The sequence below is a fragment of the Penicillium hordei genome, assembly GCF_028827395.1.
Source record: "Penicillium hordei strain IBT 12815 chromosome Unknown utg000002l_segment0_segment0, whole genome shotgun sequence".
Taxonomy (NCBI): Eukaryota; Fungi; Ascomycota; class Eurotiomycetes; order Eurotiales; family Aspergillaceae; genus Penicillium; species Penicillium hordei.
In genome coordinates this window covers 3,549,106-4,616,724 of record NW_026623143.1, presented here as the reverse complement: position 1 = coordinate 4,616,724, position 1,067,619 = coordinate 3,549,106, and the positions used below count along the sequence as shown (strand labels likewise).

Sequence of the window (1,067,619 nt, the reverse complement as noted above, 5' to 3'; positions counted from 1 at the left end):
GCGATGTCGGTGTAGACGTCGGGCGTCGCGCTGGACTCAAGAAGCTCCTCGCTGGCATGGTCGATGGAGGCGAAAGCGCGGTAGCACGCGTCAGCGATGGCCTCGCGATCGCTGAGAGGGGGGCCAGCCAGTTTGGCAGGGAGGGGAGTTCCGTTTCCCATGTTGTTTGTAGAGATGATTATCTATGACGATTGTCTGTAGGAGTGATTGGCGTCGAGATTGAAGGGAAGTTGGTGGGCTGATGTCGATGCCACAAGACACATCCACCCTTTAATATATAGACAGAGTATACAACAGCATAATCAAGATCTTATTTCCGTGGCTCAGCCCGACGTGAGATGTCGCTTGAAGTTTGTCGCGTGTCGGACAAAGAATGTAGCGTTGATGGCCTGTAACTATTTTGAGCCCCGACACAGCCCCCAAGCACGTCCTTAGGGTTAGGAATTAGAGATTATGGATTGCCCGCACAATTATTACTGTAAGAGTGTAGCTGATGATTGTGATAAGCTTCGGTGAATCAATTGATTCATACGGGCTGGTAAAGGCGTATATATATATGTATATAGACATCTCCATCTTAACAGGATACTTTTACTTTCGAAATACTTTGCCATACTTTCGCTGCTCACTGCTACCTATCTACCCTCTTTGTAAAATAAATAATATTCAAGTCCTGACGACCATCCACTTTACTTCTATATCGAAATGGACACCGACAGCGAGTGGGCTAGTGAGCCGATTGCCATCATCGGCATGAGCTGCAAGTTTTCCGGCGGTGCTAGCAATCCAGACATGCTCTGGGACCTTATGGCATCAGGAAAGACCGGCTGGAGTGAGATTCCAGAGGATCGGTATAGCCTCAAAGGAGTCTATCATGCAAACCATGAAAGAACCAGCACGGTAATGCTCCTCTCTGCATGACCAACCTAAAGGCTTTTACTGACAAGTCCAGACACACGTCAGAGGGGGCCACTTTCTGGACGAGGATGTAGCAACCTTTGACGCAGCCTTCTTCAACTACTCGGCAGAGATGGCCCAGGTGGTCGACCCTCAATTCCGGCTGCAGCTCGAATCCGCTTATGAAGCGCTTGAAAACGGTGTGCTCTCCGTGCTTTCGAGTCATATTGACATCAACTAACTAATTGGCAGCCGGCCTGCCCCTGTCCCAGGTAATGGGGTCCCAGACATCCGTCTTCGCTGGCGTCTTCGCCCACGACTACCAGGAGGGAATCATCCGAGACGAAGATAGACTGCCACGGTTCAACGTAGTCGGCACATGGAGCCCCATGTCATCCAACCGCATCTCGCATTTTTTTGACTTCCGAGGCGCCAGCATGACTTTAGAAACCGGCTGTTCGACGACATTAGTGGCTCTCCACCAAGCGGTCCAGACCTTGCGCAACCGTGAGGCCAACATGTCCATGGTGACTGGCGCCAACGTGATGTTAAATCCGGACACATTCAAGGCCATCGGGTCGCTGGGGATGCTGTCGCCTGACGGGAGGTCATACTCGTTTGATGCCCGTGCCAATGGGTATGGCCGCGGAGAGGGCGTGGCTACCATCATCATCAAGCGACTGTCGGATGCGCTGGCTGCCAATGACCCCATTCGTGCAGTGATCCGTGAGACAGCATTGAACCAGGATGGCAAGACGGACACCATTACAACGCCATCCGGTGCAGCGCAGGTAGATCTCATGCGGGAATGCTACAGCCGTGCTGGCCTTGACCCTCGCGGCACCCAATATTTCGAGGCTCATGGCACAGGGACGCCCACTGGTGACCCAATTGAAGCGCAAGCCATGGCCACTATCTTCAGCGAAGGTCAAGGCCGGGACGACAAGGACCACTATCTGCGTATTGGCTCCGTAAAGACCAACGTGGGCCATACTGAGGCCGTTTCGGGTCTTGCTGCCATGATCAAAGGTGTCTTGTGCCTGGAGAAGGGGTTGATTCCGCCTACTGTCAATTATGAAACGCCCAACCCCAAGCTCAAGCTGGACGAGTGGCGACTCAAGGTGGTGAGGACGATAGAGCAGTGGCCTGACAGTCTGATCGATGGGCCTCGTCGCATGTCAATCAACAATTTTGGCTACGGCGGTGCCAATGCTCATGTCATTTTGGAGAACGCCGACCCCTGGACCTTGACTTCAGGTCTGGATTTTGAACTCGTCAATGGCCACGGCTCTAAAGACAATGGGGATGCCTCGGACAATGCCTCGGACGCCAAAGTGCTCATCCTCAGTGCGCGCGACGAACGAGGCTGCCAGCAAATGGTTTCCGACCTCAAGAACTATCTGGAAAAGCACAAGTCGCTTGACTACAAAGCCTCTGAGCAGCTACTGCAGGATCTAAGCTACACCTTGTGCGAGCGTCGGACCCTCTTCCAGTGGGTTGCAGCGCACCAGGTCCGTCTTGATAACGGGACCTTCGACTCTGCGATCCAAGCCCTTGAATCGCCTCGTTTCAAGCCAACCCGTCGAGCTTCTGAGAGCCCACGAATCGGCATGGTCTTCACCGGCCAGGGCGCGCAGTGGTATGCCATGGGCCGTGAGCTACTGACCTTGTACCCTGTCTTCCGCCGGTCCATTGAGGAGGCTGAGACGTACCTGAACGCCCTCGGGGCTGACTGGTCACTGCTCGAGGAGCTACAGCGTGACAAGAAGACATCAAAGGTTCACGACACAAAGATTAGCATTCCCATCTGTGTAGCGCTGCAGATTGCTCTAGTCCGTCTGCTTGAATCTTGGGGCATCACGGCATCAGGAGTTGCCAGCCACTCATCAGGTGAGATTTCAGCGGCTTTTACTGTGGGTGCCCTCACACATCGTCAGGCCATAGCTACAGCCTACTTCCGCGCCATCCTTGTAGCGGACGAGACACAGCGCGCACCGGGATCTGCCAAAGGTGCTATGGCGGCAGTCGGGTTGGGAGTTGACGCGGTGCAGCCCTACCTCGACAGGCTGACCAAGGGCAAAGCTGTGGTTGCATGCGTCAACAGCCCTCAGAGTGTCACCATCTCTGGTGATGAAGACGCAGTTGATGAGATTACCGACTTGTGCAAGCAGGACGACGTGTTTGCCCGTCGCCTCAAGGTCCAACAGGCATACCACTCACACCATATGGATCCCTTTGCTGATGCCTACCGGGAGCGCCTTCGAATCGAGATGTCCCGGAGTGTAGTCAAAGGCGACACACAGGAGCTCAAGGCGGTTTTTTCATCCGCAGTAACTGGCGGGCGCATCGCCGACATCAAGGAGATTGCCAGCCCCGATCACTGGGTCGGTAGTTTGGTGCAGCCGGTAGAGTTCGTTGACGCCTTGACTGAGATGGTTCTCGGGGATCCTGATGACCCGATGGGCAGAAGCGTTGATGTCCTTCTCGAGGTTGGCCCTCATACAGCCCTGGGAGGCCCGATCCGCGAGATCTTGTCACTACCCGAGTTTGAAGGCATTGAGCTTCCATACTGGGGCTGTCTCGTACGTGACGAGCATGCAGGCGATAGCATGCGCTCCGCCGCGATAAATCTGTTCCGTGAAGGACAATCCCTTGCCATGGACCAGATTAACTTCCCCGTGCCTGCATATGACGACGAGGGCCCCCAGGTCTTGACCGACCTTCCATCGTATCCCTGGAACCACACGATGCGCCATTGGCAAGAGTCCAGAGTCAACCGTGCCATTCGCGAGCGCAGCCAGCCTCCTCACGAACTACTCGGCATGCCCGTCGCTGGCAATGACCCCAGCGCGTCCGTATGGCGCAGAGTATTGCGCGTCACCGAAACCCCGTGGCTGCGCGATCATATGGTCCAAGGCAGTATTGTGTACCCAGGCGCCGGCTATATTTGCCTTGCAATCGAGGCCGCTAGGCAATTGACTGATCAGGACAAGAAAATCTCAGCACTCCGCCTGCGTGACATCAACTTCTTGTTTGCGCTTGTTATTCCAGACAACGCGGATGGCGTGGAGATCCGGACCACGCTCCAGTCTGTCCCTGAGCGTGAGATCGGGGCTCAAGGCTGGTGGCGCTTTGAGGTCTCGTCAGTCACATTGGAGAACCGGTGGACATTGCACGCTACGGGCATGGTTGGTATAGAGGAGTCAGCTGTCCTGGAGACTGAACATCGTCGTCCATTGTCGACTTACACCCGCCAGCCAAACCCCCAGGACTTGTTTGCCAACCTCAGGGCACGCAGCGTCTATCACGGTCCTCTCTTCCAAAACACCAACCAGATCATCCAGGATGGCCGAGAACCGCGATCCATATGCGACATCACGATCCGCCACGAAGCTTCGTCTGATACAGACCCGGAGGTGGCAGCACAGAACAGCCTGATGCACCCAATCACCCTCGATGCTATTGTTGTGGCTTTTTATTCCGCCCTCCCCAGCGTTGGAGCGCTACAGGAAGATCCCAAACTTCCGCGGTCTGTCGGATCGATGTGGATATCCAGCAATATCAGCCACCAGATCGGCCACACGCTGCAGTGCGACACATCCCTACTTCATGACGACCCCCAACGCGGGAGGGCCGATATTACAGTTTTCGACGGCAAGACGGAAAACGCAGTGCTCAAGATGCAGGGCGTCGAGCTGGCGTCGTTGGGAAGGGGTAGCTCAGCTAGCACCTCGATGGAGGAGGTGTGCAGCAAACTCGTCTGGGGACCTGACCTTTCGCTTCGAAACCCGCTGGTTTTCGAACATATTAAGAAGAATCTGTCATCTACAAACTCTGATCAGGAGGCAGATGTGGTCAGGGGCCTACAGCGTTTGTGCATTGCATATGCCTCTGATGCCCTACGAGAGCTGACTCCGGGGGATGTGGCCGGACTGCAGGTTCAGCCACATTTGGCCAAATACTACGCATTGCTACGAGGATTGGTAAATAAAGCTACCGAGGAGCCTGGCAGGTCTCAGCAGTCCATGGGGAGCATTGATGAGAAGGTGATCTGCCGTCTTGGGCCCCTCCTCCCATCTATCCTTCGTGGTGAGCGCAGCGTGGAAGAAGTCAGTAGCCTAATGGATGAATACAATGCAAACTCAATGCGTCAGTCATCATCCCTCAGGCAGCTCTCTGCTCTGCTACAAACGGTTGCACACAAGGGCCCAGGTGCTCGCGTCCTCCAAATTGGGAGCGGTACTGGTGCCCTCGCCACACGTCGCATACTGGAGACCCTTGACACAAACTTGTTGGCCAGCTGGCACCTCACTGAGCCATCATCAGAATCATTGGAGGATGCGCGTGTTCAGCTTGCCGATTGGGCCGATTTGCTCCAGTTTGACCAACTCGATATTGAGCAGAGTCCATCCAAGCAGAAGTTTACACCAGAGAGCTACGACATTGTTGTATCTTTGCACGCTCTACACGCTATCAAGAGCCCGGTCAGTGCGCTGGGGAATGTACGCACTCTGCTGAAGCCAGGAGGCACGCTGCTCTTTGCGGAGACGACTAAGAATCAAGTTGATGCGGATTTCGTCTTGGCTCTACTTCCAGGCTGGTTGCAGGACATGAATCCAGTCTCGTCCTGGGACACCGTGCTTCAAGATGCGGGCTTCAGTGGTGTCGACCTTGAGATTCATGACTTGGAGAGCGATATCCATACCAACAGCGTCATCATGTCCACTGTGCCTGCCGAGGACCAGAAAGCCGACCTGAGCAAGGTTAAAGACAGCTTTGCAGTCGTTTCCAGCGTCAAGACACCTCCGTCACCCGCCATTGTTGATCAGTTGTGCCAGCGCATTCAGGCCTTGACCGGTACCGCCACGGCGCACCTCGTGTTGGAAAGGAACAGCGGCGACACATACAAGGACAAGATCTGTGTGTTTATTGGCGAGCTTGACTGGCCTATTCTGGCAGACCTCGATGCAGTGCGGATGGATGGCCTCCGCGCAATGGTCACGCAGTGCAGTGGCCTACTCTGGGTCACGACTGGTGGGACTGTTGAGAGTGAGGCCCCCGAACGGGCTGTGCACCAGGGCTTCTTGCGTGTGCTGCGCAACGAATACATCAGCCGTCACTTCATCTCCGTGGACCTTGACCCTGTTCATGCAGATGAAGATGCAGCTGGTTGGCCCTCGGGTGCAGACCTCGCCGTGTCGGCCATCGTACAGGTCCTCGAAGAGGGATTTGGGCATGGCAGCACTCAAACCGGTCCAGCCGAGTTCGAGTACGCCGAGCGAAATGGTGTCTTGCATATTCCCCGCTACTACAAGGACGAGCAATACAACAACATGGTCACTTCCCCGCTTGTGCCGAGCTGGAGTGACCAGGGCGAGAGCAGCATTCCCTTAGAGCGCCTCTTCCAGGACCGACAACTCCGGTTACAAGTCGGCATCCCAGGACACCTGGACACGCTCGCTTTTGTTGACAATGAAGAAAACCGTGGGGACTTATCGCCAGAACTTGTGGAGATCACCCCTCGAGCTCATGGGGCTTGCTCCCGCGATGTCATGGCCGCTATGGGCCAGCTCAAGGATCAATCCATGGGCTTCGAATGTGCCGGTATCATTGCGCGACTTGGTTCTGAGGCTCTGACCAAAGGCTACAGGGTCGGTGACCATGTCTTGGCTCTTTCGACCGGCGCATCTTTTGCCAGCAATGTCCGCGTCCCATGGCATTGGGTCATCCAGATGCCAAAGGACATGGACTTTGTTAGCGCTGCATCGCTTCCCCTGGCTTTTACTGTTGCTTACTTTGGTCTCATCAGGAGCGCAAGCCTGACAGCTGGGCAGTCAGTCCTCATCCATGCTGCAGCTGGGGCCATCGGACAGGCCGCAATCATGATGGCCAAGCACCTGGGTGTCTCAGAGATCTACGCTACAGTCGGCTCCCCTGGGAAGCGAGATCTTCTCGAGCGCGAATACGGCATCCCTTCTGAGCGTATCTTCACCAGCCGCGACGCATCCTTTGCCCAGGCTGTTCTGGTTGCTACCAAGGGACGCGGTGTGGACCTCGTGCTCAGCTCACTTTCTGGTCCGCTACTCCAGGATAGTCTCAGCACAGTTGCACCTCTCGGTTATTTGATGCATATCGGTAAGGCAGATATCGAGAGCAACAGCCTGATGGCACTCGAGTCTTTCTCTCGCGGCATTTCTTTCATATCAATGGACATCCCAACCCTCTTGCAGCGCCGAGGACCCGATGTGCACCGTGCGCTTGGTGAAATCGTCAGCCTGGTCGAACAGCAGCTGGTGAAGCCGGTCCACCCTGTTACCGTTTACCCCATGCAGGATATCCAGGCGGCTTTCCGCTTCATTCAGACAGGCGACCAGATGGGTAAAGTTGTCCTTTCAGCTGGATCGGACCAACAGGTTCACGTGGTCCCCCGACCAAAGGGCTTAACAGCTCGAACTCAACTACGACCCGACGCATCTTACCTTATCGTGGGAGGTGTTGGGGGTATCGGGCGTTCAGTCGCGCACTGGCTGGTGGCTCACGGTGCACAGCACCTGATCCTGCTTTCTCGTAGTGCTGGCAATCTCGATCTCGACCGGAATAGGAACAGTGACGGGGCACTCTTCATCAACGAACTGCGTCATATGGGCTGTCGAGTCAAGCCCGTCAGCTGCGACGTCTCGCTCTCTAGCTCACTGACCGTGGCTCTCAGGGCCTGTGAAGACGACGGCTTCCCTCCTGTGCGCGGCGTCATCCAGGGCGCCATGTTACTGCGCGACGCCATCTTCGAGCAGATGACACTCGACGACTGGCGCAGTGGCCTGAGTCCTAAGCTGTACGGCACCTGGAACCTGCACACGGAGTTTTCGCGACCGGACTCTTTGGACTTCTTCGTCATGCTGTCATCTGTCTCGGGCGTCGCAGGCATTGCATCGCAAAGCAACTACGCCGCCGGTGGCTCCTACGAAGACGCCATGGCTCGCTGGCGCCAATATCAGGACCTACCCGGCGTGGCCATTGACCTAGGCCCCATTTCTGACATTGGCTACGTTTCGACAGACGCCAAAGTCGCCGAGCGCCTGCGCAAGGATGGTGAATTCGCCATGCTTAACGAGGACATTGTTCTCCGCGCTCTCAACGCTGCGGTTCTACATCCACTGGGCCGGTCTCAAATCATCATAGGTCTTACCTCCTCTCCGGGTCCTCACTGGGACCCCAACGGTCGCTCCCAGCTCGGCCGTGATGCGCGCTATGCAACGCTGCGACCGAACACTAAGGCCTCGGCGCAACAGGACGGCGAAAACACCAGTGCCTCGCTTGCAACGCAGCTCGCAGAGGCCAACGACCCGCAGGAAGGAGCAGGGCTCATCGGAGCGGCTATTGCGGAGAAGCTTGCGGACATCTTCATGACTCCCATAGCTGAGATCGATCTCAGCAAGCCGCCGGCCCACTTTGGGGTCGACTCGCTGATTGCGGTGGAGCTGAGGAACATGCTTGCATTGCAGGCGGCGGCGGATATTTCCATCTTCAATATCCTACAGACGGCCAGTCTGGATGCGTTGGCTGGGTTGGTGGCGGAGAAGAGCAGACATTTCCAGGCTTAGTCGAGGTACTCAGCCTCTGAATCAGATTGCGATTGACGATTGACGATTGTGATTTGTTGTTATTCTTGTATATATATATCTATATATAGACCGTTAGACCTCTTGCACCAATAGAAGCCTCCTTTTCCAACAGCTACACTTCCACCAGGCGTTCGTTCCTCTTATACTCCGGACTGATTTAATTGTCCGACCCTGACTAGGCAGATGTCCTAGCCCCATTCCTGACCTGGGGGTCCGAAGAGCCCCTCGTATAACCTAACCTAGCGCTGCCCGAGTACTGGAGTACGAGGCTATTTTGGGCTCTCTGTCTTAAGACGGAAAATGTGGCTCCTAGCCCTGGCCCCCGGCTTTCGGCCGTGAATCTGAGGACCCGATGACCTGAAGATACTCGACATATTTAGATCAGAGATTAATGCAGGCCTGCTGATGTCCTGCCACGCAGGCAATGTGGCACAGCTTTCAGCCACCACAACCAACAAAGGCCTATGAATCACCCCTACTTGATGGACAATGGACTTCAAACGGCTCTGATTGCGCTTCTATATATACAAATTTTAAACAGGGATCAAGTAGCTGCTATCACCAAAACTTCAAAACACCATCCAAGCTAAGTCGCGATCATGCCTTCGTGAATATCTATATATATATATATATACGTCGAGAAATTAAGTAAACCCACACCACGTGTCGCCCTGGGGCTTTAAGAGCTGAAGAAAGCTCTGTGCAAGCTTGTTGAGGCCCGTCGAGGCTTGCAACATTGTTAAGATGCTGGGCATAAGCTTGATATAGGCACCGTTTAGCTCGGGGTGAGATTGTGAGAATCGGGCGCCCAAGAGGAGCAGGATAGGGGTCAAAGGGTGCATCTGCTATTCTTAGCAATCAACTTACACTTTTATCACACTTGATTAGCGTACCTGGAAGTGTTGGCCAAGTACGGCCACCAGCAGAGAGATATCGGTCACGGCATCTAGGGCCTGTTGTTGGTGTTCTGCATGGAGGGCTTGAACAAGCTGCGTTCCTTCCACGCCGGTCCCTAATGGCTTGGATTCAATCAGGTCGTAGAGCATAAGCACATCGATCTGTGCCGCTAGGGCAACAAAGGCGATGATGGGGTCCGGGTACTCCAGTGATGCGGAGATTCGCAGCATCCTAATCCGTTGTGCCAGCAATGCATTAAGAGTTCGATGTCGACTGCAGAACTCTTCGCATGGTTTGGTCGGGGCGTTCTGCTTATGCTGAAGGACCCGTCCGCACATGGTGGCCCCGATGACACACTCTGCAAAGGGCGACAAGTTATTGTGTGGCCACTCGACGCTGACATCCGGGACCACATCCGCGAGGAAACTCATGTCCGTCGGGCGATTGCTTGCAAAGTTTGCCTCAGGAGCCGGTAGGCGTGCTCGTATCTAGACTGAGTAAATATCTGTTCTTTTTCATCTTCACAAAGGACTCAAGACTGACCAGCCGCTCGTCAAAGAACATGTGTTGCCCATCCACCAGACTCGTGAAGCGGTCAATTAGATATGCAAACCAAAAGGTCCGTCTCTTCGTTTCGATATCAACCCAGTCCTCCTGGCCCGGGGTGAGTTGCCTTTGATACTGGTCTACCTGCATGGTGTGAGGTATTCGAGGCATGTCGAGCTCGTATAGTCTCATCATCTGAATTAAGCGAAGAGCTCTGCCAGCGGACATCATGCCTCGGTGGAAGTCCTGGCAGGTTAACTCGTAGATCGAAAGCAAGGCCCACGCCTGGGCTTGTTCCAGAGAGATTTGGTGGCAGGGTTCCTCTCCTTCAAGTTCGTGCAGAAGCTGCCTCGTTTTCGCGTATAACTTGCAACCTTGGACATGGAACTGGCTGGAGAGTGACGAGGCCAACGTCCACATAGCGTACTGCAGGCATATCCTCTGTTTGCTCTTGTTTGGTTGTTTAGACCATGATCGGTAGCGGTGGGTATGGATGATTGGCGCAAACGCATATGCCCGGTCGAAATACAACTGGTCTCTACGCCATATTAGCAGCTGTTGTCAAGCGAGGGTAAGACGTACAGGTCATTGTGCATCATGGGAGATATCAAGAGACCGGATTCCATTGGAATTTGGACCAACTCTCTCAACTCTGGTACACTGTCCGCTGGGGGCAATTGAAGGAGCGAGCTCGTGTATGAATCGTCGAAACATCCCCAGGGTTTCACCGTGGGGAATGGGAATTCTACCGGTGCTGCCGGCCACTCCAGGATATCTGTTGTTTCGGGCGTTGTGTTATGGTTTTCATTATTGTCTGTACTGCTGTCGTTGTCCATGGCCTGGCAAATTGGTGCTGGAGATGTCCCTTGTTTTTCTAGCTGGCTCTCGAGCTCCTCTATCCTTTTCTGCAGCGTCTTGAGATATCCTTTCTTGGGCCCTCGAGGCGGGCAGCTGTCTCGCACTATGCATTCCACACCGGATATATCACACGCTGTGCATTGAGGTCGCGCCCTATCACAGCGGATTCTTCGTCGTCGACATCCTTCACACTACGTTCTCAGTGTCAGTACCAAACTCGCTGAATGCTGCATGGGCGATGAGGCCTACTGCGATTCCCGGCTGTTGTCGCTGTTGGCCCGGCATGGCTGCTTGAATCGGTCTGTGGAGCATACAATCGGTCTTCCTCTTCTAGAGCTGGGGAGAATCTGGATTGATATATTGGACTAGGGTTAGATCTAAGGTATTGAGATATGGGTCATGCTGCAATAAGTGGATATAAGTATAGCCCGAATGGAGCCTTATCCTCTAAAGAACAAGGTGGGACCAATCGCTGGCTGTGTCTCGCATCAGCCCATCACCATGTGCTACGATTGATGCTGTTGGTGATTGAGACATCTAGTGGCCCCGCCACGGGCCTAACCCCTCCTAGACGAAGAGTCGGAGGATACCACTGGGGACTGATCTGACCAGGCGATGCTGGCTTCTCGTTGGCCAACATGTACGTAACCAACGGTGCACTTGTTTTCAGAGGGCCAAACCGTAACTTGGAAGTTGGCGGAGGTAGCCGAAGCTTCGAGTCGATTTGGCCCCGGGTGGCGTCAACCATATCAATCAATGCTCGCAATACTATACACAGCCTTTGTTGGAGTTGGCAACACGAGGAATAGACCAATGGCAAAAATGCCTCAGTTACAACTCGGGCCAGCGTAAAGGGGCCAAAGGAAGGTAAGCATACGAGACAAAAATTAAGCAAAGGGGCCAAGGGAAGGTAAGCATACGAGACTAGATTAAGCAAAGGGGCCAAGGGAAGGCAAGCATGCGAGACGAGATTAGGGGCCAAATTAGAGTAAGCCCTAAGAGGTGAGAGAGTGAGACCTGGGGCAGAATTGAGTTCAGTAGCATCATGCCCACGCTAATATAATTAATCAATCCCAACCCCACTTAATCATGATCGCCATCCTCAGCAGGTTCCTGCAAGTCAGAAGTGTCGAATACCAAGTCCGAATACATGGTAGAAACTAGGTATTATACCTAGAATATCATGTGACATTGGGTACCAGGCATACCATACAAAAGTGTAGTTAACTACAGTTAGTCATCTAAGTCCGCACAGATTGTTGAAATAACTAACTAACTAGCGGGCTTTGTCATTTTAGTTAGAGTTGTCAACATCGGTCATTCATACCATACATTGTTCGTATACCAGCTTTCTGTCAAGAAGCTCAACGGCGTTGCTGCCCTTTTCGAACCCGACATCGACCGAAATCTCTGAATCAGTTGGTATATACGAAGGATCTGGGACTTTGAGCTAAAGTACCATCCGGAAGAGCCTAGGCTCGTTCCGGAACGGCCGGATGATATGCCCGTTGCCAGTAGCGGCAGTGGAAATAATTCATCTCCCGCTGCCGGCCGCGGCTGGAAGTTGATCAAGCTCGTGACCCACATTCAACGCCTATACGTGGTGGTTCTTGTATCATGCCTCGTCATGTTAGTTGCAATGCCGCCCTGTTGTTCGACTCGTTGACCTTGGATGATTGGCGCCTACTGGTCCTACTGGTCCATCCTTGTTGTTACACCGACCACTTTTTCCCGATCATAGGGCTGGAGTACCTGCAGCTCACAGTGCGTCAAGGGTGAGCTTGAAGGAATGCCATTAGGGTTCCCATGGAATAGAACTCTAGGGTTATTTGTATATGCACCGCCCCCCGGTCACGATAGGTCATAGGTCGTTGAATGTTGGACATGACTGGACACGCAATGAATGGTTAGCCTCACGCTACTATAAGGAGGATGAACCTCTAGGTTTCTAGTCGCAATACTAGATGATACCGTCCTGAGAGCCCAGGTACTACACCACAGCAGGACGTTACACGGGCGATAACGGAATCTCTTTTCCGGAATGACCACTCGAGGACAATGCGACGAAGAGCCAGAGAGCTTTTATTTGCGGCTTGAATACAGGGAAAAGGATTCTTACTCAACTCTTTTTTTTACAGTCTAGGAAAGAGAAAGCATAAACCGTCATCCGATGTAATACCACTCAGACATCGACAGGGACATTGAACGTACTCCCCAAGCGCAGAAGCGAAAGCCGGTATATTCTAAGGTTCAATGTCTGCTTCCCACTCGCCGTCGTCGCTCTCGGTGCCTTCGATGTCGAGGGGATCGCTTGCTCCTGAATCCTCGCGCTGACGGTCCACAGTGCTGGGGATAGTGTGCGACTCACGGCTAAGCGTGTTGGGAACTGTCTGCGAAGTGTATTGCCTTAATAAGCTCCCGGCGAAGCACGTCCAACCACGAGACAGAGCGTGTCGACTCTCCTGGGCTTAAAGTGCTGATAGTAGTCATGAGTATTGGATCGTGACCGACAGAACAAGAGACGGAAGATTGTACTGGCGTATCGTTTGTCGGAGGCGTTCAAGCTTTCACCCAGAAGCCTATGCCCGAGCTTTACGGCAAGCGAAGGGCTATACTTCCGAAAGAACAGACTCTAAATGGATAAAAATACGATTTCTGGGTCTAATCGGATGCCAGACGTCTTGGTGCTTTTGCTCTAATTACCAGGCAGCCAGCGCTTCCTGACTCTCCGGCAGGACTTTTTACAGCCATTCCTGCTTCACATCAGGCCGGGCCAAACGGCAGGCCCGCTAAGCGCTAGCCACCACTTGATGGAGCCGATGAGACGACTAGTTTCAGTAGCCCATGATCGAACAAGGTCGAAGCGGTTCCAGACCCCATGCCAAGCGATGGTTTAGTTTAGCAATTGCCAGACTAGGACATGGCCCCCTTAGACCCTCAACAGGAACCGAGGTTTTTGTTATGGTCTACAACAGTAGTGGTAAAAATAGGCTGTATTTTTTTCCCACAGTAGTCGGTCTCTAGGTCCGTGCATGTGATTTGCAGCAGACAAGGCAGAAGCGTGGAGAATGAACGAGCCGCCCTGACGTAACAGATAATGTGCCCTAAAAGCTTGGAAATCCAGTTGGGACGGCAGCGGGCCGCGGAGGTTTCAAGCCTCGAATGCTCGGCGACCCGCACCCCCACATATTTTCCGCCAACGTATCCAGTCATTCCCGGATTGATTCAAACGAGATAACCAGAGCCATACTGAATACATGACCGTGCACCAGTGGCGATTTCCGACCTATCCTCTGGATTCTGCATTGCTCGAATGCCAAATATCAAAAGAAAACATCTGAGGATTCAATTTCTCAAGCCTGTTAATTGCCAGTTCTTAAACAAAAGAGTACATTCCAACTAGAATACTAAGTACAGAGGGGAAAGGAAAAGAGAAAAAGGAATATCCGAAACAGGATCCTTTGTGGGATCTGTCAGACTGGGATATGGCCCCATAGGCCCTCAACAGGAACCGAGGTTTATGTTATGGTCTAGTGGTAAAATAGGCTCTGTATTTTCCCACAAGGATCCTGTCACAACTAATCGAACAAACAATGCAAACGTTAGGAAGGCGGAAACCGCTGGCAGAGTCCACTTTCGACTCTCCAGATAGTCACAAAGCCCCTCATCTTGGTTCGCCCACATGGAATCCGGTCCGGCTGTCGATCCCGGTAGGGTGACGGACGGTACGCCCGTATTGGCCGCATCGGCCATACAGCTGATGAGTTGCTGGTGGCAAGAGTTTCACAGCGTTGGCGGCCACAGTTCGAAAGGTGGAAGGGAAAATGTTTAGTGCTCCACTGACCTGGTGGGGGAACCGCTTCAAGAAATGATGGCTTAGCGGGGAATTGGTGAGCAACTACGGCGGTGGTTAAGTGACAGCAGATCGTAAAGCCCAATCGGCCCCAAAATTGCCCCTGAGATACCCACATCACCCGATTATGATGGCTCGCTGCATCCAAAGCGTCCATCCCGTTTTCGTCTTTTAGTTGCGTCAGAACACGGTTGTTCTTCAGGGGCCGCTCCACAACTCTGGCCTGGCCCGCACGGGCTGCCCACCAAAACGCATTGCACCCCATTTTGTCGACGTCATTAGGGTCAACCCGCCCTTCCTGTAAGAGGCGCTCAACCACGCTTAGGTATCCTTCGTACGCGGCCAGTGATAGAGCGGACTCACCTAGATAGGTCCGGGCATTGACATCCAGCCGCATGCCACAACGCAGTAACTGCATTGCTACGTCGGGGTGATCTCCCTCAATCGCTGCCTGGAGCGGAGACGGTGGATGTGAATTCGACATCATTGACACCCATGGAGGTTGAACCTGCCGCGGCTAAGCGTCAGTCCATCCATATTGAGCAGCTGCAGGTCGGTTCAATCCGAAGTGTCGCCGTCTTACCCCGCTCCGATCAAGTTCGGGACCGCCAATGCAGACAACACCGGCACGCCAGTGATCCTCCGCTCACTCGGGCAGGATGATGACGGCGGCAACATAGAGTGCCTGATCTGTCATGACAACTCAGCAGACTGCATTGCCAATTCGCAGTGTGAGCAGTGCAGACGGAGCGTGCACTTAGGCTATATGGGAGATTAGCTCGACCGACGGTCGACACGGATCAACTTTAACTATCCACAATAGTAAGAGTCCCAGGCTGTTAGTATCATCCTCTTGTGTAGCCACCATTGCCCTTATTGGCGCATTTACAGCCGCGGCGTCACAAGATTCGATGCTTCCTACTCCACCGCCGAGACGATGGGCGAGACGATGGGCGAGGCGGAGGACGGAGTCGAAAGTGCTGGCAGTGGCCGCAGAGATCACCTCGGAAGGGGTTTTGGTGCAAGACTTCCGCCGGTCCCGTAGGCAAACGAGATGACCTGACTACTATGCACCTTAATGTTTGCATTTCTGGGGTGTACGATAGTCCGACCCATTTAGATGGCTAGGCCACATGCCATAGTATCAAGTCTGCCGGCAGTCCATTCTATTTGTTCTCCCGTCTAGATAACATGGTCTAATTGTTGGACGCAAACTGGCCGTGAGAGCACCAGACCTAAGATATCGATCTATGATATTGCCCGAGACCCCGTCGATTCAAGGCACTCTCCCTATACCAATCCACTTACCTAGTATCCCCGGGGGTTCCCGGCTGTCCCGGTTTTGGCTCCACAATCAAGGCATGCGCGTGGACCGCGTCAAGCAGCTCGCCTTGACTGTCTGCGAGATACACCTTTCGGCCATCGACCTTTTTCGGCCAGACCCGTAGGTGGATGGACGCGTCGGGCGGCACGGCGTGGAGGAAAGTAGCGTTCAGGTAAGCGGTGACCACCGACAGGCAACAGTCAGCCAGGGTCCGGTCCAGCAAGAAAATGAGATTTCTGCTAAAAAGCTTCCTCTCGTAGTAGCACATCTGCTGCTGCGGCGAGAGCGCGAAGGAAGCCGAAGCCTCCTTCCCAGATGGATGAGCTCGGAATGCCGGCCGGTATCCTTCCAGTAGCCTCTGGAGCAGTGGATTCGCGGCGCTGGCCATGCAAGGCGCTGGAGGTATTTATGGTTGAGCTGGCCTTTCCTCCATTGTAAAGGACTATCTTGCAGTGCTTGTAGATCTGGTCCCTGAATCTTCCAGACTTCTCAAGGCAGATTCTGTTACTGAGATGTTTATACCCAGCTTGTGCCTGGTTTAGCGGCAGTCCAAGGGCTCTATGAACTCCGGCCAGCGTAGAATATTGTATCTAGACCTGTTTCTAACGGGGTAGTCAATTATAGATTGGCTAGAATTGTGTTCCTTGATGGGCGGGTGAAATAGGGCAACCAAAAGGCATGCCGGGGTAGGGCGGAGCAAGTAATAATATCTGGTGGCTGAATAGAGAACTACATGTTGCAGGTTTCTTTGCGACTCAGCAGTCTCCATTTGGGAATGCTACAGTGACGAGGCTTGTCAATGCTTGGAAGAAAGATTTCTGGGCTTCTTATAAATGATTGAAAGAAGTAAATCCAGGAATACATACCGTGTATGGTTCAAAAATCATTCTATTACGAAGGCTAGCAGATCGTTTACAGATTATCACTATACAACGAGGCAGTGCTTAGCAGGCTTCATTAGCCCGTGAGATATATTCAAGGAATAGTTATTTATTTCAGCCGTGCTTACTTACTTGCAGGCAAACTCCACTTGGGGGCTGTATCGATCCTCCCTCCGCCCCCTGGCCTGACACCGGAGTTTCTTGCGGAGGAAAGTAAGTCAGAGCCCCAGGATGTATTTGTATAAAAGGCGCTCGCAGCACTTGCAGTGCCAGCCTTGATCAGTTTCATTCATCGTTCCAACATGTTGACTACCTTTTTCTTCGTCGCCGGGGCCTTGGCTGCCTGTGTCCACGGTCAACAATTCGACCCGTCGGCATATGCTGCAGAGGACGTTGTCGAGCGGGACTTTGCCATCATCGGCGGAGGAGCAGCAGGTACCTATGCAGCAATCAGTCTCGCCGATCAGAACAAGACCTTCACCGTGGTTGAAGTGACGGACCGACTTGGTGGAAACACCCGGACTTTCCGCGACGAGGCCACGGGGGCTAGCATCGACATTGGCGTGCAGCTCCACGAAAATACACCCGTCGTCCGTGACTTTTTCAAGCGATTAAACTCGCCTCTGACGCCTTTTAAGCCCACGGATTTCGGAAACCCCAAGTACTACGACTTTACCAAAAAAGTGGCCCTTACCAACCACACCCGGCCGACTATCGAGAGCGACTATGTGGCCGTGCTCAACAAGTATCCTTTCCTCGACGATCTCAATAACCTGCCGGATAATGTGCCTGAAGAGCTGCTTCTGACCTGGCCGGAGTTTGCCGAGAAGCAGAAACTCTCCTCTGGATCGGCTGAGGCAGGTCTGCTATGGCCAGCGACCCCTGGCAATCCCCTGGACACCACCGCGCTGGCCATCTTTAACGACGGCAATCACATTGAGTTGGCGGAGAACACCGGGGGAGCGGTTCGCAGTGCCACTCATTACAACTCCCAGATTTACGACAACGCCCTGGCCGAGTTGAAAGAGCATGTCTTGCTGAAATCCTCCATCATTGCAGCTCAGCGTGGATCCTCCCGCAAGGACGGCGTACGACTCGTGGTCAAAACTCCCTCTGGCAGGAAGCTCATCAAAGCTAAGCAGCTCATCATTGCCATGCCGCCGGTCCTGGACAACGCCAAGTACTTTGCTCTCGACCAGCAGGAACATTCCATCCTGAGCAAGCTCTCTGGCAAGCACTACTACGCAGGCGTTATGAACAATACCGGGCTTGAGGCGGGAGTTGCTTACACCAACGTCGGCCAAAACACACCGTACCACGTCGCCAGTCTTCCTGGGGTGGTAGAGATTGCTGGTTCAGCTTCTCCTGGGTACTTTTTCTATTGGTACAACTCGGTCAACCCTCAGACACAGGAGGAAATCGAGGAAGCTACTCGAAGCACCATCAAGTGGCTGCAGAGTGAGAGCGGTACCGAGGCTGTGGAGCCAACGTTTCAAGACTTTGTGGATTACTCGCCGTTCCATTTGAGTCCCCCAACTAGCGACATTGCGAACGGCTGGTATGGCAAGATGAAGGGCCTCCAGGGCCACAGGAACACTTGGTATATCAGCTCGCTGTTTGTTGTTGGCTCGACTCAGATCTGGAACAACACTCGCAACATACTTCCGGAAATTATTGACGCTGCTCGGTCTTGATGTACCTACACTGTTTAAATTGTTTAGATCGTACATGGGTTTTCAGCACTTGCTTTGAGATATATTCTAATTCAGGGGTATATATACCACTAACTATTGTAATTAATTTCACTAGTTAACAGCTTCTGTTTCTATGAGCTTAGTCATCCTGCTGAGTCAGCGTATCTTTTGTCTTTCTTTTGTCTCCGGCTTCTGAACTTTGAGTTCTGTAGGATTGACGGATACTCGTATGTACTAGTATTAAGGTGTCCCACGGAGATACACTGTTGTGTTCTAGCTGGATCTTGCTGTTAAAACGTCATCAGATCTTGGGAGTCGTTCCTAACGTGTTACGACGCCGGTATGCCGAGTGTACCCCGTTTACCATACAGAGAAAGGAGAGTTGATGAATAACCCTGTCCTTAGTGGTAAAATACCACCCCCTCTAGTTTGACAAGTTCTTTCAGTCCATCAAGTGTTTCATCTTCAAAATGCCATCATGACATAAAACTCTCAATATGTCCACAAACAAGCGTAAACGTGCTCGAAAAGCTTGCAATCCGTGCCACCAGCGCAAGCGAAAATGCGATGGGGAGTATCCGTGTGGAACGTGCTCCACCTACCAGTATCAATGCAGGTACGACGACGACATCACCGGGACTGCGGATCCCCCAGTCGCCAAGCGCGCTGTTCTCGAGGGACGTAACATGCAGATCCAACCCCCCGTGGTAAATGAAGGCAGCCCGTCCACTGGCAAGAGCCCCGGCATCTTCGAGGAGCACAAGTCCAGGTACACCGGCGCATCGGCAGCCATGGCCTTCCCGCATATATTAGGCCTGGCTCTCGGGTCTGCCAACCCTCCCAAGATCAATTCAACTGCGTACAACTTTGGCATCCGCCCGGAAGAGGCTTCCAACACGTATGGTTTGCTGGACAGCCTGATCTCCGAGGACAACCTCGCCTTTTACTCGGACGTGTACTTCTCTGCAATGGGCTCCATTGGAGATGTCATTGACCCCAGGATCTATGCTCAGCGGTGTCGCGAGTATTATCATGGGCCCGGCAGTCCGCCGGTCGCCTTTGGTGCTATAGCCGCTAGTGTTGCTGCAGTCGGATCCTTCCTCTCTTCAGTTAGGTACTCCCGCGAGTCGGACCTACTACAGTACGCGAAATCTATTCTCGATGATCCGGCCTCGATACGGATGCTGAGCGTCGATCATATCATCGCGTGGGGCATGCGGTTATTCTATCTCCGAGCCACATCCCGGCCTAGTAGTGCCTGGGTCGCCTCCTGTACGCTTATGCACCTCTGCGAAGTCGTCGGGCTGCATAAGGAAGAAAACATCCAACGTATAGCGTCTGTCGCTAATGCCGCTGCTCTTGGCCATGATGCGGACCGGCTGAGGCGTATCTTCTGGATCCTATGGGCCGGACACCAGATGCTGTCCTACGAGTGCGATCGGTCGGCAGTGACATTTGCAGCCGTGACTACGCAGGCGATTATTGCAACCCCAGGATCTGTTGCCGACCAGTTTGTGCGAATCATCCAGATTATCCCGTCGCCGAACTCTCCGTTCCAACTTGACTCTCAGCCTTCATCTCCAAGGGAGGAGCTATCCGAGCGTCTTACGGCATTGAGCAAACTAGATTTCACGCATTCGTTCTTAGTCGCCACCAAGGCGGACCTCGCATTCTGTTTCTATCGACGTATCTACCAGTTCAAGGCAGGCATCACGGATGAAACCATCCAGGTTGTCATCGATAGCGGTAGGGATGGACTAGAGGCAGCTGAGCAGCTCGCCAGCCAAGGCCGTCTACTATGGAATGTTATCGGCAGTGTCTTCCAGTATACTTGTATCTTGTTGGCCATCGACACCCCAGCCTCGTCCGCCCACATTCCTGCTGCTTTTAAGAGGCTGGAGAATCTTGTCAGGGCAACGGATACAGCACTCACCCGACAGGCACTCTCTATAGCACGGCATCTTCTCAGTCTTAATATAGCGAAGAAACGAAAGGAAATTTCGCAGCTGGAGGCTGTCGAGGCAGGATACGAAGCCTTTCAAACCCCACCGGAACCCGAGCCCAACACCACTGTGCCAGATCTTGTTGGCTGGGGGGTGGACTGGGACCAGTTTCTCGTGGAGCCATATCTGTCGATGTTTCCCGACATTGAGATGATGTAAATTAACAGCAGAAGCAACACTTCAAGGAATCCAACGAAACATTATTGCATCACCGAGATCTAAACCAGCGTTTCCTGCGAATTGGTCTTTTCTTGCACCCTTTCTATCTTGATATGAAACCGTTCCGCAAAACAGAAAAGCAGGGCAACAACTACACCTAACCCGGCGAGCCCAACTCCCATGTAAAACGCCCCTCGGTAGCCCTGCAAGACATTCTTCCCTTGACCATTGACCTGGCTCTCGACAGTACCGGCAAAACCAAGCCCAATGGAGATGGAATAGTTGACAAATGTAGTCACCAGCGACGCAGCCAGACCCTGATGCTCGCGCGGCATAGCTCGACTCAGGATAATCGTGGCAGCGGGAAACGACGAATCCATGCCCCATGGAAGGACAATGATCCCCACGAACGTCTGCGCCCAGTAGATCTGGTCCACAGGCAGCGTCGCGAAGATGACACCCCCGATGAGGAAGAAGGTCATGGAGACCAGCATAACTGTCGACGCGCGGAAATTGTTTAGAAGTAGGCCCGTGGCGCCCGCAGCAAATAGCCCGCTTATGGCGATAGGCGTCATTTGTGCAGATGTGAGAAGGGGCGTTTGCTCCCTGAGGACCTCGAGGAGGTTCAGCGTGTAGAAGACGAAAATGCCAAAGCTGGACCAGCCGGCGCCGATGCAGGCCAGAGTGAAGACGGAATCGATGCGCAGGACGCCGAAGGGAATCAGCGGGTGGCTTGCTCTCTTCTCGATCAGGACGAAGACGATAAAGACGAGGATGCCGATGATCATGATGAAGTAGGTATATGGTGTCGTCCAGGCGACCACGGGGCCTTGGTTCCAGGCAAAGTTGAAAAGGACGAGGGCGGCTACACCGGTGACGGAGCCCCCGACATCGACGCGCTTCCAGACACTGGAGCTTTCAGACTCTGGGGTTCTCGGGGCTGGGGTTGCGGGAATCGCGAAGAAGCCCAAGACAGCCAGCAAGAGGCACGCAAAGCACAGGACCCAATACGACCAAGGCCACCAGAGTCTCTGAGAAATCAGACTGGAGAAGACAGCACCAAGCAAAAAGCCGCCAGGAGCAGTGGCCCCGAACAGGCAGAAAATCATGTTTTGACGAAGGCCCGGTTCGTAGCAGCGACTGACAATAGCGATGGCGTTGGGGAGTAGGAAAGCCGGGCCGATTCCCTGCATGGCACGGCAAAAGATGAAGAAGCCGGGGCCGCTATACACAGCAACACCGGCGAGACAAGACCATAAGGCAAACCAGACATAGCCGCCTACGAAGAACGGCTTGTGCCCAAAGACATCACCGAAGCGGCCTGCGATGAGGATGAAGGTGCCGACGGTGAGAGAGTATCCAGAGGAGAACCAGCTCAGCTTGCCAGGCTGGTCGTCGATGTCAAAGGAGCGTCCGATGATGTGTTGAGGGACGATGCTGAGGGCAAGGCCGGCTTGAGTGAGAAGCTGCGAGGAACAGATGATGGCGACAAAGAGGACCTCGCTGGGGAGGGACTTGGGACGTGCGACTTTGGAATCATCTTCGCTGTACTGACGGTCTTCACAGTCTTCACGGACTTCACTCGGGGCTTCAGGTTCGCTGGGTAGCGCTTGTGAGGGTTGTTCAGAGGACATTTTCACTGTGAAATGATGATTGTTGACAATCACGGGCCTGGGGAGCGAATCTTAGTAGACTCGTTGTAGAAAAGGTAGGGATGGGGTTTGCGAATGGAGTATATCTGATCATGAGGCTATGCTCGAGTCAAATCTGTCTACTCCGAGTCACGATTAGACCACACTCGGCCGTCTGACACTAGGGGAAATGGGTGGGAAGATGCTCCGATGGTTTCTTTGATTCAACAACTTAACTCCGCTCGGGGTGAACATCGTGCGGCTATTGCGGAGTTACGAAGTTGAGCGCCGCTATTGCGGAGTTTCAGGCCGCAGTGCGGCTGCTGCGGCGGAGATCATAAGCCAGAATTAATATAAATTAATCATGATTCAGCTGCAATTGAGTCTTGGTTCATTCAATCCAATCCAGATCAATTCACACACATCACTCAAGCAAAATGTCATACGCTAAGGATCAGCCCGCCGGCTTCACCAACGCCATTGAGAGAGTCGCCATTGTCGGTGTATGTAAACGCCTCCCCCAAGTAAAATACAGGATGAGACTAACAAACTTACTAGGCCGGAGGTACTGTTGGCTCTGTTCTCGCTGCTGCCCTCCTTAAAACTGGAAAACACACTGTCACTGCCCTCTCGCGCAAAGACAGCTCCAACAAACTCCCCGAGGGTGTCGTTGTCGCCCCCGTCGACTACAGCGATGAGGCATCCATTGTCGATGCCCTCAAGGGCCAACAGTTCTTTATTATTACTGTCGCCCCCACTGCGCCCCGCGACACACACAGCAAGCTCGTCCAGGCGGCTGCCAAGGCAGGAGTCCCCTACATCATGCCCAACGGATACGCCGGCGACATTGAGCATGTCAAGTTCGGCCAGGATGTCATGCTCGGACCCGTTGCCCAGGCTAACCGAGACGAGATCGAGAAGCTGGGCATGAAGTGGATCACCGTATGCTGTGGATTCTGGTACGACTACAGCTTAGCGGGCGGGTCGGCGCGCTTCGGGTTCGACTTTGACAAGAAAGAACTGACGATCTACGGCGATGGCAACACCAAGACTTCAGTCTCGACTCTGGCCCAGGTCGGTCGCGCTGTTGCGAATGTGCTCAGCCTAAAGGTGCTTCCGGATGACGAAAACGACAAGAGTCTGACTCTCTCGAGCTGGCTCAACAAGCCCGTCTACCTCAAGAGCTTTGTCGTCAGCCAGAACGAGATGTTTGAGAGCGTCAAGCGCGTGACTGGCACGACAGACGCCGACTGGACGATTACCCAGGAGGATGCCCACAAGCGATACGCAGATGGTCTGGGGCTGGTCAAGACCGGCAACATGGCTGGGTTTGCTAAGCTGCTCTACGCGCGAGCGTTCTTCCCGGAGGATGCCGGCAACCACTCTGACAAGGCACAGAACGAGCTGTTGGGCTTGCCGGAGGAGAAGTTGGATGAGGCTACCCAGGTCGGAATTGACATGGTCAAGGCGCTGCAGAGCCGTGCGGAGCGCATGGCTTCATAGAGATATACATTTTTAGAATTTTGAAATCGTTTCAGTATTTGAATCCAGTCCTTTTCACAGATCCTCATTTTCTAGTTGTAAACGGCGGACCCTGGATTTCACATGTTTTAATATCCATATATAATCTCGCTTACTACTGATACAAGGAGGTAATGGCACTGGATATTTCGTTCTTGCGATATCAAAAGACCAAGCGTAGAAGGCGAATGCTACAAGGTGACTACGGCAACCATCGCCTCTTTCCCAATTTGTAAGTCGTCCCGCACTCCAGTTACAGAATCAATTACTAACATTTGATCTAACTGTCATTACCGAAATTACTGCTTCATACCTGAGCCATTAGGACCCTGGAGTATTTTCAGTTCCTGAAGAACTCCTACAAGACCCCAACAGGTCTAGAACGAGCGTCCCCTGGTAAAGGTTGCTGCAGAGACCCGATTTCCAAGTCAAAATAGAGGTGGAAAATGTGAGACATCATTGGCCTGTGTGGTTCGAGTCGCCTGGTCATCCCTCCGTTTCCTGTTGACTGACTTTGGACATATCAAGCGTCACATGGTAAAACTAAACATGTGTATTCTGAGAAGTAAAATAGAAATGTAAAAACTTTATTACGCAGGCACTTTGTTACAGACTGGATTGATTCGTCCGTACTTCCTGGGTCTCCTTCAAACGGAACGCAACTAGGATTCATGGAGGCAAGGGAGCAGGGAGCTGGAAGCCGGTCACGGGCTACACGTACTTTTTTCAGGATTCCTGGAGAGAAGCCGTATGACATTTTAGCTTTTTAATGTCGGTGTGAGTGCTTAGAGGCATGTTTATGAGTGGTACACGTCCTTAATGATGTCTACCGCATCTATGTGCCCTCAGACACTTTTTTCTCTTTCTTTTTTGAATCCATAGCCAGCTAGGCCTGCAGATCAGAAGGCAAAAGAAAGGTGCGGTCAAGGGGAATTCTTTTTTTTTCTCTCTCTCATAAATTGGCCTTGAACACCTTGATCGATACACAGGCTCAAGAGCATAGGCTAGGTGTCGACCTTTGATCCCCTTCCCTGATCCCATATTTCACTCGACGCACCCCGAGATAGTGAACATGGGCAGCCTGTACCCGTCGCCTCGACACCAGCAAGTCTGCTGGTCAGCAGTTCTTGGAAAAAGCCGCTTAGTTCCGGCTTTAGATGCTAAAGACGTGGACAAAATTCGAGATGAAATGACGTGGCGAAAAGTTGATCACTCCACAGCGCAACCGGGGGTGGACCCCAACCAGCAAGATATCTCAGTATATCCGATGTTGAGCGATAGAGGCTTTTTTCTACGGCTGCAGGAGTTCCATGAGGTCTTAACCAAATCCATTGTGAATATCGTGGAACGATGGTGGGAGGACAGCGCCTCCGATTTCCCCTCTAGAATGCCCCTCGAGCCCCGTGCGGAAGAGATTCTGAAGGTGCGTTACCCTTGCTTACTTCAAATAAGAGGCAGAGACATTCAATTACTTTGACCGGGAGGGTGCTAAATCTGAAAAGTGGATTGATGAGCAAAGCAAGAACAATTCAATGCCTGCTTTCGCAGACTGTCTGGGTAACTGGAGACCGGACTTCCTGTTGACACATAATGAGGATTCAACCTCGGGGCCAGGGTTCCAGGTCTGTGAGATAAACAGTCGGACACCTTACAACGCCATAATTCATACTGCATACAAGCATGGCATTATGAAGGAACTGTTAGGGTCAGACTCCATCATTGAGCCAGCGGGTGATTTCAAAACTTTGGTGGACGGCTTGTTCGACCACTTCAATCTTGACTTGCCGATACATCTTGTTAGGGGAAGAGACTACCTCGAAAGACAAGAGTTCGCCCTGTTAGCTGAACAGAAGACTCAATCACGGCCTAAGTTGGTGAACGTCTCGGACCTACAATTGACGCCTGACTCCTCTTCTTCTACCGGTTTCGCTCTTTATTGCAAGCCACACGGACATGAAGAGGGAAAGGAGCCAGAGCGGGTCTATCAGGTAGCTTTGGCGCTATTTCCTGAGGAGTACAGCCTTCTTCCGCTAAACATGCTTCGTCATCTGGCGAAGATTTCGCTCAATGATCTCCGTACTAGCCTATTTGTGAATGACCAGAGATTTCTTGGCATCATTCTGCAGGAGCTAAATCATCTTGTTGAGAAACATGCGGTCCTCACCCCCGATGAAGCTCGAATTATCCGGGAAGGAATTGTGCATACGATCTTGCCGGGATCTCCAGAACTGAAGCAAATTTTGCACAGCAACAGCAACCAGGGAGACGCCTTGAAGAATAGTTTTATGCTCAAGGCAGCTCGTGCTAGCCGCGGTGATGGTCATCTATTTGGAGATGAGCTTTCCGCAGAAGAATGGGAAGCAGTCTTGGTTAGGATGCAAGATCCAACCATTCGGGCAGACAGAACATCATATGTCCTTCAACCATATGTGCAGCAGCCAAAGTTCGATATTGTTGCAGGAAAAGATAGAACAATGGCCAATAGTCAAGTGGTTGGCACATATTATTCTGTGAACGGCCGCTTTGTTGGGTTGGGACCTTGGCGCACGGGAAATGGAAAGATCTGCAATGTTTTCAGCGGTGGATGTGTCCTCGTGCCCTCGGCTATAACTGCAGAAATCTAGATGGCGATAGTCCTGTGGATCGATCTATCGGTTGTCTGTTGAAAATGAAAGAAATGAAAGAGAGAGAAAACCCTATTAATGCCAACGAACAGACTAAACCAATTTCAAAAATAAGTTTCCAAGGGATGTACATGAGATCTATACCACCTCAATACACATGTAATGCTGCTGCTAGCTACGTACCTGGGAGACCATGGTTTGAAACAGACCTATCCACTATTAATCATTTCTCGCACCGTGTGGTGAGTTCGAATAGAGCATTTGTTTGTAGCAAACTTTACTCCACGGGTAAAAAACAAAAAAACAAAAACAAAAACAAAACAAAGCACGTATCTGACTTACGGAGCACATCGTAAGGAGTATGTGTAGCCCATATGCAGCTTGCGATAGCAAGCTGACCGCATGTTTAACCCCTCCTTACTGAATGTGGCATAAGCGGGCATATTCCAAGCTTCAATCTCCAATCTCTCATTGCTAGATCTGAAAGTCTTGAGCATCAATTCCCTCGACACTCACATCTGCCCAATATCCTAAGTCTTTATTATCTTCACCATGAATCAGTCTAGTAAGTCATGCCAGCCGCTACAAGTATGCCTAAGTGCCTCTAAGAAAGAGGGAAGGCTGGTATCGGCGATCGATGCATCGCATGAAGATCGAAAACGGGCAGAGGATGCCTTCTACCGTGTCATTTTCCAGTATACCGGAGGGCCTGCAAATCTACCATATGAACTGCGCTACATGGCTCCAAACCCTATATTGGTCTCTGATCAATTCTTAATCGATCTAAGGCTGTTCCATAATGCTCTTTCAATTGCCTTGAATAATATTGTGCAGCGGTGGTTCACGGACAAAGAGGCTGCCTTTCCTACCCGCATGCCACTTGAGCAGCATGAGGAAGAGTTGTTACAGGTATTCTACCACCTATATACTATAGAACGATACTCATTGTTTAAGATAATTTGCTGACAGCAAACTTCTTGAACAGTGGCTATCTAATCATTGTGAAACGCATCCAGAGCATGCATATGAAGGACACCAGGGTACTTGGAGACCAGACTTACTCATCCCTGCTGATGAAAAGGATGGATTCGCAATGTGCGAAATCAACGCTAGGTTTTTCTCTCTTGGCGTTGACCTGGCATCTTGGATCCATAAGGGTTTAGCCAGTGAAGAGGCAAAGCCATCCTTCGTTGATATACCCGTGAATAATGACCACATGATCGAAGCTTATTTCACGTTGTTCAATCCCAAACTCCCCATCCATTTGCTTCAATCCGAGCACTTTCTTTCGGCTCGCGGTCGATCGAGCATAATGGAGGCGTTCCTCAATTGGGTCGAGCAAAGAACCGGAATAAGGCCCCGCTCGGTGAGACCTGAGGATCTGCGTCTAGTGCCTGATGCTACTTCGGAGACTGGTTATGCCCTTTACTGTACCCGGTCCACCAGTGCAGCGGCCTCTCCAGGTGATCAGGAAGACCAAAGTCTAGAATTGATTCACCAAGCGGGTCTTCAGATGGCAGTGGATGAGTATTCGGCCCTAGATCCCGAAGCCCGTCGCTATTTAGCACTTCACGGGGCCAATGATACCCGCAGCCGACTTATCGTTCACGACAAGCGTATTTTGGGAATTATCCACCAGGAGCTGGATGACCTAGTTACAAAACATCGTGTCTTGACAGAGGCGCAAGCCATCCTGCTTCGCACTCGAATCGTGCCTACCATCATTCCGGGATCGCAGGAAGCAAAGCAGCTTCTTGACTTGTACCGACAGGGGGATTTGGCTAAGGATGACTTCATCATCAAGCCGGTACGCGGGGGCCGTGGACAAGGAATCAAGTTTGGCGATGAGCTGGAGATTTCTGAGTGGGAGGAAGTTCTTGACGGTTTGCAGAAGCCGGAATTGACTTCAGACGGAACGACATACGTTGTCCAACGAATTGTCAAGCAAGCTGAAGGAGACATGTTCTTGGACGAGGAGATTGGCGTGAAAAGGTGCCAACGAGTAGGGACCTACTACTCTATGAACGGCGAGTTCTACGGTTTAGGAGCATGGAGGGCCATCGTGGCAACCGACAGAGTTTGCAACATGTCGCTTGGAGGAGCCTGGAAGATGGGCAGTGTACTCATGTCGTACGAATGAGTTCATTGACATAATAGGTAACCGAACTGCGCGGAGGTCTGCAGATGGGCATAACAGCCAGGGTCAGAAAATTGCCAGCCGTTGTGAAGTGCGTCTAGTTACTCGCGGTTTTAACCAAATCAAAGATATTAGTTTCTATAAAGTATATACCGTTGTAGCACAGCACAGCCTATATCGGTTTAAAGTATTCTATAGAATTGCCGCGGTATGAGCCCTAGTTTCTTTATTATCTCGATATTAAAACTAGTTATATTTCTTCATACAGATATTAAAGAAGCGCCTTATATTAAAATACCCGAGAACTAGGTTGCAAGTAGAGCGTGGGAAGACCCATATCTTTACGCGAATCTAATTTTTAGAATTACACCATAACGCCGAGGGCTACGGTCCTTTTAGTTGTAAGCGGTATAGCACAACATTTTGACATTTCTATATACTCCGTAGCATGCGACAGAATACAACAGGGTGAGCGCGGAGTATACTCTGCAGAATACTTATGAATTGCCCTTTTGGGTTAGCCTTTACCCCTGGGCTGTCAACCTTGTGTCTTCCCGCGGTCGATGCTCGGCCCTGTTACCTCTCAGCCGCACACTACTTTTCAACTTCGATGGAAATGGAAATTATTTGGCATTACATAGTATTTGTTCTTTTAAAGAGAGCTGGCTCTGCCTATTCAGAGTCCATTCGATAATTATCCGAATTGCTGTCTTTTCCCCCTAATTTGACCATTGTTGATCTTTGCCTTCTGCAGTGCTGCACGGGTGGCCGTGCCCAAGGGGCCCCACTGCCCCGGCAGCTTTGTTCCGGTCTACCTTCCGCCCTCACGAAAGTGTTTCTCATGGCATTCGCGTTATTGATCCACGAACAAAGGCAGTCATATTGAAAGAATGCACACACTACTTTCGGCAGTCTGGACTAGAAGGTTGTCTGTTGTGGTCTGCCTAGGAAACCAGCTTTGCCAAGGTTAACTCCGCGATAATCAATGCCAAGGCGGCCCCAATATAGCCTTAAGTGTAGGGTCTGTTCGAGCGCAGGGCCCCTCTATTAAAACTTCCCCTGGGTTAGATCAGCTCCTCTCTCCCGTCTGTTTCCCTCGCTTCGGTTAGCACTTAATTTCAACATCTTCTAAACTAGGTCATTGTTTCCTTCTGTCCTATGTTCCTGGCCTTTGATTAATATACATCACGCGCGACTTCTACTCTTCTTAATCATCGTTTTGTTCGGAATTTTATTTCTTTCTTCCCTATCATGACCGACTATGATCCCCCGTACGGATTCGCCATACGCAGAGATGGCATCTGCCTTAGAGGAGAATGCCAGACCGATGCAGGGAAGGATCCTGTAACATCTCAACATTTCTACCGATGCTGCCCCACCAACGACACTTGCAGCGACCAAAACACAGGGATATGTTGTCCAGATAAAAAAGACTGCAGATCGGATATCAGTAAACCAGCACACTGCGCCAACGCAACCTGGGATCTTTACCAAAACTATGATGGCGGATATTTCTGTTGTGACCAGGACCAATACGGGTTTAATAGGACTGAGGGAGGTGTTGGGTGTGGGACAGAACAGGATCTTGATATTGAGAGTAGGACGTCATTAAGCCCAGTTTCACTTGGTAAGACTCAAGTCCTGCTTACTTGGCATGCGCTCAATTCTGACATAACCAGGCACGACCCCAACACCGAGCAGCTCGCCGACATCAAGCAGCCCCCAAACATCAAGCAGCTCCCCGACATCAAGCAGTTCCCCAACATCTAGCAGCCCCCCAACATCGAGTAGCTCTTCCAGTTCCAATACTGGCGCTATCGCAGGTGGTGTTGTTGGCGGTGTTGCCGGGTTAGCAATCATTCTCGCCTTGCTTTGGTATTTCATGCGTCGTCGCCGACAGAAGCAATCACCCCAAACGCAGATGCCCATCACCGAAGCATCAATGTTGCAGCACGAGTCTCTTCAGCCCCCGGGCATACCGAGCGAGTTAGACGGCCGAGGTTCTGTCTCAGAGCTACCTAGCCACAAAGATACTGTCCACGAGTTGCCGGAATCTGGAGAGGGTCGATGAAAGGGTATTACATTTATCTTAATATTCTTTGGCAGGGCGCTACATGATGAATTTGTCGATGATATACCCTAGGCACTCCAGCGTTTAGCCAGCTTCACTCATCTAATCGCTTTATCTTGGCTTTCATGTTATTTAATGGAGTGTATTCGAGCAGAGACATGCCTGCTGGCATCATATTTCTAGTCAATGGAGTATCCTAATCGCTATTAAAAGAAACCCACCGAGCCTGCTGTATCTTGTTTGTCTTATCACACATTTACACATCCGAGATACGTACTCCATTTTGTCCTAATAGTCTCCATGGTTGAAGCATCCAACCTTTGCCACAATTGTGCTATTAAAGGTATTCTAATTCTATCTCAAATCCAGCAATATCATGGGAAGTAGATTTTCTTAGCGCTTCATGCACACTTCCCGCTCCCGAGCTCAGTCAAGCCACATTGTTTGAACATTAATAAACACACTTTGAGCGAGCGTTCACTATGTATGTAAGTGACCACTCTGCGCTGTGAAATATACACCGAGTACTCAGTGAGGGAGACCTTGAGCACGTAAAGCGGCAGCGCCCCAATCGGGAAAATAATGACTGCCTAGAATCCGATAGCCGGATGTGGCTCGTTGTGTACCCGTAATTATGCCCTGCCTGTGACACTGGAGGACCACGGTGACCAACTATAATTGCTTCGAGCTTATTAATTAAGTCCCCATGGGTATATTAGCACATGCAGGGAAAGAGGACACACTTACAGCATCGGCGGCATTGCCTCTACTCACAGCATATCTGTTCCATATCGGCTACAGAGCGCACATTCACTTGCAACTGCACCTAGTTTTCCATCCTATATCTTTCCACATCCTCGTTCGTTCTGAGGTGCGGGTTGTGGAGGAGTCGTGTAGGCGTTTAGCAAATGCATCAGGAGAATGGATGTTATCCAAAACGTGGCACGGAAGGGACTGCGTCGTGAAACGATTTTCCTTTGGTCTATCTTGATAGATTCGGTGAATTGATAGAAAGCCTCGATAGAAAGTAACGACAGGAAGGCAAGGATGAGAGTACATAGCAGAGAGTACAGGGGCTGTGTCTCATTCTTATACTGGCGTGAGGGAAATAATAAGGTGGAGGATGATAGATGACCGGAGCTTAGGAAGTTGGTTTTTGAGCATATCAATTATTTCCCTTGAGGTGCTAGGTATAGGGAAGTTCTTTACAAAGAAACGAGACATGGGGTCCATGCTTGTTGTAGGATGTAACCCGTGGACGTACTTTTACTTTGATTAGGCCGAAGGGCTTTCATCTCTATTACCGACGCTAATGTCTAATCGGCGTAGTATACAACAAACAAAAGCTGTAGCCGGTTATTCTAGAGGTCTTTGCTCTCTAACTACTTCCAATGTCTATCAATTATCATATTCTGATAGGCTTCTACCCTCACAAACATTGACAGCCTACATAGTAGTATATGTCTATAATGCCTCAAATATACCTTTCGAGGACTCCCTAAGCATATGTCCCGGCTTCGAACCGAAACCGAAATATATAACCTACCAAGGTTCTTAAGACTATTAAGGGGATAGTAAACCCCAAAATATGAAGTTAGTTAAGATTCCTAACTAACAAATCTCAATGTTGATAATAGGGAGAATTTTACATTTGAACGTTTGAAAGCCACAGCAATTCTAAGTTACTCAAATAAAACCTTAATCTTGATATTAACCACTACCCGTTAAACGGGGCGCAAATGTTATTGAAGAGCGTCGTGCACGGCCTCGGGATTTTGCTTCACGACTCGGAATTTTGCGAAGATAGATATGTTGGAAGCTCTTGGAAGTTCTAGTCGTTCTGGCCAAGGTCCGACCTCGGGAATGAGTTGATCTACCGTCCGGTCCGTGCACTATCTCGACATAAACTGTAATCTGTACTGATAAGAGACTTTGTGTAAGTGGGTTGAGTTTATTTTAATTTCAATTTCAAATTTTTTTAGCGTTTGCCTCCCAAAGTAAAAAGAGAAATCTTTGCGCTCAGATAGGCTCTAAAAACTCTGTTTCCTGAGCCGTAACGCCTCCGTTATAAAAGCATAACTATGTACGGAGTAGTGGTAACCTTTTTACGCCTCTCAAATAATATTTTTAGAATCTTAGCCATCAGCCCATTCACCAAGTTAACAGCGATTCCTTATTGTAGATCTCATACGAATCAAACCCTCGGACTAAATCAACCTTGTTGGCGGGCTATACTTGGCCAAGACTCCTTATCATGGCTAGAGGAGCCTCCAAGGTTGGTGATATCTATTACTAAACACTTGTGGGGAAAATTTACTGACCTTGAGAAGCCTAGCCCGAACACACTAACCTCACTTCCCGTCTTTGACTTTTGGATGTGTTAGCCAGTTTCGAGGTTAGATTGTGCTGTAAATTAAATAATATGTGTTTTATCCTCCAACATTCTATGCAGGTACACACATGGAAAATGAGTGAAACATAGCAGGGATACCACTGATAAAGGATTGAGCATGTGGGCCGGTATATATGTTGTAGATCTCGCTATCATTTACTCCGTAGTCGAGATTTTCTTATCCCGTAGGTAAGCGTGCCAAGAGTGCCAAGAGTGCCAAGCACACCAACACCACCACCCAGAGTGGCTGGACTTGGCACATTTACCGGACCAGATACTGCGAGGCTATGCTAACCTTTCCAAAGCCTGTATAGGACTTTCTAAGCGGGCCAAGGAACAACTTTAAAAGATACGAATACATTCAATGGGGGAAACAGTTTCTTGCTGTCATGTATTCAATTCTGTGGGGGAAATATTGCGGGGGAATGAGTTGGAGAAAATGGTAAGACCAATAAGATCAGTTATTGCCCCGAAGGCCCCGGGATATATTCGCAAATTGACTTTTTATCCGCTTCCCAGAGGAAAAAGTTACATAAAGGAAATACTGGATCATGAACCTGACATAACCCCACATGGCCCTCTCCAGGATTTGGTGTCCACCGGAAGGGGCGAAACAGGAGATACATAGATAACCGTAAAATGTGACCCCGGAATTCGCTTAAAAACTGTGTGCTGGGCTGGTACATTTAATCCTCGCGGCCCCCGCTGTCTTGGTCTGATTCTATTCATCTTTGAATTCTCGATTCGGCTTATAGCAAGATGGGGCACCCAGACGAGATTAACGCCCTCGAGGCGCAACCCGACTACATTGACACCTCGGGAGATTTTAAAGAAAGTGTAGAGGATGAGCCGGTTCAGCTTCACAGAGAGCTCAAGGCTCGTCACATTTCTATGATTGCCATCGGTGGTGCAATCGGCACTGGATTGGTTGTTGGTACTGGCAGCGCTTTGACGTGAGTTTTTCTGATGCAATCGTTTATGAAGCACCACTGACTGTAATTTGGAACCTTCAGAGCCGGAGTATGTGATATTCATCCAATTTATCTTTTCAATTAACTAATCATTTTCAATCAGCCTGGATCTTTGCTTATTGCATACTGCTTTATGGGTTTCGTCGTTTGGACGGTCATGTGTGGACTGGGTGAAATGGCTGCTTGGCTACCATTGTCTTCCGGTTTCACTGGTTACGCTGGCCGTTTCTGTGACCCTGCTCTCGGATTCACCCTCGGATGGTGGTGAGTACAATTCATTCTCCAGCTAATATAAATCGGCGAATCTAATCATCTCCTAGCTACTACCTCAAATATATTATCCTACCACCTACCCAACTCACTGCCGCCGCTTTAGTCATTACCTATTGGCCGAAAACATCGGCAGAGAATGTCAATCCTGGTGTTTGGATTGCCATCTTTATGGTGGCAATTATCGTCATCAATTACTTCGGCGTCAAGATTTTCGGTGAACTCGAGTTTTGGCTCTCATCCTTCAAGGTGATTGTCATTCTGGGACTCATTCTGTGCTCTTTCATCTTTGCACTTGGTGGTGGTCCCGACCACGACAGGAGAGGTTTCCGTTACTGGAGTGAACCTGGCGCCTTCGCTACTAAATACACCGGTGGTTCCCTTGGAAAATTCCTTGCTTTCTGGTCGACCATGGTGCAGGCCACCTTTGCATTCCTCGGTATGGGCATTCTGTGATTGAAATTACCCCATCTCACCTTCTAATTTTCTTTTTTTACCAGGTACCGAACTTATTGGTGTGACCGTCGGAGAGGCTCAGAACCCCCGGAAGACCATCCCCAAAGCCATCAAGCTCACCTTCTGGCGAATTATTGTGTTCTACATTCTCAGCGTGCTCTTCCTCGGTATGCTGGTTCCATACAACTCTCCAGATCTGGTCTTCGCAACCAAGGCCAAGAGCTCTGCTGCTGCCTCTCCTTTCGTGGTGGCAATGAAGCAAGTCGCCGCTCTTCCTCACATCATCAACGGCTGTATCCTGGTGTTTGTGTTTTCCGCCGCCAACTCCGATCTGTACATTGCGACTCGAACTCTGTACGGTCTTGCCCGCGAGAAGAAGGCCCCTAAAATCTTTGCTCGCACAAACCGAGCTGGTGTCCCAATCTATGCTCTGGCACTATCATCCTCTTTCTGCTTGCTCGCCTTTATGAGTGTCTCTAGTGGCTCCAAGGATGTTTTCGGATACTTCACCGACATGGTGTCAATCTTCGGGTGTAAGTTCCCTTCCCTCGATTCTCCCAGAAATAACTCGAAATTTGTCCAGTATGCTGACCTGCTATCACAGTGCTGACATGGATCTCCCTCTTGATTACTCACATCTTCTTCATCCGCGCCCGACGTGCACAGGGTGTCGACGAGGCAACACTGGCCTACAAGGCTCCCCTGGGAATCATCGGTTCCTGCGTTGCGCTGTTTTTCTGTGTCTTGGTGGTCTTCACTCGTAGCTTCGGTGTGTTTATCCACAACCCGGAAAAATACGGCAACTTTGACTACAAGACCTTCATCACTTCATACATTGGAATCCCCCTCTATGTCATGGCCTTTGCTGGGTGGAAGCTTTGGAAGAGGACTGAGATTGTCAAGCCCCACAATGCCGATATCTGGACTGGCAAGGCCGAAATTGACCGCGAAGAGGCCGAATACGTGGCTATGATGGCCATCGAGGAACAGAACTTGTCTGGCTGGAAGAAGGTTTACAGAAAAAGTCTCGCGTGGCTTTTCTAGTCACTTATATTTTGTTTAGATAGATATTTCTTTAACGACATGTTTCACTAGAAGATCATCCATAGATGTTTTCTCGACATTGAATGAAACAGTTACGATTATATTAATCGCTTAATGATTGTCTGTATTTATATTTATATTTTCGTACCACATGGACGAAATATTTTCTCCTTGCCGTTCAAGAGACTCCATACCATGTACATTCAAATTATATCGAAGTCGAATATGGATCAAGGCCGAAAAATCCATTGGAATACTACGGCTAGTTTGAGGATTTGACTTCTGGGAGGCTAAGGGGGCAATTTATATCGGGAAGCTTGAAATTACATACGTAGTTAGTGTAACTACCGGGCCACGCGACAATGAAGTCGTAAGAAGTTATTGACAAGCTTCTGGTTCATCTGGATATCTAATTATTTAGCAGTATCGTCTAGTCGCCTCTATAGATCACACCTATCTATGTAACTAGTCTATGGAAATATGCGAAAGTTCGTGATTATGTAGATTTACCGTCAGAGCCAGGTTTAATGTAACACTGACTACCATAAATTCTCGAAACTCTTCATTATCCTTGATAAAGCCACCTATAAGTCCGCTTGTAGAAGTGAACGCCCGGTCGTTCGCCGCCGGGTAATACCCAGGGGCGTGCCCAGTTTTACTCTGCGGTCAAAAAGAAGCACAATATCGGAAGGTTTCTCTATTTAAGCGTCATCTGAAGTCTCGATCTGAAGGCCGAAACATCATTGTTATAGATGTCGGCGCAAGGACATCGGCATACCGGAGGATTTATTGATCCTCCATGTTTTGTAATTTATGTTATGCAGTCAAGGCTCCATAACAACCGATACAGAAATACTGAGATTTGAACCCCATTGATTGGACCCCGTATGCTTACGATACGGCGACAAGAGATTGACGCCTAAGGTGTCAACGGTTTAGTAGTACCGCTCCCTCAGCACTCCTCGTTCTTCCACCCTTATGCTCTCTCTAGTAACCCCTGTTCCAGTATTTTCTTATTGAAAGACATAGACTCATCATATTGAGCCCGTTGCTTTTGCCAATCATTGAAAGCTGAAGACTATCAGTCGAATTACTAATACAAGAATTTGTGTGGTGGCTCGGCAACAAGATAATCCGTGCCAGTGATCGCACCTCCGGAGTTACCTCGACGCACCGGCTCAATCTAAAGGCTTGTTACGGACTCTTGACGGATTTCAGGGATTTCAGGCAGTAAGTCAAATGACTCGAGGACACAGACCCAATTCTGCCCCTCACAACTTCCGGGACTTTGTGTGTCAATGGGCTGATATTAACTCATAGGTCAGAGTCTTCTCACCATGGCCCGCGGTATCGTGAATGCCGCCAAGTCGGCATCCAATGTCATCTCTATCAGCCAGGTAGGCCATATTGATAGGAAGAAGGAGATCAGACTCCACGGCCGTGTGTTAAGTGCTAATCCTCTTCTCGGTCTAGAAATACACAGTCCAGTCCACCGGAATCTGGGAGCGCATTCGTCGCCTTCTCGCTGTTGACCCTGAACGTTCCACGGGTATTCCTCTGAACTCTCAATTCCGTACCCCCACCCCGGGATCTGTACCCCCTCTTGCCTACGATGACCCAGTCACCTTCCCCGCGGGCGATATCGCCGACAACCCATACTGGAAGCGGGACGTCCGGAGGAGCTACCCCCAGCTGAGCACCGTGCGCCAGGCCGACGCCGTTAGTCTGCTCACAGTCGGAAGCAAGGCAGCCCCCAAGGACGATGTTCTCAAAATTGGACAGGCTGGAGAGCAGCAGTTGATTGCTGTCAAGGAGCAGGGCGAAGAACGCGGCCTCGCGGCTCTCTTTGAGCAAGATAAGAAGAGCGTTCAGGGTGTTTTGGGTGCCAATGGCTTGCCTCCCAACCCTGCCAACATCAACGCTGCCCCGAAGCCTTCACAATCCAAGTACGAGCTTGGTACAGAGAACGGCTACCCCGAGAAGTATGTATCTTCAATTCTCCATTCTATCGATCCGGGCTAACCATTTTACGCAGATATACCTGCCGCACCTTTGTTTGATTAGACCAGCACATTCTGCAAGGAAATACATTTTCATTTTAGTTTTCATAACTTTCGAGTCGCAATTGCAAGTTCAGCAAGTAGCAGCTATAAACACATACCCGAGGTGCTCACATTTTGTTTTATTGACAATAGGCACTAGTGGAATACCATTCATACACATAAAGCAGCTGTGCAGCACCATTAGGTGGTAAAAGAGAGTATATCGTACATCCTTGGACTTTGATTGGACCCAGCTTTTTGTCCCCGCTTGAAAGATCCCCAGAAAACACAATCAAGTTCTGGGTTAGATGTAGAACTGAAAGGGGAATATGAAAATTGAAATTGTGTAAAACGGCCCTGTGGATCTAATGTGGTCTTTTGCTATATATTGTACTATATGTGTCATGTATTGCGGGCTTGCCAACTTGCCAACTTGCCAATCACCCTTGATCTACATACATGTCCGGATCTGGCATGGATAGTGCCGATGGCACCTCAGAGGGGAACGAATCATACAGGAGCCCGGTATTGATGAACCTTTCTAGATGACTTAGGCTAGTTTCCAACGAAGAAGTTCTTCATGAAAATTAATTGATGTGCGATCTCATCTAGATGGCGAAATAATGATCTATAATGGTGCACCTGCATACTTCTCGAGGACCCCCAAGGGTTCGCCTACAGCGTAATTGATTAATTTACACATAACGTAGCTCATTTGAACTTATTTTGTACGATAAGTCTCCAACATTCCCCATCTTGATCTCGTCTAAAAACCTTGAATGTGCAAAGTAGCTAACCCCATAATGCGAGTTGACGTCATGGCCCTCCGCATCCTACGCGCTGAATCATGACGACGTCACCTCACAAACCCTGGTTGCAGAAACGCCCTGTACTTAAAGTACTTTGGCTCTTCGACTTTACTTCCTCTCTACAACTACTCCTAATAACTTCAAAATGACTACTCTGCATTGTGAGTTGATATCCTAATTATCCTCATTATCCTCTACTTGGAAACTCACAACCTCTACCATATAGATCTCCCCCCCGTGAAACCTTCCGCCATTGCGCTGGGTACAATCTTCACCCACACTGCCTCCCTGGGAATCCTAGCCCCCGTCTTCGGTGACACCTACCACCGCGCTCAAGCCGCCAACTCCAAGGAGGAATTCATCAAGTCCAAGGAGGCTGCCGGCGCAGCCGCAGCCTGGGGAAGCTCCCTTGTTGGAAGTGCCGTGCAGACCTACGGTGTCGCTGCACTGATCAATGCCACCGGTACACTGAGCTATAAGGGTGCTGCATACCTAGGTACACTTATTTTCTTCGCAAGCTCAGCTCCAGGCGTACGTTCCCAATTAATCCTCCTTTACAACCCCCCCAGACAATTCCTCTGACGAATATATATAGGTTGTGAGCCAGGTCTTCTCCGAGAAGCGACCCCTCGATACTATCGCTGTCGGTGCGGTTTCGAGAGTGTTCGAGACTGTTGGACTCAGTTTGTTCCTCACCTGGTGGGGAACACGTACTCACCCATTCGACTAAAGGATTGAAAATTGTGAGATGATTGGTCAAGCAAGAACTTCTGGCTGGTTGTGATCAGATGTACCTCAAGCTTGCGCTTAACTTAACACTTAGTTAATGGATGTAAATGTACACGACAATGACATCAATGTATTCCAATTTTCTTTCCTACTGCTCGTGGCATGTAGTTTTTATTGTGTTGGGGCCTATAGTCGGCTGTTGAACACTCAAAGCATGGATGTAACACTCTTGATAGTCCTGTTTGACAGTCCTGTGCTCTGGTAGGTAGACGTTAGATCCATATTTCAAGGTCATCGAGTAATTAGGTAAAAAGTGAACCCACATAGATCGCCAAGTCTCATTCGATAAAAAGTCCCCACGCAAGCTTTATGGTACCTTTTTTGTATGTTGTATATAGCCATATTTAGATCTAGTAAATCATTATTAGTATTTACTTTTAAAACAACCCTCGATGACCTATTACGTCAATAAGAACACGAGTATCAACATAGATCTACGTTCGCACGGGCCCAAGCTTGTCTTGGCTGGATTTAGTGTATATACAATGCACATGGTAGACCTCGAATATTGACTTGCACAAACTAAGAAAAACCACACAATTTCAATCTTTTGATTTTGCTCTTACATTCGATCCATATTAATAGCCAAATCGCCACCCAACCAATCATGTGATCCTTCTAGGTCTAATTTGCGATAAGCTACTTAGGAGATCCCCCACTAAAAACTTTCTCCGCTTAACAATCAACAATCAACAATTTCACAAATATTCCGAAGAATGATAGAGATACCAATGCCGACTCTCCCGGGCCCAGAATCGAGCCCACCCTCAAGTCCAGATGGACTTAGAGTCAACGATTCCCTGGCCCCTCCACGCGAACTCAAAGCCGCAGTGACCACAGACGTCTCATTCGACGGCCTCCTCAAAGAACCATTGCTACTAAAAGAAGATCTTAAAGATGGATGCGGTGGCCAATTATGGCCAGCCGGGATGGCCTTGGCCAAATACCTCCTCAGTCGTCACGCCACCGATCTATCCGACAAAACAATGTGGGTGACTGCCCGAACCGGGGCACATTTCCATTTCTTCTCGTTTCGTCCTAATCCAATCTTTCAATAGCGTGGAACTTGGCGCTGGAGGTGGCCTTGTTGGACTCGCCGTGGCACGCGGGTGTCATATCGAACAGCCGATTTATATCACAGACCAAGAGCCTATGTTTTCCCTAATGAAGTCCAACATCCAACTAAACAATCTCGGCGCGAATGCGACTGCTGCGATACTTAACTGGGGAGAACCGATCCCAAACCAGATTCCTTCGAAACCAGATGTCATCATTGCGGCAGACTGCGTCTATTTCGAGCCGGCATTCCCTCTCTTGATCACCACGCTCCAGGACCTCCTAGGACCCAACTCGGTCTGTTACTTTTGTTACAAGCGTCGCAGACGTGCTGATATGCGGTTCATGAAGATGGCGAAAAGGGCATTCGAAATGGAGCAAGTCCGGGACGATCCTGGGGCTGAAGCGTATAACAGAGAGAACATATTTCTCTACACGATACGTGCCAAACGTCTTGACCAGAAAAGTGACACAAGATGATATGTGCAATGCTAGAAAATAGATTTTATGTAGAAGAAATATGACTCCTGGATAGTACATACTGGCCCTTTAATTCACCCCTTACAACTTCAGATTGTCTCCTCTGTTTTTGGCGCCCTCGTGGACAGAGCCGCCGTCAATATTCGTCATACGACCCTCCTTGTCAATGACCTTGACTCCTCCCTTCTTCAGGTCTGAAATCATCTGTTGCTTCTCGGCTGCCTTGCCAGTCTTTTCCTGAGTAGGTTTGGCAGCATCGGCCTTCTTTTGGGTTTGCTTATTCTGGCGTCTATTCTTGGCCTTCTGCTCACGGGTCATCTCCTCCTTGGAGATTGACGCGCCGGTCTTGAGGACCACCTCTCCCTTAACTCGGCCTTCGTCACCGGGTGTGTAGATCTCCTGTGGTGCAAGTCCAACAGGGCCACCGGCAGCACCACCAGCCGTTGGGCGTGCCTCTTCCATCATGATTGTTGGCGCATCGGTAACGACGTTGATGCTTGCTTGGGCGACCTTGGGCTTGTAGTGCCAGTTGCATAGCGTATCCAATTGAGAGCTGATCTCGTTCCAAAGGCTGGTGATCTCGGCATGTTCCCGCATCAACTTGCGGTCCTTAGTATCCACGAAGTTGGGATCATTAGCGCGAAGATGTTCGGTTTCATACATCTCGGCCAGACCCTGTTGCGGCTTGGTATCATCCAGCTCGAAGCGGGGTTTTCTTCCGGCTTGCTGACCCTCGGCGCCTGGCCGACGGCGGATGACTTCATCGAACTCCATGGCGAGGATTCGGCGCTTGACTAGTTCTTCGATGTCCTCGGTGGTCTCGTTGGTGTTGACGGGAACAGGCTTTCCAATTCGTTCAAAGTCGAGGTCTTCTTCGATGAGAGAATTGACGGGTCTCTCGGCAGCTCTGGCCTCACCAGTATACATCCATTCTTTCTTGGCCACATTGGCCGCCTCCAGACGACGAATTTCATCTGCGATCCGTGCCCTCTGCTTCTCATGTGTTGAGCGTGGAGCGGTAGGGTCTGCAGATCCGTCAGGATTCTCCTCATCTTCTTCGGCGGAGTCCGCATCAGCATCGTCAAACAAATCCCGTCGAACGTCGTCCATAGCGCGTTTGACATCACTCTCATCGACTGCCGGTTCATCGGGTTGGGTTTTCGGGAGGGCGCGGTGTTTCTTGTTGGAAGCTTTGCGGGGTGGAGGCGCGAAGAAATCGGCGTATTTGATATCACTGGTGTTTACCCAGGCAGTGGCTTCATCGTCTTCCATGTCTGCGGCATCTTCATCATCGGAATCGGAGTCGCCGTGAAGATCGGCATTACCGAAAGTCGGCCCCTCCTCCTCACTATCATCCATGCTCTCGTCTTCCTTTTCTGTTGGGCGTGAATTATTGGATTTATCACGAATGGTCGCAGCGTTCCCAGCCATCAACGGGTTCGAATGCCAGTCGAGATCCTCCTCGTCGCTGTCCTCATTCTGCTCGGGTCCTCCTGTGGCATCCTGTCTCTCGAAAGCCTCAGACTGTTTGTTGAAGTCGTCGATGGAGAAGAACCCGTCGTTCAGTCCAAATTTATCCTCGACAAATACTTCGGGTTCTCCTTCGGCGGAGCCAACTGAGGAATTATCATCGTCCATGTCTTCAATGTCTTCCATCTCATCGTCAGATCCCATATCGATCTTTTGGTCAGATTCTTCGTCGAGATCGTCTTCGGCGCCTGAACCCTCGGAGAGATCTTCAAGCATGCTCTCGTGGCTGTCGCTGTCGCTTTGCGCACCCTCGGGGTCAGAGATATCCTCGAGCTGCTCGGAGTCGGCCGACTCCATGTAGCCGCCATGTTGGGCAATCAATGTGATATCGCGCTCAATCTCGTCGCCAGTCGACTCGAGAATCCGTGTTGCTTGCTCCCATATTTGATTCGAGGTGAAACCGTCCACATAGAGGTTCTTCAATTGGAGCTGGGTGACTGAATCCGATTCGAGGTCTGACCGTTTGCGCTTTTTGTTGAGTTGCTTACGAGCGGTCTGGGAGTCCACGACAGAACCGGCGAGGGAGTCCAGAATGTGCTTTGCAGAATCCACGACGGTCGTATGTAAATCGTTCGTGGGACGGAGGAACCCCCATGGTGAGGACAGAGCGGACGAGAGAGCCATCTGTTCGGAGGGTTTGGCGGTATCAACCGATACGGACTTAGATTTGGACTGCCCTTTCGCCATTGTGAAAAGAGCCAGGCAATTTGTTGGAATACCAAGAGTCTCAAGAAGCGGAAAGCGCAATAGAAAAAATTATCGCCGGGCGGACGGTCGACGGCCAATCAAATTGCTGGTTGATAAGATAAGGATCGCCAGTATATAATATCCTCCAACTAGAACACCTACTAGTACTCTGTACACTGATTTACTATGGCTTCCTTATGATGGAATCACTTCATATTTTGTAGCAATAACAAAAACAGCAATCTTTAAGCTAAGGCCATTGGAAACCACTCAAATATACCGGCCTAAGAAGTATTTATATGTGTGTGTTTAGTGCTTGGTCAATGTTTCCCTATTCTCTTTCTTTGTTCTCCTCTAACAAGCAAAAAGAAGAAATACATCATATTATTCCCACAGAAATTTAATATGATAAAAGCAGTTTGGATTGTTGTACTTTCGAGCTCACTAGGTGAAGAACGCCACAACCTAATGACGCCAAACCCCTGTCATACACAGATTGATAACCCCGACGGCAAGCGTGGCACAAAAGCAGTTCAGGTATAGATATCAAAACGGAAGAAAGAGGTGTCATCCAAGCATCAAACATCTCGTTTAATTGGATGTACAGGTCGTTCCTAGAATGGGCAACTTATGGGTACAACAATGAAGGGTCGAATCGTCCAACCTGTTCGATTAAACCACCGCCACAGAAAAGGTCTAGAACAACTGGGTGGCTCATAGCTTGTATGTTGTATATTGCCTCAATATAGGCGAAGGGTGGAAGAGGTGGAATGTAAGCAGACCATCATAGTGACATTGATGGCTTTGCTTTGGTTTTTGGTGGCCATATGTCATATGTCTTATTTAAATGGTGGTTTCCTGCATGGATATCTGTACCATATCTACAAATTTACAAAAGTCGTCTGTATCCATCACACTTAATCGTATTCACGCACTAGCCGGCCAATATGCCCGTTACCCAGTCCATCGAGCGAGAGGCCAGTGGGTCTAAATCCCAATTTGCGCCAGGTGAGTAAGTGTTGTTTGTCTAAGAATTGATTTCTAACACGACACTTCATTATCATATAGGCCACAAGATTCCTATTCAACACTTGACAAAGCCGGGTTTGCAGTCTGACATGGGAGAGCCCAAGCCTGTGTCTACTCATATTCCTACTGAGGATTACGGTTATCAGATCTACAAAGCTGCTGGCAAGCTCGAAGGAAAGAGAGCAATCATCACCGGTGGTGATTCAGGAATTGGCCGGGCAGTTGCAATCCTGTTTGCAATGGAGGGTGCCTCAAGTGTCATCGTTTACTTGCCAGAAGAAGAGTCGGATGCCCAAGAGACAAAAAAGAGAGTCGAACAATATGGACAGCAGTGCCATACTCTCGCTCTTGATATTCGCAAGAAGGAGAATTGTCAAAAGGTCATCAATGTAACCTTGGAAAAGCTGGGTCGCATTGACATTCTCGTGAACAACGCGGCGTTCCAAGACATGCTGAGCGATATTAGCGAGCTCGAGGAGTGAGTTGCCCTAAATTATCATTGCTCTTCGGCCAATACATCTTCTAACCCGAGAAAAGATCCCAGTGGGAGAAGACATTTGACACCAACATTCATTCCTTCTTTTATCTTTCCAAATATGCTCTTCCTCATATGCAGAAGGGATCTACTATCATCAATTGCGCTTCCGTCAATCCGTATATTGGCCGAGGTGATCTCCTGGATTACACCTCAACTAAAGGAGCAATTGTCGCATTTACTCGCGGCTTGTCAAACCAGCAGTTGAAGAAGGGCATTCGGGTCAATTGTGTTTGTCCGGGTCCAAGTAGGTCCTCCATATCCCTATTCCAAGTCAAATGCTAATAAGACAAGTCTGGACGCCCCTGATTCCCGCAACAATGCAAACCGAGGCTATGGAACAGTTCCATACAGTGCCAATAGGTCGACCCGGTCAACCTAGCGAAGTCGCAACATGTTTCGTTTTCCTCGCAAGCCAGGACAGCAGCTATATTTCCGGACAGTGTTTGCATCCCAACGGAGGTATGATGGTCAATGGATAGGGGGAATCTGGGGAATCCACAAGGAATCAAGTATGCTGTACCAGTGTTTTAAACTGTATAGATTGGAATCCACGGCATTCAAAACAATCTGATAGTCCCTGGCTCCTCATACCCCTAATAATCTACGCCGAGCACGTACACCAAAACAAATAAACCACCATAGATGGTGCCATGCATGCAATATCTGGTATCTTAGTGTCGCTTGTTGTGATGGCGACTGTACACCATCACTCGAATTGGATCACTCTGCTTCATCACCTTCCTCCTTGGTGTCTTCCACACTAGGCGCATTGGCAACAATCTTCTGGACGGCGTCCACAGTCGCGTCTGGGCCACCAGCCTCGCGAAGCAAGACTTTACCCTTCTTATCCACGGCAAATACACCTCGCGTTGTACCCTTGGGAGATTTCTTGAACCCAATAGCTGCAATAAGAGTGGCCTTGGGGTCACACATGAGAGGGTAAGGTAGGTTTTGTCTGGTCTTGAACGTGGTGTTGGCCTTGGGGGAATCTCCTGAGAGACCGTAGATAGAAAGACCAGTAGAAGTCAAGTGGGTGTGGTTGTCACGGAACAAGCAAGCTTGCTTGGTACCTGGACGAAGCGGCGTAAGCAGTCTGCTGGGAGTGGGATGATTGCAAGATTACGCCAAGAACACAAGCCCGGTCCTCTCAAGAGAAGCACTGAGCATGACATGGGGACTTACAGCCAGGTGTTGAGGCTTTGGGGTAGGTAAAGAAAACCACTCCCGACTTGCTCTCATCCAGGAGCTTCTTCAAAGTTGTTTTTTCACCCTCATTGGTCTCAAACTCGCCACCAAAAGCTTCTATGTCGATTGTATCATCCACCTCAGGGACCTTTGGCGCGGGGCTTTTTTCAATATCATTATTGATAGCATCTGCGTCTTGTTTGGGCTTGGGAGCTGGTTTGGTCTTCTTCTCTGTGACGGGGAGTGGGGCTGGCGCCTTGCGTTTCCTGAGTTCGACCATGATGTGGGGAAAAGGAGAAAATATAAAAGACCCGGAGAGGTATATGTATTGAGTAGATTTTAATTGGACGTTCTGGAACATATCAGCTGCATATGTGCCCGGTGCAGCTGCGCCGTTGATTATATAAGCACCTTGGTAAGAACCGGGAAAACCCGGTGGAACTGTGGCGTTCTGCTGTTGTGGCGCTCCGAACCCGCCCTGGCCCTGACCCGAAGGGAAAAAAAAATAAAAAGGATTTTCCCCTCAGACGTTAGATTGTTAAAATCCACTCTTCTCCATTTTCTTCTACCTGACTTGCTCATATTTGCCTCCCGATTTCTTCTAGACTTAAGACTTAAATCACCTTCTGCAACTTATTCACATCCCATTTCTCACTTTCGACTTGAATCAGTCTTACCTCTCTACGTCAGCTTCACCAACACTACCAATTCTATCCCATCCTATCCGCCACAGCGCTTGTCTTCACGCAAATATTCTTTCCCAAAATCACGCGACCCAACGGCATCGTTGAGGTGAACTGCGACCCGCCACTATGAAGGTCTTTTCTTCCGCATGCACGTTCGACTACTCGTGGGACGAAGTATCAACGGCGAACTGGCGCAAGTACTGTCCTTGGAATGATAAGTCTACACACGTCGTGGGTGTAGACACGCTCTCTCGGACCATCGACCCGAGCACTGGCATTGTGAGTCATTCAACCTCGAACCAGAATTCTCAAAATATCCTGAAACCTTTGTACTGACGTTTGCCTCTTAGTTGCGAACCGAGCGCCTTATCACGTGCGATCAGTCTGTACCAAAATGGGTGCTCTCGATTCTCGGTGGAACCAATACATCTCACGTCTACGAAGTCTCTTATGTCGATCCGGTCGCAAAGAAGGTGACTATGTGCTCCACCAATCTGACATGGTCGAACGTCCTCAGCGTCCGTGAAACTGTTATCTACCGCCAATCCTCCCTTAGCCCAGCCACCACAACCGAATTTAGCCAAGAAGCAAAAATCACTGCTCTATGTGGTGGATGGCAAAAGATTAAGAACAAGGTCGAAGAGGCAAGCGTGGATCGGTTCCGTGAAAATGCCAAGATTGGCCGCGAAGGATTCGAAACCGTCCTAGAGATGAGCCGCCGCGTCTTCGGCGAACAACGCGAGCTTGAAAAGCAAAGTCTCCAGTCATGAGCGTCCCAAACTCTCGACATAATAATTTCCGCGATCTCTTCCCGACATCATATTCCATGTTTTCCCCATTCAGCATTCAACATCAAGCGACTGCATATCCCGGCGTCTGTTTTACATATTCGAGCATGTGGCGCCAAGCGGAGTTCTTTGTCTTAACCTGTCTTTTTTTCGATTCTCGACTCTTTCAATCTTCTCATGAATACCACCTCTCGCCTCACGAAGCCGCACGCCCAAGAAAAGTTCTGGATTGAGTTATTTTGAGCCAGTTGCCTTGAATATTCTGCTTTTTGTACTGAGTAGCCCCGATCAAGAAGGCGGCACAGATGTATTATTAGAAGCTTTCAAATTTAGATCTGAAATTCCATTATCGTACAACATTCAGCTCGATAAACTCATATCTCATAAAAACCCAACCATATGTCCTGTCAAAACTGACGCATGAATACCATACCCAAATATATAGCAGCTAAACCTTGCTGCTATCCCAATAAACCGCCAAGCACCACTCGACTGACCCCGGCAACTTCACTCTTAACACTATTTCGGCTCGCGTCTTCGAACTCACGCACTGCGCCGGCCACCATGATCTTTCGTAACCTGGCATCTGCTTTGGAAAATGTCTCGCCCAGCGCCACTGTGCAGACAGCTGGAGATGATACTAGAGCGGCGAGCCTGCTATAAGTGTCAATCAAGACATCACACAGCGTTGCAAATGTCTCAAAGAAGTCTGGCTCGAATGGCAACGATGGCGTGAGAAGATAAGTGTATTCTTCGCCAGGATGAAGATCCGAAGACTCTGTGAGCGGGAAGGAGGTGACCGAGGCAGAGGAAGCCGACCCGAGATTACCTGCCATGTTCTTCAAGTCTGATGGGTCACTGGATTGCATTGGAAGTCCGATCTCGTTTGCAGAGCTGGTGCGTCGGGTCTTGGTACCTGCATGCGTCGCCCGCTTAAACATTTGTGGTATGCGGGCCCTTGCAAGGCTTGACGAGGAGCTCCCATCTGGGGGATGCACTGACTGGAATGTTTCGAATTCCAGAAGTAAAGCATTCAGGGCACGCACATACTCAAATGGCGTGGAATTAACGTCAAGTATTGTTGGCAATGACAAGCCTAGAAGCAAATAATTGATTGCGCGGCGAGAAAGTTTCCGGGCTTCAAAGTATGGCAGCCGAGCGATGTCAGTCCGGGAGAAGTGCACAGTATTAAACCAATAAACTCGTCCTTCATGACTATACGTAGCATGGTATGAATTAGTAGTGCTCAGGTCTGGTTGGACTGTGCGATCCACTTACGCCTTCCTTAAATAGTCCAGAGTCGATATCCGTTTCGCGGCCATTTCATGGATGTGCTGATAGATTGCGCCGGCACTTTGCGGGCCTAGAAGACCCCCTCCACTAACAACTGGAGGTGGGATCGCATATGCCCCTTCATATCCACCACCGGACTTGGCTGTGTCCCGCCGCGTGATGCCTGGGGCGAATGTAGAGGGAATCATTGGCGTTGGTGGGCAATATCGGAGCAAAGGACGAGGGTGGGCAGGGGTCGCAGGACAAGGTGGAGGTATCAGAAAAGGCGAGAGAGCAAGAAGCCCGATGTACCAGACCGATAGGCGAATAGGTAAGACCCCAATGTATTCACGGGGTGTATTCAAAGGTTATTGGGACTCAGGAGATCTGAAGAAACATTTGAAGTTCCCCGCAAGCCAGACTGTGATGCCGGAGATTACTGTAACCGTACCCCCTTTGTAATTTACTGTCGATCACATCCCCTCCCCCTCCTATACGGTTCAGCTCTATACTTTGGAACAATTCTGAATTTGTTACCGAGTACTATTGTGAAAATGGACTCAACACCACTCGAGGAACAGGTTCCTCTGCCTGGCCAGTGGCCTGTTGATCCCCAGGAGGATGTACCAATCTCAGAGGACAGACTTTGGGTAGATGGATGCTTCGACTTCAGCCACCACGGTAGGTTTGCAATTAACACCCAGTCAATTACTCTGAGCTAATTAATGGGTCGCTCTACAGGTCATGCCGGTGCTATGCTCCAAGCGCGCCAGCTAGGAAAGGCCCTTTACGTGGGAATACACTCCGATCAAGCTATCCTCGAGAACAAGGGTCCGACAGTGATGTCACTGGAAGAACGGTTGGTTTGACTATAAACCGGTGTAGCCGCTAGGATCTGACACTAATTTCGGTTTCATCTAGTGTCGCAGCTGTTGACGCGTGTCGTTGGGCAACTCAAAGTGTTCCACATGCCCCCTACGTGACCTACCTACCCTGGGTCTCCCACTACGGATGCAAATATGTCGTCCATGGAGACGACATTACTTCCGACAGTGATGGAAACGATTGTTACCGCTTTGTCAAAGCCGCTGGACGCTTCCGTGTCGTCAAACGTACCCCGGGCATCTCGACAACCGATCTTGTTGGCCGCATGCTGCTGTGCACCAGGAACCACTTCGTCAAATCTGTGAAGGGTACACTCGCTGGACTGGAAGGGTATGGAAGCCCCGAGGAGCGCAAGGCTTCTGCTGCAGATCTTTTGCAGAGAATCAAGGACTATGCGACGGATGAGAGCGGTCTTCAGCCTGGCCCTCAGGTGTGGACATGGACTGGCTCAGGCACCGCGAAGATGGACCACGTTGCCGAGGAGGCTGGCCTGTTTGAGACGTTGGTCGATGGAAAGGGACCTAAACCTGGACAGAGGGTTGTTTATGTTGACGGAGGGTTCGACCTCTTTTCTTCTGGTCACATTGCGTTCCTGCGCAAAGTCACAGAGCTCGAGGAGTCCGAGGGCCGGCAACGTGGCTGGTATGAGCAAGACCAGGTTGCAAAGAGGTTGAAGGACCATGGCGAGGACTATGCGCCAACCTACATTGTCGCAGGTATCCATGATGACGATGTGATCAACCATTGGAAAGGCTTGAACTACCCAATCATGAACATTTTCGAACGTGGTCTCTGTGTTCTTCAATGCCGCGTAAGTTTTTCTTGGTGTGCTTTCATCTGTTCCATTTGCTGACCTTCGCCATAGTACATCAATGCTGTCATATTCTCTGCGCCATTTACCCCCAGCGAACCATACCTCAAGGCAATCCCATGGGGCACTCCCGATGCTGTCTACCACGGGCCCACGACCTTCATCCCGCTAACATACGATCCATACACTGCTCCCAAGAAGATGGGAATCTTCCGCGAAGCCGAGCAGCATGCCTTCCAACACGTGAACGCTGGCGAAATTGTTGGTCGGATCTTGAAGAGCCGTGAAGCTTATGAAGCCAGGCAACGCGCAAAGCTAGACAAGGCCATTGCTGAGGATCTGGTGAAGTCACAAGAGGCAGCTGAAGCAGCTAAATGAGCTGAATAGACCGGTTGTCGTTCTTTTGGGGGAAATACTAATCAAGTAATGAAGATCAACTGCACGTATGATATTAGGCCTCATCAACTGTGGTTCCTTCTTATACAAGCGTCTGCCTCGTTCGTTTGCATGGCGGCTTGTGACATTTTGGTCTACTGGAGCAGATTAGATTGGAGATTACCTTCCATTTGTCAAATCAACAAAACAACTATCTGACCAGCAGGATATTGGGACCAGAATACATTAGAGACAAATAATTTTACAGAGACAGCCATCTATCAAATTGATAGGCTGACATCTTCCACTCGTGCTCGGCTTCTATTTATTCATCCGCGGCAACCAGGACACCCTTGGTCTCCAGAAGTTTGGCAAGTTCACCATTTTGATGCATGGACATCAGGATATCACAACCACCAATGAACTCCTTTTCGAGGTATAGTTGGGGAATAGTGGGCCACTCAGAGTATTCCTTGACTCCTGTAAACGCAGCATGATTAGCAATCCAAATCCGGCAGAAGTTCACTCGAGATAATCCCAACTTACCTGAGCGCAGCTCCGCATCCTCCAGTACGTTGAAAGCGACGAACTTCTTGGGATCAACACCCTGCAGGCCTAGGATCTGAATAGTGGCACGGGAGAAACCGCATTGGGGAGTCTCGGGTGTACCCTTCATGAACAGAACGACGGGGGCGGAAGAAACCGCCTTATCGATCGCCGTCCGGGTCTCGTTGGACAGAAGGCGTGCATGGAGGACAGAGGGGATAGAAGGGCCCGAGGGGAACTGGATGGCCGAGCGGACGGGGCGCAAAAAGGTTGGCCGTGAGACCGGGCGGAAAGCCTGTGGAATTCATGTGAGTTGGAGGATCTTGCGGAATAGGGAAATTTTTATACGTACCGATGCAACTGCTCTGGAAAACATTTTGAAAATGATGGGTAGTTTACAAAAGAAGAGGTTGACTTCGGGGAAAGGTCTGGAGGTTTAGTATTATTTAATCAACGGTTGGTCGGCGGGTCTGGTTGATCCCCACACATCTAAAGGTCTCTAGGGCTCTGTGAGCCAGTCTTCTTCACTTGACTTGTCTATCTTGTTATCTGTCTTTTTTGTCACAATAAAGATATTGCAATGGATTCTCAAATAACGCCTGCGCCTTTTATTGCCCAGCAGTATACAAATGACAAGAAGATCCATGTGTTACTAGCAGCCGCTACCATCAAGCTGCCCGACATTGCAGAGGCGCTATGTCGTAATAAGAACATCTCAGTCCGCATCCTAGTTACCGAGCCAGCGGAAAAGTTCCTCGTTGGGCAGAGCTCGGAGCAACTGGTCCTCGACAGTCTGCTACAAATAGATGGTATCGACGCTATCTACCGGGACAAAGATGAATGGTCTCCGTCGTGGACACGCGGAGGACCAGTCTTGCATATTGAGCTGCGCAAATGTCAGTGACTATGTAGATATATGGTACATGATACAAAGAAGCAACTGACATCATCATAGGGGCGCATATTCTACTGGTTGCCCCGTTGTCTGCAAATACCATGGCGAAAATGGTTAATGGGATCGCCGACAACCTGCTTCTCTCCGTCATCAGGGCCTGGGATACAACTGGGGTAGTGGATATGGGATTCAAGACTCAGAAATCTATGATTTTTGCAGCGTTGGACATGGACACATGTGCGTACCGACATCCAGTGACCAAGAAGCAGCTTAAAGTTCTTCGTGACCAGTGGGGATGGAGTGAATCAAATCCAGAAGGCTGGGTGACTGTTCTGCCTCCCATAGAGAAGAGCCTGGCCAGTGGAGATGTCGACACCGGAAGCATGATGGACTGGAGAGATATCGTCACTGCCATCCAAAACTACGTGGCGGGGTCGTTGCAGATGCCTTGAAAGAAAAAAAAAGAAAAAAGAAAAAAAAAAAGAAAGGAACCAAGCCTTGGACGGCTATATATATTGTTACATGGTTATTGTACATGGTTATTGTGTTGACTCGGCCACCACGCGCTCCGGCTCCGTCGTATTGTACAGACCAAGGTACTGCGTCGCATACTCGGCGAGCAAGCCCAAGGAAATCCCTCCTCCGGTCAGCAGACATCCGTTCTTGAACCACCACCAGCAGTTCGGAACACTCTTCAACTGAACCTTCCAAATCATGAGACCAAGCGACAAAACGGCACTGCCGCAGCTTCCAACGAAGAAAACAGGTCCGCAACCAGCAGCGACTCCTGCAGCCGCGAGGAGCGAGACCTGAGTCACCGCTAGACCACTCAGGATAGCCTTGGTGTTGTGCTCATGGCGGAGGGCAATTGACTTGATTCCGGCCTTGACATCGTCTTTAATGTCCATGTGTGCATAAATCATATCGTACAGAACTGTCCAAGCAATACAACTGGAATAAAGGGCACCTGCGGCCATCATGGCATCATGATTGGAAAGTAAGTCCACCCCCAGCGCTGGGAATCCCATTATCGCTCCCCATGAAAAAGCAAGACCCAAGACAGCTTGCGGGTAATTGGTCACGCGCTTAGCAAGGGGATAGGCTACCACAATAGGCATACTAGGAATCCCATACCAAAGGCACTGACTAGGGAACGAAAGAAGTACGCCCAACCCAGCCACCAACTGTGAACCCGTAAAGAGAACTGCCTTTTTGGGCGAGAGTGCACCTCTGGCAATGGGTCGGAATTTGGTGCGTTCCACATGAGGGTCCAGGTTTCGGTCCCACAGATCGTTGATCGCGCAGCCTGCACCGCGCATGATCAGCGCGCCGGAAAAGAACAGTGCTGCTGTGCCCAAGACAGGGAGAGGTGCCACACCAGCCATTGGCGCAGCGAGAAGGGTAGAAAAGAGAGTTGGGAAGAATAGGTAGTATGTGCCCGTTGGCTTGTCCAGCCGCACCAATTCCGCATAGGGTATCCATGAACTCGGTAGAGATGCAATCAAGCCTGTCTTCGGTGGGGTGTAGTGGGTGGCTGGGTTCTTTTCCGCACTGTCCGTCTCGATTGGTTGTGTTGCGGGCGATTGCAACTGTGAGTTGTGTCGGACTTGGACTTGTGTTCGCAAGGCATTGGATGAGGCACCAGCGAAGGTTCGGCCGCTTTTCAATTGCGTTGAGGAATAGGCATTGTGAGCGAGTGTGGAAAGGCGCCCATTGTATAGACCAGTGAGGTTGACCTTTTGCCTGTATGGGGATAGTTGAGCGCGGAAGAGACGGGAGCTGGTGGAAAGCATGGCGAGAACTGGGGACTAGAAACTGAACATGAGGTGTCAATTAAGGCAACCAGTAATATTCATATTCCTCTCAGAAGCCTTGAAGGTCTGGCTATCTGAAGATCTAGGTGTCGGAAATTACATCGTCATGCAGGAAAAAGCGGCTTCGTTCCTCCCCCTAAGCCTATTTGGGCCATCAGATCTACTTTATATGGAGCCGCGCTGTCACGCTATGCTGAGACTAGCAAGTATACATTGAGCTGAATACTATTAAAGTGCCTTCAAACCGAAGAAAGAAGTTAGGCTATATTACCTCCAAGTTCCCTTATGCCCTTATCCCCTTATGTAGGTAAAATAATGAAATAACTGAGACAGTTCCAAGGTTCACGTGTATGTTTCTGCCTGAGGCCATAAAACGCGGCATCCCGCGTTCCAGAAGTTGATGATCGCCAGAATTGAAGGGAATGAGCTGCGACACCTCACGTCACTCTATCTGATCTTACACCTCTCGACTCCCAAGCTTAAATTTACTTCTTCAACCCTTCTGTTCTATCTACTGTGTACCCACCTCCCTCGCTCCTTCCCACTTCACTCAGTCATCTCGTTCCAACCATCATCACGTCCGCACTACTGAAACAGTGAAAGACCACCCAATCCACCCAGCTAGTTCACAATTCTACGTCTTACACAATCTCAACCTTGGTCCTGACCACCAACTTTCTCTCAAATCATGAACTTCGCTCCTGCGAGAATTGCGCCGATTACGAACATCAACTAAAGGTCGGGACATCTTGGGGCTCTGCGCTCACGATGCCGGCACATCGAACACGCCTGGCTTTCGAGCCACTCTCGCCTGTCCTCGATATTCATCGGGTTGTTGAATCAACTCCTAATTTTGAGTTTGCGATGGAAATCACCTGTGACTCAATTGAGGAATTCCCTCTGGAGGACTTCGAAAGGCTTGTCCTGTTCCAGGTTGTCCTAAGCGGAAGACCCTTGGTCATCAGAGGATTTCATCAGCGTCTTGACAAGAGTATTTTCTCGGAAAAATGGCTCCGAGAAAAATACGCGAAGAAAGGTGAGTTCGCGCTCTTGGTCATCCTTCGTTGGCTGATACTAACTGCAACGGCCCTTAACAGTCGAAGAAGTTCGAGATCTAGTCAAGAAGAGGACCCAGAACTTCAGCATGGGCCATTACCTTGAAAGCCTACCACTTCTCACTCGGCAGGTGACAGTCCACAACTATACAAACAAAGACCTGCAACGGCTCTACCTCAAGGACATCGACTGCCCTCCCGAGTGGCGTGCCTATCTTGAGAACTTGTTACCACCTTCATTGTTCTACCTAAACGAAGCACCCAAAGCCTTTGAGGGCCCTGCGTCGGGAAAAACGAATCTGTCCGAAATCCCCAAGTCCACCCAAGGCGACCTCATTGCCCCAGCGGGCGATTTGATGAGTAGCCTGCCCCCAAACATGCGTGCGGAGAACCTTATGTGCTACATCGGTCATGAGGGTACATACACGCCAGCACACCAAGAGATGTGTGCCAGTCTTGGTCACAACATAATGGTCGACGCATCTGATGGGTCTTCAGAAAACGGCAAGCCAACAGAACCGGGTTCTTCTATCTGGCTCATGACAGAGACCAATGACCGACGTATCGTTTCCGAATACTGGATGTCTGTTCTCGGGCATGACATTGACATTGAAGATTTCTTTGCTCCCTTGCATGCATGGGAGATTGCACCATTTAAGACCTGGGTGGTGGAGCAAAAGCCCGGTGACCTTATTCTTGTACCCCCTCTTGCTGCTCACCAGGTTTGGAACCGCGGCACTCGAACGATGAAAGTTGCCTGGAATCGCACTACTGTGGACACGCTCGAGCTGGCCCTGCGTGAAGCTTTGCCGCATGCGCGAATGGTCTGCCGTGATGAACAGTACAAGAACAAAGCAATTGTGTACTGTACTCTTGATCGGTATTACAAATTGTTACGGGAAGCAAAAAGGGTTGACCACCCGGCGGTGGTTCAACTGTGGGAGGACTTCAAACGGCTGTTTGATATGTACAAGAACATTTTGTTGTCCGAATCCTTCTCACAAAAGAAGCCAGAGAAGAACGTCGAGTATCATGAGTTCCAGAGCAATGTCACCTGCTCATTTTGCCGGTGCAACATCTTCAACAGGTTTCTTACCTGTCCTGGTTGCGTAAATTATATTAACGGCGAGGAGGACCCTTATGATGTATGCATGGATTGCTACGTCATGGGTAGAAGCTGTGCATGTGTTTCCAACCTCAAGTGGATGGAACAGTTTCAGTGGAAGCACTTAACCGAGCGCTACGAGACATGGCGACGGCTGATAATTTCCTCTGACGAGAACAACAAGGCTTTGAAGATTCAGTTTCCCACTTTCATTGTCGCTCGGGGTCAGGCAGGGAAAAAGTCTGTGGCGGAGATTTGCCAAGAGCAACTGATGCGCCGCCCCTGGAATGATCCCAAGAAGCCCAAGCCCGTGGTAGACAACACGATCGAAGATGCTGATAGCGAATCCGAAGACAACGCTCGGTCCAAAAAGCGCCGCAAATTGCGGCAGTCTCTCATGGCAAAATCAGATGACGTCCACCGCTGTCACGTTTGCCTTCATTTCGAGGTCAACTGGAAGCTCGCGCCTTGCTCAAATTGTGACCAGCGTTACTGTTACGGCAGTTTGTTCCGTGCTTTTGAAATTTCCCCTCAGGAGGCTATGGAAAAGCATCACTGGCTGTGTCCAAAATGCCGCAAGGAATGCAGCTGCGGTGCTTGCCAGCGTGACCCATCCATGAAACCCTATGAACCTAACTGTACCATTCTGGGTCATGACACCAGTAAGGTCGCCGATCCCCGCAGCATCGAGTCCTTGGTGGATTTCCGGAAATCGAATCTGTGGTGGTTGAAGAAATTTGGCGATGATGTTCATGGACGCATTCAAAAACGCCAGAAGGAAGCTGAGGAAGCTGAAATAGGACGGCAAAAGACCCTAGAAGATCAGGGCTTCAGCTTCGAGTCAAGTCCGTTCGACCAGCCGGCACAAAATGACAACGGGAACGATGATATTCCACTGGGCTTTGATGGGAAGGATGGGGCAATTCCTGTTGATCCATCATTGATGGTCCAGGCAGGCACTTGAATCAGCTCATGATTTTTGCTGAGTTCGAGCACACGACAGAGATCACTTTTATTTCACGAATTACGATGAGCGCTGAATATTTTGCGAAAGGGTGTGGTGAAGGAAATCGGATGTATGATTTGTGATTCCCCGAAGGGTTTATCTCTTCTGCGACACCATGGTTTGACAAAATCTGGCTGTACTTTAATAATGAACATATGTATTCAAGTTGAAATCAAGTTGAATTCGTGAATTACTAACTACTGGCTAGGCACCTTTGTACTCGTACTGTAGATCCTTGAGGGATGCAAGGTCAACAGAGAGCATGACCTTTTGGGCAAGTAGAATCACTGCGAGCATGACTATACATAGTCAGACTCGATATCCCCCAACATCGAAAAGAAGAGACTCACCTCCAGGAATCAAGTATAGCACCGGTTGGATCCCATAAGATGAACCTGTAGAAAAATAGACCACAGCCAGCAACAAGCAAATCGCACTGTTGCCAGGCACTAGAGCCGCACGAAGCCGAGCAATACGTTCGGTGTGGAACGTCACAGGCTTCTTGCCTTTGCGATCAGGCTGCAGAGGAGAGCATTTCATGATATAGGCCGTTGTCAACAACGAAACAAGGCCGAGAAACGAGAACAATCGTTCAGCCTGACTGGAAGCTGATAGCACCGAAGACACAAATACTGTAGCAGCCAGCAGTGGAAGTGCAGTAAAAATCATCTGCGAACATATTTAGCATGGATCCTCCATTATAAAAGAAGAAGAAAAAGATATATACACTGTACTGAGCATTACGAGCATCATTCTGCCTCTGCAACTGCTCGATAACCCGTTCTTGTTGCTCTTCATCCAACTCCTCTCGCTCACCCTCCGATTCCTCAGGGTATCGAAACGCCTTGCGTAATCTGACCGCAGCCATTTCTCGAAATCTCAAAGCCAAAACAAAAGCGTTGTACTCTCAGCCGTTGGCGGTGCAGTGACGTCGAAAGGTTCAAAGTTGTTTGTCTTGTTTGACACTCTTTTCTTCCGCAACCTCCCCCCCCAAATCGAACCACCAGCCCGACAAAACACCAAATAAACACCCGCAAACACAACAATGGTTTTCTCCCGAGTATTCACGCGGCGCGCCGCGCTCGCCCGGCCATTCGCCCGACCCAACATCGCCAGCCGACGCACAATGATAGCTGCCCCAGGCCCGAACGCAGGACCGCTACTGGAACGACGTGCGGACCGCGAGCTACCGAACCCGAACCCAACCCGCAAATGGCTTCTCACACTGCCGATATTCATTATCGCGACGGGAGCGGGCATGCTTGGAATCTTCAATTACCAGAAGTCGTCGTCGAGTATCGTAAACAGCACGCTATATGCGCTGCGGACGTCGCCGCGGGCTCGTGAGATCCTAGGTGATGAGATCTACTTCGCGCAGCAGATTCCCTGGATCAGTGGAGAGATGAATCAATTGCATGGTCGCATTAATATCTCGTTCTGGGTTAAGGGGACGAAGTCTCAGGGCAAGATGAAGTTCCACAGCATTCGGCCGGATCGTATGAGCTATGTGAGTTTTGGGCTTATTTGGTTTACGACGTTGTTCTGTGTTCTGTACTAGTTGCTGACTTCTTTCCTTTCTTTTCTAGTTCCGCACTGAGGAATGGAGTCTCGAGACCGAGGATGGAACGGTGGTTCAATTGCTCGACAAGGATACCGATCCCTTCCGGAAGAACTGAATCTTGAAGGAGCTCTCGTGTACAGATACAGCAGTGCATTGGCTCAGGCGTTTAGGGACATTCTTTATGGGACCATTTGTTGCGTTATCAACTTTGCGAAGCCATTGTTTTTTTTTCTTTCTCAATGGCTTAAGAGAAAAAAGGAAGAAGGATATCATTTTTTGTATCATATACAAACGCCGCTCAAGTCAAACAATATCGCGCGTATGGTGTAATAGTACATGGTCAGAACTAAGAAAAGAAATCTCCAATCAAGCAGTAGCGGCTTCCGTGGCAGGTTCTGCCGACTCTGCCTGTGGCACTTCCGGCCATGGCTTCTTGATCGCATCCTGAATTCTCACAACACAGCCCTTGGGACCGCTGACGGCACCTGAAGAAAAAGAAATATATTAGCAAGAGGACTTAGAAGAGGCTTGGAGCAACTCGAGATCAAATCACATACCGCTGACAACCACAATACCATTCTCAGAATCCACCTTGAGAATCTTCAAGTTCTGAACAGTATTCTGGTTATTGCCCATGTTTCCGGCCATCTTCTTTCCGGGGTAGACACGAGAACCACCACCCTGACCAGGACCAGAAGAACCCATCGAACGATGCGTCAAACTAACACCGTGACTGCGATCCTGACCGTGGAAACCGTGTCTCTTCATGACACCAGCAAAGCCCTTACCCTTAGTATTGGAGCGAGCATCAACAAACTGGCCCTCCTGGAACCAACCCGCCTCAATACTCTGACCAACAGGGATAAGGCCCGCCTCGTCCTTAACACGGAACTCAAAGATATGGCGCTTAGGCGACAGCCCATTAACCGAGAAATGTCCAAGCAACGACTTGGTCACATTATTCGGGTGTTTCCAGCCAGCACCAACCTGCACAGCATAGTAACCGTGTCTCTCACGGGTCTTGTGGGAGATCACCTCGACACGATCCAGCTGGAGGACAGTGCAGGGGATGCGCTTTCCAGACTCCGGATCGTAGATAGCAGTCATGCCCTTCTTGATGCCGATAGCGCCAGTGCGGAGCGGGAGGGAATTGGCTTTGCGGCGGAGAGCCGCTGTGGAAGTCGACTCGAGGACTGGCAGCCCGGGGCCGACATTGAAACGACTCGGTTTGGGCGGGTTGAGGGATCGGATTCCGAATGAGCGCACGGGGATCCGGGGTGTGATCAATGGGGCACCCCATACGGGCGAGAGCTGAAGTAGCCCTCCTAAACGCGGCGACATGGTGGGTTTTGATATTGGGAGGGGGATTGGGGTGCTCGTCGTGTCTGAGAACTCGGGAAGTTTTTGGTGTTGGGCTTAGTCAGCGTATATGCAAGACCCCCGAAGTATACAAATTCAGAGCTGCGTCCATGTTCCCACGGGTTTAGGGGATAGCTAAGGCTAGGATGTTGTACGAATAATAGCAAAGAAGCAATAGAAATCATTCGAATATTTCATCTACGATACATCATCCCCTTCCGTACCGACACCACCAGAACCCGCATTAATCCCTAACTCCGACATACACACGCCAACCCGATCGGACCGGAAGCCGAAAACGCCGAGAGAAACGAGGGAAAAAAAACCACGATTTCTATGTCCTCTCCAGACTCAACACCAATTCGTTCAAGTCACACACAACCCCCTCAATCAAGAACAGGGGAACACAAGCCAACCTACCATGTCCCTCCGCCCAACCCTCCTCACAAAATGGATCTCGCGCCCTAGCGCGGTCCTCAAAACCCCAAGCTTATCCTCATACCTCCACCCCTCGACCCGTCCATCCCTCGCACGCCACACAATCTTCGCCCAGGGAACACAAGCCACACGTCGGAACCTCACGACAGCGCGCTTCTCAACGCGCACCCGCCCGGCACCGAGCTCGTTCCAGTTCAAGCAGCGCCGGTTTAATTCCGGGTCGGCTGGTGATGGTGCCAAGGGGTCTGGAGCTGGAGCTGGAGCTTCGGAGAAGGCGTCGCTATCGCAGCGGTTGAAGAAACTGTCGCGGGAGTATGGATGGGCTGCGCTGGGAGTGTATCTTGGACTCTCGGCGCTGGATTTCCCATTCTGCTTTGCAGCCGTGCGCTTGCTTGGTGTTGAGCGCATTGGATACTACGAGCATGTTGTTATTGGGTTTGTTAAGGATAAGCTCAAGACTGTGTGGCCGCAGAATAAGAGTCCTGAAGCGGAGGATGGGCAGGGGCAACTTGCTCAGGCTGAGGAGCGGAATCAGGAAGAAGCTAGTAAGTTTTCTTTTTCTGTTTTGTTAGTTTCTGAGGGTTGGGGTTCTAATTGGTGTGTGTTTCTTGCAGGTATCTGGACGCAGTTGGTTTTCGCTTATGCCATCCATAAGAGCTTTATATTTATTCGAGTGCCGTTGACGGCGGCAGTGACGCCAAAGGTTGTGAAGATCCTGCGTGGATGGGGGTGGGATATTGGGAAGAGGAAGCCGAAAAGTACGTGAAGGTGATGTTGATTATGTAGCATAGCGGGAGATACAGGACTTGGGATTCGGACCATTGTACATTAATAGCCATTCAGCTCTCTAATACGGCAATCTTTTTTTTTTTTTTTTTCTTTCTTTTTGGTTTGCCTTCTCCTCTCAACTCTCCAGACGATCTACATGTAATCAACAACCCCAGCTCTATCTCCGGCGCCCAAGATGAGATAGGAAATGACAAAGATGGAAAGCAACAAAGAGAAAGTCGCATGCTGGGGACTATCTCCGCTGTTTGAAATAACTAGCCAGAAGCAAAATAGAGAACATGAAAATAAAGCAAGTATGGCATGGCAAAGGCTACCAAACCTCGTAATATTCGTTGTTGGAATTAAATTGCGACGTATGTAAAGGGTGTATCTCTCCAAGGAAAGCAAGGGTGAATCGGATCACATATCGATCATGTCGTTAAATCTCAGAATGCCGTTGGCTCTCATCACGCCATTAACACCGTCGGGCATGCGGTATGCCCAGTCGGCCACGCCCATGGTATCGGTGGCGGGTAGCTCCTCGAATCTATCTGACTGGCTGACATCGTCAGAAGTGTCAGCCACAAGCACAAGGCCGAGCTCCTTGATGGTTTCGACGAGCGCGGGAACAACATTCTGCACAGTGGTCAGTAGGCGAGCTAGAGAGAAAGAAGAGAGACCACGCAGAAATAGGATCAAACATACCAAAAGGCTAGATCTGCAGATCAGGCCCATGAAGTTGTTGCTCTGGGCAATACGAGCAGACTCCTTGATTGACATCGAAGCCCGGCCACTGCTATTAACATGGGGCATCGAGTCAACGTTCCCAGCCAGGTCACGAATTTGACCAAGATCATTGCAAAGGAGAACAGGATCTAGTAATGGAGTTAGTATCACACACCAGTTGGACTCTATTCCAAGGTGACTCACAGTTGGGTTGCTTCCAGTTGAGTGCACTGCAGATGTTCGGGTTATAAGAGGTGAAGACGACGGAACGCATGAACTCTGGGTTCTTATCACGGGCCATACGGGCGTGGTCGAATACATCGGTCAAGATAACGTCGGCAAAGCTGTTGACATCCGCCAAAGAAGTCATGTCGAGCTTCTTCTCCTCGGCGGGCGATGGGTAGAGGAGGGAGATGTTGACATTCAAGTCAATAGGGAGTTGGTGTAAGACATCGTGTAACGACAAGAATGACGCCGCCAGGAGTCGATGAGTCTGCGGCATGTCGTTTGCCGCTTCTGTTTCCAAGAACTGGAGAATCTGGGGGTGGTTGGCACCGCGCTCTGCGCCAATGGCCTGGAACTGGGCATATGTCAAATGAGACACAGGGATGTCGACTCCGTGGTGGTTGATCATAAATTGCGGGTAAAGGACGGCAACGCGGTCCCGGGTCAGTTGTACAAAGAGCTGAACATAATCTCCCGACAAACTAGAACCAGTCACAAGTCCGTTGTGCTCTGAGTCAAGGGCACTAGTGGCCTTCCAATATGTAGCAAAGTGTGTGATCTCTAGAGGATCGCCGTGGTATGGCTTGATCACTTGAAATTTGAAGCGCAGCTGGCCGATTGTACGGAGGCGGGGGTCGAATAGAGGCAGACAGCCTGAGCCAGTGCTGGAGGACTCGGCGCGGAAGATGTCTGGAAGGGCCACACTCTTTGCAATCACCTTTGAACCAAAGGTAGGGAAGATCTCAAAGTCCACAGCAAAAGTGTCCAAGTTATCCACGTGGAACGATATTGTGCGTGTCTCCTCCTGGATGGGTAGCATCATAGTACGAGGAATGAGATCTGACAGCTTGGAGGAGATGGTCATACGAGCAGCAGGGTGTCGGCCCGCCTGATCAAAGGCGATAGACCCAACATTTCCTTGATCAAAGAGAAGCTGAATGAATACTTTCTTGTCGAGGAAGTTGTGGCCATAACGGCGGAGAGGGATAATGGGGGGAGGCAATTCAAGATCCGGGATACCATCGGCCATTTCCAATTCAGAAACGCTTGCAACCACGGACATTGGGTCGCCCATCGGGCCGGGTTCTTGCATCCGCACGCCATTGAGAATGTCAAGTGGCCCCAGTGCAGGCTGACTCCCGGAGGGTTGGGCCCAGAGGAGGAGCATGCACTCCAGATGCCCTTCCCAGGCAGCATAGTACATAGACGAGAGGCCCTTTTCGTCTGGAACCTGGGCATCGACCCCGCACTCGAGCAGGGTGCGTAGGCACGGGACGCAGCCTTCGCTGGCTGCGTGGAAGAGCGGAGTCCACTGGTAAAGCTTATCCTTCTGGTCAAGATCAGCACCGTGCTCCTTTAGGAGTAATAGTAGCTCTGGCGATTGTGAGGCGCGTGCAACCATATGCTGGGGGTAGAGACCCTCTGCATCCGGCAGCAACTTCGCATTTCGCTCAAGAAGCATCTTCGCGATGGGGAGAGAGCCATGCTGACAGGCGAGATTCAAAGGAATATGATCCGGGCCTCTCAAGGGACGAATGTCCATTCCCTTCAAAGCGGGCGACTCGGGCTCTGGGTCGACGCGGGCATTGCTACGTAGAACCTGCTCAGCGCATGCCAGCTGGTCCTTTACAATGCTGTGGATTAGAGGGGTAAAGTTGTCATGGTCCATGACATCGACGGTGTGGGGGCCGGCTGCAAGCAGATGTCGCACCATATCCACACGGCCGTGCATGCACGCATAGTGGAGAGGGATTCGACCATAGACATCGGCGCGGGCGAAATCCACGGATGCCTGGAGACCTGCATGGAAGACAAACAATCGGCCCGAGATGGCCGATTCATGAAGGCAGTTTCGTTCGTTGATGTCGTCCTCGGCATGTATGTCAACAAGTTGACTCTCCAATAGCAAAGCGAGCACTTCATCCGAGAACCCATTAATGGCAGTCAGGAATGTACGGGTGGCTCGTTCACGGGCGTCCGGAAGCTGCTTCAACCTGACCAGCCATTCACGTAGGGTTTGCAGATTGCCGGTGGAGGCTGACTGCAAGATCTGGTTGTCCATTTCATCCTCTTCCGAGCCCAAGGGTGCGGTGCGGTCCAATGGACGTGAGGCGTCATATTGAATGTTCTCGCCCTCGGCCCAGGCCTCCAATTCCAGGCGTGCGGTAGTAGCTCTATCTGCAAGGTCTCGAAGAACCTCACGGTTGAAGCATGGTTGCACTTCGACAGCCCGGTGCAGATACAGCTCTTTCATGCGAGACTTGGAGGTTTTGTCCCACTTCTTGAGGATTTTGGACATGGCAGTCTCGTTGATCTCAACGAATTGCTGCAGTTTGTTCAGGTCGCCATCGAATTGTTGGAAGCCTTCAAACATAGCAGCAAAATTCGACGGTGCTTTAGAATTTGACGTGGCTCGGGACTGAGTCACCCGCTTCTTGTCGACCAACGTCCTTAGACGCAGAGAAAACTAAAGCGATATGATGAGTCTCCAAATAAGGTTACGACTGTGCACTGGATAAATGGCCATACCTCTGATTCTTTCTGAAGGTAGAAAGTGTTCACCTTCTCGATCTCCCGTTCCTATACGTCATGGTAAGTACATCCCATCTTCCTATATGCAGGAAATTATTCCGACAACTTACCAAGCGGAAGAAGAACACCTCCTTGTTGGCACGCAGGGCACCTTGGGGGTCCGCATTAGCTCTGGCAATCTCCTCGGCTGTTCTCTGTGCTGGGATAGTCGGGGTGGCGCTGAGTTGCTTGATCAGCTGTGAATGAATTAGCTGTGCTCATATTCCCTCGTCGGCAGGCGGTACGTTAAACCAACCTTCTTCAGCGCCTTGTAGTTAACAAAGCTGGCGGCATATTCAGGAAGATCTAGCTGCCTGCGCTGGATCTGTTTGCCGAACTTCCTATCGAGTCAGAGCATATCAGTAGCAGCTCTAGTAATGAATCAGGCGATAGCAGGAGCTGCAGGGCATACGTACATGTTTTCACACCCTCGGAGAGAGCTTTAGCTCTCCCGAGCTCTGGAGACCGAGATCGCAACAGTAGCGCAAGCTCAGCGAAACAGAGCTGAGAGTTAGGAGAATGAGAGCTTTTGGAGCTGACTGGGCGAGGTAGGAATGGTATCAATAGAAAAGAAGAAGAGGGAAAAAAAAGAGAGAGGGGTGGGATGACAAGGACACGTTTGGGACGAAACCAAAGTTGGTACTAGGCTTCCGGGGGTAAGAGGGGCGCTTAATGCGCTATCCCAGTGGGGAAGAATAATAGTGGAACAGGGAAAGGACGGAGTGACACAAGTAGATAAAATGTGTGACGTTGGGTTGAGATGGTTTCCCGTATATCAGATCAAGGGATTAGATGCTAAGAGTAGCACAGAAATTCCGGGTCGAAGCGGTGATAGAGATAGAGAGATAGAGATAGCGGGGCAATAATTCGAGAGACACAATGTGGGCATGTACAGGGACCAGGTACAATTCGAATGTTAAGGGCCTTACAGGGTATAGTTCGAAGAGAAGGGAAAAGCTGCGAGGTGCAATTAAGCCGGGGAGTGGGGAGCTGTGTGAATCATTCATCGCCAATCACCGTGAACAGCGGACGCACGTTGTTGACTTACTGGTAACCACTACAACGGAAATGTACCGAGTACTTTTGATTCTATGCATAATTTATGTTTTAATATGTTTAGCCGTAGTATAGGTACATATTTAGTAACTTTTAGTATAGTTATTTTAGTCAAAAGTAACTTACTACATAGTGTTCTTGTTCCCATCCTTTCTTAAGAGGCTAGTACCTACATCATCTACGATTCTGCCGACCTTCTCCGCGAAACTATATCTCCCATCACATACAGACTACGTAGGCCAAAACCATTCAATGTAAACCTTTCATTTCATTATACCAGATACAAAGACCTCAAGGGAACTAGGAGTTAATCCAAGGCACCCCGAGGTATCATTGCAACTCTCGAGTATGTCCAGGTGCATGGAAAACTCCACACTCAGCAGGAAATGTACAAGATGCAGCTCCTTACGATCACATGTACAAAGACATGTGTAACAAAAAAAAAAGAACAATCAACACAAACATAAACGAGGTGTGTAAACACAAAAGGCGAAAACAAGCTATGCAGCTGAGACCAGATGCGCGGGATATATCAAACAGATGACCAAACCAAATCAAAGCCCGACAGGCCGATTAAGAGGGTGGAGAGAGAGACAGGAAAGGAAAATAAAAGTGTAGAGGACAAATAGAGACATGAAGTGAAAGTCCATCGCGCCGGGAATTGGAACATGAGAGACCCGAAAAAAAAAAACGAATGAAGTCGGCGGTGGTTGAGATAGAAAGAGTGTGGTATTGTGCAAGAAAAAAACAAACAAAACAAAACGGGAATGCCGAGCTTTTGGAGTTCAAAGATTATTGGAGGAAATCCGAATCAGTCGAGCCATCAAAAGTTCTGCGCAATACCAGCATTACCCTGTCGTGGATAAACACCGGGGTTCTCGATGCGGGTATTACGGCGCGCCTGAACATCGCGGATCACAGGCTGGTAGTCGTCGCCACCGTATGCGCCGTGCGTGTTCATGTCGCCATAGTACGGGTTCTCACCGTAGTAGCCAGCTGAGGGGTGGACAGCGGACATGTGGCTTTCCTCCGATGCGTCGGAACGGTTGGCTGCGGAGTAAGCAGAGGATGCATTGGAGGGACCGCGGTGGATGTCACCGTTGCGGTTGTTCGCAGCGACTGGGGCGGCACCCAGCACACCGATGGGTTCAACAATCTCGCCGGAGTCGGGACGAGTACCTTCGGAGTATTGAACGGTGCCATCGCTGGGTGTTGCACCGTGGTGATAACCGGGGCTGCTTCCTTCCGACACGGCCAGGCCACCCATTCCACTGGAGAGGTTGGTGGACGCCTTGCGCCCGGCAGAGGTGGTTCCCCAGCCGCGGTAGCCGGAGGATTGGTCGTCCTTGGGGAGAACAGCGCCTCCAATACCGGGAAGGGTTGGGTCGTTGTTTGGGTTGAATCCGTACTCCTCTACTTCCTTGCGGCGCTCCTCCTCGGCCGCCTTGTTTGCCTTGCGCTTACGCCAGAAGAAGAGCAGCGCCAAGATAATCAATGCCACCGAGACAACTGGGACAACGACTGCAACGGCGATTGTTCCACTAGGGGAAAGACCACCTGAACTTGCTGCTGAGGTGGAGGTTGCGAGCGCGGCCGAATTGGTGGCGCTGGAAGAGGTGGCAGACGTGGCAGCAGTGTTAGTCGGTGTTTGGGTGGACGTGATAACAACTACAGTGGTTCCCTGTGTCGATGTAAACGTTGTCTCCTGGGCACTTGAAGTGGTGGATGGGGCGGATGTAGTGGAAGAAGTAGTAGAAGAAGTGGACGAAGTGGTAGTGGACGAAGTAGTCGTAGGCTCTGGGGTCGACGTGGTAGGCGCGGGTGTGGACGTGCTACTAGTACTGCTCGTAGTGGTACTGGTGGTAGTCGGCTCAGTTGAAGTGGTGGTGGTGGGAGCAGCCGAAGACGAAGAGGTCGTTGAGGTTGAAGAAGTGGTAGGTTGGGGGGCAGGTGTTTCGCTGGTGGTCTCGGCAGCAGAGGCCGAAGTCTGTGCAGCGGTTTCTGGGGCGCTAGCAGCGATAGATGCAGCCGTAGCAGCAGCGCCTTGAGATGGTGAAACCATTGTCAAGAACAATTTTGGCCAATGTTGGTTGTTGGTCAAGAGTAAGTGATCTCCGGTGAGATTGGCGGTTGGGATCGAAGGGATCCTAAGTCGGGAGAAGGTTCGGCGAGTTTTGAGAAATTAGGGACACTTCCGGGTGCGGAAATAATTTCGGGCTGAATGAGACTGGAGGTCACAATTTCGAATCCGAGTTAATAGGCTGATTTAACGAGAGACTGCGATTTGAACGCGTAAGGAGAGATGTTGAGGTTGATGGTCGGGGAGTCTCAGGGGAAAACCGGTGATATCTCAGGAACCGATCGGAATAGAAAGAATAAAAGGAGATAAAAGGAAAATTGAGAAGGATGGAAAAGAGAGAAGAATACTCACAATCTCTCGAGGCCGAATCTAGCAGCCATGCAGAGGAGAGAAGTGTGTGGGAGAGTGAGACTGAGGTGGGAAGTGGAGATTTCTTACGATTGCGGCGTAACCACATTCCTAGTTGTATTAATAGATACTTTGATTTTACATATGTTTTGCTTATAATTGACTTGTACCGTAGTACCCTCCAGGGCTGTACTCTGTACTCTGTCAGCGAATTTATGCTACGATTTAATCTGCTACGCTTTAAGTTGCAGTTGCATCCCCCCGCTTGCAACAAACATGATGCTGTTTCTGGTAATCCCTTGATCCGGCTATGGGACACCCCCTGACCATAAGGCTAAAGGACTTGAATACTCTCTGTTACTCTCTCTATAATATTCTATGATACTCTCTAATACTCTAAAAATTCTGAAAACAATGTGTTTCTCCGAAAATAACCCATCTTGAATCCCAATCTTTAACGTTATGGTGTATTATTTGGTACCGAAAAAAGGGCAAAAAAAAAGGAAACCAGAGAACCGAGAACCGAGCTGAGAGTACCAGTGGGTGTTAGGCCAGAAGTAAGGAAGCCCCGAGGCTACCCAGGTGAATTCCAAGGTTATATATTCCAGATGTCTCTTATATGGAGTACTATTCCATAGTGCTTCGTATAAAAAAAATCGATGATGCAGCGTGTACTCAGTTGCCACAATGTGATTCCGATCTGATTCTGATTATCCACTTCAACGGTTTGGTAGTCAACAATACTATACTCCATACGGAATACGAATACCAATTCTACTATAATTAAAAAAAAAAAGAAAATACGATCGGCACGGGTAATCTTGTTTTCTGCGTCTAGCCCATTAGCCCGTTAGCTCGTTAGCTCGTTAGCCCATTAGCATATTGAATATTAAAATTATTCTGATCTCTCTCATCCTTGCCCCTGACTTGTTTGGTTAGCGGCTCGGTTTCTCGCCCCCAACTCCCAGCTTCCAGCCATACGGAGTACAACATATGTAGCTGAACGCCTAATTGTGGCGGAGTGCTGAGTTCAAATATACGAAATTTGTTCGTATACTCTGGATCTTAGATCTTATGTTCTAGAACTACGGAGCACGGAGTATGGAGTACAGAGACCTAATATATACAGCCCAAAGACCGGGCAGAAGAAATGAAATTTCAAAGTGGTCACGGGAAAGAATCCAACCATCATCTATTTACGCCTTGGATAGCATATTTGCAAACAAAAAAAAAGGGAGAACAGAGTAATGAATATAAAAAGGGGCGATGACCATCACCCCCAAAAAAAGCTCAAGCACCGGGGGACCCAGATGAGAAACAAAAAATCAAAATCAAAATCATCACGTGCTCTTATACAAGGTACCAAAACAACAAGTCATGACATTGGAAAGCGACAAGTTCACTTCCTTATGCGTTGTTCATATCCCACTTCGGACGCAGAGTAGTCATCATGTCGTCCTTAGTACCGACGGCCTCGGCCGGCAGACGACTGACACGGTAGTTGCCCATGCGGATATTATTCTGGTGGGTAGTAGAGAGGGCAGTCCGAGCACTACGGATACTTCCCGCATCGCTGCCGGAACCACCCTCATTCTTGAACCGGGGCGGGGGCACAAAGTCCAGGTTCGTGAACGTGCCGGACTTGCGCAGGGCGTGAGGACTGGGCATCACAGCGAGCTCGTCAAAGGCAGAGACCAGTGGCGTGTGAGCACGCACGCCAGGGATGTACGGGCGCATGCCACCGGTGGGTGTCTCGGGGCGGCCCGCGCGGCGGTCCTTGAATCCATTTGCCGGGGCAAAGTCCATGGCGCTCATGAGGGAATCATCCGTTAACATGTGAGGAGTAGGAAGGATTTGCAGCGGCGCCGGGGGTGGCATCGGTTTCTTGGGGCCGCGTGGACCGGGCATACGGCCAGAGGCAGATGAGAAGGCGCGTGGGCCGGGCATGCCATTGTAGCCAGCAGAGTTGGTGGCCATGTGGCGGGCAGCTCCCTGGAAGCGTGGAGGTGCGCGAGGCGGCGGGGTCATCGCGCGACGAGTGATCGGCTCGGCGAACGGAGCAGCGCCATAACTGGAATCATAATACTCGCCGGTGGTTGGGTCGTAGATGAAACCGGCGGAATTACCACCACCCTCATAGAACTCGGGCCCGAAGTCCTCATAGTACGTGGGCTCCTGCGCCCCCTTGCTCTCATCGAAGTACTCCTTGTAGAAGGAGCGAATCCGATTCGCACGCTGTTCTGGGTTGTCGGCGGGGTCTTCTGGGGGTAAGGGGCGCAACCCGAGAGTCATCCGGCGGGTATCGCGGCGATTATCATACACCGCATCCAGATTCTGAGGTTCCTCTGGAAGTTCTGGATGCTTGTTATCGTGGCTTGGGGTATCATGTTGCTGTACATCTCCTGTGCCATGGATGTTGACCGCAGGGAGAGTGGATTGCGACTTGCGATCATCACCATAGTCACTACTGGTAACAACGCTGGCCGGCAGGGAAATACGAGGAAGCTGTGATGCAGGAGCCTGATCATGGTTCAAGTCTCGTGGTTGCGAAGGCTCGGGCAGCGCGAAGTTGAGGTGCTCTTCATGCTGGTTGTTATATGAGTTACCATATGTATCATCCAGTCCAAAGTTCAGACCTGAAGAGGAATCCACATGGGGGAGGGGCTCTGGCGTGTGAACCCGGTTGGCATTGGGACTTCCAATAGCCATTCCGGGTTGCTGTGCGGCAGGTGGAGGCGTCACTCCGGGAACTTGCCCGAGGTAATCATTGTGCTGTTTTTGAGGACTGCGTCCATGAGATTCGATAGGGGAGGAGTACAGCGGCGGGGATGAACGAGACATCCTCTGTGCATTCTGAAGAAGGCCTGATTTGCCGTCATCGATATCTCCAAAATTGGAATTTCTGGGGTACGACCGAATGGAGGCAGTGGCCGGGCGGTACTTGTCATCATCTATTGACATGGACCGCAGAGTCTCCGGGGAACGTTCCAGGTTCGGAGGCATCAGATATGGACCGACATCAAGAGACAATCCTTTGGTATGGGCTGGTTGTGACATCGGGGGCATTCCATTCGGGTCTTTCCTCCTTGTGGCAGGCCCCACTGTATCCATTCCAAAATCGAGAGATTTATGTTTATCCATTGCATCTTCCCGTAGAAGTTTCTTGACATGTCTCCGGTGAAGCACAACCAGGACGATAATAGCACACAAAATGGGAAATCCTGCACCGAGAACGACAGGCAAGACGGTCGTTGTCAGATTGCTGGTGGGCTTTGGTCCCGCGGTCGCCGTAGATGATTCGGATTCGGATCTTGCCACGAGAGATGGAAGTTGTGTGGCTACAGAGGTACTAGGGACCAAAAACGGCAATCGATGTGGAGGGATGACATCCCGACGAATGTGGTGAGCATGAGGCATAGTCGATGTAGTCTGGTCTATAGGGATAGACCCGACTTGTCTAGAACGTGAAGAGCGATCAACACGTTTAAAATGGCGATAGCCGCTCGAGATTGATGCTCGTCATTTAAATTCGGGTCACACAGTTCAAAAATCACAAATATCCGAGAACAAAAAGAGTGTAATATGCAGTGTAAATGCAGTGTAAATGAGTGTATAGGACTAGGTCCTCAAAAAGAGCGGCGGCCAGCAGCCAAAAGAGAATGAATGTTAGAGAGAGAGAGACGGAGGGAGGAAAAGAGGAGAAGGAGGGAAGAGCGAGTTCTAGAATGGCGGACTAGCGTCAATATTATACAGAGACTTTTGTATCGTACAGGTACTCCGTACTCTCTCCCTCTCTCTCTATCTCCGCATCTCGCCCCTGAGTCTTAATTTAGAACACCCTGAATTTCGATGGAGTATTGTTATTGTTATTGTCTCGGTTTTCACTGTTTGTTTATCCTGATCTACTAATATTTCACCTCTTTTAATCTATTTGTTGACACTCGAATGCAAGAAGAACTGCACCAAGCAAGGTGACGGTAAGACACCTCCAAGGCCTCATGGGGCCACACTCTCCAGTAGCGTCAGGAACCCGTGTTATCAGCCAATCACCGAACGGCTGCCCCTGAGATTGGAAGAGTGCCCCAGTGGGCACCAGAGGTGGCTGTATCTTGTTTATTACACCGTTCAACTTCTGTATTCTGTATACCCATGTAAGGGCACAAGGGGCTTTTTTTTCGTTTTTCTTTTCTTTTCTCATCTCTTCCTTATGTTATATATACTAGGCTATGCCAAGCCCTGACTCTTCACATTGGCTAATGCTTAATCTTTGGACAAAAGGGAAGCATAAACCTGTCTATTATATAGATTACATAGAAAAGAGACTAATTGATTCAATACAAGGCCAATTTAAGGCTATGATTTCGGATTGCTTTAACATGAGACGCCGGTGTGGCCCCCCTCATTTCCAACCTAAGTACCCCGGATAATATTCGGATTAACTATACTACGTCGTACTGTATACTACCCTTAGAAGGTGCATATTACACTGCCAGCTTCTATATAACTATTCAATGTTGTTATTGTGAGGAAATTTTCTTCTATTTCTCTGCACTGACTTACTGGTTTATTTTATTTGCTTTTTGTTCTTATCTACTCTTGGAGCTGGATTGTTTGGTCAATCTATCTCGAGGGAAACCTTTAGATAGGAATAATCTATAATGGCATTGATAACCGACAACCCAAATTATTTCGAGCTAAGCGTAGGTTATTATTCAAATACTCGGGGAAGTTATGAGATGTGTAATAAAATGTCTTGTCTTGTTAACGTGCTACCTACAGAGGGCGTGTACAACCTCAAGACACCTCTATTGAATATTGAACTCATCAGATAGATATTTTACCAACGAAGACTAAGCAAGTTTTGAGTTAGTCCAATACTTTGATTGAAAGGAATAGCAGCGGCGTTTCCAGAGTCGACTGTCAAAATGATGTTAGTATTTGTTTATGTTGTACCGTAACTGGGGATATATATCGGGCCAACATTTAAGCACAACCTCAGTTTTGTACACCAAATCCCCCTTTTGAATCCAATTAATATTATCATACATGACAGATCTAGTGCCCCATTTATTGAATTTCGAATATATATATAGAGGTTTAAGAACGATTGTGGAGAGTTCAACTGTTGTAGGAAACAAATGTTGACTTTTCTGAAAACAAGTATAGACACCGGAACTACAGAGGAGAGTGATTGGGCCCGCCAGAAGATCAATAGTCCCCCGGAAGATGCCCGGGACGAGACGTAATTCCTCGATTTCCCCTCAATAGTACCTTGCGACCATGGGCTGGTGTGAGTGTTCCGATTTCACAACATGAATATCCAATAACTGTCGTTCAATTTCAGAGAAAAGCAGATTTTGAACTTGTATAGCTGAACGTAGGCCGGGACGCTGCCGGCTTCTTGATCAGTGCTACTGGAATTGTATACGAAACGCCTTCTCTTGGATAATATTGTTTATACAGTTTACAAACATTATATTGTTTTTCCATTAATATGGATGATCCGAAGATTAGAAATTGGGTTCATTTCTGTATTACACTTAGACACAGGATGGGAAATTCATAGAATTGCCCGCCAGGGCTTGTCCCCGGGTTAATCATCACATCTGGGTTCATTGCTTTTCATCTGGCCTGGTATTGGGGTCTGGTATTGGGGTCTTCGTTTGAAAACATCATCAGAGTACAGACCATCCCCTGTAGAAGGGATCCTCTGTGATTAGTACAGCGCAATTAGAAAATATGAGCTGCGCAAATATGAAACATGGACGAAAGGAATGGGAAGATGACACAAGAGAAAATGGAAGGTCATGGGCCCCATGGGCACTCGTATGTGTGGGATGCACACATGAAAAGGAGGGAAACGGAAAAACGGAATTGTTGGCAATGTACATTGGGGGTAGAGTTGTACACGAGAATAAAAAAAAAAAAAAAAAAAAAAGGTTATGGCGTTTTGGGTCAGATCGCACTGTGAAAGAAACAGACGGAATTCTCCGAGATCGTGCAGGGAGTAAACATTAGGTAAGGGTGAAGAAGATGGTCATGCAAATGATCTTCAGGTGGTTTTCGGTTCATCTCATGGGTTGTGGTTGGCGGATGGAAGATAATGAGAGGGAGTGAGTATTGAGACGTGTTGATGAAAAGAAAAGAAAGGAAAAAAAAGTGATTAGGACATGTCAGCCAGCGCTGCCTCAAAACTGGCAATATCATCGTGAGATGGTTTGTCGAAAATGCGTCGGAATGGCGGATCTTGGGGGAAGTCCTGCGGGCTGGTTGCTACCCCGTCTGCTTTGCGAATAACTTCTTTCAACGCGCGCGTCACCACACCTGCACGAACCACCAAATTTTTCAGCGAGGACGTATCAAACGGAAGTTTCTTTGCACGTGAAGATAAATCTAACTCGAGAGCTGAAGCGGGCTTTTGTTGATCACGACCGGCCTGGAGGATATCAAGTACGGATTTGGACTTGGGAGAGTCCTTTGCAAGCTGAGCGAGGGGCAACGTGGGTGAAGAACTTTCATGAGGCACGTCCCATGAGACTTCACTGTTGCGCTTTGACGACGCATTCAGGCCGTCATCGTCGGATTCATCAAAACTGAAGGTGAGAGATTGTGGAGATCCTGGCGGCGAGCGACGCTCCTCTTCATCGTCAATGGTAGCAAGGTTCACAATCTGCTCTGCTTCTGCCCACAGTTCACTGGACGGTCCGTTGACAACACCTAGAACATTTGCTTGATGCCGAAGACGTTTCAATTCCTCCACCAATAGTGTTAATTCTTGAACCTGACCAAATTGACCACGAAGACTTGCTTGACGCTCCAGAATAGCCTTGGGAACTGTCATGCTCTGGCGATTGGTATCAGGCTCAATAAGCGGTTTGTTTTCGGCGATAGGTGTGTCCTCCGATTCATCAAAGTCAAAGTCGCTATCCCAATCTTCGCTGACACCCTTACTGCCCAAGCCCCAAGTACCGAACTTGCCGGACGTTTGACGCGATTCATTGATGGGAAGTTCACTAGCGACTGGGACACTTTGACTTCTAAGGTGAACGGTGGATGGTGCTTTCCGGCAAACAGCACGACTGTTTCTATCAATAACGCCCTCTTGTTTCCCGTGCATGGTCCTAGGACGCGTCTCCGAGTCCGAAGTTTCACGGTGAGGGTGTGTCTGTTCAGACCAGTCAAAAATGTTTGTCTTTTTGCCGACATCTGAATCCAACTCGCCCACAAACGATCCTGACATATCCTTGGCTGCATCAAAACGAGACTCGGGCTGCTCAGAAAATTTGGCCAATGAATGGGTCAGAGGGGATGAAAAGAAATCACGATCCTCGCCAGGAAGCGATCCAATCATGCTGAGAGCATCGTCTTCAGGCACAAATGGATTTTCAACCGTGGATGTTTGAACCAACGGAGGAGAAGACAGAAGCGGATCGGTGAATAATTGGGGATCCTTGTCCAAAGACCGAGCGGCAAAAGAACCCCGCGGGAGGAGAGACTCCAAGGTCGTGGCTTCTTCATTTACCAAGCTCGTACCTGCTTTGTCAAACATCGTTTCAATCCGCAGCCCCTTCAGTCCACTACGATTCGTCTCACGTGTGCGGATAGAGTCCCAATAGTCTGACATCCCGTCCGTCTCATATTCATCGCAAGATGTAAACACCCGCGTGTCATCGGAACCAATGATGGTGGAAGAGGGATCGGAGCCTGAAATCGAAAATCCTTTGGGACGGCGACGAAGAGAACCATAAGCTTGACCACCAGGACGAGATGCCTGCTGCCACGCCGACAGGGCGACCGCATCCGAGGCCATTTGACGTGAACTAGCCCGAGGTCCCAAGCCAACGTTGTAGTCCTGCGATACCGATCGAGGACCAACTTGAGACCGTCTTTCCAAAGCCGAATCCGCCCAACCCGGTTGCGAAATGGGATACGGAGGGCGAAACACGCTTGGATCCGTAATATTGCGCCGCGGCTCCGGCTGCGGGGGACACGGAATAGCGACCTTCTCTTCACTAGTGAGTTCGGAAGCAGGGACCGAGAAGGTTCTCCCCTTCACTCGCTTCAGAGAGCCGCCGCGAACGAGTCCCATAATTGGTGTCCCATGCGCGGTGACTGTGTTTGCCATGATGATTTTCGGCTCAACATCGTTGACCGAGGATGACTGCCTATGGCCGGATTTCTCTGCTTGCTGTTCCGGAGCGACTGGCTGCTTGGGAGCAGGCTCAGAGGGGGGCCTTTGGAATGGATTGCTAAATTCAATTGGGGTATGAGGTACTGATATGTCTTCTCGGGGGGCAGCAGGTGGAGGTGAGATCTCATTAGCCATAACCAACGCAGGAAGAGCGCCCTGGTCAGACACAATCTGGCGTGCACTCTGAACCTTTGGGGTAGTGGCGGTGGAGAACCTGCGTGAAAGTCTCTCTGCTAATTTGCCAGCCTTGGGAACGAAGAATTTCGTCCAATCCTTCTGCTTATTGAGCTCGAATTCCTCGATCTTTGGACCTTCGACAGGAGTTTTCGGAAAATATGTATCGAAATCAGGTGTCAAGGGAGTCCGGAGGATCATTGACTCCGACCTCTGGTGACTAGTGGCAGGCCTGCGCATCGTAGTCGGTGACGGTCCGGTGATGGGGTTCATGACCAGAGGATACGGACGCATGTGCTGGGAGGTCGGGCGCTTCACCAATTTGTTCGGCGGTCTCCGCCCACCGGGCGATTGATTTAAGAATGGACTTTCTGACCCATGGAAAGAGGGTGTCGCTGGACTACTCACAGTTGGGCTTTCGGCTTGGAACGAGGCCATCGACAGCCGCCGCAGCCAACCGGTGGATGGCCGCCGGATATGTGTTTCGACCGACGAACCTGTTGACTCATGTTCTGGAATTCGCAAAGGTGGATTTGTAAGGGTCTGACCCCGACGGCGACGCCTCGCACCGCTGAACGACAAGGGCGCTTTCCGCAGATCGGATCCTTGACTTTCCTGGGAGCTTTCCTCCTCCTTTGCGGCAAGCCACTCGGCGGCCGGACTTCGAGATGCGATAGCGGTCTTGGGCCGGGCAACATCTGCAGTCTGTCCATTGGTGTTAGAAACCGGCTCGGGGATATCTTGAGCGAGAGTCTTCCGGCGAAAGAGGCCTGGCTTCTGAGTTCGTTCTGCGCGACCGAGCGCGAGGCCGACAGGAGCTATTCCGACAGTGCTCAATGCACAGAGCTAGAAGCCTCAGTCAGTGGGAATTCCGAAGCGACCAGACCGCCGTTATGCAAGCGATTCCAGATCTCGTTCTTCAATTTGATATTGGGGAGGGCTTACAGTTGATATGTGATCCATCCTCAGAGGACGCCGCGAAGGATGTCAAACACCCCGACGATCAGCTCCAGGTTGACAAGCTCCGTGAATGACATTCCAGATGGATGCAAAATAAGAAAAGAGTATTGAGAAACGTGATGAGGGGGTAGATGGAAGTTCGAATGGCGAATTGCGAATTGCGCGGTCGGGTGTGAGGGAGAAGTGCGCTGCCCTCAACTAGGCCGCGATTGACGTTCTAGACAAAGCCAAAAAAAAAGGAATGAAAAAAAAGGAATGAATGGGCAACGCCGAGCAAAAGCCAGACCGAGAAAATAATAAGCCTCTACCCCCTGGGAGGCCGAGTAAAGAAGGAGAGCGCCAGATGAAGTGGATGTGACCCGGGGAAATCAACAACAACACACGGGGATTATCAGCTCCCGCCCTGCGCACGCTAGGAGCAACTTCAATAACTCCCCTCCTTCAACCCTTTTTTTATATTTGATTTATTTGATATTATGCCAATTATCAAGTACATCAATGTACTAGGAAGTTGGCATTCATTTGAAGAGTTTCAAAATTGATGAGGAAAAAGATAGGAAGATTATAGTCAAATCAAAACCAAACCTACATGTATTCATAGTTTCGCACGTCCGAGAGAAATGCCCCGATTAGCACTACGACAGGGCAGCACGAAACGGTACTAGCCTTTGTGCACGATCCTGCGGGTGTTTTTGCAAATGCAGAATGCAGATTAGGCGCGAAGTTGGCAGACCCGAATATCCCTTGCGGCTCACATTTGCATTGGCGTCATTGTCGAGATGATTTTTCAAACCGGAGAAGTCCGTTTCTGAGTGGCCGGGCCCAAAGAGCAGGGAAATGGAGAAGCCAAAAGGACCCAAAAAAAGCCATGCGATCCAGAATTCCCCACACATCTGGGTTTGGCTGGCTGAGATCGCGTCGTCGGCCCCCTAGCCTGACTAGGATCGTTAGTCTCAAGATCGCGAAAGGACCCCCCTTCCAGGCCGATCGGTGTCCACTGGTTGCCTATGAACTGCCTGTAACTTCTATTCCTCCGATGGTGAACCATGGTGCAACGATATTAATTGCGGTTGGTCTTAGAACCTATATCCACTGTGAAATTAGTTAAGCTATCAACTCTTGAACGTATATAGAGTAAACAGTCTACCAAATTGTTTTTCTTTTCTTTCTTTTCTTTCCTTCTCTCTCTTTTAGATCCACTCTCAACTAACTTCGCTGACTTCGCTTCTAGAATAGAATATCATCCGATAAAGAGTGGAGTGGTAAAAAAGAAAAAGAGCGTTGCGAGGCTCAATGTAAGGGCCGAAGTACTCGGTACGATTAAATGTTATATTGCAGAGCGTGATTCAACATTCACTCGTACGGAGTAGGGAGTGTGATCTTAGCTTTCGGGGGTTGACCTGTTCGATTTTACGCAAATTAACCCGATATAGTACCCGGTGCTATTGTTTCCCTAACGTCGTCACAAGTACTCCACCCCTTTCCGCTCTTTGTCCACTTTTGCAAATGAAAAAGGGAACCCTCGTGGGTCGTGGACCGCAATCCCTAACTCGGTCATGCATTTTGCTTTTGCTGGCAGTTAACCGTCAATAGTGTATGAAAGAGTGGGGGAAAGAGGCACCTCGTGTTTCAAGCTCTTTAATTCTTTTTTGGATTTTTTTATTGATTTTTTAATTCATTTTTTTACCTAAAAAGCCAATTTAGGCCGATCCCTACATAAGACCCAAAGTCATAGCGATCGGCATATCCAATCGTTCAGTTGGGAAGGTCGATATATGGAACTTTCTATGGAAGAGGACGGAGTATGGAGTACAGAGAGATTCCTTGATCGTAAGTCTACGTGTCCCGCGTCAACTGTTCATACATAGGCAACTATGAACCAATACTTTAATTCGTGCATGTTTCTCACCTGCCATCACCCGTTATATCGGTGTTGGCTGCAGTAACCTGCAGCAAACGGAACCAGATATTCCCTGCACGGTTTGATAACCTTGAAATCTTCTGATAATTTATTGGCTCCGAAAAAAGAATCACTTTGGCCCTGGACCTCTCGGCTTTTTGAGTATTGGCAAATTCTGCAAGCCCGTGCTTTGCAATTTCCGACTTTTGGGGATGATTGTGGAAATTACATTTTGAACAGCTTTCAGCTTCCAACCTTGTATGACTTCGTTGGGCAGCTCATAACTTCATAATTAACTAGTACCTTTGGGCTCACTTTTCAGATCCCATTTTACTGACTGCTGGCCAGATGCAACGTCTCCGAACATGAAACTGCCTATGAAACACCCTGCAGCCTGCAAAAGCCATCTAATTTAGGCAATTTCGTCAGAGTCCAGTTGTCGATGCAGACTTCGGTATACTGGTCAGGCCACATCTTTCACTTCACCGTCTATGTCTATCACTGTTAGCTGCACAGAGTAGCCGAAACATCTTTGGACGAGAGGGTCAGATCTAGGTCTTGCTTATGCTCCTCCTCGCAGTACCTCGTATTGGCTTACCAATGACCGGGGAGACGGCCGGAGCTGAGGTTGATTATTATGCTATGTTTACTCTGTACTTTGTCTGGCACTAATGGTCTTGCTAAAGATTGGGGTTGTGTGACATTCGGGTGATCTGGTGCTTGTTTCCTGCAGGCAAGTATAACCATCATAAACGCCAACATGTGATTCAAAACTTGACTATCTGCGCTCAACTAGTCGCCTGGGAAACTGCTGAAGCGAGGCTAATTCACCTCAGCAACCACTCTTCCGCAATGGCTCCAATTCAACTTTCCAGTATTCGAATCATAGATCCCAAGGGGTTCCAAGGTTTATCCAAGCATTTATGACTAATCTTGACACGGGAGTAGATGCCCTCGTCTTCAACAACTTCAGACAGAGATTGGCGATACACAGTCGACTTGCTTGAGTATCAATTTCCGAGGAATATTAAACTTGCAGTTGTCACCAGCTTCATTTTCATGTCAATTGCTGTACAGCAAAGGTGTGACTATATAGTTCCATGTTGAAGTTGTAAAAATCGCTTATATTTTGGTCTAATAGTCGCGAATATATGGGAAAGAACAACCACCTAGCGACCTCTCGGAGGGGCTTTTTTCTCGGAGTTCTTTAGAGCGTAGGAACAAACGGTACTCTAGCTGACATCTAATCTCCGTCGCAATATCCCAAAAAAACAGAATTCATACCTTGGAAGCTTTGCCTTAGAAATGATATAAACATTCGAGTCATGTGACCTTATCGATAACACACATCCAAAAATCCGCCACTATTCACGATGCGGACATCAATTCCAGAACTCCACAAACTTTTGACGTCGAAGTTTCCTGAATCTCGGCGTGACGCAGGTCCTCTCGAGCTTGGCAAGATGGAGTCTGAACTCCAATCCCAGATCCCTGGCCTTGACCAGATCATCACCGAATACTCAGTGGTATGTCTCTCCGCACATATGCGCGGTGGAGGAGTGGATTGTGAGTGCGTTGAAGCTGACTATTTGACAGGGCTACCTGACCCATGCCGCAAACCTCTACGTCGACGATGCCAGTGGCGAGTCCCCCTTGTCAGAGGCTGCTGAATCCGTGACCGAGCTCCTAGTCTCCGCTTCTGGAGATTTCTCCCCGCAAAACTACGAAGCGATCGGCAACTTGGTCACGAGGTTCATCACCACGCTGAGCTCTTCCGATGGCGATCCGGAGCGGAGGCAAATGCCCTTCAAGGCTAAGAAGCTTGAACAGACCATCAATGTCGGCGCACAGCGGAACATGTCCTCTACACTGGGTCTCACTGGAAACACTGTCGACTTGGAATCTGCCAATGCCAGAAAGATGGAGTCCAAGGTGGACAAGAAGAAGCTTGAGAAGGCCGAGCGCAAGATTCGCGCCAAGCAGGACAAGAAGTCCATGAAGAACGTTACCTACGAGGCGTCCCGTCTGCTCAACCAGCCGGATGAGGCCATGTCCTACGAGGAGTTCTTCATGGCTGTCAACCCTCTTCAAATGGGCTCGGACTCCCAGGCCAAGAGTAAGGACATCAAGTTGGATAACATCGATATTTCGATTAGTGGCCTGCGCATTCTTACAGATGCTGCCTTCACCCTCGCTTATGGTCGTCGTTACGGTCTTGTTGGTCAGAACGGTATCGGTAAATCTACACTTTTGCGTGCTTTAAGTCGCAGAGAAATTCCGATTCCGACTCACGTTTCTATTCTTCACGTTGAGCAAGAGGTATGTTCAAACCTCAGATCGGTTGCTTTTTCTCTTACTGACTCTTTACCGTAGATCACTGGTGACGATACACCAGCTTTGCAAGCAGTGTTGGATGCTGATGTGTGGCGGAAACATCTTCTTGCCGAGCAAGCGGTTAGTCAAATCGCAAGATACCACTGTAGAATATTCACTAACGACCATAGAAAATCTCGAAACAACTGGCAGCCATTGAAGAAGAGAGATCTTCATTGGCGGATACCTCGAAGGATGCTGCTAGACTTGACGAAGAGCGAGAGGGACTGGACATCACGTTGAGTGATATTTATGGAAAGCTTTCAGAAATGGAGTCTGATAAGGCCGAATCTCGTGCGGCCAGTATTTTGGCCGGTCTTGGTTTCTCCCAAGAGCGCCAGCAGTACGCCACCAAGACCTTCTCCGGAGGTTGGAGAATGCGTTTGTCTCTCGCACGAGCTCTATTCTGCGAGCCCGATCTACTTTTGCTTGACGGTATGTACCACTGGCCTCTTGATTCCACAAGCAGCCTACTGACATTTTACAGAACCGTCTAACATGTTGGACGTTCCGTCAATTACTTTCCTTTCCAATTATCTCCAGGGATACCCCAGTACAGTCCTTGTTGTTTCTCACGATCGTGCATTCTTGAACGAAGTCGCCACGGATATTATCCACCAACACTCCGAGAGGTTGGACTACTACAGAGGCGCTAACTTTGGTAAGTTGCACGGGCTCACAAGACTATGAATAGTTCTAACAAACTGCAGAATCCTTCTATGCCACTAAGGAAGAGCGCCGCAAGACTGCTAAGCGCGAATACGAGAAGCAAATGGGCGAAAGAGCACACTTGCAAGGTTTGTCACCCCCTGCATCTCGTCATAGCGGCCGTGTTAACGATCGTCATCAGCATTCATTGATAAGTTCCGATACAACGCCGCCAAATCCTCTGAGGCACAATCGAGAATCAAGAAGCTTGAGCGTATGCCGGTTCTCGAAGCTCCAGAGGCCGAGTACACCGTGCACTTTGCATTCCCCGGAGTCGAGAAGCTTTCACCACCCATCGTCCAGATGTCCGATGTTTGCTTCGGCTACACTAAGGACAAGCCTCTTCTCAGGGATGTCGACCTGGATGTGCAACTTGATTCGCGTATTGGAATTGTCGGACCTAACGGTGCGGGTAAGACCACAGTTCTGAAACTACTCACCAACCAGCTTGAGCCAACAAGCGGTCTCATCTCCACAAACTCGAGACTGCGCATTGGATTCTTTGCCCAACATCACGTAGATGCTTTGGACATGACTACCAGTGCAGTCGGCTTTATGACCAAGACATACCCCGGTAAAACTGACGAGGAGTACCGACGACACCTTGGAGCGTAAGTTTATTTGAACCACTTGTATCTACTGCATTGACTAACCTTCATCTAGCTTCGGTATCACTGGTACAACCGGTCTCCAGCGCATGGAACTGCTGTCTGGAGGTCAGAAATCTCGTGTTGCATTTGCTTGCTTGTCCTTGACCAATCCTCACATTCTTGTTCTTGACGAACCTTCCAATCACTTGGATATCGAAGGTATGGATGCACTGTCGGATGCACTTCGCCTGTTTGAGGGAGGTGTGGTGATGGTCTCCCACGATGTGACCATGTTGCAGAATGTCTGCACCAGTCTTTGGGTTTGCGATGGCGGTACTGTTCACAAGTTCGACGGTACCGTTAACGCCTACAAGAAGAAGATCACCGCGCAGGCTGATGCTGCCGGTGTTGTGGCTAAACACTAGGGTTGGAGGGCTATATATGTACAGATTAATGCCGTAAAAACTATGAATATCCTGCATGAATCTACATTATGACCACTATTGTTCCTTGAGTATTCCGCGGCCCAGTCTTTGCTCTATCTAATAGATTAGGGCGTCACTCCACTTGAGTGCGTTTCTAGCAAAGCCATAATTCTCCAGTTCCTTTTCTTCCTTCATTCTCTTTGCCCTTCGTTCTTGTTTACAACATACTGAACCACGTCGGCATGCGGAATCTGAGTTCCGCTCCGGGCTTTGAGCGGGTCTCCTTATCGGCTTATCGCAATTAACCCCGGACGTCAGCTAGGCACTTTACCATCTTAGATACCCCAAAGGACAATTTCAGATGATACCCCGGGGCTACAGCTGGAAGAGCCCGAAGACATGACGGGCGCAGATGAACAAGACCAATCAGGTCCCCACGCGCCTTTGCTCGCCTCATCCCACGCCTCTTTAGACCATGGTGACAATGACCACGATGAGAGCTTGGCCTCTGAGCTGGAATACTCAGGAGGCTGGTTTATATGGGCGTTGACCTTCTCCGCTGGGATAAGCGGTCTACTATTTGGATATGAGTATGTCAGCTCCTACTAAACACGCCATGTTGCTCCATTGATCCTCCCGTTCACTAACAATCCTCGGGACTTCCAGCACAGGTGTTATCTCGTCTACTTTGGTGACCATCGGGTCAGATCTTTCAGGCCGGCCATTGACAACTCTCGATAAAAGCCTTATCACATCCTGCACCAGCCTGTTTGCATTGATCGCGAGCCCGTTCACCGGAGTGCTGGCGGACAAGTTCGGTCGTCGGAAAGTCATACTTGGTGCCGATCTGTTGTTTGCAGTTGGAGCGTTGGTACAGGCCTTTACAAGCCAGGTTTGGGGTATGATTCTTGGCCGCAGCATTGTTGGTCTTGCCGTTGGTAGTGCTAGTGCGGTGACCCCATTGTAGGTTGGCCGTGACATTTTGTCGAGTCAGGCGGGGACTGAGAACCCTTAGCCATGGCAGAAACTTGACCGTGGGAGAGATGATGATTGCTAACATGCTGGGAAATATTTCTAGGTATATCTCCGAGTTGGCTCCTTCGCACGCAAGAGGAAGACTTGTCACGATCCTCAGCCTGTTCATTACCGGTGGCCAGGTGGTGGCATATATAGTCGGGTGGTTGTTTTCCAGTACAACGGGAGGCTGGCGGTGGATAGTGGGAATCGGGGCATTCCCGGCCTTCTTCCAACTTGCTATTCTCGCCCTGCTACCTGAGACGCCTCGATGGCTAGTCCAGGCTGGATTCGATGCTCGGGCGAAGACAGTCCTGACCAAGATCTACCAGGATTGCTCTGGCTGTGACCAGGTGGTGGATCGTGTCTTGCGCAATATCAGCGCAGAAATCGTTCAGGAGGCCTCGGAGCTGGGACAAATCAAGTCCCGTGGCACAAAGCCCCAGTGGTTACATGATACCCTCCAGCGGGGTCAGCAGTTGTTGCAGGGTGGAAACAGAAGAGCGTTGATCATAGCGATGATGCTCCAGGCAGTCCAGCAGCTTTGTGGATTTAACAGCCTGATGTATTTTTCGGCAACCATTTTCTCCTCACTTTCGTTCTCCTCGCCGACACTAACGTCACTCTCGGTAGCTATGACGAACTTCGTCTTCACGCTGTTTGCATTTGTGCTGATTGACAAGATCGGTCGCCGGCGTATTCTTCTTTATTCAATTCCTATCATGGTGGTTGCTCTGGTCGTCTGTGCTTTCTCGTTTTCATCGATGGACGACAAATGGAATTCACAGCCTCCAACTGGCCGTCAAGAAAACGACGATAGCCCTAGTTCTCTTCTACCTCTTGCCATTTTGCTCTGTCTCACTGTCTATACTGCAGCATATGCCCTCGGACTTGGCAATGTCCCCTGGCAGCAGTCTGAACTCTTCCCTCTGAACGTACGTTCTCTGGGGTCAGGACTGGCCACCGCAACTAATTGGGGATCGAACTTTATCATCGGTCTCACTTTCTTGCCTATGATGGAATGGATCTCACCCTCATGGACGTTTGCTCTCTATGCACTCGTTTGTGTGGTTGGGTGGGCTGCTGTATGGGCAATATACCCTGAGATGAGTGGACTCGGGCTCGAGGAAGTTAAGGGACTATTGGCAGATGGTTGGGGAGTGAGAGAAAGTCTACAGCGGCGTCGTTTATCGCGACATCTTTAACATGTGGGCAAATCTATCAATCTCAGGGCACGTGCTCCATTTGGTCTCGTGAAAAGTGCAATGTGAACAGAGCAGTTCCTTGTTACCTTTTTTCACGCTTTGTTCTATTGCCACATGTGAGGTGGGTGTCGTTGGTCACGCCGAGCAGTTTCTCCCGATTTGGTCAACTATACTTGAACATCAGCCCTATCTAGGTGTGAAGTGAATCGATAATGGCAACACACATTGGATGTTAAATCACCTCGAAGACATGTGAATGAACTTGCGTTTTATACATCCTAATCCCGCGCGTTGGCTGCTTATGCTCTATACATACTCATCCCGCGCGTTGGCTGTTTGTGTTCTATATATTCTGTCCTCGCATCTTCTCTCATATTCTCTTTCGCATACTCCATCACACATCTTCTATCTCACATCTTCTATCTGGCATCTTCTATCTGACATCTTCTATCTGGCACTTTCTATCACGCATTTTCTATCACGCATATTCTATCACGCATATTCTATCTCGCATCCTCCGTTTCGCATTTTCCATCTCGCATCGAACTATACACATACAGTGGGTTTCACAATTTATCTCACTCTTTAGCATTGCAACTTGCATACCGAATACTATAACACAAGTATAGGCATGTCGCACAGAAACCCTGAGCAGTTCGCTTCAACTGCCACGAAAAGTGCTCGGAGCCGACTGCTTGAGCTTCCGAACGAGGCAAGTATATGACTGTCTTCTATAACGTAGATTGCCGCTATTGATATTTAAGATGAACAGATTCTCCAGGATATTACATCCTACCTCCCCAAAGATTGTGATGTTCTCCATCTCTCCCAATCCTGCAAAGATATATGGAACAAGGTCTTCGGATCGGAGTCCGCCATCTGGAGAGACCGCTTTGGTAAACACTACGACATTGTCCCGGGAAAAACTTCTGGGGATTTGAAGATCGAATACCAGATCCGCGCGCTTGTGCTGAGGTCCTCGATCCAATTCAAAGAGAAGGAAGATGAACAGCAATACGTCTGGATGGAGGTCATTCAAAGTATGCTCAAAGAGGCTCTGACACTTTCCATCGCTCCTGGAGACACCCCAAAGACCTTGCAACGTATACATGAGACCCTCCAAAGGGTAAATTTCCTATGCGAGTTTCAGAACCACCAAACTCCCTCGCCACTCTTTTGTGCTCTCCAGCTGGTACGCGCGTTCTCGTCGAATAAAGGACGGGACATTCACTGATATTTGCCACACACAGTGCCTAAGCTCATTTGCTCTCAACCCAGACCTCACCCTACCGTGTCGTCGAACCGACTACAACCTGAAAGAGGTCTATTCATATGGAGACGAGGTGGGCGAGCCATTCATCGACCACGAGAACCTTGACCTCGCCAGACTGCTGGACATTCGCCATTTCTGGCAGCGTCACGTCTTACACCCTGTCGAGTTGTCCTTCCAAGAGGACTTCTCTGAGCTCCCTGAATATGTGAAGCCCAAAGTGCGAAAGGAGATTCCAACCGAGGCATCCAAATTAAGCCCATCGTGGCTAGGATACTACTGTGAGTATACCAACAGAATCCAAATCACGCATTACCCTAATCTGACATAAATTTCCGATTAGCGTGCATTCATCCTGTGTCAGACCTGCTGAAGAAGCCCGACCGCCAGACATGCGCTGATCTCGAGATACACGGCGAGGTGATCGACCCAATGGTGAGTGGAAGATGAGTTGCTTGGAAGGCCATGACCCATTAGGCTAACAAATGTCAAGGCCCTTGACCTCAAACCCTCCGAACATTTCTGGCCCAAGCAATGCAGCAAGATCATGCCCCTCGCTGGCGGTCCCGATACCAAGCGAACATATTTTGAGGGCAAGCAGAGAGCCTATAGTAGCCCCGATGAGGCAGGAAGCCATGTGTTTGGGTTTACCGAAGAGATTGCTGGCCCACATGGTGGCTTTGAGGGATGGATGCGGATCTGTTTTATCCTCGCCGAAGGGGATGCGGATGATGAGGACGATGAGGACGACGAGGAAAAGACTCCCTCTCTCCTGATGGAGGGCGAGGGGTGGATCCATGGCTATGAAGGTGCCATCATTCCTGGTGGACGCGTGATGCTGGGACGGTGGTTGGATATGAAGGCAACATATGCCAGAGGCCCATTCATCTTCTGGGACGTGTGAAAGCCACAACCGACGTGTTCTATACCCTTCTCGTTTGCCTTTCTTTGATCTTTTTTGTTTCTTTCTTTCATTTCATTTTTATGGGAGCTGAGCGGCGGATGATATCGGGGATGAAACAAAGCAGGCTCGCCCAAAGTACTGGAAATTAACCAAGGATTCTCGCAGAGGAATGAATCAATATTTATGGTAACAAGCAACATAGCTTTTAGACAGAAGAAAATTATGCGTTGAGGAAGGGAATAGATGACAGATAGAAATTAAAACAGCCACTACTCCTCGATATCCTTGACCTTCTCCCACTCCCCCTTGAGGTTCTCCTTCCACAAACTGACCTTGTTATCACCACCACTGACGGCAAGGATGTTGCCGCTGAGACTCCAGCTAACGCGCCACAGAACGGTATCGAACTCCAATGTTTGGCTGGACCACTGGCCCGGGTTGGAAGCATCAGAGGTCCAAATACGAACGGTTTTGTCTTGCGCGGCGGAGGCGATGTAGGACTTGGAGAGAATGCTCGGGGACCATGCCACATCACGGACCCAGTCTGAGTGTCCCTCGAGGGTTTGGGTGAGGTTGTACGATTTGGACTCCGCGCTAAAGAGAATTGAGTCAGTTCACGTCATAGCTGTATGCCTGGCAAGGTCCATCAATCAACATACTTATACTCCCAGATCTTGACTAGGTTGTCGCTACCACCGGTGACAAACCGGCGTTGTTGGCCGGGTCCGGGGTTAGAGCTAATGAGGCTACCAGCAAAGGCTGCAGGGGCCCAGCTGATCGAGTTGACGCCCATTCCGTGGGCATGGAAGCTCTGGTGGGTCCAGTTGTTGTCACGGAACTCGAGCGCGCTGACATGGCCGTCGGAAGAAGCACAGGCAAGAACACATCCGCTCTCATGAGGAGCCCAGGAGACCATGTTCACGGAAGCCGTGTGAAGGGAGAAATCGAAGACCTTGGTCCATGTGCTACCACCGGAGGGCGAGGTCGCATTCTGGGGCTGCTCCCGCCAGATCAGAACCTTGCCATCGTAGGAAGATGAGGCCAGAATTGTGCCGAATTTCGGGTGGGCCTAGGTTGGGATAATCGCATGATTAGTCGGATTGCGCGCTGCAATGGCTGATGTTTTAGGCTATCACTCACCCATGCGACACACCACACAGCGCCCTCGTGGCTATCAAATATCCATGTCAGTGACCAGCTACTCAGCTGCACACATCAAAAAGACCAGCTTACCCCTTCAGCGTCTCGACTAGTCGGTGTGAATCTCCCTCAATCTCAAAGATCTTTATCGTTTTGTCGGACGAACATGTGGCCAACCGGCGGCCGTAATAGTCCAATCCAGCATCATGCTATATTCCACATAAAGCAGTTAGCTTGAGTACATCGTGTGGCCATATAGACCACCAATTGCAGTTCGTATAGCAGCACATACAATCATCTCTTCGTGTCCGGAATTCGAGATCACCTGAGGGGTCGCCTGGAGGTTTGAAGCTGTTAGTGATGGGATTGTGAAACAAGCTCAAAGCCGTATATTTGAATAGAAATTACCATGTTGGATTAAATAGAGCAAACAATAAACTTGACAGCTGTGGAAGCGCGGGGAGTCGGAGCAGCTCTCTCCCTTTCAGCCAAACAACCTGGCCCTTCCCGTATCTTATCGTGCGCCTAGCTAGGTCACGTTACCTGGATCTATGCACGTGATGGGCCTCGGTCGTCGGTAACCCCACGGTGAACGTGGCGCGGGAGTTTCTTCTGAAGTTCAACACTTTTCATTGCTATTATTGCTGTAATTTGTGCTGGGCAACTGATTTCAGAGAGATTTGAAGACAGAAACCACACTATTACACTTCTCGCTCCGTTTTGGTCGATCTAAGCAAGTCATAATGGGTGATGCCTTATGCGGGCCGTCAAACGCCCTTCAGAACTTCCAGAAGCATACATCTGTTGATCGGACCCTTCAGCAAGACCGGTTGACTTCACGTCAATCGCCTGTTCAGGTTTGTAGTGCATTTGAGATCAGATAGTTTTATTTCATACTAAAAGCATACTGCAGGGCTTCCGATCCCAGAACCCCCAAGAAGGAATACTCGACCAGGAGTTTGCCGCATTCGAAGGCAACCTCGCCGGCCCTGCATTGCCCAACTTGCAACATCTCGCCCATTTTGGAGCACCATCACATCATGCGGCGGTACACCACCCAGCCGCACACGGTGCAGGTAACGCTAGTTGGGCGGCGGACTTCCAGAACTTGCAGATATCGGGGCCCTCACATCCAGTAGCGCAACTACAAAGACCAAATATGGCACCAGCGATGACAAATGGCGGGTGGCATACTGAATTCATGACTCAACAACGAGGGCCTATGTCCCAGATCCAGCAAACGCCGCAAATGCATGGTGCCTATCAACCGTCTTTTGCACCAGGCTACCAGATGTATGGCTCGTCCATGAATCAGATGCAGCCCCCGCAGGTTATGCAGACCGAGCAACAACAGCACACGCAGCAGTTTGACGAATCCGCCTTTGAGGCTGCCTTTGATCAGGCACGGGCGGACATGGAGTTGCAAGCAGTCGATGTTGCTCAGCAAGATACACAGAAGCACTTGCAGGAGACCAACGAAGTCGAAGTTACCGAACCAGTCGCTCAAGAGCAGATTCGACTCGGATCGGATCTTATCCCTCAAAGTGACAAGCAGGATCCAGAAACACAGAGTCGAGATGCAGATGAACTTGCGCGGACAGCGGGGCAGCTGCTCGACAGCGTGCGAAACGAACAAAGCCAAAAATTCCAACAAAGTAATTTTCTGGCGTTGATGCGCCGGATTCGAGATCGCGAGGTGGAAGTTGCAGGAGATGATTTCCGCGAAGTCAGTACCAACCCGTAACGGTTTGGATGTCGGACGCGACAGAAACACCGGTATAACTCGGGAAATCTACAAGGGCTGTTGTCCTCGCTAATAACCATTTGCAGACGGCGCAATCTCTTCACCCAGGTGGGCGATACTACCCGGGCCAACCCTACACAAACCCCCCTGGTTCCGATATGCCGTCTAGCAGTAAGGAGCCAAACAACCCTGTCGGTAGGGTCTGATACCCTGCGTCTATGAAAAACTAGCCAATAACCTGACCAGACGTGCCCACTTCCCAGATGGTGTAGGCATCAGCAAAGATTCCCGACTGACCGAAGAAGGAGCATCCGATGATCTGGGATCTAGTCCGTTTGGTTATGGTGACACAAACGAACTCTACGAAGGATTGCTCCCTAGTCAGGGGCTTGTGGACCGGCGCAGCGTTCCGACTTGCTTTTTGAGAAGAGAATTGGAGGCGCATTTTCTACACTAGCGAAACCATGGTACTGAATGTAGAGGTACATTCTTGACTACGGGGGTACCTACTATGATATAGGTACCCGGTACATAGCTTTTAATCTATTGATACCCCCCATGAACAATAGCAATCACGTGATCCCTATTGAGAACAATAGACCGTCCATTGACGATTCCCAATTAGGCAAGTCAATGGCCCCGGATAGCCTCTGATTGGCTGTCTATTGATTGTCTATTGATTGTCCTCATTCCTATTGTTTGCGCCCATTCAAACGAAATGAACAAACACTGGACCTTAAATACCTGGGAAACCCGCTGCCCTTCTCTTCACTCTGTTCATATCAGCACCAACGCTCAAAAACTAACCTAACTTTCACAATGTTGCCCCCGTCAGACTCTTTGCGGCACCACCTAAATAAGCTCGCCGAAGTCCGGGCTAATCGCAATACTTCTATATCTACATCCACACCTACCTCTACTTCCACCCCAGGCACTGCCCCACCTCCATACACTTTATCTGTCACCAGACCTAGTGGCACAACCGTCATGAGCGTCGACCAGAACGACATGGATGACCCGTGGGCCTCCCCAATCAATATTTACATCGACAACTCAATCACCGTTACTGGTGATGAAAACACCATCCTGGTGTCGTCTGGGGCTGACTCTCCGACTGATCCAACTCACCAGGGTGCCCAGGGATCTCCTCGCCTGAGCTCCATAGCCGCTGTCATCATCGCTGCGCTGAACCGCGCAAATGCCCTTCACGATGATATGGGCTACCCTCGACCCATCAACATTCGCGCTCTCGCGGGAATTCGGGTAAATGGCCAAAATAACAACATTTGCGTAGGAGGCGAGGTTCAGAAGTCTCAGAATGAGACTGCCAACGGCAGGGCTGAAGAAAGGAATAGACGCAAGCGTCGTGCTAGCTCGGTTCGTACTCTACTTCGTCAAAAAATCTTCAAGAAGCTTAATTACTGACTGGCTTGGTTAATACAGGAGCCTGTGGGAGCTCCGTCAGCTCAACGCCCTCGTTCCTCTTGAAGAGAGGCCATGAGTTGTTTCGTGAGGGGTTGGATGTCTCTCTCTTCTTGGTTTAAATCGTCTCAGAATGTGATCACTTTTTGCTTCCAATTCTCTTGGTTTTTGGTTACTTTTTACTTTCGGTTTGCTTAGAGGAGTTTTCCAATCTTTGGCTTGCTTATGGGTTGATACCTGGTCTTTTTTTTTTATGAATTCTATGTACATCAGATGATTCTTTTCTTTTGTTATGGTTGATGATTCTTTTTTCTTTATGATAATGAAAGCGATGAATGTAGCTTCGAACCAGATAGATTCGGTACTTGGAACTAGTGCTATAGAATGGTTGTGTTTGTGTACTGAATGGACTAAACCTTGCCTTTCATAGACCATCGTTGTGGAGTGAGGGATGAATCTCACCGAGATAGGCCATACCACAATCACAAACGTGGATTTTCTGAGTATATGTTGCCTTGATTAGCCCAATCAATATCAAGTCGATTAGATATTTAGTAGACTAGCGGTGAGGAAACCCGCAGTGTATCACTGGAGATCTCCCTAGCAGAATCTCCCGATTATAAAAGTAAGTCTGGGCTGAATACGGAAGATGGTCAACATATCCATATGGACGCATGTAATAAGGTAGATAACATTGACATATTGACATGATGACAGTACTACTATGTAACGACCAAAGTGGAACTGATCATCCCCTTTGCTATGGGGAAATTCTGTACTCGCCTTTCCAAAATTACAAGTGATTCTGAGTCCGATGGTATGACTTTGCCCAAGGAGCTTTCATATGGCGTTGCACCGGTAATAAAGGCAACAGGCACTGAGACTTTCACTAGCAACAACAGTCTCCAGTTCATCTGATCGCGACATACTACGAGCAGTAAGGTGAATGACCTCAGAAAGGGCTTGGATTGTGTCCCTCAGCTCTAGGTGGCTTTGATCACTTCCCCAGTCCACCGTCCTGACCCTTCTCTGATTTTACGCTTTATTTATTTGTCAACCCATATTTACCTGCTTGATGTGTATCTGTGTTCAACTATATGATTTTGCATGGCTGGAACTCACAGAAAATTGCCAGAAGCAGCAGTAGGAGTCTTCTGGAGATATTGTTTCGGATATCATTAAAATACATGAAAAGAACCGAGAAGGAGTATGGAGATCCAGTATAGAATTGGTTCTTATCAGTGCCATCAGTTCAATACACAATTTGCTCACTCGTCTTTGGAATGATCTTTCCCCATTAAAAAACGTTACCCTTTGTCTGCGTCATATTCTTGACGTTCAGGTTTTTCATCATGCCAACCCAGATGAAGCCCAAAACCATGAATGCGGTACCCGCTGCAAGCATCCTTGGTTGGGCATAGCCGTAGGCTTCCACAATGGCGTCTCGCTCGGGGCTTCCAACTGGATAACTGAGCTGCTGGGGAAGACTCGAGTAAATGAGAGACAAATTAGGCATGGCTGACTCTGGTAAGGTCTCCGCAAGCTTTTTCAAGAACGTATTTGTCCAAATAGCTCCACATATAGCACTGCCAATAGATCCACCGATACTTCCCATCACGAAAAGCAAGGCAAGTACTGCAGCAACGTGTTGGTGATCGACCGAAGCAAGGACAGCAAGCTGCACACACAGGATGAAAACGCTGCCGGCGGCGGAGAAAAAGACCTCACACATGACAATATATCCAATGTATCCACCAGGTTGACGGAAGTGAATCATCAGGCCGAGTCCAAAGATGTAGAGAGGTACACAGACCCAGAGAATCCACTTGAAGCGACCTGTCACTCTAATGAGCCAGCCAGCGAAGAACAGGAAGACAAATGCCACGACACTGAAAGTGTTTCCAACGTATCCAGCTGTGGCTACATCCAAATTGTACACCACTTGCAAAAATGACGGGAGATAGACGGCGTAACAATAGTAAGATATCTGGTATGTCATGTCTAGGAGACATGCTCCTAGAACGGTCCTATCGGTGAGGAACTTATAGTTCAAGAATGGCACCGGGGCGAGGTAAGTCTCATAGAAACCAAATGAGATAAGCAAGACCAGCCCAACCACAATCATCGCAATGATATAGCCGGTTTGCCAACCGTGGGGTGCCATACTAGCCAGAGTGAATGGCAGGAGGAATACCACCATGCCGCCAGCGAATAGAAAAACGCCCATCACTATTTGTTGAGATAAGAATTAGCATCCCGCAATGACTTCCCGCAAAACGCCGATATGGTAACTCACAATCAAACTCTTTAATAAACCACCAAATTGTTTCGAAATTAAATCTCAAGGCCTTTCTTTCTCTGACGAGAATGCCTTCCCTCTCAGCCCTGCGTAAATTATAGGCCAGCATGAAATATATCGGCAAAGCGAAAGCGGGCAAGATAATTGCCCAGACTCCGTAGCCCCATCGCCAATTGACATTGGCGAGAAATCCTTCAGCGGCCTTAGAACCAGCGAACGCTGAGATTATTGCCGGAGATGAGGTAAAAGCAAAAGCCAACCCTCGGTTTCTCAAGTTTGTCACATCAGTTGCGAGAACATTCCAACTGTATGCGAGACCTCCGAATCCGACCGAGTAGAATACCTGCAGTAAATGGTGTCAGATACTAGCAGGAATGAAGGCGTGGGTATTAAGTCCCTTCTTACCTGTCCAGCGCAGTAAGTAGGTAGGTTACGGGATGCAGCCAACATCACTATTCCCAGGATACAGAACCCAGTCATTAGAAGAATACCTTCCGCACGGCCCCAGAGGTCCAACGCCTTCGCCATAGGAATATACACTGCGCCTGTCATAGAAGATGCCACGATACCGATGACTGTCAAAAGCGAATGACCCGCGAAAGAGCTTGTCGCATAAGCGCTTAGGCTGTAGACCACCGAAGTCTTGAGATTATTCACCAGCGTGAGTAGCCAAATACTGTTGGAAAAGGGCGACGTGAGCTGCTAAGACCAAATAATGTAACGCGGACAGGGACACATACAATATCAGAACCATGAGCATCGAGCCTTTCCCCCAGGCCAGAGTGACAGCCTCAATCTTCTGAACACCAGCTTGGGCATCTTCGGCAGGCCTGGCTTCCTCCTTGCCAATCATATCATCGATGGGAGCATGTCCAGCTTCTTTGTCATCGGCTCTCGCCTGCAGGGCAATTGGATCATCAGGTGAGGTAGCCTCAGTCTCTGCAGACTTATTCCCAACTATCCGATGGAATCTGCTCATGATCGCCATCTTTTCTCCGCGGCAGAGAAATTTGGGTGCGGGACGATCGACTCAAAATGAGAGAAGAGCTAGACATTAAATACTACATCCTAAGCCAGACGCTCTAACGTCTTTACGTTAGAACGCTATGAATACAGGAGAAAAACGAGAGAAAATCGGACCATCAATTGCCGGCGACAGAATACCGAAAAGGGTTATCCCACATAACGAAAACTTACCAAACAATACATAATTACTTAGGTATGCCTAGCGTCTAACGTTAGAACAAAGCATGGATATTATCCAAGGCTATACTCACCAAGAACATCTATACTTTGAATCATTTCTTAGGGCTATGTATTTTTTTTCCCCTACTCAGTCGGTCCTGGCAGAGTAAACAGCATATTGGGGGCTTCGGCGCCATTATTCCAATTTATTTTGTGGTTTCACAAATATGGCCAAAGCGCTGGTCGTGTGTTTGCCAAGTGACTTTGAGACAAAAGAATCAAGTTATCTTGGCCCTAAGCCTAAATCCCGAATCGTCTGAGCTGGGCATCTAATAATAATATTTCTAAGGAAGATTTTCAGACCTTGGCGAGTTCAAGGCATGATAAATTCCGCCATTTTTTATGGAACCAAACAGATAAGGCTCAGTCGGAGGGAAAAACTTATACATGCAAAGTCCTATTTCGGAATTTGGAATGCTAAATCTTGGCCCAGGCCCTCATTGGGAGTTCATAGATATTTTCAATGTGACTGAGAATAGCCAGACTGAAGATTTGCTGCATAGTAATATGCTCAAGTGCACCCTTTCAAGTTGAGGATAGCGTTTAATGCGTGAAGTATTGAAATCTATTCAAGCCCCATGTGGGATTAAGTTTTCCTAACTTAATGAAATGGTTGCTTCCGGGCTACTGTCCGATGTATGTCCCGTACCGTATTGGTACGGGGATCAGATTAGATTAGTTAAGGTTAGCGGTGTGGTAATCTCCGAGGGCTAGCCTCTTTTGGTATTTTTAAGTTGGGGCTGCCGAGGGGATACCCATGTGCGTGCTAATCCTTGAAAGTGCTCATTATGTGTAAGTCAAAGACCAGTTTAATGTAATAATCAACCGCTTATTTATTTGCAAAAGTAGAAATACAAAGAACATGAACAAAAAGCTAGGTTTTTCATCCGCAGGCTTACTGGGGCGATATCCAGACCCCGAGCCCAGCTCAAGCCCAGCCCGATCGCTTCCGTATTCCGGTGGACAGACCCTCAACTCTGAATGGCCCCCAAATCCCTAGATGGAAAGCCTTTTATGAATTTACCCGAAGCGGCAAATGGTGATAATTCGGAGAACATATCTCCGCCAATACGTTAGAACATTATTTTATCAATCACCGTTCCATCTATGCGTAGAATTCGTCTGCAATTCATGAAACTTCTCTATGACTCATGCAAAGGCCAATCTTCAAAGAACATTGTCAAGCTCCGATTTGTTGAGCACGGCATCACACTTGTGTGTTCCTCCCCGTCGAACTCATTCGCCAGGACAGTATGCAACTGTTTGCAACCTCGTAGCATCCCACAGAGGTCGAGAGCATTGTCAGCCATTCTAAAATCCGAGGCCATTCCCTTTCTTGATTCATATTTTTCCAGAGGTTCATTATCCCACTGATGAGGATTTTGTTCGACTGAGCCCCAGAAGACCATAAGCGAAGGCAAATTCTCGACCAAAGGCTCCGTTTTTAGAAAGGCCTTTGCCTCCTGCAAAATGACTTTGTTATTCCACCAGATGGAGGGACTGCTGGCCATATAGCAATCAAATGAACTAGGGCGAGTAAATAATGCGTGTAGCGCAAGTAACCCCCCATAAGAATGACCGTAGAGTGCTTCTCTGGAGACAGCGACCTGCGGAAATCGGGCCTTTACCGCGGGCCGCACTGAACTTTGAATAAAGTCAAGAAATATATCAGCGCCTCCATGCCCGGTAACTGGTGTTCCCGCTGGTGGAGATAAATCAAGGGTGCGTCGTCGCATATCATAAAGCTCTCTGTTCAATGGGTATCCGATAGCGACAATGATGCCCCCACCGGCGAAATGCGACGCAGGCGCGCGACGCCAGGCAGCCTCAGTTGCAGTCAAGAATAGAGCATTTCCATCGACAATATATCTAATATTATTTCGTAAACACGCGCTTTTCTTTTCTTTTGCAAGGCTGCAGATCGTCAGCGGGCACTTACATGATGGGAAATGAACCGCGAGCAGAAGTGCTGTCACTCTCCCAATGCAGCGGCCAAGACACTTGAATCAGGTATCTTTCACCCTGATCGCTATTCAGGAAGAACTGCTCGGAATTGGGGAGTGGGACTGATGTCGGCTTGGGTTCGTTCATCTTGATGCTCCTGCGAAACAACCCTGGGTACCCCCCGAAGATTCAAATATCGGGCCAAAAGAAGCTTGCTTATGACATGAAAATTAGCCCAGAAACCTCTAGCCAGAATTGTTTTCGGACCCGGTTTCGGAGATTGGAGCTGTGGGGTTGAATATGTGGGTATTCATATACACAGAGGTGTATGTTGTACGGTACGGTATTGTGGCTATCTCACAGACAACTTTGGGATGATTGGTGATCTTGTTGATTGAAACATAATTTTTTAGTTGACACGCCTCTTTTTCGCCCATCTAACATATTTATTGATATGAGAATTTGTTACTGTATACTAGGCCTAAACGAGACTCAACAACCGGCTAACCCTACGATAGAAATTATATAATATGAATACCTAGGTAACTAACTAACTAAAGAGATGAGCTGTGTAAATGATAGACAGGGCAAGAGTCAGGTCTTCTTTGTTCCCCTCCATGGCTCTCCCTTCTACGCTTTCTTATCCTGAGACATGTACCATATTCCCCCACAATCTATTTTCAGCTCTCGTTTTGGCCATATACAGGGTCTAAGGTAGATGGGACGAGTCGATGTCTTCTGTGGCTTTATATCAACCGAAGTGAAGGCTCTGAACCTTTGGGCTTGAATCCACAAATTTCTCTTTGAGAAAATCAGCCGCTTTGAAGCCTGTTTGCATCTAGTATAAAAAGGAAGAAATGCCCAGACGGAGCGTAACAAAGCACCAAAAATTCCATGGACCATCAAAGAAAAAAGCTAAAAGTATATTGGAGGAACCGTTGAGGTCAGATTCATTGAGAGTACGCCCTCCAAGAGCACATTGAATGAGGTGTTTCAAAAACTATGTTGAATGAACAAGGTGAAAAAGAGAGTCGAAAGTCGAACTTAACCCAGGAGCATATTCTGCCATTTTTGCTGTATCTCATCTACGACCTTCCAGTTTTCTTTGACATCGCATAGTTGTGCTCCACCCAGTGCGATGGATTCGGCGTGTAAAGAAAATGCTTGGAATACAAATACCTTCGTAATTCTGTCCTTATATCCATTATTTATACATGCAAACTCATTGACTTCTTAGTCACGTAGAGAAAGCACCACCTTGGGCGTAACTATCTTTTCTGTTGCAAGATGCCTCCAAGGATTATCCTTCCTCGGGCTGCAAAGCCTGACGGTAAAAGCGCTAATGGAAAACGGAAGAAAGATGTCTCAAAGGGAGATGCAGAGGTATCAACTCCAAAGAAGAAGACAAAAATGGAAATCCCACAAATCTTGGACGAGGAACTTCTCGCAGCCGACCTCAACGTTGATTACTCGAAAAGAAGAAAGAAGCTTAGGCCACAAATGCCTAAAAAGCAGCAATGGCAAAAAGTCGAAGGTGTTATCACAGAGCGAGAAAATGCACCTAAAGGCTGGAACCCAGAGGAGCCTGATCTGAAGTCTGAGTAAGTCCCACCTGCTCTGGCTATCTAGCACTGGATTCACTATTCAATTTTATACCTGGTGATTTACCTTTGTTATGCAGTGACTTCGAATCTCAGATCGAAAGGTGTCTTGAACGAATCTCAGAGAACATCATGCCTCATGTCTATCAACATAAAATGAACGAATTTATGGCAAAGCAGACGGAACGCAAGTGAGTCATCCTATAACTCCAAATCCTTTGGTAGAGATTAATCTCCTTCCTTCTACTCAGTACTCTGATGGCTACAGAGCCGGGTTTAAGTTGGCCCGTGGTACAACGCCTAGACGATCTCAAATATACTTTGGCCTGGCTCGTGGAGGGAAACGACGTACACAAAATGGTCGATACAGTAAAGGCCATCATAGTGCAATATCGATTAGGTGAATTGGATTGGACGCCGGACTTTGTCACCTACTGGCATGCTGGAGTTCAGCTCTGTCTGCCGAGACCATTCCATTGGGACGAATACCGCTACACTCATGACAAATGCCAGGGACATGAAGGGTTTTGGGTCGAAGGTGTATGTCTTGTCTAAAACCCTTTGATTGCATTATACTGAAACCAAGTGTTCAGATTCTCGGGCCTGCGCCTGGCATGAGCAAGACTTGGATGGCATGCCAACCGGATCCGCGTGTGAATGCCACAATGGTAGCTATTCCCCTCTAAATCGCCATATTGGCCACTTTTTCTGCGTGCGATTTCTCATTATATTCATTAGGTAAGACTTAGTCTTCGAATCCCCCGGGATCCGGCGGTTGCAGTAAAAAAAGGGGACAATGGAAAAGATGGACAAAACGGGAAAGATGAAAAAGATAAGAAAGATGATAAACCATCACCCTGGCTACCGAGCTTTGAATTCCCGTTTATGGATGACACAGGCTCTACACATCTGAGCTTATATGAAGACGACATCAACATTCTTCGGAATCTGGGTGGCGATGGACAGACATACCCCTTGCCCCGATGCTTGGGTGTTGGAGTTCTTTATGTCGCAGACGGGAGGCGGGTCACCTCACTATTTAGAGAATTGGAAGTCAACATGTGGAGCACAGATGAATCGGCTTGGATGTCCCCCGACTGGCATGCGATTCCAGCTTCTATCCAGCCTGGTCAATCAACGAGAGCTGGAGCTGACCGTTTGAGTGGGTCATGGCTGCGACACAGATTTTACACTGGAACTTGTCCTGATCAGTCGATGCGTCTTTGGGTTTTTAACTATAACCCTGGGATACCGCAGGGTCAGAGGACTCTTCCTACCGCGACATCGGCACAATTGACCGCGCCCTTCCGATCTGGAAGGCTTCATCCCGTCGCAGACTTTCCTCATCTTGACCCAAATCTGGCAACAGGGCAAAGTTTGCTTTAATTTATCAAACAATGTGTGGTTAAGCCTTTTTGTGTGCATTATATATTTGTCTGCTGCTATACTTTTGGTTGCTTTTTTTGGTATTCGTCCTTGTTTCTTTGCTTTGAACTCCCCTTATATTTCGCTATTTGAATTGGTAAACCTAATTTTGACTGTTAGGTTCAACGTATACTACATTAGTGTATCACTTCGGTGTTGCGTAACCTAGGGTTTTAATCTAATATCATGGAAATAATATGGTAAATTACTCGAATGCAATGAACTCAGCCATATACCCCGCCGAAAAGGTTGAGAAAAAAGTAACCGCCGACTGTAAGTATGGATTTGTGTACCTACCAGTAGGACAAATAGATGATTTTTGTTCATTTAGAGACAGATGCAGTCTTAGCCCCTGTTTTGATAGGATATAACGCAATAACGCAATAACTAATATAATCTCATGAGTCAACGGGTCTGCGGGGTTAACATATATTTGCCTCGGTTATTTTCCGCATCGTCAAACTAGCATTGCAGTACTTATTTATCCAAGCCAAAAGTGCACAAAATGTCATCATTTGTGAATACCGTTGATCCGAAGCGGATTGTTTCTGCTCTAAACACCGAAACAAGCGACAACGGTGAAGTAAACAGGTTACATCACATTCCAAGGCCTACAAACAAAGAAGAAGAGCGACAATGGCTTCTCGAGCAGATGGCGGGTGCTTTTCGCATATTCGCCAAATTAGGATTCTCAGATGGTAGCAGTGGCCATATTAGTCTCCGAGGTATGCTTGCTTTGTTGGATTTATTGTATACTGACAATGGCGGTTGTTGTTCGTTTGGCTGTTCTGACAGCCCAAAGATCCTGTCGAGCCCCGCACGTTTTGGATCAATCCATACGGAGTACACTTCGCCCTTCTAAATGTCTCTGATATGGTGCGGGTAGACGAACAAGGAAACAGGGTCGCTGGCGCAAATAAGCCTGTTAATACAGCTGGGTTTATTATTCATTCAGCAATCCACCAGAGACGACCGGATATTCATGCGGCATGTCATATGCACAGTCCTTTCGGAAGAGCCTGGAGCACCTTTGGCAGGGGAATTGAGATGTTGAATCAAGGTAAAACCAGCACATGATCAACATCCACAGTCCTGCTAACAGCACTCCAACATTCAAGATTCTTGCATGTTTTACGATGATCTTTCAGTATATCCAGCTTTTGGAGGTGTTGTTTTTGCACAGGAAGAGGGTCAACGTATTGCTGATTACCTTGGTCCCAAAAACAAGAATTTGATAATGCAGAATCATGGATTGCTTACTGCTGGAGGAACAGTTGCAGAAGCTGCAGCATTTTTCATTGCCTTGGAGAGAGCATGTCAGACCCAAATCCTGGTGGAATCGTCGACCGCACCGGGGTCGATAGGTGCAAGCAAAGGAGTCTTGAAGAAGACATTAGTGGACGATGAAGTTGCACTCTACACCAAGAAAGGAACAGGTACTCCTGAGATCATGTATATGCAATTCGAACCCGAGTATCGACTGATTTTGAAGGAGACAGGTGGAGACTTTTTAAATTGAAGGGCGGTTCTATAGAAAGTATGCTATTCCATTGTGTGATTGTGACTTTTTTCTGGCTAGGTTCGTTTTTGTTATTAATGGGTTGAAGACGATATGATCCCCTAGAACTGCGGGTCTACAATTTATATGCCTACCTTGGCTATGCACCCTCAATATTAACCTTCTATACTCGTTGGGATATAGTCACGTGGAAGGGTAATGTCGGGTTGTGGATCGGGTGTGGGGTAGTATCAGGCCCACCTAAACACTAATTCCACAAGTGTCAGTATTGTACGCCGACTGCTGCTGTGCCTGCAGCGAGTGCACAATCAGCCTCAAGAGAATTATGGGAACTCCATGGCGACATCAACGATAGGATATTATAAAGCATAGTATGTTAGAGTTTGATTTTAATCTGTTCCGGTATATACACATGGTCTATGTGCACTGAAAAATCTTTTGTTAAGATGTGTGACTGGCTGAGACAAACTTTGTGTAAGAGGATTTTCTGTATATAACCCTTGAAATGGCATATCCCTCAATGGTGCTAGCAAGAATTAGCATAGTCTGGATTGTGGCCTTAGGTGTCGACATGCAATGCCAAGACATGACTATCTAAGCTCCGAACTCAATGACACTTACACTATGTTATATACATTGCTTCCTCCACACTTACAGCATAACTACGTAACTACATCATAGGGCTGACCAACAGTTTATGAACAATCATGAATATTGACCATGGTTATAATCTACACAGCATAGTAGTGGGCCATGATTCATGCTTATCCATGCACACATAGCACTAGCACCGCGAAAACCTGATGGTCCGCTTGTTATTAAACCACACGTCATTGATCGGCTATGATGATTATCCTGGTTATTAAGAAAAAATATATCCGGTGTCTTCCCTGACTTGCAATCATTTTCTTTCATTGACTTTATGATATCTGAACATCTATAACTCCAGTGTATGCAACCTTACCATCTTTCTCTGATTCCCGGAGTTACCACACCGTGAGATTGTTTTCCGTACGTATTGTGCAACATCCCAGATTCAGCAGGGGTACACAACATGGCTTCAAAGTCGGGTGAAAAGAGCATCTCCGCCTATGGAGAGGCTCGTTCAACAGTGGAAGGGAAGCCTCTCGATGCTGAGACAATCCGTAAGATGAACGCCTGGTTTCGTGCCAGCATGTATCTATGTTTGGGCATGCTCTATCTTCGTGACAACCCACTCCTCACAGAACCTCTTAAGCTGGAGCATCTCAAAGCCCGGCTCTTGGGTCATTGGGGTTCCGATGCCGGGCAATCTTTCACTTGGATGCACATGAATCGTCTCATCAAGAAGTACGACCTCGATGTTCTTTTCGTTTCCGGTCCCGGGCATGGTGCCCCCGGAATCATATCACAATCTTACCTTGAGGGTGTATACTCGGAAGTCTACCCGGATAAAGGCGAGGATGCGGAGGGCATGAAGAAGTTCTTCAAACAATTCTCTTTCCCTGGTGGTATTGGAAGCCATGCGACTCCCGAGACACCTGGCAGTATCCACGAGGGAGGTGAGCTAGGATATGCACTCTCGCATGCCTTTGGCTCGGTCTTTGACAACCCCGATCTCATTACTTTGACCATGGTTGGAGATGGCGAATCCGAGACTGGCCCACTTGCAACCAGCTGGCATAGCACGAAGTTCCTGAACCCAATTAACGACGGAGCAGTCCTTCCTGTTCTCCATCTCAACGGATACAAAATCAACAACCCGACGGTGCTTGCGCGAATTAGTCACGACGAACTTTTATCTTTGCTCGCTGGCTATGGATGGAAACCATACTTTGTGGAGGGAAGTGATTTCGACAGTATGCATCAGGCCATGGCGGCTACACTCGAGCAATGTGTCACTGAGATCAAAGAGCACCAGAAGAAAGCCCGAGAGACGAAGACCCCGTTCCGACCCCGATGGCCAATGATCGTTCTTCGCACACCTAAGGGATGGTCGGCTCCGCGAGAGGTTGATGGCCACCTCCTCGAGGGATTTTGGCGCGCGCACCAGATTCCCATCACTGATGTCCGCACCAACCCCCCTCATCTTAAGGTGTTGGAGACATGGATGAGGTCCTACAAACCGGAAGAGCTCTTCGATGAGAATGGCACCTTGATTCAGGAACTGAAGGAACTCGCACCCAGGGGTAACTCGCGGATAAGTGCCAACCCCGTTGGCAATGGAGGTATTATACGCCGGCCGCTTCATATTCCTGACTTCCGGGACTACGGGTTCAAGGATATTATTCCAGGGTTGACAATTAAGGGAGGCATGACCAATATGGCAAAATTCCTCCGTGATATAGTGGCCCAGAACATGAAGACTTTCCGGCTCTTTGGGCCCGATGAGACTGAGTCTAATAAGCTTTCTGAGGTGTATAAAGCGGGCAAGAAAGTCTGGATGGGAGATTATTTCGAAGAGGATAAAGATGGAGGAAATCTGTCCCCCGATGGCCGCGTGATGGAGATCCTCAGTGAACATACCTGCGAAGGCTGGCTGGAAGGCTACATTCTTTCTGGGCGACATGGACTGCTCAACAGCTATGAGCCTTTCATCCACGTCATTGATTCTATGGTGAACCAGCATTGCAAGTGGATCGAGAAGTGCCTCGAAGTGGAGTGGAGAGCCCGAATCTCGTCGCTAAACATCCTCATCACCGCTACTGTATGGAGACAAGACCACAATGGCTTCACCCACCAGGACCCTGGATTCCTCGATGTGGTGGCTAACAAGAGCCCTGAGGTGGTTCGCATCTATCTCCCGCCCGACGGCAACACTCTCCTATCCGTGATGGACCACTGTCTCCGCAGTGTCAACTACGTGAATGTGATCGTTGCCGATAAGCAAGAGCACATTCAGTTCCTGGACATGGATGCAGCTGTCGCACACTGCACTAAGGGTCTCGGAATCTGGGACTGGGCGAGCAACGACCAAGGCGCAGAGCCGGATATCGTGATCGCATCCTGTGGCGATGTTTCCACACACGAAGCCCTAGCCGCGACCGCACTACTACGCGAACATCTCCCACAGCTCAAAATTCGTTTTGTTAATGTGGTGGATCTATTCCGATTGATTTCCTCCATCCACCATCCGCACGGAATGTCCGATAAGAGATGGAAGTCCATTTTCACCACCGACAAGCCCATCATATTCAACTTCCACTCCTACCCTTGGCTCATCCACCGACTTACGTACAAGCGACCTGGTCAACATAACCTACATGTGAGAGGGTATAGAGAAAAGGGCAACATTGACACGCCATTTGAGCTGGCTATGCGCAATGAGACTGATCGATACAGTCTCGCTATGGCTGCCATTGATTTGGTTCAGTCTCTCGGGAACACGGCAGCCGGCGTGAGAGAGAAGCTGTACAATGAGCAGCTGGCGGGCAAGTCTGAGGCTTTCGATAACGGGGTTGATCCTGAATATATTCGGAACTGGAAATGGCCTTACTCGAAAAAGTAGGGTACTTTTTTTGGGTATTGGGGATATTCATGTTAATACCGACAAAAGCTGCCATAGTACTCCGTAATACATTCCAAATTGTACTCGAATCAGAAGAATAATAATATACAACATTCCAATTACCCTAGCCTCGTAACTACACTAATCCTCATTGGGGGTTAAAAACAACCTCGCCCGTACAACCAGTCATATTCTGACCCCGGGGATCACCGAATGAGTCATTGTTAATTAGAGCTCATACAATAGCTGCGAATATCACTTGATGGTTTTCTTTCTAAATTCACATTCCAGCACACTATAACTCACTACAAATCCACAACTCAACTACTCTGCCATAAAAATGTCCGAATCCATCAGTAACCATCAAGTCAAGGATGACATAAAGAAAGCCTATGATGAGATTGCCGAAGTCTACCTAAACTGGACACAGCCTTCTCATAAAATACGCCTTTCCTATCTCGATCGCATGCTTCGATCCTTTGACCCGGCGAAGGGAAATTCCCAAATTAGCGTCCTTGAGTTAGGATGCGGCGCCGGGGTACCGTGTACTGAACTTCTGGCGTCGCGTGAATACATCAGCGTCACTGCAAATGACATATCCGAAACCCAGATTGCCATGGCGAAAAGGCGGCTTCCTGAGTCTGTCAAACTGATACAAGGAGACATGATGGAATTGGAATTCAGTCAGGAGCATTTCGATGCAGTGATGGCCATGTATTCAATTTTTCATCTGCCACGCAACGAGCAAACCACGATTCTCCGTCGCATTTTTGATTGGTTGAAACCTGGAGGAAGGCTTCTCGCGAACTTTCCCGAGACTGGATTTGCGAGCTCATCTGATCAATCTTGGCTGGGCGGCACAAAAGGAGCAATGCATTGGAGTGGTTGGGGTAGAGATGAAATGAGACGACTTCTCACAGAGATTGGCTTTGAGATGGAGATTGACGAGGTCGTCGTGGATTGCGAAGAAAAGAATGGAGTTTCGCATAGCGTTCCATTCCACTGGATTTTAGTAAAAAAATGAGCAATATGAAGATATAGTAGAGTCCTCATAAACCGATGCTCTGCTCTTAATCTTTCCGTGAAGCTGTAGTTTACAGGCCTCTCCGTAACTTCCAAGTAGTATTCAAAGAACAAGAAACGTGTTAAATCTACCAAATCCTACTACAAAAACATTCCTTACATAAGTGAACCGCACTCAAGGCACAAAACCCTGTCTCTGGCTTTGATTTTGGCAAGACAGGCTTGACCTATTGGCGCGCGATGGTGATTTTTGAGCATGTCCGCACGAACGAAAGATACCAGACAACCCTCACAGACCCAATCTTTCTCGCCTGAATGAATCTTCTTATGTCGATTGCAATCATTCTTTCTGGAAAAGCGCTTCTGGCAGATATCACACGAAAACGGACGATCCGCCGTGTGTCAAGAGGCGAGATTTGAGATTAAAGAGCCTTTTGAAGACCTTTGCACAATGTGGGCACTCGAAGTCTTGCTTCTCTCGAGTCTTCGTACGTTTCGTGGGTCGGACCTCTGGCTCAGAGTCTGAGCTTGATGGCTCTTGTGTATGAACTGTAATATCAGGTGTTGCTTGCACAGCTTGTGCATTCTGCACTTCAGGTGCCCGCTGAGGAGTAGCTTGCATCATGGGTGTCCTTTGCCGAAGGCTCAGCTCGATGTCTCTGTCGGATGGAAAGTCTTGGCTCTGCGACGCATCCGGGTGGGCATCCCTCATGTGCCTTTTCAGGCTGATCTCTGATACAAAACCAAATGTAAAACCAGTACACTTTTCGTCACTGCACCTCCATGCTCGATTATGTCTGCTGATGTGTTCATCTCGCTTCTCAGATGAGGGAAAACCAGAGAAGAAGAATTGGCAGCTGAAATGTGGGCATCGGAACAGGATTGTCCCCATATTTCTGTACCATGTCCTTTTTAGACGACGGGTCTGTTGACACTATTCTTTCTATCACTTCACGGACATCACCCACAAGGTTGAATAGGTTCAGTGCAAATCCTTCTTGCTTGAGCTGACCAAATGAGTGGAGTTGCTTCTTGGTTGAGACAACAATTTGCTCCAGCTGCTCATAGAAGGTGGCATCTTGGAAGACTTGGAGCCTTTTTTTATTCCGGGCCGATACCTCTAGATATTTCTGTGGCGGAGACCAATGCAGATCAACGAAGACACCTAATGACTCAGCAAGGAGAGCCATAATACCTGGGTAATCTTCTTCACACAGAGCTTTGTAGTGCTTGAGTGCATCTAGTTCCTCGGGCGTACTTTGACGAGGTCCGGTTGCTTCTGCCTTTGTTCTTTCGATTCGGCGATTTGCTTCCGCAATTGCTCCTTCAAGATGTCGAACCCAGTGGATAATGGAATATTCCATAAATCCATAATCTCCGCGGCGAATATTATGCTCAAGCGGCGTGTTCACGAAGAGTGGAAAGTTCAGATAGTTAATACATCGAGTTGCCATTCTGATACCTTGTTGCAATGGATCGACAAACCCTTCGTTGACCAAGAATCTAAAATTAAGAATACTGTCAGTGAAGCTTTTTAAATGTTCAGACAAGGCCATACAATCTTGCCGTTAAATGGATCAGCTCAACACTTCCGTCGTCCCGTACTTCAACGAATGACCCGCAGATGTCCCTTGGGTCTTTTACCAGAAACCCTTGCCTGTGGAAATCAATCGATTGTTGATCAATTTCCATAGACTTTAAGACTTGAATTTCGCGCCACTTGAGGGGCTTTCTTGCCAACACCAGCCATTCGAGTAGCGCTAAAGCATCTTTCATTGATGCCCCAGAGGTATTTTCTTTTATTCTGGAGAGTATCCGTCGATACCTATCACGTAAGACAGAGAACGAGGGAGCATACGAGTCGCACTTACGCATCATTTACCCCAGAGGGGAAAATATTTGGATCCAGCTCTTGTTCCTGCCCTACGATTGTAGTCTGTGCGGATAGATTCAACCAAATCAGTTTTGCAAGTAGAAACATGCCTGGTAAGCCATTAGCGAGCCAGATTCACAAGTGAAATTTGCCCACATACCGCCAGCTTGCTGAGCTACCATCGCAGCGATACTATCAGTCATGTCTTCTGAGATATACAAAGAAGCTCTCAGTTGATCTGCCTCACGCCGGCAAAAGCCTTGAAGGTCATTTTTAATATCATCTGGTCCTATAGTAAGACTTGCAATCTCATCGAAGTTTTTGCACGCCAGACTGTCGTTTTGGCTTGTGAAAAGACAGCGTAGCCTCCAGGGCTCGGTAATGGGCAGGCTTTCGACCAATGTTCTGAACCATTGAGCGATGCTTTTCCGTTGGTCTCTTTCACACTCATCGACCCCGTCAATAATAATATATGCAATCTTGCAGTTCTTGAATGCAAATTCCAAAAGCTTGGTGACTTTCTCCGAGGAAGTAAGCACCGCTTCTTTGCTATCACAGCATTCCTGGTAGAAATAAAGAAGGAGATTTTGGTCCCGCTCCAAAATTTGGGCGAGCAGACTTCGCGCCAATGCTAAAAAGCTGTTACGCTCGGGATCGCCGTGTTTGCAATAAAAGAAAAGAACCGTTGGTTTGGGGGTGAGCTTTCGGGCTTCCTCTATTGTGAGAGATGCGAGGACAGTTTTTCCTATCTGATATTCAGCATTCGGACTAGCCAATTCCATATAGAGGCCCCATACCGGCGCCTGGAATCCCATTCAACCAAAGCAAAGGAGGTATTTTGGGGTAGTTCGGATCGAACCAATCTTTGAAAGCTTGGTTGTCCAAAAGCCAGCTTCCAGTACCAGGATTATTTGCTCGCGTCTGGGTCAAATTATACTGATTTCCATCAACATCAGGTGCTCTGAGCCAGTTGAAAACTGTGCGTGATCGGCGCAAGGATTCATATTGCACTTCGGCATTGTGCCAGTCGTCCACTAGACGATGCGATTCCTGGGAATCTGCAATCTGGACCAGGCCTGCTTGGCTTTCGATTAAAGCACGATACCGTGCCATACCTGAAATAATATTGGAGAAACGTGATTGTTGGGTTTTCCACGTCGCATGCCACAGCTGCTTCCAGACTATAACAACCTCAGTAATGTGTTGCGCGTACATGGGAATATGGGTTTGACTGACGACGCTGCTGGAAATATTGGATGGCAATGCGATGGAACTTGAGGATGTCCTCGTACATGAGTGAGAGTACCTTAATCATGTGAGGGTTGGTGCGAAACAGCTCTTGGTATTGTAAGAGCAAGGGTAAGTTTTCTCCTATATATTCGTACGTGTCCAGCACTTCGGAGAAGGCGTTTTCGAAAGTATCTGCGATCTGAATCCCGTTAGTGCATTCGTAATGTAAGCATCTTAGGCATGGAATAGGCAATTCTTACTAGGAGCAGAAACTTGACTAGTCCCTACGAAGGTCAGCCTGAAGATATGAGCTTGAATGTTTACCAGGTCTCTCTTACCAAAAGAAATGGCACGATCTCACTGCTATTGCGAAATACCTCCACCACCTTGCCGAACTGATTCATAGCTTCTAGGAATGGCTTCAGTTGATTCAAATTCTGCATACGGCGCTGAGACCGATGCTTGACCTGCAACTGGGTGAGACATTGCTCTACATCAGCGTGGAGAATTTGAAGTTATCCCGGTCCTTTTTATTAAGGTCTTTTTTGAAGGCTTCAAGTGATCGCTCAAACAGTGGTGTATATGTGCTGGCAATTGTTGTTTAAAAGAGAAGAAAAAGAGGGAGGTTGGAAGGATGTGAGGATGCAAGAAGGCTGAGGTCCTCCATTACGCTAATCTTGCGTGCGGCTCTGCAGTCCCTCTTCCCTCTTCCACACTCTTGGGGCCATTTGATCTTCACCATTCAGCACCTTTCTATTTTCTATTTTTGTTTTTCGAGGACTTCTGGGATATTTGAGGCGATGATGCCTATTTCACAGAACTTAATGGGACAAAATTTGCCATTTCAAACCGAGCCTTCTTCGAGAACTATCATCTCGGAAACCGGTATTTTCGATGAAGAAATATGCCTGGGAGCAGTAAATTGATTACCATCTGAGCACGCTACACATAGCTAACGCTAGATAGATCATTGGTGTCACGGCACGGCTGGATCGCGATAATGCATTGATTCAACATTTGGCCGACCACAGCACACCTTCCCTATGTTTTTCGGTTCTTAAGGAGGGGAATTTCTTTCTTCTTGTACATGAGGAAGATAAATTCGCCCGCCTCAACAAGCAGTTATGTACCGGTCTCTCGAAAGCGACAAGTAACCAACAAATTCGATTACAGGCATATATTACTAGAGAAGATGCAATGTTAGCAGTGCAGAAAAGATACGGCGAAAGGCTGCTACCAATTGAAATCAACATTTATGCCCCGTTACATTTCTCCGACGATGTGGGAGCTAAATTGAGCAAATCTCATATTTTCCTGCAGCCGCTTCGCTATGGGCTTGGGGAGAGGAGATACATGAATCCGCATGTTCTACGATTTGAGGGACGACCGAATGACGAGTTATTCCACTATTCCACTATACCTGGCTCGGAAGAGATAGATCCAAATTACTCATCAAGCGATGAAAGCCTCTCTGATGACGTTGATGAAATTGACATGGATGACATGTTTGGTGTTCAATTAGAAGCATGGTAGAAGGATCGCTTTCTTTGTCAAGACGTCTGCAAGAATTACAAAGATATCAAGATCACAAGGAAACAAATATTCTCCTAATGACTCTTGGGACGGGTGCTGTTGGGTCGGTTATTACTTCTCGATTATCGGAACAAGCCGCTAATGATTGAGATAGTTTGAATCTTACAACCTCGTCGCGTATCTGCCTTCTTGAGCCACAGTAGAATCCATCAATTGAAGCTCAATCGATCGGTCGGGCCCTTCGACCCGGTCAAATCTCCAACGTGGCGATTGTTCGGTACATCATGGAAGGCACCGTCGAGGAGGTAGGTTAGCAACAGTGCATCGTTCGGATACTATCTAACAATACGTAGAGTGATGTCTTATCACGACAACGGAGAAAGCTGCAACTGACAACGGGCGGATTCCAAAAATCGGATCATACTGCATCTAACAGAATCCAGTCATTACTAGTAAGAACTACATTCTTTATTGATCGAGAGTCTATGGACTAATGATCTGCAGGACCTTTTCCAGCTTGAATCCTCGAGTTATAACTAGCATCATCACGTCCTTCAAAAATTAGAAGAAATTGGACGTGTCTAGTTCGTTTTGTGATCTCGCGGATTCCTCTGCTTACTTACAGATTGCAGTCACTCTAAATTTCATGCATATCTGAAATGGGTCACTCAACCGAATAACAAGCTTTTCCGATTCGAAAATTATCCCATAGAAAATTGTCGCTACTGACGACAATATAGAATTGTAGACCATATAGAATAACATCATCGGATTCTAGCCCTCATCTTGTTCATCAACTTTTTTTTCTCGCTTTTTTTCGGCCATGCTGAGATCATCATTCCTATAAGAACGATAGTACAGGTTATATCTCGACAGACTGTCTATGGACTCCCTATATTCAGATTCCAATTGGAGCCTGCGTTAACGCTGGTCATCTCCGTGCTCCAACCTTGGAAGATATCGCATTAAAGAATGCGTTAGGCCTAGGGCTCCACCTAAAATTTAACCCCGAAAGTATCTAGTGATTTATAGAAATAATAATATAAACTTCACCCAGATCACGGCTCAGCTGTCTACCCCCACCAGGAAAATTCAAACTCGAATTGCGGACTGAACCGTCTTCGCTTGCGCTGGTTGGTCATGTCCACGAGGCTTAGATTATTCCAACTCTCTATTGGCTCTAAGATTTCACCCAGGTCAAGGAAAACTCTGCACTGGGTACTTTGTTTGAGAGACGGAAAGGCGTATAGGCCAATGAAAGACACAACTCGGGTATAATTTCTGTTTGAGTTCACACACCATAAGACGGGACAATCCTCGGCTGTTCTAAACTAAGATTATGGCTCAGCTGGGTGAAAACTTAAGAATGTTTCAAACTTGAATTCGGGAGAGATATGCTTTCCCTGACGCTGGTTGGTCATCTCTGCGTTAACGTTGCTCTTCCAATTCTGCATTGGGCTTAGTGTTCCACCCAGGTAAAGTGAAGCCTAAGTGAAGAGAAACGTTTAGATACCAATGAAAGAGACGGAATACATTTACACTCAAAAGGGGTCTTGATTACCATTGCTCCTGGATGCAACGAGGCTGGCCTACCTGCGCAATATAGGTGTAACCTTAGAAGCATAAAGCATGGCTGAGGTGTCACCCAACCCAGATGCAAAAACTACTTATTTATATCTGAATAAACATACAGGCAAATACTCCTTAAAATCTTAGGTCACCATACAATATGTGTGAAGCACCTTGTAATATTGTACACCGTAGAGAGATGTATTGTAGCTTGTTTAGAACGTGCACCGCCAATCGCTGACCGCTCAACTCTTAGGATCTTAGGATATCCAACCGAAATAAAACTCCGAGGTTATCTAACATCTCCTAGATCCAAAAATAAAAGTATTTACAGACAGGAAGCATGGAGTTTCCTAAAGCTCACATCTACCATCCCCAACCCCCCCACACCCACACCCACACGGTTATCCTACTACATGGTCGCGGCAGCAATGGCCCCGAGTTCGCCGAAGAGCTTTTCTCATCTTCAACCTCCAAGGGCAAAAATCTGCCTTCCTGTCTACCCTCCTATCGCTGGGTCTTTCCAACTTCACGCAATCGATGGAGCACTACATTCGAAGAGGAAATGTGCGCCTGGTTTGACGCCTACTCCTTAGGCAATATCGACGAACGACAAGAATTACAGAAAGAGGGTATAAAACAGTCAGTCTTATTTATTCTCGATATGCTCGAGGAGGAAGCTCGACTACTAGATGGAGGGTTCTCTCACATCTACCTTGGAGGTATGAGTCAGGGGATGGCAACCGCCTTGTGGGCGTTCATCGCTGCAACTGCAACAGACCGAATCCAAGGATCGCTAGGTGGACTATTTGGCTTTTGTGGTTGGTTGCCATTCGCGCAGCAGCTAGACCAGTTGCTTTCCGAATCATCTCTTAGTCCTGGCAGCTCTCAGGCACAGAGTTTAATATCCGGGTTCTTCTTTGATGAAATTGCCGGTGACACATCGCGTTCGGATCAGCCTGTCGACAGTTCTATTTTATCTACACCTGTGTTTCTAAGCCATGGATCAGATGATCCATGGGTATCTGTGGAGCTTGGACGGCAGGCATGTCAAGTTCTACGGAGGATTGTGGTACGCGTTGACTGGCAGGAGTTTACTGGGGCAGAGGGTGATGGCCACTGGGTTAAGGAGCCTGAGGGCTTTGAGCGTATCCTGCAGTTCCTTGAGGGTTGAGTTGTCTAAATAGTCTATCAGCGGACCGCGTTGCGGGAGTCTTCGATGGCCATATGTAGGGAAGCCGCCTACAGCCAAAAGAAGGTTCGGTGGTTTTTAGTCATGAAAGTGAAAAGACTTGTCGAGTATAAGGGCCTAAAGTAGACAGGAATGTTACATTTCATTCCAGAATATTCAATAAAATAAGTGAGGGAGATGATCAATCAATCAATTAATCAATCAATCAAAGTTCAATTAACCTGTTGTAGTCTAACTAGTTGCGTATGACTATGCAGGCGCTTCATCCAACTGAAGCAAGAACTCGAAGCCAAATGCCGAGTTGGAACCACATGTGCATCCTATAGAGTATATAGATGCTGATCGTAGAGAGTGCGGAATCAGCCCATTCCTATGACCCGTAACCCTATAGATCCAAACCTATCTAAACCTACACATAAGATATCAATATATAATGATAGTTGTGGAGTGCACCCTTTACCTTCTAACCCCTACTTCACACACACTCTCTCTCTCCGTACCCTCCCCTCCCTTAGTCTTAATTGATAGTAACGTTGTCCTAGCTAGCTATTAATTGGTATATCTCCGGTTATAACGTATTAAAACTACTAGAGGAGACCTCGTCGATCTACCCGGATCTATAAGCTAAGTGTCGAATACCAAGTCCGAATACATGGTAGAAACCAGGTAATATACCGGAAACATCATGTGACATTGGGTACCATACAAAAATGTATATTACAGTTAGTCATCGATGTCCACAGAGATTGTTGAAATAGAGTTAGAGTTGTCAACATTGGTCATCTATACCATACATTGTTCGTACACCAGCTTTCTGTCAGTAGTCACTACGTAGAGTAGTACGATGCCCATTTGCTGTGCCCTTAACAAAGTTTTTGGCAATCTTGCACCACATTTGTTCGCTGGGATGTAGTTCATCGTACCACATGAAGACGTCTGGATTGCTATTGTCCACTGGGTTGCTTCTAGACCTCCAGCATCTGGCATTTCGTATTGTGGAGCAATATACATAGCTCCAAGTGTGTTGAGAAGGAAGTAACGTGCGCCATGATTGAAAAGACGATCAATCTGCTCAAAAATACAATCTATATAACTTGGGATGGTGGTGCCAGGGGTCTGGGAGTCGGTCAGAAAGCCGCCAGCTCCAATATCATTGCCACCGATCATGATAGCGAAGACGGTAGATTCTGAAGCGATGTCCATGAACTTGGTTCCATCAGGAAGCGTGTATTGGCTATCTGTAATGAACGCCGGAACCTCGTATGTGGCGACGTCCGGAAACAAATCTCCAGTTGCCTCGTTTATACGCGGCGTAAGACTATTAGCACACACTGCTCCAGCAACAGCGTAGTTATACACTGTCGTTCCTGTATATTGCCCGACATAGGACGGCCATGGACGCCCCCCATCCGGAGCAATCGAGTCCTATAAGAACTGTCAGACATTGAAAATCCTTCCGTTCATTGACGTGAAAGTTCAAACCTCGCTGTTGGTCCAACCGACCGGAGGAAGAGTTCCGTTGTGGGCTGAGATATAGTTTAGTCATCCAGCATCAGACCAGCTATCACCAAACACAACCAAGTCGGCGAAGCTTTGAACCTTCCATGCATATGAAAAAGTGATAAGAAAAAGGCATTGGATGGCATAGGATGGTATCATACTGTTGTATTCTGGGTAGGATGAAAGGAGAAAACTTTGACCTAGTTTCCAAACTTGAATGTGACCGGACACTGAATTTATATCACCGAAATATGGTTCACTGAATTAAGAGACGAGGGTTGTGGGGGAAGCAACTCCACCTCATGTGGTGTTAACATCCCAGTTCCGCGGAGATAAATTTTTTGATGTGTCAGAATTTACGGTATACCAGTGTACGTTCTAGGCATTTCTAAAGCCTAGGTAGATTCTCTATTGGTCACAAGGTTTAGGTGCTAAGAAATATTTCCCTGCAATTTGGAGTCTTTCTTTCCGCAATACCCGCACAATCACTGTTCGGGAGTTAATCAACAGTCCGAAGTAGAGAGGCGCTTCCGTGATAAGGCAACTCTTCAGTGCCGCGTCATTTTAAACAAAAGTTACGGCGGTTGTTGCGGGAACTGCACTTTCTCTCAAGGGGGACCGCCGGTCGTTCATCTCGCTGTATTTCCTGTGTCGCAAATCTCATATGGACTATTCTTCTTTACACACGATATCAACACGTAACCCATTCCAGCGAAGCGCAAACACTCTAGGGTTGCTTGTGAGCCTTGCCGGGATCGTAAAAGGAAATGCAATGGGCAAAGCCCATGCAATACCTGTAGCGACTGGGGCTACGAGTGCCACTACAGATGCCAGCCAACTTCACCATCCCAGCCGCCTTCTCTTGCGCTGATCGCAGCACCGTTTGATGCTGCACCAGCAAAGTCAGACACTACGCTGAAGAAGAACGAACGACAGTATGGCGAGAAAGTCTTACGATGCCTAGAGGCAAACCCTGGGGCGTCATTTGTAAGAAACATTAGTATCAAGATCGACGCGACAGATGCACCTAAGATGAACCTTTTTGGATGAAATGTTGGATGTCGACAATTATCACCTAATCCAATCGCTCTTCCCCCCCCCCCCCCCTGTCCATCTTCGAAATTACCTCTCCGGACGAGACTCAAATCTTGCCAAGGTCTACTTTGACAAGGTCGATCCATGTTATGGACTGGTCAATCGTCAAGTATTTCTTTTCCCAACGTCTCAATGAGCGGTCGCAGTCAAAATTGAGCAACGACCGATACGACAGTGTTTTTATCGGGGTCGCTGCGCTCGGCTCGTTATTTTCACGGAAGGACGTGACGATTACTGAGCTGCATCTTGTGCAATCTGCTCGATCCAAACTAGAGGCGGACATACAGGCAAGACCGTCATTCGACATTGTGACAGGTTGGATCCTCCGAGTGATATACAGGCGGATGACGGCTCTTCCATACCCAACCTGGCTGGCGAGCTGCACTCTAGTGCATCTTATCGAGGCCTCTGGGGTTTGCCATGAGCTTTCAGCCTCCTCCTTTGCACAAAACAGCTTGAATGACCACGATCTCAAGACTGATCTCGTGGGAATTGCCTAGTACTTGAATTATGGATCTCATTTGACTTAGGCCTTTCTAAGGTGTCATGTCTAAATGACAACTCATTGCCACCTATAAAAATGACATTCTCAGTTTGTTGCCAGCATCTGTCAGTCTAGATCCGGAACAGGCAACTGAGGACAAAAGCCTTGAATCGTCATTCCTGCAACTGTTAGACAAACATCACACGGATCCCCCATTCATTCTTGCACAATGCAACTTGGGACTTTGTATGCTTCGGCGCCTCAACTCGATAACCCATAATTTCGGCCCTACGATAATTGATCGTATACTTGTTCTACTTCCGCGAGGCCTCCGTTCAGCGAGAATCCTGGTCAAAGCATGTTGCCTGTGGCATCATATTGCGAATATGCCGTTCCACACTGTCATTTGTTTGCTCGTGCTAGACATGCGCGCATCCTTCGAACGGCTAGCCGAGGCTATGCACACGTCGCGCCTCGTAGCTTCAGTATACGCTATGGATACAATGAAAAACGCGTGTCGCACGGCGGAGCTCCTGATTCTCCTCTATCAGCGTCGCCGACGCGATGACATCAAAATTCTAGACGATCTGATTAGCATGCATGAAGAGAGAACAGAAGCAACGGTTCAGCAGCCGGTATGGCCAGATCCTGACCAACTTTCATGGGTTGAGAACTTGGTCGTTGGAATTCCGAGCTTAGAGGGAATCGGATTCGAGCAGCTCTTTTCTTAGGAACACAGTTTATCAACATAAGGATCGGAATTCATACCCCCAATCCCGTCAATGTGATTCTGCCAATAAAAGTTGCACAAATAAAGCTTTAGAAGCTCATTGTCTCAACAAAAAGCCAAACTTGAACTTGACCCGTACCACGGCACATCTACCAATCTATTCCTAATTTCGAAATATTTGTGTTGAGACTCATGCAATAACTACCAAAACACTTGGGCCCTGATTGACAAGGTATCAATTGGATACATCAGGCATGAATCCCGATCAGCATCTACCCTACTCAGTACGCCTAGTACGTTTAGAGAACTCTCTCCTTGAATAGCAGATCTCTCCTACTCTCTCTGGAATGGACCATTTTACATGAGCTTTCTTATGCTTCTTTCTCTATTACATCGTAAACTTCAACAATATATTCTAGTTTTATTCACCCTAGACTTCCATTTATCATACTTTATGTAACTATGCTTTACCACCTCCAAGTTCAACCACAGAGCCAAACTTTCATACAGATCTTATATAAAAGTGCTATAAATAATTTGGCCCATGTAGCGCTGATATGTACTTTAGGAGGGGTTTCAAACAACTTGCTGGCCTAAGACATAATGACCGAAAGGGGAATGTTTCGATTGACTTTTACAATTATGAGGTGGTTCTTTATACTACAATCTTGGAGGGATATAGAGGGTCGAAAATCGACCTCTTCATCGGCGAAAGTGGTGACGTAGGGACATGGAGCTAATGCCAGTGTCTAACTTCGTATGTCAAATTTTCTTTATATTTGACATTTCTTCCTAACTTCCAGAGTGGCAGAGGGGATGACTGAATACGGAGATATGTGTAAGTCAAGTGCTATTGGAGCGGTGGGCTACCTAGGCTACAAACAAAGAGAGAAAATCTCAACTGTCCCTTCAGCGTCCTTTAGCAAGACAGAGATAGTATTCCTACTTTTATCGACTTTTACGTCTTCTCTGCCCGATGAGAGTCTAATTTCTGTCTACCTGGGCCGCCACAAAGAAAGGAAGCGAAATAATATCAAATTCAGTCATGATTCATAACATTTAGTACGTGTAACGAAAACTTAACTTGTTCACAAGTGGGAAGGCATCACGACTTGTTTACCAGAGTCAATATTGTCCTTGCGCCACAGGCTCGTAACGGTCTTCTGCTGGGTATAGAAGGCCAATCCAGGCTTTCCATAGAATGTGTTTGCGCCTCCACCAGCAATACTCTTCTTATTCCCTGTGAAAGAGAACATGGGAAGCGGGACTGGGATGGGAACATTGATACCCACCTGGCCCGACTCAACATTCTTTTGGAACCAAGAGGCCGCCGAGCCTGACCGCGTGAAGATAGCAGCTCCATTCCCGTACTCATTGTCATTCAGGAGCCTAACAGCTTCATCGAGCGTTTCGACGGACAGGCAAACTAGTACCGGTCCAAAAATCTCTTCTTTGTAGCACGTCATCTTCGTGTTGACATTCGTAATCACTGTGGGCGCAACCTATTGACAGGAGAACATCGAGAATTGTTAGGGCAATCCATTTAAAGGGCTGGAGAGGTTTTCTTACAAAATTTCCATCTGGATATTTCTCGGGAACGTGTGCCCTTCCATCTAAAGAGATCGTTGCACCTTGCTTCGATGCGCTTGCGATCAGAGACTCGATTCTTGCCTTGCTCTCGGGGCTGATGACCGGGCCCACATCCGAGTTCTCTTCGAAACCGGCGGATACAACCAAACTACGAGCCTTCTCGATAAGCTCTGGTATCCAAGATGCAGTCTCTCCGACTGTGACAAGCACACTGAGAGCCATACACCGCTGACCAGCTGCTCCAAACGCTGCACCAGCAATCGCGTTTAAAGACAAATCCTTATCAGCATCTGGGAGAAGGACAGCATGGTTCTTAGCGCCCAGGTTCGCTTGAACACGCTTACCGTTTGCTGAACCCCGAGAGTAAATGTATTCTCCGGCGCGGTTACTACCGACGAAGCTGATTGCCCGGATTGCTGGCTCATCCAAAATGAAGTTGACCGTTGCAGCGGCGCCATGAACGACATTTAGCACCCCCTTAGGGAATCCCGCCTCTCTAGCAAGCTCTGCTAAGATCATGGCAGCGCCAGGGTCGCGTTCAGAAGGCTTTAAGATGAGGCAATTGCCTGTCACGGTTGCGATAGGGATACACCACAGGGGGATCATGGCGGGGAAGTTGAATGGACAGATGGCTGCTACAAGTCCCAGCGGTTCCCGGTAACTTCGCGTTTCCATATCTCTGGCAACTTCGAGAACATCACCCGTGAGCTGGGTGGTAATTCCACACGCCGTCTCAGCCACTTGCAAACCACGGAGAACGTCGCCTCTAGCGTCTTTGAAAGTTTTGCCTTGCTCTAAGGTAATGGATGCAGCAAGGCGATCCCAATTGGCACGAATCAGGCTTACAAAATTGAAAAGGATCTGCTGTCTTGCCATGATGCTTGTTGCCCGCCATACTGGGAAGGCACTCTGGGCTGAAGCAACTGCAGCGCGTAGTTCCTCATCTGTGCTCTGCGGCACCCGTGTGACAAGATTGTTTGTGGCAGGATCAAGCACTGAAAACCATTCGACGGCTTTGGAAGCGACGAGTTCGTTGTCAATAAAATTGGCTGTGTCACAAGGGTTGGTAATCGCCTCGTGTGTCATCTGCACAGTGGGTCGGCGAGAGGAGGTTGGTGTGGTAGAACTCATGATGTTTGTGAATGGAAAGTTAACTTGAAAGGAGTGACATCGAACTTTTAAATCGTGCCTCGTTACATCAAAATTCCTGTCGGTTCCGATCATTCTAGCCGACATCAGCTCGAATCGGGTGTTGCGGAACCCCACGATAGGTGGGTAAGGGAAGAGCAGATAGCTGGGGAAGTATGGGGAAAGTTGGAGAAGTGGGTTTATTAGAAATCATCTTTAGACTTCCTCAAGCTTGTATCTCTACTCCCAATGTAATCTTTTTGTTGAATGATACCCGCTTCATTCCCGTTCCGCACCGCGCCATGCTATCTCTCTCCAAAATCACCGGCGTTCACCACTAAGATGACCAGTAAAGGCAAGTTATCTTCCCGAACCCCTCATTTACCTAGGGGGACGTGCTCAGGAGTATTTGGATAGCTGATAAGCTTCAAAGAACACCGGCTATTGCGGCTAGTCAACAAGCCAATGACGTTCGGTCTTCTGAGTAGTATCGCGCAGGGAATAGAGTGCGTAGCAACAACAGAAGATAGGGTATCATGGACATCCAACCTCGATCCTGAATTTACCCTATCATCGTGTGAAGAGACTATATAATCGTGTGGTGTAATCAATTTGCAATCACTTGACAATAACCTCTTCGCTGCGTACCAATATCTCCACCATGTTCAATTCAAGTGACCTTCAAGGTGTTTATCCATGGACCGCATCTCCTCTCATTGTATCCGCCCCCATGGCCAAGGTTGCCATGCCCAAGCTCGCAGTCGCAGTCTCCAAGGCAGGAGGCCTAGGGTTCATTGCAGCCGGATACTTCAGTGACCACCTAGAGGATTTGCTAGAGGAAGCAAAGGACCAACTGTTCGGCGAAGAAGATAATCAGACTGAGAGCAGTTCACCCCAGCCGGTGTTTTTGCCAGTTGGTGTGGGCTTTATCACCTGGAGTGCGTCTTTGGTGGATGCATTACCTGCTTTTAAGAAATACTGCCCTTGTGCGATTTGGCTGTTTGCTCCGCCACATGGATTCCAAGATCTTGTCCCGTGGGCAACCCAAATAAGACAGGCCACGTCCCACAAGACACAAATCTGGGTCCAGGTTAGCACCGTGGCAGATGCTGTCGAAGTGGCCAAAGTTGTGCAGCCAGATGTCATCGTGGCTCAGGGCACAGACGCGGGAGGACACTCACTCGCCCGTGGGGCCAGCATTGTGTCGCTGGTACCCGAAATTCGCGACAAACTCCATGAGATTTGGACGCCTACACAAGGTCGAATTAGTGTGTTGGCTGCTGGCGGGATTAGTGACGGACGAGGTGTTGCTGCTGCAATCAATCTCGGTGCGCAAGGATGTGTCCTTGGAACTCGGTTTCTCGCCAGTCCCGAATCAATGATCGCGAATGGCTACCAGAAAGAAATCCTGCGTGCTGCTGATGGTGGCGTTAGCACAACTCGGACAAAGATTTATGACAGTGTACGAGATATCCATGGATGGCCAGAGCGGTACGACGGCCGGGGCGTGATCAACCAGACATTTGTGGATTCCTGTAGCGGGCTGTGCGAGGGTAAGAATCGGGAACTCTATCGTGAGTCCTTGAACCAAGGGGATGAAGGCTACGGGCCTGAAGGGAGACTTTGCACATACGCCGGGACCGCGGTTGGGCTTGTTAAGAATGTTATGCCGGCGGGCCGCATCGTTACCACCATGCGCGAGGAAGCCAACAGACTCCTATACGGTATTCGCCAAGCAACCAAATTGTGAGATAGTGAATTCAAAGAAATGGCATTCTCTTATACTATTCGAATCTTGGCAATACCGTTTTACAAGCGTTTCAAGACAATGATGCACATTGAAGTGGAGCTAATTGCTCTTGCTCACTAAAGTTCGAATCATCCGTCTTTGTATCTTAGGTAGGCCTAACACTTAAAGTCTAAGAAAAGCATGTGCAATATCTCAAAGCGTCGTGGTGTTCGGAGATTGGCTACGCGGCGTGAAATAGTGTGATTAATGTCAAAGGATCCGGCCTGGAACCTTTCTTCTTCAGATTCCACGAAAAATACACGGTAAGAGTCTGGGTCATCAATCACGAATTGTAATGGAATATCCAGTGTACCTTCCAAATCATTTTGACTTAAGATGCCGAGAATTTTCGGTATCAAAATCGGTCGTAAAATGGATAATTCGTAGATTGTAATGATAACAGAATAGCCAAAAGATCGAAGCTCTTTGATGATCTCCATGATATCAACATACTTCTGGCTGGTCTCTGTGAGGCTCTGTCCAGACTATGGTGAAATTGTGTGCCTGCCTCGAAGTATTCGCAAGGTAGCCAAATGAAATTTCACAGCGTGGTATAAGAGTCTGAGCATTGTGTATAGCTGGCTGTCGCCTACCCACGCACCGGGTGAATCCAATCCAACGAAATTGATCTCAAAAGTAACGTTGGTTTCCCATCTATTGAGACTGCTTTCAACATCATCGAGGGTTACACATTCAAAGGGCTGGCCAGTTTGAAGCCATGGTTGATTACTGGCTGGGGTGTGAATCGATATGGGAGCAAGACCACCCATAATTACCGCCAGTTTAGCTCTTTCAATTGACATTACGGCAATCTTGCATTGTCTACTTATGTCGCTCACGTCGTCGGAAGAAACAACACAAACTACGCTAAGGCGGAAACCTTTGGTAGAATCGAGTTTCCTTTCCCTAGATCGTCATAGTTAGATCGTATATTAAACTAGCTTATAAAGGGCTTCTGTCTCATAATATAAGGTACTATCTTACTCGCTAACGAAAATAAGAAATTACGCGCCGCGAACGAGAAGTAGAAGTAAAGGCGTACTAGATCCCAGAGGTAGATACCCGCTAAAGAAGGCCTCTTAGTTTAAGAAGCTTCTTAATTAATTACTAAGCCAGTAGAAGTAGACAAAGTACTTCCTCCTAGTGCTAGTATATATAAAGAACGGGCTTTGGAACCACGTACACGGGCTATATACTAAGGTATAGTGGGTATATATCAACTAAGCATAGATTTAATAGATGCCTAACTAGATAGATTTATTTTAGTATATTCAATTTAATAGAGTTGTGGTTGATATATATATAATTCGCTTGTGAAACACGTTAGCGATCTTAGATAAGATCGGAAGGCGATACGGGGTTAGTCGAGGCTGACCTATAGCTAGATAAGAGTACGTCGGCGGCAGCGCGTTTTTAACAGCGTCGATATATAATCGGATCCGGTTCGATAGATTAGTATTAATATTAGTATTAGACGAAGCAATTCTTACCGTATAGATATCTTATTTGATTTAGCTAGTTTCCTAGCGTAGCTATTCAAATTGCTACTTCTATTCCTAGCCGATAAGGTTCTTAATTAGATCGGTACTAAGCTCCTAAATCGATTTTAGATACTCTAATACCGGCCTTAGGACTTTAATAGAGTTGTTACTACTAACATGATTTAGTAACTAGCGTGCGTCTTAATTGGCATCTAATATACCCTCTTACTATGAGTTGTAGAATTTTCGCGCCCCCTAAAAGGGGCGGCCACTAACTTCCTAGCGCCAACATACTTACTACCAATATAAAATTGGTATCAAAAGATAGGGCCGGAAGGTACAATTAACTTACAATTAAAATAAGAGTTGTAGGCCTCGGCATTGTGGTGCAATTTCAAAAATTAGATTCACACAAAGATATGTGTTTTTTCAGTGGAGATATATCTACAAGATCAGTTGCTTTTTGTGCCATCAAATCACGGGAGAATGGACAAAATAGGAAAGTAGGGAACCTTTTCATTATAGGAAGGTGCGAGTGTAATCTCCTTCAAGGTCTACTCTACTTCCTAGTAACCCTTTCCCTTCCAATCGTCCGGACAAAGAAAGAACATGCGTTGAAGGCAAGAAAGACGTTGACTAAGAAAAAGATGATGATTCGGGAAAATAATAACGCCCTGAATTTTGCGATGGAAATTGAAAGTAGACATGCCTACAACAGAAGATGCGCTGTGGCGCCGAGATAGGTAAGAAAGAAAAAGTGCAACAATAGCGGATTAAATGGTTGAGAAGGGCATGGAGAAATAGGTGGCGTGAAGTAGGTCATTGAAGCTTAAGATAGTACATTAAGGTTGATATAAGGAAAGATGCCGTTGATAATTTAGCCATAACGGCCGACGGGAACATCGTGACGGTGAAGATCCTTGGACCATTCCGGTGCAACCTTATCACGCTCGTAGAGCAGGCCACAGTTATGGCAGAGTGTCTGGAAAAGATGGTTAGAAACTGCTTGCAGTACATTCTAGAGTGAGTAGCACTTACCCGTGGGCCATCTGGACCATCACGCACAGCCCAAACTGCTGTGCCCCACACCGCACAGTTCTTGCATCTCCAGCTTTGACGTTCCCTGTGGATGGAAAGCATTAGTGAATATTCCAACGAAACGTATGTAGTAACCACATACCATTCGGAAAGCGTGCCACCACCGCCACCGTACCCAGCCCCTGATCCGGTATCAGGAGTTCCTCGGCCACCAGGAGTGCCACTTCTGCCCGTAGGGCTCAAGCTGCGGAACCGGCGCTTGCGCTTATTCCTTTCTCCACGTCCGAGTGGAGTCTCACTGTCTACCTCGAAGTAATTGCCACTGTTCTGCCTTGAGATCTCAGGTGTAATGCCCGTGGTTGAAGAGAACCTGGCTGTTTCTCGGCGCAGACGTCTGATCTGACGCTCACGGTCACCTTCTCTCCGCTCAATTTCTTCCTTGGACAGTGTCTCGACTTGAGGTTGCCACCCGTCACAAATTGTTTCAGGGTCATAGCGCCAGCCAGCCTCCACGCCGTTGGCTGCCAAATTGTCGATTTCGTTACCGTAGCCGTTGATAAGGGCACCGCTTTCGCAGACTTCCTTTTTGAACTTCAGGACTGCTTCGTAGATGGCATGCGAAATCGCACTGACCCATTCACCACCAAGGCTGAGATCTGCGCAAGTGATGCGCGCGAACTCTTCAGCCATGCCAGGTGGGTGTAGTAGAGACCACTCGAATTTGTCTGTGTACAACTTGTTTTGCAGGTTGATGTTGAGAGTGATCAAGCACCGATATGCGTCATCTGGGTTCAGAAGGCTGTCATTTACCAGCGCTTCCTTGGTTACGGTGACAGTGGTCGTCACATTAGGCCGGCTATCAGGTGTCCCAACGTTGGCAACAGCTGGTGTCGATGGCGTGTCTCTCGACGGTTCAGTCTGTGGCAGAACACTGGGCACGGTGCCTGCATCTGTGCTCTGGAAGAGGGGGTGGAGAGCAACACCAGCGTATTCCTCAAGCTGCTGTCGGATCTGATTGCTGATGGTCATGGTCGTGGCTTGAGGATTTGGGAGATCAAGATCGCGAACGAAACCAATAGCAAATTCTTCAGGCGTTGAGAGTGATTCGTGGAGGTTCCATAAGAAGGTATCCTTAATACGGAAGGGGGGTAATGGTTCGGGTCTGCGATACGCAGGAAGAGTCTGGTTGATGCTAGGGTCCATGGCAGAGCGTGGGAAAGGGAATGGTTCGAGGGGTTGATGAGCGGGGACTTCGACGTCAATTCGGATGGGAACGAGTGTCAAGGGGAGTTGCGCTTGAATCTGCAGTTGATCGGCACACCTAGAATCACCACGCTGTATGTTAGCCAGATTAAGGATAGATGGGAAAGGCAGAGGCCACTGTCGTTAATGGCCACATCAGTCCTGACGATGGGGAACATACGCTGGTCGCAGCATTCTCTTGATCATCCACTCGCGAAAGAGGCCTTGCACCTCCACCGGCGCATGCACTTCTTTGCCCAGCTTCTCTGAGTAGGGTACCGACTTGTCGGTGGCGGATTCTTCGCGCCGAAGACTCCTCAGTCCCGTCGGCCGCCGGGGCCCATCGTTCTCATCAAAATCCTCGTCATCAAATCCATCTTCTGCATAGTTGATGGCGGTAGTTCCACGCTTCGTGGTGCGCGGAGTCGGGCCGGTCTGAGACGGAGGATTGACAGGTGTGAGCAACGCGTTTCCATACTGGCGCATGCGCGGAGGGTAGGAACTGATATATCCTCGAAGAGGGGACATGTTGGCGATTCAATTGCACAATAACATGCCCCTTCGAGGGTATGGGTGGGAGGATAGAGAGCTTGCGATTGTTTTGATCGGCTCGATGTTCGAAGGGCTGATCACTGCTGAGGCACAATTGAGAATGGTCCAAGCGCGAAAGAGTGAGCAACGAGCACTTGTATGATGCCACAGCATAAAGTAAATGTGTGACAAAAATCAAGACCGCGTCAAAGGCATCCAGATAGGATCCAGCTGGAGAGATTGGCTTTGAGATCGATATTCTGCGCGACTTTGCCCAATTCGACGCTAGTCCCATTCCAGGGATGGCATCATGTGATCAATGCCTCAGGCCATCAAATCAAACAGATTATTGTAGTACTGAGGATCTATACTGGAACCATAGGTTTACTAGCACATACGAATTGCCATGAAACTACCCCCAATCGCGAAGTTGGATAGCACCTTCGTGAACAACGCACCGATGCCCTGGATCTTATCCATCGCGTCTTCTTACCCTCACGTTGAAACTTTCACTCTTGTTCTATTTTCTGTTTTCCTCTCTCTGTGCCTCTCTCTGCCTCTCTCCCCCAAGTCTGCGACACATCATGTTGTCATCTTAAAGATGGAAGTCTCTGGCGTTTTTGAAGATTTTCGTGGGACTGTCGTCACATTTCCCGCTAATAACAACACCCTTTTCACGCAAAACTGGGTGATTGATAAACAGCTTTCCAAGCACATCCATCGCCTCACTGACCACGAGATAGGGGAAGGACTAGGTCCCTCCTTCACTGCCGGAAAATTCGGTTGTCACATTGAAAATGGCGCTGGGGCAGGTATGTATACACCTAAGAATACATCGAAAAGAATATCTAAAAAGACATCTAAAAAGACACCTAAAAAGACACCTAAAATAATATAGCAAGGCCGCATAAGCGGCCGACTATTCTCGTAGGCATATAAATAGAAATCATTACTAGGCACTGGCCGTCGCCCATTGTTCTTGGATCACGACTACGTTGTGGACTTGGCTCATTGTCACAAATCCAAAACAAGGAAACGGAATGTAAGGCAAGGTTACAATTGCCAACTAGGTCTGCACCATATATTCAATCCTCACAGCCAAACTAACTGATGTCCAAGAAATCTTTTACTAATCACTAATCAGACTAGAAAATGAATGCACCGAAAAGAATGAGAACACCCAAACTGCTGAGTACGCCAGCGCTGCTGTCGGTAAGATAAAAACTTGGATATTTGTTGCAGACATATTTAAATGCAACTTAAGAAAAAAAAAAAATAACAGTCGAAACTTCGAGGCACAAGGCCGGGGGAATGATAATCGCATATGCACGGGAAAGAAAAAGGGAAAAAAAATCAGCGGAGCCCAATAACACTCTGCGATGGGATTAGCTATCAAGAGTTTCGAGTTCACTGAGGGTGGGAGTCTTACCATCTCCAAAGTCCACACACGCCGGATCCAGACCTTTACTGGCCCCTCAACGCCCTCGACGTCGTTCAGCTCGATGCCCTCCCACCAGCAGCGGCGGGCAGGCTTACGCCAAAACAGGAGAAGCTTTTGGGCCATGCCCACAGAATTGTTGTTTGACAGGTCTCCGCGGATATCAGTGCGAAGTTTGGCCAGTGCAAGACTGCAGATTACCGCCTTGTTAGGCTCCGGGGCGCGGTGACCCCACTGGTCAGCACGATCAAATCCTCTGCATTGTATATTAGCATGGGACCATGATTGAGATCTCGAGTTCTACTCACCCGGCCGTCAGCATTTCAATAAGATGTTGCTCGGTTGACCCAATCTCCTCGCTCTTGCGCAGTCCAGAAAAGATGCCGTCCTGTCGCAACAGCGACCTACCGGCTGCCCGTTTGACATCGAGCATTTCATCGTGTCCAATGTCGGCGCGAGGGGGGATCACATAGAAGTCAAGATCCTCCCGGAGGACAATGATGCCAGCACGGTCCTGCAACATGTCACGAGCTGAGCCCTGCATTGGGTCCGACAATTCCATGTCTGGTGAGTTTGAGCCCGAAGGCAGAGAGGAGGGAATGGTTTGGGCAACAGTTCGGAAGAAATCCAGCATGTACTGAAGTGAGACCGGGTCATACTGGATGATAACTGTCAGAGAGACTTTAATACTCAAGGTAGGGATTTGCGTACGTCAACTGGGAATACATCCCCGTCATGGAACCCATTTGAGGAATGTCCATCTGGGAGGAGGCCATTGGGGAAAAGGGAGAGCAGAACGAATTCAGGTAAAGTCAACAGCTCATCTCGCGAAAGGGTAAACCGCGTACCACTATAAACTCGTTAGTTCATGCATGATTGAGATGTGAATCAATGTGTGATCCTACCGAAGGTCAAGACCGACGTGTTCATCTCCGCCGATATCTATTATCACAAGTTAACGCAAAGCACATCAAGCGGCCTTTGTTACAAAACATACCACCAAGAGTATTAATTGGCGGACCCCCGGTCTGCTGGACCTGGGTTATGATGCTGGAGGCACCTCCTGCAGCAGCCATCACGTAGGTGAATGACTCAAGTGGACTATAGCCTTCTGTGTATGGCGGTGGTGGTTCACCGTCGTCGGAAGAGCCCTCGTTTTTTGGTTCAGTGAAAGACGCTTTTGTGTCAGCAACAACTGCCGAAGATGGGGCCGGCTCGAGCGACTCCTCGACAGGTGCTGGAGGCGCTAAGGCTGGAGGACAAGCGGGTCCAGGTTCAGTAACTTTATATGGGCGATTGGTGTCTGGTAGTGACGAAAAGATAAGAGATGAAAATGGCGGAGGGTATGCGGGTGAGGAACTTGACGCCGATGCTGGGGAGTGCGGTGGAGGTGCAGTGTAATAATCGTCGTCCTCCTCTAGGGAGTCCGTGGGATGGGGCGGGCACGCCGTGGTTGAAGGGTCCGACGGCGGCGTTTCTCACGACACCGTGGTTTTCTATTATTGCCTGAATCAAGTCAGACAGGCTGATCCGCGCAACGAAAATGTTCAAACCCCAACCTAGTCTAGCAATGCGACTGATCTGGGTCGAGTCTCGTCCAAGCCGGCCGTGTTCGAGGGTGACGGCTTTCCAATTCAATGACTTTCAGCACCGGGATGAAAGAATGTTTCCAAAATGAGTAGAACAGATATATGCTCTCATCTGCTAAATTCGCAGTGATTGAGCGTTGGAGAAAGAGAGGCAGCGCTTAGAGGTTGGGGAAGACGGGTAGATCAACTTGTCCAGGTGGACGGCGGTAAGTCCGAGCGCCTCACTAGCCATTGAAACCTTGGCACGTGCCGTGTCCTCCTGTCTTTTGTTTTAGTTTGGAGTTAGCTTGCATTTAGTTGGATTTCCTGTCTCTCGAGTCGAATTATTATTGTGGGATGATATTAGACGTGCTTAGCGAAGCGATATAATACCCTCAGGGAGTATGCCTATAGGCTTCGACCTATTTCCAGTCGGTCCCCCGCAAAACCGCCTGGATCTCTCGTCTCATACGATTGTCAGCCTACTTTGATTTTGATTTCGGTCTTCAAAAGAATCTTAGAGCTGATTTTTAGATACATAATATGAACTACTTCCTTTACTAATTTTCGTGGGATACTCGTTATCAAAGTCGAATATTATTTTCAAAGTCCAGTTTTGATGTGGATTTAGGACCTTTTTGAATATACATCCACAGAGTCTTAACCCATGATATCTTGTATTTTTGCTATGAATATTACAAGGAAGTCATGAAGAATCAAAAGTGACTATCCTAGTTCAATTGTTGGCACAGAGTAGTGGAATAGGGGTAGTAACAATGGCAACAAAGGTCGTCGTTCGCACGCGTCTGGAAAGACACCAGAAAGGAGGATGTTTATGAGTGCGAAAAACTACTTCCATGGTGAAGACATGAGTACTATATATGTATTTCATTTACACACTTCAATATTTTTATAAATACATAAACATATTAGACGTTGCGCTCTGCAAAGCTCTGAATCAGACCCTCAAGAGTCGGTTCATACTCCTTCAAGCTGACCTGGTCACCCTCGAGAATAGTGTTGGCCTGTACAAAGACCTTACGCGGGACCTTGTTCTTCAAAACAACGTCACGAATGGTGGTTCCCCACCAGCTGTCAACAGAGGTAATATCATCATACAAGCCCTTACCAGCCTCAATATCTGCGGTACTCTTGTAGATATGCAGCTTCTGGAGGTACTTCTCCACGGCAGGGCGTCCGTGAGTCAGAATCTTGGACCGGTCAAGATGGATCTCTAGATCAGAGAGATCGTCTTTGTTGTAAGACAACTTGACAAAGTCATCGCCGGCATCGAGGAAGGTGCGCAGAATACTGTACCGAGCCTGCATGTGTGCCTGGCCCCATTTCTGGGTCTTCGGATCCCAGAACTCGAGGGCAACCAGACCAGCGCGAGCCATGGAAAGGTAGGCTGCGAACAGGACGTCGCCGGCCTTACCGGCCAAGTCTTCCTTGCCATCGCCGAATCCGAAGATCTTCAGGATTTCAAAGTCGCAGGCAAGCACCATGGCCACACACTCAGCACGGCACTCCTCATACGATGAAGCAATGGAACCAAAGACCGAGCTCCACGTCTGTCCAGGCTTGTACCAGGTCGACACGGCCCTGTTGGTGACGGGGCTGATGGGTGGGTTCTTAATGTCAAAGTTATACTCCCCTGGTGCTGTTTCCTGCAGCAGCTTGCCAGTTCCATGACCCAACAATTCATGGATGCCGACCTGGACCTCAAAGGCAGGGTCCCGGAATGCGCGGTAAACCTCCTGGTCACTCTCGGCAATGAAAGGAATAGCCTCGTTAGGAGCCTTGGCGCTAAGAACATTGCCCAGAGACACGTTCTTGAAGCCGAGGTTCTGGCGAATGTCATCATAGTTGGGCAGGTTGATGCCAGCTGGGAGACCGGAGCCGGCGAAGGTCAAGACCTCCAACGATGTGAAATCGGGGCTGAGGAACTTGTCTTTCTCAAAGTCTGTGCCCCAGGGCAGCTTAGGAATCATGCTCTCGGCACTATCAACCAGTGTACCAAAGGCTCGGGTGCGCTCGAGATTGACCTGTAAATGTTAGCGACGGCAGTCTATATGATTTCAGCACGTTCCATACATACCAAAGCAACGAAGCCTTCCCATTCTCCGCGCACACCATGGGGGTCTCTGTATGTTTCAACAAAGCCCAGGTTCGTCTCGAGAACGGGCTTCTGATCCTTAACCCAGATACGCTGGCTCTCCTTGAAAGCCTCGATGGACCCAGATCCGAATGAGAGAGCATATGAATCCAACATTTTCTTCTGGTTATCATTTGCCGCAGCAAGTCCAGCCTGCTTGGTGCTGTGCGCGATCTTTGCCATCTCCTCTTGGTAGTCACCGAAGACAAGACGCAGCGTCTTTCCCTTCAGATCTCCGTCCAGTACAAATGTGTCCACATCACCGAGATCCCGGTCTCTCGTAGGAGGCGACGAAACACCAGATGCAACCAAAAGCTCGAAATCACCCGAAGATGTCTTCCGGATTCTAGTATTCTCCAACGCAAGTCCCTTCTTCTCCATCAAGTCACCAATTGCTGTGATCTCCTCCTGTGAGATCGTCGGCGAATCGGGGTAGTAGGTGGTAATGTGGCCGCCCTTGGGATACCCGAGGTGCATCATCGACTGTTCACTGGTCTCATAGATCCCTCCTCCAGTGGCGTTAGCCTTCTGGAAGGCCGCCTTCGTCTCCGGAGTAGCCGAAGCCAGAGCCTCGAATGCGGATGGGGACAGCCGAGGGATGAACTTTGAGTCACCAAAGCCCTTGTAGTTTCCGCAGTTGCCCAAGAATTGACCCGCATATTCAAGGAAGAAACGGAGGTCTTCAGAGCTGACTTGTGTTTTCTCCGCGAGGCTGTTCCAGTCGCCATTGGAGGCGTGGTAGAGTGACAGGATGAGGTCGTATATAGGTTCGGACTCGGGGGAAACCTGACGCAGAGTGACTCGAGTGCCCTCAAATGCAGCTCTGTACACATGCGAGAGAGGTTAGCTGCCAATAGCTCTTAGAAGATGTGGTACTGCGGGCGGACCCCAGGAACACAGGAACACCATACCTGCTCATGAAGTGGGCATATTTTCTCAAGTTCTGGTCTTTGAGGGTATCAAAGTGTGGCTTGACTTCCAGCCTGACCACAGTAGGAGGCGAATCAGCCAGGTAGTGCTGTTTGATGCTTTCGTCCATGGCGCGAGTTCTATGGGAATGCGAGGAGAAGGTTTTTGCCAGTCTGAGAGTCGACCGGCTATATATCCGATGGAGGGGTAACAAAGGTAACACGGAGCTCCGGGAGAACAAATGCGGCGCAATGCCACGCATAGAGTACATATGGAGGGGTTTGACGACGTAGTATGACATACTCATGAGGAGGCACCAATCAGGTACGTGGCTCCATAGCTACGGTCGGATCCCCGATGGAGTCCGATCGGCATTGCTTGACACAGATTTCGATTTGCTAAGTGAATGTTTTACATTTGTCACTTTGCTTAATTACAACTGTTGCAGTTACTATTTACTATGTCAAGGATGTACAATAATAGCAATAACAGCACTGACAACAATAAAAGGGGGTATCAGCCAAAAAAATAACAAGAAATGTCTCTTATATCAGACTCTCATACTTGTCCAATCCTTGCTTTTGAGTTCCCTGCTGTGTCGCGGCTGTGCCTTGGAAAGATGATGGTCTGTTGGCTGTGTTCATCGGAGGGGGCCTCATAGCGCTGTTGGACAACATGTTTCCTGCAGGAGGTGGGGGGATTGAGAATGAGGAGTAGTTGGGTGCCGGTTGAGCAGTTGACCCGGACATATGATTCGAGGGTGTCATGGTCGACATGGACCCCAAAGTCTGACCCGGTGGGCCTGTGTGGGATCGAACATTGGCATTTGCCGGGGTTCCCCAGGCAGAGGATGAGGGCTGCATAGTAGGGAAGGCTTGAGCAATCGGTGAAGCTTGCCGAGCAGGAGCAGGAGCAGGAGCAAGAGACGGGAAAGAGCCCAATTTCTGATCTGGAGTAATGGAACGGAAGCCAAGATTAGACTGCTGGCTCAAGGCATTCGCTTGTTGTGTCATGCCTGCATTATTTGAAGACCAGGAGAATGAAGGCGACATGCTAGGGACCGCTGGCTTGGCTGGCTCCATACTACCCCACATATCAATGCTCTGGCCATTTGTAGGAGATGCCTTCTTTCCAAGAACAAGGCGCTCAAAGCTGCCAGCACCGGCGTCCGCATCGGGCGAACTGAGGCCTGTGGCGGACTGCGAAAATTCGTCAGCACCATTCTGGAAGCCCGTTGATCCAGCGGCAGAGGATAGCTCTTGCAGCTTTTTGGTTTGTTCCTGTTCAATCCTCGTTGAGAGAGTTTTTATCAGAGCCATAAAGGCATTGAATTGTTTAAGGCTCAAAAGTGGCCCAAGACTGAAACTCCAGAGAACCGGCAGAACTTCCAAAGCCAAGAATTCGGTGTCTGCGACGGTCCCAACCTGACGAAACACCTTCAACGACGCCATCATCACCGACGGTTCTTTCGTTTTGATCGCCTTGAGAGATGGGACAAGCTTTTCTTGAATGGTGTACTTGTCCAAAATCGAGGACTTGGCTGGTTTCGACTTGGTCGCCTGGATTCCGGACAGATCATCGTCAAGCCCGTCTGAAACATCCGCAGAGGCCCCGCAAAGCACACTAAAAGCTTCCAGGCTGCGGACCTTGATAGCAAGGCTGCTAGTGCGACTGAATGTGGCAGCAATGGGAGGGAATACCTCGTTCTTGACCGTGCTAAAGTCGAGAACTGGGAGCATCACAGGAAGGCATTTAAGGGAAGCATCCACCAAAGAGTGTGTGGGAGAATCCAGCCCGAGCCGAATCAGGGGTAGAATATCTAGAAATAAACGTTAGATATAGGCCGAAAGGTTTCCATTGACAAACCGCACCATCTTTGAACTCCATTCCCGAACAACTATCAGCAATCAGATTCATGTTATCAAGCACAACCATGAGGCCGGCATCTTTCTTCGAGTCTCGTTCAGCAGCCCCCTTGCCCGAGCCAATTCCAAATACTTCTTTCAGACGAGGGATGATTCTCTCTGGGAACACGCGGCGTCCGTTGGGAATCCGCTGTAGGATGCCGAAGACATTTTGCAATATCAACGGAAGCAGTTCCCGATCCTTCAATTCGTCCATCAACGCTCCCAATAGCTTTCTCTCTAGAACAGAAACGGGGAACTCAGGTAGTACCCGTTGTAAACCACGCAAGAATTGAGACTTCTCATTGGGATTTTTTGCTGGCAAAGATTCCAGGAACCGGATAGTGGAAACTAGCACGTTATCAAAGTACTGTGATTGTTGGAACTCTCGAGCATTCATGCGTTGGGCAGGCCGTCTGGTAATGAGCCTCGGTAGGACATGAGAAACTAGATCTTTGGGAATCGGCTTCGAACAGAGGAAATTATTGCTCTGCGATGGAGTGGAAGACGGAGAGCTCAGCAATTTCTTATATGTGGACAAGTTTGCGTGCGTTTGTAAAGGCGAGGCATGCGGAGAATTGTACAGAGCAATGATGACAAGACCCAAGGAGAAGAGATCGGCGGCTGACGATACGTTGGAGTCCATGGCAAAGTCAGGCGACGTGTAGTCAAGGGTCAATTGTACTGAAGCGGGAAGCCTCGGTTCCTGATAGAGAACCTCAGACACAGCCAATGGCGGCAGCGATGAACGTGTTTCAGAAGAGTCCGGAGGCCCCGCGAATCCCAGACCAGAGATCTTCCAATCTGATTTGGCATTGATATAGATGGCCTCCGGGTTCAGATTTCCATGGACTAAGCCCGCAGACTCGTGGAGGAATTCAAGACCCTTGGCAACTTGCAAGAGTCCCTTTTGAATTTCCAGCTCATCAATATCCACATCTCTTCTTCTCCGAGTCCCATCAGCCTCCTCAACCACGTACCGGCTGCTTCGCGAACCAGCGCGTGTGGTATTCTCTTGGTCGTCTTTTTCTAGCAGCAGCCCGGAAAGTGAGGCGGTGAGATGTTCCGTGGCAAACATGAGACCACCGTTACGCGTCTCCTCCACAGGCTCGAGCACCTGAAGAATCGATGGGTGCCGTAGGCGCGCTAGATTGCTTGCTTCGCGCTTAAGTCGCTCGATCACATCGTCCTGTAGCTTCTTCGAGGAGGACCCAGAACCCCTCCCAAATCCACTAGAGCGTGTCTCTAGTGACTTGCGATCAAAGATAAACACGGATGCGGCCGTTCCCGTAGACTTCTTCTTTGCATCGTGGATTTTCCAGGGGCCGGAGTAGACGGTGGGGTTAGGGGAGATTTGGTAATTGGCGGAAATATTGGAACTGAACGACTTAAGCGCAGATGAGAACATTGTGATGAGGCCGCAGGCGAGAATTGGTCTGAACGATAGTCGATGGAATGAAGGGAGTTGTTCGTTTCACAGTGTCGTCACGGTATAGCCAGCACAAGACATGTTTATTTTCAATACAGCGGAATTTAGAAGGGGTTTCAAAGGGAGGCGAGCCGAAGTTGGAATTCGATGGCTAATGGGGGGTCAAAAACATTAGCTCAAAGGCTCAGAGGAATTGTCCACAGGTTGCATACTTGGTCAACCCACCCAATACGACCTCAAGTCCTCGATAACAACTCCTATCAGACTCATCACGTGATACTGTCAATAGATGCTCTGTTGCCTTAGGCATTAAATATTTTATTGCTGACGCAGCAGGTTGCGCCTGAACTCTCACAACTGACTCAATCCAGCTCAACCGACACAAACCGCAGAGAGCCGAATAAAGCCGAGGTCGGCGGACAACTCTAATTTACAGCTGCTGATTGGCCAATATCGCATCGACATTCTGTATCTGTAGGGCGGTGGCAGAACTTCACATCTTAGGCCTCCGAGTCATCGGAGTTGTTCTCGAGCTCCGCAGAGATACAGAGTTCTGGTGTGGAGTCATCCTTCTACTTGTGATATAAACCCCCATTGACTTGCTCGATTTCAGTATGTTTATAATTCTTCCAGTGACTCAATTGGCACACTCTCCACTCTCTATACCCCTGACTGGCCCTTGAATCGTTCCTAACATCACCAGAGTCATGAAGTCGCTTCACCAATTGGCTCGCCGACAGGCACTGACCGGGCTTGCAATGCCCCGCGTCCTCTCGTCACAGAACATTGCCGCCAGCCGGACATGGCAGAGAGCTTTCAGCGCCTCCACGGCGGCCGCCTCCCAGCTCCCAGGTCTTGATGCTTCGAAATTGACTATCACTAAGACCACTACGCCCAAGGAGCTAACGGACTCCAAGGATCTTGTCTTTGGCAAGTACTTCACAGGTAAGTGAATCTCTGCGCTTTATTGCCGTCCAGTCACTGACCAGAAGCAACTGTAGATCACATGCTCTCCGTGGAGTGGACAGCTACCGACGGATGGCACGCACCTCGCATTGTCCCCTACCAGAACCTCAGCTTGGATCCTGCAACTTGTGTGTTCCACTATGCATTTGAATGCTTCGAGGGCATGAAGGCGTATAAGGACAGTACCGGCGGCATCCGTCTGTTCCGCCCCAACAAGAACATGGAACGCCTAAACAAGTCTTCTGCGCGCATTGCTCTTCCTACCGTGGACGGTGACGCACTGACAAAGATCATTGGAGAACTTGTGAAGCTCGATAGTCGGTTCATCCCGGAGTGAGCATATCTTGTGTACACCAGATGAACATCATTACTAACCTCCATAGTGCTCGTGGCTACTCCTTGTACCTTCGCCCTACCATGATCGGTACCCAAAAGACCCTGGGCGTTGGCCCACCGGGATCCGCTCTCCTGTATGTCATTGCCAGCCCCGTGGGTCCTTACTACCCAACTGGCTTCAAGGCCATCTCCCTGGAGGCCACTGATTACGCCGTCCGCGCCTGGCCCGGCGGTGTTGGTGACAAGAAGCTTGGAGCCAACTATGCTCCCTGCATTCTGCCTCAACTCGAGGCCGCATCCCGTGGTTTCCAGCAGAACCTGTGGCTCTTCGGCGAGGAGGAATATGTTACCGAGGTCGGCACAATGAACCTCTTCATTGCTTTGAAGAACAAGGAGACCGGACAGAAGGAGCTTATCACTGCTCCTCTTGACGGTACAATTTTGGAGGGTGTCACTCGTGACTCTGTTCTGACTCTCGCCCGTGAGAGACTCGGTCCCAAGGGCTGGAACATTTCCGAGCGCAAGATTCGCATGTCTGAGGTTGCCCAGGCATCTGAGGAGGGCCGCATGATCGAGGTTTTCGGCGCTGGCACTGCTGCCATCGTCAGCCCTGTTCGTAACATCAGTTACCGAGGCAAGATGGTTGATTGTGGTTTGAAGGAGGATGAGGAGGCTGGTGAGATTGCTCTCCAGATGAAGAACTGGATCGAGGGTATCCAATACGGTGACGAGAAGAACCCTTGGAGGTAAATTGTCCCTAATGTTGAACCGGATGACGATATACTAACAATCTATTAGTGTCACTATCTAAGACAGATATGTCAGATAAAAGGGCTTCTGCACCCAGGCTTTGTGGTATGGCGACAGGCTTTCAAAAGTCCGCAGGGTATATTTTCTTGATTAATTTTGCATTTGTTTGAATATTTGAGGTACCGAGGCTACCGAGCAGCAGCGGGCGTCTTTTACATATCCATCGGGAGCTTGGTTCTTCACATAGAGAGCTTTTCTGATGTTTACTATTTTCGGTTTTTCGTTGAGTCCACGATCTTGTAGAGATATTGAAAGGGAATCACCTTCCAGTGTATACTCCGAGTATGGTCACATGCTGTAGGAGTGTCAAATCGCAGTTGCTAAAGGGAGACATATACCTAGGTGAGGTTTTATCTAGTCAGTTTAGCTCCCTTGGCCCTCCCCAAGTCGTAGTATACCAACACACGATGGACTTTGTAATTGGGCCGGGGTCCATTCGCATACTAGCTCAATGGAATGCCCTCTGGACATTGATTGAGGAGAAATTTTGGAGTAACCAAGACCTGATAGGCCATTCAGAGGCTAGTAGAGACGAAACGGCTTTCGAGGTGGTGGTTTTCTTGCTGATTCTTGATTTCACCGCTTTATGACAGCCTCCTATACTCCCGTTATCCAGGTAAGACTTTGCTCTATTCGACGCAGTATTTGATGGGTTTTTATGTTATCATTTGATGTGTGAAACAGCCCATTGCGAGGGGAAAACAAAGAACTCACATGACAGCATGGGCTCTATCGTTGGAAGTGTACTAGGATTTGCATGATTTTGATTGAGACTGAACTATATATCTTCATTACAGCTAGTGGAATGTGGTTATATATTGGCGTGGGACTTGTTTATATAACGCAATGATCAATAGCCTATTTACCCAGAGAGAGGAAGAAGAAGAAGAAGAAGAAGAAGAAGAAAAAGCGACAGAGACTTTGTTGGTAGGCTTGTAAAAGTAGAATCTTCAGATTATAGTAGAAGAAAAGGCGCTGTAAATGGCATAAATAACATAAATTACAGTTACTACTTAGTAAACCTTGGTCTTTAGTAGTTTATTTATATCTCTTCCTTAAGAAAAGACTATTTAGGGGGTGCGGTTAGCAAATCATATAGATTTGGTTTCATATATCACCGTGACTACCGGAATCGGTAGATAAACTAACGGTGGTCAAATACAAAACAGTAAGCACTGGACTTTTTTTTACGGTATTTTCTTTTGCTCCGAGACCCGAAACACTTTCTAAGCCATCATTTACAGAAAAGTCACCTAAGATTATTTCATTAAAGCCAATAGCTCGAATAGGACCCGAAATCTTCCTCTTCCAGCGATAATGTAAACCCTGTCCAAGGCCGACCACCAGATTCAGCATTAAGCACAGATAGTGCTAAGACATCTGCCATTCTATACAATTTGATACATCCAAGCACATAGAGTTTCAGACAGGTTAGTCATACCTCCCAGCTTTGATTCTGTACCGACACAGTGCTGACGAGTGTCAGCCACCCGTACCTATGACCCCGCCCGTTTCTTGGACATTTCACGTTGACTTCCCCTCATATGCTAGCCGAGGACAAGCCCTAGAGATAGGACCATACAAGTCAATCTAGTCACAAGGGCTTCGAGACCCAATCAATATCTCCAATCGATAGTTCGGGTGAATGGGTCATATCGCAACAATACGGCCTAGACCAACGGTACATATCTAGATGTAACTTGACCGAAAACTAGGTAAAGTAGGCGACATGCAGCACGTGGGCCACGTGGAATGAGGCTAAACCCAGACGCGACAAGTGAAGTGAGAGCGAAAGTAGAAAAAGAACGCACGGGTCGGCTTTTTCCGTACTAGAGAAGGTTTCAGGCTCAGTCTGTACGCCCTTCAGCTACGTATTGGGCAAAAATTAGAATCACAGCGGGACACAACATGCGGTTCAGAATGTCCTGCATGGATAACAATGGGGGTTGTTTGATCTCATAGGCTGAATGCGGTGCTCAGCATATTCGGGTGGGTTGCAATGAGGACTCTTATGAATTCTATTGCTGCATTGCGGGAGATAAGCGGACTCGGGGGGATATGTGTGGCTTGGAGGGGAACTGGTGGTCAGCTTCTTCTTATCTTGGGATACCCCCGACGAGAGTCTATAATTATTCTCCTCCGGACTTATTGTTGACCTGTACAGGACAAATATAAACGCAAACTTGGGAGTCATTAAGTGCCGATGTTTTCTGTATGACTCGAGACAACCTTGGAAGAGTAGCAATGAGCTAGACAATTTTAACCATGTTTGATTTGCAGTTGCCATGGACTCGCATTCGGGGTGATGTTGTTTGATAGTGTCCAGCTTCAGCACTGGACGCCTTGTCCGACGTCCCCGACCTAGGCTAATCCATTTGAAGGAAAGTCGGCTGAGGTTGACGCGCCCAGTAGGTGCGCTTGAATGGTCTTTTGCGCTCGGTCCATTTCGTGTTTCGTGTAACAATCCAATCCGAGAACGCCAACGTGCCAGCACGACGCAAGAGGCTCAGAGATTGCCGTCACTGATCTTCCCTGAGTCACATCAAACTTCGCCCCAAAATTTTTTTTAAAATGGGAAATTTTAAAAAGCAAAGTAAATCACAATGGGGAAAGAGACGAGGCATTCTGCAGACAGGCGTGTGTCATGGGGGGTGCATCTCGGACACAGTAAGGTCGGGGGCTGCATGATAGTCGTCCACCGCCAGGAACATTCTTCTAGATGGTGACTAGAAGGCTCAAAATGCAACCCATCCAAGCATCCGGGGACAACCATGGTATGTGAATGGCTACAATCCCTGCAGGAGGAAGAGTTTCCACTAGGATGGCTGTGCAATGCTTAGAATTCCAGCTGGAGGCATGGACAGCATTAGCGGTGAAGACAAGTATGTACGGGGTACCTGAGCTGTCGTGCTCATTGAGCGTGTCACTGAGGTCATGGGATGCCTCTACGACATTACTCGATCAGGAATAAGAAGGTGTCCTGTTCAGCCCTATATAGGGAGACAATGACGAGAACTTTCGGGCCACGCACTAGCGGAGTTGGTTCCTAATACGCACTGCATTCCTGCTATTAACTCCGACCCGGATTGGTGGAGAGACCCTGCAAGGCTACCTATTCATAGCCTAAGTTGTCTTACCTGAAAAAGAGCCTCTTTTTTCTTTTGTGGATTTCGTGGATTTCCCTCTCCCCCGCCCTCTAAACCCCCTTGTCCGGACTACGAATGATGTCCACTGTATTTTTTTTTTTTGGTTCGGAGTCAAGCATCCGGGTCTGAGCATATCTCCGAGGACTAGAAAATAGACTGGATAGTTGGCAAATAATGTACCTTAATTCCTAATTCCTAATCCCTAATTCCTAATTCCTAACTACGGACGGAGTACGGAGTCGGAGTACGGAGAATACGGATTTATTGCGCATCATATGCCTAGATTGGTATTCGCGATGCCGCCAATCAGGCAACCAGTGGAAGCGCGTTAATGAAGTCATCACAGAGAATAATAATGGTTACAATAATTATAAAAAAAGAAAAAGAAAAAGAAAAACTGCCAAGAAAAGTGAAGTTACATTAATTATAGAAATGTCATTGAAGGAAAGTGTGTCTATTCCAGTACAGGTGAATCAATGTATACGAGCAACCCAATTGCGGTTTAAAGAGAATTTTGTAGGCGATACAGGCCCGATTTTCCAGGATGCCTAGACTCCCCAGAAAAGTGAACATTTTTTTTAGTTTCCTTGTCTATAGTCCTGAATATCACGCCAAAAAACTCTCCATTACCCCAATACTGGAATAATCCTTATGATCCGCCAAAGAGTCAGATCTTTATCCCCTTAGTCCGTTGCCAAGATGAAGATTTAAAAAAAAAACAAAAACAAAAAAAAAACGTGGTAATGACCGTGCATATTGTAGCAGCCCACGTGAGAATAGAGAAAGAAAGTAAAACGCAAGGTGTAACCCCAAAATCCACGCAGCCCGTTTCATCCCTGGACATATCGTGTCTCGGGCCAGTCAGGTCGAATGAGGATCACCCTCCAAGCGAACGTCTGGTTAGCGTGCCCCGGCCCAACTCCAATAATTCATCCTACCGTCTTGGATCTGGATCATACGCCGTACAACTTTTGTGCTACATGTTAGATCTGAGATTCACCCCCTGGTCCAGAACTGACCGGTCTGTCGGTGTTTTAGTAGTTTTAGTAGTTTCAGTAGTTTCAGTAGTTTCAGTAGTTTCAGTAGTTTGATAGTTTGGTAGTTTGGTAGTTTGGTAGTTTGGTAGTTTGGCAGTTTGGTAGTTTGGCAGTTTGGTAGTTTAGTAGTTTAGTAGTTTTAATAGATTTGGTTTAGCCTTGAATAGGTGGGTGTTTTAATTGTTTCAAGATATTAAGGTGTTTTAAGTGTGTTAGTAGATTGATAGGCTATTAGAGTAATTAGAGGGTTTCATAAATCCCAAAGAGTGTTAATTTGCCGTATTACCAGAGGCTGAACATGGATCCCCGAGCAAATTAATTAAAACCCCAAAAACCCAAAAGAAAAAAACAATAATAAAATAAAATAACCGGGACTTTGTGCACATGGCAGGTCGAGTCTAATGGTATTCGAGCACGGACTGAGCTGGTTATCGCGACGGGGCTTAGCTGCAAGGCCCGAAAAACCAATTCCAGCTGATCAATGGGGAGCCTTAAGAGATCCCTCTTAATTCTTATATATAAATATACTGGCATCCACTTGGTCTCGGATCTTTAGCCTCATAGCCCCGTTATCACAACCCTCCACTTTCACCTTCTACGCTTCTACATCTACTATACTATACTATTCTCTATTCTCTACGCTCTATTCTGTACTTTATCTTTTGTCTCCGCTCTTAGCTTTTACCTCTTTTACCATGAATCGCTCTCCATCGTATGATGGCCGTTCAGGCTCTCGTGGTAGTCACAGCAACAGCAGCGCATTCAGTCCCAACGCCAACCCAAACGAGGACTGGACCAAGATCTCTGATCTCGCGGAGCGTCGCCGCATTCAAAACCGTATCGCCCAGCGCAACTATCGTAAGTAAAAGACAAATCCCAGAGTCTCATACATTTTCTGACTCGGCGCAACCCAACAGGCAAGAAACTGAAGCGCCGCTTGGAAGATCTCGAGAGACGGGCTGCAACTTCTGCTTCACCCGAACAATCACACGCCGAGCCAGTGTCTCCGAAGCCATCCCCAAAGACTCGAACAAAGCAGCGATCCTCCAAACCCACCGATGTCAAGCCTCACTCGCAGTCAGACCGATCTGCTCCGTACGACTACTATTCCCCCGAGGACCGTCAAACAATGTTCGCCCAGCAATGTACTCGCCAGCTCTCTGCATCACCCCCACCAGTCTTCTCCTACCCATCCATGTCATCCTATGACACCTACCGGCAGTCCGCCTACTCCCAGTCCCCCATCTACCACGCCGCACCGAGCACCTACAGCGAAATCGCCTACCAGACCGAGTATGGCGAGCCCGTCCCCTCGCTGGTCCCTGTGCTTCCATCGATGCAGGCCCGCAAACTGGCCTATGATGAAGACCTGATCAGTCCATTCAGTATGAGCTATGCAACTATGGCCGGGATCGATCTGTGCCAACAGCAAGCCCAGGCGCAGTCCCATTCTCAACACCAGCCTTCTGCGCTTCCGGTACATTTTCCTCGCTGAACATACTCATTCGACCAGTCAGCTAATATCTGTCTGTGTTTTCTTTTCCAGATGCCAGCACTTGCATACTACGAGGATCGACCATCGACGTCACCAGAGGCATCTATTTTCACATTCCCGCTCACACCGGAATCAGCCCCATGCTCACCTCAAATGCATTATGAGTACGATCTACGGCCATAAGGCGATCGGGGGATCGGGGACGCAACAGACCGAGCGGGTGTTTCCGCCCCAAGGTCTGACCCCGAACGTCGGACTCGAATCCATCCGCCACGTTTTTTTTTTTTTTCCTGTTGCCTTCTCCCGAGCTCTCCACTCTCGATTTATTTATCTATTTTGGTTTTTTGGTTTATTCTTTCTTTTGGTATTTGTGTTAGCCCTTTTTTTTATTTTTTTTTCTACGTGTGATGAGATAGTTGCATGATAACTGGTGTTGATTTTTCTTTTTTTATTGGCGGTGTTAAAAGGGAACAGGGATGAGCTAGGGAGCCACGTTGAATTGTTTTCTTTTCTTTTCTGGGTTTGTCTTTTGTCTTTTGTGCTTTTTTTTTTTTTGGGTCTGTTTTCTCTCTGTTTTGATTAAATGCAGATTTACAGAGTACAGATGGCGAATTTGATTATCTCTCAATATAGAATCTTATATTATAACAAGGGAGCATTCTTATAGTGATTGGTTCAAACCCTCAACTTGACTTGCATAACTCCACGGCCCCCAAACCTCCGTGCGGGATTTTCATTTTCAGCTTAGCCAAAAACATTTTACAGCTCAACGCTTTCCGGTTCTAGAGGTCTCAACGGTGATTGTCGTACTTCGTACTTCGTATCCTCTATTCTTTGATGTTCCCCAGTTTGATAGCCCTAACTAGTGAAACTGAAACACAGTTTAAAGATGACAATCCACAGACCAGTTTCTTAAAGCGGACAAGTTCTAGTTCATACATGACTCAAACAAGTCTCGAACTCACCGAAGTCCAATAACCATCAACTAAGGACCAGTCTACTGGGAAACCCCCGATCCCTGCAGAACGAGACGATACCCACCCCCCACGCAACACTCTCGTTCCCGACATATTGGCAACTAAAACAGCCACCCCAAATTTGCTTTGAAAGGATTTGGAAATTGCTCCCTTCCAGATGGACCCGAAATTCCAACGAATCCATCGGATGATGCAATCTGCAAGCTGTAATCTGCAATATCCGCCCCATCAAATCCCCACTATCCCGGTTACATAGGATATACGCAGAGGTACGGAGTTGGCCCGAGGATTGTGCTGCGCCTCAACTCTTCGCTTCCCCCCTCCTTTCACGCATTTGTACTTTGGCTAGGGACAGCACATTAACCAAGGTCCCCTCAAGACTAAAGCCGAAAACTGGAGCCAAGCAAAACATGCCTTCTCTGGCGTTTCCCAACACTCGCATCCGTTTCGGATTGGCGATGTTTCGCCCGGCTATAAGGGACAGTTTACATCCGGGTTCGAAAGGTCTCGGAGCCATCGCCCACCTATGACTCCTTCCAGTGATTACTATTCAGGTCCGGTATCACGGCCATATGCAATAACACAAAGAAACCTCGGATCATACTATGACGCGTCCAAAAATAAAGATAAAAATGAAAATAAATAAAAATAAAAATGAAAATAAAAATCAATGGCCTCCTCAAGATATCGGCCGTTAACGGTATACTAGTCTACTGTTTTTTTTTTTACTAGTCATTTGAGGGGTTGGGGCTGAAATGACAGAAAATCAGCTTTAATTTAGGTCATTTTTATTCCCGTTCAACCCACATGGAATTTAGGGGCCAGAGGCTAAAGGGTCAAATGAATGCATGTCGAAGCCAGCCAATAATCTTCTTTTTCCTATCCTAGCTTAGCTTGGGGGCGGCATCTTCTTATCAGGGTTGGCGGCTCTGGTCTGCAGCGTTCCCGCCTATCCCCCATCCCTGACTGTGGATCAAAATATACAAAAGAGGATCGTTGGCATTGGCCAAAAAGGAAGGTGCTTTATAATAAATGAACATTACATTCCAAATCCCCCTCTTTGCACGTTGCATGTTGCATGTTGCAGTGATTCACCCGCATTGTCCTCAACCTTATCTACAGAAGCCAAAAAGGTCAACCCGGTCAATATTGCCGAGGAAGTTTGGCATGGAAAAGCCCGAATAAGCAAATGAAGAGAGAAAAAAAGGCGTCTTTCAGCCTGGGCTTTCATGCTGAATGAATTTAGGAATGCTCGAGAACATTTACCCCGGTACTCCGTGCTCCGTGTTCCGTGCTCCGTGCTCCGTACTCCGGAGGGCGGGGGATATATCTAAAGCATACAAATACACTACAAGGAAACCCCAGTCCGACAGTAACTCCACATACATAAAACAAACGAAAACGAAAAAAAAGGAAAAGAAAACAGGAATATGCAACTGAAAAAGTAGAACGGAACAAAGTTCCCAGAGTTATCCACAGATGTGACGAGCCAAGCTGAATGTGAATCCCGTTGAAAAATGATGATAATTTATGATAATTTAGACTCGATAATCAACAAGTCAGCCTATCGCCTGCCAGACCCATCGGACGCCTTAAGGGATATGCGTCAAACTCCACATTCCTGCAGTGGGGCTGGCCGCAGCACGGGAGACCGTAGTATTGGGAATAGGTCTTTCAGTTTTCAAGTCTGGAGTTCTTGGATCGGTTTAACCTTGACGAATGGGGAAAGCAACGCGACAAGTGCATATACGTACATGGTTAGTTTAGTGTCTTATTACAGAGCCATTTTGTAGATACTATTTTCGGACGGACATGCATGGGAAATACTCGGTCGAGCTCGGTCGAAGTCTGGTTGGATTTCGGCTTTTGGACTTCTTTTGGGGGCTGGTCCAGATCGTTCAATTCATTCCGGGGTACCACGCAGTGTGTTTGACAGTGCGTGGCACTAATTGGGTATGCATACGGTATTGTTGTGCTATATGAGCCTCCAATGGATATTTGAGGCAACGGAGTATTCATTGGAGGATTGACGATTTAGGCTCGGGTTCTTCCCGGGCAAAGGGAGAACGTGCGTTAATAATGTTTACCTGACATGTTTGGACTAAAATAATATTCTTATTTCCAGTTCCAAGCCTTGATAAGCTCTTCGTATTGCAAGCAAAGGCTTGTCTTGCTCTTAGTTTATTTTAGTTTCTAAATTCTGGCTTGAATGTCCCACCGGAGGCCCGGAAGTCGTTTTATATTGTGGATTGAAAGCGGCAGGTAGTCTGCTCTCAATTTGCCCACGCGGCTTTAAAAGCTCATTGGATGTGCTTTTAGAAGTAAAAAAAAAAAAAAAAAAAAAAAAAAAAAGGAACTCGGTTAATATAGCTCGATTGGAGAAGGGAAGAGAAACCTGCTTTAGTCGTGTTGTCAGGAGTTCACCTTCGTAGACCACAGACCACAGATGATGGAATGTCGGATCGAAGTCCCCCGAAGGAGAATCCATATTTTCTTTCCTTTCTTGAGTCATCCTTTGACTTTCATAATAATATCGCTCCCCGACAATTGGTTACCCTTCCTCTTGGTTTCACGGATTTCTGATAATGTGACACCCCAGAATGTTGATCTTAGGACAGTGCCGTCCGGAGGCGGAAATCTGTCCGGAATCGGGACTCTTCCGAGCTACAGGAATATCAAAGCAAATAAAGTCTTTGTAACCAGGAGTGATAGGTGAGTAGGGTTATTGTTCTTCATCTATTAAGGTTTGAGGGAGGCAAAATAAACAGCAAAAGAAACAGCACCCACCTATCGTCTACACCAGGACCATAGTAGGCAAACATCCTTCCAATTCCCCCGTGTAATGTCTAGCATACTAGGAGAATCGTCACACTTTCAGGCTGATTGTCAAGGCCTATTACCCAGTGCCAAGATGTAAGATTATGCAGGGACATTAAAGTTAAAGATCTCACTATTCTTCTATGGATCTGTACATTGTCTCGTATTCTTATAGATATAGGCTTGAAGGAGGAAGGATGATTACAAGGGTTGGCTGGAAAGCGATAAACCACTGTTTGAGAAACTAATATAGCAACGTGATCAACGATATATGACCGGAGGTTGGCATGCTCCGGGGCAAGGAACTAAGCGCCGGAGGCTCATGAAGAAAAAGAAAAAAAAGAAAAACCTAGCAACCCCCAGCAACTGAAACCACTAAGTGTTTGAACAAAATAGGGAAAACGAAGAAGAGAGGAGCGTGGCAATATACAATCCCCCTTATTCAACTACGGAGTAGATCAACCCATAACCAAAACCAAAACCAACGCAAACCATGCACCCATCAGCCAAGACCCACTATAACAGCTCATCAACAGCACCACCCAATCCTTGGGAATCACACGCGTCGCCATCAACCGCCCTTGCCTATGCCATATGCCCCATACATATGCCCCATACATATGCCCCGTACATATGCCCCGTACATATGCCATGTGACAGTTCCAGCGTTACACCAGTATCTCGGCATTTTCATAGGAGGAACCAAGTCGAATGTATTGTCTACGCGCCCAACCCCAATAATTTGACCAGGGTGGGCTTGCATATACATATACGCTAACCGTTATACGCGGACACGCTAAATCCCCAAGGATTTCCAGGTGGACCGCTCACCCGCCGTTCCGCCAGTCCGCCGGCCCAGTGCACTAGACTTAATGTGGATTTCTTTGTATACCGAATTTGGATTGCAAATCATGCCCCCTGTACTTTTTTGATGATAAATTATGAGTGATTATGAGTAATTAACCCACAAATCAGATTGATAAGTGGGAAAGCACGGAGTAAGGCCCGGCCGGATACGAGATTGTTGTCATCGGTGGCACGGACATGGTACATCCTTGACATCCTTGACATCGGCCTCGCCGATGTGTCAAGGGCTTGCATAGGAACCGATGAGTACGCTAACGCATGAATGGACTCGTGGACTTGCTGCATAGGATTTGTAATGTTTGAGTTTGTAATTTCCAATCATATAGGGTTGCGTCGGGGACGCCGGTGTATACGAGCTCGTTGGGCAACGTTCACCTGCAGTTGGAGCCTCAAAGATGGTGGGGGTTCAGCCTTTTCTTGCAGATCAGTAGTGAATTGTGGTACTCCGTACCTGAGGCTCTGTTGTTCTTATGGTGATTTGTCTTTGGATGTGTGGAGGTGGCTAGGTGGGCCCTTGAATGTTGGCTCATCTGGGACCTATGGAAAGTGTGAAGCGGGAACAAAGATAGTATAGCAAGCAATATGTACTACTATCACGTTCCATTTAAAAAAAAAAAAAAAAAAGTAATGTGCTGAGTCTACGGACAAAAAAAATAGGAAGAATAAAACAATGAATGGGGACAAATCGATACTGGTAATCGAAACAAGAGGATCATGGAAGAAGGCCAGGGAAGATGCACGCAGACAGAATAAAAACCCAATAGATTAGAAGAAGAAAAAAAAAACCGAATCCCATTCAAAGCAGCAAGTAAACCAAGCTCAAACATCTGTCATCATTGTCATCAATTCCTGGATCAATCATTCCACAGTCAAGGGCATGGCACAGATCCTCCTCTGATACGGTAGACTCAATCTTGGAAACAACCACGAATGCAAGTTTTTTTTTTATCCTTTCATCTACCGTGCACATCCATCGGATCTGTGGAGACTAAGGCGCCAAGGTTTGGTCGCCGGCGCCGCATCGGGGCTTTCTTGCGGTTCGCAATGGCAGCGTCTTGCAATTGTTCGGGGTTCATCTCAGTATCGCCGTCCTTATCGTCGCGTGCCTCCTGTGGAGACACCCCGTGCTCGTGATTCCACGCCTCGTCGAGCTCGACAACGTTTTTGGGTTTCATGCGCAGCCATTTCATGCGCGGGCCGACACGCGAGACCTCGGAGACCTTGAAGCCATAGATTCTGGGGTCATAGATCTTGCCCTTGCCGAGTCCCGGGCAGAGGTTGGGTGTCCGGACACCGTTGATTTCTAGCGGCTGGTTTTCGGGGGTGGGCGACTGTGCCTGACGACCTGCCGAGGTGCGTGTTAGGGAGCCAGTGCGAGACTGCGTTGATGCGCCCCGTGGCGACATCATCGACAATGCCGCATCCAGACGGGGCCCGATATCCAGGTCTGGGAATGTCATGAAGAACAGACATCCGAACGTTGTACCGAAGAATGCGCCATCGACGGAGTGGAAACGGCTGTTGGGGGGTGTATAAATATCCATGCAACCAGGGCAGAAAAGCTTAACCGTTTCGTGGCCAGGGGTATCGGACCGGCCTACGGGCAGAACTTTACATCCGTTGCAGTTCACTCGCGGACAGGTGCCGAAATGCTGCATCTCGTACTTTTCGAGCATTTGTTGGATGCCGGGTCGCGAGGTGATATACCGTTGGTGGATCAACCCATACAGGAGCTCAGCGGAGCTCTCGATCACGCTCAAATCGCTTGCGACCCGGGCGTGTCGCCGATCGCCTGCTCTTCTGTATGCAGGTTGATCACCGAGCGCATCGTCTTCATCTTCCTCCTCCTCCTCTTCCTCCTCCTCTTCCTCGTCATCCTCCGGCTCCACATCCAGGATCATCTCTAGTGCCTCCTTGTACATCGGCACCTGCGACTGAAGGCCAGTCAAATTGAAGTCATCCTCGATGAAGTCCTCCGATACCTCTGCGAAAAACTCATGGCCCATCAACGAACAAAACGAGGAAATCCAGGACTCTGGCGCTCCTTCCGAGGATGACATGTCGAACGAGGCGGACACAGATGACGATAGGGTCGATTCAGACAGTTGACTCAAATCCAGCCTGTCGAGGCCGTCGGCCAACGCCGAACCTGTCTCTCTCGACACGTTGCCGAGCTGGGGGGTGAGGTCTTCGGGGATGTTGGCGAAGACGAAGTGATTTCGTCACGCGGAGGAGCTGGATCGTGGCGGGGAAGGGTATAGGAGTTGGGAGAGCGAGAATGAAAGACTTCGGGTATAATCGTAGGATATCTTGCAGTTGATGGAGGGGTCGAAAAGCTAGACGTTCATGGCAATGTGCGTGCGTGCGGGAGGGGGGAGATTGTGCGATCAACGGGAAGAGGTTGGATCTAAAGCTGAACCCCACCAATATCTTATCAGTTTCTTATGGTCTTCATATTGTAATTTATCAGATCACTTACCAGATCTCAAAGACAGTCGGAGATTAATATTGGTGACTCGAGCCTGGAGGTTGGGTGTGTTAGTCGAATCGGGTTAGGCCCGTTCGGTTGGCGGGGGCGGTGGGCAGTTAGAGAGAGAGGCGCCTTCAAGGGCTGTTCACGTTTTGTGACAGCTCTTGTGTGTCTGTTGTTTTCCACGATGGGAAAAGTGAAGTCAATGTTGGCAGATTTCGATTTGCCCGGGAGGCAGGAGTCACGTGCGATCTGACGTGGGGGATATAGCCCTGGAGACATATTCATATTAAGACTCAGCCAACTAACTTTACATTGGTTTTGTTACTACGTAGCTAAACTATCAAGGGGTATTGACTGAAATATCAAAACAAGTCCCGAATGACTCGAGCAAACTCTCCCTCATCACCCAGAACCCCCGATAAACCTTCACCGGTGTTCGGAATTTCCCCATCCGGCCCAACGAAGCCGCCAATACCATCACTAGAAGTGTTAGGCATGAAATTACCAAAAGCGCCAACAGCCTCAAACAGATTTGTCAACTCTTGACTCATTTGGACTCCATTGAGAGGACTATTTCCAAGTTCGTTCCCACCGTTCATGGACCCGTACATAGACAGGTCCTGGATTGGATGCCCCGCGAGTCCAGCCATGGCTACCGCAGCGCTTGAATGAGCATCACTTGAATCCGGTCCAAAAGGACGGGCGAGAACGCCAAGTTTCTCCCCGATCTTGCGTAAACCTTTGATTGTCTTCCATAACCGCTTGGAGACGTAGGACTTGGTACTGAACCCGTTGACCAGGTCGAGCGCCATGTAGAATTCATCACGGACCTGTCGGTTGAATTCGACTGGGGCATGGGACACTGCTAGGAACAGCACCGCCAATGCAGCAACCAGGAAATAGTTGAACGTTATTTGCTGTGTCCGGTAGATATCGGACATCTGGTTCAGGCGAGTGAGGACACGGACCGAGTCTTTGGCTACCTCCACAACAGTCTGGGCATGGCCTCGATCTTCGGCAATACTGGCAGCAGAATGGAGCACGGGGCGATAGATCAGGATGCGCAGCTGGTTCATCCGTAGGTACAAGAGAACCCTAAGTCGCCTCATGCCTCTGCTCACGTTTTCGCCGTTTTTGGGGGAATCGACGGGATAGAACTTGAGCTCGTCTGGAACTTGCTTGTACCACTGGAGGATTTGATAATCCAGATATCCGATCTCATCACGACGGATATCAGTGGTGCCTTCGGATCCCAAACCAGAGTACCAGATCTTAGAGCTGATCCGGTTATATAGAACCATGCAGCGCAAGTAAGGCAGCGATGCATCCTGTAATTTTCACACGTTAGTTAATTAAGGTAACCGTGTGGCAAGAGGTATCGAGGCTTACAGGTTCTGGTAAGTTCGGATCAATATCCTCGTCTTGAATCACGAAAGGTAATCCCGTCCCTAAACTCCATCGTCTGTCCAAGCTGTAGACTGACCAGAATAGCTGAGTGATCTCGTTCCACTGCTGCTCAACTGGGAATGATTTCACCATAGCATCCCGACGATGCAATCCCATCTCTAAGCACATCCGTGCCGCCAATCCAATAAGTCGATAAGCCATGGCATCATCGTCTGTATGGTAATGGTATGTAGCCTGGAGTGGGAAACAGAGTTAGACTTGTTGACTGCGGCTTTTGAAGAGACATCGGCTTACCACAATAGCAAAGAGCTGAATAGTTTTGATGGTATGAGACTCCCACAACTTCGATTCTACAAATGGCTTAACATCCAAGTAGAGCCGGTGCCCAAGTTCACTTTGACCGCCCCCCTCCACGACCAGCGTGGTGGCGAGAATCAACTTCAAAATTATTGAGCTTTCGTCGTGAAGACCATCAGAGCCCGGAAACCCCCGTTGTGCAAAGCCTGTCCTGGTAGCAGCCTCTATGAACGTGTAGAGCAGATTAGCCTGGCTGATAACCTTGGCGATATCCACCACAGGATACATAATCCCAATCTCTTCCTCGTAAACCTTACAAAGACGCATTGCCTCTTCGCGCGAGATTGTCCATATTGGATCCTTGGTAGGGTGTGTGGTTTGAAGAATCTGTCCCAGGTGGGGAGGAGGTGAGCCTGTTGGAGAAACATGTGCGGTGGTCAAGTCGTCTGGGATTGCGTCTTCCGCTGGTGTGATACCCATATTTTGCAAGCTAGATTTGGCCACGTCAAAGTTGAAGGCCGAGCTTGTTGGACCATGAAAGCGTGGGTGGCGGGCTCGTGGCTTCGCTAGCCCGGCTTGAATTGGAGTGTAGACCGATTGAGACCCGTCGCGAGAGAGGTGTTCAAACCCTGGTGAATCAAAGGTTGGTCTTTGGGTACGAAGGTCATTGAGATTGGTGAACAAGCTGTTGACTTGGTCTTGTAAAGTAGTGATCTGTTCTGTCATTGACCGGAACTCACTAGACTGGTTATTAGTACTAAACGCTGGACGGATTTTTATTCTATGACTTACTCCGAGTCTTTGAAGTTGTTATTACAACAATTAGGTGCATAGCGACCTGGCGAGTAGGTTAGCGCCCGATGCCGAGGATCGAACAGCTCGGACACGCTGCGAGCCGTCAAGAGAGTAAAGAGACACTTACATTCTAGATTCAGGTGACCACACCGTTGACAAGGCATCTGGCCATTGCACTTGATCTTGCGCCGCTTGCATTCATTGCTGAAAATTCCATGGTTAGTTCAGCTCTGCCAACAAAGGTACCAAAAGGAGAAGGCAGAATCATATGACTTTGGATGCAACATAGCCTACCCGACCAGTCGTAAGGCTGGAGGCTGAAGCGAGGTAACGGAAAGGGTAAAAGTGCCGGGTCAGGTCATATCATACCATGCAATGGAAATGTAGCGATTCCGCTTTGTGCGCGCCTGCGTTCCGTTGCCTTGTTCCGCCTTTCTCTTGTTGGAATCAGACGCACCGATGGACTGATCGCGAGGATCCGTTTGCGGCGGTGATATTTCCACTTGAGGTGACTCTGAAGCCATGGCCTGCAGAATATTGAAGCGACTCAATGAGCAGCCGGAGAGAGATACCAGTGTTTGAAGTGCGGAGAAATTCCTCTCTCGCGGGGTTTCCCCAGATTTAGCTTACTCATCGGATTACCCGGCCGGTCATTGGCCTCGGGGCATATTTATGCTTGGAAAATATAACAATATACTGGTGTCCAAGAGTCATAAATTTGTTAATTGCATATAATCAATTCCAAAAATATGCAAGGCTCAAATAAACCCAAATGAAAAGATATCAACGCCGCAATTGCCAAACCGCTGAGACCAGCCACTCTTTCCCAGCCAGCAATGACTGCACCAACTGAGCCTTCTGCTGAGGATTTTGGCGCAGGAATCCAAAGCCTGCGATGAAGCCAAGGATAACAGAACCCTGGAGAGCTTTCCGAAGATCTCGCAATACCCGTCCCTTTCTCGTGAGTTTCGCAGTCCAATGCCGCCACACGGGGAACGTGCAACGCAGCCAATAGTGAATCTGAGTGAATCTGTATACTATGTCAGTAACAACCAGAAACTAGCAAGCAAGAGACATACGGATATGTGGTTGAATTCCAACCATCGGCAGTGATATACCAGCTAGAGCAAGCCCCACGACGGAACACACTCTTCTGAAGCGCATCCTGCACCTGCCGAGTCCATTCACGCTCAGCACCCTCCGTGACTTCATACGAGCTGACGTGACCACTCAAGATCGGCTTGATGAATTTCAACGAGTAGTTTACCGCATTCTCCGTTGCGAAAATAACACTGGTATGCCCTGTTGCCGTATTCGGGCCGAAAAGAATAAAGAAGTTCGGGAAAGAATCCATTGCGATGCCCTGGTATGCCTGGGCACCTCCACGTTCCGCCCAGACCTCTTCAAGATCCTTGCCCTCCCTGCCAATCACCTTCAGTGGGTGCAGCCATTGGTTGGTTTCGAACCCGTTAGCCATGATGATCACATCGGCGGGAATCTCCCTAACCTCAACCGCATCTTCAGACTTGTGGGGTGGATAGTGGCGACCCAGACCAAGAGTCACGCTCTTCGCATTGACCTTCGTCAGAGGCTGGGTAGTCAGCTCCACATTTGGGGCGTTGAGACTGCGATACCAAGTGCCGTCGATGATCCGTCTCTTGCAGCCTAGGCTGTAGTTCGGTGTCAAGATCTCGTGGTATTCCTCCGGCGTAAGTTGGCGCATGTGGTCCAAGAACTTCTTTTCTAGCTGCGGTCGCACTCGTCGACCCCATGCAGTGTCCGCAAACATATCGTAAAAGCCTTTCTCCAGCTTGAAGAAAACAACCCTTCGCACGAACGACGCCAGTCCAGGGACGTAGGTCATCAATCTAGGTGACCATTTCTCGTAAAAGGGGAGATGTTCAGGAGGGATTATATCAGGCTGGACCCACGGAGGAGTTCGCATGAGTTGGGTAATGGATCGAACGTTGGCCTCTGGCTTGGCCAGCTCGGGCACTACCTGCGCGGCGCTGCAGCCGGAACCAACCATGATGACATTCTTGCCCTTCAAATCAATCTGGTCGTTCCAGCGAGCTGTATGCATGATCTCACCTTCGAACTCTTCAATGCCTGGGATGTCCTTCGGCCATGTCTTTGGTTCTACCAGCCCGCCAACACCACTGACGACCACCTTGGCTCGCACAATTTCTGTCTTGACATAGATATTGTGATGGCCATCCTGGGCTGCGATTCGATCTCGTTCGTGCTGAGCTAAATCGCCGGTTCCAGGGACAAGGTGGGAGAGTGTAACCTCCCATTCTTCGTCATCTTCGATCCATCTAAGTTCCTTGACATCGGTATTCAACTGAATCTTGTCCACAATTTGATATCTCTCGCAGACATCAGCCATATACTGTGCAATTTCTGGACCAGATGGATTCAGTGTGGACCAGTCCTTTTTCTGAGCGAACGAGAAGGAGTAGAGTGCCGCTGGTCTTTCCCTCCCGGGTTAGCTATTCAGTAAACAAGCACTAGACTTGGATTCCCTACATGTCACAAGCAACTCCCGGATACCTATTGATCCACCAGGTACCCCCAATTCCGGACTGACGGTCGAATATTCGGAATTGGTCTGTTCCCAGGACGTCTTTGAGACGGCAGCCCATGGCCACCCCCGACTCTCCAGCACCTACTATGAGGACCGGGTAGTAAGTGTGCGCATCTTTGCTGTAGACGTGGCGCTTATGAATTCGGGCAATGGAAGAAGACATGTTGCAGGTGAACACTAATCACAGGCAATGGAGTGACTGTGGAACCTGGGAGGACAAGAGTGAAATAGTTATGTAGGCATCTAACGTGGCACGAAGTGCGAGGGTACTTTGGCTAGAAAATAGCGGGTCACATGGACGACCCTTTTTCTCGCGTTTTCGATGTGTAAGGGTAGAAAGCTGAACAACTGCGGGGGTCCATATTGACCTCGGCCTTCATCGGCTTCATGCATCTTTATTGTGATCGACTCCCTACCTCGCTTGTGATTGGATCATTTTCACTTTGAAGGAGAAATGATGCCCAGGGGAAATCGCTTGTCCTACCGGAACTCTTAGTGGGACAGACTGAGGCACCCGCCAGTCGATGTGCAAGTTTAAGGTCTATAAGTCTATAACTAAGCTCTTTCCTTTTAGCTAATGATTACAAGAATAATCAACCACTTATGCGGCCTTGTATGTTTTTGGATGTTCTTTTTAGATATTCTTTTAGGCTGATACGAAAACTTCATGGAATCTTTTCTATGTAACTATAGTTAGTTAACTAGTTTACCTTTGATGGCACCACTAGGGAGACCCGAATTTCATAAGGTTTATCGCGGAGATCCACTATCTCGGGTCTCCCGAGGTCCGATCTTTAATATCTCTCCAGCTTCCAGCTTCCACCTCTCACGTCGATCTGGATGAAGCTCAAGCCATGGTCGATCCGAGTCTGGACGCGACTCTCTCGTCCATCCCTCTATCATAACCCTCGATTAAGCGTCCGAACCTTTTCCGCTTCTTCACGCTCTCAATACCGACCACTGGACATCCTCGAAAATGCCACCCTGGACACCTTCCGGCAGCGATGCTTCCTCCCCGAACGACCGGCAATCCTCCCGCACTCTACCTTCAAAGACCTTCCCGCCCGGAAACAATGGTTCAAACGCGGGAGCCCCGAGTCAACACCGAACCCCATCACAAGCCTGAACGTGGAATATCTCCATAAACACGGCGCCGATACCTTCGTCCCACTCGAACTCACAGAATCCACATCGACCGACGCTGAATTTAAATCTGAATCCGATGGCGGCACAACAGAAACGCATAGCTTCCGCCAATTCCACGCGCCGCTTACGCTGTTCCTCGACTGGATGCGCACGGCGGAGACCACTCCCCAATCAACGCGGCTCTACCTGGCACAATGCCAGCTCCTGGACCTCCCTCCCGTGCTTCGAGAAGATTTCCCGACACCGGAGCTCGTGGCGCGTGCGGGCAAAGGCGATGTATACGATACGAATATCTGGGTTGGACACCCGCCTACTTACACGCCACTTCACCGCGATCCGAACCCGAACTTGTTTGTCCAGCTGGCTGGGGAGAAGGTTGTGCGACTGCTTGCGCCGGCAGACGGACAGGCTGTGTTTGGGGCCGTGAGGAGGCAGCTGGGGAAGAGTGGGAGTCGAGAGGCAGCGGCTTTCCGGGGCGAGGAGATGATGCAGGGGAGAGAGAGGGCGTTGTTAGATGAGATAGTTTGGCGGACTCCGGTATCTGCTGGTTCGGACGCTGGGGTTGGCTTTGAAGCGTGTCTTGGTCCCGGTGATGGCTTGTTCATTCCTAAGGGATGGTGGCATAGTATTAAGGGTGTTGGTGGGGGTGTTACCGCTTCGGTGAGTATGTTTCTTTTGGGAGGGTTTGTGTCTGTCGCTGATATCCTTGCAGGTCAACTGGTGGTTTCGATAGTCTGACATCTACGCGCCTATATCAATGCGGTACGTCCGCACACAAACTCCGATGCTCGGTCGGCCCTAGCTTGGATGCAATTTGCATATTCTCGGCGACTAGTTGAGCGAAGGCAGAGAATTGGGAGGCACAGGCTTGGAAAGGCTGTAAAAAACACTCCCAGGAAAGTGGGAAACCATACACTTGTTCTCAGACTAGTCGGGCAAGAATAGTCGGTGACGTCTTTTTAGATGTCCTATCAGATATTCTTTTTAGATTTTTTCCCCCTTAGACATTTCCCCCATTATTGGTGTTGTAGCTTATGAAGACGACTTTTCTACGTATAACCAGAGATAATCAGGGAAGTGTGGAATCTAGAAAACGGTCCAATCTCCGCAATCCTTATTTTCCTCCCTCCACCAAGACCACCTAACCTCCCACAAACCCCGAACCATGCAAGTATCGCGCACAGTCTACCGCGCCGCTCTCCTCCACCTATCCGTCAATCCTTTCGTGCGCGCCTCAATCCCAGCTGGTACTACCTTAACATCCCTCAACGCGGCAACCCAAGCACCAAACACCCGGCTCTACAGCATCCTCTTCCCGCAGTGCACAACCACCTTCAAAGCATCCGACTGCACGCGCCAAATACGCACAATGTGTGACTCAAGCTCGAACTCCGACTCCGCAGCCGCTGCATCCTCAAACCCCGCCACCCAAAACGCAGACACCCCAAACAAAGAGACTCAAGAACAAGAACCCAAGAAGAACCTCTACCTCCCCGCCAGCGACCCCTCAAACCCCATCACGAACCAACAAGGGGATGGGGGCATTAAACTCGACATGAGCGGAGGCGGGACGGAGGTCAAATTGGATCACCTGGGTCCGATGGTTGTTAACGTCGATGGGACATTGTCACAGATTGGGAACTGGCAGCAGATGACGGAGATTGAAAAGAATAATACTCTGCGCGTCCTTGGGAAGCGAAACCAAAAGCGATTGGAGGCTTTGAGGGCTAAGGAGAAGGCGGAGGGAGAGTCGGAATAAAAAGATATATCGTGGGGAGCTTGACTTGGCTTTGTGTGTTGACGGGGAGTGAGACTTCTTACGGTTCGCTGTATTTTGATATTGAATATATGTATAATAAAAGGCGTTGTTACATGTCATTGATGTCAAATACGACTAATAATCGCGGCTATTCTTTCAAAAAAGCATTTTCCAATAACTAGTTATATTGGGTATCATAATGATTCTAACGTCATAAACACATGCAGTCTACAGTCCAAAGTAGAGATAAAGCACGAAAAAAACACGTCGGATATCCACAGGCCTGAGGTCACTTGGGCGTATTCTAACCATAGGTAAATCGCAATTATCCAAAGTAGCGATGAAAACCTATCCAAGTCTTATTCAAAGATAATTTGGCACCACTTGTGTACGACAGTCCTATGGGAACTGTTAGAACCGAATCGGGAGGAAAGTAGATGAGAAATTACACTCACTTCGGCGGTATGACCACAAAGTCTCTGGTATACTCCTCGATCTCAGGAACACCAGTGACCAAATCGACCTCCTCAGGCTTAAGTAACTTAGTCCCGTGGAAAAGTTTCCACCCGAAGTAAATAACCGGGAAGACGCCGATCATAGTGTAGGAGAAGAGGAAGGTCGGGATGGACCAGTTGCCGGGAAGGAAGACGGTGTAGCCACCGACGAAAGCCATGGTTGTAGTGCAGATAAAAGCGAAGTAGGCGATGTATGGCTGGAACCAGCTGCGGTATGGCAAGGTTTCCCGGGCAATGCCTTGGGCCGCGAGAGCTTTCTTGAAGCGGATGAAGGTGAAAGTGACGACGGAGAAGTTGATGAGCTGGGAGGCGGTGACCTGGATTTGGGATTAGTTGGCTATAGGGAACAGGAAATTGGGACTGGGGTGAGGGCTCATACTAGATTAACAAACCAGTTTAGCACGACTGATGCACCGTTGGATACCTGCAGGAAACTCAATAGGCCGATGATGAGCACGATGCCGACACAGTAGATGGGAACACCGTTGTTGGTGCACTTGGTAAACAACTTCGGGGCTTTGCCTTCAAGCGCTAGACCGTATAGACTGCGACTGGCACAGTACATGTAACTATTGCCCGCACTGAACGAAGCAGTGAGAATGACAGCATTGACGATGTCTGGCAGAATGGGGATCTTTAGGCGATCCATGGAGATAACATAGGGTGAGGCAGCAGCACCGGGCTTGCCATTGTCGAAGGCATCGGCCATGGTCTTATCATTGTACGGGACCAGAATGCCGACACAGAGAACACCCAGAACGAAGAATGCCGTGAGACGGTAGAAGACACCGTTGAAGGCCTTAGGTAGCACCTTGCGCGGGTTAATGGTCTCACCAGCAGCCATAGAGACATAGTCTGGACCGGCGATGGTGAAACTGGCTGTGATGACAGCCGCAAGTACACCGAGGAACTTGCCGGTATCGCCTGTCTTGTAGTACTCGTTGAAGGCACCTGGTTCGTTCCAGTAGCGGAAGCCAAAACGATCGCCGAGCGGGTTGCCGCCTAGCATGACGATGAATGTATAGAGGATCAGGCCTATGCTCAACAAGACCTTGCCCAGTGAGAGCCAGAACTCTGCTTCGCCGTACCATTTCACAGCAAAGAGATTCAGTATTCTGTTTCCCGTTTATTAGTCAGGATCTTGGGTGCAGATCACAGAAGACGACAAACCCATAGAGTACAATGATAACCACGTTCATGGCTGCGACAGGAATCACATCGGTCCAGTATTTAATGATCAAGCTGACGGCGACAATCTCGAAAGGCACTAGGGCCGCCTCGAAAATAAAGAAGTTGTACCCAGCGGCAACACCCAAAGCTTCATCAACGTAGCGGCCGGCGAATCGGATGAATGGCGAAGAGATAGGCAGGTATGTAACCATTTCAGCCAAGCCTAGAAAATAAAATGTAAGTTGGGTAGTCATACTACGCATCCAGATAGGAAAACAAGACGAGAGGAATGTTGCAGCAATTAGGCGATCGGTCAATGTTAGGACAAGCTGAATCGTTGGTGCATTTGGGATCATATGGGATACGGTTTCGAACATGGAGGAATGCTGCTGGTGGGAAAGATGCAAAGGGCTTGGGAAGCATAGGGGTGTTCGTACAGACGGTGATGATCAAAATCACACAACTCCTAGAGAACAGTATAAGAGTGCGAATCTTCAATGAGATGTAGGCAGGAAACAAGCAAGGGCGATAATAGACTGGGTTGGGTTCTTGGGTGTCCGACTGGCTTTTGGTAGATGCATGGGCAGACGTAGGGCTAATGGTGCTTTGGTCGACATTCATACATCTGTTTGGCATAGAAGTGCCTGGTCTAACAACGTCCTACATCCTTGGGGATCTGAAATTGTGGAGACAGACTTCGAATCCTGGTTCTTGATGTTTTGTTTGGTCGCATGGATCCTTGTTCTTTGCCTTGCTCCTTTTCCTTGACCCATTACCCACTGGCGGATTTCTTTTCCGTTTCTGACATATCCACCTACTTACCGCGCACGTTGATGCTGTACAAAGTAGCAAAGTCGGGACAACCCAGGTCGAGAACCCAATCGAGCCAACAAAACAATATAACAAGGAAAACACTAACCAAAGACTGAATCCAATAAACAAACTGGCGGGGCCACTGGTCCGTAATCCAGATCCGATCTGCACGTACAAGGCTGTGCCAATTGTTCCTCCAATTCCAATCAATTGTACATGACGGGGCTTGAGCTTGCGACGGGTATGGTCGTATGTAGATTCCATTGATCCGCTATCGAGTGATGGCGCGCGATTGGCGCCGGATGTGTCCTTCTCGGTGACTTCCATCTCTTTATTCATCGCAGGTTTCGATTCGAGATCAGAGAGGCGGGTGGGCTCTGCGCTCTGTATGGCGGCGGTCATTGGGGTATGAGAGCCATACCCCGAGTTAGGAGAATGTGACATCTTGGACTTTGTATTTCCAGGAAAGAGCGAAGCAACAGCATAAATAAATACGCAAAGGGGTCCAGACCGAGAATTTTTAAGAAAAAGAAATGCAAGGAGAAAGTCGACAAGGAGATTTTTTTTTTTTCCTAGCTGGGTAGTATTTTCCTGTTTCGCCTTAGTGTGCCAAAATCTTGGGTCTGGACGGCAATAGGCGTAGGCCAAACTAAGTCAAAGAGTAACGCCCCGGTGTCTGATGCTCATCGCTTTTATCCCCACATGGCCCCTCCTAGGGAGAAGGGGGGAGGGGGGAAGATTGGGGCTGATCACTCTTTGTGCCCATTGGATTGAATACTTTGATCTGCATAAGAGGCTCCAAATCAAGAGGCCATTGATTGCAGTGATCACACGATCTAACTGACAATGTTAGAAAGTACAGGCAAAGTATTTTCTGGGTGTTCAGGGAGATAATAATAATCCCCGCGGGTATCCCGTGTGGAGAGAGATAATTGCCGAGGTCCAAGGAGAATGGAGGTTTTCACCTGCAAAACTTCACAATATTGTAGCAAACCAAGCCCCAATTTCGAATATACTAAGTACAGCTGAAATTATATTAAATATGAATCCCTGCAATCAAAACTGTGGTTTAAACACCGCATTTCACTATGCTCATGTTCTTCTTTCCTTGTAGGCACTAGTGCTAGTGTCCCTAGTGCCCTCGAAGTTATTGCCACCCGAGGTTTCAGTCGAGGGTCTCTGTTGTGAGGCTTTTCCGATCCAACTTGGTGGAAAAAAGCTATCGTTGTCTTCAAAATAAAGGTGGTGGATCACATCAGAGTTTGTGGGGGTCCGGCGTTGATTGGGGTCTGGATGCACAGGATGTTCGGTAGCAGAAGTTGGATGTGGATGCGTGTCGGAGAACGACATTTCAAAGAACAGTATTTTATTGTGCAACTGCGTGAGAGTTGTGTTGAAAAAGGTAACCTAACAGTCGCCTGGACCTTTTGAAACTCTTGCAAGGTCAGGTGCACCTGTCGAGGTATATCTTGACGTCATGAGAGTTATTCCCCCATATCAGCCCTCATGTTCTACAAGGCTAACTAGATTGGGGCAAAAAGAGAGGAACTATATATCTACATATATAGGTACCAGTCTTCCCAAATAAGTAATTGTTCACAGTCTTATCACCAACGTATATTCTCTGATTGGGTCAAACCTGTCTATATTGTTCGTACATGGGCAGGGGCCCATCATCATATATATAGAAATCTTAAAATAAGCAAAGATAAGAATATAATCCACCTATAGTGCGTAGAAGAGCAAGTCAAATATAGATCTATACATCGGTAGACTCTACAACATAGTAAGAATAAAAATGGAATAGTCTTAAGTAGAGTGATCAATCAGACAGCCGACAGTAAGCAGCCTTGAAGCGGCTACCGACCTCGGGAAACCCCGCCAAACCCCAAGATGTTTTTTTTCCCCCTCAACTTCACCTCCAACAATCACAATGGTCGAACAAGACGAGTCTAAGCGTTTCACACCCAAGGTGCCAGTCGAGCTCGATCCGCCCAAGGACGACCCCATTTCCGTCGAGGAATTGGCCAAATGCGACGGTATGAGAGTTTACCTGTGCACCCCTCACCGATTCCTTCCCCAATTCCCCATTTCCAATGCGCCCAGTTCAAAGATCATCGCTAATGTTTATTACACAACAGGTTCCGATCCTAGCCGTCCGACTCTGGTCGCCATCAAGGGTGTCGTCTTTGATGTGAGCCGGAATTCGGCTTATGGTGCCTCGGGTTCATATCGAGGTGAGTACAGCACTGTATCAAAATTACAATGAACAATCACACTGACTGTTCTTTCCTCCTAGTCTTCGCCGGCAAGGATGCCTCCCGCGCTCTTGCCTCATCCTCTCTGAAGCCCGAAGACTGTGTACCTGAGTGGTATGACCTCCCGGACAAGGAAAAGACTGTCTTGGATGAGTGGTATACTTTCTTCAGCAAGCGGTATAACATTGTCGGCAAGGTCGAAGGCGCCAAGAACACCTAAGGGCTACATCGCCATGGAGACGCAGCCTTCTCATGGATCGAATGTGCGACATTACCTATATACCCATTATGAGAAATGGATCAACAATCCAGTATTCAAATCTCAAATCATGCTTTTCATTTTCGAAATGGTGGTATCGCGTAGGTACAAAGAACAGTTCTTCCCTCTTGACTGCTGGGATAAATAATGCCTATACATTAAACAAAGTAATATGTAACATTCACGCCTTTAATTCCCCTTGCGGGACTTCCGCTTCATGCGCTTCTGTCCGATAATGCGGTTGCGCTTAGCTGCCTTGTCCTCGTCTTCATTCACCTTCGCATCTTTGGGGCTCTTTCCATTTCCAGTCTTGCCACGCTTCGCGTCCCGGCCATCCCGACTATCTCGTCCATCCTTTCCTTTACCACCACGAGTATCAGAGCGCTTCCTCTTTTGACCCCTCTCTCCGTCACCCTCAGCATCATCTGAGCGCTTGGGCCTGGGCTCGCGGGATTTAGCCTGCAGCTCATTACGGCGCTTAACGACCTGGGCGTTCTCAATGGCAAACTCAACAACGAGGCTCTTCTTCTTGTCCCGGTCATCGGGATCTTGAGCAGAAGGAGGGACTGCCATGGAGTGGCAGTTCAGCCAGCGCAAACTCATCAGCGCGTGACGGTGAGTGAAGAACTCGATGAATCCGTATCCACGACTGCGACCACCTCCAGTCTTCTCGGAAACCTTGGTACCCTCGCGAGTCTCGAAGACGACCTTGGCCTGGCGCACAATACCCATCTTCTTCTGCTTGCGCAGCTGCTCTAGCTCCTTCATAGTATCGCGGGATCGCTGCTGCTCCTCTTTTGAGAGCGGGTGGCGTGCGCCCGCCTTGACATCCTTGGCGAAGTTGACCACAGACTCTCGAGCAAGCTGCTTCAAGTCCTTGGAGTTGATGTGGCGGGGGAGGTTACGAATGGCGAGACGGGTGAGACTGAGGTGGAGAGCTGGGTTCTTCTTGATGAAGGTCTCACGCTGCTTGTAGCTTTCCTCGCGCATCTTGACTTCGGAGGGAGAGAGCTTCTTGTAAAGTGGGGAGTTGGAGGGGATCGTACCCTCGTTGAGGAGGTATAGGCGGCGCTTGTCTGTGTCGCGGACCATACGGCGTGATACTCCCTCCTCTTCCAGCTTGGCGGCTTGGCCCTTGCTCACGGCCCGTGCGACTTGTAGGACGCGGCCTTCCAGGGTGTAGCGGCCGCTGGGGTCGGAGTTTTCATCCTGAAGGACGGAGTGCTTCATAGCAGTGTTTGACTTAGGCTTGTCCTTGTTAGGGGCCATGGCTTCCGCACCTCGGGGGGCTTCGCGAATGCATGTGTTGGCGTCTTCGGGCTTCCAGAAGCAGGCGAATCCAGTGCCTCGAGGGCGCTCGGTCTCGTAGTCAAGGACCACACGTGCGTACCGTAGCGGTCCAAAGTGAGTTTTGAAGTGGTCGTAGAGGGCCTGGTCTGTGGCGGTGAAAGGGAGGTTGCGAATGAAGATTGTGGTGGCATTTCGGTCATCCTCCTCCTCTGCCTCATCATCGTCCAAGTCGTCTAGTTCATCGAGATCGTCCTCCTCATCGTCGTCTTCGTCGGAAGAGGTTTCGTCATCTGAGGGCTCCTCCAGAGCACCCTCGGCATCTTCCATCTCAACATCATCAGACCCCTTCTCTTCTTTCTGCTCCTCCTCCTCCTCCTCCTCCTCGTCGACGTTTTCCTTCTTGGTAGTTTCCCAGACGTCCTTCTCAACAGCCCAATCGACAGCGAGTTGACGTCCATCGATCTCCTTTCCGTTGATCATCTGCATTGCCTTCTCGGCGTTCTTCCTGCCACGCATGGTAATGAAACCAAAACCAGAAAGCTTGCCATTCCTCTTGGGGAGGGTAACAAACTTGACCTTTCCAAAGCTGCGGAACAGAACATTCAGATCCTCGGGCTCCTTAATACTCCATGGCAGATTGCGAACAATCAGCTTAGGTGGTAGGCCCTGCCCTCTCTCCTCTTCCTTCTGCTTCTTGGACTCGCGGGACGCAGCAGTGGGGACACTGCGTCCAATCTTCTCATCGATCTCACGCTTACGAGACTCGGCATAGTCGACGCGAATGATTTTCCCGTCAAACTTGGACCCGTTGAATTCCTTCAGAGCGCTCTCTGCATCCTCGACATCGGCGAATGTAACAAAACCGAATCCTTTGGACACCTTTGTCTCTTTGTCGCTGACAACAACGGCGTGCTTGATAATGTAGGATTGCGAGAAATGTTCTGCTAGGCTCTCTGTCGTGGCTGAGGTAGGTAGTGAGCGGACGAAAAGAGTTCTCTTGTTCTGTGCGGTCGAGGCCTCGGCGGCGGGTGTAGTGGCCTCGGCTTTGATTTCTGTGCTCTCGGCGTCCGAGAGACGTCGTTTCTTGTGTAATTCATCCATGATGGCTTTGTTGCGACAGCGGTTTTTTTTTTCTGCGGTCGAGGAAGAACAAAAAAATTAGCGGCAGAAAATTGAGGCAGACCGACCCAGGCGGTGTGGGTCCCATCCAGATAAGCCATAGTTAGCTTTATCGACTTATCAACTCTCTCCATTGATCGCTCTGCTATTAACAACCTGGGAACAACACATTGGGGGATGAGATGGATTCCCCACGCCCTTCAGACTCCCCAGCTGCAGGTGCACCTTCAAGGCCGAAAGTCCAACAACCTAAACCCCAAGCCCTCGCCAACCGCCCTGGTCCTTCCGCGATTCTGGTGTCTACGCGACAAAAGGGCAACCCAATCCTGACCCACATAAAGCTCATACCCTGGGAGTATGCTGACATCCCCGCGGACTATGTGGTTGGCACCACAACGTGCGCAATGTTCCTCTCCTTGAAATACCATCGCCTACACCCCGAATACATCTACTCCCGAGTGAAACAACTAGCGGGCAAATACAACCTCCGCCTCGTACTAGTGATGGTTGATATACAGAACCACGAAGACAGTCTCAAAGAGCTGTCCAAAACATCAATCATTAACAATTTAACCTTGATATTATGTTGGTCTGCACCAGAGGCTGCGCATTATCTCGAGCTCTTTAAGTCCTCAGAGAACGCACAGCCCACTGCCATTCGAGCCCAACAGGCCCAATCCTATAAAGAGTCGCTGGTGGAGTTTGTCACGGTTCCCAGAAGTATCAACAAGTCTGACGCCGCAAGTTTAATCTCCACCTTCGGCAGCTTGCAAAATGCTATCAATGCACAGCCAGAACAGATCAGCGCCGTGCCGGGCTGGGGAGAGAAAAAGGTCCAGCAATGGTGTCATGCAGTCCGAGAAGATTTCAGAGTCGAGAGCACGAAGAGGGCTTCTGCTCCTGCCGCACAACGCCAGGCTCAACTGCCAACCGTGAATGTGCATGACAGATCTGATCAGAATATGAATGAAGAGGATGAAGAGGAGGCGATTCTCCGTGAAGTTCTAGCGGAAAGCAGGAAAACAGCAGTTGCGCAAACTGTACGGCCTACTGAGCCTCAGGCTGGAGGTCAACCAAGTGAAGAGATGAGTGAAGGTATCGCAGCGGCACTTGCCAGGCTCAGAGACAATGCTGGTTGAGAAACGACGTGACATCCAGTTTTGCCTTCCAAATTCTAGAGATGGGCCTCATTCTCACCTACATGACTGCTGACTACGGCACCTTTTGCAAATGACCATTATCCCAGGACCGGGAGGACGCAAGGACACAATGACATTCGTGCGCATAGCAGTCATAGCTTGAACGAGCTGGGCGATCTCGTGGTCGTGATAAGTTGCCTATGTGCGGGACCTAGATCTAGCCCACGCGAACTGCCCAATCCTACTCATATCCACAGCTAGGTGTATATATTACGTTTCCCGTAAGCTCCTGGGAGCCTGCATTTCTGGTGTGGCTGGGCATAATTCTCTTCAATTCCCAAGAGTTCACCATTGTTGCTCCGTCTGTGACATATAACATATAACTCCGGCATATCTGGGTTTCATGTACATCCTTTCTTTGGGGTTAGCCTAAGATATTTCTCGTCGGGTTCCTCATTGTTTGTGGCTGCCTTCGCTGGTGAGGACTGGTTACCTGTCTTAGACTAGGGTTTCTTTTCGTTCCATTGTGTTTTCCCTATATCCTTAGCCCAATTTGAATTCAAATTCATCTGTTGCTACGGCGGCATTCGAAACACCCTCATTCATACGCCATATTTCCCTCCGTTATAAACTTTCGCCCTGTCTTTTCTAAGGGTTTGGTTATGTTCATCTATGGTATTTTTCTTGACACTTTTCGCTTGTATGGCCACTCGAAGTCTAGGTGATATCTAAATAGCAAAAGAATTGGCTAGTTGGATCCTAGCCTACTGCTGGGCGCGCCCTCTAGGGCAAAACGAAAGCTGACTAACCAGATGCTTATTCATCAGACACGGCGGTCGACGAGGTCGGAGGAGTCCTGGGCTTCATCTCACCACTCGATGATTATGCGTTCACCCCGCTGAGGTGTCTGGGCGCAAGCCAAATCTACAATGCTATCAACATGGCTCGGTCGGACTATTCAAAAAGTCGCTCAAAGGTCATTCTAAGGTCAAAATTAGGATGCAGAACTTGCAAGTAGGTGCTAGCTTCCCTTTTCCATAGACACAGTTTGATATTGAACGTGTCATAGAATTCGACGAGTCAAGTGCGGAGAAGAAAAGCCTAGCTGTGTTCGATGTAGCAGTACAGGTCGCACATGTGACTATGCAGACACACAGTCCTCTTCCCTAATCTCGGTCATCACCAGTCCCTTATCATTATCACCAGACACCAACACGGTATGGCGAGAGCGTCGTGCATTTGCCTACTATTTCGAATGTGCTGCCTCCTCCATTGGTGGTGGATTGGATGTTGATTTCTGGCGCACTGTTGTCCCGCAGGTTTGCCGCTATGAACCTGCTGTATGGGATGCCATCATCACCATTAGTGCCCTATTTGAGCGTCCGCAACAATCTCTGAATCTCATGCTACAACGCCATGATAATCCAGCCTCTCTCACTAAAAACCAACAAGATGCCTTGGGCTGGTACTCGCGCTCGGTATCTGCTGTTCGCCAGCGCATCGAGCAGGGGAGCATAGACGTCTTTGTCGGACTGATTAGTTGTGTGCTTTTCATCTGCATTGAGGCCATCCAGGGAAATGCAGACGGGGCAATGCAGCTTTATCGTCAAGGTGTCCAGCTCATTAACGCTTTGCGTTCCCAAATAGCACCTGCGGCTACGAATAATAAAGCTTCATTACTGGAGGATACTATTATCCCGATCTTCATTCGTTTGGGAACATTCGCTCTTGCCTCCGGTGGGGTTCCCGTGACCGTTTTACTACAAGACACTGAATATGCTTCGGGGGAGCAGTTTGACTCACTCAAGTCTGCTCGAGAGGCGATCGTGCTCTTAGCAATAGATATCCCCTACTTTGAACGCACTTGCTACAAGCACCTACTCCAGGTGCATGTCTCGCATATGCCGGAGGAATTTAATACTAGACTATTCAGTCTAGCGGCCAAGCTGAGGAATTGGCGTACTGCCTTTGATAGGTTGATGACAGTTCTTCGCGCTAAAGACATTTTATCGCTGCAACAGATTGGTACCAGTGCCCTTCTGTTGAGTTATCATGAAATGTTGTATGTCATGCTCGAGACCTGCACATCACTGTCATTTATGCAATTCGACGCTTATCTACCAAACTTCCAAAACATAGTTGAACAATCTGCTATTGCACCTAAAGCCTCGGTGCGATCAGATGGCACTCAACCACCATTTACATTTGACCTTAATATTGGTCTTCCGCTTTGGTTCACCAGTCTTCGATGTCGCGAACCGCATACCCGACGTGCGGCCCTGGCTCTACTTCGTCAAGCGCCCTCGGTACAAGGGTTTTACCAGTGCTCAATATGGGCAGGCGTGGGCCAAATAATCATGGATCTAGAAGAATCACATGCAATGGCAATGAATGCGGCCCATCTTACAGCCAATTTCGATGCATTGGATTCGACAAACGGACCAATTTCCAGCTCCGAAATTGCCGCAAGTTCATGTTCTGCTCATGCGGACATGAGACCGAAAATACCAACAGCATTGCTTATCCCAGAGGAGGCGCGCATTGGACCCATTGCTGCTTTTCGGCCAATGGATGGTTTCCCCCATGGAACCACTGAGGCAGATATCGTGAAGTGGAACCGGGGCCCTGATCAAGTCTTTCTGAGGTTTTCCCGGAGCGAGCGCAGTCTAACTGGCGATCCTTGTCAGATGATGTTCCAATACATTCCTCTTGACTTTTGATCATAGTACCCATTCGTTCAGTGGGAACTGGGTGTGTTATTGATCGATTTGACCCAGAGAGCCCGCGCGTGCAGAGCAACTGGGCTTTAAGATTCTCCAATCTTTCGTACATAATATTATATCTGTTTGTTCCAACTAATTTTCCTAGAGAGGCGGTTGTAAAAAGTGGTACAATTGCCAATTTAAGTATTTTCCTGCAACCTATTTGACATCGGAACTTTCACTATGGTGGTTATAATAATCAAGACTTGACCTTGATAGTGGTTGTGTGTTATGTAGAGCCCAACGGATTCCTTGGAGGCGCGACCTTTATTGACATATGCACATAGCTTTGATCATCTGCATGTTGGCCTATTTTATCATGCCAGTTCCTAGAAAGTACATATACTAGGAACCCATCGTTCCTTCCTTTAGCCATCATATCAGAGTCACATTGTGCGGTAACCACTATCAACGTCACTTGCTTTTGCAAGCAAGCTACCCTACGGTGTACTGAAATAGCTCCAGTTGTTGATTTGTGAGAAGGTTCCAACCATATGGCAAGTCGGGCTAGCAGTCAAATGCTACGGCTCCCTAGTGTGCTGCAAACCTCCACCCTAGGAGAGAGAATTGAAGGGAATATAGGACACCCATCACATACATACGAACAGCTTGGGACTCCCACGTGAGCTTCCACCATATAACCGCATCACCATGTCATCTAGCACATGTGGTTTCTAACGCTATTCAGAACTAACGCTATGCAGATGTCTAGCACTTCGGAACAACATATTCTTACCTCACGTCCTTGTATCGGTGGAAATGTTTGAGTTTAGAACTCAAACTCGTATATGTAACCAATTTGGGATTAATGCGAGTGTATATCTGAGGATTATCAGAGGGAGGAATACGCAGAATCACTCGCACGCCACGCATCACTAACCTCTCACGAGGCTCAATCTTGAGCCTGTGTGGAGGTCTATAGCCCGCTATGAGGACGATATACTCGACATAAGCAGATACCGGTCCTCCAATACGAGCAAACAACACGGCAACAGTACTATCAGGACTACGAGGACGTATAACACAGTCAGTCTGATGGACTAATGCATTTCAACGAGATGGGGAGAGTCTTTCGACCTCCATTTTGCCTTTCCTTTCGATTATTCCCATTCTGCGTGTGCGCTGAAGGCTGGGTGGGCTTCATGGTTTTGGAGGGGTATTCGTTGGTTCATAGCCACTGCATGCTTGATCGGCAAGGATGAATTCGGTCATATGTAGCATACGCTGAAGCCTAATTCTTCGGGCTTTTAGAAAATATCAGATCCCTCGCCTTCAGGGGTGTTTGCTCCTATATTCTACTCTCCTTTTTCTCGACTGAGAGAAGGCCATAATTATTTACCTTTTTCCCTTGCCCTCATTTGTGTTAAAATGAACCGAGTCAACACTTTGTTAGAATTGTGCCTCTGGGAAAGGCTGACTCCACACTTGTTCAGGCGAGCGAACACCCACTCCCATGTCGATCCTTTGAGGAATCCGATGCGTCTGCCTCCAGGCACGACTATGAGCCGCTCTACAAGCCCACAAGATAGCCACACACGCTATAGGTGAAAATACTCCGGCCCGGGCGATACTCGCGGAAGAACATAATTTAGATGTGGATTTTTTGAACAAAGCAAAGCTGTCGGGGAAGAGCTGTAGGCTCGGGGACTCAGGTTGAGAGCTGAAAATCGTCACATATAGACCATGAAGGCGCATAAACAAGTCCAAAACTATATTGACTAGCTTGGGTGATGATCCTCATTCATCTTCGTGTTTGACCTATTGAAAATTGTACTTCGTGAACATCGACAACACGATCGATAGTCTGGCTGATGGGTTAGCTGAAACTCGCCGAAGAAATGACAAAAGGATCGGCTCGTAAGCGAGCAAAAAGAAAAAGAAATATGCCACCCCACCCTCAATTACACGCTATTCAGCAAATGCCTTCATATGCGGGTCTTATCTCACTTGATCTATGTACAACATACGCCTGGCCAACTTCGGGCAGGCGAAGCCAAGGTATCTCTTGCGGTTGTGGGTGAAACCCTAGCTTAAAACGTAAAATTTTCTCTAATTTGCTCCAATTTAGGTTGTCCGGCCTTTCCTATTTATCATGCAACTTTCTCTGATAGGATGGGAATGATTTACCAGTGGATTCTCTGTGGATAATGCGCAATTTCCGATCGACAAGGAAAAGTGGCGTGGGCCGGCCCACGAACGCACGAGCACATAGGATCTTATCTTTTTTTTTTTTTTCTTTCTGTTAACCGCCAGTAGAGAGGGCACTAGGAATCAAATCTCCACATGTCCAGGAACAGCCCGTGCAGTATGTGACCAGTTAGTTTCCAGTTAGTCACAAGGAAAATACGAAATCCGACTTCGGTGTTTGTTTACTATAAGGGTAATAATGCCCTGTGTGTCCACATGTGGTCTGACCTGATTTAGCCCGACCTCTGGACAAATTTTGACTTCTACAGTCAACCATCATGGGTGTTCGCCCTTTGATTCGAAGAGCGCGAATTGTGTTCCGCCGCATGTCGACTGAAGGCAATGACGATGACCCCCTCGCACAGAACACAGCCCATGATGCTGGAAAGGATGGCGCTCGGAGTCCTGCCAGCTCCGTGGCGCTTGAGGAGATACCTGATGGGAATGCCCAGCATGGTGTTCAAGATGTCGAGGCCGTGACGATGACGTGGACGAGGGGTGCGCTGATCGCATTCTTCATCAAGTATGTTCTCAATCACTGTATTTTGTGTCGCGCATTTAATACCGTTATCAATGTTCCGACAGACACTGATGTCACGACTCCAATAGCATTTGGTTCCTTTATTTTGCGAATGCGTTTCAATCTACGGTTATCGTTACCCTGAACCCCTATGTGACAAGTTCATTCAAAGCACACTCGCTGTCTGCGGTTCCCACAGCTCTGGGTGATGTCTTTGCAGCTGCCACCTATTTACCTGTCGCAAAAATGATGGATGTATGGGGTCGTGCAGAAGGGTTTCTCTTGATGGTCATATGTTTAACCATCGGCTTGGTTCTCATGGCGAGCTGTAATAGCTTTGAGATCTACTGTGCCGCCAACGTGAGTTCCAACAATGGCGTGCTGTTGAGTATACAATGCTAACTGGCATGCAAGGTCTTCTACTATACCGGTTTCTACGGTATGGAGTACGCAGTCGATGTGATGACAGCCGACGTTTCAACCCTGAGAAACCGTGCGTTCGCCTATGCCTTCACCTCCTCCCCATACATTATCACAGCATTTGCGGGACCAAAGGTTGCAAACGAATTCTACCACCATGTTTCCTGGAAATGGGGCCTTGGCTGCTGGGCAATCGTCGTTCCTATAGTGGCGGCCCCGCTATACATTATGCTGAAGTACAACCTGTATAAGGCGGAGAAAGAAGGCTACCGGATTAAGAGACCGAGTGGTCGCACGGCGGTCGAAAGCATCCGTCATTGGACTATTGAGTTTGATGGTAAGCACTCTGCTTTTTGATTCCTATCCCCAACGAAAGAAGGCGGGATCTAATTTAAAGTACCAGTCTTTGGTGTCTTCCTGTTCACTGTTGGTCTTGTGTTGTTTGAGCTTCCTTTTGACCTCGCCCATTACGCGACCGATAATTGGGCTTCTGGCTATATTATTGCTATGCTTGTGGTCGGGTTTTGTATGCTTTTCTTGTTCGCGATTTGGGAAAGGTGGCTGGCTCCAGTACCTCTGTTCGAGTGGCGACTTCTTACGAACCGCACTATTGTTGGTGCAGTCCTCTTGGACGCAACCTACCAGCTCTCGAACTATTGCTGGAGTTACTACTTCACATCTTGGCTGCAGGTTAACAACGACCTATCCATTACCACTTCCAACTATATCGTCAATATCTTCGATATGGTCTCTGGTGTGCTATTACTAGCCACGGGTTGGCTAATTCGGAGAGTTGGTCGTTACAAGTGGACTCTATATATTGCCATCCCGCTCTATATCCTCGCACAGGGCTTGATGATATACTTCCGCCAACCTAATATACATGTTGGCTACCAAGTTATGTGCCAAGTCTTCCTCGCTATCGGTGGCGCAACCTTCATTCTTGTGGAGCAGCTTGCTATCCTAGCGGCTGTCGACCACCAACACGTCGCTACAGCGCTGGCCGTGTTGAATGTGGTTGGCACTATTGGCGATAGTGCGGGTCTTACCATCAGTACCGTCATCTGGCAAAACACATACCTGAAAGCTCTTCTCCGATACCTTCCGGGCTCAGCCTTGCCGAATTTAAACAACATCTACGAGGATCTCGTCACGCAACTCAGTTATCCTATCGGAAGCCCCACCAGGCTGGCTATCCAGAAGGCCTACGCCTACTCCGAACTTCGCCTACTTTCTGTCGGGTGTGGTATTATAGTTCTGGCGATTCCATGGACAATTTTGATGAAGGATATCAATTTGAAGAGGAAGTCGCAGGTGAGGGGTACAGTCTTTTAGGAAGACAACCAGTATAAAGATAATATAAAATTTTACGTCTCTGGGAATGAGATTCTTCAACCTCTGCTACAGTTACCTGTGACCATGAACAATTAAACCGCCTCAGCCTTGAGAGTTCTAAATGTGGGATAATGGATCTGACCGCGTGGCACAGACGAAAATAAATGATGCGGCGGGGCCCTCTTTCCGCCAATAAACTTATAGTTTCCCAAGGCTCCCACTAAGTTTCGGATCAGATAACTCAAACCTCTCCGATCCTGGCCAAAAGCGGTTAAAGGTGGGTCCGTGGCAGGAGCGGCTAAGCAAAATGCCGATGGTCGGTTAGGGAACTCAATCCGAGGTCGGACGATGGGTCGGGGTTGTTCTTAGGACCAGAAATCAACCTGGGCTACTAGTGGGGTGCCTCATTGGCACACTGGTCCTGCGGAAATACCCCACTACGCAAATGACATTATCAATCTCTCGGCCATTCCCTTGACCGCAGTTCAGACACAATGCCATGTGACCACAGCGATCCAAGCAGATGTGCGATTCGAATGACAACTGGTTTAAATCTTCCATGGCTTTCTCCTCGCGATGGACCAGGCAGATACAAAAGAGCGGAGGGACTCTGGATCCCACGACGTCACACTTCCGGAAAAACTCGTCTGTCAGTACGACGGAAGGGTGGAGGTTGTTAAGGCCGGAACTCTCCATGCGCTGGTGGAAAATTTGACGCGCCACGACAAGCTCGACGGCTCCTTCAACCGAATATTCCTCACCACTTATAGACATTTTACCTCTGGGGCAGAGCTCCTTGAGCTCCTCATCGATCGATTTGACTGCCCACCTCCCATATTAAATGCCACCCAGACTACAGAATGGTCGACCCAGATAAAGCCACTGATTCGATTACGCGTGATAAATATTCTGAAGCAATGGCTCGAACATTTCTGGTCTGAGCCAAAAGGCATTGATACAGATCGCAGTTTGCGAATACTACAGTCATTTGCAAAACGCGCCACGGATGCCACCGAGACAAGCGCGACACAACAACTGCTCACGATCATTCAGCGCCGACTTGCCGGGTTCGATTGCAATAGAAGATCACTATCGTCCATCTCAACCCAGCCAAAGCCAATTCTACCACGGAAATTAGACAAACTCCAGTTTCTCAAAATCGATGCCACGGAGATTGCCCGGCAACTGACTATCATGGAAGCACATATGTTTGGCAAGGTACAACGTGACGAATTGTTAAACAAAAACTGGCAAAAGAAAGAGGGCTCCAGTGCACCCGAGCTCGCTCCAAACATCAGGGCCTTGATTCGGTATTTCAATCAGCTCTCTAATTGGGTTGGCACCCTAATACTCGCAGAATCGGATTTGAAAAAGCGGACTCAGGTGGTAGGGCATTTAGTCAATGTGGCCAACGTACGTTGTAACCTCTATAGCTTCACCCTTGTAGGTCTTCCTGTATGCTAATTTTCAGCTATTACAGACATGTCATCAACTCCAAAATTACTCCGCGGTAGTCTCTATCCTGGCAGGCTTGGAAAGCGCACCCGTCTACCGGCTTGCTCGCACTTGGGCAATGGTTACCGAACGTAGTTGCAACACACTAAGGCCCTTACAAGCCATGACATCCAATGCACACAATTACCAGGCCTATCGGGACAAATTGCGGGTTGCAATGGCACCATGCGTTCCATTTCTTGGTCAGTTATATCGTTAACTATTGAAATTGCCGATGATTAACCATACAACAGGGTTGTTTTTGAAGGATTTGACCTTCATTGAAGATGGGAACCCAGATACGACACCAGAAGGGCTCATCAATTTCCACAAATATACTATGTTAGCATCAACCATCCATGAGATTCAGCGTTTAAAAGAAGCCCCTTATGCTTTACAACCAGTGCCCGAGTTGCAAGAATATCTTGCGACTCAGTTGCAATCGGCTGTTGATATACATGACATGTGGGATAGAAGTTGTGAGCTGGACCCTCGCGGCCGGGATCTTGGAAATAGACCCCGGGATTTATATACCCCCACAGGAGGCATGTTCGCGTCTATGGTAGTCGCCTGCATGGTCCTGGATGATTGATTGATTAATGATTTTCAAACTATAAAATTCTTTGTTTTACCATGTGGCATTGAATAAGCTGAAGCTAGTTTGTGCAGATCTTCAGTTTGAACATTTAGCGCTCAACGGAAGTACTGTAGACTGTAGGACCGTCTGTCTGTCAGACGAGCGTGCAGCGGGCGGGCTCCTGAACTGAACACTTGTAATCTAACATGGACATTTCGGGGTCTATGTTTCCTTAGAAGCGCGCGCGTGATTCCCGGGATTCTTTGGGCTTTAACCATGCTTCCCATTCGATATTCATGTATCTGTTTCACCAAAGAAATGTCCAAAAACCTCACTACGGTTGACCAAATGGCCCAGCTTCGAGCTGATGTATCAATACGGAACGAATAGACACCATACTTTCTGGATTGCAAGAGAGTCTAGATATATGTATAGCGGAATATGGTCCCCTCTTCATTACGCTACAGGGAAGGATTCATTGGATTTTGTCAAGCTATTAGTGCAACATGGCGCTTCGCCCTGGATTGGAGATCCTCTTGGCCAAACGGCTGCTAATTGGACCAGAAGACATTGGCACCTGGCTGTGTTTGCCTTCCTTCACCCCTTGTTCACTGATCTAGCGACAATCCCCACTTCACAGATGCACCTAGGCGCCATTTCAGAACCACTCCGCTGGAAGACGTCATTGTGAAAAGTGGTTTGAGACTTGTTTAATTATATTTAGATGACCCAATTGCGATTCATCACCACGTCTACAATGGGCTCAGAAAGGATGTTTACCCTCTCATGCTAATCGGCATTAATCCGAAGTACGACTAGAAGAAGACACGGTGTGGTCTTTAGATTCAGCGCGATGATACGGGGAAATCCAAAGCTGCGGCCAGACCATTCATCATAGAATCAATTCGATTGATCAGAAATGAGTCCTGCTGTAAGATGCACTTGCGGTGGATATGAGCTCCTTTGGCTGTAATTCCTTCCGTCTTAGGTTGTGGCTCGAGCAGTTGGTGTATGGAATGGTGTTAGCTGTCTATCCTATTCTCCAGAATTAGGTTGCAGCAGACCCTCACCGAGCTGATTTATATTCATTTCGGGATACACAAGCACAAAAGAAACTCCGGTGCTCGGACCTTATTAGGACGACGGAGCATGAGAAGCATGGGATGGCTCCGACATTTTAGAGGGATCCGTGCATTACCTATCAAGCATTCACACTATTATCGGCGCGTTTGCGTGTTCTCAAATACGAGGAGTGAGATACAATATGCATAGACACGTGTCTGGAGCTGAAATAAAAACTCATATCTAATAAGCCGTCGGATATGGTACAAAACGTATGTTGATTGAGCTCCGACGGGATATAATTTTGTCTATAAAACATCAGTCTTTATCATGTCAAACCCCATAGGTAGATAGCCAGCCCTAACCCAGGAGCCAAGCATCACAATGCGTTGCCACCAAGTGTTTCGGATTATCTTCTTTGCATCAGTATCACTTAGCAATCCAGTGCCTTTGTATACTTCGAAAGAAGCTCATAATGTCCCAGATATCTTCGACAAGTTATTCAACACATCCACAAGTTGCACTCCCTTCAGCGGGGGCATATACCAAGAGCTATATCAGCTCGAATCCAAGATATCAGACATGACAACAGGCAAGATCAAACCAGTCTCAACAATTGAAGAAGGCCTCTCAGTCCTTTCCTCAATTCCACATACCAATGACCGAACAAGCCTCCAAAATGCCATCGACATAGTATCCCTAGGCCTAGTCCCAACAAATATCATCGACATCCTCAACGGCATAACAAACTACAAAATAAACTCCATAGCCAACAACAACACAAAAGACCCAAGTCCACGAATCCATCCAACAAGGTCCTTCTCGGATGCACCCTACGACATCCCCGAAGAAACCCTCCGCAGCGCAATCCACATCCCCCCAATCTTCTCCTACGGCAAAAACAACAAAACCCCCGTCCTCCTAGTCCCAGGAACCGCCGACCCAGCCGGCAGCACCTACTACTTCAACTACGCGAAGCTCTTCACGGCAAACCCACACACAGACCCAGTATGGGTTAATATCCCGGGAAACTCACTAGGTGACATCCAAAGCAACGCAGAGCACGTCGCATACGCAATAAACTACATTTCTGGACTCTCGCAGCGTCCTATCGGAGTGCTAAGCTGGTCACAAGGTAGCTTAGATGTACGATGGGCGCTGAAATACTGGCCGTCGACACGAGCCGCGGTAAGCGATTTCATGGCTGTGAGTGGTGATTTCCACGGGACGCTTGTTGCCACGCTCTGCGCGCTTGCCAAACCGTTTTGTTCGCCGGCTGTGCAGCAGCAGGGGTATGACACCGGGTTTATTCGGGCTCTGCGTGGTGAGGGCGGGGATTCAGCGTTCGTGCCGACGACGAGCGTGTACTCTGGGAATGATATTATTGTCCAGCCTCAGGGTGGAGGATGGGCTTCTGCGGCGCTGGAGGATGTGCGTGGGGTTGGGGTGTCGAATGTGCAGGTGCAGATTGCTTGTGCGGGGCGTGCTGCTGGGGGGGATTATTCGCATTCGGCTATGTTGGTTCATCCGTTGGCGTATGCTTTGTTTGTTGATGCTTTGGTTCATGATGGGCCTGGGCGATTGGAGAGGATTGATCTTGGTGCTGTTTGTGGGGAGTCGATTGCGCCTGGTTTAGACGTGAATGATTTTTTAGGGATGGAGGCTGTGTCGAATGTGGTTGGGGTGCTTGATGTCTTGTTGTATGGATATAATAATGGGAGTGAGGAGCCGCCACTTCGGGGCTATGTTCATCACTAGGAGAGGTTGGGCTGTAATGGGTTTCGGGTTATGAAGGTCGGGGACTACGGAGTTGAGGTTAAAGGCAACGCTATATTCCGTATTCAACCCAAAGGAAATCTATAAGTTCATACCGGACAAGCCTCTATGGTACATGTACAAGGCCAAATGCTTCCATTCGGTATTATTGGGTTGATCTCTAGAACAAAACTGCAAGTCCGTAGAGATCATCACGGCAACAAAAAAGCATATCAGGAAACCACCCCGACGCCAGCCGGCAAGTGGCGACATAACAATGAGTATGAATATGAAGAAAACAAAAATAAAATGGATATAAGACCCGGCAAGCAGACTGAAAAACGATGTGCCGCAAACGACATTGGAAATAGCAGTTCATCGTAATTCGGGCACTCCATTGTATGGCCAGTGGCTATTCGACAATCTCACCCGGAAAATGAGTTTCACGGCACAGTATGTGGACAGAGGCATGGCATGCAAGGGAGCAACTCGAAATGGGAGTCATCAAATTTTGTCAAAAGAAAATGTTAAATGGAAAGCGGGAATCTACGTAGGCTTTTCGCATCCAATGCGGCCCAAGAGAGCTTTTCGATCACTCGGATCGAAAGGAACACGGCCACGTCCCCGCGCGCGCACCGATGCAGTGCCGTTGGACCGCCGACGATCCAAGCCCGGGGCGTTTGCGGTTTCGAGTGCGTCGATAGGGGTACCTTCCTTAGCAGCCAGATGTGCTGGTACGTGGGATGGGGTCTGGTTTTCCACTTCCGCCTCGTCTTCATCTTCCTCATCACTGCGGGTGTCTTCGGCGTTACGGCCACAAACCACACCGTAGGCAACACGGACAATCATGCTGAACCACACAATGGACAGTCCCTCGAGGATCAACAGGAAGGATAAGAAGATCCATTTCAGAGTGGGGTTGAAACAAATGGGGTTGTCCAAACTGAAGTATGGTCCAAGCATGTATGCGAAGGCATTCGGGGCCTCCGCTGAGATGAACTCGCCTGTGGAACCGGCGTAGCAGCCATAGGTGAGTTCGTGGGGGAGATCATAATAAACGGACCAGCACACCATGGGGTAGATGATGTGTCGGGTAATGAACCATATACCCACGAAGAGGCCAAAGCCAACATTGCAGGCTGTTTCGAACTTGGAGTACTTGAGAATCTTCGCAGTCTGTGGAGATGTTAGTAGCTGTTTAGGAGCACTTGGAAGAATAGTAGTTGACGAACCGGTAACACGAAGTCCACAATGTCCATGAGACATAGCGCTACATTGGACACATTGTACATGGCGTAGATGTAGGCAGAGCCCAGGAGAACACTGGTAATAATGTGGTGGGAAAGCATCTGGAAATAATCCTTCCGTCTCTCTTCCACGTTGACCACGAAGATCTGCTGCACGAGGAATGCCAGCTCAACGAGAAGATACCACTTCATCAAACCGGACAGAGGACGGGCGGGCCACTGCGACCACATAGCGGCGAAATCGCCCCAATAGTATGACGTCTTCCACAGGTACTGTAGCGTAGAATCAACAGTTAGTTATATAGTCCCAGGTAAATATCTGTGGGCCAAACACACCAATCCGATTCCCCAGATGAACGAATAGTACGTAGCTTGCCAACCCTGCTCAGCGATGCGAATTGACTCCTTGCGCTTTAAACCGCAAGCGCGCGCCAGTGGTTGCAGGACCCATTCAATGACGATAGCGCGGATACCGGTGAGTGCGATGGCAGTACTGATGACGAAGTAGACATCGTCCCAGCCCTGCACGTATGAGTTCGAGGATTCGTTATAATAGGACAATTGGAAGAATGGCTGCGTATATGGGCGGAGGGAGGGGTAGAGGTTATGAAGAGCCAGTAACATAGCCAGGATGGTCATGGAGATTCCTAGAGAAGCAGATTGGTGTTAGCTTTACTGGTATTATCAGGATGTGGGGGATTTCGCATATCCCGAGGATTGAATGAGGAGCGCAGCGACTCTGTCAGGTACCGGCCGTGTCTTTATCTCCATATTAATCTAAGGATTGAGGTGTTTCTTCATACCGATCTGGTTGGCAACCACCCATTCACGGAACGTGGTCTCCTTGGCTGGGCGCAATCCACTCGGTGAAACGTAGGCATTGCGCGCCTTCAGCCCTGGTAAAGGTTGCGATGGCACAACTGTGTCTGCCATGGTGGAGAGAGCACCAATATTGTGGAAGGGATTTGAAATTCCACGGAGGGCCGTGGGAGAGGATCGAGGGCCGGGAGGGTCGAGAACCGGGAAACGAGCCAAAGTGATCAATGCCGAGATGGATGTGGGACCTGCCTCATCTGAGCCTTATTTACTTTCTAAACTTGACTCGTTCAACCAGGAACGTGAAAAGCAACAGTGTCAAAGTGCAAGAGAATAATTTGAAAGAAAAAAAGGAGGGAATAGAGGGGGAACGTGGTTCAACCTTCGTTTCATCTCTTCACGACGATCATCGCTCCACTCACCGCCTCGTTAAATGTTGAATCTCGAGATTGATGATTGGATGTATGAGGTGCATGCACTCAATCAAGATCTATATTGACTTGATGGATATATAAGATTTTCTGGGTTGAATTCTGTATTGGGGTAGATGTCAACAGTCTACCATTTCCGGTCTATTTACACTTCTTTTGACCAGTCAATGGTCTTGGCACGTTGAAGAAAAAATGGGATAATAATAGATCCATATACGTATGTACGATGTATATTAAAATGATACATGTCACTCTAAACCCTCCGTAACATTCCGCACAAAATCATTAGCATTAACCCCCAATTGAGCCAAATCAATTCCACCTTGCCCAGCCATTACCCGTGACATAGCTCTAGCAACTTCTTCCTCCTCCCAAATATTGTTGAGGATCTGCTCCCCACCTTCTCCAGGCCCCTGGGTGGGGTTCTCGGCACTCACCATAGTTCGCCAGTACAAATCATCTCGATGCTTCAGAGTCGAATCTCGAACCACCGCATTGCGAGTAACGCTCGCAGCATGGAGTTTCGTATTTGCGCCCACAAGCGTCTGCACGGCCATCGATACCGCCTCATCAACCTGCTGGACTGTGGAGGGCGGTTTGAAAAAGAACCGGTTAGTCGCGGAGAGCCAGAGTACAACTGAGCAGATCACATCGCAGATCACGAATGCCAGCGGTCGCAGGAGCGTGATGTGGTGGTAGATGCCGGAGGGCGGTGTCTGGCCCGCGCGCACAGAACGTGGCGCACCCTGGATCGCGTCGTAGGTAGCCATGATGTAGATGTCGATTGCTGCGAGGACAAGCCCGGCTAGGGTGAATTTTATGCGCCAGCGAGAGGCCTCGCGCCCTGCGATGGGCGCGGATGTGGCCACGCCGAGGAGCAGCAGGTGCCCGAGGTGCGGTAGCAACACATGAAATGGGAGGTAGTACATGAGGTATGTGTAGAGGTCGTCAAAAGAGCAGTATTGGCATGATACTAGGGCATCGGGACCATAGGTCAGGTACACCTTTCGGGCACCGAGAGAGGTGAACTTGGACTGAAGGAGGTTGTCGGCTTCGGTGAGGAAGTTATCTGGCCGAAGCCGGGCGAGACGGTTGAAGATGACATCGGTAGGGGTATTTAGACGAGAGCGAGTCTGGGAGAAGATGTTGGGTTCGGGTGCGTGAGGGTTGAAAGGTAGGCTTAGGAGTAGAAAGAAGACGATGCCACCGAATAAGATGTTCAGCGCGCGACCGGGCGCGGCAGGGAGAGGACGCGGCGGTGGCCGACTCGCGATGGATACACGAAGACTCCGATAGGCAGTAATTAGGCGTGGGAGTATGACTGGGCCGAAAAATATGAGGAGTGATTTGACGCTATTCATGGTCAGGATAGATTGCGGATGTAGAGAGAGCTTCAAGACTTACGTTCCCCAGGAGATTGCGAGTGTAGCCATATTTGCCAGAATATGGGCCTTACTTCATCGGAATCACGAATAGGTTGAATCGAGTTTCGACGAAAGAAAGGTGTAAGAGTGTTCGAATGTCATATGTCGTTTCATTGAAGTCGGGGCCAAACGTGGGTCCGTCCTTTTTGGAAACTGCCCTTCAACCACTTACTATTCTAATGTACTGTAACTACTTCCCCTTCTATTATTAATAACACACACTACAAATGGTCATATGAAGACGATGTCTCAATTATATTCGTTAAACACTAAAAATCAAAAAGCAAAAGAGGGGAATAAAACAGCGCCGAGTGCGCCCATCGCAATAACGCAAGATTTCTGATTCAACCAACGCAAGTCTTTCTTTCCTTCATAATAACACCATTTTTGACCCAGTTGACCAGTCAACCAGCTCAAACCATGTGGCCCGAGTACATAGCGGGGTGGTGTGCGAGGTCGGGAGGACGAATCTCCGCAGAGTCACGAGAATACTTGGAGGAAGCGGCGTCATTCTCCTGAACGAGGGTCGGGTTCATGGGCTTGGAGATCTTGAGCGGGAACCGGCCGGTGAGACGCTTGGTGGCACGCTTGACAGGGTTCTGACGAGTGTAGGTGGGCAGAGTTTCCTCACGCTTCACGCTCAAATGGAGGGTGCGGTGACTGCTGGTCCGGCTCATTGCCTTTTGTGGTGCGACAGCGCCATCTACCCGCACCTGGCGGGCACTGACGCCAGTCTCGGGGTCGCTGAAGATGTAACTCTGTCGGGAGAAATGGTTTAGCATTAGGCTAAGAAAATACATACATTGGACGAATTGGGGGGATTTGATATCGGTACTTACTGCCAAAACGTTCACCACACTAACTATCATTGCTAGGATGCCGGCGGAGACGATGATTTGCCAGAAATTCATTCCAATAGCTTCCTGGGTCATGGCCTTGGTGTTCAGGTTGCCCAGTGTTGCTACACCTAGGATCATCATGATCCCACCGAGAGAGTAGAAGCTAGATTCTTGCCCGAACATCGGCCAGTGATCATCGAAATAACATTGCAGAATGGGGAGCTCCGAGATGATCATGAAGACTGCCAACGTTAGCAATTATATCACAAACATGGAAGGAAAGCCTATACTTACGGCTAACCAGAGCCACCACGGCATGGGTCACCGCCTCGAAGAAAAAGAAGCTGTTGAGCATATCGATTTTGGCCAGCAAAACTGCACAAGCAGCTATAAGGTCCATAAAAGTGATAATGTTGAGAACGCGAATAACGTTCAAGATCACGTACCCTGGACCGGCCAGGGATTCACGCAAGCGAGTCATCATGATTGAGGCACAGGCCTGTTTTTGCACTTGTCAAGAATGGTAGATACTCGTTGTCGAGGATGTATAGAAGATTGTCTGTTAGTAGATTTGGGGGAGGGTTGAGATTAAAAGAGGGAAGAAAGCGACTGTCCAGCAGAAAGCTTGATATTCCAATGAAAGAATGGAACAATGCGATAGAATGAGATCAACTCGAGGGCAAGAAAAGAATAAAGAAAGACAAAGTCAAAAGAAAAGGATAAATGGTAGCGACAATGAAGAAAGGCATCTATGGAAGAATGGCTATTGAGGTGCCGCAGCCTAGATGTATGCTCCCAACAAAGGCGATAGTACTTTTTTCTATGAATAGACTTGAAACGTATGGAAGAACCACACAAATGGTATGTATCTAATTTGAGTCCTAGATAAAAACATCGGCAGGGTTCTTCACCCCATCTCTGCAGTGGCAGAGATATCCTGCAATACTGCGGGTGGTGTTTCATTGTTGCAATCTAGGCAATAAATAGGGACCTTTAAGCGCAGAGATCGGGGTTGTAACCGGAACAAGCCTAATTACCTACATTCTGGCATTGAGATCTCAACTAGGACCCGATGTAATCAAATGACTGGTCATTAGTGGAGGATACTCGACCATGCTGAAACTAGTGAGCGGCTACAAGTCGCCCTTCTTTCCCCTGTGTGCCCCGTGTTTCATTTCTGCTTACCTCAAACTTGCCTTATTGCCTGATGAATATAGTTCAAAGGATTCTAGATAATACGTGTATCAAGGTGAATCTGGCAAGATATATGAAGGGCAAAATTATTTTAGGGCAAAATATATTGTAGGTAGGGCTTGGAGCGAAGCGCCAGGGTGAAGTAGAAAGCCAAAGTTGAAACAAGGTAAGAATATAGCCCAATCACAGCCAGCACATAGTTGCCGATCAAATGAGTCAGGATAAAATAACAAAATTAATACTCCAATAATTCAATCAAAGAATCAAGAATATCGACAAGTGTATAGTGAAGTACTTCGTAGATGAGTGGAACCCCTGTGATTCGCCGGAATGCGGCCGACCCCTCCAAACTTTTTCTCTCACTCTCTAAATATTTCGCGCCCCCAACTACATTTGATACTCTTGCGATAATACCATAAAAAAAACATGACACGGGGTAATCAACGTGATAACGATCGGGCCAAGGCCCTGAAGAAGGCGGGCAACGCGGTTCGTCTTATCCCTCCCCCTTCTCCTCTTTATTCATACTGACCGTTTCTACAGAAGAACAAGAACACCCAGACCGGTAGCGAATTCGCCAAGAGCAAGGATGATGCTGCTGCCATCATGCGCGAGAAGCAGAGGAAGGGTGTGTATCCTCAATGCGCTAGATGTCTAACCCACGTTATGAGACTGGCTTACTGATCGTTTCTCCTCTACAGCGGACGAAAAGAAAGCCGCCGAGGCAGCAGCAGGAGGAGGCAAAAAAAAATAATACGCCTCAATCCTTCGACCCAACCCGTCAGTCAGTCTCATCTCCCTACACCTTTTTCGCGACCACCCGAAACAGACAACCCACCGAGTAGCATCGCAAGGTGTACTACGAGTGAAGGACGGTGCTGGGTTCATGGATAAGATCGGAACCATCCGCCTATGCTCACATTTCAAAAACCGGGGGCTAGGTGTCTAGCGAGGCGTTTGTTTGAATCTCATTGACGTTCATCACATATTTAGCCCAAGCATGTATACCAAAGCGCTAACCAAACGAGGCAACGACACATGAGAAATATCATGGAGGTGCAATTTTGGTGGTAATCGTAAACACGTAAACAGGAGTATATACATTCATATCTCATCCGGTTATGTATTCTTCCCTTGGTCGTCTACGACCCAATATACTCTCGCCTGGGCCAGCCAGGTCTGCCATGACGTCTTCTGTCGACTGTCTTGGGCCATCTGGGAACCACAGGATCTAGGTTTTTGATCGCAGTGCAACAGCATGGTATCCTCAACCACGTTTTCAAGCCCAAATTGCCTCGACGCTTGGTCGACGAACGTCCAAAGGCTCTCGCCTTCCCATCCAACGTCAAGTGCAAATTTAATCACTCTCTCAAGAGCATTCACTTGACCCTGTTGCTCTGGAACATTGCCCAGCACATACAGGCAGAAGCTCCAACCCGATATATCGCGTGGATTAGCCAAGCACCAAGCAACCACCCGTTCGACAACCGACTGCGCTGAATGGGGTTCCCACGTTGATTGCCCAGTCGTCTTCTCCACTGTAGCAGCGAGAAGCACATCCAACTGTCGCATATAGCTGAAAGCATAATAGTTCTTGGGATGCAGCTCTCCAGCGCGAAGAACAACATCCAATTCTGTCTGTTGCAGTTTGAGCAGATCCTCAGAGCTCCAATGCCGTCTTTGAAGCAGATGGACAACCACCCACAGCCGGTGGTGCCATAGCGTCGGCGACTTGGTATGACGATGGAGTGGTGAGCACTGGTAGCTCGACATGAGGGTAAGTTCGGCTTCTAACAACTCTGTCGCGGCAGAGGTCTGGTTTGAAATACTAGGGTAATGCGCCATAGCTGCCTGCAGTCGGCGCTTGCGCCAGTTGCAGGCTGTGAGATGCTCGCAGTCGAAGAGGAGCATAACTTCTGTAATAGCTGAGTCTGCATCTCTAGACTGAGCGTCTATCGGAAAGGTGGTTTGGAGATCATCTTCGGACACACGCATTAATCGGTCGAAGAAGAGCTGGCGTGCGACCGTGAAGGCCTGCACTAGTGCTTTCTTGGTTATCCCCAGTGAGCATCCATCCTGGAGGAATGTAGCGCCTAGGCTTGGTGGGATGATCTCGATCTCGAGGACTTGCTTGTCTCTAGATGAGAAGATGCGGACAAGTTCCTGGAACGCATCTTTCGGGTTGGACATTTGAGGGTTTGGTTGTGTGCTGGAAATTGAGAGGATCGATTGTCAAAACCTCATCATATGTATTTCTTTCTTTGAAATAATCATGTGTTTTATTTGTCTTGCCACAGGCAAAGCGGCAGAGAAGATGGTGTAGACCATAATACAGTGAAGGCGGAAAGGCCAAGTCCGCTGTTATTTCCACATTTCCACAACTAGGGACGTCATTCACTCTTTCAACAAGCAACCAACATCTATCTCGCCAGGATATCCAGTCTCACCCAGCCGAGTTACCAGAGACTCGCTTGGTCAGCTGACTGTGCCGCCGTCGCATTTTTCCAGGCCCCCCGAGCCTGTGCTGTCGCATTTAACGCCTCATCTCGGTCTTGCCAGCCCCCACCACGATGTTATCCCTCATTCTCACGGTCTTCTTTGTGCACGTCGCAATTTACCTAGTGAATACGATCGGTGCGAGTACCATTGATGGTCTTGTATGTGTCCAACAATCCTATTTGTAGCCTTTGAGAAGCTTCTCGGCTCCACCGCGCACCTATATTGTGATTCCACACGCTAACACCTACTCTCTTTGGCATACAGCTATGGCTCCTTTACCTAAAACTGCCGACGCCGACCTCGCGGACAGCACGCAAGCAGCAGCAGCTGAAGCGCCAAGTCCTCGAGCAGAAGCATGAAATGAACAGCACAAGCTCCCAGGATGAGTTTGCGAAGTGGGCGAAGGCGAGGAGACGACACGACAAGACCATGGAGGAATACGAGGCGCTGAGTACGTGTCACTGCCACAAGGCTACATGAGGCGTTGTTTATGTCTGTTGCTCGGACTGCTAACACCATGGTTTCTCTGCAGACAAGACGCTCACCGCACAGAAATCCTCCTTTGACTGGACCGTGAAGATCGCCCGGTGGCTCAGCACAAACGGATTGAAAATGTTCCTGCAGTTCTGGTACTCAAAGACGCCTGTCTTCCCGCTCCCCGAGGCCTGGTTCCCGTACTACGTCCAATGGATTGTGTCCTTCCCGCGCGCCCCATTGGGATCCGTCAGCATCCATGTTTGGAGCAATGTCTGTGCGACTACCATTGCGCTCGCCGCCGAGGTTGTGGGAGCATTGCTGGTGCAGATGGTTGGCCAGAAGAAGGTACAGAAGGAGGCTGTGCCTGTCGGTGCTGAGGGAAAGGCACAGTGAACGCGACAACATGAGCTTAGCTATATTGCATCGGGAGCGGTTGTATTATACGAAGTGAAATGCTACGATTTACTTATGAATATTGCATTTTAATCAGTCATTTCAATTGAATTGGTATTTGAACTGCTCAGACTAACAAACAGGATATGTAATGTTCATCAGATAATTTTAAATCGTTTATCGTCAACAATCCTTTGGGATCTCTGTGCTTGACTCTATGATTGGTATATCATCACGCGAACATGAAAAAAATAATAGCCTATGGCAAGATAGAAGAGTCCGGCCCCTGTGACAGGGCTTCTGTGACGAGACAACATCTCATCACCGCTTTGCCATAAGCTACAGACTCTTGAAAAGAAAAGACCAAGGAACTCCTCGCCTCAAGAATGAGCCCCATTGAGTTACCTCCATCGACTTCCGAGGAAGCAGACAGGAGGCAATCGCATGACTATCCGAACATGACGAAAGGCAACCCAATACAAGGAAAGGTGTTTTACCACCAATCCTTCCCCCCTCCGAGACCCAGCACACACCCCATTGTTTCCAGAAACATCGTAAAATGTAACCGTCGGGTGGCACGAGATACCGTGAGGGAATAGGGCGTAAGCCGCTATCGAATTGCTTCTATGGCGGCGCGTTTCCGCAGTGCCTGGCTTGGTACTTTGGTTTTACCCAAAGCGCAGGGTGTCCGGGGACTTTCTCCCAAAGCAAAATTGGAAAAGGGAGCGAGGCTTCCTTTTGTGTGTGAGCTTTGAATGCGATTCTTCGAGCGAGGAGTTGGGAGAAGAAAAGGAAACGGAATCTTCGGGGTGTGGCTTTTATTTTTCTCGCACTAGTCAGGTGATGGGGCTAGGCTTGCTTGGGACTAGCGTGGATGGCATCGGATCGGGTTAGGGCTTGCGATATGCTGGAGGACATCTAGAAGTAAAACGTCAGACAAAAACGTCAGGGAAAATGGAGGGGTTTTTTTCCGCTGTAGAGATACAAGCGGACATACAGAGACCGATATATTATCCCAAGGGGGGGGCAAAAAGGCCCGATTAACCTGAGGGATCCCTATCAACCACTGCCATACTTTCACCGTTCACCTTTTTTGCTCGCGATCTTGTTCATCCTGGTTTAGGTTTCAGGTAGTACTAAAGGAAATTTACTGATGAAGGAAAAAAAAAACACAATGCATTTGACAAAAAGGCTTGATGAATGAAATTACAAACAATTTTTACATGATCCCGTTTACGCCTTAGACTTGGTCTTGGTGGTCTTCTTAGTGACCTTTCCCTTCGCCTTGGCGGCAGGAGACTTGGCAGCCGGTGACTCTGTAGCAGCGGCCTTAGGTGTCTCTGTCTTCTTGCCCTTCTTGGCCTTCTTGGGGGTATCATCGGTAGGAGCAGGAGCCTCAATAGCAGCAGGGGCCTCAACAGGGGCAGTGGCCTCGATGGCCTTGGTAGGCTCCTCGGTGGTCTCAGTGGCCTCGGCGGCCTTGACGGCCTTGGGGGCCTCCTGGATGGGGACATCATCGACGCTCTTCAGCTGGGGAAGATCAAGCTCGTAGCCCAGAGCCTTGAGCTTGTTGACCTTAGCCTGACGCTTCTTCTGCTCGGACTCGATGCTCTTCGACCACTGTTCACGTGTCTTGCCCTTCGCGAGACGCTTCTTCTCGATGCGGTTCCATGGTGTAACCTTAAAGCGGCGGTTGGCGCCCTTCCAGACCTCGGGGTGCAGCTGCTCTTTAGGGACGTACTTGCACTTGACGATGTGGCCGTACATGAGGTAGTTGTCCATAGTGTCAGCGACGATCTTAGCAACGGTGGTCGAGGAGAATTCAATGAAGGCGTAGTGCTTGGAGCGGCCGGTGAGACGGTTGCGTGAGAGACGGAGTTTGGTGATTTCGCCAAATTGGGAGAAGTAGGCCTTCATCTGGTGCTCGTAGAAACCGTGGGGGATACGTCTGAGGATGGGATGTTAGATGGTTCAGACTGGCCAGAAATTACGGTCGAAACTCACCCAATGTAGACAGTGCCGGGCTCCTCGGGAGGGCCGTTCTTGCGCAGCTGCTTGGCGAGCTTGCGCTCGGCCTTCTTGGTGTCTGGGGCCTTGGGGATGGGTTCACCCTCTTTGTAACCCTCGCCATCAGACTCGTCCTCGTCACCGCTGCTCTCGAAGCCCTTGATGAGAGCCTCAGTCTGGTCGTCATCGCCCTCGTTCTCAGCCTCGCTTTCATCAGCGGGGGAGACATCCTCCTCGGCCTCTTCCTCTTCGGACTCGACGACGGGCTCGGGCTTCTTGGTCTTGGGGGCGGCCTTCTTCGCGGCAGCCTTCTTGGGAGCGGGGGCGGCCTCAGCATCCTCCTTCTTGGACTTCTTAGCGGCGGGCTTCTTCTCGGCCTTCTTGTCAGCCTTCACAGGCGTGACGGGCTCTTCAGCTTCCTCGTCGGTAAGGAAGTCGGCAGCACGCTTGCGAGGCTTGACCTGGCGTGTGGGCTCGCCATTGGTCTTGGCCGGCGCAGCAGCCTTCTCTGTCTTGGACTTGGTACCCTTCTCATTCTTCTTCAAGATAGACTTAGGAGCAGCCTCCTTGGTTGCTTCAGCGGGCTTGGCCTCGACCTTCTTGGTTTTTTTGGCGGGCGAGTCGGCGGCGACAGGCGCAGCTGTAGTAGTGTTAGTGAGATGAAAAGAGATTCCACCGGTCATAAACATGTCACATACCCTTGCGCTTTGAGACTCTCTTATCGGGGGCCATTTTGACGTTTTGTTGTGTCGAATTGGAGACTGTATGCTGCTCGATCATCTGCGGGAAACTTTTTTTTCATCTCTGATTTGCTTGGAAGGCGGTGAGCCGCCTCGACCATTACCACTGTCACCGCCAAGATGTTTACTTGTTACAACCCAAAATACTCCAACCCCAAATGGGCCAAGAAAATGGGGAAGAATAAAAAAGGGCCCTTGACACACGCGGAGGTCTGGGATGATTCTGCCCTGGTTCAGTCCTGGGACGATGCTGTCGAGGAATACCAGGTCAGTCGCCAAATATACGATTCACGTGACCGATATCTAACCTGACGGCAGCATTATTGGAGCATTCACGCCAAGGGTGAAAATGTTGAAGATGTCTTGAAAGAAGCAGAAGACACTGGTATTTCTCCAGCTATATCTCACGACGATACTGAAGGTGCCAAAGCTACCGAGGATGATGTCACCAAACCTGCAGATGAGGACGTCCCAATGACCATTGACGACCACATTTCCGAGTCTGCTCCTGAGGTATATTGCCGTTTTATCGATGCGTTCCTCATCAAAGGATTTTCTGACGATATATAGCCTTCTCAACCCGTGGCTGATGCCAGGTCGGCGGCTTCCACTACTACTATGCCTATGCCGCACCCCATCATGGCAAATAGTATGCTCCACCTTCGGGACACATTGATTCAGATTACTAACATATACTTCTAGTCCAAGATGAGTCCTTAAAGAACCTCATGATGTCGTGGTACTATGCAGGCTACTACACGGGACTTCATGAAGGCCAACAACAGGCAACCCGCTACCCGAGCTCATGATGCGACTACGACTTAGAGGGAAAGAGGATGTGTTTTGTTCGAACAAGCACATTAGCTGATACAGTTTTACGAAGGACAGATTAGGAACAAGACCCTGCAGACAACCAATGGAACTAATCATAACAAATTAATCGTGAAACTTGACAAGGATCTCATTGACCATTTTCCCCTTGCAAACAAAAGTAATAACGAATATAAATATCAACGAACCACCGTCCGCCGAAAGAGAACAGCGTTCATCACATACTTTGCAACACCCTCGTATCCAGTCTCATATACCGGGCTCGATCAATTAGATACCGACTCCGGAGCCACCGAGAATACCACCGATGAAGGGAATACTGCCCAAGGCGTTAGGCTCAGATGTGGGCTTGTGGGTGGGAGTAGCAGTTGGGGTCACAAAATTGCCGGAGGAAAGCTTCTTGGTAGGGGTGGGAGTGGGAGTAGGCTGGCCAGCAGGCGCGCTCTGCTCAGCCAGCTTCGCATAGGTCTTGGCCTCCTCATTTTGAGCCTCCTCTTTTTGGGCCGCCTTCTTGTCCTCTTTTTCCTTTTGGCTATCCTTGTCAAGACCATCCATCAATTTGGTGGCATGCTAGATTCATTGGTTAATATGGTACAGGTCATGGGGAATTTGGAGCAGTTGACTAACCATCAAATTGCCAACAGTACTATCGAGGGCAAACGGTTTAGTGGCGGCTTGCTCATCACGCTTGGTGGGCATGGAAAGGGTGACGACCGCAAGGACGAGGAAAATAGAGAGTAATGAGAGACTGAATCGGGCCATTGTGAATGGTGGTGTATGTTAACAAGGTTATAGATCAAGGAAGATATGTCCAAATAATTGTCTCCAAACGAGTGTAAATGGTAATAGTCTGGGAAAATGAGGTGAGTATTTCAGGTGGGCAGGTCGCTGGGAGAAATAGAGCCCCTGGCTCTGCGGGAGTTACATCGGATTTATATGCAGCCCCTTCGATCATATCATGGAGAGAATGAAAGGCCAGGGGGGCTTGGGTGGAGAGCCTTGTTGCAACTAGCTAACGCGCGTCTTTGCGTGGTATTTGGACTCCCTTCGGGGATAAAACAACATAGTATTACCGTGTTATTTTATGAGCCCTTTAACTATGTCCAAAGACTGTTTCGGGGGAGAAACGATTCGATTCATTCGTCCATAGATTGGTATGGGTGTTAACGCCTCCTACCTCGAAGTATATCCGTGCAGCTAATGATTGGCGTAGGATCAATCAAGGGATATTCAACGATCGTGAATCCGTAAATAACAGCAAGGGAAGGTGACCAATGGAACACGCCTCATGATAACTCGTCCCGCATTCCGTGTTGAAACGCTGAAGTGGTAAGGATCGCATACTTAGGCCTAACCCTCCATCATCCCAGCCATACACGAGCGCTTAGCAGTTTTCATGCTGGCTTTAACCAACCAAGTCCTGAGGACCTGTGCAGGTTTCACGGTCTTTACTTTCAGAATTACCCGTCATCCGACTACTCAAAATGCAGGAACAAGATCCCCGCAGGGATAGAGAAGTAGGTCTTTGACGAAAGGTTGCTGCAAGTCCCTAGCAAGGACCTAATGTGCGATGCAGATCTACAGCATGCCACAACGACGGACCATTCTTCGTCTTTTTCTCCGATATCACGAGGCAGCGCTTCTGTCGCAAGCCACTGGTGGAACTATCATTCACAATTTATGGATGTTTACAAAGAATGTATCTCCCAACTTTGACACGCACAGCCCCATGGAGGGAGCGGACGTAACACGAGGGAGTCTCCAGAAGGACGTATCCAACTGTGAGGGCTTAGTTTTGGCATCTTTTTGACCTCAAACATCAAGATATGACAGACAAGACTTCGAAGATGCCAAGGTTGTTTACATCTATCTAGCTGTGTGGAGTTAGCGAATAAAAAAAAGCGCGAATATGATCATCCCTGTCTGGAGGAAATGACCATGTAAGTTGAGGGACGAGTGCCTCGCAGGGGTTGAAACCCAAGCATTAAGAGTTCAGTACCAGCCAAAGCTGGTCCCTGCGAGTAAACACGGGTTCCAAAAGCATCAAGCTCTCCAAGACTAAATCGCAAGGTTCATATCAATACATGATTTTGGGGATGTTGGCTCAAAAGCGAACCCGTTCCCCTCTGGCTGAATGTCAGGGGGCGGGATTAGAACGAGCATTCTTCGGTCTGGGTCCCTAAGCTAAAATATGTAGATAGAGTGAGGTTATTCCATCGACAAGAGTGTGTTGGGGACCGTGTATATGTTTTGAAGTGAAGAAAGAAAGGAAAAGAGAAAGCCGCTTGCAAAATTTTATTCGACGGGGTCAGTAGCGCGGATTATGTCATGGATCACATGACTAATATGGTCTTTGTGGGCCAGCCTCCTTTTGATGCCAACACCATCTCTATGGTTTCGATTTCAATTTGACAACCTCGTATGATCACCCAAGTCATTCTTGCTATACATTTGATAAATCTCGCACAATTTGAAAATTAAGATATATATTTGGAAATTTAGGGTGCGGTGTGGGCAATATATATAATCATGGTTCCAATGATTGGAAATCAATAATTAAGAATTAAAGTGGTTCGCAGTATTTTCTCGTTGTCATTTATAACTTCTTCATGTTTTTTTTACCAGTGAAAGTCACGAAACGAGCAATTCAACGCGCACAACTCATTCCGGATCCTCAACTGGACGAGAAAGCCGGCCCCGCGGTACCCACGCTGTAGCCGGAGTGAAGAACCAAGAGATGAGCGCGAAGATAGTGACAATACCTAGGATAATTGGCGCATCTAAGCATATATTAGCACAAAGTCTCTTCCAATGACCGCTAATAGCAGACGACACCTACAATTTAGAGTGGAGGCTTCAACGGGAAACGAATATGGCGAGAAGAGCACCGCGACAACCCAGCCATTCCACAAAACCGAGATGAACTGGAATGGTTTGCTTAGCCGCCCGAGAGACCATTTTGCCTCAAGCTTCTCCCCGGAGGTCAAAGTCAACCTTCCAAGGCTAATGAGTCCGTAGGCAGCAGCTGAAGGAACACCAGCAGCTGAGACCAGAGATGTAAATGCCACTGCGGACGGCAGAATAGTGCAGGTAATAACCGCGGCCACGCCCCATACAACAAGGACTGCGTTCCTAGGCTGACCCTCCGCAGAGACCCGCGATACCCATCCAGATAGTGGAAGTACTCCATCACGGGCGACGGCGAAAACTAGACGGGAGGCTGCCGTAATGGCGATGGCGGTATTCTATCATATAGGTTAGCATGTCCTCTTCCAGATCAACCATTTGATCTTTTACAATTAGTTGTAGGGAGTTTAAGAGCAACAGAAAACATACCAGCCATAGAGCTACAACCGAGAGCACATTCATCACAATGTGTCCACCCTCACCAAGAAGTGCAGCATACAAGGGCACGAAAGGTTGGGGTGCGTCATATGAGAAGAGAACATCGATTGGCGGCTGGCAAATTGTTAGTTTCTGGAATCTAGAAGAGAAGCTCCTGGACGAACATACTGAAGTGAAAAGGAATAAGATCACGGCAGAGAAGCCAAGAACTCCACTGACAACTGTACTCCAGAAGATACCCTTGGCGGCATTGACGGCGGCATTCTTAGTCTCTTCGGCGACATGACCCGAAGCATCAAAACCGATCAAAATACCGGCTGTCGCCAGATATGAAAGACACCAGTTCCAACCAGCCGGAGCTCCTGTACCGTTATATGTAGTCATAAATGCTTCATTGGCTGTCCGCAGGCCAAAGGTGTTGTGCGCACCGATTGGAAGCCAAATGACGTTCAATATGAAGTCCAGAAAGACAGCACCGGTCGAGAACCAAAAGACATATTTGAATACCCGCGCTGTAAATTGAAATCAGCATTATTGTCAAAAAGTCCAACTGTGGGCGAATATTAAGAGATGATAATATCTGCGCAGGCCATCTTACCAGATGCGAGGTTCATTAGTGCTGCTAAAGCCAGGAGGACTTCAGTGCACATCCATTGAACAGCACGGAACTTGATATTTGAGACATCAGTGGGAAAGTCGACATTGAAAACAGCCAGTTCCTAAGCTGAGTCAGTTTAGAGCCAAAACCGACAGATATAATAACATAATACGCACCGAAAGCATGTAGTTTACAGCTGACTGAGTATTGCCTATTATTGTAAATCAGTTAATCCAAATGTGGACGAAAAAAAAATAACGCCTGGGGGACTTACTGGCGCAGAATGTTGTCCAGGCTGTTGTGCTCCACCAGGCTACAATGAAGCCAAAGAGTCGCCCAAACCTTTTACCACCTGCCTCCGCAGCCCATAGATAAATCGAACCAGCAGATGGAGAAGCTGAGCACGCTTCTGCAATCACAGCTGCTGTGATGAATGTAAACACACAGGTTACAATGTAACTCGTCCTGATATACACGTTAATAAGGCTACCTTTGTTGCCCTTAAATCGGTTTCTGGATCATACCAATAAGCCAATGGTCCTCCAGCTGCGATACCTGTTGTAAATGTCACTCGGACACCACCGACGAAATACAGGGCAGCTGATCGAAAGAGTTAATGACCAAGAGCCTGGCCCCCACATCGTGAGAAGAAAGAGAACAATAAATACCGAACGAAGTTGAGAAATTCTCAAAGAGTGAGTAACTGCGATGAAGAACCTATGTCAATACGTTTGAAGTCAGTGTACAATTCTTGAATAGAAGATATATATCATTCCACTCACTTGTTTATATCCTAGACGCTCCTATGAAAGCCGCAGATGTCAATTCGTGCCATATCTTTATTGCACTTGGACGATATCATACCAATGTATTTTCATCACTGGCATTTACCTCCTGCGCAAGGGAGTCTTCAGGATTCTTAAGATCTGCCATGGCTCCGATGTACGTGAAAGTGAAGTACGTGCCGTTCCAGACCGGATCCTACGAGGGGACCAAGTAGAATAAATAGGGGCAAATTTTATTAGGGCTAAACCTTCAACAGCATTATTTACTACTCTTGTCATATATAGTATCGGTGATAAAATTTATTGGGATGAAGGCTTGAATGTGGACCTCGGCTTCTTCACGGAATGATTGCGTATGGCGCAAGATTATGCCACAAACGGTCCCGGTGGTGTTATCACGGCGCAAAAGCTAACCCGCGTGTACTAGATATGGCGTTTTTATTAAGAAACTCGAGTAATATACAGAAGGGAAGGTATAAGCGATGGGGTGTTTAGTTAAATTGGTTCTTATAAAGCATTCAGTAATTTCGCTGGTTACCAACGAAACAAAACGCTGACATTGTAGAAGTCATGTCATCGTTGATTTGGGGCCTCCTTATAGCTCTTGGGGTTGTTATTTGGGTATGCCAAGGAACTTGTTGACCTAAGAGAACTAACTGATCGTTCGGAAAGATTGTTCATACGTACTATTTTTCTCCTCTATCACACATCCCGAACGCCAATATACTTGTACCAATATCACGTTTACTATGGGAATTTCCCACAGAGTATCGAGGACGCCTAACTTTGGAACTACCCAAATTACACAAACGACTTGGTGAGTTCTAGCTCTGAGAACTGATTTTTGCTATTTTTCAAATGTGGAACAAAGCCCTAACAGCGGTTGGCTCAAATTAATACTTCAATTCTGCAACATATTCTCACAAATTTCAAGGTCCTTTGGTTCGAATCGGTCCTAATGAAGTATCCTTCTACTCCCTCGATATTTACAAGCGCGTACATGCAGCGGGCAGTAAATTTGTGAAGGACCCTCGAGTCTACAGCCAGTTCGTTCAAGATGGACACCCGGCCCTTTTTTCAATTACGTGAGTGTCAGATAAAGAGAAGACAAGGGATTTCCTAACTTGTATTTGTAGAGACCCCAAAGAACATGCACAGCGGCGCCGGCACATGGGTGTTCTCTTCAATCGAAGTAAAGTGCCCATCCTCACGCAGATGATGGTAGAAGAAATATCGAGTTTCAATACCCTGCTTGATAATCTAAGCCAGGGATCACTTGACTTGATTCCCACATGTCGAGCCCTTGAAGCGGATATCGTCTGTAAGTGAATATCCGGTAAATGACCACAACGTGATGTTTGACGTGATGAGTTTAGCAAGATTCGCGTTTGGAAGTTCTATTGGAGCGATTGAATCTTTGATGGAAGGAGAAGAACTACAAATCGTCAAAGAAAACGATTTGAAGTCCTCAAAAATGTCACTGGTATATACCATGACTGCATTACCCGAGGACAACGCTGATATGAGGCTTTTTTTTAGCACACAAACTTCCCCTCTATAATGAGAACATATGATATGATTGGTGAAGTCACTTCTCGAGTTACCGGTTGGGGTGGCTCATCGAAGTCAAGCAAGGAGTTTGAAGGGGTATGTATCACCCAAAGCTCGAAAATACCACCCACGATGAGAACCTTAACAAGTATTTTAGTGGGCAAGCGAGCAGCTGAAACTTGCTGCAGATTCTGAAAAAGCACCCGAGGTCTCATTTCTGAAGGTTATGGCCGGGGAGAGGATCTCCCCGGAGTCTGCCTTGTCAGAAAGCAAGGAGATGTTAGGTCCTGGCACTGACACAACCTCTGCCACACTCGCTCACATATTATGGGCACTGTCCCTTAACCAGTCCTTGCAAGATGATCTTGTTTCGGACTTAAAGACTGCTAATTGGACTACGGATATGACGGAGCTCGAGTCAATACCAAGATTGGCAGCTTGCGTGAAGGAGGGAATTAGATGGACTGGAGCAGCATCAGCTATGCTACCTAGGATTGTACCGACGGGAGGATCGTTGCTCGCTGGAAAGCACATTCCGGGTGGTGTAGGTTCTTTTACACAAACTGCACCGTTATCTGGCTAACACTTCGCAGACTATGATTTCCAGCTCGCCTATCTGGTATCTACATGACGAGACTGCTTTCCCTGGGCCTCATTATTATCGGCCTAATCGATGGCTCGAGAGAGAAGACGAAGACTCTGTTACTTTGCGCAGCGATTATTATATCCCGTTTTCCAAGGGCTCCAGCACCTGCATTGGCAATCAGTATGTATCACCTGCATTCATATACAGCTGTTATTCTTGATTTACTGACCTGCGACGACGACGACGACTAGCTTCGCATATTTGGAACTTTACCTATCAGTCTCTCAGATCTTGAAAAAGTATCGTATCCAGCAGCTAGAAAAGTCCACGATCAACGTTGATGTTGAGGCAACCCTTCCCCCACGACTGGAATGGGTTGCTGCGGTCCCTACTGGGAAATTGCAGGTTGTTGTATCAAAAAGACTCTTGTAAGGATATTCTACTACAAAGTTGAATGAAAACAAGATCATGGCATGGAGTACGGTGGCTCTGAAACAACGGATTCCGGGATGAGTCCGCCACAGGATTCTGTGGTTAGAAATTTCTACCAGTCTAGGGTAAACTGATCTAATCATACATGATAACTTAGATTAGCTTGACCCTCGCTAAATTCCAGCTCATTCTTTCCCAGATGACGCGTACTCCATGGAATTCAGGCCCCTGGGTGTGGCTCTCCTCTCATTTAGCTCAGCCACCATTAGCAACGTATTTTCGGTTGACGACCAGGGATTATTCGCATCGCAACCCATCTTGGCATTGCCATTCGCTGCACATTCGCAGAAGTTCCCAAGCAGGAAGTGGATGTGACGAGCAGTCGGTTGTGGTTGTTTTGAAATCGTCACCGTTGCTGATGAGATGACCCGCAGATGTGCTGCAGTTCGTAAAGTCGAGACGGGCAATGGCATTGCTCGCAAATTTTGTAAGCCACCTTGGTCGGACAGGCGTTGACATCAGCATAAGCTGATCCTCGGGCGTCTGTAACTGCTCCTGGTGCTAATATAAAGGTATAGTGAGCTCGGTTTCTGATTCTTCAAGCGGTTTGAAAGGAAATTTCTTTTTTCCCCCACAGAGTAATGACTCCAGGACTGAGACTGGTCACGTTCCAGGGCCATTGGTTGGGTCGCGGGAATCAAGAAATTTGCCAGCTCTCCACCGTGCTTGCCGATTATTTGTCAAAAGGATGGACAAAAAGCTCCAAATGTCGGGGTGATTCGAAAATACAGTCTGTGGCTGAGCGACCAAGGATATACGAGAAGGCGAAGAGAATAGTAGAAAAGTCGTGCAAAGTTGGCACGAGAACGACAGGAATAATAAGAGAAGTTGTAATAGGAAAACTGAGAAGGTAAGAAGAAATGTAAAAGAGTAACGATGGAGGTTGTCAGAGATAGCAAGGGAAATGGAAAGAGAATTAAATGAACACTAAGAGTGATTGATCATATAGTGAGGTGGAATGGGTATAATTTCGATAGAGGCCTCTCAAACTTTTCATATCGACGGAGTCAACCCCTCTTGAGGCCAAGTCATATCTAACCACCTGGGTCTTCACCCATTTGGTTTTGGATTTGATGTAATATATGTGCGGTAAATAGATAGATCCATCTGTCGATCTGACCCATTTTGGAAACAATTTGGAACACTCGGAATCGACTTTATAAATTAGAGTTGTTGCCACTATGGACGTAGAAACATCAAATGCCATTAAGGTTGAATAGAAACGAAGACCATACACAACAACAAGAGGTAAGGGTATAGCCAGAGTCAAAACCCATATTCATCTGTTGTCCAAGGCCGCACAGTGGTGCCTTAGGCACTAACATCCTTTTCGGTAGATAGTCGGTAGATCGCTCTCCTTAGCAACCAACTCTCTCCCTCCTCCCCTGCTGGCCCCTACCATTCGTCGCCGCCACAACATCATCCACACCCAAACGTCGCGGTAGTTCCACAAATCCCGCAGATCCCGCAGATCTTGCGAATAGGGGGTGATATTCACACCTAAGGCATCAACAGTCCCGCATATTCCGAAAGATCTGAAATATCAGTTTGCAGGCAAAAGGGGAGAAGACACATATAATTGCAGGAATAAATATACAAAATGGGGCGAAAAGTACAAAGATCATTTATCCAACTAATCTTCTTTCTCTGCATTCTCTTTTGCATCTTATACCTAAACCGCCCGCAATCAACCAAAGACAAACTCTTCGCCTGGACCAAAATTCGCTACAAAACAACATCATCCATCATCCCGGAAGCCCGCGGAGTCTGCCCCGGTCTAGCAGAAACAACCAAACCAGCCCTGATAGTCTCACATGTCTCCACGGATGGCGACCCATCCTGGCTAGAAGCCCTCCGCACCCAGTACCATGTATGCATGTACGAAGTGGACGCGCCAGCAGACAAAACCTCCAAATTACTCCAGGTCCCCGCAAACCGCGGACATGAAGCAATGGCCTACCTAACCTTCCTAATCGACAACTATGCGGACATACCATCCGCCGGCGCCGTTTTCGTGCATGGCAGCCGCTGGGCTTGGCACAATGACCGCCCAGACTACGACAACGCCGCGCTCCTACGCAGCCTGAATGTCCGCGCCGCACTAAAGCCCGCCGGGTATAGCAATCTGCGCTGCGACTGGAGTGTCGGAACGTGTCCTTCTTCCGTGCCGGCGCAGGGCAGTCTCGAGATGAGACTGTCGAGCGCCGTGTCGCCGTGGAGTCCGCGCTCGGCATCGGATATAGCGCTGCCGAAGGCGCTTGGCCATATCTTTGGCGGGGATGCTGATGCACGTGTCGAAGAGATTCGCAATGCTTTCCATCTTCGTCTTGGTCGGAATGATGCCGTGCGCGCGCAGTGCTGTGCGCAGTTTGTTGTTTCCCGCGAGCGGATCTGGCAACATGATCGAGATGAGTATATTGCGCTTCGGCAGTGGTTACTCGATGGGAGTGATGATGGGGTTGCACGGAATGTCCAGCGGGGGTCTAGGGCTGCGCCTAGTGATGACCGTGTGGCTGGTCGGATTGTTTCGTATCTTTGGCATATTCTTTTTGCGAACTATGGGGATGATGGGGGCATTCATCTTGACCAGTTGAATCGCGATGCTTGTCCTAATGCTTCTGAGTGCTATTGTCGGTTGTATGGCAAGTGTGATTTGAAGTGTCGGGGCCCGGGGACCTGTAAAGGGCAGTATTCTGTGCCGAAAGATTACAAGCTCCCTGAGGATTGGGAGAAGACGCACTCATGATTCACGAATTATTTTGTGGTTTTTGAAACTTGTTTATATAATATAGATTGGGATAGACTGGGATGCATCGTGTCATTTAAAGTGTAGTTGATAGAGTTATGTACAAATTGTTTAACCGAGATAATGTTTTACCTGTTCCTCTAGAATCTGGCAAGGACTCGCTCTTGGGTGTCTGACAGGGCATACTGAGAGCTGTGTGTCTTGCTCACGACGGACTTGGCCTGCTCGTCAGTGAAGCCCTTGGCCTCTACAGCTGGGTTGTAGCCCAGACCGTTGATCTTGCCAACAACGTCTGAGGGGACAGCGACAGCGGCCTTGCCATCAGTACGCTTGTAGACGGTCACAACAACGGCACCACCCAGACCAAGGTTGTGCTGCAGTGCCATGGAAGTACCGTCAACCAGGCGGTTATTAGCCCAACCACGCAAGTGCCACACCAACTCAGCACATTGTGCAATACCCGTAGCACCAAGCGGGTGACCCTTGGAGATGAGACCGCCAGATGGGTTGATAACCATTTTCCCGCCGTACGTGATATCGCCACGGCGGACCATCTCATGGGCTTGACCGGGCTCACACAGTTCCAGTGCATCAATGGTAATCATCTCATTGGCCGAGAAGCAATCGTGCAGCTCGCAGACCTTGATATCCTTGACATTCACACCAGCCTCGGCCGCCGCAGTGCGGCACGCCTTGCGCGACATGCCGAATCCCATTAGGTCAATGGAACTTTTGTTGTAGACTGTGTCGGTATCGGTGGCAAGGCACTGACCGGCGATGAGAATGGCGTGTTCCTTCAGATGTGGTCGCGCATCGAGGAAGTCCTGCGAGACAATAACAGCGGCGGCACCGCCATCCGAGGTTGGGCAGCACTGCAGCTTGGTCAGAGGCTCGTGGATCATGGGTGCCTTCATGATCTGGTCGAGGGTGTATTCGGTTTGGAATTGCGAGTAGGGGTTGCGCTTGGAGTGCTCGTGGTTGATGCGGGCGATCTCGGCGAAGTCCTCGTTCTTAGCACCGTACCTGTTTTTCGCATGTTAGCATGGTATCTCTACTTTGAGTTGATATCGTCTCGAGAGGCTGCGTACTTCTCCTTGTATTCCACACCCGCGTTTCCAAACATCTGTGCGGCACCGGGCGCGTTCGTCACACCCCGCGTCTCGGCCATCATCGTTCCAAACAGTCCTGTTGGGTTCTCGCGATCGTTGTACATGGTTTGCAAGCTACCAGGGTTCATCTTCTCGAAGCCAACGACCAACACACAGTCTGCAGCACCGTGGGAAACCATGGTGCGGGCCATGGCGAGGCCAGTCGAACCAGTCGAACAATTGTTGTTGACGTTGTATATAGGGATGCTGGTCTGACCGAACTGGTAGAAGACGCGCTGGCCACATGTGCTGTCACCATACACGTAGCATGCTACACCTTGGTCAACTTCATCGTAGTTGATCTTCGCGTCGAGCATGGCTTTGATGCCGGCCTCATAGCCTAGCTCATGGTAGTCGACCTTGCCGCGTGGCTTGATAAACTTGGTCATGCCAACGCCTAGGACGTAGGCGGGGGTTCCTTGCTTTTTTCCCATATTGTATGAGTTGATTTATGGTTAGAGATGAAGATAAGTGAATTTGGTATATGTCCGACTTAAGAAGCGCCTTATAAATACGAATTAGCGGGCCCGGATGTGGGGAGCTCAGCATGGAATTGCGGGGAGAGACCGAGGTCCCGAGGAACAATGTGGCACTGCACAAGTTTGTTCACATAATCTCAACATTAACATCGAAAATAATTTGCTCGAGCGTTCTGAAAAGAGAAGAAAACCATGTGTTTGATTGAGCTTGGGTCTCACATGAAAAAAACATAAATATATATATAAAGGCCGGGACGTACAGGACAACACAAGGTGACTACTCCGTGCAATCAACATCAACAATTCATAATCCAGTCTAGTCTAGCACAGTTGGAATCAGACATCGTTAATTTTGCCTCCAATTGTAGAAGTTTATATTGCTGGATTATCTATGGAGATGGGAACTGGATTGTTGCTTAATGATGATTTACAGCATCTCTCAATCACGCACACCAAATTGGGTTGATTTGAGTCTGGAATCTCAGTTTACAATCATTCTACGGGTTGGATGGATGCGATAATTGGTGGGTGGTAAGGAGCCCAATCCATGCATGCGCTACCTGGTGACGGAGTACTGTCCTCCACATATATTGTAGAGCTCTCCATGATCCGTGGTCTAACCTTCTGTGATCAACTTCCCAAAGTCTGTTTTGCATACTGCACACCATAAAGTATTTCCTGTCTCTGCATGAAATGTATAGAGAAGACAACAACAACATGATCAGACCGCGACCGGCAGATGTGCGGCGGTGCCGAGATTGACATAGTGGGATAACTTTTGCCAAATAGAATGAGATCAGGGTCTCTAGATCAAAACCACGTTTCCACTGGGTATTTTCAATCATGTACTCCTTACATTTGCAACTGATCTGGGGGTAAGCACTAAGAAGATGTTCACTGTTCTCCGCTATTCACGGGTGTTCACGAAGACGTCACTCTGTTTGGCCCTAAACCGCTTTGAGCGCCTAGTTTAAGCTCGGTCCACATGCCATTTTACTGCACTTCCCTCTTCCTTTCTTCACATAGCATTAGCTCACCTTCGGTCTGGTGAGATACTGTGGAAATATAGTAAGTTATACTTGTCAAACTGAGAAACTCGCATTCTGTTTGGTCCTGTTATTGAAAATCGAGAACTGCGGGGAAAGCAAATTGATACTAATGGTCGTCTTCGTCTTCCCACAGCTCCCGATCACAGTCCGTAACCCATTGCTACAGACGATACATCTTGGGCAAGAAGATCCAGACTGTCTGGAACAAGGGACTCTCCCAGAGCATCACTTGAACCGCTCAGTCCTGCACCACACCTCCTAGATCCTATTCGCAAAGCGGGGTTGCATCATTCCTGTGGCTGTAATTGTTTCGGCCACCGATCTCGCACCTATACTTATAATTTTGCAAAGACGGCTCCAAACGTGCCAATCTACACTGCGAGAGTCTCCCGGGGTACTTTCCAACAGACTGAAGATAGATCTGGGTTGGTCGGGCCGATTTAATGGACAATTGTGGGACGCTGAACGGTCTACTCTAGTTCTGAGAGACCGCTTTGCGTTCCATCGGGTTCCCCAGCCTGCAAGTGTAAGAGTCTGTGCAGAATCCCACCTTCTGTCACGACCGGAGAGATATTACTATAGCTATTCCTCGCCGCCGCCAATGGAGCACGTTCAGGGATGACTAGTGACAACAGTTCTGAACATGCACCATCACCCTCGTCAACTCACCGCACAAGAACCGCCGTCATGTCAGACCGCAAAGCTTGGAACATGGATGAGGCCACACGCAACAGACTCCTCAAAAAGTACAAAACCCAGGTGGCTTCGGGGGCGTCAACCATTTGCGCGACGCTGGCGGTGGTGAGTGCCTGATTCCTCGGAACATTGCTTGATATCCTCACCCTTCGTTTCTGTCACTATGATATCAGATACAGACAATGCTAATTTGCCGGAATTTGTTGCGCAGACTCCTTTAGAGAACATTAAGACTCGGATGCAGACGTGAGTATTCTATGTGGCCTTGGAGATGGGAACTAGCATGCTAATTGATCTAAAAGACACAATTTCAAGAACATATGGCAGTGTGTTCGCTATCTCTGGCGCACCGAAGGGCCTCGAGGATATGTAGCTGGTAAGTCGCTATCCATGAGTCGGCAGCGGAAGGGTCGACTAACCACCACCTAGGCGCGCTTCCACCCTTGGCGAGTGTCACAGTAGTCCGTGTCGTCAACTTTACTGTGTATAATGCCTTCAAGGACATAATTGCCGATAACGTCGAGCGCGTAACTGGTTCCAACCCTTTGGACCATTATAAAAAGCCTGGAAGCACCCCCACCCTGACGGGTATTCTTACTTTCACCACTGCAGGCCTCGTTGCTGGCTTGGTGGCATCACCTATTGCTTGTATGCTTATATTGATCACATGAACGAGTGGGAAGGGATAGGCTGACATCCAAACACAGGCCCGTTTGAGTTGGCGAAGAATGTCGTCCAGACCTCTGTTCTAGTGTCGAACCGCGCGATGGCTGCCCCGGATGCGGCCCGAGACCAATCCTTGCGCCACAAGCCCCGCTTGGGGACCATCCAAGCCATCAAGAAGATCTACATACGCCATGGATTCTGGGGTCTTTACACCGGTTTCCGCTTGCATGCGTTGCGTGACACTGTGGGCTCAGGCCTGTACTTCAGTGTTTACGAGACTGTCAAGCAAGTAGCAGCCAAGGAGATGGGTCAGGACACCAATCCCTTCGGGGCACCTATGATTGCCGGTGCTATTTGTAGCACTGTACCTTGGTTTTGCGTATGTGATCAGACCGATCCGCCGTTTTGTGACGAACATATACTAACGTGACTCATAGACTTATCCCCTCGATACGCGCAAAACTCGTGCGCAGAGTGTTCTGCTAGGAAAATCCAGCGAAATTGGTGAAGCCTCAAAAGCTGTCGCCAAATCCAGCATGTACAAGGGCCTATCCATCATTCTTATACGGACCGGCGTCAACAACATGATCCTGCTCAGCATTTTCGAGTACATTAGAATGCGCATCGATAACCTGCCGAAGGAAACTATCTATTGATAGAGACACGGTGATCGCGTTAGGATGAAATAACGATCCATAGGTTGAACATTTTCTTTGCCATTGTGCCTTGAACATCGAGGTCTTTTCTCGTATTTATTACTCATATACATACATGGATGAGCTTGAGGCTCATTTTTAGCAAATAGCAGAATGGATCATTAAACTTCGAAGCGATATGTAAGAAAGGAAAAATATTAAACAAATGGGCGCAATCTTCGCAGCGCTAGGGTAACTTCATAATCGGCAGCATCTTCTCGGCCATATAGTCTGAATGCCACTTGCAACTTCTTTGCCCAGGTTTTCTGTTCCATAGCTAGCCTAACGATGCTCTGATTGCTTTCTGACTTGAACAATTGCACCGTTTTGTCTAAGCTCGGTCTTAACATTGCGTCCATAAAAGCATCTAGCAATCCCTCTTCTTCGAGAAAGAAAATTGACAGGAGGGCATAAATAAATCTAGATGAAAGAGTTATGCTGAAAGTCTCTGCGACAAACCTCTGTGTACTGTCGACAATAATAGAATGCAAACTCTGTTTCTGCCCATCCAAGTCCACGCCACGCGCAAGGTATTGGAGCCCTCGAATCAACCGCCGTCGCATGTCACTAAGCTTTTGAAAGGGTGTGCCAGGGAGACAGGCCCTGCAATCACAGGTAAAACGTAGAGTTTGATGACGCTCATATCTAGTCCTGCATTCGAAATCTGTATTATAACAGAGATTGATTTCCTCACCAACGTCCATGTCCCTAGTCGCAAAGCTTGAAATAATCTCTCCACTAACATTTGGAACCTTCGAGTTGGGTATGCAAGAATGGTTGAAGCGCGAATGAAGGGGAAAGAGACCATGAGCTCCAGGCTCGTCATGGTCTGGATTCGCGATGTTGAACGAGTTTTCAGCGAAAGCTTCATCCATACTTGCAAAACAGCTTGCTCCATTGTTGCGAAGGAGTAAAAACTGTGCTCTTTGGCTAGGCGACAATTTCTGAAAGGCCACAGTCACATGGTAGTCCGTGATTTTGGTATGCGACTTCCGGATAATGAAGGTTGGCTTTTCGCTCAGAATCAGGGCTCCCCGGTCAATGTGTTTTGTGGCGAAAGCACCCCATCCTTTGCCTGGCGAGGGTCTCAGCTCGAATGGTACTTCGAAGGGCACTTCGAGGCGGTGGTATGCTAGCAGATATTAAGTCAGATGCATTGTCAAGCTACTGAGTAAGGCAACGTACGATGGGCTGCGGCTATGGCAGTGTATGTGTGTGGTCGACGTTGTGAGTTGTCATAGTAGAACCGGACTTAAACCAAATTGGAGGGCAGAACAAAATAGAGATTAGTACAAAAGAATATGTTAAATAGATGGGAGGCGACACGATAGCTCTATTGAATCGGCGGGGAAAGCGGCAATCTAGTAGGTCAGGGGAGGCCTGGCAGGGCGCATTTGCAGGGATCAGACATTGATATCGATAATAATAATGCCCAACAAAGCACAAGGACGAGCCCAAATGATATGGCGTATCAATTAGTCTTGTTGTGGACCAGCTGAATCGTTTGCACCTAGACGGGGGGGGGGGGCACCCCTTTTTGTCTAACATGTTGGCGTCATGATCTGGCCGGCTCAAAACGCAATGTTTTGAATTTACTACCTTAGTGGTATATGAGGGAATATCCTAAGAGTTTGAGAAGGCTGTAGCCACATAAGATGCTCTCGGCGTAGGCGGAAATAGTACAAAGAGAAGTGACCGTACCATCAGCCCTAGCTAGGTAGACCATCCTCTACATCCATGTAAGATCTTATTATCGTTATCTCGTTTGCACTTAACATTTTAACTGCCTAATATTACAGATATGATGGATAGATTCCTCATGTTTCGCAATGCTGCTCACCCCGTTTCCCGGCACTTTGTCACGCAAGCTTCTCGGACTCGCCATGTCCAAATACTCTTTGGCGGCTTTGAAAGGCTAATGTCAACGAATTCTTTTTGAGTAGATATATAACGTAAGAACTGGTCACAGAGTCAGGCATTCTCATCAATCCGAAGCAATTCAATGTTAAGAGATCAGAAATGAGGCCAGGCTTTTTTGGGCACCTTTCGGCTAATGGCCTGTGTCCTCAAGATCTAAATTTGCCAAGTAGAGCACATATATGCCAACATTATTAAGACCTAGAATTTCAGAGATTTAAGTATCTACACATCAAATTATCCAATTTATAGGTCTTAGCTAGACCTAAGCCAAGTAATAATGCCAGTCAGTTTTTATCCGCCATCAGGTCTCGCAGGAAGTCCTTAGTTTATATCTTTCTAAGTGTGTTGACCAAATTTTCTACGTTCAAAAAGGCAACCCATAATGCTGCTATATAACCCGAGGTTGCCAGGCCTCTTCTCTCCCAATCTGACAGTGAAAATACAATGGCAGAACCTTCAGCTGCTGAAGACTTTGTCTCTACTCATACCTCAATTCTCTAGATAGTTTATTTCTTTACCGACCCACCAACAAAGCCCGTTACTCCACTTGGTCTTCGAGCTCCCGAATTGATTCTTAATAGAGCCGTCAACAATACCGTTGATCTCTGGAGCTTCGGTTGCCTTATCTTTGAGTTACTACCGGACAGCCACTCTTCTGTATACCATATTCCGAGATGGAAGATGATCATCTTCTCTCCTTCACCGCCCAGCTCGGTGCCCTCGCCGACGAGTTATTCAAGGGAAAGAGAATTCGACCCTATGGACGGCCGAGAATATGATATATGGATTATCGTAGCGGAAGTACATATATGTTCTTACGACTCCTACAGGAGTGACGTTTGGCTCGTCTTCTTGATCTAAGAATTCAGGGAGGTTTAAATCAGTACCAGATAATATCTGATCCCAGATTCCATACTCCCAGACACGCTATTAATTGCTCCCAGAAGTAGTAATCAACGCTCCCAGGGTATCACCTCTTATTCCCCGGAGCTATACAGTCCACCCCGGGAGCTATAGGTGCTCTAGGACCATAACCGTTCCTCCTGTAAGCGGACAAGACCGTGCCTAGGAACTATACTACGGATTCTATGGTCGAATATAATCCTAGAAATGTGAGGGTCTTACTCGCGAGATAAGAAAAGCGGGATCTGGTCTAGCTAATTAATATTTGGTATACAAATGGCTTCAAAACGCGAGCAAAGTGCAAAGACACTGTTTGAAGAGACAACGTTGATGAACAATAACATACAACCAACGGTTATTTGGGAGTTGACCAAAAGTACAATCAATCGAATAAACGAGAATAGACACATAGTCTGTGAGACATCGTCGACGAGTAGTACAAGGCCCCATAGTAGTGAAAGTTGAGGGGTCAACGGCAAGCAAACTTGTAGTTTGTTGATTAAACAATTGGTTGTCTTAGAAATGCGAGGGTTTAGAAAAAATATAATTATAATTAATTTATTGTGTTTTTAAAGAAGTAGGGTGTTTATTAAATATTATTAGGTAGACAGCAGTCTCTACTCCAAATCACACGCATTCTATCTCGATTTATTTGGTCCAAATTGCGGATGTTGAAAAGGGCCCCTCCGAGAGTCTGAAAGCTGCGGTTTGGACACTAAAAATGTGTACCGCTAAGCGGCCATTTGATCCAGGAAATCTGGTCTGGGCCAGTGGCCCTCTTGGCGGCATCCTGAGGGACTTTGACGATACTATTGTAGTGGTCCGAATCCCAGTGGGTGACGATAATTGCATCGAACTTTCCGCTGGCTGGAGGGAAATTCATAGATTGCATTGATTCACTTGATAGCCGGAATCAGCCGATGATCATTAATATTTGGCCTCCTTCCATCCAGCTCAGTATAGTCTTCCCCGCCGTCAATCAACACAGCACCGCACACAGTCTTCTTTAGGTTTATAGTCATCGTCTATGAGCAGATGGCTGGCTGCATCTCCGACCTTTTGGCTGATATATGTAGCAAATCAGCGAGTGACATGGGTTAAGATTTTTGTTTTGTTTTTATTTTATTTTATGCCCTCACAATTTTGTTCTGGTCTTGCACCGAAATAGCTTGGGGTGTGGTAGATTCATTATATCCGTATGCAAAATACAATTCCACCGGAACTGGGGCCAAAATGTTGAAAGGGGCCATCCAAGTTCGGGAAAACAGAAAACATGAAAATATGAAAATATGAAAATCAAACAGAGAAAGAACAGATAACCGTATCTTAAGAGGTGTGTAGAATGGAACATAGAGACCGGGAATTTGCCGCGCATTCTATACTACCTTAGGCACGGTATGCAGATGCATCCTTGCTCCTTGCCTGACATATGACAGACGTACACTACCAAGGAAGCATTTTCTCAATCATACCAATACCTAGACAGATTGAGAATGTAACAGTACATCGTGCTAACACTGGTAAACCTGAGGTTGTAAGTTTCATAGGGCCGGCTAATCGGGTTGATACTTCGGTTCCGGGGCCGTGATGGGTTGGTTCATGTGTAAGAATACCCCAAGGGCAGCCAACGGTCCAGCGGCGAACTGTGGCCACATCCAGCTCCATGGCCTCTTTTCCATCTCCGCTTGCATTATTGCTCCCCACTTTCGGAAATTTGGGCTTGAGGTAGGGTTGCAGCCAGCTCCATTCCGCCGCTGCCAGAGTGGGGGTTTGATCTTGCCCGCAGGCTTATCGTTCACCGGGTCGTAATCGGCCTGTAATGGTTTGTCGGGGTCAAAGACGCCACTTCATCTTCAACCACCAATAGGGCAAAACGGAAGAAGGCTGTCATCTTGAGGAGGGACGGCTCCCACGCCCAGGGGGCGAGAACCAGGGACTCCATTGAAATAATGCTGAAGTAGGGGTTTACGGGGGGTAAATGGATCGACCAGCAAACCACACACTATTAGCTTGCGGCTACGGTCCCGGGTATATCCCTTCTGCGCATTCGCACTGTACTATTCCGTGAGGTTCAGCTGGAACGGACTGAGACTCAAAGAATCTAGCCTGGTCGATAGTTTGGACTTTGATTGTATCGCTGGGAGATGGCGTGTATGCACTATCGAGTGTGACGGCATTCGCCGGCCGGAGCAGCCTTTTAGCACAGATATATACCACCAATCCTTCATGCGGACGCAGGGCATCCCCTAGCTTGACGAAGAAGTCGTATTGGGAGACCTTCGGATCTGGATCTGGAAGGAGACTTCGGTGGCTTCAGCTCTTGCTGCGTCCGTACCGTGAATTGCTTTTTTTTATCTCACAAGGCGTTTTCTTCCGGGTGCGAAGCGTCTGCTATTATGCCTTCTGTAGGGGCCATCTCTACCCTTAATCTTTTATAGTGCTGTTTCCATTTACTCGTCTTTCATCGTTCGCCATGGCACAGTTTGATAATGCCTAGTGCAGAGTATCTGATATACTCAAGAGCGACCTTAAAGTGAACCTTTGATACCACCGAGCTACTTTTAATGACTGTTGACATACGTAACCTACTTCAACATCACATATAACGAGAGTAGAAGCAACCTTGGCTTGTCTTTCTTAACTGGGTAGGCGCAGTCACATAATATCATTTAGCTACATGACACCTTTGAAAAACTAATTAAGCGACACTGCTCCGGCTGCACCGGGATCCTTGATTCGATGTCAAGACGCTCGATAACTTCACTTTAAGCTTCAAGAAATCGAAGCCCATGGTAAGGATTGACATTATGACAGTCGGGCTCACGGTTAATATGAGGCTGTCCACAAATACCACCATAACTCCGAAATGGGGTCGATTGGCTCTTTGCACTCACTATACTGCAAGATGTATAAAATTTCAATCCACCCCATGACGTGCTCGAGTAGATCTAGACTATAAGAGATCTAGAATCTACATAGGTGTATAGCTGGCTATGTAGTGAAGATTTTGAAATTCGACCCTGCGTTGCATGTGCGCTTCTTAGTGATCTAGTCCTACCATAAGGGACTCATGAGATAGCTAGACAACACCACCAAGTAGGTAGGCTCTGTAGAATAGGATGACATCCAGTGCTCCTGTACATTCGTCACCACATCATCACCATTTACACGGGTGAAGACTTTCTAACGAGAACTGCGATGACGTACAGAAACTTGATGCAATGAATAAATATCATCGTCTATCCTCCATCTAGTCGTATATACTTTCACCGAAGACTTCATCTTTACGTCTTACATTTGTTTCAATTGACGAAGGTCTAATCACTTGTGTTATTTTGAACAGAATCTGTAGCAAAAATGGGCCAAAAAAAGGAAGTTGGCACTTACTATGGCTGTTGGGTGGGTGAGATGACTTTCATTTAACCCTGCAATTCGACCAGTGTTATGCTAGTAGATGCCGCATGTCGGCATCAAGCCCCGGTCTTTATCTTGCGATTTCCAAAGCTACATGGCCCACGATTTGGCTATAAAGATTATGGCTAACTGGTTATATAGTCCAAGTGGGTATATCCAGTTGAAAAAATCCCCGCCGAGGACTTGACTCGGATCTACCTTGCCTTTCTGGACGTCGATGTGGATGGAACAGTGTTAGTAATAATGCTCCATGATTTTCATAACTCGGGCTAATGACATGGACAAACCAAAGCAAAGAGCGCAAAGGCTATGAATATATCTTCGATGTTGCAAAAGACCTAATCGATAAGGTTAAGCCGAAGAACCCAGACCTTAAACTGATTTTCTCGATTGGAGGTGGAGACTCTTCTGCGACCTTTCCATCGGTCGCAGCTGATCCAGATAAGCGTGCAAAATTTGCGGAGACCTCCCAAAAGCTGGTCGAGAATTACAAATTCAACGGTAGGACACTAAACGCATGATAAAATTCTCCCAGAGGTTGACATTCTGGCAGGAATCGATATTGATTGGGAGTATCCAGCAAGTTAGAAGAGGCTGTCCACATCGCTATAGGAGTGAAAACTAATGGAAAGACTAGGCAAGACCGATGGTTCCAACTTTGTTCTCCTTCTTGAAGCATGTCGAAAGGTACCCTAGACTAACTCATATCCATTATGACACCAGATCATTAATGAACTATAGGCGTTGGGCAATGACAAGGGCTTAAGTTTTTCTAGCCCAACCGGTGAGTCTCTGTTAATTTATTATATGCCTCTTTCTTTGCAAGCATGCTGACAGGTTTGTTCGCGGAGGTTCTCAAAACTACGACAATCTCGATTTCCCAGGCATGAACAAATATTTGGACTTCTACAATTTCATGGGATATGACTTGGCAGGCAAATGGAACGACAAAAGCACACATTCGTCGAATCTACACCTACATGATTGTACTTACTTGAGTATTGATAATGCTCTAAAGGATTATCTAGACAGCTCGGTGCCTGCTGACAAAATCATCCTCGGAATGCCCCTGTACGGGGTCGTGTTTGAAGGCACCGACGGTCTTTGTAAACCGTACGAGTCAGTACGCAGTGACAACCCGTTCTATGCCGACTTATTGAAGGGTCCCCAGCCAGAGCTCGACCAGGAAGCAGGGGCCTCGTATACCTTCGACAAGAGGACATTCACCTCATGGGACACTCCAGATGAGATCAAACTGAAAGCGAAGTATGTTAATTCTCGTGATCTGGCTGGTGGCTATTTTTGGCAATGCGGTGGTGATACGATTGGCGAGAACAACGCAGTTACTGCATTTAACCAGGCGTTACGCAAATAAACGTCTCGGTCATGGGCAAGGAGTGACTGGCAAATAGTGTGAGCATTTATTGAGAGGCAACAAGTCTATTGATATTGACAAAGTTGCATCAATTCTGCCTTGGTGGGGGTTTTTTTATCCTTCTAGGTTTTCCCTTCACTGATATGCAAATGCAGAGGCTTATCCAAATGAGAAAGCAGAATAGGTATAGGTTTTGAGATCACGTGACCACTTTACTCCCAGCTCTTAGTCTCAGTATTATTGTAGTTGGATAGTAGCCGTTCACAGAATAAATGGCCATGTAGGGCCTATGTCATCTGGGTACGACCTAGTTGAATCATCCCTCACTATTTTGTAATCCCTTTTATTTCAGAATAGTCAGCTCTCCGACAATTCTTCGATTTTAATAAGGTGAACTGTACATTATGTAGGAAGGCTCAACTGATGCCTCAGGCCATAGAACGTCATTCCGTTGCCCGGTGGGGTTGAGCTTCCCGTCAAAACAAACGGAATCTTCCAAACCCCGCCTCGAGCGACAATGGCGTCGTGAGTACCCCCAGCAGTATGCGAGAAATTGCGAGAAGAGAGTAATCCCACTGACTTGTTCTTCTGTTTCATTGCTTTAGTAATATCCTTCAACTCCCGTTCCGGCGCTCCCATACCGTCTCGCTCTCCGAAGCAATCACCCAGTACATTTCTTCCAAATATGACCAGCGCCCGGATATGTTTGCTGAAGATCTGATGATCATTGATCGTCTAAGATCTGAAGCTGTAAATGTCCAGGAACCGCATTTTAGTGGTGTCAGCCGCTTGGTCACGTATGCGGCTCAGCTGAAATGGCTGAGTGGAAAGTTCCCAATTGATGTGCGCCGTTATTTCTAGGTCCTGTTTACTTTATTTGGCATCGTAAGCTGATGGTCGGCGTGCTATATAGGTCGGAGTGGAATTTTCGTGGTATCCGGCTTTTGGCTTTAATGCTTCGCGGCCAGGTGAGTTGATTTCATGAGGTCATATCCTCCGCATGGGTCTGATTTGGTGAACATGAAACTAATAAGAATAAACATGGCTTTTAGTCTCACAAAATAACCTGCGCTTCGAACTAGCGAACGTCCTATTCAATCTTGCCGCATTATACTCCCAGCTTGCATATGCCACAAACCGGACTACCGCAGATGGACTCAAGCAGGCGTGTAACTACCTCTGCTCGGCTGCTGGAGTCTTGAGCCATCTTCGAACCGATATCATCCCAGAACTTCGAACGTCGCCGCCCGAGGACATGGACGATATGACACTGCAGAGTTTGGAACTTCTTTTGCTCGGACAGGGCCAGGAGTGCTTCTGGCAGAAAGCTGTCAAGGATAGACTGAAAGATGTATCTATTGCTAAATTGGCAGCAAAGGTTTCCGACTTCTATGGCGACGCAGGTGACTTGGCTGTCAAGTCTAATGCAATTAGCACGGACTGGATCCACCACATGACTGCAAAGCATCACCACTTTGCAGCTGCAGCTCAGTTCCGACAGGCGCTTGACTGCCTGGAGAAACGAAAGTATGGAGAAGAGGTTGCTCGGCTGCGCGATTGCTTGATCTGTGTTGGCGAAGGGTTGAAAGAGCAGCGGTGGATCAATCGGACTGTGCTGGGTGACTTGACTGGATTGAGGAGCCGTGTCGCGGAAGACCTCAAGCGTGCCGAGAAGGATAATGATGTGATTTACATCAACCCTGTGCCGCCCAAGTCTGAGCTCAAGACTATCGAGCGTGCCAGCATGGTTCTTGCCAAAGCACCTTCACAGGTTACGGACGCGATCTCTATGCTTGGTGATAATGGACCGCTGGGCCAGCCGCTATTCTCGAAGTTGGTCCCATACGCAGTTCACATTGCTGCCAGTATTTACACCGATCGTCGAGACCGACTTGTCAATGATACTCTTATTGGAGAGTTGGAGTCAATGACCGACAAGTTGCGAGAGTATGTATTCAAAAACACCAAAATTGCTAAGGGAACATTTGCTAACATTAGGCTTAAGCTTGCTTTCATCGCTTAATTTGCCAGGGTCTTTACAAGCGCTCGAAAAACCATTAGGTCTCCCGCCAACGCTTGTGTCACATGCAGAGGAAATGCGCCAACAAGATGGCCTGAATCGCCTGCACCGGTCTATCGAGGATACCGCCAGAGTCAAAGGCAATGATCTGGCTGTGTATAACGAAGGCGTTGAGCTTCTCTCGGCTGAGAAGGCCGAGGATCTTGCAGCTCGCCGTAAATACGGTACCGACCGCTGGACCCGCGGGACCTCAGAATCCGCTGCGCCTAAGCTCTACAAAAGTTTGACTGAAATCGACGGCTATTTCACCTCAGCCCAGGGCAGCGATGACCTTGTCCAGCGCAAGCTGGAAGATTCACGGTCTGTCTTTATTGTTCTCACTGGCACGAATCGGGACTTGGAATCCTTTGTGCCTAGTAGCCGGAGGGTTGTCATTCCGCCAGAGGTGGAGCGCGAGGCTAACCGGTTGCGCGGTTGTTTGAGTGAGGTCACCCGAATGGAGAATCGGCGGAGGCGGCGAATTCAAGCATTGAAGGACAAAGCTCGCACGGATGATATTCGTAGGTGTTCTGTTTTTCCTTGGTCTTGAAATCTACTAATGTATTGCATTTAGATCCGGCACTTTTGACACAGACAGCTAGACTGGAGCGGGAGTTCCCCATGCAGCCTATCCAGGCAAGCCAGTTCGAGGATTTGTTCGAAGACCAGCTGAAGCTATATGATTCGGATCGTGAGATGCTCGCCCAGGAGCGGAGAGAGCAAGATCATCTTTCGGACCAGGTCCGAGAAGCTAACCAGGCATTTACTGGGTCTCATAAGGGTGACGCGTCGACAAAGGAACGAGAAGCGGCACTGCAGGACCTGGAGAATGGATACTTGAAGTATAAGGAGATCATTTCCAACCTCGACGTCGGGCGAAAGTTTTACAATGATCTTGCAAAAATTGTAGCTCGATTCCGCGACGACGCAAAGGCTTTTGTCCACCAGCGTCGGATGGAAGCAAGCCAACTGGAAATGTACGTGTTATCACCCATCACTGAACTACCAGATTATCGCTAACATTAATTTTCCCGGATCTAGAGATGTCTCCAATGCCACAGCGATGGCCTCACTTCACATTTCTAAGCCACACCTGCTCCAACAACCCCAGGAATCTGGCCGAATCCATCACCCTCCTTCTGCCTACTCAGCTGCCCAGCCCGCCCAGGCACCACCACAGCCATCTCCACCCGTTCATAACGTACGGCCAGCTGAGACATCACCCCCTCTCACGGCACCCCAACCAGTGCGCGCACCTGTGGCCCCGCCCCCAGTTTCTACGCCGAGCATGCCAGGGGGCATGCCGGGTATGTGGACACCTGAAATGGGGATTCGATTCGGATCCGCCGCTGCCCCCCCAAATGGTACTCCCAGCACAGGAGCTGGACCAGCCCCGAGCCAGCCTACCCGTGCCCCTCAGCCGGGGAGCTGGGATCCCAGCAAAGGATTACGCTTCTCTTGATTAGGTTGTGTTAAAAAAAACGTTTAAATCTCCTTTTGTAGATTCCACTTTCGCACATAGCTCTGGAGTTTTGTTAGATGCTTATCTTGTTTTGGTCATGATTTACGGCGCGAGCAATAAGGTGTGAGCATAGCATTGACTGCGTATGAAATTTCTGTGAATTGTAGACGACCCATTGTAATGGATTATGTATATGATTAGTATTGATCGAATTTCGGCTCTATTATACATTAACATTGTTATATCCAGATAATTCATCGTAGTATGGTACATATAATCGTAGGAACTAAAACATGGCAACTCCGCAACATGGATAGTCGAACGGAGAACAACAACACATAAAATTGAATCGTCATGATACATGACATAACATGACCATGACGGAAGAAGTGGACTCAGCAAAAATTGCTGTCCAAAATAAAAGAGCAGCCTAAGTCGCCCCACTGGTGTACCCACAGGAACAAGGAGCCACATAGGCATTTAGCGAGCCCCATTAGCCTTCATAGAGCTATCCATAGCATCACTGGCATGCCGGGATTTGCCAATGGACAATGCACTGCCGTTCAACGAAGCATGGCCATTAATCCCAACAGCCTTGTGTTCGTCTTGCTCAATTTCAGACTCTTCCGACTCGGAGCGATCGTCCTTTTTCTCCCCGGTTGCGAGGAACTTGAAAGCGCTGCGCAGCAGACAATACAACCAGAATAGATTGAGAGCCTGGAGTAAAGCCAACAGTCCGAATGTGATGATGTTTGAGATCCAGCACTTGTACTGTTGAGTCTCCCAGTTGAGCTCGTAGGGCCCGACGGTTCGGAACTCCGTTAGAAGGGAGTAAAGGATTCGAAGATTTAGAACATGACGGAAATAGACCCACGTGCCCACCGAGGTTGCGTAGAAGGGGATCATTATGTCCGGGGCTATGTAATGGAGAGATTTTGAAATCTGGGGGAATTGTCAATAGGGGCCATGGATACTGTGGCTTGTGCCGAAACCAGGAGAATTGGTTTAGGCAGACGTGCGACTTACGGCAAGGAAGAAATCACTAATATCATGCGTGATATAAACAGCAATGCCCATATAGGTAAAGTGAAAGCGATAGCTGAGCGCAATAAGTATCAATGTCACAATATGATGCGCAACAAGCTCCATGAAGTCCTTCCGCCGCTTCTCCATTCCCAGCAGCATGACGATAGCCTGCTGTGCCCAATAAGCCGCCTCGAACAAGTAATAAAACTTGAACTCAGCTGCATGGGTCCTATGCGGGAAGAGTTCGTACATGCCACGCGTGTTGAAGTACCAAACCGGCGTCTGGCGCATGACATACAACCCCGCGGGACCGAGGAATCCAAAGTAAATCGCCGTGTACATCTGCTCCATGAAGCGGGTCTGCTTTTCCCGCGACTTGATGCGCGAAACTGCTAGCGGGCGGAGAATTTCGTGCATGATGAATTCGCGCGTGAAGGATAGCACAATCACGTAGAATGACACGAATGCTATGTCCCACAGACCCTTGCCATACTGCGTGGGGACATTTGGGTCGCCATTCAGGGATTCCTCTTTGTAGGAGAGGAATATGAAATGAGAGACTGGGTTTGACTTGGTTGGGTTGAGCGCGTATAGTGAGAGGAAGGCTAGCACGAGACCTAGCGGAATCGTCCACGTGTGTTTACGCGCGAAATCCCTGCACCGAGCTAGACGAGAGCCCCGTTTTTTGGGCTTCGGGATTGAAATTGGTGGGCTTGTATGACCATTTCCAATTGGCTTGGTTTGCGAGCCATTGACATTCCTGTGCCTAAAGGTGTCTTTCATTGGCATTTGGTTGGTCCCGTTCAGGGGTAATGAACGGGGGGTCATGTTTGGTAATTTGGAGGTGAGATTCAGCTGAAAAGTAGAAAGTGTTAAGATATGTCGACGACCAACATAATATAATCTCCGAAAAGAGGCTAGTCAAGCTAATAATTAAACCTGAAGCCCTCTTTCCTATTAAAGCGCTGAATTTTCCTCATTCGGCTAGCCGTTCGTATTCGGGTGCGTCGGGGCCGACCCCAACGCCCAAGAATATTTCTGTTTTTTTTATGGAACTTGATATGAAGTAAACCAAATGAAGTAAACCAAAAAGCATTCAACTTAAGTCTCTATTTTTGGTTATATTTATGAAACATTACGGAGTTGACTTTTCACGACTGCCTAACTGTCCATTTTATCTGTGGGGCTGTCGCACATCCCAGACTTTCCCCAGATTGCTCTTTTTCAGATCGTCGGTACTTTTAAAATGAACTAAGTCTATTATAGCGAAATGCTAGGCTGATCGTACTCTAGAAATATAGTCACTGATTACACTATTGTCGATGAATGCTCCAAGTCGTGGTCTTCCACGTCGAGCGGGAGGAGCATGGCTTCCTCCGATCGGACTAGGAGCTTGGCCTGGGTATCACAGCTTAGATTCCTTCCATCCCCTTCGTTCAGCCATTGAATGAAACCCTTCTTCAACTACCTGGGGCCATAGGAAACCATTATCACCTATTGCCTGGCTCGACCAGGGATATATGTCACTGAAAGTTAGGTTGCCACGGAGCTTAGAGGAAGCCCCCAATTGTGGTTCAATCTTTCTAAGATTACCAATATTTCCTACACTGACGCGGTATTCTAATGTATGTATTGTTACCACAGTAATGACGCTAGGTGCTGCATCACTCTATGAGTCCATGACTAGGCGTGGAAAAAAGGAAGATGAGGTCGATTACTCTAGATCAATGATGTTGTTCACCATCTTGGACATAGTGTGGTCCTAAACTTATGCCTGAACTGTGGACGATCTATCATGAGGTGGAGTACATTTGATCGATGTACACTGCCCCATCGCTTGGTCCAAGGGACAGCACCGATGGACTCGAAAAAAACATACTACGTCAATTGAAGTGAGGTCTGTGTCATGAGTAGTTATATGACGGTCAATTGGTATCTTATACATACTATCCTAAATGTGGCTACTGCATAGCAGATCCTACTGCCTTCGCCGAAGAAATGCCGTGCCAAACCTAAGTTATATAGGCAAGCCTAACATCGCCTCTGGTTGACAAGTGTACCCCTTTTATACTTTTTATACTAGTCTTTCGGTTTTCATTCACTTCCAATTGGAAAGCACAATCAATCAGTCATGGATGCGAACCAAAACGAACTGAACCAATGCCAGTTATCACTTTCACTGGGTCGTATCGAGGTAGCCGCCCGTCGATCGACAAGTAGAAGCCCCTATTTCTGGGGTGAGGAAGTGGCTCAGGAGCCCAGCTTCCCAGTCCACAGGGGATACGCAGAGGCACGCAGCATCATGGAAGACGGCAGATTGGAGCTACTCGAGGATCTTTCAAACACTGCCATACGTTATATCACACGACTATTTGAGTGCCTCAACTCACCTAAGGAAGGATTGCAGAAAGGTCTTGTGGAGATGCATCTCTCTGAGGATCTGCAGAAATGGCGAAGGGAGCAGCATGATTCTGGGCACATCTTGCCCAGCAAAGGTCATGGCCTCGCACCCGCCTCGGAGAAGGCGGTCCAGCTTTTTGGTGCGGAGAAATGGCCGAAAGCACTGACCACTGCCAACGCGTTGTTCGGGTCCGGAATGACGAACATGTTGATCGGGGCATATGATGCTGAAACTCTCTACTCCAATTGTTGTGCCGATATGGCTTTCTACTATGAGCACGGTTATCACAAAGTTTTTCCAGAGTTCGAAAACGTGATAAAGTTGGCGATTAGTGATCGCCATGCATTGCATACTGCAGGCGGTGCCGAAAGGAGGGCCGCTGTCGAGATTGGTATCAAGTACATAAAGAAGAAAGTTGTTCTAGAGGAGGCACACAAATCGGAATTGGCTAATAGGATGGCCACGCTGGACAGACGAGAGGCTCAAATCATATGCACCCTCGAGAGCAGCTTGGTGGGTATGGCCAAAGAGGCCATGGTGCGTGGTTTTGATTGCGCTGCAGTGATGAGCGACCTGGTCTTTAGCAACCCCGGGACGGACGTTATCGACGTGGGCTCTGATTTATTCAACTCGGAGTTGCTGAACTCCTTCCTAAACACGGCCGACATGACTTCGACAGGCATAGTCACGGAGGAAGCGCTACGGAGGGTGTATGACGCATACGCCCATACGGGCGCCAGGATGCTATGTGAACGCTGGATGGAACCGATGGCGCGCATGTGCTCGGCACTGTTCACATGGCATATCGTGAACGACAGACACCGATTCCTGCGACGTGCTCTGCTTGGCTACTCCAAGGTGCGGAAGACGGTAGCGGAACCGCAGGAGGCGGATTTTGATGAAGCCTTCGACCTTGAGCTGCGCACTACTGGCTTCAGCAGACCGTTGCAAGGGGCTTGTAACGGTCGCGACCCCTGTGATCAAGTAGAGGGGCACCTACGCACATACGATGAAAGTCATGGCTTACTGGCTGAGCTCTGGCTGTGTCTCAGTACTAAACCAATGCAATATGTAACTAAGGGTGCTGTGGATCCGGAAATAGAGGATGACATGTCTGAGAGACTCCAGCTAGCTATGGCGCGGGCGTACTCGCTCGGGTTTGTGGATGAGATGGCATGGTTAATTGCCCATGCTGGGCATCATGCCTGGCAGGTGAATCGACTGTATGAAGCTGCTATGTATGGCAGTCTCCTAGATAATGGTGGCCTGCGGGGTAAGCTTGATAGGTAAGATGACCGTCAACTGTGGGGTTGTGATGGAGTTCAAATCTGCAAGGAAGATTTCCCCGAAGCCTTTCGGGCCACGGTTGGTATTCCTCGGTATATGTACACACATACCATAATATTAGAGCCCACTTTTTTAGGAGACTACTATGGGGCTTCGTGCTCAAAATTTCCCAAGAAGAGAGGGATCGCTAAGAGTCTACCATGTGTGTTAGCTTTGTACTCCGTACGCACAGCTGATATACCATAACTGATACGTGACTTTGGGACGGGACTTTGGAAAGCCGCTGTATTAATACGCTGTTTGGTAATATTGGTAATATTGGCCTGGCAAGATGATTGGTTCTTCGAGGATATCTCCCTATCTGCGATAAAGCATCGCGATAAGTTAATTCACCTATTGGCCCTGCGTTGCTGGGTAATCTCCTCTACTGTCGTAGCGGTTCATTCTGCCGCTTGTATGATGGTTGTTCTTCCACGTTTTCTCTTCAGAAATGTCTGACATTTTGCGACCACCGAGCTAGTAAACAATAAGGGGAACTACGCTTGCGAGGAGACACAATGCTCGCAGAACCAAGAAAACGCCACAATGGCCAACCGCAAGCCTGCGAGCCATGTCGCAAGGCCAAGATTCGCTGCGACCATGAAAGTCCAAAGTGTTCGCGTTGTGTTCTGCGCAACTTGAACTGCATTTATCACCCTGCTCCTATGACCAAACGCCGCCCAACGGCCTCCCACACACCCGTACACTTTGACTCCACGCTGCCAGCAGACTTACTTACTCAAAATGTCTCCAACACCTTCCACATTCCTAGTGAATCTTCGGTCGGGGTAGCAATCTCGCTCCCTCCTGCGGATCCGAGCCCCGCTGCGAGTTCGGGGGTAACAGCCCGATCGAGCGCGTCAAAACGGAACATGTTATTTCAAGAGCAGCTGGGCCAACACGAAACAACTCGCTTCTCTGCGGTCTTTGTTGAAAACCAAGATAGCTTTGGCGCAGTTATGGTTGATGCCACAAACTCCGAATACCACGAGTTAGGCCGAGAGCCTGATGTAATGGCCAGGTCTCGCGTGGATTTGGCTGTGAGAACACTGCTCAACTTCCCCTCTATTCGTACATGTGATATGCTTTTGACAGGAATTCACTATATCTATGATGTATGGCTGTCACCAACCATGATCCAGCAATGCTTGAAACAAGTATGGACGGAATATGCCAGTGAGCTAAGTGAGCCCCGGACGCGGGAATCATTATTGAGAGTGGCAAATGATCTATTTCTCAACCAAAAAAGGCCTCACTCAACACCTGAATGTGATTACGCAAGCAATTCTGACCATGCTTCCTGGATAAACTGGTTTGGTGGACCTCATCTACGATGGGAAATGATCGGGATCCTCTTCAGCTGGGCTGGAATTGCATTCAGATGCAAACAAGAGTGGGACCCAGTCTTTGATCTACCCGAGCAGCATGGACGGAATCGCAACACTGCGGCAGAGAAGATGAGAGAGTGTGCTGCTGCCTGTGTAAGGCTTTGCGAAGGGAACTTTGAAATCAATGATACCATGGTTATTTGCATGAAGAATAGCACCAGACTACAAAGCATCATTATTAGTGATGAGAGTGAGTTACAAAACATTAGGACAAACCCTGGCATTATAGACTAGAGCTCATTTCATCATAGGTGACCGCGTACGAGTGGATTATGGGACTGTCCGCAGTGCTTTTATAAGTGCCGGATTGCATCGCCTCACTCCTTCGAAGGAAATCACGCCTTTTTCTCAACACCGAGCATCACTTGCTTCATCGATGTATTACCATGACAAATGTCACAGTTTGTTCAATGCGCGACCACCTATGCTCAGCAGCCATTACTGTCAATGTCCTCTCCCACTCGATTTATGCGAGGAAGATGTATATGGGGGCCGAGAGCGACTCACTGTGGCCATTGCAAAGCTTGACTCTAATGGCTGGAACACCAATGGTCACATATACACAACCACCTGGCTTCGAGCACTGACGATGCTTAGTCCTATACGGGAAGGAATCTTGGAACTAACTCTTAGTGTCAATTCGAACTTTACCAAACCACAGGTAGAGTGCGTTATGTAGAAGTAATATTGCATACATATCACTAACTTCAACCATTTTGCAGAGACCTCCAAGCCCAGCTGGGGAAGATAGTTGCTTCATATCCCTCGCACATTCAATACCAGGGGAACTCTGAATGGCACCCTCAGTCAAGCTCACGATTCCATGAACGGAGCGCTCAGGAATCCTATATTATCACCCGCATACAACTTGATGTATTGCAATGCCAGTTCCTTCTCCAGCGTCTACTTGTATCGCGGCAATTCAGTGGTGGTCAAGACTTGTTCGATATCGCTCAAGAGACAATGTCAGTTATCCTGTCTCTCTGGCTTAACCGCGATCAGCTACATGAGTTTCACCATGCCTTTGACTGGATTGTAAGTCAATGGCGAGCCTAGGCGGTTATTTGGATTGAGAACACAATAATAACTGATATTCATCCAGGCGGTATCATACGGAATGCCCTGTGCGGGAATTTTATGTGTCGAGCTTCTCCGGGCAAGTAATCTAGTACCACCTGCCACGCAAAGCGAGCTTCCATCGGCGATCCGCGGTCACGATTGTGTTAGATTCTCGCGGTCGGAAGTCGTCCAAAACCTGGTTATGTTCAGGGCCTTGCTTGACTGGATACGGCCTACGGATAACAATGTACAACTTAGCAAGAAGTTCAAGACGGTTTTACAGAGAATCATTGATGCTGTATTTGATTCTTTGGGGTCGCCGTGTGGCCAAACACAAGAGACGCCGAGCGAACAGCAGGCCCAGAGACACTATGGCCCGCAAGACCAGCAGTCCCCAGGACAGAATCTACCTGTTCTGACGGGCAGAGAGTGTGACATTGATCCTGAGATGAACGCATTCAATGATATGGATTGGCTGAACACCGTTGATTGGACTCAGAATGGTTGGCTTGAACAAAGTAATCCACCTTTTCCGTACTAAGAAATTTTAACGGAATGACATTTCCAACCTCTCGGTCTTGCATACACGAAAAGGCCATTTTACCATGCCTTGCTAATTGGCTCAACTGATAAGATAGCCCGGAGTCGGTTCGGAGTGCTTTTTGGTCTGTCGGAGTGAGCTACCCCGGTCGCAACAGGGGTTGCGGGGTTGATAAGGGCCCGTGACTCCGTTACACGGCGTGGACCAGTCGTGAATACCGATAAATCGGAGTTTGTTCTCATCCTCATCGAATGATGATCAAGGACTGAAACCACAGCCATTACTTAAACGCTGAAGTTGTCAAATAGTCTAACTCATCAATCTGGTGAAGTTCTCCGAGACCAAACAGCAACAGTCAACCCCACACCGGTGACTATGTCTCCAAACAACACATCCAGTATACCCCGACAGCCTGTCGAAAATGCAACTGTGCCGTTTTGGCACCGAGACATTCATGAACTGCACGATCATCGAACTACAGAGGAGCTTCCAGTATCGAGTGACGTCGTCATCATAGGCGCCGGCTATGCAGGAATTAGCACAGCGTACCACTTGACCAAAGGAGAGGCCAGTGATAAAAGACTCTCTATCACAATACTGGAAGCACGGGGTGTCTGTTCGGGCGCGACAGGGCGCAATGGTGGCCACCTAAGACCTGACATGTACACGCCCATGACCAGGCTCATCGACCGAGCAGGAGTTGAACGCGCCTTGGAAGTGACTGAATTTGAAATCGCACATGTCCATGCCATAAAGACCTTGGTCGAAAAGGAGAAAATCGACTGTGACTTCAGCCTCACAAGGTCTATCGATGTATGGACCAACGGGGAAACAGCCCAGAAGGCTACGGATATGTACGACACCCTGGTATCCCGTAATCTTGAATACATGAAGGATGTCTTCTTTGTGCTTGGCAAGAATGCGGAGGGTATTTCGGGTGTCAAAGGCGCCAAAGCATGCGCTTCTTTCACAGCAGCAACTCTGTGGCCTTACAAATTGATTCTCCATCTGACTGCCTCAATTCTCGAGACTGGGCTCGTCAATCTCCAGACTCATACCCCGGTGACGTCCGTCAGTCGGCAACCTTCGGGCAGCTTTATCGTTACGACTCCACGAGGCACGACAGTCGCCCGGAAAGTCGTGTATGCGAATAATGCCTATATCTCAGGTCTTCTGCCACAGTACCGCGAAGCCATCGTTCCCTGCAAAGGACTCTGCACTCATATTTCAGTTCCTGAGGGCACGACAGCGCCTCTGCTGAACAACTCCTACATAGTCCGTGAAGAGGACAACGTTGTTTCATACCTCATCCCCCGTGCCGACGGTAGCATTGTTGTCGGTGGAGCCAACTTGCGATACCACCCTGTACTGAGTTCATGGTATGACAATGTGGACGATTCAATTCTCATCGAGGAAGTCAAAAACCATTACGAAGGTTATATGCAACGGCATTTCAATGGCTGGGAAGACAGCGGGGCCCAAGTGGATAAAGTTTGGACCGGAGTCATGGGGTACAGCTGGGATTCCCAGCCTCACATCGGCGCCGTGCCTGGAGAGGATGGCCAGTTTGTACTTGCGGGCTTCAATGGTCATGGAATGCCTCAAGCGTTTTTGTCTGCGCTTGGGGTTGCTAAGATGGTTCAGAATGGGATCGGGTTTGAAGATACTGGTGTTCCGAGATTGTTCGAAACAACAAAGGAGAGGTTAGAAACGGCAAGGAACGGTCCCTTTGGGGGTGATATACTCGGCGTCAAAAGATGAGCAAGAGTCAATGGCAGAATTACGGAGCTGGGCTGTCTGGAGTGCTATCTAGTAGTTTTGTATCCTTAACAAAGGCTCCCTTCTCCGGGGTGTATCGCGGTGTAGTGATAACCTGTAAAAGGTCCTATTAGTGACCTCGATTAATTTTACTCTATTGCACCGAGTCCGTAATATGAGCACTAAAAAAGCGTCTCCGCTCGTCCCTTAACTAGCTATAAGTATCATAGTCAAGTCAAGTAGGGAAACTATCCAGTTAGGCTCTCATCTCCATGTTCCCCGTCTACGGGTTGACTCTGCATGCCTTATTGGATGATACGTATTTTCATTGGGCTATGTCGGGTTTCCAATCAAATCACTTAATTGACATCGGTGCCTAAACTAATTCCCTCATACTTCATGAAATTCCGTTTCTCCTCCTCTAGCCTTGCTAGGATGGCCGGGTAGGCATCTGTGCCGAGCAAGATTCTTAAAGGTGGGTCTTCCATCATAGCTAAATCGTAAAAGGCTTTTGCGGCCTTCCGAGGGTCACCAGGCTGAGTCCCATGGCGAGCCATCATCATGCCTTTAGCATCGAGGTGATCATATTCTGGATGGCGTTCAGTGAATGCCATTGACCGACCAGCCCAATCAGTTCTAATATGCAATGTTAAATTAGAGAAGCGAATTTCACTAGAGATTCCCTCAACTCACCTAAAACCACCTGGTTCTACACAGGTAAACTTGATACCCCATTCGGGTTTCACTTCCTTCGAAATAGACTCCGTAAACCCTTCAACCGCCCATTTGCTCGCGGCATACAGGCTGAAGCATGCGGCTCCGCGTTGTCCACCTACGCTGGTAACCTGCTGGATGATACCACCGCTAGGCTTTTGCGTTCTCATGATAGACATTGATTCCCGTGTGACATTAACGAGACCAAAGAAATTGACCTCCATTTGCATCCGGATCTGTTCTTCGCTGTATTCTTCGAAACATCCCGTGAGACCGTATCCCGCATTGTTCACGACAACATCAATTCTCCCGAAGCGCTTGATGGCCTCGGCAAAAGCTGCTTTGATGGATTCGGTATCAGTCACATCGAGCCGCAATGTCATATAGTTGGTATCGGTCGTATTATCGAATTCCAAAATCGCTGGAGTACGTGCTGTCGCAATAGCAATGTCTCCACGATTCAAAATTTCTTGGATCAGATCATGGCCGAAGCCGCTTGAAGTTCCCGTGACTAGGAATACTTTGGGCATGATATTAAGTTGCTTCGGACAACGTTTGCTGGAGCTCGGTGATAGGGTCTGTTGATTGGACGACTGAAGTGTATGAGATAATGCCCTGGGCTTGTAGTACTTGTGCTAACAGGCGAAGAGAATGTAAAATACTATATAGAAACGCCCCCAAACACGTCCGATATCTGTGTCGAGTACATTTTCTGAGTACTCGGTGCTAGTACCTTAGTTCTTGGTACTCCGAGTTGTTTGTTCCCAAGTCCGTACAGCTTATCTATCGGAGTTGCTATCTCACGGAGTGGATTGCGCGGCCTTGCATTTTTGCGGAGTCGATATGCACCCCATTTATCAACCCCGTGCTGCTATCTCACATTCCCCAGTTATTAGTGTTAAAGATACATATGTCTGCCGATTGGGTGCTTGCAATCTTGTATCTTCATCCATCTGCCAATCAAGGTCCCATGTCTTCCGGCTCTAACTGTTTTCGAATTATACTAAAGGCCACGCCTGATGTTAATTCAAAATCATTTTACCCGCATAGCTCGACTGTACAGATAAACAATTGGTGGCTTGGCATGGTGACTTCAGAGCGATATGGCTACTAAAAAGTCTAGCTATAAGTTCAAGCGAAATTGTCTCCAGACATACGTCGCAGTCTGCGCTATCTAGAACGGACCGCCCAATATTCCCAATAACCCCTTTTTTACAACGAGATAACATCCAACTCAATCGAGATGTCCACGATCAAGACCTTCCTTGGCAACGAGGACTCCCCCGACACATCCCATGAATTCAGTAAAGATGTCAAGACCACAGTACAAGACCCAGAATCCCCTATTCAACGAGAAGATGAATATGTTGGACACTTCGAAGAAATTTCGACTGTCAGGCAAGGCCTTCATCAGAGACACATTCAAATGATCGCTTTGGCCGGCACCATCGGAACAGGCCTCTTCCTCAGTTCTGGTCGAGCAATTTCGCGTTCTGGTCCCCTGGGTGCCCTTCTAGGATACTTGGTTATGGGCTGTGTTGCTGGCACCGTAACTCTTGCGGTGGGCGAGATGGGCACACTTGTTCCTTTGAACGGTGGAATAGTCCGCTACGCCGAATATTTTGTTGATCCGGCACTAGCGTTTGCCAACGGTTACAACGTGGTATATTCTTATCTTGTATCTATCCCCGCAGAGATTGTGGCCGCTGCTGTGTTAGTGCAGTTTTGGTCTGACCTCAATAGCGCCATTTGGATCACTATCTTTGGGTTGCTTATGTTGTGTACCGCTTTGCTCTTTGTGAGAGTATATGGGGAGCTCGAGTTTGCTTTCTCCATGATGAAGATATTGCTGATCATTGGAGTGAATATAATGGTAAGTTCAGCTTGATTCCTACGAGATCGATGGGCTTTCAATGTACTAACACTCATAAATCAGGCTCTTGTGATCACCTGTGGTGGCGGTCCTGATCATAAAACTATCGGGTTTGAATACTGGCGCAATCCTGGGCCTTTAGTTCAGTACCTTGGGATCGGTGGCGCTCTTGGTCGCTTTCTCGGTGTTTGGACATCTCTAAATAATGCCCTTTACGCCTATTCTGGGATTGAAACAATTACTGTTGCTGCTGCAGAGACAAAATCGCCGAGGCAGGCTATTCCAAAGGCCGCCAAGCGCATTTTCATCCGTATATTGGTTTTCTATGGTATGTTAATTGCAAAAGAGAATACAGGGCCACTTTCTCAAATCTAACGTCCTCTTTTCAGTCATCTCCATCTTCATGGTCGGCCTTGTCGTCCCCTCCAATGAGCCTAGACTCAGTAATTCTAGCGGGACAGCTTCTGAGTCTCCCTTTGTGATTGCAGCTACTCTAGCTGGAATTAAGGTAGTGCCATCAATTATCAATGCTGTTATAATCACGTCGGCATGGTCATCAGGCAACTCGAACATGCTTGGAGGGACCAGAGTGTTGGTCGGGCTGGCGATGAATGGTCAAGCCCCAAAATTCTTCACTCGACTTAACAGATTTTCGGTCCCATTCATAGCTATTTCGCTCTACGGTCTATTCATGTGTCTGGGATATATGTCGCTCTCCTCGACTGCCAACACCGTGTTTAGTTGGCTACAAGACCTTGTCTCTATCGCAACTCTGACCAACTGGATCACTATCCTGATCACGTATCTTCGTTTCTACTACGGTTGCAAGAAACAAGGAATCTCTCGGAAGTCTTTACCGTGGGCGACGCCGCTGCAGCCATATATCAGCTGGGCCTCGCTTTTCATGCTCGTCATCCTCCTGATCACGGGTGGGTACTCAACTTTCATTAAAGGACATTGGGAGGACGAAACATTCGTTTCCTCTTATATTAATATTCCTCTTTTCCTCATCTTCTATTTTGGGTACAAGTTTATTCGCAGGACAAAGATCGTCCCCTTGGAAGATATCCCCATTCAACCCTTTATCGATATTGCCAATCGGAATCCAGAGCCTGAGGCAAAGCCAAAGAAAGGTCTTCGCAGGCTGAACATTTTATGGAACTGAGGGCAGTATCTACGAGATCTGTTGACTCGCTAGTGGAGTTGCCAGATCGGTCTTCAGCCCCACGTTTACCTGAATTGGAGGGGTTCATTATAATAAATGGATATATCTTAAGTAATTCTATGTGTTGGGTTACTAGATATTGATCTATAGAGTGCATGTAATGAGAAGTTATTTGTATACTAATCAATATATTATGGAATTAAAGTGTGAATCGTCTAAGTTTCTGAGGATGAAAGATTGAATGTGAACAATTTCTAACCCCTATGTTGCTGTACGTCCCAATTCATTCTGGGCCAATTTCCTAGGAGGTTGCATTTTGGTGTATACAGCAAGAAACGGCGATCTCCATGGATGCATGCTGCTCGAAGTATTAGAGTGGTATTCTCAGCACTACGTGTTTATTCTACCACCTAAACTACCAACCTTCTATACAGTTCAGAGAACGTAGTAGATATGTCAAGCCTTCGGTATCAAACGGCCGAGACTCCATTGAATTATGGTGGGGATATTCCAAACATAGTGAATTCGTTTCTACGGGTTCGACCGGCTTTTACTTGAAGAATCGATCCAATCAAATTTATTAGCCAAGATGCTTTTGATTCCCTTCATACTCGGCTTTCGGCACGGAGTCCATACTAGAATAGCATGTGTGAAATCAACAATGTAATCCCCAAGGTGAGCTCCGAGACGGAGTGGGTCTAGTCCGAAGATAGCTGATTACCGGATCTGGCTAGTCCCGGAGTGCCCACACCGCCACTCTTCACGCATCCTAGAGCTCACATGTACGGAGTGAACCTCATTCCTATCTTGATTCGAGGGCGGGATGGATCAAGGGCGGGATGGAGATTATCGGATAGCTCCGTGCCGCAATCAGACAACGATTCCAATGGACTTGGCTTGGTGAACCGCTTTGAATAAATGACCGTGATACGGCCCAGATCACAATGCATCCCAAGAATCCTTTCAGTCTACCAGTTCGATTTCATTCAATCATTAGTCAAAATCTTATATCCACAACATGATTTGCCCCAAGAAGCACGCCGTTTTTGATGTGGTCGGTACATGCGTGTCATTCGACTTCTTTCTCGACACCATCGAGGATGTTCTCGGCCCGCGACTCCGAGCACATGAAGTATCGGCCAAAATATTCGGTTTCGCCTGGATGCAAGCTGCGGAGCTCGAGTCTCTGATGCTCCACATGTCCAAGCGGAGCGTGCCATACAAGGAAGTCTTCAAGGCGCTCTTCTACCGCGTCATATATATGTCCGGGATCGAAAACCCGAGGTCATTCGCCACCGACGAGGAAAGAGACATATGTCACGATGCGTATTCGAAGCTGGAACTCCGCCCGGACTGCCGCGCCATGATGGAAAAATTGAGGAATAATGGTTTCACCATCTGGTGCTTGACCACGGGCGACACAGAACGAGTCGGCGGCTACTTCAAGCGCGCCGGTTTTGAAATGCCCGCCGAGAACCTTGTCAGTTGCCATCAGTTTATGAAGTATGAATCCGCATTGGAGTCACCGCTTGCTATGGTCAAGCCGTCGATGGGTTCCTACCAGCCCATGCTGGAGAAGTTCGCTACCGAAGATCAAAAGTGGTTCGTGGCGGCGCATATGTGGGATGTGAGCGCGGCTGTTAAAGCTGGGTAGGTTTTGCTGTTTCTCAAACAGAATGAGGAAGATCCCCTGGCTAACTTATCTCTAAACAATCAGCTTCCGTGGTGCTTACTGTTCGGTCTATGAGAAGGAGTCGTGCATTGAGATCTTTGATACTAAGATGGATGTCATGGCCGACAGTTTGCTCGAAATGGCTGACAAGATGATTGACATGGCATAAAGTTCTATCTGTACTCTTGAGATTCAAGAAACAGTTTCGATTTTAATTGCTCCATATATCAATAGCTCAACATAAATAATTACATCTAATGATTTCAAGCGAGGGGCGGTTCTTTCTGTAACTTTTCATGATATCATATTTCCTAGTGCGATACCAAGTTTAAACAATAGCAATTGACTTATAGCGGAATTTTCTACAAACTACTACCTATAACTAACATGAGAACTACAAGTTGTATACGTGTATTTACAAGACTGGTTATATATAATTCGTGGGTCTTTGAATTATATAAAGTACAAAAAGCCATGATGAACACGTTATATGACAAATAGGAAATTATGAAACAAAGGAGCAAAGGAGTGTGTATTTGTTGAGCCGCGGTCAATTATCTTCTATATACTTCTTTCTTTCTCCTTGATTATCTATAGACCGAATCAGACTGCTGAACTACGTCTTCCCTCTTCTCTGTTGATAATAACACGCGATCAAAAACATTTCCTAGTCGGATAACGGCATCATCGGCAATTTGACAGTGGACGACTATTCTCCCGCCGAACAATTTAACTCCTTCCTCTCTACCCACGCAAATAATTCTGTCAACCGTGATGCCGCTGTGAGACAAATCCAGACAAACCATGTTTGTATCGACTGGCCGACTGACCGCGCCACCACGATCAACCCACATCTTCTCAATAGACTTGGCCTTCTTGTGCGTTTCTCGCAATCGACCACCTTCGCCATTAGGTCCATTTCCGAAATTCTCCTCGACCGCCACACGAGCCGCTGATGAGATGATCCCAGCCTGTCGAATGCCTCCACCAATACTCTTCCTCACCCATCGGCAATGTTGCAGAGTGCTCTTCGGACCAACGATAATGCTGCCGACAGGGGCAGCCAGTCCTTTGGAAAAGCACATCTGGGCTGTATCAAAGCAATCCAAATAGTCAACTAATGAGCCTGCTCCAGCAGCGACAGCCTCCCAGATTCTTGCGCCGTCAAGGTGGAGCTTGATATTGTTGGCGCGAGCGAATGCAGAGATCCGACGGACTTCCTCTAAGGGAGTAATGACACCGGCAAGAGTATTTTCCAGCGAGATCACGCGGGTAGGCGCAATGTGGATGTTGTCACGAGTATCCGTGTCCCGCTGAATATCCTCGAGGGTTAGATACTGGCCGTTCGTCGGGATGCACGGCTGCATATGGGCCTGAGACAGAGATGAGCAGCCGCCGGCCTCTGATTTTAAAATGTGAGATTGGTAATGACAGAGAATTGCGTGAGGGGGTTGTGTTAACAGCGATCGGAGGGCAATCTGGTTTCCCATTGTGCCCGACATGACCAGGAGACTGTCTTCCTTGCCTGTGAGGTTGGCCATGAATTTCTCGAAGTCATTTGTCGTCGAGTCCTCTTGGTATACGTCATCCATCAAGGTCGTTTGAGCAATCGCCTTCAACATAGATAAGGTCGGTGTCGTGATAGTGTCTGTGCGGAAGTCATACGCCGCAGGTCCAGCACCACACCAGGAGCTAGACACTTCGATCTGCTCAGCTGGTTGGCTAGCCTCATGTTGAACAGAGCAATCTTGAATGCCACTCATAGTGAATCAGGAAACAAATGGATTAAAGTCGTTTGGAAATGGTTGGTTCAGTCAAGAAGATGGGTAAGAGGACATTATGAGAATATGGAGTTTAATTATAAGATCGAAGTGATGCTCAAGATTCTGGTGCTGAATAGTAACCGCTGAATAGTAATACCCGGAGCGATTCCTTATCAGATCAACATTTTTGAGTACATACATACGTAGGTAGCATGCCTTCTCCGTTATCCTTCCAACTCCGGTCTTCTGAGAGCTCCGGAGCCCACTCCGTGGTCCGGACCTCGGACTTGCCGGTGTGGATTTGGTCCACAAATATTTCTCAAACCTGAGTCCGGTGCCGGACTAGGGCCATTCTTAAGTCAGGATCCATTCTGTCAACCGATGTTGGACAGCGAGTCGCTGACTGAGTTGCTCTCCTGCTTTGCTGAGGATGCCGAGCAAGTCAGAGCGCTCAAGTCATGGAGTTACTCAGGGGATCCTCATCCGGCTAAGGGATGAGGCGATTCCAATGATTATGTAAGACTCGGGGGTGCTCGGTAACTATGACTCAGTGAGCAAAAAGCGGCAAGGGATGAGCATTGAAACGGAAAGCTAAGCCTTAATAAGCTCTTAGGCGATCGTTTTGTGAGGTACTAGCTGGTTCGACGAGACATCGTTCACGTATATACGTACTTGGAAGACGTTGTAATGAAATAAAGCAGTCCAGATCGTAGACCCGTCTTAGTTTCAACTGGAACACGGAGAAGCCAAGAGTTACAAGGCATTATTCCTTATGCTATCTGAAGCCAAAGAGCGTACAAAAGAGTGTACTCCGTACACTATTGAACACAAACAACCCGGTTTATTTTCGGTAGAAATAGGGTATCGGAGAAAATATGTAAAAGGTATTCGGTGTAAGTCAGAGTGGATCAGGAAAAAATAAGCTCATCGAGTGACAACGTGGGCTTTTACCTAATGCTTCCGTAGTGGTTGGAGTCTATTGGAGTAATTGACCGTCTTTTCTTCCTGGGATCCTTTTTATTATATGAATTCCTCCATTCCACGAGGCTTTGTCTTACCTAAATGATTTCGAATCCTGTGTCGGAGTTAGTATGGCGAAATTATCTTATTTAGCAGTACACCCAAGGTTGAAATCTTCACTTCGCCATTTCCACCCTCCATAATCCCAAATATCCCATCAATTAAACACATATTTTCTTTTTTTTTAAACAAAAAAATGGTTCATCATATCCACATCGCCGTCCTAGACGTCGATATTCCAGCCCGTAAGCTATACGAGGCTAGAGGACTCTGCAGTGCCCACTTCCGAACCATCCTCCGCGAGACCGCATCACGCCTGAACGAGACTTTGTTCTCTGAGAAAGAGCAACTCGAAGTCAAGATCACGCCATATGATATCCGAGGAGGCCATTATCCCGACCTATACAAGCTCCGCGGCCATGCAGGCGAGGACCAAATACCCGTGCAATCCCCAGTGGATGCAGTCTTGATCACCGGGGGTTCGCCCGGCGTATACGAAATGGACCATTCACCATGGATGCAAGAACTCGAGAAATTCGTCAAAACTGTCTACAACCAATACCCAGAAGTCCGTATTCTCGGCACCTGTTTCGGCCACCAACTTATTTCCCACGCTCTCGTCCGCAACGTGGAAGACCCGGTCCGCGATGTCTGGGTTGAGAAATGCCCTCTCGGTCGTGAAGTCGGAATTTATACTGTTCAATTGGAAAATGCGTTTGTCAAGTCGTTCCCAGCTGCGCTCGGTGATCTTCCCGAGGGACGCTTGCGCATTCAGATGTTCCATGGCGATCGTGTGATGGCGGTTGAGAAGGGAGCTGCTGTTACGCTTACTGACTCGCATCCCGTTTCGCTGCCCGCGCCCTGGATTAACATTGGAAGTACACCAATTTGCCCTATCCAGGGACTTTACCACCCCGGCAGAGTACTGTCTGTGCAGGGTCATTATGAAATGGATGTCTTTGGCATGACTAAGATGTGCTTGGAATCTGCACCTGTGATGGGATGGAAGGAATCGAAGTTGGCGTTGTTCTTGGAGCAAGTTGGTGATGATCGCGAGGAATGTCAGGATGATTCCAAGGCCTTTGCCTCTGCTGTGGTGTCTTTCTTGGCTGGCTTTGAACAATGACATGTGGAGGATAAGGTATCAAAAATAAAGAGATTTTGTGCTTCCACCACTTGCGTTGTGAAGATGGATAGAATGAAATTGCAAAGGAATAAAATACACATTATGCAAAAAGATCATTTATGCGAACCGGGCATCCCCTTCAATATGCAAGCAATTCATTATATACAGCGTTAAAACGCTTCTCAAACCGCAGAAACAGGTGTGGAGGGGGCATTTTTAGGCTTCGGATGGCTACTTTTTCAAGAATGTCAAAGCCGCGAGGCACAATGCATCCACCCCGGTTCTCATCGTTGGCTGGATCACCGGTGCAAACAGAGCCGAGTGATTCCCGGGAATCTCGTCCATGGGAGTTTCGTTTCTCTGGCCCTTATCCCAGAGCTCTGGGTCAATTCCCCCAATGAACCAAAAGGAGCAAGGAAGCCCCTGAGAAGTACCCAGGGTAGAGAAATCCTCACTAACATTGGTTCTTGGGGTATCATCATCAAAGTCCTCGAAATGGTCTCTGAAAGATGTAGCCAGTTGGGAGGCGACTTCCTTATCGTTGTCGGTGGGCGGAAACCGTCTTGTTGGCGTGAACACCGGCGGTTTCGGCGATCCACTAGCAAGGCACTCAGCCTCAACGATGCGCCGGATAGCAGAAATAATTTTCTCGCGAGTCTCCAACTTGACAGTTCTAAAGTCAACTCCAATTTCCGCCCGGTCTGCAATGATATTTTCTGTCTGTCCTGCCTGCAGGCTCCCGACCGTCACGACAGCGAGATCAGTCGGGTCCACCTCTCTACTCACAATGCTTTGAAGTCTAACGACGACATGTGCAGCAAGGAGCACGGGGTCTACCGTCTGTTGCGGCTGTGACCCATGACCACCGCGGCCGTAGAGAGTAATCTTCATGCTATCGGCAGCAGCCATGATCGTGCCTGGTCGGGAACCAACACTTCCCGCTCGCATTCGCATGACGTGCTGACCAAAGACGTAATCAGGCATGGGAATCTTCGAATACAGTCCATCGTCAACCATGGCCTGAGCGCCTCCGCCCCTCTCTTCGTTCGGCTGGAAGAGTACGATTAAAGTTCCGCTCCACGCATTCTGTGTACAGGCCAGAAGTTCGGCTGATGCGAGAAGGCAAGTTATGTGCATGTCATGGCCACATGCATGCATCACTGGCTTTTCATTGCCGTCCGCATCAGACATAGTCACTGAACTCGCGTAGGGGAGGCCGGTGAGTTCCTTGACTGGAAGCGCGTCCATGTCGGCCCGAAGAAGAACTGTCTTTCCAGGGCCATTTTTGAGAATGCCTACAAGCCCATAGCCTCCGATATTTGTGTGGACATCATAGGCTCCGAGTTGTGACAAATGTGAGGCGATCGTTTCAGAGGTGGCCTTCTCTTGTAGCGAGAGCTCGGGATGTGTATGGAAATGCTTGTAGAGAGTTTCATAAGGGGTCAAATCCACAGCGGCGCTAGCTAATATGTCTGATAAGCTTTGTTGAGCCATTTCATATATAGGGGATGATATGTTAGGGAACTGCTGACAACATAGGTGATGAGGGGAACTGATGAGGGGGAGTTGGAGAGCTGAGGCCGAGGCTGGAGGGGAGATTGGTCAGCTAATCGTTAGGCCTCGGGCCCTACAGTAAAACCACGTTGTAACCATAAGGGTTATACCCATCAGAATCCGGTAAGTGAATTGATCCTTCATATAGAAACCGTTAAAAATCCTTTACTACGGATATCGGTAATTTATCATCTCTACCACGCAAAAAATCGTTCTATCTAGTGCTTTATAAGCTATTTTCAACTAATAAAAATGCCCCGCCGATCTATTTAGGCTGCGCCAAAACCTGTGCCAACCTGAACACAGTCCGTTCACGTGGGTTCTTCTCTTTACATTACAAAATAGTAATACAGTAAACCCCCGTTATAACGATATATTATAGGCACGGCAAAATTATTATTATAACCAAGTAATCGTTAAATTAAGGTGCCATACATCAAATATATATTTCTGGTTTACATATCCTCGGTTTTTCTGTGCGACACGATGCACAGGGTTGTGTCGCCTAACACGATCCATCCAAATCAAGTTGATATTCGTATCTCGTCAAGTCTCGAGGATTTCCTATTTAGGATTTACGAATAACCTCAACTATCAGATCGATAGTAACGTTATTAGCATCTGCCAAGGTGAAAAATAGGATCTTAGTAGTAAGTATCTCCTACGTAGGGGGCTTTCTGCTAGGCGACGCCACTTTGGGACGACACTACTATTAGATGGTGTTTGCTTGTTTGCTATCTATATAGCAACCTGCTGTGTAGAGTTTTCTTCCTATAACAACTCTACCTTTGGATCATCTATATCTCATGCTCAAGCTTAGTTTTATCAATACAAGGGATTTGTCATCTCTTTTTATCGATGTTCCCGAGGTATAATTTTCCGTTGGTCTTGCTTTTGTATCAGTGCTCAAATGGGTATGCCGAGCTGTGTGAACATGTCTAACATGTCTAACTATCATCTGGTCTGCGAAAAGCATAAATCGAGAAATCCCCAAGGTCTGAAGTATTTTAGAAACATGTTATTTCCTCGAGCCGACGAATGGAAAGTAGAGTATTACAGAAAAGTGAAGGCCTAAAAGGAATAGGTGCTGCTAGACCTCTGCATAGCCTATCAATGGGCCCAGACCCCCGGCCCAACCCACAGCCCATTAATGGGGGCCCATAAAAGCCCATCAAAAGCCCATTTCTGTGCACAAATACAGTCTTAGCATACATAAAGTAGATGATTAATGACTATATTTTACGCAGGTACCAACCTATGTCTTCAGTATTATTATATTATCATAGTAAGAAGTAAGAATTAAGTGGATTTTATACTGATTTTAGCATCATGATACTAGGTTTCATACAAAATTTCATACAAAATAACCCTAAAAAGATCCAATTTGACTATGAATTCGCACCTAGAAGGAATTACTAAGTATTAGTATGAAGAGATATATATTATCTATAGAGGATTGATACTACTCTCTGTAGTTAATTATAGTAATACTTATGGTACCTCTACTTACTATATAAACCCCTAATAAAAATAAGTACCTCTTATAAAAAAGTAAAGCTTTATAAAAATCAATTTTGATTCTTATTTATATCTTCTAACCTACCTTTCTCTCTCTTGATATCTACTTCTTCTCTCCTTTATACTTCGTCTATCCTTCGCCTTTGCCGCCTTTACTGCCGTTGCCGCTACCGCTACCGCTTTACCAATACCCCTAAAGAACAGGAAAAAAATGCATTAATTATATAGCTGCAATAAATTGGCATATTTGTATTGTTTGGTTAATAATAAGGGCCCATTATAGGCCCCAATGGGCCCTATGGGCTCGGTGGATGGGCCCATAGCCGGCCGATAGGCTCGAAGGGTGGGCCCAAAGCCCAACCCATTAGTGGGCTGGGTTGGGTTGGGCTATGGGCTTTATGGGCTATGCAGAGGTCTAGGTGCTGCACCTATATAGGATAGGTATAAACGTATCCTATAAGAGTATGCTCACAAGTCAATGCTAGATGGCTTGGTAGAGATATTCCATGACTTAGTGAAGGATGACTATTTAATTCGGTTACTAATAGGGAACGGATATTTCGTATTTCGTCCAGGATCTTCATATTTACATTAGAGAGAATAGTATTCATATATAATCCTCTGTTATTTGCTTCATGATCTGTGTAGAGTACTTTAGCCTAGGGGCTCTGGTTACGATACTTCAGTCCCTTTCCGATAGCCAAATTCAATGTAAGGCTCCCTCGCCTAATATAGAACAATAGAGGAACCCTGAAGTGGGCTAGGCCTTGGCTTACGTCAAAGGGGCAAACATTGTAGTCAGTTATTTTTTCTTTTTCCTTTTCTGTTTTAAAAAAGGGGTCTTCCCGCGTGGACAGTGGGGATCACCTATACTAAGAGGTTGAAGTTGTCCAATTATTTTCTTGTACTTGCCTGATTCAGCGTAGCGTTGCATGTGTTTCGACTATTACTTAGCCAACTATATCTTCGAGTTCCTGTATACTATCCTGGAGGATGCTCCAAGTGGATTCTTAATTTGTATGCTGCGAGATCTCCACAACGAGAAATTCGCGCATAAAGAGTGATAACTATCGAGCAGAGAATGTTTGAGATTGATATCTCATACTCCGTGTTGCCAATCCCACCAAAGTGTATCTTTACATCCGCCTCTATGCATTTACTCGATTCTTAGAGGTCGTCATGCAACGAAGAAATTTTATAAAACTTTTATTCCAGCACAGAATTGATATGATCCAAACCGTCATTTCTAGAAGATGACATGTGGTTAATGTAGTGTACCCTGGAGCACCCTCCCTAGGGCAGCAAATGAGAATCGCTGTTTCTCGCCAACTGAAACACCATGGACCCTTCCTGTACCCCACACCAGCTTGACCGTTGCAGATCTATTTCAAGCTATAACATGATGTTACATAAAGTTTAATTGTAGGAGCGCGAAAGGGATTGGTCTCATTCATACCATCGGCTCACCAATTTGCATTCAGGCTGTACTTAAATGATTTAAATAGGGTCGGCTCCTGCTTGGATAGTTTAGCTTTCGATCTTCTATTCATTCTTTTATTCTTTTATTCTTGATTCAGTCAGTCATTCAATCATTTAACCTTTCTCGCTTCTTACTCCGAAAACCATGTTCTTCAAAGCGAAATCTGACTTATTGTCAACTTTTGTTCTTTCCCTCGCATCGGTGCCAACTGTGGTTGCCAACTGCGCACTTCCGTCTACTTACCATTGGACATCCACTGAAGCCCTCTCAAGGCCTAAAGCTGGATGGACGGCTGTCAAGGATTTCACCAATGTGGTCGTTAACGGCCATCATCTCGTCTATGCATCGTCTGCCGATCCAGCTGGGAAGTACGGCGGGATGTACTTTGCTCCCTTTGCTGATTGGCAGGGTATGGCATCTGCTAGTCAAAACGCATTGGACTTTTCTGCTGTGGCTCCTACTTTGTTCTTCTTCCAGCCGAAGAACATCTGGGTCCTCGCCTATCAATGGGGTGTGAGCCCTTTTACCTACCGGACATCGAACGATCCTGCCAGTGGAAAATGGTCAGAAGGACAACCCCTCTTTACCGGCAAGATCACCGAGTCCACCCATGGTCCTATTGATCAGACCCTGATTGGCGATGCTACCCATATGTACCTTTTCTTTGCTGGTGACAATGGCCGGATTTATCGATCGAGCATGCCTCTTGAAAACTTCCCCGGAAGCTTCGGAACCAGTTCGGAGGTGGTGCTGGCTGACACCAAGGAAAAACTCTTTGAGGCAGTTCAAGTGTACCATGTCAAAGGACAGAACCAGTACCTGATGATCGTCGAGGCAATTGGAGCCCACGGGCGCTACTTCCGTTCATTCACTGCTAGTGACCTCAGCGGAAAGTGGGCCCCACAGGCAGTGAGCGAGGACAAGCCTTTCGCCGGAAAGGCTAACAGTGGCGCAACCTGGACTAACGATATCAGCCATGGTGATTTGGTCCGTGAAAACCCAGACCAGAGCATGACTATAGACCCTTGCAATCTGCAGTTCCTCTACCAAGGACGTTCCCCAATCTCAAGTGGCAACTACGATACCGAGCCGTACAGGCCGGGTGTCCTCACTTTGAAGAAGTAAAATCCCTTCTCTTACTGCAAATGAGGCAGTGAAGATGGATCTGTGTGAGCTATGAGATGGCGACTACATACAATCGTGCTAACGGTAGGAAAGGAGAGAGATTTATATGGAGGCTCTGTTTTTTGGTCTTTGTCTACACTGGCATCTTGGAACCATGTCAGAACCAGAAGAGAGTTTTCCAAGCAGAACATACATACTAGGAGCCGGCTAGCCATCCGTTCCATCATCTACGGCTTTTCTGTAACTAAGACTGAGACAACACAAGGAGCATACGTAACGGCTCAACTATTGTTATTACATCCAATAAAGTAATAGTAAGCTTACGGCGCCTAGTGCAGGATCTCGGATGTTCTAACCAAACTCAGCTGGGCACTCCTAAACCGGCTAGTGTTTCCGTATACCGGAGTCTAACCAGATTAAGGGCACTCATGTGGGTGCTCCCAATCCAGTTGGTGCTGTAGTCCTCTGTCATATTGCTCAATGATGAGCTACAGACTAACCAAGATCCCAGACTCAGGGCAATAGTTAGCTTTTTATTTTTTATCCACCGCCGATTGGGGAGCTGGTAGGGCAACAGTAACAAAAAAGAAAGAGCTCTCAATTCCTCAATATTCATCTTGTCTACACCTAGCGGGGTTTTTCATGTTTAGATCTAAACCCGGAGGTCCGTGCAATCCGGACGGGAACTCAGGCGGTTGCACCTGTCTGATTACATAAGACAGCATTTAACCACTCGGCTAAAAGATCAGATCAACAATCGGAACCTCCGATTGTAACTGCAGCGGTATATATACTAGTCCCTAGACTCTGCTCGCGACCACATCCGCCCCGGCTCTCAATCAGGTGTTCAGATGCTCAGGTGTTCAGATGCTCAGACGTTCAGGTGTTCAGGTGTTCAGGTGTTCAGAACTAGGTTAACAGGTAATGAATGTTTGAGGTTCCCGGGCCCGTAGTTCCGCCAACTCGTATCCTACACTTCCGAATTTTCCCCTTTCCAACCAACTGGGTCTCATTTAGGCAGAATAACCCACAATACCGAGGTTTGTCTTCTTTTCACTATTCATTTACTAACCTGACCCGTTTCGTATGATATTGTTGCGAGTTGCGAGATGGCATAAATATTTCAGTCTCACAACCCAGGATAGTATAAATCTTTTTGCTGCTCCATCAAAGCAGAAAATCCCGATTCCTCGCTGACTTCCCTATCGAAGAACCGGCTTTAATGCCCGGACTTGATACCCCTTTCAGCAAGGATAAGTACCTTGAGCCACCATTTGTTTTTGACTCCACAATTCCTTCCACTGCATTTCCAAAGTAAATTCGGCGTGGAGTATTTACCATGGTGCCGAGAGAGTTCGTCCCAGCTAGGTTTCAGACGAACGGGTTGGTCTCTTGGGATCACACCAGTCCAGATATCCAAATCGTATCGTGATAAAAGCTACCAAATACTGTCTGCATATACACAAGATGGTATTGTTTATTCTCGGGTGTTTCGGGGATCGACCGATGAATCTGTTTGAGGATTTCATCATACAGCTTCTCTATCATTGTGGGGAATGGCCAGAGCCGAAGTCTGTGTTGGTCAGATATGTCCAGAGGCCGGTATGGAGCTGGTGTATCTACCTAAGTACTCTCTAGACCTGAATCCCATGGATGAACTTTTCGCAGAACTAAAGCCCTTTACTCGCCGGCATTGGCAATCCTACGAATAGCACCCGGATCAAGGGTTTGACAAATTCCTTGAATAGTGTGTTGATAGAGTCAGCGGGAAGAGGGAGAGTGTAGAGGAACACAGATCAGCTCGTAATCCGTTTATTTATTAGAGTTTCGTCTGAAGTATAACCTGAAGGAAGCGGTTGGCCCTTGCACTATGCTTTTCTCTCTACAAATATTAATAGATTATCTTTTGCAACAGCCAATGGAAAATTTTATATTGATTAGCACAATACTAGGCCTTTCTCATATTGTGTCTTGTTTTTGCCCCTACTAAATGTTAGACTGGACTAGAGTTTGAATCAACGTTCCCTTGTAACGTAATAAAATCCTCCACTTTTGAGCGGCCCAGACACGGAACCCCGATAAATGACCGACCTAATCCTTCTACTTTTTTTGTTCCCCAATGCAGAGTAAAACATAGCCCCAATGTACCGACGGTCATCTCAAAATACATCATTGGGTTGACAGTAAGTTTCGACTTAATACTTCAATCTTTTTCGTTAGTCCTCAGCTCGGGATCATACTTATCTCCATTCCTCTTTCCATTGCCTTCATTATTGTTGATGCCCGCAGTATTTTCCACGCTTTTGCTTTTTTCTTACCGAAGGGGATTGAGCGGTTTCCGAAGGCTAGTCATCCTACATAGTTATATGCCGTGCTCGAGGGGGTGGCCCAGTTCTCGGTGCAATGCACCGGCAGGACAGGATCCTAGTTTGGTTGGTCCAGAGTTAAATTCTGCGGCTCGACGAGCCTAATATACGACTTGGCGGCGGCTTGGCGATTTCATTGTTAAAAATATGGGCTCGATCGTTAGTAAGCAATGTCCCGGTGAAACTTACTCTTCATTTTTACTATTGTGTTCTGGTTGGCAGGAGAACGTATAGGTGGCATTTGTGCAATGAACGGAACGCGTAATATTGTACATTTATATCCCTGCGCCTTTTACCTTGAACTCATTTAACGAGTGCCTCGGGCAATGCTCCGTGTCTGATATTGATTTCTTCCCGTACGAATATTCCCAGATTACCCACATCCCTCACAATAGTTGGCTAACTTGTTATGAAAGGATTCAGGGTCTCGCGTGGGGTGCAGATCGCATGCAGGGGTCCCGGGATTATTTCAGGGTAAATGCACCCCGAAGATGTGTTTCATAATTTGTGACTTCCTCGGTCATGTAGGGCTATGTAGTTAGATAGACTTTAGTTATATTACACCTTGGCTAGTTCGGTAGTGATCAGCCACATGTTTGTTTCAACAACATATGATCTGGATTCCCGGTGAGTTCGAATGCCTCCATTTTGCAGGCATCTGCACGTAGGTAGGCCTTTCTTTCTATGACATCGAATACTTAAGCACCGCACGCCGCCGCTTTCTGTAGGATTTCTCGGTCAGCGTTTTGTCTCTTCTTTGATCGTACATTCTGATCACTACCTTCTCTTTCTTGAGTTCCTTCCTTTTATCTTTTTCTTTGTTTCATTTTTGGTATCTTCATTGGAAGTATACAGTATCTAGAACTGTTCCTCTTTGAGAGACTGCATCCTATCGTTCTTCTGCTTTCCAAAGAATGCACGTCTTTTCTACCCTTATCCCGGCCGTGGGTCTGTTCGCCCACCTCGCCACAGCTGCGTACAAGTTGCAAGACGACTATGGTACCGGTGACAAATTTTTTGATAATTTCGACTTCTCCACAGTACGTCCACTACATATGGCTTCAATTAATATATATGCTAACTCCGGGCATAGGACCCGGACCCAACGAAAGGCTATGTGAACTATGTAGACCGGTCAACCGCTAGCCGAAGTGGCTTAATCAAGGCTTCTGGGGACTCCGTGTACATTGGTGTCGACTCTACCAACATTGCTAGCAGCCCTGGTCGCCAGAGTGTGCGCCTGTCCAGTACCAAACGTTACACCCATGCACTGGTGATTCTGGATCTGGAGCACATGCCGGGAAGCGTCTGTGGCACCTGGCCCGCATTGTAAGTCAATCCTAATCAATTGACCCAAAAGAAGGAAGGCCGTATACTAACCTACCACAGCTGGATGCTCGGTGACAACTGGCCCAGCAACGGCGAGATCGACATCATCGAAGGCGTCAATGAGCAATCCACCAACCAGGCGGCACTGCACACTAGCCCCGGATGCTCAATCAAACATTCTGGCTTTAGTGGCTCTGTTGACACAAGCAACTGCTACGTGAAAGCATCCGGCCAGTCAGACAACGCGGGCTGTGCTATCACCAGCAACAACACCCAGTCCTATGGCAATGGATTCAATAAAGCCGGCGGTGGCGTGTACGCCACCGAGTGGACTAGTAACGCTATCAAAGTCTGGTTCTTCCCAAGTGCGAGCGTCCCCTCGGACATTAGCAAGGGCAGCCCCAACCCTTCGGGCTGGGGTAACCCTATGGCGGCCTTCGCTGGAAGCTGCGATATTGACTCGCACTTTAAAGAACTCCAGATTGTACGTTCGCTCCATCCACCTATACGTATATTTCATTTCCATTCTAATGAACTTCTAGATGTTTGACATTACCTTCTGCGGCAGCTGGGCCGGCAAGGTCTGGTCATCAGACAGCTGCGCCTCCAAGAGTAGCTCATGCAAATCCTACGTCCAAAACAATCCCTCCGCTTTCACCGAAACCTACTGGAGCGTGAACTCGCTGAAGGTCTATCAGGACGGTAGCAGCCCAAGCAACGCTACTTCCTCCGCCAGTGCGAGCTCGTACGCTTCTACCCCTCTTGTTTCTTCCACCCCTCGCCCTACATGGAAGCACCGTCGTAACGGCCACAATCACGGACATTAAATGACATGTTGAATACCTGTGCTGCCATGAATACATTGGCTTGACTGTTGGGAAGCCAATTTATTAGGCAGAGATCTGAGATTTCTTCTTCTTCTTCTTCTTCTTCTTCTTCTTCTTCTTCTTCTTCTTCTTCTTCTCTTTCTTCTTTTCCTCTTCCTTTTCTCCTGTAGGTTAGGACTAGGATAATGACGGCCAGATGCCTTATTTACCTGGGAGCTCCGTGCTTAGATAGCACCGCCCTCTCTTGATTCGCTTCTCTTTCCCACAGTCGATAGACAATACAATTCCTCGTCCTATCGTGTTCTCCGCTAGACCGTTGTCCCTACGCACCTCTGTGGGCCCCTCTCAGCCTCCCCGTTAAAAACAAAACTTGCTTCCCCTTGCAGAATTTGTAGACTTCGTCAAGAACCCATTTACCCATCCTTAAAACGTATATTTCTTTGAATAGGGGGAAATTGTTTTTGAAAGATTTTATTGGGCGGCATATACCCACACGCTATGTTCATAAAAGCATGTTATAGTGATAGATACGAGTGGAAGTTTATATCTTAGCGTGATATTCGGAATTAGACTGCGACAATGCCCATTAAAGTGGAGACATTCTTAGTGTCGCCAAGACATTGGTGGGACCTCTTGGCAAAGTGGACACTGCCCAGAGCTAATTGCGTATATAACATTGCCTAGTAGGGTAATTCTTACATTAATTTTGCATAATGACGGGCGATGAACCTCTAATTTCAAAGTTCCCACGAGCAATGTCGCAGTCTATTCGGAATAAATGCTACGAAAGTGGATCCTACTAGTGGCATTGTTCTATGGTTCAGAGATAAGATGTTTCACTTTCGACATGCTTTGCGCTAGGCGATATTAGGAAACATCCTCACGAAAGTGGATCCGAGTGCTAGCCTAGGTGTGAGATCACAAGCCGGCTACTACTCCGAGCTTTTACCCATTAAGCCAAAAAGGCATGACCAAACTGAGTTATGGAACTCAGTTCATGTGCAGTGGTATATATATATAGGTGTCCACATATTGTGGGATCACAACGGTATGGTCTAAATTTAACCTTATCTAGTAGCAGTGATAATATTTGACATGTCGATATTACCTGATATATCTCTTGATGCTTGATTCGACATTGCTTGGGATAACGAGGCTTTCCAGGATGACAACTCTGGTGACAGCGAGTTGTTGTAGCTGGCGCTTAATCTCTCCTTTATCTATCACTCTAGGCCAGTGCATAGGGTAGCCGTAACATTTTGGAACTCTGAGGATAGGAGGCCAGTCTGGTTGGCCAATATCAAGAAGGATAGCACTCTAGGACATACGAAGCCCTTCAATGACAGTGTAGGCCCCCAGTGAGCACGCCTGGACATTGGCCATTAGTGTCTTATTAGCGTATATCCAGTCGGCGTCCGTCGCGGTACATGTTGAATTCTTTAGAACCCTCGGCGAGACAATTGGCCTGGCGGTCAATATCAGCTGTGTCTTTGTTTCGTCATTGAACAGCTCCACGTTCTGGGATGTTCTGGGCATCAGCGGTAGCCACAATGGCCGCGATGGCAAATGCTGACCACGTTGCTAACCGCATTAACTAACACTCCTCCGTCGGTCAATTGGAAGCTCTGTAATGGATATACGCCCAATATCACACGGGGGGAACAGAGGGAAGTAGAACTCTAATCAGTTCCTAGGAGCCTGTACTTTGGCTATACTTAAGTCTATCTGGTTTCCCCCAGACAAGGGAGGAGGGGTAAACTCGACGGCAGCTTCACGTTAGAACTCGGTCTTAACGGCCATTTCGCCCAGATTCGGACGGCCAGTCACTGAAGATCGTTTTAATTCAATTTCTTTTCCTTTTTTCTGCTTTGGGGCTCAAATCAGAATTAGGTGCGAAGGGCTAGACCTCTGCATAGCCCATCAATAGGCCCAGACCCCCGGCCCAAAGCCCAACCCACAGCCCATTAATGGGGGCCTATTAAGGCCCATCAAAAGCCCATTTCTGTACACAAATATAGTCTTGGCATATATAAAGTAGATGATTAATGACTATATTTTACGTAGGTACCAACCTATATCTTTAGTATTACTATTATTATAGTAAGAAGTAGGAATTAAGTAGATTTTATCCTGATTTTAGTATTATAATGCTAGATTTTATATAAAATAACCCTAAAAAGATCCAGTTTGACTATGAATTCGTGCTAGAAGGAATTACTAAGTATTAGTATAAAGAGATATATATTATCTATATAGGATTAATACTACTTTCTATAGTCAATTATAGTAATGCTTATGGTACCTCTACTTACTATATAAACCCCTAGTAAAAATAAGTACCTCTTATAAAAAAGTAAAGCTTTATAAAAATCAATTTTAATTCTTATTTTTCGGCCTCCTAGTATCTATTACCTGATATCTTATAAATAAAATTAAATCAACCAGTCCTATTAGTTAATTTATAAGTGATTTATATATAGCTTTATATACAGCTTAAACGGTAATTTCAATACCCCCAAAGAATAGGAAAAAAATGCACTAATTATATAGCTGCCATAGATTGGCATATTTATATTATTTGGTTAATAATAGGGGCCCATTATAGGCCCCAATAGGTCCTATGGGCTCGAAGGTGGGCCCAAAGCCCAACCCATTAGTGGGTTGGGTTGGGTTGGGCTATGGGCTTTATGGGCTATGCAGAGGTCTACGAAGGGCAGAGCGACCAAAGGCCAAATGCCTGATTTTGTAGGGATGATGCCTTGATATGCCTGAATTATAGCTCGCTTTCGACACCTCTCTATACTGTATACTGTAAATTGAAGCTATTCCTAGTTATGCATACCATATATAAGAATAGTTGGCTGGTTATACGGCCTTGTCATGTCTTTTTAGGTGATGTGTTCAAATATATTTTTGGCTAGTCTTTTTGGATGTTCTTTTTAGGTATCTTTTTAGATGTATATAAAGGCCGTAAAATGAAAATAGCATACTTTGTATAAGAGATTTTGAAATCTCTATATTCCTTCCCACTCCACAAATCAACAGTTTCTTCGAATCCCTAACATCGAAAACCATCCCGAACCGTGTAAAATGCATCCTTATATTAATCTCGAGAGATTTGATTGGTCGCAATATCTTAAAGCTTAGAAATAGACGTATCCAGTGATTTATATGGAAGGAATAGCTTCATTCTCATAAACTACTTAGGCCCACAGGTGGATACTTTGCTTATTAAGCCATCTGGTATAATTCATGTAACTATTTTGATTTCTGCCAGTCTATGTAAAATAAGGCATAATTAAGGCATAGTTATGCAGGGGCCAAGCCTACAAAATCAGGCATTTGATCTTTGGCCGCTCTGCCCCTTCGCATATAGGCTCACATATGACACCTTGGAACCCCACACGGAACGGCCCCCACACGGGCCGTTTTCCAACTCTGCAGCAACTCAAAAAATGGGGAATCGATTCTTAAATAAAAGGGCTGAGTGGTCTCCTATCTCAGCAAATAGGAAGGTCAGACTTTGCAAAATCCAACCCAGGGTCCTCGAACTTCCTTGATCCGGACTAGGGCAGCGGCCCTACAGGCGACGTTAGCCTAGTATTGACCTAAACAGACAGACTATGGCAGCCAATACAAATAGTGCTATGAGTATTGGCACTTGACAGGTGCCGAAGACAGGATAGGAATCTTCCAAGGACCCTGACCAGAGTAAGGAATTTGGAGCCGATATCAATTCCAAATTTTCAACATAAAACGATTGAACAATAATACCTGTTATGTCTGGCCCACTCGCTAATGCCCGGCCATGCCCCCCCGAAACTCCGCGCATTAGTATACATTAGCGTGGCCGGGGATATTGCTGCCCACCCGTATGCTTTTGTCTCCGACGAAAGCATCGTCGCCGTGCCCCCCACTCCCATAAGTTAGTATACATTAGCGTGGCCAGGGATATTGTCAACCAACCCCTCTGCACAATGGCATAACCCCACTCACCGTATGCTGCAGACCCAGCGGAGAGGGAGAGACGTCGTAATAAAATTGGCCTGCTTGATCTGCTCGCCGTCGTCCCTACAGACAATCGCTGTCGTAGTCGCAGTCGCAGTCACAGTCGCACTCCTCCGTCTGCTCTTTACAGCTGCAGCAAAATGTCCAGCTTTGTGAGCTATCTACTCGGCGCTCTCAGCGCGATCCTAATGGCCCGCTTGGTCCTCTCACTCCTCAAATGCCCCTCGCTGCCCCTACCACCAGGACCCAAGCCCTTGCCTATAATCGGAAATATTCACCAGCTCCCCAAGAGCCTCCAGTGGCTGGAGCTCTACCACTGGAGCAAGAAGTATGGCCCGGTAATGCATTTCAGTATGGGCGGCCAGCCGCTCATCGTCCTCTCCACCCACCAGGCCGCACATGATCTCCTCAACCGCCGCAGCTCGCGATACTCGGATCGCCCACGCATGGTCATGGCCGGCGAGCTGGTGACTAGGGGCATGCACATGCTCCTCCGACCATACAATAACCAGTACAAACTACACCAGAAGATGGGGGCCCCACTTCTAAACCTGCGCGCTGCGAGCAACTACCGCCCGCTACAGGACCTTGAGTCGCAGCAACTGCTGTGGGATGTGCTAGGCGAGTGGGACAAGCTTGGCGAGAAGGGCGTAGACTTCCACCACCACTTCGAGCGTGCAATGGCGAGCACTATCTACTGTCTGAACTACGGCTACCGACTGCAAACTGGATACGAGAAGGAGCTGATGGACGGGAAGCGCGTGCAGGCGGAGTTTGCGCGCATCGGGCAAGTGGGCGCGTACATTGTCGACTCGTTCCCTTCGCTGAATTACCTGCCCAAGTTTCTGGCGCCGTGGAAGAAGGAGGGCGAGGAGCTGTTTGAGCTAGAGCGCCAACTGCATATTGGGAACTTGAAAAAGGGGCTGAGTACCCAAAAGTGGAACTTTGCGAAGCATATGAAGGACTCGTCGGAAGCTGCGGGGATGCCGGACGTTGAGCTCGCATTTGATCTGGGAATTCTTGCTGATGCTGGCTTGGATACTTCCACTGTTGCGCTGGACTGGTTCATCGTTGCCTGGATTACGTCGGGCTCCCGTGGCTGGGCGAAGAAAGCGCAGCTGCTGCTAGATGAGGTCGTCGGTAAAGACCGCCTACCTAACTTTGAAGACCGTCCCAGGCTAGCGTATATCGACGCTATTGGTGAGTTTCACTTGTCTGATTCGAATAATGGGCAAGGTCTGACATTACATGACATGGTATAGTGAGCGAGACCCTCCGCTGGCGCCCCGTCGTCGTCCAGGGTGTGCCACACTGCACCAAGATCGAGGACGAGTACATGGGCTACCGCATCCCCGCTAACTCAACTGTCCTCCCCAATGCATTTGCCATCACCCGCGATGAGGCCGTCTTTGGCGAGGATGCCGACAACTTCATCCCGGAGCGGTGGGTTGCCGAGGAATTTGACAATGAGCAAATAGATATCTGCGGCTGCAACACATCCGCCCTTAAAGACCTACCGCAAACAGGCTTTGGATTCGGGCGCAGAATCTGTACGGGCCGTCTCATCGCACGCAACCAGCTGTTCATCCAGATGGCCCGCATGCTGTGGTCGTTTGATGTCGAGGCTGGCGTTGTGGACGCGGCCACAGGCGTGAGACACAAGGTCCACGATATGGACTGCACGGAGGGTTTTGTCACCCTACCCAAGCCGTTTAGGTCTGTAATGCGCCCGAGGGGGCAGTGGGTGCGTGATGTGATCCTGAAGGCGGGCACCACGCATAACCTAGATCACTCGGCCATTTTGGAGGCATCAAAGATTGAAAAGTCCCGAAAATGAACAAATATCTTGTCGCTGTGGTATTCATTGTGTTGTTTAATGTTGAGTGGGTAAGAAGAGGAAGCTACACAGGTATGCACAGAGCAGAAGGATGGAAAGAAAAATAGGCAAGTGCTAACATTTCTAAACGGCATTTGTTTGGAATTGGAGGGAACTACCAAAGTTGATGCCCTAGGTGCCAGGAATCTGACGTGTGGACTATACGGTACATAGGGAGTTTTGCTAAGTTACTAAGTAGGCTCCTGCTTTGTGCCCCCTATCTTTGCTCTCCCAGGATATAAATGGTGATTCTAAGGACACTTAAGAATATTATACTACAACATCTCCTGGCTTGATTGAAATACGCAAAGACTAGGAGAAAGCTTAGAACCCTACTTCGTTTTTCATTGATGATACCTATTAAAATGGAGTAATAAATCCACAATCATCAAAAATGACCCAAACATGTCACATACATCAGATGACGAACGTTAAACGCAGCAAAAAACAGTATTCTAAAGGAGTGGAGCAAAAATAGCCCAGACTAGACCAATTAAGCCAATATGAGGGATATTTAAGGATCCTGCCGCATTGAAGGCTGGAGAAGTTGTAGAGGTGGTTGCCGATTCAGTCTGAGTTCCGCCACCCGAGCCCGATGGACTACCAGAACCATTGTCAGATGTGGTTTCGCCGCCAACCCCTGTGCCCTGAGTGCTCGACATGGTCTTGATTGAACCGGGTAATGAGGTTGTGATAAGCGAGCCAGATACTGATGTTGTCGCAATTGATCCAGGTACTGAGCTTGTCACGAGGGACCCTGACGTTGAGATCGTGACGACATATCCAGAGAAAGAGGTTGTGACAAGTGAAGCAGACACTGAGGTTGTCACAACTGATCCGGAAGCTGAGGTTGTGATGACAGTGACTGGTTGAGTTGTCTCGACTGCGCTGGATGTTTCCTCGGTCCCAGTGGTAGCAGTGCTTTCCTCACTGGACTGAGTGCTTGTCGTTTCAGTGCCGGTAGCTTCAGCACTGCTTACTTCGGTGCCGGTAGCCTCGGTGGTGGTAGTTTCGGTGGTGGTAGCTTCAGTGCTGGTAGCCTGAGTACTAGTAATTGTGGCTGCTGTCGAAGCCTTTGTGCTGGTAGTAGTGGTGGTCTCGGTGCTCGTCGCCGTGGTCTCCATCTTAGTGCTGGTGGCACTTTGTGTTGTTGTGGACGTGACCATGTCGGAGCAGAAATTCAGCCACTGTGCAAATGTCGGCAACATTCTTGATGAATATTGATCAGAGCCAGAATCAGCGTTGTTGGTAATACATTCTTCGCAAACACCCAAGTTTTCCATGAATGCTGAATCGCTCTTGCAAAGCTCGTCGGTCTTTCCAAGCACTTGCGGCTCATGTGCAGCATCGTTGCAATCGTTATAACAAATAGTAGGAATGTTTGTTATATCGATTCTTTTAACCTTTTGAGCGACAGCGAAATCCCACAAGGACATGTCGCGCTTACTGTTGGCTGCAACTTGGTCTTCCGGAAACTCGAAGATAGAATAATTGAGACCAAAGTCTTCGGGGTTGAGGTTGTAATAATTATTCGAGACATTGTACTGCCAGGTTGGATGGACGTCCAAAGGTGGAGCCACAATGCAGTCTGAAGGGGCGCAGATGTATCCGGGGTCGGGAAGACCTGCTTCAATGTTGCATTCCGAGCGGTTACCTGTATGACGTGGCTTGCAGAGATATCCAGGTGCGCAGCCCCAGGTATAGTCATCTGGCAACGGAGCGGTAGGTGTGTAGGATGGGTTGCTGATAAGAGTGGAGCATACAGAGGCGGATACTGCCGTAGTACTGCCAGAGTTCTGGGTCGACGTGGTTTCAGGCCCACTAACTGTGGCAGTAGTAAATGGAATTGTTTGGGTCGTTTGTGAATCTGATAGTGTTAGTTCTTATAATAATACCCAACACTCTATTCTTCACAACGTACCTGGGATAGTGACAGTTGTGGTACGGGTTGAGCCGGGTAAAGTGCTAGTACCATCCGATACAGTGACAGTAGTGGCAGGATCGGTAATTGTTGTCGTGATAGTTGTCCCTGGAAGTGTTGTTCCCGGTGGAGTGATGGTGGTATCGGGGATAGTGACAGTTGAGCTACCGGTGGTAGTCACTGATGTTGTCGACACTGGAAGAGTGGTAACACTTACAGAGCTGGAAGTGGTTCTGGTTGTCACTGTAGTGGTTGTCGTCTCTGGAGGAGTTGTAGTCGAATCACCAATAGTCGTCGATGTTGTTGGGGTGGTTATCCCAGGTACACTAGAGGTGGTCGTGACAGGTTCGCTCGAGGTGGTTGTCACAGTTCCTGAAGTAGTTGTGATAGGCACACTCGAGGTAGTGGTGATAGGTTCACTCGAGGTGGTTGTCACAGGTTCGCTCGAGGTAGTGGTGACAGGCACACTCGAGGTAGTGGTGACAGGTACACTCGAGGTAGTTGTGACAGGTTCACTCGAGGTGGTTGTCACAGGTTCGCTCGAGGTAGTGGTGACAGGCACACTCGAGGTAGTGGTGACAGGTACACTCGAGGTAGTTGTGACAGGTTCACTCGAGGTGGTTGTCACAGGTTCGCTCGAGGTAGTGGTGACAGGCACACTCGAGGTAGTGGTGATAGGTTCACTCGAGGTAGTTGTCACAGACTCACTCGAGGTAGTGGTGATAGGTTCACTCGAGGTAGTTGTCACAGATTCACTCGAGGTAGTTGTGACAGGTTCACTCGAGGTGGTTGTCACAGATTCGCTCGAGGTAGTAGTGATAGGCACGCTCGAGGTGGTGGTGACAGGCACACTCGAGGTGGTTGTGATAGGCGCACTCGAGGTAGTTGTGATAGGTACAGTTGAGCTGGTTGTGATAGGCACGCTCGAGGTAGTCGGCGTGCTAGTCAAGTCATCTGTGCATGTACATGATGTGATGGTAAAAATCTCGGTTGTGTAATCCGTGAGCGTTTGTATAGCTTCATTTGCGGGCAGTGCGATGGCGGCGTTTGCAGCAACATTGACCGGTCCAACGCCAACATCGGCGGAAGCACTTACGGCAAGGGCATTTCGACATCCACTAATAGTCTTCGTAGTAGCCTCGGTGATGGTAATTGTAGTGGCGCCTGGAGAGCTATTTCCAGTCTGCGTAGAAGTTTCGGTGATAGTTTCAGCAGCGCAAGAATCACCATCACCGAGCCAAAGTGTAACCCCGACTCCTACTGTGACAGCCAATCCATCCTCTTGTCCTGCCGACAGCGCGGGGGATATGTTGATTAAACTGCTATGGCTTGATGTCACCAAGCCGAAAACTGTCGCCAACAGCGATACCCAAGCGACCGCGTCCTTCATCTTTGCCTGTCTGTAAAAGAAATCCTTCCGAGGATGGCTAGCAAGGTAAACAAGCTAGACATGCCAAACAAAGAAAATGAGTCGAGGGAATTGGAAGACGTCCAATACATACGCACGGTCCCCTTCGCTCAAAGAACGCCCAGTAGTTCGAGGCTCAAAATTCCCGTCCGAGGGGAATCAGCCCAAGAAACGTAGCATAGCCCCATCTTGAACCCCGATACGAGAAAATACATAATATTCTGAACTATTGCAGTTATGCATTGACCACAATTGGGGGCTAGATCAAGCACACAATGGGGCTCCGTCAGTTGATTCGGCTGTATTTCCCGTAGCTGCATGATTCTAGCCATGCAGCAATACAATCAGGGTAATGATCGGAACGTTCGGACCACAAGCTGAGTGGGGTTCTTACACCGTCATCTATTCATTCTTATTTCTCCTTGGCTACTTCGTATTCAGGGCGGGGGGAACTGACAACAAAAAAGATCAACAAAGCCGCATCTCAAGTTCCAAGAGACCCCCGCCCCCTCGCTTTTTGCATGTGGATGTCAGCAGTCAATCTGAATTCCAGAATTCTTATGGGACTTGTCATTTTCATATTATGACAACTCAGTGATGAGCTCAACCGCTGTTTCTTCGATTAAAAAATGCGGTTTCTTTTGGGGACGGTGCTGACGCTGCTAGTCGTGATAGACTATGTAGTGGCTGTATGTAGCATATCGCCGACTCAAATTAATGTTTCTATGTGCAGTTGGTCAAACCTGCGTGGTAAGCACTCCTTGTCTATTTCTTTTCAGGTTCTTTTTCTTTTTCTTTTTTTCTCTTTTTTTAACTGACACTAATAGCAAATATCCTGCGCGATACAATCTTCCTCGATGGCGGGGAGCTATCGTATCAGATGTATGAGGTTCCTCATGGTCAATACCCATTTTCACTAACAATTGCAGGGGATATGATGACGGTTGCGTCCAGTACCAAGCAGATGACAGTATGCGCGACCAATAGATGTTGTTATATGCACGTAGCTAACTAGCAGAAGATTTGAAAGCCACCATCTATTATCTGAACCTCACCACTTCTTTCAACACAAAATCAGATTTCATGGATATACTCAGCAACGCGTCCATCGCCGGTGGTGTTGCTAGCATAGCTCCGAATTACGTTGACGGCACGATGTTTGCCAACGACAACGAGTTATACCTCTATGGGTTGGCATCCCTCGTCTCTCCCTCTAATAAATCACTGATTCTGAGGTCCTTTATCGCAGAGGCATGCTTCATAATACCGATAGTTCCGATCCTCCGCCTGCTAATCAAGTCTTGTCGTACGCGGCGTACCAGTATGGGCCATATAGAAGCTTATGGGAGCCCACCTGGAACCAAGAATACCTCTCCACTAATGTTACACGATATATCACCAATGGCGCTGCTGCATCAGCCCCAAGAGAGAACCTAGGTTTTTACTTCAGTGGGATGCGTGCGGCAGATTGGGGCGACTTCAATTTAAACCTGCTTCAATCCAACGAAACGGCCGACACGCTAATCACCTTGGACATGTCACAGATGAGTGACGGAAAGTGGACAAACAGCACACTACCAAGCTATGTTCCTGCTCGTTCCAACGCGGAACTGGTATGGGTCCCTGTATCTGAGTCCGGGATTTTAGTCGCCATTGGGGGAGTGGTTGAACCCATTCGGTTTTTCAAAAATGATAAATCAAACTCATCACGGACAGATGAGAGCAAAAGAATTAGCCCGACGTTCATGGAGACAGTCTCCATCTTCGATGTCGGGAGTGGAACCTGGTATCTCCAAAACACGACGGGCGATATACCGCCACAGTTGACGGAGTTCTGCTCTGTCCTTGCTAGTGCGGCTGATGGGTCATCTCATAATATCTACATCTATGGAGGATATGATGGTCTCAACTATAGTGCCAATCCATCCGATGACGTTTATATATTGTCCCTGCCTTCCTTCAAGTGGGTTAAGGCATACAATGGTACAAACACACACAGCCGCAGCGGTCACCAATGCATCAAAGTATATCCTGACCAAATGCTGGCAGTTGGAGGGCAGCATGTTGACTCAACTCATTGTCTGGAGGGTGGTGTTATTGTCAACTTCAATCTCAACACGCTGAGCTTTGTGGATAAATACGATCCCGCAAATTGGAGCGAGTATAAAGTACCGGATGCCGTGACAAAACTAATAGGTGGCAAGTGAGTGTAGACCTAGCAATACAGAGAATAAATCGTCATAGCTAACAGCCTATTAGCTCTGATGGAGGTGCAACCACCACCGCCCCAACATCATGGACCAACAGCTCTCTAGCAGGAATTTTCGACACGAAGTATAGCAAGACTATCGAGACATACTGGCCGTACAATAGTACCAGCAGCAATTCCAGTACCAGTTCTTCCACACAAGATCACAACGGGGGCGGCGGCTTCCCCGGCTGGGCTGGTGGAGTAATCGGCGCGGTGTTGGGTCTGTTCGTCATTGCAATCCTTGTCGGACTCTGGTTTTATCGCCGACGGCAGCGTCAACGCAAATCTGCAGAAGCGGAATCTGGAGCCACAGGGGCCGAACCCAAAAGCCGTCCTCCGGAATGGATGTATGGGAGCGGCCCAGCCTCGCCTGAACCCGGGCCAGTATCTTCATCGACGGGTATGGAGACGGCGGAAACGGTGCGAACAACGCATACCTCGGCAACGCAGCCTTCTACAGCACAGCAATCGATAACCCAGCCATCAGACACACAGGCTTCAACAGTGCCAGACTCCTTCATCTCTCCCGCAACCCCTGGAACGGTGGAATCAGGAGGAGGTGCGCTATATGAGATGCATGGTATGTCTATGACTTCCGTTCTTCAACCTCTGATGGGAAATAGATATTACAGAGTACTAACCCTGCCTTCCACACAGATTCGTCACCTGTTGAGCTTCCCACGCCATTCAATGCCGCGTACTTCGCTCACGACGGGTCTCCCAAGCCCGAACCTGATCCGAGACGAGGGTCCCAGTCTCCTGTCTCACCGCAGACTCCTAGTGAGACTGAGTCGGAGTATTCATATCCAACGGGTCATAACCGGCGCCCATCTTCACTGTCATTAACATCGCCAATGTCGATTGATAACGTGGTGAGCGGTCGGTCGTCACATTTTTATGAATCTTTTGACAGTTTGCATACCCCGCGAGCAGGTCATCGATCTGAGGTTTCTCAATTGACTGATCATGTGGAAGACAAGGGGCGGAAAGGAGGCAGTGAGACGATTCGGGAGGATGAATAGGGTATAATTCTTTAATGAGGTAAATACTGTTCTAGTGTGTAGAATAGAGAGATTAATCAGTGTGTTCGTGATGAACCACATAGTTCATATCAGCCAAAGTGATTTGCAGTACTAAAGTACAAAAAGCCTGGAATACAAGCTCAAGTCATGCCAATATACTCCGTCGGCCCGAGCTTTTGCCATATTGACCCGATGTATCTGGACCCCGGCCACACGCGGTAGTTGCTGCCAAAGTAGCTAAGGATGTAGGTATCTCAAAGTGCTTGTTGATAGCCGAACTACGTGGAGAACCCGGTTCCCACGGTGAGTTAAGTATATTGACTGTTGCTCGCTCGGCAATGAATTGAGGTTCACGATCTAGAGGGATATGTGAGCCTACAACCACCAAACACCTCCATGCACTAGCAATACCTTCTTTCGTCAAAGATTGAGGTATCAAAACTGGCTGAACCTCCCCGTCGCTATAAAGTCTGTCTCCCTTGTCTCGCATATCCCATCTTCGCTTTGATCGCGGGGGTATAGATTCTTTCACGGGCTTCTCGGCGCCCGAGTATTTCCCCCGGGACGCGATACCAGCCCCCCAGCGCAATCGGATCTCGTATCCCTCGCAAGTGAGGCCCCGGGAACTGCATTTCTGGCAGGTTGGACGCATTTCATCGCACTGGATCCTCTTTTTCTTACAGGTCCAGCATCCCTTGAAAGAGCGATGGCGGTGGGATATGTCCTTTTGTTTCTCGGTGGGAGGCATGGTACTGAAAGGAATGTAGTGAAAGAAGAGAAGAACAATGATACGAATCCTCAGGAAACACAACAATTCACTCATATATACTTGTGCGAGTGTGGAGCTATGAACATTCTCGCACTGTGATTGGCCGAATAAAGATCTCAGTGAGCGAAATAACGCACTCTAACCTCCTATGGGAAATACTTCCCGGTTTATTAACAAGGGGATATTCTATTACCCCATAATTGCCTCACACTTGCAAAAGTTATCTTATGATCAGTGGGGGGAAGTCCAGTTTAAAAGTTCATGAGACTTTAATCCAAGCGTACCGTTTTGGGAAGGTCCACGCAGCAAAAACAAGCTTGTCTTCTCAAGCTCCCCACTGATATATTTGAGATCTGTCCTAGAGGAAAAGATCGCTCGTGGAAAAGTCAATTATCAACTCTGAGGGACAATATTGATCCTTTGCGACCGTTATGTGCTTTGTCGAATATCATGGTGACATACATGGTAGAAATAAAGGGTACTGAAACCCGGAAAATCTACAGGCCACCATAGTGCTCTATACAAAAGCACGTATTATTGTTAGTCGGCAAATATATCTGTATGACTATGATGATGATGATGGTGATGATGATCTCATTAACCCGATGTAGCTCGTTATTACATACATGCTGCTATGCGGGGATAGCGTTCCAGTATCTGTATGACTATAGATTGGAAAAAGAGGGGGTTGTTGTCAATTTAGTGAGAGAAATGTATTTATATCTGTCATCTGTATCATACCTTGCTGCACATCCTGAGTTCTGTCACTTTTATCGAACTGAAACGGACATAGATAGTTTGGTAGCTCCCTCCTGGTTTCTTGGTCTTTGCACACGGTGCGAAGGGGCAGAGCGGCCAAAGGTCAAATACCTGATTTTATAGGGATGATGCCTTGATATGCCTAAATTATATACCGTTTTCGACACCGCTCTATACCGTATACTATAAATTGAAGGTATTCCTAGTTATACATACCATATATAAGAATAGTTGGCTAGTTATACGGCCTTATCTTTTAAATTATCTTTTTAGCTATTCTTTTAGCTATCTTTTAAGCTATTCTTTTTAGCTATCTTTTTAGGTATATATAAAGGCGGTAAAAAAAAAAGCGCACTTTATATAAGAGACTTTGAATCTCTATATTCCTCAAAAATAAAGCTATTCCTACTCCACAAAAAATCAGCTTCTTCGAATCCCTAACATCGAGAACCGTCCCAAACGGTATAAACTACCTCTTTATATTAATCTGAAGAGATTTAGCCAGTCGTAATAGCTTTAACGCCTAGAAATAGGCGTATACGCTGATTTATATAGTAGGAATAGCTTCATTCATATAAACTACCTACAGTCCTATAGATACTTTGCTTATAAAGCTACCTATTATAATTCAATCGATGTAAAATAAGGCATAATCCAGGCATATTCAGGCATTTAACCTTTGGCCGCTCTGCCTCTTCGCGCACGGGCCAGATACCAGTTAAGGTCTCTTATACGCCGCCTTGGTGGCCGCTTATTGAAAACTTCGAGTTTTAGCTAAATTAATAAGCTATCACCTAATTGTCTAAATTGGATCGAGTTCCAGGACCAATGATCACACAATGGTCGCCATCACATGATAATATTTGTGCCCAATGATCCTAAGGATAGACAGGCCTTTATAATCCGTGGATACATAGCCTGATAGCCTAATAACCAATCAACAGCAGCTTTTAATTTGTTTGTGCCCAACTGAATAACTAGTAGACGTTATTACGTAGTTGATATCATGGTCTATAAATATCTGTCTAGTCCGTGCTGTTGTTGTATTCATTTCTAGCGAATCGCTCAACCACAGACTTTTTTGTTACTATACTACAATTTCTTATTCACTTTTTCCCCATCAACCAGCCATTGCAACATTACGAGTCTAAGAAATAGGCCATGTCGCCGACGTATATGTATATATGCTGTCAGTGTGGTGATGGGCCTAAGATATATAATCATCAGCCACAGTGTATAAATTGCAATCACGTGGCTTGTGGAGTACGTGCCGTAAAAGCGGTGATATGTTGGTTGAACTTAGAAAACTGACCTAGCCTCTTTATGATTATAGGGAGTAAGTGAACCCAGCTAGAAAATGGGTTTGTGTCAAAGCTAAACCATAGTTAACTTGGAAACTTTGTGCGGTAATAGATGTAAGTGGATACTGCGAGACAAGACTTGATTTCCCCGGTATTGGTTGAATTGATGGTTAATACTCCTATTAGCGGACCGCAACATTACCCAAGGGGCGCAGCTCGGCCTCCATTCGATAAAGAGAGTTTGGAGTTGTGCAGACTTGATTGGCTCCATAGGAAGGCCACTCTTGGTGAGGAGCACGAGGATGCCCTTTCTGCGGCATTCGTTATTGCCGAGGTCTTATCAAAAGGAAAGCGCTATAAACAAGCACTAGGATGGTACCGTTTTGTGTTTCTGACAGAAAGTGTGAATCTTGGAATGGACCATCCCAAGACTTTGGAAGTGAGGAATCATATTGCGGATGTATTGGAAGCTCTAGGTCGGGATGCTGATGCTACTCGTTGGAGCGTCCCTGACGCGAAGGGTTGCACGTATGTCAAATGACGGGCTCTATACGTGCTTAGCTAACACAGATACCTCATGTCTTTCTTCTCGGGATTTCCTGGCTGTGTTATCATTCGGTTTAATATAACATTCAGTTTTATTCCTTAGTCCATTCCACGAGAGAATGTGGTATAGTTCTTAGACGAATATGATCAGAAAAGCATCGTGGAAATGAAACATAGACGAGGTAGATCATTATAATTATAACGATTAACGCTGTTTGGATTCGCTATTCAAGTGAAGTTCTGGCTCTAAATTATCTAATGTTTCCTGCCAGCAACATCTGATAAGTCCTCCCTACATTTACTCACCAGATTAACACTATGGTCTGGTCTGCACATATCTAATGGTGGTTTCAATTAGACGTTGACAAAGTAAGTGTACAGCTTTGCCTCCGACTCACCCAGGGGCATTGGAGATGAATTTTTCAAGGTCCTGCCCTAAGTTACCTTTGTCCTGAAGTCCTTCTGTAGGGGGATTCGAGATGAAGTTTTCTAGATCCCATCCCAGGTAATCTTGGTCAGGGGACGCTCCCATAGGGGGATTGGAGATGAATTCCTCTAAATCCTGACCCAAGTAATCTTTGTGACTAGGTTTTCCTGTAGGGTAGTTGGAGAGAAATTCTTCTAGATCCTCAGGCTCTGGTGGGGCCTCATAACGGCGAGGAACAACATGCCAATCGATATGCTCACAATCAGGGACGATTTGTTCTGAAGGAAGATCATTCTCGGGGTCAAATGCGCCTTCTCTGTGTAATGAGAAGTCCTCTATACTATCCATATCCTGATATAGAGATCTCTCGCTCGAGCTGATCAACGACGACTGATCGTCGGTGCTGCCGGATGTACTTTGGTGATCGGCCGAAACATCCATCTCTACATCCATGGATATCAAACGCAGCGTGAGAAGCATTATTCCCTGAAGATGCGCAGCCACATGGCTTGCAATCAATTCCAAGCTGGCGGGGTTGCTCGAGGATGGGCCATAAGTGATCTTTGGTTCACGATGCTTGTTTTTCGTTTTCAGATTGCTTTCATGGTTGTGATCCAAGTGTGTGCGGCCAGTCTCTGTCTTGATGCGCTTGTTTTTATTTTCCCGACTTGCTTCATTACGCGGCTGCTCGGAAGATGGGTATCCATTGTCATTGCCCCTCTCCTTAGATAGAGAATCTAGTTGGCCCCTCACTGGTAGACAACAGAGAGGGCATATATCTTGCGCACGAGAGGACCGAAACCGACTCTGTCGCACGATTGCCTGTACCTGAGTCACTGTGAAAGTTCCTGCATGGAGATTTTCAAGGTGCCCAGTAAGGTCGTTCGGCCTGGAAAAAGTAGAGTCTTCATCGCTACACAGTGGGCAGGCCCATGATGGCGGCACATTAACTTCACGATGCCACAATTTACCATGAGCGGTAACCATGTGCTCCAGCCACTGCGTCGAGGTCGCAAATCTCCTCAACGATTTAGAGCAATTTTCCGAGATACAAACGTAGGGCTCATGATCTTCATTCACATGCCGCCTAGGACTTGAGTGTCAGAAAATTCACTCATTTCTCAAGAGAGCGGAATGGGCTCGAGGATTTCTTACCGCCACTTGGCCCCCTCAAATGAGTCAGTTGGGAGGGGGCTAAAGCACCACTCGCAGGTCGAGCTTCCTTTGGCGGGTTGGGGGTAGTCCACTTGATTAACCAATATAGACATTGTCTTGTCATTTACTGTGGGGCTCAAAGTTTTCTGGAACCTTTTTCTGACTTCCTGACTGTTCACGGTCGTTGGCTCAGATATGAGTAACGTATGGGCTGAACGACGTTGAAGCATCCTTGTAGTAAAGTTTTCGCCTCCCTGGCGTACTTTTATCTGGTTATCCATGGGGCTTTCCACGTCACCATCTCCGTCAGGCTCCTCTGCGATAGTAGATAGTGGTATTGCTGTTCGGGGACGTGACCGGGGGACCTGAAGCTGCTCCTGGCGATCTTTGCGATGAAGGAACCGAGTGTAGGTTTCTGTCATGGATTGGGTGAGCTGTTCAAGGAGCTCTACGCTTGCGTCGGGATAAAGCGTCTTCATGGACAGGTACGCTACTCCCTCAAAAGATGCCAAATCAAATTTCTCCGCGAACTTTCTAGCCTTTATTGCCTGGTTTGTCACTGACGATTGTCGGATGGAGATTCCCAGATGATTGAGGCGTTCAATGGCCCCCGAAATTGCCTCCAGGTTGTAAATGCTAATGCAAAGGGGTTGCAGTGATGGCTGGCACGCATCGGACAACCCAATGTCAATGCGATCAGAGGAGTCATCTCGATCAAAAACTACGTATACAGTTAGTACTTATTGTTTTGCTGCGGACGCAGGAGGAAACACAGTGTATCAGGCTTCTCAGCACGATGTCAAGCAGAAGGAGCACTTGATCTTGAATCTCGACGTGGCGTCGAAGCCTACGATCCAAGCACATATTCGATTCAGCAAAGACACCCAAAAAGGCTGTCCAGGCGGCGAATCGCTGGCTCAGCTCTGAGAGAATCTTGGCGCCATTGGGCTGGTCTTCATCTTTTAGCCTGGTAATCTGTTGTACGAACAGCCTTTCACATTCAACAGCGAGATCATATATCGGTTCCTCATCCTCGATAGCTTCCATGGTGACTGATTCTGCGATAACAAAGGCTCGAGACGACCCCGCAAGCGCCCTGACAATATAACCTTGGAAGGCGTCGGCGACACGTAAAATATCTGTGTCACTCAGGATTGTTCGGACAGAGGATTCAGAAAGGGCTAACAGAGAAGCATATACTGACGCATTTCACGATGTGAAGGTTGAACCAACCGGGCACATTCTGGGACCCCCCCCCCCCCGGGTCCCTCCCGATCGGGAAGCCCCGCTTAGGAAGCCCCGCTTTTCCTGATCAGCTAAACTTCCTGAGGAACGTTTCATGGGGATCATGAACGCTAATAGCACCTCTCAGGAGCAGCAATATCCACAAGATAACTATGCTTCTCACAGGATCGCTTGGTTGGATCGGTATTCAAGCTGTCAAGTCACGGTTGATTGGCAGACTTGCGAGGTTTACGAGGAACACACAGCCCGACAGCCGCCCGCAAAAATTGCAGAACGATGCTGCCTTTTTTGAAGCCGATCTGCGCTACATCCTCACGGCAACACCTGTGGGTGCTGATTTCTCCGAGCATGACTATGCCGACATGGATCAAATGGCACAAGATCTTTTGGCTTCGCTAAATGACATGGTCAATGGAGATCTCATCGGTCCTCTGGGAGCAACATGGATCGGCCCTCACGACATTTCCCTACTTAGAGTCAAGTACCCACGATTGACTTCCCTGATTGCTTTTTTAGATATGTCCATGGACGAGTTCAACCTGACGACCGGCTCAGGCTCAGTTCTATTCATACTGCCTCAAGGGCAAGCCGGAAGTCTTGCGATGGAACGGATAACCAATTTGAAAGCATTTTTACAACGTTTCGCGGCCAACACTCAGAAATCGCAAGGCCTTCAGATCATTTCCCCGCCACAAACAGAATTGTCGGAGAAAGTGTACACACAGGGCCAACCTGGCGTGCATGTGAAGCGAGCGAGCATTGTGGTCAACGCAATATTCAAGGAGTTTCGACAACTCAGTTGTGGAGAAGCACACGAAATCAAGCTGAGGGTATCAGATGAGTGGCAAACCGGTCCTTTTGACACCATTTTGGATATATTCGTTTCCTGTTGCCCAGACGGAAGTATTTGGCAACAAGCCAAATGTGGTACATTTCAGTACGTTTGTACTAATACCATAAACCTAATAGGTTTTATTTTGACCGATTGATAGTACAACGATGGACGAGAGTGAGAATAACAGTTTATGCGGAGCGATTCAACGAGCAAGGGAACGGAGTAGAACACTCTATCTGTTCGTTAACCAGCGAGGGTTATTTGATATATCGGATAAAATGCCACCAATACTGTCAAGCTTGGATAAATTTGCCGCAGAGTCCCTCGGTGAACTACTCGATCAAAAGGCTTTCATTCGGATAACTCCTCAAGACTACCTAAAAGGTGCAGCGATCGAGAAAGTTAGTTCTCGAGAGAAGGCGACTCTAGCTCTTTCGCTTGCGAGATGTCTGATGGACTTCTTCGACGAGGATCTCGAACTGGCTTCATACAGTTGGAAACCAGAGACCATATACTTCCTACGCTCCGCCGGAACTCATGCCAGTAGCCGTGTGCTCTACATTTCGCTCAGGCCGAATTTTTCGAGCTCTAGATACCCCGACTTACTCAGGACAGTACGACCCGGCAACCCGATCCTGCTTTCATTTGCCAGGCTCCTGCTGGAGATTGACAACGGCGAGAAGATCCCAATGACTATATATCCTGAAAGCGTAGCCAACGTGTCGACATGGGGGCAGATGTGCGACTTCGTTCACGTGGCAGGAAGACAAGGAAATAGCAACTACCTGCAGGCTGTGGAAGGGTGTCTGTATCTACATATGGCCCTGCCAAAAATACAAGGCCAACCAACTGGCCCAGCTGCCAGTGAAGTTTTGAGGAAGGCTATCTACGAGAAAATAGTCCGCAATCTTGAGCTTATGGTGAATCCACAGAGCTTGAAGCGGAAAAGATCGGTTTCATTCTCCGAGCCTCCGCAGGAGAAGAAACTTTCGATCTCATCGCCAGCAGACATAGAGTCCCCGGGGATGTTACCCTGCCATGCTACCAAGACGAGGATTGCCCGCCCTGCTAGTCGCGATAAATTCGAGATTGCAATAGTATGTGCATTACCGCGCGAGTACGATGCCATGTATTTTCTCATCGATGAAGTCTGGGACGAGGACTCCGACTACTATGGGGGGGTCGATGGGGATACGAACATATATACGGCTGGCCGGATTGGGAAGTTCAACATGGTTCTGGTACTTCTTCCGAATATGGGCAAGGTTAGCGCTGCTGGATCATCCGCCAGCCTTCGATTGAGCTATCCAGGACTTAGGCTTGTCGTTCTGACTGGCATTTGCGGTGGTGTACCCTGTCCAGGAGGGGATGAAGAGCTTCACCTAGGCGATATAGTCATTAGCAGGCATATTGTCCAGTACGATCTTGGTAGGCAATATCCTGACAAGTTCCACATGCGAGATACTGCGGAGGATGGCCCTAGCAGAGCCCCTAAAAACATACGCAACTTGCTTGCTATAATTGAGACGACTGTTGGGCGTGAGAGACTCGAGCAAAATACTGCACTTTACCTCCAAGAAATCCAAAAGATGGCCGCTCTAAAGCGGCGCGGTACCAAATACCGGTATCCAGGATCCTCACAAGACAATCTCTTCCAGTCGAGCTACCAGCACAAGCATCACCTTTCCCTGCAATGTGTCTGCGCAAAAGATCACAAAAATTCAGCGACTGTTTGCGAGGAGTCCCGCCAGCTCTCATGTGATGACCTCGGATGCGATAAGAAGCACCTAGTTCAACGGGAGCGACTCAAGTCAAAGCAACAACTAGAGCAGGAGGGGCGTGACACGGATGCCCAAGCCCCGTCAATATTCGTTGGGCGTGTCGCATCAGGCGATTCTGTGATGAAGTCTGGCGAGGACCGTGACAAGATTGCCAAGCGTCACAGTGTGATTGCATTCGAGATGGAAGGCGCTGGGGTGTGGGACGAAGTACCCTGCATTGTAGTCAAAGCCGTCTGTGACTACGCAGACAGCCACAAGAACAAGATATGGCAAGACTTTGCAGCCGCAACGGCAGCATCTGCCACAAAAGCGCTACTGAAACAGTATGGGCGGGTTGGGCACGAATAAGACCGGGTGTGGCTTGGTTTTTCATCCTTTTCGAAATTCGAAAAACACCTCATTCCCACTTTCTGGATTGTACGACCAGTTGTGTGGTACCGGGACTTTGTGGACAACATCCTGGTCATGTATCGGCGATACCGACTCCCTCAACTTAGAGATGAGATGACTATGACTCATCTCCCTGAGCGCTATCCCAGGGGGTCGTCCGGCCGGACTTAACAGCAGCGTATGTTTGAGATAAGTGACCCCATTGTAGCTGTAGGGGTCAGTCAAGTCGATGCTTCCCTGGTAGACAGGAATGCAATAGTGGGGGATACTCCATTTGGATGTGAGAATCAAATTCAATAATTTCTTATGTCTAGGCAACGTTGATATATACAGTGAAGATCTCCCCAAAGTTGGAGCGAATATCTCTGGTATCTGAACGGTGCCTAGTGTTAGTAAATAGCTATAACGTATTCCACAAGCGAACCGGCCACCCCAAAACACCATGGTAAATGCGATATATTCTACATTTATATTTCAACAACCAACTTTTCATTTTATCTTCTTATTTATCGATAGTTATTGATAAGATATATTAGCACTATATATCAATCTTAAAGGAGTTATGAGACTATATTATTATTATTTCAAAAATTACCGAAAATTACGTTACTAGAAAGTAGAAATATATATATCGCAATGACAAAGTCATATATATTTCCTAAACTCCCTAGAGAGGCTAGAAACTACCTCAAAGGTATTAGGCTATATTTAAGGAAATCTCTATATAGGCCACTATTGTTAAGATATCAAGTTGCAATATATCGCATTTACTACGGTGTTTTGGGGTGGCCGGCTCGCTTGTGTGGCCGGTTCGCTTGTGAAATACGTTAGAAATACCAATTTAGTCACGATGCTGACGGGATGGGCCTCGGGGGCTCTGAGTAGTAGGCTATCGTGGAGCTCGCTCTTCTCTCTTTTCACATTTGGTATGCAGCAAGGGTCGGTCACATCGAGACAAACCTTCGTTTATTTACTTGCCAGCACCGAATCTTTAAACCGGAAATGCCTAATACCCCCGTATCATGACGTGAAATTTGAGATAATCCTTTGGATTTCAATTTTGCTATGTACAATGTAATATGTCCTTCTCGAATATTCAAAAGCCCTCCAAGTCTTGTTCTTAAAGCTTAGACTTCATGTTCACATGAATAGCCTTAATATTTGAGTAAGCAGCAAGGCCAGCCTCTCCAAGCTCGCGACCAATACCAGATTGCTTCACGCCACCAAATGGAATACGCCAATCGCTATCATTGCTAGAGTTGATCCAGACCATACCAGCCTCAATCTTTTTAGCCACTCGGTGGGCGCGAGTCAAGTTCGTCGTGAACAGGGCGCTTCCAAGACCATAAGTAGAGTCATTGGCCATCTCAATAGCATCCTTCTCCTCACTGAATCGGGCAATGACCACGAAAGGACCAAAGACCTCCTCTTGGTAGATACGCATCTTGGGCGTAACATCGGTGAAAATAGTAGGCTCAACGAAGAAGCCCTTGCCATCACCAACACCAGTGAAAGGCTTGCCACCAGCAACAAGAGTGGCCTTCTCAGACTTACCGACATCAATGTAAGACATAATGCGGTCATACTGAGCCTGCGTCACCTGTGGACCCTGGAAGGTCGACTCCTCGAACGGATCACCGACCTTAGAGACATTCTTCACCTGAGCCTTGAATGCCTCCAAGAAACGGTCGTAGATCTCGTCCTGTACCAGAATGCGGGATGTGGCCGTACATATTTGGCCCTGATTGTACATGATACCGATATGCGCCCATTCAACGGCCTGCTCGAGATCCGCATCGTTGAACACAATGAGCGGGCTCTTGCCACCCGTCTCTAGGGTGATATTCTTCAAGTTCACGCTGGCCATCTTCATAATCTGCTTGGCTGTGGCCGTGCTGCCTGTGAAGGCGATCTTGTCCACGTCCATATGTGAGGCGAGTGCAGCTCCGGCGATGGCACCGTGTCCGTTCACGATATTCACCACGCCGGGAGGGAAGCCTGCTTCTACGATCAGGTTGGCAAGGAAGAGGATCGAGAGAGGGGTTTGCTCCGCTGGCTTGAGAACGACTGTGTTTCCGCAGGCGAGGGCGGGACCGAGCTTCCAGGCGGCCATAGCGAGGGGGAAATTCCATCTTTAGTGTCATAGTTAGCAATCGATTTCGGCGACGCTTGATCGCAGGTCTTTGTGACTTACGGGATAATTTGGCCACAGACACCAACGGGCTCCCGCACAGTGTAGGCAAACTTATCCGGGGTGGTATCGATAACCTGGCCAAACACCTTATCGGCGTATCCGCCGTAGTAACGGATTGTCTCGGCGGTCTCGGTCAGGTCGTCATTGAAGGAAACGGAATACGGCTTTCCATTGTCGATTGTCTCGATAGTGGCGAGCGTGGCGCGGTTATCCTCGATGAGCTGGGCCAGGCAGTTCATCAGTTTGCCGCGGTCAATGCCGGGCAGGTCGCGCCAACATGGGTTATTCAAAGCAGCACGAGCTGCCTTGACGGCCTTGTCGACATCGTCGGCGGAAGCTGCGTGGATTGATGTGATTTCCTTTGCGGTTCTATTTTTAACACAAGTCAGTTATGGCCTTAACACACGGAAGCTTAGTCTTCAATTTCTCACGTACGTGGGATTGATGCTGGCAATCTTCTCGCCAGTCGAACACTTGACCCATTGGTTATTGATGAACAAGCCGGTGGGCTGGGTCCAAGTGTGGCCGTTAGGGGCAGTGAGTTGAACGGATAAATTGGCCATGATTGTATGTGATTTGTGTTATGAGTCTCTTCTAGGTAAGAGAAGATAGTGAAGCTAGATGAGATGAATTTGTAACGAGTTCTTAAACTTGAGCTCAGCTATGGAAATTGCGATGAGTGCCTCGGCTGGACATGCCATTCCAGGCAGCTTATCGGAGACATCATGGTCCAGGGACCGACCCCACACGACAGAGATAAACCTCCGGATTTTTGAAGCTCAAAACGGGAAGAAGATGGAGGGGACTGTGGTGGATTGACTGGAGACAGGCCGAAATCGCCGTTGATAAGCCGAGCCGCTAAACCAAAACAGGCAAGTCCACCCACAGGCTGTTACATCCTTAGGTTAATGATAATCTGAGATGAATTGCTCTTCTCTTTTACTTGTGTAATTTGAATGTCTTTCGTTTTTCCTATATATAAAGGTGATGAATTCGTGATAAACATGCCTTAATGGACTACGTAGGGGCTCCAGGGCTGTAGAGGCTTACATCACATCCATGTGCAAATAAGCTTGATTTAACGTCTTGGCATCCCCAACCCTGCACAGCCGCATTCTCCCCTAATTCGTCTATCAGATCAGATATTGTCAAATTAGGGCAGGTCTTGCCTAGCGTCAATGCACGGTCTTTCCTACAAGACTTGCCTTATTAGGCTGACCACTAGCAGATGACTGTGGCCAACACATCTTTCCGAACCGTTGCAATGCAATTGGCTGGAGAATTTCGATGGCAAACGCTTTACGCAAAAGATATTATGACATAGAATCAAATTCTCAGACAAATGCTGTGCAAAGACACATCTTCTCCAGACTTTATCCAAAATTGAGCAACGGCGAGAGAACCCACTTTCGGGGACGTTCGCTCACTTTGTCCGAGTTGCTTATATTGTAGTTCCAAATCCTGATTACCCGAATGGGAAGGTACATGCGGGGGGAGATCCTATGAGATGTTCAAGGTCCATTAGCTATATAAGGTCTATCGTAGCTTTGGGATGGAATTTTTTGGTTTTCTACAACCTCACAACTCTCTCTCTCTTTCCCCTTGATAACCCTTACACACCTTCATCATGGCGTCTGCCCCTGATACCGAGTCAATTCCTGGCTACACAATCTTCCGTGAGGGAGATTATGAAAGTGTTGCTGCCGCAGCAATGCTGCCGCAAGGCACCCCGCATCCGTTAGGTATGACATGTCTTTAAATAAACTCTGAGGGTACTACTAACTCCAAACCATAGATCAACTTTCTATCAAGGAAATTCCCGACGCGGCAAAGATCATCCGGGATTATGCCAACCCCAAGTCCATCAAGTTCAACTGCCTCACACTCCGTGAACCCCGCAAAGCGGAATACCGGGCATTCCGTGCTGGCACCGTCCCAGCTCCTGCCCGTCGTGCTTTCGCCATTGTCATTGTCCGTGAAACCAACAAAGTCGCAGAGGTGGTGGCAAATCTCGCCACCGGCAAGGTTGAGGAATGGAAGGACGTTCACGATGTGATGCCTACCCTCACTCTAGAGGATCTTGATGTGATGGAGCGTGTTGCCCGCAAAGACCCCCGCGTCATCCGTGCCTGCAAAGATATTGGACTCACCGACATGAGCAAGGTCTTCTTCGATGCATGGGCTATCGGCATCGATGAACGCTGGGGATACGACCACCGCCTCCAGCAGGGTCTGGCTTACTACCGCAACTCTGAGTTCGATAACCAATACGCCCACCCTCTGGATTTCAGTGTTGTCGCCGACACCGATACGGAAGAGGTTCTCAGCGTCGACATTCGTTACGTTAACGGCGAGCGGACTGCTGCCCCTCTCAAGGAACACAACTACCTCCCCGAATTCATTGGCGAGAAGTACAAACACGATCGCCTCAAGCCCATCGACATTACCCAGCCTGAGGGTGTCTCTTTCAAGGTCCGCGGCAATGAGCTGACGTGGGCCAACTACAAGATGCACATTGGCTTCAACTACCGTGAAGGTATTGTCATTTCCGATGTGCGTACCCACGACATGTACGAAGATCGCGAGCGCACCCTCTTCAACCGTATCTCCGTTGTTGAGATGGTTGTTCCTTACGGCTGCCCCGAGAAGCCCCATCACAAGAAGCATGCTTTCGATGTCGGCGAATACGGCACTGGTCTGATGACCAACTCCCTAAAGCTAGGTTGCGATTGCAAGGGTGCCATTCACTACATGGATGGTGTTATGTCTACTTCCAAGGGTGAGGCAGCCGTCATCAAGAATGCCATCTGCATTCACGAGGAAGACAACGGTCTCCTCTACAAGCACACCGACTACCGTGACGGCACAGTGATCTCCGCCCGCGACCGCAAGCTCATCATCTCTCAAATTATCACCGCTGCCAACTACGAATACGGCTTCTACCACACCTTCACTCTCGACGGAACCTACAAGCTGGAGATGAAGCTGACAGGTATGCTGAACACTTACTGCATGCACCCAACCGAAACCGCTGCTCCCTTCGGTACTGAAGTCGCCCCTTCTATCAATGCCCACAACCACCAGCACCTGTTCTCTCTCCGCATTGACCCTGAAATCGACGGCCAAAACAACTCCATTGTCCAAAATGATGCCGTCTCCGCCGAAGCCGCCGTCGGCTCCCCAGAGAATCCCTACGGCAACGGATTTTACAGCAAGAAGACTCCCCTCCGCACATCCCTCGAGGGTGCCGCAGACTACTGCTACGAGACCAACCGGTCATGGGACATCATCAACCCGAACCGTATGAACTCCGTCGCCAAAAAGCCCGTCGCTTACAAGATCCTCAACAACAACTGCCCCCCTATGCTCGCCAAGCCCGGCAGCACCGTCTGGAAGCGTGCCGCTTTTGCCCGCAAGCCCCTCTGGGTTACTCCTTACAAGGACTACGAGCTCTTCCCGGCTGGTGACTACGTCTGTCAATCTGATGGCTCTGAGGGACACCCTTATAACCCGACGATTGCCGACTGGGCGCAGCGCGATGAGAACATCGAGAACACCGATATCGTCTGCTACCTGCAGTTCGGTCTAACGCATTTCCCACGTACTGAGGATTTCCCTATCATGCCCGCTGAGCCGGTTAGCATTATGCTGCGTGCCTCAAATTTCTTTGAGAAGAATCCTGGTCTCTGGGTGCCTCCTTCGGCTATTTGTGTTGACAGCCAATCGAAGAATGCGTTCCCTTCTTCCTGCTGTGCCCCAAGTAAATCCCGGATGTGAGCGGTGAGGAAACGACGGCATTGATTTATGGCATGGCGTTTGAAAATGGGGGTTCCTTTTGAGTTTATTTTGCACATAGTGAATAGTATATATATAGTCTCACCTTCTTTGTTTATATCAGATTGATTTTGATCAACTTCTTTTTTTGACTCTGAGCCCTAGTGTATTCTGTTGAAAATCCCCATAATTTTAATTAATTAACATGTTTCAGCGCGAATGCTAACTCGGCATCATCATCATCATGAGGTTAGCGCCGTTGATTCAGTTTGCCGGCTGCATCATGTTGTATCGCGGGAAAACATTTCAATTCAGGCGGCTTTCAGGCAATGGAATCTGGTAGACTCTACGTGTTATCATGTTACTTCCTGATTCCTTTTCTGATTCTATTTTCTACAGGTGTGAAAGAGAATTCATAAATGTGGCGTTCTATTCTAAGTATGAAGAGATCATCGTGTACAATTTGATTTCGAACATTATTCATATAGATCCAATCAATTTATACAATTAATTTTATTCTGATCTGCTACATGCAGTATAGTTCTCACCGTATTATTCAATACATCCGAAACAATTCTGTAGGATTCTTCGAAGTGTTCTTCCAGGTTCTCTCTTTGATGCGAGAACCCGTTCGCAACCTAAGGATCCTCTTTGCCGATTCTACCTTCAAGCAACCCACAGTTGTACAGGCGTTCGGCTCGTCCGAAGGAGCTCAATTTATGATCAATACTTTACATCCTCCACCCCGATATAAGTATAGAGCTAGATCGAAACAGATCCTCATTCTTACCCTATTTATGGCGCACTCGCACTTCCACTTACATGTGGTCTTTTTATTCTATAATTATTATTCACATTTAACCTGACACATACGACCATAGGGTGTGGAAAACAGGGCTTCCCGTCCGCTCAGCCGTACTTAAGCCACATACTAAACCCGGTCAATAGCCAAAGAGCCCTGGATCTTAAATGAGCGTCATTTTCCGTGTTAGGGTGAGTGCGGGTGATATGGGTGAGAATTCTGGAGACTGGGGTGAGAGAGGTGAGAACGGGGTGAGAGCGGGTGAGAACAGGGTGAGAGGGGTGAGAATACCCACTGCGATGCGTTGCATTCTCCCAATCTACTGCAATGGTAGAAAATAAAAGACTGAGGGCGCAAGTCCAGTCTGCCATTCCTAATTTTTTTTACATCCCCCTCCCGGGGGGTCTCGGCCTGAGATGAACAAGCTGTCATTTTCTTGCAAGTCCGCCAAGTTAGGACTGATGCCCGATAATTTTATTGTTCCCTTGAATTTGCAGTCTCTATTATCTGCCAACTGATTTAAGATGAATGGCGTCAAGGTGGCGCGTAACACATCCGAGATCAGGAAACATCTGAAAGCGAACCATGTCCAGAAGCCCTTCACTAGAGAAGCATTGAAAGCAAGCCTCTGGCTGTTTTGATGTTCCGATAGGGCTTGCCGCGAGCAGAGAAATGTGCGTTGCATGAATCAATATCTTCTTGGGTCTGCTATAAATTCTGCAGCTGAGCTATCGGTCTAGCCGGCGAAGCATATTCAGGAGCTTTGTGTTCAGGCCGAGCCGTCAACGAACCTCTTTCAAAGATATTAGAGTACTGAAAAATAGCGCAGTACCCGTATCACGCCGATGCAGGAAGAAATGAATTTCGTACGAGTCGAATCTAGAGAGAGTTTATTATTTGGTAGACGAAAGCGGAGTACGACCAAAAGCTAAATTCAAGTCGTGACTTTTACTCTCTCAGAACCTAAATTGAGTTCTTGATTATAATGTGGTTATTTGGAAGTGATATTGATGTGCTTGTGCTTTAATGTGGGAGTTTCCGTCATGACAAAAATCCATCTTAAATTGAATATAGACTGGAGATATTATGCCTTCCATTTTTAACTTTCTTTACTTGACAGGTGCGCACATTAGTTAATATATTCCACATACAAAATGTACATGATCTTATATAGACTGATACTATCTCAGTTTCTGAATTCATAATGTTCTCAATTTACAAAAACACTATCTAAGCTTTAGAGAGCATACACAAAAGAATCATCATTTTTTTCCATGAAAATTATCTTTGATCAAAATCAAGCGGTATCAGCGATATTATAAACAAGTTTCTCCCCACTAACCTTGCCCTCCTCCATAAGCTTCAAGCCCTCCAAAACACCATATAGCCCTCCTTTCCCAACCCTGACAGGGTGAGTCTTAATTTTCCCCTGGGCAAGAAGAGGCTCCATCAAGTTAATGAAAGCAGCGATATGAGCTGCATCCTCTGGAATAGGAGGAAACTCGCGCCCAAATTTCCTAAACGCCTCGCCCACAGCAGTGTAGCCCAGAGTCCCCGAATCAACAACATTCTCGCGCTTCGTCTTCGACCCTGTGATAGAGGTATATCTCCCTCCCTCCGTCGACATAGCATTGTCACAGAAATCCGCCCCATCCTCAGTCCCAATACAATCCAGGGCAAACTTCAGCTGGTCACCCGTCGCTTTACGGATCTGAGCCGCGGCCTCCGAATGTTTATAGTCGTACACGCTGTCCGCGCCCAGCCCACGCACAAGGTCAAAGTTATGCGGCGAGCACGTAGTGATAACGACGTAGCCAGATAACTTCGCAAACTGGATAGCCAAAGTTCCTGTCGCGCTCGACCCGCCATAGATAAGCAGTGGGATACCGTTAGGAACAGGCTCGACTTGCGGCGGAGAGAGCTTCAGCGCCTGGTACAGCGCCTGGCCGACAGTGACTATGCCGACGCCTAAGGTGGCAGCCTCTTCGAAGGAGAGGTTTGGCGGGATCTTCCATTGACCGTGCGCCTTTGCGACGATGTACTCTGCGAAGCAGCCATCTTCGTGGTTTGAGTCGTTAGAGCCGTGTGTGATGCCGCAGACGCGATCGCCTTTCTTAAACCCCTTTGTTACTGCTGAACCGATTTCTTCGACGATGCCCGCATAGTCACATCCTACTAGGGCCCCGGGCCCAGAGAGGAATTTGACGTGTTTCCAGTCAGTGGGATTAAGGCCGACGCTTACGACTTTGACAAGGATGTAGTCATCGCGGAGTTCGGGGAGGCGGCGGTTTGTCACGACTTTGGCCTCTTGAGGCCCTGTGATTTCAATTGCTTTTTGAGTCGACATGGCTGTTCTGTTTGATGTTCAAGTCAGGATAATGGTATGATTTGTACAGCTGAGGTTGCATATGTACTGGTTGGCTCAGACGCGTTCCATTTATCAGCCCACATGGTCGGCTGTGCACAGTAATCAAAAAATGCGCCGCATTACCAAGCATCATGACGGGATTAGAAACCACATATTTCCTCATCCAACAGCACTCGTAGAAGTCCACCTCCCGTGTGTACCAAAGCTGTCTTGTCTTGTGGGCGGTATTCGGGGCATCCACGTTCCGTCGGCTAAATAAAACATTGGATCACCGCCCCACATGGTAGGTCAGAAGGTTGAATCAGGCCGTGGCGTCCTGATTTTACGGGGTCGCCCACCGGAGTGATGTGGGCGGCCCTCAGAACATGATTTACAACGTAGCAAAGATAAAAGATAAATAGTACGACTACGAAATGACAAGAAATTGTTCCATCGATAGTTAGTTCTTTTTGTGAGAGGACTTTGTTTCTGTTATGTTGCCAGTTTCGGAACAACTATATAACCAGTGGCACCTCCAAACCGGAGTCACTTCCATCAATGCAACGACGTGTTAAACACAAATTCCGAATAAAGCAAAGTGGTCTCCAGTTGATTAAATCTCCCGACCCTCCTCACGTGTTGATAGATGTTTCCCAAGGAATTGCACAATCACATAGGTAACGACAAAACGAGTCAGAGATAATTTTTTGTTTTAAAGAAAATGGATTATCTATAGTTGTATGGAGCAGTTGGATACCAACAAAGAGGCAACTTCAGGTATTACCCAGAACAGAAACAGATCCCAAGCTTTCCTGTAGGTATCCAAGTACCGATAGAAATTGAGGGAATGGGGGAAGAGAGACGAGAGAGAAAGGGCAGGCGAGAGAGATGTAGTGACGACAAGAGAAAAGCACTAAGAGAAGCGTTTTGGTTAAAATAATGTCAAACTTCCAAATCCAGCACGCATACCACGACCAGTGCAAAGCTGGAACGCCAATATCAGGTCAACATCCAGAGTAGGAACAACATCAAACGGTGAGGTTAGAGCTTTGACTCCAGCTTTCATGCCACCTTCGTCGCCAAGAAGAAAAAGAGATACGAGGTATCATACAGACAAAGAGACATGGAAAATACGAGGAAACAAGGAGAGAATGGGGGCATTGGACAGAAAATATTGAGCTCTACTTACTCGCAGCAACAATAAGGGCACGCCCGGCACCAGCCTTCCCGCTCCCACCACCCAAAGTTAAAATATAGCGTAGCCAACCGAGCTTCAGCTTTTGACCGCTGCGGTCAAAGTCTGGGACTAGATTGTTGGAAGCCTTGACTTTGCTTAGTTTACCAGCATATGGCGGGTAGCGAATAGCAAGTATAGACTCGAGCCAGATAGGACTGCTTGTTATAGGCCGTCGGTGCACCCAGACATCGAAACTAGCACGGCCACGGTAAGCGCCGTGGCCGCTTTCGCCGACACCACCAAAGGGTAGAGTAGGTATATGTAAGGCAGCGTCATTGCAAGAGACGCCCCCGGATCGAGTAGAGGAAATAACTAGGTAGAATAGTCATTAGTCATGCATATTATATATTTCAGGGAACATAGAAAATACCTTTAGCAACATCGGCCCTAGAGCCAAAGGGGTAGAGACCAAGTGGTGTACTCTGCACCGTATTGGCGAGGCTAATAGCCTCGTCTAGGTTCTCGACAGATAGGATCGGAATGAAAGGCCCAAAGCTCTCCTCTGCGCAAAGGGAATCTTCGACAGAATACACCTGGACAACTGTAGGCTCAATAAAGAGCTCTTCCTCGTCTAACGTACCCCCAAGGAGAATCTTGCCTTTGCTATTGTCAAGCATAGACTTGAGACGCTGGAAATGGCCTTTGTTGATAATGCGCGAGTAGTCCGGAGAACTTTTAGCGCCATTAGGATAGAAGGCCTTATAAGCCTTCTTAAACTCCTCAACCACTCGAGGCACAAGTGTTTTATCGACAAGGAGATAATTCTGAGAGGTGCAAAGTTGGCCGGCGTTCACGGTTTTTCCCCAGAGCATACGACGCGCAACTAGACGGGGATCAGCTGTCTTACTGACTATAGCTGGATTAATACCGCCTAGCTCCAGGACCACAGGGGTTAAATGAGGTGCTGCTGCTTTAGCGATAATGCGGCCAACGTTAGCACCACCTGTAAAGAAAATTTTGTCCCAGCGCTCAGCCAAGAGAGCCTGGGTCTCAGGTATACTGCCCTGAACAACGGAATAGCAAGAAGGGTCCAGGGACGTCTCGCAAACTTTCTGTATGATGACAGCGCTGGCAGGAGCGTTTTCAGATGGCTTGATGACCACAGTATTCCCAGCCGCAATTGCACCAATGACAGGGCCCAAGGTCAGCTGAAAGGGGAAATTGAAGGTCCTAGATACAATCAATCAGAGGACTTTGGCTCTTTTCCATCCCCAAATTCACTTGCTCGGAAAAATACAACGTACCCGATCACCAATACGCAGCCGAGAGGATCCTTCCGAATCTTGGGCCTCATCAACTTGAACTGAAGATCGATATCAGGGGCTTTCTCATCTCTGGCCCACTTAGGTAGATTGCGAGTGGTAAAGACGATGTCGTTCAGCAGCCAGTCGATTTCGGCGAATTCAGTCTCGAAGCGCGGCTTGTTCAAGTCCTGAGCGCAAGCCCGGATTATTTCATCTTCATGATCTTTTATGCTGCCGAAATTGTCAATGATTCTCTTTCTCTCTTCACGAAGAGTGTTCCGTTAGGTTTACCACGTACGCCCAGTAAAGCTTGTGGAGCTGGATCAGACGAAACTCAATGTCGCGGGTCTTGTGCTCCAGGAATGATTTGCGGGTGGTAGAGATACGTGAGGGGATTGCTTCGAGTGAAGTGAATTGAAGATCTGGAATTTGGTCGTCCATCATAGCGGAAAAAGGTAAAACGGATAGGTGTGTAAATAGACATGCCCTTGTAAGGTCGTGAGGAAAAGCCTCCTTAAGATATTTTTCAAAGTGCGCCACAACGGGAATAGGATTTTAACGGCTCACACTGGAAGCCTAGACGCTAAGATCCATCGTACGAATGTGCGTGGAGATTTTCGGTTTGGTTACGCCTGGTCAGGATATCCTCGTAAAATCGCGACTATTGCATAACGAGGAAATTGTATTTTCGGCTCAATAGTTGTCCCGAAAAGGACAAGATGTTATTATGTAGCTTTTACCGAGGTAGACTCCAATAGGTGTCGATCTTGGAATAAAGTTACACGGGGCGAGGACCGGAGTGGGACAAACCGGATCGTTTATTCAACCGGCCCAACTGCTCAGCCATTCAGCTTCCTTTTTTTTGCGGCAGTCAGGATTTTAATTTCAGTACTCTAATTTGATGGCAGAACCCTCTGACGTTCTCTATGCCCCCCTCTTTTCAGATCTTCCTCCTCTCGCTCACTCTTCTTTTCGTTCCTTTGCCAGGTGTGTGAACGAAAGGCTCATACATATGATGCTGTAAGAGAATTATTTTACCCCTAAAGATATTCCAAAAATGAACAAGCGCATTTTGCATGTTATCACCAATATGGCACATTATGATGATTTATCCCACCCGACTAGCTTGTGGCTATCTGAACTCACCCACGCTTGGCACGTCTTCGAAGAGCATGGTTTTAAACAGAGTATCGTTAGTCCAACGGGGGGTCTATCTCCCTTAGAGCCGCGGTCACTAAAGTTCCTCAATTATGAAAAGACAGCCAAGGCCTGGCGGGCCGATCCAGCTCGCATGTCACTTCTGGAAAACACTGCCCGACCTGACCAGATTACCTCCGCTGACTTTGATGCAATCTATTTCATTGGTGGGCATGGTGTGATGTACGATTTTCCAGACAGCGAAGGTCTGCAGCAGATTACCCAGGAGATTTTTGAACGGGGTGGCGTCGTATCCTCTGTTTGCCACGGTTACTGTGCCCTACTGCACACTAAACTCTCGGATGGGTCGTACCTGGTCGCTGACCGTAAGATAACCGGGTTCACCTGGCGGGAGGAGGTGCTTGCTTGCGTGAACAAGCTTGTGCCCTACAACGCTGAAGAAGAGGTAAAGAAGCGTGGCGCACACTATCAATCGGCTAAGTTGCCTTTCGTTTCTTACACGGAAGTGGATGGAAATCTGGTGACTGGACAGAATCCGGGTTCTGCGAAAGAGACTGCGAGCAAGGTCGTCACCGTTCTCAGCCAGCTACAGCGTGAATCACTGCCCTGTTGAATTTCCGTTGTCGTTTTTCTGGCGGGCGGACAGCATAGATACTCGCCAAACCTACCGACCTTGATTTCATAGGAAATGAGAAAAAGAGAATGATGTTCATCTAGCGTATGTCTATTGTGGGATTAAATCTAAGATACGAATCCTGAAGGAGCGTCGGCGATACGTAGTGCCGGATGTCTTGAACTTTAGTCCTAATAGCTTTAGAAAACTTCAAAAATAAAGGGAAATGAGCAACTTTGTGTAAAAATCAACATAGCATTTCAGAAGGGTCGCGATTCTCTCTGATCAGACACATTTTCAACAGCCTCATCCTCAACAGAGAATGAGCCAGTACTTTCCGTATCATCGTTACCAGACTAGAAGAATCATTGAATGGTAGTGCCATAGTCCCTAAATCTTAACACTATCAAATGCTTTAATGGGGACTGGCATATTCAAGACCATCTGGGCATCCTTGAGTAAATCCATCCGCAAGATGGTCCAGGCGCCCAATTCATTAAGAAGTTCGCTAAGTGGACCTTTGCCTCGATATATGATGACATCACGAGGGAAGAGACGCTGTGCCCCCAGAAGTGGGTTCGTCTGGACTGTCACTTGGTACCATTTCTCGTCGATCTTGTTGATCGCGTTGTTATTGACTATCCGGGATTGCGATGGAATTGTCTTTAGCTCCGGACAGGGCACATCCAGCGCCAAATCAAGCTTCCCATCAGTTGTAATGGTACTAGCTTTGATATTTGCTTCGTCCATATCCAAGCTAATATTGGCGAGCCATTTAGGGAGTTGGTATCCGTATACACCACGTACTCGAGCAATTTCAGTATCAACAGGTAGAGCCAAAACGTATCCATAGAAGGTTTGATTCCATAGCGAGCTTAGCAATTGGGTTGTACTGTAACTGTTTTTACCTGGCTGGCGGACGATAATAGCGATAGAGACCTCTTTATAAGGATCGTTGTCGCAGACGAGGTAGGAATAAAACGTCATTGCCACCAATCCATATCCAGGGAATGCTGTGATGGGCTCTAAAGGTGCTGGGAGCTTCGACTTCAAGTTGTCAAGAGGCGCGAGAAAGAGAAGCTGGACACTGTTCGTGCGGTAATAGAAATTCGGAGCGTATACCTGGCCGACCCTCGAGTCAACCAGTTTCTTTGGAATTTGCCGAAAAAAATCGATGTCTGGTCCAACTGCCGGATCGCTGGCTATCTCATCCAGGTTCGGGTTCATACGATAACGATCGTAATAACCGCCTTTAGGTACATCGACCTTCTGACCTCCAAACTCGACTTGGACGGTGGGATGATCAGAGCTTCTGGTCAGTTGTCAATATGGTTAGTACAATATCAAACGGAAGCTAGGCCTGATCATCACATACGAATCAGACATCTTTGACGATGTTGCAGAAACCATGATGCTGACAATATCCTTTCATCAAAATCAAGACGTGATTGGCTCTTTGGTCAAATATGCGCAGTGAGTGATGACAACCACAAGAAGGACTGAAGTCGTTTTGTAGATAAACTTGCGATGGAAGATGGAACTGTTAAGGAGGCGGCAAGTTTTAAGTTACGAATTGCAACGGAGGTAGATGACGAAACTGAGCGTCCCATACTCCTACCGAGGCAAAATTTCCTAGTATAAAAAGCTAAGTAATGCCAGGTTCCATGGGTACTTTTGAGGCTGAGTCGTGATGAATCATCTTTAATTCAGAGCGGATAGTTAGTTGGTCCGCCGCGCGTCACTAGCATGCCTCCACGGTAGCTCAGGAGGACTAGATCTCTCCTAGATCACAGAGAAAACATTCTATGGACATAGAAGTGGTCTCCTTTCATATGCATCGAATAGCTTGCATATCAGACAAAAATGCCGCGGTCTATCGTCACTTCTGGTGGAGCTATACCCGTGTTTGAAGGACTGCCGAGGGAACGCAGCATGATATGCGAGGTTCAGGCCTCTATGAAAGAAGGGACCCAACTCAAGTGGCACTTTAAATTTAAAGATCTCTCATAGACCATGTGTTGGCAATGCCCTTAACAGCAGCATAGCAGCTGGAGCAAGAATGAAAACTCACTCTGCAACCCCAGCAGTGCATTCGGCTAGCATCTGGGAGATTTTTTTTTTTTGAGCGCCCTTCTCTTCCTTTCCCACGTGATCAAGGCAAGTCAATCCATGATGCTTTTATTCCATAGTCTGGCATTTGTATTATTTTTGTAGAGATATGTTCTGAATCTGTACAGTTATCTTCCGTTCTGCCACCACCGACGCCCAATATACGTACAAACAAGTCCGGCAACGAGCGAAGAGATTTGGCAGAGCCTTAAAATCCCAATGGGGCTGGTGTAAAGGTGACGTTCTCATAGTGATGACCCCAAACGACATCGATACTCCATCCGTTATCTAGGAATGCCAGTTTCTAGGTGGCATCGTGGCCTTGGTCAGTCCCGAGTTGTCGGCCCAGGAGCTTCCCCACCAATTAAAAGGAAGCCATGCAAGAGGGCTTGTGGTTCATCCACGGTGTGCGGTTATTGCTATGGAGGCTGCTCGCCTTGAAAATCTATCCTCTGATTGAATTCTTATTTTGAGGCCCGACAAACTCGTCCCGACATACAGTGGCCTCTCTTCCGTTGAGGATTTCTTGAATGCAACTGAAGATGATATAGACCAGGACACTCATTGGTTGGAAATCGAAGCAGACAAAGATACTGCATTCCTGGTATACTCATCAGGGACCACGGGCAGAGCTAAATGTGCGATGATCTCTCATCGTAACGTCGTGGCCGCTGCCAAGCTTCAAACCGCCATTGATAGTGCCCACATAGACTGGCGCCCGGATCGCACCTTAGCGGTACTTCCTACATATCACATCTTCGGTAAGTAAGTTAAACTCATAAGAATATTGACATATTGTTTCTAGACCAAGCAAGCTAAAAGAATAGGACTTATTTGCCTCGTTTATCTCCCTGTCTATATTGGAACAACAACAGTGTACATGGACAAGTTCGATATTGCCACTTTCTGCAGTTTGATTCAGGAGTATCGTGTCTCCCAAGTCTATGCCGCTCCACCCATCGTGCTTCACCTGGTGAAGAGTAGTCTAGTGAATACCTATGACTTGCGTACACTCCGCATGATTACTTCTGGTGGCGCATCTCTTGCTTCCAGCAACGTCAAATCCCAGTTCGCCAGGCGTACGGATTATCTGAAACAACATCTGTATCTCACATCCAGGTGTGTCATACTGTATATCCCATTAGCGAGTCAGACAACAAAACTCACTGAAACGGAATTCTCAGCGCTGGGACAAGTGGAGGGTTAGTTTAGGCTCGAATGGACCTCCTATTCCCGGAATTGAAACCAAATTTGTCGGTAATGATGGCCGCCAAGTTACAGTGGGTAAGGAAGGAGAGCTTTATGTGCGTGGCGCAACAGTTTTCAATGGTTACCTCGACGAGCCTGATCTCACTGCGGCCTGTCTGACAGCAGATGGATGGCTCAAAACCGGTTGGTGCTTCTTCGTTTTCTTCATTTTCTGCAAGACTTACGCATTATTTCTCACAATCAATTATAGGGGACATAGGATGCGAAGTTGAGCAGGGCAATCTGTTCATAACTGACCGTTCAAAAGATTTGATCAAATTCAAAGGTTACCAGGTAGCACCGGCCGAGCTCGAGGATATCATTATTGAAAACGAGGCTGTGGGGGATGCAACTGTCATTGGCATCATGAACGAGAGTCTTGCAAGCGAGGTGCCGTTGGCTTATGTCGTAGTCAAATCTGGTTACCCGCAGAATCAAACTACGGCGCAAGCGATCCTCAAGCATGTCAATGACCGAACAGTATCATACAAACATCTCCGTGGTGGCATTATCTTTACTGAGATAATCCCTAGAAGTAACTCGGGGAAAGTTTTAAAGCGATTGCTTCCTGATCGGGTATCGGTTAATCTCGTACGTCGAATCGGGGCCAAGGAATACACAAAGTACATGCTGGTGCCTAAGTTATAGTGAAGGAAAACTACTCGCAATCTATGTTGAACAATTAAAATGAGTCGAATCCTAAGTCAGCGACTAGGTGTTGCATTTACTGTAGCCTGCAAGATTCTGTATGATCTGCGGCACGTCCCGCAGATCTCCCAAATTAGTGGGCCGCGCCCTCACTGGAAATTACTGAACCAATGGCTTTCTAAAATATGAATAGTGGTTCTGATGAGTTATATTCTACTGGTAGCATCATCAGCAGCATCAGCATCTTGTGCATGTTAAGCCCCTGAGTCCAATTTACATCTCCTTGGCTTCGATCGAGGGTTCGTCTGGAACTATCAAAGTCGGAGGCCAAAAATGAATAATGAAAATCATATATATGCAGGGATATTACCGGATTTTGAAAATACGTTGGATAGATTTCATGCTATCAAATTCCTGTCAACGTCTGATTCGGCGCCCAATGTTGTATTGACTGGAACCATCTAGCCAGCTATGTGATGTACACTGGTGTAATTGCTTCCTGTGCCAGTCATCCCACATCACCTTGCAATTGACGACGATATTCGAGGCCTTAATAGCTTAATGTATTACTCAAAATAATCGCAGAGTGGGGGGCGCGGTAGCTACAGTAGACACTCCTGGCAAGACTTGAGGAGTCGAGGCTCGATTTTATTATGGCGTAAATATCCTTGTCTAACACCAGATGTAGCACAGCAAGAACATAAGTTGGTTGTTTTTAACGGCAGGATCAAAAGAACAGCATAATTAATAGTGTTGCTGCGACGAAAGTCACCCAAGTAATCTCAAACAAAGGGGGGTTAGACTTGGCATTACAATTGCCGGTCAAAATACTTATGCGATTGGCCCTGACCTCTTCCAGTTCTAGAGAATGGCTCATGCATACACCTCTGCCTTCATATTCCGTGGTATTTTACGACTGTGACGATGTACAAATGACAGAAACTGCGAAATTGAAGGCATTGCCATTCTCAAATAATTGAAATGAGCGGCATCTTTTTTACAAAGTTGATTAGTAGAGCATTTTAGGAAACTGCCAATGTGGTTTGTTTATGAATTTGGTGCGTACTGAATTCCGTTACTAGTAGATTTTGTGGTAGTTGATTTAAGTTACAACGATCAGTATCCCAGATACCAAGAGCAAAAGACGCGATTCATGACTTGATAAAATCCAGAAGATCTTTGTTAACTTCATCAACATTGATGTTGTGAATAGCGTGAGATCCTCCCTTGTAAATTTTCAGGCTGCCTTGAGGGAGAAGTTTTGCCGACTTCAGTCCAGATGCTTTGATAGGAACAACTTGGTCATCATCCCCATGCAGAACTAGCACTGGGATATCAATCTTCTTCAGATCTTCCGTGAAGTCAGTTTCCGAGAAATCCTTGATCGAGTCGTACGCTGACTTGAAGCTGGTATTCATCCCCTGCTGCCACCAGCTACGAATTTGGCCTTCGCTCTTATGTGCACCAGGTCGGTTAAAGCCAAAGAACGGTCCGCTAGGGACATCCAAGAAGAACTGCGCACGGTCTTTGCGCATCGCCTCTCGAAACGAATCGAAAACGGATTTGTCAATCCCGTCGGCGTTGACACTAGTCTTTACCATCAGAGGGGGCACAGCACCGACTAAAACGGCTTTCTTGAAACGACCTGTGCCATGTTTTCCGAGATAATGGGTCACTTCCCCTCCACCGTGAGAGTGGCCAACCATCACAGCATCTTTGACCTTCAGATAAGCAAATAGTTCCTCGAGGTCATCGACAAAGGTGTCCATGTTGTTCCCATCCCAGGTCTGAGTAGAACGCCCGTGGCCACGGCGATCGTGCGCAACAACACGGAAGCCTTGTTCTGCGAGATACAGCATCTGATTTTCCCAATTGTCACTGCTCAAGGGCCAACCATGGGAGAAAGTAACAATGGCTCCTCCGGGATTGCCCCAGTCCTTATAAAAGAGTTCAGCTCCATCTCGAAGCTTCAAATATGGCATGATTGTTCACAAGGGGTGCTCAAACTTCCTGAAAAAAAGAAGGCTGTCATTCAGAAACTTACTTTTCAGTGAGTAATATGAGTGACTTTATATGCGGAGTTGGTCTGTTCGCAGTGTATATGTATCGGGGCTTGCGGAAGTTATGACGTTATTAAATGCGTCACTAGTACTATGGCCCGGGGGGGGCGCGAAATCCATCCAGACTCTAAAGGTTGCTAACCCAATCGCTAGGGAGGCCATATCTCTGATGGCTCTCGAGTTAATAAACTGCGGTTCACCCAATACCCAGTCTCTAATATTATGAAACCCGTACATGCATACCTCTCAGAGCATCAAAATATTGTGCTAATAGATACCTCGGCCAATACTCAAGTGGGTCTTGCTAAGCTTCTCGCCGCTTCGATTACTTTTCTACTTCCGCTCCCGTCGGGCAAATTGAAAGCTCCGAGGCAAATCCCAGACGTCACTTATTAAACTGCTTCAACCTCGATCGTAACAAATTAACTAGCGAACTGGTTATTAATTCTTGGTTAATGGCAACGATGCTTTCGATTAATATTCCAAAACATACCACGCCCGATCAGTATGAGTTGGGCGAAGTCCCATCTCTAGTCGTGGAGCGACCCACAGACATCCTGATCAAGGTCCAGGCCGCGAGTATCAATCCGATTGACGTTAAAAAGGCATCGGGAGCAACCAAGGCTGTTCTAAAAGATAGGTTAGAGCTTTGCGTTCCTCTATTTCTGACCCGTGATTCTGATTTCGTCGTGCTTAGCTTCCCGTATAAAATCGGATATGACTGTGCGGGTACAGTTATTGAGACTGGTTCACAGGTTACTCGCTTCAAGGTTGGTGACGAGGTCTTTGTTCGATTACCAGAATGTCATCGAGGTTCAATGAGTGAGCTGGCGCGTTCGACTGAAGAATTTGTCGCTCTGAAACCGAAGGGTCTTTCGATGGAAGAAGCGGCCTCGATTCCATTGGCGTCTATGACGGCGTTGCAGGCGCTGAGAGGTTATGAAGGGGATCTTGAAGGGAAGACCGTTTTCATACCTGCTGGTCGTAAGTTCATTTTCTGTTGACATTGATGTATACGATTTTAGTTGATGCTTGGATGCTGACTCTTTGATAGTTGGGGGCACTGGTCTTTTCGCATGTCAGTTAGCGAAGAACATCTTCAAAGCCGGGAAGGTGATTACTACAGTTTCAACAGCAAAAGTACCCAAGGTCAAAGAACTTCTAGGCGAAGGCGTCGTGGACGAGAGTAAGTGCATACCCCCTTTTTTCCCGGTAAACAATCTCGAAATTAAAGCTTACATCTGTCGCAGTCATTGATTACAGGAAATCTGATCCGAAGAATGTAATTCCGCCGCGCTCTGTAGATTTCATCTTCGATACCACAGGCAATGCGATGGATTATCTATCTCTGGTCCGAGAAAAAGGGGCCATCATCACGGTCTCGATACTCACATCGGGAGATGTTCTCCAGAATTCTAGCGTCATGCGCCGATCCCCGGATAAACAGGACAAGGCCACTGTGCCATTCCCTATCCGTATAGCTTTGAATATCATGGATCGAATCCGGGTAGCGCGGGCATCGCGTTATGGCGTTAAGTATGCTTCTATCTTTTTGGAACCGAATGCCACCGATCTAGATTCTATTAGGGGGTGGGTGGAGGCTGGAAAATTGAAGACGATCGTGGGGACAAGGGCGAGTTTTAAGGGGATTCAGGCGGTTAGGGATGCTTGTCAGGTTGTTTACGATGGGAAAGGTGGTGTTGGGAAATCTGTGATTGTATTTGAATGATGCGTTTGAAATAGCTTTGGAAGGGCAGTGTCGAACTACTTATTAGTACTAATACTTAAACAACTACCAACAAATACGAAAGTTTCATAATAATATATCAACTCCTTTAGGATCAAGCAAACTAGACATCGGTAGACCACATTCTGGGTTGGAGAAGCCGACCCAAAAGCCAACGTACAGCCCCATGAGTCCAAACCAGAAACCCACCACAAACCCCTCAAACCCAAAATTATATGAAACTTCGGTCCTGACATTTATGAAATAGATTAGCAAGCAGTTCTAGAAGTCTGTTTGGCTGATTTATATTTAAATGAGAACCGTTGTAATATTCCATGTTCTAACATTAGGTTCCGAAGTGTCTATAACGGAATTGAGATGAGTTGCCGGATCAGCCAAATACTGGACGGTGGTATCAAGTGGAAGAAGATTTGGTCTCTATAGCATAAATATGACCATCGGAGATCGAATTATATATGTCTTTTCTTTTACTGTAGATTAATGTTTATGGAAGGAGGTTGATGAGCCCGGGACGGGAGATTTGTGAATAGAGACAGCAACAAGATAAAAGAACAAAAAGCCAAAACAAAAAGCCAAAACAAAAATCTGGGTTTATGATATAATTATACAGCGGTCGCTAAGTTTTGCTTGCGAGAAAAATTAACCTTGAGCAGCTTTCCAAGACGAGTAATGGTCGGCCAATGTTTCCTCCAAAGGTCGATAAATGACATTCAACTGATCCAAGCTAGCATGATTGTCGATATCAAAAGGAATACCGAGATTCAGCCTCAGCCATTTCTGGCTTAAGCCGAGCACAGGCCCTGACATACGGACAAGTGCGTTTGGAATTTTGTTTCGAGGAATCCGAGAAGACTGAGTGATAGATCGAAGCATACGCGAAAGTTCCACGAATCCATATGTTCTGCTATGCGCCAGAATGTAGCGCCCATGAGCGTCCGGATTTCGAGCAGCTCGAATATGGGCGGTTGCGACGTCTCGTACGTCGACGATTGCAAACCACATGTCGGGCACTCCTAGAAAAAGCTGACCGCGTAGAAGTTGGTCAAACAAAGATAGACTGCCAGATTCTGATGTTGGTGATAAGGATGGTCCTAGTACGAGGCCTGGGTTGATAGTCACGAGGTTCCAGCGTTTCGGGGATGGCTGTTCCTGATACATTTTCCAAGCTTCTTTCTCAGCAACAACTTTGGAATATGGATATGCATTATATTCAACCGAACTGGTTGTATTAAAGTATTCGGTGGAAAGTCTTTTATCTTTCATATTCAATACGTCTGCATTGTCACCGAAGATAGCCGCCACGGATGAAGTGAGGACGGCAAGTTTGACCGTCTCGCATTTTTTGACTGCATCGAGGACGTGCTGTGTCCCCTTGAGAGCGGGCTCAACGACTTCTTTCTGTCCGTCGCGAATCTTGTTCTCGATGAAGAAAGGCGAGGCAATGTGATAAACAACCGAACAGTCTTTCATTGAAGCTTCGAATGAACCAGCCTTCAGCAAATCCGCTTCGAATAATGTTAACTTTCCGGGCCATTTCTCTTGCATATCAAGTAGGTGTTTGATTTTCTTTCTGTTTTTCGTGCTGCGAACAGTCGCGTGGACTTCGTTTCCCGTTTCGAGTAACAGTTGAACAACATGGCTTGCGATGAAGCCGCTCGCGCCTGTGATGAGGGAGATGTCCTGTGTCATGTTTGGATTTGTGAGTGCCAATGGTTGCAGATTTGCACTGATATAATGAATGCTGCATATAATGTAAACCCATATTAATATATATAAATAAGTCGGTTATTCGGTTTATTTTAAATGATTCATCGCACTGATTCAAGGTCCTGATTCGTGGCAGTGGAGTAACAAGGGTGAATATGAATGGTCGGGTTGCAGATTGCGCCGATTCCGGTTGGTGGGGATGGGATCGGATTGCAAACTGTATTTAAACTAAGTACTTTGGTCTTTGTATCATCCTTGGTTGTTGAAGTGTGTTGAGCAGGTGAAATCCTGAGCCGAGCTTAAGATCATCCAGAGATGGATTACTGGTGGTACCATTACAAGGCCATGGGGGCAGATTTAGTATATACAAAGTTATATAATGAAAAGCATACACAGCGTAACTCATTGCTGCGAATCACATTTGACAACAAGAGAAGCAGGGTGCACAGCGCTATTAGTGGCTAGTGTGACATTAATATCGTGATTCGACATTTTTTGTGGGGGGGTCAAAATATCTTGAAGAACGGTATTCGGTGCAATCGCAAACCCGTTGTAGCCGGGAGGGTCATGTCAGTTCTACCTGGGACGTTCTTACCATTTCTGTCTTAGCGCCAAAATCTTAAATCTTCTTCCGAATCTGCATTGAAGCAGTGGCGATTCGACTTCATGGGAAATGAACCGGACCGATTATCTATCCGTGCATTGGCTTGATGATATTCTGTGTTTTTCCTTGCAAAATAGCTGCATAACATGAATTTAAGATGTGAAACTTTCATGCCGAGGTTAAATTTTGACCTTAATTACAACCGTCGGTTTCAACTTCATTTATATCCAAATCCCCAAGATCTTTCATACTTGCTCGAGTATTGAGTAAATGCAAAAAAACTTAAAGTATCTCGAGCAGGTAGTCAAACGGCACTACCCTAGTGCCCATTGAAACAACAATGCCAGACTCTACTCTCCTCAAGGTTGCCGGATACGGCTCTCTCCTCGTTGCTATAAAGCACGCAGTTAGTGGGCCCATAATCGCCAAAAACCCCGAATTTAAAGAAAAAGATTAACTAATGCCAATTTGAATCAGACCGCAGGAAAAGAATTCCAATGTCTTCGTCAATTCCGAGAATTGCCAAATATCGCATACACACGTAGCACGGTCGGATGGTATCAAGGAAGTGCCTATTTAGTCTTGACAGGTATTTTATCAATCTTTCCCCGAGTTCTCTGATAAAAATGACCTTTTGTGCTGCGGTGGTAACGATTTGTTTAGCTTTGCTGAATCTCAGCTGGGCGAAGAATCCCGAGTCTTTGAGAGAACCGCTTCAACGTACCATGGCTGCTTTGCTGGTTCTTATTGCTTGGGCTAGTTCTGCTTGGTATCTTAAGAGGGGGGTTAAATCGAGTGGGGTCCTAACGGCTGTAGCGGGTATACTCCAGGCATGGGCGGCTGTTCATTGAGTATCTTTGGAAACTTTGTGTATACTAGTGGATGAGATACTTTTCAGGAAGGGGGTGAGATATATCTACTCTCTAAAGTACCACTTGGAGTATTCTGATTGATTCTCGAATATAATATTTTTATTCCATCGTAGATAACCCATCGCGCGGTCCGGGATGCAGATATAGTAAGTATCCTGGACTAAAACTGACTGTATACCTAGACTAGTGTAGTAGTTTTCTTTTTTTTTTTTTTTGAATTTTTCTTTTGATTAGCCAACGAGGACTTGGCTCTCTAGATAAGTGCCACTTAAAGTTCATAGAATATTTTGGGTTCATAATTTTTATTGATCATGCTGGCGTAATTCTCTGGGGTGAAAATGATCTAAAATGTGATATTGCCGACGATTTGACCGGAGCCTGCATGTTCTGCGAGGTCCAGAGAGTAATCAAATGAATTGCCTCCGACGACTGGCTCCGCAACAAAACTAGATTCACGGCATTTTCGAGCGGATAGATTGTTGCCCCGATTGTGTGATTAAGGCTTGTTCCCTCGAAGTTAGAGTGGGCCTTGCACCCCTGCATCTCGATGCCTTTGTCTGGTCTATGGAGATATTTGCATGATTGTCTAGATCTCAGTATGACTTGAGGGGGATTCGCGCCGAGGCATTTGGGGAGCCTCGGCAGCTCGGGAACTGGTTCCAAATCGTTTCTTTATCTCTATTAGTAAGTACCAGGATTGCTTCCATAAATTAATCCAGACCCATGCATCAAAGAATCAAGTCTTCACAGTCGGGGCCTACGTTTTTCATGATGGGACCTGATATGAAAAATTCACTGGAGCTGCCATGTGGTTTAGTTCTGCCCAACCGTCTTGTAAAGGTAGGAACACATTGGAAACGCAGGAGCAATATCGCTCCAATTTTGCAATACTAGCTGATTGGTTCGTTCTAGGCCTCTATGGCCGAAGGCCTGGCAGAAAATAAGCATTTGCCCGGTAAGCGGATTTCTCGCGTCTACGGAGAATGGGCAAAGGGTGGATGGGGAGCCCTTCTCACAGGTAAGCCGATACTCCATATTCCTAAGAGCACTGGATATCGAATAAATTCATTGTGGCTGACGCGCGAAAAGGAAATGTGCAAGTTGACGTTCGTCATCTCGGTGGTGGCGGTGATCTGGCAACGCGTGAGTCTCACTTAGCTGATGAGGAGGCACTGAATGCATGGAGACAATACGTCAACGCCTGTCAACAACATGGCACGCCGACGATCGCTCAGATTTGTCACCCTGGTCGTCAGTCACCTAGGGGTACAGGTGAAAGGGGTCTTTTCGAGAAGCCTATAGCGCCGAGCGCCATTCCCCTTGATATCGGCAAGGGCTGGGCTGCTGCTATCGTCCGGAATGTCGCTTTCGGGGTGCCACGGGCCATGAACCATTTTGATATCAACCTGGTAACTGCACAATTCGTAACTTGTGCGCGTGTGCTAGCACAAATTGGTTTCTCCGGTATTGAGATCCATGCGGCACACGGTTACCTTCTGTGTGAGTCTTTTCCTTCCCATTCCTCGAGCGACAGGTCTGATCTGACATCGTGAGGCAGCGCAATTCCTCTCAGAACAAGTAAGTCATCACTGGCGGATAGAAATTTTGTGATCTAATGTGGGACTTCCATCTGTAGAGTAACACTCGTGATGACCAATATGGTGGTGATGCTACACGGCGCGCCCGTATTATCCTTGACATAATCTATCAAATTCGAAAGGCTGTGCCGAAGACATTTTGCGTTGGGATCAAGTTGAACTCTGCCGATAGCAGCTCGGCACAGTTTGAAGATACCATGACCCAAATTGGTCTTTTTGTCGATGCAGGTGTGGATTTTCTTGAAATATCTGGTGGAAGCTATGAAGACCCGACGGTACGGTATACGATCTTCATCAATTCTGGAGGCTAAAGACAGTACCGGATGCGCTATGACTACCTGTGTCGCTCCACGACTTCTGACCCAGAAGGCCTTATGCAAATGCGCTAACTCCGATAATTAGATGATGGGCCGCGGGTTGCGAGAAGAAAGTAACAACCCCGAAAGCCTAAAGAAAGAATCTCGGGAAGCCTTCTTTTTGGACTTTGCAACGCAAGCAAGGAAGCGGTTCCCGGGTCAAATCCTCATGCTCACTGGAGGATTTCGAACCCGGAAAGGTATTGAGTCCGCACTAAAGGCTGGAGTCTGCGATCTTGTTGGTATAGGCCGCCCAGCGGTCCTCAACGTAGACTTTCCACGCCTCATGATTGACGATGCTGTATACACCGATCAGCAAGCCCGGGTGGTCTTTCCCAAGGTCCAAGTTCCATTCCTGGCCAGGCTACTCAACATCAAAATGTTGGGTGGAGGTGCAGAAACAGTGAGTTGATTTTGACAATTCTTCGTCTTCACCAGATTCTGATTTGTTTTAGCAATTCTTTCGGAGTCAAATTCAACGAATAGCTGCTGGAAACACTCCACGGCGCCCATTATTTCATTCTCTACGTTCTCTAGTATTAATCAGAAGTCGACTGTCTTAAAAGAAATCTGGAGACAAGCGAGAACAATACTGTCCAGGCGACGTTGCCTTTTGGCTCAGCCCGCCGATCTGAGGCTTCTTACGTTGCAAGTGGGGGGTCGCCCCGGGGGTCGCCCCTAAAACGGGGGCCGAAAACAAAATTCTTATAGTTACTTAAGCCCCATCCCATCTTCTTACTTTTAACTCACGATCATCATTCTGCACAATGGATTCCTCCGAATCAATTAATGGTTTTCAAGGGCTGCCAACGGAGCTGTGGGAATCAATTCTATGGCAAGTCGATCCTCGAACGCTCCTCGCATCTGCCACACGAGTCTGTCATGCCTGGGCCACCCTGATTCAAAACTCCACTGCCCTTCAACAACTATTATTCTTTGCGCCAGACACTCGAGTTCCAAGTGATGAGAAGACCCATTGCTCGCTTCTGGTAGATGCTTTCCCGTCGGTTCTCTTCAAGCACGCAAAGAGAGGAGATGATTATAATTTCACAATAGCAACGTGGGATTTTATCAAGCACCCAGAGAAACAATTAGCATATCTGCGACCCGAGGCCAGTTGGCGACGTATGCTCGTGCAGCAGCCGCCGATATACAGAATTGCTATCTGGAATGAGTCGTTCGCCACTATTCCATTTTCGCAATATTATGAGATGCCGGTAAGTTGGGTACCTCAGGAATTTTGGATTGATGGAGCTATGAACTGACAATCCCTTGATTCAGGCCGATCCAAGGCTAACAGAGACCGGTATCCGAATGGAGGTCATATTCGAGGAAATGTTTTTCAACGAACTTCTCGAAGTTGACGACGAGCTTCAGGTCATTTGGTGGAATCATTTTACTCCTACGATGCGAAAGAAAATTGACGCACTTCAGAAGCTGCGGAATCGTAATCTTGAAGCTAACCTTATCCTCAATAATGTTTCTTCAGGTGAGGATCAATCAATCAATCAATCAATCAAAGTTCAATTAACCTGTTGCAGTCTAACTAGTTGCGTATGACTATGCAGGCGCTTCATCCAACTGAAGCAAGAACTCGAAGCCAAACGCCGAGCTGGAACCACATAGTGCATCCCATAGAGTATACAGATACTGATCGTAAAGAGTGCGGAATCAGCCCATTCCTGTAACCCGTAGCCCCATAAGTCCAAACCCACCCCAACCCATACATAAGAAATTAACATATAATGATAGTTGTGGAGTGCACCCTCCACCTTCCAACCCCCACTTCGCTCTCTCTCTCTCTCTCTCTCTCTCTCTCTCTCTCTTTTTCTCTGTACCCTCCCCTGCCTCAGTTTCAATTGATGGTGATGTTGTTCTGGCCATTTAACTGGCATGCTTGTCGACTCTGGCTGAGTTCTCGTTTCATAGCATCATTTGTCGTCATTGGCTAGTACCTATCGTCTTCCACACCTAGCTCCATTGCCGCGAGGCCTGTCGGTTCGTCGTTGTCGCTGTCCTCCTCGATCCCAACGTGTTGAAACTGCTAGAGGAGACCTGTTCGGTGCATAAAGTTGACCACGTAGCGGATAGCCTGCGGGTTAGATATGATCTTGTTATAGTCTGTCTCTGCGAATCCAATCCCGATTCTATCTAGCTGCTCCCACAATTTCGTGCGCGGAATGATATACCGTGGACACTATATTAAAATATGCCTTAGTGTTTGTGAGCCCTTATCACAGCTACACCGGTTAGTCTCGGCTTCTTTGATCTTGAATAGGAAGTGTCGAAGTCCAATCCGCATTGTACGCATCTGGATCAAGATCGCGTACTGTGGTTTCGACAGCCCTTCGTATAACCGGAGGGTCTTCTTGTTCGGCGCCTATACTAAGCGCTTCGTGGGTACGGAGGTTGTCTCTCGCTCCTATTACTTCTCCCACCGCTCTCTGATTCGTTAACGTACCGCTTTCTTAGTAGCTACAGCGAGACGGATTATCGGATTATCCGGCCCGGTCGTAACTCCTATCCCCGCACTAAGAAGCGCTGTATTTTTCGCTTCTCTATCAGCAAATTCATTGCCGTCCATACCAACGTATATAGGGATCCACCTAATGGTAATGTTCGTTAGGTATTGCTGGGTCTGGTTCCGCGACCGGATAGTCCGTACGTGATCGTATATCAGTCTAAGCACGTACTAGCTAGATGGTCGTTGTGGGTTTCGAACTACCTAGATAGCAGCCTAGCTGTCGGAGAAAATAGTCACTTCTCGAGCCGTCGATCGTCCGTTGTTAAGATTTGAATTCGTATTCCCTTCCTTAGTCTTAGTAAGCGCTATCTTAATGCCGCTGAGCTCGGTAGCGTACACTATAGACTAAGAGTCCTTCCTAAGATATCGTCTTTATAACGTTATCTCCGGGTATTGGCTTGCTACTAATACACTAATATGCCCTACGAATCCGCTTCCGTCTATAAAAATCATTTTAGTTCGTCCTTAGTTGTCATCGTCGTATATAGTACCTTTATGAATACCATCGTGGGTTTTTCGAGCCGCTTCTTGATTCTTAATAAAGTAGGGAATCGGTGCTTCCTATAGAGCAAGAACAAATACACACTTCTCCTCCTATTTTTTATATTATAGGCGGAGCGTTTTCCACGCAATTACTTCCGTCGGGGACCATCCCCCGACCTTCCGCTCCCTTGGTTTTCTAGCCTCTTTGGCAATTTATAGGCATGCCTATTGTAGGCTAGTAAGGATTCGTATCGCCGTTTCTTCGACGATCTATTAGAGTCGTAGTTTGATAGGAAGGATATATAGTTCTATATCAAGTGCTACCCCCGCTATTCCACGGAAGGCACTACTAATCAAGATTGCCGTACGCTTTTATATTTTTATAAGTTCGTTAGTGAGCTTATCGAGGTCCCCCCTTGGCATAGCCCTGGCCTCTAGGTAGTACCACGCTAACAGTCCCTATAACGTCTATAGAATGATAACTACTTAGTATATCTTCTGTATTACAATTAATAATAATCCCTAAATAGAGCCTAAGATTCCGCGGAGTACTTCGAGACTACTCGCTCCCTTCGCTAACATTTTCTTATAGTATATCGTGAAATTGAGGTGTTTGTCGAGCTAGACCCCGAGGTATTTAGTAGTATACGACGGCGCGAGAATGGTTAGTATTAGGTCTCCCGGGATGATTACCGGCATACCGTTATAGCTAGCCAGATCATCCGGTATCTCCTAGATACCTATCTCTTAGACCGGTCGTATTATGCCGGTGTCCTAGGTCGGTGTTATAGCGCTGGCGGATTTCTAATTGGTGAAATGGATAAGTTCAAATTTATCGGGTACGAATTTTGCTGCATACTTGTTAGCCCAGGTAGCCGCCCGTTGCAGTACCTTCTCTAGCAATTAGACGTTCTCTTTATAGCTATTTAAGACAGCTAGAATACAAACGTCGTCTACCCATCTATATGCCTCACTCTCTCTATAATATAGACCCCTTAATATATACGCTCGGACTAGTGGTATATTAAAGAGGAGGAATAGGATCGGCGAGATTGGTAAGCCCTACGGGATACTAGTTAGTATAGGAAATGCTTCACTTAGGTACCCGTTCGGTAGCTTGATTCGTATACTCCTACCGGTAAGGAATGACTAGACCCATAGGGTAAGTACACCGAGACCTAGTTGCTATATATTATATAGCAATCTCTCGTAGGATACCATATCATATATACCGGCTACGTCGAGAAGCAACATACTTACTATCTTACCTTCTCCCTAGGCCTAGTGGACTCGTCTAAGGATCAGCTAAATTGCATAGTCAACGGAGACCCCTCTTCGACCTCTAAGGTATATTTTCGGGAGCAGGTTATGCTCTTCTACATACCAAGCGATTCGTATAGCAACAATCGCTTCGAGGACCTTGCCGAGTATATTTAACAATATAACTGGCCGGTATAACTTTAGGACTCGGTAGTCCTACAGGCCGGCTTTTCGTAGAGTTACCGTAACTAAGGTTTAGAAGTACCGGGGGTTATGCCCGACCCGGATATATACGTCGAAGATAGCTACGAGAAGTAGGACAAATCTCTTCTCTAATCTTGACCCTGGTTCCGCTAGCACCCGCCATAGCTTATTCGGCAGTATATCGTACCCAGGTACTTTATTCGGTGGTACTTTCTTGATTGCAGCTCTTACTTCGGTTTCGTTTACCGGCGGTAGTTAGAACTACTCTCGATGGCTAGCGTGGATATCGGAGAGATCTACCTTCGGTGGCTATAGGAAGAATACTTTACGGAGTAGATTTACCTTCTCTACGTTAGTTTCTATAGAGTTCCCTTCCCCTATTCGTAATACCGGCATTATGCTTCCCTACTACTAGCCTCTATTCCTAGCCCATTTAGCTACTCTCTATAGTCCCTAAGGGCCTTAGTCGACTACTTCTTTAATAAAGTTTCGGAAGCCGCGCCGGAGAGTAGCTTTAATAACCTTACCCTTTTGATTCCTAGCCAGTTTATATATCTCCCAATCCTCTTCGTCGTATATCGTAAGGTACCGACGGAACATACAGCGGGAGTGTTTAACAGCCTCCCCACACTCCTTGGTCTACGATAGATTGGCGTAGGGGCTCGGTTTGGCCTATAGTGTTGATTCCTACACGCCTCGTTATACGATATCGATCAGGTGGCTTACTACGTCGTCGATCTAACGGGGTATTGTCAATTACGGCGGCATTAGTAGGTTGTCGGCCACTAAGACGTCGAATTTCTCGGTATCCATGGCCTTCTAGAGCCTTCTCTTCTAGGTATCTGATAGTATTATAGGCGTATCGATATCGACTAGTACTCGGATCGGCAGGTAATCTGAATCTACATAACAGTCTAAGGCCAGCTCGCACACTACTAATCTCTCTATAAGATCTAGTGTACCGAAGAACAGGTCGATTGTCGTACGCTCCCCGTTCTAGTCCCTTATGATAGTCCCAGGTTCCAGCCACAAGTCAAGGTCCGCCTCGTCACATAGCTCAATAAGCTTGTCGGCGCCTAGATCCTATATAGCCTCAATGCCTCCCCAGGCAGGGTGATAGAGGTTGAAGTCGCCGGCAATTATAGTATGCTTCCGGCCGCGTTATTAGATGTTATGCTGCTAGTTATCGCCGAGCAGCTTGCTAAGTAGTTCTACTATGCTAGTAGTACCGCATTCGTTATATATATTGAAGAGGCTGATCTCGCTAGTGCCGGTTTATAATCTCACTTCCTGGCAGAACTCGTTATGTGCGTAGTACGTCCACCCGGTCATATTCTTAGAGATATATATACACACCCGTACTCTACTTCCTATCTCTAAGCTAAACGGGAAGAGAAGCTTATATATTTGTTTCAATAGATAGTACGTCGTATCGGTATATAGGTTTTCCCATGGTTCTTATACCGCAATAATATCTACCTTCATGACTCCTGGTTTTGCCAAGAAGTCAGCCATAACGACATCTCTTGATCGGTGCGTATTATATTAGATAATAGTAAATGGTATGTTATTTATTAGAGGTTATCCCAGTATACTTCTTGGTAAATTAGCGGGTTCTCCTCTCCTCCTAGATGCCTACTCTGTTAGTGAATTTTACCGATAGAGCTGATATTATAAGGTTGACCTAGTTATCGAGGGTACGCTTGTTCTTACCCCATAGGCCAGGTATATATACTATTATATTGTTCTTAAAGATAGTGGCGTTCTCCTTACCGGCGGCTCTCTACTTGCTAGCCGATTGACATCTATTGCCGCTGGTGCGGGATAGTACCGACGGCTAGTATTCGCCGGCCGATATAGCCGGCGCCGGTGACGATAGTGTACCTAGCAGTACTACTTCTTGATCTTCGAGAACGTACGCTTCGTCTCTTACTCGCTTCTATACTATACTTGTATCGAGCATAGATCTTATTAGGCCTTTGCTTCTAGTTGTTGTTAATGATGATGTTGATGCCCGGCTGGGTATCCTACGCCTTGGCGGTTTAGATCGTATCTCTACCGGTACGTAAATTAATCGATCGTCTCCCCTTACTAGCCTTTATGCCGACTAGAGGATCGATTCCCTAATTGCGCTTGCCTCCTTATCTCCTACTATAAAAGTGGCTACTAGCGGGGTATCCTCTTACTCGGGCTCTTAGGTCCCCTATATTTCGGTATCCTCCGGTGATATTGGCACCTCGCTACTACTCGCCGGTTGGCCTAAGCTTATTGTCTTAGTTGATACTTCGGGTCTGGTTAGTAGTCTTCGTCCCTACCTAGAGCTATCTTTAGTAGAAGTCCCGGAGCCGCTACCTCCTAGACTCCCGGGTCCTATAGTAGTAGCTACCGGCGTCCTTTCGGTAGCTATTAAGAGGTATACCGGCACCCGGTGATACCGCTCTCTCGCCTACGCGAGAACCTATACTCTCTCGATTTCTCTAATAAAGTCGGGGTACCGCTTCGACTATCTATTATATGCGCCCCCGTAGTTAGCGCACTTTCGTTTACTAAGAGTTACATCCTTTTTACGCTAGTAGTCTCGAGAATGATGTTTCTTAGCGTAAAAGACGCACTTGGTTTCATTAGAATAGGTGTTTCCTATGTGTCCGTATTTCTAACAGTTATGACATTGGCGTATACGCGTAGCACGGTCGTATAGGACTGTAGTAAGCGCCTCCGAGTCCTAGAGTGTTCTAGTGTCGATAGCTTTGTTTGTAGTATACGGTGAGGTGAACTCGACGATCAGTAAGCCAGATTTCTTACCCTCTAGGAGGACTAGCCATAAGATCTAGGTGATCTCCGCCTCCCCCTAGTTGAACGAGTTCTCGGTAAGCAACTGCTTTATAATACCCTGCTTCCGACCTTGCTCTCCGATGCCGGCAGCCGAGTTAATGCCGAGAGATCGTATATTAACATCGTATATAACAACCCCCTAACTCGGCAGGCGCACTTCCGATCCCTTCCACAAATGCTTCACCTAGGTAGTCCGGTGGTATCGTATTATCTCCGCTTCCTTCGTAGTACGAAGGCTAAGCGAGATATCCCCCGACTTCAATTGCCTAGCTGCGACAAACTTAGCGGATGCTACCGTCATACCGTACGTGGCCTTTGCCGCCTTAGCCCGCGCTCTCTCGGCCAGCTTCGTAATCTTAGCCGACGTTTGCGTACGGAAGTGTTTAATGCCATCGGAATCACCTAGTTTGACAATGATCTAGCGGTCCTAGATAAGGTCGGAAGGCGATACGGGGTTAGTCGACGCCGATCCATAGCTTGACAAAAAGTGCGTCGGCGGCGGCGCATTTTTAACGGCGTCGATATATGATCTGACTCGGGTATTCGGCCCTTAGGCTGCTAACGCTGTTGAGACCCTCACTGCATGAATGTCTTGCTTGATCTGGCTGGTTTCCTGGCGTAGCTGTTCAAATTGCTACTTCTAGTCCTAGCTAATGGGGTTCTTAATGAGATCTATAGTGAGCTCCTGAATAGACTTGAGGTATTCGAGCACTGGTCTCGGGACTTTAACAGAGTTGTTACTACTGATATGATTCAGCAACTAGCGTACGTCGTAATTGGCGTCCAATATACGCTCGTTGATGTTGCGTGCAGAATTTTCGCGGCCCCCTGAAAGGGGCGGCCACTGGCTCCCTGGCGCCACCATACCTTCCACCAATATAAAATTGGGGTTAGGAGATGGAGCCGGAAGTTACAATTAACTTGCAATTAAAATGAGAGCTGTAGCCCTCGGCGTTGTGGTGCAATTTCAAAAATTAGATTCGCGCAAAGATATGTGTTTTTTCTTCAGGTGAGGACTATGTGCGCTCCGATGAGGAGGAAGAAGACGAGGAAGAGAAGCAGAAGGTTGCACTTGCGATGGAAACAACATCAATGGTCAAAGGGATGTACGAGAAGTTTGGTCTGAAGCCTAAAACAGGAGAAGAAGGGCGATATACCAAGCTTGAGTCAAATGACTGGGACTACTAAAGCCTGATGTTTGCAAACTTTACGGGGTTTTTCAGTGTATTTAGAACAGCAGACTATGTAGGCGTAACTTATGGTCTACATCACTAAACTCTAGTTATTCAAATTTGTGTCCGCATCTACTCATTCACCTCACCAGAAAAAGGGAGAACACTTGGGAGGAAAGATTACCTTCGACGAACTGATGTCAAGCAGTCGCCCACAGCCAAACTGCTGGGAGTGGTGTTCGACCAAGGACTCCGCTGGAAAGAGCACGTCCAGCAGGCCATCAAACTCGCCACGAAAACGAGCATCGCTCTGAACGGACTACGACACCTGCGGCCTGAGCAAATGCGACAACTCTACCAAGCGTGTGTCACACCAGTCGTGGGCTATGCATCAACGATCTGGCATGATCCGCTTCGAGACAAGACTCATTTGCGCCATTTGCACACAGTGCAGAGAACGGCATTGGTTCGGATTCTGTCGGCCTTTCGAACAGTAGCAACCACAGCCCTCGAAATGGAAGTCCACGTACTTCCCACGCACCTCCGCCTTCGCCGTCGAGCACAGCGCACCATTGTGAGACTACACACACTACCACGGGACCATACTATTTGGGGGGCACTATCACGTGCCCAGAAACGCAGGAACAATATCGGATCATGTGCACGCCTTCCCCTGGGGGAAGCGTTGAAATCCATAATGTTGACAGGCTCAACGAGCTCGAAACGACCGGTGGTCGGTCCACGTCGCGGAACTCGTGGGCATCTTCTACGCGGTGAACACGGTTTTCAAGTTAGCCCATCAACGCCCGATAGTCGGAAGCAGTAGGCACACAACGGCAACAATACTATGTGACAGCAGATCAGCTCTACAAGCAATTCAGAACGCGAGGAACAAATCAGACCAGCGAGTCGCCCATGCAATCGCCATAGCGTACCTGCCGAGAGAAAGTGAACCCGGAATCTTTGGATCGAAATTAAGCCAGTAACTTACCTTTCCGAGGCATCATGACCTGGTGATTAGACAGGGCGGAGTAAATTGTTTTAAATGAAAGCAGCTCTGGAATATTATCCAACTTTTGGTCGAGATTCCATGTGACGGAAGAAAGACCTTTCCAGCTACGGAGATCAGTGAGTCGGGACAAGCTTACAAAGATTTGCTGGCTTTTTATGAAGAGCTATATTTTATTTCATATATATTTCTAGGAGAAGAATAAAACGTCGCCAATATGGATCACCGCAAAAGAAGGCCCAAGGAACAGAGGTTCTTATGCACTATACCGTCGTGTATCTACACCATGGTTGCTTTCAGTAACTTAGTATCAGTGGCATTTGTGTAATGTGTGTAAATTCGTCGACCTCGCGTTCTGTTGATATCTTGAAAGCGATCGGCAAAGTAGTCAGCGGCAGTGGTCACCCTCGTACCATGAAAATCTGGGAAATGCGTAGATATCGGCGAGTAAGCCAGCTTTCTCTTGAATATATCAATCTTATTTAAGAAAATAATGACAGACTTATGCTTGAACTATACGCCGTTAATCAAGGAGTCGAAAAACGCCATTGCTTCGTGCATTTGGTTCTGGGTAAGAGTCGTTATTCATCTGCGCCAGGGTCATAGCATCAATTTTGGATGTACAGCGTTGTGGTCGGGAAAAGTAATATTATAAGACTTAATAATCTTATTAATTACTAGATTCTATATCTTATAGATATATCTATAATCTCCTTTATAGCTAATAAGGTATCCCTCAAAAGCGCGAGTAGCTAACTTTTAAGATTATACCTAGGTCTAGACTGCGACATCGCCCGTCCATGGGCTAGTTTTCTTCAGACAACCGAAATCTTCCTGGCATCTTTCGGACTCTCCGCAATTCTTGATCAGTCCAAGGATGAAGAACTCCGCTTAGTACAACAGAATATATTCATGGACACCATACCATTACTCGTAGTTCTCGCCGCTAATTTCCCAGGTCCCAATTCAATTCAATAGTCTCCACAAATACTCTTAGGCTGACACATATAAGACCTATAAATCCAAAACATGGCATCTAACCTTCATTTCATCTATGCATATATATATATATATATATATGTACTCATAAACTCTATCAGAAAAGTCCGCCGTCACTTCATCCCAGGCTCAAATAATATTCTTCAGCTCCTGTCCAGCAAGAAGCCGTCTCAAGTTATACGCAATAAGCGCCTCAGCCCCACGGGGACGTCCACCAGCAGCATGAGGCGAGAGGATGAGATTAGGCGCAGCATAAAGCTTGGACTCCTTCGGCAGCGGCTCAGCGGAGAAAACATCCAACGCCGCACCACCAATGCTACCCTTCTCAAGTGCCTCAAGCAGCGCATCCTCATCAACAGAAGTGCCCCGGCCAACATTCACAACCCAAGCGTGATTCGGCAGCAACGCCAAGCGCTCAGCACTAAGCGCACCGTTGGTACTCGCCGACCCAGGCAGAATCATAACCAAGGCATCGGTCTTAGGCAGAATCTCTTGCAGGCGATCCTCTGCAACAACCTCAAACCCATTTCGCACACCGGTACTCCGCGCAACACCGGTAACATTAGCTCCGAGCGTAGTCAACACGGGTGCAAGGTTCTTGGCAATATTTCCGAATCCCCAGATGGTAATATTAGCACCCTTGAGGGTACGGAAAGTGCCTGGGGCACGGTCAGGCTGGGGGCCGCCCAGGTGGGCGGGCCACTCGCCGCGGGACTGGTAATCGCGCATCTCATAGAAGCGACGGGCTGCATTGAGGAGCAGGCCTAGGGTGTGCTCAGCGACTGTTTCGTCGTGTAGGCCGGAACCGGTTGTGATAGCGATGCGGGAGGCATCGAAGCCTGCACCGAGGACGTCGTTTGGGCCGGCTGCTAGCGACTGGATCCAGCGGAGATTCTTCATACGGGACGCTGCATCACGGAGGTTTGTGGGTTTGTTGCTCCATGTTACTAGGAACTCGGCGTCGATTAGGGGTTCGGGGATTGGGAGTGTGACGTCGTAGGGGTGTAATTCGACGGAGAAGCCTTCCAGGGACTTTGTGTCGATATGAAGAGAGGTAGGGTAGAGGAGTTTCATTTTGAGGGCCCGTTGGAGGTGATTTGACAGAGTCTTGAGGCGTTGGCTGGGTGACATGAAGAGGGGATGGTCAAGGTTCTTATGCGAGAGGAGAGGAGTTGCAACGCGGGGTCGGCGGAGCCCCGCCGAGACCGGGGTAACTCCGGCAGATGCCAGCCTCGGGGTGATCAATGAAAACTAGTAATGTAATTCGGTCTACGTGGCTTTAGGCGTATTAGATGATCATAGCAGGTCAGTAGTTAAAGTAGGGTTAAAAAAAGGTTGAAGAGTCTGATTGAAACGTTTTATAGGGAGTTAGTAATAAGCAGACGGTCAAAATCCAGGGGAAAAGAGACTACTATAACCTCAGCCAGTACTACCCGACATGTATTCACATATGCACATCCTTTACGTCTGGCGAAATGAAAGTGGCGGCAGGGGCGGATGCGAAATGAAAGAGAAAGCAATGAGTGCAAGATACAGAGGACGGAAAAAAGAGGGCGAGGTCGAGTCTTCATGCCGGGGGCCTTGAGTACGGACTACTGCGGGCGACGGAGAAATCGTATGTCGTGGAGGTCGCAGGGTAAATGGTTCTAGTATTCCTGATGGAGAGAGCACCTTATATTTACTATATTCAGGGTACGACTCGGAGAAATTCAAATCTCGCATACTAGGCAGGTAGAGACAATAAGCACAATGGGTATCAGTCAATTCGGCCACAGCCTACAAAAAGGACAAGCTATACAGCAAGAGATATACAAAGAACAAGAATATATATGGGGGAATCATAATCCCCAACACCAATTCTCCACCTACGAAGTACCATCTTTCTCAAGAGGAATCTCTGTTTCGGCTTCGACAGCACCGGTACCCGTCAAAAAGAACTCGAGCTCACTAGGCCCGCCCTGCGAGTTCTCATTTTCAGCGAGCTGTTCCAACAAGCTCAGGAAGGGATCTTTTTCAGACGCGCCCTCGCTGCCGGCTGTGGTGTGGGTAGCGCTAGTTTGGGACTGGGCACCTGGGGTCTGTGCGGTGGGGCCTGACTGCGCCATTCCGTTTAGGCTTGCGTGGGCGGTGTCGAAGGGAAAGGTTGCGTATTGGGGATTTGGGGGCGGTGTTGGTGCTATGTTCATGGCGGAGTCGGTAAGAAAGGCTGGCGGTGAGAGGCCAAAGGCCGAGGGAGAGAAGCCTGGGATGGAGAGGTGGGAGTTTTCTGTTGTACCGGCACCAGGTAGGTCTGCTCCGATTGGGAGGGAGAAGACGGAGGGCAAGGATGGTGATTGTTGGTGGTGGTTATTTGAGATCGCTTGGAATTGTAGGGTTGGCGAGAGGGAAGTCGGGTGAGAGGGTTTCCGGGACAGAGGATGAGAATGGGAGTGGCGACGGTCGATATCTAAGCTCTGGGTGGATGCTAATGGACTCGAGGGTCCAGGCCTTGTATTTGAGAAGTAGGATGAAGCATTCTGATAGGAGGGTGCGGCCATTGGCCGTTGGAAGTAATGATCTTGGCGATCAATAAAGTTTGCTGTACTGTCTCCGGAGTTAGTGACCATATAATACGTATGCAAAAGGATGGAATCAGCAGTCGACGTACCTTGGAGCTAGTTCATCCCCCGCATCTATGAGCCGAACGTGTGATCCATCTAACGTCAGACCGGGATATCGGTCGAGAAAGTCTTCAAGGTGGAAGACTGGGGAGAAGCGCATCGGGCTACTAGCAAGATTGCGCACCAGTTCGGAGTGACACGTATAGATAGTCTGGAGCAGCTCACGTTGATGCTGCGCACCAGTCCAAATATTGCGCAACCAAGCAAGCTGGTGCATCTCCCGAGTCAGGAATTCAGCGCTAGAAGAGAAAACCTCTCCTTCACGCCCCTTGTAGTGCACACCGTGAACATGTACAGTCCCCGCTGTGCACACACAGTAGCCGACGAAAGCAGGCCACTCAATCAGCGGAGAATTACGACCCAGTTCAACGAGCTCTGCGATGGCATTGGAGTGCGAGAAACACAAGTTCGTCGCCTCGATTTGCCAGGACTGATGCTGTCCCGTACCTCTGAGCTCTACCAGATCAATAGGTAGGAACGGGCGGTAGATCAAACAGTGCACCAAATGGTAGATCAACTTGCTTAGCAAAAGTGTTGTACTCTCGGGATGACCGAACAATGCATCGATTGACGCAAAGACGTCCTGCGTACCGGCCGCCCAGATATCCAATTCTTGTCGGATCTTAGATAGATTAGAGAGCGCATGCCATGGAAAGTGAGAGTCACCTTTGACTCCGCCAGCTGCCAGGTACTTATTGGTGACACCAAGAATACGCGTGATGTCAATCAGCAGAGAGGCAGCACTTGGTGATTTGCGCCGGGAATCAGCAGAATATTGAATGTTCGGGCCGACGTGGAAGAGCTCTCCCTCCACGTTCAGACCCGCTGCGTGTGGTGACCAAGACGGTAGGCGCAGAACAATCGAATGATCGGCAATCAGACATGGACGTCGGGATCCACAATTAATGAATCTGTCCATCAAGTAAACAGACCAGAATAGCCGACGCCTCATTTCTCGCTCGGCGGCCGCGATATTGGACTTAGCGGGAGCCTCGCGGTACAAATCCAGAGCGACGATCATGGCCACGCAATTTGCTGATCATCATTAGTGAAATTCATTCAACCATGTACGATCGAGGGCTAAGCATACAGAATGTCATATAAGCTTTCTTCCCTAAACCGTAAGCGTAGAAAGCTTGCGAAAGCAACAATAGAGTCTGCAGTCCTTCCACCGTGGGATTGTCGACATCAATCATGCGTCTTGCCTGTAGTGCTGCATCGAGACCGGTACGTAGTGACTGCTCTACTTGGCCAGGCAAGGTTGTGTATCTGAGATACGTCAGTCAAACATGTAAAGCACGCGACAGGACTTGGAAGCTTGGCAATTGTACCTTACTGTCAATGCTGAGATAGCCATGGCCAGGGATGGAGGCAATTTGTTCAGTTGATGGCTCTGTCGCGTTGTCGCCTCGTCTAGTATATAAGACGGTTTACCGTGTAATCGCTCAAAGTAAATATCGAGGATCGCATCCGATAGGGGTCCATTGGTTGTCGGAGAGGGCTGTTGGACAAGACTTGCCGGGTGGCCGGTCGGCCTAGAGAAGGGATCCACATTTTGCGAGAAAGAATTTGACAGAGCGGATCGATCGCTTGAGGAGTAAATACTAAAGGAAGTGTCGATGGTGTTGCGACGAGTGGGAAAGCTCGGCGGATCGTCCGGCGTATCGGGAGAAGTGGGCGAAATAGGGTTCTTCTCATCGTGGAGTCTTTTCTCCAACCCATCGACCCGCTTGAGGAGAGCTTCTAGTACATCGGTCTTGGGGCCCCGTTTTTTGGGGACGGCATCTTTGAACGTAACAAAATCAACGGGGGAATCATGTGATGTGGAGGGGACATGCTTGACTTACCATAAAGACATGGGCACTGGAAGACCTTACATGCCTCGCAGCTCGGTCGCATACGATTACATTTGATCTATGACGAGTTAGAGCCAACCAATCGCACTCATACTGACTGGGCCGACCTTGCGCTTGCGACAGGATTTGCAGTTCATGGTTTCGCGTGGCTCGACCGTCGCACGACGGGGCGTGAGACGGTCGATGCTGACCTGAGGACGAGACATGGCACATCTACATGGAAGAGAAAAATGAAGATGAAGATGAAAAGAAGAAAGAAAACGGCCAGGGCCAAGATGGACAAGAAGTCAAGCGCATGGTTGTGGCTTGAAAAAAAAAGAGCCTATACCACAACCAGGTTGCGGAGGAAAGAAATGCGGAGAAGTTGATGTGCCGCCGGAATTCCCCAGTTTAGGCTGACATGGGGGATATTATACATGGATACCTTTGAACTCCGTATATTCCTGACTATTAAGATATTAAGATTAATATGTACTCTGTAATATTCTTATATATCTTATATATCTTATGTTTTCTTATTCTGTTGAGTTTAATTTACTTCAAACATGTCATTCAACTTATAAACCAATCCATTCCCCTTTAATTTGATATAGGGCGGGATAGATTTCCTTTTCTGGAACACACCCACCTTAGGCTTCCAACGCCAACATCCGGGATGATCCAGGAACCCCATAATTACAGCATAATTGCAGGTAATTTCACGTTGCAGTAGCTTGACTTATTCAACCAGTAAATAACTATATTCTGTCCATCCTTCCCCCCCCCCCCATTACGGGGTACCCTATTGTTGCTTGGACCCCCTATTAAGTCCCCTCAATTTACCCGAAGTGTCTCCTGCAGAAACGATTCCCATTACTTAACTGCACGTGAATGGGTGTGGAGTACCGGAGTAACGGAGTATCAAACCTATTGCTATTATTATTGGCCCCCGCTTATTACGCCTTCCAAGATTCTCCCTAAGCTTGATAACCCCGTTCGATCCCAACCTTGATCATCCCCTGAGGCTACTATATTCGATACGGGACTTCCATCCTAGTCTTCTTTTTAACTTTTTAAACCCTTCGTGCTTATTTACACAGATCATATGCTCTCCTTTATTCTGAAATGCCAAGCAACACTAGGTGCTGTAAGTGTTCCAAGGTGGCTTGACACGATTACTCTATTTAGTGTCTACTCCGTGTACTCCGTACCCCTAAAATCTATATACATACACAAAAAGTGAAATATCAACCTCATTGTCCAGGCAAAACCTTCCCCCTCATCACAAATTCCGCCATATCCCTCGCCCTCCCACCCATCCTCTCCAACCCCTGAACAACACCACCACGATCATTAACCGGCCGTTCCTGACTAACCTTAAACCGGCCCTCAATCCGCGTGATTTCAATCTTCATCCCAACAATATTCTTCAAAAGCGCCGCAATGTACTCTAGTGGCGCATCTGCGATTTTCCAAGGTGCCGGCGTCGATTTCGGCAATGCCATGCGGTCGCCATCCCCGCTAGCCCCGGTCGCCGCAGTCTTCACCCCCTGATTCAGCTCCAGCTGCAGCTCCAGGTCTGTGCTGTGGTTCTGGTTCTGGTCTTTGTTTTGGGGTGGATCCCCATCCCCATTCTCAGTTCCACTTCCACCCCCGTGTTTGACATCAGACCCCGAAGTCAACCCAGATTCATCCTGAAAGCCCATTACTCCTTCCTCTCCAAGCTGGGCTAAATCACCCAGCTGTCGTCGTAAAAACAGCTCCGTTTGCTCGTCCTTCGTGTCATGGTAGATAGTTGCCCGACCGTAGACCTGCACTGCAGCGTAATTCCATGTCGGAGCAACCCTGCCCGTGGCCGGTTTGGACTCTATGTAGAAGTTCGGGGTGATGTAGTGGTCTACTGGGCTAGTGAAGACGATTAGGACCTCACCAGGGAGTGTATGGCCTGTGGATGTCATTGGTTCTTCTTCAGAACTTGTTATAGGAAATGCGCCTGGGATCCTGATTGTTTTGGTGCTGTGCTCTGAGGCAGATTCTACAATTGCTTTGCTTTGCGGGTTTTGGCGCGCGATGTGGCCGCGGAGAACTCCCAGAGAAGGAAGGGGCGATGCCGGGGTGTTTCCATCGGCTATTTTTGCTTTAGTTGATGGCTCATCTTCCAGGGCTGTTTCACTGTCCAACACCCAGGGGATGTGGCTGCATTGGAGGGTCGGGTGATTCTTCAAAGGCAGGGAAGTGGTAAGGACGCCTAATGGATGTTGTTTGATGAAGGCGTGAAGGGTTGGAAGGTCTCGGACTGCATGATCGGGACGTAGATGCATTTTATTTTGTGTGAATTAGGAAAGAAATATATATCCAGAGCTAAAGAGAAACGGGGCCTAGGGTAAGGATGAAAGGAGGGGTTGACCACGGAGTTTCTGATAGGTTCTTATCTTGCTACATTTATATATCGCTTACAGTTGATCATACAAAACACATAAATGAGACGATAAATAAAGCGCCTTTCTTAAACTCAAACTAGCCACCACACTATGGATCTCAGATGATGCAGAGAACCCTACAAAAACCGATCATATAATCCCTACTCCAAACCCCTAAAACAAGATTCTAATCAATATCAAGCTCAATATCTATTGTGTCAACAACAGACAAAAAAGCCGAACCACAAATAACATAGGTAGGTATGCAGTATACTATACTATATAACTAAAACAAAGGCCTTCCAGACGCCATGCGCACAAAGTCAAACGGCACATTCTGCCCAACAAGCAACCTCAGCGTCTCAACAGTAGTCCAAGCGCTGACATCTCCAACCCCATACGCCGTCCACCCAGCACTAGTAGCAACAGCCAAAGGATCACCCTTCCTCGGCCCACTAGTCAGATCAAGATAAACCTTCCCACGAGTCGAAGGCGGCGATGAACGACCATTAACACCATAATGCCTTAGCAGAGGTTGCACGAGTAGCGATTTCTCCGGCGGCAGCGCAGAGACAATAACAAATGGCTGCTCAACCCTTTTGACGGATTGGATGGATGTGAAGGGCTCAAGACCTGCAGCTAGCGGGCCACTCGCTTTAAATCCGACTGTGTAGATTGTACCAACGGCCAGACTGCGTAGTGCGAAGATTGCCGCTGAAGCGTCTGCTTGGGAGCCGGCGAGGATGATCGCTGCGCGGCTGCTGTATGCGGATGGAACGTATTCGCGCGTCAGGGTTGCGCGGATGCCCTTCCAGGCGGCGTTTTCACCGATGAATCTGGAGGTTCCTGGTGCGCTGTCGCCCGGTGTCATGGCGATTGTGTCGACTAACCCAATTGCGCGGGCTGCGTCACTGACTGCGGGGATAAAACCGGTTGTGGCTGGGACTGGGGGGCTGAGGTAGGCGCCGCCGAAGTGCGGTTGAAGGAGAACGGGTTCTATGGAGCCCTTTGGGCCACGATCGATTGAAGTGAAGTTGTGGGGGAGGCCGAGTTCGTTTAGACATTTCTCCATGAACATTGAGTGTGGGGTTGAGCGGAATGAGCCGATGGCGTAGAGCTCGCGTTTCGGAAGTTGGCCCATTATGTGTAGGGCTTCATTGATCTCCGCTGCGGTGAGCTGGCCGGGAGCGGCGATCATTGGGAGGAGAGGGTGGGTGATTGGAGAAAAGACGGTGTTGAGGGCTCGAGATAGCTGGCCCATTTGGCCCATGTTGACTGCTGACAGGGGTGGGCCTGAGCCGCGGCTTTTGATGGTAGAGCGGAAGTATTCTAGTTCATAGTTCTCCTCGATTGTGTGGACCATGGCGATCATCTTCACGATGTCGGCGTATTTGGCGCTTTCCGTAAATATGCGCTGCGCCTCTTCCGATGTCCACTTCCAGGTCCCAGAGAAGTCATGGAACGCAGATAAAATCATACTATGGCCCTTTTTCTCAAACAACTGGCGCCGGATCTCTTCTGGCAGCCACAGTTCCACATCAATATACTCAACTCCCCACTGTATCGCTCGGCGAAGGTACTTGTAAAAGAGCGCAGGGTCGTCTACCGGAAACTTCCCGTTCTCTCTTGTACAACGAACGGTGAAGATAATCGGCAACTCAGTGTGCTGCCGCAACAGCATCAACTGCTGACCCACATACTTCAAACTCGGAACAGGTGGATTGGTCCAACCCTCCGGCACAGGCTCAACTAGTAAATCCACACGGATTTCAACAGCATCAGATCCCACAGACAGGATATCCAAATTAGGCAAAGCAGCATGCACATCAGGAAAAGTAGTCGAGATAAAATTCGTCCTGGTCTTCGTCCGCAAATCATCATGCGGCCTCGTCTGACCGAAAATCAACGACAAAAACCGCGACAGATCCCGGCGCAGGAACGGACTCCGCGAATATAAAAACTCATAATCACAGCGCTCGGTGAGCGAGTCTTCCGGTGCAGACCCATCTTCCACACAGTACGTGTTTACCAAAACCAAGGATGATCGCTCACATCCTTGCAAGCTCCGTGCTAGATCGTGCGTTAGGATCCCCACAACCACTGCATCGCTGGCTCGCGCAATCTTCCCAAGCGATGTGTCCGTTGTCCATGGCTTGCCCAAAATCTCCGCTACCAGTTGTACGATATGCTCTTGGTTCTGCCCATAGATGATCACGACAGTCCTCGCGACAGCGTCGGCGGCCGGCGCAGCGATGCCCGCGGCTATCTGGTCTTGGGTCCCGGTAGGCGGAGGATCGTGAGAGAGGATTGTTGTAGCATTGGAAGGAACGGGGATATTGGTGTTTGCGCTGGGAGGATCCTGAGCCTTGAGGGCGGAGGAGACAGGGGGATCGTCGAGCAGCGGCGTGGCCATATGCTGCGGAAAGGCTGTCGGAATCATGGCATAGCAGTCCCAAGTGTTTTCATACTTCGTGCTGGTGAGGATGTATATGCAGGTCGAGGTAAGTGTCAAAGACAGGTGGAAATGGGAGTCGGGGAGAGGGGGAAGGAGCGCAAGGACCCGGTATAGGCTTTGTGTAATTCGCTTCTCAACGGTCAGAACCCCGGGTATCGTAAGAGGTAGGTAGTATCAGAGCATATATTTTTTACAAAAACAATTAGGAAAAAGGGAGCGGGCCGAACGAGGCTAGCTCCAAGGTATATGGGGTAATTGGGGCAAGTTGGATAAAGCGACGCTAAATCAATCCCAGGCGGGTAGAGGTATTAAACCCAGCCGCGAGGATCAGCAAGGATCAGAATGGAAAGCCATTTGGGGCGACATGGATCGATGGAAGAACTTGTTGCGTAGGTTCCACCTAATGCGCGACAATGGAATCCCACGCAGACGGCGGACGCGGGGAAAAGTGGGAAGCGGCGTTGGGTTTCTCCACCAATCACCGGTGGCGACATATAACTATACTGCATGTAGATATGGGAATTGGAGTTCTATTCAGTGGAATAAGGAGTGTACAGTATTGATTGGCTTACAAATCTTGCCAATTGGCACATTTACAACTAGCTATGTTCATATCAGCCTATGTAACATCAAGCTAGTTGGAGGCACCGGCGTGATTCGGTGATAACCTGACAGGGGCTCTGCACTACAGCGCTATGATCCGATACGAGGGAAAATCACCAATCTAAGCCAGTCTCAGCCTCGGCCATGGCTAATGATCGGCTTTTGAACGGATGTTACCTAACCTGTTGTATCCGAGAGAGACAGGTAAGCAACGAATCAGACACCAGGATTGGTGGAAGAGTACATTGATACTCAAGGGGCAAAGATGAGGAGATGGTTCCATATTCATAAAGTACACAATAAAACAACGATCTATGTATTGTTCTTTCTGTCCTTGATGCACGAAAAACAACCAGAACCAAGTGACAGCGTCAAATAGGATCTGAAAGGAAAATACGCCCGAAGAATAGTCATGAACTGCATAGCGTAGGCACAGATGATGATTTGACACCGAAAAGGCAAGAGATATGAAAAAAAAAGAAAGACAGTATCGAGACTAGATCCGCCTAGCATTGTATTTCAAACAACCAATTAAGACACAAGGAGAGAAAATACTAGCCAAATCAATAGGGGGTATTGGGTAGTAACAGGCACCGAGGAAGGAAAAGGGAGAAACGCAGGCCGAGAGATAAGAGGGGGGGAAAGGGCAAGAAAAGCTGAGAGTTATTGGTCCAGAGAATAAACACGGATGTATGTATCAAGATCAGGCACACAAATAACCACCACGTCGCTTTGCAAACCAAGATGGCGCTTTTAGGGGGTTTGTTCATGGTTCCGTGCATCAAGCCGGAATCAACACTATGTACGAGAACAGCAACGCAACCGAAGATCGGCGTGTGGGCTGTTTGACATCTTTCGAGATGTCGGGTGTGTACCATGACCGATCATGGTAGGTCAGGCAAGGGAAATAAGTTCAATCGGGAGAGAGGCCAAAGGTGTGCAATCGGATGCAGCGTTCCATTTCCGGGATATTAGCGGAAAGTGAGAAGTTTGGCCGAGCCAGCGGCCGGTCATTGTCAGCTTGGATCGACACACATGCCCAAACTAAGATACGCAGGAGGCAATATGCACTCCATTTTTGCTCATCGTCGGATGAGACATGGAAAGCGCAACGCCATCAATCGGGGAAATCGAGACCCCAGCCGGAGTTAGAAGGGGTTTCAGGTTTCAGGCTCGCGCAAGGAAACAGAAGAAAGTTGTTTCAAGAAGGTGGACATGGCACATGGCCCGCCCACACAGGACCCACCCGCACAAGGGCAGGGCAGATAACGATGAAATGATAGACGGGGGACTCGCGTGTAGAATCGCACCAATTAACTCGGCGGAGAGATGGCGAGGCCTTTCATCATTTTGGGCAGCGGCTTTCTACGCGCAGTATTTGCCGTCTTGGAAACCCGTGGTGCACCGTGGATCATGCGGGGTTCTGTCATCAGGCTAGTATCTAGGTTTGCCGGTGCTACGGGGAGATGGTCAGTGGGAGGATTGGCTTGGGGGTTGGAGCCTTCGAGCGTACCTCTTGTTGGAACTCTGCCGTAGTCGGCTGAAAGATTCTGCTGGCTGCGGCTGTTTGGGGTGAAGGAGGTAGCGTTGGCTGTACGCCACAGATGGTTCGAGGTATCTGAGAGGAAGTCTGTTGTCGATCGGCCAGAGAAAATGGATGTGCGGCCACGGTTGCGCTTTGAAAGGACAATCTCGTCGAACAGGGTCATACGCGGGTCCTTCGACTTCGGGTTCGTTCGCTCGCGGTCACTGATGAACTCGTTGAAGCCTATGATTGGGTCAGTATTTCCTCCGCGGTGCGATATGAGAACTCGGCAACCTACCTTGTGTCTGTTGCAGAATTGCGATGTACTCGGCGTGCTCGCTTGGAAGGCTCTTCATGAAAGCCTCCATGTTGAAATTGTAATACATGCCGGACTTCTTCTTATCGCCACTGGCCGGTAGAAGGAACTTCTTGTACGTGTAAAACAAGCTGGCAAAGCATCTGACAAAGGCCGCACGGATCTGATCCGGATGGAAGGCTGCGTCACACGGCAGACACACCATGGACGCGCAGCGGTTGTGGACTATCAGTTTGCATGCAGAGCATTTATACATATTTTCCTCCGCCAGATCATCACAGATGGCACATGTCAACTTGTCATCCCAGGGTTGGACTTGGAAGAAGTGACCCTCGGCCCAGCAAGTACCCTCGTTATTGCCCACGGCCTGGTATGTGGATTGAGGGACAATTGTAGAAGCAGCGATGGTCGACTGTGCATACACAGACGGTGCATATGTGGATCCGGCACCGTAGTCAGTGTTGAGAGTTGTCACTGAGAGATTCGAAGCATGACCCAGGAACGGCGCACTTGGACGTCGACTCATTCCAAACGACGAGCTTCGGCGTGAGGCGGCATCAAAATGACCAGAACGCTTCTCGCGCAACGAAGCTTGCAATGCCATCCCGGAATCATTACGTGACGAGGGGGCCGGTGGAGGAGGGAAGAAGCCAGAGGTAGGCGAAATCTCTCTCGGGGATGGCGGAGAGGCACTAGCTCTCAGAGTGGAGCTAGTCCCTGGACGTTCACTACCACGGGATGATGAGTACCCACGAGATGAACCGCCCTCACTTCGGGCGTGCAGGAAGACGTTGAAGATCGGAGGTGTGTAGGAGCCTGGCATCACGGATGTTGCACCGAATGCACTGGAGTTAAGACCGACATATTTCGCGAGGTTAGTTGCAGGCGCCTTGGATGTGAAACTGGCCTTGCTCTCTGACATGAACGAGTCCCATGGGTATGTCTCGATTGCATAAGCAGGAGGCCCGGTGGGGACGTGGTATCGACCGTGTTGAGGGGCGGCTAGTTGCAGCAAGGAGAGGAGCTTCCTGCGCTGATGACGTGGAAGAGAGGTCGGTTGGATGGTGCTTTCGATCATATTATTGTCCAGATCCACCAGGACAAAGTCGTCCGTGGGCAGCTCCACCTTCTCGTACCGACGCTCGATACCCACGATGTATGGGCAAGGGGCCTCCAGAGCCTGAATTAAGCGCGCAGGAAGAACAGGAATGAGAACACCTGTCCATTCCAGAGGGAACAAAAGATCGACCAACGCTCTAGTCGCGAGATAGAGCATGGAGGTGTGGGAAGACAAGAAGATGATACGGGATTCAGTAAGAGCGTACTGTGTGTTGTTAGCATTGTCTCTTATCGACTGAACTGGCAAAGGAAGCCTACCTCAAAGAGAATGATAATATTGGGAACCGACAAAGTCCGGAACAAGGCATAGAGATCAGTCTAGGAATTAGTTAGCAAAAGATTCGATAGAGAACTCAATTAAGATTGCGGAGCACTTACATTGCGAGAACCGGGGATCTCATTGGGCGCCTCTTTACGTGCGAACAACCGCAGCTCACGAATCGCAATCTCGACCTGAGTCTTCGAGGATATTGGACAGAACGCTTCTGTACAGAGATTCATGACATATCGCTCCAGCGGTTGCCATACACCCATGCGCGGCGAGGGCGGAGGCACATGCTGTACACTACCCTCTGTCATGGGCACCACGACAGCTTTGAGCCATTCCTTCCAGAAGCTCGTCATTGTGCTCTCTCGACCCAAGATGCCGTATGCACGGGGAATCCAGAACCCAGTATCACCATCCGTCAGACCCTCGATCTTGGAGGCTGCGCCGTGCCGGACCGGACGGAGGAGATCGGTCATTAGCCCAATCTTTTCCTCCACGGCGCTGATATCATCTTCGAGCTGTTCGCGGGATTCAGATCCGGATGGGACAGTCGGCAGCTGGGCTAGGAGCCGGGACAATTTGGCCCGCTCTGATGCCAATCGTTCGCCCAAGCTTGCGGCCAGCTCACGCTCCTCGTCTGTCATGTTGTCCTTTCGCCATTCTTCGCAGCGCTTCTCGAGCTCCTCCGCGGCATTTTGGTTGAGCGGTATCCAGATAAGCACACAGATGGCGTGTAGCCTAGAGCCATTGTCTGTTGTCATGGCGAATCCGTGCCAGGTAGAGCGCGGCCGCTGATCGGAGGAGACGATGTTGACATCGTTTGGAAAGGCGAACATAGGGACGTAGTCGGGGAAAGTGCCGCGCTGCTTCATCTCGTCTGGCATGCCGCGTGTGGGGTATCGGTCGAGGAGAACCGGCTCGAATCGTCGTTTCAACGGGTGCATGGTGGGGGAGATCTCGAGGGGTTGCGGGACGGGGATTACCGAGTTGTAGTTGCTAAGTCGTCGAGAGGTTCGCACCGAAGCTGAAGATAATCCATTGTTAGCCAGTGCATCCACAGAAAGTCTCACGATCCCGTCCCCGAATGGGAAACAAAGTTGACAAAGGGTTCTCACATTGACGGGCAATAGATGGCTGTCGCTTCATACTATTCATATCTCGAAAGGACCGTCGCACGCTCCCAATACCCGACCTCAGCAAGTTACCGCTAGGCGAGGGCGCATCCTCGGAGACAATCTTCTGGGTGCGAACCCTGGATCGCGGGCGGGTATTCGGGGTAATGGCGCCGGCGCTCAAGCTCAAGTCAGTTAGAAAAGATTCCCGCTCGTTGGCGAACTTGTACAGCGCGGAGTCGAAATCGAAGTCCTCGGAGAACAAAGCTGAGGCACGCAGAGGCGATGAGGCACCCTTGACGGTCATGCTGCTTCGGTTACTGTTACTGCCACCATTTGTTCCTTCCGAGGTCTTCGAGAACGTGGATAGTCGTTGGGCTGAGCCCCTGTGACCGGTGCCGGCGAAGAGCATCGAGTTTGGTCGGGAGACCCCATCCGGGTTATGTTCCTCCTCCGCATCGGCGTCCTCCTGAATAGTGTCTGCGAGCGCAGGGCCTGGGGATACGGCACCATTGGCACGGTAATCTTCTCCTAATCTCTGGAAGGTGTCCAGGATCTCTGTACCATCCACACCGGCTATCCAGAAGTAGTCGGCGAGGGGGGCGCCCTCCGAGGTGCTTGACGATGGCATTGTGGAGAGAGTCACGGCGGACTGTAGCGGGTTAATGCCTTAATTGTCACCACATGGATCGCACGATTTCCAGGAAAGGGAATGCGCAGAATTGAGCGCATGTAGTCAGGAGGGGGGAAGCTGATAAAAATGGGGGAGAACGGGAGGGAGGGGCAGTTCAGAGTGAAGATCAATTTCGGGGTTGGTTTGAAGGTCGAACGTATTAAAAAAGGAGTTCTGTGATTATCTTTTTATTCTGTTTATTGTATTTCGATGTATTATTTTCTACCCAAATATTTTCCTTGTCTTCATATATATTTCAGTCTTTTCTTTTTTTTTTTTTTTCTCTTTCTTTTTTTTCCCCCTAGGATAACGGGTGGTTGCGTAGGCGTGGTAATGTTACTAGAACCCGACATTTAAATGTGCGCACATCTCTACTTAGTACTCCACTTGTATAAAAATGGTAAGTGTTGCCCATGTCAAGTCCCAAAGTTAGGTCAAAGGAGTCAAGGGCGCGGGCCATTCACAGCCCTAGCATCCATGCAGACTAATTGACACTGTAACCTGCATGTGCCCAGACTCTAAAGGGATCCAGACTTCCGGGGTATATACCCATAATACGGGTTCGCTGTTCATGTCTATATTAACTGCTGTGTAGCTACATATGTATATACCTGGGTATTCCCCTATTTCAATACCTATATAGATGACTTAAAAAGAAAAAAGGCCCTTGGAACTATTGCATCAGCCCCAGGGGGTTAGAGGCCCGTGATCCATGGTTGAGCTTTGAGCTTCGGATAATGCAAGCGGGTCTTGGCTGATCCTTTTTTTAACGAAGTTCAACTGATATACTATGGGGTGAAGGATTTCATTTTCTGTCGAGACATTGAGACATGATCATTCTTTTTAGGGGGTTTTGGCTTGATACGCCACAATGTCATTCTTTTTTATATGACTTTCAGGGGGATTATCGGGAACCGAGGTCTTGGGAGTTTGTGGGCTCTTACTTTACCGTTTCCCTCGTGGGAATCTTCCTTTTTTAGATTGCGGAGTACGCTCAACGGCTTGTTTTCTTTTTTCTACTTATATTCCCAACGTTTATTCTACGCAGTAGAATACTCCGTAGAAGTGTTTTTCTGTGCATAACATCAATTGATACCATAGATGTATTTCGTACAGAATGGAATTTCGAGTCAGGAGTCACCAAGTGGAGTGAGTTGTCCCGGGGAGATGATCAATACTATAGTTGGACAATGTGGAGCAAATGGTGAAAGAAAGCATCGCTTGGGTTTCCACGGTATCGATTTCATAATAAAACCTTTGGAATATGATTACGGGAAATTCCACAGTTCGTTCCAGTGTCAGTATTCCATTGGATCCCCCGAGGATCTCTGTATCCTTACATAGTGTAGTACTCTATATCTATAACCACGTGTGTGGCTATCTAAATATCACCTGTGGACTAATAAACACCAGTCCACAAGACCACTATACTTACCCTGTACTATTACTAGTACAGAGTATAGTCCAAATACATGTTTATTGAACGCCATGAGCACGGCTGGTACCCATACGTGACACAGGGGCCTCCCCTGCACTGATAGCCCTTTTCGACTGGTCGCATCCCAGGATTTCGGGCAAGGTTATTCCAACCATCTCCCCGTGTGCATTAGTACTTGCATATAACCAATGCGGTCAACGGTGTGTATTCAATTGGAGAGAAGAGGCGGTGGGAGCAGATAAACAGTTTGTAGTCTGAAATCCATATCTTCGCAAACCAAAAAAAGATGCTAAAAATTTAATTATAGAAAGATGAGTGAAACTAAAATAGAAGTTTGTGTGAGACACAGATTGTAGATAATGATCTTTACAGATCGGGCAACAAAAACAATTGTAAACAGCTGAACCCCATTGATCAGCCACAGTCTAGACTCTTTCTATAACTCCATAATTATCGAACCTGGGCTCTAAAAGACCTTTACATGTATACATACCCGAAATATCATTTCTATATGTAGCATCCCGTAGAGTACGTGGCCTTGGGCCGAGGACGAATTCCCGTTTCATTTTTTTCCCTTTTATGCAAGCCTTATGTGGAATAGGGCAAATGCCCGGCTGAAGTGTGCAAATATCCGGAGCTTCCTTGCCGAGAGGCAACTGCCGTGTGACAAAAAAAAAATTAAGCGTCGGCTGCATGGGCTGGTTTCCGCTCCGTGCTAATGGCGTTGGGGAAATCGGCCAATGCACTGGACTCTATTCCAGAGCCTCAGGCAGTGAGTCAGGCCTTCATAGATTGTGTTGGTATATTCAGAGCCCAATATATTACACTGTACACCCCAATTTAGGACGCTGCTGCCAATGCCAATGGTAATATTGTGTAAGTGGGCCATTGGAAATATGTATAAGCCGCCCTTGCGGCGCCCTCCATGCAACCCGGCGGCTGGATGCACTAATCCAAATCGGTGTCCATATCATGATACAGTAGCGGAAGCGATCCAGTGGATTGGTTGCACACCGCGTTTCAGGTGCGTTTCCGGCTCATCAGGTTTCCCGTCGTCAGGAACCCCTTGTCTCCCATCGCGCCGCGCCATTCAATCGACAACTGACCCAGTGTGGCACGACCGTCCCGTCGCAGGTCCTTCTGAAGTGTCTCAAGACCCTCGCTCTGGCCTTCTTCTTGTTCCACTAAAAATGCTACCTGTAAGACATCCCGTGGATTGAGTGTAGGCAGTGCCGCGGGTGACATGTCCGGGTTCATGGTGTCCCAATTTAGGGATTTTGATTGGAACGGTGGCTTGGGATTTAATTTCGTTTGCTATCCATCCCCCGACGTTAGCCAAATCGTTGAGAATTTCCGGCCCAGCCCGGTTTTCAGGTACAGCCGCGATTCTCCGTGGAAAATCCACTCATTCGCTAGGGATTGATAGGAAATTCATACCTTGACCACCACCGCACCCTCACCCACGTTTTCCAATTGTGCTTCTAGGGCAAACCGGAGTAACCTCGTCTTCCCATATGGACCGAGTGACTTATTATTTACCTCGAGCGGCGGAAGTTCGGACGCCTTGGTCCGAACACTCAAACAGGGCTGTGCCACAAACTGGTATAACTTTCGGAAGGTCCTGACCCGGCCACTAGCCGCCTGCGAGTCTGAGCCGATCTTTGTCTCTGTATAGCTGACACTGACAGCTAGTATATGATTTCCTTCTTCCTTCAAATCAAACCGTACAATCTTTTGTAATGACTCGCCGATCTTGAGCCCGTCTGTTGATGCAGAGTCACTGGCTGGCTCTAACTCTAGTGCCGCGACCGACGAAGGTGTTTGCATTTCCGCTACTATGCGCACCGATGTGAGGAGTCTGTCGTTGTCATCATCATGGATCTCGTTGTTCGCGCTGAGTGTGCATCCGAAGGTTTCTCCGACATAGACGGATCCGAAGGAGGGGGGCAGAGTAAGCTATTGGCATCAGTGAACAGTTTCTTGGGGGTGTCTGGTAGCCGTCTCACAAGAGGTGTTAAAATGAATTGACCATCGGAGTCACCGGACGGATAGCTTAACGAGGCTTTCGAGGAGATTATGGTGTTGGACGTTGGGAGGGGATGCTGATAAGAAAGTGACGGTCGCGCAAGGCTGCGTATTGAGAGTCAGGAGCTGCCATCAACACAACGGATATTGAGGATTGGAATTACCGCAACACTAATCAATCCATAATTAGCTTGCTAGTCCAACTATGGGTTGTATTCACATACCTTTGAGGGAGACCGAATGTGGTTCCTTCGGAGCATCAGCACCCGATAGAGCCCGTGGACGTGACATGGAGAACAAGTTCGAAGATAAGTTCTAGGAGACAAAGTGGAAATGAGGGAAAGAATTAGCTGTAATCCGGGGCTTTGCAGTATAGCGTCATCTTGTTGATGAAAGAGGGACAAGTCCACAGTTCTCCACGAGCTGATAGCGATAGGGAGCTACCCCAAACAAACAGTGCAAACACCCGCTCTTTCCCAAATAGTATACCACCTGGGACTTCAAATGTTCTAGGTTATTCGTCTCTTTTTACTGACTGGCCACATATAGATGCCTGCTGAAAGCGTTGAACCCTAGATTTATACATATGTAACGTATTTGATTGGCATCATATCTTCCTGGGAAATAGAGCATCTACTACCTAATGGGGAAGGAGCCTCCAAGAGTTCTTTAGGGCCGAGTACATACGGACATACGGACGTACATGATATAGATGTGCTGTCCACTACAGACTCCTCTATTTACTGTATCTTTCTGTACAGACCACTGCGATCAGGGTTGTTTTACAATAATGAAAAACCCAAAGTGAACGGAGAACAAACACGACTGAGAACAAAGGCCATTCCCATCTTCATGAGACTTCATGCAAAGTCATATGACACTTCACGTGCTTAAAGCCGCCTCTAGATATTGCTTGCTGTAATACATACATGTTGCAATGCATGCTTTGTCCGTGGTTCACTTTCCTTGAAAATCCTATCTTCCATACTATCATGGAAGTATCCCATGTCTTAAAGTTCCTGTCCATGTAAAAGATATAAAACCTTCCTCTTCTCCTGGGCGGCCCTCACTCCCTGATACTTTCGACACCAAAGTCGAGCCCACTGTCGAGCCTGCTGGTCCTAGTCACAAGCCTATGCCCGAGAACCCAGCTCAAGTTGCAAAGAGGACTCCACTCAGTGCCTTCCAAGTACTCATGTCTGAGAAACGCGCGCTTCCATGGCTAAACTCACCTCCCGACGAGTTTATAGAAAGAGAGCAACGCACCAAACGTCAAAGGCAAGTAAATATTGACGAATATGGCATACTTCGATTTGCTAATCAGTGTTGCTTTTAGCATGTATATGATTAGACACGGTATTGGCGGAACCAAAGACGTTCCGAAAATCTCATTCGAAGTTGTTGGGTCGACTGGCAACATCTACAGAACCATCATTGGCAAAGTGCCCACCTGTGACTGTCCAGATGTCAGATTCCGGAAGGTGCAGTGTAAGCACATGTGCTTTGGTAAGTCTCAAACAACTCAACAAATACATACCTACTCTGTCCCTTACAGTCCAACTACCACTCTCTATTCTTTGCTAATCTGTTGCTAAGTCCTATCCGCGATGAATGTTATTGGAGAATTGAGGTACCAGCGCTCATTTTTGCCATCTGTGAGTCTCTGCAAATCCTAGCCAAGCATCATTCTGTCTATATATATCACTAACGCACTTGCTTAATCAGGAACTACGCGAGATGCTTGCTACGTTATCCTTGAAACGAAAACTGAATACCACCGCCCTTACTTCCACCGGAGACAGGAAGCCAATCGAGGGCGAATGCCCAATTTGTTTCTACGACTTCAAACCTAACGAGAAAACCACTTGGTGTCAGGACTGCGGCAGCAATTTTCATCAGGCCTGCTTCGGGAAATGGGAAGCCACTATGCAGGCATCCAATGATGCTGTCCGTTGTCTCTACTGGTAAGTGATGACAATTTGTCCGAGCCCTAAGAAGAACCTGAAATTTAACAGCTGTCCGCATGTAGCAAAGTCCTATGGAAGGGCGACGAACACGAAACCCCCCATTCCACCGGAAAGGCTGTCGGAACCGAGGAACGTTGTAGTATACCGAAACATCCGAACGTGGGCGACAACTAGTATGCTTACAGTCCATCACACATCTTGACCTATGGCCCCCCAGAGGAACTCCTGCTAACAATGTGCTTCTTGGACTGAACTAGGCGACGTGCCATCATACAAATCTCTATAGGCATGTAAGAGCGAGAAACAGTTCTGTTGCGGAATTATCTCTTGTTGTGGTGTCTTCTTATCTTTAACCTTTTACTTCGAGTCAGTTTGTTTTTGGAGGATGGTGTTGGGAATGGTTCGCCTTGAGAAATCTATCATTGAGTGATGCTCACTCTTAGCCGGTGCAAGTCCAAGCATGGATTACTTTATTACCCGGCCTGGAATAACGGGAGTCACCTTGTGGTGTTCTTTTATCGCAGAAATACTGGTGCTCAGTGCTGTACTTGGATAGAGTTTTTTTATGCTGGATACATCCAAATGAATATAATATCTTTTCTTACAATCTTCAATATCGAGTGTAAGCTACATACAATTGTTACTACCCTCGGTTGGAAGATCTTACAATTTCACTCTTACTGGTAAACCCAAAAAAGCAACAAAAATGATCCATTGATCTCAAATCCGGGTATCACATTAAGCCCCAACGGCCCAAGAAACAAAAAAAAAAAAAGAAACATCAAGCTTCTCAACTCCCCAAAATCCAAGAACACCAAACACAGGTTCTTCTATATATCCCTTTGAAGCCGTTGACCCAGGCGAACAGTCGCAACACTAACACCTTCCTCGCCAGTCATCCACGACGGCATACGCTCAGGGTCAACGATGCCTAACTCGGCAAGTTTGCGAATCCCCCCAATGACATCGGAGCCAGAGAAAGTGAGTGACACAGCAGGTAAGGTAGACATAGAATCATCAACATCATCATCTTGTTCCTCATTAGAGCCCGCTGTGTCGAGGAGTCGGATATCAAGTCGGTCCAGCGGTGCTGGGGCGAGTGATGACCCCAATGTCCCAAATCGAGAGTGGATGGCTAGGCGGCGTTTCTTAGAATCTGGAGATACGGGGACTGTATCAATACTGCTGGATCTTCGTTTTGCCGCGGAGCCATTTGTGTTTTCCTTGCCTTCTGCTGGGCCGGAATGACTCGTTTGAATATGCTCTTCGGGCGAGACTGTATTGGAAGGTCGAGGGTCCAACGGACTTCCTTCAATGGCTGCGTCTGCAAAGATGCTGAAGGCGCCATTGGATGCCGTTGATCGCCCAGGTCCTCGGAGGGCTAGGAGCGTAGGCAGATTCTTTGCTGCCAGGGATGTCGCCTGCAGAGAAAATCGTTCCTGTGGGCGAGATAAAGCTTTGGGAATGGAATCGCGCACCAGACGCTGAAGAGTTCTGGTATCTGTAGCCACTGAACTTGGCGAAGGGGCAGCTTTTGATCCCGTGGATGCTGCTATGGAAGTGTAGACGTAAGGGCAACTATCTGGGAAAGCGACGTAGATGACTCGGGACGAGTCAGTGAAGATCTCGGCGGCCTGTCTAGGGGATTGATATGGTGAGTCGACGACGAAGATACGTAAGAATGTCAGCGGCAGTGTTGCCGAGTGGGCGAGGTGGTAGTGGGCCTTGACCAATGGGGAGATTTCTCGTTGTAGGCCTTGCACAAACGTTGCCGCTTGCATGCGCGGTACAGAACCGGACCAGTCAGCGGGTGGCATCTTTTGGGAGTTCTTGCGCTTGGTATCAATACGACTCAGCTCGAGCGCGGTCCATCGAAGGCTGGCGGGGTGGTCGTCCATGTAGCGGAGGTCTGCCATGGCTAGCTGGCGCAAGGTGATTCCATGCCGCCAATCGCCTTCTAGGATTCGTTCGAGAACTTCGCGCTTTGCGCCCTTTCGGTCCTGCAGATCTTCATATACCTGGCGGACTTCTTCGATTGTCTCCCCCGCGGGGTATGGGAGGGCTTCGTCATCGTCGGGGTTATCTTCGTCGGCCTGTAGGTATGGTGGAAATGAGGCAATGTTGCGATCGTCAAGCCACGTAAATGCCAGGTCCAGCAGTGCTTGTCTGGATAGTTTTCCCAGGGATTTTGTGAGGGACGGAGTCGATGAGGGAATGCGGAGGTTATTTGGAAGACTCGCTGTTGTCGGGGCGCGGACTGCTTTAGGACGCGCCATGGCCGTAGTTCACAAGGTATTGTGCCAATACCTGGGGGGATTCAAGATCGTCTTATATCAATAGCAGGCGCATGCCTCTAGATCCATATCTTGATCTGTTCCCGTGCTTAGCCAGTTTCTCGAGTCCAAATTCCAAATCACGCGTCAACAAGTACACACGTGATGATAAGCCGATAAGGATTGAGATCAACCCGATTATGTCATCTGGGCGTTGATCCATGGATCCCGAGGTTCATCCATTACCTGAGCCAAGACTTGTACAAATACAGACGAATTGATTTCCCCCCAAAAAAAGCTTCAAGACTTTCCAAAAGTCAACAAAGAAGAGAAGAGAATACACTGCAGCTTAAGTCCAACATAGGCTGCTATACTAGCCACTGCATTTCCCGCTAATCTTATCCTTCGTTCACACCAAGGTTTGGTGCCAATTTATCCCGGCATTCGTATTTCTTATCCTTTATTCTCTTTTGCTCCCAACGCCATTCATCTCAGGGTGTTTAGCGGTCTGAGATCATCAAATGGGCCTATCACTGATATGTATAAAATGTATTATTGTACTCTGCATAATAGATCAGAGTGCATAAGAAATTAGACCGAGGCGTTCCAGCTCACATAAATGTGGGTCAACGATTAACTTTTGTCACAAGGCCAAAGTTGAAATGGTTGAAATGTTGGAAGTTGCATGACCACGGTCAGCTTTTAAGCGAATTTCTTAATAACTTCCCCTCAACCCGGGGAATGATCATATACGCTCTTCCGCACCTGAATCTGTGAATCAACCTTTCCCTCCTTCACCATGGGGGCGAACGAGCGCAAAAATGTTGCCGTAATTGGCACGGGCATGGCTGGGTTAGTGGTCGCATACATGCTCAGAAATGACTCTCGGGGGAGATTCGACGTCGAAGTATTTGAAAAGGTAAAAAAAAAAAAAAAAAAAATGGAACCTGCGATACCTCACGCGCGAGCTAAAGCTAATCCCAACAAAAACACACAGCAAGACAAACTTTCGCTCGACTCCGCGTCATACAACCTCACAACCCAGGATGGCGGAGGCGCAAAGTTCGAACGCCTCGATCTTCCCATGCGCACATTCGCCGACGGATACTACGAAAGTCTCAAGCGCATGTACGATTATTTCGGTATCCCCTATGGCTCGCTACGGTTTATTTACTCCCTGTCGACACTACCAGAAAATACCATAAACCAAGCCTCCCCGTACTACATGCATTCCTCAAATAACCACCAATTACCTCCCTTGCGTCCGGAGGGCTTATCATGGATTGGGTGGCTGATCGAAATGTGCTATCTGGCAATATGCTATTATTGGTTCAAAGCCTGCTGCTTCTTTGTAGCGCCCAAAACACTGGAGTCGTCTGGCACGGAGGAATCTCTGCGACAATATGTGGAGAGGATTATGTTGCCCAGTTACTACCTGAAAAACTACTTCCTGCCGGTTTTCGCGAGCGTTGCAACTTGCTCGCACGACGCGCTGATGGATTTCCCAGCTCTTGATCTAGTCGGTTATGGGAGACGGACATTCCGTAAGAAGCACTACACTGTTCTTGGTGGAGTTCAGCATGTCGAGCAAAAGCTATCCGAAGACTTGACGTATAAACTTGGCATGAAGGTCACAGCGGTGGAGAATATCGGCACAAGAGTTCAAGTGAGCTGGATAGATACCCGTGATGGCCAGAGCAGCTCAAAGTTATTTGATCATGTTGTTCTGGCCGTGACTCCTGATGTGGTTGGCGCCATTTTCCAGCCTCTGCGAAGCGCAATGAAGGCCGTCCCCACAACAACCGTTCAGTCCGTTGTGCACCGCGACTTTTCTCGGATTCTGGATTCCAGCAAATCCCTCTGGGCGCAAGTGTCCTTAAACCCCGGCGAATCAGCACCTCACCCCCTCCATATGTGCTCAAATGCTACGGCGACTGAGACGATCCATGAACATCCGTCATCCGCTCTCATCACTACTTGCCCTATCGCTCCGATTGACCCCGAGAAGGTCTTGTACACTGCCACATTCACTCGTGTTTTGCGATCATCCACCAGCAGACAAATCGTCAACCAGATTTTCCGCCAGAAGACGCCTGGAGATGACAAGAGCCAGCTTTGGCAGAATGGAGATGGAAATGTCTGGCTCGTTGGCGGTTGGTGCTGGGACGGGATGGTTCTGCTCGAGGGGTGTCTCGCTTCTGCGACAAGAGTGGCCAACGCTCTTGATGTCGAGGTGCCTTGGATGAAAGAGTCCTCTTCATAACGACCTGTCACGAACATAACGAGGCTTTCGTCTGCATATTCATTTCGCACATTTATAAATCTCAATAAACCCCTGGACGCATCATACATAGCGTATATGATATCAATAAACGCATCAACATATAGTTAACTTTTCTATGATAAACTAATCTGCCATAGTCCGTGGTCTGTGGGCCATTTCTTTGGATCCCCTTCCTCTCGTTGTCTCTTTCCACCTCGTGCTCACAACAAGGTTCAGCCTAGAATCCTATACAAACCGGGTGCGCGATAATAAGAGTACATGGCAACGGACCCTGTTTTACGCCAGTCAGAAAGTCGAATGGGGTTGAATTCCAGTGCACTAATTGGAACGAAGGCGTCAGTAGAGTATTATAAATAGCCGATATCTTAAGAACTTGATCTTATATTTACCGTTGATGCATCACACGCTCCACAATTATCAACACTCGAGCTCAAATCAGTACACACTCCATCACAACAGGTTGGTGGTGAGCCGACGATGCACTATAGATATGAATATATGTAAGAAACGAGTGGCTATAGAGTAATGTAATGTAATCAGGATATACTACGACACTACAACATCCACAGTTCCCCGTGTTTGACATTGTGTCTGTACACAAGAAGAAACAACCTTGTAGTCCTTCTGCGGACTATCTGTGTGGAATGACCATTTCGCAAACAACCACTGATAGCTAAACTTTGCGCATGGCCAAACTCACATTCGGAATCCACGGGATACAGTAGGTAGCATTCTGCTGTGGACTGTGTATATCAGGAAAGGTGACATTAGATGCGTTCACGGGGTTGGCCTTGACATGGTCGTAGAAAGAGCTGAGGGCCCCTGTTCGAAGGTTAGAACGTAATATATATGTTCTACCGGTCCAAAGTAAAGGGTTTTAAACCTAAAGGAGGAAAGACAAGCATCTGTACGCAGGGCCACATCTAGTGATAGTATCGAGAGATAGATGAGATAGAGTATATTGGAATAGTAGGCCGTGTATCGCGCAATTCAGATGGATAATACATCACGACCAGGCCGTCTTTTACTGCGTGTATTACTCGATTCAACGACAAGGTCACCACCTTCTTGAGGTCTCCATCTCTATGCCTCGCGGACTTGAAAATGTAGGCTATCTATAAAACACAAATTGGTTTAGATAGTAAATCAGTAATTATTTGGATGTGGTCTCTATCTGACATTTACAGTTTTTCTGCCATACTCAGAATGGACGATGTTTGAATCAAGATTGCTTTATTGAGACATGCAAAACATAAACGCTAAAATATTGACTTTTATAATTACATTTCCCTAATGGGAATATGATAATATACAAGAGCAAAGCAATTATATGTTCATTACCGGCGCACAACCTCCGCCTGTTCTTCGGCATTTTCAGCCGCGTGTCCTTCCTGGACCGCTTCATAAAATGGCGCGAACTTGCTCTTCATCCTTAGCCTCTTACCGAAGAAGTAAAAACCAATGGGAATCGGAACAAGGACGGCCGCGACACATCCAAGAAGCGTGGAAGCCCACTGGATACCCATTCCTTGGAACATCTGGCGTGAGAAAAGGGGGAAGCTGGCTGCCACCATCGAGCGGCAGAATGTGTTTGCTGCGATAGCCGATGCGGCGCTGTATAATATGTTAGATAAGTCCATCAGTTGCGGGAACGGAGAGCATGACATACAACATGAGATATGTGTCAATCAGATAGTTGAACAATTGAATGAAAATGATCAGAAGCCCAAATCCAGTAAATAGGCCACTAAGGGTAGGCACAATCCAGTGGATGGTACCATTGAAACCAGTCCATCCAAACCAGAAGAGTCCAGCAGCGAAGAGACCACCGCCGACTATCACGGGTGGGAGACGCCATTCGGGGACGGGCACACCACCATTCATGTCGAGTTTCTTGTTGTATGCCTTGCTGGAGACGATGATATAAGTCGCGGCAGTGAACAGACCGACCACCATGCCGAAGAGTGGGAGACCTCCGACACCAGCGTTCATACCGTAAACACCCTGGAAGACCAGGGTGTAGGCGGTCAGGAAGCAGTAGAGCAACCCATAGATAAAACTTAGGTAGATGGTGACGGCTAGGATCAAAGGCTCGTTAAAAAGTAGTCGAAGCGGGCGAGAGAAGTTGTTTACGATCAGCTCTCGAAGATCGACCTCGATTTCCTCTTGCTTCGCGTGAATTCCCCAGTTCTTAGTCCGGCGACGTAGCTCCGAGGCCTTAGCCACAAGGACAACAGGTGGGTACGACTCCTTTAGGAAGAAAATGTTCAAAAGGAAAGCGGCGAAGCCCATAAAGGCAGGGATGTAGGCGGTCCAGCGCCAGCCGAGATAAGACATGTTAATGAAACCTCCAATGAAAGGTGCCAGGAGAGGACCTAGGAACACCGTCGAGGAGAATATGGCAATGGCAACACCACGGGTGCGGTTGTCCCAGATATCAGAGAAAACAGCAGCCACAACTGCCAATGGACAACTGCCAAAGATACCACAGAAGAATCGGCAAATCATGAGTGTCTGCAAGTCCTTTGCGACTGCCACTGCGATATTGAAGACGCCAAATCCGAACATGGCGATGATGATGGGGATACGACGGCCCTGGAGTTCAGATAGGGGAGCCCATATCAGGGGACCTGAGGCGTAGCCGATGATGTATAGAGAGCTGGAGAGAACGGCGACTTCGAGGCCAACGCTGAAGTGTTGCGACACATTACTAGACGAAGCACTAAAAACAGCGGAATCGAAGGTGGAGCAAATACTGGTGAAGGCAAGGATGGCACTAATGTAGGATCTAGAGTAAAAAAGTTAATACTGGAGTATAAATGTAGTAAGTTGAATGCGCAGTACGATCTGCACATGCGTGATGAAACGACTCACTTCTTCTTCACAGGCCAGTTCAGCGGGTATAATGGGTCATCAGGTCCATCGAACTCCACGACGTAATCTTCCCGCGCAGGGAGAGGTGGAGGGTAGGGCTTGTCCCCACCAAAAGCTGGCAATGGTGCCCGCGACGGTCGCGACCGAAGACTCTCGCCAACAGTGAGCGCATGCTGGGCGCGTTGTGTCTCAGTCCTGCTTAATGCTCTCGATGTCCCGGTCCGATGACGTTCCAAGTCCAGCTCTGTGTTCCGCGATTGTAGCCGATGCACCTGCGGGTCATATACAGAGGAGACGCTTGAGCCGGTCGATGATCCGATAGAGCCTGACGTAGCTTGTCTCTCTATCTCAGCTGAAGTCCGTGGCTTTTCGCTCGACAGATGTGACCCTTCGGCCTCAGGTAGCTGATCGGCCATATTGCCAATGGTGGCCGCTTTATGAATTCGGAGGTTATAGTCGGGGCCGATCTTGCAGATCTTCTTGGCTGCAGTCACTTTATTCCCCTGTTGGGACTGTCAGAAAGATCGGAAAGGTACCGGGTGCCTGGATTATGTAGGGGAAAAAAAGCTTTTTTTTCGCCATCCAAGAGCGGACAATTTGTTTATAGAAACTTCACCAAAAAAATAGGAGCGCCGAATGCAACTATGATCGTCTAGACCCACCACTAAGCGGCTTCGGCCTCGGCCAAACTGCCGAACTTATCGGCTAAGACGGATGTTAGCATGAGAACCTCCCAAGCAATTAGTAACTAAAACACTACATTAGTTAGTTAACTAGTTATCGAGTTGATTAAAATATTGGCAATTTGTCAAATACGACTGGCAATCATGTAAATCCTCAATCTTCTCTTCCTCAGGAGCTCGGAATTTACTGAAGCAGATAGCTCTGGAGTCATCGAGGGAGCCACCGCCTCACTACGTCATTATGAATCAAATCGCCACGCGGGAGGCTTGCACGTCCTTTCCAAGTTACTATATTAAGTACTATATTAGTATATGACCAAGCAGATGTTGTATTAATAACAAATTCTTCACACACTTGATGTTAGGTACGGAGTACACCATACCATACCATATACCCTTCAAGCCTGGAGTGGAGATTAGGCATCTATGCTCCACAACGAAGCACCCACTATATACTCCGGACGGAGTACGGAGTACTCCGATTAATAATGCATCAAATTTCCGAACGACCATCCTTGCTCAAATCTTTCAAATCGTCTTCCGTATAACCTTCCATAAAGTCCAACCTCGAAGACTTGTTCAACGCAACACCATGGTCATACAAGCCATTGGCAACTTTAAAGTCTACCCTAATGATTAGTGTCGGCATGCACCAACATACAAGACGCAAGGTGAGACACCGGGATGACGTAGTGCTGGTCCGTTAGACACATTCCCAGGGTCTTTGGGCAGAGGGTTGATGAGCTACTGCCAGATATTTTTTTAGAGAAGCGCCAGATGACCACGATGAAAGTGTAGAACCTGGCGACGTAAGGTTGGAAGGGAAGCATTTGACTGGCTTCCCAAATTTCTCTATCCATTGACTTCCTTCTGTGCGGTAGCAACCGCATCTTTCAGAGCTCCAACACTGAAGGGGTCATTCATTTCCCAAACATGAGCAATTTCAGTGTATAAGAACCGTCTAGCTGAATAAGAAAAATAGGCCATTGCCTGTTGTCACGCCCAATTGTAAAATAAGTTTGGCCACATCGTTGCCGGTGGTATTAACCCGTATGCAGGCCATCTGGAGGGCCACGTGCAAGCACAGCATACTGCTCATGCTGACTCGAAGGCTATTCATGAGCTTTTTGGCTGGTCCCGTTGACCTACTAAGCAGCCCATGGCTAGAGAACTGAGTCAGGCGAAGCACTTAGGGCGTCCTTTTGATGAGCCCTTGATCTATCTGTATATGAAAGGACAATGGCATTGTTTATTGGTCTTTTGACAATGCAAGCCCGGAGGAATATATGGTTTTCTAGCTGGGTAGGACTCTCTGGTCATGTAGACGAGTGCAGATTCCAAGTGGAAGGATTAATGAGGAAGCCTCGCTTTCCTCCTTTTTCGTCATCTAGTGTTCTATCAGAGTGCATTGGTTGGGACTATCCATTTTTGAAGGCGATATCACCACAGTTTATTACGACATGGCTGATTAGGTCGCCTTTTGAGTTGAGACCTGATTTTCTCTCCCAGCTGATCTAATACATACTGACACACAAGGCAGCCGCCCACTGGACCATACAAACGCTCACTCTTTCCTCACCACAACAACAACACCCCTAACAACCCTCCTCTTAGCCCACCACGCGAAAGCAAACCTCGCCACACGGAATTTCCCCAATTTAACCCCAAAAGGCCTCGCCTCCTCCGCTCTGCGCTTAATGAAACCCGCCAGCCCGCCAAAAATGTGCTGTGAGACATCTCGGATCTGAATAAAAGCAGGATTATACCCAGCTGTAACAAGTAGCTCCACGTATTCCTTCTCGGAAACGAAATTTCCGAATGGCGAGTTCATTCCCCAGCACACCAGTCGGAGAAGGATCTTTTCGTACCAGGTTATATCATTAGATATTATCAAGTCGAAGGCCATGAATGAGGCATTGAGGGTGTTGTGTGCATAGGTCAAGAGAGGAAGGCGCGAGGGGCGGAAGTGATATATCGTGTCCAGGGCTAGGAGCCATGTAGAGGCGTCTTCGTTTTCATTTTCAATCTGTTTGTTTGAGGTTTCTTCAAGAGCTGTGATTGATTTCTTCAACTCTCCAGTCCAAGAGCTGGGTACTGAGGCGTCTGCGCAGAAGATATCTGCCTGGATAAAGCCCTCGCTCTCTCGCTGCATATTGTGAATGCGGCTTGAGCCGAGCGCAGCCTGCGCTGGTTCCAGGGTGATCCCGATGTAGGAATCTAGGCGTGGCAAAGAGGAAAATTGCAGGTTGGTCTTGTTATAGCGATAGCGCAGGCCAGACTTTGATGATTGAATATCAGACGGAATACTGGAGAAAGAAGCAGGGGTTGCTGTCCCAGTTCCAGACTCAGAACCGGACTGGGATGTAGAGGAAGGGCGATTTAAAATCTTCGTCAGGTATAACGACTGATCACCACAGCCACACCCTACATCTAGGATTCTCACGGCGGACTTCTTCTCCGTTGACAGCGCAGCCGTGAGAACCTGATCTAGGAGTGCTTGGCATGCTTCTGGGAAGTCATTTGTGTACTATGAAGTGGGTCAGTGTGGATTCAAAGATGGTAAACTTGGCGAGGCAGTTGTTAAAACGGTCTTTACTTGGGCTGACTGACCTCCCAGTATCCCATGTTCATCCACATACTCTGCTGTGGGAGCTGTATGTTGAGGACGGCATGGTCTAGACCATACACATTTGTGTATGGTTTGCGCAAGGCGCGTTTAAGTAAGTCTAGCATGTGATAATAGTCTGGGGATGGGAGCAAACAATGATCGATTCTGTTTTTGTCGAATTCCGCGAGGCCGGGTGGAGCCTGCCGGGTGGATTATCCGGTTGTCAATGCCAAGCTCAGGCATATATGCAACTTAGTCTGTGCGTTAGAGTGCAACATAGATGTAAAATACAGCTTAAAGCGGGAGGTTATCTGGCGCTGGGTTTCAATACATATTCTAGGAGAGTTGGACAGGCATAAAACCGGGCTGAAACACATGAATACTTGCATCTAAATCTTTAAAACTGCCGTGAAGAGACATCACCCATCCCCCCACCACCCCCTCGACCCGCAGATGATAAAAATCTGAAGTAGCTCTGGCTGCTAGAAAATAAGAAAATAACATCGCTAGAAAAAAGAACACTATGAACAAGAAAGCAAAGATAGTGAGGTGGGGCTAACAGGGAAAAGCCCAGGACTGTCACCACCTGAAGCAGCAGAGTAGAGTAAGTAGCAGGGCAATCAAACAAGACTGGGGTTTCTTTTTTTTTATTTTTTGACGAATTTTTTCTTCTTCTTTCCTCTTTTGGCATTGGGCAATGCTTCATACAGTAGTGCCAACACCGCGCTTCAGGTCGGAAATACTTGAGCCATCGGCCTTCTGTGATGCCAAGAACTTCTTGAACATATCGGAGATATCTTGCTCGGACTGCTCGTCGGCCCCGTTCTTCTCCATGATCAGACCACGGAGCCAGTGGTTCTCCAGCTCGAGCTGAGACACGCGAGCCTCAAGAATATCATTCTTGTCGGTGGTCTCCTTGACGGTCTGCTCGAGGGCAGCCTCACGCTGCTTCTTCTTCACACGGAAACGGGCACTGGCAGCGGTGTTACGGCGGCGCTTGTCCTCCTCGGCCATCTGGCGACTAGCCTCCTCGGCGTTCTCCTGGGTGGAATTTGCCGAGTTCTTGCGCTTGGTGCCAGTAACCGGAGTAGAAGGCGACATAGAAACAGATGGGGCCGGGGCGACCTTCGGGGCGGTGTTGATCGGTGCAGGCTGAATTGGTGCCTGGTTTACAGCCACAGGCCCACTAGGAACGGAGGGAAGCCCCGAATAGTGGGCATTGTGCATGGGCACCTGAACGTTGGAGCCGGTCAGGTCGGGCTGGTAATCGGACATGTCATTGAGACCCTCAGCTGTAAAACCATTAGCATTGATTCAATTTCCAACAATATCCACATCGTAGGTTTCGGTTTCCCGAAGAGTAGTTTGAGTCCGAGCAAGGGGTGTCGATCACGTGATATGGCGTAATAGCGGAGACCATTCACGCCAACGACCCAAGTCAAATTTGAGTGGAAGAAAACCCTGCTAGGGCCGCGGGAAGGATGACATGCAGGGCTCAAAATTTTCAGCCATGGGGGTCAAAGCTGTGCAAGGACATGGGATAATATTGAGGGTAGGAAGCGCACGAAGCGCCAAAAATGCGACGAGCCAAGACATGACTCGTGCAATAGGCAGGAATGACGAATTCGTAAAGCAACCAATGAAACAATATGCAAGGTGTAGACATTGGTCCCAAGGAAACGACTGTGAACAAGTCCGCGGGGTATGGTGTGATCAGGGGACAACCGCGCAGCTCAGACTCGGGACTACTCAACCAGCGACGCGAATGACAAGAACCGAAATCAGCCAGACTTACCATTCAAGAAATCCAAGAACTTCAGATCCGCATTGTGCGCGGATTGGTCTGAGACGACCTCGTGCTTCTCGTCTTCTTGGGGGAATGGAGGCAGACCACCAAAGTCGGTGAATTTGTCGAACTCGAAGAACTCGGTATTTGTGAACAAAGCCAGGTCCTCATCGTTGAAGGTGGTCTGCTGCTGCTGTTGCTGCTGCTGGGCCTGGTCATACGGCGAGGGAATCGCGTTCAAGTCATCGAGGTATTGCGAGAAGTTGGGCATGCGACGCCCATTGTAGTTGGCCATTATGAAGGCTTTCCCGTATTTTCCGGTACGATCAGTTGAGGTAGAAACCGCAAACTGATTTTCTCGATGCCGTTGGACTTTGTGGAAATGCGCGTTGCGCAGGCAGTAGAGACGTGACTCAGATGCCGAATGCGGCTCGGGGCGGATTCGTCGCGAGTGCGATGGATGTTGAAGCACCTGTTGCAAGGTGGCTAGATAATTCGATTCGTGTGAATCGAGATTTTGGAGATGTTAGAATGGATCGAAGCCGGGAAGAAGAGAGAAGTTGGGGCCACAAGTGGGTTTTTTCTTTGAATGTTCAGTGGGGGGGAAGCCCGGGGCCGGAGGGGTGGATGATGATTAATCCCCCCAATTTGCCCCAGGGCTTCATTTGCCTCCCGATCCGGACACTGGGGATTTGGTTTCTGTGGGAAATATTCTATGCCTATAACTATTAACTGTATTCCCTCTCTCTCCCAATTTACTCTACCTTTTTACTCCTTCCCACGCTCTTTGGATATAAGAATGGTATACAATTGTATAGAAATCCGATCGAAGGCCGAGAATCGGAGTCCACCGAGGTTAAATCTTCGGTTCCAAGTTTCCATTTCGGATTAGGAAATCCCACGATGATCTGATTAATTATTATTATTATTTCTATATAAATTTTAGCATACAATGCTGTATGATATGAGATGAATACTGCATGAATCACGAATCACGCACTACTCCTCAATTCCTCATTTTCCTAGGTAGTAGTACTTCCAATAAACCTAGCGACAAACGCGGCTCTCATACAAATCAGACCCCGAAACGGCGGGCCCGAAATCGGGGTCTGCAACCGCTGATTGGCGGACCTCACCGGCTTGGTCAGCGTCAAAGGCAGCCCTGGAGGAAACGCTGTTCGTGTTCAGGTGAAGTTATTCCTAGTTTATCCGAAGTCGCTCCGACTTATTCATCAACATACCTCATTTTAATCGTCTTATCTTTAGTGCCTCCTCTACAAAGTACTACTTAACCATTAGGGGATTATTCCAACCCTTGACATACAAGCATACTAAGACGGGATATACATATATATTGTAAGGCCCTTAGTGATCATCAGCACATACTCTTACGAGGGTTCTAAAATTCAAGTGTCGAATTGATTCGACGCTGTTTAGCGTTGCTTGCCGCTTTCCTAATTAATTAACCACACCAACTTCTTAATTTGCTATACCGCCCGTTACCCCTCAGTTTTTTATTGGTGAATATTTGGCTACCAGAATTTTGGGCGTTAACATCAATTTCGGTGCACGCACTGGCCAGTGGTGGCCGAGTATAAGGAAGAAAATAAAGTCGCGAATCTCTTGACTTATTAGAAACCACAAACTCGATACAATAATGAATACTCTTGTTTTAATGGTGGATACAATGTGCATACAACATACATATTAGCATGTGGAATTATTGTCTTAGTGTCTCCACACTTCCTACTATACTTTGTAGATCCCACAACGTGATACTGTCCTGCAACATGCCATTTTCCTCTATCCTTTTATGCTAGCCTTGGAACTATGCTAAGTTCTACTCTTTAAGCCTAGTCAAGCCGCTCAGCCCCGATTCAAGTCATCTCATTTGCTTGTTGAGCGTTCTTAATATCCGCATATTTGCGACGGCTGGTCACAAATAGTTCCGTTATCTCAGTATCGGTACTGCTGCCCATCTTAAGCATGTAGAATATTCGTCGAAATCAATATCGGGCACAAAAAGTCTGGGTTAATTAGACTGACTTTCAATACAGGAAAACATGTTAGAAGGAACGGGTATCTATTTTCTGGCTAGTAGGAAATTCGGCTGCGCAAAATGTGTATTATTGAAATAGTCTCCGGGTTGGTTCCAATTTGAGTCAGATAATGATATGGTTTGAGCAAGTGGTCAAGGAAGAATCAGGTAGAAGGTCAGTCCACACCCCCAGGAAGTGATTTGGCTGATACACTTTCCCAACTACGGGAACACAAGACAATATTATGTATGAGTCGTTAGCGTGGTTAATTCATAACCTTGGAGCCTTACAACGGGGCAGGCATCTCACGTGGTGCGACTGCCACAAATATGCTCAAAATACCCGCCTCTTACAATTGATGAGACTCTGCTCTGCGTAGGGATGCACACCGACACCCAACCTGAAGATAAGTGGATTTTACTAGGTCTGCAAAATCGCCAAATCGAAGCTCGGATCGGGTCAAAAACACTAGTCCCTCGGAGTGGCAACAAGAGGCCTAGCTTTCAGCCCATCACGATGGGAGCGGGAGATAGAACAGTGAAATTGCATCAAGAGAAAACAGACCTGATGTTTTGGGCTGGATGTAGCATTGCTTCCTTGTTTACGAGCAAAGTTCCATGGATAGCTGTCGAATACTAAGTCCGAATACATGGTAGAAACCAGGTATTATACTGGAAATATCATGTGACATTGGGTACCAGGCATACCATACAAAAGTGTATATTACAGTTAGTCATCGAGGTCCGCACAGATCGTTGGTTTTGTCATTTTAGTTCACGTATTTCACCACCGAGCCGGCCACCGCAAAACATATAGTAAATGCGATATATTCTACATTTATATCTCAACAACCATGTTTTTACTTTAGCTCCTTATTTGTCGATAGCTATCTATAAGACTAGTTAGTACCATATATCGATTTCAAAGAGAGTAGAAGGCTATGTTATTATGATTTCGAAAATTACCGAAAATATATATATCGGAATCATAACGTTATAAAATTTCTCTAACCTCCCTAAAGAGACTAGATATCACCTAGAAAGTAGAAGGCTATAAGGAGAAGTCCCTATAGTTGTTGAGATATTAAGTTTTAATTTATCGCATTTACTATGTGTTTTGCGGTGGCCGGCTCGGTGATGTGGCCGGCTCGGTGGTGAAATACGTTAGAGTCTTCAACATTGGTCATCTATACCATACTTTGTTCGTACACCAGCTTTCTGTCAATGGCATAGATTTCAGTTTTGCTCCTTTACTCGGGTTGGTAGTGGTTCAACTTGACTTTATGTTCAAGCCTGATGTTTATCTATTTAGAGAAGCTGAATTGTTTCGGGCGAAAGGAGATGGCCTACACATATCGAGAGCCAGCTCTGCATATCCCATTTCTATAAAAGTAATGCCACAGAGTTTGTAAGGTCAATATATATATCACCGAACTTGAATTCCCCGGTTAGTGTTTAGCATACCAATCAGTCCGGATGGCTTGCTTCCTGTCATCGAAGATAAAGGCCAGTCCCTATACGACTACATCGTCGATTAGTATCTTGATGAAGCCTTCACTGAACTTGGTAGAACCTAAGATGCCTGTTGAATTTAACAGAATGTTCATCAGTGATAAACTGCATAGCCTTTCTGGGAAAGCAGCCAGCCAGGGTGATGCGATTCCTTGGAGCTAGTCAGTATATCAATTCAATTTGCGAATGTTGAGCAGAGTACTTTTGTCTTTAATGTTATATTATATCTAGCGAGTAATTATAACCAAGAAATACTACTACTGTATCATAAATAAGATGATGAAACCAAGCACCAGCTAGGCCACTCTAAAGATAAAGTACATATGTAGCTTGTGGGATTCAGCAAGTTACCAGTCGAAGTGAGCTTGCCTGCAAATATGAGCCATCGAATAAAACTCACCGAGTGTTCCACGAATTCTGGGCCGCGTTACCATCTTATGTTGCCGATATAAATATGGAAGGTAGTTTGAGTGGCGGAACAAAAGCCGGGTTAGACAATATCTAATGGTTGTATACGGGTGGAAGGATAAGGTCTCTAAGCAAATAAGTTTAGATAGTGTAACGTAAATTCGTACTGATAGGCCAAATATCCAAGCTGTTGATATAATCGAAGCGGTTATACAAAATTCCCGTGCAGCCTTAGCTACTAGCGCAGACATAGCTACCCTATAGTCCCGAAGGGCTGCACTTAGTTCCAGCTGACTCTCTATAACGAGAGGGGTCCAGTGTCAGAAAGAACTGGTGTTTTGGTTTCTGGTGTCGATAAAACAAAAGGTCTAGTCATTATGATGTTTGCCTATATTTCAGTCTAGACAAGAATTAACAGATGGAAACATGACAGACATGAGGTTCAAATCCCGCGGGCTGAAGGTAAGAATGCTTGTTCCTTCGGCTGGAATTTGGAGTTTCGGTATTTTTCACGTACCCTGCGAGATGTCACACTGCAACACTCTGGAAGTCTTTATGCTCATTTGTATGATTGTATGATTTCACAAGATATGAATCAACTACATGGAAATTGATGAGACGTTGCTCAGCTAGCCCAATGACTACAAACAGCCCTCACACATGTCTCTGCAAACGGTGTGTGCATGTTATTAAATTTTTGTACTAAATTGTTTCTGCTAGGTGTGTCAAATGAGGCAAACTGCTAAACCGTGTGAGCAAGTGAGACCAATCAAATGGTCGGTAATGAGTATCCCAGTTCTGCTTTACCTCTTACTGACATCGTATTCCCCCACGAAGAATAACGAGAGAAATGACAAGTTTATTAAATTGCTGGAAGGAGACGTTCGCCGGTAATATATAATCTTCCCGCGGCAACCTTGAACCGAATGAGCTCCGAAAGGTTCATCGGGACCGCCGGGGACATTAATATTACGCAGCAGGCAGCCTTCCACAGAAACTGTCAAACCCGAAGTCCTACCTAGCCAAAGTAACTGTGTTTGAGGGTAATGATTCTTCGCGTCCAGATTCCAAACTGCCAATATATTTTCCACTACAGCAACCCGCATGTGAAGCACAATTCATTCCTCATCAAGAATGGGTAAAAAAGAGCCGCCATCTATATCAAACCCCTCGTCCTATCGGTTTGTTACAGGTCGATTGGGAAACAACAGCGATAAGAATACCCAAACTAACGGGACCGAAAACCCTGAAGATGATATAGATAACGGCCTGGACGAGCTTTCCGAGGAGGAATGGTTCCAAATAGGAGTCGACTTTGTCTTGTCGTAAGTATCCTCATCGTCCGCCCATACTCCTGAAATTGTGTTCACGAACTTGTAGACTGGAACGGCCATGTCTGTCGCATATCTCAAGCGCACATCACACGGGCCATGCTGTATCAATGCAAGGCACACTGCTACAACTTGCGCCCCCAACCATCGACAGCGATTCACGATGGCAGGTTTCAGCGGAAGTCTTTCAAAGGCTCTTTGAGATGGCGGACAGGCTTGACTTGGATGGGTACATTACGCCCGTCCAGGCGTGGAACAGGATAAGGGACCATAAGAACTTTCCACGGTTGACGCGTGAGAGATTGAAAACGCTGGAAAATGCCATGAGGCCTAATATTAAGTGTCAGGAGTGGGTATTTTGTTCCTTTCTCGATTGATACTGTTGTGTACTAATGCACTGCAGATTCGCAGCAATTATGGAGGAAGCGATCTTCGAGATATTGCTGAACAAAGCCCTTGTTCCTTGAATAATGGATTCTTCGATACTTGATCGACCTTTTTCGCTTGATGCTTTGTTTGTCTTGCTTTATCTATTTTTCACTTGTATTATTTGCCCTTAGGGGGCTATAAGAATATGTTTCATGCGTTTTAGTAGTATATCCGTTATAAAACAAAAGACCCATCACTGCGGCATTCATGCTTAATCAGTAGATAAACTCTGTTGAAAATGCCAGAAAACTCCTCGATTACTGCAATTGTAGGCTTTTGGTCAAATAAGAAACTCCAACAAACTCTCCTGTATGACAATACGCAAAATTATACACACAGGTTCCAGGGTTTTAGTAGATAAGAGACTGAGGATGATCATCTTACGGAAATAGTATTTTAAGTATTAGAATGCTTAACTATCTAGCGGTTAATAGAGGTACGTAGTTAGTAGTTATAGAGTAGAAAGTAGAAAGGAATAACCTTTAGCGCTTACCATAGCCTATTTAGAAGCCGGTTTTATCCTAATTAAAGATCTTATTTAATAGGATTTAATACCTTTCTTTGGCTACTAACGGCGGAACTAGGCTTACGCCCGTAGATACGGCAGCGTAGCCGACCGTACGGAACCCCGAAATGCTCGCGCCAACTTAGCAATGTTAGGCTTATCACTCTGATAGTAGGCTTCGATAGTATTTAGTATTTGGATCTCGATGTTTTATATCTAGCGAGTAATCAAAAGTTTCTATATGAAATTTATTGGAGTCAAAAACGACTAACCCATGACTGAAAAGGAAAAAAAACGAAAAACTAATACGCCTTTCACGTCATAATTTCGTCGAAATGTATTATGAAGATCTGCCCAGATGGGTGTCCCAAGGCCAATGTGCTATCTTTAATTGCTAAACATCTGGTCCAGTACTCAGAAGGAAGCCGCAGTACCCTTTTGCCTTGAAGGTCTAGCCAAGGGCCATTCAGGATAGACAAATGGGAATGTAGCGGCGGCGTTGTGTGGGAGGTATTGCCACAGCATCCTGGTTGGATATGAAAAGACCCCAGATTGGTTATCAGATGCGAATCATCCCTAGCAAATGTCAAATTAGTGACTGGTCCTTTGACGGTCAATTCCCGTTGTAGCTTGCCAGTGGTGATGTCCCAAATCCGGATTGTGTTGTCCTGGAAGTCTGATGTCCGAATGTGACCATCGACAGATGCCAGAAGACGGCTGTCGTGGGAGATCGCTACAGAGGTAAGTGCTTCCAAATGGCTATCAAAACTTCGCAACAACTTTCCTGTCTCAGTATGCCACAGCCTGGCTGTCCTACTTGACCCAGATGTCAGGTAGCGGTCATCAGGAGAGAATGCAACGGAAAAAACTATATCAGATTGACACTGAAGAATATGCTGCTGCAGACCTGTCGCAGTATTCCAAATCCTGACTGTGCCGTCCCTTGACACAGATGTCAGACTCAGACCATCGGAAGAAAATTTCACAAACATGACAAAGCCGAATGGCCAACAAGAGTTCGACGTAACGCGCCAGTCGCAGTATCCCAGAGCTTTATTGTCATATCTCCTGAGCCTGAGGCCAGAATCTGGGAATCTGGAGGGAATGCTACAGATAGGACCCAATGTGTATGGCCCTTCATTACCTGCGACTTTTGCTGGGCACCCGTAGTGTCCCATAGTCTCACCGTCGTATCCCATGAGCCGGATGCTAGGAGATGACCATCGTGAGAGAATGACACGCACCATATCAACTCTGAATGCCCCATGAGATTTTGCTGCTCTGGTTGCTTTTGTGATTGATTATACCAGATCCTGACCGTCATATCGCCTGAGCCAGACGCAAGGTGTTGGTTGTTAGGGGAGAACGCCACGGACCAGACGGAATCAGAGTGACCGTTGAAGATTCCCTTTGAAGCCCCAGTTGCAGTATCCCGAAGTCGCAATGTTCTGTCCCCTGATCCTGACGCTAATGTTTGACCATCGGGAGAAAATGCTACAGACAGCACCCAGTGTGCATGACCTTCAAGCGTTACTTGATGAGTGCCTGACGCAGTATCCCAAAGACTTATTGTCTTATCGTCTGATCCGCAGGCGAGGATTTTGCCGTAAGGGGAAAATGCAACAGATCGGATTAAATCAGAGTGAATGTCGAGAGTCTGCTGTAAGGCGCCTGTTGTGGTATTCCATAGTCTAATTGTTGAATCCCACGAGCTAGACGCGAGTAATTTTCCGTCACTGGAGAAAGCAACCGTTAAAACTCGATTTGAATGGCCTTCAAGCGTAAGCTGTCGTGTCCCGGAGGTGATATTCCGGACGAGAATTGTCTTGTCCCAGGAGCCAGAAGCTAGAGCCTGACCATCAAGGGCAAAGGCCACAGATAAGACGGCGTCCGAATGTTCGTTGAATGTCCGGTATAGCGCTCCCGTACCAATATGCCAAAGCTTTACTGTGTGATCCCACGAGCCAGACGATAGCAAACGACTGTCGGGGGAGAACGCAATTGACATCACTCGATGTGAGTGGCCTTCGATTGTCAACTTCAATACACCCGTAGCTGCATTCCAAATTTTGATTTTTGTATCCCATGAGCTAGAAGCCAGAAATTGATTGTCCGGTGAGAATTTCGTGGACATAACCTGGGCCGAGTGGCCATCAAGGGTTTGCAATTCTGCATTCCAGTTTTCTTCAACCATAGGAGGAACACATATCCACGTACGCATTTCATCTTCAAAGATCCTTCGGATGAGTGACATCTTCGGCGCAAACAACAGCCCCGAGTGATACAGTTGAAGTGGTGCATCGTCGGTGATTTGTCGGTTTTTCAGCACGAACCGCGAAGCATCCTGTAGGAAACTAGTCATTTCAAGACAACTCTCATCCTATATCCGATCTAAATTTTAGCACCGAAAAGATAGCCGAATACACAAAATAGACATGAGATCTAGGTCAAAAATAAACTTATATGTATAGCTGACAGTAATAAATCGATAATCCCCGCAGCTTCGGATAAAAGACCCAATATACTCATTGCTTCCACCCAGTGCAGGAAGTATTTCTTTAGAAAACGAAAAGCATCCCTGTAATGAGTCTCAAATCCTTGCTTTTCACCACATGGTGCACCCAATAGCGGCAGAAATACTGTAGCTCTGAAGGGATGCAATTGTCGATTGTTTGACGCTTAATTTCTGCACGCGGCGTGCCACTGACTCGCAGTCCGCAGATATCTTTCCTCAGAATTCGACAGCATACAATAATGCATCTCGCGCCTAATCGTTGATGTACCTCTTTCTCACTCACCCAAAACTCTGGATGATTCGCACGTGTCTCCTGGCTAAGAAGAAAGTCCCGAAATGACAGATGAAGGAGCTTCACTGGTAAAGTTTCGTCTTTGGGTATGTTCAGAACCGAGTGGAGTGAATTCAATCGAATATGAATGAGCCTATCAGATAGACCAGAGAGCCTTGACAAGGAAATGACCGAGAGTGGAGACTCTAGTAAATTGATAGCACCGATCACCTCTTGGTATTCCTTGGCCAGTTGTCTTTTCTGACAGTCGCCTTGACCCTTGAGGATTCGGTTCAAAACTGGAAGATATATGAAACGATAACCAAGATTGTGGACAAGCTAGCGCTGAGATTCGTCGATGGTGATAACGCAGGAAAGTTTTGTCCGGAAGATTAATGGATTGGTTTCTATGAGCATGCTCTTAAACGCTCCCTAGGAGGCGTATATGCCACAGAACTCAAAGCCGCTGGTGTCTCTTCTCCCGCTCCCTGGACAGAGATCCGCGACTTGCCGTACCTAGATGCTGTTATTCGTGAAGCTCTGCGCGTCAACCCCGGCATTGCCATGATCTTCGAGCGTGTGATCCCAGAGGATGGATTCACGCTTCCTGATGGACGATATCTCCCTGCAGGCACCAAGGCCGGGATCAACCCCTTTGTTACAAACCGTGATTTTGGATTGTTTGGGGGCGATGCTGATGGCTTCAATCCGGACCGCTGGCTGCAGGGCAAAGATGAAAGCTCAGAGAACTTTCAGATTCGCCTCCATCGGATGAAAGATACTGTCGACTTATCTTTCGGTGGGGGAGGCCGGATTTGCATGGGCTGGTATCTTGCTATGTTAGAGATCCAAAAGTTGGTTGCTTCGCTGTACAGCTCCTTCGATGTGAGTAGTTTATCGGTATTTCTTGGATTCCAGCTTAGTGCTAACTCACGATATGGATCCAACTGGTGGATCCCAAACACGAATGGAGGTACCAAAATGCCTGGTTCGTGTATCAGTACGATATGCCTATGGTCATTCGCCGATGAAATGGAGTCCATGTACCACTTGGTCTTGGCAGCTAGGGGTTGATGGATAGCAACAAATACGACGAGGGTATGTGCATGTAAAAGGTAATCAACCAGAGCCGAATCTAGGAAAGATCTAATGAATACACGAAAGATCCGAAGTTGCATGTAATGCAATATGGATTGAATAGAAACGAATTTGTTCATACCGCATAGGGTATCAAAGTCCCAACCTAGAAAACGCCGCCTAACAATTAAGAATATCCAGGTCCTTGGAAGGTGTCCATGCATCAAATCATTATGTAGTAAAGGATCGCTGTTGCCTCGCTCAATCTTCCGGGCTATCCATGCGTAACTTCATTCAAACACACCTTGCCGTTTGTGACTGGTAAAGGTGTGCGGGTACGTGCGACGTAGAATCATGCCTTGAGCTGCTCAACGGGCAAGGCGGTTTCATCTTTAGTCGCCGTTTCATCCTCGTTTTTCTCAACTGGCTTTCCGTCATTGCTTTCCTCGCCGGTAATTTCTCCCCAGCCAGAACTTCTTCTACTCATCCGACCAGCCATGGCCAATGGGCTGCTAATACCCCCGGCAATGCTGGCGGCAGTACTGTCATTTCGACTGTGCGATTGAGCACCGCTGCGAGTGCTGGCCGCATCGCCGCCGGCAGTTTGTTTAGTCGTGTACAAGCCGCCCCGCTCCCCAGTGGTGCTCGCTAGCGGAATTGCTCCGGAGGCCGAGTAGACACTGATGCGTTCAGCACTAGCAAGTCCAACAATACTTGGTCGGCTCAGTACACCGGACGCGTTAAACACAGATGTATTGGATGCTTCAGTCGTATTACCACTCAGAACACTCAGCGGCAGGCTCTCTCGACTACCGCCGAAGACAGAAGACGGAGCCAATCCGCGTACAGATGCATTGGTGTCCAGGGAGTTGCGACGACGGCGCTTAGACGAGCTCGCCAAAGTGAGAAGAGAAGCATTATCCGTCAAGGCATTGTTTGCGATTGCGGCGCTGTACGTCATTGTATGGTTCTGGGGCACCAGGTGCGAGGGGACCGCGGTAGCAGGTGAGGTTGAAGGAAATTGGTGGGAGAATTGAATTTGCTGGTTTGAAGAGCTTTGTGTCGAGCTGCCATGGTGGTGTCCATTGTGGGCGTTTTGCGCATTGTACAGTTGGGTCGAGGGTGCCGCCGAGTGTACAGTGGTCAGGGTAGTGGTCATCGATCGGATCGAAGGTGCAGGCGATGAGAAGGTGCTTCCCTCGCCTCCTCCATGCGTGCTAAATCCTTCAGTGCCAGTCGTCAATGTGCCTGCCTTGGAATACGCTGCTTCAGAGAATGTGGCGTCGCCGGTGGTTGAAATGGTTGGCGCAGCGGATTTTGCGCTTGTCAGGGGAGTCGGATTCTCATAGCCGGAGTACAAAGATGGGTCGCTCCTGGAGCGAGGTTGAGATTCTGCATAATGACCATCCGTGTATGAATCGGTCGGTGTCTGAGTCCCTGTATCACGGTTGATGGTTCCAGAGAGCGGGTATGGATTGTTTTCTTGATCACTCTTCTTGCCCTTATTACCCGTGTAGCGTTTGTTGGACCATCGGTTTGTTGTAGAGTCAGAAGAACTCTTCAGGTTCGCCAGGCGTTTCACCCAGTTCGAGAATGGACGGCGACGTGCATTCCGGTCTGTTTTGTATGAATCCCTTAGCAGCGGTTCAGGGTGACCAACAGGCCCAATGTGTACTTACCATGCACCCTAGCAGGACCATCAGCAGTAGCCATTCTAACTTGAAGAGGCAGCCTAGTCACTATCCACTCTGGCTTGCGAAAAGTCAAAGGTAGGCAAGGGAGTAGTGCCTTGGGGATCGAGCCGCGCCGAGGCAGATGGGGCAGCCGGCGGGGAGACTGTTTATCCGTACACGTCATGTGCCTGCCTTCAATGTTTGCCTCTTGAACTTCTATTTGACATATTCTCAGCATTTTGGACGTTTTATTCTTTCTTAAATGATTGAGTGATACATCTTAGAAGGCTTCTGGCAAGCAACAAGGACAGATGATCATGATTGAACTGCAGCTGTGTTTCCAAAATCAATTTTGGGATCTTTCTTTTCGCATATAGTGGCGCAATGCTACCCGGTGAACACCACCAATTGCGTCAATGCCTCCACCTCAGTCAAGAATACAAGCGCTACCTTCTGATGTGATTGCAAAGATCAAATCATCTACATCCATTGTGCATCTGACTGGTGTCATTCTGGAGCTAGTCAAAAATTCTTTGGATGCCAATGCACATACCGTCTTCGTCACTGTCGATTTCAAACGCGGTGGCTGTATAGTTGAAGATGATGGCGATGGAATTCCTTCGAGCGAGTTCGAAGCTGCAGGAGGGCTGGGCAAGGCTCATCGCATGTCTCCCAACTTTGAGGTTGTAATGTATGCTGGCTAACATTCAATAGATACGTCCAAATTCAAGCTAAGTGGCTTATATGGCCACCGGGGCTTGTTCCTGGCTTCCCTGGCCTCGTTATCTCTGCTTACTGTGACTTCTCGTCACATTCATCATGGATCCACAAACTCAATCATACTTCATCATTCGACGCCTGTTGCTCGGCTAACCCCTGCACCGCCACACCAGGTGCTTCGCTTTGCCAGTCATGGCACGTCTGTGACTGTCAATGACCTTTTTGGGAACATGCCAGTTCGCGTCAAAAGTCGAGCCCTCACTCTTCAGCGGCCGGACGAGCTAGAACGAGAGTGGGATCATCTAAGGAACTCCTTGGTGTCTCTCCTCTTAGCCAATACTCAATTCTCAAAATTAGTATTGCTTGATGTGGAAAGAAACAAACGGATGTCCATCCGTCTTGGAAATGCCTCCGTGTCTGAAGCATGTCTCGCTCATGCTCAGGGGGAGTTTGATCTCAAACGTATTGGGTTAATTCTCACACAATCTGGGCTGACCACACTCCAAAACCTCGATAATTGGCATGAAATTTCAGCATCAATTTCTGAGCTTACAATTCGGGGAGCAATATCTCTCCAACCCAGCCCAAGTCGGAAAGTTCAGTTCATCTCTCTGGGGAACGAACCCATGCTATCGCGCAATAGCTCGAGTGTTCTGTACGACGAAGTGAACCGACTATTTGCTTTGTCGGATTTCAGTAATGTTGGAGACAAGTCTGGCAGAGGCTCCGTTCCACATTCTCCATCTTCGGTGAATCAACTTGATGCCCCAAGTAACGCAAGCACTCGAAGCTGGGCAAAGCCCGTCAATAAGTGGCCAATGTTTTACATCCGCATTGATACACACGCTGTTATACGATTGGACGATGATGGATCTGATCATCTCCCGGAATCGGCCAAATCGGTTCAACGTATAGTTGATGTTCTTGGGGCCATGGTCCATGAATTTTTGAAGCAGCACAATCTCCGCCCTCGTAACGGCAAACAGCAGACTATGCCATCAGACCAAACCCAGAGTCTCCGTTCCAGAGTCTCTAAAGCAGCTAGTAGTTCTCGTGGGACCCTACAACAAGGCCAGTCGCTTTCAAGCACCGAAGAGGCGCTTAGCGGTCGTCTGAAGATTCCCTCATTCGTAAGAGCCCAGTCTCTTAACTCTGGTCAAAGCTTCGCCAACTGGTCCAGGGTGAAAACCGCTAAGGATCTCAAAGGACATTCTCCGACCCATCGACCGCCTCGAAATTCTCATGCGGCTCCTGATTTAATGCAGGGCGAGAGTCCCTTGCCGATCCTCTCTAAACATAGGTCAGACTATCAAAGTGATGACCAGAAGCACACAATTCTTCCGAAGCCCCTAAATAAAATCGTCTCTGATGAGGGTAGGACCAGAACAGAGGATCTGGCTGGAGATTCACCATCAGACAAGATGATTGCCTGGATCGATCCACGCACCAAGTTGGCCTATACGATCAATCCTCGAACCGGCCAAACGATGAACTCCCGGAAGTCATCAGCTACCCAGCGTTCCCCCACCGATTGTGTCGATGCCTCGTCCAAGCATCCAGCTCAAACTTTCTGGGTAGAAAACCTGTTGGGAGAATGGGACAATCCTTCCTTCAGCCGGACAGAAATTCCAATACAAAATCTAGGTGCAGAGTCTGCTGGTCACCAGACTATAACTACTTCTTCGCACGACTGCTTTAAGGGTATTGGATCTCTTGATACAGCGCAGGTTGCCAAATATCGAGGAAAGCTTCAACGTCGTGCGCTCGAAACTGCCGAAGTGATAGCACAGGTAGACAAAAAGTTCATATTGGCTAAAGTCCATAAACGCCCCGTCATTCTCAATTCGGAGAAGACATCAAACGACGTTCTGCTCTTAATCGATCAGCACGCTGCCGATGAGCGATGTCGAATTGAACTGCTGTTTAGAGAAATGTTCCTATCCGCTGGGCTAGAGGAAGATTTTGAGTCGGGTGGTCGAGTGCGGACTGTCCAAGTCAGTTCTTTGGCATTTGAAGTTTTATCGACAGAAGGTGATCTCTTTCAAAAATATACGGGTCTCTTTTCAGATTGGGGTATTGAGTATGTCACACATGGCAAGACCAACTCTACTGTTTTGATCACCGTGCATACTCTTCCTGTCCTAATAGCCGAACGCTGTCGACTCGAGCCTCATGTGCTAATGGACTTGATGAGGCGCGAGATCTGGTCAAGTGAAGATGGCAGAAAGCCGTTCCAGTCGAAGAAAACATTTGAAACCGAGGACGCGGATCAGGATCTCGAACTATCAGACAGCGATGATGTGGTACACAAAGGAACCTCAGCATCACCCGCCTCGCGCTCATGGGTTCAACAAATGAATGGATGCCCTCAAGGCATTGTGGACCTTCTCAACTCCCGCGCCTGTCGAACTGCTATCATGTTCAATGACCCGTTGAACACCCAAGAGTGCCAGTCCTTGGTCTCCAGGCTAGCCCGTTGTGCCTTTCCGTTTCAATGTGCCCATGGCCGCCCTTCAATGGTCCCTATACTTGATTTACGATGCCTCTCTGAGACTGCTGCTTCATTCCCGCTAGGCTTGGATACCAGAGCATCCGGCTACGATGATAGCGACGGCGTGAGTTTGAATTTCGTGGAGGCGTTCAAAACACGTTATGTAACATAGTTAGTTTAGTTCCAACCTTGGTTTTCGTATAGGAAGTTTAGGGTTTCCGGTAATGGGAAACGCGTGGCAACGGGATGGAAATGTGTACATTAGGTGATACATCTATCAAGAGTTACCAAGTACTCGAACTCACACCCATACAATGTAGGTCCAGGCCCTCAAATTGACTGGCATGAATTCCCTGCCGTCCACTCTGACCTCTTGACACGGGTGCTCAAACCGGCTTTGAAGGTTTCACCCGCCATGACAGGTCACATTTGCCCTCCACCCTCAAATTAACAAACAGAATACACGCTGTGTTTCCAATGCATCATAAAACAAATAAAACAGCGAGACAAACGACCTCTTGATTGTTTGGGTCAAACCTAGATGTGATGCGGTGACATCTAGCGAGGTGTAGCTCGAATAATGTAAGCCTAGTGGATTTCATATTCTTGCATTGCATGAATCCGCATCAACCAGATAGATCGTGCAGGACGTCGAAAGATTTTAATTTATCCTAGACTTGCATGGGTTTGGCGTTCAGAGTATAGGCAGTCGCATTATTCAAATGCCTCAATTCAGTGGCGGCGGTCTATTGAATGAATCGTGCAATTGAGGGGTTCCATTGTATTCAAGATTGAGGTCCTTTAGACATATCCCTTGCATGGATATGTATTGTAAAGTGTGAAGAAAATCCTCCGCAGACTTCTGAGGCTGGCGGAGGGGTTCATGCAAGGATGGATCAGCCAGCCACTGATAGAGGTAGGGATAGAATTGAACCGCATTGACGGGTTTACACAACCTTGAGTAGCAATGTCTTGTATAATATGCAGATCATCGAATTGTTACATACAATACAAGAACTGGATCCATAGATGTATGGTCTGGTATAACAACTTCCAAATTGGAATAAGCGATGCTAATCTTTACAATCACATAAAAACCACATATCTTGTAGAGAACTCTCGAATGTTCATTAGGTAGGCCACTTAGTATAAGGTTACATTCAAACTCCTCCTTTGGAACGTACCTATTCCAACAATCTTATCTCCTCTACTTGCTTTACTTTTAATGTTCGCTCTGATGCTAAAGTCAACCCCGAATAGGATCTATGAGCTCGACTGTAAAGTGGCAATATTGCGGTCCTCTCCTTCTTATGAATAACCACGCACTGTATCTCTTCCATCAATTCCCAATATAAGAAAGCTCTACTGAGGCTAGTGCTCTGTTTACTGTCCGGTTTAATTTGATCTAGTTTCCCACTAAGGCTCATAATTGTGACGAACGTTTAAATATTGTGATCCTTCAGCAAGCAAGAAACAAATGAACCTTATGGACAGCGTTAGCTCGAGCTTCTAGTGGGACCAAGTCAATCTCCAAACAAGACAATGAACTGGCAAGGATCAACCCCGCGATAGAGCAAATATAACTACTTCGAATAAACAGCTATCCATGCTTTCTGACAACTTACTAATACCAAAGACAATGCTCAAGTAGGGTTTTTATCCTTGACGTCCAGCTACTTATAGGTCCACGAGTGGATATGTATGACGAACCATGGAATACGTAAAACCAGATCTATGAGGGATCTAAATACGTGCCACCAAATTCAGCCCTAACACAACAATTTCAAGAGCTGACGGCTATCTCATAATCCGAGTGGTCTTAGTTCTTGTGTAGTATTCCCTTCCACCAGACCTTCAATCGATAGCAAGGCATGAATGCTAGGTCGATTTCTATATCACATTTGTTTTAGGCGAAACATCTTCAACTAAGCCCTTTTACGATATAATACTCATAATCGGTTCTCAACCGAATCTTCAGATCAACGCCAATATTTATACCTTACTCGCTTGTGCCGAGCATTTCTAAAACACAAACCTTTGTACTCCCAGCCAGCATTGCTGTATCTCTCCATTGCTCTCTCTCCAATGGATACCCCTCTCTATAAATCAGCCCTAAGCTCGGGGTGTACATAGCTCAGCTGGATTTAGGATCCTTTTAATCCATAAAAAGCCAGGTTACACCGAACATGAGGAGGTGTCTATATAGAAGTAATCAAGAACCAGCAACACAAAGCCACCAACTAAACTCCTAAGCAATTCCATCACCCCCAATAATCCCAATCAAAATGCGTCCCAAAACCCCCCACGGTGACTATCCTCTATAGGAAACAACCTGCCACATAATCCCCTCAATCGCCGGCAAGCGCATCCTGATAACAGGCTGCGCCTCCGGAATTGGCAAAGCAACCGCCGAAGTTTTCGCGCGTGCACATGGTGATATGCGACATACAAGACAACGTCGGCCAAAACGTAGCCTCTGGAATTTCCTCCAAAACCCCCAACACTAAAATAAAGTACGAACACCTCGACGCAACATTCAGATCCGAGTGCCACACCGACGTTGAAGCCGCAGTCCGATTCCTCGGCGGGCAAGACAGTTTAATCCACGCAGCAGGCCACATCCACCAAGATGCAGCCGAAACCATCGCCGAAGACGAGCTGGACCGCATGCTAGATGTCAATATCGAGGGAGTGATCTTCATGAATCAGGCCGTTTTCCCTTATCTCAAGACTCGGGGCGGGACGATTCTGAACTTCGGGTCTGATCTTGCGTCCGAACCTCTGCCGCTTCTGGCTCATTATACTGCTTCGAAGGGTGCCGTGCAGAGCTTTACGAGGGCTGTTGCGCGCGAGTGGGGGAAATATGGGATTCGTGTTAATGCGGTCCTGCCAGCTGTTTGGACGCCTATGATTGATGGATATCGGGGGAATCTTGAGACGGAGAATGTTGTGGGACATGATGTTTTTATGAATGATCGAGTTTGTCTTGGGGAGACGTTTGGGGATGTGGAGATTGACTTGGTACCTGTTCTTGCGTTTTTAGTTTCGGATGCTTCGCGCTGGATCACGGGTCAGTTGGTGCCAGCTAATGGTGGGCTCTCGCTGGTACGTTAGCCTTTGATCTGGCTTGTGGGGTTTGATCTAAAATCATTGGTGGTAGGATTAAGTCGGTGTTTGATATGCAGACATTAGTATTCAGGCAGAATGCGAGGTAGGGCATCGAAACTTCCAAATTCGGACAGCTCGGGTTCCCTATGAAACCCACAAGTTGGCATTATAGGCAAAAGAAATTACATTTACGGTTAAGAAATAAACAGTTGAAATTAAAGCGTATTTGCTATTTCAGGCAGCTTTTAAGAGATGCTCTTGTACAGAGGCCGTGAGGCAAAAATATTGTCTAGAGGGTATCCGATGTAGGAAACGCCCGGTTGACAGATAACAATCCTTTTTCCAGTGTACCTGTCCTTTCCCCCCCGTTCCCAGCCGAAACAAGAATAGACCAGCGGAAGAAATTAAACAAATCACATAAAGAGAGCAATGCCCTCGGTAAACTCCATTTGGGTAGTCCCAGGCCCCGTTCCATACATAGACGCTTTTCAAATGCTGCATTTCTCGAAAGAGAAATCGCAAAAAACAAAACACAATAGTACCACCCAAGAATAAAAACAAATAGGTAAAGAAGAATGGTGGGATATTCACAGATAGCAATAAAATAGGTGTAGAAGATGATGCAAGTATGCATAGCAGAACAATGAATGGGTTGAATGATGCTGATTAAACACCAGTATATCGGGAATAAGAAGATGTCATCAGTCATTAGGTTACGAAGGATGGTATAGGTGATAGCGTGGGCGGAAGAGAGTGATTTATCCGTGTGTCGTGACGGATTTCGCCTTGGACTGGTTGGTCCATGAGAGGAAGTCGAACTTGTCCTTTGCATTGTCGAGCATGGAAGGAACTGACTCGGACTGGGAGGTCTGGGAATGGAGGGTATTCCCGCTGCGGGATGATTCTCTAGGTTCAAGAACCAGGGAGCGACGGTAGAAGGTTTGTGCGGTTGTTTCGCCGTTTGAGCGCACGCGCACGAGCTCATTCTGCATCCAGGCCTGCAGTTCCGGAACTTCAGTGAGACGGTAGGGAATCTGGAAACGTTGGAGTTCGCTGATAATACGAGCCGTCTTCATGTGCTTGTCGAAGTTGATAACGGCCATTTCACAGTTGTCGGTGCAGAGGGTACGGAGAGACTGGTTGCCATGGTCGACAAAGGTGAGGTCGGTGAGGTAGGTACCGACAAATGGGAGGCAGGGGGGTACGTGGTTCTGAAGGCGCTGACGAAGGACTGCGTAGTTGCGAGACACATCCACGATGCTACGGAGCTGCTCGAGGGTAGTCTTGGTCTTCTGCGATACAATGTCCCAGGTCTTCTTTAGTCGAGAGATCATAGACAAGTTTAATGAGCAGATAATAGCCATCAGGGAGTCGTAGTTATTCAACTCCAGACATTTGTTCGCAATTTTGACCCAGTGCTTAATGGTAGCGGCACGCTTCTTAGGCTCTTCCAGGTACAAAATAGAGTCAGCGACGAGGTGAGCAAGATCAGTCGACAGAGTTGACATAGCGCGAACATTCACCGCCAATGAGCCTGTCTTTCTGGTCCATTCCGTGTCCAGGAGTTCCTCAGGAAGGATCGAGCAGAAAATACGTGACTCCTTGATGGTGAGCTGGCGGGCGAGCTCAAGCGGGTCGAAGTCAAGAATGGTTATTGAGGCTTCGCCGTTCTTCCATTGCTTAAGCAAGTTATGTTCCTTCTTGCCAAGAATGGGAGTAGGTAGAGGGGTATCGGGGTGAATGTATTGAGCAATAGAAGTGTTGGTCTTGCCCATAGAAGAAATCAAGCGAGGCACAAGAGGGCCGCCAACTGCGGATACCTTACTGGCCAACTCAAGCAACCGCTTACCAGCAGTGGGGAGATCGACCACAAGTCGTGTGTTGGCGAAGTTGACAATAAAATCCAAGGCCGTGTTGTCACGATCGTGGCGCCAGTGGGACTCAAGCCAGCCCTTGAAAATGTTGTAAACACGGAGACGGACGGGTCCAGCTGCGTGGGGTGTTTCGCCAATGTACTCGAAGCGTTCAGCGAGGGCCTCGGCAAACTCAAGGGGCGAGGCAAAAAGACGGAAGGTAAGGTAGAAGGTAGAGACAAACATGGCATCGGGAGTGGATTGATGAGCCGTCAGCTTCTCAATAAGAGCACGGAGACTGCCGCCCATGACCGAACCTTCCTTGTAGATAAGCTCGTGAGCGTAAGTCTTTTCCAGGATGTTGGCCTCGGTCTCCTCGTTTTCTTCGGCGAGGGTCGAGTAGCTCATACTTTCCTTTAGTGAGTGAACCGTGAAGCTACCCTGGAAGCTACCACCAATATCAGGTGAGGTAGCCCGAGTCGAGGTTTGCGACAAACCACTCATCTCGGAGTCACGTGCGTGGCTGTTGTACGTGAAGCTGCTACCATTGCTTGTGACTCCACGGCCAAATGATTCGCTCACGTCAGACTTGGGATGGCTTTCACGGTAGCTACTGTCAGTGGAGAAGGAAGAGATGTTCTCGAGATGGGTGGGGAGGATGGCAGAATTGGGGAGAGAGGAAAGAGCGCTAATGTTGGCGGGAGAATTTGTGGGATGAGACTGGAAGGATGAAGGTGTTGTGGCGTCGGTGAGAGCAGGTGTTGGGGGAGTGTGTGTGGTGCTAGGAATCTGAAGAGGAGGTGGGGGAAGGCGGAGGGACAGCTGTCGCTCCTGTTCTACGGGAGTCTCCGATTCATTCTGTGAAGAGTCAATTCCAGACAACTCCTGGCCCCTGTCTTCGGACTTTTCAGGGTCAAGCTCTAGATCACCAATTTGCTCAAGCACCAGGCGAGCCTTTGCCAAACAGTTTCCAGCTGCTCTAACACAGCCAGTTGCAGCTTCCACAAGGCGTTTCCCTTGGTCTGGCATGAACACAAGATCATCATCTGGTAGGTGTGCGGGGCGGAATACATCGCGTGCAGCGTGAACAAGCTCGGATAACCTCTCACACATTGACTCTCTTGCTTGTTCGAGAAACACGCTACGATGTGTGTCATGTTCGCACACCACCTCAACGACATTAAGCAATTGCCTGCAAGACTGGACAGCCTGCTGGGTAGTGACAACCAACTCCGTCGAGGAGCGGGATTGCATGTGGAGCCCGATGAATGAGCCGAGCACGCCGAGGAACGCATCATATGTCATTCCGAGCCGTTCTGATGCCAGATTCTGTGCACCGATGGCAGTAGAAGGACCAGAAACTGACATGCGGTGGGATATAGAAACCCGTTTCGTAGCCACAGAAACCGGTCTGCTATCAACCATATCGGTGCGCATGGATGACCGACTCATATCCATACGGCTATAGCTCATTTGCCGCGACTCCATTCGCGACTCCATTCGCGATTCCATTCGTGATTCCATTCGTGATTCCAGCATTCGTGACTCAGATCGATCAGGCCCATCCTCGCCCAAATTGAAACTCTCGGATGCGGGGGTGGGCGGCATGCTGTACTGGCCTTGGCTCTCGCCGGGCCCATCCATCTCAGCGATAGTCCTGCTTAGGCCAACCTCCTCGTTCCACACATCGAGGAATCGAACTCCTCGGGTAACAATCTTGAAAGCCTTAAGAAGCATCTCGTCCAAAATGGCCTCGACCTCATCTTCCGACGGGACCCCATTCGCAACTTCCTGGAACTTCTTCGCAGTTTTCACCAGCGAAGACAGATCCGATAGCAAAGCCTTCCGGATTCTTCGTAGTCCATCGAATCTCCTTACCAGGGGTGATTCTCGAGTAAGACATTCTGATTTTTCCTGTGGAATCATAAGCCCTGTGGTGTTTTCTCAGTTCTAGTTGGTACTTACTAGTAGAAACCGAACGCCAGCGATAGGGCCTCTCATCAAATCTTGGTTTCCAAAGTCTTTTAATGATGACCCGCATCCTCCTCGAATGATATCCCAGAAATCAGTCAAGGCCTTCAACAAGGGACGCATAGCTAATTGGTCGTATGCTTCGCAGTAATTCGTGGGTAACCAGCCTCGATTCCCAGAATCTAATAGTGTACCATCGGCCCAGCCATTGGTGTGAACAGAGTGTACCAAAATGATATCTCCCTGGTCCAGAGGGAGTGTAACGGTCGACGGAGAGACATTGCCGGCCGGGTGGAAAGGGTAGAAGGCACGCAGATAGTTGTGAAAGACAGGCCTCGGGGCCTCCAATTGTTCCATATTGGTGTCCTGGGTGTCGTGTGGTGTTAACGGAGGGGTCATCTCTGATGAACCCCAGGCGGAATAGAATCGATTTTGTATAGATTTCGGGTCGTTGGTCGAGTTTGATAAATTCGAATTGGATTTCGAGATCTTCAATGGGGGGATGTGTGGCTTCATTGATTCCATCTCTTGTTGGTTCTGTAACTGAATAACTTCTTCTCCAATCCGCTGAGGTCACTGACCGAAGGCGTTTATTCGATAGTTGCAATGGACATCGTTCAGTGAATCCAACCGAGCAAGATAAGTATCGAAGGCAAGTGGCGTTGGATAATCAAGGATGGAGGGGAGGGGTCGGATCGTCAGAGACTGGGATTGATCCTATACGATCTAGGTCAATTGACGCTCAAGGATAGTATAGAGTATAGGGATTGAATGTTTGGAATGCGCCCAAGGAGGTTGAGGGCTTGGAATGCCAGGAGAGGGGAATAAGGGTTTAGGAACTTTGAAGACATACAAACACAGAAAACAATATTAACAAGTAATCAAAAAAAAAAAAAAACTATAAACAGAAACCAAACAGACTGCCTTTCAAGGAGTCCGGAATATTCCAAGTCCCGGGGGGATGACGAGTATGAGGTCCCGATATTCAAGGGATGAACGGGATCAATGGATAAATAATGCAAATGCCTATGAAAGGAGGCAAGTGCTATCGATCGCAGCAAGGTGTAAAACCGTAATTGCACGAGTGACGAAAGAGGGATTCCCTATTAAGATAACGCAAGGGCGGAAGGGATATAAGGGAAAGAATGCTAATTATAGCTAAGTATAGCTCGCAATTGCCACCGGCAGCAAATACAAATGAAGTGGGAAATGAAGAGCTTTGAAGCAAAAGGGGAGAGAGAAGGGAAAAAGAGGGAATTAAGTGGACTAAGAGCTTGGAGTTCAAAGGTGAATCTTCTGGGACTCGATCGGGACGATCCACGCTCCGCCGGTAATGGGCCCGTATGGAGTTGTAATGTACTCCGACGATATAATGTGACGGGTATCATACCACAAGTACGTTATTTATAATTCTTGAATTTTGAGGTTTTTTTCACATTCGGCTTTTTCTTTTTCTTTTTCTTTTTTTTATTTCTTTTTTCTTTTTTCTTTTTTTCTTTTGGACTTTATACATTCAACTCTGATGTCTCCAGGTCTTATAGTTATTCTCTTTCTATCTTTTATTTACTCGAATCAAAATCAAACATTGAAATCCCCTAAAAGCAATAGAAAAAAAAAGAAAATGGAAATTCAAATTCAAATTCAAATTCAAGGAAACCCTCCTTTCCCCGAGAATTAGGCCTCTCGACTCCGTACTTTGAACAATAGGCCTTCGGCACCTACTACTGGTACTGAGCCATAAGGTACCCTCTATACCAATAATTAGGCTCAAAGGTACATCTCTCACATGTACCAAGTCTAGTCTAACACTATCCACCTTGCATCTACCGAACGCATTTTGTTCCAGACCTCCTATTAAATCCTCTAATTTAATTTGTTTAGAATTGAAAGCTCCTCCTTTCTCAGACCAATCATATCGCCATAACAAAAGAAATCCTGTGGGGTTTAAGTCGGCCCATGTCTTAATGCATTGACCGTGTGTGCTAGAGCCTGCAGGGGGAACTCGATCAATCATTAAAAGTGAGGGAAGGGAACCTTTTGTTTGCCTGTCACCATTATCTCTCCGGGGTGGGATCGACAGCGCAGCAACCGGCCCCCAAAGTGACAGCAGCTAAAAGTCTTTTTTTTCTTCTGGCCGTTATGGTTTAATTTCACATTGCAAATTAATAAGGTACATATCCCTCGGTAAGCCGTACCTCACAAAAAAAAAATCTCAAATCTGGAATCCCTGCTATGCCCCTTGTCTAGGCCCCTGGTCTTCATTATTGACATTCAGACCAACATGTATGTACCATGCTGAGGTTCCCCCTCATCTTTGCTTTTCCCATCCCGCGTGGGGCGATAATCATAGGAACCGGTGTGCAATTGGCAAACAGGATCCACAAACGCGAGCTGTAGTGAGTTGCAAAAAAAGTCGAACACTGTTGCAAAGCTACCCGACGCTTACATACCTGTCGTGAGGCATACTTAATCCTAGCTAAATTCAACCTGCGTGACGCGACGGGGAAATTATGATGCAGACCCGCTCTTGTCTAAGACCTGGCATAATAATAGATGTGAGGGGAGTGACGGGACTACCTTGCCGGATGAAAAATTTTATGTACTTTTGTTGACTTCATTGCCCCTCGGCTTAAAGTGAAGTTCGGAATATTTTTTTGTGTATACTTTGAAGGTGGAATACATTAATATATATTTAATGTTTAATGTTTAATCAACGGGTTCCCTTTGAAACAATTGGGCAAACATAGTCAATTATACTTCAATGATGAAAGTCGCAAAATTGAATAATTGAATAATGATAATATCCCACTGTCTAGCCTTGGAATGGTTGGAGAAAGACACTTAGTATCGAAACTTGTAATACACAACTATGACAATGACAATATCCATAGCCCATTCTCCCTTTCCCCATCACAGCTGCGTCGCACGTCCTCCCGCAGCTCGACCAACAGATTGGCAGCGCTGCGTGAACTCGGTGATTCTGCAGTCGCCAGTCGACATTGCAATCCGCAAAACGCATACTTATCTATCCTAAGCGTGCATTGGTCGGCCGTCACATGTTCTGGAATCTTTGCCTCTTTAGGGAAGTATAAACTTGATAGTACCTGGTAACTAATGTCTGACTAATGTATGTCAGCGGAGCTATCAAGTCAACAGGGCCAACTAGAGCCACTAAGCGGTGTTGGCAGCTTATTCGAAAAGAAAAATACTCCGAACGCCTCCCCGTGGAGTCCACTCGATGGCTAGCATGTTAGGGCGATGCAAGCCCCCTCCATATCATCACATCAGGGGCAATGGCCAAATGCGATCTGCGGGCTATACCTTCAATGGGTGGGATGTCCGTGCCGGAATCGGGTTTGAACCATGAACGAGGGGTGCTTTAGACCAAGCCTCATATCTTTGACGAAGACGATCTACTTTTTTACGGTCGCGTATATAGATTGCGTAGTACAGCAATATCGAGGCTGCTCAAATTTGCAGCCTGTTTGGTCATAGCCATGTTTTGAATTTCCTGTCTCTCTTACATTCTAAAGAAAAATACTGTAAAAATCAGTCGCACAATAAAACTCATAAGATGATAGATACAATTGACGGGCCAGCCCGTGCGGGTCTCAGTGAGACTGTTTGCTTGTCTCATGGCGCATCGATATTACATACAGCAAAAGGTCAACTACCCCTACTTCGTACATATGTTTGTAGTTCATTAGCTTAACTTGCTGGTCCGCTATTCGCTCTGCTTTTCGTATCTTTTTCACCAGCAAGCTACATAGCACGCGAGTACATCACGTTCTAGCAGACTCGTGCCCAAGTAGTGGGGCATGCACGGTCTCCCAAAGAACTTTGTACAAGTATAGCAATTGTGCTGCGTGACCCGTCTGGTTGACAAGAGATCGTCGGGGAAGTGTGCTATCATCACATCCAATCTGATCTGTTCAACATGTTCCCCTAGGTTGAGAAGCCTGACAGACATCCAGGCAACCATTTTAGGTAGGAGCTTTGGTAGGTCGAGGCCTGGGGACAGTCTGGATCGGCAATGGCTTCTGTGATGAGACACATGAAATATCTCTCTGCGTTATGTCAGTCGTATTTTTGTTGATTTGAATGATTATCCCTCGGATGATATTTCCTCCTGAGGATATCTCTCCGCGTGCGACACTATCTAGTCTCCTCGTACTCCTCGCGTATAGGAGATGAGTTGTGCACTTGCATGTAGAGTCAGCAAGACACTAATCTTCGAATTGCTTATGTCGTACTGTATCTCGGTAGCCTCGTGGGGGCAATTGCAATTGCAAGACCGGGGAAGCGTCCTGGTGAGCTGAGTCGATGTCTTGAAATATCAACGTTGGTATCCGAGAGAGTGTGGAACGTGCCAAATAGCGAGGACTATGCCGTATAGTCAGATTAACTAACGGGGGAGGACGTATGCGTATTTATCTTATAGAAAGAGCCTCTGTTGAATATAAGTGACATCGAGTAACTTCCTTGTTGGGTCTCCTGTCTCACCGGTATATCTTCACAGACACATATTAATAGCCGTGTAGAAAGGTTTTGTATTGGATCACAACCTAGTTGAGGCCTCGAGATTATCGATATCAACTTGCTTGGCAACATGAAAGATATATCCAAGTAATATATTCTCAGCATCAGGCAGTACCAGCTCAAATACCTATCATACAGGTGACATTCAAACAATCCAAATTTTGGCTATCAGGCCAAGTCTTCAAGTCTATGTTGTGTTACCTCGTGGGCATAATTATTGAGATATGGTGAACAACTGAGGCTGAAATAACACCGCAGTTTTATGCATAGATAGTGCAGGTACCTGCATCCAGCTGCAAGATCGCGCTCCAACCTTTGGGGATTTTAGTTATGATCTCAATAAAGTCGGTCTGCTGCATCTTATATGATTTGAGATGCAAGGCTTCTATTTCTTTCTTTGAGGTTCTTTATTATGCTTCCTCACCGAGTTTTCCAAGGTTATTGATGGCTGAGAGTGGCTGTTTCTTTGTGGCCTTTCTTTACTCTGCAATTACGATCACGTAACAATGCTGTTACACAAGCAACACAGATGTGACCTTGACTGGGATGTTCAGTTCACTTTCCAAGGTAGAGTATATTCGAACATCATATTATCCACTGCCGACTAAACACACCTTTTCATCTATATGTCAGGTTTAAGGTTTTGTGGAACTAATATTAGTAAAGTACTATGTAAAGTTAAAATACTGAATAGGGAACGTATGAATATGTAAATAACCCGATCACTGAATTTTGGACATTGAATTTAACGCGAGCTCATCCATGGAGCGGAAAGCCGGAACCTTGGTACCTATGTAGGTAGCGACAGGGGTTATCCGTGCATACATATAACTTTATGCCATTGACAAGCTGTTTAAATAAAAAAAAACAAAACAAACCGGAGATACATATATCATGCTCTGTACATATGTATAATGCAAGCTGATCAATAGAAGCAGCGGAAAGGCGGTGGACTGAGAACAGGGATTGTCCATTCTGTGTCTACAGAAAGTCTAAAATTATATGGATATTCATAAGCAGTTCAAAAAGCAGAGGATAATTCTGGAAATCTAGATCCTCCTAAATCTTAGAATCGATAGACCATGCTAGCAGCTACAGATCTAGTTAGCGGGAGAAAGTACCCCTATGATGAGTACCGAATACCGGACCCTGTATAGTAATTTGCTAGATTGTAACGGTCAACGTTACATACAGCGTAAGTTTTCACATCGTCGATTCAATACGAAGCCCACTTAGACTGGCACATGAAAGAGAACGACCCATGAACGGTCGCCGATGGGGCGATATGAAGGCAATCAAGAAAGAAAGATAGAAGCTACGCAACATCTCCACCCATAATACTCCACAGTTCATTTGGCCTTAAGGGGTAATCTACGTAGAACACGGAAGGAAATAATCGCTGTGCGAATCCTCTAAACCTAAGCTATCGGGACGGCCTCCGCGGGCTGTCTAGAAAGCCACCAGAAGGCGGTGCCGGACACACACGGCTGGCGGATTAGCTAGCACGTTTCCGCGCAACGGTCCAGGCGCGGCACTTCTTCCCAGAATTAGGGGCTAGTCTACGCCACTACTTTCCCAATTTCACATCCCCGACGCCACCAACGTATTGTACATGATAGCTTATGTTACCTGTCAAGCTGTCGACGGCATCGCATGAGCGGCACAGTAAACGCGCCGGCTGTATTTTCCAGGTTTGGGGATGGGAGCCTTGTCCTAGATGTGAATTGGCCGGGGTTAGACCGCCGCACATATTGTATTTCTTTGTTACTTCTTTGTCCGGGATCTGGGATGTTAGATTCGGACGGGCGATAATCGGACCCAGAGAGTCCAGATTCGATCCGGCCAAGCTCTATTTGCCTGAAATTGGATGGCAGGCTTTTTTTATACTTGCTTTTGGGAGTAACTAAGAAACTTTGGTGTGCTCGCGGGCGGATTTCCGGTTCCAGGGACAGAGACTCGGGTTGCCTTAGTGGAGGCTCAGGGGCTGGCTTGGGGATTTGCAATGCATCTTCTCGTGGAGCCTGATGCGCCATAGGGCCAGAAATCCACCTTATGAAGTATATGTGAGACTATTCATTGACGGTATTAATTAATTGGAAACCTTAAGCTGGGTATGTACTCCATACCCCGTACGGAGTACGAATACAGCCATCTTGTTCTGCTTTAAAATCAATAGTTCAACGTCCCCTGTAATGGAGATAGAGGGGCGGCTGTGCCGCAGTCCCAGAGTTTCCGGAGAGTTCAAGTCCAGAACCTTCGTATATACTCTATACTCCGTATCGGGAAACTGACTTGAAGGTCACCGTAGTGTCGGGAATTGCAACTCACAGAATCGTTGAGATCCCCCGCTGTTCAATTTCTTTGTTTAATAGTTCACGTGCTTGAACTGCAATGCGAGACTAACGGCAAACCCCTGTCAACGCCCCTGAGATGAACCTGACCGTTGTGCAGTGAGCAGGGGTTTGAGACTGTGTGGGGAGACTTGGAAACTAGCCGGGCCTATCGGAAAGACGGCCATGGCAAAACGATCCACAAAGAGCCCCGGCGAGTCGTAGACTAGAACACAAGTGGCCCACAAGAAGGCTAGTTTCTTAACTTCTAGGAGCGGAACAATGCGCCAGGCAGTGGGTATGTACTCCATACGGAGTACGGAGTATATATTCTAGTATTGATAGCCCCCGCCATGGTGATGAATCTGTCACTTTCATAGGGGAACAGACGGTAGACTATTGATAACTCCGTGCGTGCGTCCGGCCGTTGAGGGGTTCAATAATTTTGCTGGTCCTTATACTCCGTAATTCCCGGGACCGTATTGTGAGTTGTTAAGTGCTGACCATAAACCAGAATCCCCACACCTGCGCCACTTTCCTTGGGACGGGATGAAAGGGGGAATATGATAGGTGTTAAATTAACTGTAACATCGTCAGGATAGGGCGGGACGGCACGTTAAGAGGGGATCACCGTCGCGTCCGCGCTCGCGACGTGGTAGAGGCGCCTGGTCGCGTTAGGGATAATTTAACACGAAGGACAGAGTATAGTTGTATTATAGTTGACTATAATTAATAGTCTAGATCAAGAATAGAGTATTGATCCTGCAATCTCAATGTTAGATTACAGGAGACTATTGCCCGGAGATGCCTCGGAATAAAAATAAACATGTGTCTGGTATAAGGGGTACGCCCGAGTCACGTGGACCGATATGCTTTCTGAAGAGCCAGAATTTCCAATATTATTCCTATTCCTTTGCTAATTATTGGTCTTCAGTTAATCTATTAAGCATATTGAAATTGGAGAGTCTCGTTTTCGAGGCCCCACGAAATGAAACAACCTCCACATTGTTGGCTTCAAACGCGATCGCATCGACTCCACTGTCTCTGAGAACCCAGAATTCTAGGTAGCACAAGAGTCTCTAACCTGCAGTTTGTGAACAGTTAAGGATCATGTGTCATTGCGTGGTGATAAGAACTTGAGGTTTAAGCCGAACCAATCACCTTATGGTTTCAACACCCTTTTCTTTGCTTTTCTCCGAACTCAGATATACAGCTTACGAGGAGCCTCAACATGGTTGGTTGTTGGTTGTTGGTTGTTGGTTGTTCTAGCAACGATCCCGTTTGGCCGAAATTGGGAATCGTGTGAGGTCAAGAACTTGCTCTAGTGGATCACTGCATCGGCGATCAAGTGGCCTAATTCAAACCCCGGCATTTACACGAGAAGAGCTCACGGCGGAGCTTTGACTTTTTGTTCTTTATGACGACCAAGAAATACGCCTAGTTCACTCCACTATCACCGCTGATCTTTGCTTGGCTGGTTTACGTGACAGAACAGAGGCGGGAAACAAGGTCGGTGTCTGTATGAAACCGGGGACAAAGAACATACGATCGCGTCCAAATTTCCTGAACTCCTATGACAACATACTCTCTTCAACAAACTTGGGGACCCTGCCCGAAACCCAGTGTTCAATGCTTCTCACTACCTGGGAGACCCAGATTTTCACAAAAGGAAATCCGCTGAGCGAACAGCAATCCTTTCTGGGAAACCTAGTAATACCCGTGCTTGTGTGCCTGCGATGTGATAAGAAAACCCGGCCTATACCAACCAAATCTTCGGGAAAGATAGAAATGGAAAGGGGGGTGTCGCGGGGAAGCAAAAATTTATTTCCTTTTTTTTTTCAAAAAAAAGGCACCCAGAGTGCTCATCACCCGAGTTTCTGCAGAAAACGACGTGTGTAGGCCAAATCCGATTGTGCCAGACGCGAGTTTCCACCCACGTGTATTGCGCACGTTGAAAAATGCGCGCTGTGGATGTGGATTCCTGCTTCCGATTTCGTGGTTCCCGGAAGATTTTGGGGTAAGCTACTTCTCTATCACGAGTTCAACTATAGCAAGAGTCAGTGCCAGCTTGCAGGATTTAGGCAATGATCGACCATGAGAGTTTAGAAAAGCAAATGGTCCCATCTTTCAAGGTTGGCCCGTAACACTGGGTCGACGCCCCTTTCCACTCCAGGATCCGGCTTGCATCCTTTCGCCTTTGGGATATTCCACTGATGCAAGACAACCACATGGGATTTTGTTTGCCCTTTCTATTTTGGAGTGGCTTTCGAATACCCGATCGGGAAGGTGAGAGATATGTGTCACAATTCTAGCCCCTGGAGAAGTTGTCCAGTACATAAGTGGACGCGTCTCCACGCCAGCTCGTTGGCCCGAGTGTCGATGCAATTTAATCACACTGTGTGGATACAGGTAGGGTTCGGAAAGCACGGAGAACATATATTCTAATATTTGCGGCTAACTCGGGAGTTGGGATATGATGTTAATTGTTAATTATAGTATACATTTGTATTATACATCGATGCGACTACCTCTGGAATATATCCATGGCTTTGATCAATTTCTTTTTAAGCCCGTGGGTCTCTTAATATGTATAATAATAATCATGCTCGTAACTGCTACAACAGCCTAATCGTCTGGGGACTATTACGGAATATTTTCAAGAATGTACAATTTATATTCTTTTATGCTCTATGCTCTGGGCTCTATGCTCTATGTTCTAGAGTCTATATGCTAGCTAATAACATGTATGCGAGAAATGAAAAACTGCTCGATGACGAGACGAAATGGAGATATGCACGGTGTGAGACTCCATGAATGAAGGGAAGAAGTGAGTGTATAACATGATTGGCAAAGCAATGGTGATGTGAAGGAAGGAAGTAATGTATAAACAGAGAAAATGAAGAGAAAATGGTGGAAGAAAGATCGGAAAACAAGATAGCCCAATCAATGAGGATTCCGAGGAAATGATGGGCTTGGAGGAAAAGGATGAACAAACGATCAACCTATTCGGCTTTCTTCGAAGCCTTGGTTCTCAGCTTCATGAGGCCGAATACCAAAGCGTATCCACTGATGGCAAAGATGACCGAGATACCGATATCTCTCCATCCGGTGGTGTAGTTCATGATATGGAGACTTTTCAGGAACTCGCTTCCGTCTTTGTATTGGCAGACCTTGCAGCCCGAAGTAGCATCGGGGTTGACCAAGTTGACACCGGAGCCAGTGCCAGACATATAATCCGAGAGGTACTCAACGCAGGTGGTGCCGTTGGCCGGTTCGAATCGGGCGAATTCATTCTCCATGCAGTTGACCTTGGCACCCCAGATGCCAAAGGTCAACATGCCCGAGACAACGTAGTTGAAGGGATTGAGGTAGTACATCCAGAACCGCCAGAACACGTTGAGCTGGAAGTATGGGACGAGGACACCACAGAATATGACAAGAATACTAATGATCAGGGGGTTCACAAGTGCAGCAAATGTGGGGTTGGGTGAATAGGCGGCGACGAATTGACCAATACCGGTGTAAATGAGCTCGTAGATCAACATCATGAAGAAAGTGGCACCGGATCGGTTCGAATCATGAGGCAGTCTCCAAACGGGCCAGTACCAGCAGGCAAAGTAGAGAACAGCACAGATGCAGAGATATGGGAACTCGGAAACAATCAATCCGGTGACGAAGGCAACCCACGAGTACATCTTCGACTTTTTCTCGCGAGTATCGTAGATATCGCGGCGCTGGATGAAGAGAGGTTGAAGCTGGTTGATGACACCAGGAGCGACGAAGACGAAGTTCCAGATCGAGAACATCTTCAGGTTCAAAGCAGCCACACTTTGATTAGGGCGCCAGAAGGAGAAACCATTGAGTGCGGCGGAGATAATGTGAAGGGAGAACTTGTTGTTGATATAGTTGGTGTTCCTGAAAAGCGCGACATTCATCCGCCAAGTGACGATTTTGGTCTGCTCCCAAAGAGGCATAGAGAACTCGAATCCATCATCGACCGTACCGGGGGGTTTGGCAGCAGCGTCCGCAATCATTCCGTCCAGTTCCGCGATCATGCGAGTTTGCTCGGGGGAGTCGAGCCAGACCTGATGCCAATCCTTGTCCTTGACAGCCTCGATACCGCCGGTAACAACGTCAATCATGAACTCAGCTGCATTAGCCTCGGTAGGGCACTGAGCCCCGTATTGGCCAAAGTATTGTTTAACGCAGGCTGCATTCTCGCCAATATCTCCAAAGTAAACCGTCTTTCCGCCCTTTGCAAGGAGAAGGAGGGTGTCGAATTGAGCGAAGAGCTGCGCCGAAGGTTGGTGAATCGTAACCTAGAACGGGACTAGTTAGCAATATAATCTTGCAGTTGTTGAATTCAAGAAACTGAAGACTTACCAAAACAGCTTGACCAACGTCAGCCAATTTGCGAAGGAAACGGACGGTGTTATAGGCCGATTGTCCATCCAGACCAGAGGTGGGTTCGTCCAAAAAGATCAGAATGCTAGGTTTAGACACCAGTTCCACACCAATTGTGACACGCTTTCTTTGCTCAACGCTGAGTCCATTCCCAACGCCACCGATAAGAGTATCTGCCAGGTCATGCAGCTCGAGAAGATCAATGATAGTGTCAACATACTTGAGCTTCTCTGCCTTTGGGGTGTCACGGGACTGGCGAAGGAGAGCAGAGAATTCCAATGCTTCTCTTACGGTTGCGAATGGCTCGTGAACATCCAGTTGTTCGCAGTATCCCGCCATTCTTTGGAAAGACACTGGGAGCTCACGGCCGTCAACCATAATAGAGCCTTTGATAGTACCGTCTGTCTTACGCTGAGCAAGCACATCAAGTAGGGTCGTCTTTCCTGCACCGGAAGATCCCATAAGGGCGCCTAGCATGCCAGGCTTGACCCATCCATGAATGTTATCCAACAACACTCGATCACCCGTGGGGGTTTGAACAGTATATGTGAGGTTTTTCCAGGTAAAGATGGACGTGTTTCGGGTGAGATTTTCATCGTCAACCTGTCCGGGCTCATCGGTAGTCTCGCGTGCAGTAATCTTTTCGTTACGTTGTGCTTCTTCATCGGACATGGCGGCGTGGTGGTTCTTGAGCTTTTCGCGAGGAATGAGAAGAGAAGCACCAGAGCCACCACCTGATTTCCAGTAGGATGTGAAGATAATCGTCAGGATGGCGAAGAATCCCCACCAGCCCCAGACCACACCAAAGTTCCGCCACATCTGAGAGTGCTTGTAGTGAAGAGATGCAAGATACTGATCGCCAGTCACATAGTTTGCGCCTGGCAAGGCACCACCAACTCCCGCACAAGCTTGGTTCTCGGCTCCGATGTTCTCGTAGCCAGGGCCACTTGGGATCAGATTTTTACCAACGCAAGGGATATGGCGGTCATGGAATTCGTTCGACATTGCAGCCTGGAAGGCATAGGCAAATGGGTTCGTGTAGTACAGCTCAAGAAACCAGTTCTTCATCTCAGGCTTGGGAATCATATAACCAGCGTACATGACAATACCTTTGACTGCAGTTCCTGAGATCTTAGATGCGGCTTCAAAGGTACTGAAAGCTGATCCGATAAATCTAAAGAGAGCAGTGATGCACTGAAAATGTAGAAGTTAGTCCAAATTTGAGAAACTAGTAATCCAGTAGAATCGAATAAAAAGAAACGAGCACTTACCAGAATTGTCGAGAACAAAATAATCCAGAAGGTGAAGAAAGCAGCCGCGGTATGTTTCAGGTTAGACATCCAATAGATAACTACCGCGAAGATAGTGCACTGGAACAACAGAACAGGAATATCCGCCATGATCTGAGCCAAGGAAAATGCGGCGGGGTGGTACATAGCAAAGCCCTTGTGTTTGACCAAAACCGGACGGCCCTTGAAAGATTCGGTGACCTCAGACATGGCAACAATGCAGTTGTACAATAGCGCGAAGAAGACAGCACCACCTTTGGTGAAGATACCTTCGGAGGTGTCTGGTGAGTCGTAGAAGCAAGAACCAGCGATCAACGCCATCGCACATGACAGAACCTGTTTGATGATGAAGGTTGACTTCTCACCCCACAGAATCTGATACTGTCGCTTAGTGCATGCAATGAGCTGAACCCAAAAGCTAGTAGTCAGACTACTACTCTTAGGCAGGTGTTTTGACTTTTCCCACGCAACAGACTCTTTGAATGCCTCTGTGCGCTCGCGGCTGAGTTGGGAGTCGGGATAGTCATATGTTGAGACCATACGGTGGTAAGTGCTGGACTTTTGATATTCGGCCAAAATGGCGTCGGCATTTCTGGGGAATGTGTTTTCGCATCCGGGTCTGATTTTTCGCTCTGTTGGGACTGTCAAGCCAGTGAGGAAGTCTCCTATTGTATTGTGTTAAGTTGATATCAAAGATGTTTATCAAATATTGGAAACACTTACCGACGTTTGCTCCGTCAGTATACATGAAGCCTAGATCTTCCATGAAAGGCTTAGCTGTGGCTGCAGGGCCATAGTAGATTTGCTTTCCCTCGTCAAGGACAAGGACCTTATCGAAGAGATTGTAAATTCCATTTCCTGCTTGATACAGGGTCACAATGGTGGAAAGGCCGAGAACATCAGTCATAGCACGAAGAGCCTTGGCCCATTCCAATGCCGTACTGGCATCCAAACCACGGGTACTGTTATCCCATGAGTAAATAGAGCCCCTAGTTGCGAGACACTCGATAATAGAGACTCGCTTCCGCTCACCACCGGATACACCACGAACGAACTCATTTCCAACCTTGGTATCAGCTGTATGACTGATTCCCATAGACTTTAGAAGGAACTCCTTAGTCTCGGCTGTGTATTCATCAATACTTTGAGCTCCATCGGGTAGATGGAAAGGAACCTTGAGCCTGGCCGCGAAGTCCATTGTCTGGCCTACTGTCAAGCGAGGGTAGAACAACTCCTCTTCTGTGTTCATCACAATCTGGCCATTGTAGTCCTCGGCTTCCTTGGAGGACATACTTCCGAAACGCACGTCACCGTTGATGGTGTGATAACCTTCGCGGCGATTTGATAGCATCTTGAGTAGAGTGGTGCATCCTGAACCAGGGCGGCCCAAGACAAGCAACATTTCCCCGGGTTTGACACATCCATGGCTGTCTGACAAGATTGATTTGAGGGGTGGCTTTCGGCGGAAATCTTTAATCAATTGAGGAACGTTGAATTGCGAGATCATGTTTTCGTTGACGGCGGCTTCGGCAGCAAGGACATCAACAGTTAGGTTTTGCCATGTAACACCTAGTTCGCGCTTCTTGAATCCGGCTGCTTCATCACGTTCTGCGTTCCGGATCACTTCCGGTGTCATGCTCCACTCCGCAGCCTTCTTAGGAGGTAGGGAAGTCTCGGCATTGGCGACATTCAGCGTCTCGGCACTCTTTGATTCATGGATGTTGGCTTGTGGTACATGCAGTGTCTCCACACTAGTAAAATCGTGGGTGTTTAGCTTGTGAACAGGCGAGTCGTCCAGGTTTAGGTTATTATTTTCATCCTCGATGCGGTAGTCGCTGTGCAGCGAGGCATCATCGGGATCGGGATGCTGCTCCATGATAGGAGACTTCGAAAGAGTGGAGATGGGTCAAAGAAGACAAAGGCTATTATAGAATCAAAAGATATTTAAATTGGGAAGAGTGGCATATTTATTCTAAACGACCCTGTACAGGGGCGAGTCATTTATATGTGCCGACTCTCTATCCGAAAGAATAGGAGATCGGAAATATGGAATCGAATAGTGGCCTATTATTGGTTGAAACTAATTTAATTTGTTCATTATTGCTGCTAATGCAGAGACAGTTATTCTACTCCTATGAATAGATCCAGAGGGACCTGGCAAACCCGGCACAGAGGCCGAGTTCATGGTAGAATCCACTTTGGGTAAATCTTGGGTCGAGTCAACTATTTCCAAGTTGTCCAATGGTTGTTCAACAGATAAGCATTAGAACCCGGAAAGATGCCCGAATCATCCGACTTCTATTGTGTTCGATACCTGAGGTCTTTGGGGCTTCACTATTTGACATTGTAGATCACTGTACAAACAAATTACGATGCGTCGTTTATCTCGGTGGATAATGTTTTAGCACACAATTGTTCCTCACTTATCCTTTCCAGATGGATTACTATCAACTGAGAATTTCCGGTGATACTATGTATGAGGGGCTGCAAACTTGTACGCAATGTTCGTCATAGGTGGCGATGAACAAGCATTTTAGCGGATGTATGTTTATGTATTTCCGGATAAAGATTAAAGTTCTAGATCAAGGCGCCTTGTCAGTACCGAAGTTCTCCTGAATTAAACCGTCAAGTTAGTTCTGCCCTGTATGGAGTAGCAAATCAGCAATGCCGAGGCACCGACACCTTGAATGTTCTACGAGTTGATATATCCCGATAATTGGGTTTCTTGACGATCCCGATCTACCCGGGTCTTATCTAATCGGATTCTGGCCCGGTCCTTAACTAGGTCTTCCCAATGAGGAAATATGTGCCATCGTTCCCAATTAGGGAATTTGCGACTCCTTGCCTAGATCCATTGCGGGTCTGTCAACATCTTGCATGTTGCATAAAAAGGTCCAGGTTTGACATTTCAATAATCGGCACTCGTCCCGTCCATTCAGTTTCCAACTCCACCTTTAGACTCGGATGGTACTCCAAGGATATCACATCATACCTTGGTAGTCTCGGTCCAACGGCGAGCTCTCAGCGATCAGTTTGCTTGGTGAGCAGCGGGGTCGTGCAGCGGGGTTACCTAGTCTTACCCTATGCCGCGAGCCGATGTGCTTCATAGGCAGCAGGATAGATATAGTTCAAGTGCTAACATAATCGAGAGCCAGACTAAGATGTAGTCACTTAGGACTCATATATACAACGATAAAGATTCGCAATTTGACAGCGATCAATGGTTGTAACCTATCCATTTAGCTTTGCTATTGGCAGATGGAATTAACTTTCATTGCCGATGTGTATTCAAAGGCTAGACTACATCCCTTGATTTCAAGGTTGAACAACACCTCACCCACAGTATCTTTGAAAAGGGTGTATCTAATTTCTATAAAAATAAGATATGTGCATTCTACTATGTGGCCCTAATGATTCTAATACAATAATCCCCAACACTAATCATGCAACTTGCAACACCCAACTTGCCGACGCCGAACAGAGGGCACACACACCTTCACACCATCCATAAGTTCCAGGCGCGTCGCGTATCTAAAATTCCAAGCAAAACTTTCCCACAGGCAACTTCAAGCCATCAGAATGAGCTAGCTCCATGGTTTTGAAGCTCCTTGACATGAGGATCTTAGCCCCAGACCAAGGACGGCAGCTAAGAAGGCCCAGTCAGACACGTCGTTGGAAGGGTGCACTCTCCTTTCTTCTATACTAATCCAAGAATGTCAAACAATCCGCTAGCGATTATATCTAGCCGGACATAACAGTAAGTGACTCCTTCATATACGCATACAGATTGCTAGTACATCATCTAGACTCAATCACTGATGGGGTCACCACAGATTATATATATTCTCACTTGGAGTCAACGCCAGTCTTACCCCAATTCAACAAAACAGCCCTACATGAAACTTAATACATTTATTACCGCCCTCTCCTTTTTGGCTTTGGTAACAGCAACTCCAGTCCCACTCAATAACCGAGGAAACCTCCTCCCAACTCCAATGCAAGTTGTGGAGAAACTGTTCCCTGGCTCGGGGATTCCACAGCTGGCGGGAAAAATTGAGAAGACATTCGATATTTGTAAGTACATGATTTTGCATCGTGGCGGTAATACGTCGGCTAATGAGATCTCCTATCGTTGCTAGATTTGGACGATATGCCTCCAATTGGGTATAGGATTGAATATGCTACGGGTTAATGGGTGGGGTTAACGCTGTTTTCTTTTCTTTCCTCGTGGGGTGTGCAGCAAGTCTGCCATGACACCCTTTACACTGGTTTTATACGATATTCCTTCATAACGTTGTAGAGGCGTCCAATGTTTAATTGTCTTCAAATGAATCAAAACATAGAGCAAGCAAAATGCTATGCCAAAATTGGACACCGTGAGTCCATAACTGCCAAAGATACACATCAACTAAAACATACCCTCCATATCCAAATCCAGGAACTCAGGATTTCCAACCGCCATATCCGCTGCATTAAGCACATCATCAATAGCATCCATACCAGCCCCAGAATCAAGCCCCATGTCCTGGCCAACACCAATACCACCATCCATTCCAGCAGCCGCAGCATCCGCTGCCGCCTTATCCAACATCTGATTGATATTATCCGGATCATCTTCATTGACCGTATTGCGCGCAACATCAGCAGAAGGCTCAAGATCCATCCGATCCTCCTGCCCCTCAACGCCAAGATGCATATTCTGAATAATATTCGAGACATCAATATTCGAGACCTGCGACGGTGGCGCCATGAGCATATTAACCCGACGCGCAAGCCGCACAACGACCTCCGCTCGCAGCGGGTCACTCTCGGAGATCTTCGGGACATTCTCATGCTGCAGTGCCAAGGCATCGCGCAGCGTCAGAATCGCACACCGCGGTAAAGACTCCTTGCTCGTGTCGACTGGGTGGTAGTTGTTTTGGTCGACGGCGAAGGACTCCGTCATCGGAGCGCATACCATCGTCGTCGCAATATCAAGCGCGATATGTCCACTGCCTGCTTCGGTCTGCTGTTTGACTTCGTCGATTATCGCGCCTAGAACGCGTGTTGCGCCTAACATACGGATACCCGCTAGCACCTGTCGGTGCGTGTATGCGTGGGGAGCCATGCTGATTCCTGGGTTGGCGCTCCAGAGGACGAGGGCTTGTAGGGTTGTGCGGATGCTGGCTATTAGCCCGCCTGCGGAGTGGGAGGTCCAGGTGTCGAGTTCGGAGCGGCGGCAGCTGCCGACGCGGCGGAAGGAGATGTATGGCTCAAGGGCATCAAGGATTGGTTTGATGTCTGTCCGCGACGGGTTCCTTGTTCGGACGTTTTTGAGTTGCTCTTCTAGTGGGCAGCCGGTTATGTTCAGGACTGTTTGGTGGATGGCTTGGGCCTCGCCGGAGATTGAGCTGGGTTTGACTAGAGAGTGGAGGGTTTTGATGGGGATTGTGGGGTCGGTCTCTGATTCCCAGATGTGGTTGCCCAGCCACGTCAATGCGACGACTAGGGACGGGAGGAGGAAAGGCTCGAGTAGATCTGTATCGTGGTTAGCTAGATATCCAGTGGGAAGCGACCGCGTGACGATGTTCTTACATTCGAATCCACCTTTCAAAGTGTCGAAATCCAGCTTTCCGGACTCACATGCACCGAGGCTCTGATCGAACAGTGTTGTTACAAACATATAGAATTCGTGTGGGCTGCAAGAGGACATGGTCTCTTCACTGATACCCTCAGCAATGAACAGAGCTCCTATCCAAGCGCCGAGATCTTTGTTTTGCTTCTCGCTTAAGTCACTCAGCTTCTGGCTGCAAGCCCCCCGGTCTAATAGTTTCAACAAGAACGAGTCGTTGTTAGAGATGCCCATATCAGAGGGACTTAGGTCATAGCGGTATTTGAACGCGAGAACCAGCAACAAGATACTGCCAAATTCATCATAGACAGGCTGGTTTTCGCCCTGTTCTTCGTCCCACTTCCAGGAATCAAGGACAGCACAAAGAGGTTGCAGTACTTGCTTTGTAGTTCGGAACAGCAACATGACGTCCAAGGTTTGCGGGCGGCGTGAGAGCGAGTTGCAGATATTCTTGAGCGTCATTGTCTCTCTCTGATGACACAAATTATGCATGACCTTGAAGAAATTAGCATCCCAATACTTCTAAGGAAACTCAGATCGGGTAGCTCGGAACATACATCGACCACGGCACCAACTATCGCGCCTGCGTTGCCCTCCATTGACTCGATCTCACCAATAAGTTGCTCAGCACGTTCATGATTATTATTGATTTGTGAAACAAGATCATCCTTGACATAAGGGCCCCCACCAGGCAGCGTCTGCATGGGGTTTTCTCCGAGAAGCTGCTCAATACTGGACTCTTGTATGAGCTTGTGCGACGCACAAGCAAAGAGGAATTCTTGGCGAGCATCCGATAAAACACTGCTGCCCTGCATCGAGAACATCTGAGAGAAGGAGGGGAATGCGTTCGGATCCAGACGGCTTAAGGCATGGCTGATGCACATTTCCATGGAGATCGGCACCATAGATGCTGCCGAGATGGCTGCGAAAAAGGCGGGAAGCTTGTTAACGAGGAAAGATCGGAACAAGAGCATCGTGCGACCAGATTCGTTGCGATATACTCCATTGGAAAGAACGTCGAAGGCAGCTGTAATGATTTCCTCGATGAGCACATCATTGTGGCCCTGGTAAGAGGTTAGTTAAATGATCTGAACCACACTTGAATAGTGAGGAGCAAATGATCCAAACCACTCTGACTAGTGAGAGAGATACGGATCGTGTCAATTAGACTTACCTGATAACGATTTGTGAGGTAGTTGATCAGAATAGTATCATCGACCAAAGGGCGACCCACGACCTGTTGCTAGTCAGCCATGAACCCGACATTTCCGCGCAAAGAGAAGCGTACCATGGAATTGATGTATACATAGAGTCCAGCTCTAGTATTAACAACTGGGCCATCCATGACAGAAGACTCAAACTGAAGGGCATTGACATTCACGCCGTCGATAGCAGGCCCATGCAACGCCTTAGAAGGCTGACCGGGGTAAAGATTGAACACTTTCTGCAACTCTTCGAGGCGATGCCGAAGCGGCAGAGAGACGTCGATACAGAGAGGCAAGTAGCTTGACAAAGCCTGTCCCAGTTTTGCTTTCAATGCTAGGGGGAATCGTTAATAGATGTTCAATAGATGTTCAATAGATACGGTAATATCATCCCCAAACGCGGAGATCATGTAGGTTTACCTTGATTGAAATCACTGGACAGGACTTCCAGTCCTTTACTAGTCCCAGACAAGGCTGCAAGTAGAATCCCCAGTGACTCGAACAACGAGACCGCGTCAGGAGATCCCATCAAGCCACCTGTTTGCTGCGAGGCGTCCACGCTGTGATTGTGCCACGCCACGACAGCCAGAATCCAGTCTACGGTGGCAGAGTAAATATCTGCAGCCTCAATGACGGTCTTGGGGATTGATCCGGTAGAAATGAAGACCATGACATCCTGAATGACTTTGATATCCGTCATGAGAGTCGATGATTTTTGCTTCTTGGACTTGGACGGCGAGCCCTGTCCCTCGCCCTCAACCTCGCCAGATCCCGACACATCCACAATAGAAGAGTGCTTTAACAGACTCACTAGCGCAGACGAAGACTTGACCCTCCCAACCTTGCACAGTCCATCGACGTACAGCGGCAGAAGAGGATCCCAGGTAACACTGGAGGAGGCGCGAGCTTCAAGGAGCAGATCGAGGAGCTCATTTTCTTTCACGGGTGAACGAGCAAACATCAGCCCCGACAATTCCGTGAACTCGTCTATGTCTATACGATTGGCCAAACATTGGTGGAGGAAGGTCCTCCATTGTTCGGGAACTGCCCTGTCCGGCAACATTGTCATCTCCACAACATAACACTGCACCCCAGAAGCTGTAAAAATGAGATTGAAAGTCACAGACTCGCACTAAGCATTTTTCTTTCGAGGAATAGATCGCTGGTCTTGAGGCTGTGAGGGATAGCTCTTTCTCAGGTCGGCGCTCCGGGCTCGTGAAAGCAATTACGTAATAACCACGTGACAGCTTATATTTACTTGACACGTGACTTGAATAATTTTGTTGCCTTAGGCCACAATTCCAATAACCACCGAGGTTCTAAAATAATTAAAGTCATGACGGACGCAACACCTTAGTGGATCGATGGAGTTAATCTGGACTTGTCTAGATCTTCGTGGAATTAAAGTATAGACTTATTTCATGTAACCATTGGGGCTCACTCTCAAGAAACCAGCTATTTTGATATAAAAATCTACAGCTACAAGACTACAAGATCACACAAATATTTTTTAAATCATTCATTGAATCTCATTATCATCATGACAATCCCAAGTGCAGAACCAAAACAAACAGCGGTGCTCAAGTGGGGATATCAATCAAATGCAACATTGGGAAAACCAGCGCCTCTATCCGTAATCCGCTTGACAAAAGGGTAAAAAGCTATTTTAAAAAAAGAAAATGCATCGAAGCTGCCTCTCCTCAAGAGAGGACAGAAATCATCACAAAAACATCACCAAAAATTTGGGATGCGACTGATTTACCACCAGTCACCGTGCTCCTTCATGGCCTCAGCGACCTTGGTGAAACCAGCAATGTTGGAGCCAGCAACGAGAGAAGGAAGGACACCCTCAGCAGGGGTGACGTACTCCTTAGCGGTAGCAAGGCCGTTGTTGAAGCAGTCCTCCATGATCTTCTTAAGACGGGAGTCGACCTCCTCACGGGACCAGTTGACACGGGCAGAGTTCTGGGCCATCTCAAGACCAGACACAGCAACACCACCAGCGTTGGCGGCCTTACCGGGGGCGTACCAGATAGCAGCGGCGCCGGGGTTAGCATCACGGTGGGCCTCGAAGACATCGATAGCCTCCTGGGTGGAACCCATGTTGGAGCCCTCAGCGATGAACTTGCAGCCAGCGGCGATGAGAGCCTTAGCCTCGTCACCGGAGACCTCGTTCTGGGTGGCGGAAGGGAGAGCGACGTCGATGCGGCCGGCGATATTGGTCCAGGGGCGGGCACCGGGGATGTACTTGAACTTGGAGCTGAAGGCGGCCTGGGTGGCGATCTCAGCGATCTGCTTGCGCTCGACCTTGATCTGGGCAATGGTGTTGATCTCCTCGACGGTGAAAGAGCCCTCCTCGCCGTTGATGACGAGAGCACCCTGGGAGTCGGAGAGGGAGACGACGGAACCGCCGAGCTCGATGACCTTAAGAGCGGCGTACTGGGCGACGTTTCCGGAGCCAGAGATGGCGACGCGCTTACCGGCGAAGGAGTCCTTGCCGCCGGAGGCGTGCTTGATCATGTGCTCGACGTAGTAGACGACACCGTAGCCGGTGGCCTCGGGGCGGATGAGAGAACCACCCCAGCTACCACCCTTACCGGTGAGAACACCCTCCCACTGGTTGCGGATCTTCTTGTACTGGCCGAACATGAAGCCAACCTCGCGGCCGGTAACACCGATATCACCGGCGGGAACGTCGGTGTCGGCACCGATGTGCTTGCACAGCTCGGTCATGAAGGAGACACAGAAGCGGCGGATCTCGTTGTCGGTCTTTCCCTTGGGGTCGAAGTCGGAACCACCCTTACCACCGCCCATGTTGAGGCCGGTCAGGGCATTCTTGAAGATCTGCTCGAAACCGAGGAACTTGAGGATGGACAGGTTCACGGTGGGGTGGAAACGGAGGCCACCCTTGTAGGGGCCAAGAGCGGAGTTGAACTGGACACGGAAGCCGCGGTTGATTTGGACCTAGGCGAGTCAGAATTGTGGCAATTTAGGAAATTGGAAAAACAAGTCTTACCTGGCCTTTGTCATCCTCCCAGACAACGCGGAACTGGATGACACGCTCGGGGACGGAGACGACCTGAAGGGCCTTGCGGTACTCGGGCTTCTTCTCGAAAAGAGTGGAGTTCTCGAGGGTGGAGGCGAGCTCTGTTTCGGGATTGTTAGCTTAGTCACCCCGAAATTATGCCCGGTGAGACCACACGCCGGAAAGATGCCGATGGTAAGAGATTGTATCGGGGGAAAATTGTGACATGGAATTGGAATGGCGGAAAAGGCAAGAGACATACCCTTGTAGGCTTGCTCGAACTCAGGCTCGAAGGGGAGGTTTTGCATCATGTCGGCGGGTTTTTGGGTCTTGGTTACTCTGGTTTAAGTCGGAAGGTAGATCAAAGCTATGCAATGATCTGAATAATTATAATTAGAAGAGCCCAAGAGCAGAGTATAAGACAATAAGACAATCGAGATTTTAGAGAGTAGATGAAGAAGAGAGAGAATGGAGGGGAGAATTCTACAATTATATATAGAAGATGTGGAGAAGATATTCAAAGCCGGAGTCGGACGACAGATTCCGGACAATGGGGGGGGAAAGGGACGGGAGTTGGTTGATGTGGCCATAGTCGACAATAATCCAAGAAGACCAGGTTGCACGAATGGGAAGGAGAAGATCCAAGAGAAAGATGAAACCCAATGATTTCCCATGATTTCCGTGGGAAGAAAGTCCGAAGTTCGGGGCCCGAACCATGTTATCTCATGGTTTAAGGTCACAGAATTTGCACAGAATTTGGCTTATCTCTACCACACTTTTGGTCCCATATGTGCATTACCTACATTTTAACCTTCCCATCAATCATAACTCGTTTTCGCTTCCTAAATCTTCCTTGTCTCTAATATTTCTTCCGTGTTCAATTCGTATTTTCGGATCGCTCATCTCCGACATTTAAAAAAAAAATGAATGTAACCTAGTTTACTAGGAGGCTGAGAAAAAAAAAAAAAGAGGGACTTCAAAACCAGAAATGCATGATGCGATGAGTTGCCGCTTTTACTATGATCGACCTATTGGCCTATTGATGAAGTAGTATCTTATAAAGTTGAATTGAATAAATTTAAAAAAAAAAACCTCGAGGCAAATAAAAACTCGAGTTCTCCGCCACCAGCTACCATCTTCGGCAATTTGGCTCGGCTGCAGGGTGTAGTCACGTGCTAACTATACCATAAACGGCGACCAAAAATGGAGCCGGCCAAAGGTGGCCCACCGAGCTTATCTGATCGTCTTTTCATTCTCTAACACTTTTTACTCATTTTTCCTTTATCTATGGCTTTTGGTTGAACTTCCTTTACCCCACCGGATCAATTAAACTGAGGGGTAGAGGGGTAGAGGGGTAACTAGAGGGGCAGAGGGGCATCTCCAGGCATAAATCTAGTCAGAATGAGAAAGAAATAGTTGTGCTACAAAATGTCCATAGTCAGAGAAATCGAAAATATGGAATATGCGAATAGCCGCAGTACCACCTAGATCCCGACAGTCCAGTCAATTGCCTTCTAATAGTCATCTCCGTGGGTGCAATCCGAGTCCAAGGACTTGTCCTTTCCCCCGGCTTGGGTCAGGCACCAATCCCGTGTGATGCCAAGACCCGGTTAACTGCATTTGATCCCCCGATAGTCGGCGCTGCCAAGTACTACCGAGATACATCATGAGCTTCGGTTTTTAGCTCTTAGTTTATACCTAACCTTATGATCGAAGTAATATTGTTCTAGTAGTCATACTGCCCAACTGCCCACCACAAGTATAAGGGTGCATCATACGGTGCATCCTATAAAAAAAAACCCCAAATTATAACAGATATCATGATGGTTGGGACATTAGTAGATCGTCAACATCATGCGACCGTCCACCAATCTAGTGGTTGCCCGCTGCAGCTCTCCGCGGAACACCAAAATTCAGACGAATCTCTCCACTCCTTGCGGACGGCGGTTTGCGGAGGCTGCGCGGCACTTCCTGGGGTTGCTGCGGGAGTCCTCACCGAAAAGCCAAATGCAGAACTATTTATCACACGGGCCATGTTCCGTCTTTTTTTATTATTCCCGAGGTCCCTGTGGTGTGATGTATATTGAAGAACTACTTCTTGCACATGTTTACACCAAGGACTCGACTTCCACTTGGGCAGACAACTTACAATTGATACTCAGTCCTTCCGTACACATGACCATTGTCACACCCGTGTGGGACAAGGGTTCCTCAGGACCCAGTGGATTTCCCTTGCAGATCTAGAAGCTTAATTTCTTCTAGAGCTCCCTAGTCTCCGGGGATGAATGTAAACTAAATTCCTGGTTCCCGTTGTCTGCATATGCATTCTTATCTCGGAGATCCGGTTGGGTTCGACAACGTGCTTGCAAGAGAATTACAAACGTGGAGACTGTCGCCATTTAGTTCGTCAAGTAGATCTTCTAGCTTGCGAGGAATGGTTTAGCGTTCGGCGTCTCCTTTAATGTTTGTGTTTATTACGTTGTTGTAGACAACGCTTAGGTTTCTGGCATAAGCACGGAGTGCATTGGACGTGATTTTGCTTATGGACTTGCCATGGCGTGCTATTTGACGAATGAGAAGCTGTGTATATCACCAACTCGTTGTTCTTAATTGTATAGAAGATATGTGCATTCTGATATATATCGAACTAGTGTAGTCTGTACAAGGTAAAGTATTCTCCACTCTGATCGGGTTCCATCTGGTCAATGCATACCTCTAAAGCATGGTCCGTTCGCCTTATATTTGTTGTTCAGCGGGGACAGTAACCATAAATTATATTCACTCTAGAGAACCTTAACCATACACCACATTTAGTTAACTAACAGACTAGCTAGGTATATATATACTCATAGTGTCCAAGCACAAATCAGACCCATCCCAATTATCATCACCAGTAAAGAGTACTCTATACTGTTACAATGTTATCCAGCGCTATACTATATGTACCACTTACCCCGTAGAAAATATATCAAACCCTTCAAAGGTACACACTTACGTTATATTATTTATCAACGAAGGGACATATCCATCAAGCTACCTAAAAGTGGATGGTAGATGTCCATTTTCCCGGACAATCAGATCAAAGGAAAACGGCGTTCTCCGCAACAACCGATCCCGCACATCAAAATGACAATAGCAAACTTCCCATTCGTCCAGTATTTCCCTATCGATGCCACCGTGCGCCAATGACACACAGGTTTACATAAGAGCGTCGCCTGGGGCGCTGCGTTCCTGCCGATCGAATGGGCTAGTGATCGCCAGTACCGCGCTATTCGCGGGGTACGGAATAAGAATTGCAGTACGAGGGTGGAGAAGGGAATGGGAATGGAGATGGATCAAAATAATGAGATGATCTTCGCGCTGTATGCGATTGTTTTTCTTTTGTTTTTTGTAAAGATTGGGGCTATCATATTTATCTGGTTAGCGCTGTACGGTGACACGTGTCGGATGTTGAGGTGTAAGTTGATAGATCGTGTTCGACACCGCTCGGATGTATAAACGTTGACGATCTGGTGAAGAGGATCTAGGATTCACCGCTTTTCCATTCTTGACAGTGGATGTTGGTGTGTTATGGTATGCCTATGTTCTTCGTTACGACACATGTGTGAAAAATGTGAAGCTATTGCGACGGACGAAATCTCTCGAGATTAATATAAGGAGGCATTTTGAGCGGTTCAGGACGTTTTTCGATGTTGGGGATTCGAAGAAACCGATGGTTTGTGGGGTGGGGATAGCTTTAATTTACAGTACACGGGATAGAGCGGCGTCGAAAGCGATCTATAATCCAGGCATATCAAGACATCATCCCTACAAAATCAGGCATTTGACCTTTGGCCGCTCTGCCCCTTCGCATACCCTGTGTTGGTACGCCCCACAAATCAACTGTAAATAAACCAAGAAATATGAAATCGATACTTAGTACCCGAGGCTCAGTACTATCACCTATATTCGCAAATAGGATGACAGTAAAAAGACAGTATGCTGTTACAAAGAAGCTACTACGACTACAAGCAAAACAAGCGAAGCTTTTACAACAGGAACAGCAAGCTCAATTGGCCCGGGATTTAGCTGAAGCTGAGCATAAGGCTTCAATGGCAGCAAGAGATAGGAATGGTGCAAATTGGTATAAAGATACTACCGGGGGTTACCTGTAACTATTGAGTTTAGTTGATAATCAATTGAAAATGTGACGTGCCCTAGAGAAGTGACATTTGGTGGGGCGCACCAACAAAGGGTGGTGTGTTGGGCGCTTGGCACGATTATTAATCATAAAAAGGTTTCAGCGCTTGACATAACCTGAGTATGGCGGTCGACGGGAACCTATGTCTATGTTCTACGTACTTGGGTATTGCTAATACTATTGGTGGTTGACGATCAATAACACCGAGAATACAAATCTATGCAGCGTACTCGTATGCTCTTGGCAATGAAGCCCAGTCGCCAACTCGCTACAGGGCTTTATCCGGTTACCCGCCAGCCACCAGCTGCAGTGCATAGCACTTGATCATATAACCATGCTGTCTTGGAAGAACATCGTATCCACAGCGACCGGCTTATTTCAAGTGCTTTGTACCAATGACATAGGGTATGATCATTAGGTAGCAGCTTTAAATTCCCCTTAATTTATTCACCCGCTCCGCAACATTTCCAGGGGTATCCACAGACGTTCGAGGTGTATCGAGTTCAGACAGACTGCATCCTCTACCAAGCGTCGACTCATGGCATCGGGATGAGATGCATCATAAGTGTTCAGATTATTAGTTCCGCTCCGATGCAAGAGAAGCCATGGGATGTCATCAATCGGCAGAAGTGCCAGCCGCGCTTGCCGTTGGAGAATCCTAGGGTCTTTGGTGCATATAGTAGACCATCAGCGAGATGCATATATTGCGGTCTATGATCGAATTTGGCAAGAGCTACCCGAGGCGGTCATGATTAATGACTTTCGAGTGGCAGTAGTTACCGGATGGTCCATTGAATTCGTTGCACATTCAGCCTGGGGTTCATCAATGACACCCTTCTTGCCTTCTTGACCACTTCGTTATTCCGACTAGCTAACTCGAACTAAACGTTCTAGCTAAATATCCACACAGGTCATATATTGTAGAGTAATTGCCCGTTACCTGCTAAATGGAAGGAGCGGACCTGATTGGAGAGCTCCACCTGTGGCGAATTCATGTGGCGAATTCCAAGGGGATGGCGAAAAAGAGAGAATTGAATGATCGGATTGCTCGGATTCATACAAAGATTAGAATTGGGTCAAATATGAATGCATTAGACTCGAACCAATTGAGATCTGCGACAGGCATAGTTCCGCCCTTTACTTACCCCTTGGCCCGGCGCCACCAGATTTTGTGCAGCTGAAGGGGGGAGGACCCATATTGATACCAGAAAAGGAGTATGGAAAAAAAAAAAAAAAACAGACACCGAGACTGAATTCGTAATTGGTATCCAATATGAAGCAGAATACTCCATACGGATTACAGAGATGGTCATTCCCCCTAAGATCAGCTGTGTCATTTCTTATCTGGGAGGCGCGATCGGGTCAGAGCTTGAACTCCCCGCTAAAGGGGGGTTTGACTCTCACAGCTCGATGAGTGGCCCTTGCTCTTCTAGCTGTATGCCCTAGCCTTAGCCTTTTGTTTAGTACATCCTAGCTCGTGTGCTCCAGTGACGCCATCTGTAGTTACATTTGTGAGATTGTGTCTCATTCCCACTAAAGAAAATGTGAGGTTTATTTGTAAGAAGTACTCTGTAGGTTAATGCATATAATAAGAATATAAGAAATTCCGAAGAATTGAAAGATGGAGACAGATAAAAACGGCCGAAGTGGGTTCCGGGTCTTGTGTACTGCACGCGATATTGAAGTACCCGGTTTTTGGGAACTTGGCATGAAGGGGTATGTACGGAGTACATAGTAACGGAGCTACAGATCAACTACTCCGTATCTACTCCGTATGTTTGACTTAGGTATGCAAACCCACTATAAAAAGACACTCTTAGTGTGATTTCTGATTCAATTATTGCTACAGAGTACAGTGATCATGACGATGGGCGCTACAATGCAGAGCACATGGTTCAATATATGTAATACTATCCTCTAACCAGTCATCCATTCAATTGACCGTTCTGACACTGGAATAGGCAGATGTTCCCGTGGACTAATATTCCAATCATGACTAGACGCCTTGCAGCGAGTAGGCCAGTCCGGGCTTAGATTGGTTGAACACAGACCAGGAGGTCCTAATCTTGAAGGGGCCCCCCCTTTCTTTCCCTTTCTGATCCAGTGCTGATTTAGTTATGATTCGATGAAGCTATGACATGAACCATAAACCATTTTGCTAAAAGGAGATGGGTATTATTAGGATGCCATCTTGCCCTGGACCAATAAGACGTGTAAGATGACGTCTTAAGTGGTTGAGATCAATAATAAACGAGGAGTTGGGGTTGATAATATGTATCCAGGTACTCCGTACCGGGGAATGTAAAATGTAATATAAGCGTATTAATGTGTATATTAATATATTTAAATATATATATATAAAAAAAAGCCCAAACCCAAAACTTGCCCTAGATCGATATCCACAATCAACCCGTGGTTAAGCAGATCTCAGAATGATTGGCCTGACCGGATAGACCCGTTGATGGATCCGATTCAGAAATACTCCGTATACACGTTGACTTCTGTCTCTTATTAGTCCTAGAAACCCCATTTCTCTTCTATGGACGTTCCAGAACAATCCTGATATCTTTTTTTTTTCCTATTCACTCCCAATTTTACTTCGATTTCCCTCTTCTGTTTCTCTTTCTCTTTCTCTTTCTATTTGTTCTTATCTTGCCTCTTCGGGGAATTGGAACACACATGTATGTCTACGGTTCTTTTGCTTCATACATAATATCCTCAATGGGTACACCTTGTTGAACATACCCCCAATATCTCGCCTGAACATCCTAGATGGTTCCCTAACAGATGTCCGTCAACAAGCCCCAACGTCGCGGCGGACTCGGGATCATCAGGGATCTGTTCCGTTCTGCACCGCCCTCCCCAACTTCCCCTTCACGACGTCGAGTATCTCTCCTAGTCCGTCGAGGTAGGGATATTTTTTTCAAGTAACAATCCCTTCCCAGTCTTCCTTTCATCCCAATTACCCCTCCAGTTCACTCAATTTGGGGCCCCACTGAATTCCCAGAACTCGGGAAAAGAGGCACAGCCCCGAACAGACCAGCAAAAAAAAAAAAAAAAGAGAGAAAGAACACGAACTAAGAAAAACATCGGGAAAAAAATTAGACAAGTAGATCCTCCAAGACTACAAACTTCAACATCAACCTCAACATCCTATTCACCCTCACCTTCACCACACACATCGATGAACTCCCATCCACAATTCGACCCGGCCACCATGATCGGTCTAGCTGGTGCCTCACCAGGAAGATCAGACGACAACCTCGATATCTTTGAATGGTACCCCCACTATCAAAGCTGTCAACGTTACTTTTTAGATCACGCCCAACACAGCGTCCCCGTCCAGGCCCTCTCCGCATTCTTAAACATCCGACTCCCCTTCCAGCACCAACCGAACCCAATCTTCAATTCAACCTCGCCATCCTCCTCCTCTGCCAACCACACCCCATCCGGCACACAACCCCCAGGCCCACCCTCCATCTCATTGATTCCCTACATACGGCGCCTAGTTGCAACAGGAATGGACTTCCCAGGCGTGTTGCACGGTTTCTTCGGCGACGACTGGGGTAGCGGTGTGGGACCCATGCATGAGCAAGAGCGCCGCAACTACCTCTTCGCCGCAAAGAGCGGCGGCTGGGCCTCTGTGAAAAAGGACTACGACATTCCTCCATTGGAGACCATTCCGTTCCTGCGTCCTCTACAGGGGGCCCTCGACGCCGAGATCGAGGCTGCCGAGCGCAGCTGGAGTGAATGGCTCGCTATGGAGGATTGGATGGTTGGTCCCCGGGCACCGGATATCATGCACGACTCGTCCTCACACAATTCACGGCCGCGGAGTTCGCGCGGCTGAAAAGGTTCATAGAGGACTATTCTTCTTTCGACACTGAGTCTCTGTCTTTTCACATCTGGTCGGCGGCATAGCGTATATCAGAGCCCTGGTTTGGTTTTGGGTTTTCACATCTAGCGATCTTGTTTCTTCTTTCTTTCCTTGGTTTTTTGTCCAGCGGCTTCTTCTTTTGGTCAGCATTGATAGGGCGATCCTATAGATTGGGTATGGGCGATCTGTGCTACGGGTTTCATTATCAGGGTTTTATTCGCTATGTCCGAGTTTTATTAGATCGGATGGATAGATGGATATATGCATGTTGCATCTATATACACTCTCAATCCATATACAAATCGCGAGTCAATTCATACCTTCCAACGGCGTCTATGGGCACAATGGAAATCAGTCGAGGCTACACGGTGATCTCGGAACTAACATAAAACAACAACAAGTTAACCAATATTGCGCCTTCGAGACGGGGAAAAAAGCCACAAAATAATTCAAACTAAAACCCACCCCTTAACAAAAGCCGATCGCACTTGTCCGGTTTAGTAGAATAGAGAAATACGAAGGATATATTTCAAGAAAACTGTACACTATTTCGGTCTAGTGCAATTCATCGAATCTTGGATCTTGGTCTAGAGGGGAAAAAAAAGCCCTCATCGGTAATTGTACCAACAAATAAACAGAACCATCTTTCCAAAAGGCGATGAACCACTTGGTCGCAACCCCACCGGTTTGTGTTTGTTCCGCTGTGGACTCCGCCAGATCCAATCCGAGGGGCTACCGTTGGTGGCTGCCCCTTGGACGCTGTGATGGCTGTGCGTTTTGGGAGGCGACTTTTTCTTTTTCTGAATATCATGGAAGAATTGGGTAGGAACCCCGTGTTCACTTTATTTTACAGACACAATATGTTGTACAGGTATCTATTTTGAGTTTTGGTGAAGAATGGCCCGTAGCCTAATTTTAATGACCTGATTTAGTTGATTGTGGAGGTTGATAGACATTAACTAGAGAAGATCGTTATATGTAAGATGTGTCAATACTGGAGAACCCCGAAGGGCTAAACCGTTTGCTAAAAATCAAAGGTCATCATCTCCATCGCCTTTGAAACGAATACGGACATCTTAAGAGAATAACTAAGGTTTACCCTGAAAACGATCTTATATTGCACAATGTACAATAAGCGAGGATTTACATTCAACATACTTGATTTAGCCTATTAGATGAATCGGCGCAAGAAATCTCTTGTGGCGTAGCTGAGAGCTAGTCCTTCCAGGCCCCTTATTAGTCCCTTTAGCCTTATAGGCTTTTTAACTAGTTGGGTTTTAGTCCGACACTTTCTTTGCAAGTTTTGCCACCTGCGGAGCCCCCCCCCCCCTAATTTTTCGCGGTCCCTGACTGGTGGCTATCCCGAGAAAATCCTCCGAGATCACTACTTTTTGAGTGGTGCGATCGGAGGCTCTGGCAATTGCATATGTTTCATTTGAGGTGCCTGAAACGCGGTGTTTACCCAGACATACAATGCTCGGCAACTAAGAGACTCCTATATGGTATGTAGTCTTTGGGTTCGAAAAGATTTTGGCATTTAGTTCTTGCTAAGTATGCACATTCTACGGAGTAGTTGGTGAAGGTTAGTTGCCTCAGTGTAAGTTCAGTTCTTAGTAGATCTTGCCAACTCCTACAAGACCAAAAAAATCCAGTCCTATATCCTATAACTAATTCCGGTCCTATTACCCTAGTAGTCCTATAGGGGTCCTATACAGTATTCGGCAATGAGAAATGTGCAGAGCTCTTTTTAGAATCATAACGATGAACAAACTATGTCTAATCAAATAAACAGTGTTTCTATTTTTCAATTTGTAATCCAATATGTGAGCGTGTAAATTCCTAAATATTGTAAATCGAGTCGAGTGGGTGTAGCATTTTACGCGAAATGCCGAATACCAGAAGGCAAAGAGTTACCAAAACGAATCAATATGTTTGTATGTTGGCAGTCACCCTGGAAAGAAGATCTTATAAGTATATATCAGGAAGAGACTTCAGATATGTTAAAAATGACCCGGTAGAAAGACACAGAAAAAGAATGATTAAAAAGCCAGACTCAACGCTGTCGTCATAATTTCTAGGTGTAACCTAGCATTGTTAATTCGACACAATGATATGAACTATTTAACCTTCCTAAAGAGCGTAGGGGCCAGGCCCAGTTGATAGAACGCTGTTTAAAATCCCAACCTAGGCTATAATCTAGGAAATGGCACAATCTAAGCAAAGTGAGATTTTAGTCCCGCAAATTACCTCAATGGATTTTCAAAGCACGAAGCTTTTTGATCAAGCCAATGACTAGGCAGCAATGCCAGGAAATACACAATTTTTAGAAAGCACTCTCCCGTATATGCCGCCATTTGGGCTACGAACCCTTTGCAATCCGCAAATGTCTAGTACTCGTCCTATGCTTCTAATTCGACAAAACGGTGCGAGCTAGACAACAGACGGAATGGAATGTATGAATATCAGTGAGAGATTGTCTTAGCGGTAGGCCTCAGAATTGAGTGGCACCCGTATATCATTATCATCGTTCGACCTAAATATTATATTCATAGGCCATTTCAAATAAATCAACATGATCCAACCACTCAGGACTACAAATGAGGTACATATTTCGACCATGAAACCGTCTGAAAAGCACTCTCAGGCAAGCTTCTCAATCCAATCAAGTCTTCCGTCAAGATAAACCCTCGACCCACGCAATATATACCACACAGAAAGGAAACTGGAATCAAGGCCCGAAGAGGAATTTCTAATTGAGGATCCTGCTCAGGGTCAATATTCCTAAGCTTTGAAGCAAACCGGCCGATCCATCTTTTGGATTCTGGTTTGTGGTTCAACATAGCTTGTTCCCTTTCTTGTCTCACCTCTGCTCGGAACATAGTTTTCTGAAAGTATGCACAAAGGGGGGCTCCAATCAACGCATAGGCTAGAGTATTCACACTAGCAATACGCCAAAGTAATTTTTCTGTTGCGGTGGGGAAATGAGAATTCCACGCAACGAGATATATAGCACTAAAAAAAACAATTGTCGGGACGGCAATTGTCTCAGCCAGGGCATCCGCATTCAGGAAATTATGACTCGGAATGCGATCATATGGTCGTCGCTTAGGCCGAGTTGCCAGCGGTACATGCATGTAGTGAAGAATCTGCATGTAATATCTCCAAAATCGAGCAAGAAACCCCTGATCCCGCGAGAGGTAGTCAAATGGTGTTTCATACCACTTCGATTCGGAGACTTGATGATTTTTTCGAATTGTAGCCACAGAGGCATTGAGCTGCAAAGTGATCGGCCTGTTGATATCCATAGGTTTATGATACCAGCCGTACGATGTTATTAGGAAGGCTAAAATAAAGGAAAGAGTAGTGATCTCAAGGGTGGTAACAAAAACACCCTGAGCAAAACGAAACATGCAGTTCAGGGTAAACCAGAGGGCTTGCGCTATTGTGAACAACCTACATAGGTAAGAATAATATATGAAAAGGAAGATAAGAAGTCAAGTAACCTTGCACTAACCTAGCTAGTCCACCTGATTTATTCCTATCTTCGATTTCCTCTTCCTTCAGATTTGGATAGTCGAGATATTTATCCTTAACTAGGATATATAGCTGCTTCGCATCCAAAGGGAATGAAGGTAAGTCGTTCTCTAGGGGTTGGATAAAAAAGCCTCCCATATCGGCGAAGAAGGCATGCTTGATAGTCCATTCCGTATATCCAGCCTCATGGAAATTCTGCTCTGTTAGCTTCAGCATCACCTAGAAGTAACTAGGTACTAACTTTAACAGAGCGACGTGCAGATGACCACTGGCCCAGACATAGCATCAGTATGAATTCAGATCCGAGTAGCGTGATACAAGCAAGATCGAATTTGTATCTCCATCTTCTGAATTCGCCGTCGGATTTAGCAGGTAAATTCGGGGCCACGGATGTCCAGCAACAGAGAGTGATTGTCACAACGCAAGTGAATAAAATACTCCACGTTCCTCGCCCGTCGGGTTCGTCGACCCAGCCAGGTGGGGTGGGGATGGTATTGTTCATGCTTAATACAAACCTAATTATCAGTGTCATTAGGGGTCAAAGGGGGCTTTATATAGCCATTGGATCTAAAACTAGCGTACTTTCAAGCTCGTAGTTAATGGGAAGAATCTTAAAATAGCATATTGACACTAGTGTTTGATTACGCGCCCATGAAATTGACAAGCAGGCGGGAGCCTAAGAGATGCCTAGCAGAGCTACCGATTTGTTCATTATGCATGAGGCTACAGGTGCTAGCGTTAGGGTGGTTTGCTCCGCCACGGCCTTCTCTAGTGTCAGCAGCGCGAACACACATAGCCCTCATTTTGTTTCTCTGAATATGAACAGCAAGCTCAAGCTGAACATTGGATCGATATTATTTATCAAGAGATCGGTATGACAGGAATTTGGGGATGGCCGGTTTTGAAAAGAGCTGGTGTATAGTTTAATATTATCTTCGATGGGGTGGCTATGTGCAGGTGCCAAGACACTAATTGTTCAAAAGTACTTTGTATCGACGTGATGCAATCATTCCACACGTTGGTGCCTTGGCAATCGAAATTTGATGGGAAATGGGGACCTTCAACTTACTGACTTCAGGAACCGCGACAACAGAATATTAAAGCACCACCAACAACATATCTACCATCCATACCATAAACCTCCATACAGTCACATTTCTGTTACTTGTGCCTGTGTTGTGTATGTAGCCTTAGGCTGCTAGTTGGCGCCTATTAGACATCAACCCCTCTCTAGATAAATTGTCGGGTAGCGCGCTCTCCGTAGCAATCAACTATCTCGCTCCTTTATTGCTGGCTCCTACATAGTAGATGCTTCAACAAATAATAAATGATGTCGTTGCTATGAAGCGGATTGGGGAGTCGGAGATATATGTAGGAAGAATGTTCAGGAATCGGGGGTGCAGGCTTGGTTTGGGAATTTGGTTGAGTTTGTAGCCTCGAAGGAATCGAGAACGCCGATGCGTAATCTTTTAGACACCACGGCTGGTATGAAGCCTAATATAGCTCTGAACGAGATTCTGCCGTCTGGTCTTGAGGTTTCCGAGGATTCTTGTTAGGTGTCAGAGAGTAATAGTTCTCTGGTTTGCGAATCATTTCACTGCAGACTTTTGAGATGCGGGTTGTTCCCGGTGAATAAATTTGTTGGGAGAAGAGGAATTGGGGAAGGGGGAGGGGGTTCCAAGGCGTGCACAAACTGTTTATGGGGATGTAAGCAGCATTTGCGGGGAACAGGGCGTTTGAGTTTAGCTTTGGCTATGGCGATTACTAGGTTCTGGCCAAAGAGTAAGTGGTAGAAAGACACCGACGAGTTTGGCGGCTCTACTGTAGATCGAGAGTCCCACTTGACAAAGCCAAGCCTACATGGGCAGTAATTGCAGATCGCTCTAGCAATCTCAATATTGTTAGCTAGGCCAGGATGCCATATCGGAATGCCAGAAGATACCAGGCTTCCATATAGCTTCCGGTATAGGTGGCTGGTAGGGCGCCGTTAGTAGGAAATGAGCATGAGATCTGACATTATTCTTCCCTTTCTACACTCGTAACACTTCCCTTTCTGGGCTTACGACAATGATTCAACCATGTTACTCGTCTTGGTATGGACTGATTAGGAGGCAAAAATGCAGAAATGGATTTCGGTGAGGAACCCCATGGGTAAATCATACAAGGTTTTAGGGGTATTCAGGTCCGCCGATCCCATCCCATGGGGATGTTACGGCTTCGGGATTTGGTAAAGTTCGGGTGGCGATGTCTCATGACATCAACACCCGGAGCAGGGAAAGCCGGGGAAGTCTTAATCTCATAAGCCCTCAATCAACCCATCGACTATGACTATCCCTCCAGGCAGCAGATTCAGGCGGGATTCTCGACAGTAGAAGAGTTACTAACATGCTCAAGCACAACTCTTATTTGAGGGGGTTTAATATGAGCAAGTCTAGTTATAAAGTGGGAATTGTCTCCCTACAGGCGACTTTGACCTGAGGGGATTTTAACTTCTTGGCGCTCCCAAGAGACAGGATGAGCGTGGACGAAACTTTCCATGTAGGGATGGATGATGGGGTAGCATTCCATGTGACCAATCCTGGACGAGGTCCGAGCCGCCGCATGTGTCGGGCTAGGCAAGTTTTCTTCTCCTGACATCGGGCTCGGGATTTCATCGGCAAGATTATGTATCGCCTGTATTACGCCTCCATATTATATAATACTGTGCCGCAGTTTGAGGCGTGGAATGTACTCTGAAGTGGTGTACTCACACATGAGAAGGGAGGACCCTGGTTAGATGTAGAAGCTATAATTGAAATACCTGGCCTCAACGCTTCTTAGCCCAAGACACGCAAGACCTGGTTTGAATATTGGTTTATAATGGATTCAGATTCTGTCTCGGTTTCCCCCCGTCGGCTTGATTTCCCCGGGTTCGTGTTCCTATCGGGAAGTCTTCGGGGAAAAAAGTCGGGGCCCCAGCCAATCCCCGGTCTGACGGAGCCGTCCGGGTCGGTAGATGAGGACGAGGAAAACCTCGGCCGTGCCGGATCCGCACGGTTTCTTCCATTCGTTCCTTCCATTTGTCACTCGACCAACGTCTTTGGGGGAAGAAGTGGGGGTACGGGGAAAGTTTCTTGTAAACTCGGGAACTTGTGTCGCTCATTACTCGATCGAGTTAGGCATGTTGGGTCGTAAGTTCTCAGGGATTCCAGTAAAAGGCTTGAGGTCTGTAATATTACAAAATTAGTGTACGTTGGAATTTGGCTTTGGTGCAATGCGAAAGTCATTTGAGGGAAAATATTAACGAACAGTGGGTTGGGAAGGACAGGGGTTCTGGACTTCCTAACGGACCCTACTTCTGCTGTTTAAGAAGCCCTAACTCTGAGCCTTCATGGTCACTATGATTGAAAGTGCTGTCATCTTGATACGCAACATTCCCTGTATATATTACTAGACTGAAACCTACATAACGCCACAATAACACACTTTTGGTAGAACGTGCGACGACAACTTTCAAACAAAGAAAAAAAAGAAAAAAGGAAAAAGTTAATTGGGTAGTCTGGGGAATTGTGGGGTCATGTGGGGGTCTGGGGCATGGAGGTCGGGGAATGGGGGGGAGAACAATATCCCGCAAACAAACTTTTTTTTTGAAAAAATCAGCCCTTATATAGAGGGCACTAGGGTCGTCTCGTCGACCATTCTTTCTATTTCCCCTCCAACCCTAAAGCTTTCCTACGTGACTGCTTTAACCTACACAAAATGAGCGACCATGTCGAAAAGCCCGACGCTATGGGCAAAGAGTTCATCGACGATGAACTCACGCCCGAGGAGCGTCAGCAGGAGATCGAGGCACGCGACCTGCAGAGCCAACAGTATCTCAGCAACGAATCAGCGTATGATCGGTTCGCATACGCCCAGATACCAGTGCACATGAGGAGCCCACGCATGCTAGTTATCACGCTGGGTGTGTTCGCCGCGTTTAGCGGAATGCTGAGTGGATTAGACCAGTCTGTGATCTCAGGCGCTCTTCCCGGTATTCGCAAGCACTTCATCGCGTCTGGCGAGTGGGCGAGCATGGACGACCCGAAAATGGCAACTGACATTTCGCTGATTTCTTCCCTCATGCCGCTCGGCGCAATGGCCGGCGCTCTCATCATGACGCCGCTGAATTTCTACTTCGGACGACGCAACTCGATCATCATCTCTTGTCTATGGTACACACTGGGAGGAGGACTTTGTGCGGGATCCCGTACTGTGCCAATGCTGTTTGCCGGCCGATTCATTCTCGGAATCGGTATCGGAATCGAAGGTGGCTGTGTCGGTATCTATATTTCCGAGTGTGTCCCGCCTGCGGTGCGCGGAAACCTGGTGTCTGTGTACCAGCTGATGATCGCATTCGGAGAGATCATCGGATACGCGGCGGGTGGCGTATTCTTTGACGTCAAGTCAGGCAGCTGGCGCTGGATGCTGGGCTCATCCCTCTTGTTCTCAACCATTCTGCTGGTCGGCATGTGCTTCCTGCCGGAATCACCTCGTTGGCTGGTATCTAAGGGCAAGTACGGCCGCGCGTGGCAGGTGTGGAAGTCTCTGCGCGATATGTCGGACCCGAAAAGTCTGGACGAGTACGTCGCGATGGAAGTCACTGTCAAACATGATGTCGAGCGGTCCGCAGATGAGCTCTGGTACCAGAGGTACCTGGAAGTGTGCAGACAGCCGCGCAACCGACGAGCGCTTGTCTACGCCACCGCGATGATCTTCTTCGGTCAGATGACGGGTATCAATGCGGTCATGTACAACATGTCGAACTTGATGTCCAAGATGAACTTCAACGACCGCGAGTCAGTGCTGATGTCGATGGTTGGTGGTGGCGCGCTGTTCCTCGGAACGATTCCTGCCGTGTTCACCATGGATAGGTTCGGCCGACGTGTGTGGGCACAAAACATCCTGATGTTCATCGTCGGCCTGGCGCTGGTCGGAGTCGGCTACCTATACACAAACAGTGGTATCGATTACTTCAATGCCCACAGGTCAACTGCCTTGGGATTGTTTTTCTCCGGCCTGGTGATCTACATGTCGTTCTTCGGAGCGTATTCGTGCCTGACCTGGGTGGTCCCAGCCGAGAGCTTTGATTTCAACACCCGCAGCCAAGGAATGGCGATTTGCTCTGCATTCCTTTACTTGTGGTCGTTCATCGTGACATACAACTTCGAAGGTATGCAGAAGGCCATGACCTACACCGGCCTGACGATCGGTTTCTTCGGCGGGCTGGCCGCGCTCGGCTTCTTTTACCAGCTGTTCTTCATGCCTGAGACGAAAGACAAGACGCTGGAGGAGATTGACGAGTTGTTTTTGATGCCGACGAGCAAGCTGGTTGCACTGAACACCAGCAATCTGATCAAGCGCTGGCGATGGATTGCGGGCGGGATGCGCAAGCCCGAGCAGATTGACACCCACAATCCGTGAGATTGTTCTTTCCACTGGACCAATATGAATGACGGTTTATTTCTAAAGTTAGCTTCATCAGATACCAGAAATATCTTTGCTTCTATTTAAATTTATATGCACTGTCTGATAATGAAATCCTTCTCATCTTGAGTATTCTTTAGTAGGGTGTGCGGGTCGAGCCAATTCCAAAGTATGGTTATTTAGTACTCAGCGGTTTTTTTTTTTTTTTTTTTTTTTTTACAAAAAAAAAGCAGCCCTCGTAGAATAAAGGCTCAATTGACAAAATGCCGCTATGTACCTTGGATTTATGCCTTAGGGGCAATAATGCAAATTTCCCAAGTAACGGTGGCTGAGCTGCAGTTGTGATTGGCGAAACCGCGGCGGACAGGGTAGGCACATTATATATGAGAGTACACTTATAGCTGAGAATAAAGCGGATCGAGGTTACTTATTAGAAGAATATCATTGAGCCAAAATTAAACGAAGAGAGAATCCAAAGAGCTTTTTGGCCAAAACACCATCGCTGAAATGCTGCAAAGAAAAACGAACAAAAGGATTGCCACCCAAAATATGTACAGAGAAGATACGTAACAAAATATTTGTCACAAATTCCAGAAAGAGAAAGCGAAGGGGTATCTTAAGGGGTTCGCAAGTGCGGTGAGGTGTAGAGGGAAAAAGAAAGAGGCAAAGACAGCAATCAAACTTGCTGACCAACGGTCGTTAATCATGGATTGTGGCAGGGAACCATTGTTTGGAGCCAGAATTGTGGGAGGAATTCGAATTAGCACGTGAGCTAGAGCCAGAGCTAGATTTAGCCCTTGGAAGATCACGAGCAAGTGAATTTTGGTGAATCTCCTCTGGAAGGAAAAGGTCCGGTAGGTGGTCTGGATTCGACGCCAGACTGCGCGGACGTGAAAGTACACCACCAAGAGCAGGATTGTCCTTTTCGCGATGCATGGTGTCGACCGGGTTCCGAGTTCGGCGGCGGTGTCGGCGGAGATACTCGTTCGGAACAGGGTCGACTTGCTTTTTCACGGCGGGTACAAGGTTGAGGTAAATGGGGAAGATGGCACCGGCGCAGAAGAGGGCGACTAGAACACAGAAGGAATATGACGCGCCGTGTGTAAGGTATGCGGCGTACTGGGCAAATGGGAAGATGGAGCCGCCACTGACGGCCATCGTCATAAAGACAGCGGCTGTTTTCGTATGTTGGGCTGTGCCGCGTAGGGAGATAGCGAAGATAATGCTGAATGTGCCGCTCTCGAAGAGGTAGAGCAGCATTGCCATGACAATTGCGGCTGTGCCGCTTGTTTTCATGCAAAGAATCGAGCACACGATCATACCGATATAGGTGACCATCAGAATCCAGCGTGGCTTGAGGAACCACTGCGCAAATGCGGCTAAGAAGCGACCCACGGCGAAAACGCTGTGTCCAATGGTCAGGAAATCGAATGGTCCGAGTGATGAATCTGGACGAGCGGAAATAACGAAACGTTGGAGTGATGTCGCGAAGACTTCTTGTCCGGCCACGTAGAAAAACTGAGACCAGATTCCCAGGCCGAGAGTCAGCCAAACGACTGGAATGCCGATTACTTTGGTCATGTTATCTTCTCGGCGTCGATTTGCTAGTTCTTCCAAATCTTCATCTGACGCTTCGGGGATTGGTAGATAATAGAAAGCCACTGCCAGTAGCACATCGAATAGAGCAATGCCGAGATATGTCCATTGTACGTCAACCAAAGATGCCACATCCTGGACATCCTTGAAGAGAACCCGTTTCGCCAGGAGCGGCGATAAGACACTTCCGACAGCTTGCACACCTTGTGAAATATTGAGTCTGATCTCGGAATTCTCAAGTGGTCCGCATAGCGCAATGAACGGATTTGCCGCGGTCTCGAGAACTGCTAGACCGAACCCGACAATGAAATTTGATAAAATGAACGCAGGTGTCGACGTTAGCACAGCAGAAGGCCAAAATATGAGGGTTCCACAGGCATAGATGCAAAGTCCAGTTATGAACGTGGACTTGAAGCCCCATATTTTCAAAACGGGCCGGCCAACCAGCAGAGGGCCAAACACGTACCCGCCGAAGTACGAGCCATGAAGACCCAACGAATGCCATGGACCCAAATGGACGATAGTTTGGAATTGAGAATTCAGAATATCAAGCAAGCCGTATGCGAAGCCCCAAAGGAAGAATAGTAGCGTGGCTAATGCAATTGGCGCAATCGACTCTCTGTTGTTTAGCTTTAGCATACTTTCCGGATTCTTCATATTGACAAAATCGAAGAATGTGATATCCGGTGCATAAGATGCGCTAGTATTGGTTCCTCCCTCTGTATCGAGAACTGCTGTTTCCGGGTGACCTAGGAAATCCAATATACCCATGGGCTCCGAGTCCCGGGAACTATGTCGGCCAGCAGAGACATCTCCAACTTGATTTTGTAGACCCTTATTTCCTTCGTTGGTCGGTGGCACTGGCGACGGCGATGGAAATTCTGGCGAACCCGGGACTGCAGCCGGAGGTGGCACTGCAACTTGACTTTCCCCTGCCGCGCCTGCAGAGAGTCCAGGAGGCAGAGAGGTTGATGTATTATCATTTGTATCTCTAATCAATTTCGGAACAAGACGAGTGACCAGAGGTTTTAGACTTGGAACACAACCGCAAATTATCGACAGATTGACTTCGACGACAGACCACATGAAAGATAGCGACGCGTACCCTGCGAAATTCCCGCTGTTAGCTCAATTGACACCTTGATTTGAAATATGGGAGATGAGCGAGTCGTACAACTGAAATCTACCCCTCCGATGTTTTGAATATGAACTGACTTCAGTTCCAGCGAGCGGGAGGTGGCAGCTTGTTGAAGAAATGCAATTCGGACCACATCGACCACGGCGGCAAAGACACCAAAGGAGAATGTGATCACCAAAATTATCTTCTGCTTGAAAGGTAGGCGCATTTTTGTCAAAAGCGGTATCGGAAGCAACAGGATAGTGACATCCGTAATGATATTCACCGGGGACGAGGAGAGGTACAGGGTGACAATGTCAGTGCAACTTGCATAGGGCGGAACGTTGGAAAGGAATACTGCGTCGATGGGTCGACATTGGAAAACATTGACCATAGTTAATGCAACGCCCGCTGCGTTCACTACAAACAGAGTGATATAGTTTGCCCATTGGAAAACCTTTTGATTACGCGTCAAGGTCAGGTAGAAGACGAGGATCGAGGTCTTGACGGCCATTAACGCCGGATTCTAAATGGATGTCAGCACGCCATTGTTTTTATTATTGTCCTGCGGAGTAACAAAGGGGAGTAACAAAGGGGAGTAACAACGGGGGGTAACAAAGGGGGGTAACAAAGGGCATTTGTAACTGACATAGAGGACCGTAAACGCATAATTTGCCTTATTAAAAGCGAGCTCATCTTCCGGCTTAATGTCACTCGAATGGAGACCAAGGCCTTTCCGGACAGCAAAGAATAGCGAGAAGGAAAAGCCAAAATCAATTATCTGCAGACTCGTTAGCCTCCGAGCTCTAGCACGAGGTTCCAATCATGTGCCCGGTTCGCCAATAGATCGAGTCCGTTGTCGCTATATCACCGGGTACATGCAGGGATCAAGTCGAGGGATCCTACCCATGCGACCAACATCAACCAGTCGTGTAACCCAATCTTCCTGACCACAAATATTCGGGAAATGAAGCGAAGCGCGACAAAAATAGAGGCGATCGAGAAAAAGGTGATCGAAACACCTAGCGTAGCTTGTTGACGACCCTCCATGACGAAATTGACGGTGGACTGTCCGCTCGGACAGTCCGGAAAGTCCGGTTCTAACCACCCCAGGTGTAGCGCAGAATATTGTAGATGATTGAGGTGTTCAAATTTTAGTGTAAAATCGCGATCGTAGGCGGGCAGAAATGGCGCGTGTGCGGAGGCGTCATCGTCTCGTTTCCCGACGGAGTCCGAATCCGGGGGATGGAAAACCGGGGGGAGAAAGGGGAATCGGAAAAACGTGGATTCAATAATTGGTAGATTTCGAGAAACAGAAAAGGTGAAGAGGTAAAGAGAAAGAGAAGTTGAAAAGATGATCCAAACGAATGTGGGGAGAAAAGAAAATTAGGGACCCTTTACCCCGGTTTTGGCTGGCCAATCACCGGTTGTCGTCTTCATTTACCCTTTTGAGGCTACAGGCCTAAAGTCATTACCGCTACACATTTACTCAAATACTCAAATCCTCAAATCCACACGGAATACGGAGTATACAAATACTATTTCGGTCGGATTGTCCATAATGAAAAGATCTCCGCATATGTCTCACCCAATGAGCATTCTGGCACGACAGACGAAAGCGAGACCCACAGCCCATAACAAGGCACTAGTTTGAGCTTTTCTTGCGATGTGATACTATGCGGATAACGCAGTATTGTGATCTCTCGTTCGCAGGATATTTGTCCGATCACTCTCTCAGGGGCTTTGCCGGTCCGCGCCTATATAGGCAATTCATCGATCACGAGCCCTTCCATCTACCCGAGTCCTAAAGTTTCACGTATCGGAATACAAGTGGGAGTCGCTCTGCTTGAGTGCTGCGAGGCTGCGTTGAGGTATTTAGTATATTTCATAAACTCCCGCATGAGACCGGTTTGGGGATATTTGCGATCGACAACGATCTATTCGCCAATTTTTGAGTGTGATATATCAGGCCAAACGCTGCAGCTCGCCTACTCCGTAGACCCGACGTGAGTTCGGATTTGATTTTCTACCCCAGATCGTTCTCCGTTCTGGACAACCAATCGGTATCCTATTCTCACACGACAGATTGATCAAGCTATCCACGGCAAATCCTGCAGGCACTGAGCTTGGCATACAAAACGATTGGTACGATAGGCCCGCGCATCCAATCATGATCTTTACTGTCACGGGATAGGTTTGGTGCTATGCGCACTGACCGTTCCCCTATATTCTGCCACCACCGTTTCGTTTGAACGTGATGACTCTTCATTTTAAGCTCACAAGTTCCCGGGAATATGCGAACATGCCAAGAGGAAGAGGCCATCAACGGCCTATGCTCATCACCCCCTGAGATCAGCGGCCTCGCAACGTTACAAGGAACTACCTGCTAGCTCCTTGGCTGCGTTTCTTATTTCAGTATGTAGTCGCGAGAACTCCCTCGGTCGATCGGCTGCTAGTAATTCCCGCTGATATGCGTTTTGTTGTAGCTTTTTCTCCACTTGCATATACATCTTACATAATGGATAAATATGCCGACAACCAATATATGTCGAAGGGAATACCGGATACTACTCTACTGCCTATCACATGGTAAAAAGTTGTCCCAAGGTTATGTCAGAACCGAACAAGATCTTCGCTATGGGGGTATGTAGGCGCAAGTCCTTAGTTCAATCCTTCTAAGCGAGGTGTAGTAACCTTCTGTTTGGCAAATGGAAAAATGCAAAGGGCTCTGCTCAGGTGCTTTTGGCCCGTGATATTTAAACTGTCCACTGCCCAGGAGTTCGCACCAACGCTGGGAAGGTACAGAGTGTCCTGACTTCCAGAGCTGCCTTTGTCAAACCAGGCGATTCTTCTAGTCCAAGATGAGACTCAACACGTTGCTCCTGGCGTTTGGGCTTTCGGCGTCTCTCCGGGGAGTACAGGCCGAAACTCAAGTTGAGCAGTCCATCGCTTCTATTTGGGATGACTTGAAGAATGCAGTGGACTGTGGTGCTTGCCAGGTATGCTTAAGCTCGGCACTTCCATTGCTTGTAAGGTCTTGCGCTGACTCTATACAATCCTATAGGTTCTCCTCGGTAGCATCAAAGTTACCGCAGGGCTTGGTCAGAAATTCATGATTGATGTATTCACCGGGCTGTGCAAAATCAGCGGGGTGAGTTCGCGATTCCCATGAGCTTACTGACTCAATTCTATTAACCACAAGTATACAGGTCGAGGACCCAGATGTCTGCACCGGGATCATTGATAAAGAAGGACCTGCTCTGCATGAAGCTTTCAAAGCTCTACATCTCAACTCTGACGCTTCCAAGACACTATGTGCCAGTTTGGTCGGCCTTTGCAAGCACCCGGATGTTCATCCCTACACTCTAACGTTTCCTTCACCCAAGCCAAAGACTGTGAGGCCACCATCTAGCGGCCAGACGCCGCTCCAGGTCGTCCACTTCAGTGATACACATGTGGACCTCCTCTACGAGCCTGGATCCAGCTACGAATGTTCCAAGCCCATCTGTTGCAGATCCTGGTCAGATGAATTTGCACCTGGTAACACAGAACACCCATGTGGACCATTTGGAAACACAAAATGTGACCCGCCACAAATACTTCAGGAGAGCTTGCATGCTGCTATCGCAAACATCAATCCAGAGTTCTCCATTTACACTGGCGATGTGGTGGCCCACGATATCTGGTTGGTTGACAAGGCCGAAGCTCTGAAAGGGCTCAATGCCACGTACACTGCAATGGGAAATGATATCGGCACTGTGTACGCTGCCATAGGAAACCATGACACCGCACCACTCAACCTCTTTCCTCCGGATGCTTCAAGTGAAGCTGATCCCCAATGGGCCTATGAGGCTCTTGCAGAAGACTGGTATGGACTCACGGGTGTTCCTTCCGTCAAGTCTGCAGATCAATTTGCGTCATACTCAGCTGTCCATCCCAACAGCAATCTGCGCATCATCTCTTACAACAGCATCTTCTACTACATTTACAACTTCTACATGTACCAGGAACCGATGGAGAAAGACCCGCGCGGACAATTTAAATGGCTCATCGAGGAACTGCAAGCTGCCGAGGACGCAGGCCAACGCGCATGGCTAATCTCTCACATCCCATCCGGTATACCGGATCACTTCCGCGACCATTCAGAGTACTTCGACCAGATTGTCCAGCGCTACGAAGCCACCATTGCAGCATTGTTCTATGGTCATACGCACCGGGATGGGTTCCAAATCGCATACTCCGACTACAACAATCGAGACTGGAACACAGCTACTGCAATGGGCTACATCGCTCCAGCTGTGACGCCAACGGAGGGCTCACCCTCTTTCCGCGTCTACAAGATCGATCCAGTAACGTTCGGCGTTCTAGATTACACTCAGTACATCGCCGACATCAGCCACCCATCCTTCCAGACAAATCCAGAATGGCTGCCATATTACTCCGCCAAGGCTGATTACGGATCCAAAATCTCGCCTCCACTCACAGATCCCGAAGCCGAGATTAGTCCTGCTTTCTGGCATAATGTCACCGTCGCCATGGAACAAGATCCGACTGTTTTCCAAGATTACTGGGCGAGACGTGTTCGTGGGTTCGAAGTCGAGAGCTGCCATGATGACTGCATGAAAAATGAGATCTGCCTTCTTCGTGCCGCTAATGCGCAGTATAACTGTGACAAACCGAAGGCTTTTGACTTCTCGAAGCGTGATGGGCAGGAGGGTGATATCCTGCTGGAAAAGGAGCCTCATATTGACTGTGATCATGCTGGAATGGCAACACTGGTCTCGAAGATGGCGTATCGGGCTAAACTTGAGCGGAGAAAGGAGCTTGAGACTTGAAAGGCCATGGCTGATCATTTGGTAGTTGGCTTATTCAATTCTGCGAATAATAACTACCAAAGTTGATTTGATAATCTAAACCATCCAAGCCCTTTTATTTATGTCTCTCCTCTTGTCATGGAATCTAATATTGGTACAAGTACAGTCATTACAATTAGGCATCAAGCAGTGAAGGTTGAATCGGGATCTACGGGAAGCAGTCCCTGACGATCCATCATCGCAACAAGATCCCCATCCATCATGAACTCGCCAAGCTCCATTCCAAATGGCAAGAGACTAAATTCGTCCCCTGTAATTCCTGCTCGAGTACCATGGAGATGGGAAAGGGTTGTATTTGAGGCATCGAGGTCCGTTTCTAATAAGCAGTAATGTTAGTAGAGTCCCAGTCACACGACGAAGACGGAAAAGAGACTAACCAGGATCATTCAAGACTTTGCTGAATTGTTCCAAGTAATACCGACATCGATCGATCAATCGGTTTCCTTCATCAAGCCTGGAAAGTGCTGCTACGGCACGACCGGGATACTGTCTAACTTTACTTGCTTGGTCTATCATTGGTGAGTTTGTTAGGCTGGTATCACGATAGACCCAAACTACTCCGATGAGGACTAGCGCTGCGTTAAAAGCTAAGAAACTGTCAGCATCCAAATCTTGAGGGCGAGGAAGTCAGAGCATACTATAGTATAGCGAGAACCACCACGCTCCCAGGAGGGTGCGCTTCCATCCAGGTTCTGATACAACACGGTGTACGATATCAATGATCTCCATCGCGGAATATGCGCATATCTGCAAGCTATTCATCCCAATCTGTTGCAACAATCTAATATCCTGAGGATCGTGCTCAGAAGACCTGCTTGCGGTGATGAATTTGACTAACATCGGGCGGTGGAGTAAAACTCGAAGATTTAGATATCTCAAGGTCAGGATGACTTGAAACTTTAACGAAAGACATTGGGTATTGGATGACATCTGAATTTGAGGCAGATTATCAATGCTATCCAATGAGATAAGTTGTAATGGATGGGTAAGCGACCGTTCCCAGGAGAACAAGTGCTGTTCCAAGCTGAAAATATGGGCCACAATCTCGCTGACTGGTAATGGACCATCGCAGCCGATGTTTTGGCCATAGAGAAGCTCTAGGACGTTCCAGAGCTCCTTATATAGTCCACTTGTGTTCATGTCAGAAGTCTCGGACCTCCATGGGTATTGGGATCAACCACTTACATTGTCGAGTTGAAGAACGCAACACTCAAAGCCGCTGTCTCGCCATCCACAAGGCCCGTTGAATTTTCAAATTCTCGCTTCTTGGGTAGCTCGAGCTTGACGTAGCTATCTGGAATGGCTGCTGGTCTGCCAAAAGTCATGCTCAGAGTTCTGTATTGTCAGCATACGTTTGGCGTGTGGAGATTTAGCCGCTTACCGGTCTAAGACCACGCAACCGTACCAAGTCCGCTTTCGCATCTCCTGCTCGATCGGAGAAAATAATTTGGATGCATGCCGCGAATGCAATCCAAGCTGAAGAGCGGCTTTGACGGCTAATCCATGGACGGTCCATGCTTGTATTGACTTTTGCGTGCCTTGGAGGTACTGGCCCATCAGGAGTAGATATTGTACTGATGAAACACAGTCAGGGCAATCTTCCAAAGGGAAACAAGAGTTGAGAGCTACTCACCCACTTCTAGGGTTGTCCCTCGCAAGATTTCACTCCCACACAAGCCAAGGCCACGCTGATAGAACACATCTGATTCTTCGATCCGAGCATCTGCGCTGGAACTTCCAGGAATCGCAGCAATAGTAGCCATAGCGAGCACCATATTCAACAAACCGAGCCAGGTTCTCCGTACGCGACTGAAGTTCTCTCGTGCCATCTGGTGATATGTGTCCAGGAAGACGGGTGGGTAGATATAGGGGAATAGTAACCCCGTGTTAGAGAAATAGCGTTCGATAAGGTCCAAGGTGTTTGACGGCGGCGGTAAAGCAAAGATGTTCACTTTCATGCGCTTATCTTGACCTATTTGGCGTGGTGGCGATGGTGGTCTCGATGCATTCACAAAGCCACCCTCAGCGGCGCCAGGTGAAGGGAAATACCCCGGTTGGACAATAGCGCTTGATAGATGTCGAAGAAATGCAATATTTGAAGAAGGGCCTAGTAACCTTTAGCAATCTAGACTTTCCTCGTCAAGCAGGTAGGTAAACTTACCAAAGAACCCAGAATCCTCCTCATCCGCAAAAATCACCGCACCCATACCATCGACTGAATCCTCGGTCCCAATCAAATCCGGCATCGGTGCAGCAATTCTTGCCTCGCCCTGACTCTCTTCAGTATTTCGACCAGAAATAGCAGACTCTCTTTCTCTGTCCCTTTCTGGCCCACAATCAACCCTTTTCGCCAACCCATTCAAATCACCTTTCATACCTCCAAACGACTCTTCGAGCCTCTTTACCCTATCTTCAAGCCTGTGCAGATAGTCTTTCTGTACAATGATATTAGCAGCCGTTGGTGGCGGCGTGTAAACACATTCAAACCCCAGATCCTGACATAACGAGCAGCTGGGCCGCTTGCCGTCACATCGGGATTTGCGGGTTCGACATGCATCACAGGCGACGGCTACACGGCGCCTTTTGAAGGGCCGCCCGTTGGGTGTTTCGTTATCAGGTGAATTAGATGCCATTTGATAGTATCATCCAATTGTCATCTGATCAGGGGCTGGCGGGGGCTGACTGTTTCTGGGGTTGTGTCGGGCGGGGGTAGATCGGATGGCTACCCGGTGTTGCCGTGATGTGGATAAGTGGATAACATCCAGTGCTGGGGGACAGCGGCAGTGGGTTTAGTCAATCTCTGATTTTGCTGATATATTTTTTTTATTTAATTGGATTTGTTTCTTCTCTTGGCCATAGCTTGCGATATATGAACCTTGATGTGTCTAGACTTGTTGCTGATTTGGGATTTTCAGCGGAGACTATTTTCCCATTAGTGGCAAGAGTGATGGACATATAACAATCTACTTATATAGGATTAGCCCACCCCGGACCTGTATAATTTATCCCCTATATATTAATAGCGACGAAGAAACCAAGAGTCTTTCTACTAAACACTAGTACTTGACTTTATTATATTTTTTATCTAAATTAGCGCGGATCACCTCAGGACGGTCGATTTCTTAAGTAGGGTAGTAGTACGGAACCATATCATCTACTATGTATTAGCCTTACCTATCCTTTCTTTATTATATGGTTTGACAATAGCTAAGATATAGAGATATAAGTAGTAGATAGATATAGATTGGATAATACACACTTATATAACTATTTAAATTAACTCCTTGGGCAGTACGCCTAGGTACCTTTGTGTATAAGGTTAGGTATAAAGCTGAACTACGAGTGCTGAATCGACCCGTATACAACCTTTAGCGTTCCCCTCTAACATATACGACCCTTGGAAATACATAAGCCCAAAAACACCATAGACAAAACAATCAGCTATCTTCATCAGGGGAAATCACTATCTCTGGCGTAGACTGTGGCCTTGGCGATGAAGTTGTGGGGCTGACATCGGACATAGATGGTGCTCTACTTCGTGAGATCGGCCTTATATCTAACGGGTTCAATTGTCGTTGCCACCCCGCAGACGCGGCCACAGGAGGACACTGCAAGGTTGATGTCCCAAACATGCCCCCACTCGGGAGTGAATTTGAATGAGCTTGACGGGATTTTGGCCGCGGGATAGCTGGGGTAGGCACTGAACGGCGTGTCGGACTCCGGGGCCTCCTTGAGCTTCCTTCACCATTGTCAACGGAGCCCCTGCTACTTATGAAGCTTGCAGCTCTTGATCGGTTGTCGGGTGTAGATGACCTTTTATATTCGTCTATCTGCTTTTGGAGAACTGAGTTTTTGTATCTTTCTCCTGGGGTCTCCGGGTAATTTGTTTTCGCTTCGGGTTTAAACCCCGTTTTCTCGATTTGGTTGTGGGCTTTGGTTGTCATAATGGCACTGGCTGCATTAAGGAAGTGGGCAAACTTTCGTCTTCCTAAATCGGGCTGGGTGCCAACGGTTTGATTGGTAGTATGGCGGCGTATGTTTGTCATTTCGATATCGGGATCCTGTCTCTCGGCACTTGTTCTAGACTCTCGTCGAGAGCTACTTCCTGTATCGGAAACAGCACAGTCACAATTTGGGCATTTCCCCACGATAGTCTCTTCTTGCTGTCCATCTTCCTTTCCCGCGGCTTCCATATCTGCGGAGAGAAGGAGATATAGTGATCCTATTACAGCGAGGACCGTGCCAACGATTGGCGCCCATTGACCTAAGGATTTATCTGTTAGTAAATTCATAGAGTTGATGTTTTTAATTGTCAAACTCAGGCAAGGAACAGCATTCACTTACCAATACTTTGTATAGGCTCTGTTTGGTGCTGCATTTGCGTACTCCAGAAGTTCATCTCGCCTTTGACGAGAATTGCCAGCACTGCTGCAGCAAACACCGGTATCTCGATGAGAGCCAGCCATTTACTTATCTTGTTGGTAATCCCATTCATGTGGGTGATGGTAGCCCCGTTGGTTCCCAGAATGGGTTCATCTGGCTTGTGCTTAGGTGCTCCATTTGAGAACTTCTCCCAGTTATCATCCAAAATTTTGATCCACATGGATACTAATGACAGGATGGCAGGAATGCAGCACGCAGCCGCAATGAGCGTAGTAGCATTGAATGACAGCTGACTAGGCACTGGAATCACATAGATATTGTTGGCTGCCTTCAATCGCAACGGTGAGACCGGACCATTCTCTGGGGTACAGGCAATGCTACAGTTGGAACCATATTGAAACACACCACCTTTTTTGCCCCCAGTTGAGGCCCAGTGAATGCTTGCCGGGTCATCACCTGGGCAAATACTGGATTTGAGGCGCATGAATTCCACAATCAAGCTTATTAGTCCAACTAGGAGAAGGACGGTCCAGAGAAAGATGATATCACGACCGGGGTTGTTGAAGTAGGTCCGAGACAGCCTGACGGTCGCTGGGGCGGTTAAGATGCCGATTGCGCACAGCTGGAACGCCCCATAGACATCCATATCCACCGCGCCTATAGAAGATTAGATTCATTGGTTGTTTCTATGGGTTTGACCGGGCGGGAAGCATCAACCGTGGCGATAGGGCCATTAGACTCACCGTCGACATGAAGTGCAGCAAGCACAATTCCGTGAAGAGCCGCAATAGCGGGGAACAGTAACACAGCGGCCAGACAAGCGTTCCGAATCCATTCTACTTTGCGAGCGACCACACAGGCTGCAATCAAGACATAGTATCTGAAGAGTGTGTTAGTACACCATGGTAGCACTGCCAATCTCTTTGAAGGGAAACCCACAGGACTCGGGTCCCTGGGCCATATTGACCGGAAACCGGCCAGGCGCAGACAACCTCGAGATGCGAGGAACTTCCGGTCGCGGTCACGTTAGGGGGCGATGCAGGAGCGCGATGCACGAGTGCATGCTCTAGGAAGGAGGCAATTAATGGAATTGCGGGCATTGCATGTTATCCGCCTCCGGTGACGGTAACTTTATGATGAAGCAACAAAAAAGGCATATATTAAGGTGTCATTCTCTAATCCTGACAGTGACTTAATGAGGCTCGACGTGATCTCATAAGTAATGGAGAGAAAAAGAAAGCAAGGAGCCTTCGAGCCGTCTTAACCACGAAGTGTTACTCTGCAGATTGACCATGATCAACAAAGCGAATCGGGGACCGCACCCGGGGTGAGAGATATTTCGTCAGCAACAGCCTCATCTCGGATTTTGGAGCCTCGGTCTAGCTGGGATTGGGTAACCTCAGAAAGAACCTTTATCGCTAAGCTCTAACGCTCGGAACGACAAGTGCTCCCGTGATATTGATTTGGGCGGGCGCAGCAACCCGGGCGTGAATACGAGATGGGGCGATCCCAGTTCCCGCTGATTGGCAATTTGGACTCTGTTGTACATATTGCGCAGTGGCTGTGTCTGTCGGGCGATTTATCAGTGTTCCAAGGAGGAATGAGAGCTATGATGTAGGAGAAGTAGGAGAAGTAGGAAATAACGAAACAACTCAAAAGTCACGAGGGAAAGAAAGACTGGGACTGATATTGTCCCGAACCATGGGTCAGCCAAGAGTAAAAAGGCAACATTAAAGTGACGGTCAACTTCCTAAAGTTGACAGTGCGGGGTTTCCCAGGTCTCGCCAATTTCCAATAGTCTCGACTCTTCTTATTGGCATTTCTTGTCAACGGCAAATACAAGCTAATCAGAAATGTCCACCCTATCCCGTGCATGTCTTACTCTTTTTTGATTGCCCTTCCTATTGAGGCTCAGACCACCAGACCTCTCTGAGCGAAAATTTCTCCTGCTATCGCAACGCTTGATTAGCGTCGAAGAAAGGCGATTTACTTCGCCTGGAATCTAGTGCAACTTTAATAAAGCCCATCCTTGATCCACAAATCCACTTCTAACACGGAGATATTCCACAGCCTCCCATACCTTGACAGGGCCTTCATTAGCAGCTGGGCGCCCACTTTTGTGCCCGGCCTAGGTCACAATCATTTGAACCTGGTCGATGTGATTATGAGGGGTACTTCACTCGATTTCCGCCACATTTTTGACAATTTCTTGATTTCCCCGGCATTCCAAGCACCGAAGATAGAGGACAACCCGCGACAAAATTTCTCCGGATTTTCGATTGACAGGAAAACCGCCATATTTGTCGCGGATTCTTTGCATGAGAGAAATGTGTCCGCAATAAATACAAGAGTTGAATATTGACATGCAAATTTCTCTTATTTCACATTCCGGTATTTTGTCACCATGCCTGACTGCGGCTGAGGCACAATAAGAGAGGCTGACTTGGTGCATGACAACCACAGCAATTACCTAGTTCATATTCTTGAAGTGTACCCCGGAGAGAGAAGAAAATATCCAAAATGGACGACGAACTCGATACATCGAAAATCAAAAGTTGGCGATCAATCATCACCCTAATAATCTTTGTTATTACTAGTAAGTGCGGTTAGGCCTACAATGTAAGATTGAGACTAACTTTTGCTTCTTTGTGTGCAGATATTATTGTCCTTTTCCCATTTCATATCCCACTATACCTGCCTCGATGGCTCACAAATGGAGTTCTGGATGTATTGAGTGCCATGCGCATAATACCTCATCGGACTCGCTCTCGATCCAATGACAAGCAACCGATGTTCGTGAAATTTCGCTTTCCGTTGAACTTTATCACGGCACCGTTAATAGCGGATCTCTTCCTTCTCGCTATCTTGGCTATTGGCCGAAAAGAGGTACATGATGGAATAGTTGGCGCAGACAACATTAATCCCATTGATATCATGGTCTTCTTCCTTACACTCGCCTACATTGCCATCTCGATTGACGCCTCTGGCCTCATCAGATATCTGGCCTTTAAGGTTCTCCAAAAGGCAGGCAAGGTCGGCCACCGTCTATTCTTTTATCTGTTTGTCTTCTTTTTCGGGCTAGGCAGCTTCATCGGAAACGACCCAATCATTCTGTCCGGTACAGCGTTCCTCGCGTACATGACCCGCGTGTCAAGCAATATCGTCCACCCGAGAGCCTGGATCCACAGCCAGTTTGCCATAGCCAACATTGCCTCCGCAATTCTTGTCTCCTCCAACCCCACCAACCTGGTCCTTGCTGGCGCCTTCAAGATCAAGTTCATTGTCTACACGGCCAACATGATTGTCCCTGTAGTTGTGACAGCAATCGTTCTATTCCCGTTCCTGCTATATATCATTTTCGCCGATGAATCCCTTATTCCTTTCTCTATCACAATGCATGAGCTGTCTGAGGATCAAAAGAAAAAAGCACCCGTGAACCCCAACATTCCTCATGCCAGAGGAACCGCCGAAGAGACAGAGGAAACCGATGATAAGGAAGGAAAGCAACTCTCACTGGAAGAGATTATGAACCCATTCTTAGACAAAAAGGGCGCATCTTTTGGGGGGCTCATTATGGCCGCCACGCTCATAACCCTCCTGGCAATCAATGCATCAGGCAAAGAGAATCCCGTTTTCTGGGTTACATTGCCCGCTGCTTTTGTGATGTTCTGCTGGGATCTCGCATTTGGTTGGATCCATCGCCATGACACCCGTGAGATTGCCGCGAAGGGTCGACAGGAGTTTGAAGACGCACAGGCAGAGCGAGAAATGCGCAAACGAGAGGAGCATCAAGCATTACCAGAAAATATGGACCCAGAGACGTTAAGGTCGGAGCAGTCCGAGCAATATGATGCTACAGGCCTGCGCCACTGCAGTGAGCACGCAGATGACGATATCGCCTCAAAGAAGCCTTACCTAGAAAGCGGAACTCAATTTTCACTCTCTGTTGTTGACAAGGAGAAGTTTCCAGAACTACAACTACCAGGCGGTGAGGCGATAGACAGCAAACAACCAGCTCGTGCAAGTTCTCCCGAGGCACTGGACTCGAGACAAACCACCGACACCACGATAGATGAGGAGAAGCGGGGATATCCGTATCATCAGGACAACGGCCCATGCACCTTGGCGTCGCTCGCTGGTGATATCTATCGTTGGTCGCAGGAGACATTCCCCACTGTGACGGTCGTAGTATCCCACATGCCTTTTGCACTGGTACCCTTCGCTTTTACGATGTTCATTCTAGTGCAGGCACTTGTCACCAAGGGCTGGGTGCCGGTTTTCGCGTATGGATGGGACCACTGGGTAGAAAAGACCGGGACAGTAGGCAGTATCGGTGGGATGGGATTCTTATCTGTGATTCTGTGCAATGTGAGTATTGACCAATCCGCTGACCATTTTTCCACTCTCGCTCCGAGACCGCTAACTCGTCACTCTTCTGATCAGTTTGCTGGCACAAACATCGGCACTACGATTCTTCTCTCGCGCGTTATCCAAGCATGGCAAAAGATCCATGAAGTCAGCGGAATCCCCATCAGCGATCGCACATGGTGGGCGACTATCTACAGCATGGCACTCGGGGTCAATTATGGCGCATTTAGCACTGCGTTTAGTGCTTCGCTGGCTGGGCTGCTGTGGCGGGATATCTTGGCGAGAAAGCACATCCGTGTCGGAAGTCTGGAATTTGCCCGTGTGAACCTTCCAATCATTGCTATCTCTATGGTGGTTGGATGTGCAGTTCTTGCTGGAGAAGTGTATATTGTCAGAAGTGCCAACCCCCACGTGCCGGCTTGATGTGTGGATTGCGGGAGGCTGTTTAGATGTTTTATAGATGGTGATGCTCTCAATGTTTGTTTGGTGTGGCTTTTTGTCACCCGACAGGCAGACGATCTTACGAAGTCAATGAACCCAGAAGTATCTCTAACGCAAGTTGTTCTCATTGTGAAATTTCCACTTATTCAGGTTGAGTTGTGTTACATTCCATCACTTGATCGACCCTCCCACGATACTGTGGCACTACACGTCTAATCACGCTATACTAATAGCTTCACTCATCCACAAGGGATTCAATGTCCATGTCCTCCGAGCGATAGAAGCCCAATGCGTCAATCATGGGTTTATCATCAAACCGATACAGATAAACCTGTTCTTCAGCACCCGCAAAGTGCTGGTATCTGTACCACGCCGGAACACAGAAGGTATCACCCTGCTCCCAGGTATATTCCTTATTACCGATAGTCGAGCGCCCTTTGCCAGTGATGACATGATAGACAGCAGACGTAGTCTCGCGCCGGGAAGGTGAGGCCTTGAATGCCGAAATTCTCTCAGCACATCCTCCAAGGACGCGACTCACTATGAGAACCATTAGCCATATTTCCATTCACCGAGCCAAGTGGCAAAAAGGCCAAACACATACCTTCCCGCCCACCCTCCTTCAAGTATCTCTTAGTAACCCAGTCCCCAACAACCCCATCTAACTGGGCCTTCATAGTACTCCACGGAAAAACCAACGGCGAAGTAGTACTATCCACATTCTCCGCAGGATAACGAGGCTTATCGAAGTGCTCTACAAAGTGCACAGGGAAGTGTCTGAAGTTGGGCAAATCCAACCCATCCAGCCACACCATAGGTCCAGAACCATCTTTGCCGTGGTCATGGTAGTTCCAGGTCGGGGTGAGAATAACGTCTCCGCGCTGCATCGTGATGCGCCGGCCGTGGACAGCAGTAAAACCGCCCTGGCCTTCAATAATAAAGCGCATGGCAAAGGCCGTGTGTCGATGAGCGCGTGCAGTCTCGTTAGGCATCACTAGCTGCAGACCAGCGTAGAGGGTGTCGGTAGTAAAGGGGGCATCTTTGATAGGATGTCAGAAGCTGTTATACGCAGTGTATAGTTCATAGCAAGGTATAACTCAATGCAAAATCTAAGGGTAGCTTTGTACATACCTCGAGCTGGGTTGGTGAGCATCAGCACCCGGCGCTCAGCCTGGTCTGCCGGGACGAGCTTTCCAGCGCGCTCCAAGTTAAGTCTGATGGCGCTGTACTTCCAAACATTTGGGATTGTTGTTGGGTTTGGTGCTGGTGGGTTTAGACGCGCCATCTGCTTCCACAGAGGGAGGGTCTTGCTCGCTTCGAGGTCAGCGAGAAGCTGCTCCTCTGTGTCAATAACACTTTCTACTTGAGTTGAAGACATTGTTGGAGTTTCGATGGTAATGAGATCTTTGGACTATATTATCTGCATTATATGGAGAATTGATCCGTAAGATATATCTTGAACACTTTCATAGGATCGTCGGCTCTTGCTAAAGTCCGGGGCAAGATCGGGAAGTCTTCCCCGGTGCGTTCCCAGCCGAGGGGTCATAAAGGCGGTAATCCGACGATATGCGTTGTTGATAAGCTCCAATTATTTCCCTTGAAACAAAGCAAGTGACAGTAAGCAAGATGGTGTCCAATGGTCGGGCCAATGGCCATGTTTCTCAGGCGTCCTTGAAGGTGAATTTCTCATCCCGAAATGGCAATGTGAGATTATCAGACGTTAACGACCCAATAGACCCCAACATACCCCAGCAACTGCCTCGAATTTTTAAATGATCCCTTGTCAGGTGAAAAAACCATCCCTGCAAAGGTCCGCCTAAACATTATCGTCGTTGGCGCCGGACTCGGCGGACTAGCAACAGCTATCGCGCTCGCAATTTCCGGCCACACCGTGACTGTCTACGAACAAGCACAGAAGCTTGGAGAAGTACTACCTCTTCTCCGTTGATGCTAGCCATAGCTAATCACCTACCTCAGGTCGGGGCTGGTATCCAAATCCCATCCAACTCAACTCGACTTCTGAGCAGACTCGGCCTAGACCCATACTTGAAAGAGTATGTGATCGAGCCTGAGTCTATTTCTTTCCGACGCTGGCAATCAGGAAATGTCATTGGGCTCACACAGCTTATCCCGAACTTCCGAGAACAGTTCGGCGCGCCGTACTATGTGATTCACCGTGCGAACTTCCATTCTGCGCTGCATAAACGCGCCCTGGACCTAGGTGTCACAGTCAAGGTTGCCTCACGGGTTGTGGGATATAATATCGAGGAACCAAGCATTGTTCTTGAGAATGATGAAACTGTATCATCTGATTTGGTCGTTGCTGCAGACGGTATATATCGCCATACTCTTGAGATATATATGGACCGACTCTAATGGTCTGTAGGGGTCAAGTCGGTTGCTCGTGGAACTCTCGATCAGAGCGGTAAGTCCGCATTCGAGAAGACTGGATTCGCGGCCTACCGAGCTACTGTGGATGTGGAGCGCATCAAGGGAGACCCGGAGCTTTCTTGGCTGTTGGAAAGGCCAGCTCTTAATATCTGGTTAGCAGAATTATGGAAGGGTCTTCGAAACACAACTGACCCTTTTTGCTAGGATTGGTGACCAGCGGCATGTAATGACATACACCATCGGAGCCGGCAAGTCTTTCAACATGGTTCTCTCTCACCCAGATGACAGTGATCCTGCAACCTGGGATCAGCAAAATACTCTCAGTGATATGAGACGCGAGTTCCAAGGATGGGACAGCCGGTACGAGTCTATGGGTTTTGTTGGTATTGTCTTCCTATTAATGAATTTCCAGGCTTGAGAGGATTATCGGACTCATTGAAAAAACCATCAAATGGCCACTGATCAGTGGAGTCCCCTTATCTCGCTGGGTGAATGGCAAAGTATTGATCCTTGGAGATGCAGCACATGCAATGTTACCTTACATGTCACAGGGTAAGTGTAAAAGCATACTTAACCTTGATAGTGGTCACTAAAACTGCACAGGTGCAGCAATGGCCGTCGAAGACGGCGCAGCCCTAGCACGATCTCTGTCCAAAATGGAGACCGTCGCAGACATCTCCAAAGCATTGAGCATTTTCGAAAAGGTCCGCATCGAGCGAGCTGGAATGATGCAAGAGGCAAGTCTTTTGAATGGAAAGCTGTGGCATTTCGCCGATGGCCCGCTCCAGGAAGCCCGTGATGCAGCTATGAAGCCCGAGACTTTGGGTCTGCCTTTCAGTCACAGCCCTAACCAGTGGAGTGATCCGGCGACTCAGATGTGGTGTTATGGATATGATGCTGAGCAAGAGATTGATCGGGCTTGGACGAAGTCGGAATTGTAGAAAAGCTGTTTGCATAGAGAATAATGATTTCCCTTCGTTTCTGTTCATCAATATCAGTCCAGTTGCTGTAGGCATCCGATCCCCAAAAGAACACTATATAGTTCGCACATTAGCCCGAAAGATCATTATAGCCATGATATTTCGTCATGCTAATCATACCCCAGATTCCCTGCATCCTCTGGTTTCTCATCCGTTTAGCTACTAAACCCCCATTGCGGAACTACACCCGACAATCCCGGTGTACCCGATCTATCCCCGGCATAACGACAATGAAGAGCCATATAACCCCCCAACCACCGGAATGGATGGCCCTGTTAGTCAATTTCAATTACAACGAACCAAATACCAAGACAAGAAAAACCCGAAAACATGTCTCTCCCGTGGAAACGCCTAATCCGCTTCATCGCCACAGACGGCCGCACCCTACGCGGCGAGCCAATCCTCCCAACCCCAACAACAGACCTGGGCTTTATAACCGAGTCCGACAAATTACAAGCACGTGTAATCGAAGGTGACGACCTATACGACACCACCGGCAAAACCCGCGTCACCGATGAAATCGTCTCCGTGAAGACCGTCCTCGGCCCATTGGCGCAGACAGATGTTCCTATTCTGCGTTGTGTCGGGTTGAACTATGCGAAACATAGTGAGTTTCCCAATCCTCTCTAGGAAATAGAGCAAATACCTCAAGCACAGTTACTTATACACATATCTACCATGTCTACAGTCAAAGAAGCCGGCCGCACCCCACCCCCATTCCCATTCATCTTCTTCAAGCCAAATACCACGATCCACGATCACGGCGCACCAGTAGCAATCCCACAGATCGCCCAGGATTCGCAGGCAGATTATGAAGGCGAGCTGGTAAGACAAGGCCCCTGTTTACGAATACCCTGCCCTAGGTCCACTGATCTCAGTATGTATACTAACAAACACCCATAGTGCCTTGTAATCGGCCGCGACGCCAAGAACATCTCCCCAGAGAACGCGCTTTCCTACGTAGCCGCCTACACAGTCGGCAACGATGTCTCAGCACGCAAACTGCAGCGCGATCCGGCTCTCGCGGGCCGTGTCCCGCAATGGGGATTCTCTAAGGGATTTGATACGTTTGCGCCGCTAGGACCGTGTCTTGTTGCTGCGAGCGAGATCGCTGATCCTAGTAAGCTGTTGCTGAAGACGATTGTTGATGGGGAGGTTAGACAGGAGGAGTATGTTGCGGATCTTTTGTTTGATTGTGCGTATTTAGTGTCATATCTTTCGCAGGGGACGACGTTGCAGAAGGGGAGTGTTATTATGACGGGGACGCCTGGTGGTGAGTTTTATCTGTGTTGTTTTTGTTTGTTTGGGAGGGGATTGGTTGAGCTGACTCGTTTTCTTAGGTGTGGGCGCTGGTCTTTCGCCGCCTAAGTACCTTGTTCCTGGGACGCAAATGGATGTTGTCATTGATGGTATTGGGACGCTGAGGAACGGCGTGGTGTTCGATTAAGATGGATTATATGATTGTTGGTTGACGGGGCTTGGGGCTACATTATAGACGGGCAAGACGGAGATCGCCAGAGCACTTCTCAGCAGATCCAAATTTAAGACAATATCGCAAGAGAACAACTTGACTTGGCTGGAAAGAGAGGCCCGCAATTGATCATCCCAAGCTGTGTTATAGAAGCGAGGCGCAGTTGTCTCAGCGTGGACCAATATAGTCTCTAGCCTTCCGTTCCTGTAGTTCATTTTCCGTTTTGGGTCGACCTCAAAGAGTCTAAAAATTGGAAAGGGGCCACACTACTCCGTACTCGTACAAACGAACAGTTCTCGAAAATAAAACCGGGATACTACGAATACTGAAGACTATCTGAATAAACAAACACGAGTCAAACGAAACGAATCTCATTCAATGATCCGTCTCCTGCAATATGCCCTTCGTCTTTTTGGAGACTGTTTGCATATCACGAGCATGATCTTCGTAATCATAATTGTCCTGTCGCATGTGCGTGTTCGAGATCTCGTCAAGAGAACCGCCCATGACTTGCCAGCATGCGCGCAAGGATCGTAAGCATATGTCTTATGGCCGAATGGGATCCATCATCAGGTAGTATTGCGAAAAAAGACTCCGAAGAGAAGAAAATTCTATGAACATGAAAAAATGGGCAAAATGTGAATGCGGTCCGCTAGGGACACGCGAAATGGTAAAAAGATCCAATATCAAGGGAGTGGACGAAAGGTAAAAGAAAAAGACCCGGTCTCTCTGAGAGATGAATGATTGGGTTCTCGGAGAGACTAGGAAAGAAGGGGGGAAAGTCACAATAAAGTGAAAAGAGCGGGGGGAAAAAGGGGGGAAGAGTCGTCAAGACCATATCCGTTTGCGCAATCTACCAGAGATGTGTCCGTTGCTCATGTTCATAATCATGGCCATCAAAACTAACGCGCGGTCGACGCAACGTTTAGTGGATGTACCACTTGGCACCAGAGACACGGCCCTTGTCCATGGGGGCCAGCTGACCGAAGAGGTGACGAGACAGATCGACGGAGCTGTTATCGCAACCCATGCACTTGTCCACCACAATACCAGTGGCGGTCTGGCCATTGTATGTGATGGTGACGGTCTTGCCGCAGTCACCATCGGCCATGATACCGTGGGGCAGGGCGAGAACGTTCTCTACGGTACCATCGTTGGTGGTGCCGCAGGAGCTGGGGTTGGTGCTGGTGGTGGCAGTGTCGTAGAAGGTAATCTCACCGTCGCAAGGGGAGCCCTCGGAGCAGACGCCGGTGCGGCCGCTGCTAGTGGTCTCAGTGTTGGCGGAACGCGTGGCAGTAGGGGCAGCGGTAGAAGAGGTCTCAGCCTGTACGACGGGAGCGGGAGTGGTAGAGGTCTCGGCTTCCACGGTGGGAGCAGGAGGAGCAGGAGGAGCAGGAGGAGCAGTGGTGGAGGTGGTGGTGGGCGCAGCCTGCTCCACCTGCTTGGCAGGAGCCTCAACAGTAGGGGCAGGGGCAGCGGTAGTGGTGGAAGAGGAGGTAGTGGTGGGCGCAGCCTTCTCTACCTCCTTGGTAGAGGCCTCAACAACGGGGGCAGCGGTGGTGGTAGGGACGGCGTTGGCGACGACAGGGACAACAGTAGTAGGGTGAGCGGCCTGAGCGTAGACGGTGGTGGTGACATCGACGGTGGTCCAGACGATATCCGTGACGGTCTCCCAAACGACGGCACGTTTGGCGACGGGAGCCGAGTAGCCAGTCAAGGCGAAGAAAGCGCCAGCAAGGGCGAGAGTCTTGGTGATAGGAGCCATTGCGAATGAATCTGAATAGATGACTAGAGAGAGAGTGTGTGTGTGAGGTTGCTTAAAGGATTGATCAACTGCACAGCAGGAAGGTTGGGCACTCGAAAGGAATGTGAGTGAGGAAGGAAGGAATGGACTGAAAGAGAACAAAGATAATTCGGGGGGAAGGATCTCGACTTTATAAAATACCAAAGGTAAGGCACCAAAGAGGAAAATGGCCCACTTCAATTGTTTACCAAGTTCCCCACTTTATCCAAACCCATGGTCCAAATCAAGCCACGACCCATTGGACAACTCACTGCCGTTCATTCTTTACACTAGGTATGTTGTACACACATACTGGATATTCTACATAGATCCTACCCTACAAAGGACGCATTACGGGAATATCACAATCGTAACTCCTAGATACCCGAGCCGGACGCCCCGGTAGATTCTCATTGGAACAAAAAAATCACCAGGGGCTTGTGCGCCACACAGGCCATATTTCTCCTGGCCCTAATCTCCTCTGGGGATAGACCGACGGCTGCTTCAGCCGATCCAACTCCTACTGCCTAGCTGGGGTCTCACGACCCACATATTTTACTTCTCGTACCTGACCAGTCGACCTATCAGAGACAGCGAGTATTTCTTTCTTTTCCAAGGTTCTTCCTTCGGGGATACCATATCCGCTATTTTTCATATCATTTATTAAGATCTCATCACATCTTCACTCTTTAGTCACCTTGCAAATGACGTGTTGTAGTGTACACGGTCGCAATGCACCCCAGGGGAGGACGGGCCAGAATACTGCAGTCTGCCTCTTCGCAGTCTGACGTGTGTGTATCGGGCCCCGAGGGTATGATTACCGGTATGATTGGACAATGCGTAAGACAAAGATGACCGTTTAAGCCAATCCAGCTGGGATCATGTTTTACTTGTATACTATTATTGTACTCCGTACATGTATTTTAGTCCTCTCCACTGCCAACGGTCTGGACTTGGTCTAAGTTTTCAAGCCGTTTTTTTAGTTTTTTTTTAGTCTTTTAGTGGGAGAATAGTGCCGATCCTAGTTTTCTATTGTGTGAACATCCGGAGTACTCCGTACTGTGTGAATGGCTCTACCTATTGAGGGTTTGAATCTAGACTCTTCATTTTCAAGATCTTACTTGTCTCACTGCACTCCGTATCCAGTATTCTGTACTAAATATTCAACCCCTCTTCCCAGCCCTAACCAGCCCAAACACCAAATGCAGGGCACAGGGCACGCACCCTGAACAATCTTGAAATGTCCGAGACCTACGTAATCGATACCGAGAACCCGATCAGGGTGCTGACTATGTTCGCACAAATAATTAAAATGCACCTATAGCTCTCTAACTACACATCCCATCCCCGGGCATTTTGGTATTTCAGACCCAATCATCTCCTTCCCGAGAGAGGGGAGTCAGACCATGTCGCACCAATAACACCAGATACATGGTACGAGCTCGGGTATTTGGTTGGCGCCCATACACAGTACTGTATTCCACTTGGTCCAGTCCCCTCTGCTCCATTTGACCGAAGATCCCCCCGGAATAGAATTGGATGACCATGGTTGGATGGCGTACATACATAGTGTATTACAATGAAATTGCAGATTTGAAGAATTTGAAGAATTTGAAGGGAGTGGGGGTTGAGACTGGGATTGTACTCCGTAATCTTTGGCGACGGCGAATTTCGCGAGCCCGTTTAGTGTGTCCGCGGGGTGGCGATAATCCCTACCAACACAATAATTATATGGAAATAGTCAACAAACGTCACGAACCAATGAAGTTTCGTCAGGGAGATTAGTAGGACTTTCTACTCGCAACCTCACGTTACGAACGCTTTCGAAAATATTTTTGTTTTTGTTTCTCGTGTTTCGCAATGGCTTCTCGGGGTTGATTCATTGCCTCTTTCGGACCCATTGGTTATACTATGAGGGCCAACTCGTCTATTTGACCAACTAGTGTAGTATAACAAGGCCTAGAAGATCCTCGGTGTGAAATACTAGTTACCAGGCGAGTAGGACAATAGCAAAGGGGAGAATGTATTGTGTTCCTTATTCCGAGACTAATTCATGATTCAAAGACCTTTTCTTGGCACATGCAGGAACTAAGATGATCACATGCATAAACCTTCATAAACAAAAAAGGATCCTGAGGCACCAAGGATCCCGAGGGCCTGGGTGCCTCGTGCTTTTGCAACTTATTGAAGTTATTCCCCTCTCGTCATCAAAGTAATATGCTGCCCAGGTGCTAATTTTCATTTGCCAATTCTATACCCTCTGGGAAGCTTAATTTCCTCGTCCGAAGTGACCGTAGGAATGGCAGGCCCCGGTATATTCCTGGTAGCCCTTTTCACGCCTTAACATCACGCATTTGTTCCTGCTCTGGACGGTGATAAATTCGCCGACTCGCATCCGCAGAGCATGGAGGCTATTTGTAGGATTATGTTTCTTGGTAGGCCTTTTCTGAGGCGTTTTTCCCTGCTTCTTGGGAGTATGCTGTAGAAAGTTCGCAATCTGGTCAAGGTGCGAACCACTTTCGGGTATTTTTCTAGAAGAAATTTAATCCAATCGAGATCAACAGTGGAAGCTCATCGTCCGTCCAGCCAGTTTCAGAAATCGCGACTAGATATTTATTAGGGATATTGGTTTCACGGCACCAATGTTCAAGATACGTTCTGCCATGTAGGATAACCTATGGAGGTATTTTATCGATATTTGGGGTGATGCACTTAACCACTTGACCACGGTGACATCGGTGCCAGATTCCTCCATCGGAGCTTGTGGTGATGGTTCGGGAGACGAAAGAAAGTGTCATCAAAGTTATGGATGTTCATCGGACAAACCCTCCTGGATGCGATATGCGGCTTAAGTTGATCGAAAAACTGTTAAACGAGGCCAAAATCTTTGACACATTGTAACCTTCTTATCCGACGTCCGACTTGTGATAAGTTTGATCTGCGCAGGCAGTTGTGGTAGGAGGCGATAGTTCTAGTTCTTCCAAGCTTTTGTGTGTGGTCGTTCCTGCGTAAATAGGTCTGGTTTTCTACCTTTTTAAGCTCGGCGACGATCGGTGCTAAACCGAAGGCACCTTCTGCCAAGCAGACTAAGGGATCGGCCCTGGATTATACGGAGGGCATGCGGCCGTGGATGGGCGCGCGCGCAATCGCTGGTATAGCACGTCGAATTCGCGTCCTAAATGGGCGATGTTCTGGTCTTCTTCTTGTCATATGAAGCCATAGCTGATTCCATACGTTATATAGGATCAGAAGCGTGGCACTACGAACAGGGACTGCAACCCTGAGAGCACAGCGGGGCCAGCGGTAATTCCGGATCGATCATTGGACCCACGCGGCCCGTGATAAGGCGTGTACATATCAGGGACAATTGGAGGGCTTTGGCCATACCGATTAATATTATTAGCAACTCAAGCCCAACTTATGCTACTGCATTGATGAAACAGGGCTTCAATGATGGGTCGAGATCACTGATGTGCCCTCAAATACCAGCGGGTTTATGTTGCTAGTCAAGTTGGTCATGGTGGGGATCCGACGAATAAATCGACCAACCATGCTTTAGCAAGACCGATGTTGTAGGCGCTAGCCTCCCTCAGCAGCGCTGGAGAAATTAAGAAAGCACGGTCGCCTCCTACACACTCATCATGGCCAACGCGTTTTGTTGTCTCTATCCCGATGACAACTGAGCATGGTGTTTTTTGCATCGAAATTACGCTTTGTACAGCTCCTTTTCGTCCTATTCTGGGTCTTTTTCTTCCTCTTCAAGCTACGACCGAGCATAACCGCCCCCGTCCAGCAGGTCTGGGGCGACCGGCATGATCGGGACGACTTCGATGCCATCAGAAACGAAACCCTTGGGGTAATGATTACACTCCAAGCCTCACCTAGAGATCTTTCAGCTCATGACTATTTAGTTTCAAAAAGTCTTCGCCATCAACCTTGTCAGCCGGCCCGACAAGCGGGACAACATCGTCCTAGGCTCATCCCTCAGCAATTTCCACGTAGAATGGATCAACGGCGTGACTCCAGATGAAGTAGATGCTAAATCCTATCCATATGTATGTTTGCTAAAGTTACACAATACACACAAATGACTGACCTTTTCTAGAACTGGAACTATGACCATAAAACGACCGAGTACGCGGCCCGACGGGCGCATGTCAACGGACTCCAACGGTATGTGGTTGAAACTACAATATTTGACTTCAACTAATTGTCCCTAGAATTGTACAGGAGAGATTAGGGAGTGCTATCATTATGGAAGACGATTCAGACTGGGATGTATCAATCAAAGTCCAGCTTCAGAGCTTCGCCCACGCAGTCCGAGCCCTCCAGCTCCAGAAAGCTCCGTCTCAGTCACCATACGGCGATGACTGGGATATCCTATGGCTAGGACACTGTGGCATTTCATGTAAAACTAATTTGCCATTTTACCTTGCCCCAAATGATCCAACTATCCCAATGCCCCACCACTTTCTTCCCCAGTGGCGCGACCCTCCGGTATTCGAGGGTTACGAGAGACCTGACCACAGTCGACTTGCGTGCACAGCAAACGATGCAGTCTGCTCAATGCTTTATGCCGTGAGCTATAAGGGTGCACAGCGGATTCTCGCGGCCCTTTCGGTTAACCCGTCTGGTCTTGCGGAAGAAATTGATATTGGCGCGCAGTTTGACGTATCACTTGGGCGTATGTGCGGTAATGGTTATTTGCGGTGTTTTGCACCTTACCCTTCTATCACGGGCGGCTTCCATCAGGCAGGTCCAAAAGCAAAGTTTTCTGATATCCACAATGATGAGAGCGGCGAGGAAGAAGGCTTTTTCAGCTGGGGAGTGATGTATAGCACAATGCTCAATATCAACCGTATCCTGAAGGGAGAACAGACCGTTCATGCGACATGGGGCGATGTGGATGTGTTGGATGTCGTTCCTGAAGACATCACAATGGAGAAGGGGGCTATTTATATTCCTAAGCACATAGACTGAACTTAATAGGAGGAGAAAGTGTTAAATGTCGGTGAAAGCACTTCAGAATAGATACCGGTTAAGCTATGGATTCTAATTCTTTTTCATTCTTACACTAGATAGTACTCATTTTTGGGGCATGCTTTTTCCGTGTATGGACTCCCATGTGGACCACCATGGAATCTTAGACATCAGAAAATAGCTTTAGATGTAACGAGATGGCGTTGATCTCCGGCGTCTAGCTGAAAACGAAGTACGTGTCCGTGCTATTTCTGCTATTTCTTTCGCAGTCACCCAGCCCTTTGGAATTGGCGCCCGAAAATCAGTGGCATACTCTTAAGGCAGTTTAGATGGTGTTCACCCGAAGACATCTACTCTCGAATTCTCTTCCACGGAGCCTTCTTGTCATAATTATTCGTGATTCGGAATGCTGGTCTTTCACTCACTCTATTCTGGGCGAGAGTAGACTTGATTGGGTGTGTTGTGTCCGATTCAGCCCCCGTCTGTCCCCAAAACCACAACCCCGTCAGTTTAGCGTAGTTGGGGCGATCACGAATGCAGTTAGATCAACTTCTCTCCACAGTTTCCGATGTCTGATTGCACCGTTGGTCTTCCTCCTGCATTAATCCCTGGCAACAAGTTTGGCCCCGTTCATTTCACGTACCTCCAAGGCCTCCAAGGCGCTTAAAGAAGCAACTAACCATTCGACGTTATGAGGTCAATGGACAAACATGTTGGCGTTCTCATAATAGTTCACCACTCTCGCTGGGGGCCGTGTGTTTTCTCGGTGTGTTTGGATTCCCCAGCCCACCGCGCGACTCATATATAACTACCTGGGTTGCCCATTTTTGTTTCCGGACTTGACTTTGAGGCTCACTTCGTCATGCGTCAAGTGGGATTTCTGCTATTATCCCTTGCGGCTATCGTCTCTCTTGTGGCTGGAAGTGACCCTGACAATTATTTCACGAGTCCAGCTGACAACACTGGCATCAATCCGGTCTTCACACTAGGTGACAAGCTAGTTGTCTCATGGAAGACCAGGCTTGATGTATTCAATGTCTCTATCTGGCAGCAAAGCTTAGTAGAGACAGGTGCCGCCAGCCAGGGAAATATATATTGTTAGTTTCACAACGTTTTCAAGGCCATAATGCGAGATGATTAACATTTTCTAGCTAAAATACACTCCACTGATAAAGTCACCAATTTCACATGGGTTGTCCAGGTGTACGGATTTGATCTTTCATACTCCAACGAATTCTTCCTCTGGGTCAACCCAGATGAAAAGGGTGGATTTGTTTCTACGTACTTCAACATCACCGAACCTGCCTCCACTACCAGCACTGCGTCTTCATCAGCATCCACATCTGCATCTGCATCGACGAAGACGCAGAACACGGCCACCACACCCTCCTCCCTCACATCGGCATCATCGTCTTCTTCGGACCCATCTTCTCAAACATCCGAGTTAACTCTGACCGGAAAGATCGCAATTGGAATCGGTGCCGGTGTTGGACTTCCGATACTGTGTGCTTTGGGTGCCCTTCTCTATCTCAAGACACGAAAATCAGATAACAAGATTGAAAAAACAATCTCACCACCGGAGCCAATGCCGCCATGGATGGTTATGCAGAACCAGCATGCTCAGATATCATGGCCCAAGGAGGTGCATGGATCGAGCCTGAAAGCCTCTTTTGCCGAGCTACCTAATCAGCCATATCGGTGAAAGGAAGTAAATGTGATACGCGTTATGTAACAGCCTGTACGAAGATGGATCACTCCAATGTTTCATACGGAAGCGTGATAAGCGAGAGATGTTGTTACACAGTAGATGTCGTCTATAGCCTTGCTTGTAAATATATCGGAAGTTCTTATTTAGTTGCATCGTATTGAGACTAAGCACAAGCTGTATATAATAAATCTAGAAAGTTGCTAATAATAACAACTTATATCTGACAGGAAAGCATGGTTACAGCCTTCGGCCTCAACCCATGGTAAATAACTTGTCAAGATAATGTGTTGTTTTCTCAAATTGCTCTTGTCTCACTGTGAGACCATTTCCGAGCCACTTAAACATGGTTTCTTACGTCTCCAGCCCTGTTGGTAGTATCCGAATCGGGGGTTACTCATCGAACGCCCGGGAGATGGAAAACGTTCATTATGTAGTAGATGATATTTTGTCTCTAGTAACAGGTCCTTCGCTTTACAAATCTAAACCGAACTATGAAGCATGTTGCTTACCCAAGATCCTCATCGAACTAGCCAACAGTATGTAGCTGACTGTTAACTATGAGGGAGCAGAGAACCGTCCCATTTTTGATTGATCGGACTTGCTTTTCTGGAAGATAACACATTGGCCATGGGGATTGTTTAGTTGGCTCGACTTCTTGTTTTTAGCCTTGGGTCTTTAATTTTTTGCCATTGCCGAATGAGGAAATTGGGTTGTTTGTTTGGCGCCGGAATTGGCTTGGACGAGTTTTGGGGTTTGTAGGTTTGCGTTGGGTTTAGACTAGGGGCAGAGGAATGCAGTCTCCAGGTGTAGGGATGAGTACCATACGTTAGTGTATAGCAGGACTTTGATTTCCCAGGCCGATGAGACGAGTCCTGTACAGTAAGGAATATCTACGATTAGCCTACAAGGTCTGCAAGAGAAGAATGAATAACAGAACACGTTATTGAAGTAATAATAGACAAATCCAGGAAATATCACAAACCCACGCCGAAACACACGAACAAAGGAAAAAAAAGAAAAAAGTCCATCAAAATCATAATATGGGTACACGTGAGAAGCCACGACTATGCACAAACTCAAAAGGGGAAACATCCAAAAGCATTAAAAAGAAAGCTTAACCCTGGCACATGATGCAAGCATCCTTGTTCTCAATGCTGCACTGCAGGACGGCATCAGAAAAGATATCACCCTCCACAGCCCTGCTCTCGGCATTTTCAGGCTCGGCTTCAGCATCCTCAGTCTTGGCCTCGACAGCAGGAGCAGCAGCAACAGGTGCGGCCACAGTGCGCGGGGTCTCCTCGACAGGGGCGACGACCTTGGCGGTAGCGGGCTCGGCGCCACTGGTACGGGGAATAGCCGAGTAAGCGGAGGCACTGGTGCCACCGGTACGCTTCTTAGAGCGAGCGATGTTGGTGTCCTCGACAAGGAGCTGCTCCTGATCGACAGTGAACTGGATGGGGGCGGAGGCGGCCATGGTACGCAGGTAGTACATTCCGGTCTTGAGACCCATCTTCCAGCCGGCGAAGTGCATGCTGGTGAGTTTGCCCATGGTAGGCTCCTTCAAGTGGATGTTGAGGGACTGCGACTGATCGATGTAAGCACCGCGGTCGGCGGCCATCTGCAGAATGTTGCGCTGGGAGATCTCCCAGACGGTCTTGTACAGGGCCTTGATGTCGGCGGGGATGTTGGGGATATTCTGGACAGAGCCGCCATCGGCGATGATACGGTTCTTCATGTTGTCGGACCACAGGCCAAGGTCGACGAGGTCCTTCAGGAGCCAAGGGTTGACGACCTGGAACTCACCAGCCAGGACACGGCGGGAGTAGATGTTGGAGGTGTAGGGCTCGAAGCACTCGTTGAATCCCAGAATTTGACTGGTACTGGCAGTAGGCATGGGGGCAACCAACAGACTGTTACGGACACCAGTCTCGGCAATCTTGGCCTTCAGGGAGGCCCAATCCCAGAGATCAGTGGGGGTACGGTCCCACATGTCGTACTGCAGGATGCCCTGCGAGACGGGAGAGCCAGGGTAGGTCTCATATGTACCCAGCTTCTTGGCAATATCGGAGGAAGCAGTCAAGGCACCGTGGTAGATGGTCTCGAAGATCTGGATGTTGAGCTGTCTAGCCTCGGGGGAGTCGAAGGGCAGACGCAGAGCCAGGAAAGCATCAGCAAGACCGTTGACACCAAGAGCGATGGGGCGGTGACGGAAGTTGCTCTTCTTCGCCTCAGGAACGGGGTAGTAGTTGATATCAATGATCTTGTTCAGGTTGTGAACGAGAACCTGCACGACCTCATGGAGCTTGCCAAAGTCATACTCGCCTCGGGCAGAGTCAACGAAGGTAGGAAGGGCGAGGGAAGCCAGGTTGCAGACAGCCACCTCATCAGGGGCACTGTACTCGACGATCTCAGTGCACAGGTTGGAGCTGCGAATAGTACCCAGGTTCTTCTGGTTACTCTTCTTGTTGCAAGCATCCTTGTAGAGCATGAAGGGGTTACCAGTCTCAGTCTGGGCCTCGAGAATGGCGTACCAGAGCTTCTGAGCCTTGATGGTTTTGCGGCCACGGCCCTCTTGCTCGTACTTCGCGTAGAGAGCATCGAACTCATCACCGTAGACATCAGCCAGACCGGGGGCCTCGTTGGGGCAGAAGAGGGTCCAGTCACCGTTGGCCTCAACACGCTTCATGAAGAGATCAGGGGTCCACAAAGCGTAGAAGAGGTCACGAGCGCGAACCTCCTCCTTACCGTGGTTCTTCCGCAGATCGAGGAACTCGAAGACATCGGCGTGCCACGGCTCTAGGTAGATGGCGAATGCACCAGGGCGCTTGTTGCCACCCTGGTCAACATAGCGTGCAGTGTTGTTAAACACACGCAGCATAGGAACAATACCATTGGAGGAGCCGTTGGTTCCACCAATGTAAGAACCGGTAGCGCGAATACGGTGGACATTCAGACCGATACCACCAGCGGTCTTGGAGATCATGGCACAGGTCTTGAGAGTATCGTAGATACCCTCAATACTGTCAGCGCTCACATCAACCAGGAAGCAAGATGCAAGCTGGGGCTGGGGAGTAGCGGCATTGAACAGAGTGGGGGAGGCGTGGGTGAAGTACTTCTGGGACATCAAGTGGTATGTCTCAATGGCCTTCTCAATATCCTCGCCGTGGATTCCGACAGCAACACGCATCAACAAGTGCTGAGGACGCTCAGCAACATTGCCATTAACGCGAAGAAGGTATGAACGCTCGAGGGTCTTGAATCCGAAGAAGTTGTAGTTGAAGTCACGGTCATACACAATGGCCGAGTTGAGCTCGTCGGCATGCTTCATAACGATCTCGTAGTGTTCCTTTGAGATCATAGGAGCAGGCTTATTGTTCTTGGGGTTCACATAATGGTAGAGATCGGAGATGACCATAGAGAATTGCTTTTTAGTTTGTTTGTGGAGGTTCGAAACGGCGATACGTGCAGCCAGAATGGCGTAGTCGGGGTGTGTGACGGTCATGTATGCAGCGGTCTCGGCAGCCTAAGATCGAAATATTAATATAATGTCACACGTTAGGGGCAAGTAAGCGAGCATACCAAGTTATCCAGCTCAATGGTGCCAACACCTTGGTAGACACCAGAGATGACCTTCTGGGTAATGGCTGCAGCATCAACATGTTCGGGGTCGAGGCCATAACAGAGCCTGGAGACACGTGCGGTAATTTTGTCGAACTGCACGCGTTCCTTGCGTCCATCTGCGGTTTATATTCGCGTTAGCCCTCGATTCGAAGATTGTGGCAAAATCAGGTAGCTGTGGCGAGAGGAAGGAGCAGAAGCTATCTCCTGCCACCAATGCATCTGTGTATCAAACAATCATGTATGCACTTACCTCTCTTGTAGACGAACATTTTGAGTAGTGATGAGTTGGTAGGGGGCTGAAAAGAATAGAGAGAAGTGAATGGGGGTATCAAGATCACAGTAGCAGGAGAATGAGATAGTATTAAAGTATAGAGAAAGGGGGAAAAGATGAATGTATGAAGCCCGTAGAGGGGTGTGAGAAGAAGAAGAGATCAGAGGGGCAGAGGAATCTTTGGTTGCCGAGTGGACGCGTTGTCTTTTCGCGTGCCCGCGTTTTTTCAGCTTACCAACATTGGTATCCACCTTTCCTTCCAAACTCCATCCTGCCAGGCAGAAAACATCTATTTATACCAAATGCAGTTAGCGCGTCTATACTACTAATCTTAGCGTGGGTTTACTAGCGGGGATACAGAAGGCGGTGTATGTGGAGAACAGGCGGTGAGATCAGTCCTTGCAGTCAAACTGCAGGTCGCGAATGGTCACGTGAACACGCGAAACCTCGCGCATGGGAACATAGCATCGGAAGGCCTTCCGCCGAGCGGCCTGAAGCATTCCGGGCTCAGATGATCTTTAAATGACACTGCTAGATTGAACTTGGTTTTTGACAGCTTGAAGTTCACCCTGCCATGTCCTAGTCAACACCATATGCAACATCAAGAGGCTCCATCGCAACCTCTCGCCCCTTGCTGCATCACACATCAATGTGATGGATCTACATCGTCCTTCTGATGAAGGGACCAAGAGGAACAAGGATGGCCTTAGAAGTACCTCATATGGACTGTTCATTCTCTTCTACAAGTGAAATCGTGGGCGTCTTTTGGCTATTGATTAGATTCATTTGAATTTGTTTAAATCAACCGACTGATTCGCAATTGAGGCAGATCTAGACGTTTTCAAGAATCGTTCTGCGGGAGGTGAAGAATACATAAATCAATATGATTTTGGCAAACAAAAAGGTAAAAGTTCCAGGGATTCAAATAGTGGCATCAGACGAGCAACATATTAGATAATTCGAACCAGATCCCTGAATAACAACGATGATTCAAATCAGATCGAAAGGAGCAACATCAAGGCTAATAATATATGCTCGCATCGATATTCGCGTTAGGCTGCTCTCAGTTAATGCCAACTTCTTACAGCAAAGCAGCAGCGCCAAGGAACACCGCAGCAACAAAAGTGGTGGCGGAGAACTGGCGGTCGGACGAAGCGGCGTTGAAGGTCGAACTAGGGGACGCGGCAGCACCAGACTCAGAGGCGGTGCCAGTGCTGACTCCCGAGGTACCGGCGGCGGCGCTGGTGCCAGTGGCGACGACAGAGGAACCAGTCTGAGTGGCAGAGGACACAGCGGTGACGAAGCCAGTGGCAGTAGAGCTCTCAGAAGTGCCGGTAGAGGTAGCGGTAGTGGTGGAAACATCAGTGGCTAAAAAAGAAGGCAATAAATAAGTCACTGATTCAATGATGTAACGTGATCTGGGGTATCTGTTAATCCTTACCAACTTTGTGGCCGAGCTGGGCGCAGTTGCTGGCGAAGAACTTCAGGGAGGCCTCGCTATCGGCACAGTTCTTGGAGATGTCAGACTGGATCTTGCTGGCGCTGGAGCCACAAATAGTCTTCGAATCGGCCGGGTTGGCTTGGTTGCTAGATTGTCATCAGCCCGGGAGCCCACTGGACATTCCTTCCATTCCTTCGAACATACCCGATGATCTTAAGAACACAGGCCGGAGTCTGCGCGGTAGTGGCAGTCACAACGTTAGCCAAAGCCACAATGGCAACGGCAAAGAGGGACTTGTTGAAGAGCATGATGAAAGATTGGAGATCGGAGATCGGGAAATTGGAAATGGTTGAAGGATCGGATTCAAGATCGCACAGCGAGTCTGGAGTAAAAGAGTGTGTGGGCTAAAGAGCGACTGTAGAGAGAGTGTGGGAAAAGTGAAAGACAAAGAGTGACGAAGTTGTAAGGAAGATAAGCTCCCGACCAGAGGAAAACGGGGGGGGGAAAGAGGGAAATCGGGCAACCGCAGTTTCATCACAATCTGGAAGCCAAGATGGGGGTCAGGGTCTGTTACATTACAATAATAGTCTTACAGAGATGTACCTATATTACTGAAGCGCTCATATTAAGTGTACTTTACAGTACCTGTTATTTTAATACACATGTTTCTGGTTCCCCATGGCTTGTGGCACTTCGGCTCCCAAAGAGGTTTAGCGTCAGGGACCTGTCCCCCGGATACAGGGGGAGAAGCCTTTTAGTTCGTCAGGTATAAGCGAGTATATGACTCGTGAACAGGTCAAATTTGAAAATATTCATCTTAGCGATGGTATTCTGTAGCATACTAGGTAAGACAATGCTTTTTATTTTCTTCTTATTTTCATGTGTCTTAGTGGCCGATCCGGATGAGGATTAGAGGGCTTCGAGCTCTATTAATAACTCCAGTCAATATTTTTTTTTTTTGTGATTCTACAATAGTAACAATCTACCACTGTCTAGTTTGTCGGCTTCTAGGTCGACTAGAGTGCAGGGAGGGAGTTCACGGGTGTGATTTGGATATTGGTCCGTTTACTCGTTTAGAGACGTTATATTGAGAACATTTTTAGATGTCTACATGTCTTTTTTAAATGTCTTCCACCCCCACCCAACAGACCCTTGTAGACATGATGAATACATATCATAATACCAAAATGAAAAGTCTAACGTGTGGGTTCAACTCCTGCAATCAACCAACTAAGCCTCGTCAGCACCCTAGGCCTTTTGGTTGGCCTGCTCTTCAAATCGCATCCTTTAATCAAAAGGCTGCGAATATGTTAGCTTGAATGATTTCAGATGTTCAGAAGGTCGTATAACTTGCATCGTTCAATTTTCAGTAGCCGTTCAACAATCCTTTGGTGACACTTTTCGAAATTAGTATCTGTTTTTTGAAACTTTGAGCTACATGGAGTACTCACACAGAAGCTTTGTACACATCTATTAACCTAGGGTTACCCTGTACCAAATACATCTCAACAAAGAATCTTCTCCACTCAGCCCCCAAATCCCATCACATCCAGTCTTTAACACTTTGAAGCCCAGGGTATTATTAATATCCCACCATCCGGGGTGCTCAAAATCTACATGTGCACCTTGACATGGGTGATGGATGATCGGAGTACCATGTTGAATAACGTGGAAAGTCATGGCTAACCCTTTAAAGTTGTTTTCCCAATTTCCGAAGTTATCCCTCATATGGATCTAAATATAAATCGAATCAATCAGCTTCCAAGGTTCTTATCAAGACCTAGGTATGTATGGATGTACCGTTGGAATGGCAGCCCTGGAATCCAAAGCCTTGTTCTTGTGTGGGCACTATTCCCAGGTAAAACGAAGTTGGAATACTCATATCAACATAGTATTAACTCTGTACATCATAGGACTTCTTCAATATCAACAAATTGCCCACTCATCATAACTTCTCCCAAACCGGATCAAAAATACTCGAAACAACCTCCTCCACCGGCAACCTTTGATCCACAATCTCCCTCCCATTAACCAAATCATTCTCTCTAGCCCTCTTATCTGCCTCAACCTCATCCCTCGCAATCCCCGCCTTAACATGTCTAGCCACCAACCTTTTCCTCGCAACCTCAAAATCAACATCCACAAACCAAAGCTCATCCATCAAAGCAGCAGCCGTCTTCCATGGTTCCCGATCCAAGCTAAGATAATTCCCTTCAAAAAACAGCACCCGACAACTCGCCGGAATGGCAATATCCCCATCGACGGGATCTTTAATGGCATGGTCAAAGCTCGGCGCGTAAAGAGTGCCCGTCTGGGCCGTAAGCGGCTCTCGCAGAGCCCGCACAAGCCCGAGGAACTTCTCGCCGTCAAAAGTAAAAGCCGCACCACGACGTGCCGCCGCATGCACCGGGTCAGGCATGGCAGCTAACTGTGCGCGCGTGAGATGGTACCCGTCCATTGGGAGGGCGATTGCTATCGGTGTTGGCGTTGTTGGGTTCTCTGAGGCGTAGATTTTGTTAATCCGCGCTGCCATCATCGTTGCTAGGCCCGTCTTGCCGGAGCCTGGGATGCCGCTAATGGCGATCATTAGGCGCGCGTCATCTGCTGTTGAGCATAATTTTGCTGGGGGTTTTTTGTTAGTTGGACGTCGTTATGCGCGTTGGTGATGGGGTTTGAAAGGGCGTGGGGGTGTGGCAGAGGGCGTGTTTCAAGCTCTTGCTCTTCTTTGGTAGATGGGGGCTTGCTTACCCCAGGTCTTGTTGACCAGTCGGTCTACCTGTTGATCCATGGTTGGCTAGTGAAGTCACGCTAGGATCAAATGTGTATGATGGAAATATCCGAGGGAAGAAAGGCCCTGGATTGGTGGGGCTGTGCAAGGTATGGTGATGCACTTGGATGTTGTAGATCGGCGTATAGCAATGTTCGACGTGGGTGCTAACTACTTTGTATGGTGCACATGTGGTTATTTGCCTCTTTGGGTTGTTGGACTAAACATAACTTCTTCCCCGACGTATTGGCGGGGGGCTCTTCAAGTGGGGACTGATGTACTCCGAGACATACGTCACTGAACTTGACAGGTACACAGAGTAAATATCTCCAATTGCCTTGTTTTATGTTGTTTATTGTTTATTGTTTATTGTTCATCCTTTAGACCATAAAAGAATCAAAATATCTGAAATTACAAAAATGCCTGAAAGGCGAACTTGGCAAAAAACAACCCTGGAAAGGCACAGAGGCCGTCGGTGTCGTTTGTTCACTGATAATCGACAATTAAGCAAATCGGAAAAAAATATGGAGACAGGAATGTTAAGATCACAAGATCGCCTCAGAGGACATATCAACGCCGTCGCAAAATCAACCCAAAAAATAAGCTATGTAAAAATCCGCCAAAAAAAAAAACGCCATTTCCGATATCGCCAACATCTCCAGTATCAGATCGTATATCACTCAGTATTGCCACCTGGGCAGCTGAGTTCAATTGTTGCGGTTGGTTCGAGAAGCGCCTTCGGTGTCAGTGGAGTCTATGCTCGCACTGAGACCACGATCGAGAGTGCGTGCAAGGCCGGCCGCGGCCCACCAGTCGTCAGGAATATCCTCACGGCGGGCAAGCCGATCCAAGATGACCTGCATGTGGTGGAGATCATCATTTTGGTGGTGACGGTCGGAGAGGGAGGGATTAGGGCGGCGACCGTCAGAGAGAGTGAGAACGCTTGCAGGAATTATCACGGGGACAGGGGCGGGAGGATGGTTGCTCATCGTCGAATTCTGATCGGGACGACGGCCTACCCGTCCAATGAATTCATGAAAAGTAGAGGGAGCATCCTCGTCATCGGAGGAAGAGAAGTCGCAAGGGTTGAGTTGGTCAGGATAGGGGTCAAGTCCAAAGTGAGCACGGGCAGCTTCCGCGGTCATCGGCTGCGTTAAGTTAACAGAGCTCCGAGGACGAGCATTGCGCGAAATATCTGGAGCAGCGGCAGATGTTGAGGTGAAAGACGTATCAGTCGATGGAAGAGTCGCATCAGGCGTAATTGTTGAGAGCAAAGTCTCCCACGCATCGGTTTCCCGCTCTGCGTCTGGACTAGGACTGCGCTGGCGATCCCCAAGCCCGTCTACGACAGGGTCTCGGGTTGATCGGGGTTGTGTGTTACTAGACCGGTATTCAGGTATCTCTGGTGGGAATGAGGTGTTGGAGGCGCGATCACTGTTGTATCTTTCACGCATAGGGGGGAGACGAACGCCGCTGTCCGGAGGAGTCGAAGAAGCGCTGGTATGGTGGTATGCGCGAGCGGGGGCGAAGTTGGGAGTCAATGAGGGGCTTGCTTGGGAATTTCTGGGCTGACCGTCCATACGACCGAGGAGCTCGGTCAAGGCTTGATCACGATGATTCCTGAACAGCTGGTTGGCTGGCTCTGTCTGTCGGGGTGCACTGGCGGCGCGCGACTGAGCCCAGACGAGAGCATCGCGTTCGGCCTGTTCCAGAGCCACTGCATTCTCGATAGCCCCATTTGGTGGTATGAAAGAAAATCGCGGCACGCGTCTGGGTTCCGCGGTGCCCCGTCGGAGCTCATCAATGATCTGTGAATGAAAAGAAGCCAGGATATCGGCGCGGCGCGCGCGGGAGCTACTGTGCCGCGATGGTCCTCGGCGAATCGACGAGCGCGCAGTAGCCGATGGGTCCTTTTCCAAAGCAGACTTGGATGCTTCGGCCTTAGAAGGCTCGTGCCACATACTGTCGATCAGAGTCAACAGTGTAGGGCGAAGCAGTGGCGCATGCGATAACTTCGCGCCAACATAAGGACGGGATGACTTACGGGATACCCATTTTACTTTTTGAGCAGAAAGGAAGAAGACAAAACCAAATGGTTGAAAAAGAAGGACAAATAATGATCAAAAAGGCAATTATGGAACTAGTACAACACGACTTGCGATAACGGTGGGGATGGTTGATGGAGACGGGGGAGATAGACTGGGATTTTAGAGAAACTCATGCCTGAGGCTGGGGGGTGGCTAGAGTGGCTGGGTCACGTGCCTTTTGTGCAAACATATTAACATATTTGTGCCATGTCTTTTTAGGAAATCAATACAGAGAGTCTCCTTTCAAACCCCTTTGATTTAATTAACTGGATTAGCTGGCGAATAGCTGAATCTTTTATAGAACAGCTCATATTGTGGCAAAGAGGGAAGATCATTATGCCTGAGGCATGAATATAGAGAATATCACGTGGGATTGTTCCTCCGATCACGGTAAGCGCTCCGACCTTTGGAGGTCCACGGGTGGACTACCGTAGCCTACGCCCATCCTAGCTCCATTTTTCTTGTTGACAATGGAGCTTTGAAGTCCTGAAGCTGACCATCATTGCCTGACCATTCGGTTGATAATGACAATTGACCCGAACTTCCCATCACGCCACACTCGGAGGAATGATTGAGTTAGGATTAAGCCGGGTCGCGAGTCTGCTCCAGCAGACTCCGCTCTCATGGAAGTCCATTCACATTGCTGGAACCAACGGTAAAGGATCTATCAGTGCCTACCTTTCCCATCTGCTTTCCACCGGCGGAGTGCGTTGTGGCCGTTTCACTTCCCCGCATTTGATTGATCGGTGGGACTGTATTACAATTGGAGAGAAAGTGGTCCAAGAATCCCTTTTCCGACAGATCGAAGATCAAGTCAAACTACGAGACCAAACTCTAGGCATCGGTGCCTCCGAATTCGAGTTGTTGACCGCAACGGCGTTCGAGATTTTCAACCATGAACAGGTCGAAGTTGGTGTCGTCGAGGTGGGCATGGGAGGCCGTCTAGATGCAACAAATATCCTGAATAATGTTATTGTCTCGGTCATTACAAAGATAGGGATGGACCACCAGGCTTTCCTCGGATCAACACTTGGGGAGATTGCTCGTGAGAAGGCGGGCATCCTCAAGCCTGGAGTCCCTTGCGTGGTAGACAATACGAACAGTCAGGAAGTGGTTGAAACTGTGAGGGCTCATATTCAAGAAATGGGTATTGATTCCTTGTTTGTCTCTCCCGCAACAGTCTCTGAACAGATTCCGGCACTTGCACCTTACTTCCAACAACTTGATCTAGAGCCCCACCAACAAGAAAACATGTGCTGCGCAGTGTCTGCACTTCGTCTTGCCCTTTCTCAACTACGACCCGAGATGGATGCATTCTCGTTGCTTCCATATCTGTCTGATGTAACATGGCCGGGCCGTTTGCAAAATATTGTCCTTCAACCGTTGATCGCCCGCACAGAGCCTATTTTGCTTGATGGTGCTCACAATGCACAATCTGCTGAAGTTCTCGGCAAGTACGTGGACCGAAAAATGCGGATCCAAGGCCAACCTGTGACTTGGGTTGTTGCCGCGTCAAGTGGAAAGGATCTGGCTGGCGTGTTTGGTTCGATTATCCGGCCCGCAGACCGAGTCGCCACCGCCGAGTTTGGTCCTGTGGACGGGATGCCCTGGGTCCAGCCAACTAACGCCCAAGAGCTAGCCTCTTCCATTCAAGCTATCCAAAACATTGGCCAGGTCCAGAGCTTTGAAGGATATTTACTCCCCGCCCTTCAGTGGGCTAGTGAGCAATCTCAAGGGGGTCCTCTTGTCATTGCTGGTAGCTTGTACCTTGTTTCCGATGTATTGCGCCTTCTCCGTGCCCAAAAATGATACCCTGTATAGATCGATTGGATTTCCCCGATCTATATCAGTAAATAATAGAACCCTACGACAACAACAAACCTTCTATTCTTTTTCCATCTCTTATCCCCTCTACTAAACCAAAGTTATATACCAAGTGATTGTATTTTTCTTTGTTAAATAGCAAAAACTCCATCAAACTGGGTACTGTAGGGCTGATCGGCGATCGATTGTCCAGCACAGCCTGCATGATGCGGCGGGTGGAGCACGAAAGTTCAAAACAACCACGATTTCTTTGCGAACAAACCCCCTTCGCACTCTATTGTGACCTCTACTGGATCAATATTCTTTAGAATCCTTCATGGTAATTGTATCCATCTGAAGATCTTACATGCACCTCGACTTGTCGTGAAAACAGCTCTCTAGGGCGTGAGAGCTGAAGTGCTGTAATGTCCGCTTGGTGAGACCCTCCCCACAACGTCCGCACGTGAATGGTCATTCGTGATGCTTGTTTGTGCCTTGATGGACTAGGACTAATTGACAATTATGATTGCTAGAACCTATGACATGACCTCTCAGACCGTTGCTATCAGCTCTTTCAAGGTTGCCTCCTTCCTCGGCTTTCACCCCACCCCCCCTCTACCTCAAACCACACCGTGAGACCCACAGCCAACTTGAACGCGTACTAGGATACAGTCTATCCTAGTCCGCTGCATCATGGTCGCCCGGCCCGGCGAAGGGACCGAAGGGCAGCCTCGCCCTCTCACCCCCTCCTCGAGAACCCCCGGAACCCCGATAAAGCCGCGATTGACACGAGTCGGAACGAGTCCTACAAAGCGAGAAGACAAACCGAAGGAAGACAAAGTTTTGAAATCATCAGCCAAAGATGTTGCAGAGCTCAAGGACTATGTATGGATATGGTGTCTTGTTTCCCCGCAAAACATGGATTAGGCAGATGCTGACCTTGGGTGTTGATGGTAGCAATTGGGAGACTGCCTTGGCAAAGGAGCTTTCGGTTCCGTGTATCGCGCATTGAATTGGAATACAGGGGAGACCGTCGCCGTCAAGCAAATCAAGTTGACGGATCTTCCCAAGAGTGAATTGCGCGTTATCATGGTATGGGATCGAATCGCTCTCGGCGTTCGTCTAATGTGCTAACACGCGATGCAATAGCTCGAAATTGACCTTCTCAAGAATCTCGATGTGAGACACCCTACCAAAATATATCAACTCCATACTAATATGCACTCTCGCAGCATCCCAACATTGTCAAATACCACGGATTTGTGAAATCGGTTGAAACTTTGAATATCATTCTCGAGTACGTTTCCCTCGGTTCAAGTTCAATGGGATATAAAATTGACGGTTTATAGATATTGCGAGAATGGCTCGTTGCATTCCATTGCGAAGAACTTTGGTCGTTTCCCTGAGAATCTTGTGGGACTTTATATGTCCCAGGTTCTTCATGGCCTACTCTACTTGCATGAACAGGGTGTTATCCACCGAGATATCAAGGGTGCGAACATTCTAACCACAAAGGAAGGTCTCGTCAAGCTCGCAGATTTCGGTGTGGCGAGTCGGACCACGGGCTTGAGTGAATCAAGCGTGGTTGGTACGCCGTACTGGATGGCCCCTGAAGTAATCGAGCTTTCAGGCGCAACAACAGCTTCCGATATCTGGAGTTTAGGGTGCACTGTCATCGAGCTACTCGAGGGAAAACCCCCTTATCATAACATGCAGCCCATGCCAGCACTATTTCGTATTGTAAACGATGATCACCCTCCATTTTCGCAGGGTGCCTCTCCGGTATGTCTTTCTGAATTGTCCGGGCATACGTATGCAATACTGACTTTATCTAGGCCGTGAAAGACTTCCTCATGCAATGTTTCCAAAAAGACCCCAACCTTCGAGTCTCGGCAAGAAAGTTGCTTAAACATCCATGGATCGTCAATGCGCGCAGAACCGAATCTGTAATACCCAAGAAATCTACCGAATATGAAGAAGCCGTCAAGAGTGTCCAAGAATGGAACGAGGCTTTGCGGTCACCCGAGACCGGGACTTCAAAGAAAAAGCAGAGGCCAGACCACCCCAGTACTTCAGGCCTGCCATCTACCCGGAATAACCCATTGGTTGATAGCCTGCCATCACCAACCTCTATCAAATCCACTGATCGCTTTCGCTCACCTGTGTTAGCAGGGGATGACAATTGGGATGATGACTTTGCTACTGCAATCTCTCCTAGCGCCCTCAAGTTGCCGCATCTACGGCCACACGATAACTTCGGGGGCATGCTTTCTTCCGAGAGACTTAAAGCTTTTGCCTCACTCGATGGGACTATACTCAAATCGGATGACAGTTCTGATCCCTTTGAGGATAGTTCAGGCTTCTCGGACGAGGATCTGCAGACCATTCGACCATACCCCATCAAAAATTCTATGGCAGAGCCTTCCAAACCCCAAAGCCCTGCGATCTCCCAGCCTGGATCCAATGCCCCCGTTTCTGCAATGCAAAATGTTCCAATTCTCACCCAAAATCCCATGCCGAGACGCGCTCGTCCGGCACCTCGTGCGACCAATCTCTACAAAGAGAACTCTGTCGATGATTATTCAGATCTCATTATGGACAATGAGGATGTGCTGGATCAAAAACTAGGTGGTTATCAGGTACAGTCTCCGGCAAGACTCTAAGCTCCCTGTATGATTCTAACATTTTTCAGGACTTCGAGGATGATCCATCATCACCTATTCATGAGAACATTGGATACAACCAAATGGATGACGATCTTGGTGGCCCGCATCCTCAGCTGCGCAAACAGCTTTCTGTCAAGCGCGACCGCTCTACCATTGAGATCCAGAGGTTTGCCGAGAATGAAAACGATGAGGACTTCTCTGATATTCTTGGGGCCGATCAAGCCGCTCTAGATCAGGCAGAGAGTGACGATGGCTCAGATCAAAGTACATTAATGCTAAACACGAAGCTGTCGAACTCATGGCTAGGAGATCAGGAAGACGAGGATGACCCCTTTGCGCAATTGGAAGAAGGCTTTGATGAGGTGGATCTAGAAGAAAATATCGCGCGTGATAAATACGCACGTCTGCGCAACCAAGTTGAGGGTCTTGTGGACTCTCTCAAGACATCCCAAGACGAAGAAGTTCTTGCGGAGATTTCTGAACAATTGTTCACGATTTTCTGTGATCTCCCAGAGACTAAAAACATCATCATCAGTGCTCATGGCATGCTGCCAATTCTCGAGATTCTGGACACAACTCGCCGGCGTGATATTGTCTTCTGTCTGTTGAGGGTTGTCAACGCAATCATCTACGATGACTATGAGGTCCAGGAAAATCTTTGTTTCGTCGGCGGAATCCCTATCATCAATGAGTTTGCATCCAAGAAGTACCCCCGTGAAATTCGACTTGAAGCTGCGGTTTTCGTGCAGCAGATGTACCAGACTTCCACCCTGACTCTCCAGATGTTTGTTAGTGCTGGAGGTTTGAATGTCCTAGTCGAGTTCCTAGAGGATGATTATGAAGATGAACGCGAACTGGTCTTGATCGGTGTGAATGGAATCTGGAGTGTCTTTGAGTTGCAGGTAAGTACTTCGACTTCATTGCACTTTGCATCTCCTCGGGTCTAACCATTTTTCTACAGGGCTCAACCCCCAAGAACGATTTCTGTAGAATCCTGTCCCGCAACTCCGTTCTTGATCCCTTGTCTCTTGTGCTAAGTCGTGCTCTCGATGAAGATGGGGAGTTGACAGAAGTCATCGAGGGGCGTATTGCCAACATCTTCTTCATATTCTCGCAGGCCGAGAACCATGTTAAGGAGATGGTATCTGAACGAACAGTCTTGCACAGTAAGAATTATTTTTCCAATGAATATTCGCAACGTTATGCTAACAATTGATTCAAGGAGTTTTGAAAGAGCTGAGGCGAATGAGCCCAGTCCATCAAATTACGATGTTGAAATTCATTAAAAATCTGTCGATGCTTTCAACTACTCTAGATTCACTCCAGAACTCCAACGCCATCGATGTCTTGACGGATCTGCTTCGGTCAAATCTGAGAAAATCACACTTCCGCGAGCTCTCGAACCAGATCCTCAACACCATCTACAATATGTGCCGTCTGAACAAGTCTCGGCAAGAAGACGCTGCACTGAACGGCATTGTACCGCTTCTGCAAAAGATCGTACTCACAGAGCGGCCGCTTAAAGAGTTTGCCCTACCAATTCTCTGCGACATGGCACAATCTGGAAAAGTTGGCCGTAGAGAGCTGTGGCGCAACAAGGGCCTTGGCTTTTACATCTCTTTGCTCTTGGATCCATATTGGCAAGTCACTGCCTTGGATGCTATTTTCACATGGTTTGTCTCCCGTTCCGAAATCGTAGCTGGTCCTAAAGCTGACAATGAACAATAATTAGGCTTCAAGAAGAAACGGCCAAGGTTGAAGAACATCTCTTGGATGGTATTTTTGAGAGTGATACATTTGAGGGCCCCATCACATTCACTGGTGCCATTGCGGAATGCTTGAAGCTTTCCAAAGCCAACGCATTCGAGAATACTCTAGAGCCTCTGCAAAAACTTCTTCGGCTCAGTCCTCATGTCGCATCCACCTTCGCGCGGCCCGATATTTTCCAGAGACTGAGGCAGAAGCTACACCACACCAAAGCTGCCGTCCGACTCAATCTTTTGCGTATAATAGCCAGCATCTGTGATTCAAATGAAGAGCAAGGTGGACTACTCGCAACCTATGGTCTGCTCGATGCTATTCGAAACATGGAGAACGACCCCGCAATCCTTGTCAGAGATATGGCAGGCAAGCTAGTTCGATCCAGCGAGGCATATGGCGTCAGCAAACGCAGACCGACAGCCCGACGACAAAGCACATGCACCACCCCTCCAATCTTATTCTCGGCATCATCTACCCCATCCACACCCTCATCCAGTCGCACCGGCCAGTCAAGGGGATACCTAGAAGGTCGGGAAACTCCCCGACACCCGCGGAACTCTCTCAGTGTTTCTTCTCTAGCTATGAGACCTGGCAGTCGGGATGGCAGCAACCCGGTTCTTGGGTCTGCCTCCAATGGAAGCAGTGCGGCTGCTGCCAGGCCCAGGTCTGCACGACCCCTCTCCAGTAGAATGACTCACGTTGAACTGCTGCGTGAAGAAGACAACAAGACTCCAAACTCGCTGAGTCGGCGGCCTTCAATCATCCCTCGTCGTCGCCGCCCGACGCTTGCAGACTCTGAGTGGACGTAATTTGACGTCCAAAATGGTCTAGCGAATTGATATGTTTGTGTTATTGCATTTCCGATTTCTCGACCTCATACTGGCCTGATTGTACACAGGTGACGGCGTTGTCAACTCTAAATGGACTTTGGGGTGATGGTGCATGGCTTTTCTCCTTTGTAAAAGCCCTTTTGTTATTATGTTGGCACTGGTTGCTGCACATAGAGTCTATGGTTTTCTTTTCTGTTTGAATCAATAATTTCTTCTAATTTGCATCAGTGCCCTTGGCATAAGCTCATAGGCTCATAAGTGAACAGTTTGACTTGTATAACATAAGGGCGTTGTATTTGTTAGCGGCTTAGGTCCTTGATATACAGTATCCATTCCCCTCTCTATCTTTCATTTATGATACCAACTTATGCTTCTTTCGTGTCTCTGCTTCACTATCGGATCGACTAGTTAATCCCCCTTATCCAACTGGTTCAACACCAAATTAGCTATGACGTCTGTTATGGGCTGATCTATAAATGGGATCACGTGCAGCGTCGAACCCGATTGGCGGCGAGAACCGTGAAAAATCTCTCTGAGCCGCAAGTAATCATACGATGAATTAAGCTCAGAAACGCCTACAAGCACTATCAGTCCTTTCCTCTTTTCTTTTGTTCTTTTTCTGGCCGGTGGCCTTCGCCTCGGGAATGAGCGCAGCGCTTCGCGTGCCGTTGCGGGCATTCAAGATTGATCCCGCAACGGTGATCGGGAAAACGTCCGAACCCTCAACATCTAGATCCTTGTTTCTTCTGGCCTCGAACTCGCCGCTACGACAGTCGCCCTCTTCTGGTGCAATCAATGTTTCATCATGGGGTCGTTCAGTGTCTTCCCAGGGCTCGACCCTCGCCGCTTCACGCCGTTCTTTTTCTGCGAAGGCTTCGCCTCTCCTGTCTGCGGAGACTAAGAGCCAGTACAAGTCCGAAATTACGCCCAATATCAGTGCATCACAGCGGAGTGTCATCAAATGGTTTCTCATTGGAAGTATACTCGGTTTGGGCACAGTAACGTTCTCCGACCAAGCGGAGCATGCGTTCCAGGCAGCGAAACGCAGTGGGCGCGTTGTTGGCACACTGGCTGTCTGTATTAACGAGTAAGTGGATTACAGTGATTCTGTAAACCTTTCCTATGTTGCGCCTTGGCAAAATCGCTAATACAACCTCGAATTTTCGCAGCTATCGTGTTACCCTGAAACAAGACGCCTCGTCCCCCGAAGAACATAACGCACGGATTCGCGCATGCCACAAGCGATGCGCCGAGCGTACACTCCGTGTCCTAGAAAAGAATGGATCGATTTTCATCAAATTGGGCCAGCATCTCAGCAGCATGGGCTACCTACTTCCCATTGAATGGACCTCGACCTTCATCCCGCTCCAGGACAGATGCCCCGTCTCGTCAATTGAGTCAATTGGCGAGCTGTTCCGCAAGGACACAGGCCAGGATATGAATGAGTTGTTCGCCTCGTTCGAATCGAGACCCATCGGTGCTGCATCGCTGGCACAGGTGCACATTGCGACGTTGAAGGAAACCGGGCAAAAGGTCGCTGTGAAAGTCCAGCATCCCGCGCTGGACGAATGGGTGCCGTTGGACTTGGCTTTGACTCGATTTACTTTCTCCATGCTTAAGCGCTTCTTCCCTGAATATGACCTGGAATGGCTGTCCAAGGAAATGGATTTCTCACTGCCACAGGAGCTGGACTTCCGCATGGAAGCTCAGAATGCTACTCATGCCAGCGAGTACTTCAAAAAGCACTCCGATGCCCCATTGGTCATTCCCGAAGGTTCGTAACGCTGTCAATTCCGTCTTCATATGTATGTGTAAGTCGAAGCTAATTAGACCTCAGTAATGTGGTCTCAGAAACGTATCCTCGTCATGGAGTACATCGCAGGCCACCGCCCCGACGACCTGGAGTACCTTGACGCCAACAACATCGACCGCGACGAAGTCTCCGCCGCTCTCGCGCACGTCTTCAACGAGATGATCTTTGGCGACAACGCCCCACTCCACTGCGATCCGCACGGCGGCAACATCGCCATCCGCCCGAACCACACCCGCTCACACCCCAACTTCGATATCGTCCTATACGACCACGGACTCTACCGCAACATTGACCGCGACCTGCGCCGCAACTATGCCAAGCTGTGGCTAGCCGTTATCGACGCAGACGTGCCGCGGATGCGCGAGTTCGCGTACAAGGTCGCCGGTGTCACGGATAAGCAATTCCCTCTCTTTGCCAGCGCCATTACCGGTAGAGACTACAGCGTTCTCACGAACGAAAGCGTCATTTCTTCGCGGACGGCTAAAGAGAAGGATGATATCTCCGGTGCGTTGGGTGAAGGCATGCTGCAACAACTGGTTGTCTTGCTAGGCCAAGTTCCGCGGATTATTCTTCTTATCTTGAAGACCAATGACCTCAGTATGTATTGCACTTTTGACCCTCTGTGCTTTTGGACGTCATCAGCTAACTCTCTCCCAGCTCGCAGCTTAGATGAAAACCTTCACACGCGCCAGGGCCCAATGCGCTCTTTCCTTATTCTCGCGCGGTATGCCACGCGCACTGTGTTTGAGGAGCAGTTGGAGTTTATTAAGGAGTCTGGCGGTGTATTCCGCAACTTCTTCCGCTTCATGTATGCCTACGCGAATTACCTTCGCGTTGAGGTCAAATTGTCTGTTTATGAGACTCTACTGTCCTTGAAGAGTCGCTTCGGCCTGCGGAGTGGTTAGACGGTGTTCTCTTGCGGATGCCCTGGCCTTGGTGCTTTTTCTTCATTTGTTCTGTTTTCCCATTATATCCCTTGTTTGTTTGTTTTTGGTTCATTGGCACGGATTGTCTTGAGTGGTCTGTCTGTGCATCAGCGACGGCGTTCTATATTTCTTTTCGCACATGGCCTCTTCATCTCTTGACTGGATTGTTAGAGGATGGGCTCTATGTTTCTGGGCTTCGTTCTGCTGTGTTCACGCAGAAAGCAAAGACTCAGCGTGGTCTTGTATAAATAGATAGATTGTTGATAAATTATATATCATAGACTGTTTCTGATATTACTTTCTCTACATTTTACAAGGATAACTGTTCTGGTTTTATTGTTTCATTGGAAATTATCAAGGCGCTGCTTTTCAGAAAATGGAGATGAGAGAGTATCGATCAAGGATCCCATATACCGAGGCGCCATCGCAGGAAGAAAAAAAAGATAAAACGTACCAGAACGTATAAAAAGGGAAATATGTACATCAAACAAATGGACAATTTGTTCGTTTTCATCTCATCCATCGTCATCTCTTGGCACGCATTTTCAGTGGCACCAAATACAACGAATCCCCAATCCGCCCGTTCCTGTCGATTTTCTCCGACAAAAACAAGCATCCTTGATCAAATGATTGTGTATTAAGACAACCTTGGAATTAAAAAATCGCAGAGTTCGTGAAACGAAACAAGTGGGGTTGCGTCATTCAGATGGAGAATCCATCCGATAAGCTCACACCGTTAAAGCAAAGAAAAAAATCAATTTAAATGGCAGCAGCAGGGCTACTGGTAGTCTCAACCTTAACATCAGGAATGACACCGCCCGTCCCGGACAGATCTGTGGCACGGGTGTTGGGGTTCTTGGTGTAGTAGTTGGCAATAGCAGACTTGATAGCATCCTCGGCAAGCATGGAGCAGTGCACTAAAGTATATATATTAGCATTTGAAACGACCAAATTCATCAACCATCACAGGAGGAAAGACATACGCTTGACAGGAGGGAGGCACAACTCCTTCGCCACATCGGTGTTCTTAACCCTTCCAGCTTCGTCGAGGGTCATACCGCGCACCAGCTCAGTCAGATAACTGGACGAGGCGATAGCACTACCACAGCCGAAAGTCTTGAAGACAACGTCATCGATACGGCCAGAGTCCTTGTTGACGCGGATCTGCAACTTCATGACATCGCCACAGGCGGGGGCACCGACGAGACCGGTACCGACATCCTGGTCGCCCTTCTTCATGGAGCCGACATTTCGGGGGTTGTTGTAGTGGTCAAGGACCTTCTCGTGGTATCCTCTGCGCTGTTGAGCTGGGGCGGGAGCAGCACGGCGAATGGCGGGTTGAGCGGATTGCAGGCCAGTGAGGGGAGAGAGGGCACTGCGAGTGGCGACGGAGCCGACGCGGGGAGCAACGGTGACTAGGCGCTTGAACATTGTGGATTATTATGATATGTTTTGATGGAGGTATTTGTTTTCACGGGTGATGAGTTGAAGGCGAAAAAAGATGGATCTGATAGGGAGAAAGTGATGAATTCATAAATAATCTGATCGGGCCTTAGCTAAGCACGCTAGTCCTAATGGGGTACTTTCTTTGGCCGGATCCGCCGGTCGTCGGAGATGACAAAGATGACGTTCGGCTTTTATCTCTCGATTCCTCCGTCTTCGATTGTGAGATTTAAATAATGCGAACGAACCAGGTGGGAAAAGTTGGGGAATTATCTCTCTGTGCCAGTGAGAATGCGTGCTAGTGATATCAGTTCCTAGGAGTGGCGAGCTTTCTGCACCACTCAAGTTCTCCGCGGTGGACTCGCCCGGTCAACGTCTTGTTTTCCGCCTCTCTCTGAGCCAATTGTTGGGCGATGATATCAAATAGTGGAGAGAAGTGATAGACGTAAATTCAACCCTGGCGATCAATTATCAATTTGATGTTTGTACGTTCTTCAACCATTCGAATACAATATACGTTTATCGAGCTATTACTTCATTCTTATTCCCGCGGAGTTACAATCGGAGACAAAGTCGGAGTATAGTTTCACCCCTCGGCTTATTCTAATCGTTCCAATCGGGATATGCATACCTAAATGAGAAAAGAAGTACCAGGCTAACCGTATCTATCCTTCTCGGCACTGCTCACCGATTAGCCAATCTGCTAGTATGATATATTATCAGTCCTCCATCTTCCATCCTACAGGTAAAACAGAACTACTTGGAAATTCCCAAAGACATCCACATACAGCACAAGCTCAATGACCAGTCGCTTTCATCAAACGACAGATGCCAAGTCCCAGACCCAATGCAAAACTAAACTTAGATATGCAACTACAAAGCCTCACGAACAGCAGACTTGAACTAAACCAGGAGACAGGTTAGCAAGGAGCAGAAAACAAAACCAGACAACCCTCTTCCTGCGTAACATACCGGAATAATCTGCGCTTTCTCCATATCCCACACACCAGAAGTGACATAGATATCCTTGTTAAGCAGCTCAAGCACCTGAGCCTCATTCTCCGCAACAGCAAGCATCATGCTTCCCTTGAAGGAGGGGGTCTCGCCATCGGCAGGGTGAGCATTGAGCATTGCGCCTGGACAAGAGACAATCCATGTCAGTACATATATGCTTGCAAGCCTTCCATGGCACGATCTAGACCAAAAACAAAACAGAAATAAAGTGAGTCACATACCGCCGGCAACAATAGCACCAGACGCAACGTTCGGCTTAATACCCTCGAGGTGGTTACTGAAGACTGCATTAGCAAGACTCATCCCAGAGGCATGTCCCAGGCTGGACTCCAGATGCCGGGGAAAGACTCACGGGCGAACCTCAAGACGCTTTGCCTGCGCGCCGGGCTTATCGGGCAGGATGCAGAGGAACTCTCTCTTAGCAGGTGCAGAAGACATATTGCGGGATTGGAAGTTTAGGATTGATTTTCTGAGTATTGTTGGGAATGTTTTAATCAAGGCTGAGGGGCAGGAGGAGAATAAGTGTGATGGCGGGATGCGGAGCGGTATCCGCGCGTGGGGGAAAGCGGGGGCTTTGCTTTGAAGGGCGCGGGTGACACGAAGTGACATGGTGAAGGGAATGGAATGTATTGGATTGTCGATTGGTGGTTTCGGTTTCTGTACGAAGTATGCAATTACAATGTACGTACTTTGTATACCGGATTGTCCCTGGGGGGATATTTCCTATTTGAGCCGCTTTTATGGCACGGACGTGAGGGGTCACGTGCAGAATGATATTTTGTCCAATTTTTGTTACATTTGGAGATGAAGAGAGGTTGATGCCTTGTTTTCAGAGGAGATTGAGGTTTTAAAAGAGGAATAGCTTCATTTCTTAACTAACGAAAGACCAAAAACACAGTCCAAAAGTGATGTTACACGGAAAAGAAAGTATAAGCAAGGAGATAACTGTGGCCTGCCCTCTCACTTGCTAGTTCTTTTCTAGCGAGACCTGCAAAGCCGGAATCTCAACATTGACAGCCTGGCCACTCTGATCCAGAGAAAAAATGAACTCATCCAGACCACGGCCTCCATATTGGAGCTTATCAAGGTCTAACCACGACACACAAGTCGGAGTTCCATTATCTGCCAACTCAGTGATATCCTGAAAGACAGCTCTAAAAGCCTGCCTGGATCCAGAGCCAGACTCTTCAACCAGCTGTGTAGGATACAATCGAATACTCAGATCCGCCGGCTTCGCAACACCCACGATCTCAGCGAGCGTTGCACGGAAGTCAGTGCCATTACTGACAAACTCCTGGATATACAAACCAGGCAAGCTATCGTATTCAACAGCAATAGACGAATTGATATTAGATACCTTGTATTTTCCACCGAAATTCTCGGCAGCCTGCTCAATAGCCGTTTTCATCAACGCTTTAAGCACGACATCACCGATGATATCCGCGTGCGCGTTGAGATCTGCCGAGGCCTCGGTATCGGCCGCGAGAATGGCAAAGCCGACGCCAAAGTCAGGGACCAGGCCGAGATATGAGCTGTAGAGGCCCTCATCGTTGCCTTCGTTGCTGAGAACGGTGTAGATGTCCACCATGGATGCGTTCGGATATGATTCGGCGGCGCTATATATAACCCATGGGGATCCGATCGAGTTGGCTGGATTGGAGGTGTGGGAGATTGGTTTGAACCAGCGGTTTGTTTGGGGTTTGCTGAGGAGGGTTGAGTTTAGGATTGCTTGGCCGGCTGTTGCGAGGTCTTTGATGCTGGAGAAAAGGGATTTTGATCTAGGGGGTGTATTATTAGATTGGTGGCTGGGATTTGTGGAGAGGATGGACTTACGCTTTGTCTGCTTCGTTGTGTGCTAACCAACCACTGGCTTCTTTGCTCACGGGAATAATTCCTGTGGTGGGTTTGTTTGGTGCAAATATTGAGGTTTCGGTCATGCCTAGGACGTCAAAGATGCCATGTTGAAGGACTTTGTTGAATGGTTTTCCTGTGCGCTTTTCGACTATGTAACCTAGAAGCTGAAATGCCATGTTGGAATAGCTGGGGGTTCCCCCAGCTGGAACCACCGGGGTTTTGTTGGCCAAGTGTCGAATGAAATCTACGGAGAGATTAGTACACAGAGAGAGATAGTGGACTTGGGTTTCATACCGCTGCTATCACACTTGGAACCATTACCACAGCAAGGGATATTGATAGCCTGGCGTAGAGGCAGTCCCACCTCAGTAGAGCTTGTTTGTAAAGTTACATCCTTTGAGCAATCTGTTTATCGTGAATTAGTCCTGATCACCAACCATATTCCTGTTCAGTGCCCTACTCACAGTCCCTTGCAATTCCAGACATATGACTCGCAAGTTGACCAACAGTAACGTCATCCCACTTTACATGTCCAATAACACCTTGTTCCCTTGTACTATCACCCAACTCAGGGAGGTATTTAGTAACAGGATCATCAAAAATCTGGTCTCCGTTTCCCGTAAGAAGAAGACTCCACACAGTGAAGACCTCAGTAAGACCACCAATGCGATAAATACTGTCTTTATCTGCGGCATGAGATCCTACCGAAGACTGGTTCAATGTAGGGGCTGTGTGATGATATTGCCAGAAGAAGGGCTCGTCTTCGGCATTACCGGTGTCGGACGAGAACAAAGCGATGCTAAAGGTAGTGTTCGCCGAGACATCCCCATGAACGCCAGTATTTGTTGTGACCAGTGTGTCAAACTTCTGTTTGAGCTCTTGCAGGGCACCTGTAATGGTTTTGTCATTTGTGTCGAGGGAGAATGGAGGGAATGCTGGGCCGAGGAGTGGACATGGGGTGAAAGAGAAGACCGAGGAGAAGAGCAAGAAGAATGTCGAAGCTTGAGAGATTGAGATCATTTTCAGATAATTTCAATTGATTTAGATTCAGAATATTGCTTCCTCAATATCTATTTTGTATCCAACATCGGGTCGGTGATGCTGAAGATCTTGGCGGTTTGCGGTTTGTATACATCGGCTCGGCGATACGAATATTGGATCATCATCCCAATTTAGAAACTCCAAGCCCTAAGACTACTAACTATCTAGTCAATTATCTCGTATTGGGGCTTTTCTCACGTCATTTCCCGTATGTGTTTCATAGCTTCAATTTTGACAATCTTCTTAGGTTTTAGCTAGGATAGAACACGAAAAGGTGAACAATTTTGACAAAAGAAGATATATGATGAGGTAGATAGCCTTATAGAACGAAACATTGAATCCACAATCATGTCCAGTCACCTGTAATCTGCTCAAAAGAGGATGCAAAGAAAAAATCCTGTGGGATTTGGAAGTCCTCCGCCGAAGCTAAAAATGAATTCCCAAAAGGGATATCGAGATGCTCCGCCTCCGCAACCCCCATAAATCCATCAAAGTGTGTCGGCTCAGGACATACCGTATGCTGAAAGTCCTCAAAGCTCTCACCGCTGTGAGAGTTATCTTTCTGTCCACCATCTCCCGCGAGCCAGTTCTCGATTTGAACTACACGCCTCCCAAAGTCGAAGAAAGCATCTCGAGCGCCGTTCTTATCTACATCCGACGTCGACAACGCCCCAAGCCTCAATCTCAATTTTGATAGAGTCTCTCGGAAGGCAGCAGTTTGGTCTGGTTTCGAGGCTGCCACGGTGTGTCGATAGGTAACAAGCAAGGCGAGTGCTATCTGCACCCATTGCGTATTGTTGAATCCGACTTCCTCGTTGGGTGGAAGTCGGATGTATAGATTGAGGATCGAACTGGCTGAGATAAGTGCCGAAAGCGACATTTCTTTTCTCCACGTGCCAGACTCAAAGGGTGATTCAGACTCTTGGTTGGTGATGTTGAGAGCTAGTTGGAATAGGCTGAGTCCTGTCGCGTGGTATTGTATAGCGAGAAGAACTTCATTTAGAGTTACAAGTTAATTTAAACACTCCTTTCAAAAGTGAACCTAGTGTTCTGTTGAGACTTACAGTTTTCGTTGATACTGAAGGGTAGTTGACGGTGGAACACCTCCAGCTCTGACTTTAAATTGGTAATGTAGAGTTCTGACCCCGATCCAGGCGTTTCCAAGTCAAGTCCATGCTTTGCAGATAGATTGTCGACCTTTTCTGCAATAAATTGGAGTTGTATCACATAGCTGATGTATTTATCGTGAGGATACTCGTTGGATTCGCTGAGAGTCTTGCAACACTCTTCCTGGTACGGGACACGTAGAATAGTAGATCTCTTTTGCACAAGCATCGCAATCCTAAAGCGAAATGACTATCAGCCAATACTCATCAATCCCGGATGGCATACAAACTCACGATGACGACAAATAGTAACAACCCAAGACCGCCCTCTGCTCGTTGCTCCCCCAAGAAGGCCGATTAAACGTCTGATTCTGTAGATTATATTGAAGCCCAAAGCGCAGCTCTGTCTTCCACGTCTGTGTCTGCGGTGGACGGTCCAACCGCAAATCTATCATGAGGCTTATAGCCAGTTGGAGGAAGGGAGTGTAACTGTGTGGCCGTGAGTGATAATGTAACCTGCCATGTATTGTCAGATGCAATCAACGATATCAAAGTATTCATAGACCGGGATTTACCATGCAAGGTAGACCAGCAGCCCTTGCAGCAACTCAAAGGAGACTTCCCCACCGATGATCATGCGTGATGCGACGACTTTCTTGACTTCGGCCCCCAGCACCCGTTGCAGTGGCATATTCTCGTACGAAGCTGCCGCGAGTATTGCTAGACATAGGAATGGCTTCTCCTGACGGAGCTGCTTGATAGATACATCAGGGGGAACGACCACAAATGGGAAGTGTGGAATCATTTTAGTCTTGAATGCGGTTAGATACCTTTCGGCAGTCTTCATGTCAAGCAAGTCTCGGCTGATGATGTCTTCGGGCGCAGCATCGCCGTCAACTAATGATGTGCTGCCCGTGCTCGTGTTGGTTTCATGCCCTTCTGGGCCACCCCGATCGGCCTTGAGTTCATTGATTTTTGACTCAAGGGCCGCAATCTTACTGAGTCATACGTTAGATAATAAACAATATTATTATGACAGAAAGTCTTCTTACCGGTCCTTGTGGAAACCCTTAAATCGACGGCCAGTCTGGCGATATAGACATTCTTTTCCCAAGCGGAGACACCTGTGTAGTTTAGATAAGCCCCAGTTTTCTTCAACGGAAATCTCAGACTGTTCTGATTCCTACCGATTACACGCGGTCTCGGCATCTCGGACACATCGCACCTTGGAATCCGCGCAGCCCTGACACGTTTTAGATATGGGAGGCATTGTGCTACTTCATCCGATGAAGCGAAACTGGGTTCGACTACAGTGGTGATCTTGAAGATCCCATGCTCTAAACAAAGCACGGGCCTAGAGATGCATCTCCGTGGAGGTGAGAAAAAAAAAACGTAGGTTGATTGGAGGCACCTTCAAGCAAAGTGGGTTAGTGATTCTATTTCTTCTTTTGAGGTTGTCTCCTGCTGGAGATGGGCATGTATCTGTGGGGGTTGAGAATGATTACGTTACCTCTTAGCTTCACCTAAACACTTTAATGTTGGTTGCACCTCATATTTTGGCCCCTTTTCTTTTTTTTTTTCAGCTGACCGTTTTGTTTTTTTTTTTTTTTTTTTTTTTTTTTGGCAAGGATTATCCAAAACCTCAATCTATCTGTGCAAGAGCTGGAATAAGAAAGGTACCCGAAGATGGGCCCAATATATCTCCAAGAAAGTACATATAGACAGGATAATGTCTGATATATCTGACAAGTCTTGGCTTTCCCCTTCTGTTTTAGTGCTCACCCCATGCCGCTTTTTGCTCACTGAGTAGAACTGAGCACGCCCTGGGTAACACCTGATTGTTATGTAAGCCGGATGCCACGCTCAAGTGGCCGTGACCTGAGCGCTCTGATTCCCTCACTGAGCACGACTTGAGCAAGACGCGGGAGCAGCTAATAAAATGTACCACGCTCCCTCATCCAAATGTAGTTGGTCATTACAGTAGAACTCTTGACCGTTGTCCCCTCAACGAAAGGCTGGCGTTATCAATTTGGTGGTCGATCCCGGTTGTTTCGCCTCTAGCTGGAGGCCAACCGACAATCGGATCATATTTGTTGGTTTTACCATTCTGCGGCTATGCCACTATTCAACTCGCCGAGTCTCTCGCATCAACGATACCGTCTTAATATGGTTGCGGAAAATATCCAATCCCCAATTTTTGGTTCTATAATATCTAGGATTATCTCAAAAAACCCCCAACTGGGTAGTTTATATACTATAAATATAAATATAGAGAATCTCGTGATATATATAATATATATATTTTAGAGCCATATTTATAGGTATTAATATTATAGGTGGTGTATCCTTTTCGAAACTAGATTCTAGGATAAGTATAACTAACTAGGTTTAATTATAGTTAACTAAAGTAGCTTTGTATGGTTGATGGGCGTCTCCTAAACTAGCAGGAGAGTCCAGCGTACACCATGAACTAGACGCTGGAAGGCCATTCCACGTTCCAGCCTCTGCCCTATGTTCCTCGTCAATACCCAGAAAATGAGCTGAATCTGATGATCAAATCACTCATCCATTTATTATCTTCCGAGTTTAACTTTGTCAGCAAGTCTTTATTTGTGATGCTCCGCACATACTTCAGAAAGAGGAGACACGCCAATTAAGTATATGAGCCCAAGCACCAAACCCAACCCTCTACACATCCTACAACACTTCTAGAATCCACCATTATAGGCCAATACCCACCTTAGCTTCGCCAGTTCCAACCTGAAACCTCTTCACATCCCAAACCAATCCGACCACCTCCCACCAATAGATCCACCACTTCGTCGGATCAAAATCGCACCACTGCGGCCCGTTCCGATAATCCCGGGGAAAAGCATGATGATAATTATGATAGCCTTCCCCCAATGTCAACACAGCCAGCAATGCATGGTTCCGCGAGGTATTTCGCGCCGAGTACGGCTGGTGCCCCGCCCAATGCGCCAACGAGTTGATGCAGTAAGAAACATGCCAGACGATCACTACGCGCAGACACCCCGCATACAGGAACCCGCCTGCCCAGTCATCCCACAACCACCCGGCCACACACGCCGGAAAGACGAACGCCATCAAGCCCGCCAGGGGATAGTAGGCCCGCCGCTGCCAGACGACGACCGCGTCGCGGTCCAGATCCGACAGATCAACTCCTTCGCTGCCCTTGCCGAATCGACTCGAGTCATAGGTCAGGATCCAGCCTATGTGCGAATAGAAAAGGCCGCGTCGGCTGTTGTAGGGATCGCGATCCGTATCGGTGAACCGGTGGTGAGCGCGGTGGTCGGCTGCCCACATCCGGATGGGGAGCTGAAGGGCTCCAGCACCGACGACTGCAAAGAAAATGCGTAGCGCGAGGCATGCTTTGTACGACTGGTGACTCCAGAGACGGTGATAGCCTGATTCACCGGGTCAGATTCGGAGATGGAAGGGGGACTTCCAACATGACGTACCGGCAGTGATACTGAGCCCGGTCACAAAGGCATATATCAACGTCCACACGCGAGTTTTCCCCTGGAAGGCTATAGCGGGCGCATGGTATAATACGAACAGGGGAAGACCGACGTTGGCGGCGAAGTACCGAAGGTGTACTCGCTTCCACCACAGTTTGTGAGAAGAGTCCATCATGTGTCGAAATCAGGAGAGTTCTATGATAGTGAAGCTCGTCGACATTCCTTTGTCCCTATCTTGCTTCTGGCCTGAATCCACCCATATGTGCCACCAGATCGACTAGGAACTTTTCATGCAAGGGCGAACCTTCTCCTGGATGCGATCCATTCCTGCATAATCTGCCACTAACCTATAGCGAGGTCTTACTCCAAGCTTCTCAAATTCTTTATGGACACCGATGTCCATCTCCCAAAGCATCTCCCTTCAGCCATCAGCAGCATCACAAAGCACCAGACTCACACATCATGGATATCCCCACGCGTTGGACATCAATCGTGCAAAGACACCCGACCCCTCTGATCGAAATCGCCGGCATGCTAGGAACCCAATTGGTAACCTTCTGGCTCCCAGCAGGGCTATTTACAGTTTGCGACCTCCTCGCCTGGCCCTCCCTCCAACGATACAAGATCCAGCCGGCGAACAAGCAGCCCAGCCGGGTGAGCATTATCCGCGATGCATTTTTCGGGTCCCTCCTGAACCAACTACTGAGCACAACGCTCCACGCCCTCCAGCTGCTTTTGGTCCATGTCGTCCTACACCGACCAGATCTCGGATACCGCGTCGCACCAACCCTGCCGTCCCAGCCCGAGTTCATTACTGAATTCGCCCTGTGCATGCTGGCACGGGAGATCATCTACTACTACTGCCACCGGCTCCTGCACCATCCGCTCTTTTACGCGCGCTTTCACCGACAGCACCACCGGTTCCGCGCCCCCGTGGCTCTGGCAACTCTATACGCCCATCCTGTTGAGCACATCCTCACAAACATGCTGCCGATTGCGTGGCCCGCGCGGCTCCTGGATGTCCATATCGTCACCCTGTGGGCGTTTGTGGGCGCCGTCGGTCTCAAGGCTGCCCTGGCGCACAGTGGCTACCGGCTGTGGGAGACCCCCGACGGGTGGAAGCCTGAGGTCCATGATCTGCACCATGAGTTGATGACGGTCAATTACGGCTTGATCGGGCTTCTTGATCGGGTACATGGGACTAGGGCTACTGAGAAGCCGAAGCGGGGCTGAAGGGGGAGCTATGACAGTATTGTTCCTACTAGTTCTATGAATAACACAACAAAGCATTAGATGATGGTTCGAGACTTGTGTCCGAATGAAGATCGTGGAAGCTCAGCAAAACTCTGGGACTGGTCATACTGTAAGGAGAGTGGTAGCGTGGAAGCTCCAGCTTATAACGCAAGCGACCGATGCACGATCGGAATGAGATGTAGCTACCGAAGAAACCCGCAGATCTCATGGTCCACAGCCACATATCTCCTTGATAGGGTGGGTTGTCATGTCGATCAAGAGTGGACTAATCGCTCGGTACACATCGGCAAGGGACTCAACAAAAGTGAGAAAACTATGTATTAGCCAATGAGATATGTCACTTATGCAAGGGAGAATGCGCAAGGTGGGGAGACACATACTGTACAGTCGACCATGTCTCTAGTCCAACATGCGCCTACTGGCTCGCAGTTATAAAAATATGATTGATTTGGTAGCCAACCCGACGCGTCAATGTATCTAGTGAAACGCGCATTTGTCCCGCCTTGCCACCAGATTCGAGCCCACCCATCCCCACTGAATAAGAGGATCCTACCTACACATTAAAGTTATAGGGATGAAGCTCACAGCCCCGGTGCCATTGGGCTTAGTGTTGACCTGGCTCTGCGCATGCACCAACGTGGTTAGGGCCAAGGATGCCCCGACGGTGATTGCCGGCATGAATAATCTTCGCCAAAGTGTCGACAGCGCTCACACCATGTTTGACGCCTACGATGGCGGATGGTTGAAATCCTTGGAGCTGGGACGCGCCGTCTGGGACGTCTACTCGTCCACCAAATCAGCTAGGGGGCAGTGGGATTCGGCTCCGCCTTTCGAGGACCATGAGGTGGCCGATATCTTGGTGACCTATCATGCTGTGAGACGCTCTATTGCGGATGTCATGGCTCTTGCTGGTAGCAAGGTATGTATCGCTCTAGTGCAGTTGCGTTTGTGGATCCCATCGCTAACATCCACTATTATCAACGCACACAGGGGTCGGTCTATGACAAGAGCGGTATTCGGCTCATGGTCGTTGCCATCATGCAGCTGTTTGAGAACGAACGGAGTGAGTTTCAACAAGCTGCGCGAGCGAAGATCCCTGAATCGTTCCATGATGATATTGCGGGTCCGGTGGCCAATCTTAAGACGGAATTCCAGAGTGCGATGAAAGCGCTCGTATAAGAAGGTTTTGGGCCAGCAGAAATAACATGTCATATTGCGCCGAATCTAGTTAGTGCTTTATAGTGAAGAACTCAATCACCTTGTCCTGGACGACAGAAGTACTGTGCGATCTTTGCTAGAAAATATTCACCTAATTTCCTTCACCCACCCTGACTCACTGCAATATGCCTTCGGAGACTCTATGTCATGATTCTCATGCCCCGGGGCATTCTGGTCCTGAAGCCCTAGCCATCGTAGGAATGGCCATGCGTCTTCCTGGTGGTATCAACACCGTCGAGGATTTCTGGGACTTTCTCATCAACAAGAAAGACGGCCACTGCACTGTACCTGGGTCACGATACAATGTCGAAGCCTTCTATCACCCCGCAAGGGCAGGCTCGGTGCGGACTCAGAGCGGCTACTTTCTTCAGGAGGATCCAGCGTACTTCGATAATCAATTCTTCTCGTTGACACCGTACGAAGCATCGCGATTGGATCCTCAGCAACGGCTGCTGCTCGAGGTTGTTTATGAATGCATGGACACCGGTGGACAGGTAGGCTGGCGGGGCCAGGGCAGGAATATCGGCTGCTTTGTGGGCGTGTTTGGGGAGGACTGGTATGATTTGCAGTCTAAGGACACGCAAAGGATTGACCGGTATCATGTTCTGGGAACGGGCAACTTTGCGCTTTCCAACCGGATCTCGTATGAGTTTGACTTCACAGGGCCGAGGTATGGTTCTTCCCTTTTTACCTCCCTTTTGTATTCGACCACCCTCGCGATTGACACATACGGGTTACAGTATGACCTTGGCAACAGGATGTTCGGCGTCTATGGTCGGGCTGCATGAGGCATGCCAGGCCGTGCTCGCTGGAGACTGCGAGTCCGCCGTTGTGGCTGGGACTAATCTCATTCTCACTCCAACAATGACCACTACCATGTCGGACAACCTTGTCCTGTCGCCCACCGGAGTTTGTCGCACATTCGACGCGGGTGCGGATGGTTACGGCCGAGGTGAGGGGGTCAACGCAATCTACATCAAACACCTCGCAGACGCTGTGCGTGATGGAGACCCTGTTCGCGCAATCATTCGGGCCACCGCAACAAATTGCGACGGGAGAACTCCAGGGATTACTACACCTGGATCCGCTACACAGATGCAGCTTATTCGAAAGGCGTACCAGCGCGCGCAGATTCAAAATATTACCAATACAGGGTTTTTCGAATGCCATGGCACGGGCACAGTGGCAGGAGACACTGCGGAGACATCTGTAGTAGCGGAGTTGTTTCGCGACACTGGCGTACTCATCGGATCGGTCAGATTACGTTTCAAAAACCAAATTGCTCGAAGCCCTATTTAACTCTTGAGGCTAGGTGAAACCAAACGTGGGGCATTCGGAGGGAGCATCAGGAATCACCAGCATTATCAAGACCGTTCTTGCACTTGAAAAACGAACCGTCCCACCAAATATCTTTTTCGAGTCGCCAAATCCCGGGAGTCTGTATTAAATATGCCCAGAGCCACTCATGTCATGCTAATAACGCCAACAGTTCCCTTTAAGGACTGCAAGTTAAAGGTACCTATTGAAGCAATGCCATGGCCAGAGCATAAAGAACTCCGAGCAAGTGTGAATTGTTTCGGTATCGGAGGTTCCAATGCCCATGTATGTCTTTTTCCTCGACCTGCTGCATTCACTGGAACTTAGGATAACACTAAATGCAGGCAATTCTGGAACCGGGCATTGAGAATGGAACTCCACTTAACCAACTATCGTCTAACCTCGTTAAGAAGCTGCTTATTGTCTCTGCGGGCAGTGCGGAAGCTCTCTCGAAAAGAGTGGATGACCTGGTGAAGTTCATGCAGAGTGAGAGAAAGACTTTGAATGACGTCGCCTATACTCTGGGCTCAAGAAGAGAACGTCTAAAATACCGGAGCTTTGCGGTCGCCTCTTCAAATGTCGACGCGAATTTCCAGGAGCTAGCTGTTGAAGCCTCGGGGTCTCCAGAGGTCACGCTGGTTTTCACGGGGCAAGGTGCGCAGTGGGCCGGCATGGCTCGCGAGTTGCTGGAAAACTGCGAGGATTTCAAAAATGACATTCAGCTCATGGACAAACTTTTGCAATCCGCAGACCCTGCTCCGTCCTGGTCCATAGCAGGTACATACACCGACCCTCGATGAACTGGATGACCAAAATTAACGGCATCGCAGAAGCGTTGTTGGCGCCCGAGGCTCAATCGCAGATCAATGATCCCCAGCTCTCCCAGCCAGTATGCGTAGCAATCCAGATCGCTTTGGCAAACCTTCTGAGGAAATGGGGCATCGTATTCTCTGCCGTGGTGGGACATTCCAGCGGAGAGATTGCGGCAGCCTACGCCGCCAGAGCTATCTCGCTTCGCAGTGCCATCTTGATTGCGTATCATCGTGGTCGATTGACTCAGCACGTGGCTGATGGATCTATGGCAGCAGTCGGTCTCTCAAGGGTTGAGGTAAAGCCTTGGTTAGTGGAGGGCGCCGTGATTGCTTGCGAGAACAGCCCCTCAAGCACAACCATTGCGGGAGAGACCCTCGCGGTGTCTCATACTATAGACGTGATTCGTGATGCATACCCGGATGCTTTTTGCCGCATGCTGAGGGTTAACAAAGCATACCATTCTCGTGGGTGTTTCTTAATTATACCTTGTAATGGGAATATACTGACATTCTGAGAAGCGAAGATGCAGTCAATGGGTGCAGATTATACCACAGTAATCGCACCCGAGATCGAAATTTCCAACTGCATGATAACCATGTATTCAACTGTGACCGGAGAGAAGATCACTGATCCAGCTGGGCTGGATAGTACTTACTGGAGCCGTAATCTAACCTCGACCGTCGAGTTCAACAAGGCAGTCAGGGGTATGCTCCAGTCGAAACCGGATCGAGACCGTGTTTTCATCGAAGTTGGACCCCATAGTGTGCTTCAAGGGCCATTACGCCAAATCTTTGAGTCGGTGAAGACGAAGGGGCACAACTGGTACATCCCAACCTTGATGCGGAGCCAAAGCGCAGAAGATTCGGTTCTCCGAACAGCCGGAATGGCTTTTATCCGAGGAGTTGATGTCGACCTATTCATGATCAACGGCTCTGGTAGGGTGGTTGACTGTCTTCCGCGGTACCCCTGGCAACACGCCGAACGGCACTGGAGCGAGAGTCGTATCAGCGAAAATTGGCGACACCGAAAGTTTCCGCATCATGAGCTTCTCGGATCCAGAGTGCTGGAGACAAGCCCTCTCCAGCCCTCGTGGAGGAACATGCTTCAGATTCACAACTGCATCTGGCTGGGACATCACAAGCTTTTCAAGGATACGGTGTTTCCCTGCGCTGGGTATGTGGCTATGGTCGGAGAAGCCATACGACAGCATTGCCGATGTGAAGGCTATGAGATTCGGAACCTTATTTTGAAGAAACCACTCTTCCTCCAGGAAACGAGAACCACTGAGATCCTCACATCGCTAAGACCTGAACGACTCAGCGATATCGCGGACTCAGAGTGGTTTGAGTTTTTAGTTATTGCCTTGGATGGCTCCGAATGGAGCACATACTGTCAGGGCCAGATACGTGCAACCAATCACGCAAAGCTGCCTCAGATAAGCAAGCAGCCACGCTGGACACGGACAGTTGAGTCAAGAGATTGGTATCAGTTCATGGCCCGGTCAGGGCTGAATTACGGGAGGAGCTTCCAGCGAATCAGTGACATCACCGTCGACCCAGTAGATTATCGTGCGAATGCAACCGTGGTCGAAGACAGTAGCAATACTGGAGACGCTTACCTGGTGCATCCGACTGTGATTGACCAGGGTCTTCAACTTTTAACCGTCGCTATGGCCAATGGAATCCAGAGACGTGCTACCTCACTAGCCATTCCGGCCTCAATCGATCGGATCTCTGTTACCAGGGCCGAAGGAAACATCTGGTGTCAAGCGGATAAATGCAGTAACGTGTCCTCGACCACCCTCTCTGGAAATATCAGCATGTTAAGCAAGGTAGGACCTGCGCTAGTTATGACCGGGGCGAACTTTTTCTCTCTCGCAAATGATGAGGTAGATGAAGAAAGCACTATCCCTCTCTTGTCCCAGATAGACTGGGCACCATGCTTGGACCTGATCTCCCCGACAAACTGGCTTCCTTTCAATGCCGAAGAGAGGGGCGTGTCACTAGTTGCGGAAATCACTTGCTTCTACATCCTCGAAGCAGCGGTGCAGATCGCAGATGTGATTCCTGCGACTGAACATCTAAAAACATACCGATCCTGGTTGAAGAAAGTTCATGAGCAGGTCTCAAATGGGACGGCTCAAACTTTCCTTGAAATTCCATGGCAGGAAATGGACAAGGGTGAGCAATTTGCGCGAGCCGCCGAGATCCGCGAGCAGCTCACAACTCTCGAACGAGGCGTGGAGAAGGTGGAAGAGGTCTTAAGACTAGTCTCTGAGAATTTCAGCGGAATCATAGAGGGAAGGATTTCTCCTCTGGAAGTCTTGACCATAGATCACCTGCGCAATTTGTATGACTTCGGCAGCTCGCTCTCGGACTGGAAGCCCTTTTTGTCGCAGGTCGGTCACTGGAACCCTCGGGTTAGAATTCTCGAGATCGGTGCAGGCACAGGGGCCACTTGTGCACAGGTTATCGATTCAATGCGGTCAAAGGATGGAAATAGAACGTTCGCCAGTTACACTTTCACTGATATATCGCCGGCCTTCCTTTCGGCTGCAGCGGACCGGTTCAGCCAACACGAGAGTATCACTTTCCACCTTCTCGATATCACTAAAGACCCTCTCCAGCAGGGATTTATGTCGGCCTCGTATGACCTGGTTATTGCCTCCAATGTAAGCGGTGATATTATTTTCTCACATGACCTAGATTTCCTGTCGTAGCATGATACATGTTCATTAAAACTAACTTATATGGCAGGTCATTCATTCCACACCATCTCTCTCAGATGCATTGGTAAATGTCCACAAGCTCTTGGCGCCGGGTGGATTTCTTCTGCTTCAAGAACTATGTCCTGGTGAGTATGACGTGTACCATGTCTTTCTTTTGTCAGTTAAAATCTCGGGAGAGCTAACACGGAGCCGCAGACATTCTGTATACCGATTTCATAATGGGAATTCTCCCCGACTGGTGGAATGGAAAAGAAGACGGACGAGCCGATTCTCCATATGTCAAGCCGGAACGATGGCACACTGAGCTCATTCAGGCTGGTTTCACTGGTGCGATGTGTGTCACACCAGATGGTGTGTATCCATTCCAGCAGAATGCCAATATTATATCTCGGCGCCCGGCCGACTACTTGCCCGCACAGCAGATAACACTCCTTTCGACCACCTCTCAAAGCAGCCTTCCATGGGATGAAAGCCTAGAGAGAATATTGACAAAGCAGGGCTACAGTGTGAATTGGGCAACCTTAGAGTCACTACCTGTAGACACAGGCTGCATCATCTCCCTTCTGGATCTGTCGGCACCTGCGCTGCATGACATGGATGAGGTGCGATTTGAGCAGATGAAACGGCTCTTTTCCCTAAGTTCAAAATTTCCCATTATCTATCTTACGCGAAGTGTGCAAATGGCCTGCGAGGACCCCCGGTTTGGTCTCGTCCTAGGGCTTTCTCGCACTCTGCGAAGGGAGATAGTGGGAAACATCGTCACTATCGAGCTTGATGCTTTGAATGATTCAACCTCTCAAGCGGTTGTGGACATATACCACCGAACAAGACAGGTGATTCCGCACGAAAGTCTACGAGACGATGAATATGTGGTTCGGTCTGGACAGGTTTATATCAGCCGAGTCAACTGGCGGTCCCTCCGACGACAAATGGAAGACAAGCCTGATCCGGATACACCACGCTGCCTGTCTGTTCGCCGATATGGACTTGTTGATAGTCTATTCTGGGAAGCCAGTCTGAGCGATGAGCGTCCGCTGGGGCCCACGGAGCTTGAGTTGGATGTGCATTGTGTTGGCCTGAATTTCCGGGTATGTGGCAGCACGATTGAAAAAAAGGCCGGGTCTTTTGCTAACCGTACATCGATCAGGACCTTATGATTGCACTTGGTGTTATGGGAGAGTCAAGTGAATCTGGGATCGAAGCCAGTGCTACCGTGCGAAGAGTCGGCGCCAAGGTCACCAGATTCAAAGCTGGAAACCAGGTGGTGGTCTGTAATAAAGGTCTCTTTCGGACACGGGCGCGTGTAGATGAGCATGACTGCATTGAGATCCCTTCAGGGCTGTCGTTGCAGGATGCTGCGACAATTCCAGCGGTGTACGCAACCGCCTTTTACTCATTGGTCACGATCGGGCAACTGCAGCCGCATCAGGTAAGTAGGGAGGAGAACTCACCAAATCTCTAAACTTGAACTGAATGCTAACATCTTGGAAAGACTGTTCTGATTCATTGTGCCACAGGAGGCGTGGGTCTAGCCGCCATTCAAATATGCCAGGAAATTGGCGCGACTGTATAGATGCCCGCTCACTCCCTGACAAGTGTTTCCTGTCGCTAACGATCAGTATAGATATATGCCACTGCGGGCTTACCGGAAAAGCGAAGCTATCTGCATGCAGAATATGGAATTCCTATGGAGAATATATTTACCTCTCGAGACGATTCATTTTATCAAGGTGTGATGAGCAGAACAGGTGGAGCCGGTGTTGATCTGGTCTTGAATTCGCTAGCCGGCAGCCTACTTCATGCGTCCTGGCAGTGCGTCGCCAAGTTTGGAAAAATGATTGAGCTGGGAAAGCGAGACTTTCTCGCCCATGGAAGTTTGAATATGGATCTTTTTAACGGCAACAGGTCATTTTTTGGAGTCGACATGTTGAGTATTATTGCAGAGCAGCCGGAACTATCGCAACGGTAAGCAGCTCCGCATAAGTGGGTAGTCACTTGTCTAATTCAGATATCTAGCTTGATGGTACAATTTGTCGACTGGTACAAGGGTAATAAGATTCGACCGATTCGACCAATCAAGGTTTTTGATGCGAGCGAGGTGATTGAGGCTTTCAAGTACATGCAGAGCGGAAGGCACATGGGCAAGATCGTGATTCAGATGCCTAATGGCGGGGAGCAATTATCCTCCGAGCCCACCCAAATCGCTGCGAACCTCAGCATTACCAAATCATATCTGTTGGTTGGTGGACTGGGTGGCATTGGACGCGCTGTGGCGAATTGGCTTGTCGAAAAAGGCGCTCGGCACCTGATCTTCCTCTCGAGGTCGGCAGGTCGTCTGCCAGATCATCGCCGTTTCGCTTGTGAACTAAAACGGCAGGGCTGTGAGGTCGTGATGGTTTCTGGGGATGTCTCTCGACCGGAGGATATCACAAAGGCTCTGTCAAGAGCTGCCGGGCGGGTAATTGGAGGCGTGATTCAAATGTCCATGGTGCTTCAAGTATGTTCCCTCTCTGCCCTTCCTAAAGGCCAAAGGCTTTTCGTTTCAAGACACCACAGCTGACACATCGATCTAGGATGAAAGCCTTGCCAAGATGACGCACAGTCAATGGCTGCAAGCCACTCAACCCAAGGTTGATGGCACGCACAATCTGCATCGGGCGTTAGAAGTGCACGAACCTGGCCTTGACTTCTTTGTTCTGTTTAGTTCCATGTCTGGAGTAGTTGGCACCGTGGGCCAATCAAATTATGCGGCAGCTAACTCTTTCCTTGATGCATTCGTAACGTATCGTCGCCAGCTAGGACGCGTCGCATCCGTTGTGAATCTCGGCATAGTGGAGGACATCGGGTGCGTGCATCATGATCAGCCCACGCTGAACCGTGTGAAGTCCACAGGAGCCCGTCTTATCCGTGAGGACGCCGTCATCGATGCACTTCATGCAGCCATTTTGCCCTGCAGGTCGCCACCAGATTCGGCAAAATTCACATCAAGTGTGATGATGATTGGCGTGAACTCAGTGAAGCCTCTCTCCGCGCCCGGTGTGACGCCTTTGTGGGGCCCTGATATCAGGTTCTCCATGTATGAGAATCTTCAGGGACAGACAAAGCGAGGGCCTCAGATGGACAAGACAGATCTGAAGGAATTCTTTACGATGATTGAGCAGAGTCCAGATCTGCTAGATGACCCGGCCACGGAGGTGCGCATTATGTCCGAGCTGTGCAAGCTGATCAACGCCCATATGTCTCGCGACGAGAGAGAGAACGACGACATGGCCAGTATTCCCATCGATTCATTGATGTCAATCGAAATTCGGAACTGGTTTCGTAGACAACTAGGAATGGAGATTAGCTTAACGGAGATCTCGAAAGCGGGAACTGTTGGGGGGCTGAGTCGGCTGTGTGTGGCTACCCTCAATGAGAGGTACGCCGTGTCCAGCAGAGATACGGAAACCCATAAGGAACAAAGTTGAAATGAGGAAGGTAGAATAGGTATACGGGGTCAAGGAGATGGATGATAGTAGTAAGGGGACACAGACATGCACATGACTCCCTGATTAGGACCAATCATTTACACATATTTTCTCTCGCTGTGTACCAAAATTTTCTCACATTCAACCCTCTTGCTCTTCTACCTTTTGTCATAAACCACTGCAAGTAGGTGAATGAATCATGTTTCAATTCTTGTCCAATTTTGCAAGGCCTTCATATATTCTTCGACTGTATCTCGCAAAGAGAAAGTCAGTCAAGTATGTGTCTCTTGCCCTCCAGGGACCAAAATCGCCCACTTTTGGCAGACATTGCTCTTGGGACAAGATGTAGGACGAGTTCAGCAAAACAGACCGCCGCGTAACAGTCTGCGCATCGCGCGGGAACCGAGGGACCAAAGCCCGAATCCCATCCCTCTCCATCTCCCGAATCACACGACAAATCAGTAGTGTTCGCATATCCGCCCCCAATGTCCACGATGTGTGCACATACCCCGTGACAAAGCCCGCATTAGGAATATCCTGTACCATAACAGCATTCCAGGCCAGTTTCCTACCCGGCTCGATCTGCGCATCGTCGAGAAAGATCCGAGTCCCGCCGGCGAACTGAAGCTTCGGCCCTGTCGCGGTCACAATGATGTCGCCGGAGAGATACTTTCCAGACTGGAGCATCAGACCATGGCAGTCAACGTAGGCTATGTGGCCAGTCTCTATTGATGCTCTTCCGCATTCCAGGGCTCGGAAGATTTTCCGTCCGAGGGAGATATTCGGTCGTTGTTCCCACGGGTTGTATGCGGGGGTGAAATGAGGCTTGACGGGGACATGGGCAGGGAGCTGCCACCGTGTCCAGGCGATGCATATCCACTTCATCAAGCCCGGAAACAGGCAGCAGAGCTGGTAGAAGAGCTTCATGATCATCATCCAGCCGATCCATTTGACTCGATAAGTCCAGCGATAACCCTCATTCTTAGAATGCTCTCTCTCCGGTAGGGTGAGAAGGTACCCTGGACTTCTCTGGACGAGAGTCACGGATGCAGCGGTGTCAGCGAGCTCTGGGAGCAATGCCATTGCTGTTGCTCCGCTACCGATCAGCAAGATGCGTTTGTCTGCATAGTTCAAGTACTCGGGCCAGAACTGAGGGTGGACAACAGGGCCAGCAAAATTGCCCAACCCTGCAATTAAGGCCGGCCGCGCCTCGTCATGGTTGAATATTCCCGTGCAGAAGATGACAAACCTAGCGCGAAATATCACCGTGCTAGTTTTTTGCCTCTGATAATGACGGCACACTAGTCTCCACAGACGCAACTTGGTGGACCAATGTGCTGTATGTAGTTTGTGATCAAACATAATATGATTTTCCAGCTGGAATGAGTCGGTAGCAGCTGTCAGATAACGTAGGATGGACTCTCGATCGGCATGTTTGGTCTTCTGGTTCCATGGGAACCAGGGATACGAGTAAGTATAGACATCGGAGTCAGCACGGAGCCCGGGGTATCTGAAGTTATTCCAGTTACCACCGATTCTGCTTTTGCTTTCTATCACAAGATAGCGACTGTGTTGCAGCTCAGATTGCACGCGGTAGGCTGCATTTATGCCAGCTAACCCGGCGCCAACTATTATGACATCCAGATCGGGTCTGCACCCACGCTGGTCCATGATATCTCAGAGAATGACATAAATATGCCTTTCATCAGGATACTAATATAGGAAAATGAGACTTTTCGAAAGGATTGACAGGGGCAAACCATCTAGATTTTCACCCCCTTGCTTCGTCCCGCATCAAAGAATGACATAAATGCCCTTGTCCCTGTGTTGGATTCTGTACAAGGTTCTACTTCTCCTGAAAGCCGCAATATGGAAGACTGCAATAATTCTCTCCCAAACGATCATTACTACCCGGTCATTATTATCGGAGCTGGGATATCCGGTATCGCTTCTGCGTGTCAACTGCAACGCAAATTTGGATGCAACCAGTTTATGATCTTCGAGAGTCAGGACGGAATCGGGGTACATTTCGCATCACTACCCTCACGCTTGTTCGCAAATCAAGCTGACATTTGATTCAGGGAACATGGTGGAATCATCGTTACCCTGGGGTGGCCACTGATTCGTAAGTCTGTGTGAGGGACATTTTGAATGGAAAGTGGCTGATCATCCAGACCTTCGCCACTTTATTCCTACTCTTTCGCTCCTCTGCCGAGCTTTGCAGGTCCCAGGGCGACTGGTAAGGAAATGTATCAATATCTACATACAGTTTGCACACAGCATGGGATCCTCAACAGAATCCAACTCAGCACCGATGTCACCGATCTCATCTGGGACGATAGTGAAAAACAATGGATTGCTAGCATTGTCACCGCCAAAAAGCGAACTCGTGTCCGTGCAAAGATCGTCATCAGCGCAGTGGGCAAATTTGGGAGTCCCGACATATCGATGCTGCAGTCTATTCTAGGCATAGACACTTTCCGCGGTCGTATAATGCATACTGCACAGTGGGATAGCTCTGTAACCTTGCGTGGGAAAGATATCACAGTTATAGGTGCCGGATGCAGTGCCGCGCAGCTTGTGCCGAAACTGCTCGCCTCGAGCGAGATCCAGCCAAGATCTGTCACGCAAATCATCCGATCCCCTCATTGGGTCACTCCAGATCCCTACTCGGGTGAATTACGTCGTTTCTGGAATCTATGCATGCCCGTAATTGTCAGTTGCAGGCTAGGCGCCTGGATGGCGCGCTCGGTGCTGTTCATCCTCTATGAGTTGTTTTATTTTCTTTTCTACCGGCCCTTTTCAAACAGAAGTCAGTTTCAAAAACGGTTTCAACGAAGGCTTACTAGCTATATTGATCGGAAGGTTCCGGAAGAATATAAAAGCATGCTCACGCCAAGATACACAGTTGGATGTAAGAGGGTGATTCTTGACCCTGGTTGGTATGACACGCTCAAAGACCCGAGGTTTAGTCTTCACGTTTCACGGTTGAAACGGTTCGAGGAGAATTGTTTAGTCCTCGGTACGGGCAAAAAAGAAACCAAAGTTTTCACTGATGTTTTGTTGCTCGCCACGGGGTATAGCCCAACCTCAAACTTCCTCTCGTCCATCAGCATGACGGGTCGAGATGGAATCGATCTCCAGAAGATATGGAATGCGCGGGGAGGACCTCAAGCATATCTGGGGCTTGCAATGGACCAGTTTCCCAACCTCTTTTTTATATCTGGTCCAAATTCATCGGTTAGCCACGGGAGTGTCATGGCCGGCATCGAAAACTCCGTCTGCTACATCATGCAGCTCCTTGGCCCTGTACTAGAAGGTCAAGTTGCGTCCTTGGAGGTCAAGAAGGACGCATGTTGCACCTGGACACAGAAAGTCCAGCTAGCGTCGAAAGACTCTATCTGGGTAAAGGGGGGTTGCAGTAATTGGTACATTGATGGACGAGGATGGAACTCGATGATTTACCCGTACGTACCAATCCATTGTTGTATACAAAGGTCTCAATTCTGACTGTGCCACAGATTCTCACAAATCTATCAATACTTTACCTGCATATCCCCGGAATGGGATGACTGGGCAATTACTTACACACAGGCTGGCTTTACCCACACCCAACAACGAAAGCGGAGATTTCGCCTCTGGCTCAAGTTCATAATGCTTCCGTTGTTTCTCCTAATTGTCTTCACACGTTTGACCTGCTAAGTTCTGTTGGACGAGCTGTATGGCTCACATAGAGCTTGAATTAGACCTATCAACACATGTGAATCGAGCCGGCGAGAAAATTCGCAGCATCGGTGAACTGAGCATTCCCCCCAAATGGATGCAATAGATAATGCCATGTGTCTGGAATATCTATGTTCCCTTAATGTTCTATACTTTTGTTTTATCTTCACTTGTTTGTCTGTATGAATGAGAAAATCCTTGCCGAATGAAATGTAGATATAGAGCACTTCCTTGCGATCGGTACTCTGCTTACCCATAGCAGCGAGGCAATGGCCACCGCCGGAATCAACTTGGACACCCTAGTACTGGAATTTGCAGGATGCGTGCGTAGATTTTTCGGCTCAGTTAAAAGAAGAGTCGAAGAAATATTTTATGGCGTCAAGAGGGCCACAATAACAACTTTATCTCAAACCATATGGAGACCACAACGATCCAATCACCTATGGTATGATTATCGAATTGGGCCGATACGTGGGTTGAGATCGAGGATCTCAGCTGCGCTAGAAAACCCGAACTGGCCTATGTTGTTTTCTGCGGTGATCAAAGCGCTTATCATGGTCCTGGTTGGCATCGAGACACTAGCGGTGGCCTTGGTATCATCTGCCTATTCGGGTGGCATTTTTGAAATCCTGGTGAACCTCCAAGTCAGCGAGGAAGTCGGCCTTCTTGGGTATTTCGCTCTACGTCATTGGATTCGCTATCGGCCCTTTGTTCTGGGCTCCCTTGAGTGAGATATATGGAAGTTGGTATATCATGATCGCAAGTGCCGTGGGCCTAACAGCCTCACTGCTGGAAGCGCTGGGTTGCAGAACATTTGGACACTGATTATTCTGTGGTTCTTCGCTGGGTGTCTCGGTTCTGCGCTTTTCGCAGTGTCTGGTGGTATTATCGCCGACGCATTTCCTGCCATCAGTCGTGGCCTTGCTAGTGGGTTGTACTGCGCTGGTCTGTTCCTCAGGCCGACCTTGGGTCCCATTATTGGTAGCTTCTTATCGAAAAATGCCGGTTGGTGATGGGTCGAGGGACTTATTACGGCATTTTCTGGACTGTTCGCGATTATCACGACCCTTACTTTGCCCGAGACCTATACTCCCGTATTGTTGAGCAAGCGTGCCGCATGCCTCTCCTCAATGACCGGCCGGGTTTATCGCAGCAAAATCTAGATTGACAAGAGAAAGATGCACTTAGGAGCAGTGTTCAAAACTGCCCTGTCTCGACCCTGGGTGCTACTATGCCATGAGCCCATTGTACTCTTTTTGTCAATCTATCTCTCCATTATTTACGGCATGTGAGTATCATTCCTGTTCCATATTTACCCTAAGCTCAGTCAGAAACAAACCTTATTATATCATAGTCTTTACCTGCTTTTCGCAGCTATTCCCATCATCTATCAAACAGAGCGTGGCTGGAGTGAAGGGAAGAGCGGTCTCGCTTTCTTGGGCATCCTGGTCGGCATCCTATTGTTTTTGGTTCAAGTAGAATCTTCCTTATATACTCCGGGGACGAAGCTAGACACGATCCCCTTTTATACCTGACATTTTGAGCTCGAGCCACCTTAAGAAATTGTAGACTTTAAAATTATCACCCCGTAATGCATGACTATTTCCACGCAAATCACTAATGGGGTAGGGTAGTCAGAAAACGAGGGTAGCCCAAACATAACCGACGGACTAGCCATCACGGAATAAATGGCCCTGTGGGGTCCGTCTATTTTGAGTATGGTCTATTTTGTGCTGGCCAAATCAGAGGGTGCTCACTTGAGGCTTAGTAATGAATCACCTAGTACGCCCAAGCACTCACTGAGCACTCACACTGAGCCGACATTGAGCACGACAGAGCAATCACTGGGCGATCACTGAGTGATCACTGAGCCTGAGCCCGTACTGACGTCTACTCAGTGATCCTGAGCATGAGCGCCCTCATAAAGCGGCGGCAGCCTAGATAGGAAAGGCCCCACCCGGCAGACTTTATCCTGTCTATATACAACATAGGAACATACGTATGTTCACCCCTCCTATACGAATGCTTCGCTGACTTCATGTCTGACGTCCAAAGAAACAGCAATTTCTACCAAATAGCCGAGAATACCCGTTCAGAGTGTGACTGGTCAACCCGTCAAGGCGCATTCCGTTACCTGAGCCACATAAAGCTTTTCTACAGTGTCAACAATCGTATATGGTCTTTATCATGATCAAGGTTGATCCTAACGATCTATCAAGCCACCCAACTTAGAGGTCCCTAATATCAGGTTCTTAGTATCAACCTTCAATACCTAAACTCTAAATCGCTGGAGAATGGGAAACGACGGGACCTCACCAAACGGATTCAAGGTCATCATTGAATGAAATCTGGCTAAAGATGCCATCGACCTATAAAACACGGCTGCCTAGCCAACATCAATATCATTCCTGGGAATGGTAACCTAACAAGTATTTTAGACTGGGAATCGCGCAGTAATATTGGCCTAAGGCAAGATGAAGAGTGGAAAGATCTACTCAGCAATTCTTGGTTAGATTTCTTTGCATTGTGCAAGTATCCCGAGTTGAATGAGAGGACTTGAATTTCTGATAGAGACATGAGGTTCAACTGCCCTAACAGCCGTGGTCTTTGCTAGGAGACTTTCCATTAGCCTACTTTGATGGGATACGTCTTGTACTATTTGCAGGGAATGAAATCGTGTAATTGATTATATACATGAAACTCAGCAGATAGCGCAGAGCAGCGCGAGTATCTGCCTTGCCTCATCTGCAAGAAATCTAGACTCATCACACAGCATCTGGATTTCAACTGAGTTGGTTTGATATCCCACCTCTCACCTCAAAAAAAAAAAAAAAACCAAAGTCAAGGACGCCAGCTCAGCATATGACAAAACGAAAAAAAAAAAGATGAAAATAGAAAGGACAATTTGGAGGTGACCTGCATAGCAGTATCAGAATCAAACTTGGAAACAAGTGACACATGACAGTAGACGGTCCGGTTCTCCCTAATGTAGGTTTTGCGCAAGAACTGGTGATCGAGATTGAGTCAGTCGAGTGTACATGCCCGGTTATACACACACCCCCATAGCTCGGGATATGTGTCCCATGAGACACAAATTCGGTATATCAAGGAAAGAGGCCTGGAGAAGGAACTTTATAGACCTGCGAACCCGCCAAACAACATTTTCCCCCGTAGCGCCAAGGTAACAAATACACACACTCCCTAGAACGCGGCACGAAGATACTGTATTAGGGAAGTCATTAGGCTTTCCGTCACGAAACATCCATCCAGAAAGAGAAAAAGAAAAAAGAAAAAGAAAAACGGGTCAGAAGGAACGGAAGTGAAACACGCCGTGGTTAAAAAGCTTTTCCCCGATAGTAATCATCGGGAAGATCACACACGAGGCAATGGAGAATGGTGGATGTTCGATGACAGGGCGGGATCAAAGATCAACTTGATCCCAAGCGAGATTTCCGGCGGACGGAATGCAGGTAGAAACTAGAACGCTTTACGGTCTCCAAGGTTTCCGGGCTTCTCGTCGGTATCAATGTGCCAGACCACGTAGTTGGGCAGTCCGACCACCTGGTATCCAGCTCGCTTGGCCATGCGGGCGAAACCTTCTGTCTCGGCTTGGTTCTCGAAGGCGTATGCGGGGAAGTTAATGCCGGAGCGGTGCACATCAGCCTTGACAAGGATGTTGACACCACCAATTCCGTCAAGCTCCACCTCATCATCCTTGTTGTTTCGCCAGTCGCCCATGCTGACCATGTAGGTGCGGCCAGTGTCGTACTCTTTGTAGCCTTCGGCCAGAACGGTATCGGTAGGCAGAGATGCGCGCAGTCGGCGGCCCTTGTCGGATTCGACCCATGAGTTGTAGTCAACTAGGAATGAAGATGTCAGCAATCTGCGTAGCGCACCGGGTGTCACGGGTATACATACAGCGACCCTCGATATCATGGCCATCCTGGTTGTAACGGTGGAACCAAATGTCTAAAAACAAAATCACTATCAGCTAGCTGTTCGATCTTTGATCCAACTTCTCAAGCAAAATCAACATACTTGGCACGAGAATGTCTTTATCGTGGGCCATAAAGTCCTCCAGGATACGCTCGGGACAGTCGGTTATGTCCACGTCACGCCAGTACACCCAGGAGTGATCGGCCTTCAGAGCCGAATAGAGCAGATAATTCCGAGCACGGGCAATAGCCTTGCGTCGTGGACCCTGTGCGGCGAACGAGTGTCGCTCTGCTACACTCATCTCCACATCGGCACCGAAATCCTTCTGAATCACGGTTGCACTGCGGAAGCGAACTTTCTCCTCGGCGTGGTTCTGGATGCGGTCGAGTTCGGAGGCGAGGTTTGCGAGAGTATCGTCTTTACAGTCACCAACGAGGAAGGCCAGATCGATCAACTCGTGTGGGTAAGATAGTTTGTAAAGGAGGTCGAAGTATTTAGCCAGGTAGGGAGCGGCATCACGAAGAGGGGTCAGGATGAGTACGCGCTCGCGGTTTAGAGCGGCCTTGGAGGTAGACTTGATGGGGTTCAGGTCGAGATCGGTGATGGAGGTGGAGTTGACTTCGTAGGGTTCGTGGCGGTTGAAGAGGACGGGGGTCTGGGCGTGCGCACTCCATTCGACCATCTCGTTAATGGACATCTCCATGGGGGACTTGTTGGACCCATAGCAGTAGAAGCTGTCGGGGGCCAGTCGGGTCAGTATGAAATGGTTTCCCCGATGATGGATTGGGTGTTCTCTCTCACCTTTGCATCTCTGATGCAGACCTGCTGACACCGCGCCACATGAGGATAAGCAGACCCGTCAAGGCTATGGAGACCAAGAAGCGAGTCCGTGTTAATAAAACGATGACTGCCCTCCATGGTGGCAATCTGGCCTTGGCTGACTTCCAATTAACACCGCCCTTTGGCAACAACATGATGAGAGATGACGAGATGTGAGGTTTAGAATTTCAGGGGCGATCCCGTCTCGAACACTCGTCGTAAAACCCCCCGAACGAATGTGGAGAAGAGATGAGAAGAGGAATGGTGAAGCGAATGGTTGATAGGGAGAAAACAGAATCGGGAATCGGGGGAAATGCGATTGCCTGCCAAGCCCTGGAGAACGGCTGAAATCAGTAAGACAAGGACATTTCTTTCTTATTCTACAGTTCTAATGAGCATCGTCGTATGTTGTTCTCAAGTATATTTTGTCTATTTTACTATTTTAATACTCGATAATACTCTGCTGAATCAAATAAGCTTATGAAAAAGTTCACGTTGACAGTTCAAACACAAGTGACAGCCAAGAAGACCCTTTTATTTTTATTTATAGCCATGATCGTCTATAACCCTGTGCACTTTAGGGACTATTGAATACTGTGACATGGGGTATATCACTATCTCTTCTTATTCTGTTACCACCCTGGTAGGGAGTACCAGTATATGACTGTGCTGTACCCCCTATTTATGTTGTCACTTTTTTCTGCAGGGATTGCGCGTACACATTTGACAGAGGTACTTGAATCCTCTTATTTAGTGACATTTTTAAGACGTGAAAAATGTCGTTCTATTACTCTTTCTCTTTAATTCGAAATATTTTATTCATTTCAAATTTAATTCCCACAAGTACGTACAAAAAAAGAAAAGAAATGGAAATGACAAGTATCTCCAGCACGAGTTTAACGTGAGACACGGCCTGGGCCCAACCCATATTTTATACGACGTACTGGGTACTCTGTTAGGCACCTATATTTCGAATGAAACGACAGTATAATTGTAAATTGCCATTCTCATCTGAAAAGAAGAAGAAAGAAGAAAGAAAAAAGTAATTCAACCTCGCATCCCTCGAAATCCAAATAATCTTTTAGACCACTTGTCCGTTTCAAGTCTGGACTGGGCCCACCGGCTGACGCCTGAGATGGTTTTCCAGTGATCGACGGCCGATTTGTCCCTGACAAGAAGAATCAAATCCCCTATAATATCGCGTGGAATATTGTTTGCATTCTTATGTCGTAGGCCCAGCATTCAAGGAATGTTTAGGAAATGACTGTATTTTAATACTATGTCTATGTATTAGAATGGGGTAAAGGCCACATAAATATATAGTCAGCCCAAACAACAATCTACATTGCAGCCTACGTTGAGCGATAATTATACTATCTCCAGAGCTTCCACGATATAAACCTAAATTCCGTAACTTACTGCAGGGCTGTATTATGATCTATGAATGTATAGGAGCCAAAATTTATCGGTTCAGGGCTGATAGGAAGGCTATATACGGCAATGCTCAGCACGTTTACAATTTAGTAACAAAAACTACCGTAATGCTACAAAAGATGGTGGTTTTCATCGAAGATGATCCATTGAGTCATAGCTATAGACATAGAAAAATAGAAGAAAATGACAAAGGAGATAAAAGAAATGAACAAAAGCCAAAATATATCCACCCGAATATATATATCCATAGTAAATAACGCCAAAAGACAAGAGACAAAAAGAAGAATAGCTACTTTTTTGTCCAAGAAAAGGAAAAGGAAAAGAAAAAAGAAAAAAGACGAAAGACGAAAGAAAAACCCGTGGCAAGGAAGTCAATCGACAAAGGAAAAGGCTTCGAGCAGATTGGGGCACCTCTTGTTTATCCCCGAGATCAAAGAAAAATATTGTTACACAATGCAGGCGCTAAATGCACATGGAGCGGGCAGACGAAGGACTAAGCCTAACAGACCCCAGAGTAAGGGAGAACAGCCACTGCTGCAAGGGCCTCATATGTGAATGAGGATGCGGCATAAAAAGGTAGAGAAGGAGTCATGATATCATCAGTGAACAGGAACAGTGTTCAATATCGGGCGTGCATCATCAATCTCCGCTGCGGAGTTATGGAGACGCAATGAGAGAGTGGCGACGGGATGGCGGCGGTAATGAGAAAGACGAAGACTGAGAAGGAGGGAAGGCAGGAGAAGAAGGACCAGTCATGGGCGGGGTGGCAGTGAGGTAGGAACTACCGAAGGACTGCGAGGTCGAGCTAGGCATGGAGTCATAGTAAGGAGCAGTGTAGGAAGGCTCGGAGGGCATGCTGGCGGCGATCTCATCGCAGAGCACCCGCATACCAGGTAGGCCATTCTTCTTCTGGCGCTTGTGTTCGGGGAACTCGAGGATGGGGCCGGGGCTGGTACTCTCTGACTTGGGAGAGCGGAACATCTGCTCGTAGGACTTGAGCTGGAACTCCAGGGCACGGTTACGATCGGCGAGCATCTCGTTCTCGGCTTTCGTGGCCTTGAGCTGTTGCTGGGCCGTTTGGTTTTGTTGCTGTAGGGAGCTAACTAGCTGCTGCAGCTGCATGCAGCGAACCTGGGGCTGCAGCTTCTCTGAGAGCTGCGGTGTAACTTGTTCCTGGCGGATAAGGTGGACGATAATGGCAAGCATGAAGTCGACTAGGTAGATGGCTCCTTGCACGATGTGCTCCTTGGATTGAGTAAGGCTCTTGGAAGGGTTCCAGCCTGCACGCTCGAGGAAGAAATCGTGGATGCGGCTGTCTAACTGGCGGTGCAGCTCGCTGAGGTTGCTGCGGCGGTTGCCCTCGGCGATGCGGTGCTTCTCGCGCTGGTCATCTTCAATAGATTGCGCGCTGCCCTTGCGCTTGCGGCCGCAGAGCTGCTGTAGAGGAGCCTTGCGGTTGAGGTTCTGTGGGGCCACCAGAGCCATGATTTCGTTTGGGGAGAGATCATTAGGCCAATCGACCGAGTTAGACTTTTGCATGGAGAATGACTCTTGCCAGGAGCCCTCGGCAGAGTTGGCCGGTGAGGGAGGTGTGATGATGTGCTCGGCAGCCGCCCAAGGTGACTTGAATTGGAAAGTGTCCTGGGGGCCAGGGGTGGTAGGAACAATGGCGTCCTTCACATTGAATGGGCTGAAAGGACCACGGGGTGGCAGAGGCAGAATCTGAGGAAGAGGAGGTAGTCGGCGCTCCTCGCCCACATCAGAGGCAGCCATGCTGGTGCTGGAGGTGAAAGAACTTGAATGTATGTCAGGATATGTAGTCTGAGATCAGGACAAAGGTAACTCACGGCAGAGAGCAGCGGCGGGAGATATTGTCAGTGTTAGAACCCATTTCTTCATACATCGTAGTTGGTCGTTGAGAAATGCGTGATATGTGCAGTGGAGAGTGTGTCGAAGTGATCAAAGTATGTTTGAGAGGATATATACTGGAAGATCACGGGTTATTTGTGTTCCTGTGTAGATCGCGGTCGACGAGGTCGTAGATTGAATATCGAGGAGAGTGCAGATAAAACAAAGTTGTATATGCAGTAATGGACAAAGGGGGCAGGCTATAGACAGAATAAAGAAGAAGCGAAAGCGAAATCCACACGAGGCGAGTGTGTATACAATGAGACAATGAATAGAAAGGGATACCATGCGGGCTGGGATGCATGTTTATATGTAGATTGGGATAGTACTTTGTTCCCCGTTCCCAGATCCCAGGGCCTCGCTGGACCCAGACGAAAGGAACCATGGGCCAAGGCCGATCCTCGATAGACATGAAGCGCGGAATTTCGGATGTCATACAGACAGAGGGTGCATTTCTTTGCCCCACAGCTTCACCACGACGGGGAAGCAAGACCAGCATCCCGGGTGGGTGCTCTAGACCACTTGCTAGTGCCCGCTTGGGCCCGGAAAAGAAGCAGAGAAGAAAATAATTATGCTCGGTATCACAGAGGTATCTGTCACATCATGCACAGACCGAACCTCACATACTACTCTGTTAGATCGACGAATGAGGGGAACACGATCCAGCCCGAGAAGAGGGTTCATGATGATCCAGGACCCCTAATTTGTCACCAAACTGTTGGGTGTGTCGCGATCGACACGGGGAAGATTTTAGATTTTTTTTTTTTCTTTTTTTTTTATGGCCCTTGCATCAATAGTTATCCCAATTAATGACGTTGGAGGTTCTCTATCAAAACCTCCGGAGAACTCATACGGATGTGAACTGTTGGTGAGAATGAAGCCGCTAAGAAAGAAAAAGAAAAATCACTGAACGACTAAAACTAAGGTTTGCTTGCATACTCCACAGTATCTATATACATCCGCGACCATCTCCGCATTCATCATCAGATCCCGGCTGAGACGTCGATAGAAGGTGAAATGCTTGCTGTAGCATAATCTCAGAATGCATCTCGAGAGGAGAAACTTCTATGATCGTGCTATACTATCAAGGGGTTACCCATTATCAACGAGCTAATACCCCTCTAGGCGCTTCTAATCAACTTAAATTGCCTAAATTAAATAGAATTAAGCAAGGACTGCGGGAGTGTCATGATACATGCGAGGAGGTAGGCATCAAGAATAAGGATCATGGCTCTATACAATGAAGTTGGGAATAATTGGTCTACGAGCAGGAAGCTATAAGCGCCATTGACGATTTCAGCGTTAGAATTAGCAAATATTATTAACTCAATTATCGTGTACGGAGTAAGCGAATCCCCAGAATAGACCCGAAACGATATCGAGGAAACCAGCGAGTTGGGACGAGACCCAAAGACCAGGTTACATTTGCTGTCAGGCAGCGAATCATGAGGATTAGGATGATTTGGAATTGTCTGACACACAGACGTTAGAGAATTGACAAGTCAGATGAAATTAATATCTATGTTGTATATCTATAATAATATAATAAATAATTTATTTCTAGTGAAGCCCTAAAAACCCTAAAGAGATGGACACGTTCCCCCAAGTGGGGATAGAGAGCCTTACGTTCAGTCATCATATTAATTTCTTTTTTTTTTCTTTCTCTTTGCATCTTTAATCTCCAGAACGTCAAATAACCTACTTCATACTCCATACATTTAATCTAATACTCATCCCGGGCTCTTTCGCTAGAAGAACCAATGGTTGTGGAAATAGAGCTGTCATATTCTCCCTTCCCGTCTCACCCAACAGTCAATCAGCTTGCCTCATGGCGACTCCATCAAAGACACTAAGTCACTAAGCCCCCACGTTCTGGCCGTTCGTGTTCACAATCCCTATGTACCGAGTAATATTCTGTTCTCTTATTAAAGTACCGTGACAAAAGCCCATAATTATCGACTTGCAATTTCATGCATTCTACTCCGTATTCACACTCCACATCGGAAAAGATAACCTCACCTAAATGCCCCCTCTTCGTGCTTTGCAGACTTCACTCTGAACCCCTGTTCCCATAGTTCCCTGTTTCCAGCATCTAGCATAAGTACCCGATCGGTGGCTCATACTGAATTTCGCATGCCCCCCATCTGCAGACGGTATGTAGAGTAGCTCGAGGGGGGAAACTCTCACACGAACCATTCGAATTCGGTCAAACTCTCTACTTTTTTTTTTTTTTTTTTTTTTTTTTTGGAGTTCCCCGGACCAATCTGGGCCCCAGGGATCTTCACGCTTGTCCATTTTGTTCCCTCCCTGCTTACCATTTTAAGTAGCATGCATGTAAGATCTCCTCTCCGGATCTGCTGAATAGCAAAATCGAAATCTTTAACTTTCGCGGATCAGAGAATAGACTTTGGTCCGATCACCTGGGACTTATTCTGAGACTTCCGTTTCAACATTGGCCCTACTTGCGTGGGTGTGCGTGTTATCCGGGATGTAGACATCTACGCCGTGGATTACGAGGTCGATCGTACCTCGCATAGTGTGAACGAACCCCCCTCTATGTGTTGATGGGGTGGCCGCAAGTGGTCCGATGATCATACTTTGGTAGCCCCTCTTTCGATATTACACGACATTCGCTACGAGCTCGGACATGATCCCCGTCCCGTGCGGCTCTCCTGTGTAAGGAACAAGCCACCGTACACGGAGTACAGATTTATGGGTACTCATTTTCTCTGATCCCCTTCTCCTTCATGCTGTCATCACAAATCTTACGGTACGCCCAGCCCCAATGAGCATCTCCGATACCCTCTTCCCACCAAATCATTCCCAATAGTCGCCTTCCCGTGCCATCCTTGACCTGTCAAGTTTCAACTGTCACTGCCATGGCGGGGACAGTTTAAGAGGAAACTTATTTTAATAATATAGATTAATGTGTGGAGAAGGAAGTCACTTGACTATTGGATGATTTGAGATCTTCCAATGCAACTGAAATACTCCTTTTCTTTTTTTCAGGGCTAATTCTCGCCAAGCGCTTAAGAGCGCCTCATGCACGATATGGGATCCTCTTCCCTGTTTCTACTTACTAAGTACGGAGTAGCATGGCGACTTGGATCATGGAATTTGTTATAACCCTTGTACAATAATATACCCACCTGGGTCCTTAGTCTATGGTATTTGATTCGATCGGGTTTGTCAAGTGCGATATCGACCTCTCTGCTTTTTTTTATGAAAAATCTTCGAGTGTTACTGTCATCTTCCCTGTTTCCACTTTACATCACCACTCTCAAATTCCGTACATACAGTGCACTACTGTGCGTGTTCCCCACTGGAACGCCTATAATTTCCCTCGTTCTATTAAGTGGCAAGCATGGAAATGCAGGCTCGTGTCAGACTGATCCCACAGCAGGGGCTGTGTGGTCCTTTAGTTTATTCAATAGAGAAAGGCTCTTTGCATGAAGTGTTGGACGGCATACAGAATACTCTCCACGCCCAAGAGCGTTGATAAACAATAATTGTTCCCACACATGATATCACCTAATATCGAAGACGGCATAAGCAGCAAGGGCAGATGATCATGACTATTAGTTCAAAAGCCATGTGGATCTCAAGACCTAACTGTCCATTCTGTACAAAGTACAATATCATCTTGTGTGTAAGGTTCACTGTTGATTACCCGAATAGGCACCAAGCGTCTAGTAGACCGTTCAAAAGTACAAAGTACGTGAGAAAAAACAAGAAATCCTCAAACAACACCAAAAGCCCTGAACTCCTCAAATCTTCCAACTCCAAGAACGAGCATGCAGGAACTCTCTAATTACTGTGGATAGAAATTTATTCCCCGAGTGGTGTAATTCGCCACCGGCTCCTGTAAGGACCACTCCCTAGTATATAGATCTAGCGGACGCTCACGGTGCATAGTACATACGTATGTTGTATGAACTAATTCTGGAACTCAAATTCGCCGCATCTGAGAGGTCACACTCGAGGGGGCTTCTCCGAGGTACATGGTGCATGCATGCATACACATACAGCATAGATACTGCCCCGTGGAGTTCGCGATCGAAACAACATAGGTACTGTGTGGAGTTCTGTAAAACGTACATTTTTATCTATCGTTCAGAGATCGCCTTGGTGGTCTGGATCCGGTTCCTACATGATGCATTGCCATACCGATTCGCTCTATAGTGCGCTCGGGGCCTCCACCATTTCCCATTACCTGGGTTGCCAGTTGCCTCCAATGCAAGGCGGATGTATACCCTGGTAGCCCAGGCCTGAAGATGTGCATCTTTATTCAGGTACCCTTGTTTTTTTTTTTTTTTCTTATTCGGTTCGACCGGCATGCATCATATTCGTGCGAGATTTGAGTATGAGATGACAAAGTACGGAAGCGGAGCTCCATTTGGAATCTCCTTGCCACCTTCATATTACACTGCATATTATAATCTCTATGGAGTACTCCGTAATCTCGAATGTCAGCTCATGTCCTGCGCTCCTCTCCACTTTTTTTGTTCTTACGTGCTGAGCGGGCTGGTCTGTAGGTAAGAGAACGACATTACCTACATACGGCGATGGCGTTTCCTTGTATTCTGATCCAGTTCATCTTTCCTGAAGGAAAAAAAGAGAGTCAATATCCACTATCAGCGCCGCCAGACCCCAAAAAGAGTTTATCTTGGTAGTTCCCTATTCACGTCGATGACGATGTAGATCAAGGGCACTAAAAAAGCCATCCAAAGTACAAAGTACAAAGTACGTACAATATACAATATGCGATGTCTACAACGTCGTATATTATGCCCAATCAGGCTATGATCGGTGCTGTTCTGCTCGCATTCATGTCAGATCCTATCAAAGTATATTTTGCCCTTGTATATCCTTTTACCCTTGTATATCCAGGATTCTAACACTGACAGATCAAAATGTCTACTTTTACATCTGAAAGGTTTCAAATGAGGGACCCAAAACTCAGAGGAACAAAAATAATAGAATAATAATATCGAAGAAAAAAGGCATAGGCTGATCATCGTAGCAGCTACCGTCCTTGCAGTCTCTATCTGTTTTTATCTTCTAGTTTCTACGCAATAACGGTTCTACATTCTGTTTTGTGCGTCTCAGCCGTGCAGGAACGGTCTGGGGCCCATGTAGGTCGACACATGCGGCAATATTTATACGCAAACACACATCCAACACCCCCTCCACAGTCGTCATCCTGTCCGCCACTACTTTGTACGATACACTGCTCTACATCGGCCTAGATCGCGGAATTGGCAGTTCCCCGTTTCACGATTGGGAGTTCATCCTTCAAGATAAGATTCCGGTGACCATAGGGCTAATGCACAATGTTCTTCAGAGCGTAAAGATCGCCAATTCCCCTCTTCCCAGCCACCGGGATACCACTCTGCATATCTAGTTGCGACTAACTCGATACTACTAGCACAATGATCTTGTGAGCACACTAGCATGAAATAATATCTCAATATATGCATGGAGCACGCATTAAATAACATACATAAAACAATAGCCAACCCAGTCTATCAAACCCCTCAACGTCCCAGCCTTCGTTTAACCTGATATCCCACGCGGATAAAGCAACCAACCAATCACACTACGTTATGTTACTACCGTCATCCATTTCGAGTTAGCTTCGATCCCGATCCCCTTTCGCCCGTCCAGAAGGGGTCTTCGAATCGGATTGAGCAACACGGCCCGGCGCTGTGGATTCGACTGATCGAGTTTTTCAGATGAACTGGGATGGTCTTGGCAACTCCATTTTAACTGTTTCTAGGCTTTGATGCGAGTCGCAGGGTGATCCCGAGACGCACATGGCAGTTTGAGTACGTGTATGGACATATCCTTACATTGATTGTACTATCATTACATCCCTAGCATATACAATATTTATCTCTTGACAGGTACAACATAATAACATAATAGTATTTAGACCTACCTACTTGTGAGAGTATAGGAGTAGGTATTTACTTGTCCACATAGAATAATATAATGCTATCTTCATCACGGTTCTCATTTTCACAATATGTAACAGCACTAACCCTATCTAATAAACCCCGAACTAACTACCAACCGGGGACCAAACCCCCCACAAACCCAGCCTTGCCACTTCATAAACCCCGAGGAGTAAACCCAACAGCCATTGACAGGACAAAGAGGCCCGGGGATGACTTTCTATCTTCCTCCCGTCTCTAGCCCCTCTGTCCGATCTATGTCCCCGATCCTGTTCCTTGTTCCATAATCTATGACCCATCCGCTACTGAGGCACCTAGTCTAGTAGCTAGCCTAGAAAAAGAATAACGCACACACTCCATCCCACATGGATGTGTTCTACCGATATCCAGTGCCTAGCGTCTGACGGCTAGCATACCCACCTGGATCCATTGTTTATGATCCTAGTCGATATGACCTCGGTTGGAATGGTCGTTGTGGGAGTGGGTTCAATAATAGAGTAGTGGACGTGTGTAGCTAGACACAATCTGGGTAATATGTTGTACTTGATTCACCGGGAGTTTTGTTATCTATGGGTTGTGGATGTGGATGTGGATGTGGATGTAGATGTGGATGCTTGCTGTTCGGCTTTGCGGTGCGGGATTTGGAAAATGGGGAGGCTAGATTCAGATTTGACTTTGCGGATCTGGTGGAAGTTAGTCCATGGTTTAATTAACCGGAGGTTAGAGTTAACGCTTGAGGGCTGAATATGGCGCGGCCATGGCATAGCATTCGTGCTGGTGGATATACCTCTTGTTTGGATTAGCCAAAGCTGGAAAGTGCTTTGACGCTTCGGGCTTTGCTGGAAATGAAAAATCGGGCGACAGATCCAGGGATAGGCCTAGAGTACACGGACGAACGGCAGCTAAGTCTGCGAAGACACCATGTCCGAGGGACATGCCGAGGTCCAATTGACCATGGGGAGGTCGCCGGCTCTTCGAGACTTTTAGTACGATAAACATCTATGGATGTATCCAAGGGAGCTACGTTTCTTGGGAACGTCAGTGGTAAAAAAAAGTAAGGGTACAATTACAATCATTAGCTCGCGCGCAACTAGAAAAAAAAGGGGATATTACGGCACTAGAAAAAAGCTCAAGGAATGTTTACACAAGAAGTACAACAAGAACCGAGATCACGCCCACAGGCCCGAAGCAGCCTCCCCTCTCGGTATCAACAGGGAACAAGCAGGTTACAAAGGGCAACCGAATGCATTAGGACGCGATGAGCGAACCTTGGAACATAGCAAAGCAATCAACACAAAGGATAAGGAAAAAAAAACTCCTTCCGGGGAAGCGGCTCCCGAGGTCAGAATCCATATTGCGAATTTTCTCCACAAAAGACCGAATTATTATCGTAATAACTGCAATGTGGAACGAATATTGAGCTCGTTGCTTGGTAGACTTTTGTACAAAAATCCCCAAGGTCATTTGAATATTCCACTAATCAACCCCTTACAGAAGCTGGGCAAGGGCACCGAAGACAGCGGCGAGGCCGACGACGGGGACGTTGGCACCGTTCATGAAGGCAGCACCGGAGCTGGTGCTGGAAGAGCTGCTGGAGCTAGAGCTGGAGGTGCCGGAGCCACCGTTGGCAGTGGTGGGGTTGTTGTTAGTGGCATCACACTTGAAGCCACCCTTGATGACATCATCGCTCTTCAGCTTGCGGAGATCGTCACAGCTGAAGTTGCCGCGGGTGCTCTGCATGTTGAAGCTACCCTCGACATCCTTGAGAGCACCGAGAGAAAGCCTATGCATTGTTAGTATTTATGTGCGGAGAAAGCTATGGGAGCAAGGTCGCTTACTTGTTGAAGGTACCGCTGAAGTCAATGGCACCGTTGACACGCTGGAGGGTAGGCAGGCTGATGGTGGAGAGCTTATCATCACGGGCAATGGTGAATCCACCGTCAACGGTCTTCAAGACGGGCATGCTGATGTTGGACAGCTTGGAGTTGTCCTTGAAGAGTAGGTCACCAGTCTGGGTCAGGTTGGGAGCGGAGAAAGTCTCGAACTTGGTACCCCAGAAGCCGAGCTGACCGGTGAGCTTCTCGAGAGAAGGCAGGGAGACGGAGGAGATGTTCTGGAAGGTCATGTTGGTACCGGTGCCCAGGTTGGGGAGGTCGACCTCGAGGGTGTCGTAGTTACCCGAGAAGCTGATCAGATCGGTGGCGTTCACAAGGTTGTTGATGTTGATGGTCTTCAAGTCACGGTTGTTCTGGATGCTGAAGGTACCGACGGTCTTGAGGGTGATGCCGTTCAGGTCAGTCAGACCAGTGTTGGCGATGCTGACATCGCCAGCCTTAGTGACACCCTTGGCGAAGGACAGAGACTGAAGCTTAGGGAGGGCCTCCCAGTTAATGGAACCAACGGAGTCGAGCTCGGCGAAATTGAGGAGGGTCAGGGTGGTGAGACCCTCCAAGTCGAAGGCCTTTCCGATCGTGGTAAGAGTAGGAGCAGTGATGGAGCTGACGTTGGCACCACCAGAACAGATCAGACCACCGTTGATCTTCTCGACACCGCTCAGCGAGAGGTCGCCGCTGTAGGACTCGTCAATGGTGATATCACCCTTGATGGTGGTGCAGGTGTTGATCCCGTCAGCATCGCTCTGGGTCTTGATCTTAGTATCGCCGCAGGCTATAGGATGGCACTGTTAGTCGGTGTATGTTGTTGTTAGGAACAGAGTACTTACAGGCAGCGAAAACAGCCTGGCTGGCGGCCAGCGCAGGGAGGATGTACTTGAGAGACATGATGGATTCTGAAGCAGATGTTAGCGATGAATTCTGGTGTGGATTTTTCGATCAGGGGGGTGGATTGCTGTACCGATTAGAGATATGGGAATGGTAGAGCAGGTAAATCCGCAATGAGTGATTAGAGAAGAAGCGCTTCAAACGAGAGGGAAGCGGAAATACTGCCGAGGGTGTATAAGGCAGGAACTCTCAAATGGTAAGAACGAATGGACGAAGGTTGGAGGAGAAATGAGAAGAAGAAGGATCCTTGGGGCGAGAAAGGGGAGGTGGAGATTGTTTGTATTCTAATCTTACCAGGTGCCACTTTTTTACTTATATGGGTTTATCGATACCAAAGGGGGGATGAGAAAAACACACACAGTACCGCATCCGGCATGTCAGGACAGTGCCAGGTATTTTATCGCCGGTTTCAACTTGACCGATTAGCCATAATCTTACCACTATTTACCCAAAAATTACCATTAAACTGAAAATTACTTCAAATTACCAAATTACCAAAAATAAAAATAAAAAATAAAAACTCAATTCTTAAATAATTCCAGACCAATTCCTGCTTTTGAGCGCTAGCGCACTCTTCCAAGGTTGTACCATGTCCCCATTCGTCCCCCTTTCTCCATTTGGTTATAGGGTATTTTGTTTACTCTGATGATTCATCGATCTGTATTTTTATGGATGCGGAATATCATTGTAGTTCACATGTAGATGTTTTTGTCACTTTTAAAATGGGCCATGTACTCACTAAGCAAGGTACTATGTACTCCCTGTACAACTTAGGGACTGGTTGGTTAGGCCTCGCCATGGTATGACTGATAGTTGCCACAGTAGATTTTATACAGCCATCATTTGCACACTGTCTTGTTGTCTTGTAGCTTCTCTTAGGCCTGTCAAAGGTACCTAGTCACATATCCTCGGTATCTTGGACATGGACAAAAATCCCATGTAAATTTATACCCGTCCATCGAGAGAATACAGCGTTACCTTTAGACGGGGGTCTAATAATAATGCATAAATACTAGCTTATAACGAACGTCCAATCCTACAGCGCTTGACAACAACGGGTCAATCAGAACTTCGCTAGCCAATTTATCAACAGCCCCATCCCATCCTATCTATCACCTGCTGTCGTCATCATTGCGACCAAGCTCGCTCGAAACTCCCCTGTAGATCTTCAAATGTCTTGTGCTATACCTTTGTTCTCATTGGATATCATTGCATTTATATGAGACAATATCCAACCCTTATAGCTATTATCATCCAATATACTCCGTACATACTTGACAATCGCTGTATCCCTCTTAACACTCCGTACAGAGCACATCACCAACCATTATCCCACCCGAAACAGTAGCCACGCAATCGATAAACTTGGTTTCGAAGCTTTTCACTTTGATAGTGGCCGATCTAAATTTGCGGGAACCCAAGCCTTCTATGGACCCGCCTCCTGCCGCTATCGTCGATGCCCCGGTATGCGCGACTCCTGATTGGCACGTTGGAATGACTCGCCCTGGATCATCGTCAATCCTCGCTGTTTCCCGAAAATACAGCTCTACCTGAGGCGAAACAATCGCCCCCCCTTCCTCGCGAGTATGATATGCAAATGGTGTCAAAGGCTGATCTTCAGCATAGAGCCATCCAGTCCGATCCCCTGGCCCATATTTCATGCGCTATGCGCACAGCAGTTGGCATAAGAGGTAATTTAACTATCGGAGATCAATACGGAGTAGTCGATCGCAACTGATTTTGTGTAGCTTCGCCACAATTTCCACTTGTACCCAACTAGGTACATAATTTCGCTGAGAATATCTGCACCTACCTTGCCTATATTGTACAATGTACAGCTTTAAATCACAATGATGCAGCTCCATTATGATCCACGACACATTGATCTGGAAATTTTCAATGTATGGCGTACTGACAAGTGAAAATTTCAAGACCTGTGCGCTTTCGGTAACAATCCAGAACCCCGGCTATAACTTTGGCCCCGAGGATGGAGCTTTAATTAAGACACGATCAAGCCATGTCTAGAGCTTCATCGACCCGGCAAATCTTCAAATAGAAGTTCCATCGCATTTTGCTCTCCCAGGCCCAACGGAATTGACAGAGTTGACCACTGGATATTCAATGTTTACACTACACAAATATGCCCATTCGGGTGGCAACAAAGTCATTATTGGAGATGTTACAGTGTGTAAAGTCAGGAAATGTTTCAGAACGGAGCCAACTGCGTCTCACCCCACTCTTGTACCGCCCCACTAAGTGATATGTTTTTTTTTTTCTTCGATCGCTTAGAATCCTATCAGAAAACTTGGTTCATTATGTATAATAGCATTCTACCTTTTCGACTATGGATCATGGCCGCGTTGTCATGTAGCAAAACCCGTGTCTGCAAAATTGCAAAAACAAAATATTGACACAGGCCTTGATACCCGCCCATGCTCATTCCGCCACAAATATAGATACCGCGAAACATCAAGCTAGGGCCAGCTCTGTGCTGGCTGGCCTAAACAACCACTTGTCACATTACAAAAGACACATGTGTACAAAGTACTCCGTATGGTGATTTCTGTCTCATGGCATTCAACTCACATTCCCGTCCTGTCGGCCCTAAGAGGCCGAGAGACTGGCCACGCACCGGAATGCGTGGAACGCTCAGCAACGGGTGTGCCTATCTAGGGGTCGCAAATGGCCACATTCTCTTTAACACCAGACCATCATCGAAAGCAAACAGGCACAATTCACTCGCCGGATATGTATTTATATCTTAATCCGGATCATCGTAGTCGTGCACACTAGGACTGCAATGCGAAGATCTCGTGGTCTGTTGGCTTCCAAAACTAGTGGTCTCACAAACAAGGATCCATTCTTGTTTCGAACTGATACAGAAACGTCTTCGGGGGTTTGACTCGGTCCATCGCTTCAGCCTAAATGCTAATCTCTGTTTTTACTGGTCGATCTCTAATTGCATTAAATGACCGGTCGGTTCATTTCCACTTTTCTTTTTCCCTCCCGGATGTAATTAGTCGGCGAGTTAATATAATCGTAGGTCACTGACGTGAGCACCTGAATCTTCCATGTAATCTCCATCTTCTCTAATATAAGATCACACCGATATCATGACTATATCTATCTATACTTGATCCTTTAGGTTACTAGGAGTCGTGGTCGAACTTTTATGTAAAAGCTGTTGTATTGTATTACGAAGCTACCATGGATCTTCAATTTCGGTCCACGGGGTGTTCCTGCGGATAGTTCCTACAACGGAGTATATTGCATCCAATCGTGTGACTTTTCAGTATAAATCCAAGGTACAATTCTCTTCATACTTTTTCCGCATGCGCCTCGCAAGAATTGATTTGCTGGTGAATACCATGGAGTGAATCCAGGATATTTATAGCGACACAGACTATTTTAACATTGAGAATGCTAGGAATTTTATTGGTTCAAACAGCCCTTGGATTCGATTCTAGTATGTAATATATATATGTAGATAACTGATTAGAAATTTTCTCAATTTCTCATCAACATAAATCATAAAAACTGCTTGCAATATAGAACTGAATGGTAGAACTATCAATAAGTACAGGTATTAATAGCATCATGCATTCAACACGTCGCGCACCATATCCATCACGATATTCAATTATCCTTTCATATGCCAGGCTAAATGATAATGTAATGAGCACATCACGCTCGCTGGGTGAATTTTGATTTCCAAGAAGCTCGAGCCACGAGTCTACCGCGGAAGATTTTATATACCATCTCTCGGCACCAAATTTTGCTTCTATGCGATACATAAGCAGGGCCCTGTTCCATAATATCCAGCAACGGGTATCTTACAATATGTGGGACTGCAGCAGCTGCGATAGTAGCCCGCGCTTGTCACGGCAGCACAGATACAGTCACAGCAATGGGGAGCGCCGATATATGCTGCAAAAAATCCACTATGACTGCATACACTAATTCAAAACGGATATTCAGATGTTGACGAATTTCTTAGGCCTACGTCTACAGAGAGAGCTAGGTAAAATAAATGTACAATTCAATCTAAATTCTACTCCCGTAAACTTCGATATAACTTATAAGTCTTGATGCACAACCCCAGGTTAGAAATACAAGTTGTAATAACTGTGCAGTGGGATGTATAACTTATCTTCCATGAGCAGGTATGGATTCTAGAAGTAACTTTCTGGAGGGGCTTGGAGGTCTCCTTATGAGGAAGATATATAGATAGTTGTGTTGAGTGGAGAAGATATTGAAAAGTATATGGATTTGAATACATGGGACAGCTCAAGAAAAGTGGTATATTTAAACCCACATACAAGAAAAATGAAATCAGTTTTCATATTGAGAATCAACGCTCAATGATAGAAGTATGCGTGTCTGTCTGTTTAGCTGCCATTGAAGAGCATCATTATGCTTGGCACTCGTGGGGTAGCGCGGCGAATCCCCAACTCCGCACTTCCGCAAACCCCAGCTTCCCCTATAACCTTCTCAAGACTTCCTCAGAGCTGGTACATAGGTCATTGGAAACGGGGTATCTCATATATTACTCAAGAATGTCACTCAGACGCTCAGCCCGACTGGGTTCCATCCCAACCATCAAGACACCCCTACGGCAAAGCGCAGCTTCGAGCGAAGCAACCAGAGTCCAACGCAGCGCTGTGACAAAACCTCGCAAGGCACCCACAAAGTCCAACAAATCAGATAAAAAGCCCACAAAGACAAAACCAAAAACAGGAACCTCTTATTGGTCCCCCGAGCCAGCAGTCACAGAGAAACAAGAAACAGACAACCAGCCCTCGACCACTAACCTCACGATATTCAGACCTCAGACCCCCCCTCCTCTCGACCGCCCCGTCGACCCGCATCGAACAAATGCAACCCTCATCACCCCTCATGGTTCAACGGTAAACGCCTACCCAGCCCACCTAGAAGATGCCTCCCCCTCGAAAACCGGCCTTCCACGTCCGATGGCCACAACAGGGACATTACTGGAGAAGGCTGTCGCGCACCTTATAGCAGCAGATCCCCGCATCGCAACAGTGATTGAGCAGCATCCATGTCCGCTCTTCTCGCCTGCCGGCTTAGCAGAGGAAATCGACCCCTTCAACAGCCTGACCAGCAGTATCATCGGCCAACAAGTCTCCGGCGCGGCAGCAAAGTCTATCAGGAACAAGTTTTTGACGCTGTTTGATTTACCGGATACTATTGCGCCGGATGGACATAGACATGCCAAGTTCCCGACCCCGGATCAGGTCGCTAAGTGTGATATTCCTACACTGCGCACGGCGGGGCTATCGCAGCGCAAAGCCGAGTATATCCAGGGCCTTGCGGCAAAGTTTGCTAGTGGAGAGCTTGGGGCAAGGATGTTGGCGCGGGCTACTGATGAGGAGCTTTTTGAGAAACTTATCGCTGTGCGTGGATTGGGGAAGTGGTCGGTTGAGATGTTTGCAATGTTTGCGCTCAAGCGCATTGATGTGTTTTCCACTGGAGATTTGGGAGTACAGTAAGTTTATATCTTGTTTTTGTTCTATGCAAATCCTTTGTCTTATGGCCGGAATCGTTTGTGTTGTGGGACAGCGGGTTTATTGACACAGTAGTAGACGCGGTTGTGCTGCCTTTGTGGGTCGTGATGTGAGCAAACTAAAGGTTAAGGGTGGTGGTAAGTTCAAATATATGGCTGAAAAGGATATGCTGGAACTTGCTGCCAAGTTTGCACCATATAGGTATGTCTCACCCTGTTGATTATGTAGACAATGTGCTTACTTGCATGATCTAGGAGTCTGTTTATGTGGTATATGTGGAGGATCGAGGACGTTGATGTGGCTGTTCTTGGTGGTTAAAAGACATAGATGTACTACCTCTGTGAATCAGGCTGTCTTGATACTGTGCGTGGTACCGGACATCGCGAATTTGGGATCTGTAGTATAGATATTATCATAATGCATATAGTCAATGCTTGACAGTGAATTGTGGCTCTGCTTTCGTGGGTATGAGAAAAGGGGAATAATTGAAGATGTTATACATATGCAGGCAGATGAGGTTGGGCGCCTGACGCCCAAACACACCAGGCCTGCATAGGCTACGTTACTTCAAAACACTCTCGTCTGTTATGAATACAGCAAGAGGTGCAAGGTCCACTTGTTGATTACAAGATTGACCAGAGGTATAAGCGCGCGAAGAAAATCGATTTGTACAGTATCAGTACACTCAGGCTGCGTAACCAAGCCATGGGCCGCCGACGACGACGCCCATTCCATTACGAAGAAAGCACACCAGGCGTTTATTCCATGTCAACAACAATGCTACCGAACCTCCCCTGTTTTCATATTCCATTGAACCAAGCAGCAATGGCTTACTTGCGGACAACAAGGTTGTCAAGGTCAGCACGCTCCTTAACCTCCTTCTCGATCTCGCGGATGATGGGGCTAAGGTACTCGACGTCCTATTTGATTCGCATCGTTAGCATTGTCTTCGTTGCGGTGAGTGGATGCCCCAAAACGGAGTCGGGATGACTGTGACAAATCCATGCAACAGGATTGGCCGATATGGAGATCAATGCGGGGAGGGCGAAATTTGGATGTTGGGGACTCACCTCCTCAGGCTTGATCTGCTCGTTGGCGGGAAGGAGAGTGTGGGAGATGGAGCACTGCAATTGACACATTTGTTAGGTTCTGCGCCAGTTGGAGACAGGAAGGGGGTTGGTCGAACCTGGAAAGCACGGCGGATACGGAAGACACGGTCGTAGGCCTCCTTGGCAGGAAGACGCTTGATGGCCTTCTGGACGTTCTCACTCTCCTCAGGGATCAAGTCATCGAACCTAGTTTGGCGGTTAGCAAGTGTTTTGGTCCAACCCTGCCGCGAACGATATCCGAAAGACCGGGCTTCCGGGCAAATTCGACACAACTGCGATCGCATTCAAAGGATATGCCACCGGTGCGCGACGAATTCGACCAGCCAATTCCAAATCTTTGTCTCAATCGCTTGTGGTCGGGGGGTCGTCGATGTGGGAGGGCAAGATTTACTTGAGTCCGAGTCTCCTGTAGCCGGCGGCATCGGTGTACCAGTGGGAGAGAGGGGTGAGCCAGCTCTTGAGCCATGGGCGCTTGACGATGTAACTGGCGAGCGAAGGGGCAGACATTTTGAATCCCGGGTATCCCAATTGACGTGGGTGTGGTGAAGGGTTGGTAAGGCTATCCGACTGGAACACGAGATGACCCGATGTTGCGAGGTTGTGCAAAACGGAGCTCGGGCGGCTAGTCCTGAAATGGCAGTTTTACGCCTGAGGCTACTAGCACGTGATATTTGTATGCCTCAGGCGGTGGAGAAACTGGGAATGTCAATCGGCGCACTCCACCTTACGGATGGGTTTCCTACATCATATCCCCTTTTCGATCTTATCGCTTGCTTTGACAGAGATGGGATTTGTTAGGCCTCAAAGCAACAACTAATCCTTGCTTACACTGAGAAGCTTGTTTGTTCTGAGAACCCCGCCCACGTCCGTGCTGCAAGATAATAGAACATTGCGCATTCAACGCGATTAGACCGGGTTCGGCAACCATCGGCCCCGAAAACTCTCTCTCAATCCTCCATCATTACTCACACCTTCTTCCTCACACTATTCACGGACTTTGGATATTCGGATAAATCTATATTTCTTTCCCAGCTCGGTTTGAAATAGGGTTCTTGGGTTCCGGATCGAGCACCCGATATGCTCGTGTCCGGGAGCCCTCGTTGATTCAGTACGGTTCGACAAGCTGCGTGAGCGCCGGCCACCAAGATGACTACAAACGGCCGAAGCGCTCCGAACAGCTCTCAAAACCAAACTCGGTCAATCCATGTCGACAATGCTCCAAATGTGCCCGCCGCACCGAGCTCTGATTTCAAAGCACGCCTCGAGGTCTTTTCCACCAAGATACCCAACTTTTACATAGCACCTTTCTGCGGAGCCAGCGCTGGCGTAGCCTCTGGTATTGTCACCTGTCCTCTTGATGTTATCAAAACGAAGCTTCAAGCCCAGGGTGGGTTTCGGCGGGGAGCAAAAGAAGTTGCCTCGGGGGTGCTGTATCGTGGCATGCTCGGAAGTGGAAGGAGGATTTGGCGAGAAGATGGCGTTCGCGGTCTCTACCAGGGACTAGGTCCAATGTTGCTGGGATATCTTCCCACCTGGGCTGTTTATCTAGCAGTCTATGACCGGACTCGTGAATACTTCTATGACCAGACAGGTAGGTACCTCCAGCATGGAGGATTCGGTCATTCATCAATACTGACTAAATTACAGGAAGCTGGTGGTTATCCCGCGGCTATGCATCAATCACAGCTGGTGCATGTTCAACGGTTGTGACGAACCCCATTTGGGTCATAAAGACCAGGCTCATGTCACAAAGCCTTAAACAAAACAGCGAAGGAGTGCGAGCCCCTTGGCAATACTCAGGAACATGGGATGCTGCTCGCAAGATGTATCAAATCGAGGGCCTTCGCTCCTTCTACTCTGGCCTCACCCCGGCTCTGCTGGGACTGACTCATGTGGCTATTCAATTCCCCCTCTACGAATATCTAAAGATGGCGTTGACAGGCTATGGTATCGGTGAACACCCCGATACCGGTAGCTCACACTGGATGGGAATATCCGTCGCTACTTTCCTCAGCAAGATCTGTGCAAGCACAGTTACATACCCGCACGAGGTCTTGCGGACCCGCCTTCAAACACAGCAACGGACTATTCCGGCACAATCCCACGAAGAGATTGCGTTCCGCGGCGGATTGAAACATCCACATGACCGCGGCCGGTCGGGCGGCATATCCTCGTCAGACGGAATGCCTAGCCGCCCTCGCTATAATGGCATGGTGCGCACGTTCCAGACAATCCTCAAGGAAGAGGGATGGCGTGTATTTTACTCTGGGATCGGCGTCAATCTGTTCCGGGCCGTCCCGGCCGCCATGACTACCATGCTCACCTACGAATACCTGCGGAAGCAGATCAATAAGTTGCAGCATGAAGGTGCGCTGAGGATCCAGATGGAAGAAGAAGCTGGGAGATCTATTTGACACCCACGATATATCAACACACAAGAGACTACCTCCTATCCCCAATCTCCTCCCTTCATATCCGCTTTAAAACATCGCACCCCACTGCTTCTGTCCGCCAAGTCCCTCTTTTTCCTTTTGCCACAACCTGTATAGACATGGGCAAGGCGGTCTGTTGCCCGATATTTGCAGATCAATCTTTAGCGAGTAAATTTTGGCTACTGCATTCTGAAAGCATACGAGAATCTCGGCATAGATGACATTGTCCTCCAGACTTTAAGGCTCTGACATGTGAAACAGCTTTCACATGTCTTCACATGCTCGCTGCATATTAGCTGAAAGATTATTGTCCCTCAAAGCATGACTTTTCTTTTCTTTCTTGTTGCTTTTTAAACTTGTCTACTATCTTCCTGGTTTTTGCACGTCTTTCCTGTATATACACCGCCTATTCTGCATGCTTGCCCATTCTCGTGAACATACATCCTCGAATAAAGCAATGCCTTTTATCTCAGATTTTGGAAGACGAGGGACATATTAGAATTGAAGCCCACTAGGAAATAATAGCTGGGGATCCATCTCGACCATTGCGAAGCGTCTGGTGTGAATTCTAAAGGTCCTCTAGACGTATCTCTTTGGGTACCACCTCCTTTGCACTAGGTACTGTATTCAAAATCGTGGTGGTTTTAACCTTTAACCATGTGTTGAGTTGAAAGCAACGAGAATACCTCTGAGAATAGCAGATCAATGTCAATAACTTCTATGCTGAGTTTCACAATTGTAATAACGGAAAATGCCCCTCTAAAACTCCTCCTCCTACATGATTAAATTAAAGCGTACCCTACACTCTCAACAACGGCTTTGCAGATCAAAATTGTCAGCGAGACCTTCCAGAGTACGAATTGGCAAAGTGATACCATGTTCCGCTGCTCTCGCAATAACGAGAGATCCAAGTTGAACGTGTTTCCGGAAAAGCTCGAGTATCTCCTTGTTGTGCCCAAAATCATTGATGTGATCACAAATGACTTTCACCAGGTCGTTGAGAAGACTGGAATCCCGGAGAGCAATAATTGAGGAGAAACAAGTGGGAAAGTGAGAGGCTTCTGAGAAAAAGTCGAGAGATGGATCAACGGGAAAGTTCCAGGCATTCAAAACAAATAATATGTTATATAATTCATACTCATGTGAAACCCAACATGAGATAACCTAGATTCAAATCTAGTCGAAGCAACAATGTGCAAGCTTACGTTGTATTCCATATGGGGAAGGTAATGATAGTAGATGCAGAATGATGCAGCCCCTCTTATAAGTTGAATCAAAGGCACAACTTTTATACTGAAGTTAAAGTGGCTAACTAAAGTGGCGGACTTTAAAGTCTAGTTTCGAACTTGATGCTGATAGATGTATAAAATGCTGCCCAGGCTGAAAGTAGAGTGGTTGTGCAAACATATGGAGAAACCACGTGACACATTATTTAAATTTGCCGCGATAATTTTTTTCCTTCTTCCCTTTCCACTTCCCTTTACACTTTTTCTTCGACAATCATCAATTTGTACATGTTTCTCAAGTGTTTAATGTCAGCGCTTCGAGTCTCAGATCAACAGACGTCGATTTTGATCAGGATCACTTGCTAACCTAACTTGGATCCAACCCAATTATGTATGCCATTGGCTTCGTGGGCCGTTTGATATATTGAAAGGCAGCTATATGTGCCTGTATAGTCTCATCACCCGTGTTTATTCTAACGCACCTCGCAATTCCTTTGGCCACCTCACACATCCCTTCACTATTCGCATGATGAAAAATTTCAAGTTTGAACTGGGTTGTCAACACACTTAGACTCCCGGTGCATGATCATTCATACACTGAAAATTCTGATTGAATATGAAGACGAAGATGTTATTTCCAGTTGGATCTGGTTTATTCCCACCTATATAGCAACAAATAACAATGAACAAGAAATTCCACATGCTGGTATCACGAACTTTCATCAAACATTGCCGTAGCGGATTTAATCTATATCATACATGTACAAAAACACCTTTAAACATAGGTACACCTCAAGGCCGTCCCTTCCCACCATTCTGTGCTCGACTCTCTTCAAGTGCTTGTTGAACCCAAGACTCGTCTTTTCTTTCAAATGGCGTAGCTCGCTGATAAGAACCGGGCCCCGGAGCTTGGGTCTGGGCATCTCGCCGCGCAGTGCGGATAGAGCTAACACAGTATGAACAAAGGAGGACAGCCATGGTGAAAGCTGCAATAGGAGCATTGAGAGACTGGATCAAGATCAGTATTGGAGGACCCATTTGATATGAAAAATAGACGGAAAATTGGACAGTTTGGCTAAGAAATTAAGCGGGCTGATAGAGCTCAGATTGATATCTGCAATTCAGTATACATACTCCTTTTGGCTTGCCTAATGCTTTGGGATTTGGCGTTTGTTGGGCCATTGCGTCCACGCGTATGTTGTGTCTGACTTTGATATGGGCTTGAGCTATCCTCAGGCTCACCTTTACCGGTCAAGCTTGTTTAAGGAGGTGTCAGTCTTAGGAATGACGAAATTGAGCAAAACAAAACAACTATATGCGAAAGAGGAAAGGATGAATGGTCACGGTGATGGTAAATGAATAATGGTGGTGGTGCTCAGGCGGAGGCGGAGAGATAGGCGGACCTATGAAGGGGCAGAGCGGCCAAAGGCCCAATGCCTGATTTTGTAGGGTTGATGCCTTAATATGCCTGAATTCTGCACTATTTTAGACTGGCAGAAATCAAAATAACTGCTTGAATTACTAGAGGGCTTAATAAGCAAAATATGTATCCAAGTTCAAAAAAACGAAGCCATTTCCCCCATACAAACCCCCGAATACACCCATTTTTAGGCGTTGAAGCTGTTACGACCGACCAAATCTCTACTAATTCTAATAATATCATACCTAGCGAGTTCCTTGGAGAGGCTAATGAGGATAATATAGTGGATAAAGAACCCTAGATTTATAGATATAAGAGGTTAATTGAAGGAAAATAGCAGGGCAGAAGCAAACGATATTAGGAGCGTTTTTGAAACCTAAAATTTGTATGTAAACAAGAAATATGTATCTAATATATGGCACCTTGATTTAAAGATTATCAGGATATAACGATATTTTTGCTCTGTCTAGAATAGATCGTTATAAATAGGTTTTACTGTATGCTTGATTTTAAAAACTGAAGCTTAAAACTCGGCCTGGAACCCGCATTGTTCCGTCCACCGAACACCGAGACGGAGCCAAACAATTTCTGACCCTACCGAATACCGAGCCCCGAGAAATTGACCTAATTGTGTAGGTTGAGGGATTCTACTATACCGACAGGGGGAGAATAGAGCCCTAGACGCGGAAAGCCGCATTATTTTAAACTCTCTTCATGAACAAGATATAAGGCTACACTACGTAGCCGTTCAAAATGCGATTTGGAAACTTCGGTAAGCTCCCTAATTATGGTCGCGCTGTGCACTCGATATGAGCGATAGTGAGTCCCTCGAATATAGCAACGACGGCGATTGCGAGGAATGGTTGGTCATGTTTCTATACCTCAACTTACAAGTGTTTTAATCCGGCCCTGCAGTACTCACATACCGAACGATGCAACCTATACAATGTTTCATTTGGCTCGTCCCGCTCCGGCAAAGACCAGCCAAAAGCTTCACCTTCGACCAAAACTTATAATGCAAATCCAACGGGTCAGCTGTAACGCTCATGCCATGCCTGTCCTTGAACTCTGGCGTCCAGGCGTCTTCAATTACGGCGTTGTCAAAAACTCTATCCCGGAAGCCAAATTACGTATGAACGATATCTACGTATGCCAGCACACGGATTATCCTTTGCTTGACTCAGATGTTGCGGACCAAGAGGAAGATGTGTTAGCTGTCATTCGAAATTGCAAGTTGAGGCACAAGGGAAAGAGTACTATAATCAATTTTCGAGGAGATCATTTGGTGGAAGTACACAAGTCTATTGAAGGCCAGTATCAATGTACTTGGGAAGACACCAACAGGGGTCTCATGAAAATGAAGGCAAATATTCCTGAAGGGGGTGAAACTGGGTCTTGGTTTATAATATCTGACTCCACTGGAGTTCAAGTAAAACTCGGTCGTATGGAAGACAGGATTATCTCATTATTCCAAAAGAAGGAATGTCTAGTAAGCGGGGAAAGTTTACATTCCTCGTTTCATGTTGTTATTCTCCATGTATTGGCAGCATTGATTGAAATAGATAAGGCAGATATTTGGTAGATTGGCTAGTTCTGTCTACATGCATGTCAGTAAGTCCTAATAGCTTCACTAATTCCACCAATTCCACCATTTATCTCAGCCATTCCCAAGCGTCGACTCCAGGAAAACTGATGTGATGAATACGCCGTTTTAGGATTTAGGATATAATGCCTGATTTCTCAGGGTTGATGTCTTATTATGCCTGAATTATGCCTTATTTTAGTATCAGGAGAGGACTAACTAGTTAGTTAGTTACTGGGTGCACGTCGAAGTGCATAGTGGAATGTGAGATAGATTAAATTCTTATTAGTTATACAAATATCTATATACACCCAATTCTAGGCGTTGAAGCTATTCCCACTTTATAAATCTCGCCGTTTAATGAAAATGAAGCTATTCTCACCCTACCGATCTACATATTTATTAATCTTAAGCCATCTTCACTTACGCTCCGCCGGCTCCGGTGTGGCGACTTGCCCTAAGACCGGGCTCGCCTCCGCATCCTTTGTGATCCTCGTAGCTTCAATTTCATGATTTGTACGGTCGGGAAGAACGCGAACGCTGGGGATTTGATGGATTTGATGGTTTGTAGTGTGGGAATATGTAGCGTCAGCTTCTGAAATATGGAGGTTTGCACAGGAATAACCTCAGTTTACATTACATGGTAAATAACGTATTTGACTACCGAGCCACACCACCGAGCCCCCAAACACAACTAGCAAATGCGATAAATTACAACTTGATATCTCAACAACGGCAGTCTATATAGAGATTTCTTATAGACTGATGCTTCTCGGGTAATTTCTAGCCTCTCTAGGGAGTTTGGGAAATATATGACTTTGTGATTGCGATATATATATTTCTAGCGATTAGCACTGTAATTTTCAATACCGTAATAGTGTACCTCTTCGATTTTCTTAAGATTGATATAAAGTATTTGAAATTATTATCGCTAGCAATCGACAGGCAATTAAATCAAATACAATCGTGGTTGTTGAGATATCAAGTCATAATATATCGCATTTACTATGTGGGGGGTGAACTAGTGTGGAGTCACTGTAGAGCGGTGTTGAAAGCGGTCTACAATTCAGGCAGACGATTGACCTTTAGCTCTGCCCCTCGCACGGACCTCCAGGAGAGAGATAGAGGATGTCTTATCGCGATTAGTCGTACTTGATCGATGCCGACGTTCTCAGGCCGTCGACACACTCTTACCATAACAACAGTCATGGCTTCTGATCCCACCCCTCCAAAAGGGGGCATGTCACTTTATGCAAACCTACTTAATTCATCTTCTGACACGACAGGAATCATCTCCCGTGCTCCTGTTGTCTTTAAACAGTCGGAGATCGAACCTCATCCTGATGACGCCGCAGCTGCCAAAAAGCAACAACTGAATCCTGGTATTTAATTTACCCTTGACTTGCTTGATGTATGAAGCCGCACATGTTGATTTTCTCTTCTGTTTTTTTGTAGCTTCCCTTCGGTTCCAACCCCACAAGAGACCCCAGCTCTCAGCTCAGAAACCCAAACCGAAACATACTTTCCCCAAAGCAGTGCCACAACCACAGCCCTCAGCTAAACCTTCGGTACCGACGAAGAGCACTTTGGCTGATTGGACCGCTATGGAAGACGACGACTATGAGTACGCGCGCGAGAAGCGACAGCGTGGCGGAAGAAAGAAGCGCAAGAAGAACTTTGAAGCACATGCTGTCCAAAATTGGGATGATATCTACGACCCTTCTCGACCTACCAATTACGCGGAATACCGCCACAGCGATGAGAAGATCGCTGAAATCCGCGAGTGGAAGGATGTCTTGTATGCTCATGTCAGAAAGCGCTCACCGAGCAGATATTCCGATAGCGAGGATTATGATGGGCCAAACATGCGTATGTTCGGGTCTTGTGCGATTAGTGATGACGCCCAGACTAAAAAGAAATTAGGACAATTTGCGCCTCCAAGCAACTTTGCGCCACCGTCAAATCTTAATGATGTGCCACCAGCAGCTTCTATCCCCAATGACCCATCTGGTGACGATGCATTTGCTCGCCGCGCAGCATTAGGACGACGCTTCGACGACGGTTCCATTGCCGTTCAGGCCCAACTCCCGACCTCACCTCCACCCCACACTGAACATCCCACCCGAATTTCGGATGACCCTGCTGGCGAAGACGCATATATGCGCCGCTTCCAGAGAGCCGAGAACCCACCATCGGGACAAGTCATACCACCTCCCCCACCATCACGCCCCCTTGACGCCTTCCAACCCAGCTCTGCAACCATCTCCCGTGCGCCAGTCCGATACACTCTGCCTCCACCCCCAGAAGACATCCCAGCCTCCGAAGCCGAACTTGAAGCCTTATTGGCGCAAGGGCAACCGGCAGATGAGGAAGAACCAGTTGAGTCCGCGCCACGATCACTTCGTCCCGGCCAACCAGACTTCGGAGAACGAATGCTTTCCAAGTGGGGCTGGAATAAGGGATCCGGCCTCGGCGCTACTGGTTCTGGCATGGTGAAGCCGCTGCAAGTCAAGCTTGAGAAGCGCAAGAAGCGACCAGACTCAGAGGGTGGTGGCTTTGTCACACCTGCTGGACGAGGTAAGATCATTGGAAGCAACAAGAAGGGTGAATATGACACCAGCAAGTTTGGTCCTATGAGCGAAGTGGTCAAACTACTAGGCATGTTGGATGGCATGGACCTGGATGCTGAGATGGAGGGTGGTCAAAATGGTGGCTTGATGCAGGAGATTGGACAGGAGTGTGGTGACAAGGTACGCTTTCCTTCGTCGATGGACTTGGGGCTTTTGCTAACTTGAGGGGCTCTAGTATGGAGATGTGGAGCGAGTCTTCATCGCTTGCGACGTTGGAACCCCAGTCCCGGTCTTTGTCAAATTCAAGCATCCCTTGTCTGGTCTACGGGTAAGCTTTTAAGATCTACACCTTGATTCAAATGTGAGTTTGTGCATTGCTGACTATTGCATCTCCGATAGGCCGTGAATGCGCTCGAAGGCCGGATTTTCAACGGTAACACAATCACTGCGCGATTTTTCGATCTCGAGAAGTTTGATCAAGGGATTTACACGGACTAATTGTCCTTATTGGTGCCCTTTTACGTACGCTATGATATGCCAATCGTTTGTTAATTTGCGCATTCTCGACTATTGCACATACGGTAGGCCGTGAATGTGCCCGAATGCCAGGTACTCAATGGCAACAAAACCATAGCGCAGTTTTTTTTTTTTCGACTGAGGAGTTTGACTGGGGGTTAACATGGCCAATTGCTTATGTTCATACCCTTGCGTCTACTTAGCTATGTTAATGATAATGTTCGATTACATTTGATGTTGCTCTAGTAAAGTCTCATTGCAATGTTCTCCAAAATTATCTCTAGAAATCAAACAGAACGCAGACTATGAAGTATCCCGACAGTAAATCATCTAATTACCTATGAAACCTCGAAGACTCCGATCAAAAACTTCCATCCCACTACTTGGATCTATCATTCTATTGCCCTGACACCTTAGCAGGAAGGGGAATCCAGGAACGCCAAGTTCGGCGATACTCCTTCGGCTTAGAAGCATCGAGTAAAACCTCTGTGTCCTCCATATAATCATCAGTGACAAACGCCATATACTAAGGAGTCTGCTGGTTGCGCACCAGCCTACTAGGAAGAGGAATCCAAGAGCGCCAGCTCCGGCGTACCCGAGGCTGAGGTTCCCGCAAAGAATTCTCGTAGACGTACTCCTCTTCATCATCTGCGTAATCGTCAGCATGTTCAACCAAAGCGACAGAAGATAAATGAGGCGAGGACTGTTGCACTGTGGTTGGCATGCGTGCTGGACTACTGTGGAAGGACGCACGGGTCTCCCGGTTCTCATCTCGATCTCTGGTATTTCTACGAGTCAAGGTGGGAGACTGGGAGAACAACGTTTCCATATCAAGTTCCTCGGCGTCGCTGTCATCTGTAGTCCAGTCATCGTCGTCGCTATACTGGAATGCATCGTTTAGTGCTTCCAGAAGATCCTCTCTCCGCCATTCGCGATAGACAGACTGGCGTAGCATTAAATGATTAAGTTTGCATTGCAGACAGTTTCCTATAAGGGAGAAAAAGGATGTGCTTTGCGGCTCTTCGGTGCACTCGTAACCTGTTATGAAGGCACTGTGGCACGCGATTTGGTGGGTAGCACCCTGGTCTAGGTGCCGGCATAGGGCATAGTAATAGATAATGGAATGACACATTATGATAGATGATAGTATGCAGTTTTGGGATATTGTTTGTAGAAATCTCTGATAAGAGTCTGGTTGAGGGTTAATGAGTGTGGATGAGATGAGTACACATGAGGATTAAACGGTCCTTTATACTCCTCGGATCAGATCCAAAGTGTGTTGGCATCTGCCGACAAACTTTTGTTGTCGGGGAAAGCCTTTGTCGAGGACCAATCCGGGGTTCGAATAAAGAAGTTGTGTCCCTTCCTATCAACCATTTTCGATGACTATTGTCCTTAATGGAAGGCTTTATAGATCTCTTTGTTACCTTGGAGAATATGTGAATGCCTTTGTTTTATGATCTTGTAGGCAAAGGCCATGAGTGGCATGTTTCTGTCTAGGGTAGAGTAGGGTAGTGACTCATTGAAAGAAACAAATACATTTGAAGTTGTAATGGGAGATGGAATAGCCGCGACTTGTATCAGGTAGGGTTGACCGGAAGTCCATAGCTTGCTGCTATATAGGAGTATTCCGATGGATATTACCAACCATATAACCGTGCATTTGACTGGCTGCATTTTGGTCATGGAAACACAAATGTAGATATAAGTCATAAAAAAGATCACTACCTAGATACATCATTATATTGAGTCGAGATCCATAATTCCCCAAGTCAGGCTTAGCCGCTACGCATATCAAACAGGCCTCTTTTGCTACTCAGAATATAAATCTAGGTAGGAACCAATCTGCTTAGCAAGAAAGAATTGGTATTCATTCACGAGTAGCAGAGCTTTACTTCTAGTTTCCAGTTGCAGTTCATTGAAGCACTTCATCTCCCTAGGCCTGCTGGCAATATTGTAATTCAGTCTGTAATTTGTGAAACAATATACCAGATAATGATACTGTTCATTTCTCCACATCCTCTCTGCTCACATGCGAACCACGCTTGTTTCCCATACTGTAGCTTCACCACACCTTTTCGCCTGAGCTGAATCTGTCTGGTGTGTACGTTGCGCTCACAGTTTTCCCCAATCGGGCAGCTTAACCGCGTGCCTAGGTGTCGACTTCATCAGTGCCGGTGAATACATCCGCACCTTGCTTTTCGTATGTAGCGGTATGTACCGGATTTTAGGCCGTGGATGCGAATTTCCTGATCGGGATACCGTCGCTTTATGAAGGCAGGGTCCTGCTCGCTGAGTATCTCACAGCACAGGGCGATTAAATACTCAGTGACAGCACCTTAATAAGCAGTCAGATAATCCATGGATGTGCAGGGTATGCTTAATAATGTCAAAATAATGGATGCATAAGTTATACTAAGCATTCAACTTTTTAATTAACTATCAGGCATCCATCTCAACACCATAGGTAAAATACAGCGACTCTGACATACATATTCCACCGACATCCTCGTGGAACAATAAGATAGTAAAACCCCCGCTTATTTGGGTCCATCTGTTGATCAATCAATCACGCGGAGATCCAAATACTTCCATATGGATACGCTTAGGGTCCACACCTAAAGCCTCCAGGTTCTTGCTTTGAGCATTCATGAACGGCTGAGGCCCGCAGATATAATAATCTGCATCCGGGAGAATAGCCTTGTCTTTAAATTCGGTCAAATCCACCCGCCCGATGTGATCATAGTCTACCCCCAGCACGTCATTCTCAGTGGCGTCTTCATAGAAAACCATGCGACTAACTGACGGGTTTTCGGCGACGATCTGGATCAGATCATTCTTCATGGCATGGACGCGGCCATTACGTGCCGCATGGACGAAGACGACTCGCCGTGCTTGACCCTGCTGGTTGATGATGGTTTTCAACATAGACATCATGGGTGTGAGCCCCACTCCTCCACTAATTAGGACAGCAGGGGTAGTGGCGTTAATGTCAAGAACGAAATCACCGAAAGGCATGCTCAATTCCAATTCCGAGCCTTCCGGCAGCGATTCGTGAAGCACATTCGAGATGTGGCCAGCCGGCTTTGAATCCTTGGCGAACTCTCGTTTGACAGAAATTCGGAAGTGACTTTTGTTCGGCACATCAGATAGGCTGTACTGACGGGGCTGGTAGCAGCCTAGTTCGGGCACGTAGCAGCGCACGCTAACAAACTGTCCGGGCTGATAGGATGGTAGAGCATCCTTGTCCAACGGGGTGAGATAGAAGGACATAATTTCGTCACTCTCTAGCGTTTTCTTCGAAATGTAGAACTTCCGCCATCCTTTCCACCCACCGGGTGTCTTCACGCCTTGCTGGTAGAGACCTTGCTCGAAGTTGATAAAAATATCCGCAAGTTGCTGGTAAGCCGCCTTCCACGCATCGAGCACTTGCTCGTTAGCGGCGGGACCTAGGACATCTTTGATTGCGGCGAGCAGGTGTTCGCCGACAATAGGGTAGTGGGCAGACATGACCCCTAAGCTGGCGTGTTTATGTCCGATGCGAGAAACAGCTGTGCTTAGGGCTTCGGGCTGGTCAATGTTAACCGCATATGCCCACACAGCATGTGCCAAAGCCGCTGGTTGTTCGCCAGTTTTTTGGTGAACGGTATTGAAGATATTCTTGAGTTCCGGATGTTTCTGTAGCAAGCGCTCATAAAAGAGTGTGGTGATCGTGACTCCATACTCTTGAAGGGCGGGAATGGTAGACTTCACAATCTGCTTTTGTTGTGCTGTGAGTCCCCTTCGTGGCACTGATGTATAAGCCCTTTGGGCTAGCGACTGGAGCACTGGACGCCGGAAAACACTCCGTGCGGACATATTGAGAATGGTGCAGACAAGACGTATTCCAAGATGTTTAATTTGGGTTGGTTGGAAATTTTCAGGTTTTATCGGCTAGAGGTGCCATCGAAAGAACTCCCGAGGTCTTTAACTTTTATTGTCTAGCCAATCTATTAGTAACTACAGGGATGAACTTTGGGGAATACCTTGGAATAGAGTAGGTAAACCAGGACTAGATTCCGAAAGTATACATGCCAAGATCGGAGTCTAGTCCTTTTGTGGTATGGTCTCGATGTATTTATGACCTAGTGAATGCATCAATGTACGAGGAATGCCATGCCATGTATTGTAAAATTATACAAAATTGCCCATTATTTTGGATTCCTTTATTACACGGTGCGCGGGTATAACACATACTGAAGACTACCCCATTTTTTATACATCCGTCCCATCCATAGACCACTGGAAAAAAAGCTAGTAAGATACCTTTGCTCCAGAGATCATTGAGTAATTGATTTCTACTGGGTCAAGTAAACGTCATTCATATTATCTAAGCTTAATCGGCACGTTGTAGGCTGATCCGACCGCCAGCTTTAAAGGCGAAATATAGATAGCTTCCATCCATCTCCGCGGAGCAGTATATACCGTAAGAGGCTGTAACCCGAATAAATGAATTATTATTACGCCTCCCAGAAACTTGTGTTTGACGGGGCGATAGGCAAGCTCTACCGAGACGTTGACCTATCTATGCCTCAAAATTTCGGACTTCCGTCCCCCCCAAATTGATGGTGCCTGGGCTGATTTAATGCGAGGTTTGTCTATTTTCGAATACTTTGGAGCCCATTCGGCCGCAAGGTAGCGACCTCAACTCACACAGTGGCGGAATTGTATAGGCGAGGTCCTAAGGGTGACCGATGAAAAAGCGGCACCATACACACCAGAGCTTAACAAGCCTCCCCATTCGGACTATTACTGCTTTGAGTGAGCTCTCTAGAAAACAGCTATATTCCCCTGTCCCCAATCTAATACTCTCTATTAGACCCGATGTGTTCCACTTCCTCCACTGCCTTAACGTAATCCGAATGAAACTCGATATGGACTATTATTCAAAACATCTTCACCACCACAGCGAGCTAGAAGAAGCTACCAAAAACTCCCACGAATTTTCCGGATAATTGGGATCGAATTCACCGTGATCATTGTCTAGATCAACTACGGCAAGCTATTCAACATCATAGAGACCTATCATTGGTCCCTGCATATCATTATAACAACGATATAGTTGGGGTTAGAGTTAGAGAAGTTAATACGTGCCGCAAGTGGGTGCCAATGAGGGAGTGGATGGTTATTCGTGAGGCGAATCAGCATCGAAAGATGGACCATTGATATATTGTTTTACTACACAAAAATGAATAATAATGCCGTCGTTGATACTTTTGTTCCGCTTATCTGATTTGGCAGGTTACAAAAAGTTGTTTCCTGTATAGTTTGCCCTATATTGGTGCATTAAATGCTAGGTCTTCATTCTGGGCCTCACTTCGGAGCTAATCGCCGTCTTTTTACTACCTCCATTTCTCTACCCACACAGCAACATATGTCAAATGAGGAACTTCATAAAATGTTAGTCAATTGACGCCAATACGCCGAGGAGAGACATAAATGTGGCACCGTGTAACAGCACCAAATTCCTCGTAGTACTGTAGCATTTCTAGGCACCTATATGCCCTCGATTTTTCTATGCAGCTCATGATACAGATCAATAACTTTAATTTAAGGCTCTCACTATTTCAGGGTGGTTTTAGTTGATTCAGCGCGTATGAGTATAATCAGTTTATAACAATCAAGTCGCCGAGAAGTGCAAGTGTATGGCTCTACATACCCAGTACAGCCCTCAGAGAAGCCGAAGAACGATATAATACTGGGACCACCAAACAAGAATAGTAAATTCTATACTCATATAGAAGACAGCAAAGAAGAACACTCCACAGAACTAGTTTCAACAGCTACTTATAGCTAACAATAGAAGTGAGGCTCCTGGTAGGTTCCTGGGTAAGGCCGGGCCTGGTTCCCTGCATGTATTACGTAAGCAGGTTCATTGTTCGCGTGGGGAGGTCAATTGCTATCACCTCCCCGGCTTTGACGATTGCCACTTTAAAATCTTCCACTCATCGCCTCACCTCTTTCTCCCTCTCTCATTACCCATCATTAAACCGCTCATAGTATTCTGCAACTTATTTGAAACCAAGTTGCATCTTTCTGCTGCTTGATCTTCCTTCACCGCGAGTCAACCCGTTTCAGCTAATCACCCGCTGAACACCACCCGAGATGTCGTTGTGTCAGAACCGTCTCCAAGAAGAGCGGTAAGCATATTTTTTGTCCAGTGGATTCTGCGATTTTGCGCATCACTTGCGCCACACCCTTGGCCCGCACTAACCTCTGTGAATTACATAGAAAGCAATGGCGTCGCGACCACCCATTTGGCTTTGTCGCAAAGCCGAAACGTGCCCCGCAGGGTGGCCTAGACCTGAAGAACTGGGAATGTGCTATTCCAGGGAAGGCCAACACTCTCTGGGAAGGTGGACTGTTCAAAATCGACTTGATTTTCCCCGATGGTGAGTGGCGCAATACATCTATGGCTACTGAAGATCATTATACTAATCTAGGTATATTCACGCTTCTAGAATACCCTACCAAGCCTCCCAAATGTACGTATCTCTTTTGTGATATACCCCTGTGGTAGCTCGCCGGAAGACAGCTTCTGCTGGGAGCTGTCACTATGATCTCTCGTGACAACAGAACACTAATACAAGACCTATCCAGGCAAATTCACGCCGGCATTGTTCCACCCTAATGTCTATCCTTCTGGGACGGTTTGCCTGTCAATTCTGAATGAGGAGGAGGGTTGGCGACCTGCCATCACTATTAAGCAGCTCTTGCTTGGCATCCAAGATCTCCTGGATGACCCGAACCCCGAGTCACCTGCACAGGCTGAGGCCTACAACCTCTTCAAGAAGGACCGTCCTCAATACGAACGCAGGGTTCGCATGGTTGTGAAGGAAAACCAGCCCAACTAGGAAACCAACCCAATCAGGCTTTTGAGTTACCCAAGCGTAAACAGCGATGGCGCTGCAGGGATTATTTACTTTTTTTTCTTTCTCTTTCTCTTTCAGCATGGGATACAGGGGAGATTGAGGGAAGATTATGCATTTACTGTTTAACGAAGGGAGCAAGTTTTGCTGTTCTATCGCGAGCATGGCGTTTCTACATATCCCAATGGATGGCGTTTTCTGGGCTTAGGGTCATTCAGAAACAATGATACCACATACATGCTCCTTGCTGGGATACTTAAGCTCGTCATGTATTGAGTAGGATGACTCTGGCAGAAGAAATTCAATGTCGTACTTATTTGCTCCTCTGCATAGGTAAAATCACCTGGGCAGCCAACACAATATTCATACCTCTGCGATGATGGAACGAGCCCATGGCGGGTGTTTTCGGAAACTGCATTTAACTTGCATTTTTGAGCAACAAGACCCCAATATACATATTATACTTGATGAACCTGAAACCATATCGGCAAACCTTTCTCCATTTGGAATCCCAACATTGTAGAAACGGGTAGTTATTGAACACTGCGTCATGTCTACCAATTTGGCATAGGCTGCACCACGGACTCCAACCCTGGAGGGTTCTAGTGTTCTAGGGCTGTAATCTATACAACTCGCTGCAGCTTGGTCTCTTCCACCATCCTAGCATTATGTGTAAAAAGCTCAGGATGATACGATCCCATTCTGTTTTTGAGGCCTAAAAAAAGGAGTCGGAAGAGACATATGAGTCTCTTATACTGATACAATCCTCATTGGTCCTACATAGATCTTCATTTTCTTAATATCGAGACGGGTGTGGCCTCGCCTTTAGTGACTCACATCGTTCTAACAATCTCTAACCGTGCTCTTAGAAGTAATCGACAGACATGCTTGTGGGATGAAGCAAACTTGTAATCAACACGGCGTCGTTCTGATATCGTTGACTACACGTCTTCGTTTTTATATTTATTATGAGTTTCTCTGTACGTAGATGGAGGGTACACATCAAGGAGAGGCTTGGCTAGGGCTATAGTTCATGGTGGGGGTATATTAATCACGTGACACTGAATGCGCTCACTCTCCAGGGATTCTCTGTGAGACTGAGATAGACTAATGATAAATAGTATGACCCAGCAAAAGGAATCCGCTAATATAGTCACATATCTAGCCACAGAAGTAAAAATCTTTAACCTGTCGATGCTAACTGGGCCAATTGTCCAGGGGCTGCTATCTTATCGGTGACTCAAAGACTTGCCGACATCGCCCCTCGCCCCGCCGGGAGGGCACCGGGGCAAATTTGAAAAAAATCGCCGTTCTAAGGTTCCCCATATAACCGGACGATTAGTCAATTCTACTCCGTTCCCCTTCTTCTCTCTCCCGAATTGATCTTCATCTCCAACCACACTTCCCAATTGCCCATCATGTGTGGAATTTTCGCGTGCCACCAGTGCGTCATGTCCCACCCTAACTCCCCGCCTCTAGTGGGATTTCGATTCACGGAATACTAACTAGAATATAGTCACCCCGATGTGCAAAAGTTCAAGCCCACCGCTTTGCGCATGGCCAAGGCGTGAGTATCTCCATTAAATCTTCAATTGCTGCAATCTACAATCTACAATTCGCAATCCGCAGTCTATAGAATTCCCGCTGACCTGTGTTCTCATAGTGTGCGCCATCGCGGTCCCGATTGGAGTGAGTCACAGCCCGAGTTACAACATTGCGCGGTATAGGTGGGGATCATAGGGTTAACAAAAGTTCTCCAACAGGTGGAAACTTCTGCGCCGAGAGCACTAGTGAGTTGACACGCAATAACTTCGGTGTTAGCGTTGGTATATTAACGCGTAATTCATAGTCCTGGCGCACGAGCGTCTGAGCATTGTCGGTGTTGGTATGTGGCCCCCTGTGAACGGTCAGCAATTTGAAGATCGATTTGCTAACAATATCCCCTTAGACTCCGGTGCTCAGCCCCTCGTCAATGATGACAGCACTCTCGCCCTCGCCGTCAACGGTGAGATCTACAACCACCGCCTCATTCGCAAGAACCTTCGCCACAAGTACAATTTCAAGACACACTCTGATTGCGAAGTTATCATTCCCTTGGTATGTCAGGATACAACGGAATCGGAATTAGAGTCGAAATGCTGATATATATTAGTATGAGGAGTACGGCCTTGATGCCCCTAAGCACCTTGATGGCATGTTCTCTTGGGTTCTTTGGGATAAGAAGCAGGACCGTGTTGTTGCTGCCCGCGATCCCATTGGTATCACCAGCTTCTACCTCGGCCGGTCCTCGTCGACTCCCGGCGCCGTCTACTTTGCCTCTGAGCTCAAGTGTCTGCACCCCGTCTGTGACGACATTATTGCCTTCCCCCCCGGCCACGTCTATGATTCCAAGACCGACACCCTGACCCGCTACTTTGAGCCCAAGTGGTGGGACCCTGCTAGCGTCCCCTCGACCCCTGTTGACTACAAAGTAGTCCGCCACAGCCTCGAGAAGGCCGTCCGCAAGCGTCTGATGGCCGAGGTGCCCTACGGTGTTCTGCTGTCTGGTGGTCTCGACTCCAGTTTGGTCGCGTCTATCGCCCAGCGCGAGACCCTCCGCATGGCCGAAGCTGCCCGCAACGCGCCCCAGAACGTCAACGCAGACGGTGAGTTGGTTGGCATTGATGACGAAAACGAGCTGTCGACCGTCACCACCTTCCAGCAGCTGCACTCATTCTCCATCGGTCTTCCCGGTGCCCCCGATACCGCCGCTGCCATTGAGGTCGCCAAGTTCCTCGGCACCAAGCACCACGCCTTCACCTTCACTGTTGAGGATGGCCTCGATGCCCTCTCTGACGTGATCTACCACCTCGAGACCTACGATGTGACCACCATCCGTGCCTCTACTCCCATGTACTTGCTCTCTCGTAAGATCAAGGCCATGGGTGTCAAGATGGTTCTGAGTGGTGAGGGTTCCGACGAGATCTTCGGTGGCTACCTCTACTTCCACGCCGCCCCCAACAAGGAGGAGCTCCACAAGGAGACCGTCCGCCGTGTCAAGAACTTGCACTTGGCTGACTGCCTCCGTGCCAACAAGTCCACCTCCGCGTGGGGCCTTGAGGCCCGTGTTCCTTTCCTCGACAAGGAATTCCTCGAGACCTGCATGGGTGTCGATCCCCAGGACAAGATGATCACCCCCGAGCGTATCGAGAAGCACATGCTGCGCAAGGCCTTCGACACCACCGATGAGCCCGAGACCGCTGCCTACTTGCCCGACAAGATCCTCTGGCGCCAGAAGGAGCAGTTCAGCGATGGTGTTGGCTACAGCTGGATTGATGGCCTGAAGGATGAGGCTGAGCGTCAGGTCACCGACGAGATGATGAAGAACCCTAAGCCCGAATGGGGCACTGACGTTCCCGACACCAAGGAGGCGTATGTTTTCCATCTTTTTTCTTCTCCATTTTGTAGTACTGTTGAAGACTAACCTGGGGTATAGATACTGGTACCGTACCATGTTCGATGAGCACTTCCCTCCTTACTGTGCCGGCACTGTCGAGCGCTGGACCCCTACCTGGTCCAAGCAGAGTGACCCCAGTGGAAGGTGAGTTATTCTTCTTTATTTGGTTCATCTTCTCTAACCATCCTTTGCAGAGCCATCGCCATCCACAACCAGAAGTATGACAAGTCGGAGTAAAAAGTCTTGAGAGTATAAAAAAAGGATCTGAACTTTTCTGATTAGCATTTTCTTTGGGGATATAGCACCGGATTAGATTGTACAAATACCCTTCTGGTATATTGTCGGTATAATGTTATGATCTCAATATTTTTCTTATGTATTTTCCTAAACACGTGATCTACCCTGACCAAACATTACCGGCGGGCTTTCCCGGCAGCCGGGCGACCGCCAATCACCGCCCTCCCACTAACCCGTGCTAAACCCCTAGGTTCCCCCCAACATCATCACAACTCTTCTTTCCCTTCCTCTCTCTTCATCTTTTCATAAAACCACCTCTTTCTCCTCCATCTCTAATTAGACTATTCTCGTCATCATGTCTGCCCCCGCTGCTTTCTCCGATATCGCCAAGGCGACCAACGATGTACGCACAACTGTTGGGAACAAAACTCAGAATCTTGGCTAATACTTCATCCCAATAGCTCCTGAACAAGGATTTCTACCACGGCGCTGCCGGTTTGTTTATCCACACCACTTATTGAAGATTCAATAGCTGATTACAAGGTTTTAGCCAACCTTGAGGTTAAGTCCAAGGCCCCCAACGGTGTCACCTTCACCGTTAAGGGCAAGTCTGCCCACGAGGGCCCCATTGCTGGCCAGGTTCGTTGAATATCTTCTCCAAATATACCACGCAAATTGCTAACTAGTGCGCCTACAGCTCGAGGCCAAATACGTTGATGCGCCCACTGGTAAAGGCCCCTTCCACAAAAAACCTCCCGATCCCGGCGCGCACAAATCCCGTACCATGCCATTGATGTTCGGATGTGGCATTCCACTCGCGCGCCGGGTGAACATTTTTATTTTTTCGGATGCAAAGGTGCACAGGATTAGGCTAATATGCTCACTCCGCCCAGGCCTCACCCTCACCCAGGCTTGGACCACCGCCAACGCTCTCGACACCAAGCTCGAGCTCGACAACAACATCGCCAAGGGCCTCAAGGCTGAGATCCTCACCCAGTACCAGCCCGCTAAGCAGTCCAAGGGTGCCAAGCTCAACCTGTACTTCAAGCAGCCCAACCTGAACGCCCGTGCCTTCTTCGATCTCCTCAACGGCCCATCCGCCAACTTCGACGCTGTTCTCGGCCACGAGGGCTTCCTCGTCGGTGCTGAGGGTGGTTACGATGTCAACAAGGCCGCCATCACCAAGTACTCCGCTGCCGTCGGTTACAGTGTTGCCCAGTACTCCGCTGCTATCACCGCCAGCAACAACCTTTCCCTCTTCTCCGCCAGCTACTACCACCGCGTCAACGCTCAGGTTGAGGCCGGTGCCAAGGCTTCTTGGGATTCCACCTCCGGCAACGCCGTCGGCCTCGAGGTCGCCAGCAAGTACCGCCTCGACCCCTCTTCCTTCGCCAAGGTTCGTTTTACGCGTCTCAAATTTTTACATGCCTGTTGTGAATCACGACTAATCGCGCAATTTTCCCGTAATATAGGCTAAGATCAACGACCGTGGTATTGCCGCTCTGGCTTACAACGTCCTGCTCCGCCCTGGTGTCACCCTCGGCCTCGGTGCCTCCTTCGATACCCAGAACCTGAACCAGGCTGCCCACAAGGTCGGCGCCAGCTTCACCTTCGAGGCTTAAGCGTCTGGATCTCAAGCCTTCCAGGAACCTGATGACCTACCATCTTTTGGGAAGATTTCTGTAAACTTCAGTTATTAGTTTACTTGTCTTTCTGATTCATTAGAACGATGATTATGGTGGGGGTTACGTCCAAGATAATAACCATGTATGTGTGTGTGTGTGTCGTAGATCTTTCTGCTCGATCACTTCTGTATATCAAATCCAACTGTTTCCTTTGTTGATCAATCCGATCGATTCATACGATCTAGCAAGAGTAGGAGTACATCAACCAGCAATGTATTTGAACTATGTATATACCAAGAAACTACACATATCCAAAGGTGTATATGTTCGAAACAGTAAGAGACAACTCCATCAAGAAGACAAAGTCTCCTTCTGCTTCCTCGTCTTCCTCCCATCAACAACTTTAGGAACCGCCCGCCAAATATCTACGACAACAAGCATAACAATCAAACACCCAGAACAAAGAAAGAACCTTGAAATCGTCTGATCAACCCCAGGCTCACGCTCAACTCGATCCTCATCGATCCTCCTAGCCCCCCTCCTCCTCTCCCTCCTCCTCCTATCTTCCGCCTCCTGCGTCCGGAAATGACCCCGAGCATTAAAATGATTCAACGGATTCCGATGAATAAACCCCTCCCAATCCTCCGGATCAGCATGTTTCGCCCCAGCACCAGCGCCAGCGCCGGCCCCGAACTCCGACCCCATCCCAGCACCAGCCGCGAAACCCTGCGCCTGTCTCCCTGTAGTACCATACCCACCCTGCTCATAGAAACTAGGCGGCGGACCATGGAACGCTGAGCGCCGCTTGCTCAGCCCGGTGGCAGGTCGCGAACCGGCGTAGCTGCTGTGGCTACCCATCGGGTGTTGGTGGCTGTGGCTTTGGCCTGGGGAGGCATGCTGCGTGACGTGGAAGCCGTGGTCGCGGTCGTAGACTGCGCGCTTTGAGACGTTGCCGAGGACATTGTAGGCGGCGGAAATGCGGGCGAAGCGTTGGCTTGCGTCTGGATCTGTGCGGTCGCGGTCTGGGTGGTGGCGCATTGAGAGGGCGTAGAATTGTCTAGGGATTGTGTAAGTATTAGAGATATATATACGGGATTGGAGGTGGAAGGGTGGAGGGGGGTCTGTTGGGTGTGGGTGTGGGTGTACTTCTTTATCTCCGCTGCTGACGCGGTTATAGGAATGTCGAGGATTTCGTAGAAGTTTGGTTCGCTGGCTCGGGCAGGGTTGCTGGTTGAGAAGAAGGATATGGTTGGTCTTGAGAGGTGCTGTGGTTGTTGTTGGCGTGGGAGTAATTGTGGTCGGAGGGGTTGGGTTGAGATGTTCCGGTAGGTTGAAGGGGAGGGGGGGAAGGTCGCGCGCGGAAGGAAGAGGATTGCTGTCACTCGAGATGGAGGCATTGTTGTATATTTAGAGGGTGTGGCATTGAAGTAAGTAGAGATATAAGATCCTGGGTAGGAGGTGGGGGGAGGGGTGGAAGAGAGAAAGAGAGAGAAGGGAGAAGCGGAAGAAGATCAGAGGTGAAGATCGGAGTGGCGTCACTGCGGTTCGAAGTTGATCGACTCTACAAGTTCACCGCGTGTTCATTATTGGCTATTGGTATACTCTAAAATATAGTATCAATCTATTTGGTCTCGAAATACCACATTTAATATAATTTACACTCACGTGGAGTTACAATTCCCATAGCTCCAGCTGATGATCAGATTAGATAAGAGATACTAGGTTATGCCATTTCGGGCATCAACCTTCCGGTGGACTGCTTGATCCAATGAGAACACTCCCTGGCTGGCTTGGGATACCCAAGGATCCACATATCGTGAGATTATAGTTTCTTCCATTTCAGAGGTCGTGTATGCTCTTCAGGAGCATGCACTAGGTGATATACTTCTCATTGCGGATGGTGGAATCGCTGACCGGAGGGGGTGTGCTGCAGCATTGGCTCTTGGAGTCCCTGGGTGGTTATGGTGCCCCAATTCCTCAGTGGTGAAAACACTTCCATTACTGGTTTTTCCCAAAATACTATCTTTGAGGCAGTTGATGGAGGTCAAGCGACGGCTGAATCGAGTGTATTGAGGGTCTGATGAGATCCGAAAACCTAATTTCCGGCCAAAAACTTACGATGGTCAGTGCCCTAGGAATGGGGTGATGGAATTGATATAAAGGAAGCACGGGGTTAGCTTTTTGGCGCCACAGATGGTCCAAATGCTGAGGATGTTGGTGTCAAGGATGTGTGAAGTATACCTTAAGCGCTTCGGGAATCGTGGTGAAGTCAACAAATATATGGCGCAACCCGGCAGGTAGAACAATCGTATCACACAGGTTTCCGATATTTCTCTTCGAAGCAATAGTCAGCGTCTCTGCACCTTGTTTATCCTTAAGTCTCTCATTCGTATCAAATTTCCAACCGCGCTTATAGCGCTGGGTGAGAGAACCCCAACATGTCAAAAGTCTCTGTCCTGAAACAGTCCCTAGATTGAGATTTTCATTGATGGAATTACATTATAACGATCGTGGGCAATTTCTTAGGCTTGAAAATCCGGTTGCGCCGAAATATTGTATACTTGGGGGCTTTGAGGGATCCCACTTAGGACAATATCTCCACTTTTCAAATTGAGCCGATCCTAAAGCGTCTGTTTGGAAACATACAATATAAAATAGCCGGGGGCTTTGTGTCTGCATGTATGCCTTTACTAGTGTCTATAAATAGACAATGGAACACCAAGTCTTCTTTTACACATATAGTTATTGTTATACCCTTTGTGACTAAATTTGGGTTCTGGATCAACGAGCTCCACACAAAGAACCAGGCGCCGACTTGAAACACTCGCTCTATTCAATATAAAATACGATGCAAAGCAGCTCCCCAGACAGTCTGTATAAATCCTCTCATACCCCACCGCTCGGATTGAGATCCTAGTAACCGCCTGGGATTCAAATCAAACAGCTCAACCTAAAGCGACAGACCGATTTGGTTCAATCTTTGGTCCTAAAACACGCATCCCTCTTCTTAATAATCGAAATTGAGCTACATTCAAACATGACAACTCTTTCAGAGCTTCCTAATGAGATGCTACTGGAGATTTCCGGTCACCTCGACTATCCAAATCTCAATGCATTCACACAGGTCAGCCGCCACTTCCATGCGTTGTCAAACAGGGGTCTTTACAGAGCTGTTGCCAAAGACACACCTGGGAAAGCGATAACATGGGCAGCTGAAAAAGGGAAGGAAACTAGTGCGCGGAAACTGTTGCAGATGTGCGGCTTGAAGATATTGGATGACCTCGCCTTTGAGGGCCAAGAACCAATAGTGATCGCTGCATCGAATGGACACACTAATCTTGTCGAATTATTTCTGCCCTATTGCATTCAACATAACACCAAAAAAGATAGAGAAGATCTATTTAAAAGAGCACTTACTGTTGCAATCCCAGAAAAGCATGTCGCAGTGGTCAAACTGCTCCTCGAACACAAGACTGATTTCAACACCAACCACGAAGACAGACATGCTACAATTCCTTTATGCAAAGCGGTCGAAATGGGACATGTATCGATTGTGAAAATTTTCCTTGAACACAATTACTGCAACCTCGATACATATGATCTTGATGGTATGACACCTATAGCTCTCGCTGCTGCTACGAAAGCCTCATCCGAAAATCTGGAAATTGCCCAACTCTTGGTAGAGGCTGGTGCAGATTTATGTAGAGATGATAACCTGTTACTCAAAGCCGCAAAATCAGATAACCTGCCAGTTATGAAGCTCTTCCTAGCGAACAACCTTTGTTGGCGCCGATTGGAATGGTCCGAAGTCTTACGTGAATTTTCCCAACCGAGCCGGAAAAACCACGAGATAGGGTCATTGCTACTAAGCTGGATTGATGTAGATCGCATATTGAAGATCAGTAACATTCAACGTTGCTATCTCTTGAGAGGAGCGATTGCCAATCGTCTTGACGATCTGTTGGAAAAGATATTGGATGAGTCGGCCGTCCTAGATGAAGACCATAAAGCAAACCGAAAAGGGATTCTTTTGTGTCCTTTGAGTCTGGCTGTCTGCTATGGCCGACCTAGGGCTGTCAAGCTCTTACTCGACCACGGCGCTGACCCTAGTGGTGAAGGCGACTGTCGACCAGTACAATTTGCTCTTGAAAAAGGGAAAGACACAATGACGAGGATGCTATTTGACAAAGGAGCGATATTTGATCCGGAAAATTGTCGTGGGTCGGCCGAATACCGTCAATTAATGAAGCTGCGTTTGGCTCGAGTGCAAAGGAAGCCTATTAATTAAGCATCATAGCAATCCATGTGATATGAAAATTGTATATAGGATCAAAACGAATATTTACTTCCTTAGTTTTCTGTGTTCTGGTAAAAGATCGGCCGCAGCTTCCGCGGTATCTCGATCTTTCGCCTGAGCCGCGAGAGCGAGGAGTGCACCGAAAGCTGCAGGCGGGTCTCTTCCATGGTTGTCATTATGAGGGTAAGTTGTCGTAGTGCATGTAACAATAGGTCTGGTAACATTTCGCCAAGGAAATCTCCAAGAACTCGCCTTATCTTATCAGCAAAAATCTTTCCCCGACATCCGATATTCCCCTCTTTTGCCTTTGAACATAACTTGTTTAATTGCCACATTCAAAATGGCAGCTCAGACTACGGAGAAGTTGGATCAGCTGGACCGTAAGATCCCCAAAATTTCTGTTTGCTTCTTTGTGTGACTGAACAGATACCAGTGAACGTCCAAGCCGCCCCCGCGGCAGACCACGTTCCCGCTGAAGCGGAGGAGGACTCGGACGACGCCCAAGACGGCGAGGGTGCCGCAGAGGCTGGAGCTGCTGGAGGTAAGTTTACTTGAGGCTTATTTCCGTGACTGCGCCTCTAGAACCCCACTGCACCCCCGCCCCACAGAGGTCGGCCGGATTGAACTAACAGCGGGGTCAACTCTAGCCGACAAAAAGAAGAAGAAGAAGAAGCCCAAGAAGAAGAGCAAGAAGAAGGGTGGTGCCAAGGTTCAGAGCGAGCCACCACGTGTCCCCGTGTCCAACCTCTTCCCCAACGGCCAATACCCCGAGGGCGAGATCGTCGAATACTTGAACGACAATGCGTACCGCACCACCAACGAAGAGAAACGATACCTTGATCGCATGAACAATGACTTCCTGCAAGAGTACCGCCAAGGTGCCGAGGTTCACCGTCAAGTCCGCCAGTATGCACAGAAGAACATCAAGCCAGGCCAGACTTTGACTGAGATCGCCGAGGGTATCGAGGATTCAGTGCGCGCTTTGACAGGTCACTCAGGTCTGGAGGAGGGTGATAACATCAAGGGTGGCATGGGATTCCCTTGCGGTCTGAGCATCAACCACTGCGCTGCGCATTATACCCCGAACGCGGGCAACAAAATGGTCCTGAATGAGGGAGACGTGATGAAGGTCGACTTCGGTGCGCAACTTAACGGCCGCATTGTGGACAGTGCTTTCACCATGACTTTTGACCCTGTATATGACCCTCTTCTCGCCGCTGTCAAGGACGCCACTAACACCGGTATCCGGGTAAGCTTTCCTACTTTCCTACTTTCCTTCGTTTCAAGCAGAGCTAATGGATTTCTAGGAAGCGGGAATTGACGTCCGTATGAGTGATATCGGTGCCGCCATTCAAGAAGCCATGGAGAGTTACGAAGTTGAGATCAATGGTACAATGCACCCCGTCAAGTGTATCCGCAACTTGAACGGTCACAACATTGACCAGCACGTCATCCACGGTGGCAAGAGTGTGCCTATTGTCAAGAGTACCGATCAGACCAAGATGGAGGAGGGTGAAGTTTTCGCCATTGAGACTTTCGGTAGTACCGGTAAAGGTTACGTGCGAGAGGAAGTAAGTTTTTACTGTAGTTACTAAACTGAGAACCGAGAACCAAAGCTAACATAACACTAGATGGAAACCTCGCACTACGCTCTCGCCTCCGACGCTCCTAACGTTCCCCTGCGTCTTTCCTCCGCTAAGAACTTGTTGAATCTGATCAACAAGAACTTTGGCACCCTTCCCTTCTGTCGCCGGTACATTGACCGCCTGGGTCAGGACAAGTACCTTTTGGGCGTAAGTTAACGGTCGAGTTTATTTGTGAGACACTGAAGCTAACGAATATAGTTGAACAACTTGGTTTCTTCTGGAATTGTCCAGGATTATCCCCCTCTTTGCGATATCAAGGGCTCATACACTGCCCAATATGAACATGTATGTTTCTATTTTGGGATTTTCTCCACTTGGGAGACCGTTTACTGACTTGTTTTTCTTAGACAATTGTGTTGCGCCCGAATGTGAAGGAGGTTATTAGTCGTGGCGACGACTACTGATGTATTTCATAGACATACGTAAACACTAAAAGCATCTTCCCAGGGTTTCCAAGATATCCCGAATTAGTAATGTCTTAAATAGATTGGAGAATCACCAAAAGCCCTGACATCAAAGCGCCGATCCTGCCAAGCCTCAAGCCATCAAGTATGCCGTGTCGCCCCACGTGGAACAACCGACTTCCGACTTTTAAATCAGCTCCTATCTCTCATGGCCTAAACCTCGACACATACCAATTTCCATCATGTCTGCGGTTGTTGAAACAAGTTCACCGCACCTCCGGGTGTCGGCAGCCAAAACATCCGACAAAACACAGCCAGAGTCCACTAGAATCCAGGCACCGGAGGCTTTAGTCGACGACCATTTCTTCTGGACATACACCGAAGAGCCGCATCGCTCAAGACGACAGGCAATTATCAAGGCCCATCCAGAGGTACGTAGCCCTGTTTTGCGGACCCTCATGGTAGCATAGGGGCTCGGCGAAGACTCCAATGCGGAGGTCTGCGGAGCTCCTACACCTGGCCACTTTCCTGGGCGACAGTCATAACAAATGGAATTCCAATGCTGATTCGTGAAATTATGTGTCTATAGGTCACTAAACTATGTGGCCCCGAGCCTCTTACCAAATGGGTCGTCCTCGGCGTTGTGTCCCTACAACTCACCTGTGCCTACCTCCTTCGCAACACCTCGATGCTCGATTGGCGGTTCCTGGCCACCGCATACGTGATCGGTGCGACTTGCAACCAGAACCTGTTCCTCGCTATTCATGAGATCTCACACAATCTGGCATTCCGGTCTGCTCTTGCCAACCGATTGCTTGCCATCTTCGCAAACCTCCCTATCGGACTGCCGTACAGCGCAGCATTCAGAGTACGTATACTCTTCCACATGCCATGCATAAGCCGGACCCCAAGAGAGACCATGAACTGACCAAATACCAACAGCCCTACCATCTGACGCACCACAAATCCCTCGGTGTCACAGGCCTCGACACTGACCTCCCCACAGCAATAGAAGCCTTCTTCCTAAACTCCCTTCTGGGCAAAACATTCTTCTGCACCTTCCAAATCCTCTTCTATGCCGTGCGCCCAATGTTCATTTACAGTCCCCCCTTCACATACATCCACCTCCTGAACCTCGGCGTGCAAATAAGCTTCGACTACGCCCTCAGCAAACTATGCGGCGGCATCCAGCCCGTGCTATACTTCCTGCTGAGCTCATTCCTCGCCGGATCCCTGCACCCCTGTGCAGGCCACTTCATCGCAGAGCACTACTTCTTTTCGAACGTGAAGAGCGGCGGCACAGAGTCCCTGGAGGAGCTAAAGAAGAACGAGAAGCCCAAGGTCCCCCACCCGCTTGACTCCCTGCCTCCCCCAGAGACATACTCGTACTACGGCCCGCTCAATATCCTCACCTACAATGTCGGGTTGCATAACGAGCACCATGATTTCCCTGCTATCCCCTGGACTCGATTGCATAAGCTGCATGAGATTGCGCGCGAGTTCTATGAGCCGTTGCCTTGCCATCGGAGCTGGGTTTGGGTTATTTACACTTTCATCTTGGATAAGGATGTTGGTCCGTGGTGTCGTGTCAAGCGCGAACAGGGTGGGCGGATTGTTGGTGGCGGGACGAAGCGCGGTGCTGATTCTACTGCGTCTAAGCAGTGGAATGGACGTGGCGGTGAGGGTATCTCGGCTGCGTCGGCGGGTCCGGCGGGCGAGGAGGGTGATGGGTGGAAGGAGAGTGAGATTCAATGTTAGATCTTGTTCGGCCTTGACGCCTGGTGTTGAATTTCAGCTTTTCAGTTACGTATATTATTGGGTGGAGTACTTGTATTTAGATATATTTGTTTACAATAAAATTGGCTTGTCATTTCCAGTGCGTGTGGGCGTAAAGCCATTTAAAGCGCAGAGACAGGAATGACTGCAATCAACCAATTACCGAAGGATGGAGGAGATGAAGTCCCCGACTATGTACGGCATGGACTTAGCTCTAATAGGAATCACATGAATTATCCCGAGCTCGAGAATGTTTTATGACACAAAGAGAAACGAATCGGGAGGCTGAGTCCATTCATCATAAAATGATATTAGACAAGACAGGATGGGGTAAAGAAACAAAAGAAAGCAACAGCAGAGAGGATGAGAAGGATAGACGCCTAGCCCCAAGGGGAGTTTAGAAGTCCAGAGCGACAATATGAAAGTAGAGTATTGATAGTCGTGTGAAAAACTTAAAAGCAAACGCAGAAAAAGGCTGATGCTAGAACAGATAGAAAACGGCATGCTCTTCAAGAAACAGAAAGTAGATGGGAATTTGGGAGAGGCGTCAGCGACGTTAGACCGGAGGCATTGAGCACGGGGAGAGGAGGCGCAATGAATCCAGATAGACCGTGAGAAAGCGACAAACAGAAGACGAGCTTAGAAGAAGAAGTATGCGATCAAGAAGCTGAGCAAGCAGAGGCATGCTACACCCTGGATCGAAACTCCACTGGCCGTTGGCGCATGTGACTGCTGCAGGTTGACAGGCACAGCCTTGTCGGTAGCCTCTCCGCCGGTCTTCCGCTGCCGCAGTCCTTGGTCTGCGAGTCGTTCCTTCAGTCTCTGGATCTGTGCGTTGGCTTCAGACAGCTGGGACTTGAGTTCATCGCCCGAGGGGAGAGCGTTGCCGACGGTGGACTTGGCGTTTGAAATGGCGGGTGCAGGCTCGTGCTGGGGAGACTGGGACTTCTTCTCAGAGAAATCAGGAGCAGGGATTGGAGATGCTTCGTCGGAGTCGATCTTTTTGGGGGCCGGGGTCTGGAAGTTTGCGCCGGCAGGAGACATGTACGCTGGAGGTTCCTCATTTTGCACCTAGAGAAAGTTAGACCTTGTGTGGGGAGAAATGATTGCCGAGGAGCATACCGAGTCGTTGGGAGTGGCATCTGTTGCTAGGAAGACAACACGAATCTTGCGCTCAACCACATCAACCTTGGGGGTTTGGTCGAACTAAATGTAGATATTAGTTATTGGTTCTCATGTTCGCGATCGCGCATGGTTGACATACAATCTGGGCAACGCTGGCTTCCTCCAAGCCACGGGAGACTGGGACGGCCTGGACCAGGAACTTATCCTTGCACTTAGCATCTGGAGCAGGGTCCTCCTTCATAGCCTGAAGCAACACTGCCGAGAACAGTTAGCCCGGCGTAATTCAGGTGTACTCGCTTATCAACCTACCTTGGACTTCGACGGTCTTGCCAGGCTCGATGTGGCCGGAGTTAGGTCGCACACAGTAACTGGAATATGGTCAGATAACAAATCTCGAGTATAGGCATTGCGCAGAGAATCATCTGGACATACTGCTTAGGAGCGGTGGTCTTGACCTAGTGCGCCGAGGACATATGTTAGTATTGCTTGTCCCGCGACCAAGGCCGAGGGGGGTGTCAAACATACCTTGAAGACCACGGATTCCTCGTTCGGGTTGCTCAGGCGGAGAACCTGGCATACTTCATGATTGAAGGGACCTGTTATCAAGAGATGAGCTATTGATCTAGGCAGGTCTCAGACAGGTTCGGGATATGGTACTCACGCTTGAAGCCCAACTCGGAGGGCTCGATTTGGATAGTCATTGTGCACGTGGGTCAGAGTGAATGAGGTGTGAGAAGGGAACAAAGATGACAGAAGCACAGATGGCTGCACGCGATTAGGTTCCGATTGGAGAATAAAGGTGTGGGAGGGTTATCAGGTCTAAGCCGATGTGATGCCTCAGGAGTTTGATTATTGTCCACCTGGGCACTTTCGGGGAAATTGGCTGACTCATCAAACAGTCAGGTGATGTCACTATTGACAAGCTATACATCGTTAAGGGGAACATTTGCCTTCTTCATTTTTGTTTATTTTATTGGTATCTTGGCCGTGAGACTATATACATTTTGTTCCAATACCTCACTATTCCCCGACATTTTGTTGAATCTTCGCATCCTCGGATGTACGTCTTCCTTCACCTGCATATGATGCTTCCTGTGGGTCAATCGTCCCACTTGTGTCTTGCGTTTAAATTGTACGTATTTTATGTTCTATTGATTGATCGTATAGTGGCCCTGGCAATAATTGCTTAAAATCAGCCATGTTGTGCTTCATTCCTATAGTTGAAATGCATAGACCTGTAGCATCGAGGTATGAGACCATGTCCCTCGGCCCCATCCAAGTTATGCAGATTTCAATTTTGCATGTTAATCCAACTTGTCAATATCTTGTAGTAGATATCTCATACCCACCCTTGGAGGCTTTGAATATGGGAAAACTTGGGATATCTACAATGCGCGTGCGTCGTAGCACACATCCTTCGCAGAGACATCTTGCAGTAGACTATACAATCCTAGGCTCTTCCCATAAATATATAGATATACTCATATCTATATCTGGGCTTTCAGTATCTATGGTACCTGACAGATCTCTCTGAATATATCTCACACACTACTGTCTTCAAGTTGTGTGCTTGTTCGGCTCTATGAGCCATACCACATCACACAGGCACCAAAATACATAAGTGGGGAGACGTGTGCATAGGTAGTACAAGTAAAATTCAACATAGAGAGATGCGGTTGATATTGTCACTCTTCCAATGGCCTATAAAGATTGACATATCCTCAGATGCGCCATCAAGAACTTGATGCCATAGAGACCCGGGGAAGGCAAGTGGGCCTTATCGCTCGCCGCCTTTCTGATACGTCACCCACTCTCTTCTCTCGCGACCTAACTCACTTCTGAATCACCTACCTGATTATCTTGACAAATTGTGCTCATTTTCCGAGCGCTTCCTACCGTCATATTTTTTTATAACCCAACAGTCATCATGGCATCGGACCTAGACCAGCTCATTGAGATGGGCTTCGACAAAGAGCGCGCCCAGCTCGCAGTGACCAAGACTGGTGGTTGTAAGTTTCTGATTTTCCCCTAATATGTAGAGTGAGGCCTCATCTAACTGTCTCAATAGTGCAGGGCGCACTACAGTGGCTCGAGGATAACCAAGACAAGTCATTGGAGGAGATACAGGCACAAGCGAAAGAGGCACAAAACGAAGAGAGCCCCGCACTTCAACCAGGCGAGCAACCGCGCAGCTTAGTATGCAATGAGTGTGGCAAAAAGTTCCGAGGCCAGTCACAGGCCGAGTTCCACGCATCAAAGTCGGGACATGTTGATTTTGCGGAGTCTACTGAGGAGATTGCTCCGTTGACCGAGGAGCAAAAGAAGCAGAGATTGGCAGAGTTGCGGGAGAAGCTTGCGGCGAAGCGCGCAGGACTCTCGGAACAAGACAAGATTGACAAGAAGAAGAACGAGGTGTGTACACCTGGTTTCCGTCCCGTCAATTTACTGACTAGAGCTATTTTGCTGACTTTTCATCAGGAAATCCGAAGGAAGAGCACCAAGGAGAGTCAAGATGCCAAAGAGGACCTCGAGCGGAAGCAACAGTTGAAGGAAGCAGCCAAGAAGAAGAAGGAGAAGCAGGATGAAATCGATGCCAAGAAGCGCATCAAGGCAAAGATCGAGGCCGACAAGGAGGAGCGCCGATTGAAGGCAGAGAAGCAGCGAGCTGAGCGTGCCGGTCTGGCTCCCCCTCTCCAGCCTGCCACCACCCCAGTATCTACTTCCTCCGGTCCCGCTACGTCTAAACCTGCCTCCGCCTACACGGAAACTCGGTTGCGATTCCAATCACCCAAGGGCAACATAATGAAGACACTGCCCGTTGACACCACGTTGTTTGAGGTTGCCACTGCATTGAAGGAACAGGATGGGATTGAGGTCCAGAACTTCGTGCAGAATTTCCCTAAGAAGGTGTTTGGTAATGAGTTCTTCGGAGAGACTTTGAAGGAACTAGGACTTGTTCCTAGTGCCAGTCTCGTCATCCAATGATTGATGCCCAGAGGATAGATAGCTTTTGCAACGAATGAGAAAATGAGATGAAGCCCCGAATAATATCTTCCAAACATGAACCACAACCCCATTAATCTCCAACTATCCTTAAGCAGTAATGTGTTTTGTTTACTTGAATCGACTTGGAGCTCTAATCTGTATCTTATCGCGTTATCGTCATGTGATATCGCGATGAGCCGCGTCTTGGTGCCTGACAAACGCGCTCGACAAGCCGTCATTACATCTCTAATATCGAACTCGACATTCATTCACAACAAAAAATGCCAGCGTGAGACCTAATACCCAGGATCCAGAAAATGTCATATCCCATAGAACCGAGCACTGATAGTGATAATCTCAGCGTTGGTGACCAACATCGCGGTGGTGCGGGATCTATAATGATGCCGAACGCAACAGGAGCCGCCACAGCAAACCCATTCGAGGAACCCCAACGCCGCATCAGCGAATACACCGCACAGGAAATTGCAACTCTACAAGCCCGTCTAGATAAGAAATTGGGACCCGAATACATCTCTGCGCGACCTGGTGCTGCGGGGCAGAAAGTGCACTATCTCTCCGCAGACAAATGCATTAACCTTGCGAACGAGGTGTTTGGATTTAATGGCTGGTCCAGCTCGATACAAATGATTCAGATTGATTTTGTGCGTTGATCATATACTTCTCAGGTACTTGAGGGTCAGCTAACGCGTATCAGGTTGAGGAGAATCAAAACACGGGAAAGATCAGCCTGGGACTTTCAGTTACCATGAGAGTAACCCTGAGGGATGGAACCTTCCATGAGGTAAAGGAAACTCTTCGAAATATGAATTTATTGGTGCGTTGTTATGTTAACTCCATCCCTCTTCTAGGATATTGGCTACGGGCACATCGAGAATTGCAAGGGCAAGGCCGCAGCGTTTGAGAAGGCCAAAAAAGAAGGCACAACAGATGGGTTGAAACGTGCATTGAGAAACTTTGGCAACGTGCTGGGTAACTGTATCTATGACAAGGATTATGTGGCCAAGGTGACCAAAGTCAAGGCAGCGCCCGTAAGGTCCACGAGGTCCTCCAATTTGCGATGTGCCATGCTGACCATCAAAATAGGGAAGATGGGACGTCGACGATCTTCACCGTCACCCTGACTTTGTGCCACCTGCTAAGAAACAGCTGCCTCCACCCAAACGTGCACCCGAAGAGGATGATCTACCCCTTCCTCGTCCTATACATCAAGCCAGAGGCAGTAATCCTGGAAACAATACTTCTTTTGAGGGGGACGGAGAGTTTGGCAGTATGTGTTAAGAAAAACACAACCTTGAACCTTGGCTAATCGTCTCTAGGTGACCTCTTTGACGAAGCCGATTTTGGGGTAGCTGAGACCGATATAGGCAATCCTGATGAAATCGTAATAGATACGGAGACTAATCGAGAACCGCAGCACCCTGTGCCAATGAACGGTCCAGCGCCTCAGCGAGGACCGCCTGTTCGAGCGGGTTTCAACCCCGCTGTCGTAACACCGTCAAAACCAGAGCGATGGAACGGCGCTGGCCAAGCGGGAAGACCTAATCCTTTAAATGCGCGACAGAACCAATCGGCTATCCCATCTCCAGCCGCGGTACAAGGCCGACCGACGCCCGGTCAAGGTGCTGCTCAAAATCTTGCAAACCCCAGACCATCAGTCCCACCACAGCAACCGGTTGGTCTGAATGTCCCACAAAACAACATCCCCCAGCCCCCGGTCAAAAGGGAAACTGGTCCTGGGGGATTTCAGGGAAACCAGGACATGAACCCACCACAAGGCACACCGTCAACGGGTTTCTATTCTGCTAGAGCGGTGGACCTTCTCCGTGAAAACCCAAATTCTGTCCCGTCAGGAGCACCTCAATTCGATCCACACGCAGAGAGTCCCTCCATCCGCAAGACGGCTGGTGTAGACCATACCAAAAGTATTCCTATTGCTAGGCCCATGCTGTCGAGTGCCTCTCCAGCGCCCATCACCAATAATAACAACAACAACAACAACAACAACAACACACGCGATTTTATCAATCCTTCAACTGATCTGCAGCGCAGAGTCGGTGCTCCGGGCGGTGGAGTCAGCAGTCCGGTCAGCAGAGGCCCTTCTGTTTCATCGTATCGACCATTGACCCGGCCCAACATTGACCAAAGAAACGTTTCCAACCCAGCCACGATGAACCGAGGCAGTGTGCCACCCCAGCAGAATCTCAACGGAAAACGACCTCCGTTGATGGACGTCACCAACGGCGATGCTACACCTGGTGCATATCCAGGGGTCCCGGCACCCGGTCAAAACGACCCAAAACGGCCCCGAGTCTCGGATGTTGACTCTGGACCTTCTTCTGGGCCTCGCCCACCAACCCAGTAATGAGCATGATTTGATTTGTCTTTTATGCCCTTGAGGGTGCATTGCCGCGCAATTTCCAACTACAAGCGTTCCTATTTCATCGAAATTTCTTTTTTATCTTTACCTCTGGCCCACGGCGTCATCAGCGGGGTAGTATGGCAGGCATTCCGGAATTCTTAATTCTTAAAGCAAATGGATCTATAGGATCCCAGCGGGGGGAAACACATGGGTTAACTGGATCTTGATACCTTCTTTCACATTGGCATTTTTTTTCTTTCTTTTTTTCTTGTTATCCTAAAACGAACCTGGAGCATGTCGGACTTCGGGAACACAATGGTAAGATTAGATCCCGGATTTATGTCACAGAAATATCAATCATATCAGGAATAAAAATATAAATAACCCAACTAGTTTCCGCCACCAAAAGTCGACCTCATATTTGGTACAAAAGTACGAGCAGGGATTGGAAAATCCGATCCTCCCAAATTGATGGCAAGAGACCGGTACAGCAAAAGCAAGCAGAAAGTCTATCAGCATCTCCTGCTCTTTCTGCCCCTTCTGCCCGGGAAGTAGCAAGAGTTAGCGCAAAAGTCCAAGGTGAATCTAGGACCAATCGCGGAAAACAGCAAACATGCAGACCCTGATATCCATGCCACGAATCCACAAGAAACACCCGGGTGTCCCCCTATGCATGGCAAGCCCACAGCAACGGGTAACAATTTCCACCGTCCGCATTGTCGGTACGGTGGGGCCAGCGCATTTATGCATGTGGTCAAGAAAAGAAGATCCCAGACCTAGTGAACAACTCTCAATTGGCTCGGGACTGGCGGGTTTGGTGCCAGATATGTGCCAACAGGATGGCAGGGGAAGAAAAAGGAGAGGGGAATTTCTCAAATGTGCGGCGCAATTTGGTCTTCTTTTTTTTTGCTTTTTTTATATTATTTTTGTGAATGAGGTTTCTCTTCTTCCTATCTTACATTACACCTTCGCGGCCCACGCGTCTTTCCTTTCTAACGGGTGTCTGGGTACTCCGTGCCTGACAACTAGATATGGGTGCTTAGATAGGGTTAATAGGGTCGTGTTCGCTATGATTTACATCTCACTGGCATTGCTAAGTCTAAGCCGAGCAATGGTTGCCTCGTGTACCTATAATAAGTGATTTATGGACCTGATTCCCTATGGTCTTTTGAACAGAAAGCCATGAGCCCGTTGAGCGCCACTCTTAGGGCTTCCCCCAATCCAAATTGATGGATTAACAGAAATAATAAAAAAGGAAAAGGAAAAGCAGGAATAACAAAAATATTATTTTCCTACAGAATAATGAGATCCACATCAAATTAATAAACATATATACGATCTACAAATATTAGGTACAGGGATCCTAAATCGGGTTTCCAAATCCAAGCTGCTGAGTGTCCTTGGAATGCGCCTTTCCTGCATGCATACGTCCAGAGAAGGATTCAGGCTCCAGAGGTGATGATCGAGTGCCCAGACCACGAGTTGACAGATCGGCGTTTATTCTCCGGCTCTTTGCTTTGGTGGTGCTTGAAGGATATTGTGATTCTGCACTGTCCGAGATGGGTAGTAGACAAGGGTCTTTGCCTTGATGCTTAGGCGAAGGGGGTTTTTTTTATGCCACACACATATCATTATAAGAATTAGTATTTAAAGAAGAATGGATATCCACGTTCATTGGGACAGGATATTGCTTTTCCATTGCCAGATTCTACTGTTTATAGACCTTGTCCGCGTGGAGATGTCTTCTTTGATCGCTCTTTGCTGGTCCTGTGCTCCTGCAGCAACTATTATTCTTGCTGGTCTCGGTCTCGTCCTCTTTGCTCTAGTCTTGGTTGCTCTTCACTCGAGAGTTCATCGAGGGCTCAAGCGTACCGCAGACTTGACAATTACACAAGTAAGAAGCTCAAGTAAACTTGAAAGGTATTCTCTAACCTCTATAGGAAGGCATGATCAACATTCCTACTTGGAAAAGATCCTATGGCTTGGATGTCCAGCTACCCTATGTGCGTGAATCGTATGCGTTCGAAGGTAGGTGACTTTATTCCTAACTCGTCAGAGTCGTGTCTGACTGAATTAAATCGAATTTAGATGTGTGAATCGGAGTATTCAATGCAAGGCAAACGGACCTGGTCTAGTGGCAGTGACATTAATGTCATGTAAAAAAAGATTGATAATGATAACAGGGTATAACGAGGACCTTCATAGGAAACCATCTATATTCCATGGTACATGATTCAAAGCAGCGGAGTCTAGTAAAATATTTCCAAAGTAACCGATGGAATTTTGATATGTCTCGTGCTGAATTTTATTTACCATGGAAAAAGCCCAGTCGCATCCGATGGTACCGAACTACAAGGTCAACATATCACAAAGAGGAAAGACTAGGAAATTTACAAGTTCTGTAAGCACCGGGCACATCACAAACCACGTAAAGTCTACAAATGTCGATATTGATATAGACCGTTATGTACTTTGGCCAGACCGTTCTCTATCCATGGTACTTTCTAATACGGATGTAGCCTCGTCTTCCCCGGTGGAACTCCCGAATTTTAACGCGCCGAAAACAGTTCCTGGACGTTATACCCGCAGCCATGAGCCAAAAAGAAAAGAAAGGAAGGAAGGAAGGGGGGGCGGGGGAACTCACGGTGATAGGTCTATTTAGGTACGAATTTCCCAACAGCGGCCGGAACGGGAAGTGTGTTGTTCCCCGACAAATCATTCATATTGGATATACGATCTACTCGATTTGTTAAGAACATACGCAGAACACCCCGCCGGAAGGAGGTCTTGCTTGGTCCGCTAAGTTGGGATGGGATATTCTAGGCGGATGCATAACCCGAAACAGTTTTGCTTTCTTTTTCGTTCTAATTCGGTGGATTTGCACTGTGCGGTGATTGGGTAGAGTATGTAGTGTGATAGGTCGTGTTTAACCCCCTTTTCTTATTCTTTTTTACTCTAGATTATATTATTCTCAGTACTTTTTTTTTGCCGCGTCATTATCATAAACGGTACAATTGTACGGAGTACGGAGCACTTGTGACTAGATTGGGGCCAAGCCTTTCCCTTGCATAAATCGCTTGAAAAGATTGAAGCACTTCAACGTCTCAAGGCCACGTATGGTCTCTCAGAAGACGGCCACGAAGGCGAGGTCCCCAAAATGCGTCACATATGTAAGAAAATGTGAGCAATGTGATTACAAATGCATTCGGCGACTGCTTTCAAAATCTAGACACGGTCATCATCCAAGATTTATGCCTAGGTGGGGGTTGTTAGGGCTAAATATTACATGGGACTTGGCGGTCGTGATCATGCCTTGCTTGTCCATTAGACTTCATCGTGAAACAATTTGTCAATTATCATTAATTCCACCGATTATAACAACCCCGAGTCCAATTCCACCCTATCACAATTGATTGTAAAATTGATTGTAAGATGTAAACTATCAGGCTGACCCGATCGGGTAATCAGGACACCCGCGTCTAGACCAAATCGGATGGTTGCATGTACCCTTTGGCTGTGGAGCCCATACAAAAGGTACATATGGTACATTGAACCGGTTGATCGGTCTTGGCACGGGTAATCAACTTCTCTGGGAGGTAATCAACAACTATGTCGATTGGCTTCAAGATCGGAGCCGGGAGAATGAACCAGTATATCATTACTCTTTCCAGGGGAATAAAGAAATCGGAAAGATGAACGTATATATATCCCTGCGACTCCTTGATATCCAGACTATACAGTGTCTTCAATATCACCTTTGCGTATAGAGACCCCCAAAACCCCAAATGGCCCGCACCGTCCTGATCACCGGCTGTTCCGACGGCGGCCTCGGAGCCGCCCTCGCCCTCGCCTTCCACGCCGCCGGTCTAAAGGTCTACGCCACAGCCCGGAATCCCTCAAAACTAGGCCAGGTTTCATCCGCCGGGATCGAAACTCTCACGCTAGATGTGCTGTCCAGCGAGTCGATCAAGAACGTCGTGACAAAGCTTCCCAATCTCGACATCTTGGTCAACAACGCTGGTGCCGAGTATCTCATGCCCATAGCTGACGTGGACATCGCCGACGCTAAACGTTTATTCGATTTGAACGTCTGGAGTTATATCGAGGTCACGCAGGCGTTCTTGCCTCTGTTGCTAAAGAGTCCACACGGCGGTTTGATCGTCAACCAATCCTCTGTGGGCTCTGTCGCTGTACTGCCATTCCAGGGCGTGTACACGGCATCCAAGGCCGCTATTGCCATGTTATCTGACACTCTGCGACTCGAGCTGGGTATCTTGGGAATCACTGTTGTCGATTTGAAGACTGGGGTGGTGCGCTCCAATCTGATCAAAAATCAAAAGGAGGCAAAGCCGCCGACTCTTCCAGAGAAATCCATCTATTATCCAGCGCGTGAGGTGGTGGAGAAGGCGTTGAGTCAGGATGCCTTTGCCGAAGGCGGAATGCCGACTTTGCAGTGGGCAACGGCTGTGGTGGGTGATTTGTTGAAGAAGAAGCCGCCCCCTGTTATCTGGAGGGGAGAGCAAGCTTGGATTGTGTGGCTGATTAGTGTTCTGCCATTTGGGATGTTTGATGGGACGCTGAAGAAGTTGACAGGGTTGGATGTTGTGGAGCAGATTATGAAGGTTGGATCGTGAGGATATTGACAGACAGGGATATGCTGGTCCATTTTGAACTGCCCTCGTTGATATTCGCGTCTGACGTACCCATGTATATATATCCCACCTCATGGAGCCACCGTCTTCCTAGTTTTACAATGTACACTAGCTCCACGTTGCAAGAGGACTTGCACGCCCTCCTCGAACCCGGTATCGACCGCAATATGCAGTGGCGTGCGTCCGCCACTATCATAAGCATCAATGAATTCCTGGTCGCCCACGCAGTAATCTAACAAAATCGTCAATATCACCTCGCGGCGATAAGTAACTGCGAAATGTAGCACCGAGCGGCCTTGGCGGTCGACTTTGTCTATACGCGCCCCATGCATAAGCAGCAATGTGACAACATCTTCGTGGCCGCCGATTATCGCGTGGATTAAGGATGTGAGCCCATCGCTATCGACCTCGTCACAGTCAATATCCTGCTGGAGTAGCACGCGCATGATCCCGTGGTGTCCCTTCTGCGCAGCTATATGAAGCGCTGAAAGGCAGCCTGAGTCTGCATCGTCGCATTGTGTTGTTCTGGGGAAGAGTGTGCTGGCGCTACCTGCACTGGCGGGCGTTGATTTGTCTGTTAGCACTTTCGGTAGAGAGCTTGTGTCGAAAGAGTCGGGTGTAGTTCTATGAGTGCTGCTTTCGCCTCTGCTTGCTAGATGACTTGAATGCTTGGAGTTGGAGTCTCGATCGCTGCTGGAGAGGGTATGCTCAGCAGAATCGGTATCAAATATGCCCGGTAACGGGCCTGCAAGGAGAGTTGATAGGGGCGAGCCCTTCAAATCGTCCATATTTATGAAATTTTGGATGCCGATCAGTCCATTGGCGCCGCCGTGTAGGCAGTTGACGCCAAACCCGATGGACCCGCCCGGGGATTTGATAGGGCTCGGGTGTGTCGGCCAGGTTCCAGTCGAGAATTTGAAAATGTCAGATGGGTTATCGGTCGCTGGTATGGGTGTTTCTAGAGTCTGCTGGAGTGGTTGATCTGCCTTGGCTTTCTGTTGGCTCTGCCGTTCTGGAGAACTGATCAGTAGATGTAAAGCCTCCGATGACACGGGACATTGACTGGCTACTTACGACGGAACCTGCGCTGAGCCAAGCGATTTTGCGCACGGCGATGCTCAACGGAATAATTGGATTTTTTTTTCGTCTCCATCGTCTAGTTTTCTTGCGCTCGGGAAGTCAATGCATTTCACCTAAATACTTTTTTTTTTCTTTCGCGAAGGTGTATGGAGTATCGGCTTTTGAAGTGAACAAAAAGAACAAAGGACAGGACAAGGTCAAGGTACGTTGGCATCATCCATGTCCACTAGTACCTAGGTAGACTTAGTGCTTACCTCATACTATAAATGTATTGCATTATCTTGAGACTGGACGTATTCCACCAAGCAGCCCCGGGGCATCCTATACACCTTGTCAATTGTAAATTACAATATCTATAACCAATAGTCTATAATTTCTATTGCCCTATATCTAGCTTCCTAACAGCTTATGTATGTTAGATCCATCCAATTAACAGTCAGGGCCATACCTTCCTGACTACATGCCTGACCTCAGGGTTTGCTTTTCCCTTTGGCTCTATGAGATAGACTACTTACATTTAAATTTAGGTGAAAAAAAAATTGATCAATTCATTGGGGGTTCAAGTATTTGGTTAATCATACAAAGCCCGTTAAACGATCATTGATCTTTCGCTTTTGAACATTTGAACAACTGAAAATAAGAACATCATTCAGCTCGGAAAAGCGAAAGAACTCAAAGCTCAACTAGGCCACGGAAAGGATGAAAACAACACTGAAGTCAAGACCATAGATGATTAGAGCTGGCTGAGGCCAGTAGAAGAGATCCACCGAAACTCCGACTCTGGAAATTGGATCCCGTTAACTAGCGACGAGATCCGTTGGAAAGGAAAGAACCAGTAGGCTTCTCCTTCGACTGGGGAATTGTCGCAGGATCAGGCATCGAGAACAGTCGGCCTGGAGCTTGCAGGGAAGCTGGGCCACTGGATTGACCCATGGAGCTCGAAGCACCATTGGCAACATCCAAGGAGGTCCGATTCTCAGTATTAGTATGCTGGGCAGAAATAGTGCGAATGTGGGTTGCTGGAACATCCCGCAGAGTGGTTGGTTCATAGGGACTGGGAGCAGGGCCGATCACGCGGGGTTTGTATGGCGCAGGGCCGATTGTACGAACGCTGGTTGAGTAAACATCCTGTTGCTTGGGAATGTTCGGATGATTTGCTTTCAACCCCCGAGTCATGGTCTGGGATTGCACCGAATCAGGTTGAATAAAGTTAGCATTGGAAGTGATAGGGCCTACAAGTCCTGCAAAGATCGAATCGTCAAGAGTCCGTGGCTTTTTGGTTGCTTCCTTTGGGGGTGACGCCAGAACAGGAGTAACATGAACAGACGCATTGGAGGCAGTGGTAATCTTTGGGATATTAAGCAGACGAAGTGCTGGAACAGGGACCACACGCTGAGGCTGGAGGGGCGCAACGAGTTTGTCCGAGACCTGAAGGGGTTCGAACTGCGAAATGATGTCGGAACTCTCACTCCTGATTGGCGAGAGGCCAGGCACACATACCTTGTGCGCGCGTTTATCAGCAGACGGGGGTGAGTTTGAACTAGACGAAGGCGGAGGTGGCGATCGGTGTCCCTCAAAGGGGGTAAGGTCGCGCCGGGCAGCCGAAGGAACTTCAACGGCATTAGTTGCTTGCTGTGGTGTTGAAAGATACTCAACAAGTGCAACCAGATTACCCAGCCGATTTTCAATTTCAGAGGCTGCAGATGCTGCAGGCGGTGGTGCATATGCTGTGGGGACCAATTGGAGCAATTTCGATTCAAGTATGCGTTCGATATCACGGGTAGTAGCCAAGTCTTGGGGCGAACGAATGTGCCTGCGGATGTCTCGAAGTTCCTCAATAATCTGCGGACCATAGATACTGAAGTTTTCAAGTTCTTGAATTAGATCGTTGCGGCGAGATTGCACTTCCTCGATCTCATTGATCGTTGTTTTGGGCGCAATGACTTCGTCAATGCTCTTGACTGGCACTGACCTCCCGGCCTTGTCAGCAAACTTGAGACCTGCCAATTCTGCAGTACCTGGACTTTGGATAGCCACTGTCTTCAAATGACGAGGGGTTGGCGGTGATGCATTGACCGGTGAGTCATCCTCGCTGAGAAGATCTTGGAACTGGGCTTTCTGCTTGGTCTTCCCCGTCTGGATACCAGGAGGGGCATTGCTTTCTTTGATTTGGGTGACCTTGGCGACTGGTGCCTCCTTAGCCTCAGCGAGGGGTATGGAGGTTTTAGATGAGACTGCCATTTTGGTTGGAGGAGCCGTGCCCTTCTTTCGTGGCTCTTCGCCGGGCGAAATCTTCCATTGAATTTCATCCGCGGCGATTGCGACCACTGCTGGATAAGGAGCCTGGGAACTACCCGCCATGTCTTTTCCCTTTTTGGACTTGGCGCTTTGTTGGACAGAAACAAAATGAGATGCTGGTTGGGTGGGTACTTCCACTCGAAGAGTTTTATTATGTGGTTGAGATGATTTGGGTGTATCAGGCTGGGTCTTGCGGGATTTGAAGGATGCAGTCTTATCAAGAGGAACAACACGAGCCGGTAGTGGTGTTTCCACTAGATAGGATCCAATGTGTGGCTGATCAATGGGGATGGCACAAGATGGAGTCGTCAATGTTGCCACAGGTGAGGACGCATGCTTCGAAGACAGAATGCTCGCTGTCTTCTTCTTGGGTGTACTACTCGGAGGCATTTTGGGCTTTGGCTCTTTGGCCGGAACGGGTTCTTGTGCAGATTCAGTCTTCTGCATTGGAGCGGAAACGGTTGTACCAGTAGACTTGGTGTACGTTTCAGTTGCTCGGCGAGACTGAAATGAGGACATGAAGTCGGCAGGCTCGGAGATTCTGGTGGCAAAATTGATGCTGACCAATAAGTTAGCATATAGACTTCACTAAAAGAAGTCTGATCACTTGCCCTGGAGGCTGCCGCTGAAGTCTGCCAGGGGCGGACGGAACTAAGAACGTTGTCAGCTGTGCTCTCTTTCTGTACTGGTAATCAAAACGTACCGTGGACCTGCTCCTGGGAATTTCCCTTTACTTTACCCTTGCCACGCCCGCGTCCCCTTCCTCGCTCGTGAGCATCACTATCATCATTGTTACAGTTCAGCGCAGGGTCCAAATGACTACTAGCCGACATTGTGGTCGAGCGAGCGCGCGGTCCTGGGCGTCCTTGGCGTCCTGGGCGACCAATATTTCCCCGGAATGCGGCTCTGTAATTCCTCTTTCGTCAATTGCGATGTCTTGAATGTTGGATGGAGTAAATCAAATTCTTACCTTTCAAAAGCAAGATGAAGATCAGCAGGTCCCTGGGGAGGAGGGGGAGCAAAACCACCTCGTCCTCTCTTTCCCATGACACCACCACCGCGACCTGCAGATGGAGTTGGGTAAGGATGATTGGTGTGAATCCGTGGTTGTCTTCCATCGGGATGCAACATTGCGTGCAAATTAGCTCGGTGAGACTGGCCGGAATCGATGTCATCGAGTTCCTCCATTCCATGAGTATCTACGATCTGAGTGTGGAAGTCTGCAACAAAATTTAGTACAAATTCAGAGAGGCACAGGGGTCTCTTCTTCAGCACTTACTTGCCCATTTGCTCAATTGAGCTTCATCTCTCTGATCGATCAGTCGCTTTGATTCAATCTCGGCAAGCTGTGTGCGAGCCTGATTATTGATATCGGCGGTCGAAATCATTTCACGCCGCGCGGTCCCTAGGTCCGCCTGTTGATGCCGTTAGAAAGGTAAGAGCAGAAGTGAGAGACTAGATATTACCATTTGGATAATTTGCATCCTGCGGAGCTGCTCCGCGGATTCGCTCATCTTGCCGATACGCTTCCCGCGGCGGGTGAAGCGTCGATGAAGGTAATGTGAGGATGATAGGTGCAGTTGCGTGGCACGTTGTTATCAATGTGTCAACGTGCCAACGGGTCAGAATTGTGCTTTAATTGATTAAAGTACGAAGGGCGAGGGAGGAGCGAGAGGAGGGAGATTAGAGGTAAGAGTGTGGGAGACGGTGGTTCCCAGAGAGAGTGTACTGGCAGGTCAATGTGACCTCAGAAGCAATGGTCCATCGAAGGAAGGACAGATGAATCGAGGCTTGAAAAAAGCCCAAGCAGGGTCCCTAAGGGACAGATCACAAGTGGAGTTACTCTAAGGACTTCGAAGTCCGAAAAGCGAAAGAGACAAGTGAAAGACAGCAAGAAGATTTGTAACCCGAAACGAGAATCGTGAGAACCACTGTGTGGGTTCAAATGGAAGTAGACGAAGTGAGAGGCAAAAGAACGGGGAGAGAGTGGTTGTAGAAGGAAGAAAGAGAGAAGATGGGAAGAGGGTAAATAAAGGAACGATCAGGACCAGTTGGAATCAAAGACGCGACGCGTCTGTGAATGGGCAAACATTTGGATTGCTGTTTTTGGTAGGGACAAAGCTGCATAGTATGACTCCAAGGTCGCAACGAAGCCGCGAGTCCGTCGCACCTTCCGTCGAGGTCTTTTCGCCTTGGGCAATGGCATGTGCACGTGGGAGTCATTTTTAGGCACGTGAAAACGTCCACGTGATAGCGAAGCCTATAGATATATGCTATAAAGCCATTGATATAAATCGTGGAGTTTTGGGATGCAAAGAGTGAGCGGAGTTGTAGAAGATGAGAAACGAAGCGAACGGATTGCGAAGCCGAAGTCGCAAAGTGCACGTGCCCAGTCGCTAGCACAAGGAAGGTGTTGTTCACCGTACTTGGTCTGACTCTAGGGTATACGTACATGCTATTTACCTAGGCACAGCATCTACAGAGATACCTGCTACTTATCCTTAGACGTTGCAAGTCACCCCTACAGAAACAACGGCACATAGTGATTTGTGAATGAGAGTATTGTAGCGTATCATACACAACAGATATTTGTTCAAACTGGATACATATGTACATAGCAACACGGCCCCAAGAGACTTCTCGGGCACACTGAATGTATAAGCCGCCGCCATCGGTGGAAAGTCCTCAAAAAGTCCTAGGATGCACTGCAACTATGAGCCTCGCCGTCATCTATAAGGACAACATTATATTAGTATATATGCCGAGAGTGCAACCAAATAGCCATCCAATTGGGTACAATTGCGACCATGTCCCGGGACAGACTTACTTCGAATGATCTTGACGACTGCCTGCACTAGACTCACACCCATCACAAGCACCCCAAAGCAAATGCAGAGATACGCCGGGATCTTCTCCCGCCGCGTAGCACTGCTTAGTTTAATGTAACAGAGAGGAGGGAATATATAGGCTAGAGCAGCAGCACTGGTCGCGCCAATGAGCTCAAAAACACTTCCCAGATCACAGGTTATCAAGGACAACACCATCGAAGTCACCACTAGTGCCGTTGTGAAGATAACATGGCGAACACTGTTGTGCGGTTCGTCGGGAAAGTAGTATGTTGTCATGACGGAACGGCAGACGAACGCCTCAAGCGGTAGTGTCGTCAACATGTTCAGGCCAAAGCAACTATTCGAAATCAGCCAAAAGTTCCTTATCAAGATCAATGGTAAGATTTTACAATCGTGCGATATTGACAACGATATTGTCTGATGGAAAGTTGTTCAGAACATTGCCCTGGGTTTTAGACCCGAAGGACAGGAACCCTGCGATGCCCATTGCTAGGCACATCAGTAGAGATATTCCTGTCGAGTAATGAGTGACCCGGGTGAAACGGTCGAGCGTCGGCCTTTTCAATGAGCCGTAGATCAGAAGACTGTTGTGGTCTGTGGAAATTAACAATTGTGATATCAGTGGGATAAGAAGGGACATACGACAAACAAAAGCTAGAAATTGTTAGCAGACTTTCCAATTATTAATAGGGACAGCTGAAATATACCAAAAGAGATCACCCCAACAGCTTGGAAAAAGCCAGTGTTGAATATGAGGTGGCTTTTAATCTCTCCGCGCGATTCAGGCGGCACCCGGAAACCCTGGGTTATAACAGTGACAACAATGACTATCATGCTGACCAATGCCAAGGCAGACGCTTTTGCCAGCTACCTGACCGTTAGTGTCTGATAAGCAGTGAGGAAAGAGAGATCTGACCTTGGCGATGTCTCTATACAAAGACAATGGGTATGAAACAACCAAAACAAAGATAACGATAACGGCCCGGCGATCTGTGAGGAGCCATAGGAATGACATATCCCTAAGAGAGGGAAACAAAGCGCTTAGAACGTGTGGAATGGTATCGCCAACAATAATACAGAATGCGACCATGCCGCCGAATGCAAATGCCCACTGCGCAGCCGATATTGCGATGAGACCGGGTTTCCCAAAACAATGCTGCATAGTCGCCTGGAACGAATCCGCACCACTCAATTTAGAGTTGATCACAATCAATCGAATGGTCCAATCCACAGTGATGGTCAAGGCAGTCAACAGCAGAATTCCCACTGTCATACCTGCCTGCCGAAGCGCATAAGGTTGCCCAATAATTCCAGCCCCGATAATGCTGTTGGCCATGTTCATGAACGCCATTTTCATCCCACTCCGTGGCCGTGCATCTTCGAGATGGTCTTCAGGGAAGAAATCGTCCGATGTCGCAAGTGTCACACTAGGCGCTTCAATGTTTGTGAGAAGAGGAATTGATTGTCCATTGTGGTGTGTTCTTGGGCCCCGATTTCCAATTTCATAGTCCTCATCCTCTAGCCATAGCGTGTCGTCTGGACTGTCGTCTGGGCTGAGGGCACGCTCAATGGAAATGCGATTGGGGTCTTCGGGCTCTTCCTGCAGGTCAAATCGAACTCGATTCATGGTACGGGGTGTGCGGCGCTTTCCGTCTGCCGTAGGTTGAGAGATAGAGGAGTGGCGTGTGCCATCTGTCGCGTTATGTGAGGGGATCGGCGACGGAAGAGGCTCTGGGTGGAAAGCTAGGTCCTGCTCCACACTCGAGGCAGACAGAAGTGATTGAGCTTCGTGTTCATCCTGGCCATTCTGGGCATACAGGTGATCCTCTGACAACTCATCCCCTGGCATCGCTGACCTTAGTTAGTTGGAAGTGTAACGGTTACTTTCAGGCCACCTGGATGGAGGCCACACGTGATAGCTTATCGATAAAACTTCTTTGGTCCGATAAGAGATAACCACGGTTTACCATGTGCGCGTCAACGGGTACTCCACTGTTTGTGCCTGGCTAATGACAAATAATTACCTATGGAGAGCTGAATACAAACGAATGAATGGCTATAGTTAGAAATGAAAAGTCACAGTTCATTGCGTAGAATCAACTGAGACAGTAGCAGTACATACAAACCAACAAAGGTTATCACCTCCACTTCTCAGTCCTAAAGGTATGTCTCGCTTTTTTTTACGTCTTTTCGTGTCACTTTAAATGAAATGTGAACTAACTCCCAGAAACTTTTCTACCCCCTATTTCGCTGGAAAAAGTGATGGGATAAGGCTACAGCATCGAAATGATAGACCCTGGTTATATATCTCTTAGAGGCGATTGATCAAACTCTCTAACAATTCCAAAAATGTTCTTGTGTATTTAGAAAGCTGCAAGAACAAAGACTAGTTACTTATGTAACACACTTCAATGATGCTGCGAACAAGATTCTTCGGCCCGATAATTCGGTCCGTTCCATGAGAGCATGCCATTGATTCACACTGCGCTCTTTACCAGCCATGAAAAACAGATTGATACCATAAAGAACCGTTTATATATCTACCTAAGTGTCTATCAGGACAATACTGCAAATGAGAAGCTTTGAGTTATAGCCCTCATTTCCGGCGCCAAGTTTCGGATAATCGTTCTGCATTTAGCACCTTGATAGTCATGCTATATGAGCTTGCATATGTATACCTCAGCACTTAAAGAATAATCGGTATGTCAATTCTTACTATGACTCTGTTCACCTGCCTTTCACAGGCTACACCTCTTCAAAAAAGTTGCAAAGTTGCACTTCGACCTCGGGCGGACACACCCTATCTCCAGCCGCAATGACCGCTCGCAAATCCTGGAGGATATAGTGGCCCTTGAGGTTTGGCTATGAGCATTGTATGCTCTGGATGCTTTGACCTTTTCCGCCACCAATATCGACTAGGACAACTTCTCGTTCCTCGGCTTGAAGGCTGCTGAAGCCATATAAGTCACCCACGGGGTCTGTGAAACTTGTCATGGCTTCGTCGAATGTCGTTGCGACTTTGGGATCTTGTTGCATATTGAAAATTCTACAAACTTGACTCCCTTCGAAAATACAAAAGGCGTGTTCATTCCATCGTAGGGGCCCGTGAAACCTGTAGTCTTGAAGAAATCAATGTATGAAGACATGGGTCTAAACACATTATCCCATGAATGTCTGGTATATGACTGCATGAACTGTTGTCCCATTATTGAGACAATGCGGTTTGCTTAGATGTATCCTCTTCAACCTCTTCGAAGATTTTCAATCCCCCTGGAGCGCGCACGATGCGCCTGGTAAACCCCAAAGCTGTGCCTGCCCGCTTCCACTGCGCATTGTGCAAGCTTCTAGGAGGCCACATCAACTATTTTTAGAGCGGTTATTCTCCCTGATTTGGACTCAGCCTGCGAATATTGCAATATTGCCTCTTTGATTGTGGATGTGAGGGAGGCGAGTTTTACAGGGGAGGACTCGTAGGACACTACTTCGATGGTCATGTTGGTACTGTTTAGATAGTACTTTGATTATAGCACAGAACCGAGGATATTGATAGATTGTAAGATCAGATCAATAACGAGTCCCCGGGCTCATAACCTGTTGAAGCCTACGGGCTGGTAGGTGGGGTCATGGAGGTACATGATGTTGTATTGTAGTGCTGCAAGTGCTACGAAGAGAGATAGGAGGAAAGTAGATATCTATCTACTACTATGGAGGACCAAGTAGCTTGAATCGTTATATCGTCTCAGAATTTCCCCCAATCGATCAATCAATCAATCAAAGTTCAATTAACCCGTTGCAGTCTAACTAGTTGCGTATGACTATGTAGGCGCTTTATTCAGCTGAAGTATGTTTGAATCTCTCAAGGGCCACATGTTCCTATAGGAGTGTTAAGAGATATGAACTGAGGCGCTAATCCGCTCCTACAGCTTTATTGCACTAAATCTAACTAGATTCCCCAAGTCCCGCGTCCTCCAAGATTTCCAAAAGTTTCGGCAATTACTTGCCAGGCCTCAAGTAGGTTGAAACTAAATGACTCATGTCACTGCAGGCATCCACAGGCTCATAGTTTTCTCCAAAGCCATTGCCCTCGACAATGGTGCGGTAGTAGAAGAGGGCCTTATTGTTTTCCTCGACAAATCCAAACACAAAACCCGCTTTTTCAACAATCTGTGCGGACCATGATGACTAACTGTAATATGCACTTTTGTATGGTATGCCTGGTACCCAATGTCACATGATGTTTCCGGTATAATACCTGGTTTCTACCATGTATTCGAACTTGGTATTCGACAGCATTTACTATGTGTTTTTGGTTGATCCACACGCTTATGTGATCCATTCGCATGTGAAATGATAGCGAGTCTAACAAGGGCTTGATTGACTATGTACCCATGTTGGGACCTACACTGGATGGTCCGGGAAATTTTTGGCTAACTTCGCCATGGCTATATGTGGCGGTGGCTGCATTAGGAGTGGCTGGCCTAGCCTTATCTACTAGCTACGGGACTCGGTGCATTTCCAGAAACGAACATGCACATAGACCTGATAGTGCTCAGGTTTACGCATGATCTCTCCTAGCGGCCGGTGCGGTGAGATAATGGTCAGATGGGACCAAAAAACGCCATGAGCTGAAGACTATTTTGTAGATTCATGCCAAGTTATTCTCAAATCAAGAGCAATTTAGTGCTGATCGCTGGAGCGACTTACCAATCCACAGGGACTTTTTTTTAAAATATTATCCTTCATCCACATTAGATATCGAGAATTAAGATTAGTTATTAAATTAATTAAGCTAGAGTTATCTTATACATCTATACTCTTTCTCTTACTTTAGTTAGTTCAAGGGTTGAGAAATTTGCATGACGTCTACGAGGGACAGAAGTAGCTTTTGTATAGGGAAGGAATACAAAAGATACATAGATTGTAGATTGGTTATCTGGTGGCGGTGTGTTGGGCGCTTGGCATGGTCATGTACATTTTCCATGGGATATTATCATTTCAATTACTCGCGTCCAAATATACCCTGAGACGGAAAAAGTCTAGAATCTTTCTCATGGCTGGCAAAAAGTTTGCTTGCAAATCTCATTTTGTAGAAAGTGCGGTCATTGCCTTTTAAGTATGGAAAAAGATAGAGTACAGTTCATTTCCCTATATGGCTTGCTACATCGATGTCAAGTTCTTCTGATTTAAGTGACTGAAGCGGGGAGCTGCGACTAAGATGGTTCTGCATCGATGTATGTGGTACTGAGTTGCGGCGAGCTGAAACCTGACTGGGAAGATTCATAGTGGTCCTTTTACCATGGGTACCACGTCATCCCAGTGGAGCTTGGAGAACCGCATGGTAGATATACACAGGCCTCGGATAACAGCGGGTTCCAGGCTGAAGATTTGAATCATGTCATGGGTGCATGTATTGATCGATCAGAAATAGAGATTTTCTTAAATGAACCGTACACCGCTCTCTAAGCTCTCTTGTGTTATTCTAATTCTAATCATCCGCGTGAAGTGTTCATATATCTCCGAATGTACTTGGAAAATGGCCCAGACACAGGATCCAGTAAAAGACTATTGGTCTACGGAGGTTTGTAGTCGCGAATTTTTGCCTTATCTTGTATGCGCTGATGAATATAGACCTATGCAGCTGCGGCTTCCTTCGTCCCGCATTTTGCCGACACCCTCGTCCAAAGCATAGAATTCGATCCTACGGATAGAGTTCTCGATATTGGATGTGGTGATGGCAAATTTACTACCAGCTTTGCTCCCTCGGTCAATTATGTTATGGGCGTCGACTCTTCTCCGTCCATGATCAACACGGCCAAGACATTGGAATACGGTGGAGCAGCCACAGATTTCCGCGTTCTCGATTGTCGGCACCTTGAAGAAGATGCAGACGTTATGTATGGGAACTGGGACAAAGTGTTAGTATTCGTGTTTCCACTTACTGGTGGAGCCTTGCTGATACAATTTTTAGCGCCTCCAATGCTGCATTCCATTGGATCTTGAAAGACCCGTCTACCCGTATCTCCACATTGAAGAATATCTTTCAATCAATGAAGCCTGGGGGCACATTCTTCTTTGAGATGTGCGGGCATGGAAATGCACCGGAAAAGGTCACAGGATTTATGTTCGCTCTGGTCAACCATGGAGTCCCAATCGAGACAGCGGAGGCTATGTGCCCTTGGTTTTATCCCTCCGACGTCTATATGAAGAACATTCTCGAGAGCGTTGGATTTCAGGTTAAGATGATTAAACTTGATCTGCATTCGTTGGAGCTGACATCCTGTGATAATGGTGGACTGGAAGGATTCATGAGACTGATCGGCGCTCAGATGCTGGATCTTTTGGATAGCGAGGAGAAAAAGAACAGTGCCGTGGAGCAAATCTGCCGAATGCTGCGCTACGGCACCACAAGAGAAGATGGCAGTCAATGGATCACATATGCCAGTCTGAGATGTGTTGCTATTAAGCCGTGATCAGAGCTCAGCATCAATATCCATTTCAACCAAGGTCTGTAATAGGAATCTAGTTTTCCAGCCGAGCCTATGCCACAAATATATATAAAGCCCCAACTGATATCAAAAGTAAAATTGAACTGATCTTTAAGAATTGAGCACACGTATTATCAGACAAAGTGTACTGGAAGTCATGTGCCCCGTCTATGTACTGTACGGTCATGGACATACCCAGTCTAGCGATTCCTTTCCCGCTCTAGCGCCCCACGAATCCCCAAATCGCTCGTTCAAAAGATTGCCTCGGTTTCAAAAAGAATAGTATAATGTTTTGATGGTGATCTTCCTTCACAATGGCACAGAAGCTCGACTTGGGTCACTCCACTCTGCGAATCCGAGATTCAAAGTTGCAGCTTCACCTGGCCGCATCGGCTCATTTCACCCAACCACCAAGCCACGGAACCCTTCAAATACCAATTGACCTCTCGGAATTGTCAAATTTTGAAAGTTTGTGGATAACAGAGTCACCAGAGTTGGAGCTGCGCTTCTTCGTCGGGGGAAATTGGGACGGAAATAAAATAAGGGTATTCGTCTCGAGGCTGGGCAGCAAACTCTGTGATATGGAGGTTTGTGTGAGAAAATATTGGCCAAATCGGAGACTAATTATTCCTTCCTCCAGATCTGGTCGGATATGGGATTCTCAGTTGAGCTCAAGACGGGTGCACGTTATTGCATTGATACATCTGGTTTCCACTGCCTCGAATTTGGTCTGCGCAGAGAGTGTCGTGTACGGAACCACACAACGGGCCGGACTTTGCCTAGTTCAATGACCAATCCCCCAGATGCGTGCCCTCACCCCGGCTTACCGGTAGCTACCTTGGCTTCAATTGACGTTCGGCTGGAGTATCGTTTTCACGCCAAGGACATATCACAATCCCAGGACTATTCCAACATCGGGATTGGTCTTCTTGGACAAGAACCATCCGTTGGTACCAGTTCTCAAGGGCTAGATAGGATAACAGAAGCTGCAATGCAACATTCAACGCATGACGAGGATTCCTCTAGAGCTCTTGGACCACAGACTGCTTGCATATCTGGAGATGGATCAGATCCATCATGGGAGGAACTCTTTCAACTGCTCGACCTTGGAATTCGAAGACTGGTGATTTCCAACTCGATCAAAGATCGCGCGATTCGTGTCTCACAACAGGACACGATCAAGAGCCTCGCAGATATCTCCCCCGCCGTGTTCAATCCTGCATACCGTGATGTGAGTTCTCAATCTCAGTCATGCAGCTCAAGCACTAATTTCACCCAGGCGATCAACCAACGAGGAGTGACAATTCCAATAATCACGAAAGCCATATTGTCTATGCTAGCAGGAAACAAGGATCAATCCACCAAAGCTAAATTAGCGGATTTGTTAGAGCTCAATCACTCCCACAGCATGAATGATTTAACAATGAAGCCTCAACTTTCAAGTTGCAGAACTGCAATCCTCTCATCACTTTGGCGTGTCGCCCAGAAAAATGTTCCCAATTTGAAACCAATCAAATGGCGAGCTTCGATGTTCTCTACGGAGAGTTTATCAAACGGAGTGACTAGGCTAGACGAGCCGGTGCGTCTCATGTCTACAGTTCAGCAACAACCCGACAACGGAAATCCGGGACAGCCTCGTTCTTTTCAAACACAATATCACGACGAGAATGAATGTGACGTTTATCTGTTGAATGGTGAACCCGAGGACCAGCTTTTGGACAATTTCAGCGAGACAAGCTTCACAGACCTCGGGGATTCCACTCAGACATCCCTTGACACGTTATTCTCAATAATTGGGTCTTCTCAGACTTCATACCATGATCATGATACTATGCTTCTCTCAGATAATGACGAATTAGCCGATTATCTGGGAAACTATTTGACAGATTACGATCCTCGAGAAGCTATGGAGACATACGACACGGACATTATAATGACTGATGATCTTTAGATTCTTTATATGATACCTTCGCTGTGATATATAATAACACCCAAATAATAATTATGACCATTACGCGGGCTTGAGTATCAAGAAGTAGAATTTGTTTTTCATTGGCAATACCGCCACCCCGAAGTTGTTAACGCGTGGAAGGTCACACATTGCGGACTATAGGATAGATAATCGTGTAAACGGAGGACTTAGATCGGTATAGGAACATGGCACAAATAAATACTACGCTTCCATCTTATACACACTAACCCAAATACGATTCCATCCTTGTATCAATGCTTTATCCTCTGTTGGAATAAGAATGTGGATAGTTGAAGGAACAGTTTGCCGACATTATGGTGGGCCCCCTGAGATGGTCTGCGTAGAGACCCATGCTGGGAAATACCGAGAGATAGATGCCTCGTACAACTTCACTACAGTTATTTTAAGTTACATCCGTGTAGCCCAAGTATAACCCGGCACCCTTCTAACATAACTGTAACTAGTTAGCAACGCGCAACAACAGGGTATTATACCCTAACAACTATATAGCTACTGGTATAAACATATTAGTTATACAAAAGTGCATATTATAGTTAGTCATCCCAACCATACCTCGTTATACAGCTAGATTTCTGTCACTACTATCAAGACTTATATTATAATCATATCAATTTATAGGGTAAGAGGGCTTCATTGTCACGATTTACGTGATCACATGCATGCTTGCTTTCTTTGTTTACTTTGGTTTTTTGTTCTATAGATTGCTACTGGTCCTAACCGGGAAGGAGAGTATGCTTTTTATGTGGGAGGCTCTGCTATTGAAACCCCAGAGATCCCCCACCTCTCTCTTTCTCTATCTTTCTTCTCTATCTTTGTTATTGTAGTTGGAATGCACTCTTTCTTCATTGATCGACCTGGCACGTAACATTCATAGTATATTATCCTTGACCATGATAACGTTCTAACATTAATTTGATTACTCCAGAATATAATCTGCTTGTGTATATCTCTTGTACAACGCACTAGGGAACACGGTCTCTGCGATGTCCCTCCTCCCAAGTAACACTAATATCCACCGTCTTTGCAATTCCATCCCCGGTTAACCCCCCTCCATCATCACTGTCATTGGCATTTACAGAAGTCCTAGTAGCCCCCATCTCTATATCCTCGCCCCGTGCACCCGAAAAGAAATTCTGCCTACTCCCAGAGGCCTCGGGATTGGTTTGTACGCGATTCGTCGCGCGCTGATGGCTTGCTGTTCCATTCCTATACAATGAAGTAATAGGAAAATTGCTCGACTTATCGCTTGCGAACAACTGGCGCACGGAAGAAATAACTAGCGAACGAAGGCAGGGAACCGATGCGGAGATAATGACAAGATAGCATTCGATCATAGCCCAGCAGGTGAGCTCTATCGCATTGGCTGTACTATCCCAGGTTAAGATCTGTCGGAGATATACAGCCTTCATTATAGCACCGACTGTTGCGCTATATGGAGGGTAAAGACGTCCTTGTTAGTAAGTTTGGCCAGAGAATGGTGTCATTGTAACGAGATCAAGGAAGGGACTTACACAATGCCCAAACTTGTGAGTATCATAAGGCTGAACTTGATCATCGGCTTTAACTTAAGATCCCAGAAGATATAAGACGGAAAGACTGCTAGCAGCAAGTCTGTTGTGGAGTTGCAGACTATAGTTAATTTGATATTGTTAGCAAAAACCTAAGAAATCGCGATTTTCCTAGCTGCGACCGGGCCATTAGAATCGAATAGACATACAGCAGAGGAAGTAACCAAAATAGACCTGAATATAGTCTTCCATACAGTCCGTGGCGTATTTGGGATCCCAAACCCCACGGATATCGTGGCATTGAGATAAGATGAGGACAACTATTACAAGGTTTGCCGCTATTTGCATCGCAAACAGTATCCATAGGCTGATCTTGAAGGATTTCCTCGTTGCAAGAACTGGCAACAGGTATAGGATGAACGCGACCCGGCCTAGACATGTGCTTATGACGCTACAAACCTCCATTAGGACATAGTATTCAAGAGCGAGGACCTCGTCTGCTCCAGGACGACCGGATGCAAAGCCGTAGTCAAGTGCGATTGTGAAGAATATCGATGCGGAGAGGGCGAAACTCTGTAATAAACATGTCGTGAGTTAGAATAGATAGGACTTAAATCATCATTTCCCTCCAATCATTAGCTTGAACTTGCCAGAGATACAATCATTGCAACATCGTCTAATCCCATATGGCGAATCCTGGCTTTTGCAAATATCCGAAGCACCACCACGATGACTGCGATGGCCCCAAGGGCCCATGTGCCCTGTAAGACTGAATTCCGATCACCAACAAGAGAAGCCATCGTGCGGCGAGGGTTGATAGACCAGTAATCTTCACATCCCCTGAAAGCAATGAGGTCTAATAGCGGTGAATTTGACGCGTTATGGGTATAGCAAAGCGAGAAAATTCCACAAAGATCAGATCTGGGTTACGAACTCATTTGCAATTTTTCTACGTGTCGATCAAACAATCAACTAGGCCTCTAATAACCTAGAACGGAGCATTTCATTTTATTTCATGGCTCACGAATGGAAACGGGGCACATGCTTTAACTTCGGGTCCACTTTTTATTCGAGACATGGAATCGGGACTTCTGTCCCGGTTTAAGCTCCAAAGCGCCATTAGGGTCTCGGCGCCGAGTGAATATTAACATGGTAGAGTCGTGGGTTGCCCCGTATGGAGGTTCTAGGTCTCCGTTATAGGGATATACCGAATATGCCGGCATTTCTTAATTAAACAGGAATCCTCCAGCGGTTCAATTCGAAACAGTCAGTGCGTAGCCTTCTGCTTCTGTTTCTCTTGCAGTGATTCTCCCGTAAAATATGATTCAGTCAAGCAAATTTAACCATTTCGCTTTCTGGATTGTTTTATCCACAGTTCGCAAGGGAGCACTCCAGTTACACTATCAAGATCTTTTACGTCAGCATATTAGGCTTAACGTATCTCACATGCGAGCCGCCCACACATGCGAGCCGCCCACCTCAGAACACCATCGTAAATGCGCTATATTCTATACTTATATCTCACTAACCGCATTTCGATTTTATTTTATTGTCTGGCGATAGGTCTTGATAAGGCGTTTAAAAACTATATATTAATTTTAATAAAATCAAATAGCTATAATATCACGGTATTAAAAATTACACTACTAAAAAACTAAAAATATATATATCTCAGTCACCAAATCATTAAAATTCTCGAAACTCCCTAAATAGACTTGATATCATATAAAAATCAGTAGGCCAAATGGAAAGGTTCCTACAGACAACTATTGTCGAGATATCAAGTTGTAAATTATCGCATTTACTATGGTGTTTTGAGGTGGGCGGCTCGTTTGTGGGGCCGGCTCGTATGTGAGATACGTTATAGATCGTAAGTGTGTCCCACCTCGTGTTCTATCCTGTTTCCGGTCTATTTTCGGGCCAAAGCTGAACTTTATTCCGGGGTTAACATGTGATTAGCCTTTTTCCCGCCTATCGACGCCTCATCGAGGCAAACGTGGCGGATAAACTTCATTCGGGTTCGGTAGCATATAACTAGTGCCCTCAGGGGCTACATATAGGAAAAGTTTACAAAGTAAGAAGTTTCGAAAGCTGAATGGAGCGACTCTATTGGCGCTTGAGATAAGGTTTTACGCGTATGATATTAGTCCGCAACGGGATAAGCTTAGATTAGAGTAAATTTGGGTCGGAGACTCCGACAGACCCAGTCATAGATATATGATCCCATTCTTAAAAACAAAATAATGCCAAGACCTTCCTAATTAGTATTATTTCACACATATTTATCCATAAACGCGGGTCAAAAACTAGCTTCTGGGGAAAGCTAGATTAAAGTCGGTTAATTCCGCCAGTAAGAGGACCGTGAGCAGCGAGGAATTGCCGAAGAATCGCCTTTGATTGGGTTAAGGGTGTTTAAGATTTTACCAGCAGAGTGGTTTACTCCCAAAGGTTGATCGACTCCCACGAGATTCCTTTGCATAATTCACAATTTTCATAACTTTGTTCATCTCAGCCTGGCACCTAGGATTCTATGTATATTATTGATCTTATTCTTCGTGGTTTATCTTCGGGTTTAGTTCATCGAGTAGGTATATACAAACACGCACGGAACAACGATGGCGCTAAACCAGAATTGATAAAACTAAACCGGAAGCAGACTCCATCCAATATCCAAGATCGTCTAAAAGGAAGAACGGTCGGTACGGTCGGTGGAATAGCCACGGTTTGGCGTGGTCATAAATTTTAAAAGCCGTGGCGTTTTCACGCTGATGGGTTGCTCAGTCGCCCAGCAACCTTCGTCGAGTTTATGATCCTATTTTTATCCCTTGTCCTTCGCATCCAGCTGCGCTCCGTTCCTTCTTCCTGGCTGCCTTTATATTTAGGATTTGCGTAATGGTTCCCTGAGCCTCACTCTCCGAAGCCGAGCGGATTCCAGTCAAACCCCGCAACTTCTATCGTCACGTCCTACAAGCCGTCCTGGACACCATCTGCTATGCCCAAACAAGCATCTTGAACCTAGTGTGTTCGAAAAGGCGGCCATTCTTCGGCAACCAGTGTTTCTAGATGAGGGGCCTAAATTGGCGCCCTTATTCTTCAATCGATACCAAGGTGGGAGGTCTTTGGGAGTAGATTTTCGGAGAAGGTCGATATTAGCAGCAAATCATTCAATATGTGGTGCGCGGGTTGACCCAACTAATGACCATATGTGTGAGAAGATCGTCGTCTCATTTGTCTGACCAAGAGAGATGCCTCGTAATTTCTCCGCTTAGATACTAACTTAAAACCATCACAGGAAGGGCGATGTAAAGATGATACTCATTTGTGGGGAGCTATCTCGAGTTACAGCCAATGTGGTTCCTCAACAGACCTGACTCATTAAGAGCAGTGTGTATGTGGCGTCCTTGCCAACATGAATGTATACCAAAACAAGCGTACAATGTGGGAATTCGTCAAGCAGGATATTCACGTATTTTTGTTTCTTTGAGCACCTTTAAAGGCACACTCTGGTTAAATACTTGAGTCTCTCCAGCAATTGTGATCGAGATCTTCCAGTCTATAGCATGGGTATGCTTGATGTTATATGTGACAAAGTCGGGATAGATGGGAGCCGGATCATGGAGACGTAAACCTGAAGAAGTCAGGCCGGTCAAGTGTAGAACAAGCTGGAACATGTCCCCAATATTGATGGATGCGTTTTGGTGTCCCAGGGGCAATATCAATGGAGATTCGAGACTATCGAATACTTTTTCGAGATGAAGGTTAAGTGAGAACCGATGCCTATCCCTGTGGACAGTTCCGACTGGAGGGCAATCTGTGACGATAATGTGGGTGTAGCTGACCAGGGACAATCTAATCCAGTTGATCCGAGCTTCCTGTGCGGTTCCCCTGAGTGAGTCACTAGTCTTATCCTCGAGAAGCGCGATATGTAGCACGAGCGGAAGATTATGGGCGTCACCAAGTTTCACAATGCGAGGGGATGTGAGGTCGATCTGGTAGTAGAACTTGGGGACTTTGGACGATCCGAAAAGTTTCTGTGTTTTTTGCTTTAGGGATAGCTTTGCATCGCTCATGGCGAGCAGTAGCCGCTGACTTTGAACTTTGCCCTCGATGGATAAGTGAGTGATCTGCTCAAGCTGACTCCTTTCAACTACCTCGACCGGATGCCTGATGTCCACTTTCCAAGTAGCAGAACAAACTTGAGACGATCCAAAGTTATACTTCAATTTGGCGCTCAGATAATACTCGATAAAACACTCAGACGCGAGGGTGGAGTCCCTGCCTAATGTGGTGAAAGTTCCTGGCAGTGGATGATGAGTGGTCTGGTCTCCATTGAGCGCGAGAAAGCTACTAGCTTGTGCACGCTTTTTCCCTAGCATATCAACTGGCTTGGTAGGGATTTGCAGCGAGAACGGCCAGCTGAGTGATTCGTTGCTTCCCTCCGGCAGATGCAGAGGTCCGCGGAATATCACTTCCTCCCGTGGATAAAGTAGGTGCCAGTCATCTGACACCTGTTTCTCTTTATTCCGGGGTGTCAGTTGGCTGTGTATACGACTCGACAGCGTAAGCGTCACTATAGCTTCAGAGGTGACAATATGTGCGCGGCGCACGAGATTGCCAATGATGGTGTCGCCGGGGGTGAAGGACCACCCCGTCGGTGCAGCGACATCAAATTTGAGTTTGTCATCCCCACGGGTATCGCATCGAGACATGATGTATTTGATGCGGTTTTTCAATAGCCCTAGACAGCTTATCCAGACTGTTTTAAATATATTCTGAAAGGCTCATCTGTATTCCCTTGGGGCCTGAAACGATTGGTGAGTACAAGATTCACATTTTGGGGGCAAGGCGAGGTGTGGCCCCTATCGGGCCAACTGGCTGACCCAATAGCCATTCGCACATCGATCACACTCTCCAGGGCTCGACAAAACTGGTCAACGTAATTCCTGAGAATTCTCCACTATTTTTGTTCTATTTGTTTAGCCTTTATTAGCCTACAGTTCCATAAAAATTACTAGGAATTTGAAAATGTCAGAGATAGACCTCCGCAAAGCCCATAAATGGGCCCGACGTCCAAAGCCCAACCCAGCCCACTGGGCTTTAAGGGGGGAGGCTATATCAATCAATCAATCAAAGTTCAATTAACCTGTTGCAGTCTAACTAGTTGCGTATGACTATGCAGGCGCTTCATCCAACTGAAGCAAGAACTCGAAGCCAAACGCCGAGCCGGAACCACGTAATACAGTGCCTCCCATAGAGTATACAGATGCCTATCGTAAAGAGTGCGGAATCAGCCCATGTGGGGGCCTATACGGCCCCATTAATGCCTATCTCAGCGCTGACAAATCGGCCTCTATAATTGCTAACTAACTAGTTATATTACTACCTTCAACTGATCGTATGAAGTTTTAACTTAGAATATCAAATTATAGTAGCTATATAAGTATGCAGTTCAATTTTAAACGAATCGAACCGGCAGAAGTCGAGATATTACGGAAATATAAAAGTTAATACTTTGATATTAGATAGTTTTATATTTAGGATTTATATAACTAGAAATACTACTTTTCTTTAGGTAAATCTCTAACTATAACTTTTAGTTATCTGACAAACGTATTTTTTTTTTCGCCTTTTTTAAACGTGATAGTTATAGAAATATACTAGTAACTGATTCTAAATCATTTTAAATTAATAAAACATTACCTAAGATGTGATGTAAGAAACGGCACTATACATAAGGTAATTAAAAAAACTATAAATGGGGCTCAACTTTACCTACCATCTCGATTTTTCGGCATATTTGCATTATTTAGGGCCTATTGGGCCCCCAAAAAAGCCCAGTGGGTTTCTACCTCAGGCCCATAGCCCATCGCTGGGTCCAAGGCCGGGCCCGAAACCCGGTCCATTTGCGGGTTAGGCCCGGATTAAGCTTTGGGCTTTGTGGGAGGTCTAGCCGGCGATATCAACATTCAATGATTGGTGAGTTGCATTTTTTAGAACCTATTTACCTAGGGCACCAATCAGGAACTCAAGGCATCTGTCCAACAAATAACTAAATGGCCATAATATCGGAGTGGATCAAAAGCAGAAGACGAAGGGTTCGTAATGCAGTTTGCCCCTTCTAAGAGTAATAGTCCAGGTGGTTTGTCAGGATCGCATTTCCCAAGGACTTTCCCAAAAATGTAGGGGAATAAGAAAGTTGTTGGTTGGGTTATGAGAGTTTAAGTCGAGGTGATGATGGAAAGGCTGCGTTTCTGTGTGCTTATATCAAACAAAGTCGTGGGTGTTTCCATATAGCCGGCGGCAAGGTGTGGGATTTTACACCACTCTATCGCTTCAGAAACATAATTCCTGATGTAATATATATGTTTCTATGCATCCATGCAGGTATTAATAGCGAGGTAATTTTGCTATTGGTCCGTATCGCTGAGTTCCGCCACTATAACTATCTCATATACGACTCGTCAACTCTGCGATCTCTTGGTGGCCTCTGTCTGCTCCGTACTTTCATTCATATATATCCGTCTCCATTGCGTCCCACTAATAGACCTAAGGTAAAGCAAGCTTGCTCTCGTATGATACGTTAACGTAAGTTCCCAATCCAGCGACAATCACTTGGGTAAACTATGTTCTATTCATCTAGATAATACTCTAAGGTATTTCACGACAATTACCCCTCCACCCTTGAAGCGTAGATTTGAATTAATTTCAAGGTGTCTGGCTCAAATTTGGCATATGGAACATCATTAGCTAGAGCTAGAGAGCTCATCATCTTGTTATCAAATTTCTATTAAGCTAGGCAATTGGAAGCGACGGGTCTCTCTTTCTCTGTATTAATCCCCCCCAAACCCCATCCCAACCCCTGCCACTCCATTCCTAATATGTCAAAATTAGCTCACAGTAACAGAAATCATTGGACAAATTCTGGAAATGAGCCATATGCATCCCGTTAGGAGAATAGATACAGCCCCAAAAAGGAGATACCATTTCCAGTCAGGATTGCTTTGAAGTACATTCAAATTCATTCCAAACAGGCTCTATATCCGTTTGTTAGCCGAGATCTCAAGCCAAATTGGATCCCTAATCACTGGTTTGAGGGCTACTGACGGAGGTAAACATTAGAGGAAGGAAAATGAACTAGATAGAAAGAGCGTCAGGCCACAAGTTACTACTGTCAAATTTGCGCGGTTGTGCCTACACTTACGGTAACCCAAGTAAGACGTTTGATACTCGCTGCCTCGTTCTTTGAAACCCAAGCACGTTCCTATTACGCAAGTGTCAAAAATCAATAATAACGTGTTTCATGAGCAAACGTACCATTTGCAGCAATTCACGAACTGCACGTTCCATGTCATCTAGCCTTCCGGTTGCATCGTTCCCAATTTCATCAATAAGAGCAGTGAGCTCTGCTTGGGCATATTTTGTGAAAATTTGATCGGTCTTGACCTGGTGGCTTAGTCTATTGATATGCGATCGCAAACAATTCCGGACATTAATTCGAATCGATGCATTGTCAGAAAGTTGATCAATCAATGTAGACTTTCGGCCCCTTTGCTCCAATTGTTCCTTTTGCTGGTTTATCCCAAAACGGTCGGAAATCTTTGTAGTGCCGTGCCTTCCAGATGGTATTAACTTACTATTTCCTCAATTCTCACGCTGGCAATCGAGCAAGCAATGGCCCATTGATTCTTGAGATCCCTCAGAAAGAGCTGAAAGAAGTGGCTGTCAGATGCAGGAAAACAGCCATCTGAAATCATACTTAGAAATATGACCTTGTCTTTTACCTCCGGCCTTCTAATCCATGCAATATCCCACGGGCCCTGACGCATTCCATATTTCTCAGAAAGGAACCGGCCTTGGGGAGGAAAGTTTATTGATATGTAGGACACAACAGAGTCTGAAAAGCCTTGCCGGATGCACTGAATGTCGTTTGATTTCTTTTTTTTCGGATTCCATATGATTCTCAGCATCGAACAAGACTGGTACATGAGTCCACGGGCTCTGCGCATAGAGTCTGGAAGAAAGTCAGGATATAGAGGCAAGTTGCAGATAAATTACTCACTATATTCTGGAAGGTCCTTCTGATAACAGTTGGTCGCGTCGAGGGTTGCCAGTCAATTTCCAGTCAAAGCCACTTCCCGAGTCACCGAGTTTGTATACTTGAACCCAACAAGTGTTCTGCTCCGCAATATGGAACCAGTCACTTGATTGCACATGTTCGAGTTCAGACATAGACCGAAGAGGCCGTCTGACAATTCTCTGGTTTTGAGACCCAAAGCGTATTGTAGACATAATCGGCCCGTGAAGTCCCTGGGGTTGGGATATGCCTCACTATCCAACAAGGCGAGATACGTGATATCCTCCTGGGCTGCTCTTCTATAACTCTTTCTTGGATCTAAAAGTATGTTTACGGAGAAGCTTTATGGGAAGACACTATAGCTGCATGATATTGGCATGTACACGGGGATATTGAAACAGGGCGCAAGGATACATTTGAGGGATACGATTGCCGAACCCACTGCAGCATTTTCCTGGGTTGTGACAGGTTCAACTTGTTAAGTAGATAGTAGGAACTTTTGTGGAGTAGACTAATTTTCACAAAATCCATTTTAATGAGCAAAAGCAATTGCTTGCCTCTCAAATCCCTGTTGAGAGGTATAGCTTACCCCGTCCACTTTCAGTCCTTGTTCATTCAACAGTGTGATGGTATCGCCAAGGATCGAGAGATGAACATCTGGGATGTCGAACGCTTGCGTTGACCTAGCATCCAAAGCTGCATTACGTGGCAGTGTTTGGTATTCACCAGCTGAGTTTTTGATTTTCCAGGAAGACAGGGGGATCGTGTGGTCTTTCGGATTTGTAAGAGTAACCGACCTACGCCTGGCTCTAGGATCATTTGACTCGGGGCTTATCAAAGCCTCGTCAATTATCACAGAGTCCTCCGTCAGCTCGGCGGCTCTGTTTTTTCTCCCTAGATAGTCACCCCAGGTCTCTGATGATATGGCATGCCCTGTCCTATTATCGGTGTGCATAGCTTGTGATGCGAATCCGAGAAAGATCCCAACCCATCGACCAGAGCGTGGGTAGTTGATAAAAAGGCCACCATCTTGGAACACACCGTCGTCACCTGCAAATTGTTCGACATTGCCTTGATTCATATGCACATTATGAATTCCCTTTCGATCGCTGAATGGTTCTCCAAATAGATAGATATCGGCCTTATCGTCAATCGCCTGTTTGACTTCAGGCTCTAGAACATCAATTATATCATTGTCCGAATCTGGTACATCATGGGGTAGGATTCGACCGGTGGTGATATTGAATAAGTTACTCCGGATGTAGTCCAGCCTCACACCAGCAGGGTTTGGCTCCGTGTCTCCGAGGGAAGAAAACCCCCAGGATAGGTCGGCGAGACTGTTGGTGATCGGATGATTATTGAAATTGTGATCCGCCCAGTAGGTAAGTCGCGATTCACGCTTGTCACCAGACTTGATGTTGATTGCTGCTCTGAGGAGCCCAGGAATTTCTTTGTTACCTCTGCGGGCACGGTTTAGATTGTGGGTAGAGTGGTGAGTCGGTCCTCTTTTATCACTAAAGTATAGCGATAAATGCGGGCTTTCATTGTCATCTACTTCATATTCAATGATGTAGGATACAGGGGTTCCTTTCCAGACACCGTAGTTACGAAGGGGCATATTGAGGATGATAGAGCAAAGATGACCATTCAACAAAGTAGGTTTTTTGGGATATACGGCTGAGAAAATGATTCGTTAGAATGTAAGGGTGAGCTAATAATACCAAGTTGAGGGTCAGGGTAATGCAGGCAATTATAGTTGGAGCTTAGTAACCAATACATGTCACATGAATATTATGGATTACAGCACTAGATAGTCTAGACTCACGACAAAGGAGCGTTTTGAAGTAAAAGTATCACACGAGATGTTCAGGAGCAGTCCAGACTCTTAGTCTACCTAGGTTATGGTGAAGTTATTCGCCCTGATCGATGGATATCAGATCATGACGTGACGTGTAGGTGACCTATCCAGTCACAAACCACCCAATGAGCATGACGGGCAGATGAATTACCTCGAATTTAACACTGATCCAGATTTCACCCTCGTCGTTTGTCATATGGCTCTGAATATTCAGGTCAGGTATGCGGGTTTGGACCCACTGTCGTCCACAGGTTAAACCACATTTAATCCTAAAACCGGTGCTTTATCCCTCGTTGAGATTAATCCGATTCTTGCAGCGAGTAAATAGATCATGAAGTATTTATATAGCTTTGAAATAGCTGTCTTATTTGCGAGAACCAATCAAACATATCGCGTAGCAGACGGCTTATTTGATGAATATTTTGCGTTATAATATTGGTCGAATGCACCACGACGGTGTTCGATAAATTATCTAACCTCCTACGTGTTTGGAATTTAATTTCCCCATAAAACTGTGGTATGTTTAGCTTGTCGACCATATGTTTGTCACTTTTGGGCACGCCGCCGCCACATGATGCAAGTTCGATCATCCGATCCCGCAACCTTCCCGCTGAGTTCATGCATGAAAGTCAAACCCCAGGTCGGGTGATAAACAAGACCGATATTTGATTTAGAGATTTTGTTGTCAGCCAGCCAATCTGATAGCAAGAAGTAGTGGTGTGATACAACACAACTTTGGAAAGACAGGGCGTTGGGCGATTTCAGCGTATAGGATCCCATAATAATCCTCCCGCTTTTTATTAGCGGCAGTGAGTCACATTGAAAGTGATGGTTCGCGTGGGAAATGGTCAATAAGACAAACCATTATCGAGACACTTCGGCAGAAATGAATGGATGAAAGATAAATCCTCTCGGTCTGACGAAACAGCGATTGGCTCTTCCACGCGGCAAATGGCCACCGCGGTAGTCTAAGTCATTGCTTTTCTTGTGATCTGAATCAGTTGGACAATCAGAACCCCCGAAGCACCCATAGCACCCATGAGTCTGTGGTTCACTGTGGATTACGTTGTTGGGCTAGGGAAAAAGCAGCTCCTGTAGAAGGCCATGAAGAGAAAGGCCTTTTATAGTCCTAAACTAGCAAACTAAACAAAGGCATCTATCACAAAAGCATTTCATCTATGGAAGGTAAGAAGGGGCTCATCATGCATCCATGGAGGATAGGTTCATCCAACAGACTAATCGCCTCGGGAAACCAGGTTGTGAAAGATGCCCATGTCCTAAATCAGATTTCTAAAAAGCAAAACATGCTCTGCTGTAATATGGAGACATCAGGCTTAAAGGATAAGAATCAGTTCCTGGTAATTCGGAAATATGTGACTACTGCGACTCTCATGGGCATAAACAATAACAGTTATACACAGCGTTCGCTGCTGCAGTATACGCAAAATCGCTGTTCTCTGTAGTTCCGGGAGATATTTGTCAGACGAAACGTGTTTACAGTTACTTTGTTACAGGAAATTTAATGCTATAACTAACTTAGTCAAAGAAACTGAGTTTAATCAAGTAAAGAAGGCATGTGTGTCAGGTTCATAACGGACCCATTCGGAGACAAAACTTCAAGGTGACAACGGGAGAGCGTTCGACTCACTCATGCGAGTGGGTCTCGGATACACACGAGCCCAAGACTTGGCTTGGTCCACACGATGCCTCTAAGAAGACTGTACGGCAACCCTGGACTGGAAAGTCGACGATAGCAATCACCCTTGCCGCGCAGCTACCAAATCAATATCGTTTGATCAACAAATTACACCTTCTGGTCTATTTCTTTCTGTGACCCCGGCGTCCAGCAGTGAAGCACCGCTATCGCTATCCTATATGGCCTTTTGTATCATATTATGAGGCAATACCCACATATAACGCGAGTCAGTGATAAATCTGCAGCACAGCCACTTGGCCAGTAAGGTGGCATGGGGGATGGATTGTTTGGCGCCCACCTACTAGAAGACTTGCCCAGGGTTTTCTCGTGATTTCTCGCAACAGTGAAGATAAAATTGGCGTTGACATTTTCGAGGGTTACATGAGTCTCAAAGCCGTCTCGCTTGTGAACCAGTAGCGGTTTGCCTTCTTGCAACGTCGAGGTCTCCGACGAGACTGAGAAAATGGCCCAGTTGTCATAGTCCGTGGCACCGTTCCAGCTCATGTAAACATCGGTGGTATACTCGGTTGTATGGTTGACAAACAGAACAGGATTCCAGTGCGGAGTAGCTTTCCATCGGAATTTGAATATCCGGTAGGCATTCGCCTCGAATGCGTTATTGCCAAATTGTCCTCTTAAAACCACGTTGCCGTCTCCATCGTATTCCTTGAATTTGGGTATTGATCCGTATCCTACTAACATGTTAATAGAGATGCGATACAGATGGAGAATCAAATGGAGAAAACACTGTGCGGATTGACTGTCTCGCACAAGGAGAGGAGGAAGAGAAGGAAAGGAGAGAGAGCTATCAAACTGTGGGTTCTATCACATACTGATTCCTCAGACATCCAACACATGTGCTCTGTTCCCGGGCATGGGAGGAACTGAAAGCTGCCTTGAGTTGCACTAACAACTCTGTCCATCGGGTTTGTCAGCTCGTGGATCCTCCATACCTTCTTGTTAACGAGGTCCACGTAGATAACCAGTCCTGTTGATGGACCCTTGTCACGATTCTCCAAGGCATCATTATTCATTAGGCTGAGTATTAAGCTTTCATCAATTTCGTTGTTGACGCGGATATCATGTTGCCATGCGAAGTAAACCGTCGTCATTTTTGAAGTCGCCGCCGCCGTCACTGTCGCCTTAGGAGAAAGAAGCACCGAATGAGCAAATATGTTCAAACCACCAGATCAACAGAATCAACAGAATCAACAGCGTGATAACAATGATATGTACTCACAGAAAGTTCCCACCAGATGGAACCATCCTTGTTAATATAGAAAGCAGACCAAATATGCCGAAAGTTGACTAGATATCCATACTTGGTAGGAGTGACCGAGTTGATATGGTAAGCGTCCCAGGCCTCAGTCAACTTGCTGCCGCCCTTCATGTCGATCCTGGTCTTAGATATCGGAATGCGCTCCAGTGCATCCCATTTGAACAAGATTTTATTTGTTTTTATATCGATCTCGTAGAAGAGGGAGTAAATAGCCCACATGCATCTGGCTGTCCATTCCAATAAGTGATCACATCCTGTCCGAAAAGCCTTTGCACCTTTAAATCAAGGTTCTCTCCGTGCGGACCCTGCAACACCATGTCGCCCATGTTGCTGAAGATCGTTGGTGCAGTGTCGGCTTGCCTGTATTTCCGAACACCTATAAAGATGTATCCTAAATCCTCCGTTGCACGTGTTTTTGTGAGGTTCAAAGAGGGAGGTTGCCAATTTCCTGTCTGAAATGACTTATACGGCCAATCTGGCCCCCCCAAGAGCCAATGACAGCAGCCCATATAGAAAGAAAAGAGAACTCCACATGCTTAGAACTGAAAGGAGATATGGGTGGGTAATTGGGGTGGGTAGTTGGGGTGGGTGGGGGCTAGCGATACTTGTAACTGAATAGGCACTCAGAAGAGTAGATTAGACGAAACACTATCTAGCCTATAGAATAAACTTAAGGTGGAATTCCTTGAGTTACTGTCGCCGGAAGACCCGGTCGGAGGCCTAGACTTTCCTAGATGCATTCAAACAGAAGCCAAGGAGTGTTGGCTATGTCTTGCAAAGATCCCCAAATCCCTATCCACCCTCAAGATTAGACCTTGAGTCCAAGCCAGCAAACCCATAGGCGAGCTAATATTCATCTCAAGAACCTAAGACCCGACTTTGTCATCCGCACGATTTTGGTCTGCGCCGGATTCACCAAGATGCTCACCAATCTCGTCTGACCACACTAGCCACTCAACAGATCTCATTGTGTTTGTTTGTCGCTTAATCTCTATATAACGAAGGGATGTTTTACTCTGAAAGTAGACCTTGACGATATTATGCGAATGCCTCGGACATGCAGGACTAAGATAACCTAGGGTTTTAACTATAGGTTCTGGTCTCTCAGATGGCCTTTTGATTTGTAGTCCCAACATAATCTCATTTCCGAATGTTTCGATTAAAATTCTCTCGATCCGATGAAAAGGGAGTCCAACCCTAATTCCAAAGGAAATTCCCCCATGACTGAGTATTTGGGTTTAATGAGGCTCGATGGAATAGCAAAATCAGTTACATGCCTGTTGGTGGGTGCTTCATATCCCAGAGTCCGAGATATTTATTAGGTGAGTTCTCGGGGATTTGAACAAGCGGCTGGCCGAGGTTGAATGGAGGCAATGAGAGGTCGAGCTTTTTATGATGCAGGCTTGGCTCGTTCATCCGCTCGAGATTGGAAAATCCTCTTTCGCTCATACTCCAGTCACTCGTGTAGCTTGTGGTGAGAAGCAGTGAGGCCGAGCGGCGGAACCGCTCCAGTGTGGGAAGAACCATATCGTTCGGCAAATGAATAAAAACATCGCGACAAATGAGTAAATCAGCCGGGCGCAACTCAGTTGATGTGATGTCAAGAACTTCCAGTTGATAACCGCGTTCTTGTAATTCGGCCCAATTCACACGCTCATATATATCGTAGCCAACATAGTCAATCCCTTCGAGATCTATCATGCTCATCCATGCAAGGTCGCCGCAGCCAGCATCGTTAAGCGTTTTCACTTGATATTTATTAAGTATGTCAACGAATTTCTTCCGAATTAAGCGGGTATGCTGTTCACTGGAGCCCCAGCCGCAGACTGTGTCGGCAGCCTGGTCTGGCCATCCGTGTGAGAATATTTCTGTGCTATGCAATTGTTTCTCGGAGTTGACTCTCTGCCCTGTTGAGACCTCATCGTAGTTCTTCTCAAAGTGACCTGCAGAGTCATTGTTTTGGGTTTGTGGAAGAAAATACTCCCAGCTGTCGGAATGGCTTGTTTGATCCCATAATGATGATAGCCCGAGTACCCGGGAGTCTGGTAGGACTGGCTTTGCTCTTTCCAGACGTGATCCTTCTTGGGGTTGAACTTGCGAATAGAAAGAATAGTCACCGGTTGCCGGTCTCGTAGGCCAGGAAGTAGCTATCTGGTCCCAACTCGACTCATGATATTGGACAGTAGGGAGGCTGCTATTCGAAGTAGTAATCATTTGTACCTGCCCGCTTTTTGGTCGCTCTTTTGACGTGATAAACTGGGTGCTGAAGTCTTGGTTCAATTGATAAAATTCGGAAATACAAAAGACCAAATGGGTTGAAGGCTAATACACCATGCATCATCCGTATATTATAGATATCCGAAAGTGGATGGATGTCGCGATCTATTACACGTAGTAACAGGTTACGACTTTAATGAATTTGAGGCGAAAATGATATCATGGTCTCAAGTCCAAGGTTCTGCGTGTTCGTGTTCTTGCCTTTCTTTCGACGGCCTAGATGGTCAATAACTGCTGTCTACCCGGCTATCAATCGTAGTTCCTTGGTACATATTGTAGACAAAACTTGCAGCACAGTCGTGACGCACATCGGTGGAGCCCGGCGGGCCGAGAATTTGCATGGATTAACAGGAATTGTCGAAGGGCTCGGGGAATTAGCTCCCGGAGAAAATAATCATAAAGTCTGTATGTTAAATATATCCTGAGAAAGGCCTTTTTATAGGCCTACTAAAATAGTGCAAATAATTGACTAATAACAATGCTCAACACAAAGGCTTATCTATGAAGGCACAACAAAGGGCTCAGTATGCATCCATGGAGGATAGGATCGTCCAATAGTAATTAATCTAATTAAAAATATAAGATGAGGAAACCGTGATGCTAAACTGTGGGAGAGACATGTATATACTTGAATGGGTGCCCTTCGGTGTTGCTACATCACGTAGTTTGAATTCTTTGGTCAGGGTTTTCAATTTGGAAGAAGAGGGAGACACTATACTTACAGGACATACTCATCCAAGCTAATAATCTCCGGATCAGAGAAAATGAGATAAAAGTATTTTAGTGTTTCTGCAAGCCAGAAGCTTTCCATGGCATCCAGTTTTGTTGCTCGGGTGTCACGGGTATCTTTGAGCGCAGCATAGCCGTACTTAACTTTGGTGTACTGCTCAATGTTTTGAAACATTCGCCATGCGGCGCTTTGTAATGACTTGTCGCCGGTAATTCTGTACAGAATGAAAATGGACTCAATTGCCTCGGGCCTGAGTTAAAATGTCAGCACGATACTATTTTGATAGACCCAACCAGGTATTTCGAATTACCTCAGACGATACTTTGGATCTGCGACTTCCAGTATTGGTGGCTGCAACCCATTATTTTGAATAATCAGTCGTGTGGCCTCACGTAGATTCGTAGGCAATTCCGTTCCATCCGGCCAACCAAGAATGTCACGAAACCACTTTTCTTCCTCCCATTCACAACTGTCTGACTTTCTGCAGCCACTTATATGCAAGGTTTCAGGCATGATTCCAGTGGGCATGAGATCATATGCCCAGATACATCCATTTACCAGCTTTTGAGCAATAGACAAGTCATCTGGGCGACCGAAGGCCCGGGAACCAAGTCCTACCATACCTCCGAGAAAGCACTTCAGATGCTCCGTTTGATACTCAAAGATCTCTTCGCCAGATTTTGTATCGAATCGGATATTTCCAGCGAATAATATATCTTGCCTATGCCTGTCCATGCCACGGAAGAGTAGATTCTTTTTAATCGCTTCCATTGCAGAGATATACATATCACGATATTGCTCTGATTGGCCTCCAAGAAGCAAATACTCTTTGACGAGGTATTCGTAGGTGGAGTCAGCCATACCACCCACTGTGAAGTAGCTGCCTGAGAACTGCAATGCTTGGGCGTCAAATGAGAGTGGCCACAGACCTGGCAATCTAGTCTGGTTTTGTGTGCAGTGTAGGACTTCTGTAATTCTCTGAACGGCATTGAAATATTTGGGATCGCCCGTTACTTGCGAAAGACGAGTGAACTCTAGACTCAAAGAACCTATTTCAGCCAGGAGGGTACTTTTACTGGGCAGTGTTGAAGACCCAAATATAGTCCTAAGTACTGGTTAACATATTCCCAACAGTAATCCATGAACAGAGGAACCTCTTTGACTGGAGTAAGAAACGCATTTGCTACCCACCTTATCCATTGCCATCGCATTTGTGGCATCCTGTTTGGGGTATCAAACGCCTCATACAAAAACTCGGCCAATTCCAGGGCCTTCTCCAAGAGAATATAATCCTTTCCTTTGGTTAAATCATACGCACTGATCAAACCCCCGAGGTGTCGGATTGTGGTCTCGAAGACATTAACAATTGGAAATCTCGAGGTGGAAAAATCGATGTCATGGAGAGCCTGGAGACAAACATCAAATTCTTCGTGTAAATCCATTATGATTAGTGTATCCAAGGAGTCGATCAAAGTTGCTGCCCAGCCCCCAAGGGGGCTTTGATGGCCTGCACTGATTGGTGATAGTTCGTCCCACAACCAGGCATGGGTCTTGTACCCATTCCAGCTATGTTTAAACGCCATTTTCACAGCCAGTTGCCTTTTAGTTCTCTCAAGTCGGTCAGTTTCAGTTTCAGGACTGAACTGGTATTGGATCTGTGGAATGAAGGTTGATGTCGCTTTAGGGATGGGAATCAAGGACACTGGACAAGTTCGGGAACTTCGGATAGTATTTTCTGTTGATTTCGCTGCGAGAATGTATCCGCAGTGGCTTTCATGACTGGTCTCTGAGCTCAATGTCAATCCCGAGAAGCTAATGCTGGCGAGGAAAAGGGCCAAGCTAGATAAAATGTAGCATTTTGGAGTGGACACCATCAAAATGAATTTCATCGTGGATGAGCCCAGTAGGGAAGAAGACGAAGTTTGAGGGATAGGTCTGAGTTTAAGTAATTTGACCGCACATGGGCTTTTATAATATTCTGAGAACGAGAGTCAAGTGAGGAGCGGAGACCCGTTAGGACGTGGAGCTGGCAAACTGATCCTAACTTTATCGAATTAAGCATCCATAGATGTTTCCGGTTCGTGCTATGAAAGGTTAATGACCTAGATGGCCTTGTAAACCATGGATCGGATCATCTTTGTTTAGATAATAATTCAAGTGTCTCGTTTCTGCCGGTTCTTCCGTAGGCTGTTCCCCAAGGTCCGGAGATGACAAGAGCTGTAAAGGTGAGTTGATAAAGGTTTTCTTTACTTTTGTTTTGTGTTCGTTTGCTTCATTCTTCTATGTGGCTTGTGCTGGGACGGGCGGGAGGCTGTTTGGGCTGCATAGCATCAAATGCGATTTGTGTCGGTGTCGGCTCGCTTTCACGTCGGCATGGAGAAACTGTATCGCCGCGCCTTGAGCCCTTCACAAGCTCCTCCAAGTATATGGGACCATAGGGTGTGCGCTCAGCCGTACTCAGGCCACACGCCGGTGAGTTAGTAGTTGTGTGGGTGACCACCAGTGAATCCTCACTGTTGCATGTTTTGTTTTGTTTTTTGTTCTTTGCTTCTCCTTCCTTTCGGGTCAGAATTTTTACTCTGTGAATCATCAAGCTAACCCGGCTTCGCTTCGCTATGAATTCGGCGTTTCACTGCGGCTATAAGTCGGATACACTAGTGAATTCATTTGAAGACTGGTTTCTGGGGCATACTGTTTTCCGGCTTATTCCACGATTTGATTTCCAATGGCGTTGCAACCCAACAGAGAGGGACTTTAGTACTCCGTAATTCAGGATGCCAATACACGAGACTTAGTATCCAAGATTGAACTATTCTTCGGATTGCAATACAAAGGATAAGATCAGAGAAGACATGTATTGAGATCAATAATGGGAAAGTGGACAGGGAGACTAGGGACAGAGAGAGAAGGAGAGAGTGAGTATTATCTACTAAATTTGGTGCTGTCTCCACATCTGGTGCCTTCGGCACAGCCACCCAACAATTATGTTAATATGCACGATCACTTAATAAGTTTTGGAATCTTCTCATGCATCCATTCATGCCTAAACCCGGGCAAGTTCTTAGGTCGTCTTGCGCCTAGTCCGACTCACCGAAATTCGCAAGGAGAGCACCAGTATCAAAATACTTCCAGAAAGGAACATCAATATAAAAAAAAGACGCGGAGAGGTGTCATCCTCATTCGACATTGTTTTGATGCCTTCATTATGATCAACACGTCTTGCATGCAACTCAAAGGTTGAAGGCACGGGCCACAGCTCTTCGAGCAAATGCTTGAAACCATGTCTCAAGTCAATTGGCGGGTTGTTCATGTCATCATTGAGACAAATAAATTTCGTTGGTCGGTCTCTCGTCGATTGCAGTTGGTCCATAGTGGTCTGGTAGTCGTCGCCTAGCATGTGAAAAGTCACATCGGTTCCCATTCTCAGTCTATATCCCTTCTTTCTCTGCAGATGCGATCGCAACCCTGACATATCGATGCAACGCTCCACGTCTTTGATAGAAACGGGAGTCGTATGCCTTGTTTGGGTTGGAGATTGTTGGTCGTTCGTGAACTGAGAGCCATTGTGAAGGCACCTTTGGACGGAGTCATGAAAGTCTGCCGGTGGGCTTACTCCGTATAAAAGACTTTCGAGGGTTCGGATATTATCTTCTCCAAGCCAACAATTTTGATTTATATCAAGGTATTGATCCTGCAAGCCGCACAGGGTAGAAGATAAAAAGTTGGGTCGGTTGACGAGATAGTTGAAATAAGCAAAGCTAACCTGTAAGTCCGATGGGTGCCGGAACCGGTGGGCTGAATTCAACTGGAACTCTTGTGGAAACATCCCTTTCAGCTCAGTAAATATCTGCTTACTCATCATATGAGGCATGTGCGAGGGGACTCTCCGGAGGTGTTTGGAGAGACTGAATCGCCCATTGAATGCTTTAATCACAGATCTGATTGCATTGGCAACCAAATGATCGCGACCGGGGCACTGCGAGAATGCATCCAGCAGTGCCGCAAGTTTTATTCTATTCTTGGTGTCCAGTACTGGCATGCTCGCCGTCGTGTTCGATATCTCAACATTGTTCGAGGTGCGATTCAGGTGCGTTGAGAGTAAGGTAAAATTGATGTGGCCGCGTCCATCTGGAAGATTACTCCCCAAAGCTTCACCAAGTAGGGAATGTGGGATCTCTGCTCCTTCCACATCGCACGACGTGGAAGCAAATACTCTCCCTACTAGTTGCTCAATCTTTACTCCGTCGTAGCCGTCATCCACAAAGCCAAAATCATCGAGGTCGTGGCCACAGGTTAATTTGGAGTTGTCTGGAGTGAACCCAGTATCTCCAGGGTGATACTCCGGATATGCATCATAACCTAATGGAACAGGATGGGACAGGTAGATAGTTTGCACCCCAGATGGTGTTATAAAATCATCGGGCCATATAGGTGCAGCAAGGAAAGTATCGTCATTGAAGTAGAGGAAGACATCACTGAGACCTGGTATCCTGTCCAGATTGCTCTCAATGGCAGTGGAAGAGAAAACCGGCAATTGGGATGAATTTTGGAAAATGTCCGAGTGCTTGACAATCTTGATTCGAGGATTGTTTGGATCTAACCAAGAGGGAACCTGCCCGTTCGTCACAAGATATACTTGGCGAATCCATGGTGCATATCTTTCCATGGAGCGCAGTGAATATCGGAGCTCGTCGTTGTCTCGAAAATGATTCTCGGCGGAAGAACCATCATGATCACCATCGGAGCCACTCTTCTGTCTGTTTTGATTATTTCGATCCGGGCCATCATATTCCTGAATCCAGCGCTGATACCAAAAGTCCCTCTCGCTATTCCATATAGGATCTGACCCGTTAACCCATGTGTAAACGGCATCGACAGGTCCAAATTTCGGAAAATCCATTTGGCCAATCTTATCTTCGTAGTGGACATCATCGCGTGGTTGCGATTTGGAAACTCCGTGTGAAAGAGACATCAACAGAACAAACGAGAAGCAAACCTGGTTGAGAATGAATGGCATGGTTGCTGGCCCGCCGCAGCACTCGAATCTACTTTGAAATTTATTTCGAAGATTAAAAATTTGGCAACTTATCTACACAGACAAATGTGACGGTATACATTAGATTTAGCCACATCCTTTGTTCCAAGCACTTAATAAAACCTTAACTAGAGCTGAATATTCATCCACTTCGAAGTCCTGAAATTTTATGCTGCTTCAAATACCGATCAAACATAGCCTCAATGTTTCATTGCGGACCGGCTAAGTGTGGTGCCAAGTAGACTTGATTCATGGGATTCTAAAAGAAAGTAACCAGTGCGGTCGCATTCTCGATAAATCTTGTTCCTCGAGTTTGAGTACGCCGGATCGAACTTTATTTCACAACCACAATTTCACAGCATGACGAGTATATGAACAAATACCCATTTCAGATAGAGAGTGACATACCTTTCCAATGCAAGCGGAACCCGCGATTAGCTAACAATACGAATATATTCGTGGACCCTTGGGTGAACGCCTCCAGACCCCCGCTAAAAGATGGGTCGGTTGTGAGCTGGAACCTGCCTAAAAATACGAATTGAATCAAGATATTATACATAAACCATGTGAGGACATGATAGATGACCACAAGTACCCTAGATAGCAATATCACGACTTCTTGGTAACGCCATGGTGAAACTTGTAGTGGCAGGAGAATACATTTCCAAAATCGGTCCTATGTCAGCAATCCTCGCCTCTATCGATCTAGAATGGGCCCAAATCTTGTCAAAATCGACAGTTGCTAGTTTGCCGTAATCTAACCACATCCGATTTCCATAAATACATGACATGGAACTACTTACTAGTTGTTTATTGGCTACCCTTTTTTCAACCGTTCCTTTTTTCCTTTTTCGTTTCTCACCACACGTGAACATAGTTTGCTCAACTAACGGAATACCAGGTAGACGCACTGGTAGAGTATACCATACCGTATAATAGAAATTCCTTCGTAATGATACCTGGAGACTTGGTTTTGCATCTTGTTTTAGGGTCTTTCTGTCCAATAAAGTCCTAGATCGTAAATAAATCTAGAGATCAGTGTGCATCGAAGTGTTCGGAGTGGGACCTCATTTGTAGATCGTACCCGATATTATACCATAAGATTGACTGGGTCAGCCGCTAACCCCAGTGATATAGACGTAGTATGAACCAGAATACGAGTGGAGAGATGATAACTCCAGTCCGTGGTTCCAAACTCATAGGTGAGCGATCGATGATGAAAAGGCTTATTGTCAATTGAAGTGCTCACTCGCTGATTGAGATCATCCTCTTAGTACCATTTTTGTAAAAGTAATAATCTCGACATGGGGTTGGCTTATTTATAGCGGTTGACATATCTCAACGGCTTTTTATTTCTTCGTCCTACCTTTTTATACTCACAATACCAACTGACCTGAAGCATCAGATTCTACCACAAACCCACGCTCACGAAGATGAATTTGAAGAATATTCTTTTTGCTTCGTTTGCATTGTCCGTCATTGCTGCTGCCGGTGAATCGTCTGATGAGAACGACCTTAACGCAAGGGCTCCCGTTTGTTATTGTTGTTCCGGTTTTATTGTTAGGAGTATTGCTGGAACTCGATGCGGTAGTGGTGAGCCGGCCAAACTGTATAATTGTGCAGGTTCTTTGCTAAAACGCCACGAGCTGGCGGTTCCTGCGACAGTTCTGATATTCTCTGCTGCGAAAACGGTGCTGTTGTCTGGCCTCCGATCGTCAGTATATCTTTTACTTTTCATCCATCGGTCCCTACCACCTGGAAGCTAATCAGCCAAAAATTATATCCAGAGTTCCCAAAATAGTAGCTCTATCGTCTGCAAAGGTTGAGTGTTAAAATACCATCAGCCTACACTAGGTCGGCCGACGAAGGAGGACTTTATTATATGGTTTGTTGAAAGGGTTTCTTCCATTGAAAAGCACTTAGCAGGTGATTTACGAAATTGGGACAATATGTTCGAGTCTTTTTATAAGGTATGAAGCTGAGAGTTTTGAAGCTAAAACAAGCTGGAACATTAGGAAAATTTGGCCTAAGCCTGACCTGATCAAGGTTTCAGAGCAAGGCGTGGATAGGGGAATAGGGGCACTTGTTGTTTCGGCGCAATAGCCATATCTCCGTTTTACTCTATTTTATTTCACATATTCACCGCTATACGAGCACCGTGAAATAGCCCGTTTAGTGGGCTGGCTAGCACTTTCCGACTGTCGTTATGCCTAATAGCACCACTCCCATTAGGAAAAATATACACAAAATGAGCTACGCCAAGCATATGAACCATTATCCGGCACCTATTAGCCTGGAATCGATAAAGTCAACCGACTTTTGACTATCTAAACGCCCAAGACCTATAAACGTGACCTCTCTCAAATATACATTGATCTACTCCCGAAGGAGTGTAAGGTGAACTCACCTGCGTGCGAGGAGATGAGCGATTGACCAACAGAATAACATGCTAGGCAAGAACCAGTAGGCCGGCGTCGTGGACGAGGGGAGAGGGGAGCAGGGCAGGTTACTAGCGCGGGATCGCAGGAGCCAATGACACACACAGGGGGAAAAGGGGTGGCCGGGCCTAGGAGCTCAGTGTTCCAGATCATGGCAACAATGCCTCTCCTGTCAGGCGTAGGAAGAAGGAGAGGGGAAAAAACATTGGCGCAGTTAGATGAGAATAGGCAGGGGGTCTGTCTATAAAACCACGCATAGGCACCCATAGCAGCCGGTGGTGCTCAAAACCTATTGATAATGCTAAACCGGAAGCAGCCTTCACCGTATCCCGATATGGTGTAAGGGGGAATCGATTCAAAGACCACGGTGGAGCGTGGGTTCGTTCCCACAAGAGCGTGGCTATTCCCTACAGGCAACGGCAGGTTCATTTTAACTACAGCCCTTTCCTAAACAATGCTTAGCCCATTCGCGCAAGCTGTAGTTAACTAACATCCGACGACTAACTGGTCACATGGAATAGAAGCAACCCCCGATTATTCATTTCTAGCTGCCTCGCTTCGGGATAAGATTCCCCCAGCACCGCCAAAATGACCCGCGTGACAGTGCGTGTAGAGCATGCCTAGCACGGGTCTGCTGCCGCGATTCTTGCAATACAGGTCTAGTGCAGCCTTTGCACACTCTGCAGAGGTAAGGGGATCGATCACGCTTATACCCTCCTTCCCTTCGATCACAGTCATGTTAGAGAGATCGAAACCTCTGATTTGATATGTGCCGTCGACAACCTCAAAAAGCCCTTGTTTTGCAACAAGTTGAGCTTGGCGCCAGGTTCGTGGTCTCTGGGGCAGGCTTTCCATGGAGGAAGTTGTACGCTTCATTATCCCAGACCACACGGCCTTGGCTATCTTTAATGATACATGGGTCGAGACGATCAATAAACCCGCGATCTGCATCTCGAATGGACTGCACATCCTCAAACGAAGGCTCCATTGTGCCAGGCGTTGATAAAACTTTGTTAAAATATCCCAAGATAGATATGAAGGGGAATTTGAGTATTAGGTGTGCTTAGAGGGATTATAGAACGCACGGTACCGACTCCCCGATTCCTGATAGCGGCAAAACCCACTAAATTTTTCAACAAGATCCGATATGGTGTAGTGGCTAACATCGCCGTCTCTCACACGGCAGCCGGGGGTTCGATTCCCCCTATCGGAGTTTGGTTTTGTTTTTTTATATACGTTGATTGTATCAATATTACTTTTCCTTTTCGTTGTAACCTTATGATGTTCAGCGCCGGGTAAATTTTGTCAAAGTGGTGATTTTGCAAAGGCAAAGTGGGGAAGTGAAATTTTTTTTTACGGGAAACATAGTAGCAACCAACCACATATGTACTGTTACTTATAATGGGCTAGAGTGAGAGGCAAAGGGGAGTATAACGGTGGTGGTGTTGGTACGCTTGGTAGGTAATGAAGGATTTATATGCAGGACGAAACTTTATTTGACTGCGTCTAACATCGGCTGCGTCTCGTCTCCCAAAATATGCAACATTTCATCGACATCTATACTAGACGGCTGAATAGGATATTATTTTCAAGTCATTAAATTGCCAGATATTAATTGGGTGGTTGAGAAGTGCCAGTTCGCGTGTAGACATCATATCGACAGTGTTTTGGTGTTAGTTTCTATATGAGAAAGTACCGACGCGTGGAAGAACACCCGACAAAACATGCGCAAGAAAGAGACCACTAAGCTTGGGACTACGATCTCGTCTTCTAGGTTCCGGGTACCAAGTTTCCCATTGCTTGGTTGGAGAGATTTTGAAGAAGAGACGTCGTTGATGAGAGATATGAGATATAACAAGCTCTTGTTTTCTGTACCAGATAGACCTAGAAGGGCTGAGTTTTGTCTAATATCCATTGGCTGTAATATGGCGTTGAAAAAGTCAGATTATGTTGAGGGTACATATCCGTGCTCATACTGAATATGCCATAAGGCATCAGGTGTTGCGAGGAGGGGAGAGTGAGATTCTCTTGGGCGGAGCGTTGTAGGATATTCATCAAGGGCCTCGTGAGATGAGCGTATTGACTCGCCTATTCCGGTGGTGCACGGGTACAATGCTCGAATTGGGTGGACCAGTTCATCCTGTTGATGACATTGTCGAAGGTCTCAGATCACTTGAAGCTGGGCTCATCATCATGTAAGTAATCGTTGATGGATCTGCCAATGCGCCTCATCAATACATATAGGCCTTAGAAACGTAGTGTGAAAAGATGCGGATAGCCACTCTAATGACCACAACACACCCAACAAGAATGAGGAAGGTTGAACCCGGAGAAGATGAGGCTGTGGTGGGAAGGCACGATGGGGTAAGAAGGTGGTCACAGGAGCAATATAAGGAAAGAGCCAATGACAGTGGGGAATGATGTATGAAACAAACTACAGAAGTTACGTTCGAGTTATTTATACCTCTGCGGCAACCAATATAGCTGACATTGAAAGACAGCTATGAGCTATGCTGTGATCACATGCCACGCGGCATTCATGTATGGTCCTATCATCGACCTGCGGTGAGACCAAAAATCAAGGGGATTCCTCGCCCAACCCAAACATTCTAATAGAGTTGTTCCAAGTGCTGGCGAGAAGAAAACGAGTTAGCATGGAAGCGAGCATCAGGATGAATCGACGTCTTACGCTTCGCAAACTTCCTCCACAGTGATACCCTTGACGCTAGCAATAACATGAGCAACACGAGCGATGGCGACAGGCTCATTCCGGCCCTTCACCATACACCCCTTCTGCCATTTCTCCTTCTTCACAGCTTTCGGCAGATCCGGTGCATCGCCTAGGTGCTTTGCAGATGCATGAGAGGGGCGGATTTCACACTAGAAGAGAGTTTAGTCACGACTGATCCGACCGGAGCTCAGAGCAAAGGTACATACCCATGGCCCATCAGTTTCGATTTGGAGCCGGTCGAGTGGAATAGCTTTAACAACCTCCAGGTTCTCCTCGGTCTTCATACTGCACCCGTTAACGCCGACGTCTAGACCCAACGCGAGCATCCGGTTCATCTCATCCATTGTCCCCGTAAAACTGTGTACAAGTCCTCGCTTGGGGAGCTTGGCAAGCCTTGGGGCAAGGAGTCTCTCAAAGTCCTCGCTTGCAGCTCTGGAGTGGAGGAATAAAGGGAGCTGAATCTCGACAGCCAGGTCTAGTTGGGCCTCGAAATATTTGAGCTGTGGTTCCTTGGCGCTCATGAAAAGTCGGTCATAATCAAGGCCGATTTCGCCGAATGCGACAGCCTGGCCGGATTGTGTGGATTCAATTGCTAGAGCGCGGAGCTCCTCCAGCATTCTTGACGGACCTTCTGGGTATTCGTCAAACAGCTTTGCTTGACATGGATGCACACCAACGGTTGCATAGCAAAAGCCCGCTGCAGATTCCAGCTGTCAATAAGGAAATGGAAAGTCCTGGCAAGATCCGAACTTACGGTATTTGCTGGCGATATGGACAGCGTGCTTCGATTCTACAAGATCTGAGCCGGTTACCATGAACTTTGAACAGCCTACATCGCGAGCGCGCTGGACAACATCATCCAGGTCGTCTTCATGGGCCTGCTTTCCATGATATTCACCGCGGAAGACGGGGTCACTTAAGTTGATACCAATCTAGTATTTCGCAGTTAGCTATGAGTTGCATAGCCTTTTGGGGGTGAGGCTCTTAATAGAAGGAGACCCACATCAACATATCGGAGGGGTTTAGATTCGGCCATATTTAATGTGGTCTGTTGTCTTCCACTTGTGGAGATTGTTCTGGGATTTCCAGCAGATATGGAATTTACAGAAGACAGACCAGCCAAACTGTGACTCTTATGAAAACCTACGAAATAAGTCAGCTCAAGCTTTTCCAAGCTACCCAGCCTTTGCCTGACTGGGCTAGTTGATAAGCCCGTATTTGGACACAAAACAGACCTAAGGAGACAGGTCTATCTATGCCTGTTGACTTCACACTCGAGGTGATGTTGCGGCGGAAAAGTTTCAAAGCACAGCCAACGGTAGGGTTGATTTGCATCAGATGAGCAGTAGATATCCTTGTTATTGTGTTGTTGAAATACTTCCTCTGTCGAGCTCAAAATGTGTGTTGACTCACGGTCGGAAAATTTTCAGCCACACTAGGGCTGAGGATTTCCTGTGGCTGGGACTAAATGATGCCTGAGAATCCAGGCGGCAGACACCTGGGACCCACTCGGAGAGATATCCGTAGCCCAGTCGGTGCTTTGCCGATTAAAGACACTTCAGGGTTTAGATGTCTTCAAACATGAGTGATTGTGTGTACACTCAGATTGAAAGCAACTCCTTCTGTTCGTGAAATACATTGATCCTTTGACGTTTTGTGCGACCAACATGTGTAGAGCTGATTGCGCAGGACTAAACATTGGCGAGGCAATCCAGAACACGGAGTGATCCTGAAGATATTCAAGACCAGGAGGTCAAGCACGAAAATGTGAATTTACAAGGCTAAGCATACAAAGAAATACTCGAATAGGAAGCTCGGAGGACTATAGCCCGCACAGTCCGGGGTAAGTCCGGGGACATTGCCGAAGGTCATCCCCGCCCTGGATCGTTGCTGAATATTTAGTTCGCCGTGGATGGCTGCTTCAACTTTGTATCCACCTCATTTATTATTACATTCACAACTTTACATACAGGACCAGCGTCGTTTAATATTGGCCTCAATTTCTTTCCGGCTAATCCAACTCATACCGTCTGAGAGCAATGACAAACCAAAAACTACTATCTGCTCAACAGATTTCAGAGCACAAGACGCCTGAAGACTGTTGGGTTGTGGTCGACAAGCAGGTGTGGGATGTGACCGACTTTTTGGAAGAGCATCCTGGAGGATCTGCAAGTACGTACACCGACAAATGTATTTGATGGCGATATTTAATAATGTACGAACAGTTATCCTGAAGCATGCAGGCAGAGATGCAACGAAAGCCTATTCAGAAGTCCATGCACCCAGCGTAATGAAGAACAATCTCCACGCGGAGAAGTTCAAGGGCATCCTCGATGAGTCTACAATTGACGCCGAATGGGCCAAACCACCACCAGGGCAGAGTCTCAAGGTGATATTGGAAAACGAGAAACCTCCGTTGGATACACTGATCAACTCGCACGATTTCGAAGTTGTGGCCTCGAAAACCGCCAACAAGAAGACCTGGGCCTTCTATTCTAGCGCAGCTACGGATTTAATCACACGGGACGCCAATAAAGCATGCTTTGACCGCATATGGTTCCGTCCACGAGTCCTAAGAAATGTCCGCTCGGCAGATGCTGGGACAAATATCCTCGGTGGGAGTTACAAGCTCCCGCTATTCGTGAGCCCGGCAGCAATGGCAAAACTCATCCACCCGGATGGAGAATGTGCCATTGCCAGAGCCTGTGCAAACAAAGGAATCATGCAAGGAGTAAGCTTATACCGCGTGTTGCCATTGTCAGTCACTATGCTTACGATTTGGGTAGATTTCAAACAACTCATCCTACACTATGGATGAGCTACGTGGGGCAGCGCCCTCGGCCGACTTCTTCTTCCAACTATACGTCAACCGGGACCGAGAAAAGTCCGCCGCTCTACTACGCCAGTGCTCAGCGAATCCGAACATCAAAGCCATTTTTGTTACCGTGGACGCCGCATGGCCCGGTAAGCGCGAAGCCGACGAGCGTGTCAAGGCAGACGAGAACTTATCAGTGCCCATGGCGCCGTCGAAGGTGCATAACGACAAGAAAGGCGGCGGTCTCGGTCGCGTTATGGCTGGGTTCATCGATCCCGGGCTGACATGGGAGGATTTGAAATGGGTGAAACAGCATACACACAAGCCGGTGTGTTTGAAAGGTGTGATGTCAGCGGATGATGCGCTGCTCGCCATGAAAGCGGGGCTTGATGGTATCCTGCTCAGCAACCACGGCGGTCGCAATCTGGATACCAGTCCGCCGTCGATTATCACGCTCCTGGAAATCCATAGGCGCTGTCCGGAGGTCTTGGATCACATGGAGGTTTATGTGGACAGCGGTATTCGGCGTGGAACTGACATCCTCAAGGCTGTTTGTTTGGGCGCAACGGCTGTGGGGATGGGTCGGAGTATGCTTTTTGCTACCAACTATGGCCAGGAGGGAGTAGAGCATCTGATTGACAGTAAGTGATGGCTTGACATGCTGCTTTTATAGTTTGCTGATTCAAGTTTCTTGCAGTCATGCAAGATGAACTGGAAACATCCATGCGGAATATTGGTATCACATCCCTGGCGGAGGCGTCCCCTGATCTTGTGCACACTGGGGATGTCGACCACCTGGTTCCAGCGTCCCGCTCGCACCCGTACGCTCGAGCCATAGCTAAAGGACGGCGACCGGGGCCATCGAAACTTTGAACATGCACAGTTGGTTATAAGATATTGGACTGGGATTGCAATGAGGGTTGACCAATGACATAGTGCGGGGATGTACGCCATCTACAACATATTAACTTTTTAAGGGCATACCATACAGCATATACAGTACGCTATACCAGTTTCCTCGCAGATAAAGTAATAATTTAGCGACCAATAAACCTGCCTACCTACCAAGATTAGAACTCAACAAAAGCCCCTAATCTAGGGATGAAAGGGGAATAATTCAACCAGATTCCTGCCAAGATTTACTGACACTTGCCCAGGTCGGGTCCTTAGAGCTATGGGATACTCCCTTGCCCCTGGCCACAGAAACAATATAAGCACAGCCACCTATAAGGTCTGCTGATCTCAACACGATGTGTTCGGTCCGGACGTTCCGGGTACAATAAGCGATTGCGGGGTTGAGAAAAAAAAAGCATGAATCTGAATTTGAATCTGAAAACGGACACGTAGCACTAGGATATCTAGGCAGAATGACCGTGTATACCGTGTAGGACAGAGAATAGGTTGAGTAGATCAATCGGAAGGCGGACCCAACTCCGGGTCTCACCGCTCCACTTAATAAAAGACTAGTCTAACACTAATTTGCCTCTGAATGTCTTGACTCATATTATTCTTAGAATCTATTGAGGTCCACTATCAGGTCATGGGATTCCTCAACAGTTGAGGATCGGCGATCAACCCTGGTATTCCCAAAATTGGAGGATTGTTCTTGTTTTATGGCGTGCTTCCAGGATTTGGTGCAGACCGACTCACCAGGTTGGGAGAGAGAGAAGGGTGTAGGAGCGAATTGCGAGAGCCAGTCACGATCCAGGGATTAGAGGTCGATATGCATAACGGAACCGTTGTGCAGGTATCTCCGACCGGATACCGCTCCCCGTTTTCTCACTTTCCCCTAGGAGAATTCAATGAGGGGGGGGCTTACATTGTACATAGGACTAGGTGGGTAGGGTACGATTAAGTACTCGACAAATTACCCCATTCTGCAGGAAGACACCCAATAATGGCCGATGTGTATGCTGGTGATTATTTCATTGGATAATGATCCAATGAAGACGTAATGATCACCAGTTTCAGAAGATTGGAGAGGGGTGAGGATAGAAGTACAGAGTCTAGAATACATCACTTTCGGGTAAGTAATGTACCCGGTACATCTTGTCACTCTGTGTTCTGGTGGGTACGGGGTAGCCTACAGTCCCGATAGCTGGGTACCTTGTACTTACGCTGTAGATCTCTGACTGGGAGAATTGTTGAACTCCGAACATCCACGGGAATTTAGCATATATATAGAGAGGGAATTATTGTTTCCCCTCTTGCCAGCACATATTTCTAGAAATCTCTTTCAAATTTCAACGTGAACCAAAATCAAAAATCACCCACTACTACCCTTTTCAGTGTTGACGTGATCTACTTTTTTTGGTTCGACACTATCGACACTATCGATAACGGTCCAGACCGCCAAGAAGTGGTCTCATAGCTCTCCCCAACCATTCTCAGCTCTATAAAGCTCCCTATCGTCCTGTTCCCATACTCCCATACTCCCTCACTTTTTACTTTCCCCCCCTTTCCACTATACCTGGAGACCTCCGCCTCTACCAAACTTCCCAACATAGCCCTATCTCAAAAAAAAAAACCTATAGCTCTATACATTTCACACCTATCACAATGACTGCCCCCCGTTCATCATCTCTCCGTGCTCTGCGCACTCTCTCCCAAAAGCCCGTGGCACCCTCTACTCGCCGCAGCCTTCACATCACCGGAGTTCAATCCGCTCAGCCCGCCAACAACGGCGAGAAGGCCCTCTCCAACCACGATGTCCTTCAATCCCGCGCCTTCAGCATCGCCATGCGCAGAATCAATGGCAGTGCATTCTCAGAGTATGTGCCACCCACCCATTCCCTTCTACACATCCACATTTCCATACCTCCATTCCAAGCCTTCAATCAAACAAACCAAAAACTAACAAGCTCCAGCTCCTCTTCCTCCCGTCAATTCAACACCTCCCGCGCCACCAAAGCCCTGAACGACACCTCAACCGTCGACTTCGTCTACATGCCCAGCATGGCAGACCTCGACGCCGCCCCTCTGCAACGCAGCATCCAAGTCCCGGTCCTTCCCGAGCTCCCCTCCATCCCATGGCGCCAAACACCCACCGCCCCACCCATGAAGCCCCAGATCTACACCGTGTCCGGCACCGGCGCTGACGTCTCCGCCAGCGCAATGAGCGAGGTCGTCGATAACCACGCTGTCGATCTGGATCCGTTCTCTCTTACCGAAGCCGTCGGCCGCTCACGTTACGGTGAGGAAATCCAGCGCCGATCAAATGGTTCTTCTGAGCCTGGTGTCATACGTGAGCTTTGGGCTGGCTTCCTTGATGATGTTATGGGCCCCAAGGAGACTGCTCAGAGGAAGTAGAGCCTTTTGATTCATATTTCTCTCGTCTATTCTTGTTGTCTTTCAGTCCTGTTGACGGGTCTGTGATGAAACGAATTCTTTTGTCGTCCGTTACATTGTTCGGGCTTTTGTCTTTTTGTCTATTCTTGTTTGGGTTCACCGGATTGTTTTGGGATAGCGTTTTGATGTAATATCTTTCCCATGGAGTGGATGTTTTCCTCCATGGTGTCGGCCAGCCGATCATTGGCTTTGTTTTTCTTTTGGGTTACTCCATCCTATTCACTACAGCTCTGTCGGGTTGTTCCAATTCAATTGAACATTACTATCTATAACATCTCCAACGACAAGTCATGGCCTCTTCTACTCCTCTATTGACGTCTTCTAGAAAGTTCGTTCTATTAGGCTGAATTCTCTATATTATTCTATTAGGATACAGATACAAAGCAAGAACAATCCAAAACGAACAGTGAATTTTTCCATACTCATCTTTTTCAGTCTACTAAATTGCCACCAATCCATTTCCACAGATATCTCAATACCCTCATGGAAAAAAACCCTCCGAAACACCGCAATTTTCGTTGTGCCGAGGCACTTAGGCCGATACCCACCACGCATGATCTACGACAAAAGCAGATCCACCTGGACTCCCCGGAACTCCTACTCCGCTGTTAATCAAAATGCACCGTTAACCCGAGGTCACCAGACTAGCCCTACTCTAGACGAGTCATCGTGTCAATTCCCAAGATCACCGCCCACAATTGCACCACGGTCCATCGGACGCATGTGCATGCCATACCGAGACAACTGTTCAAGTAGCCCTAAAGGTGATACTCACTGCATATTCTCCGATCCCGACAGCGCTAGTCCTGTCCAGCCCGGGAAAAATGACGTCGGCATGTCCATTGATGTTGTGAAGAACCGGGGCTAGGATACCGAATCCAGCATGTTGCAGACTCGACTCAGCCCACTTCTTTCTGTTTTCTTCCGTGTCTCTGGCGGCGCCGTTGGTGATACATTTGCGGTTCCGAGGTATGTTTTTTTTTTCCTTTTGTAATTTCCTGTTGTCCGTGGTATCGATGGGGCGGATGGGGTTCGGGTGTTTCGTGGGGAAGGTCGGAGTCCCGCTCGGGCTATTTCGGGGAGAGCTGGGGTGATTATCTGATTGATTTATCAATCTTCGGCGATTTTGGGAGGCTGGATTTATTGAATCCTTTTTTTTTTTTTTTTGGATGGTTATCTTGTTTGCCTTTTTCAGGCTATATGTGGCTGGTGCTTTGGGGTTGTTTGGCTGCAAGGGGTCTGTGTCTGTGGCTTTGCATCACGATCTACCCGCACTCACAGGGCTGGTTTTATGCCTTTGTCGACATAATGATGTCTACATGAGGTCGATATATGTCGAGGTAGCCCTGTGCATACAGTGTGTTACTTTATTGATTCATCATCTGTTGGGGATCTTGGGTTCTTCTGGTCAATTTATTATTCACTATATGGCCAGTCACTAAAAGTTCCTCTTCTCGAGGCTTGTGTAGCCGACCTAAGTCTAGACAGTAATAATGCACTCACTCCAAAATACGAATTGCCATGGAGCAAGAGCAAATATTATGACTTTCATATCAAAAGATACATATGATAGCTGTCATTCAAGATTTGATATATATCGAGGTACTGATACCCATCGCACAACTGTCATGGTGTCACAAAGAGATGCGTAATTGCGAAGGGGCAGAGCGGCCAAAGGTCAAATGCCTGATTTTGTAGGCTTGGTGCTTGAATATGCCTGAATTATGCCTTGTTTTACATAGACTGGCAGAAATCAAAATAGTTACCTGAATTATAACAGATCACCCGTAGGCCTAGTAGTTCATAAGAATGAAACTATTCCTACCATATAAATCACCGTATGCGCCTATTTCTAGGCGTTGGAGCTATTTCGACCGACCAAATCTTGAGACATTAACATAAGGAGGCATTTTACGCGGTTTGGGACGGTTTTCGATGTTGGGGATTCGAAGAAACTGATGATTTGTGGGGTAGGAATAGCTTCAATTTTGAGTAATATAGAGATTTCAAAGTCTCTTATACATATGCTTTTTTTTACCGCCTTTATATATATCTAAAAAGACATCTAAAAAGATATTTCAAAAGAATATCTAAAAAGACTAGCCAAAAGTATATCTAAACATATCACCTAAAAAGATATGACAAGGCCGTATAACCAACCAACTATTCTTATATATGGTGTGTATAACTAGGAATAGCTTCAATTTACAGTATATGGTATAGAGCGGTGTCGAAAGTAGTCTATAATTCAGGCATATAAAGGCATCATTCCTACAAAATCAGGCATTTAACCTTTGGCCGCTCTGCCCCTTCGCACGTAATGTTTAAACAACATGGATATTGATACGTAAACATTCTTGTTGCATAGAAATATTATGACCTCGTAATTATCTATATAAGGTTCTTGTCCTATTTGAGCTTCGAAGCAGGCACTTTCCCTTGGTAGTGACGAATTCCAAAATATTATTCAAGTGCAGTTCAACTTCTACTTGACACCGGTCATTGAAATTTGAATCGGTTTGAATAGTCTGGCAAACAGTGGCTTGTAGTAAGCATATGCAAGTATCCAAAAAGAAAAGTAATCCCTGCCAGGGTTGTCAGGATTGTCAGGATCAGACGTTCTCGACCTAAGTGGAGGCGTAAATCCTGCGAGTCTAGACCTTATATTGCCTAATGGGTAACAAAGTACGGTCGCATTCTGTCAGGGGTTTCACTTCCTTCATGTTCTATTTTCGTCTTTGAGTGTTTCTATGAAAGACTTCAAATGTTTAGTTGTTTATCTGTTTATCTGTTGCACCGTTTAGCCGTTCAACTACTTAGCTTCCGCGTTACTTTTGGACGATTAATATGTTCGCACCCCGGATTTCCGACGTAATCATATCCAATAGTAGGTATAAAAAGTCGAAGAATTAAGATTCATATTTCATAACCCATTCAACTTCCTTGATATAGAAGAACATTAAGTTTGGACTCCACTAGTTTCATTTAACCAGCCGATCAGTTCTAGAATGAGCGTTAGACAAGTGGAGGATAGTCCCTGGCGTGGGGGAACTAACCCTATTTCAGTTTAGAGTCAACTGGTGTTCTTGCCAACTTCTCAGGGGGGTTTTTCAATGGTGGAGACCATGTCCACCACTTCCCCCTCGCATCTTTCATGGGCACATTTCAAGTCTTTCCAACCTCGCCTTTTACAATTCATTATTTAATTTCCTATTTTCTTTTTGTGATTTTTCTCTTGAACTTCAATCTATCACTTAATTCAGTCTTTAAACTTCTCGAGTCCCAATCCCTCAGCTCCACCATACAGCGAACGGTTATATTGAATAGACGCTCAATTGAATTCGGTTTTGGTTCCTCAAATGCAGGGTTCTACATTTTCTGCCTAAACTCCCCCAGGGACCATGCATCTCTCATCATGTCTGGTCTTCATTGCCGGCATCTCGGGCGTGCACGCCTTCTATCCGTGGGAATTGCGGATGAAACTTTCCACGGAAACTACAGTCGAACGTCGCTTTGTCCCATGGAACTTGATTGAAGTGAAATCCGACGAGGAGAGCACCGACAGTACCGACACATCCAACACAGCCGACAAACCATGGACCCTTGATCTGAAAAAAGTGCCCGTTCGCCGCGACGATGGCTATAAGATTGTCGAATCCCATAAACCATCATTGGGAAACAGTGCACCGTTAAACCAGGACGGAACGGACTATTCATACTTCTCTCCCGTCCTTGTAGGTTCTCAAAAGCAAGAAATGTGGATGGCAATCGACACTGGAGCACCCAATACCTGGGTCTTCGACTCGAACTGCACGGAGCCTGTCTGCACACGTCATCACAAGTTCGACCGGTCAGCATCAACCAGCTATACCACCGACGATTCCACTTTCAGCCTCTTTTATGGCAGCGGCAAGGTCTCGGGAAATATGGGGAAAGACATACTCTCAATTGCAGGGCTGGAAGTCTCGCAAACTTTCGGTCTAGCCAACAATGCCTCAGAAACTTTTCAGAGTTACCCATTCGACGGGATCCTTGGCCTGGGCCGATCGCGTACGGAAGGGTGGGATTTGCCATCTTTCATGGATCTTGTTGCTGAAAAAAAGCTCATCAAGTCAAACTTGGTTGGGTTCAGTCTCTCTCGCTCAGCAGACAACAATAAGGATGGAGAAATCAACTTTGGTGGTGTCGACACAACCAAATTCGATGGTACCATCTCCTACACTGCTACAAACGAGAAAATCTGGAGCATCCCCGTGGATGATGCTTATGTGAATGGACAAAGTTGCAACTTTACCGGAAAATCTGCTACCATCGACACCGGAACCACCTATCTCCTGATCCCTCCCGCGGATGCCAAAACCCTGTTTTCTCTCGTTCCTCATTCATCTCAACAGCCTTCCAACCCGAACAACTATTTGATCCCATGCAATTCGACTGCTACCATAGAGTTCGAGTTCTCTGGTGTTAAATATAACATCTCCCCTAAGGATTACGTTGGAAACACCGAGTCGGACGGTTCGGCTTACTGCATTTCCACCATTGTCGGCTACGCATCCAATGGTGCAAATTGGCTTGTCGGTGATGTATTTTTGAAGAACGTCTACACCGTGTTCGATTTCGACAATGGACAGATCGGGTTTGGCGCGCTTGCCTCGGCCTCGGCCTCAGCCTCATCTTCAACCTCATCCTCATCCTCCTCATCCACGTCCCAGGGCAATGGGACATTCACTGCCCCACCAGTCACTGGCACTGCTGCGTCTACTGCTGACGCCACATCGTCGTCGACCTCAACAATGGCCACAGTCTCCAACAGCTCCGCATCCCACCTCATCCGCGTCATTAGCTGGCCTATGCTCACGGTCATGTTTGGTGCATTCGCTATTTGAACTGCATTTTAGCCCATCTTTCACTTGGATTTTTTTTTCCTTCTATTTTGGCGGTAATCATATTCCTGCTCTTTGTATTACTGTACACTCACTCATCACCCACGTCCTTTCCGTGCACATCGTCAATTATTGTACACGCACATCATTTCACTTCTGTTAATACACCCGGGTCCACATACGATTACCCACTCATACTAGCATACGTTGGCGGCACCTTGTCTATTTGGCATTTTTCTTCAGCTGCATATATCACTCGTTTTGTGTTGAACATCTGACATGTGTCCTTGATTTGAACTGGGCATGAATTACTATAATTTTCATTCAGATAGACAAACGTCTACAATACCATTGGCCAAACGCCAAAATCTCATAGTACAAGCTCTCAATTCTAATAATGTCTAATCAACGCACACATTTCTATATGAACTACCCGTATGGAGTGGGAAGTTGCCCAGGTGACATGTGACTGACAATGAGGAAGGTGCGAGCTGGGTGCTTACATGAGGAAGGTACGTGTTGTTGATGGTATAAAATGACTCCTCCCACCTTTCTTCCTCTTCTCTTCTTCCTCTCCCCCCATCCCTCTAAACCACCATCTCACCATAGCCCCATAGCCCCCATGAGACAGCGTAGGCCGAGGGTCCCGTAGCACCTCGATGCTTATGCATAAGACATCAACATTGTTGAGGCCTATGCAGGTCAGCATCCAAATCAAACCGGGCTTTCTCGTGTGTGTTCTTTGACAAATGGCTAAGCGTTTGGGCACCATAGTCACTTGACAAGTCCCACGGAATACATTGGGGGTGTTTAACCACATCCTCCTTCATTGTGTAGCTAGTCACCTAATTAGTCACTGAATCTATCTACAGTCGAAGACGTGTAGCTTTAAGCCATATGTCTGGACTAGAGTAACAAGTCGTCCCTGGAAGCTAGAGGATGCCTGGAGAAAATTTAGAGCAGCATCCACCCCGGAATATCTTCCATTCACAAAGTCTTCTGCGGTATCAGCGTATAATTCTTCGGAACCGACTCTGCATCTCAAAATCAGCATCCATCCTCACATCACAGCAGAAACAAAACTCACCAAGAATATCCCGATTGAAATCCTCAACCCCATTGAACCCAGCAACACCCATCAAAATATCCAAATCCGCCAACAACGACTTCATAACATGTCGAACCCCATCCTCACCCTGAATACTCAAACCCCAAATCCAAAGCCGTCCAATAAACACAAACCTCGCGCCAAGCGCCAATGCCTTAACAACATCACTCGCCCCCCTAACTCCAGAATCGAACATAACATAAATCCTCTCCCCAACAGCCTCAACAATCCTCTCAAGCGCATCAAGACTAGCAACAGCCCCATCAACCTGTCTCCCAGCATGGTTACTCACAACAATCCCCTCAACCCCAAGCTCAACACACTTCCTCGCATCACCGACAGACTGAATCCCCTTAATCGCAAACGGCCGCCCCCCACTAATCCCTCTCCACGTCTCCATCAACCAAGGAATCTTCTCCCACGACCAAGCACGGCCATGCCAAACAGAATCAATCCACTTAGTCGACGCAGCAACAATATCAACATCGGGATCGATCCCGTCTGCAACACATCTCTTCCGGAAAACAGGGTCCGTAAGGCCCAGGTCAGCGCCGAAGCCGCGGTAGAATGCATAATTCGACGACGCAATGTCATCATGCCGCCATCCGAGCTGCCATGTATCCGTCGTGAGAATCAGTGCGTCAAAGCCATTTTCCCATGCCCGCGTGAGAAGTGAGACGGTTAGCTCGTCGTCGTGCGGCATGTATAGTTGGAAGAACCGTGTTCCTGAAGGTCCGTTTGACGCGGCTACCTTTTCAATTGATGTGCTACCTGCTGTGGAGAGGCAGTAGGGGAGGTTGAGCTCGCCGGCGACTTTTGAGACGGCGGCTTCGCCCGTTGGGTGGTAGATTTTGTTTATTCCGATTGGGGCGAAGCCGATTGGGGCGGAGACGTTGTGGTCGAAGATTGTTGTTGCTGTTGAGCGGTTGTTGGTGTCGATTAGTTGGTTTGGGATTAGACGGTGTCGGTAGAAGGCTTGTCGGTTTGAGAGGTGTGTGTTTGACATTCCTGCGTTTGAGGAGGCGTAGTACCTGTTGCTTGTTGTTAGTTTACGTGTCTCGGAATAATTCTGGTCTCGGATGGGGAGGTAGTATGTACCAGCCACCCTCGCTCAGCTTCTCTTTGGCTCTTTCTTCCAATTTTCGGGGATCTGTGCAAGTTAGTTTGTGTAGGTTAGAGAGATCATAGCGAAGACTTGCCGGTGTTAAAGAGCGGTGTTGTTCCTTCATTCTGTTTCCAGAAGTTCTCTCGCTGGTAGAGACCCCATTGAGGTGTGGTGCGCTCTTTGATATGTGGGTTTGTTGGGTCGCTCATATTGCAGATAAATGTTTTTTGTTTATTCCAGGTTCTTCAAGTCTGTACCAATCCGAATAGATACAAAAACAAAACAGCTAGTTGCTTCCAAGTTTTGAAATGAGTATATCAATGTATTATCAATGACTTCATTTTGACGTTATCTGGCCATCGGAGAACGTCCGGAGCTTGGTTAAGCTTAAATGAACTCCAAAATATAAATAATGAGCCCCGATCTTCCCTTTACATTTCAACCCGTTGCTTTCAGTTGAGCGTGTTCGGCGTCAACTTTAACCTTGGAAGGCCACCTCCAGTGTGACAAAGAGTAACCTTCCTCCAAAGCTGCGAGACCGCTAAGAACGATCCGTCGTATCCTTGCAGGCATATATATGATAGCTGGGGGTTGGTCTTCGCCCTCAGCTTGGTTTAATGACAGTAGGGTCGAGTCGCCCGATTGTGACTCTCCAATCTCAAGGATATGTACGCTTATAATTTACTTTGGAGGTCGCCTTCAGCTCCAAACAGCATCTACAAAACAATATCAAAACCCTTGGGGTCCCTATCGGAAGCGATGACATCGCTTTTCGTATTCGGGCCGAAAATCCCCGGGGACTAACCTTATCGGGTAGACCATACGGCAAGCTGCAGTGACCATGGGAGACTTAACTTATAGACTCATGAATTCTCACTAAAACAGTAGAATATATAGATGTTAGTATATTTTCCGAGAATACCCAGCACTCTGGACCACCTGCGATATAAGTAAACCCAGTAAATCAAGGGAATTGCCAGCAAATTGACATTGAAAGTCTAGTGACTAGGGCGGTCACTTTCTGCCCAGCCACTGAGTAATTAAATCTTTTTTGATCGCTATACGCTACTGTATACATCGGATCCTCGGGACATCGTCATTTTGTTGAGCACGGAGTCCAATCTATCGGAATATTTACATTTCTATTCGCATTTTTTGTTCTCCTTCCTTTGACATCACAATGTTTGGCCTCAGTAGAAGATCGGCGCTTGCTCGCTCAAAATCACTGGCTGCGCTGCCAGCGCGAGCCGCAGTCGCAGCTCAGCCATCCTATATCAATACCCAGGACTTCCACTCCACGTCATCTCAGGCAGTGTCCCGGCCCACGTGGATGCCCATGCGCGTCAAGACGCCATGGATTGACGCCTTGACACAGATTCGCGAGTCTGAGAAGGCTGGGCCGCAGGATAAGGCTGGGCAGAGCGTTAAGCCTGATGTCTCGCCAAAGAAGATGTCGGATAGCTATTACAGTGCTGTACGTATTATTTTTTTGTATTTGGTGAGGTGGAAATCAGTATGTCGATATTGACTGGTTGGTAGATTTTGCCTTTAGCCCAAGACAAATGGCTTTTGGATTCTTATCTCAACGCCTCTGGGCATATTAGGTATGTCTTTGATAGCCTACTTATCAAAAGAGCATTTGACTGATCATTCCGATTAGATTGGGCTCACTTCTGATGGACCTCGATGCCTTAGCCGGCATCGTTGCCTACCGTCACACAGGTGACGGTGTATCCACTGTCACTGCGGCCTGTGACCGGATCACCATTGAGAACCCGCTCATGGAAATTTGCGACCTTGAGCTTAGCGGTCAATGTACCTACGCGACAGGTCGATCAAGCATGGAAATATCTCTTCAGGTCACCAAGGCCCTCCCGGAAGGACAGGAGGCGAAGCCTGAAGATGTCCTGATCACTTGTGCTTTCACCATGGTCTCACTGGATCCAGCTACCAAGACGTATGTTCCTCCTCTTTATCCAGCGATACACACGAACTAATATCAGACAATAGGCCCGTCCCCGTGGCTCCTCTCATCGTCGAAACCGAGGAGGAAAAGCGCCTCTTCCAAAAGGGCGAAGCGAATTACCAGGCCAAGAAGGCCCTTCGCACGCGCAGTCTCTTGGAGAAATCCCCAGACGACGAAGAGAGCAACCTGATCCACTCAATGTGGACAAAGGAGATGTCCTACCTAAGTAAGCACCCAGAAACCTTTTACCCATCACATCACTCGAATGCAAAAATATTAACCTGCCCGCAGACCCCCAAAACGCAGCTATCCGCCCTGCAAACCAAGCTTTCATGAGCGACACAGTTCTGAAATCCGCCATGATCATGCAACCCCAATACCGCAACCGCCACAATTTCATGATCTTCGGCGGTTTCCTCCTAAAGCAAACCTTCGAGCTCGCCTTCTGCTGCGCCGCATCTTTCGCACACGCCCGACCAAACTTCGTCGCCCTCGATCCCAGCACCTTTGAGAACCCAGTCCCCGTAGGAAGCGTGCTGTACCTGCGTGCGACGGTTGCGTACACGGAACCCGAGGAGCGCGAGGGTGATAGCACCAAGTACACTAAAGTGCAGGTGCGTGTTGACTCTAAGGTTCGGGATGTCGAGCACGGTACGAAGAAGTCCACGGGTATGTTTAACTATACTTTCCTTGTTGAAAAGGATGTACAGGTTATGCCGAAGGGGTATGGTGAGTTTATGCTTTGGGCTGATGCCCGTCGTCGGGCGCAGAATGCCGCTGCTATTGATCCCATGCATAAGATGAGTGCGTTGCGGAGTATTAAGGACAGCGTTACTGAGTAGATGGAATTTGGTTGGGTGGTTTCTTTGCTTTCTGAGTTTGGCCAGGCATTTCCCTCTTAGATTCACGTCGATCGTCTCGGGGTCTCGTGTTTTGAATATTTGTACTTTTTTTTTTGGCTTTTAGTTGGAACATTGCCTAGTCACTGGGTGTATTTGTATATCAAAATAGCATTCAATACTGAGAAATCCATTATCAGAGTTTGGAAAGATATCAAAATCACCAAAAGGCATAAAAGCCGTATATTTTGAGAAGGCTACCATGCAAGAAGAAAAGAATCTATATACAACGCCCTCCATTCGCCTCACATGTTTCATCCAACAAGAAGTATGTATAAAACGGGCGGGGAATATATATAAGAGCATACCAGAACAAAAAGAACCAGAGTAGACAAACCGAATGCAAATATTCCATCCAGTATTCCAGTATTCCAGTCCACCCAGTTGAAGAACCAACCATGAAACCGACTCCATGTAAAAATGAGATGAGAATGATGTGAGGAATCCTCCCAGGCAATTGCAATGCAAGGGTATACACAGAGGTTTTGATCCAACTGAAAAAAAACATGCCAGTCCCGACTATATAACTCCCTTTGTCCCCCCCTCTCCTTCCGTGCAAAAGGAAAAATCAAAAATGTTCGTTTCAGGTCGTGAATTTCCAGGCTTTTTTTGTGCCTTAGATGGCTTTTTGGTAAGTGTCTTGTTTTTCACCTTGCCTCTTCTAGTGTGAATATGAGAGGGGCTTTTTTTGGGTTTTTGTTGTTTTTGTTTGAGAGATGAGGGATGTCCCGGGGTGTCGTGAGAGTGAGATTGTTGATGTGTGATGTTGAGGTGATGGATGCTGTCTTTTTATAACAGGTATATGGTGTAGATTCAAGATCCTATTTTCAGAATCATCGATATATGCGAATGAGTATAGAGTCTCGATTGTCCAAAAGAGAATAGATAATTGCTGTCACAAGGGTACTATCATCCAACACCGGGGTATGAACTAGCGAGGAATGCAATTAACAGCACAGAGCCGCTTGCGGGGAACCGTCTTGTAGCCTGATACCACAAGGCAGAGCAAATCCCCGATCAAGGGAGACACGACTTATTGATTGTCATTGCTCGCTAAGAACTTCCGAGATGGAATTAGACGTCAACGACCCGCCGGTCTGGGGACCAGCAGCTTTATCCTTAGGTCCCCTCGGCTCGCGAGGCTCTGGCGGCTGCTCTTCTTTCATGCAAGCATTTTCCAAAATATTAGTCCACTTTCCACTAGTGCCAGCATGGCTATGCTTCAGATGCTGTCGGAAGTGGTCTGCGCGGAAGAACTTTTTGGCATTATTGCATTCGCCGAATTTGTGCACGGTGGTCAAGTGCTCAAATCGTCGATCCCAGTCTGCCTGAGGGAAATTCGGGAATTCCTCTCCGCAGTAGCCGCACGTGTCGTGGGTAGCCCCGGCATTTGTCTGGCAGGACTGTGCGCCTGAGGGGTGGAATGCTGATTGGAAACTCATGAGCGCGGCGCATGACCATGAATGGCGTCGGAGGTGGAGGGAGTTTTGGTGGCGCTCGGCTTCGTTTTTGTTCTTGAAGCGGTGGTTGCAGTAGGCGCATGCGTACTGTTTCTCCATCTCGTGTGCACTATTCTAAATTAGTATGGCTCATATAATGAAGACATCACGGCGTAAACTTACCGCAGACCATCTGGGTTGTCGAATTTCTTGGGTTTCTTTGGACAACAATCGCAGATGAAAAGCCCGCCGATCTTCGGCGCGGCTGCCTTTGGCACATTCATAATGGTCGTCGGCACAGGTATCTTTCCAGTAGCGTCTGTCGCAGGCGGTTCTAAAGACGCAGGCCCTGGAAGTCTTGAAAGAGTAGCCTGAGATAGGGCCGCAGGAGAGCTGGGGTTGAGAATTGATTTTTCGTGGAAAGTATCGAGATCGGAGCTTGGTGAGAAACCCCCTGGAGACGGCCGATCGTACGGAGAAAGGCTGGTCATACTGCTGCCTCCAATAGAAAGCGTAGACGAATACGAGCCCGAGGTCCGGATGCTCAAGGATGAGGCAGCCGAGAGGGTTCGTTGACTCGTGGGATAGTTGGGGTTGACCGATAGTGTGTTAGTAAACGGATGACCACTGAGTCTTCGTTGAGACAAATCTCCATTACTCGTAGCAACGTGCAATGTATGCCTGTCGTCGCTTATCGGCTCACGCGGAGGGGAGGATGCCCGTCGTTTCATGCCCTGTCTAGAATCCGAATACGGTGGAGTGGGCTCCCGAAGAATGAATTGCCGCGGGGGTGCTAGCTCGTCAGTCGAAAACTCCCCCTCGATATCTGAAAACACGCCCTGGTCATAGCTTCCACGGTTCGATCGGCTCGGTAGACTGATGCTATCTTCTCGCTGGGGTGTTGTTCCACGATAGCGGCGTCGGCCCGCATCCCGCAAAGATCCTTGGTCGTAATCCAGTGCTGATGATGGTGCATTGCTCTCCACGCTTGGGCTCCGGCCTTCAACGTACTCTCTCCAGTTGACCTTCGTCCTGGGAGAAACGCCCCCGGACTGAGGGCTGTTGTGCCATTTCACGTCCAGTGTTGACCCCTCCGAAGGCCCCGGTGATGGCAGATTGCTTGGGCTTCGTGAGGGAACGGTGAGTGCAGAGAGCGAATTCCGGCTGTCGGTTCCAAGGCTGATAGATCCTCCTGGTGATGGAGGTTTTGCTATTTGAGGCTTTCCAATTTTGGATAATAGGTGTTGATCGTAGGCGTTTGATGAGTCTTTGACACTCCGTAGTGAAAATTCGCGCTCGCCACTCAAGCTATCAAATGTGTTAGCCAAGGATCAACTTAATATAGAAAAAGCACGGTAATGCGAAACCGAGAGTTACTCGCATTCCTCGTGAATCAAGTGCGCTTACATCGGACCCGTCGGATTCGGGATAATTGACATGGAATTTGGAAATCCATCTGTAGATGGCAGAGGTGGCTGGATCTGGATCTGAGTTTCGGGGCTTCGCGAGACGGGAACTCCGCCCTGTCTCCCCTCTAAATCGTCTATCTGCATTGGATCACCCTGTGATGCGGTTTGCAGCCGTCGATGACCTCCAAACAAACTTGAGTTCGGGTGGATTGGCGGCAGAGAAGTTGGGGTTTGTGAATTTGCGTGTTGCCAGGCGGCGTCATGGCCCATCTCCAAATCGGGAATTCTGGGTGGCGGTGGAAGTGGTGGAGGAGCGGTGATCATAGTAGTTCTAGTTCGTGAAGCTACAGGTAACGGGCCGTGAGATGGTAGTGCCAGCTCGGGCATAGCGTATTGGGATCTTTCGGAAGAACGGCGTTTGTGTTCTCTGAAATCATGGAAGCTCGGCGACTGAGAAAATCGAAAGTCCATTCTAGAAGCAGAACATAGAGCCGGGATCGAAATCAGAGATTGGTGCGCATCCACATGAACCCAAGTTGAGATCAGAAAGAAACCCAGTTAAGCAGAAGAATAGGTCGAGCTTGATGTAAATCGGAGCAAGCAGGTCAAATCGATATCTCGATATCCCAGCAAAAACCCGATCCAGTTAAGTGCAAACGTCGGTGGTGAAACCAGCTCCGATTGTTAAGCGGACTGTTAACCAGCCTCACACGCTCCGATGAAGAGTTTCTCAGAAGGTCCAGCTTCTGCCTACTTTCAAGAGAGGGCAAATAGTTATAGAGCGAGAATGGTTAATGGAGGACTTCATGCAGTGTGTAAGTCTTGTGAGTCTAAATTGAGAGTTAGATCATTTGAAAGTGGACTTGGACGTAATAATAAAAGACCGGGGTAGGGGGAGAAAATAGGGCTGAAGACGACCTACCTCGGGACCCTTGTTCGGCGATTCGCCTCATAAGATGAAACGTTTTCCCGTAAGTGACACACGGAGAGCCGGGTCTGTGTCCCATAGAAATTGGCCACCCTGCAACTCAAGGAGATGCACACATTCTTAATAAAAAGTAGAAAGAAAAAGTAGGGGGAAAAATTAGAACTAATAATGTTAGAAGGTGCAATTAAACCCAGAGACTTTGAGTACATAGGAAATACACACTCACTCTATGCAATGGGGGTACCCCACCACTAGCTGAAGCCCGGGTGTTTTTTTTAAAAAAAAAAGGTGTGTAAGGCAAAAGGAAAGGCTGAGGGCTGAAGCTGGAGCCGGAGTTGGAGCTGATCAAATAGAAGGCGAATCAAAAAGGAAAAGGTGAGAATTGAAATACGCCCAGATCGGGGTATCGGGTAGGAATTCGGGCGGTGCAAGCGATTGGATCCAATTCAGGCGAAGAGAGGGGGCAATTTAGGTGATCTCATCCTCAAGAGAAAAATGAAGTTCAACTAATCAAAAGCAAAGAGGCAAAAAAAAAAAGAAAAGGAAATTGGAAACATACCAGGTCTCGGGGTTAAAGCCTTTGGGGGTGACGTGGAAAGGCATATGTATTGTTCGTATTGTTCGTATATGGGTCATGTCTGTTACATACCAGTTACAGGGAAACATCAGGGATAAAAATATAATTGAAATTTAATACTTAGGATATTTCATATTCTCTAATTAAACATTAAATCATTAAATCTTCCTTTAAATTTAAATTTAAAACAAATAAATTCAAAAATTGATTGGATTTTCCAGTTCGCGTGGGAAAGCCACGTTGGAATGACAAGTTTTTTAGGGCACAAGGCTTAGCGTTAAAAGACTCGGTAATTCGATATATTGGTTCGATACACTATGGATTGTACTATTGTACTAGTTTTCGACCACGTTTGGGTAACCTAAGTTATATGATATAGCTTCCAGGAAAGACATCTGGGCCCCAGTACGGAGTACTACGGGGAATGAGAATGGACTGGCCCAGGGTTCTAGAGTTCTAGAGTTCCGCTGATCTATGTGACGCGCTCTACCCCATATGGAGTCTTCACATTATTTGACGGGATCATGGAAGCCAACCAGAACATTGCAGAATGGCCGTGCGGTCAACCTCACGGGTGGGGAGGGGTCTTCGTATATTGGACGCCTCGGAAATGCGACCCAGATGGGGTAGTCCACATCATTTAGTATGTATATAATGCTCAATCTTCAAACTCCTCATTCTACTACTAAGTCGTATGCAAAAAAAAAACTATTTATCAATTTTTTTGCCACTACTACAAAGTGAAGCCTGCCGACGAACAGGGGGCTACCTTTTTCGGTGAGACAAAAATGGCTCGAACAATGACAGAAGAAACACCTTCAAGGAACCATGGTTTATGGTATTCTAGAACTGGAGCTTAACCAGAGAGGAGTGCACTGTACATCCCACAAGTCCTTGGAAGAATGAAGTATAGATTGGCATGGTTTTGTGCAGCTTTGCAACCAGTGATAATATACACCGGGAGGGGACATTGGACTCTTGGAACTCTTGGAAATCTTGGCATTTAGGCTTAATATCTCCCGGACAAGGGGCGTATGCGACAAGTACGCACCCCCTGTTGATATTCTTAAATGCTGAATCTTGAACAGACAGATACGGGTACGAAGTACATTGTATACATTTGCCATGGTAGGAGTATAGGGAGATCTCTTTGTGTTGAGTTCGGAGGATTCGGGCCCTACATTCATTACGGAGTAGAGAACATTCTTTTGCCTCCACATAAAAAAGAGGACAATGCTGAGTCGTTGGACATTGACCCACTGATTTACTAGTGCGCCCCACTTAGCGCCTAGCATTGCATGCACTGCCACACTGCCGGTCCGCCTGTCATTTGCGCGCAGGGGGGTGTGAACTCTCTTGTTGTGTGATCAAACATTCTAGATAGTGTAAGACATGTTGAACGGGATCTTTTTTAAAAGAAAATTGACAGAAAATGACCTGGTCTTTGGAGAGAAATGGGATGAAGAGAAATGAAGAACGTTGGAACAAACCCTCTAGGGCTGCAGGGAACAGGGCTGAGTAAGCGGATTAATGCTCCACATCAGCTTCGAGAAAGAAAATCTCATTTTTTTAATTTGTTCTTTTTGTTTTCTTTTTTAGGAAATATCGTTAAATTGGGTATTTCCATACCGCGCAATCCTACATGTTAGGCTAGTATGTTACTGTACTCTATACATTTCAAGTTCTAGTCCACATTAGTACCATATATGGATGTAATATAATGGAGTTTCATCCCAAGGAGGTGGGCGAACTCTACGTTAGATGTATACCCCTGGAGCCCTATCACACGTATGTTGATCAGATCTTCTGATCAGAGTGACCTGGTCTATACAAAGTAATGATTTTCTGTTCTCAAATGTCAGGGTTGCTGCGTTAGGTAGCTCAACATCAGGATTTTGTAATTGCTGTGTGGCAGTGAACCTCTTGGCGGAGGGGGGGGGGGTATTACCTCTGGTCCTTGATTCATTCTCTGTACTCCGTCTATGTACTCCGTACGGAGTACAGAGTAGCGGATACAAAGGCCTAATAAAGTTTCCCCCGGGCCCCATTATGTGTGTATTTCTCATCGATCATCGCCATCAACCTGGTTGATGTACCAGGTGCCCTTGACTCATTTAGGAAATAATTAGATTGCGGTGGGTGATGTCTGACTAGGTAAGCTACACAACTCCATTGAGGTGTGTGTGTCCGCATTTTCCTTCGGGTAATGATTACCACAGTGACAGGCAGCAAAGACACTGGGTTGACAAGAGGCGTCAGCAAAGAGGGGTTTTACGGATTTTGTACGGAGTAGTTCGGCTGGCTTCGGCTGGGAAAACCCAGTCTTTGGCCAGGCTGTCAGCAGAATCTCAAGCCCTGGAAGAGGTCGGGTGCTTTGCTGCATATTGTACCTCCTGAGGCGCAGCCAGCCTTAAGCCTTAGAAGGCTGTGGCCTAGAAGCGCGTGCCACGCCTCTTATTAATGTGACACGGGTCGAGCTAGTTAGCTTCCTTTATACTTCGTACGGAGTACGGAGTGAGGCGGCCGCCGTATATGGCCTTCGGTCCCGTTCATTGCTCCATTCCTGATCAGCCTAGGTCCAAGTTCCCCGCGGTAAGCCTAACTAAGCCTAAATCTAGCTTTCTTTTTTTTTTGCCCCGTGAGCGACCCCTTGCAGTCTGGGTAGCAAATCAGATAATCGGCTAATAAGGTTGACTGTTTGACCTTTGTTGGATGTAAATCGCCCTATGTTGTACACGTTGCCTAGGCTAGAATTCTCTATTATCTACAAATCCAGTCTATCTATACACAGAGTACATACAAGATTACAATGTAGACACTCTATACTTCTGTTCTATTGCGCCCACACATTACAATTACATAGAACATATGGGGCGCGTGGTCGGTGAAGACGCCGTGATATTTGGTCGCAAATGCCGTGTCTCACCTTTTGAGAAGGGGCTAGTAAAATTGCTTTTTATTACTCCGTACGTGCACTCAAGGACACTAGAATAGAAAATGATGATCTCCGTACATTACATACTTATGTACTTACGTAGCAGGCACCAACCCCGGAGTGGGGAGATCCTCATACGGTGACCTCCAAAGTGCCACGTTGAGTACAAATCCACCCTGTCTTAAAGCTGTAATTATTGATATGTGGATATTTGTGTGTTGATGAATGGAGTTCAAATCAGTTCACAATTATATTTCCCCTTAATAACCACAAATACATCTGAGTCCAAAATAGTCATTCCAAGGTTGTACGAGCTTTTGCCTGAGGCACCAAGGTCACCTGCTTTGTCATACCCTTGCCCTATCAGACTTTTTGAGTTTGGCTGCGCCGAGGCTCAACCTCCGCCTTTGCGATCTAAAAGGGAAAAAGAGTCAAGTTATCAAACTGGCACTGGGGCTGATCTTCTGAGTTCTGTATTTTCTCTGTCGCCATCAACAGCCCATCTTACTGCTACCAATTTGCAGCCACCATATCTCAAAATGGCCATGAATCAAATAAAAGGCCACAATATCTATGTCGGAGGGTTGGTCTCACTTCTCTAACAGATAATCCTTGCCTGGGTGTCGCTAAAATATAGCTGGGGCTGGAGATTGGCACTGCCAGTTCCTGATTTGGCAGTTTTTATTCATTGCTAACCCCCCATTTGTAGCATATTAAGTGTCAAAAACAAAGCAGCTTTGGCACGCGCAGATATCTCGCATGTTCTCTCAGTGCTGCGTCTCAACCCAGCTGAAGAACAGGAGACTTTCAAGTCTTTCCAGCATCTTTCCATAGGAGTTGACGATGTCGACGATGAAAATTTATTGGAGCATTTCCCCGCCGCTATCAAATTTATTCAGTCCGGCCTAAACGGTGGTGGAGGTGTACTCGTACACTGGTAAGTCAAAATACAAATTATCCAATCTCACTTGTGGAAACCTTTCCCGGCTCTTCAGTCGTTCCTATTTCCTCTTGCAGAATGCATATTCTTGAGTGGCTTCGTGCCTCCTACGTCATTTTGTGTCCATCAAGTGCGATCTACACGTGGCTGAAGAATCCCGCAAATCTTGTTGATGCATATTGGACCCTGTTTTAGGAAATTTGCAAGCGGTGCCTGGACTCGCTTATCATGGAAAGATGTACATTGGCTAATGTGATGATCTAGTGCGATGGGGAAGTCCCGCTCTGCGGCCATTTGCATCGCCTACCTGCTCCACCGGCAGCCGGGGGCACTCACACCGCAATCCGCCCTTGCGCTGGTTCGCCAAAGCAGGCCCCTATGTGAGCCAAACGAGGGCTTCATGGAACAGCTGAACCTATACCATGAAATGGGCTGTCCAGATGATGTCACTGATCACCCTTCGTACAAGCGCTGGCTTTATCGCCGCGACGTCGAAGGAAGTGTGGCATGTGGCCGTGCTCCAGAGCTGAAGTCGGTGCGGTTTGAAGATGAACAGCCCGTTCAGTCCCAAAACGCCACCGGTCGAACAGTCGAGATTAAATGTCGGAAATGCAGGTTAGTCCCACAATTAAAGATCCAGACCCATACTCTTGAGAGAGAAAAAAAAAAAGAAACTTCCAGATTTACTAAACCTCATCACAGAACAAAATTGGCAACGACTCCGTTCATCATCCCGCATGAGGAAGAAAAGCAAAACACCGCCAAGTCCTCAGCAACCGCCGATTGCGGCCATGTTTTCCTCCACCCCCTGACCTGGATGCGCCCAAGTCTCTTCCCGTCCGAGGATGGAGCCCAGGCTAGCGCGGATACAACATATGGTGCACACCCCGACGATGCGCCCCTCTCTGGACGCCTCACTTGCCCTAATCCTGTCTGCGGGTCTAATGTCGGTAAATTTGCATGGCAAGGTCTTCGATGCAGCTGTGGTGGTTGGGTCGTGCCCGCCATCGGTCTCACCAAAGCTCGCGTTGATATCGCATACCAGGTTAATATGGCTCAGGGCCCAAGAGCTAACCCTGCCATCCGTCTTCCCCCGGGAATGCGGGTTCCAGCAGTTAATGACTCTGGGCGGGGCAACCTTTGAGATAAGAAGTGACGAACATCATACATGCATACATAGTTTTACGAGTCATGAAAGCTTAAAGCCTCAACTTACATTTGTTTATGGTTCATGTTTGTTTTTCTTTTTTTGGTTCCAGACAATCATCTGCCAACCAAGGACGCTCACCGGGCTCGTGAGTGACATGTGGTACATCTTAGCTCCGACTTGAGAGCTACTTGAAAGTCCGCCTGGGCACACTTCGTGCAAAGCTTGGTCATCATTATTGAGGTACCTACTCTTTAAGGACCACGTGCGCCACGTGGAGAGAGAAGAGTGAACGTTGTTTCTGGCCTTAAGTACATGACTGCCTTGTGTCTCATTTCATCCTACTCCGTACAGGCAACGCCATGGCATAGTGAGGCTCGGGAACACTGCCTCCGACCTTTCCAGGCAAGCCGCTAAAGCTAACAGGAGATTGCACCGTGCTCCATCCCATGATCTACAAAATCAAGACACATATTAGGCAGCACGGCGACCGACATGCCCCTGCTGATCTGTACAGCCCCTGTGATATCAATCTATTCCAAAACACACAGGCCATTCGTCTTCCGAAAGCTACTCAGCCATCTATCTTGTGATTCGTATCCAACGCCCCGGTTGGTCGACACCCAGGTGCCATGTCCCACTGAGCAAAAACATGCATTGTGCACAAACTCAAATATAGAGAGTAATACAGCGTCGGCGATATGAGACAAAGCCAAAGCTCCATTTCGAATTCGTACATAGTAATTGAAGTCGAGCCCAGCTTACCCTACCCTAGGGCTGCACTGCGTACCAACATGCGTACATCGACTCGTGGCCTTAGCTAGATTAGTCCTTGGGGGGTTTTTTTATTTTTTATTTATTTTTTATTATTATTCTCTTCAATTCCCAGGTGCGATCCCGTCGAGTCGAGCCATATGCAGCTAACGTAACAGGCACAAGGAAAACGGTAGTTAATCGCGCGCCAAGGACAACCCTGAGTTTCTCCCATAAAAGGGTAGATCCACGCAAACGCATACTCCACTTGTCTGCTCTTGTCTGTTTTTCTCTCCAAAGTTTCTTTTTCTTTTAAAAGTGGCCCCACTCACCGAAGCGCTGTCAGTTCGAGTTGGATGTTTCAAGGATCAGCGTAACGCCAATGACGCTGGGATTGACCGATTCATTTCCCCCCTTCTGTCGACTTCCAAGGTTTGAAGCAGAAGGAGGCTGTGCAAAGCGGGTCTGTTTCCTGGACTTCCCGATTGGTTGTGGGTATGTGTATTGGTATTACCGGTATATATTTGGTATGTGTTTGTTACTGGGGTATTCTTGTATCTTTGCAGAATTAAGACCTTATATTAGAGCTTTTTGTACTCTACACATCTCTAATGTGATATGTTAGTTATGTACATGTAGTTATCACTAACTAATTGTAGATCTAATTAGTGTACAGGTCCTCATTGGTTCTGTTGTTTCGACTACAAGCTAAGACGCTGTATACATACTTGCCAAATCCATGTGATTGGCAACCCTTTCCTTGTGGGGGTGGGCAGTGCACTGCCTTGCAGGGGGAGCTTCCGGTGGAGTTCCCATCTGGTCTGGTTTGGAGACTTAACAAATGTATAGGTACCACAATTCTTTCCACAATCCGTATCATTGTTACATACTTTATCAATAAATGCGGTTGTGATCGCCTTGTGTCGATCGATGGCATTTAACTTTGTTTCAAGTCTGTCTGGATTAGGCTTGGCTTTTTGGTATGGATGATAGGGACGGACCTCGGGAGTATAGTAGCTTACGAAATCCAATTAGGAGAGTCCTAAAAACATAAAATTCATATCTGGGACAATACCGTAATTCTCTTCTAAGCATTTTGCCATGTCTAGTGTCACTTCGTTCGCTGTACGATATCTGCGCATCTATGGAATATTCTGCGTTGAACAAGCCTTGGTCTCGTGGCAACATTTGTTGTCAACTAATGATCTACCAAATATAGGCTGCCAAGTAATTGTAGCTAAATAAAGATAGCACGGTGGGAGTTACACTGCCTTTGAGGTTTGAACAACACGTGCATATCATGTACTATACTCACCTGAGTATGGAGTATCGGTCAATATAATCCCGTCCTCCGTACACAGGGTATAGTCACATCCATCTAAGCTTATAATTTTAGCTTCACTATACATAGCCCTGGAGGCTGCATCCAAAACCTATGGTGCTATCTTCGTCGCGTGCTCTAGTGCAGCACTATTCATCTAGTCCTGCCAGGCAGCATTCAATCGATAACTTGACTCGAGGAGTTCAAGAAAGGCATCTACGAGTCCGGAACAATTATAGATCGTGTGACTTCCAGGCAGCTGCATTGTGAGAATTGAATCTTCACGCGTATATCACAGTGCTAACAGTGTTATGGGTATGTAGTTATATATGCTACGGGCTATGTATATGGACTTGCGCTAAAATAAGATCGTATAGCATGCCACATTTAATGTAAACAGCGGCATAACTAGGTCTCAATTACATATTGAGATTGCTGCTAGTAGCTACGCGGAGAAATTAACAAATACAGAGATACCACCATCGTTAGCTATCTTAGGAGCCGGAACTCCAGGGGGGCTGGAAATCTTACAAAATACAACATGACGCTCATCACCGAACAGCTCTTATACGTACATGCATAACGCCCGCCCGCACAGCAAAAACCGTAATGTGAGGGAGTTCAAGACGAGTTGTCATATATCGGATCTGGTATTCCGAGCACTGTGCTGTCTAGGCTCTCATCGGGTTTATCTTGTCGGTCTCCGAATGATTCTGACATAGTCCTCTCCTGCGCCTGACAAACCTACAACAGCTGCATGGCTTTGGCGATCCCTCCTTGTGATATGAACCAACCCGTCCTCTAGGTAACTTGCTAGAGGTGAATTACTGTCCAGCTAGTCCTGAAGCCGACAGATTTTGACTTGTAATTCAAAGCTCCCAGCCAAAGCGTTATATCTCCCCGCACCCCTCTTTTTTTCACACTGTTTTAGACAAGGCTAATACATGCGGCTGGCCAAGTCTAAGGCTGCCAATAACCCAGAACCACTCTTGAAGCGATCACAAATTGCAATTCGACTGCGGCGTCAGCAGAGATGCTTGAGACCTGAGACGTGGTGGAAATCTCTCATCGCATTTAGTCCACGTCATGAGAGCTCATAACAGAAGCTGTGACATGGGAAAGGCATTGCCCTGGAGCAACTTCGACAGAATTGATACAATGTCTGCGCCCTAAACTTCACCGATAATGCTCGGGTACCTACTTAAGGACCTAGAGCCCCGATTTTGCCTTTCTTGCCTTTCTACGCTTCATTGCCCGTATTTCCTTCATCCACCATGGGCTCTTCCCTCAACTAATCAACAAGACAACCCCCTACCAAAATGACCACCATAACAACCCAATGGTTGTTATGTTACGTTTTCAATCTAGAGTCTACACACGTGTACAGGATATGACTTGGTCTAAAAAACTGGGTTGCAATGTTTTATTCAACAACAATCAACAGTTTCAATGCAAAAATGGTGGAAAAAATTCAAGTTATATGTACCATGTTGAGCTATGAACAGCCTCTACTAAGCTGCAATGCCCTGCTATGGATAAATTCTAGTCAGTCACTCCATGTGATGTTTAAAAAGAGAAATATAGAGGCATAGCATCATGGATAGAATTAACTATGAGAACTACAACATACCTTGTATTTACTAGGGAACATAGTTACAATTATATAGTCTAGGTCTAGATTGCAAAGATTGAGTCCGAGAAAGCCTCGAACACGGGGACAATAGTATAAAGATCTGTATATAACTATACTGTGGTAATATATATACCACGCAGAGTTCGATCGAACATAACTGCATTGAAGTTCATAAGGCAGAAAATCCACGACTAGTGGGTTCCATCGAAGAGCCGAGTAAGCCACCCACTAGGGCTGAGGTGGTTTTCTACGAGGGGTTCGTTAACTTTGTTTTAGTCTTGAACAGGGACCGCTCTAGCTAACTTGCGCTTATTATATCCCCACCGGAAGGTCATGCAATACGGGAAGAGCATTGTGGCATTGACATATTTATCACATAAAATAGGAAGATAACAGTTACCGGGCAGGGGATGTATGTAATTGTCCGGGTGAGAGTGGGTGATGATTCGTTTAAAAAAGACTCTGTCTTTTTGGACGCCTCGTAAATAAATGTGCTACTAAGAATAACCGGCTTACATGGGGATCATCGAGAAAGTTTTGCTACCGCAGTTGGCATCCTGCAGGATCAGAAATTTCATTGAGAGATAAATGGCGGATATTGTACATATGGGTCCCGTGGCTGAATGTGCCCGAGCAGGTGCGCCCCGTGCCGGGGGCCAATACCACATCACTGGCTTGAATCTTCTTTTGCCGGGGATTGTATGACTCGATAATTACGCGGAAAGTCCGCTAAGAAATAAAGACGTATAGTTGTGGGGATACAAGGCTTGTATGACTGAATATTTCCGTATGGTTGCGTCTGTTATTCTTCGCAACCCCTGCCAAAACAGAGAGTAAAATGGATGGGTTGGTAATCAATGATTGGTGAAAGCATTAAACATGCCTCGCTTGTTTTTGCAGGGCGTTCGCCTCGCCCAGGGCTTCAGTGCGCCTGCCAGATCGGGAGAGGGTAATGGGCGAACCAATGTGGTGTTCGTATCTCAAATTCCTTTACTCACACTCAAACGATATGATCGAAGAGAAGTCTAAGGATTTCCCGACGGCACAGAGGGAAACAGTGAAGGCTGCCTTAATCTTTCCTGGTTGCGTTTCGCCATTTCAATATTGCGCAGCCGGTCGATGCGCATCTGGTAGAAATTCCTGTTTCGCTGTTAGGAGTCATTATAAGGAAAATGATGTTTGTAACATACTTGTGCAAAGAGAAAACTCGAGGTGAATCATCTGGCTTTGTCTCTGTCTCAGAGCCTTTCTGGATAGAGGCGATCTGGCACGGAGAATCAGCCAACAAGTTCATATAAAGCATTTTGCCTGGTTTCAGTTGCGGTGGAAAGTCACAAACCTTATCATCTCTGTCTTTTTCATCGTTGACGTTTGACTCGGATGTATCCTTGTTTTTATCTTTGGACTCATCTTTGCCCTTATCTTTTTCCTCTTTATTGTCCTTGCTAGACGCCTTCTCGCGCTCTTTCTTTCTTCGTTGTTTTTCTTCATATTCTTTTTTCACCTTTTCAACCTCTTTGGCCATTGCCTCTTCTTTGAGACGTTTTGCTTGGCCCTCTGTGTCGACGATTGGAGAGCAGAAATGCTTGTCTTGCAAATGTGCGGGGCAGACGTAGAAGAAGTCCTGAATAAATTAGCCACTTTGCATGCATAAAAATGGGAATGAAGTGTAGAAATAATCTTCCACACTATAAGCTAGACCAAAGATCAGATTACATACCTTGTTATCCGGTGTGATCATCACACTAGTTGATGGTTTGTAGCAAATCAAACATGCTTTTGCAGAGGTATCTGCCACCCGACGCGCATGGTAAACGTTTGTCAATGACATGGTTCCGAATTGAAATCTTTGCTCTAAGCAAGGGAGTGTTTTAGATCGTCTGTTGCTGCTTGGAGTTTGTGTTGAATAAGTCTAGATGGGACTTGATGAGGTTGGTGTTGATTGGGAAAGTGTGTCATGTGACTTATAGTTCTAAGAGTAAATCGGATTAAAGTCTTTACAAAATAATTAGAATCCAAGAGAACATCACTGATGGAAACAAGGTATTCATTTACTAAAGCTGATATTGTATATCAGCCAACATCCACCACGCCCATCTTAAACAGAACGCCTAACCATGCATTTGTCCACTGATATCAATCCCGGTAGGATTAGAGAATAGGACGAGAGATAGCAATACATGAAGTTTTGTGAAGAGAAATCATGAGATATAGTGAGCATTAAAAAATTGCAGCAAAAAGAAAGACCATCATAGATCATAACACCTCCTCCCCGTCGATGCCAGCTGCCTCCTTTGCTATCCTCAGATCCTTTCCTGCGATACCGATATCCCGCAGGTAAGGCCTGAAAGCCGTCAGTAGATCCTTAAGACCAGCACGGAGTGCAGCAAGCACAATTTCAACATCTGGAACCAGACGGGCAACTGCTTGAGCCTGAGGATCGCTCGAAGGGGGGAAGTTGATATCAGTCCAGTGGGCATCCAATCCACCCTGGTGGGCAAATGCATCCAGGGTGAGAGTGGTTTGGGTCAGAAGTCGCACGGCTGAGGGCACATCGGCCTGAACTTTGCCATATGGATCTTCGGCCAAACTGGCAATGAGGAGTCGAGTCAACGACTCGACGGCATCCACAATCAAAGATAGAGAGGACTCTGGTGTGCCAAGAACAATAGCAGAGAGGCGTTGGGCGTATGTTTGACGGAAGGGTTGGCCGATAGGCGAGCGGAGAATCTGCGCCAGGATTGGGTTCATGTCCTCGGGCTTATGAGCTGTGGAGGGGCCGCCGGCAAGTAGCTTGAACTTCTGAGGAGAGCCGAGATATTTCTGCTTCTGCTCAGGGCTAAGCATTGCGGATGATGCCCGGTCGAAAACATCACGGACTCGGGCTCGCGCAGTTGGAGTCCAGTCTTCTGACTGACCAAAGGATTTAGCTGCCGAGCTAAACGCGTCGCCAAATTTGTCCTGGCGTGAAGTAGCTTGGGGGGCAGTAGTAAAGATGTTGTCGTCTTTGATCGGTTCTGACAGTCGCGGGAGAGTCTGAAGAACAGGCTCAGATTTCTCCGCCTGCGGGAAAGGTTTGGTAACAGGCGCAGGATTTTTGCTTTCCTCGATACGACTGTTGATGGCTTTGATTACATCGGTAGTGCAAGCAAGAACCTGGGACCAAGCAGAACCACCCTCGCGATCAATTTCATTGAAGATTGCCTTCCGGCGGTCGGGGACGCGCTGGCTGATGAGACTGAGTTCCCAGAGTGCGAAAACCTTCACAAGTTCCTTCTTCGCCCTGAGGCCACTAAGAAGACTGCCATTAGGATCCTTAGCTTCTGTTGTGAGTGGCTGGCCCCGCTTCAAAGGCTCCTTGCCGATGAACACAGAATAAAAGAGGTTGGCGGTTTGCCAGGAGAGGACAAGCATCACTCCGGGGAGCAAAGTTTTGAAGAAGAAGTAGGGGAAAATCGAGGGAATGAAGCTCTGAGGTTCGGCTGCAGATCTCGGGAAGCTCCAAGAGAGCTTGGCAAAATACAAAGACCAGCTCCATGCAAAGCTTCTGAAAAATATGGGGTATATCACGAGAGACGCTCCAGCAACAGTGACGCTTCTGAGAGCCCCGGCGGCTAATTCTGGCACCAGAGCACCTTGTAGATACTTGGAGGTTGGCGGTACGCGGTGAGTACGCTCGTCGTCTGTTTTGGATTTTTTATCCGCGATGGGCACTGCAATGCGGTCATAGTCGTAGTAGAGGTGGAACACTGCTTGCACACATGCTAAGAACATATGGAAGGAATGAAGGTAAATCGGCCTTTCGTTCAGGGTCGGTCGCTCGTGTGGCCTATATCTCATTAGTCCAGATCGGAATCGTTTAAAGCATACTTAACGCACCTGCCCCGTTTCACAAGCTCGAGGTTAGAATCACTCGATGACGACCATACATAAACGACGGTGAACCACCATGCTGAGAAGATGTACCAGCCAAAGGTTTGCGCAATTTGTAACAGGGTGAAAGATCTGACAATGCCGAACGAGGAGCTAGCTATTCTCGTGCCGATGTGCATTTGACTGACACGGAGGACGAAAATGGTGAGAGAGGATATGAAGAGTAGCGCGGTTCGAACACCGCAACTACCAAAGGGAAACCATAACCAGAACACTGCATGAGTACTTTTATCAGTTCTTTGTACTTCCAGGACTTGAAACTGAGCCTTCGAGGCTCGGCCCGATAAGGTTGCGATGTACTTACAGGACGATTTCTCCCCGATCGCAATTGCGATAATATAAGAGACCAGCAGTGAAAGTGCAGACGCATGAACAAATCTTCGGTGTAAGGCCGAAGTCAGGATTCGCCTGTAGGGCCGAGTTTGTACGACGGCCATGGTGTAAGCTTGGGAGTGGGATGCGCTCGTGGAAGAGAATGAAATAGTTGAAGATTAGAGCATGATCAGAATAACGGTCGTATGGAGAGCTCCGGGAGCTGGAGAGCGAAATTGGCGGACCAAAGACTTGCGTTGGCGAATAGTCACGGCTGACAGCTGGTTGTGTTGAGCCGGTCGGATAGAATCAATCAACGACGAGGTCCGCCAAAGAATATTTTGAGGCATCAAAACACACCAGCCACCTATAGTCATGTGATATGTGGCTCAAGTGTGTATTGTGCCACATGATCTAGTCCATATATAGACTAGTGGTTGCATAATACGTCATGTGAGGGCGGTCTGAACACTAAGACGGCTTATCGAAGGCAGCAGGGACCTGCAGATAACCCATTTGGTATCCAGTTTTCTCCTACCCTCACTTTAAGCACTCATTTATTGCTTTTCAATTACACATAGAATGTCTTTTGATAGACTAAGCTCGCTGGAGGCTCAGCCTACCACCATACGCAGGGGTGAAGACCCGCAGTACCGTGACGATCCGGACTTCGACCATCTAGCCGAGCAGCTCTCAGATCAGTTATTTACATTGACATCAAACATCTCTCGCCTATCCAACCAAATTGCCCTTCTTGGAACCAAACGTGATACAGAACGTGTGCGCGAACGAGTTCATAATTTGCTTGAAGAGACCCGTTCGGGGTTTAGGGATGTAGGAGAAGGGATTAAGCAGGTCCAGACATGGGAGGACGTCAATGTATGATCCATCTGATTCCATTCACCCCTGAAAATTTCTTATTAACGTCCCAACTTATAGCCCTCCCAGAAATGGACACAGCAGAAGCTATCGTCCGAATTCAAGGCCACCTTGGATGAATTCCAAACTATTCAGCGTCGTGCACTCGAGAAACAGCGCGCTTCTGCAGTTGCTGCACGTACAGCATTTGAAGAAGGCGAGCAACCGTCCGGTGAGAACGATGTCCAATTACAGGAACAGCTATTGGAGGAACAGCACCGTATGGCAAACCAGGGCGAGGTGGACTTCCAGGAGTCCCTGATCATCGAGCGTGAGACAGAGATCCGGAACATTGAACAAAGCGTCGGAGAGCTGAATGAGCTCTTCCGGGATGTTGCGCACATCGTTACGGAACAAGGAGGGCAGTTGGATATCATCAGCGAAAATGTCCAAAATGTCACCCAGGACACTCGAGGCGCCAATGTCGAGTTGCGCAGTGCCAGCAGATATCAGAAGAATGCGCGCAACAGAGCCTGCTGTCTTTTTGTAATTCTTGCCGTTATCCTTGCTATTATTGTGCTTGCCATTGTCCTCGGGTAGATATTTCTCTTCTTTTTCTCGTTCTTGTTTATTGGCTACCATCACGGTTTTCGTCTTTAATGTTGTCATGTACGCGCACGATATCCCTCTTGCATGATTGCACTTCCGTTAGTCAAGCATCTCACCTTTTTGCTTCATTTCATTCTCTTACTTCTGATTTACGCATTCGTTACCAACCTTCGATTTGTATGGAATGGAGAACATTAATTCATCGCTGTCTCTTAATCCTGTAGCCTGATATCGTACAGAAGTATGTGTTGTACATGCAAAATATACCCAATTGGGTCCCAGATCTTGCCCGTGCTCCGTTGTCGCCTTTGTATGTGCAGTGCGAAAGTATATCCCGCCAGAAGGCGATCATCAATGATGCCTTTATAGACCTGTGAAGCGGTTGAACCTCAGTCTCCAGCCTTCATAAGTGTTCAATTTGGGCCGAACATCGAGGAAGAAACTGAGCTTCCCGGGGGTGGCATTGGCATTGGCAGCCAGGCCCGATGGGGTTCCATTGCCTCCCGATGGCTTGCCCTGATAGAAATCGATAACATATTCAACCTTTTCACCACCACAGCGCTCAACAACCCAGTCATGTCGATCAAATGGATGCTGGTAGCCAAGCCATCCATTGATTCGCGCACGCGGACTCAGGTACTGTGGGTCGACTCCAAGCCCCCGGAAAGAATATAATTTTGGTCCTCCGCATTTCTTGCTCCCGGGGTCGGCCGAGGGGCCCTTTTTCTCCCATTCAAGGATTTGATCCCATGCACGTTCATTGACGGCGTTATGGATGGGGATAATGGAGGCTACGGAAGTCGCGAGCTCTGAGGCTGAGGCAGTAGATCCAGGAGTGTTACCCTTGCGCATCAAAGCCTCGAAAAACTGTTTTTCCGATGGATATATCCAATTTCCAGTAGCTTCATCCCGGCCAGTCTCGGATTCGGCATTTGACGGGGTTCCATGCGACGCGGCGTATGGGGATGGAGAATCTTTGTTGGCTTCGGGGCACGCACCGGCTGAGCTGAAATCACCAGCTCGAGGGATAGTGCTCACTTCGCGGTCTGTTGATAGGGGCCGTTGTGCTTTGGCACGCGGTTGGCCCTGTTCGGCAGGGACATCGGAGGTAGGATGAGGTGAGTTGCTATTTTGTTGCAGCCAAACCTCACGGGTTTTGTGGTCCACAGGACAAGTTGCTGCCGGTGGCTCCACGGAGGGCGCAGATGGCGTACTAGCTGCAGCTCCCATTGTTGAATAATTAGAGGTCAATGACTGGAGGATGTCGATCGCATCGACGCGGAACTAGAACTACGCCGTAGAAATTATTTTGCCCCCTCACCGCCCAGACAAATCAACAATCCCCCTAAGTAGTAATTCCCCCCTCATGCCTCTTGTGGTTCTTGAGAAATTTATTGATCTTTCTTCTATTCATCTGAAGCAAAAATGGCATCCACATCGAATCAGTCTGTTTACCGGGCCACTACCACCGCTCCGGTGAACATTGCTGTTATTAAGTATGCCGCTCTATGATTACCCCTCGTCCCTTTTATACCAAATATTTCTGTTCTAACAAAATTATTCTAGATACTGGGGCAAGCGTGATACTACTCTCAATCTCCCGACAAACTCCTCTCTCTCAGTCACACTCTCTCAGCGCTCTCTCCGTACCTTGACCACTGCTTCTTGCTCTGCCGAGTACCCACCTGCGGACACCCTGAACCTGAACGGCAGTCCCCAGGACATCCAGTCTTCCAAGCGCACACTCGCTTGTATCTCCAACCTTCGTGCCCTCCGCAAGGCCCTTGAGGATGCCGACTCCTCGCTCCCCAAGCTCTCCGCCCATCCTCTCCGGATCGTCTCCGAGAACAACTTCCCCACTGCTGCCGGTCTGGCCAGCTCTGCGGCTGGCTTCGCAGCGTTGGTCCGCGCTGTCGCCGACCTTTACAAACTTCCCCAGTCCCCTAAGGACCTGAGCCGCATTGCGCGTCAAGGCTCTGGATCCGCCTGCCGCTCCCTGATGGGCGGATACGTCGCATGGCGCACTGGTGAGCTTGCTGATGGAAGCGACAGCCTGGCCGAGGAAGTTGCCCCTGCGTCTCACTGGCCTGAGATGCGTGCTCTTGTTCTGGTTGTCAGTGCCGAAAAGAAGGATGTTCCTAGCACAGAGGGAATGCAGACTACTGTGGCCACCTCCGCTCTCTTCGCTGAGCGTGCCCAGAACGTTGTTCCCGGGCGTATGGCTGCCATTGAGACCGCTATTCAAAACCGCAACTTCCACGACTTCGCGGAGATTACCATGCGTGACTCGAACACTTTCCACGCCACTTGCCTCGACTCGTGGCCCCCTATCTTTTACATGAACGATGTCTCTCGTGCTGCCGTCCGCCTTGTGCACGACATCAACCGCGTTGTTGGCCGCACGGTTTGTGCCTATACTTTCGATGCTGGCCCAAATGCTGTCATCTACTATGAAGATAAGGACTCTGAGGTTGTGGCTGGCACCGTCAAGGCTATTCTGGGCCCCAACACTGAGGGTTGGGACGGCGCATTCTACGAGAGAGTGGCCAATGTCACTGCTGGTGTTTCCTTGGATCAGGTTGACTCTCGCGCCATCGAAGTTTTGAAGGATGGTGTGAGCCGTGTCATCTTGACTGGCGTCGGAGAGGGCCCTGTCAAGGTTGAGGATCACCTTATCAGTGAGACTGGTGAGATCCTCAGCACTCTCTAGAAAGTTTGAATAAGCTATACCGGGAAATCGGTATTCCCATTTTGGCCAACCTTGGATGGCCTCTCGGCCTAAAAGATACCCCACCGTTCTTGTGCGGACAATCCAACGTGGCCATGCAAGCTTGATGCAGATATTCCTTTCGCTGTATCTTCTTTTCTTTCCGATAATCTAGAACGTAATAATACCATGGCAGCAGTGGGGTCTCGGTTTCTACTAAAGCAATAGATCTAGTTCCATTCATAATAATAATATATCTTGCACTTGATATGACACGACACAATACATGCAACCTCGGCAATCAATGGAATGTTCGCTTCTAACTTTAAAAACGTTCAATATCTGTCTTACTGTACTTCCACCAGGCGAATACCTCTGTCCTGTCAACAAGAACGACAATCATCGCAGCGCCTAAATCCATATCCTAGCGTCCTACAATTCTCAATGAACCTAATTTGTTCATTGTTGGCATAGACACAGCAACCTGCAAATCCACAGCCGGTGGCATTGAAGCTTCCACCAGTCTGAACACAGGCAGTTTGAGAATTTTCGGTAATGCCGTCACAGACGCATTTGATAGACCTGAATCCCACTTGGGCTGTCACTATCATTCCCAGGCCCAGGAGGAAGGTGAAATATGTTGAGATAGAGAGGTGCATAGTCTGAGTCAAGACATTATGGGATTGGGTCCAGCTAATAGATGACCTGACAGGCTCACTTACGGTTCTTGCAAAGGAACGGCCTTGCTTGGGGCTTTCTTTTGGTATGCTTTCTTGGCTGCAGTCCTAGTATTCAGATGCGGGACATGGTCATTTTTTTATATCCCCATCCTAGATACTTTATACAAAATGTTCAGTTGACTTGAGAACTGGCCATCCAGGGGAGGCACAACATATATGTGTCAGTTTTGTGTCATCGAGTGAGGAAACTGTGTCTATTGTACGACTTTATCTCGACAGATGTAGTATATGTCTTGATCGCTTCAGGATGTCCCCCGCACTTTAGAGTCGCATCACTTACGATTCTCACTATATGAATGATCAAGTTCACTTGTGCAACATAGATTTGCAGTTAACCATTTGAATGTTCGTCCGGAGGACATGTATATATATACCTTTCAAGTCAAAATTGAATTATCTTCATACAAAGAGATATAGTTTTCACCTGTTAATATCTTCAAGTGTACAAACTAAGCACTTCCTAGACCATGGGGTCTCTCAATAAGAAAATAGGCAAAACAATGATAGAATAATGGCCATATAGCTCCAAGGACACCACGCTCAATTTGCTGTCCAAGGATGTCAACAATTAACGGTGAGACTGAACTTCTCCCACGACTGTACAAACACAACGCTTGATGCCAGGCTCCTGTCGAGAATAGGCTATTGCGGAGGGTATTCCATTTTGTCTCGTAGAAAGCTGCTAGGAAGTCATACAAGTGTAACCTGTGGACTAAAATAGGAACTCGCTATGGGAACAGGGACTTTGCCGGGGAGGCCTCAGTGCCAAACGCCGAATATCCCTTGTTGTCTTAACTTCATAAGGGTATCTGAAAAAGCCTGATGCTATTTGGAATTCATCTCGAGACAGACTTTGAATTGCAGGCCATCTTCACTGACGGCTAAAGCCCAATATATATCGTAGACAAGGACTATGCGTTCAAAACCACTTTCTCAAGCTACATACTTGTAGGTGGAATTATTGGAACTGAAGCAACTTTTTTTTTTAATTTCGTAATCTAGATGCTAATTGGCAGAGGCATATCCACAGACTGCCTCAAGCCAGCAAAGAAGACTTCTTCATCTCCTTGACGATAGGGATCTCCTTAACACGAGCGGCACCACCACCCTCAACAATGGCTATACTTTCTCTCAAGACGCCAGCGCCTCCGCCTCCGTAAATAGGAGGGATGATAGGCTCGACATCATTATCTTCATCTTCCTGGTCCTCGTTCGCGTTCTTTGCATTGGGGGGAGGAACTTCAAATACCTCGTCCCGGCAATCTGCGCACATAGTCAAGACTTCCTGTAATGCCTTCTCGATAGCAGCTGCACGCTCACGCATGCCACGACGCAGCAGGGCATCGATAAGAGTCTCAGCCTCCGACACGCTCGAGTTAACTCGTTCAATGAGTCGTCGGATACTGTTGACGAGATATTCCTCTTCGTAAACGGTACCCTTCTTACCACGAGCACGCTTGCGTTCCTCACGCCGGCGAGTCTTCGAAGTATGACGTGACATTCCAGTCTTGCCTGTTTTCCCGGTGTTACCCGTGTAGCGGGTGAACATGGAGCGACCAGCAAGCGTAGATGCATCTGTCGGGGCCAGCGAGACGTTGTCCGGGATATCGACGCCCGTGTCTCCGCCGGTGGGGTCACCACCGTAGAAAGCAAGCGGGTCAGCGGCACGAAGCTGACGGAGTTCGCTGAGTCGTGGGACCTGGGCATTGAGCTGAGATCTGCAGTCAGCAAGAAGGTCTGTCATATTGCCCATTGCTTCAGCGAGGCCAGAGTCAACGATTTCGGCAACCTGGCTCTGTTTGCCGTGAAGTGTAAGGAGACGCGCTGCGTCGGCGAACTTGGATCCTCGGCAGAGAAGCCGTGCAGCTGTGACGATGTCATGCAAATGGTCGGCGTAGATGGTTGCTGCCGAGACGTAGTCTTTGTTTTCGTCAACCAGGGTTGTGGCCAGAACGTCGATGTGGGCAGCCAGATCTTCCTCGGATAGAGATGCCATCATGGCACAGTACAATGACTCGCGCCATTTGTGCGCCAGATTGAAGCACTTGTAAGCACTCTCATAAAGCTCGAGAGACTCGTACGCTGGGGTTGAAAGTTAGCTAGCTGTCATTTTGTCTTGCTGTGCTGCAACCAAACCACGTACCAATTGCCGCGTCCTTGTATTTCGATTGATCCTGTAGATAATCGGCATAGAGCTCGGTGATTTCCCGTTGTTGCTCTGTTTGGTACTTGTAAAGCTCAAGGGCTTCCTTATACAACACATGCTTGACGACATATGCTCTGATCTCATCGTGAGCATTGAGAGCATACAAATGCCCCAGAGCCTTTTCAAAGCGAGAAAGGTGATTGTCGATCTCAAACCGACGCCGAATCTCTGGAAGCTGTTGAAGCTTACGAAGGAATGGTAGGTATTCGCGAGGATCCTGAGAATTTGTTAGTGGTAAGTCATAACACGACCAAAGTCTCCATCCGAAAGTATTACCATCTGAGCTTGTTGAGCAACCAACAATGTAAGCTCAAGGTCATATACACCCAACGCGTGAGAATAAAGCCGGTGAGCATCGGTCAAGAAACACATGTGTGCAATAGCATCTTCAGCCTGTTCGGGATGTTGTGCTGTAATACGGTTAGTTGCCCGATTATCGAAAAAGACGAAAGAGCCGAGCACATACTTCTTAGTCCTGCGGCAAGGCCCAGTCCTGCCTCCATGTCAGGCGGTGACTTGCAAACATGGGCTGTGATCAGATTTTGCAAATTGGTGTCGACACGGTTTTGAAGAGCTGCCAGGAATGCATCACAGATCTTGTTGATTTTGCTCTCCTTTTTGCCAATCTTTGGCACTGAGGGAACTGCTGGACCGTCCGGCTGGGCAACAGCCGCCGATACGTTCTTGGATATTTTCAGTGTGTCTTTATACAGTGTCTGTGACACATCGTCCTCCCTGTGTGAGCGTTAGTAAATAGTCTTTTTTTTTGTATATATATAAGACTGTGCATTGACGTACGACAGACGCGATATGAAATCATCAATGTAATCAATCTTCTTGACTTGATCAACAAACAGAGCGATGTTTTCCATAAATTGCTCAGGGGCATAATCGTGGAGAATGTTGAGATCCACCATCTGACTGCGACAGGCAAGGAATGCAGATCGGTATTTCTTCTGGTCGATGAAGGTACGGATTCCAGCCAATACTAGAGCACGAGGGAAGATTGTCTCGATGTTTCCTCGGGGAGCTTGGAGAACGACCGCGAAGATCGACGGTATCACTGAAACCAACCGAGAACCACGTTCAATGCTTCTGCACCGTTCATCGGTTTCTGGTGTGTCCTCGGGAACTTCCATTTCTGCAGTTTTCATGTTAGCTTATGAAGACATAAACGCCCAACAAATAATCTTACCATCCACATGGTTCAGATGAACAAACTTCAGAAGATGTGCCGATGTGGTGTACAAAAGATGCGATGGAGTCACGAGGAAAGATGTGCAGTTTCGCGCAAGGACTCGCTTGTTAGCATACAAGGCACCAGTTCTCGTCATTGCAATCAAAATGCGCTACCAAAGTCAGCAGAAATCTGGGAATACAAAACGAATATAATCTTACCTCGTCCTCAGATATAGAGACAACACGAGCCCAGTGGCTGTCAACATTGGGGCTCTCACCCCATGGAGTAATATCTAGATTTCCCGATGGCGACTCTTCAATGCTCGAGTAGCTGACAGGACGAGCTGGTTGGCGGGCATGTGAGAACCACAGAGCATGGTGTCCAATACCGGCGAAGATCGATGCCAGTTGCTCTTCGTCTCCAGCCTGATATACAGATTCGGTGGTTCGAGTGTCCAGGATCGTCCTCTCAATATGGCTCGAGTTTGGTCCGTTGTCCTTGAGCACATAGACCTCATTCTCATTCAAGAACGCAATCTGACGGGGCCGACTAGCCGGGTCATCTGATAACGGATAGCTTGACTCGAGGATAGGAATAGGAATAGGTCGGCTCTTCAGAGACCATAGATAAACAGAAAGCTTGTTGCTCATCAGCACAGCAATGCGTGATCCAGATTTGCTGAATGCAACGTCGATAGCGTTAGACTCTAAAGTCAGCTCGTTGTGCGCCATGGGAGGCGGTACACCAGCCATTCGCAACGGAGTCAATTTGAGATTTTCTAATACTTGTATTAGTAACATTCTTAATCAGGTTCTATTAGACGACTTACTGCCGTCGATGACTGCAACAGCGCCAACATCATCCGGAATAGACGTAGAACCATGGTTGATGTCGAGTACATAATCCGCGTCCAGTATCGAACCTGTTCAAATCAGCTTTTATTCTTGGTTCGCTCTTCATGTAAGGATATCATACCTGAGGAGCCAACAGCAAATCGCAATGCCTTCTCTTGGTGCCACTCGAAAGAGTATGAAAGCGAAGAACTTGTATCAACCGTAATAGGAAGCTCTTGCTTTAAATACCAATGGTAATTGCCCGTTGTCCAGAACTGTACACGGTCCTGGAATTTGACAGCAAGTACGGTAGAATCGACGTTCCAGGCAAGGTGGATGCGAGAAGCCCATGATTTCATCTCCTCTTCGGATAGACGAAGAGAGAACTCGCCGTGACGGAGTCCGTTTCTTTCGAAGAACACCACGTCGATCCGACCTTCGAGTCGTTGAATTCCAGCGACCAAGCTGCCAGACGGCCGCCAGCTCAGAGCGCCTTCCAAACCGTCAACGGGTTCGCTCACACTGTCCAAAGTGCCCTCTCTCGAGTACACCCTGATCGCACGGCGAGTATTTGCTTCGATGCTGTTCACAGCAACATATGCACCATCTCCTCGCCAGCTGATTGTAGTGCTGGAATCATCGTTGCTGCTCAAGATTCCTTGGTCGATCTTTTCCGGTACAGTCGGGTCTCGAAGAGCCTTGGCTCTCTTTCCTTGAAACTGTGTTTCTTTCTTACCCCATCCGACTGACACATGCTGTGATGATTGCAGGTCACTATGGGCGAAAGTAATGTCGGCCACATTCTCGAAGTCTCTGGTCATATACAAGAACGTCTGGGCTCTGGTGGTGAGAGCTAGCATTTCCTCATCTGGCGACCATGCTGCAGCTGTGATTCCCACATCTACCGAACCGACGATTTCGATCTTGTCTTCACCAGGAAGGGGCTCTTCGCGAACAACAATAATATCACCTCCTTCTAGCACCAGACAGGTTGTCAAATTGTCCGCGAAGTAATGCAGGGAGAGTACACGATCACATGCCAGATCTGGCAGAGGGCACGGAGCATCCCAGGAAGCAATACATTCAAATGCTTCGGGAGACAGGGGATCGGTTGAAGTGATCTCAGGACGTTTCCGTCTAACCTCAATGATTGCATTGTTCTCGGTCGGACCAAAGGTGCACACCACCGAGTCTGAAGCAGTATCCCATGCTGTGGCAGTGAGAGGTAGCTCGCTCTCAATTTGCGTCTCAGCGAGACGGACGTTTCTCAAATTGCGCATCTTCCAGGAACGGGTAACTTTTTTTATGCTTCTTTTTTTACCCCGCCATGAAGCGATCAAAGCAGTAAATGTAGGGAATTCGAACGATAGGAAGGAAAATTAAATTCCAGAGACCAGCCTTACTTCCCTGTTGACTGTAACTGTCTCGTTGCTTGGGGGTGGTTGTGTTCGTGAGGACTGATATATGAATCGCGCCGACCCAGAGATTTTTTTGGTTTTCCACAGCGGCTCAGCCAATGACTTCATCCATATTTCAACGTCCTTTTAAGCTACGCATTTCAACATCTACACAATTACAATCGGGTTGGTGACGGGCGGAACCAATTTTCGATAATAATCTCTAGCTTTATACATGATCTCCGCCTCCGCTTCAACCCCGATCCAAGTTTTCGACCACCTTGTCACCCAGACTGTTATCGCATGAAAAATACAGTGTGAAGGGCAATTTATTTGGTCTTGTAGGTTTGCCAGACTGGTAGAAAAAGATGTTAGAGTATACTCAAGGTGTGGGATCGTAGAGAGGGGGTATAACTCACCAGCAATGGCGAAGGGAGTACCGAATCCGGTAACTAGATGATGCCCGGGTTAGTCATGGCTCTGCACATGTCCATTGGAGGTCACTAACTCATGAAAGCCCAGTAGCGCCAGAAGAAGTGCTTAGTGAGAGGGTTGAAGGGGATGTTGGTGCGAGGACCCTCGGCGTAGTGGTAGGGGCTGCCGAGCTGGGTGCGAGTGGTGGAGAAACCACGACGGGCAGCGAAGGAGGTGGCCATTCTGGCCCGGATAGCGGAGGAGTACATCTGAGATCAAAATGTTAGCAAGAGCAATGGTTTGGTTTCCAGTGAGAGGTACTAACCTTGAGTAACGAAGAGGAGAGAGTGGACGATCGGAAAGACACGGACGAAGCCAAAGTGAACATCGCGAGGTGCGGAATGGGATGATCTTGAATCACGTGGTTTACAATACTTCGAAATCCGGTTTAGCGTCCTTTGCTCGAGATCACCCCCACCGCTTGCCCCATGTGGATAGAACTTTTAAATTTCTCAACCAAAAAAAGTCCAGACCGGTTACCTACGCCGCTCATTCTCCTCCTGTGGTTGATCACCAATCGCAACCGCTGGAGATGGATGAGCTCTTTGACGTCTTTGAGGACCAGCCTCAGGCGGTTAAACCGTCAGAAGGTGTTCCCAAGCGCTTGAAGAAGGATAAGAACAAAAAACGACCGCTGAATGGAGATGTGAAGAAAACTGCAGATATCCAAACCGAACGGAAGGATGATGTTGCGATGACTGATGCACCTGCTGCGGACGTCGACTCAGCAGACGCCGAAGCCCCCGCGACTCCGTCCGAACCAGAGCAACCCGAGACGAAGCGGCCGCGATTGGATCAGGAACCCGAGCCAGTAGTCGCCGATTCTTTCGAAACCGAGCAAGAGCGTGAAATTGCAGCTTATGGAGGACTTTCAGGCGCCACAGACACTTCTGCAGTTGTTGTGTCTCATCAAGTGCGCCACCAAGTCGCAATCCCACCGAACTACCCTTATGTGCCTATCTCCCAGCACAAGCCTCCGGCGAACCCCGCAAAGACATGGCCCTTCACACTGGATCCTTTCCAGCAGGTTGCAGTGTCTTCAATCCAGCGTGAGGAGAGTGTGCTGGTTTCAGCTCATACTAGTGCCGGAAAGACCGTGGTGGCAGAATACGCGATTGCGCAAAGTTTGAAACAAAACCAGCGAGTAATCTACACCAGTCCAATCAAAGCGCTGAGCAATCAGAAGTATCGTGAATTTGCTGCTGAGTTCGGTGATGTCGGTCTGATGACTGGTGATGTGACCATCAACCCCACTGCTACCTGCCTTGTTATGACCACAGAGATTCTTCGCTCCATGTTGTACCGTGGCTCTGAGATTATGCGTGAAGTTCAGTGGGTAGTCTTTGATGAAATTCACTACATGCGAGATGTGAATCGTGGTGTTGTTTGGGAGGAAACTATCATTCTGTTGCCCGATAAGGTCCGCTATGTTTTCCTGTCCGCCACCATCCCGAACGCCATGCAATTCGCCGAATGGATCGTCAAGATGCATAACCAGCCCTGTCACGTTGTCTACACCAACTATCGTCCGACCCCACTCCAGAATTACTTCTTCCCCGCTGGTGGAGAGGGTATCCATCTTGTTGTGGATGAAAAAGGAGTCTTCCGCGAGGAGAACTTCCAGAAAGCAATGAGCGCCATTGCTGACAAGAAAGGCGACGACCCGGCCGACGCGTTGGCCAAGCGCAAGGGTAAGGGCAAGGACAAGCAAATCAACAAGGGTGGAAATAAGGGCCCATCGGATATCTTCAAGATTGTCAGGATGATCATGCTCAAGAACTACAACCCCGTCATTGTCTTCAGCTTCAGCAAGCGAGAGTGTGAAGCAGGTGCTTTGCAGATGAGCAAACTGACTTTCAACGATGATTCTGAGAAGAACATGGTATCCAAGGTTTTCGAAAGTGCGATCGAAATGTTGTCTCCAGAGGATCGCCAATTACCACAAATCCAAAACATTCTTCCGCTTTTGCAGCAAGGTATCGGTGTCCATCACTCAGGCTTGCTGCCGATTCTTAAGGAAACCATTGAGATTCTGTTCCAGGAGGGTCTCATCAAAGTCTTGTTTGCGACTGAGACTTTCTCCATTGGTCTCAACATGCCTGCGAAGACTGTGGTGTTCACCAGTGTCCGCAAGTTCGATGGAACTAGCCAGCGTTGGGTTACCCCGTCTGAATTCATCCAGATGTCTGGTCGTGCTGGTCGTCGAGGTCTCGATGACCGAGGTATTGTGATCATGATGGTCGGAGAGGAGATGGACCCAGCGGTCGCGAAGGAGATCGTGCGCGGTGAACAGGACCGACTCAATTCCGCATTCCACCTTGGCTACAATATGATTCTCAATCTAATGCGTGTGGAGGGTATCTCGCCCGAATACATGCTCGAACGATGCTTCAAGCAGTTCCAGAACACTGGAAGCGTTTCGGGCTTGGAGAAGGAGCTCGAGGGTCTTGAGGAGAAGCGGGCCAATATGATTATCTCAGACGAGGGTACCATCCGTGAATACTACGACCTACGGAAACAACTGGACGCATTTGCCGAAGATGTTCAGCATGTCATTACGCACCCGAACTACTCTTTGACTTTTATTCACCCTGGACGATTGATCCACGTTAAGTACAAGGATGCTGATTTCGGTTGGGGCGTGGTGATCAACCAAAAGAAGCGTAAGCAGGCGAGCAATGACACCGAGAAAGTGACTCCTCACCAATCTCACATTGTTGATGTCTTGATGAGGACAACAGAAGGGTCATCCATTGGCACCAAGACTTTCCAAGATCTTCCGCCAGGTGTTCACCCCGCAAAGGAAGGTGAACCTTCTCGCAGTGAGGTCGTTCCCATTGTGCTGAGCTGCATCACGGAAATATCTCACATTCGCATCATGCTTCCAAAGGACATCACGTCGCCCGGCTCTCGAAATGATGTTATGAAGTCTGTTGGCGAAGTTAAGAGGCGTTTCCCAGACGGTGTTCCGCTACTTGATCCGATTGAGAACATGCAGATCAAAGATGATAGCTTCAAGAAGCTGCTACGGGTAAGAAGAGATTCCGTTCCTCTAACACATGATTCACACTGCTAACCATATATAGAAAATCGAGGTTCTTGAGTCTCGCCTCCTGAGTAATCCTTTGCACAATTCGCCCCGGTTGACTGAATTGTACGAGCAATATGCCGAGAAAGTGGACCTGACTGCCAAGATCAAGGCGATCAAGAAGCAGATTACAGAAGCTATGTCGATCTTGCAGCTTGATGAGCTAAAGTGTCGTAAGCGTGTGCTCCGTCGTTTCGGATTTATCAACGAAGCCGAAGTCGTGCAGTTGAAGGCTCGGGTTGCTTGTGAGATTAGCACAGGTGATGAGCTGATGCTGAGTGAGTTGCTGTTTAATGGTTTCTTCAACAACCTGACTGCTGAGCAAATTGCTTCCGTCATGAGTTGTTTCGTATTTGAAGAAAAGGTCAAGGAAGCCCCTACTTTAGCCAAGGATGAGTTGGCGAAGCCACTTAAGGAGATCCAAGCACAGGCCCGCATCATTGCCAAGGTTTCACAGGAGTCTAAGATGGCCGTGAATGAGGACGAGTACGTTCAGAGCTTCCACTGGGAGCTGATGGAGGTGATCTACGAGTGGACTCAGGGCAAGTCTTTTGCAGATATCTGGTAAGCATTCCCCGCCCCATTATTCTCGCAGTGTACTAACCATCCCAGCAAAATGACCGATGTCTATGAGGGTAGCTTAATCCGTGTCTTCCGCCGGTTGGAAGAGTGTTTGCGGCAGATGGCCCAAGCTGCCAAGGTGATGGGCAGCGAGGACCTGGAGAGCAAGTTCGAGGAGGCCCTAGGCAAGGTCCGCCGCGATATTGTTGCTGCCCAGTCCCTGTACTTGTAGATACGATATCCCTTTTATGATCGCCGGAGTCCAAAGAATATGATTACCCACAATTTTTCCTTTTTTCCATATTACGTAGAACGTAGTAGATGATGCGGGTATTCATATAGTCTTGCCCGAAAGCAGTGAAGAAGTCTAAATCTGACACATTTGATTGAAACCAAGGGAAAGACAGAAGACATTTGATGTTTTATAAAGACCATTATAGAAATAAAAGATAAAAATCCTTTCTAATCCATGTCAAACCTCCTTTTGAGGGCACAGATCTCTTAAAAGCTGCGCAAAGGGAGTGCGTTGCCACCTGCAACGCCTACTTTTTCTCCACCGCTACCTTTCTCTACCCTTCTCTCCCCACTTCACAACCCTTTTATCCTCTTCTTCTTTAAGGTTGCATTATTGCTGTTCTTTTTTTTTCTCACTCTTTTGGATATCCGAGTCCTCTGGACTATTATATTTCTTCTTCGCCATCCGGCTGTCACCATGAACAGCTTGGTGGCTACACCTCCTGTTCCGCCTCACTTCTACGAGAACTCCCGATTCTCTCCCTCCCGTATGAGTAAGATATCCCTTCCCCGGACATTGAAAGAAATAATCTGTGCTCTCTGTCCTGAGGTGGTTCTCTTTGATGCATTTGTATACTGACAAATCCAGTGTCTACACCCTCGTCGTCGTATGCCAGCCGTAAACGGAAAGCCGACGACGACAACGACCATGATGGACGCATGTCTGCTTCGCCCACAAACTCTCCCGCCTTCACTCCTCGACAACTCCCTCACAGCTACCGCAACATCAAACGTTCCCGACCGAACGTTTCAGGCCGACCTCTATCTCTGCCCCGTCTGCTAGAGACCCTCGATACAGATGCCTTGCGGACGGTTGTACGGACCATGTGCGAGCGTCACCCTCAACTCGCTGACGAGGTTGTGCACACATCCCCACGTCCGAATGTCTCCTCAACCCTACAAGTCCTTCGAAACTATCAGGCTGCCCTTCAGTCCTCATTCCCGTTGGGTGGCAACACCGAATCGGATTATGCCTACAACCGAGTTCGACAGCCGCTCACCAACCTTCTTGATGCCCTGAGCGACTTCACACCCAACTTCCTTCCTCCAAATGAAACCCAAGCGTCCACATCCTTGAGCTACCTAGATGGGGCAACCGACATCATTCATGCCTTGCCTCGGTGGAGCACGCCACAAAACAACATCGAACGAGACTCAGCCTACGACGAGATGTGCAAGGCATGGGTTCTGGTCATCCGGGAAGCGGCAAAAAGAGGTGGCGGCATCCAGTTACAGTACGGAGGTTGGGATCAGAAGCTGGCCAAGCACAACCAAACCTCTGGAGGAAAGCTACAGGGAGCTGTCAATGAACTCGGCTTCAGCTTGGGATGGATGAGTGGATCCGATACACCATCCCACGCAGCCAACAACGACATGGGCTCCATACGGGATCAACTCTTCTCCGGAACTTACGGGCTGGGAACCCCAGTCAAGGTCGGACCATGGTGATAACTCACGCCACTCCGATTTCCTCACGAAAGACCACCATTAAATTTACACCGCTCTTGCGTGTCGGCCTCACGTCCCCCCATACATGCCGGCTCTCATTTGAGCTTGACTGACGGTCCATACCCCTTTGACCGCACAATTTTCGACGTATGTCACGATCACGATACCTGCTGCATGACCCTAGAATCGACATGGTCAGGCGTTATAGTACTCAAGGCGGATAACCTACAGCTTTTCTTTTCCTTTTTTTTGTCTTCTTTTTTCGGCTGGAGCTTTGCAAGATGAATGCTGTTATAGCTTGTTTGATTTCAAATCTTTCAATGAATTCAGACTCAGTATCCTTTTCTTTCGTCCTTGCTTTGCTCATTTGTTGTATTCAGATTTACATGACCCTTCCTTTCCTCTTTCCTTTCATCTGTGTATTTCATTCCAACTCTGATACTCTCATTTTATATCAACTGGCGCCCTGGTGTCGCATACATTTCCCTCTTTCATTCATGTCTCATTGTTTTTATCCTCTTCTTGTTCTTCTTCTCTTTTGCTGTTGTGAGTTGTCTTTGCCTGTTTCACTCGGTCTCATCTTTCTATTGCTTGTGCCATTTTATCCCTCGCATATTCCAATGATGCGTGTCAGAGTGACAATTTCCATATTAGGCCATCAAACCTAATCCTCGTGCTTCTCAGCTTTGGAAAATTTGGCGGAGATTTGAACCTATTCTATTCATTAGAAGAGAACCACTCGCCACCCAACTCAGTCTACAACATACGTTCTGATCCTGTCATATCGCGCAACATATTTTCGATACGTTGCTGATTGATAGGGCCCCTTAGTCACGCTAGCTTGTTTCATTGGAATCTTATCAAATTTGTTAGAGCTTTTAGTCCTCAAGTAGAAAAAGGTAGAAACTTGGATGTTTCTCTATTCTTTTAGGGATTTTGCTTAGCCACATATAGCCAACTTCATAGATATTCTGATCAACAAAGCTAATAAACAAGTACAAGACGAGTAAGCAGACAAAAAAAAAATTGTTTACAGACAACCACGCCCAACCAAGAACATCACTCAATACAATTCATAATTCATATCACCGCCCGCTTCATCAAACGAAACAACCACCCAGCATCCTCCCACCCACCCTGACTCCCAGGCTTCTCAATAGAAGCAGCACTACCGGTAGAACCCTCCCGATCTGACAACCCCCCATCCCCAACCGACCCAAGCGAAAGCGTATCATCATCCTGCCCATCCACCAAAACAGGTTCCTCAAATGTAACAGTAGTGGTAGTATCCGCCGTACCAATACGCGAAGCATCCACCGCAGCAGTCGTCGCAGCCGGAACACTTACAGGCCACTCGTCGACCCCGAAAAGCGTCCACTCAACTAGCCGATCAATCCAAGAGCCGAGCCCGAACCCGCGCTCACGCGTCAGCTGCTGCAGATCCGCTTCATCGAAGTCATCCGGCGTCTCGTCAGAGTCACACGAATACTCGGACGAAGTCTCATCTTCGTCTGAGCCAGCACGGTCCCAGTACACAGAGTCTTCATCGGGGAATCGGTGTTGTAGCGATTCCATCTCTGCGCGGATATGCGCGTCTACGAAGTCTGGTACTAGAGGACTATGCCCGCGCACTTCGGGGCTCGCTGTGCGTGTCACTGTGTCTGTGTCTGTACCTGACTGTATGTATACTCCCCTCTACTGGCGTTGAGGTAGATGATGCAGCCGGGAGGGTGGTCATGGTTAGATGGACTCTGCTGCCACGCCGGCTGACGCGTCTACTACCGGCACGGGAGAGAGCGCCGGTTCCTGGTGTTGAAGCGCCAGAGCGGGAAATTCGTGACGAGGCACCTGATTTGGTGCGGTGGTGGTGGCGGTTAGTGGATGTTTCGTCGAAGGGCGTATCTGGGACGAGACTCGTTGATGTCTCGCGCTTGGAGAGCCAGCTTTGGCCTTTTTCCTCGCGGGTTGAGGAGGCTAGGGCGATTCCTGCGCGGAGCATCCATTCTGCGTCGTATTTGGATTTCGGCGTGTTGTCTGGGAGAGGGCGTCGCCCTTGCGAATACGAGATGTCGGTCTGTGTGTTGTGTGTGTTTGGGACGTGGTGCAGGGCATGGCCTAGGCCCCTGCTGTGTAGGTTCGTGTCGCTTAAGGGTCCTACCCTGGTAGAGCTCTTGCTGCGCGTGTGGCGGCTTCGTGAGTTGCTGCGTGAGTGCGAGAGGATCGGCGGCGTGCTTGGGACTGAGACACTGGATAGATAGGATGATGCTGGGGGCGTGCGGGTACCGCTAGCTGGAGATTCATGGTCGCGGTTGTTGAAGTATTCTGTTGGATCTGTGTCGTCGTCAATGGGAAATCGTGGGTTCAAGGGTGCTAAAGATGTGTGGCGGAGGGACGGGTATGAGCGACGGGACTGGAAGCTTCCCGAGGTGGTGAACTATATATGCCATGTTAAATGTCCGGTTCATGTTTTCGTCCAGATAGCAATCTAGTATTTACCTCCATAATAGATTTTCCAGCTGCAGCTGAAACCTCAAGTAGAATTAGAGACGAAGAGGTCGGGATGCTGGAAATGCGGAGTTGATGCACGTGCGGTTGACATGTGAAAGTGGCCGAGCGGCCCCCGGCAATGTTGAAGAAGGTTATTTTGCCCGAGGGTAGAAATATAATTAATGTATAGAGATAGAGATAGATTGTGTGGAATAGTACGGAATGTCAATAAGCAGAATGGGATGCCCAGTGGAATAACCGAAAGATGACGGATCTATAGAAATCGTCCAGTTGTACAGTTAAATCATACGATGATACCATTATGGCATGACGAGTGCTTGTTTATTAGTGAAATTGAGTTTATTGTATAGAAATATAGAGATCTATTCCTTTGCATAAAACAGCTATTAAAATGTCTATACGAGCATGTCAATATATATCATAACCGCTCGTGAATAGTATTATGAAGTCTATGCACAACACCAAAATAGGGTAAGTGTTGAAAGCCCCCAATTTCATCTTAATTGCTGAGAATTGACTTGGGATTCTTAACACGCTTACAGGCGTGAACCTTTGAAGTCCAAATATCCCTGGCCCTTGACCTTCAAGTCTTCTAGAACATTATACTCCATAATCCACTTCATACGCTCCCTCAATGCATCCGGGTTGAAGTTGTCGGGCATCTGGCTGAGAGAGTCTGAGCTAGCCAGCTTGCCGGCTTCGTAGCTGGTCCTTGTGACACGGTCTGTCCGGGGCTTGCGCAGGTCCTGGTAGAACTTGAATGCAGCCTCCAGGTCATCTGTCTTCCAGTGTCTAAGGACCGTTGCAAGGGAAATGCCGGATTCAATTGCCATACATGTTCCCTGGCCTATAGCGTACTGTTAGTATATGTCCCGCGATAGGACTAAACATAGATAGGATGCAACATACCTTGATGAGGAAGAGTCGAGTGGGCCGAGTCACCAAGCAGAATGATACCAGCATCCTTCTGTCCACTCTTCATCTCATACCACTTTTCGATAGGGTCACGCACATACAGGGCCTGTTTGAGCATCTTGCCGTCCTCGGAGCTCTTGCGCAGACCAGCAATGATATGTTGCACCTCTGGACACCAGTCACGGACGTGCCCCTGGAGAATATCAATATCCGAGCGCGACATCCAACTCTCAGAGTCCCATGTCTCAAGTGACTCAGACATAAAACCAATCACACCAGCACGATCGGTCCCCGTCTCCTGGTTACCAATAGGCAAGATCAGGAGATGGCGCTTGGGTCCACGGAAGTTCACAGTCTTGCGCAATAGTGCCGCTGTCTCAGTGGGTAGGTCTTTGTAATCGACGAATCCACGATAAACAACCTGACCAGAGTAGTTGGGGTCGTCTCCCAGGCCCATCTCCCGGCGCACATTCGACTTGATACCATCACAGCCGACTACAATATCTGCCTCGGCGATACTGCCATCCTGGAAATGAAGGGTATACGGTGCAGCACCAGCGGCAGTGTTGCGGTCGATGGATGCCAGGTGCTTGCCTAAGTTCAGGCTTGACTCCGGCACGCGCTCCTTCAGTGAGTCCAGTAGGTGAGCGCGGTGCAGCAGGCGCGCGTGAGGCTGCGAGAATTCACCAATGTGACCAACATAGTCTCCGGTCTTGTAGTCGTGGTATTCCATGTAACAGGGCAGCTTGCCAGAGGACTTGCGCGTCATGCTCTCTTGCAGACCGAAGGCGTCCAGGATGCGGTTTGCGTTCGAGGTGATGTTCACACCGGCACCGACTTCACCAAACTTTGCAGCTTGTTCGTATAGTTGCACGTTATTCAGGCCGGCGTACAGTGCGGCATTGAGGAAGGCCATGCCTCCTAGGCCGCCGCCGATGATTACGACTCGTTTGTCTTCGAAACCCATTGTGTGCGTAGGGGGTAATTTGATAATGGAATGTTGAGGGATTCTGAGATATTAAAAACTGGAATAGAATTGGGTGAATGATTATCGATATTCCAGGTTCTCAAGCAAGCTTTATGTATATCCGCTCGGATTTCCCCACCCCCAAAGGATTACCCGATGAACCGTCTTGGAGATCCCCTTCGGAGCATGCAGTAAATGTGGGATGACAGATGATCCCGAGATTCTACCTTGGATTTCCCGAGTACCCACGGGCTATAGTGCGAAATGCCATGTTTTCCGAATCTCGAGCATGAACTGGGAGATATGCAGTTTTGGGGACTTTTGATAGTCGTCATATTCTGTTTTATATCGCTCACAGTGATGGCGAATTCGGTAATGCGAAGCAACTCCCGAAGTCGAACGTAGATATTGTGCCTATGTATTTCTTGATAAAGTTCTGGGGATTTCAAATAGCTGATAACTAGCAAGTGTATTGTACAATTTAGTCAACCCGGATGATCTGCATCAGAATATAATAGAGGGTCATGTTTCAGATTCGGAAGCCCCCGCCATTTTGGGGGAGCCACATCCGAAAGCCCCAAAGCTGTCGGAGCGCCTTTTGATTGGTTCGCTGGCACCGGAGAACCCTCGGCATTCCAAAATTAGCTGACTCCGCAATATCAAATCATCGTGCCTGTCATTGGCCGGGTAAAGGTATTCGGCATTTCTATATAAACCCCGTAATTAACCGGTTTTTACTCCACAATTTTTCCCTTGTTCACAACGAAGCCCTCCAACGCGGAAATAGCCGCCCACAAACGATTTTCGGCTTCAGGGAAGACCAGAGAGCGCGGGCTGTAGAAGACCTCGTCATCCACTTCCTCGGGGTGGCGGGGCAGGCAGTGCATGAACTTCCAGCCCTCCTTAGCGCCACCGCGCTTAGCTAAATCAGCAGTGATCTGGAAGCCTTCGAAGGCCTTCATGCGCTTCTTGGACTCCTCCTCCTGGCCCATGGATACCCAGGTATCCGTAACCAGGATGTCGGCGTTCTTCACGGCCTCCTCGGGAACGTTGGTTTGGGTGAGCTTGCCAGCCTTGGCGAGACCCTCGCCAGCACGCTGAATGATTTCAATCATGTGCGCAGGGATTTCGTAGCCCTTAGGAGTAGCAACAGCCACGTCCACACCCATCTTAGTAGCACCAATGGCGAGATCGAACAGAACGTTGTTCGCATCACCAATCCAAGCGATCTTAAGACCCTCAAGGCCCAGGCTAGAGAGCTTGTGCGCCTGAACAGGGAAAGACTCGTAGATAGTCAAGAAGTCGGCGATGATCTGGAGTGGGTGGAAGGAGTCACACAGAGCATTGATCACAGGCACGGTGGAGTGCTGTGCCAGACCCGCGACGTCCTCGTGCTTGGCGACACGCGCAAAAATGCACGAAACCATGGACGAAATCACAACGGAGGTATCGTATAGGGACTCGTTGACACCGAGCTGGATGTCGTCCTTTCCGAGGAACATGGGGTGGCCGCCCATCTGAACGGCGGCGGCTTCGGTGGATACACGGGTGCGAGTGCTGCGCTTGTTGAACATCATGGCCACGGTCTTTCCGGAGAGTGATCCCAAAAGGCTTTCCGGGATAGCTCCAGACTTGATAGCACGCTTGTGCGAGGCAGCATTGCGGACCAGTGTGGCGAATTCCGTAGGGGTCAGGTCTGCAATGGAGAGAAGGTGACGGGGGGCGAAAGGAGAGGTGGGAGGTAGAGTCGGTGTCTGGTGGGCAAATCGTCGGATTCCATTAGCCTGGAGTGTTCGACGCAAAGATGAGGTGGAGCCGGCCAATTGGTTTACACTTTGGGCACCATAGCGGGCGGCAGCTGTGAGACCACTAGCCATGATGAGCTGGAGGTTATTGGTAAGGAATTGGAGTATTGTAGGAAAAGGAAAGGGAAAAAAAAGGAACGGGGGAGCCCTAGAAGTGAAGAAACCTTAGATGAGTGACTCAATAAATTAGTCTGGTGGATGTGCGAGGGTACTGATGCCTTGTCGCCCAATAATTCAGGTTCCAAGGTGTCTATTCTCCACAGTTCCAAGGTTCCGTTATCATCGGCTGATCGTCATCGAGGCCCTTACGTCTTGCCCCTTGCGTCTTGCCTCTCTCCCTCTCCCTCTTCCTCTATCTTTCTCTGTGTTGTGTGCTTTGGACTCTCCTTTTCATATACATGCTATCAGCTCCAGAGACTACAACTTACTGTGATTTATCCATACGTTTAGGGCCACGATGGCTGACGAGGCAGACCAGCCTCTGCTAGATGCGCAGTTTGGCTCCGAGAGAGCATCCGACGACCAGCCCAGGCCACCATATCAATTATCAACAGCCTCATCACATTATTCGCACCGCTCTGAACATAAATCGGAGGGTAAAACAGAGCAAACAATATCGCGATCTCACTCAGGTTGGGCATCGGATACGGCGACCCAGGTTCTGTTAGATGAGCAGTCCAGCCTTACTGAACGGTCTCCGGCAGGAGCATCCGACGACCGGCCCAGGCTATCATATCAATTATCAACAGACTTATCACATGATTTGCGCCGCTCTGAACATAAATCGAAGAGTAAAACAGAGCAAACAATATCGCGATCTCATTCAGGTTGGGCATCGGATACGGCGACCCAGGTTCTGTTGGATGAGCAGTCCAGCCTTACTGAACAGTCTCCGGAGAGAGCATCCGTTGACCAGGCTAGGCCGTCATATGAATTGTCATCAGAATCGACACCTTTATTACACCGCCGTGAAGATGGGTTGACCTACGGGACCGAGCAAGGATTGTCGCGATCATCTTCATTCGTATCACAGAAACCTCCCGGGAATGGTGTCATCAAAAAGCGGAACCGTGTACCGTGGCCGACGGTTATATCTCTCTCTATTTTAACGCTGAGTGTTTTGGCGATACTGGTACTTGCCTTTGCTGCTCCGGCGGCGGTTAAAGAATATGCGCAAGAAGCCGCTGTCTTCAAACCGACGGCAGTGTCAATTGATTCTACAACATCCAACGGCATTCGAGCTCGGATTCAGGGCGATTTCGTGATGGACTCGGGCCGCGTGAAGAATAAGTCGGTTCGAGGCATTGGCCGGTTGGCCACATGGATTGCTAGGGAAGTTGAGACGGGCCCATCGAATGTTGAAGTTTATCTCCCAGAATATGGGAATGTGCTTGTTGGAAACGCAGCATTGCCCTCCATCAAAGTGAACATCCGTAACGGCCATCATACCAATGTCGACTTCCTCACTGATCTAGCGGCTGGTGACATCCGAGGAATCCACGCGATAGCTATTGATTGGATTGAGGGAAGATTGGGCCGCCTTAATGTCAAGGGCAAGGCGACATTGCAGCTCAAGTCAGGATTGTTCGCTTTGGGAACTCAAGTTCTGACAGACAATATTATCATTGAAGGTATAGTGTATTTGGTCGTCTTTGGTACTGGAACATATAAGCTAACCCTTCTCAGAACATGAATTCCCTGCTCTGCCAACAATCAATATCCTCAAGCTGAATGTGCATGATGCAAACAGTGGTGCCATGGCAGTGGATGTCTTAATTTCGTCTTTGATTGATTCTCCCGTCGCTCTCACTGTTCCTGCCCTCGGCTTTGACATTCTGGTGCCAAACTGTTCACCCGGGGACCCTTATATTCTGGTCGCCGATGCGAAGACAAGCGCGGTAGATGTTTACCCTGGCAAGGAAACTGCAGTCGGCGTTGGTGGTCTCATCCAACAGCTACCCGATGCATTGACCTCTACCTGCCCAGGAAAGGAGGGTTCTCCTCTAGATCTTTTGGTTTCGAGCTTTATGCAAGGTCTCGAAACGACTATCTACGTTCGTGGATCTGATGCACCGTTGCCCGATACCCCAGCATGGATTGTCGATCTACTGCACAGCGTGACTGTGCCTCTTCCATTTACGGGACATGCGTTGGACAACCTCGTGAAGAACTTCACGATGTCCGACACACATTTCTCCCTTCCTAGCCCTTTCGCGGAGCCAGATTCTCCAGACTCGCAACCAACAGTGTCGGCTCTAGTGAAGGTTCTCATTGCTTTGCCAGAGGAGATGAATTTCCAAGTAGAAGTCCCGCAAGTTCGTGCCCTTGCAGATGTCTACTACAAAAAAGAGAAGTTCGGCGTGTTGAATATCAGCCACTGGCAAGACGCCAACTCGACACTGGTGGATGATCAAGATGGATCTTCTGCACTCCTTGTGGAGTTTGCAATCAAGGAAGCACCATTACAAGTCACAGATGACGGGCTTTTGGCAGAGGTCATCCAAGCAATGCTTTTCGGTAGCGAAACAGTCATACTGCGGGTCGCTGCCACCGTAGATACAAAGGTCTCAACTGGCTTGGGCCGCTTCGCCGTGCGAGGGATTCCCGCGGAAGGGAATGTACCCGTGAAGAGTATGTTTTCATGAATTAGAAGATCTTAGTACAAATCAAGAATATTTCGGCCATTGACCATGTCATAGCTTCCCTCGGCAACTCACTTAACCGAATCAATCCGGGCGTCGTCTCATTAAAACTAGAAGACACAACTGAATCTTCGATGTTGGTATCTACGCAGGCGAATTTCACAAATCCAACGAATTACTCAGCTACAGTCCCCTTCGTTGACCTCCTCATACTCTACAATGACACTGCTGTGGCCCACATCACCGCTCGGAATATCTCCATTGGGCCTGGCAACAACAGTTATGTGCCTATCGACTTCTTTTGGTGCCCGCTGGAGGCAGCTGGAGTAGATGGCGTCGAGGCAGGACGGGCATTATTTTCATCCTATATATCAGGTCAGTCTCTTATATATGGCATGTATTTCTGAGGTAGATTATGCTGATGCTTTCACTCAGGCTTGAATACATCGATCACCATCAAAAGCCATCAAAACACGATTCCATCTCTACCCGGCCTAGGCGAAGCATTATCCGTCCTCAACATTACTGTTCCTGTCCCTCGCATATCTATTCCGGGTTCCCCGGGAAGCGATGATGGGGATCAAAAGCCTCGTTTTATCCATGACGCAACGGTACATACCCCTTTCACTCATATCATGTCCCCACACGGAGAGAAGGAAGTTTTTACTAACACTTACTCACAAATCTAGTTCTACCTCTGGTCCTCCACAGCAGAATTCATCCTCTCGTCGCCTCTAACAGAAAACAATGTCCTAATCACCTCAATTGATGCAACGTCTTTCTATGAGAAAAATGAGCCAATTGGCCGAATCAATAATCGTGAACCCTTTGAAGTGCCGCCTGGTATATCCAGGAGTCCACGCTTGCCAGTCAATCTCGATGTGGGCGGGGTTGGGTACGACGCTCTGCGCAAGGCACTCGGTCAGTCGTTGGAGATGGATGCTGTCGCTAAGGTTGGGGTTCTAATTGGGAACTATATGGATGTCATTCTCTACCATGGTAAGGGCATTACGGCTAAAGTGAGGTTTTAGAGTGTATTGGAGGTCTTGGTCTTGGGTTGTGTTTATTGCTGCTGGATGGGCAATGTCCGGGTGCCCACGGTATTAGAATGACTGATGTATGGGGAATTCGCTCCATTAGATCAATTCCCGGCTATCTTTTTAGGGTGCATATATTGCTTACAGTTTACAATCAAAGATGAAAGCCAAGTTAAACCAGATAAAACTAAGAGCAAGGGTAGAGACATATGTCTAAATATATGAGACTAAAAATATCTCCTATTTTCCCAATCAGCCAAAGACTACCGTCTATACTCCTAGCTAGGTAGGACTTAGTTAAGCATGTAAAACCTCTCAAGCTCTACCTGGACGGGAAGAACAAAACACCATCCTGTTCTCACCCTTGAAGAGAACAACAAGCCCATTCTCAGAGCAGCAGGTATACAGCCTCGTGTCTAGAGATCAAGTTGCTCTACGCCGACATGTCCGCAATGAACACCTAGGAGCCAGTAAGTATATATGCTTGATATACTGAACATACATATGCTAACCAGAGCATGACTAGTTGGAGGAAAATTGCTTCACAACCATGGCTAGTTGCCCTCTTGTCTCTTCTCGTCATTCCGCTTGGGCGTGATCAGATACGATGAGTTTGTGGAAGTCCAAATCTTGTCCGAATTGATCTACCCGAGCTTGTGCGCTTGTTCCAGTACCATCTTATCCTCTCTGCGGGTCTCATTGTGAAATACTGAGCTGTTCGTTCCCTTCTGCTGACCTTTGCTATAGTCCCACCTGGGCATGTATCATTATTAAGCTATACACTGCAGAATGGACCTGATATATTGTGCATATATGCGCATGCTGAAGGGGTTCCTGGCAGTCCTACATTTAATTAGTTGAGCAATTAGATGGAACCTTTTTTTACATGAACATGCGTAGTATTCATATGTATTCTCAGGTTGTCACTGTGGGAAGACTACAAACTAAGGTCAATATTGAAACACCAGCAAATGTCATTAACACGATAGTAGAAATGTTATTTTTCTCTATGATTTAAGGCTTGAGAGACTATTGGAAGCAAGCATGATGGAATGGAGTATGTACAATCTCCAATCTAGGAAACGCCACGGATACCTATTGAATAACCGTACACGGCACTCACCGCCACTTGAAGTATCATAGCAATTTGTAGCTGAAAAAAAGCAAGGGATATGTATAGATGTGATGGGAACAATAATTGTTGTCATTTTACATACAATGGCTAAGCCATCGATTTTGAAATTAGGTCAATTCCACGGGAAAGCCATAAGATACACAAAGCCAAGGGACCAAACGAATCCTATTCGGGTATGTAAGTTTTTGAGTTGGAAATTCGATATATAGCTTAGCCAGGGGGCAGGGTGCTGGCATCGACAACGTCGGCAGCATCCTTCTCGATCTCCTCGCTGGGCTCACCAAGAGGAGAGCGGGGAAGGGCCATCAGACCGGTCCGGGTGGACTCTAGAATACCGAAGGGACCGATGAGCTTGAGGAAAGAGTCGATACGGTTAGGCTTGGCAGAGCTATAGGAGGTCGAATGAGTCAATTATGATCAAAAAGCAGCAGTCAGAACAGAGGAAATACTTACACCTCGACAATGCAGTTGTTAGTGCTGATATCCAGGATCTTACCACCGAACTGGTGAGTCAGGCGGGTAATGGCATCCAAGTGCTCGTGCTTGTGACGGAGAGCCTGACTCTGGGGAAGGTGGCGGGGGTGGTATTGCTGGGCGGTGTGGTCAAGGCTGGTGTGCTTGTGGTCCAGGGAATCTGGCGAGGTGGTGATCTCGCGGTGGTGCTGGAGAAGCTCCTCGAAGAACTCAGGGCCAAGAATAGAGACCTTAGCCAAGAGAAGTTCACGCTGCACAAGAGCGGAGTCGGTGTAGTCCAACACAGCCCAGACGGGGACGAGGTCGTCCAGCTGGCGGCGAGCCTGCTCGACGACACCATCCTGGCCCTGCAGCACGATGGTCATGCGCGAAAGATCCTCAACCTCGGTGTTGCACACAACCAGACTGTCGATGTTGAAGCCACGGGCGGCCAAGATACCAGACACACGGGACAGCACACCGGGCTCGTTCTGCACGAGGCAGTTCAGGATGTGCCGCTTGGGTGGGTTGGAGGGCGCCACGGGAGTCTCATAGAGAATGGAGGAGACAGCGGTGGGAGCATCCCATTGAGGGGAAGCATCGGAGACCGGCAAAGGAAGAGGAGAGCGACGGTGCAATGCCTTGTAGGCAAGAGCTGAAGTTGAGCTCGACGATGCACGAATAGTGGTGAATCGAGGAAGCGCAGCAGCGCGGGACCGGGCAGTAGCTGCAGCAGATGACAGCTGCGACGCTGACCCCAGGGACAGCGTCAATGGGCGCCTGAAAGCCATGAGGAGTTCAAGTAATGTGAATGGGTTGTGCGATGATTCACTCCAGATTCGCCCCGGGTATATTCTTTTTAATGGGCCGACCTCGGCGACCGCCCGCTGACTCAGAGTAAGCTAGACTTAAAGCGGTGTAGTGCATCTGCCAGTATAAACTGCACGTGATTTCTTACCACGTGACCTTCAATATTCAACTCATGGCCAAAGGAATTGCCAAGAAACCGGACCAACTCTTGGAAATGAGAAATATATAATATTCCTCGATTTCTCATCACATTGAGCTTTTCAATTTACTTATAATTTCCTCAATTTTGTCTTTGGTGGCTTTGTTTGTTGGTTGTTCGGCCTCCTCTAAAACTCCTTCCCGCAATCGCTCTGGGCCTTTTTGAGCTTCTCTTCCCCGACCTTTTCTCTCCCTTTTCACTCTGCCCCACCTTTCACCATGGCGGACGATGAACACCGAGTGAAGCGGTCTCGCTTTGACCAAACTGAACCTGAGCCCCGGCGCTCCCGTTTTGACCGACGCTCTCGATCTCCGTCCAACAGACAGTCGGAGTCGGCCCGCACACGTAGTCCGTTGAGCCGCCCGCTGAGTCGCAGCCCTGGCGCAGATACTCCAGCAAAGCCGTCTGCAGTAGATCCCGCTGCCGCCGCAGGTGCGTTACACTCGGGTCCATACACCGTCATAATTCAGATCATACGGCTAACTATTGTGGTCTTTATAGCGGCAGCAGCAGCTAAGATTAATGCGCAGCTTCAGGCGAAGAAGGGCATTCAACACGTTGATGTGCCTCCAATCCGCTCTGTGAATACACACCCAATTCGATTCGTTCTACCCAATTTCTTACAATATGTGACAGGCCGACAACACGACAGAGAATTCCCAGTCTCCCGCCGCCGAGGGCGCAGCGACATTGAACGCCGAAATCTACGTCGCAGATGGAGATTACATCAAGGACATTGAGATCAATGATCTGCGCAATCGCTATACCCTGACGAAGGGATCTACTCAGAAGATGGTAATTATCCCCTTTGTCACTTGCTGATATTTCAGTCATGTTCCTCATAGAAGATTGGGGTAGTCTGTATCTCGCTCTCTCATCGTTCTGCTCTCTTCTTTCGGACTGGATGAAGCTTACCCTTCACTAAAACATAGCATCCAATCCACCCTCTGTTGCATCTGCTGACCTCCGCTGCGTGACTTATAGATCCAAGATGAAACCGGCGCCGGTACGACTTCCTTTCATATTTTCAACTTTAGGCAAAGAAGGTCTCACTCACTGTTTTTTTCTCTTAAGATGTGACAACCCGAGGCAACTATTACCCCGACAAGAACATGGCGACTGCTGCGGTAAGGAATACCCTCAAAGATTGGCGAGATCAAATGCTGATTATTCTGGTTTAGAGCCCTCCCCTGTACCTACATGTGACCAGCACCAATAAGGATGGTCTGGAGAAAGCAGTCGCGATAATTAATGACCTGATGCAAAAAGAACTTCCGAACCTGGTCGACGAGCGACGCTTCCGCCGCCGGGAACCCGAGCAACAGGTTGAGCGGGATGAGTATGGCCGTGTATGGGACTATTCCTTTTCCCTTCTTTAATATAATGATTTAGCTAACCTCATACAGCGCAAATGGCCGGATGAGCGTATCCCCATCGATCTTGAGCCTATCCCCGGTTTCAACTTGCGCGCTCAGGTCGTCGGTCAAGGCGGTGCTTATGTGAAGCACATCCAACAGCAGACTCGTTGCCGTGTTCAGATCAAGGGCCGTGGCTCTGGATTCATCGAATCGAGCACTGGCCGTGAAAGTGACGAAGCGATGTTCCTCCATGTGGCGTGAGTTTTCATCTATTTTCTTACTGACTTTGTTTCTCACTTGCGTTTTGCCTCGCTCATTTCTATTATGAGCTTCTACTGACAGTTTTTCAAGTGGTCCTGACGCCAACGATGTCCAGCAAGCAAAGGAGCTTTGCGAGGATCTTCTAACCAATGTCAAGGAACAATACCAGCGTTTCAAGGAGAACCCACCCCAGCACAACTACGGTGGATACCGTGGTGGTGATCGCGGTGATCGTGGTGATCGCTACCAAGGTGGAGGTGGTGGTGGATACGGCGGTGGCTACAATAATCGCCAGCAGCATAATACTTCTTCTGCTAGCCCTGCAGGCCAGGCTGCCGCTGCTGCTTCCCCGAGCGCTGCTGCTACCCCCACTGCCGCCGACTACAGTGCCCAGTACGCCCAGTACTACGGCACTGCCGACCCCTATGCTGCCTACGGTGGATACCAGAACTACGTCGCATACTACCAGTACTATCAGCAAATGGCTGCCGCTCAGCAGCAAGCAGATGGCAATGCTCCGGCTGCTGCTCCGGCTAGCGAGGCCCCTCCACCTCCTAGCTCCGGATCCCCGCCACCCCCGCCTCCTGGTGCAGGTGGCAGCTACAGCGCGGTACGTTATTCGCGTGTCATTGATGCTAGTTTTGATTACTGATACATGAATTGCAGGTCCCCCCACCCCCTGGCCTTTAAGCCAGAATCTGTTTTGGTGGGTTAATGTTGTGCCTTCCGCTGCCCAGTCGTATTCATTTGACATACACGGCGAACAAAAGCATGTCCTGGTCGTTTGAAAAACGAGGGTGATACAGCGATTTCTTCTCGTTAATCTCTTCAGATCTTTTTGTCTTTGCTAAAGAAATTCTAGCAGTTTGCCTTGTGTCTAACCCTTTGATTTACCTATTTCCATACTCGGTAAACTTCATAATTGTGTTCATAATAAAAGGCTTGCTTATTGACAGTGGATTTCTTGCTATGACTAAACTCTTTAGAAGCGAGCACAGGTTGCTGAGCGGCCCAGATGCTTGATTCCATGTCTCTGTCTCTGTGGTATATGTGAAGTACAAAAAGCCCCCTCCCTGCGCCATTCATGCTGTTGGCGCCTCAAAAATGCAAGCAGAAAACTTAACAGAAGTAACAAGATGACAAGATGCCAAGAAAAATAAAGGAAATACTAAACCATGCAGCACAACTAAATAGAAGACGATATTCCTTAGTCGAAATCCGCGTATAGGAGAGCCATCTGAGTCTCAGATGCCATTTTCTCCCGGCGCTTCGCCAACCTGGCATGACCCTCCTTGCAAAAATCGCAGGCGAAGTCGCAAGGAGATGAGCTTGTAATAGACACGCCTTCCCTAGCCGGCAGTTGTGATCCCATTTCTTCTAGCTCGGAATCACCGAAGAATTCTTTGATCAGTTCATGTCTGCACCTCCTGATACTCTCACAGTACCGAATGACCTTGCCGAAGCTTTCGAGCTTGGCCTCTCGATTTTCGGGGCCATTCGCACGGTAAGATTCAGTATCACGGTAGATCATAGTCTCTATGAAGTTCCTCTCTTGAATTCCGTAGTAGACAAGCGAGGCAGCGGCGCGGCCGTCTCGACCTGCACGCCCTGACTCCTGAACAAAGCTTTCGAAGCTTCGGGGCGGTGTCCAATGCACGACAAAGCGGACATCTGGATTATCGATTCCCATCCCGAAGGCATTGGTTGCCACGATGATAGAGAAAGCGGGTGTCCTCTCCCCATTAGCGGGCTGGCACGGCCGAGATGACTTCCACGTTGATTGAATGTGCGCGCGCTTGGTGGCTTCCACGCCGGCGTGGTATGCCACTGCCGTAACCATCTCGTCCGAGGAAGAAGATAGCCGGCTTGCAAGGTGTTCGGCCATAGCTCGGGTCCCTACATATACGATTCCTGACATCGGAGGGAGTAGTGGCACTTCGCCGCCAAGTCGGGCCTCTCGCCGGGTTTGGATACCCTTAAGCCATCTGAGCAAGTTTTGCAACTGGCTGTCTTCTGCGCTGCTGTTGTCCTCAGCAAAGTCCGCGAGATATCGTACCTCGTAGTGAATATTTGGACGATCCGACGGAGTGTTGAACATTCGGAGATTTTCTAGATCCAACCCCAAGATGTTGATCATGTCTGAGCGAACCCGGGGTGTCGCAGTAGCTGTCAAGGTAGTAATTGGGACTGTCGGGTTGACGAGGTTCTTCCTGAACCAACCTAGCTCTTTGTAAGCTGGCCGGAAGTCATGGCCCCATTCACTTATGCAATGCGCCTCATCAATGGCAACGCGGATGAGCTGGCCTTGCTTGTGAACTATGAGCAAGCGGCGGCGGAAGTTGTCCGTCTGGCATAACTCTGGAGTCACATAAAGCAGGCGTGTGCTCGGGTGGCCGCACAGCATATCCTCAAAGACACGCTGTCTCTCATCGTGAGTAGTATTAGAGTTGATCGTAGCAACTGCCACGCCAAGAGCTTTCAATGTGTTCACTTGGTCAGTCTGTTAGAAATTAGCGTTTGACTACACACTTTCTAGGACCATACTCACCATCAATGAGAGAAGCGGACAGACGATAACAGTTACTAGAGAGATTGAAGTCAGGCTAATTCGTCAGTGAAGATAAGAGATGTTAAAACTCACAGCCCCAATCTTTGAGAACTGCAGGTAACTGATAACACAAGCTCTTTCCGAACGAAGTACACGCTTGAAGGAAGACATCCTGCCCTTCTATGACGGACGCGATCACTTCACGTTGGAGTGGACTATGTGGTGGAGTAAGTAAATTGACCCTTTTGCCTAGTTCGTCAACTCACCGGAAATCATTCTTTTTGAAGATATGTTTCAATACCCATCGCATATTGGCTGTTTGGCGCGTCACCGCTGGGTTATGATACATTACGGTTCATAGCAGAGATAGGCAGGTCAAAAGTGTTAGGTGAAAGTGCAGTAGAAGAAGATTGAATCTTCAACCGCGTCCCAGAACGCGGTGTCACGTGACGACCTTCTCCTTCCTTTCTGGGATTGATGGGGACTGCGATTTGGTTCACTTTTGCGCCGAGACTCCATGACGATGTAAAGAACTAGAGTCAATCTATAAACTGGACTTGGTATTCATGTAAAATAATGCATTTGCGCCAAAGACACGCTAGAAACCGAGGCGGTATATGGCAGATCTATATGGAAAATAATGTACAAGTGCTGAATCCAAATTTCAGCTGTTCTTCTTTCTTGTTCAGCGGTTCCGATGCGGATCCCTGGACATCTGTTTATCAAGCTCTTCCTTCACGGCAAAAACATCAATCGCCTTGCGCTTCTGTGGATGCCAAAGCCGTTCAAGTTGTAACCAAACCTCGAGGACCTCTTGGGGGCCACAACATGTTCCAAATGCTTGCAGAATAATGGTGATCATGCGACGCCCAACGAAGAGACCGTTCTCGAGACGCTGCTCTGGGTCCCAGACTTCTTCTTGCTCTGCTTCGCCTGGGAACTGCAAACGAGGGTTGAAGACCTCATCTACATCAAGTTCCTCTATCTCCGTGGATTCATCTTCTGTTTCATCTAGCTCAGGCTTTGCGCCTTGTTCATTGTCTTGAGAAGCATCCATGGCAGAGCCCTCATCAGTTCCTTCGGATCCCTGTGGATTCCCAACTGTATCCTCTGTTGGCAAAGCCATGTACAATCCGTTGGGAGAATCGGTCACTGGTGGCTCCTCGAAATCGACTGTCACGCTCTTAGCCAATGGGTTCTCCCAAGTCATCTTCCGGTGGTTCAAATTTAAATTTAATCCACGAAGTCTTGCATTCGAGTCGCGCAGAGCCCGGATGTACGCATGCCATGTTAGCCGAAGATTTTCCGCACTCCACTGCTTTTTCCTCCGACCATGAAGAGCGAACCCTTCAAAAAGGAACAGGTAGATTATAGCACGTGGTGGGACGACAAAGGTCTTCTCCATGTCACGCATGACAGCCATGAAGCTATCAAGCTGGCCGGTGTTGTAGGCATAGTGTCGTAGGAAGATATAAAAGGTTCGCGTGTCGGGTGCAATAGAGAGAGAATCCTGGAGAGCACGGTGGTATTCTGGATACTTCTCCTTCAGTGCTGATGACTTCTTCAATACGCGGCCCAACTTTCTAGCTCTTTCCCGATATTGGGGCATGTCATAGCTCAGGTTTGACCCACGATCGTGGGATCCATCGTCCGAATGCGAAAGGCGTTTGTTGTTGCTTGATTGTTTCTCTAGCATGCGTGCGTAGAGCTGCTCTGCAGTTTGGATGTCACCTGCCCGAAGGAAAGAGGCAACGAGGCAGTTCATGACAACTGTGTCGACAATCTCGCCCGATCTCACAAAATCGTCGAAAGTCTCTCGAATACCTTCAACATCCCGTATCATCCCGAAATAATAAATTTTTGATGTCTTTCCGCAGCGTGAAAAGCTCAGACCCCGCTCAGTCATTTCCTCCTCCAGGCGATCTGCAACTTTGAACGCACCGGCTTTGATTGCGATGTCGAACAGGATGTTGAAGACCACCTCGTCAGCCTTCACTCCAGCGATATGTTCCATCTTCTGCCACATGCCCACGGCTCGGATAAGATCTCGTTTCAAAACCTTGCCGTTAGCTCGGCCAGAAAGATGTATCGCAGAAGACCAGAGTGATCGGGATAGCGGGAGTCGCGCGGTTACCATGTCGTCCACCAATGCCAAGTAGCGACGAGCATCTACCCACCGTCGATCTCGAGGATGCGCGAACAAACGCAAAAGAGCACCGCGAGTGCGTTTCGAAAGCAAAGCTACACCCGGGGCGGGAATATCTCTGTATAATCGGAACAGGTATTGAGTGGACGGGTTTGGCTCTTCCCACAACGTTCTGACCAGCTTCTCAACCGAGTGGATTTCCATTTGATCGGGCGAATCATCTTTGTACGTCTTTTTGTAACGCGAATATGGCGCTACAGCATTCACTGCTTCCTCCCAGTCATAACCCGCCAAGGACTTTTCGTACAGTTTCGAGGTAGAAATGTGTTTCTCCTTCTCGGGATGTAGCCATGATGGGAAGGATTGTCGGGGGTATTTGTCAGGCAATTTGGGGTCAATGTCGGTTTTGGTGTGTTCTGTTATCTCTATTCTGCGGTCGAAGTCGTATGTAAAATCAAATCTTTCACAATGGGTCTGCGATTCCGCGTCCGCATTCTTTGCCGGCCACAACGGTATATAGTCGTTGTCTGTCTCCATCTCCTCCTCCCGTGACTCGGTCTCAATATTATACTCCTCTGTATTATCATCATTCGTACGTGCCAATCCGTTGCTGATCAATCTTTTGGGTTGCGACAGATGAAACCTTGAGCTTGAATACTCTGGTTGTCGTTGGGGTGGTAGCTGTCTGCGACTGGTGGCGCCTTTGCCCTGAAATTTTCGTAAATTGTGATCCGAGGCACTCCAGGCTACTGTCGACAACCCCCGACGATTCGGCGAGTGTTCGTGGCAGAAGCTTGCCAGAACCAGCGAGCCGACAAAAATATCTGCTATTGACGCGACGGATGGGCGAGGACGACGGGGACAGAGTCTTCGGACCGAGGAGGCATAAGAAAGGGGTTTCGAAGGAGGCATTGAGGTTTGTCGAAAGAGAGGAAGCTCATCCAAGGCCTGCTTGGGGTGAATTCGCAGGCTTGGCGAGCTGGGGGACCTATTTGGATGAGGCATGAGATGACAGACATCGTGACATTAGGTAGGCCGCATCCAAGAGAAAGCCCTTTGCCACTCGCACAAGAGAGAGCCGTCTACTTTCTGGGCGCAAAAGCAGACAAAGGGAGAGGGGGTCAAGATTCGGAAGACGTAGGAGTGTTTTTCTGAAGATGAACGGCCCTGCACTTTCTGGCCTGGCGGAGTCCATCCCTCGACCAATCGGAGCCGCCATTTGCCAATCCCATCTTTTTCGCTCCCGCATCAACCACCTCGTCCCCCTGCAGCGCATATCTTGTCTCTTGATTTGCTGTCTCCAGTCGCATTCTTCTTTCGTTTCAAGTTCTTTCAGCTACCGGCTGTTTCCGACTGCCATGGGCAAAATAAACCTCACAGCCCTCCGGGTGCGACAGACAGCACTCAATCAATTCGCCAGTGGAAAGACTAGCAAACTGCCACAATGGGTCAGTGTGGTCGGCGAGATCCCTCCTGCTGAAACACTCATTCGTACCCGCCCTCCTCAGCATGAGCTTGTCCAGCAGCGGTTAAAGACCGTCGCTGGATCATCGAAGCCGCAGGTCGTCTTCCAAGTCCAAGAGAAGCGCAGAAAGCCCAAGAAGCCTAGTCGGCTTTTCCAACCTGTCGAGCTCAAATATGAGGAAGATCAATTGCGAACCCAGTTCTTCCGCGATCATCCCTGGGAGCTTGCCCGGCCCCGTGTGCTTCTTGAGAGCACTGGCAAGGACTTTGAACACTACGATTGGAGCCGCATCCAACAGCCAGGGAAGCGGTTAGACGGTGAAAGGTGTGTTCCCAATGTTTCCCCTTTGAATGCATTTGTTTTTCTTTCGCGAAACTTCTCCCGATGCTAATGTGTTACTTTTCTGGTACTAGTGTTGTCCAGCGACAGCTGTGGCTTTTGAATAACGTCCCGGATATGAACAAGAGCGCCGCTTACGATATTGCTCGTCGAGAATTCTACAGACTTCGGTTGCAGGAGGACATTCAACGTCGGGTGGCTGCGGAAGAAGCCGCGGCATATGGCGCAGAGTTCGGACCATCATACATGGACATTGGCATGAAGATGGAGAACGAGCAGTACGACAAATGGGTTGCCTGGGCCCGGGAAACGGCTCTGATCCAGGACCAGCGGAAATCAGCTCTCAGCGGCGCACCAGATCTGGGAGACACTACTGAGTCAAGTGAGCACGAAGCCGAAGAAGCAGAGGCGGTCACTCTGTAAGATTCTGAGATGTTGGAGTGGGCTCGAAAACCATTATGCTACGCCTCCTTTTTAGGAGCTTTTGATCCCCTAGTCTTTCATATCGATGGCCTATGTATATTATTTGATCTGTTCTGCTGGGCGTTGTGCTTCCCTAGCTCTATTTACGCGATAGCACATGCATTGTTGGTCAATTCATTTCTAGGTGTCATAGTTAAGCCGTAGCTCTTAAAATATCACTAAATATAGTCCTGGATATTTCAATATAGTGACGCAGGCGGAGTTGAGACGCAGAGCTGCGGAGGTCCGGTGTTTGGGCGTGTTTTACCCAATCAGAGGATTTCCAGCCTCGCCCAACTTGAATGTCCCCAATTCCCTTCATTCCAGGAGACTCGGTTTCGTTTTGGTTATTCGCGTCAGCCTTACACTTAAGACGTTTTTTACTTCGATAACAACATTCTTTGACCTGCCAGATCCCCGTTGTGGCCAATCTCTTTATCGCGCCCGCGATTGTCAACCTCCATGAGAGCTTCATTGTACTCTTTCACTCGGTCTTAAACCAATCTGCTCTAAACTCGACCACTTCATACCCGATATATTCGTTCCGATCCCTCTTCCTCCACTCCGACTCCACCCAAACGGCCGCCTCGAGCTCCGTTCTTCCGTCCAACGTCGTGACAGCCCGCCCCTCCCGACTTAATCACAACCAACGATGCTTTGCGCAGGTGCCCGAAGTGTGTTCATATGGTAATGGTCGCTGCATCTGGACATTATTTTGGCTTTTGGCTACATCAATTCATCAACGGAAGTGCTGCTTCGAGGTGTGTTTTGACCGACAATATTTGGAATTTTATCAGCCATGACATCCGCCATGACTCGTCCTGAGGACATAATACGTGGGCCGCGCTTGAACCGTGGCGAGACAGACGAAGATGAAATAGAAAATGGAACGCCAGAGTCTGGGGGCTTCCTAGCATCGCAAAGCGATGATTTTCCGTACCCAGAAGAGGAAAGTCGACCAGGGACTGCTTTAGGGGATGCCCCGGAGAATACCAGCAAGCAACCGACGGGACCGAAAACCCTTAGCCCGGAGGAAACCATTGAGCTAGCGCGACATGCCGTTGAAAGTGGCATTCAAGACACCAAGCGTTCCCTGGCAGGCAGCGAGGCCGTCACAGATGTGGTCAAGCCTAAGTTGACCATTGACCTTGGTCATTCACACATTGCTAGGATCCCTGAACCAGTAGTGGACTTGATCAAAGATGAGGTCGAACGGTACGTTGGAGCCTTGCCTTGAACTGTTATAGTGAAGTATTCCGTTGCCTGTTCATAGGCTACGGCATCACTGCTCTGAACTATACTGATTACTATAAAGGCTGTCTCTATCGAACAATCAACTTTTTCACATCCCCTATCGCTTCGCAGAGTGCTCGCATCTACGCTATCTCAATATCAGAGCAAACAACTTCCGTGAATTCCCCAAAGGAGTATGTACAATGATAAAGTTGCCTTATGCTTGCATTGCGCTAATCCTGCTTGCTAGGTTTACAAACTACCATTACTCGAAATTCTTGATTTGAGCCGAAATAAAATCAAGGAGTTACCAAATGAGATCAGCAAATTGAAGTCATTGCGAGTTCTCTCAGTGATGCAAAATCGCCTCATCGACCTCCCAGCTGGCCTCTCCGAGATGCATAAACTTCAAATTTTCAAATGTGTCGGGAATCCTCTGCGAAAGCCACTGCGTGACATACTAGAGGAAACCGAGAACGACGCGACACCATCTGGGATGACCGACAACGAGAAAGAAGTTGCAGCCACGACCAAACTCAAGAGATTCCTTATGAAAACACGACAACAGACGAGTACACCCGAGCCAGAAATCGTTGCTTATACAAGGTTTGTTCATACTACGGTCTTCGGGTGGATACAAGCTAACTCGGTGTCAACGCAGTGATGGTTCTTTTGATATTAAACCGGTACCAACACCGATACCCTCAAAGCGGAATTTGAGTGGCCGGTTTCCAGTAATTCCTAGCACTGGTGATAGCTCCACAACCTCATCTCGGTCTCCGTCGATATCACGGGCACCGCCAATTCCATTAAAATCACACTATCGCATGGCCTCTGGACAGCAAGGCGCTACTTACCACCTGCCTGGTCTCCAAAGACCTGGTGTAGCGCCTCACTCTGTCAACGAGCGTAATCGAAGCAATAGCGAGGGGATAATCCAAGGATCATCGGTTGCTCGTAGCAAAAGAATGGGAGTGATCACTCGGAAGAATACTGATCTGGGTACATTGGATGAAACGCGCCCATATCGAAACAGCCATCTACGGGGTCTCAGTCATGGATCTGTGCTTCGACCGCGCCAGGGTGCGCCGCCAATAGCCTCGAATGACAGTACTCCCCCAAGTCCCACCAGCCCAAGAGAACGTCGGCGTCCGCGAGATGGCTGGGTTAATCGAATGTCTAGTCTGCCTGAACACAAGGGTGAGCGTGGATCCGAGGAACCGATAATCAAGAGTGCAAAAGGTATTCTTTTTGCTCTCGCCCAAGTTCATTCCCATATTGATACATTGATCAACGTCATCAAGCATGATGACACCAGACGCCACAGCCTCGAGCTTGTCTTTTATAATGCTTCCTCGCATGTTGACCAACTCAACGATGCCCTCGAGAATGCATCAAATACTTTGTGCAATGACCTAGAGTCAATCGCATCAGTCACAGAAACGGTCAAACGTGAATGCGAGACGTGCATCTCCGCCTACATTCACGTCGGCACGCAGCTACGCAACAATGTCGCCAAGATCGTTTCCAACGGCGATCCGCGCTATGTACGATCGCTGATGCTGACGATGTTCGGCAGCCTAGTGGAGCTACGGAATGCTTGCGCTATTCTCAATGCTCCACTCCAGACCACCAACAAACGTGGCTCTGCTACAAAACGCCTGGCTGGGCCAAGTAACCCACTCCCCTCGGTCCCAGACCGATCTCAACTCCCCCTGGTCACTCCAACAAGAGATCCCGCCCCACCCACACGACGACTGCGAAGCGACACGACAATTCGGCACCCTCAGTACCCTATGACTATGACTTCCAATCAGACTAGCATTAGCTCTCCTGGTTTCTTTGCGTCGTACGCACGCAGTCGCTCGAGTAGTAGATCGAACATGATTAACGCATCTATGCCACACTCGTTGGCAACCCCTCGCTCAGGCGAAACTTTCCCTCCTATGCCTGTTCCCGGAGTTCCCCGGGTCAACACACTGACTGGACTGGATGAGAACGAGGAGGAGCGAATCTTCGAAAAGATCTTCCATCAGCTGACCGCTACATACCATGCCGCATACGGGGCACTTCCACTGGCCTGTCGGCAATTCGTAAGGTGTCTCGAGGCTGCCCAACAATCACGCGACTCAGAGGGAATCCAAATCCTCTGGAACAACCTCATCCGTCGATGTCAGTTTTGCCTGGAAGTTTCAGATGCCCTAGGACAGCGCCTCTCGACCATGAAGATCAAAGAACCAGGCGGCGGACTTCGCAACCAACGCGAATTCTGGCAGCTATGCAAATCATTCATGCAATCGTTCGTCGACCTAGTGAACGAGATGCGCGAGTTGAGAAGTATGCAGCTTCTACCTGCCGACGTCATCATCCTCTTACGTCCAGTCCAAAAAGCAAGCCGGGAAGCAGGCCGCTTGATCGAGGTATCCCCATGGGCCTACCTTGCAGACCCGGACCGCCATCCCCCTCCTAATGCCTTGTACGGCCCTCCGCTACAGACCCCACACCTGCAACACCAAACCTCCGTCTCAACCTCCGCCCTCACTAACAACCCCTCTTTCCAATTCAATATGATGTCGCCCCCGCAATCAGTTACCGTCCCTGCCACCCCGCTGAGCGCGGCGCTCGGCCCCGCTGCACAAGCTACTGTCCCGTCCACGCCAGCCAGTGCATACAGTGACAAATTCTTCGAGGGGGATGTCTTCCAGCGTGCTGACTCGCTTCTCTCATCGAACCAAGCACCATTTTTCCGTCGCTAAGCGACTATGAAACATTTTTACGCTCCATCTCAGAGAAGTTCGTTTTCTCTATGCGTCATGATTACTCCCCCCAATGCTCATTTTATCTGCAACTTATGATTATGACTATGAGAAATCTATCGTGCATGCCAGCAGCGTTACTTTGGTGGTTCCTTGTCACACCATCTCTGTCCTGGCATTCCGATCCTCGATCTGTATTCTGTTTTTCCATGATTTAGCGGGTTGATCTCTTTTGAAAGAACTGAGCTACAAGCAATCTATCGTGCATGTCATTGACTCTTTCTTGATTATCGATAACACATGCATTTCATTGGTGCTCTTTTTGCTCCTCTGTTTCTATACATTAGCGGGTTAATATTCTGGGGGAAAACTGGGTCTTTGTTACAATAGGTTCAAATGAAATGACATCAATTCACCGTAAACTTCCACTTCATACAAATACAAATACAAATACAAATACACTTGGGCCTTTGACTTGTTTAAAACTATTTATACATATGCTCCCTGTGGCCGAGGTGAATGATTTAAAATATGTAAAAAAATATCATAATACGAAATATGGTGTCTAGAACAGCATAGCTAAACCATCCTTGATTTGTAAATCGCCCCTCACACAGCGTTTCCCGGATTCACGAAGAAGGTTGAAGATTAAAGGCTCCTCTAGAGAGCCTTGAACTTCCCCAGGACTAAGTAAAAAGCAAAAAAAAAAGTCAGTTCCGAGTACTACCATACTAGGCACGAAGTCAATGGTACACGGGACCCGAGTACATACTTGCGGCATGAGCTAGGTCCGCCTGGGAATGTGCCAAGACATGGAGACTAATATCCTGGAGCTCGTAGAAGAGATGATCTTTGTTCGACGTGTAGTAAGATTTATCATGAATGCCTGCAGCCTCGGGCACCCTACATGCAATCCCTGCAGTCAGCACCATGTATCTTTCGAGGATTGTGAGACCACCTTCTCTCTAATGGCGAGGGTGATACAATGTGTCTCTACATACCATGTGATAAAGACTAGCTTGCTTCGCCGGCCATCGCCAGCAGGGGAGTCGTAGGTGAAGTCTACAACTGCGTACCGGGGGGTATTATCCTTAAAGTGAGAGAGGAACTCGGCGTAGTCCTTGTATTTGCCAGACTCGGCGACGGTGATCTTCTTGTCGTGTGCGGAGGCTTCGTAGATGACGTAATTAAGGTTGTCGGTGCCTTTGACCTCGTCGAATACTTCCTCGCATTCGGGAGTGATGGTTGCGAACCCTTTTGTCATAGTGGAAGGTGTGAGATGTGAGATGTGAGATATAAAGAGGAAGAAGAGGGGAAAGTAGGAAAGAAAAGGCAAGTCAGGGATGGGCTGCTACTTTGTAGTCATACAATGGGAGGTCACCTGGTTTACCCCATATTCTGCGGGGAAGTAGATCATGACGTACGAAAACAATTTATATTCATATGTTAAAGCTCTCTGAGAGATTGAATTCCTTTGGACATACAATAGTACTACATAGTTACATCTGGCACTCTGGTCAGCGCCTGAACTAGGTCTTCATTGTCGCCGATGCGGCTCTTAGCCACAGAGAAGCCCTGGAGGTTTACGAGAGTATAGATAGATGGGCCTAGAAGGAACATTTGAATTGCGTTCTGCTCGATAGTTGTATGATGTGAAAATATACAGTGGACAAGAATAAAAACGAGCAAAAGCACTTAAGGTTCAATCATTCCCCTCACCTGCTCGAGTTCCCACCTCAGCCTCACTTCCCTGCACAGTCTTACTAGTCTACTAATTTTGTCAGCTTTGTGCGTTGGTTCTCTTTTTTTCTCTTCTATGAAATGGTGGAATACGCACCCACTTTGACGGTGCATTCAGATATGCCTGTGCAGAGGGACACAGGGAGATTTTGAACCAAATTTTGGATCATTTGGCTCTCAACAATTGGGCTACCGCTCTTTTTCTGGCCGTATAACGAGGCAGAGGCTCCATTGTTGAAACTTTGCTGCAAAAAAGGGGCGGACGTGCACATTCGCGACGACAACGGCAAGCTGGCATTGGGCCTAGCCATAGAAGGATTTGAGAGAGGCAGAGACTGCTACTACCCCATTAACCCACCAGACTGGATTGAAGTACTGATGATCTCGGTTTGTGCAGGAGCTGATGCAGATGATCTATTTGGCGAGATTTTCCCGGATATTGCAGAGAGCGGCAGAGTTGATCTCTTGAAAGGATTAGATCCCCGCTAGTACAATGAACTCGATGATGCCACGATCTATTCAGATGCCTCGATTGTAGCCTCAACCATCGGTGACATTGAAACAATCCATTCCATGGGTACAAAGAATGTTCCTTCAACTAAGAATATCAAAGCTGCCGTTATGGCTGCGATAAAGCGCCGAGTTCAGGTAGGTCGGATACCAATGTTCAAGGAACTCTTATAGGCCTCACAACACCGCTCGTTAAGTACCTAGGTAATGACTCGAGGTAGTTTCTTCCAGTTGCTTTTCCGCAGAGACTCAATCCAGAGTGCAGTTGCCAGTAACTCTCTCACTAAACCCGGCCTTACACTACGGATGGTCATCAATACTTCGGAGATTTTGAAGTTGCCTTTAAGGCAATATGAAGTGATAAATGAGAGTCTATTATTATCTTTCACTAGCAAATATTTACGTCTAGAGTCAGCCTAATTATTACACCATTCATACTTTCCGCCTGGCTACTTACTTAGAGCGCACCCTTCTAGTCCGTATCACATTCGAAAACGCTTCCTTAGACGATATTGGGCTAACAAACCCTGCCCTGCTACATTATCACTTCATTAGGGCAAAGATACTTCACGCATCGGGCATGGGGGAGGTAGTCGAGAATCTAATACGCGAGTGGGAGGAACTCGAAAGAGAAGACGGCAAATCTGATGTGGAGATATTCCTGTCTGCCGGGCTATGGGATTGTGTTAAGGATAATTTCACATCTCATCCTTCAACTAACCTACAATATTATCAATTGGATTCAACACAACAAAATACTTCTTATGGGCATTATTTGAACTTACTAAGCCCAGGGTGCATCGAGGCTACAAAAAATTCATGGCCTTTGTACAATAATAGTGGAGTATATATGTAATCGATGCTGGGAAGCTGATTGATGTGCAACTCCCCCTCGCCGTGATACATCGTGACTCATGCTAGCTCATGATGAACCCCGATCGACATCTATTGACTAAGGCTAGGTAATCTTGACTCAATATTGCTCTTGATACACACAAGTTTTATCATAATATTATTATTCATGTGTTTGTTGCACTATGACGGAGATCTGGTAACATTGTGGCCTTCGTGGGCGGGATACAGCGTGCTATGAGGACAACTCGATTTAGATATTTGAATATGATATTCCTGCTGCCTTTTTTTTGAACTGAGTATAAAGTAGATGAAGGTATTCCGTGTAGATTGGAAATCAAATCAAATACTTCACCCGAAATAGCTGGTATAATGAAACCAAATGATGGGATATATCTCGCGCAAGACAAGGATTATTGCAGTAAGTAATCGATTTTTTTTTTGATACTATGCGATAAAAATGGCAAATGACGAAAAAAAACTCATTTGAACCCAGAGATAACATTGCTTTTGGTGATTTCTTATATGATGCAACATTTTTGTCGACATCGTCCGAAAGCCTTCCATTGCTGTTATTACAACGATCCCTACATGACCTTTTTAATCAAATATTAACTTGAATCTGGATTTTGAAAGCAGAAAAGAATCCTAAAGAGATTGCATGTTCTAAGTACCAATTTCGATAACCAAATCACAAGATACGCCAACCCCAACCCCGAGGTCCGCATACTTAGCCAGCTATCGGAGCAACAACCACATCCCTCACAAAGGAAAACATCTCGCGTGGCTTATTCACAAAGACACTGTGCCCAGCCCCTCGGAAGAAATGATACGACACACCACGCTCCTCAGTCCACGTACCTGCAGCAGTAGCAGTGGGAGCGGCAGTCGAGAGCGTAGTAGCCACCGGTGTATGTTCGAACAAGAGCTGCTTAGTCGCCGACGGTGCAGCATTATCAGCGAAGAACGGTTTCTTAGGCTTCTGGGCAAAGCCCTGTGCACCGCGCCACGTCATATTCTGCAGCGACAGCTCTGCGCCAAAGTGGTTGATCAGCATATCCCACTCCCCCGAGTAGATATGGAGCGAGACGTTGTGGTTGGTAATCAAAGACGGGAGGATGAAGTACTCCGGCGGCACGGGAGACGGTGCTGCAAGGAGAGTTCCTAAGATTGTGGAGTTGCAGGCGCTGTACAGTCCGCTGTTATCGACGTGGAGGGCAGTCTGGACATCTGCGCGCCCGAAGTATTCTGCCATCAGTGGTAGCTCTGAAACGGCGCTGCAGTCGTGGGAGATGTCGTAGATGTCGAAGCAGCTGCGGGGTTTGCTGGTGGTGGAGATGGCTGTTAGGTAGTCACTTGCTGTAGAGAAGGCGGCGCAGGGGCCGTAACAGGTTGAGTTGAAAAGTGAGCTGCGGACTTCTTCGGGGGTTGTGGGTGCAATGTCGCATGCGGCATTGACGGCATTTGTCAGGTCTCGACGTCGGTTGTTGAAATACTCTGGGTTTCCGGGGATATGGATTTTAGCTTGAGGAGGGTATATGGCGGATTTTGCTAACACGCTGTTGAAGCCGCAGGTTTTGTCTGCCTCGTCGAAGACTGATAGGACGTCTTCGGGGATTTGGAGGAGGCCCAGCTGTGATCTGAGATATTTGCCCATTGCAACGGACGCCATGGCTGCTCCATTTCCCCAAGATCCATCACCGAGAGACATTGAACGAACATTGAGGGGCAGAGAACCTTTGCCGTCAAGAAGCTCCGATGCAAAGTACGGTATGTAGATGCCTGCATATGACTCTCCCATCAGATGGATCTGCTTTGACTGCAGGTGCGGGAAGTATTCGAAGAAGCCACGCAGCCACTGTGTAAAGTCCGTCGTTACCCGGCCATTGTCCTTAACCGGGTAGGGAAAGCTAGCCGTGGAGTAGCCAGTGCCAACGGGTTGATCAACGTAAAGCACATTACCCAACTTTGTCCACGAGTGCGCATTGCGAATGAATCTAGTTGAATTGCCATCGAAAGAGATAGGTCCATTACCGGTCGCCAGGCCTATCAAGGATGAGCAGCCAGGGCCGCCATTGAACCAAACTATACAACCTTGTTAGCAACCGCCTTTGGATGTTCTTTCCTATTCAGGCTTACTGATCAAATTGTCATCATATGTCGGTTGCTCTGACTGGAATAGCCAGAAAAAGATCTCATTTCCATCCTCCGTCCCCGGAACCGGAAGGCGGCCAGCCCAGCTGGGTGGTAGGTCCGAAACGCCGGGCAAGGTATGTACTTCAAATCGTTCAGTATTGTATGAACCAATTCCTCGCGAAAGAACAAAACCAGGAGTTGCCCATAGGACATGAAAGAAGTATAGCAATGCAGAGATATTCATGGTTGGAACTCGCCGTGCTTTGCACTATGATAATTCTTTCTTTTCGGCAAATAATCGAGATGATACTACGTAGTGAAGATCCAGGATGCTCATACAGACAAGATCCACGTGGAAATCATGTTTCCCTTTTATCTTTTTTCCTTTCAGACATGGCGGTGGCCATTGATCTATTGAACAGGCGGTTGTTGTGCCAGACTTGGGTGTCAATAAGACCAGCGGGTTTATTGGGGCCAAAGACATGGCCAGTGGATTTGGGAGCTCAGCCGGAGCTCATATCCGTCTATAAGTAGCGGATGCCTCCTGAATCACGGTAATTTTATTCAGCGAGCTGAAAAGCTGAACGCTAATATCAATTGGGAGTTAAGTAGTGAAGTGGGTGAAGTATAGGGTTACCTCAATGGATGTGGGGCTACGTTTATCAGGCATCAAGGCCATAAGGCACCAAGGCACTCCGAACCAACAACATTCCGATCTCGACGAGAGGGGCCTGCTTCATCTCTCCTCTATAATCCGTGAACACTCTGCCGAGCTGGAGAGTACGATGTACGGTACTAAGTACGGTACTATGTACCTGGTAATGCACAACTCGACTGCATCCAGTGGTTCCCCGAGAAAAGGAGACTCCCACTCACATGGCCAGTGCTGATTTCAAAGTTCAAAGTGAGGCGAAGACTCCCCCCTTTTTTTTCTCAGAACTTCAAATGCAGATGCAAGTTCGCATCGGAAATGGTAAAGATGTTACAATGTCGAGATATCAAGTAGTCGAGGGGAGTCTGTCTGCTCGCGGGTAGCAGCATAGGAATGTGCTGGTTGCGTCCACCCGAATCCGGTGTAGATCTGGGATACACTCACCTATATCAGTTCATCCCGGTCGCTTTGCCAACTCCTTTTCTTTCTTTTCTTTTTTTTTACTTCTTTGATTCGTCCATTTATCCTGCATCTTTGTGCACTCTCGAGACAATTTGAACTTGTTTGCTCTTGAGAGTATACTGGAATTCCCTTCCTCCCAGGTTTCGCTACTTTGGGAGATTTCATACTCTACAACTCTTTGTTTAAAACGATTATATTCTCTTTTATTCGGATTCCTATACACTTTTTTGGTTTCAAATATTCTAATTTCCACCCCTTTTTTACCTTCTCCCTATATTGCACCCCTGATCAAAACCACGAGGCGATCGACGCAGATCCAAGCAATCCTCGGCTCCACAGGAATTGACAGCTCACTTGCATCACTTTTCGGTGACCGCGGATTGGCTGCCTGCCTGAGGCAAACAGGGGGTTATTAAATTTGTGAGTTGTGGGAGTTGCATAGGGGCGTATTCGCCTTGTTCTGTGCTTAGGTGCATGGCGTGGTCTCGCCATTGCCACCCCAAAAATCTTCCTTTTATCTGACCGTTTAAGTAGGGGAGGTTTAGATATACCGTGCTTAACGATGGATCTACAAGGCACAAAAGAAGCCCGAACGCAGGAGGAGGGCGCCGAAGGCCCTTTGGAGGCCTATGGTGCTGGAAGCGGTCGTTCTAAAGAGTATCACAAGAACGAGGGGCGAGATTCTCACAATCATGATGACCGACCTTCCATTCATCCTCTCCATCGTCGTCAACAACCCTTCGCCTACCCTCATGGAGCTCGACAAGCTGCATCGCCGGTGCCAGCCGTTATCTCTCGGCTTCGAGAGCCCTCCCCGTCACCGGAGGCTATCAGTATACCCCAAGGTTTGGGTCTAGATTCCCGCGATCAGCGCTTATTGCGTAAGGCTCGGAGAACTCCACCGGTTACGAAAAAAACGCTCAGCGAGCTTGATCTGCCCTGTATCATGAGCAATATCAACCTCCGCATGGACGCCAACTTCGATCGCGACCTGCACTTCAAGCCTGACCTAGACGGGGAGAAGGGCCAACGTAAGCGGAAAGAAGCTGCAGACTATTGGGATTCCCTGGCCGCGGAGATTGCTGTTTACTCTTACCATGCTGCGACTGCTGATGCCACCGAGAAAGTGGGGTCGAGTGATGGTACTCGACGCACCTTCGATCCCCGTTTGCCCGCCCTGTTCGAGACATTGCAAGACGTCATCAAGACCCTTGTTCCGGAACGGGATCACCCTACTATCATGCAGAATCTCGAAGTTCCATTGCTGATGCAGCAAATACGCAAAGGCGTTCTCGACATGCTTACGCTGGCAAAATGGCTGGCCAAACTCCTGAAAACACATTGTGCTCCGATGCGAGATGAGTGGGCAGATTCTATGGTCGAGCAAATCGAAAAAGGTTCACAGTCTCAGGACGCTCGGGAGATTGTCAACGGTCTACGAACATTATTCTCTATTCTAGAGGCGATGAAGTTGGTATGTTACATTTAACCCCCATTCTGTCTTGCAATTCCAGACTAATTCGTGAAATGATAGGATGTCGCCAACCATCAAATCCGAGCATTCCGCGTTCTCCTCATCGAAGACACAGTCCCCTTCCTCCAAGAATACTTCCAAGGCAAAATGAACCGCGGCGGCTTCCAAGTCGAACCCGCCCGGCACTGGTACCTATCCGTGCGCGATCAAGCCCGCCAAGACGACGCAAATGCCGAGGCCCAAAAAGCAACCCCAACCCCAGATACAGAAGACACTCTCAAACCCCTCGAAGCCCTATTCCGCGGGATCTCTGCCCAACTTCTCCAATTCGCCCCACCCACCGACTTCCCCGAAACCTTCCTCTTCGACTCCGAGCGTCTCTGGCAACTTCGCTCAACTGTCCAAAACCTAATCAACCTCGACATCGCCTGGTATATCTTCGAGTCCTATGTCAACAAGCACAGGCGGTATCTCTCAACCCCAGAAGAAACCTACTCCACCTTCCGGTCACGCATCTGGTCCCTAATGGAAGATGGCATGGATCTGGAGAACCGTGTCGCAGGGAACCCAGATAACAACGACGACGATCCAGACCACCGCGGCGGCAAGCGCTGGACGCAAAATATGCGCTGTGTCGCGCTGGAGATTGCCCGATTTGCTTGTGCCGCACTGCAACTTGACCCTGTCGTCGCGGATGAGGTTATTGTACCCATCGAGGAAGCGCTCGAGTGGCATCTGTCCAATGAGTCCGAGCTCTTCCTCTTCTTCCAAAATAGCATGCGCAGCAAAATCCTTGCTACCACCCTAGCTGCGGCTCGTAGATACTTGCCGCTGTCCCCGTTGGCGATATGTGAATCGCAAAGGGCACCATTGTCTATGGCTTTGGGTCCTGCTGCGCCGCAGACTGGGACTGCCAGTGCGTCTGGGTCAGTGAATACTTCGTTGCCGGCCTTGACACCGCAGCAGTCAGATATTGAGCGTATTGGCATGCGTCTTGCTCATATGGGTGTGTTGCATTGGCGCGTTTGGGCTCCGTTGTTGTATCTCCGCGATGAGATTGCATTGGCGGAGGTTGAGCAGCCAGCATTGATATAATTTGGTTCTTGCTCTTGTTCTAGTTTTTGCTTTTGCTCTTTTGCTCTTTTGCCTGTTGGATTTTCGGTGTTGGATTATTATTTGCTGCTCTGCTGTCTTCTAATTGTTTTGTTTGACTCGCTTTTCAGCGTCTTGCATTTACTGCTTATTGGGGGGAGTTTTCTTATTCAGGCCGGGTGTTTTACTGACACAAGGGAACCTCGGTGTTATATTCTGGGAAATAGAAGGCGCATATAATATCTATTATGCTATATCATTGATACTATACTCATACTCTACACCATCCTAAACCCCAAACCATGGAAACAAACAAAATTAACACACTCAATCCGGACCCAGTGCCACGGTAGCCGCGAACGTCAGCGGTCCGTGCACCGATCAACAATCCATGAAGAATCCCCCATCCCCTTCTAAGAATGCTCATGCATCCAGCCTAAAATTGCCATAACAGGTCTTCCGCAGATCCAGACTCGGAAATCCGAGATTTATCGTGTTTGTGCTTATGCTTGTACCAGAAAGCTCAGACCCCCACCAAATGCCACCCTTGTCAAGCAAGCACAAACAGACCCCCAAATGCGTCTCTCTGCAGCACTGTACTCCCCAACACACCCTTGGCTCGCATGCTTGAAATCAGCACAATTGCAGCGCATTGCGCGCGCAACAGGTATCCAATCGTCTGGTACGAAGGGTGTTCTTATTGAGCGCATTGCAGCGGAGTTGACGTTGCATTCACAGTCACAGTCACAGGCGCAGTTGCAGTTGCAGTTGTCGGCTGCCGCAGATGGCGATGATGTTGCAGAGGGTGTCATCACTAGTAGTCCATACCTCAGTACCACTGCCAGTGGTAGTGCTAGTGCCAGCACAGGTATAAGCCAAGGTCGACAGGTCGATCGGCGGGTGTCAAACAAAACTCGCTCAAAGACAAAAGGCAAGTCAGCAGACTTGTCAAAATCAAAACCCACACAACCATGGAGCATCCTCAGCATTGATATGGGGGTTCAGAACCTCGCATTCGCGCACCTGCGAGTGCCCCGATCTGGGATCACGGGTGTCGGGATAGACGCAGCAAACCCAAGACCGCCAGAGCTAACAGCCTGGCACAAACTCGCTATTTCTGAGATATCAAGTTTGAACTTGATACCTGGGGATAGTACCAGTATAATCAGACCCGAATCTGCTGAAGCTATACCAGGATCTGGTGATGCCACAGAATCATCACAGGGCATCCTTCCGATGGAAACGGGAAAAGACCTGCCTGTCAAGGTCAAGATCGCCAAATCTACAAAAGAAAAAGATTCCTTTTCCCCAGACCTCTACGCTGCAAATGCATACACCCTAATTTCATCACTCATAGCGGCATACCGCCCCACACACGTGCTTATAGAGCGCCAGCGCTTCCGCTCAGGCGGTGGGAGTGCCGTTCTTGAATGGACGCTGCGCGTTGGCCTGCTGGAGGGTATGTTGTATGCTGTTCTCCATACGCTACGACAGGAGAGGGGCGGAGATGTTGCGGATTTGGTTGTTCAAGGCGTTGAACCGAAACGGGTAGTCCGGTATTGGCTTGAAGGTGGATTTTCACCATCAGTTCCAGGGAAACGAGATGCGGATGAGAAATCCGAAGTCGGGGAAACGGTCAAGGAGAAAAAGCCCAATGCGCGAGAAGTGAAGAAGGCTAAGATCGATCTTGTTGGTCGGTGGCTTTCTGCTGCGATGCAGAAGCAGAATACCAATGCTTGTCCAGAGACGGATGGCAGCCCTGAGAAACTCGAGCTTGGCATTGCTACCGACAATAAGATCGTGCTGGCGGATAAAGCCGAGTGTCCTACTCTGCGTAGTGTTACGGGTGCGTATATGCGGAAATGGCAGAGCCAGACGCAAACTTTGAAGAAGGGGAAAGGGAAGGGGTCTCGTGCTTTGAAGAGTGGGTCTCTGTCTCCATTGCTGGTATCCCCTCACTCTGAGATAGGGGATGAGGTGGCTGCTATTGATCCAGGGAAACTCGATGATCTGGCGGATTGTTTGTTGCAGGGTGTGACATGGGTTGAATGGCAGATTATGCGGGAGCGTATTGCGAGAGAAGGGGTTGGGGCGTTGGATTCGATATCCTAACAGATATCAATATTCATTCATCCTAAACAGAGAAAGGCGTGATGGTGATCGGGGGATTAATGCCGTGGGCTCTTCTAAGGAAGAAATTGGGTGTTCGAATTTTGTATATTATCCTGCTTGATGTATTTAAATGGTCTGTCTGGACAAATCACACGTGATATGAATCATCAGCTCAAAGCTTCACTAGACTATATTTCCACATCCACCTATGTGCTGTGTCTGCCTCAGCCTAAGGAGATCGACACTGATCGACAGGTCCGTCACAGGCCAAGCCTTACTATAATGCTACAGGGTGGAGAGCCTCATACACTGTATTTCTACTCGTCTTACGAAGGAGGGTTCTTTTGCAAACAGGCGAAAGCCTCAAGTCAATTCAAGTTCTTTCCTAGGGATACCGATATTGCTCACCGTCATCGGCCTTCCACATGGAAGAAAATCTTGAAGACAAAAAAAAAACAACACAAAGCATGAGATCATTCGCAAAATGAAGATCCGTAAAGATTAACGAAGATGAATTTTTCTTTCAAGCACAATAGAAAAGGGGCAAGATCCAGTCCTCAAAGCAGACGTGTCACCACCCATCAAACGATACGTGAGAAAATGTTCCGAGTCCAATGGAAACCGGTCATATGAATGGGTCAATTTCACATTGGTGAGTAAAGAAATGTAACGCAAGGAAATGTCACGCCAGAAGCTTTGGGGATTGGGCACCACAGTTGAGAATTGGAGTTCACGGCCTGCAAAACGTAGCAAGCAGGCAGGGGAAGCTTGGGGCCCAAAGCACCATCTAGCATGACAAGACAATTGCAAGAATAGAAGTCGAAAAGAAGAAACATGGCAAAAAATGGAGGGTAAATAAGAAGTGAAATCGAAACCGTTTGTACCGAAACTTGGCAAAAATAGGTACAGTACCAGCACGCCTCTGCGCGAGTAGAAGGAAATCGGAACTTTCTCTCAGATCATCAACAGGCTCGCAACTCGCTGCCAGGTAGAGGTGGATAGTCCTCTCGCATTAGCAGTTTGTTGTTTAGATGAACTGGCGGCGCCAGTTGGCCAAGAAAGGCTTGCCAGTGGGGGTGCCGGTAGGCGTGGGCTGGGCACTGGAGGAGAAGGTAGGGGTAACGCTGGCGCTGGCGGAAGGAGTCCGGGTAGCGAAACCGCTGGACGAAGGAGTAGGAGTACGGATGAGGGGAACGCGGGTGGAGCCAGTGGCAGTGCGGGTCTCGGTGGAAGCAGCAGCGGTCTCAGCGGAGGTGCTCTGTGCGCCCTCACCGTTGCCAGGGGTCTGGGTTTCGGTAGCGCCCTAGAAAAATAATGTTAATTTTTGATATGTGAGTTAGGGGATTGAGCAGCACATACAGCAGTTACAGTCTCGGTGACGGTAGCAGTAACAGTCACTGCGGAGCAAGCACCAGACTCATTGCCGGCACCGCCGGAGGGAGTGGGTGCCTCAACGAGAGTGACAGTCTCAGTCTTGGTGCTGTTGATGGTAGAGGTGCGAGTTTGGGTAGTGTCCTCAGCAGGCTTGGTGGCCGAGGCCTCAGAGCCGGACTCAGTCTATATCAAAGTTAGTTCACGAGTACAAAGCACAAGATATCAGATAGAACACATACAGCAGTGACGGTGTGTTGCTCAGTAGCGGTCTTGGAAATGGTGGTAGTGATGACACTAGTGGAAGTTCCAGAGGTCACGGTGTAAGTGACAGTCACGGAGTCATCGCCAGTGGGGGCAGCGCCAGCAGGGGCAGACACACTGCTGGACAGAACGCCAGAAGAGGACTTGGGAAGGCCAGTAGGACGAGAGCTGATGGGAGTGCGGGTAACCACAGGCTTGCTAGAAGAAGCAATAGGCGAAATAGTGCCAGCGGGCACGGAGGAGCTCACAGCAGGGATGGAAACGACCGAAGAGGAGGCAACGCTGGGAACGACAGACGAAGACGAAGCAACGTGAGGAATGGCGCTGGAAGCCACCGAGGGAGCAGAAGAGGACTGCACAGCGGAGGACTCCTCAGCAGGAGCAGACACGGCAGAAGAAGAAGCCGTGGGAGCTGGCTCGGCAGCAGTGGGAATCACGAGGACGGTCGAGGTAGAAGCCTCAGCACCGGGGGTGACGGAGCGAGCCAGAATGCGACGAGCGTGCAGACCCTCGTGAGTGGCCTGACCCACAGCAGCCATAGCGGCCACAAGGACAACGGAGAATTTGTTCAAGACAACCATGATGAAGTTATTGGTAACGACGGTGGATATCAAACAGAAAAACTGAGGGTGAGAGGAGAGGATGTCAAGAGCAAGACTGCCGGAGCAAATTGAGCGGGTGGTTAAGTGAGTGTGGGGAGGAAAGAGCGACAGAGCAAGATACGAAATCAATTCGCAGGGAAGGAACGTATGGCTTCTCACAGAGAAGGAAAGAAGAAGAAGTAGGCAGGAGATAAGCTTAAAGAAGGAAAGAAGAGGGAAGAAAGGAAGGAGACCTAAGGTAATTAACTCATCTTTAATTTCTTTAAATTAAATTATACATATCAAATTTAAATTTAATATTATATCTCTTAGTACTTTCCACGTATGAAGGACTAGTTAGTATGGAGTACAGAGTATCTTTTAATCAAATCATCGGTAATACCGGTGGATCGACGGTATATGGGTATCCACTGTCTCAGGCACGGAGATTTCATTGGTCCAAGTGCATTGATCCAGAGCCCGTGGGCACTTGGGCTGGGACCTTTAATCTCACGTAAAAAACCCATATGATAACTATTCGAGCCTATGAACCTTTTACTGACTTTCCTGGATGTGATGTGGCGCCAGTGGCGTCATTCACACCTTATATCCGCCCCTATCATTTCGATGAAGTGCTTAATAGGGGATATTAGATCATCGGATCTTTATGTTGTGTACCTTTTGTACCTCGTAGGGACATGTCGGCAAACGGGGTATTAGGGCACGGACGCATATGAACGTGCATCCCACCAGAAAAGTCTGACAATATCCGGGGGCCACTTCCATAGGCCCATCTTAGATATGTACGGAGTACGGAGACAATGTATCTCAATTCTAATGGGGAAAGACAGCCCGAGAATCTACGACGATCATTGATGAGAAAAATACGGATCCCCGGGACTTTCGGGCACGTTTGAGAGTTGAAAGGTTGATCTCGGCTGTAATAATACGGCATATACGATACCCGAAGGTTTCACATAAATCAGTCTCCCGTGTCCCAGGATCCCAGGATCCCCGCTTCCATTTCTCGGGATATAAATTGCTTTTTGAGAAATAAACATGACATTCCGGACTCCACGGGTATATCTCTTTACATTATTTCCATACATCTAAAACGAAGATTGACACCATTCACTCTAGGTGCCGTCTGTACTCCGTACTTATGGACCACGTGGGGTATATTTTATCAAATCTACCGTCCGTATAGGTATCGGGTGAATTGATAAGGTCTAGGCTTCCAACATTAACAGGCACGGCCCCTGGCCTTGGGTCGATCGGTTGTTCGTCTCATTTCCCGAAGGACTACTCCGTCCTAAAGCGAATAATTTATAAAGCCCTGTTTGTGAAAGGACCGTCATGTCTCGCACGAATACTGGCTTAGGTAGAAATCGAAATATACCCCCTAGAGCCCTACGGAGTAGAGATTCTCCTATTTCGCAGAATTGCAAAGTCCAAAGTCGACACGGAGAAGCTTTCCAAGATGAAACATCCGGCTTGAAATTTCAATGACCCCTGTCCGTATCCCTCCCTAACTCCCCCAGATTGCTAGGAATTGTTCGGAATTGCGGGAGATCATAATTCTGAGAACCACGGTGATTGCTGGATCTAAAAATGTCTTCAATCTTGAGATGCTCTGGGGCCATCCATGGATATCCGTGGATCGAGCGAAGGCGGTGACGACATGGTACCTTATCGCTGTGATAACACCTGCATGCATCCCGCATTGAAGATCATCGCATTCAAGCAATTAGTATTGAGCATGTCCTCGTTCCAAGCCCTCAAAACCCAGTATGGGTTACTATTGAAACGATTTCTGAACTCGAACAAAGACTTCGAGGTTCTAACAACCATCCCACCCGACCACTCCGCAGAATCAGAGACGCTCTATGTCTTAGACTCGTCTTTCAATCCCCCCACCCGCGCCCACCTCCGCATTGTGAGCACGGCAGTCATAGAAAATCCCCGGCCCCGCCCTCGCGTCCTCCTTCTTCTCGCTACTCAGAATGCAGACAAACCGTCCAAGCCGGCCTCCTTCGAGGATCGGCTCGCGATGATGGAGCTATTCGCTCGGGATCTCCGCGCCCACCTCGCATCGGCACCGGCCTTCGCCGCTTCGGGGGTCACAAATGCTGTGGAGACTCTTCCGTTGATCGACATCGGTGTCACCAAAATGCCGTATTTCGTCGACAAGGCAACTGCCATTGAGGCATCGGATTCTTACCCAGTGCCGCTGGAGCAGGTCCATCTTACGGGGTACGACACTTTGATCCGGATATTCGATTCCAAGTATTACGCGCCCGAGCATACCCTGAAGCCCCTGGAACCTTTTCTGTCAAAGCACCGGCTGCGTGTGACTATGCGGCCGAGCGATGAGTGGGGTGGAAGAGAGGAGCAGTTGGAATATGTCGCGGCTCTTGCTAGAGGTGACCGAGATGGTGAGGGCGCGCGTAGGGAATGGGCCGAGCGGATCCATCTTGTCGAGGGTCGTCTCTCCACCGACCGGCCTGTGAGTTCAACCAGAGCCCGCGAGGCATTGCAATCGGCTCCTCAGGACCTGAACTGGCTGGTCCCTGAACAGGTGCGGCAGTTCGTGCTGTCGGAGCGCCCGTATTATGGAAGCTCTAAAATGTAGATACTTGGATGGGGTAGCCGCTGGGACTCTCGTACGGTCCATTTCCAACTTGTACAGTGATAATGCATGAATGATTTCATAAATAAACCCATGTACCGACACCGAGACCTGAAGCCACCCACGTTCCAAACGCACAACTAAACCACTTTTGATACACATATTGTACATGGCAGAGCGCAAGATCAATGCAGCACCGCGATCTTCGCATCGTTATGAGTTGTCACCGCGATCATGACGCATCTTCTTCCTCCTCCCTCTTACCTAGAGTGTACGCCAACCCACCACCGATCATGTTGACCAAGGCCAAACCCATAGTCGCACCGCGCACGACGCCGCGAACACCTAGCTTCTTCATGAATGGCTGTCGACGGCGGGCTGCGAGAAGAAGATACAGCCCCGAGAAGGACGCGCTAATGCCGGCAGTGTCCGTCTTGAAGCCCTGCAGGTTGGCATAGCTGGAGAAGATCAGCACAGGTGGAAAGAGCATCGGGAAGAACTGGAACGGGCGCATGTGCTGCGCTGCGATCATGGAGGCGAGCAACGTGGGTGGGAATGAGTTTTCTGGGTTGAGAAACGTCATTAGCGAGTGATCACTTGCAACATTGCTTCTCGACGGCTGGCCTATAAAGCTAGGCTATTCATAGGGCTCTTACCACCCCAGGCACGGAAGCGCTGGATTACCGTCTGCTTGGTCTCTTCGACAGTTGAATCATCCGCCATGGTGAGGTGTTGAGCTTCGGAGCTGGACTTATTTGATGAAAGCGGAAGACGGAGCTTTGACAGCCAAGGATTGTGCTTGCTGCAGGTATTATCAATAAGACGGACGTGCTTTGACTGAACTTCGTGGACCTCAAGACAACTTACAATTGAATATCACGGACTTGGAGACGTTGGCAGGTTTATCAGTTCGGCAAGTGATGTTATCGCAAGTGTAATTGGCGTTCCGGCGCTTGGCAAAGACACCTAAGACCACGCTTTTTCCCCAATTTATGCCCGCCGAATCAGCCACACCTGTCACTCTGATTTCGCTGCATCTTCATCAGGCCGATATTTTACTTTGGCCATCTCATCGCATGTTAGATTAATTTTGCCAGCCCAACCATATCTGCGGGATTGCTTCTCCTATCCGCAATCTCACGCCACCTTACGCCCTCCAGATTCTCTCGACCCCCCTCTTCCATCGAACACCAGCAAACGAGTGCCGTCCAGGATTTGTCAGATTTTCCTCATAAACTACGGCTGCTATGCCCTCGGCTTCGGCATCTGGCTCTGACGCCAAAAGCGGAGGTGCGTCGTCGCGCGACCATAAGCAGGGCAACCAGGATCGCAAGTACACGGATGATCAGAAAGCCGCTGTGCTTCGGATTCGAAAATGCCAGCCTACAGCGTTTTACGAAATTCTGCTAGTCGAGCGCTCATCAACGGACAATGAGATTAAGAAGGCGTACCGCAAACAGAGTTTGTTGACGCATCCCGATAAGAACGGTTATGAAGGCGCGGATGAGGCATTCAAGAGTGAGCAATGAGCAACCCCAGTCCATCTCTTGACATATTGATTCTTATGCGCGGTGGCAGTGGTCTCGCGTGCTTTCCAGATCCTCTCCGACGAGGAAAAGAAGTCCAAGTACGACAAATTTGGCGGCGATCCTGATAGCAGGTTCCAGCCCGGACCGAGCGCCTCGAGCGGCGCATCCCCCTTCAGTGGGTTCGGCGGTGGCGGATTCCCTCGCGGTGGTCAAAGATTCGATGAGGAGGTTTCGGCCGAGGAGATGTTCAACCGATTCTTCAACGGTGGATTTGGCGGAATGGGTGGTGGTGGATTCGGTACGACTACGCGTTGCTCTGATATCTGTTTAACCTGAACTAATCGTGTGCTACTATAGGTGGACCGCAATTTGTGTTCAACATGGGAGGCGGCCCAGGATTCCGAGTGCATCAATTTGGAGGCCAGGCGCCCCGCCGTCGGCCTCGCACAGCAGCTACTGAGCAGGAAGCTCAGATTGATGGCCGCAGTTTCCTTCGCCAGATATTGCCGCTTATCATTCTATTCATCTTGCCGCTCCTATCCTCTCTCTTCTCTGGTCCCTCAACCCCATCCGGACCCTCCTATCGATTTGATACCCCCGTTTCCCCGCATACCCTTGGCCGCTCGACCCCTAAGCTCAATCTCAATTACTTTGTGAATCCCCTCGATGTGGATAACTTTAGTGCCCGAAACTTCCGAGAGCTAGACTCACGTGTGGAGGTGGAATATGTCAGGACACTGCGGAATGAATGTGATGCCGAAGCCCATGAACGGGAAAGGAGGTTGCAAGATGCGCAGGGGTGGCTGTTCCCTGATATTGAGAAGATGAAGAAGGCTCGTGCGATGGAGATGCCGGCCTGCCGGCGCCTGGACCAACTGAAGACGAAGGGGAGAAATTAAATGCACTGCGGACTTTGGAGGCTTCACCGCACCTTCTTATGGCATCTTGTTTCTTTGCGGGGCTCTTTTCTACGGAAGAACGTGCTCTAATATCATTATTAGCCCGTCCACAAAGGTGGCATCTATGGGAGTTTCAGTTCATTAGCTGTACATTTTACTTTTCCTACAGTTTTGAATGCATCTAAGATCTTACTGAATTTGTCCTCTTGGTTTTTCTAGGACTCAATTATGACCTTTGGTCCTCATTTTTGAACACGGGATGAATACAGAAGGTATATCATATTACACTAATTTTACATATGTATTGATGCTGTGACCATAAATTTGAAGAATATAAATAAGGTCCTTGGTTTGTTTTGGCTTCAATATTTGAACATACAAAAGTATATCTATAGAACAGACCATAGGATCGATCTATATTTTCTATTCTGAATAGTTTTGCGTTCGAACGAACGGATAAAAAAGTGACTTTAGAGGTACATCATTTTACGCGTGCAGATCGCGCGTACTAACAAGTACCTTTTCTGTATCTCACACGCTACCATGGACCATGAGATTCGCTTAGTCAAATTTGATCACGGCGCTGAATCTCGAATTAGAACAAAAGCGAATCTCGGAGATCATCACGGAATCACAAACATCTTGTTCATCTTCTGCGGATTCTAGACTCCATTGCCCCCACTTCGAGGCTTTGAAGCAGCCATATTCCGCTTTCACGCCCTCTTATGATTCCCGCACGGTCAGGACAATATTGACATTCTGCCGACCTGATCCACCAGATTAGCGGTCCTGCCAACCTTTTCAAACCGGCTTATTGTCTGACCTTTAGCTAATATGTCGGACACTCTTTCCGACGCGGACAAGGTCAGTTACTTGTTGTGCTCAAATTATGAAGTCGTGCTGTCCCCGCAGTGACTTGAGAACTAACATCTATTCTTGATAAAAAAAAGATTCGCAACAAGCGACTTGCAAAGCTCTCAAACCCAGCCCAGCCCCCAGTGGATGGCAACTCCGACTCGGCACAGAGCTCAGCTAACACATCTCCATCACATTCACCACTGTCCACTCAGTCACCGAGCCGCCTTTTCAACGCGCCACAAACCCCGCAGCAGTCGGAAGGGAAGCGGATCAAGATCACACCGGCCGCGGCTACACCAGAGCGACCACGATCCGCTGCTCCCTCAGCCCCGAGCACCCCTCCGCCACAGAAAATCGAAAGCATTGAGGCCTTCGAAGACCGAACACTAAGTGCCGTGTTCAGAGTGACCCTCAAGGAAGAAGGGCAACGTGACATTCATGGCAACCGCACATACTTGCCCGGACTTCGGAGTGAACTGCAGGGTGAGGGCCAGGATTTGCGCATCCAGGTCGCAGTTCTGGACCAAGCCCTCCTAGAGGCTGCGTCAAAGGCCGAGAGGCTGCGTCCCCTTGATTATCTTCTCCCGTGCTGGAAGCGCATCACAAAGCTGTACAAAGGATTAAGGCGGACGGGAGACAATGACCCAAAGTATCAAGTGCTGTGTGAGGCGCGGCGCCTCTGCATGAGCTACTGTATCTTTGCGATTACAATGCCAGAGATGTTTGGGTTCGTTTTTCTGGAATGTCACTGCACTGACACTCGACACTGACTGTTTGGACTATAGAAGCGAATGGTCCCCGCAATCATCGTTGGCTGCATACCTTCTTATCGACCCTGAGGACGACAAAGGAATCGATTTCGAGTTTATCAACGAGGCCGTCAGAAGATTCGACGAAGATGACTCCGTTAAGCCTGCCTTCATATCTGCTGTCGAGCAGTTGAGCGCGCAGCTTTCTTCCATGGACGTTAATGATGACTACAAGCCATACGCCATTGTAAGTCAAACGTCGGCATTTCCCTGGACCACGTCTGACCAGTTTGTTCAGGCTCTTCGAAATCTTGTTCGCCACGGATCCATTGCGGCTGCAATCACGGAATCCTCCATTTTTAACAATACTAAGGATCCTGCTGTATTCGAGAAAGCCACTCTTCTGGGTCCATGGTTCCGCCTCTCACCTCTTCAAGCTAATGTTACCCTGTCCTATTTCTCTAGCCCCAAGACCCGGGATCAGGCATACATTTCCAATGCCCAGCGATCGCTTCGAATGACACAGCATATGCTTAGCTCAGATCTTCTTGATGTTGTTAACCATCTGATCCGGGCCTCAAAAGAGGCTCGGGATCGTGTTTTGGATTGGTTCGCTACTGCTATGAACATCAATCACAAACGACGGGCAATGCAGGTCGACCCTGCACAAGTATCGTCTGATGGCTTCATGTTCAATATCACAACGTGCCTGGACCAGCTCTGTGAGCCGTTCATGGATGCAGCGTTCACCAAAATCGACAGAGTCGATGCGGATTATCTCCACCGCGATTCTCGCGTTGACATGCGGGATGAGACCAAAATCAACGCCGATCAGCATGCTTCCGACGCTTTCTATTCCAAGAGGGTCGAAGGAACCTCAAACTTTATCACTGAAATATTTTTCCTGACTGTCGCCGCTCATCACTACGGCAGTGAATCATTGACGTCAAAGATGGAGCAACTCGAGAAAGATGTGCGACAGATGGAGAGTACAATCACTAAATTCGAACTTGAGCGGGTTCGCTGGCTCAACAACCCACAGCAATTGCGCACCTTCGATACAGCCCTGAAGAAGTACAAGGACAAGCTCGACTTGGGCATTGCTCTCAAGTACAGTCTGCAGGGTGTGTTGTTTGACGAGCAGTGGCAGGCTCGTTCCATGCTATTCATGCGATATGTCACCGTGTGGCTTCTGAGACTCGTCTCAGGAAAGAACTTCCCCAAAGAGCAGGTTACCCTTCCTCTTCCAGAGGAGCAGCCCGAAGTCTTCAAATGTCTACCAGAGTACTTCTTGGAGGACGTTGTCAGTAACTTCAAGTTTATCATGTGGTGCATGCCACAGATCATTACCGCCACCCAGGGAGATGAGTTGGTAATGCTGTGCATCACATTCCTGGAGAGCTCCGCCTACATTAAGAATCCCTACCTGAAAGCTGGACTGATCTCAATCCTGTTCCGAGGCACCTGGAAACGCCCTGGTGGCGCCAGTGGTGTTTTGGTCGACCTTCTCAACTCGATGCCATTTGCCAATGAGCATCTCCTCCATGCGGTCATGAAATTCTACATTGAGGCCGAGTTCACGGGAACACATTCGCAATTCTACGACAAGTTCAACATCCGTTATGAGATCTTCCAAATCATCAAATGCATCTGGCCCAACACTCTGTATCGGGAGAAGTTGTCCCTTCAAGCCAATCAGAACCTGGATTTCTTCGTCCAATTTGTCAACCTCCTACTGAACGATGTCACTTACGTACTTGATGAATCCTTCGGTGCTTTCAAGACTATCCACAACACTCAGACCGAGTTGAATACCCAGGGCCACACAATGGATGCCGCAACCCGCCAGCAGCGGGAAGAGCATCTGTCATCGGCGCAGCGCAGCGCCAAGAGCTATATGCAACTGACTAATCAAACCGTGTCAATGCTTAAGCTATTCACTGATGCGCTTGCTGACTCGTTCACAATGCCTGAAATCGTGCAGCGTCTGGCGGACATGCTGGACTACAACCTCGACGCAATGGTCGGACCCAAGAGCTCCAACCTCCGGGTGGATAACCTGCAGGAATATGGCTTCAACCCCCGTGCTCTTCTCAGTGAGATTGTCGACGTCTACCTTAACCTGATCAACAAGGAAAACTTCATCCTGGCTGTTGCCCGTGATGGCCGATCCTACAAGCCAGCCAATTTCGAGAAGGCAGCAGAGATCATCCGTAAGTGGTCGCTGAAATCCCCCGAGCAGCTCCGTCACTGGAGTCGGCTGCAGAAGAAGGTCCAGGCTGCCAAGGAAGCCGATGATCAAGCAGAGGAAGACATGGGCGAGATTCCTGAAGAGTTCCTCGGTATGCCCCCTTATCTGAACATAGCTTTACGACAGTTGCTAACTATGTCAGATCCTCTTATGTATTCACTCATGGACGACCCAGTCATCCTTCCCGGCTCGCGGATCTCCATCGACCGCGCCACAATTCGCTCGCATCTCCTCAGTGACCCGCACGATCCATTCAACCGTGTGCCATTGAAGATCGAAGATGTGGTAGCTGGTAAGCAATTTTTCTTTCCTGGGTGTTGTTCTACTATTAACCCCATATTTATCAGATACCGATCTCAAAGCCAAGATTGAGGCGTTCAAGACAGAGAAATTAGCTGGCAAACGGAGAGAAATGGTGCATGATCGGATGGACACATCGAATTAAGGAGCGGGAGCTTTTTATGATTTAATTCACAAGCTTACTTGTTTAGGGGCATTTTCCATTAGCGTTCACGGGACAGAATACTACAACTCGTTTATGTGGAATATGCCCTGGGTTATTTATGTGCGTGGCTTTTCGTCGGGTAGACAATCAAACGAACCCAGTCTTATCGCCAATTTGCTCAATCTTTGAAATTTGTCCCTGCTGTCTTACCCTTTGTAGCTGTAGGAGGGATTTCGTTTGCACGACCTGTATTCGCGGTAGTACAGAGTATAATTCTTGAATTTGACAATTCACGCACGATCTTGCCAGAAATTGTCCCCTTGATTAGTACGGCCGACATTGTTTGTTCTTTAAAAAGACATAGAAGGCAAAAAAAAAAAAAAGTAATAGAAGAAGGAGGAGAAGAAGAAGAAGAAGAAGAAGAGGAAGAAGAAGAACAATAGGTGAAGTTGTAAGGCCTTACCCGGGACCCACCGCCTTCGACATCACCGGCTTTTAAGCTTCTTGTTTATCCTCCGTGATCTTCAATTATTTTCTCTTCAACTCTCAATTGTTCAACATGGGTGCAACTATTTCCACTTGTTGGGAAGTTCTACCCTCTACTGGGCAGCTCTTCCCTCCAACCCCGGCTGTCTATACACCAATTCTATGCTGCTTCCAATACTTCCCCCTGGTCAAGACCCTGAAGCCCTATATGATATCACAATACTAACTCGGAGCATTTAGATCACGATAGTTCAATGGATTCTATCCTGGCATCCAGCAGGAAAAACCTCCTCGCAGTCCATTTTCAACATCCCAGGACGTATCGCGTGGTCCGCCATGGAAATTGTCGGCCCTATCAACTTGATATATTGCATGGTCACCCCATCACCATATGCACCCTCACTCACTGATCTCCCAATGTCCAACATCCTTATTGTAACTCTGTACTGCACCCACTATGTCAACCGCGCTATCATCTCCCCTTTCTTCTCCGCCCCCAGCATGTCCCCAATCCACGTCGCCATCATGTCCTCCGCCATGCTCTTCAATTGGTTCAACTCGGCTTGTCTGGCCGGCTGGTTGCGTGGATATACTGTGCCGACTATCCCAAGTTTCCACACAGCCAGCAACGGATTTATATCTTCCTGTTTTACGATGCCAGATCTCCTCCCCATCGTGGGCGTAATCTTATTCGCCGTGGGAATGGCCGGCAACATCTACTCAGAGACAGCACTATTCCGACTCCGGCGTGAAGAAGCCGAAAAGCGCGCTACTAAAAAGACAGACGACGAAACTCTAGCGGGACAAGGCAGCGGAAACAAGTTCCACAAAGTCTACGTCATCCCACCTTCCCGTGGTGTCTTCGGATACATCTTGTATCCGCATTACGTCTTTGAATGGCTCGAGTGGATTGGTTTTGCTCTTGCTGGTACGGCAGTTGCCCCACTCTCCGCCCTACCTATCTCCGTTTCAACATCTTCGGCGGGGATCGCTCCTCCGCTGCGTCTTGCGCCTTGGTTGGTGCCTGCGGCGTGGGCGGCTGGTAAGCTCGCTGTGCCGCTACCTTTGCCTGCTGTGGTCTTTGTTGTCAATGCGGTCACGAATATGTTGCCCCATGCGCGCTGGGGACGGAAGTGGTACGTTGAGAAGTTTGGGGAGAAGGCTGTTGCTGGGAGGGGCGCTGCTGTCCCTGGGTGTACGTGGATGTGAAATCAACGAAGCTCCTCTAAGTCGCCTTTCTACTTTTTCTCTTATTTTTTATTTTTGTGACTGGCTTTCCGGCCTTGATATCCAGATACGAACTATTTTTCTGTGTGGCTGAACCTGAATTACTAAAGACATAGTTTTTGAATACTAGCCATCGGAATTGGCAATTGCTCCATATCGTAAACCTCATCACGGATATCAACTGGAACCTCACAGGCTACATGTCTTCCCGCCCCCGGAGCTGGTGAACTGGTCGGTATCTCTGGAGGACCCTGCTCATGCGAAACTATCGCCTCAGTTGTGCGAACGATACCCTCACCCTGAATAGCCCTCACCCTGAATAGGCAATATCCGCTCCTCGCTAGAATTGCTCCCTCGACTTCCAGGATACGTCACCGAACGTGTCGTAGAAGCGATCTGTGAGTGTTGAGTCTTCGGGTCAGCGTCGTACTCAACGACACTAACATTGCCGCTTTTATATCCTCGGGATTGTAGTGGTTGCCCCCTTGATCGGGATATTGAGTGCATTTTATATATCTTGCTGCCGGGGTACTCGCGGGTTGTCTTTGACTGTGAGCCGTATGTGCCGAGAAATCCTTTGAAGAGTGTTTTGAGGGCTGGGAGGCTGCGAACGATGATACCTATGTTGTATTCGGTGCTGGTATTGACTAGTACGGGAATTTGAGGGTGGTTTTAGAGTTTGTAGAAAACAACTTACCCGGTCCAGATTGTGATGTCTGTATAGTCCCAGAGGAAGTCAGTAAAGGATGTTCCAGAACACACGTAGACCCGGCATCCGGGATAATAGTTGGTCATTGGAAACATGGCCAATAAGCAGACTTCACAACATCAGTACGAAAAGCACATGGAGGGAGATGAGCCTTGGATGCAGAGAAAGACTCCATAGCTGGTGGATTACTCTCTACAGTTTAGTGGAGTTTTACGTATTTGATTTTTTTCCCCATATATCCGGGTGTATCCTGGATGATCTCCTATTAAGGGCCGATCCGTGAGGTGATCCAGGGATTTTAGAGAGAAGAGGACCCTTTCCAAGGTTAGAACTGATTGAATTTCCCAAATGGGAAATGTGCGGCCGGCATCTCCCGGCGGTGGAGAAAGCGGGACATGGCCTGATGCCCTAAAAGGTCCCAGCAGAGTGGGGGGGATTATGGGGACTGATGCAGGAAAAAGGTGATAGCGGCATGACTATGCCCTAGTTCGACTCGGAACTCCGAGATAGGGATGATTAGCATATGCACCTAGCCTTTAAATGGACGACCATGCCCGGATCCCTTCAGCTCGATCACAACTTCTCCTAAACTCTTGGTGTGAAACTGGTCCTTCAGAGGCTCAAATATTCAACTTGCCACCATGGTTGCCGTTTCCATTCTTACTCTGGGAGCTTTGTTCACACAGGCGTGGGCTATGCCCGCTGCTGCGAAGAGTGCCGTTGTGAGCGCTGCCACTCCCACCGCTGCTTCCACTTCCCTGCCAGTCGCTGAGTTCCAGCTTGAAACCCTGGCTGGATTGGCATACAACGCCTCCCTTGAGAATGTCTCGGGCGACTCGGACATTGAGAAGCATGGTGGCTGTTCGTTGTCTAGTCTGCGTATTCGTCGCGATTGGAGGGCTTTCTCTAGCAACCAGAAGAAGTCCTACATCAAGTCCATCCTTTGCCTCCAGGAGTTGCCCTCGCTCACTCCATCCGATAAGGCCCCTGGTGCGCGGTCCCGTTACGATGACTTCGTCGCTACTCACATCAACCAGACCATGAGGATCCACTACACTGGAACTTTCCTGGCGTGGCACCGGTACTACATCTGGAACTTCGAAGAAGCCATGCGCAACGAGTGTGGCTACACCGGCGACTACCCGTAAGTCTGACGGTCCTTCGCATAACGAAAACACCCAAGCTCTAACTTACCTCCAGTTACTGGAACTGGGGCGCTGACGCCGCCAACCTGGAAAAATCCCAAGTCTTCGACGGCAGCGACACTTCGATGTCCGGTAATGGAGCCTACACCGAATCCGTCGGTGACATTGAGCTGAGCCTGGCCAACTACCCGGTGATTCACCTGCCCACCGGCAACGGAGGCGGCTGCGTCACCAGCGGTCCTTTCAAGAACTACTCTGTCAACATGGGCCCGGTCGCGCTGATGCTTCCCGGAGGTGAAACCGGAAGCAGCGCCAACCCACTCGCTTACAACCCCCGCTGTCTGAAGCGCGATCTGAGCTCCAAGATTGTCCAGGACTACGCTAACTTCACCGCGATTGTGGACCTGATCCTGCGCCACGACAACGTCTACGACTTCCAGATGAACATGCAGGGTGTTCCCGGAAGCGGCAGTATCGGTGTCCACGGTGGTGGTCACTACTCTATGGGTGGTGATCCTTCTCGTGATGTATTTGTTAGCCCTGGCGACCCTGCTTTCTGGCTCCACCATGGGATGATTGATCGCACTTGGTGGATCTGGCAGAACTTGAACCCCCACAAGCGTCTGAATGCTATTTCTGGCACTGGTACTTTCTTGAATGGCCCCCCTTCTCCTAACACTACTCTTGACACGCTTATTGATATTGGTTATGCCGGTGGCGAGACTATTGCTATGCGGGACCTCATGAGTACCGTTTCTGGTCCTTTCTGCTACATCTACCTGTAACCGGTGATGGTCAGTCATTGGCTGTTTATACCTAGACCCCTGGAATATGGATTGGATGCATGCAAGATGACAAGAATAGACGGAGTGGGAAGAGTCATATCTGTATATACAGGATAGAATGATACATAATCCATGATTTAGACCTCGAGAAGTGACTATTAAAATGTTCGGAAAGGCAAGAAACTTACATCTCTATCCTCCTCTAGAATATCGCAACCTGATCGTGGATAAAACCTTATTAAAGATAATATAGCAATCCAAGACCTCTCCTCAAAATACTTTCTTATACCCTCCACCGCGAGAACATCATAATCGGAACCCACAACCAAGATAAAGAAAGCAAAGAGCCCTGCATATGGGAATCGGGCTTTCCAGCACCATTAGTAACAGCAAGGTAAGGATCCTGGCCGTAAGTTGTGTTTAACGTGACACGAGCTTGGGCCGATCCATCTTCCAATCGAATCCATGTCTCAGTGTCGCCTGCAAGATTTCCTTCGTGGAGTAAGATCTGCCGCCCACCGCGGAGTAGATCGCCGTAGCCGCCATACCCCGTATGCCGACCGTAGCACATATTAATACCATTCCCGGTTAGATCGTGGTCAACGAGAGAACCATCCCATTTAAAGCACCTGTGATGTTTGGTTAGCGTTGGAGTCATCCAAGTGACGATTATTGTCTGCTAGCGACGCATACCAGTCATTTTGGTGATCGTGGCCGCTAAATCCTGCAATTAAGCCCTCAGTGTGCAGGAGCGCGTCCATGAACTTGACGTCCTGGCCATCATAGCTCCACCCGCTGGTCCCTTGCGGATTAACGCGTTCGCGATTCACTCCGGGAGTCAGGCGCGGATTTATACCTCTTGTTTGTTGGTGTTCGAGCATTGCGTGAGCGGGGATGTGGTAGAATGCTAGCGAAGGGATGACCTTTCCATACTGCTTTTTCAGTTTGGAATCGGTTTTAGTGAACCAGTCAACGACCTTGAATACACCCAGTTAGTGTTTCATAGAAAAATAAAAAAAAAGTAGCATGATTGGGGATTTCCTACCGATTCATGAATCCAACTGGGCCTCTTAACAGCAGGCCCGCCTTCTCCTTGTTTTTTATAATAATGTCCACCTTTCGAATCGAAGAACCACAGCAGCAGCGCCGGCGTGCTGGTATTTGCCTGTCCATGTGAAAACACTGGCAGGTAATAATTCGTTATTCCGGCCTTGTCGCCGGAGACCCTACTCTGCGTCAGGCTGTTGGGGTACTTTTGCTCCGCCTTCAACATGTCATCTTTCGGATTGAGATTAACCTCGCTGTCGTGGTTGCCGTAGGTCGATGCCCAGCTGTACCCCTCATTTACGAGCGGAGAAACGACCGAGTCGATATATTTGCTTGAATCGGCTTTTTGGGTTCTTTCGCCGGATACTAGGTCGCCGTTTATGACTATGAAGTCGATGTCCTCCTCCGAGAGGATGTTTGACATCACTTTTTTAGACTTCTTGTCTTTTTCTTCGTCTGTAAGGGATTAACAAGAGCCCCTTCCTTGTAGGCCGTTACGACATACCCTCCGCGAAGTGCAAATCCTCAAAGACCCCAATGTGAAATGTCCCATCTTCTCTGAACCGCAGGGTTCGATCCGTGGGTGCTCTGAGTACGGTTTGGTCAGATTCTCCGAGGTCCGGTCGGGGTACCATATTGGAGAAATGTTGAATCAAGGGTTATTAAGCTCGGCAGTTGTGGGGAGATAGGCTTTTGTAAGGTTTCGAGAAATTCACGTGCGTGTCTCACAGTCGATCACGTCAGGGACTTCGTGCCAAGACATTTTATATTAGGTCGACGTTTTACAATTGACAGGGTCCTAAAAGAGCATCTAGCCCTTTTTGCTCAAAATCACATTGTGTTTCAAATTTAGGTTCCTAAAAGTGTTTCAATGGTAATCCTACCGTGATGATACTCATGCTTTCTCTGACTATAAATTATAACTATTTCCTGGTTATACATTGAGTCTACTGGTCTTCAACTTACAACATATACTGTAACACATGAATTCAGCTTGACCAAAATTTATGCCTTAGGTAACACAGCACATATTCCATGGGTGAGGTTATAGTAAGCCTGGACAAGATGGTAAAATATATACATGTAACATGAAAAACCAGTGGCGCCAAAAGAATACAGACGAAGTTCAATACCTATGTCATCAAATATTCCACCACCTTCGCTAGCCAAAAAAAAGAACCAAAGAAAGAACCATGATAATCCCGACCTAGAATGCATTCCCTGCCGGAGAGCTGAGATAGCACTCTGTAAGAATATTGAATACGATAGATGTTTCCTCGGGGAAATTGTAGAGTTTAGTAGTACGTAGGACGAGGGCTTGACCATCAAAATAGGACTCAAAAGTGCGGGCACGTTTGCCCATAAACGAACTTGGTAAGAAATGGGAACGAAGGATACAGAATTATCGGTGCTTTCATATGCTGAAGGAGGCGTGCCTTGCTCAGCTGGCCCAGCATCAGGCGGAGAATAGTCAAGAGCTCACCACAAAGAATTTCCCCATAATTTGTGTTCAAATTGGTATAAATCTCAGCCTTGGCGCGTGGGAAACCTTTTCCAGGAATATCTGTCATCTTAAACGTTCCAAATTCAGGCTGTTCATTCTGATACATATCCTTGTAAGGTCTGTACTTACCAATAATAGCTGATGTTATTAGCGACTATACGCCATTGGATTAGCCAGAAAGCTCAGGGTAGCAATGTCTCACTCTTTCGAAGGCCACAAGACCTCTCCTGGGTTACAATTCGCCTCGTAGGGAATATAATACGACCAGCAGCCTGCAACCTGGCGTGCACGGTTAGCAGGGCGCGTAAAACAGGTGTCCTCGCGTTCTAGACTTGAGCGGACTTGACTAATAATGCTATAATCGGGCTCCGGGAGGCTGGAGTATGACGCGAAGAAGGAAGGCTTGCGGTCCGGATCTTTTCTGTCAATGGTCATGCGCTGGAAGTCAGTCTTCAATCCCTTGAGTTGCGACTTGTCAAGTGTATGCATATCCGCGATCTGGGGCCGGTTCTTCTGGCAATCAGCTTGCAAGCTGATGCTGGTATCAAAGCATACTTGGATTAACGAGACTACTTATCCTGCACTTTATATTCTTTCTTTCGTGTTGAGACTTTAGTGTTACATGCACCGTATCCATCTGATATGTTTTTATTGTATTTCTGCGTGCATATCTACTAAATGTGAATTGCTTGATTGATTTACTTCAACCTCAGCTAACTCTAGCTAGCGTTTAATTCTAGTTTGTTGTGGTAGAAAGCCTATACGGAACGTCTGTGGATGCCCTAGGCGGTCGAAAGATCGTTTATTATAGCAGTAATATTAGCCCTTGAAGCCCTGCGGGACTCATACAACTTGGTACGAGATGGATTGTAGACACGATATAAAGTAGGGTAACATTCGATTTCTTTCTTTTTCTTTTTCTAACATTAACTTTCTTTTCTCAACCTGTAAAGAATTAATAGCTCTTCCCATCTAACTATACTAGAAAGCTATACGGAAGTCAATCAAAAAGCCGAGCGTACCTCCTAATATAACTACGTTTAGACTAGTTAACTAGTTATAATTAGTTATCTACCTATCGTAAGTAGGCCTCCGCAGAGCCCACAAAGCCCAAAGCCCAAAGCCCAACCCGAGCCCACCGATAGGCTAAGGGCTGCCCTAAATAGTGTAAATATGCTGAGAAATCGAGATGCCAAGCAAAGTCAACCCCCTTTTTTTAATTTTTTAATTACCTTATCAGATGAGTTCATTATTGGCTCAACAACAAATTGTTCTTCCACTAGGCACCTGTGTGAACTAAAAAAGCGGTGGTAAAAAGGCGGTGCTCAAGAGATGATCGCTCACACAATGAATAGACCCTACAGTTTTCGTCCCATTTCACCCAAGGTCAAGGGTAGGGCAAGTCACCATCCTTATTAAAGTGACCTCAGAGAAAAAGCGTTCGAAGCTGCGTCAATAGCGTCTTGCTGAAATTGAATGGCGCCCTGCGAGACTATTTGGCTACCGGAGAAAGAAAGAGAAGCTGCTGCGTTATCCAGAAGGATTTAGGTGCAGGCCTGAACCTGAATTTTCTAGGGTTTCAAGGCTACCTGGCCAGTTCCCCGGGTGGGATGTCGGTACCCGGCCCGGAGATGTATTTAGGTCATCTATAAGGGAATGCCCACAATGATATATGAAGACGTACAGATATCCTCGCCTAGACGTGTCCTTCTAAAGTTTGGTGGTTATGGGGAGTTAGTCATCAGCAGGGGGAGACAAAAGCAATCCGGGCGTCTGTTTCTTTCTCATTAAATGCACCAACCCTCAAAATGACAGTAACGCGAAGTCAGTCTGAGAATCTGACCAACCAAAGATCGACCCAAGCACAGGGCAACACCGAGGACAGCGAGATTAACCAGAAGTGTGGAACAAGAACAAGCAGCGAGAGGAGCTTTCATAGAATAGCTTGATCTTGACTATTCCAGCAATTCAATATCCAAACAGACCAATTGGAAGTCCATTCTTAAAGATGTTCACCGAATTGATGGCTGTCGCCAAATGGCATTTGCATGTCCCGTGGAGAATCCCCAGAGAGACTATGGATTATAATACGTAAGACTCGACACAGACTTCCCCTAAGGCAAGGCTAACTAAATGGCTAAAGACTGACGCAGCAGAACTCTTCGGAACGAGTTTCGTCAGTCAGATGCGATGACAGGGACCATGAAAAAAGTTATATTCTCGCCAGATTCCGATGCCCCCAGCAATAAAGGAAGGTACAACAATGACACCCTTTCGATTACTCGCCCTATAACTTATATAGGAATAGAGCCAATGTTGAAAGCGCCAATTATATATTGGTCTGGAAATTCAAACGATATAGGACAAAATATAATCGATTGCTACTCCCCATAAGACGTGAAAGCGAAAGTGCTCCCTTGGCATATAGCCGTTGAATCGGGGAGACCATGCTAGCCATTCAACTCCAACTGATGATATGACCGGTATCAGTGGTCAGTGGCCATGTTGGTATGTGCACAATTAGCTTTTAGTAGTATCCACTTTGCCAAAGGGGTACCCACTAATGCCTCGGCACTAAAATGTCCCCACTTTAGGGCATTCTTCCAGTCTAGATATAAGGGAGCAAAGCGTGATATTGAAGTGCCGTTGGTGATAGGTTTAGTGTGGAAGAGGCTGGATTAGTACCCTCCACATCCATTATTACAGGCTCTTCTGACCTAATCTTAAAGGCTTCTCATTTGATTAAGGGATATTATGCGGCTCTCCTGGGCTTTTCATGGAATTTTGTCGGAATCCTCTACAGAGTACGGAGTACCCGAAGGTGCAAGTTCTTGCTTAACTAGTGAGACTCGGACAACTTTCCTCACTGGCTTGACTTAGTTATAGGACTACTACTCCGCCTTTTGGCCCCCAATACATACAGCGAGTGGTGGATCAATGCCTTTTCCTGAGTCAGATTAATGCTCTGCGCGGCTTGCTTACCCTATACGTTATCCACACAGTCCAAACTAGATAATGGCTATTCAGGGGCAGTTTTATTTGGGGGTTTCCCCCTTTTATATAGACACGGAAGCCCCAATCTTCTCCTTTCGAAACTAAATAGTCTCTTGGATTTGACAAAAACAAAATATGACACTGTGGTCAACCACGTTATTTGCATTCTTGATACTTCGATCAGCACATGCAATCGATTTTGCGACCCCTCTACCCACAGAAATACAACATGTGACATCCGAGCCACCGAAGCCCACTGAGGGATTGCAGTTTCATCGCCGTGATGACCTGGAGATTGTGACCAGAGTCTTAACCGATGCTTCGTTATGTGGATTTTTTACCGACAGTATAGGTCCTAGTTAGTACCCTTTGAAGACCACTTGACTTCTACCTAGGAATCAGTAAGCTAATTCGGCACGTTTCTCAGATAAACTGGCCAAATATGACTGCAGCAGTGATTACAGTTGTGTTTATCATGTGTCAAATACCGCTTTTCCCGGCCTCGTAGGTTGTTGTTCGGACAATGACTGCGGGTTTACGAGCGCTTGTTACAATAGTGCAAAAGTTTCTGCCACTCCGTCGTTAACTTCCGGCAACACAGCCTTCCGCCTCTTTTGCACAGAATCTACAGCAGCAGAGTGTGGGACGTATACATGGGGAGGAGAAGACTTCACGGACTACCACTGTTACAGCACTCCATTTATATATGGCGTATACACTACGGCAACATTCGGAACGCCAGTGAATGGATCAGTTACTAAGGTGACTCAATATGTTACAAAAATAGGTGATGAGATGATGAACACCTACTCCTCTTCATTCGACGTGTCGACCTCAGCTCAAGCGACGACCACGACTGCACATACACACGCTGGCAATTCTGGCAAATCCCATTCATCGAGGCCTTCAGGCACAATTGCAGGTGGTGTTGTTGGGGCCGTTGCAGGCTGTGCTTTTATTGGAGCCTGTGTCATTCTATTTTTGAGAAAAAAGAAGAAAACTCGCCAGCAAGACCAGTCGAACGAACTAGGACAAAATGGGTATCAGTCTGTCCCAGAAGACCAGTCTAGTCAAAACGATCGGAAATTACATGCGGAGGTCGAGGCAAATGACCCATGTCAGAAGATTGCGGAGATCCCTGGAGATAGCGCTCACAATGTACCCCATGAAGTTGACTCAAAGACCTTAATTGCCGAGTTACCTGACAACATCAAAAGGTGATATATTACATTCATGTTTATCTCTCTGCACCGTGCCCCCACTGTCTGTATGTACAACATAATCCAACCACCAATCATGCCTTTCAGGACATTTTCAGATTCAAACGATTCAATTGAGAAGGAAGGATGGATCTTGTAACCAAAAACAGTGAAACTGTTCATGTGAATTTACATGTATATATAATGTTTCTCATATGACACTTCAACTGCATTTAAATGAAGTAAGTAGCTAGTGTGAAAGTCACTATAAGATGGGAACAGGTTAGGTCCATGATACTCATTCTGGGTTCGGCTAGTCTTACTACCTTCAAAGTTGAAGGACGACAACAAATGCAGAAGAATTCAAAGGAAGGGCTGTGGAACAGTACGAGCAGCATGGGCGTGTATACGGAGTACCTGTGATGAGGACGGCCCCCAATAGCTAGTATTTGTAATGGACCGGGCCAATATCGGTTGGTTTGCCGAAGAAACCTATTTGATCCACTGCGGGACGCCAGACCCTCACCGCGCTTTCCGGAGCGACGATCGCAATTTCTATAGGATATTGAGCCTCCCAAAGCTCTAATTTAAAGATACGAGCAATTACTATTGATGAAAGCTAAAACGGCTCCCAGTTCCGAATAACGGGCGGTGTTGCGAGGGCCCACCGGCTTGATGATTCTCATCAAATAGTTACTCCAGGGCTGATAGTGGGGATTATATATTTATAATCAGTTGTTTATCTCCGTTAAGGAGGCAGTATAACTTTTAGCCCCCAATCTACTTTATATGGCCTCGTAAGGCAGAATGGCTATTGACATGAAAGCAACTGGTACTCGGGTACATAAGATGCGCTCCCTCCGTGAGTCCAAGCACTCTTTGATTTACCAAGATCAAACTCCAAAAGGTTGCAATGTTTGCTAAACATTCACTGCTTCTTGCGGCTGTGGGGAGCGCCCTTGTGGCCGCAGCCCCTAGCGGCCAACGCTCTACACCGGCCCCTTGTGCCCAGATTTCCCAGCAGTATATGCATGATGTTAAGACCGGCAGTAAGAGCGGCCATTTGTAAGGGTCAGTCTCAATAGACTCACTGACTAGAACTAGAAGTACCTGCGTTTTCCGGTGCATTGGCCTATGAATGCCTGCAGTCCATGCCATTTGATCCAAGGAGAGGAGCTGCCTTTGTCAAGGACGTCAAGAAATACATGCAGTGGCAGTCTAACGCCAATGTGCTGAGCAGTATGTATAACATGGGTATCGGAAGAGTTGAAGAGTTATTTTGACCATCCTCTTCTAGCATAGATCCTCCGGCTTCGTATCTGTCTCCTCCGGTTGATATATGGGGTGGCTTGGACTATTTGCAGCAGCAGGCTGCCGACAACAAATTCAGCAACCAATTTGAGTTCGACACTGCTCTCTCGGACTTGTTTATCTCTGCCAAGGATGGACATCTATCCCTTGTACCATGCTCGTTTATGCCATTTGTGTTTGTGAGCCATGAGTCCTTGGTCTCTATCTCATCTGATGGTCTCCAGCTGCCCAAAATCTACACTTATAGTATGTTTGTTGACCGTATGTGGAAAGACTAGAACTGACATGGCTGCTCAGACGATGCCCAAGTCCTCAAGAGTAACCCCGATGCCATCTCACCCATTGTGACAATTAACGGTAAAGAAGTTGTCTCTCACCTAGAGGGAGTTGCGGAGACCCAGTCATTCCAGGACCCTGATGCCAGGTACAACAATGTGTTCCGCTCCCGCTCCCGCTTTATGAACAGTGAGGAGATGCTGGGAGCATTCTCCTACGGTCCGAATGGTATGTGGCCCGGACCTACAGTGTACAACCTGACATACGCCAACGGAACCACGTCCAAGTCCGAAGTAAAGGCCGCTGTTAGAAGCGGTAAGTTCAAGTTTGCCAACGGTAAGGCGCTTTACGAGAGTTACTGCCTGCCTGCGCCTTATACAACTGATACAACCGCCAAGCCGGCTCCTTCGACAGCGACCCCAACGCCCAGTAGCTCCGCCCCAGCTTCTTCGACTCCTGTCTCCCAGAGCCCATCGGCCACTGCAAAGCCCGCTCCGACTGGCTATCCCAAGGCCGCCATTCGCGATGACAACAACCTGATCGCCGGCTACCTACTGAGAGAGCCCGGACTGGAGGACACCGCTGTGCTGTCTGTTCCTACCTTTAGTGTTAGCAGTCTAGAGGGCGGTACCGATGTAATTTCCAGTCTCGCTGTTGAGTTCATCCAAAGAGCTGTTGATGCGGGAAAGAAGAAGATGATCATCGACCTGAGCTCCAACCCCGGAGGCGACGTCAACTATGCTTTTGATCTTTTCAAACTATTCTTCCCCAACAAGACCCCGTACTGGTCGTCGCGTTTCCGTGCACATGAAGCCTTTAAGCTTATCGAAAAGGTTGGCTACTCGTTCCCGCACGATTCGGAAAATGATGCCTTTGAATCGCTGGTCGAATTCGGCTTCTACAACTTGAAGACCCCCGATCAGAACCACACCTTTGAGTCGGCTAAAGAGCTCTATGGGCCTCACCGGGTTCTCGGCACGAACATGAGCACGGCCAACTCGCTAGACCTGGACCTGGTCTCGAGCGAGGCGAAACCAATCCACGGCTTCGGCGGCATTAAGTCCAAATGGACGACTCCCCCCTTCGCCCCAGAAGACATATTGATCATCACAGATGGAGCCTGCAGTTCTGCATGTCCTACTTTTACCAAGATGATGAAGTACGAAGGTGTGAAGACCCTCTCCTTTGGTGGGCGTCCGCAGCACGGACCTATGCAGACGATGGGTGGTACACGAGGTGCACAAGTCCTGCCCGGATCCACTCTTGTGGAAATTACAAGCACCTTGCTTGATATTGCCGCCGAGAAGGAATTGCTCTCGAAAAGCGAGCTCCAGCAGCTGAAGGCGCTCTCCCCGGCTGAGGAAAGCCCACTTCAGTATGGCCAGTTGCAGGTTAACCTCCGCGACGCGTATAGCAAGCTTGATGAGGATAGTTCCATGCCCCTTCAGTTTGTCTATGAGCCGGCTCACTGCCGTCTGTTCTACACACTGGAGAATTTTCTGCAGCCGGCAACTACCTGGAGCGCTGCGGTCAAGGCTATGTGGGGCGGTGGGGAGTGTGTTGCAGGTTCGCGCCAGAAGTGACGCCTAAATCGACCTATTTAATGCTTGCACTGTTTTCTTATTAAACCACATGTACTTTACTTATTGTTTGCTTTAAATTTATACCTTTCTATTTATTTGAAGCTTGCATCCATACAGTCATATCATCCTACGTGCACAGTATTAAAAGCACCAGTGGGCCTTAGCCATCCGACGGGCCTGGATCTGGGGTTTGGTATTCCTCTATAGGCGTACTACGCATTCGCACCCGTCGCAACTATCGCTGCCATCTTTTCTATAAAATGGGTATCGGGTAGTAACGCTTAGGGGGCGGCTACGATGAACTAGTTCACGAGACCGCGGGACCTCTTGTTGGCAAGATATTTTATGTGTTACTTTTGCGCGACGTTCCTCTTATTAGAGACAATGCCTCACGTTCAGTCACCCACTATACATATACAACCCGAAATTAACCAATATGGCTAATCCACTGATTGGATATAGCCACTCAGCTGCCTTTGATATAAGCAGACTGCCCGTGAGTGATATTCATACTCTAAACTATAAGCAGTATGGCAAACAAGACGTGGAACCTGGTAAGAGTCCACCACTATGAGCCTTTGTTTAAACGTCCAACCCCCCCCATTTATAAGTACTCCATCATCATTGACTACATTTATGAATTTTAAATAAATACTGAAATAACAGAAATACCGACTTTACTATTCCCCTACCTCCACCGCAGACCCGACGAAGACACCTTATACACCAACACGAAATTCTTCAACCCAGCCATCGACCGCGTGGTGCTGTTCGACCAACGTGGAGCCGGCAAATCAACGCCTGCAATTGGACTACGCCAGAATACAAGTCAGCATCCAGTCTCCGACATTGACGTGCTACGCAAGCATCTCCAAATAGTGAAATGGTACCGGTACCTCTTCTTCGGTCCGTGGGGTTCAACACTGTCCGTACTCTATGCACAAGTCTACCCGGAAATGTCGGTACGGGAAATCTTCACTGTCAGGAAGTTTGAGCTGGAGACCTCGTGTGGGTCCATTGGCGCAGCAAACATCACTGAAGCCTACGAAGCATTTGTCAATTATCTTCCTGGAAAGTACTATGATCTGCTGGCTTCGGAAGACTATGAGACAAGAGTTGCTGAAGCGAGGGAGTAGGTTCGGTGGGATCTGAGTACTGGCACTTTGAAACCGAGGCCTGAACGCTTTGCTCAACTTCGAGATGATGCCTGGGTGTTTGCTCATGCGAGGCTCGAGGCGCATTACCTTGCGAATGGAGGGCTTCTGGAGGAAGGTCAGATTATTAAAGTGGAGAATTTGAGGAGTAGCCATATTCCGAGTAAGTTAAGATAGCCACCATTATTCAGGGCCGCTATGGTATTGTCTCCGCACCGCAGACAGGTTGGGACCCGCACAAGGGCTCGCCGGACTCGCGATTGTTTTGGACTCCTGATGCTGGCTATAATGCTAGTGTAAGTACACCATCTAGCTTGCATTGACCTCGTTCCTGAGACATGGCCATGCTAACATCTTTGTAGGAACCTGGCACGCAGGCCAACTGTCCGAGGTCTGTGATGAGCACGCTGAGCTTGACTTTACTCTCTGACGGTGTGAAGAGGATTGATTATATCCCCTGCTTTTGTTTATATGAGCATTCTCATAGTAGTTCTCCCACGGGAGTACACGTCCATTGCACTTGGAAATTATATACATAGTAGCCTCCGCCCAGGGTTCCATCTACAGTCTTTCCTAGACCAAAAACCGGCAACCAACTTCCAATGAGTAGTTTCAAAGTGTTTTGTACCGCACCTTCTTCACTCTTCGAGCTTATATTGAAACCAAAACCAATCGCAAAGCCGGATATCACGTGTTGTTACAGCTCAGCTTGATAGATACGCGCCACTTGTACTCTGGAAAAGAAGCCGTTTTGTTTCACTCCTATACGCTGAAATTACAAGGAACACAGATTATTGTAAATTGTAATATTGACAACTGATTCTACACGATGATAGAGACAGTAGGTCAAATTCGGCAATACGAATTTGACCAAGCAAGGTTGTAGAGCTTGCTGTATGTGGAAAACCACACAATGTTGAAATGGTAAAACCAGCACCAACCAGACATCACAACGGAAGTAGGTCGTCATGTCGGCCAGTGCCAGTTTAAAATCGTCAGTCATGTTGAAACTCCAGGCCCGCTTTTGATATCCTCTAGAAAACCCGTTGAAACCCATATGTTGAACTTTTGGTATCATCGTCGTAACTCATCAGAAAAGAAAACTCCCCAGTACCGAGGCGACAGGTTGATTGTCGCCTCCTCATTAGATTATTGGTAAATTGAAATAATTTACTGCGCGTACTTCTGGCGGAAGTACTTGGCAGCGTTGACCATCTGTTTGTGTTTGGTCAGCATTTTGAACGTCAGTTGTAGGGACATTGCCACTTCTTACCGCAGTGAGAGCCGCCTTGGTCTCGGGCCAGCCACGAGTCTTGAGTCCACTATAAAAAAAAAGGCATATTAGCATCAGAAACAACAAAATGAGATTTCGCCACAGGAGACAAACCAATCGGGGTTGCACCACAACTGCGAGGGAGTCAGGTATGCCAGCATCTCCTCGATGCGGTCCTTGATCTCCTGCTCAGTGGGGACACGGGGAGAGTGGATGTCGTAAACACCGGGGCCAATGTGGCGAGGGTAGGCCTCGTCGATGAAGACCTTGAGGAGCTTGGCGTCAGACTTGCTGTTCTCAATGGACAGGACATCGGCATCGAGAGCGGCGATGGCGTGGAAGAAGTCCTGGAACTCAGAGTAGCAGAAGTGGGAGTGGATCTGAGTGCCATCGGTGACACCGGCGGTGGACAGCTTGAAGGAATCAACAGCCCACTTGAGGTAGGCAACACGGGCCTCACCAGTACGGAGGGGAAGACCCTCACGGAGAGCAGGCTCATCGACCTGAATCACAGCAATGCCAGCGGCCTCAAGGTCAACAACCTCGTCGCGGAGAGCGAGAGCGAGCTGCTGAGCCTGGACGGACTGGTGGACATCGTCACGGGGGAAAGACCACCGCAGGCAAGTGATGGGACCAGTAAGCATGCCCTTCATGGGCTTGGGGGAGATGGAAGCGGCGTACTTGGACTCCTTGACGGTCATGGGGGCGGGACGAGAGATGTCACCGACAATGATGGGGGGACGCACGCAGCGGGAGCCGTAAGACTGAACCCAGGCGTGGGTGGTGAAAACGTAACCAGTGAGGCGCTCACCGAAGTACTGCACCATGTCGTTACGCTCGGGCTCACCGTGGACGAAGACATCGAGATCGAGCTCCTCCTGGATCTTGACGACCTCTTGGATCTCCTTCTCGATGAACTTCTCGTACTCCGCAGGGGTGATCTCACCCTTAGTGAACTTGTTACGCTGGATGCGGATCTCCTTGGTCTGGGGGAAGGAACCAATGGTGGTGGTGGGGAAGAGAGGAAGCTTGAGGGTCTTGGTCTGCTCGGCGTAACGCTCGGGGAAAGCGGACTTGCGGTTGTGCATCTCAGGGGTGACAGCGGCCTGGCGGGCCTTGACAGCGGGGTCGTTGGTGCGGGCAGAGGAGGCACGGGCCTGGACAGACTTGGCGTTGGCCTCGAGCTGCTCACGGACAGCGGCGGGGCCCTCAGTGACAGCCTTGGCAATCACGACAACCTCAGTGGCCTTCTCGACAGCGAAGGAGAACCAGTCGCGGACCTCAGAGTCAAGGGTCTTCTCGCTGGCGAGGGTGTGGGGGACGTGAAGGAGGGAGCTGGAGGTGGCAACAATGACACGGTCCTTGCCGAGCTTCTGGATAGCGTTCTCGACCTTCTCGATGGCGGCCTTGAAGTTGGTCTTCCAGATGTTACGTCCGTCGACAACACCAGCGGAGAGAACCTGCTTGGGGCCAAGAGCGGCGACGACGGTGTCGAGCTGCTCAGGGTTGCGGACAAGGTCGATGTGGATGGAGTGAAGGCTCTGCACGTCGGCGAGGACGTCAATGTTGTGGACGATGTCACCGAAGTAGGTGGCGAGAGTGATGCGGGGACCCTGGGCACCGAGGGCACCGATCTTCTCATAGGCGGGCTTGAAGGCAGCCTTGGACTTGGCAGCGAGGTCGAAGACCAGGACGGGCTCATCAATCTGGACATCCTCGGCACCAGCGGCCTTGAGCTTGGACAGAAGCTCAACGTAGAGAGGAAGGAGCTTCTCAAGCAGAGTGATGGGGTCGACGGTCTGGTCACGGTCGGCCTTGGCGAGAGTCAAGAAAGAGACGGGGCCGAGGATGACGGGGCGGGTGATGATGCCAGCGGCCTTGGCCTCGAGGAACTCAACAACGGGCTTGGGCTCAGCGGCAAGCTTGAACTGCTGGTTGTCCTGGAGGGTGGGCTTAACGTAGTGGTAGTTAGAGTCGAACCACTTGACCATTTCCTGTTCATTGAGTCAGCATACTGGATTCGGACATGTATAATGTAATGGGTTGCACATACCAGACTGGGGACATCGATGCCCTCCTTCTGGAGACCACGACCCATGGCGAAGTACTCATCGAGAGGGTTGAGGTTGTACTTGGAGTAACGCTCGGGGATGGTTCCGAAGAGCTGGTGGTGGTCGAGAACCTGATCGTAGAAGGCGAAGTCGTTGCTGGGAATAACATCGACACCGGCATCCTTCTGGATCTTCCAGTGCTCCAGACGAAGACGCTTGCCCTCAGCGAGGAGCTCATCGCGGGAGATCTTGTCAGACCAGTAAGCCTCGGTGGCCTTCTTGAGGTCACGGAGTCTTCCCATGCGGGGGAAACCCAGAATAGATCTATCCAAATAATCAGCAACTGTCTCGGCAAATGTTCAATAGAGTCGAGCCAACATACGATTGAACCATTCTGATGGATGTGTGTGAAAATCGGAAAAGAAAAAAGGGTCTCAAGGATAGAATTTTCACAAATCCGATGCCTTTGAGAGAGAGAATGAAGGAGGAGAAGAGAAAAAGGTCTGGGAAATGTCGAAAGAAATATGGAGGGGGAGTAAATACACGCTAACCCCAATGGGGTCTTGATCCACACACAAGTTGGAGGGGCAGCAATACGGTATGATACATGATACAGTACCCATGTGTACCCGTTTGTACCCATGATCTCGGGTTCCTAGGGGGATCCAGGGGATATTGTGTAATTTACTGTTAATTTCAATCTCATCCAGTATCAATACCCCATGTTCTCCGTGATCGGTCCGCCAATGGATGATCACGCCATTGAGAGACACCGATAAGGCCTCTTGCAAGCTGGTAACAACTATTGCAAATGACTATTCTTTCTTTTTTTTTTTTTTTGTTTCAGCAAGGGCTTTATATACTGTATGTCGTATACTCGTACACGAATTTAAAATTTCTAGATTAATGAGCGGTCAAGCCTACCAAGGCATATCACAAAATGCAGAATTGAGTACAGGCAACTCTGTGACACGCTGTCAATTGACCCCGCCACTTCGCCCGGACAACAGCTACTTACATCCGGAGTGATATATACAACTAGGTAAGCTGACATGAACTAATATGTGGTACTACATATGTACCAATTGATAACTTCATTATTTCCATACAGAGTAGTATTTTTCTAGCCAATTCTTCATGATTCCCTCAATGTTCCTCCTAAAAAAGAAAAAGAAAAAAGAAAAAATAATGACTCAGAAGATCCCCTAACAGACCCCGGTGTCGGGGTTTATCGATCGGCCCACGTGATATTGTGATGGGAAAAAGTTAATTGGACATAACTTGTTTTTTTCTTTGGGAAAAAAAATAAAGCCATTGTCAAGCGCCAAGCCTCTCAACAAACAGACAAAAAAAAAAGAGCAGCCATCATGACCTTGCCTGACGTTGTTGCCCTTGATAGAACAAACTCCCCGCAAAATATTCGGAATAGCGAACATCAGGCCCAGAACTCCGATGGAGTTTCTGTGACTAATGAAGATGATCGGGACCTCTTGAAGCTTGGCTATCGCTCTGTCTTGGCTCGGGGATGGGGCTCGTTCGACAATTTCGCCTGCTCCTTCTCGGCCTTGAATTGCGTCGGAGGAATCCGTGTACTTTTCTATATCGCCCTAAGTGGAGGCGGGCCGGCTGCCATGTATGTTCTACACTTTCCGCTGCCAGCAGTTCCCGGCCCTTTTTGGATTGATCACATCACTAACAAAATCTCTCAGCTGGAGCTCTTGGGTCTCCGGTAGCATACTGTCCGTCATCACGGCCGCCTGTCTCGCTGAAGCTTGCTCAAGCTATCCCGCTGCGGGGTCAATTTATTACTGGGCCTTCCGATCCTGGGGAGGCGGTAAAGTCGGCCGCTTCATATCGTTCCTCGTTGCCGCATGGACACTGGTTGCGTGGACCGCTTTTCTCGCGAGTGATTCGTTCGGTGTCGCCAACTACCTGATTTCCGAGATCGTCGTGTTTGACCCGAAGACGAGCTTCCCATTTGAAACGGCCGACGTACGAGCGCGCGCCGTGGCATGGGCTATCTCACTTCTTTTCCTGGCCATCGCCACCTCGCTCAATTTCCTGCCCCCACGAATGTACTCCTGGGTGTTCCGAGCGGGTGTGACGGTCATTATCATCGATATGCTGCTCAACTTCATCTGGCTTCCCATCGGCGTCTCTAACACGTACGGCTTCCAGTCAGCCGAATACGTGTTTACGTCCACATACGATGGCGGGGAGACCAGTCCCGGACTAAATTGGGTTCTTTCCTGGTACATGGTCGGCAGTTGTCTCGTGGGACAGGATGCTTCAGGCCATGTCGCAGAAGAGACCGTGTCGGCCAAGAAAGCTGCCGCGAAGGGCATCTTCTGGGCAACCGTTGCGTCTGCGCTGTGCGGCTTCCCGATCATTATCTTGTTTCTTTTCTGTATGCCCCCGATTGAGACGTTCTACAACACTAGCGCGCCTCAGCCGTTCATCAACATGTACGCGATGGCGCTCGGTCCTCATGCCCACGTTGTGATGACCATTGTCTCAATGATCGGAGCAATTCTCAACACTTCGATTTCGCTAGTTGCTGTATCACGACTAGTATTCGCCGTGGCCCGTGATGGCGTCTTCCCATTCAGCGACGTGCTGTCGCGTGTGTCGAAGTCCAAGCAGCCTCACAACGCTGTCATCTTCATTTCCACTATTGCCGCGCTTCTCCTCTGCACTCAGCTCCCGTCTCAAGTGGCCTTCTCAAGCTTGGTCTCCACTTCGGCTGCGGGTTCCCTCGCAGCATATGGTTTGGTTGGAATCGGTCGCGCGTTCATCACGCGTAAATCTTTCCGTCCAGGCTTCTGGGATTTGGGCCGATTTGGCGTGGTCGCCGCTGTTGTTACGTTTTTGTGGAACGGGTTTGCTTTTGCTGTGCTCTGCGCCCCGGCCTACTCGGACAGTGCAATTAACAAGGATTCCAGCTTGTTCAACTACGCGATTGTGATTATGGGCGGTGTGACTATCATCGCGATCGCTGAGTGGTGGCGCAAGTCCAGTGGTATTTGGTTTGAGCACCTGAAATATGTTGACTCGGATACCGAAACAAACCACTCTATTGGACGCGAGGAGAAGACGAATGTCTCGGCCGGTACGACTGCCGTTTGAACCAGTGAGCAGTTCTACAGCATCTTCCCTTTCCTGACAGTCATCGGGACTATGGGATGGGAACCGGAAAAAGGGGGATCTGGCACCTAACTATGTAAGGGTGGTTTTGGTAAGTATGTTTTATGTAGCACGCATGACGGGTGTTCGAGGTCTTGCGTTTTTGGTCAGTTTTCCAAAAGCGCGAGTCTCGTTCTGAGAAATTACCGTTAAAACTTGATCTGGACAATACCAGCGAAAGGACATGCATGCTTCATCCCTTTTCTCTCCCTTCTTGGTGTCGTGCCTTGGAAGATCTTATCTCAAGGCAGATGCTACTGACTGTCCCTCTGGGGTGTAGATCCGCGGTTTTCTACCGACAGGTTTGATGGCCGGCCATTCCTATGTTGGGCTAGGCTAAATATCCGTTGTCCCCGAGGCATATGTGGTGTGATGTCTGTGATGAACCGTTCCTTTCGTCACTCACTACTATGTCGTCCCAGAGCCTCAGTCACAGGGGGTCTGAGTGTTGCAGCCTACTCTACCCCCGTCCTCCTGCCTACTGGACTCCCTCGATTGATGGTTCGATGTCACCTGAGGCCGGATCAGCAAACCGCTTGTAGTCTCGTAGATATAATCTAGAGTGTAGAGTTCAATCGCTGTACCATTGATCTATTTCTCAAGCCAAAAGAAAGGCCTACATCTAATGGGCACCCAGCGCGGCTGAGATTAACTTTTTGTATCCTCGCACCGCCTCTTCGAGCTCTCCCACGGTGATTGCCTCGTCATCCCCATGGGCAACATGAATACTACCGGGCCCGTAGAGATACCGCTTCACTTTTGGACCTTCTTGGGCATTGATCTTCAATGCAGGAATATCAGTCCCGTAGTTCACAGTAATCACATCAAACCCATCGACGTCAAAATCGAGATATTGAGGTGGAGCGCCATTCTCGAGGTTCCCGAAGTCGAGATAGACGCTTCCATCACCACCGGTAACATCTTCGACCGCCTTCCTCACAATCTCTCTCGTGTCATCTGGATTTCCAGCCGCGAGACGAACTGAAATCGTCGCCTCGGCATATGCAGGAACAACATTTCCAGCTAACCCAGCGCGCACGACCCCAATGTTCAATGTCGATTGACCAAACGTCTCACTACGGAGAAGTCCACCTTTCTCCGGCTGGACATCTTGCAGGGTATCGAGATAAGATAGAACAGGAAGGATCGAAGAGATCGCGCTTTTCCCGAGCCATGGGTAACCCGAATGCGCGGCTTTTCCTTCAGCAACAACCTTGAACCCAAGAGTGCCTTTGTGGCCCGCGACAAGCTTAAGCTCTGTAGGCTCTCCAAATATGACGGTGTGAAATGTAGGTGGTGAGGGGTTGAGATCGGAGTTTGAGAAATGTTTCATTCCAACGCCACTTTTCTCCTCGCCGACGTCAAACAACAGCCCGATTGAGGCGTCGGGATTAACGTCCAGTGTTTCCAGTGCAGCAAATAGTATGGCTGAGACACTGGCTTTGGCATCAACCGTGCCGCGACCAGCGATAACCAGGTCTGATCGATTGAATGTGAGATCGTCTGCGTTATCTGTGGCTGGTGGATGGAGCGAGTAAGGGATGAAAGGTGGGACAGTATCGATATGGCTGGTGAGTAGAACATCGGGAAATCTGTCCTTCCCAGTGTAGGCATAAATATTGAATCTTTCTTGCTCGGTGTCACTCTCTGGAGTGACAATTTGTTTCTCGACAGTTAGATTGTGTGAGCGGATGAAGGCCAAGAGGAAGTTTCCAACGCTTTTCTCGTCTTCGCTGATTGACGGAATTTGCACAATGTCTCTGTGGAATGATAAGAGCGGAGATGCATCGATAATTGCCTCTAAGTTCACGCTTGGGGATTTCACGTTATCGCCGTTGAATTGTCCAATCAAGGGTTGTTGGGATTCCGACGTCAGCGCTAGCCTTGCTAGAGATGCCACAGCATAAAAGTAATTCGCCTTCATATTTGCTCCGTTGAAGTATTAGAGAGACTGTAGACTTATGAAGAGATACTCAAGTAGTTCTTGGGAAGATATGAAATGAAGTGAAAGGGGCCGATTAGGCATTCGCTCCCCGCAATGGCGTATCTGTATCTTTGTGGTAGTACTGTACTGAGCTCATTTTGTTCACTGCTGTCTTTTACTAAATTTGGTGAGATACATTATCTTTGATCGGCAAATCCACTGTCTTATTTTAAAGTCATGTAGTTGCCGAGCATGGCCCCATTATCGCGTGCTATGTCCACCGTAAAGCGTTATTTGGGTGAGTTTAATAGGTGCTATATAAACTTACATCTATGCGATTGATATCGTGAAATACAAAAGGTCAAGCTTGATCAATGAGATTGCACTTTTAAATACTAGAGAATTACTCTAGAAGTTCATTCATGGGATATACTCTCCGTATATTGTTCAACTGGGGAAAAGATATAATGGACTACAGCTGACATCCGGTTTTCTAAATTGAGGGGTCGCCAGTGCACAATAGGCGAGGCTTTTAGCTTAAATTATAATCTCGGCAAGTGCATTCTACAGCTTAGTATAGGTCGCTATGTAGACCCTTGCATACACGTCATGCCGAGCAGTCCTTGCTCATCTTGCGCAATTTACACAAAGATAACCAACTTTAGGTGGTTTCCGGAGTATGCGGAGTAGCACAAATGTTAGAGTGCATTTAATAGCCTGGATATCCCTTCGAGATCATTGCAATCGCCCTAGCTGTAACTTTCCTCCGTGCGCCAGCCACAAAAGACACTGATCAGTGATAACTATGTCTTCGGGGATAGCAGAGAAAGGCCAGATCGGGATTGTCTCCACAGACGAAACACCGACGCCGGCCAAAGGAAATGTACACTACGTCAACCGCAATGGAGATAATACTCTGAAATCTTTAGAAGAAGAGGTTATCCCCGGTTATGATGCCACGCTGATGGACGCGCGTGCGACACTCAGTGCCGCAGAGGAAAAGAAGCTTTTGCGACGCATTGATTGGCACCTGATCCCTCTGTTGGCAGTCATGTATATGCTAAAAAGTGTGGATTTTACCAATGTAAGATTATCCACGGAGTACGCTGGGCGAAAATCACTAACCAGAATGTTTTAGGTCTCATACGCCCGGACTATGGACAAAGGCACCGCCCATAATATCTTGACTGAATTGAAAATGACCTCAGACCAGTATAATCTGGTGACAACTATGTATTATGTGAGAGACCTTGGATCAAAAACTTCTTTTCTGAGGTTGTGCTAATCCTTGGAGGTCCCTTACATCATTGCAGAAGCCCCGTCCAACCTTTTGTTGAAGGGCGTGCGACCTTCGATTTGGCAAGCTAGAATCATGGTACGTTAAACTATTCTACCTCTAGCTACTTTGGCACTAATAGTTACAGGTCTCTTGGGGTATTGTTCTCTGCTGCCATGCAGCCGTGACAAACAGACAAGGTCTATATGCCGTCCGATTCTTCCTCGGACTATTCGAGGCCGGCCTATGGCCAGGGATGCTCTTGCAGCTATGCTATTGGTATAGACCCGATGAGGTTGCCCCAAGAATAGTTCTTGTGACTTTACTCGGAAACTTTAGTACGGTGATCAGTGGTGTCCTTGCCTTTGCATTCAATGGTGTCGTTGCTGGTGGTCTATCCGGATGGAAATGGTATTTCGATCTCCTTCCAGAAGGACTAATCATTTGCTAATAATGTTTCTCAGGCTTATTCTAACGGAAGGAATCTTCACGGTATTACTGGGAATCTTTACTTATTTCTTCTTACCTGATTGTAGGTCACCCCAACCTCTAGTGCTAGACATAACTGACCACTCTTCCACAGTCCCTTCAACCGCATCCTGGTTATCTGAAAAGGAAAAGGCCTTCACTCAAGCCCGCCTACCAAGCAACTCTCCTCGAGCGGCCGAGTCGAACTTCAATTTGCGCGAACTTATCACGACACTGAAGAACAAGCGAATCTGGCTGTTCCTCTTCTGTTGGGCCTTCTTTACTATTGGCACGACAGGACTCACATTTTACCAACCAACCGTAATTTCCAGTCTTGGATTTACGTGAGTTGCTTCAACTCAAAAAGCACAGTACATTGCTAACAAAGTCGCAAAGGTCTATGGGTGAAGCCCAGTTGCTAAACATCCCATCTGCGGTCTTCGCAGTAATATTGACGGTGGCATTCGGTATCTTCGCAGATACCGGGCGTATCCCTCAGCCAGCTATCCCACTTGGATTCATGATTGTCATTCTAGCGTGTTACGGCGTACTGTACGCCTTCCCCAACACTGGTGGGGTGTATGCAGCGACGATTGTAGCTGGAGGGTTCTCGACTGCATGGTAAATGTGGCTCTGGGGGGAAACCTTCTTTCAACACATTATGACATTATGCTAATACAAACCAGGTATACAATGATGTGGCCATGGCGAGTCCAGACCACCGAGGGCGCAACAGGGTCTGCCTTCGCAATCGCAATTGCGAATAGTTACGGCCAGATTGGAGGGGCTGTGGGGTCTCAGCTATTCAATTCTCGCTTCGCGCCACGATATGCGACCTCATTTGGGATTGCGATGGGATTTGTTGGTATGGCTATCATTATGAACGTCATTACTTGGACTTTTACCTGGCGGGTGGATGTCGATACAAGGAGACTAAAAAGGATCCGGCTTGCGGCAGCGAAAGAGAATCAAGCTGTGTTGGATGATGTTGATATTCATGCAGGAGAAAAGAAAGAGAGGTAAATAGGGTTTGGTGTAGTAGAAGTTGAAAAAAAAAAAAGGGGTATATAATATCTCTGATTGGGTTGAGGATCTGGGGAATTGAGTTTTATGGACCGACCGGGACTAGTAAGCTTATCGCATAGTCTCATGGGATCCATGGAACCTTTGTTTAGTAATTATCAACGTCGAAACAAGCAAAAGATGGTCTTCTGTACCCTTCAGCCCATTATCCCAGCTCTTCACTGCCAAGGGACATGAAATGTGTGTGGGGGTGGGGTGGATACTGGATGATCATTTCCGAAAACGTTCATCTTTCCCTCAGCGGAGAATGGGGCAGCTTGAGGTTCAAACTGTCTGAGTGTCTTTTGTACACTCTCCACCATTGGCACTTGCCACTATTTAGAAAAATCCGCACATAATGGCATTCGCACGCAGGTTAGCAATCATGCCTGGCGGCCTGGGTAGGGACATAAGACCCAAAGCCAGACACAGCGAAACCTAACTTCTCCACAGGCGGCCTTGGATCAAGCATAGGCCAAAAGCTGAGACAACAAGGCGCCCGTATCGCCATTCTGTATGCACCTTTTGAAGCCGCACGTCGCGATGAGCTTCTCGAAGCCGGGTACGGCGCGAGCGGCAATCTAGATGACATCCACGCCTATGAATGCGATATAACCTCATCAGACTCCGTCCTGGCGGCCTTCAACTCTTTAGAAAAACAAATAATTGACCCAACCTCGTCCTCTCCATCTGAAAGAGCATTCCCGAGTATTCTGATCAACACAGCGGGATACGTATCTCTCAGTGACATGGAGATAACGCCCCCAGAAGAAACACTGAAGCATCTGACCGTCAACCTCTACGGCCCGATGCTCTGCTCTCAAGCCTTTGCTCGACTCTATTTCGCCGCATCCAAGGCCACCAAATCATCACCGAGTCCCCCACCACCGGGAAGAATCGTCAGCATTTCATCACAGGCTGCACATGCGGCGCTGCATCGGCATGGTGCGTACTGTGCCTCAAAAGCTGGGCTCTTGGGTTTGACGCGCAGTATGGCATCTGAATGGGGTGGTCGGGGGATCACAGCTAACACTGTTTCTCCGACTGTGGCGTGGACGGAGCTTGGGAGGAAAGCTTGGGGAGAGGCGAATGTCCGCGATGCTTTTTTGGCGAATATACCGACGGGGAAGTTTGCGTTCCCAGAAGAGGTTGCTGACTCCGTACTGTTTCTTTGTCAGGTATGTCCCCTCGGCTTGGTGGATTATGCCATTGGTTCTGACTTTTTCAATAGGATTCTAGCGGCATGATCAATGGTGCGGATATTAGAGTTGATGGGGGTTTTACTGTTAGATAAGTTCATCTGTCTTGAACTTCAAATTTCTATACCAATGTAAGAGTTCTACGTGCATCTGCTCATGAATGTAGCTCTCACGAAAGGGGGCGACTTTGGATCTCTTTGTATTTTTGATTTATTCGGACAATGAACTATAACGAGAGATGTACAACGGGTAACCTGGTTCTTCTAAAGGAATACTGAGTTGAAAAGAAAAAGAACTTAGCCATCGTTGAAGGGTCCACTCAGCGGGGCGAGGAATCAGCCCTGGAGGATAGCGCGTCCGCTCTCAATGCAAGGGGCCAGATTCCGGGATACCGCATTTGCTTCACCATATGTTTTTCCTGAAACCTCACTATGATCTGACCCAATTCCAAGATTTGTACCCTGTGTCTGAAAAGTCCGAGGTCGTGATGGGGTCGAGCTTTCCTACAAGGTCGCTTTATTGGCATCCGCCATGACCCGGACCTACCGTGTCATGTCATGCACTATATATATCGGAGCCTGGTCTATCTGAGCGTAACGCTCAGATATAGTGGTCTTTTTGGCCTAGTTTGTAACTCGCCAGTCCAGGGGCAGATTGTAACATACCGCGGCTGATTTGAATGAACAGATATCAGGCATAAAGGGCATCGGGGTCCCTTTTCGCTGGAGATAGGCTGCCCTAATATTGAGTGATAGAAACATCTCATAATTGGTTACGTGGATGATAGGTCCCGTTGACTAAGTACTATTCAATTTTGTTTTGTTTTTCGATCCAAGTGTCACCAAATAAAAAACCGTGGATTAAATGATATTGGATCCCAACCAAAAGAAGAGGAAAAAAAACCCCCCACTTTCCTTGAGAATGCTATACCATTCTTTTACATAAGGGGAAAATTGGTAAAGGAACTCACTCCGTGTGACGCTGAGCATAGCCCTGGTGAGTGCAGTCGATTGGCGGCATGTCTAACTGGTCCTATCACAGCCTAGCAGGGATGTCTCCCCCATAAGAATGATATGTTTCGCACTTAGCCTAGAACACTGTGTCCTCATTTTATCTTCCTTTCATAAACTATTTCTCCCTCTAGATGGCTACAGGAATACTTCGTTTACCGACTCTGGTCTTCGTGATCCTTTGTTTGGGAATTATTGCTGAATCTCATGCCACACTCTGCACTGCCGTGTGCCGAAATGAGCCACCAAGTTGTCCAGATGGTCAGGTGAGATCTCTTATTCTCACCTAACTTATTCTCTTCTCGATGATATACTGACCGTGTCTTTTACCTTTTCTCAGAGGGCCTCAGGCTCCGAGGTCTGTCTTCCAACTAATCGATCCTTTGCAGCCTGTACAATTCTGACTCGGCGTGTACATACAGGGTTGCTGGGGTTGCTGTCAACCAATTTAATACCACCGCATGATCATAGCAACGCATGATCATAGCAACGCATGATCATAGCAACGAGCCGTAAGTCAGCGACAAACATTATACTAGGAGCGGGCAGTGTCACTACCAAGATGAGCCTCTAACATACCTCTTTTGTCTACAGTTGACTTCGAGATGTTCATCACTTGATGGGATATACAAACGATCGCAAAAATTAGCAAGTGTTCCTTCCATAGAACGTCTAATTTCTGCATTTTCATCTCTTTTGGCTTCTTTCCCATCGTCCCTGGCTGCCTATATCATGCTTAGTTCTGACTTTTGAACGGCCTTGATCAGTCGTCCCATACCCTTCGAGTGCTGGGCTTCCACTTATAGCTTATCAAATTCTAGACGTTATATGATAACTATTATAATATCTAATAAGTTGGCCGGTGATGAAACAGGAACCGAGAATACTATTTCTATATGTCGTAGTCTCTTTATGTCCCAATCAAAGAGCCGCTCGGGTCTACCTGGAACTGTCAGCATGCATATAGGTAACTGAGTTTACTAGAGGGAGTTATTTGACTATATCACCTTGAAATGCCTCCTAAAAATCCCTTAAAAGAGCGCCATTTCTCTTGATCGGGGAGCACAAAGGGGCAGAACGGGGCGTAATTATCTCATGTTCTGTGCTAGTTGCATTTCGATCCGACCATGTAAAAACTAAGGTACTATCCTCATCGTATATCTCATCATTACCATAAGTATCATCATCATCGTCTTGATCATGCCCATGTGTACCCCATCATAGTCTTGATCAACATATTTGATGTAATCTCAAGCTTACATACACGTATTCTCTCTCGATATGAAGAGCCATGGTCATCTAAAGAGACATGAGTTACTAAAAGATCAATAGAAGTATCTGAAAAAAGAATATAAATAAGAGACAGCAGTCTAGAGCTCCGACCCAAGTATCAACAAAATCTACCATCACCTGGACATGAACATCCATTTATTCAACGGTAAATTATTAGCGCCGAATAGTTTCTCCATTGACTGAAGTGCTCTTTCTTTCGGGGCCTTTAATTGTTCCTTCTCCTAGGTCATAAAGCTCCCATATATTAACCTACCCAGCAGTTCCTCTAATATAAGTACGATATGCTTTCGAAGTTGTTAAATCCGTTAACTTAACGCCAGAGGACGTTGTATTGGGGACAGTATAATCTGCTATATTATCGTCGACAGACTTCCTTTTTAATTTTAAGCGTTAGTTTCGTAATCTGGAATAGGGGCCCTGCTGCTATGTAGTTTTGACTCGTGGCTCAATAACTTTCCATTTTCCAAACCATTATTAATTCAAATTAAACATTAGAAATGAATGACAGTGTGCTTTCACTTCGTTTGTATACATATCCCGAACAACGCTAGGCATCACGTGCAGCTCAGGAAGTTCATCAGTCTTGCATCCAACTAACAAATGGAAGACCTTATTTGCGCCAAATCAGAGCATGACGAAGGAATCCAATTTCTCGGTTCATCGTGAGTAACAATCTGCGTAGAGTGACAAAGCTAACAGTGGTAGCAAGTAAAGTCCCATCAAGATCGAGACTACGATGATTCCCACACGAGAGATTGATGGAAGATCCATATCGGTGCCCAAATCTTGGTTGATATACCATCCACCGCCCTGGTCAGAAAGGAATTCCTCATTAGCAAGAAACGCCGCAGCCGTGAAGACACGCGGAATCGAATCCGCGGCATTTTCGAATCCATAAATCCATCCCGCAATCTGTGACCCGGCAGGGTACCAAGTGCCATTTGGAGAGCTGTCAATAGACATACACTCTGGAGAGGAATTTCCTAACAGATTGGCGAGTGTGGGGTTCGTAATGCAAATAGATCTCAAGTTGGACAACGACTCATCTGCACCCTTGTCTTCTTCAAGAGTTGAAGCAATTGCCATAAATGTGTCAATAAAAGAACCAGGGCCGAAGGTTGCTATGGCGCTCGATAATAAGGGTCCTTTTCTCTGCCCTGAGATGGAATCCAGCGATATAGCTTTGAGAGCACTACCCGCTGTGCTCTCATCGCGGCGGTGATAACCCCCCGAATAGTATGTGTGCAATTGTTTCAAACAGTGTTGATCACAAAGATCTACCGGATCCTTGTCCAGTAAGGGGCCAGGTACACCCTGGTTCATATAGTTGGGCAATTCAAAGAACCCGGCCGTAGTGTTCACAGTGATTCGGTAAAGAGCCGCTTGACCAGTATAATCCGCTGAGAGGTACTCATCCTGCGTCATATTGAGGTAGAGAACCTCAGAGAACTCCTGCCGCTTACGTTCCGTCCGCCAAGGTGATTCTGTCATATTTCCTGGCATGCACGCGATGACTCCCCAAGAAAACGTACTGTACCAGGAGTACGAAGCTGAATACTCGGCATAAAATGCCCCCGAGCTTGAGCCGCAGTTGACCGGAAACTGAGATGCTTCTATGATCTCATATGTAGCTGTGGAGTTCACACGTGGCGCGAATTGACGAACCAGCCCCGTATTGAAACCACTCGGTAGCTGGGAATAGAACGTCTGAGAGGACATATCGTTAAGAGTTAAGAATTGCACTCCACTATTGTTATTCCACAAGTTCGGTTGGTATGTATTGGTGTTCGCCTTATTTAGAGCATCACGGACTTGCAACACATCCTTGCCGACACTGTATGATGCCGAAGACGAACCAACCGAGCGGAAGTCGTAGATATCGGCTCTCTGTTGGGGATATGTCCGGACTTTGACAGACCGTGAACTGAGAAAGAGCGACTGGATGGGATATGTGATGAGACCAAACACCCAGATAAAAATTGCGGCAGCCACCAGTTTGCTGCCGTATTGCCTCCATTTCCCACAAATCAGTGCTCGATATAAAGAAAAGTCCGTCCACTCGCGGTCAGCCAACGTTGTGGCTTGGCGGCCCATAGAATTCTTTCGATTCTGCTTAAAGATTACAGCAGCACTAGTACACACTGTGGAGATCCAGGGAAGAGTAACAACTTGAATAAATGTCTGAATAGTCCGCACAGAACGATAGATCTTTTCCTCTCGATGGAAATCTGTTTCATCCTTATCAAAGTAAAGGTAGTGTAAAGTTTCAGTCGAGTACGTCCAGGAGTTGGATTTGAGGGGGCGGGTTGATAGTATGGCCGTCATGGCCCAAGTATAAAGGACGAGAGCCACGTAAATAATCGAGAATAAAAATACCCAGGCTAATCGAGGAAAGGATGTAGTGTGCTCTCGTCTTGGAATTTGTCCCGTTGACTGCGCCTGGCTATATGATGGAGGCTCCTCATTATGTAGCGGGGAATAATCGGATGAGGAATCGTGTTCAGCGTATTCTGGTGCCTCTTGGTTGTGGAGATTGTCTGAGCTCGGGAGTTGCCGCAGAGGAACGGAGCCGGGTGTCTCCATTCTGGGTTGTCTTCAACCCCCACGGGGAGATCTGTCGGAAAAAAGGAGGAAAGCCAAAAAAAAAAAACATACAGACGGAATATCTACCACGGCAAATGTTTTGCTTTTTATTCTACGCCAAACGCTGATTCCCCCTGCGTCTTAGGGCTGAGTTTAAACCTCCTATACGAGCGCCCTGAGCGCCTGAGCGCCGTCCCCTGCTACGGTTTCATCCTTAGCTCATTTTCAACTTGGAAGTGAATATGGCACATAGAAATCGCAGCCCTATCAGCCAAGGCTTAGCCAAGCCAGCTAGAAGCACGACTTTGCAAGGTTATTCGCTAGTTCTGTTCTGAACGGTTTGTGGCCTTCAAGCCTGGAGGCTTCTCTCTCCTCTTTACCTTGGAGAGTAGAGCCGCTCACTACCCAGTCGCCCAGTGACTTAGCTCGAACTATAAATAACTTCCCGCTTTAACGAGTCCGTTTGAAGACAAGTCTCGACGCTTGGGCTTCGGGCGATCGCGCTCCAACCCTCAATTTGGGTACGTAGAAATAGTTCCCCTCAAGTACTCCGTACAAGTCTACCCATTTGCTTATCGAGCGCAGTAATCAACTCTTGGTGATCTTGGGGGTTGAGGTCGAGGGCATTCAGAGACCACGGACATAGTGCTATCATGTTGCCGTTTTGACATATCGGTGTCCCTGATGAAGATTTCGTTGTTCATAAGGAACCTGGGTTGAAAATTCGCTCATTATGGGTGGTATTTTCGTGACCAAGCAGTTGTTTATTTACCTGAGCGGCAATAGTGAAGTGATAGAAATCCACATTTTGATCAAATCACCCGAGCACGTGGATCTTCATGTGACTCCTCATTCGTGAGATATAGTTCTGCTGCAATCTTTGCTAATTTATTTGCTTCCCATTGACTTGAATTGGAGATCCTTGCTAATTTAATATAATCTCTCTAGTATAATGTGGTGTAGTATACCAAAAACCAAATCATCCTACAACCCTTATTCGCCACGCAGGCCTGCAACCGTGGCCCATATCAAATCACCGTAGGTGTAAACATCGATCGGGAGAGTTTCCACCACTTTCTGTTAGTACTGTAGCGCCAAATCAATAAGCACGGAGGGAGAGAAAGATCATGTATGGTCAACTGCATCTATAATCGCAAGGCTCCTTCACACCACCACTACATGTACACCCCATGACCACTCCACCCCATACACCTACATAGTTGCCTACGCAAAGCGACCACTCTCCCAAGTCCAGTTCCTAGATATTTTCGCTTTCCATCAAAACTCCTAAAGCCATGCTAACCCGTGATATCGTAAAGAAGATTGGTTTCGGTTCCGCGGGAACGACTGTCTATGCGCTGATACCGGGGAAGCACTCGGGAAGACCCTTGCTGTGCTTGTTGGAGGCGTGCTCGAGGAGGCTATAACCGCGCGAATATGTATGTTAGCGAGAAATCCCACATAGACGGACATGAACGAAGGCATGCGCAAGAGATAGTGGTGTGGAATAACGTACGCAGGCGCCTTGGTGGTCTGGAGGAAAGTCTGTCTGCAGATCTGGCACTGGATGTTCATGGCTTTCTCGTTCTAGATAAGAATGTGTGTCAGTGACTGGAGGGACAATATGGACGTTGGAGACATTGACATACGCTCTTGGTCTGCGACTTGGCGGTCTTCTGGTCCTTCGCGTTGCGCTCGCGCTTCATGTTTGCCTTGGCTCCCTGTCAAGTATTGTTAGTCCACTGCGCGTTGACGGACCCAAACAAAGAGCTCAGGATAGCGTGGCGTTGTCTGTAGGTCTTGAGAATTCTTTCTTACGTTGCCCATTTTTGCGGTATTGACTTGACGCCTGAAACGAGAGAAAAGGTTCAAAGAGGGGAATGCGATGGGATGTGGGCGTGAGGGAGATCTGTAATTTTTTGTAAAAAAAATTGTAAGCCCCGGTCTTAGGCCCCACGTGGGGCGGACGCATTGATTACTAAGCATGTCTTTATCCCGAGTGTCGACCGCCCAGGCAATTTATTGGAGTTTCATCACACCGACGCGTATAGTAAAAAGGGTGTCTATTAGGAGGAAGTTTGTTTTCAATGTTGCTTTGGAGTTACCGAGGCATTCGTCGACGTCAGAACAATCAACGGCCCCCGAAAATGCCTGCAATATCCGCATGGCCAATTACATAGTACATACGCATTATCTAGAATTCATAACTCTGAATGATTCTTCACTGACTTGTGCTGCGGAGAAATCTGCGCTCTCAAATATTGTGCCTATATCAAAATTAATTGCCGAATCCGTAAAGTCAAAGTCATAGATCGACCAAGTCAGTTATATCAATACCCGTCATTGTAGTGGTAAATCTACTGTAGTGCCGGCACTGGCCCTGGTAAAAGGTTAGGAGACTTGGTAGAACCAGGCGTTCTAAAATCATCCAAGATATGGTCGAGCTTGCCCGAAGTAGCCATTGAAGTTGTAATCCTCTTGATGAATACTGAATAAAGGTCTCCAGTGCAGTTGAGAGGATTGAAGCACATGGCAAACTATATATGACAATCTTACGCCTGTTAATGAGATGTATTCTATGGCAATGGAATAATATAATGGGGGGGCGTAAAATTCTAGGCATATCGTGAGGTAAAGAAGTTCTCCGACGGCAACAGGTCATTTATGCAGCTATTTCGAATCCCCTACCTACACTTTGCCAGAGTCGACGTTGGGTATCCCTACGATATCTACCCTTCACTCTATGTCCGGAGCTTTATCATTATCACCACTACTCCGGCCTTACTATCTGGAATGATTAAAATGCCGACTTTGTTTTAATTAGTGGAGTCGCAAACGAGTGGGACTATGGGTACTATCTGCTATCAGTGCACACCCTGATCGCGACGGTGATTAACAGCTCCATAAGCAATGCGCATCCAGAAATCGGGGGGAACGAGCAAGTCAGTGATGTACGGAACCAGAATGGATTGAACCAAGACGATCACGATCAACTTTAGACCGAAAATCGTATAAGCTGGGACCATCAGATTAGCACCTGCCCCTTTGGACGGGGATGCTCTTCCACCTGTGGCTTGGCCCGTTCCAGTTGTGCCCGCCTGGCCGAGAAGTGCCTTGCAACTTCCGGAAGGATCCTTGGCAGACTGAGTTGATGCCGCTCCCTTGAAATCGCACGCCGACTGATCCTTTTTCTGGTCCTGGTAGTAGCGATCGAAGACGTAGGATAGTTGATCCTTGCTGGTGCAGACGCTGTAGGCACCGTACTGTCCTGTGGTTGCGTTCTCGGAAATTCCATCGCAGGCACTCTTGTCGCTTCCGCACACTGTACCAAACAATTCGCCGTATTGATCCACGTGCACAGATTGACTGACTACACACGAGAGACTGTCCACCATGCATGAACACAGGTCTTTGTTCGGGGGTGGTGGCAAGGGACTGGACTTTGCCAACCACATGCTATTGATGGTGGGACAGGCATGCAGAGAGTTTGTGGGGGTGTAACTGCCGCTGTTGACACCGCTGGGAGTCGCAGTCTGAATTGCCTTTGAATAATAGCTGAATTCTGGCTGTGTGCTCACGGAGTTTCCGTCAACAGAGACTAGCCCGTAATTGTTGGCACTTTCGAAATACATGTAAACAATCCCACCACTCCAGACATTTTCCATGTCAGGTCCGAAGATCGCAGAAATGTCGCCAAACTTGCGAGGCCTGACCGTGTTGCATCCATACTCTGAGAAGAAGATTGGGACAGGGTAATCCTTGTACTGTTCGGTGAGGTTTTTGTATCCAGAGCCCTGGAATGTGTTGTCTCCACACCACTCGTACATGTTGTAACCGAAAAAGTCGATAGCGGTAGACTGATCTCCACAGTGGAGATAGTCTGACAGCTCATTGCGAAAGTCAGGTTGGTCGGTAGTTGCATAACCAAAGCCCAAGGACTTCCTGTATCCCTTCGCTTTGATGTATGCTTTCATATCGCGCACCGCTGCTTTAACAAATGCTGAACCGATTGTCTCGTTGACTTTGTTCACCACTTCATTCCCGGCAAAGAAACCAATCACATTGTCATACTGATGCAAAGCATCAACCACGGAGGTGTATCGATCGTATTGTGCAACGGTCCAAGTTGGCGAGTTGGAGATAATCGATAACTGAGGAGACGACAGATCGGCAATAACATAAATTCCTGCATCGGCCAATTTCTGCATACAAGCATCGTGGCTTTTGGTCGGGTCGACAGCGTAGATCCGGATGACGTTGGTTCGCAGTTGCTGGAGGTATGGGATATCACGTTCACAGTGAGAAACGTCCGCCAGAGGGTCAGTGTAGTGAGTATCACTTGATTGACCAGTACCTGTAGCACCTCCGGAATTGTAGTCCTCTAGATAGTGTTAGTCTAAGGTCATTGGAGTATTTGTGTCATTTAGCTTGCATACCCTGGTAGGCAATGCCACGGATGTAACTAGTCCCAGAATTAGCAACTCAAACAGTTTGAAATGGTCTTTCAACTCACAATTGCGTCCCGTTGTTTGAATAGAAGAGCTTAGACCCCTGTGAATAAACCCCGTTAGTTTCTTGAGTCCTCCAAAACAGTGTGGAGATACTTGCTTTGATCTGGATCGGCGGAACACTAGCTGTGGCAACTGCCAAGAGCAGGAAGAGGCTTGCTAGAAGAAGGTGAATTCCCATCTTGGCTGCATTCAAGTCAGTTATAGTGATTGCTATTGATAGATACGAGAAGAATAACCAAGCCTCGTAATGCAAAAACTGAGGGGTTTGTGTGTAACCGTTGCACGCGTTGTTTATGAGGAAAGTAAAAGGAACACAGAAGACGCGAGAGAAACAATATTATGTCTACAGGTACCACGTGCCACCTGGGCAGTTTCGACTGCCTATATAATATACAAAGTAGGAAGCGACGAGGCGGCAGGTGACCGCCTCACGTTCTGGTCAATTTAAATAGCTTTGGGAGATATCTCTCAATTGAATGGCTGCGAGTATACAACCGTCTGCTGGATTCATTTCAATTGTAAATGACACAATATCGACCCAAATTGGTGGAGAAGTTGTACGATTCGCCCCGTCATAACTTCCCTACAGTGAATTACCTTGATCTGCACTCATATTTGGGTTGGGAACTCCCGATACCCTCGATTATAGCCACAGAATAGGGTTCGCGTACCTTAGTTCCCGGTTTGTAATAGCGCCGAGAATGCGGGTACTTGCAGTAGAGGACCTTTCAAAGCTGGTCTAGTTTATTTCTATTTACATGCCTCCCGTTTGCCTCAATATCCTTCTCTTGGCAGAGTCAAGCTTTTGAAATATCCAAGTGGAGTATCTATGTACATACAGCTCCACCAGCAGAGCGATCCGCTCCCGAGATCGGCAAGATCCGGCTTTGTAACTGATCCACGTGCAAATAGTATTTTTATCGATCAATATAGGGTAGAGCTGCCCCACGTGCCCCATCCTCAAGGCTTTCCTTCTTCCTGCTCTTGTCAGCAATTTTGGTTTTTTTCTTTTCCATTTTTTTGTATGAAAAATACAGCCTATTCTACCACTAGATCATAACAAAAACCTCGGTTCCTATTTAGGGCCTAGGCGGGAACATATTCCAGTCTGGCATTTTTCTTTTCTTTTTCTTTTTCGATTTCCGCGTACTAAACATCCACTGTCTCCCGATGTAGGACCTGTTCACCAATTAGTTTGAGCGCTACAAGCGCCTCCCTTCCATTTTACGTTACACATGAGGCTTGAGTTGTTTTGCACTATGCAGGCGGCTAAAAGCCCGAAGCTGGGCGACACAAGGCGGCCAATACCTATAGTGGTATGGTTGGTCTTGTTCAGACGTGTCCATGCACAAATATGGGCGTCAGCCTGACTGTGGTCTCTCTAGGAGATAGAGGTTTGAATTTCTTTTGATGGGGGATTTAGAATGATAGATAGAACACCCCGACACTTGCTTGATATACCATTCTAAATGACATGAACCGAAAATAGACAAAACTCCTGATGATAGTTACATATTATGTTCTTTGAATCTTGAATCCTGTCTGTTGGGATTCAAATGAAGAAAAGACACCCTACCCGGGGAAATAAAAGAGATAACAAGACAAGAGGATAGCAACCCACCGCTCTTCGCTCGTTGTTGTACTTTGATCAGGTCGCAGCAGCTGCACCTGGTGGTGGTGGCGATCCTTCTTGCTGCTGTTGCTGCTGTTCCTGTTCTTGCTTCTGCTTTTTCCGCTCCTTTGCTTCTGCATCCTCCTTCTTCCACGAGCCCTCGTAATGATGCGTCACAAGTGGATCACCTTGATCCGTCGGGTTGCTGTTTTGAAGAGCAGCGAAAGAGACCCCGGGCATGATCAAAACATCACCAACCAACTTGGGCCGTTTAGTGTGCGCAAAATCGCGATCATCGACCGTTCTACCGAGCAATTGCCCGAGACTCTCCATGATCGCGACTGTCATAATCTTAGGCCCTGTCACCTCAACCACGTCTGAAAGCATTTCCAAGGTAATCCCTTCGATGCCCACGGAGTTTGCTTCAGCAATACCCTCCAATTTATTGAGGACAGTGTCAACAATAACTTGGAGATTGCGCGAAGACTTCCGTCCAACAAATACCCAATTGCAGAACTGGGAAGCAATTTTCGTTCCCGCTCCTCGCCATTCAAAGTCGAACTCCAATCCGACAATCATGTCGATGTTCGCATTTCGGTATTCCAAGGGTACCCACTCGGCGACCTCTTTCTCGCACGAGGTATCTAAATCGCCCCAAATTCCGCCTTCGGCGAGAACAACCAGGTAACGGAACAGGTCTGCACGGAGGATCGGGATTGGAAGGGCTTCATAGACTTCGACGATATCCGGTCGCGTTTTGAAATAATGAGCGCGAACGAATGCTTCAGCCGATCTATCAGTCAGCAATTCTTGGCGGATCGATGGATTTTTTCTTGTCCAGCTGCCGGTCCATTCGCGCTGATTTTCCGATAGATTATCGAACTTGGCAGAATGCCAGACCTTGTCTGGAAGCGTGTAAATAGGTGCAGCGGAAGTACCGGGATGCCTGTCACTAGTCGATGGCTCCTTTGTAGGCACTGATATTGAGGCCGGGCTCCCTGTGCCGGTCGTTGTCTCGAAAGATTGCGGTGTGGAGGGACTGGGGACCAAGGTGGGTGTTTGATTCCACGAATAAAGGTAACAAATGAGGGCAAATGGAATTATTAGAGCGAGAGTTAAGCGCAAGGAGCGCGAGTTTAAGTTGGTTGGCATTGAAAGGATAAGTGAAGAGCCTCAAAGATCAGGGAAACATGCGAATAGTTATATGAAATCCGATCAAAGAAGCCGCCTGGGCGGGTTTAAAGAAATCAGCATATTGTCAGCAACAGCAACGAAATCCACTTTAGCGTGCGGCTGAGCCCACAGGAGTTTCCCTAGTGTCCATCGCCCCACTACAACAATTGATCCAGTAATACAGTCAGTGGACATTAGTTTTTACACCCCTTGGTCCCACAACCCTATGATTATATAATATACTGCCAGTCAGAAGCCTCCATGAACTCAAATCTAGTATGATCTGTGTCAACCGCTTTAAATAGGCGGTATATACTTATCATGGCAGTAAGTTGGGTGGGGCTAGGTGTAGAAACTGACGTCCAGTCATTGTACCTTAGACCAATTTGGGTGTTGGTGTTAGTTTAGTTATTTGATTGGGCCATGAGTTGGTACAGACATGAGATTGGCCCTTGTGGTGAAAGCTAGGTGACTAACCGAGTTATTTGATGCGTATGAACTCCACCAGTGCGGTGAAAACGGTGTTGGAATTCAATTAGATGTAAATGATACTAATGCGGCCCTCTGGCACGTTAGGTTGTTCATATGACGGCATCCCCACCGAATACATAGTTTCTTTTCCGCATTTGATGCACTTGCTGCCATCAAATATATTTTGTTGATTTCCTCTTCGGGGTCGTAAACGAAGAACTCAAAAACATCGCTATCCATAATGCACCACAAGTATCATGTCCGCTCAAATGTATTTTCCGCATCAACATCCACACAGTGCGCAGCGAACTTGCTCGACTTCCTCAAACGTTCCCCATATATCCTTAGCACGGGCGACAGGATACAAAACCCAGTGGCCAAACTAGCTAGCACACACATAGCGGAATTAGGCCCCAGCTCGCTAAACATCCGCCCAGAAAACAACGGAAACGAAGCGGCCAACACACAGCGCACCAGGCCCAGCGCCGCAAATCCGCTAGCCGAGTACGACCGGTAGCTATCCGACATGTATCCCACCAGCACGATGCCGAACTCATTGATCGCGAATCCCGTCAGGAAGAGCGGTATCACGGACGCAAAGTAATGCACATGTACGGCCGGTGGGATCGTCCATGCGAACCACCACAGTGCGATCATTAGGACTGGTGCAGCAATGATGTAGCCAGTTAGTTTATGCTCGGGAATAATTGGTTCGCCACGCTGGCGCCGACGTGCTGTTTTGCGATATTCCAAGAAGCGGGTACCGATATTGGGAAGGAACCCGAAGCCTAGGGCTAGGAAGGGGAGACTGGCTTGCGTGGACGTGAGACCGAAGGATTCATAAACCCCAGGCAGGATGTCTGTGAATAGGTAGATGAGACCAGTGGAGATGCCGCAGACGATTGAGACTGCTGCAATGATGGGCTCTGTGAAGAGGAGCTGGGCTGGTCGGAAGGCGAAGTTCCGTGCGAACGACCGGATGCCTGGGACTCTGTCTGGGTTCAATGCTTGGAGAGAGTAATCACCAGTAATGTGACGCAGGTGTCGAACCTCCTGTGTCAGCAAAACTGTTGGGCGGGATTCACGAATCGTGAGTAGCAATACAGCTAGGATTCCGGTGACTATGGCGGCGACGTAGAAAACCCATTTCCTACAACGATTCATTAGTATTTTGATCTGTTTCTGTGTACATCCCATCTTTTCGAGCTGGGACAGTACTTACCACCCCCAAGCAGCTGTGATATATGCACTCATCACCGGCCCCATTGCGATACCCAAATTTGACATGGCCATATACGGTAACGTAAGCCATATAAGCTCTCTGGTGTCGAACATATCTTGCATACTGCCATTGATGACAGCACTCGGGACCGCAGACAAAAAGCCTGTGATGAGGCGTCCGAAAGCCCCTGCGCCAGGCAACTCCGCTGCCGAAATCAACACGCAAAATATACTGTACACTGCAGTGCTGCCCACATATAGCTTTTTTCGGCCGTAGCACTCAGAGTAAGGAGGCAATACTATGCTACCAATACCTTGCGCGAGAAGATATCTTTGTGTTTCATCTAGTAAGCATTTTCCGTAAACGATACCCATAACGACGGAGAAGGACTTACGTCGATATGTATAGAAACACAGACAAGGTCTCCCCTATTCCAAAGTGTTCCTGTGCATTTCTGGCAGCTGTAGCCTGCAAACAATTTAGTATTTGACATATAATGTGACTCTGGATTAAATAACCCATACCCCTGATGTGCTCACTGCGGTCCTAATTCGCAAAAATCGTCAGTCTCGGTCAATTATCCAGAACTGCAAAACTCACGTATAAAATTCCAAGAAGATGATGATTGAAACATCATACGCCTTCCTCGACTTGCTCCAATTCCGCGGGTGGCGTGGGTTCATGGCAGCCCAACCCACGAGATTCTTCTCATCTCCAGTGCGCTTTAAACCTTGGATTTTGAGGGCGTGGCCTACCTCTAATCGTGCTTGGGGAGTAACCATGAGCATAATGATCTCTGAACCAAGTACTGAGGTTAAACTTAACTGGATTGGGCTAGGAAAGGAGCTTTATATGATTGAGCCCAGGCATTCTTGAATTGGACTTTTACTGTGAACACATGTTTAGGATGTCGTAGAGATTGATATTCATTGAATAGCAAGAAAAGCCTCTATGCAGCTGGTAGATCCGGTAGGTCCGGTAGATACATGCAAGGGACAGTAATAAAGATGTTGAAGTTTTTGACCCACCGAGGACGTAAGCTCATAATCGATATAAGAAATAGTAAAATCTACGTTGATCTTACTATCATTACATCATCTCCCTTGTTGATCCTACACATTCTCTGCGGTCATTAAGAATGTGGAACAGAAACCAGCATTTACATAATGCTTTGAAGATGATGTACGTGCGATGATGAACATCTGCAGAGGGTCCATACTTGGGCAATTGTAGGATTATGGCCAAACTTTCATACGGAGGATAATCAGGATCATGGGGTATTTCTCGACTTACAACGATTATTATTTGTAGATTTCTAAGTATGTCTTCGGATACTTTCATCTAATATAGTTATCATAGAAATTACAATAGAAATGGGGTCATATTAGTATATACGATGTTGTTCCTCAATATTCCAGAGTGGCTGACACTCTAGCCTTGTATAATGACGACATCTTCAATGGGCTTAAGCAACAAGTGCTGGAAGTAAAATAGAAAATATTATGTCAAACAATGTCGCAATTTCCCTTTTTGTTTCTTGTTTTATCTTGTTTTCACTGGGTTTGATCAGCGGATGATGAAGGGATGGAGAAAAGGGATTACATTATGTCAGAAGAGATCAATCTCTAAACACGCTCCTTTCAACCCGACGCTTCAATATCAAACCACAAGTATGCCGCTCTACAGTATTGCAAAATCGGGGTAAAGTCTAAATACTGACATCGTAAGGTCTTTAGTGCCACTTTTTGTATGTCATCGGAATACATTCTGGCCACTTTTATGCATCCCTCGTACAGCTACCCATTACAATGGTACAACCATGCCGTATTGAGTGCATTCGAAATCCTACCTTACGACCTATCATCCGGCCAGGTTCAACAACCAAACCAACGTTGCCTGTAACCTTTCCTTCGCTGAGACAATGCGACTGGGATGTACGGGCGACGAAGTGTACCACGTGGGACTTTGGTCGTATTGGTTAATATTGTGCACACGTAGATGTACAGCATAGATATATCACCTATCATTTAGCTTTTTCTTTCTTTTGGTGTACTATATAATTTCAGAATACATAGGCAATCTTTTTCTGGCAACAATTACCAGTAGACTAAAGTTCCTGGTTTCACAATTCGCCACTGGTGAAACAAAGGTGCTAGTGAGATCAATGGTTCTTCCCCCACTACTATTCTATTTAAGTAGGGGCCGGATCGTCAACCTGACTATATCATATGCAAAGTCTATTCCTTTTTCTTTTTCTACCCAGTGAAGAAGTCAGCAGTGTTATACATACCACCCAACAAGACAGACAACATGGCGACTGTGAACTTACTGGAATACCTTCGCTCACGAACACAGGTGGATATTGATACATACGATGCTGAAGGTTGAGAGTCTTTTGACTTGCATCAGGCAGAATACTAATGCAAATTTCACGCCAGCTTCCAGAGAGATCGGACCTTTCCAGGACGCAACGGGAAACCAAGTACGAGGAAATATTTAGATACCCTGTATTGCTGTGTGCTAATTAGGAAAGCAGTTTGAGATTCAAGCTGAGATTGTCAAGCCCAACAGAAGCGCTGTGTTGAAGAGATCACTAGAGTTGGCGGCAACTATCCACCCACGGTTTGCCACCATCACCCTCGAGGAGCTTGCTGTGGAGGTGGTGGTAGGTGTTTGGTAAATTTGGTAGTGTGGATTTCTAAAGCTAACTGATCCAGGGTATTGAACTAGCCCTCGAAGTGATCCAAACTGTTCATGGAAATGTTCATGTCATGGTCAACCCGAGCTACTCCTACAATACCGAAGCAATAGTTGCAAATGCTCAGCGTAAGATAATACTCTTCATACTGTACGTCAAAAAGAAAGATGTTAATCTATATGCTGCAGGACTCCATCATATCTGCAAAATCGTTGACCCTTATTTCGACACATCTCACCTGGTTACGAAGGTCCCAGCCACATGGGAGGGAATGCAGGCTTCCCGTCAGCTCAAGCAAAGTGGAATAAAGACTTTGGCCACGACTGTCTTCTCCATGGAACAGGTAATCCTTGCGGGCGAAGCCGGCTGCATATCAATTTCACCGTTTGTGCATGAGCTCAAAACCGAAACTTACAAGGGGTGAGTGACAGAGATCGCCGAATACTGGGTGCATCTCTAATTACTTGGCAGATACAAGGACAAGAACCCAATCCTTGGTGTCTGTGTGCAAGCACAACAGTTCTATCAGCAGAACTCTCTTCCCACACGGCTGAAAGTCTGTGTCACAATGAACCTCGATGAGCTGATTATGCTCGCCGGAATCGACGCACTTACTATAACACCAAAGGTTCTGAAGGTTTTGGCAGCTACAGAGAGACTCCAAGAGGAGGTGGAAAGTATGTCCTTGTTTGCGAAAACCACTATGACCACAGAGGTTGTCAAATATCTCTCATATATCGACTCCGAGAGTCAATACCGGGTTCATTTTGCTGCTAGTGAGGATGGAAAGGCCCAGTTCAAGACAGCACAGGTACGAATACACTTCCAACTTGTGCTTTTTGTGCAGCTCAGATTGATTAATCTCGAATGCAGGCAATTTCTCTGTTTTGTGATGCTCAAACGGCGGCGGAGTTGTACATCGCTTCTCAATTGGAGGACTCTTCTTACATCCCAATCAATCTATGAAGCACCATTGTGGCTGTACAGTGTCCTTCTTGTTTGATGGGTCGTGAACGGGAGTGATATTTAAAAACGTCAGTAAGGATACGCATCTGCAGGAAAGCCCCTAATCGGGGATTGGTAGCTTGTATCAATTGAACAATAGCCTACTCTATTTAATGTAACCATTGTCGTCGAAAGGGAGGTAGGAAGATCCCTATTAAAACTGGAGGTAGATGTCTCTCCTATTGTTCATCCAAAATGTTGACCTCGTCTGGTTCAAATGTTTACTACCGACATGAAACAAACTGAAACCAAGACCGCAAAAGCCTCACTAGCGGTGAAGTATGACAATCATCAATTTGTAGATAGTGAAGGTACATAGTGTAGTGGGGAAATAGGCTCCCCACTATGCATTTTGCCCTTGCCTCTTCTTCTTTTTCATATGTCGTTGTGTAAGCATTGAGATCGTGAGGTTACAAGTAGCAGATAGACACAGAGTGAGAACACGCACTCCTACACCTCTCTGAATCCACTTCTAGGGCAGTGCCCCTGGGTTTCCCTACATGCAAAGTTGGATATGAAGCTGAACTACGTGCGCTGAATCGAGCCACATGCCCCAGAGCATACAGCCTTGAGCGTTCCCCTCTTCAATAGGTATGTTATCAAATCATTATAAACACTCGGTCTATTACTTTCGACCTGTTTGCTCATTTCGCTACACTACACCTGTACAGTGAAACCTCAGAGCATCTACCCAACAACTCGAAGCTGACTGGTTGGTTTCAATGTAACCATGAAGCAGTGGTCAGATATGTTTAGAACTAGGAGCTGGTATTCGTAGTATATTTGCTAGGAATGATTATGACTCTAGGGCAAAAGAAAAAACACATGCCCTATAGTCTCCCTGCATCTTGAGATTCATTAGATGTGCTCTCGTGTTCCCTAACCAGGATTATTTGGATGTCTAGCCCTTGTAAATAAACATCTCGATGTTCGTGTTATGGTCTTAGATGTCTATAGCGCAAATTGCACGCCCCACTAAAACTGGTTTATGGGTACGGCCCGCGTCTGACCCACTCATGGCACTAGTATGTATCGGGAGATTGTATCCACTCTGGTCCCCACCTGAGGGTTGTTGTGTGACAAGATCATGGAAACTCTAGTCATGTCTCCTAGACACATATGGGAGGCTAACTCTTTAACATGGGGAGGTACGACTTGTATTGTAATTCATCATTTTACTTAAATGGACTGGTTCATTGAGTGACTATGTTGACCTGAGACTAAAAAGTATTGTAATCAGATCTTGCGCCATCTGGATGAGAGGTGTGTGAAGTATAGCTTGTGACTTTGACACATCGGGGAGAACTCATATCCAGTTTTCTTTCGTGGATGGTGCTCATGGAAGTAGGCTTATCAGTTATATTAATAGAAGATTTAGCGAGAAGCTTCGAGAGTCGAGACATTTAGCGCTAGATAATCATATAGACCGTATCAAATGGGAAGCATGCGGCGATTGTCACACTTAGGTTATAGTGCAGCTAGAACGAGTTGAGTGGCTGAGAGAGGTGTTGTGGTTACCGCAGGTCAAGGCTAGTTCTAATCAACGACCCAGGTATCGTCAGTATGATCCAAGTCGTCCATCCTTTTCTGTCTTTAATCGGGGATATATTGTAGTTTAAATTTTAAGGCTATAATCTCGAAACAGGAATCATCCGTGGACCTTATGTTAAACTGATCCAAGGATCGAGGCCATGTTAATAACTGACAAGAGCGACCTCCGGATGTTTTGAAATGGAAGGCACATCCGCTGACAATAGTGCCTTCCCCAAAAGTCCCATAAGGCGAGGTTAAAGCACACGTAGAAGTTCATCTTGTAAATATACCATGCGCAAATGTTTTTTATTACATGTCCTCGTCTCCGAAAGGGACATCGAGCTGATTCTCCAAGTAGCTCCACACCATCATATCGAGATGGTCCCAGGGAGCAAGCCCAAGGCAAGGCCCAGCGCAATACTCGGTTTCAAGACGGCACCTGGCTAACTTGAGATACTGCAGGCCTTGCACTAGGATCAACTTTGACCCCCGTTCGAGATCGGAGGCGGAGATCTACAAGTCTTTCGCGTCGGCTCCGCCATCGATTCTCGAGAGAATCCAGACAGTCCGGGGAACACCGCCACATCTTTCCCTTCTCACTCAAGCTTAAGGCAAACGCACCCAAAAAAACCCCAGAGGTATCAATGGTTGGGGACATGGGAAGTAGTCTGACGAGCGCACGAGGGTACGACAGTGATGCCCAGTGCATTGGGAGTCCCCAGCATGTCGACCATATGAGAGCTTCGCCCAGAATCCCGGCTTTTCGCAGGATGGGGTTGCATGATCTAATAGAGTATAGCCGTGAGCGAAATGACTTGGAGATGTGGGCGGGTGCCAACAGACATGATCAATCCGGCACCCCGGGAACTCCCTTTGGGATGCATTATATACCCACACCACCAGGAAGTTTGAGGGGGTGCACTGCTCACCCCGACGCTGAATTCGAAGGCACGGGTAACCAGTCGGTGCCTTCATTCAAAAATGAGCGGTTGGGCGAGCAAAACGCGTTCGCCAAATCTTTCTCAAGTTTTCACCCCAGTCAAGAAGAATTAGCTCCACCAAATCAAGAACATCTGCGGTCTCGAGGAGACTTTAAAGGCAGCAGTAGCGGTGAGAACCTCCAGAATCTGGTGGTTGACTGGGCTCAGTACATGGGATCAGATCCTAACAATTATCGCGCGGCATCTTCGACATCGGTAGCCAAGGAAGATCCGGGAATTACGGTTTCCAAAACACGGCAACCAACAAGCTCCCCCGGTACACACTCCGAGAGTCGGGTACTGCATCTTGGTGATCTTGACCTTTCGCACAGACTCGCAGGGACAAGTATGGGGTCCGGGCCGACATCGGCTAATCCATCTATGTCGGAACTTCCACGTCCGAATAGGTATGGGCCACAGATGGCATCGCAAGAGAATCTTCAATCTCATGAGAGATCTGGAACATTGACAATCGGGAGTTCCGAGCCCCAGAAGCAAGCTACATCTCACCAACGAGATGCCTCTTCTTTCTATTCGCGCCAAAGCAGTAATCCTTCACGGGGAGCATCTGCTGTTCAATCGCTGAGAGTTCATGCTGCAAATGCGATGGATAGTTTACCCAATATTCATGCACAAATAGTAGCTGGGGCTGACTCGGTCCAAAATGAACTGAAACCAGTTGCTGAGGTTCTGAAAAGTAGGTTTGTTGAGCAACTTGATGCGGCAAACTGGGAATCACCCCAGGTTCATGGAATTTTCAATGGACCCAACGGCGCTGGACCACAGCGCAGAGTCAGTCCTGGGTGGATGACTGGGGGCCGGCGAATGGGCTATGGGTATAGCTTGGTGGACAACGCTGAGGCTCACCCACCAGCAGTTGGAGGGAACAGCAATTCACTTCCGAATGGGAGTTGGCACAAAGACACTTCGGGGCCTAGGTCTGACAGCCGACAGTCTCCTTCGAACAAAAGTCCTACCAATGTCATAGGGGAACCAGTTTTGACACCAACAATGTGGGCCAAAATGAAGAGCCATTCAGTTCGAGATAATCGTCACGCACCGCTGGCAGTGGATTTGGCAGGTGTAGGGATGGCTGCAAGTGAAGCCCACCGTACAAGTTCAAATCGGGCGCAGCACATTGAGTCGCCAACTTCTATGAAATCTCCAATCTCTGCAAAGACACCAACATCTGCCAAGAGCTTTTATATCGAAGACGTCGACGAAACGTTCTTGAGTCGATGGGCGAAAGTCAGTCGGTCCACACGTAAACAACAACAACAACCAGGCATGTACCACGATTCAACCCATGGGCCTGAAGTCTATACTTCAGATACTTCACCACTTAGTGGACGCCGCTTCTCGATGGATCAGACAAACCATCAGCCCTCAGTGTACTTCGATCCATCCAACGGCAGGAGTGCAGACAGACAAAACGGAGACCCCTCGCGCTCTCGTAGTGGACGTTGGATACCAAAGTTTTCTAGAAATAGGGAAAGCAAGAAACGCTCAAACCTCCTTCCAAAAGAACCATCTGAGGAATCGCCAGTACCATATCAAGAGCGTCCGTCAAGTGACCTGGGACGAGCAAACTCTACCAGAAGCGATATGGCAGAGGAGCTCGCGAGTGCGTATCAGGAGTGCATCGGGATGCCCGGGGCCTTTTATGGAAGCCGGTGGGCGAGCCGTACAAGTCTGGTGGTGGAGGCAGAGTGACAAAGATGCACGGTAACGACCATCACGGGAGTAAGGAGGATGGGTATATTGGTTGGACGAGTATACAAATACGGTTATGGAGGACTCTGGAGCCAATGCTGCTGTTATTGTTACCCGAGGGGATGGAGTTGGTTCAATTATGAGTATGTTTCCCAGGGTGTCATTAATCGTACAGAAATAAGGGCAATGCATCCCTAATACATCTTACACTTCTCACGTGCACACAACAGGGGTATAGTATTATCGCCAGTAGAGAAGTAGATCATCTATCTCCGCTGTCGCTTGTTGCTCTTGTCGCTTACGCCACTGAGCACACTAGCAGACCGCTTGTGATTACCATCCCCTTGTTGAACACCGTTGCCCTGTGTGTTCTGTGGGCCAGTAGAATGACCCAAAAGGCCGGTGTCGCTGTCTTCAGTCTCCTTTTTCACATGGGGATGTTCGGGGTCAGCACTTGGCCCCGAGATACCAGCAGCTTCTCGTGATTTACGCTCGCGCTCCATCTTCGCCGCTTCAAGTACACGGATCTCACTTTCAACCTTTTCGGACACCTTGCGAGCGTCGAGGAGCATATTGACGGACTGGATGAGTTTCTCGAAATCCTTGCATACGCGTTCTGTAGGCATGAACAAGCGCACGGGGATCTCGAGCTCGGATAGCGCATTGGCCAGTTTTTGGGTCTGCACGTTGGACTTGGCCTGCGTGAGTCGCTGGGCACGATCGCTGCGGAATTGCACACCGGCTGAGACACGCTCGTGGTGTTGGACGCCATACCTTGCTTCCTCCGCTGAGGTGAGCGTGCGTACCATTTGATTGGGCTCCTTTGATGTGATAGAACCCTTCTTGTTGGCAGCCTGTGTTACGGGGGTCTCGGCTCGGCCTAGGCCACCAGCGGTGGATGGAGTCTGACCAGCGGGACTTGGGATGGCACTGTCGCCGAGGATGGAACGGCGTTTCTTGCTCTTGTCGGCTTGGAGTAGAGTCTGCAGGAGCTGGGACAGACCCGCACTGGACTGGTACATTGTGGTGTTGCCGACGCTGATAGGAACCTCGAGACGAGAGTAGAGTTCCCGGCGTTCGGTGATGAAGTTCTGCTCGTTGCTTGTAATGCGCTTCAATTCTTCGAGTAGCATCGCCTCCTCGCGGACCTCATCGGCTGTGCGGTTGAGCTGAAGGGCGGCTAGTTCTTTGCGGTCGCGCTCTCGATCGGGGTCAAACTTCAGCATCTTCTCGTGTAGTTCGAACTCAGCCTCAGACATCTCTGAGGGTGGGTGCTCTATTGAGAGCATGGTTGCCGCAATTTTGTAGTATCGGGCCTTTAATTGCTCCATTGTTCGATGGTGCTTTGCGGGCACAAGGGCATTCGCATCCGGCTTTGTGTCCATTCGGGGTTGGTAGTCATAACGATCTGCGATGAGCACCCAGCGAATGTCGAAGTCGGTGACGAGATCCACCAGATAGTCCGTTTCCTCGCGCGACCAGTCATCACTTGTGAGATGTCGAGTGTACTCGTCGTCGGTGTATCGGCGGGGCAAACGCGGTTTAACGTTGTATTTGGCGAAGGCATATTCCTGCTCCGGCAGTTTCGATACGTCCTCTTTCTCTTCTTCCTTGGGCTTATCCACTTCCGTTTGAGACCCTGCGGGTGCGGGTGCAGGTGCGGGAACCGGTGGTCGCGCCGACTCGTGTTTTCTCTGCCAGTGGTTCAAAACCAGGCCGTCGGAACGGGCGTTGTTCGTGAACGGGGCCATGCTCCTATAGATGACCCAACGTCAGCATGCATTTGAGATCTCCAAAGAGCCGCATCCTCAACATACCATGGTCGAACGCGCAGCTTGTTCATCCATTTTGGACGGCCCTTGTACTTGTTCTCATTAATGGCGATCGGCGGCGCCCTTTCGCCCAGTAGCGCGTACAGTTCACGGGTAATACCCTCTGCAACGGGGGACTGTCAGTAATTTATCTCACTCTCAATAGAGCGCATCACACCTACCTGGTCGCTTTTCGACCACCTTCTGCTTCTTGTGTGGTCTGGGCTGCCCTTCTGCGGGCAAATCCAGCATGTCGCGAACATCGGCCGCGGCCATGTTGGTGGTTCAATCGGAGTGGTGGTCTGCCTGGATACGACACCGAGGGGGGGATTTCTTCGGTATTGAGCGATTTGAAATTTAGTACGCAACCAGAGAAAGATGAAAGCGGTTTTTGTTTGATGAAATAAAGACCAGTGAACGTCGAAATTGAAGATCCCATCGACAGAGGCTTCCCGCTGGAAAGGGAGGCATTCCAGAGACGGCAGGCGGTGAACACCCACTGTCCCTGATGTTGACACCTTCACGGAGCGGAGGACTTGGCCGTGCGACTATCCAATTGCCCATTTCCCCATCATGGTTTTCTCTGGGACATCCTCGTCATGGCTGGCATCAGCATTGACTCTCCTCTCCTTCTTTTCTCTCCTCCTCCCAACCAATGCCCTGTACTTCTACATGGAGGGCCGACAAACAAAGTGCTTCTTTGAGGACCTGCCCAAGGATACCCTGGTGGCCGGTATGCGGCAATCTCTACAGCCTTCACGAAGGAATCCTAAACTAACATATGATGGTTACCATAAATAGGCCGTTTCGAGACGGAAGTCATCAACGCCCAGAGCGGCACCTACACGATCGACCATAACTTGAAGATGCACATCACCGTCGAGGAGACCTTCGACAATGACCACCGCGTCGTGTCCAAACGGGACAGCCACTCTGGTCGCTTCCATTTCTCCGCCGCGGATGCGGGCCAGCACAGAATCTGCTTCACACCTGAAACGGATGCCACCTCCAGCTGGTTGTCCAACTCTCTGGGCGCCGTCAAGCTCACCGTCGACCTTGCTATTGGTGAGACCAGCAAGATTGAGACTGAGGATAAGGACAAAATCAAGGATATCGTGCAGCGGGTCAAGGATCTGAACAGCCGGTTGCACGATATCCGTCGTGAACAGGTGTACCAGCGGGTAAGGATTACCCCATATCCAATCTATAGCTAGTGTCTGTGGATGATTAAAATGGGGATGCTAATGGTCTCTTTCTTTCCAGGAACGTGAGTCTGAATTCCGTGACCAGTCTGAGACCACCAACTCGCGTGTTGTGCGCTGGACTCTTATCCAGCTCGCCGTTTTGTCCGCCGCATGCGCCTGGCAACTCTCGCACCTGCGGTCATTCTTCATCAAGCAGAAGTTGACTTAGATGCCATGTTGTCTTATTCCCTACAGCATATCTCGTTTCTTATGCCTTGCATCTTCCTTCCACCTCTGCTGTGGTCACGCACGCCGGTTTACGTGAATATGGATGATTGGTTCTTACATGCGTTTTTATACTGGTTTTCTGGCGAAGGGCAGATCTTTAAACTCTGGCCGGAGGCATTTCGACTGCCCGATGTCCCTTTTTGAGCTCAGTAGGCCCCACGGCCAGTGTTTCAGCAAAGAAAGGGTGCGGAGTGCTTGGAGCGTGGTCAGATGTCGATCTTGATAATGGATGTAATGATATCTTTTCTTCTATTCCACTGTCTTTCGTAGATGCTTCTAAGAAACGATATTTGTCCACACGAACTACCTAGTTCCAGTCACGATATATATGTAGACTTGGTGCGCGGACGAGTGACGACTTGGGCAACTTCATCTAGGCCAAGCTTGTGGCCACTTATTTTACCTCCCGCTGCAAAATTCCCAAATTTAAAATTTTCTTATGCTTTCAAAAGTGACACTCCGGACTACGGTTAAATCTTCGATGGAGCTAAAGGCCATAACGGAAAAAAGGTCTCTTATGGGTATCACTCAAAATTAACACAAGTTTTGATATGAAATGTGGTGCTTTATCTCTATATGTGACCTTCAGTCCCTCGTTCCCCGGTGGTTCTCTTATAAAACATCTGAGCAGCTCTCCCCAGCATACGCTAGTTGTATATAGAAATCCGTCTGTACTGTTTACACTCAGGGATGATCAGTGATACTAGGGTGGGACTCCTATAGGTCTGATACGTATATAGGACTCAGATTATAAAAGGCACATAGGAACAAATAGGACCAGGACGTGGGACCAAAAGGATTCCAGTCATATAGGACTTGCTGAGGCCTGCGGAATGAAACCCTTATGGCGCGACATGCTCGGCGTTGGGATTCACATCCATCGATCTTGCTGTATCCTAATATGCCTCTTAATCATGGCTCTTGCGATATTTGGACACTGTCACCGTCTGTTTTATCCGAAATAGAGTGTGAGATATAACCAGATATGGCCGCAAAAGGCAAACCAGACAAGGAATGACTTACAAAAAGCAACATGATCCTTGATATCAGCCGCTGCATCGTAGGGTTCCCGGTAATACCACGCTGCATTTTCAAGAGTCTGCCCGTCCACCCTCAGATGCCAGTAAGAGGCGTAGCCTTTCCAAGAGCAAAAGGTGGAACGATCGGAGTCTTGCAAAATGGTATCATCAGTGATTGCCGAGCGGGGAAACTGTACAATATGAAGTCAGTCAATCTTAAATGCAAACTCTGAATGTTGCAAAGCTTACATAGATGTTATTCTCCACTGTCTTCCAAGTTGCCGTCTCCGCGATGATACGGTCCCCCACTTTAGCGAGAGCGCGGGGCATGATGTTTCGAGAAAAGAAAGGAATGTGAACCCGATTCTCTTGAATTACCGCGTGGTGGAATCTGGAATCCTCAGTGTAAGGGAGACTATATGTGTATTGTCCTATAATTTTCTTCGAATACAACTCGACAAGAATGGATGTTATTGCGCCATTGGAGAAGGACAGTGTTGACGCCAAGAGCAGGCCAAAGCGAATCCCCCGTTAGCGCCATTTGAACCCTCCGGTTCAAAGCTCCGACGGTGGATACGATGGTGGAAACCATCTGCAGGGACCTATTCTTACGGCGCTTGGCGATTAAAAAGCCATAAACGGACAAATCTAGTACTCATATTGCGCATCGATGGCGCCTTCTTCTCGCTGGCCATTTTACAACTAGGAGAGCTTAATGATGCCAAAATGTGCTTTTGCGCTAGATGTGCGTATCTGGAAAGTTATTATATTGCTTCATGGATAGCCTTCATTTTGAGCCTTGGGCCATGTTCTGAAACACTTCTCTCTTTGATACCTATTACCCGTGAAAGCAAACGAACGCCATGCCGGGAATGGAACCGACTGGACCTTCGGGGACAGTTAGCAAAGAAGCTGCACACTATGCCGTTGAATCCGAGGATGTGTTCGATAGTTCCGTGTTTGACCCTGTTTTGGCTAAAAAGATGGCACTCATCAACACTGCCATCGATAAGATTGGCATGACTCCATTCCAATGGAAGCTTTTCTTCCTGAATGGATTCGGCTACACGGTTGACTCGGTAAGGGACTTGTTGTTTGCCATCACCCAATAGAGGCTGCCGCTAAGATTTTCTTCCAGCTTTTGGTAATCTGTCAGAGTATCGCAATGCCCGCGGTTACCATGCAGTACGGTAGCCCGAACAAAAGCCTGAAGGGAATTGCTCTGGCATCCCAAATCGGTCTTCTAGCAGGCGCAGCTATTTGGGGTCTATCAGCCGATATTATTGGACGCCGACTTGCTTTCAACTCCTCCTTGTTGCTGGCGGCGATATTTACAATCATCGCGGGTGCGATGCCCGGATACATTTCATTTGCAACGATGTTAGTTCTGCTTTTCTTGATGCGGGATCGTCGGTTGCTAATAGAATTAATAGGGTTTCCCTCTACTCTGCAGCTGTTGGTGGGAATTATATTCTGGACTCAGTCACTCTTCTGGAATTCCTACCTACGAAAAAGTCCTGGCTAGTGACCTTCATGTCGATCTGGTGGGCAGTAGGGTACACCATTACAGGCTTGCTTGCATGGGCATTTATGAGCAACTACACCTGTTCCTCTTCTGCGGCGCCGGGGACGTGTACCTACCACGACAATATGGGATGGCGTTACTTGCATTTCACCATTGGTGGCGTTACGCTCATTCTGAGCTTATTGCGTGTCCTTCTAATTCGAATCGTGCAAACACCCCGATGGCTTGTCTCTCAAAATCGTGATGAGGAGGTTATTCAGTTCCTGACAAAGTTGTCAGTAAAATATAACCGACAATTTGATCTCACTTTGGAGGAGTTGTGTAGTGAAGGGGATGTGAAGAACACAGAAAAGTCAGTCTGGTCCTTGTTTAGGGTCAAAGCGCACTTTGGTGGTCTCTTCCGAACAAAGCAACTAACTTGGTCGTTCCTGGTCATCATGCTCAACTGGTTCGTGATTGGGGTTGTCAGCCCTTTATACCATGTGTTCCTTCCATATTACCTCAAATCCCAGGGAGCGAAGGTAAGTAGCAGCTCCAACTATCTAGTTTGGAGGAACTATGCCATTAACCAAGTCGTTGGCCTGGTTGGTCCTGTCATTGCTGCGTTTTTGGTTGAGACAAAAGTGTTTGGCCGTCGAGGCACCATGGCTTTGGGGGCTCTTTTGACCATGGTCTTGCAGTTTGCGTATACGCAAATCAAGACTCCAGCCCAAAATGTTGGTGTGTCTGCTGCCATATCTGCTGCTTCGTGAGTGATAAGCCCTTTTCCTTTCATTCCCTCATGATGTCTAACCAGCTGGTTACAGAAACATTTATTATGGAACTATGTACGCGTACACTCCAGAGATTTTGCCGTCAGCGCACCGCGCCACTGGATATGCCATCTGTGTGGTATTCAACCGCATTGGAGGCATTGTCGGAGTTATCGTGGGAAGCTACGCAAACGTCGAAACAACCACGCCTCTCTTTGTCTGCGCTGCGTTGTTCGCACTTCTTATCATCCTCAGCGTGCTATTGCCTTTCGAGAGTCGCGGGAAGAGAACACAATAAGCGGAGAAATTTTCGTAACCGGAGTTTCACAGAGACTATTATGGGAGGGCATATTTGCGAGAGATGGGTGAAGGATTGAGATTTCTTATAGGATAGACGGTGATACCTTACTCGAATTTTAGGATATGTGATAAAGGGAGAAGTCAACAGAAATAAGCCTCAAAGAAAGCCAAAGTACATAGGAAGTTGTAGCGAAATGCCAAACCATAATTGGATTTGACTTTGTCTTCCTCGTATAAGCTGCACAATGGCATTTGGGGCGGTTATGGCGTTATTCGTATGTCGATTGGGCCTCGTTTCAAGATAAGGGGCACATACCTCAACAGTTTTGGTCCCTGGCCCATCGCATTAGCCTCAAGTTAAAATTCAGGCAGCGAATGAACATTAATATATATCGCATCAACAATATGCCGCCTGATTCTAAACCCATGCCTGTTCAAGCACGACATGCTGTGTGGATAGACAAGCCACCTACTTCGTCATGTTGAATGTGGTCAAGCACCTTGCATTATTTATAGCACAGGGTACTCCGTACCAAGAACAGGAATAAAAAGAAAGCTAAAGTCTCTTTTCACTCAGCTTACTCTGGATTTCTCCTGATATCGCTCTACCTCAATATGAGCGTTCCGAAGCCCTCATTGCGGGCGGCATGCGATAACTGCTATCAAGCCAAAGTAAAATGCATTCCAACACCCTCTGGATGCCAAAGATGCATTAGCTTGTTTTCTCGCTGTTTCCACAGTCCCCCCGGTCGACCCGGTCGAGTTCCAACTGTGAGAAGCGCACCATTTAATCCAGAATCTTCCAACATATCCATCACAAGTCAGGGTGAACAAAAAGATGAGTCTAGCGACTTGCCTCTGTCACTAAAGGGTCTCACTGGCGATGGCGTCCTTTCTGAAACGGCAACACTCGATCCATGGGTCCCCATGGACTCTCCTATAATAAATGAGGCTCTCTATGGAGAGGCAGTTCTCTCATTTCCCGAGTTCGCGATGGAAACGCCAATATTAACTCCTACGGTTGGACAATGGAACGACTTTGGCGATGATAAGAAATCCTGCACTTGTTTTGTGTCAATTTTACAAGCCTTGGAAAAAGCCCAGAGGACTGATCTACAATCCTTGGGCCTGGACGTGGCGCTCCGATGTAACAAAGATGCTTTGCTCGGCGTTTGCAACTCGATTAAATGCTCTATTCCCCACGATAGCACTACCCGACTCCTCATTCTAATACTTCTGCGGAAGTCCCTCAAGCTTTACCAAATCCTCTTTCATTTGCGGCTCAGTGCGAAGGCTGTCAATGCAAGGGAAGTGAATCCCGCATCAGCCCCATATTCTCTACACATCGCCAATGCTGCTTTACCGACTATATCACCTCCATCGAGTGGTCAACCAGATTATTTCAACCTACTGGCCCATCCAGACGCAGAGAAGCACGAGAGTGTTCCGCAGGCTATTCGACTTACATTGGGCTCGTACCATTTAGACGAAGCGGATGAAAGGTCATTAAAAAAACAAATCTTTCTCCTTGATGTTGGGAAGGTTCCCCGGTTATTGGAGAGGCTTGATCAAAGGGCATGCAGCCTTGATGAGACGGACGGGTTAGACCTTTATAATATGATGAGGAGCTCGCTGATAGCTGATTTTAGAGTTGTGATGACAGACATATATTCATAGAATACTGGAGATAGCATTACAGAACTAACGACAACTTCCCTGCACTTCCCTATTTTGTGTAGTGTGATCAGAGATACCCGATATATTCTGCTATCAATATAATATCCGACCAAGCCAATCTCATTTGAAATATATCTTGATCTCATATGCCGTTATATGTCTAATTCAATTGCCCACAAAAAGATCTGATCTATACATGTCCGTTCCTGTAGCCCCCGCCGGCCCGAAGCTCAGGCCTTGCCCCACCGAAATCCATGCTTAAAGAAGCGAGTGACATTCATAACCCCACCGGTCGCAAGTAGTACAACTCCTGTGAAGATGAGAGTTCCCGAAAAGTTCAACCCTTCTTGTGGGTGACTCTGGCTGGATAGAATGGCACCAGCAATGGGAGACCCTATCAACACACCTAACGATCCAACACTAAGAGCCATGCCAACTCGCACGCCGATCTGGCTAAGGTCTGGCGTTAAACCAACAAGAACAGCTGGTGGCAGCGCCATCAATCCTCCCGAAAAGAAAGAATACAGGAAAGAAGTGGTAATGAAATTCGCTTGGCTTTTTGCTGAGACCCAGGCCAGCACGATGATCCCAGATATGTAGCCACAGGGTACGATGGCGTTCAAATTACCAATTCTAAAACAGTCAGTTTTTGCGGATTACACTGATGGGTGAGAGATATAAGCATACTTGTCTGCGATGGCATTAGGCACCATTCGTCCGATCATGCCTCCAGCATTCATGATGCTCAGGATGTAGAATGAGAGCTCCGAGTCGACGCCGATGTTGAGGGCATAGCTTTCGGCGTAGAAAAATGGGATGAAAAATGCGGTGAAGCCCAGGGCCAAACCGACGACAAAACTCGCGTAGGCGGGATCCTTGAAGGCTGCAAAGTCTACCAAAGGGCCTGATCGGCGAGGTGGCAATCGTGGTTTGAGCAAGGCAAGTCCGATTCCCAGAGTACCCAGCATGATAAACGCCATGGCCCGAACAGCCCAAGGGAATCCGACTTGCACAATTAGCCGGCGAAGAACGATAGGATAAAAGATCCCGCCCACGCTGCTCCCGCTGGCAGCAATTCCAGTTGCAAGACTGCGTCTAGTCGAAAAGTAAGTTCCTACAAGTGATATGGCGGGCGTAAACAGGCATCCAGATCCAAGACCAACGCAAATGCCTTGAGCGAGGAAAATTTGATAGTACTTAGTGCTCAAGGAGGTCATCATCATCCCAAATACCTCAAGGAAGATACCCAGCGACAGCACTGGGAAGAAGTACCCAGCATCGAATGCACGGCCACATAGAACCCCAACAAAAAGCAGCAAAAAGCCCTGAATGGAACCAATCCATGAGATGGCGGAGGGGGTAGATTCGGGTAGGAGTGTTGTTGTATAGTAGGTTTGGAAGATGCCAAATGAGTTCGCAAGTCCCCTGAATCATTAGCTCAATTTTTATTCAACGATCTCGAGGATGTCCCTCTCACCAGGTATTCAGAACAAGCAAGAAGCTTCCTGCCACTTGCAGCCATGCTTTGAGTCCGCCATTGGGCGGAGGAGGGACCGAAGGGCCTGGCGGAGTTGAACTGGCTTCTTTCTCTCCTTCTGTATCGGATGGCTGGGTGCTGTTTGCCCCGGTATCGGATATTTTAATTGACAGTCTATCATGCACGGAGTCGGCCATTTTTTTTTTTTTTTTTTGAATGCTGAACTGCTATGATCTGTCAGCGAGTTGATAAAGCGGGATTGGATAATAGGAATGAAATATATCCAGAAAGGTCGCGCAATTGCATTTTGTAAAATAACAGAGAAAACATGATGTCGCAAATAGTTGTACGAATGTTATCATCATAATCCATATCGTGTTTAGGGTTGGATGTGTAACTTAAAACTTTAGCTAGGGGGATCACCCAATTCATTCCCCCATTGGGAAACCCAGGGTCTCGATACGCTCGAGACAAAGGCGACTATCAAAACGATAGAAACAGGCTATACAAAGTATACATCAAGTCAATCCCCGATCTGCATTCAATTCTTCTTCAATTGAGATCAACATGGCTATTCTGAGATATCAAACGGTTGGGACATTACTTGGGGGTAATTGGGCGGTTTTGTTCTTGGTGACTGTTGCTCTTACCATTTGCATCCGCTTGATCCCTCGCCGGGCCGACGTTCCTATTTATAGTAAGCATTCAGGCTGGCGAGGTCAGTGGAAGGACTCGTTAGAATATCTTCATGACAGTGCTGGAACTTTAAGAGCTGGCTACGAAAAGGTAACTTAGAAACTTCCTCTCAAACATGATTGTACTCATCAGCCATCAATTTAGTTCTCTCGCCATGGCCAGTTCTTTCAACTTCGGACGCCCGTTCGCTGGATTGTAGTTGTGCCGCCCAAGCTGGTGGATGAAATCCGCACCGCACCGTCAACGCATTTGAGTGCTAAAGAGTCGGCAAACGATGTGAGAAGTGCCCCTAAAATGATGGAATTCTAGCTCACATAAGCTTCAGGTGCTTCAAACTAGATATACAGTGTCTCCAATTGTCGAGGCACAGAAATTTCATTTCCACATTGTCAAGACACATCTCACACCTAACCTGGAGAACAAGATCGATGACCTTCGCGATGAAATCAAATTGTCGTTTGGAGAGGAGATAGGAAGCCCAGCCGGTGAGATTCCCAGATAATGTCAAAATATGACCCTTTCTCATCTTTGTGTAGATTGGAAGGCGGTTGTGATGTCTAGAGCAGCTCATCGGATCGCAAGTCGAACTGCCAATAGACTTCTCGTCGGCGCACCATTGTGTCGGGACCAGGAGTACCTTGATATGTCTATCAAGTATACAATAGATGTGTTTGGAGGCGCTGACAAGCTTCGCGCCTGGCCTAAGTTTCTTCGTTCAACGGTCACACGGTTTGTGACCGACGTCAAGGAACGGCAAAGGGTAGGTCGGAAGCATCTCATCCCTTACATTAAAGCTCGTTTGCAGGAAGAAAGCGATGGATTGATCGAGAAGCCCCCCATTGATTCCCTTCAATGGGTCATGGATGCGGCACCCAATGCCGGCGAGAGAGACCCGGAGCGGCTGATGTTTCGTCTACTACACTTAAATGTGGCGGCAGTGCATACAACCAGTGTCACTTATTTGAATGCCATGTTTGATTTGGCCTTCCACACCGAAATTCATGAAGAGCTGCAAACCGAGATTGATAGCGCAGTCCGAGAGCACGGATGGTCTGGGCGAGCATTAAGTCAAATGTGGAAGCTCGACAGCTTTTTGGCTGAAAGCCAGAGACTTTCACCTCTTGCCAGCTGTGAGCTTCAAATTCTTTTGGATGGATTTTTACACATAACTAACGTCTGATCCTCCAGCCCAAATGACTCGCGCAGTGATCCAAGACTTCACCTTCTCTGACGGCACCACAGTCCCCAAAGGCTCCTATGTTCTAGCACCGATGTATGCGATGTATTTGGATGACAATATCTATCCCAATGCGTCTACATTCGATGCATTCCGATTTTCCAAGCTTCGAGACCAGCCCGGCCACGAAAATCGACATCAGTTTGTGTCTACATCTCCGACACATATCAACTTTGGCCACGGCAAGGATGCATGCCCTGGGCGCTTCTTCGCAGCACACGAGATAAAGCTACTGTTGGCTCATGTTTTGCAGAACTATGACATACAACTTGAGGATCCAACTAAACTACCGGAGGGATCTTGGTATGATCGTTCTCGAAAGCCTAACCAAACTGCGCGCGTTCTTTTCCGCAGCCGTTAAGATTTGTCACTCAATGCTGTTGATGTTTCTTGGTTCGTTGGCCCCGGATGAGTTCTGGATTTTTCACTTATAGAAGAATGCTATTATTCCAAATTGCTACACATTACAAGAAGATTTTTTCTCGAACTCGTGGCATTGTAGTAGATTTTTGAGTGTTTCCATCCACTAGAACCCACTGGCTCAGAACAATCCGTACCTTATTATCTGAACGATGTAATACATCTGTAAACATGTTAGACCTCAAAGGCGAAATAAGAAGCACAATTAACTCACTATCGTGCAATAAGCTCAAGTATTGTCAAGGAAACCGAGAACCTCCGAACAACAGTTGAAATGGCCCCGGGGATGAACGTTGAAGACGCCAAATTAGACTTTCGGAGGATTTCAAACCTTCGTTGAACCTCGTGTTTTACTTCATCCTATCCTCCGATACCATCAAGGAGCCAATTTGCGACCCCTCTCTGAGGAAGGAACCCAGTTCCTCTAGAGACCCATCTAGCAATTACACAAGATCTAAGATCGCACGCCATGTGGATGTGGTGATTCAGGCTGGTTAAAATTATGGCATTTACTTGGCAGTTATTATAGGTTTAACCTAATTGTGAATAACAGAGAGATTGCAATAGAGAGAGTGTATGGCGTGAGGTCGTCCAATATGGGGAATACGATGTGGACTCGATATGGAACTCGAAGCCAAGAGATAACGACGACAGCTGTATGCATGGCTTGCTTTCATTTAAATATAAAGCCCTAAGCATGACCTAGTATTAATTAGGAGTTTCGTTTTACCATCGTCAATACCCTCATCCCATTCTGCACATACCATGCTGCGGCAAACTGAGACACAAGAACGTCACTTGGTTCTCCTCGGAGACCAGGTGGGCAATGTTTCTTTGCTGGCGAAGAGATTGCTGCTAGATGCCCCTCAGAGTGTTGCTCAGAGTGATTTTGTCCGGGATGTCAGCACTACGTTGAGCTCTTTGAGTGATCGACTTCGTCCGTTTCATCGAGAACACCTACCACGCTTTGACACTGTCCATAACCTCGCCACTATATATAACGAAAGTAATGGAGCTTGTCATCCCGCCGTCGCCAGCACTCTTCTGGCGGTTGTTCAATTCTTGCAATTGTTTCGATATTACGAAACAAGGGCTCGTCAACCCGAAAATCACGATGAAATATCGGTCGTGGGTCTCTGCACCGGATCCTTGGTCGCAGCAGCATATGCCTGCTGCGCATCTCTTGATGATCTCAAAGCTCTGGCTGTGCCCACAGTTTCCATCGCGTTTCAGATGGGTTTGCAGGTAGCAACTGCAAGCAGCATGCTGCACGAGCAGGGCACAACATTGGAAAGCTGGTCAACGGCCATCTCAAAAATGAGTGAGGATGAAGTGCTTTCGGCTCTTCAGCTTTACGATGCCGGTGGTCAGTTATCGCTCCGCCACCGATGTTTTATTAGTGCGGTTGGCCTCAATGGCGTCACCGTCAGTGGATCACCACCTGCTTTGCGTCGGTTCACGGAAACCTTGACGGATTCCGATCCTAGAAAAAGGGTTAGAGAACTGCCAATCTACGGAGCATACCATGCGTCACACATACACGGAGTGTTGGACTTTCCCAGCTTTCTCAACCGCGCGGGTGTTGACTCGGAGTTTTTGGCTAGCTTCCCAAAGAGGAAGACTCTCCTTTGTCCACTGACAGGAAAGTCGGTGGATAGTCCGAACTCTCTTGGTTTATTTAAGAGCGTCGTACATCACACGTTACAAGCACCATTGCGCTTCGATCTGGTGGTTGACCAGTTTGTCACCCAAATCCAAGCAAATGGCACCACCTCTGTCACGCTCCATGTGGTAGGACCAACTACAGCCGGTGAAGGCCTTGCATCGGCACTGAGATCGAGAACGGAAGTAACCGTTGTTACTCGGGATTTGATCACTCTTGATTCCCGGAAGGATCAGTTCCAGGCATCAGGCGCATATCATAATGCTCCCCTGGCTATTGTTGGTGTGTCGGGTCGATTTCCCGGTGCAGAAAGTGCCGAAGAGTTATGGAGTGTTTTGGAGGCTGGCCTTGACATGCATCGAGTGGTAAGCAAATCTCTCTGTTTTACATTAACAAAATGTTTACGAGTCAAATTAGATTCCCAGAGATCGCTTTGACGTCGAGAAGCATGTAGATCCCAATGGTAAGGCAAAGAACACCAGTTGGACCCCATACGGTTGCTTCATCGACCGACCTGGCGACTTTGACCCTCGATTTTTCAACATGTCCCCAAAGGAAGCCCTTCAGACAGATCCCATGCAGCGGCTCGCTCTTGTGACAGCTTATGAGGCATTGGAGATGTCCGGATATGTTCCCAACAGAACACGATCAACGGCTCTTAATCGCATTGGAACCTTCTATGGCCAGACAAGCGATGACTACCGCGATGTGAACTCATCACAGGATATTGGAACTTATTTCATCACTGGTGGAATCCGCGCATTTGGACCTGTAAGTGACGCGATACTTATTCCTTGCTACCCCTACGAAATGGCTCACTTATCCAGGGACGAATCAACTACTATTTCAAATTCGAGGGCCCAAGCTTCAACGTCGATACTGCCTGTTCCTCTAGCTTGGCCGCGATTCAACTTGGATGTACATCTCTCTGGAGCGGTGATTGTGATACAGCAGTCGCTGGTGGATTGAGTGTGCTCACATCCCCCGATCTCTTCGCGGGATTGAGTCGAGGCCAGTTTCTCTCGAAAACCGGATCATGCAAGACATTTGACAATGATGCTGATGGCTATTGCCGCGCTGATGGTGTAGGAACAGTTGTTATCAAAAGGCTTCGTGATGCCGAGCTCGATAATGACAATGTTCTCGCGGTGATTCTTGGTGCTTCGACGAATCATTCGGCACAGGCAATAAGCATTACGCACCCGCATGCTGGAACACAGTCTAAACTGTATCGTGAGATCCTGCAGCAGTCAGGTGTCGATCCTTTTGATGTTGGCTATGTTGAGATGCATGGGACCGGGACGCAAGCCGGGGATGGAACGGAGATGAAATCAGTGACGGATGTTTTTGCTCCTGCTCACCCTGTCCGACCTGCAAACAATCCATTGTATGTGGGAGCTATCAAGGCAAACATTGGCCATGGAGAAGCTGTAAGCACTTCACCAGTTTTCCATTTCTAGTTCGAAGAATGCTAATTCAAGGACAGTCATCTGGAGTCGCATCCTTGATAAAGACCATCCTGATGTTCAAGAAAGGGGTTATTCCCCCGCATGTTGGGATCAAAAATGAAATCAACAAGGGATTCCCAGATCTTGAAGCGAGAAAGTAAGACTTGCGATGGCATGTTCACATGAGTGTCTCTGATATTTTCTAATAGTGTCCGAATTGCGATGGCCAAAACCCCCCTGCCGGCACCCAGAGGCCCGAAGCGAACGGTACTGGTCAATAATTTCAGCGCCGCTGTAAGTTTGAGTACTTCGACATCAGAGGAAAGAACCAGATGTGCTGACCACATGATTAATAGGGCGGCAATACTGCGCTGTTGATCCAAGAGCCCCCTAAGCCTGATAACTCCGAAAAAAAAGACCCTCGTCCCTCGCATGCAGTCACGGTCTCTGGACACACAGCGGCATCGTTGAAACGCAACTTGGAAAGACTGATTGCATACACTATCATTGAGCCAGAGATTTCACCAGGAGACTTAAGCTATACGACAACTGCTCGCCGAAACCATTACGCTTTTCGATTAACGGTCGCTGAGCCCACGATTGAACGGATTCGAGTCGCTCTGCAAAACAAACAGGGACTAACGCCATATAACTCACTTCTGTCTAACCACAATCCCTCAGTGGTCTTTTCCTTCACTGGCCAGGGTGCAACCTATGCCGCCCTAGCCCAGGAGCTGTACACAACATCGACTCAATTTCGCGCGGATATCTCGCTATTTGACGGAATTGCAAGGCAGCAAGGATATCCATCTTTCATCCCACTGGTTGATGGGGCGGTCCCTGATATCAATCAGCTATCGGCCACCCAGACCCAGGTTGGATTAGTGTCCATTCAAATTGCTCTCGCTCGTTTGTGGCGCTCATGGGGAGTGAAACCCACCGCAATCATCGGTCACAGCCTCGGCGAGTATGCGGCTCTGCAAGTGGCTGGTGTTCTTTCCATCAGCGATGCCATTTTCCTCGTTGGTCACCGGGCGCGTCTCCTAGAGACCCACTGCCAGCCGTATACCCATTCCATGCTTGCCGTATCGGGAACATCTGCAGTTATTGAAACCCTGTTGTCCGCTTTCTCCGAGGAAGTCGAAATTGCTTGCTCAAACAGTCCCCGCGAAACAGTCTTTGCCGGTAGAAGAGAGGTGATAGATAAGTTGGAGGTGCATTTATCTGGCGCAAATATCCGTTGTACTAAGCTGCAAGTTCCTTTTGCGTTCCATACGGCGCAGGTTGATCCCATTCTTGATCACCTGGAAGAGATTGCCAAGGTGATTAATTTCGGCGCACCGCAAATTCCTATATTGAGCTCGTATCTTGGCCGTCCGCTCGCTACGGACGACCGGATTGATGCAAATTATATTCGCCAACACTGCCGACACTCGGTCCAATTTGGCAGTGCTTTGGAGTCATCCCTAGATCAGGGCCTAGTCAACGAAGCCTCCGTGTTTATTGAGATCGGCCCCCATCCAATTTGTTTGGGCATGATTCGAGGCATATTGGGCGACACACATCTCAAGATTCCAACATTGAAGCGGAAGGAAAATCCATGGAAAGTGATCGTGGGCGGTCTAGCTTCCTTGCATGACCAGGGTTTCTCGATAAACTGGTCCGAATATCACCGCGATTTCGACGACACACATCATCTTCTCTCCCTGCCTTCCTATGCTTTTGACAACAAGAGATACTGGTTGGAATACCGAAATGACTGGACGCTTCGCAAGGGAGATGCTTTGCCCACCATTGAACCTTCTAACCACGCAGTTGAAAAGCCATCGAAACTGACAAGCTCTGTTCATCGGGTCGTGGAAGAGAACTACAATGGTTCTGATCCAACCGTGATCTTCGAGACGGATCTCTGTGATCCCCAGCTCCACGCCGCCATTAGTGGACATCGTGTCAATGGTTCTGCTCTTTGTCCATCGGTCAGTCAATTCTCGCTTTGAACAAGACCCCAAAGACAATGGCAATCGCTAATATAGACCTGTAGTCCATCTACGCAGATATTGCTCAGACGATCACTCATCATATCCAGCAGCAAGCTCAATCCGGCATTAAATTGGGTGGTGTTAACGTCACCGGTATGGAGGTAACACAGCCATTGATTATCAAGTCGCCTAGACAAGATGAGAATCGCATCTTGCGGGTCGTTGCACACGTCGACAAAACGTCTCAACAGGTTTCTCTTGAATACACCTCTATTACAGGCGGCCAAACGGTAGCAACCAAGCATGCCATTTGTGTTGTCGAGTATGGCTCGCCAGAAAAGTGGCTTCGACGTTGGTCACATAGCCTTCATTTGGTCCAAGGACACATCAACGAACTGGAAAACAAGGCGAATCTGGGAGAAATCAATAAAGTTACCAGCCGCCTCGCTTATCGACTTTTTAGCAGCCTAGTGGACTATGCGCCTGAATACCAAAGGATGAGTCAGGTTCTCCTGGCGGGCGATCTTTATGAAGCTTCCGCCACGGTCAGCCTGGATGAACGAGGTGATGATGCCTCGTTCCAATGCAGTCCTTACTGGATTGATTCCTTGGCTCACCTGTCAGGGTTCGTTATGAATGGCAATGAGAACATCAACTATCAGGAAGCTGTTTACATATCTCATGGTTGGGAGAGTATGCGATTTGCCAAGAAACTGGTCCCTGGTGGTCAATATCAGACCTACGTTCGAATGTTACCGGTAGACAAAACAATGTTTGGGGGCGACGTCTGGATTTTGCACGAGGGAGAAATTGTCGGTGTGATCGAAGATCTTCGATTCCAACGCGTCCCACGAAGCATTCTTGATATGCTTCTCCCTCCGATTCGGGTGAATGCCGCCAAAGAGACCACCAAAACTGTCACCCCGAACAAGAACAACTCGCAGCCAGTCATTCCGAAGGTTCAAGCTCCCATCACGCAAGTCGGAAGCAACCCAACCCGGGAGGTTCAACGACAACCTGAACAGCCAGCTAGCTCCCTGCTTGACTTAATCGCCGGAGAGCTTGGTCTAGCGGCATCCGAAATGTCTCCCAATGATAATTTGAGCGAGCTTGGGGTTGACTCCCTTATGTCTTTAACACTGGTTGGTCGGCTTCGCGAGGAGATGAACGTTGATATTACCCACAGCAGATTTCTTGAACTTTCTACCATATCTCAACTTTTGGATGTTCTGAATGAGGTACCACATACTGTCATAAATGATCCAGTGGGAGATGGTCCCCCAAAGGATCAGGTTGGTCACTACAGTTCGTCTCCAAGTTCAGGGTCTTCGTTTGTTGAGGTCATCACACCAGATAGCTCTGCAGATGATACCTTACGTCTCGTGAAACACATCATTCTGGAGGAGACCGGTCTCGCTGAGGATGAGCTAGAAGCAACAGCAGACCTTGGCTCTTTGGGAATCGATTCTTTGATGAGCTTGACTGTCCTAGGAAAGATCCGAGAAGACGGCCTTGAGCTCCCTATGGACTTTTTCCTCCAACACACAACAATGAACGAAGTTTCACGAGCTCTGCTTAGCAGCAACGACAATTTGCAGCCCGAAGACATTTTACGCTCCACTGATGAGAAAGATCTTGAAGCAAAATCCATTCTTCTTCAGAGGCGGTCTAAACCAGCAAGCAGCAAAACCCTTTTTCTGTTCCCCGATGGCTCAGGGTCCCCGGCGTCCTATGCAGGACTAGAACAGCTTCATGAGGACTTTGACATTTACGGTCTCGTATGCCCCTTCCTCCATGATTCGGGTCGCTATACCAATGGTATCGAAGATGTCGTCAGAATATTTCTGTCTAAAATCAGAAGGCACAGTCCTTCGGGTCCCTACTATCTTGGCGGCTGGTCTGTTGGTGGTGTTCTTGCGTATGAAGCGTCTAAACAACTCATCGGCGCCGGCGAGAAAGTGCACGACCTAGTTCTTATCGATGCGCCATGTCCCACAGTGCTAGCCCCCATGTCTACCTCTCTTATCGACTTTCTCAACTCCATCGGCGTCTTAGGCCAAACACAGAGCGATGGCTCCTTACTTCCGGGTTTAAAACGCCAACTTGTCCTTGATCACTTTGACGCAACTGTCAAGAACCTTGGTGCCTACGATCCAACTCGCTCCCCGATATCGATTGGTTTATCCCCTCGTACATCCATTATATGGGCCCAAGAAGGTGTGTGTGATGGAATAGATGACCCAAAACTGAAGGCAAACCCTTCACTGGCTACCGATGCCACTGCGAGCTGGATTTTAAACAAGCGCACTGACATCGGCCCCCGAGGATGGGAATCGCTTCTATCAATCAATAATATTTCTTCCTTCTCTGTCCCTGGGAACCACTTCAGCATGATGCATCCCTCCAATGTAAGTCTTTTCCCGGTATTTCTTAGAACCCCCTTACCCCCCTTACTCTCTCTCCAATGCTTACTTGCGGTTTTGCAGATCGGAGCACTCTCCAACCAGTTGAAGTTCATTCTAGCTTCTGCTAAATAGCAAAACCCGGTGGTCCGTTGCATCGGTTGCGAATTTTTGGTAAACTAAAGCGGATGTAAGTGTTGGGGGCAGTTGGCTTTACTTTTTCTATATATTTGATCATTTCTGAATAACATATTACCATCAACATCATCACTCTCTAATATTTATTCACAACGGTCTTCGAATTGTCGATGAACATTGCTGATTTGTATTAAATTTTATCTGAAGAATTATGTTCATAATCGTCATGGTTCGCCCATAGGAATCGCAATATCTCACGCTGTCTTGGTCTCCACATGCTCTTCATATTGTACTTGTTCCTTTTGCACCGCGACCTTGTCAACCATTCCACGTTTTGTATCTTCGCCCTCAAACAGATAAGCCAGTTCTTCAAGCGTAGGACCGGCCGTCTCAACGAAGAAGAAGTAGACCACGAGGAAGACAATGAGCACCCAGACACAGTAGTAGATATAGAACTTCCAGCCAAGGCTCTTCAGGCCAATGGGGTTGACGTAGCTTCCAAAGATGGATGCCACCTGAATAGTGAGGAGGACAAATGCCCATGTTTTAGCGCGCATCTGAAGCGTCACAACTTCCAGCGAATAAGTGACAATCAGATTGGTCCACGCGAAAGTATAGAACGCCTGGAAGAAGAAGATACAGGCAATAACGACACGACCGGCTATCAAGGAGTTCTGCTCAAGGTACTGCTGGGCAGCAATTGTCCACACGACGAAAGTGACAACAACACCACCGGAACCGGTGAGGAAGAAGAACCGACGGCGGAATTTATCGATAACTAGTGCAACGAAGATCGCGACAATATACTGCCAGAGAGTGACCATTCCGTTCATAAGCGTGATTTCTGACTGAGTCTTTAGGCCCGTATCTTTCAGAATCTGGGTCAAATAATTCGAGACGAGCAGGTTTCCCGAACTTTGACTAAAAACGGCTGTAGCAAAGCAGAGGAACAGGCGCTTGAGATTGGCACGAGAGGAGAAGAAATCTTTCCAGGTCATGTTATTTTCTGCTTCCTTGTCGATCGCTTGCTGGATTTCGGCGCACTCCATGGCGACGAGATCCGAGCTGGGGTCACATTCACCGTGGAACTTGATGAGGATCTGGCGGGCTTCTTGGGTACGACCCTTTGCAATTAACCAACGGGGAGACTCGGGGCAGAACCAAATGAGACAGAATTGGTAGGCCGAGGGGACAATTTGGATCAATGTAGGGAGCCGCCATGACCACTGACTGGTTATCCTGTAACAGCCATATGTTGCCCAGGCTCCAATTACATAGCCAAGAACGATGGAGGTGTTGTAGAAAGTGGTGACTTGTACACGTTCCTTGGGGTGTGACAACTCTGTGATCAAAACAGGTGCGCCCATTTGAATGAGCGAAGATCCGATGCCTAGAACGATCTTGCCGCCAATGTACATGTTCAAGGAAGTGGCAAAGAACTCGACAATCACACCAATAATGATAATGGCAGATCCTAAGGCAGTGGGTAGACGACGACCATACTTATCACTGATCCAGCTGAGAAAAATAAACGGGATGACACCGCCAATGGCATTAGCGGCGCCAAAGAATCCCAATGTGGAGCCTTCTGGATGTCCAAATCGATCTTGCCAAGATTCCAAGACTTGCATGCCGTTTGTCATGGACTGTGATAGATTGTTAGTAACAGCCACTTCGGTCTTGAAACATCGAAACTCACTCCATCAATTCCAAGAGCCGCACTTGCTAGTAGGGACGAAGTGAGCAGAAAGTATAGCAGAATGCCATTCTTCCGTCGCCAGAAAGGTGGCATGGAGACCACGTCAATGGACGAGACAATTCCCTCAGCGGCATGGGCGGCAGCAGGAGCCATTGTTGCAGACTTTAACTTGAAAGTCAGAGACAAATGGAGTAGGCTTGTCAATGATCGAAAGATGGGTCTTAGCCCGAAGGCTTCCTTGCACTTCTTATAGAAGAGACAGCCGTGTGGAGACAGCGAACTCTATACACTCCGGCAGCCCTAAAGGTGTTCATGTGAGAGAAATCGAATGTGCATTTCTGTGGGGAATTTCCCCGTGGGGAAAAATGCGACAAGTCTGGAGATTTCGGGGAATCGGCGAAATGTCAATTTTGCCGTTTATCCTTCGATGGGATACCCCCTCCACTTCAACGCCACAATTCTCCGGCTGTAACAGCTGTAAAAGAATATAGCTTTGAATTCCGCCGCAGAGGTCTGTCACCTTCTTCTCTTTCAAAGTACTTCACACTGGTTCTGTGGTTCTGTGTTGGACATTGCCAATATGTCAGTATCATTGCCTCCCGATTTTGAATGGGGATTTGCAACAGCTTCATATCAGATTGAGGGAGCTGTGAAGGAAGGTGGGCGCGGAGAATCAATCTGGGATACTTTCTGTCATCTTGGGCCTACAAGGACCAAAGGAGCCAATGGAGACATCGCTTGTGACCACTACCATCGATTTGAGGAGGATTTCGACCTTCTCTCCAAGTACGGTGCAAAAGCATACCGATTCTCAATTTCCTGGTCACGGATTATTCCACTAGGAGGGAGAAATGACCCAGTGAACGAATCGGGCATTGCGTTTTATGACAAACTCATCGATTCACTGCTTGCTAGGGGAATCACGCCATGGGTCACTCTCTACCATTGGGATCTTCCTCAAGCCATTCATGATAGATACGGAGGTTGGTTAAATGTGGAGGAATCACAGCTTGACTTTGAGCGGTACGCACGAATTTGTTATGAGAGTTTTGGAGACCGAGTCAAGAATTGGATCACACTGAATGAGCCGTGGATTGTTTCCATCTTTGTATGTTCCTCTGAGTCCCTTGTTCTTTCCTTTGTTTTTCTCCATTTCAGGAAACAGCTGACACATTGTTTAGGGATACGCTACTGGTGGAAATGCGCCCGGACGAAGCAGTATCAATCCGCAGTCCACAGAGGGCGACACTACTACAGAGCCGTGGGTTGTCGGAAAAGCCTTGATCATGAGCCACGCTCGCGCCGTCGCATTGTATAACCGGAAGTTCCGCGCCTCTCAACAAGGAAAGATTGGAATCTCCTTAAATGGCGACTACTACGAACCTTGGGACAGTCAGGACGAGCGCGACCAGCAAGCTGCTGAGCGCCGGATGCAGTTCCACATTGGATGGTTTGCGAACCCTGTTTGGTATGCTTTCGTTAAATTTTACACAGCACCAAAAAAAAGAGTATCACTGACACCTTCAACAGTCTAGCACATGACTACCCCGAATGCATGAGAGCACAACTCGGCAAGAGACTGCCTAGCTTCACAGAGTCGGACTTTGCTCTTCTCAGAGAGGCCGACATGGACTTCTACGGAATGAACTACTACACCTCCCAATTTGCCCGGCATCGGGACGAGCCTGCGCTCGAGACCGACTTCATGGGGAACATGGATGAACTACAAGAAAACAAGCAAGGTGTATCAGTCGGAGAGAAAAGTGGTGTGCATTGGCTCCGGTCAACCCCAGAGCTTTTTCGGAAGCACTTGACGCGAGTATATCGTACATATGGCAAGCCTATCTATATCACAGAGAACGGGTGCCCATGTCCTGGTGAGGATAGGATGACATGCGAAGAGGCCGTCAATGATACCTACCGAATCCAATACTTCAATGACCATCTCGATGCGGTCGGAAGAGCACGCGCTGAGGATGGCTCTAATATCAAAGGATATTTCGCGTGGTCATTGATGGATAACTTAGGTATGTGTCTTGATTCTTAATTCAAGATATTTGATCTAACCCCTCTTCCAGAATGGTCCGATGGATACGGGGTTCGCTTCGGCGTTACCTTCACGGATTACAATACCCTGGAAAGAACACCGAAGCAATCTGCTTTGCTGCTGAAAGGCATGTTCGATGAACGCATGGGTGTGAATGCTTCCGGGTCTCAGTAGAGCAATGAGACAGCTTCTGATGAGCCTATAGCACACTGTAAACAACTGGATGAGACTAGATGAATATTATTCTGTTGGATATTACGCAATTGCCCTCGAAATCTTCTTGAGAGTTCCGTATTGTAGCTGGTAGCTGTACCTTCCAAAACCTAAGACATTCAAACCTGTGTTAATAAATATAAATTCATTGAATTAATCAATCAAGTTTCGAAAATACCCCAGTCCAAGAAAAGAAAAATCTGGGGCTTTCGGAGAAATGGGGAAATGCGCGGAGTATTTGACCGAGGCTCATCCTCCATTCCCAACTTCCCAACTGCCCTAACCTCCGACGAGTTTTCCCGAAACAGAAGATGTGATGGCCAGCCCTGTACCTCGTTCACGCTCATCGGCTAGAGCATGCGATCGGTGCCGTCGGAGAAAAGCAAAGGTACGAGGCGAAAATTTAATCTTACCCGGTCTAAACTAAATTACCATAGTGTGACTGCTCGGGTGAATCGTCAATATGCACCAACTGCCGTCTGGCTCGGACACAATGCACATTTAACTTGCCAATCGCCAGACGTGGGCCCAAGTCGAGGCGACAAAGGTCGCATGATGTAGCTTATTCGAATGTTCCACATAGTCCCCTGGCACCGGCCTTACAAGTACCGGAACACGACTCAATAACTCAAAATCCCAGTCCGACTGTACCAGTTGCGGTTCCGCTAGACGCATGGGACACCGATCTCTCGATACTTGATCCCGCTCTATCCCCTGAAACAGTGCATACAGTCCAATCATCTATTTCCGATGTCGCCTCAGCGAGAGTCACCTCAGCGTTACAGCGATGGCATGCTCTGGAACAGGTGCTTTCCGTGCACAATTCATCAGCACATCTAGAGCGTACTATCAATCATTGTTTCGAGCTATTCTTTGAATATCTCTATCCGTTGACTCCACTTGTTCACGAACCCAGTCTCCGAGATGCGTTGGGGTTCTTCGTGACTCAAGGAAGGAATTCGAGAGCCGACGGCCTCATATATGGAGTGAATAGTCTCAAATATCCAGAGCTGTGGCCGGATCTTTCTTTCACTTTGATCACTGCCGTTTGCGCAGAAGCGGCCTTTCTCCTTCCGAAAGACATCTTTCCCGAGGGAGAGGGGATGGCAGACATCTTTCTACAAGCCTCCAGAAATTGCCTGGCTACATATCTGGAAGCTGATCTTGAATACCCAAATGCCAACTCGGTTGCTATTCGATATTTCCATTCCAACTGCATGCATGCGGCTGGCAAGCCCCGACTGTCGTGGCACATCTTTGGGGAAGCTACCCGATTGGCCCAAGTGATGCAGATGCATGAAGAGGATTCACTACAGGGACTCACCTCTCTCGAAGTAGAATTTCGCCGACGGGCATTCTGGATTGCCTATATTGGCGATAAATCCGCAGCTATTCTGAATAACCGTCCGATTACCATTCACAAATATTCATTCAAGTCTGGCATCACCATCGGCTACCCCACAGGCATCGAAGATGAGACAATCCTGACACCGGGTAGTGCTGTTCCAGATGCCGAGAGTACTCGAAATAGTTTCATTGCAGGATTTAATGCAAACATTCGGCTCTGGCAAAGTGCATCCGATTTGCTTTTAGAGATGCGATTGTTGGATAGCCACAAAAATAAAGATTTACTTCCTCGTCAACCTCCCACAGCAGAAGAAAGTCAGAGGCTTGACCATCTTTATGTGCTTTTTGCAACGTCTCTCGATGACTTGCCTTCCTTCTTGCAATATGACCAGCTCATGTCAAACGCCAATAAAGACAACCAACGCCTGTCTAGGCTCACGAAACTACATACCATTCAAGCAGCCAACGTCTACGTCTCGCTACACTGTCTGAAGATGGTAATCACACAGAAATTTGAAGAGTTTAATTACTATCCTCCTGCGCCAAATGAAATGCTATTACTACGGAAAACTGACATTGCGCGCGATCTTCTGCGGGTCATTCGTGATGCCCCTTTTTGGGCATTACAGATTAACGGCGAGCCATGTGTAAGCGGCCCCTTTCTTCTGCTGTCCCGGTGTCAAATGAGCGAATTCTGATGGCCATCTAGGTAGAAAAGATCAGACTCATAGGAGCTTGTCTGCTCGAGATTATCGATCAACATGAAGCATCACCTCTGTCGGCTCGAGCGCGTAATGATCTGTCGGTGCTCCTTGATATACTGACCCGCTTAGACTCGAAAGCATCAGACACATTGCGCCGATTGTTATGAATAAAATTCATGCTATGAGTCAAACGGGGGTGTATTAAGTGATTAAAATTAGATAGTATAAGTACAAAATAGAAAATCTGTCTAGAAATGTGTCTCAATAGGGAACTAGCTGGTGCCTGAATCAAGTAAATGATCAACGTCTGGGGAACATTCTTAAATTCCTCACGCAATCTATAATTTCCCCGATTCCCCGATTCCCCGATTCCTTCGGCTAATTGACCCCAACAAGAATCTCGGGACCCTATAGTGGAAACAGATTCGCATAGTCACGAGCTGAACAAACGAGTAAAGGTCTATCGTCTAGCATGGGTGGCGTGTACCTTCAGCCCATTATCGGATTATTTTACCGGTGTTTTTCAGGGGAAAGCTTTTTCGGAATGCGGGGACCCCAGACTCCTGATGTGATATAATTCGTGGACGTGGGAGTTCGAGTAAATGTGTAATTCCCGCTTCAAACCAGAGACAGAAAGTATTTATATGAGTTGATATGTCTGTTTCTTAGTATCTAGCCAACCCAGCTCGTTACAATTATATACTTTGAGAAATCCCGATATGCGTCTCCACGAGAAATTCGGTCATGTCTTGACATGGACAACACTGGTCAATGCCCTACCATCGACATCCGGACAAATCAATCAGCCTTCATGTCGTTTCGCGCATAAACATTCCCAAAAGCAGATCCTCCATGATCCTACTGGTTTTATCTACGATATGCTGTACTGGGAGGGCAAGTTCCATCAGAACAACATCTCATACAACAGCAACAATGGTATCTCCTACGACGGCACCAACATCGACTGGGTGACCGGAAAGGCAACGGTCAAGCACACCTTCAGTGCCGCTAGCAAAGAGGTTGGTGTTAATTTCTCCCATTGTTCGGAAACCTCCAGCTCATATTCCAATAGTCCCTCCAAATCATGCTGTATACCCACGCTGTTGCTGGCTCTCCAGAGGCTGCTCGGTTCCTCTCGCCTGAGAACTCAGCAGAGGCCCCCAGAATCGCCGCTTATATTATGCAGAAAAAGTTACAGACTTATCTCAAATTCAATGAGACTTATCCAGGCTTTGGCGGCTTCTTGCCCTGGGTCTCGGCAGATACTCAGGATATGACTCCAAGACCGGACTGGGTCAATCGCGTCCCTGGTCTTGATAATGGGTATGTAGATTTCTTGATCCACGTTTTGGGTTCTGGTTTAACAATAAGTGTCTGTCTAGTGAACTTGTGTGGGCTGTATACGGTTTCATTCAGGCCCTTGAGAACACGGGCAATAAGAACTATCAAGAACTCGCCCAAAAATGGCAGGTCTGGATGGACTACACTAAGACTACCGCCGCCAAGGTATATCTCTCACGATCTTCCGCTCAATTTTGACCAGTCCGCTAATCCTCTATCTGTTGATCAGATCTTTTACAAAGGCAATGGCCGGGTTTGTACCGTGATTGATATCAAAGATCAATCCCTTCCCGTCAACCACCCGGATCAGTCATACCTATGTGAGACTAAAGATTTACTCGACGACCCTTTCGAGGGCGAGATTTTCACTTTTTGGCTACAATTCTTCGGCGGTCTGTCAAAAGCCGACAAACAGGCGCTGTGGGAAGTTAAAAAATCCCAGTTGGTGAGCGTTGACTATAAAATGGGCGAATTCGGACCTATCACTGTCCAAAAGGGTTTGTAAGTTCCAAAAACAAGATCAGAGACGGTGGCTGAATTCCGAGACAGGATTTTGGTTCTCCAGCCACGAAACCTGGAAAGTATTGCAGATGCCCTACTATGACATCGACCTTGTCCGGTGAGACTCCAAGCAGAAGGCAGAGATAGGCTATCATATACTAACAGTTTTCCATTTAGTCGCGTATTTGCAAACGCCGAGCGAGTTCGGACCTGCAACTCAGTCGCCACGAAATTGCCCGGCATGTTCGCCTCAATTAACAACATCACCGATCCCTCCACTGGCGATGTAACAGGCTACATCTCAAACGCCGGTATCCCCTCTATCTCGAACCAGACTGTCCAGGAACTAGACGTCATTACCCCGTATAGTGTATTCCCGACAATCTTGATCAACAAGTCTGTCGGACTTGTCTGGTGGAGAAGTATGGTTGTTGCTAAGAAAATGCAGAGTAAGCGACACCTTTCATATATCAAGGTAATGCGGTCAGTACGATGCTAACTAAAATAACTTTCTAGATATATATGGCAGCACTGAATCCACTCGTATTGATGGAACTGGTGTTTCTGCACTCCTGACTTGGGACAGCAAGGTCACCACGGTAGTTGCAATTTTGGGGGGGGTGACCAATTTTGTTCGTCAGAAGATGAAGGCAGATAATATATATGATGAGTTTGTAGGCATCATTGAGGTTTGTTCTCCCGGATGGCCCCAAAGGACAATGTGGAAAGGGAGATTGCTAACTGCTTCTAAATAGGCTGAGTACTCTCGAGTCTTTACGCATCTTGAAGGTGAAGACGTCGACTTCTGCCTCCCGCAGGAGACTGTTCCTGATGTAGGATTGGTCGATTTTACTCTTTGCAAATAGAACAACCTAGGTCAATGCGGGCGGATGATGACCATGGTTTCATAAGAATACAAGAATAGTATAGCATGTGATGAACAAGTTTAATGGGTTTAAGTGCTGGTGTATAGGTTCAGTTATAATTTATCCAAAGTGGAAAAGTCAACACGACTAGGACTCAAAGTCTCAGTGTGTCTTTATTACATTTGCTTGAATGACTACATGTAGTGCGGAGTGATCTACGGGTGACTGTTGGGACCACCGGAACATAACTCTCTCATTGGATGATGCCTTACCGCCTCTTCATCACCGCCCTCTTGAAGCATATACACTAATTTCAATTTACATACTGATCTCAACTTCTCTTTTCTCATATAGACTAGATCAATAATTCTTGTTTATATACGATTTTTTTCTAACTAAAATATATGTTTTTTAACTATCTAAACTATATAGTAGAAATTATAGCAGAATTGCCAGTCATACTAATTAATTAGGAAGGCGGTCCTAAAATCAGGTGGGGGAGTTTGCGATAATCTGAAGGTCGCCGATTTGAAGTTATAAGTACGAAAAACTAGTCGGCCAACGTTATATTCAGTGCCTATTTTCAAAGGAATTAAAATACTCTTGTCGACCTAGTATTTTGGTAACTATCTATAACTAATTAGTTTCCGACCCTCGGCTAGGATACACCTTTAAGCAAGTTGATACAATTGTAGAGAGGTAAAAAGACTGCATACTACACTTTCAACATAGTACTTGTGAAGTGAGAGTGATCTAAAATTCCGCTTGGCAATATAAACCAATGAGAGAGTTATGTTCCGGTGGTCCCAACAGTTGCCCGTGATGATCGCTTGTGATATATCATCAATCATTGTATCCAAAATGGGGGATAATAAACATAACAGGTGTCAAAAACGTTACAATTATGGTATAAAGCAGTTGAAAATGAATAGGCGGAATCGATGCATATCCTAACCTGAGAGGCCCCTGGGCCAAAGGAAGAAAAAAAAAGCAGTTGGGGGATTTGTACATAACAAAATCCGCATCCAATGGGTATATAATGGACTTGACGTGGAAATCCAAGAAAGTAACATCATGTTCAGCGATGAGTCTAGTGGTTGTACTAGGATTTAGACGGGCTGCCAGTACCACCGCAAAATCCAAGAATCAACCGTTCGAGGTCAGAGAGTTTGTAAGGTTTCGTCATGTAGCCTTTGATCCCCACTCTGGAGGCGCGATTCAATGCCTCGTCGCTAACATCGGCACTCACAGCAAGAACTGTGGGAGGTGGTGGCATACAAAAAGTGTTGGGGATGGGATCCATTTCCATGGAGTCAGGGCTGTTGGGGTTCGGTTGCTCGAAAGTGGCATATTGGTCCCGATGGTTGTCGACCATCTGGAGTATTCGTGAGGTGGCTTCATATCCGTCCATTTCAGGCATCCAAAGATCCATCAAGACGACATCGATCGGTTTTATTTTCGTAGCCAGTGGCTCATTAAGGACGCCTTGCATTGGATCGAGGCTAACATCAAGGATAGTAGAGGGCTTTGACGCGGAGAGAATGCCTTGAACAATCTGGACGGCTTCTTTGCCATCCGCCGCTTCAAGGACATCGCGGTAGCCAAGTTTGCGTAGCATGTTCACCAGTACGCGCCGGTTGATTCGATTGTCTTCGGCCACGAGAAACCGCAGCGGATATTTCTCTCCAAGCTTCTTGTCATATGCATCACCGGAGATATGTGTTCGATGCGAATGGGTTTGTATTGACGGTCGCTGGGGCGTCGGGCTGTCAGACATGTTTTCGTCGGTGGTACACGGTGTCGCCTGTTGGCAGTGTTGGGGGAGGATGAATGGGGAATTAAAAGAAGGGGGATCGGACAAAAGGCTACTGACACTGCCTTGTCGTGTTTGATCGGTGGTGGATGGCGTCGAAACACTCTCACTGGGGGTTGCTGGGTGGATTTCAGCTTCACGTTGGTTTACGGGGATTCGAATTCGAAATTCTGTACCACGCGTAGGACCAGAAGTCGATGAACGCACACAGGTCAAGTCGCCGCCCATTTTGCGTGAAAGGCCCTTGGCCACAAGGAGACCGAGGCCTAGGCCATCTTTGCTTCTGGTGGTCGATGCATCCTCACGAGCAAAAGGCTTGAAAAGATTGGGGAGGAATGCAGCCGGAATTCCCGGGCCGGTATCGCGGACAAGAATAAGAACATCATTCTTCGTGGGGTCAATGGTTGCGCAAACAGTGATGGTGCCGTTGTTGGTAAATTTAATCGCGTTGAGAAAAACGCAAGAAATCAACTTGGCCAGATCACGGTCATCGGCAAGTAGGGTATCCGGTAATGATGGGTCTACAGACCAATCTACAATCTTGGTGAACAATTCACCATTTGAGGACCGCGACCGAATTTCAATTCTTTCACCAAACTCGGTTGCATTGCTAACAGCAGAATCCGGTCGACCACCAACATGAAGAGACTCATTGATCACCAAACGGAGAAGATCTCGCAGTTTGGTAAAACGCAAAGCAGAACCTCTCAGGTTCACATTGATTCCCTCAAGGAGTAAGTGAGGTGCGGATCGTCGAACTGCGATAGACGGGTGTGGATCGACCATGTTAGCCATTACAGCCTCGAACTGGCGAGCTGGGATAGCATGTACGATCTGATCGCTTTCGTGGACAGCATTCTTGACTTCTTCGCTGCGAGGCGAAAGCTCTTGCCGCGACGAAGCCGCACGGAGTCTTTGCTTGCGGACTGGTCGGGTATTCATATCTGGGGGTAGGCTCCGCCGCCGTTTGTATGGATTTACAGCGATATTCTTTCCTTCGATAAAGACACTCGGGCGGGTTTCGGGTATAGTAGGTGGGACTATAAGACCGCCTAGTATATCGGGCTCCTCCCGGAGGGGTGTTTTGGGAATTTGCATGTTGAGCTCGTATGCATGAACGACATTGTCAGCCGCTTCAACAGCACGTCTCGCGCTATCTTGAACCATCTCAATCCCCTCCTTGAGAGATTGAAAAATCCCGCCTGGTTTGACGGGAGTCTTACTCTCCATCGCCTCGCGCACTGTAGCGTGCATGACATCAAGCATGCCCACCACGCCCTGCATCGGGGTCCTCAGTTCGTGGGACAAGCTGCGGGCGTATGGTTTGAGGGGGTGTGAGTTGAAATCAGCGGCTTGATGGAAGGCGGCAGTCTGGGGGTTGTGGAAATCGGAGGTATTTGTCGTCGGAGAATCTAACATTTCATCTAGAATTTGTTCCCCTGGATCTAGTCGTTGTACAATCAGGTCTTCAAGCGAGTGGAGAATCATCTCCAGGAAGGACCAGGACAGGTTTCTATGCCGAAGACCTTCTTTGGACCACATCAACCCGAGGTGCGCCAGGCACTTTCCGGCTGAAAAGAGGGGAATCGCCAAATAACCATCGGCGGCGAACGGTAAATGATCATCGCCGAACGATACAAGTGAGCTCAGATTCTCGGGGATCAAACAAGGCCGTTCGTGGTCCATATGCAGTAAGGGGTTCCCGCCCGCGAAATACCTGTTTCGCTGCAAACCAATGGTCTGGTAACCATCGTTGTAATAGAAAGCTGCACCGAAAAGGGACGGGCGCCGCCCGCCCAGTTCTGGCATGGGCTCACTCCCGTGCACTCTCCGGGCAACAAACCCATACTGGGCCTTGGTTATAGATGTCATGTCCTCCATGAGCCGTTTCCAGAACAGCTCGGTATCGGATGCCCGCAACCCCTGTTTGAGTGTGACCAAATGTTCAATGGCGGTGGTCTGGGCGCCATCGTTCCATGTTCCCAAGTCGCGTTGCACATCTCCGTCGTCATGGACGGCGTTTAGTCCGTCACCGGTGATGCACTCAGACTTGCAGGAGGGAAATGGCATGGTGGGACAAGGTTGGACAGCATGAGAGACATCTGGCTCGGGCGTGTCGGGCATAGTCCATGTGGCAAGTAAAGGTAGGGTCGGTTCGAGGATTCGGTTTTCGGGCTCTCTCGTAGGTTGTTTATGCGAGGGCGACGACCATAGCATTCAATGGTACAAATAATAGGTACGGTGGATGGATCGAGACGACTTCGATGTACATCCACCAGAGTATGAAATATTGGAGAGAAGGCCCAGAAGGAGGGGAGAGGGGATTTTCCGTTAGTTCGATGGGGGCCGGGCGGTCTAGACACACGACCTGAAACAGGAGTTATCAAGAGCTCATAGATTCTAATATAGAGCTAATAATATTTCTAAAAGAGTTTGAGGTTTCTCTAGAACTTGTATTTCCCTTTGACGAACGTTATTCGCGTTGTGTGTTATGTGTTTTTTCTCGAATTCTGCACGGAGGTTGCGATGCAGGATCAGTGGGATCTAGACCAAAATGAGGGCCATCAGGTACCCGGTACCTGCTGTACCTGCTGTACCCTGGTGTTATTTTGTTATTTAGAGAGATACCAGGTACTCGGTACTTCTGGGATCACTTTTCTACTACTATTCATATTGCATGTTGTACGTTGTAAGCACTCTCTATGCCACCATTTTTTTTATTCTTTCCAAGGTTCTCAGCCGATTTCTGAATGATTAATATCATTATATATTCATGATGACTTCTTTGGTTTATCTAGATCCAACATATAAGGCATAGCGAATTCAACAAGCACTTTCAGTTCCTCAATATCTCAAGCAAAGCGACGCAATTATAATTTAACGTGAGTTTTTCTCAGAACCTCGCAAGCATCGACGGTTCGTGTTATCTCAACTTGACGCCGGTTTTGGTCAATCTCATTCAAGTAGGTCTTCATATAGAGTTTGCACAAATGACATTTTTGCTGTTGGCCATTCTGCGAACGACGTGCAAATTTTGGAAGCATACATTTATGAAGACAGCCAAAGAAACGCTCAACCTTTGGCTAATAATAGTTTATTTCCTTCTTGTACATGATTTCCCATTGGCTTCGGACTCGCAAATATGTCTGTTCAGCTTGTTAAAAGTAGATCTTCTGGTTGGCAACCACCTCGGGTTAGATAGTGACTGAACAACGGTGCCATTCAAGCCATTTATGTTGAGATCCTTCCGGTATTCGAGTAATTTCTCTAATATTCAATGGACTGCAGGGACAATCGTTAACAAATCCAGGGTACTTGCACCTACGGTTTATCTCAGTGCTATATTCCCTCTCAGAGGAATCAAACTCATTGTCCAGGTACAATTTGATGCATGAGGAACAGTAGAGTCTCCTAGTTCCCTGAAACCAACAAAGAAGCTGTCGGCGTAGATATAGTTTTCGATAGGGTGTGTTAGTTGGAAGCCCGTGTGGAAGCCAACCGTGGCCAAGCATATATCTGGGGAAGGCACATTCGTCGGCCAGAACAGGTCGATAGGGTCTGTACAAAGACGTGCAGCTGACGGCAAGGGTAGATTTGAGACTTTATATCGAGAAGTTGAAATATGTGGTCCACTAGTTCTGGTGGCAGGTCCGATATAGAAGCCCTTGGGCGCTCTATTTTTGGAGGCAGGTTCGGCATAGAACTATTTAGGTGCTGCGTTTCTGAAGATAGGCTTGGTATAGAAGGAATTGGATGCTCTACTTCTGGAGTTCATCCAATATGGAAGCCTCGGGGTGCTCTATCTCTAACTCTGATGACTAGAGGTTGTTTCTCGCTGAATCACCGCCGATTCCTATTTAGGGAATACTGTATCACCGGCCACCCAGACACTACCTATCCATGAATGTATCAAATGCTAAAATTGACCACCCAGTTGGCTTGCTCGCTTTGAATATATGTAGTAGATGTATGAAACTTCGATATACTGTGGAGTACCCACCTTGGAACGCCCTGTCTTTGCCTAATGCTGACGATTCATCTATCTTTGGTTAGTATGCGGATCCGTTTAAATTAGCTACATACATAGGTAATCTCATACCACACATTGTACAACGGCAGAACTGTGAAACCGAGGTAACAATTCAAACCCTGTCATCGCAGAAGGCCCGAGCGTCACTGTAAGCATATCCGCATGTATAGCAACCAACCTTGCCATTCCGATAATTCTGATTAAACACAGATGAAATTATACAACCATGACCTCAGTCACTCCATACAACATCGCTATTCCCAACGAGCAACTCCAGCAGCTCCGCCAGAAGCTGGAGCACACCACCTTCCCCGATGAGCTTGATGCTGCGGGGTGGGATATGGGCGTCCCTCTACTTGAAATTAAGAGACTCGTCAATGTGTGGCGCGAGAAGTTTGATTGGCGTGCGCAAGAGCAGAAGTTAAATCGACAACTCAAGCAAGTCAATGTTCGAGTCGGAGTGGAGGGCTTCGGGGAACTGAACATACATACCGTGTATCACCGGAGCGGAAATTCGAAAGCAATTCCATTGCTTTTTATCCATGGGTGTATCTAACCCCTAGGACTTCCTACATCGGTATCTTCGTCACGCTTGCTAATTTATTGTTCTTATACCAGGGCCTGGTAGTTTCCTCGAAGCCACTAAGCTTATCCCACTTCTCACTAAGAGTAGCGGGGATGGCCCAGTATTCAATGTCGTAGCACCTTCGTTGCCAAATTTTGGATTCTCGCAGGGCGTCAAGAAGGTATGCTGAGTGATATGTATCAGCACTGTCGAGCACATGCTAACAACCAAAGTAGAGAGGGTTCGGGCTAGCACAGTACGCCGAAACTCTGCACAAAGTGATGATCGCGCTAGGCTATGAGGAATACGGCAAGCACCATATGCCCCTATCAGGAGAGACTAACTAATTCCAGAGCAGTGATTCAAGGAGGCGATTGGGGAAGCATGATCGCCCGTACAATGTCTCAGTACTACCCTCAACACACCCAAGCCATCCACCTGAACTTCATACCCGTCATGCCGCCCTACCCATGGCGAAGTCCCTACCAGTTCATCAAATCGCTGCTGTATGTGCCATTCTCGGCGAAAGATCGTGGCTACATCGCCCGGACATTTGAGTATTTCACCCGCGGCAATGCATACATGAAACAGCAAGAGACCCGACCACAGACTCTAGGTTACGGCCTTCATGACAGCCCTGCCGGATTACTAGCTTGGATCTACGACAAAATGCACACTTGGTCCGACAAGTATCCCTGGACGGATGAGGAGATCTTGACCTGGGTGAGTGTATACTACTTCTCCACAGCTGGGCCAGTGGCGTCAACAAGGATTTACTACGAGGCTTCAGCGCCGAAGCGCGGTGGGAGCTCATATGTGTCGGGGGATAGCGCTCAGGAGGATCTGCTGGAACAACTGAATTACATGTCGCTTGAACAAATCCTCGCGGCTCGGGCACCGCAGAGTGTGCGCTTTGCAGTGGCGCAGTTCCGGGAGGAGATCATTATGTGGCCTGTGGCGTGGTATCGGTCCATTGGGAATGTTGTGCAGGAAACGGAATATGATCATGGTGGCCATTTTGCCGCCTGGGAAGTGCCTGAGTTGCTGGCGTCTGATATCAAAAGCTTCCTAGGCAATAATGGGCCAGCCTACGGGGTGATAGCCGACAGAGATGGTTATTGAAAATCTCACTATATTGACCTTTGAACGAGGCCTTTGGGGATGACTTAGTGTGTGGTTGCAAAGGATGTATAGCAATATACTCCTTATTTCGGAAAAAAAAAAAAAGGAAGCCCGATTTTGTATTTAGTCTTGTCTTGGGCTCGTATTATTTGCCTCTTGAGTCCGATATATTTGGTTAATGTTGTTCTTGTTTTCATATTCATGCGTTGGCTTAGTGACCTCTTCAGAAATTAGACTCGTGGATAGCGAAATAGTGTATAACAATACTACCCTTTGCCAGATTAATCCGAAATATGGAAGACGGGTATCTAGCACCTCCCTACAGGCCGAATGGACCGCGGGCAGTAGGTTACGAAGCCTGAACAAAGACAAAGGTCAGTCAAAGCAACAGATTGGGGATAGGTACTGATTCCCGAAAATAGGATGTTTTTATCCCTAGTTAATACGTTGGATTGATGATGCAAAGTGGAACACTGCCGTGACGTGACAACGGGGGCCTTTTATTATCGTGATAAAAGTAAGAGAAACATGGAGTCAAAGAACAAAATTGCCCTTCGGCTCAGGTATCAACCGCTCTCACGTTGCTCTTGTGCTATCCCGTCATTGATTGACCGTACACGGCACATATCATCCAGTGAAGACCGTAGACGCCGGGATTTGCCCTCAAACCAACGGAAAGCTCAAAACAACCACTTCCCCAAATCTAATCCTGTCGTCCCTTCAATAACCGCTGGGTAACCTTGTCCTTCTCTATAATGTAAACCTGGGCACCCCAACCGGAGAGAGCATCTCGGTCCACGGCGCTAAGCAGTGCTTGTGAGATTGTCTCGAAGAGGTCCTCGGGGGCCTGTAATTACAAAGTGTGTTAGACTGCACATCTAGCAGGGGGTATGATAACAAAAACTATAAGATACATACCAGATCAGGCTCCCACAGACCCTCGCAAGTACCGAAGAGCTGGTCGCTTGCTGTTCCGCTGACAATGAAGTCCTTGGCGAAATCGATACAGCCAATGCTGTCAAAGCCGCAGATGAACGGCTTCCCCGTTGTTGGGTTGATACCAGCCAACACAGGGCTGACGAAGTAAGGACCGAAGCGCTTCTCATACAGCGATGAGCTCACTAGGTTGGCGAGGGTCTGCGGTGCGATGTCGCGCTCCTCGCGCAGCCGGTACATGTTGACCTTGTAACGGAAGAGATCGGAGACAGTGTTGACATCGGTGGCGAGGCCAGTCAGGCCGAGGTAGGTGGATGGAGCGTAGTTGAAGATCTTGGGGAAGTTGTTGGAGATGGTAAGGGACTGCATGCCAAGGCGAAGGTCACAGGCGATGGCGACGCAGTCCTTGCCCACCATGGCGACACAGGCACCGCCATCTGCAGAACGATTAGTATTTTTGTTGAATATTCACGAGGGACGAGGTTCCGGCATACTGATGTCGAAGGGGTTGGACTGTGATGGGAGAAGTCGGTCAGCTTTGAGGTCCAGAGGTTCGTGGACGATAGGGACAAAGGGCGCCTTTTTCTTACCATTATTGCAGTGTTTCAATGCAATTCAATATAACGGAGATATTCCAGAGCTAAAGCACAAGAAAAAAGAAGAGAAAATGTGGTTGAGAAGGGGGCGGGTTGGGGGAGGTGATGGAGGTGAGTTGATGACGGGGAAGCTCTGAGGTACGCGAGAGCTCAGATGACGCCCGCACCGCTGCCTGTTTCGTATGCTTCGACTACTTTCTGCGCCATCTTTCTCCCCGCATTCGAGTTCACCCTTTTTTACCTCTTTACTTTCATTTATCTATTTGAAATCTCTTTATTGAGATAGTGAATCTTCTTTATTTTATTGTCAGAGCTAGTGTTCTCCATAACACAATGAGTGCCCACGTTGTGGTGATCGACACGACAGCCAGGCGGGCAACAATCAGAACTACTCCCACCAAACACTTGACCGATATCCTACAAGAAGCATGTTCGAAGCTTGGATATAACGCTAGTCAGTACTCATTAAAGTGAGTTGGTGTTTCTTTTCCCTCGTGACAACTCTGACCCGGTCTTGTTTATGCAACAGACACAATCGCAAGCAGTTGGACCTTTCTCTTTCCTACCGTCTGTCTGGTCTTAGCTCCGGCGCGAAGCTTGAACTTGTTCAACTCTCTCGCTCCCCATCAGTCGTAACCGTCGGCCTACAACTGCCCGAATCTGAGGCTCGTGATGCCCCGAATGGCCGCATACTTGATAAGTTCCCTAGTACGACTACGCTCTGGATGGTACTACGCAAGTTCGAGGCGGGAGTTGCAGGGAGTGGCCCAGTACGGAACCTCACTTCACGTGCAGTGCCCTCTGCCGATGGTGGAGATGTCGCCGGACGACTGTATTATGAGATCCCCGTCCTTCAGATTTTGGAACGTGAAGTATCGAGCTTCACGGATCTACAAAAAACCCTGGCCCATCTAGGTTTCAACAGTGGCAATGTTCTTATTCGACTAAGTTTCCGACGGACTGATGAGCCTATCGAGGAAGCCATGGTCAAGATTGGCGAGTTCTTCAAGCCCTCAGAGGATGAGGCTCCTTCGGCACAGGATAAGAACGCAGCGCCCGCAGTACCGCCCGCAGCAGCTCTCGCTGACAGCACAAGCAAGGAGCCTGCTCAAGATCTCTCTAGTTCATTGCAGCGTGAGCCCTCCACCGTCACCGCCGCATCATCGGACGAAGCTGCCCCTCCCCAATATATCTCAGAACCGGCCACTTCCACGGTCGACTCTGGTCGAACGATTACCGTCTTCTCTCCTCCCTCAGATGACACTCCTTCATCAGCAAAATTAGACTACAATGAGAGTGATTACATTCCCTCTATCGAGCATGCAAAACTGCACCAGCGGTTACTCAACGAGTCCTCTCGCCCAAAGCGCTTGCCAACGGACGCCGAGATCGCCGCCAAGGCAGAGGCAGAAGCAGCAAGACGAGCAGCAATTCACGAGGTCAACGTGAAGATCCGGTTCCCAGATCAGAGCCAAGTGGTTGCGAAATTTGGGACCTCGGACACAGGACAGTCGTTGTATGAATTCGCACGCGGGTGTCTTGCCCCACCGTTCGCCAGCGAGAACTTCAATCTGACTGTCCACGGTGTATCCCGGTCCAAGCATACAAACGCCATACCCCAATCAGACAAGAAGCATCTGATTAAAGACCTCGGACTGGCTGGCCGTGTGCTCGTCAACTTCTCTTGGGCTGAAAACGCTGCCTCGTTTGTTCATGAACGCCGGGCGGAGATTCTACGCCCCGAGCTTCGGAGCCAGGCTCAACAGCTCAAGGTAGAGCAACCACCGGAGCTCAAGGAAGATGTGCCTGCTCCCTCACAGCCGGGTCCGAGTAGCGCTCAGGGCGGTGATAAGCCCAGCGGGGCACGGAAGAGTGGCGGTATGCCTAAGTGGCTAAAGCTACCCGGTAAGAAATGAAATTGTGATGATGGAATGTATTTGGTTCAGGTGAGCGACATGTGCTGCTCTTGATGATCATGACTTAACTATGTGACCCATCCTTTGAAGAGGCATTAACATCTTAGATGTGCGGATAGACTTGAATCACATGCCTTTCTAACTTCATTTATATACCTGTGTAGAAAGCCTCAAATGATAATGTAACATTCTAGACTCGTCACCAAAAGCATAGTGTTATGTCGAGCCATTGAGATGCTGTCTACTCTTCATACATCCATGGATATATATGAAGTCAAACGCTTCTCATCATACTTGATTCTCATCATACTTGGATAATCATTCGCATTTCCATCTACGTTGTAAACCTCCATTTAGAAAGTGGCTCAATTGCAAATATCAAACGTGAAATGGTTGAATAATTGTTTTCATTATGGTTTCACTCCATACGACAGAGAAGGAATCCCATATTTGCCTTCCCCTTCATGCACGCCCAATGGCCACGAAACCCCCTTTCCGATCCGAGAATCACGCTTTTTTTGCGTCGAGTCGTTAAAACGAAAGAAAAACAGGAACGGGTCGGAAAATTTAGTGAGCAGCGGTGCGGCGAGACTCAGCAATAACCTTCTGCATGGACTCAACCTTGGCCTTGCCGCGGCCGAAAGTACCGAGCTGGATATGAAGTTAGCAAAAGTGTTGACTCAAATGTATCAACTGATCGGGCTCTGGTCCTAATGGAAATCGTTCTGATAGGTCTCGGTCACTGGTAAACAGGACAGGAATTGTGTGGGCTTCTCCAAGCAGAGATTGAAATTTATCTTCCTCTTCAAGATTGACCCATAGAGTACTATTCCAATACAACAAGACCTCGACCAAATCGACTCGAATCCAACGTAGTCCATGCAACGGAGCCAACCAGACGAAAGCGGGAAAAGGATTGAGAGTAAACGTACGCGCTTCTTAGCGAGCTTGCGGGCACGCTTGTCCTGGGCGTTGCGCAGCAACTCAATGATGCGGCGCTCGTAGGGAGCGAGACCAACGACTTCCTGGGCGATTTCGCGGACGAAAGCGGTGCGGCGGGAAGACTTGCCCTTGGTGCGCGAGATGCGGGTCTTGGGGGTGTTGAGGGCGGTGGTTTTCTATAGGAGAGCCCAGTCAGTATGTCTGTTTGGCCGAGTCTCATGTAGCGGCCGCAGGTTCCAATGATCTCTTCTAGTTCGCCTTTCATGTCTGTCTGTTCGGGTAGATCCATGGCGCGGTCGGATGAGGGGTACGTGGAAGGCGAGTGCTGGCTTCGGTGCCAATGTCGAATTCCAAAAAAAATGTCCCCGTGATATCGAAATTTTCCATAGCGAGTCTCCGATTTTTCCAATGTGCGATTCAATCGTAATCCTCCTTGCCGTGATAATTCCCAGTGTTGCCGCGATAAACCTTGACCCAACTGGTCTTGAATGGACCAACAGACCGAATGAAAAGAAAGAAGAGACCTTGGGAGACCTTCAAACAACCGAAAAACATGATGCAAAAAGACAGTAAGAACGTACCCGGCCCGCGTTGAGTCCGACCACAATTCCGGAGCGTTCGGCCATCTCGACGGTTGTTGACTGAAGGGGTTGGCGGAGGTTGTCGAAGAGGAGGTGAGGGAGCCGTGTGAAAATCGCCTGGTCTTTTGCCTGGAACCGCAAAATGGAGCCTTGGCGTTGGTGCGATAGGCGAGTGGCTAGGGCTAGGGCTGGATGAATCAGGACTAGCGTTAATGCCTGACACTTCGGGCATCAAAGTCAATATGACTTGGCATACGCACGTGATAAACGTTGCCCTTTTTTTTATAGATCAACCTTTACTACCTGGACTGCATCTGACTTGTTAACATCAACTCTGTCATGGATTTGGTTTACATGTACTCTAACTATGAATTTTCATGGACATATGGTTCATTCCTTGCGATTCTGGATGTTCAGCATTAAAGCCTGGCAGCCAGCACTCCGTCAAGTGCCTCCTCCCAGCTCTCCCTCAGCTCTCCACAGAACAATTCGAGAGCAGATTCATCCAACACCTTCTCCAAAAGATCTTGGAGCGGCTTCTCGTATTCATCAGTGGCATCACCACACTTGACCATGTCGATGAGTGTACTGAGAGTAGCTGATTCAGTAAGGCTCTGTTTCAAACTGCGGGTGTTCGAACGAACATCCTCGAAAACTTCACGAACAAGAGTATTCAGTCTCTTCATTTGTTCGGCAGGTAGTTTGGCGGTCTTTGCGGCCTTTCGAGAATCCAGGTCGAAAATATTCCACAGAGCCTTGAGGGTCTCCACGAGGGTCCAGATGACATGGAAATATTCCCATGTCGGTGCGCCTGGGGTGCCTGGAGTGAACTCGATGGTTGTTCTCATGATAAGACAAGACTTATTAGTGTCTTTCATGGCTAGATCCTCTCTCTTAACCTTCAACCAATCCTCTACCTCTCCAAGAGAAGTCTCAATTTCAGCAGAAGTATGGGCCTTGGATCCAGCCATAAACATAGCGACTTTCAAGAGTTCTACGTGAATCTTCGTTGCATCAATCTCAGCGACAGTATGATCAGCATCAGTCTGGGAGAGCGACAATTTGCCGATTTCGGGCAGCTCTAGCTTCAAGACGACTGGCTTCTGACTGCCGATGCTCTCAAGGACACTGAAAAGTCGATCAGTGAGCCGGGCGGATGCCAACCAGTTTTCCTATATTGGTATTAGTTGGTGCCGCGGTGTCACTCAAGCAAACGAACTTACGCTAGGAATCGGGCCTGCGCGCAATCGGTGCTCAAATGGAGATTTATCACATCGTTCCAGGTTCATAAAAGCATCATACTTCCGGTGATCTTGAGCTGGTGATGTATCCTGAGCTATAGGGTGGTTAGTATTCAAGTATGCTGGGAGTACATGAGAGACTGGGGGTTGCTGACCAACGTCCTCATGGAGGGCCAAGTGGTTTCCTTTGCGGATTCTTTGCATCCGCCGTAAGTCCAGGGCCCACATTCTCCGGCAGATACTGTCCCTGATACGTTTTTGAAGCTCGATTGAGTCGTCTAGATTGACGTAAGTCCCATCATCGAGACCTTTTATCAAAGAGTTCTTGATAGTGAAGTTTGCACTACGATAAAAGTCAAGAGCGCCGATAAATGCAACTTGCGGTTCAAAATCCTTGTACTCTCCGCCCTCGATAGGAGACGCGGGATGAGGGTGGATGGTAGCAAAACGGGTGAAAAGGTTATGAGCAACACTTTCATACTGCATTTGCTTGACAGACAGCTTGCCAAACCACCTCAAGGCAATGGAGCCAGCACCGAGAAGAAGATAAATGCGAATCAACATAAGAATCGCTTCGTAGTTATGCGGTGAATCGATTAGAAGGTGTTCCAAAATGCCAGCGGCGCGAATCAGGGCAGTGTTGCTGATTTTTTCAGATGTTTGGCCAGCTGGGCTGGGCTGAAGAAGGGCTATTGCGGCAATGATGCAGAAGTCATCTGTGGGCCGACTTTCCATTGCGGAAGCAGTATCTGGTTGGCTTTCTTTCTTCTGGTCCTGGGTCTTTGCTAAAAGTGTGAATGCATCGTAAAAGTAAAGGCAATTGCGGACAAGAGTCTCAATGATAGATTTTGATGCGTTGCTGTTGCCTGAAATACGGTCGCAGTACTGTAGCTTATACGCATTGATCAATGGAATGGCATCGTCCTGGAATGTTGATTAGCTCGCATTAACTGGGTTTAGCAGAAGTTGCACTTACGGGTTTCCCCTCGACACTGTCCATGCAATGCTGAGCTACTCGGTGAATTAAAGCGTCATCACGGGTCTCCAAAACCCCCCGTAAGTCTTTAAAAGCATAGAGTTTGTGCTTGTGTTGGTCGAAGTATCTTTGGCACGCAATAACCAGATCATCCTCTGTCCGCTCGCCTCGTTTAACCCCGGTGAGGACTATGTCCATGAGGGCGATGTGCGCATTGCGGGACTTTGGGCTGAATTCGATGAACTTCTCGATATGCTGCTGCGTGTCTGAAAGCAGCCTACGAAGTAGGTAATCAGTTATTAGCTGAGGGTTTGACGGTATAGAAGTAAAACATTGCAATACATACTCTGGGCTGTTTTCAAGACGGCGCACGGCTAAGATGAGCAAGTTCCAATATTTCCAATCATCACGCTCATGCAGAGTGCGGCGCTCTGCTTCGTCTTCAGATACGGCAAGCAGGCTTTTGACGTATGAGTGTCCTTCTTCCCAGAGTTCGGCAGACCTCAAGCTAATGACTTTGACTAGCGTGAAAATCCTGTCGTTATTAACAATCCGAGAGTTGAGACCAGCATTCTCGCTATCAAGAATCTGCACAATCTCTGTCCAGCGACCCTGCGATTCGAGAATTCGAACAACCAACAGAAGTTCCTCGGCGGTTTGTATGGCTCTCGGAGGGCTTAGCAATTCAGTCTGTAGTAAGCCATGGACTATGTCAGTCATTTATGCCCGAGTATTATATCCAATCTTCACGTCCAGTGCGCATATAGTCGCATATCGTCTTTGGGGGAAAGTCACATACGGGGTTAGAAGGAACATCGGCTACTGCCTTCTGAGCAAAGCGATAGGCAAGTGTCCCAAACAACTTGCGGTCCATGTCCGAGCTAGCCGCGTCATCTGAAACAAGATAACAGAGGAAAATGGCCCAGAAATAGTACTTTCGCTCCCGAGGAAAGTTTTTTTGGAGACTCATGGCAGCCTGTGATACGAACGAAGGCACTCATTAGCAACTTGGCCCTTGATACGATGAAAATGTAACATAGGTTTCTTCCCAACTCACTTTCTGGGCTGACTTCCAGTCAGCAGCCTCATATCCGAACTTGAACCACCTCATCTGAAGAGCATGATCTTGTGGCTTTGCCTTAGCTGCTCGCTCCCATATAGCGCTCCGAAGCTCGGTATGGTCATCCATCTTCTGCAGCGTACGGTGAAGTATGTCGAGAGAGTCTAAATCCGAGATGGGTGGATCGGCGTTGCACAGCTCGAGGGTCTCTGCAATACCTTTCTTTTTGTGAGTTTCATCCGCATGATTGAAGAGGACATTCGCTTTCCAGGCCTGTTTGCTTGCGATCTCACGTGTTAGCTGGTCCCGTACAACTGACAGCGTCGCCGCGGGTAAATTCGAAATAAACAATAATAAGGATCACTCGCCTTCAGAAATTGCGTGTTCTCGCCTTTCTTTATGCGCTTCTCAATCAGCTGTAGGGCCTGTTTCATGTTCTGCGAGTCAATGGCATCTTGGATTTGGTTGTTGCGACGCAGAAACACCGCGTCATTGCTGGAGCTCATGTTGGAGGTGGTATTCAATTTGCAGGAGAACTCTTCAATTGGTGTCTTTCGCGAAATAGTTCGATTACTATGCAAAGCATAGCATAGGCTAAAAAAGATCAATGATCTGAGTAGGATTTGAGTGATCGACTCCGGTCACTTTTTTATTTGGCGGGGAAGGAGATCAAAGGGTAGGCGGTAAACCAATCCCCGCACCATACTGCCGGCAAGAAACAACATTTGAAGCTGTATGCGCCATAGATGTACATTGAGGTACATAGTTCAAAAATAGAAAGGACATAAATAACATATTGAAAAAGCTAGTCAACTGTTTTGGTCTGAGTTTTATAGTTTACTGTACAATATAGCCCATATGTATCCATTGGGATAAGTAATCACACTTAAAAACAATTAATAACTACATTAAAATCTAGAGACATCCATGGTTGCTAGGAGGCCCAAGGGCTACAACCTTAAAAGGTTCTCAGGGTCTATTTAATTATTTTTCATGTATCCCGAGGGTTTTATTCGACTGAATATGAAGATCCGAAGCTCTACACCTGGACAAGATAGATAAGACTCCAACGTTATGAAGATGCTATTATACAGGCTTAAATTAACTTAAAGATAGTGCGATACGCCAACAGAAGCCAGGTCGCAGGAAAACAACTCCAGAAAGAAAAAGCCGCTTATATCGCAGGTCAGCGCCGGACCATAAAACGTTTCGGCTTGCCAAAAGTGGTTATTTTTTACCAGCCTCGCAAAATCGCAATTCCCGACAGCAGTTCGAATGCTTATAACAGAGCAGTGCACGTAAAATAAGCTAGGGTTTTGGGTTTGGGAGGCTTTTGCTCATTGGATTCATAAAAGAGCACATGCAACAACTGATTTGGGGATGCCAAGGATCTTGCCAGCCAGGAAAGTTGTCGATATTTTTGGTAAGAATGATCCGGGCTGATAGAAATGTCTCATTTGGGCTGAGGCGTCAAAGAAACTTTCTTCTGGGTGAGCTGTGCCTTGTTAGCAACCGAATATACTCCGACACGTAGCGAATCAAAGTCAAGGGATCTCGCGGCAAAACTTGCACGAGGCAGGTGAAAGAGGCGTTAACGACAAAGTTCTGTATTGAACTTACCCAGTTCTTTTTGCAATCACGATAAGCTCTAGACAAGGCAGTCAGTGAGAAAGCCTAGATATGATAATCATGACAATATTGTACGAGCTGGTCAATTTCTGACCAAGAGCCAATGAGGATTTCTGACATACTGGAAATAATCATGGCACATTTCGCGCTCGAAGGCGTTCCGTTTCATACACTTGAGACTCCGATCCGCGAAGTCTTGGCATGGGTCGTAGTACTCGCTAGCATGTTTACTAAAATTGCAAGTTAGCTATCAGTATGGATAAACGCCACACGTATTCACCCCTGTGAATACGCGGCCATCGGGCTAGTCTGTGTTACTACGCGTGGCTCTCAAGACCCCATAGTCCATTCCATGTAAAGATGGAGCACATCCGCGATCACGGATGACTCCAGAAAAGTCATATCACGTTTGGGGAATGGACAAACACAGAAAAGGGTGGAAAGAGGAAACATTGAAACATACTGCGTGAACTTCTTCTCCGCTTTCTCCCACGCTTTGTCGTGAGTGTCTCTTTGGGTTGACTCGGCCGCCATGGGTGCAGTGAATTCGTATGTCTCCTAAATTTGCAAGCGATAATTAAGGCAATTAGATTAATCAAATAGAATAGAATTCCAAAGCGTTGCTCGAAGATCAGATTGGAGGTGGAGGTTGATTGGAGCAGAAGTTAGCGTTGGATGAAGGAAGAATTGGGGATCCGCAGTCTTGGCGCGGAGATCGGCCAATGTACCCCAAAGTCCCGAGGTCCGCATAACATGTTTTTATCTACGTATTGTGTTTGGGCGTTGGGTTTCATATTATTCTAGAAGAATCTACAATTGTACAGCACTTAGTTATGTCTGATCCGCGGACCCATTGAACTAGCCTAAGGCCCCATTTTAGAGTCCAGCTTTCTAGCCAATATATATCCTCATGATTTTTTCAATTAACCCAAGGACCTGTTATCAATAATTATTCCACTTCCCCGTTTAGCCTTCTCCAGATACCCTTGGAACCCACTATCCAACCTTGGTTAGTGTCAACTCCCGTGCTTGTGCAGACATCACATGGTCACTGAAAGAGCCATCGATGGATATTGCATACCGGGGCCCCTGAAAAGGTGAGCTACTTCCATACTTCAGAGAAGTTTTAAGCACTGGAAGCATTGATCCGGGAAGAAAATACACTTGGCGGGAGATTACGCCGAAGAATGGATCTGGTTGTCTTCAACCGAAATAAATCAAAGGTAGAAGAAATACAGCCGTCAACCGTCCTTCCAAGCTGCATTTATAAGAGGATGGCACCGAGGCCGCTATTAAACACGACATAGATAGCGCCGAAACTGCCCGTGATAAGCAGCCGCATTGAAATGTTTAGGCACCCTAGTCTATGTATCCATAGATATCTAAAACCAGTCAAAAATTTCCACTCGATAGCATATCGGAGCATCAATGCTAGTATGGTATCAGTATTCTCCTAGGTCGCACTTTATATTCAACCCCCCACCCCCCCCCCGGGGCGCGCTCTTTGATTCTAAGAACTCTGATGGAGCCCTAACGCAGCATGATTTTATGGCAATGAAATCCAATGAGAATCAAGTCCCCGGTGGCATACTCCGTCGTTCCGAGACGCGGGTGGAGCATTAATCTATGTGTCATGCCAAACCGAAATTGGGAACAATTTCCATAACGAGATTGTTGATCCTTAGAGAACCTCCAAATCTGATTGGTAACCGTGCATGCATAGAGCACGAGCTCTGTCTCCTGCTTATCTAGCCCACTAGATGGTCAATTATGCATGAAAGCTCCTGAAGTTACCGATGGTGCTCGCGTCACTCGAAGCTTGATAGATTTGTCATGTTATGATTGCTAGGAAGATGTAGAGATTCGATTGGACAATGAAAATTAGATCAAAGCTATATATCCGTCGTTGCCGTCTGTTGTTCGAAACGGTTGACATGCTCACTTCCATTCCATATTGCGCACGTCGGAATAGCATCCATAGAATCCTCCCCAATTCTTTCTCTTCCCAATATCAAAGTCCGATAACTTTGAAGTTTTGTGCTAGATTTAGCAAATTTATGTTCAGTTTTATCCTACCTGAAGTGAAGTAGCGCTCCTTTTGGCACACATCGTTGGATGTCACCTGGTGGTTTTTCTTTCGAGATTGCGTCTATGAAAGAGAGCCATGAGACTTATGCACCAGCAGAAATACGGCGACAGTAGAAACATTGATATACGCCCCGATACCTTCGTTGTCGACATGGTTCTAATTCGGCAAGCGGCCATTGCTAGTTAGTAACAAAGAGATATTCCCGTCGAAAAAGGTCATCTCGGTGCCGGAAATTGTCACCTTTGATACATCGAAACACCTAGAGTTTATCCCACCCTCGAAATTGTACACGATAGAAGATCTAGGCTTCTCTGGTAGAAAAGAGGTTTCCCCTATTGGTGTCTCGGAGCGGTTCTCACTTTTCTCCGCCGAAGCCGTCCAGCAAATGAGAAAGGAGATTTTGAACCCGGAGGTGCGAAAAAAAGATGAATAGTCGAGTATATTGATATAATTATGGGATAAGGCGCTGACACTTTTGGAAGGTGTGCGCTGTTCATTCATGATGCTTGGAAAACCCCCGAGACGCTAGAGATTGTCTCAAGTATCGCTAAAGTTGACCTTATCCCTGCCATGGACTTCGAGATTGGCTATATTAACTTCTCCATGAGCAGCAAGGAAGATAAATCGAGGGATCTTTCAGCGGCAGAGAAACAAGAGCGAGAGGCCACGGGTGAGTCGCAGGGAGGTGAAAGTCCTATAGTGGACTGGAAAACTGATAGTTACCCCTTCGTTTGCGTGACTATGCTATCAGATTGTACGGATATGATCGGCGGTGAGATCGCCCTAGTGGTAAAAGTTCGAGAGCCGCAGATGGTAACTAGGCATTCTAATTCTAACCGGCATATTACCAATACTCCAAGCCTACAAAGGTGCATAGAGCTGGACCGTGATTTGCAAGGTGGGGGAGGGGGGTTTCGGGTCATTATTTGGCGTTTTTTCCTCTCCCTTGCATACGAAATTGAAGTTATATATCGGTTCTCACTAAAGAAGATGATAGGCAGAGTAGGTAGTCGCCCGAATAGTGTTATGAAATTACTATTCCTCCAAGTTAGCAGGGTGGTAGAGACGTAAAAGCCCTCAAGTTCAATCGAAAGCCCGAAAGCTCTTGAGTTGTGGTTTAGAGTGTCTTTTTTAAATGTCCTGATGCATGATCTACGATCTGTGGGTGAACCAGTGGATGCAAGATCTAGATGTGTAAATGAGGTCGAATATGTCTTGATCGACCATATTATTAAAGATAAAAATACGTGATTGGCTCACCTGGTATCAGTTTAGGAATGAAAGAAAAGTGAAGCCAAAAACCGGGCAACGTCTTCGTGTCGTAAGATCTCTCGAGGCTTCATTCACATACAAAAGTCCCTCACTTGTAAGAGGTGTACAGTTGCACTTGCTATGCGGATTATTTTCACAATAGACCTTTGGGCAAGCTCAACCAGTCCAAAATGAGAAAACGTCATGAAAGGACCATCGATAAAAGAAAGTGACGAGTCATGTCCGAAGTTGCCAGGTCGAAGCTCCTTGAGGCCCCTTCCTCATGATTATGTGATTGCTTGCCTGAGGCCACCAAAACATCTGCCCTCTCACGTAAAGAATCTGGATCATATTATTGCTCTTCCTTGTACCTTTCTCTCAATCTCAGACAGTCACGTTGTCCTTGCAGCGTTCTTCGACTTTTAGCGTTTGTCTCTGCGAAAACTTGTTGATCACACCTTGCCACTTTGCGAAACTTTTACTTTCCGGGACCCCCACCGCATTCCGTCGACACTCGCGCATTCGCCCCAAGACGCCTTAAAACGCACTCCGGTTGATGGGCTACGTCCCTAGAGTGGAAAACACAGCTCTTGAAGAGCCCCAGAAGATCAACATGGCAGCTAGAAGTGGTTCTGGGGCTGAGGCATCGGGGGTAAGTCCATTCCCGCATCTGATTAATGTGACCAAAAACTAAATACTGACGTGCGCTATACAGCTGGTTAACACCCTCCAAGGCCATGTCGATGATATTCGCACTCTGATACAGTGTGGTATATGCATCCGTCCCCTTTACGAACCGTTTACTATCGCCTGCGGGCACACTTTCTGCTACTCAGTGAGTCCCTCCTATTGTACGATCTTGTTAATTCTATTAGCTGACCAAAATTATTCACTTAGTGTCTATCCTCATGGTTTGCTGGTGGAAGATCAAAGCGAACATGCCCGGACTGCCGAGCACCCGTAAAGACCCAACCAGCTCCAGCTTATTTGGTGAGTTTTAACAGTCCTTCAACATCCTTGAATTCGTTTCATTGTATTAACATATCTCTCCTGTTACAGGTCCGTGCCGTTGTGCAGATGTTCACAGGCCGAGCTGAACTTTTAGACAAAGGAGAAACGACTACAGAGCATACAAAGAACCAAAGAGACGAAGCAGAAAGACTAGACCAGGACAAGGCCAATAATCATCCAACCGAGGGAGGTTTGTTCGGGGGTCTTTTCAAGCCCAAAGCTCCCCCACTCCAACCTGTCATTGACACCCATGACGGAGTGGTTCGATGTCCGGTCTGCTCGTGGGAATTAGAAGGACACAATTGCGCAGGATGCGGCTATCGATACCGGTCGGATTCCGAGGAGACAGATGACAGTGGATCAGCTGACTTCAGTGAGACCGACCTAGACTCGCTCGATGATGGTATGGACGAGGAGGAGGCCGATGGCGAGCTAGAGGGATCTGATCACTTCGACGACATCGATGAACGTGATGGCGTTTGGGGCAACTTTGCGCTTCAGTATTATGGGCCTACCATCCCTGGACGCCCTAACTGGCCCTCAGGTGCTAGCCGGCAGATTTTCGACCGGCTTGAAAACTTGATGGATGGACCTGGTATGATCCCAATGGGGCTCCCGATCCCAGTGGATCATGGCAACTATTTCGCTTCAGGTAACACCCATGGGAGTGAATACGACGAAGAAGAGGAAGACGAAGACGAAGAGGAAAATGAGTATGACGAGTCAGACTCATTCATTGATGCTGAAAACGACCATCCGCCCACGAGTTCGTTCATTGAAAGTCAAGCCGATCGTCTCGGGAGTGGCGATATGTATGAATCGGAATCAGACCGTTCCACCGGCACCGTTGTGGATGATGCTGAGGGTGGCCACCACCATCCCATACCGCTTGGGCTCAATTATAGAAACACTACGCCTTACTTTGACGACGAGGCTTCTGATGAAGAGGAGGAACAGGAAGTCTCAGTGGATTCGGACGAAGCGGAATCGGACGACAGAGAGATGGTCGAGGAAGACTCGGATGAATCTGACGAAGACGCAATCCAAACTGCACCACCTCGTCAGGCTAGTCTACAATATCCACGCCAGTCCCCCTGGTTCCAAGCCCCCAGCGATGCGTCATGGCTTACAGCGAGGCCACCACCTGAAGAAGTTCCTGACTCACCTGAGGAGGAGGAATCCTCACCGCCTGTTAGGCCCGCTAGACCTACTGCGCGCCGTTCGATCCATAACGGGACCACTGCTCATAATGCGATCACCCTCGATGATTCCGACGAAGATCAGCCTGTCGGTCCAGTGAGAAGAACTACACAGAGGCGACGTGCCAGATTCTCTCCATATTAGAGATCTTTCAACCATCGACGCGGTATTTGCTTTCGCATTTTATCGGCCTTCTTAATGTTTTGTTTTAGCTACAGCGCGGCGCTTGGGTAATGATAAGAGGACTGTGGACATGGTTGGCGTTTTGTCTTATTTTGATATCAAAAGAACGACCTATTCCCCTTTTCTTTTCCTCTTTTTTCCTTCCGATGCCTTCAACGGCTTGATTCTATCTTCCATGTTTGTTTCTTATCGGTTCAGCCGTACTCTATGAATACCCCTATTTATCCTTCTTCGGTTCTATCTTGATATTTTGGTTGCCCCTTGCCAGTGAAGTCGAAGAACCTAGTATCTTGGCACTCAATAAACTGTGGCTACAAAATCCGTCATTAGATCCATGGAAAAGCACCCAGGCTCTACTGTATTAAGTTCTTGCTTCTCATTCTCTTCTCCCACCAAACAAGTAGAGCGCAAACTAACAGAGTGCACTGGCTTACTTGATAGTATTATTGCTAACATATGTTGCGTCAGAATTGATAAATACATGTACCTACGACGATTCTCGAGTCCATTTGGAGTAAATAAATGCATCTACCATGACCCACCTGGTGGACACCCTATTTACAAGCAAATTCAACCAACAAGAATAGCCAGCAACCATTTCCACATGACGTAGCGTAGGACTCTTTGGTTATTTGTTGAAACAACAAACTTGCGAGATTGGATGGAAGCAAGGTTATAAAAGTGTGGTACGTACCTATACAGCTTTTCCGATTGTTTACCTTAATCACGAAGTTTACTATTCGGGGGCAGTGCTGCTTGAAATAGGGATATGATTGAATACTTCAATGCACCGAAGAAATCCGGTACATATGCAAAAATAGTAAAATACACAGATGTGACTCCAAATACACCTGACCCCGAGCAACGCTCCCCATTTTACTCGGTCAATGACCAAGATCGAGACAAGAAGATTATGAACAAAATTTATACATCAGCCTTCACGGTGTCATTAGTAGCAAACGGAACTTCGAAGACAACAGCACCATTGCGGCCTCCTGAAGTGGGGCCTTCATGGAAATTGTTGTTGAAGCACTTCCAGCGAGCCAATCGGTGCTCTTTGCCGACAGCGGCGATGATGGACAAACCACGAGGTTCGTGCTCGGTCTCAGACTTTTTTGATTCAGCACCTGGCATATCAGACTCGGGGCGTCGTTCGAAGACCGCAATGTCGTTGATGACACCCTTAATCAAAGGCTCTGGCTCTTTTTGCTCAGCCGCAGGGGTGGCATCAAGAGCAAGAGTCTGGTTGAGTTGCTGCGAGGGTGTGTCTGGCGGTGTCACGGTACTAGATAGGCCTGCACCGATGGGACCCAGAGCGATAAGGGTCTTTTTATCTTCTGAGACGCGCCATGCGCGGATGAAACCATCCCAGCTGCCACTGAGGACAACATCGGTACCCGGTAGAGTAGCGAGTGCGGTGATCCAGCGAGGCATGGGACGCATGTGGCGCGTGTTGTGGGCGGCAGTCGCCTCGTCTGTCTCGGGTGATAACACATCCAGAGGGGGGATTGGGTCCAAGCCATGAGCAAGGCGGACGGTGAAGAGTGGCTTCTTCTTGTGAACTGACCAAAGGCAAAGGGAGCCGGAATCTGAGCCAGTGACGAAGTGAGTGGGTGGGAGGGGGGCAATGCAGTCAATGTTGCTCTCGTGGTAAGGGGCATTCCTGGAGGCGCCACCACGGAACACGAGCTGTGTTTCATCGACAACCTTCCACAGGCGGGCGGTGCGATCCCGAGCACCAACACTGACACATTCGTCAATGGTCATGGCAGCAACTCCGGTGACATGATCCTGGTGGCCGAAGAGTGTTTCGACATAGGCGTGGCCTGCCCCGCTGATGGACCATGTCTTAATTGTGCGGTCGTACGAGCCAGAGAACAACTGCTCTCCAGAACTCATCGTTGAGATATGGCGTGCAAAAGACAGGCTGCAAACCGAGTCTCTGTGGTGCAAGAAAGTCTTGGTTGGCGTCAAAGTCTCTGCGTCCCAGATAATAAGCTTATTGTCCGCTCCACCGGTGGCCACGAATTTTCCAGAAGGTGAGACGGCAACAGATATGATGCTTCCTGTATGTCCTTGATCCTCTCCTGATTCGCCAACTTTGCGCATACCACGAGCGTACTTCACACGCTTGGGCTTCTTGCGCTGGGGGCGCGTAGGCCGCTTGGAAGTATCATTATCGTCGTTCGATTCTGTAGAGCCCGCTGCACTAGGTGTAGCCAATTCCCACTTGGTCAAAGTCTTATCCTTGGAAACAATGTAGACAAATGGTGGGTGGACTGCAATGGCAGTGTTCGACTGGGTATCTGAGCGGAAAAAGGAATGGGGTGCCGAGGGAACGGATAGTTTCGCAGCGATTTGACGGAACGTCCGTCCTTTGAATTCATCGACATCCTTCTTCAATCGCTCCGCGATCAAGTCTCGGTCGATATCTGCAGCATCAAATCCAGCCTCGTCGACTTCTTCTTGGATGTTACCCAAGTAGCGTTCAGCGAGTTTCAATCTTCGATCCGCCGCGGTTTCGCCATCTTCGGAGTCCGATCCGCTTTCGTCGCCTGACTCTGCCGTATCAATTGCGGCATCTTCGTCCAAGTCACTGCCTGAGATTGATTCTTCTCTCTCTCTGGTACGTCGAACACCGTCGGTTTTGGCATCCACGCCTCGCTTTTTCGATCCTGGGGCTCCGGCACGGTCGTCTCTCTTCCTCTTGCGCTGAGAATTGGGTACAGTGAAAAAGGATGACATGGCGACGTTTTGTCAAGCCTGTCAGTTCTTGATCTCTGTATAAAAAATTCAAATATGGCGTTCTCGAGGGACTCGGACTGCGGAGATCAAAACTTCAACTTTTTTTTGGCAGAAAAAAAAGCGCTAAGCGGCGGCTGACTCAGCAGGTAGCTGACCTCACGGGAGCTCCAGGCGTCAAGCTCACCGCGCGGTCCTCCTCACTTAACCACTACTCCCCTTCGTCTTCTCTGATCATCTACTTGCTTGTTATTTTTTTTATTTATCTCTCATACCGCAAACATGTAAGTTGACGGTAATCTGGTTTCTACAAATGGTCATTAACAGTTGCTAGGGAGGTTCTTTTGGGTATCGCCGGCAAGGACTTCGTCATTCTTGCTGCATCCAAGGCCGCAATGAGAGGCCCAACAGTCCTCAAGGCTGAAGATGATAAGACACGACAGTTGAACAAGAACACATTGATGGCCTTCTCTGGCGAGTCGGGAGATACCGGTATGTAGCTTCTCCGATGAGATATACAAGATGCTAATGAGATACCTATGTTAGTTCAATTTGCCGAATACATCCAAGCCAACGCTGCACTCTACAGCATGCGCAACGAAACCGAGCTCAGCCCCTCTGCCGTTGCCAATTTCGTCCGGGGAGAATTGGCACGCAGCCTGCGGTCACGAAGTCCCTACACAGTAAACCTGCTGCTAGGTGGTATAGATCCGGTCACTGAGAAGCCTCATCTCTACTGGGTTGATTATCTAGCGTCGCTTGCGCCCCTCCCATATGCTGCCCACGGCTATGCCCAGTATGTTTCCTGGCCCATGATGATGGACGATACGAAAGTCCAGGCGAGAGATAACTGATGCTGACTCTGCTAGATACTACTGCCTCTCCATTCTTGACAAACACCACCATCCCGACTGCTCCCTCGAGGAGGGCCTTGCGCTCCTCACACTGTGCACAGATGAGCTGAAGCGTAGACTACCAATTGACTACAAGGGGGTAAGTTCTTTAGAAAGCCATCCCCAAATGCCGTTATGCTGATACAATTATTCGCAGATGTTGGTGAAGGTCGTGACAAAGGATGGTGTGCAAGAAATCTCTGTGGATAACGATAAGGTGGTCCGGAGTGCTTGAAGGTCGACATACCACGGCGTTTGTTGTATCACATCTTATGACGTTTTTCTTTTGATTCCGAGATAATCGAACGGTCGGCATGATTTAGGCTGTAGCAACCTTGGAAGTCAAGTAAAGAGTAGATTACTAGATAGTCTTGAATAAATAATAGGCAAATACGGCCCTATAATCTCACTGCTCAAAATGAACACCATTTTGTATGGAACGTACTGTACTCCGTATACGGCTTGGCATTGGTCTGACCATGGGCGTTTGACTTGTTTGCAACTAAGTCGCATCCCGAGCTCTGAGAAAGTCAAGAACTCCGAGATCACCAACTTTTCGATCCAAATCATCTCACAATGTCCAAAAGACCAGCAGAGCTTCCCTTGGAGCAAGACTTCTCTGGCTCACCTGTATCGAAAAAGGCGCGCGTCGAGGACGACAATGACTCCGATTCTCGCAACCGCGCAGTGCCCGCATACCCATCGAGCGTCGAAGAGCTGGGACAGGATCGCAATGGTGTGGATATTCAAGGAGCAGCTGAAATAGAAGGGGAGGAGCTCGAGGAGGGCGAAAAAGACCCCTCTGGATTCTCGGATATTGACGAAGATGCACCTGCACTCAGCGCTCCGAAGCGGCAAATCGCCCCCATGGAAGGCTACAGCGACCTGTACCTCGACACGATCAACCGGGAAATCCTGGATTTCGATTTCGAGAAGCTGTGCTCCATCAGTCTGTCAAATATAAATGTGTACGCATGCCTTGTCTGCGGCAAATACTTCCAGGGCCGTGGTCCGAAATCGCATGCCTATTTTCACGCCCTTGAAGTTGGACACCACGTCTTCATCAACATTGGCACGAAGAAGGTCTATGTTTTGCCTGAAGGATACGAAGTCAATAACAAGAGTTTGGAAGATATCAAATATGTGGTTGATCCACACTACACAAAGAACCAAGTGGTCAAGCTCGATAAGGAAGTGCATGATGCCTGGGACCTTTCTGGGTCGAAGTACAGACCAGGTAAGAGCCTGCACCATGATAAAGTTGAAAGGTTCATTTTGACTAATCATTTTGACTAATTGTTTTTCTTTTCAGGGTTTGTCGGCATGAACAACATCAAAGCCAACGACTACGTCAATGTAGTAGCTCAACTACTGGCACATGTTTTGCCTATTCGCAATTTCTTCCTCCTCCACGATTTCCCTACGCCTGGCACACCAGAGATCATTCTTCGTTTTAGCACGCTGGTGCGCAAGCTATGGAACCCTAAGGCATTCCGGTCACATGTGTCTCCACACGAGTTACTACAGGAGATTGCCGTGCGATCCTCGAAACGGTTTACTCTCACAAACCAAGCAGATCCTGTGGACTTCTTGTCTTGGTTCCTAAACTGCTTGCACCTCGCCTTAGGAGGGTCCAAGAAGCCCTCTCCAACACCCACAAGTGTTGTTCACGCAGCGTTCCAGGGCCGCGTACGGATCGAAAGCCAAGCTATCACCGCTCACTCCGACACCCAAAATGCCCGTTTGGTATTCACTGAATCTGGCACAATCAATAGCCAGGTAACTCCTTTCCTCATCCTCACACTGGACTTACCCCCCACACCCCTCTTCCAATCTGCCAATCGGGAGTCCAGTATCCCACAGGTTCCCTTGACTACCCTCTTGAACAAATATAACGGCTACACGGCATCAGAGAAACTGGCACACCGTGTCCGACACCGTCTCCTCCACCCTCTTCCTCCCTACCTCTTCTTCCATATTAAGCGCTTCAGCAAGAACCGCTTTGTCTCTGAGCGAAACCCAACCATCGTCACCTTTCCCTCGCCGCACAACTTGGATATGTCCCCCTACGTCGAGCCAAATCCCAATATTTGCTCACCCGGAGAGCCAATCCTCTACGATCTTGTCGCAAACATCATCCTCGACCCTGCCATAGCCGCACCCGGTGCAATGGATGACGCTGTGGATAAGGGCGTCAACGCTGCGTCAGGGGCTGGCGGTTCTTCCAGCGGGGCCGGTGGTGGCAGCGAGAAGGTGTCATGGCTTGTCCAACTTCATGATAAAGCCATGGAGGCCGAGAACACTCGCACCAAAAACGGCGGTTCCACAGAGAAGCAGCAGCAGGGCCCGGAGTGGCTTGAAATTCAGGATTTGTTCGTCAAGCGTGCGGAGAGCGAGACGCTGTTTACTCGTGAGGGATATCTTATGGTCTGGGAGCGGCGTAAGGTGCCAGGGAACAAAGGAAAGGGACGTGCATGATCTGAGATGGTTACACCTGAGAGGTTGGCTTGGGCTTCAAACTTCCTATTGTCTTTTACGTTTGTATGTTTGAGAGAAAATGCAATGTACCATCAAATAATGACGAAATTATGCTTTGGTTTCGATATATTCCACTGTACGGTAAAACAGGCGCAAATGCTGCATTAGAAATGAAAAGATATAGAAAGACAACACCTGCTATATTTTACAGCCTAATTATATACTAGTGGGATCCCGAAATGGGAAACGACTGCCAACGTACATTTGTACCTATCGCCGCCTAGTTATGTGGATTACAGTAACCATGTAATTTTATGACTATAGAATACTCAATGGGTGAATAAGAATTTGTTTGATATGTAGTAGAGGTCCTATTTTCCATATCCGGCAAGCGTGGCCGAGTGGTTAAGGCGCTACGTTTAGGAGGTTATTTGATAATAACATCTGAACCCGTAGTGGGAAACCGCGCGCGTTCGAATCGCGCCGCTTGCATTTCTTTTTTTTGTACTTTATAACTACAGTAAAACCTATTTATAACGATAGCGGATATAATGATAACACGGTTTAAAATCTGTTTACTGCTTACGAACTTTATTAATTCACCCTCTCTTCCATGCAAAAACAATGTTATATCCAGAGATTTATACGTCATTTTCAGCCAATCCTGACTAATTAAAACCCCGCTGTGTAATCACGTGGTCTTTGGCCGATTTCAGCCAATTAAAAAGCCTCACCGATCAATCCTAACCTCCTAGAAAGTGACTCTATGAGAATAGTTACTTACTGCGCTTGATAGACATGAAGGGTTCGTGAAGGTGAGGATATGGGGGGTAGAGAAGCAGTGCGATGATAAGAGCTTTTTTGGAACCTGAATTTGTATATAAACCAGAAATATATATTTAATATATGGCACCTTGATTTGACAATTAACTGCTTATAGTATTATAATGTATCGTTATAAATAGGCTTTACTATATACTTCCCCCCCTCGGTGTTATAACTTCTCAAAGGATAATGAATAGTAACACAGAGTGCCATTCAGACTCTAATATGTACAATATGCGAAGATGGTAAAAATGTAGACCCTAAGAGGCCTTTTTTATGTATAACAGGGGACTTTGTTTTCCTAGAATGGCTACTCTTGAGACAGCCACCTGCCTTGGTGCCTGGCTTGTCAGATTATGACATAGCTGCCTCAAGGATTATTCCAAGTAACTGGCTTCCTGTTCGTTGTCAGAATTAACCTTTCATCTCCTATCTTTGCCCCTTAATAGCCAGAACAGCTACCCAGGCAATGCCAAGACCTTTTCACAAGCAAAACTGCCAGAATCGAACGGCTATCATAGCGATGGACAACCTTCGAGAGACTGATATTGAGAGCTACATTGTGGGTTTAAATGATGATGCCATTGAAGAAATAGCAAACCATATTCAGAGTACACCAGTGGATCGACTTGAAAGAGCCGAGACTGACCCTGGTGACCCTGGTGATTTTGACGACGAAGCTGAGGAAAACATCCTATCTTCTCAGGGGATTGAAGATGTTTTCAGAAGTGATACGCAGGACCCATCCTTATCACGGGAGCAGGTCTTTCTTGACTTGCACAATACGGAGGACCTCACATACCAGTTGGTCGAATCCACACAAACATTGAAGACCGAGGGTCAGAATTACCCTGAAAGCAGAGACTATAATTAACTCAACCTCAAATAGCCCGGCAACAACTTGGCCCAGCCAAGTTCTTTTTTCTTTAGGACCAAGCAGGTCCAAGGCAAGTTATCGGCAAGACCAGAACAACTTGCAAATGTGAACGCTAGCTCCAGGACCGATTAAAAGGCCTACTATCGAACACTACTTCTCGACTGAAGTCTTATTTCAAAACTCATGTAATCTGGTACAGTAAATTTTACCCCGCTGGGCTTCAGTTTGAATGGGATGGATGTTCAGACCCCGACGACTTTCCATACGATAAAATCAACCACCTGGCTATCAAACTTCAGAGAGCGTGGAAGGCAAAAGAGAGACAACTTTTTGAGGTTTGGGGTAGTTTTGATTTGATTATAGTTTGAAAGAGGGCTCTGTAAGAGAGCACACTCGATACTTCTCGAATTGCATATCGACTTACTCCCCCGTTGAACCGCTGGGACTACAGGGGAGATAGAGGACATATGGTAGAGTGACCTAGGCATTGAGCTGGCTAAAAGAAACAAGTATTCATCACAAAGTTCCCCAGCCGCAGAAGTTTCTCCCTATCCTCATTGTGGAGCCCACCAGGAACCCCCAAATCCCCGCTCTCATCGCAACTTGCATCCCTCTCATGAGCACGAGTCGGCCGGAATAGGCCCATACGTCTGGCCAAGTTCTTCCGCCAAACCAAAGATCCAACGGATGGATATCTGAGAGACGCATAATGGAGGAAGGGTGGGAGATAATCCAGGATCGGGTCAATGAGCGAAGGTAGAGTGCTTCAAGCGGCGCGAGTATGATGCCGCTAACTGCAGCGGCGAGGTGAGATGCGAGAGAGTCCACTGGGTATGCCGAAAGAAGGGTGATGCGGTGGACTTGAGACAATGTGTTTGTTAGTTGTCTAGGAACCAGGGAAGAGGGTAGAATTGGTTGCACGAGGGTGTCGGATTGGGTGTCTTCATTATGATCTGTGTCTGCGACAGGGTTTTCATTGGAGGGCCCTTCGTCATTTGGTTCTTCCACGCCATCTGGGAGAACGTTTGGAACGATGGACCCCAGTGCTTCCTCGATCGACTCTAAAGTTGGAGCGTCGGTGGCTTGGGTTTCCGGGGCCGGAATTTGAGGGTCTAATCCAGGGGCACCCAAGTCTTCCGGGGTAGCGTTGGATGGCCCGGCCGTGATACTTGAGAGGCCATCCGTATCTGCTGCTGGAAGGGGCTGCTGGGCCTGGCGCTGGGCCTGGCTTAGGATTAGAGCCTCGAGGAACTCGGCTATGGATCGTCTGTCCATGGCGTCTGGGGTTGTATTTGATCCTGATGCATTATTGCGCGCTGGTGCATTCAGCTGGGCAGGATTTGGAGGTTGGAGTTGCGGGTGACGGTTTCGATTACCCATCAACTCAAGCTGCATCGTGATAACGTCGGAGCTCTGGTGAATCAAAGATGCTCTTACGCGAGGCGACGTAGGAGGTGATGTTTCTGGTGATGATGACCGAGAAAAGAGGGTATTAGATCGCGAGCTCTGTCGGTCCGTAGCAAAATCCTCACCATTTTGTAAAGGGGCTGTTTGGTCCTGCGGTGTTGAAGCGGCCGAGAGACGACTTGTTCGTCCAGCAGTAGCTATCTCGGAGAAATAGTCATTGCTCATTTCCCCAGGTGATTGAGACATACGATTTTCATTTGTAAGTACCTGATTCAACCCAATAACTGATTCTGCTTGAGTCAAATGCGTGGGTCGACTTGCTTCCTCTGGGTGTGGTCGGACTCGTGATGCAGGAGCGGAAACCTGGGCATCAGGAGTGATTCCCGGCGGCCGAGGCACGGGATAATTTGGTCCTTCTTCACCATCAGGGGTGTGTTGGACTCCGTCAAGTTCATTTTGCAACAATTCAATCGAATTGCGTAGATTTTCAATCCTCTCGTCACTAAAGGACTGGAGGGCTTGCTTCTCTGACAATTGATTCGATCTTAGTCCGAAAAGGGATGATACCCATCTGCGAAAAGTGGCCAGTTCGAACTTGATATCTTCAAATAGTGGGAGTGAGCCGCGGTATAATTCTTCGTCTGATCTGCGGCCCAGGGTGGGCACCACCCACTCTATCAGGTTTTCTTCAAAGGCAACGCGGACTGAGAGTTCGTCAGGAAGAGCTGGCTTTGGAAGGTGTCGTCTGATCAACCGATAGATACGCTCCTCGAGCTCCGGTCGCAAGTAGTACCCGTAGAGGAAGACTAAAACGCCGGGAGAGATTAAAAATTGCAAGAGCGTATTCCCCAGGGAGTAAGGGGAGAAATCAGTGGGCAAGGGTGGCAGCTGGAGCAAAGATTCTCTGCTGAAGGGAAGCAAAAGTTGCGCTCCGGGGATCCCATAAGGAGAAACAAGGGAAAGAGATTGGAGTGTGGAGTACATGTAGAACTCCATAGACAACATGAGCACAGCATTTCTCGCCCTTCATTCACAATTAGTTATCCTGTCTGTTTGAACGGATGAAATATACTCACCCTGTGTATAGAAGTCCGAAAAGAGAACGAACACCGAGTGAGTCGCCGGTCAAAGACTGAACGTAGTCCCGGAGAGAGACAAACACCCGTTTCAGCGGGGTTTCACGAGCTATAGCCAACCCACAAGACATTGCCCAGGCAGGAATTCCCGAAAAATAGAAACTAAGAATCCCCGCGGTGTCTCTCTCAGACTGTATGACACCCATTAATGTGGAATGGGCATAATGCCGGTAAGTCTGAACGCCAAGTTTCGAATGTCAGCTCAATCAACATCTAGAGTAATCAGTGTTGCATTTACCTGTACTCGACCAGTGGCTGAAGAGGTCCACCAAGTGCCGAAAAAGATGAACAGTTGATCAAGAGTTGTTATGACCAGTCCGAAGTCATTTTCACTCGCAATCTGGTTGATCTTTTGCTGTTCATTCGGGATAGTAGAGTTTCGGTCTTCTCCACTGACGACAATCCCCATTGTTGAGAGGATGTCATTCTTTGCTCTCCGGAGTTCTTTCCCGAGGGTTCTGGACTCGGGATTAACAGGGTGCCCTCGAGTATCATATTGCTGCATATAATCGTCCGCATGGACGTTGGAGATTCGTCGGACTGGAGTGGAGGGGTCAACCGCCGCATTGTCGGGGGCTTCATAGGGGGACCGGCCCTTGAAATCAGTTAATATGATATCCTATCCGGTATATAGCTACGCTCAATTAATCGTGCCTGACAAGACGCGTTCGGGATGGGTTTGTATATCAGGATAGAAGTAATGGGGCAGGGCCAGGTGGTGGCTGGTTCGGTTTCAGAAGACTTTAGGCTTTTCAAGATAAAGCATAATCCATTATCACATTCCATAAGCCCAAGATACGTCAACTGCAAATATAGGGGAAGTTCGCGCGTAAAAAGATGGAGCTTACCAAAGCGAGGCGGTTCAAATAAGCCTGTCGACCCATATCGTGCGAGGTCACTGGGCTATTAGTGTAGCCACATCGCCTTCTGGTGCATAATTAGTACGAATGTTGCCAGAAGCTGTGGACTCAAAGGTAGCAAGCGATGAGCAATAATTAGACGAAAGCCCAGTAGTTGAAGAAGGTACACATGTGGTTATGCGGTTACTTTGGCCTCAGGCACAAGCCATATCTTATCACCAAACAAACAGTGCAAACAACAAAAAAAGTTGCCCGCTCGAGCTGCCGTTTTTTTGCGATCGTTCAATCTCTACGGCTCTTCGACTGGCCAATGGCGTGCTAAATTCTACTTTTTTACGCCGAGATATTATAGAGTCATGTCGAAAGCTATCGTCAAAACCACTTTCGAGGCGTCCCGCACGCTCCGCCCCATTTACACCGGCGGTAGCACGGCGCTGGATGCCAGTGGGCGCATCTTGCTGAGCTGCGTGGGCGAGGATGCCTTGATCGTCGATTTGGAGACTGGCAACCAACTTACCAGCCTGGAGGGGGTATGTTTTGTCGCCTTTTGCATATTCGTTAATTACAAAGCGCTAACCAAATAAACACTATAGGATGGAGAAATTGTCACAGGTTTAGCGAGTGGGTATTCTATGTCCTAGGAATAAGAATAAAACACTGACAATTCGCCTAGTCACACCTTCCGCCTCACACGCCATTGTCTGCTCGCGCTCGATGTCCATGCGAATTTACGGCCTCTCAACTTTCGACGAGACCTCCCAGACCATCGAAGCAAAACTTCTCCGAACCCTCAAGCCTCACACAGCCCCCGTTGTAACCATTGCTGTTGACCCTACTGGTACACTGCTTGGCACTGGAGGTGCTGATGGCTCAATCAAGGTCTGGGACATCAGAGGCGGTTTTGTCACTCACACTTTCCATGGTCATGGTGGTGTCATTTCTGCGCTTTGCTTTTTCGAGGTTCCTACCGCCGACAGCGACGCCAAATTATCCAAGAAGAACAAGTCTAAGCAACAGGCTACGGGGGACGATGAAGAAGAAATGGAGGGCTCTGCCCGTACGGGTTCCACTGCAGGATTCCGCCTAGCATCTGGCAGTGAAGATGGCAAAATGCGTGTATGGGATCTACACAAGAGAAAGTCCATTGCGTCGCTCGAGTCACATGTTTCACTTGTCCGCAGTTTGTCCTTTTCTCCGTCAGAGAACGCATTGATCTCGGCCAGTCGAGACAAGACTGTCATTGTCTGGGATGTGCGTACTTGGAAGACTCGCAGAATCATTCCTGTTTTGGAGAGCGTGGAAGCCGCGGCTTTCATTGCGGATAGCGGACTGTGCGTTATCGGTGGAGAAAATGGCAAACTGCGAGTTTGGGACTGCAACCGTGGAAGCGAGATCACAGAGGAACAAGAGGCTGGAGAGGAGTTCGAAAGCGTCGTGGCCATCCAGTATTCACCTGGTTTGCCTTTTGTCCTTACCGTACATGCAGATCAGACTCTCCGTCTCCACTCGCTCGAGTCGCTGTCTGATTATAAGCCGGGGTCAATTTTGGAGCCTTTGGCGATTATCCGCCGCATTTCCGGTAATGACGACGAGATCATTGACCTGGCTTACATTGGACCAGATCGATCTATGCTTGCTTTGGCCACAAATACCGAGAGTATTCGTGTAGTTTCGGTCGCTCCCTCGGAAGACCGACCCTCAAATCAGGGAGAAGAGTACTTTGGTGCTGATGTCACACACCTGGAAGGCCACGACGATATTATCATTTGCATTGATGCAGATTGGTCAGGACACTGGCTAGCCACTGGCGCTAAAGATAATACAGCCCGTCTTTGGCGTATTGACCCGAAGACATCCTCTTATACTTGCTTTGCTATTTTCACTGGTCACGCCGAGTCCTTGGGAGCAATCGCCCTTCCACGCGTGCCACCTCCTGTTGGCAGTGCCGCATATAACGACCCCTTGAACCACCCACCGGCATTCTTAATTACTGGCTCACAAGATCGCACAATCAAGCGATGGGATACAAGCAAGTTAGCCCCCCTGACAGGAGAAAAACCACACTATCCTAAGGCCATATATACTCGCAAGGCCCACGAAAAGGATATCAATGCCATTGATATCGATTCTACATCTGAACTTTTTGCATCAGCATCACAAGATCGCACCGTGAAAATCTGGGCCGCCGATGAAGGCTCGTCGGTAGGTGTCCTCCGTGGCCACAAGCGAGGTGTGTGGTCGGTGCGATTCGCCCCGCAAGGCACACCGATTATCAACTCAGATTCACGTACCAGCACGAGCCGTGGCCTAGCAGTCACAGGCTCTGGTGACAAGACCGTCAAACTGTGGAGTCTGTCTGACTACAGCTGTCTATTGACTTTCGAGGGTCACACCAACAGTGTTCTCAAAGTCCTCTGGCTCCCACCTCCGCAGGTCTCGAACAACCAAATTGACGATGACGAGGATGACGAAGAGGCTGCAACAGTACGCAAAAACGCCGTGCAGGACCGTCCCCTTATCGCATCTGCCGCCGCAGACGGTCTGGTCAAGATCTGGTCCCCCTACACAGGCGAGCTGGAAACCACCCTGGACAACCACATCGACCGAGTCTGGGCACTTGCCAGCCCAACCCCATCCGGCTCACGCGCAGACGTAAAGCCAACCTCCTCCAAGCTGAACACCACTCCCTACGCCATTGCCTCTGGTTCAGCCGACGCAACAGTGACCTTCTGGACTGATACTACATCATCCACCTACACAGCCGCTGTCAACGCCAGCTCTGCTCGCGTCGAACAGGACCAAGAGCTGCAGAACTACATCCGCGCCGGTGCCTACCGTGAAGCCATCACACTGGCCCTGCAGCTCAACCACCCGGGTAGACTGCTTTCGCTCTTCACCTCCGCCATCAACGCCGCAGATGACCCAACCCTCCCTGCCGAGGACCGCGAGCGTGCTGCAAGCAGTCTGTCCGGAAACCCGTCCATCGACGAAGTCCTGCAGAACTTGGACCCTGCCAATCTGCGCACTCTCCTGCTCCGTCTCCGGGACTGGAACACCAATGCGCGCACCTCGCGCGTCTCACAACGCATCCTGTATGCTCTGTTCCGCTCTTACCCTGCGTCTACTTTCGTGGAGCTTGCGACTCAGTCCGTCCGCGGAAAAGATGGTCGTGCTGCGGCTGGTCTGAAGGATATCCTGCAGGCACTGGCTGCGTACACTGAGAGACACTACAAGCGAGTTGAGGAGCTGGTTGATGACAGCTACCTTGTCGAGTGGGTTCTTGGTGAGATGGATGGTGGTGTTGGACTCGGTGGGCTACGTGATTTGACTGTGGGCGATGTCAGTGACGAGGAAGAGCATGAAAAGGACATTATTATGTTGGAAGCATAGTCTGGCTTTAGCCTTTTGCCTTGTTTGTACATTGAATTTGGCGCTTTCGTTCTTGGAGTACCATGGGTGGGAAGGATAAAAGCCATTTCTTTATAGAATTGAACAGTGTATCATGGAAAGTGTTCTTTTGCCAACGCCATGTCTTTTGATTATTCAGGGTATCTCTTTTTGGTTGAGTCTCATAGTAAAATAACTAGACGAAAAGGAATATGTAGCTTCAAAGAAGCAGGAATTGGTTCTGTACTAACACCCCAATGCCCTAGCCAAAACATCTAGCTTTTAGTCATCGCGACGACTCCGACGAGAGTCGCGATCACGGTCTCGGTCTCGGTCATTTCGAGACGAGTGAGACGAGTGTCGCGAGCTGCTATATCTCTCATCTCGAGATCGATGGCTGCGATCTCTATCTCTCCTTCGGTCGTCCTTATCGTCATCACGGTGACGACGATCCCGGTCGTAGTCTCGATCCCGACCCCGATAGGAACGGTCGTCCCGTCTGCTTTTATCGTCATCATCATATCGAGAGGAACGACTAGAAGAGTGGCGGCCGCTAGACCGACTGCGGTCACGGTCACGTCGCGAGGACCCATTCTTCCAACGAGAACGCTCCTCCTCATCGTCGTGGTCGCGGTTGCGGTATTCCCGGTCTCGATCCTTGTCCCGACCGCTCTTCTCAAGGTTGCGATCTCGTCGCTCGCGCCAATCGTCTTCCTCGGCAGGTTTGGACCTGGCCTCTTTTTGTAGAGCAGCAAGTTCCTCTTCGGTGAGTTGCTCGCCGGTTTTCTTATTCCGCATCGTGATAGGCATGTACACGCCCTCAGCCTTGTCGTTTTCTTCCCCCTGTTTCCTCGATGCTTTGCGCATAGCTGCTTTCCCCCAAGCTCCAAGCTCAGTTTCGGCACCCTTGCCGCCGGATGAATCCTTTGCACCAATACCGAGGAACCCAGGTCGTCGTTCTGGAACACGAGGGTTTTTCGCCTTCTCTGCAGCTGTGGCACTGCTATAGTTTCCTCGTCCGATAGATTGACCATCCTTCCAACCCATTCCTCGTAGTAGCGCCGCACCGAATTCCTCAACGGGAATGGCATTGTAAGCGTCCAAAGTAGCAGGCTCAGGCCGGGATGCCACATCTGTTCGGAAAGATCCGAGTTCGCTGTGTTGGACTGATTCTTCCTCCTTTGAAGCAGACTCAATCACAAGGTCCGACCTCCGTTCCGTGTCACCCGTGGTTTCCCGAATCAGCGCCTGCATCGCAATCTCGTCCTCCGTGAGAGGCTTAGTCTCGACAGGTTTCGCATCAGGCATGGCCTGGTCTTCGTCCACTGCTGCTCCCCCATCTGCCTTTTCTGCAGACTGTTGTGCAAAGCTCAACCCGTACGCCATGCTGGGCGTATCTGTCTCTACTGTAGGCTCTCCGGGGGGTGCTTGTCCGTTCTTTTGCGCTTCCTGCATAGCCTGCACTTCGCTAGGAAGAAGGTTCTTCTTGCTCTTCTTCACGTTTACGCCCGCCCGGTCGCGCCAGTTGTTCTTGCTCGTGACGGGAATTATCAGCGGCTTGTTTGCGTCCGCGACAGCCTGTCCGTCTGCGGCAATGGCGCCACCTGTGTGGGTGTCGAATCCTAAGATTTCCTCGTGGACCGGAGGGGCTTCATCTTCGTCAGATTCATCGGAGTAACCGAGCTGGTGAGGTCGCCGAGGCAGGGACCGGCCGTTTGCTGGGGAATTGGTAGAACAGCCGCGATTTGAGGATTGGATGTTGAAACCGGTCTTTTTCGGAGGGCCACTTGAACCGGATGAAGATAGAGAAATCGGTTTGGACAGCAGTTTCCCGCTATCATTATGGCCGCGTGAAGACATCGCGATGGTATCTTGGTTTGCAACGAATGGAGAGGCTTAGCAGGGAAGAGGGGACTCGAGGAGCAACTGATAGAGAGCTGGGCGGTGGCAAAACTCGAAGCGCGCGGCTAACTTGACAGATTTTCTATGGACAGCCTAAGTGGAGACTTTTGTTATATAATCATACAGTTAGAAGTCTACCCGAACTGGAACCCGATACACATCTGCCATTCATACTATACATTGTTGTACACCCAGATTTCTATCAGTCCCTAATCATCCTATCTCAATTTTGTCTGAATCTAAGGAAATGGACTTTTCCGTAGCTAATTATACATTATGGTTTGGAATTCAGGGTTCAATCTATATAGTCTCCCCTATGCTCTGGGCCATCCTGATGACTCTCGTTCGTGGCAGCAATGATTATTGCGACAGCCGCAGTGATTTGGCTCCATTGAGCACTCCCAACACGCTCGCTGCTATCCTGAAGTTTCTTGATTGCCGTTAGAGGGGTCTGCTAAGAAAGGGCCCTCCCAACGCGGTTTCGCGTATGCAGGTTCAAGGAGTCGCAGCCTCAGCCGCAGCTTTCTTCTCGGCTCTCTTTTTAACATGGTCTAACCGTACACTCTTGCGCTCTGCAGCGAGGGAGACCAAGAAGGACACTCCAGCTAGGGCAATACTCCAGATCCAGGCGGCCTTTAATCCTTTCATGTAAGCGTTAACAACGATCTTGAGATCCGCGGGATTCGGGAATATCTTGGCCAGACCGGTTGAACCAGCGCTAAGCACATCAGAAGCAGATAGCCGGCCATCTTTGGGCAGCGAGGAAATGACCACGTTGTTCATTATATTCGTGGAAGCCGCAACACCGATAGTACCGCCAATGAATTGGAAGACTGTGAGAGTTAGGGTTTCCGTCAGTCAGTGTGGCCAGAGACAGCAAAGGAGGACGGTGCGCAGCATGACTCACATAAAACGGAGCCCACGGTGACAGACATGTCCACCCGCTTGGAGATTGCCTGAGCTACAATAACGTTGAGCTGGATAATGAGCCCCGACCCAATCGAGGCCAGCACCTGATAGCCAATGTATTTGCCTGCCCCAGAGCTCGGCTCCAGGGTATAGATCATAGCGGATCCTATCGTCACAAACATGGAACCTAGCATGAGGAAGGGCTGGTAGTAGCCCACCTTGCCGATAGCAAGGGACCCAGCGAAACTGAATATGGCTGTTTTGGAAGGTGTGTTAGTTCCGAGGAATTATGAGAGATGGGGAGATAGGGGCAACAGCGAAGGACTACTTACAGGTTGTCAACACCGTCGGCAGTGTTCGAATCCCCGATTCTGATGGTGACTGGCCTTGTGCTGCCTGGAAGTAAATGGGAAGGTTATAAATACGGGCGAATCCAGAGCCCTGTGCTGTCAAGTTGAACAGCGCAAGGACGAGAACGGTTCGGCGCTTGATGATCCGAGGAACAATCATGGCCCCTTCGCCTTGCTTCCATTCTAGAGCGATGAGCAAAATAACGATCAGGATAAATCCAATGAGAAGTCCAATACAGTAACCGCTGTTCCAGGGCTTGGTGACACCGCCGTTCTCCAGTACCAAGACCAGACATACCAACGCACACACCGTGAGAGCGATGCCCGGGATATCGAAGAGGAAGGGGAGCTCCTTCAATTTAGCATGCGCAACACGAGAATGAGGTGGCATCTTCAAGAACAACACCAGAATTATCACTGCAAAACCTCCAATGGGTAAGTTAACCCAGAAGCACCATCGCCATGTCGCGTACTGGGTGAATACGCCACTTAGGATGGGGCCCAGCACAGAAGACAAGCTAAAGACGCCACTGGTGAGACCGAAAACCGCGTGTAGGTATTTCGGACGCGTGATGAAGGCTAGAACTGTGTAGCAGCCACCGGTAACACCCGCGCCACCGACGCCCTGAATGGCACGGCCGATGATCAAGGCCGGGCTGTTGGGTGAGAGGGCGGCCACCAAGCTTCCCAGCTCAAACACGGCGATGGCGGTTAAAAAGGCAATCTTGATGGGGAAGTACTTGTATGCTTTCCCCCAAAAGGACTGAAAGCTGGCCAAACAAAGGAAGAAGGCGGATCCATACCATCCCATCTCACCTTCGCTATGGAAGCGAGCCGTGATAGTGGGAATAGCGGTGGTGATGATGCTCTGAGGAGACTTGATTAGCTACCTCCTTGCACAGCCCCCTGGAAAAGCAAAAAGAATCATAGTCCTTACCATGTCCAAAGCGACCAGAAACATGGCTAGTAGCAAGGCGATGGTGAGAATACTGCCCATTATGGCTCCCGGATACTCCACAGTGGGGGGCCCCGTTGCAGGAGCCGCTTTCTTCTCATCCTCATCCGTAGTATTGCGTATCGATACATCCTTCGACTCTTCAGACCCGGCGACAGGTACCGGGCTACTCGAAGTGGGTAACGACTCCCGAGATGGATCTTTGACTTCGGCCATATTATATCCAAGTGTATGTGGCTGGCACTAGCTCCGGATATCCAACTGATGTGGGGGACTGCAGTTAGGCAGCGCTAATTGAAAACAAAAAACCGTCTGTGTGAATCGCCAATGATTACTCCATAGTGTTCTTAAGTATGGCGATGCTTCTTTATCTGCGGTATCTACCCCTAAACTTCCAAGGGTCATGTTTGCACTCGCTGTTATGATCTCCTAAATCCGACAGATACAAACCAGAGAACAAAAAAGCCGCTGCTTTTGTGGACTGATGATTGGATCTGGCCAGTAATGTTTATCATGGCTGGGATTTGTATGGTTTGCATGGTTTGGTGGTGGTGTAACGTAAGGTGTGCTCGGGTCCTTTCTCAGCATGGGATTGGCACTTCTATCTCCTTTTGGGTCTGTTTGCACCTATAAGCCTCTTTGCATGGTTTGTATTAGCCATGCCGCGGCAAGGGATGATGCAGGTCGGGTCCTTTCTCAGCCTTTGATTGGCACTTCTCTCCCTTCGAGATCTCCAGGGCTGTTTGCACCTGCAAGCCTCTTTGCATGGTTTGTATTAGCTATGCTGTGGCAAGGGACGATGCAAGATCGGGTCCTTTCTTAGCCTTTCATTGGCACTTCTCTCCCCTTCGAGATCTCCAGGGTTGTTTGCACCTACAAGCCTTTTTGCATGGCTTTTTATTAGCTTGCCATGGAAAGGGGCGACGTGAGCTCAGGCCCTTTCTCGGCACAGGATTGGTCGGATTGTGATTCTGACATGCTTGTTTGTTGGTTTCAATTTGAGTTGCGGTTTGTTCATCGCCCAGACGTCTTGGCGCTGCCAATAAATCGATTGGTGAAGATGAACCGTGAAACAAGCCTCTACCCGCCCCTTTGGCTGCCTCTTGGCTGTCACCCATCCGGAGTCCGCAATACGAGGCTGTCCCGACCCCATTTACGCGGTCCAACCATTTTCCGCGTTATCTTGCAAGATCCTGCCAGAAAGGGTTGCTGGTCACTTTGCTATAGCCGTATCCATGACCTCAATATTCGATTCCATAGGACTTTCTTACGCATTTCGATCCTTTCACTTTCAACTTCAGGCCGTATATAGTAATATTCGAAATCAGTTTTAATTCCCCTCTCACTTTAATCGTAAGACCTCCCCTATTTACGCCAGGCACATTTGATGGGCGTAAAGTACAGTGGTTGCAGAAGGTAGGAAAACTAAAGCTGGCCGCTTTGTGGGATTCACCCTGGGCATTAACCATAGAGGAGAAAAAAATACATGTTATACACTTCCAGTAGCTCGAATCACTCTAGAATTCATAACCATCTCGCTTAGGAATTTTTTGTAACTATTCAAGGCCAATGATACCTCAGAAATCGTCTGTTCAACGCGTAGAGAGGAGTGGTGTAAGCATCCGATAGCCCGTGCTCACAAGACGGATGCTAGCGTGATCTATATATTGCTTATAATCAAATTAAGCTTCCAATTATGGGACATGAAGAGTCCCTTTGTGGACAGATATTGCATACGTGCACCCCTACAGTTAATTCTATCTCAGCTTCCTATCTACTACAATGTTCTATATTGTTGAGACTCATGCTGCGTTTCATGTTATGTGACAACCTGCGCTAGATCAGAGGTGCTTCCCACCTACTCCCTTTTCTTTCTTTTCACCATATCTCATATGCGTCGAGATCCTTTCTTCCTTCGTCTATATTATGGCTGCGCATGAGACGTAACTGAGATGAGTGGGGGCCGTCGGGAATAAAGGCTAGAGATAAGACTGAGTTCAAATATTATTGTAACTATCTATATCTATATAATGTTTTATTAATTGCTGTGAATTTCTAACCTTGTTCTTGTTCGTTGTAATCAACAAGATGCTATTAAGTTGTATTGTCGAACTTATTCCTAGAAACCCCCAAGGATGTACTCCAAGAACAACTACCCATTCAGCGGAGGTGAATACAAGAGTCAGCCCGAAAAGGGTTTAATTAAATATCAACAGACTATGTACTCTGTATGTCTATACGTAGAAGGAACACGCTAATTCAAGTAGGGTTACATTTCGATTCGACGGGCGGCCCCTACTGATGCCTAAGCACTCTTAGCTACCTTACCGTGAGCTCAAATACCCTATTATAGAGCATTTATTCCGCAGTGGCTGCTTTGCCAGGGATTAATACGAAGACCCATCAAAATATTCCTTTTCTGGCTTAGTTGTCTTTCGCTCTAAATCACCAAACTCTGTATGCACAAGATGTAAGCTTACATGGGCAGACACCAACGCTTCCTACCAGTGTCTCGGTATCCGCCGATCTATCTATTTACCAAGCCATGGCTCTTTCTTAATGGCCCGCATTATCGCTGTTCTACCCTGGACATGATCGAAAAAAAGGAAAATTCTCAACTTACTTTTAAATCCCCATTGGAAATATGCTCCTTCAGCCAGAGTCTCTCCAGAAGCCTCACAATGATTCCCCGCCCGGGTTCAAGTTCCATTCTTCATGCGATACGTGTCTCAAAGCCAAGATCAAATGTAGCCAAGCGAAACCGACATGTGCTCGGTGCCTCCAGCAAGGTCGCCGATGTGTATATAGTCCATACCGCAAGATTGGCCGGCCCTCTACCAAGAATCTTCCTCTGGACCAGCTGCAGCAACCGATGGGGAGGACGGCGGGAGGGACGGCCCGCAGAGGCTTATCACGACGAGTTTCACTCCCATCGCCCAGCATTGAGAACGGATCCAGGCTAGGCAATCCCCGTCATGCAACGAATCAAGTCTTGCATGCCCAGGAATCAGCCTTGATGCCAAGCCAAAACTGGTCCGACCAGGAATCAACGGGCAATTTCAACCGTTTGGACTGTGGGTTAGAAGGGACCAACTGGCCCGCCTTGGGGGGGCTTTTAGATGCATCCATGTCGATGCTACCCCAGACAGACCATGAGCTAGCCTCTGCAGCCCCCCAGTTGGACCAGGTCCATGATCTAGATCCTAACCCCAACCAAGACGATCTCACGGGTTACTTGAGCCCTTCATCATTAAGTAGCCGAGAATCCCTTGCCTCGACGTTTCCCCCTGAGACTGATGCTGGATCGTTCGGAATCAGCTCGGAATTTCCTTTTTCTGCGGGGTACTCTCTGGGGACAGGACCTGTGCTGTCCGAATCCCTGAATGCCTTCCCGGTCCTCTCTTCTTTTTCCTCGTCCGCCTCCTCCCCAGCCACTGAGGCCCGTGGGTTCAATTTATTCTCTGCACCTGGTGACCGATGCACGTTGCAATGTTACCCGGTCCTGATCAACATACTTAACGACATGAATGAATTTCAACGAAAAAGCTCAGGCATCCCCCTTGACGTGCTACTCAATCTTGACAAGCGAGTGCGCAAGATACGCGAAATGACCTTGGGCTGCCCATGCTGTCTAGTGAGTCGCGCGGCTGCCTTGACACTGATGTTGATCGCCTTGGTGAACATCAACCTTCTCGGTTTGTTTGAGAGGAGCTGTGGATCCACTGATGGCGGTTCGGGTAGTAGCATGAGACGTGGAGGGTTGAGTGTGGCCCCTAGAATCGCTCTCGGTGGTTCAAGCTCCGTCGGCCAAGACAGGTCGCGGAACCCTTTACCGTACACGACAGGCCATCTGACCTTGGGGAGCATCCACCTGGACGAGACGGTGAAATTGGTCTTTTCACGAAGACTGATTCGCCTATACTTGGAGCGACAGCTGGGGGTGGTGCAGCAGTTGAGTCAGTTGCTGGGTAGAGTAGAGGGGGACGCCGCGAGCATCAAAGTTACACAAGATTTACTTAGAGATCAGTTGCGAAGATTAGAGCACTTCGTCGGGTTTATTACTCTGACAGACTAGATTTCATCTATTTTCTGTCTTCCGCGGTTGCCTTGCTTTCCCTGTAATATCCGGGATATTGACTTGTGAGACTGTGAATGTATCGTCTCCGAGCCTTTGAATTAATAGTCGACTGAAAGTAAGTAAAAAATGTGCCCCATTCTATGCACTATATAAGACCTAGCTTTCTAAGATAGAGAGGGTAGCTGAAGTATTTTCCAACAGCCTCCTGGCTTGCACGAGTATAGCCAACAATCGCGCATCGACTTGTCTAATTTCCGCATTCTCCCCACCACCCATCTCTTGTAGGACGATGACTAAATTGCGAAGAGTCCGGCAAATGACGTCAAGAGCCAAATATTGGCTCTGCTGCTCGTCCATTTCATATTGGCCCAATGTCATTTTGGACGGTCGGCAGACCACGGCGGCTGGGCTGCGTTGTTCTTGTAGGGATTGATGTGTACTAAAATCCCGTCCGACTGATCCCAGAACCTGATCATCCAGCGGAAATGTCAAGTTTCGTTGACCGGCTCTTTGGAATGTCGATGTTGTGGACGGAGATTGCAAGTTTGTTGCATATGTAGTTATAGCCCTTTCAAGGAAGGGAACCAGCCTCCCATAGATGTGAATGAAGGTATTGTATGCTTCTGCTGCAGAATTTTGACTGTGTAGCTGGCATTTTTGCGACTGCTGGGATAATTGGATAGTCTGTGCACTTGCAGCGATGACCACATCAAAACTGACATCGACCATGCTTTCGATGCGCTCCCAGGCGCGAGCCGCTGAAGCAACACATAGACATTGGAAGCTTAGGGTGGCCATGATCTCAGGTCCGGGTTCCTTGAGGACATTGTGTGGGATGTCAGGAATGAAGGTGTTCGAGCTTCCCTCGTGGCCCCCAAAAAAAAACAAAGGTACCTTGGCTGCATGATGCCTCTCTCGGGTCCAATCATCTTACGCCGTTATCGTCTTGCATGAATGTATCGGAAATTTTTGAACTCAAACGAAAATCTTCTCGGCCTCTTTCCCGTCTCGCTTCTGATTGTTAGTCTTGAAGGGTTAAGAAGTCCCGCTGTCATTTCTGGAGGGTTGATAGAAATGCGGCCGTCTCTGTCTGCCCATTTTTTGTACAGCCTGCTACTTACTGCTTATTTAAAGGTCTGATTAGATTATTGCATGCAGAAATAACAAGTTTGAGCTTGGAGATATGATGACTTCAAACGCCTGGCCTGTGTTGGGTCCACTAAAGATGTGGGGGGCGGGGGCATTTGAAGCCTCCAGCACGGGAGTACTCTCTGAGTGCAATACTCTCTGAGTGCAATTCGCGCTAGTTGCATGTAGATGTAGTCGCATAGCTTCACTAATCTCTCTGGCAAAATATAACGAGGGTCCAATAAATATTTCGTCCGTTCAAGAATGGTGTGGCTTTCACGATGACCCTTATCGAACTGCAGCTATCGGTCTGAATGGATTTTTAGTTTGAGTGGCGTGGTGAGAATCCTGAAAATAAATAAAACAAGGCAACTATAAATAATCAATAATCAAATCAATGAAAAAAAAAAAAAAAGTGTGAAGAAAGTAGCCGATTAGCCAGTTCTAGAATTATGTACCCGAGAAGAATCTTAGATATACGGGAACTTTAGCCTCGGCGACAATGTGATACAAGATGACGTGTACTAATCTATTTCTGAGTATATTTTATTATATTTTATTATTTCATTCTATCACGTACTGGGAGTTATGGGCCCGATTGGAAGTATGGTGATGGTGAAAGGGCCTCCGTATCCAACCTCCTATCGCTGCAGGCATTTATTATCGGATCGGTATTTCCCTCAAATGGTCCCATGAAGGTATCCCAAGGACTTGGAATTGTGAGATATTCCTCATTCGATAAAACACCTGCATCCGCGCGTCCACACTAGCCGAAAGAAAATGGAACGGTCCTTTACTGTCGAGTGTCCTCCGTTCGAGGTAGAAATCTCCCATTGGGACCGTATTCTGCCACCAACGCATTCGAAACGAATTCTGTGTTTCTCTCTCCCAGAAACTACGGACAAGGAAATTGTGGTGGAACAACTGCATATAGCATTTCATCACACTGTCCAGCGACTTCCCTTGTTGGCAGGCTCTGTAGTCCCCTTCTCGTCGGATCAAGGAGGACGCCCATGGCTTCGCAATATCATTCCCGAAGGCGGTGCCCAGCTCGTTGTCAAGGACCTGTCAGAAGAGCTCAGTTTTTCAGATCTCGCCAAGACCAACTTCTCGCAACATCTGCTGAACACTGAGCAGCTGTGTCCCCTCCCAGAGGTCGGGTACTTCACAAATGAGCTAGTGGACGTATGCCGCTTCCAGGCCAACTTCATTGAGGGTGGCTTGCTTCTCGTCGTATCTATCATTCACAACGCGGCGGATGGTCGGGGCGTGACTGAAGTGATTAAGATCTTTGCCAATGAACTCAACAAGGCACAGTCAGGCGAGACGCATTATCCGCTAGAACCAAGACCCGATGTATATTGCACGAATCGCACAAAGCTGGTATCCGGTCATGGGGTCCCTGGGGCTATCGAAAATCATGCAGCATGGACTTCGGATCCAGCCAACGCACATGCTCAAATTCACAACGTGGAGAACTCGTGCCGTACCTTCCGCATTAGTGTCAAGGCTCTGAGCGATCTCAGAGAATCCCTCTCTGCCATTGCTCGTGGTCCAGATGAATGGTTTTCTACCAACGACGCAATTTCTGCTTTTATCTGGCGCAGCATCATGCTAGCCCGCCACCGGGCCGGAATCTTGAACGGCGATGCAGAAACATACGTAGCACAGCCTGTGGATTGCCGTGCACACCTTGAGATCCCCATGCCGTATTTTGGGAATGTTATTTACATGACCAAGTCATCAGTGCCGCTGTCTGATCTGGCAGACTTTGAGAGCGGGCTAGGTGCTGCAGCTCGAGCTCTGCGCGCTGCTATCAAGGCCGTTACAGCCGAGAAATTCCGCGACTTGGTAGGATATGCGGAACGAACGGCACTTGAAACTCACACTCGCTTGAATATTCTGGAGGCTATGTCTACATCGGGCATTATTCTGACTAGTTTGTTCAAGATGGACCTTCACGGCATGAACTTCGGCCCTATCTTTGGTGATGGACATATCAAAGCTCTTCGCTTGCCGGCCAGAGGAACCCAGGCTGGTGCTGTTATTGTCTTGCCCCGGGTTCCGGATGGGAGTTGTGAGTTCATGGTGACTGAACAAGAGAGTACAATCAAGTGTCTCTTGGAGGACGAGTATTTCAGCCGTTTCATAAGTGAGGCGGACAGCATTGGAGCCCCCCGTGAGGAGTTTGTCGCTCCCTTACCGCAGCCTCCGATCACTTCGGAAGGATGCATGGTCTCCGTCGATAACACCTCTCAAGTGATTGAGGCTATCACCGCCAAGTCAACTCCAGACATTGAACCTGTCACTATTGAAGCCACCACTGCAGAAGTGGAACCAATCACCATAAAGTCAATTGCAGATACCGAACCTGTCACCATCGGTATCACCACTGCTGAAGTTGATCCGGTCGGTACGAAGGCTACTTCTTCTGTTGTCGAACCAACCACTATCAAATCTGATTTAGTTGAACCCATCACTGTGGGGATCACTAATGCCGAGGTTAAATCTGTTACCACTGAGACGACCGCTTCCGAGGTGCAGGCCCTCACAAGTATCTCCAAAGAGTGGCATCTTGTCCCTGCGGGTGATGTGCCAATACCCTCAACACTGATCTCTAACCGAATTGACGCTCCCCAAGTTGGTACCATCAAAATTATCCAATTGAACCGACCTGCGGCGAAGAATGCACTCTCAGTGCAAATGGTGCACGAATTGAGTTGCGAAATTGAAGAGATTCATCACGAGCGGCACATGGGCGGCACACGCGCCTTGGTTATTGCGAGTGCAGTGGACGGAATCTTCTGTGCGGGAGCGGACCTGAAAGAGCGCAAAGATATGAGCTTGACAGAGACGCAAGCCTTCTTGACTAGTCTCCGGGGCTTGTACTCTCGTCTTGCTGCCCTGCCTATCCCCACTATTGCCTGCGTTAGTGGCCAAGCGCTCGGGGGTGGACTGGAACTTGCGCTATGCTGCCACCTGCGTGTCTTCGCCTCTAACGCTGTGGCTGCATTACCCGAGACCCGGCTAGCCATTATCCCCGGCGCTGGTGGCACCTACCGCCTCCCCAATATTGTGGGTATGTCGAATGCTCTGGATATGATCTTGACGGGCCGGGGGGTGCCAGCACATGAGGCTGCGAAGATGGGACTGTGCAACCGTCTTGTGGGAGCAGACCTCTCAGAGGATACGTCAGCGTTCTCCAACCGAGTCTTGGCGCTGGAAACCGGTATCCAAGTGGCTGAACAAATTTCCGATGCTGGACCTATTGCTATTCGAGCTGCAATCAGAGCGCTTTCGTACAGTTGTGAGGCGGTTGAGAACGCCGCCTACGAGTCTGTCCTGAAGACGAAAGATCGAACAGCTGCCCTTACCGCATTCAGTGAAAAGCGCAAGCCTATCTTGGTCGGGGAATGAGACTATTTATTTCAAAGTCTCCTAGACTTGTTTTCGTATAGAAGCATGAGACTTTTATGTACACCTCACTCTTTTGGTGTTGGGCAATTTATTTTTCTGTTTTTCTGTTTTTCTGGTTGATAGTTTGAATTTCTGTGAGATATACGCTTTGGTATAGATACTTGGTCCGCATCGGTCATAGATTTAGTTTTGAAAGGTACATATGTAGTCAATTATAATCGTGTTTGTCTTGCTGACTGAATAAGATCCATATTAACTGCCGTGAGGAGTAAATTGGTAAATTGATATCTTGTTGAATGTTGCTATGGTAGATTGACTTTATGATTTGTATTTAAAAACTAGAGACTTGATGGCCACCGTTACATGATATGTCGACATTATCGTCACTATATACATGGGGCAGGCCGGAGTATTGGGATTGGGTAACCTCCTCTCCGGGTGTTCTCAGCATTGAGAGTACCGATGAGAGAAAGGAGCTTACCTCCTATCCTTTCTTTTCTCCTTCTTCCATATCTCTTTCAATAGCATCGACTTTACAGTTTGTCTTTCCTTCTCTTCTGTTACTTAATACATATCCCCTTTCCTCTAGCTAGCTGGCATCTCCAGCTGACAACATAGAATCTGGAGCCCTTAATAAGCCACGGAAGTGTGTTCCCTCAAGGATCCGCCTTCTAATTATCTATGCCAGTCTGGAAACTTTCTTTTTAAATGCCGTAGCTCGCCGTCAGGCGCGATCGCACGTGTTCTTCAATGGTGGGCGCATCGGTTTCCTCATTTTCTTCCTGCCCAGAGCTCCTGAGAGGTTTCACTTTATAGTCCAGGTTGCCATCGTAGAAGAAAACCACACTGTACCGGTCATTGCTCTTTACATTCCACACCCGGTGCACGCTGCTCTTGTAATCTCCTTCTGTCATGGTGGAAAGGATGTCAGCCACGTTGACAATGTACACATCCTCCTGGGGAGGTACTCCGTGCCACTCGTTTGTCACACTGTCCTGAACTTCAAGACCGGGATTCTCGTCCTGCAACAGGAGAGTGAAGGTACCGAAATCAGTGTGTTCACCAGCACCGAGCTGAAGCTTCTTTCCGTCCTGTTTATCCAAGCCCCGGGGATAATGGAGAAGCCGAAGCAGAGACATTGGGTCACCAGTCTCGAGTTCATCGAATACATGTGGGCCGTAGGGTAGTGTTGCCGCGAGAAGCGACAGAACTACATGTGATAACCGCTGCATCTCTGCATAATACTCTTCCAGAACCGATTGGAAATCCTCGGGTGCGAGCTGCTCGGGTTTTGGCCAGACGTTGGGACCCTGCAGGAAGCGACCGTTTGCCACATGGGGGTGATCAGGAGGTAGATCAGTTGCGATGAAAAAGCCTTCTTTGATGTCTCGCAGTGCATCGGCCTCCTGAACGGCTCCAAATTCGAGCTCATATGACTGGGTCTCCATCACATCGTAGCCCCGGAACCCAACGGTCTTCCGGCTGTCAAGTTCGAGTTTGTTCTTTACTGGAAGGGCGAAGAATCGAGCGGATGCTTCAAACACCGATTTTTGCAGTCTGAGAGGGACCTTGTGGCCCTTGATTTGGAAGAAGCCAGTGGATTTGCATGCTGTGCGCACCGATTCGATGACATCCTGGGCGGCGGCCCCATGAGGATTTTCCAGGAATGGCGTGATATCCACGAGTGGAAGATAGAACGATGGCTTGCTTAGAGTAGGCATTGTCTCTCACAGATGATAAACTAATTTCGGTGGTTGAGGTAGTTTGGGTTTTATTTTGGAATATCCAAGGGGATAAACGTCGTGACATAGAATTGTTTCGATAAGCCATCATGCCATCCCAGTTTATTGCAAACTTACGATCCAGGACTCTTGGATAGAATTGGGTATAGCTGCAATCGGGCGATTTAGTAGCTATATGTGGCGTTATGCCGGCTCGGCTGCTTTCTCTGCGGAAAGTCGCCGGATATGCGAAGGCCAGCTGCTAAGTGCTTTTGTTGTGAATTCTTTTATGATAGGACCGAGTTAAACGAATGAGCAATTTTTGGCATTCAATTTTTATTTTTACTTTAATATTTTATTTTCTGACTATAGCTCATGTTATCGGCTACCTATCATAAACTGGCCAGTATACTCTATAGTACTCTAGACGTAGACAGTTATCTCGTATTGATCAATCGTCTTTCCGCCATCTTGAACGTTTGACTCTGAAGATATCAACATAATCACCGCTGAGAGAGGCGTATCTCGTGCGTTACGTTCGGACGTCCTTAGATCCCAATTTCCTTCATCCTTTGCTATCGCGAGGAAGAGTATTGCCCAGAATGAACACAACACGCGCGCTAGACGACTCCACCCTCCATCTGCCACGGATATTATGTCTTCATGGTGGTGGTACAAACGCCCGAATCTTCCAGGCTCAATGCCGAGGGCTTGTTGCTGGACTCAAATCGGAATATCGTCTTGTATTCGCCCAAGCTCCTTTTGCATCGCAGGCTGGATCAGACGTCCTATCAGTTTACAGTCAATGGGGTCCTTTCCGGCGGTGGCTTCGATGGCGACCAGAGCACCCAGTGATCCCTCCAGAAGATGCAGTCCAAGAGATTGATACGTGGCTAGAAAAAACCATGCAGCAAGACGATCTTGTTGGAGCTACTGGCGAATGGATTGCCCTCTTAGGCTTCAGCCAGGGTGCAAAAGTATCCGCCAGCCTCCTCTACCGACAACAAAGCTGGCAAGAGCTCTTCGGCACCCGCCCAGCTGGAATTAACTTCCGTTTCGGGATTCTCCTGGCGGGGCAGGCACCTTTCATATCAATGGACTCCGACTTGACCTTGGATCCGCCACTACCGGACGCCTCGCAAATCACCGACCTTAAACATAGCGAGCGAGAATTATTTTATGGCAAGGGTCATGTGTTGCGAATTCCTACGCTTCACGTCCATGGATTGCGAGACAAGGGACTTGATCATCACCGAAAACTGTTCGAGGATTTTTGCGCTCCGCAAAGCCGGAGGTTAATAGAATGGGATGGGGATCATCGAGTGCCTCTCAAGCTAAAGGATGTCTCACTTGTTGTTCATCAGATCCGCGAGCTTGCAAAGGAGACGGGTGTTTCTTAGAATTTCATTTTCTAGTACTTTAGAGGTCCCAGTTATTTATTGTTTATCAATTAATAGATTTGTGGTTGTTGCTTCCTGCTAGTTCCAAGGTTGTATAAATTGTATACCGACGAGGCGATTGGCTGATGCCCATAGGGTCATCGTTGGGCTTGATACGCGAACTGCCATTTCTCATGTCGCTTCGTCAACAGACAATAGGGCATAAGTGTTGGGGGGGGGGGGTTATCCAAGGCTCGTAGGCTACCATTGGATCCGATTCCAATCGTATGTGAAATTGAAACATGGTAAAGCACGGCTGGCGATAGGCCGCAGCAATGAATTCTGACTGGCTGCAGGTACGATTGTTCTGCATTAGTCTCGTAGAAACGGTTGAGGCTGACGTGAGGGTGGCTGTCCGGGGGTTTTACCTAGTGGCTAGCCCTCGGATTCTTTCTCTCGGGCCCTTTATCCAACCCGTCCACCCCTGGGCCTCGCTTCGGGTAATTTAGGACGTTGAATCTGATCTTTAAACAACTATTACTCAACAAATCGAAGCTCCATATCAGCGATGCTAGCCTCGTGGCATGCAAAAATCCCCGACTGTGGATAGATTGCATAGGGATGCTTCAAGATCAAGTTGTCAATGGCCCTACTTAACTTAAATCAACCCATGGATTGAATTCTATATCCCCATCGATTTAACACCGGACCTTCAACTTTTTGTTTCTCAGTGGTAAACCAGTCGACCTCAACGTGACTAGCAACATGCCGTCGGAGTCTGGTCCTCGGGTGAGCCCCAAGGTGTTTTTGTTCGGACCACAGGCATTGGCTTTTGATACCAAACTCTTTACAACACTTCATAGCCACCTATACGACAGCTGGGCGTTAGATGCCCTATCAGAACTGCCAATTATTTGGGAGAGTCTCGTCAAACAAGTTCCAAAACTGCAACATGTGGAGGGTCAACGGCTATTGCGAGAGTTGCATCGGGGCTTGCAGACAGGGAGTCTACCGGATTCTCTGTTTCCCTTACCCAATATCCTACTATCACCCTTGGTTGTAATTGTTCAATTAACCCAGTATCTCGCCTTTGTGAGGTCTGGGTTGCCGGGTCTTGGGGATACCGACGAGATACCCCAATCCGTCCTTGAGACTTCCGAGAGTCTCGGTCTATGTACCGGTATTCTGAGCGCCTTTGCTGTGAGCTGTGCCTCCAGCTTAGCCAAGGTTCAGCAATACGGTGCTGTTGCCGTGAGGTTATCGATGCTTGTTGGTGCCCTCGTGGACGCCGAGGAGGCATCACCGGACACAGGCAGCCCTGCCATGTCCTTCTCGATGTCATGGAATGCGTTGGAATCTCGTGACAGCGTGGACGAAGTGTTGGCAGAATTTCCAGAGGTAAATCAAGCTCAGACCACATGACATGAAATTACTGATTAACGCGACGTGAAAAGGCATACATCTCTGTTTTCGTTGATGAAAAGAGGGCCACAGTGACTGCCCCGAAAGAATCAGCTCCTGCTCTCCTTGATAAACTCAGGTTATCCGGTGCACATGTCACTGAAGTTGCACTTTCTGGCCGGTTCCATTGGCCAAAACATCGTGAAGATGCAAAGCAACTCATCGCCTTTTGCGACCGTGACCCCAAATTCCAGTTCCCCGATCCATCTGAAATGGTGGTGCCGAGCAGGCTGAGCACTGGAGGCCGTCTACATGAGAATGCATTGCAAGAGATTCTGCTCAAACCATCCGAATGGCTGAAATTGTTCAGTCTCGTTCAGTCATCACACATTGATGCAGGTGGTGCGAATTTTGTCTGCTTTGGTCCAGAACGATGCGTGCCACCGACAATGATAAAGAAGCTGGGTCCTTTACTGATTCATATCTCTGACAGCGATCTGTCAACATCTTCTCTGCCGAGTACAATTCTCCGTCCAACGTCCGCATTGCCCTTTGACAATCTACCAGACGATCAGATCGCTGTGATTGGAATGGCGTGTCATGTTCCTGGAGCGGAAGACCTTGATGAGTATTGGAGAATCTTGACTAGCGGTCAATCACAGCACACTACAGTCCCATTGGAGCGCTTCAGTATGAAAACGGCGTTCAGGGAGCTCGAGGAGAATCGCAAATGGTACGGTAATTTCCTACGAGACTATGACACCTTCGACCACAAGTTCTTCAAGAAAAGCGCACGCGAGATGTCGTCCGCCGATCCCCAACATCGATTGGTATTGAAACTTGCATATCAGGCCATTGAACAGTCTGGGTATTTCGGAGCTTCCCATAATAGCAAGCACATCGGATGTTATATTGGAATCGGGAACAACGACTACGAACGTAACATTGCCTGCCACTCAGCAAACGCTTATTCGGCCACGGGCAATCTCCGAAGCTTCGCTGCCGGGAAGGTCAGTCACTATTTCGGGTGGACAGGTCCAAGTTTGACAATTGATACTGCTTGTTCCTCATCCGGTGTCGCTATTCACCAAGCTTGCCGTGCTATCCTCCATGGCGAATGCACAAGCGCGCTTGCGGGCGGAGTCAATGTCCTCACCAGTCCTGAATGGTTCCAAAACCTGGCTGGTGCTTCCTTTTTAAGCCCGACTGGACAGTGCAAGCCGTTTGATGCAAGAGGTGACGGATATTGCAGAGGAGAGGGCGCTGGCGTTGTTTTCCTCAAGCGACTTTCCTCTGCAATTGCAGATGGAGACCAAGTGCTTGGAGTGATAGCGAGCACGAAGGTCTACCAGAACCAGAATTGTACAGCAATCACAGTTCCTAATTCGCTCTCACTGGCGGGGCTTTTCGGAGATGTGGTGGAACAGGCGCGGCTTGAGCCACAGGCTATTTCTGTAGTTGAAGCCCATGGAACCGGAACTCCAGTGGGTGACCCCGCGGAGTATGATGCTGTTAGAAGGGTATTTGGAGGCTCAATCCGCTCAGACGCACTTTCTCTGATGTCTGTGAAAGGTCTACTTGGTCACACCGAATTTGCGTCGGGTATAGTATCCTTGGTGAAAATCTTGCTCATGATCAACAAGGGCTTCATCCCTCCACAGGCTAGCTTCACTTCTATGAGCCCTGCCCTGAATGCTTATCCTGAAGACATGATAGATATTGCAACGCAACTGACGCCTTGGAATGTGGATTTCCGGGCTGCTCTTATCAATAACTACGGCGCCTCAGGCTCTAATGCTTCAATGATCATCACACAGGCACCGAAGCACCGCTCTTTGGCTTCGAATCCCCCACTGCTATCGGCATCTGCTACAAGCTTCCCCTTTTGGTTTTGCGGAAGCGACTCACAAAGTCTTCGAGCATATGCTACCAAATTCAGGCGTTTCATTCACGATAATGCCGACTCGTCGAAGGACTTAACAGTGCGAAATTTGTCGTTTCAAATTTCCCGCCAGTCAAATCGCAATTTGCCAAAGGCGTTGATATTCAATGCTGCCTCTCGTACCGAGCTGGAGGAGAAGCTCCTGGACTTTGAACAAGGGGGTAGGACCATCGCGGAAATTGAAGTGCCCCCACCTCGTCCGGTCATTCTTTGCTTCGGCGGCCAGATCTCCACCTATGTTGGCCTAGGAAAGGATGTCTACAATCAGGCAACCATTCTGAGAAGTCATCTGGACCAGTGCGATACTATATGTCTCTCGCTGGGTCTCGGCAGCATCTACCCCGCCATCTTTCAAAGGTCTCCAATCCTAGACACGGTGGAACTACAGACTGTACTCTTCGCAGCACAGTACTCTTGTGCGAGAGCGTGGATTGACTCCGGAGTCAAAGTGACCGCGGTGATTGGCCATAGCTTTGGCGAACTGACAGCTCTCTGCATTGCCGGTGCCTATTCTTTGACTGATGCCCTCAGACTGATCTCGGGTCGGGCACGTCTGATTCACAACAAGTGGGGTTCTGATAAGGGATCCATGCTGGCAGTGGAGGCGGACCTTGTTGAGGTGACAGCCTTGCTGTCCGCTTCAAGTAAACCGGATGTCTCTATTGCCTGTTATAATGGTCCCAGATCCTTTACCCTCGCAGGTTCGACAGAGTCTGTTCAATTCATCGAGGAACTCGCACGGAGCAACCAGATCTTCACTGGCATGAAGCTCAAGAAGCTGAATGTTACCAATGCCTTCCATTCTGCCAATGTTGATCCGTTGATCAGTGACCTGGAAGCACTAGGTCGCGAAATCCAATTTAGCGAGCCGATTATTCAAGTTGAAGCAGCGACTGAGACAAGATCTAACCCAAACCGTGGGTCGGATTTCATAGCTCGGCACTTGAGAAACCCGGTTTATTTCAACCATGCAGTTCAAAGACTTGCTGAGGAGTACCCAGCTGCAATCTGGCTCGAAGCTGGATCAAATTCTACAATTACTACAATGATCGGCCGGGCACTAGGAAATTCAAGTTCTCCACACCATTTCCAGGGTGTTCACATCACCAGCGAAGAATCACTCCCATCTTTGGCTAAAGCGACGACAAATCTGTGGAAGGAAGGCTTGAATGTGTCATTTTGGGCACATCATTCCACAGAGGTATCTCATTACACAGTTGTGATGCTCCCTCCTTACCAGTTCGAAAAGGCAAGACATTGGATGGACTTGAAGGAGGTTCCTGAAGTCAAAGCCTCCATCGACGCAACTGTACAACCTCCAGAGCCCCCCAAGGGCCTAACAACATTCATCGGATTTGAAGACCAGACAAAGCAGTCTGCCCGATTCCGAGTGAACACAACCTGCGACAAATTCCAGCAGCTGACATTGGCGAATGTGGCTCTGAACACCACCGCTGTAACGCCCGGCATGCTTCAGATTGAAATTTCCCTCGATGCGATAATGAATCTGCAACCTGACTTCAAGGCGTACCAGTTCCAACCGGAGGTCCAGGGAGTTTCTTATCACAACGCCCTTGTTGACTCCGATTCTACGGACTTGTATCTTGATGTTGTTGCAAAAGATGACGGAGGCCTGGCCTGGAGATGGAGACTTTACGGCACTGACTCTGGGGGTAGAGTAACTGACTTCAGCTCTGGAAACATTGTTTTCTTGCCAGCCAGTGATCCTGCACTCAAGGAGAACTTCGAGCGCTTGTCGCGTCTGAGTGGCAAGAAACGGTGTACTAGTCTTCTCCAAGGAAACAGTGCAGACGACGTGCTTCAGGGCCGAAATATCTATCGAGCGTTCGAGCAAGTGGTCAACTATGCGGAGCCATTCCGGTGTGTAACCAAGATAGTTGGAAAGGAGGATGAATCAGCAGGCTATGTCTCAAAGGAATATGCTGGGGAGACCTGGATGGATCCGGTTTTGACGGAGTGTTTCTGTCAGGTCGCCGGCATTTTCATTAATCTCATGACAGATGCATCTGATCTGTCTAAAAGAGGCGTGTACATCTGTGACGGTATTTCCAGATGGATGCATTACCCCAGACTGGGTAGCATGACTTCGCCTCCTGATGCTTGGGAAGTATTTGCGGTGCATCACCAAGAGTCTGAGACTAAGTACGTCAGTGACGTCTTCGCTTTCGACCCTCGTGATGGATCCTTGGTCGAGGCGATCCTAGGAATTTCTTATCGGATTGTACCCATGGATTCAATGCGCAAGCTGTTGACTCGGGGCGCTCAGCAAGAATCTCACTTTTCCACGGCTGCTGTCTCATCAAAATCCACCCCTGTCTACGATCCCACTCCTACGACGACGGTTAGCTCCACTCCCTCTAGCCTGAATTTCCAAGAGAAAGCTATCGTGAAAAATGTCGCAAAGCCCCCTGGACCAGACATCTCTGCAAAGATGTGTGAGATCGTCTGTAATCTTTCCGGATTGGAGCCGGAGGAGATAGAAGATGACTCTGATCTTATTGAACTCGGGATCGATTCTCTTATGGCCATGGAGCTGGTCCGAGAAGTCGATTCTGCATTCAAGTGCACTCTTCAAAATGATCAGCTTATGGACCTGACTGACTTTGCCAGTCTGGTCTCGTGTATCCGGTCTACCCTAGGATTTGACGATGAGGAAAGCGGCGTCGGGTTTGAAGGAGACTCTTCGGTCGACACAGAAGCATACATACTTTTGGAACCGAATGAGCCCACCACAAATATCAATGGCGCCAATGGTATCATCAGCTTTGATCATAGAGATGGCAACGCTATTCTGTCTATGTCAACACTTCTCGATGCGTTCCGTGAGATCAAATGGGACACTGATGATGACATTGTCAAGGGCCAACTGGGAACCTACTCCAAGCATGTCATGCCGCGGTCTACGGAGCTCTGCATCGTGTATATTGTGAATGCTTTCGAACAACTCGGTTGCCCAATACGGTCTGCAGCACCAGGTCAAGTGCTTACACGCGTGCCATACCATCCCAAGCACGAGAAGTTTATGAACATGATCATCTATGGGTTATTGGAAAAGGACGCTCGTTTGATAGATATCAACGGCTCTACTATCACACGCACGGCGGTTGCGCCGCCCACCGCATCTGCGGACACATTACTCAACAAGCTGTTGCACGATGAACCTGTTCATGCCGCTGAGCATAAGCTCGCAGCATTGGTGGGTCAGAAATTTGCAGATCTGATCATGGATAAAGAAGATGGCCTGAAGCTCATCTTTGGTAATCCCGAAAGCCGAGAAATTGCTGCAGATATGTATTCGAACTCCCCTGTCAACACAGTTTGGATCAAACAGCTTGAGCGATTCTTCGAGCGGGTTCTTGGTCGACTTCCCAAAGATGGACAGCCCATCTGTATTCTCGAGGTTGGCGGGGGCACTGGCGGGACAACAAGCAGAATCGTGCCATTGCTCGCCAAGTTAGGAGTCCCCGTGAAATACACCATGACAGACATCTCAGGGTCGCTCATTGCGGCTGCTCGCAAACGTTTCAAGAAGTACCCATTCATGGATTTTAAACCTCTGAACATGGAAAATGAGCCGGATGCCAAATTCTTGCAGAGCCAGCATATCATTTTGGCCACCAATTGTATCCATGCAACACGGAATCTTTCTGTATCATTGAAGAATCTTCATCGCATCTTGCGACCTGATGGTGCTCTCATTATGTTAGAGATGACGGAGCAAGTGCCGTGGTGCGATTTCATCTTCGGATTGTTGGAAGGATGGTGGCTATTTGAGGACGGGCGGGACTACGTCCTCCAGCCAGCCAACTACTGGGAGAAGGTACTACATTCAGTGGGATACGGCCATGTCGACTGGACTGAAGGAGAACTTCCCGAGGCTCGCATTCAGCGTTTGATTATCGCCCATGCATCTGGATCCAGGTATGATCGCGGACCAAAGCCTCCTCTGGCATCCATCCCTGAACTCACGTTACCAGACATCTCTGAGCGCCAAGCGAGGATTGACGCCACTGTTCACAAATACACAAAAGACTTCGTTGCTCCATCACACATTGGATCCCCTACCAAGTTGCCATCCTTGAGTTCTGGGCAGTGTGTGCTCGTTACCGGTGCTACTGGAAGCCTGGGTGCCCACATCGTGGCCTTCTTGGCACAACGTCCAGATATCCATACAGTTGTATGCCTCAATCGACTGAGCACAACCGAGGCGACAGTGCGACAGCAGAACTCTCTTCAAATGAGAGGTATCTCACTCGACCCGACGTTGCTGTGTAAGCTAAAGGTGATTGAAACGGACACAAGCAAGCCCAATTTGGGACTCTCGCCCGAAAACCACCAATATTTGATCCAAAACGTGACAGAAATCGTCCATAGCGCTTGGCCAATGAGCCTGACACGCCCGATGCGGGCCTACGAACCTCAATTCAAGATCGCGCGGAATCTCATCGATCTCGCATGCGAAGTCACCCTGCACCGACCAGCCCCATTCAAATTCGGCTTCCAATTCATCTCCTCCAGCGCCGTGATCGCAAACTACCCTCTGTGGGCAGGAACACCACTCGTTCCCGAGCAACCTGGTACAGTCGAATCCGTGCCTTTGACGGGGTATGCCGAAGCCAAACTTGCAACGGAACGTATTCTGGCGGAGACATTATATTGTTTCCCAGAACGGTTTCATGTGATGGCGGTACGAATCGCGCAGATTACCGGCTCGACTAGCAATGGCTACTGGAACCCCTCTGAGTACATGCCGTTCCTGATCAAGTCGTCACAGGTGCTCAAGATTCTTCCCGATCTCGATGGAACACTCTCCTGGTACCCTGTGAACGATGTCGCTGCTGTCCTAGGCGAGCTACTCCTGTCTCAATCTACTTCGGATCTTATCTATCATATTGACAATCCGTCCCGGCAGAAGTGGCGGGAGATGATTGCGATCTTGGCTCGCGCGTTAGATCTTGAACAAAAGAGTATTGTTCCGTTTACTGAATGGGTGAATCGGGTGCGAGGTTTCCGGGGGAGCATTACGGATAATCCTGCGTTGCAGTTGATTGATTTCTTTGAACATTATTTCGTTCCGATGTCTTGTGGTGGTTTGGTTCTGGATACCACCAAGTCTTCGCAACATTCCAAGACGCTGCAGAATCAGGGTCCTATTGATGAGAATCTTATGATGAAGTATATTGCCAGGTGGAAAGAATCGGGATTTCTGAACCCATAATGGGTTGTTAAGTGGCGTTGGGGAGCATCGACTTGTTTGATTAATGTATCTCGTTCAAATGGCTGGCTTTTATTATTTGCCGAGTGTCGCTTCTTGAGATATTCACCTACATAATGATTTGAGTCGCAAATTGACACTCTTGCAAGGTATGGGTGGTATGTTGGTTTCACTTCTGAGATTGTATGGTTAATTCATTCACCATGGCTGGCTTGTTTCTCGGTATTATTCATCAGTGTTAACCTTCCAAGATTGAAAGTCTTTACAGACTTTTTTCACTGTTCTTATTATATACTGAGTAATAATTCAATCGAGGCACTTTTTACTCCGAGTGATTGACTAGCTCAATTGCGAAAGACTTGCATAAAATTCTCCAGATAGGCGGCAACAATGCACATAGTAGATACTTTGTGCAACAGGATTTATCACCGTAAAAGTGTACTAGATCCCGGAGGCAGATGAATATGTACTGGATAATTCCTGGCACTCGAGACCGCTCACCTCTTACCCTGTTGATCTCCGAGTCCAATGAGCCCCTGAACAGACCTACTCACAGACCATTAGATCAGCTGATTAAGGATCCATGGATCATCTGACCATCACATAAACAATCTAGAGGTCTAATGTAGAGATAGTTTGAGTTGGTCCACGCGCGTATATTTCTATATAGCAGCTGATCAGAAAATCCAAGACTTAATCTCAAGCATACTACATCATACACAAGCAGCTCAGATCCCACTCCAGCCTAAGACGAAGTGGCCTTGGCACCAGCCAGCGCACTAACAGGGGTTGCACCAGGGTAGAAAGAAGTCGGGATAGCAGGGATAGGAATAGGCGACGCGGTACCAAATGCCGTCGCCAGATCAGAAGCCATGGTTGCAGCAGAGTATCCAGAAGGAGCGGACTTGACAGTCTGAGTAGTCGTATACGAAGTATGCTCATCACCATCCTTCAGACACGCGCCGGAGCCATATGCACTCTCACAGTTGTACCACTGGTAAGAGCCGGACTCAGTCCACATGGCGAAATCCTCGATGGTGATGTCTGTGCAGGGTGCGCCATCCGCACACTTCACTTTGATGGGGCCACGCTGGGCGCCGTTTGATTCGGTTCCTTTCCAGTTTCTAATCGTGACGTTGGTGAGTTGGACACCATCGCCGGATACCTTGCTCATGCTACTCCAGGCGCTGTCGATGTCGAGGGAGTAGGCGTTTCCGTGGCCTGATTGGTTAGTGGAAGTGGTAGGGAGATAGGTGGTGAATGGTGTGGTGCTTACCGATGAAGTTCTCGAGGATGAGGTTCTCAACATTACCGCTGCCTCCGTTGCTCTTGACCATGTACATCTGGTTTGAGTTCCAGGTGTAGACGTTGCGGTAGGTGATGTCACTGATCTCGACGTCGGTGCCGAGTGATCCCATGGCACAACCACCACTCCAGTTGCAGTAGATGTTTTCGACGAGGATGTTCTTGGCGGGACTCTGTCTTATTGTTAGCGATGCTCTGTTTTCGGGGGTTCTTCAAAGCCATATACCTTGACAGTAACACACTCATCCTTGTTGGTGACCTCGACCTATTTGGCGTTAGCAACTACCCTCCACAACGGTAGAACAAGCAACTGACATCGTGAATCCAAATATTAGTCGACCAAACATCAAGTCCATCCAAGCCACCCTTGTCACCACCACGAATAGCAAGGTTATAAACCTCACCATTCTCACAAGTATCCAAAGAGAAATGGAAAGCAGGTGCATCAACAAGAGCAAGATCATGAACCGAAAAATCGGTCACATCATACAGTCTCAGAATTCGCGCTCCACTGCTCGATCCCTCCTTATGGTACTCATATCCATACCCCTGCACAGCACCCTCAGAGGTAGAACTAAACAGTTCAAAGTCTGTGGTATGCTTGACCATGATCATGTTTCCGCCATCGGTACCAGTCCGATAGAGAATACCGTCCAACTGGATAGCACAGCTTTTTCCACCTGACAGAGTCACCCAGGACTTGAAGGCGTAGTCGCCAGACGGGATGTAGACCACTCCACCGTCCCTGCAGTCCGCCCAGGCAGAGGTGATGGCTGCGCCGACATCGGTCGATTTGTCTGCTACAGCGCCGTAGTCCAGTACATTGCAGATTTTGTTGGCAGATTTAGTGGAGACGGTGGTTGTTGGGCCGACCGAACCGCTGAGGTAGGCGTTTGCAAGCAATGGCGCCAGGCCGATTGCGATTGCTGAAGGAAAGTACATATTGAAACAAATGAATTATAAAATAAAGGAATGGAAGAGAAAAAAAAATGAAAGGAAGGGTTGAGGGGAATACAAATTGACATCGGATTCTGACTATATATATACAACCCCTGAGTGTAGACGATATCGCGGACAGCCTTACATTATTGAGCTGTTCTTCCGAAACCCCAACCAAGCCGTCATGGGGTTGACACATAGTGAGGATATGCGGGAGCGTATAAAAAGCCATGGTTGAAGCTTGGGTGGAGGCTTTCAAGGCGAATGAAGGTAGAAGGTTTTGCACTAAGTGATCTGAAACGTATAATCTTGATTAAAATGTTGGCGCTAACGACCATTCTCAAACACTCTATTTCCACTTTCCGTCTAGCATCTATAGAATTTTCATCCCGTATTTTTTGTGACTATAATAAGCAGCCCCTGATTCCACCAGGTGTGGACTTATGAATTTCAAGAATTACTATGTTCAGAAGGTATATAGTATATAGACAATGTTGCTCGGCTAGAGACTTCAACCGTAAAGCTTTGGTGATCTTGTTTCTAAGCACTACAGAGTACCTAGATACTTAGGTAGTCTCTCCTCTTCGGTTCGTGTATAAATAGACATAGGGTCGATGGTTCCGATGGTTCCACGGTTGACGCGTCCTTCCGGAGTATCTCGATTTTCTTGCCCCGGCCAAAGCCGTAATAGCGCAGTTGATCGTTGGCAATTAGGTCCAAGTCATTCAACCTATCAATCGCTGAATGTCACAGATAAAGTATGAATGTGACAAAGAGTACGGAGTAGTCTTCATTCGTACAAGCTAGAGCATACTTGACAGGTGCAAAGCGGTCGCGTAAGGCGGTGACACTGAGAAGCTCCACTGCGCAAAAGTGTTAACATCTCAAATTTTGCCAGTTAAACATGACCAATAAGAAGATAAGAAGTGATAACGTATTTCCCAGGCGAGCTGCGCAGTCCGGAACACATAGTAAATGCGATAAATTACAACTTGATATCTTAACAACGGTGGTCTATAAGAACCTTTCCTTATATTATAATGTTCTTTATGTGATCTCTAGGCTCTTTAGGGAGTTTTAAGAATTTTCAAATTTTATTAATTAAGATATATATATTTCTAGCTTATAGTCACGTAATTTGAGGTAATTTTTGAAATGATAATAATATAGTTTGTCGGTTTCCTTAAAATTAATATAGACTACTAATAAGCCTTATCAATAGCTATCGATAAGTAATGAGATAAGTTAAACACGTTGTTGTTGAGATATAAATGTAGGATATATCGCATTTACTATGTGTTCCGGACTGCGCAGCTCGCCCGGGTGCGCAGCTCGGTATGGTTAATTAGTAAGGCGGTGGTAACGTATTTCACATACGAGCCGGCCAACAAGCGAGCCGGCCACCCCAAAACACCATCAACTTGATATCTCAACAATAGTGGCCTATATAGAGATTTCCTTATAGCCTAATACTTTTTAGGTAGATTCTAGCCTCTCTAGGGAGTTTAGGAAATATATATGACTTTGTGATTGCGATATATATATTTCTACTTTTTAGTAACGTAATTTTCGGTAATTTTTGAAATAATGATAATATAGCCTCCTAATTCCTTTAAGATTGATATATAGTGCTAATATATCTTATCAATAACTATCGACAAATAAGGAGATAAAATAAAAAGTTGGTTGTTGAGATATAAATGTAGAATATATCGCATTTACTATGATGTTTTGGGGTGGCCGGCTCGCTTGTGTGGCCGGCTCGTATGTGAAATACGTTAGAGCCTGGGAGGTGTTCACAGTGTCTCTCCTAAGCACAAACTTCGGGCTCTGTTCTCATTTTCGACTTTAATTTTTGGAACCTTTTCACAGATATAGCTATTCCTCTCTTTTATGATTCTACTTCTATTGTGGTTTTGTCCTATGATTTGTACAATAACACCGAGGGGCTTGGTTGAGGTTACAAGAATGGTGGCTTATAAAAGACCTTGCTTGATATCATATTTCCACTCATCCAAAGCAACCAAAGACAACAGGCTACACTTCTAGGCAGCTACTTTATATACAAGGAAGTGATGGTGATCATCGGAATGATCTGAGCCTAGTCAGGAAATTCGAGCGTACTCCCGACGTCATAATCGAATTTCTCTCTATAACCTCCAGCCCTAAGTTTGTTAAGATCACTTCTGGGGATTCAAATACAGCAATGAACTACAACGTCAAGAGACAGGTGTAATATTAGACTACATGTACTCCACGGTCCCGTCTTGCAGTCCACTCGTTTCGGGACTATAATTAGGGTCTGTTTCAAGATATCTATGGATATACTATATAGTAGTAGAGCACCTGTGGATGAGTCGCAGGGTTTTTTTTTTCTTTCCTCTCTCGCCACAGGGATAGTATTTCTAAAAATATGCCGAACAGACAAGCTTAATAGGGCAAAATAAGCATAATCCAAAATGGGCCGGGGGGGATGCCCCACATCAGGGCGTATTCGTTCAGAAATTCCCCGATTGGGAACCTAGGAACAGCCCTAGAGGCAACAGATTAGAACTTTATAAGTCCCTAAATCCCAACTTTTTCCTTAGAATGAATACACTACACTAGTATTCGCATCGTTAATATGGACATTGTTTTTCACCCCGGCCAAAATGGCACTGATCCTTGGGTAGAGTTCTATCCGTACACGCCATCTGCCACGGCTGGGTATGCATTTATGGGGATCTTTGCAGTTTCAACCCTTGCCCATATCGTGTTGATGTTCCCCTTCCGTGCTGCCTATTTTATCCCATTGGTACTAGGAGGAATTTGTATGATGATACTCCCCATCCATAAAAGAGGAAAAACATTTGAGCTAACGATGAACGAAACCAGGCGAGACATTCGGCTACTACGGCCGAGCATGGTCACACGAGTCTCGATTCGAGATCAAATCATGGGCCTTGCAGGAGATGCTCATTCTATGCGCACCACCTCTTGTGGCAGCTACCGTCTACATGGTCCTCGGCCGCATTATCCGCTCCTTCGGCGCCGAACATCTTTCAAGCATGCGCCCTAAATGGCTTACCTTTGTCTTCGTCATGAACGATGTGCTCTGTTTCTGTACACAGTTGGGGGGTGCGGGTGTCCAAGTGACTGGGGATGAGAAGGTGATGAACATTGGCAAAAAGGTCGTTTTGGCTGGCTTGATCTTCTCCTTGGTTGTCTTTGCCTTTTTCATTCTGATTGCGGCCAAATTCCACCGACGTCTCTTGCAAACACCCACGACCTTTCTCAATCAGAACCCCGATCTACCCTGGCAGCGATATATGTGGGCAATCTACATTTCTTGCTTTGCATTGATGGTTCGCAACCTGGTACGGACTATTCAATTTGGAGCCGGTCAAAAAACCGCTGTCAATACGAAGGAGGTCTATATCTATGTGTTTGATGCATTTTTGATGTTTTTTACCATGTTGGTATTGATCATCTATCATCCGGGTAGGCTTATCAAGAAGGCTCATCGCCTGACCAAGACTGGTACGGGAGATGGGCATCCTGATGTACCTTTAAATGGGCCTGGAATGGCCCAGAGGCTTGCCTAGTGATTATGCTTGAGTGATGACAAATGTGTATATTGAGTTTTCCTTTTTTTCTTGAGAATAGAAATTATTTATATTGGCTGGTATCCGCAAGAAGTAACAGTGATGGTATATCCACGAGATGCTTTGAGGTTCTGAAGCTCAAGTGCAAAATGTCCATGGTACCTCCCTTAGGTACTCAGCCCTTTAGAGACGTCCACCGATCATCTTATCTTCTATACTCTCCTCTCTATTCTGAGCACTCTTAACACTCTTAATACTCTTAACAACACTCTTAATACTCTTAACAACACTCTTAATACTCCTAATACTCTTGACAACACAACAATTTTATTTTCTCTCTTTGGCTCCTACGCTCGAAATCCTTTCAGCGAAAATTCTATCTTTCTCTCGCACTCGCTCACTCTATTTCGCTTTCAACACTGTTCATCCTCCCCCACGACAACATGCCCATCACTCTCACCACAGCCAAGCATCTACCGCATGCATGGAAATTCCCGAGGGCAGCCGAGGTCGAAGAGCTTTTCGAACAATCCTATCCAAAGGAGCTTATCGGTAGCAAAAGGCTGATTGGAAAGTCATTCACTAAAGATCTCTTCGACACATCTCACACCTCTGCGTCCAAAAATGGCTTTGCCTGGGCGGGGTTCTACGCCTATAGTCATCACCGTAATCGTGCTCCGATCCGAAGATGTGTGGTTCACTATTCTGACACAGCTCAGTTGCTTCGTTATTGCACATTCCGAGGAACTGCTACATCTATTCGTCTCGCATAAGGGTACAGTACACCTAGAAGTTTCCACAAACGAGACCATAGACTCTGTGGGAAAAACGTATTGTGAACCCGGACCTGCAGAACTGGATTATGCCGGCCTTTAGTACTACGACTGCGACTGACAAAGTGGTAGCAGCGATTATAATGATGGGCTCTATGCAGAAGTATTTCTCCTACGAATTTGGTTTAAGGTGTGGAACTCCGTCTGTCGCTTTGCTCGGTTTGCTCCGCTTCTTCGGCCGGTTCTTAACAACTTCGTCGCTTCCTTCGACAACCCTGAATCACCGGATACACTGAGTTTCTGGAGCAAAGGTGCCGACAGGAGAGGCGGAGCAAGTGGACCAACCTATCTGACTGGCTGGATATCTGTCTTTTGTTTTTAGGGTAATGATGGAAAGCTGCTGTACCCAGAAGCAATTCTTCCAGAGGAACACTGAGTTCGAACTTGACCAGGCTTTGTCACGCCGTATAGACACGAATAATGTCCCTCTAGGCTATGTCTCCGTGCCGGTTACAGTTGATTATATTAGGAATAAATTCGACCCTGTGATGTTGGCCGGGCTGATTGGCATACAAGCCACCTCCAGTGGAGCAATGCTAGATGGTTTTAAAGGCCATAGTTATGAGCTAAAGCTTGTATACTTCGTGAACAATTACTCTCAGGTGATGCCCTATAAGCCAGTCATTCCCACGTTTTTTCGTGTCACAAAGCATTCCTTCGCATTGTCCTCGATTACCTCGAGAGTCAGAAGCAAGCCACATCGCGTTGAGAGAAAAAGGAAATGCAAGTAATCAGGGAGACAAGTAGAAGGAGCGGGTTTGCTGGCAAACGCTACCATATAACTGTGTTATAAGTATGCAACGATGCAACTATGCAACTACACAAAAATTCTATGAAACACAACCTTCAAACTAATCATACAATTCATTTCAATTCCTAGAATAATCCGTCCGTCCCAGTTTCGCCTATTCCCAATGATACAAGCCCAAGCCCAGAATTCAGAGCAGCACTGGTGTAAAGAGCCAGTGCATATCAAGTTCAAATAAATGATGAACATCATTTTCAACAAGCCAAAATAAAAAATAAAAGAGCACACATGCGGTATAAGTCAACAAATGGGGTAGGCGTAGGTGTAGGCGTAGGTGTAGGTGTAGGTGTAGGGGTAGGGGTAGGCGTAGGGGTAGGCGTAGTTGTAGCACGAGAAGCCGAGTCAACGGTGAAGAACAAAGTGTAAAAAATAAATCAGCATAAGGGTTGGTGTAAGTATGTACAGAGGAACGTAAAGTGAGGGGAAAATGGATTCGCAAAGGTATTGCAGGGGAGAAGAAAGGGGGCATGTTGAGCAATCGTCTAGCTGGTCGCGGTCTGGGCTGCCGGAGCGTGCGGGCTCTTGCTGGAACCTTGAACGGCGCCAGCTTGGGAACTGCCGCTGCGTTGGTTTTGAGGAGTGGCGCTGCGACTAGGCAGGGGTGCAGCACCGTTCATGGCAGGCGAACTAGTCGGGCCAACGCGATTTTGCTGACCGGCCTGGGGGACCCGCATCATTGGGGAGAACCCTTGATTCTGAGGGACCTGCATTCCAGAACCGCCGTTCGGAGTCTGGAAACTAGCCTCGTGGGGAACTTGGTAGTTAGCCTGAACGGCATTTGCATTAATGCTACCTGCTGCAGCATTCATCGCTGCTTGTTGGGACAAGCGCTGTTGTTGCTGCTGCTGATACTGGTTGAGTCGATCCGTGGCCAGCTTGGTCACTTGCTCGGGGGACATATTCGGGTTCGTGCGTTGAATCTGGCTTTGGAGGGTGCTGATTTGGGGCACAACACCGCTGGAAAGAGGATTAGGTTGGCCCATACGAGGCGAGGGGGTCGAGACGCCTTGTGGTGTACTACCGTGGAACGACGGACTCTGCATTCCCCCTTGGTTCTGGAGGGCAGCCATCATAGCAGGGTTATTAGGAGTACCATTAACATTCGCCATGTTCAGGTTCGGCGACCCCTGGGACGCAAACTGCGGGTTGTGGAATTGCTGACCCTGCTGAGGGGGGTGCGGCTGCTGTTGCCGAGACTGGAGAAGACGCTGCTGCTCCTGCAATCGATTGGCTTCTCTAATCACACGTGTGTTATCAGGGGAGGCTTGCATTGGCAGGCCCGGTCGTGCCCCTGGTGTCTGCTGCATTTGAGCTTGCGGCATCATCTTCATGGCCATTCCATTAGGCATCTGGCCATTGGGCTGTGCACCATTAGGCATGTTCTGCATCGGAAGCGGGCGGGCTTGATTAACACCAGCACTAGGAGGCATGCCGTTGGTCATTCCGTTCGGAGTTCCACCTGGTAGGCTAGGATTGGAAGTGGGGGGCATGGTGTTGTTACGCCCCGGCGCATTCATCATTTGTTGCTGGTTAGGTACTTGGCCGGAACGCTGCGCTGCGAGACTAGCCTATATGGGGGATAAGCCAGTGCTGTCAAGTAGGGACGTTAACAACCACTCACCCTTTGCTGCGCAATCATTTGCTGGCGGTACTGTTCCTGCCTTTCCTGTAGCTTCATCTCTCTGTCGTACTTCAACCGGCTGAACTCGGCTGGGGACGAGATCGGAGGCTTGGGCTGGTTAGCCTCATTGGCCTTTCGCAGTGAAGCAAGGTGGGAAGCTAAGAAATGAAATGTCAGTGGAGTTCTTGGCACAGAGTGTTGCTGCTATTCCAAACATACCATGCTGCTGTTTCTGAAGCATAGTTTCCCGCTTCTTGGCCAGCTTTCGCATGGCATCAAGCAGAGCAAGATGCTTCGAAGATCGTCTCCGGTCAACCCGAAGAGGCTGAGTAGTCCTCCGGCGGACAGGCGGCTGAGGCTGAGCATTGGCGCCTTGTTGCTGCTGCTGTTGTTGCTGCTGTTGCTGGGCAGCCTGCTGCTGGGCCAAAACAGTGCGTTGGGCAGTCTCAAGCCTCTGGTGGTAGGCTCGGAAGTATTGAGTTTTGGACATATCTGCAGGAAGACCTTCCAGTCCTACCCATCGCTCGAAGCATTCCCAAGGAGTCCGTCTCTCGGCACCGGAGGTGAAGAGTGATGGCGGAGTAAGACAGCTGGAAATTAGAGACCAGTTGTAAGAGTACTCCTTGACCAAGCGTCGGAGTTCATCATCCTCAGCGTAAGTCCATTGCGAGGACGAACGCGATTCAAAGAAACCAACAGATGGCATGGGATGTTCAGTCGGAGGCCGGAATTGATGACCAGGGTGAATGCGATCACGGATGGGTTTGTTCTCTGGTCGGAACAGCGCAACGTTTGTCTGCTCTGGTGCCAATTCGGTGATCCTATTGTCAGAATCACTGCCGTACTGGGAGTAGTCATATCGGCTCCGTTTGCGAGGATGATCATCATCATGGAAGGTAATCTTCGCCGATGCAAATTTGGACACCGGTAGTAGTTCCGTCTTCCAAACTGTGTCAGGGGACACTTTGAATGCCGGTGCGTTCGTTCCGGGGGCGATCTGGAGTGGTCCATACATCGGCAGTTCGTCTAATAGCTTTTCGGCGGCAGGGGTCATGTCAATTGAGAAGTTGAACTCATCTGAGCCCAACGAGAAAATAGCAGCAGGAGCGACTGTGTCGTGGATATCGTGTCGAGGCTCATCGTTGAACCCATCACTGACTGATTCCTCCTCGGCTGATGGGATGAGCTCCGGGGTGGGATGACAAACACCGAACACTTCATCGTTAACCTCGTCGGATGGTGGGCTGAGACCCACCTTAGAGGGATCTTTTTCTGCCAGAGTTGACGTTGGAATCTTTACTTGGACACGAAGTAAGGTCCGATGTTCCACGTCGCTGTTGACATATTCTGCGCACCAATCGGCACAACTCTTTGCAGCAGCAATCTTCCACTTTCTCTCCTCCCGGAAGTCGGTTCGCATCCACTTCATGTGATCTAAAACAACGTCCCAGTGTGTTCCCTGGCGGGGAGGTTCAACAGAGCGTTTTAATTGTCGCAATGGCCATCGGTTGGCATTTTGAAGAGCATAGATTCGCCGGAGAGTACGGCAATCCATCTGTTCTTGATATTCAAGCAAATGATTGCTAGTACTCAAAGTCTTGTGCGCGGATGCCAGCAGAGTATTGAGGTTCGTTCCCCGTGGAGGAGCGTACGCTCTGTTCAAGAATAATGTGAAAAGATAGTCTTGCTCCTCATTCAGCTTGGCAACTGCATCCATGTCTCGGTGCGTCAAGTCCATATCGGCTTTCTCCTGCTGAGCTGGCTGCTTAGGAAACACAACAGTCGAGAGTCGACTTCTCTCCTTCTCCCGCTCCTTCCGATCTTTGAAGCGCATTCTTGCGACAGAATCAGGAGAGCCTTGATCAGATGGGGTAGCTGGGTGGCTTCTATCATGAGCGACACTCTTAGGGGTTTCTCCGAGGATCTCGGAAACAGACTTGTGTCGGATAGCTCCTGATGATACCCGAGTGGTCATGCGCTCCGGTTGCGCCGAGCCAGGTTGAGTAGGTGGGATAGAAAGCTTTTTGGCCGTGGGAGTCTCGACAGCTGAATCTGCAGCGGCTTCAGCTTGTGCGGTTGGTGATAACGAGTCCCGCACAGTCATCTCGGGTTCTTGTGGGAGTTTTGCTTCAGAAGGGACGGGGGGCGGGGCCTGTTCCTGGTCGATATCCATGCGATCTGTATTGGCCCCGGTGTCCACGCTCTCCAAAATCACCTGTTTCGATGTAGATAGGTCGGCAATCTCATCATTAAAGGGTTGCTCGGGTTTCGACTGAGCTTCTTCGAGGCGCAATTGCTCGTCTGGCGTCAAGGGAACCAAGCTCGGCCGGGCATGGGCAGATCGGTCATGCTTGTGTTTTGGGCGTTCAATTGTCTCAGCATCCTCAGTCACCTCTTCTGCGGGGCTTGTGTCAGGTGATGCAGCAACTGGAACGGGTGTATTATTATTGTAGGGGTCAATGGAGGAGGCGGGTGATGGTGGTTGTTCGTGTTTCTTTCGGAGAGGGTCGGAGGGGATCTCCAGTGATGGAACTCCAGTCGCAGCTGGCTTCGACACGTGGGGAGCGATCTTTGCTTGATTTCCGTCATGGTCGTGAGCACTAAGCGGTGTTTCTACTACCGGTACACTACCTTTCTGGTCGGGGCGCAATGAGTCAAGGGACTGGACAGCGATCGGTGGCACGTTGAGATCCGTTGGCAGCTTAGGGCTGATTGTTGGCACTGAGGGTCGACGTGTTCCAGTTGGATCCACGGGGGTACGGGGAAGATTATGTGTCGCGGTCCGGGGTTGGTCTAGAATGGGTGTGCCGCGCTGTTGAGGCTCGGTCGCGTGCGGAGCTCCGCCATCGACAGTTAAGGGTGGAGTGATCCCAGTGACAGGTTTGGCACTGATGCTGGAAGCTGTTGTCGAGGGTGTTGCATTTCGACTTGGTGAGCGCGCGCGCGCATGGGTTGGCGGCGGAAGAGTAGCCTCATTAAAATAACGACCTCTAGATAGGGAATCAGCATTGGGAAATTATAAAAACAAAATGAATGAATAAATGCAGAGCAAATCCCACTAGTAAAATAACAAGGCGACCGGACTTACTTGGAGAGGTCATTGGCGTCAAGAAAGGCCTGTTCTTTCTGGTGGTAATGAGCGTCCTCGGTCGCGCCAAACCCGACCGTGGCTAGATACAATGCGCTGAGCTTGCGCTTTCTGCGCGACAAACAGTTTCTAACCACCAAATTAGCGACAAATTCGTCATTTTTTAGGCTTCCCAATCGAATTCCCACTGCGAAAAAAATTAGTACTTACGCGATCTCATCGTTTTTAGATCGTAGGAGCTCGTCACGGAGCATGGAGTCTAGCTTCGGAACGCAGCATCCGATTAACGCGGGAACAAGGGGAACTGATCGAGCGAGGTCATCCAGGTGGAAAAAATCGCTCGAAAAAGATGAAAAAGATGGGTGAAAGGTAAGAGGCGATGAAAAGCACCTAGAGCAAGATCTTTTCGAAGGGGGTGAAAATGAGGTTACAGGGCGGTATGAAAAAATGTGGAAGAACGGGAAGGATGTTGGCTTTAGGTACAACCAGTTACTCGCTCCCTCTATAAAAAATACACGGCTTGGCCAAGTACCTGGTACTTCATAAGAATTTCTCTTTGATGGAATAAAATAAAATAAAAATGTGTTATCAACTTAGGGAAGTAAGAATAGTTCTTATATTAATGAGCTATTATATGGTTGTCAAAGATTTATGTGTTTCAAAAAAGGCTGTCCTCATCAACTGGTAACGCACTGTATTATTTTTCTGACATTCAATCCGCTTGCGTATGTAGGCCTCAGGCATATTAATGCCTTATACTTATGGCTATAAGGCATTATAATCAGGCATCAATTTCCTATCAAAGCAGCCGATAAACCGCCGGCAGAAAATCAAGAAAAAAAGTTGTCCGCCCTCCAGATCAAGCTTTCACATCTACAATATACAAACCACAATCATTATCTGAGCAATCATGGTCAAACGCAAGAGAACCGATGCCCCCAAAGAGGAAAAGACAGTTGGTACTCCTCCCAAGGTTACCAAGTCCGTCCCTGCTCCCTCAGAGACACCCGATGCAGCTTTCACTGTCCAAGTTGTCACAGGCTCTTATGAGCGAGTGCTCCATGGCTTCACCGTCGGGGTTCCAGCCTCTAGCCTGAAAGCTAAGGCTGAGGCTGACTCTCCAGACATCCAATGTATGGATACTTTCTTATTCGAAGCCCATGGATCTGCAATTCGTTGTCTAGCATTGTCGCCACTACCTAAACCCACCGACCCCGTTGATGCCCAAAAGGTGATTCTGGCCAGTGGTAGTACAGATGAGCGCATCAACCTGTACTCGATCTCTGCTGCACCCCCTGCCGTGAATGAAGACTATCCATCCGTGCCGACCTTCGCCGGAAACAAGATCCTCGAAAACCCCCGGAACCGTGAGCTAGGGTCACTGTTGCACCACACTGCTAGTATTACCTCGTTGAGTTTCCCTTCGCGAACCAAGTTACTCGCAGCCGGAGAAGACAACACAATCTCCGTCTCCAAGACCCGTGACTGGACCGTCGTATCAACTATCAAAGCACCAAACCCAAAAATTCAAGGACGACCAAGCGGTGACACGGCACCTCCCGGGGCTGCCCCGTCTGGAGTGAACCATTTTGCGGTGCACCCCAGTATGAAGCTTATGCTGAGTGTTGGACGAGGAGAGAAATGTATGAGATTGTGGAATCTCGTGACCGGCAGAAAGGCTGGTGTGTTGAACTTCACTAGGGAAGTCCTACAAGGTGTCAAGGAGTCGAGATGGAGCACTGGAGAAGGTCGGCGCATTGCATGGGACTCCGATGGAGAGGAGTTTGCCGTTGCTTTCGAATGGGGTGCAGTCGTGTTCGGAATCGTAAGTTATCTGGACAGTATACCGTTGATCAAATTGCTGACTATTGGCACAGGACTCGATTCCACGATGCAGAGTTCTTCCTAGCCCACGCAGCAAACTTCACCAGATGAAGTATGTTTCTTTGCCCTTGAAGGGTGGTGAAAAGGAGGATTTCTTGGCTGTCTCTACGGAGGATGGCCGAGTGATCTTCTATTCGACCACAGAACTAAAAAATGCGGAGGATGATACTGAATGCTCAATTCCCCACGCCACCCCTGTTGCTCAGGTTGGTGGAAAGGAAGCTGGGTTCCCTGGCCGCATCAAGGATTTCGAAATCCTCACCCTAGAAGGTCAAGCAAAGGAACTCCGTAACGACTTCTTGGTCGTCACCGGTAACAGCGACGGAGTGGTTCGTGTTTGGAAGGCTGCTGGGAAAGAAATTTCCGCGGCAAAGCAAGAGAAGAAGGATACGACTCAGATTGGAAAGCTCATGGCCACCAACGAAACTGGTAACCGCATCACATGCTTGGCTGCCTTCGTCATGTTGCCTGCGGAGGATCCGTCTACACTGATAGACTCCGAAGACGACTCTGAAGATGAAGTAGAGTCATCGAGCGATAGTGACGATGAGTAACATTTCATTGCTCTCAACTATTATACCCTTTGTACCGTCAAATAGATCCCAAGTGGCAACCAATGTATCATGAGTATGAAAAAAAAAAAAAAAAAAAAAGCCCCCGAGTCTATTGTCCTAGAAAATAATCATGACTATATTTTGAAATATTTCTTCTTTCAAATCTGAAATTTCGACTCAACTGAGAATGTTTTAGTGTATTACTCCCATCACTGCTCTATAAATCCGGTGTGGCACATCTGATGGTCGCTATATTAATTGGCAGGGATTTTCTCAGGCAAAGATAAGTAAATCACCCACAATAAACCGAGACACAACATTAAAACTGTATCGAATAATTGAAACAAATACCTAATTGCATTATATATGTATCTAGCATATTTACTTAAGCCGTTATAATGTAGATGAAATGTGAAGTTGCCATCCAGACACCGCCCGGCTCTCCACTACACACAATCCCCCACCTACATTCTTTCATTATCATATCGCCCGCGGGAAGCAATTTTCATCCGACCTTTCACCTTCTATCCACCAGCTCCGTCTCCGTCTAACCACTTTGCATTTTCATTCAACGCCGCTGCTGATCGCGAGTTGATTTTCTTTTCTACTTTGCAAACATGGCTTCCAACGGCGATTTCTCCGACGAGGGATCCCAGCCCGGCTCGCCTTTACTCGATGCCCACAATGCTCGCGGAGAGGTCGAGGACCAGGAGCCCCTTGAGCAGGAGGAAAAGCCTCTCAAGTCTGCCATGAAGAAGGCTGACTCTGCTCCTCAACCGAAGCGCCCAGAACTGCCCGAGCAGCCTAACCCGGAAACCCTCGACCTGTCAAAATTGACGCCTCTTTCGCCTGAGATCATTGCCCGCCAAGCTACTCAGAACATTGGTATGTGATTATTAGTTTCTGAAAGCTTCTGCGCTCAGAAATTCACTTCATCTATTGGATTCTATTTTTCCAGATAAATTTATTGACGTGATTATCAGGCACGATCGGACATGTCGCTCAGTTAGACACCCACTCTCGCCTTTTTCTTCCCACACGCATACTAATATAATTCTAGCGGCAAATCCACCGTTGTCAAGGCCATTTCTGAGGTTCAAACCGTCCGCTTCAAGAACGAGCTTGAGCGCAACATTACCATTAAGCTTGGTTACGCCAACGCGAAGATCTACAAGTGTGACAGCCCCGAGTGCCCCCGACCTACATGTTACAAGAGTTTCAAGAGTGAGAAGGAAATTGATCCGCCATGTGAGCGCGAAGGATGTCAAGGCCGTTACCGTTTGCTGGTATGTTCTCCTGCTCCTCCCCCTCTGAAGTCCAATCTCAGAGCCTTTCCTCAAGTGGTCCAATCTAACATCTCATACAGCGTCACCTCAGGTATCATAAGTCCCTAGTTTACCCCTAACATGGAGGTTCCTCCTTTATTTATTAAGCATCAGCTAACATTTGATCCAAAAAAAAAGTTTCGTCGATTGCCCTGGTATGTTCACTAGATCTTTCTGTGTCCAAAGTTGGAAGCACCGCTAATATTCAATCATAGGTCACGATATTCTGGTTAGTCCTCATTCCCTTGCGCATCTTGAAATTCATCTTCTCTTTTGAGAGTTGATGCTAATCAGCTTTACACAGATGAGCACTATGCTTTCAGGAGCCGCGGTCATGGTAGGTTTCATCCCCCACTGCAGCAATTAGGATTTCAAGGGATTAGTGAGGAGCTAACATCATTTCACTAGGATGCCGCTCTCCTCTTGATTGCCGGAAACGAAACCTGTCCCCAACCCCAGACCTCGGAGCACTTGGCTGCCATTGAGATCATGAAGCTCAACCACATCGTCATTCTCCAAAATAAGGGTAAGAACTTGGTTCTTGCAATCTTTCCATGAAACGAAGCACTAACATTTGAAAATAAAACAGTTGACCTCATGCGAAGCGATAATGCCCTCGAGCATTACCAGTCCATTCTCAAGTTCATCCGTGGTACCGTTGCTGATGGCTCGCCCGTTATCCCCATTTCCGCACAGCTGAAGTACAACATCGACGCCGTCAACGAGGCACTTGTCCAGACGATCCCCATTCCTATTCGCAACTTCGAGGCTACGCCTCACATGATGATCATTCGTTCCTTCGATGTCAACAAGCCCGGTGCCGAGATCGATGAGCTCAAGGGTGGTGTTGCCGGTGGTTCCATCCTTACCGGTGTTGTAAAGTTGAACGATGAGATCGAGATCCGCCCCGGTCTCGTCACCAAGGACGAGCAGGGCAAGATCCAGTGCCGTCCCATTTTCTCCCGCATTGTGTCTCTCTTCGCTGAGCACAATGACCTCAAGTTTGCCGTTCCTGGTGGTTTGATCGGTGTTGGTACTCGTGTCGACCCCACGCTTTGCCGTGCCGATCGTCTTGTCGGTTTCGTTCTCGGTCACCGTGGCCGTCTCCCCGCCATCTACACCGAGATTGAGGTCAACTACTTCCTGCTCCGCCGCCTTCTTGGTGTCAAGACCGCCGACGGCAAGCAGGCCAAGGTTGCCAAGCTTGCTAAGAACGAGGTGCTGATGGTTAACATCGGTTCCACCGCTACTGGTGCTAAGGTCCTCGGTGTCAAGGCCGATGCTGCCAAGCTCAGCCTGACCAGTCCCGCCTGTACTGAGGTTGGTGAGAAGATCGCCATCAGTCGCAGAATCGAGAAGCACTGGCGTTTGATTGGATGGGCCAACATTGTTGCGTAAGTTTATGGGTTTGATATTACCTCTGATGACAAATGCTGACTGTTTCAATTCGTAGTGGTAACACCCTCGAGCCTGTGCAGCAGTAAAGCAATCCTTTGAACGATTTCCCAGTTCGAAATGGGGAGCTTGGGGAATGAGGACCGTTATGTCGGAGAAGTCGATTTGCACATAAATCTTACTATATCCCCGGACAACGATCTCACCCCACCGACCCTCGAACACGAGTCTTGCGATCTATGATTGCAAAAAAGTTTATGGTCATGACGAGTCGGAAAATTAAAGACGTGATTTAACTGATTCCCCGGGCTGAATAGAGAAGATGGAGGAGATATGCAATCCTGTATTGTCGCCACCTTGATCGGTTTCCCTGCTTAATGCATGTCAGCGACCATTTTATTTGGTCCGTGGCTGCATGCTAGGGTTTGATCTGAGGGACGGACGACGAACGGGATGCAGGTGAAGTCGGCGAATAAGATATGTGCTTTTTATTTCCATCGTACGAGGGAGTTGTTTTCAAGAGGTTTCCTGTTCATTGCTCTTTTTTTTTGTCTGCATCATCGGATCTTATGTAGATAGGCCTATACAGGTCTGTGGTTTAAAATGCAGGGAAATTAGGGCCGGCACAATTTAGGAGCATCTGCATGTTTAATCGATTTACAGATGGACTCTTCGTCTGATAGAACTAAAAATTTTAAAATTTTAAAAAAAGACTGAAAACGAGGGTAGAGGCTTTTACTATATAGTCCGCATGTCGGATGTACGACATATATATTTCACGACTCGGAGTACGACCACTCGTATTATCTCGCAAAGGGAAAACCATGCACTCTCAGACACTTGGTATTCCATATCCAGAGAGACCCAAGCGACACCAAGAGAATGGATATATAAATGGATATACAATATTTGAGCGTTATTCTCCTCGGCCGCTATAGCATCCTTGAGGACTTCAACAAATGGCATCGGTACAAGTTATTTACATTGGAATATTGGTAGACTAAAATCCAATGAACTGCTATTAATTACTCGTCTCGCAATTTAGATACTTACCCGGAATTAATGAGTCTCTATAGTTAATAGGTTTAATTCCTGAGATCGACGTTGCGTCCGGCCCCATATAATGCCCGTCATGCATGATATCTGACTAAGGCTGCCGATAATAACAAAGTAGCAACTTCTGCCTTGAACAACATCCTCTTTCTTCGCCTAGTTGCGCGATTTCAATCATGTATATCCTCGAGGTAAGTTGATTTGATTGAGATACCATCATGTTTACAAGGTGAATTTGCTTTCCACCGTGGACACGTCGCTAATAACCATCTCCCTCCAGCAATTGGCTCGCTTGCTCGATCGCCCGCTCTTTCCATGGAAGAACGTGCTTGTGGGCTTCTCACTGGGCCAGTTCGTCCTTGAAGGTTTCCTCTCACTTCGGCAGTATAAGTTTTTGCAACGCACGAAGCCTCCCCAGGTTCTCGCAGGGGAGGTTAGCCAGAAGGTCTTCGACCAGAGTCAGGTATGAAACCGATGACGCAGCATTATACTATATCCAGAGGCTTATTGGAACATAATGACAGGCATACGGTCGCGCAAAGGCCAAGTTCAGCTTCGTTTCCGGTCTTTACGGTCAAATCCAAAACCTTGCATTCATCTACGGCGATGTCCTCCCCAAGATCTGGGGCCTCAGCGGTCTGGTGCTGGCTCGGTACCTCCCCGGTCGGTTCCAAGGCGAAATCTGTCAAACATTGGTATTCTTCTTCGGTTTCAACATTCTAAGCACTGTCCTCTCGCTGCCCGTCTCGTACTACAACACGTTTGTGCTCGAGGAGAAGTTCGGTTTCAACAAGCAGACGGTTAAGCTTTGGATTACGGATATGCTCAAGGGTCAGATGCTTGGAATTGTTTTGGGAGCCCCCATCATCAGTGCCATCCTTAAGATTGTGCAGAAGTTTGACAGCTCGTTCTACTACTACCTCTGGCTCTTCGGTGTCTTCCTCCAGGTCTTCGCCATTACTATATACCCCATTGCCATTCTGCCTCTGTTCAACAAACTCTCGCCTCTTCAGCCCGGTGAACTCAAGACTGGCGTCGAGAACCTGGCCAAGAGACTCGAGTTCCCTCTCTCCGAGCTGCATGTCATTGACGGCAGCAAGCGCAGTGCCCACAGCAATGCCTACTTCTATGGTCTGCCATGGAAGAAGCACATTGTCATCTACGACACTCTGATTGAGAAAACTGAGCCTGAGGAGGTTGTTGCTGTGCTGGGCCATGAGCTTGGCCACTGGAGCCTCAGCCACACCACCAAGTTGTTCGGCATTGCCCAGGTACGAATTTGCCCAGTTGCCTTTAGCGAATTATCACTGACTATGTACTCTAGGCCCACATGTTCTACATCTTCGCTCTCTTCTCTGTCTTTGTTAACAATAAGTCGCTGTACCAGTCCTTCGGATTTGTTAAGGAACAGCCTATTATGATTGGTTTCCTGCTCTTCTCCGACGCCCTGGCTCCTATGGATGCTGTCGTGAAGCTTCTCATGAACATCCTCAGCCGCAAGTTCGAATTCGAGGCCGGTATGTTCCGTTCGATCTATCCGATACGCTCATATACTAATAGTGTTCCACAGATGAATTTGCCCAGAAACTTGGTTACTCCGACAAGCTCGCTTCCTCGCTCCTGAAGCTCCAGATCCAGAACCTCAGCACTATGGATGCCGATCCGATTTATGCTAGCTACCACTACTCCCACCCCATCCTCACCGAGCGTCTCGCTGCGCTTGGCTGGAAGGGTGGAAAGGTCACCAGCAGCAAGGAGGAGGACAATGAAAAGCCCGTTAAGGCCGCGGACCGCGAGCTGTAAACCGGAAGCATGTTATGTTGGCGATTTTCATATGATATGGAGATGGTTTTTTTGTGCCAGTGACATGTTGGGGCACCAATCTCGAGGAGAAAGAGCGAGGCTTGGAAATGTTCCATTATGTATTGGATTGTAGCAATCCGTCTAAACTTTAAAAGACACTTTTGTACGTCCAAAATCCACACCCAGCCCAGAGTAATAGAGCAATAGAACGAATGGAAAGAAAAGAGACTCCGACCCAATGCAGCAACGCCCACAACCAAATATATACCCACACCACACTCTCAATCGGATTCCTCAGCCTTCGCCTGGGCCTTACCCTTCTTCTCCGCCAACCGTCTCTCCTTCTTCTTGCGCTTGCGCTCCTCCTTATCGATACCGGCGTCCTGATCCGCGAAAGCTTCAGCCTCCGTACCAAACTCAGCGCCATTCATGACAAGATCATTGCTATCGTCCAGTTGCTCGTGGTTGTTGGTCTGCGGAATACCCGCAGCAACATCCAAATAATCTTCTCCGGGGTTCTGCTTCGCGACAGTCAGATCGCGACCGAGGAGCTCGCCGGCTAGACCCGCTTGCACGCGCTTCAGGTTGTGGAGGATCAGGTTCGGCGCTGCGGCGGTTGTCCGTGAGACGGGGCCGTGCTCGCTGATGCTGGCATTGGGTTGCAGAGATGGGTCTGTCGCGGCGCGGTCCAGGTAGGCGGCTAGGAATTCATGCGCTGCGGACTGGCTGATGGCCTGTGTGGCTTGCACTGTGACTGGGGGGAGAGCCTGGGGACCTTGGGTTGCCATTTTGGTGGGATTTGTATTCTTCGCCGGGTTTAGAGGGTGGTTTTTTGAGGCTGAGGGGTGGTGGGGGCGGCGATTATGGAGTGGTCTTGCCCGGTGGTTGGTTTGACAGATTTGGCAATAGAGTTTCTCTCAAGTTCAGTGTGACTTGCGAGCAAGACGGAGAGTTGTACGAGCGACGTTGAGCATTTGGCATCTCGAGATCAAAAAAGTTCGGTGACGCTAGTCCCGATCGGGTAGGTCTTCTTAACGGGATGCGCTGCAACTATAGTTGGATATTTATTGACAGCTAAACGAACGTAGTTATATAGTAGTTACAGGATTTTAGATAGATCTTACAATTAAAACCAACCTAATCCTATCCTCTATATATCCTAAGTAATTAATCTGTACATTATTGTAGCCATTCATCTGTAGGCGGGTCCGTGCCAGCGGCTCCGCGCTTAATTTTCTGTCTTCCGACTCCGCGTCTTGTCTAACAGGCTTCACTCGATCTCCAACTCCAAAAGCTCCCACCCCACCTCAATCGCCCTCCAAACAGAGCCAGGGTCCTCAAAATGTTCTGTCTCCGCGCCAGGGCCGTGCCCTCAACCTTCCGGGCTACCACATCGGCCATGCGAACCCCGATGAACAGGTACGCAAAGCAGCCAACAACCTTTCCAGTCTCGAAACCAACCAGACAAGCTAACACTCTACTCCACTCGGAAACAGATTCGCCCAAATCCCGCAACAATCAAGCACACCCTCCACAATGCTCTCATCCCGATCCTTCTCCTCCCTCCTCTCCACGCCAACCCGCTTCCAACCCTCGCGAACACTCGGTGCTCGCCTCTCCTCGCCAACCACAACCGCAACTGCCTCCGCCTTCTCACCCTTGTCCTCACTCCTCCCCCAGAAGGCCCCCTCGCAGTCCCGCTCGTTCTCCGCAAGTGCCTCCCTAGGCGTGCGACGTGTGACGTTCCGTCCGTCACGACGGGTCCAGAAGCGCCGCCATGGATACCTGGCGCGCAAGAAGGACAGGAATGGGCGTAAGACTCTTATCCGGAGGACTCTTAAGGGTCGGAAGGAGTTGAGTTGGTGATTTTATTCGTTTTGGCACCGATATTTAAGTCGTTCGGGGGTTGTCGGGGAATAGGACGGGATTTGTACCATGGAGGTCACGGGGTGGGTTGAATTGATAGGAATCCATCTCGTCTCACGGCAATGGTGGGTAGAAATTAGGGGAACAATCACCGATTTATCCATTTTGGAACTATTATAGTCTTCAAGATTGGATCCGGGTCCAGGTAAGACAGTTGCTGGCGGGTCTTGTCTGGTGTGTACCATATTTACCTCTCCGGAGGATGTGTGAGACTACATTTCATATAGTGCGAATTTTTCAGCTTTGTATGTTTCAGTCGAGATCTTGGGATTTGCGGCTAGTTTGCAGCAAGTAAAAGAGTAAATTAATCACTGTCTAGGCTAGGTAGAGTCTCTTGACACCACAAGTCCGTCTATGTGATCTACCTCGCTACCCATGTATAGATCGTTCGTCAAACATATCACTCATCGTTGTTTTCGTCCTCGCTATCCTCCGATCCGGTCTCGGAGTCCTCGTCATCATATTCGTCGTCTTCGTCTTCGTCCTCATCTTCTTCCTCGTCGCCAAGCTTCAGACCATAGTCATCTTCGAATTCCTTAAGAGGCTGAACTGTGGGGGTGAAGCCAGAAGTTTCGAAGCCTTGCTTGATAGTCTATTCGCAATCAAAAGTTAGCAATCCATATCCGCAAAGTGGAAATTGGGGAACAACTCACATCTTCCAACACTGTCGCGCAGGTGACAACCAGGTTTGCAGTTTTGGGATCAAACAACGGCAAGATAATCTCACGCAGAGCACCCTTGATCTGGTCAGTGGTGATAGCACGCACATTCTTGAGCATCTTCTCCTTATAGTCGCTGGGCAAGTTGCGCACGACCTGGCGGATGAAACTGCCCTGGGCAGCATTGGCGGCAGTCATCTGCTCATTGGCATAGTTGACCACGATGCTGCTGATAGCACCTTCCAGCATCAAAGGATCGAAAGGCGTAGCACCAGACAGGTAGTTCTCAACAATCTGCTTGCTAGACTCGAACGCCTTGTGCGAGTTCGGCGACCGGTACACATCGAAGTTGACAAAGCCAGTGTCGATGTTGTAACTGAAGTTAGTGCCATACGCCAGACCAGTGCCGCGGACTGCAACCCAGAGGGGACCCTCGACAGCGTTCATGTATGAAATCGCGACCAGTAGGGCAGGCAGATCCGGGGAATCGTACGAATCCAGACCACGGGCAGTGGCGTAGGCGAAAGACGAGTCCACAGTCGGCATGGGGACAATGTAAGACTTGCCGCCAATGTTCTTGCCGGCATCGCTCAGCTGGGATCGCCGGTCAGTGATAGGCCGCAACTCAGTGCTGGTGCCTAAGGTCTCGGCGAAGGGCTTCCAGGCTGAGACGGGGTTCTGGAGTTTCTCGAGGTCGGCAATGACAATGATGCGCACGTTGTCGGGCTGGAAGAGCAACTTGCGGATTTCCTCCATGCGGCTCACAATTTCCTCGGGCTTCTCAGCGAGCAGACGCTTGACGCGCTTGAGGTAACGAGCCTTCACCAAAGTGGAACGAGCACGGGTGATCGACTCGTCTGCGTAGTGAACCATCACATGTACAGCAGCAAGCATGTCGTCACCACTGCGCTTAGAGTCGGGCACATCGGCCAAGAGACGGGAGTTGATAGCGCGGAGTCTCTCCACATCGAAGACGGACTTCCAGCACAGCTCCTGCAGCCAGGCGACGGCGTTCGCATACTTCTCCAGCTCGACCTGGAAGGAGATACGGAGCATCTCCGAGTTTCCAAGACCGCGAGCAGTCTCCATCGAGTATCCGACAGTGTCTCTCTCTAATTCCACTACGACCTGCTCAAATTCAATTGTCTTGCCATCACGCTGCACCGGAATGTTGAAGAACGCTTCGGTGTATATGGACAGCAATGGGCGCAACTGAACGGGCACTGAATCAGCGGAGATTAGAACTGAAAGCTGAACAAAGCTACTGGGGATGTGCTCGAAGTGGATGAAAAGGGACTGGTCAGACTTGTCGGCATCAACGAGGGGTTGGATCTTGTTGTCGGGGCGTCCAGCCTTCAGGGCAGCACCTGAACGAGCCGTACTGGTCTCCATGAAGTGGATTGACTCGGTTCCGGGGATAGCGAACTTTTCCAGCAAATCCTGAGGAATCTCCTTGTCATTCTCTGCCTTGGCCTTTTCGAGTTTGTCGGCAAGCTCCTTGAGGCCCTTCTCACCGAGACGCTCCTTCTGTGCAGCGGCCCGGTCCTCCTCGTCCTTTTTCAGTGTGGTGGACATCTTCTGGGATGGGATACCCAGAATAGTGACATGGGCCGCATCCGAGATCCATTTCTTGATGAAAGAGCGCCACTGGTCCTCGGACCAGGTCTCAAGGACATCATATTCCTTCAGAGTTGCGACATCTATCAAGGTCGAGCCATCGCGCTTTCCGAACAGGAAATCAGAGATAACATACTCTGCGAACGAAGAGGCAGAAGACTCAGTCGAGAACTTCCAGGTTCGGCGCTGCCGGGCGATACACTCTTTCAAGTACTTCAGATCCAGTTTCTTGGCCATGGCATCTTGGAGGATCTCAAAGAATCTCTTCTCGACGCTCTCCAACTTCTCTGTTTCCACGCTGGTCAACGTGAAACGAACCTCCATGCTAGGGTGGTCCTCAGTTGCGTAGTAGACGGCGCTGGCGAGCTGTTCTTTCTCAACAATGATGTTCTCTAACAGAGCTGCAGATGAACCAGCCAGGTACAAAAGGGACACATTAAGAGCCCCAGCTATGATCCTGTAAGTATTTTATCTCAAATGTTGTTGTTGTTGTTGTTGTTGGGGTGGGGGTTGCATCTTACATAGGACGGTATCAGTGCAGTCTGGTCCCATGAATCGAATTTCGATTTCACCGAATGATTCATCTTCCTCCGGGAACTCGACCTTCTGAATAACGGACTTCTCCAAATAGGGAGCCTGCTTGGAATCCACCCAAGGTCTCTTGAATGGTGCCTCTGGGCTAGGAATGACATCCAAGATAGTGTCTTCGAACTTATCTAGGATATCCAGCATGTTTTCCTGGTCGACTTCTCCTGTGAGGATCAGGCACAGGTTCTTGGGCTGATACATCTCACGGTGGAACTCGCGAATTCGTTCCGCGGGCAAGACCCGAAGCTGTTCCATCATACCTCCTGTCTCGTAGCGGAAGCCCACACCAGGCGGGTAGGTCAATCGCCGGGCTGCCAGGTCGATTAGCTCAGCAGCATTGTTCTGCACACCCTGCATCTCAGAATACACGACACCGGCATCATTTCCAGAGCCATCGACGTGGTGAACTTCAGTGTAGCAGCCTTCATCAGTAAGGGTAGGAGCAATTACATGCTCCAGGTAGACTGGCAAGATCCGAGCAAAGCCTTCCCAGCCTGCGGTATCCAGCGTGTATGCGGTGTGATCAGTTGCGGTCCAGGCATTGGTGCTGGAGTACACGCGGGTAGCCAGCTTGTCCAAGAAGCCCTTGTAGCGGTAATTGCGGGAACCCATGAAGCACAAGTGCTCCAGAGTATGAGGAGCACCCGAATCATCGTGGATTTCTGTAGCAAGCACAAAGTAACCGTTCACTTTGGGACCCGGCTGATCGATAACGACCACTCTCATGCCGGTGCGCTGTGATTCATACTGAGTGAACTCGCTCGGCGAGTAATCAGGCTTGAACTGCTGTAGCAATTTGAAGTGACTATTCTGCACCGAGGGCGACATATTGATCAATGGGACAGACCCAGTGAAGATATTTCGCCGTAAGCTTGACAGTCTGGTTATTTTCGTTAGCAATTCTTGTCCATTCACTCGGAATTCGATATAGCCGCGAGCACATAAGCACGTTCACGATGGATGGCCAAGGAATAGTCTGATAACAAGTGTGACAGCCACAACTCGGATGAGAGAAGAATATTCACACCAAGCTGGGTTCGAATAAGATGGAAATAAAAGCAGCAACAAGCATATTTCTTCCAAAACATGTTCTGAAAGAACATATGGAGCAGACCTGCGACATATCGACAAGGATAAGTGACATAGGTGGGGTGACGAGGAGAAATTTGGGGATAGACACTTGATACTCCTCCATAGGCAATAAGAACTAAGAACTCAATTCACATTGACTTACAGAAAACACGTTCTCCGACTCAGGGGGAGAATTCGAGACACGGTGAGTCTGAGATGTCTTCAAAAGTGTGTTGGACCCGGAATTTTCAAAGTTTGGGGAAGACCTCAGTCTCCGGTTTTCCTTACAAAGCGGAAACCTGAAAGAATTTATATAACAAAGAAATATTAGATTTCGAATTCTTTGAAACTAATAATATTCAAAGGATATATAGTCTTTTTAACTTCTAGTAAAATTTATAGATCTAGAGCGAAAACATACAGCATACACCACGTGGGGGCGGTGACGCCCAAACCTTGGAAGTCACGAGTTGTTGACAGCTCGACTCTTCCTTTACATGTGCATCTACACTTTGTATCTCCGAAGCTCCGAACCTTGTGTTCCCTGACGATTCATGCTTCATTCCGGGAAAGTTGGCATCATGGGAGGAAATACCGAGAAGCTGTGCCAGGCAGTACTAGGCTTCGTCACTGAGGGCACGTATCCCGAGGAGAGTGTAGTTGCTGGTAAGTTTCCAGCAGCTGCTCTCGCCAAGGAACTCGAGCTTATCTCGAAGGCGCGCGAGCAGGTAGAGGTACGGAATTTCCAATGTCTATCTATGCACGTCGACGATTACTGACCAGCGCTTCTTTACTTAATTAGAATGAGATTAGCTCCTTGAGTCGCGAGAACACCTTCGATGCCGACGACTGGATTATCCAAGCGAAACAACTTCATGCAGATATAGAACGCTCAAGATTGACTGCGCGAGAAATAGTCGCGCAGCATGAGCATACAGAACCCCTGCAGGCGAAGGTTGAGGATGCGAGGGCGAAAGTCGCCTTGGTTGAGACGGAGATTGCCTTCAATCAGGCCGTAGCGGGTACCCTCGAGGAAGTGCACCGTTTGTGTCAGCAGCTGGAAACAGGGCGAGCTGCCCTCAGAAGTGGCCAGATCACCACCGCCATTGAGCGATTGGAGTCCACCGACGCAGCCGTTGGAAAGGATGCCTTCTTTGCCAACACAAATGTTATGGGTATACTCTCTGATGAGGTGTCGCTGCTGCGATCGGAGATTGCCGAGGCGCTTCGTTCGCGTTGGGCTGAACAATTGAAAGTTGACCGACAACAGGGCGAATTTCATGTCTCCAGCGGAGATGCAGATGCAGATTCTCTTGAGAGCACCATTACGTCGTTGGCCCGACTGAATATACTTAGATCTGCCATTGAGAAACTACAAAAGGATCTCTTGTCTGCGATCGTAAATCCGATCTTGCTACCTCACCCTGATGGAACCAGCCATGGTGTGGTGGTGACGGAGACCAACATTCGCATTGAGCCTGTGGCCTCAAAGGCTACCGCACTGGAGACCTTGGATCGCCTTTCCAGCGTTTTGGGCTACTTGCGACAAAATTTGCCGTCATCGGTGTCCGCAACTTTTTCCGAATCGTTCATTGTGACTATTTCCTCAAAGGCGATCTCTGAGTGGCTATCCTCTGCTATTCCCACCGATCTAGGTGGCCTCGCCGAGTTTGAGAACGTCTTGAACCATGTTTTAGAGTTCACCAAGCAGACAGAGTCTTGGGGTTGGACTGGCCAAGAAGAACTGGTCTCGTGGGTTAACCAAGCTCCACGCCTATGGTTGACTCGGCGTAGAGTCGACTCGCTCGATAGCGTTCGCAAAGTCCTTGCCGCCAGTCAGGGGACAACGAAACAGGTCGAACGAATTGAAAAGGAAAAGGTTTCCCAAGCTGAGGGTGCTTTATTGGAGAACGCCGGCAATGATGACTGGGACGCGGATTGGGATGACGATAAAGAAGATGAGCCTAAGAAGGTAGAAACAGCAAAGCCCGAGGAAGAAGAAGACGTTAGTGCGTGGGGTCTTGATGACGAGGACATCGAGGAGACTCCCGATCTGGCCAAACTACAGGCAGCTGCTTCTACGGCAGACGATGATGCTGATGATGCCTGGGGCTGGGGGGATGAAGATGAAGATGACCATCAAGTCGATAATAAGCCTTCGCAGTCCCAGAGCACAGCAGCAAAAAACCAAACCGAAAAGAAGAATTCAACTGCATTCGTATCACCAAAAGAGGTCACCCTGAAGGAAGTCTTCACTATCACCGATATCCCTGAGTCTGTTCTTGGTGTTGTTCAGCAGCAAGTTACCGATTCAAAGGATATTTTGCAGCCTGCGTAAGTGATACTATCCTGCTCATGCCTTCTTCGGCTTTTTTTCTGCATCCAACTAACTAGAGCTCAGCCATGCCAATTCCCGCGTCGCCTCTTCTGGTGCTGGTCTTCTTGCGCTGCCAACCTTGATCTTGGCCATGTTCAAAGCTACCTCCTCCACATTCTACTCACTGAAGCTTACTTCAGGGCAGATGTACCTTTATAATGATAGTTTGTACCTGGCCGATGAAATCCGGAAACTGGCCGAGGAACATGAACTCTCCCGGCTTCAGCCCGATGTTGAAGCTTTGGAGAAATTTGGCAAACTTGCATATGGCAAAGAGATGCAGACGCAGCGCACCATCGTCACAGATCTGCTTGATGGAGCCCAAGGATTTGGGCAATGCTCTGAGCAGCCATTCCAAGCAGACTGTGAGAATTCTGTTAGTGCAACTGTCGATCGGATTCGCGATGTTTACAAAGAATGGCAACCCATACTGTCTCATTCTGCACTGCTTCAATCAGTTGGATCTCTCTTGTCTACCGTGATCAACAAGGTGGTCATTGACATCGAAGATTTGGGTGATATCTCGGAGGATCAGTCACGGCAACTGGTCTCCTTCTGTAACCAACTCTCCAAATTGGAGGACCTCTTCATTCCCGAAACACATGGTGATGCCGAGGCATTGCCCGTCACTGCCATCTACGTCCCGAGCTGGCTCCGTTTCCAATATATGATCAATATTCTGGAGAGCTCCCTCGCCGATATCAAATTCCTTTGGCTCGAAGGCGAGCTGAGCTTGGAGTTCTCTGCTGAGGAAGTGATTGACCTGATCGAGGCCTTGTTTGCAGAGTCTGATTACCGGCGACGTGCTATTTCAGACATTCGAAAAGCGCCCAGAGGATAAACGCAACCCGCCCAATAGAAATACAATTTATTGACCAGATATATGTTAAAGCTGCAGTGTAATGCAATCAACTATGTAGACCGAGTGGAGCCATCTCCGCGCTCTGCGCAAGTGTGCCGCACGGGTCACCGTATTTTTTCTCACCCGCCGAAAATGCGACAGCCACCAAAAAAGATTCCATCTGCAACATCGGTAGCAAACTAACAATTTTACAATGAGTGAAGATTTGGCCACTTCTGCTGCAGCAGAGTCTGCGCTGAGACAAGTTCGAGTGCAGCTTATCAGCCAACAGGAGGATATTGCTCTGCCTGAAAGCACCGGCCCAATTCTTGTTCCTACTGGTGAGAACCCATTGCCGATCAAAAATCATAAATGGTAGTATCAAGCACTAACTCTTCCTCTAAAAGGACTTCGACGATATGCGCTGTCGACACTTGTGAACAACCTTCTTTCAAGCGAAAAGCCCATTCCATTTGAGTTTTTGATCAATGGAACTTTTTTGCGGACCTCGATTGATGAATATTTGGTCGATAACGGCATCTCTGCTGAGACGACCCTCGAGATTGAATATGTTCGAGCCCTGATCCCGCCCCTGCACATCGCCTCGTTCCAGCACGATGACTGGGTTAGCGCAACAGACGTCCTTTCCACGACTTCACCTGCTGCATCCTGGGCCTCAGGTGCGACTTTCACCAAGGGCCAGGAAAGAATCCTATCAGGAAGCTATGATGGTCTGCTTCGCATCTGGAACATGTCGTCTGAGACTCTTGCGACCTCTCCTGCCGCCGCCGAGGGTGGCCACACCGCCTCTATCAGAGCCGCCAAGTTCGTTTCCCCGAACCAGATCGCCTCGGCAGGTCTTGATCGCACGGTCCGATTGTGGAAGTATACCGAGGGTGAAGGTGGTTTCACTGGAAAGATTTCTCCTCAGCTGGAGCTGTACGGTCACAAGGCTGGAATTGAGTCACTAGCAGTTCATGCCAAGTCCAACCGTCTATTGACTGGTTCTGCAGACAATACCGTTGGATTCTGGTCAACTAAGAAGGCTGATTCTCCGGCAGCACCTGAGAGCTTGCTTCCTTCCAGCAATGCTCGGAACACGAAGCGCCGCAAGCTGAACACATCCGTCACCACACCTCAGCGTGGTCCTCTGACTCTTTTGTCAGCTCACACCGCACCTGTCTCTGCTGCTATTTTCGACGGAAAAGATGCTACCGTTGGTTACTCGGCCTCATGGGACCACTCCCTGCGCACTTGGGATTTGGTCACTGGTTCTCTGGTTGATACTCGCACCACATCACACTCGCTCCTCTCCCTCGAGCACCTCCCCGAACTCAGCCTCTTGGCTGCCGGTACTGCTGCCCGCCATATCACTCTGATTGACCCCCGCGCATCTGCCACGACTGTGGCTGCCATGACTCTCCGAGGCCACACCAACGCTGTTGTCAGCTTGGCCCGTGACCCTCACAGCACATATGGTCTCATTAGCGGTAGCCACGACGGCACATGCAGAATTTGGGATATCCGGTCCACCAAGACCGATAAGGAAGGTGTTGTTGGTGAGAGCGTTTACTCGATTACCCGGAAGAGCCTCGAGGAGGAGGGCAAGTCGGATAGCAAGCGGGTTGGCGGTGAAGGTGTCAAGGTGTTCAGCGTGTGCTGGGACAAGACGGTAGGCATTGTCAGCGCGGGTGAGGATAAGCGGATCCAGATCAACCGCGGCGAAGGCGTGCTGTCTTCAAAGGCATGAGTGCACATATGGGCCTGGCGTTTAACACTTGGTTGAGGGCAAAAGTTTAGACTTACACATTTTTTTCTGCTTACTTTTCCATCTTCGCGTATATCTTTAGCTCGGAATTGGATATATATCAGACTGCACCTGACAGTTACTACGACTTTGCCGTACATATATTTTTGTTTTGAAGCTTCCATTCACCCCAGGTTTATGCCTAGCCTATAATACATCCACAGAGGGGTTCCATTCACATACAAACTGGCAGAAATCGAGTGCCATGAATCAATAAAACGCCAAGCCCATGCCTCTTGCGCAAAATAGTGAGACAATCCCATAAAAGTAACAATCGAACACGGCACCACCAAGTTTATAGTCTGCGCTCCATGCGGTTCAATTTGACAGGAGTTTTGATCTATTGAGAATTCGTTAGCCATGAACTTGCATAGCGTTTTTGGGATGCAGCAGCGCGAGCTGAGATATTAAGAGAGCACTGGGAGAAATAGGGAAACCCACTTGAGTCCGTGTCCGCTGTCCCCTCACAGGCAAACCCAGCGCATGACGTCGGCCGCGGTAAGTTCCGGTCTCTTTCATGCGCTTGATATCATTCAGAACTTCTCTGCGCAGATCGTTCTCGATTTTCATATCGGACAGCACAGCTGTGAGGTCGAGGACCTGCTTATTGGCTAGCTCGCCGACGCGGCAGGTCGGGTGGATGTTGAAGCGGGACATGAGGCGGCCGGAGCTGTTGTTGCCAATTCCGAAGAAGGTCTCAAGAGACTTCTATAGTGTTCAATGCATGTTAGTTGGGATATCGAGGTTGCGGGCGCTATTGTGAGGGTTGGCTTGCCTTGAGCAGGTTCCGCTCGGGGAAATTGACACCGAGGATGAAAACCTAAGCGTTATTAGCGGAGTTTTTATTTGATAGGGTAGATTGGATCTTGAAGGTGGCTATCATACCATCTTAATCTGTGTTGGCTGGCTGGTGTCCTGACAATCGTATGGAGCCGTCAATTATTGCTCTCGTCGAACTCCGGGAGAAATCCTCCGTCAACGTCAACGTTTTTCCGAAGTAGATTGGTGCCTTAATTTCACGGCACTAACATGTCTATTCTCCGCACGCCATTGCAAGCTGGCCTTCTTCTCCCTCCCCCTAAAGGTTCTATCTTCCCTCTTTCGCTGTATCCCACCAGAGCAGTGTCAATTAGCAAGCATGTATTTCCGGAACCTTTTTGTGTCCCTTTTTTTGGTTTTCGCCGTCGGCTTTGCGCTGGTTCAGGCCGAAGAGGCTAAGCAGCCTCGCGGTCCCAAGATTACGTCCAAGGTGATTGACATTGATGTTCTAGCTAGATCTATATGCAAGCGATACTTATTTTTGGTGATAGGTCTACTTCGATATTCAGCATGGAGATGAGTCCCTTGGTCGCATTGTGATGGGCTTGTACGGCAAGACCGTTCCTGAGGTTCGTTGAACTATATCCCCATGGAATCAGCAATTGATAATTATTGCTAACACAATTATTTCTATAGACCACTGAGAACTTCCGGTATAGTGAACTTGCTACCTCAAGGTATCCAACATTTATCCTGGATGCTAACCCACTTCTAGCGCTTTGGCTACCGGCGAGAAGGGCTTTGGTTACCAGGACTCTACTTTCCACCGTGTTATCAAGGATTTCATGATTCAGGGTGGTGACTTCACCAAGGGCGATGGTTTGTGAACCTGCGAAGATGTTAGATTACATGATACTAAGTGTTTATAGGCACCGGCGGAAAGTCGATATACGGCAACAAGTTCAAGGATGAGAACTTCAAGCTGCGTCACACCAAGAAGGGTCAACTGAGTAGGCATTTTGACTCCTTTAATTCGATCTCAGAGGAATCTAACCATCCTTAGGCATGGCCAACGCCGGCAAGGACACCAACGGCTCTCAGTTCTTCATCACCACCGCTGTCACCTCGTTCGTATCTCCTACAATAAATTTTTTGGTGCAGTAACTGACTGGAACCGCGCAGTTGGCTCGATGGCCGCCATGTCGTCTTCGGCGAAGTCCTCGAGGGCTACGAGATTGTCGACAAGATCCAAAACGTTCCCAAGGGACCCGGCGACAAGCCCAAGCTGGCTGTTAAGATTGTGAAGAGCGGTGAGCTCGAGCTTGAGCCCGAGACCGAGGACAAAGGTAGCCGCGATGAGCTCTAGACAGGTGACTGTCTGCGCGATATTTTCTCTGCTGCTGGTCAGAAGTGGCTGATGATCTTGGAAATCTTAAGAACTCGACCAAGAGCCGGGTGTCACCGACAAAGCTCCCGATGCCCCCGATGCTCCCGAGACCGCCACGCCATCTTACTCCCTGCAGCCGGCCGTGATTTTCTTCGTTCTGGTCGCCGTTGTGGGTATCTGGATTGCGCGTCGACGAGGCCAGCAGCAACAGCAAGAGAAAGAACAGTACGATGCATAAAGGATGATGTTAAATCAATTATACATTATTTTTTGAGTTTTCGCCTCATAAATCCCTGGATTTCAATATTTGATGATTCTCATCATCACAACTTGATAGATCATCTGTGCATGTTACCTTGGTCACGTAGGTGGTGATAACTATACTTTGGTGCCCAGGTGGACCGGTGGAAAATCATACACCTCTCTTAGTCAGACAAGGCGTCCAGACCGCCTTCGAGCAGCAACTGGCGAGTGGAAATTTCTTCAGTGGCGGTAAATACCTTGGGAGTACTTCTGGTAGGTAGTTGTTTACACTATAAAGTTAGGTTCCTCTGAGGTACCTCCAATAGCCACACAGCGCCCCAAACTCTCCAACTTTTGTTGCCTCCTTCCCACAGACTCATCCACCCGTTCTCTTTCTCTCTTGATTCAACCCCCCTCCATCATCCCTTTTTCAATACTCTCTCTCTCTCTCTTTCTCTTCTCTCTAGAGTTCTTAGAATCAGGAGATTTGCATTTTCCGTCTTCTCTGTGGTTTTCCTGAGCTTTACTTGTTTGCCACTCGATCTTTTTTTTTTTATCGAGTTGAAACAGAAAAGCGATTTGATCTTTTCACCGTCTCTCTCTCTTCTCTCTCTCTCTCTAAAGGTACACTTTACGTGGGTTTCTTATTCCTTGCAAGTATCTTTTCCAGATCACTTGCGCTTTATCTACAACCAACGAATTATTTCCGGTGAAGCAGAAAAAAAAACTGTACGGAATATCGTTCACCTGCATCGATCGACATCGGACAGCTTCTAACTCTTGCTCTACAATAGACATTTCCAACCGCAAAAATGGCCGACGGTTTGCAAATGGGAAACCTTTCCCTCAACGAGTCTCAGCACGCCCCCCAGGGTAACGCCCCTGTGGGCCGTGCTGCCTACATTCCTCCTCACCTTCGCCAGCGTGGTCCCGGCCCCGGCCCCAGTGCTAATGTCGATGCCGCTCCTTCTGGCCCTGGCTTCGGTGGTCCTCGGTACAGTACCCAAGAGACTGAGCCCTATGGAGCGACAACTGATTTTGTATTTTCTAGTGATGGTGGCAACTGGGCTAACGCTAACGCTCCCAACTTCAGCCCTCGTGGCCCCGCAAACGGTATGACCAGCTGGACTCCCGATGGAAAACTCCGACCCTTCAATCCCAATGCTTACGGAAACCCAGGATCCTCTTACGGTGGTGGCAGCAGCGGCGGCAGCTACAGCGGTGGTGGAGGCTCCCAGCAAGCTCGCGGCTCAGGCGATGGCCAGTGGCGCGACGGCAAGCACGTTCCCGGTCCCGCCAATGCTCGCTTGGAGCGCGAGCTGTTCGGAGTGCCCAACGACCCCTCTAAGCAGCAGACTGGAATCAACTTCTCCAACTACGATGATATCCCCGTTGAGGCCTCCGGAAATGATGTCCCAGAGCCTGTTACCCAATTCACTAACCCCCCTCTGGACGACCACCTGATCGCCAACATCAAGCTTGCCAGCTATATCATTCCTACCCCCGTTCAAAAGTACTCGGTCCCCATCGTCATGAACGGCCGTGATCTTATGGCCTGTGCCCAGACCGGTTCCGGAAAGACTGGTGGTTTCCTTTTCCCTATCCTCTCTCAGGCTTTCCAGAACGGTCCTTCTGCCGCCCCTGCCCAGGGTGGTGGTGGTGGTCAGTTCAGCTACGGCCGCCAGCGCAAGGCTTACCCCACCTCTCTCATTCTTGCTCCCACTCGTGAGCTGGTCTCTCAGATCTTCGAGGAGGCCCGCAAGTTCGCTTACCGCTCGTGGGTTCGCCCCTGTGTCGTGTACGGTGGTGCAGACATCGGCTCCCAGCTTCGTCAGATCGAGCGTGGTTGCGATCTCCTCGTTGCCACCCCCGGTCGTCTCGTTGATCTGATTGAGCGTGGCCGTATCTCTCTGGCTAACATCAAGTACCTTGTTCTTGACGAGGCTGATCGCATGCTGGACATGGGTTTCGAGCCCCAGATTCGCCGCATTGTCGAGGGTGAGGACATGCCCAGTGTTGATAACCGCCAGACTCTCATGTTCTCGGCCACCTTCCCCCGCGATATCCAAATGCTTGCCCGTGATTTCCTTAAGGACTACATCTTCTTGTCCGTTGGTCGTGTCGGAAGTACTTCGGAGAACATCACCCAGAAGGTCGAATATGTCGAGGATGCCGATAAGCGCTCCGTCCTGCTGGACATTCTCCACACCCACGGCAGCACTGGTCTGACTCTGATTTTCGTTGAGACCAAGCGTATGGCCGACTCGCTCTCCGATTTCCTCATTAACCAGCGCTTCCCTGCGACCGCAATTCACGGTGATCGTACCCAGCGCGAGCGTGAACGTGCTCTGGAACTCTTCCGTAACGGTCGCTGCCCCATTCTGGTTGCTACTGCCGTTGCTGCCCGTGGTCTCGATATTCCTAACGTGACCCATGTCATCAACTACGATCTCCCCACCGATATTGATGACTACGTTCACCGCATTGGTCGTACTGGTCGTGCCGGTAACACCGGTATCGCCACTGCTTTCTTCAACCGTGGCAACCGTGGTGTTGTCCGTGACTTGCTCGAGCTCCTGAAGGAGGCCCACCAGGAGGTTCCCACTTTCTTGGAGAGCATTGCCCGTGAAGGTAGCGGATTCAGTGGTCGTGGCCGTGGTGGTGGTGGCCGTGGCCGTGGCGCTGCTGCTACTCGTGACGTGCGTCGTATCCCTGGCGGCATGGGTGGCGGCTTTGGAGGTGCCGGCGGCTACGGTGGCTCCGGTGGTGCTGCCCCCTCATACGGTGGCGGCTATGGCGGTGCTGCTGCTCCCTCCTACGGTGGTGGTGGTGCTGGCTACGGTGGTGGTGGTAGCTACGGCAACCCCTCCGGCTCCTCTGGCCCCTCTTCCTGGTGGTAAATCAGTCGTGGTCTTTTGACGATGCCCTCGGGTCTGATTGGCTCCCTTGCTTTATTTTCTTTTGTCTCTCGTTGACGGATACGATCAGATTGAGTCCCTGAGATCTTTTCTACCTGTGCTATCTCTCAGGGACGGCTTTGTCATGACTGCACGACTTTCTTATGCTTGTTTTAGATTCATATTTTCCACGTTTGCGTATGCTTTAATCTGGTTTCCTTTGTTGTTCCTCTAATGTCTCTCTTCGCTGATTCCATTCATGGCTTTTCAATATTGCTTTGTACGGATACGAGGCATTCGCGCAGTCCGGTCTTCTTTTCTTGCTCCTGGGAGGCACTACTCTCTTCGGGCAACCCATGATCGAAACTGCATGAACATCATAGAATGCGTTGTCTTTTTTTTTTTTCCATGTCCGCTCTCGTCAGATACCCCTTATGTTCGAGCATCCCCACTAGGGACACGTTCGAGTGACGCGCGTGCGCCGAGCGGAGATTGATGACTTTTCATCATCTCGAAAAGTTTTCTTTTTCTCTTCGCATTCATCTTCGGTGTTGTTATGGCTGCATTCATAATATGCAGCATAGACTTTTTACAGCGTCGGTATCTCATGGCGGACATTTGTTTCTGTTGCTGCCCTCGTGCGTTCTGCAGTCGAATTTCGAAAACACAAACGTGCGCTTTCTTTCTCCGGGCTTTGTCGAATACCAGTTATCTCGCAGTCACATCTCACGGCGCGACTGGTGTTTTTCGAAACCAAAAAATGGGTATTCTTTGCATTCTGTATGGCGTTGGCTTGACCTGCAACTGCATGTCCTCTGCTATCGGGTCCGTGGAGGCTGATTGTCTCCGAATAGGAGCACCTTGCCTCGTTTCCTTGTCTATTCTGATCATTTTTCTCGGACCTCGGGGACTAGGACGCTGTCGCCGCTGGAAGAATGGGTATACTTATGAATTCTCGGGTTCGAATTGGGAGGGGAAAAAACGAACCAACGGCCCTGAGATGGCCACGAGAAGGAAAGTTCTCTTATCCAATGCAATTTCAAAAAGTGTTTCCAAATTTATCGTGGCAGTAGGATTCACGTATATGTAGGATGTAGGGTAAATAGGCTGACTTTGTAGGTGAACGTGCTGAATATCCTGATGATCATTATACGTATATGTAGCTATATGAACCGAATTTTCCCTGGTGGGTGGGGATTTCCTATTTGGGCTGCCGCCGCTTTAATGAGGGCGCTCGACTCGGGCTCTCAGAGTAGATCTTAGCACGAGCTCAGAGTCAGTGATGAGCTCAGAACAGTCACGTGCATAATGACTGATACTATATAAATGGTCATTGGATGCTCACTGATTACTCAGTGACACTGTTTTTGGTCCGGGGCCTCGACCCACTAGTGGATTTTGGCGCAGTCTATTTACGGCTTTCTAGTATCCTAACTAGATTCTTATCTAGATCTAATAACTCGCGCTTTCTTTTGTTAGCTCGTTCCGGTTAAGAGTAGGAGGTATGGGCATCTCTTAGGTTAGTTCGAGAGATACAAGGCTCTTTGATATCTTAATAGTAGGGTAGAAGGATGGCTTCATACTTAAGAAAGGAAAGTAGATTCTTATATACTATATACTGTAGAGTACCTCTTATATAAACTATTGGTAGTCGCAAAAAGGTTCTCTTTAGCTATAGAAATAATCATGACAAACAGGCCCGTGTCAAAACTTTTCAATTCTCAATAATCTCAACTAAATAATGACCTTAAAAATAAGAAGCTGTCTGTGGTATCGGTTCAAAGTGTGATGAGGCAGATGATAGTAATATTTGACTGAAGCCGCGTAGAAAGAAATTTGATCAAGGGAGTCACAAACATGATTAAACAAGAAGCTCCTTAGATTTCTCCCAAGCCCAAAACGAGCCACGAGCAAACCACGACTTCTACGCATCTTCCTCCCTAGCAGCTGTGTTTATAACTCTCATCCTACCGATACCAGCGAGCCAGGTCCCACTCGGCACATTTGCCACGCACTATACATATTCGTCCACGCCCGACTATACATAAAGTCCTCTGCCATTGCCCTCCCAAACAAACCATCGTCATGGCCCCAAAGATCTTTTCGAAAATTTTCGAACGTAACAAAGAGACGTCCCCCGGCATTCCACCGGAAGAATAGTCTCCAAATGCAATAGGAATCTCTGATTCCACTTGCGAGATCAACGGCGATATATTCAATCAATGGAAACTCCCTGTACCGCCACCAAAATATCACACAGGCAAAATTGGCGCCCGGCAGCGCAATCTGCAAAGTCTGAGTGGTTTCTTTAGGCTTCCACCTGAAATAAGAAAGCTGATATACCTCGAGCTCATGGGCGATCGACGAGTACATATTCGACATGTCTGGAAGGATCCTTCGCCGTTCGTGCCGCAGCCAAAACGCAAGGGGCCTCGGTGGGACTGGTGGCATTGTGTCTGTGCTCCATTAAATGGCTTTCCGAAGGACCTAAGGTTCGGTTTTTTGTGGGGACTGGGTAGATGAGGTGGCCGAGGACACGAAAGCGTTGAAGATCGAGGGCGTGGAGTGGCTGAGGAGTTGTCAAATCGGGTGAGTGGCCTTTTTATGATCAAAATTCCATCTAACATCATTCTGTAGCTATGAAGAAGCATTGCAGGTTCTTTATGGAACAAATGTGTTTGCGATGAACAAAGCACTGAACACACCTTTCCTGATTTCGAGGAAGATTTCACCTCGATGTACCTCGCAGATCACATCAATGGATATCTCAATTCCGGTTGGCTTTGGGAGTTCTCAGAGCCCTGAAAAGGATTTTATGGCAACGTATTGGGCTTTATTTGACTTAATTCGTGAGGCATTCCGCGGTGTCCATTCCCTACGATTAGAGCTCCGCATGCCACCATTTGACCCACTTGTCGACTTCTTCAATGAGCAAAGGATGAAGGCCATTATTGAGCCCATGGACCAATTATCAAAAAGCCGATCTTGGACTCAATTGCAACTCTGCGCACCCCACGATTGGTACCTACATTTTCAGAAGTCCAAAGAGGCAATGGTTTGCCAAGCTGAGTGGGAGCTCACAGAGACTGTATGGTCTGAGCAGTCGATGGCCGTTTGTGTCAGCATGAATTAGCTAAATCAAACTCGCCGGCTTTTGGTCATCGCAATCAATAATTTAACATCTTCATGTGTTCAACAATCTCGGATCATCTAGGGTACAGCCTTTGAAATTGGCACGTCATTGGTAAGTTTATTAAATTATCTCCTTCAAGAGCAATTCGCGCCAGACTGTTGGAATAATATTTTCTGCTTGCTCTCCAGGGCTCTAGTTGTTAGTTGTGGCCGGTACTGGGGTTCCACTGGTGATTGTGATTGGACCCATCGTTCCAATACACACGAAAACGGAGGCTTGTAAGCCTGCGCAGTTCGTGCTCTCAGCCGGATTCCAGCTATAGAAGTCGCTGAATTGATTCAATCAGCGTCGAGATCTTTCAGAAAGGCCGAAACGGGTACGGTGACTGAGAACTTACGTTTGGGCCACACCTGCATCAGATGCTATATCCGCGCAACCTTCGTCTTTTTGTACATCATAGAATCGAAGACATCCAGTCACCCTTCCAGTCTGAGATAGTGTCAGTAAATACACTCAAGTTGATGGAGATTCTGGACTCACTTGTGTTGGGGTCGGGGTCACAGGAACAGGGGTGCCGCTGGTGATAGTAGTTGTATATCCTGACACTCCGATACAGACAAACACGCCCTTCTCTAGTCCTGAACAGTCATTCTTGACAGCAGGGTTCCAACTGTAAAAGTCATCAAGTGCCACCCCAGCATCTTGAGCAACGTCATAACAGTCGTTATCTGCTTGGACCTTGTAGAACCGTATACAATCACTTGCCATGCCAGTCTAAGAAGACGGAAGGCGAGTCGACGATGGGCTCGCAGAAGGGCTGGGAGCATCGACACAGATATATGTATCTGTGGTCAGTCCACTGCAATTTGCTTTCAGAGACGGGTGACAAGGGTGGCGACGGAAATGTCATTTGAGTCAGCAATCGTCGTGCAATTGTCGTTTTTTTGAATGTCAGCACTTGATATAGGAAGAAGGGGATAGGAAAGCCCACGTTCCAACAAGCCAGTAGTCCTTGCAGCTCGAAATGGTATCAGATAGAGTAGTTAGAGTTAGCAAAGCAGTTGCCGATGCAGTTCGAGGTGTCTGGAACAGCGACGCAATAGAAGTCGCCGTCAACCAAGCCGGAGCAATCGGATTTGACAGCCGGGTTCCATTCCAGGAAGTCAGATTTTGAGAAGGTTCCAAACTGTTCCGGGATCAGATCACAGTCATCGCCGTCGCTGGCTTTGTACCACGCTTTACAGCTAGAGGTGATCCCTGTTTGCACGGGGGATGGCTCAGCGGTAGTTGTTGATGGCATAGGGTTTGAAGTCCCGTTCCAAATACAATAATAATATCTAAACTTGATGTCGGAACAGTCTGTACCGACAGCTGGATTCCATTCAACGAATTGATCTTCGGTCAAAAAGCCTTCTGAATCAACAATGCTCTCGCATGTATCCGTCTGGAATATGTTAGTAATGATCATTCCAAATATCCGAAACATACCTCATCGGCAATATAGTAATCTTGACAAGCAGTGGCAATGCCACTCTGAACAGGGCTAGCAGAGAACTCGGTATTTGTGGCCACCGGCACACTGTATGTCCACGGCGGGTACCAGGCCGCTGTGCTTCCATTGTTACTATTAGAGACCTACGGTTTAATCCCAACACAGTACCAGTATCCGAAATAGATACTGGTGCAGTTCTTCCCTACTGCTGGGTTCCAATCAAGGCTTCATGCTTCAGTGAGCTTTGATTCAGAAGATGCCTTTAAAGGCTTTGGAAGATACTTACAAGTCATTTTGGTACATCCACGTGGAATACTTGAACACGATGCTTTTGCAAGTGTCACTCTGCTTTGCTTGATACCAATTGTTGCCTATCATCAGGTCAGCCCAGACCATCATCTTCATTTAGAATTCAAAATCCTCACAGGCACTAGGCTGACCAGTCTGAGTCTGGGATGGTGGCCAGGTGGAGTCCGTGATGGTAACAGGATTGGTGGTGGTGTTGTATGGAAGAGTCGAATAAGGTGTCGCGGAGGTAGAAATCCTAGTGATTGTAGAATTTGAAATTGCAGATGTTCCTTGGTGAGAGGTGGTCGCTTTCGGGCTTGAAGCTGAGCTGGATAGGCTAGCTGTGGACGTAGATACAGCCGAGCCAACTCCAACACAGTAAGAAACACCTTTTTGCTACCTTTTTTCCAGAAAAGAGTGCTTGACTTCTTCTTAAGCACTGGAAGTGAGTCCTGGTAAATGGTATGCACAGCATCAATGTCCTTTTGGCTTGGAACGGTGTTGTAGCCAAATGTCGTGCCATCCTTCTTGGTCATTACCACCTCGCGACCTCCGTTCCCATCTTCTTTGCCACCTGCCTCCGAGCCATATATCATGATAGAGTTCCAGTCGACCGGGTCAGAGCTTAACTCTTTGCCATCATCATCTGCAAGGATATCAAGAGCCGAGAACTTGTGGTTTCTTGCAACGTCTGCAGATGTGCAAAGTTGATCTATATCCTTACCGGCGGCTTTCGCGCTGGCGCTGTCCGCCAAATTTTTGCAGTTGAAATGAAGCTTTTCAGATCCATCTCGAGCGCTGCCGCCTAGAGTTGTCGTCCAGAGAGAGGGCCTTTGATGCTCATGTCCCAACCCAAAAGCATGCCCGAGCTCGTGTGCAACATTTGCGACGCCACGATATGATATGGTTTAAAATCGAAAATTCGAGGTGTTTTCCCTTAGGCATTATAACCAACTCTAGTATATCGCTAACATCTATTGCCTTTAATTACTGATTTTCTGAGCCTACGCAATACGAAGAAAGTGTCAATGGTTAACTGAGTAGTGCTCCCTCGGAGACATGTACAAACTAGACACATTGTTAGCTCTGTTCATAGATAATTTATGCAAGAGCAGTTGGGGATTCGTACGACACAGCGCGTATCACTGTGAAGTCTACGGGGCAGGAGCGTGTAGATGGTGCTAGGTGGTCAGGCTTCAACCCTTTTTTTTGTTTTTGTAAACATCAACACCGAGCTCCCACACGAACTTGATTTCACTAAGCATAACCAAAATGTCTATTCCCGTTACCAGCACCGATCTACTGCAACAAGCACTGCCTGGTATCATTATTGGACCGAACTTTACCCGGTCGAATGCTATTCACGATATTCGATACGTCGGACCCCTACGTCGTTGGGCGACCTTTAATAATGAGGCCACTGCGACATTTCAAAATACGAATTGGAGCCCAGTCCCTCTCTCGTCAAGTCTCGTCAATTCTCCCACCCTTGGGCCACTAGCAAACGAGCATATTCGATGCGGTGATGAGACAGGATTACAGGGGCGTTTTGACGAACGTGTAGGACAAGTTTTGGGCGCTATATTCGATGTCAATAATATTGATTTGGTGTTCGGCGACTTTAAATGCACGACAAACGCGCTGAATTACCGAAAAACACCCGATGTCATGATTATGCGACCTAATGGCAGTTCTCATGTCGTTGGCGAGATGAAGACGTTTTGGGTGTACGACCACCAGTTGGAGAGAATTGTTTCGCAATTCGACCTCGGTGAGGACAACTTGCTTCGCCAAGTCTTAGGTAAGATCTCTCACCTATATACAGTTATGAACGCTGGCTGAGATAGAAAGTTCTATGCGCTAACGTAAAATGTAAACACAGGACAAATCGCCCAATACATGGAAGACTTGGATCTCAAGTTCGGGTTTATAAGCACTTACAATGAGACTTTGTTTTTACGTCAGGTCCTTTTTGGTAGAACTAGGGGCTTGGAATTCTCTCCTTTGATCTACCATGATGACGTGTATACTGGACAAGGGGATGTTACTCTCCGTCAGGGGATGATGCACTTGGCCCTGTGCTCACTCGTAAACCCTCGCCCTGACACTGGGTTGCGTGGTGTTTGGACTGTTGATACCTAGTTCTAAGTTTTATGTTTGTTTTATATGTTTTTCTCAATATGAATCATACTGTCCGCACATCATCTGTGCCCGACTATCGAAACAAGGATTTGCAAAGTAAATGTAGCTATACTAAATATATCTGGTCGCGAGACTAGCAGGATCTAACCTGGTTATATAACAATGACTAAATTGATGACTTTATTACCAGAGGTGTAACGTATTCGGCAAGCGAGTGGCCACCCCAACTAAAAACGCGTCTATAAATTAGCACTTAGTTAATTCAACCACCTACTATACTACTAATATGCTCTTAACCCTCTATAAATTTAATAGAGTAAGAGGGTAGGATCTTATTAGCTATCTAGGCTTTTAAAAATAGAGATATTAGCTCTAGTTCTCTTACTACGCGTATATTTAATATCCCGCGTATAACTCTCCGCCGCCGAATTAATAGAATATAATACCGCGCGAATTCTCGCGCTAATTTATCTAAATTAATAGAAATTAAAGAGGAATCGCTTAAAAAACAGATTCTCTCTATAAATCTATATAAAGTATAGACTGCGACATCGCCCGTCCATGGGCACTAGAAAGTGTCCACGGCCCGTGGGCCTTTTGAAATTTGACGTCCATCGCCCACCGTTATGCAAAATTAATGCAAAAACTACCCTATTAGGCTATTTTATGTACATAATCAGATCTTGGCAGTATCCACTTTGCCAAGAATGTGCCCGCATATGTCTTGGCGACGCTAAAAGTGTCTCCACTTTGGTGGGCGTTGTCGCAGTCTAGGATGCTGTACGTAGACCTTGCCAACTCCCGCCAAGACTTCTTGGCTTCTTGGCGGGAGTAAAATCTTAGATTTTATGCCAAGACAAGTTGAACTGCCTCTTTAGGTAATTTTATTACTTAAATAGGCTTAGCTTAGTCCCATGGGACTAAATTTTACTCTAGTCCCACGGGGGTGGGAGTAAAAAATTTCCACTCCCATGGGAGTTGGCAAGGTCTAGCTGTACGTGACCTGATGACAGATCTGCTGGTTGGCTCTTGATGGCTTATTGGTGTGCCTAGTGGGTCACCACTGATTGGTGACGGGTAGGTCCGTAACAAGAAGCTTCTTAATTAATTATTAAGCTCGTAGAAGTAGATAAAGTACCCTATACCGGTACCGGTATATATAAAAAACTGGCTTTAGAACTACGTATACGGGCTATACTAAGATATAGTAGGTATAGAGAGATAGGGTATAGATTTAATAGATACCTAGCTAGATAGATGATTTTAGTATATTTAATTTAATGGCGTTATAGTTGAGATAAATGCATTTGAAATTAATACATTTGGGTAGGTGGCCACTCGCTTGCCGAATACGTTATATAGTACCTATTATCTAACGAAAACCTTTAGTAATTCCTCGGTAGGTGATGAGCGAAGAAGAAGCCGAGCATCATACTATAAATAATATAACTAGCTAAAATTATAAAGTTTTTCTATTTAACTTATATATATCACGAGGTGATCGATATTTACACTAAATGTAATGCTATAGCACTCCCGCCGCAGCACTACAGCACAGGACCGAGGGTCTAGTGCTACGACCGGACTATCTCTGCAGCATCAGTGCTGTGGGACTTGTCAAGGCCTACTAACTAGTGAAGTGGTCAGCTCTCGGTAGCCTATTCGTGAGTTATCGCCCCGCACCTGATTTGACTAGTATGTCCGTAACCTTAAATTGCGGTATGTACATATTTGATATTTATAATTATTTTTATGGGTGGCATTATTAAGAAAGCATAGCTGTGATGTGATGTATACCTTCTATAAGATATTTGTGCCTCGCACAGCTGCTATTCGGATCGACTGGAGTGGATATTGCTCTCACTAGTGCTGTAGTGTCTCTGTATAATGTCAGACAAGCTCTTAGTACTTTCGGTGCAGGCCATTCGGCCAGTAAGTATAGTAGACGATGGACTATTTGCGGCGATATGGTCAATAGGAGCAAAGAAGAAAATAAACAAAGAAGACCAATAGCAATAGAGGATGAAGGAACAAAATAAATAAATAGACCTATAGGAATAAAGAAATAATGGAACAAAGCAAAAATAGACGAATAGGAATATCACATGCCAAAAATAAAGTTCACCATTCTCATACATCACTTAGCTATCAACTTTCTCCCTCTTCGCCATGCCATCATTTTGTTTCCGTACCCTGCTCCTTCAATCTTATCAATCAAAATGACTTCGCAGCATTCCTGGTTCCGGGGCCCCGAGCTCCGTAGTATTGTCTTCGATGCCCCTACGCCCTCTACCTGGATTGTCCTCAGGCGCGTTAACGAACACGAGCACCGAAAGGATCCCGACCACTCCGCTGTCTCCTATGCCTCCGTTAAGTACCAGTGCAAGAAACATGGAGATGCTAGCAAAATCGCGTTCGTTAGGATATATAAGCAACTGCCCCACCTCGGCACAGAGTTTGACGATTATGCTACCCGCGCTAAGCAAGCTAGGGCGTGGACTCCGCCCGAGCTAGTAGCATACAAAACTCTTACCGATAAGCAGTCGAAAGTCACCCCCCGCCTCCTAGGATATAGGGAAGAGGAGCAAGACAGCTCTGCTCTTGTACCCGCTGGCTTCCTGGTCTCGTTTGCGTGGGAGCAAGTGCCTGGTGTTCAGCTAGGGGATAGTCTTGGCGCAAAGGTCTTCTGGGATATGAGTCCTGATCAACGCCACAATATTCGGGAAGCCTTTAAGAACAAGACAATCCGGTGAGTTAACGCCTCTATTCTACGTTGCCTATAATAGATGAGTACTAACATCGGCCCCTTTTAGTGAGACCGAAACTATTGGCTTTCGCCCTTTGTTCTCTGGTCCCTCGCATTTAGTTTGGGATTCCGCCTCCGGTAATCTGTACGACCCTCCTTAGCAGTTGCACTGTGCTTGCTCCAAAGGGATTTACTAATTTATAGCCTATAGTTTTATGGTCGGCTTCCGTCAGTGGATTGAGGTTAAGCCAACACCCTGGAGTGAGGCAAAGTCCTACTGGTTCGACCTAGCTAAGCCACCCAAAAAGGTCAACTGGTCTGAATGGGGTAACGAACCTGATACTTCTAATTGGAAGTTTTAGATAGCCTATTTTCTTTGTTTATGAGGCTTTGCTGCTCTGGAGACAATCCAATAAATTCAAATCCTAAATTTGTGACCATCTGGACTTATATCTGGACTTATAAGGTGTCAAAATATGACAGAATTTAGGGTGTAAAGCAAAGTATGGTAAGATCAATGAATATGCATAACTAACTGACAGAAATCTGACTGTACGACAATGTATGGTATAAATGGCAGATATGGATGGCTGCCGTTGGTGATAGCTTCACTGCCGGCATTGGATCAGGAAATGTCCACAGTTCGCGGAAGGAAGATACGGTCTGCTCGCGATACGACTATTCATACCCATCTATCATGAATCAGTTCTTCAGCAGCTCTGTGTCCAATTTTACCTACTTGGCATGCTCAGGAGATACGTTGGTCGACATCGCGGCCCAGATCGCTCGGTTATCAAAGGGTTTGGATCTCGCCGTGATGACGGCAGGAGGAAATTATCTTTGCTTAGTGAGTTTAGAATGTCTTGGGACTGCGACCGCTACTGACAATCTTGACCAGACTACTATTATCAAAACATGTATTTTGAACTCTGTTACAAGTGAGTCAAGCTGTCAGAAGGCTATCAAGATAGCGCAGACGGCCATTGATGGGATCCTGGAGGACAATATTGTCTCCCTTTTGAATTCACTGGACGATAAGATGGATGATCGAGGGATTATTGTCCTCTCGTCCTTCCCCCCCTATTTTGATAACATGACATCTGATTGCACGAATAATGAGGATTGGGTTTTCCCTGGGCAGGCTGGAAGTACCAGTCTTCTTCTGAGTACCTCCCATCGAACCTACTTCCACACGCTCGTTGCCAACACCAATGCGAAGTTGAAGTCTGCAGTTGACAAAGTCGCGAGGACGGCGAGCTCGACCGTTGTATTCGCGGATTGGAGTGCCTGGGGCGAGGCAGCCGGCGGTCGCTTTTGCGAGAAAGGATCTTCGCCAGATCCCTCAAGCTCAACTAATGACTACGCCATGTTTTACAAACTACCCACCTACAAGGTTTTCAACCCGGGGACGGTGTATCGAAGAGACTTGAATTTGGGCTCTGACCCCATGTTGGGAATCTCGTCTAATACCACATCTGTCCAGGAAGGACTTGAGGCAGAAGAAGCCAATTGGGATCAAATAAGGGAGTCGATATCCAACCCTCTCTCCAAGAGGGATGCTCCAACAACTGGAGTTTGTGGCACGAACTCCGGCGGAGGATGGTTACCCGATCAGATTGGCAAAATATTCCACCCGACCAACTTCGGCCATGAGGCCATTGCATCATATGTCACATTCGCAATTGGTAATGCCGTGGCCAAAAAGGAGCAGACAACCACGCCGGCGTGTAATCTGGTTGAGACCTCACTTGCCATTCGAGTACGGGCTCAAAATCATACGCCAGCGCCTACTTCTTGTGCGCATACACGGCGGAGTTCTGCAAAGCTGTCATATCAACCTGGGAAGACCAGGACGACGACATGAAAACCAGCACGAAAGTCACCAAGACATACAACAAAGGCACCGTTGATGAAGTGACTTTCACTATCTCCAAGGACGCAATGGCGGTCTCCTTAAATGAGAAAAGCTGTCATGCGGCTGTGAACCGCATCCTCAATGGTTGTGATGGAAATGACGAGAGAATCCCATGAACTGGAAGTCCGGTGGTGTTTATGCCAATGGCGCTTACAATTATGATATCTCACCCACTCGAACGAACCGTCCATTCCCCGTCCCAAAGGAGTCATCCGCCAAATGCTATGGCGTTTACCATGGCTTCTGGACCCGTTACAATATTCGGGGTGCTGGATGGGCTACCTGGGACAAAGGTCAAAAGACGCTCCGAGGGAACAGCACGCGCTGCTTTGGCCATGGGCTGACGGGGTGGTATTTCGAATACTTTGACGAGCCAGACAGCAACGGTTACGAGTGGTTGGCCAAGTTCAACTCGCCAGTGTTCACTGAAGCGCGCTGTTATGCGAATAACAAGGTCCAAAAGTGGGCTGGTGGTCCATCAAATGACGGGTGTCACTGAAATGTCTTAAAAGATTCAGGGCTAGATTATTATATTGATATTTCGTATATATATCAGCACTTTGAAAGTCGAATGAAATATTCCAAGTTTCTTCCAAGGTTGTCTAGAGATAGCCGTGCACCGGATGTCTCGTAGTTGTCTATTCTACCTAGCATAGTCGCCAGTCACCTTATTTAGGCTACAGACCAAATTGCATCAGATACATGGACAGTATGGCGGCAAATATGGCTTAGCATGACAAGTTCTTTCCGAAAAAGAAAAACAAGAAAGAAGTACAAAATAGAAAGCAATTGTGGTTTAATTCAACTAAGGCCCCAAGCAGAAACAAAAAGAAAGGTGATAGGTATTCTCGGCAGGGGTCTAATTACTTATCTAGGCGGCAGTCCCCTCTCAAGTTCCAATTCAGATTTTCCTTTCCGCTTGCTCAATCTGCTCTGTTAAAAATTTTCCGTTGACCTCCACTCCAGATGAAAAAGTCACGTAAATCATCGGTGGACCATCCTTGAGGACTTCCCCAGTGAACGTCTGTTTGGCTTGTTTGAGGGTCGCTGCATCATGGTAAATCACAGTCACGGGGACGTCGACCTCCAAAGATGTCATAGCGGATGCGGTTGGTACGAAGGTCAACTGGCGCGTGATTTGGGACCCTTCGGCCGTGAGAGTGAGAGTTCCCTTGGGTTCTGGATCTGTGAAGTGTAGGTCTAGGGACCCTGGAGGTTAATTGCAAGTTAGCAAGCAATATATTTAGAGATGAGATAGAAGAATCCTATATCATACCATGTGCCTGCCTTTCCGCATCGAGGAGTGTGATCAGATGAGTTTGCCTTTGCCAGACCAATAAAACAATCACACCGCCAGTTTCACCCTTGATTGTAAGCTTCTTTGTTTCTAGATGCTGAAGATATGAAGCGTGAGTTCCTGTGAAGCCCCTTCCGTGTACGAGCCACTGAATGGTTTGATTTTTTGGTATCCAGCAGGCCCCAAGTCCATGCCCAATGCTCCTTCGATGTGACCAGTCTGTTTGTCAAGGAAGCCCTTGATCTGTTTTTACAGTTAGCAATGCGAGGTGGAAGGGTGTGTTTAGCAAATTTGGCTCTGCAGTACTGACATCGATGGGTCCTATGTTTTTGCTGAATTCTGTGTTTCTAGATCAGAAAAGCTCCACTGGGGATTGGGCATCTTGAGCACGCACCTTGCTTTCTAGACATATTTGTTGTTACGGTTTTGAGAATTGGACTGAAGAGGGCGAAAACATTAAGTTAGACGGAAAGGCAATCGCGTCGTATAGTCGTATATATTACCGGCGACATCCTTTCTGCCATACTCCTACATAGGAAAGGTATATTATAACAAAAATTACTACCCCCTATATCGATCGCTATAAGAGAAATCGCCGAATATAAAGACCTATAGAGCCGGTAGTCCGCTAGGGCTAAATGCCTAATTAGTAGACGATATAAACCCCTCGGCCTTTTATAATAGCCGTAGAAGACTCGAGTACTACTTCTTATAGATCTATATACTCTGGTAGCGATCTACTAAGGTACGTATTAAGTAAACGATTACAGTAACTATTTTTATTAAAGCTTCTAGTGTCCGTATTCGTAGGACCCTAGTCCTATAGATACGCTTTACGCTTTTTATTTAGATAGATAATAATCTCTCGTTAGATATCTTAATATATTCGCTCGGGACCGCAAAGCTATAACTATAGAAGTTAAATATAGGAATACTCTACTATTAGTCGAAGATAACGCCGCTGCCTTTATTAGAGCTTAACAAGTCCCGCAGCACCAGTGCTACCGCAGCACTAGGCCCTTGGTTCGGTACTGTAGTACCTAGGCTTAAAAGCACTAGACATTCGGTTCGGTACTACAGTACTACGGCGGGAGTGCTATAGCACTATAAATAGTGCAAATACGACTAACCTCGTGATATATATAATTTATGTAGAAAAGCTAGTAGAAACTAAGTATTATACGGGAAACATCATGTGACATTGGGTACTAGGCATACCATACAAAAGTGCATATTACAGTTAGTTATCAATGTCCGTATAGATTGTTGAAATAGCGGGTTTTGTCAATTTAGTTAGTCTTCAACATTGGTCATCTATACCATACATTGTTCGTACACCAGCTTTCTATCAAGAAGTCGCACGTGGTGTGACTAGCGTGTTGCATTTTATTTATATAGGTCAGGTCGCTCATACCTACGCTTAGCTTATGCTCAGGGAGTAGATCTAGGGTGCTCAGTGAGCAGACCAGTATGATTGTGTAATACTCAGTGAGCGGATCAGGGCGCTCGGAGGCGTGCTCAATTTTACTCTGAGAGCAAAAAGCGGCAAGAGGTGAGCACTAAAATGGAAAGGGAAAAGTCTCGAGTGCCATCCCGTACATATGTAGGAAGGTGTTTTTAACGCCTCATATACACCTAAAAGAGCGTCTAGAAAGAAGCGTATAAAGAGACCACTAAAAAGTCACCAGGCCGAATGTGCTGATAAAATATATTAACCAAGTAAATGGTACTTATTCCAAGGCTACCTATGTACCTACAACAAAGGCAGGTAAATGTCTTATTAATATAGTTATTACGTTGCTTACTCTATAAATTGCAAATCCAAATGCGTGGCATTATTAGGCATAGCCGCATATTAAACGCGTTCGCTGATACGGGTAGATATCACACCAGCTATACCTTCATGGGCCACTCGGCTCTGCTTTCTTCCTCTTTTTCCGGCCTTTTGAACTTCATTTTCCATTTTCCCTTTTTTTTCACTCGGCACTCCTTTTCACTTTTGTCCTTTCTGTTTTTGTTTCCTTTCTCTTATACGACTTCTGCCTCTTTCATCGGCCGCCTCCTAGGGGGCACTTCATATTACAACCTGCGATTCTCCTACAATCTGATCGCGCACTTGTTACCGGTTCCAATAACCCAAAATGGCCGATTTCGAAAACAGCATGATGGACGAGTCCTTCGCGGCTTCTGAAGCTGCGGATGATCAGTCTCACGGCATGACCGCCAGTGCGACGGTCGGTACAAGACGGCAAGCGAACGGCACAATTGGCTCAGTCTACTCCGGTAACAAGATTCGACACCTGAAGAAAGATGATGGCATACCTCTATGGCGCAAAGATATCCAGTACCAATTCCTGAAGCTGGTCTTTGAGGATAAGACGTCCGTTTTTACGCGGTATCCCGACGGGCAGAAGGGAATGGACTTCGCGGATGTCTACATCAATGCAATGGCCCGGAGCAGCAAGACCAGCAAGATTCTGAAGGATAAACTGCAGAACGACAAACCTGCGGCTATTAATATGGCTATGGTCTGTCTGCTGGTCAATTTCGGTCGCATGAACACTACCCTGAACTGTACGCTTGCAGCTATGCTATAACATTACTTTACTTCCGTGCTAATTGCTCTTATCCTGGTTTCTAGTCTTCCCCGAAATGCGTGCTCAGCTCCGAACCTACCACTCGATCCCCTCACTACAAGCGCATCAGGATTCCAATGCCTACAAGCAGCTGCAGGATGCTCCTCGTCTCAAGTCCATCCTGAAGGGCGCCTCAGAGGATGTAGACCAACCGAATACACTGGAAAAGATTAAGCGACAGAATATACCCCGGACCAACCCAGTGAACTTGATTTTTGTTCTGGCTCAGTACGCCCCCAAAGTGTCGGAAACACACTTCTTTCCTCCGCGAGACTTCTTCGACCTGGTCATGAGATCTACACTTAGCAGCCAAAGTCGCGCTAGGGCGTTCCTCTGGTTGATGTGGTGGTATCTAGAGAGTGATTTCAGTCGCGAGGCCGCTCTGAACAATCCGTTTGGTCCGGGTGTGGAAGGCGAGGGTTCGGAGGGTCTTCCTTTGAAAGTACCTTCCTTTGATATCTTGACAGAGGAACAGGCCAGTGAAGAGAATTTGGATACACCTGAGGAACAGGAATATGGAGAGTCCAAAAGATTAGAACGCAAGCGTACGTGTGCCTACTACTTCTGACAGCTATTGAGAATGGGTCTCGACTAACATTGAGTACAGGCATTCTAGAAGAAGAGGAGCCACTGCCGCGCATTCCCAAGCGACCAAAAAAAGGTAAGCTCGGCATTCTGAATAACTGTCACATATACACGTCCTCAGAACGCTAACCTTCCCTAATTGCAGAATACGGCTTTGACGAAGAATCATTCGCAGGAGACTATTCTGGCATGGGAGGTCGTGGCTCTGCCATGTCCACCCCTCTCCACCCTTCTGCTAAACGAAGCTTGGATGATGAGGACGATGAAATGACCCCTGGTCACTCTCGTCCCCGCCCCAAACAGGCCAAGCGGGAATCATCACTTAATCGGGCCGTGGGCCAACAGCGACTCATCTTGAAAACGAGGATGGAACATACTCCCGATGCCTCCCCCGCTCCTCCGGGCCCGAACCATCCTGTCCTTAACCGCTTTATTGCCGAGCCTTCGCTTTCTTCAGCCCCTACTATGCGTCGGATGCGGCCACTTACACAGCACCAGATAGCCGTTGAGCAAAATCGTCGGCAAAGGATTGATTATCTGCTGGCCAAACGTAAATCAAATGCATACCGCGTTCTTCGTGCTAAACGGGAGAGTGAGATTCCTTTCGCGCGCTACGGTCGCTTGCTTCAGGGTTTGCCCGAGGGCTACGATACAGATGACGAAGAGACCTCGTGGGGAAAGGGTGGTCTCTTCCCGAACCCGGAAGAAGAGGATGACTTTGGAGAATGTGCAAACGTCTTTCTCTCTGTAGTGCGAAAAGCTGCCCGCCGACTCGATCGCTGGGATTACACCGAAGCCAATGGCCCCAAGAAGGATCGCAAAAGGGAGCGTGAGGAGCGATACCAGGCCAAGGCGGCCCTGGAAGCTGATGTGCGAAGCTCCAACAACCGATCCCGTCCTCGTCCCCGCCCCAGTGCAGCTACCAAGCGTAAGTCTACGGGTGTAACGGGCACTCCTGGCACTACCAAGAAAGCTGCAGCGTCACATGCCAAGGGCAGTCACGACCATCCTGATGGTTTGGGGGCCGTGCCATCGGCTATGGGTACCCCAACCTGGGACCCGGAGCACGGACCCGATGACTACGTGGAGGGGGAGCTGGACGATCTCGACCGTGAACTCCTTGGCGAAGTTTCTGGCGAGGAAGATGATGGAGGTGCCCCTCTCCGAGCCGATGAGGAAGGGGACTTCTCTGATGATCAGGACGACGAAGACGACGTGGACGGTGACGAAAATTCCTCTACCTATGAAGGCGCCAATGGTTACGCACGACATGAAGCTTCGTCCCCTGCCCCGAGGGGTCCAGCTGGCCCACGCGGGGAAGGTTATGGAGACGACGCGATGGAAGACTAATATGGTTGGCGTTTTTTTTTTTCTTTCTTTTTCTTCTTTTGAAATCTTGTGTATCACGATCTACTGTTTCTTATGTCTTTTCTCCTGTGTTCTAGGCGTATCATTCCCTTTCGGAATGGTTGTATTAAGGCAATTTCATCCAAGCCCTTAAATGTAAGTGGCCAGTACTACCTCAACATCCGATGCCGCATGTGATAATTCCCCTCTTTCTCCTCTCATACATCTGCCCACTCCCATAGCTTTGGATTGTTTTCTTTCCACAATCTCAAATATTTTTTAATCCCCATTCAAGACAAAAGCTTGATCATACGAGTACGGCAATACGGTCTCAGAGTGGATACAATTGCTGCAGAGTGGTGCGGCCAACAATACGAAGCGGATTCCTAAGGCAAAAATTGTTGAGACACTTTATATTTGGGCTTTTCTTCTCTTCCTGAATTCACCTGGGTCAGCATAAATAGCAAGTTAACCCTTGTTACCCAATTGCTCCGAGGAAGTTTATATTTCCGGTAAGCGTCATATCCCGCTAAGCTGCCCCATTCTCCATTCTCCGTTCTCTCCTTTCCCCATATTTACACATTTCGCCTCTGACACATTCCCAGACGCGCACAAATCATCTTGTACAATATACTAAAGCTCTACCTACAACATTGGGATTACCTGGCCGCGTGGGATAAACAAGATACAGTTTGGCTTTTGTTGCGCCGGCCATCGGAGACTCTGTTTTCCTACAGAGAAACCAACGGAAACGACGAACCTTGAAATCAATACACGACACGAATCAGAACTCATTTACCCATCATGACCGAACAGCCTCGCATCCTGCGTCCGCGCCCGAGACGAGCATTCGACCTGACGCCCGCTTCCACGGAGTCATCCGGACCCCCAACACCGGCCGAGTCAACAGGTACCGAATATCTGAACCCACAAGCAGACGCATCGAACTCAACGAACGTGAGCCGCACAGGATCAGTGATGAACCTGACCTCGTCGACACTGTACGGGATCTATTCGCCGACGGCATTCGAAGGATTCCGCGACGAGTCCAGCCCCTGGGGCACGGAGGCCAACAGCCCAGCGGCGGAGTTCCCGCCCGAGCCATTGCAGCGCGCAGCAGAGAAATCAGCCATCGAGCCGCGGCGGATGGCGCTGCGGAGGACTCGGTCTCGGTTGAGCCATGGGTTGTTCCGGGGCGTGATCTTGCCGCAGGCATTGAGCAGCGTGCTGCTATTTGGATTTGGTCTTGCTTACGGCGTGATCACGGTTCATCTTCATGATAACCATTGGATTACGCCCGTCAAGCTGGAGAATATTCATTATTACGATTCATGGCAGTACCTGGGCTTCTGGGGTTTGGCTGGTATTGCTCTCGGTAATCTGCTTCCTTGGCTGGATAGCTGTCGTGAGGGCGAGTCTGAATCGAAGCTTGCGAGTGCCAATGAGGAGGATAGTGAGGATCGCACCCCGTCCTGGGTTACTGTTGCTCGCAGTGTTGGAGCGTTTGTCGGAATTGCATTTGCTATGGTAAGTGGATAGGTGTTGTTCTCTACGCTTCCCGTTTTTCTCTATTTCTATGGGACAACGCTGACATCTGGAATTTTTTCTTTACAGCGGAGACTCCCTTGGGAATCTACCACGCAAGCATCGTTGACCCTCGCACTCGCGAACCCTGTCCTCTGGTACCTGATTGACCGCACCACGACCGGCTTCGTCCTCTCGACCACCGTTGGCTTGGCCGGCATGGGAGTGGTTCTTGGCCTCAAGCCAGAGCTTGTGCCCACATCGACCGGCCCATCATTCGGCGCTAGTCTTCTGAATGGAACAGGACTGGAGAATGTGCTGGGTGCAGGCATCACACAGGAGAGCATTGCGATCCGCACTTGGGTTGCCAGTGTCATTTTCTGCGCGTGCGTATGCTTTGGAAACGTTGGCCGTCAGCTTGCCATCGGATCTGGCGTTAGAGATGTTATGAAGCCATGAGGCTCGAAATGCGTCTGGATTTTCTAGTTCAGGATTGAGCACTCGAGCTTCACTGGGGAACGGCCCATATGGAGGGCACGGAACGTTTAATGTACATTTGAAATAATTTATGGCTCTGATAAAGAATTGTAATAGAAATCGGCTCTGCTCTTGACTCAATTCGCTACGCAAAAAGCTGTACTTTGTCTTTGATCATATATAGCACAGTCCATTTCACAAATCAAGCCATTTTGCGCCTTCTGTTGTCTATATATGAAAACTGCAGAAGGCGGGCTGTCCATCAATAAGACATCAACGCCATTTAAAAATAAAAATAAAAAAACAGAACGTCAAACCATTCTTGCACGGATTATTAAAAAAACCTATTGAGGTTTACGATGATTACAACAAGCGAAATTTCATTTAAGACTCGAAATAATATTCATTATTTTTGATTGGTATGTAGAATCAATCATTGCAATCCCTACTACATGACCGAGGTCAGCAGGCACTGCACCCAAGATCGACACCTTTGCCAGTTGGCACTTGGTCTCCATTCTCTATACGATTTCCGTACTTCATCAGACAAGTCTTCGTAGGAACGCTTTTTGAGTAGAATGTGAGTTTTGCGTTGTTCATGAAGAAGAAAGAAAAGAAAGAAGAGAAGATGGCGCTTCTGAGAAATCTCTTATGTATCCCAAGATCACGTGCCACGCTAAGGCCATCTTTATAATGCCAGTCTATGATTGGCTGATGTCAGAGTGGACTGAGGTCGATCACGTAATGCACCTTTTGCTATCGAGCCCCGCCGCCGCAATCGGTCCGACCCCGCGAGTCATATTTTCTTCTTTTTCTTCTGTTCGTCATTTGTTATACCCTCTTCGCTTGTTTTAGGTATGTTATTCGATTCCTGATATTAATTGCTTTCAATTTCGGGTTGGATTTGAGAATTTATCATCTAACAGATCTAGTGTCGACCGTCGGATCCATCATGTCTCAACAAAAGACTGGTATGTCCCTCTTGGCTACATAGTTCCCCGGACTATGATATTATTTGTCCCAGGCAGTTCAAGTTCAATTCTAATATGCCTAATTTGGGATTGAATAGCTATCATCTCCGTCTATGATAAGACTGGTCTGCTTGACCTGGCCAAGGGTCTGGTCAAGCAGGAAGTTCGTCTTCTCGCATCTGGCGGTACCGCCAAGATGATCCGTGAGGCTGGATTCCCTGTCGAGTGAGTTACCTCTGCCGTCAATGATGCAACGAAATACAAGAAGAAGCGTTATCTTCAATGAACAGCCCCGGAACTGACAATTCATTCCAGGGATGTCTCCGCCATCACCAATGCCCCCGAGATGCTCGGTGGCCGTGTTAAGACCCTCCACCCCGCCGTGCACGGTGGTATCCTCGCCCGTGACATTGAGTCTGATGAGAAGGACCTCGCCGAGCAGAGGATCTCCAAGGTTGACTACGTCGTCTGCAACCTGTACCCCTTCAAGGAGACCGTCGCTAAGGTCAACGTCACCATCGATGAGGCCGTGGAGGAGGTCGACATTGGCGGTGTGACTCTGCTCCGCGCTGCGGCCAAGAACCACAAGCGTGTGACCATCCTGTCAGACCCCCGCGATTACTCCGATTTCCTCAAGGAGCTCGAGGCCGGCGCCATCAACGAGGCTAGCCGCAAGCTGTACGCCCTTAAGGCATTCGAGCAGACTGCCGACTACGACTCCGCTATTTCTAGCTTTTTCCGCAAGGAGTATGCTGGCAACGGTCTGCAGCAGCTCTCTCTGCGCTACGGTACCAACCCCCACCAGAAGCCCGCCTCTGCCTACATGGTTCAGGACAAGCTGCCCTTCAAGGTCCTTAACGGATCTCCTGGTTACGTTAACCTGCTCGATGCCCTGAACGCCTGGCCTCTGGTTAAGGAGCTCAAGCAGGCTCTTGGCTTCCCCGCCGCTGCCAGCTTCAAGCACGTTTCCCCCGCTGGTGCCGCTATCGGTGTGCCCCTGAACGAGAAGGAGCGCAAGGTGTACATGGTGGACGATATCAAGGATATCGAGACCTCCGGTCTGGCTCAGGCTTACGCTCGTGCCCGTGGTGCCGACCGCATGTCCAGCTTCGGTGACATCCTGGCCCTCAGTGACATCGTCGATGTCCCCACAGCCAAGATCATCTCCCGTGAGGTATCCGACGGTGTCATCGCCGCCGGCTACGAACCTGAGGCTCTGGCCATCCTCTCCAAGAAGAAGGGTGGCAAGTACCTTGTCCTCCAGATGGACGAGGACTACACCCCGGCTCCCGAGGAGACCCGCACCCTGTATGGTGTCCAGCTGACCCAGCACCGCAACGACGTTGTCATCTCCCCCAGCAAGACCTTCAACACTGTCATCACCCCTAAGAACTCCACCTCCCTCCCCGAGGCTGCTCTCCGTGACTTGACCGTCGCCACCATTGCCCTCAAGTACACCCAGTCCAACTCCGTCTGCTACGCCCTGAACGGTCAAATTATCGGCCTGGGTGCCGGTCAGCAGAGCCGTATCCACTGCACCCGTCTGGCCGGTGACAAGGCCGACAACTGGTGGATGCGCTTCCACGAGCGCGTCATCGGCATCAAGTGGAAGCAGGGCACCAAGCGTGCTGACAAGTCCAACGCCATCGACCTGCTCTGCTCGGGCCAGACCCCCCGCACCGACGCCGAGACCGTCGAGTACGAGCGTGTCTTCGAGGAGGTCCCCGCTCCCTTCACCCAGGAAGAGCGTGAGGCTTGGCTCCAGAAGCTCGGTGAGGTCGCTGTCTCGTCCGATGCCTTCGTATGTAATTCCCTTCCATGTTCGCGTGGTAAATGCTAATTGTCTCCTCTAGTTCCCCTTCATCGACAACGTCTTCCGTGCTGCCCGCTCAGGTGTCAAGTACATCGCCGCCCCTACTGGCAGCCAGAACGACACCCCCGTCTTCGAGACTGCCGAGAAGCTGGGCATCACCTTCGTCGAGCAGGGTATCCGTCTCTTCCACCACTAGATTGTTCTACTGGTTGTCGACTTTCGATGTCATTTTCCTCTATTTCCCTTTCCCTTTCCCTCTCGTAAAAAAAAAGGATGCCATCTCGGTGGTTCCCACTGGTGGATATTCGTATGATGATGATGTCAGGTTTTCCTTTATGATTTAGATAAATTTATACCTATATTTCAGAACACGTGCTACATAGTAGTTTGTTATATTAAGCCTTTACCTCGATAGCGAGAAGGCGAATCAGGTAAGAGATGCCCCTTTTATTTTCCCTCCGACATTGGACCTAATATGTCGCAATTAGAGTTGCCTAGAACAGAAGCTTGTTTTTTTTTTTTTTTTTTTTTTTTCTTTTTCCCAATGGATCCTAAAGTCTGAATAACTTAAGCATCTTTCCTATTTGATGCCCTCATCCAGCTCAGAATAAACTGTTGCAACATTGAATAATTTCTCCGTCGGAGCTCCGCTTCAGCGAGGGGGTATTCATCAAACTAGCACCCGCCTCCTGAGATAAGACAAAAAGCAAAAACACCAAGCACTTGGGCAAAACCAAGCAATAGCCAAGCAGTAACCAAGCAATCAGGCAACGGCACACAGAATTGGCAGAATGAACAGAAATTGCAATTGTCTTTCCTCGAGCTATTCCAGAGATATCGATGTTGACTCAGCATCTCTAGTCGCCCTAACCGGGATGTTGATATCTAGTGTTAAACATTTAATCGCGCTTTCTTTGTCTCAAACATTATGCAGATAATGCAGACCATATCCAATCGGACCTGCCAAATTTGATTAGTGCTTTTCGTCATCGCAGATGGGGAAATTAATGTTGCAATCATACCATTGTGGTTAGCTGCCCCCGCGTGTATATCAAGGGGGAAAATTCCCCTGTCCCTGCACGATGGCCAGGTACCATCACATCTCTATTATTTCTCGAGATGCTCGTACATCAGGCTTGTGTCGTTCTGGCGATCGCTGCTCTCTCTGGAGCTGTCCCCGCACCAGTGAAGCATGTCTTGCATGAAAAGCGAAGTGAGCATGTGGATTGGGTGAAAGGCGAGCGCATTAAACGCGATTCTGTGCTGCCTGTGCGCATTGGTCTTACTCAGAATAACTTGGAGAAGGGTGATGAGTATCTCATGGCTGTGTAAGTTGTTTTCTTATGCGCATGTGGCTTCATGGTATGCGGGCTACTGATATTCGTATAGTTCTGACCCGAGCTCTCCCAAGTATGGACAGTATTGGACTTCAGAGGAGGTCCATAATTTGTTCGCTCCTTCAAAGGATTCGGTTGACTCTGTTCGTCGCTGGCTTGAATCTTCTGGGATTCATGGATCCCGGATTGTACACACCGATAACAAGGGATGGTTGGCGTTTGATGCCTATGCGCATGAAGTAGAAGCTTTGTTCAAGGCTGAGTTCTATGAACATGAGCATGCTAGCACTTCCAGCCTTAAGATTGGTTGCGAGGAGTAAGTCTTTTCGCTGCTTTTAACTACTTTGGACTCTTTTTAACAGTGCTAGGTATCACGTCCCTGAGCACATCCAGGCGCACATTGACTATATTACTCCCGGTGTCAAGCTCAGTCCCATTGTCAAGAAGAAGCTCGGTTCCATAGACAAGAGGAGCAGCATGGCGAAGCGAGCGTCGCACTTGGCTCATTCGAAGGCTACAGATGACTCTACCACAACCGCGGTTCTCTCTGAGAAGGCCAAGTCACTTCCTGCAGATCTCCAGAACTGCGGAACTCAGATGACTCCGGCCTGTATTAAGGCCTTGTACCACATCCCAGAAGCCAAGAAGGCAGCCGAGGGCAACTCGCTTGGTCTCTACGAGCAGGGTGACTACTTCGCAAAGTCAGATATTGATCTCTACTACAAAGCCTATGCTCCTTGGATCCCTCAGGGTACTTATCCCATTCCTGCCTTGATTGATGGAGCCAACTTCTCGGTGCCTGATTACAGCCCGCTGAATAGTGGTGAATCGGATATTGACATTGACATGGCGTAAGTACAACCACCCCCCGTAACTTGCTTCTCGGTGTTTTCTTTTTTTTCCCCTTTTTTTTTGCTAACGACGCCAGTTATGCGCTTATCTACCCCCAGTCCGTGACTCTTTACCAAGTTGATGACCAGATCTATGAACCGAAGGAGGTTGCGACCACCAACCTGTTTAACACTTTCCTTGACGCTCTCGATGGTGTATGTTATAATCTTTCAAAAACCAAATATATCTTGCTAACAAATCCAGTCTTATTGCACTTACAGCGCCTTTGGTGAGACAGGCGACAACCCTGATATCGATGCAGTCTACCCCAACCCGAGCGCCGGTGGTTACAAAGGTAACATACCATTCCCACCAACCAGACTGATTTAATCGCTCACACAATAACAGGTCAACTTCAGTGTGGCGTATACAAGCCCACAAACGTGATCAGCGCCTCCTACGGCCAAGCTGAAGCCGATCTCCCCGTAGCCTACACCAAGCGCCAATGCAATGAATTCCTAAAACTCGGTCTGCAGGGCCACTCCATCCTCTTCGCCTCCGGCGACTACGGCGTGGGCTCGTTCCACGGTGACGGAGCCGCCAACGGATGTCTAGGACCCGAGGGAAAGATCTTCAACCCACAATACCCCTCTAACTGCCCCTACGTGACCTCTGTCGGAGGCACCATGCTCTACGCCAACCAGACCGTCAAGGATGCTGAGAGCGTGATGCACGCTGACTTGGGTGGTACTGCTGCCAACTTCAGCAGCGCCGGCGGCTTCTCCAACTACTTCCCGCAACCTGAGTACCAGAAGAAAGCCGTGGAGAAGTACTTCAAGGATGCTAAACTGACTTACCCGTACTACTCTGAGCTGGAAGTCAACCTGAATACGACAAACGGTCTATACAACCGTATTGGTCGTGCTTATCCTGATGTGTCGGCTAATGGCGCCGTGTTCCCTGCTTACACCGGTGGGAAGTTGGAACACTACTATGGTTCTAGCTTAGCGTCGCCGTTGTTTGCTTCGGTTCTGAACTTGGTAAGTTGGGAGTTGGAATTCTGCTCGTCGACTGTGCTAATGACCCCTGGTGGTAGATTAACGAGGAACGTATCCACAAGGGCAAGGGACCTGTTGGTTTCGTGAACCCCGTGCTTTACGCTCACCCGCATGTTCTCAATGACATCACCAATGGCACCAATGTTGGATGTGGTTCGGACGGCTTCAGTGCTATTCCAGGGTACGTACAATCGTTTACATTGGTGATGCGCTTTTTACTGACCTACCATGCAGATGGGATCCGGCTACCGGATTGGGCACACCTAACTATCCTGAGTTGAAGAAGCTGTTCTTGTCTCTTCCTTGAGATGAATAAGAGCAGAGCTTGTGTGACAGACTTGCATACCGAGTGTTGCCAAGGGTCACCTTGTTGAAAATCAAGTATCAAGTTGCTCTAGGCCACTGTTGTATTGGGATTTTCTCTATGATCCTCATGACCAGTTTGTCTTTGTCTCATTTTTAGTTATTCATGTCTATAAATGTATATATCTATGTCTATATGTCCGAATTTAACGTGAGATGGTTTTATATAGTACGTGGACCACCAAGTACATTATTGGGGAGAAGGGTCGGGGACATGTCACCTTCCGGAAAAATGATTGATGATTGATTTCAATTACCTAATTAGACAGAGATGTAGGGAACGACCCGATGTCGAATTGAAGAATTGAAGAACGATAGAACTTAGAATTGATGCATACCAACCCACCACATTCTCCATTTGGCCAAGAGACTACCAATTCTGAAAGAAAGTCAAAGTCCCTTCGTTGCATTTACCATTGAATACATAATTCGGCCGGCAGGTGCACAGGTTACAGCTGTGCGGTAGGCTGCCGCCAGGGCTATCATATTTCATTTAGGATATAGAACAAAGCAAACAGAATATTTTTATCCCAACTAGCTGATTTTCTATGTCTACCAGAAGACTATATTCAATAGTGTAGTATAGAGCGTCAGAGCCGACGGAAGCTAGAAAAGACCCATCAAAGTATCAAAGGCGGCAGCATTTGAATCGGCCCCGGCATATAGCCTACAAATAGTAATGTCGACTTAAACAGCTGTTGAGAGATTATATGAACTTATTTCAAAGATGAGGAATGTCCATTAACTTCTATCAGCGCTTTAGCCCACTGGGATTTTCAACAAAATATGTGTGCGCCGCGTTTGTTCACTAAATATAGACATGTCACCATATGCATGATTTCAGAACATTCAGAAGAGTACAACTTATCTATTGCCTTTCTAATAACAAGACCCATCATAAATCGTACATGCCGTAAGTGTTATTATGTGTTTGTGTTAAAGTGCCCCAGATATCAAACTATCATCCTAGTCCACGGTAGCTAGAGCTTGTCGCCATTTTCGATTGATCGAATTCCTTTGACTCGTTTCTCATTCTTCAATTATATATTAATTTGATTTAATTTACTACCTAGGTATCAGTTATGCTTACCTTCGGTCCTTTATGGTTGAAACTCGAAGGGGGTGGTCACCGTCGAACTATACGCCATGGTGGTCCGTGCGCGAGGATTTGTATAGCTTCAAATATCTATAAGCTGAGGATATAAAGCCCCGTTTTTGTCCGCTACATTAGTCAATGGACTGTCGGTCTCATATACCAATCCTAGGCAGGTCTCAACAACCGAATTGCTATTGAAAATGCCCTTCGGGCGGTAGCGTAGAAAAGGCAATAAAAGTTGCTGAGGCCCCTGCTCAGGAGCTCGATCGGAGAAAAGCAACCTTGGAAGTAAACAAAACTTCGAACAATCTCAACCCACCCACCCCCGGGTAAAGCAAATTCTGAGGCATCATGGCCCTGTATCCGATTGAAGAACTTCCTGTGAGTACGATTCTTCGAAATTGAAGCCCTGAAGAGTTATTAACAAGAGTATACACATAGCTCGGCGATGCTCCCCCCGATTGCGGACCCACCCCGGGTTCCCCACCCACGGATTGCTACCAGCTGTTCCTGGCCGTCTATCACCGTGGCGAGCTCTCTCTTGGCGACTACCGAAAGCGTCTCGGCTTTTCCGCCTATCACTGGGCCATCCTCGTCTATGATGTGAAGTACGATCGCTACTACGCCTACGATGTGACTGACGGAGCCTCGCCGGACCCGGTCATGCGACGTGACCTCAACCCGGACTTCCAATGGACCTACCGCGTCAAGACCAACGTCCACCCGGAGTCGTGTGATTCTCTTCTCATCAGAATGGCAATCGGTGAAGTCAACGACGGAATCGGCCCGGAGACTATCAAGATCCTCCTTCAGTCTGTTCAGCTGCCGATTAAGTGTGCTTATCCTCCTCAGAACTGCGTCAACTGGATCAGGTCTGTTCTGCACAAGCTCCGGCTCCATGGCTATGTCCGCAACCTGCACAACATTGAGATGACTATTGATCGTGCTCTCGCTTATGCTGATCTTCGCATGTCGGATCCTGACAATTCTGTAACTGTTCTCGATCACCTCGGCAATGAGTTGTTTTACAGGCCATACCCAGCATGAAGTGTGATATCTTGAAGGGACGTGTTTTACTGGAGTCTCTGGTGACTGGTGTTAGCTGGGCGTCTTGAGTGTCACTTGACCATCAGCCGTTTGTTAATCTGAACGTAGCTCATTGAGCATGAATCAATTATCTTTCTTTTGAGCTAGTGGCCTGTAGATGTTTGTATTCATGTTGACGGTGCTAGATGATGCGGCAGGGTTAGATATAGATTAGCGACGCTATCAAGTGGCTTCTTGGTTTCTACCACATATCAATGGACAAGTGAGTCTCCATGGGGACAAAGAGGCCAGGGATTGCTTGGTTCTTTGTTCTGATGAACTACATATATGGGTACTGCATGTTGGAAATAATCAGAGCTAAAATCTATAGATCATTTATTAGGTACCACTAACTATGAGGCACAAACGGTCTCTATCATTTTTGTATAGCCGGTAAATACCTAATTCAAATAGTGATATTTCAATATTAGAGGTACGAAGATAAGACCCAACTTTCAAACCAATGCACTTCTTCACTGCATCAGAAATCAGAATCGTAGTTTACATGTGTAATGTAAATTCAACAAGCTTAACGTAGCGAATGATATTCTCCATTCCGCCCGGTTGACAAGAAACTCCCGTCACCCAAGGGTGCCTGTTGGCTGTCTAGCAAGACTCGAGCTTGGTGTACCACACGTAGAACATAGTCATCACAAGCATCATTGGAACGCTGTCAAAAAATATACATGGTCCACTCGTGTTGTAACAGGTAGCCCGTACTACCCATCCAGTATTCAATCACCCACCAGAATATAGACCGAATCATGACGAGCGCGCTGACACCGAAAAGCATATGAAGAGTCTACTTCCAAGGCATGTTGGTGCTGCCATAAGACGTTGGGTTTCTCACGAAACGGCCAAGAGGGCAGGGGCTAACACGATGCCATCGTTAGAGAGCACGTAGGAGGGTAAGGATGCCGTATTGATATGAGCACCGATTCTGCCTCCGTATCCATAGATTTCAAACGTTTTGTTTTTATCATTAGATTCAATGTCAAGGATTTTTTCTCACGGAAAGGAAGTCAAGAATTAACGAAGCCCTCCCAAGACAAAAGGAACGCAGAACCATGTCCAAAGACGGAGAGGACGAATTGGTTTCATTTTACGTAGTCTGCGATGAAGGGCCTCCAGGGCTCTATGAACAATCCATCATACCCATACAATATGGATGTTGATGCAATTCCTGTTACCTAGTGGTATCTTCTTTGAAGTAGCTAGAAAGCAACACCGGGGACTAATATATGCTTGCCTTTCGGGTGCTGAGCATGCGTTATGTAGATTAATCCGAATGCACCATAAATTGATAAATGATATTACGACATGTTCTATATTTAATCGTGTCAAGTAACGCTGCCTTCTAGCTGAAGATATGCACCACTGAAGCGTACGCCGTTGTGGGTCAGATAATATCTAGAAGCCAATAATCAGGCCCTTTTGAGGGGCTTGCCAAGGAGAAGAATTGAGTACCGTAGTGACTGTTTCATTCTTTTCTCGGATCTGAAACGTTTGACCAATGTGAATTTGCCTAAGGATTTTTCAAGGTACTCTTCTACATCTAGCAGAGCCCAGCATCGCTGCCTAGGTACCCACTGCGAACACGCATGGTCCACCCGCTAAAAGCCTCCTCGCTTCCAAAGTCCAGGTCTACACCGTCTCTGCTTGTAGAATAAAAACAAAACTCCAAAATCGTCTCCAGTATTGCATGTATTTAATTCCAGTAGTGGGCCACCGTCGAAAAAATACTGGTTCATAAACTATTCAGAGTTCCACAGAGCAAAGTGCTCATACCGAGAGACATGCATGGGTCAATACTTGAGAGAAGCATACGACTACTGGAAGGATCAACCAGACAACACGTTTGGAAGGCAACTCATATCGCCTTCCATAATGAGTAGATTCTGTGAGAGGCTCACGACCTCCGCAAAGACATAACTTAGTAACAGGATGGGATGCAAAAGGCGCTCGGCCACAACGGTCCCTTCGGCATACCAGCGGTACCTCTGCGGCATCTTGGTGATATAGGTCACGGGAGTTTTACGCCCTGTTCCTAGACCGACGCTAGAAATTGCAAATGCAAGGCCCTCTAGCATTTGTGGAATCTTAAACATTTGACTTGAATATATACCTTGAAGCCGCCATGGCCTTTTCGTTACGGGAAAATATACGTACTAGTAATTACTCGAATGCTAGAATTAAAGTAAATGCTTTATGATCTTCGTAAAATACTACTAACGTTTTCCCCAATGAGCCACTACACCTATTTGTAACGAATCGCGTCATCGGTGCTGCCACGTGGTGGGTATAGAGATTGCCCGGCTGATCTTATCTCGAAATAACCCCGGGTTCATAGTCCCGGCAGCTACTCTCAATCAAGCTCGAATGGATTAGAAACTGGAAAATAAGTCTATTATAAACCATCAACAGAGAAATCGACTACTGAAATAGACCCTACAGAGAACTCCTAATCCAAGGGTTCGTCGATGACCATATCAGTTGTGGCGCAGGCAACATCAGTTAGGGGCTCTTCGAGAAAAATATCAACAATACTGGATGAGGATCTGAGGATCTGTGACATCAACGTCGGAAATGACAGCTTTCGAGACCAGGAACAGGGGTGCCTTTCCACCCGGGGGCCCGTAACTTCGCGTACATCGACCCGCTTGACCGCCCTATACCTTCACTATTACTATGTATCATCTGACAGAAATATGCAGATATGCAGATATGCAGTGCGACATTGTAACTTTATTGATATTTTATGAGTGGACAGCTCAATTTGAATAGATCTTAACAAATCTCCGTCGGCGCAGCTCCCCGCAACTCGAAAAAAAAAGGCCGGAATAATCATGAGTCACGAGGAACTATGGAGCATCAAAGTGAGTAATCGGGAACCTACACGGATGGTTTCATCCGACCAGCCCCGTAGACATGTGTCGCATAGCCACCAACCCGCAACTAAACTCGATCTGGCGGACGACGACGATAAGTTCCGGGTACCGGCAACGAAGTCCCGAGATCGAGTCACGTTTCGGTTTTTTTTTTTTTTTTTTTTTTCTTTCACGTGTCGATCATCCGTGAGTGATCCAACAAGTCTAACGTGAATTGGGAAATGCATACCATAGCCCATAGCATAAAGTGTGCACGATCCGCACGGATACGGAGCTCGGAGACGGAGTTGTTTTAACGCCAAGGACCGGAGGAATCAGGGGTTACGAGCTACTTACCTAGGTAGGTATGAAATAGGGATTCGAATGTCGTTAGATGTGGTAATTTGTGTTGCTGATTAGTGTAAAATAAATCGCATAGGCTATGCTATGTATTGATCATTATCAGCCTCAACATACAGCACGGTCGCCTATTTCGGGCGAATGATTAGCAAATAATTGATTATCGTCTGCTCCGTATCCCCGTCTCCCTCAATCTCAGCTCATCGTACAGTACTCCGTACAAAGTATGTTGTTCACATTATCTCGCCCTGATAAGGCAACTGGGACTACCGGGGCCTTGGATTCCACTTACTGAGTATTTTGTAATCCACATCTAGGCATTCATAGATCCATCTCTCGGCCAACGGTAACGCATAACAATGGCCGATGGAAAAGTCCTGATGTCATATTCAAGCATAGTGGATCTCGGGAAATTTAGCAGCGAACACCCGATGTTGATTACTGGGCGTTGATTAAAGCGGTTGACAACCAGCCGTGGCGTCGGCCGACAATTACTAACTCCGCCTCCCCACGACAAAGACCCTGAATCCAATTGTTCTGGGCTGTGTCTGGATCTACCTGTTGATCTCATCATTTCTTAATTGGGCAATGTTCGTATTAGATCGATATTGCTAATATTGATAGAAGATAGAAGACAGATTACATTTTAGAATCATATTGAGAGAAGCCTAAAGCCTAAATCATCATGGAAAAAAAGAAAAGAAAAGAAAAGAAAAGAAAAGAAAAAGCCGAGACACCTTCGTATTCGGGTATGCCATAGGGCTATGAAGTGGAGATTGACTGTTTCGAAGCGGTAAGCCATGCGAGCGAACCAATCTGCGCAGGTGGGCATTTTTTAAGTGCTTAGGTCATCTTAAAGCCGCACCCGTGCACACTCGGCGATATCCGCATGGTCTTACATAATACGCCAAGATAGCCCTGGAGGTTGCCCTGGAGAAGTCCAAGGCTGACATGAAAAACAGGACCTTCGCCTTGGCAAGTTTGAGGTCCGTGATGTACGCCAAACACGTCAAACACGCTATCGTGGTCAGTATGCAGTAAGGAATGTACATTGTACCTGTATCATGAAGCGAGAAACACCATAATCTAACTCCCCTCCTTGCAGGGCGCAGTGTCAGTCCGTTTCGAGCAGATTCCATGTGGGGGCCAATAAGATCCGCCAATGCCCCATCGTGTGTTCACATGTGGAATGTACAAGGTACAACGTAAATCGTACGTCTGTAGGCAACGCTGTAGAACTGCGCGATGAGCAAGATCTTTATGGGCTATAGCGGTCTCATCCAGTGGTGTTTGAATTATGCTGCCTTATGGCCTCCTAAGGATCCGTGCATGTCAATAGCTAGTACCTTCTTGGGCATTCTCCACCACACAGCCTACTCATGCATGGATTCCTGGTTAACCTTGAATTCCTGGGGAATGCTAGTCGATGCTGCCAAGACTGGGTGCTGGTCGTACTTATCTAGGGAGACAGAGTACAGGCGAGGGGTAGTGTTGCATAATACAGAATACGCATACGGAGCAAGGTGGCTTGGCTTCCCAAGGTTTAATGTTCCAAGAGCCTCCATGCTGACATGCCAACTCATTGGACCTCGACACGTCGACAGGTCAAAGCAATTATCAGCTACGACAATTGTCAGCTATGGGGATATTCTATATCTAAGGTTATAGAAGATGATGTGATTTGGCATCCTGTGATTGGAAATCGAACTGCTATGTAATCCAAATCTGAATTCCAAGGTTTGATGGGAACTTAAAAAAAAAATGAAAAACAAATTGTATCAGTAATCAAACTGATCAGGAAAAGGAAATAGTTAATGGAATTAGGGATTAGGAATTAAGAAAATAAAATAATAAAATAAACGGCAAAAGGTGCGACCGATACTCCGATCGGTTTTTTATCCTCCGGTGCGGACCACGGCACGGCGGATTGGTCATCCGAGAGCATTCAAAGTGACTCACTGCATTATCTTAAAAATTGGACTGAAGTTAGAAAAGAATACGGAGAACATATGTACTTCTCATATTGTAAGTAAGTACATATGTAGTTTTAAGTATCTAAACGCAATGTGTAACCTAGCGGTGAAGATCTAGAAATGGGGAACCTTGGAAGAGAACAGTGCATTATTCATAACTCGGGGCTCGGCGTATATACCCTTTCTCCATTTATTTCCGGTGGATCTTCTCATCATCCGTAAAGTCCGTTTCGGGTCGATCGGATTAAAAATTAAAAATAATTAAAAATCAAAAGAAAAAAAAAGAAAGAAAAAAACGTTGCCTTGTCAGATTAAATATAAACCTCTCGTCCGGGAATCCCAAGATTGTTTCTGATATCTTAAGATCTACTTCTTAAACCTGTTACACTATCGATCTTGTCCCCCTGGAAGAGAAACCTGATCTATCATAGTATACTTTCATGTATAACAAAGTTGATCTACTCCCTTATCCCTTCTACCGCACCGCCCCACGACGATCCACTGTGACTGGATGACGCCTAATTGAGTCACCACCAAAGAGTCATACCCAATAATCCTTCAAAAGCTCGTCTGGCCCACCATGGACTCTTCATCTATTACCTCTAATACCTCCAAACCCTCCCCCTATTTCGACTCTCTCCTTCGTCGCCGCCAACAAAAGAAAATGAGCATCACTCAAACATACTATCTCGCCCACACTGCCCGGAAGAAGCTCACTCATGAAGCTTCCCGGGCAGACCACGACCTGCGCTTGCTTGTTGGCCACGCAAACCTCCTCGACTCGCTGATGTACGACCTAGCCGATGCTGAACGTGAACAAGAACGCTGGTTCAACCAGACCGTCAGCGGAGCCACCAAGGCTTCTTCTTCTTCCTCTTCCTCCCGCCAACACATTCAATGGGCTTCGACAGTGGTCGAAGAGCCCGAGGAAGACTGGGACCCGGAGGATGCATCCGATCTGGACTCCGAACTCAGCGACAGCGACGACTCCGACTACGATGAGTCTGAATTTGTTATCAACACACCTCCCGTCCGCCGTCGCTCCCCATCACCGGTGGCTCACTTCCAAGAGGACCTTCTGGATGAGGATGACGAAGGCGACGACACAGATTCAGACTTCGAATACGATGATGCGGAGGATAACGAGCTGACCTTGACTCGCTCACCCTCACGACAGTCGCCGCCTGAGCTTCTGGCTGACTCGGATGGAGAGTCTGAGGACGAGGCGACACCGCCCTCCCCGCCCCAGCCTCCGCTGGAGGCATTCGATGAAAAGGAGCCTGCTACTACGGCTATCGCCTTGGCAGGCTCTGATCAACCCCATCTCTTTGAGCAAGGGTATTTTGGTACACAAGAGCAGACCCTGATCGAGGCTTATTGATTAAGCTCGATCACTCCCACTTTACAATCCCGACTATACTCTCTACCCCTCTCTCTGCCTTGTGTTCCATAATCCAGCGATACATGCCGTGATACCCTGATGCTTTTATGACGATGTTTTTGGAGCGAGCTTATATTTACCATCTCTCATCTTCTATTTTCTGGCGTTTGTTTTTGGTTCGGTCGCATTTGGCGAATTGTCATTTTGGACATTCCATTTTTCCTCCAATGTCATATGGACATCTTATTACATATTCCACTCATCTCTTGCTATCTGTGATAGCGGCCCAACATTCAGCTCTCCCTACCAAAGGTCGAGACTCTGCATTGGAGCGTTGAAATACGGGGAAGACATTGTGATTCCCCCACAGAAAAAACACAAAACAATCCAATAAAAATTCTAAATCCTCAATCTTCCATCTACTCCGTACAAAGTACTCCATACAAAATAGTCCAGTAAATAGTGTCATTCAAATCGGCAGAATCGCGCATGTGACCTCGTCGATCAGCGGGACCGTGCGCGCAGAATCCCCTGTTCCCAGCCAAATGGAAGTTCAACACGCCAACACGCCATGATCTTCACCGCCGGATAAGCTAGATAGATCAGAGCCAAGGGTAGATAGTGTGTGATCATCACGGTTAGGTCGGCATAGGGCGCCTCTACGCGACGATAGTCAGCTGAAGGGTTTTACTAGTTCATTATTTAGGTGTCCGGGCACTCCGCGGAGTGGGTTAAGGAAGGGGGGGGGGTTTTTTCCTTCGCTTCTTTTTCCCTTCGAATGGATACCTTGGCTTTGTTAGAAGTAAGGCATGGCGGGATCCATATTGGGCTAGTATATTGGGCTAGTGAGCGAAAATCTTGAGGCTGGGGGCAGAAGCGTTTTGGGTATGCTGTTCGTTGGGCAGTCTTGGACTCTTGTTGGTTTATTGCAATAGATCTTCCCCTATCTGGGTATCATTTCCCCCTATCTAACATTTTACTCGTCGGAGTACTCAAACCCTCAGATAGAATATATGAACTTAGTCATGTTATATGCATAAACATCATAACCTACGTGGGTCCTTTTATTGTGGCTTAGTACGGAGTACATATGTCGCCATATGCTAATTTGTATGTCACATTTTATTGTTCCGTAATCCGCCCTATGGCTTCAAATATTGATGCTATACGGAGTACAATATATAATATTGACTTGGTATTCCTCATATCCCACTATTAGTAGGCTGTGGTTTTTTCTCTTGCCAGGAGATACCTAGATACCTTGTATCATAGTTCGGACTCTTCTCGAATGCTGGGCTAGTATTATAATTATATTTGGATAGAAGCTACATGCTAAACTTCAGTCTGGCGAATTTTCCCATTTTGTGCTTAAAATATAGACACAACATATATATCCATACAAGTGGAAAGGTAGAGTTATTTCTTCGTATTCCCATCTGAGCGCAGTACCCAAATTAAGACTTCATATGGAAATTCCATTCATTTTAACAGTTTCTTCCTCGTGTGCACTACTTAACCCAAATGAAGCTTCAATTATATTATGTAGTATACTTCGTAGGGTTGTGTCAATCACCAGACCCGTGGACCCCTGCTGATATTACATAATACTGGCTAAGCTCCCGAGCCGCTATCGATAAGTGATCGCCCTGGCCAACCGTCCTGACCCCTCGCTGCATCCGTCACTCTCCAGCTTGAGCAAGATGACTCGTGACCATTAATCTTCCTAGTTTTTATTGAAGAGACTCTCTCAAAACATGATACCACAACCCCGCTTGGTCCTGTGGAACCCTCAACAACCCCGTGGCCGCTGATACGTGCTATTAACTCCTGTCATTTACGTCAACACACAGCCAACGAAAACCAACAGACCCATTATACCCCTGTTCATTTTCATCATCACCGAAAATAAACCTCTTAATGCCTGTGTCAACTTCTCCCAGACGCTCATCCGAGTCTGCAGGGCGACCCGAATCCAGTGATCATACGACCCCAGCTGCGGGGTCCGGCCACACCCGCAGCTTTTCTGGCGAGGTTAAGCCCAGAAGCCAACGGAGATCGATTCAGTTTAGCGTCGACGCTGCAGAGGCTCAGTTGCCCACTCGCTCGTCGAGCTTTAAGGAAAAGCGGCTGTCATATGGGGATACCCCGACGAGGGAATTATTGGAAGAAAAGGAACGGGAACACAAAGCTGCCCAATTGAACCGAGGGCCGTCTCCACCACCGCCGAAGTATGTTCTGCTCAAAGACTGTGTGTGAAACGGTGTGTACTAATATATACGGCAGAACCTACGAGCGAGGCGTCTCTTTCGACACATTCGACAACTTCGATGCTACCGATTTCTCCCTCACATTAAACTATAAACACAAAGGCTACCAGAGCACACGTCGGAGCAGGACCTTTTTGTGCGGAACCGACCAGAACGACTACTCCGAGTTTGCCCTCGAATGGCTGATTGACGAGCTGGTGGATGACGGGGACGAGATCGTCTGTCTTCGAGCGGTGGAGAAGGACTCGCGTATAGCCAGCGATGTCGGAATCGAAGAGCGAAAGTACCGCGAGGAGGCAGAAAAGCTATTTGAGCAGGTAATCCAGAAGAACAGCCAGGATGAAAAGGCCATCAGCTTGGTCCTGGAACTTGCTGTGGGTAAGGTTGAGAGCATCATCCAACGCATGGTAACCTTTCCAAGAACCCCTTCACTACCTACTACCAATCTAATATCTCCTAGATTCGCATATACGAGCCTGCAATGCTTGTAGTCGGTACACGAGGGCGCAACCTGAAAGGAGTGCACAGTCTGCTCCCAGGATCCGTCTCCAAATACTGCCTCCAGCAATCACCCATCCCGGTGATTGTCGTTCGGCCTTCACCGAAACGCGAAAAGAAAAAAAAAAAGCGCCGTGCAGACCCAACACGGCGCAGCTACAACCATATCCTGGAAATGAGCGAGCAGCGCGGCAGTCAGATATTCGGTGCCAGCGCCAGCAACGATAGCAGCACTTCGAAGTTGCCTGACGAAGAGGCTGCAGTAGCGGAGGCACTCGGACTCCCCGCATCATACTCGAATGCGGCCTCGCGCAGTTCTCTGTCGGTCTCAGACCGTAGTAGCATTAGCATTAGCCACGATGACTCTGACTCGACCTACCCCATTCGGAACTCACTGGATGCAGTGATTATGGCAAGTCCGGGCGTCGAAAGTCCAGCAGATAGCTCTCAGGAGAGTGTCGTTACCGGCAATGGTGGTCAGACATCTCCTTCGCCGGACAGGACTACGGCCTCGCCTTCTCTGCCTGACCAACCCGAGCCTCCCATATCCGACGTCTCCTCTACAGAGATTGAAAAACTAGATGAGGCCAACGAGCCTTCCGATTCAACCACGAATCCCGTGTCTATCCCATTGATTGAAGTGTCAGATAACAATGATAAAAATGACAACACGAAGGAATCCGAAACCTGAAACCATGGCTTGCCTTGCCCGCAACCACTCTTCATGCCCATTTCGCTCGTGTTGCGCCATACATTACACTATCGCGCGCTTTCTCGCATACTCACGATCCATACGAACCAATCGTCCGATTTCACCCCCTCATATTGCTTCTAGCCTCTCTCTATCGAACAGAATGAACGCCAGAAATTACGTCGGCTCGCGACGGGACTGACAGTTATACCCCAACTCAATACCCTGATCGCTTATTTTCTTCTGATGTGTCCTGACCTGGTTAAACGTTTCACATGTTTTGGCCATGTGCATTTATCTCTCCTCCTGTGTCTACAGCGAGAACCCGTCGAATTAATCCATAGACATTGATTGCTTAAGCTCCCACATATGTGCAGATCTCTCGTAACTATCTGTTTACTCGTAGTCGCTATTCCTATCATAGTATACCTATGGATACTGGTCCATGCTATAATAAGTCCATAGTCAGGCTTAAGTACATATACATAGATCTATATAATGTCCAAGACGAGCTAATCTCTTACCAGGCAAGGAAGAGATTAGAAGTAGCTGGAAGGCGAAGCATTTATTCAATCACGTTAAAGCTGAGTGGTGCTTCGGGTATTGAGAAAAAAAGAGGACAAGGTCAAGGAACAGGAGAAGAGCAATAGCAAGAGGGAAAAGGGGAAAGGGGACAATATGCAAAGCACGAGAAGGGAGAAAGAAAAGCAAAGAGCAAAAGAAACAGCAACCCCCTTCATCACCCTCATAATCAATCTCTCCTTGTCAGTTTCCATCCACAGTAAAACCCCCTACTAGATGTGCATATGGCAAGATGGAAGACAAGAATGAAAAAAAAGATGATGCAGCAAGTCCAATTGCAAGCAAAGTCTTACTCTCAACCACGACTCCACACTCATTCTCTCAATTCGATGAAAAGAGAAGAAAGGAAAAAAGAAATATAAGAATTGAAAAGATGTCAAGATTGTACACTATGAATCGGGTCTCGTTTTCGAAAGGTTCGAAAAAGTAAAACCAGCCGTGATAAAGTGAAAAAAGGGGAAGTCCTAGGGGATAACCGACCAGTCGGAAAATGCAAAGGACTGAGACCGATTAAAAACAAAGGCGCATGGCTTTCCTCACGGGGAAAAAACAATGGAAAATGACGAAAATGAAGAAATCTTTTTGTGAACCAAGAAAATGGAAAACGTTGATCATTAACTCCTAAGGACTTTCTATGCTGTGGATTCGCCGTCCTTGACAGATGGGGTTTTTGAGGGACGACGCTCCGCGGCCGCGGGCTGCGACTTGGTGAGCATCGGGGAAGTGGGGTTTGACGGTGGCGAGGTAGCCATGTTATCCCGATCTTCAAGGGCAGCAAGCGCGCTGGGGAGGGTATTAGCATGGGAGGTTCTGTAGGAGGAAAGCGTTGGGAGTTGCGTACCTGAAAGCATTCATGGAAGAGTTGTCTTCCTTTTTGCTGCCGGTAGGAGTGCCGGTGCGGCTGCTGGAGGCGCTGTCGTCGCTTCCACGGACTAGGCTGCCACCGGGACCGAGGTTCTTGCGACCGCTATTGGTGCGCGAGCCGAGAAGGCTGGAAGGACCGAATGACATGGGCTGGTTGGTGTTGCGAGTCGCACGCAGGCGGCGGAGATCGTCACTGCCAACCTTGCTAGAGGCGTAATCGGGGGGGAGGGGCCTGGTTTCCGTATCCGAAGCCGCGGGCATCACCGCGACCCATGGGGATGCGGCCACCGCCTCCGCGGTTGCTGGACTGGCGCTGGCGCTCGGCTTCAGCGGCTTGCGCGGCACGGGCAGCCTGTTTCAAGGGTTAGATACGAGACATAATGAATGACAGAAACGAAGGTTACTTACAGCCTCGCGAATCTCAACGATGGTCTGAGGACCCTTATCGGCATCCTTGGAGTTCCAGCGTGCGGCACGCAGATCGATAATATCCTGAAAACCGTGTTAGTATTTTTTTTCTTTCCTTTCTTTCTTCCCACCTCACAGAGAAAGAGGGAGAAACTTACCAGAAGCATGAAACGGAGACGGCTGGGCAGGTTGGGTGTCTCAACCATCAGGTGGATGCGAGCAAAGTAGGCGTCCATCATGGCAGGTCCCTTCTCAGAGGCATCGAGACTGGCACCGATGGTGCGCAGCAGACTGGTCAAACTCTCGACCTCGGCTTCATCGGGGATACCCTCGTAGTCCACAAGCTTCTTAACACACTCGTGCATGATACGCTCTGTAAGCATGCCGAGCTTGTACAGTTCACCAATGAACTTGACGAGACCAAGACCACGACGCTTAGCGGCGGCAGCGATGTAGTATTCGTCAGACATCATTGCAACCTGTGACAGATTATTAGTACAGGGACATGAAAACGTTTAGCCGCTGATCGACATACCTCTTCAGTAGTGCCCTCGGGCTTATCAGGCAGGTTAGTCTTCCAGCCACGCTCGAACTCTTCTTGACAGCGGTTGAGCAGGTACTTCCGGAACAGACTTCCACCAGCAACAACGGTGCCATTTCGGTCACGAATGTTCTCATCCTTAATCTCTGGGCTCATGCTCTCCAGCATGCTCTTACAGAACTTGGCGTACATAGGGGCCCAGTGAGCCTCATCAGTAGCCTTCTCGAATGTGAGTTGGATGACCTGGCGCAGAGTACGACCGTCGGACTCGTCCTTGGACTGGGAGACAATCGCGAGGATCTGACCGGAGATACGGTCGAAGTTCTCCGGTGTCATCTTGTTGAGAGCAGCCTTGACCTTGCGCTGCACGACATCCGGTGCCAAATAGCCGCCATCACCACCAGGGGCGGGACCAGCACCTTGGCCAACGCTGCGAGGCTTCCAGCCAGTTGCAGTGGTTTGAATTGCCTTCAGATCCATGCCAGCAGTAAGAGGCATCGACTTGTTTTGCGCCTCGTCCCCTCCTCGGCCACCGTGCTTCTTCTGTCGGCTGTCGGTACGGGGGCCCTTGCTCGAGCTGCCACGAGGAGGAACACCGGCAGAGTTTTGGCGAATATTGCCAATAGGACCCATGCCACCAGGGCCGCCCCGTCCGAATTGGAAGGAAGCATTGCGGCTGCCCATCGCTCCGCTGCCCATAGGGGGCATCTGACCAGGTCTGTTGAAGCTGCCCATGGCGGGGAAAGGTCCTCCCGGACCCATGGTGCCGCTGCGAGAGCCAGCACGGCTACCCATGCTAGGAGTGCGGGCAGACTGGGGACGGGAAGAGTCGGTGGCATCACCAACTGTGTCCCGCAGACGGAGGTCCCAGTCGACAGAGATCTTGTCCTTGAATGCGGCCTGGAACTGTAGCAGGAAGTCCCGGTCGTAGTGGAACTTGCGACCTTCGGGCGCAGCAGCGTTCATCTCTGTACTGGGAGGAGTGATGGTCGATGGGTAAGTGACCTTGCTGAGGTCTTCCAAGAACTTGGCATTCTGCAAAGACTTCATGCCTGCGGTTGCTTGCAGGGGCTCGGTGGGCTTGGGGGTATCGAGCTTGAGGCCAGCGGGCTTCTTGGGAATGGCGCTGGCAGGCTTGGCTGGTGGGCCCATGTCAGATGAAACAGGAGTAGCAGCACCGCTGTCGCCAGGGGTGGAAGACTCGGTGGCACCATAGCCACCCTTCTTGAGCGCGGCAAACGCATCCTTGTTGTCGTCCTGGGTGGCGTCGCTGCCTCCGGCACGAGCGGCGTTCTCGCGGGCAATCTCGCGGGCCTCGGCCTCAGCCTCGGCCTTCTTCATGTTGGCCTCGTAGTTCTCAAGTTCCTCGCGCTCCTTGCGTGCAGCTTCTTCCTTCTTAGCTTGCTTGGCGCGGTTGTAGTCTTCCTCGGCGGCGCGCTCCTTGGCTTCAATCTCGGCCATTTCACGCTCGATAGCATCAAAGTCGATCTCATCGTCATCTGCGGGGGCGGGGGCGGGGGCGGGGGCAGCAGCCTTCTTGGGCTCTTCAGCAGGGGCAGCAACCTCTTTCAATTCTTCGGCAGCAACCACCTTCTTGGGCTCCTCGACGGGAGCGGCCTTATCCTTGATACTAAGATCTTCAACGGCAGCCCGGACAGACTCAGTATCATCCTTCTTGGCATCGGTCGACGTGGCTTCAGTGCGAGAGGCCTCATCGGCCAGACGCTGCTTCTGAGCAGCCTCATCCTGCTGGATCTTCAGGCGAACAGCATCCTTCAGTTCCTGCTTCTTCTCCTCGTCGGTCTTCGTGGCATTCGCCTTGCTCTCGGTACGAGTGTGCTCAGACGCGCTGGCAGTGCGAGGTGGAGGAGTGGATGTAGGAGGAGGAGTAAACTTGACGGGCGAAGGGGAGGCGCGAGCAGGGGGATGCGGGGTTCTTTTCGAAGGTCTTGACTGAGCCGCTGTTAGGGTCCTTGATGATGATTGGACTCTTCTTGGCTGAGGGGATGATAAAGTGAGGCTTGGGGGCGGGGCTGTTGGATGCGCGGCTGCCAGAGTGGGTGTGGCCAGGAACAGCAGGACCAGTGGGTGCCGGTCCTTGGCCGAGGCTCGAACCTGGACGATCAGTAGATACCTGGGAGGGAGTACGTGAAAGTGGTGTCGCCTGAGGCATGGGGTTAGGGAATTGCTGTCCCATGTACTGAGGGTTGTAGGGCATGCCAGCAGTACGAGGCTGGGGAGACGGCGGGCCCATGTAGTAACCAGCGTTCGGGTTGTAATAACCAGCGTAGTTGGGATCGTAGGCGTTGGGGAATGACTGTTGGAATTTAACCATTGTTAGAATCTGTTCGAACTGGCCACTTTCAGGCGCAAGATCCACGGGGTACTCGGGAGAGTATGTAGGGTTGTCTTTGCGCCTCCAAGTGCTGGTAAGGTTTCTTTGGGGACGACGCCAGGGATTCTGGGAAGTACGAGAAGGGGGGGATCTCACAGCTTGAGGGCCCATGTGTTGACCGTAACCGTAGGGTTGCTGAGGCATCTGGGGGTGTGCCATCGGAACCTGGTTCATCTGAGGAGTGGTGGGGTTAACGTTGGCCAGGGCAGGGCTGCGGTTGGCTTGGTGAGGCGAGTTAGGGTAGGGAGCCAAAGGACGACCCTGGTTCGAGCCGTGAAACTGGGGACCCATGTTAGGACCGCCTCGCGGCTGGTTGGGGGTCTGACGGAAACCGGGGTTAGGAGAGTATGGCATTTGTTGTCCCTGGTAGCCGGGTTGGGAGTATCCGCGACCGCGACCACCCTGGTAGTTTGAACGTCCGGGGCCGCTGCCCATGTGGTTGCTCATATCGCTGTGGGTGGATTGGGAGGACTCGCGACGCAAATGCTGAGCACCGTGTGCAAGAGAAGCCTGTGTAATCGAACCCATCTATGTGAGCAAAAAACAACAAAAAAAAAACAAAAAAACAATGAGGACTTGGCAAAGTCGCGCACAAGTGGTGCCACGCTCCATACACATTTGCGCACAAAGAGCACGCAAGGGAGGGAGGGATTCAAGAGACTTACGTTAGCATCGGCAGATTCTCCAAAGCTACCGAAGTTCGGTACATTTCCTTGCGCCTGGTAAGTCGATGGAGGTGGGCGACCGCCGCTGGAGGCGGGCTGGGGAATAGGCGAAGGAGAAGTCTGAGGAGAAGTCACCCGGGGGTTTGTCGAAGGGGCACCAAGTCCAGCCTGGGCCTGGTTGGAGACAGGCACAGCGGGAGCACCCATGTTGGGAGAACTCTGCTGGAAACCGAACTGAAGACTGTTGGGCCGACTGGCCGGGCCACCACCGTTGGGCATGTAGCCGGAGGTACCGCTCGAGGTGATGGTCACAGATGGCTTGCGAGAGTGATCGCCGGAGGGAGCAGCCGAAGCAGTGGGGGCTCCATTGACAATGGTCACGCCAGAAGAGGCCGACTGCTGAGATTGATTTTGCATGGGTTTGCCGTTCACAGATACGGAGCTCGACTGCCCATGTTGCGCTGAACCGCCCACGGTGACGGGTGCGGCGGTAGAGTCCGTCGCGGACTTCTTAGTTGCGTTGGCGTAAGATCGGGCTGGCGCCTGGGTGGCAGCCAGGGGGGTAGAGGATGCGGGCTGGGTCGAAGCGGCGGGAGTAGCGGTGCTTTGTCCTTGGTTGCCCGACTGAGGAGGGTTCGAGCTCATTAGACAGGTTGTACGTCTAAACGCGCGAAGAGGGAGGAAAGTTCGAGAAAAAAAGACGAAGGTGATGTCAGTACGCGGAGGCGTAACAAGGCCACATCCAAACCTAACTGCAGGTTGTCAAAGGGATGAAACTTGATTAAGAAAAAGGGAAAACGAGTTTCCGAAATACACAGAAGACCAGGTACGCAGCAAGAGCGGCGTTTTGGTCGACAGTGTTATGTTTTAAAAGGGTTGATTTAAACGGTAGAAGATGGTGGGAGGAAAAAATTCCAGGGAAAAAAAATATTCGGGTTTGTGGAAAACGAAAGGGCAGAACGAGAGAGAGAGTTGTACCGTCGACCAACGTACCTTTGAATGTGATTAATGTGTTTTTATAGGATAGATTCTCTCGAGAATCTCTAAAAACAATGAAGTCAATGAAATTTCAGAAAGACAAGTGAGAGTAAAATAGAATGGGAAGGTTGAGAGTGATGGTCTACAACGCCACCCGGTACAAAGAATCTACTTTGCTATGTACATATATATGTAACTAGTTAACTAGTAGACTAACTTATATAACTAGTCATAATGTGAGCTCTAACCGGTTGGATAATATTATATGACTCTACTTGTAGTTATTGACTCTATTCTTTATTCATCTGGAACCGGATAGACCATCCAAATGCCCCATTTTCCCCATTTGCCACTTATGACCCCATACTATCTACATCTACATCTACATCTACATCTATATCTATATCTATACCAGATACTTATAAGGTACATATGTACTTAGCTAGAGTATCTAGCGAAGTACACTGTATACATGCTATATCCTATATCTCCTTATCATCTAAATGCACCCCTAACTCAATAATCCTCAATAATAGTCAAGGCACAGGGATATCAAATATTTCCCCATATCCCCCGTCCTTGCAGTGCATCTGCGTGAACTCTTTTATGCAAGGCTATTCCTCCGACCGGAGGGATTCGGCTTGACATCCTCGGTTGTTCTCAGTGATATTTGAACTAACATTCAGTTCGAGTTCGATTTAAGTGTTATTTAGCAACGCAAAAAAAAAAAGAAAAGAAAAGAAAAGAAAAATTCTCCTCCATGCAAATACAGCATGTCTCCCATCCCTATCTCTCACCTAGCAAGAGCAAAGCATTCAAGTTCTATTTTGGTTTTTCTTGTTCTACTATAAACCCCCCATGTTAAAAGCGGAACATCTCCGCGGACAGACTTAGGATCGGTCGTGCCCGCTTGCGCGCGACCGGGCGATCTCATCGACAGCTCGCGCCGCGAATTCAGCACCAGATGAGGCCGAGGAATCTTGCCCGCTATTGAACCAACCAGATGTCCATCCACTACTAGTCTTTCGTTCCGAGCGACGTCCTAGATCCTCATCGTCAACCACCTCGAAGGAGTTTTCGCTGCGATTCTTGCGCAACGGCACACCATAGGCAAGGTCATCAGCTTCGAGTCCACCGCGAGGGGTGCTCTGCTCTTCTTGTGCTAGGGTTGATCGGAGGTGATCTAGCAGCTCTCGCTGCGAGGAAATAAAGTGAGCCTTCTCGGCTCCAGACATAGACTGCATCTGGCGCTGGAGGAGATTGCCACTAGCTGAAAGCTCCTCGTCCCGCACTTCCCGAGTCTTTCCAGATGTAGCCGTGCCCACGGCGGCACTGAGAACAGAAAACCAATCATTTGTGTTGGCAGGCGCCCCGGCAGCACCGGCAGCTCCGGCAACGGGGATGTTGAACCGCGATAGTAGCGACTGGGCGTAGGAAGCGGCACCAGGCTGAGGGGGTGTCGAGGGGCGCTGCGGGGGTAGACCCAAAACTTTCTGCCGGATCAAATCGATGGCTTGGTAGAAGTATTGAAGGCCCAGTGCCTTGGCCCGCTCATGAGTGTGGCCGATCATCTCTTCGATCTCCCGCTCATGGTGTGTCAAGAATGGGTCCACATAGTCTTGGTACAGTATACGAGCCCCTTGCGTCTGGGGGAGGACGAGATAAGCCATGAAACCGAGGCGGAGCCAGCTGTAGAATGGGAACCTGGATAATTATCGAGTCACGATTAGCTTGTGATCCTGTTAAAACGGAGCTAGTTGAATTATACCATCCGATGATAAACACCGTCCAGGATTCAGCCAGCAGAATGACTGAAAGTACGACCCAGTACATCAGCCATGGTGCAAGTTGTGAGGGGTCAGAGGAACGAAGAGCTTTGTAGGAAGCGAAGACGGGGAAGAGGATCGTGATAACCGAGCTATAGAAATAGATCTGCGTTAGCTTGCGGACCCCTTCTTTCGAAGGTATATATGATTTAAACCTACGACAACAAGTCCGCAAAGATTCCAAACATGATGAAGCCTGGGTGGATTGAAGATGTGAAAAAAAGAAAATCCTTGGGGGATTTTTAGTCTTCCAGTCAGCCCCGCTGATCTGAGACGAACACCGCAGTTGGACCAAAAAAAAAGAGGAGAACAAGGCAACAAAGATAGTTCAGGGGTATGTGATGATTAAAAAAAAAGAAATCAAATAGTAGAAATCTGTAAAAATAGAAAGAGCACACCTAAATCACTTCCCGATAACTCCCCTAAGAGATGTGACTACTTACATTTCCCCTCTGCGCAAAGAATCAATGTGTGTTGACGTCACGAGGCACTTTTTTGCTTTGCATTGTTAATGATTCAGTCATTCATGTGCGTTGAAGACAGTGTAGTATAGCTTGGATGTATATCTTGATATACTTCAGCTATTTTCTTAAAAAATTCATGTTATTATCTTGAATATGGTACAGGAGATACAAGCCCGACAAGGCACACGTCGCTAACGAGTGGCCCAATCACCCGACATGCCTTAACTAGTTCCTTTCTACCTATTATGGCCCGTTCCTCTTTCTCTTCCAGCATTTCCTTTTTCCCTAGTCCTTACTTCTACTCTATCTTATATACACCGCTGTTAAAGTCGTGAATCCTGCATTGTTATTCCCCCGCACGTTCAACTACCCCGGGGGACCTCGGGAACTCAAACCATGTGTATCGCATTGATCTCAACTGCCCACCCCGAATACTCGTTGATCATAATCAACAACAGAGATGTAAGTATATCCCCACGCTGAGCAGTGGAATTCCAAGCTTAACATATATCTAGGAATTCCTCCATCGTCCCACATCATCGCCAGACTGGTGGCCGGAGCCAGCCTCACATGTCCTAGGCTCACGAGACCTAGCCCGATCTACACATGGCACTTGGATGGGGGTCACTAAGCATGGGAAGGTGGCAGTTCTTACCAACTACCGTGAAGACACGACCGGCGCAGCCATCGGAGTCTACAGCCGGGGCGTCATCGTCAACAGTTGGTTGATCGGGTCCATCGACAAGCGAGAGGATACCAGGGAGTTTGTACAAGGCATCGTGGCCAGCCCAGAAGCAAAGCAGGTGGGTGGGTTCAGTCTAGTGTGTGGACATATCAACGAGCCCTTGGCCATTGTCTCCAACCGTTCCACAGACATGGACCAGATCACCTGGGTGGCAACGGAGAAGAACCAGACGCGAGGGCTTAGCAACACAAGCTTTGATGACAGAACCTGGCCAAAGATTATTGATGGAGAGCAGTTGATGGAGGCTGCTATTGCCGAGCATGTGCAAAAGGGAGACGGGGAGGACGAGGATGCATTGGTTGATCGTCTGCTGCAGGTTCTCAGCACTGATAGTCTGCCACGACTGTCAGAGGAGGAGGCCACAATTGAGACGTACATCCATCATCTGCACAAGACTATTTTCGTTCCTATCATCGGTGCTTCAAATGATCCTGATCAAGCGGCAGAGAAAATCGCTGCAGCTCGGGTAGAGGATGAGACCAACACCCCAACAAACGGACCTCCTGACCAGAGTTATACTTGTGGATCATATGGGACACAGAAACAGACTATTCTGCTGGCACGACCGGATGGGCGGGTCCGATATTTTGAAAGAACGCTGTATGACAATGACGCTAAGGCTGTGCCGATCGGGCAAGGCGATCATTCATTTGAATTCAACATCACACAGTAGCTTCTTATAAGCTTAGTGGATATGCTTAGACCCCATAATTGATTAATGATACATACCGTTCAAGAGCTTCAGACCAAAACCTACCCAGGTGCCAATGCACGTGACAAGCAAGCTGAAGACACCCAATCATCGATCCAGGAACCCAATTACAAAATGAGTAGGCGGTAACTTTCTGCTAAAAACTGAGGTTAAATTGAACTTTAAAGATATCTTTTCGCCCTTCGGGGCATATGGTCAAATGAAAATATACAGAGAAGATTAGCATGGCCCCTGCACTAAGGATGACACGCTCAATCAAAGAGAAGCTACCTATTTTTTTTTTTCCTTCGAGATCATTTATTAGCTTCAAAGAGTGGGCTTGTCTTATTGCTGCTTCTTCTACATTACGCTTTTTGGAAGTCACGTGGTTCACTTATTGGAGTTCGAATCCCATGTAACGCGAATGTAGTTGAAATCAGCAAGTGCTCCCCTCGATCGCCTCATACCCGGCCCATCTCAGTTTGAAAACAGGGGGAAAAAATAAGCATAAACAAAAGCATAAAGGATCGGTATATTGCCCCTAGGGGCATGACCAAATTATTGAGAGATGATGGTAACTGTATGCCTTTCTGAACATCAAGTACTTTACAGACGTATCTGACTTATTTAGGCATTTTTGCCCGGCGTGCTGGGCTATATTGGCCGAGATATGGTGATACGATGTACTCGTTTCCTATTTGCAGCTGAATTGGAGTATGAAACACGTTGTCGACGAATCCAATTATATAGATCTCACGATGTATACCTAGACCGTGTGTCAGACACCGCCCTTATATTCTGCCGATACTACATGAAGAAAATTTTTATCTTTAACATAGTTTAATCTATATACCTCTTATTTTCCGTTGCAATTACACGGCCGTGATCCACCGAGTGAGCCATTTCTTAAGATCTGGTTTTTAAGTTCTCAACTACAATATAACAATGGCCGAAGACACTAGCGCTGCCTGGCCTATCGCCGATGAGGCCCTTGCCCAGAGCCTCCTCGACCTTGTGCAGCAGGCCGCTCATTATCGCCAACTGAAGAAGGTTTGTATACACTTTCACTGGGTTTAAAACTTAAGCTAACCGTCGTTTTTAGGGCGCTAACGAATGCACCAAGTCCCTTAACCGGGGTACCAGTGAGCTTGTGATCATGGCTGCGGATACTAGCCCGCTCGCTATTGTCCTTCACTTGCCTCTTTTGGCCGAGGACAAGAACGTGAGTTGAATACCGTAGAGCCCTACACCGAAGATCTCGACTGATCATCTAAATTAGGTTCCCTACGTTTACGTTCCTAGCAAGATGGCTCTCGGCCGTGCTACTGGTGTTTCCCGCCCCGTGATTGCTGCCTCTATCACTACCAACGAGGCCAGTGACCTGACCGCTCAGATCCGTGCTATTAAGAACCAGGTCGAGCGTCTCATGATCTAAGATGCCCATCTTAGACATGATCGGGAGGATTGGATACTGAACCATTAGTTTTGGGAATGGCTAAAACTACAGATCACACCAGAATTAGCCAGTACGATAATTAATTGGGACTTCCAGTCTAATTTATTTGAAGTAAACTATAAGAAATTAAGGGCAGAATGTGTATTTTAAATATTCCGTTGGAAAGTGCATGTGATAGTTCAAGACAAAGACAGTAGGCCCAATTTTATCGAAAACATGTGGTCTGTCCATTTTATAGTTGCCATTGTCTCTGCCTTGGCACTGGAAATCTTACTCTGATGGATTTGATTTGAGCACACTGGCTTTCAAAGGTCCTTCAAAAGTCCCAAACATCCCCTGAATTTCTATTAATCGGGTTATCAGTTATGCCCGGGATTAATCAGAAATGTGGATAATCTGGCTTCGATATGAGTTTCCCTGCTTTTGCAGAGTTCATTTTGGAAAATTATGTCGGGGGATCCAACAGTTGTCAACCCTAAATGCCACAAGATGTTTCATCTTGAGCATTTCTCATTTACCGGCGCTTCATTTCGGCCACTACACCCAAGATGGGTTAGCCTATTTCGTAAGTGTATTAGAATAATTTATTTTAGATTGCCTCTTTTTTTCACGGTAAGACTCGTCGAAACTAGTGAAATGGAAGTTGGCCTGACTTTGGAGCCCTTTAGTGCTCTCATCTCCACATGTTGTCAGACCATGGGGCTAAGCGTTGACTGCTAATCTCCGATGTATATTGGGTGAGAGTGTGGATAATATGGGGCTTTACACAGCCTTGGACCGTTCTTGGTCAGTTGTGCCTGACCTAGTGGCTTTTGAGAAACTTGACCGTTTATTCGGCTCCTTCGGTGGTGAAGAGAATCCACCGTCTAGAAGGGATATCTCCTGAAGGCGTCAGGGTTAGCGTCTCCCGGTATCCCGGTCATAATTAAGCCGAATGATTTTCCATAGTGGCTCTATGAGAGGGAATCCACACTGTCTTGGATTGCCTATGAGTCCGTTCCATAGACCAGACGCTATTTGATGCCTTCGAGCAGGGAATGGCTATATAACAGGCTGTCCCCGCAGTTTCATCGTGCATACATTCATTCACATTCATTCATACTTCAAGACTGGTCTCTTGATTTCCGTTCTTTTACTTCTATTCCATCACATTCTTTTCCGTCAAACTCGACACTCACTCTCTTTCACATTATACATTTTTCACAATGAAGTTCACCAACATTGTTCTGGCTGCCAGCGCCGCAAGCGTCGCCTACGCCTACCCCCGAGGAAGAGACGCTGTTCCTACCAAGCAGAGCGCTGATCTCAAGAAGCGTGCCAATGGATTCACTTGGGTGGGTGTTAGCGAATCCGGTGCCGAATTCGGTAGCAACATCCCCGGTACTCTGGAGCAAGACTACACCTGGCCCAAGACTTCCCAGATTCAGATCCTGAGAGATGCCGGCATGAACATCTTCCGTGTTCCCTTCTTGATGGAGCGCCTGGTGCCAACTAGCATTACCGGCACCCCGGATGCCACTTACCTGGCCGCCCTTAAGTCCGTACGTGATATGTCTATCGTGGTTATTGATTTCCCCCCACCTAGGTCTAACAGTTCCATGCTATAGACTATCAAGTTCATCACCGACAGCGGTGCCTATGCCGTCCTTGACCCCCACAACTACGGAAGATAGTAAGTTAACTAAAGCTAGAATTTCCTACCGTTATTGTATGATACTAAAGCTCTATCGACAGCCATGGCAACATCATCACCTCGACCTCCGATTTCAAGGCCTTCTGGAAGACCGTTGCTACCGAGTTTGCCTCTAATGAGAAGGTCATCTTCGACACCAGTAAGCTATTACCCTATGGTCAAAGTGACACTATCAAACCATCCACTAACACCACTCTAGACAACGAGTACCACGACCTCGAGCAGTCCCTCGTTCTAGACCTGAACCAGGCCGCTATTGACGCCATCCGTGCCGCTGGCGCCACCAGCCAGTACATCTTCGTCGAAGGTAACGCCTATTCCGGTGCCTGGTCCTGGACCACCAACAACGACAACCTCAAGGCCCTGACCGACTCCGAGGACAAGATCGTCTACGAGATGCACCAGTACCTTGACGGCGATAGCTCCGGTACCTCCGAGACCTGCGTTAGCGCCACCATCGGAAAGGAGCGTCTCCAGTCCGCTACCACTTGGTTGCAGGATAACAACAAGAAGGGCTTTATCGGCGAGTTCGCCGGTGGTGTCAACGCCAACTGCGAGGCTGCCGTCGAGGGCATGCTCGCCTACATGTCCGAGAACAGCGATGTCTGGATGGGCGCCGAGTGGTGGTCCGCCGGTCCCATGTGGGGATCTTACATGTACAGCTTGGAGCCCAGCAACGGCCCTGCTTACTCTACCTACCTCCCCATCCTCGAGAAGTACTTCGTTAGCGGCACTGCCTCTACCCCTGCCTCCTCTTCATCCACCAAGACCGCCGCCAAGACTTCCACCACCACCGCTGCCCAGACCACCACCACCGCCGCCGCCATCGAGGTCACCAGCACCCCCAGCAGCAACGTCCAGGTCCCCAGCTCCGTGCTTGAGTCTTCCAGCTCGACTGCCTCCGCTCCCGCTGAGACTTCCGCCGCTGTTGTTCCCGTTGTCTCCACCACCGCTGCCGCCCCGACTACTCTCGCCACTGTCACCGCCCCTGCCTCTGCCACCTCCACCGCTAAGCCCTTCACCCAGGTACCTACCGCCAGCCCCTCTTCTGGATCCGTTGCTAAGCACTACTACCAGTGCGGTGGCATTAACTGGACTGGCCCCACTGTCTGTGAGAGTGGTACCACCTGCGTTAAGCAGAACCCTTACTACTACCAGTGTATCAACTAAGGGATGATCTTGTATTGATCAAGCCAAAAGGGGAGATTTTATTGATTGGTGGCTTGGTGTGAGCGTTTTCTTTCAGTGTTGACTACTATTTACACTGCTCTTATACTTCACTTTTACTTTCTTCTCGATTTAATTCGACTTTTCTATATAAATTCAATTTGGATGTGTTACCTCTCTGGGCCTTGATGTAGTTACATAACCGGTTTCCTATCTTTCTAGAAACAACTGCGTTTCCCCATAATGTTCTATTATGGGTGTTTTATTCTTTTGTAGACCCAAGACAGGAGTAAAGAATGTGAAATTCGTCTTATAGTTAGTCCTGAAAGATCAACCTGGAATCTGATTTGATGAAATATGTCAGTGTCTACTGCTTCGATTGGTGTAAATCGAAGACTGACATCTCGGGTGTGAACCCCCATGAATCAATATAAAAGATAATTAAAGTTGCATTCGTTACTAGGTAAATATATCATTCTCATCATCATTATCCATAGGCGCATACCCCGAAGAGTAACTCTGCCGGGAAAAAACCGATACAAATTAAGCATTGAGGCAGATCTCGGTCATGGTTATGAAATCTCGACCAGAGAACAGCAGAAAGAATATACATCGCTTATCAGCATTAGAAAACGAAGAAACCCCCCACACCCAACAAAGGGACAGATCAAAAGGCAACCCAACCACCCGAACCACGAACCACCTCAAGCATCCTCAGCCTGGTGCAAACGCACAGTAACCAGATCACCAGGCGCACTAGTCAAAGTAAGACCATACCGAATCTGCTGATCAGGATAAACATCCTCGATCTCATCAAAGCGCTGCAAAAGCCTCACAATAACATAACCAGCCTCAGTAAGCGCAAACTGCTGTCCGATACAGATCCGCGGCCCGCCATTGAAGGGGATATACTCCCATCCAGGCCGACGACTCGCCCAGCGGTCAGGCTTGAACTGGTCAGCGTCAGGGCCCCACAGATCCTTGCGACGCTGCATAACATGCGTCGTGTAGATAACCGACTGGCCCTTGCGGACGTAGACAGGGTCTTGGCCGTCCGGACCGCCGCCACGCGGGATGGTCGTGTCGCGGGTTGCGTTGCGGCGGTTGAATGGGACAACTGGGTACAGACGGAGGACTTCGTTCATCACGTATTGCAGGTACTGACAGGATTTTAGGGTTGCGAAGGTGATGTTCTGGGGGTTGGAGTAGGTGCCGAAGTTGGAGATGACTGTCTCGCGGAGTTTAGTGAAGACTTCTGGGTGTCGGGCTAGCATGAGGGTCGTCCAGCTTAGGAGCGAGGCTGTTGTGTCACGGCCGGCGAGGAGGATGTTGAGGAGCTGGGAGCGGAGTTCGATTGGGTCGCGGGTTACTTCGAGGAGAGCTTCGAGGAAGACGTAGGATGATTTTTGGTCAGGGGAGGCTTTCTTTTCGGCTTGGGAGGCTGCGAGCGCGTTGGAGACGACTTTGTCGACGAAGGAGTGGACTTGCTTGTCCGAGAATTTGGTTTCCTTACTCTCGGCGAGGAAGGAGAGTTTCTCGAAGCGGCTGCGCTGCGCGCAGACCCATTGGGACTTGTCGAAGTAACTGGCGAAGGAGTCTTCGGGTCTGCTCAGGTTGTTCAGAGCGCCAAGCTGGCTCTCAACGCTTTCACCGAAGAGGAATTCTGTGGCGGAGTCGATGGTCAAGCGGAAGAAGATGGATTGGATGTCGGTTGTGGCGGTCCATCCGTTGGCTGCGACGGGTAGAGCCTGCATGGCCTTTTGCACATGCTCCTCTTCCAAATCCAATTGACTGATCTGCTCGCGGGTGAACTGAGGCCGAAGTAGCCCACGGGATCGGCTCCACTCCTCTCCATCGGCGGTGAACTATAAACAGTTAATACCCGGATTGGAGATAGAGAATAAGGCATCGCATATGACTCACAATGCCAGTGCCTAGCAGCGGATGCATGCTAAGTCGACGGACAGAACCAAGCTCAAAGTCCTTGAACTGTGTAGCCAGGAGAGCCTGGATGTTCTTGGGGTCGATAGTGAAAATGTGGGTGCGACCGAGGTTGCGGATGGAGAACGTGGTGACGTAGCGGTTCTCCTGATCACTGATGACCTTGACCCTCTCCTCGGCCAATTCAGGTACCAATTTGGCCTTGTCTGCTGCCAGGGACTGTTTCAGGTTGTCAATTCCCAAAGGATCCTTGCACGGGTACAATGGCACACTGCCACAACCCAGGCTCTTAGCATTGCGGGAGTGTTGCCATGAGTTGAATACCATACGGATGACCTGCAGCACGAGGGCTGCGGCCGCAAAGCCCAAGACGAATGACAGAGCCATGATTCTGTTCTGTCAGAGAGTTTGGACTTTCCAGAGAAATGCAAGAAATCAGGGTTGTTTTATAACAATGCAACAGCCTCGGGTCCAAGCATAAGTGGGGAAACCCTCCGTAGCAAGGATTGGGTATGATCGTCAAGAGCTAGGGTTGACGAGCCAATGGCAGTCATAGTGGATGTCATATCCGATCCGCAGTTCGGTCTTCGCACTCCATGCAATTTCTTCACCGATCTGGATCTCGGAGTTGTTACTTGGTGTGTGTTGAGACCCGAGTTTGTGTCGGAGTCACCGTGTCTTTTTGTTATAGGTCTCCTATTCTCATAATCTCTAATTCTAGCTTTCCTCCGAATGTATCACCCGAGGTTATAGCGGGATAGAAGAAAAGCTAGGGGAGGTCTGTGTGTCAGAATCCAACGAGTTTCCCGTGTGACATGAAACGTGCTGGAATGTGCACAATTTGGATAATCAACAATTATCCAACAATTATCCAACAATTATCCAAGTTGTGAAAATATGCAAGTTGATATTGCAACGTTATATATGCAATGGCCTTGGTGACGTGCAATTACCTGCAGGGCAGTGGGGAATCCCTGTCGCATTAGCGTCCGGTGGTTGGGCCGAGGTTGTCGATGAGTGATCAATTAATTGTAATCAAGTTGTAATCAACCTCAACGTCCACTGTTCTCTCTGAGAATCTCAACAATTTAGACTACTACCATTTTAGCTCAAAACTCCAGATACAAGGACCCGGGATGGACATGTTATCGTCAAGATCCTACCTGGAACTGTCAGAAGAAATATCAAACAGGGAAAAACGACCTCGAAAGAGACCCGAAGCACCGGAGATCCCCGACCAAGTCACTGACAGAAACTCGGCTACTCCGGATTGTCCCGTGCGGAAAAGAGGCCGACCGAGATTAGAGGCTAAAGATGCCAGTGCCATCGAGGTAGATCCCGATCGGTCACTACGTTAGAAACATCGTTGACCAGCTCCACAGGAACGGCGTCTACAGATCCGACGGGCACAACGCACTTATCGTCTTAAAAAGGAGGTTACCATACAGACTCTCCGATCCCGCGTCGATGTACTAGAGCAGACACTAGAGAATGTATCAGATCTTCTAGACAGAGCCCATCGCGATGCAGTCACTCACCTCAACGACGATCCAACTGCTCAGCCAAGCGTGGACTATCTCGCTCTCACACGAGAGCTCATTCTAGCAGAAATAAACAGGACCCGACTCACCTCCGAAAACAACAATGACATCCAACTCGAGCAAACCAATGGTCCATTGAGAGACATGGACACATTCGGCTATGAAGTGTCACACATACATCCCCAGAAGGATAACCCCAACATCCCCTCTTCATCTTCATCTTCATACCCACTATACAACCGCGCCCGCTCCCCATCCCCACTAATAAACCGCATCCTCCCAACAACAACAATCTACACCTACAGCCACCAAGAATCCAATCTCTCCCGCCGCCTCCACAGATTCAGCCTCGAGCACACCTATCGCTGGCTAGCAGATCCCCGCAGCGATCCCGCCCTGCTAAGCCGCGTCTTCGGACTCGTCCCCTGTATCCACGATATGGCAGGCATAAGACGGGGTTTCCGACGCATGCTACAATCCGAGATCGGGAGCAGGCTCGAATCCACCAAGATGCCTTTCTACACGCTCGGCGGGGCGGGAACGCATTTCCCCCGCTTGGACGGGGACCGAAACCTCGTGTACCCGGAGAATAGTCGAAGACCGGGGAAGATTCTACGGCGGATGGAGCGGATTTTGCAGCGGGGCGGGATTCAGGATTGGGATGAGGATTGGAGTGGGGATCGTGAGCCTGTTGCTGGTACTTTGGAGGGAGGGGCGGGTGTGAAGCAGGTGAAGATGAGTAAGGAGGAGAGGATCCGTTCGATGGATCTTGATGGGGAGTGGTTTGATTGTCATGATGTGCAGGGGTATTTGGAGCATCGGGGTCTTGCGCTTGACGGGTCGGCGGTAAGAGTTGCTGTTCCCGAGAGCTTGGTTGGGGCTTTGTATAGATTTTCGCCGGATCGGTCGACTGTTTCTAGTCTCTATACTTCGTCAGCTGGGACTACTCCTGTTGAGAAGACGGAGTCGGAATCACCTGCCCCATCGTCGTATACTCTGGATATAGAGTGTTTCTTTGACTGTGAGTTAACGATATGTTTGCTCCTTGTGCTTTTGTCGACATCACTAACCTGAGCCCAGTACTTCTCGCAAACCTCAGAATTCTCGGCCGCGCGCCAGGCTTCCGAGTATGGGACGTAGATGCCGCATTGCGATCAGCGATCTCCCGTCGCCCTTTTGGCTAGTCGGCACACAAAGATTAACAACTGACCTGTCCTTCCATAAATATATGGAGGACTTCACGAGCCACGACAAAGATCATCTACATATATCAAAGCGAGTAAATCGAACACAAGAATCTGAAATTGAACTCCATTACTGGCATTGTTCTGGGGTATAGCGTAGAAAGATCCAGTAGAGCAAAAAAGAAAGGAAGTCCATCAAATCAAATCACATCAAAATCGCATCACATCAAGGACCGCCGAGGCCACGCGGGAGATGAATCCCGTCCAGGAAGGTTCGAAGAGTTTTCCAAGAGTTAAACCCAGCACGTGCTGGGTCCATCAACAGTGTCCTCGTATATGAGCGTATCGGCGGTTATATCCCGATCTCATCCGATCGTCTAGCAGCAAATCTCACAGCACTCGAAGCAAGCGATACCGGCGCAACTGGGATGAGTTAGCTTTCTTGTAATTTTATTGTGCGCACGACCGAATATGGTTCTGATCGGCTTGGATTCGGAGGAGGGGGGATAGAGGGGAAACATACACTCCGCAGCAGATACCACCACCGCCACCACCGCGCAGCTGCATTTGTTCTTGGCTGGCCTAGAAGCGATATGAGTTTATTTTTGCTCTGGAAATATGGGTTATTTAAGAAGATATGGGGGTATAAACATACCGGCTGTTCAGAGACGACGTTTTGGTTGCTTGAAGGGGCAGCGGGGCTGGTGGGCTGCATGGTGACGGTGTTGGCGTTCCAGCCGTCAGTGGCGGGCTCATTGGCCGGGGCGGACTTGAAGAAGTTGAAGTTGAACATTGTGGGTAGGGTTGGTAGTATGGTAGTATGTGTATAGGGTATAGGGTTGAAGGTAGTAAGGTAATGTAGTCCGGTGTATTTAGGAAGGTATAGAAAACAAAGAAAAGGGGAGAAAGAAAAGAGAACACGGCGCTATATGTAGTTTTTTCCCCAATAATGTGGAGGATCAGCCGAAAATAAGAAAAGTAAGGAAAATGAAACAATTAGCGCCCGGAGATTACACCGTACTCGCATTCCAATAATTTCCAGGGCTAAGCTGTGTTGAGGTACGCGTTGCTAAGTTTAGGGGACTAATCAGAACGATGCTGCCTGGGACCAGGCTTTGCAGGATACGTAGCCATGGAGGCTGGAGGCTTCATGTGTTCCCATTCTATATTCTATATTTACTTGTGGAAGTGTGGCTATGTATTCCCAATCCATATACTATATTCAATTGCACAGCCTCTTTGAGAGCTTGTTCTCTAGAGAAGCCATGGAACTTTTCAAAAATCCGAAATCATCTGGCCCTTCAGCCCTTCAGCCCTGCAGCCCTGCGGGTTGCCAAGGTCTTGGCACACGGCTTGTATTGGACGGGTATTTGTATTGTGACATATTCGGTATGCAAAGAGATGAACTGACCTCATTTGCACATACCTTCTATGCAAGGTTGACTGTAGATCGTATATAATAAAAATAGTATAGAAGGGGAGTATAGCAACAAATCTATATCCATCACAGTTTTGAAAGAATCCCGTCCGGTTGTAAAACCGAAAGATAACATTTCTGAATTTCGCTGATTGTCCGGCACCTGCTTCCGATTAGACTTTTTTCTTCCTTTTATGCATTTCCAGAAGAAACAATCGCTTACCCGGCCAGTGCCATGGTGATCCGCAGTTCTTGGCGGAGGATCCGAATCGCCAATTCAACACCCTCTTGTCCGTTATACTGTATTCCGTCAGCTTCAAATAAAATAATAAGCAACCAGAGAAGAAGCAAACACATACAGCCAACCCCCAGAATGGGATCCTTCCAATAAAACAGAAGCTAGCCCCCAATGCCAGAGCCTTGAAGATATCCGAGCCTCGTCGGATACCCCCATCCACCGCAATCGGGATGCGATCCTTGGCCACCGGGGCACAGACCCGCAGTGCATCCAATGTCGACGGCACGCCGTCCAGTTGTCGGCCTCCGTGGTTCGAAATGACGACGCCGTCGATGCCGTATTTGATGGCCAGCTCTATATCTTCGGGGGATGTTACTGCCAGTTGTTAGTGGAACTGTGACTGCTTTACTTGATTCACTCGACAACGTAAACATACCACCCTTAAGCCAGATCTTCAGAGATGTATGCCGTCTCAACCAAGGAATTGTTTCCTCCCAGTCCAAACTGGGATCTGCAAAACATCAGCATACCATCCATAACCTAACACCAGCTCCACAGATCAGCCTCGCAACACATACCGTAATCAGTGCGGTTCGAGTGATCCGCTCCGTGGCTGAGGATATTCGGCCACGACATATCATCAGGGATGGTATACTCATTTCGGTATTCGTTGATGCGCTTGCCTAACACGGGTACATCAACAGATAGGAACAGTGCCTTGTACCCGGCCTCTGAAAAAAGGATATTAGTTCGGCCTAGTCAATGAAACCATGAAAGAATAGCCATTCACGATAACGACATACTCTCCGCCCGCTCTAACAACTGAAGCGTAATTGCCCGATCCCGCAGTACACACATCTGCATCACATACGGATTGCCGGTCCCCTGTGCAGCGACGTCTTCGAGCGGATAATTCGAGTATGAAGATAGGCCCATGCAGAGGCCGAATTTTGCCGCTGCGCGCGAGGTCGCGAGTTCGCCGTCTGGGTGTGCGAGTTTCATTGATGCAGCAGGACTGAAACCGAATGGGAGTGATACCTGTTTGAGTATTAGAGTTGGCACAGTTATGTTCGTTTCTGCGGGGAAAGTAGAAGGATAACATACCTTACTGCCAAGGAACACGGTGGTTGTGTCGATTTTGTCGACGTTGATTAAGATCCGGGGACGGATCTTGTAGCGGTCGTAGGCTGTTTCATTCTCATTGAGACTAGACAATTGTTAGGGAGATGGACTAGTCGCTGCATTTCGAGATTCCATACGTGATTAGATCCATAGCTCCTCCATTGTAGTAATCTATTGATGTCAGCGCTGGTACAATGAAGCGCTGTTGTTAACTGTTCATAATACTCACCTCTGACCATCGGAGCCAGCCGATTGCTCCCGATTTTCTTCAGATCAGCAATGCAGCATACATCTTTGGAAAGGGTCTCTCCGCGGTGAGCCATTGTACCGCGTGTGTTGGGATGTGATTATAGAAATTGGGTAAGAAAGCTGGATAGAGTAAGGCGATGACAGCAGAGTTCAAATAATAAGGATCCCCGACAACCTCTTTCCTTTCGAGGTCATTCTACATTGCCAAATTGGGATGCACACAAGGAGCTTCTCTTCACTATAGATTGGTTTCTGGGTTGGTTTCCTATCGTGGAAGAGGGTCACCGGAGTCGCTTGCTAGATTGAGATTCCGTGGATGGTGTCACGGGTTAAGGATGTTTAATTGCATAGAGCTTTTATCAAATCAACTATCTACGACCTATACAAATATAGCGCCAGTGCCAGCCATGCAAGAGCGTCGAGGATATCGTGGGCTAGCCGAGCGTGCTGGGCCCAAGCCTGGTCAGAAAACCTCTGCGGAAAGAGAATTAGAGATGCTTATGCGACTAAGGTCACTTTCTTCTAGGTATTTGGAGCGAGAATCGCGTAATTTTTGGTCATGGTTAACAATCACTTCTAACAAGATCTTCAGTGTGCCCAACTGTGGTAATCATTCACTAGGGGTAGAACTGGGCCAAACGAGTTGAAAAAAAAAACCAAAAAAACCAACGGGCCCAATTTTGCTTTACAATAAACAGAAGTGATGTCGGTCGGATCAGAATGGAATTGACGTTAAAAACGGAAGAAAAAGACCCGTCAAGAGCAAGTGACTCCGGAGATAGGCCGATAAGAGATCTCATTTAGGAAGGTGATTCCGAGTTTGGCGGGGTTGGCCATAACCGACTTGAACATTTCCAATATGGGAATGATAGCAAGAAGCTCCTTCTTAATTGAATCTATATATCAAATCCTTCGAGAATGGTGACATCTAAACGATCATGGCCCCGCCGATCCCATGCGCTGGGAGGATGCAGCACCTGCAGACGGCGGCATGTGAAATGTGATCAGAAACGGCCCGTTTGTCGTACCTGCCGAGCCTTAGGCGTGAAATGTGAGGGATATTCCGATCAGGTCCTGTGGATACGCACCGATAGCGAGGAGGGGGAGAGTACTCGTGGGACTCGCCGGTATCTTTATTCAGGTACACGATCCTGACAGTATGAGACAAATTGGATTAGTGTTAACCCACGTTTTAGAGGAATCCAGACTTTCTATGAGCACTGCGCTTGGGTCGGACCTTATATCAGGCTCTATTGATGCATCACTGGCAGAGGTTGACTCAAGACTGCGAGACCCTGAACGGTCACTTGATGGTGACATTGTCATTGGACCCTTCGCGGTTCTCGATTTCTCTTCAGCACAAAAGCCAGTGGGAGAATTGGTGCATGAAACTGAGCTTTCCAAGTCTGATACAAGTTCTGCAGTCGAGGCCGATGAGACTGTAGCTCCTGAGAAACTGCAAGAGCCTCCTCTCTCTCCAATACTTGATTCTCTGTCTCAAATTGATGACTTCCTCCATTGGTCCGATCTATTGAGCTTTGGCCTAGAACAGACAGAATTTACAACAAACGGTGCTTCGAGTATGCCGAATGATTTATCCTTTGATATGAGCCAAGAGACGGGGTTGTTACCCGTTGACTCAAATCACATTGAGGATCTACTGCAAACTTTCACAACGCAACAGACACCAGCAGATCTTATTTCCGCTGATATAGATGCACTGAAAGATGCACCGTGTCTGCTTAAACATTTCCAGGATATGGTGATTCCACACATAATGGCCATTCCATGTCGACAAAAGTCGCCTTGGAAGATTTTGAACGTGCCGGCGGCGGTGGTTACATATAGTGACTCGACCTTTCTCGGGACGGAAAGGATCAGTCATGCCAAACTTGCAAACTTGTATGGGTTGCTTGCCTGTTCTGCTATTCACCTTGTTTTGAACCCCTCCACAATATCGACAAAGCCGGCTGAGTATTGGTGGAAGACTGCCAACCAGGCGTATCTGCAAGCTAAGGATCATATGCAAACGTCTTTGCATTCAGAAACCCAAGGTTTAAAAAAAGCAAAATATAAAGACCAACTGATGGCTGCATGCATTCTCATACAGTACACGGTGAGTTTTCCATTTCACATTAATTGACTGACTCTGACTTTCACAGATCATGTCCGGCCAACAACAACACGCCCGATGTTTTATGATTGATGCAGAGCGGCTATTACGCCTTCGAGGACTTTCGAAGACCCGAATTTCGAAAAAGGCACGGCTTTTGCATCACGTCTACACCTGGCTAAGAATAGTCGGCGAAAGCACATTTGTTCTACATGACTACAACCTCTCCTCCTCCTCCTTCGAAGCACTTGGATCACGATTTCAATCACAATATACACCGAACTCGGAAGAAATGGGAAACACCGAGCCAAACCCCCGGCTGGACGATTTCCTCCGCCTCGAAACGCAGAACTCGGATAGTGACCTGAATATCGATGAACCCAAAGACCAAACTTCGGGACTTCACGACATCCACCTCCAGGACTCGCGAAGTTATCCCGAAACATTATATAAGCAAATTTATGGCATCCCAGAAACCTGGCTTAGCCTTGTCTCGCAAACAACGAGACTTGCCAACGTCTTGGAGACATTCCGTGTTGCCCGTGAGGCGGGTCAGACCATGAACCTAGAAGCATGGGAAACACTACAGCGACGTAGCACGCGACTGGAGAATATGATTTGCTCTTTCAGTCTAGGCCGAACAAGAGCCGGAGTCTTGGAGCTCCACGCCGACTCAAAGCCGCATGGGCATATGGTGGCGGCATTGAATGCAGCTCTAGTAATTTTCTTTTACAAACGAATCCGACACACCCACCCTACTGCTCTGCAGGGTCATGTTGATAGTGTTATTGCAGCGCTTCAAGCGTGCAGTGCTACATTGACTCAAGATGATCCCATCGGACCCGGGACGGCGTGGCCGTTGTTTATCGCAGGATGTGAGGCAATATCAACCGCAAGGCGAGAGGCGATCATGAGCCTGTTGGATAGGGCGAGTTCAGTATGCGGATTTGCCGCTTTTGGAACGGCTAGAAATATTATAAATGAAGTGTGGCGCAAGCAGGATGAGCATCTGACTGCGAACCGGGGTGAATCGATGCCATCGTGGGTTGATACCGTTAAGCAAGGACATACATGGCCCTTGTTTTGTTGACCCAGCTGGCTATTCTCGTCTTCACTATATTATACGATTCGTATTACGCACTTCTATGACGCAATGAAGAAGATGATTCCAAGATTGTATATTCAATAAAGTACGTGGATAGTACATATCACATTCTCATTCCGACATTCAAGCATCCCAAATAATCAAATCCAAACAAAACATACTAAACAGTCTTAACACCAGCATTCTGCAACAATTGCTTAAGTTCCGCCGTCAACTCGGGGTTAAGGAGAGCAAAAGGCTTGCGCAGACCTCCAGTAGGCTGCCCAATCAACTCAACGCCAGTCTTAACAGCAGCAGCATAGCTATGAGCCTCAAGGAACTTGCAAATAGGCCAAGCCTTAGCCCAAATCTCGCGCCCAAGCTTCAAATCCCCCTTAATAGAAACAGCCTCATAAAGCTCAACCGCCAACTCAGGAATTATATTTGCCGCCCCCCAGACACCACCTGGCGCGCCAGCAGCAAGACCATAGAAGGTCAATGTATCCCATCCATTAAACGAAGTAATCTGATTGGACAGACCAAAGATAAGCTCCGTCAGCGCCGGCGCATTACCAGAAGTATCCTTAAGATACTTAACGCCGACCTTAGACAGACCCGCAATCTCAGTGGGAGACAGCGTGATTCCAGACGCAGCAGGGATATTATAGAAGACGATCGGCAGACCGGAGGCAGTGTGGATCTCGCCGAGTAGCTCGTGCAGCTCTGGCAGACTGACGGGGTCATAATACGGGGGCACGACCATTGTCGCTGCGGCACCAACTTGAGCCGCGTGCACGGAGAGCTCGACGGCCTCGGCGGATGAGAGACTGCCTGTGCCGGCAACGACGGGGACACGACCGGCGGCGAATTTGACGCAGAGCTCAGTTAGCTGCTTGCGCTCGGCGACTGTCAGTGTGGTGAATTCGCCTGTGCTGCCGCCGGGGACGAGACCGTGCACGCCGGCTGTGATCAGGTGCTCGATGTGTGCTTGCAGACGGCTTTCGTCAATTGCAGTCTTGTCGTCCGTGAAGGGGGTGATAAGGGCCACTAGAATTCCATGGAGGGAGGCCATTTTGGAGGTTGTAGAGTTATAGAGTGAGGGAGAGATGGTTTGGTTGTTCGGTTGGGAAGATGACGAGTATGATTGAATTGGAGCAAGTGGTTGTGATCTAGATATAGTTGTGCTGGTTGTGGAATCTCTTACTGTTTCTATATTCAGATTTGTTCATTCCGAGATGTAGAGGAGTGACTTGCCTTGTCGGGACGGGCTTCCTATTTAGGATGCATCACGAACATCGGAATGGAGGCTTCTTCTTCCTCTGGGGATTCTGGATCCTAATTCTGTGTTCCTTCAATCGGGATTGTACATTAGATCGATAAGATTCTGTACATCATTTGGGATTTGGAAGGCTCGGCGCTACCTTTGAGCTGCATATATATAGAGCTAAGACCGTGCTATGCAGGCTATGCAGGCTATGCAGGCTATTCTGTAATGGTTATATACTGGTCTAGGATATCACTACTGTATTTGCATGCTTGCTGTACTTCGTACTAGTCGAGGATATATCCTACTTTGATCTACCTGTGGGGGTTCAAATAAGGCTGTTGTATGTCATTGCATCTCCGACATCTGTACGGGGTACCTTGATAGTCAATTGATACTCACTTGGGATATCTTTTAGATAAATACATAGATTTGGGAACGGACTAGTACTGGTATTCAGCTAGGACTTATCTTGTTTCTCCAAAGGGGCACGGAACATACATCCTATATATACGCTTCAACACTTTTCATCTCTGTTGAGCTTCTGCGCTAGTTCATTTTCCTTTTATTCTTCCTGGATCAACCGTGCATTTGTAAAATATTCCATTCTTCTTGTAATAACTATCTTCAGCTAAACATAACTTGAGAAGAAAGCACAACCTTTAAGTGACACATCACGGCTGTGAACGTAGCTAATAAAAAAAGCTGGAAATGTACCTTCATCTGATGTGAGAGTCTGGAATGTGGAATGTATATTGAATAATCAGATAATTGAAAATGATTAGGATTAAAATAAATGAGAAGCAATATTCTATCTATTCTCTCCACTAATATCACTAACATTCACGGAGAGTATATCGGAAGGACTTGCCTGAAGGGGCTTAACCTCATTGGAGGAATGTCCTATATCATACCCCCACACGCCTTGAGACTCAGAATCTTGGAAAACTGTTTAACTCAAGAACAAAATGGACCTCTTCATTGATATAGTCACCCCAAACGGGCACAGCTACAAGCAGCCTACCGGCCTCTTCATCAACAACGAGATTGTACCCGCCACAGGAGGACAGACAATCACATCTCTTGACCCCGCGTATGTCATTATCGGAATTACTCCGTCCACCCCACTAACTATACTCTAGCACAGACAAGCCCATTGCCACAGTCCAAGCAGCGAGCGCCGAAGATGTCGACCGCGCTGTTAAGGCTGCTAAAGCGGCCCTGGTCCACCCCTCGTGGAAATTACTTCCCGCGACAGAGCGGGGCCAGTTAATGGCCCGACTCGCTGACCTCATGGAGGAGAACAGAGAGTTGTTCGCATCTATTGAAGCCTGGGATAATGGTATGCCTGAAAATCACCCCCAAAAAATCAATTTGCTCATTCAAGTCAGGAAAACCCTACCATGTCGCCCTTGACGAAGATCTCACCGAGGCAATCTCGACAATTCGCTATTACAGTGGCTGGGCCGATAAGACCTTTGGCCAAACCATCAACACAACTCCCCAAAAGTTTGCTTACACAATCCGCCAGCCCATCGGTGTGGTTGGCCAGATCATTCCATGGAACTATCCCTTGTCAATGGCCACCTGGAAGCTTGGCCCTGCACTAGCATGCGGAAACACAGTTGTCCTGAAGCCAGCCGAACAGACCCCCCTCAGCGCTCTTATTCTCGGCACTTTGATCAAAGAGGCCGGGTTCCCCCCAGGTGTGGTAAACATCGTCAACGGCTACGGGCGCGAGGCCGGCGCCGCGCTCGCTTCGCACCCATTGATCGATAAGGTCGCATTCACAGGATCAACAATAACCGCCCGGGAGATCATGAAGATGGCTGCTGGCACACTCAAGAATATCACGCTTGAGACAGGCGGCAAGTCCCCTTTGCTGGTTTTCCCGGACGCGGATATGGACCAGGCTGTCAAGTGGTCGCACGGCGGTATTATGTCCAACAAAGGCGAGATCTGTACTGCCACCTCACGGATCTTTGTCCACCGCGATATCCTTGAAGCATTCACTGCTAGTTATAAAACGGCAGTGGAGGCTGTGAAAATCGGCGATCAATGGGACGAGTCTGTCTTCCACGGGCCACAGGTGACACGCGCACAATATGATCGTATCCTCTCCTACTTTGAAATTGCCAAGAGCGAAGGTGCTACTATTCTCACTGGCGGTGCTGCCTACACGCCGGCTGACGAAAAGAATAAGAATGGATACTTTATTCAACCTACCGTTATCATCAATGCAACGGATTCTATGCGCATTGCTCGTGAAGAAGTGTTTGGTCCCGTTGTGGTGATTTTCCCCTTCGATGATGAGGAAGAGGCTATTCGTCGGGCCAACGATACCACTTACGGCCTAGGTGCGTCTGTCTTCACGCGCGATTTGGAGCGCGCTCACCGTGTGGCCGCTGAGATCGAGTCCGGTATGGTCTGGATCAACAGTAGCCAAGACTGTGATCCACGCATTCCTTTCGGTGGCGTGAAGCAGAGTGGCATTGGACGCGAGTTGGGAGAGGCTGGTCTAGAGGCATATAGCCAGACTAAAGCGGTTCATGTGAACATGGGCACCAGGCTATAAGGGTTATAAAATATATTCCACAATATAAATATAGATTTTTCCAAGCTGGCATGTTGTATTGTAAGGCCCGGAGCGTGAATTATTCTAATAAGCGCCCAGCAAAAAAGAGGGGTAAGCCCATACTGAAGAATTGTACTCGATTTTGATATCAAGGCATACTTCCCTCTAGTCAAAGAACAAATAAATCATGGGCCTCAAAGGTCTTGTATCAACTTCACACACCAGAAGATCATATCAGTCATTCAGGTCCAAAATCTGGAAGCAATGGCAAAGCGATTTGTTCTCCAACCCTGCGCGGATGGGGAGAAAGCATGTCGTAGATAGACTCCACCATGCAATAGTGCATTATATGGGTGCGCGCTGGAACTACTGGCCACATCGTCTAATCTTTCATCCAACACTGCTGTGCAATTTTGCCAGGCAATCTTCGATCCGATGAAGCCATCTGGCATGTTGCTAAAATTGGAAAAATCGGAAAAGCAGATGTAGGTAGCCTGCTTGAGCAGGGGCCCATTGATCTTGCACTTGAGGTTTAGAGTAACGAGGATGCTGTTGTGCTCAGGGAAATTATGAAGTTACCCAGTGATCAAGAGGCAGCAGGGGATGAACACTGAAATAGAAGTTATATAGAAACATTAAACACAGGATCTATACATGTACGTATGAATGTCAAGATAGCTCATTTTATATCCGCAGTTTATTAGACATACCTTCCCTTTACCTTGACTGTGTACTATTCTACCAAGAATGCTCAAATAGATGATTCACTATTTTATCGAATTACTTGATATCTAGTATCATAACCGAACTGGGAATATATAGAATCAACCTATTAAATCATGATCAAATACCTCTATCCCATCCTTTAATTTCTTCCAGACTCTACTCGAATTTTTGTGTCTGCCAAGGGAGGACAACATTGGATTACTTGGCTAACACAAAATGAAACCAAGTTTTTGTCTCTTTTCATTCTTCTCTTATAAATTTATAAATTAACGTCCAAAATGTTAGAGTTGAAAGGTCGCTGTCACTAGCATGAGTCATTATGAGTATGCGCCACGGCTAGCCCCGTTATAGAAATAAGCATAATAACCTTAAGTAATCACAATAATGAGTAATTATCACGCTTCAACTATCATTCATGATTCAAGATTACCAGGTATCTAGTAATAGAGAATATAGTAATAGGAATAAACACCATTAATTAGCCCGGAGCTACTATAAGTATATGATTCGGCCTTTCCTCCAACAATAACCATCTCTAACATTCTACGTATTCTTACCAGTCTCAGAGCCAAGGATGGCAGTGATATATGCGCCTGCATGGAATGAGGTAAATTAAATAAAACCCCCACAACATAATAATACATCACTAACCTTAACAAGTTTGTCCAAGAAATTGGACCACTGCTTATGACAGGTAGCACAGTGGAAGACCTGTTCAAAGATTCTGAAGTCAATATACAAAAGATCATATCAAAATACGAAATTCCGCCACCGGATGATTCAGTCAAAACCGAAGATATCAAGCTCAAAGACGCCTGGGTCCGAGTCTTCACGCCTCCCTCAGCGACAGGAGATGAACCGGTAGGCATTTTCATGCATGGCGGTGGATGGATCATGGGAAGTGTCGACCACGAAGATGCTGCATGCCGAAAGATCAGCAAGAGCACCGGCATGAAAGTCATCAGTATTGGATACAGACTGGCACCGAAATTCAAGTTCCCCCACGGTCTCAATGACTGTGTCGAGGCAACATTATGGACACTCGAGCACTTCTCGCTCTCATCCGTTGTGCTTATGGGAGGCTCAGCAGGCGCCAATCTTGCTTTTGGTGTTGCGTTGAAACTCGTCGATTCTGGACTCGGAGACAAAGTCAGAGGCATTGTGGCTTTGGTTCCTTGCACTATACACCCTGATGCATTATCAGAAGACAAGAAGGAGAACTTTACTTCTTACGAGGAAAACGCTATACACACTGTAAACACATTGGCTGCGATGAGATGTTTCCTGGATACCTATGCGCCACCGCCTGACGACAAGTATTTCTCAGTTCTCCTCCACCCGCGCTTGAAGGATCTCAAGAAGGTCTATATTGTCGAATGTGGAGCAGATACATTAAGAGATGATTCTCGACTGATGAAAAGGGCCCTGGAGGAAGTTGGTGTACCTATCATGTATGATGATTATCCCGGTTATCCTCACTATTTCTGGTCATACCCTTCTCCGGTTCTAGCGAAGGCTTCAGAGGAGTTTCACATGAACATGTTCCGTGCGATAAAGTGGATTAATTTGGGATAAATGCACACGGGCACATTATATAGTTCACATCGAGGAGATGCCTCATGCACATGACTAACCCCCGGTACCGTGGACACCTACTTAGGCTTAGCGAAGTGATATAGGGACCCAGGAAGCCTAAGTAGTCTAGAGATATGTTTATAGCGGCAAATTGATATATTGTTTACTCTCATGGCCCTCTAACAATGCCCTCTAACAATGAAGCCATGTCTCTTTGAACTCCCCGATAACCTTGAATCTTAGTGCTTCATTCAATATCGCTTAGTGCCGCAGCATTTGAGGAACCCAGGTGTAGTCCGTCTGTTCATTCAAAATCGGCAAAGTAAAATTTGAATGACTTGTTGTATGTCCGCCCGAGAATACTGCCGAGAATGCCCTGAAGGCCGTGCTCATCTTCCGTATCGATAGTTATTCTTCCTCGATAGGGTGTCTCCTGGAGCATTGTACTGTGCCAAAAAGATTCCGGTTTTGAGCGACATGGGTAGCTTCCAGCTCTATAAAAGATGTAAAAGATGTAAAACATCACCCTAAGAGAATTCCACATGGAGATGGTTATGTGTTAGAAGATATAAATGGCAGGGAGACATTTATATCCTCTGACTGCTGAGCTAGTCATGTCGGGCTATCCCTGCTTCAACAAGGGTTGCGATCGAACAACACCGTGTTCAAGGCGGGCTCTTGTTTTCAACTCGAGGAGGTGATAGGAGTACTTTTGGAAGCGGTGTATTCTATTCTGTCGCCTTTCCCAGTTTTCAATGCGGATTTCCGGATGCGACTTGCCGACGATCCTCCAAAATCATGCATCGTCGTCTTGGTGCGTTCAATCAACTCAAGCCCGTACGGTACTACCTGATCTATGAACTGCCATCATCAGGAGAATGGTTAAGGCCTTGGGCTGTCAGTATAAGCTGCCAGCTGTCACGGGTAAAGATATATTGGGACGACTTGCTGGCTCAATGGGAGCAATGTCTTGACTTTCGGAGACTTACAGGGGCCTGTGCCCAGTAGTGTTTGTAAGGTCTTAGTGCAGAAAGTATGTAACATATGCTTATTGAGTTGATAGTTGAGTTCTGGACATTGTGTAAAGATGATAGCAAAGCGGTAGAAGAAGAGAGCAGGAAGATGGTGAATGGAGGGCCATGGGAGAGAAGGAGCAAAGAGGCGTCAGGCTGTAAGGCTGCCAGCACATGTCAGTTGACATTAGTTAACTAAATAACTAGTTAACTACTGCGTATTCCGTACATTAATACGAGCTGGAATCCTTCACGAATATCTAGCCGAAAGTCTGTTTGGTCTAAAGAACGCCCCCGAAAATAAGCGGCAACCCCCCCTTTTTTTAAAAAAATACTTAGCCTCTTGCACTTCACGTCGTGCAATTATTAGCACCCCATAACTTACAGCTCAACATGTCGTGTCCCAATTGTTTTAGCGGTCATATCCACCAAGGCACTCCCCGTGGGGAAGTCACCTCTCTCCATGGTTTACAGGCCTACACGACGAGACCCCTAGACGATGTGCCTCACCGGGGCATTATTATTATAGTGCCCGACGCCTTCGGGTGGGAGTTTGTGAACAACCGAATCTTAGCTGACAACTACGCGCAAAGGGGGAAGTACCTCGTTTATCTTCCCGACTTCATGAACGGTATGTGCTAGTGTCAACAGAGACTCCAAAGGATAACTCATTAACCGTAATGTTAGGTCACGCGGCCCCGGTTGGTATGATGTCTGCCACAAAAGAGTTGTTGAAGACGAGCGGACTCACAACTTGGCTTATGAAGCCGTAAGTTGATAAAACAACGAACGCCCGGATCGCGCTTGTATAACACAGCCACTAATTCAAGCTATAGATACCATCTAGCCTCAATGCTAACAAGAATGGTGCCCTTCATGTACCACAATACGTTCAAAGTATCATGGCCTATCGTTAGGGACTTCTTCAAGTCCGTGCGCGAGAACGAAGGCGCCGAGCTTCCTATCTACGGAGCTGGTTTCTGCTGGGGTGGAAAGCATATCGTCAATCTAGCCGCCGGAGTGGATATTGCTTCAAATGGAAAACCACTGCTTAATGCTGGGTTTACGGGCCATCCTAGCCTTCTCGAGATTCCCAACGAGATCGAGAAAATCAAAATCCCTGTGAGCTTTGCGCTTGGGGACAAGGATATAATTGTGAAATCTCCACACATTGAGCATATCAAGCAAGTCATCGCCAGTGACTCGGGTTCTGGGAAAGGAGAAGTGGTGGTTTATGAGGGCGCTAGCCATGGCTTTTGTGTCAGGGCTGATTTTGTTTTGGAAGATGCGAGCAGACAGGCCGATGAAGCGGAAAACCAGGCACTGGCCTGGTTCGAAAAGTATTAACAGATTAGAGACACATTAAAGTTTTATATTTAGTTCAATTGGAACATGCACTGAATGAAAGAGAGTAAAAGTACCTAGGTAGCTAGCTATACGCACTTGATTTCCTCTGCTAGGGCATTCCTATCTTTGCTGCCGCCGCTTTTATGAGGGCGCTTAGACTTAAGAATTCGCAGTTTGATGTCTTTGTTCGTTTTTGTTCGTTTTTGTTTTATTTTATTCTTTTTTTTTTTTGAGCTATCGATTCAGGTTCTAGTTGTTGAGATTTAATGATATAAATCTTTACATTCGAAATATAAGAAACGTGGATATTTGAGGAACGCTAGGGATCTTCCAATGCGAGAACAAATGAAGATCATCAGTGCAGTTTAGAACAATGATAGAAGGCATTACGAATTCCCTTCTTCTGTTAGTCCACTTCGCCTCGGAAAAGTACCGAGGCAGACGATCGGAGAATGAACGGGCCATGGATATACTTCCCGCTTTCCTTTTTCGAAGAACAAGCAAAGATGTTAACGGTATCCCAATCAACGCTGCCCGATTCAGGTGTACTGTTCAAATCAAATCTCAGTCTCGATCCCGAAGCTACTGATCTTATGTTTAAATTGTGACTTTGTAGGTGTGGAGCAGACTTCTGTGATACCCCCCGTAAAGTTCAAAAATTGGAAGAAACCTAGTTCAAATGCTTTCTATGTAGTTTAAAGAATAGAATGTCGCTTCAGACAGGGAAGGAAGAAATCACGCCTGATACAAGGGATCCCACCGCCCAGCAAATTGGAATCTCCATGTAGACGATACAAATCGATTGTAACTGTTGTATAAAACTTGACAATTCTCCGCACCATCAATGTTCGATTAGTGCCGTGAGTTATCACCAGCTTCCAAATTCGGCTAAAACCCGATTTTGAACATTTAGTTGGAGAGGTTAGGCTGAGGAGCAGCGCAGACCTTGTTGCCCTTCTGTTGCAAAATATTGTTAGCTATCGCATCCTAATATCAGCGAGAACATATCTACTTACGATAACCTGACAAGTGTCCTGCTTGGAGCAGTCATCATCGGTCTGGCACTGGTCCTTACCCTTCAAAATGAGTCAGTATCTTCAGGGTATACTCATGCGGAAAAGGTAGAACATACCTCGGAGCGCTTGTTGTTGAGAGCAACACAGACGTTCTTGCCCTCATGGCAAACCTGATCCTTGGCGCAGTCACCAGTGGACTTGCACTGTTGGGGCTGAGGAGCGTTGTCACGCTTGTTGTTGGGGGCATCACAGGTCTGCTTGACCTTGTCACAGACGAAGCCCTTCACACAGTCTTTGGTAGTCTTGCAGTCCTGACCCATCTGGGAGAGGGTGTCCTATATAGATTCATGAGAAAAGGATTATTGGTAGTAATTATCTGGTGGCACTTACACCACGCTTGTTGTGGGTGTTGGGGGCGTCGCAGGTGTTCTTGTCCTGGTCACAGACAAGACCCTTGACACAGTCGCTAGTAGACTGGCAAGCCTGGCCGACCTTGGCCAGAGGAATATCACGAGTGGCCTTGCTAGGAATGCATTGTCCAACGTTGTTGCACTGCTTGTGAGGCTTGCAGTCGTTGTCAACCTTGCAAGCAGGGGCAGGCTGAGGCTGGGCGGGAGAAGCCATGGCAAGGCTGGCAAGCATGACGGAAACAACGAAAGTGGCCTTCATTTTTGCGGTTGGTGGTTGAAAGTAGGAAAGAAAGTAAGGATTGATGATAGTTTAGTTGGTAAGGAATGTTGATTTGATTGTAGATGAACAACTGAGGATGCGGGAATCCAGTAACCCTTTATAGCTTTAAGGTCTTCTACCTATAGAGCTACAATGTACTCAACTGGGTGTGGTTGACTATGCTAAAGCCCCATACTACGGGTATACACAGCTCCTTTTCCCGTGCCACGCGTTGTAAGGAGGATGATCCCTCTTCAACATTACGCGTATACAGACAAGGCATAAAGGAGATTCGAGCATTTCTAGTGTCTATGTTGTAGATCCTGACAATTCAAGCAGACACTTCTCCACTAGCTAGCTATGCAATAGCGGGCTTGGGGTCTTTCTATGCGGGCGCCAGTATAGGACATTTTACGCAGCATGATCCGCTATACAGATGCATTGCCGTAGCGATGGATCTCCGACGCATTCCGGAACATCTTTTGATATATGACATAGTGTTTTCCAGTAAGCCCTAACTGAGTGGTATATAGGTTGGAATTCGAGGTTTCAAGGAGTCCGTTACTTGCATTCACAAAGTTTTCAGAACTCACCAATAATCAAATATCTGCCTGTAATAATAAAATTAAATTAGCCTAATCCGCAAGCCACAGTCTGAGGAAATAGATCATCCCCCGAGTTTGTTGAAGCTTAATTTAGAACGATCGACAAGAACCGAACTCCACCAGTCCACGAATCCCAACGTTTATTTCACCACATCAGATACCCCAGGGCTAACCCACAATGAGTCAATTAAGTACGTAACCTTCATTTCTTATTCAGCGGAGTAATCTGCTGTATATGCCGCGGTCCTTTTCGGGGTCGATCTTAAATATGGATCTGAAATACATGCGATTTGAGGCATATTCCTAGACTGATGAAGATCATGACAGCCTGAGAAAACTCCCATGTGGTACGCACCAGCATCACTTGGAAGAATACGGATTCAATACTTCCGTGCAGGAACCATCTATTACGGTCTCTGCGAATCGATTACTTGTTACGGACCCAATATTCAGTCAGTTGGCTGGCTTAGTGTCCTGGCTCCATGGGTATCGGGGATTCACCCCTATAAAAGGCTTTATCGCGTTGCGGCAATTAGTGATCACCGGTTATTGTATTAATAGCATGAATAGGAAGCTGGTATTCTTACTCGGTATAGACTGGTTGTCCACTACGTAACCGACTGATCTCGGACAAGAGCTCACCTAAAAAAAATATGACGTTACAATGGCATTGTGTTCCAGTTTCGTATATTTCGAGATTTCATTCAATCAGGCAATAAGGCAAGAAAATAGCTCATACAATAGCTGCAATTATCAAGTCAATATCTGCGACATTTTTGTAAGTTCTTGCAGAGCGTGTAGCCAGCTCCTAGGAGCAACGTATGTAGATAAGAATGATGTACATGTAAAAGGCCAGGTGTACTCACCTGAGCAGATGTGGTGGAACAAGAGCATGGACACAGCCACATTTAACACTGCGCTAATGTGGCTGTGTAATTGGCCAAAATCGTCAAAACAACAAAATCATCTCCTTTCCTCTGCCCAGCGTCCCACTGACGTGGTCCAAGTTCCAAGTGGAGAATATGTAGCCTGTAGGCTGCATTCTGGAAGTTCACCGCAATCCATGCAGTCTAGTCTCTTTTTTTTTGCCAATAGTTTCCTGTTCAATAAGTTCACATCGTACCAATCTATTTCTTTGTCTTCATCGCTTGCATTCATACATGCCTCAAATTTCAAACACTCCAGAATCTTTGCTTCCTCGCTCAGATTCTCGAAACCCAGCGACAACATGTAGAGGCATAACCACCCAAGGCCGGCCCTGCCGCCGCTCTTTGGCATCTCCAAATCCATCACCTGCTTCTACTCCCCGAAAGAAGGATCCTCGCCAAGAAGCTCTAGATGCGGCATCTTTGTACTGCTGGCAGCACAAAGATCAGGATTCTTCAGCAAATCCACATACCACTGTCCTCACTCCGGCCAAGACGAGGACAAGCATCGATACATTAATGGATCGACTGGGTGTGCTCGAAATAAACGATGACCCAGTCTCCCCAAAGCCAAAGCCTCCCCACAAACGGCGGACAAATCAAAGTAGGCCCAGTGAAAAGCGCCGACCGAAGAAAAAGTCCACTTTTTGCTGTTTCCAGATCGTGGAAGACAGCGGCGAGGACGACAGACCGGTCTCAGTTCAACGGCCCAAACCCCCTACAAGTGGTGTCTCGCCTTCTTCAAATCAGAATCAAAAGATCAAGCTGCCTGCCTCAGCCGGAAGGCCGCAGCATACGCAAGTGTCATCAACTCCTCCAACATCCCGGCCATCTTTGTCAGACACGGGGAAGCCTCCACAGCCATTATCGTCGTGGATCCCGTCTACGGTTTCCCCGCAGACAACGTCCATTCTTATCACAGAACTGGCAAAACCGATCTCCAACGCTGACGACGAAGGCTATATCTATATGTTCTGGGTGACACCCCAAACAACTACCACACAGCGGAGCGCTGAATCCACAGCAACGCGAGACATAGCATCTTCACTACTACCCCAAGCCCCACAAAGTAGCAACCACCTTCGCCCACCCACCCAGCCACGCAGCGTCAGCGAAGCAATCCGTGCAGCACAGGACCTCAATGCCCTCACCTCAAACCCAACATCAACCACGCCCGGAACGCTTAGGTTGAAAATAGGACGCACGAGCAATGTGCACCGTCGACTCGCTGAATGGAGTAAACAGTGCTCGTACGACTTGACCTTGATCCGTTATTACCCTTACACGCCATCGTCATCCTCGTCATCTTCCCCTGCTAGGGTGGCGCCATCCCATAACAGCCGGAATAGGGCCTCTTCGGCCTCTTTAGTAGCCGGAAGGAAAGTCCCACATGTGCATCGCGTGGAACGACTCATTCACCTTGAGCTGGCGGATCTGCGTGTGCGAGACTTAGGACAGTGTCCTGAGTGCGGGAAGGAGCATCGGGAATGGTTTGAGGTCGAGGCTGACAAGGAGTCGCTAAGGAGAGTGGATGAGTGTATCCGACGATGGGTCTCCTGGGCCGAGTCGATGCCTTGATACTGTATCCTATATACTTACCTTGCATATCCTTTTTGCGTGTGTATATATTTAGAGCTCTATCATATATATATCAGACCCGACTGGGGTGTTGTTTGGGAAAAGGTGCATATATTGAAGGTCGTGTATGACCCGTGAACAGTTCGGCTGATGAGCGGGCCCTTTTCCTGACCCCAAATAGAGGATCGGAATCGGGTCTATCAGGATGATCAATTCAGAGGGAAAACTGTGCATCTTGAGGAGAATTATGCGGCCAGATCTTTGTGCCCAAATGGAGCGAATATGTATAGGACGCATGCGTTTCAACTAGGCATATTGATCCTGCGACCTTGATGCCTCACATCTCAAGAGCATTGCCAAAATTCATGGCCCATGACTGCCGCTTGCAGATGACAGTAATTTTGCCTGACTAATTCCTGTCAAATCCTTCCCATCGCTTTGAGGGTGTATAGCTCTCGTCAGGGTCGTTGAGGGTCCTCGACTATAAAATCGATGAGTTACTGTCAGGATGAGGATAGCTGCTGGAACACTTGATCTGCAATCACGATAGCTCAGTGGCTGAATGAATACACATTAATATCAGAATGAGAAGTCGAATGTACCAAATGAATTATCTAAGATGTTGTTGCGGAAAATCACAAATATGAACCAGTAGTCATTTATCTATTTTAGTTGATCTATACTTTCCGCTTCACCAGCCCACGGAAGAAGTCGAAGCTGTTACTATCACTCTGTAACTGCCACACGCGTCCCGTTGGACGATCATTCCATCCCAACTCCTCGGCCAGCAAAAGACCCCAATCACGGGTGATACCCTGAATGCGAGCGCGAGCACCGCCCTCCTCTTCTAACGTGACAATCTGGTGCATGTGTAGCCAGTCTTCATAATACATAGCTTCGAAGCCTCGATCGAAGCCTGTGCGCAAGAAGCGGGTATACAAGCTTTCAAAAGTAGTCAGAATACGAGCCAGGAGCCTCTCGAGCGTGACAGGTGAAGCGGTAGCAGCGCCCGGCGACGCATAGCGTGCGGCGAGAGTGGTCAATGCGGTGGTCGGAGAGGCGTTGGTGGCATTGACACCAATACCGACGACGGAGATATACTCGTTTGACATGAAATGGGAGTTGATAAGAATACCGCAGATCTTTGTGTACCGTTTCTGTTCCGGGTCATCTGGATCTAGTGCATCTATGGAGGTAGATCATCCATCAGTAAACCAACCTTAGTAACAGAATAAACCACCTGAGACTTACAAATATCGTTGGGCCATTTTAGTTTGACGGGGATCTTCTCGTAGCCTTCAGCGTAGTTCTTGATTCCACGGACTACTGCCATAGCCGATAGATACTGAAGGAACACAACCGGCGCCGACTGAATCTTGTCCATAGGGTGTCGCACCACAGTTGAAAAGATTAGAGAACCTGCCGGTGAGACCCAAACATTAGATCCGCGTCCGCGTCCGGCGATTTGTGCTGTAGCCGTAGCCGTAAACCCTTGCGGTAACTGGCGAAGCAGCTTCGTGTTCCTGATGCTCGTTAGAGCCGACCAATACCAGACCTATCGACCAAAATGCTTACTTTTCAAGAATTGTGTTCGTGCTAGTCACTACCTCTCCATATAAGAGATTGGAGCCAAATGTTGTGGCCTCTCCCTTAGACTCGGATTGGTATTGGCGGAGATGGGAATAGAATGCATGGTGATTGAAGTCTGGAGTGAGTTTGGAAGATGGTATATCATCGTGGAACACAAGTCGCTTGATAATTGCCTGGTAATCGACTATACCCTCGCTAGGCTCCAATGATGCTGTGGGAAGCGCTTCTTCTAGTCCACCAAGATTCCATGTTCCAGGACGTTGAATGCGGAACGTATCGTGTTCGTCCTTGAGACATTCGATCTGACCTTCTTGGGTGAATGAATCTCCAAGTCCCGACAGGATATCCATAGGACCGTCAGCATCGATTCCAGACATGTGCAGGGACGACAGCGAAGGTACTGTTGTCGTGTCCTGCGTGATCTCGAGTCCAAGTTTGGACAAACAAGCCTTCAAGAAGTCCGTCCGTTCCTTGTCATCGGCAGCGAGAGCCGCCACCATATCCGCATATTCAGCGCCGCCCGCCTTCGGGTCCAGATTAACAGCCGCAAATCTAGTTCGTAAGTTAGTGACTCAATCAATCCTGCCAATTGGAATCATTGAAATTTAGAACATACTCAGGATGAGGCCCAGTCAGGACTGCTGCTCCATTCCCGACTTTGCAGTACACAACAGCAGCCGCTCCCTCCCCTCCGTCAACATTCAACTTTTCAGTATAGCTCGCAAGAACCTCTACCCCTTTGTCTGCGAGCGACGACGCATCAACGAAGACACCACCGCCATTGTAGTACGACCGGAAGGTGCTTGGCACGGTGCCGGTGCCAGTACTGAAAGCATCCTTAGCCACTTCGACCTCCGCAGCGCGTGCACCCGCCTCGCTATGGTAAACGAAACCCGGGAATGCCCCGCCTCGACAGATGCCCGGATAGAAAGCCAATTCGCGGTCCCCAATGACCTCCATTGTCTTGTCGCCAACCTCGAACTCGCAGCTCTTGCATCCGTAGTAGCCACCAGCACACAGACCGAGGTACCGCCCACCATTGCGGACAAACTGTGTGATGCGCCGGTTCCCCGCACCATTGAGTGTGCGACAGTATCCCATATCCGCGCCGCCGGGCATAACCAGCATAGCGCATGTAGTCATCCATGGCTCCTTGAGGAGCATATCGCCCGTCACAGGTATAACGGCATAGTGGTGGGCGAGCAGGCGGCGGAGGGTGTAAAGGCAGTGACGGACTGAGTCAACGGTGGTTCCATTTCCTGTTGGGAAGTCGTCGGGTCAGAAAAGAGCTGAGATGCCAGGCTGAGGAAAGTGAAACAAACCGGAGTAGACTAGGACATTGAGCTTTTTACCACTGAAATTGGCATTGTTGCCCGTTGGCGTTGCCATTGTTGTTTCGTTGTAAAGGGAAACCAGCGCGATAAGATACTAGTTCTCCATCTTCCGCCGAGGCCAACCGCCGTTCTCCAACTTTCCTTATTACCATACCTCAGCCATGTCGAACAACGTGGAAAAGACAGCTGTTGTTCCGGATGATGATGAGCCGGATGATTGGTGAGACCATTTTCAGTTGCCTTGTCTGCGTGGTGCTAATTGCAATGGCAGGGACAAGCGGATCTTCAGCACAGGCTGCCATAGTAAGTCACACTCAATTCGAGTCACAAATGCCATACTAACACATATTAGCTGAGCAGGATAAGATGAACGACTGCTACTATGCAAAGAAGGACTGGCGCGAATGCAAAAAAGAGGTGAGCTATAATATCCGCCAAACCGAACATATATCATTCCACCTAAAGCCATTGGAAGGCCAGCTCTGCAGTAATCCTTCCACTTCTTCAAAGACCAATTCATTGAGGAAACAAGACATGGCTCCAATTACTCAGATCATACTGACTCTAATCAACACAGATGGAAGCTTTCCGCGAGTGCTGGAAGCGTCAGGGCAACGACCAGCGAACACAAACCAAAGACGCATAATGTACTCTACTCATACATAATACCATGTTCAAATAGTCTCTTCCAATCAATCCCACTCAATATATACCCGATTATCCCAACTTTAACAGAACGAAGCTATAAAATCTACATCACGTGATCGTATATATTCACCTCGGTGCAAGACGTCCCTAGTCCTGTCATTATCAACAATCCAAACCACGATGTCTGCTCCTCTCCGTATCCGGCCCTGGCGGGCAATTGAGACCCTTCAAAATGTGGCGCAGCTTTCGCGCTTCTCAGGAGCCCCCAATCCAAGAACCAGCCAGCTCTCCAGCCCGATGACCAAAAGAGCTATTAGCTACACGACCAAGAACCAGAACAACCAACCCGCCGCCAAACCCTCACCCTCACCCTCACCCTCACCCTCACCCTCACCCTCACCCTCAACCGCAAAGTCCACCCCCTCAGTTTCAACGCCTATCCCAACAGGCGTCCCCGCATCCCGCGTCCCAGGCCCAACCCCCAGCCGCGCGACAACCGAAAACATCTCCAAAAGCGGCCTATCAGACAAACCCCTAGAGCTCGAGCGCCCAACCGAAGATAGAATTGACTGGACGCGCTCCTTCCACGGTCTATCTGCTGAGCCATTCTCCAAAGAAGCGGCCGATATCCTGCTCGCGGAGACGGAGCCTGACGAGGTCGAAATCAAGCCCGATGGAATCCTTTACCTACCGGAGATCAAATACCGACGAATTCTCAACCGCGCTTTCGGGCCCGGTGGGTGGGGTCTTGTGCCGCGGAGTGAGAGTATCGTTACGCCAAAGACGGTGACGAGGGAGTATGCTCTTGTTTGTAACGGACGGTAAGCTTTGCATTTTTTCTGACTTATTTTACAATCTTGCAAAATTCCCTACCATGGAACCAGAACAAGAGGGGGGGAACACTTAGCTAACACACTTCTCTTTCCAGTCTCGTCTCCGTCGCCCGCGGCGAACAGGACTACTTCTCCCCAGACGGTATCCCCACCGCTACAGAAGGCTGTCGGTCGAACGCGCTCGTACGCTGCTGCAAGGATCTAGGCATTGCGAGTGAACTTTGGGACCCGCGCTGGATCCGAAAGTACAAGGCCAAGTACACGCGTGAGGTGTTTGTTGAGCATGTGGTTAATAAGAGAAAGACTAAGATCTGGACGCGGAAGGATGATCCCGTTGGATATCCGTGGAAGGAGAGTGGAGGGAAATAGGGCTGCTAGGAGAGTTGGATGGCTTAGCTAGGCTTTTACCTGGACTCTGTCAGACTTGTATTATAGAAACCAGTGTTGGATATGTGTTGGATTATGGGAATATTATCTGTTTCTCTACTCGGTATTTCATTAGAGTGCTTCTATCATGTCCAGGTAGGTTTCTCTGGGAATATTAAATAAAATCGCAGATTTCTTTTAAAATATGAAGCATATACCTCACCTATCAGATATGTCTCAGGTTCAGTACCTTTCTGTCCCCATATCATTTACCTATTATCTCTATTATTAGTGAGAGAAATCTAGATACCATAGTCAAATAGTAAACAAGGTAATATAATGGTCTTGAAAAAATAGAAGTAGATTTGATTTTAAACCCCCAAAATCAAGAATAGCATAGCTTCATAGCCGCACACCACAAAGGACGTAAACTTTTATGCGGCTCAAAAACGTAGAGAAAAGAATCTATCGACATCATACACGTAATATGAACAAACCAAGAAGAAAGAAGAAGAAAAAGTAGCTAGCCAAGAATGGGTAATCAAGAAAGGGTCAGTGATACAAAAAACAAGTAGAATACAATCAAGTCTCATGCTCCCCATATGGAGACTTATCCTTCTTCCTCAGCGGAGCGGTATTGTAGGCCGCAGTCTGCTGTGCGAGTGACGGTTGGGACGGGGAGTAGATGGGCGGGGAGTGGATAGACGGCGGAGAGACGGGGTCATATCGATCCGAGAGCTGGTAATTGCTGGACGCGGTCACGCCGGAGATATCGGGATTCGAATCGCCACGCTCGCGTGCCGGTGTGTTCTCAACGCTGTAACCGCCAACCGGAATCTGATTGTACCCCGTGTCGTGGGAGTAGTAACCGCCGTTGAAGGGGTTAGGATCTGGTGAGCCCACCATCTGGACGGTGCTCTGGGTTTGGTCCTGGCCTGAGTGAGGACGGGGCTCGTAGCGGGCGCTGTGACGGGAGCCTGGCTTGGGGGTCTCGAGGATGGGCACTTGGCTTGAGGATGGGGTCATGCCGGCGGGGACTGGGGAGAGGGGCGTTTCTGGGCGCATCGTGCTCGTTGTAGGAGACGTGATCGCCGAGCTTGCGATGGCCAGTTGACAGGCCGCGGCTGAGGCGTTCGCTTCCGGTGTGCACGTTTAGCTGGCTGCCTTGATTGGAGGCGTTGGTGGCAGTGCGATGGAGGGCGTTCTCGTGATTGTCGTAGTGGTCGCGGCCGGTGTCGACGGTTGGGGAGCGGGCGTTGAGTAGTTCGACGATGGCGGCTTCGCGCTCGGCGTTGGTATGAGTTGAGCCGCGGTAGGTGATTGTTCCTGAACGGGCCTGGTCGTATCCGGTCGATTGGGCTGTGTTCTCGGAGTTGAGGATACCCGCGGCCGCAGCGGCGACACCAGGGTCGGGATTGGAGGAGTCGGCACCGCCGCCTTGGGTAGACTTGCGGCGACCTGCGCCTGCACCGCCGCCGGCATCATCACCCTTGTCATCCCCAGCTGCGGCGTCGGCAGTTTCTTCTTCAGGAAGGGCAACACCTGGACCGCGAACCTGGATCTTGCGGACAGCTAGGACCAAAGCACACAGGAACTTGGATCGTCGGGCAGCGCGAATAGTCTCGTTAGACCAGTTAGACTTGTGACGAATGTCAACGCGCAGCTGGAGCTTGTCCATATCACCAACGCCGTCAAGCTCGATGTCAATATCCGGCTGGAAGTCACGGTTGTTTTCCTTGTCGCGAACGAAGTGCTCCATCTCCTCACGCAGCAACTGAACCTCAGCGAAGCTCGTGTCGAAGGCTACGGGGATGACAAGCTGTTCATGCATAGCATTAGCGCGAGTGAAGTTATCAACCCAGAGACTGTTTAGAATATTGTTAGGCACCTGCGTGATGCGGGAATCTTTGACATTGCGGAAAACAGTGAAAAGAAGCGAGATACGCTCAACGACGAAGGGTATGTCGCTGACCTCGACACGGTCGCCGATATCGAAGGGATGCTTGACGAAGAGGAAGATGCAGGAACCGAGGACTTCTTGAGCGGTAACGGAGAAGACGAAACTGAGGGAGAGTAGCGAGGTGGCACCGGCTGCAATTACAGTACTGAATCCAGTGGTAACGAAAGAAATAAAGACAAGAACACCAACAAGACCAGCGACGCACATGAGCAGGTTGTCCAGCACACGGATAGCCTGATCGACATCGTGCATGCTGTGGTTCAGGGCTTTTCTCATGCGTCCAAACTCAGTGATGGTCAGGACCATCTCGTCAAGACTGATATCACCGTTGCCATCCCTGTCAAGAGCCATGAAGCACTCCTCGGCCTCAGCCTCGTGCTCAGCACCTAGGACCTCAACGATGTCATCAATGAACAAAGACTCACGGCCCTCGACAACGAACGACATCCAAATACGACGGGCCAGCGCAGCAGCGTGGCGCTTGCGTTCAAGGGCCTCGATAACCATAGTGTGCGTCGAAGTCGGGTTAAACACTTGCTTGCCAGTAAGCTCCGACGCGACATGCCCAAAAGCGGCGGTGACTTTGTCGCCAACACGACCGACGTTCTTGCCGACATGACGGAGCATGCGGAGGGGCATAGCGGATGACCGCTTGCCACCATTGGTGCCAGCTTGAGCCAGGATGGAGTCAAAAATGAGCGAGTCCTCCTCTTTGAATTCAGGACAGTACACGGGGAACATATTGCGTGAAGCCTCGAAGAGGAGGGAGACCAAATGCACATTGCGCTTGGAGACCTGGATCTTGGCGTCGAACTGCTTGCGGTGGTAACTGATCGAGATGAGTTGCACAAGGGCCTTCTCGGCCAAGTAGATCATGCTACAGAGGAGCAGCGCAAATAAAATATTCTTGATGGTCTTTTCCCAGGCCTTGACACCCGTGTCGCCGGACTCTTGCTTTCCAGGATTCAAGGTCATAACAGGCAGGAAGGTCACGAGGGAAATAATAGCCCAAATCAAAAGCGCAATGGGGGTCTCGAGGGCACGCAGAATAAGCGCATACTTACGGGTGCCCGAGCTGACGATACCGCACAAGAACTGGAAGAAATAAGGAATGTAACGGGCGAATATTTTGGCCGCCCACAGACTGACCCAGACGATCTCAATCCAAGTAAAGAACCAGTAGAGATGGACACCACCAATTTTCGCGTTCGTCGCGACGGTAGCGCCAACGATCATTGGAATCGCGATCAAAATCGCAAGGGGAATAACATAAATCAAGTAACGAGTGATGAGGGAGTAATTCAGGACAGCTTGGTAGAAACGGCCCATACGGTTGATGGTACCGTCCTCGGGCGACTCAGCAGGCTTTCCAGACAATTCATTGATATCTGTATCCGTGCGACGCCTGCCGCCAGGACCCCGATGATGGTGACCAACGATAGGTGCCTTCTCGGTGGTCTGCGAGGCACCGTCCTGGGGGCTGGTATTGGTGTTCCATTTCCGGGCGCCCGTTTGGCCTCGGGAAGTCGTCTCCGTGAGCGGGATATCAATGGTCACGTCGTTGGGATTCAACATCCCATTGCCATGGTCCGGCATGTCATGTAGTTGCTCGAATCGGTGAGCCGTCAGTCGCTTGGTGGAAAGACTAAGACTCGAACGCCCCATTGCAAGAAGCTCGGAGGGCAGACAGGGCCTATATTGTGTCAATGCAGATCCACCTCTAAACCAATTGGTTCGATTGCGGAGGAGCCTTTCGTGTGGTGGAGACACGCGAAAGAAATAGTCCTGTTATAGCACACCAACGAGTGGTAGTCCTGCTGTTTTTCGCCTCCCCCTCGGGCGGGTGAACCAAAATCTTCCGCACTTTTTTTCTTCTCTCGCGATAGCTGCCAGATTATGGGTGGCTATAATTGCCGGACGACTGTGCGTTGAACTTCGACCGTCGATCGTTCAATGTCAATGGTCAAGAAGTTGGTGGAGATGTCGATCGGCGAATTGGGGTGCTTTAGAGATCGACCAAAAGCCGTAAATATACATGCATTAAACGAACGACTTAAATATAAGAGAGTGTCCAAGTGTAAGAGGAACTAAAGAAAGGAAAGTCTGAAAGTAAACGCGAACCCATGGACACATCCGGACATGCCATGCCGTGTTTCAGGACCCCGTTGGGGGGAAACAGGGCAAAAATGTGAGACAGCCATTTTTCCCCCCTGTGGAATCCTTTCCAACCTCATCATTCGTTGTTTTTCTCTTAGTCTATGTCTTTATATTACCGATCGACTCTAGACTATTAGGGACCCTCTTTTTCATTTCGCCTTATGCACACTCCGCTGCAATCTAAGTACCTAAGTACGTGACATGTCCGAACAGGATCGTGAACGCGAATTCCAACATGCAGGTCCACTTCGACCCCCACACGTCGATGTGTCTGATCATCCAATGAACAGCTCACGTCAAAGGGTGGCTTAAGATCAAACACAGTCTACGGAGGATTCGGTTAGCCACCGGAGAAAAAGAACAAAAGGGCTGATTCTAGATGCATCAGAAGCACGTAATATATTTTATTTATTTATAGAACGCAGGGGGTTCAAACCCAACCCCGATTTACGCCCTCGAGGCAACATGTATCTTCTCCAGCGCAGCAACAACCTGCTTCCTATCCCAGCCACCCTCCAACCCACGAACAACAATATCCTGTTCGCTCTCCGGCGCCATACCACTCACGGCCGGCGGTCTCTGATCCAAATTCGTAGGGAAAGGATACCCCTCGGCAACAGCCTGTACAAAAGCCCTAATCTCCCTCTGCTGCAACGAATGCGTCTCAGGATCAAGTTCCTGTCCTGCCAAAACACCCCCAGCGACGCGGAACCGCTCAACCAGTAAATCCCAAGTGGCATCAACAAGTGGCACGGAATCAACCGTCTCCATAGGCTTCCCGAACGCACTACTAATCTGCAGCAAGTTTGCAACACGTCGAAACCCCCCATTCTGGGGATCCATCTGATTCGCTCCCGCAGCATGGAACAGCGCCGGATTGAAAAACAATCCATCGCCGAAACTCAACGGGAGCGCAACATATTTCTCCTGAAAGAAAGCGCGGAATTCAGCCTTCCGCCACGCCAGATACCCAGGCTTGTACGTCTGACTATAAGGCAGGAACCGCGTTGGTCCACTAGCGACAGGCATATTGGTATGCGCGACCGCGCCCTGCAGCGTCAGGAACTGCGATGTCAGCTGCGTCGCGGCCGGATACCGCTTGCAGGCCACTTCCTCCTGGAAGCCGAGGTGGTAGTCGCGATGGGCTTCCTGTGCAGCGCCGCCCGGGTGCACGGCGTTGACTTGGGCTGTCACGCGGTAGGCCGGACCCAACCAGGACTCTGCGACTGCTGCTAGCCACGGGTTTGAGTAGTAGTCAATGAAGGAGGAAGGGTCTTGGAGCGCGTGTTTTGAGAAGGAGTTCCAGATGCGATCGTTTGTGCCGCCTACTGCGAAGTGGTCTCCTTTCTTGTTTTCTGATTGTGCGGCTTCGCGCGCGATAATCGCGTTGAAGGCGGCGTTTGTGGTGTTTAGGGTTGTTTCGTACCTTGTAGGTGCGTACATTGATCGTAGCACGTAGACGCCTGGGCCTGTGTGGAGGATATGGTGCCATTCATCTTGGAGGCGATTGATTAGGTCTGACGTTAGGCCTGTGGATTCGAGGGCGGCGAGGTCGTAAATGGGAATGTTGGATTGGAATTCGCAGGCTAGTGGGTAGGTTGCTGGGTTTGTGGTTTGCGAGCAGATGTCTTTGAACTCGGGGAGTTGGGGGGTGGAGGGGGAGTAAAGTCGGGATGAAACTCCGTGTCCGTTCATGATTGCGTATATCGTACGTCGGAATTCAATGTATGCAGAAAGTATATGTACAAAGTATATCCCAATTGATGCCTTCGGTGAACCGTTTAAATATTTGCGGGCGGAAATCATTGTCCATCGGCTCCCCGCATTGAGGTCGGATATATGGGGAATACTGAAGGCCAAGTTGCGACTCGGAAAATGGTGTCCGTTTAAAATGAGGTCGCACACCCCCCCCCACTCTTCAAAAAAACCAAGAATTCAGGATTCAGAGATAATAGCAAAAGAGTTCTAGACCTAGATGGGTATCACAGCTATCAAGCAGTATAGTACAGGTCTACAGCTACCACTGAAGCACAAAAGAAAAGAAAAAAGAAGCCAAATAAACCATTCAGTCCTCCCGGACGCCAAAAGCCAACAGGAGAACGCCGAGCATAGGAAATGGCCTTGCCTTGCAAGACCAAAAATGCCCATGCATAAAATAGGTGGTATCGGTGTTGTGCCTGTTTCATAAGATCCAAATATTCCCAACCCACGCAAATCTATGCTTGAATTTCAAAAACGTCTTTTTTTAGCCAAAAGCAGGAGCAGGAAAAGAATTTCGTAAACGGTGCGTGACTGGGCATTGGGCACCCGTGACAATTCATGCATTCATCATGACCGCTCCGAGATCCGATGTGAGGACCGATTCGGACGGCGTGGGTTGGTTGGTTTTGGATTCGCTCAGGGTGAGTGTGTGTTCAGACATCGTCTCGACCAGGGCACTCGGTCTTCCGGTAACGGTAAACAGGACCTTCATGAGGAGAGTAGGGCCCTGCCCATTGAGACCACCTTGGGGTTGGCGCCGGGTGTGGGTGAGCAGCACACGGACCAGTTCGCGGATCGCTCCGTCAGTAGACGGATTGTGGATGGCGTCTAGACCGTCGATTATAAAGACCAGCAGTGGTGGGGCGGATTGTAAAAGGGTATCGACTAGTGATAGAGCGGCTTTCCAGCTGGTGAGCGTTCCGTCTAGTTGGCGAAACCGCTCTGCGCTGAGATCCAGCACAGCGTCGCTGTCGACTACAGGAGGAAGCCAGTCGATTAATTGCCGGATTATACTGTAGGTAAGGGCAATTAAGCCTTGCTCGTGTAGATTCAGCCCTTTGGTCTCCTGGCTAGGAAGCGTGCAGAAATGAGATACGACGGGCAATCGAGCTTGACGTGCGAAGGAGGCATAGCAGGCTGAAATTAGAGCCACCGGGTCGAGGGAGGCGGTAGGTTGAGTCCCACCCACGGCTAGGGCCTGCGATCGCGAACTGGTGGCCCATTGCTGCAGAGATGCAACTATATTACCCTCGGCGACGACCTTGACATCGGGTTCGTAGTCGCAAATCTGATCATCACTATCGAAGAAGTCCTGGAGGTGCTTGGATGAACTTTGAATCTCGAGTCTTCCAAGACGACGCTTGGAACCCCTCGACCATTCAAAAGAGGATGTGTCTATCAAATTGCGTTAGATGGGTGATCGAGCTGCAGAATGTGTATGACTTTGTTACCTATATTTGGAGCTGGAGGCGTGGTTATGCAAACAATACCACTGCTCTGTTCACTGACCGGCTGCAGTTGCTCGCGCACAGAACTCAATGTCTCTGCCAACAACCGATCCCGACCCTCCCTATACCGAGTACGCTCCTCTGCGTCTTGTTGAATCTCCCAAATGAGCCGACGGGTGATGGTATTTTGTGCCGCTATCCGACGGTCCTTTCCCCGACGTCCTACTTGGCTGAGTCTAGACTCCTCCCAAAGTGCCCGAGAGCTATATAGGTCTTCCATCTCCTTGTCGACATCCATAGCCGCATGTTGCCATGGAAGGTTCCGTGCTTGCAGTTGTATATAGAGGACCAGATGATGAAATTCAGAGTACACATCCTGGCTATGCATGTTCAGCAACTGGCACGTGGACCTCCGAACATACCAGTCCATGAATTCGGTCAAAAAGAAGAATATTAGAGCGTAGGTTTTCGTAATATGTGGGACTGCGTTTGAGATTAGGCTAGGATCACTAGGAAAACCTAGAGCATCGTGAATATTTAGCAGGGCAGTAGCTAAGCCCTCCATTACCCGTGGGTAATGCGATGATGCCTGACGCGTTATGTTAGCAATGGATGGGAGACCTGTGTATAGATGATCCACGCACCTTGATCACTGATTGTAGGACTCCGTAGAATAAGGGGGTATAGGCCATAGGGTCCGGGAGGGTAGAAAGGAGGGTCGCGTGGGTATCGACGGTGGGAAGGAGTCGATCGCACAAGTTCATGGAGTCGCTAAAGACCCGTTGTCGGGGACGAGACATCCAGAATGTCTTTATGTTGCCAAGTAAGGTCTGCACGTCGAGTACCGTCTGTGGCCGCTCCTCCCATTGTACCTGATCCTGGGGTAGGAGGAGGCTGGTAAAGCGTTTCCAAGTGTGGGCTAACTCATTGCGTTCAATATCGAGTTCGGCGATGGCGGGGGTCCTGGGGAAGGATATGGGTTAGAAGGCACTTAAACAGGGTCCAGACTATTGATGCCATGATGGGTCCCGAAATGGTCTATAGAGAGGCTTACGACGAGATTGGCTTCCCGTCAAAGCGGTGTTGCCAGGCCCGGCTCGGGATGGCAGTCTCGGGCATGATGCTGCCCACGGAGTTGATAAAGACAAAGCAGGTCCTCTCTCACGACATGTCCCAAAAAGGATATGCGGGTTTGAGGATGACCAAAAAAAATGGAGAAGGATGGGGAAGGAAGAATTGGACGTTTGGCGTGAAGGGCGGGTTTTGCCGCTCAGAGAGGGGGACGAAGCTAAAAATGAGAAGAGGAAGGAAGAGAGAGAGGTGTTTCTATTAATACCTTTACTCTTTTTTTTTATTAACCCTCTCTATCTTTTCTGATCTTAAGGTGATCTAGAGCTGTCTTATCTGACTTTATTTCACTTTATTTCACTAGGTTCTCTTTTTTTCGTTCTTTTGTTTTTTTCTTTCCTTTTTTTTTTCCCACAGTAGAAACGCACTCCGGGCCTGATGAGAGCCGAGGCCCTACCCTCTGGAATAAGTACATACATATAATGTACATAACATAAAATATGGATAGGATTAACCTTGGAAGGTATACGATACAGAATATAAGTATAAGTATATTATAGTTATGATTTATATCAGATACAATAAAGCGGGGACTTAACTATGAACACAACTATACTTAAAACATGTGTCTCCCCGGGTGTTCGCCTCTCCAGATTTCATTCGGGAGACTAGACATCAAAGAACTTAATAAGGTTTTGGTCTTTTTGGTCTTTTTGGTCCATTTCGAGAGCTCTCCCCCTCTTCTTCTTTGCTTTTTTGTTCTTTTTTTTTTTTTTTTTTTTTTCTGCCTATTTCCTTTTGTGGGTCAAAATACACGGGGTGCATTGATTTAATAGGTATCTGAGGTATCTGCGGGGGAGAGCGTTGATCGTGGAATAATAATCGTGGAGCTGAAGAAGTCTATTGAGGGTGTCAGATCAAGATGTAAGATCAGACAGACCATGGGGATGATCATGTTAAATGTCTCATGTCTGAGGGGTTGAAAGCAAGTGAAAAAAAAAAAAGAAAGGAAAAAAAAAGAAAGGAAAAAATCAAAGGAAAAAAAACAAGGAAAGAAAAGAAAAGAATCCTAACAGCCTAAGAAGTAAGACAGGGAACGGGAAGTCCGGGATTTTTAACAAACGGGCAAGTTGGGCGAATGGACCGAATACGAGAACGACGCTGGTGTGCATCATCGAAAGATCTACCCTTACTTAACCTATGTAGGGTAAGTCCAGCGATGACGTTCATAATGTGATAGATGTGTGGGATCGTCAGGCATTACTTTGTACCATCCATGGTCAATTAAAGTAAAAGCTATGTAATATATAACATATCCATGGATGCATAGGTATGTATCAAATTGAAAGGAATCAAAGTGATACTAGTTATCTATAATATATTGTTACAATAATAATGCAATTTATAATAGGTTCTAATATATGAGCAACGGAGTACGGAGGAACTAAATCCTAAATCCCAAACTCCCCTAATCTCCTCTTATCCGCTTTGATCCCCCAGCCTTGTTAGGGCCGATCCTCTCCCCTCATTTTCTAGTTTTCCCGGTTTCTCTCTTTTTTTATGCTCTTGTGTCTTGACTAATGTGACCCCCACATTATTTTCATTCCGCCGTCTCCCGCATAATGGGGCTGTTTCTTTTCTTTCTCTTGTTCTTCTCAGTTCAAGCAGAGGTCGTCTCGCTACCATCAAATACTACTATCCAGATCCAGTCCACTGGGTTTCGTATTGAGGGAAGCACTCTGACTGGCCAGAAGCTTGTCCCCTTAGCCGACTCGCTAATCCAATCAACCACTGCCCAACTTAAGGTGCCATACGCTGTTCCCAATTACTGGGGGGCGCTGCTGACATCTACCAGTCCTTTAATGTTTCTGGCACTGCCACTCGAGTCATCCCAAGCAACTCCCTCAACTTGAAGAGCTCTCAAATCGCTTGCATATCTTGCGACCAGGACGACTACACTGGAAATATCCGAGTTGACGAGACAATTGAATACGTCACTTCTGCTCAATCCGCTGCAGCCATTCTGCTATACAGCAAAACAGCTACCGGCTGCAATTTCACTTCCGATGGTCAGATCGCTGCACGGTATCCCAATATCTTCACCTTCACAAGCCGAGGCGGCTATTCTGCACTACTCGGTGCTTTCAATCAATCAACAACTATCAGCGTCATCTCAATGTCGTACCTCTCCGGTGTCCCTTCCAACAATGATGCCGGTGGCACGAGTGACAGTCCCAATACTGGTTCGTATCCCAACTCTACATCGTTCAATCCATTAACTTACCCCTCTCAGCCATGATCATCCTGTACAGTATCACAGGTATCATCACCGCCCTGTTTTTGGGTATTATCATCACGGGTGCAGTCCGGGCCCATCGCCATCCAGAGCGATATGGCCCTCGCCGGATTGCCGGGCGAGTGCGGCAAAGCCGAGCGCGAGGTATAGCGCGAGCCATGTTAGACACTATACCGGTCGTCAAGTTTGATGACAAACACGATGACGTGGAGGCCGCCAAAAGAGACGTCGAGATGATGGGCGCTGAGGATCGTGAACACTCCCAGGCCGATGGAAATACGGGCGTATCGACACCCCGCGAGTCTGAAATGCCAACCCCAGACGATAACGTGCGCCCCACTCCCACACCCACAGCCCCCGAAGCCAAGACCGAGATGCCCGACGCAGGTAACTTCTCGTGTCCGATTTGCACAGATGATTTCATCAAGGGCCAGGACCTACGTGTACTACCCTGTAACCACCAATTCCACATGGAATGTATTGATCCATGGTTGATGAACGTGTCTGGAACTTGTCCCCTTTGGTATGTTCTATCTGATATTGATATGATATCAAACTCAACTCCATACATAAAACCAAACTAACCATATCCCAGCCGTATCGACCTCAACCCACCCCAACCCGAGAACCCAGAACAAACCGAGGAAAATACCGAACAACCCGACCATGCACCCACAGAAGGTGGACCAGTCCTAACAACAGAAGAGGCTCGTCAACAAGCCCGTCAGCAAGCCCGCCACACGCATCGTCGTCTAACCAACTACCTCCACGGACCCCTCAACGCCCGACGAATGCGCGACGCTACCGTTGAGGAGCGTCTTGCCGCGCTCCGACGCGTCCGCGAAGCAAACCAAGGCGAGGCCGCGCCCGAAGAAGGATCACATCGTGGTCTCAGCACTCGACTACGCGATCGCTTCCGTATCCGAACACGCGCTCACGGTGCCGAGGCTGAGTCTTCCGCTGACGCCGAAAATGCTGCGCCTTCTCCGGCTGCTCCGGCGCCCGTCCATCTCACGCCGTCCACTGCATGATGATTTCACTCTTGCACATATCACTCCTTTACGTTTTGCATATATTTTTGATTTACGATTCAGATGATCTCAAAGGTCCTCGGTAGGAGGCTATATGGCGTTTTTTTTGGTTTTTTTTTTTTTTTAGTTGGGGTATGGTTTACTTTTGTTTATTTTATGAATTGTTTGAAATAGCATTGGCGTTTTTGAATTTGAATTTGAATTTGAATTTTTTTGAATGGGGGTTGGAGGACTGGTTTTTCTCAGTGATTTATTTGTATCTGCTGGTTTCTTCTTTGCATATACTCATTTTGTATATCATGAATTTGGGGTCACATACATTTCAATTTACATACATTTAAGTTTATGCATATATCTTAGAAGGGGATATAGGATATAGAGGTAAAGATAATATTTCCATCACGAGGACAAGAGGCCTAACCTAGGATCGATGTTCGTCCGCATCATCGATTCGCAAGCTATCATCTCATTTGCCCTGATTGTTCTTTACCGAAAGATAGTTGAGGCTGTGCCAGGTCAGCAGGGAGCAGTACCATGGGTTCGGCAGCTCTCGAGAATAGCTCTATCTCGAGAACCAATGGCAGATCTGATCATTCCAAGGTTATCTTCATTACGAAATCCATGCACATGTGAGGCCTGATTAAAACTCATAAAAAACCTGATAGAGTCCCCATGATATTAAGATCGCCAGGCACGAGTCACCTGCTGGCCCATTAACCTCGGATTGCATCAGCAGCCAACATAAATCTGGTTTGACTAGACCCGCGTACATCATATAAACACCCATGGACCATTTTTACGTATTTGGAGTAGTTATGTGAGGGATATATTATGTACTTAAATCTCTTTTCATCTATCAATCATACATTTGATTACGTTCACAAAGCGCCATAGCACCATAATAACACTCTGACGGGGTATTATCTCTGCCCTGTGGGGAATGCAATCGGAGACCACCCTTAACCCCCAAATTCGACTTTATTTCTCCGAAGTCCCCGTCCCGGGATCCTCCTCATGAGTTATTTTTGTCCCCTCACGAGTGTGGGGGAATGACACATGGAGTTACTGGTTACTGTATGGAGTAGTTCGAGTATTACTGGAAAGAGATGCATTTCCGGAATGTTGTAGTACATAGTGTGATTCAATATCAAAGTACCCCTTACGGACAAGATACACAAACCCCTGAGCCGAGACCTATCATGCAACAAGCTTGGCCTTCCAGAAGGGTCTCCACAGTGCGTCTTTTTCCGGCGCTGTATGACACACTGTTTCTGGGTGTAGCCTGTCGGAGAGGGGGAATGTGTGGAGGGATTTCAATCTGTTTATTGTGATTTTGTATTCTGTGTCTGTGTTACTGAAATCATACTGTACCTAATAGTTCCACTGTTTAGACATACCTATGTATATTTGTATATGTAGACATACTAGCATGTGAATTAGAACGAGATAGATACGGCAAGTCCGGCCCTCGGTATCTTGTGCGCCGAGGGATATATACATATGTAGCTAGATAAATATAAGAGATTGAGACGGAGTATAAGAAAATACTATAACAAATTACTTCGTATCTTACGACAATTCGATTACAAACGGTCTGCGCTGATTCCTCCCAAGACAAACCCCACCCCCTCACTCCATCCGGTGAACGCAAGTAGGAATATCCCGTTTCGGTCAGATTCCGGGGAAAACTTACGCTGGGGAATTTCGGGTATAATTTCACCATGACTTCGACTTCGATTCAATCCGCCAGAGATCGTCTTTCCTCCCTATCATCACACATCATGGGTTCCTCCAGTCCTTCAGTATTTACCGCGGCCACTGTGGCTGCCGCCCCCGAAGATCCCTTGTTTGGCCTCATGAAGGCCTATCGCGAAGACCCCTCCGATAAAAAGGTTGATCTGGGTATTGGTGCCTACCGTGACAACAACGCGAAGCCCTGGATCTTGCCTGTTGTCAAGAAGGTAATATCTATTCCCTTCACTTTTCTATCTCTATGCAGTTATCTAACCTCCATCTATAGGCCGATGACGCCATCCACAACGATCCCACCCTCAACCACGAATACCTCTCCATCGGCGGTCTCGCAGACTTCACCTCCGCAGCCCAGAAACTGATCGTCGGCGCAGACAGCCCTGCAATTCGTGAAAAGCGAGTATGTACCTCTCCCTCCTCCCATATCCCTTCCAATAACCCCCCGGCCTCAGGGCCAAACTAACCCACCCCACTAGATCTGCTCCCTGCAAACAATCTCAGGCACCGGCGCCGTCCACCTCGGCGGCCTCTTCCTCTCTAAATTCCACCCCCAAAAGCCCGCAATCTACCTCTCAAACCCAACATGGGCAAACCACAACCAAATCTTCACCAACGTCGGCCTGACCCTAGCAAAGTACCCCTACTTCTCCGTCAAGACAAAAGGCCTTGACTTCACCGGCATGATCGCAGCCCTCGAAGCCGCCCCCCACGGCTCCGTAATCCTTCTACACGCCTGCGCGCACAACCCAACAGGCGTCGACCCCACCGAAGACCAATGGAAGCAAATCGCAGAGCTAATGCGCTCCCGCTCCCACTTCCCCTTCTTCGACACCGCATACCAAGGCTTCGCATCCGGCGACCTGGTGCGCGACTCCTGGGCCATCCGCTACTTCGTCGAGCAGGGCTTCGAGATGTGCGTCGCGCAGTCTTTCGCCAAGAACTTCGGTCTTTACGGTGAGCGCACTGGCGCTTTCCACTTCGTCTCTGCTCCGGGTCCGGACGCGGCTGCTGCGTCTGCGCACATCGCTTCCCAGCTTGCCATTCTGCAGCGATCGGAGATCTCCAACCCGCCTGCTTACGGTGCCCGTATTGCTAGTCGCGTGCTCAATGATCCCGAGCTCTTTAAGGAGTGGGAGGCGGATTTGCGTACGATGAGTGGCCGCATTTTGGAGATGAGACAGGGACTGCGGGAGCGTCTTGAGAAGCGTGGTACGCCTGGTTCATGGGATCATATTACTTCTCAGATTGGAATGTTCAGTTTCACCGGCTTGTCTGAGGAGCAGGTTATGACGCTGCGCTCCAAGTGGCATGTCTACATGGTATGTTTTGACTTTCTTTTTGGTGTATTGTATTGGATATACGTCTAGGATTGCGCTAACTCTCTTTTCCCTACCAGACAAAGAACGGCCGCATCTCAATGGCCGGCTTGAACACAAATAACATCGACTACTTCGCCGAGGCGGTTGATAGTGTTGTTCGCGAGTCTGCTAAGTTGTGATACATACCTGATACCCCGGGCTTGACATAGAGTGGAAACACTCAGAGACTTGGTCTGGCGTTCTACTTGCTTTTTGAAAGCTTTTTTTTTTTTTTTTCGAAGTTCGGAAAGACTTTCGTTATGCAGCAAATTACCATACTGTGGGACTTCGGTCTTGCTTTCGCATTCCTGAATCCTTCACGGAGCACTCCGTTCTACTCCGTAGATGGTGGGTCTGGGTGGCATGATATATATCACATGCATCACATGTAAACCTTAAGACTATAGCAATGTGGTAGTACGGGACTAATTTTTCAATGGTTTCTCTGCAGTATGCCAATATAATCGACGCCTCGTTTGAGATATGATTCCCATTCATTTGGCCAGACCGGCCGTCAATAGTAAGATGCAGCCAGACAAAATAATTACGGCATCCTAATTGAGCAAGAGACTTCGAGACAAGATGCTACATTTTAATGAAATAGACATAATGGTATCTGGTATCGTATAAAAATGCTTTCCATGAAAGCATCGGAGATAAACCTGTTCAGCAGTATCGGGACTAAAAGACCAAATCCCAAACCACAAGCCAGGTACACAACCCAACAGTCCCCCAGAAGACAGCCTGCGCTGTACTCCGTCGCTCAGTAGCACGCTTCAACTCACGATTTCCCTGTCCGACATTTGTCTGTGTCGTATCCACATCCGAGACAAGCTGAGAAATATGCTCCTCCTGCGTAGCGAGATGAGAGACAAGCGTTTCCTGCAAAGAGGAGATCTCAAGGAGAGATTTCTCAGCGTTTCTAGAAAAAAAAAAACAAAAAGAGCCCGTATTAGCATCATCCAACAAAACCGACCCCAAACCCGACCATAAAAAGAGGGAAACATACTGGACCTTCCCCAACGTATCCTCATAATGCCTAAGCATAGAATCATTCTCCTCAGCAAAAAGCTGCAACTGCTCCGGCGAAAGCTGCGCCTCGATCCGCGCCGTATCCGCCTCACTCAGAACCGTCGCATCAGGCGCCTGGAAAGTAGGACCGAAGGAACCTACACCCGCAACGCCAGCTCCAGTCCTCTCCGACACAGAAACAGACCCCTTCCGAGGCCCAGTGCCATTCCCACCGGCAGGTTTCCCCGCAGCGACCTTGTAAAGTACACTCTTCTCCTTCTCCCGTACCCTCTCAATCCTCTTCTCCACCATCCGACGCTGCACACCGACGGCACACTCAAGCCCGCGCCTCAGGAACCAAAGCACGCTCTCGCGGACCGTCGCTATCGACCGCGCGCTCTCCTCTGCGCGGATCTGTTCAGTGGATTTACCCTCGTTGTCTGCACTGGTGCTGTCTAGTGCACCGCCCCCGCCGGCCCAGCGCCAGAGGAGGGCGCCGGCGGCGGAGTGACCGTATTTCTTGTGGAGGAGGGTGGAGGATGTTTCTTGGCGGAGGGATTCTGCGGAAGAAAGGTTTGCGATTGAGGTTGCTAGGTCGCGGAGGAGGAGGGCTGTTGATGTGTCGACTTCGTCGCGTTCGGGGTCTGTGAGGTTTGTTTGGGTGTTGGCGGTTGGGGGTGCATTTTTGGGGTTGGGGGTTATTGCGTTTTGGCGGCGTTGTGGTTGCGTTGTTGAGAGGTAGGCGTGGCGGATTGATTGGAGGTATTGAAGGAGGGAGTGGATGTGTGAGTTCTGGGTGTACTTGTGTTAGAGGTTCTTTCTGCTTTGCGGGTTGTTGGGTATAGTGGGTGTGATTGAATGCGGAGGACGTGGCTTACAATTCGGTATGCCTCCTTTAGGAACTCGTCGGCGGTTTCTGTGCAAGGTTTTCTGGTTTGGGGGATTGATGAGTTTTGCTTTGAAAGCAAGTTGTTGAGGGTTGGTGTTAGGTCGGTCATTGTGGGAGTGGCATGGTCTGAAATGTGTGTAGTGTTGCTATACTGTACACTTGTCGATCAACATCCAACGTCACTGCGCGGGTGGTCTATCCCGCACCCCGTATTTGTTTGTTCCTGGGGTACGGAGTACTTGGAGCAGAGATGGGATGCGGAATGTCACTCACCAGTTATTTAAATTGCTTTAGTATTTGTTTCTCTTGTTTTGCGTCATGCAACTCATCAATTCTCAAGTGGTATTACATCTACACAGAAATAACCTATCTGTCTAACCAATACACTACATGACCTACATCGCGTCCATCACGTCCATCTACAATGGAGGAAGGTCAAGTCCATCTTTTGCGAGTCTGTCCTGGAGGCCCAGAGGGTGATGGTACGCTTTCAGATATCCTAAGCGACAGGCGCATGTCCGACGAAGAAGTGCGAGGGGTTGCCTCGAGCTACAGCCACATGAGCAGGTTCGTCTTCCCCACACGGCTAGGCTGGGTCAAAAGCAATGGTGTGTGTCTGTATGCCATCGACGATCACAAACCGTACGAGTACGAACTGAGGCAGGTCCCTGAAAATGTGAGGGATTGGGAGGAGACTGCGACTGCTTTAGCTTGTGGGGTGTTGGTAAATGGTGTGGTCTATGACCCTAACCAGATGCTTAAGATTAGGCAGCGTTTGGGCGAGGACCGTCATCGTGAGATTAATTTGAGGTTTAGGACATGGGGAAGTAGTGTTAATGGCCTCTGGATTGGAGGCACAGCCGAATTTGAGACCGAGAAGAGAGAGACTGGAAAGACAAAGAACTGGGAGACCGATACTGAATAGGAGACTGGAGAGACACGGGATGGCTTTGTTATGGACATCTAGCCCACGCATCAAGCATGTCTGAATTGAAACAAATCGAACACATCGACATGTATCAACTTATTTACTTCGTTGATTATGGGGCCTTGGGGATATTGACAGGACATCATAAAGGATGACCAGACCAGGGATCAATCAATCATCAATTATATATATTTGCAATTCGGTCTTTTGCTTCCATTTTCGCGCCCACTCATTGGCTGTTGAGCCTGCTGCCACTTGTAATAACCATAAAACTGGAGTCTGATATGACCATTCTTGTAGTTGTCATCCCCAGGTCTGCAAGGGTGGCGACAACCCTGCAGGCTAGGGACTAGCATGACATACTACACTTGATAGGTCATAAGTACGTTTTTCTACAAGAATCTGGAATTCTAAACAAAGACTAAGCATAAATCACCTTGTAATTGGCGGAAACATATGTCCATGTGTCTATACCTCTAACATTAAACGTATCGTTTGATGGCAGACAAGGAATCAGGCAGGTTTCAGATATGCCGGTCAGACGTCACCTTAGCGACACGGCTTGATAGTTTGCCTCTATTGTATCAGATATATTTCTTGCTTAAAAGTAACTTCATCTGCGCTTTTTTCCAAAATTTATCAAATCCAACAATTACAGCTTCCATCATACGCACATCCAAGATGGCGCGTCCACCTCAAATCAAGCGTCCAGCAGCAACATCTACTGAGCTGCCCACCCTAAATTCAACCCCATCCATCACACGGTCGATCACTTCATATCCCATGCCTTGCCAAAAAGACCCGCTAGTGCCAAGCTTTGGCAATGCCACCGATGCTACATATGACCAAATCCGCGACCACCACCACCAAGTCAAGGCAACACTCACGAACATCCTCAACGACGACCGGGTGAAGCATAATCCTAGCGGAAGTCGCTGTGTGCAGAGGATACTGTTGGAAAACGAGCAGGATATGCGGAAGCAACGGAGACATTCACTTAATACATGTTCTGCTAAGCGAACCACGCTATTGTACATGGACTAGCAATATAAGAATCAACCATGCTTCTTCTCGTTATTACCAGGGGAAATGAGTATTAGTGGATCCCTATTTAATCTCGGCAACAGACTTCTCAACATCTCCGATCGTATGTTTTCCCAAGCGAAGCTTCTTCCTGATTTAGGTGGTCCACAAGCCTACCTACTATGTTCACCAAAACCTAAGTGTAAACCGAGATCCAAAGAGAATCACATTAGTATTCCTCATACACACGTCGTATTTTCATGCTAAATATGCAAAACAGGGTATAGACAAAGAAAAAGAAAAAAACCATGCTAATATCAACAGAGAAGAAAATCCAATCGTGCATCAAATCATAGAGCGTTCTTCCACCCATATCTAAGCAACCGTCAGAAAATGCGATTCTCAAAAAAGTCATAAAGGACAGATAGACTCACCTCGATCTTCCCCATCTCACTTCTCTCCCGCTTAGCAACCTCCAACGCCGAACTAACCAGCAAATCCAAATCTTCCTGGTCTACCATAGTAATCATGTCCCCATCATCCTGCACCTTCATCTTCAGAGGACATTTGAACCCGAACTTCTCACGAATGCGGTTCTCAAATTCCCCAAACTCAATCTTCGGCCCAATCATGATATACCTAGTATCATCAGGGGCGTGTACTTTAACTCTAAATTTCTGAATCTCCGGTCTTCTTGGATTCGCATGGCGGGAGTATCGCACCGGAGAACAAGTGCGACGTTGTTGGGGTGACTGACTCGGACCAGCTTGAGCGGCGACGAGCTCGAAAGCACCGTCGTTGAGGGTCGATGCATCGCATGTGTCGCTGCCATATTCTTCCTCTTCGTCGATGTATTGCGGTGGTTGGTGGCGGGATCCACGACCCCAGCCTGTGTTTGCTAGATTGCGCTGGCTTGAGTATGGATCGTACTGGTCTGTATGTCCGTAGCCTGGTTCCCGTGCGTAGGTTGTGCTTGAGTCGCTGAGGTTTCTGCGGTGGCTGACTTGTTCGCGGGTTAAGCTGCTTCGACTGCTTTCCTGGTATCCGCGCATGTTATTTTGTCGCAAGGATGGTCCGCGCGGCTCTGAGGCTGTTCGCGTCGTTCCTATCCGTGGTTTCTCGGTGGCTGTTTGTTCTTGTGGACAGGGTCGTCGGCAGTCTAGGCTGGCACCTGCGCGATCTAGGTCTAGACGGGGTGGGCGGACGTCTCGGAGAGATGATGTTCGGTGGTGTCCGGATCCTGATCCTGATCTCGAGGCTGTGCTGACGGATCGGTCGTCTGGTGGTGGTGTTGGGGGGAATACGTTGCGGTTTAGGGGTGGTTCGGATTGTTGACGAGTACGGCTGCTGAGGTTTTGGCGGACTAGGTTGGATGCGGCGAAGGAGACTCCCTCACGGCCGCGGAGGGCTTCTTTGTCAATTACCATTGGATTCCATTGGTGGTCTGATGATTGGTTGCGGTCCGATGCGGCAACTAGGCGAGCCTTGCCTAGGTAGTCTTTTGTTTTGAGATTCTTGACTTTGGCTGCGTTGGGACGATAGAGAACGCCCACTGGGATTGAGAAGACGGTATAGCCCTGTATTTAAATTAGCTTGTCTCGCAGCGGATTAGTAAAATCCACATACATCAGCATTTTCCCGGATAGCATCGTCAATCACATCGTGGTCTGGAGTAACCTTTTCCTTGGCTGCATACTCGAGGTCCTGGATGCCTGGGTTCATTTGACGGAGGTAGACATAGCAGAGACCGCGATTGAACAGGACTTCGCATGAAAAGAGGCGGAATCGGAGACCCAACTGTTCATAGTCGATAGAAGTATTCCCTCGTAGATACAGCAAAGTGTCATTAAAGTTGGCCAATGCTTCTTCGAAGTCGCCGATCAAGAAATTAGATACACCTTGCTGAAAGTACGCGATTGCCAGATACCGGTCTAGGCCGACAGCACGTTGATAGCATTCTACCTGCAGCGAAATCAATGAGCTGTAAAAAAAAAGAAAAAAGAAAAAAACTTCCCATGAATTGACTTACTGCTTTATGATGTTCGCCTATCGTTGCATAGATCACTCCGCAGTTGAACAAAATCTTTGACGTGTCGGCAATCTGATCGAAGCATCGCAAGGACTCTTCGAATTCTTGATTGTCATAGGCATCAAGGGCCTGCACCCATGTTTCGATTTCCTATTCGACCGCGATGTCAGTGTGTTTAATGTTCCGATATCACAACATATACACTTACTTGTTTGAGCGACATTGTCCCGGAACCTGGTAATGTATTTGTCCGAGTCTCCTGTGCCTAGATGACATGGATTGGGGAAAGACGTTGTAGGTACTTTCCATCCAACTCTCTAGGGCACGGTAATATTTCCGTAAGTGTCCGCCAGCTTGTGGGCTCACCAGCGCAAAGCCGGGAAACCGCAAGTAAAATATAATCGCCAATGGATGGCCAAGAACTCAGTCGGTGTGACGAAAAAAACCTTAGGGTTGATAAAGGGGCCAAGAAGCACCTGATGGGGCGGAACGAGCGGGGAGAGAGGCGGGTTGGCGGGTTGAAGTCCAATCCTCCGTACCGTAATGTGATATCCCGAGATGGAGGTGAAAAGGCCCGGATACCAGGAAATGTTATTTATAGACTTAGGTATAATCCCAGAATCGGTGATATCAGAATTTGAGGAAGTAATTGGTTTAACCTGACGGTTGGAGAGTGGAGATGAGGGGGGACCCAGCAACTTGGACAGAAGGATTGTAGGGTTAACGGGATTAGGGATTAGGGGATAAGGAATAAGGGGAAGAAAGAAAGCCCCAAAAAAGAAAAGATGAAATTGACGAGAAAAATAAATCGAAAACAAATCAAAAAAAGAAAACAAAAAGCCCAAATCTCAGAGAACCTGCAGAGGGGCTGCATGGAGGGGCAGGGGGAGAAAGAGGTAAGTACTGGAAAAGGCTACTTTGACCGAGTGATGGGACAAAAATAACCCGCTTTGCTGCAGGAATTTATGCACGTCTTGGTCAATAGGATCTCACAGAAGCGGTTTCGTACTGCCGAGCCTGTGAGTGGGCAGATTTTCGATAGTATATGGTCGTGGCATATTCCATGAGCTTTGATGTCCTCTTTTTGACTTTGGAATTCTATAATTGATAATTGAATGGTGACCCATCACATAGGATCGCGTCTGGACAGTGCGGGGACTTTCTCTTGGAAGTTGAATCTGGTCTATCGCATGGGAGAATTCACCATTCATTGGTCCTCGGCCCCCCTGTCACTCAAGTCATTCCCCGCCACGGCGCTTGCAGTGCTTTATTTACCGATTCCTGAAAAGGAAGTAGGATTTCTCCAGATAAATTGTTGCGACGTACATCGTCCTACAGACATCGTCCTAGGCTTTCTCCACAAGCCTATATATATATACACTCCATGACCTTTCCCTTTTCGTTTTAGTGCTCACCCTCGAGATTTGACCGGTGTTCCATGGTTCGTTTTGAGGTGTTACGCAAACTTTCTGTTATCCCTCATGTCTGATTGAAGTGGATGACTTGGTATCTTGGACTGGACATGACGTGTGTTAGGTTTGTCATTGTCCTCTTGCCAAGTGGCAGTCGGTGGTGCATTCGGCTAACGGCCGATGACCCAAATACACCAGTCGGTCCACATCAACACCCCAACAGTAAGAAATTGTGCCACAATTGATGCCGATGCACATCCATACAATTTACCTGCGGTCACAGGCTATGCCAGCTAGAGGTTGTCTAAGTGTTCACTTCTCATGGGTCATTATGGGCCCGGCCCGATCCGCCCACCGATATTGATATCCACGGATGAACTGTTGACAAGAGACCATTCTTCAGCGCATACAGACAGCACAGTACAAAAATAGACATATTGGTCGAAGGGTCAAATGTGACAATCTAGGTGTTGTTCATTTGTTAATCTCCATAAAGGCTTTCAGGCCGGCACAGAGCTTGCTCAATCGCAGGACAAGTTATTGATATCGCAGTGCGTTTCGAGTCCACCAGAAGACTGGTAATGTTAAAGCATCTTTCGACCTTCGGACCTCAATCCTATAGCGAAAGGGATCAGCACATTCTAGGCCCGTTATAAGCCTGAATTATAGGCCAGAATCTCTCCGGAGTCCGCCGCCATGCGGGGCCTGCAAGACGGCACATCTGCAATACACACAGGAAACATCCCATCATGTGAGAGCATAGAGCACTCCACAGGTATAAGTTTTCAGGCTGAATGGGGTGCTTGGCATGGGTCTAGGTATACAAAAATACACACAAAGGGACACGGTGAGTTGAAAAAGCCAAGAGGCCCCAAGTCACGGATGGTCGTTCTGTGATATGACCTGGTGAATGCCGCCCAAAGCGCCATATAAATAATCATTGGCCATCAAGGACTCTTTTGCTCAGTGGTCCACTACCATGCACTGACTTTTATATTTAGCAACTGCAATCTCCGCTTTCTTTTCCCTACGCTTGTAGATCAGTTCCAACCGGAAGCTGTCGACTGCCTTGAATGTGATTTGTGCTGCATAAGTACCTCCTGTGTTGTATCTAATTGTTAGGTAGATGGTCTCTATAATTAGGTGGACTCTCCGCCACCAGGCCTTCGATAATTGGTCTACGATACTATTGGCTTGATGCCAGTGACCGTGCAGTCGACTTCTAGTTGATCGCCCACGTAATTGTCGTATTAATGCATAAAGCAAGAAGTTAGATCCTTTGATTGACCCGGTGAACTCCATAGTCGGTCAAGCCTAATGCCCGGAGCTTAGCCTGATATGCTCGCAAACACGCAGACACCCTCTACCTATCCATGTATATAGGTAGGGCTGTCAGACCCACCCAGCCCCACTTGCACGTTGAGCCATTTGCATTATGCATGACTGTACCTTGCCTTGCAATTCTATTTGCGTGTTCAGACTGCAAAGGATTGGGAAGCCCGAGATAACCCTGCAAACAACAATGATATCAGTATCTATGTGTGGGGTTTCTACTTAGATTACAAGTAAGTGCCCGAACTTCAGTCTGCCTAGAGGTATGATAGTGGCCGTCTAGTGACCTTGTGTGCCCATTGGAAACTCAATAAAGGTGGCGTGCAGTATCTTGGCTGTTTGCCGAAGTCGTCGCTCTAGCACGAATGCCTCGGTTTCTAGGAATTCCCATCTATCGCGCATGGTCTGTCAGCAGAATTGTATCATATCTCTCGTCACAGTCCGTGCGAGAAAGAAGGAAATAGTTGCATATATTCCTGCAGGGATATCACTCAACGTCCGTCTATATGGGTATTTCGTTTACTTCCATCAGCCTTCACGCCTATCTCTTTAGCGGCGAGATTGAGTTGAGTTTTGATATACATTTCGAGTAGCATGAGCTATACCAAGCCTTTACAGAGTGGATATCTTTGTTTCCAAGGTTATCTTTATATGTTATTAATTGAGCAAAAAAGGCGAGCACATGTGGACACGGGAAGCAATGTCAACTTTGATGAGGAAAACAAGGATAGACAATCTATTTATATCAGAAAATGACTAGCTAATGCCGGTAACAGAGATTATGTCCATAATCTCCATGTGGACTCCGGAGTAGTGGTTGGTGGTCGAGTACCCCACCCCGGCGCTTAAGAGCTTTTTTTGGATCAAGGAAGGTTTTCGAAAAGCAGGGATAACTCCGTAGCGTCCTTGAGACGGGATTACGCAGCGCTAACTAAATTAGACATCGACTAAAATTCAGGTACACCGAGCAAAATATAGGTAAGTTCCAAAATTCGGCCGGCAATATTCTCAGCCGAGCTTTGATTATTCAACGCTGAAGATGACTATAGAAACTGAAACATATAGGGAATACTTTATTTACAGCTTAGCAACCATCTTGTTGCCCTTTTGGAGCAGAACAGCGGCATCTCCGACGAGCTCATCAACGATAGCCTTGGCAGACTTCTTCTCATTTACAACGGCGGCAACCTTACCCATCAAGTAGGGACGGGCATTGTCCAAAGTGTCGTCATCGACATCATCGGGCAAGTTCTCCATATCGTGCTCGACGGGGATGATACCCTTGGAGGTGAGTTGCTTGATCTCTTCGTGACGGTTCTCCTCCCAGTTGACAATGTAAGGGTTCTTGCGAACACGGAGGGGACGACCCTATACCCTTTGTTAGCAAGCTGACCATCTTGATAATAGGATAGCCAGGAAATACATACAGTGAAGATAATAGTACGAATGTTATCCTCGAAGTTGGAAGTGCGAACAGCCTCTTGGTGAGCGGTGGGGGCTCCAGCCTCATCAGACAGGATGAAGCGGGTACCGATCCAGACAGCGGAGGCGCCGAGCATAAGGGCAGCAGCAACTGAGTTACCGTTGAAAAGACCACCGGCCGCGATGACCTGCACGGGCTGGCCAGTCAGAGGGCTCTTCTTGCCCTCGACCAACTTAGCAACGGTGGGGATGAGGACGGTGGTGGGGACATCACCGGTGTGACCACCGCCCTCACCACCCTGGGCGCAGATAATATCAACGCCAACATCAAGGGCCTTTTGGACATGCTTAGGGTGGCCGATCATGTTCATGCAGAGGATGCCGGCACTGTGGAGCTTATCGACAACAGCCTTGGGGGGAACACCGACAGCAGAGACGAAAAGGCTAGCCTTTTCCTGGATGATAATATCAACGAGCTCGCCGAGCTTGCCCTTGGTGTAGTCGTAGCTATTTGCCGAAACATAACGCGATTAGCATGTGCCAACAACGGAAAAAGTACCTCAGTGATCGAAGGTTCTTACTTGGTCTTGCGGGCACTGCCGCCAACCTGGGGAAGGAGAAGGTCGACACCGAAGGGAGCGTTCTTGTCGTTCAGGTAGCTCTTGAGCTCGGCGACTTGCTCACGGAGCATCTCGGGGGTATAGCCAACGCCACCGATGACACCGAGACCACCGGCGTTGGTGACAGCGGCGGCCAGCTTGGGCCCCGCAGCCACGTTCATGCCTGCCAGCAGGACGGGGTGGTTGATCTTGAGCAGATCAGTGATCGGGGTACGGATTTGTTCTATTTAGTGGTCATGGTTAACATCGGATATTGTGGCCATGTGCCTATGTGGAGCCCTCCGCAGGAGATCACATGAAAATAATGGGCAGAGTAAAGTATAACCTTGGAAGACACTTACGAGGAGACGCCATTATGAAGGTATGTGGAGTGAAGGTAATGAAAAAAAGAAAACCTGGGGAAGAGGAGGGATGGGGTTGCAGCCAACCTATAAAGCAAAACAACCTCGGTGGTTCACAGACTCGCGATGAGCCTCGGTCCACACGATTTGACCGAGAGATTAGTCACGACGTTACCGCAGCGGGGATCGAGTTTGACACCTGAGGCAGGAACTTTCACGTGTCTACCCTAGAACGCAGATTCCGCGCGATGGCTCCCTACACACCCCTCGTGGCCTCGGATGTCCTGTCACCCGAATAGGCCCTAACTCTTGCCATAAAGCAACGTCGATGTTCGTACAACCATCTATGGTGACAGCACATCGTCGACAAAGTCATCAAATCGGATAAATAGCCCATGTGTAACACAGCAAGGAATGCTAGGATTTGCATCCATCTTGGACTTAATGAATGGGTTGGATGGCCCTTTACAATTTTTCTAGCAAAAGGCTGTCAGATCTACTGCTCCTTAGGGTCAAAAGGTAACCCTTGGCAGCTACATTCCACATAGTGGGGTTTCAGGAACACAATATTTACAAGAAACGAAAAGATGGAAGAACATGCGACCATAGTTTGCTTGTGTCGGTCGACAACCAATGGTGGAGCGGAAGGGGAGAAAAACAATGGATTCACCTATCTACCGCTGGAGAGAAGGAGAGAGAAGGAGAGAAGCGATCAGTCCTGTAGAGAAGCAAGGTTCTATGTAATATATGCTTGAACCAGAGTTTCAACGCAACTCACTTTAAAAGTCCCCGTGATGTTGTTTCATCTGAATTCCCAATTTACGGAGACCGATATAAAGCCCGGGTATGTTAATTACAATAGCAAAAAACCAGCCCACGCATGCAAGGCGAATCAGACGAACATCAAATTATACCTGCGCCTAGATGGTCGGGATATTTTCTCATTTAACACATTCTCATTCTTGTATGGTGCTAGTGATACTTGATAAGCTCACTGCTAAACTGTAAACATCGACTTCTGCAGAAGTTTATATACATATCCAAGGGTTGGTTCATCAAACCCAAGGAGGCAGTAATATTCTGCAATCATAAAAAAAAAAAAAAAAAAAACAAAAATCCATCGGTCCTGCCGGTTTCAAGAAAAGAAAAGACGCGAGAATTTATCCCAGAGTCAGAGTGAAACCAGCGTCCAGGGAGCAGGAGTAGGTGTTCACATCATCTGGGAGCTGATAAGCATCCTTGCAGTCCGCATCGCCAGCGGCACAAGAGACGGTCTTGCAGCTCGAGTCACTGGGGACAACGGTGAAGCCCGACTTGACAAACTCGGAAGTCGAGTCGAGATCGATGGAGGACATGTCCCAGTAAAGGGTCTCGCCGTCCTGGGTGTATTCGAACTGAAGAACGCTATCCTCGCTCTGGCTGGTCGACATCTTGATGGAGATACCACCACCGTTGGAGTTGGTGACCCAGTTCTCGCTGTAGTCACCTCCGGTGCTGAGGGTCTTCATGGACCCAGAATCGGATGAGGTGGTCCACAGGTAGACGTCGGTGTCCATGTTGTTGACGATCTGAAGACTGCCGCTGCCAGAATCGCGGGTCTCAACGGCACCGGATTCTCCGGATCGAGCGGAGTGGGGGAGGGCAGCAGCGGTGGCAGCGAGAAGGCCGGTAAGGAAGACGTTGAAAGTCATGATGGAAGATTGTAAATTGAGTGAGTGAAAGTGGTAAAGAATAGTTCACCTGGTTTACAGAGACACTAAAGTGACAGTAATGGAGGATTAACCTCGAATGAATGAATGTCTTCAAGAAAAAGAGTGACTTGAAGATCAGAGAATGTGTTTGAAGAAGGAAAGAAAAAGGAAGCCATATCTGCGGATGTCCATCCTTTTATTGTGCTCGGTGGAGTCATCCGGATGAGGATGAAACTTTGCAAGAGGACCAAAAAGATGCGAAGGATGTGGATAGACTACAATTATAGATGTGGGTTCAATCAATAAGGTTGGCTTCCGAGATCAGCCAGCCAATCAGAACATGCGGTTGAGATTTCCACAAACGGTCTCGAACGGCTTCGTCATCTCGAACACTTCGTCATCGGCTTTGCGAGTGGAACTCGCGGTTTCCAGAATTTCGATTCTTAAACTTCAGATCGATCCAATCATTCAACGAGTTCGGTTCGCCAAATAGAACACTTTGTTACCCCTCCGAAGCACATCTGAGAGGAAAAAGAATGGATACCTTACATCAGTTCTTCATGGCATCTTCCAAGATTGTCCACCTGGATCCGCAGCTGCCCGGCACTTTGACAGACTCGAATTCTACGTCAGTCTCATGTGGCAACCTTTTATCCGGACATACTACTTTCACCTATAGAAATCCTCAACCAATGCAGCCGGCTGATGATAACCATTCAAGGCTCCAAGTCGGTTCTTATCATCCACCGACTCAGCCACACTGTTTGCCACAGTATTCTGTGGGGCTAACATTTTAACAGTGAGCGTTAAAATGATTAGCCAGGGCTTGTTTCTCGCCGAGTTTCTCGCTGAGTCTTGTTCAATAATACCAAAGGAGTAAGCAGTTGCGGAGTAGTTTGCCTCCTTCGGTCAATTTCGGGCATGTCGGATAATATGTTCGAGTCTAATTTTCTCGCCTTTCCTACCTTTCTTGGTTTTCCCCTCGTAGGGCTAAATTCAATCTGAACCAGGGGTATTCGCTAGGCTGTGCTAAATGAAAAAATTCGAAAGAAATCTGAAAAATCAAATTATCATTCCTTTGCCCCTGTTCTTCAATGGAACTCGATCACAGGAAACACACTATGTAACAGCATGTGGAACATCCTTTTAATCGCTTATTAAGTCTCGCCTTGAATCCCTTCAATGTTTGCCTGAAGATTCTCCTGCGCAACCATTTGGCCTGGCTGAAAAGCCGTGGCAAAGATCTTCTCAAATTCATCATCAGAAAGAAGGCGCACCCCAACAAGCTCATTATCCAAAGTCTTGAACTCGGCCTCGAATTTGCCACCCAGGAGTGCAGCTTTCAACAGCGCAAGTGTTTTGAAGAGGTCCAGGTCGCTCTGCTTGGTGTTTTCGAGAATTGTCTCAAGCTCAGCTGCTGCATCCAATGGATCTTCGATCCATCTGACATCAGACCCCGAGTACTTCTTTGCCAGGTTCAAAACTTTGTTTTGAGTCAGGACAATGTCGTGAACGCTTACCAAGCGGTTTTTGGTTGCTTCGGCATTCTTCAGAGCCCCAGCAACGGCTTTCCCGACACTTGACACACTAGTGGAGCTGAAAGTATGCGCACCATTGTCATAAACTGGAGCAGTCTGAGTCTGCAGGTCGGTCAAAAATGGCATCGACATGACAAATTCCAGGAAGGGCCCAACAGCAAAAAGAGTGTACTCGATCTGTCCGTCCAGCGCCTTTTCTTTGAGATAATTCTGGATGTCAATCCATACCGCGTTAAGCGGAAGTGACTCTGCTCCAGGTCTGGTCGTAAGCGCCCCAAAATCGGAAGGGATGAAGCGTCGCACGCCAGCCTGAATGCTGGCATCGATAACCGTCTTCTGCGCGCTAATACCGGATGAACCGACGGTAGACACCACAGCATCCTGACCCTGGAGAGCGGCTACAAGACTGTCGATAGACGAATAATCGACTTGCTCGGTCTTCGTGCTAGAAGGGGTTTCATCTACAGAGCGAGCCGTGCGACTCAGCACCGTGACTTGGAAGCCAGCATTCACAAGCTGCTCCAAGATTGCGGATCCCAGCCATCCTTTCTGTTGACCACATATCAGTATAACAAACGTAACCATTTTATTTCCAGTAAACTAACCCCCAAGAGCGCGACGTTCCGGATAGGTTCCATGTTAGATGGAAGTGATGTTCGAAAGCGAAGTGTATATAGAGTAATATACCGAAGAAGAAGGTGAGGAACTATTGTGAATCGAAAGAGAAATATGTAAGTTCAAAATGAGATGACAATAAAGAAGACAAGTCAGTCTCTCCTCCTTTTATAGTTAGAAAGACGGCATGTATGGTATTCCATATGATTATCGACGGTATCTACAGGTAACTCATTCATAACATAGTAAATAATCTGATCACACCGTCAGCTCTATTCCCAATTAGACAAGTCAGTCGTGGTATAGCATCGATATTCGCGCTATTCCAGTTTGGGAAAGCCAGTCGTGGATTAGCGCTGCCATTCAGACCAATGAGGGGCCGTTTGCTGAAGGCTTACTCCACCTTCGCCTGAATCACCTTGGACAACCCAAGATTCACAATATATCTGACCATATCTCTACGGAGTACTGTCTCGGTAGTCATCTCGGCAGTCGCAAAGATAGCCACGGGGTGTTCTGTCAACAGCCAAGAGAAGGTTTGGTGCCCAAGCGGTAGTGCTGCGCCCATTGCATCGTTCTTTGACTGGATTATTTCGGATACGTCACTTTGCCACCATCATGGCATCTACCAGAGCTAGCCCGGCTTGTGGGAACTGCAGATCTAGGAGAATCAAGGTTGGCTTCTCACTTCCACAAAAATTCCCCAGCCTTGTGCGCTCCACTAATCTCTCTCGATAGTGCAATCTTCTCCGGCCAAGATGTAGCCAGTGCGCTCGAGCCGGTCTAAGCTGCACTGGTTATAGGTCTCAGTCAGATCTACTTTTTCGAGATCAGACTAAGTCAACGATTCAAAAGTTGCATGCTTCAAGTAGCAGGGTGACCAAAACTAACAAGCATCCCACTTGTTGGAGCCTAGTCGCTGTAGAACCCACTTTCAATATCGAAGAACTTGCACAGAAAGTATTTTGGGACAACTTTGCAATCTTGGGGGATAGGTGTAGGCACTGGATGGATTCCGTTGCAGAGGACCCATCTTCCGCCACTACCAGCCTTACCTCAGTTGGTCTCGCTGCACTTGCTGTTGTCCACAAAGATCCTGACATGATGGATTTGGCGCGAAGAAAATACAACTTTGCGATAAGGGTCCTTACTAAAGCAATCATTGGCGACCGGGACTCTGGAATTGAACAATCTATCGCTGGAAGTTTTATGTTGTCCATCTTCGAGGTTCTGTGCTCTGATATCCTGCTAATTCAAATTCAGGCTATTGGACTGACAGATGGTTGATATTTCAGATGATAACATGCGATAACCACTCCTCGCCACATGCCTGGCAAAAGCATGTCCACGGCGCTGCTGCATTCTTAGGCTATTTATGTTCTGCCAATGGTTTACCAGCCTCACCAGTGAAGGAAATTATAGAGATCTGCTACACTACAGTACGTTGGTATGCCATTAGAGAGCAAAGAACTTACTAATTACTCATACTTTCAAGGCACTTGCGTGTCTTATCAGTGGAAAAACGGTTCCACATTTCTTACTAGAATTACCAGGCCGCTTTGGAGCAGCATCGAATACTTCACAAGACAATGAGGATCCTTTGTTATCCGCAATGAGACTCTTTGCTATCATGGGCACCTTGGTGAATATTCGTGGATTGGCGAACCGGTGCCTTTTCTTACCCAGTCAGCTAGTTGTACTGGCCATAAAAACCGATCAAGCCCTCCAAAACTGGGGAACTTCACTTCCTGCGTCATGGAGTTATCACAAGCTTTCTAAAGGGCCACAATACATTTATCAAGACGTTTGGAATGCTCGAATGTGGAACTACTATCGCCTAGCCCGCATTCTAGCAAACAGGATGATCATTGACAATTTCAACATCCTGTCACCCTCAATGTTACCTTTCAAATTACAACATGGCCAGTCATACTCCACCATTTCGCTACTATTACAGGAGATCTACATGAGTCTGCCTTTCATGTTCAACTCGGAACAAATGCCTGCTACCTCCCTCCCAATATCGTCATCCCTTTTCTTCACGACCACCCTATTGCAATCTCTGTCGGAACTCACAGATAGAGATTCCCTCATTCAAGACTGGTCATTTCCAGCATATGAAGTCCTAGGAGAAAGGTTCGATTTTACCAAGGGCATCGTGATGCAGAATCTTTACTAGGCGAATTTTAATAATGAATTATTTCATGCTTTTCCGTATCAAACCGTATCGGTGTTAGAGCCCAGCCGATGAAACAAAAGTCAACAACGATTGAAATGCAATTTTCCTCGAGCCATTCGTCTTTTACAGATTTCGTTTGACAAGAAGTGACCTGACATGCTAAGTTTTGGTGCAGCTAACACAATAGTTACTGCAGCATCCTTAAAGCACCCAAAATGCTAGTGTCTCTAGAACCAGAAGCCCGAAGGGAGTGTATAAATTGTGATGGAATAGGTTGGGAGAGAAGAACTTCTGTCCCGTGTGGTGGGGCTTCCACTACTACATGTGAGAATTCGTGTGTTGACTACAGTGGTAGTGGCCAGTATTATGTGCCTAACATGAACGAGCGGAGAAGATTACCTGAGTGTGGAGGCTCAGGAAGGATTGGTGAATAGTCAAGATGTATTGGCCATCACACTACAAGCGAGAGGGATAGTATTTGTATCTCATGCTGGTGCTCGAGAGGACGAATTGCATAGTCTAACAAACACCACTGCCTATTAATCAGGGTTTTGGCTGATTTGCATCTATCGCCTTTTGATGGGTCTGTAGATAGCCTAGTTTGTAAGAACTCCAGAAATGACAGGTTCGTCCCTAGACCAACAGATTTATATGGAAGTGCTGCCCATGACCCTGCCTTGTCTATGAGAATTTGTTTATAGCTGGCTCCCCGAAATACTTTCGAAGCGGCAATAAAAGCTGTTATAGCCTTTTTTGGCCCCGGTTCCCAGGACTGGTTGTCGTGATGGGTGCGGGTGATGGATTTAGCTACATGAACGTGGGTTTTAGCTGGAGAGGTCTACATCCTGCGATTTCGAGAACCTTCCATATCTGTCTCGTTGGAATGTTTACCCAAGACGATTCAAGTAGAATATTAATTCAGTTGCAATCCCCATTCTCGTCCATCGTGTCGTCCTTCCGGTCATTCTTCCCATCCTTCCTGTCCTCCCCAAAACCATCGGGCCCACTAGAGGACCATTCATGAACAGTATCCAGACATTTGACTTTGAATCCCACACACTCTAAGCAAATGTTGAAATTGTTGCAGCCTTCACATCGGTGATATGAAGTATTAATCAGCATCGGCCGAGTGCACACATCGCAAATCCGCCCCAGATCCAAATTGACCAAAGACCATAGCTTATCATCACCAGCTTGAGGGATTCGAGCACCAAAGCTTTCTGTGTAGCACCGCTGGTGTATCAAACCAAGAATCCGACCGCGCCCAATTCCTATCGCCCACCAGATCAAGTCTCGACCATGTCCATCCAGGTTTGACTGCCCCCCTGCTAGCGTGATCAACTGTTCGATGGCCTCTTCAAAACCGTTTCTCGCAGCGGCTAATAGTCGCATCACACTATATCGATCCTTTGCATTTGCATGAAGACGCAGAAGAAGAAGTTTCACCATCTTGCTGGGGCCTTGTGCGACAACATAGAAGATTGGCGTGCAGCCTTTTTCAACCCGAATGTCAATCCTGAGCTTTTTAGAATAAAGGAAATTGTTGATGACTTCCAGTTGACCATGTGGTGACACATAGTGTAAGAGCGTTCTGTCATCGAAATTCCCGTTCTCGGTGGCCGCGCCCTTCTCTAGCAGCAGATTAACAACGTCCAGATTCCCAGAAACTGAAGCTATATGTAGCGGAGTCCCCATATGCGCGTCCACGATTTCGGTATCCGCTCCTTTGTCAAGCAAGAGATTAACAACGTCCAATGAGTTACCATATAATGCAAAATGTAAAGGCGTGACACCACCTTCCGCCACGCTGTTGATAGCCGCGCCCCTGTCTAGCAGCAGATTAACAACGTCCAGATTCCCAGAAACTGAAGCTATATGTAGAGGAGTCCCCATATACACGTCCACGCTTTCAATATCCGCTCCTTTGTCAAGCAAGAGATTAACAACGTCCAATGAGTTAACATATGATGCAAAATGTAGAGGCGTGAGACCACTTTTGGTCACGCTAGTAATGTTTGCTCCATTCTCGAGCAACATATTGGTGATGTCCAGTGAACCGTTCGATGCAGCCACATGTAGGGGTTTCTCGCCGTTCTTGTCCGCACCTTCAATTATTGCTCCCTCCTCGAGTAGCAGAGTAATGACATCCAAAAAGCCTTTCTCAGCAGCAACGGTCAGCGGTTTCAAGCCATATCTATTCGCAATTTCAAGGTCTGCTCCCTTTTCAATGAGACTTTTGACAACTTCAATGTGACCATTGTAGGAAGCGCGAAGGAGGGCCGTCTCCCCATCCTTACTCTGGGCGTTAATATCTGCCGCTCTATCAATAAGAAGCAGAAGAATGTTTAAAAACCCCCTGTGTGAGGTGATATGTACCGCGGTCCATTCTTTATGGTTCGCATGGTGAACATCTGCACCTTTTTCAAGCAATAGGCGCACAATATCAGTATGACCACTTTCGCAAGCAGCATAAAGAGGTGTTTCTCCGAAATGATCAGGGGTATCAATGTCTGCTCCTTTCTGAATAAGGAGCTGAACAATGTCTAGAAATCCTGCCGTAGACGCGTCCTTTACTGGCGTCCATCCGGATTGGCTTTGATGGTGGACATCTGCACCCTTATCAAGCAATAGGCGCACAACCTCAATATGACCTCTGTAACAAGCGCTAGAGAGAGGCGTCTCACCAGACTCATTCTGGACTTCGATATCTGCCCCTCTCTCATTAAGAAGCTGAACAATGTCCAAAAATCCTCCCCTAGACGCGTTATTTACTGGCGTCCATCCGGATTGGCTTTGATGGTGGATATCTGCACCCTTATCAAGCAATAGGCGCACAACCTCAATATGACCTCTGTAGCAAGCGCTAGAGAGAGGCGTCTCATCGGACTCATTCGGGACATTAATATCTGCCCCTCTCTCAACAAGGAGGAGAGCAATGTCTGAAAATCCTTCATCACAGGCGGTATTTACTGGCGTCCACCCAAATTGGTTGCGATGATGAACATCTGCACCTTTGTCAAGCAATAGGCGCACAACCTCAATGTGACCATTTTCGCACGCAATATAGAGAGGTGTTTCTCTAAAGGTATCAGAGGCACCAACATCTGCTCCTTTCTGAATAAGGAGCTGGACGATGTCTAGAAACCCACCTTTGGAAGCAGCAAACAGAGGTATCCATTCCTCACGTGTGGCCATCAGTTCAGGTTCCCATTGAAGGAGCATTTGGGCTACCTGATAATGACCGTTTAAACAGGCACAATAAAGTGGCGTTTTCGATCCATCAGATCCATTGTGAATTTTGGCGCCCTTCTCAAGAAGTAGCTTTACTAATTCGACATGCCCACTGCACGCGGCAGTGTGAAGAGGAGTGTGCCCATTATCACCGGCTATTTCAAAGTCCGCGTTATTTTCTAAGAGTTTCTTGACAGCATCTAGGTGTCCTCTTTCACAGGCTGCTGATAAAGGGGTCCGTCCAAAGCTTCCTTGCTCATCAATGGAGCACTTTTCGCTTTGTAGGAGGAGGTCCATAGTATCAGGCAGACCAAGCCATGTTGCGTAGTATAAAGGGCTCATGGAGATGGTTTGGGCGGTTTGTCTGTCTTTACATTTCGACAAGTCTGGATCGTCTCCGCTCTTTGAAGATCCTACATTTTGTTCGTCGTCAGAAGTTGATGGGACTGGGTCTTCCTCGCTGTCGAAACACCTTATATTTTGTGACACATCATTCAAGTCGAACCATTCTTTCCACGAGGACCAGTTTGGATTTTCGATATCAAAAAGCTGATTCACACATTTAACCAGCTCCGGGTCATGTATATTTCCGAAAGAGGCGTGCTGATACCATGAAGTGGCGGCATAGTCCCGAAAAGAGCGGAGGACCTGAGCCCTTCCCTCCTCGGAGGTCTCTTGCCAAACTTCTTCGCAGTCCACGTAGCAAAGACACATCTTGGCAGCCAAAGTGTTCTCCATACCTTCTGTTGAAAATTTCAAGCTCGAGTTGAGCTGTAGTAGTCTCCCTTGCACTGGGAGGTTGCATAGCAAGTATTCCTTGACAGTGAAATGCGCCAAATGTACCGTTCTCGACCCGGGTTCACATTCTGCCTCTGGACTTCTGATATCAATCAATGACCCACACAGTGCCATAATTTCCGTTTGGATATAATTCTCGTTGATTCTGCCTGGGACCCCTTCAAATCTGACCTCATCACAGTTTGCGTTGATCAATAAGGCCCCAGCCATCTCACATACCGAAAGCGGCCGAAGGGCAAATGCGGCCCATCGTAGTAAAGCGATAGTTCGTTCTCGATTGTCCTCCGAGAGATGCGAGATTCCCATCCATTCTCGGTCGTAGGTCTTGTCAAGACCAGGAGGAGTGGAATTGATCGCCTTTTCGAGTTGTTTTGGACTTTTCCAGTCGCGCAGCTGACTTTCCTGCATCTGGACCCAGAGGAACTGTCCGTTACAACATTCAGCCAGTTTCTGAGAAATGTCCTCCTTTGTTGCCTCTGTCATTATTGATAACTTTTTGTTCACTATGGAACGAGAAAATATATCAAGATCGGGTCGGACGTCCTCGGGTGTGACACTGTGCTGGATGACAATAGCATCATTGGCACTGGACTCGTTGACAAGACAAGCCCGGATTTCTGGCTCATCACGACTGACAACCAAAAGTCGAGTAGATGTACCAGCGATTGCTTGTTTCAATGCCTCCAGAAAGTCAACGATCGAAGCACCATGGTTGGAGCCATAGTCCTGTTCAACCCATCTACATTCATCGAGGCCGTCCAGAACAAATGTGCACCGGGGTATCTTTATGACAAGCTCACGTAGGAGCTTTAATGTATCACCACGCGTTGCTCTCTGTCCTTGTTGCGTTGCAAATCTCTCGCGGGCTAAAGAAAAGACGACAGGGTGATGTAACAATTGCGATAGCCATGACCTAACTGCGATAAATGGGTCCCTTCTGCTTTCAAAGTCGGATGAAAAGAAAAAATGAGCAACGGGGTCCTTCGAAGTGGAAGAAACGTGGTCAATAACTCTCGCACATATGACTGACTTCCCAAACCCCGCATGACCATTGATCCAGAGGATCTTGGCACATCCAGTTGGGAAGTCTGGCGAGGTCCAGTCGAGGAACCATGACTGGCCCAAAACCCACTCGCAAGTGCCTTCGATTTTCCTCTCGGAAAATATCTCGTACAGCTCGTTCGAAGAGCTAGAGCCGAAAAGCCATGCATGTAGATCTCGCCTATATTCATCTAAAATTATCAAGCATGAGATAAAGAAAATCAACGGAATATGGGATGGGACAACCTTCCATCTGAGTCTCCATGCGCTTTACCAGATTTTCGAGCTCAGTTCGCCATACATCTGCCTCCGACACTCTGTCTGGGAAAAAAAAAAAGTTGATAAGCTTTCAAAACATTTAAGAGAGTGGTAAATGACCATTTACCACCAGTGGGTCTTCTTCCCATGTGTTCCTTTGAATCCTCGATTGGTATCAGGTTATGAAGACTTTCCACCAATTTGGAAAAATGATCAACTTGGGCGACTCGCTTAGCTTTGGTTCTGAAAACCCATCCAAGTTTCTGACGTTTTGATTCGCGAGGAGCATGCCGATGGAATAGTTGGTCTTTGGCAGGGTTCTCGTCTTTTCCCATCATCGGTGTTAAAAACGCTTTATCCTCATCATGGCAAACAACATTGATTGCCAAGAGGAGCTCTTTAACTGTCGACTCAATCTTTGGGTCATCAAGAAGGGTGTTGTGTACATATGAGAGCTCGTCATCTTCCAGGCCCACGGCCACACCCCATTTTGCGAGTCGAAGCTTTTGGGCTTTAAATTGAGCGACAAGAGAACGAAACTCGGAATCGTAGTCTTTCCACGAATCGAATCTTTCAACGGCTTCCAAGCAAGTACTAAATAGACCTGCAAGTCCTATAATTCCGACAGCAAAGCTGACGGGCTCCATGGAGGATATACCTAGGTATGGGTTATACTTTCAATGTTGTGATAGAAAGGTCCTTGGATCTGCTCGGGTAGCTGTGGGGCTGACCCCAGGAGGGGCAACCTTGGGACAACGTACTTAGCCCCGGACTAGTGGCTCTTTATATAAGCAAGGCTGACAGCAGATAACTATCAAATACTTCAAGAGTTCAAAATATAACTGCTAGAATGGCTACAGAGTCGTAGAGTGGAAATGAGATGGCGAGGTACAGAACACATCTCATCTGTATTTTATCACAACCAGAACATCCAGCAAAACACGCCTGACTCTTCCTCCTGTAAAAAGTAGCTTCTCTTTTGCTTCGCTATTATCTTCTCCCGTATACACCGATCATTCTCTGTTATGATCCGCTACACTGTCCCCCTTGTGCATCAACTGGAGCTTGACGTAGATCATTGGTAAAACAAGAGAGGAATAAATGGGGAGGGAATAGGTAGTATCACTCGTTGATTGCGTAATAGGGCCTTTTTCTACGATAAAGGTAGGCACATCGTTATGATTGGGAGCTGCTCGAGGGGTCCCGGACGATAGGCCGTGCATGGCTGCCTGTGAACTCTATTCATTCCACGAGCTATTAGCAGGATACCATGTGCGATATGCAGATTTTGTTGTCTATTTCATAAGGGCTGAAGGAAGAAGAAAACAGATGTCATCATAAATTTTGTGGTTTAGCCAAGCGGCCATGAAAAGACATACACCGGTCTTAGAACCAGCTATGAGGACGAATCGCCGTATTTAATGTACAATGCTTCGACACAGGCCGTAGGAGGCGGCATTAAAAGCGAGGGCGGAAAGTAGAAACAAAACGGGAGCCTCGGTGCTATGTTGTTTGGGAATAATGACATCAACCGAACGCCTGAGAAGAGAGACTTGATGTGAAGATGTTGTTATGAAGACAGTGGTAGAAGGGAGGATATGTTGATGGCGATCGAAGGAGGATATGGACCGAGGAGAGAATTCAAGCGAGGGCCTTCTGTTCCGACGGAGGAAGGGGAGGAAGCTAATAATTTCCAGTTAGCAATCACGTCTAATTGAATACGGATCAATTTGGAGGTGATAAATTCAACATACCTCAAGCTTTGTGTTATCGGCCATCATGCGTTGGAATCCAATACCGACACCCTCGATGACAGCGAGGAAGACGGCACACATAATGGCAGAGTTTCGGGCGGCCTTATAACCACCACGGATAGCGAGGGAGCCACCAGTAAAGAAACCAGCAATGATAGCATTATAGGGATCTTCCTTCTTGCGAATACCCTTAATTGAACAGTCGTAAATACTGAAGAGACCTCCCCAGCAGCCAAAGTTACCACCGAGAACGGGGGCGCGTGCTTTGATTGCTGTGAGCGCACCTATCCGGCGCTCGCCGTACGGACTGTTGCGGAATCCCTTAACACCGTGCCAAACAGCACCGCCAATAGCACCCATGGCGAAGGCACCGCCGAAGTCGCTCAGGGCAACCCAGGGACAGGGATCGCGCGTATGATCCATGATGTGTGAATGAGGTGGATGGGCGGAAAGTCGGGAAGAAAAGGCGGATCACCGGGACGGGATCAGTTGTGAAAGGCGCGAGGGTCGTAAAGCTCGAGGATTTAGAAATGGCAATAAACCCAGCGGTGACACGAGATAAGGTGGAGGATCAATGGGTTAAGAAATTCTAGATGGGGTACACGTGACCTTGAAAAAATGTCCCCTGAAAACTTTGCAAGGTTTGCATACAATTGGTGCCTCAGGTATGAATTACAGTGTCGGATACCAGATTTCACTTGCGGTTATCTTTATAAAATCGCTCTCACAATCAAGCACTGAAAGGGTTCACCCTTCTGCCAACCAACCTTCATACTTCGCAATCGCAAGCCCGGACATAAGAATCAAAGCACGATTATCCTCGGTCTGAATTTCAGCCATCTTCGGCCCCACCCCATCAAAGAAGATAACGCCATCACGATTCATCACGGCAACAGGACTTCCAGCTATACCGGGGCCGGCCAATGAATTGGATTCTCTGACTCGACAGACTCGAGCATCTTGATTTACAGCAAATGGTAGGTCTGCCGGGAGGTCCGTCGAAGGTGCCCAGCTATTCTGGAACTCCCAAATCAACTTTTTCAACGGCACATCTTGATCTCGGTGATCATCTGCACGCTTGAATTGATAATGTTCGCTATCGAATTCGATCCAGTGCCAGCGCTCGCCGTTTGGCAAGAGCACGTATCCCCGGTGGCAGTTGCACACTTTGCAACCATACCAAGGAGGGGCGTCAACATCAACACCGGCTACTAAGCCTTCTGTACTGAATAAAATAGCATCTGTGTCCTTTGTTTTTAAAGCCTCCATGTCATCTTCGTATGCTGTCACAAGGAAGTCGGTCTTGTTTCTGAGCTTAATAGGGTCGGGCCCTAGCTGTGTAAGAGAGGTACCGAAAAGTCCTGGACGCCAGATGTTGAAGATTGGCCATACAGAGCCCTTGTCCCAATTGGCACATTGATTGATCTGTAAGGATAGCCGCGGCGCCAAGGAGACAAATGATAGACAAAAATTGGTATTGACAATCGAAGGGCGGTCTGGTCGCGATATGCCATAGTACTCAACGCATCTAGGCTCCGACGGGGCTGAAGAATGACCTGGGTCGGCTCTAGAATCATATTTAGATTAGCTTGTCCTTATGGACTGGGCAGTGATGTAGGGTAGCTTTACCTTGGGATCATCTGCTCACTAACAGCGTTAGACATCGTTTCTAGAAGTTGAGGGTGTTGACAGGGCGCGTAAAAATGACCGATACACCAGAAGTTCACAGGGAATCGGCAAACACTTATAACAGGACCTTTTCAGGGCTGAAAGTCGCAAAGAACAGATAACCCTCACGGAGCCGCAGGGTATGATGCGTGGGGGCCAGATTAATGGGACGGGGCCGAATCTTTTTCCCCTAGGTACCAGTCAGTGTTTTTAGTTTGAGACCCAATAAAGGTTCAGGTTTTGTAGCCATTTTGAACCTTTCAAGGGCTGGATGATCAAGTCCTAACAAAGTCTGCTATTTTAAGCGATGCAGTTCTAGTGCGTGATTTAATAGGAGTTTGTATAGAACTTCCAGTCCCTTATCTGAGTTGTTTGGATGAAATGTGCTATGCAGTTTTGTATTCGTGGTGCCTTTCGGCCAGACCCAACAGTCCACATCCAATGATATATCACTGTAGCCTGGCTGAGCGGTCTGTGTTGTGTGGGCAGTGCACAGACCGAAAGGAGTTCTTACCCGGCTCTAACCCTTATTCCCACCTTTATTTTATGTCTTGTATCAACGGTTCTACTATATTATTCATCCTTACCCCTATAGCTAACGCTTCTGAGGTCTGCTTGGACGCCGACTGTAACCTATAACATCAATGCCTATGGCACATAGGCAATGGATCCTCGCAAATCAGAGGCTGATTGGGGTCAGGCCTTGGCCCGGTAGAAAGTGATGCTCTACATCCGGGATGTCTATGAATTTGGCCATACCATCACCTACTAGCACGCAAATCGGGAAAAGAACAGGTCTATAATACCTCATAGGCCACATCAGTTTCCAAGCTAAAATGAATTTGAATAAATTCCTAACAAAATTTAATACAAAGTTCTAGATAATGAAAAAGAATAACGATACAGCTCATGGAAACCAAGATGACATCCCAGACAGCCTTCAAACAGCAGCCTCAGACTTAGGGGGCCATTTGACACGCTTCTGGGCACGGACATACAAATTGTTCGGGCGGATAAGCTGGAACATCGGATCGTATTCAATGGGCCCGTCACCCTCGCGAACAAATTTGTAGTTGTAGATCAGCTTTGGGAGGAAGACCTTGATCTCCTGAAGCGCAAAGTTGAAGCCGATGCACATACGTGCACCGGCACCGAATGGTACGTAGGAGGCCTTGTGCCTATTCTTCACCTCCGGCGTGTCCCAACGGTCAGGGTTGAACTTGTAGGGGTTATCCCAGATATCAGGATTGTTGTGAATGTGGTGAATAGCAGGGATAATAACTGAGTCCTTAGGAAGTTTATAACCCCCAGGAAGAACAAGGTCGGTCTTTGCAGTACGTCCAGGTTGGAAGGATGGGTTGTGCTTGCGTTGCATCTCCTTAATATACTTGTCTTGGAAAAGCAGACGCTCAGTGAAATCGGCAGTGATCTCGGTTTCGTCGTTGAAATCATTGTCAATCAGCTCCTGGAGAAGTCTCTCCTGCATTCCCGGGTACGTAACCAGGCCGTAGATAAGCCACGAAAGCAGAGAGCTTGTTGTGGTGAAGCCAGCGGCAGTAGCAACGACAAGAGCCCAGACGAGACTTTCTTTTGGCAGTTTCTCGCCCTTACTATCAGTGGCACGAATAGCGTAGTCTATATTACAGTATTGTTAGTTATTAATAATAAGTAAAAGAGAAATATAAAAATACTCACCAACCATGTTTGATGCTTTCAATGCGGCATCTTGTAGAGGAAGATCATCTTCACCACCTCTAGCAGCATTCTGGATAGACTCCTCAACCATACCCTCAATGCGGCTCTTAATATCCTTTAGGCGCTTAGGATCACCAAAGGGCAGACTGCTATACCAATCACCCTTAGAAGTGACCTTCTTATTCAAAGAGAGCATCTCAGCAATCAAATGAACCATATCGTGGACAGGTGCGTCAGACGAAGTAAAGTGCTCGAAGTCCAAGCCAAGAGTGAGTTTGCCGACAGCCTGAGAACCGAGTTTCAACATGTATTGGTAGACATTCCAGGCTTCACCTTCTTCATCCAGCTTATCGAAGACTTTGCAGGCATCTTCGACGGTCTTTTGCATAGTAGGTGCGTAGTGGCGAACTGCCTTAGGACCTAGTGCCGGGGGTAGGAATTTGTGAGCCACTCTCCATTCAGGAGAATCGGTATCACCTAGGAAGATGCCTGCAGAGGCGTTTTTCAGAGCATAAAGGGGATGGGCTTTATTGATCTCCTTAGTGAAAAAGTCGGATTCAGCGAAGGCAATAGCTGCGATGTCCGGGTTATTGGTGTGGTAGGTCACGCGACCCAAGCTATTTGTCTGCATGACGGCACCGAATCGCTCAAAAAGACGTTGATGATTGCCAAGGTGATCAGGGTAGATCTCGAAGAAGTTTCCTACGATAGGCAACCCTTTGGGGCCGTCGGGATCGCGGACAGCGTGGCCATCAATAGTGATAGCCACTAATCCTTGAGCAGAAATGATGTCTTGAACTTCGGGGAGGTCGACATGTTCAAACTGGAATGCAATTCCTACTTCCGTGTTAGAGAGTGTGTAATTGGAAGTGGTGTAATGCTAAATTCCGCCTCCCGTTGCTTACCATTTGGCTCGACGATAGCGAAGTATGCAGCAACCAAGTGCTTGAGTCCATCGAGGTCAGTGCTCGACTCGATCTCGACTTCTATTGCGGATGTGACTGGATTGCCGAGCAGGTAAAACCTTTGTGAAGGCATGACAGTTTGGTGTTCGTGGAATCAACTTTAAATGTTTGACTTGTATTGGTATAACCTTGCGCAGTTTCTGCGCGGTTTCTGTTTTATATATACGCCTTAATGATGGGAAGAATTCCTTCCTACAAGTTCACTCACTGGTTAGATCCGAGTGCCGAATATTCGGGATGCCGTTGCACCCGCCAATCGGCTTGAGGGAATTTACCTCGGTCCTCGCCTCGTCTAAATTTTGTATATCTTGGCTTTTTGAAAATGTGTCGTGGGATGACTACTGAAGAATGTATCTATATGAGAACGACTGTGCAGCATTCTATCGGCAACAAGTGGACGAGGGGAGAGAAGGAGAGAGGGGGAAAGAGCTACGGATGTACATATGTAGCACATGTAACTTCCGCACACAATATCTATCCCATGTTCTTTTAAGATAATCAGGAAAAATTGAAAAATTTGCTTGGTTTTTGGTTAATTTGTTAGAACAGTGAAATATAATTCATTATGAAACATTCAATAACGGTCTATTACATGCCTAGTCCTAAATGGGTTTGCGTTACTCTTACCTCGCTACTCGGTAAGGATTCTTATTGGTCGCCCTGCGCGTCATTGTTTCTTTACTTCAGCTCTCATAGTTCTTCTATCCGGGCCGGGACCTCTCGGCATCGAAGAGGCAGCATATCCTCGGAGTATGGTTGATAAATTGAGCGAAAAAAAAGTTAGACCCTACTGAATATATTTAAATCAGTTGGTCATCTACTTTGTTCCATTTTTTGGTGAAAGAGCCGAACAACCACCTACAGCCGTTAACTTTCCTATCTGACCATTTCTAAATCCAAGAACCATTTCACAGCCTCTCCCAAAAAGGACACCCTTGTCCTCTTCCGAAAGAAAAGATCATTGAAGTTCGTCAATGGCAGCCGATAAGGTGTTCAGTGTGGATGATGTCGCCCACCACAAAGACAGAACTGACCTATGGGTCATAATTCACGGAAAAGGTAATATTTGTCAGTCAATATGCCTATTGGAATGTTAATACCTAACAAATAATGTTTTAGTCTACGACCTTACTAAATATGTGCGAGATCACCCTGGTGGCGCAGATGTCCTGTACGATGTTGCTGGAGTCGATGCGTCCGAAGCATACGATGAAGTCGGCCACTCCGAGGATGCAGATGAGATCTTGAAGACGTTTTTGATCGGCACAGTTAAGGGTGCCCAAGAGATCAAAGCTCCCAAGAAGGTTGTCCGCCTCATCCAGGCAACTACTCCGAAGGAGAACACTACATCATCGCGTTCTTCCGCTGGCACAGTTACCTTGGTTATTGGCTCCGTTGCTAGTGGCACAGCACTCTACTTTGCTTCCCAGCATAACTTGAGCCTCCAAAATCTGTTATCAAAGCTTTTTCTGTCCTCCACAGCGTCGCTACGATCTACACCGACTCTTTCCTTACCGCAAGGAGGGTTCTTCACCGGATTTACTGCTGCTACCTCTCTCTGTGTCACTATTGGCGCCTTTCTTGCAGCCAAGCTTTCGAAGTTCACTCAGATTGAGTCTGGATTTACCAAATACCCTTCTCATTTGAAGAGCCAGCCTGTGGTGAAGGCGGATCCTGGACTTGCCCGCGGTTTCCTACAGCCTAAGGAATACCAAGCTCTTCCCTTGGTCAGAAAAGAGCAGCTATCCCCGAACGTCTTCCGCTTTATCTACCAGCTGCCGAACAAAACTGATGTCATTGGAATTCCAATTGGTCAGCATTGTGCTATCAAAGCCAACATCGACGGAAAAGATGTTGCCCGATCCTACACCCCAACCTCCAACAATACAGACCTAGGTAGGCTGGAGTTGGTTATCAAGTGTTACCCCGATGGCCTCCTGACTGGAAAGTATCTCGCTAATCTGAAGATCGGCGATGAGACTCTCTTCCGTGGGCCTAAAGGTGCAATGAAGTATAAGAACGGTCTCTGCAAAAAGATTGGAATGGTTGCTGGCGGTACTGGAATTACGCCTATGTACCAGCTTATTCGTGCTATCTGCGAAGACGAAACAGATACAACAGAAGTTAGTCTAATCCTCGCCAACCGCAGCGAAGAGGATATTCTTCTGCGAAAGGAACTCGAAGCATTCGCGAAGAACTATCCTAAGAACTTCAACCTCTGGTATATGCTCGACAAACCCCCGCAGAACTGGGCCTACGGCAAGGGCTTCATCACCCAGGCTGTTATGACTGCCAAGCTTCCGGCCCCTTCTCCCGATACCAAAGTTATGCTCTGCGGACCTCCTGGCATGGTAAAGGCTGCCCAGACTGCTTTGGTATCCATGGGTTTCCAGGCCCCCGGATCAATTACGAAGATGACCGATCAAATGTTCCTTTTTTAGGCTCATTTATCTTTCCTCCTTTCGTGCAGCTCTATCATTGCTTCTTTTATGTTACCATTTTTTGGCTATACTGGATCCTTCAAATAGATGTATTATCTACTACGTTCCTCTTTTTCCTATTCTAATATCTTGTTCTCGTGGATGAGTAGGACATACTTTTTTCTCAAAAGGACCCCAACCCTCCTAACTTTGGTGTGTATGTGGGAGGGAAGTTAAAATCAATAATTAGTAGTCTTGACCAGCTTAATATATCCAGCTGTAAGACCCCTACTGGGGTGCTAAGTTGCAAGAAGATGGATTGGGGAAATAGAGACTATCTCGATGATAACCTTATGATTGTAGATCGACAAAACATGGTTCACTCATTTGGCGTTGGGTGCACCTCGCTTGGAGACGCACTATGATGTAAATGCTTCGCATAATGGGGTTGCATGTGATGCAGGCATACTTCAGATGAATTCAACTCCAGGAATATCGAAGGTATTCAAGCCCTATTTGAGGGTCCTCTTACTAGTCTAGGTGAGCAACTTGGAATTTAAGGTTTTATCTACCAGCAGTCACCCCGTTGTATAATATTAATTAGGAACTAAACCGGTCCAACGAATTCGGCCCTTGTCATTTTTCAAAGCCATTCATAGCTCCTTCGTAGCTATCCCGGCCAATCTCTCAATAGGAGGCTCTAGTTCCTGCGTAGTACTTAGTTGGGACCTAGCACAGCAACGAGCAAGTGAATATTAGCCAGCCTGAAGATATCAATGACTATTAACTAATGCGCCATGGCCATTAGGAACTCTGATATTACCTGAATACTCCCCGTCGGCCCGACATTGAGAGGCAACAGTTCAGGTTCATGGCGGATCGGCATGTGGGGAACTTCGGTAATAACTTTATTTTGAAGATCTATCTTCCCGGGCCGGCGCCACGGGTCTCTCGGCATTTATGTACTCCTAGCCGAAGCCGATCCTTCCTCGCTTAGAAGTCGTCCTTCCGAACTTATTGCCCGGATTGTGTAAACGGGGACATGGAGCATTTAGTATATAAGCTGGTTACGTCGGTCATATTATTCAATGTGCACACTCTGGAGTTCAATCAAACTCTTAACGCTAAACAACCACCCCAAAACAATAAGGTTTCATTTAGTTTCTAGAAAATGACTGTTCCTACTGTTTCTTGGCTGCCTCCCACGGATTACGCCAACCGGCCGGTTGCCATCCTTGGTGCGGGTGTGCTTGGTCGTAGAATTGGTATAGGACTCCCATTTCCTCTCGAGTGCTTTGAAGTGAAAATCTAATCGCCGTTTATAGCATGCATCTGGGCCTCAGCTGGATATAATGTGCAAGTTCGCGACCCTAGCCCCCAACAACGTGCCGACTGTGTTACCTACGTCGAGGAGAATGTTGCCTCGTACGCCGAGAAGACTGGGATTTCTCCTGGCAAGGCAGAGGCATTTGAAGATATGAAGTCTGCGGTCGAAAATGCTTGGCTTGTTATCGAAGCTGTCCCGGAGAAGATCCAGTTAAAGATCGATACCTTTGCTGAGCTTGATGCATTGTCTCCTGCCGACTGTATCTTGGCCTCCAACTCTTCTTCTTACAAATCCTCCGAAATGCTTGAGAAGGTCTCTGCGGCTAGAAAGTCTCAGATTCTAAACATGCATTATTACATGCCCCCATCCTGCATGATTGTTGAACTTATGACCGACGGCTTTACGGATCCCGCAATATTTCCCTTCTTGGTCGAACGAACCAAGGAGGGGGCAACTTCACCATATGTTGCCCGGAAGGAGTCCACCGGCTTCATCTTCAACCGTCTTTGGGCTGCTGTGAAGCGTGAGACCTTGACCATTCTGTCAGAGGGAGTCTCTGTTCCGGAAGAAATTGACGCTATGTGGGAGGAGATGTTTGTCAAGGGTCGCAGCCTTCCTTGCAAGATGATGGACAGTGAGTACAGCCCGATTCGTCACACCATAGTTAAGAGCTAAAATATATGTGGCTAGATGTCGGCCTGGATACCGTTGCCTTTATTGAGGGCCACTACATTCACGAGCGCGGCCTGTCTTCTGAACATACCGTTGATTTCTTGAAAAAGAACTATCTGGATCACGACAAACTGGGTAACAAGTGTGTTAATGGTGGTCTTTACTCTCCCGTCGATACTACAGCCACCCCCCATGGACCCCGCATTGTTGTCCTGGATGTTGGCCTCGCTTCTGACACGCCTGGTCCCACTCAAGGTGAAATTCTTGAAATTACTTTGGACGGAAAGCTCAAGCAGGTTCTGGTTTCTGTGCAGAATTATCCGGACGGCATTGATATCGACTATGAGAATGGTCGGATGTTCTGGAGCACTATGGGTATCCCAGGAAAGGATGATGGTTCCGTCTATTCCGCCAAGACAGATGGAGCTGATGTTCGCCAAATTGTTCCTTCTGGCGTGGTGAACACTCCCAAGCAACTTGTTGTTGTGGCGGAACACAAGAAGATTTACTTCTGCGACCGTGAAGGTCTCCGTGTTTTCCGATGCAACTACGACGGTTCTTCCCTGGACTTGTTAATAGATAACCGTGGATCTGGATATTCCCAGGAAGTCCCAGAGCATTCTAAGTGGTGTGTCGGCATCACTGTGTCCCCCAAGCTGGGCAAGTTCTTTTGGACGCAGAAGGGAGTCTCCAAGAGCGGTACAGGCCGTATATTCACTGCCAATATTGAGATGCCTAGTGGCCAGTCCCCCAAGACAAGAGACGATATCCAGTGTGTTGTAGCGGGTCTTCCTGAGCCAGTTGATCTTGAGTTGAGGGAAGACACTCTTCAGCTTTACTGGACTGACCGCGGCGAGCTTCCCTTCGGCAACACGTTGAACCGGGCTCAGCTGACTGAATCTGGCCTTCTGGCGGAGACTTCTTCGCAGAAGCATGAGATTCTCACCAAGCATCTCCACGAGGCAATAGGCTTGAAGCTCGATACTAAGAAAGGTCACATTTACATGACTGATCTTGGTGGCAGCATTTATCAATGTGACCTAGAGGGCAAGAAGAAAAAGGTCATCTACTCTGATGAGACTCGTGCTTTCACTGGGATCGGTCTCCTATAAATGACATTTTTCTAACTTGTCAGTCGCTATTGCAAGCCTTGTTTCCCTAAACTGTGACTATAGAGATTGGATTGAGAAGTTATGTACATTAAGTTGTTTGATAGATTATACATTTCCTAAATCATACACTCCCTTGTACCCTTTTCCCTTGTTATGAGGCACTAAGAAACTGCGCTTTCTTGAACCTCGTAGGGTAACTAAATTGCCTACTATTCTCTTCCGATATTCAAAGCTGGTTGTCGTGTATCGATTGATATGATGCTCAAAAGTCGCCTTTGTCTGTAATACCTTTGGATTGAGAATGGCAAAATTCGAGTTGAGTGACAATGTGATAGTGTCGATCTGAGTGGGGAATGAAGAATCTAATCAACTTTAGACCTTGCCAAGGCTGCGGGTCAGGTTCGGCCCGAGACCCCAAATCCGCTAAAAACTCGAATTCAATGACAGTAATATATACAATATTACAGCACTATAGGTATATTTATATATATATTGTCCGAATGGGTGCCTGGAGTGTCAAGCCAGCATCTCGGGATGCGGGTTAGCTGTTTATAGCTAGGTCATTCAGAATATTCAAGTGTTCGATAAAGTCGGGTGTAATAATACCGTCACTGTGGTGTACAGCATAATTTACCGCGGCACATCCCACGTGACCCCGTTCCGGGATACTCGGCTACCCGAGTAAACGTTGACGCTTGCACAAAATTCGGTTCTAAAAAGCTTTGATAATGACACCACAACGCTACCGTCGATCGGCTATTGCGTGCCAAAATTGCCGGGAACGCAAAGTGCGCTGCAGCGTTTCTGTCACCGGCATCCCGTGTGCTGGCTGTACTCAGGACAGAGCCGAATGCATCGTCCGGGAGAGACAGCGGCGAAGGTTAGCAGGAAAACACCCGCATGATCGAAACGAGAGAAATTGCTTCACATGGGTTGATACTTATTCCATAATATAGAAAACAACAGACTGGATCACTTGCCGCTCGTCCTCGGGAGACTGTCCAGGTTGACCAACCAAGAGCCGAGCCAAGCAGTATACTTCTATCGCATCCGTTAGCTCCTATGGAACGAGAAACCCCCAGTATCGTATCACGGGCCCCTCAGGCAGGCCGATTAGACTCTCCTAGGGATGATAGAACATTTCGTTCTATCTCTGAGCGACATGACGACGCAGCCGAGTCTACTGGTGTCGAGATATCCTCGACAGTCTTGGGGCAGGATAACAAAACTGGCCGGATCCCTTTCTACACTGGTATCGTAGCTACTCATCGTCTTCTTACTTTGCTATTTGGGTACTGGTAAAACTAATTTTCGTAACAGGCGAGTCTCCAGGATATACATCCATTCTCGATGTCTTCACACAACCAAACCAGACTGTGCCAAGGCATATTTTGCTTTCACCGAATATATCGGCTTCGCTATCTACCCAGGATCGTGAGTTCCTTCAATACAAGGGTGTATTCACCATGCCACAGAAAAATACCTTTACCGAACTTCTCCGCGCATATTTTCATCATATACACCCTATCCTCCCGATAGTTGATGTCAAAGTATTCTTTAATTGCAACCAAGGTGTTCAAACCAACGAGTGGAATTTACTGTTACTATGGAGCATGTTCTTTGCGGCAACAAATGTAGGTCAATCCTTCATTCACCTGGCTATGGTTATCTAATCTCTGCTCATAGTTTGTTGGTGAGGATATTTGGTTGCTCGAAGGCTATTCCTCCCGTAAGGAGATGAAAAAGGCTATGTATTCTCGCGCGAAGGTAATTTGTTTAATCGATATGCTTTGTGGCAAACAATTAATGAAATTCTAGTGCATGTACGATAATGGCGGCGAGACGGACAGGGTAGTCCTTACACAATCGGCCCTCCTCATGGCATTCTGGCACTCAAAAGAAGATGGCCACGCACAACCATGGTACTGGATAGGGATTGCGATCAGCCTCTGTCAAGTTTTGGGTTTACACCGAGACCCGGATTCAGCCAAACTTAATTCGGCCTTTCCTAGTCGCCTGCGTCCTATCTGGCGCCGTCTTTGGTGGAGTTGCTTCTTCCGAGACCGCTGGTTGAGTCTAACGTTAGGACGGCCCATGAGGATCAATCTTGACGATTGCGACCAGCCGATGCCTTCAGCTGCTGATTTGCTGGGTGATGTCGCTGAACTACCATCGTCAATTACCAACGCTTATATCCCCAGTGACTTACCTGAGTTGGCTGATTATTGGATCATTCTGCTCAAATTGAGTAAGCTCTTAGGTAGAATTCTCGCACTTAGCTATAAGCCTTTGGGCGCAAGCCCAACGATCCAACAATTCGATTCCCTCAGAACGGAGCTGTTGCAATTCCGGATACCAGATAAAGCTAGACATGAACAAAGTCGTTTGGCAGCTTTCTATATATACCACTTACAACTCCATTACCAGTGAGTACCAAGTTTTATCTCTTCCTCGTGATTCGGTTTGTTTCTTACGATGACAGAGCTGCTTTGGTCACTTTCTACTCCCCTTACATCACCAAGATCCCGGAACACCTTCCACCTGCCCATGTGAAGGCATGGCAAAGTGAGATACGAAGTCAGCTGGACACAGCGGCATTGCAATCCAACTCTATTCTTAATGACCTTGTACGAGAAAAACTTCTCGCCTTTGCCGGTCCGATGACGTAAGTTCCTCATATCCATATCGCCAGCAGTTGTATCTCTATGCCAATTGCTAACGAGTCCTTCTAATCGAATATAGTCCTACTCTGTTAATACCGGCTATGCATATCCACCTTCATAATTGCAAATCTACAGATGCTCTTATGCGTCGTGTAGGCTTTAACAATTTAGAGCTATGCATGATGGTCATGGAAAGTTTTCAGGACACGTACTCAGCGGCCGCCTTGTACCGAGGCGTTTTCTTGGTCGCTATAAACAAAATACGCCACCACTTCTTGATTGAGTCGAGCCCACAAAATACGGATGTATCTGACCCAGCTACTTCACGCGTGGAACCCCCTGAATCATCAGCCATACTTCCCACGGTCAGCGACGATGCCCTCAACGCACTTTTGGATGATACATCTTTCCTCGACTTTTGGGATTCTTTCAACGTCACTTTCGATTCTAATTATATGTAACATTAATTGTTATTGCTGCCAACGCTTATAAATTACAGTCACCTCTTTTTCACAAAACAGTGGGTTTGAATTGAGCAGGTTAACATTCAAGGTCTTGGTCGAAGACCGTTATAGTCTTTTTAAAAACGCCAATTTAGCACGAAGCAATTGCCTATATTGATCTTCCTTGGGCATAAAATTGTTCACTGGGCGGAAAGTTCCTGTTCTTGCCGAATTCATCCGCAGCAAAAACTATCCGAGGTTTGGCTCAGGCTCGCACCCTTCCTTCCTCCAAAAGATTAACCCTAAGCTATAAAATTATACAGAGCAATTTATATATAGTACAGTCACCGGACGTAAGTATGGTCGGCTAAGCACTTTTCGAAATTAAACGAAAACAAATCACTAACAGTACACAGGTCGCGGTGAGTAGACCCGGTGCCCTTAACGGCAGAGCTTATAAAACTTCTACACTATGATAACACTCTCGCTATACTAACCCTGAAACTACCCCATTTGTACTTTTTCCTGTGAGGGTGTTATGTCGTCAAATCTGCCGAGAATAGACCTCAAGTCTACCATGTTGATGGGCCTTGATTAGTTGTCAGTGTCCACGCGCCAAGAGTGAGGATGTTGTTCTTAGAGGGAAATACTTCGAATATCACATGTTATATTGCTTTTCACTTTTATCCCCGCCGCTCAAGCTCTGCTTGAAGGTCGGCGATGTTGCTCTCTGCAATATTCATTATAACCTCAATTACGTCGGCATGTCCATCTTCTCTGCTTGTTTTCGTGTAGAAAGAAATCGCCTTGGCAAATTCCTTCTTTTCATTCACCCTGTACTCCACTGCATCTTCCCTGATGATCTCAAGCACGGTTTTGCCACCTGAATCGCTGACGATTCCATTCATCACATCCCCACTGATGTGATAACGTGCCCATACAGCGTCGCCGAATCTTCCATCGCGTATGGCTTTCACATATAGGCTAGACCAGGGCTCTTTGATCTGCATCCCGGCATCATTGTTAAGGACGTCTTGAATGGGGAGATCTAGGAATAGTTGCTCCACAGGCTCGGTCTCTGGAAGGTTTGTACTCATAACTTCGGGCATTCATTAGCTTGGAAAATATGAAATAGCAACGCTTAGGTATAGGAAGTGGCAAATACCTTCGGGCTCTCGATTTTAATATGAAGGGATAAAGAAAAATACGGAGTGGCAGTGGAGAGAGGTCTTATGAAGGCAAAGAAATGATTAAAGGTTCGGGAAACTGGAAAGGGCGGGGCAAGCTTCTTTGTCGCAGTCTCTTATTAGGTCAGCGTACCTACCAGAAGAGAGAATGGAGAAAGATTATAATACAGTACGATTGGCTGATATCTTCGTCTCTATTGCCCCGATATTAAAAGGTAGATCAATGTAGTAGGACACTGCCTAGTTACTTCTATCAATAACTTCTAGTTAGTGCTGTGTCCCGAATAAGTCCATTCGGGTTTGTTCTCAGTGGCGCTTTGCATGTTGGATTTGTAGAATCTAATAATATGGCAATGTAGTTTGTGATCTCTTTTCTCTACAGCTCAACTTCATAGGCTTGAGTATTGTGCAGTATATAAGAACATAGAGTCCTCCCGAGGTTTTCTCAACATTGCACGATTTTAAGCAGGAATCAAATGGCCGTAATCCACTCCAACGACCGGTGGGATTCTGCGCTACACATTCGGTGGGATTTCCCTATATAGTCAGCTGCCTGGAGTTGTCTCAGCCGCGCAAAGTCTGGACATAAGCAGACTACAACTTAGTTGGTCAGGAACTTTGGCTGAGACTTGTTTTTGCCCCCTGAAACACTGAATTTTTTTTTTTTAACTTATTTTCAGTTGCAGCTTCTAATAGAAGATATTATCTTCGAAGGGCTAACTTTGCAACTTGCTAGGCAGATGTAAGCATTGCATATCTTCACCTGGGCAAATCCCGGTACACTCCGTGTCCACCCCACCACGGAAGATAGGAGATCGTTCAGGATGGTTTCCCACAGGGCGATTCAGAAATTGAGCGAATTTCATTCTGCATACCTCAGCTTAGTGTATGTAATATTAAATACCCAGTGAGACTGTCCCTGTGCCACGGCCAATTTTAGGTATTGCATTTTTTTACCCTCATATTTCAATTCAACTTCATACTTCATGATATACATAAGGGAAGAAGAGAAAAGTCAAGAGTAGTGTAATGTCCTTGAAATATCACACACATGAAAGCTTTATTCTACAAGTTACACCCCCATGTACCTCCGCTCCGACACAAGCACTAGCCGAAGCTGCAGATATATTCGATCTAGGAACAACCAGATCGCTTGCTGCTCAGACAAATTTTGCGGTGACCGCCATTCTTCGGCGAGTACCCAGAAGTCTTCTTATAGTTACAGCACGGCGGTACATACGCACACTCGTCCTCGATCAGCTTAGCCACCGCATGGGCGGTCCAATAATTGAAATCAGTTCCGGATCCATGATAGGGTCCGACCCGGAGGTAGCAGCTTCCCCAGCTATAAATAGCTCGTCGATTACCAATGTAGGCTTTACTTTGAGACATATGCTCAATCAGCTGAAGACAGCCGTTCGAGTTGGCGAGGTAGTTTCTGCTGCAGCTGATACCGTATGTCTTGCGTTTTTCGATTTTGGAGATATCTTCGTCACCAATACGCTTGATCAAGTTCAACACTTCGGCGTGTTTGTCCGTGGTGCTAGTTTGATTGTAGAACGCTAGAGCCGTGGCGTAATAATCTGGCTCGTTCACCCTGTACTCGCGTGCATCCTCCTCAATAGTCTCAAGCACAGTTTGATTTGTGCCGTCAATAATACCATCTTCCACATCTCCGCTGATGTGGTAACGTGCCCAAACAGCGTCACCAAATCGTCTTTCATTGATGGCCTGGACGTACATGCTAGCCCAAGGCTCGACAACCTCCATCCCGGAGGTGTTGGTGATGACTTCCTGAACATGAAGGTCCAAGAATAGTTGTTCGGGAAGGCTTGGTTCCAGATCATTTTCACTGGTAGCTACAACGAGCTGCTGCGCTAAAGCAAATGTGGAGAAGATTGAGAATGCACGCATACTGAGGAACTTTAGATTGGCTATGTTCAGTACAAAAGCGTTGTGGTTCATTTATCTAAAAGGAATAACTGCCAAGGACTCTCTGCCTTTATATTACTTTGCTCGGGAAAATCGGCTATAATGACCTCTCGGGCTGCAAGGTACGCTAGGTGGCACTGGTATGCACTACTACCCTACACACTTATTTCCCCCGCAGCAGGACTGAAATGCCATTGATTTCTTGGGCCATTGGTTGAATCAATATTTAAAGATACTTTGGTGCCTCAATGGGCTTATTGAGAGCCAGGTTTATCAAACTGATTGTCACCAATCAAGCCATGCTATGGTAGCCGTTTTCCTTGAAACATAAGTACGTTACAGTGAGGTATCATAGATAAACAGAATATATTGATAGAATTATTGGCACATACCCCATGTTATTATGATACAACTACAGAAGGTCAAACGAAATTCCTAAAGAGTATACAGCAGATAGGCAAGCCTGACGGTGTATACTGTTTGCCGATCAAGATATGTCAGAGACTTGAAACACACTGTACTAGGTAATAATTGCAAGTTCAACACGCAGTAAGATAATACTACATTGAGCCCACGGAAATTTGAATTGACATGGGTACAGAGTACACGTCAGCCCTAATTGTGCTAGGGTGACGCTACCTGAGTCAAGGCGCATGCATGCTTACTCGACACTCACTATTCACAGCCCTGGAGGGTTTTTTTTTTTTTTTTTTTTTAGGGCCGTAGGGTAAATACATAGGGACGGTTGTTCACACTCTGTATTTCTATTCATATATTTCAACCAACCACTTTGCAACCCTTATCAAGGGTTATACATAGAAAGGTAATTTGAGCATTTTTTTCCATTCTTCTACCGACAAGCCTTGAGAAGGGGGATAACATTTCTAAAAAGAAAAATGGACATTTAAAAAGACCACCAAAAAGATATGACAAGGCATAAGCGGTCGACTATACTTGTTACAAAATAAATGGAACATTCATGCTTAAACCTTGATTGGATACCTTGTTAATTACTTAAAAAAGAGAAAATATACAAAGATAGAAAATAACACTAACACCATTTCGTAGCTTTCAAAGTCCCTAATACTGATAATGGTTTGTAATCTTTTCTCATCAGCTCCCTGGCCAGGTGTTTCCCCCACTCAACAGCTGTCCGGTGCCAGTTTGTCCATCTCCTTCAACAATCTCCATCGGAATCTTCTTCAAGGTGATCAAAGTCTTCCTGGCGAGGCTCGACCTTTTGTGCGGATGTTTCATTGTCTTCCAAATCCTTGACGATATTCTCGAGTCGATATTGACGCCGCTGGGAGATGGTGGAGTAGTGCATATGAATAGATGTTCCCATATGCAGGCCTTTGGAATCCCGCAGCTTGTTGTACAACAGTCTGAGGGCGATCTCAACATAAATCGGATGCTCTGTAGTCAAATCTCCTAGGTTCCCACTAAGATTATATCTCTCGCCGGATCTTCGATGGAGAATGAAGCTGACGATGACGAGGAAGGTTGATAAAGCTTTTAGGGGCTTATAACCTATCAGCAGGGACTACATCGAAGTGCATGGTACAATGTGGGATTGATTGATTGTTGAAGTTAAGTTACAGAACTAAGAAATCTGACATAGAGTAATGACACCAAGGTGGTGAACTAAAAGGTGGGCGGCATACATACGCGGGTTCTAGATAATTTGCCGTACCTCTAGTCCCATTCATATTACTATATACTCCGTACTTCTCCCCACTTTGACCCCAAGTAGGGATGTAAATAATAAGGCATCAAGGCACTCAAGTGTCGAGGCACAAAAATGTCAAAGCGTCAACGCCACGCCAAGAAGAAGGCAAACCACGTGAAGCTTACGGAGTACCAGAACTGACTCGAAGCTCTTACCTTATATTCTTACATTTCTTCTCAAATCAGCATGAGTGCCAAGGCAATACAAAGAGTCCCTTTATCGGCATCTTTCACCACTCATCCACGGCAAATCAGGAGGTCGTTAAGACTTTCGCCATCGGCTGCAGCTCAGACAAGAAGAGCTGATCATCGACTGTTGCATACAAGGTAAAGCCTCCAAATAATCAATTAGCTGTGGCGTATCTGACGACATCTCCTAGTTATAAAATAGCCTCACTACAGCTAGGTATGTGCCCAGCTACTTCTTAGAAGCCCCCCGGGGCTCTCCCATGCTTATCGGCGTATCATCCCAATGGGGAAATATCCCTGTCCCGCATTTTGCCTTTTTTTTTTTTTTTTTTTTTTTTTTGATTTGCATGTCTGCACTTTAGTCCAACGCTAATATTCAATAGGGTTGCCTTATCAATCCCAATTAGAATATACAGCCCAATTGGAATCGGGAATTCTCGCCAGAAATGGTCTATCACGACGTTCAATAACGTTGCATTTGACCCCGCCTGTGAGGAATTTCTCCACTGCGCAAGCAGTTGACTCCAAGATGAACTTGAAGTTCCCAAGTCCAGACATTCACCGGGCTTTCATTGCCCTGGGAAGCAATGTTGGAGACCGAGTAGAAATGATTGAGCAAGCTTGTCTTGAAATGGACCGAGTTGGTATCAAAGTGAAAAGAACAAGTTCATTGTTCGAAACCGCGCCGATGTATGTGCTGGATCAAGATCCATTCATCAATGGTGTATGCGAGGTATGTTAGGGAATTCCAAATTTGGTAACCAGTTGTTAATTTCCTTCAGGTGGAAACAACCCTTGAGCCTCTGGATCTTTTGGACGCTCTGCAATCCATTGAAATTGAGCTGGGAAGAAAGAAGCTCATTGATAAAGGCCCACGCTCTATTGACTTGGATATTCTACTATATGATCAGGAGATCTTCTCTCACGAGCGTCTCAACATCCCACACAATCTGATGCTCGAGCGAGACTTTGTATTGCGACCTCTCAGCCAGTACGCCCCCAATGGCTTTATATGCCATGCCGATATACAAAAACGCAAAACTAATCACCTGAATCTAGACTAATCCCAAATGAATACCCTCCACTACCAGGAAAGGACACGCAAACATATAGCACACATCTAAAAGCTCTACCACCACCAGAACCGACCCCAATGTCAACAACCCCAATATCACCACTATTCCCATCCCTGCACGCAACAGACCCCAAGCGCAGCACCCACGTCATGGCAATCCTCAACCTAACGCCAGACTCCTTCTCTGATGGCGGCAAGCACGCCCCAACAGACCTAAACTACATAACAAAAACAGTACGCAGCCTCATCGCCTCCGGCGCAACAATCATCGACATCGGGGGCGAGAGTACCCGCCCTGGCTCAACGCCAGTTGGCGCCGCCGAAGAGATCGCCCGCGTAGTGCCAGCAATCCGACACATCCGCACCTCCGTCCCCGAAGCCGCCAACATCGCCATCAGCATCGACACCTACCGCGCCAGCGTAGCAGAAGCCGCCTGCGCCGCCGGCGCAGACATCGTCAACGACATCTCAGCCGGTCTTCTCGATCCAGAAATGCTGCCAACAGTAGCGCGGATCGGCAAGTCCGTGATCCTGATGCACATGCGCGGCACGCCGCAGACAATGACAACCCTGCACGACTACCCGTCCGGCGTTATCCCGGAAGTGGCTGCTGAGCTGAGCGCGCGCATTGCAGCTGCTGAAGATGCCGGAATCCGGCGCTGGCGCATCATCCTCGATCCGGGTCTTGGCTTTGCGAAGATCCAGCCCCATGATCTGGAGATCTTGAGGGATTTGCCGAGGCTGCGTGCGATGCCGGGGCTTGAATGCTTCCCCTGGTTAATGGGCCCCAGTCGGAAGAGGTTCATTGGTCATATTACTGGGGTAAAGACGCCGCGGGAGCGCGTTTGGGGTACGGCTGCTACTGTCTCTGCTAGTGTTGCTGGTGGGGCTGATATTGTTCGTGTTCATGATGTGCATGAAATGTGGCAGGTGACCAAGGTTGCAGATGCGATTTATCGCGTTGAATGAGATCGTACTTGCTACGTTTCTTGTTATATAGCCTTGCCTGGCTGCTTTATATACGGGGGCCTATTTTTGTATTCAACACTTGGGTGTGACTCGTACTATGATGTACTACTGTTCTCTTCATTCATCATGGAGTTTGGGCTGAGCGGTGCGGGACTTGAGAGATTGGAGTTGTGCTTTTGTCAAACATTCTCGTCTATCAATAATATCAAATCATGAATTTCTCAATTATCCTAAACCATATCAACGAAATGAACAAAATAAAAAAAAGACCCCTTCTACCATCCTGTGTTGCGGTGTAGGAATGGGGAGAAGCAAGGGAAAAAGACAAAAATCGTCAATCACACGCCAGATTGCAAACCAGAATGATATGAAACCCAAGTTTTTGGCCGACTGCTGATCGCAATGGTTTTCCAGATAAAGAAATATTGTCAAGGGGCGAGAGGGGCAGGGGGAGACACAATATACGTTGCGCGCGAAAGAAGACGGGACTGGGGGTAGTCAGGGAACAATGTTGTGCTAAAAAGTGATAGAAGGCGTAATATCTGATGAACATGGACGACTAGCCTAGTTGTTCAGATAGTTGCGGATAGCACCTGGCGATATACAGTCAGCAAGAAGTGGCTACATGCCTAAAGAAATTCTCACCTTGTAGCTTAGTTGCACCTTCACCAACAAGATGCGACAGGTTCTCAAGATCATCTCCAGCGGTGATACCAAAGCGGCGGATGAAATCTTTAGCAGCAACCTCCATATCACCATAACCATCGTCAAGTGAACTGACTTCATCCTCGGGCCGGCCGAAGTAGGTGTTGCTGGAAATGGATGTAGCGCTATCAAATTGGCGGAGACGTTCCTTGGCCTCTGACTGGGCGGCGGGATCAAACCGCTCCCGTCCGAAGAATTCATCGGACGAAATACCCTTCTGAGCGCCAAATCGGGTTCTGGTCTGGGCCAGTTCCGCTTCTGTGTCGAGTGTCAGCTTATTTTTCTTATGTTGTACGATCAAGGTAGTATACCATCAGCAGGGTTAGGCTTAGCAGGGCCAACAGAGCCAAAGGTTGGCTTCTTGGGGGCAGCAGGCTTCGACACCTGGCCAAAGCCCAGTCTGCTCACACCCATGCCTAGTCGCTCCACATCACCCGAGTTCCGGTCATTGGACTTGCCAGCAGGGCTGATTGGGATAGGGGAAGCGATCGGGACAGCGGCGGCAGCTGTGGCCTTCTTGGCCTCAGCTTCTGCTTGCTCAGCCTCAGGGTCGTAGCCAAGCTTTTCAATGCGCTCGGCCTCTTCCTTGGCCTTGCGCTCGGCCTCATCGAAATCAATAATATCCGCAGCGGCAACCTTCTTAGCCCCGAGCTTGGGTGCCTTCTTGGCACCGAGGACACTGCCCTTCTTTGCAGAGGTAGCTGTAGTAGGGGTCTTCCGAGTAGCACTGGTGGGCCGGATAGCAGTTGGCGCGGGAGAGGCGCTCTTTTCTTCCGAAGCAGACAAGGGAGATTTCGAGCGGGATCCGTTTGAATTGGCGCCAGCGTTCAGGAAAGGAGAGCTGGTCCGGCTGACAACGGGGGGAGTACTGGTGCGCGATGGGGGATTGCTCGGGCGCTTGATCGAGGGCTTGTCCCAGGAGGAAAAGAAATCGTCGTCGCCGTCGCCAGTAGGGGTGTTCGAGCCATCCGAGGGAGTGCCAGCGGGGATATCTGTGATGATGACTTCCCCGGGGTACCTAAATGAAGCAAGAACACTAGTTAGCACATAGTCGCGCCAGTTCCACCGAGATTGGATCCACTGACTGTTGCGCATCCAGCGCAGCGCGCCTCTTGAGTTCCTCCTTATACTTGACAGCCGCATTGCACGTGTATTTGACCTTGGTGTCCTTGCTCGCCAGCGCAGCGGAACCTCCGTGCGATTGGAAATACTTGGTCGCAGACTCATTTCCGCCAACCTTCATAACCCGCAGTTGCTCCCATTGCCACTCTGCATGGAACGTCAGCGCCAGTCTACCGGTACATTTGGCGTGTAAAGAGATTGTGTGGTAGGGTACGTACGGTCGAGGTTTGTTGATCGGACAAAGGAGATGTGGACACCGAGATTACGGTGGTGAGCCGAACAATCAAGACATAGGTAAATACCGAATGGAACTGAAGACCATGTTGGGTTCTTAGAGCCGCAGTCGAAGCACACCTGGAAGCAAAAACATCAGAACCGAGTGCCACAATTATGCAGCGTACGGGGTGGGGGTGTGCGCACCTTGTTCGCGGGCTTCAGCTTGGCCTTCTCAAAGATCTTTTGAGACTGCGCCTTTGTGGCACTCATGATGGTACCGAGGATAGATCAATGGGGAAGAGGAAAAGAAAAGGGGGGGTTTGGGCGAGAATGTGAGCAGGTAAGGCAAAGAGCAAGCATCCCGAGTCGGGAACGGCGAACGTGGACTTCTCGACCCGGTGCCTGGTGTAATCGTCATACAACGCCTCCCATTTGGCCGGGGCCCCCTCTGCCACTGGCTGTACTGTAATACCGTATTGTAATCACGTGCCGGTTATCAAGATCGGTAGCAACCTTGCCCAAGTCGAAGATGATCTGAGTTCGGTATGCGACTCAGATACTCCAACTCCTTTCAAGACGCTCGTTTTTGATCATTCACAATGAGGTATATACAACTACGCGCGCTTCCCCGACTATCGCCGACATCTCTTGTCCTCCGCCCCTCTCCCCGCATTCAGACACAGATCACTCGGCTCTACGCCACGCAAAGCAACTTAGGCAGCGGGCCTCAATCTATTCCGTCAAGGAAGAAAAGCATTACAGTCTTGTCCGACGATGGGAGAGTTCAGTGGGGCGATTTGAGTCGAGGAGAGAAGGTTGCGCGGGCAACACAACAATCCTTCAACTTCGTTATCGTCTTAGCTGGAGCAGTACTGACGGTATGAAGTTCATTCGTTCACGAGGATATAGCGAACAGTCGCTGACTATATGATCTGATTAGGGTGGAGTCTTTACACTTTTCTATCTCGAGGTTTTGTCACCAAACAGCAAGACATGGCAATTTGAAACAGCGGTAGGGCGCATTAAAGATGACCCTGAGTGTATAAAATTGCTCGGTGATCGAAGAGAGATCAAGGCCTATGGCGAGCAGACCTCGAGCCGGTGGGCACGGAACAAGCCTATCGCGTAGGTTCTATGGTTTCCGCATAATACTACGGGGCCGTAATACTGACAGTAACTAGATCATCAGCTGAAAAGGATCGATTGGGTCGTGAGCACCTTCGCATGCATTTCCATGTATGATACCCTTTCCGATCAATATTACATACGTGTACTAACCGTGAATTTTAGGTCGAGGGTCCTCTCAACTCCGGCGTGGTCATTGTGCATATGATGAAGCCTTTGGATAAGAGCAATTTCGAGTACCAGCTTCTCGCGTTGGATGTGAAAGGGCACCCTCGCATCGTCCTCGAGAAAGCCTCAGAGAAGGCTAATGTGACTAGCGCCTTAAAGCTTTTTGGTATTCAGTGGCGCTGATCTGGTAGTGACGCCATCTTATTATATATACCCCTCCAACTCCAACTCCAACCACACTACATGGGTTCCTTCATCTGCGATGAGCATTTGAACACTCACAACCGCTGAACTTTTTGTTCCTGGCGCTTGCTCCAGGCTGGTCTACGCCAGTTTGGCAAGGCACCCCCCTTGTATTCTCTAGGACTTGGCCACTGGCTGTCCACCCAGGCTCTGATGATGACCTGTAAAATGTATAATAATTTCATGCGATTCTAACTTCAATGTGCCGATCATTCTATATTTACTACTTGACAAATCAAATTGATCCTGAGATCCATGTCTATTGACGAATTTTCCCAATTTTTATATTCAAGGAGTAGCCCTACTGTGCTAGTCTATGACCTCGGGATGTATACTTGATTGTATAATATAGAGACACCAAGCCATATATTTTATCATATTTGAATTAGCCTCATACTCTAAACGCAGTCTCGCTTTGGAACATGGCCAGATTTCATTGAGAATTTGCGGCCCAGCGCAAGACAGCTGTGCATATATATATCTGACAAAGCTCAATATATCCACCCGTGGATGGGTAGTAATACATAGTAATCTTTTGGTAAAGTTTGTATTTATATTCAGAACTAACATTTCCATAAGTACGTACCTTTTCTTTTGTGTGGTGTCTCTAGCAAAAGGTCCACTGAGTTGGTTAGGTGATCGATCCCCTCTCGCTTGCGAGGGTCTGTCCGTACATAATTGTGAAAAAAAAGCAAGGGCTGGTTAGGGCTGTTATAAAGCTATTTTAGGTCTAGCAAACACTACCTAACTACCTAGCTACACAGGTAGCGCTACTTTGACTAACGGAATAAATAGTTACTTCACGGATAATCTAATTCTAAGAAATCCAAAGGGGGGCGGGGGGCATTCGAATACGTTTCCCACTATCCTACTAGTAGAGTGACTAGTGTGCGTAATCCTTTAGTTCAGATTTGTTCCCATATATTTCATCTTTTTATTGTGCTTTGATTCGGTTCTGCCTGAGGAGGTTATTGTGTCGCAAGTAAAACCGTGTTCCCGTAGTAGTCGTTCTCTATACATAAACACATGATCGTGTAGTCAAGTCTATCACCAAAACTATACAACTCTGGGCCCATCAATAATGCTCTTAGCCTCCTCGGATCTCCACCAACTCTTTCCCTCCTGACCGGGGTACTCGAAAGCATCCATACTCTCAGCCTTCATCTCAACACTGTACCCAGGCTCCAAGGGGGTAGCATAGTAACCATCCTTGACGCTGGATGGGTGAACGAAGTGCTCGTGGAGGTGATCCACATACTCGAGGACACTCTTCTTGCCAGTAACAACAACATAATCAATCGTGCTCAGGTGCTGAGTGTACTCTGGTAGACCAACACCGCCTGAGTGCGGCACGATAGGCACGCCGAACTTCCGTGCCAGCAAAAGAATAGCCAAAACCTCGTTCACACCACCGACACGGCAGGCGTCGGGCTGTAGTACAGTCAAGGCACCAGCTTGCAGCAGCTGCTTGAAGATAACGCGGTTCTGGCACATCTCGCCAGTGGCGACTCCCACGGGGCCGTGGGGGGTGTTGGCCAGGGCTTTGCGGATGGCGGCGTGGCCAAGGATGTCATCGGGGGAGGTAGGCTCTTCGATGAACCAGGGCTTGAACTCTGCGAGCTCTTGCATCCAGGTAATAGCCTCGGGGACGGACCAGACCTATTCATTTGCCCAGTGTCAGTCTAAACCTAAACTGTAACAAAATCAATTCCAGGGAGGGATAACGTACCTGGTTGGCATCAACCATCAAAATATTACCCTTGTCATACCCAATAGCCTCACGTGCAATACGCAAGCGAGTCTTGTCATCTTCCAAATCTCCTCCAACCTTAAGCTTGAAATGCCTATATCCCTGCTCTACACTCTGATCCAACAACGACTTGAGCTTGTCCTTGCTGTACCCCAACCATCCGGCACTGGTGGTATAAGCAGGGACAGCCTTGCTAGCCTCAGCCTCCTTAATACGTTCCTGCTTACCAGACTCAACTTCCTTCAGCAGACTAATAGCCTCCTCGGGCGTGATGGCATCAGTGATGTAGCGGAAATCAATGCAACGCACGAACTCCTCGGGGGTCATGTCCGCAACGATGCGCCAGACGGGCTTGCCAAGGGTCTTGGCCCACAGATCCCAAAGGGCATTGACGACGGCGCCGAGAGCGAGGTGAATCACACCTTTCTCGGGGCCGATCCAGCGCAGCTGGCTGTCAGAGACGAGATACCGCCAGGTCTTGCCCCAGTCTGCAGTCATCTCGTCCAGATCTTTGCCAACTACCATTGGGGCGAGCAGGGAGATCGCTGCGCAGACAATTTCATTGCCGCGGCCGATTGTGAAGGTCTGTAGGAGCTTGGGTTAATTGGAGTGTTGCGGGTAGGTGATGTGTGACGTACCATGCCATGTCCGGAGTGTTCTGAGTCGGTTGTGATGATGCAGTAGGCAGAGGAGTAATCACCTGCTGCGTTCATAGCATCTGAACCGGTTTTGTCAAGCGACGTCTATACGTAGCTTGTTAGTATTGGGTGCATTAGGTGTGCGGAAATGCTCCGGGGGCAAGATTGACGTACCGGGAACCTCACGTCGCGCGTGGTGAAGCCAGTGATTTTGACCATTGTGAATAGTTGTTACTTGTGGTGGGAGAGATGAGTTTTGGTTCTGTCAATGGATAGCAATATTGCTGGCGCAAGTCAGGTCTAGAGAAACACAGTGGTCAATCTAGAAATGCGGGGAGTATATATATCCGGGGTATAGAGTCGAAAAGCGATTTCACCCTTCTTTGGCAGTTCAAAGATGCAAGGAACAGTAGGAGATGAGGGATATCAGTGAGAAAAGATTTCAAAAACCGAAAGAGATTCCACTCTGTATATACAGCAAATATATCCCCCCGCGCCATCTCCAGTTTATCCCGCGCCCCTCCCTCTTCCTCTGTCATTTGCTGCTAGACGCGTCCTCATTGGCGGAGAATTACAAATGCCGGGAAAATATGTCATTCCACCAATCACAGAACAGGTACTATACTCGGAGCTGCTCCGTGATTTACCCTAAGCTACGTGGGGAGGTTGCACTACATGTAGGCTAGACCGGATCCTGTTGGAAAGCTCTCCGAGTGTATGCGATTTTAGAAAGATTGAAATCATACGAATTGCAGCTATTCCTTGTGTACACGTTGTATTTCAGTGAAGCTTAGAGACATTAGGTACAGGGTCCTGTCTTTGATATGCAGCCCTATTACGAGGACAGACCTCGTTTCTCGCTCTCGGAACAGAAAATGATCATCCGCCAAAGCTTGCGAACAAGGACTTCGGCCTCTTCATCCAATGCCTATAGATAGGTGAGTGCGGTTAGTAACTTGTTTTACAAAGAAGAGGAATGAATGAATACTCACTTCGGCCAGCTGCTCCACCAACTCTTGAGGCGATCCATGCTTCCGCACATGTTCCTCCACCACATCCACCAGCATTTGTTCCTGTACACCAAGATATTCGACGATCTTCTTCTCGACGAAAGGCTTGAGCTGGTCGCTGATGACGGCATCATCCACAAATTCCCACTTGACCGCCCAGTTCCACAATCCTTCCTTCTCGGCCGGAATCTCTGCGGCGAGTTGACGGGCCGCTTGAGCACGTTCCTCGTCGGTGAGACCTGCAGCTTCGGCAGCGGAGTCGAATTTGATCGGAATAAGTTGCCGACGGGTTGTAGTAACGGGCTCTTCCTCGTCCTCTAGCAGACCTTCCACATCGGCCATTGCGCGACGGCTGGTCGCGGCCTGGGCCTTCTGCGCGGCGGCTCCAAGAGAGAGCTTGAAGCGTTGGGGTTCGCGTGGTGCCTCCTGGGGACGGGTTTCGAGCTCCTTTGCCTGGCGAGCGAGGAAGTCGTCGGCCATGCCGCGAGCTTGCTCTTGCTGCTTGGTGGATTGCACAAGTTCGCGATCCTCAGCGGCGCGATCAGCATCGTCAATGTTGGTTTCACGAGAACGGAAGCTGGCGCGGTTGCGGAGCCAGACACCGCGGTCTGCGTAGTAATCGACCGCCTTTCGGCTGTCCTCGACATCATCGTTCCAAGCGCCAAGTCGTGCTTCCATCTCGTCGTGTGCAGCTTGCAACTTTCCATCTTCCTCATCCTCGCGCTTCTTCTCTCTCTTAGGGCAGCAGTTCGGCTGCGCTCACGGCTAAGCCAGCGACGCTCTTGGTCTGAGAATTGCTTCTCTTGCTCAGCCTTAACCCGATCCTGTCGACGGCGTTCGATTTCGTCGTCGCTGGCATCGGAATCCTCGCCTTCGCGATCAATAGAGACTCCGTTGAGGGATCCACCGTTGACAAAAGCAACTCCCTTCTGATAATCCTTGGGAATCTGCACACCGAACGCCTTCGGACCAGAAGGTGCGTTCAACACATTGCGATCCCGTGGGCCCAACGGAATACCGTTGATACCGGCAGCAGGGCCACTGGGAGCAGATAAGGGGGGCGAAGCAAGTCGATTAATTCGAGAGCCAGAACTGCGTGCACGTTCCATCGACTCAATCTCTTCCTCGCGTTTCATACGCTCGATGTCGCGGCGAGTGCTTCGTTCACGGAAAGCCGAGATCTCCTTGGCCACATTGGCGCGCATCTCTGGGGGAATATCCGCTAGCTCATCTTCAATTGTGATGGGAATAGTGACTACTTCGCCATCCTTCGCAAGCTCGGCATCCTTCATTTCACTGTCGCCTTCCCGATCAAGGGCAGATGCCTCCTCCTTTTGAAGGGGGGATGCGGGATGGAAGAGGCTTGACAAGACATTATCCAAATTTTTGCGAGCAGCGGTGAAACGTGCCTGGCGTTCCTCGGGATCTTGTTCAGCTCGGCTAGACTCGAATTGCTCGAGGTAGGTGAGGGTGCCTTCATCGACGACGACCTATCAGACAAGTTAGAATGATTTGAGGAAATGGTAGACAATTTATACGCACCAAAAGCATGCTCTTTTCAACCTCTTTTTCCTCGTCACCTTCGGCGCGGGGTGTCTGTCTCTTGACTGGCACTTCCACGTTCTTCAAGGTTTCAACCGCAACCTCGAGACTCTCAGGGTCATCATACTCGGCGAAGCCAAATCGGCAAGGTTTCTCATCAGCATCTGTCGCGCGAATCCAGCGACGCAAGATACCAGTAGATCGTAGAATACGCTCAATGCCATCATCGCCACCTGCGCCCTCTGTAATTCCGCCGATAAAAAGCGTGCGCACAATCTCATCGCGTGTAGGTGGCTGGAGCTGCATCATAGGATCGCGACCATGATGGCGCTGGGTATCCATTCCCATTGACCCCAGACCACCGCGGCGCCCAGGAGCGTCGGATCCTCGTTCCCGACCGGTCTCTTGAGCTGCAGGCTTCGTCGGACCCGCGGTACCCAAGCGAATCACTGGCGCAGAAAAATTGATGTTTGGCATATTCGCAGGCGGCTGGAAGTTGGGTGGGAAGCTTCCTGGACGACCAGGCTGGGTATTTGCTTGTTGCATGCCGGGAGGAGCAGCAGTGCCTGGAGCAGCCATCCCTGGAGGAGGTGCTGGAGCTAGTCAGCCTAAATTGAAAATGAGATTATCGTGGGAAAGGAGCGAACTCACCCATGCCTGGAGGTGCACCATAGGCACCATAGTCAGGAGTCTGTCCATAAAGACCCGGAGCTATGTAATAGTCAGTTTCTTCGAAGAATCAAAGCTTTCTCAAAGGTCAAAGAGAAGGCATTGCTCACCTTGGTAAGGATTGTACATGGTGCAAGTCGTACCACTCAGAAAGTGAGGTTGATCAAGGCTCAATTCAAACCTTTGGACCCAATATCAGTTGCCAACAAAAAAGCACGGGCGGTGAGATATGCGGTGAATTGTCCAGAGCACCCAATGTGGCACGTGCCCGGTTAGCTGTCACGGGGACCTGCAAATGCCTCGTTACCTACTCCGTACACCTTCCGCATATCTCCTCGAGGGGCTCGGGATTGCTATTAAGGCCAATGTCGCTACTGTCAAAATAATCAAAAAAGAACATTACAAAGCATGAATTCCTGTGTATTCAGGTCCTCGGGAAGGTTGGAAGGTACATTGCAATGCATGTAGACTTGCAGTAGTGCCGTAGCTTTTTTTTCTTTCTTTTTCTTCCAGTTGAAGTGGTCCTATTCTTGTTCCCTTAAATATGACCATTTAAACTGAAAAAAAGCTATAGCCGTTCAATTTCCAATGCCTTGCCATACAAGAGAGCATTCTGGGGTTGAATTGGGTCCGGGCCTAGAAGAGTAAAAGCAATAGCCTACGGAGCAGGAGATTATAAATGGCCGAATTGGTATACCGGGTATAGATATTTTAGTATTTTAGTACCTTCGGAGAACAAAAGGAGAAATAATAATATAAGGGCTCCAATCAAAACAATAATAGCAGTAAAACAAGTCCCTCAAAAAACAAATAAAATAGGCAAAATAACAGGAATAACAACCGAATGCGGCAATGATGATGTTGCCCCACGACCCCCCTCGGACCCCAATGCGCCGGGTGCAACTGACGCCATTAGTTTTCTTGCTTTTTTGTTTCTACACTCTTTTGTATCACCCCATTTACCTTCCAATGTACGTTTACAAGTTTCTTCTATACCCTGAACCTGACTGTCCTCAACATTGCCTTTCTATTCCGCTTGCCCCGCGCTGACTCTCTGCCCATAGAACCCCTCATCGTCATCATGCCCGGCTTTTCGCAAACCAGCGACCTTCCTGCCTGGAAGGAGCTCCAGGAGCACCACACCACCTTGGGACGCAACCTAGTCCTCAAGGATCAGTTCCAGAAGGATCCCAAGCGCTTCGAGAACTTCAGCCACAAGTTCGCCAACACCGTAGACAACACGGAGGTTCTCTTCGATTTCTCCAAGAACTTCCTGACCCAGGAGACTGTCTCTCTTCTGGTCAAGCTCGCCAAGGAGGCCAATGTTGAGGAGCTCCGTGATGCCATGTTCCGTGGTGAGCACATCAACTTCACCGAGGACCGTGCTGTCTACCACGCTGCTCTGCGTAATGTTGCCAACGAGCCCATGGAGGTCGATGGCAAGAGCGTGGTTGAGGATGTCAACTCCGTCCTGGAGCACATGAAGGAGTTCTCCGAGCAGGTCCGCAGCGGCGAGTGGAAGGGCTACACCGGCAAGAAGATCAACACCATCGTCAACATTGGTATCGGTGGTTCCGATCTGTAAGCCCCCTGTCCTTCGTTAATCAGGAATTGTAGCTGACATCTGCACCTAGCGGCCCTGTCATGGTCACCGAGGCTCTCAAGCCTTACGGTCACCCTGACCTTAAGCTTCACTTCGTCTCCAATATCGACGGAACCCACATCGCTGAAGCCCTCAAGGACTCCGACCCGGAGACCACCCTTTTCCTGATTGCATCCAAGACCTTCACTACCGCAGAGACCACCACCAACGCCAACACGGCAAAGTCTTGGTTCCTCAAGTCTGCTAAGGAAGATTCATACATTGCTAAGCACTTCGTGGCCCTGTCGACCAACGAGGCCGAGGTCACCAAGTTTGGCATTGATGCCAAGAACATGTTCGGATTCGAGTCGTGGGTGGGTGGACGTTACTCCGTGTGGAGTGCCATTGGCCTGTCTGTCGCTTTGTACATTGGTTACGACAACTTCCACCAGTTCCTGGCTGGTGCCCAGGCCATGGACAAGCACTTCCGGGAAACACCCCTCGAGAAGAACATTCCCGCTCTTGGTGGTCTGTTGAGTGTCTGGTACAGCGACTTCTTCGGTGCTCAGACCCACCTGGTTGCTCCCTTCGATCAGTACCTGCACCGCTTCCCCGCCTACCTGCAGCAGCTGTCCATGGAGAGCAACGGAAAGGCCATCACCCGCACCGGTGAATACGTCAAGTACACCACCGGACCCATCCTGTTCGGTGAGCCTGCCACCAATGCGCAGCACAGTTTCTTCCAGCTTCTGCACCAGGGCACCAAGCTCATCCCTGCCGATTTCTTGATGGCAGCTGAGTCGCACAACCCCGTCGAGGGTGGCAAGCACCAGCGCATGCTGGCTGCTAACTTCCTCGCTCAGTCTGAGGCTTTGATGGTTGGAAAGACCCCTGCTCAGGTCAAGGCCGAGGGCGCTGCCGAGGAGCTTGTTGCTCACAAGACTTTCTTGGGTAACCGTCCCACCACCTCTATTTTGGCTCAGAAGTTCACCCCCTCCACCCTGGGTGCTCTGATTACCTACTACGAGCACGTCACCTTCACCGAGGGTGCCATTTGGAACATCAACTCGTTCGACCAGTGGGGTGTCGAGTTGGGTAAGGCCCTTGCTAAGAACATCCAGGGCGAGCTGGAGACCGCAGGTGAGGGTGCCAACCACGACAGCTCGACCAGCGGTCTGTTGCTTGCATTCAAGCAAAAGGCCAATCTGTCTTAGAGTGTTTTAGTCTTATATGAAGCACTGTGGGATGTGTAGTTTTGACGAGCAACGATTTTCCACATATTTCTCTTGGTTTGAAAAGAAATGAATGATTCTCAACAACTTTTTCGTTACGAATCAATGTTTCGTAGAGACTGCGAATCACTTTATACAATAGGGACCTTTGTGGTTAGACATGGTGTAATCTGAAGTACGGAGGTGGTTGGAAGTAGCAAGGGGAAACCCGCTTTGTTGTCCGTCCGCAACTCCGCAACGCGGTAAACCTCCGTCCTTGACTCCTGTGCAATCCTCGAACTCTGGAAACTTGCCGACGCGGGGCGGCTACCCTCCTACAATAGAAAAGCATCAATGTCTTCTATACGCCAATTGAGTCCGTCTTCTGCAGCAGTGGCACTGTTGTCCTTGGCAGGCGCATTGTGGCCAACCAGCGCATTTGCGGGGAACACGAATGACAACAACGAGGGATACAAACTGAGAGAGGACATCCCGGTATCATGTCTGAATCGGACTATGTGAGATCACTCTTCAATCAACCTCTGGAGCATGGCTAACTATTGCTTGTTCCACACTTACAGGGAAGGAGAACATGTAAGCGCCACCAGCCTGCCTACCGTCTCCTAACACAAAGACAGTAGCGCGGACCGCAAAAGACCACCAAGCTAATAACAACTGCGAAAATATCCAGGTCACTGATAATCTCGGCAAACTCCAATACGTCCCCTTCGTGACCTGCAACGAAACCGCCCGCCCTCTCTCCCTCCACTACGGCATCTCCGAAACAATAACATGCACCATCGACTCCCTCTCCGATGAACTGTACCATCTACTCGAGTTCTACGTCCACTCCGATGTCCCAATGACCTGCCGCGTGCCAACAGCTCCGCTAACACCATCCGCTGGCGCAGCAGACCGTGCGGACAAAGACTCGGACCAGAAGCCAGGAGAAGCAGACACCCTCTCTGCACTAGCCGACAACGGGCCACCTTTCACGCCGCTCACAGTCGCGCTGCAGGGCACGCTTCAGCGGAGCCATTTGCACATCTGGACGGATATGAACGTCGTCATGCACAACATGGCCTCGGACGCGGCCGCAGAACAAAGCTCTAAGACCCGCGGCGGCCAGTCTGGACAGCCCGGATTCGCAGTTGGCGGTATTGCATACTCGACTCCCGAGTTCGACAATACCGGCAAGAATGCCAAGCTCGACGAAGACGAGGAGCCTGTTGCTCTTGCTCAGGCGGCGCGTGAGCCTTGGACTGCCGGGCACGGCACTAAGGTTGTACGCGGAGAGCCGCTCACATTCTCTTTCCACGTTGCGTGGCTGGAGGGCGGTGCCAGCATTGGGTGGCCGATGCGGCCTGCTTTGGACTCGTGGCTGGCTTTGGCGACTGGGTCCGGGAAAAAGTCTGGATCTTTCTTTTCCAAGCTGGTGTTCTTTGTTATGGCGGCTTCTGTTGGCGCTTTGGCTGCGTTGTTCTGGGAGCGCAATGGTGGGCGTGGCCGTGGGCGAACCGCTTGGCATGGAGATGGGCTTTTGGGTGGGAGTCCCGCGCGTGGAGTGAAGGGCCCTGGTGTTACTTTTGGCAACGGGGGGAGGAATAATGGGTACGGTGGTTACTCTAGCCCTGCCAATGGCAACGGTAATGGAAACGGGGTTGGAAGTGGATATGGGTTCCTAAGTGGGAAGAGGGATTGATACAGAGAACCGAGAGGAACGAATGTATAGCCCAGGTACATATAGAGTGGCGCTTACGACGTGTACAGTGTACCTAACTTGAGACGCAGAATTGACCATTAGCAAAAAACTAGTGCTCTACATATCATGATGCTATATCCCAAGTGATCGAGTCAAACAAATCCGATGCATTCCATATCTAATGCAAGAGCCAAATTCAACAGAAAAATCAAGTACCTAGATAATAGTTGTACAAGTAACAAAAGAAAACACCAATTTTCAGGCCAATGCCACCTTGTCCACTCAGTCCATCACCCACACCAGCCTCTTCAGTATATACATACAAGCCGAGTAGACAAGCCGCAGCACAAAAGCCCAAAGCAAAAGATCAGCATAAATCTACCAACCCTGCGCCTGCATACGCTGAATCTTCTTCACAGTCCCCTGGAACGAGAACTTGAACAGCTTCTTCCACCGCTCCATCTTCTTCTGCTTGCGCACCATACCCCTTCTCACATGGAACCTCTGTTCATGAGCATCAGCCCTCACGCGATTCTGCGAAAGAGTACCCTGAAGCTTGCGCAGCGCACCAGCGAGATCAGTACCACGCTCAGGCTCAACATGAGCTTGACGGCCAAGCGTCGGTCCGAGCTTCAGCTCGACCTTACGTGTAGGGAGAGGTGTCCTCGAGCGTGCCCGGTAGCTGCTCTGTGCACCTTCGCCGACAGCCCGGGAAAGTGAGTCCGAGAAGATCCGGCGCTGGGTGCTGGTTGCTTCTCGGTGCTTGCTGAGGTCGAGTCTGCTGAGGATGTCGTCGAAGTCGGAGACTGGCTTGCGGGCTGGCTTTGCGGTTTCGGGGGCAGCTGTGCTTGGCTCGTTGGCGTCGGAGGCCGGCTTTTGGGTTTGCTGAGCGGCCTCGGGGACTGTACTTGGCTGGTCGGTGGGTAATGTGGGTTTGAAGGGTGTGTTTGGTGATGAGCTGGAGGAATTGTAGCGCACTCCGTTTGCGAGGGACGCGACGCGGTGTAGCTGGGTCTGCTGTTGGAGCCATGGTGTTGGCCTGGCGCGGAGGCTGCGGGCCAGGAGGCGGAAGTCCATTATGGTTTGGACTTGCTCGTTTAAAGGAGCAGCTCTATGGGAATGAATTGGAATTTCTCCTCGGCTTGGAAAGGAAATATTGGTCGAGGTGGGCGTGCAGGGTCAGAGGCGCTCGAAGTTGCCGTGGCGGAAAATCATTGTCTCCCGATTGGAAAGGAAATTGTAGGTCACGTGCCGCATGGTTTTGGAGTCATTTTCTAGAGATCGCAAATATCACACCTGAAAATCTTGTGATCTTTCAAATATCTCTGTCATTTCACTTTGAATAGCTCTCTTGTCATAAATAGTCCACAAAATCCCGCCAAAACAGGAATGTCATCCATCTCAATCGCAACTCTCCCCCGCATGGGTCGTGATGTTCTAGCGGCCCTGCTTTCAACCGGTGAACCAAGCAATCTAGCTATTGTCGACGTCCGCGACTCAGGTAGACAACTATTCTTTCACTATATAATTAAAGACTATCAACTGATATTCTAAACAGACCACGTTGGTGGCCATATTCACTCATCAACTTGGGTCCCAAGCTCAACGCTGGACGTGCGCATGCCTGAGCTTATTCGCACTCTCAAAGACAAGAAAATGGTTGTATTCCATTGTGCACTCAGTCAACAACGTGGTCCCTCTGCTGCTCTTCGCTATGCACGCGAACGTGAAAGTACCCTTGGTGCGGAAGATAACCAGAAGCAGCAAGTATTTGTACTTGAGGGTGGGTTTGTGGAATGGCAGCAGAAGTATGGCAATGATACTAAGCTGACCGAGGCTTATGCTGCGGATATCTGGGAGGAATATTGAGTTGGGCTTTGGGATTATGGGGGCTCCGGTCACTTCATGCATCTGCTTTGTGTTTTCATGAGATTTAACGAACTTGATGGGAGAGATACCACTTAGATGCATTTATGGGTTTCATTTTCATTTTTCTATTATTCTGGTTGATTCTTTCTATGTGTTGGGCGAGTCCATGTTATTTGATGGAAGATGAAATTATTGTACATGAAATGAGCAGTCCACGCTCCGAGTCTATTGAAACATTAGACGAATATACTTACTTGCGGCTCTACATTTGAATGCCGCCTCCAAAACCAACGGGCGGTCGCTGTCCTCCATTCTCAGGTACAATGGCCATGACCTTGTAGATCTGTCCCATTGACCCGCCGTTCTTCTCAACCAGTCGCTTCCAGGCGGTCTCTAGTGTCTTTTTGTGCTCCTCGTCTTGCACCTTACGGAGTAGTTGTCGCATGCGCTCCTCAATACCCATGGCCCCGAGGAAATCGCCCTGCTCAACAGGACCGTGGACCTCGACGCCATCACTGCCCTCGAGGGCCGCTTCAGCTAGCGAAGTGAAATCCACATCCGCGCTGACATCCACTCGGCCCGGTTCTGAGAGCGGCGCTACTTTCTCATGGCTTTTGATTCCGCGCAGCGAATTGATAGGAATGGTCGACAATGTCCCATAGTCCATGATCAGAGCTGCGCCAGACGGAGTCTTCTTTGATGACGGAGGCGGGCTAGAAGTAGAGGTCTTTTTAGCAGTAAGCGCAGAAGCAGAATCACCACCGATACGGCGCGCAAAGTCCGCAGCGTAGATTCGGCTCTCAGGGCTGATCTCGATGGTCGAGCCTGGCCGCGACTTAAGTGCTCGGTAACGCTGAGAGATCTCCGGAATCACTAGCGACGACGGCGTGGAAGCTTTGGCTTTGGTTAATTGGAACTCGGGCTCTCCTTTTATGTTCTCTTCGACAGCTTTTGGATTTAATGTCACCATTAGCTCACGCCATTGCGGGGTGTTCGCGTGTTTAGGAGGATTGTGTAGTTCTGCTGGGCCGGTGGGAGTCATGATCTTTCGTGGCTCATTGGCCTGCTGGTTCTCTGGGGATGGCGGAACAGATTCGAATGCATGGATTGGAAGTGCGTCGAAGAATTCATGTGCGAAGATGAAGGGTGTCTTGCCTTCCTCTGTATTGTCGATATCATTGGTCAGCATCAGACGTACGGGCAACTGACTTAGAATCATCACTCACCATGTGGCAGAAGGCGAATATCCTCCACCCAGACGATAGGCACGTCAAAATACTTGCACACACTCCGGTGTCCGATGTCCGTCTCCTCCATCACAGCCTCCTCGCCGCACAGCAGTTGCTTCTGAACTTCTCTGAGGGTTCCACTAGCTTCCACGAGGTAAATAGCTTCAACACTTGAAGAAAAGCTCTTAAAATTTCGAAAAGTCTGTTGGTTATAGAAATGGTGGTCAGTCCAATGACCCTCTTGTCTCTTTTCATAAATGGAAGACAGGCATAAATGCAACCACTCACCCGCAGCATATCGTCCATCAAAGTTCCTTTCCCTGGGCCAACCTCCATCAGCTGAACACCACTTCTTGTCCGGCCCTGTGCCATCCACTCCGCGATAGTCCATATACCGATCAACTCTCCAAAGACCTGCGAGATCTCGGGCGAGGTGACGAAATCACCACTTTTGCCAAAGACACCTCCGCCCTCCCCTCTAGTTGTATAATATCCACCATCAGGAGAAGTCAAAACCTGGCGCATGAACGCCGCGATTGGTACGGGACCAGTGACCTAATTTCCAGAAGTGAAAGATCAGCAAAAATGCAGTGAGAGGCAAAGCGAAGTGCATAGCTACCTTCATGACATTGGCCAATGTTTTCGCCAGCGGAGTGGACCATTCTCTCTGTTCAAATGTGGAGTTCCATCTTCCTGGGCATCTTGGAAGTACTGTGTTGCGAGGTCTGCGGAGGATATGCGACACCACGCGCCTCGTGGTTTGGTTCATTCTTGCCTCGGAGCTGAGTGACGTAAATTGTTTGTATCGTCAGATATGCAATAATGGAGCTTTTTGCGGTGGGCTAACAAAATGTCCGGACCCCAAACACGTACTATGCGTCGCGCCAAGTCGAGATGTTTCTTTCAATCTCTCCGCGGAAGCTCCGCTACACGTGATCATATACTTATCGGATTGTTATCGGCCGCTAGTCCCAAGATGGTATAGTCGTAAATCCGAAGCCCTAAAGACTACAGATCAAGGAATACGGGAATGGTTTAGGTAGCTGTTGCTACTAGCAATATATAGTATACTAGATTATTCAATATACTAGCAGCTATAAAGTCTCAGCAGTTATTAGTATTATGCGCTGATCCAATCTAATGCAATCCATCTGGCACTCCACGAGGACAAGCAAAGGACCGACTGACTCTATCTCTAAGCTTGTCGGAAGACCTGTCCATGTCCTTATAGATGGTTTGGTGTTCCCAAATTTCTCCAATGAGGGTCACATTAGGTTGACGCCGTATAGTCACGCTGAAGCGGAAATTGTTTTCATACATTTTTGTCATTTATTAAACACATTATATTGGATAAGATTAACAGCCTTCTGATGGAATGATTCAATTAGAGACTCGGACATGGCTATTTTCAGAGTCTATAACTATAGTACACTGGGTCCGCCATTGTCACCGTCTTCATTTCTTATGATTCCATGTTCATGTCGTCGTAAGATGCCTAGCCTAATTTATCTAGTTTAGTTGGGGGTTTCGACAAAGTTGTAGGCGTGTAAAGAACAATCAATAGCTGGTAAGCCTGTTTAGGAAATAGTTGTTAGCTCCAGGGCTTATATTGTTTGTCCCGGGTTTTCTCTTTTTCTCTTCTTGGACTCTAGTACCCTACATTGAGGAGAACGGCGTCCCGGCCTCGAAATACCTACGCTCCCACGAAGTAGTAAACCCTGCTCCCGGACAATGGGTTCGAGTGTTACCACACAACTTTGCCATTTATTGAACACAAGAATAATGGGCCGCGTTTGCGGCCTTATGACGTCTTTTTTTGGGGTCTTCTAAAGGTCTTTTTTAGATGGCCCCCTTAACAACCTCGTTAGATGTTCTCAAAGGTTAATGGCTTCGTATATCCACCAAATAGTATTTTTTGATCGTAATGCGAATTCTCTTTGTGTAAGTGGTGGCTTAAAGAGATTCCGGATGACAGATAAAGAAATAAACCACAGTGCAGTGGGGACAGTCGGAGGAATCAAAGAATGAAACAAGACACGCTGTAAATTTCAGTATCAAGTCACTCAAAAAAGAAAAAAAAGAAAAGTAGCTCTGCTGCTTCTGACTTCATTACGTCTCAAGAAAAGTAATTGGCTGCTATCTATAGCACAGCCTTTTCTTTGTCTTTGAAGACTTTGAAGAGCTTCGCACTTTCTTTCTTGCTTCACGTTCTATCGTTGCTACCCTCGGCTTAAAGCATTTATTTGTCTTTTTGCTCTCGCTTGTATGTCAATGAGCCTCGACTTCGTGTTAAAGTCCACGAGTTTTGTCTGTTTTGTGCTGAGGTCTCGAGTCTACCGAGTTTGTCTTTGTTTGATGATAGACGAAAGTTGATACCTCGAGTTGTAAAAGCCGTAAGCTCTTCAAAAAGTAATATTTCTCTCTTCCGGATCCCTCGTCTTAGTTGGTGTCAGTCCACAACGTTTTCCAATTCCCCCTCTTCATCAATAACTGAATATAATGTTGATTCAAAATGCCCACCACTCGTCAGAAAAGAAAAGCCGATGAGGTCCTTCTGCCTGGTCTTCCCGAAGAAAGGCGCCCTAGGAGTGAAAAGGGTGCTGATTCTACCTCCAGACGTTAGCCCGCTGCAAAAAAAAAAGGGGAAAAAGGTATTGTATCCCCATGTCCCTTGTATCATGGAAATGTCTTACAAATGGTTGTTTGAAAAGAAGCAAGATCCAAATTTGCCCTACGTTGCACTTTCAAACAACCTCCTTAGGCGTGGGGATGAGCTACTCCTTCCTGAACCCCCGGCAACACATGGTCATATTCTCGATCTCTGAAGAAGGTCCAAACGAGTATGAAGACAATGGGTATATCTAACCTGCACACAGCTCTAACGTTGACTTACTAGGTGGACATCTACAAACCGGAACCGATGAATCTGTTCCTCACTTTGCCCCAGGCTATTTGGGGACATGCCATGCATCATGTAAGACTTCCCGGGCGAAAAGAAACGAGAATGAATGCTAACATGAGACAGTTTACGGTATCGATCCGGAATCCTACTACTTGGAACACAAATACCTAGGCACATATCATGCACTTTAGTGTTCTAGAGGAGTCTAGTACTTCGGCAATGAAGATATTCTAAGAAGATCGGCTCTACCTTGAAGGCATGGGTGGCGCCTCCCTGCCTGTCACTAGTACAACAAATATTATATGTCCACGGCAGGTGGTGAGGTCCCGGTGGATAATGTAGTATTGCAAGTCAAGATGTTCCACAATGGTCAGGTTATGCTCCCCCGGTGGATTAAGGTTCGAGCATGTATAGCCCGTCAACCCCCCAATACTCCGGTGGGTGTACGGCTGTCTGGTATCTGGCTTCACCATATGCTATATTGTTTGAGTGCACCTGATAACACTGGGAATATGCATGTGGGAACTGATCTCCCTGAAACTTTGGCAAATCTACCCCCTTGCAACTCTGCACTCGCAAACCACCCACTAGTCATATATAACATTTGATCAAACCACTCTTCTCGGGCATATTTGACAATGCATGGGCACTTGGAGATCGATTGCTGGTTATATATTCATATGTTACTCGGTTATACTTGCGTTTTAGTTTAGTTTTAGTTTCTGTTTGTTTTCGTCATTCGCTTTGGTGTATATTGAGCTCCAGCTGTGTCAAGTCCTAGTGCTTTTTGAATGTGTGAGAGGTGACTCGGTGTATATCTCGTTTACTGTTTCCATTGGTATTGCAAGGATTAAATGCCATAAGGCTTGAGTTGGTACCTATAATTTCACTTCTTTCCTTTTGACTTAGGAGTAAATAAGCAACTAGCGAAGGAGGGATAGGTAATACCGTAGCCCTGCTACGGATTGATCTGCATGCTAAAGAAAAATCCTTAATAAAACATTAATATTCTGTCCGATTTGTCCCGTTCGCCTCTATCCGTTGCAAAAAGTGTGCTCCGAATGCTAAAAAAATGTCCATAAACTGCTGTGACCATATCATACATTTCATGAGAGTGCAAGAAGAAGCATGATCCCCACGATCATTTCGCGCAGTGCATACTATGTACTCCTTACACCAACAACGCTAGCCAACCTCAATTTCCCATGCTCAAACTTGGATATTTAACGACGCCATTTCCGTTGGTTCTGGTTCTTCTGGGTATTCCGCGCCGGCGCATCGACCATCATTTCATCGCTGTAGAGGCCAGTCTGCGAGTTTCCTTTGTTCTCAGATAGCAAGTCGTTCACATGGCCTGGGCCACGACGGGCTCGGAGTCGTTCCTGATCGGCTTGTGCTCGGAGGGCGGTAAAAGGATCTTGGTGGGTTGTGGCCCTCGCCGATTTAAGAGTCATTGTAAGAAGTCTCCCGTCAGCCTAGAGTGTGTCAGCATCTATCTTGCGATATCATTAGACAGGAACGGCATTTACCCTCTGATTGTGGAAATTGGCAACCACCAGCTCTGCAGCCGTCTTCTCCGCATATGCAAATTCCGCAACAACACTTGGCTGGCTTGCTACTATCTGGCAGCTGATCATTGGGCCTGTTATGGGCTCAAGGGCAGACTGGATATCGGCAGCTGTTGTCCCAGGCGCAAAGTTCCTTCCGACAACAATGAATGGGCCCGAGGCACCCTTAATGGTCATGTTGCTGCCACCGGATAGACGGCTGCTTTGTGCGAAGTTGCCTGATCGGGCGTTCACTTGGCCATTTTCGGGTTGGAAAGCTGCCCGAACCTGATCCGCATTCACGCGATCTTTCTTGCCAGCTTTGCCGCGTGTCCGACTGTTGTTCGTGGGCGCAGGCTTGTTCTTGTTGGGTTGCACAGTCGCTGACGCGGAGCGCTAAATTTCGACGCGAGAAATTGTCAGAGATTTTTCTCCATTGGTGGTCGCATTGATGGTCTATGTTGGAATTGTTCATACCTTGGCTACTCCGATCCTGCTGGCTAAGCTTCCAGGCTTTGCATTTTGTGCTTTGTTCTGCGCTTTCTTCCCAGCACCAGCGCCCGAGCCTGGCGCGCTTGACCTGCGGTTCTTTCCAAGAAGTTGGTTTGCGAGGTCCTCTTGCTTCTTCTTTTGACGGTCTGTGGAGGAAAAACAGTCAGATCTTGCTAGGTGTCATGTCGGGTGGTTGGAGTGATTACCAGCCTGGATGATGGCGTCGAACGAGACGGGCTGTTTGGTCGCCATGGCAGAATGAATATAGATTAGACGAATTAAGAAAGGCAATTAAGAAGAGAAATAAGTCAGAATAAGTGAGGATACGTGACAATTGGTGGAGATGTTGAAGAAGAAAAGAAGCTCCGGGAGCCGATCAGCCTTGGGGGCCGAGCTATCAATTCTTATCCACAGCTAACTCCTTGATTATGCATAGCCACACATCTATAGCCATTGACGCCAAGGTTGTTTCTACGTTTCTACGTTTCTACGTTATTCTATTCTAGGAATTCCCCCTAAATATGTATTGAAATCTACCTGATTAAAAACCACAAGGGCGCCTGAAACTGAATGTGAAGGCGAGAGGCACGGAGCATATCTCCGAAGTAGATTATATATGTATTGTACAGTGTAGATGAACACAAATGCAGACAATAAAACATGATCTAGTATTGTTTACTCTTGTAATGTGAATAAAAAGCAGTTATCCCAATCGAAGAGTAAACCCAGCCCCTGCCTCACCGGTATCTCCACCCGGAGCACCTCCAAAGACACTCGCAAAGTCCAGCTCGGGTGCTTCCTGGCCTCGTTTAGGAGCCTCAGGCGTGCGATGACGTCTCCGCTTCTCCATGCCAGCCTTGGAGGGAAAGGTTGGGAACATCTCTCGCGGTTTGGGCCGTGGATCTTCCTTGAAATATCTGTGATCGAGGCACTGTCTTGCCGTAGGACGGGAGGCCGGATTCAGCGCCAGCAATCCTGACATAAGACCCAAACCCGCATTGGTCAGATAAGGAAATCGAGAACGAGGTAGTAGAGGCGGGTTGCCCGCCGAAGAAGGTGCCGATGTCGACGGGAGTCGCAAGCTCTTGGCGTTAGGCAATGAACGGAATCCAGGCCATGTTTCAGAGTTCGGTGGCCCCGTCAACGCGAAGATCTTGGACACCTGGTCGACTTCGTTCTTGCCTTGTAAGAGAGGCTCTTTGGTGAGCAGCTCGCCAAAGATACAGCCAATGCTCCACATGTCGATCTCCGTGCCGTACTTGTCGGCGCCGAGGAGCAGCTCCGGCGCTCGGTACCAGAGTGTCACAACCAGCTGGGTCAGCTTGGGAGGTGGATCGCCGAAGTAGCGGGCCATGCCAAAGTCGGCGATTTTGAGTTCGCCACGGTTGTTCATTAATAGATTGGAGGTCTTGAGGTCGCGATGCATGATCCACTGTGAATGTAGGAATTCGAGTCCCCCAACCACCTGTAGCAAGACGGTCTTGATCTCCGAAGGAAGGAAGGGCTCGCGCATCTCGTCGAGTAGGGCTTTCAGGTCGTGTTCGTGGAAATCCATCACTAGGAATACACTGTTGGAACCAATCGATTAGCATATGTAAATGATATAGAGTCGATCATGGGGAACTCACTCGTCCATTTTATTGCCCATGACTACTTCCCGCAGGTACACGACGTTTTGATGTCGCGCCTCCAGAAGTGTTTGGATTTCCCGAAGCCCAGTGACTGGGAACCCGTCCGGCGAGTTCTCCAGCTTCAGCTTCTTCAGCGCGACAATTTCTCCCGTGGAAATATCCTTTGCACGTGAAACCCATCCATACGAGCCCTCCTCAATGTGATTCAATCTTTCGAAGTTATCCACATGCCTGCAGGGGCCCCATTCTCCAGTCGGAAAGCGTAATAAGGTCGACTGGTTTCTCTGTTCCTTCTGGATATTCATCACTTCGGCATCTTTTGGATGGGCATCGGGTTCGTTGGAGAGTCTTCGTCGTTTTGTCGGGGGGCCTAGCTCGCCATTGGCTTGAGCATCCCGAGCTTGAGCATTGCTGGCATTTTCCAGTCGCTGCTTCTCTGCTTTAGCGCGTTTTTTCAGTTCTTTGTCGCGCTTTTGTTGCGCGATAATTGCCTCCGTTTCTGGGTCCTCATTTGCCCATCGGGATGACATTTTTCGTGGGGAAACGTTGAAAGGGAGAGAAGTTCGGGAATGACGTTTCGTCAGAAGCCGAGTTCCTTCGATTTGAAATCCAACGCCCCCACCTTGAATTTGTATAGCGCATTGCACGTTCTTTATTCTAACTCTTTGGACCTTTCTCCTTTGAGATATTATCTTTCTCTCTTCCTTCTACATCCTTCGCTTTTAGTTGTGCACATACTCCTATACTTCCCACCGCTTTTGGATCTACTGCTTCTTCCTCGCCATGATTGAACCATTCCAGGTCAGCCTATCTGAGCGCCTTGACTCACAAACACCCAATACTAATGCGGTTTTCGTGCCTAGACGACCTTCTCGGTCCCAATGACCTGTGAAGGCTGCGTGAAGTCTATCTCTAACTCTCTGCACAGCCTAGAAGGTAATCATTTCCCCGAAAACAGCCCAAACCCACCTTTATCAAGCTGACCCCGCGATAGGAATCAATAAGGTTGAAGCCAACCTTAAAGACCAGCTAGTCTTCATCGAAGGCACCGCCCCTCCCAGCTCCATCGTGACCGCTATCGAAAGCACCGGCCGCGATGCCATCCTGCGCGGCAGCGGAACTACAAACAGTACGGAATCCCCGGCTCCCAATGAGCATTCCACGCGACACACATGAGAAATGCCAACTGATAAACACCAAACAGGTTCCGCCGTCTGCATCCTCGAAACACACTCAACGAGCGTCTCAAACAATATCCGTGGACTCGCGCGCATGGTCCAGGTCTCCCCGAACATGACCCTTGTCGACCTAACAATCAACGGCCTTGCGCCAGGAAAATATTGGACAACTATTCGAGTAGCAGGAGATATCTCCCGGGGCGCCGAGTCCACCGGCGGTATCTGGGAGTCTCTGAAGACCAAGGTGCTTGGCGCCGACGCTGCCGCGCCGGCCAAGGAGTGCCGGGGCATTCTCGGTACTGTGGATGTTGACAATAAAGGCAAGGGCAGTGTGTTCTTGGATAGGCCTGTGGCCATTTGGGAGCTTATTGGTCGGAGTATGGTTGTTTCAAAGGGAACAGAGGGCCCTTTCAAACGTGAAGATGAGAATACCCTTGTTGGTGTTATTGCGCGCAGTGCGGGCGTGTGGGATAATGATAAGATGGTTTGTTCGTGTTCGGGTAAGAATGTCTGGCAGGAGAGACAGGAGCAGGTTGTCATGGGTATGGCTTAAATGAGTTCTGGTGTTGACTTTAGCAAAAGTGGTGTTGGATGTTGGTGATGATACCTACCACTCTTTGAACATGTAACCAGATCAATTACCAAGTGATATACGTAGCTTCAAATATGTGATACCACAAAGAATAAATGCGATGATGAATGATAAGGTGGTTTTGCTTTGCTTCAGTAAGGTATCACGCAAAGCTTGGAACAAAACGCTTGCATCGTGCCCATAAGCTGTATCTCTCCTTATTTGTGATGTTCTTTTACTATTGGAGTTCATTTGCTAACGTACCTGGATAGAGTCATAGATGGAGTACCTCTGTTCATAATTGAACTCTATCTTTGCGACTATATTTGTTCTAGGATAGGGTTTCACCCTCCGGTTGATCATATATTAAAATACATTAATACAAAGACCACAGAAGAGATCCATAGAAGAGGTCCATAGAAAGAACGTCAAAAAGAAGAACAAGCTAACGCTGTGAAACAATTATTCAGATTCTGCTAAGGGTGGGTAATAATACAATGTGGCCAAAGGGGGTCAGCGCTTGGCCATTTCCATGAAAAAGTATCAACGAAGAATTTCACCAAAACTGTCTTGGATGCACAATTCCAGGGTAAAACTCGTCGTCCGTATCATCTTCCACAAAGTCCATTCCTGCACCGGGAATGCCATCAGATATGAGCGGTAGGGACAGGATCCCCGGAGAGATCAGCCTAGTTAGTTGTTGCGGTGCTCTGGTATTATCACAGTTGCTGGTGGTATGCTGTGTAGATTTGACTGGTTGATTGCCTCCGTCGGGATACTGGCTGTTTATTTTGCCATCAACAAGGAAATACCCATTTCCATCCTCCACTGGGCTTGGGAAAAGAAGTTCAGAGTCGATGGGGGACAATGGGGACCATGTATCGTTCGTCATTGATTTTATTGAACTCATTTCAGTTGATGTGCGATCTCGCGATGTCGTATCAGCGGGTGTGGAGCGGCTTGAATAATCTTCGACACTTGATTGCTGTGTGGTTGCTCTTTCGGAGATAGACGACCATCTTTCGCCAAGGTTCCGGTTGGAGATGGACGTGAGGGGATTGTGATAAGAAAATGGTTGCATTTCTTCAGAATGGGTGATCGGGATTTGTGGGGGTACTAAAGGTATGAGACCTTCATCATCATCATATGGAGGCAGGTTGTTGTATGTATTGTCCTGAAGCACAATGCATTTGAGTGGGTTCTGGGAAGCGCACAGGGTTTCTTCTTGTTCATGGAGCCTGGGACTGTGTTCACTGAAATTGGGACTGTGACGGCCGAGGCTAGAAATGCGTTGACTTGGGCTGGAACTGTGTTGACTGGTGCGGGGACTTTGTGCACTGGGGTTGGGAGTGTGTTGACTAGGGCTGGGACTATCATGTTGTCTCGCCCACTGGCGCAGCGCCTCATGATAGATTGCTGGAAATGCAAATCGAACTTCGGCGGAGCACTGTCTCGAGATGGGAGCTGAACTTGGTTGATCATCACTGATTTCTGTATCCGAACTTGCATGACTGATATTTTGCTGCTGAAGATTTGTTGCTTGCTGCTCTTCAAAACCCAACCCAGGATCTGCTAGGTCGTGGGCGGACATTTTAATATCTCCATCAGTAGAGATTGCAACGCCCCATGCCTGTTGTATCAAATGGTTCTCTATCGATGGTGTGGTGTGAGTAAAGTGATCCTCTGAATCCATATTCGCCTCCAATTGTCCAGTCCCACCAAATTGGAAGTCAAGGTCATGGTACGTGGCTAGTGTGCAAGTCGAGCTTACTCCCGAATTACTTACAGCTCGGCTGGGTTGGTAAAATATGGGCGTAGACGCAGATGCAGATCCGGGGAATCTTGCGAACGAGTCAGGTATCGAACCCATAGACCTGACCCGGATAAGAGACTCCACCTCGGTACTGGACGATGGTGAAGACGGTGGAAGATGCATGCGAGATAGTTCGGCGCCGAAGTTTACGTCCTCCTGTGTATCCGAAGTGTACGCCCCGGATGAAATTCCATAGCGTTGTCTTTCGTGCCTCAGAGCAACGGGGTTAACAAAACCTTTCTCGGGGTTGTCTTCTTCACTGGAAAGGTGGCTAAGCCCTGACCGCAGAGCCAATAAACCTGACCGTGCTTTGTAGAGAGTTCGTTTCGACACGGATTGGACCCATTCCTTTGGATTTCGCGATTCCGAAGTCAAACTCTGTTGCTTGTTGGGACGCCACCACGAGGTCGATATCTCTGGATTGTGTCGAGGATCTAGGGGATTAAACACAGGGTAATGAATCTTTTCTTGGCAAGTTGGCTCTTCCTGCACTGGATCAGTTATGCTGCTGTATTGATTAGCAGGCTATCTCTTTCATCTTTGGTCATTCTTTGTATGCAATTACCTAGGTCTCTTGCTTGCCTGGGACCGGAAGACTGATGATAGCAAGGATAGATGGCGACGTATGGTGTCTGAGCCTGTCTGTTGGTTGACAGGACTCATTTTGTTCAGATTGCTTTGTGACGTCTATCCAACCATTCCAATCATCAATAATATAAACGAAGCATGTGAATGATCACCAAAGATAGATACCGATTATGCAAGTGTGTGAAGATGTGACGTGAAAGGAAAAAAGAAAAAGAAAACAACAATACTGGAGGTCCGGTTAAGATCAGGAGATTAAAATCGAAGGGACGCGTGATCAAGGTCTAGTCGAGCTTGATCGCTCTTGCCCTCGAGCTCCATATTCTCCACTTTTTGCCAATTGTATACGTTAAAATATTGTACATTGAAATATCGTTTACATTATTTAACCAGAGATGATCGGCTGTATTAGATTTCCAATGTATTTTAATGAAACTGCGGGAAGGAATGGATAGGGGTAGACAACTATAATCTTCTATACACGAGGAGCATTAGAGCTAGGGTTCGTCATGGCAGCGTGACCGAACGCGTGACAGCAAGCGAGACAACGATGTATGGCAACGGCGACATCAGCAGAGCCTCCTCAGCCTTACCGGATACCGAACCGCTCCAAGCAATGGAAGATCAAATGCCCGTAGTGAGCCCAAAATTGAATATCAAGTTCTATACATCATGTTCAGACCTCTCAATAGCCCAGAAATGGGCCTAGTCTTCAAAGCCCAGCCTAACCCACAGCCCATTGAAAAGCGCCCACTAACGCCCATCAAAAGCCCATTCTGTACCCAAATACAGTCTTAGCATACATAAAGTAGCTGATTAATGGCTGTGTTTTACGTATATACCAACCTATATATTAAGTATCATTATATTACTATAGTAAGAAGTAGGAATTAAGTAGATGTTATACTGATTCCGGTATCATAATGCTAGATTTCACACAAAATTTCATACAAAATCACCTTAAAAAGATCCGATTTCACCACGAATTCGTACCTAGGAGGATTCCTAAGTATTAGTATAGAGAAATTAGTTATGTATATATTAGGTCTATATCTAACTAGGTATCAATTGTAGTAATACTAACGGTACCTCTACTTACTATGTAATTCCTTAATAAAAATAGGTACTCCATATAGAAAGTAAAGCTTTATAAAAATTAACTTTATATCTTCTAACCGAGCTTTCTCTCTCTTAATCCCTACTTCTTTTCTCCTTTATGCTTCGTCTATCCTTCATCTTTGCTACTACTACTACCACCACTGCCGTTACTATTGCCGCTTTATCAAGGTGATCCTCCGTCGCCGAGTTTAATACCGGTAATTTAAATACCTTAAAAAACCAGAGAAAACTGCATCAATTATACACCTACAATAAATTGGCATGTTTATATTGTTTGAGGCCCAGGGCCTACTAATGGGCCTAAAGATAGGGCCAGTCCATTTTGGTGGGTTGGGCTGGTTGGGCTCGGGCTTTGTGGGCTATTGAGGTCTAGGCTAGACAGTACGTATTCCAGAATAGACTCTGTTGTCCTCCAGCATGACGTGGAACGTCGCGATTTTTGAATATATCTGTTGAGCCAGCAATTAGAGCCCTTGGGTTTCATCAAAAACAACCATACAATTATTAGGCGGAATTGCACCTATTTCAAAAAGAGCCGGAAATAATTCCGTGTTTCAAGAATCTTGAGCGGCCAGCCAAATGTTATGAAAAACCATCTTGACCGTTGGTCCTATAAGTTACAAACACTTTCGGCGAAGTACCTAGGTATTTAAACGTCGTAACAAAACTCGACCCAGACGCGACCCACTGACCGACCTTCGACCTGCGCAGCCCATCTTTCAGCCGCTTGACTCTCCCCCTTCACCCCCATCCATCCCTTTCACCTTCCACCCCAGCTTGTTCGCAACCCACTTTTCAACCCCTGAAGTCGATATTTAGCCGTGCTTTTACTAAAAAATCTTTTCTTTCCCGCGCATAATATCCTTTCTGTGACACGTATTACTTTTTCCCCACTTGTTGAGTCGGACGTCGTATTGTGGAGCTGAACAAAAAGTAGTGGAAGAGCACGACTTGACACAATGTTGCGACGCTTGCCATGTTTTTCAGCGAGACACAAGACCCGAAATAGACGGTCGATCGAGGGAGGACTCGATAAAACCAGCGTGCTAACCCCAATGTGGTCGACTGGAGGAGGATCTGTAGATGTTTATTTTTCGATTGGAGACTTGCGATATGTCGCGATTGGGCACATTCCGGTAGAAAATGCCCATTCCCCTTTGTCGCATGCCCCCGGAGAAATTGACAGATGGCCATTGTAGTTTGAATTGACCGAAGATCTTACGGGAGATGCCGGGCCGCTGCTCGTGACAGTAGTGGAAGCCGATGATGGAACACCTCTCAGCCCAACTTGGTTGGACGATTACCTTGAACGACTATGTAGCAGCGACTTCCAGCTGAAACAATCATTTCTGGCGGGGTTGATTATAGCCCGAATCATGGCAATGTATACCGTGTTACCTAGCTGCCGACAATATCTGAATTCACTCGGTAACCGCTGGATTTAGATGGAAAAGGGTAAAGGCAATCCTTCGAACTTACAGCCAGGTCCATACCTCTACATCGAAAAGGCATTAAAACATGTTTATCGGCTGCACGATGACACATAGAACTTTCCTAACCGCCGTCAAGCCGAAGCCCACTTCGTGAGTATACCATGATACACAAATTAGATCTGGCAGCGGTCTGATTTTTGGCAGAAACAGACCTTCCTCTACGACGTATGAGCAACTCAAGGCCGGGGGAACGTTTTACGACTGTCTTAGCGTGGCAGTTCCTCCAAAAGCAGCGTCAGCACGGGACAATATCCCCTTTCACAGCTTCGCGTAGCAGTCAAGGACTGCTACTTCCTAGAAGGACTGAAGAACTCCTTGTGTACTAAATCTTACTACGACTTCAGCGACCCTGCTCCATTCACAGCAGAGGCAGTGCAGTCATTGGTAAAACAGGGGGCCGTTGTCCTGGGCCTAACAAAACTCAGCTCGATGATCGGCCGCGAGGAGCCCCTGGAGGCCGTTGACTTCCACATTTCATTCAATCCACGTGGAGATGGATACCAGTCCCCGGCCGGCAGCAGCAATGGAAGTGCCGCATGCGTCGCAGGGTATGACTGGATTGATTGCGCTATCGGCACAGATACCAGTGGCAGTGGAAGGCGTCCGGCGATGGCAAATGGAGTTTGGCAATTCCAACCTTCTAATAAATTGATATCTCTTAGCGGTATCGTTTGGACCTACGCTCGCTTCGACACACCCGTCGCATTTGCCAGGAGTTTCTCCATACCCAAGGCTGTTGCTCAGACTTGGATCCCAAAACACATCGACCCGATTCCAATATCGAAGGAATACAATATAATCTATTTCCTCGACTATCTACCCGTGGAAAACACAAAGCAGATGCGACTTATAGACAGCTTTATCGAAGACATGAGAGCTGCACTGCAAGCGAAGATAACAAAATTCTCGATACGAGAAGCTTGGAAGCAATCTCACCCCCCTGGAACCCCAGAAGATCTCGATGACTACTTGATCGACACCGTGGCAAGAGCTTACTATTATGCGTTCTACCACTCGTTTGCCGCATTTCGCGAAAAGTACGCCGAGAAACATAGTGGAAAGCCACCATATGTACTTCCTTCCCTACAATACCGATGGGAAACGGGTGCAGCTGTGTCCGAAGAACAGCACAAAGATGCCGTACAGCGGATGGACATCTACAAGGAATGGTTGCTTACCACAATGCTTGCCGAATCTACCAGTGAGGCTGAACCGCTGGTTGTTCTTCCAATTGGAAATGTCGCTCCGAATTATAGGGACGAGTCGTCGCCATCGCCCCGTTGGCAGTCCGCGCTAGATCAGCTTTTTCTTCCACCCATCTTAGGCGCCCTCGATATCGCCATTCCTATTGGCGAGGTACCATATGAGTCAAAGATCACCGAGGGAACTGAATATTTACCAGTTGTAATTGACATCATGGGCGCTGCAACAAAAGACCTGGAGCTCCTACAAGCCATCGAAAAGATTATGGACGTATCAGGGCGTCCCACTACTGTTACGACAGGATCGAGAGTCAAGCATGAATAATCGACTGTAAATAGATATCGTGACTCGGAATTGAAAAGAAAGTCAGGAACCAGTGTTCGATAGAGCGAAACCTTGACGTTGTAAGCTTCATCGAGACCAGAAGGTGACACGGCAGTCAAAATCATGTTCAGTCAGGTCCATTTCATCTGGTCTTATGACTGTCAGTTTACGGCGCATTGAAGCTGCGCTTCGATAAAGCCGTGTAGCTCCGTCCTCTTGGCCAATGGGCTAGATCATCCCAGGGGTACTGCTCCTAGCCCATACCGGCCAGAACGAGCTGGGCGTCGGATGGAGCGACATCTCCGGTAAAATGAAAGGGGCAGTGCGTCGGGCTGAATGCCAATGCGTAGTGGTCGGTGGCGGCGAGAAAGAAAGAAAGAAAGAAAGAAAGAAAGAAAGAAAGAAAGGGGGCGGCGATGGGTGCAAGATAGAGGGGATGAAGAAAGGAAAGGAGCTTGGAGGGCTTGTGAACCGCCTTGAAAAATGGAGATGCATGAATTTATTGATGTAAAAAGCAACTATGGATGGTACCTTGTCTATTAACTAGGTGGGTTGTTAGTAATTTAGACATCTAGGCTAGACTGAAGTGTTAGACTGGGATATTGCTTCCCATGTACGAACCTATCTAGAAACATATTCCATTAGGTCTAGGAGAAAGGGGGTTTGTAGTCCCAAATATTATATTCTACTATTTCTCTAGTTCTCGTCTATTATGTAGGATAGCCCCGTACAATGTGTAGTAAATAAGAAAAAGGTCCCACGTCGTACCCCACGTCCCGCATCCCCACGTCCCACATTTCTTCGCCCCACACACCCCGGAGCGATGGTCTGTATCTCTATATCCGGAGTCTACATTCATTGAACCTATTTTAAGCACCGATTTCTTTTTATTCTCACTCCAAAAACGTTAGTGATCCAGCTTCCATGCCATCTAAAATGCCTTCCTGGACTCATCTTGTTCGTTTTATCGCTGCCGAGGACAGCCAGGTTCACCTCGGCCAACTGGTCGACACCACCCGTGATATTGGACGCGATAGCGTCGATGGAGTGGAGATCACTGTGAAGGCCATTGAGGGTACTATCTTTGATGGCCGAGTTACGGATGAGATTTTGCATGTGAAACAGGTGAGTTGTTTGTCTTTATAGCCATTAGTGCAGGAACATATGTTGATACTTAGCCACTACAGCTCCTTGCACCCGTCACTCAAGAGCAGTGTAGTTATATCCGCTGTCTGGGTCTCAATTACATCGACCACGCACAGGAAGCCAACTTACCTCTCCCCAAGGCGCCAATTCTTTTCACTAAGCCCCGCACTGCGCTCGCTGGCCCTTACCCTGCTGCTATCAACGTCCCCAAGTGTGCGCAAGATGACACTAGTGACTACGAAGCCGAGTTGTGTCTGGTAATTGGAAAGACTGGCAGAGATATTCCCGAAGAGGAAGCCCTCGACTATGTTCTGGGTTACACTGCATCAAATGATGTCTCTGCTCGTACTCTGCAGTTGATCACGGCCCAATGGTCTTTCTCCAAGGGTCTTGATGGAAGTTGTCCTATTGGTAAGTTTTGAGAGCAATTTGGTCTGACTACTCTTTGCTAATTAAGGGCGATTATAGGTCCCGTCCTTGTGGCATCCTCCGTAATCAAGGACCCGCAGACCCTGTCAATCAAGGCCATCCACAACGGCACTACTGTTCAAGACGGACAGACCAAAGATATGATCTTCAATATCAAAAAGCAAATATCATACCTCTCGCAGGGTACCACACTCGAAGCTGGAACGCTGTTCTTGACCGGAACTCCTGCCGGTATTGGATATTTCAAGCAGCCCAGAGTTGTTCTCCGGGATGGTGATGAAATCTCGGTTAAGATTGACCAAATTGGAACTCTCGTCAACAAGGTTCGTTATGAGAGTCGTTAAAAAACCATGGGTGGTATATTTTCTTGTACATAGACATTTTTCAATAAATCTTTTTGATGATTGCTTGGTGTATTACAAAATTGCTATGTAGGTCGAGTAGAGAGATATATATCGAAACATGATGAATATCAAATTTTGTCACTCGCCGTGATGATTTATCGGGACCTCTACGGAATAGCATTGTATCTGCAAAGTTTAATGATATATGCTATGCATCTCGTATTTTCTACTTCTTATCGGATATACGGAAGAGAAGGCCGTGACAAGGCTTTCTCTCCTCCTGCCTTTCAGCTTGAACCTGAGAAAACTAACCTTTTACTGTTTGTTTGCTACAGCTATGTAATTAGAGGCGCTGTGGGACGAACAATGTACGGCATGTGAGACCATTGCGTCGGGATGTTTATAAATGCGAGAATTCATTCTTGGAATATTCGGAGTTCCTACCAATAGTAGGGTGGGGAAAGGTATATTCGTGGGTATTGGGTTGGGCCCTTTACCCTAATAGTTGCGATATTTCAACGGTGTAGAAAATGGATACGATGGTAATAAAAATGACCAAGTAGCGCAAGAAAGCCTAGAGACTTCAGCGCCATTTTATTCAATCGGGATACGCTCGGGTTATCTAGCTGGAGCCGCAGGCATCACGCGCTGTGGAGATCTGCGGCTGAGAAGGCGGATTTAAGGCTTGGAAGGAAGTAAAAGAGGCAATTAGGGGAATTGATCTAAAAATATATCAAGATCGACTCTTTGGAGAGCTCTTTCGGAACTTAGGCCAGCAGTCGGTTCTTTTCAGCATTGGCCATTGGGTTTGAGAAGAAAATCTAGATGCGCAGTGAGAAGCTCTCGACCGTCGAAATGTCGAAGTCTTCTGGGCAAGTTGAAAATTTTGAATTCTTCCATTTCATACTGAACGCATGGATATTTTTAAAAACGGCATTGTATGTTTTCCAAGTGCACGACAGTATTTAACCATATACCACATTCCTATCCAACAAAGGCGGTCGAATCTATCTCTCAATTGGGAATAATATTATGGGTGTTTATATGTGAAGGAAACAGTCATTTAATAAGTCACAATTCGCGATTATATCCCAACTCATTCGCTACTTGCTACCGAATTTGTTCAGGACGTAGAAATATCACTGTAAAAACCAAGACGGCACTTCAGGTCCCCACACAGCCAACGACTCATCACCCGCAGGCATATACCCTATCGGAGTTTGGTTGTTGACCAGATCCCCATCTGCATAATGCTCGATCATATTTCCTGTAGTATCCCACCAGTAGTCAAAAATCTGACTTCCAAGAATGTGTCGGCCAACACCCCAGACAGATTTATAGTCTTTCTTCGCGAGCCATTGGTGGCCCAGCTTCTGGGTATCGAAGTCGTGAACTTCAAATGAGCAGTGGTGCACATGGGTTGTCGGGTTTGCGCTCATGAAGAATGAGTGGTGATCGACGGTATTCTCGCCACGATCGACGTGAGCGAATAGGGCGACGTTCTTCTTTTTGCCTTCTACCTCAACGTAGAGGAAGTCTGTTGGGACGATATTGAAGTTCTTAGTGTAGAATTCGACAAGCCCTTCGAAGTTGGTGGTGCAGACGCCGTAGTGACCGAGCTATAAAGTATTAGGGTTTATATTTGGTATAAAAGGGAAGAGTGGCTAACCTTATGAACTGCGGCTGGACCAGGCTGGAAGCGTTGGAATCTTCGCACTCGTGGCTTGTCGATCTCATAGTTGGCAATCAGCTTATTTGGGTAGGTGCCAGGCGTAACTGGTGTCATTCCATAAAATAGGTTCATGGCAAATCCTTCGGGATCTGTCAATGTCACCATATGGCCCCCGCCCGGGGCATCTGTGAGATCTTGAATCTCACCCGCTGTGGGTAGCTTTGTTGCCCTTGAAAATGTCAGCGGTGTATTGTTAGCATTTGTAATTGCTTTTTCATGTCACTTACTTCTCCAGATCCTGGTAAGATTCAACTTCCCAAGCACCACCAAGGAACTTCTTCTCTCCTTTCTTTGCATAGTAGACGTAGGGGTCTACTCCATATCCCCGATACCAGATCTCGTCATCGGTCTTCTTTGCGATGGCCATACCAAAGTCTGTAAATAGATAAGCGCATGATATTTTCAAAAAAGGTTACTATAGTAGCATACCTTCAAGGAAAGTGGTAATCTCATCTAGATCAGGGTGTTGGTAGCGTATATGCGCTAGCTTAATCAAGCGGATTTGCGAGTCCGTCTTGATATTACATCTCGTTTGCCATGCAGGAATACTTTCAGCCTCTGGACCCATCGCAATAATATCGGCAATGGAGGCACCGTGGTTCGGTTGGATATTCTAGGCTGATGGATTAATACTAAAGTTGTAGATGGGATCTTACACATACCATGTTGATGATTTGATTTCGATTGAGTCTGACCTTGTCTGAATCAAACTAGCAAGCTTCTAATCTGACTTAACATGATATCCCAGGTTACATTTATAATTGCCGATGGAATTGCCCTATTTGACATCACACCTCCCCTTGTCCCCGCAAGGTCCCGCCTAATCCCACATTTCTGGGGCCTCCCCCGGACCCCACAGTTTTCGGCTTTATACGGGGTTACGTAATAGCTCTGAAAGCATCCACAACAGCAAATGAAGACATAGATATGGGTCATGCAATGAAAAATTCGTCCCACGATATGACGGTATAGCCGAATACAACGGGCAAATATGCATGATTCGCTAATGGTTAATACGGAGCCCGGATTATTTTAATGCGACATTCGCCCGTTAGCGATATCATTGCTCATTTGTGTTTGAACAAACATGGCTGATATTGAGTATGAGACTACTGATGTGGTCATCTGCGGCTGTGGTCCGACCGGGGCAATGCTCTCTGTATACCTTGGGCGAATGTCTATTCGACACGTTGTGATTGAGAAGGAGCCTGAGATCACTACTGATCCACGAGGTATTGCGCTGGATGAGGATGGAATTCGGGCGTTGCAAGGCGCTGGCATCTATGATCCCATTTATTCTGATATTGGGACTTGTGAGGATATTCAGTTCGACGCGTTGTCCTTTTTCCTTTGCTAACTCGATGTCAGGCATGCAAAAGTTCAAGTTCATTGGAGGAACGGATAAAGTCCTCGACAAGAAGGCTTTCTTAGAAATGGATTATGGCACGGTTTGTATATCTATCCCTCTTTAGAGTCTTCCTGCTCACCCATCTCATACAGACCGAAGGTGGTACCGGCCATGTTGGATTCATATGCCATAAACAACCAATCCTCGAAAAGCATCTGAGAACAGCAATGACCTCATCCAGCTTCTGTCAGCTCCAAACCAACGCAACTATGATCGATATTCGCGAGGAAGGAGATCATGTCTATTCGCAGTATCGTGATGCGCAAGGCAAAGTACACAACCTAAAGTCTCCATTTCTAGTTGGCGCCGATGGCAAGACAGGCTTTACCAGGAAGAGCTTCATGGAGCCTTTGGGTATCCGCATGGAACAGGCACATCAGTGAGTTATGGTGTCTTTGGGTGTATTCTTCCTTTTGTGGAAATACTAACCTCTGTTAGATCATTCTACGATGAAACCTGGGTGGCACTGAATTGGGAGATCTCACTTCCTACGGAAAAGACGCACCCCGACTTTCCCCTGTGGAAGCTAGGATACACCCCAGAAGAAGTCTACGATCTGTTTTTCCCAGAGAACTTTAGGTTCGTCTGTAATCCAGAGCGCCCCGCTGTGTGTGGACGTTTTGGGTTGCCAGCAGACAGACTCTGGCGCTTTGAGTTTGTTGTACTTCCCGGTGAAGATGGACAGGAAATGTCCAACCCCGAGAATATTGAAAAAGTTGTATATCCCTATATTACACACCCGGGAAGTAAATATGGGTAAGTTTGGCTGTCCTAGAAAGGATATAGAGCGCTGATACTGACCATTACAGATTAATTCAAGATATCACATTCCCCGATGACTGCATCCGCGTCCTTCGATCACGACCATTCCGCTTCGCTGCGCGAAGCTGCAATAGATGGTCACATGGCCGCGTAGTACTTTGCGGCGATGCAGCACACGTATTCCCACCCTGTCAGTATTTCAAGTCCAATATTACGGATGCATAATAATAACAGAGTACAGTTGGTGGCCAAGGAATTGCATCCGGCTTCCGCGACGCCGTCAGCCTAGCCTGGCGTCTCGTCCTTCTCTGCAGACGAGAACCGTCAACCAAACCCAACAACCACGAACAAGTTCTATCGGCGTGGTATATTGAGCGCAAGCAGCAGCTGGAGCGGTCCCTCACATCAACGATTGGGAATGGCCAGTTCGTCACCGAAGGCAATCCTCTCAAAATTTTCCTCCGCGATTGGTCGCTGTACTTTATGCACTTCATTCCAAGTTGGAGGCATTATCTCCGGCTTGGGCGCCGAAAGGAAGGGATGGTGCCGTACAAGTACTCGCCTGGACTCCCATTTGATCCGGCGTACAAGGGAGGTACTTTCCTTCGACAGGTTTATTGTAAGCCTGTTGGAACGTCGGGTGATGTGTTGTTCTCAGATGATATCATCTTCCAAAAAGAGAAGAAAGGGCTCTTCCAGCTGCTTGTATGTCTGAAAGATGTGAATGAGCTGACTGCTGCGCGCGAGTCGGTATCTCGGATTGAAGAGACTTCCAAGGGAGAGCTCCCGTATGCTGAAGTCACGTACCTTGTTGGAAGGTTAGACATGGAATCGAGGGCTCTTACACAAGACACTTCTTCGGTTTACCGTCTGGCCACCGCTGAAGAGTTTGCTGGGTCACCCTTGTGTCGTGGACGACCGAAGCCAGAGTATTATGACCCACACCAACTTGCGAAGGCGCTAGGAAGAAGCATGTTTGTCCTTGTTCGACCGGACCGCATTGTATATGCTGCTTGTGATGACGTTTCCCAGCTCGAGAAAGAGGTTAGAGAGGCTGTGACATATCTACGTGCATGAATTCATTTCCTTGGAGTTTCTATTGCCGATATTTGTATCCATATTTATTTATTTCCATGGAAGATATTGTAGTTAAATATATGTTAGAAATATGGTGGATCTGCATGTGGATCTTCCCCAGGATCTCTGGCAAGATCGGTATCAGACATCTCACATAACATTCGATATTACTCTTTGTCAACATGCTCTGCATACGATTTCCGTATCAGCTGCTCCAGAGAAGCGTATACAGAAGAAAGAAAGAAATAAAAGGACCGCAGCTGTAACAAATAGATAATATCTCTATGGGAGCCTGTTGCTTCACCCCACCCAACAGCTGTTTGACTATAGAGTTTCAGTCCCTATGTATGTCATGTATGTATAAACAAGATTTGATTTAGTTCAAACGATTCATTTCAAATACACCATTCATTACTTCATATAGGATACTTTTAGGGCTACGCGAAGTACACTGTCTTCCGGATAGGCCCATCACCGGCCATACCTCTCATCATCCTCAACATCAGGAAGCAGCAAATCCAAAATCGAGGCAAACAACTGCGAAATTCCCCAATGACCAGCTCTTGGTAAGATATGCACTAATCCACAGAAAGTACTTGAGTCAGCCGTCGTAGGCCGGGATGTTTTAAATCCATGCGCTTCAAACAACAACCTTTGATAATCAAGACCTATCTTCTGCAGCTCTGAAAACTCCACATTTTGTTGTGAGTTTTCTGTATCCGATCCAAAGCGCGTGTAGCAGAACCAAATCAGTGCTGCGCGGAATATTATTCGCGGGATGTGGATCGGTGGTTCGGTTCCGATATACTCCTGTTCGAGTTCACGAAGAATTAGTGCAGCGTGGAGCGCGCAGCGTTGGCCGTCTGGAGATGAGGCCCAGGAACGGGCGTAGGTTACGTGATTCTGGGACTCGGTAAAGCCCTCTTTGCCGATTACCAGTTCCAGTCGATTTGTGTTGGCGTAGAGTGAGAAGAAGATCGAGTGCCATAGAATGGGCAGGCAGTACGGATCTGGATTGTGTTCTTTGTTGAGGCCTATATGCGACTCGTGGAAGGTTACCAGGTTATCCTCACAGTACTGTCGCTCGGTTGGGTTATTTGTATTATTGGCTTCGACTGCGGATGTGTTGAGCCCTTCGAGCTCAAGATAGGCGTAGAATCCATTGCTAGAAAGGGGGGATAATAGTAGAGGTGCCTGATCGGTTCTTATATCCGGTGGCCGCGAGTGGGTTTCATGCATGCTTGAGTCCGGTAGGCGGCTCATTATCTTTTCACTCCAGTCTTCTGCTGTTGTTGCAGCCCATAGGTCATCATCAGACAATGGCGGGAGCTTTTCGGGTGAATGTCGCAGATATGTGTCTATCAAAAACAGCTCTAAGATCTCGACATCATGAACATGAATTCCTGCGAGTAGCCTTGAGCCGAGATCTTAGTAATTTGAATATAGTTTAATGTTTCGCTCAGCTCACCGGTTCTGTTCTTCTGCCTGAATCCATTTCTTCCAGGCCTTTTGTGGTGTGTGGAAGACCTCGCTCAAGCTGATATAGTCAGATGCTCTCTTGACCTTGGATGGGGTTGCCCTCTTAGCCCACTAATGGGTTTGTTAATATGACCCAAGCCCCATGGGGGAGGGAGTATTGCATCACTTACTACAAGAAGAGTGCCATGGAATGTCTGTGCAATGAGTAAATCCTTCGGTCTCTGATCATGCCTGTTAGTTATTGAACAACAAAAAGATATGCAGTCGCCTCACCCCAGATAAAAGTCCAAATGTCTGACCTATGAGAGCCGCCTGGATCAAGGCAATTGTCTCAGGTCCTTGTCTCGAGAAGTATCTTTCCCACTATATGAAGTTAACTAAAGACTCATAAAGATCGAGGTCGGCAAACAAACCGACGACAGGATCGCTTTATTAAGAGTCTCAAACACTTTGACACCTTTCGATGCAGCGTGTGAAGATCCCACAAACAGGCTTCCAATGGAGCAAATGGATAGCAGCAGCAATGAGCTTTTAGCACACGGCCGGAAAGTTGGCGCATGTACGATTGGAAACACGGGATGGAATTTCGTGAAGTACATTTGGATGCATATATTCTATTTTATTAGCTGAGAATGGGAATCAATGAGGAAGAATAAGAACACACCAGAAAGTCCGTGGAGGGAAGTGGTAGGAAGGGCGTATGAGGCTGGAGCTTGACAGCTAGGCTAGCTCGGTATGCTTCATCCACTTGTGTTGTCTCCGGACCCGTGTCCGGGGTAGTGTGTCCCGTTATTGATGTCCCCATGAACGTGTACCAATGTGTTTGTACTAGTTGCTCCCGTGATGGAAGTGTATCCTCCACAAGCGGTCGCAAGGTATCGCGCTCAGGTTCATTTTGGTATCGGCCGGAGGTTCCAGAAGGAACCCAGTTAGCAGTTGACATCAAAATCTCTGAGTTCAAAGCACCGATATCAAAGTCATCATCTGCAAACCATGCTGGTATTTGGGTACTGGCGTTGCCAAAGACCCATGACCCATCTTGGCTAGAATCATGTAGAGACGAATCTAGGCCAATTAATTGAGATTGGGAACCTGGTGTCGGTAATCCGGCCACTGCTCCGTCGAAATTTGACCGCGCCAATTCTTCGACATTCGAACCGACCGCCAGGTGTTGTGCCGGATTTGTAAGTGAACGAAATGCCGATCTGGGATGACCAGCATTTGGATACCTCGATCCAAATGAGAGACGGTCTGGGGCAGTATGAGCCTTATGGGCGCCTATTGAATAGTCGTTGTTTAATGGAGACACTTGCACATCGTGGCGATTCAGTGGTGGGTGTATGTCATCATTTTCTGTGCTGTGGGCCACATTAGTAGAGGGAATAGCACTAGATGGTCGATGAGATCTTGAATGCCGCAGAAGAGAATCACTGAAAGCTCAATCAATGTTAAATCAATCACATATAGATAGACGCCACAACACGTACTGGCGACTAAAGGCTTTTTTACATATCGTACAGACGAACGGTTTCTCCCTGGTGTGTGTCCTAACATGCCGTGCCAGGTGCTCATCCTTAGTAAATGACTTGAAACACCAAGAACACAAACGCTGGCGACGAGTGCGGGGCCGTTCGGCCATAATGTGGTTATTACTTGGGGGATGAAAGGGTGAAGAGATGTGGTGGGGAGCGGAGGCATGAGGTGGGAAAGTCTGGGGTTCACCAGGATTTCTTCAGACCGAAGAAATTCGACTCTTCACATTAAGCTCAATTAGGCCCGTGAAATAAATCGCGATTTTGTTTAGCTTTGACCAATTTTGCTTACAGCTTCACATTCTATCCGGTCGACGTTCTTTGTGCCCGCGTAGTCCCGCATTTTTGGTCCCGCATTTTGGTGGGACCTAAAGGGCAAACAGAGCCTTGGTGGCGATCAATGGCGATTTGACAACTCAAAAGGGTTGATAATTCACTGGCTTCAACTCTATCTTCACCGGTGACTTCAGCAGTGGCTATGGTTTGTGGGACCCCCCATACCCCGGGTCTGGGGTAACTGGGGAAGTCTTATCCTGGGGTTGATACCCCGGCTCACCCTTGATTTAAGATGCAATAATGCCTCGACAGGGCGCTTGTTTCAGATCTCCACTGCTTTCCTTTCAATTATATTCATCAACATGACTAAGAAACAGAGTCCTATTGACCCTACTACCGTTTTTAACATGGACCTTATCCCTGGAACAGAACTAATGAGAGAAGGGGGTGAAGCCCATCTGACAAATGGATCGAAACACGATATGCCGTAAGGAATATGTAGGAAAAATGATTTGACTATATTGGTACTTACTATATTGAGTAGGCTTATTCCCTGTCCCTCAGATGACCCTGCGGACCCCTTGAACTGGTCCAAGCCGTGGAAGTGCAAGTAACCCATCTGATGTCTTAAGGACAGAGGCTAACTAAAGTATAAATCACACAGATTTAGTTATTACGATCCAGTTCCTCTTTCTATTCGTCTCTGTGGAATCAGCACTCTCAATGGGACCTATGTTTCCCCTGTTCGCCGCTGAATTTCACCTCAACGATACCCAGCTGAGTTTGTTGACTGGAGCATGCGTTCTCGCTCTTGGCTTTGCGAACTTTGTCATCGTTCCCTGTTCGAACACCTTTGGACGACGCTTCACAAGTCTCATCTTTTGCTTGCTTGGCACTACTTCGTGTATTTGGCAAGCTCTGGCTACTTCATATACCAGCATACTCGCTGCTCGCGTTATAAATGGAATTGCCACGGCTACCAGTGAGACACTTTTGGTGCAAGTTGTGGCGGATATGCTCTTTATCCATGAGAGGGGTCTGTGGACTGGTGTTTACTTGTGAGTATGACCCCTATCACTGTCATTGTTCATACTCATCTTCTATCAGCATGGGCTACTTCCTCGGTCTATTCATTGGCCCTGTCATCTCCGGTAATATCGCGCAAAGGTATGCGATTTAAGCTCAAGTGGGCCCAATCTTGGAATGTACACAACTAACTTTGTATTATAGATACGGCTGGCGTAGCTTCTTCTGGCTCTCTCTAGCGCTGACTTGCTTCAACTTCATCACTCTCTTGATCTGTTTCCCTGAAACCCGTTTCTGTAGGGACTCAATCTTAGAGAACTCGGAGCTCAGAGCAACTACATCCTCCTGCCAAAGCATCAAACAACAGGACCCAGAGGTAGAATCTGAACAACTTGAGAACATCGAGCGATCCATTACCGTTGGCACTGGCCGGCCCTCTAAGTCCCAGTTTAAACTGTGGCAAGCCCCAGAAGCAGCATGGAAAGCAATTCTTCTAGGGGATATCATCACGCCATTCCGCCTGTTTCTCTTTCCTATTATCCTCTGGGCGGGGCTGAATGTCGCCGGGCCAGCAAATATCCTCCTTTTCTGGAACCTCACGGAATCTTCTGTCCTCAGCGCACCCCCATATGATTTCTCTCCATCTAGTGTAGGATATGCGAATTTCGCATTCGTTGTTGGCGGCTTGATTGGACTTGCTACCGCAGGCCCGCTCTCAGATTGGGTTGCTGTGCGCGCTTCAAAACGCAATAATGACATTCGAGAAGCGGAGATGCGGTTGCCAGCTCTTATTCCCTATTTCTTTGTTACCGTTGTTGGTATTGTGATTGGTGGCGTGGGCTATGATCGGCTTTGGGATTGGCCTGTGGTCCTGGTTGTTGGATATGGCTTCAGTGGAGTTTGTGTGACCGCTGTTCCTACAATCGCCATTGCCTATGCGGTTGATTGCTACAAACCCATTTCTGGGGAGATCATGGTTGTTGCAACTGTAATCAAGAATGTTTGTGGTTTTGTGATGAGTTATTGGGTTATGCCGATGGCAGCGCGAAGGGGCTTTTTGGCGCCTGCCATGGTTGAGTTCGCGCTGACAATAGGGCCTATGCTCCTAGGACTTCCGATTTATTTCTTTGGAAAGCGTCTCCGCAGGCTGACGAGAAATTCGACTGTGTATAAGCACAGGAGTTGATTGTTTACGAGGGAATACACGAATTGTTGCAAACGTACAGCGTTTAGATACTTACTCTTCACTATCTTCAACTATAACCCCCATATATCTGACCTACTACCAATTATCTTACATGCACTACATTGTCGAGGCTGCCCTGAAAAAGGCTGGCTGCCCATAATACCAGGCTGTTCTTTTTGATAGGATGATAGGGGCCATCTAAAAGAGGGTTGCATAGGGTAGGACTAGTTAGCGTGTTCCAGTTTATTAATAACTTACTAGGGCCACTCACCCCTGTCTTCAGCTCAGACTTAGTGAGCGAATCAGGGCGCTCATATTATGATCAGTGAGCGAATGGCTCAGAGGCGTGCTCAGATCTACTCAGTGAGCAAAAGGCGACAAGACATGGGCCCTAGAACGGGAAGAGAAGGCCAACATTGGAAGGAGTGGAGAGAAAATCAAGTACATAGGTATAGTAGCAGTAGCGACGACGTCAGCAGAGGTTTTGCAGCATGACCTACTGCTCTCTTCCCAATGCAACCCTTCTTTGTAGAAAAGGAATTTTCATAGATTGTAATGATAATGATGCTTCGTTCTGTGATTTGCCAAAAGATACCCTTCCCTAATATCACACTAGTCATTCGGGGTTTTCCCCATGCATCTCGACTATATTTCCGTTTCCGCGTACAGCTGTTGAGCGAGCTGGTGTTGAGCGTTGTAGTGGCTGGATAAGCAAATATCGATGCGGTAGAGGACAGCAAGCGGACGACTAACACTGTGTGAAGGCTTAATCTTAGCAATGATTTCTGTATTTTCGTTGGTCGCATCCACAATTACTCGGATATCGCAAGATATCTCGAAATTGGAGCTCATGGTTTATCATATCGCCATAGTTTAACAAGCGCTAGGACAGTAGGCATCAATCAAGCCACATTGGTATCATGTAGCGACGTATATTGCAGTTTTTGTGGGTTTGGCGTTTGGCTGAGCTGTTGGCACAGAGACATGAAGGGGAGAGAGACGAGAGAGATACGATACTGGAGGAACAGAGGTATTGGCTTAAGGCACAAATCTGCTTCAGTAGTTCTCCTGTTTTTGGGAAGTCCATGTCTGGTTTGAATAAGTTGAGGTATGCAGGAGAAATAGCAAGTCTTCCATCCAAGAAGGACGAGAATACCAAACTCACCCCTTTCGATTTACCTCAACTTTACCTCAGCATATGATGTCAGGTAGGGCCTCCCATCCTTGAAGCCAATGAAAAGCTTCCGATTTGCGCTCGACGCGCTAGACAGAATCAAGCAATGATAGCAGGGTTACATGATCGGATCTGTCAAGAGATCTGGTCCGCAATCACACCTCAATCCCAGAATGGCAATCTATGCGGCCTTTACCCTGGCTGGTTATAGTCTTCAATAGGAAAAGAATGGTCAAAAACCAGAGATAGGACAAACATGCCAAGTGTCTGCGGAACATGCTTAGATATGTGTGGGATATGTCCGACCGGCTCAACCTTGGAGGGTTCACAGTCTGTCACTTGTCTCATTTCTAATCGAACAGCACTACTCACACATGTTTGAGAAGTGCAAGGTTTGAGATACATTGGAGGTCAACCGTAGAACGTCCGGGGTACAGAACCGCTAGGTCCCAGCATGGATATTCCCCCGCAGAAACACGGGGACGGAAATCACCGTGAGAGATAAAAAGTAATTGCAAATGTCAAGCTTCACGCACATCGGCGTCTCCCGTCTAGGACCAGGAAGCTTGATTGAAAGCCAATAGGGGATTGGCTGGGATACTGCCAATCAGGGGTGTTGCACAAACACAAGGTTTAGCCACGCAGAAGACCCCCAAGACCCCTGCAAAATGATAAGAGTAATTGACATCCAGGTATCTCAAACAAGTGTAATTGGTACAAGGATCATCAAGAGTTTACTGAGGTGGAGTCAAGAATACTGTCACTATCAGGAGATAATCGGAAGTCGGAGATACTTCTTATCAAGTCCCGAGACAGCAGACTCCACTCGTGAACTTTCAGATCCGCTCACACTACTCCTTCGTCCAATGACAATCGAATACCAGGCTGAAGACGCCAAGCGAGTGCACAATCCTCGGCATGCTGATAAGCTAGGGCTATCCGGAGAGTTATGATTGGTTTAACTGATTCCTTGCTGGGGCCTCAAGGCTTGTTATTCGGCTCGTCTTCTGGAATTTATGGATTTTTCGAGGGGAACACGCGACAGGGCTATCTTTGCCACAGTGCGAGCTCGTCGGTGGGGCCCGGACGCGCAAAGAATTCTCGTGAAACACTATATTAACAGCTCCTCCCCGTCGGTGGAGCAAAAAAAAAAAGAAAGAAAGAACGATGTGACACTGTCCCTTTATCTAATTCCTTCATCCTGATCTCCCTGGGTCTCGCTGAGCCTTTCCCAGCTCTCCGATTAATCCCGTTTATATACATTCTAATTCTTCGCCTTCATTGGTGAGGATTCGACCGAAAACATGCTCCCTAACCTAGCCAAAACGTTCCGCAGCTCAAATGAGGACCTGGAAAAAGCACCCCAGGTGAACAATACTTCCGTCGCAAATAGCAATGAGCTATTCGACAACTCCAGTGATGGCGCCGTGCCCGGCGAGAGCTTCGAATACGGCGATTCGATGTACGCCAAGCTCCAACGCGTAGCCGGAAAGTTCAACATCGAGCAGCGAGGTGTCGAGCGAGTTCCAGATTCTGAGCGGACCGATACGTCCTATTTCAATATTGGTAGCATGGTGTGTTCCTGCAATTACCTGGCGTACTCGCCGTGGCCTAGAGGCCTTGTCCACTGACCAAACCTAGTGGTTGGCCGCAAACATGGTCGTCAGCTCCTTCGCCATTGGCGTTCTTGGAAAGTCGGCATTCAGTTTGGGCTTCGTTGATGCGATTTTGGTCTGTCTCTTTTTCAACCTCCTCGGTGTTATGACTGTGTGCTTCTTCTCGTGCTTTGGCCCACCCTTTGGGCTGCGCCAGATGGTGCTCTCGCGATTCTGGTTTGGATGGTGGCCTGTGAAATTCAGTAAGTTAGCTGGGCATGTCCATTGGGTGGTGCGTGTCTAATTCGTAATTTCCTAGTTGCCGTTCTTAACGTTATCGCCTGTGTCGGTTGGTCTGCTGCCAACGCCATTGTCGGTGCCCAGCTCCTCAACGCAGTGAACGCCAGAGTCCCCGGATACGCCGGTATCCTCATCATCACATTCTGCACACTCTTCGTCACCTTTGCTGGGTACAAGTTCGTTCACATGTATGAGTATTGGAGCTGGATCCCCACCACCATTGTGTTCATCATCGTGCTCGGCACATTCGCCCACTCCGGCGATTTCATCAACATCCCAATGGGAGTCGGAATTTCTGAAATGGGTTCCTGTCTATCCTTTGGATCCACTGTCTATGGTTTCGCAACTGGCTGGACCAGCTACGCTGCCGACTACACCGTCTACCAGCCAAAGACCCAGAGCCGTCGTCTGGTCTTCTTATCTGCCTGGCTTGGTCTGATCGTCCCCCTAATCTTCACTCAATTTCTCGGTATCGCTGTTATGTCTGCGACTGCTATGGGCGACGGAGTTCATAACAAGTATGCCGAGGGCTACCTAGCCTCGGGCAACGGCGGCCTGATCGCAGCTGTGCTGGAGCCTCTCGGCGGCTTCGGCAAATTCTGCCTTGTCGTTCTGGCCCTGTCCATTATCGCCAACAACTGCCCCAACATCTACTCCGTCGCTTTGACCTTGCAGGTGTTGGGTCGGGCTACCCAGCGCGTGCCCCGATTTATCTGGACTTTCCTCGCCTCGTGCGTTTCCCTTGCCATTGCCATCCCGGGTTACGATCACTTCGAGACCGTGCTCGAGAACTTCATGAACCTTATCGCCTACTGGTTGGCCATTTACTCCGGCATTGCGCTCATTGACCATTTCGTTTTCCGACGTGGATTCGATGGCTATCGTCCGGAGGACTACGACAGTCCCCATAAGCTCCCTATGGGAATCGCCGCATCTGTTGCCTTTGCTTTCGGTATTGCCGGTGTTGTTGTGGGCATGAGCCAAACGTGGTGGATGGGTCCTATCGCCAAGCATGCTGGAGACCCAGAATTTGGTGGCGACGTCGGATTTGAGTTGGGCTTTGCCTTCTCTTCCGCCATTTATTGCATCTTGCGACCCATCGAGATTCGTATGACTGGTCGATAAGTTTAATTTGATAGTAGCGTACTTTAAATTTTGTATATTTAAACCTATTAACTATACATGTATCTCGACCATATCATTATTTTTATATTTAACACATGGTACTAAACTAACATGGCACAGATGGTATGGTAATATAGAAGTTCACTTTAAATAAAAATCCGGTCTAGAAGAACAGATTCCAGGAGAATTTTGCACACTTGTTATATATATACTTCTAACCTTTGCTACTTCCAAGTAATAACAAAAACGTGGTAGAGATAAAAGCGACTTTCAATGTTAATTAAGTAGACTATATTTCTAATCTCAATTGATGTCCTTATAATTAAATGATACGGTCGATATATATAGGTCAAAATATGCTAGCTTTGGTATACCTTTCCCATTGAAGACACATAAAATGTACCTTCAACCTGTTCCTAACCCCATTTAGGACCTGGGCCAAGCGATAGACCGAGTCGTGAAAAAGAACTGGACGGGAACCCCCAGCCCTCAGAGGACATCCTAAAGTAGAAATCTGATGCGCTACCAATTGCCCCAACACGGCTAAAGCTCTCCCCGCCACTGGTAGCACCTTCACCCTCGCACTCGGACAATTCAACCCGTCCGTCGGTACAATATCAAGCCGTTCTAGCAGCGGATATAATGTAAAACCCGTGGACAAGATTATCAGGTGCGCAGGGTACATTGGAAAGCCCGAAAATCCATAACTTTCATTGGCTGGGAAAGACACATATGGAGACTTCAACATGCCCAGGTGCTTCCCAATCCGGTTAGTTGATGACATCCAAATCCAGCAAGTTGATATCTGACCTCAGGTAATAGAAATCGTGCACCTCCCAATACAAAAGGTATAAAATGTAGATAACATCCCAGACAATGCCTCCTATTTTGAAGCTACAATTCTCCAATTCAACCAATCCAACATTCCTCTAAACCAATATTGCGCGTAACATATCTCGCCCTAATTTTATACATCAACCATGCCTCTCGCCTATAATCCCGAGAAAGAGATCCCCGACCTGACGGGGAAGTCAATATTCATTACAGGAGGTCTAAAACTAATCCTTTCTGCGTTCTAAATTTCCCAACTAAACACCCAATCTAGGAACCAGTGGTCTAGGCGCAGCATCAGCACTCCACCTCGCCAAGCACAACCCATCACACATCTACCTTAGCGGCCGCAATGCTACGAGCGCAGAAAAAATGATCAAACAAATCCACGAAATCAATCCCAAACTCCCAGTCACATTCATACAATGCGACCTAGCCTCCCTGACCTCCGTCAAAAATACCACCGAGCATTTCACTAGCCAACACTCAACCCTGAATATCCTAATGTGCAATGCCGGTATAATGGCTCAACCACCGGGCCAAACAGTAGATGGCTACGAGCTGCAATTCGGCACCAATCACCTCGGCCATGCACTGCTAATAAAAAAACTCCTACCCCTCCTCGAAGCCTCCACCGACCCCCGCATCGTGCTCCTCACTTCACAGGGGAAGGGGCTGCATCCGCCGGGTGGAATCGTCTTCGACAAGCTCAAGACGACGCAGGATATTGCGTTTGGCGGGCCGTGGGTGCGGTATGGACAGAGTAAATTGGCCAATTTGATATACGCGCGCGAGCTCGCGAAGAGGTTTCCGGCTATCACGTCGGTGTCGGTGCATCCAGGTGTTGTGGAAACGGGTCTTGTTAGTAATCTTGGGATTAAGGAGAAGATTCTTGTTTATGTGATTACTTGGTGGATTATTCTGCAGCCGCATGAGGGTGCATTTAGTCAGATTTGGGCGGCTACCGTTGATAAAGCAGAGATTCGGAATGGCGGGTACTATGAGCCTGTTGGAAAGTTGATGGATAGGAAGCTTGATGCGAGGGCGAGGGATGGGGCCCTTGCGGAGAGGTTGTGGGATTGGACTGAGGAGGCTTTGAAGGGATTTTGATTTGGTGTTGGTTGAGGGAGAGCCTAATTCGGTCTTTGGACTAGGGAGGAGTGAATTTGGCTTGGTAGATTTGTGCTAATATGAGCTTTGCAATATGATAAGCCGAAACATTATTAATTTAGAGCGCTAGATCAAGAAGACGCTTTGTAAATTCCGGGGGCTATTCGACTGGTTCAATCTGGGAGCGCAATGCCACAGTGTACTATCCAAACAAAGGCAAGCCCTGGAGGAGAGGGATAAATTCAGTTTCTACAGACAAAATTCGGGCCCCATTTTTTAATACCCTCGGCATCACTTTTGTCAAACAGCCTCGGGGTTCAAATAAACAGAGTCCCTCCAAGACCTCAACAGTCGCGCAGAAGCCTGGTGTCCATTGCGTTCCGCGAGCTCGACAGCCCTGCGATACTGCGTTTCACCTTCACCGACAACCAGCGCTCCTTCCTCGAGCAGCACTTGCAGCATATCAATTCGACCGTGTTCTGCCGCTCCCTGCAAGGCCGTACGTCCATTGTGCTTTGCCGGAGCTTCATTGACATCTGCTCCTAGGTCAAGTAGTTTTCTTGCGATACCAATATAACCTTTGAGGCATGCAATCTGCAATGCAGTAGCACCGCCGTCCATGGCAGGAGGGCCATCAATCCTAGCTCCGTGCTCCGAAATCAGTAGGTTGATAAGCTCCATGTTTCCTTTTTCAACGGCATATTGCAATGCCGTTCGACGGCGAGCCCCATGACCAAGATAGTTGACATCAGTTTTTGCCATCAATTTCCGCGCGATCGGGGTCATTTGTCTATTGACAGCAGCTTCGAGGGGACGGTACGTTTCTCGTTCTCTTTTGACTTCTCCATAATCGTCCTCGTCAGAGGGGTATTCGATGGTAATCTCCTGAGTCAGATCAGGATTGAAAAGCATTATATCCTCCGCGAGTTCATTCAGATCTAAAAGTATCGCAAATGTCAAGGCGCGACCGGTCAGCCTTGGGCTCCAGGGCATCCACTGGAGCAGGAACTGTAAATTCTCCCTAGTTCCTACGACCAGTGCTATTTCGAGTACCGACTCTGGTGGCGGCAGTTCAAAGTCTTTCAAATCCTCCAAATCCCAAAAATCTTGGAAAAGTTGTGGTACGCCAGTGGGATCCACTCCTGCCTCTTGAAGGAGCTGTAAGGGCTCATCTTCACAGAGTGCGGTCCCAACTGTCGTTGGGGCACTTCCGCGGAACCTGGTCAGTAGTCGTTCAAGAAACACAGGATCTCTGCCTATAGCATTTGCAAGAACCATGTCTGTAACCTTTGCACCGCGTTCCAACAGTCTTTGTACAAAGCCAAAATCCTGCATTCGGACTGCTGCTTCCAGTGGGGTCTGCTTGGAGAGGGCAGGCTCTTCATTTTCAATGCGGTCTTCATGATCAGCATTATGTTCAAGCAAGTACTGAGCTAGATCTCTCTTCTCTTCGGATAGAGCAGCAGCAAGGATGCCGGGACCTGACACCCTCAGAACGCCTTGAAGAACTCCATTTGCCTGTAGGTACATCGCAGTACCTAAAGTGCCGATTGTTTGTAGTTTGGTTCCCACAAATGCAGCTCCGGCTACCAAGAGGCTGTTGATCAACACCCCATCCCCCTTTTTAATGGCAGCTCCAAGTACAGTGTAAGGGGGGTTGGAGTATTCGTCATTGAGGCGTGCGCCTGCGTTGATGAAGAGCTCAACAACTTCGGGAGACTTTCCTTCAAGTGCAAGGAGAAGAGCTGAGGACTCATGTTTCTGAGTGGAGAACGGTCTGTCAATTCGGGCTCCATATTGAATCAAGACCTTGCACAGGGCCAAAGCCATAGGGTGCCGGGTGGCACGTTCAAGCAGTGTCATTTTCCCTTGCTCATCGGCTAGTTTGATACTGACCCCGGCTTGGAGTAGAGTCTGGGTAATCTGAACGCTTCCTACCTCCACCGCTAGTGCAACAGGCGAGATATAAGGCATTCCATCGAAGTCAGGGTTCATCTCATGGCAGCCCCACAGTAGAGCGTGTATAATATTGATAGATTGTGACAGAACGCCAAGGCCCAAGATAGTGGTTGTTGCAACGTCATTCTCGAAATTGACAATCGTCAGATCATTTGCATTGGCACCTTTGGCGAGTAACATTTGAATTATCGGGACATTGCGATACTCGACAGCCTGTGCAAGAGCACTGGGGTCCTGCCACCCTGTTCGTGCGTTCACGTCAGAACATGAATTGACGATTTCTTCAAATACTCCGATATCTTTCATATTTGTGGCAGTAGAAAGGCAAGACGGCGTCACAATAGCACCGTGAAACATAAGAGTACGCATGATTTCGTTATCGTGTTTATTGATGGCATAAAACAAAGGTGGATGGCTATTACCCGAATGATTCACATCCGCCCCATGGGATATAAGAAGATTGATGAGTTCCTCGCCGCGTTCGTGCTGGCTTCTTGCAATGAATTGAAGAGGTGTTAGGAAACCATGGGAGATTGACTCAACCAATGGGTTGTTTGGATCCATGTGGGCTTCGAGCATCATCCTCACCACGTCCACGTCATGTAGTCTCAATGCACTTGCAAACACCCTTTCTGCAATTGCTTCAGCAGTTGGCTCACGGGTTGATAAAAGGATCTGAATATGTTTCAAGTCCTTCCAGCCAGAGTCGCTCAACCTTTGTATCACCCGCTCGTCATCGGATCTGATATTTCTCTCGGTCCGTCCACCTGGATCTTGCGAAGTGATGTTGTTTGAGAGAAGGAAAAGCTCCAAGGCGATACGATCTCTTCCCCTGTTTGTAGAGTTGTTCAAGTTAGTTGACAAAGCATCGTGCTGGCCCGGAAACTCCTCTGGCATGAGTATTCTCAGAGCTGTCGATGTTCGAGAGCTACTATGTAGGTTCGGGGGATGGCTTAGTCTGTTCCATGGTATGATTGTGCTCAGGCGATGCATCAGTTCGCGGTTGACCGTGCGAGAGGGCGCATTGGCTCCGCCAGGGGAAAATATGGTCAGGGACGAGGACGGCGATGGTGCCGCTAAATATATTGTGAGGCTCAGTCCCATTGGATCTGAAAGGATGAGCCAGAAAAGCCATACCTTCATTCTCCATGGAACGCACAAGTTTGATGAAGCGCAGCCATGGGAGTGACCCACCATTCCAGAGAAGATGCATTCCTGGCGATGCTGGGGTGCAAACAAAAAAGCCTTCTGGTGTGTTCGGGGAGGGAGCTAGAAATCGATCAGTATATTCATCTCTAGTCTGATTGAAATCATATGTGCAGCTTACCAGTAGAGTACCTGGCTATGCTTGAAACGTAGGCATCTCTATATTTTGCCTTCTTAACCTTTGGTACGTGAACCTGGTTTTCACCAATGTAGAACTCGCTTTCCTTCTGGTCGTTGTGTTTTCTTTTATTCTGCTTGTTTCCAATCCAAGCCCACTCGTCCGCCGTAATGCGACCCTTGACAAAGCCCCATTTCTTGAGCTGGCGGCTATACTGGCTTGGGCTTTGTATCTGTGAGCTGAGTGGAGTGGCCTATCGGTACCGCAACACTTACGACTTGGCCAAGGAGTATTTGGACACCATGTAGTCCATAACATAGGTCAAGGTTTTGTTCTCATGGATGTACAGACGCTCGATTTCGAGCTTGAATGGTTCGAAATCCGATTCCGCCATGATTGGTGGGAATTGTTGAGCAAACTATGGTGAGGAGTGTGCCGGACGAGCCTTCTTAAGGGACTCTGCGTAGAAATTACAGGTCATCCAGTCGGTTCTAAGGGGGCTCCAAGCTGTCAGACTGCAAGGCAATCTGGTAGTGAAAATAGTCAGAAATCTGTAGTCTCATTGGTTGATTCCCACACTTCGCTGGAAAGAAGCTTGGCGTGCGTAGCCTCATGAATTACGAAGTACAGGTAGTTCCCATATGACGCGTTGTGAGTTATCATTTGTTGAAAAAATTGTTGCGGTCAGAGGTTGGCCAATTGAATGAGAGAGATTTCTGAAGGGTTTCTAGAACCTCAATCTGCCCTCGACCGTGAGAGAAGAATCTCATTCGTCGTTGCCCATATGTCGGGCCCATGTTATCACTATCACCTTGGAACCTCGTCTCTCCATAATTCGAGGATATGCACCAAGGCTCATTTTCTGAAGATTCATCGTTCAAACAATATAAATATCAGTTTTCTGCCCCTGACAGAATGGGTTTACTCTCCAGCATTTCTCATCAACGGTTCTTTAGCAATACTCTTTTTAGTCCCTTATTCTAGGAGGGTTTTCTTACATTAAATTACCACTCTTTGCTCAGCATGGCATGGCCCTATGATCAACAGTGGGAAGATACCCGTATTTACGCGTATAGCCTAGACGATCCGACCCAGGCCCTCTCTCATCTAACCCCTGATCTCGGCTGGAGCGCATCCACAGAAGTCGAACGGTCCATGCCCAGTGGCATACCTGTGTCCTCCTACCTGTCGCCTCGCACCCGGGTAAATCCCTTGGCAATGCAGGGAACATCCACTGGCGCCATGCAAGCTAGCATGCGCCACCAACAGAACGCCTCAAATCCTGAAATTGCTGCCCAACCAAATCCCTCCCAAGAACCAGCTGTAATCTCTAGGGGACGAAACAACACTCGAAGCCGCGCAAAAAGACGTCAAATCAGCGGGTAGGATCATTCCCCGGATATATACTCCGTATATAAACCGGAGCGATGTTTAACTTACTCCATAGGTCACCTCCGCACAGCCCCGACGATCCGGAGTTCCAATGCAAGTGGGAAGGCTGTGCCTATAGAGGTACTTTCAAACGTGAATCCTCCCTCATTCGCCATATTCGGAAAATACACGTCACCCCTCTCGCTCATCCATGCCTAGTGCAAGGCTGCGACAAGGCTTTTAATCGTGCGGACAACCTAGTTCAACACACACGAAACCACCACTATACTTACTAAGGACGTCTTGGGAGTTGTTCGGGGTTTCCTTTTGTTCATTATCTCAAGATTGTGTTTTTCTCATAAGATGTACTTGACTTTATGTTTTCATTTTCGGTCTTTCTGCTTTCTGTTTCATATATTTAGAAAGGCTGGAATCAATATATGTCGTTTAATAAAACGTAGTACTAGGAAGTATGGTAGGAAAGGCTTGAGGGATATACGTGAACTAATTACACGTTACCATAGCTAGATTTTGCAGTTAGTATCAAGCTTCACCCTAAGCCCCCAAACTGTAGATTGGTTACCCATCGAGCCCCATTTCTGCCTTATTTACCAATTACGCTGTGCCAAGGCGCATGAAGTTGCTAAGCCTTGTTTCATCAGTGTATGAATTATTAAACTAGTGCTACTTAAATTTCCACCATCCATTTTTTAGCGAAATAGAATTCCGAGTTATATTACAAAGGAACGTACGAGTTCCCAATGGAGATTTATAAAAACGTTGATGCCCAAGGCATCAACATCTATTTATAATAGCAAATGATGATAAGGAGTACAACGAGATGAAGTACAAGGTCAAGGCGAATGACTACTTTGTCCCCTGCAAGTAATCACTCTGGTTCGAGGGAAAGAGTCCTCAAAGTGAACTAACTATGTCTGAAAATGGCGCCAGCGGAGAGATTTGCTATTGAGGAACATTATCATGTTTATCGCTGAGAAAACAAAGTGGGAGGAGTATTTACTGTATCCGTGTGTAGAAATGAGGTTGTTCAGAACCTTGGAACCACTTCAGATGGGGTTATACACACCGCGCCACGTGATTTCCGCCACCAGCCACAGCTGCGCCACGGCAAATTATTAAATCCACAACGGATTCGCCTTTGAAAGAAATCGAGAAATTCAGCAGCCGTAATAACACCATCACTTACAACATGTCTCCAACCGGGAAGTGAGTATACACAGTTTCAGTCCTACCAAAAATCCTGACCTAACAAAACTCTCTATTTTTCAGCCGCGCCGACTGGGCTGACGACGAAGATTTCGATGACCCCTCCGTGCTCCCGCCGCAAGAAGTGATCGCGAACAAGGACGGCACCAAGACCGTCATTTCCTACCGCTACAATGATGACAACAAGAAAGTGAAGGTCACCCGCCGAATTAAGACCACTATTGTCCGCGAACACGTCAACCCCCAGGTCGCCGAACGCCGCAAATGGGACAAGTTCGGTCTCGAGAAGGGCCACGCCGCCGGTCCCTCGTTCGATACCACCTCCGTCGGCGAGAACATCATCTTCCGTCCCAGCGTCAACTGGAAGGCCAACGCTAAGGAGGCTGAGAAGGAGGGTGGCGAGAAGGGCAGCATGAAGGACCAGTTGAAGGACAAGAAGGTCAAGTGTCGTATTTGCAGTGGAGAGCATTTCACGGCTCGCTGTCCCTTCAAGGACACTATGGCCCCCGTCGAGGAGGGCACTGCTGCTACTGGTGGCGCCGAGGCAGAGGACGATGCAGGTGGTCTTGGTGCTGGAAAGTCCAGCTACGTTCCTCCTCACATGCGGAAGGGCGGTGCTGGTGGCGGCGAGAAGATGGGTGGTCGTTTCGAGAAGGACGATTTGGCGACTCTCAGAGTTACAAACGTATGTTTTGCCATCATTCTGTTTTCTGCGAGCTCTACGAGCGCCATACTTGTTTATCTTGGTTCGGTACTGACTTTTTTTTTTTTCCAAACAGGTCAGCGAACTGGCAGAGGAGAACGAGTTGCGGGATCTCTTCGAGCGTTTCGGTCGTGTCACCAGAGTCTTCCTTGCACGGGATCGGGAAACCCAGAGAGCCAAGGGCTTTGCTTTCATCAGCTATGCGGATCGTGGCGACGCAGCACTTGCTTGCGAGAAGGTGGATGGCTGTATGTCTTCAATATTTCGTTTCGTGGTTTTCTTTCTACAAGTTCCTCGAGTGCTAACCCGTTTTTCTCTTAGTCGGTTACCGCCACCTTATTCTCCGCGTCGAGTTCGCCAAGCGCACTACTTAAACTTCTTTCTCGGTTCTCTCTTACGACTTTTTGAATGGAACTTTTCCTTCTTCTCAGGCGGGCCTATCTTTGGGCCGAAGCTCTTTTCCTTGTACTGTAGGACCTGGTTGATAATGATGATTCCCAAAAAGACATCCAGCATGTCAGTTACTTGCATTCGTCAGTCTATACAAAAGCAATGGGTTAGAGAAATTTTGAACTTCATACATGATTTTCTTGGTAGTTCCACAAGTCGTACCCTTATCCACGGTATCTGTTGTTCTTTGCGTTTTTGATAATCGTTCCAAGGTTCTTCTCGAAGCAACTGTTCTATAATTGCTTCACAGCTACCATGGAACATTTCAAGCACCCATGGGAAACCAACCACGTACTTGTATGAAGGAACGACGTCCTAGAAGCAGCAACTCTGCTGAGATAATTCACCAACGAGTGTTTCATTTGTTTTTCGACGCGCGGATCAGCATGGAGATGAAGATCGTGTTGGACTGGAATTGCGTTTCAGCATCCACTAGACATGTTAGTGCGGAATTTCCCTAGTAAAGAGCTCAAAGTGACTCAAGCTGCTAACACCAATTGATGATAATAGTGGATGCTAACCCAGGCACGCTAACCCAGGCACCCAAGTCAGTCGACTCCTTGCAAGCTTTCTCTCGCTGCTGACTCCAGCCTTGGCAAATTTCCACATCTTTCCACCCTCCTAGCTAGCACAAATCTGATGATGCCTGGCTCGGCTGACAACAATCCTGCACGCCGTTGACGGCGACACTGTCATCTGGAAGATAAATGTCGCAGGCCGCGACTGGGCCTCGACTGGTCCATTGTTCAAAGTCTCCGGGATTGCTTTGAGACATCAAATTTTCTGCATCTTCGCATGACAGTGCAGATGGCATCGGAAGGAAATTCAGCTCAGATAACCTGGACTTTTTCCTATTGTGTCCTAGCTTCATACTACTGCGTACTAGCTACGCCACTGAATGCCAGATCCCAGGGTCAATCACCAAAGTACCGAAGTACAGATCGATATTAGATCTCAGCAAGTCAAACCCAGACCCAGTCTTGTCGGCAAAGGTGTTGTTAAAATTTCCCGGTAACGGGATTGGGTTGCATAACGTAGCATCGGTGTTTCTTTTAGGAAAGAGACTTGAATCGGCGGGAAAGCTTACCTACGGGTCCGGCTTTTCGCCGAATGCTCCCCTACTAGAAACAAGACGGCCAACGTAGACAGTGGCGGAGAGGACCGAAATGTTCCCTGTAGGATTGGCCCTAGCTCCCTCAGAAACTCTCACCAGCCCAGCGTGTTCTAGCATTCCACTCCGCCACGGCAGCATCCAGTATGACAACCACAACACATATGAAGAGGCGTTCGTGACGTTCCGAAGTCTTAGTGACATTGCAGGGAATTTCGGCGCCAAACAACGTAATCCACTTGTCATTGGTTTGAGGAGTTCGACCAGAAGGGCAGTTCTTCACTGAGAGCGTTTCGGCCGGTGAGCGAGCTCTTTATTGGCTGTTCCTCCGTGCTACATCGGCACAGCTTAGGGTTGGCTGGGCTACTCCCAGGATGGTTGTCAAAGGCTGGTAAGAATTGCCGTGGGGAAGCAAAAAAAAAAAACGGTTGAATGAGTTGCTGGATGATGAAAGGAGTCTTCAACTAGTCTGCATCCAACGCCATGCAAAGCATATTTCCTCGCCTGACAAGCTTCATATCCAGAATTTTAAAGGGCGATGAGCTAATGGCACATACTCCGTTCTATTGTGATCCTTGTTTGGTTGGTGCTTTGTCTTTCCATCCGTGCCGACAGGGTCGGATACTTTAGACGTCGATGGAACTTTTTGCCCGGGAGCTTCGTGGTCGTGATACGATCTGTGCTGACGGGCTGTAGATACAGAGGGATCAAGGTTTATGATCACAGGGTGGGGAAACCGCCAATGATCATCCTGTCTCGGGGCAAACTCTTGCCTTCGCTGACAAGGGAAGTTGAGGGCGAAAGGATCTTTTCAATTTCCCACAGCAAGACATCTAGCCCATTGTAGTAGGCTACCAGTACCCAGCTTTACTGTCACTGAAAGTAACCATCAATCTCGGAAGAAGTGATACACAGGTAACCCATCACAGAACCTTGTGTCCAGACGACCCAATGCCAGGAATTGTGGAGCCATAGAGGCCTGAACTGTTTAACCTCCATGGTTGAAAGGGCAGGGCGAAAATTCGGTTCAAAATGGTACCATTGCCGCTGAATGGATGTGTTAGCTCGATGTGGTATAAGTTTGGAGATGGTACACGATATTGTTACTAAGTAGAATTAGGTAAATCAACTCTTTGCCCGGTCAAGGCCGGTGGATGTCTGGGATGGAAGGGAAACCCTGGAGGCCTCGGCCGTTGGGAAAGTAAAACTTTAATCTGTCTCAGTCAAAGGCAGCAAAAAAGCTATTGTCTTCGGATATGAGGATTGGCCGACTCTTTCCTTACTTGGTAATCTTTCCCCAGAAATATCTCCCCGGGCATGCGTGGATTGAAACTCTAGACCCAATCGACCAGGATTAGCGCATTGAACATGGTATATGGGTCCACCAGGCGTGTCGCATCCTCAGATCCTGGAGCAACGAGCATATGGGGCTGAGGCAGCAAGACAAGGGGGATAACGGTCTAGAATGACACTCTAGATCTGTACCCAGGTTAGATTGTCGGCCAATGGCTATTTTTTGGGGGCTTTTAAATTTTCTGTTGTAAAAATGGTAAATACTCCAATAACACGGTTAAGTCAGCAATCCCGACTCCGGGTTGTGGTTATAGCTCAACCTCTACCGTTGCCTAGTCGGCTGAGCTGTAGCTTTTCGCCCCCCCTGTCCAAAGATCGAACACCCGAATGTAACCAGCAATTAAATGCATGGCATTGGCTACGGGCTTTGCTATTGACCTGCAGCGAAAAATTGTTGCACGGGACTATAAATTCTTTTTTCTTTTTCTTTTTTTTTTTTCTTTTTGGGGAAGATGTCAACCATGGGGAAAACAGACTCGGTAGATGGCACGTGCCCAAAACAGAGACAGTGTAAAGGCCCTAGGGCAGATCGGGCTGAGACAGTTGCAACGTCAAACTTTTCAGAGTTTTCCAGAGTCAAGGGTTCTGGGGCTAATCCATGTCGATAAAATCTGTAGATGGGTTCATGCATTTCCCTAAAAGTCAAATTATTATTGGCATTGGTTTCGAGGTACCTGCAGTGAGCCTAGATATACCCACATATCGGACAATTTCTGAGCCCTCGTTTCTCTTGTATCCCATCTACTCGGTAGTGTTGTAATCCCTGTCTGAGTAAGTAGGATTGATATATCGAAAAGTGACATGTGGAGAGTTCACAGGTAAGTGGGCTGATGGATCTGATAGTGTCTTTCTAGTTGCATTATTAGTTGCATGATAAAATGATAAAATGATAAAAAAATGATTTGAAATGATTTGAGATGATTTGATTTCAATTAAAGTTGTTCTAAGATCCCAATATTTCCTAATATGAAGTGAAGGTCTGTAAATTTAGTGAACATTTGAAGATATATATCCGTACTCCACCTACGGCTTTATTAGTAGGCTCCGAGATTACCAGTGTACTTACCAGTGTATTTACCAGTGTACATTGTACATAGTCTATCCATCAATTAACTATTCCCACTAGATGTACCTGGTACATGTCCCTAATACCTGTAAATTTCCTGTATCCAGTTCACCGCCCCCCTGCACGTGTCAATCCCCATGACCGTCATCCGGGAAGGGGCTGATCCCCGAGAGTCAAAAAGAGATGTCATCACTAGACACGCTTGTCACCCTCCTTTAATTTTTGACTTTATGATTCGATGTTATCATTGATCAGTACTTTTTTTTACCCTGATACAGTTAATCGATTCTGCACCTAGTACCGATTTTGGTACGAGCACGGTCATTGCGTGTGGCCCTGTGGGGACAAATAGCTGCACAACATACCCGCCATAACCATTTGAGGAAAACGAAACTACGGCATACCCAGCCAATCATCAGCTTGCGGGTGCTTTTTTTACTGCACCTTGCCATTTCACCCAGCCTCCTGCGGGATGGCCGATCTTTCTAGCCACTAATGCGGTTCTGTCGACACGATCAGTATCCACTGAAGGCCAGGATCTTTTTGAATCCACGACTCCCCTTGATATTTCCTTGGGACGGAACAGTGGGACTAGTGCCGGTACGGTTCTGGAAAAGGCTCCCGGGTACGGACCGCAATCATTGTATACCCCGCTAGACTGCTTTAGCCTCTATAGTGGAGACTGGAGACGCCCCCCCCTCGTCCCCCATCTGCAGTTAGGGCACCATTACGGTTTCGCACCAGAAGAAAAGTCGGGCTTACCAAAGCTTTGTTGGTTCTCTTTCGGAGTGGGGTGGATCTAGTTGGGTGCATCATCTCGAACATGCTATTTTTATTGCTCTGCCGGGTCGGGTCGGTTCTGTCGGTGTGAACATCGCCAGCAGGGACAATGCAACATACTGAATGGAACTTGTCGATCGCATGATCGATCCTTTATTTTCTTCATGTAAGAACTGCCACTCATGCCTCGAGCCTCCTACGGCTTAGAGCATCAAACTGGAAAATGAATCTGGGAATTACTTGATAGACCAACAAAAAATTATGGAATTCAGTAAGATTGTCTACCCGATTTGGTCATTTTTCATATTTAATTCACCCGTTTCGGTCATTGGTCTGTGGTCTCCCCCCCCCCCCAGTCTGATACATCAACCACCTCTACCATGGGTCTGCATAGGTACATATCCTGGGGGTCGATCATCTCCTCTATCCTTTCTAGTTTCATCTTATTTCGCTCTCCTGCAGCGACCCGTCTGTCGGGTATTCGCACTAGGACATCTGATCCCATCGGGAATTATCTGTAATGGAAAACACATACAACGTGTACGTACCGTGGCCTTACCCATCACGGTCCGTGCAGCCTGCCTCAGGTCCTTCTAGCACGCAACATGGGGTGTTCTTCCCAATGCCGTCCTCCTTGAACAATCAAAACTATCTGAGGCCGGTGGTGATTTGATACTACTCTCTTTCCTATGGAGATATACTGGGCCACTAGACTATTTGCGCTTGACTCGGACAACCAAAATTCCAAATTCAGAACTTCCAAATACAAATCATTGAGAATAAGAAAAAGAAAATACGTCACGTTTTCTCTTTTTTTTTTCCTCAAGGAGTCTATACCTAGATATACACAGAATATGAAAATGATAATCCGGATCTCTTTCGCCGATTATGGTATTATGGTTGGACCCCTATGCAAACCCACTGCCACTCATTGGAGCCTTGCCGAATACAACGTATTTCACTGTCCCTGGCAGATCCCAACTCGTGGTTTCGACCGCCTATCGGCTAGACCATCACTGGTGAGCGCCCCGTGGGAGTCTGACTAGGGTAGACTAATGATCCTTCAAGGGGTAACAATCCCGAGAACGGCTTTAAACAATAATATAGACCGGAATCATTCATTATGTAGGTCTTAATTGTAACCTTTTCTCTTTATTTCCGAGGACCATAAAACTACGTACCACATCTGGTCTTAACACCTCATATCCTCCATTTATCAGGTAAGCCACCGATCTCCTTCCTGCAACCTGTCAAAGGAAATGATTCCCTTGGGATCTACTATGCTTTGACCATGCTTCTTTCTTAAATACCAAGCTAGGGTTGCAGAATTGGAAGCATTCTTCTTTCTGCAATACCTGCAAGATACTTATGCCGGGGACAAGAGCTTTCTATTTGCTCACCCTCTAGGCCTGTCACACTAGATTACACCAGTTGTCTTTTTCTTTCCTCTTCTGGAGATCTCCTTTTTTTGGATTTTTTTTTTTTTTTTTTTGGATTTTTATTATTTTATTTCTTTTGATTATTTTATTTTATTTCATTTTATTTCATATTACCCCTCCATTAACTGTGATTGCTGCGATTTCCGTGATTGTTATTATTGTTATTATTGTTATTTTCTGTTATTTTCGGTGTTTTTTGGGATTTTTTGGTTGATTTTTGGCACATTCTTTTCTCCCCAATCTTCTTTCTTCATACCCACCCCCCTCATCTTAGATCGTGGGTTTGCAAAGAACATAGATTCTGGCCCGATCTATTCCAACACTTTTCCCTTGTACTTTTGTACCTATGACTTAGGTTGATGCGAGATTTCCCAATTAGGAAGTCATGTCTATAAATCGGTGACGCATTCCTTTGGCTCGGACATCCATCTACTTCTTGTCAACGCCTGTCCAAAAGGGCACCGTTTACGCACAGTTTTACACATTGTTTTACTGAGAATACTACATATGTATTACTCTTCACCCTCATCTTTATAACCCTGGAACCCTTTCCTATCTTCATTTATACTTCGCTCTTTATCACCCATTTGTCTACTCCCCTTCACTCCAAGCTTTATCACTTGCCTTTCTCCAAACTACTTCTTACTGTGAGGATTGTGTTTTGGTCTATATCGAGGGCTAAGAGCTGTATTGATTCTTTTTCCTGTGATCCTTATAGGTTCAAAGCACACACCATTCTAAGTGATTCCGGACACCAAAGGTATCAATCGAGTACTGTGAGGGAATTTGACTATGCAGAGAGTTCTTTTTGACCTTATCTAACCTTTGCTGCTATTCTAGACATCAAATTTTTGCCACCCAAGACCTCAAGGCCCAGACAGCTTTGGCGCCTCGCCCGGTGTTACATCGACCAAAAAAAAAAAAAAAAACAAACTTAAGGGTCCTCGAGGCACCTGGAATCAGCACGCTCAGGATGAATCCCTGTAAGCTTCTCTATTTTCCACTCCCTGTTCATTCCGTCATGCGGTTGATTCAACATTATTTTCTATTCACCTTTTTTCTTTTTCACTTTTGTTTTTCCAATTTCTTTTTTTGGCCCATATATCTTCCCTGTCTCTAACCTATGAATTCTCCAGCACTTCTCTCGGAGGTATTTTCATTGAACGATTCTGTTCCTTCGGAGGGTGACTATATGAACTCTCATGTGACAGGGTTTGGGACGGACGAAGACGACAACAGCCAGCGAGTCGGAGGTCTCGTCTCTATGCCTGACACCAACGGCGTGAGGTACCACGCACAGCAGCCTGTGATGCAGGATTTACAGTATGTTATTTTTCTATTCTTTCAATCTTTCAATCCGGACTTGCCCTTGCGCTCCACTCAGTCAGCCTCTCGACCCCCTTGTCGCTGCGCTTCCTCCGGGTCCGGGCAGCTTGAACTTCAGTCCAGCCTGTTTCTGTACCTTCCATACCAATCTGCTACCTGCATGTCTTTCTTCCGATGTTTTGTCCTTTTTATCTGAGCTCATGCCGTTGAGGTCCTTGCCTCTTTTCGCCCCCGTTTCGATTGTCTCTTTTTTTACGCATCATGGTTTCCGTGCTGCGCCCGGACTCATATGATATATTCTGGACTGTTTTAATTCCAGGCGATCACACGTGGATCTCCCATGAGCTTTGACTGAGGTATTCCTTACTTTAGATATTCGGGTTCGAGTGCTCTTTCAATGACTCCACCAGACTCTTGTCCCGGTAAGCCCCTCTTCCTTATACTTCTAGCTCCCAAAGAACCTCCTTTGACTGATGAAATCGTGGTGTTGTAAAGACTCATTTTCGCCCACATCTGGTCCCCTCTTCCCTCATATCTCTCGGCTTCAGCATCCCTTTGATAGAATGGCAGACTATCAACGGGTGCCAACGCTGTAAGCTTTCGCTCTACTATAAAGTTGGATGAGGTTCATGAGTACTGATCTTTGCTCATCTAGTCAACCCCCGACTGGCATGCCATCCGGGATGCAAAGTTCAGGGCATGCCTTGAACTCCATTCCAGCACTCATGGGACGCAATAACTCCTACGGTTCATACGCTCTACAGCGCGGAATCGGAAATATCGGCATGCCCTTGGGGGGGATGAACGATCTCTCCCGCAGCCATGGGTATCCTGGCACTCCTCGCGCTTTAGACAGCGGGATGGATCGATCTCAGAATAATAATATGTATCAGCAACCGATAGTGGAGTCCTCACAACGCTCACAGCCCCAGGTTGAGGCTCCGCCTTTTGACGACACGACCATTCTTCATACAGTCGTTGCAGAGTTTGGTGGCCAATATCAGACAGTGAAACCAGACGTCCAAGCAAAAATGGGTCGAGGGCCCTTTCCAGCTGAAGGTAAGTGGACTTGCTATCGCCGCAATTACTTTGCAGTGACCTGCGGCTTTGGACTTCATCCTTGGCCTCCCACGGCTCCTCTATACATCCGCTATCCTGACCAGACCCTCGAACCAATCCGTGGATTTTCAATGGCGATTTCAGCTATCGTGAACGGTCAATATGGGGAAAGCCGAGAACTTGTTCAACATACCCCGAAGCGAGACAAGCAATCCGAACGCAAACCAGGTCGTGTCGTTCTTCAGCCTGCACCACCACCTTCATTCACAGCGACCTCGTCAGTAAATGGAGGTCTTCCTGGATTCCCCCTTGGCTCGCAATCTATGGACTACAACCCTTCCTTCGCCGGAACACCTCAGCCCTGCCAGCCCCCAACCTCCCACGTATTCGAACGCATCCAATTCCAAAAAGCGACCGCCAACAACGGCAAGCGCCGCGCCCAACAACAATATTACAATCTGGTCGTTGAACTGTACGCTGAGGTTGCTAGCTCGGTTCCAGGTGAAACCGAGTGGATACAGATCGCCCGACGCCACTCCCACCCCCTGGTCGTCCGCGGACGTTCACCCGGTCATTACAAGGATGGACGCCGTGGCAGTACTGGTAGTATGGGTCCGGATGGGGCTGGTGGAGACAACACCTGCGGTGTCCTTCCTCATGGGCTGGGCCAAACAGGTCGTTCACACATGCTCATGTACGACGCGTCTCATCGAAGTGGTCTTTCTTACGGCAGATCCGATCATCGCAAAATGAATGTTGCAGATCATTCCCCACTCAGTGATAGTCCTCTCATCTCCTCTTCTTCTTCTTCTGGGTTTGAGTACTCAATGATTGATACCATGGATCCCATGGATACGATCAAGTCTGACCTTTACCTCAAATCAGATCCCTATCAGGATAATACCTATACAGGGGTTCCCAGCCACCAACACCGCCAGTCTAGTACAGGTGGATACGACCCTGTTTACCCAACAACTTATAGCCGTTATGATCCTATTCAGAATTCGCATAGTCTATGCACTTAGGCTGTAGCTTTTTTTGATTTTGTGCTTTGGTTTATCTGGATTATGTTTCCTTTCGTGTTTCATCTTTTTTTTATTATTATTATTATTATTATTTGGCTATGATCAAATGGGAAGGGGGTTTATGCACTGGTGCAAGACGGCGTGGGGGATCATGAGGCCATTTCTATTCGTTGTTTTATTTTATCTTATTTTTCTATTTTAGTTTATCATCTGAATACTAGTTGGACTTTGTGGCCTTGGTTTATTTCATTGTGGTCTATTCTTTTATCCCTTTTGAATCGCTTCCAATTTTTACTCGAGATATTGTCTCGTTTCTCTGAAAAAGCATACAGAATGCCATTAAAGACTGTCTTCACGAGCAAATGATAGAATCTCCTATCGAATAGAACCGATTAAATTAAGATCTGGACTTGAGATCATAGTGTCTCGATAATCCATAGCTGAGTTGACATTATTATCTACATGCATGACTGATATCATCATGAAGCCAAATCTAGCATGACAACACAATCAAAAAGCAAACCTTCCAGAAACTAAACATCAAAATCAAATGCATACGGAGCACCCAGTCCAACATTCAAAACTCCCCGATTTGCTCTGTTCGATAGCCAGGAACCGTTATTTGCTGCGATCCTGGTCCTAGTCATCTATTTCCCAGTCCCATTTTCAATGGATATGGACTTATGCGGTCTATCCTTTGGTTTTTTTTTATATTATCTTTTTCCCCTTCTGTTTTCCTTTTTTTTATTCTTTATTTTTTGGATTTTCCCTCTCTCAGCTATCCAATCAAAACATGAAGCAAGGACCGGTAATTTACTTCCAGGACTCTCTTTTCATGTCCGATGACTACATGAACATCCCCAAAGCAGACATGGGTCGCCCGATTGCGCGAATGATTGGCTTGAGTTCATTAAAAGTCTATGCAAGATTACAGGGCTTTAGTGTGGCTTGGTTTGGGTTATTTTCACTTAATTCTCCCTTTTAGGGAGGCTCCGCGGTCTCGAAACCAAACGAAGCAAGGTGGATGCTATTTCCGTATTGTGTACTCGGTACTCCGTGCAGAGAGAACGGGATGCAAAAGGGATCAAGAGAGTATCTGTAGAGTTTAGGTTTGGATGATTTTCCAGGGTTGCTTTCCTGTTAGGCAACAGAGATCGCCTTATAAGACAAAAGTAAGTAATATAAAAGTAAGTAATATATACGATTAAGTTGGTCAGCTTTTACAATATGAATACATTAGATGCATTCAAGTATTAACTGTAAGAAATCGTTAGGTGCAGATCCTGATCGACAACAGTGCAGGTGATGCTTCATTACAATGTACATCGATGTACATGTCAGCTCAGCCCTGTTTTAGCTATATGAAAAATATTGAAAAAATTGAAAAAATGAAGAAAAAAAAAACGAACAGAGCATTTCATCTAAGGGATTATCAGCTGAAACAAAACAGGCTTCGGTGTGACCAATTTGATCTTATGCTTGGTGAAGTAAAATAGATTTGTTGATCCAATCTCTCCAATGAGGTCTACTCATGTGTCAAATTAAATTATATTTAAATAAGAGATCCTCGTATCATCCAAGCCTCCCTGCACCTCGGCATATTCCGATGTTTTAAACACTCTGATCCCTGTCAATAACATCCCCTGTGATCGGCCGGGGGCAGTAGCATCCACATGCCAGAGATTTGAGAGATATACAGAGTATGTTCAGGGAAAAAAAAGAAAGGTTTCTATTGCTAAAGACTGTTTCATTGACTAATCTGAAACCATTTCAAGTCCAGCTTCCAAGTTTCGTTGGCATATACATAATACCATGTTTCTCACTGGGTCGAAATACTTGTATGTAAATCATTTTGTATTTTTACTTAGTTTTACTGAGAAAAATGGAAAAAAGAAAGAAAAAAAACAACGACGCTCAGATAGTTGGGGTAAATTCAATATCATTGGTCGTCTACTCATGACCGGTTGGATAGGTACTTCTGCAGGTCGTACAAGGGAAGTCAGCAAAAGCACAATCCTAGGCGTTTGAGGATTGCTTATTTCCTATTCAATATCTTGAATTGATACTCCTAATCTGGTCCGTGGTCATGCTGGGCATTTCGATATACTGGTATGTTGCCACTCCTTACTTCATACTTCATTGGTATTTCTACTTTAAAGTATATGTACCCTAATCTACATCTACGCTCTTTTAAATCCACTCTTTTACGCTAAGATTAATCATATTAACTTAAATATCTCTACTTCATGACTCATGGCAGTACAGCGCAGCAATGACGTGCTATAGCCTGACCGCTGTTCAAACAGGTTGCATTGCTGTCCTGCTGGCTCCTGCTCCTACGCAGATAATCTACAATAAACCTGAATGCCAAATATAGAATATGATATTCTCGGTTTGATTGTTTCCAAGGAATGTTTTCAGGAAAGTCAAATATCGAATTATCCTTGCGGCTCCTGCCACTTCCGCTGCGCCCACGACATCTCCCTACGTCTCTACCCGTCCCGCGGAGTTAACATATTTAAAGAAGTGTAGATCAAAGTGCGATTGATTACGAAAAGGGCGCCTTATAGTGCATATAAGCCCCTTCCTTGCCTACACCATCTGCCAGGCTTCATCTCACCGAGTACTGAGGTTCGTAATGTCCTTGTTTGGCTTTCGGTGTCCCTTTTTACCCTCAATTGGCCTTTCTTGTGATTCTGCAAAGAGTACACATTGCTGGGTCTGATTGGGGGTCCCAGATATCTCCACAGGAGATTGGGAAATATAGTTTGGTAACATAAAATACTCGACGCAGGAATTACTGGCTATAGAAAAACTTGCCATGAATCCAGGGAAGCGCATTTTAAAGCTTAGGCTTATGTAGCAAGGAGGTTATGTGATTTAACAAGGCACAAGCCTGGAAGCAATGGACCCTGGGTTGTCAGTACGACGATAATCAACCCTATCCGCCATCAAGCCAAGACGCTCGGAAGACAATCTGTGTTCTTAAGACTTTATATTTAGCTTAATTATCCCGAGTGCGATATCTGTCTCTGTTGCCTAAAGACATGAACATTAATATCCGCATGGACACCTCCGCGATCTATTTCTTTGCTACCGCAGACTGAATAACCCTGTCCATGACATGTCTGCTCCAATTCCAACCCTCGCCACTGTCTTGGACGCATTACGTGCTTGGAAGCTAGCTTCTAGGTACAGTCGGCTATGTTCTATTGCACCTAGTTATTCCTTCCAGGTCGAGATATGTATCGGCCCAACTATCTACTACCGGGCCTTGCAATGATATCATCCATCTAGGGAGGCCGGTCTGTATCTCCATATTCCACCTCAACGGCCTCCAAGCATGGTAGGTTTGTCTCACCCGGAACAAAAGCACATGACAATAGATCTTGTGCGAGGTAAGGTTTTGGACCAATCGTGTTGTTTTCGGGCAGCTACAAATATGAATGAGATCATGGTATCTATGAATAGAATAGGAGTAGGTAGGCGCAATCTGTCGAGACTGGCAGGATCGTATCGATCAGATTCCCGATTACCCCAATTGATGAGCGTCAATCTTTGGGATGCACAAGATATCCTTCAAGGCAAAAGGATCCCTCGTGTTACACTACAAGTGATATCATAAAAATAATCTCCGAAAAAAATGCTTTTAGAGCCGCACTGCCATTGTATGCCCATCTGAGGTCTTCTTGCTTCAAGAACCTTATGATATAAGGTGCTTTGGTAAGATTGATTCACATTACCTTGGAAAGAATATGACTTCCCTAAGGACATCCCATCCAGTATCCAATATTATGTAGTATAGACAATGCGAAATCAGGGACCAATTCAAATATTGAAGACGTCGAGATGACTATAGTAGAAGCTAACCTAGACACACATATTCCAAATATCCCTGATCCGACCCCATGATCAAAAAGTCCAAAACAGGACACCCAAACATCTCAAAACAAAGAATCACTAACCCCCAATCCCAACCAGGCCAACTGCCCCTCGCATCACTTTCCCAGTCGGACAAAAGAGAAATGTCGGAAATTAAAATCGCACTCTAATTGGACCATCGAGACAACAACCAACATGTCACGATACAGACCAGGCTAAGCAACGATCCACC

At 48.1% G+C, this 1,067,619-nt stretch overlaps 409 protein-coding genes across 409 annotated transcripts in view; 211 read left to right on the top strand and 198 right to left on the bottom strand.

Annotated features, from left to right (window-relative positions):
* N7537_005070 (nuclear transport factor 2 family protein) overlaps window positions 1-161 on the bottom strand; it is a gene marked incomplete at both ends in the record, with an annotated part of 486 nt that extends 325 nt beyond the window's left edge. Inside the window, one exon of the mRNA XM_056896127.1 lies at window positions 1-161. This exon is cut by the window's left edge and continues 325 nt beyond it. Coding sequence (XP_056755875.1) covers window positions 1-161 — 161 coding nt within the window.
* A 544-nt stretch (window positions 162-705) lies between these two features.
* Window positions 706-8,498, top strand: N7537_005069 (putative PKS-like enzyme; the record flags this gene model as incomplete). The annotated part of the gene is made up of 3 exons (XM_056896126.1): window positions 706-900; window positions 953-1,097; window positions 1,150-8,498. 3 exons carry the CDS (start codon window positions 706-708, stop codon window positions 8,496-8,498), a joined length of 7,689 nt encoding a protein of 2,562 aa, XP_056755874.1.
* Window positions 8,499-9,163: 665 nt separating this feature from the next.
* Window positions 9,164-10,798, bottom strand: N7537_005068 (uncharacterized protein; the record flags this gene model as incomplete). Its single annotated transcript, XM_056896125.1, has 4 exons — window positions 9,164-9,361; window positions 9,413-9,904; window positions 9,960-10,500; window positions 10,545-10,798. The coding sequence occupies 4 exons, from the start codon at window positions 10,796-10,798 to the stop codon at window positions 9,164-9,166; spliced, it is 1,485 nt and encodes a 494-aa protein (XP_056755873.1).
* Window positions 10,799-11,316: 518 nt separating this feature from the next.
* On the bottom strand, window positions 11,317-11,568 carry N7537_005067 (uncharacterized protein; the record flags this gene model as incomplete). The annotated part of the gene is made up of 1 exon (XM_056896124.1): window positions 11,317-11,568. The coding sequence occupies one exon, from the start codon at window positions 11,566-11,568 to the stop codon at window positions 11,317-11,319; it is 252 nt and encodes an 83-aa protein (XP_056755872.1).
* A 1,495-nt stretch (window positions 11,569-13,063) lies between these two features.
* On the bottom strand, window positions 13,064-13,571 carry N7537_005066 (uncharacterized protein; the record flags this gene model as incomplete). Its single annotated transcript, XM_056896123.1, has 3 exons — window positions 13,064-13,206; window positions 13,251-13,452; window positions 13,524-13,571. The coding sequence occupies 3 exons, from the start codon at window positions 13,569-13,571 to the stop codon at window positions 13,064-13,066; spliced, it is 393 nt and encodes a 130-aa protein (XP_056755871.1).
* Window positions 13,572-14,730: 1,159 nt separating this feature from the next.
* N7537_005065 (ankyrin repeat domain-containing protein) lies at window positions 14,731-15,157 on the bottom strand (the record flags this gene model as incomplete). Its single annotated transcript, XM_056896122.1, is given in 2 exon segments — window positions 14,731-14,776; window positions 14,790-15,157. The coding sequence occupies 2 exon segments, from the start codon at window positions 15,155-15,157 to the stop codon at window positions 14,731-14,733; spliced, it is 414 nt and encodes a 137-aa protein (XP_056755870.1).
* An 820-nt stretch (window positions 15,158-15,977) lies between these two features.
* On the bottom strand, window positions 15,978-16,385 carry N7537_005064 (uncharacterized protein; the record flags this gene model as incomplete). Its single annotated transcript, XM_056896121.1, has 1 exon — window positions 15,978-16,385. One exon carries the CDS (start codon window positions 16,383-16,385, stop codon window positions 15,978-15,980), a length of 408 nt encoding a protein of 135 aa, XP_056755869.1.
* Window positions 16,386-17,180: 795 nt separating this feature from the next.
* On the top strand, window positions 17,181-18,572 carry N7537_005063 (amine oxidase, flavin-containing superfamily; the record flags this gene model as incomplete). The annotated part of the gene is made up of 1 exon (XM_056896120.1): window positions 17,181-18,572. One exon carries the CDS (start codon window positions 17,181-17,183, stop codon window positions 18,570-18,572), a length of 1,392 nt encoding a protein of 463 aa, XP_056755868.1.
* A 497-nt stretch (window positions 18,573-19,069) lies between these two features.
* On the top strand, window positions 19,070-20,734 carry N7537_005062 (uncharacterized protein; the record flags this gene model as incomplete). Its single annotated transcript, XM_056896119.1, has 1 exon — window positions 19,070-20,734. The coding sequence occupies one exon, from the start codon at window positions 19,070-19,072 to the stop codon at window positions 20,732-20,734; it is 1,665 nt and encodes a 554-aa protein (XP_056755867.1).
* Window positions 20,735-20,793: 59 nt separating this feature from the next.
* Window positions 20,794-22,368, bottom strand: N7537_005061 (MFS transporter; the record flags this gene model as incomplete). Its single annotated transcript, XM_056896118.1, has 1 exon — window positions 20,794-22,368. One exon carries the CDS (start codon window positions 22,366-22,368, stop codon window positions 20,794-20,796), a length of 1,575 nt encoding a protein of 524 aa, XP_056755866.1.
* Window positions 22,369-22,802: 434 nt separating this feature from the next.
* On the top strand, window positions 22,803-23,868 carry N7537_005060 (aromatic alcohol reductase; the record flags this gene model as incomplete). The annotated part of the gene is made up of 2 exons (XM_056896117.1): window positions 22,803-22,868; window positions 22,924-23,868. 2 exons carry the CDS (start codon window positions 22,803-22,805, stop codon window positions 23,866-23,868), a joined length of 1,011 nt encoding a protein of 336 aa, XP_056755865.1.
* Window positions 23,869-24,958: 1,090 nt separating this feature from the next.
* Window positions 24,959-26,510, top strand: N7537_005059 (uncharacterized protein; the record flags this gene model as incomplete). Its single annotated transcript, XM_056896116.1, has 2 exons — window positions 24,959-25,309; window positions 25,389-26,510. 2 exons carry the CDS (start codon window positions 24,959-24,961, stop codon window positions 26,508-26,510), a joined length of 1,473 nt encoding a protein of 490 aa, XP_056755864.1.
* A 552-nt stretch (window positions 26,511-27,062) lies between these two features.
* Window positions 27,063-28,650, top strand: N7537_005058 (uncharacterized protein; the record flags this gene model as incomplete). The annotated part of the gene is made up of 3 exons (XM_056896115.1): window positions 27,063-27,075; window positions 27,124-27,419; window positions 27,496-28,650. 3 exons carry the CDS (start codon window positions 27,063-27,065, stop codon window positions 28,648-28,650), a joined length of 1,464 nt encoding a protein of 487 aa, XP_056755863.1.
* A 1,248-nt stretch (window positions 28,651-29,898) lies between these two features.
* Window positions 29,899-30,718, top strand: N7537_005057 (uncharacterized protein; the record flags this gene model as incomplete). The annotated part of the gene is made up of 2 exons (XM_056896114.1): window positions 29,899-30,274; window positions 30,327-30,718. The coding sequence occupies 2 exons, from the start codon at window positions 29,899-29,901 to the stop codon at window positions 30,716-30,718; spliced, it is 768 nt and encodes a 255-aa protein (XP_056755862.1).
* Window positions 30,719-33,869: 3,151 nt separating this feature from the next.
* On the top strand, window positions 33,870-35,851 carry N7537_005056 (uncharacterized protein; the record flags this gene model as incomplete). The annotated part of the gene is made up of 6 exons (XM_056896113.1): window positions 33,870-34,063; window positions 34,124-34,130; window positions 34,185-34,345; window positions 34,402-34,790; window positions 34,852-35,340; window positions 35,412-35,851. The coding sequence occupies 6 exons, from the start codon at window positions 33,870-33,872 to the stop codon at window positions 35,849-35,851; spliced, it is 1,680 nt and encodes a 559-aa protein (XP_056755861.1).
* Window positions 35,852-37,188: 1,337 nt separating this feature from the next.
* N7537_005055 (uncharacterized protein) lies at window positions 37,189-37,911 on the top strand (the record flags this gene model as incomplete). The annotated part of the gene is made up of 3 exons (XM_056896112.1): window positions 37,189-37,248; window positions 37,325-37,833; window positions 37,887-37,911. 3 exons carry the CDS (start codon window positions 37,189-37,191, stop codon window positions 37,909-37,911), a joined length of 594 nt encoding a protein of 197 aa, XP_056755860.1.
* Window positions 37,912-38,847: 936 nt separating this feature from the next.
* On the top strand, window positions 38,848-39,432 carry N7537_005054 (DUF1761 domain-containing protein; the record flags this gene model as incomplete). The annotated part of the gene is made up of 3 exons (XM_056896111.1): window positions 38,848-38,863; window positions 38,929-39,233; window positions 39,298-39,432. The coding sequence occupies 3 exons, from the start codon at window positions 38,848-38,850 to the stop codon at window positions 39,430-39,432; spliced, it is 456 nt and encodes a 151-aa protein (XP_056755859.1).
* A 790-nt stretch (window positions 39,433-40,222) lies between these two features.
* N7537_005053 (uncharacterized protein) lies at window positions 40,223-41,027 on the top strand (the record flags this gene model as incomplete). The annotated part of the gene is made up of 2 exons (XM_056896110.1): window positions 40,223-40,479; window positions 40,550-41,027. 2 exons carry the CDS (start codon window positions 40,223-40,225, stop codon window positions 41,025-41,027), a joined length of 735 nt encoding a protein of 244 aa, XP_056755858.1.
* An 81-nt stretch (window positions 41,028-41,108) lies between these two features.
* Window positions 41,109-43,244, bottom strand: N7537_005052 (rRNA-processing protein MPP10; the record flags this gene model as incomplete). The annotated part of the gene is made up of 1 exon (XM_056896109.1): window positions 41,109-43,244. The coding sequence occupies one exon, from the start codon at window positions 43,242-43,244 to the stop codon at window positions 41,109-41,111; it is 2,136 nt and encodes a 711-aa protein (XP_056755857.1).
* Window positions 43,245-44,191: 947 nt separating this feature from the next.
* On the top strand, window positions 44,192-45,290 carry N7537_005051 (oxidoreductase, short-chain dehydrogenase/reductase family; the record flags this gene model as incomplete). The annotated part of the gene is made up of 4 exons (XM_056896108.1): window positions 44,192-44,252; window positions 44,313-44,751; window positions 44,811-45,055; window positions 45,103-45,290. 4 exons carry the CDS (start codon window positions 44,192-44,194, stop codon window positions 45,288-45,290), a joined length of 933 nt encoding a protein of 310 aa, XP_056755856.1.
* Window positions 45,291-45,531: 241 nt separating this feature from the next.
* Window positions 45,532-46,381, bottom strand: N7537_005050 (thioredoxin peroxidase DOT5; the record flags this gene model as incomplete). The annotated part of the gene is made up of 2 exons (XM_056896107.1): window positions 45,532-45,881; window positions 45,994-46,381. Coding segments are annotated over 2 exons (738 nt in total), but the record flags the coding sequence as incomplete, so codon positions are not given.
* Window positions 46,382-46,757: 376 nt separating this feature from the next.
* N7537_005049 (putative mitochondrial protein sorting (Msf1)) lies at window positions 46,758-47,452 on the top strand (the record flags this gene model as incomplete). Its single annotated transcript, XM_056896106.1, has 2 exons — window positions 46,758-46,961; window positions 47,033-47,452. The coding sequence occupies exons 1-2, from the start codon at window positions 46,809-46,811 to the stop codon at window positions 47,450-47,452; spliced, it is 573 nt and encodes a 190-aa protein (XP_056755854.1). The 5' UTR covers window positions 46,758-46,808.
* Window positions 47,453-47,931: 479 nt separating this feature from the next.
* On the bottom strand, window positions 47,932-48,951 carry N7537_005048 (uncharacterized protein; the record flags this gene model as incomplete). The annotated part of the gene is made up of 2 exons (XM_056896105.1): window positions 47,932-48,685; window positions 48,749-48,951. 2 exons carry the CDS (start codon window positions 48,949-48,951, stop codon window positions 47,932-47,934), a joined length of 957 nt encoding a protein of 318 aa, XP_056755853.1.
* Window positions 48,952-49,253: 302 nt separating this feature from the next.
* On the top strand, window positions 49,254-50,816 carry N7537_005047 (ethanolamine-phosphate cytidylyltransferase; the record flags this gene model as incomplete). Its single annotated transcript, XM_056896104.1, has 4 exons — window positions 49,254-49,423; window positions 49,484-49,601; window positions 49,664-50,438; window positions 50,493-50,816. Exons 1-4 carry the CDS (start codon window positions 49,297-49,299, stop codon window positions 50,814-50,816), a joined length of 1,344 nt encoding a protein of 447 aa, XP_056755852.1. The 5' UTR covers window positions 49,254-49,296.
* Window positions 50,817-51,138: 322 nt separating this feature from the next.
* N7537_005046 (monothiol glutaredoxin GRX5) lies at window positions 51,139-51,735 on the bottom strand (the record flags this gene model as incomplete). The annotated part of the gene is made up of 3 exons (XM_056896103.1): window positions 51,139-51,293; window positions 51,360-51,654; window positions 51,712-51,735. 3 exons carry the CDS (start codon window positions 51,733-51,735, stop codon window positions 51,139-51,141), a joined length of 474 nt encoding a protein of 157 aa, XP_056755851.1.
* A 204-nt stretch (window positions 51,736-51,939) lies between these two features.
* On the top strand, window positions 51,940-52,706 carry N7537_005045 (putative flavoprotein; the record flags this gene model as incomplete). The annotated part of the gene is made up of 2 exons (XM_056896102.1): window positions 51,940-52,255; window positions 52,315-52,706. 2 exons carry the CDS (start codon window positions 51,940-51,942, stop codon window positions 52,704-52,706), a joined length of 708 nt encoding a protein of 235 aa, XP_056755850.1.
* An 87-nt stretch (window positions 52,707-52,793) lies between these two features.
* Window positions 52,794-54,047, bottom strand: N7537_005044 (putative para-hydroxybenzoate-polyprenyltransferase Coq2; the record flags this gene model as incomplete). The annotated part of the gene is made up of 1 exon (XM_056896101.1): window positions 52,794-54,047. The coding sequence occupies one exon, from the start codon at window positions 54,045-54,047 to the stop codon at window positions 52,794-52,796; it is 1,254 nt and encodes a 417-aa protein (XP_056755849.1).
* A 789-nt stretch (window positions 54,048-54,836) lies between these two features.
* Window positions 54,837-57,192, top strand: N7537_005043 (putative JmjC domain protein; the record flags this gene model as incomplete). The annotated part of the gene is made up of 2 exons (XM_056896100.1): window positions 54,837-55,104; window positions 55,166-57,192. The coding sequence occupies 2 exons, from the start codon at window positions 54,837-54,839 to the stop codon at window positions 57,190-57,192; spliced, it is 2,295 nt and encodes a 764-aa protein (XP_056755848.1).
* Window positions 57,193-57,438: 246 nt separating this feature from the next.
* On the bottom strand, window positions 57,439-58,102 carry N7537_005042 (uncharacterized protein; the record flags this gene model as incomplete). Its single annotated transcript, XM_056896099.1, has 3 exons — window positions 57,439-57,533; window positions 57,585-57,903; window positions 57,962-58,102. The coding sequence occupies 3 exons, from the start codon at window positions 58,100-58,102 to the stop codon at window positions 57,439-57,441; spliced, it is 555 nt and encodes a 184-aa protein (XP_056755847.1).
* A 177-nt stretch (window positions 58,103-58,279) lies between these two features.
* On the top strand, window positions 58,280-58,910 carry N7537_005041 (cytochrome c oxidase assembly factor 1 family protein; the record flags this gene model as incomplete). The annotated part of the gene is made up of 2 exons (XM_056896098.1): window positions 58,280-58,741; window positions 58,821-58,910. The coding sequence occupies 2 exons, from the start codon at window positions 58,280-58,282 to the stop codon at window positions 58,908-58,910; spliced, it is 552 nt and encodes a 183-aa protein (XP_056755846.1).
* Window positions 58,911-59,161: 251 nt separating this feature from the next.
* Window positions 59,162-60,136, bottom strand: N7537_005040 (mitochondrial 54S ribosomal protein uL3m; the record flags this gene model as incomplete). Its single annotated transcript, XM_056896097.1, has 2 exons — window positions 59,162-59,280; window positions 59,353-60,136. The coding sequence occupies 2 exons, from the start codon at window positions 60,134-60,136 to the stop codon at window positions 59,162-59,164; spliced, it is 903 nt and encodes a 300-aa protein (XP_056755845.1).
* Window positions 60,137-60,575: 439 nt separating this feature from the next.
* N7537_005039 (FAM210 family protein) lies at window positions 60,576-61,358 on the top strand (the record flags this gene model as incomplete). The annotated part of the gene is made up of 2 exons (XM_056896096.1): window positions 60,576-61,137; window positions 61,207-61,358. The coding sequence occupies 2 exons, from the start codon at window positions 60,576-60,578 to the stop codon at window positions 61,356-61,358; spliced, it is 714 nt and encodes a 237-aa protein (XP_056755844.1).
* Window positions 61,359-61,761: 403 nt separating this feature from the next.
* On the bottom strand, window positions 61,762-65,419 carry phoC (uncharacterized protein; the record flags this gene model as incomplete). The annotated part of the gene is made up of 7 exons (XM_056896095.1): window positions 61,762-61,996; window positions 62,066-62,235; window positions 62,291-64,778; window positions 64,841-64,891; window positions 64,954-65,079; window positions 65,139-65,223; window positions 65,295-65,419. Coding segments are annotated over 7 exons (3,261 nt in total), but the record flags the coding sequence as incomplete, so codon positions are not given.
* A 1,342-nt stretch (window positions 65,420-66,761) lies between these two features.
* On the bottom strand, window positions 66,762-68,000 carry N7537_005037 (uncharacterized protein; the record flags this gene model as incomplete). Its single annotated transcript, XM_056896094.1, has 1 exon — window positions 66,762-68,000. The coding sequence occupies one exon, from the start codon at window positions 67,998-68,000 to the stop codon at window positions 66,762-66,764; it is 1,239 nt and encodes a 412-aa protein (XP_056755842.1).
* A 1,773-nt stretch (window positions 68,001-69,773) lies between these two features.
* Window positions 69,774-71,783, bottom strand: N7537_005036 (uncharacterized protein; the record flags this gene model as incomplete). The annotated part of the gene is made up of 1 exon (XM_056896093.1): window positions 69,774-71,783. One exon carries the CDS (start codon window positions 71,781-71,783, stop codon window positions 69,774-69,776), a length of 2,010 nt encoding a protein of 669 aa, XP_056755841.1.
* A 2,746-nt stretch (window positions 71,784-74,529) lies between these two features.
* N7537_005035 (uncharacterized protein) lies at window positions 74,530-77,694 on the bottom strand (the record flags this gene model as incomplete). Its single annotated transcript, XM_056896092.1, has 2 exons — window positions 74,530-77,577; window positions 77,677-77,694. The coding sequence occupies 2 exons, from the start codon at window positions 77,692-77,694 to the stop codon at window positions 74,530-74,532; spliced, it is 3,066 nt and encodes a 1,021-aa protein (XP_056755840.1).
* Window positions 77,695-80,964: 3,270 nt separating this feature from the next.
* On the top strand, window positions 80,965-83,687 carry N7537_005034 (putative AAA family ATPase GCN20; the record flags this gene model as incomplete). The annotated part of the gene is made up of 8 exons (XM_056896091.1): window positions 80,965-81,117; window positions 81,188-81,910; window positions 81,965-82,045; window positions 82,096-82,399; window positions 82,452-82,625; window positions 82,675-82,761; window positions 82,815-83,283; window positions 83,336-83,687. The coding sequence occupies 8 exons, from the start codon at window positions 80,965-80,967 to the stop codon at window positions 83,685-83,687; spliced, it is 2,343 nt and encodes a 780-aa protein (XP_056755839.1).
* A 399-nt stretch (window positions 83,688-84,086) lies between these two features.
* On the top strand, window positions 84,087-88,080 carry N7537_005033 (putative MFS myo-inositol transporter; the record flags this gene model as incomplete). The annotated part of the gene is made up of 7 exons (XM_056896090.1): window positions 84,087-84,277; window positions 84,354-84,650; window positions 84,766-85,786; window positions 86,763-87,098; window positions 87,157-87,457; window positions 87,520-87,611; window positions 87,670-88,080. The coding sequence occupies 7 exons, from the start codon at window positions 84,087-84,089 to the stop codon at window positions 88,078-88,080; spliced, it is 2,649 nt and encodes an 882-aa protein (XP_056755838.1).
* Window positions 88,081-88,349: 269 nt separating this feature from the next.
* On the bottom strand, window positions 88,350-89,631 carry sec13 (GTPase-activating protein SEC13; the record flags this gene model as incomplete). Its single annotated transcript, XM_056896089.1, has 6 exons — window positions 88,350-88,674; window positions 88,740-89,149; window positions 89,221-89,251; window positions 89,314-89,429; window positions 89,513-89,557; window positions 89,629-89,631. 6 exons carry the CDS (start codon window positions 89,629-89,631, stop codon window positions 88,350-88,352), a joined length of 930 nt encoding a protein of 309 aa, XP_056755837.1.
* A 332-nt stretch (window positions 89,632-89,963) lies between these two features.
* pex20 lies at window positions 89,964-91,170 on the top strand (the record flags this gene model as incomplete). The annotated part of the gene is made up of 3 exons (XM_056896088.1): window positions 89,964-90,077; window positions 90,134-90,946; window positions 91,051-91,170. 3 exons carry the CDS (start codon window positions 89,964-89,966, stop codon window positions 91,168-91,170), a joined length of 1,047 nt encoding a protein of 348 aa, XP_056755836.1.
* A 613-nt stretch (window positions 91,171-91,783) lies between these two features.
* N7537_005030 (uncharacterized protein) lies at window positions 91,784-92,389 on the top strand (the record flags this gene model as incomplete). Its single annotated transcript, XM_056896087.1, has 1 exon — window positions 91,784-92,389. The coding sequence occupies one exon, from the start codon at window positions 91,784-91,786 to the stop codon at window positions 92,387-92,389; it is 606 nt and encodes a 201-aa protein (XP_056755835.1).
* A 1,294-nt stretch (window positions 92,390-93,683) lies between these two features.
* On the bottom strand, window positions 93,684-95,673 carry N7537_005029 (uncharacterized protein; the record flags this gene model as incomplete). The annotated part of the gene is made up of 4 exons (XM_056896086.1): window positions 93,684-94,615; window positions 94,683-95,028; window positions 95,091-95,361; window positions 95,426-95,673. The coding sequence occupies 4 exons, from the start codon at window positions 95,671-95,673 to the stop codon at window positions 93,684-93,686; spliced, it is 1,797 nt and encodes a 598-aa protein (XP_056755834.1).
* Window positions 95,674-99,161: 3,488 nt separating this feature from the next.
* On the top strand, window positions 99,162-100,861 carry N7537_005028 (uncharacterized protein; the record flags this gene model as incomplete). Its single annotated transcript, XM_056896085.1, has 5 exons — window positions 99,162-99,475; window positions 99,556-99,666; window positions 99,727-100,015; window positions 100,069-100,143; window positions 100,214-100,861. 5 exons carry the CDS (start codon window positions 99,162-99,164, stop codon window positions 100,859-100,861), a joined length of 1,437 nt encoding a protein of 478 aa, XP_056755833.1.
* Window positions 100,862-101,405: 544 nt separating this feature from the next.
* Window positions 101,406-102,419, top strand: N7537_005027 (uncharacterized protein; the record flags this gene model as incomplete). The annotated part of the gene is made up of 3 exons (XM_056896084.1): window positions 101,406-101,625; window positions 101,703-101,960; window positions 102,019-102,419. The coding sequence occupies 3 exons, from the start codon at window positions 101,406-101,408 to the stop codon at window positions 102,417-102,419; spliced, it is 879 nt and encodes a 292-aa protein (XP_056755832.1).
* Window positions 102,420-103,473: 1,054 nt separating this feature from the next.
* Window positions 103,474-105,906, top strand: N7537_005026 (phosphoketolase family protein; the record flags this gene model as incomplete). Its single annotated transcript, XM_056896083.1, has 1 exon — window positions 103,474-105,906. The coding sequence occupies one exon, from the start codon at window positions 103,474-103,476 to the stop codon at window positions 105,904-105,906; it is 2,433 nt and encodes an 810-aa protein (XP_056755831.1).
* Window positions 105,907-106,246: 340 nt separating this feature from the next.
* Window positions 106,247-106,930, top strand: N7537_005025 (class I SAM-dependent methyltransferase; the record flags this gene model as incomplete). The annotated part of the gene is made up of 1 exon (XM_056896082.1): window positions 106,247-106,930. The coding sequence occupies one exon, from the start codon at window positions 106,247-106,249 to the stop codon at window positions 106,928-106,930; it is 684 nt and encodes a 227-aa protein (XP_056755830.1).
* A 155-nt stretch (window positions 106,931-107,085) lies between these two features.
* N7537_005024 (ATP-binding protein) lies at window positions 107,086-110,436 on the bottom strand (the record flags this gene model as incomplete). The annotated part of the gene is given in 8 exon segments (XM_056896081.1): window positions 107,086-107,292; window positions 107,309-107,854; window positions 107,880-108,432; window positions 108,801-108,912; window positions 108,963-109,547; window positions 109,600-109,983; window positions 110,039-110,231; window positions 110,410-110,436. 8 exon segments carry the CDS (start codon window positions 110,434-110,436, stop codon window positions 107,086-107,088), a joined length of 2,607 nt encoding a protein of 868 aa, XP_056755829.1.
* Window positions 110,437-110,835: 399 nt separating this feature from the next.
* Window positions 110,836-111,565, top strand: N7537_005023 (Helicase C-terminal; the record flags this gene model as incomplete). Its single annotated transcript, XM_056896080.1, has 2 exons — window positions 110,836-110,949; window positions 110,999-111,565. 2 exons carry the CDS (start codon window positions 110,836-110,838, stop codon window positions 111,563-111,565), a joined length of 681 nt encoding a protein of 226 aa, XP_056755828.1.
* Window positions 111,566-113,477: 1,912 nt separating this feature from the next.
* Window positions 113,478-114,308, top strand: N7537_005022 (alpha/beta hydrolase; the record flags this gene model as incomplete). The annotated part of the gene is made up of 1 exon (XM_056896079.1): window positions 113,478-114,308. The coding sequence occupies one exon, from the start codon at window positions 113,478-113,480 to the stop codon at window positions 114,306-114,308; it is 831 nt and encodes a 276-aa protein (XP_056755827.1).
* A 2,182-nt stretch (window positions 114,309-116,490) lies between these two features.
* On the top strand, window positions 116,491-116,876 carry N7537_005021 (Zn(II)2Cys6 transcription factor domain-containing protein; the record flags this gene model as incomplete). The annotated part of the gene is given in 2 exon segments (XM_056896078.1): window positions 116,491-116,524; window positions 116,539-116,876. The coding sequence occupies 2 exon segments, from the start codon at window positions 116,491-116,493 to the stop codon at window positions 116,874-116,876; spliced, it is 372 nt and encodes a 123-aa protein (XP_056755826.1).
* Window positions 116,877-117,010: 134 nt separating this feature from the next.
* Window positions 117,011-117,421, top strand: N7537_005020 (uncharacterized protein; the record flags this gene model as incomplete). Its single annotated transcript, XM_056896077.1, has 1 exon — window positions 117,011-117,421. The coding sequence occupies one exon, from the start codon at window positions 117,011-117,013 to the stop codon at window positions 117,419-117,421; it is 411 nt and encodes a 136-aa protein (XP_056755825.1).
* A 370-nt stretch (window positions 117,422-117,791) lies between these two features.
* Window positions 117,792-118,136, top strand: N7537_005019 (protein RDR1; the record flags this gene model as incomplete). The annotated part of the gene is made up of 1 exon (XM_056896076.1): window positions 117,792-118,136. One exon carries the CDS (start codon window positions 117,792-117,794, stop codon window positions 118,134-118,136), a length of 345 nt encoding a protein of 114 aa, XP_056755824.1.
* A 1,087-nt stretch (window positions 118,137-119,223) lies between these two features.
* On the bottom strand, window positions 119,224-120,856 carry N7537_005018 (CoA-acylating methylmalonate-semialdehyde dehydrogenase; the record flags this gene model as incomplete). Its single annotated transcript, XM_056896075.1, has 2 exons — window positions 119,224-119,637; window positions 119,705-120,856. 2 exons carry the CDS (start codon window positions 120,854-120,856, stop codon window positions 119,224-119,226), a joined length of 1,566 nt encoding a protein of 521 aa, XP_056755823.1.
* A 658-nt stretch (window positions 120,857-121,514) lies between these two features.
* On the top strand, window positions 121,515-122,603 carry N7537_005017 (nitronate monooxygenase; the record flags this gene model as incomplete). The annotated part of the gene is made up of 1 exon (XM_056896074.1): window positions 121,515-122,603. One exon carries the CDS (start codon window positions 121,515-121,517, stop codon window positions 122,601-122,603), a length of 1,089 nt encoding a protein of 362 aa, XP_056755822.1.
* Window positions 122,604-125,000: 2,397 nt separating this feature from the next.
* N7537_005016 (putative RSC complex subunit Sfh1) lies at window positions 125,001-126,931 on the bottom strand (the record flags this gene model as incomplete). The annotated part of the gene is made up of 4 exons (XM_056896073.1): window positions 125,001-125,105; window positions 125,162-125,246; window positions 125,304-126,482; window positions 126,585-126,931. The coding sequence occupies 4 exons, from the start codon at window positions 126,929-126,931 to the stop codon at window positions 125,001-125,003; spliced, it is 1,716 nt and encodes a 571-aa protein (XP_056755821.1).
* Window positions 126,932-128,287: 1,356 nt separating this feature from the next.
* On the bottom strand, window positions 128,288-129,847 carry N7537_005015 (putative general stress response protein Whi2; the record flags this gene model as incomplete). The annotated part of the gene is made up of 6 exons (XM_056896072.1): window positions 128,288-128,308; window positions 128,364-128,628; window positions 128,681-129,030; window positions 129,084-129,222; window positions 129,278-129,314; window positions 129,370-129,847. Coding segments are annotated over 6 exons (1,290 nt in total), but the record flags the coding sequence as incomplete, so codon positions are not given.
* Window positions 129,848-130,869: 1,022 nt separating this feature from the next.
* N7537_005014 (dipeptidyl-peptidase III) lies at window positions 130,870-133,275 on the bottom strand (the record flags this gene model as incomplete). Its single annotated transcript, XM_056896071.1, has 3 exons — window positions 130,870-131,985; window positions 132,039-132,918; window positions 133,007-133,275. 3 exons carry the CDS (start codon window positions 133,273-133,275, stop codon window positions 130,870-130,872), a joined length of 2,265 nt encoding a protein of 754 aa, XP_056755819.1.
* A 274-nt stretch (window positions 133,276-133,549) lies between these two features.
* On the bottom strand, window positions 133,550-136,316 carry N7537_005013 (putative protein kinase Scy1; the record flags this gene model as incomplete). The annotated part of the gene is made up of 2 exons (XM_056896070.1): window positions 133,550-134,823; window positions 134,876-136,316. 2 exons carry the CDS (start codon window positions 136,314-136,316, stop codon window positions 133,550-133,552), a joined length of 2,715 nt encoding a protein of 904 aa, XP_056755818.1.
* A 728-nt stretch (window positions 136,317-137,044) lies between these two features.
* N7537_005012 (branched-chain amino acid aminotransferase, cytosolic) lies at window positions 137,045-138,450 on the top strand (the record flags this gene model as incomplete). Its single annotated transcript, XM_056896069.1, has 4 exons — window positions 137,045-137,282; window positions 137,339-137,636; window positions 137,687-138,385; window positions 138,438-138,450. 4 exons carry the CDS (start codon window positions 137,045-137,047, stop codon window positions 138,448-138,450), a joined length of 1,248 nt encoding a protein of 415 aa, XP_056755817.1.
* A 4,782-nt stretch (window positions 138,451-143,232) lies between these two features.
* N7537_005011 (bZIP transcription factor) lies at window positions 143,233-144,321 on the top strand. The gene is made up of 3 exons (XM_056896068.1): window positions 143,233-143,490; window positions 143,550-144,109; window positions 144,179-144,321. The coding sequence occupies exons 1-3, from the start codon at window positions 143,328-143,330 to the stop codon at window positions 144,308-144,310; spliced, it is 855 nt and encodes a 284-aa protein (XP_056755816.1). The 5' UTR covers window positions 143,233-143,327; the 3' UTR covers window positions 144,311-144,321.
* Window positions 144,322-149,741: 5,420 nt separating this feature from the next.
* Window positions 149,742-150,848, bottom strand: N7537_005010 (casein kinase II subunit beta; the record flags this gene model as incomplete). The annotated part of the gene is made up of 1 exon (XM_056896067.1): window positions 149,742-150,848. The coding sequence occupies one exon, from the start codon at window positions 150,846-150,848 to the stop codon at window positions 149,742-149,744; it is 1,107 nt and encodes a 368-aa protein (XP_056755815.1).
* Window positions 150,849-151,623: 775 nt separating this feature from the next.
* N7537_005009 (transcription factor domain-containing protein) lies at window positions 151,624-154,284 on the bottom strand (the record flags this gene model as incomplete). The annotated part of the gene is made up of 6 exons (XM_056896066.1): window positions 151,624-152,589; window positions 152,651-152,902; window positions 152,963-153,704; window positions 153,758-153,803; window positions 153,888-153,964; window positions 154,130-154,284. 6 exons carry the CDS (start codon window positions 154,282-154,284, stop codon window positions 151,624-151,626), a joined length of 2,238 nt encoding a protein of 745 aa, XP_056755814.1.
* Window positions 154,285-154,543: 259 nt separating this feature from the next.
* Window positions 154,544-156,510, bottom strand: N7537_005008 (flavin-containing monooxygenase; the record flags this gene model as incomplete). The annotated part of the gene is made up of 3 exons (XM_056896065.1): window positions 154,544-154,790; window positions 154,840-156,234; window positions 156,290-156,510. The coding sequence occupies 3 exons, from the start codon at window positions 156,508-156,510 to the stop codon at window positions 154,544-154,546; spliced, it is 1,863 nt and encodes a 620-aa protein (XP_056755813.1).
* Window positions 156,511-157,187: 677 nt separating this feature from the next.
* N7537_005007 (putative JmjC domain protein) lies at window positions 157,188-158,226 on the top strand (the record flags this gene model as incomplete). Its single annotated transcript, XM_056896064.1, has 2 exons — window positions 157,188-158,153; window positions 158,206-158,226. 2 exons carry the CDS (start codon window positions 157,188-157,190, stop codon window positions 158,224-158,226), a joined length of 987 nt encoding a protein of 328 aa, XP_056755812.1.
* A 432-nt stretch (window positions 158,227-158,658) lies between these two features.
* Window positions 158,659-159,252, top strand: N7537_005006 (uncharacterized protein; the record flags this gene model as incomplete). Its single annotated transcript, XM_056896063.1, has 1 exon — window positions 158,659-159,252. One exon carries the CDS (start codon window positions 158,659-158,661, stop codon window positions 159,250-159,252), a length of 594 nt encoding a protein of 197 aa, XP_056755811.1.
* A 359-nt stretch (window positions 159,253-159,611) lies between these two features.
* N7537_005005 (putative general amino acid permease (Agp2)) lies at window positions 159,612-162,152 on the bottom strand (the record flags this gene model as incomplete). Its single annotated transcript, XM_056896062.1, has 6 exons — window positions 159,612-159,651; window positions 159,708-160,084; window positions 160,147-160,882; window positions 160,938-161,160; window positions 161,760-161,773; window positions 161,857-162,152. The coding sequence occupies 6 exons, from the start codon at window positions 162,150-162,152 to the stop codon at window positions 159,612-159,614; spliced, it is 1,686 nt and encodes a 561-aa protein (XP_056755810.1).
* Window positions 162,153-163,683: 1,531 nt separating this feature from the next.
* On the top strand, window positions 163,684-164,228 carry N7537_005004 (putative progesterone binding protein; the record flags this gene model as incomplete). Its single annotated transcript, XM_056896061.1, has 3 exons — window positions 163,684-163,789; window positions 163,892-163,987; window positions 164,050-164,228. The coding sequence occupies 3 exons, from the start codon at window positions 163,684-163,686 to the stop codon at window positions 164,226-164,228; spliced, it is 381 nt and encodes a 126-aa protein (XP_056755809.1).
* Window positions 164,229-164,456: 228 nt separating this feature from the next.
* N7537_005003 (mRNA-binding ribosome biosynthesis protein NOP4) lies at window positions 164,457-166,658 on the bottom strand (the record flags this gene model as incomplete). The annotated part of the gene is made up of 1 exon (XM_056896060.1): window positions 164,457-166,658. One exon carries the CDS (start codon window positions 166,656-166,658, stop codon window positions 164,457-164,459), a length of 2,202 nt encoding a protein of 733 aa, XP_056755808.1.
* A 200-nt stretch (window positions 166,659-166,858) lies between these two features.
* On the top strand, window positions 166,859-167,815 carry N7537_005002 (DNA repair protein RAD10; the record flags this gene model as incomplete). The annotated part of the gene is made up of 1 exon (XM_056896059.1): window positions 166,859-167,815. One exon carries the CDS (start codon window positions 166,859-166,861, stop codon window positions 167,813-167,815), a length of 957 nt encoding a protein of 318 aa, XP_056755807.1.
* Window positions 167,816-168,477: 662 nt separating this feature from the next.
* N7537_005001 (uncharacterized protein) lies at window positions 168,478-170,535 on the top strand (the record flags this gene model as incomplete). Its single annotated transcript, XM_056896058.1, has 3 exons — window positions 168,478-168,490; window positions 168,643-168,802; window positions 168,885-170,535. 3 exons carry the CDS (start codon window positions 168,478-168,480, stop codon window positions 170,533-170,535), a joined length of 1,824 nt encoding a protein of 607 aa, XP_056755806.1.
* Window positions 170,536-173,042: 2,507 nt separating this feature from the next.
* N7537_005000 (uncharacterized protein) lies at window positions 173,043-175,039 on the top strand (the record flags this gene model as incomplete). The annotated part of the gene is made up of 4 exons (XM_056896057.1): window positions 173,043-173,287; window positions 173,374-173,644; window positions 173,699-174,041; window positions 174,108-175,039. The coding sequence occupies 4 exons, from the start codon at window positions 173,043-173,045 to the stop codon at window positions 175,037-175,039; spliced, it is 1,791 nt and encodes a 596-aa protein (XP_056755805.1).
* Window positions 175,040-175,615: 576 nt separating this feature from the next.
* On the top strand, window positions 175,616-177,125 carry N7537_004999 (Ras-GEF domain-containing protein; the record flags this gene model as incomplete). The annotated part of the gene is made up of 3 exons (XM_056896056.1): window positions 175,616-176,452; window positions 176,520-176,736; window positions 176,788-177,125. The coding sequence occupies 3 exons, from the start codon at window positions 175,616-175,618 to the stop codon at window positions 177,123-177,125; spliced, it is 1,392 nt and encodes a 463-aa protein (XP_056755804.1).
* A 1,431-nt stretch (window positions 177,126-178,556) lies between these two features.
* On the top strand, window positions 178,557-179,930 carry N7537_004998 (putative lipase; the record flags this gene model as incomplete). Its single annotated transcript, XM_056896055.1, has 1 exon — window positions 178,557-179,930. The coding sequence occupies one exon, from the start codon at window positions 178,557-178,559 to the stop codon at window positions 179,928-179,930; it is 1,374 nt and encodes a 457-aa protein (XP_056755803.1).
* A 543-nt stretch (window positions 179,931-180,473) lies between these two features.
* Window positions 180,474-182,107, bottom strand: N7537_004997 (uncharacterized protein; the record flags this gene model as incomplete). The annotated part of the gene is made up of 4 exons (XM_056896054.1): window positions 180,474-181,103; window positions 181,160-181,447; window positions 181,511-181,821; window positions 181,978-182,107. The coding sequence occupies 4 exons, from the start codon at window positions 182,105-182,107 to the stop codon at window positions 180,474-180,476; spliced, it is 1,359 nt and encodes a 452-aa protein (XP_056755802.1).
* A 562-nt stretch (window positions 182,108-182,669) lies between these two features.
* Window positions 182,670-183,854, bottom strand: N7537_004996 (uncharacterized protein; the record flags this gene model as incomplete). Its single annotated transcript, XM_056896053.1, has 2 exons — window positions 182,670-183,774; window positions 183,826-183,854. 2 exons carry the CDS (start codon window positions 183,852-183,854, stop codon window positions 182,670-182,672), a joined length of 1,134 nt encoding a protein of 377 aa, XP_056755801.1.
* Window positions 183,855-184,258: 404 nt separating this feature from the next.
* Window positions 184,259-185,168, bottom strand: N7537_004995 (uncharacterized protein; the record flags this gene model as incomplete). The annotated part of the gene is made up of 3 exons (XM_056896052.1): window positions 184,259-184,603; window positions 184,685-184,926; window positions 184,979-185,168. 3 exons carry the CDS (start codon window positions 185,166-185,168, stop codon window positions 184,259-184,261), a joined length of 777 nt encoding a protein of 258 aa, XP_056755800.1.
* Window positions 185,169-186,304: 1,136 nt separating this feature from the next.
* Window positions 186,305-186,632, top strand: N7537_004994 (4F5 domain protein; the record flags this gene model as incomplete). The annotated part of the gene is made up of 3 exons (XM_056896051.1): window positions 186,305-186,367; window positions 186,422-186,506; window positions 186,580-186,632. The coding sequence occupies 3 exons, from the start codon at window positions 186,305-186,307 to the stop codon at window positions 186,630-186,632; spliced, it is 201 nt and encodes a 66-aa protein (XP_056755799.1).
* Window positions 186,633-186,997: 365 nt separating this feature from the next.
* On the bottom strand, window positions 186,998-188,068 carry N7537_004993 (uncharacterized protein; the record flags this gene model as incomplete). Its single annotated transcript, XM_056896050.1, has 1 exon — window positions 186,998-188,068. The coding sequence occupies one exon, from the start codon at window positions 188,066-188,068 to the stop codon at window positions 186,998-187,000; it is 1,071 nt and encodes a 356-aa protein (XP_056755798.1).
* A 380-nt stretch (window positions 188,069-188,448) lies between these two features.
* Window positions 188,449-189,247, top strand: N7537_004992 (guided entry of tail-anchored proteins factor 1; the record flags this gene model as incomplete). The annotated part of the gene is made up of 3 exons (XM_056896049.1): window positions 188,449-188,535; window positions 188,642-188,828; window positions 188,910-189,247. 3 exons carry the CDS (start codon window positions 188,449-188,451, stop codon window positions 189,245-189,247), a joined length of 612 nt encoding a protein of 203 aa, XP_056755797.1.
* A 386-nt stretch (window positions 189,248-189,633) lies between these two features.
* Window positions 189,634-190,002, top strand: N7537_004991 (uncharacterized protein; the record flags this gene model as incomplete). Its single annotated transcript, XM_056896048.1, is given in 2 exon segments — window positions 189,634-189,834; window positions 189,847-190,002. The coding sequence occupies 2 exon segments, from the start codon at window positions 189,634-189,636 to the stop codon at window positions 190,000-190,002; spliced, it is 357 nt and encodes a 118-aa protein (XP_056755796.1).
* A 478-nt stretch (window positions 190,003-190,480) lies between these two features.
* N7537_004990 (RNA-binding protein) lies at window positions 190,481-192,016 on the bottom strand (the record flags this gene model as incomplete). The annotated part of the gene is made up of 3 exons (XM_056896047.1): window positions 191,953-192,016; window positions 191,252-191,894; window positions 190,481-191,195 (listed from the first exon to the last, which is right to left on the bottom strand). The coding sequence occupies exons 1-3, from the start codon at window positions 191,984-191,986 to the stop codon at window positions 190,481-190,483; spliced, it is 1,392 nt and encodes a 463-aa protein (XP_056755795.1). The 5' UTR covers window positions 191,987-192,016.
* Window positions 192,017-192,114: 98 nt separating this feature from the next.
* Window positions 192,115-192,803, top strand: N7537_004989 (uncharacterized protein; the record flags this gene model as incomplete). The annotated part of the gene is made up of 4 exons (XM_056896046.1): window positions 192,115-192,261; window positions 192,313-192,507; window positions 192,565-192,643; window positions 192,697-192,803. 4 exons carry the CDS (start codon window positions 192,115-192,117, stop codon window positions 192,801-192,803), a joined length of 528 nt encoding a protein of 175 aa, XP_056755794.1.
* A 292-nt stretch (window positions 192,804-193,095) lies between these two features.
* Window positions 193,096-193,587, bottom strand: N7537_004988 (uncharacterized protein; the record flags this gene model as incomplete). The annotated part of the gene is made up of 2 exons (XM_056896045.1): window positions 193,096-193,395; window positions 193,453-193,587. The coding sequence occupies 2 exons, from the start codon at window positions 193,585-193,587 to the stop codon at window positions 193,096-193,098; spliced, it is 435 nt and encodes a 144-aa protein (XP_056755793.1).
* Window positions 193,588-195,486: 1,899 nt separating this feature from the next.
* On the bottom strand, window positions 195,487-197,701 carry N7537_004987 (uncharacterized protein; the record flags this gene model as incomplete). Its single annotated transcript, XM_056896044.1, has 11 exons — window positions 195,487-195,605; window positions 195,665-196,070; window positions 196,162-196,284; window positions 196,339-196,682; window positions 196,769-196,889; window positions 196,945-196,979; window positions 197,043-197,233; window positions 197,293-197,368; window positions 197,437-197,485; window positions 197,551-197,571; window positions 197,633-197,701. The coding sequence occupies 11 exons, from the start codon at window positions 197,699-197,701 to the stop codon at window positions 195,487-195,489; spliced, it is 1,554 nt and encodes a 517-aa protein (XP_056755792.1).
* Window positions 197,702-198,723: 1,022 nt separating this feature from the next.
* N7537_004986 (Cytochrome P450) lies at window positions 198,724-200,122 on the top strand (the record flags this gene model as incomplete). Its single annotated transcript, XM_056896043.1, has 6 exons — window positions 198,724-198,874; window positions 198,930-199,036; window positions 199,093-199,200; window positions 199,262-199,648; window positions 199,698-199,870; window positions 199,942-200,122. 6 exons carry the CDS (start codon window positions 198,724-198,726, stop codon window positions 200,120-200,122), a joined length of 1,107 nt encoding a protein of 368 aa, XP_056755791.1.
* Window positions 200,123-201,782: 1,660 nt separating this feature from the next.
* Window positions 201,783-202,928, top strand: N7537_004985 (DUF3431 domain-containing protein; the record flags this gene model as incomplete). The annotated part of the gene is made up of 1 exon (XM_056896042.1): window positions 201,783-202,928. The coding sequence occupies one exon, from the start codon at window positions 201,783-201,785 to the stop codon at window positions 202,926-202,928; it is 1,146 nt and encodes a 381-aa protein (XP_056755790.1).
* Window positions 202,929-203,068: 140 nt separating this feature from the next.
* Window positions 203,069-204,548, bottom strand: N7537_004984 (putative sterol carrier protein; the record flags this gene model as incomplete). The annotated part of the gene is made up of 2 exons (XM_056896041.1): window positions 204,017-204,548; window positions 203,069-203,951 (listed from the first exon to the last, which is right to left on the bottom strand). The coding sequence occupies exons 1-2, from the start codon at window positions 204,508-204,510 to the stop codon at window positions 203,069-203,071; spliced, it is 1,377 nt and encodes a 458-aa protein (XP_056755789.1). The 5' UTR covers window positions 204,511-204,548.
* Window positions 204,549-206,291: 1,743 nt separating this feature from the next.
* Window positions 206,292-207,622, top strand: N7537_004983 (putative mitochondrial carrier protein; the record flags this gene model as incomplete). Its single annotated transcript, XM_056896040.1, has 6 exons — window positions 206,292-206,405; window positions 206,512-206,546; window positions 206,603-206,676; window positions 206,730-206,948; window positions 207,008-207,345; window positions 207,404-207,622. 6 exons carry the CDS (start codon window positions 206,292-206,294, stop codon window positions 207,620-207,622), a joined length of 999 nt encoding a protein of 332 aa, XP_056755788.1.
* A 4,415-nt stretch (window positions 207,623-212,037) lies between these two features.
* On the bottom strand, window positions 212,038-212,426 carry N7537_004982 (uncharacterized protein; the record flags this gene model as incomplete). Its single annotated transcript, XM_056896039.1, has 2 exons — window positions 212,038-212,298; window positions 212,346-212,426. The coding sequence occupies 2 exons, from the start codon at window positions 212,424-212,426 to the stop codon at window positions 212,038-212,040; spliced, it is 342 nt and encodes a 113-aa protein (XP_056755787.1).
* A 1,415-nt stretch (window positions 212,427-213,841) lies between these two features.
* N7537_004981 (glycoside hydrolase family 18 protein) lies at window positions 213,842-215,273 on the top strand (the record flags this gene model as incomplete). Its single annotated transcript, XM_056896038.1, has 6 exons — window positions 213,842-213,883; window positions 214,040-214,131; window positions 214,191-214,399; window positions 214,536-214,585; window positions 214,640-214,682; window positions 214,783-215,273. 6 exons carry the CDS (start codon window positions 213,842-213,844, stop codon window positions 215,271-215,273), a joined length of 927 nt encoding a protein of 308 aa, XP_056755786.1.
* Window positions 215,274-215,712: 439 nt separating this feature from the next.
* On the top strand, window positions 215,713-218,794 carry N7537_004980 (putative pH signal transduction protein PalA; the record flags this gene model as incomplete). The annotated part of the gene is made up of 7 exons (XM_056896037.1): window positions 215,713-215,798; window positions 215,879-216,116; window positions 216,187-216,241; window positions 216,326-217,220; window positions 217,279-217,853; window positions 217,907-218,309; window positions 218,374-218,794. Coding segments are annotated over 7 exons (2,673 nt in total), but the record flags the coding sequence as incomplete, so codon positions are not given.
* A 480-nt stretch (window positions 218,795-219,274) lies between these two features.
* On the bottom strand, window positions 219,275-220,648 carry N7537_004979 (TRAM1-like protein; the record flags this gene model as incomplete). Its single annotated transcript, XM_056896036.1, has 2 exons — window positions 219,275-219,736; window positions 219,821-220,648. 2 exons carry the CDS (start codon window positions 220,646-220,648, stop codon window positions 219,275-219,277), a joined length of 1,290 nt encoding a protein of 429 aa, XP_056755784.1.
* Window positions 220,649-221,951: 1,303 nt separating this feature from the next.
* N7537_004978 (uncharacterized protein) lies at window positions 221,952-223,511 on the top strand (the record flags this gene model as incomplete). Its single annotated transcript, XM_056896035.1, has 1 exon — window positions 221,952-223,511. The coding sequence occupies one exon, from the start codon at window positions 221,952-221,954 to the stop codon at window positions 223,509-223,511; it is 1,560 nt and encodes a 519-aa protein (XP_056755783.1).
* A 554-nt stretch (window positions 223,512-224,065) lies between these two features.
* Window positions 224,066-228,296, top strand: N7537_004977 (FAD dependent oxidoreductase superfamily; the record flags this gene model as incomplete). Its single annotated transcript, XM_056896034.1, has 6 exons — window positions 224,066-225,125; window positions 225,187-225,601; window positions 225,658-225,970; window positions 226,038-226,497; window positions 226,633-226,669; window positions 226,844-228,296. 6 exons carry the CDS (start codon window positions 224,066-224,068, stop codon window positions 228,294-228,296), a joined length of 3,738 nt encoding a protein of 1,245 aa, XP_056755782.1.
* A 356-nt stretch (window positions 228,297-228,652) lies between these two features.
* On the bottom strand, window positions 228,653-229,537 carry N7537_004976 (SDR family oxidoreductase; the record flags this gene model as incomplete). Its single annotated transcript, XM_056896033.1, has 2 exons — window positions 228,653-228,929; window positions 228,987-229,537. The coding sequence occupies 2 exons, from the start codon at window positions 229,535-229,537 to the stop codon at window positions 228,653-228,655; spliced, it is 828 nt and encodes a 275-aa protein (XP_056755781.1).
* Window positions 229,538-230,250: 713 nt separating this feature from the next.
* Window positions 230,251-232,045, top strand: N7537_004975 (uncharacterized protein; the record flags this gene model as incomplete). The annotated part of the gene is made up of 3 exons (XM_056896032.1): window positions 230,251-230,880; window positions 230,944-231,208; window positions 231,270-232,045. 3 exons carry the CDS (start codon window positions 230,251-230,253, stop codon window positions 232,043-232,045), a joined length of 1,671 nt encoding a protein of 556 aa, XP_056755780.1.
* Window positions 232,046-233,063: 1,018 nt separating this feature from the next.
* Window positions 233,064-233,886, top strand: N7537_004974 (putative 2-haloalkanoic acid dehalogenase; the record flags this gene model as incomplete). The annotated part of the gene is made up of 2 exons (XM_056896031.1): window positions 233,064-233,695; window positions 233,763-233,886. 2 exons carry the CDS (start codon window positions 233,064-233,066, stop codon window positions 233,884-233,886), a joined length of 756 nt encoding a protein of 251 aa, XP_056755779.1.
* A 418-nt stretch (window positions 233,887-234,304) lies between these two features.
* N7537_004973 (threonine aldolase family protein) lies at window positions 234,305-235,480 on the bottom strand (the record flags this gene model as incomplete). The annotated part of the gene is made up of 1 exon (XM_056896030.1): window positions 234,305-235,480. One exon carries the CDS (start codon window positions 235,478-235,480, stop codon window positions 234,305-234,307), a length of 1,176 nt encoding a protein of 391 aa, XP_056755778.1.
* A 1,216-nt stretch (window positions 235,481-236,696) lies between these two features.
* On the top strand, window positions 236,697-237,626 carry N7537_004972 (type 1 glutamine amidotransferase; the record flags this gene model as incomplete). Its single annotated transcript, XM_056896029.1, has 1 exon — window positions 236,697-237,626. One exon carries the CDS (start codon window positions 236,697-236,699, stop codon window positions 237,624-237,626), a length of 930 nt encoding a protein of 309 aa, XP_056755777.1.
* Window positions 237,627-237,857: 231 nt separating this feature from the next.
* On the bottom strand, window positions 237,858-239,120 carry N7537_004971 (M20 family metallopeptidase; the record flags this gene model as incomplete). The annotated part of the gene is made up of 1 exon (XM_056896028.1): window positions 237,858-239,120. One exon carries the CDS (start codon window positions 239,118-239,120, stop codon window positions 237,858-237,860), a length of 1,263 nt encoding a protein of 420 aa, XP_056755776.1.
* Window positions 239,121-242,322: 3,202 nt separating this feature from the next.
* Window positions 242,323-243,303, top strand: N7537_004970 (uncharacterized protein; the record flags this gene model as incomplete). The annotated part of the gene is made up of 1 exon (XM_056896027.1): window positions 242,323-243,303. The coding sequence occupies one exon, from the start codon at window positions 242,323-242,325 to the stop codon at window positions 243,301-243,303; it is 981 nt and encodes a 326-aa protein (XP_056755775.1).
* Window positions 243,304-246,583: 3,280 nt separating this feature from the next.
* N7537_004969 (glycoside hydrolase family 16 protein) lies at window positions 246,584-247,825 on the top strand (the record flags this gene model as incomplete). Its single annotated transcript, XM_056896026.1, has 4 exons — window positions 246,584-246,709; window positions 246,763-246,998; window positions 247,059-247,482; window positions 247,541-247,825. The coding sequence occupies 4 exons, from the start codon at window positions 246,584-246,586 to the stop codon at window positions 247,823-247,825; spliced, it is 1,071 nt and encodes a 356-aa protein (XP_056755774.1).
* Window positions 247,826-247,888: 63 nt separating this feature from the next.
* Window positions 247,889-248,246, bottom strand: N7537_004968 (uncharacterized protein; the record flags this gene model as incomplete). The annotated part of the gene is made up of 2 exons (XM_056896025.1): window positions 247,889-247,989; window positions 248,156-248,246. 2 exons carry the CDS (start codon window positions 248,244-248,246, stop codon window positions 247,889-247,891), a joined length of 192 nt encoding a protein of 63 aa, XP_056755773.1.
* Window positions 248,247-251,973: 3,727 nt separating this feature from the next.
* Window positions 251,974-253,670, top strand: N7537_004967 (cytochrome P450; the record flags this gene model as incomplete). Its single annotated transcript, XM_056896024.1, has 2 exons — window positions 251,974-253,033; window positions 253,096-253,670. 2 exons carry the CDS (start codon window positions 251,974-251,976, stop codon window positions 253,668-253,670), a joined length of 1,635 nt encoding a protein of 544 aa, XP_056755772.1.
* Window positions 253,671-254,164: 494 nt separating this feature from the next.
* N7537_004966 (uncharacterized protein) lies at window positions 254,165-257,020 on the bottom strand (the record flags this gene model as incomplete). The annotated part of the gene is made up of 2 exons (XM_056896023.1): window positions 254,165-255,576; window positions 255,631-257,020. 2 exons carry the CDS (start codon window positions 257,018-257,020, stop codon window positions 254,165-254,167), a joined length of 2,802 nt encoding a protein of 933 aa, XP_056755771.1.
* A 743-nt stretch (window positions 257,021-257,763) lies between these two features.
* Window positions 257,764-260,311, top strand: N7537_004965 (Galactose oxidase/kelch beta-propeller; the record flags this gene model as incomplete). Its single annotated transcript, XM_056896022.1, has 7 exons — window positions 257,764-257,788; window positions 257,866-257,920; window positions 257,968-258,008; window positions 258,060-258,228; window positions 258,288-259,241; window positions 259,298-259,869; window positions 259,947-260,311. The coding sequence occupies 7 exons, from the start codon at window positions 257,764-257,766 to the stop codon at window positions 260,309-260,311; spliced, it is 2,181 nt and encodes a 726-aa protein (XP_056755770.1).
* Window positions 260,312-264,080: 3,769 nt separating this feature from the next.
* Window positions 264,081-266,315, bottom strand: N7537_004964 (uncharacterized protein; the record flags this gene model as incomplete). The annotated part of the gene is given in 3 exon segments (XM_056896021.1): window positions 264,081-265,200; window positions 265,269-265,989; window positions 266,009-266,315. The coding sequence occupies 3 exon segments, from the start codon at window positions 266,313-266,315 to the stop codon at window positions 264,081-264,083; spliced, it is 2,148 nt and encodes a 715-aa protein (XP_056755769.1).
* Window positions 266,316-266,665: 350 nt separating this feature from the next.
* Window positions 266,666-267,502, top strand: N7537_004963 (uncharacterized protein; the record flags this gene model as incomplete). The annotated part of the gene is made up of 2 exons (XM_056896020.1): window positions 266,666-267,440; window positions 267,483-267,502. 2 exons carry the CDS (start codon window positions 266,666-266,668, stop codon window positions 267,500-267,502), a joined length of 795 nt encoding a protein of 264 aa, XP_056755768.1.
* Window positions 267,503-267,626: 124 nt separating this feature from the next.
* Window positions 267,627-269,477, top strand: N7537_004962 (uncharacterized protein; the record flags this gene model as incomplete). The annotated part of the gene is made up of 1 exon (XM_056896019.1): window positions 267,627-269,477. One exon carries the CDS (start codon window positions 267,627-267,629, stop codon window positions 269,475-269,477), a length of 1,851 nt encoding a protein of 616 aa, XP_056755767.1.
* Window positions 269,478-270,639: 1,162 nt separating this feature from the next.
* Window positions 270,640-272,276, bottom strand: N7537_004961 (uncharacterized protein; the record flags this gene model as incomplete). Its single annotated transcript, XM_056896018.1, has 3 exons — window positions 270,640-271,651; window positions 271,714-272,082; window positions 272,149-272,276. The coding sequence occupies 3 exons, from the start codon at window positions 272,274-272,276 to the stop codon at window positions 270,640-270,642; spliced, it is 1,509 nt and encodes a 502-aa protein (XP_056755766.1).
* Window positions 272,277-273,340: 1,064 nt separating this feature from the next.
* Window positions 273,341-275,490, top strand: N7537_004960 (peroxisomal copper amine oxidase; the record flags this gene model as incomplete). The annotated part of the gene is made up of 2 exons (XM_056896017.1): window positions 273,341-273,455; window positions 273,509-275,490. 2 exons carry the CDS (start codon window positions 273,341-273,343, stop codon window positions 275,488-275,490), a joined length of 2,097 nt encoding a protein of 698 aa, XP_056755765.1.
* A 2,096-nt stretch (window positions 275,491-277,586) lies between these two features.
* On the bottom strand, window positions 277,587-278,636 carry N7537_004959 (zinc-binding alcohol dehydrogenase family protein; the record flags this gene model as incomplete). The annotated part of the gene is made up of 1 exon (XM_056896016.1): window positions 277,587-278,636. The coding sequence occupies one exon, from the start codon at window positions 278,634-278,636 to the stop codon at window positions 277,587-277,589; it is 1,050 nt and encodes a 349-aa protein (XP_056755764.1).
* Window positions 278,637-279,817: 1,181 nt separating this feature from the next.
* Window positions 279,818-281,603, bottom strand: N7537_004958 (aldehyde dehydrogenase family protein; the record flags this gene model as incomplete). The annotated part of the gene is made up of 4 exons (XM_056896015.1): window positions 279,818-280,185; window positions 280,244-281,043; window positions 281,118-281,348; window positions 281,416-281,603. Coding segments are annotated over 4 exons (1,587 nt in total), but the record flags the coding sequence as incomplete, so codon positions are not given.
* A 571-nt stretch (window positions 281,604-282,174) lies between these two features.
* Window positions 282,175-282,888, top strand: N7537_004957 (type 1 glutamine amidotransferase domain-containing protein; the record flags this gene model as incomplete). The annotated part of the gene is made up of 1 exon (XM_056896014.1): window positions 282,175-282,888. One exon carries the CDS (start codon window positions 282,175-282,177, stop codon window positions 282,886-282,888), a length of 714 nt encoding a protein of 237 aa, XP_056755762.1.
* A 390-nt stretch (window positions 282,889-283,278) lies between these two features.
* On the bottom strand, window positions 283,279-284,298 carry N7537_004956 (Acetoacetate decarboxylase; the record flags this gene model as incomplete). Its single annotated transcript, XM_056896013.1, has 2 exons — window positions 283,279-284,200; window positions 284,264-284,298. 2 exons carry the CDS (start codon window positions 284,296-284,298, stop codon window positions 283,279-283,281), a joined length of 957 nt encoding a protein of 318 aa, XP_056755761.1.
* Window positions 284,299-285,374: 1,076 nt separating this feature from the next.
* On the top strand, window positions 285,375-286,893 carry N7537_004955 (AMP-dependent synthetase/ligase; the record flags this gene model as incomplete). Its single annotated transcript, XM_056896012.1, has 5 exons — window positions 285,375-285,409; window positions 285,472-285,758; window positions 285,825-286,120; window positions 286,182-286,389; window positions 286,457-286,893. The coding sequence occupies 5 exons, from the start codon at window positions 285,375-285,377 to the stop codon at window positions 286,891-286,893; spliced, it is 1,263 nt and encodes a 420-aa protein (XP_056755760.1).
* A 1,151-nt stretch (window positions 286,894-288,044) lies between these two features.
* Window positions 288,045-288,875, bottom strand: N7537_004954 (alpha/beta fold hydrolase; the record flags this gene model as incomplete). Its single annotated transcript, XM_056896011.1, has 1 exon — window positions 288,045-288,875. The coding sequence occupies one exon, from the start codon at window positions 288,873-288,875 to the stop codon at window positions 288,045-288,047; it is 831 nt and encodes a 276-aa protein (XP_056755759.1).
* A 542-nt stretch (window positions 288,876-289,417) lies between these two features.
* Window positions 289,418-290,682, top strand: N7537_004953 (NADP-dependent oxidoreductase; the record flags this gene model as incomplete). Its single annotated transcript, XM_056896010.1, has 3 exons — window positions 289,418-289,937; window positions 290,008-290,139; window positions 290,204-290,682. 3 exons carry the CDS (start codon window positions 289,418-289,420, stop codon window positions 290,680-290,682), a joined length of 1,131 nt encoding a protein of 376 aa, XP_056755758.1.
* A 657-nt stretch (window positions 290,683-291,339) lies between these two features.
* N7537_004952 (uncharacterized protein) lies at window positions 291,340-292,389 on the bottom strand (the record flags this gene model as incomplete). The annotated part of the gene is made up of 1 exon (XM_056896009.1): window positions 291,340-292,389. The coding sequence occupies one exon, from the start codon at window positions 292,387-292,389 to the stop codon at window positions 291,340-291,342; it is 1,050 nt and encodes a 349-aa protein (XP_056755757.1).
* Window positions 292,390-293,351: 962 nt separating this feature from the next.
* Window positions 293,352-293,862, top strand: N7537_004951 (uncharacterized protein; the record flags this gene model as incomplete). The annotated part of the gene is made up of 3 exons (XM_056896008.1): window positions 293,352-293,417; window positions 293,489-293,600; window positions 293,675-293,862. 3 exons carry the CDS (start codon window positions 293,352-293,354, stop codon window positions 293,860-293,862), a joined length of 366 nt encoding a protein of 121 aa, XP_056755756.1.
* A 792-nt stretch (window positions 293,863-294,654) lies between these two features.
* On the top strand, window positions 294,655-296,249 carry N7537_004950 (Aldolase-type TIM barrel; the record flags this gene model as incomplete). The annotated part of the gene is made up of 6 exons (XM_056896007.1): window positions 294,655-294,723; window positions 294,796-294,901; window positions 294,973-295,383; window positions 295,442-295,461; window positions 295,520-295,756; window positions 295,884-296,249. 6 exons carry the CDS (start codon window positions 294,655-294,657, stop codon window positions 296,247-296,249), a joined length of 1,209 nt encoding a protein of 402 aa, XP_056755755.1.
* A 355-nt stretch (window positions 296,250-296,604) lies between these two features.
* On the top strand, window positions 296,605-297,102 carry N7537_004949 (F-box protein; the record flags this gene model as incomplete). The annotated part of the gene is given in 2 exon segments (XM_056896006.1): window positions 296,605-297,054; window positions 297,073-297,102. The coding sequence occupies 2 exon segments, from the start codon at window positions 296,605-296,607 to the stop codon at window positions 297,100-297,102; spliced, it is 480 nt and encodes a 159-aa protein (XP_056755754.1).
* A 7,130-nt stretch (window positions 297,103-304,232) lies between these two features.
* N7537_004948 (uncharacterized protein) lies at window positions 304,233-305,089 on the top strand (the record flags this gene model as incomplete). The annotated part of the gene is made up of 3 exons (XM_056896005.1): window positions 304,233-304,260; window positions 304,423-304,886; window positions 304,955-305,089. The coding sequence occupies 3 exons, from the start codon at window positions 304,233-304,235 to the stop codon at window positions 305,087-305,089; spliced, it is 627 nt and encodes a 208-aa protein (XP_056755753.1).
* A 1,360-nt stretch (window positions 305,090-306,449) lies between these two features.
* Window positions 306,450-307,451, bottom strand: N7537_004947 (phosphoglycerate dehydrogenase; the record flags this gene model as incomplete). The annotated part of the gene is made up of 1 exon (XM_056896004.1): window positions 306,450-307,451. One exon carries the CDS (start codon window positions 307,449-307,451, stop codon window positions 306,450-306,452), a length of 1,002 nt encoding a protein of 333 aa, XP_056755752.1.
* A 734-nt stretch (window positions 307,452-308,185) lies between these two features.
* N7537_004946 (transcription factor domain-containing protein) lies at window positions 308,186-311,042 on the bottom strand (the record flags this gene model as incomplete). Its single annotated transcript, XM_056896003.1, has 6 exons — window positions 308,186-308,903; window positions 308,968-310,015; window positions 310,071-310,249; window positions 310,312-310,765; window positions 310,828-310,894; window positions 310,944-311,042. 6 exons carry the CDS (start codon window positions 311,040-311,042, stop codon window positions 308,186-308,188), a joined length of 2,565 nt encoding a protein of 854 aa, XP_056755751.1.
* Window positions 311,043-312,068: 1,026 nt separating this feature from the next.
* On the bottom strand, window positions 312,069-313,136 carry N7537_004945 (FMN-binding negative transcriptional regulator; the record flags this gene model as incomplete). Its single annotated transcript, XM_056896002.1, has 1 exon — window positions 312,069-313,136. One exon carries the CDS (start codon window positions 313,134-313,136, stop codon window positions 312,069-312,071), a length of 1,068 nt encoding a protein of 355 aa, XP_056755750.1.
* A 385-nt stretch (window positions 313,137-313,521) lies between these two features.
* Window positions 313,522-315,648, bottom strand: N7537_004944 (type I 3-dehydroquinate dehydratase; the record flags this gene model as incomplete). Its single annotated transcript, XM_056896001.1, has 1 exon — window positions 313,522-315,648. One exon carries the CDS (start codon window positions 315,646-315,648, stop codon window positions 313,522-313,524), a length of 2,127 nt encoding a protein of 708 aa, XP_056755749.1.
* A 1,958-nt stretch (window positions 315,649-317,606) lies between these two features.
* On the bottom strand, window positions 317,607-321,264 carry N7537_004943 (dDENN domain protein; the record flags this gene model as incomplete). Its single annotated transcript, XM_056896000.1, has 5 exons — window positions 317,607-318,061; window positions 318,117-319,458; window positions 319,512-319,571; window positions 319,632-320,545; window positions 320,637-321,264. The coding sequence occupies 5 exons, from the start codon at window positions 321,262-321,264 to the stop codon at window positions 317,607-317,609; spliced, it is 3,399 nt and encodes a 1,132-aa protein (XP_056755748.1).
* Window positions 321,265-323,764: 2,500 nt separating this feature from the next.
* On the bottom strand, window positions 323,765-325,060 carry N7537_004942 (trafficking protein particle complex subunit 13; the record flags this gene model as incomplete). Its single annotated transcript, XM_056895999.1, has 5 exons — window positions 323,765-324,058; window positions 324,182-324,700; window positions 324,751-324,874; window positions 324,934-324,940; window positions 324,994-325,060. 5 exons carry the CDS (start codon window positions 325,058-325,060, stop codon window positions 323,765-323,767), a joined length of 1,011 nt encoding a protein of 336 aa, XP_056755747.1.
* Window positions 325,061-325,787: 727 nt separating this feature from the next.
* N7537_004941 (uncharacterized protein) lies at window positions 325,788-326,988 on the top strand (the record flags this gene model as incomplete). Its single annotated transcript, XM_056895998.1, has 5 exons — window positions 325,788-326,011; window positions 326,106-326,275; window positions 326,366-326,424; window positions 326,495-326,733; window positions 326,922-326,988. Coding segments are annotated over 5 exons (759 nt in total), but the record flags the coding sequence as incomplete, so codon positions are not given.
* Window positions 326,989-327,566: 578 nt separating this feature from the next.
* N7537_004940 (CENP-N/CHL4 family protein) lies at window positions 327,567-329,012 on the bottom strand (the record flags this gene model as incomplete). Its single annotated transcript, XM_056895997.1, has 1 exon — window positions 327,567-329,012. One exon carries the CDS (start codon window positions 329,010-329,012, stop codon window positions 327,567-327,569), a length of 1,446 nt encoding a protein of 481 aa, XP_056755745.1.
* A 796-nt stretch (window positions 329,013-329,808) lies between these two features.
* Window positions 329,809-331,272, top strand: N7537_004939 (uncharacterized protein; the record flags this gene model as incomplete). Its single annotated transcript, XM_056895996.1, has 2 exons — window positions 329,809-329,928; window positions 330,007-331,272. 2 exons carry the CDS (start codon window positions 329,809-329,811, stop codon window positions 331,270-331,272), a joined length of 1,386 nt encoding a protein of 461 aa, XP_056755744.1.
* Window positions 331,273-332,630: 1,358 nt separating this feature from the next.
* N7537_004938 (MFS transporter) lies at window positions 332,631-334,583 on the bottom strand (the record flags this gene model as incomplete). Its single annotated transcript, XM_056895995.1, has 3 exons — window positions 332,631-332,907; window positions 332,963-334,081; window positions 334,168-334,583. 3 exons carry the CDS (start codon window positions 334,581-334,583, stop codon window positions 332,631-332,633), a joined length of 1,812 nt encoding a protein of 603 aa, XP_056755743.1.
* A 1,831-nt stretch (window positions 334,584-336,414) lies between these two features.
* N7537_004937 (uncharacterized protein) lies at window positions 336,415-337,583 on the bottom strand (the record flags this gene model as incomplete). The annotated part of the gene is made up of 2 exons (XM_056895994.1): window positions 336,415-337,377; window positions 337,461-337,583. The coding sequence occupies 2 exons, from the start codon at window positions 337,581-337,583 to the stop codon at window positions 336,415-336,417; spliced, it is 1,086 nt and encodes a 361-aa protein (XP_056755742.1).
* Window positions 337,584-338,160: 577 nt separating this feature from the next.
* Window positions 338,161-339,539, bottom strand: N7537_004936 (putative bZIP transcription factor (MetR); the record flags this gene model as incomplete). Its single annotated transcript, XM_056895993.1, has 2 exons — window positions 338,161-338,750; window positions 339,254-339,539. The coding sequence occupies 2 exons, from the start codon at window positions 339,537-339,539 to the stop codon at window positions 338,161-338,163; spliced, it is 876 nt and encodes a 291-aa protein (XP_056755741.1).
* A 191-nt stretch (window positions 339,540-339,730) lies between these two features.
* On the bottom strand, window positions 339,731-340,126 carry N7537_004935 (uncharacterized protein; the record flags this gene model as incomplete). The annotated part of the gene is given in 2 exon segments (XM_056895992.1): window positions 339,731-340,004; window positions 340,017-340,126. The coding sequence occupies 2 exon segments, from the start codon at window positions 340,124-340,126 to the stop codon at window positions 339,731-339,733; spliced, it is 384 nt and encodes a 127-aa protein (XP_056755740.1).
* Window positions 340,127-344,336: 4,210 nt separating this feature from the next.
* Window positions 344,337-345,000, top strand: N7537_004934 (uncharacterized protein; the record flags this gene model as incomplete). Its single annotated transcript, XM_056895991.1, has 3 exons — window positions 344,337-344,527; window positions 344,583-344,882; window positions 344,937-345,000. The coding sequence occupies 3 exons, from the start codon at window positions 344,337-344,339 to the stop codon at window positions 344,998-345,000; spliced, it is 555 nt and encodes a 184-aa protein (XP_056755739.1).
* A 1,449-nt stretch (window positions 345,001-346,449) lies between these two features.
* Window positions 346,450-347,829, bottom strand: N7537_004933 (WD40 repeat domain-containing protein; the record flags this gene model as incomplete). The annotated part of the gene is made up of 1 exon (XM_056895990.1): window positions 346,450-347,829. One exon carries the CDS (start codon window positions 347,827-347,829, stop codon window positions 346,450-346,452), a length of 1,380 nt encoding a protein of 459 aa, XP_056755738.1.
* Window positions 347,830-348,440: 611 nt separating this feature from the next.
* On the top strand, window positions 348,441-349,284 carry N7537_004932 (uncharacterized protein; the record flags this gene model as incomplete). Its single annotated transcript, XM_056895989.1, has 4 exons — window positions 348,441-348,462; window positions 348,522-348,614; window positions 348,690-349,138; window positions 349,255-349,284. The coding sequence occupies 4 exons, from the start codon at window positions 348,441-348,443 to the stop codon at window positions 349,282-349,284; spliced, it is 594 nt and encodes a 197-aa protein (XP_056755737.1).
* Window positions 349,285-349,682: 398 nt separating this feature from the next.
* N7537_004931 (uncharacterized protein) lies at window positions 349,683-351,198 on the bottom strand (the record flags this gene model as incomplete). The annotated part of the gene is made up of 2 exons (XM_056895988.1): window positions 351,010-351,198; window positions 349,683-350,947 (listed from the first exon to the last, which is right to left on the bottom strand). Exons 1-2 carry the CDS (start codon window positions 351,185-351,187, stop codon window positions 349,683-349,685), a joined length of 1,443 nt encoding a protein of 480 aa, XP_056755736.1. The 5' UTR covers window positions 351,188-351,198.
* A 221-nt stretch (window positions 351,199-351,419) lies between these two features.
* N7537_004930 (putative DNA mismatch repair protein (Mlh3)) lies at window positions 351,420-354,386 on the top strand (the record flags this gene model as incomplete). The annotated part of the gene is made up of 2 exons (XM_056895987.1): window positions 351,420-351,694; window positions 351,740-354,386. The coding sequence occupies 2 exons, from the start codon at window positions 351,420-351,422 to the stop codon at window positions 354,384-354,386; spliced, it is 2,922 nt and encodes a 973-aa protein (XP_056755735.1).
* A 2,258-nt stretch (window positions 354,387-356,644) lies between these two features.
* N7537_004929 (SDR family NAD(P)-dependent oxidoreductase) lies at window positions 356,645-357,328 on the top strand (the record flags this gene model as incomplete). The annotated part of the gene is made up of 1 exon (XM_056895986.1): window positions 356,645-357,328. The coding sequence occupies one exon, from the start codon at window positions 356,645-356,647 to the stop codon at window positions 357,326-357,328; it is 684 nt and encodes a 227-aa protein (XP_056755734.1).
* A 752-nt stretch (window positions 357,329-358,080) lies between these two features.
* Window positions 358,081-361,671, bottom strand: N7537_004928 (guanine nucleotide exchange factor; the record flags this gene model as incomplete). Its single annotated transcript, XM_056895985.1, has 2 exons — window positions 358,081-361,089; window positions 361,141-361,671. The coding sequence occupies 2 exons, from the start codon at window positions 361,669-361,671 to the stop codon at window positions 358,081-358,083; spliced, it is 3,540 nt and encodes a 1,179-aa protein (XP_056755733.1).
* A 9,346-nt stretch (window positions 361,672-371,017) lies between these two features.
* N7537_004927 (uncharacterized protein) lies at window positions 371,018-375,584 on the bottom strand (the record flags this gene model as incomplete). The annotated part of the gene is made up of 4 exons (XM_056895984.1): window positions 371,018-372,334; window positions 372,399-373,613; window positions 373,691-374,373; window positions 374,432-375,584. 4 exons carry the CDS (start codon window positions 375,582-375,584, stop codon window positions 371,018-371,020), a joined length of 4,368 nt encoding a protein of 1,455 aa, XP_056755732.1.
* A 2,532-nt stretch (window positions 375,585-378,116) lies between these two features.
* On the bottom strand, window positions 378,117-381,485 carry nut1 (putative RNA polymerase II mediator complex subunit Nut1; the record flags this gene model as incomplete). The annotated part of the gene is made up of 6 exons (XM_056895983.1): window positions 378,117-379,225; window positions 379,283-379,814; window positions 379,877-380,383; window positions 380,494-380,556; window positions 380,608-380,858; window positions 380,945-381,485. The coding sequence occupies 6 exons, from the start codon at window positions 381,483-381,485 to the stop codon at window positions 378,117-378,119; spliced, it is 3,003 nt and encodes a 1,000-aa protein (XP_056755731.1).
* A 797-nt stretch (window positions 381,486-382,282) lies between these two features.
* Window positions 382,283-383,860, bottom strand: N7537_004925 (glutamate dehydrogenase; the record flags this gene model as incomplete). Its single annotated transcript, XM_056895982.1, has 3 exons — window positions 382,283-383,488; window positions 383,541-383,671; window positions 383,812-383,860. 3 exons carry the CDS (start codon window positions 383,858-383,860, stop codon window positions 382,283-382,285), a joined length of 1,386 nt encoding a protein of 461 aa, XP_056755730.1.
* A 7,053-nt stretch (window positions 383,861-390,913) lies between these two features.
* On the top strand, window positions 390,914-391,579 carry N7537_004924 (uncharacterized protein; the record flags this gene model as incomplete). The annotated part of the gene is made up of 1 exon (XM_056895981.1): window positions 390,914-391,579. One exon carries the CDS (start codon window positions 390,914-390,916, stop codon window positions 391,577-391,579), a length of 666 nt encoding a protein of 221 aa, XP_056755729.1.
* Window positions 391,580-394,197: 2,618 nt separating this feature from the next.
* N7537_004923 (uncharacterized protein) lies at window positions 394,198-395,642 on the bottom strand (the record flags this gene model as incomplete). The annotated part of the gene is made up of 3 exons (XM_056895980.1): window positions 394,198-395,059; window positions 395,121-395,335; window positions 395,382-395,642. The coding sequence occupies 3 exons, from the start codon at window positions 395,640-395,642 to the stop codon at window positions 394,198-394,200; spliced, it is 1,338 nt and encodes a 445-aa protein (XP_056755728.1).
* A 3,236-nt stretch (window positions 395,643-398,878) lies between these two features.
* On the top strand, window positions 398,879-400,582 carry N7537_004922 (putative MFS sugar transporter; the record flags this gene model as incomplete). Its single annotated transcript, XM_056895979.1, has 1 exon — window positions 398,879-400,582. The coding sequence occupies one exon, from the start codon at window positions 398,879-398,881 to the stop codon at window positions 400,580-400,582; it is 1,704 nt and encodes a 567-aa protein (XP_056755727.1).
* A 702-nt stretch (window positions 400,583-401,284) lies between these two features.
* On the bottom strand, window positions 401,285-404,348 carry N7537_004921 (putative MFS monosaccharide transporter; the record flags this gene model as incomplete). The annotated part of the gene is made up of 4 exons (XM_056895978.1): window positions 401,285-403,287; window positions 403,356-403,824; window positions 403,948-404,079; window positions 404,205-404,348. The coding sequence occupies 4 exons, from the start codon at window positions 404,346-404,348 to the stop codon at window positions 401,285-401,287; spliced, it is 2,748 nt and encodes a 915-aa protein (XP_056755726.1).
* Window positions 404,349-406,159: 1,811 nt separating this feature from the next.
* Window positions 406,160-408,133, top strand: N7537_004920 (acid sphingomyelinase family protein; the record flags this gene model as incomplete). The annotated part of the gene is made up of 3 exons (XM_056895977.1): window positions 406,160-406,297; window positions 406,363-406,449; window positions 406,508-408,133. The coding sequence occupies 3 exons, from the start codon at window positions 406,160-406,162 to the stop codon at window positions 408,131-408,133; spliced, it is 1,851 nt and encodes a 616-aa protein (XP_056755725.1).
* Window positions 408,134-408,294: 161 nt separating this feature from the next.
* N7537_004919 (putative C6 transcription factor) lies at window positions 408,295-410,805 on the bottom strand (the record flags this gene model as incomplete). The annotated part of the gene is made up of 8 exons (XM_056895976.1): window positions 408,295-408,488; window positions 408,550-408,759; window positions 408,811-409,301; window positions 409,358-409,507; window positions 409,554-409,746; window positions 409,806-410,279; window positions 410,334-410,498; window positions 410,550-410,805. 8 exons carry the CDS (start codon window positions 410,803-410,805, stop codon window positions 408,295-408,297), a joined length of 2,133 nt encoding a protein of 710 aa, XP_056755724.1.
* An 898-nt stretch (window positions 410,806-411,703) lies between these two features.
* Window positions 411,704-413,655, bottom strand: N7537_004918 (uncharacterized protein; the record flags this gene model as incomplete). The annotated part of the gene is made up of 5 exons (XM_056895975.1): window positions 411,704-411,911; window positions 411,986-412,436; window positions 412,517-413,212; window positions 413,299-413,435; window positions 413,495-413,655. 5 exons carry the CDS (start codon window positions 413,653-413,655, stop codon window positions 411,704-411,706), a joined length of 1,653 nt encoding a protein of 550 aa, XP_056755723.1.
* A 1,420-nt stretch (window positions 413,656-415,075) lies between these two features.
* On the top strand, window positions 415,076-417,346 carry N7537_004917 (putative arsenite efflux transporter ArsB-like; the record flags this gene model as incomplete). The annotated part of the gene is made up of 3 exons (XM_056895974.1): window positions 415,076-415,151; window positions 415,212-416,923; window positions 416,999-417,346. The coding sequence occupies 3 exons, from the start codon at window positions 415,076-415,078 to the stop codon at window positions 417,344-417,346; spliced, it is 2,136 nt and encodes a 711-aa protein (XP_056755722.1).
* A 253-nt stretch (window positions 417,347-417,599) lies between these two features.
* Window positions 417,600-418,742, bottom strand: N7537_004916 (cupin domain-containing protein; the record flags this gene model as incomplete). Its single annotated transcript, XM_056895973.1, has 3 exons — window positions 417,600-417,904; window positions 417,969-418,403; window positions 418,496-418,742. 3 exons carry the CDS (start codon window positions 418,740-418,742, stop codon window positions 417,600-417,602), a joined length of 987 nt encoding a protein of 328 aa, XP_056755721.1.
* A 248-nt stretch (window positions 418,743-418,990) lies between these two features.
* Window positions 418,991-420,696, top strand: N7537_004915 (uncharacterized protein; the record flags this gene model as incomplete). The annotated part of the gene is made up of 7 exons (XM_056895972.1): window positions 418,991-419,068; window positions 419,100-419,291; window positions 419,342-419,696; window positions 419,751-419,907; window positions 419,960-420,115; window positions 420,168-420,307; window positions 420,359-420,696. 7 exons carry the CDS (start codon window positions 418,991-418,993, stop codon window positions 420,694-420,696), a joined length of 1,416 nt encoding a protein of 471 aa, XP_056755720.1.
* A 369-nt stretch (window positions 420,697-421,065) lies between these two features.
* On the top strand, window positions 421,066-422,182 carry N7537_004914 (fumarylacetoacetate hydrolase family protein; the record flags this gene model as incomplete). Its single annotated transcript, XM_056895971.1, has 4 exons — window positions 421,066-421,342; window positions 421,424-421,560; window positions 421,639-422,008; window positions 422,076-422,182. 4 exons carry the CDS (start codon window positions 421,066-421,068, stop codon window positions 422,180-422,182), a joined length of 891 nt encoding a protein of 296 aa, XP_056755719.1.
* A 949-nt stretch (window positions 422,183-423,131) lies between these two features.
* Window positions 423,132-423,971, bottom strand: N7537_004913 (RlpA-like double-psi beta-barrel domain-containing protein; the record flags this gene model as incomplete). Its single annotated transcript, XM_056895970.1, has 1 exon — window positions 423,132-423,971. One exon carries the CDS (start codon window positions 423,969-423,971, stop codon window positions 423,132-423,134), a length of 840 nt encoding a protein of 279 aa, XP_056755718.1.
* Window positions 423,972-427,674: 3,703 nt separating this feature from the next.
* N7537_004912 (uncharacterized protein) lies at window positions 427,675-428,969 on the top strand (the record flags this gene model as incomplete). The annotated part of the gene is made up of 4 exons (XM_056895969.1): window positions 427,675-427,845; window positions 427,901-428,044; window positions 428,095-428,162; window positions 428,210-428,969. 4 exons carry the CDS (start codon window positions 427,675-427,677, stop codon window positions 428,967-428,969), a joined length of 1,143 nt encoding a protein of 380 aa, XP_056755717.1.
* Window positions 428,970-429,831: 862 nt separating this feature from the next.
* Window positions 429,832-430,671, top strand: N7537_004911 (uncharacterized protein; the record flags this gene model as incomplete). Its single annotated transcript, XM_056895968.1, has 2 exons — window positions 429,832-430,066; window positions 430,121-430,671. The coding sequence occupies 2 exons, from the start codon at window positions 429,832-429,834 to the stop codon at window positions 430,669-430,671; spliced, it is 786 nt and encodes a 261-aa protein (XP_056755716.1).
* Window positions 430,672-431,791: 1,120 nt separating this feature from the next.
* On the bottom strand, window positions 431,792-434,567 carry N7537_004910 (ribonucleotide-diphosphate reductase subunit RNR1; the record flags this gene model as incomplete). The annotated part of the gene is made up of 3 exons (XM_056895967.1): window positions 431,792-434,200; window positions 434,257-434,414; window positions 434,549-434,567. The coding sequence occupies 3 exons, from the start codon at window positions 434,565-434,567 to the stop codon at window positions 431,792-431,794; spliced, it is 2,586 nt and encodes an 861-aa protein (XP_056755715.1).
* Window positions 434,568-435,650: 1,083 nt separating this feature from the next.
* N7537_004909 (putative GPI anchored cell wall protein) lies at window positions 435,651-436,318 on the bottom strand (the record flags this gene model as incomplete). Its single annotated transcript, XM_056895966.1, has 3 exons — window positions 435,651-435,937; window positions 436,011-436,156; window positions 436,215-436,318. The coding sequence occupies 3 exons, from the start codon at window positions 436,316-436,318 to the stop codon at window positions 435,651-435,653; spliced, it is 537 nt and encodes a 178-aa protein (XP_056755714.1).
* A 1,637-nt stretch (window positions 436,319-437,955) lies between these two features.
* Window positions 437,956-438,798, bottom strand: N7537_004908 (kinase-related protein; the record flags this gene model as incomplete). The annotated part of the gene is made up of 2 exons (XM_056895965.1): window positions 437,956-438,632; window positions 438,759-438,798. 2 exons carry the CDS (start codon window positions 438,796-438,798, stop codon window positions 437,956-437,958), a joined length of 717 nt encoding a protein of 238 aa, XP_056755713.1.
* Window positions 438,799-439,484: 686 nt separating this feature from the next.
* N7537_004907 (uncharacterized protein) lies at window positions 439,485-440,738 on the bottom strand (the record flags this gene model as incomplete). The annotated part of the gene is made up of 1 exon (XM_056895964.1): window positions 439,485-440,738. One exon carries the CDS (start codon window positions 440,736-440,738, stop codon window positions 439,485-439,487), a length of 1,254 nt encoding a protein of 417 aa, XP_056755712.1.
* Window positions 440,739-441,431: 693 nt separating this feature from the next.
* N7537_004906 (dihydrofolate synthase) lies at window positions 441,432-442,673 on the top strand (the record flags this gene model as incomplete). Its single annotated transcript, XM_056895963.1, has 1 exon — window positions 441,432-442,673. One exon carries the CDS (start codon window positions 441,432-441,434, stop codon window positions 442,671-442,673), a length of 1,242 nt encoding a protein of 413 aa, XP_056755711.1.
* A 687-nt stretch (window positions 442,674-443,360) lies between these two features.
* Window positions 443,361-447,903, top strand: N7537_004905 (serine/threonine-protein kinase; the record flags this gene model as incomplete). The annotated part of the gene is made up of 10 exons (XM_056895962.1): window positions 443,361-443,552; window positions 443,625-443,759; window positions 443,817-443,846; window positions 443,900-443,964; window positions 444,017-444,449; window positions 444,503-445,306; window positions 445,360-446,235; window positions 446,295-446,499; window positions 446,556-447,006; window positions 447,066-447,903. The coding sequence occupies 10 exons, from the start codon at window positions 443,361-443,363 to the stop codon at window positions 447,901-447,903; spliced, it is 4,029 nt and encodes a 1,342-aa protein (XP_056755710.1).
* A 665-nt stretch (window positions 447,904-448,568) lies between these two features.
* Window positions 448,569-450,642, top strand: N7537_004904 (ABC1 kinase family protein; the record flags this gene model as incomplete). Its single annotated transcript, XM_056895961.1, has 4 exons — window positions 448,569-449,011; window positions 449,094-449,698; window positions 449,762-450,334; window positions 450,395-450,642. 4 exons carry the CDS (start codon window positions 448,569-448,571, stop codon window positions 450,640-450,642), a joined length of 1,869 nt encoding a protein of 622 aa, XP_056755709.1.
* A 780-nt stretch (window positions 450,643-451,422) lies between these two features.
* N7537_004903 (iron-sulfur cluster assembly scaffold protein) lies at window positions 451,423-452,094 on the bottom strand (the record flags this gene model as incomplete). The annotated part of the gene is made up of 2 exons (XM_056895960.1): window positions 451,423-451,580; window positions 451,647-452,094. 2 exons carry the CDS (start codon window positions 452,092-452,094, stop codon window positions 451,423-451,425), a joined length of 606 nt encoding a protein of 201 aa, XP_056755708.1.
* An 885-nt stretch (window positions 452,095-452,979) lies between these two features.
* On the bottom strand, window positions 452,980-453,558 carry N7537_004902 (uncharacterized protein; the record flags this gene model as incomplete). The annotated part of the gene is made up of 4 exons (XM_056895959.1): window positions 452,980-453,009; window positions 453,079-453,242; window positions 453,342-453,397; window positions 453,473-453,558. 4 exons carry the CDS (start codon window positions 453,556-453,558, stop codon window positions 452,980-452,982), a joined length of 336 nt encoding a protein of 111 aa, XP_056755707.1.
* A 529-nt stretch (window positions 453,559-454,087) lies between these two features.
* N7537_004901 (serine hydrolase domain-containing protein) lies at window positions 454,088-455,994 on the bottom strand (the record flags this gene model as incomplete). The annotated part of the gene is made up of 4 exons (XM_056895958.1): window positions 454,088-454,898; window positions 454,954-455,218; window positions 455,269-455,379; window positions 455,439-455,994. 4 exons carry the CDS (start codon window positions 455,992-455,994, stop codon window positions 454,088-454,090), a joined length of 1,743 nt encoding a protein of 580 aa, XP_056755706.1.
* Window positions 455,995-456,361: 367 nt separating this feature from the next.
* On the bottom strand, window positions 456,362-458,391 carry N7537_004900 (Zn(II)2Cys6 transcription factor; the record flags this gene model as incomplete). The annotated part of the gene is made up of 6 exons (XM_056895957.1): window positions 456,362-457,008; window positions 457,080-457,357; window positions 457,416-457,637; window positions 457,697-458,119; window positions 458,174-458,245; window positions 458,309-458,391. 6 exons carry the CDS (start codon window positions 458,389-458,391, stop codon window positions 456,362-456,364), a joined length of 1,725 nt encoding a protein of 574 aa, XP_056755705.1.
* A 1,451-nt stretch (window positions 458,392-459,842) lies between these two features.
* N7537_004899 (acyl-CoA desaturase) lies at window positions 459,843-460,772 on the bottom strand (the record flags this gene model as incomplete). The annotated part of the gene is made up of 2 exons (XM_056895956.1): window positions 459,843-460,546; window positions 460,601-460,772. 2 exons carry the CDS (start codon window positions 460,770-460,772, stop codon window positions 459,843-459,845), a joined length of 876 nt encoding a protein of 291 aa, XP_056755704.1.
* A 290-nt stretch (window positions 460,773-461,062) lies between these two features.
* Window positions 461,063-461,833, top strand: N7537_004898 (sterol desaturase family protein; the record flags this gene model as incomplete). The annotated part of the gene is made up of 1 exon (XM_056895955.1): window positions 461,063-461,833. The coding sequence occupies one exon, from the start codon at window positions 461,063-461,065 to the stop codon at window positions 461,831-461,833; it is 771 nt and encodes a 256-aa protein (XP_056755703.1).
* Window positions 461,834-462,428: 595 nt separating this feature from the next.
* On the top strand, window positions 462,429-463,033 carry N7537_004897 (cell wall mannoprotein 1 family protein; the record flags this gene model as incomplete). Its single annotated transcript, XM_056895954.1, has 2 exons — window positions 462,429-462,773; window positions 462,845-463,033. The coding sequence occupies 2 exons, from the start codon at window positions 462,429-462,431 to the stop codon at window positions 463,031-463,033; spliced, it is 534 nt and encodes a 177-aa protein (XP_056755702.1).
* A 164-nt stretch (window positions 463,034-463,197) lies between these two features.
* On the top strand, window positions 463,198-471,397 carry N7537_004896 (type I polyketide synthase; the record flags this gene model as incomplete). The annotated part of the gene is made up of 14 exons (XM_056895953.1): window positions 463,198-463,742; window positions 463,813-464,326; window positions 464,385-464,508; window positions 464,562-464,674; window positions 464,734-465,166; window positions 465,220-465,666; window positions 465,721-467,873; window positions 467,959-468,055; window positions 468,126-469,018; window positions 469,078-469,359; window positions 469,423-469,497; window positions 469,555-469,895; window positions 469,947-470,427; window positions 470,504-471,397. 14 exons carry the CDS (start codon window positions 463,198-463,200, stop codon window positions 471,395-471,397), a joined length of 7,392 nt encoding a protein of 2,463 aa, XP_056755701.1.
* A 204-nt stretch (window positions 471,398-471,601) lies between these two features.
* N7537_004895 (flavin-containing monooxygenase) lies at window positions 471,602-473,068 on the bottom strand (the record flags this gene model as incomplete). The annotated part of the gene is made up of 1 exon (XM_056895952.1): window positions 471,602-473,068. One exon carries the CDS (start codon window positions 473,066-473,068, stop codon window positions 471,602-471,604), a length of 1,467 nt encoding a protein of 488 aa, XP_056755700.1.
* A 198-nt stretch (window positions 473,069-473,266) lies between these two features.
* N7537_004894 (flavin-containing monooxygenase) lies at window positions 473,267-474,907 on the top strand (the record flags this gene model as incomplete). Its single annotated transcript, XM_056895951.1, has 3 exons — window positions 473,267-473,419; window positions 473,479-473,522; window positions 473,572-474,907. 3 exons carry the CDS (start codon window positions 473,267-473,269, stop codon window positions 474,905-474,907), a joined length of 1,533 nt encoding a protein of 510 aa, XP_056755699.1.
* Window positions 474,908-475,641: 734 nt separating this feature from the next.
* Window positions 475,642-476,133, top strand: N7537_004893 (uncharacterized protein; the record flags this gene model as incomplete). The annotated part of the gene is made up of 2 exons (XM_056895950.1): window positions 475,642-475,847; window positions 475,902-476,133. The coding sequence occupies 2 exons, from the start codon at window positions 475,642-475,644 to the stop codon at window positions 476,131-476,133; spliced, it is 438 nt and encodes a 145-aa protein (XP_056755698.1).
* A 165-nt stretch (window positions 476,134-476,298) lies between these two features.
* N7537_004892 (uncharacterized protein) lies at window positions 476,299-476,655 on the top strand (the record flags this gene model as incomplete). Its single annotated transcript, XM_056895949.1, has 2 exons — window positions 476,299-476,408; window positions 476,475-476,655. 2 exons carry the CDS (start codon window positions 476,299-476,301, stop codon window positions 476,653-476,655), a joined length of 291 nt encoding a protein of 96 aa, XP_056755697.1.
* A 1,942-nt stretch (window positions 476,656-478,597) lies between these two features.
* On the bottom strand, window positions 478,598-480,030 carry N7537_004891 (ANP1/MMN9/VAN1 family protein; the record flags this gene model as incomplete). Its single annotated transcript, XM_056895948.1, has 4 exons — window positions 478,598-478,980; window positions 479,039-479,089; window positions 479,159-479,790; window positions 479,858-480,030. 4 exons carry the CDS (start codon window positions 480,028-480,030, stop codon window positions 478,598-478,600), a joined length of 1,239 nt encoding a protein of 412 aa, XP_056755696.1.
* Window positions 480,031-481,966: 1,936 nt separating this feature from the next.
* On the bottom strand, window positions 481,967-483,212 carry N7537_004890 (putative HLH DNA binding domain protein; the record flags this gene model as incomplete). Its single annotated transcript, XM_056895947.1, has 2 exons — window positions 481,967-483,104; window positions 483,157-483,212. The coding sequence occupies 2 exons, from the start codon at window positions 483,210-483,212 to the stop codon at window positions 481,967-481,969; spliced, it is 1,194 nt and encodes a 397-aa protein (XP_056755695.1).
* Window positions 483,213-490,662: 7,450 nt separating this feature from the next.
* Window positions 490,663-492,330, bottom strand: ecm33 (GPI-anchored protein Ecm33; the record flags this gene model as incomplete). Its single annotated transcript, XM_056895946.1, has 5 exons — window positions 490,663-490,957; window positions 491,013-491,841; window positions 491,897-491,962; window positions 492,028-492,089; window positions 492,314-492,330. 5 exons carry the CDS (start codon window positions 492,328-492,330, stop codon window positions 490,663-490,665), a joined length of 1,269 nt encoding a protein of 422 aa, XP_056755694.1.
* A 4,180-nt stretch (window positions 492,331-496,510) lies between these two features.
* alkA (DNA-3-methyladenine glycosylase II) lies at window positions 496,511-497,797 on the top strand (the record flags this gene model as incomplete). Its single annotated transcript, XM_056895945.1, has 3 exons — window positions 496,511-497,460; window positions 497,558-497,680; window positions 497,734-497,797. 3 exons carry the CDS (start codon window positions 496,511-496,513, stop codon window positions 497,795-497,797), a joined length of 1,137 nt encoding a protein of 378 aa, XP_056755693.1.
* A 512-nt stretch (window positions 497,798-498,309) lies between these two features.
* Window positions 498,310-499,095, bottom strand: N7537_004887 (ubiquinol--cytochrome-c reductase subunit 7; the record flags this gene model as incomplete). Its single annotated transcript, XM_056895944.1, has 4 exons — window positions 498,310-498,399; window positions 498,550-498,603; window positions 498,666-498,774; window positions 498,980-499,095. 4 exons carry the CDS (start codon window positions 499,093-499,095, stop codon window positions 498,310-498,312), a joined length of 369 nt encoding a protein of 122 aa, XP_056755692.1.
* A 639-nt stretch (window positions 499,096-499,734) lies between these two features.
* Window positions 499,735-501,002, top strand: N7537_004886 (uncharacterized protein; the record flags this gene model as incomplete). Its single annotated transcript, XM_056895943.1, has 2 exons — window positions 499,735-500,179; window positions 500,236-501,002. 2 exons carry the CDS (start codon window positions 499,735-499,737, stop codon window positions 501,000-501,002), a joined length of 1,212 nt encoding a protein of 403 aa, XP_056755691.1.
* A 2,036-nt stretch (window positions 501,003-503,038) lies between these two features.
* Window positions 503,039-503,428, bottom strand: N7537_004885 (uncharacterized protein; the record flags this gene model as incomplete). Its single annotated transcript, XM_056895942.1, has 2 exons — window positions 503,039-503,254; window positions 503,381-503,428. The coding sequence occupies 2 exons, from the start codon at window positions 503,426-503,428 to the stop codon at window positions 503,039-503,041; spliced, it is 264 nt and encodes an 87-aa protein (XP_056755690.1).
* A 3,027-nt stretch (window positions 503,429-506,455) lies between these two features.
* N7537_004884 (uncharacterized protein) lies at window positions 506,456-508,316 on the top strand (the record flags this gene model as incomplete). The annotated part of the gene is made up of 5 exons (XM_056895941.1): window positions 506,456-506,630; window positions 506,704-507,117; window positions 507,172-507,998; window positions 508,054-508,146; window positions 508,218-508,316. The coding sequence occupies 5 exons, from the start codon at window positions 506,456-506,458 to the stop codon at window positions 508,314-508,316; spliced, it is 1,608 nt and encodes a 535-aa protein (XP_056755689.1).
* Window positions 508,317-508,860: 544 nt separating this feature from the next.
* Window positions 508,861-509,466, bottom strand: N7537_004883 (uncharacterized protein; the record flags this gene model as incomplete). The annotated part of the gene is made up of 1 exon (XM_056895940.1): window positions 508,861-509,466. The coding sequence occupies one exon, from the start codon at window positions 509,464-509,466 to the stop codon at window positions 508,861-508,863; it is 606 nt and encodes a 201-aa protein (XP_056755688.1).
* A 1,433-nt stretch (window positions 509,467-510,899) lies between these two features.
* N7537_004882 (NO-inducible flavohemoprotein) lies at window positions 510,900-512,192 on the bottom strand (the record flags this gene model as incomplete). Its single annotated transcript, XM_056895939.1, has 1 exon — window positions 510,900-512,192. One exon carries the CDS (start codon window positions 512,190-512,192, stop codon window positions 510,900-510,902), a length of 1,293 nt encoding a protein of 430 aa, XP_056755687.1.
* Window positions 512,193-514,478: 2,286 nt separating this feature from the next.
* On the top strand, window positions 514,479-515,227 carry N7537_004881 (E2 SUMO-conjugating protein UBC9; the record flags this gene model as incomplete). Its single annotated transcript, XM_056895938.1, has 4 exons — window positions 514,479-514,513; window positions 514,605-514,765; window positions 514,835-514,858; window positions 514,974-515,227. The coding sequence occupies 4 exons, from the start codon at window positions 514,479-514,481 to the stop codon at window positions 515,225-515,227; spliced, it is 474 nt and encodes a 157-aa protein (XP_056755686.1).
* Window positions 515,228-516,660: 1,433 nt separating this feature from the next.
* On the top strand, window positions 516,661-518,915 carry N7537_004880 (asparagine synthetase B; the record flags this gene model as incomplete). Its single annotated transcript, XM_056895937.1, has 9 exons — window positions 516,661-516,686; window positions 516,759-516,809; window positions 516,906-516,931; window positions 517,006-517,032; window positions 517,092-517,127; window positions 517,191-517,339; window positions 517,395-518,653; window positions 518,718-518,822; window positions 518,873-518,915. The coding sequence occupies 9 exons, from the start codon at window positions 516,661-516,663 to the stop codon at window positions 518,913-518,915; spliced, it is 1,722 nt and encodes a 573-aa protein (XP_056755685.1).
* A 355-nt stretch (window positions 518,916-519,270) lies between these two features.
* On the top strand, window positions 519,271-520,537 carry N7537_004879 (porin; the record flags this gene model as incomplete). The annotated part of the gene is made up of 6 exons (XM_056895936.1): window positions 519,271-519,318; window positions 519,377-519,410; window positions 519,466-519,554; window positions 519,613-519,643; window positions 519,809-520,311; window positions 520,388-520,537. 6 exons carry the CDS (start codon window positions 519,271-519,273, stop codon window positions 520,535-520,537), a joined length of 855 nt encoding a protein of 284 aa, XP_056755684.1.
* A 354-nt stretch (window positions 520,538-520,891) lies between these two features.
* Window positions 520,892-521,937, bottom strand: N7537_004878 (uncharacterized protein; the record flags this gene model as incomplete). The annotated part of the gene is made up of 2 exons (XM_056895935.1): window positions 520,892-521,597; window positions 521,687-521,937. The coding sequence occupies 2 exons, from the start codon at window positions 521,935-521,937 to the stop codon at window positions 520,892-520,894; spliced, it is 957 nt and encodes a 318-aa protein (XP_056755683.1).
* Window positions 521,938-523,577: 1,640 nt separating this feature from the next.
* Window positions 523,578-524,828, top strand: N7537_004877 (uncharacterized protein; the record flags this gene model as incomplete). Its single annotated transcript, XM_056895934.1, has 1 exon — window positions 523,578-524,828. One exon carries the CDS (start codon window positions 523,578-523,580, stop codon window positions 524,826-524,828), a length of 1,251 nt encoding a protein of 416 aa, XP_056755682.1.
* A 349-nt stretch (window positions 524,829-525,177) lies between these two features.
* Window positions 525,178-526,887, top strand: N7537_004876 (methionine aminopeptidase 2; the record flags this gene model as incomplete). The annotated part of the gene is made up of 7 exons (XM_056895933.1): window positions 525,178-525,217; window positions 525,271-525,378; window positions 525,485-526,086; window positions 526,145-526,408; window positions 526,469-526,630; window positions 526,682-526,768; window positions 526,831-526,887. The coding sequence occupies 7 exons, from the start codon at window positions 525,178-525,180 to the stop codon at window positions 526,885-526,887; spliced, it is 1,320 nt and encodes a 439-aa protein (XP_056755681.1).
* A 242-nt stretch (window positions 526,888-527,129) lies between these two features.
* N7537_004875 (sphingolipid delta(4)-desaturase family protein) lies at window positions 527,130-528,645 on the top strand (the record flags this gene model as incomplete). Its single annotated transcript, XM_056895932.1, has 3 exons — window positions 527,130-527,318; window positions 527,477-527,755; window positions 527,830-528,645. 3 exons carry the CDS (start codon window positions 527,130-527,132, stop codon window positions 528,643-528,645), a joined length of 1,284 nt encoding a protein of 427 aa, XP_056755680.1.
* A 657-nt stretch (window positions 528,646-529,302) lies between these two features.
* N7537_004874 (uncharacterized protein) lies at window positions 529,303-530,489 on the bottom strand (the record flags this gene model as incomplete). Its single annotated transcript, XM_056895931.1, has 7 exons — window positions 529,303-529,734; window positions 529,786-529,869; window positions 529,928-530,043; window positions 530,098-530,156; window positions 530,221-530,243; window positions 530,314-530,384; window positions 530,450-530,489. 7 exons carry the CDS (start codon window positions 530,487-530,489, stop codon window positions 529,303-529,305), a joined length of 825 nt encoding a protein of 274 aa, XP_056755679.1.
* Window positions 530,490-531,715: 1,226 nt separating this feature from the next.
* N7537_004873 (UBA and UBX domain-containing protein) lies at window positions 531,716-532,773 on the top strand (the record flags this gene model as incomplete). Its single annotated transcript, XM_056895930.1, has 3 exons — window positions 531,716-531,797; window positions 531,857-532,200; window positions 532,267-532,773. The coding sequence occupies 3 exons, from the start codon at window positions 531,716-531,718 to the stop codon at window positions 532,771-532,773; spliced, it is 933 nt and encodes a 310-aa protein (XP_056755678.1).
* Window positions 532,774-533,090: 317 nt separating this feature from the next.
* On the top strand, window positions 533,091-535,156 carry N7537_004872 (RAD52 DNA repair protein RADC; the record flags this gene model as incomplete). Its single annotated transcript, XM_056895929.1, has 5 exons — window positions 533,091-533,435; window positions 533,489-533,575; window positions 533,643-533,822; window positions 533,878-534,061; window positions 534,111-535,156. The coding sequence occupies 5 exons, from the start codon at window positions 533,091-533,093 to the stop codon at window positions 535,154-535,156; spliced, it is 1,842 nt and encodes a 613-aa protein (XP_056755677.1).
* A 1,735-nt stretch (window positions 535,157-536,891) lies between these two features.
* On the top strand, window positions 536,892-537,249 carry N7537_004871 (uncharacterized protein; the record flags this gene model as incomplete). Its single annotated transcript, XM_056895928.1, has 3 exons — window positions 536,892-537,047; window positions 537,094-537,181; window positions 537,242-537,249. The coding sequence occupies 3 exons, from the start codon at window positions 536,892-536,894 to the stop codon at window positions 537,247-537,249; spliced, it is 252 nt and encodes an 83-aa protein (XP_056755676.1).
* A 1,689-nt stretch (window positions 537,250-538,938) lies between these two features.
* On the top strand, window positions 538,939-539,787 carry N7537_004870 (uncharacterized protein; the record flags this gene model as incomplete). The annotated part of the gene is made up of 1 exon (XM_056895927.1): window positions 538,939-539,787. The coding sequence occupies one exon, from the start codon at window positions 538,939-538,941 to the stop codon at window positions 539,785-539,787; it is 849 nt and encodes a 282-aa protein (XP_056755675.1).
* Window positions 539,788-539,876: 89 nt separating this feature from the next.
* N7537_004869 (ankyrin repeat domain-containing protein) lies at window positions 539,877-540,958 on the bottom strand (the record flags this gene model as incomplete). Its single annotated transcript, XM_056895926.1, has 2 exons — window positions 539,877-540,817; window positions 540,880-540,958. 2 exons carry the CDS (start codon window positions 540,956-540,958, stop codon window positions 539,877-539,879), a joined length of 1,020 nt encoding a protein of 339 aa, XP_056755674.1.
* Window positions 540,959-541,686: 728 nt separating this feature from the next.
* On the bottom strand, window positions 541,687-544,697 carry N7537_004868 (uncharacterized protein; the record flags this gene model as incomplete). The annotated part of the gene is made up of 6 exons (XM_056895925.1): window positions 541,687-543,766; window positions 543,831-543,834; window positions 543,887-544,098; window positions 544,154-544,403; window positions 544,463-544,598; window positions 544,650-544,697. 6 exons carry the CDS (start codon window positions 544,695-544,697, stop codon window positions 541,687-541,689), a joined length of 2,730 nt encoding a protein of 909 aa, XP_056755673.1.
* A 1,181-nt stretch (window positions 544,698-545,878) lies between these two features.
* N7537_004867 (putative amino acid transporter) lies at window positions 545,879-547,881 on the bottom strand (the record flags this gene model as incomplete). The annotated part of the gene is made up of 6 exons (XM_056895924.1): window positions 545,879-545,913; window positions 546,011-546,369; window positions 546,422-546,626; window positions 546,675-546,686; window positions 546,740-546,899; window positions 546,949-547,881. 6 exons carry the CDS (start codon window positions 547,879-547,881, stop codon window positions 545,879-545,881), a joined length of 1,704 nt encoding a protein of 567 aa, XP_056755672.1.
* Window positions 547,882-551,565: 3,684 nt separating this feature from the next.
* On the top strand, window positions 551,566-552,502 carry N7537_004866 (class I SAM-dependent methyltransferase; the record flags this gene model as incomplete). Its single annotated transcript, XM_056895923.1, has 3 exons — window positions 551,566-551,610; window positions 551,661-551,947; window positions 552,001-552,502. 3 exons carry the CDS (start codon window positions 551,566-551,568, stop codon window positions 552,500-552,502), a joined length of 834 nt encoding a protein of 277 aa, XP_056755671.1.
* Window positions 552,503-552,831: 329 nt separating this feature from the next.
* N7537_004865 (uncharacterized protein) lies at window positions 552,832-554,468 on the top strand (the record flags this gene model as incomplete). The annotated part of the gene is made up of 3 exons (XM_056895922.1): window positions 552,832-553,104; window positions 553,158-553,748; window positions 553,797-554,468. The coding sequence occupies 3 exons, from the start codon at window positions 552,832-552,834 to the stop codon at window positions 554,466-554,468; spliced, it is 1,536 nt and encodes a 511-aa protein (XP_056755670.1).
* Window positions 554,469-555,472: 1,004 nt separating this feature from the next.
* N7537_004864 (uncharacterized protein) lies at window positions 555,473-556,818 on the bottom strand (the record flags this gene model as incomplete). The annotated part of the gene is made up of 4 exons (XM_056895921.1): window positions 555,473-555,938; window positions 556,022-556,139; window positions 556,228-556,591; window positions 556,678-556,818. 4 exons carry the CDS (start codon window positions 556,816-556,818, stop codon window positions 555,473-555,475), a joined length of 1,089 nt encoding a protein of 362 aa, XP_056755669.1.
* Window positions 556,819-559,467: 2,649 nt separating this feature from the next.
* On the bottom strand, window positions 559,468-560,727 carry N7537_004863 (uncharacterized protein; the record flags this gene model as incomplete). Its single annotated transcript, XM_056895920.1, has 1 exon — window positions 559,468-560,727. The coding sequence occupies one exon, from the start codon at window positions 560,725-560,727 to the stop codon at window positions 559,468-559,470; it is 1,260 nt and encodes a 419-aa protein (XP_056755668.1).
* A 2,368-nt stretch (window positions 560,728-563,095) lies between these two features.
* On the bottom strand, window positions 563,096-563,526 carry N7537_004862 (uncharacterized protein; the record flags this gene model as incomplete). Its single annotated transcript, XM_056895919.1, has 4 exons — window positions 563,096-563,152; window positions 563,220-563,279; window positions 563,333-563,474; window positions 563,507-563,526. 4 exons carry the CDS (start codon window positions 563,524-563,526, stop codon window positions 563,096-563,098), a joined length of 279 nt encoding a protein of 92 aa, XP_056755667.1.
* Window positions 563,527-564,624: 1,098 nt separating this feature from the next.
* Window positions 564,625-565,710, bottom strand: N7537_004861 (uncharacterized protein; the record flags this gene model as incomplete). Its single annotated transcript, XM_056895918.1, has 1 exon — window positions 564,625-565,710. One exon carries the CDS (start codon window positions 565,708-565,710, stop codon window positions 564,625-564,627), a length of 1,086 nt encoding a protein of 361 aa, XP_056755666.1.
* A 1,997-nt stretch (window positions 565,711-567,707) lies between these two features.
* Window positions 567,708-569,036, bottom strand: N7537_004860 (uncharacterized protein; the record flags this gene model as incomplete). Its single annotated transcript, XM_056895917.1, has 4 exons — window positions 567,708-567,724; window positions 567,949-568,312; window positions 568,480-568,788; window positions 568,887-569,036. The coding sequence occupies 4 exons, from the start codon at window positions 569,034-569,036 to the stop codon at window positions 567,708-567,710; spliced, it is 840 nt and encodes a 279-aa protein (XP_056755665.1).
* Window positions 569,037-570,194: 1,158 nt separating this feature from the next.
* On the bottom strand, window positions 570,195-571,139 carry N7537_004859 (class I SAM-dependent methyltransferase; the record flags this gene model as incomplete). The annotated part of the gene is made up of 1 exon (XM_056895916.1): window positions 570,195-571,139. One exon carries the CDS (start codon window positions 571,137-571,139, stop codon window positions 570,195-570,197), a length of 945 nt encoding a protein of 314 aa, XP_056755664.1.
* Window positions 571,140-571,802: 663 nt separating this feature from the next.
* Window positions 571,803-573,770, bottom strand: N7537_004858 (glycoside hydrolase family 47 protein; the record flags this gene model as incomplete). The annotated part of the gene is made up of 4 exons (XM_056895915.1): window positions 571,803-571,854; window positions 571,925-572,182; window positions 572,243-573,037; window positions 573,124-573,770. 4 exons carry the CDS (start codon window positions 573,768-573,770, stop codon window positions 571,803-571,805), a joined length of 1,752 nt encoding a protein of 583 aa, XP_056755663.1.
* Window positions 573,771-574,993: 1,223 nt separating this feature from the next.
* N7537_004857 (stealth family protein) lies at window positions 574,994-576,949 on the bottom strand (the record flags this gene model as incomplete). Its single annotated transcript, XM_056895914.1, has 1 exon — window positions 574,994-576,949. One exon carries the CDS (start codon window positions 576,947-576,949, stop codon window positions 574,994-574,996), a length of 1,956 nt encoding a protein of 651 aa, XP_056755662.1.
* Window positions 576,950-579,939: 2,990 nt separating this feature from the next.
* On the bottom strand, window positions 579,940-580,143 carry N7537_004856 (uncharacterized protein; the record flags this gene model as incomplete). The annotated part of the gene is made up of 1 exon (XM_056895913.1): window positions 579,940-580,143. The coding sequence occupies one exon, from the start codon at window positions 580,141-580,143 to the stop codon at window positions 579,940-579,942; it is 204 nt and encodes a 67-aa protein (XP_056755661.1).
* Window positions 580,144-580,189: 46 nt separating this feature from the next.
* N7537_004855 (uncharacterized protein) lies at window positions 580,190-580,393 on the bottom strand (the record flags this gene model as incomplete). The annotated part of the gene is made up of 1 exon (XM_056895912.1): window positions 580,190-580,393. The coding sequence occupies one exon, from the start codon at window positions 580,391-580,393 to the stop codon at window positions 580,190-580,192; it is 204 nt and encodes a 67-aa protein (XP_056755660.1).
* A 1,590-nt stretch (window positions 580,394-581,983) lies between these two features.
* Window positions 581,984-583,471, bottom strand: N7537_004854 (3'-5'-exodeoxyribonuclease; the record flags this gene model as incomplete). Its single annotated transcript, XM_056895911.1, has 6 exons — window positions 581,984-582,035; window positions 582,095-582,285; window positions 582,343-582,833; window positions 582,891-583,068; window positions 583,140-583,279; window positions 583,372-583,471. The coding sequence occupies 6 exons, from the start codon at window positions 583,469-583,471 to the stop codon at window positions 581,984-581,986; spliced, it is 1,152 nt and encodes a 383-aa protein (XP_056755659.1).
* A 704-nt stretch (window positions 583,472-584,175) lies between these two features.
* Window positions 584,176-585,824, top strand: N7537_004853 (FMN-dependent alpha-hydroxy acid dehydrogenase; the record flags this gene model as incomplete). Its single annotated transcript, XM_056895910.1, has 4 exons — window positions 584,176-584,308; window positions 584,362-584,867; window positions 584,923-585,592; window positions 585,649-585,824. 4 exons carry the CDS (start codon window positions 584,176-584,178, stop codon window positions 585,822-585,824), a joined length of 1,485 nt encoding a protein of 494 aa, XP_056755658.1.
* Window positions 585,825-587,510: 1,686 nt separating this feature from the next.
* On the top strand, window positions 587,511-588,260 carry N7537_004852 (uncharacterized protein; the record flags this gene model as incomplete). Its single annotated transcript, XM_056895909.1, has 2 exons — window positions 587,511-587,722; window positions 587,819-588,260. The coding sequence occupies 2 exons, from the start codon at window positions 587,511-587,513 to the stop codon at window positions 588,258-588,260; spliced, it is 654 nt and encodes a 217-aa protein (XP_056755657.1).
* A 3,440-nt stretch (window positions 588,261-591,700) lies between these two features.
* N7537_004851 (pepsin-like aspartic protease) lies at window positions 591,701-593,185 on the top strand (the record flags this gene model as incomplete). The annotated part of the gene is made up of 1 exon (XM_056895908.1): window positions 591,701-593,185. One exon carries the CDS (start codon window positions 591,701-591,703, stop codon window positions 593,183-593,185), a length of 1,485 nt encoding a protein of 494 aa, XP_056755656.1.
* Window positions 593,186-594,169: 984 nt separating this feature from the next.
* Window positions 594,170-595,604, bottom strand: N7537_004850 (uncharacterized protein; the record flags this gene model as incomplete). Its single annotated transcript, XM_056895907.1, has 4 exons — window positions 594,170-594,216; window positions 594,270-595,321; window positions 595,389-595,440; window positions 595,490-595,604. The coding sequence occupies 4 exons, from the start codon at window positions 595,602-595,604 to the stop codon at window positions 594,170-594,172; spliced, it is 1,266 nt and encodes a 421-aa protein (XP_056755655.1).
* A 971-nt stretch (window positions 595,605-596,575) lies between these two features.
* On the top strand, window positions 596,576-598,203 carry N7537_004849 (putative acyl-CoA thioester hydrolase; the record flags this gene model as incomplete). The annotated part of the gene is made up of 5 exons (XM_056895906.1): window positions 596,576-596,869; window positions 596,935-596,999; window positions 597,056-597,352; window positions 597,406-597,587; window positions 597,653-598,203. 5 exons carry the CDS (start codon window positions 596,576-596,578, stop codon window positions 598,201-598,203), a joined length of 1,389 nt encoding a protein of 462 aa, XP_056755654.1.
* Window positions 598,204-599,303: 1,100 nt separating this feature from the next.
* Window positions 599,304-601,579, bottom strand: znfA (putative C2H2 finger domain protein; the record flags this gene model as incomplete). The annotated part of the gene is made up of 3 exons (XM_056895905.1): window positions 599,304-599,829; window positions 599,883-601,007; window positions 601,107-601,579. The coding sequence occupies 3 exons, from the start codon at window positions 601,577-601,579 to the stop codon at window positions 599,304-599,306; spliced, it is 2,124 nt and encodes a 707-aa protein (XP_056755653.1).
* A 4,508-nt stretch (window positions 601,580-606,087) lies between these two features.
* On the top strand, window positions 606,088-607,632 carry dspC (dual specificity phosphatase YVH1; the record flags this gene model as incomplete). The annotated part of the gene is made up of 4 exons (XM_056895904.1): window positions 606,088-606,131; window positions 606,258-606,485; window positions 606,753-607,103; window positions 607,191-607,632. 4 exons carry the CDS (start codon window positions 606,088-606,090, stop codon window positions 607,630-607,632), a joined length of 1,065 nt encoding a protein of 354 aa, XP_056755652.1.
* A 4,735-nt stretch (window positions 607,633-612,367) lies between these two features.
* Window positions 612,368-613,173, bottom strand: N7537_004846 (AAA-ATPase Vps4-associated 1 family protein; the record flags this gene model as incomplete). The annotated part of the gene is made up of 4 exons (XM_056895903.1): window positions 612,368-612,482; window positions 612,533-612,606; window positions 612,682-612,966; window positions 613,063-613,173. 4 exons carry the CDS (start codon window positions 613,171-613,173, stop codon window positions 612,368-612,370), a joined length of 585 nt encoding a protein of 194 aa, XP_056755651.1.
* A 425-nt stretch (window positions 613,174-613,598) lies between these two features.
* N7537_004845 (nucleoporin NDC1) lies at window positions 613,599-615,834 on the bottom strand (the record flags this gene model as incomplete). The annotated part of the gene is made up of 3 exons (XM_056895902.1): window positions 615,580-615,834; window positions 615,222-615,489; window positions 613,599-615,171 (listed from the first exon to the last, which is right to left on the bottom strand). The coding sequence occupies exons 1-3, from the start codon at window positions 615,710-615,712 to the stop codon at window positions 613,599-613,601; spliced, it is 1,974 nt and encodes a 657-aa protein (XP_056755650.1). The 5' UTR covers window positions 615,713-615,834.
* A 335-nt stretch (window positions 615,835-616,169) lies between these two features.
* On the top strand, window positions 616,170-617,045 carry N7537_004844 (SNAP receptor PEP12; the record flags this gene model as incomplete). Its single annotated transcript, XM_056895901.1, has 2 exons — window positions 616,170-616,466; window positions 616,527-617,045. 2 exons carry the CDS (start codon window positions 616,170-616,172, stop codon window positions 617,043-617,045), a joined length of 816 nt encoding a protein of 271 aa, XP_056755649.1.
* A 372-nt stretch (window positions 617,046-617,417) lies between these two features.
* On the bottom strand, window positions 617,418-618,284 carry N7537_004843 (cytochrome c1 heme lyase CYT2; the record flags this gene model as incomplete). The annotated part of the gene is made up of 1 exon (XM_056895900.1): window positions 617,418-618,284. The coding sequence occupies one exon, from the start codon at window positions 618,282-618,284 to the stop codon at window positions 617,418-617,420; it is 867 nt and encodes a 288-aa protein (XP_056755648.1).
* Window positions 618,285-618,443: 159 nt separating this feature from the next.
* mvd1 (diphosphomevalonate decarboxylase MVD1) lies at window positions 618,444-619,764 on the top strand (the record flags this gene model as incomplete). The annotated part of the gene is made up of 2 exons (XM_056895899.1): window positions 618,444-618,550; window positions 618,621-619,764. Exons 1-2 carry the CDS (start codon window positions 618,480-618,482, stop codon window positions 619,762-619,764), a joined length of 1,215 nt encoding a protein of 404 aa, XP_056755647.1. The 5' UTR covers window positions 618,444-618,479.
* A 1,773-nt stretch (window positions 619,765-621,537) lies between these two features.
* Window positions 621,538-626,000, bottom strand: N7537_004841 (Elongator subunit IKI3; the record flags this gene model as incomplete). The annotated part of the gene is made up of 9 exons (XM_056895898.1): window positions 621,538-622,583; window positions 622,645-622,924; window positions 622,984-623,117; window positions 623,174-623,442; window positions 623,506-623,848; window positions 623,903-624,056; window positions 624,106-624,665; window positions 624,717-624,809; window positions 624,863-626,000. 9 exons carry the CDS (start codon window positions 625,998-626,000, stop codon window positions 621,538-621,540), a joined length of 4,017 nt encoding a protein of 1,338 aa, XP_056755646.1.
* A 446-nt stretch (window positions 626,001-626,446) lies between these two features.
* On the bottom strand, window positions 626,447-626,919 carry N7537_004840 (cytochrome c oxidase VIIc family protein; the record flags this gene model as incomplete). The annotated part of the gene is made up of 4 exons (XM_056895897.1): window positions 626,447-626,472; window positions 626,537-626,569; window positions 626,626-626,800; window positions 626,857-626,919. The coding sequence occupies 4 exons, from the start codon at window positions 626,917-626,919 to the stop codon at window positions 626,447-626,449; spliced, it is 297 nt and encodes a 98-aa protein (XP_056755645.1).
* A 204-nt stretch (window positions 626,920-627,123) lies between these two features.
* On the top strand, window positions 627,124-630,472 carry N7537_004839 (ATP-dependent RNA helicase MTR4; the record flags this gene model as incomplete). The annotated part of the gene is made up of 3 exons (XM_056895896.1): window positions 627,124-629,622; window positions 629,678-630,243; window positions 630,292-630,472. 3 exons carry the CDS (start codon window positions 627,124-627,126, stop codon window positions 630,470-630,472), a joined length of 3,246 nt encoding a protein of 1,081 aa, XP_056755644.1.
* Window positions 630,473-630,876: 404 nt separating this feature from the next.
* Window positions 630,877-631,983, top strand: N7537_004838 (cut8/STS1 family protein; the record flags this gene model as incomplete). The annotated part of the gene is made up of 2 exons (XM_056895895.1): window positions 630,877-631,028; window positions 631,124-631,983. The coding sequence occupies exons 1-2, from the start codon at window positions 630,953-630,955 to the stop codon at window positions 631,981-631,983; spliced, it is 936 nt and encodes a 311-aa protein (XP_056755643.1). The 5' UTR covers window positions 630,877-630,952.
* A 1,080-nt stretch (window positions 631,984-633,063) lies between these two features.
* Window positions 633,064-634,485, bottom strand: N7537_004837 (DUF3984 domain-containing protein; the record flags this gene model as incomplete). Its single annotated transcript, XM_056895894.1, has 3 exons — window positions 633,064-633,626; window positions 633,673-634,417; window positions 634,480-634,485. 3 exons carry the CDS (start codon window positions 634,483-634,485, stop codon window positions 633,064-633,066), a joined length of 1,314 nt encoding a protein of 437 aa, XP_056755642.1.
* Window positions 634,486-635,027: 542 nt separating this feature from the next.
* N7537_004836 (uncharacterized protein) lies at window positions 635,028-636,373 on the bottom strand (the record flags this gene model as incomplete). Its single annotated transcript, XM_056895893.1, has 2 exons — window positions 635,028-635,338; window positions 635,401-636,373. The coding sequence occupies 2 exons, from the start codon at window positions 636,371-636,373 to the stop codon at window positions 635,028-635,030; spliced, it is 1,284 nt and encodes a 427-aa protein (XP_056755641.1).
* Window positions 636,374-637,107: 734 nt separating this feature from the next.
* argB (ornithine carbamoyltransferase) lies at window positions 637,108-638,250 on the bottom strand (the record flags this gene model as incomplete). The annotated part of the gene is made up of 1 exon (XM_056895892.1): window positions 637,108-638,250. One exon carries the CDS (start codon window positions 638,248-638,250, stop codon window positions 637,108-637,110), a length of 1,143 nt encoding a protein of 380 aa, XP_056755640.1.
* Window positions 638,251-638,635: 385 nt separating this feature from the next.
* N7537_004834 (uncharacterized protein) lies at window positions 638,636-641,851 on the top strand (the record flags this gene model as incomplete). The annotated part of the gene is made up of 5 exons (XM_056895891.1): window positions 638,636-639,809; window positions 639,865-640,809; window positions 640,878-641,195; window positions 641,256-641,431; window positions 641,510-641,851. The coding sequence occupies 5 exons, from the start codon at window positions 638,636-638,638 to the stop codon at window positions 641,849-641,851; spliced, it is 2,955 nt and encodes a 984-aa protein (XP_056755639.1).
* Window positions 641,852-643,202: 1,351 nt separating this feature from the next.
* N7537_004833 (acetolactate synthase regulatory subunit) lies at window positions 643,203-644,236 on the bottom strand (the record flags this gene model as incomplete). The annotated part of the gene is made up of 2 exons (XM_056895890.1): window positions 643,203-643,380; window positions 643,446-644,236. 2 exons carry the CDS (start codon window positions 644,234-644,236, stop codon window positions 643,203-643,205), a joined length of 969 nt encoding a protein of 322 aa, XP_056755638.1.
* A 436-nt stretch (window positions 644,237-644,672) lies between these two features.
* On the top strand, window positions 644,673-646,763 carry N7537_004832 (KH domain-containing protein; the record flags this gene model as incomplete). Its single annotated transcript, XM_056895889.1, has 9 exons — window positions 644,673-644,886; window positions 644,956-645,035; window positions 645,091-645,249; window positions 645,439-645,460; window positions 645,529-645,581; window positions 645,636-645,803; window positions 645,861-646,069; window positions 646,164-646,683; window positions 646,740-646,763. 9 exons carry the CDS (start codon window positions 644,673-644,675, stop codon window positions 646,761-646,763), a joined length of 1,449 nt encoding a protein of 482 aa, XP_056755637.1.
* A 517-nt stretch (window positions 646,764-647,280) lies between these two features.
* Window positions 647,281-648,970, bottom strand: N7537_004831 (putative RecQ family helicase RecQ; the record flags this gene model as incomplete). The annotated part of the gene is made up of 4 exons (XM_056895888.1): window positions 647,281-648,573; window positions 648,622-648,656; window positions 648,715-648,836; window positions 648,888-648,970. 4 exons carry the CDS (start codon window positions 648,968-648,970, stop codon window positions 647,281-647,283), a joined length of 1,533 nt encoding a protein of 510 aa, XP_056755636.1.
* Window positions 648,971-649,306: 336 nt separating this feature from the next.
* Window positions 649,307-651,772, bottom strand: N7537_004830 (pentatricopeptide repeat protein; the record flags this gene model as incomplete). The annotated part of the gene is made up of 1 exon (XM_056895887.1): window positions 649,307-651,772. The coding sequence occupies one exon, from the start codon at window positions 651,770-651,772 to the stop codon at window positions 649,307-649,309; it is 2,466 nt and encodes an 821-aa protein (XP_056755635.1).
* A 353-nt stretch (window positions 651,773-652,125) lies between these two features.
* On the top strand, window positions 652,126-652,994 carry rsm25 (mitochondrial 37S ribosomal protein mS23; the record flags this gene model as incomplete). The annotated part of the gene is made up of 2 exons (XM_056895886.1): window positions 652,126-652,556; window positions 652,646-652,994. The coding sequence occupies 2 exons, from the start codon at window positions 652,126-652,128 to the stop codon at window positions 652,992-652,994; spliced, it is 780 nt and encodes a 259-aa protein (XP_056755634.1).
* An 838-nt stretch (window positions 652,995-653,832) lies between these two features.
* Window positions 653,833-657,022, top strand: N7537_004828 (uncharacterized protein; the record flags this gene model as incomplete). Its single annotated transcript, XM_056895885.1, has 4 exons — window positions 653,833-654,248; window positions 654,349-654,460; window positions 654,517-654,872; window positions 654,928-657,022. 4 exons carry the CDS (start codon window positions 653,833-653,835, stop codon window positions 657,020-657,022), a joined length of 2,979 nt encoding a protein of 992 aa, XP_056755633.1.
* A 660-nt stretch (window positions 657,023-657,682) lies between these two features.
* Window positions 657,683-658,286, bottom strand: N7537_004827 (actin-binding ADF family protein; the record flags this gene model as incomplete). Its single annotated transcript, XM_056895884.1, has 3 exons — window positions 657,683-657,708; window positions 657,795-657,925; window positions 658,024-658,286. 3 exons carry the CDS (start codon window positions 658,284-658,286, stop codon window positions 657,683-657,685), a joined length of 420 nt encoding a protein of 139 aa, XP_056755632.1.
* A 2,568-nt stretch (window positions 658,287-660,854) lies between these two features.
* cp9 (putative serine carboxypeptidase) lies at window positions 660,855-662,504 on the bottom strand (the record flags this gene model as incomplete). The annotated part of the gene is made up of 2 exons (XM_056895883.1): window positions 660,855-662,209; window positions 662,264-662,504. The coding sequence occupies 2 exons, from the start codon at window positions 662,502-662,504 to the stop codon at window positions 660,855-660,857; spliced, it is 1,596 nt and encodes a 531-aa protein (XP_056755631.1).
* A 1,432-nt stretch (window positions 662,505-663,936) lies between these two features.
* Window positions 663,937-665,943, top strand: N7537_004825 (TCP11 family protein; the record flags this gene model as incomplete). Its single annotated transcript, XM_056895882.1, has 2 exons — window positions 663,937-664,848; window positions 664,909-665,943. The coding sequence occupies 2 exons, from the start codon at window positions 663,937-663,939 to the stop codon at window positions 665,941-665,943; spliced, it is 1,947 nt and encodes a 648-aa protein (XP_056755630.1).
* A 573-nt stretch (window positions 665,944-666,516) lies between these two features.
* On the top strand, window positions 666,517-668,052 carry N7537_004824 (uncharacterized protein; the record flags this gene model as incomplete). Its single annotated transcript, XM_056895881.1, has 1 exon — window positions 666,517-668,052. One exon carries the CDS (start codon window positions 666,517-666,519, stop codon window positions 668,050-668,052), a length of 1,536 nt encoding a protein of 511 aa, XP_056755629.1.
* A 1,027-nt stretch (window positions 668,053-669,079) lies between these two features.
* On the bottom strand, window positions 669,080-670,268 carry N7537_004823 (uncharacterized protein; the record flags this gene model as incomplete). Its single annotated transcript, XM_056895880.1, has 3 exons — window positions 669,080-669,355; window positions 669,412-669,609; window positions 669,666-670,268. 3 exons carry the CDS (start codon window positions 670,266-670,268, stop codon window positions 669,080-669,082), a joined length of 1,077 nt encoding a protein of 358 aa, XP_056755628.1.
* A 1,645-nt stretch (window positions 670,269-671,913) lies between these two features.
* N7537_004822 (nicotinate-nicotinamide nucleotide adenylyltransferase) lies at window positions 671,914-672,900 on the top strand (the record flags this gene model as incomplete). The annotated part of the gene is made up of 1 exon (XM_056895879.1): window positions 671,914-672,900. The coding sequence occupies one exon, from the start codon at window positions 671,914-671,916 to the stop codon at window positions 672,898-672,900; it is 987 nt and encodes a 328-aa protein (XP_056755627.1).
* A 229-nt stretch (window positions 672,901-673,129) lies between these two features.
* On the bottom strand, window positions 673,130-673,620 carry N7537_004821 (uncharacterized protein; the record flags this gene model as incomplete). The annotated part of the gene is made up of 2 exons (XM_056895878.1): window positions 673,130-673,461; window positions 673,554-673,620. 2 exons carry the CDS (start codon window positions 673,618-673,620, stop codon window positions 673,130-673,132), a joined length of 399 nt encoding a protein of 132 aa, XP_056755626.1.
* A 524-nt stretch (window positions 673,621-674,144) lies between these two features.
* Window positions 674,145-675,325, top strand: N7537_004820 (J domain-containing protein; the record flags this gene model as incomplete). Its single annotated transcript, XM_056895877.1, has 3 exons — window positions 674,145-674,415; window positions 674,476-674,724; window positions 674,784-675,325. The coding sequence occupies 3 exons, from the start codon at window positions 674,145-674,147 to the stop codon at window positions 675,323-675,325; spliced, it is 1,062 nt and encodes a 353-aa protein (XP_056755625.1).
* An 834-nt stretch (window positions 675,326-676,159) lies between these two features.
* N7537_004819 (ubiquitin-ubiquitin ligase UFD2) lies at window positions 676,160-679,628 on the top strand (the record flags this gene model as incomplete). Its single annotated transcript, XM_056895876.1, has 6 exons — window positions 676,160-676,189; window positions 676,276-676,910; window positions 676,969-677,179; window positions 677,231-679,274; window positions 679,326-679,475; window positions 679,531-679,628. The coding sequence occupies 6 exons, from the start codon at window positions 676,160-676,162 to the stop codon at window positions 679,626-679,628; spliced, it is 3,168 nt and encodes a 1,055-aa protein (XP_056755624.1).
* Window positions 679,629-680,187: 559 nt separating this feature from the next.
* Window positions 680,188-681,323, top strand: N7537_004818 (3-oxo-5-alpha-steroid 4-dehydrogenase family protein; the record flags this gene model as incomplete). The annotated part of the gene is made up of 2 exons (XM_056895875.1): window positions 680,188-680,301; window positions 680,355-681,323. The coding sequence occupies 2 exons, from the start codon at window positions 680,188-680,190 to the stop codon at window positions 681,321-681,323; spliced, it is 1,083 nt and encodes a 360-aa protein (XP_056755623.1).
* A 312-nt stretch (window positions 681,324-681,635) lies between these two features.
* N7537_004817 (uncharacterized protein) lies at window positions 681,636-682,136 on the bottom strand (the record flags this gene model as incomplete). Its single annotated transcript, XM_056895874.1, has 2 exons — window positions 681,636-681,978; window positions 682,039-682,136. The coding sequence occupies 2 exons, from the start codon at window positions 682,134-682,136 to the stop codon at window positions 681,636-681,638; spliced, it is 441 nt and encodes a 146-aa protein (XP_056755622.1).
* A 555-nt stretch (window positions 682,137-682,691) lies between these two features.
* N7537_004816 (tyrosinase family protein) lies at window positions 682,692-683,980 on the top strand (the record flags this gene model as incomplete). The annotated part of the gene is made up of 2 exons (XM_056895873.1): window positions 682,692-683,194; window positions 683,251-683,980. The coding sequence occupies 2 exons, from the start codon at window positions 682,692-682,694 to the stop codon at window positions 683,978-683,980; spliced, it is 1,233 nt and encodes a 410-aa protein (XP_056755621.1).
* Window positions 683,981-684,263: 283 nt separating this feature from the next.
* Window positions 684,264-685,662, bottom strand: N7537_004815 (metallophosphoesterase family protein; the record flags this gene model as incomplete). The annotated part of the gene is made up of 4 exons (XM_056895872.1): window positions 684,264-684,609; window positions 684,674-684,957; window positions 685,026-685,483; window positions 685,533-685,662. 4 exons carry the CDS (start codon window positions 685,660-685,662, stop codon window positions 684,264-684,266), a joined length of 1,218 nt encoding a protein of 405 aa, XP_056755620.1.
* Window positions 685,663-686,234: 572 nt separating this feature from the next.
* On the bottom strand, window positions 686,235-687,020 carry N7537_004814 (uncharacterized protein; the record flags this gene model as incomplete). Its single annotated transcript, XM_056895871.1, has 3 exons — window positions 686,235-686,397; window positions 686,426-686,650; window positions 686,734-687,020. 3 exons carry the CDS (start codon window positions 687,018-687,020, stop codon window positions 686,235-686,237), a joined length of 675 nt encoding a protein of 224 aa, XP_056755619.1.
* A 1,319-nt stretch (window positions 687,021-688,339) lies between these two features.
* N7537_004813 (uncharacterized protein) lies at window positions 688,340-688,626 on the top strand (the record flags this gene model as incomplete). The annotated part of the gene is made up of 2 exons (XM_056895870.1): window positions 688,340-688,431; window positions 688,515-688,626. 2 exons carry the CDS (start codon window positions 688,340-688,342, stop codon window positions 688,624-688,626), a joined length of 204 nt encoding a protein of 67 aa, XP_056755618.1.
* A 1,341-nt stretch (window positions 688,627-689,967) lies between these two features.
* On the top strand, window positions 689,968-690,746 carry N7537_004812 (uncharacterized protein; the record flags this gene model as incomplete). The annotated part of the gene is made up of 2 exons (XM_056895869.1): window positions 689,968-690,029; window positions 690,083-690,746. The coding sequence occupies 2 exons, from the start codon at window positions 689,968-689,970 to the stop codon at window positions 690,744-690,746; spliced, it is 726 nt and encodes a 241-aa protein (XP_056755617.1).
* An 891-nt stretch (window positions 690,747-691,637) lies between these two features.
* On the top strand, window positions 691,638-693,894 carry N7537_004811 (uncharacterized protein; the record flags this gene model as incomplete). Its single annotated transcript, XM_056895868.1, has 4 exons — window positions 691,638-691,773; window positions 691,829-691,963; window positions 692,027-692,281; window positions 692,333-693,894. The coding sequence occupies 4 exons, from the start codon at window positions 691,638-691,640 to the stop codon at window positions 693,892-693,894; spliced, it is 2,088 nt and encodes a 695-aa protein (XP_056755616.1).
* A 436-nt stretch (window positions 693,895-694,330) lies between these two features.
* N7537_004810 (uncharacterized protein) lies at window positions 694,331-695,478 on the top strand (the record flags this gene model as incomplete). The annotated part of the gene is given in 5 exon segments (XM_056895867.1): window positions 694,331-694,448; window positions 694,561-695,026; window positions 695,069-695,211; window positions 695,226-695,344; window positions 695,362-695,478. The coding sequence occupies 5 exon segments, from the start codon at window positions 694,331-694,333 to the stop codon at window positions 695,476-695,478; spliced, it is 963 nt and encodes a 320-aa protein (XP_056755615.1).
* A 740-nt stretch (window positions 695,479-696,218) lies between these two features.
* On the bottom strand, window positions 696,219-698,765 carry N7537_004809 (5-methyltetrahydropteroyltriglutamate--homocysteine S-methyltransferase; the record flags this gene model as incomplete). The annotated part of the gene is made up of 5 exons (XM_056895866.1): window positions 696,219-696,263; window positions 696,322-696,370; window positions 696,436-698,315; window positions 698,375-698,696; window positions 698,755-698,765. 5 exons carry the CDS (start codon window positions 698,763-698,765, stop codon window positions 696,219-696,221), a joined length of 2,307 nt encoding a protein of 768 aa, XP_056755614.1.
* Window positions 698,766-699,739: 974 nt separating this feature from the next.
* Window positions 699,740-701,498, top strand: N7537_004808 (uncharacterized protein; the record flags this gene model as incomplete). The annotated part of the gene is made up of 2 exons (XM_056895865.1): window positions 699,740-700,005; window positions 700,082-701,498. 2 exons carry the CDS (start codon window positions 699,740-699,742, stop codon window positions 701,496-701,498), a joined length of 1,683 nt encoding a protein of 560 aa, XP_056755613.1.
* Window positions 701,499-702,177: 679 nt separating this feature from the next.
* N7537_004807 (M20 family metallopeptidase) lies at window positions 702,178-703,479 on the bottom strand (the record flags this gene model as incomplete). The annotated part of the gene is made up of 1 exon (XM_056895864.1): window positions 702,178-703,479. One exon carries the CDS (start codon window positions 703,477-703,479, stop codon window positions 702,178-702,180), a length of 1,302 nt encoding a protein of 433 aa, XP_056755612.1.
* Window positions 703,480-704,284: 805 nt separating this feature from the next.
* N7537_004806 (uncharacterized protein) lies at window positions 704,285-706,246 on the top strand (the record flags this gene model as incomplete). Its single annotated transcript, XM_056895863.1, has 7 exons — window positions 704,285-704,563; window positions 704,618-704,719; window positions 704,904-705,166; window positions 705,220-705,287; window positions 705,339-705,567; window positions 705,620-705,844; window positions 705,910-706,246. 7 exons carry the CDS (start codon window positions 704,285-704,287, stop codon window positions 706,244-706,246), a joined length of 1,503 nt encoding a protein of 500 aa, XP_056755611.1.
* A 397-nt stretch (window positions 706,247-706,643) lies between these two features.
* N7537_004805 (putative short-chain dehydrogenase/reductase) lies at window positions 706,644-707,579 on the top strand (the record flags this gene model as incomplete). Its single annotated transcript, XM_056895862.1, has 3 exons — window positions 706,644-706,686; window positions 706,739-707,463; window positions 707,517-707,579. The coding sequence occupies 3 exons, from the start codon at window positions 706,644-706,646 to the stop codon at window positions 707,577-707,579; spliced, it is 831 nt and encodes a 276-aa protein (XP_056755610.1).
* Window positions 707,580-710,444: 2,865 nt separating this feature from the next.
* Window positions 710,445-712,370, bottom strand: N7537_004804 (uncharacterized protein; the record flags this gene model as incomplete). The annotated part of the gene is made up of 1 exon (XM_056895861.1): window positions 710,445-712,370. One exon carries the CDS (start codon window positions 712,368-712,370, stop codon window positions 710,445-710,447), a length of 1,926 nt encoding a protein of 641 aa, XP_056755609.1.
* A 1,351-nt stretch (window positions 712,371-713,721) lies between these two features.
* On the bottom strand, window positions 713,722-714,197 carry N7537_004803 (uncharacterized protein; the record flags this gene model as incomplete). Its single annotated transcript, XM_056895860.1, has 4 exons — window positions 713,722-713,791; window positions 713,887-713,957; window positions 714,020-714,091; window positions 714,189-714,197. The coding sequence occupies 4 exons, from the start codon at window positions 714,195-714,197 to the stop codon at window positions 713,722-713,724; spliced, it is 222 nt and encodes a 73-aa protein (XP_056755608.1).
* Window positions 714,198-715,234: 1,037 nt separating this feature from the next.
* N7537_004802 (glycoside hydrolase family 72 protein) lies at window positions 715,235-717,059 on the bottom strand (the record flags this gene model as incomplete). The annotated part of the gene is made up of 3 exons (XM_056895859.1): window positions 715,235-716,751; window positions 716,807-716,832; window positions 716,884-717,059. 3 exons carry the CDS (start codon window positions 717,057-717,059, stop codon window positions 715,235-715,237), a joined length of 1,719 nt encoding a protein of 572 aa, XP_056755607.1.
* A 1,470-nt stretch (window positions 717,060-718,529) lies between these two features.
* Window positions 718,530-719,645, bottom strand: N7537_004801 (uncharacterized protein; the record flags this gene model as incomplete). Its single annotated transcript, XM_056895858.1, has 1 exon — window positions 718,530-719,645. One exon carries the CDS (start codon window positions 719,643-719,645, stop codon window positions 718,530-718,532), a length of 1,116 nt encoding a protein of 371 aa, XP_056755606.1.
* Window positions 719,646-720,392: 747 nt separating this feature from the next.
* On the bottom strand, window positions 720,393-722,147 carry N7537_004800 (uncharacterized protein; the record flags this gene model as incomplete). Its single annotated transcript, XM_056895857.1, has 5 exons — window positions 720,393-721,287; window positions 721,360-721,689; window positions 721,754-721,827; window positions 721,884-721,905; window positions 721,960-722,147. The coding sequence occupies 5 exons, from the start codon at window positions 722,145-722,147 to the stop codon at window positions 720,393-720,395; spliced, it is 1,509 nt and encodes a 502-aa protein (XP_056755605.1).
* Window positions 722,148-723,669: 1,522 nt separating this feature from the next.
* N7537_004799 (Aldolase-type TIM barrel) lies at window positions 723,670-725,023 on the top strand (the record flags this gene model as incomplete). The annotated part of the gene is made up of 7 exons (XM_056895856.1): window positions 723,670-723,742; window positions 723,798-723,841; window positions 723,896-724,024; window positions 724,077-724,185; window positions 724,246-724,477; window positions 724,529-724,868; window positions 724,931-725,023. The coding sequence occupies 7 exons, from the start codon at window positions 723,670-723,672 to the stop codon at window positions 725,021-725,023; spliced, it is 1,020 nt and encodes a 339-aa protein (XP_056755604.1).
* A 2,216-nt stretch (window positions 725,024-727,239) lies between these two features.
* Window positions 727,240-729,288, top strand: N7537_004798 (uncharacterized protein; the record flags this gene model as incomplete). The annotated part of the gene is made up of 1 exon (XM_056895855.1): window positions 727,240-729,288. One exon carries the CDS (start codon window positions 727,240-727,242, stop codon window positions 729,286-729,288), a length of 2,049 nt encoding a protein of 682 aa, XP_056755603.1.
* Window positions 729,289-729,554: 266 nt separating this feature from the next.
* On the bottom strand, window positions 729,555-731,375 carry N7537_004797 (SANT/Myb-like DNA-binding domain-containing protein; the record flags this gene model as incomplete). Its single annotated transcript, XM_056895854.1, has 3 exons — window positions 729,555-731,043; window positions 731,106-731,223; window positions 731,282-731,375. The coding sequence occupies 3 exons, from the start codon at window positions 731,373-731,375 to the stop codon at window positions 729,555-729,557; spliced, it is 1,701 nt and encodes a 566-aa protein (XP_056755602.1).
* A 252-nt stretch (window positions 731,376-731,627) lies between these two features.
* Window positions 731,628-732,635, top strand: N7537_004796 (p24 family protein; the record flags this gene model as incomplete). Its single annotated transcript, XM_056895853.1, has 3 exons — window positions 731,628-731,832; window positions 731,901-732,280; window positions 732,363-732,635. Coding segments are annotated over 3 exons (735 nt in total), but the record flags the coding sequence as incomplete, so codon positions are not given.
* An 848-nt stretch (window positions 732,636-733,483) lies between these two features.
* On the bottom strand, window positions 733,484-733,920 carry N7537_004795 (DUF427 domain-containing protein; the record flags this gene model as incomplete). Its single annotated transcript, XM_056895852.1, has 3 exons — window positions 733,484-733,518; window positions 733,595-733,781; window positions 733,840-733,920. 3 exons carry the CDS (start codon window positions 733,918-733,920, stop codon window positions 733,484-733,486), a joined length of 303 nt encoding a protein of 100 aa, XP_056755600.1.
* Window positions 733,921-734,005: 85 nt separating this feature from the next.
* On the bottom strand, window positions 734,006-734,285 carry N7537_004794 (uncharacterized protein; the record flags this gene model as incomplete). Its single annotated transcript, XM_056895851.1, is given in 2 exon segments — window positions 734,006-734,192; window positions 734,203-734,285. 2 exon segments carry the CDS (start codon window positions 734,283-734,285, stop codon window positions 734,006-734,008), a joined length of 270 nt encoding a protein of 89 aa, XP_056755599.1.
* A 168-nt stretch (window positions 734,286-734,453) lies between these two features.
* Window positions 734,454-736,165, top strand: N7537_004793 (uncharacterized protein; the record flags this gene model as incomplete). Its single annotated transcript, XM_056895850.1, has 4 exons — window positions 734,454-734,669; window positions 734,729-734,970; window positions 735,024-735,863; window positions 735,922-736,165. 4 exons carry the CDS (start codon window positions 734,454-734,456, stop codon window positions 736,163-736,165), a joined length of 1,542 nt encoding a protein of 513 aa, XP_056755598.1.
* Window positions 736,166-738,074: 1,909 nt separating this feature from the next.
* On the bottom strand, window positions 738,075-739,518 carry N7537_004792 (uncharacterized protein; the record flags this gene model as incomplete). Its single annotated transcript, XM_056895849.1, has 3 exons — window positions 738,075-738,477; window positions 738,532-739,269; window positions 739,322-739,518. The coding sequence occupies 3 exons, from the start codon at window positions 739,516-739,518 to the stop codon at window positions 738,075-738,077; spliced, it is 1,338 nt and encodes a 445-aa protein (XP_056755597.1).
* A 370-nt stretch (window positions 739,519-739,888) lies between these two features.
* Window positions 739,889-741,615, top strand: N7537_004791 (cytochrome P450; the record flags this gene model as incomplete). The annotated part of the gene is made up of 5 exons (XM_056895848.1): window positions 739,889-740,107; window positions 740,162-740,293; window positions 740,343-740,502; window positions 740,554-741,147; window positions 741,206-741,615. 5 exons carry the CDS (start codon window positions 739,889-739,891, stop codon window positions 741,613-741,615), a joined length of 1,515 nt encoding a protein of 504 aa, XP_056755596.1.
* Window positions 741,616-742,439: 824 nt separating this feature from the next.
* Window positions 742,440-749,301, top strand: N7537_004790 (type I polyketide synthase; the record flags this gene model as incomplete). Its single annotated transcript, XM_056895847.1, has 8 exons — window positions 742,440-743,702; window positions 743,755-744,108; window positions 744,165-744,767; window positions 744,824-744,942; window positions 744,995-745,079; window positions 745,142-746,761; window positions 746,827-749,172; window positions 749,251-749,301. 8 exons carry the CDS (start codon window positions 742,440-742,442, stop codon window positions 749,299-749,301), a joined length of 6,441 nt encoding a protein of 2,146 aa, XP_056755595.1.
* Window positions 749,302-749,558: 257 nt separating this feature from the next.
* N7537_004789 (putative MFS hexose transporter) lies at window positions 749,559-751,156 on the bottom strand (the record flags this gene model as incomplete). The annotated part of the gene is made up of 2 exons (XM_056895846.1): window positions 749,559-750,950; window positions 751,004-751,156. The coding sequence occupies 2 exons, from the start codon at window positions 751,154-751,156 to the stop codon at window positions 749,559-749,561; spliced, it is 1,545 nt and encodes a 514-aa protein (XP_056755594.1).
* A 427-nt stretch (window positions 751,157-751,583) lies between these two features.
* Window positions 751,584-753,224, top strand: N7537_004788 (glycoside hydrolase family 1 protein; the record flags this gene model as incomplete). The annotated part of the gene is made up of 4 exons (XM_056895845.1): window positions 751,584-752,111; window positions 752,185-752,471; window positions 752,534-753,030; window positions 753,082-753,224. The coding sequence occupies 4 exons, from the start codon at window positions 751,584-751,586 to the stop codon at window positions 753,222-753,224; spliced, it is 1,455 nt and encodes a 484-aa protein (XP_056755593.1).
* Window positions 753,225-753,620: 396 nt separating this feature from the next.
* N7537_004787 (transcription factor domain-containing protein) lies at window positions 753,621-755,481 on the top strand (the record flags this gene model as incomplete). The annotated part of the gene is made up of 3 exons (XM_056895844.1): window positions 753,621-753,629; window positions 753,701-755,257; window positions 755,320-755,481. 3 exons carry the CDS (start codon window positions 753,621-753,623, stop codon window positions 755,479-755,481), a joined length of 1,728 nt encoding a protein of 575 aa, XP_056755592.1.
* Window positions 755,482-756,033: 552 nt separating this feature from the next.
* On the top strand, window positions 756,034-758,022 carry N7537_004786 (endo-beta-1,2-glucanase; the record flags this gene model as incomplete). The annotated part of the gene is made up of 8 exons (XM_056895843.1): window positions 756,034-756,333; window positions 756,387-756,637; window positions 756,697-756,820; window positions 756,885-757,152; window positions 757,175-757,274; window positions 757,334-757,605; window positions 757,673-757,845; window positions 757,912-758,022. The coding sequence occupies 8 exons, from the start codon at window positions 756,034-756,036 to the stop codon at window positions 758,020-758,022; spliced, it is 1,599 nt and encodes a 532-aa protein (XP_056755591.1).
* Window positions 758,023-759,124: 1,102 nt separating this feature from the next.
* On the bottom strand, window positions 759,125-761,959 carry N7537_004785 (uncharacterized protein; the record flags this gene model as incomplete). The annotated part of the gene is made up of 1 exon (XM_056895842.1): window positions 759,125-761,959. The coding sequence occupies one exon, from the start codon at window positions 761,957-761,959 to the stop codon at window positions 759,125-759,127; it is 2,835 nt and encodes a 944-aa protein (XP_056755590.1).
* Window positions 761,960-764,091: 2,132 nt separating this feature from the next.
* On the top strand, window positions 764,092-765,552 carry N7537_004784 (epoxide hydrolase; the record flags this gene model as incomplete). The annotated part of the gene is made up of 4 exons (XM_056895841.1): window positions 764,092-764,413; window positions 764,484-764,611; window positions 764,667-764,739; window positions 764,789-765,552. 4 exons carry the CDS (start codon window positions 764,092-764,094, stop codon window positions 765,550-765,552), a joined length of 1,287 nt encoding a protein of 428 aa, XP_056755589.1.
* A 438-nt stretch (window positions 765,553-765,990) lies between these two features.
* Window positions 765,991-767,200, bottom strand: pup3 (proteasome core particle subunit beta 3). The gene is made up of 4 exons (XM_056895840.1): window positions 767,079-767,200; window positions 766,983-767,001; window positions 766,471-766,925; window positions 765,991-766,399 (listed from the first exon to the last, which is right to left on the bottom strand). Exons 1-4 carry the CDS (start codon window positions 767,079-767,081, stop codon window positions 766,256-766,258), a joined length of 621 nt encoding a protein of 206 aa, XP_056755588.1. The 5' UTR covers window positions 767,082-767,200; the 3' UTR covers window positions 765,991-766,255.
* A 217-nt stretch (window positions 767,201-767,417) lies between these two features.
* On the top strand, window positions 767,418-769,000 carry N7537_004782 (putative UBX domain protein; the record flags this gene model as incomplete). Its single annotated transcript, XM_056895839.1, has 2 exons — window positions 767,418-767,554; window positions 767,614-769,000. 2 exons carry the CDS (start codon window positions 767,418-767,420, stop codon window positions 768,998-769,000), a joined length of 1,524 nt encoding a protein of 507 aa, XP_056755587.1.
* Window positions 769,001-769,567: 567 nt separating this feature from the next.
* N7537_004781 (60S ribosomal protein eL36) lies at window positions 769,568-770,568 on the bottom strand (the record flags this gene model as incomplete). The annotated part of the gene is made up of 3 exons (XM_056895838.1): window positions 769,568-769,651; window positions 769,933-770,118; window positions 770,524-770,568. 3 exons carry the CDS (start codon window positions 770,566-770,568, stop codon window positions 769,568-769,570), a joined length of 315 nt encoding a protein of 104 aa, XP_056755586.1.
* Window positions 770,569-770,942: 374 nt separating this feature from the next.
* On the bottom strand, window positions 770,943-774,306 carry N7537_004780 (MDM20/NAA25 family protein; the record flags this gene model as incomplete). Its single annotated transcript, XM_056895837.1, has 8 exons — window positions 770,943-771,695; window positions 771,747-771,859; window positions 771,920-772,688; window positions 772,741-773,017; window positions 773,087-773,430; window positions 773,540-773,716; window positions 773,798-774,114; window positions 774,165-774,306. 8 exons carry the CDS (start codon window positions 774,304-774,306, stop codon window positions 770,943-770,945), a joined length of 2,892 nt encoding a protein of 963 aa, XP_056755585.1.
* Window positions 774,307-775,253: 947 nt separating this feature from the next.
* N7537_004779 (uncharacterized protein) lies at window positions 775,254-775,963 on the bottom strand (the record flags this gene model as incomplete). Its single annotated transcript, XM_056895836.1, has 4 exons — window positions 775,254-775,295; window positions 775,421-775,448; window positions 775,552-775,659; window positions 775,893-775,963. 4 exons carry the CDS (start codon window positions 775,961-775,963, stop codon window positions 775,254-775,256), a joined length of 249 nt encoding a protein of 82 aa, XP_056755584.1.
* A 1,739-nt stretch (window positions 775,964-777,702) lies between these two features.
* N7537_004778 (uncharacterized protein) lies at window positions 777,703-778,328 on the top strand (the record flags this gene model as incomplete). The annotated part of the gene is made up of 2 exons (XM_056895835.1): window positions 777,703-777,930; window positions 778,041-778,328. Coding segments are annotated over 2 exons (516 nt in total), but the record flags the coding sequence as incomplete, so codon positions are not given.
* A 997-nt stretch (window positions 778,329-779,325) lies between these two features.
* On the top strand, window positions 779,326-781,124 carry N7537_004777 (uncharacterized protein; the record flags this gene model as incomplete). Its single annotated transcript, XM_056895834.1, has 4 exons — window positions 779,326-779,421; window positions 779,485-779,604; window positions 779,667-779,759; window positions 779,829-781,124. 4 exons carry the CDS (start codon window positions 779,326-779,328, stop codon window positions 781,122-781,124), a joined length of 1,605 nt encoding a protein of 534 aa, XP_056755582.1.
* Window positions 781,125-782,087: 963 nt separating this feature from the next.
* N7537_004776 (ribosomal RNA-processing protein RRP9) lies at window positions 782,088-783,908 on the bottom strand (the record flags this gene model as incomplete). Its single annotated transcript, XM_056895833.1, has 1 exon — window positions 782,088-783,908. The coding sequence occupies one exon, from the start codon at window positions 783,906-783,908 to the stop codon at window positions 782,088-782,090; it is 1,821 nt and encodes a 606-aa protein (XP_056755581.1).
* A 54-nt stretch (window positions 783,909-783,962) lies between these two features.
* On the top strand, window positions 783,963-785,195 carry pre1 (proteasome core particle subunit beta 4; the record flags this gene model as incomplete). The annotated part of the gene is made up of 6 exons (XM_056895832.1): window positions 783,963-783,967; window positions 784,021-784,189; window positions 784,244-784,397; window positions 784,452-784,701; window positions 784,775-784,898; window positions 784,956-785,195. The coding sequence occupies 6 exons, from the start codon at window positions 783,963-783,965 to the stop codon at window positions 785,031-785,033; spliced, it is 780 nt and encodes a 259-aa protein (XP_056755580.1). The 3' UTR covers window positions 785,034-785,195.
* A 179-nt stretch (window positions 785,196-785,374) lies between these two features.
* N7537_004774 (ubiquitin carboxyl-terminal hydrolase family protein) lies at window positions 785,375-787,276 on the top strand (the record flags this gene model as incomplete). Its single annotated transcript, XM_056895831.1, has 2 exons — window positions 785,375-786,035; window positions 786,111-787,276. 2 exons carry the CDS (start codon window positions 785,375-785,377, stop codon window positions 787,274-787,276), a joined length of 1,827 nt encoding a protein of 608 aa, XP_056755579.1.
* A 1,348-nt stretch (window positions 787,277-788,624) lies between these two features.
* Window positions 788,625-788,975, top strand: N7537_004773 (uncharacterized protein; the record flags this gene model as incomplete). Its single annotated transcript, XM_056895830.1, has 1 exon — window positions 788,625-788,975. One exon carries the CDS (start codon window positions 788,625-788,627, stop codon window positions 788,973-788,975), a length of 351 nt encoding a protein of 116 aa, XP_056755578.1.
* A 519-nt stretch (window positions 788,976-789,494) lies between these two features.
* N7537_004772 (uncharacterized protein) lies at window positions 789,495-792,405 on the bottom strand (the record flags this gene model as incomplete). Its single annotated transcript, XM_056895829.1, has 4 exons — window positions 789,495-791,409; window positions 791,462-791,697; window positions 791,760-792,116; window positions 792,370-792,405. The coding sequence occupies 4 exons, from the start codon at window positions 792,403-792,405 to the stop codon at window positions 789,495-789,497; spliced, it is 2,544 nt and encodes an 847-aa protein (XP_056755577.1).
* A 332-nt stretch (window positions 792,406-792,737) lies between these two features.
* N7537_004771 (U3 snoRNA-associated protein UTP13) lies at window positions 792,738-795,771 on the top strand (the record flags this gene model as incomplete). The annotated part of the gene is made up of 3 exons (XM_056895828.1): window positions 792,738-792,911; window positions 792,975-793,002; window positions 793,055-795,771. The coding sequence occupies 3 exons, from the start codon at window positions 792,738-792,740 to the stop codon at window positions 795,769-795,771; spliced, it is 2,919 nt and encodes a 972-aa protein (XP_056755576.1).
* Window positions 795,772-796,050: 279 nt separating this feature from the next.
* Window positions 796,051-797,628, bottom strand: spp2 (spliceosome ATPase-activating subunit SPP2; the record flags this gene model as incomplete). Its single annotated transcript, XM_056895827.1, has 1 exon — window positions 796,051-797,628. One exon carries the CDS (start codon window positions 797,626-797,628, stop codon window positions 796,051-796,053), a length of 1,578 nt encoding a protein of 525 aa, XP_056755575.1.
* A 537-nt stretch (window positions 797,629-798,165) lies between these two features.
* Window positions 798,166-800,100, bottom strand: N7537_004769 (Major facilitator superfamily domain general substrate transporter; the record flags this gene model as incomplete). Its single annotated transcript, XM_056895826.1, has 4 exons — window positions 798,166-798,503; window positions 798,578-798,835; window positions 798,912-799,797; window positions 799,867-800,100. 4 exons carry the CDS (start codon window positions 800,098-800,100, stop codon window positions 798,166-798,168), a joined length of 1,716 nt encoding a protein of 571 aa, XP_056755574.1.
* A 2,428-nt stretch (window positions 800,101-802,528) lies between these two features.
* On the top strand, window positions 802,529-803,959 carry N7537_004768 (Zn(II)2Cys6 transcription factor domain-containing protein; the record flags this gene model as incomplete). Its single annotated transcript, XM_056895825.1, has 1 exon — window positions 802,529-803,959. One exon carries the CDS (start codon window positions 802,529-802,531, stop codon window positions 803,957-803,959), a length of 1,431 nt encoding a protein of 476 aa, XP_056755573.1.
* Window positions 803,960-804,118: 159 nt separating this feature from the next.
* On the bottom strand, window positions 804,119-804,760 carry N7537_004767 (uncharacterized protein; the record flags this gene model as incomplete). Its single annotated transcript, XM_056895824.1, has 1 exon — window positions 804,119-804,760. The coding sequence occupies one exon, from the start codon at window positions 804,758-804,760 to the stop codon at window positions 804,119-804,121; it is 642 nt and encodes a 213-aa protein (XP_056755572.1).
* A 1,110-nt stretch (window positions 804,761-805,870) lies between these two features.
* Window positions 805,871-808,507, top strand: N7537_004766 (uncharacterized protein; the record flags this gene model as incomplete). The annotated part of the gene is made up of 1 exon (XM_056895823.1): window positions 805,871-808,507. One exon carries the CDS (start codon window positions 805,871-805,873, stop codon window positions 808,505-808,507), a length of 2,637 nt encoding a protein of 878 aa, XP_056755571.1.
* Window positions 808,508-809,211: 704 nt separating this feature from the next.
* On the bottom strand, window positions 809,212-810,228 carry N7537_004765 (isopenicillin N synthase family dioxygenase; the record flags this gene model as incomplete). The annotated part of the gene is made up of 1 exon (XM_056895822.1): window positions 809,212-810,228. The coding sequence occupies one exon, from the start codon at window positions 810,226-810,228 to the stop codon at window positions 809,212-809,214; it is 1,017 nt and encodes a 338-aa protein (XP_056755570.1).
* A 602-nt stretch (window positions 810,229-810,830) lies between these two features.
* Window positions 810,831-811,628, top strand: N7537_004764 (uncharacterized protein; the record flags this gene model as incomplete). Its single annotated transcript, XM_056895821.1, has 1 exon — window positions 810,831-811,628. The coding sequence occupies one exon, from the start codon at window positions 810,831-810,833 to the stop codon at window positions 811,626-811,628; it is 798 nt and encodes a 265-aa protein (XP_056755569.1).
* Window positions 811,629-812,372: 744 nt separating this feature from the next.
* N7537_004763 (type I iterative polyketide synthase) lies at window positions 812,373-820,189 on the top strand (the record flags this gene model as incomplete). The annotated part of the gene is made up of 2 exons (XM_056895820.1): window positions 812,373-813,005; window positions 813,062-820,189. The coding sequence occupies 2 exons, from the start codon at window positions 812,373-812,375 to the stop codon at window positions 820,187-820,189; spliced, it is 7,761 nt and encodes a 2,586-aa protein (XP_056755568.1).
* A 742-nt stretch (window positions 820,190-820,931) lies between these two features.
* Window positions 820,932-822,433, bottom strand: rhgB (putative extracellular rhamnogalacturonase; the record flags this gene model as incomplete). Its single annotated transcript, XM_056895819.1, has 4 exons — window positions 820,932-821,407; window positions 821,463-821,664; window positions 821,718-821,756; window positions 821,807-822,433. 4 exons carry the CDS (start codon window positions 822,431-822,433, stop codon window positions 820,932-820,934), a joined length of 1,344 nt encoding a protein of 447 aa, XP_056755567.1.
* Window positions 822,434-825,053: 2,620 nt separating this feature from the next.
* N7537_004761 (RTA1 domain-containing protein) lies at window positions 825,054-826,014 on the top strand (the record flags this gene model as incomplete). Its single annotated transcript, XM_056895818.1, has 2 exons — window positions 825,054-825,240; window positions 825,305-826,014. The coding sequence occupies 2 exons, from the start codon at window positions 825,054-825,056 to the stop codon at window positions 826,012-826,014; spliced, it is 897 nt and encodes a 298-aa protein (XP_056755566.1).
* Window positions 826,015-826,457: 443 nt separating this feature from the next.
* Window positions 826,458-826,787, top strand: N7537_004760 (uncharacterized protein; the record flags this gene model as incomplete). Its single annotated transcript, XM_056895817.1, has 1 exon — window positions 826,458-826,787. The coding sequence occupies one exon, from the start codon at window positions 826,458-826,460 to the stop codon at window positions 826,785-826,787; it is 330 nt and encodes a 109-aa protein (XP_056755565.1).
* A 1,350-nt stretch (window positions 826,788-828,137) lies between these two features.
* On the bottom strand, window positions 828,138-832,618 carry eaf1 (MYB and HSA domain protein; the record flags this gene model as incomplete). Its single annotated transcript, XM_056895816.1, has 5 exons — window positions 828,138-829,223; window positions 829,277-829,434; window positions 829,496-832,266; window positions 832,365-832,493; window positions 832,575-832,618. 5 exons carry the CDS (start codon window positions 832,616-832,618, stop codon window positions 828,138-828,140), a joined length of 4,188 nt encoding a protein of 1,395 aa, XP_056755564.1.
* A 656-nt stretch (window positions 832,619-833,274) lies between these two features.
* N7537_004758 (putative 60S ribosome biogenesis protein Mak11) lies at window positions 833,275-834,802 on the top strand (the record flags this gene model as incomplete). Its single annotated transcript, XM_056895815.1, has 2 exons — window positions 833,275-834,189; window positions 834,242-834,802. 2 exons carry the CDS (start codon window positions 833,275-833,277, stop codon window positions 834,800-834,802), a joined length of 1,476 nt encoding a protein of 491 aa, XP_056755563.1.
* Window positions 834,803-835,419: 617 nt separating this feature from the next.
* N7537_004757 (translation initiation factor eIF2 subunit gamma) lies at window positions 835,420-837,611 on the top strand (the record flags this gene model as incomplete). The annotated part of the gene is made up of 10 exons (XM_056895814.1): window positions 835,420-835,687; window positions 835,786-835,807; window positions 835,863-836,088; window positions 836,169-836,179; window positions 836,266-836,282; window positions 836,343-836,356; window positions 836,432-836,464; window positions 836,536-836,653; window positions 836,717-837,521; window positions 837,581-837,611. 10 exons carry the CDS (start codon window positions 835,420-835,422, stop codon window positions 837,609-837,611), a joined length of 1,545 nt encoding a protein of 514 aa, XP_056755562.1.
* A 1,140-nt stretch (window positions 837,612-838,751) lies between these two features.
* N7537_004756 (zinc metalloprotease) lies at window positions 838,752-840,378 on the top strand (the record flags this gene model as incomplete). The annotated part of the gene is made up of 5 exons (XM_056895813.1): window positions 838,752-838,766; window positions 838,856-839,038; window positions 839,100-839,846; window positions 839,900-840,092; window positions 840,146-840,378. The coding sequence occupies 5 exons, from the start codon at window positions 838,752-838,754 to the stop codon at window positions 840,376-840,378; spliced, it is 1,371 nt and encodes a 456-aa protein (XP_056755561.1).
* A 281-nt stretch (window positions 840,379-840,659) lies between these two features.
* On the bottom strand, window positions 840,660-841,166 carry N7537_004755 (uncharacterized protein; the record flags this gene model as incomplete). Its single annotated transcript, XM_056895812.1, has 1 exon — window positions 840,660-841,166. The coding sequence occupies one exon, from the start codon at window positions 841,164-841,166 to the stop codon at window positions 840,660-840,662; it is 507 nt and encodes a 168-aa protein (XP_056755560.1).
* A 554-nt stretch (window positions 841,167-841,720) lies between these two features.
* On the top strand, window positions 841,721-842,244 carry N7537_004754 (mitochondrial 54S ribosomal protein bL34m; the record flags this gene model as incomplete). Its single annotated transcript, XM_056895811.1, has 2 exons — window positions 841,721-841,797; window positions 841,875-842,244. The coding sequence occupies 2 exons, from the start codon at window positions 841,721-841,723 to the stop codon at window positions 842,242-842,244; spliced, it is 447 nt and encodes a 148-aa protein (XP_056755559.1).
* A 460-nt stretch (window positions 842,245-842,704) lies between these two features.
* Window positions 842,705-845,996, bottom strand: N7537_004753 (putative zinc metalloprotease; the record flags this gene model as incomplete). The annotated part of the gene is made up of 3 exons (XM_056895810.1): window positions 842,705-842,896; window positions 842,958-845,029; window positions 845,102-845,996. 3 exons carry the CDS (start codon window positions 845,994-845,996, stop codon window positions 842,705-842,707), a joined length of 3,159 nt encoding a protein of 1,052 aa, XP_056755558.1.
* Window positions 845,997-846,820: 824 nt separating this feature from the next.
* N7537_004752 (uncharacterized protein) lies at window positions 846,821-849,457 on the top strand (the record flags this gene model as incomplete). The annotated part of the gene is made up of 3 exons (XM_056895809.1): window positions 846,821-846,973; window positions 847,042-848,573; window positions 848,641-849,457. The coding sequence occupies 3 exons, from the start codon at window positions 846,821-846,823 to the stop codon at window positions 849,455-849,457; spliced, it is 2,502 nt and encodes an 833-aa protein (XP_056755557.1).
* A 214-nt stretch (window positions 849,458-849,671) lies between these two features.
* N7537_004751 (WD repeat WDR12/YTM1 family ribosome biogenesis protein) lies at window positions 849,672-851,207 on the top strand (the record flags this gene model as incomplete). Its single annotated transcript, XM_056895808.1, has 2 exons — window positions 849,672-849,798; window positions 849,865-851,207. The coding sequence occupies 2 exons, from the start codon at window positions 849,672-849,674 to the stop codon at window positions 851,205-851,207; spliced, it is 1,470 nt and encodes a 489-aa protein (XP_056755556.1).
* A 268-nt stretch (window positions 851,208-851,475) lies between these two features.
* Window positions 851,476-852,152, bottom strand: N7537_004750 (mitochondrial 37S ribosomal protein uS13m; the record flags this gene model as incomplete). Its single annotated transcript, XM_056895807.1, has 4 exons — window positions 851,476-851,604; window positions 851,706-851,972; window positions 852,040-852,084; window positions 852,150-852,152. The coding sequence occupies 4 exons, from the start codon at window positions 852,150-852,152 to the stop codon at window positions 851,560-851,562; spliced, it is 360 nt and encodes a 119-aa protein (XP_056755555.1). The 3' UTR covers window positions 851,476-851,559.
* Window positions 852,153-852,402: 250 nt separating this feature from the next.
* Window positions 852,403-853,648, top strand: N7537_004749 (uncharacterized protein; the record flags this gene model as incomplete). Its single annotated transcript, XM_056895806.1, has 8 exons — window positions 852,403-852,513; window positions 852,575-852,652; window positions 852,720-852,736; window positions 852,799-852,902; window positions 852,953-853,033; window positions 853,087-853,150; window positions 853,206-853,369; window positions 853,461-853,648. The coding sequence occupies 8 exons, from the start codon at window positions 852,403-852,405 to the stop codon at window positions 853,646-853,648; spliced, it is 807 nt and encodes a 268-aa protein (XP_056755554.1).
* An 817-nt stretch (window positions 853,649-854,465) lies between these two features.
* N7537_004748 (DEAD/DEAH box helicase) lies at window positions 854,466-856,553 on the top strand (the record flags this gene model as incomplete). The annotated part of the gene is made up of 1 exon (XM_056895805.1): window positions 854,466-856,553. One exon carries the CDS (start codon window positions 854,466-854,468, stop codon window positions 856,551-856,553), a length of 2,088 nt encoding a protein of 695 aa, XP_056755553.1.
* Window positions 856,554-859,875: 3,322 nt separating this feature from the next.
* Window positions 859,876-860,451, bottom strand: N7537_004747 (LysM peptidoglycan-binding domain-containing protein; the record flags this gene model as incomplete). The annotated part of the gene is made up of 3 exons (XM_056895804.1): window positions 859,876-860,011; window positions 860,081-860,172; window positions 860,224-860,451. 3 exons carry the CDS (start codon window positions 860,449-860,451, stop codon window positions 859,876-859,878), a joined length of 456 nt encoding a protein of 151 aa, XP_056755552.1.
* Window positions 860,452-860,713: 262 nt separating this feature from the next.
* Window positions 860,714-862,253, bottom strand: N7537_004746 (uncharacterized protein; the record flags this gene model as incomplete). Its single annotated transcript, XM_056895803.1, has 6 exons — window positions 860,714-861,127; window positions 861,172-861,295; window positions 861,462-861,546; window positions 861,601-861,804; window positions 861,864-862,134; window positions 862,188-862,253. The coding sequence occupies 6 exons, from the start codon at window positions 862,251-862,253 to the stop codon at window positions 860,714-860,716; spliced, it is 1,164 nt and encodes a 387-aa protein (XP_056755551.1).
* A 482-nt stretch (window positions 862,254-862,735) lies between these two features.
* Window positions 862,736-863,605, top strand: N7537_004745 (uncharacterized protein; the record flags this gene model as incomplete). The annotated part of the gene is made up of 2 exons (XM_056895802.1): window positions 862,736-863,264; window positions 863,346-863,605. The coding sequence occupies 2 exons, from the start codon at window positions 862,736-862,738 to the stop codon at window positions 863,603-863,605; spliced, it is 789 nt and encodes a 262-aa protein (XP_056755550.1).
* Window positions 863,606-865,824: 2,219 nt separating this feature from the next.
* On the top strand, window positions 865,825-866,713 carry N7537_004744 (uncharacterized protein; the record flags this gene model as incomplete). The annotated part of the gene is made up of 3 exons (XM_056895801.1): window positions 865,825-866,354; window positions 866,419-866,496; window positions 866,563-866,713. 3 exons carry the CDS (start codon window positions 865,825-865,827, stop codon window positions 866,711-866,713), a joined length of 759 nt encoding a protein of 252 aa, XP_056755549.1.
* Window positions 866,714-866,937: 224 nt separating this feature from the next.
* Window positions 866,938-868,215, top strand: N7537_004743 (SGNH/GDSL hydrolase family protein; the record flags this gene model as incomplete). The annotated part of the gene is made up of 2 exons (XM_056895800.1): window positions 866,938-867,198; window positions 867,250-868,215. 2 exons carry the CDS (start codon window positions 866,938-866,940, stop codon window positions 868,213-868,215), a joined length of 1,227 nt encoding a protein of 408 aa, XP_056755548.1.
* Window positions 868,216-868,378: 163 nt separating this feature from the next.
* Window positions 868,379-868,765, top strand: N7537_004742 (SGNH hydrolase; the record flags this gene model as incomplete). Its single annotated transcript, XM_056895799.1, has 1 exon — window positions 868,379-868,765. The coding sequence occupies one exon, from the start codon at window positions 868,379-868,381 to the stop codon at window positions 868,763-868,765; it is 387 nt and encodes a 128-aa protein (XP_056755547.1).
* Window positions 868,766-869,167: 402 nt separating this feature from the next.
* On the bottom strand, window positions 869,168-869,973 carry N7537_004741 (uncharacterized protein; the record flags this gene model as incomplete). Its single annotated transcript, XM_056895798.1, has 3 exons — window positions 869,168-869,475; window positions 869,543-869,653; window positions 869,958-869,973. 3 exons carry the CDS (start codon window positions 869,971-869,973, stop codon window positions 869,168-869,170), a joined length of 435 nt encoding a protein of 144 aa, XP_056755546.1.
* Window positions 869,974-871,704: 1,731 nt separating this feature from the next.
* On the top strand, window positions 871,705-874,134 carry N7537_004740 (uncharacterized protein; the record flags this gene model as incomplete). Its single annotated transcript, XM_056895797.1, has 4 exons — window positions 871,705-872,137; window positions 872,205-872,744; window positions 872,807-872,860; window positions 872,930-874,134. The coding sequence occupies 4 exons, from the start codon at window positions 871,705-871,707 to the stop codon at window positions 874,132-874,134; spliced, it is 2,232 nt and encodes a 743-aa protein (XP_056755545.1).
* An 801-nt stretch (window positions 874,135-874,935) lies between these two features.
* Window positions 874,936-876,114, top strand: N7537_004739 (INSIG family protein; the record flags this gene model as incomplete). The annotated part of the gene is made up of 2 exons (XM_056895796.1): window positions 874,936-875,658; window positions 875,746-876,114. The coding sequence occupies 2 exons, from the start codon at window positions 874,936-874,938 to the stop codon at window positions 876,112-876,114; spliced, it is 1,092 nt and encodes a 363-aa protein (XP_056755544.1).
* An 844-nt stretch (window positions 876,115-876,958) lies between these two features.
* N7537_004738 (phosphoribosylaminoimidazolecarboxamide formyltransferase/IMP cyclohydrolase) lies at window positions 876,959-879,136 on the top strand. Its single transcript, XM_056895795.1, has 5 exons — window positions 876,959-876,987; window positions 877,065-877,103; window positions 877,202-877,328; window positions 877,419-878,904; window positions 878,957-879,136. The coding sequence occupies exons 2-5, from the start codon at window positions 877,085-877,087 to the stop codon at window positions 879,110-879,112; spliced, it is 1,788 nt and encodes a 595-aa protein (XP_056755543.1). The 5' UTR covers window positions 876,959-876,987; window positions 877,065-877,084; the 3' UTR covers window positions 879,113-879,136.
* An 899-nt stretch (window positions 879,137-880,035) lies between these two features.
* N7537_004737 (S53 family peptidase) lies at window positions 880,036-882,449 on the top strand (the record flags this gene model as incomplete). The annotated part of the gene is made up of 8 exons (XM_056895794.1): window positions 880,036-880,244; window positions 880,306-880,569; window positions 880,622-881,104; window positions 881,182-881,299; window positions 881,349-881,439; window positions 881,493-882,124; window positions 882,181-882,323; window positions 882,377-882,449. 8 exons carry the CDS (start codon window positions 880,036-880,038, stop codon window positions 882,447-882,449), a joined length of 2,013 nt encoding a protein of 670 aa, XP_056755542.1.
* A 1,503-nt stretch (window positions 882,450-883,952) lies between these two features.
* N7537_004736 (uncharacterized protein) lies at window positions 883,953-884,648 on the top strand (the record flags this gene model as incomplete). The annotated part of the gene is made up of 2 exons (XM_056895793.1): window positions 883,953-883,982; window positions 884,043-884,648. The coding sequence occupies 2 exons, from the start codon at window positions 883,953-883,955 to the stop codon at window positions 884,646-884,648; spliced, it is 636 nt and encodes a 211-aa protein (XP_056755541.1).
* A 4,639-nt stretch (window positions 884,649-889,287) lies between these two features.
* N7537_004735 (uncharacterized protein) lies at window positions 889,288-889,479 on the bottom strand (the record flags this gene model as incomplete). Its single annotated transcript, XM_056895792.1, has 1 exon — window positions 889,288-889,479. One exon carries the CDS (start codon window positions 889,477-889,479, stop codon window positions 889,288-889,290), a length of 192 nt encoding a protein of 63 aa, XP_056755540.1.
* Window positions 889,480-890,467: 988 nt separating this feature from the next.
* On the top strand, window positions 890,468-891,268 carry N7537_004734 (uncharacterized protein; the record flags this gene model as incomplete). The annotated part of the gene is made up of 1 exon (XM_056895791.1): window positions 890,468-891,268. The coding sequence occupies one exon, from the start codon at window positions 890,468-890,470 to the stop codon at window positions 891,266-891,268; it is 801 nt and encodes a 266-aa protein (XP_056755539.1).
* Window positions 891,269-893,185: 1,917 nt separating this feature from the next.
* On the top strand, window positions 893,186-894,724 carry N7537_004733 (universal stress protein; the record flags this gene model as incomplete). Its single annotated transcript, XM_056895790.1, has 3 exons — window positions 893,186-893,496; window positions 893,552-893,942; window positions 893,996-894,724. The coding sequence occupies 3 exons, from the start codon at window positions 893,186-893,188 to the stop codon at window positions 894,722-894,724; spliced, it is 1,431 nt and encodes a 476-aa protein (XP_056755538.1).
* A 1,214-nt stretch (window positions 894,725-895,938) lies between these two features.
* N7537_004732 (uncharacterized protein) lies at window positions 895,939-896,317 on the bottom strand (the record flags this gene model as incomplete). The annotated part of the gene is made up of 2 exons (XM_056895789.1): window positions 895,939-896,089; window positions 896,148-896,317. 2 exons carry the CDS (start codon window positions 896,315-896,317, stop codon window positions 895,939-895,941), a joined length of 321 nt encoding a protein of 106 aa, XP_056755537.1.
* Window positions 896,318-896,375: 58 nt separating this feature from the next.
* N7537_004731 (putative eukaryotic translation initiation factor subunit eIF-4F) lies at window positions 896,376-900,824 on the bottom strand (the record flags this gene model as incomplete). The annotated part of the gene is made up of 7 exons (XM_056895788.1): window positions 896,376-896,522; window positions 896,579-896,662; window positions 896,737-897,057; window positions 897,114-899,012; window positions 899,074-899,436; window positions 899,611-900,024; window positions 900,180-900,824. 7 exons carry the CDS (start codon window positions 900,822-900,824, stop codon window positions 896,376-896,378), a joined length of 3,873 nt encoding a protein of 1,290 aa, XP_056755536.1.
* Window positions 900,825-902,047: 1,223 nt separating this feature from the next.
* Window positions 902,048-903,306, bottom strand: N7537_004730 (HVA22/TB2/DP1 family protein; the record flags this gene model as incomplete). Its single annotated transcript, XM_056895787.1, has 3 exons — window positions 903,143-903,306; window positions 902,926-903,075; window positions 902,048-902,861 (listed from the first exon to the last, which is right to left on the bottom strand). The coding sequence occupies exons 1-3, from the start codon at window positions 903,169-903,171 to the stop codon at window positions 902,048-902,050; spliced, it is 993 nt and encodes a 330-aa protein (XP_056755535.1). The 5' UTR covers window positions 903,172-903,306.
* A 471-nt stretch (window positions 903,307-903,777) lies between these two features.
* N7537_004729 (NRDE family protein) lies at window positions 903,778-904,865 on the top strand (the record flags this gene model as incomplete). Its single annotated transcript, XM_056895786.1, has 2 exons — window positions 903,778-903,909; window positions 903,963-904,865. Exons 1-2 carry the CDS (start codon window positions 903,844-903,846, stop codon window positions 904,863-904,865), a joined length of 969 nt encoding a protein of 322 aa, XP_056755534.1. The 5' UTR covers window positions 903,778-903,843.
* A 963-nt stretch (window positions 904,866-905,828) lies between these two features.
* N7537_004728 (uncharacterized protein) lies at window positions 905,829-906,318 on the top strand (the record flags this gene model as incomplete). Its single annotated transcript, XM_056895785.1, has 3 exons — window positions 905,829-905,933; window positions 905,986-906,105; window positions 906,163-906,318. 3 exons carry the CDS (start codon window positions 905,829-905,831, stop codon window positions 906,316-906,318), a joined length of 381 nt encoding a protein of 126 aa, XP_056755533.1.
* Window positions 906,319-907,544: 1,226 nt separating this feature from the next.
* On the top strand, window positions 907,545-909,202 carry egl3 (putative extracellular endoglucanase/cellulase; the record flags this gene model as incomplete). The annotated part of the gene is made up of 4 exons (XM_056895784.1): window positions 907,545-907,880; window positions 907,947-908,011; window positions 908,074-908,171; window positions 908,232-909,202. The coding sequence occupies 4 exons, from the start codon at window positions 907,545-907,547 to the stop codon at window positions 909,200-909,202; spliced, it is 1,470 nt and encodes a 489-aa protein (XP_056755532.1).
* A 701-nt stretch (window positions 909,203-909,903) lies between these two features.
* N7537_004726 (cytochrome P450) lies at window positions 909,904-911,527 on the bottom strand (the record flags this gene model as incomplete). The annotated part of the gene is made up of 2 exons (XM_056895783.1): window positions 909,904-911,064; window positions 911,123-911,527. The coding sequence occupies 2 exons, from the start codon at window positions 911,525-911,527 to the stop codon at window positions 909,904-909,906; spliced, it is 1,566 nt and encodes a 521-aa protein (XP_056755531.1).
* Window positions 911,528-912,276: 749 nt separating this feature from the next.
* On the top strand, window positions 912,277-913,865 carry N7537_004725 (bZIP transcription factor; the record flags this gene model as incomplete). The annotated part of the gene is made up of 3 exons (XM_056895782.1): window positions 912,277-912,471; window positions 912,523-913,702; window positions 913,762-913,865. 3 exons carry the CDS (start codon window positions 912,277-912,279, stop codon window positions 913,863-913,865), a joined length of 1,479 nt encoding a protein of 492 aa, XP_056755530.1.
* A 326-nt stretch (window positions 913,866-914,191) lies between these two features.
* N7537_004724 (uncharacterized protein) lies at window positions 914,192-914,681 on the bottom strand. Its single transcript, XM_056895781.1, has 3 exons — window positions 914,521-914,681; window positions 914,389-914,447; window positions 914,192-914,288 (listed from the first exon to the last, which is right to left on the bottom strand). Exons 1-3 carry the CDS (start codon window positions 914,656-914,658, stop codon window positions 914,243-914,245), a joined length of 243 nt encoding a protein of 80 aa, XP_056755529.1. The 5' UTR covers window positions 914,659-914,681; the 3' UTR covers window positions 914,192-914,242.
* Window positions 914,682-915,501: 820 nt separating this feature from the next.
* N7537_004723 (alpha-hydroxy acid oxidase) lies at window positions 915,502-916,965 on the bottom strand (the record flags this gene model as incomplete). Its single annotated transcript, XM_056895780.1, has 8 exons — window positions 915,502-915,582; window positions 915,642-915,895; window positions 915,957-916,031; window positions 916,099-916,251; window positions 916,324-916,558; window positions 916,625-916,727; window positions 916,780-916,813; window positions 916,872-916,965. 8 exons carry the CDS (start codon window positions 916,963-916,965, stop codon window positions 915,502-915,504), a joined length of 1,029 nt encoding a protein of 342 aa, XP_056755528.1.
* An 844-nt stretch (window positions 916,966-917,809) lies between these two features.
* N7537_004722 (Zn(II)2Cys6 transcription factor) lies at window positions 917,810-920,094 on the top strand (the record flags this gene model as incomplete). The annotated part of the gene is made up of 3 exons (XM_056895779.1): window positions 917,810-918,032; window positions 918,070-919,007; window positions 919,054-920,094. The coding sequence occupies 3 exons, from the start codon at window positions 917,810-917,812 to the stop codon at window positions 920,092-920,094; spliced, it is 2,202 nt and encodes a 733-aa protein (XP_056755527.1).
* Window positions 920,095-920,269: 175 nt separating this feature from the next.
* Window positions 920,270-921,160, bottom strand: N7537_004721 (dihydrodipicolinate synthase family protein; the record flags this gene model as incomplete). Its single annotated transcript, XM_056895778.1, has 1 exon — window positions 920,270-921,160. One exon carries the CDS (start codon window positions 921,158-921,160, stop codon window positions 920,270-920,272), a length of 891 nt encoding a protein of 296 aa, XP_056755526.1.
* Window positions 921,161-922,320: 1,160 nt separating this feature from the next.
* N7537_004720 (aldehyde dehydrogenase ALDH) lies at window positions 922,321-923,927 on the top strand (the record flags this gene model as incomplete). Its single annotated transcript, XM_056895777.1, has 3 exons — window positions 922,321-922,445; window positions 922,495-922,694; window positions 922,744-923,927. 3 exons carry the CDS (start codon window positions 922,321-922,323, stop codon window positions 923,925-923,927), a joined length of 1,509 nt encoding a protein of 502 aa, XP_056755525.1.
* A 242-nt stretch (window positions 923,928-924,169) lies between these two features.
* Window positions 924,170-924,379, bottom strand: N7537_004719 (uncharacterized protein; the record flags this gene model as incomplete). Its single annotated transcript, XM_056895776.1, has 1 exon — window positions 924,170-924,379. The coding sequence occupies one exon, from the start codon at window positions 924,377-924,379 to the stop codon at window positions 924,170-924,172; it is 210 nt and encodes a 69-aa protein (XP_056755524.1).
* Window positions 924,380-925,227: 848 nt separating this feature from the next.
* On the top strand, window positions 925,228-926,228 carry N7537_004718 (alpha/beta hydrolase; the record flags this gene model as incomplete). Its single annotated transcript, XM_056895775.1, has 2 exons — window positions 925,228-925,260; window positions 925,314-926,228. The coding sequence occupies 2 exons, from the start codon at window positions 925,228-925,230 to the stop codon at window positions 926,226-926,228; spliced, it is 948 nt and encodes a 315-aa protein (XP_056755523.1).
* Window positions 926,229-927,634: 1,406 nt separating this feature from the next.
* On the top strand, window positions 927,635-928,588 carry N7537_004717 (dienelactone hydrolase family protein; the record flags this gene model as incomplete). Its single annotated transcript, XM_056895774.1, has 3 exons — window positions 927,635-927,872; window positions 927,929-928,010; window positions 928,078-928,588. 3 exons carry the CDS (start codon window positions 927,635-927,637, stop codon window positions 928,586-928,588), a joined length of 831 nt encoding a protein of 276 aa, XP_056755522.1.
* Window positions 928,589-929,497: 909 nt separating this feature from the next.
* Window positions 929,498-930,273, bottom strand: N7537_004716 (uncharacterized protein; the record flags this gene model as incomplete). The annotated part of the gene is made up of 4 exons (XM_056895773.1): window positions 929,498-929,545; window positions 929,605-929,664; window positions 929,721-929,939; window positions 929,995-930,273. The coding sequence occupies 4 exons, from the start codon at window positions 930,271-930,273 to the stop codon at window positions 929,498-929,500; spliced, it is 606 nt and encodes a 201-aa protein (XP_056755521.1).
* Window positions 930,274-932,323: 2,050 nt separating this feature from the next.
* Window positions 932,324-933,382, top strand: N7537_004715 (uncharacterized protein; the record flags this gene model as incomplete). Its single annotated transcript, XM_056895772.1, has 1 exon — window positions 932,324-933,382. The coding sequence occupies one exon, from the start codon at window positions 932,324-932,326 to the stop codon at window positions 933,380-933,382; it is 1,059 nt and encodes a 352-aa protein (XP_056755520.1).
* Window positions 933,383-934,059: 677 nt separating this feature from the next.
* N7537_004714 (biotin--[acetyl-CoA-carboxylase] ligase BPL1) lies at window positions 934,060-936,361 on the bottom strand (the record flags this gene model as incomplete). Its single annotated transcript, XM_056895771.1, has 5 exons — window positions 934,060-934,568; window positions 934,634-934,905; window positions 934,958-935,524; window positions 935,589-936,231; window positions 936,295-936,361. 5 exons carry the CDS (start codon window positions 936,359-936,361, stop codon window positions 934,060-934,062), a joined length of 2,058 nt encoding a protein of 685 aa, XP_056755519.1.
* A 106-nt stretch (window positions 936,362-936,467) lies between these two features.
* Window positions 936,468-936,952, top strand: N7537_004713 (uncharacterized protein; the record flags this gene model as incomplete). Its single annotated transcript, XM_056895770.1, has 4 exons — window positions 936,468-936,526; window positions 936,578-936,609; window positions 936,659-936,723; window positions 936,884-936,952. 4 exons carry the CDS (start codon window positions 936,468-936,470, stop codon window positions 936,950-936,952), a joined length of 225 nt encoding a protein of 74 aa, XP_056755518.1.
* A 182-nt stretch (window positions 936,953-937,134) lies between these two features.
* N7537_004712 (putative mitochondrial genome maintenance protein Mgm101) lies at window positions 937,135-938,156 on the top strand (the record flags this gene model as incomplete). Its single annotated transcript, XM_056895769.1, has 2 exons — window positions 937,135-937,775; window positions 937,883-938,156. 2 exons carry the CDS (start codon window positions 937,135-937,137, stop codon window positions 938,154-938,156), a joined length of 915 nt encoding a protein of 304 aa, XP_056755517.1.
* Window positions 938,157-938,735: 579 nt separating this feature from the next.
* On the bottom strand, window positions 938,736-941,778 carry N7537_004711 (serine/threonine protein kinase; the record flags this gene model as incomplete). The annotated part of the gene is made up of 2 exons (XM_056895768.1): window positions 938,736-939,130; window positions 939,159-941,778. 2 exons carry the CDS (start codon window positions 941,776-941,778, stop codon window positions 938,736-938,738), a joined length of 3,015 nt encoding a protein of 1,004 aa, XP_056755516.1.
* A 939-nt stretch (window positions 941,779-942,717) lies between these two features.
* On the bottom strand, window positions 942,718-943,965 carry N7537_004710 (phytanoyl-CoA dioxygenase family protein; the record flags this gene model as incomplete). Its single annotated transcript, XM_056895767.1, has 1 exon — window positions 942,718-943,965. One exon carries the CDS (start codon window positions 943,963-943,965, stop codon window positions 942,718-942,720), a length of 1,248 nt encoding a protein of 415 aa, XP_056755515.1.
* A 622-nt stretch (window positions 943,966-944,587) lies between these two features.
* On the bottom strand, window positions 944,588-946,598 carry N7537_004709 (uncharacterized protein; the record flags this gene model as incomplete). The annotated part of the gene is made up of 4 exons (XM_056895766.1): window positions 944,588-945,426; window positions 945,483-946,068; window positions 946,124-946,442; window positions 946,534-946,598. The coding sequence occupies 4 exons, from the start codon at window positions 946,596-946,598 to the stop codon at window positions 944,588-944,590; spliced, it is 1,809 nt and encodes a 602-aa protein (XP_056755514.1).
* A 1,571-nt stretch (window positions 946,599-948,169) lies between these two features.
* Window positions 948,170-949,874, top strand: N7537_004708 (RING-H2 finger protein; the record flags this gene model as incomplete). Its single annotated transcript, XM_056895765.1, has 4 exons — window positions 948,170-948,352; window positions 948,403-948,790; window positions 948,841-949,366; window positions 949,439-949,874. 4 exons carry the CDS (start codon window positions 948,170-948,172, stop codon window positions 949,872-949,874), a joined length of 1,533 nt encoding a protein of 510 aa, XP_056755513.1.
* Window positions 949,875-951,595: 1,721 nt separating this feature from the next.
* On the top strand, window positions 951,596-953,124 carry N7537_004707 (aspartate aminotransferase; the record flags this gene model as incomplete). Its single annotated transcript, XM_056895764.1, has 4 exons — window positions 951,596-951,835; window positions 951,895-952,026; window positions 952,103-952,945; window positions 953,023-953,124. 4 exons carry the CDS (start codon window positions 951,596-951,598, stop codon window positions 953,122-953,124), a joined length of 1,317 nt encoding a protein of 438 aa, XP_056755512.1.
* Window positions 953,125-953,665: 541 nt separating this feature from the next.
* On the bottom strand, window positions 953,666-954,993 carry N7537_004706 (uncharacterized protein; the record flags this gene model as incomplete). The annotated part of the gene is made up of 3 exons (XM_056895763.1): window positions 953,666-953,906; window positions 953,994-954,787; window positions 954,874-954,993. The coding sequence occupies 3 exons, from the start codon at window positions 954,991-954,993 to the stop codon at window positions 953,666-953,668; spliced, it is 1,155 nt and encodes a 384-aa protein (XP_056755511.1).
* A 315-nt stretch (window positions 954,994-955,308) lies between these two features.
* N7537_004705 (uncharacterized protein) lies at window positions 955,309-955,809 on the top strand (the record flags this gene model as incomplete). Its single annotated transcript, XM_056895762.1, has 1 exon — window positions 955,309-955,809. The coding sequence occupies one exon, from the start codon at window positions 955,309-955,311 to the stop codon at window positions 955,807-955,809; it is 501 nt and encodes a 166-aa protein (XP_056755510.1).
* Window positions 955,810-956,493: 684 nt separating this feature from the next.
* On the top strand, window positions 956,494-956,856 carry N7537_004704 (uncharacterized protein; the record flags this gene model as incomplete). Its single annotated transcript, XM_056895761.1, has 1 exon — window positions 956,494-956,856. The coding sequence occupies one exon, from the start codon at window positions 956,494-956,496 to the stop codon at window positions 956,854-956,856; it is 363 nt and encodes a 120-aa protein (XP_056755509.1).
* Window positions 956,857-957,180: 324 nt separating this feature from the next.
* Window positions 957,181-959,110, bottom strand: N7537_004703 (putative PB1 domain protein; the record flags this gene model as incomplete). Its single annotated transcript, XM_056895760.1, has 5 exons — window positions 959,073-959,110; window positions 958,865-959,014; window positions 958,462-958,797; window positions 957,270-958,412; window positions 957,181-957,210 (listed from the first exon to the last, which is right to left on the bottom strand). Exons 1-5 carry the CDS (start codon window positions 959,085-959,087, stop codon window positions 957,181-957,183), a joined length of 1,674 nt encoding a protein of 557 aa, XP_056755508.1. The 5' UTR covers window positions 959,088-959,110.
* Window positions 959,111-962,619: 3,509 nt separating this feature from the next.
* On the bottom strand, window positions 962,620-964,004 carry N7537_004702 (nitronate monooxygenase; the record flags this gene model as incomplete). The annotated part of the gene is made up of 4 exons (XM_056895759.1): window positions 962,620-962,976; window positions 963,036-963,537; window positions 963,612-963,873; window positions 963,992-964,004. The coding sequence occupies 4 exons, from the start codon at window positions 964,002-964,004 to the stop codon at window positions 962,686-962,688; spliced, it is 1,068 nt and encodes a 355-aa protein (XP_056755507.1). The 3' UTR covers window positions 962,620-962,685.
* Window positions 964,005-965,151: 1,147 nt separating this feature from the next.
* Window positions 965,152-965,682, bottom strand: N7537_004701 (uncharacterized protein; the record flags this gene model as incomplete). Its single annotated transcript, XM_056895758.1, has 1 exon — window positions 965,152-965,682. The coding sequence occupies one exon, from the start codon at window positions 965,680-965,682 to the stop codon at window positions 965,152-965,154; it is 531 nt and encodes a 176-aa protein (XP_056755506.1).
* Window positions 965,683-966,839: 1,157 nt separating this feature from the next.
* N7537_004700 (uncharacterized protein) lies at window positions 966,840-967,858 on the bottom strand (the record flags this gene model as incomplete). Its single annotated transcript, XM_056895757.1, has 2 exons — window positions 966,840-967,769; window positions 967,826-967,858. The coding sequence occupies 2 exons, from the start codon at window positions 967,856-967,858 to the stop codon at window positions 966,840-966,842; spliced, it is 963 nt and encodes a 320-aa protein (XP_056755505.1).
* Window positions 967,859-968,453: 595 nt separating this feature from the next.
* On the top strand, window positions 968,454-970,014 carry N7537_004699 (Zn(II)2Cys6 transcription factor domain-containing protein; the record flags this gene model as incomplete). Its single annotated transcript, XM_056895756.1, has 4 exons — window positions 968,454-968,546; window positions 968,574-969,062; window positions 969,131-969,274; window positions 969,331-970,014. 4 exons carry the CDS (start codon window positions 968,454-968,456, stop codon window positions 970,012-970,014), a joined length of 1,410 nt encoding a protein of 469 aa, XP_056755504.1.
* A 918-nt stretch (window positions 970,015-970,932) lies between these two features.
* N7537_004698 (uncharacterized protein) lies at window positions 970,933-975,989 on the bottom strand (the record flags this gene model as incomplete). Its single annotated transcript, XM_056895755.1, has 2 exons — window positions 970,933-975,275; window positions 975,470-975,989. 2 exons carry the CDS (start codon window positions 975,987-975,989, stop codon window positions 970,933-970,935), a joined length of 4,863 nt encoding a protein of 1,620 aa, XP_056755503.1.
* A 764-nt stretch (window positions 975,990-976,753) lies between these two features.
* N7537_004697 (uncharacterized protein) lies at window positions 976,754-977,601 on the bottom strand. The gene is made up of 2 exons (XM_056895754.1): window positions 977,097-977,601; window positions 976,754-977,025 (listed from the first exon to the last, which is right to left on the bottom strand). Exons 1-2 carry the CDS (start codon window positions 977,517-977,519, stop codon window positions 976,984-976,986), a joined length of 465 nt encoding a protein of 154 aa, XP_056755502.1. The 5' UTR covers window positions 977,520-977,601; the 3' UTR covers window positions 976,754-976,983.
* A 242-nt stretch (window positions 977,602-977,843) lies between these two features.
* Window positions 977,844-978,760, bottom strand: N7537_004696 (uncharacterized protein; the record flags this gene model as incomplete). Its single annotated transcript, XM_056895753.1, has 2 exons — window positions 977,844-978,663; window positions 978,726-978,760. 2 exons carry the CDS (start codon window positions 978,758-978,760, stop codon window positions 977,844-977,846), a joined length of 855 nt encoding a protein of 284 aa, XP_056755501.1.
* Window positions 978,761-979,704: 944 nt separating this feature from the next.
* Window positions 979,705-981,497, bottom strand: N7537_004695 (cytochrome P450; the record flags this gene model as incomplete). The annotated part of the gene is made up of 3 exons (XM_056895752.1): window positions 979,705-980,399; window positions 980,460-981,296; window positions 981,365-981,497. 3 exons carry the CDS (start codon window positions 981,495-981,497, stop codon window positions 979,705-979,707), a joined length of 1,665 nt encoding a protein of 554 aa, XP_056755500.1.
* A 901-nt stretch (window positions 981,498-982,398) lies between these two features.
* On the top strand, window positions 982,399-983,865 carry N7537_004694 (uncharacterized protein; the record flags this gene model as incomplete). The annotated part of the gene is made up of 2 exons (XM_056895751.1): window positions 982,399-982,483; window positions 982,544-983,865. 2 exons carry the CDS (start codon window positions 982,399-982,401, stop codon window positions 983,863-983,865), a joined length of 1,407 nt encoding a protein of 468 aa, XP_056755499.1.
* Window positions 983,866-985,015: 1,150 nt separating this feature from the next.
* On the top strand, window positions 985,016-986,955 carry N7537_004693 (3-hydroxyacyl-CoA dehydrogenase family protein; the record flags this gene model as incomplete). The annotated part of the gene is made up of 3 exons (XM_056895750.1): window positions 985,016-985,109; window positions 985,170-985,805; window positions 985,862-986,955. 3 exons carry the CDS (start codon window positions 985,016-985,018, stop codon window positions 986,953-986,955), a joined length of 1,824 nt encoding a protein of 607 aa, XP_056755498.1.
* A 1,062-nt stretch (window positions 986,956-988,017) lies between these two features.
* On the top strand, window positions 988,018-990,079 carry N7537_004692 (fungal specific transcription factor domain-containing protein; the record flags this gene model as incomplete). Its single annotated transcript, XM_056895749.1, has 6 exons — window positions 988,018-988,207; window positions 988,276-988,589; window positions 988,642-988,722; window positions 988,774-989,203; window positions 989,383-989,620; window positions 989,698-990,079. 6 exons carry the CDS (start codon window positions 988,018-988,020, stop codon window positions 990,077-990,079), a joined length of 1,635 nt encoding a protein of 544 aa, XP_056755497.1.
* A 665-nt stretch (window positions 990,080-990,744) lies between these two features.
* N7537_004691 (uncharacterized protein) lies at window positions 990,745-991,158 on the bottom strand (the record flags this gene model as incomplete). Its single annotated transcript, XM_056895748.1, has 1 exon — window positions 990,745-991,158. The coding sequence occupies one exon, from the start codon at window positions 991,156-991,158 to the stop codon at window positions 990,745-990,747; it is 414 nt and encodes a 137-aa protein (XP_056755496.1).
* Window positions 991,159-992,382: 1,224 nt separating this feature from the next.
* Window positions 992,383-993,162, bottom strand: N7537_004690 (uncharacterized protein; the record flags this gene model as incomplete). Its single annotated transcript, XM_056895747.1, has 1 exon — window positions 992,383-993,162. The coding sequence occupies one exon, from the start codon at window positions 993,160-993,162 to the stop codon at window positions 992,383-992,385; it is 780 nt and encodes a 259-aa protein (XP_056755495.1).
* A 2,320-nt stretch (window positions 993,163-995,482) lies between these two features.
* On the top strand, window positions 995,483-997,141 carry N7537_004689 (folic acid synthesis protein; the record flags this gene model as incomplete). The annotated part of the gene is made up of 3 exons (XM_056895746.1): window positions 995,483-995,830; window positions 995,880-996,088; window positions 996,157-997,141. The coding sequence occupies 3 exons, from the start codon at window positions 995,483-995,485 to the stop codon at window positions 997,139-997,141; spliced, it is 1,542 nt and encodes a 513-aa protein (XP_056755494.1).
* Window positions 997,142-997,705: 564 nt separating this feature from the next.
* On the bottom strand, window positions 997,706-999,454 carry N7537_004688 (ADP-ribosylation factor GTPase-activating protein; the record flags this gene model as incomplete). The annotated part of the gene is made up of 6 exons (XM_056895745.1): window positions 997,706-997,734; window positions 997,787-998,104; window positions 998,158-998,864; window positions 998,932-999,115; window positions 999,187-999,322; window positions 999,389-999,454. The coding sequence occupies 6 exons, from the start codon at window positions 999,452-999,454 to the stop codon at window positions 997,706-997,708; spliced, it is 1,440 nt and encodes a 479-aa protein (XP_056755493.1).
* A 289-nt stretch (window positions 999,455-999,743) lies between these two features.
* On the top strand, window positions 999,744-1,000,667 carry tim21. The gene is made up of 4 exons (XM_056895744.1): window positions 999,744-1,000,062; window positions 1,000,125-1,000,309; window positions 1,000,366-1,000,420; window positions 1,000,475-1,000,667. Exons 1-4 carry the CDS (start codon window positions 999,784-999,786, stop codon window positions 1,000,658-1,000,660), a joined length of 705 nt encoding a protein of 234 aa, XP_056755492.1. The 5' UTR covers window positions 999,744-999,783; the 3' UTR covers window positions 1,000,661-1,000,667.
* A 1,109-nt stretch (window positions 1,000,668-1,001,776) lies between these two features.
* On the bottom strand, window positions 1,001,777-1,003,327 carry N7537_004686 (L-fuconate dehydratase; the record flags this gene model as incomplete). The annotated part of the gene is made up of 4 exons (XM_056895743.1): window positions 1,001,777-1,002,379; window positions 1,002,450-1,003,055; window positions 1,003,109-1,003,213; window positions 1,003,283-1,003,327. 4 exons carry the CDS (start codon window positions 1,003,325-1,003,327, stop codon window positions 1,001,777-1,001,779), a joined length of 1,359 nt encoding a protein of 452 aa, XP_056755491.1.
* A 616-nt stretch (window positions 1,003,328-1,003,943) lies between these two features.
* N7537_004685 (uncharacterized protein) lies at window positions 1,003,944-1,006,458 on the bottom strand (the record flags this gene model as incomplete). The annotated part of the gene is made up of 6 exons (XM_056895742.1): window positions 1,003,944-1,004,036; window positions 1,004,101-1,004,810; window positions 1,004,882-1,005,608; window positions 1,005,661-1,006,253; window positions 1,006,312-1,006,371; window positions 1,006,440-1,006,458. The coding sequence occupies 6 exons, from the start codon at window positions 1,006,456-1,006,458 to the stop codon at window positions 1,003,944-1,003,946; spliced, it is 2,202 nt and encodes a 733-aa protein (XP_056755490.1).
* Window positions 1,006,459-1,007,410: 952 nt separating this feature from the next.
* Window positions 1,007,411-1,009,125, top strand: N7537_004684 (glucose-6-phosphate isomerase; the record flags this gene model as incomplete). The annotated part of the gene is made up of 2 exons (XM_056895741.1): window positions 1,007,411-1,007,910; window positions 1,007,964-1,009,125. 2 exons carry the CDS (start codon window positions 1,007,411-1,007,413, stop codon window positions 1,009,123-1,009,125), a joined length of 1,662 nt encoding a protein of 553 aa, XP_056755489.1.
* Window positions 1,009,126-1,009,476: 351 nt separating this feature from the next.
* On the top strand, window positions 1,009,477-1,010,824 carry N7537_004683 (uncharacterized protein; the record flags this gene model as incomplete). Its single annotated transcript, XM_056895740.1, has 3 exons — window positions 1,009,477-1,009,640; window positions 1,009,704-1,009,716; window positions 1,009,814-1,010,824. 3 exons carry the CDS (start codon window positions 1,009,477-1,009,479, stop codon window positions 1,010,822-1,010,824), a joined length of 1,188 nt encoding a protein of 395 aa, XP_056755488.1.
* A 378-nt stretch (window positions 1,010,825-1,011,202) lies between these two features.
* Window positions 1,011,203-1,011,901, bottom strand: N7537_004682 (mitochondrial 37S ribosomal protein bS21m; the record flags this gene model as incomplete). Its single annotated transcript, XM_056895739.1, has 1 exon — window positions 1,011,203-1,011,901. One exon carries the CDS (start codon window positions 1,011,899-1,011,901, stop codon window positions 1,011,203-1,011,205), a length of 699 nt encoding a protein of 232 aa, XP_056755487.1.
* Window positions 1,011,902-1,012,213: 312 nt separating this feature from the next.
* Window positions 1,012,214-1,012,693, top strand: N7537_004681 (phosphatase YCH1; the record flags this gene model as incomplete). The annotated part of the gene is made up of 2 exons (XM_056895738.1): window positions 1,012,214-1,012,325; window positions 1,012,383-1,012,693. The coding sequence occupies 2 exons, from the start codon at window positions 1,012,214-1,012,216 to the stop codon at window positions 1,012,691-1,012,693; spliced, it is 423 nt and encodes a 140-aa protein (XP_056755486.1).
* A 262-nt stretch (window positions 1,012,694-1,012,955) lies between these two features.
* N7537_004680 (S-adenosyl-L-methionine-dependent methyltransferase MidA) lies at window positions 1,012,956-1,014,691 on the bottom strand (the record flags this gene model as incomplete). The annotated part of the gene is made up of 4 exons (XM_056895737.1): window positions 1,012,956-1,013,854; window positions 1,013,920-1,014,124; window positions 1,014,211-1,014,477; window positions 1,014,542-1,014,691. The coding sequence occupies 4 exons, from the start codon at window positions 1,014,689-1,014,691 to the stop codon at window positions 1,012,956-1,012,958; spliced, it is 1,521 nt and encodes a 506-aa protein (XP_056755485.1).
* Window positions 1,014,692-1,018,047: 3,356 nt separating this feature from the next.
* Window positions 1,018,048-1,019,115, bottom strand: N7537_004679 (RNA recognition motif domain-containing protein; the record flags this gene model as incomplete). The annotated part of the gene is made up of 4 exons (XM_056895736.1): window positions 1,018,048-1,018,299; window positions 1,018,354-1,018,767; window positions 1,018,849-1,019,009; window positions 1,019,070-1,019,115. The coding sequence occupies 4 exons, from the start codon at window positions 1,019,113-1,019,115 to the stop codon at window positions 1,018,048-1,018,050; spliced, it is 873 nt and encodes a 290-aa protein (XP_056755484.1).
* A 451-nt stretch (window positions 1,019,116-1,019,566) lies between these two features.
* Window positions 1,019,567-1,021,024, bottom strand: N7537_004678 (CDC2/CDK family serine/threonine-protein kinase; the record flags this gene model as incomplete). The annotated part of the gene is made up of 2 exons (XM_056895735.1): window positions 1,019,567-1,020,431; window positions 1,020,492-1,021,024. The coding sequence occupies 2 exons, from the start codon at window positions 1,021,022-1,021,024 to the stop codon at window positions 1,019,567-1,019,569; spliced, it is 1,398 nt and encodes a 465-aa protein (XP_056755483.1).
* A 253-nt stretch (window positions 1,021,025-1,021,277) lies between these two features.
* Window positions 1,021,278-1,022,225, top strand: N7537_004677 (copper chaperone CCS1; the record flags this gene model as incomplete). The annotated part of the gene is made up of 4 exons (XM_056895734.1): window positions 1,021,278-1,021,295; window positions 1,021,358-1,021,430; window positions 1,021,489-1,021,623; window positions 1,021,699-1,022,225. 4 exons carry the CDS (start codon window positions 1,021,278-1,021,280, stop codon window positions 1,022,223-1,022,225), a joined length of 753 nt encoding a protein of 250 aa, XP_056755482.1.
* Window positions 1,022,226-1,022,799: 574 nt separating this feature from the next.
* Window positions 1,022,800-1,024,719, bottom strand: N7537_004676 (uncharacterized protein; the record flags this gene model as incomplete). The annotated part of the gene is made up of 2 exons (XM_056895733.1): window positions 1,022,800-1,024,561; window positions 1,024,622-1,024,719. 2 exons carry the CDS (start codon window positions 1,024,717-1,024,719, stop codon window positions 1,022,800-1,022,802), a joined length of 1,860 nt encoding a protein of 619 aa, XP_056755481.1.
* A 2,577-nt stretch (window positions 1,024,720-1,027,296) lies between these two features.
* Window positions 1,027,297-1,028,780, top strand: N7537_004675 (amidase signature domain-containing protein; the record flags this gene model as incomplete). Its single annotated transcript, XM_056895732.1, has 2 exons — window positions 1,027,297-1,027,343; window positions 1,027,487-1,028,780. The coding sequence occupies 2 exons, from the start codon at window positions 1,027,297-1,027,299 to the stop codon at window positions 1,028,778-1,028,780; spliced, it is 1,341 nt and encodes a 446-aa protein (XP_056755480.1).
* Window positions 1,028,781-1,029,716: 936 nt separating this feature from the next.
* On the top strand, window positions 1,029,717-1,030,699 carry N7537_004674 (fumarylacetoacetate hydrolase family protein; the record flags this gene model as incomplete). Its single annotated transcript, XM_056895731.1, has 3 exons — window positions 1,029,717-1,029,905; window positions 1,029,959-1,030,337; window positions 1,030,395-1,030,699. The coding sequence occupies 3 exons, from the start codon at window positions 1,029,717-1,029,719 to the stop codon at window positions 1,030,697-1,030,699; spliced, it is 873 nt and encodes a 290-aa protein (XP_056755479.1).
* Window positions 1,030,700-1,031,838: 1,139 nt separating this feature from the next.
* Window positions 1,031,839-1,033,096, bottom strand: N7537_004673 (trihydroxytoluene oxygenase; the record flags this gene model as incomplete). Its single annotated transcript, XM_056895730.1, has 5 exons — window positions 1,031,839-1,032,318; window positions 1,032,369-1,032,600; window positions 1,032,659-1,032,806; window positions 1,032,861-1,033,044; window positions 1,033,094-1,033,096. 5 exons carry the CDS (start codon window positions 1,033,094-1,033,096, stop codon window positions 1,031,839-1,031,841), a joined length of 1,047 nt encoding a protein of 348 aa, XP_056755478.1.
* A 422-nt stretch (window positions 1,033,097-1,033,518) lies between these two features.
* N7537_004672 (putative monooxygenase) lies at window positions 1,033,519-1,035,678 on the top strand (the record flags this gene model as incomplete). The annotated part of the gene is made up of 6 exons (XM_056895729.1): window positions 1,033,519-1,033,744; window positions 1,033,800-1,033,879; window positions 1,033,932-1,034,218; window positions 1,034,278-1,034,595; window positions 1,034,649-1,034,791; window positions 1,034,843-1,035,678. 6 exons carry the CDS (start codon window positions 1,033,519-1,033,521, stop codon window positions 1,035,676-1,035,678), a joined length of 1,890 nt encoding a protein of 629 aa, XP_056755477.1.
* A 471-nt stretch (window positions 1,035,679-1,036,149) lies between these two features.
* Window positions 1,036,150-1,038,796, bottom strand: N7537_004671 (C2H2-type zinc finger protein; the record flags this gene model as incomplete). Its single annotated transcript, XM_056895728.1, has 7 exons — window positions 1,036,150-1,037,092; window positions 1,037,147-1,037,268; window positions 1,037,328-1,037,378; window positions 1,037,431-1,037,520; window positions 1,037,571-1,037,771; window positions 1,037,822-1,038,587; window positions 1,038,645-1,038,796. The coding sequence occupies 7 exons, from the start codon at window positions 1,038,794-1,038,796 to the stop codon at window positions 1,036,150-1,036,152; spliced, it is 2,325 nt and encodes a 774-aa protein (XP_056755476.1).
* Window positions 1,038,797-1,039,688: 892 nt separating this feature from the next.
* On the top strand, window positions 1,039,689-1,041,177 carry N7537_004670 (uncharacterized protein; the record flags this gene model as incomplete). The annotated part of the gene is made up of 3 exons (XM_056895727.1): window positions 1,039,689-1,040,023; window positions 1,040,073-1,040,132; window positions 1,040,196-1,041,177. The coding sequence occupies 3 exons, from the start codon at window positions 1,039,689-1,039,691 to the stop codon at window positions 1,041,175-1,041,177; spliced, it is 1,377 nt and encodes a 458-aa protein (XP_056755475.1).
* A 645-nt stretch (window positions 1,041,178-1,041,822) lies between these two features.
* Window positions 1,041,823-1,042,029, bottom strand: N7537_004669 (uncharacterized protein; the record flags this gene model as incomplete). The annotated part of the gene is made up of 1 exon (XM_056895726.1): window positions 1,041,823-1,042,029. One exon carries the CDS (start codon window positions 1,042,027-1,042,029, stop codon window positions 1,041,823-1,041,825), a length of 207 nt encoding a protein of 68 aa, XP_056755474.1.
* A 1,626-nt stretch (window positions 1,042,030-1,043,655) lies between these two features.
* Window positions 1,043,656-1,045,371, top strand: N7537_004668 (cytosine permease; the record flags this gene model as incomplete). Its single annotated transcript, XM_056895725.1, has 3 exons — window positions 1,043,656-1,043,925; window positions 1,043,993-1,044,209; window positions 1,044,266-1,045,371. The coding sequence occupies 3 exons, from the start codon at window positions 1,043,656-1,043,658 to the stop codon at window positions 1,045,369-1,045,371; spliced, it is 1,593 nt and encodes a 530-aa protein (XP_056755473.1).
* Window positions 1,045,372-1,046,351: 980 nt separating this feature from the next.
* On the top strand, window positions 1,046,352-1,047,312 carry N7537_004667 (oxidoreductase, short-chain dehydrogenase/reductase family; the record flags this gene model as incomplete). Its single annotated transcript, XM_056895724.1, has 2 exons — window positions 1,046,352-1,046,421; window positions 1,046,477-1,047,312. 2 exons carry the CDS (start codon window positions 1,046,352-1,046,354, stop codon window positions 1,047,310-1,047,312), a joined length of 906 nt encoding a protein of 301 aa, XP_056755472.1.
* Window positions 1,047,313-1,047,612: 300 nt separating this feature from the next.
* Window positions 1,047,613-1,050,989, bottom strand: N7537_004666 (uncharacterized protein; the record flags this gene model as incomplete). Its single annotated transcript, XM_056895723.1, has 4 exons — window positions 1,047,613-1,050,347; window positions 1,050,409-1,050,540; window positions 1,050,599-1,050,819; window positions 1,050,871-1,050,989. The coding sequence occupies 4 exons, from the start codon at window positions 1,050,987-1,050,989 to the stop codon at window positions 1,047,613-1,047,615; spliced, it is 3,207 nt and encodes a 1,068-aa protein (XP_056755471.1).
* A 629-nt stretch (window positions 1,050,990-1,051,618) lies between these two features.
* Window positions 1,051,619-1,052,262, top strand: N7537_004665 (uncharacterized protein; the record flags this gene model as incomplete). The annotated part of the gene is made up of 2 exons (XM_056895722.1): window positions 1,051,619-1,051,977; window positions 1,052,043-1,052,262. The coding sequence occupies 2 exons, from the start codon at window positions 1,051,619-1,051,621 to the stop codon at window positions 1,052,260-1,052,262; spliced, it is 579 nt and encodes a 192-aa protein (XP_056755470.1).
* A 914-nt stretch (window positions 1,052,263-1,053,176) lies between these two features.
* tif35 (translation initiation factor eIF3 core subunit g) lies at window positions 1,053,177-1,054,270 on the top strand (the record flags this gene model as incomplete). Its single annotated transcript, XM_056895721.1, has 4 exons — window positions 1,053,177-1,053,193; window positions 1,053,257-1,053,878; window positions 1,053,973-1,054,144; window positions 1,054,218-1,054,270. 4 exons carry the CDS (start codon window positions 1,053,177-1,053,179, stop codon window positions 1,054,268-1,054,270), a joined length of 864 nt encoding a protein of 287 aa, XP_056755469.1.
* Window positions 1,054,271-1,054,971: 701 nt separating this feature from the next.
* Window positions 1,054,972-1,055,661, bottom strand: N7537_004663 (uncharacterized protein; the record flags this gene model as incomplete). Its single annotated transcript, XM_056895720.1, has 2 exons — window positions 1,054,972-1,055,185; window positions 1,055,438-1,055,661. The coding sequence occupies 2 exons, from the start codon at window positions 1,055,659-1,055,661 to the stop codon at window positions 1,054,972-1,054,974; spliced, it is 438 nt and encodes a 145-aa protein (XP_056755468.1).
* Window positions 1,055,662-1,061,218: 5,557 nt separating this feature from the next.
* N7537_004662 (uncharacterized protein) lies at window positions 1,061,219-1,063,505 on the top strand (the record flags this gene model as incomplete). Its single annotated transcript, XM_056895719.1, has 4 exons — window positions 1,061,219-1,061,418; window positions 1,061,794-1,061,843; window positions 1,061,917-1,062,013; window positions 1,062,077-1,063,505. The coding sequence occupies 4 exons, from the start codon at window positions 1,061,219-1,061,221 to the stop codon at window positions 1,063,503-1,063,505; spliced, it is 1,776 nt and encodes a 591-aa protein (XP_056755467.1).
* Between the last annotated feature and the right edge of the window lie 4,114 nt (window positions 1,063,506-1,067,619).

What these genes read in the sequence shown, in the direction of transcription:
- N7537_005011 (XM_056896068.1), top strand. Translation starts at nt 143,328, where the DNA reads ATGAATCGCTCTCCATCGTATGATGGCCGTTCAGGCTCTCGTGGTAGT. An exon ending in TATCGCCCAGCGCAACTATC is followed by an intron (nt 143,491 to 143,549) that starts GTAAGTAAAAGA and finishes GCAACCCAACAG; the next exon opens with GCAAGAAACTGAAGCGCCGC. An exon ending in ACCAGCCTTCTGCGCTTCCG is followed by an intron (nt 144,110 to 144,178) that starts GTACATTTTCCT and finishes TTTCTTTTCCAG; the next exon opens with ATGCCAGCACTTGCATACTA.
- pup3 (XM_056895840.1), bottom strand. An exon ending in GTCTGTGGGAGCCTGATCTG is followed by an intron (nt 766,400 to 766,470) that starts GTATGTATCTTA and finishes TTGTAATTACAG; the next exon opens with GCCCCCGAGGACCTCTTCGA.
- N7537_004738 (XM_056895795.1), top strand. An exon ending in GAGGCTGGATTCCCTGTCGA is followed by an intron (nt 877,329 to 877,418) that starts GTGAGTTACCTC and finishes AATTCATTCCAG; the next exon opens with GGATGTCTCCGCCATCACCA. An exon ending in CTGTCTCGTCCGATGCCTTC is followed by an intron (nt 878,905 to 878,956) that starts GTATGTAATTCC and finishes TGTCTCCTCTAG; the next exon opens with TTCCCCTTCATCGACAACGT.
- N7537_004724 (XM_056895781.1), bottom strand. Translation starts at nt 914,658, where the DNA reads ATGTTCAACTTCAACTTCTTCAAGTCCGCCCCGGCCAATGAGCCCGCC. An exon ending in ACGTCGTCTCTGAACAGCCG is followed by an intron (nt 914,448 to 914,520) that starts GTATGTTTATAC and finishes TATCGCTTCTAG; the next exon opens with GCCAGCCAAGAACAAATGCA. An exon ending in GGTGGTATCTGCTGCGGAGT is followed by an intron (nt 914,289 to 914,388) that starts GTATGTTTCCCC and finishes AACTCATCCCAG; the next exon opens with TTGCGCCGGTATCGCTTGCT.
- N7537_004697 (XM_056895754.1), bottom strand. Translation starts at nt 977,519, where the DNA reads ATGGATCATACGCGCGATCCCTGTCCCTGGGTTGCCCTGAGCGACTTC. An exon ending in CCGATAACACAAAGCTTGAG is followed by an intron (nt 977,026 to 977,096) that starts GTATGTTGAATT and finishes GGAAATTATTAG; the next exon opens with CTTCCTCCCCTTCCTCCGTC.
- tim21 (XM_056895744.1), top strand. Translation starts at nt 999,784, where the DNA reads ATGAGGTATATACAACTACGCGCGCTTCCCCGACTATCGCCGACATCT. An exon ending in GCACGGAACAAGCCTATCGC is followed by an intron (nt 1,000,310 to 1,000,365) that starts GTAGGTTCTATG and finishes GACAGTAACTAG; the next exon opens with ATCATCAGCTGAAAAGGATC. An exon ending in ACCTTCGCATGCATTTCCAT is followed by an intron (nt 1,000,421 to 1,000,474) that starts GTATGATACCCT and finishes CGTGAATTTTAG; the next exon opens with GTCGAGGGTCCTCTCAACTC.